Below are 1153433 nucleotides of genomic sequence, written 5' to 3'. Positions count from 1 at the left end.
CCTTAGCAGTTAAGTCCCATAAGATTTCGCATACATTTGAACTTTTTTTTTTTTTGTATTTTATCCTCATAACCATTCTGTCATATTTTACTGCCAATCTAGTAAGGTTTCTATTACTTTCTAAATTAAATTACAGGTCTGATGATGGTCATGTTATATAACCGAAACCGGTCACCTACGTTCTTGTAACATACGTGGTGTGATCAAGATTGAATTTTAAAAAGAATAACACATTTTAATCTTTTACAATTATTGCAGTTTCAGGCAGATCAACGTCTCTTCGACATCGAGGTCATTGAAATATTGCAGGATTGTTAGCACAAATGATACCTAATCACCTGGCTATGCTGGAAAACTACGCTTCCACAAGGTGGTGTACCTCGGCATATAAACTCTAATGGTACATGGCGGAAGGCATTTCTTAGTAATATTATGTATCTTCTGCCCCATTCCATTCCCGCATTGAGCGAGGAAAGAATGATTGTCTATTATGTCTGTGTGAGCGCCATAGTTTCTCTTATTTGACTCTGATGATATCCATGCGGGGTACAGCTCGGTGGCAGCAGAACTGTCGCAGTCTCCACCGAATAGCTTCTCTCAATTTCGCGACAACTACGTCGTCTTCCTTCCAACGAATTCCATTCTCGTTCCTGAAGAACTTCCCTTACTCTTTCGAATGGGCTGTACTGACCTGTTGCTCCCTGTGCACCCAGAAGACTGTAGCCATAAAATTCCCTACCGATCGCAGAGTATTTAACTTTTTCTTCTTCGGTGAGTTTCTGTGATGTCATTCCATTGATTTCCGATTTGATTCTGATTCCAAAAGGATGAATCCGTGTTTCGTCTCCCGTCATAGCTTTTTACAGGTGCTCCTCTCCCTCCAAAAGGAAGCGCTGCAAGTGTCGAGAGCCAATAGCTTTTCTTGTATCTTTATTCTGGTCGGTTAACTTTCTTAGTACCCATGCTGCACGAACTTTTGAGAATCCCAGTTGTTGAATAATCGTCATCACACTACTTTTACTGGGGGAGAAAACGCGACTTAAATCATCTGCGGTCACAACGAATGATGTCATCGACTCACTGAATGTCGTGTGGAGACACAGCAGTCACTGGCATGCCGTCCCGCGTTTCGTCAACCGACTGGGTTCGTCCTTCAGCTTCATTACAGCGACAAACCCTTCGACTAACAGTGCTGATCTACCACTCCTGCATCACCTCAAACATTTTTCAGTCTTTCACCATTGCGAATAGGCTTTCACCGTCTTCATTTAAGAATTATACCACAGAATGCTGTCTAATACGAACATCGATCTCGGCCATTTTGCAGGCAACTGCAGTACTGACATCTGTTGTTGCAGAAAGTGATTACAGCAGTGGATTGGAGAAGAGGTTTTGCGGAATAGTGTCAGATTAGAATTTTTCGATTAATGAACTATATTTAAGAATTTTAAAAAAATAGGAGACACTACTTTTTGACCGACAGTTGTATATGATTGTCCGGTTTCACATCGCTGCTTAGTATTAACCCCAAAAGTACTCAGGCACTGATCTTGTAATCGCATAATGTCGAAACGTTTTCCTTTGTTATAGGCATTATCTTCTACACAAATCAAAAAAAGTTTAACATCACTCGGTTCTGAGAGTTTGGAAACTGTACAGAAAATTGGAATAGAGACCAACATAAACATCATTTCCGCCATTTAATTGCGCATGAAAACCACACATTGCATGTTACACCACTATACAGACAGACATTCAGAGGTGGTGGTCCTGATAGCTCGTCACACCGGTACCTCTAATACCCAGTAGCACGTCCTCTTGCATTGATGCATGCCTGTAATCGTCGTGGCACACTATCCACAAATTCATCAAGGCACTGCTGGTCCCGATTGTCCCACTCCTCCACGGCGATTCGGCGTAGATCCCTCAGAGTGGTTGGTGGGTTACGTCTTCCAAAAACAGAAGGGGGTAGGGGAGAGTCATGAAATCAACGGAAGTTCCGAAGCGCTACTAGCGGTCCATCTAGCACAATGACTGTGCATAGAGAGTTAAAAAGAATGGGTTACAGTGGTGCAGCACCTCATGAACCACACGTTTCTATGGTGAGATTGGTGGCTGACCCTTGAGGTGACGTAAAGGGCAAACGCCATTAGACAATAGGTGACTGGAAACGAGTGGTTTGCAATGATGAGTTACGTCATACGCTGTAGCAAATCCAGCGTAGGGGCTTAGCTTTGGCGAATGCCTGGAGAAAGTTACCTGCCGTTATGCGTAGAGCCAACAATTTTATAGTATTCTGTACTGCGTACGACAGAGTAGCGGTTCGAAGACGATGATTTTTAGTGTCAGAATAAGAATGCATACTGCCATAAGGCGGTACATAAGGGGCATTGGATTATGGATAATAATGTTCCTGAAACGCACTGTTCTTCCCAAAGTTACGATCTGAACCCAATCTAACACATTTGGAATGAGTTGGGACGTCTACTTCGTTCCAGAACGCAGTGTCCAATATCACACTACCTCCTCCAGTCTCAGCTGTTGAGGGAGGAGAGGCTGTCATTCTTCCAGATATTCAGGCATATCAATGGAACTCACTCGAGCAGAGTTCATGCCCTCACGAAGGCGATGGGTGAACACACTCCATATTAATGTACACTAATAGGTATCTAGAAAAAAAATCGAAGCACTGCAGATGTGGTGTAATAGAAAATGATTAAAATTCGATGAATTGATAAAATAAGGAATGAGGTGATTCTTTGCAGCCTCAGCATACGTTTGATCAGTGTAGAATTTCAGGATGCGGGCTCGACTGCAGCACACCCCCAACAATGGAGGGTGGAACTTTGACAATGGCAGACACTCATGCTGGCGAAATGTCAGGAAAATCATTAAACAAACGCCGGCCGAAGTTTCCAATAGAAAAGCCAATCTAGGCAGTACGTCAACGAGTGACAAACAGTTTGTCACAATTACAAACAATCCTGTTGGACGAACACCCGCAACTGAGTGAAAGCAGCTGCCTGCGTAGAGAAGAAATGAAGCAGTCGTTACACGTAATACATCTGCATCTACATCACACTCAGCAAGCCACCTAGTGGTGTGTTGTAGAGGGTACTTTTTGTACCACTAACTGAGCCCTCCAACCCTCTTCCCCTCGTGAATAGCGCGTGGGAAGAATGATTGTCGGTAAGTCTCTGTTTTGGCTTTAATTTCGCAAATTTTCTGCGCGTGGTCATTACCCGAGACGTATATGGGAGGAGGACACTTTGGGGAAAACAATTTCTCTCCGTGGCACACGTCGTCTACGAATGAAGTTTGTTAAGTATCTACGTCAAGCTCTCGCGCCTGCTAAACGTTCCCGTGACGAAACGCTCCGCTCTTCGTTGTATCTTCTGTCTTTTCTATCGGCCCTGCCTGGTAGGGATCTCAGACAGGTGAACAATACTCAAGAATCGGGCGAAAAAGCACCTTATAAGCCACTTCTTCCATGGATGAGTTAATTTCCTTAAGATTCTTCCTATGAATCTAAGTCTGGCTTCCCTTTTCCCACTATTTGTTTTATATGGTCATTCCTCTTAAGGTAGATCTGGATAGTTACGCCTACGGTGGATACTGTTTCCTATGTATGCGAGTTATATTAAATTTATTTACGTTCAGGGTCAACTGCCAGAGCCTACACCACTCATCAATTCTCTGTAGGTCATTGTACAAACCGTTACTATCTTCGGGCGTTGCTACTTTGTTACAGACAACCACATCATCTGCGAACAGCCTTACAGAGCACCCGACGCTTTCTACTAGATATTTTATACACATTGTAAACAGTAACGGTCCGATTACACTTCTTTGCGGTACACAGGAAATTACCTTTACGTTTGTGTATTTTGTTCCGTTAAGAATGACATGTCGAGTTCTGTCTGCAAGGAAGACTTCAATTCAGTCGGAAATCTGCTCCGATACTCGATAACCTCGTATTTTATTCACTAAACGCCAGTGCGGGACACTGTCAATTACTTTCCTGAAGTCAAGGAACACGGCATCAACGTGAGCGTCGTTTCTACAGCGCTGTGGATCTCCTGGAGGAAAAGAGTGAGGTGAGTTTCGCAGGAACTCTGTTGCGGAATCCATGTCGATTTTTATAGAGAGATTTTCATTCTCCTAAAGCGTCATAATCCTTGAGCATAGAACATGTTCCACAATTCTACAACAGATTGACGTCAACGATATAGATCTATAATTGTGTGCATCTCTCCTATGACACTTCTTAATACAAATGCAGCAGTATTACTGTAGCAACGAACTCTGTATCACCATTTAAAACCGAAGACCACTGAACGTTGGGAGCGTTCAGCGAGGCTCACGATGCATCAGCGCTACCCAGGGGAACTCGTCGTCGCGGAAGCCTGGAAATGGCCGATAGGCTCGGGACTGGGGGGCGCGGCATGTGTAAAACAAGATACTTTATCGGCCGCGCGTCACTGCGGCGATATTGCGCCAGGTGACAACTTTATGGGCCATACGGGCGCAATCAGCAGTTAACAGGCGCCGGCTTATCTCTCCCAGTGGGCACCGGTCCCACCTACCAGACGTCCCAGACCAGCCGCCACGTCCACCTGTGGCGCAACGCCGTCGGCTTTAAGGTTATGAATTTAAGTCGTAAGCAGCGGCGCCGCTATAAGCCCTCCGAGGTTGCAGCCTGCTGCGTTTTATCTTCGGCGCCGAGGTTAAGCTGCCAGAAAAGTCTTATGAAACCTCTTTGTTGCCGTATAGGGCTCGGATAAGTTTCTGTAGCCACGATGCCTAAGAGGCTAGTCCCGTCTTCCTCGATTTCCGTTAAGAAACGCTCCGACACCGAGCCACAGTGTCCACTGCTAACAGAGATTGCGTAACATCTGTACCAGGTCTGCTGAATCTATTATTTAACTTTTTACTAAGAAGCTCTCCATGTCACCGCACAAATCACATACCCTAAAGGCAGCGAAGTCGTGTGTGTGTGTGTGTGTGTGTGTGTGTGTGTGTGTGTGTGTGTGTGTGTGTATGAATCCATGTATTAGTAGGTGAATCGTGTAAACACTGTTCTGAATACCATATTATTTAACTGTGTATCGTAATTTCTGAGGCTGATATTTAGAATCACCCCAGCATTTATGTAGACGTGCGTGAAAAACCACTCATAAACGACACTCAGACTGCCCAATGTGTCAGACCCACTGTTGTCAATCCGGCGTGCTGATCCGATTCACGGCAGGCCTGACCTCCCTGTAAAACAAGCTATGGTCCATTCTGCTCAGGCAGAAAACCTAATGAAGCAATCAACATAAATCTTTTGGAACATTATTTATTGATTCTTGGACAACATTTCCAGATTTTCTAAAGAAAGTCACTCTTCATTAAGTCCCCCAGACGAGGAGTCAAAGTTGCTCTGCCCAAAATGAGGTTCGTCTATGATGGAAGTCCTACAACCTGCAAATCTTATCTCAAATTTAAAAAAAAAATCTTAATCTGTAGAATATTGCGCTTGGAGTAATAGCACGTTTTTTGAAATTTGAAAAAATAACAAAATGGCGGACGTTTGAAACAAAGATGGGCTTTAGTCATATTTTGTGATGACGTTTTTTTTCCAATAACTAGTGAATAAAGTTAAAAAAACTTAGCATATTACTCCTTGCGGGCATGCCCGAGAAGTAGTATAGGCGCATTTCAAAAAGATATCTTTAATTTGCCGCATCCATTCCGTCAGCTTGAGATACAGTGTAATCATTGCTGCCATACAGTGTAGTTATTGCAAAAAACTTAAACAAAAACACACAACAAACTGGAAATATGGCATTGCCTGAGACAAAAAAAGAGAAAAAGAATGCTGTGGTCATTCTGAGATGTCAAAAAATACTATTAGTGCACCGCTTTCCTAACGTACTGTTTTGGCAAAATAATTTTAACTTTGCAGCCGGACTCACTGTTGTCACCGCAGACATCAGTTAACGTAAGAGAAAGAAATCTCATGAGACACAGGCCAATGAACCGGCAGCCATTTTCGGTAACAATGTCTTTAAATCCAACGGCGGGAGAATGGCGTTCATCATACGGTCAGACGCACTGTCTTCTTACGCCAGCCATAATGTCATGTGAACGAGACGGGCGTGGGTTGGGCCCCGTCGATAGAGGATTCCTCGGTTGATATCTGGTGAAGTTGGTGACACTACCCTTAAAAGTGGGTAAATGAGCATAAATGTCGAATGAATCGTGTAGTAGTCGATTAGAGGTCTAATGATAAAGCCCATTAATTATTTTAGTTGCAATCATATTTATAATACCGTAACAGTCATTACCGGTTTTCGCCATACATTAAGCATCATAATATTCTGTAACGTGATGTTTAGCATTCGTTCATCATATGCCGCCTGCAACGTATGGAACCTGAATTAATCGGTAACGAATGTTATCATTGGGTCTAAAAAAATTGTGTAGTACGTCTTTTTCACTGACATAATTTGATTTTTATTTATTTACTTTTTTTCAAAGCCTCATCACTTTCCAGCATACAGTGAATATGTAATGATAATAGTAAGAACTGACAGACTTGCGATAAATATCAAAAATCATTTAGTGATCGAGTGGAACACTTCCATCTGTTGCAATAATGATGGTTAAGTAGGACTCATTTGTCAACGAGATTATATACGACATACTTGAGCGTCTAGCTCGATGACAGTTCTGAAACTCTTTTTAAGATAACTGGAAAATCACTCCTTAAGACAACATTTGGAGTAAACAGATTTTATTTTACTTCAGTACTACACTTCAAGTACATTTCTCTCGTTTACAAGACTGGATTCGAGCTTAATACTCTGAACTCCTTGCTTGAAAGGTGTGATGATGTCACTCAATAGAGACCTCAAGTAGAAATAACTTTTTTGTGTCCTATCCAATTCCTGGTAGTTATCATATCCTCAGTAATGATCTGAATTTATTTTCCACTAGCCTACCCACAACAAGAACCATGAGGAATCTCTATTCCTGTATATATAAGCCTAATATGTACCATCTGCTGAACGTAACACACTAGTCGTCTATATATTCCAACATTTTCCACGGTGTTCATAACTATTTAGGTGTCCCAGGGTAAATATCACAAACGTTAATTTTCTGTGTAGATCTAGCAGTCATTGCTGCCCATCTATGAATGCAGAGGTTATTTTCTGCTTTACGACAATGCGATCATCTTGTATTCATACGTATCATTAAGCTTTACTGTATGATTAAATGATGATGGCGTCCTCTTGGGTAAAATATTCCGGAAGTAAAATAGTCCCCCATTCGGATCTCCGGGCGGGGACTACTCAAGAGGACGTCGTTATCAGGAGAAAGAAAACTGGCATTCTACGGATCGGAGCGTGGAATGTCAGATCCCTTAATCGGGCAGGTAGGTTAGAAAATTTAAAAAGGGAAATGGATAGGTTAAAGTTAGATATAGTGGGAATTATTGAAGTTCGGTGGCAGGAGGAAGAAGACTTTTGGTCTGGTGATTACAGGGTTATAAATACAAAATCAAATAGGGGTAATGCAGGAGTAGATTTAATAATGAATAAAAAAATAGGAGTGCGGGTTAGCTACTACAAACAGCATAGTGAACGCATTATTGTGGCCAAGATAGACACTAAGCCCATGCCTACTACAGTAGTACAAGCTTATATGCCAACTAGCTCTGCAGATGATGAAGAAATTGATGAAATGTATGATGAGATAAAAGAAATTATTCAGGTAGTGAAGGGAGACGAAAATCTAATAGTCATGGGTGACTGGAATTCGTCAGTAGGAAAAGGGAGAGAAGGAAACATAGTAGGTGAATATGGATTGGGGGGAAGAAATGAAAGAGGAAGCCGCCTTGTAGAATTTTGCACAGAGCATAACTTAATCATAGCTAACACTTGGTTCAAGAATCATAAAAGAAGGTTGTATACCTGGAAGAATCCTGGAGATACTAAAAGGTATCAGATAGATTATATAATGGTAAGACAGAGATTTAGGAACCAGGTTTTAAATTGTAAGACATTTCCAGGGGCAGATGTGGATTCTGACCACAATCTATTGGTCATGAACTGCAGATTGAAACTGAAGAAACTGCAAAAAGGTGGGAATTTAAGGAGATGGGACCTGGATAAACTGAAAGAACCAGAGGTTGTACAGAGTTTCAGGGAGAGCATAAGGGAACAATTGACAGGAATGGGGGAAAGAAATACAGTAGAAGAAGAATGGGTAGCTCTGAGGGATGAAGTAGTGAACGCAACAGAGGATCAAGTGGGTAAAAAGACGAGGGCTAATAGAAATCCTTGGGTAACAGAAGAAATATTGAATTTAATTGATGAAAGGAGAAAATATAAAAACGCAGTAAATGAAGCAGGCATAAAGGAATACAAACGTCTCAAAAATGAGATCGACAGAAAGTGCAAAATGCCTAATCAGGGATGGCTAGAGGACAAATGTAAGGATGTAAGGGCTTGTCTCACTAGGGGTAAGATAGATACTGCCTACAGGAAAATTAAAGAGACCTTTGGAGAACAGAGAACCACTTGTATGAACATCAAGAGCTCAGATGCAAACCCAGTTCTAAGCAAAGAAGGGGAGGCAGAAAGATGGAAGGAGTATATAGAGGGTTTATACAAGGGCGATGTACTTGAGGACAATATTATGGAAATGGAAGAGGATGAAGATGAAGACAAAATGGGAGATAAGATACTGCGTGAAGAGTTTGACAGAGCACTGAAACACCTGAGTCGAAACGAGGCCCCGGGAGTAGGCAACATTCCATTAGAACTACTGATGGCCTTGGGAGAGCCAGTCATGACAAAACTCTACCATCTGGTGAGCAAGATGTATGAGACAGGCGAAATACCCACAGACTTCAAGAAGAATATAATAATTCCAATCCCAAAGAAAGCAGGTGTTGACAGATGTGAAAATTACCGAACTATCAGTTTAATAAGTCACAGCTGCAAAATACTAACGCGAATTCTTTACAGACGAATGGAAAAACTGGTAGAAGCGGACCTCGGGGAAGATCAGTTTGGATTCCGTAGAAATGTTGGAACACGTGAGGCAATACTAACCTTACGACTCATCTTAGAAGAAAGATTAAGGAAAGGCAAACCTACGTTTCTAGCATTTGTAGACTTAGAGAAAGCTTTTGACAACGTTAACTGGAATACTCTCTTTCAAATTCTGAAGGTGGCAGGGGTAAAATACAGGGAGCGAAAGGCTATTTACAATTTGTACAGAAACCAGATGGCAGTTATAAGAGTCGAGGGGCATGAAAGGGAAGCAGTGGTTGGGAAAGGAGTGAGACAGGGTTGTAGCCTCTCCCCGATGTTATTCAATCTGTATATTGAGCAAGCACTAAAGGAAACAAAAGAAAAATTCGGAGTAGGTATTAAAATTCATGGAGAAGAAGTAAAAACTTAGAGGTTCGCCGATGACATTGTAATTCTGTCAGAGACAGCAAAGGACTTGGAAGAGCAGTTGAACGGAATGGACAGTGTCTTGAAAGGAGAGTATAAGATGAACATCAACAAAAGCAAAACGAGGATAATGGAATGTAGTCAAATTAAATCGAGTGATGCTGAGGGGATTAGATTAGGAAATGAGACACTTAAAGTAGTAAAGGAGTTTTGCTATTTAGGGAGCAAAATAACTGATGATGGCCGAAGTAGAGAGGATATAAAATGTAGGCTGGCAGTGGCAAGGAAATCGTTTCTGAAGAAGAGAAATTTGTTAACATCGAGTATAGATTTAAGTGTCAGGAAGTCGTTTCTGAAAGTATCTGTATGGAGTGTAGCCATGTATGGAAGTGAAACATGGACGATAACCAGTTTGGACAAGAAGAGAATAGAAGCTTTTGAAATGTGGTGCCACAGAAGAATGCTGAAGATAAGGTGGGTAGATCACGTAACTAATGAGGAGGTATTGAATAGGATTGGGGAGAAGAGACGTTTGTGGCACAACTTGACTAGAAGAAGGGATCGGTTGGTAGGACATGTTTTTAGGCATCAAGGGATCACAAATTAGCATTGGAGGGCAGCGTGGAGGGTAAAAATCGTAGAGGGAGACCAAGAGATCAATACACTAAGCAGATTCAGAAGGATGTAGGTTGCAGTAGGTACTGGGAGATGAAGAAGCTTGCACAGGATAGAGTAGCATGGAGAGCTGCATCAAACCAGTCTCAGGACTGAAGACCACAACAACAACAACTTTAAGATCACAGATTTTTTACAGATTCACACTTGCTTATTGTTTTTCTCTATGATCAAAGGTGCTTTACAAGCGAAAGAGATTTATCGCGTTCAGTTGCGTCATCTATTGTCTCATTCACCTATTGTCTCATTTCATCTGCCTATGAATGTTTCTTTAATGTGATTTGTTAAGACAATTTGCCTGTGAACGCCTGGAAATATACTAATACTTTTCATGAAGTATTCACTCCTCTTATTAAAAAACGTGAACTGTTAGTAAGTTGAAAATTCTAGGACAATAGGAGGTTTTGTTGCTAAACATTTTGAAATGCTTCCAGAATGAGCTTTTCACTCTGCAGCGGAGTGTGCGCTGATATGAATCTTACTGGCAGATTAAAACTGTGTGCCCGACCGAGACTCGAACTCGGGACCTTTGCCTTTCGCGGGCAAGTGCTCTACCATCTGAGCTACCGAAGCACGAATTACTGGAACAAGTAAAGCTGTGAGGAGCGGGCCTGAGTCGTGCTTCGGTAGCTCAGATGGTAGAGCACTTGCCCGCGAAAGGCAAAGGTCCCGAGTTCGAGTCTCGGTCGGGCACACAGTTTTAATCTGCCAGTAAGTTTCATTTTGAAATGCATTTAATCACGTTAGTTGTCATATTGACTTTATTACAATTTTTTGTAGAGATCAGTAAATTACTTTTTTATATACCGCTCCATTCTTGGAAGCTATGTGCTGACAAATTATGTTACTTAGATGCTTGAAACTTTGCCGGCCGGAGTGGCCGAGCGGTTCTAGGCGCTACAGTCTGGAACCGCGAGACCGCTACGGTCGCAGGTTCGAATCCTGCCTTGGGCATGGATGTGTGTGATATCCTTAGGTTAGAGTTAAGTAGTTCTAAGTTCTAGGGGACTGATGACCTCAGCAGTTAAGTCCCATAGTGCTCAGCGCCATTTGAACTACTTTTTTTTTTTTTGCTTGAAACTTTAAGTACACATTAACAACACGTCTACCTAAAAAGTAGACTTATTCCACAAATATTTACATTCGACAATCAAAATAATGGTTGCCTCTTTGTAATTAACCAGTGTGTAATTTTCTTCTTGTTGATAGTACGTTGTTGTCTACTTTCCTCCAAACAGTATTCTGCAGCATCCCAAAAAATTACAGACCTATAACTCAGATAAAATAAGCATGTCATAAAATTTTATTCTGGGGAAATTTAATTTACAGTTATATTTGATTTATGACTCCCCTCTGTTGTTCTTAATATACATATCAAAAAAGTTTTGCACCTCCCCGGTTCCCAGAACTCCTGAAATTGTGGATATCACAGACACAGTCCCTTTGACTGTTCAGAGATGTCACTAAATACGCCCAAAGATGTAAACAACCGTGCACGAACAGCGCCTATTATACGGAGGGGGTCCGACAGCCGATCAGTTCCAGTCATTCCAACAGGACGGAGGTACACGGCTCGTGTTGTCTGTAGTTCAACCATTCCTAGACGGTCAATACCGCTGTTCGATCGCGTCCGCATTGTTACTTTGTGCCAGGAAAGGCTCTCCACAAGGGAAGGGTGCAGGCGTCTCGGAGTGAACCAAAGCGATGTTGTTCGGACATGGAGGAGATACAGAAAGACAGGAACTGTCGACGACGTGCCTCGCTCAGGCCGCCCAAGGGCTACTATGAAGTGGATGACCGCTACCTACGGATCATGGCTCAGAGGAACCCTGACAGCAACGCCACCTTGTTGAATAATGCTTTTCGTGCAGCCACAGAACGTCGTGTTACGACTCAAACTGTGCGCAATAGGCTGCATGATGCGCTACTTCACTCCCGACGTCCGTGGCGAGGTCCATCTTTGCAACCACAACACCACGCAGCGCGGTACCGATGGGCCCAACAATATGAAGATAGGACAGCTCAGGATTGGCATCACGTTCTCTTCACCGATGAGTGTCGCATATGCCTTCAGCCTGATAATTGTCGGAGACGTGTTTGGAGGAAACCCGCTCAGGCTGAACGCCTTAGACACACTGCCAGCGAGTGCATCAAGGTGGAGGTTCCCTGCTGTTTTCAGGTGGTATTATGTGGGGCCGACGTACGCCTCTGGTGGTCATAGAAGGCGTCCTAACAGCTGTACGATACGTGAATGGCATCCTCCGACCGATAGTGCAACCATATGGGCAGCTTATTGGCGAGGCATTCGTCTTCATCGACGACAATTCGCGCCCCCACCGTGCACATCTTGTGAATGACTTCCTTCAGGACAACGATATCGCTCGACTAGAGTGGCCGGCATGTTCTCCAGACATGAACCCTATCGAACATGCCTGGGATAGATTGAAAAGGGCTGTTTATGGACGACGTGACTCACCAAGCACTCTAAGGTATCTATGCCGAATCGCCGTTGAGGAGTGGGACAATCTGGACTAACAATATCCTGATGAACTTATGGATAGTATGCCATGACGAATACAGGCATGCATCAATGCAAGAGGACGTGCTACTGGGTATTAGAGGTTCAAAAATGGCTCTGAGCACTATGGGACATGACATCTGAGGTCATCAGTCCCCTAGAACTTAGACCTACTTAACTCTAACTAACCTAAGGACATCACACACATCCATGGCCGAGGCAGGATTCGAACCTAAGACCGTCTCGCGGTTCCAGACTGAAGCGCCTAGAGCCGCTCGGCCACACTGGCCGGCTGATGCTGTGCTCCTCCACCGCGGACTTGTCAGCCTGTCCAAGGCGCATGTTTCTTATATGTTCCGTACGGCGCTGTGTAATGCAACTTTGCGTCTGCCCTATGTATTGCATTCCACATTCGCATACAGTTCCATAAACACCCGATGTCATTAGTCCCAGTCGGTCTTTGGTCGATCCAAGAATATCCTTGATTTTCACTGCTGCGTGAAAGACGGTCTTCACTTGGTGCTTCTTAAGGATTCTTGAGATCTTCGCCGTTGGTGGTCCCGCATACGGCAGGAACGCACAGCCTCTTGTGTCGTCCTCTTCTGGTCTCTCTCCTCCTCTCTTCTTATTGTTCCTCAAAGCTCTTCCTATTAGTTTCTCGATGTAGCCGTTTCTTCTGAAGGTTTCCTTTAGATGTTGTAATTCACTCGCTAAGCTCCCCCCGGAAATGGACCTCGCCCTGTGTACCAAGGTGTTAAGTACAGAGCTGCGTTGCGCTGGATGGTGACAGCTCCTAGCGTTGAGATATACGTCCGTATGTGTTTCCTTCCTATATACCGAATGTCCGAGCGTGCCTCCTGCGTGTCTGGCAACCAGGATGTCCAGGAAGGGTAGGCTTCCGTTTTTCTCTATCACCATGGTAAAGTTTAGTGTGAAAGTAAAATTTATTTGGACGCACATAACAGGTCTATGTGAAATCAAGTTAACTGGTAGATGTTTTTACCAGTCATCCGACTTCCCTATGACAGTTTTACAGTCATTCAAGGGAAGTCTATGCTAAGTGTCTCAGCTCATGCGAAATTAGTTAGAGTTGATTTTAACTTGACGAGTATAGACAGGAACTTATTTGGATTCACTGTATATTCCACGGACAGATAGTTTTGTGAAGCATTTCTGCACACGTCTCCTAAAAGTACCTTGAACAATTACTCGTACTTAGACAACCCACATCCAATGGTAACATTTAAAATCCTGTAGCTATAAATAGGCCTGACCTTACCTACAGTGTCAGTACAGAAACAAGGAATTGTCATCATGATGTCACCGTAGCCACAATAGTTACTAAAGTTAATAAATCTGTCAAAAAGGCCAGGAGACTGTTTATTCTAGAAAAATAAGATAACCAGTTTTTAGCATATTACTTAGAAAATGAATGGACATCATTTAGTTCCAATCTGACGCACGTATATGGATTTTAGGCAAAGCTTAAATTGATTGTAAATCGCTCTCTGGAGACGCATATGTCAAGAAAGTGGACTAAGGATGGAAATGATCCTCCATGGTTTAACAATGAAATTCGAAATTTTGAGAAAACAGATTGTTGCACCCTCGGTTCAAAAAGGAGTGCGTAAATGTTGACAGACGAAACTTAGTAAACATTCGTGCATCCGTAAGAAGAGCAATGTGGAAAGCATATAAGAAGTTACACCGTCATTACCTCAGCGGCAGATCTTGCCGAGAACCCAAGAAAATACTCGTCGTATGTAAAATCACTACGCTGACGGAAGGCTTCTATCCAGTCACTCGTCGACCAGTCTGTCAGAACTAGAGAAGACAGCAAAAGCTGAAGTTCTACATATGACGCTTAAGAAATCATTCACGTAAGAGAGTAGTATAAACATATCATCCTTTGACTGTCGTGTAGTCTACCGCATAGAAACTGGCATCTGTGGCTTAGAGAAGTCACTAAAAGAAGTGAAAACTAACAAGTCACCAGTTCCAGATGGAATCCCGCTACGGTTTTACAGAGCGTACTGTGTATCGTAGATCGCTTACTTAGCCTGCATTTATCGCGAATCTCTAGCTAGGCGAAAAGTCCTAAGCGACTGAAAAAAGCACAGATGACTCGGGGAAAGAAACCCGCAAAATTACAGACCATTATCCTCAACATTGGTTTGATGCAGAGTTCTTGACTATATTCTCAATTCGAACATAATAAGTCTCCTTGAGATGGTAAAGCTTCTGTCCCCTAATGAACAAGGTTTTAGAAAGTACTGCTCATGCTGAAGATATCCTGCGAACTGCGGGTGAATGGCCACCGGAAGATTCCATATTTCTTGATTTCCGAAATGCATTTGACGCGGTGCTTGGTTGCAGTTTCCAAAATGGTTCAAATGGCTCTGAGCACTATGGGACTCAACTGCTGTGGTCATAAGTCCCCTAGAACTTAGAACTACTTAAACCTAACTAACCTAAGGACATCACACACATCCATGCCCGAGGCAGGATTCGAACCTGCGACCGTAGCAGTCGCATGGTTTCGGACTGCGCGCCTAGAACCGCGAGACCACCGCGGCCGGCGGTTGCAGTTTGTTAATGAAGGTACGAGCATATGGAATAGCTTCCCAGGTATGTCATTGGCGCGAAGACTTCTTAAGCATTTTGTATTATGAACTGTCCAATGAGCATTAAATAACATTACAACACCCTAAGGCATCAAGGAATTACAAACTTGGTAATGGAGGAAATGTGAGCGTAAAATTTCAGTCGGAGACTAAGACGTCACTCCAGTAGATGGGTTCCTTTGAATGTGTTCTGTCGTATATATACAGAAGGCACGCTAGCGAGGAGAGCTACATCATGTCACTGTATGGACTGAAGACCGAAACAACAGTATTAAAAACGTATTGTTATTCCTAGACATTTTCCTGTCGGAGATCTGTTTAAAGATTTGTTATTCTTAATTATTGATTTAGAAAGAATTTTACCATCAATACCTGACATATACACTACTTTCGTAGCGTTGCTATGTGCAGTTTCCGGAGATATATATCGGATTGGAGCCCATCACAAAAAAATTGTTAGGTTTTTCATTGAACTGACATTTCGATAACCGTTTCTGGCTTTCGTCCACAATTTGATGGAGTGATAATCTGTATTTGCGATAACATATGTTTTCAGAATAAAAGATAACCTTTGCGTATTTTTATTCTATGATAATAGCGAACTGTCCGGTTTATACTCGTAGTATAATTTTGCAACAACTCCGCTAAAACTGGAACTCACAGGAAAGTTTGTAAAAGTTCTTAGAGTATCACAGTTCCTTAGGCGACGGTGTTTGATGTTACTTGCCATATTTTTTGTCCACTGTATCATGCTTAAGTTTTACAATGTGTGAATTCCATTTCAAGTGAGGAAGATGCATTGCAGCTACTCAATGTTAAGAAAAATTTGGTAACAAACTCCGGTGAAAAGTAACACTGTGAACACGTATTGCAGAGATTTCCTGTGCGTTGAAGTTTCAAAGAAGCTATCTGTAAATTCTCCATGGTTGACATACAGTGCACAAGCTGACAGACAATGTTTTGTAAAGCTAAAATCTAGTGAGATTTGTCACAAACTCCATCGCGTTAGTGTGTGCAACGACAATATGATGTTCACAAGTAATTGTACCATACTTGAAGGTAACGTTTGCAGATAAGAGTAATTTCGAGAATTTAGAGTGAAATTCAGATTGCAGCCTGACCCTTCATATCTCATCCTCTTGCAAAGAGATATTCATAAAGGGCGAGAAAAATCCACAGACCGATCAAAAGAGACAGCTACTGAATTCGAATAATTATCAAAGAGATTGCATTGATTAACGAAATCCCTTTCACATTGATTCTAAATCAGCAGTTGTCTTCTCCACCGGTCTGTGGATTTTTCTTTTGTACAATATACGACTTGACGTTATTCTACGATAACAGTTTTCTTGAATTAACATCACGTTATTTTAAGCGCTCGAGTCGAAATAACAGTTTTCTAGGGCATATTATTGTTCTCTTACGCTTCTACGACTTTTGATGACGTGCAGTGAAATAAGACAACGCTCGCTAGCTCATAATTACAATGTAGCACAGAAGCCGCAGGGGCGCATTCCACAAAGCTCTTGCTACGCTATTCTCACTTTCTGCCCACGCTTCCCTGGCTGTTATATTGTGGTTCGTCATAATGTCAATATTTAAGAGTAAAATTAAACTCAAAGCATTCAAATATATGAAAGGAATGTGTACCTCCTTATCGACTAAACGTCACAATCATCTACAAAGAATTTGTTACTAACGAATGCAGTACTCCAGAAAATGCAGCAAGAAAGCAGCACGTTTAATTTAGCTATCGACAAATTCCTAGTGATCTGAAATACTTTGGATTACAGGAAAAGTGCTTCAGTGAATCACATCTATTTTAATAATTTGTGAAATGATGGACCACGTTATCTATACATGTCAAGTATTTGCTATTGAAATTGTTAGTACACGCTCTAAATGCCCTACCCTTTTTCTCGTATTACGAAAATCCATAACACAAGGATACAGATTTAGAACAACTTCTGCCAATCAACACGGTGACAATCCTAATGAGACTTGCGTTAATTATAATAAGCTTTATCTCCTTCAAAACGAGTTTAACAGCCAAATTTCACATCCCCGATCCCTATGATACTGAATTTATTTCTTCAAGATCTCAGTTAACTACGTATTGTGCATTTGAATAAATTAATTAATCACTTTCATTAATTAATTAATGGGAACGGGCATTTTTACAAAGCAGTCTTGAAGAAACCACTCTGTATAACGAAAAAAAAGTAGTGATATTAATTATTTCTGATTATGAAAAGAAATATTCTAAAGCTGTTTCTTGTACACAATAGCTAACCAGGTAACAATTGAGAAAATTAGTGTTCCTGGACCGTGACCTATGTAACATATTGGCAGTCAGTATCAGAAGACACAAAAACACACTGAAAATTGGCCGTTAATCTCATACATCACACACAATGCTCAATAATACACACTGCAATAAATCCAGCAGTTGGCAGACACTGTAAATGCACTTTCCTCAAAAATTTAGAAAAGAGCCATTACTAAAACTTTTAATGTGATGGCAGTACCACTTCTAATGCTTGGGTCAGGGATATGGATCCTAAGCATCTGTTGAAGGAGGAGGACTGAGGCAGCAGCGATGAGACTCAGGTCAGATAAAGAATAGTGAAATAAGAACGGAACTGGGTGCCGAAGTCATACTTCAGAAAATTGAGCAGTACATACAGAAATGGCATGAACATACACAAAATATGTCAGAAGAATTAAAACCTAAATTAATATACACCTGAAGGATAGAGGAATTCTGGGCGTCCTAAGATGATATGGAAAGGTCAGCTGCATTATACTAGAAATTGGGACGGGCAATGGCGCATAAACCAAAACTGGCTTTGATGATGATAATGTTTAGTTGAAATTCACCCCAGAATTCTGTCTTCATTCATCGGATGAAACTTCCTGAAATATCCTGTGTTTATGAGAATTCCAGGATGTTTCCTTTAATAAAGGACACACAGTCTATGTCCAGTTTGAGCTCGTTCTCGGTCTCTAGCAGACTCGTCGTCGACGGGACGTTAAACCTTAATCCTCCTACATTATTAATCCACTGTAGTGAAACTGGCGTTTTACTTCTCGGTTAGATAGAAATAAATATTTGTTAGGGGATGAAAGTTGCTATGGGAGTATCTGCATAAGAACGTAAAAGGCATGATTAACAAAAACTCTGGAGTCCAGCTATCAGAATCGGTTTTTTGTCAGAGGTACATTCGGAAAAGACCACGGTTCTATAGCATTAATTAACGTGAAAAGCTTAGATGGTGTTGCTATATGTGAATAACATAAAAACCGTATTAAATAAAAACAAAAATATATCTTTGCAGATCATGCAGTCTTTGTGAACGAAGCAGTGTGTGCTAAAGTAGTCAGTTTATTAAGCTCCTTTCCCAGCAGGGTCAGCTTGAAGTGGTTGGCTACATTCTATCTACCTGGATGTCGTTCTTATAGCAGCAGAACAGCCATTTGAGGAGTTTAAAACTGACTGTATAAATAAATTTAATGGACATTGGTTGGCAAAGCTATAAACTCAATATTCTAAGTGGAAATTCCATAAGAAAGTGGAGTGGAAGAATTATCAAGGTACAAACAGGAAGATGGCGAGTGTTTTGACAATACTGTTCTGTTGGAAATAAGAGACAAAATTAAAATCTCCTAATGCTCTCTATGAGAAGATTTTCAGGAAAGAACAGAGACAATTGTTGAAGCCATAAAACATATTTTACAGAAAGAAAATTAGACACATATCAAAATTCGAGAATATAACCTGTTTGTATTTGTCGGATTATTGGCTGAAGAAAGAAACAGCTGATTCAGATGTAGAATACAGTTATAAGTTAAAAATTAAGCAGGATGTTATTAAAATTACACCAAACAAAAATAAAGACAGAGTTATTTTCTTTGTGTAAATGTGCAAAAGTTAATAAAAGTTTTTGTAGAAGATATGCTTTCCTATCACTTCCAAGCCAAAACTCCTAAAAAGTTTCCTGTTCATGAAGATCTACATGAGTATCTTTTAGATGGGGATAGTGGAAGAAGAAGAGGGTGACTTCAAAGAATGTATGAAACTTTGTATTATATAATCACAAACGTATGTGTCTTCCTCACATGGAAAAAGACGTAGCATCTACGTAAGCTTATTTGTCCAGAGAAGCTACCTGTTGCCTGCCCGCACACAGGAAGGCAAGACGATACTGCGTAGTGCGGAAACGACAGCACAATGAACCACAGTGCGCCATTGACACACCTCTCGGTGACACGGTCCGTATCGTAATGAAACGTATGGTGATGGAACACGGAAGGCCAGGCCCGCATCTGTGAGGCGCGTGAGGCATTCGCAGAGCCATTCAACGACGGCCGCAGGCATTCGTGGCCAGCTGCCAGATGTGGATCAATGGGGGGTCGTAGCCGCCGCGGGAACAGGACCCCGGCAACAGCGTGCAACATGCGGGAAACTGCAATGTTAATTAACTTTGCCGCACTGACAGCTGTGACATAACTGTGCTGTGGTCAACATCTGGCGCACGCCGCATCACATCCGTCGTTTCATAGATGGCTCCTCGACCCGTCGGCATAATGTCTGATCGTACATCCACTGCACCGAACATACATCGAACCATCTCCGAGAATGAGTATCGCTATTTGCTGTATCTCCAACGCATTCATATCATAATTCTTCCGCTTTGCTAACTTGCTCTGTTGCTTATGATCACGTTAGAGTTGTTTCAAAATTATGGTTCTGAAGCTCATACTTTTCAGTTTAATCGTAGTGCCAGTGTTGAAGCCTTCTTTATATTAAGTCTACACCTACATCTTACGTATCCTTTTGTGACGCGTAAGGCCGTGTCCTACGTGAGCGACAGAAGGGAGCGACTTCTGGATACGCGACACTACAGCGACAAGCAGCAACATGGGGTGAAAACCTTGGGTGTCCTGCGTGCTAGCGACCATGTCGCGCTACAAGATGGCTGCAAAAAAGAGCCAACCAGCTGTTTCTATAAAACGGCGTCCTTAACCTGTATAATGCTGCAGCTGGAGACTAAGGCTACAGAATTAGGTTTACTTAAGAAAATAAAGCGAAAAGGAATGCTGTGCATGAAATTTATAAAGGGAGGAATCTCCATGGAGAATTTTATAAGTATCGTCATCTACGAAGATCATCAGACAAGTTCTTCGAATATACGTGAATGAGCAGAGGAGCAATCGACTATCTCATCAATAAATTAAATATGAATTTTTTTTTACATGATCAAGAACTTTTAACAGCCAATAAATGCGGAGGAATGACTATTACACATCTAACTACACTAAATACAAACATAAATACACACATTGACCCCAGCAAACAACAGTTAGCTGTGGTGTTGGGGTAGCGAGTACAGTTAATAAATACGCGTGAAGAAAAGGTTCTGTGTTCGACTACCGGTCGTTCTTATATATTTATTGACTCAGTTACGATTCTGTATACTAAGTTTTATTTATACTGTTTACACTACATCACTAAGTATATTTTTAAGGTCTTGCCAAAGAACTTGATCTTCACACCTCTTCCAGTACGTCACATTTAATTTCTAATAAATTGCAATGAACCACGAAATTTTACAGATATTTGATGTTGCGAACGTAATTTATCAGCAGTCAGTGCTAAGGCCAAGCGTTTCAATTACTCTAAATAGTCTGTAAAAGTAAAGCTTACAAAATTTTTTAAAAGAAAGTGAAACATTTTGTGTAATGATTTGTCTAAAAGTATGAAATAAAAAATATTAGGGAAACGTTTGGTGCACCTCATTTTGTGTTCATGATTTCGAACATCATACAAAGGCACGTAGAACTTTCTCTGATCTACTTCTTTCTTTTACACAAATCATTTCATAAAATATTTGTATGATTTCTACCATTTTTGAATTTCATGTTTTATTCAGAAAAGGTGACCTTACTGACTCCTCGTTTGCGTTCCTAACGTACTTGATTCGAAGGAAGCCTTTTTGACATTTAAATACTACACCAATCTATCTTTTTATGTACAAAATAGCTAGGTCTTGAACAGATGACATTTTTGACACTTCATTTACAGCAGCATTTCGTGAAATGTTTTAGTTTTTCCTCAGCTTATTAATTAGGTTTTCGTTCATTATTTTCATGCCAAAACTAGACCTCATGCTGGTCACTTTGATACGCCGTTTACCTGTTCTCTCCCTTTGTTTGGCTATGAAAATTTGGACGAAACCTCATGGTGTAAGTTATAGGAAGCCTTGTTTTCGCTCTGCTCACGCGATTACAAAAGCGTATTGAGTGTTAATCATATGATAAAATTGTCCTTTCTAAGTGCTGTCATTTCCAAAATTCGTCGTTTCTATATCTTGAACCTTTTATGAGATACGACGATTTCTACGACCACTTGATTCCCGAAGCGCAGGAAAGGTTCGGACGCGCCGCGAGCGACCTCAACTTTAAATACAATTTAGATATATTGGTTACATTTCATACGCAATAATGTATGGCTTTATATGAACTATACGGAAAGTGTACACAATGTGACTTTACCTCTGCAGATTCTTAAAAATTTCGTGCAACCATGTATTCAATTACGTGCAACACAGTAACTATGACGAATAACGAAAATAAATTCTGACCTTTTTTCTCTGCCTCGTGATGACTGGGTGTTGTGTGATGTCCTTAGGTTAGTTAGGTTTAAGTAGTTCTAAGTTCTAGGGGACTGATAACCATAGATGTTAAGTCCCATAGTGCTCAGAGCCAATTCTGACCTTTACCATTTAAGGATATCAAGCTATAGGCTGCGGAAGAATCAAATTTTTTCACCGAATAATTTTCTTAAAATCGGATGTTAAGTAATTCATAGCTGCCGTCGCGTCCGCTCCAGTGCTTTGCCAAGAAGACACGTGGCTGTCGCTCTGTGTCGCGCGTGCTGCAGCGTTTGAATTCAAACGTCGCCATTTGCAGCGGGAGATAGGCAGTGACACAGATGTCGCTCACGAGGGACACTTCCGTAACTACACCTGCTGTTGTGTTTTGTCGCCTGTAGCTTCCCGCGCTGTCGCTCGCTTCTGTCGCTCACGTAGGACACGGCCTAACAGAGTGTACTTTCAACTGTCCCCTATATTAAGTTTTCTTTGCATTCCGATTAGAGGTTTAGGCATCTGAAAATGAAGGACCCTGAAATTGGGAACAGGCTTGTAAGCGGCAAGGGTGCTACAATCAAAATAATACCACTTCTGCACTGCACTTCGGACGTTGATAGGAAAGTTTCTTTCACGACTGTGGCTTATATAACCCATCTGAAGCTTCAGCATAGGCTGTTACTTCCTCAAAGACACCGTCGTTTCTAGAGGTATTGAAGTACTTCAACGCAATGCTATACTAATTAAGGCAACACAATTCTTGTAACCTTTGTCACATCATTGTGACCATATTAATAACCACCTTTAGTAGCGCGGACGTACAGAAAGTCAATTAGGTGTTAGAAGGCACCAACGGGAATGTGGAGTCTTGACGATTCCAGTGCCGCGGCCAACTGGGTTCCGTTTCTCGGTTGAGGATCCATGGCGCGAACAATGTGGTCGGGGTGGTCCAGTAGACTCTCGATTGGGTTTTAATCCGGGAAGTTTGGTGGACACGGGAGAGGGAGGGGGATGGAGCAGGGTTACGGTAAACTCATTCTGGTACTTATCGAACCACGCACGTACAGTGCGAGGTGTGTGACACGTCACATCGTCCTGCTGGTAGATGCCATCGTGCAAAGGTAAAATAAACAGCAAGTAGGGGTGGACATGGCCCCCAAAGAGAGATGCATACCTACGCTGATCCACTGTGCCTTCCAGAATGACTAGCTTACCCAGAGAATGCGACGAAAATATATCCCAGATCAAAACGCTCCTTCCTCCAGCCTGGACTCTTGCGACGACTGCTGCAGGATATTTGCTTCAGACATTTCACGCCGTACACGCCGAAGGCAATCTGATCGATGGAGCTTAAAACGCGAATCATCTGAAAAGACCACCCGTTGCCACTCAGTGAACGTCCAATTGCCTTCGTCGCCGATGGACAGCAGTCATATCGGTGCATGAACCAGGTGCCCGCTGCGGAGGCCCAGACGCAACGATCGTTCAATAGACACTGTTGATAGCCCCTTTGTTTATCTGGGCACGTCTATTCGCCCATATGCATCTCTACAGCTGTCGTCCACCCCTGTTGTCCATGGCCCGTGATGGAACGCAGTTGCCTCGCAGGCGTTTTTGAATAGCGTCATTTTGCCATGCCCGGTATACTTTAACTACGGCCGCACGCGAACAGCTTACAAACTTAGCCGTTTCGGAAATGCTTCCACACCCAGGTCGAATAGACGCGACGGGTTAACGACTGTGGTTTGCTACATAGGCTGGTCTCATTGTGGTGTTTGGCCGTTCACCACCCTCGTTTAGTAAATCGCGGCTGGTCCCAAAATTCCGCCATAGAGGACACGATACACAATTAGTTGAAATACGCTAACACACAGAACGAGGTTATGCAGTTCACAGACAGGTGGAGCATACGACTACCCCCCCTTTCCCTGCCCCCCTCCGTCGCCATTAGTTTACCTTGAAGACCGTGAGGTCAGAAAGGGCGTGAGACAACAAAGTCAAATTGAATAAAATTTGACAAATTTTAGGAAAGTTATGATAATATCAAATGATTCAAATGGCTCTGAGCACTATGGGACGTAACTTCTAAGGTCATCAGTCCCCTAGAACTTAGAACTACTTAAACCTAACTAACCTAAGGACATCACACACATCCATGCCTGAGGCAGGATTCGAACCTGCGACCGTAGTGGTCACGCGGTTCCAGACTGTAGCGCCTAGAACCGCACGGCCACCCCGGCCGGCTGATAATATCAACACAATCCTGAAAATTCTTCTACCTCAGGAGAGCACTGTTCACAGATACAGCTCAATAATTGTAAACTGTGACCCCATAATACCAGATATGAATGCGCAAACCGTGCCCAACTAATAATCAGTACAAACTTCACTATATATGTAAATGTAGGTTGCTCAACAAGTAATGCAACACTTTTTTTCTGAAAGCAGGTTGGTTTTAGTCAGGATTCTAATATATCGTATTATTCCCCACTCCTTTGGCTACAAAACTGTATTTTTCAACATAATCTCCGTTCAGTGCGTCGGGCTTACGCTACTTTACTGGGAAGGCCTGTAAGCCCGCATGTTATCACTATACTAGTCCACGTCGAAGCCAGCATCTTGCTCCATCAGTATTCTTCCATCATCCACGTACTGCTTCCGCGGAACACGTCCTTCATTGGGGCAAACAGATGGGAGGTTGAGACCCAGACTGTAGGGTGGATGAGATGAAGAACGCATGCTTCATTCCCTGTGACGATGTTCGATAAAAAAAATTGTTACGTAACGCGCAAGCAACTCCGCACTGATGGTCGTTCGTTGTTCTTTATGCTCTTCTGTTACGGGGCGAGGAAGCCAACTGGCCGACACCTTTGAGTACCGCAACCGGTGGGCGAGTGTGTCAGCTCTACCAACAGAGACGTCTTGTTGAACAGCGACGTGTTTGGTCGTCATCCACCGATCACCTCGAATGAGTCTATCCTCACATTCCAAAACTGCAGGGTTCACAGCTGTGTGTGGTCGGCCGGCATGCGGGATATCGAATAGGTTTCCTCGACCTTGTTGCGATAATCACAGACGCCTCCCTCAATCAATCACCGTGCTTTTGTTCACTGTCAGGTGTCTGTAAATATTCTGACAGCGCCTGCAAATATCAGCAATCCGGAAACGCACCGCCGTAACAGACGCCATTTTGAAGACATATACCGCCGCCGACTATCGGAACTATAGAGGATGAAGCGGGAATATTCCACGATGTCCCACAACAAATTTTACATTTTTCAACCTAAATTGGCTGAGACAAAAAGTGTGTTGCATTACTTTTTGAACAAACAGCGACAAGAGAAGGCTCACCTAATTTACATTTATCGAGTTTCATCTGTAGTTCATACGACTGGCAGATATTTAGGACATAAGCGCTGGCCATGTCCAATGGTAGTTATTATTCCATTTCGCTGTATATTACAGTAAGCATGTCTCCTGACTGATCTGGTGGATTGTCTGGCCTCAGGCTACCTGCTAAAAAAGTCTTTGCTCTAACTCACTTGGAAACTTTTTTTTTATTACAAATTCCAGTTTCTAATTGTGTTGTTAATATTGTAACATAGTTACTACTATGTGCCGGCCGCTGTGGCCGAGATGTTATAGGCGTTTCGCGGTCGCAGTTTCGAATCCTGCCTCGGGCATGGATGTGTGTGATGTCCTTAGGTTACGAAGGTTTAAATAGTTCCAAGTCTAGGGGACTGATGACCTCAGATGTTAGGTCTCATAGTGCTCAGAGCCATTTCAACCATTTTTTAACATGTCCATGCTAATCAAAATTAGAATGTTATTGAAGGCGCTTGTGTGTCTAATTAATGTGACTGTACCGACAAAATACACAATGACACGAACTGCGTAGTATACCGCATTTACTCAAAAATGAAAATCTTGTCTTAACTGCTTATAGTGATTTCTGATTACATATTTTGTGTGATTTGGAAACACTGTAAATCAAGCTACCTCTGACTCCTTATTTTTAGGTCCAACGATGGCTTGATTAATAAACTTTTGTGGTCCATCATTGGACATAATAAAATAAAGAAATCCAGCATCGCTGGAGAACGTTACTGCAAATATATCGCAACTCGTGAATCAGGGAATTACATCCATTCTACTAGAGGGAGCTGTGGAGGGTTAAAACGGTAGGGGAAGGCAGAGTTTGGAATCCACCCATCTTAATGAGGTGTAGGGGCCAGTCTACTCTGTGATGAATAGGCTGGCGCAGGAAGGAATAATCATGGTCCCCATCAGACGAGTTGGAAGACTAACGACTAAAAAAAGACCTCACGTATGATGTGAATATGTATTCTGTCAGGAATTGGAATGTTTATTCACTCCATACGTAACTGGTATGATATTTTAATAAATGTATGTCATATGAAAGTAAACGTTGGGTCATATCACTCTTTAGATTACTCCCAAAATTATGGAACCTAACCCCACTGGCGCATATAACAACAAAAACACAGTTCCCATGGCACATGATGTCGTGAAAAAAATAGTGTACAACCAATAGACCTGCTCCTGATTATGACGAGCTACTGCCGAAATGTGTCGTAGTAAGACTATTAATTCTGACCAAAGCAGTAAGCTGTGTTGTTTATGAAAAGTAAGTTCAAATGGCTCTGAGCACTATGGGACTTAACTTCTGAGGTCATCAGTCCCCTAGAACTTAAAACTACTTAAAGCTAACTAACCTAAGGACATCACACACATCCATGCCCGAGGCAGGATTCGAACCTGCGACCGTAGCGGTAGCGCGGTTCCAGACTGAAGCGCCTAGAACCGCTCGGCCACACCGGCCGGTCTATGAAAAGTATGTGTTTGATCGTCTCCTGTCACTTTGATGATTTCCTTCTGTCTTCTTCCATTCCCAATGACTACTACCACCGAAAAGTTTATAATACCCACTATGAATTCCTCTGCTGTACTAAACTTTTCATGTGAGAGTAGCACTTGCAATCTACGTCTTCAGTTTTCCTTCTATTCACCACCGATTCTGCGGAGAACATCCTCAGTCCTTCTTTTATCAGTCCACCTAATTTTCAACATTCTTCTATAGCACCACATGTCAAATGCTTCAGTTCTCATCTGTTCCGGTTTTCCCACAGTCCATATTTCACTACCAGACAATGCCATGTTTAAATGCACATTCTCAGAAATTTCTTTCTCAAATTAAGGTCGATGTCTGATACTAGTAGACTTCTCTTGACCAGGCAGCCCATTTTGTCAGTGCTAATTTTGTCAGGGCTAATTTGCTATTGATGTCCACCTTGCTCTGTCCTTGATAGATTATTTTGCTGCCTAGGTAGCAGAATTCTTTTTCACCTACTTTGTGTACCAGTTCTGATGTCAAGTTTCTCGCTGTACTCATTTCTGATACTTCTCATTACTTTCGTCTTTCTTCGATTTACTTTCAATCCATATTCTGTACTCGTTAGACTATTCATTCCATTCAGGAGATACTGTAATTCTACTTCACTTTCATTGAAGGTAGCAAAGTCAACAGAGAATTTTATCACTGATATCCTTTCATCTTTAATTTTAATCCCACTCTGGAACCATTCTTTTATTTCCGTCATTGCATCTTCGATGTATAGACTGAACAGCAGGGGCGAAGAACTACATCCCTGTCTTACGCCCTTTTTAATCCATACACTTCGGTCTTGATCGCTACAAAAATAATAATAATAACAATGAGATCTGCCACTCTGAGACATGGCACAGACTAGTTTTGGTATGCAGGATTCTGTTTGTCTAGACGCATGTAACTAGGTCGCCGGTGCTGTTCTTTGCGTAAAAGAGTTCCGTAATCCAAGTTGTGCATAATGAATGCTAAGAGCCGTTCGGGTGTCCGCTGACCTTTCGATCAGTGTAGGAGACAGGAGTGGGTGTTCGGTAACAACGGAGTGCAACGCGAGAGCACAAGGAGTAGCGGACGAAATGCAGCGGCAAGGGGCGCGGCTGCTGCGCTAATCCCGGCTCATCCAGCGGACGAGACGCCTCGCGAGTGCCCAATGAGCGCCGCGACGGGGATTAGGCAGGGCGCACGATGCCAGCCAGCAGCGAGGCGCAAAGCCGATTTCCAGAGCACAGCCAAACTGGCCCGCGGACTGGCGTCCCGGGCCGGCAGAGAGCCCGGCTGTCGCCTGTCACTTCGGCGGCGGGCTTCCGCCACCTGCGAGCGCGCCGGCGGGGAAAAGTCCCTTCCTGCAAGTAAGCGGGCAGCGGACGTAGCGACGTGGCCGTCAAGGTTGCTGAGCGGCGAACAGCGGAAGTAACCAAGCCTGTGAAAACTACATTAGAAGTGGATGAGATAGGTGACGTACCGAAAGTATACAGCCCTCATCATTACAAAATACGCAGATTGTTTCAAAAATACTTTTACAAACTTTGGGAACAGCTTTCTTACACCAAAACAAGAAAAAGAGTTCGTATGAACACACGTCCGAAAATTCTTTGTTTTCGAGTTATTTATGAAAGTTTTGTTCAACGGCTTTCGAGGTACAACTCTGGAATTTCATTTATCTATGCACCTGTTTGATTTATTGTATCCTAATTGGCGTTGCGTTGCTGGGGAGACTTGTCTACTTTCCGTTCTGCACATGTACTACAGTTTGCTCCGTTCAAACAAGACTGGATACTGTGTAAGGGGGCTATAATTTCGCACCTTACTAGCACTCATCCACATACTTTGCCGTGATCTACAAACACAAATAGGTATCATGTGATAGGTTGTACGTCGTATATATGAATATATAAAGGAGACTGACATTGTCACGTACGTTTTGTAAATAATTGTTAACGCTTATTGCATGAAAGGTGACGGAGTGTCTTTATTATAAAAACGGCGTAATGAATGATTGCCTATACTAATAGAGGTCGGAACGCCAGTGGAAATTAAAGGGTGTAGGAACTGAAGCCCTGGGTGGGAGGCCCACACAGGTGTGTTGGTCCTGCTTGAACACTGGAAATAGCAAGACGGACGTCGTAGTACCTAAGCGCTGGAGCAGAACAGAGTCGCGACCGGCCAGTGTTGTAACACAACCGGAAGGATTATACTTCAGAAACGCTGAAAATCTGGGGCGCAGGTGAGATGAACGAAGAAGCGGCACTTCGTAAACTACGCAGGCAGGGTTATTTCCAAGGATTTTTACTCAGAAGCGTACCATTGTACGAGTATAGGTTTTTCCTCGCAAACTTTCCGCGCTGGATGACAAAAGACTAAAATATGGTTAGCCGGCGTTCGGAAGAATCTGTAGAGAAGGAGAATATTCCTTGGTTTCGGGAATATGATTCGTTTTCGGAATTACGATGGTGCTGAGCCAAGCCTTTCTGGGAAGCCATCGATGGAGAGACGCGGTCTTTTGTTTTGAGCTACCGTGTGTGACAGTCGCTCCGTATCAGCTTCTTGTTGGTACGGACGGACCTGCTGTCTTTGATCTCACGAGATTTTATAGTTAGAACGGTTAGGCACTGTAATGTTGTGAACTTTTACGATTCTGGACTTCGCCTCCAGGTTGGAAGTCGTCGTTGTGTACGCAGCGTTTAGTGATTGACAGCACTTCTTCTCCTTATACTTACGTTGAGACGTTATCTGAACTTCGTCCTTGTGGCTGTCTGTAGAACACAGAGAGGAGAAGGCAGTACTAGAGTATAGTAGTCAGAGGACCGGTTTCAGCCGTCCTACTCTTTCAAACACTTTATTTTGTGGGTGGAGTTCTTCCATCGTCGCAGACGTGTTCGAGAACCATCACTCCGACGCAGAGCATACGGTGATATTGCTAATTGCTTTGGCTTATTAGGCGCTATGAGGCTAAACAGCTGTGATCACGTAGGATTTATTTCCACTGACGTTGCACTCCATTGTAGATCATCTTTAAAATTAGTGTCTTCTTGTATTTGGTACAAAGATGATGTCAGTCATTTCGCGTTATTTATAGTAGATCGCGCAGTCATAATAAAAGAGCAGAGTTGTTCAATGGATCAGTAATTTCAGTTAGGAAATATAAACATTTGTAATAAAGATTGTTTTTAAGATACAATAACTGTATAAGCAGCAATAACGTTAATCTTAATTAGTTCCCTTAATCATTCATTTCTGTTCCGGTGGGAATTTATATGTTAAAGAGCATTAAGAGGTCCTAAGATCCGCTTCAGGGCGTAGTCAGTCAGGGCCAAATCTTCATTTTAGCGTTTATTATTTTCCCTTGTTCACAGTCATTTTACACCAGCCTGCAGTAGCATCTTGGAACTGTTTTGTGAGCAGGTACGTATCGTAATGGACTCGTTGGTTGTTGGTTGGTTGTCTTGGGGAAGGAGACCAGACATCGAGGTCATCGGTCTCATCGGATTAGGGAAGGACGGGGAAGGAAGTCGGCCGTGCCCTTTGAAAGGAACCATCCCGGCATTTGCCTGGAGCGATTTAGGGAAATCACGGAAAACCTAAATCAGGATGGCTGGACGCGGGATTGAACCGTCGTCCTCCCGAATGCGAGTCCAGTGTCTAACCACTGCGCCACTTCGCTCGGTAATGGACTCGTGGCTGCATGGCTGTAAAGATAGCGTTTCCATAATAAATGATCCAAGTCACCCTATCCTCACTGTTGTGTATCGTGGTACTGTTCCTTACTGTAATATTTGTCTTACGGTGTTAGAACTTAATAGTAAGATTATACATCTTAATGAATAGATTATGACAGCATTTTAAATTTTAAATTAGGAAATAATTATTAGAAATACTGAAGATCAAATTTTTGTTATCCCTGGAAGCTATCAAATAGGCAACCTCGAACTGTGACTGTTCGTAATCAATCATGAACTGCGTTAGCCTTGTAGTGTATATATACACACATCAAAAACAATTTTGCATCACCCTGGTTCCCAGAACTCCTGAAGGTAAACGTTGACTGTAGATATTGTATTACATCCCTTTGACTGTTCAGAGATGTCACTAAACCGGCCCAAAGATGTAAACAACCATGCATGAACAGCGCCTATTAGACGGAGGGGTCCGACAGCCGATCAGTTCCAGTCATTCCATCAGGAAGGAGGTACACGGCTCGTGTTGTCTGTAGTTCATCCATGCCTAGACGATCAATACCGTGGTACGATCGCGTCCGCATTGTTACTTTGTGCCAGGAAGGGCTCTCAACAAGGGAAGTGTCCAGGCGTCTCGGAGTGAACCAAAACTATGTTGTTCGGACACTGAGGAGATACAGAGAGACAGGAATTGTTGATGACATGCCTCGTTCAGGCCGCCCAGGGGCTACTACTGTAGTGGATGACCGCTACTTACGGATTATGGCTCGGAGCAACTCTGACAGTAACGCCACCATGTTGAATAATGCTTTTCGTGCAGTCGCAGGACATCATGTTACGACTCAAACTGTGCGCAATTGGCTGCATGGTGCACAACTTCACTCCCGACGTCCAAGGCGAGGTACATCTTTGCAACCACGACATCATGCAGCTCGGTACAGATAGGCCCAACAACATGGCGAATGGACCGCACAGAATTGGCATCACGTTCTCTTCACCGATGAGTGTCGCATATGCCTTCAACCACACAAAAGTCGGAGATGTATTTGGAGGCAACCGGTACAGGCTGAACGCCTTAGACACACTGTCCAGCGAGTGCAGCAAGGTGGAGGTTCCCTGCTGTTTAGAGGTGGCATTATGTGGGGCCGACGTACACCTCTGGTGATCACGAAAGGCGTTGTAACGGCTCTACGATACGTTAATGTCATCCTCCGACATCGCTCGACTAGAGTAGCCAGCATGTTCTACAGACATGAACCCTATCGAACATGCTTGGGATGGATTGAAAATTACTGTTTATGGACGTCGTGACCCACCAACCACTCTAAGGGATCCACGCCGAATCGCCGTGAGGAGTGGGACTATCTGGACTAACAATGCTTGATGAATTTGTGGATATAATGCCACGAAAAACACAGGCATGCATCAATGCAAGAGGATGTGCTACTGGGTATTAGAGGTACCGATGTGTACAGCTATCTGGGCCACCACCTCTGAATGTCTCGCTGTACGGTGGTACAACACACAATGTGTGATTTTCATGAGCAATAAAAGTCATTATACACTCCTGGAAATGGAAAAAAGAACACATTGACACCGGTGTGTCAGACCCACCATACTTGCTCCGGACACTGCGAGAGGGCTGTACAAGCAATGATCACACGCACGGCACAGCGGACACACCAGGAACCGCGGTGTTGGCCGTCGAATGGCGCTGGCTGCGCAGCATTTGTGCACCGCCGCCGTCAGTGTCAGCCAGTTTGCCGTGGCATACGGAGCTCCATCGCAGTCTTTAACACTGGTAGCATGCCGCGACAGCGTGGACGTGAACCGTATGTGCAGTTGACGGACTTTGAGCGAGGGCGTATAGTGGGCATGCGGGAGGCCGGGTGGACGTACCGCCGATTTGCTCAACACGTGGGGCCTGAGGTCTCCACAGTACATCGATGTTGTCGCCAGTGGTCGGCGGAAGGTGCACGTGCCCGTCGACCTGGGACCGGACCGCAGCGACGCACGGATGCACGCCAAGACCGTAGGATCCTACGCAGTGCCGTAGGGGACCGCACCGCCACTTCCCAGAAAATTAGGGACACTGTTGCTCCTGGGGTATCGGCGAGGACCATTCGCAACCGTCTCCATGAAGCTGGGCTACGGTCCCGCACACCGTTAGGCCGTCTTCCGCTCACGCCCCAACATCGTGCAGCCCGCCTCCAGTGGTGTCGCGACAGACGTGAATGGAGGGACGAATGGAGACGTGTCGTCTTCAGCGATGAGAGTCGCTTCTGCCTTGGTGCCAATGATGGTCGTATGCGTGTTTGGCGCCGTGCAGGTGAGCGCCACAATCAGGATTGCATACGACCGAGGCACACAGGGCCAACACCCGGCATCATGGTGTGGGGAGCGATCTCCTACACTGGCCGTACACCACTGGTGATCGTCGAGGGGACACTGAATAGTGCACGGTACATCCAAACCGTCATCGAACCCATCGTTCTACCATTCCTAGACTGGCAAGGGAACTTGCTGTTCCAACAGGACAATGCACGTCCGCATGTATCCCGTGCCACCCAACGTGCTCTAGAAGGTGTAAGTCAACTACGCTGGCCAGCAAGATCTCCGGATCTGTCCCCCATTGAGCATGTTTGGGACTGGATGAAGCGTCGTCTCACGCGGTCTGCACGCCCAGCACGAACGCTTGTCCAACTGAGGCGCCAGGTGGAAATGGCATGGCAAGCCGTTCCACAGGACTACATCCAGCATCTCTACGATCGTCTCCATGGGAGAATAGCAGCCTGCATTGCTGCGAAAGGTGGATATACACTGTACTAGTGCCGACATTGTGCATGCTCTGTTGCCTGTGTCTATGTGCCTGTGGTTCTGTCAGTGTGATCATGTGATGTATCTGACCCCAGAAATGTGTCAATCAAGTTTCCCCTTCCTGGGACAATGAATTCACGGTGTTCTTATTTCAATTTCCGGGAGTGTATATATATATATGTTTATGTTGATGTCTATTCCAATTTTCTGTTGAGGTTCCGAAACTCTCGGAACCGAGGTGATGCAAAACTTTTTTGATGTGTTTAATATAAGTAAACTGATCGCTTTCTTTTTTCAAACTAAATACTGTGTCAAGACGTGTCCTCCACCAGCTTGACACGTCAGTCACGCGGGTGGCCGAATCACGATCGTGCAGGCGCCATCGCATCGTAAGCTATAAGCAAGCAATTCTGGAGGAACCTCCGATAGCCGCCGCTAAGACCAGAGGCGTCAACAGGTGGCGTCCACATCGCCAACCGGTAGTGTTAACCCCGACATTATGGGGTGCGGCTATCGCGTCCGTGATGTCACTCGACCCCGATTCGAGGCCTACGAGAAAGGCAGGCCGCGGCGCGTACGTCACGAAGGTAGGACTGAACTCGCTCTCTCGCTCAGCTCCAAAGTCAAAATGCGTTTCTAAACCTGTTAACTCGCAGATGGGGGTACACGTACTAACGAGAATTGGATCTTCTACTGGAATCTGCTATTATAAGTCTTACTGATAAACAGTACTACAACAAAATTTAATTGAAGATCTACACTCGATGTAAATTGTATAATGGCTTGTCTATAGCATTTAGTCTTTTCCGCTTAAAAGTCCTCATTTCGTATAATAAGTAGTGACTTATGCAACTGATAATAATTGTGACATGAGTTTGATTTTATTGTATCCCAGTACAGCCGTAACAAATTATAACTAGTCCTGTGGACTTCCAATCATTGTAGGACTAATAACAGTAAGACTCCATAACAGCGTATTCCAGTAGAAGATGCAATTCTCGTTTGTACGCACACACCCAGTTACGAGTTAACAGGTGTAGAAACGTAATTTGTCTGCTGAGTTCAGCGAGCGAGCTCAGGCCTACCTTCGTGACGTATGTGCCGCGGCCTGTCTTTCTCGTAGACATCAGCATCAAGTGGTCTGTGCCAGATTTTTCCGCTGTGACTGTTTTTAGCGATCCGCATGACCATAGCCTAGCCAGTTGAAAACGACGCCGTAACGTTTGGAGCGCTCTACGAGCCGCCAATAATACACCACGAGCAACGCTCAACGATCTTGGCCTTTGCGGACTCTGGCGTCAGTACACGGTATCTAACTGTCTTAGACCTTTCTCTGTGATCAGTGGTCCATCTGGGCATACAGTTTATTCTGTTAAATTCGCAGTTATAACGTTCCACTACGAAAGTCTAATTTCATATCTCTCAGTGATAACTCAGTTCCCAAAGAGTTTGTAACTAGGGTGTTTAGGTTTTTACATTGGTAACGCCACCTAGCGCTCTGTATGAAAATCACTTGCTGTGCTGTGTGCAGTCTGTGGCTGGGTGGCATTGTTGGAATATTCGCTATTGTAGTGTTGGGCAGTTGGCTGTGAACAGCGCGTAGCGTTGGCAGTTGGAGGTGAGCCGCCAGCAGTGGTGGATGTGGGTAGATAAATGGTGGAGTTTTGAGAGCGGACGATCTGGACGTGTGTCCATCAGAGACAGTACATTCGTAAGACTGGATGTCATGAACTGATTTTATATACTTTTGAACACTGTTAAGGTAAATACAGTGTTTGTTCTCTATCAAAATCTTTCATTAACTATCCCTGTCAGTAGTTAGTGCCTTCAGTAGTTAGAATCTTTTATTTAGCTGGCAGTAGTGGCGCTCGCTGTATTGCAGTAGTTCGAGTAACGAAGATTTTTATGAGGTTAGTGATTCATGAAAGGTATAGGTTATTGTTAGACAGGGCCATTCTTTTGTAGGGACTATTGAAAGTCAGATTGCGTTGCGCTAAAAATATTGTGCGTCAGTTTAAGCACAGTCATTTATAATTTTTCTAAGGGGACGTTTCAAGTTTCGCAGTTACCCAACTGGTCCAAAAGGTCTTGTTGTGTTTCTGTGACTGGATCAACAAATTAACTGCAGCCCTTGTGGTTTGATTAGAAGTTTCTTTCTGTGTTTTTGCTAATAAAGTGTTCATTGTTATTTGTGTACTTGGGAGCTTGTTGTTGCTTACTCAGCCCTTCTCAAGTCACTTGGCTAAAAAAAAAAGGCTATTTACATTATATGGTCAGGAACGGTTATTTGGTTGGCGTTACAATCAACAGAAAACAAGAGAGGTTGAAATAAATCTTTTTAATATGGACGTAAGAAGCTTTTCTTCCTAGTTACATAGAGATCTTCGTGAAAACTCTGCTTTCGTATTTAATTAATATATTCCAACCGTAGCATTCAACAAGCACTGTCTGGTCACATTGCTGTGGCCCCCTGTCACAAGAGTGAGTAACCACCTTTTTCAGGCGCGAACCGCAGCGAGACGTGCAGATAGAGAATCAGTGAGGTTATGAAAGGCACCGATAGGGATGTGGAGCCATACCGACTTCATTGCGGTGGCCAACTGTCCTGCGTTGAGGTAAACGAGTCCTCGTTCTCTTCGAACCACGCACGCACACTGCGAACTGTGTGACATGTCACATTGTTCTGCTGGCAGATTCCATCGTACAGAGGAAAAACAAAGTGCACGTAGGGATGGTATGGTCTCCCAGGATAGATACACACTTTTGTTGATCCATTGTGTCTTCCAGAATGACTACATCACCCAGATAAGTCCACAAATACAGTCCGCAGACTATAAACCTTCCGACGATAACTGCATAGTGTTTGCTTTCAGAAGATTCACGTCGTACGAGCCAACAGCCATCTTTCCGATGGTGTATAAAACGTGGTTCGTCTGAAAAGGTCACCTGTCGCCATTCATTGAACATCCAGGTGCGATACTGCCGAGCAAATTCCAGTCTTCGTCACTGATGGACAGCAGTCCGTATGGGTGTATGAACCAGACACCTGCTGAGGAGTCCCATACGCAACAACGTTCGTCGTGTTTTTGCTTTAGGAGACAGCGTTGGTGGCTATTTGCTTCACCTGGGCAGTCAGTTGCTCAACAGTTGCACGTCTGTTCGCCCGTACACTTCTCCACAGCTGTCGTTCATCGCTGTCATCTATGACCCGTGGTGCACGGTAGTAGCCTCGGCGCCGGTTTTGGATAACGCAGTCTTGCCATGCACGGTATTCTTTAACCACAGCATCGCGCGAACAATTTACAAACTCTGCCATTTGCGAAATCCTTCCATCCTTGGCCCGAAAACCAACGATTATGCCCTTTTGGACGTTTCAGCATTAAGACAACGACTCCACTGTTTTCAGCGTCCTTCAAACACCCTTTATATACCCTAATGCTGCCACCTGCTTCCTGTGAGTGGTTACTGCACATTGACGTCCGACATAAGCGGTGGTCATATTAATGTGACTAAGGCCGTATACAGTAGGTGTAATGCTGTATGGACCAATAAGTGTTTCTTGGTATATTCAGATAATATATTTCTTAATTTAATATTTTATTTTACCAAAGTTAATTTTTAAAATGTTTTTCCTCTTGATTTTACTTTTTAACTGAAGTTGAAAGGAGTGTCCAGGTTTACAGCGAGATGTGCCACTTTAGTTGCTTACCCCTGGACACAGAGTTTCGCTCTCGGTCAAAAGTTGGCACACTGGAATCTCTCAATTAAACCAGCATTTATAAAATCCATTGTAATGGCTGGAATCCGTCAGTTAAAATAGCTTTAATAAAATTCTTTATAATGACATTCCAACACACCTGATTTTAATATCTGTTTTATTTGTTGCTCCCGGTTTCAAACATGGCTCATTCTCAAGCGATGCCTAAATATAATCCAGCTATTATCAATACACACATTTATATATGTATGCACATGAATGTGTAATATTTAGTTGTAATATAATTCTTTTTACTTACGTAGTAATACCGTTAGTGCTTTTTTTCAAATAGGATGTACTTTTGTCTTACCGCAGTTGAAAGTGGTCTTTATATTTTCGATCTATCAATCAGACATACAGTTTGTACTTGAATTCATAAAATTTAGGATTGTCGTTCTGAATTATATTTCAAAAATAAGAATTTTTTCGTTGGCATACTAAATGTGAAAAGGTTGTTTTCACTTTTGTGTATATGCTCTTTGTACCTCACTGTGAATTTTCGTCACATTTGTTCGATGTAGATCTTGTCACAATATTTAATTTTGTACAGCCCTGATTGGTCGTATTTCTGAAGTCTGTCTGCCTTGTGTGTTATCTTCATTCCCAGTTTATTTTCTGTGCGTAAGCTAATTTTAATATTAGTATTACGAAATATGTTACTTAATTTTTCACGAAATAATTCCTGTATGTGATAGAATAAGAACTTTCCTTTCTTACTGTTTTCCTAATGTTATTTTCTCATTTTATCTTGCATTCCAGGCTCTAATATTCTTCCTGTATATTTTATCGAGTACAATTTCAGTGCCGGCCGCAGTGGCCGAGCGGTTCTAGGCGCTACAGTCTGGAACCGCGCGACCGCTACGGTCGCAGGTTCTAATACTGCCTCGGGCATGGATTTGTGTGATGTCCTTAGGTTAGTTAGGTTTAAGTAGTTCTAAATCTAGGGGACTGATGACCTCAGATGTTAGTTCCTATAGTGCTTAGAGCCATTTGAACCATTGAACAATTTCAGTTGCATCTGCTTCTGTATTTACAGGACAAACCCAATGGACTGATAAAGTCACTTACTACTTACTGTGTTGGCGATACAATCATTCTCTTTAAAGGAAGCGATGTGGAAATTAACGAATATCGTAAACGTATGAATAAAATACACAACAGCATCATATTTACCACTGAATATGAAACTGACAAGAGCATAAACGTCTTAGATATAAAAATAGCTAATAATGACGCTGCCCATAAATTTAACATGTTCGCAAACCAAGAACAAGTGACTGTATAACGCGTAACTCATCATGTCACTCACTAGCACATACCACAGTGTGCGCTATGATAGATGGTGTGATCGGAGTTCGCTTACTAATGAAAACATGAAGAGTACATCGGTTATAATCAAAATCGTAGCCCCAAATAATTGCTGTTGTCCTTATACAGCCGATAAAGCATACGGAAAGAAAGTTAGAGAACATGTGCAAACGAGAATGCGGAAATAACATTAGCAAACATATAAACAAAAGTGAAAGCAACCACTTCACATTTAGGATTAGTATGCATCACCTGGAAATCAACACTCTACAGTGGATACAAACACTAATCTTTCTATTCTTCAGAGAGCCGAAAAAGGAAGCTATATGGGAATTTTGGAGAAAACAGAAATCTATAGGCAAAACATCCAAATATCGTCCTAAGTGGGCAAATGGAATTGAGAAATGGAGAATATATTGAGAAACTCAACAAAATTCTTATTTTTGAAAGAAAGTCCTAAATTTTGTGTACGATATAAATCGTTGTTCATCAAAGATAAAAAATTTAAAAAAAATATCTCGATACACAATGACCTTGTAGAAATGTAACAAAACAAAGGTGAATTCTATTTGAAAAGTAGCATTTGTGATCTCATTGCGTACGTAGAAAAATTATATTCCAATTACGTATTACACATTTATACATATAAATATATGTACTAATAATAGCTCGATTATATTCAGGTACCATTTGAAAATGAGCCATCTTCGAAGCCAGTAGCAATAAATACAAAAGACATAATAAAACAGATCTGGTGGAGTATCATTACAATACATTTTATACAATTTGTAGCTGCAGAACATTATACACACTGTGTACTTGAAACAGCTTTGTCGCGAAATGATTGAATGACACAGACCAGACTGTCAGGCGTCTGGGGTTGTCGATGTATCATGTAGATGTTGTGCGCTACCTAGAGCTTCATTAATTTCTGACAGTCCAACAATTTAATTAGTAGTTGAGCACACATCCATTGGTGGTAGTCATTTGTTAATCATCATGACCGGGGCCTCTAACTGATACGGCATCGGTTTAATATGTACAATTTTCGGTTGGGTAAATATGTTGAATAGTTGCAGATGAAGTCAAATTACACGACGCTTTTGGTTCAAAATGGCTCTGAGCACTATGGGACTTAACAGCTATGGTCATCAGTCCCCTAGAACTTAGAACTACTTAAACCTAACTAACCTAAGGACATCACACAACACCCAGCCATCACGAGGCAGAGAAAATCCCTGACCCCGCCGGGAATCGAACCCGCGAACCCGGGCGTGGGAAGCGAGAACGCTACCGCACGACCACGAGATGCGGGCACGACGCTTTTGGAATTTATTTTTAAGTATTAGTCACTATGATGTTTAACATTTAAGCTGTTGAAATTATAATCCTACTTTTCATATACGTCATTCCTTTACCAGCGATTATTCTCCCCACATATTATGCAAATTTCTATATCTTTAATTCTAATCTGTACTACCGTCCCCCGACTCAACACCACTCTCTTAATGCCTACCACCCTTTCCATGCTGCAGGTCAAAGAAAACCAGTGGTGGAAGAATGGGTATGCTTCCCCTGCCTAAAGGCAAGCGGTAGGCTTGCAGTGTGTTAGGGTCAATCGATTACCAATTTTTAAACATTTTCAATGCCTATCTGTATGTAAATTATTATATGCGTCAGTGTTAATCTCACTAGTGATGAAGTGTGTTTTAAAAGTAGTAAATACACTAACATCATTGCTACGCAATGTTCGCTGCTACTTATTTGTGGTTGAATCTGACTTTCCAAGCAAAGTTCCGTGAACTCGTAACTGCCGTGAATGGAAGTAACTCTGGTGTCATTTCCACATTCAACCGCTCTTCGTATACGACTGCTTTATTTAGTCTGGAGGAACCTAGCAGTATTAGGTCATCCCACTGTCTATGAAGCATCTGGTACAAGAAAGTGCCACTTCAAGTCTTATTTGACGTTTATACCATTGTTATGTGTATGCACAAGGCACCAAGCTAATTGTTCACTCGTGGATTAAGAAATTATTCAACTTACGTCGAGGCGATTCGAGTTTCGTGTGCGGCTATTTTGATGTCTTGTTCTTAATAAAATAAGTGAGATTTCCTGTTTGAATCTGAATCGGTCCTGGGACATACCAAAAATTTGGTTTGAATGTAATTTATCCTTATACTGCAATATTTTCTCAAAAAGGACATTGTTAGTACACCAGGTATCCAGAAAATAGCCATATGTGTTCTTCCTCCACGTATAGAGCGAGCAGGAAAATCATTTGGAACGGAAACCAACGTAAATTGAAAAGGGAGAGGGTTTTCCGTTCCAATTGAGATGGGATTTTAACGCGGTTAATCTCCTTTGATTGCTGTGTCATTCAATTAAATTTACAAATTTGCTTCCTTCGTTCACAATTGGAAGTTGGAATGGAAACTAAAGAAAACGTATTTGCACTGCGGAAATATCTGTGAAAAATCTCGATGGTAGTAAAGAGTAAAAGTTCTCCAAACTGTATCTGCTGCAAAGAATAGGTTGAAACATCGAACGTGCGCTAATTGCACTCACTGTTTCTGCAAAGTTGTTTCGGTTTCTTTCCGAATCTCATTACAGTTGTTTAATCACAGCTTCGGTCTTCACTACTGTAACTGGTCACAGGTCTTTGCGAAACAAATAACATACACTCCTGGAAATTGAAATAAGAACACCGTGAATTCATTGTCCCAGGAAGGGGAAACTTTATTGACACATTCCTGGGGTCAGATACATCACATGATCACACTGACAGAACCACAGGCACATAGACACTGGCAACAGAGCATGCACAATGTCGGCACTAGTACAGTGTATATCCACCTTTCGCAGCAATGCAGGCTGCTATTCTCCCATGGAGACGATCGTAGAGATGCTGGATGTAGTCCTGTGGAACGGCTTGCCATGCCATTTCCACCTGGCGCCTCAGTTGGACCAGCGTTCGTGCTGGACGTGCAGACCGCGTGAGACGACGCTTCATCCAGTCCCAAACATGCTCAATGGGGGACAGATCCGGAGATCTTGCTGGCCAGGGTAGTTGACTTACACCTTCTAGAGCACGTTGGGTGGCACGGGATACATGCGGACGTGCATTGTCCTGTTGGAATAGCAAGTTCCCTTGCCGGTCTAGGAATGGAAGAACGATGGGGTCGATGACGGTTTGGATGTACCGTGTACTATTCAGTGTCCCCTCGACGATCACCAGTGGTGTACGGCCAGTGTAGGAGATCGCTCCCCACACCATGATGCCGGGTGTTGGCCCTGTGTGCCTCGGTCGTATGCAGTCCTGATTGTGGCGCTCACCTGCACGGCGCCAAACACGCATACGACCATCATTGGCACCAAGGCAGAAGCGACTCTCATCGCTGAAGACGACACGTCTCCATTCGTCCCTCCATTCACGCCTGTCGCGACACCACTGGAGGCGGCCTGCACCATGTTGGGGCGTGAGCGGAAGACGGCCTAACGGTGTGCGGGACCGTAGCCCAGCTTCATGGAGACGGTTGCGAATGGTCCTCGCCGATACCCCAGGAGCAACAGTGTCCCTAATTTGCTGGGAAGTGGCGGTGCGGTCCCCTACGGCACTGCGTAGGATCCTACGGTCTTGGCGTGCATCCGTGCGTCGCTGCGGTCCGGTCCCAGGTCGACGGGCACGTGCACCTTCCGCCGACCACTGGCGACAACATCGATGTACTGTGGAGACCTCAGGCCCCACGTGTTGAGCAATTCGGCGGTACGTCCACCCGGCCTCCCGCATGCCCACTATACGCCCTCGCTCAAAGTCTGTCAACTGCACATACGGTTCACGTCCACGCTGTCGCGGCATGCTACCAGTGTTAAAGACTGCGATGGAGCTCCGTATGCCACGGTAAACTGGCTGACACTGACGGCGGCGGTGCACAAATGCTGCGCAGCTAGCGCCATTCGACGGCCAACACCGCGGTTCCTGGTGTGTCCGCTGTGCCGTGCGTGTGATCATTGCTTGTACAGCCCTCTCGCAGTGTCCGGAGCAAGTATGGTGGGTCTGACACACCGGTGTCAATGTGTTCTTTTTTCCATTTCCAGGAGTGTATTATCCGTACTCAGTAGCATATTTTAAAACGTATTAAGAGAGGCATGGAATGCGAGAGTGTACTGTAGTGGTCCCCGGCAGTTACGCTGCACAACAAAATATTGTGTATGACAAAGATAATATCATCCCCTTATACTCAGCTAGATGCTACCCAGATGCCATACCATTTGCTAGGATAATAGCCATTTTGGACCATCCGGTTCTTCCTCCGACAACTTCACTTTCCCTTTCGTTCTCTTCACTTACACCAGACGTTTCAAGCCTTTGGATATAGGTTCTTTGGTCTACTGTCACGCGCCTACCCAATAAGTAGAGCGATGACGTATTTTTGTTTGCAGCAGCTTATACATAAAAACATCGAAATTTACAAACCAGTCTATGGCCGAGATGCTTCGTATGTTGATTCATCACTCCCGGCATCGATTCATTGGTGAATCGTGAATCGAACGTGGAAAAATGGTGGTGCACTTCCTCTACCTACGCCCTTTACCATCTCAAAACCACTCCACTTTCCCTAAGCTGTTTTATCGTCCATCTTTAAAGCTCCCATTCCCTGCTTTCTGTATAGAGTATCATCTCCCATACCGTCCATCCTACTCATACAGATAAATAAAGAGATGCTAAAAGAGCAAGGGATGTTCTGAGATATATATAGGTTTTGATGAGTGACTTTCTGAGTATCAAAATATATGACATAAAAGGCTGTATTTTTGGATGCATTGACTTAGAAGCTTAAATTTCTCACACCAGCAGGGGATTGAAGACCTTAATACTTGACATAAATTTTAACTTGAACCTCTACCCGTGGTTTGAGAAAAAGAGGTCTTAGCAGACACAGAAAACAGGCGGCCGGTCTTACACGCCTATCACCGATAGACGGCAAAGGCACTGTTTCCATAGCGGCAGGGGACTTATTTGTATCTCAGCCAATTAGTACGAAATAGATGAAAATAATGTACCCTAACCTTCCTCGTGACTCATTCTGCCTGTTACTGAGAACCAAATCAAAATCCCTACAGTAGTTCCTGAGATTTTTGAATGTTGACGAGTGCAATGTACGTTTGCAATAGCAAAAATATATTTTTTGTGTGATATCATTGCACAAATTAATAGTTCTACCTGTACTGTGAAACCCTGCTTCTTGCCAAATTTCACAATTTTAGGTCCACGGGAAGTACTCTACAGGTTTTTAATGAGTGAGTTTGCGAGTATCAAGAAACGGCCGGATCTTTGGATTACAGTAACACAGACGCTCAAATTTTTTACACCCCAAAGGGACCACAGCCCTTAGTATTTCACATAAATTTATTGTTGATACCCCTACTCGTTCCTGAGAAAAATGGATCTTAACAGACGGACAGATATAGAGGGCCTATAAGGTTTCCGCTTTTACAGGCCGAGATACGGAGTCTTCATAGAAACGACGTAGAAAAATTAATTTTTTTTGGATAAATTTAAAATTGAACCTCACAGAGAAGTTTGTAACACTCCATATATAAGATACACAGATATTTTGTAAGCCTGAGTTTTCCGGAACGAATCACACATATGTGTGTGGAGAACCCTCAGCAGTGCCAGACAAAGAAAGAATTTTTAATTACGGAATAAGCATGTTTACATTGAGATATTACTACCGAAGCCTTAATTAAGATTCCAACTGCAGTAGACATCGGCCTATTGCACATTTAATTGAAAAACCGATAAACTTCATCGGCAAATTTATATATTAATTTTAATTCGTGTCGACTATCTGGACCCACCGATTTGTTGGCTAGGTACAAGACCATCGGATGGTTGGTGTAGATCACTTTTTAATAACTGTCGATCAGTTACATTACGAAATCCCCAAAATGGTGTAAATCAGCACGGTTCGGAACCGCTGCTTTCAAATTTGGTCTGTAGATATTCCGTCGCTCACGGCAGTGCTTTTCTCGTGCGCTCGATCTCCTGGAGTCACGATAAGATAGATACCCAACCTTATTTCCACTATGTCCGGCCCTCCCCTCTGCCAAAACCCGCAGGAACCGTCCTTACTACACCATCCCATCCCCCCCTACAGCTGGCTGGTGTGGCCGAGTGGTTCTAGGCACTACATTCTGGAACCGCGAGACCGCTACGGTCGCAGGTTCGAATCTTGCCTTGGGCATGGGTGTGTGTGATGTCCTTAGGTTACTTAAGTTTAAATAGTTCCAAGTTCTAGGGGACTGATGACCTCAGAAGTTAAGTCCCATGGTGCTCAGAGCCATTTGAAGCATTTGAACTCTCCCTCCACCCGGGAAAATTTGCTATATGAACTAAATTTCCTCCGGCTGTGCTGCCTCTGTGTCCATAAAACCAAGGTGAGACGCTCTCCTGTTCGCTAGATATGCGACGCTATCGCTTCGTTACCGATCTTACGAAGGTGCAGAAATTTTAGTCATTTTTTTTTTATCAGGCTTTCGCCACTTTGCAACCAGTTGTGCACAAATGCGTCGATAGTATACTCATGTGCAGTTCGCCCACTGTCATTAAGTGAGTACGCAGCTTGCAACATGAGCTGCTGGTACCACACATTCATCGATGCTGTTGGAGTTGCCCCCTCTCTTAATAAAAATTTTCAGCCTTTGTGACTATCCTGTCAATATGTAAAATTCTCTGACGTTGCGGCTACTGTTGCAATTGACCCTCCTCACTGTGTTTCATTTACAGTGACGACGGCCGCGGAAGCCTACGCTCCTTGTCAGTTACTTCGAATAGCCCATCTCTTTCCGCTGAACATATTTCTCTACGAACGGGACGACCTGTTTGTCTTTTGTTTTATTGTGTCCATATTGTTATCAACATTTGTTACAGAAGAACAGGTTAATCCAGAATTGTGGGTTGATATCTTTTCATAGTGCAACAAGACTGTCTCGCATTTAATCTGTTCTTGATCATCATTACAGTCTGATTCCTTTAACTGCTTACTGTTACTTGTTTGTAGCTACCCTCCTGTCCCTTTTTGATATAATTTATTTTGGTAACAGAAATATCTGTAGTACGAAAACAAGCCTGATATCTCCATAATAAGCGGACAGGACATTTGCTTGTAGTAATTCTTTTGCTCCCTCCCCATGAACCATGGACCTTTACGCGGGTCTAGAGGCTTGCGTGCCTCAGCGATACAGATAATCGTACCGTAGGTGCAACCACAACCGAGGGCTATCTGTCGAGAGGCCAGACAAACGTGTGGTTCCTGAAGAGGGGCAGCAGCCTTTTCAGTAGTTGCAGGGGCAACAGTCTGGATGATTGACTGATCTGGCCTTGTAACACTAACCAAGACGGCCTTGCTGTGCTGGTACTGCGAACGGCTGAAAGCAAGGGGAAACTACAGCCGTAATTTTACCCGAGGGCATGCAGCTTTACTGTATGGTTAAATGATGGTGGCGTCCTCTTTAGTAAAACATTCCGGAGGTAAAATAGTCCCCCATTCGGATCTCCGGGCGGGGACTACTCAGGAGGACATCGTTATCAGGAGAAAGAAAACTGGCGTTCTACGGATCGGAGCGTGAAATGTCAGATCCGTTAATCGGGCAGGTAGGTTAGAAAATTTAAAAAGGGAAATGGATAGGTTAAAGTTAGATATAGTGGGAATTAGTGAAGTTCTGTGGAAGGAGGAAAAAGACCTCTGGTCAAGTGAATACAGGGTTATAAATACAAAATCAAATAGAGATAATGCAGGAGTAGGCTTAGTAATGAATAAAAAAATAGGAGTGCGGGTAAGCTACTACAAACAGCGTAGTGAACGCATTATTGAATCCAAGACAGACACGAAGCCCACGCCTACCACAATAGTACAAGTTTATATGCTAACTAGCTCCGCATATGACGAACAGATTGAAGAAATGTATGATGAGATAAATGAAATTATTCAGATAGTGAAGGGAGACGAAAATTTAATAGTCATGGAAACTGGAATTCGATAGTAGGAAAAGGAAGAGAAGTGATAGTTGTAGGCGAATATTGAATGGGAATAAGGAATGAAAGAGGAAGCTGCCTGGTAGAATCTGGCACAGAGCATAACTTAATCATAGCTAACATTTGGTTTAAAAATCATGAAAGAAGGTGGTATACGTGGAAGAGGTCTGGAGAAACTGAAAGGTTTCAAGTAGATTATGTAATAGTAAGACAGAGATTTAGGAACCAGGTTTTAAATTGTAAGACATTACCAGGGACAGATGTGGACTCTGACCACAATCTGTTGGTTATGAACTGTACAGTAAAACTGAAGAAACTATGAAAAGGTGAAAATTTAAGGAGATGGGATATGGATAAACTGAAAGAACGAGAGGTTACAGAGGGTTTCGGAGAGAGCATCAGGGAACGATTGACAAGAACGGGGGAAAGAAATACAGTAGAAGAATAACGGGTAGCTCTGAAAGATGAAATTGTAAAGGCAGTAGAGGATCATGCAGGTAAAAAGACGAGAGCTAGTAGAAATACTTGGGTAACAGAAGAGGTATTGAACTTAATTGAAGAAAGGAGAAAATATAAAAATGCAGTAAATGAATTAGGCAAAAAGGAATAGAAACGCCTCAAAAGTGAAATCGACAGGAAGTGCAAAATGGCTAAACAGGGATGGTTAGAGACAAATGTAAGGATGTAGAGGCATATATCACTAGGGGTAAGATAGATACTGCCTACAGGAAAATTAAAGATAAGTCACGGCTGCAAAATACTAACACGAATTATTTACAGACGAATGGAAAAACTGGTTGAAGCCGACCTCGGGGAGGATCAGTTTGGATTCTGTAGAAATGTTGATCACGTGAGCATTTGTAGACTTAGAGAAGGCGTTTGACAATGTAAATGGAATACTCTCTTTCAAATTCTAAAGGTGGCAGGGATCAAATACAGGGAGCGAAAGGTTATTTACAATTTGTACAGAAACCAGATGGCATTTGCAAGAGTCGAGGGGCATGAAAGGGAAGAAATGGTTGGGAAGGGAGTGAGACAGGTTTGTAGCCTATCCGCGATGTTATTCATTCTGTATATTGAGCAAGCAGTAAAGGAAACAAAAGAAAAATTTGGAGTAGGAATTAAAATCCATGGAGAAAAACTAAAAACTTTGAGGTTTGCAGATGACATAATTCTGTCGGAGACAGGAAAGGACCTGGAAGAGCAGTTGAACGGAAGTGACAGTGTCTCTAAAGGTGGATAAAAGATAAACGTCAAAAGCAAAACGAGGATAATGGAATGTAGTCTAATGAAATCAGGTGATGCTGAGGGAATGAGATTATAAAATGAGATTATTAAGTAGTAGACGACCTTTGCTATTTCGGAAGCAAAATAACTGATGATGGTCGAAGTAGAGAGGACATAAAAAGTAGATTGGCAATGACAAGGAAAGCGTTTCTGAATAAGAGAAATTTGTTAACATCAAGTACATATTTAAGTGTCAGGAAGTCTTTTCTGGAAGTACTTGTATGGAATGTAACCATGTATGGAAGTGAAAGATGGACGATCACTAGTTTAGACTACAAGAGAACAGAAGCTTTAGAAATTTGGTGCTACAGAAGAATGCTGAAGATTAGATGTGTAGAGCTCGTAACTAATAAGGAGGTGCTCAATAGAATCGAGGAGAAGAGGAACTTGTGACACAACTGGACTAAAAGAAGGGATCGGTTGGTAGGACATGTTCTGAGGCATCAAGGGATCGCCAGTTTAGTATCGGAGGGCAGCGCGGAAGGTAAAAATCGTACAGGGAGACGAAGAGATGAATACTCTAAGCAATTTCAGAAGGATGTAGGCAGCAATAGTCACCTGAAGAAGCTTGCGCGGGATAGAATAGCATGGAGGGCTGCATCAAACCATTCTCTGGACTGAAGACCACAACACAAATTATTTTACTGCCTAACTGGGAAGTTTTAACTGTCAAGACAACTAATTAATCTACGTAACTGCATGTCATCAAAATATATGCAAGCCGGCCGAAGTGGCCGTGCGGTTAAAGGCGCTGCAGTCTGGAACCGCAAGACCGCTACGGTCGCAGGTTCGAATCCTGCCTCGGGCATGGATGTTTGTGATGTCCTTAGGTTAGTTAGGTTTAACTAGTTCTAAGTTCTAGGGGACTAATAACCTCAGCAGTTGAGTCCCATAGTGCTCAGAGCCATTTGAACCAAAATATATGCATTGCAACAGGTTACATTAAAATGCTTTTCCGTACTGGTAACTGGTCGATCTGGTTGTTGAACAGATCTCATATTACTCCTATGTATGTCAGATGATTTAATGGCGTTATAAATGTCTGACCATCAGTGCATGGCAACGAGACTGTGAGTAAATAAATAGGTATATATTGACTTTCACGGCCATAAATATCATACGTACTGAGATATTCCGGGCTGTTACTCTGTGGTGGGATGAATTTCTTGCTGAAACCCAGTGTTTCGTCCCCTTGCACGGAGAATGCTTTAATTTTTCGACGATCCGATGCACCTCTGGTTCGCTGCTAACCATTGGCAGCGAGCAAGGGTGTGCATCACGTCTTCGAATTGTCCGCAGCTCGTGGTCGTGCGGTAGCGTTCTCGCTTCCCGCGCCCGGGTTCCCGGGTTCGATTCCCGGCGGCGTCAGGGATTTTCTCTGCCTCGTGATGACTGGGTGTTGTGTGATGTCCTTAGTTTAGTTAGGTTTAAGTAGTTCTAAGTTCTAGGGGACTGATGCCCATAGATAAGTCAGAGCCATTTTCGTCTTCGAAATTGCTACAAGTTGCCATGAAAGTATTCTCCGCAGAAGGGGATGCCAAGCTGGGTTTCAGCAATAAATGCATCCCACCACGACGTAATATCTCACAATCTTTTAATGAGTGTGATCAAACGTACATAGGAAAAAAGTGTATCTGCAGAAGAAGTATATTCTAAAGTATTATCAGTTACGAACCACTCAAAAATTCCATCTGAAGAAAATTCAGAAGATTACGAATTATTAAATAACTTTAACTTAAGCAACTAAATATTTCCAAAGATGTGTTACGGTTCATATTTCATTGTTATTATATAAACAGTCACAGGTTTATCAAACTTAAAATTTTCACTGCTGTGTCTACTATCGGCTGGACTGATTTTGTTGAATGAGGATTTGGAAATTTTTTTGTGACGAAATGCTCTTTATTATCAAGAAATTTCAATTTATATACGTTGTGACAAACGCACCGTCGGTGACGATAAAAGCATTCAATTGATTTATACAGTTCTACAATCCATATTACAACTATTGCGAACGCAAAAGAAAATAACTTACAGGCAGTTGGTAATGAAAACACGGAAACAAAATATACTTCATTCAATCAAAATTATGTTCAAAATTACCCACGAATCACTGATTATAATAAATGCAAATATAACCAACAACTAACATATAACACCAACTGCCGGCCGGTGTGGCCAAGCGGTTAAAGGCGCTACAGTCTGGAACCGCGTGGCCGCTACGGTCGCAGGTTCGAATCCTGCCTCGGGCATGGATGTGTGTGATGTCCTTAGGTTAGTTAGGTTTAAGTAGTTCTAAGTTCTAGGGGACTGATGACCTTAGAAGTTAATTCCCATAGTGCTCAGAGCCATTTGAACCATTTAACACCAACTGGCCTAAAACTTGTTATGGTCTTGTATCTTTTTACATTTTTGAATTATTAGATTCATTGAAAGAGTGATGAAAATATTAAATACGTTTGTTGCTTGCAATAAATTGCTGGCCATGGCCTTCAAAATCGATAGTTATTGACTCCTTATTATCAATAATTTCAAGAAATTTATTTGGTTAAAAATAAGTGTTTAAAAAAATAGAAACTGTATTTTTCTTAAAGATAATTATCGCAAAAAAAGGAAAATTGATCGATTCTCAGTATCAACAAAAAATTCATTTACGTATTCTTGCTTGTATTCAGCATCTATAAATATAACATGTAATTTTAAGCTGAATTCACTTCCCTCATCTACATCTGCACCTACATGATTACTCTGTAATTCACAATTGAGTGTCTGACAGAGGCTTGACCTTCAAGCTACATCAGTACCGTGCTACTCTCGAATAGCGGGCAGGATAAACGAACACTTAAATATTTCTGTCCGAACTCTGATTTCTCATTTTTTATTACGATAATCATATCTCCCCGTGTAGGTGGGCGTCGACAAAATATGGTCATACTCTTAGGCGAAAGTTGATGACTGAGAAGGTCCTGCCGCAACTAAAATCACCTTTGTTTTAATGATCGACACCTCAATTGGTTTATCATATCCGTGTCACTCTCTCCGCTATCTCGTGATAGTACAAAAAGAACTGCCTTTTCCGACCTTTTTCGAAGTCCTCCGTCAGTTCTATTTAATGCGTGTCTCACACCGCACAATACTATAGAAGAGTTCAGACAAACGTAATGTAAGCAGTATCTTTATTAGACCTATTACATTTTCTGCCAATAAATCGCAATCTTTGGTTTACTTTCCCCACAGCATTATCTATGTGATCGTTCAATTTAAGTAAACTGCAATTGTAATCTCTAAGTATTTAGATGAATTCACAGCCATTAGATTAGTGTGATTCATCGTCTAACCCAAATTTAGCGGATTCTGTTTAGTAGTCTACTCCTCTGGAAGACTTCATACTTTTCATTATTCAGAGTCAATTGCAACGTTTTGCATCATACAGACATATTTTCTAAATCATTTTGCAATCGGTTTTGGTCATCTAATGACTTTACATGACAGTAAATGACGGCATAATCTGCAAACAATCTAAGTGGGCTGCACAGATTGTCTCCTAAATCGTTTATATAGAAAAGGAGCAGCAGAGGGCCTATAACACTTCCTCTGAACGCCAGATATTACTTCTGTTTTACTCGATGACTTTCCGTCCATTATTACGAACTGATTGCTGACAGCAAATCACGAATCCAGTCACACGACTAAGACGATATTGCATAGACATGCAATTCGATTAGAAGTCACTTGTGAAGAACTGTCAAAAGCCTTCTGGAAATCTAAAAATATGAAATCATTTTGACATCCTCTGTCCATAGCACTCATTACTTCTTGAGTATAAAGACCTAATTGTGTTTCACAAGATCGATATTTTTTGAATACATGTTGGCTGTAAGTCACATCAATGTCCTCGAGGTAACTCATAATGTTAGAGCACAGTATATGTTCAAAAATCCTGCAGCTTATCGACGTTAGTACATGGGTCTTTAATTCAGCGGATTACTCCTATTTCATTTCTCTGCTGTTAGTGTGACTGCGCAACTTTCCAGATATATCTACGAGCGAGCAGTTGATACGATTGCTAGGTATGAAGCTGTTGTATCAGCATACTATGAAAGGAACCTGACTGGTAGACAATGTGGACCAGAGACCTTGCGATTATTTTTTTAAGCTTCTTCGCTACACCGAAGATATCTACTCTTACGTTACTCATGTTTGCAGTTGTTCTTGATTCGAATTCTGGAATATTTACTACGTCTTCTTTTATGAAAGAACTTCGGAAAACCGTGTTTAGTAACTCTGCTTTAGTGACACTGTTAGCAGTAACATCACCGTTGTTGTCGTACAGAGAAGGTACTTATTGTGCTTTGCCCTCAAAAACACAACCACATGTCAAACCAAATCATAACACGAAAGACATCAGATCATATTCGTAGTTCCTCAAGTCCGATTCTGTCAAGTTCCAGCGAAAAAATTCCCGCTTCTTCTCCTCTTTTGCGGACAGTCCACTCCCCTTATCGACTTGTCGATAGTGTTGCTGTTGTTGTGGTCTTCAGTCTTGAGACTGGTTTGACGCACCTCTCCATGCTACTCTATCCTGTGCAAGCTTCTTCATCTCCCAGTACCTACTGCAACCTACATCCTTCTGAATCTGCTTAGTGTATTCATCTCTTGGTCTCCCCCTACGATTTTTACCCTCCACGATACCCTCCAATACTAAATTGGTGATCCCTTGATGCCTCAGAACATGTCCTACCAACCGATCCCTTCTTCTGGTCAAGTTGTGCCACAAACTTCTCTTCTCCCCAATCCTATTCAATACTTCCTCATTAGTTATGTGATCTACCCATCTAATCTTCAGCATTCTTCTGTAGCACCACATTTCGAAAGCTTCTATTCTCTTCTTGTCCAAACTATTTACCGTCCATGTTTCACTTCCATACATGACTACGCTCCATACAAATACTTTCAGAAACGACTTCCTGACACTTAAATCTATACTCGATGTTAACAAATTTCTCTTCTTCAGAAACGATTTCCTTGCCATTGCCAGTCTACATTTTATATCCTCTCTACTTCGACCATCATCAGTTATTTTGCTTCCCAAATAGGAAAACTCCTGTACTACTTTAAATGTCTCATTTCCTAATCTAAATCCCTCAGCATCACCCGACTTAATTCGACTACATTCCATTATCCTCGTTTTGCTTTTGTTGATGTTCATCTTATATTCTCCTTTCAAGACATTATCCATTCCGTTCAACTGCTCTTCCAAGTCCTTTGCAGTCTCTGACAGAATAACAATGTCATCGGCAAACCTCAAAGTTTTTATTTCTTCTCCTTCTTGTCGATAGTAACAAGCCATTATTTTAGTTCTTTGTCCCGTACTGCCTTCCAGAGACAAAACCACTCATCCGTGTGACGTATGAATGCCTTATTTCATTTCAATCTCACGTTTATGAAGTGACCCCAGTACTTATGTTACCACATCTGGTGTTATTTTTGCCCCAACACCGTAATTCAAGTTCCTCTCAGTTTTTCGACTGCGGCCTTCAGCAGTAACAAGGCATTATGACAACGAAAGTCCCACTCCTACAGGAGGTTATATTTAGGGGAGACAGCGACACTAGGCCACGGCGCTGCCTATCTGTAGCCGTCTTCAGGCGCAGAGAGGCCTCCTCTTCTCTGGGCGAGCCCGGCGTGCCTGTTTGATGTCGTGTTTGCCGCAAGTTGGGGAGGGGGTGGGGGTGGGGGTGGGGGCGCCGCCGGAACTTGGCGGCTTCTGCCGAGCCCCAGGGCGACGGCGTTTTGTCAAAGTACTGCCGGCTTAAGCCTTATGAACCGCCAACTTGCCGCACACGTCGTCTGCAGAAAGCTGCCGCGGTATTCTCTGGAATTTGCCCGCCCCGGGCGTGAGCCAGCAGTGTCCCGTGGTTTAAGTAGCACGCATTTTATTTTTTGTCATTCCAAGAATGGAATGGAATAACAAGGACAAAGTGTAAAACAGGGATGCGGGCTTTCACATCTACTGATCTGTTGATAGTGAAACGCATCAGGCTGGAACCATTCTGATTACTTAACAACGATGTGTGAATGTCTGCCAGTGACGGTATTTTCCGGAAAACAAAACACAGCAACCCACTGTTTGGGAAGTGTGAAAAAAATCACTGTAAGCAACTGTGTGAAGAATTATAAAGTAGAGGTGTTGAATCTGTTCTATTTCTCTTTATAACATAATAGGGATTTGTAATTTACACTTCAAGTATAAAAAACACTTAAGCACCTGATGAAGTCAGCATGTTGCCGAAAAGAGTCGTGCGAATAAATAAAGGTGACTGAAGATGAAAAAGTGTGTTTTATTAAATTAAAATTTATATTTTTCGTTTTTGGAAGCGATTTTCTTGCTATTGCCAGTCTGCATTTTACAGCCGCTATACTTCGGCCGTCGTCAGTTAGTATTTTGCTACCCAGGTAACGAAACTCATCTGCGGTACTACTTTCGTGTCTGATTACCTACGAGGACTATTCACAAAGCAAGGAACGATAGGTCGCAAAATAGAAACCACAGTGAAAATCAAAACTGTTTTATTCGCAACAGTTAGCTACAACCTGCAGCTACTAATCTCCATAGTCGCCGATCCGACTTAGACGTTTGTCGTAGCGTTGTACGAACTATCCAATACCCTCGTTATAGAGGGCAACCGTCAGTGCTTTCCGCCAATTCTCTACGCTGGCCTACAGCTCGTTGTCTGTGCCAAAATGTTATTTTCATAGCCAGAGGTTCATGTGAGCAGAGATTATACTCATATGGAGAGAATTACGAGCTTTATTATGGGTAATCAAACATTTACAATTGAAAACGATGCAGCAGCATCTTCATTGCCTCTGCAAAATGCGGCTGAGAATTGTCTTGAAGAAAAACCCGCACGACAGTTATGTGATGTTGGCTGCATAGATTCAGGCAAAATTTCTCACCAGGCCCTCGTACTTGGCGGGAGACACTATTGTTCTAGGTATCTTCATGTGCTCCCTGTGTGTTCAGGACTAAAAAGAACGACGTAACGCGATCAACGGGCATACCAGAGACACTACCCGTCACACCTGTGCAAAACATCATCGGATTTTCGCTGTGGTTTCCATTTCGCGACTGATTGTCCCTTACTTTCCAAATAACCCTCGTAATTGCCTCAAGATTGTCGTAATTAATTAGACTATGCTCCATTACCCTTTGTTTACTTTTGTTGATATTCACCTTTTTTTCAAGATCGTATTCATAGCGTTCAACTGATCTTCCGGACCTTTTGTTATCTCTGTCACATTCACAACGCCATTGCCAATGTTCAGGGTTTTGATTCCATCCCCTTAACTTTAGATCCCTCTCCAAATGTATTCTTGTTGCCGGCCGGTGTGTCCGAACGGTTCTAGGCGCTTCACTCTGGAACCGCGTGACCGCTACGGTCGCAGGTTCGAATCCTGCCTCGGGCATGGATGTGTGTGGTGTCCTTAGGTTAGTTAGGTTTAAGTAGTTCTAAGTTCTAGGGGACTGATGACTTCAGATCTTAAGATCCATAGTGCTCAGCGCCATTTGAAACATTTGTATTTTGTTTTCAATTATTGTCTGCTCAAGACACAGACTGCATAATATATTAGATAAGGTACAACTCTGTCTGACTCTGTTCTCAGCTACCCTTAAGTTTAATGGTAAAGTAATCAGACGTTGGAGGTTGTTTTATACAAGGGCGCTTGATTCTTTCAAGAATCAGGTATTTGCCGATTACTCGCTATCTGGAAACACGCACTGTGTAATTAAGAACCGCCTACATCCTATAAGGTTGGGAATGAAAAAGGGGTGGCACTGAATCATAACTGAGGAACACATGTAGCAATTTCAACAGGATTTGTTAGGTTCATGATTTATTATATGTATAAAAATACAGTGAGTCCCCACTACTACTAGGGGCCAGAATATGGATGAGAACGAGAGACGTCAAAATGTTCGAAAAGATCTGTTGGCTTTTATTTCCTGCATTTAGTTGGCTTCGAATACGTTTAAAAGCATAAATTTCAATATGTCTCTTATTTTAGTTGTTTAATATGTCAACCAGATCGCGAGAAGGAGCACTGCAGGGAGCCAACGTGTTGCAGGACCTAAGATGAAGCCACATGTCTGAGTACCACACATAAATATATCACTCTCTCTGGAGTCATATAGTGCAGAATAGCAGAGGTCCAGACATAAACGTGTGCAATATGTTAAACATCTCCTCCTAAGCAAGCCCCCGGATCTATTTCAACCAAACTCTGGGAAAGAATACTGTGGAGGTAAAACCCACCACCCTCCCATTGGGGTGGGGGTGGAGATGACAGAGAATGAAGGGAGGACTCGGTGGAGAAGGAAAATGGGGGAGAAGGCAGTGGCTGTAGGCAGAGAGGGAAAAGATGATGAGATGGACAGAAGGCAGAGGATGAAATTGACAGACAGAGGAAGAGGAGGAGGTGGAGAAAGTGGGAGGGAGGAGATGGATTGATTGGGGGGTGGAGGAGATAGGCAGAGAAAGGATGTAAGAGGGGATGGACAGAGAGAGAGGATGGAGGATGAGATGGACTAATAGAAGATTAGAATAAATAAATACCTGGGCTGAGTTCAAAAATGGTTCAAATGGCTCTGAGCACTATGGGACTCAACTGCTGAGGTCATTAGTCCCCTAGAACTTAGAACTAGTTAAACCAAACTAACCTAAGGACATCACAAACATCCATGCCCGAGGCAGGATTCGAACCTGCGACCGTAGCGGTCTTGCGGTTCCAGACTGCAGCGCCTTTAACCGCACGGCCACTTCGGCCGGCCCTGGGCTGAGTTCCTCAGCTAATCTGTGATCTTTTATACATATAGAGTGCATGTTTTTATGTTTAGGATCTCCTCCTAAAACCCTGACAAATCAACCTGAGTCGCAGGGCAGCCTACATATCAGAGCCAAGAAACAGATTTCAGCCTCCAGTGTGTAGGCTGCTCCGCATAATGGTCTGTTGTGTTAGACTAGTATTGGCCTGCTTTGTCGACCTGCTTTGCGTGGCAGCTTGTACATCGGACACAAACAAATGATTTTCAAATCCCTGATGTGTAGCCTGCCCTGCATGACATGCATGTAGTGAGCGTCATAGTTGTCTGCTTCATTGGTTGGTTGGTTGGTTTGGGGAAGGAGACCAGACAGCGTGGTCATCGGCCTCATCGGATTAGGGAAGAATGGGGAAGGAAGTCGGCCGTGCCCTTACAGAGGAACCATTCCGGCATTTGCCTGGAGTGATTTAGGGAAATCACGGAAAACCTAAATCAGGATGGCCAGACGCGGGATCTACTTCATTGAACTGTATTGCAGTGCTACATGTGCCAAATATCATGGCTAGGGAAAGGTTGAGATGGATAGAGGATGGGTTGGACAAAGCAAGTGCAAGGAGAAAATGGACAGAGAGGGGATGAGGGGGAGATGCATGAAGAAGGTGGAAGGTGTAGAGGCATGTTGGGCAGAGGGAAAGGGGAGGAGGCAGAGGCAGAGAGAGGGGGAGATGAATATGGTCAGAAGGAAGGGAAGATACAGTCAGGGACAGGAGCTGGAGGAAGTGGATAAAGAGAGGGGGACAAGGAAATGAAAGAGAGAATGGGGAAGAGGCGACAGCAGACATAGGAGGAAGAAGTGGAAGCAGAGAAAGGTGGGGGTGGGGGGGGGGTAGAGGATGCGTGTTCAGTATATGTGTCAAACTCATAGGTGGGCAAAACTGTGGGGAAAAGACTAGTTTAAAAATAAATTTAAGTTTTAGGTAGTCTTAAATGAAGATATTGGTCTGGAAGTAAATACAGTCTGAGAGCTGCATAGCTTTCTCGAACATTCGAGGAACTTGTAATATCGTCATACTTCTTCACAAAGACACACCCCATGTCGTCACTTAAGTGGCCGAAATGCTATGATTTGTTCGTCACTCACATTATGCGCCCGTCTTCCCCTGGTTGTTACGAATGGGTTTGGTGCGTACTTATATCACTTCCTACAGTTCTACCGAGCGAAGTTGTGCAGTAGTAAGATCCTGAACTCTCCTTCGGAAAAATAGTGGTCAAAATCCACGTCTGGGCATGTAAATTTACAGCTTCTGCTGTTTCTCTAAATTGCTTAAGGCAGACTTTGGCAATATCCTTCCTCACCCTTCATTCTCAGTTTGTGCTCCATCACACTTACCCTCATGATTGAGGGGACATTGAACGCCTATCTCCTTCGCTTATTTACATTTCGCTTTAGTCCATCAAATAGACTCAAGGAACACGTCGCACACCTAGCGGACGAGCTACACGAATTAACGTAACGCTGGAAAACATCAGTTTACTTCCAAAATAAATACTCTAAAAGCTTATCCACATCACGTTTAAGTACTGATAAAAACTATAATCTTGGATTAACGTTTCCAAATAACAGTAACAGTTGATGACCAATCCGTTCAGGCCAAATCATCACTTTTAAAATGGCAGGAAGTAGGGTTCCACGACTATAACGCAAGTGTTTTATGAAGATATAATTATCCTCCTACTGTAATCGGGGCTCATTTCAAAACGAGCCTCATCACCGAAGACAATTCTACTCGAGTCAACGAGAGTCCAGGCCTCGATGAACAGCGGAGACAAGTCTGGAACGACCCAGACAGCTGTGGGACACTCGCCATGTGGCCGAGTGATGGTCCAGAGAGCCGCTTCTTTTCATATTAGTACCCCTTTGGCTGTCACCCACACCCCCCCTTACGATATTCTAAGTCGCGTTTTGATTGCCTTCACAGTATGCCATCCTAGGTTTACATTTCAGCAAGATAATTGCCGCCCGCACATGGCTTCTGCTTGTCACCCCGAAACACGGCATTGATTGTAGTGCAACGATAACGATTTCTTCAACAACGCACTACAATCATATCGGTTTTCTTCTGCGTAAAATATCCACGTTTCGACGGTCTGAGGTCGACGTACGGTAAAAATTGACTACTTTAAAGCAGTTCCTGTCCACACATCCACAGTTTAGTGACTTCATCACGTGTCCTTGTTAATTTTTAATGACAAATTTCATTGCTTTTCATGTGGCACAATCACGTTACACTCAACAGTCAGAACCAAAACATTACACTTCAGTTTTATTACTTACTGTGTTCATAAAATATTTGAGTCAATGAGTATTGATACAGAAAATAATTAGTAACTAACATAACTTTTGTCAATTTCTTGTATGTCATGTAATAATATATAGTCGGTTGTATAGCTATCTTCACACTGTCACACGACAAGAATCTTAAAGTTATCGACTACGGTTAAGTAATCTTCGTATTTGTCAGAAATTAGCTAGCACAAATACAAGATTTTGATTTGTATACGCCGAGAAAATTATTTTCAAGAAAAGAGTTATCTCAAGTCTTTCGAATATCCCAGGAGCAATAGCGACAGGATCGCTGTGTAATATTAATAATTTCCAGTAACCCTCTTTTTGTACAGATTACCTGCAGAGGTAACGTCGATATGTATCAGAATAGAAGCTGTTTTATGCGTGACGGAAGAAAGTTATTACATTCCTTTGCTTTCCACAGAGAATATATGACTGCGATCCGCATTAGTAATTCAGAAACCAATCTTCATGTTATCATCGGAAGTTTTTATTCTCTTCCGAGTGATACAGTTACAGCTAAAATATTCAAATCAATTTCAGAACGACGCTGCTCTTATGTAGTAGTGTTTAATCAATTTACATTCTTCAAAGATCTGTGCTAGTTAAACCGCAGTTATACGGTGCAGCAGTGTTTCACCAGTTTATATTTTTGGAATATCTGAGCTGGTTAAACCACACTGATTCGATGACTGTTTCGAATCCCCCTACCACCCACAAATCAGTACTTCCTACTCACTGAGCTCTGAGACACTGGACTGGAATTCGAGAGGACGTTGTTTCAAATCCCCATCTGGCCGTAATTATCGTATGGCTCCTCTAAAAGCGCACACATTATTTCTTTCCTTTTCCTTCGCTTATCCGACATTCTTATCTGCCTCTAATTAGCTCTCCACTGACGAGATGTTAAATCATAAGCTTCCTTGCTTTTTTATACTTCATACGCATTTTCTTGGCTATCTGATTTGGACTATTCCGTCTACATGAGGGAACGAATGACAATGTTAGATGTGGAAACGTATTTCCTTTCATATTCTAATTCCATTTTCGATAATAGACTCTGTTTTTCACACCATTTCGTTGAGCTTTGTAAATTTTGCTTCCTCTTTCTTTGTACATTGTTTCATTTCAAATATTCCTTTGTGTCTAATACCAAACAAGTGACGAACCAATCCTACAGCATATAATGCTAGATTGTGTATTTCAACTAATGACACTGCTTTTGCAGTAACGCAGTTGGTTTACACAAGAGCCACAGTTCACTACATCGAATTTTGATTGGATCGACTCTTATTGGAATAAATGGCAACTGGATTATTGCGATATTTGGGCAAGGCTTATTAGACAGCTGCAAAGGAAGGATATATTGTTAGAAATTGTGACCGCAGATCCAATGCTTAATTAATTGGCAGTTCTCTTATTTCTTGAACGCATAAGCAACAAAACGATAGGTAGGATGAAAAAACGCTCCACTACGCTGGTTTTAATTAGGTTAATTACCCCTAGGAGCAGTAGTGATTCATAGACCTACAAATATATCGCAGCGCTTAGAGTGACAGTTTACGATAGAGGGAGACTAGCCACACCCGTGTGCAATACACTCAGTGCAGTAACTGTTGTTGGTATGGTACTGTCATGCAGTTTTACACAACAAAGTAGGTAATTGCAGGGCCTATTTCCCAAGTCTGTCTTACATTACCCCATCGTTTATTTCCATCTCCATGAGTCTCTAGATTGTGTTACACTTAGGTCCTGTGTGAGTAGCTTGATTCCAGATGCATGTCTTGTGTAACTGAAAGGCTTTTTTTGAAATTCTGTGCTATATGATTAGCACTAGATGACTTGTGCGTCAGTGATGATGAAATGATGAATGGCAACACAGCACCCAGTCCCCGAGCGAAGAAGATCTCTAATTCAGGAATCGAACCCAGCCCCGTTGCATGGCAGACAGACGCGCTAACCACTTAGCTGAGGGGAGGATGTATTGCGAAAGTTTGATTTTTATGCGCCGAGAAATTAGGTAAGTGTGTATTTTATTAACCGTATAGTGTCACAAAGCACTTTTCTTTTTTTCTTTTTTTTCAAACAGACGGAAGTAAGACACAAATGAGAAGGACAATCGCCCATTAATTAAAACGTCGTCAGAACGGAAACTTTTTGCCGAATGGAGTTAACTGTGAGCTGAGTGCCACAAATACATCAAAAGGTAGGGATGTGATTCCCGTAACATCAGAAAAGAAACACGCCATAATGGAAAGTATAAGTTTGAAATGGTATACCACCTGACTGCATGTAATTGTGTCACGTGTTAACCCCGGAAAGGCAGCAATGTAAAGTAAGGCGCGAAGAAGTTGATGAAGACGGTGATACAAAGCAATTGAACATGCACATTACATCTTAAAGAAATATTAAAATAAAACAACCATTTTTAGGAACAGACAAAAGTCCATAAAATTTTAATTGTACAAGTACATATACTTCACATGAAAAGAGAAATCATCTAAAACAGCAACTTATTTCTGTTGCGCGGCTCGCCTGATGTGAAGTGATCCTGTCCGTCAATTCGCCTGTATTACCTTGTCAAACTATTCTTCTTCGATCTTCTGAAATGTTTCCACAGGTACCTAGAGAAGCCATATACATAAACAAACCAAGTTACTGCACTTAAAACAATGTTTCATGTACACTTTCTAAGCACCTTTTTTATTTAGTGTAGGAATACCTAACATAACCATAAAAGCAGTGATTAGATGAAGGGTGCTTCTCAGAAGTTCTGAAATGTGCATTGATGAAATCACTATGGATAATAATCGAAATGTTCTCATATTTGAATAGCATTTACAATAGTTTCTATTTCCTGACTTAATTCTGGGAATTTCTTGTCAGCCGACAGCAATCTACATCTGTATCTACATGCAAATTCACTATTAAGTGCCTGTCAGAGGTACATCGAACCACCTTCAAGCTATTTCTCTACCGTTCCGCTCTGGAACAGCGCACGGGGAACATACTTAAATCTTCCGTACGAGCTCTGATTTATTTTATTTCTATGATCATTTCTCCCTATGTAGATGGGGCCAACAAAAATATTTTCACACTCTGAGAAGAAAGTTCGTGATTGAAACTTCATGAGAAGATCTGGCCACCCACCCCAATTATATCATATCCGTGGCACTTTCTTCGTCAGTTACTACGAGATTTGACCTTTCTGACATGAAATCACGAATTCAGTCGCACAAATGAGACGATACACCATAAGTATACAATTTCATAGACGTCTTTTGTGAGGAAAGCCTTCCGGAAATCTAAAAACATGGAATCAATTTAACGTCCCCTGTTGATAGCACTCATTACTTTGTGAGAATAAAGAGCTAGTTGTGTTTCGTAACAACAATATTTTCTGGTACCCGTGATGGCTGTTTGTCAGTCAATCGTTTTCTTCGCGGCAACTCATAATGTTAGAGTTCAGTATACACTATGTGATCAAAAGTATCCGGACACCTCCAAGAGACACGTTTTTCATATTAAGTGCGTTGTGCTGCCACCTACTGCCAGGAACTCCATATCAGCGACCTCAGTAGTCATTAGACATCGCGAGAGACCAGAATGGGGCGCTCCGCGGAACTGACGGACTTCGAACGTGGTCGGGTGATTGGGTGTCATTTGTGTCATATGCCTGTACGCGTGATTTCCACACCCCTAAACATCCCTAGGTCCACTGTTTTCGATGTCATAGTGAAGTGGAAACGTGATGGGACACGTACTAGCACAAAAGCGTACAGGCCGACCTCGTCTGTTGACTGACAGAGACCGCTGAATGTTGAAGATGGTCGTAATGTGTAACAGACCGTCAAACAAGAATTCCAAACTGCATCAGGATCCACTGCAAGTATTATGACAGGCGGGAGGTGAGAAAACTTGGAATTCATGGTCGAGCGGCTGCTCATTGGCCACACATCACGCCGGTAAATGCCAAACGACGCCTGGCTTGGCGTAAAGAGCGTAAACATTGGACGATTGAACAGTGGAAAAAAGTTGCGTGGAGTAACTATCACGGTACATAATGTGTCGATCCGATGGCAGGGTGTGGGTATGACGGATGCCCGGTGAACGTCATCTGCCAGCGTGTGTAGCGCCAACAGTAAAATACGGAGACGGTGGCGTTATGCTGTGGTCGTATTTTTCATGGATGGGGCTTGCACCCGTTTTTTTTTGCGTTTCATTATAACATCACATGTTTTAAGCACCTTCTAGCTTCCCACTGTTGAGGAGCAATTCGGGGATGGCGACTGCATCTTTCAACACGATCGTGCACCTGTACATAAAGCACGGCCTGTGACGGAGTGGTTACAATACAATAATATCTCTGTAATGGACTGGCCTCCACAGAGTCCTGACCTGAATCCTATAGGACACCTTTGGAATGAAACTTCCTGGCAGATTAAAACTGTGTGCCCGACCGAGATTCGAACTCGGGACCTTTGCCTTTCGCGGGCAAGTGCTCTACCAACTGAGCTGCCGAAGCACGACTCACGCCCGGTACTCACAGCTTTACTTCTGCCAGTATCTCGTCTCCTACCTTCCAAACTTTACAGAAGCTCTCCTGCGAACCTTGCAGAACTACCTTTGGAATGTTTTGCAACGCCGACTTCGTGCCAGGCCTCACCGACCGACATCAATAGCTCTCCTCAGTGCAGCACTACGTGAACAATGGGCTGCTGTTCCCCGAGAAACCTTGCAGCACCTGATAGAACGTGTGCTTGCGAGAGTGGAAGCTGTCATCAAGGTTAAGATTGGGCCAACACTATACTGAATTCCAGCATTACCAATGGAGGGTGCCACGAATTAGTAAGCCATTTTCAGCCAGGTGTCCGGATACTTTTGATCACATAGTGTATGTTCCAAAACCCTACGACGTTAGTGATTTGCTTCCGTAATTCAGCGGATTGCTCCTTTTACCTTTCTTGGTTATTGGTGTGACATGCAACTTTCCAGTCTTTACGTACGGATCTTTTGACGAACGAGAAGTTATATATGATCGCTAAAAATGGAACTATTGTAGTTGCATTCTCTGAAAGGGACCTGACTCAAATGCGTTAAATAACTCTGCTTTAATGGTACTGTCATTAGGGCAACCAACATTCGATCACTGTATTAAGTGAGATGACCAACACTTGGCCATGATTTCAAAGGAGCTTTAATGGATATTTAGTCGAAAAAAATTTAAACTGCACGACTACATCGCATTTTCTTGGAATGGGTGATAATGAAGACGTAAAAATAAGAAAACACTGGTTTACTTTGCTAACTTTTGCTATACTGGCTCATGCGGTATCATATTTTTGGTTAATTCCACAAACCGATATAAAGTTTTCGGAATGAAAAGAACAGTAGGATTCTTACTTCGTGCAGTTTCTACGTATTTGTTTTCACTGCGATAGGACGTGATGAAAACTGATTCACCTTAGAAACCAATGCAGACACATGTGTATACTGAACGGTGTAGTAGGCACGATTACAGAAAGAATACTGCACTTTTCAACATTTTGTGCTCACTTTCCTCTGTTTTCGATTGGTGCCAACTTCAGCGAGTTATCGGTTCATTCTCTTTCGAAGCTTGGCGAAATGTTGTTTTATTATGCGAGTTTATTGAGAAATAAAGAATGTAGCGAGTGTGTTTCGACACGGAGGTCTCTATAATCCGCCTCCGCAAGTGCTAGTTACATCCATGCCTTAATTAAGGAAGGAAGATTAGAGTTTAACGTCCCGTCGACAGCGCGATCAGTAGAGACTGGTGTATTATTTATACCATAGCTGCTGATCGGTACCGGGCTGGTGGATCCGTCCGTAGGTTGCTAGTACTGATCGAGAGAAAAGGCAAAATTCCCCCTCCCCCCCTCTCACGGCCACACTGTGCGTAGGTTGTGTTACTCTTTCGCTTCTCTCCGTACAAACTCGAACAGAATAAAGACTATGTCGACCACAGTGTCGATTATTATATGAAAACTTTTCGAGATGTTTCGGTCAGGGAATTAAAATTATCGTTAGTGCTTTGTGAATTAAAATTAATAAAGGTACGCTTACATCTGGAGTTTGTATGGGCACAAGTATGCGCGACATGCATACGTCTCTCCGAGACATTTATCTCGACTTGGATGAGAATGCTACTTGCAAGTCATGCATGTACGATCGTGCTTATGCATCAGGCGATTCGTATCAGGGCGTTCTGAGGTACAAAGCTCTTAGGAACTCGCGATGGCTTCCCAAAAGGATGTTGAAGGCTTATAACATTTTTATGTGCTGATGCAATTTACCTTTTGAATGAAGAAATGAAAACCCACAAAACGAGAAAAGTACAACAACGGACTCCTTAGAACTCTCAAGATCAAATAGGCATTTGTAAACAAACATGGCCGCGTGGCGCCAAGGAAGACGCACTGAACGTGCGCAACTTCTGCGACCTGTCGAGTACATCGCCAAAAAACTATATACAAAATACACACACATCAAAAAAAGTTTTGCATCACACTGTTTCCCAGAACTTCTGAAAATAGACGTTGACTGTGGATATTGTGTCACGGACACACTCCCTTTGAACAGAGATGTCATTAAACCCGCCCAAAGATGTAAACAACCATGCATGAGCAGCGCCTATTAGACGGAGGGGGTCCGACTGCCGATCATTTCCAGGCATTCCACCAGGATCGTTTTGTCTGTAGTTTAACCATGCCTAGACGGTCAATACCACGGTTCGATCGCGTCCGCATTGTTACTTTGTGCCAGGAAGGGCTCTCAACAAGGGAAGTGTCCAGGAGTCTCGGAATGAACCAAAGCGATGTTGTTCGGACATGGAGGAGATACAGAGAGACAGGAACTCTCGATAGCATGCCTCGCTCAGGCCGCCCAAGGGCTACTATGAAGTGGATGACCGCTACCTACGAATCATGGCTCAGAGGAGCCCTGACAACAACGCCACCATGTTGAATAATGCTTTTCGTGCAGCCGCAGGACGACGTGTTACGACTCAAACTGTATGCAATAGGCTGCATGATGCGCAACTTCACTCCCGACGTCCATGGTGAGGTCCATCTTTGGAACCACGACACCATTCAGTGCGGTTCAGGTGGACCCATCAACATGCCGAATGGACTACTCAGGATTGACATCACGTTCTCTTCACCGAAGAGTGTCGCATATGCCTTCAACCAGACAATCGTCGGAGATGTGTTTGGAGGCATCCCCGTCAGGTTGAATACCTCTGACACACTGTCCAGTGAATGCAGCAAGGTAGAGGTTCCCTGCTGTTTTCGGGTGGCATTATGTGGGTCCGACGTACGCTGCTGGTGGTCATGGAAGGCTCCGTAACGGCTGTACGATACATGAATGCTATCCTCCGACCGATAGTGCAAGCATATCAGCAGCATATTGGCGAGGCATTCGTCTTCATGAACGACAATTCGCGCCCCCATCGTGTACATCTTGTGAATGACTTCCTTCAGGTTAACGACATTTCTCAACTAGAGGGTCAGCATGTTCTCCAGACATGACCGCTATCGAACATGCCTTCATTCTATGATCATGCCTGGGATGGATTAAATCTATTTATGGACGACGTGACCCACCAATCACTCTGGGAATCTACGCCGAATCACAGTTGAGGAGTGGGACAACCTGGACCAAGAGTTCTTGATGAACTTGTGGATAGTATGTTACAACGAATATAGGCATGCATCAATGCAAGACGACGTGCTACTGGGTATTAGAGGTACCAGTGTGTACAGCGATCTGGACCACCACTTCTGAAGCTCTCACTGTATGTTAGTACAACATGCAATGTGTGGTTTTGATGAGCAATAAAAAGGGCGGAAGTGATGTTTCTGTTGGTCTCTATTCCAGGTTTCTGTACAGGTTCCGGAACTCTAGGAACCGAAGTGATCCAAATCTTTTTTGATGTGGGTATATGCGACCTTTATACGCGGGAAGGTCCGCATTCAAGTTGGGTGAACCCTCGTATGGGATAATGTACCGCCACAAATCAAACTGACGTGACGCTCATGTACCACAATGTAAACGTAGCTGAACAGCTACCACTGACGAAATGTACGGAAGGAATAGACGGTCAGGAAGGGAGCCGAGAGGATTTTTAAAAAAATGCTATAGTACGGGAGATCCCGGGAAATATGGAAGAATTACTCACCCTAACAGACATCAGTAATATCGCCACTGTTATCGCGCTATGAAGGTATTGATTGTGTGTTGCGTCTGTAGTTGGAGTCACGAACGAGGGTGGTCGAGTTAGGCTAGTTCTGCGCACCTACGTCACGCATTCTCCGATAGCCAATGAGCGTTCAGTAATGTTCTGAGCGCTCTGCTCCGAATGCCATAGATAATGCGAGTATTAAACGTTATCTTATCGAGTTGTTGGTAAGTTCCTGTGGGACCAAACTGCTGAGATCATCGGTCCCTAGGCTTACACGCTACTTAATCTTACTTAAACTAACTTACGCTAAGGACAACACACACACACACACACACACACACACACACACACACACACTTATGCCCGAGGGAGGACTCGAACCTCCAACGGGGGGTAGCAGCGGGAACTGTGGCAAGGCGACTCCGACCGCACGGCAGCGAATTGTTTGGTGAATTTAAACTCCATTTGTTGCGAGCTGTCATGGCTGATGTTGGTGGTAAGTGATACATTCAGTAAGCAAGTGAGAGACATAATTTGTAGGATATACGCTTTCTGCATAGCGCAACTGTCGCTTTGAATCGTCAACAACGCAATCCTCGTCTGTGCCTCGACATGCACGAACCGCCATAGTTCGTGGATGGGGCTATGTGTTCTTTACATATGGCCAGAATCTCTTTAGATTTTCTGCCAGAGTTCGAGACAGAGTTTCGTTGTAGAAACTATTAAAAGCGTCTCGCACTGATGTCACGATAAATCTCGGGCTTCTGTAAGACTTCACCTATCTTGTGGCGATAAACACCAGATTTAATAATCGTACCCACAGGCCAGTGGCTCGTTCCGCAACGATCACAGAGTAGCGGTGAGCTGCAGATGCAGACACGGCTGTAGCAACCCGCGCAGCAATAAATTCGCTGCTTGTCTTTTTGCGTTCCGGGGCAGCCTCTTAGGGCGGTAATAAACGGGTCTGTGAGGAGCGATGGCTGCGGCCCCGCCGTGCCGTGAGCCACCGGCGATATTAATCTCAGTTTAGTGCGAGGCCGAGCAAATAAATATAAAGCGGCGAACAAGGAGTGACCCTGCCCCGCGCTCTGGATATTAAGGGCCGCGATCCGCCACCGGGAAAGCGCTCCCAAATTAGACACGACCGCCCCGCTCTGCTCCCGAAAATCTACACCCCACGACGAACCCTCGCAGCCGCGCAGTTACAGAGTGCGCCGAAATTGCGGCGGCCCCTTCCTCGGCCACGTGTTGCCCTGGGGCGGAGGTTCGTGGCCCCGCGCGCAAACCTCCCCCCGCCGCGGCGGGCGCGCTTCGCGCTTCCGCAGTGTTCCGCGAGTGGCACGCGGAAGAAGATCGCACCCCAGCTGCGAGAATCGGCGCCCCGCACTCCCGAGGATCCCTAATTAAATCTTCTCCCACGCGCAGCCGTCACCGCCGGCTTATTTTCCGCACGAGTGAACGCCTTCGATCGACTGGTGAATCTGTTCTCTTTGCCTCCCGCTGGAAGCGCCGTAATAACCGTACTTCGCCCTAGCCCGTAAAAGGATACGGCAGGAACGAGTTTGAAGACAAAAACTTCAGAATAGCGCTTATTAATTAATCTCGGAGATGGCGCGATGTCCAGCAGACTAAACTTCGGCATTGACGTCCACGCTCTTTTACTGCAAGTTGTGGCGTCCCCGCACTCCAACCGTGTGCTGATATTGTCGACGCCGTTGAGCTGCTACTGCCACAGCTCTCGCATTTTATTTATTTAGCGTATGGTTCATAACATCACATTAAAAATTACAGAAACAACACGATTTGAAAAAAAATCGCATATGTATAAACAGAACAATAAATAACAGTTTGTATATAAGGACATCACCAATTGTAAATTTACACTCACAGAAGAGCAATCACAAGCAGACGTCCAGCTTGGATAATATATAGTCGATTGCCTCTTGGGTCGCCATTAGGAAATCCTGTGGGTCACCCTCATATGCCCTTAGTGGGCATTCCTGCACGATGTGTTTGACCGTCTGTCTCTCAGCGCCACAGTCGCAAGCGGCCGAAGGAAGTTTACCCCATCTGTGTAAGGAGTCGGCGCATCTCCCACAGGTGGTTCTGATGCGATTAAGAGTTGACCAAACTTTGCGAGGGCAATCAAATCCTTTTGGTTTACTAAATATGCATGGCATACTGTGGCAGTTTACTGCTGTTCTGTTCTCCCATTCCTCTTTCCATCGGTCATTTATTTTAAAGTTTGTTTGGTGCAGAGCCTTTGCGGACTTTAGTGGAGGATGCCTTGACCGGAATTGGTTTCCTTGGATGTCGTGAGTATCTTCATGGATTTGTAATTGAGGGTTGCTCATGATTTTTGAAATTCTCTAACCAGAGCGTGTTCCCGGCGCAGGTTAGGAGGGGCTATGTTACTGAGAACGGGCAGCCACACTGTAAGAGTTGGCCTGATTGTGCCTGATATAATACGCACTGTTGCATTAAGTTGGCTATCTACCATGTGTGTGTGTTTGCTGTTGAGCCACACTGGGGCACAGTATTCTGCCACTGGATACACCAAGCCAAGTGCGGATGTTCTTAAGGTAGATGCTGTGGAGCCCCAAGTGACGCCACAGAGCTTCTGCAGTATGTTGTTGCGTATTTTAAGTTTCGCTGCAGTTTTCGTCAGGTGTTCTTTGAATGTTAGTGTCGTATCTAGGGTAACCCCAAGGTACTTTGGGTGTTTGTTGTGATTTAGTAATTTCCCGTCTAGATGGACATGTAGTTCTCTGTTGGCCATTTTGTTGTTCAGATGGAAGGCAGATACTTCCATCTTTGTAGCACTAGGTTGTAGCCTCCATTTTCTAAAGTACTCGCTGAGAATCCCTAGGTCACTCGTAGGGATACCTTCGGCAGTTTCTATATTTCTGTGGGCTGTTGCTAGAGCCGGCCGTAGTGGCCGTGCGGTTCTAGGCGCTACAGTTTGGAACCGCGAGACCGCTACGGTCGCAGGTTCGAATCCTGCCTCGGGCATGGATGTGTGTGGTGTCCTTAGGTTAGTTAGGTTTAATTAGTTCTAAGTTCTAGGCGACTGATGACCTCAGAAGTTAAGTCCCATAGTGCTCAGAGCCATTTGAACCATTTTTTTGTTGCTAGAGCCCAGTCGTCAGCATAACCAAATTTGCGCGATCTGGTTGCAGGCATGTCAGCGATATAAAGGCTGAAAAGAAGGGGCCCAAGGACAGAGCCTTGTGGGAGTCCATTATTGAGTTTCATCTGTTTACTTCTCTCATTCCCCATGATTACTTGGAAGGTTCTATTTGACAACATATCATCAATGAGGTTGGTTATCTTCTTGCAGGGGATGGCACAGATTAATTTGTACATGAGCCCCTGTTTCCAAACTGTATCATAGGCTGCTGTTAGTTCTATGAATGTTACAGCTACTTTATGTTTCTTCTGGAACCCCGCCTCTGGTGGTGGTGGTGGTGGTGGTGGTGGTGGTGGTTAGTGTTTAACGTCCCGTCGACAACGAGGTCATTAGAGACGGAGCGCAAGCTCGGGTTAGGGAAGGATTGGGAAGGAAATCGGCCGTGCCCTTTCAAAGGAACCATCCCGGCATTTGCCTGAAACGATTTAGGGAAATCACGGAAAACCTAAATCAGGATGGCCGGAGACGGGATTGAACCGTCGTCCTCCCGAATGCGAGTCCACCCGCCTCTATATAAGTTGTCAGTGATAGGACTTGATCTGTACAGCAGCGATAGGGACGGAATCATGCTTGTTCGATAGGGATTTTTTTGAGTATAGTTTGGCCTATTCTGCTGAGGAGCAGTCTTTCTAGTAATTTATAGACCATACTGAGAAGGGCAATGGGGCGGTAACTCTCTGGTCTATCGCCTGGTTTACCAGGTTTCATGACTGCGATGATCTTTGCTCGTTTAAGTGAGGGAGGAATGTTACCCACTTGGAGAATGTCCCTAAAGAACTTAGCCAGCCATTGTTTTGTGTAGGCTCCGACATGTATGAGGAACTCAGGATGGATACAATCGAAACCCGAAGCTTTGCCTGATTTAAGCTTCTTCAGGGCATTGGTAACCTCCTAGATACGAATATCTGATGAATATTATGAATCCATTGCACGGGTCCTTTTTAATGTGGAGTTGAGACACGATGCGCGATGTCGTAGGTCCCCGTTGGTGAACGGAAGACAGAAATGCGAACTCGTACGATGAATGCTTCTTCTGATTTAAGATTGAATGATTCATTGCCCGGATATGCAGTAGTTGTTAAATCTTATCTCATCGGCATCGTGCACACCACCGATTGCGAGGAAACATTTTAATTACCAGTCTTCTCGTACGTTGTTGGCTCGTTGCTATGGAGTTGTTGAACCTGTATGAAGCGAGATCCGCATATACTCTTGTCTGAGTGAACCTACGCCGGAATGTTAAAAAAAAAGTTCAACAGTTCTCTTTTCAATTAATGAAGTAGGTATTTTGATATTCAGATTAAACTGTCCCTGCTGAACAGTCGTTGGTTAACTATCATTGATTAAATCGCTTAATACTGTAGTACACGCTTGACATTAAATCGCTTAATACTGTAGTACACGCTTGACATTTCACTTGGAACGAACAGTTTATTGTTCCTTTGCCACCAAATACTTTATAACTTTCGCACCACACGCACACGCAATTGGTTGGTGAAAAATGGTTCAAATGGCTCTGAGAACTATGGGACTTAACTTCTTTGGTCATCAGTGCCCTAGACTTAGAACTACTTAAACCTAACTAACCTAAGGACATCACACACATCCATGCCCGAGGCAGAATTCGAACCTGCGACCATAGCGGTCGCGCAGTTCCAGACTACAGCGCCTAGTACCGCTCGGCCACTCCGGCCGGCTATATATGAAGCTATTTTCTGGGAAAATGTTCTCTATATTTGAATCTATGTATATTTGTGAGTGAAGTTATTCTATCTTGAAGGAAAACAAGAGTAAATATTGGCCCCTGGGTGTTCTTTAGCAGACATTAACCTGCAGACTGTGATGAGAATCTCAACAAGCAATCTCACTGACGATTTGAACACAAATTGTAGAAAAGTGTGATAGCTACATTTGTCTAATTAAATTGATTCTAAAATCAAATATGCCTGCAGCTATAGATGATATGAAATTAGCATAATAAAGAAACTTATTAAAACTTGCATTGTTTAATTAATTTATAGTTATTGGTTTTGATGATAAAATTTATACCTCTTCTGGAATGTAACCTCCGCTTCCTCAACGTGGCCTCCGAGCCGGAACAATTGTCCATCCCAGACGTATCTTATTTTATGAGGAGGAAATTTTGGAACAGCCTAGCACTTCGCTAAACTGGAGTGGAAAACCGCCTAAAAAATCAGGCCCGCTGGTGTACCAGATCAACAGTCTTAATTCCATCCTGCAGATCCGATCCAGGTCTGGCTCATGTACCTGCCTCACAAGTTAGCGTATTGTGTGTTAACCCATACGAGCAGGTATTCAGCTGTTTGACCCGACCGGATAGCCGTGCCCGTTAGCACGCCGCTTTCGGGGTTCGGTGATCCGTGTCGAACCCGGATCGAATCCGCACGGCGAATTGACGATGAAGACCGGTGTGCTGGCAAGACTGGGTGTGGTTTTTAGGTAGATTCCCATGTCACAGCGTATGAATTCCAGGCTGGTTCCCAAGTCTCACCTGAGTTACACTAGCTGCAATCATTCAGAAAATGTTCTCACGCTTGCACACTTGATAACAGTAGATGCAGACAGTTGGAGTATACAAATTTCGTCCCGGCCGAGAGAGGTTCAAATGGCTCTGAGCACTATGCGACTTAACATCTGAGCTCATCAGTCCCCTAGGCTTAGAACTACTTAAACCTAACCTAACGACATCACACACATCCATACCCGAGGCAGGGTTCGAACCTGCGACCGTAGCAGCAGCGCGGATTCTGACTGAAGCGCCTAGAACCGCTCGGCAACATCGCCCGGCGCCGAGAGAGGCGCGGGGAGTAGTGGGGGTGGGGGGGGGGTGGGGGGGGGGGGAGAGTGGGCAAAAGACTAGTGACGCGAAAGGCATCCGACCATTCTCTAACGCTATCAATGACAAATCTATAAACTAATATGCCGACCTCGTGTACATAGGGGATATTTTTTTGGTTTTTTTTTTTTGTTTTAGGGCGCAAAACTGCTATGGTCATTAGCGCCCGGTCCGTGACTTAGGAAACAGTAAAAAACCGAAAATGGAAACCAGCAGCAATGGGAACGAAAGTCATAAAATCGGAGAAACTAAAAGCAGAAGGAAGGCTTAAAAATCCACTACGGAAAGGGGTTGGTTGTCCCCAAAAAAAGGTTCAAATGACTGACGTCATTTCACTGGCACTAAGAAACTCGAGAACGCGATCGGCTGAGCGCGTGTCATCTGCTAAAATCGACGATATATCTGGCGATAGCTGTAGACGGGAGCGTAACGGATTAAAATAGGGACACTCAGTTAAAAGGTGTCTTACCGTCCACAGCTGAGAGCAGTGGGGACAGAGTGGGGGAGGATCGCCGCTTAAAAGGTGTCGATGGCTAAAAAGACAGTGCCCTATCCGGAGTCTAGTTAAAATTACCTCCTCCCGACGACGCGTTCGGGAGGAAGAGGTCCAAGCACAAGGAAGAGCTTTCACGTCCCGCAATTTATTATGGGGAAGTGTCGACAAATGTGCGTGCCATAAATGAACAACACGACGACATAAAACGCTCCGTGGATCGGCGAAGGGAATCGATTGAATGCTGGCCGAAGAAGAGAGACTGCAGCCTTGGCTGCAATATCGGCCGCCTCATTTCCACAGATACCAACGTGTCCCGGGAGCCAGAGGAACGCCACCGAGACGCTCCCCAGGTCAGTCCTGAATCCGGTGGACCAGAGGGTGCACAGGGTAAAGAGCTTGGAGACTGAGGAGAGAGCTGAGAGAATCCAGATAACGTACTGTATCCGCTGATGGCGACGGATGTAGTGGACAGCCTGGAGAACAGCGTAAAGCTCCGCAGTATAAACCGAACATTGGTCGGGAAGCCGAAAGTGATTTGGGGTATCGCCAACAATATAGGCACTCCCTACACTTAACGATGTTTTCGAGCCGTCGGTGTAAATAAATGTGGCGTCCGTCATTTGTGCACATAGAGCAGCAAATGCCCGATGATAAACAAGTGAAGGGGTACCATCCTTGGGAAATCGACAAAGGTCACGGAGCCGGCAGATCCGGGGACGGAGCCAAGGCGGTGCTGTACCCCAAGTGGTCAAGAAGGTTTTAGGAAAGCGGAAGGAAAGAGAATGGAGCAGTTGACGGAAGCGGACTCCCGGTGGTAGTAGGGAGGAGGGGCGGCCTGCATACCCTACATCAAAGGAGGCATCGAAAAAAATGTCATGGGCTGGATTAGCAGGCATGGAAGACAGATGGCTAGCATAACGACTCAGAAGGACTGCTCGCCGATTGGACAGAGGAGGTTCAGCAGTCTCAACATGAAGGCTTTCCACAGGGCTGGTGTAAAAAGCTCCAGACACTAAACGTAATTCACGGTGGTGGATAGAGTCGAGACGCCGAAGAATAGTCGGCCGAGCAGAGGAGTAGACTATGCTTCCATAGTCCAATTTCGAGCGCACTAAGGCGCGATAGAGGCGGAGAAGGACCACTCGGTCCGCTCCCCAGGAGGTACCATTCAGGACACGGAGGGTGTTGAGGGATCGCAGACAGCGAGCCGAAAGATAGGAAACGTGGGAGGACCAGCACAGTTTTCTGTCAAACATAAGACCCAAGAATTTAGCGACGTCTGAAAACGGAAGGTTGACAGGACCTAGATGTAAGGAGGGCGGAAGAAACTCCTTACGTCGCCAAAAATTAACACAAACGGTCTTACTGGGAGAAAAACGGAAGCCGGTTTCGATGCTCCAAGAGTGGAGGCGATCGAGACATCCTTGAAGACGTCGTTCAAGAAGGCTGGTCCGTTGAGAGCTGTAGTAGATCGCAAAATCGTCCACAAAGAGGGAGCCCGAGACATCAGGAAGGAGACAATCCATAATTGGATTTATGGCAATGGCAAACAGTACAACACTCAGCACGGAGCCTTTGGGTACCCCGTTTTCTTGGGAGAAAGTACGGGAGAGAGTAGTGTTCACCCGCACCCTAAATGTGCGCTCTGCCATAAATTCGCGAAGAAAAAGGGGCAGCCGACCTCGAAAGCCCCAAGAGAACAGTGTGCGGAGGATGCCTGTCCTCCAACAGGTATCGTATGCCCTCACCAGATCAAAAAATATTGCTACTGTTTGGGGTTTCCGGAGAAAATTGTTCATGATATAAGTGAAGAGAGCAACAAGATGGTCAACTGCAGAACGATGCTTTCGGAATCCGCATTGGGCAGGTGTTAAAAGACTGCGGGATTCCAGCCACCAAGCTAAACGGTAATTCACCATACGCTCCAAAACCTTACAGACACTACTCGTGAGAGAAATGGGGCGATAGCTAGAGGGGAGATGTTTGTCCTTTCCAGGTTTCGGAACAGGAACGACGATAGCTTCCTGCCATCGTCTGGGAAACGTACTGTCGGTCCAAATTCGATTATAAAGGCGAAGGAGGTAACGCAGACTATGGGTTGATAAATGCAGTATATTGGGGATAAACACCAGGAAAAAGAAGAAGAAATGATTTAACTACAAGTAATTTCGTGCCGTAATTTTATTAGGTATTTTTAAAAAACTGAAAATTATATAAATGCAGACACTGTAAATTTTGTACACAGAGCCCAGAATAAAGCGATGACTTTCGTTGCTAGTGGGGTGCAGAGTGCATTGCCCGTCTTGCAGGGAGACGTCGCTCGCCAACACAAGGCAACGCTAATGTGGCTCTTTCTGCACCAGGAAGGTTTCATTTGGAAGAGCACGGCTGTTTTGCTTCCCAGTCCTTACCCAGCCAGATCCTGTCCTCCGTCTCGACGTCGATGAAACGTTAAAACGAACCTCGGTTTTATGAAAAGTGTGACTAGTTAAAATAACTATATCACACCTTCCTATAGCATCTTTCCAAGACAGTATCCATTCTGTATACCTGATATTTCAGGTCCTTCCGCTGCGATGACACAATTACAGTGTCATGTACAGACGTTAAATTATGCCTCAGACCGCAGTCTATTGTCCATATACGAGGGCTTTTCGGAAAGTAAGTTCCAATCAGTCGTGAAGTGGAAACCACTGTGAAAATATACGAAGCTTTGCACACGTGTTTGGCAGTGGCCCTAGCATTCGCACAGTGAGTGCGTATAGATGTGTAGGAAATAGCGTCTCCCACCAAGTGTGAGGGCCTGGTGAGAGATTTCGCCTGATGTTATGCAGCCCACATAACACAACTGTCATGCGATTCCTTCTTCATGACAATTCTCGGCGCACTCTGCAGGGCTAATGTAGATGCTCCTGCAGTGTTTTCGATGGGAAGTGGCCACCTACAATACAGTCTATGAGTGGCTGCCCCTGAGTTTCATCTCTGGTCTCATGAAACGCTGCCTTTGAAGACAACATTTTGGCACAGTCAACGAGCTGTAGATCAGCGTAGAAAAGCAGGAAGGTGGCTGGGTTCTATGACGGGAGGGTTGGAACGTTGGCACTATGCCAAGACAACTGCTTAAGCCGGAGCGGCGACTATGTAGAGAAGTTGCTTGAAGGAGTAGTTAATGTTGCAAATAAAACATTTTTTATTTTAACAGTGGTTGCCATTTCGTGACTGATCGGAACTTACTTTCCGCATAGCCCTTTTAAATAGGATGGAAGTACCGGCCGTTAAAGACAGCACTGTATGACCAAAAACCCTAAGTTTTTATTTCTGCTCCCTCAGCTTTAATTCCCTTTCCGAAAGTCTCCATAATTTCCTGTACTGGCACTCAGTTTACAGATGGAGTGGAGTGGACTACAACATTGTATCATTGCCCTTATCAATTATTGTTTCTCATTCATTTTATTTGATTCTTTTTTTTAACTGCAGTCTGCTTTCTGAATAAGTTGGAGATTACCATTCGTTGCCTATGTTTTATAGCCGTGATATTAGGATGGCAAAGAGCGTATTCCAGTCAACATTGCCAAAAGCTTTCTTTAACATGCACCATATACACACAGAAACCAGTACCAATACCAGTAGTAGAAGATGTACATGTGCTGGTATTTTAGGCGTTTTATGCAGTGTTTTTAAGGTTATTTGTGCCTCCGTTGTCTGAACTATGTATTTGAGGGATGCTAGAAGCTGATTAAATTGTTGTGAAACCGAATAGCAAATACTCAACATCTACATTTGATACTTATTTCCCATGATGAAGATGAAGCGAGATGGCGACGACAAGAATAACAAAAGTCAAGGAAATTTACTGGTACGAAAGACCCATTTCAGTACGTTTGAATACACAAGTACAAGTACATTGGCCTTAGTCTCTGGTACACTTATGCAAATATTATTATACATTATATACTATATATTTTAATTTTATGTTGACAAGAGCCTCTACCTGTGGGCATATACTAGTGAGTATTCATTCTGAAGTACGATATACGTAATCTGGCTGCTATTTAAAGCCATGGCTTGCGATATTTCTCGTTTTGTCAATTTTGTTGATGCCAAGAGCCGCTCGGCTTCATCTAATCTAATGTACCATCATGTGATGAAACAAGGCCCACTACTTCTGAAGAAGATATTTTTACAAGTATCGAAACCCAGGTCAAGGGCTAATAAACCTCTTTTTTACAGCTGATTGGCTGATTTCTTATCCTCTTCAAAATCACAAATCTTAAAAATCAACTGCTAGCCAAAGCTCAGAGGAAAAAGAACCGTAGTCCAGGTCCCATACTCCAACACTATGAAATGACGGAGTAGGCATTTATATTCTCACTGTCTCTTCAGGCTTCCTCTTGAAACCAGGTGCAAAGTGAGTCTGCTAAGACCCAGGCATTAAACTATTGTGGAGAAACGTATAAATGCAATTTTTAATGCAACTGCGGGTTAACAAGTTTTAATTGTCGTCTGTACGACATATACGATAGAAATCGTCAACACACTTATCACAGCCAGAATACTACAAGCTCATATGACATTCAACAACTATTCGTACAAGTGTAATGTAAGATTCCGTTTGAGGGCGTTGCGGCAGCGTATATGCAACGTAGCGTGATTCCTATACGGGTATACAAGCACCGACATGTAGACAAGGGATATGCGTAGCATTAGTGTCTTTCTGAAGTGCGTGTGATAAATACGGAAACGTGAACTACGGCGACGTTATTAGCAAATGCGTCCTAACAGGACCAACGTTCTGTTACTCTTCTCTCGGCTGCCTAAGGACAAACACCGGTAGACATCCATCGGCGAATGAAGAAAGTATGTAGGGCTGCATGTCTGTCGAAAATCGCCGTCATGGAATGGTGCGAGAAAGGGTGCTGCTGCGTCATGATAACGCACATCCCCATATTGAAAATGAAGTAACGCAGAAGATACGGCAACTCAAGTGGGAGACATTCGAACACCCACCCTATAGTCCTAAACTCTCCCCATGCGACTATCACGCCTTCGATTCCTTAAAAGTGGCCTTGAAGAACCCACGATTCCTGTCGGAAGAGGAGCAGGCAGTTACGGACTTTTCACGCAGAAGGAGGCGGTGTTTCAAAAAACAATCTGGTGCGTCGGTGGGATGATAATCAGACGAGTTGTGTGGCACGCCGATTTTGGACCGCACGGCCTTCGAACGGGAACTTTTTATTGCCCCTTATACAATGATTTAGCCAAAACAATTTGTTGCGGTGAAGGCATCAATTTTCTACCAATTACAGAATTACTTTAAAAAGTAAAGTTTTCGGACTATTCCTCATTAACAGCCCGCTTAGCAGATATGCCTGCTTATCAGGCCTGTTGCTTCTTTAACCTTCATACTCCGCGTCCGTAGCTGTCGTAATTTAATATATTATTTATTGGTAATGTTGATTGTGTCCGACTTACGTGGTGGGCCTTAATCAATATGATATTTCATTCAATTTTGATTTACAATTAAATGCTTTTGTGAAGTTCTGTTTTTTTAAAAATATTAAACTTGAGTGAAAATTATTTTTTACGTTAATGAACGTTAGACTCACTGAATCTTAAAGCATGTACATATAAGTTGAACAATGGAATAAACATTTCATATTAATTTCCTCGGCTAGTCACTTCACTTTAAAGCAAAAAATCTTTAGTTATTAATTACAATTGCAGCCCACACACGCGCGACAGTATTTTTTCTTACCTCCGTTAACCATTGCATTAAAATCGGAGTCCTGGCTCTGGCTCTCGGCTGTTGTACTGAAAATAAGAATCTTAAAGCTACGTATTTTCTGCAGCGGCGGGCGGCTGTTGAGAAAAATGTATATTATGTTAATAGCGGGGGAGGTTTTCGCTTTCGCTAACGTTTGTAAGTTAATAATATCGCCACGTAATGGTGTCGTTGACTGGATCGGCCGCTCCTATTGTTGCACTGTAAATTACTCGAATGCAGGTTAATTAAAGGAAGGCGGACATGAAATCGGGATCACGTCTTACAAATTAAAAGTGCACAATAAAAAAAAATGGTTCAAATGGCTCTGAGGACTATGGGACTTAACATCTATGGTCATCAGTCCCCTAGAACTTAGAACTACTTAAACCTAACTAACCTAAGGACATCACACAACACCCAGCCATCACGAGGCAGAGAAAATCCCTAACCCCGCCGGGAATCGAACCCGGGAACCCGGGCGTGGGAAGCGAGAACGCTACCGCACGACCACGAGATGCGGGAAAAAGTGCACAATAATATTAAATCAATATATTACTTGCTTAGTTATTACAAATACGCTTACATCTGCCAGCACTCGCAAGATGTCTGTCTACACGCAACCAAGACAAGAGAAGAAGTGAAGACGACTAAAAAATTAACAAAAGAGCGTATCTTGTCGTCTCTTTAGATCATTTTGTTATATTTCTTTGTCCTCAAAACTTACACAGAGGAATTATTACGATGTGGTTACATGAGAAAAATGCATATTATTCAATTTTTAAATGTCTCTTCTTTATAAATACTGTTTTTTCAGTATTTTATTATTTCACTGGGGACGCAGTGATACCAGAAACAATTAAGTGTCTAATTAAATATTCTGGATCGATACAAGCACGTATTCATTTATTTTTAACTTATATTCTGTTTTATTTATCCTATCAGTTAAGGCCGTTTGGCATTCTCTTACTCCGAACCAGGCAGTCTACATATTTTACGTTATGTTCATCCTGACAAACGTGTTACATTATGCCCCACATGTAATTTGGGATACAACGCTTTAAAATACATATACTGTAAAGAGCGGAAACCAGAGTTGCTATAGTAGGAAGCGACTGTCATATTGGTTCGCGAAAAGTAGAACAAAAAAGACAAACTACAACTGGATCAGAATATAAAAAATGATTGACTGCTAGTTGCTTACAGGACAGCTACCATAGCAACAAACAGTCAGAGATTGTGCCACGTCACGCCTTCTGTTCTGTTCACCGCTGTCACATTGTTCTGCTACCTCCAGTGCTAAAGGCTGCAGCTAATTGCAGATGACGATTGCGACCGATAACTTAACAACTGTTGTTCATTTTCGTTGTTTGCTTTCTTTCTCTGTGTGGCGTGTTTGTTTTTACGCGACAAAATATCCTAAAATGATTACGAAAATGCTCAAAAAATGATAAGTCCATTACCATCCTGCTTTGAAAACCTAATACTGCACAATTGGACACTGTGTTCATGTATTCATAACAGAAACCACTAGCTATTCTGCCGCAGCCATATAGTGTGCGCAAGAGAACGTGAATAGACAACGTCCCCTCTCATGTTGGATGGTCGACCTCATCGTTATTTTTTCTCGAGGTAGACTGTCACGAACATTTAAACTGAGGTCACTGCTAATAATGGAGGTTACAGAATGCGTGGGAGAAGAAGAGAAAGATGAGCTTGATGGAAACACGAATAATGAAGAGAAGGTTCAATAATGTGTCTGATGGAATCGTGCCAATGATACGATAAGAACCTTACGATACCAGGGAATATCGATATCTTCGTTAACGTAAACCATATAAATTAATGTTCATAAAAACTTGTTATTTCATAGCTTCATATTCTACATATTTAAATTAATGTTCAAGCATACCAGAAAAAGTATGTAAATATATTTTTTAAATTTTTTTAACGATGTACAAGCGTTGTTATTGTCAAAGGTATGATGTCTTTTGTTTATATGTTATATCCCTGTTCTTCTTCATGGTGCTCTGTCATGGCTGGTGGAAATCGAAGAGAAAAAAGTATTAATGGAAGAAGATGGGAGCAGCTTTTTTATTGTTTTACAGAATGTAAAAATCCGCATATGTTAATTTTTAGGGAAAGGAAGTGCTTGATCTATCCGGTGGATACTACAGGACACTGAATTGTGCGTAGAGTGCAGGGTAGCTTGTTCCAAAGCGACAGACTGCAGCAACAAAGAAGGAGTTTGCGAATGTATTTGTTTTATGTATGGGCGCAGCAAGTGTACTACATAAGTTAGTCTTTGTGTTCCGAATATAATGAGGTAAAAGGAACTCTACGTTTTATGTTACGTACTGGGGTGCATGTGAACTGAGGAGCTGATGCAGTAGGCGAAGCGACTGGTAATTTGTCCAAACGCAACCATTCCAACTGCGCCTATGAAGCACAGACATGTTCAGAGATGCGGGTGTTGCAGATGTAAGGCACGCTAGTGTTCATGGTTCTAACGTCTAGAGTTAGCTCTACTCGTATCATGTTAATTGTGTCGTAATAATGGAGGTTCCGCAGAACGAGTGATCACACAAATTAACACTTCACATCTTGTGGAAATATTTTACGAAGCTTCTGGTGGGCACTTGGGCAAGCAGAAGTCTTTCTCCTCGAGGCGACTGTATTTTTTTGCCCAATTGAGGTATTAATCCATAATTACTGCAAAGTTCTTATCCAATTTATGGTGTTGTACTGGCATACCGCCAAAAGGAATAGGAGACAAGTGTTTGCGGAATTCGGAAATAATTAATTCCTAATGGGATGGCAGGGTTGAAAACACCGGTTCAGTTGTAAGATTCTTTTTATTTTTCAGTATTTAAACACGACCGGTTTCGGGTTCTTACACGCCCGTAATCAGGTGTTATAACTTCGAGCTATAACCCCGAGTGTCGTGATGGGACAGTACAGGACTCGGTGTATCACCAGGGAACGCAGAGCTCAGAACCCGAAACCGGTCGTGTTTAAGTATTGGAAAATAAAAAGAGGTATTTTCCACTTCTGCTATAATGCTCAGTTGCGGATGTTCCTCCAAGAGGATTGTTTGGCCTAATAGTATACTTAAATATCTTGGGCCTCTTTCGAGTTTAGTCCAAGCCCTAGCTTTGGCACCTATATGACGGCTAAATACAGCTCGCTATTCATCTGGACGATGGCAGAATTGGTATCTTCAGGTCTGGCACTTACATAAAACTAGAGGTCTTCGGAAGACAAATGTTATTTACAGCAGTATAGAATCGACGATATTCCATTGAAACAACGAAATGAGTCCAGGACTGAGCCCTGTCAGACATCCTTTTCTCGCCCTGTTTTTTTACATGGGTGTGACCGCGAGATACGCGTAGGCTGCTACTGAACAACATTCGCCGTGCAGCGGGTTTTTCGGAGACGCCGAGAGGAATAGGAAGACGGCGCTCCGCAGCAGCCATTAAGGGGGCCTGCCGCCCACGCCTTCCCTCGTATCGGTATTCCATTCCCAGCAGCGACACGCCGAGACACCGCCCTGCCATCGCTAGCTAGCCGCGGGCCACAGGCCTGTCGCCATTTGTAACGATTTTCCTAATCATAGGCCACTGGCGTGGCGTCTCTAATGAACACGAATAAGGTGCTTAAATATCGACACAACAAAGAGAAATCCGAAGGGAATGTCTCTTACTTAAGGACCGTACGAAGTTCAAAAATGGTTCAAATGGGGGCACTATGGGACTTAACATCTGAGGCCATCAGCCCCCTAGACTAGTTTGTTGTTGTTGTTGTTGTTGTTGTTGTTGTCTTCAGTCCTGAGACTGGTTTGATGCAGCTCTCCATGCTACTCTATCCTGTGCAAGCTCCTTCATCTCCCAGTACCTACTGCAGCCTACATCCTACTGAATCTGCTTAGTGTATTCATTTCTTGGTCTCCCTCTACAATTTTTACCCTCCACGCTGCCCTCCAACGCTAAATTTGTGATGCCTTGATGCCTCAGGACATGTCCTACCGAACGATCCCTTCTTCTAGTCAAGTGTGCCACAAACTTCTCCCCAATCCTATTCAATACCTCCTCATTAGTTACGTGATCTACCCACCTCATCTTCAACATTCTTCTGTAGCACCACATTTCGAAAGCTTCTATTCTCTTCTTGTCCAAACTATTTATTGTCCATGTTTCACTTCCATACATGGCTACACTCCATACAAATACTTTCAGAAACGACTTCCTGACACTTAAATCTATACTCGATGTTAACAAATTTCTCTTCTTCAGAAACGCTTTCCTTGCCATTGTCAGTCTACATTTTATATCCTCTCTACTTCGACCATCATCAGTTATTTTGCTTCCCAAATAGCAAAACTCCTTTACTACTTTAAGTGTCTCATTTCCTAATCTAATCACCCGACTTAATTCGACTACATTCCATTATCCTCGTTTAGCTTTTGTTGATGTTCATCTTATATCCTCCTTTCAAGACACTGTCCATTCCGTTCAACTGTTCTTCCAAGTCCTTTGCTGTCTCTGACAGAATTACAGTGTCATCGGCGAACCTCAAAGTTTTTATTTCTTCTCCCTGGATTTTAATACCTACTCCAATTTTATTTTGTTTCCTTTACTGCTTGCTCAATATACAGATTGAATAACATCGGGGAGAGGCTACAATCCTGTATCACTCCTTTCCCAACCACTGCTTCCCTTTCATGCCCCTCGACTGCCATCTGCTTTCTGTACAAATTGTAAATAGCCTTTCGCTCCCTGTATTTTACCCCTGCCACCTTTAGCATTTGAAAGAGAGTATTCCAGTCAACATTGTCAAAAGCTTTATCTAAGTCTACAAATGCCAAAAATGTAGGTCTGCCTTTCCTTAACCTGTCTTCTAAGGTATATCGTAGGGTCAGTGTTGCCTCAAGTGTTCCAACATTTCTACAGAATCCAAACTGATAATTCCCGAGGTCGGCTTCTACCAGTTTTTCCATTCGTCTGTAAAGACTTAGGACTACTTAAGACTTAGGACTACTTAAACCTAACTAACCTAAGGACATCACACACATCCATGCCCGAGGCAGGATTCGAACCTGCGACCGTGGCAGTAGCGCGGTTCCGGACTGAAGCGGCTAGAACCACTCGGCCACACCGGCCGGCCCGTGCGAAGTGATACAGTAGTTATGACACTGGAATAGTATTTTGGTGTGACCAGCCATTGTGATAAACTGATTATCGAAGCAAACTCTATTGCGACACCTAACAACAAACGCTTTGAAATTCGTACAAAAAATGATTCCTAGTGAATTTTATTCTTTCCTGTACAAGACAAATTTATGAAACAGTAAAAAGTTGCTGATTGCTCGCTGACACCACTGATACCATTCAATCTCCTGATATTGTATTTTAGGATTACTGAAAGAAATCCACATTTCGAATGCTGAAACCAGTTCATTACCCCAAATATTGATAACATGTAATGAGGATCGATAGGAATTAAAAATTAGAGTAAGAAGACATTTTTCATGGCGTTTGGTTGAAACCAAAATCAGGTTCGCGTACCCTTGCGGCGCGCAGTTTTATTCTGGCAGGTAGTTCAAAATCAGCGCATGCTCTGCTGCAGAGTAAAAATTCGTTTTGTAAACAATCATCTGGCATGTGGCTAACCGAAGTCTGCATAATACGCTTTCTTCTGGAAGAGCTGGTTTCGCAAGGTAGACAGGTAACGTTTCGAAGGTGCGAGATGAGAGGTACTGGCGGAAGTAAGGAAAGGGGGGCGGGTGGGGGGGATGCGAGTGTTCGTGTGTCGTGGTGCTTGAATAGCACAGTAGGTGGAGCACATGCCCGCAAAAATGCAAAGGTCGCAGCTCGAGTCGTCTTTCGGTACGCAGTTTTAATCTGCTAGAAAGTTCCAGTTCAGTCCATATTTCGCTGCCGAATGAAAATTCGTTCTAGAATCTTCGGCTAATGCTGGAGGACAAATGATAAAGTTTTACACATACACATACAACTGCAGTCCAAACGCATCAGCTGAATTAACAAGATTAAAATATAAATCATAGACTTAACTCTTGCCTCGAAAATATTAGAGACTCGCAAAATTTTAGAACATTTTTGGAATCAGCATAAAAATTCCTTTAAGATGAGAATCTTTGCACATAAAATCACAGTTCTCTTAAATTTCGTAAAAATACCTGTTTGTGAAGATGGAAGGTATGTTTCGTGGTATAAAACTGAAGTGCAACGTAAAATTCTTTTACGCTAATACTTATATTGGTAAAAATGGAGCTATCCTTCAGACAGCTATTATTAAACTATTATCAAATGCATTAAACTGTTATTAAATGAGTCCTTATACTTCATTTCGTGGTATTACATCACTTAAAGTGGTGGGAATAGGGATGTCTTTAAATACATTTTGGGTAGACGCCAACGCTGGCCGGGGTGGCCGAGCGGTTCTAGGCCCTACAGTCTGGAACCGCGGGACCGCTGCGGTCGCAGGTTCGAATCCTGCCTCGGGCATGGATGTGTGTGATGTCCTTAGGTTAGTTAGGTTTAATTAGTTCTAAGTTCTAGGGGACTGATGACCTAATATGTTAAGTCCCATAGTGCTCAGAGCCATTTGAACCATTTGTAGACGCCAAGAAAATGACTTGTGGTAGTCACGGAGATCTGCGATACTTCTAATTTTTGTACACGCTTTGAGACTACGTTTGGGGCTTTGGCATACCCCTGTGATGCTAGCAAGACCTGTAACTGGTGACATAATCAGTGAACACATCAGCCCATCCATGATATCATGTGCAGTCAGTTAATGAAAGTCGCACAACATAAGCTACTGCAATCTGGGATGACAACCGGGATGATCCTAACAAAAATGACAACATGGGTCAATAGCTCACAAAGATATATTAAAGATAGGTTTCATCCAGCTAGCAAATGATCTAAAGCTCACAAGTTAAATTTATATAAAAAATTCGAAGATTCGTTATAAACATGGATCGAGTTTGCAGAGAGCATCGGATCCACAGTCATCCAACGAGATTCACAAAAGGACATGTTAAGATGTACGCATAAGTGGGCGGAAGTAGTATTATCAATAAAATGATAAAAATCCCCACATTAATGGCAATAATTGGGAATGCAACTAATCAGTGGAATTTAAGACCAGAATAGAAATAAAAGACCCAGAAAACCAAATTAAAGCATCTCATCCCTCGCCTAAGCGCGTAGTAAGTTAAGTAAGCTACCAGTGTGAATTCATTTACTCCAAACCATTCTGGAAATAAACAAATCCGCGGTCCCCGTATCACGACGCGTGCAGTTGCTGCACATTCTCGCCATACTTATACGGTTCTGCCCTAGCACATGACTGAAGAGGTGGGAACAGACTCTGAGTTGTCCACAGCATCTGATTCCGTTTTGCGACATACTCCAAACTCTGCAAGATGGAGGCAAAGATGGTCGCTGGGCTCCCGAAGTCGAGGAGATCTCGGTGCCCACGTAAGACGAAGATTTCTCACTGACTGCCCACAACGAAATGTCTCTGTGCTGCGTCTCTGCGCATCGGAAACTCTCTAGCCAATTATCGCAAAGATTGCGAGCTCCGACCAACAAAACGTTCAGAAATATATTGGCAAAATAACTTCCCCTACGTCTTTTGATTTGATTAACGAATTATGTTAACTATCTCTAAAGTGGGGGAAGAGGATCACTTTCCATCCTGGAAATCAAGAGGGATGACACGTACACACATGCGAGCCCCTTCTCTGGCTATTACATAATTTTTGTGGGCCAATCAGCGTTCGTCTTACAAGTTTGTTTAAGAACACGTGGCTGCCTCGTTTTCGGCTTTCACAACGCATCGTCCATTTTTCCACGTTGTAGATACGTATCTGTCTACAAAACATCTTGTATGCGTCCAAACAGCATTCCTAAGACGCCTAGCGGCCCCTAAAGTTTACCGTTTTTTTAGCTTCGTCAGGCTGCGATTATGTCCTCTGGACGGTTCCCTCCTTCAGCCACCAGCGGCGGCGAACGCTTCTGCGTTCAGCGCTTCCAGAAAGAATACATTTATGGTTCTGTATCGCGCCGCTATGTGGATATGTTCCACAGCAGTTCACTAAACTTGCTGACAGAAAGGAAAGATTCTAGAGTGTTAGAAACAGAACAGAAACTCAGGCATCAAACTTGCGTGTATACTCAAGTGCACTACTCGTTATGTCTTTCTTGGGTCTCTTATTTTAAATAACGCTACGCATCAGTTTGGCGAAAATTGCCACGTAACAATGCCAGCCAAATGTAGGTTGGCATCATGCGAGCCATGGCCGATTTCTGAGAGCTGCTTACAAAATAACTACTGGGCTTTGAAGATACGTTTTTGTTTTTCAGTATTTACATCGCACATAGTTACACAATCTGGCAGCACAAGTGAACCATAGGCATGGAAACGATTGCAGCCCCCAAATTCATCACATGGCAGTAGTGAAATTCACACATTTTGACTTTGTAGTTGTAGTTGTTGTTGTAGTTTTATATATTAGTGACTCATGTTCACAAGGATTTTGGGCACGTCATGGTATTAAAATTTAAGAACAAGCAGATACTTAATTCATATATATGTAAGCATTTACATAGAGTTTTACATGTATGGGACAGGTAGTCGACAGCGGCCTTACAGCAGGAACCATCCCGGCATTTGGCTGAAATAATTTAGCGGAACGACGGGAAACCTAAATCAGGGTGGCCAGACTGGAATCTCCATCCTACCGAATAAAAATGGTTCAAATGGCTCTGGGCACTATGGGACTTAACATCTGAGGTAATCAGTTCCCTAGAACTTAGAACTACGTAAACCTAACTAACCTAAGGACATCACACACATCCATGCCCAAGGCAGGATTCGAACCTGCGACCGTAGTGGTCGCGCGGTTCCAGATTGAAGCGCCTAGAACCGCTCGGCCACACCGGCCGGCTCCTACCGAATACAAGGCCAGTCTTTTGCAACAGTGCTACTTCATTAGGTCTATTCTAGTGTAAAGTAATGTTATGCAAAGAAGATATTAAATGATGCAAAATGTAGTGCAATACCATTCATTCCTCACTACCAGTCGCAGTACACCTCGCTCTCACTACAGAAACAGCAGACCCATAGCGACGATGTTTGGTTTCAGTCTTGTGCGCCCAGATTCCCATTTTTTATCTGAAAAACTGAATCAGCGTCCTCAGTAATGAGTGAAATGAGTGAAATGAGCACAAAAAGAAAATAATGTGTTAGTACTGTAGATTACAGAGCTTCTGCGATAAGGAATTAAAAAATCACTATCTGAACTGGAGAATATTTTATAATACTCAACAGCTACTCATTTTTTAAATTTCTTTTGATGGGGAGATCCTAAATCTAAGTTGCAGAATAAACTGCTCAATCTTAGGCCGTGAAGCGGAGAATGAACCATGGATGGTGATGAACTGGTTTCCCTTGTGGCATTACGGCAGAGAAATCCAGAAGCACAACTAATAACCAATTTGAAACCAAGCCTCCGAGAATCGGGTTTAAGAGTACAGTCCATTAACATTCTTTAGTCCCTCATACGCCTTTTTTCAACTAAGAAGTTATACAAGTGGCAGAACGCACAGAAACGTGTAAACACATGCACGCTCTTACCACTCAATGAAAACCTTAGTGCCTAGTACAATAAAAGGTACCCCTGGCACCTAATACGGGAGTGTACACATGATGGTGACAATATCCTTTTCCGCAGGAAACACGCAATATTTTACGCCTAAACGCACCTCAATTTACACCTTTTGAGCACATCATCCTTAAGACTGGCCCTGAAGAAGTGCACATCTTTCAAGTCTAACAATTCTTCGCTTAGTTTCTCATTACCAAAATGAGAAGCGTTAGAATCACATAATCTGATTCATTTCGTTAATGAATTTCTCATTGATATACAAATAACGAACGACAAATAATACTCCAATGGAAAATACAAAAGAATGAGAGACCAATATTTTATTCAACGCAAGCTGACTCAGTTGCCATTATACTTTGCGGGGTTCGCAGATGGAATCCATTTACTCATCAGGGACTGGCGTAGTTACTTCATTAAGGTAGCGTGTATCCCGTGGCCTACACTCTTAGGCTTAACTGTGGTGTTGGTGCTTGTGGCGGTGTGTGAGTGTGTGTGTGTGTGTGTGTGTGTGTGTGTGTGTGTGTGTGTGTGTGTGTGTGTGTTTGGGAAAAGGGGGGTGGGGGGAAGCGAGGCAGAGACAGATTGGGGTGGAGAAATTTTTGAGTCATCTAGCCTGTGAGACCCTTAATTTCCATACTTTATGCATGCCCTTTGAATGATATACATATGTGATACGTTTGTGCATAAATTTAAAATCATTTCTACAGAAATTTCCACAATTTCAAGGTGACACAGTACACAAGCGTATAGTCTAGTTCTATATAATTCAATATAATAGTTTAAGGCCAGGTTTAGGGTCAACCTTGAACACAAAAAAGTACTCTAGATCAAATGTTATTCGCCAAGACCGTTCTCGTAAAGCACTATATTCAGCTTGCTACATTCTGCTCTTACTTCCAAAAAGCATCAAACAAACACCCTGAAGTGAACAGCGTTAGGAAAACAGCTGATAAAATTTTCAGTATTCCTTCTACGAAGAGCACGACGCTTTAAGGCACCTTAATTGATAAGTAGGATACAGATTTCTCTCCAATTAGCGGATACGTTTTGTTAGAAGTTAAACTGCTAAGAGTTTGCTATGTTTCGTGTGTAAAGGGAAAATGCCTTTTGTGAGATTTGACTTTTCTTGAATGTGATAACTGTAGCTTAGATGTAACATTCACATTTCACCAGATTAACAACATATATTTCTTTCTCAATTTCAGGTAACAAAAACTACAAACTGCTCTCAACGCTGGAACTGTCATTTGTAAGTAGGTGGCTTCCTCTATTTGTTGAGACAAACAGGCTCGCAAACATCTTATATCTGCAATATGTGTCAAATATATCTGATTTAATAGTCGCTAAACTCTAATTATTGGCTGTTATGGCTAAGTGTTTATAGTGTTTTAACTTTCTAGGATCCGAAAAGTTTATAAACTCACATTTCAGTGGCTGTAGTGTAGCAGTTCCCTCTTATCGACTTGAAATGTAATTTGTACTTTAGGTATCTAAGCAATAGCGATAGAGGAGATTAGACTGAAGGGCATTGCATGGAAGTGGTACTGTCATTTTACAACATGTTTTCTTAAAAGGCAACAGTTAACGTAGATCTTTAAACATTTATGTGAAGGAAGTGTTCTCTTACCTTCCTTTGCTCCTTGTATGTATCGTTGTTCTGGGGATTCTTAATTTGCACGTTTTCAGGACTTAATATGACGCTAATGGACATAACATGGTGACACTATCCAAAAATTATGTAGCAGAAATGTAAAGTTCTTTTTGATGTAGAACACGACCAGAGGACCAGAGTTGTAAAATTCAGTTATTCAATTTTTTTTACTTGCCTAATTTCGGGTTATCTGCACGCATTTTCAAATCATTCAGACAGACAAAATCCTGTACTCCGTAATAGCAGGCAAACCCTGTTGAGATTGTACGTAATGGTCATACCATCATAACTAGGTAAAATAAAGTCTAATGGAGTCACCTTTCCCGATCCCTGCCCTTTTATTAGTAACCTGAAATAAACATCTTGTGATCACGTTTTTACAGTATTATCATGTACTTTATTATAATTTTTCAAACAATAGAAGTTTTACAATAAAAAATGAAAAGCTCAACAATGATCAATTAAGACTGAAATGTTCCAAAGAGCCGAGCTTTCGTTCATATTAATGGAACAAAACACCTAATACAGCAAAAGGCAAAATTTCTGAGTTACATACTTAAAAAGAAAAAAAGAACTACGTAGTGTAAGCGGACAACGAGCATGTCGCATTTACCTTTCAGACTACAAGCTGGTAACTGTAGCAATAGCGTTTAAGGGCACTCGAAACTGCGATGCGACAGTAAAAGCAAAATCCATTTTATAGGACCAAGTGTTAATTAATATACTGAAACTGATGTTAACGTTTTATATGGCTTACTTGCTTACGGAAATGTTTCGCCAAACCATCACGAGTAAGCATTTATCAAGTGTCATTTCCATAAAATTCAGAATGTTCGATTACGGCACGCTGTTACGTTCAGTGCAGTATGCTATCAGTTGCAATGAAAATCATCTTATTTCACGTATTACAAAAATACAAGATGTGCCCGAAAAGTTTGGCGAATGGGCTCAGAAAACGAAGGAAACAAGATTTACGAACAAAATGCTAACACTGGCCTTCAAAATAACTACCATTAACTAGAACACTCTTGTGACACTGGTGTAAAGCTGTTGGAAATTGTGTGAAACGCCCTGCTTAAATCTGTAGAACAGGTAGTTGGAATTGTGGAAAGGGCCAAAAGGGGTCTGTCAGTTACATTCATTAGTTGTCCAAACAATACAGAAAAAGTTTTGAACTTAGTTATCGGATGAATAGGCCACACTATCTTACCATTTACATTTAAAAACGACTGTAAACCATTAACTTAAAATTCAGACTCAAAACAGAATATTTAGAAGGCAGAAGGCCTCATGTAAGTAAGTTCTATAACTTGGTTGAAGGCCCAACAAATCTAACACTTGAAACGCAAAGAAGTTTAATTTAAAGACGGCTGAAGGCCCATGATTTAAGACTGCAGGTAAAATTAATTTAAAAAAACACACAAGGCAGAAGGCCTTATCTTCAATTAGGCTGAAGGCCCCACACAGTCTGATACTTGAAAGACAAGAACTTTTCTGGTGGAGTCGTTCGATGCATCGTGGTCACTCGTTGTTGGATACCCGCAAGCTAACTGTTACTCAGCACCCTCCTCATTCTCCAGACAGACTGTATTTTCTTTCCTTGCATTAAATTAGCTCTGAAATGTTTACGCTTCGCAAACGTTGCGCGTGACGGGTGATGACTGAAGCGATTCCACGATAAACATTTGCTGCCATCTTTCAAACACAGCACCTAAGTTCAGAAATTTGGATCACTTGCTTACTGACAATCGTAGCCTTTATTTGCCACAGAACAGAAAAGTCTTTGTTAGTGATAGATAAGATACATATTGTTGTTCAAAGCGCATGACCTATACGCCGTAATACCATGGGCGACTACGAGAGTAAAATGATTCACATTCTCAGTTTTACACCCTCACTGGGATACTAACACATTTTACCGACACAGTGCATTCTTGTATATCGTTTTAATCAATCTGTTAGCCACTTTGTCACCCCCCTTTTATAAAAATTAACGATTTTTGATTTCAATAGAATTCCCATGGGTGTGTGACCGCGTCGCACGAGTACGTGATAAAACTGCAGACGTTTTGGAAGATACTTCAAGCAGCCTATATAAGGAAGATAGCATTCTAGTATCTGAAATGGCGAACAAATAATTCTGTCGGAAAATTTACTTTCATTTTTCACAGATATTGTTGTATCTCAAATTACAATGTTTCAATCAGTATTCGTATTTTATTGTGGTTATTTATTTGTGTGTACAATAAATTTTTGTAAAATAAGTTGTTTAGTGAGCTCATTCACGACAGCTTCATAGAGTGTTTTGACACCCTGTCACTGAAGAGGAACAAACAAGCCAAGCCTGAAATAGGTCCTTGGCAATATGTGCGTTTTTGTAATGTTTTCAGAAAACTATATTATGCACGTGACACAGTTACGATCAGTAGTGCGAGCGTGTAAGGTTCAGGTAACACTATATCTGAAAAAGCTTCTCTGAATTAATATTACTTATCGTAAACACTAACTCGTATGTCGTTTGTATTCGGACGGTACCGCAGGTGCGTTCTGGAATTTAAATCTGTTTACTTCGTAGTAGGAGTAGACAGAGAGAGAAACGTTGATTGCAAGTATCCTTTCTGTCATTTAATAAATATGTCATTACGAATGAAAATTTGTGCCAGACGGAGGCATGCTCGCGAAAAGCGGCTCACGTTCTGCAAAGATTTCGTTCACCACAAGATACTCATTAATTTGTAGACTCTACGAATCTGAATTTGTTGTATCTAGTTTATTTCATGTCTCTGCATCGTCATTAGAATCTGCGTCCATACATTCACTTGATTTAAGTGCATTTATAGCATCTGACATAAAAGATGAAGCAGCCCGAGGGGGAGGACTGAACTAAACAAAACGTCACAGGTTGATAAGGTATGTGATGTCACTTCCGAGATTACAAAATCGCGTGAAATTTACAAAACACTTGGTAGTAAGGGCCCACTTATCAGTATAACGTTGCACTCTCCGTGGCCTGGGTGCGTGCGCTGATTCTGTGGGGAAGGAACTCGTAAAGCCTTTGTGACCTCTCTTGAGTCAAGCATGGCCGCAAATGTTGTAACAGTCTCTGCTGATCCTTTGTGGACGTACGATGGAGGCTGGTCAAATATTTAACAAAGAAATTCGCCGACAAGCCGTGCAAATTGAGACGTCCTTTTATTTTATTTCTGCTACCAGTTTCGGAAATTCATTATGCCATCTTCAAGCCCCATAATTACCTCTAAAAATAATCTATATTGGTATACTGTGGCCACATGTTTGTGGATGTCGTGAATTTTCAAATGCTTCCTTCGAATACTTGGTTGCAACTGGCAACTGCGTATGATCCCAGTATGCCAATATCGATTATTTTTGAGAGGCACATATGGGGACTGAAGATAGTATAATGAATTGCCGAAAATGGGAGTGAAAATAAAATAAAATTACTTCTCAATTTGCACGGCTGGTTGGCGAATTTCTTTGTTGAATTAAGAAAAGTTTATATTGCTACTGGGGCAGAGTTGATGTCCCACTGGTGCCACACACTTGTTCCGTTGGGGAGATATCAGGGAATTGTGTTGGCCACGGGAGTACCTCAGCATCGCACAGAAAGTTCATAGAACCATGTGCCATATGTGCACGAACATTATTCTGTTGAAAAACTGCACCATGGTTATGTCGCAGGAGAAGTAACACTTTAGGACGTCGGATGTCCGTACCGTGCTGTTGTGCTGTCGGAGTTCTCTCAGTTACTACCAGCCATGATGTGATGCTACCCACACTGCGACATCAAGAGCAACACCACACGGACGAGTGAGACCTTTTCCCTGGTCGCCACCACAGTCGCTGACCATGATCACTCGGAGTAGTGCTACAGCAAGATTCGTCGCTGAGCACAGAACGACGCCATTGATCAATAGTCCATGCTTTCCGATCACGGTAACACCCAAAACGCAGCCTGCAGCCTGCTGCTACACTATGTGGTCCAACGCATCCGTACTCCTGGCTGACAATGGCTTACAATCCGTGGCGCCCTCCATCGGTGATGTTGGAATTCAATATGGTGTTGGTCCATCCTTAGCCTTGATGAGCTTCCACTCTGGCAGGCACACGTTCAATCAGGTGCTGGAAGGTTTCTTGGAGAATGACAGCCCATTCTTCACGGAGTGCTGCACTGACGAAGGGTGAGGCCTGGTACGAAGTCGGCGTTCCAAAATATCCCGAAGGTATTCTTTAAGATTCAGGTCACGGCTCCGTGGAGGCCACTCCATTACAGGAATGTTTCTGTCGTGTAGCCATTCGGCCACAGGCCGTGAATTACGAAGAGGTGCTCGATCGTGTTGAAAGATGCAATCGCCATCCCCGAATTGCTCTTCAACAGTGGGAAGCAAGAAGGTGCTCAAAACATCAGGGTAGGCCTGTGCTGTGATAGTACCACGCAGAACAACAAAGGGAGCAAGCCCCCTCCATGAAAAACACGGCCACACCATAACACCACCGCCGCCGAATATTACTGTTGGTACTGCAGACGCTGGCAGATGACGTTCACTGGGCATTCGGCATACCCACACCCAGCCATCGGATCGCCACATTGTGTACCGCGATTCGTCGCTCCACACAATGTTTTTCAACTGTTCAATCGTCCAATGTTTATGCTCCTTACAGCAAGCGAGGCGTCGTTTGCCATTTAGCAGCGTGATGTGTGGCTTATGAGCAGGCACTCGACCATGAAATCCGAGTTTTCTCACCTCCCGCCAAGCTGTCGTAGTACTTGCAGTGGAACCTAATGCAGTTTGGAATTACTGTGCGATGGTCTGGATAGATGTCTGCTTATTACGCATTACGACCCTCTTCATGTGTCGGTGGTCTCTGTCAGTCAATAGACGAGGTCGGCCTGTACGCTTTTGTGCTGTACGTGTCCCTTCACGTTTCCAATTCACTATCACATCGGAAACAGTGGACGTAGGGATGTTTAGGAGTGTGGAAATCTCACATACGGACGTATGACACAAGTGACACCCAATCACCTGCCCACGTTCCAATTCCATAAGTTCTGTGGAGCGCCCCAGTCTGGTCTCTCGCGATATCTAATGACTACTGAGGTCGCTGATATGCAGTACCTGGCAGTAGGTGGCAGCACCAGTGCACCTAATATGAAAAACATATGTTTTTGGGGGCGTCCGGATACTTTTGATCTCATAGTTTAGATTCCGACCTACCCGCCAGGTTAGCCTTGAGCGCTAATGCGTTGTTCCTGGACTCGGGTAGCGCACCGGCCCCGGATCGAATCCGGCCGGCGGATTAACGACGAGGGCTGGTGTGCTGGCCAGCCTGGATATGGTTTTCAGGTGATTTCCACATTCACTTAGGTGAATTCCGGACTCGTCCCCACGTTCCGCCTGTTACACGACTCGCAGATATTTGAAACACGTTCGCACTATTTCATGAATTACACTAGACGCAGTCAGCTCGGGTACACGAATTCCTCCTGGGGGGTGTGGGGTGGCGGCAGGAAGGGCATCTGGCCACCCCTTCCAATTAACCTTGCTAAATCCGACTGTAACCCCGCCGACCCTGCGAACTGCGGGACAAAGGCGTAAGCAAAAGAAGATGAAAGAATAGTGTAGACTCCGATGTATGGTGTGAAATGACACGGAACGTAGCAGGATCCATCACTTGTTCTCGGATGGCAGGCGCAAAAACGTGAAATGGTCAAGATACGCTTGATACACAGTAAGATGATCCTCCTTTGTGGTGGCTAGAGTAGGGGCGTAGAGAACTATGAAGCAGAATACTGAGGGAATAAATGGGTTGGACACCTGAGGAAGTGGTGTACTTAATGCACGAACGAAACAACGACTGAAGAAATGATCCATACACCAAACCCTTAAGTTCCCGTGAATAGTGGACTGCGTGATTTTGAAGATTCCATTAACGCAATTAAGGTGGGGTAGGACGTCAAATGGGACGACTTGGAGCAGGAGAGACACCACAGGAATTTTTAATTTTTTCCACTGTCTATAATTTTAAAAATAAATTCATAAAACTTTGTCAGAATGACCAGAAAGGATTCAGGATTTACACTAATAGTGGTGGAAGATCAAAAATATAAGAACATAATTTATTTTTTTACATTTTTATTTCACCTTTTTTTCACTTACCATTGGCTGCATTTGTTGCTATAGGTACACTTTTCTTCATAAGTAAGGGAGATTTTTCGATGAATTTTGCACAGCATACAAACCATACTTACAGGTGTATGAAACTCTAGAATTTTCCAAATTATTAAAAACTGTGGTAAAAATTGAGGTAATTAACTATAAAATTTTAGTTTTTTTCTAAACATGAAATTTAAAATGTAACAGCACATTCATTTTTTCATAAATTAAATAATTTCTAGAGTTTCATACATCTGTAAGTATGGTTTGTATGCTGTGCAAAATTCATCGAAGAATCTCTCTTACTTATGAAGAAACGTGTACCTATAGCAACAAACGCAGCCAATAGAAGTGAAAAAATGATGAACATCACATGCAAAAAAAATTATTTTGTTACTTTTTTGAACTTCCACTGCTATGATTGTGAATCCTGAATCCTTCCTGGTCATGCTGACGAAGTTTTATGAATTTATTCGTAAAAGTATAGACAGTGGAAATTAAAATGTCCTGTGGTGACTCTCCTGCTCCAAGACGGCTCGTTTGACGTCCTACCCCCCTTAATGCTAATGAAAATTTTCACGGTAAATCTATTTCCAAGCTTAGGTGCTACTTTTATAAAAGCAACTTCTGGGGATTCCTCAAAAAAAAAAATCACGAATTTTGGAGTATATCACAGAATCTAAAACTAGGTGTTGGGTTTTCCTAAAACGCCATGACAACAACGAGCAGCCATTCAAAAATGCCATCCTTACATTTAGTAAGTCTTAGAGAGGTAAGATATTGTGTCACTCTCGAACATCTACATTCTGCTGACACTCATTTCGTTATTTTCTCCATTGTGAAGAAGTTAGGGGAAAGTTCCAGCTAGACACTTTATACAGTAGAGCGGAGCGCGGCAGTTTTGATTATCAGTTAATGATCACTTTTATCAGTAATTGGCGAGTACTGGCTCCGCTCAGAACGGCGACCAAGAAGAACTGCTTCGCACGAAGATCTTTCCAGGCACCATTCTGTAAACACCGCACGCACCGCTTTCACATGTTTCCAGACGCAATGAAAAACTCGCAATTACATCGTCAGAGACGTAACTTCAGACTTGTTTCATTACACTTGCTAACAAAACAATTCTGTTTTACTTATTGTTAAGTGATAGCTTCATCATTTTTATTCCATGTTTGACGTCAGGTTTTTCTCCTGTCAGGTTTTCTCAAAGTAGTCCGCCTGCTTAGATGGGTGGTAACGTGCTTGCCTCCCGGGCGGCGGGCCCGGTTGCGATTCGTGGCCAGACTGGAGATTTTATCCGCTAGTGGTCTGGGTGTTCTGTCATCATCATCATCTCATCCTCATCACTGATGCGCAAGTCGCCCAGAGTGGCGTCCACTGAAATAAGACTTGCACTTGGCGGCCAAGCCTCCCTGGATGGGGGCCTCCCGGCCAACGATGCCGTACGCTTAATTCATTTCATTCCTCAAAGTACATCTTTGTTATAAATTGGAAAATAAGCAAAATATACCTGCAGTGAAAAGAAATTTTCCAATATGAGATAGGATTTCACTGAAGTTTTAACACTAAAAAACTTCTTTATTCCAAGTCAGTTATGTGACCATTGGCTTATACGCTGCTGATAAAAAAGAAAGTGAAGCATTCAGAAGACACGGTCGGGTATCAATGCAAATTTGTACATTAGTGTTGTCCGTATTTAGTGTTATTACCAAGACTGGTACGATATGCACTTACGTTAATTTGACCACCAGTCACAAGCCTGAATAACCACCTTTTGCAGCTCGAGTCGTGCAGGAAGAGAGTAAATGAGACCTTGGCAAGTAACGACAGGGATTGGAGCCATGCCGACTCCAGTGCGGTGGCCAGCTGGTCTAGATTTCTCGGTTGGGCATCCATGGCTGGAACAGCTTGCTCGCTGTGGTCACACAGATTTTCGGCAGCGTTTAAATCCGGAGCTTTCGTGGCCATGGGAATACCGTAGACCCATCCCGGCATTCTTCCAACCACGCACGTACACTGTGACCTGTGTGACATTTTGCATTGTCTTGCTTTGTAGATGCCATCGTGCTGTGCAAGCGGTGGATATGATCCCCGTGGTCTAGGTGTCTAGGGGTACCGTCCTCGGTACCGGGTTCGAAACGCACCACCGCTTAATTTTTGATTAATAATCAGCATCGGCGGCCGAAGACTTCCGGTGTAAGAAGTCACCCACATTCGGCCAACGGCCTTCCCAAAGAAGGCAGAGGAGTGGACAGAGGTTCAGGGCACTTTCTTGCCCTTGGGGTGGGAAACTGCCCTTAAAGGCGGAATAATCAGCGATAATCAACGGCATGAGGATGCAGAAGGCAATGGAAACCCCCTGCATTAAAGACACATATCGTTTATCCACAGTACATGTGACCCGTAATTGAAAAGCGTCATGATGATCTCTCCATTGGCAAAGGATTCCGGAATAGTTCCCCACTCCCCCATTCGGATCTCCGGGAGGGGACTGCCAAGGGGGGAGGTGACCACGATAAAAGGATTCAATAATCAACGAAAGGATAACGTTCTACGAGACGGGACGTGGAATGTCAGAAGGAAAGCTAGAAAATCTGAAAAGGAAAATGCTAAGGCTCAATCTAGACATAGCAGGAGTCAGTGAAGTGAAATGGAAAGAAGACAAGGTTCAAAAATGGTTCAAATGGCTCTGAGCACTATGGGACTTAACAGCTATGGTCATCAGTCCCCTAGAACTTAGAACTACTTAAACCTAACTAACCTAAGGACATCACACAACACCCAGCCATCACGAGGCAGAGAAAATCGCTGACCCCGCCGGGAATCGAACCCGGGAACCCGGGCGTGGGAAGCGAGAACGCTACCGCACGACCACGAGATGCGGGCAAGAAGACAAGGACTTTTGGTCAGATGAATATAGGGTAGTAACAACAGCAGCAGAAAATGGTATAACGGGAGTAGGATTCGTTATGAATAGGAAGATAGGGCAAAGAGTGTGTTATTGTGAACAGTTCAGTGATAGCCTTATTCTTGTCAGAATCGACAGCAAACCAACGCAGACAACAATAGTTCAGGTATATATGCCGCGCCGCAAGCTGAAGATGAAAAGATAGAGAAAGTATATGAGGATATGGAAAGGGTAATACAATACGCAGAGGGTGATGAAAGTCTAATAGTCATGGGGGACTGTAATGCAGTTGTAGGGGAAGGAGTAGAAGGAAAGGTTATAGAAGAATATGGTCTTGAGACAAGGAATGAGAGAGGAGAAAAACTAATTGAGTTCTGTAACAAGTTTCAGCCAGTAACAACGAATACTCTATTCACGATTCACAAGAGGAGGAGGTATACTTGGAAAAGGCCGGGTGATACGGGATGATTTCAGTTAGATTACATCATGGTCAGACAGAGATTTCGAAATCAGATGCTGGATTGTAAGGCGCACCCAGGATGAAGACTCAGATCACAATGTAGTAGTAATGAAGAGTAAGCTGAAGTTTAAAAGATTAGTGAGTGAAAGTCAATAGGCAAAGAAATGGGATACGGAACTACTAATGAATGACGAGATACACTTGAAGTTCTCTAAGGCTGTAGATACAGCAATAAAGAGTGGTACAGTAGGCAGTACAGTTGAAGAGGAATGGACATCTCTAAAAAGGGCAATTACAGAAGTTAGAAAGAGAAACACAGGTACAAAGAAGGTAACTGCGAAGAAACCGTGGGTAACCGAAGAAATACTTCAGCTAATCGATGAAAGAAGGAAGTACAAAAATGTTCAGGGAAATTCAGGTAAACAAGTCACTGAGGAATGAAGTGAGGAGGAAGTGCAAGGAAGCTAAGGCGAAATGTCTGCATGAAAAATGTGAAGAAATGCAAAAAAATAAATTATAGTCGGAAGGACTGACTCAGCATATAGGAAAGTCAAAAGAACCTTCGGTGAAATTAAAAACAAGGTTGGTAACATTAAGAGTGCAACCGGAATTCCATTGTTAAATGCAGAGGAGAGAGCGGATTGGTCGAGAGAGTACATTCAAGGCCTCTGTAAGGAGGAAGATTTGTTTGATGTGATAGAAGAAGAAACAGTAGTCGGTTTATAAGAGACCGGGTATACAATATTGGACTCAGAATTTAAGAGAGCTTTGGAGGACTTAAGAACAAATAAGGCAGAAGGGATCGATAACATTCCATCACAATTTCTAAAATCATTATGGGAAGTGGCAACAAAACGTTGGTATGCAGAATGTATGAGTCTGGCAATATACCGCCTGACTTTCGGAAAAATATCGTCCACACAATTCCGAAGACTTCAAGAGCTGACAAGACCGAGAACTATCGCACATTCAGCTTAAGAGCTCATGCATCCAAGTTGCTGATAAGAATAATATACAGAAGACTGTAAAAGAAATTTGAGGAAGTGTTAGATGACGATCAGTTTGGCTTTAGGAAAGGTAAAGGCATGAGAAAGGCAGTTCTAACGTTGCGATTGATAATGGAAGCACGAATAAAGAAAAATTAAGATACGTTTATAGGATCTCTACAACTCTGAACATGGCTGACGTTTGCGGCAACCGTATACACAAATTTGAAAAATATGTAAAAAAAATCCGCCAACCGGTTGCATAGGTTTTCTATATACCTTGACCAGGTTTCGTCACCTCTAAGGGTGACATTACCTTCTGATGAAGTCACTCTAAGAGGTGACGAAACATGGTCAAGGTATATAGAAAACCTATGCAACCGGTTGGCTGGTTTTGTTTTTTTACATATTTTTCAAATTTATAGGATCTGTCGACCTCGAAAAAGCGTTCGACAATGTAAAATGGTGCAAGATGTTCGAAATTCTGAAAAAAGTAGAGGTAAGTTATAGGGATAGGCGGATAATGTACAATATGTAGAAGAACCAAGAGGGAATAATAAGATTGGAGGACCTAGAACGAAATGCTCGGATTAAAAGGGTGTACGACAGGGATGTAGTCTTTCGCTCCTACTCTTCAATCTGTACAGCGAAGAAGAAATGATGAAAATAAAAGAAAGGTGAAAGGATATCAATGACACGATTCGCTGATGACATCGCTATCCTGAGTGAAAGTGAGAAGAATTACATGATCTGATGATTGGTATGGACAGTCTAATGAGTACAGAGCATAGCCTGAGAGTAAATCGAAGAAAGACGAAGGTAATGAGAAGTAGCAGAAATGAGAACAGCGAGAAACTTAACATCGGGATTGATGGTCACAAAGTAGATGAAGTTAAGGAATTCTGCTGCCTAGGCACCAAAATAACCCATGACGAACTGAGCAAGGCGGAAATTCCTGACCAACAGAAGTCTACTAGTATCATACGTTTGGAACGCGCCATTGTATGATAGTGAAACCGAAACCGGAACAGAAGAGAATCGAAGCGTTTGAAGGTGGTGCGACAGACGAATGTTGAAAATGAGGTTTAATGATAAGGTAAGGAATGAGGAGGTTCTGCGCACAATCGAAGAGGAAAAGAATATGTGGAAAACACTGATAAGGAGGAGTTGTAGAGGACAAAAACTGAGGAGGAAGACAGAGATTGGAATACATCCAAGTGATAATTGACGACGTAGGTTGCAAGTGCTACTCTGAGACGAAGAGGTTGGCACAGGAGAGAAGTTCGTGGTGAGCCGCATCAAACCAGGTAAAAGACTAATGACTAAAAAAAAATTGTCCCCAAGGATAGATTCATACTTGTTTTCATCCACTGTGCCTTCCAGGATGACGAGGTAATCCAAGGAAATGCCACGGAAACATGAGAAACCCTGGGAATACCACGGAAACATTCCGCAGACCATAGCGCTACCTCCTGGTTGTCGGGTGTTTGCTTTCAGGCGTTTTACGCTGTCCGATAGAGCATTTTTTAACGCGATTCATCCGGAAAGGCCACCTGTCTCCACGCAGTAGATGTCCAGCAGCGTTACTGGCGTGCCAGTTCCAGGCTTCGTCGCCAATGAACACCAGTCAGTAAAGCCGTCGGCACACGGACCGTGCATCCGAACGCTGAGCGTTGAGCGTACCTAGTTTCTGACGTCATAGCGTGGAATAGCACGCTCGGGAGTCTTTCCGACGTGCAGAGCAAAATCTGGCATATCAGATATCCTGAGCGTGCGTCTGAGCGTTGACCAATGAGATGTCACAACGCCACCTACGTCACACGCACACCGTCTCCCTTCAGTACAGAGTTGTGTGGCGCCATATTGGCATTCATTTCAAGCCTATATGTAAATATGGCGTTTCTGACAAGGGAACCTCCCCATCGCACCCCCCTCAGATTTAGTTATAATTTGGCACAGTGGATAGGCCTTGAAAAACTGAACACAGATCAATCGAGAAAACAGGAAGAAGTTGTGTGGAACTATGAAAAAATAAGCAAAATATACAAACTGAGTAGTCCATGGGCAACATAGGCAACATCAAGGATCATATGAGCCCAGGAGCGCTGTGGTCCTCTGGATAGCGTGAGCAGCTGCGGAGCGAGAGGTCCATGGTTCACGTCTACCCTCGAGCGAAAAGTTTACTTACTTTATTTTTGCAAAGTTATGATATGTCCGTTTGTTCATTGACGTCTCTGTTCACTGTAATAGGTTTAGTGTCTGTGTTTTGCGACCGCACCGCAAAACCGTGCGATTAGTAGACGAAAGGACGTGCCTTTCCAATGGGAACCGAAAACATTTGATCCAGGAAAACACGTCTGATATATTCTGTACGACACTGGTGACGGCATGTGCGTCACATGACAGGAATATGTTGTCGACCCACCTAACTTGCACACTTGGCGAATGGGTAAAAAGATTCTTCTACCTTGCCCGATTTAGGTTTTCTTGTGGATGTGATAATCACTCCAAAAAAGTGATGAAAACATAAGAGTGTGTCACATAAACTGCAACAAATGAATACAACAGTTTCACAGTCGCACAGTTTTCTCTGTGCTCTGTAAAAACATATGTTTTTAACGTTTTCAAATTTTTACGTGTGTAGACCGTCAAATTATGCATATCTCCAAGCAAATCTGAACATGTCCTGGAATTTTGGAGAGCGAAATTGATTATGTGTGAGTGCCTGAACTCTGATAATTGTCTGAAAATAAAAATTTAAACTTTTTACTAGAGGGAAGACTTGAACCAATGACCTCTGGTTCTGCAGCTGCTCACGCTAACCACGGAACCACGGCGTTCCTGGGCCCACATCATCCTTGATGTTGCCTATGTTTCACATGGACTACTCAGTTTGTATATTTTGCTTATTTTTTTCATAGTTCCACACAACTTCTTCCTGTTTTCTCGATTGATCAGTGTTCAGTTTTTCAAGGCCTATCCACTGTGCCAAATTATAACTAAATCTGAGGGGGGTGCGATGAGGAGGTTCCCTTGTGAGCACCAGCAAATTGAGGATCACTGGAAAACCCGTTGTTAGTTGTGTGATTCGTTCCAATAAAATAATGAGAAACATCATATTCGTGGCAAAAGAATTACTGTAACTTGCGTATAATGTGGGTAGGCTATTTGAAGGCAGCGACACACTGAAGATCCACCCAAAACGCATTGCTCTTGGTACAATATGTTAGAATTAAATTTCAGTTAGTAATATAATTATCTACGATTAATGTTTTTAGTAAGGGGTAAGATACTATGATTAAGCACAAGGTACATGTTGTTGGTTTAGAAGCCGGCACGGTAGCTCAGCGTGTTAGCCGGCACGGTAGTTCGGCGTGCTCGGTCAGAGGGTTAGCAGCCCTCTGTAATAAAAAAAAACTGAGTTAATAGATCAACAACGAACTTAAATGGATGTCTTCCGACGTCCGCCCCGAGCAGATGCAACGAACGAAAACGAACAAAATGAGATTAAAAAAAAAAAAAGCGTGTTCGGTCATAGAGCGGGTTGGCCTCTGTAATAAAAAACTGAGTGGAAGGATCAACCACCGAACTTGAACAGGATGTCTTGCGACGTCCGCAACGACGAAACACAACGATCAATAACGAACAAAATGCAACAAAAAAAAAGCAAGCGTAATGAGTAGCGTCTCTGTCCGTAATGAGTTTTTGTTGAGGCAGTGGTTCCAGTCTTAACACTTCAAAATTTTTTTTCCTAACATTCGCGATTTTATTAGGTTCTGATACTTTATTATTAGTTTAATATAAGTATATGCTATAATATTTGATGTTATGTAAATATAAGTTCACCTCTTTTTGAGGGGTGACTTTGTTCGATTGGCTTAATATACAGGACAGCTTGCGCTATTTGTATAAAGATATTTTGCTCCTTTTTCTTTGACGCTTCGTAATTCACACGTTGCAAAGATTCTGCTACTGGGTAGGAATAGTGATCAAGTAAGACTGACCTTGGGGTTATACTAAAATGTGGGATTGATGAAATTATGTTTATCTTACGCGGAGAAGTATTCCAAATTTGTACCACATTGTTTGTGATGGAACTTTTATAAGCCTGTGTTCTTATTTATTGGACATGGTACTTTCCTTTTCGTAGACGACGGGGAAAATGTGCGTTTTAATAGAGCTAACTTGGTAATTTTACGCGCACCCATTGAGTAAAATGGTTCAAATGGCTCTGAGCACTATGCGACTTAATTTCTGAGGTCATCAGTCGCCTAGAACTTAGAACTAATTAAACCTAACTAACCTAAGGACATCACACACATCCATGCCCGAGGCAGGATTCGAACCTGCGACCGTAGCGGTCGCTCGGTTCCAGACTGTAGCGCCTAGAACCGCACGGCCACTCCGGCCGGCCCATTGAGTAAACAGTGTGATTTACGAACTAGAAAAAACCTTCAAACTGCCGCTGGAGTGCGTTGCGATCGCGTATATCACGTTGGGGCCCACGTACCACATGTACAAGTAGCATCGTTCCTGAGCGTTCAGCAGCACGTTGAACTTTGCACGCTCAACGTTAGCGTTCGAGAGCACGGTCCGTGTGCCGACGACTTAAGGTTGCACTAACCATGCGCCTGCAAAGTTCGCTAAATGTACGTTGAGGAGACACTATTGGTAGCCCCTTGGTTCATCGGGGATGTGAGTTGCTCAATAGTTGCCCGTCTATTCGCCCATACACATTTCTGCAGCCGTCGTTCACCCCTGTCATCTATGGCCCATACTGCACCACAGTCAGCTCACTGCCGGTTTTGGATAGCGTCATTTTGCCATGCACAGTACACTTAACTACGGCAGCACAGATTACAAAGTTAGCCGTTTCGGAAATGTTTCCACCATTGGCCCGAAAGCCAATGATTATGCACTTTTGGAAGTGTGATAAATGCTCAGTTTCTGCATTATGACAATGACTGCACTGTTTTCCCACGTCCCCGCGGCACACTTTTTATACCCTCCAATGCTATGAGTGGCTATTGCACGTTGATTGTCAGGTGGGCTGTGCTCATATTAGCGTGTCTGCTCCCTGTATAAGGAGGGGGGGGGGGGTGAACAGTCAGATGTTGAGTGAGGCTGGCACGCCTACCCGAGTCCAGGAACAGTGCATTAGCGCTCAAGGCTAACCTGGCGGATAGGTCGGAGTCTACACAATGAGATCAAAAGTATCCGAACACCCCCAAAAACATACGTTTTTCATATTAGGTTCATTGTGCTGCCACCTACTGCCAGGTACTCCGTATCAGCGACCTGAGTAGCCCTTAGACATCCTGAGAGACTAGAATGGGGCGCTCTGCGGAACTCGTGGACTTCGAATGTGGTCAGGTGATTGGGCGTCACTTGTGTCGAATGTAGGTACGTGAGATTTCCACACTCCTAAACATCCCTAGGTCCACAGTTTCCGATGTGATAGTCACGTGGAAACGTGAAGGGACACGTACAGGGAGCTGTCGCGTACTCGCGTGAGCGTTATCGTCAGCTGGCAGAGTGTTAAACTGGAGCTCATTGTGGGTCCTCATTTGGCCGGCTATTCGAAACGTGTAACATTCATATATTTGGAGCATTCGGACAAGACAGTGACCTGATGTTGGAGTGCACGATAACGTAAGGGCAGGCATTCTAGTCGTCAAGGTTCCTGTTGAATCTAGCTGACCACCAGAAGAAAGAGAGCCGTATTGTGCAGAAAACACATCGTAATCTCTTCACATCTAAGCCTGCAATTCGAGAACAAATAACGGTCTCCCTGCAACATTCTGTTTCATACCGTACCGTTGGTCGAAGACTAGCAGCTCCAGTCTATTGAATTACCGCCGTCATGATCGGCTACATTACCACCGTGACACAAATGGCTGCGTTCGGAGTGGTATCGTTACCTGCAAGTGTGGACTTGTAACCTCCCCCTCACTTATCGACCTTAATGACAGTGAAAAATTAATCCGCGTGTACCTAATGTGAATTTGGGAAAAGCAATCGTCACCGAAGTTAATCTGTCGGTAAATAGGGAGGAAAGGGTTACATCTAAATGAAAGGAAAAATGCAAATGAAACTGGTGGAAATTAATTTTGAAAAGGGGTAAAGTTAATGAAGAAAGTAAATGTGCGGTCGTTACGTTAACAATTAATTGGCGTTAATTAGATATTTGAGATTTGGGGAAATTACGGTCGCCAGTCCTATGGACAACTACTATATTAACTGAAAAAGAAAGGTTATTGCACATATAGTTAGCACTAGAAGCGTGGCAACTGAAGGTTGACACGTATAGTGTGGAAACTGAAAGTTTGTCTGAAGTAATAAATTTCGCTACACTCTGACTTAATTTAGCAAAAGAATTAATAAAACCGGAAAATTGAAAGTTAATTTAGTGACTGAAATTAATAGCGAACTTTGTTTATGAAGCACTACGAAATTCAGTAAAATAAGATTAGTCTTGGCCTACCTCAACAATCATTTCAAAAGCTACTTGAATCTACGCAATTTAGAAATAAGAGATTTAACTTTGAACTTGAATCAAATGATTCTGAACAATTAACAATAGTAAAATTTAGTACGTACCAAGCTGAGCTGCAGTCACAGCTAAGCTAAAATATGGTAACAAAACTCGCACTCTTAATTTGTGCGTGTGTAATCTAAATATTGTAGCCAGCTATGAATACTTTAACTGAACTTTGAAATTAAAGCAGTGAAATGGAATGATATTACTTTAATGCTGGCGTTTGAATTTCAACGACACTCGGGTTCATTCCGGAAAAGGAAGGGACCCTGCTTGGTAATGCAATTGGGACAATGAGCAACAAAGGTTCATGCTAAGTTGCTGTAATTATAGTTACGAAAATGGAACAGTTTGAAAAGCTGAGGTCTGCCATACAGTTCTAAAACTTTACATGCTTCCAGTCTTCCTTGTTGGTTGATTGAAGGTTTGAAGCCATTGATCGAGGAGGTGGCGACAGTCACTCATTGTCGGCCGTCACTGTTGCAGAAGCTGGATGTTGGCGCGCCTTCTTCTCGACACGGTCACCAGGCGAAACGGGCTCTTGATGTGCGCCAGCTAATGCTTCCCGTCCGCGACACCGTGTCAGAAACTATCATAGCAAGTCGAGCGCAATTACATGCTGCCCAGCCCCGAAAGCGCGGCAACTCGCGGGAGCGTCACACAACACACCTGCTCCACCGCCCTACCCCCGCCAGACTCCCTCTGCTCTGCCCGCGCTCCACGCGGCAGAGTTCACACTCCCAAAGATCCTGAACACTTTGGTCCTCCACACGACCTATCGATGTAATCGTTCGAGAGCATAGTTTTCCCTAGGCAAGACCCAGCGTAAAAATACAAATAATATTTACAAAACAAACCAATTATACATCGACATAAATGCATAAATATATATATATATACAAATAGTAAAACAATTACAATATATAAAGACACAGAAATGTCATATCTTGAGGTAACAAAATACGGAAAAAATTATAGTACAATAGATGGAAATAGGAGGATATGCATTTCTGGCGTTACAGACTGATGATGAATGGTACCGCAGTATCCTGGATAACAATCGCCGGCGTGTATGGCGACAACCTGGGGAGAGGTCCCTTTATTCCAGGGCTTTGGAGAAGCCGAGGTGTTTATGACGTTGCTGAGCAACATTCATACAATAATTTTTAAATGAACACACTGTTATTTGACTGTATTTTCGTTTATTTAATTACGACCTATGTTTCGTCCTTTTATGCTGAGTCAACCACTCGTAATTAAATAAACAACGATGCAGTCAAAAGGCGGTGTGTTCATTTAATAAATTAAAAAAAGCAGAGGTGTGTTACTCCTGGTGTTATGGTGTGGGAAGCCATCGAGTACGATTTCAGATCAAAGGCAGGTAAAGACTGAGGGACCAGTGAACGGTGCGTCACGGACGTCCTGCTTGCTCACGTGTTACTTCTCATGCGTCTGTATCATGGTGCCATTTTACAACAGGACAACACATGGCATGTGCCTCTGTGAACCGTCTGCTGACTGAGGTGCTCCCATGGCCAGCTAGGTCGCCTGTAGGACACGTGTGGCACCTGCTGGAATGTCAAATCCATTCCAGGGCCATATCCAGGACCAATTATAACCACTGAGGCTGGCTTGCTCCAAGAGGATACAACGACAACTTGCTCAACCGAATCAGTGCATGCATCCAGGCCAGCGGTGTTGATATGTCGTACTAGTAATTGCGCTCATGCTGCCAGGTAGTTTATAAAGTTGACTCTATTCTGTAATCACTGTAAAAACATGACATATGCAGTCAGCCTGAGAAGTTGCATTTCGTTTCCTCCTGCCCTTTTCGCTGCTTCGCCTTTTTTTTTCCTTGCCAAGGAGTCTATTTTCGATTCACTCTTGAAGCATCTAACGCAGGTTTTTTTAGACGATGAGTTTCCACATCTCGGTGAAGTGAGCAAGTGTAGTGTCCCATCATATTGGCATTCTAGAGGCCAGGACGCCTACATCGCCACCCTCATGACTATAAAAGCGCCCATCATGTTTCTCACTGACATTACCGAACCACAGCTCATCAAACAGTCTAACGTCTTGAAATTTTCTATTACGTATCTACAACAGAAATATGTCCTTTTCGTTTCATAAGAAAACTTCCTCGAATGAGATTCAAGACTCCGTCTCTCTTTTTCGCGAGCAACATTTATCAAATATATTTTTGTAGTTTGAATGACGCCTTCATTTGTACTTATAGGTCTAATTTTATTTGCAATCTATGTGTCTGTTACGTTACAGTATCTTCAGGCCCCTCTATGATACCAGATGATCATGAGAATAGCGGGTAATCATTATTAAACATCTTGTAGATGATACAAAAATCAATGTCCGCCATGTTGAACCTCAACACTTTGGCACATAAATTGTTGAATCGATGTGCTGCTCGCCTTTCACAGCCTAATGCGCCAATTTTGTTGATGGAGAGGCCGATCAGCGCCCGTACTGCGGCCTCCGAGATCACTTAACCTCAGTACTCTTGACTTTTCTACCTGGGGTCATCCGCAAAATCAAGCGTACAGCAGTCCCACTGATACGGTTTTAGAACTGGTGAAGCGAAATGTACAGCCTTGTCATGATTCACGAGATTGTACGGGGGTGCTTGAAAGTACACTGCAGCAACGAGATTAGTATTATACCCAAACAAGACAGCTTGCGGGACACCTCTTACAAGTTGTCTGAGTGAAAATTAAATGGTAACAAGTAACTTGCTGTAATAGTATTGCATCTGTTGTGTAAGGTAGGGAATGGATGAAATTTGAGCAGAATTACATGAGGACTTATTCTAAAAGCGTATAGCCTATTTCTGATACATCTATACTAACAAAGTAGCCCAGTTAATTGTTCATGCTTCACAGTTCATTGTCCCAGTTTCAGGTAGTCTACCTAAAGGCTTCCAGGTGCAATACTTCATATAAATATTGACTGAATTTAGAAGTTTGAAATACTATCATAATCTACTCATTAAGAGGTAGTCTTACATTAAAGGTTTAACAAATGTTACAGTTAGGAACTGTATATAAAAGTTCATTCAGCTGCCACTACCTATAGACTTTATGCAACCTGCAACACCTTCAGAAACCATGTAAGACGTTTTCATATTCTCTCACTCGCTACTATTACTCGCAAACTATTAATGCCACAGAAGAATGAAGAGTACCTCTTTTGTATAGACCACAGTTTTCAAGTTATTCAAGAAAAAACTTTTGAATGTTGTACGTTTTTGTTGAATAATTCGAAAACTGTGGCATCTAGCGAAAATGCATCCCATACAGAATTTAAATATATTAAATTTCCTACAGAAAGGTAGTGTTCATTTTTTTCTGTAGGACTAATAGTTTGCTCTTAGTGAAGGAGAGAATATGAGAATCCTGCTAGTCTTATTTGTAGGCGTTGTGGGTTGCATAAACACACAGGGGCAGCTGATTCACCCTCCATGTCTCGAGGCAGCGTAGCTCAGTACTCGCAAATTATCCAGTATTTGAGAATTAGAGCATTTAGTGACTTCCAACAACCGCTAAACACAATTTCAGACCTTTTCTAAACTTTTTCGTGCTGGCATGTTTAACATCAAATATTTAACACATTAACTCATTTGTAAAGCAATCTGACGTTTGAAGCTGTTTTTCTCATAAGACTCGGAGGTTTACTAATTTGTGTTAACTACGACAATATTTGATATTAAAACTAGTGGGTGGCATCTTTTAATCCCAGCCGGCCGGTGTGGCCGAGCGGTTCTAGGCGCCTCAGTCTGTAACCGCGCGATCGCTACGGTAGCAGGTTCGAATCCTGTCTCGGGCATGGGTGTGTGTGATGTCCTTAGGTTGGTTAGCTTTAAGTAGTTCTAAGTTCTAGGGGACTGATGACCTCAGATGTAAAGTCCCATAGTGCTCAGAGCCATTTGAACCATTTTTTTTTTAATCCCATACTTGGATTTGTATCATAAAGGGCTCGTTATTGGATCATGTTAGCAGGAAATATGTCATTTCTGTTATCGTTTTCTTTCTTCAGCATCAGCTTTCGCCGTTAATTATGATACACATTGTATATACACGTAGAATCCGGAAAAAAAAACCTCATTCGTGTGTGACCATTAGTTCAGAATTTTTATTTTTGTTTAAGTCACTGTTGTCGGTAATGATTTGTATCGAGTGCCCACAGCGCTATACCAGCTCTCGGATGAGTGACGATCCAAGTCTGCTTCCTTTGAGTGGATAATCCACTCAAACAGTACCACGCCAGCATACAGGAACACCATATTTTCAAAGCCGCTTTCATCATCACGTACAGCGCCGCGCTCTTACTTCGGAAACAGAATTCCAAACAAGCTTCTCCCGTGATACAGTGTCCTCCTCCCCCCTCCACACCGCCGCCACCACCCTTCCCAACAGCGAGAGCTCCGTTCCCTGCTGTTGCGAAGAGGCAGAAGAGTGAAAAATGAAGCTAATGAAGGGGCAGTAACGACGTGGAACTAAAGATTTCAGATACTTAGTCGCAATTAACGTCCAAGGCAGAAAATTTAATTAAAACGATGGCGTTCACCTGACAGCAGGGTATCGATCCCTTCATTAAGGAAACGGCCACCGGCGAGTGCAAGTGCACGCGTCCCCCATGTCCACGTGGCCGGCCGGACAGCCCACTGCGCGAGGTGTGTGACCCGCATAGCTGCCGCGATGAGCTCGTCTGCATGCAGCTTCATGGGGGCCGCCAGATGGCACCGCCCATCAGGCAGCCACTTTGCTGAAACTTCCATTTGCAGCCGCCTCGGTCCCTGATGAACATTGCCCCCAGTAATAAGTCGGCGAAGCCGTGCGGTTGCCAGGCCTGCGCGGAAATGTGTACGGCGCTCTAGTGCAGTTACGGCTTACTACCCATATCTTAAGGCAGTGTGCAAGAATGGGTAGGATGTACACTGCTGACCATAAAAACTGCAACCTCAGGAAGGCCAGCAAATAATGAAATTACATAGGGGGTGGAGAAAGAATAGAAATATCAAAAACACAATACTTGCCGTGTCTAGTAAGGTGTAGGAAAACTGCTGGCATTCAAAACAGCTTCCAGTAGCCTATAATGGATAAATACAGTTCTTGATGGCTTTCAACGGAAACTTACAACATTCTTCCAGCAAAAGAGTCTCTTGTTTCTCCGAAGTAGACCGCAGAGATTCAATAATTCTGGAATATGGTGACTATGGTTGTCAGCGGAAATGCGACAATTCACCCTCGAGCTTATAAAATCAATCGTCAACGATGCGAGTTACCTCAACGAGGACCCTGTCGTCTTCGAACACTGCACCACCATTGGGAAACAAACATTGGACGGGGGACGTTCAATAAATAATGCAACACTTTTGTTCTAGGCCAGTTTCGGTTGAAAAAAAGGATAATTTGTTGTGAGCCACAGTGGAACATTCCCCCTTCAGCCCCTAAAGTTGCATGAAGTTCCCATAGGCGTCGGCGCTAAATGTAGTGTCCAAAGTGGCGTCTGTAACGGAATTGCGTTCAAATCAGAGAGTTCACTGAACTTCTTTTGGTGGAGAGCAAGTGCATTGCAGAATGTCTACGATACCTGGTAGTAAACAAAACCACGTTGAGCCGTTGGTCGAGACGTCTGTCAAAATCGCAACAAGGTCGCGCAAACCTGTCCTATCTCCCGCGTGCCTGCCGACCACACACAGCTGTGACTCCTGCAGTATTGGAACGTGCGGACACTCTCATTCAAAGTGACAGACGGATCATAATAAAACACCTCGCTGCACAGCTGGACGCCTCAGTTGGTAGTGCTGGTACACTCGTCTACCATTTCGGGTACTCAAAGGGCCATTTATGCGGAATTACTTGCGTGTTACGATGCTGATTGTGACAATTTTTGTGATGCAGCAAGATTTTTGCTCCGGCGTCGACCTGCATAGTGGTACCATGCGTTCATACAGGCCCTCCCTGTAAAGGGCTTATGTAGAAAAACAGAGTTTTGTAGTCAGAAAAATGGAGAAAAATGTGGTGTACTGAAATCCTGAATAAAACCAACCCGCTTTCAGAAAAAAAACATGTGTTGCATTATTTATTGAACGCCCCTCGTATCATGAGGTGGACGTGATCAGCAAAGATGGTCACATAATCCTTGGCAGTAATGTGACGTTGCAGACTAAGTATGGAGCCCATGGAATACCACTAAATGGCTGCCCAAATCACCATTGAAACCCCGCCATGTTTCGCTGTTGGGACACAAATTCGAGCAGAAGTTGGAAGCAGTGTGAAACAAGACTTATCTGACCAAATAAGTTCCTTCTTTATTTTTAAAAAACATTGGAATTTTACAGTCAACTGGTTGCAAATAATTGTATGATACAATTGACATAGATTTCGACACTAAGGGTGTCTTCATCAGAATGAAATTTTGAAGAATCGTGAAATTACATTGCGAAAAAGCAATGGTAGGAATTTAGAGCAGTAATTTTACACAGTCTTCAGGCCATAAGTGGCCTATCGGGACCATCCGACCGCCGTGTCATCCTCAGATGAGGATGCGGATAGGAGGGGCGTGGGGTCAGCACACCGCTCTGTTGATCTTTACGATGGTTTTCTTTGTTCGGAGCCGCTAATATTCGGTCGAGTAGCTCCTCAATTGGCATCACGAGACTGAGTGCACCCCGAAGAGTGGCAATAGCGCATGGCGGCACGGATGGTCACCCATCCAAGGGCCGGCCACGCCCAACAGCGCTTAACTTCGGTGATCTGACGGGAACCGGTGTATCCACGGAGACAAAGCCTTTGCCAGTAATTTTACGATTCTTCAAAATTTCATTCTGATGAAGACAGTCTTAGAAAGACTAATTCAATTGTATCAAACAATTATTTGCAACTGATTGGCTGTAAAATTCCTGTGTTTTAAGAATTGTATACGGTTGCTGAGTAACAGCTATGTTCAAAACTGTAACTTTCTTCTATTGCTCAATAGTCCAGGTTTTATGGCTTCGGCACCACGTCTTCTCGTTACGGGCATTTGCATCACTGATGAGTGTTTTGCAATTCCGTATCATCCTGCAATTCCCTGCTTATGGAGCTCCCAGCTGTTGTTTTGGAGCTCACAGGATCGCGAGTGCGACATTCAGATCTGCAGTGACTTTTGCAGCTGTCGTCTCCTTTACTTTTCGTCGCAATACTCTTCACTGAACGTCCGTCATGATCACTCACACATACTTTCGTTACAGTTGTGACTTCGCTGATGATGTTTTTCCGCTTTCCCTGTATGCGGAATAAATCTTAGATACGGTGCCTCTTGAAACACCAAACATTTTGCTACCTTGGTTGCGGAAGCATGCACACCGTAAGAGCACAAACAGTTTGCCCACGTTCAAGTTCACTTAGCTCCGACATACACTGAGGTGACAATACTCATGGGATTTATCCTAAAAAGGTGTCGGCCCTCCTTTAGCCGGCATAATGCAGCAACTCGACGTGACATGGACTCAGTAAGTAGTTCGAAGGCCTCTGCAGAGATACAGAGCCCTGCTGCCTCTAGTGCCGTCCATAAATGCAAAAGTGTTGCCGACGCAGGATTTTGTGCTGGACCTGACCTCTCGTTTACGTGCCACAAATGTTTGATGGGATTCATGTCGGACGACCTGGGTGGCGAAATCATTCGCTCGAGTCGTCCAGAACGTTTTTTCATCCATAAAAATTCCTCTGTTGTTTGGGAACATGAACTCCATGAAAGCTTCTCCCTCTCCAAATAGCCGAATATAACGATTTCCGGTCAATCATTGATTCAGTTGGACCAGGAGACGCTGTCAATTTCATCTAAACACAGCCTACATCATTGTGGAGCCATCAACAGCTTGCACAGCACCTTGTTGACGACTTGGATACACGGCTTCGTGAGTTCTGCCCCACATTCGAACTCTACCATCAGCTCTTACCAAGTGAAATCGGGACTCATCCGTCCAGGCCACGGTTTTCCAGAAATTTAGCTTCCAACCAATATTGTCATGAGCTCAGGAGAGGCGCTGCAAGCAATGTCGTGCTGTTAGCAAAGGTACTCGCCTGCCATAGCCCATTGACGCCCAATTTCGACGCACTGCCTTAAAGGATACCTCCGTCGTAGGTCCCACATTGATTTCTGCGGTCATTTCACGCAGTGTTGCTTGTCTGTTAGCAGTGACAACTCTATGCAAACACCGTTGCTCTCAGTCGTTAAGTGAAGGCCGTCGGTCATTGCGTTGTCCATAGTGAGAAGTAATGCCTGAAATTTGGTATTCTCGGCACACTCTTGACACAGTGGATCTCGGAATATTGAATTCCCGAACGATTTCCAAAATTGAATGTCCCATGTGTCTAGCTCCAACTACCATTCCTCATTGAAAGTCTGTCAGTTCCCCTTGTGCGGCCATAATCACATAGGAAATCTTTTCACATGAATCACCTGAATACAAATGATAGCTCCGCCAATGCACTGCTCTTTTACATTTCTCTGCCCTCTATATATGTACATATGGCTATCGTATGAGTTTTGCCTCTTCAGTGTAATGCACTCGCAGCTACATAGAGCACTGTTCTGACCACGGCTGACACTTGCAACGTACTGAGAACATTGCACAGGTGGCGTTTGTGGTCAACCTGCGGTCTTGGCTGTCATCTGCATTTATGTTCAGGCAAGTATTTTCTGTGGTTTTTCCTTTTGTCCAACCCCTATACTTGTTGTGCGCACAGTAATAACAATACACGATTACGTTGTTAGGGTTTATGTATAGACCAGGCACCTCCAGCAGCGACAACGAGCATACCCCTCGGATGGCCGCCGATTCGAATGGAGTTTGTACAAAAATACAGACGTCCTTCCTTGTTGCTCCAGCTCTATGTCAGTTCATGAATTGTAGTGGACGGCGAGTGATGGCTGTTATTTTTTTAGTTTTGGATGACAGTTCGAGAGAATATGTCGGTCTGAGAAACAGTAGAAGACATTCTTGTATCGAAGAAGGTCTGAACATCACAGTCTTATTGAAAGATAAAGTCAGAAATGTAGCAGCTGCTGTCCAAATTACCGGCTGTGTAAAACAGAAATTATGCTGTTGTGTTCCCAGCGACACCGTATACCATCACAACAGATATCTGCCCGCATGACGATGAGGAGTGCAAGCTGACAATGTTAGTTCTCGGAGCCTCCACACACGGGTGTGTCCACCGCGAGACTGTACTCAGAACCAACACTACGTGATGTCAGACGATGTCCAGTGTTGTCGTTGGGCGCACTGCTGTCTCTGTGACTCTCTCTCTAGTACCACATCCAGGACGGACGCAACAGTGGTAAAGAAGTAAAATACGTGGCTGTTCGATGACGCAAGCCCGAGAGGAAAACGTCTCTTTTCAGGCGTTAGTTGCCAACGATCCCGTGAAGTCCCGCGTGGCGTTCATTATGCCCTTTTGAATCTATCAATTCCTTATTCGCATGCCAGTTTTGGGGTTAAAAGCACTATAAGCTACAATTTTGCAGAGCTATAAATCACAGTTTCGATAGGCCACGAAATTGCAGCTGTAAAATTTCGACAAGTGCTGGTAATGTTCTCTTTCTTACGCAAGGAATAATACGACCTTCTCAGAAACAAGAGCGGAGCCATCCTCGTTCTGCCAAAGGTCTTTTCTAAGAGAGCGGAGAAGCGGACGGAGGTTTGTGGCATACTTTTGCCTAGTGTCGCACTGCCGGAAGGGAATTTACAAGGGAGAGGCGACCATGACAAAAAAACTGTATAATTAACGAAACGGTATCAAGATATCATTCTACTGGCCCGGAGCGTGGAGTGTCGGAAGTCCGAATCTGTAAGGAAAGCTAGAAAATGTGAAAAGGGGATGCAAAAACTGACCCTAAATACACTGAGAATCAGTGAAGTGAAATGGAAAGAAACGGGTATCTGGTCAGACAGACATAGCGTAATATCAGCGGCAACTGCAAATGGTGTAAGGCAGGTAGGACAGAGTAGAGATGAGATGTTGTCAACAGCTCGAATCCTGGTCCTACCACGGAAATTTTCTGTCTTTTTATCTAGCTTTGATCTGATATCGATATGATGAGTCGCCGGAAAAGACAAATGGTTCGAATTCCACGTTACACTTACGAACACGAAATTCGCCGAAGTGGCCCCCAATTGTAATAGATGCATTTGACGATTGAGCCGCATGAAATAGTAATTATTTTTACAGTAATAGGATTATTCTCATCAGAATCTACAACAAAACAACACCAGCGCCAATACTTTAGCTATGAATACAGAAGACGAAGAGACAGGGGACACTGAATGGCTAATTCAGTACTTAAAGGGAGATGAAATTTTAGTAATCATTGGAGATTTCTACGGTAAAATGGAAATGCCGTGTGGCTGGGCCTCCCTTCGGATAGGCCGTTCGACTAGTGCAAGTCTTTCGAGTTGACGCCACTTCGGTGACTTGGGTGTTGATGGGGATGAAATGACGATGATAAGGACAACACAACACCCATTACCTGAGTGGAGAAATTCTCCGACCCCGCCGGGAATCGAACCCGGGCCGTTAGGTATGACATTCCGTCGCACTGACCACGGAGCTACAAGGGGCGGACACTGCTAATGTGATATACGGTAGGGAATAAAAGTTGCGAAAGAATATCCATTAGGTATTAGGAATGGGAGAGGAGAAAGACTAATTTAGTTTTGTAGTAAATTTCAGTTATTAATAGCATGTTAAAAAATAACAAGAGAAGTTACGTGTGTGTGTGTGTGTGTGTGTGGTTTGCAGTTTATGGGTAACCTTGGAAAAGTCCTGGAGACAGTAGAAGAGTCCAGCTGGACTGAACTGTAGTGAGACAAGAATTCTCAAATTTAATGCAGCAGCAGCCACAGGTACATTTGTGGGGATGGGACCTAACAGCGAGGTCTTGTCCACTCGGATTAGGACAGGATGGGAAGGAAGTCGACCGTGTCCTTTCAAAGGAACCATCCCGGCATTTGCCTGAAGCGATTTAGGGAAATCACGGAATACGTAAATCAGGATGGCCGGAAGCGGGTTTGAACCGTTGTCCTCCCGGATGCGAGTCTAGTGTACTAATCACTGCGCCACCTCGCTCGGTACATAGCATTTACTTTAGTTTTTGTTCTCATATGCTTCTGCGAAGAACAGAATTGTATCTGTGTCTTTAACTACGTTGTCTATAATACTAACTTACTCTACGTTTTTGCGTGAGTTTTAGAGCAGATTTTGGAGGGGCCTTGCAACCCTTGTTGTTTTGCATGGCATTATCACAGCACAGGCCTACATTGATGTTTTAAGCGCCTTATTGCTTCCCACTTTTAAAGAGCAGTCCGGAGATGGCGATTGCATCTTTCAACACGATCGAACACCTGTTCATAATGCACGGCCTGTGGCGGAGTGCTTACACGACAATAACATCCCTGTAACGGACTGGCCTGCACAGAGTTCTGACCTGAATCCTATAGAACAGCTATGGGATGTTTTGAAACGCCGACTTCGTGCCAGGCCTCACCGACCGACATCGATACCTCTCCTCAGCGCAGCACTCCTTGAAGAATGGACTGACATTCCCCAAGAAACCTTCAGGAACCTGATTGAACGTATGCCTGAGAGTGGAAGTTGTCATCAAGGCTAGATGTGGCCAACACCATATTGAATTCCAGCATTACCGATGGAGGGCGCCACGAACTTGTAAGTCATTTTCAGCCAAGTGTCCGGATACTTTTGATTACATAGTGTAGCAGTGTAGTCCATTAATGGCGGTAGAACGGCGCGTTGCAAGGTTATGAGTCAACCCCTTTCAAAAGTCCAACTGCAGAATTACGTCGGTGGCTGGCCTGCATACACCTTGGCTGGTTGCGAAGGTCTGCCTCAAGCTGCTGTCGTTTTCAGGCTGTCGTCGTTGGACATCCTTTGTATTGCAGAATGGCACCAACCCTAGTCTATAAACATTTTTACGAACCGACGAATCAATGAAGAACCATGGTGCATTCGCTTGAAAAGATTAAAGATTTATTTGCCATTTCAATGAAATAATAAACGAGGTATGAAATTTTGGTAACAGTAATAAATTAAAGAAACCTTAACACCAATTCGTTCATAGTCTACAATAAAAATAGAAAGTAGCTGTTCTGCTGCCTGTGTCTACATAATTGCCTTTATTTGTTTGTATCCCATGAAAACGGACAAATTAAAACGAAAAATGTGGGGAAAAACATGTGGAAAACGCTGACAAGATGAAGGACAAGATGACAGCACATGTGTGCTATTATCAACGGAATAACTTCTGTCGTAATGGAGAGGGCTGTACGGGGTAAAACCTGTAGTGTAAAACAGAGACAGGAACATATCGAACCAGTTGGTTGCAGGTAGTAGTCTGAGATGAAGATGTTGGAGATCTGCATCAAACCTCTCTGAAAACTGACGACCAAAAAAATAACATGTTCTTTTTAACTCAGTCAGTAACTGACTAGGGGCTATGGTTAAAATCATGGTCTCGTATTAAAGGACGTACGCTTCAAATATCCGTCAGTTTTAATAAACCCTGTCCAAATCGACTGAGGTGAATGTTGAAACGGTTCCTTCAAAAATGTCTGGTGTGTTTCCTTTCCTGTAACTGATTCCTTCAACCTAACGACACTGGTATTCAACAGATGGTTTCATCTGTGAGACGCCTGATAATTCGATCAACGATTGTTATGTACTAGCTGTATCACCTTATGCTCTGGTTTCGTCTGTCGTTGTTTCTCTCCTCAGTACTTCTGAAAGAAAGATTAGAAAAACATACTTTACTCGTTATATTACCACCAGTCAACAAGACGTACGTAGAAACGTTTTGCATAATTCGTCGTTGCATTTGGACACATCTTTGAGTATTACACTAACACTGTGAATTGTCAAAAATATGAATATCTTATGATTTAATGTATGTATACACCATACCCTACCAGAAAGAGAAATTCTTAAATGAGTGAGTTGGCGACAGTTGAGAAACGTGTTAACACTCAACGGGATTTGCGGAGACGAAAAACTGGTGTAGAATTTGTGTCACTGCTACACTCATAAAGTGGGAAGGTACTAAGTAACATACAACACACAGTTGCCAGATTGTGGAAACAGATTTTTTTTTAATTTATCCTAGTTTGCATTGCTACGCTTTCGTAGGTACAGTACATGATACTGTGTAAATGAATCGTATTGTCACTTTTTCTCTCGACTGTACCACAATCCCTGAAGTCGGAAGACAACGAGTATTGAATATTCACGTAACAGCGTCATAATATCCCTCAACCCTTCTCCGCCCCCCCCCCCCCAATCCATTCCCTCCCTCAATATGAGCATCGATCGATGGGCCACAGTTATGGTCACACCACTGCGCGTCGTCGCATCATCTCTCTGTCCTGTAATTTGCATGTGTCTATCCAGGCGCTCGGTATATTGCGGGTGTAATGTCATGCAGAATTAACGTATAGGTGCTTCCCCAAGCATCAACAAGGGATCAAGTGCCTTTGTGTCAAGCAGATTAATACGTAGTCTATTCAGTACGGGCATATCGATGCTGTAACTTCAATTGACAATATTTAACCAAGAAATTCCCTGCTCCCCACACTCCTCAACACGGTGTATCATACGGAACGTAATGTTTCAAAAAGATTCTTCTGATTTCACAAAGAAATATACTGAAGAACACAAGAAACTGGTACACCTGCTAATAAGGTGTAGGGCCCCCGTGAGCACGCAGAAGTGGACTCGACTAATGTCTGAAGTAGTGCTAGAGGGAAGTGACACCATGAATCCTGCAGGGCTATCCATAAATCCGTAAGAGTACGACGGGGTGAAGGTTTTCTGAACAGCACTTTGCAAGGCATCCCAGATATGCTCAATAATGTTCATGTCTGGGGAGTTTGGTGGCCAGCCGAAGTGTTTAAACTCAGAATAGTGTTCCTGGAGACACTGTGTAGTAATTCTGGACGTGTGGGGTCTCGCTTTGGCCTGCTGGAATTGCCCAAGTCCGTCGGAATGCACAATTTATGTGAATGGATGCAGGCGATCGGAAAGGGTGTCAGAGGTGTATCCGGACGTATCAAGGGTCCCACATACTGCAACTGCACACGCCCCACACCATTAACAGAGGCTCCACCAACTTGAACAGTCCCCTGCTGACATGCAGGGTCCATGGATTCATGAGGTTGTCTCGATACCCGTACACGTCCATCCGCTCGATACAATTTGGAACGAGACTCCTCCGGCCAGACAACATGTCTCCAGTCATCAATAACCCAATGTCGGTGTTTACGGGCGCAGGCGAGTTGTAAAGGCTTATGTCGTGCAGTCATCAACGGTACACCGGTGGACCTTCGTCTCCGAAAGCCCATTTCGATGATGTTTCGTTGAATGGTTCGCACGCTGACAGTTGTTGATGGCCCAGCAAATAGAATCTACAGCAATCTACGGAAGGGTTGGACTTCTATCACTTTGAACAATTCTCTTCAGTCGTCATTGGTCCCGTTTCTGCAGAATCTTTTTCCGGCCGCAGCGATGTCGGGAGTTTCATGTTTTACCGGATTCGTGATATTCACGGGACACTCGTGAAATGTCGGCCGGAGTGGCCGTGAGGTTCTAGGCGCTACAGTCTGGCACTGAGCGACCGCTCCGGTCGCAGGTTCGAATCCTGCCTCGGGCATGGATGTGTGTGATGTCCTTAGGTTAGTTAGGTTTAATTAGTTGTAAGTTCTAGGCGACTGATGGCCTCAAAAGTTAAGTCGCATAGTGCTCAGAGCCATTTGATCCATTTGAACCACTCGTGAAATGGCCGTACGAGAAAATTCCCACTTCATCGCTACCTCGGAGATTCTGTATCCCATCGCTCGTGCGCCGACTATAACACCACATTCAAACTCACTTAAATCTTGATAACCTGCCATTTTAGCATCAGTGACCGATCTAACAACTGTGCCAGACACTTTTTGTCTTATATAGGCGTTGCCGACCACAGTGCCGTATACTGGGTGTTATATATCTATGTATTTGAATACGTACGCCTATACAGCTTTTTTTTTTTTTTTTTTTTTTTTTTTTTTTTTTTTTTTTGCTTCATGAAAACCTGAAACTGGGGAAAATTTTTATTTACGCATCAAAACTAAAGGTTTAGCTTGGCGCCAGTTGTAAGATTCCGCTTCATGTTTTTACCGATGGCGGCCGGCATGATGCAGCGAAATTCGGTCTCTCATTCACTACACAATATACAGTGTGATTATAATTAAACTTTCGCGACTTAAGAAGGCTCCATGAAATGAATAATCACAGTACAATTAAACTTAGTGGAAATATATTTCAGGATATGCGGAATAGAAATAACTAATAAACCATTGAAAAAACCACGTTTAAATTTCCAAATGAGAGGGTAGCATTTCTTAAATGCGTACCAAGTTTATGTTCCAGATTACAAATGTTGCTCAATGTGACGACCATCTCCATGCACGACCGCCTGGAAGTGTGTACGGTTATCATTTCACAATTATTCGCAACACATTTCGAACGGTCGATCATGGAATGTGCAGCTGTCGTGACACAACTCATCCATTGCTTGAAGATCGCACATTGCGTCAAGCTTCCTCAGCCATAGCAACCCTAACTACTTCAACAATTTGTGTGGCAATTTGCCTAGGAGCAGTTCCCATATCGCTAGTTAATTCTAATTTCGGAATCGTGTTCTTCAACCCCGGTGCATAAAGAGGACCTCTCCGTTTTCCTTTAATGTGTCGATATTCGAGAAGGGCAGCAGCATTGTTGCCGTTGGTTTGATAAAAACTGCTTGACGATTAAAGCCGTGCTAACCTTGCCCGACCCACGTTGACTGTCTGCAAATGCAGTGCACACTAACCCTTGTCGCCGTACCAGCACCGGCGCCTAACGGCAAGTCGTGACACTTAACACTACTTCATACGCAAATCTTGCAACGCACAGTGTCAACGTTGTTCCTTCAGAGTTGAGTACTTATATGGTAAATAGTTGTCCGTCTCCACAGGCACAAGTAGAAAAAGTATAATTACAACCATCCCGTGCCTCGAGTCGAGACGGTCATAATACAGAAGCAACAGGCATCTTGAGTTCTCCAACAGGTAAATGGTCCAAATGGCTCTAAGCACTATGGGACCCCCTAGACTTATAACTAGTTAAACCTAATCAACCTAAGGACATCACACACATCCATGCCCGAGGCAGGATTCGAACCTCATTGTTCGCACAAATTTTGAAAGCTTCGAGAGGCGTAATATATACAAAAGAATAACATTTTACTTATCTTCATCATCTCGTTGTTGTTGTCTATGGCTCAGTCTTGTATAGGGGTACATTCATGCAGCTGAAATTTTGAATCTGTACGTTCTTGATAACTAAAAAACTGATGAAGATTTTCCTGTATTATTCTTGAATTTTATTCTTTGTCACGTATTTCAACATCATACCTTTTTTTTCATTTTCCACATTGAAAAGAAAACAATAATTACATTGTTGGCGACAAACTTAGAACATTTCTAATTCCATCAGAGGCACCACTACCCATATTTTGCGGTACTCACATTATTCCAAAGAGTTTACAAAGCAAATGAGTTCACAAACTTTCTTTACCAAAGAAGGATCTTCACCAAATTATATCATTATTTTATAAATAAATCCAGAAATAAATTTAATAATTAGAGTTAGATTGTACAGTTAATAATATGAATTTTAAATATACCAGAAATTTCGTAATTTCAAATATTTTTAAAAGAAGAGTAATCCTAACTGTTAGTACGTATAGACTGTAACACATTAATTTCTTTTTTATAAATTTTAGCTTGAAATATAGTACATCCTGTACAAAATTATTTGAATTCTTTTAACAAAACAGCTGAGATAATTTTAACGTATGCAAGAATCGATAGTATACACGGTTTCGGTTATCTCTGTAAAAAAGGAAAAAAAAGGTAATGTTACAGGAGGGTGATTCATTATAACGTCCAGTTGTAGTACTGGCGCCAGCCTGTAAGGCCTAGCGGTTCTAGGCGCTTCAGTCTGGAACCGCGCGACCGCTACTGTCGCAGGTTCGAATCCTGCCTCGGGAATGGACGTGCGTGATGTCCTTAGGTTAGTTAGGTTTAAGTAGTTCTCAGTTCTAGGGGACTGATGACCTCAGATGTTAAGTCCCATAGTGCTCAGAGCCATTTGAACCATTTTTTGTAGTACTGGCGTGCAAATTACAGCCTCCGTCGCCGATTAACAGCAGTCAGCATGGATGCAGGAACCAGGCGTTTGCTGTGGAGGCCCATACGCAGAAACATTCGTTAAACAGTCGTTGAGGGAACAGTGCTGGTAGCTCCTTGCTTCATCTGGGCTGTCACTTGCTCAACAGTCGCGCGTCTGTTCGCCTGTTAAACATCCCCGTTGCCGTCGATCACCCCGTCATCTAAGGCCCGCCATGAATCACAGCTGGTCCCGGCGGAGGTTCGAGTCCTCCCTCGGGCATGGGTGTCTGTGTTTGTCCTTAGGATAATTTAGGTTAAGTAGTGTGTAAGCTTAGGGACGGATGACTTTAGTAGTTATGTCCCTTAAGATTTCACACACGTTTGAACATTTTTTTGAACCACAGCTGCGTCGGCCTCAGTTTGGATAGCGCGTTTTGCCATGAACGATATACTTTAATCACAGAAACACGCGATCATAGTTTACATACTTCACCATTTCGGAAATCCTATCACCCTTGGCCCGAAACCCAATGATCGTGCCCTTTTGGATGTCAGATAAACCCCTTCGTTTCCTCATTACAACAACAGCTACACTGTTTTCCGCGCCTCTCAACACGTTTTATATACCCCCTACTGCCAGTGCTGCCATCTGCCATCTGTGACTGCCATCTTCCATTTACGTCTAACATAAGCGGTGATCACATTAATGTGACTGGACCGTGTCGTACCACAGCATGGCAGTCCCAGCATCATCATCATGCCCGATGATGGTTCGATGTTTGCCATTTTTGGCTGTAGTGAATTCACCTGTTTCGACCGCTTACGTTACTTTTTTCTTGGGGTGATACTGATGCAGCCAGCTCGCGCCGATGGCGAATAAGTGGCAAAAGAAGGTTGACCTGACACAGTTGCGTCATTGGCGCTGCTGCTTAGGATCGGTGACCTTTTTGATTGCTTGTGAGCAATCGCGGAAACCAACATATGACCTCCTGTGTCATGTTCAAAATGTCGTGCAAGAATTTGAACACTGGTCTGCGACTTATTTGCTTTTTTTTCCCACTGTCACCTCAATACTGATGCGCCGGTCCTCGAGCACAGGACTTTAACATCTCTTGCAATACCCATTTATTGACAGAGGTGTAGCCACTTCATTCTTTGTCATTGATAGTCTTGTTTGACTACACTGGAAGCGTCTGCGCCACCTAACCAAACAACTGTGCCATATAACGACGCACTATTGCCGTGCACTTTCACCAGCTCAGCATGGACTGTTGTAGCATTGTCCACCTTCAAATCCAAAACAAATCGAAACAGGCTATCGCAATTTATCATGTCTTGCGCCACTTTTTTTTTCGTTCCTCTGGTGGTGTGCTAAGGTGCCACGGGGCTTTCATAACGTACTATACAAACAAACAAATAATTTCGTAGCGTTATTGTTTCTGCGTGACAATAATTATTTCCTTAGAGACTACTACTCTTAACATTGATTTATCTGTACTGTCTATTTTTCTTAATTTTCGGCAATTTTTTATACAACTTTTTTCTCTTCCAACTTTGCCCACAGTCTGCTGGTGGGCGCATTATCATACGCTTTTTCTAGGTCAATCAGTGCAAAATGTGTCTCTAGTCCAACTTTTGTGTATTTTTCACACATCAGTTTCATTGTGAAGACGTTATTTTATACCCTACTGCTGTCTGCAAATTTTACTACAGTTTAGTAATTCAGGGTACGTATAGCCTCCCTCACAGTGCAATCACCACGACTCTGACACGGATGGAGGAGCGTCAGCTAAAAGGGTCCGAGAACTTCTGGAGTGGCGCCCTCCCGCCTCGAGCTCCAACGTTTCAAAGGCTCTGTCTCTCTGTGTATCGCGTGACAACCTTAACACGTTTACGGAAGCCAATCACTGCCCTTTCTTGGAGACTAAGGGGCCGCACTTCTCTTCCTCACAGTCTGTCAGTTCTCTTTGTTCAATCTTGCTCCCCTTTACTACTGCTTTACTCTGTACGTGAAGCGAGATTTGGAACTGCGAGTAACATGTTCCGTCAAAGGGGGTTTCTAATACAGCACGTTTTCGCCAGTGTGAATACATCAGTGATAAGATTGGCTCATGACATTATTATCCTCAGTGAAAGTGAAGAAGAATTACAGGATCTGTTGAATAGGTTGAACACAAAAATGAATACAGCATATAGATTGGGAGTAAGCTGGAAAAAAAGTAATGAGGAAATATCAGAAATTAGAATGGCGGGAAACTTAACATCAGACGAAGTTACGGATTTCAGCTGCCTGGGAAGCAAAACAAACCTTGTTGGACGAAGCAAGGAGGACATAAAACGCGGGCTACCAAAGAGGGCATTCTTGTCCAAGAAAAGTCTGCTGGGATCAAAAATAGGTCCTAATTTAAGGAGGAAATTTGTCAGAATGTACGTCTGGAGTACAGCATTGTATCGTAGTGAGACATTGACTGGGAAAACCGGAACAGAACAGAATACAAGCGTTTGAGGTGCAGAGTTACAAAATAATGTATAAAATTAGGTGGACTTACAAGAAATAAGGAGGTTCCCGCAGAATCGGTGAAGAAAGCAACAGTCGGAAATCACTGACAGAGCAAGGAGCAGGATGATACCTCTTGTTTTAAGATGTCAGGGAATAACTTCCATGGTATTAGTGGGATCTAGGGAGGGTAAAAACTGCAGAGGAAGGCGGAGACTTACATACATCCAGCAAGTAATTTAGGACGTATGTTTCGGTGGAAATTGGCGAGGAAGAGGAATTCGTGGAAAGCCACATCGAACCTGTCAGAAGATTGATGACTCAAAAATGGCAGAATGGCGTAATATCCTAATGTTCAATTAATACTCTTGCCTTGCCCATTAAACGACCAGAGGAAAAATGCTGTTATCGGAGTACAAAAATGCGCATAAGTTCGTGTTTATTTAAAAGTGGGGTACCAGCTGCTTCATTCTTCCTTCCTCAGAGCCTTTTAAAAGCCCTCCCAAAATTCTGGCATGCGAACATATTCGCGCTTTTTTTGTGTTTAATGCAACACACCTCCAAGTCCCAGAAACTCCTCTTACAGTAGTAACCCACACCACACACACACACACACACACACACACACACACACACACACACACACACACACAGACGCGCGCACACACACACACACACACACACACACACACACACACACACACACACACACTTGTCCATCGCTGTAAGTGGCTCATACAAATACACTCATAGCTGCCCTATCTCACTCTATGATTCAGCCCAACTGACTGTCACTGTCTCTTTGTTGTCTCTGTCATTGTCCCCATTGCAATAACCATAGTCCCCCTCTTTCTGTCCTACTACCACAGTCTCCTTTCACTGTCACTGTCATTGTCACAGTCTCCCTCTTGCTGTCTTACTGCTAATATCCCATTCCTTCCTTCCTACAGCTGCTGTCTCTTCTCACTGCCACTATATCTCTCTCTTCCTCGTTGTCGTTGTCATACTCTGTTTCTCATTTTCATTGGTTCCCACCCACTTCCACTTTCTTTTTCTATATATCTCCTCCTTCTGCCCCCCCCCCCCCAATACACACACACACACACACACACACACACACACACACACACACACACACAGTCTCCTTCAGCCTTTCCCCAGCACCTTTCTGTTACTTTCAACTATGTTCCACTACCTCTGGTCCCTTTCTTCCTTTCACATTGCCATTGTCTCCTTCGCTCTTTCTATAACACAGCCACTGTCTGATACCTTCCAGTATTTATTACTTTACCGCCTTTTTGCCTCTGCCACCGTCTTCTTCTCTCTCAGCACAGAAACGCGCGAATGTGAAACTTCCTGGCAGATTAAAATAGGAAGTTTCATATCAGCGCACACTCCGCTGCAGAGTGAAAATCTCGTTCTGGAAGAGCCAATATGTTGGCAAGTCAAAATTTTGGGGAAACTTTTTAAAGGCGCTGAAAAAGTTATAATGCAGCTGCTACCCCATTTTTCAGAGTCTTTTGAATTTTCCCACTGATTCGCTTTTTTTTTCCCTGCTGCAGCAGGGCATGTAATTCATATGAAAAGAAATGTATTGATCAGTAAAATTAGATAGTTTACTTATGTGAAACTGAAATAACGCAAAACTAATTTTACATCTCAGACCAGATTTTATGTGCAAAACATTTTTGCATGTGCTTCAGTACTACAACATGGGGTCTCCAGATGAGAGCGGAGATACTCTACAGGACATTTCTCCGTTTTACATCACTTTATAAATCAAGTTATCGCCTCACACTGGATTTTACAAACATATTTGAGGTGTACTAGGATAAATTTGAATCCCTGTACCTCGGAAACGGACAAAGCTATCAAGAAAATTATCGAAGTTGTTCGCGATCGGGATCTTAGGAACCTATCGTAAAAATTTCAGCCATGTGCTGTGCGTAGCTGTCTTGGAACTCACGGCTAAGTTGGGTCCACTGTTGACGGCTAAAAGGTAGTAAAAAAACTCTTTTTAGGTTTTCCGAGGAACCGTACACGAACAAATGGTGCCTCCATTAGTCCCATGACGCCCACCGTAGAGTACATCAAATCCAAAAAAGAACCAACCGATTTGCTCCATCTGTCTAATCAGGAGGAAGTGGGTAATATTCGTACTTTCACCCTTTTCTATAGAATAGTGGCACTAAGCGATTCTTATGTTGGGTACACAAATTCTCCTAGCCCAAAGGCTATCCAGAATACTTGACCCTAAGTTTTTATCACCAATAGAGCTCGAGATATGAGCATTAGAATATCCCATTTTATTCACAGAGATTTAGAACATAATAGGTAGGTTTCTCTAGCGAATTGATTATTTTTTACTTCTGGTATTGCAAATAAAAATATTTTACTCATTTTCAACTGGGATTCTTCCTTCTCATAATCAGCATACGGTTTTTATGCAACCCCCAAGGCCTTCAGATTCATATTCCCTCGCTCGTTACCTGAAAATTATTAGTCCTACAGAAAAAATGAACTGGACTCTCTTGTAGGAAATGTAATGCAGATCCAGCTGTTGCAGAATCTTACAGCATATTCTGAGCTGAAACGCTAGGAGATATAAGGCTTAAACCAGAGGCTCAGACAATTCTGCGGAGATCTGGGGTGCTTTATCTGAAAACTACCTTGAGCAGTTAAACAGAGAACCGACTCGTGGCGATAACATATTAGACCCTCTGGTGACAAACAGACCCGAACTGTTTGAAACAGTTAACGCAGAACAGGGAATCACCGACCATAAAGCGGTTACTGCATCGGTGATTTCAGCCGTAAATAGAAACATTAAAAAAGGTAGGAAGATTTTTCTGTTTAGCAAAAGTGACAAAAGGCAGATTACAGAGTACCTGACGGCTCAACACAAAAGTTTTGTCTCAAGTACAGATAGTGTTGAGGATCAGTGGACAAAGTTCAAAACCATCGTACAATATGCGTTAGATGATTATGTGCCAAGCAAGATCGTAAGAGATGGAAAAGAGCCACCGTGGTACAATAACCGAGTTAGTAAACTGCTGCGGAAGCAAAGGGAACTTCACAGCAAACATAAACATAGCCAAAGCCTTTCAGGCAAACAAAAATTACGCGAAGCGAAATGTAGTGTGAGGAGGGCTATGCGAGAGGCGTTCAATGAGTTCGAAAGTAAAGTTCTATGTACTGACGTGGCAGAAAATCCAAAGAAATTTTGGTCTTATGTCAAAGCGGTAGGTGGATCAAAACAAAATAGCCAGGCACTCTGTGACCAAAGTAGTACTGAAACAGAGGATGACAGACTAAAGGCCGAAATACTAAATATCTTTTTCCAAAGCTGTTTCACAGAGGAAGACTGCACTGTAGTTCCTTCCCTAGATTGTCGCACAGATGACAAAATGGTAGATATCGAAATAGACGACAGAGGGATAGAGAAACAATTAAAATCGCTCAAAAGAGGAAAGGCCGCTGGACCTGATGGGATACCAGTTCGATTTTACACAGAGTACGCGAAGGAACTTGCCCCCTTCTTGCAGCCGTGTACCGTAGGTCTCTAGAAGAGCGTAGCGTTCCAAAGGATTGGAAAAGGGCACAGGTCATCCCCGTTTTCAAGAAGGGACGTCGAACAGATGTGCAGAACTATAGACCTATATCTCTAACGTCGATCAGTTGTAGAATTTTGGAACACGTATTATGTTCGAGTATAATGACTTTTCTGGAGACTAGAAATCTACTCTGTAGGAATCAGCATGGGTTTCGAAAAAGACGGTCGTGTGAAACCTAGCTCGCGCTATTCGTCCACGAGACTCAGAGGGCCATAGACACGGGTTCACAGGTAGATGCCGTGTTTCTTGACTTCCGCAAGGCGTTCGATACAATTCCCCACAGTCGTTTAATGAACAAAGTAAGAGCATATGGACTATCAGACCAATTCTGTGATTGGATTCAAGAGTTCCTAGATAACAGAACGCAGCATGTTATTCTCAATGGAGAGAAGTCTTCCGAAGTAAGAGTGATTTCAGGTGTGCCGCAGGGGAGTGTCATAGGACCGTTGCTATTCACAATATACATAAATGACCTTGTGGATGACATCGGAAGTTCACTGAGGCTTTATGCAGATGATGCTGTGGTGTATCGAGAGGTTATAACAATGGAAAATTGCACTGAAATGCAGGAGGATCTGCAGCGAATTGACGCATGATGCAGGGAATGGCAATTAAATCTCAATGTAGACAAGTGTAATGTGCTGCGAATACATAGAAAGATAGTTCCCTTATCTTTTAGCTACAAAATAGCAGGTCAGGAACTGGAAGCAGTTAATTCCATAAATTATCTGGGAGTACGCATTAGGAGTGATTTAAAATGGAATGATCATATAAAGTTGATCGTCGGTAAATCAGATGCCAGACTGAGATTCATTGGAAGAATCCTAAGGAAATTCAATCCGAAAACAAAGGAAGTAGGTTACAGTACGCTTGTTCGCCCACTGCTTGAATACTGCTCAGCAGTGTGGGATCCGTACCAGATAGGGTTGATAGAAGAGATAGAGAAGATCCAATGGAGAGCAGCGCCCTTCGTTACAGGATCATTTAGTAATCGCGAAAGCGTTACGGAGATGATAGATAAACTCCAGTGGAAGACTCTGCAGGAGAGACGCTCAGTAGCTCGGTACGGGCTTTTGTTGAAGTTTCGAGAACATACCTTCACCGAAGAGTCAAGCAGTATATTGCTCCCTCCTACGTATATCTCGCGAAGAGACCATGAGCATAAAATCAGAGAGATTAGAGCCCACACAGAAGCATACCGACAATCCTTCTTTCCACGAACAATACGAGACTGGAATAGAAGGGAAAACCGATAGAGGTACTCAGGGTATCCTCCGCCACACACCATCAGGTGGCTTGCGGAGTATGGATGTAGATGTAGAACAGAATGACCCTCTCCAGGCCAACCATCACGGATTCCGGAAAACATCTGTCATGTGAAACCCAGCATCCGCTTTCGTCACATAACATCCTGAAACTCATGGATGAAAGCACATAAACTCTTATTAATGAAAGAACGATTATGTGGGGGCATCAAGCGGAACTTGAGACTGGATTGAGGATATCTTAGTAGAGACGGTGCAGCGTATTATCCTGCATGGAGAGTCATCGAAAGCTTTAGAAGTAATTTAAATCGTAATGCAGGGAACTTTGTTGGGACCCTTGTTCTTCATATTGTTTATTAATGAACTGGCGAGCTATATGGAACGCTATTAGAAAAAAGATATAGTGAGTCACCTCTAGACAAGGTTTAGAAGTAGTACATCTACATCTACATCTACATTCATACTCCGCAAGCCACCCAACGGTGTGTGGCGGAGGGCACCTTACGTGCCACTGTCATTACCTCCCTTTCCTGTTCCAGTCGCGTATGGTTCGCGGGAAGAACGACTGTCTGAAAGCCTCCGTGCGCGCTCTAATCTCTCTAATTTTACATTCGTGATCTCCTCGGGAGGTATAAGTAGGGGGAAGCAATATACTCGATACCTCATCCAGAAACGCACCCTCTCGAAACCTGGCGAGCAAGCTACACCGCGATGCAGAGCGCCTCTCTTGCAGAGTCTGCCACTTGAGTTTATTAAACATCTCCGTAACGCTATCACGGTTACCAAATAACCCTGTGACGAAACGCGCCGCTCTTCTTTGGATCTTCTCTATCTCCTCCGTCAACCCGATCTGGTATGGATCCCACACTGATGAGCAATACTCAAGTATAGGTCGAACGAGTGTTTTGTAAGCCACCTCCTTTGTTGCTGGACTACATTTTCTAAGCACTCTCCCAATGAATCTCAACCTGGTACCCGCCTTACCAACAATTAATTTTATATGATCATTCCACTTCAAATCGTTCCGCACGCATACTCCCAGATATTTTACAGAAGTAACTGCTACCAGTGTTTGTTCCGCTATCATATAATCATACAATAAAGGATCCTTCTTTCTATGTATTCGCAATACATTACATGTGTCTATGTTAAGGGACAGTTGCCATTCCCTGCACCAAGTGCCTATCCGCTGCAGATCTTCCTGCATTTCGCTACAATTTTCTAATGCTGCAACTTCTCTGTATACTACAGCATCATCCGCGAAAAGCCGCATGGAACTTCCGACACTATCTACTAGGTCATTTATATATATTGTGAACAGCAATGGTCCCATAACACTCCCCTGTGGCACGCCAGAGGTTACCTTAACGTCTGTAGACGTCTCTCCATTGATAACAACATGCTGTGTTCTGTTTGCTAAAAACTCTTCAATCCAGCCACACAGCTGGTCTGATATTCCGTAGGCTCTTACTTTGTTTATCAGGCGACAGTGCGGAACTGTATCGAACGCCTTCCGGATGTCAAGAAAAATAGCATCTACCTGGGAGCCTGTATCTAATATTTTCTGGGTCTCATGAACAAATAACGCGAGTTGGGTCTCACACGATCGCTGTTTCCGGAATCCATGTTGATTCCTACATAGTAGATTCTGGGTTTCCAAAAACGACATGATACTCGAGCAAAAAACATGTTCTAAAATTCTACAACAGATCGACGTCAGAGATATAGGTCTATAGTTTTGCGCATCTGCTCGACAACCCTTCTTGAAGACTGGGACTACCTGTGCTCTTTTCCAATCATTTGGAACCCTCCGTACCTCTAGAGACTTGCGGTACACGGCTGTTAGAAGGGGGGCAAGTTCTTTCGCGTACTCTGTGTAGAATCGAATTGGTATCCCGTCAGGTCCAGTGGACTTTCCTCTGTTGAGTGATTCCAGTTGCTTTTCTATTCCTTGGACACTTATTTCGATGTCAGCCATTTTTTCGTTTGTGCGAGGATTTAGAGAAGGAACTGCAGTGCGGTCTTCCTCTGTGAAACAGCTTTGGAAAAAGGTGTTTAGTATTTCAGCTTTACGCGTGTCATCCTCTGTTTCAATGCCATCATCATCCCGGAGTGTCTGGATATGCTGTTTCGAGCCACTTACTGATTTAACGTAAGACCAGAACTTCCTAGGATTTTCTGTCAAGTCTGTACATAGAATTTTACTTTCGAATTCACTGAACGCTTCTCGCATAGCCCTCCTTACGCTAACTTTGACATCGCTTAGCTTCTGTTTGTCTGAGAGGTTTTGGCTGCGTTTAAACTTCGAGTGAAGCTCTCTTTGCTTTCGCAGTAGCTTCCTAACTTTGTTGTTGTACCACGGTGGGTTTTTCCCGTCCCTCACAGTTTTACTCGGCACGTACCTGTCTAAAACGCATTTTACGATTGCCTTGAACTTTTTCCATAAACACTCAACATTGTCAGTGTCGGAACAGAAATTTTCGTTTTGATCTGTTAGGTAGTCTAAAATCTGACTTCTATTACTCTTGCTAAACAGATAAACCTTCCTCCCTTTTTTTATATTCCTACTAACTTCCATATTCAGGGATGCTACAACGGCCTTATGATCACTGATTCCCTGTTCTGCACTTACAGAGTCGAAAAGTTCGGGTCTGTTTGTTATCAGTAGATCCAAGATGTTATCTCCACGAGTCGGTTCTCTGTTTAATTGCTCGAGGTAATTTTCGGATAGTGCACTCAGTATAATGTCACTCGATGCTCTGTCCCTACCACCTGTCCTAAACATCTGAGTGTCCCAGTCTATATCTGGTAAATTGAAATCTCCACCTAAGACTATAACATGCTGAGAAAATTTATGTGAAATGTATTCCAAATTTTCTCTCAGTTGTTCTGCCACTAACGCTGCTGAGTCGGGAGGTCGGTAAAAGGAGCCAATTATTAACCCAGCTCGGTTGTTGAGTGTAACCTCCACCCATAATAATTCACAGGAACTATCCACTTCTACTTCACTACAGGATAAACTACTACTAACAGCGACGAACACTCCACCACCGGTTGCATGAAATCTATCCTTCCTAAACACTGTCTGTACCTTTGTAAAAATTTCGGCAGAATTTATCTCTGGCTTAAGCCAGCTCTCTGTACCTATAACGATTTCAGCTTCGGTGCTTTCTATCAGCGCTTGAAGTTCCGGTACTTTACCAATGCAGCTTCGACAGTTTACAATTACAATACCGATTGCTGCTTGGTCCCCGCATGTCCTGACTTTACTCCGCACCCTTTGAGGCTGTTGCCCTTTCTGTACTTGCCCGAGGCCATCTAACCTAGAAAACCGCCCAGTCCACGCCACACAACCCCTGCTACACGTGTAGCCGCTTGCTGCGTGTAGTGGACTCCTGACCTATCCAGCGGAACCCGAAACCCCACGAAGTGCATAACTCCTTTTCGGTGTTCAGAAATATAAAATTGTGCACCTCACAAAACAAGAGATGTAGTAGCCTATGATTAGAGTGGTATGCTATGACTACTGTATGAATGAGTCACAATTGTAACAACTCAGCTCTAAGTACGAGGGTGTAACAATTTATAGGTGTATAAAATTCAAGGTACATATAGGCTAAATAGTAGGTAAAGAAGGTAAGGCAGCTACCACTCTTCGTTTCATTGGTAGGATAATGGAAAAATATAAGTAGTCTACAAAACATTTCTTACAAATACTCAGGCGAATAACCTAGAGTATTATTATTCTAGTATGCAGGATCAGTACCAGATAGGACAATCAAGAGATTTTGAACGTGTACAACCCAACCCACCTCACCCCCTAAGAGGGGCGCATAAATTCACACGTTTGCTTGACCCAGGGAGGCCGCTACGGAAATGCTAAAACAACCGGATCTGACGGACGCTGTAGGGAAGCAGCCTACTCACGCCTTATAAAATTCTCATCAGTCTTTCCATTGTGTGCCAGCCTAGTCCGCTGTAACTAGCTCTGACGTCATAAATGTTGCGCAATATTTTAAAAATCAAGTAAATAAACTGAAACGTTTCTAGCATGTCAGGAGTAATACTAAATCAATATGTGTTGAATGTCAGTTCAATAACTTTAACCATTTTCGAAATTTGGACGTTTTTTCTGTAAAAATCATTGGCGCAACAGGAAAGAGCTAGAGACTTAAAAATTTATATTTAGATTCCTTTTTCATAATAATTTAGTAGAAAGTCTTCTGGATCTCAAATTAAAATTTTAGTTGAAATTCATAATTTTCTGGTTTTTGTCTAAAAATTAAGGAAGCAAGATAGATTAAGTAGGCTAATAAAGAAGGCCAGGATGTTTAGATTTAAGTAGAAGGGAGATCCGCTATAATCATAAAGATGTGAGAAGTTTCAATTGAATAACTATAAAACTATAGCGATAGCGTATCTCCAAAGAGCAAGTTCAGAGCTCGTCTACTGCGTGCAGTGTAATTAAATTAATTCTCTCGCCCAAAATAATTGACTTAGCCACGTCAGATTTTTATTATGATTACTTACCTGTGTGCTGATTGCACATTTAAATTGAGAGCTTCATCGGCCATCAGCAAAGGAAGCGATGATTTATTCAGTAACTTAATGTGGTGCATTACTAGCCCAGCGGCTAGTCGGGAGAGCCGATTTGATCAGGTGTTCCCTTAGCCGTCCGCACCGCGGCTTTATACACTCCTGGAAATTGAAATAAGAACACCGTGAATTCATTGTCCCAGGAAGGGGAAACTTTATTGACACATTCCTGGGGTCAGATACATCACATGATCACACTGACAGAACCACAGGCACATAGACACAGGCAACAGAGCATGCACAATGTCGGCACTAGTACAGTGTATATCCACCTTTCGCAGCAATGCAGGCTGCTATTCTCCCATGGAGACGATCGTAGAGATGCTGGATGTAGTCCTGTGGAAAGGCTTGCCATGCCATTTCCACCTGGCGCCTCAGTTGGACCAGCGTTCGTGCTGGACGTGCAGACCGCGTGAGACGACGCTTCATCCAGTCCCAAACATGCTCAATGGGGGACAGATCCGGAGATCTTGCTGGCCTTCTAGAGCACGTTGGGTGGCACGGGATACATGCGGACGTGCATTGTCCTGTTGGAACAGCAAGTTCCCTTGCCGGTCTAGGAATGGTAGAACGATGGGTTCGATGACGGTTTGGATGTACCGTGCACTATTCAGTGTCCCCTCGACGATCACCAGTGGTGTACGGCCAGTGTAGGAGATCGCTCCCCACACCATGATGCCGGGTGTTGGCCCTGTGTGCCTCGGTCGTATGCAGTCCTGATTGTGGCGCTCACCTGCACGGCGCCAAACACGCATACGACCATCATTGGCACCAAGGCAGAAGCGACTCTCATCGCTGAAGACGACACGTCTCCATTCGTCCCTCCATTCACGCCTGTCGCGACACCACTGGAGGCGGGCTGCACGATGTTGGGGCGTGAGCGGAAGACGGCCTAACGGTGTGCGGGACCGTAGCCCAGCTTCATGGAGACGGTTGCGAATGGTCCTCGCCGATACCCCAGGAGCAACAGTGTCCCTAATTTGCTGGGAAGTGGCGGTGCGGTCCCCTACGGCACTGCGTAGGATGCTACGGTCTTGGCGTGCATCCGTGCGTCGCTGCGGTCCGGTCCCAGGTCGACGGGCACGTGCACCTTCCGCCGACCACTGGCGACAACATCGATGTACTGTGGAGACCTCACGCCCCACGTGTTGAGCAATTCGGCGGTACGTCCACCCGGCCCCCCGCATGCCCACTATACGCCCTCGCTCAAAGTCCGTCAACTGCACATACGGTTCACGTCCACGCTGTCGCGGCATGCTACCAGTGTTAAAAACTGCGATGGAGCTCCGTATGTCACGGCAAACTGGCTGACACTGACGGCGGCGGTGCACAAATGCTGCGCAGCTAGCGCCATTCGACGGCCAACACCGCGGTTCCTGGTGTGTCCGCTGTGCCGTGCGTGTGATCATTGCTTGTACAGCCCTCTCGCAGTGTCCGGAGCAAGTATGGTGGGTCTGACACACCGGTGTCAATGTGTTCTTTTTTTCCATTTCCAGGAGTGTATATAAGAACGCTGCGCGAGGAAGCATAGGCCCCAGTTCTCTCCAGACGTTGAATAGCACGCCACCTGTGCCGGGAGTCGCGTCGCGTCGGTATCATTGCTATAAACAGCCTCGGATGCCGTAATAAGTTACTCGGGATACGCGTAGCATGAAATCCTTTTCGAGTGAAGTGTTAATTCTGGGATGACATTAATGATCTATCTTCAGTTTGCGTATGTCGTATTTTCACGTGCCGCCGCGGGACAGACATTCTACCATTATTTTAGCATGGCGTTTGATGAACCTTATCACAAATTATGGCGAGCATTCACTTAAACACTTAATTTGGACAGTTATAGTTGCATCAGCGCATTAGACTCTGAACTGCTCTGTTAGTTGGATTGTGTGGATTCTTTTGGTCTATGACTTTCAGAATATACTGAATAATTTTTAAAAAATCGTTTTTGATTATGAATCCCAGACAATCTCCTAATTCCTCAGAGCTATAAGCTGTAGCTATAAGTGTATTTCTCAGATGACGTGGGCACTAGGAATTCTAATTACAGGCTTCACGTTTTGCTAATCACTTTCTGGTTGCCAATAATGTAGTTAGAGAGCCAGTGTTGAGAACGGCAAAAGACAGCATAAATAATAGGAACATTTATATAATAATTAATTCCACCCGCCGCCCCACATATGGTTAATCGGCCGGGAAATGCATCTTTTCTACATTACACACGAAATATTATTAACTACATTAATTCTAACCCGCCGCCCCACAACGCCTCCTTAAAAAGTTTCAAGAACCAGCATTAAGTATGGAATCTAAGAGCACACAACAGCCGCCTCCTAAGAATAAAAAGCAGCCGCCTACGTATAGCACCCAAGCGGATCGCGAAGACAAGACTAATTACAGTGTGCGGAAAGCGATTTAAGCTATCATTCTTCCCCCACATCATGGCTCTGCAACCGTTATTGTTTTAAGTGGCACTATCACAGCACAGGCCTACATTGATGTTTTATGCGCCTTCTTGCTTCCCACATTTGCAAGCTCCCTCCATGGAAAACACGACCACACCATAACACCATCGCCTCCGAATTTTACAGTTCGCTCTACACACGTTGCCAGATACCGTTCACCGGGTATTCGTCGTACCCACACACCGCCATCGGATAGCCACATTTTGTACCGTGATTCGTCACTCCACACAACGTTTTTCCACTGTACAATCATCCTGTTTACGCTCCTTATACCAAGGGAGGTGAAGTTAGTCATTTACCGGCGTGATGTGTGGCTTATGAACAGCCGCTCGACCATGAAATCCAAGTTTTCTCACCTCCCGCCTAATAGTCATAGTGCTTGCAGTCGATTCTGATGCAGTCTGGATTTCCTGTGTGAAGGTCTGGATAGATAGATATCTTCCACCTATTACACATTACGATCCTCTTCAAATGTCGAAGGTTTCTGTCAGTCAACAGACGAGGTCGGCCTGTACGCTTTTGTGCTGTACGTGTCCCCTCACGTTTCCACTTCACTATCACATCCGAAACAGTGGCCCTAGGGATGTTTAGGAGTGTGGAAATCTCCCGTACAGACGTATGATACAGGTGACACCCAATCACCTGATCATGTTCGAAGCCGTGAGTTCGGCGGAGCGCCCCATTCTGCTCTCTCACGATGTCTAATGACTACTGAGGTTGCTGATATGGAGTGCCTGGCAGCAGGCTACCTAAGGACATCACACACATCAATGCTCGAGGCAGCATTCGAACCTGCGACCGTAGCAGCAGTGCGGTTCCAGACTGTAGCGCCTGGAACCGCTCGGCCACAGGCGGCCGGCCACTGATAAATTACTATTGTCTCGGTCGCCAGTATTTCTTTGTATTTTTTACTCCTTAACATGCGTTTCGCTCTCAAAATCACCAGATCTGTGCTTCAATAGATGAGAAAAGGCGGGAAACAGTTTTATATACACTGACGCAATATACGAAATGTAACATAAGACGCGCGACTGCTACGGTCGAAGGTTCGAATCCTGCCTCGGGCATGGATGTGTGTGATGTCCTTAGGTTAGATAGGTTTAAGTAGTTCTAAGTTCTAGGGGACTGATGACCATAGATGTTAAGTCCCATAGTGCTCAGAGCCATTTGAACCATTTTTTTAACATAAGACTAGCTAGAGAAACAGCTGTCGGAACACGAAGCAACGAATGGAGTTAAACACCTTAATTGATACGTAACAGTCGGCCGGTGTGGCCGAGCGGTTCTAGGACGCTTCATTCTGGATCCGCGAGACCGCTACGGTCGCAGGTTCGAATCCTGCCTCGGGCATGGATGTGTGTGATGTCCTTAGGTTAGTTAGGTTTAAGTAGTTCTAAGTTCTAGTCGACTGATGACCTCAGACGTTAAGTCCCATAGTGCTCATAGCCATTTGAATCATTTGATACGTAGAAGCTAATCCATTGTAAACATTCTTCCTTTACAGCAGTGGCGTAACTGGCTCATTGCGTACGGAATATCACGGAGTAAACCTGTTTTCCTACAAAGTGGCGTATGAGGCAACTACACCACATCGCAAAACATCTGTGACATGTGAATCTTTAACTACAATTAATTTGTGAGCTGTTTCGTGTATTCTAAGATGTTTCAATAATGGATCACATTTTTCAAGATGTGCATAGACATGTGCATAAGGATCGATACAGATTGTGTACCTTACATTTACATCAAATATTTAAAAATGTAGTGCTTTATCAAGACATAAAGGCATACAAGGAGACCAGTTTTTAACAAAATAAAAGGAGGACTCTCCATTACAAAAACCTGTATTGTTAACGAAATAGTAATGGAAGAGCAACCTTTATTACCCGCATCTTCATCACTAATCTGCAATTCACAGTTAAGTGCCTGGCTGTTTATAGAACACCTTTCACACTATTTCTCTTCCATTCCACTTTTGAAAAGCGTGCGAGAAAAACGAGCACTTAAATCTTTACTGTGAGCTCTAGTTTTCTGTCTAATGTCATACGCGTGATACTCTCTGCTACTTTGCGATAATAAAAGTGGAGTTGAGCTTCTTTGAACTTTTTCAATGTTCTCCGTCCATCCGATCTGATGCGGATCCCATACCGCGCAGAAATCTCCCAGAAGAGAACGGACAAGCGTAGCACTCTCTTTAGTAGACCTGTTGCATGTTCGAAGTATTCTGCCAATAAAATGCTGTCTTTCGTTAGTTTCCCAACAACATTAATCCTTCTAATTTATGTTGTTCGTAACTGTAATACCTAAGTATTTAATTGAGCTGACAACCTTTAAATTTGTGTCATTTGTGTAACCGAAATTTGGCGGGTTCCTTTTAGTATTCATGTGGATGACTTCACCCTTTCCATTATTTAGAGTTAATTTCCATTTTTCACACCTTACAGATATCATGTCTACATCATTTGAGGATTAGTTTTGATATTTAAACAATCTACGAGGGCTTCTCATATTATCTCCTGAATCGTTTATATAGTTTAGAAACCACAAGGGCCTACAAACACTTCAATGGGGAACGCCAGATATCACATCTGTTTTACTCGATGTTCAAACACAGTCTATATTCTAAAATCCTACTGCAAACCGACATTAATGATATCAGCGGATCACTCTTGTTTCCTTTCGTGAGTACCCGTGCGACCTGTGCAACTTCCCAGTCGTTAGGTACGGATCTTTCGTCAAGCGAGCAGTTTTTTGTGACTGGAGCTACAGTTTCACCATACCCTGAATGGAACCTAATTGGCACACATTCTGGACCGGAAGACTTGCCTTTATGAAGTGGTTTAAGCTGCTTTGCTACACCAGAGGTATCTACTAAGTTCCTCATGTTGGCAGCTGACCTTGATTCGAATTCTTGGTAAAGGAAGTATGATAGCCTATAGGTATGATTGGGACGCTGCTCACAGGTTAAATGAAATGTAACGGAATGTATCCCATGCTCGATATCGAGTATTAAGAAATGAACGTACTATGTCAAAATAATTTTTTTTTTTAGATTAGGTACTGCTGTGTCAGTAACTAATATGTCGTTGGTAGCTTAGTGATGCCGTAGCTGTTGTGCTTTAACAAAACTAAAATGAACAAGCGTACGTAAAGAATATGTGCACTAAAATAAAATAGTGGTAAACAAGTGATACAAAAAGTCAATTAGATAGAAAATTATGAAATTGAATTTGCTCTGGAGGCTGCAGAAATGAGCAGTAATAAAACGTTTTATTCGTGTGCTGAGGGTTCCTGAAAATATGTCCCTTTTATTTTCTTTATGACCGCTCTGGTCGTAATTGCCCATAACGTCATAACGTATGGTCTAGGGAAGTTGCACGAATAAAAGAATGTTATGTACACGGTTTCCATGATCGAAAGAGTATCCTACATGCTACATATCATCAGGCTAACAAATACTCGTGTAATACACGGTACAAAGAACAGTTCAATTTAAAATCTTGAAAAGTTATTTGTCTAAATCTGCATATTTGTCTAAATCTGCAGTTTAAAATACCGGTTTTGTAGAATGTAGACACTCTAAATACCTTATAAATAAAGAATTTAGGGTGTATGAATGCAGAATTATTCAAAGAATTTAGAGTATCTCAGACAAAATGTTGCTTCTGTAACGTAAATAGTTTTTGTCACTTTTTCCTATCATGTACTACTTTTAAGTGTTATATCTTTCCAGTTAACGATTTTTATTACCTGACCATCGTTACCGTAAAAACAACGAACAGACATCACTCCATCGCGTAATTTACTGCAGTTTAGGAATAGATAAGATTTTAGTTTATTAAATCGTTATTAAAAATCATCTAAATTCATTTTAGAGTTGCCATATCCGTGGTACTAGGTATTATACTGCAAGCAGTGCTGACTTGGATCCAGCTACTCTCTTTTGTACCTTAATGAATGTTTGAAGAATACATTAAGAACTTGAACACCTTTTTCCAATCCACTGTGGTGAGTTAAACATCTTAAAGGTAATTTTGTTATACATCTTGATCTGCAGTTCAAAACTATTTACTTGTCAGGCCTGTATTCGGCCGTAGAGATCAGTGGCATTTGATACAGAGGATAAATAAACAAATGTACGCACATCAATGGTGGTAATACAGGAACATTTGTTATGCACTCAAATAGAGACATAAGATTAATTACGTCGAAATTGATATGTATACGTTTATGTGTTGATCCTCTATACCAGATGCCATTTATGTTATGTTGTATTCCCGAATACAGATCCGGCAAAAAATGCTTTTAGTGTGTAGCTCATGCTGTAAAACTAGTTGTCCTTTATCAAATACACACCAGCTCTGAAGCACACAACATACAAGTTCAGTCAACCTCTAGTTCACAGAGAGCACCTTTCTTTAAAACTCGAGGTATTTTTCCCACCCCACCAAAACGTAGCCTAGTAATGTGGTTCCGATGAAGCTACTTCAAACGTCAAAACAGCTGTTTTTCAAGTCATTACAGTCCTCAAAGCCATTACAGATTACTCTGATGACTGTGTCAATTTATTTTTTTCCAACAGCACATCTTACAGCGTCTTATCTCCATTTACAGCAGTGCACAAGAGATAAGATCTCAGATTAGCTACCAACACGCAGGAAATCCCTCGTTTAAAACAGAGCAGTTAGTATGGAATTTTTTCCTTGTTGTGGAATCCATCGCACTTCCGATGGTGTAGTCCATGCGATAATGGAAAATAACAGAAGGGAAAGTTATCGTCCTACATGCGGTCGACGTCCGTATCACTACAAACATGATTAATTAGGACATTAAAATGACGGTGGATACAAGTACTCTACCCTAGAACAGACAACCACCCCGATAGTCACTTGAAATTGTTCAAAAAACGTCTGGAAATTTAAACTAGAAGGAACGTGTAATAAGCCAGGCTGGAAATTTGCTTTTAACCCGCCTGGCGCGTGCCATACGATCTACTGATTTCACTGATGTTGCAATAATGTTCATCACAGAAGTGTTATCCAAATTTTGGATAAGTAATCAGACTTCATTTATTACAGATTGAAATAAATAAATACAAATATGACTCCAACTACTGTCATTGTGCTATAACAGGGATTTGACTTGTAATGCTGTAGTGAATACAGAGGAGGACAGAGAAATACGAGTATAGAGTTAATAGGACGAAGCATGGTAATGAAATTCCACTCTCTTAAATTATGACAGTTGTAACAAACAGTTGACAATCCAAAGTTGACATGCACTTTAATTATCTATGCGCTTACTAGACGAGTGAAAACTTTCACTGTGTATTTAACAATTCCTTATGAGTGACTATTAATGTTATTAGTTCGAAAACAACAATGGCTTATTTCACTGAGAAAACTGTCTGTGGTAATGAAACCGTGTACCATTTTTAACCATCAAAACCACACCCGATGATTCAAAAATGCAATGAAATGTCCTGTGACGAGGTCCTCCCGTCGGATAGACCGTTCGCCTGGCAGAAGTCTTTCGATTTGACGCCACTTCGGCGACTTGCGCGTCGATGGGGATGAGATGATGATAATGAAGGCAACACAACACCCAGTCGCTGAGTGGAGAAAATCTCCGACCCAGCCGGGAATCGAACGCGGGCCCCTTGTCATGACAGGCCGTCGCACTGGCCAATCACATGATTAAAAGTCTTTATATGTGAATGAAAGTCTGAATTGGTCCCTGAACTCAATTTCCCTTTGATGTTGCTGTTTTCTTATAAAATTACAATAAAGAAAACGGGACTGTCCAGAGGAGCGCATGTTTTGTTGCTCTCAACCCCTGCGTGGTGCTTACGCGACCACAGCGTACGACGTAAGTGGAAGCAAGCGGTGGATAGGGCGCTAAGTCTGAAGAGAGCGGCGACGGATGACATGAGGCTGCTTGCGATGTATTGGAATAAATCTAGAGTGCGCAAGGAGAGACGTGAATATTAAAAATAATAATAATGAATCAAATACAAAAGTGATGTCAAGATCTGACAAAATGTCCAACGTGATTAATCAATGATGGTGTAGAAAGTGCATGGGTATGGAGACTGAAGTACGGAATCAGTGTATGTACACACTTTTCTATGGTGATGATCAGGTCGTTGCAGCAAACGACGAAGAGGTTTATCTTACATGCGTAGGAAGCTGTTGAAACAGTATAAAAAGTGGGATTTGAAATTTAATTTCGAGAAGACGGAATATCTAAGTTGCGGAGAAGAGCGAAGTCACGTCATGGAACCAACAACGGATCAGGCAGGGAAGGGTGGCTATCCAAAAATTAAATCCTATATTTAGGTCTTCAAACAGGAGTTCAGAGGTTAAAGTGAATTTATACAGATCCATCGTGGAACCAATAAGAAACTATGACAGTGAGTGACGGAAAGTCACAGAAAGAAATAGAAAGAGACCTAGAGCTTCAAAAATAGACCATTTGAGAACATGTAAAATTTTCTGACTTGACCACACAAGAAATGAGGAAATAAGATAAAGTTTACAGACTCTTATAGTATTAGGGCAGAATAGAGGAAAGACAGCTAGGATGGTTTGAGTGTGAGAGAAGAATGGATGAAGACAGATGGCACAAGAGATTACTTACGTGGCAACCGCATGCAAGGAGAAGATGAGGAAGACCATGGGAAACGTGGCTACGTTGCAGGCAAGAAACGACGGAGAGAAGAGGAATGAAACAGAATGAAGAAGAATGGCGAGCTCAATTCATTTAGCGTTAGAGATGCGGGACCAGCGACAGGATAGGACGCTAGATTGATCAAGGTTGTGTCATTGAAATAACTTTGTTTATTTACAGTTGGGGCTGAAAAAAGCGAAGTGAACACTAGTAACTTACAACTCAAAATGACTAATTGGCAAGTAGGCCACGTCCAGGGTAAAGACATTTCGACTGTCAAAATTTTATCAGTAAATTGTCGAAGTTGTCCTAGCAAATCTCCCGAATTTACTGCCCTTCAAGAAGATTCTCGCGGTCAAATTACTCTCGGGAGCCGACTGAAATCCGAAGTGGAAAGTTCTGAGATATTTAGCGAGTAATGAAACGTATATCGGAAAGTCAGATTAGAGACTGTGGGAGGTGGGGAGGCGGAGAGGGGGGGGGGGGGATTGAGAAATATATCGTCTCTATTAATGTCGATGCTGAGCGTGACTGTAAAGTTATCTGGTCACGTGTAACAGGTCTAGGTGAAACCAAGTTAATTGCTGGATGTTTTTTACCGGCCATCCGATTCTGCTGTCACAGTTCTAGAGTCACTCAAGGTAAGTCTACGGTCACTAGCACTTAAATTCCCTTGCATGCAATACTAATTGGAGAAAAGATCAGTAGCGCTTAAATACCCATTACATCCAACATTAATTGGAGGAAAACTTTAAGCTTAGAGTATAGACTGGGATGTCTATGTATTCCTTGCAGGGAGTACAAACAGACGGTTGTGTCAACTACTTTTGAATATGTTTTCTGAAAACTGTCTTGAACAGCTAATTTGGCAACCCACAAACAATGGAAATATCATAGACCTTGTAGCTACAAACAGGCCGGAATAATGATCATGATGTCATTATAACAACTATGGTTGCGAAAGATAATAAGTCAGTTAAGAAGGCTAGGAGAGTTTTGCTGCTAGAAAGAGCAGACAAGCAGTTGTTAGTACATCACTTAGACAGTGAACTGATATCACTTGGTTCCAGTAAGAATGATGTAGAGGAATTATGGGCAAAGTTTAAGCAGATTGTAAATCGGGGTCTGGAGAGCTATGGACCTAGTAAGTGGGTAAAGGAATAGATCCACCATGGTCTAATAAAAAAAATTCGGAGGAAGCAGAGGCTGGGAAAAGTTTAAGCAGATTGTAAATCGGGGGCTGGAGAGCTATGGACCTAGTAAGTGGGTAAAGGAATAGATCCACCATGGTTTAATAAAAAAAAAATTCGGAGGAAGCAGAGGCTGTAACACTCTAAGTTCAAAAGAGAACGCACAAATGACGACAAACAAAGTCTGGCAAAGATTCGTGCGTCTGTGAGAAGAACTGTGCGCGAAGCTTACAGCTACCACCGTCATACCTTGGGAAAAGATCTGGCAGAGAACCCGAGAAAATTCTGGTCTTATGTAACGCCGTTAAGTTTGTCTAACATTTCCATCCAGCCACTTGTTGATGAGTCTTAAATTTCAGTTTTAAGAAATCGTTCACGCATGAAAAAGATACAAACATAATATCGTTTGACTATGTAACAGACTACCGTAGGCCGGTCGGAGTGGCCGAGCGGTTAAAGGCGCTACAGTCTGGAACCGCACGACCGCTACGGTCGCAGGTTCGAATCCTGCCTCGGGCATGGATGTGTGTGATGTCCTTAGGTTAGTTAGATTTAAGTAGTTCTAAGTTCTAGGGGACTTATGACCACAGCAGTTGAGTCCCATAGTGCTCAGAGCCATTTGAACCATTTTTAGACTACCGTATGTACGATATGGTAATAAGCATTCCTGGAGCAGAGAAACATTGTAAAATGTTGAAAACAAATAAGTCACCAGTTCGGATGGAAGCCCAATTCGGTTTTTCAAAGAGCGCTCTACAGCATTGGCCCATTGACTAGCTTGCATTTATCGCGAATCTCTCGCCCAGCGCAAAGTCCCAAGTGACTGGAAAAAAGCGCAGGTGACTCCTGTACATAAGAAGACCAAAAGGGCGGACCAGCAAAAATTCAGACGAATATCCGTAACATCTGTTTCCCGCAGAACCCTCGAACACATTCTTAGGTGGAATATAATAAATTTTCGTGAGACCGAGAATTTATGTGCACGAATCAGCATGGTTTTGGAAAGCATTGCGCGTGAAACGCTCACCTTGCTCTTTTCTCACATGATTACTGCGAATTACGGATGAAGGGAAACCGGCATATCTAATATTTCTAGGTTTTCGGGAAGCATTTGACATGGTGCCCTATAGCCGGCTGTTAACGGAGGTAGGGGCATATGGAATACGTTCATAGATATGTTAGCGGCTTGAAGATTTCTTATGTTGTAACCCAGAATGTTGTCCTCGGTGGCGAGTGTTCATCAGAGACAAGGGCATCATGAGGAGTGCCCCAGGGGTGTGTGATAGGACAGCTGTTGTTCTCTGCATACACAAATAATTTGACGGACACAGTGGGAAGTACTCTGCAGTTGTTTGCTGAAGATACTGTGGTATACGGTAAAGTATTGCAATTGAGTGACTGTAGGATGATACAAGAAGATTTGGGACAAAATTTCTAGTTGGTGAGATGAACGACAGTTAGCCCTAAATGTAGAAAAATGTAAGTTAATGCAGATGAGTCCGAAAAACAAACCCGTAATGTTCGGATACAGCGTTAGTAATATCTCACGTGACACGCTGCAAAGCGTTATGAAATGGAACGAGCGTGTAAGGATTGTGCTAGGAAAGGCGAATGGTTGACTTCGTTTTATTGGGAGAATTCTAGGAAAGTGTGGTTCATCTGAAAAGGAGAACGCATATAAGACGCTAGTGCGACCTATTGTTGAATACTGCTGGAGTGTTTGGGATCAGCACGAGGTATGATTAAAAAAAAAAGACACCGACGCCACTGGGAGGCAGGATGCAAGTTTTCTTACTGGTAAGTTGAAACATAATGCAAGTATTGCGGACGTGCTCCTGGAACTCAAATAGGAATCCCTGGAGGGAAAGCTAATTCTTTATGATGAACACTATTGAGAAAATTTAGAAAACCGGAATTGAAAATTGACTGCAGATCGATTCCACTGTTCCAACATATACTGTTCGTAAGACCCACGAAGACAAGATACGTGAAATTAGGGCTCATACAGAGATATATAGACAATCGTTTTTCTCTCGCTCTATTTGCAGGCTGTACAGGAAAGGGAATGACTAGTAGAGATACGGGGTACTCTCCGCCACGCACCGTACGATGGATTGTGGAGTATCTATGTAAATATAGATGTAGATGAACTTTTCAGCTTCAGCTTCCAATACAAAAATGATAGGGAAAGTTAGATGAAATTTACTCGTATATGCTTGTCAAAGAGGAAAGTAAACTGCTAGCAACCTCTCTGGGGGGGGCTACGGTGTTACATCCACATCTACGTGATTATTCTGCTATTCACAATTAAGTGCCTGGCAGAGGGTTCAATGAACCACCTTCAAGTTGTCTCTCTACCGTTCCAGTCTCGAACGGCGCGCGGGAAAAACGAGCTCTTAAATTTTCCTATGCGAGCCCTGATTTCTCGTGATGATCATTTCTCCCTATGTAGGTGGGTGCCAAAAGAATGTTTTCGCAGTCGGAGAAGAAAACTGGTGATTGAAATTTCATGAGAAGATCCCGTTGCAACGAAAAACGCCTTTGTTTTATTGATTGCCACTCCAATTCGCGTATCATGTCTATGGCACTATCTCCCCTATTTTTCGATAATACAAAACGAGTCGCCCTTCTTTGAACTTTTTAGATGTCATCCGTCAGTCCCACCTGATGCGGATCCCACACCGCACATGAATACTCCAGAATAGGTTGGACAAGCGTGGTGTAAGCAGTCTCTTTAGTAGATCTGTTGCACCTTCTAAGTGTTCTGCCAATGAATCGCAGTCTTTGGTTTGCTCTACCCACAACATTATCTATTTGTGATCGTTCCAATTTAGATTATTTGCAATTGTAATCCCTAAGTATTTAGTTGCATTTACAGCCTTCAGATTCGGGTGACTTATCGCGTAATCGAAATTTAGCGGATTTCTTTTAGTACTCATGTGAATAACTTCACACTTTCTTTATTAAGGGTCAATTGCCTCTTTTCGTGCCACGCAGATATCTTATCTAAATCCCTTTGCAATTCATTTTGGTCGTCTGATGACTTTACATAACGGTAAATGCCAGAATCATCTGCAAATAATCCAAGAGGGCGACTCAGATTGTCTCCTACGTCGTTAATATATATCAGCAACAATATAGGGCCTATAATACTTCCTTGGGGAACGCCGGATATTACTTCTGTTTTGCTCCATGACTTTCAGTCTATTACTATGAACTGTGACCTTTCTGACAGGAAATCACGAATCCAGTCGCACAACTGAGACGATGTTCCATAGGCACACTGTTTGGTTAGAAGACGCTTGTGAGGAACGGTGTCGAAAACCTTCTGAAAATCTAGAAATATGGTGTCAATTTGATATTACTTGTCGATAACACTCATTACGGCATGAGTATAAAGAGCTAGATGTGTTCTGCAAGAACGATATTTCCTGAATCCGTGCTGTCTGTGTGTCAGTAAATCATTTTCTTCGAGGTACTTCATAATGTTCGAATACAGTATTTTACCAAAACACTACTGCAAATCGACGTTAGTGATATGGGCCTGTAATTCAGCGCATTGCTCCTATTTCCCTTTTTGGGTATTGGTGTGACTTGAGCAACTTTCCAGTCTTTAGGTACGGAACTTTCTGTGAGCGAGCGGTTGTCTATAACTACTTTTGGAGCTATTGCATATGCATACTCTGAAAGGAACCTGACTGCTATACAGTTTGGACCAGCGGCCTTGCCTTTATCAAGTGATTTAAGCTGTTTTGCTACACCGAGGATATCTACAGGGTTATTACAAATGATTGAAGCGATTTCACAGCTCTACAATAACTTTATTATTTGAGATATTTTCACAATGCTTTCCACATGCATACAAAAACTCAAAAAGTTTTTTTAGGCATTCACAAATGTTCGATATGTGCCCCTTTAGTGATTCGGCAGACATCAAGCCGATAATCAAGTTCCTCCCACACTCGGCGCAGCATGTCCCCATCAATGAGTTCGAAAGCATCATTGAAGCGAGCTCGCAGTTCTGGCACGTTTCTTGGTAGAGGAGGTTTAAACACTGAATCTTTCACATAACCCCACAGAAAGAAATCGCATGGGGTTAAGTCGGGAGAGCGTGGAGGCCATGACATGAATTGCTGATCATGATCTCCACCACTACCGATCCATCTGTTTTCCAATCTCCTGTTTAAGAAATGCCGAACATCATGATGGAAGTGCGGTGGAGCACCATCCTGTTGAAAGATGAAGTCGGCGCTGTCGGTCTCCAGTTGTGGCATGAGCCAATTTTCCAGCATGTCCGGATACACGTGTCCTGTAACGTTTTTTTAGCAGAAGAAAAAGGGGCCGTAAACTTTAAACCGTGAGATTGCACAAAACACGTTAACTTTTGGTGAATTGCGAATTTGCTGCACGAATGCGTGAGGATTCTCTACCGCCCAGATTCGCACATTGTGTCTGTTCACTTCACCATTAAGAAAAAATGTTGCTTCATCACTGAAAACAAGCTTCGCACTGAACGCATCCTCTTCCATGAGCTGTTGCAACCGTGCCGAAAATTCAAAGCGTTTGACTTTGTCATCGGGTGTCAGGGCTTGTAGCAATTGTAAACGGTAAGGCTTCTGCTTTAGCCTTTTCCGTAAGATTTTCCAAACCGTCGGCTGTGGTACGTTTAGCTCCCTGCTTGCTTTATTCGTCGACTTCCGCGGGCTACGCGTGAAACTGGCCCGCACGCGTTCAACCGTTTCTTCGCTCACTGCAGGCCGACCCGTTCATTTCCCCTTACAGAGGCATCCAGAAGCTTTAAACTGCGCATACCATCGCCGAATGGAGTTAGCAGTTGGTGGATCTTTGTTGAACTTCGTCCTGAAGTGTCGTTGCACTGTTATGACTGACTGATGTGAGTGCATTTCAAGCACGACATACGCTTTCTCGGCTCCTGTCGCCATTTTGTCTCACAGGGCTCTCGAGCGTTCTGGCGGCAGAAACCTGAAGTGCGGCTTCAGCCGAACAAAACTTTATGAGTTTTTCTACGTATCTGTAGTGTGTCGTGACCATATGTCAATGAATGGAGCTACAGTGAATTTATGAAATCGCTTCAATCATTTGTAATAGCCCTGTACTTCTATGTTTCACATCTTCGCAGTTGTTCTTGATTGGAATTCGGGAATATTTACTTCGTCTTCTCTGGTGAAGGAGTTTCGGAAAACCGTGTTTAATAACTCTGCTTTGGTGGCACTGTCATCAGTGACTTCATGACTTCACCGTTGTTATCGTGCAGTGAACATATTGATTGCGTCTTGTCACTTGTGTGCTTTATATGTGACCAGAATCTCTTTGGAGTTTCTGCCAGATTCCGAGACAGAGTTTCGTTGGGGAAATTATAAAAATCATCTCGCATTGAAGCACGCGCTATATTTCGAACTTCTGCAAAACTTTGCCAATCTTCGGGATTTTGCGTTCTTTTAAATTTGGCATCTTTTTTCGTTGCTTCTGCAACAGCGATCTAACCCGTGTTGTGTACGACGGGGAATCAGTGCCATCACTTATTAATTTACGTGGTATATGTCTCTCAGTTGCCGTCGATACTATCTCTTTAAAATCATTCCACATCTTTTCTACGCTTGTGTGATCAGATCGGAAGGAGTGGAGACTGTCTCTTAAAAATGTGTTAAGAACATTTTTTTCAGCTTTCTTAAATAGAAGTAAATTGCGTTTCTTTTTGATGGTTGTGGGTGTTACGGTATTCAGCATAGCAGCAACTGCCTTGTGGTCGCTAATCCCTGTATTCGTCATGATACGCCCTATTTGTCCAGGATTATTTGTTGCTAGGAGGTCAAGTATGTTTTCGCAACCATTTTCGCTTCGAGTAGTCTCATGAACTAATTGTTCAAAATAATTTTCTGAGAATTCATTCAGTACAATTTCGGATGAAGTTTTGTGCCTGCAACCGGTTTTAAACATATAATTTTTCCAACATATCGAGAATAGATTGAACTCGCCACCGACTATAATTGTATGACTGGGGTACCTATTTGAAATGAGACTCAAGTTCCATAAGAGAGAGCGCACTGCCTTTGCACTACGTTGATATCAGCGTGCTAGTGTGCGGTCGCGTCCTTTGTGTAAGGTGAGAAGTTAGGTCCAAGTTCGTCCAAATTACACATTACGAGGCACAAGGGGCGAGACAATTTGGGCAGATGAATAACATTCCAGTTAACATCAAGATTCAGTCCCATAATCTCTTGCTACTAATCAAAGTGTGCCCATAAAACTAGGGATGGGAAAAACCGACAGTTCAAAATTGGTACTGGTATTTTAATTCCGAATAATTGGCATTTCGGTATTTGTATTGAATAGAATTGGGAAAAGAGGAGTTTGTGGCACAACTTGACAAGGAGAAGGGACTGGTTGGTAGTACATGTTCTGAGGCATCAAGGGATCACAAATTTAGCATTGGAGGGCAGCACGGAGGGTAAAAATCGTAGAGGGACACCAAGAGATGAATACACTAACCAGATTCAGAAGGATGTAGGTTGCAGTAAGTACTGGGAGATGAAGAAGCTTGCACAGGATAGGGTAGCATGGAGAGCTGCATCAAATTAGTCTCAGGACTGAAAACCACAACAACAACAACAACATTTGTTTCGTCGCAGTTATAACAGTTTTATTTTTATTTTTTACTGATAACAGGATAAAAAATCCAGTTTATCAGTTCGCCACAGCAGCAGTTGAAATGTTCTTGGTTTTTAAATAAAACTTTTTTTAAAGAAACGAATAATGTTTATTCGGAAAATTTCCATTGCTTTGACAAATTGCGTTACTATAGAAAATGGGGAAAGCTATGACCGCATTTTTAATAACAACGATGTCAGCACGAACAACGCACACACTTGACATGAGAATGCTGAGATATTAATGTACCTGCTGCCGTGTGGCGTGCCCTATTAGACTGCCCCTGGCTGCTCTACAGGTAGTTTCTTGCTGTCGTCGCTGGACATCTGTTGTATTGCAGAATGGCATCATCCCTAGTCTGGAATTATTCTACAAACTACGTTAGCAACGAAGTAGATTAATCCATTTGCTTGAAAAGATTGCAAACGGGAGAAGCCAAGACAACCTTGTGACATTATACAATGAGAAAAGAGCCATAATGTTTCCTGGAAGAGAAGGTAAATTTGATATACTCATAATTTCGAAGTAAACAATACCAATAGAAAACGAAAATCGGTTCTTCCATAAACGGGTTATTTTTAGCAGTTTTAACAGTCAGATTAAACTTATATGAAAAAATGGGAATAACCGCTATTCATACTTAACACATGGAGTAAGTGGCGCACTCTATCACAAGTATCGATACCGTCGTTTCAGTAGCTTCGACGAACTGTAAGACCGTTCACATTAGTACTACCTCAATTTATTGTGAGGCGTGCCCAACGGCTATCAGTGAAATTTTTAAATAACAGCTATAAATGTTAAAATTCTGACTTCTTGATATCATCATTCGCCAGTCTCATTGATATGTCGACGAAGTTCTTGCACCTTTGCTACTACAGAAAAAGCGAGAGTCGTTGATACGCTAAAGACAGGCAATATTAAAAACGAGCAACTTTGCCGATATTTGTCTTTGCTAAAATATAATTTAAAATTATCACTAATGACACCTCAAAGCTAGCTTATCTGTTCAGCAATAATCAGAGGAAATAGTAATTACTATGCTTTGAAATTAATAGTAAAGTAAATTTAACTGAAATAATACTGGCAAATAAAAGATTTAAACTAGAATTATATAGTTCCACCCGTATTTGACGAAGTGTTATTTGGTGTTAACTTGATGCTTCGTATTCCGGCGTTGCAATTATGCGGAAGACTAATTATCATTTGTTTATTATCATTTATTTACTCTAGAAACTCACAAAGTATTGAGAGAGTAAATTTGTGTAAGCTCCATTTGCAAATTTCATGAATTTTGTACGTGTAAGTAAACGTTACTGTGAGGGCACACAATTTTTTATATAACAGAATAATTTCATCTCAGTCAACCATTTCAATAACGATCATTTGATTATTTTTCAAATTATTACTTTCGGTTTTCATAGCGATTTGAAACAGCTATTAACATTTTGTCATTGTTAATTTTCACCTTTTTATTGTGTTGCTGTATGTGTGTCAGCCTTCTGACGTCACACCTTCACTTAAATAAGTACGTATTAATTGCTGTTCTGATTACTGACGGGTAACGAATAGATTTTATGCAATTGGACTGGTGACTGTGTAATTTTACAAATTAGTTCATCTGATTTTGCTGCGAGTTGTTCAGATTTTGGTGGTACGTCCTTTTCGTACTGTCTTTGCCATGTGTGATTGCACTGTTTAAACATACATTATTCGAATTCAAATAAGCTATTTGCTTTTATACTGTTTCCCAGAAATTAGTTACTTCAGGAAGGACTGCTTTCAAATAGTCTGATACGATTAGGTTCACGTGATCACGGTCAATTTTACATAGCCGATTAAAGAAGGAAGGTTACGCTATCATACTGTACTTTTTTCTAGCCAATGTTTTATACACATTCCTTTCCTAGGCGATTTTGCAGATAGCCTCCCCGTCGTATCCGTCAAGCTAATTTTCAGCGGGCTTTTGTAGCAGCACGTCTGAAACGCTTCGATTCTCTTTCTCTCCGTTCTGCCTGCGGCGACTACTGAAGCAGTTTCGAGAGTCACCTTCAAAAACTGGAATAACCTCTCACAGGTAGCACGGAAATTGTCAGTCTTAAAGTAATGGATGTATTTCCTAACAAACAATCCGATTTTAACTTGTCCTAATACTTAGCACGCAAGATACAAATTTTGGATAGTAGTCACCGATTTCTTTCCCCGTTCCGATAAACTTAAAGTTAGCCCGTCACCACTGAGAGTCATCCTGTAGAACTCTGTCTCGCGATAACAACATTTGCTGGCCTATGTGAAATGTTACGAAATATGTTTGAAAATTCCTGACAGATTGAAACTGTGTGCTGGACCATGACTAGGACTCCGACCTGTAACCTTACCTTTTCCAGACAAATGAATTGGGGAGAGTAGTGCCTTGGTACCTCAGTCGGTAAAGCTTTGTCCGACAAACGAAGGGTACCGGGTTTGAATACCATCCGGTGGACAATTATAAGATGTCAGTAAATTTCAGACTAACGCACTTTCCGCTTCAGACCTAACGGATTCGTTCAGAGTATGAAACAAGCTGCACTATAAGTGCCACTCTTACTGTATTCATATGTGCTTGTTATTGCATTATGTCTAAATTCTTGTTGATTATAGGGCTAACTCCAATACTTGTACGAGTTTTATGATTCCTGGTATGGTAACATGATTGTATTTTCGGAGATAGTTCGATATTTTTAATGGGATCTTCTACTAGTATATATGTATCTGAAATAAAGTTAGTTTAGCAGGGTATTCCCTTATAATTTTCTTACTGGGCAGTTTACTGCAAAACCTTACTCTGTGGTCAGAATCTGATTCGATGATTCAGTGATGCTATACCCCGTATTGCCCGTGAAAAGCAGACTTTGTCTGATAGGGAGCATCTTATGTTTATTTGTAGTTGGGATAGATCTGAGAGAGTCACAGAACATAGAATAAACATTACTGTAATAGTTTGGAATGCGAAAAATTTTAGCTCCGTCCTTTAAAAATGTTGCGTCACATAAAAACACATTCTCGAAACGCATGAACTGTATTTTCTTGCAAGAAAAGGAAGAAAAAGGATCATATTAGTCTCACCCGTACAAATTGTGACTCATAGCTCGTAACTTACCTTCCGTCAGTCGTGCTAGTACATATAGAATATGTGCGTTATTGTTCCTGTGAATATTTGGTGTAACTCTGAACCACGAGAAAGCGTTTCCCTCGTTAACAGAGTAGAGAAGGCGCCTGCAATTCAATTTCGTTTTTTTCCGTTACTAACCTGCCAGTGCAGTTGTTTTCACGTAGTTTCTTTCTCTTATGCGTTTCGTCTGCATAGTTACTTTGCAATTCCGACATTAGCCAAAGATAAAGTTAGCGCATCTTAATGTAACGGCATCGCCTGATGATTCTCTCAACACGCACAGCGCCATTTAAAAAAATTATAAACGCTTTAAAATATAGAGAAACACGAATGACGTTTACTATACTACTCTCTTCATTTCTTTTGTATGGTATCATAATAACACGCGTTTGATCGTGACCTCTTTGACCCATGGTTAGTCATCTGAAGGATCCCTTTTTATGGTTATTATATTGCGTCTCAAAGAAATAAAAATAATTGCAAACTAAAACATCTGCGGTCATTTGTATAGATTGCCCTTCATACGAGTATTAAGCGAATTCTGTTGATCATTGTCACATGACATTTGTCCACTCAACTACATATCTATCGATTACAATTAGAAACAAGTTAAAGTGAAACGATAAAATGAAAAATATTGAACGGAAGGGCAACTACAGACTATTTTATTGACGTTACACTTGCGAGGTGGAACAAATACCCTAAAGAAATTGCTTACACTACGTCTGTCCGTTGTCTTCCAGACTTGTTGAATAGAATATGATTCTTCACGGTTAGGACTAACGGATATCAAAATAGTTCAAATAAATGGGGCTTATTTTGTGTTATCACAAAAGAGGGGAGAGAGTGTCACGGGTTTGATAAGTGAAGTGGTTTGGTTATCAAAAATGCTTCAAATGGCTCTGAGCACTATGGGACTTAACATGTGAAGTCTTCAGTCCCCTAGAACATAGAACTACTTAAACCTAACTAACATAATAATATCACACACATCCATACCCGAGGCAGGATTCGAACCTGCGACCTTAGCGGTCGCGCGGTTCCGGACTGAAGCGCCTAGGACCGCTCGGCCACAGCGTACGGCGGTATGGCTATCATTAAAACACATTATTCGAGCATGGCACGGTCGATACAATGTTTGATATTGCTGTCATGCACACTCTTTCGAGCAATTAAGTGTGAATTACAAAGAAATGATTTCGATATAGACGTAGTGATTGGTGTCAATGATAAAATTAAAACTCTCATCTTTGGCTTCCTAATAACAAACATAGAAGAAGATATGGACTTCTATTTGGCTGCATAGAAAGAACTATCAAGATATCGCAGTTGAAATACGTTTCCAAACAGTCAGATGAGATCGAGGACATCATAAATGAAACAGAATTGTGTACGCACATGGATCTAATAGCAGTTACTTTAAGAAAACAGAAGCAGTTACATATCGTAATGTGGAATTGGAATTTTGCTGCTAAACAACGGTGATAATGAGCACTGAGAACTTGGGACTGAGTATCCAGATGAGCTTTAGAAAACTCTTAATAAATTTTTTTACTGTATAAGGTAGATTAAGCGTATATAGGAGTTGAGTTCAAAAACGAAAGAAGAAAAGCAGAAAAATAGAAATAGTGATGGAGTCATCAGAATATGTGGAAACCGCCGAGAGAGATGGGGCAATCATCACGATGGATATAGGCATGATGAATAATTCAAGGATAATAAATCGGACAGTTATATTCAGTGTGGGTCGACAGTCCTCACATTTAAGCTTTAAGTGCATAATTCGTATCGTCTCATGTTCCGTGAGTGTGTAATAAAGAAAAGATAGTAAACTTCCATAGACACCGCCCCCAAAAACATTTGATATATCATGGTCTAGCGAAATTTAGAGTAATTCTGCGAACGTGATTAGACAGTTGCCGTTGTAGCAGACCCCCAACTGATTTCATGTGGTCATTACTCTTCAGACGTCTTCTGTAGCATGACTAAATGCAAAAGTGTATCAGCAGCTTTATAATCGAACACTGTGCCTTTTCTCTCCTGTTTACAATCATTACACAGGATTTGTCCTTGCGACGAAAAGTAGTGAATGCTCTCCACATATCCTCTTGCTGCAGCATTTATTGGGCACTCGAATTAATTCTCGTTGAATGTTGTGTAGAAAATAGATGATCATTTTAATAGAATGGTATAAGGTACTTTACTGAAACTAGTGTCCTTTAGCACCTACAAACTTTTCCCACTTTTCGGATAGCAAATGAATAATGCGATAAAGAATCCGCGTTTTTTAAAGGTGATCCACTCATAGAGCGAGTTTTCGAGATCATTAAAAGATGTGAATTGTTGTTCAGAAAGGCAATGCTTCACGGATCGAAAAATTGTAATAGGAAGGGTCGATGTCTGGCGAATATGGCGGGCGGGGTAAGGCATGCCACCGAAGTCCCATCAGGGTTTCCTACAATCGATTTTCAGCATGTAGCTTGGCATTGTCACAAAGCAGAATGACTTTCCAGAATGAGATTTTCACTCAGCAGCGGAGTGTACGCTGATATGAAACTTCCTGGCAGATTAAAACTGTGTGCCCAACCGGTTGGGCACACAGTTTTAATCTGCCAGGAAGTTTCAGAATGACTTTGTCTTGACTCTGAGCACATTGTTGGCTTCTGTCTTTATGTGCGCTATTCTAATTTAGTAATTGTGCCTTGTAGCGTTCAACATTCGCTGTTTAGGTGAACTTCATGATGGACAACACCAACCAAGATCAATTTCGTCAGTCACTTCAAAATCTTTTTATTTAAATCGCGGAAATCAATCTGGTCCGGGTATTTCTGAATGTTCTCCATATGCTTCCACTAGCAAACAATGACTTTGTACACCAAATTCCTTGAGATGAAAGCAAAAGGGTAACACTTCCCGGAAATGCTGTTTGGCAGGTCCAAAACCGAGTATGTTAAAGGCAATAAATATTTATATTCTTTTCAGTCAACTCCAGAGTCACACACAGACCTGAAAGCCTGATGTTTCTACTGTTAAATAATTCTCGTGTCACTGCTCGCTATGGTGCACTAGTACAAATACTTCCCTGTGTTCGTCAGCAACGAGAATTAATTCGAGCTCCCAATACTACGTTTTACTGTCGCGTACCTTTTGGAGTGATCTATGGATTCGCCTCTTCCGCTTGCAGTCTGATCTGCGAGCGGCCGGAAAGTTGTCGGGTGTTGTGTGGCTGGTGGTGCGAACATAACTCGCCGGCTGACGGACACCTGTTAGCACCAGAATAGCTGTGCGGCGGCCGCTGCGACTGCGATGCTTGTAGCCACAAGCGCAGCACCGTCGCTCGTCATTCACTGTGTGGTATTTACCGCCCCTCTGTCGGTTACCACCTAAGATGAATTACTCATGGCACCGACTGCGCCTGTAAGGCTGAGATACACTCTAAGACAAAACAAAAAAAAAGCACAGAAACAAAAAGCAATGCACCAAGAAGGAATTATCAGTCGAATGAGACGGAAATCGGTAGGTATCATGCACATGTAAGACTAACAAATGATTAGAATTTCAGAAAATTTGATTGATTTATTAAAGAGAGAGAGCTTCACATATTGAGAAATTCAATATCGCGTTGGTCCACCTCTGACCCTTACAGTGTCAAAATCCCGAAATGGTTTGAGGCTCCTGCGCATAATGCCGCAAAGGATCCCATTTGGGGATTGATCCAAAGACCTGCCGGCCAAGATGGGGTTTGGTAAGCAGGAAGGCAAGGAAACTAGGTGAAATGTAAGCCCAGGATGACTTGCCACGAAGGGCAGCAAAACGGAGCTTATTATATCGTCTACGTACCACTGCGCTGTAAGGGTGCAGCGGATGTCAACCAGAGGGGTCCTGCTATGAAAGGGAATGGCACTCCTCGCCACCTCTCCTGGCTGTCGGACAATATGGTGCATGGTAGTCAGGTTGGTACCAAACGAGTCATGCTGCGAACTGAGCCCCGGTGTCAGCGATTCATTTCATAGCAGAATATCTTTGGTTTTCATCCGCGTCACCCTTAAAGCACAGCTATACGTGGACAATATTCTGCACCACGTTTTGTTTCTCTTCACGGCAAGCCATTCTGACATTCTGGGCTTATATTTCAGGGTGATAATGCCCGTCCGCACACGGCTAGAGTTCCTACTGCTTGTCTTCGTGTCTGCCAGACCTTACTTTAGCCGACATGGTCCCGGTATCTCTCCCCAATTAACGTTTGCAGCATTATGGGCAGGAGCTGAGGCGTAACGCCGTATAACGATCCTGCCTTGGAGGTGGTTAAGTGGGAGATGTGTCTAACAGCTGGATAGGGACAGATGGTGACGCTAGACTGGACGCGCACGTAGTTTATGTATCAGCTGACAGAGGACAGTATTGGATAGGGGGACTGTGATTTTAGTTTCGATTGTGCCCACTAGAGTGCACTAAAGTAATATAATGTTTTTCATAAACTGTTCTAGTATTTTCATAAAGTGTTATTATGTCTTTTTGTGTATCTAAAATGTTATAAATGTGTTTTAGCAGTATGAATGATGCGTGAGTGTGGTTTAAGGTTAATATGAAGATAATTGTTTAACGAATTATGTAGTGGGATTTAATGTGGGAACATTTCGAAGAAGTATGGATATGGAGAAAGGGGATTTTTGTAGAATAGATTTGTAAAGTAAGTTTATGGTAAAGGGGAAGTTAGTTCAGGTATAAATAACAATAGTAAAAAAATTTATGCTTAAACAAAACTTTAGCATGTTAGATAATTACGTCAGTAAAAAGTGCAGTCGTTGGTTTACTATTTTGCGATTAGTTATTGATGAAAAGCGCGGACTGACGCGGGAGAATGTTGTTTTGCTATTGGCTGTTGAGTAAACTGACCAATGGTAAAGCAATATTCCTCGCGCGCCTTTCTCTGCAGGTAGAGAAGACAGAGTATTCTAGAGAGGAGTCGAAACCTAGTCATGAAAGAGATCAGACGTGTGCAGTAGTAGTTCCGATGGAAATGATAAGTTGCCGGATCTAGCAGTGTTTCATACATCAAAAGTGTTGGAAAGTGACGGCATAATTATTCCGATGTGTGTGTAGAAATTTCGTAATTTTTAAGTGAATTTTGTGACAAGAAAAGACATAAATTCCGCGTGGCGTATTGAGCAGGTCGGTGGCTAAAAACTGTGACTGCATTTGGTACCGACAGACTTAATATTTGACGAGCATTATCAATCAAAAACAATCAGCATTTTTGAAGTTATTACGTTTTCGGGAAATGCAACACCATGAACTTGCTAACGTGAGTGAAAGGGATTATGAGTGACTGTGTTAAGATTAGCACGGGCTTGGCAGTGATTCTTGTTCACCTAACTTTCAGAATACATTAATTGAGGACAAAATTTCCAACCTTTCATTTCGTGCTTCTCCCGAAACGTAGATTAGTGACTTTAATTGCAGCGTGGTTCACGTCGAAGTACAGTAGGTTTCACTCGGCTTTCCTACTGATCATCTGCTGAAACAATGTTCACAGGTAGGTGCAGGTCCGTCGTAAAGGGACGGAAAGACCGCGCCGCCGCAGAACCTTCAACCATCTCGGGATTTTGACGCTGTAACGCGCCAATTGGAAAAAAATTTCGAACTATATCCCTCAGGAGGACATCCAACAACTCTCTCAATCAATACCAAGCCGAATAATTGCTTTCATAAGGGCTAGAGCTGCAGCAATTCGTTACTGACTTGCTCAATTTGTGAAGCTCTTTCCCTTGAATAAACCCTCCAATTTTTCTGCAGCTGTAACGTTTTGCATGGTACGTCAGCAATATTGTGACTGTGGAGTGTTGTAGATAGATGGAGTGTTGTAGATAGATGGTGGTAACAACACACATTCTATTGTTTGAGCTGGTCATGGCAAAGAATTTATAAATCTGATGAGTGATGGAAATACTGGGGTTTCCTACGCGTGTAGAATTCATCTTCATACTGTACTGCAGAGTTAGTTGGTGCGGTGACAATGACTTAAGTGCCAACTGGTGCTCCAAACTTTTACATGAAACGAATCGATTCCGTTTTAAATATGGCTACATCTAACATTAATCATTTACTTTTCTTGATGATATTTTTTGAAACGTAAGCTTGGAATAATTATCACGACATGACTAATGCTGAGATGGATAATTATTTAACATTTAACAGAAAATTACGAATAGTCCACGTTTAATCTGTGCGACAATCGAGAGGATAATAACATCAAATAGATATTATTCCTTTCATCTTCGCAAAAAGACAAAGAGATTCTTTCTTTATTACTAATTATAAAATCATTCTTCTTAGATTTCTCTAGGTCTTTTATTGTATCTGCTTGTACTTTTCGTAGCAGCGCGGGCACAAAATGAAACTATCTCGTGTTAGATTTCTTTTTGGTGGGGATCCGCCTTGAGCAAAAAATTTTAACCTCGAGATGATTATCCCGTGTTATTGTATTTCGGAATTTTACTAAACAAAATTAACTCTCTGTTCCTCTGTCAACTTCCTCATTCAGTTAAAATATTCGTATCACTTCAAATGCGGAGCACTACCGCTTTCCTGTGAAATGGACTCGGCCACAATAGATGAACGATGGAACAATGTTCCCTGAATTAATATTTCACTCTGCAATGGAGTCATCGCTATTAGGAAACTTCTTGGTATATGAAAAACGTGTTCCAGATCCGTACTGAACCAGGAACCTTACCCTTCGCAGGTAATGCTCTTACCGACCCAGTAATCTGCGCAGGACTCACGACCCGCTTCGAAGCTTTAGTTCCTACAGTACCTCTCCCGTTCCTTCCAAACTTCGAAAGAAGTTCTCTAGCATACCTTGCTGTACTAGCGCTTCTCTTTTCCAGTAATGTTAGTCCAGCGAGGTATGCAGGATAATATCTGTGAAACTTGAATGATAGGAGAGAGGCGTTGGAAGGTGTGGAGTCATGCCTGGATAGCCAGATCGTCATAGAGCATTGCCTGAGAAAGACAAGCTTCCGGGTTAGTATTTCAACTCAATAAATCTTTGATCCTCTACTGTCAAACAGCATTTCACGACAAACTGAACCACCGAGAACAGAGAGGAAACAAAACTGAAATACAGTATCCATGAACACATCCCAAAATCCTGAAGATCAAGTGCATGTACAACGTGTCTCGAAAGGAACCGATGAGAGAAAACTGGATTCGTATCTCTGAAATCGCTATTCTTTATATATTGGGACTTATAGCGGAAAAGGATCTGTTAAAAAAGCGTTCTAAGATGGTAAATTATTATTTTATTTGTCTCGTGGCATTTAGTTGTCACTGTTATCACGATTCGTAGGCAATGTTGTTTCCAGAGAGGAGATACAGGGAGAGAAAGGAAATGGACGTGAATTTTGTTGCTGTATAAGTTCGTTGTTCTATACATCCCATGAAGATTTGCACAGATGTGTTGCGGCATCTCTAGTACACCCGCCTATCGCGCCACATTGCTCTTTTCAGTTCTGAGCCCACAGTAAGCACGTAAAGATGCCTAGAAAATAGTGTGTCCCATTAAGTACGAAGGCCTAGTGAGAGATTCAGGCTGATACGATGCAGCCCACATAACACAACTGTCATGAATTTCCTTCTTCATGACAAGTTTCGGACGCACTCTGCAAGTGTTTTGAACATGTTCCTTCATATTTTTCAGTGGGAAGTGTCTGATCACCCACAATGCAGCCGGTAAATGGCTACCCCTGTGTTTGATCTCTGCTCTCATGAATCACTGGCTACGAAGACAGCATTTTGGCACAGACAACGAGTTGGTAGACTAGCGTAGAGAATTGGCGACTGCCTTCTGTGGCGAGGGTATTGGAAAGTTGGTACAACGCAACGACAAATATGTAAGTCAGAGCTGTCATTATGCAGAGAAGTAGCAGGAAGGTGTGGCTAATTGCTGCAAATAAAACATTTCTGATTTTCTCTGTGGTTTCCACTTCCTGACCTAAAGGGCCTTACTTTCCGAATAGCTCTCGTACACTACTCCGCTGCGTGGTGGGTGATATCGGCTGAAGCATCAGTCCAATATTTATCAAACGTTGTGGAAATGTTCCTCGCATAGCCTGTATAAAATTAGTAAAATTGCATTCCATTCAGAATTGATACCAATCACCAACATTTGTAAGATGTGTCGCTCCCGCAGACACGAATACATTTTTGTATTATTATGGCATGGAAGCTAACAGCCTCTGAATATTCTGCCATGCCTCAAACACCGGCGGTATCATTTCGTGAAGAACTCTGAGTGGTGGCTGATATGAAAGTGTGCCAGTGTGTCTACTAGGGCTATTTATTTTTCTTTTTTTGTGTCAGACCGATCGCGAAATGGATACCACAGTACAACCAAAAAAATGTTTTATTTGTATTATTTAGCTACGCCTTCCAGCTACTTCTCTACATAGCCGCCAGTCTGAGTTAGACTTTTCTTGTGGTACTGCACCAAATTCCCAATACCGTCGTCACAGAAGGCAACCACCTTCGATTTTCGCCAGTTCTCTACTCTGGTCTGCAACTCGTTGTCTGTGCCAAAATGCTGTCCTTTTGGCCAACGGTCGATCTGAGCAAAGAGACGTAAATCAGAGGGAGCCAAGTCCGGGCAGTGTGGTGTGTGATGATACAGTTCCCATCGAAAACGCTGCAGGAGCCTCTTTGTTGCAGCTGCGGTGAGGGGATGAGCGTTGCCATGAATAAGGAAAATGTCTGGTGACATTTCGCTTATTTTCAATTGCCCTTCGCGGACGATTTTCTCGACTCGCCTGATCCGCTCTCTGGACAAGATCATGGACTGACACTGATCCTTCCCTCACCGCCTGTATCACGAACGTCTGCACGTCCTGCTTCAGAATTCCTGCACTACTGTAAAAGTTTGCTGTCTCGCATTACAGTCACGTTACAAGGGCTGCGTGAATCGCCGCAGAATATGCCATCTTTCAAATAAAAATAGCGTGATGTTCTCTTCAACGCATACATCCTACCTGGTTAACAAAAAACGATGAGTATCTCTCAAAAAGTTAGAGCAATAACGCTACGCTCCTAAGTAGCAATCGCTGGACCACATACTAGGACCTAGTAATAAGTTTCAAGGAGGTAGACAAATTACCATCCAAAACTCTCAGTGAAGTATGAAAGCCGGAAACAGTTTACTGCAGAATAAACACGGTTTAAAGCACTCACCCAAACATCGCTCTATACTGGTTTACATCTAAACGACACAAAAAAATAAAGCTGGTAATGGAAAACTCGGTGGAAGAGAATTTGTAATGATAAATATCAGATGAACGAAGTCTGAAAATCTTGGAAGTGACTGCATCATAGCCCAATGTACTCTACACATGACAAGACAATGATAATGATAATAATGACTCTGGATTTAAGTTATAACTCGCGAAGATTAATTATTCATCTCGTTTTCAAACGCAGCGTTCCGTGCTATGGGGCTAACAGTGCGAATCTAGATTACAGGGCTTGTCAGCTTTTATGCGGTACATATGGAGAAACAATTTTAAGCACTTTACTTCATAAATAGGAGAAATTTCCCAATGCCACAAAAGATACTCGCTCGAGTGTTATAAGCTGCTTACGGTTTGCTGCCATAAACTTGCTACGTAGACCGATCCCGTAACAAACGTCTGCATGTGTTGATCTGTAATATTCTTTATGGGCAGCACAGCATATCCATAAAAACTGTTTACTGAAATACGGTCTCAATAAAACGTCTGCTACGACGAAGTGCAGAATTTTTCATGAGAGCTCACGACGCGTTCAACTCATTTTCAACAGTGGTGATTACACGTGCTAATCGGAAAAAGATCCGGGACGTTGTGTAAGGCGTGTGTCTGGCCACGGAAGGCATTCGTCCATTGTACAGTTGTGAACAGTTAAAAAAGTTATTTCACATTAGTACGTCAAGAGAGAGCATAAACGTAATTACTATTTTAGACATGCAATAGAACTCGTCGAGTGGTATTAGGTTCTGTCTCCACTGTTACAATAGAAAAACAGCTAAGTTTATAACTGCTGAAGCAATGAATGTTAATAATACAGCCTCTATGTCCATGTTCAATGTATCGAATACTTAATATTGTTAAATTTAGAGTAATATTGGAGAAATGTTCGTAAACTCTTACAACTAATAACCAAGGGAAACCGGCCGTACACGCTTTTGAAGGCAAGAATTTTTTTCTTTATTGTGATAGCTTTATTGCGCATTAAATGAGCATAATATGAAACAGTTCATCGTTAAATATTTTTTGTTTACCAAGATTTCCGGACGATGATTAAAAAATTGTGTTGCCATGGATAGACAGTTGCATTTGAGCGCTTTATTCACAGAAATTTGAGCTCTCGAAGCATGAGATTAGCTTCACGGTCCTTAATGCAGTTGGAGAAGGTAGAACGTATTTGCTTTCTTTTGGTGTCCTTTTCTTTCTTTTATCATTCTTCTGCACCCACCACAAAGAAAAGACACTCTTTCAATTAGAATACCTCAACGCGATTTGTAAAATACGGCAGTCAATTCTCTCTCGCAAATATTTTGTTCTTAATCAGAAATTTACGTTTACCGAAATATTACGTCATGCTATCGGCGTGGAAGATTTCCAGAATCTGGCTTTGTTTTTTATCATTATCTCACTTTGCCAGTTACCGAGGCCATTGTCTTCCGCAGCGACAAAGAAGTACGCGGCGGAACATGAAAGAAGCCTTCGTTTGGGGAGAAAGGACAAAGTAAACCATTAAAACGTTCTCTCGAAGCGCCCGGTGGAGCGTCACAGATAAAATCTCGTCTCTTGCGTGCCACTAGTTTTAATTAAGAACTGAGAATTCCGCGGCGAGGAATTCGCGGGCAGGGCCCGGGAAGAGGGACGCTGCGGAGGCTGAAAAATAAATGGAGAAACAAGATTTAATGTTTATCAGATTGAAGGGGACCTTCCTCAAAGGAAAAGTCTAAATTTAGGCAAATAAGTAGGCGCATCACAGCACTCCTTATCGAACAGGCGGTGCGTCTGCTACAGTTGCTAAGGATTTTTCTGCCCTTTAGTGGAGCTTATGCAGCGAAAAGTGTGCATGACAAAATTGTGTACCAGATTGAGACTCCAGCCCAACTACCAGTTTTTTCCGTGTAGTGTTCCAGCAATTGCACTACCCTGGCTGCTTCAGGAATCCACCGAAAGATTCAGGTGAAAGTTCGGTTTGTCACTTTATTTCCTCCAAGTCATCCAAACTCTCTTGCTCTGCTTGTGGAGTCTGATATTAGTGCAGAACTATTTTTTTCTTGGGTCCGATCAGTGGCGAAATTAAAAGAACAGTGAAAATCCGATAAATGTTTTCGCTGATGCTCTGCGTGGTGTCTCTAATGTGCCCGTCGATCGAATCATGTCGCACTTTTCAGTTCGGAGCACACAGTGAACAAGTAAAGTTGCCTAGCACAATACAGCCTCCCACCAAGTATGAAGTAAATAAATGTAAATGTCGTGTGACCAGGGCCTCCAGTCGGGTGCAAGTCTTTCGATTTGACGCCACTTCGGCGACTTGTGCGTCGATGGGGACGAAATGATGATGATTAGGGCAACGCAACACCCAGTCCCTGAGCGGAGAAAATCTCCGCCCTAGCCGAGAATCAAACCCGGGCCCTGAAGATTGACATTCCGTCGCGCTGACCACTCACCTACCGGGGGCGGACAAGTATGAAGTGCTATAAAAAATGGTTCAAATGGCTCTGAGCACTATGGGAATTAACTTCTGAGGTCATCAGTCCCCTAGAACTTAGAACTACTTAAACCTAACTAACCTAAGGACAGCACATACATCCATGCCCGAGGCAGGGCAGGATTCGAACCTGCGACCGTAGCGGTCACACGGTTCCAGACTGGAGCGCCTAGAACCGCTCGGCCACTGCGGCCGGCCTGAAGTGCTATAATTCGATTTCTTCATGCTGAAGCACGTCGTAATTATGTTGGTCGTTCGTTAAGTGACAAACCCGCAACGACGTAAGTGTGGTCTCAATGATCTCAGCTCCGTTCCGAAACAGCGGCCTTCCCAGTGGGCCTGCTTGAGTGGTGTGGCGAATTGTGGTTCAGTGGCCGGACCAGATAGGTAACCAGGTGCTGAGTCGACGTGGGAGGTTTATATAACCATTTAGCCAGAGAGGTGAGTAACTACAGATTTCATATACAATATAACACATACAGCTAACCTTCATGATACAGTCTGCACAGCCGTAACAAAAGCCATCTCAGCACGGTATGCAAAGAGGACATCTGTAGCAGCGGAACGACTAAACTTCTTCCAGGGCAGATTTGGTAAGCTCGTCAAAAGACTTTGGTGTGACGTCATAAGCGCGTGACTGCGTGTGAGATCGCTCTCTAAGTTTTCATCTATTTTTAGGTTTCAGATATATATTTTAACGGGTTTTGTGATAATATTTATTATATAAGTGACTTATTAGTGGTTTCTTCATTCACCTCTGCATTTCTTGTGTTGTGACCTGATATTTGTGAGTGTTTCGTATCGAACAACTTAACCTCTTACCCGTGTTTACATTCCGCGCTGACCAGTTGCAGCTGTAGCGGCGCATCGAAAGCTAAGTACTAATTAATTGTTTGTGTATAGTAGTTTATTTAGGAACTTTAGTAGTCTTCAACCGGTGTTCGTGGTGTTTTCTGGTGAAATAACTTCAGAAGAAATTTTTGCGAACTGCTTTCAGTTTCGTTACTGTCATTAGACGTTTGATTTTCTTTCTGTGTTAGTATTTTGTTATATTCTCATTTGTTGTTGATTAATACTGTCAATAATAGTAGTTACTGTAGTATAGAGCAAGTTTGTGATTATTGTAGTCAGTTTTTAACATCTTCTTGTTCTAGTAGCGGAACTTAGATAAAGTTGTTTTCTTGTTTCAATAACTGTAAAATTTTACCATGAGTGAGAAGTGTGGGCTTTGCCGTAGGTTCGTGAGTAGTGGATTGCGGTGTGAGACTTGTTCGAAGTATTTTCACTGGGGGGAATGCAGTGGGGAAGCCAGTGGGCATTCTGGTGAGATCCTCTCCTGGAACTGCAGGTTATGTAGCAAGAGTAAGTTAATAGAGGAGCAGGAGCGTAAGATCTGTGCCCTTCAGGTACAGTTGAAAAACGCACAGGAGGAGCTAGATAGGATGAGGAGGGAGAAGGGGGTTGGGGAATGGGAGCTGGCTGTTGGCAAGAGATCTGCTAGGAGAAGGAGATTTTCAGATAGTTTTACTATTGGTGTTTGTAATAGATATGACCAACTGTCAGAGTCTAGTGGAGAGGAATCTCTAGTAGCTGTAGATGTAGGAAGTATGCAGCAGACCTCAGCAGTTACGGTGGCTAGGACAGTTGCAAAGTCTAAGAGAAAGAAGAAGGTTCTGCTGCTAGGTAGTTCTCATGGAAGAGGTGTAGGCCAGCAGTTGCAGGAAGTTTTGGGGAGTGAGTACCAGGTCACCAGCATTGTGAAGCCTAATGCAGGATTGGCTCAGGTGACTTTTAACATAGGGGGGTTATGTAGGGATTTTACTAAAGAGGATCAGGTAGTGATTGTGGGTGGGGCTGGTAATAGTATTGATAGGGATGGGGAGTATGACATAGATGGTGACCTGGAAAAGATAGCCACTCAGACTGGCAACACGAATGTGCATTTCGTGGAACTGTTTCAGCGTCACGATCGGCCTCATCTTAATACAGCCGTCAGGCGTAATAACATGAGACTTATGGGTGCGCTGATGACAGAAGGCATGAGTCACATTTCAGTGGTGTCGGTGGAGTCTATCAGCAGGACGGGTTTCACTAGGCATGGCCTGCACCTCAACAGGTATGGGAAGGGGAGGTTGGCAAAACTTATAGGTGACAGCATAGGTGGGGGTGGTGGGATCACTCATGGGAAAATTCCGGTAGTTGTGGGTGTTAGAGCTGTACCTTTTTTAGATTGAAGTCAGCTGATAGGTATTCCTGCTTAAGGGAAGTCTCTCTAACAAAGAAACCACTTTCTACGAAGCTTGGGTATCCGATTAATGAGGGAATTAGTATATTTCATCAAAATATACAAGGTATTTGAGATAAAGTTAGTGAACTGCTTATAGATGTTGACTCTGAAATTATTGGTATATCTGAACACTTCTTAAATAAGGAGATAATTCAGAGGCTTCCTTTACCAGGATACAGGTTGGCTGGCAGCTTTTCTAGGAGCTCTTTGCGGTGTGGGGGAGTAGCCATGTATGTGAAAAACGGTATCCCATTTGAGTCAATTGATGTTTCAAAGTACTGCACTGAAAAGGTGTTTGAATGTTGTGCAGGTGTGGTTAAATTTAGTGGAGCTAAACTTCTTACTGTTGTTATTTATAGATCCCCAGACTCCGATTTCACAACATTTTTGCTAAAGCTAGAGGAGGTTCTTGGTTCACTTTATAGGAAATACAAAAAGTTAGTTATATGTGGTGACTTCAATATTAATTGTATAAGTGATTGTGCAAGGAAAAGGATGCTGGTAGACCTCCTTAATTCATATAATCTTATGCAAACCGTATTCTTTCCAACGAGAGTGCAAGGGAACAGTAGAACAACCATAGACAATATTTTTGTTCATTCGTCATTACTAGAAGGGCATTCTGTTAGCAAAAAGGTGAATGGCCTTTCAGATCATGATGCACAAATTTTAAGTCTAAAAGATTTTTGTGCTGCAACACATGTTAAATATAGTTACCAACTTTTTAGGAAAGCTGATCCAGTTGCTGTACAGACTTTTGTAAGCCTTATCAAGGAACAAGAGTGGCAAGATGTTTATAGTGCTGATACAGTAGACGATAAATATAATGCTTTCCTCAAGACTTTTCTCGTGCTCGTTGAAAGTTGCTTTCCGTTAGAACGTTCAAAACAGGGTACTAGCACAAACAGGCAGCCTGGGTGGCTGACTAAAGGGATAAGAATATCTTGTAGAACAAAGTGGCAATTATATCAGAACGTTAGAAACAGTCAAAATCTAAATGCAGCAGCCCATTACAAACAGTATTGTAAGGTGCTTAAAAAAGTTATTAGGAAAGCAAAAAGTATGTGGTATGCAAACAGAATAGCTAAGTCTCAGGATAAAATTAAAACCATATGGTCAGTCGTAAAGGAAGTGGCTGGTCTGCAGAGACAGGTCGAGAATATAGAATCAGTGCGTAGTGGGGATGTCCATGTTACTGATAAGTCGCATATATGTACAGTATTTAATAATCACTTTCTGAATATAGCAGGTGAACTAAATAGAAACCTAGTCCCAACAGGGAATCATATAGCGCTCTTAGAAAAAAGTGTTCCGAGACTGTTACCTGAAGTGCTCCTCCATGATACTGACAAGAGGGAGATTGAGTTAATAATTAAATCACTAAAGACCAAGAACTCTCATGGATATGACGGGGTATCTAGCAGAATACTGAAGTATTGTTCCATGTATGTTAGCCCAGTACTTAGCCATATCTGTAACTTTTCCCTTAGGAGTGGTCAGTTTCCTGACCGATTAAAGTATTCGGTAGTGAAGCCACTTTATAAAAAGGGAGACAGGGATAATGTTGACAATTATAGACCCATTTCTATGCCATCGGTGTTTGCTAAAGTTATCGAGAGGGTTGTATATACAAGGTTACTGCAGCATTTAAATTCACATAATTTGCTGTCAAATGTACAGTTTGGTTTTAGAAATGGCTTAACAACTGAAAATGCTATAGTCTCTTTTCTCTGTGAGGTTTTGGACGGATTAAATAAAAAGTTGCGAACGTTAGGTGTTTTCTTTGATTTAACGAAGGCTTTTGACTGTGTTGACCACAAAATATTACTGCAGAAGTTGGAACATTATGGAGTAAGGGGAGTAGCTTACAATTGGTTCGCCTCCTACTTTAAGAACAGAAAGCAGAAGGTAATCCTCCGCAATATTGAGAGTGGTAATGATGTTCAGTCCCAATGGGGCACTGTTAAATGGGGCGTTCCCCAAGGGTCGGTGCTGGGGCCACTGCTGTTTCTTATTTATATAAATGATATGCCTTCTAGTATTACCGGTGATTCAAAAATATTCCTGTTTGCTGATGACACCAGCTTGGTAGTGAAGGATCTTGTGTGTAATATTGAAACATTATCAAATAATGTAGTTCATGAAATAAGTTCGTGGCTTGTGGAAAATAATTTGATGCTAAATCACAGTAAGACTCAGTTTTTACAGTTTCTAACTCACAATTCAACAAGAACTAATATTTTAATCAGACAGAATGGGCATGTTATAAGCGAGACGGAACAGTTCAAGTTCCTAGGCGTACGGATAGATAGTAAGCTGTTGTGGAAAGCCCATGTTCAGGATCTTGTTCAAAAACTAAATGCCGCTTTATTTACCATTAGAACAGTATCTGAAATAAGTGACATTTCAACACGAAAAGTAGTCTACTTCGCATATTTTCATACGCTTATGTCATATGGTATTATTTTTTGGGGTAATTCTACTGATTCAAAAAGGGTATTTCTGGTTCAAAAACGGGCTGTTCGAGCTATGTGTGGTGTAAGTTCGAAAACCTCTTGTCGACCCCTATTCAATAGTCTGGGAATTTTGACATTGCCCTCACAGTATGTATTTTCTTTAATGTCGTTTGTTGTTAGCAATATTAGCCTATTCCCAAGAGTTAGCAGCTTTCACTCAGTTAATACTAGGCAGAAATCAAATCTGCATGTGGAATGCACTTCCTTGAGTCTTGTGCAGAAAGGAGTGCAGTATTCTGCTGCATCCATTTTCAATAAGCTACCACAAGAACTCAAAAATCTTAGCAGTAGCCCAAACACTTTTAAGTCTAAACTGAAGAGTTTCCTCGTGGCTCACTCCTTCTATTCTGTCGAGGAGCTCCTGGAAGAGCTAAAAAATTAAGCAAATTCCAGTGTTACATTATTGATTTTCTTTATTTAAACTAACGACTTGTCGACCGAATATGTTTTTTATATTTCATTTTATCTGTTTCTACAATCGTGTTATAATTTCATGTATTGACTCGTTCCATGACCATGGAGACTTCTCCTTAATGTGGTCCCACGGAACAATAAATAAATAAATAAATAAAATAAATAAATCAAACCAGGTTGAGGGAGACTATGTAGAGAAATGACATTACTTGCAGTGTGTCTTTACCCAAGAAAAAGACCAGTTTTAAAAATTTATCTTCAATTTGTGACTTGCCGTCGTTCCTTTCTGCGGTGCCAGCCAGTATTTGGAAAGACGCGTCCGGGATGTCCTTAGAGTTGTATTACGCTGCAGAAGTTAGTGGACAGCTCGCCGTGCTTGTTGTTTGCCAGTTTTGCTTCAGACGCTGGCTACGAGCCCCACCCCACCCTTGATAAACGCGATGGACTCGAGAGACGTGGAAGAGGCGCCTAACTAACAGAACTCCAACTCCCCTTAAAGGGATTAGGGCGGCCGACGTCTACAAACGAGCGGAGGCGCTCACGGCCGCCTTACGGTGGTCCATAACCGGCGCAGCTGTGGCCGCTGCCGTCACAGGGGCCGAAGTGGAGGGGCAGAAGGCCTCCCCACCACTCACCCCGCTGAAAAACTCGAGGACCGACAGAGCGTCGGACAAGCTGTCGGCAAATGTCGCGTAGTTTCGTTCTTCACACGCTTTTTTCCCTTCTCAAAAGACGACTTCTGCCTCCGACGGCCGGCCTGAGTGGCCGAGCGGTTCTAGGCGCTACAGTCTGGAACCGCGCGACCGCTACGGTCGCAGGTTCGAATCCTGCCTCGGGCGTGGATGTGTGTGATGTCCTTAGGTTAGTTAGGTTTAAGTAGTTCTAAGTTCTAGGGGACTGATGACCTCGGAAATTAAGTCCCATAGTGATCAGAGCCATTTTTTTGCCTCCGACGGCCGTTTGGTTCACCAGCCAGAGCACTGTCCTCTTCTCGAGGACACCTTTGTTAAATCCCAGTCCCTTTAATTTCCCATCGCTGAAATAATCTATGTACTGTTGTGCAATAATAAAGGAAAAAAGTACGCATAATATGCGTCACTACGAAGAAACATACATGACAAGATTAAAGATGAAACAAATAAGCCTTCAGTCACAACTATTTTTAGTCTTATTGACCACGTTTCAACACTTCTAAGAGTGCCTTCATCAGAATTAAAACAATTAAATTGGCCTATAACATAGTTACAAATTTACAGGAAAAGACATTTTTTATATAAAAAGTATAAGTACTGACTAACAATAAAAGACAGAGGCAGTACTTACATGTCACATATAAAATAATTAACAAGCCAGAAGGGCTTTAGTCACAGTGCGTTGCAACCTGTGGCTGTACAGGTACGATCAGCCCATAGTGGCTCGCTTTCTCGCATTCCTTTTTATATATTTTGTCACTAAAGCCCTTCGGCCATGTTAATTATTTTATATGTGACATGTAAATACTGCCTCTGTCTTTTATTGTTATTCAGTACTTACACTTTACATATAAAAAAAGTCTTTTCCTATAAATTTGTAACTATGTTATAGGCCAATTTAATTGTTTTAATTCTGATGAAGGCACTCTTAGAAGTGTTGAAACCTGGTCAATAAGACTAAAAATAATTGTGAGCGAGGACTCATTTGTTTCAATTTTAATTTAGAAACGGTCACTGAACCAAGCAGTCATGTTTAAAACTATACATGACGAGATTGTCTCATAGGATATAACCACAGTGTATCCAAACGATTGGATCTATTTGATATTGATGGTTATGGAATGAGTGTGGATTGAGTAGTGTTATTTTTTATTTTGTATGTGTGTGTGTGTGTGTGTGTGTGTGTGTGTGTGTATGTGTGTGTGTGTGTGTGTGTGTGTGTGTTGATTGTGGGAGTGTACTTTGAAGATACTTATGGAATGTTGAAATATCGGGTATTTGTCATAATTAGGAATTTTGTTCTTTTGTTTGGTGGGTTGGTGCCCAAGTTCCTAATGAAGAAGTGATCTGAGTCTGACGTTTGCTGGAAAAGTTTAATTGATATTGATTGGATGATTTCTGATGCGTTACTAACGGCATTTGTTGTGTAGATTTCTCTGTTTGACTGGTACCGGCTACCAACCGCTGCAATTCTGTCGTGCCTGTTTTGAATTCTTTGTATTTTTATGTTCGTATCTGCTGCCATTGACTAAATTTGAATTTGAATAATTTTGAATATGTTCTTTTTGGATTTGCTGGTTAGTCTTCTATCGTTTATTAATGGGTATAGTCTGTACATTGATCTAGAAACCTAGTTACAGATGTCTGTCACATAGGCTGTAAACCTCAGTCTTTTGTCAAGGTGTTTAACAGTATTGTTCTAGAGTAGATCATTTTCACTAAATCTAATTGGTCAGCTGTATGTAAACAGAATAACCTGAGTTTTCTCTACATTTATGATTGTGTACCATGTTGGCCCATGGTTGTACCTGTTCTAAATGTTGTTCAAGTATCAGAACTATGTAATTCGGATTTCAGGTGCTACGGTAAAGTGTCGTTTCACATGCAAATGACAAAAACGTCCTTCTTGTTTTGGGATACCGTTCATACAGAATGCGTACAGGCAGAGCCTTAGAGGACTCCTGAATCTTAACGTTACGTTTAGCTCCTGGAACACGGATATAGAAAATTCTGTTTCTGAGGAATCAAGCTATTATCTCTATAATGTGCCCTGGACAGTTGTATTACCTTATAAATTAGATCCTTGCGCCACATTCTGTCAAAGGCTTTTTGAAAGTCCACTAGCACTGCTGCTGTGCTGTGCCGAATATTTCCGGCTGAGCAAACTTGCTCAGTGATCCTGCTGACCCGGTGAGTAGTATTATGTTCTTCTCTGAACCCGAACTGCTCCGGGATGATTATATTGTTATCTTTTAGAAATTTCTTTATATTTGGTAGTATAATTCTCTCCAGTACTTTTCCAGAGAAGCATAGAAGGGAAATGTAATTTTTAGGAAACCGTAAATCCTTATTTGATTTCTGTAGCGTGATAATGCGGGCTTATTGCCATGTCTTTGCCAAGTAACATGGCTCGACGAAACTTGGACCACACACAGAAATAACTATTACTGCATAGTTCAGAAGAAAGCTGAAAAATACTGAGAGAGACGAACAGAAATGACACTTTTCTTCAAAGGCAATAATTTAACTGAACTCATCGCGATTTATGATGATCCCCTGGACATTACAAAAGGTGCGACATGGTTATTAATATGGTGTTTGATCACCATGGTCTGCAATGTGTTCCCACAAGTTTTTGTGGTAGGACTTACCATTTCCTCACCAGCACGGTTCACAACTGCTGTATGGTCGCTGGCGCATGTGGGAGTGCTACGATATGTCTCCCAAAGTATTCCAAACATACTCGATCAGATTTAAGTCTGGGGAACGGGCACGCCAGTCCATTCGCAGAATATCTTCTCGTTCCAAGAGCTGTCCCACCTGCGCAGTCCGATACGGGCACGCATTGTGATCCATAAAATTTGAGGTCAGGGCCTAATGCATCCCTGAAAAGATGCACCTCGGGAAGGAGTACAGTGCCACAAAACAATGATCGGTTTGTCAACCGCGCTACTGGAGGAATGGAATGCCCTACCACATGAACTCCTTACCACCTTTGTGGGCAGCATGACAGCAAGTCGCAGGGATTTTCATTGTCGTCCATGGTCATCACACACCGTATTAAGGACCATGTCCGGGCGACCATCATAAATCGAGCTGATTTCAGTGTCATTTCTGTTCGTTTCATCTGTATTTATTTCGGTTACCTTCTGTACTATGCTGCAGCAGTTCTCCCTCACCCACGTGTTACAATCCCACGTCATAGTGTTACACATCGCCATTCCATCTGGAAAATTCTACAAAATAATTGAAAGTACTTACCGCCGGGGCATGGGGATTGCATCACTCCACAGTTTTAATGACAGACATGTGCCGGGGGGAAAGACGATAAGACGATAAAAGGGTACTGTCTTACGAGAGATAACACATGACGGTGAGGAATGACTGTGATGTACCGCTGTGCCAACAGAGTTTTCTGAAATACTGCTGGAGGTGACCTGAAGTCGTTCGCTATGGCTCTCCACAGTATGACGCTTGCGATAACACCGGTGAGTCTCTCCAAAACATGCGCAGAACGTGTACAACCCCCCCCCCCCCTCCCGTACGTCAGCGTTTATAGATGATGGTCATCCGATGCACTGCAGAACCGAGATTTATCGCTAAAACTGATGCGATGGTTGACGTCTAAGAGTCTCCGATAACGCACCACTCCAAACGCAACAGTCTCTGTTATCTTAATGCTCTATTCTCCTCAGTCAGACTATAAAATAAATGAGTTTTAAGATCTGGTTTTGGAAAAAAGCAACGAAACAATGAAGGTAAATGTATTTGCACATTGTTTAGTGACTCTTAGACAATATTTTCTGATTTTTTTTTTTTTTTGTAATATATTCTATCATCATTGAGGTCCCCATCCGAGGAGTTAATGTTTCTCTGTCCAAATTGAGGTGTATCCATGACGAAAGCCCTGCAGTCTGCAGATCTTATCTCAAATCAAGAAACAAACTGTTTTCTTAATCGATAGGACACTCCGCACAGATTAATTGCACACTTTTGTGAAATTTGAAAAAATAATTAAACAGCGGAAGTTTGAAACAAAGATTTAGTTTCTTCGTGTGTTTTGGTCACGTTCTTTGCAATAAGTAATGAGTAAATTAAAATACAAAAATTTCCCTATTACTCCTTACACACGTACACTGTATCTCAGGCTAACGGAATGGATTGTGGTCACACTAATAAAGATATCTCTCTGAGATTTGGCTGGATCACTCTTCGGGTGTGTGTGCAAAGAGTAGTATGTGAATTTTGTTTATTTACTTTATTCATTAGTTACTGCAAAAAACGTGACCAAAAACACACGACAAAACTTGTGGGTCGTTATAATTACTCCAGAATAAAAACAGTCCTGTTTTCGAAATTATTTAATATAAATGACCCTATTCACCCTCTTGGGGCATAATCAGATTGTGTAAAAGTAGCTGGATGTGTAACGCATCTGCCATATTCTCCAATAATTCGAAAGTGCTTGCTGTAGCACACTGCCACAATGGAATGGAGTAACTTTTTGTTATAATTAAAGTGCAGCTACTCTCGGAAATCAAGTGTGAGCTGTAATTATAGTATGGCAGCGAAACTTGGTATAAATGCTAATGCGTTAATCTGGAAACGATTTACGTTATCTAACAAATTAGTTCTAGTTCTGGCCACTAGGTGCAAACCTGGCACTGTACACTGTTTGTATGACGACATTGCCTCCACGCTGTCATCTGACCATTCATAATGTGAGTGAACAGTATGGCTATCGAGAAGAGGGACCGCACGCTGTTACTGAATCTGTTTTATGTGGGTTGAGGGATTCCTATAAAACCTACTTTATTTGGACCCTTTCGAATTTGGATGTAACCTAAAACCTTACGCTCCAATAAAGTTAAAAAAGCAATACTAATTAAAACACAAATAACTAATAAAAGAAAATTCAAAATAAACATAAATAAATCATAAAGTATCAATACTATTTGTAGAAAAAATCTACATAAATGAATTCTAAATTCAACACAACGGCAGGAATTACAGTCCTGCATTGAGAGATTATCGCCCACTGAAACATCTGAGGAGTCTCTTTGTCATTAAATAGTTTAAAGAAGATAATAGTTAAATTTGAAAATATAAGCGAGCTTAGTGTCGCACATGTAGGAGGAAGGAATACTGTTCCGGAGGAAGTTATTGACGAGGTTGCTGTTGCTGTTGCTATGCATGCACCACGTGCTCCAAGCACTGCTACTGCTAGTGCTCGTGCAGTGTCACGAGAATTGTCCGTCCAGTGGCCAAAGTACGGAAAGTTTTGTGGTCTATTTTACATTGGTACCCAGTCAAGATGCAGACGGTCTAGAAAGTGAAATTTCACGTTACGCAAAACTTCTGAATTTTCTCTTTGCTGTCTGGCATGGATCGAGCTGAAATCAAATATGTGACTGGGTAAAATCCTTTGGAGTCACGAGGTGCATTTTACACTACAGGTTGCAGTAAATACACTAAATTGCCGAATTTGGTGTACTTTTAAACCACGAGCTGTGCACGAAGAGCCATTGCGCCCACCGTATGTGACAGTGTGGCTCGGATTCGCAGTGACCTTTGTTCTCGGTCCGTTCCTCTTTGATGAGAGTCATCCAGACGGCCTGTCAGGTGTACCGTGACGTCTGCACCTTATCGAGACCTCCTTGTACAGCTTGTGGATTCTTTGGCAGACCGCATGTGTAAACCACTGTTTTTATGCAAGCTGAGACGACACCTCATATCTCTCGCCTAGTGAAAGGTCTGCTTAATCCAACCTACCATGAACGTGTTATCTCCAGGGGTTTTACAGATCATCTGATCTGTATGCATGTGACTTCTGGTTCTGGGATATCTAGGAGGACCCGTTTACCAGGGACACGTTCGGTCTCTACCTGATCTGGAGGCCAGTGTACGGGAACACGTTGCTCAGATTCCACCGGAAGCGCTGCGAGTAACTGCTGGTCACGTCATTGTACGTATCCAGCATCCCATCGACGTCTCCAGTGCTCATACCGAAGAAACAGTAAGCAGCGGCTGATAATAAAATCAACATTATGCGTTTCTCACTTATCTGACCTTTTCACGTCCCGTTCCTAATCCACTGCAAGTTCCCCATTTCTTTACGTCTTTCTTGCATTAAAAGTGCTAGATTTGTACCTGGTGGCCAAAACTGGAACTAATTTTTCCCATCACCGATAGGTTCTGCATTAATGCATTACAATATCTACCACGTTTCGCTGCTATACAATGTTTACACCGCACACTGGACCCCAGTCAGCAGCTGCACTTCAATCGTAACCACAAGTACATCTTTGTTTCAAACGTCCACCGGAAAGCTGGTAGTCAAGGGAAGGCAGGATTCGGTTACGATTGTGGACGGGGCCTAATCAGTTACTATTGGTTGCCTCTTACAGTTACATATAATTTATTTTAAACCATTATTTCCAGACTCAACAATAAATACAAATATCACATGTTGTTAATGAAGGAATAAACAACCGTATAAATAATAGTGTTTTCAGTGAGTTACAATTTAGCAAATCACCATTAAATACAGATACAGTAGATAATGTTTTAAAAGCAAGCCACTGTGATCTGGGTAGAAGGACTTACATGCCACGAATGGCAGTAAATAAGGTATTAAGGCTTACTGCTAAAATACAAATACCAAATTAGAATTTTGAGGCAAATGACCACAATCACGGCTGAAGGCCTTACACGCCAGGAACGGCAATAATATTAAAAAATTTAGAAACCTGCTGTAAGATAGCAAATACAATAGCAAAGGTTAATTAAAAAACAAGCAACTGATCACCAAACGGGTGAAATAAGATGATGGTAAACTTTGTAACACAACCCTTAACATCCACTGAAAACTACACTGCTAGATTTATTCCAGAAGGCGACCAGAACTATTAAGTAGACATATATAACCTTTAATGTAGGCATTACAATAATAGAATAATAAAACACAAGGACCAGTACATAAGTTCCTTAAAGGGTACTGAGGCAGATTATACCCGCAGAAGGTGTGGGCTGAACTAGCGTTACACTGAACTTCTGGTCATCGGACCTCCTTTTAGAACACACATGTCTTACAAGAACCAAGGGGCCACAGACGGTGCTCCAGGAATCGACCTCTGAGAAGATCCGGCAACAAACACTTTCGCGAGCGAGGAGATAGGCAGCCAAGAGTTGCATTCACTTCACAACATGGTAACTCAGACTATTGGCAGTCTAACGAAGACTAATGATAATCTTGCTGAAGCTACCTGACGTCCGATAAACCAAATGCAGCGATGGAATGATTCGGTAAAGCCGGAACCGGCGGTCTGCACTCCGTCCTCAGAATACTGTGATTAGAGCGCTGGGAACGAGAAAGGAATCACTACCACCAGAGTAGAAGAATCACCAACCGGCCTACAATCAAGAAAACTGTCAAAGCTACTCGCCTTATCAGACAGCAGCGGCACGGCGAGGAAACGTACACTGCCGTTACGTAGACTAACCCCCAGGGCAGGTAACTGGGGCGTTAGCGGCCACCAGGCAACAAAAATTACCGCTGGTTGAACCAAACAAATCGTAACGAGTTGAACGCAGTAAATAGTAATAAGCAGTCGAAGAAAGCTAATCAGATCCGCCTTCCCCAAGCACTCCACTCGCTTCTCTTCGCCTCGGCGACACTACGAACAGCAACACGAACCCATGTTACTGGAGATGGTTCAAATGGCTCTGAGCACTATGGAACTTAACATCTGTGGTCATGAGTCCCCTAGAACTTAGAACTACTTAAACCTAACTAACCTAAGGACATCACACACATCCATGCCCGAGGCAGGATTCGAACCTGCGACCGGAGCAGTCGCGCAGTTTCGGACTGAGCGCCTAGAACCGCGAGACCACCGCGGCCGGCGTTACTGGAGAATCACGAGATATCACAATGGTGGAGGTTTCTCTACTTGGATTGAAATGCACTCATCTTAAAGCTTGCTGGATCCGGTTTACGACGAGGTCGTGCACCCTCATGACTGCAGCCGTTCCATCCGGCAGTCCATGCGTACCGCCGGCGGTCCCGGCGTGTTCTGGCACTGCGCGGACCTGGCCCCTCCTGAGTCCCTAACCGAACTGGCCCACTAACACGGCCCGGAAAAAACGACAGTTACTACATATCGATAACCGCCGCTGCTGCCACTATCGGACAGGCAACGCTTGCAAAACTTAGTGGGGCCAGTCAACAGTAGAAGAAGACAAACAAACGCAACCATGCCAACTAAACGATACTTTCTGGCCTCCAACAGAGGGCGGAAACATACAAACAGCACCAACACGAGCCGCATCACGGCTCACCGCCATTTTATTAATTTGTCAAATTTCGCAATACTGTGCTATTACTCCCTGAGCAATATCCTATAGATTGAGAAAATTATTTGTTGTTTTTAATTTCAGATAAGATTTGCTGATTGCAGGACGTCCGTAATGGACACACCTCATCTTGGACAGAGCTTCTTTTCTTCAAGTCCTCGGATGGAGGGACTTAACGGTGACAGAATTTCTTGAGAAAATCAGAAAATGTTGTCCATGAATCGATAAACAATGTGTAAAAAGATTTATGCTGAGTGCTTCATTATTTTTTTCCAAAAAATATCGTACATCTCGCTTGTTGTATAGGCTGACTGCGAAAAATGGACCCTTAACGGTAGCCTACGCATAGGAGCACGCTTCTGCAGGGCTCAGCGGTGAAGGATGACGCAGGATGTTACCAGTATCTGGACAGCAGACCCACATGTGAAGGGGTTACAATATGTTTGGTGCACAATAGTCACCCTCCCTTCGCGGATTTGGTCTTCAACAACCACAACCTTCCCGACATGTATGGTTGCGTTCACTTTCTCATTGTCCACTGTTGGGCACTGTCAAAAACGAACACCTCTTCAGTCTCCATATTAAACTGTTCGATTGGCCATCCCCATGCAGACCTATAATAATGTCCCTTTTAGATTCCGTCAAATGTTGGTAACGTTGTCTCACAACAGTGCTTGGCACTGTCCGTAGTCCTTGCCAGTTTTTACGCCATCTGATGCAGAGTACACCCGTTATATCTCCCGTCAGGTCTGATCAAATGGTCAGCTGGTGACAACACTAAAAAAAGCCGCGCTTCTCATGCTGTATTCGTCAGTAACAGCGCAAGGGAGGGGGGAATGACTTTATATCCCCATTCCACGGAGCATCACCATCACCTGCCCACACTTCATGAGAAACAAAAAAAGGAAAAATTTGAAATCATAGCCCAGAACAAAATCTTACACCACCAATACTTCTCGCGTCATAGACCAGTTATTAACGCTGAAAATTGCTTCCTTCACTGACGATAGTAGCTGGTATAAGTATTACAACAATTTTATTTCAACATAGAATATTGTATATATGAAACTACACACAGTCTTAAGTAAAGAAAATGTAACGCAAATTAGCTAAGGCTATGCAAGAGCATGCGCGCGGGTTTAGTTTTGTGAGTGTGTGTGGGGGGAGTGGGGGGGGGAGGGGGAGGGGGGGCTAGAGAGAGAGAGAGAGAGATGAAGTGCCAATCACAATGGTTGTGTGGACACGTTTCCATGCCGAATAAGACGTCCGTCTTAGAGCTTATCGCCACAGGACAAACGTGTGTAAGAAATCTTTTACGCTGTCGAGTCACCTTATCGTCACCGCCTCCTAGGCGCAGCTACCACCCAAATGAACTTCGTAAGATATTTCTCCACCTAGTTATATAACGAAATTCTACAGGCTATATGTACACTTTTCACTCACTGATGTCTTGAATCATGGAAACGACTTATCTGAGTTCCAAATGGAATGATAATTGGCTTTCGGGCCAAGCGGACTGTATGTATGTATAGAAACACACCAAGTACAGGTATAACTCATTTTTATTTATGAGAAAATTCGTAGAGTGGACATCTGACAATGATAACGTAACACACTACGAGGACGTGCTGGAAACAAATGCCTCCTAATTTTTTACGTGAAAACTCTTAAAGCTTTTCAAATAAAACAAACGTTCTAGATATTTCTTCGTCGTGTCTCCGTATTTGTTTTTCAGTTTAATTATCCTGACAACGATCACATTTCTCCTAACTAGAGATCGCTTTGTCGATAGCACCACTGTCGAATGTTTGCTTTGTTGCCAGAGTCACAACCTCACCTCTGCTTACATCGCTTCTTGACTGTCAACGTGAAGTCCTCGAAGGTGTTCCGTACATCCTGGAAACAGATGAAAACCAGGGGGGCCAAATCTGAACTGCATGGAAGATGATCGGTGATAGTGAATCCAAGGCGTCGGATCGTTGCAGATGTAGCGCTCGTGTGTGGTCTTCCATTTTCTCGCTGAAGGAGAAGGTGCTCCATGAATTGACGAACGTTTTCTGCGATTTTATCCCTACTACAGCTCGCTCTCATAGTTACGTTACACACCATCTTTTCATACGGCTCAATTCGAATCTCGCTAGCGGCAGAGGGTGACAACTTGCGTTAGCGAAGTGGGAAAGTCGACCTAGTAATTTCCGTGACATGTGAAACCTCCACATATATTGAAAACAAAACAAAAAATTGGGAGGCATTACTTTTCAACAAGTCCCCGTATGATATGCACCCAGAGATTTCCAGCTAGGGAATGGAGATATTTCGCTGAATAATAATATGCGAGTAGAGGGTTGGCAGTCATTTTAGCATCGGAGAACACATCACTGACTCTATACACCATAATTCTCTCGTATGGTTACTGTAAATTAAGACGAGTATAAAAATGCACGAAATAATAATTGACAAGACACATTTGGGCAATTGACAAGGCTACAGGGCACATATATACCTTGACTCGGAGGCGTTCATAACTCTCCACACGATATCATGCCAATGAGCTCCGTAGTTTAGGTAACCCTGCATCAGCAAGTTTCCCAGAGGAATCCCTGAAATCACACACTATTCTATGCAAATAGACTTTAGACTTTCCGTTGAGGCACAGTATACTTACTTGCATTTACGCAGGGATTCACGCCTTTTTTGCGGATTCCTAAGATTTTCGGAAAGTGTAGCCATTTTGTGTCCTCAGTCTTCGGACTGGTTTGATGGGTCCCTCCACGAATCCTTCTCCTGTGCCAACCTCTTTCTCTCAGAGTAGCACTTGCAACCCAAGTCCTCAATTATTTGACGTATGTATTCCAATCTCCGCCTTCTTCTACAGTTTTTACCCTCTACAGCTCCCTCTAGTACCTGAAAGTTACTCCTTGATATCTTAACGGGTGTCTTATCGACCTGTCCCTTCTTCTTGTCAGTGTTTTCCATATACTCCTTTCCTCGCCGATTCTGCGAAGAAACTCTTCATTTCTTATCTTATCAGTTCACTAATTTTCAACATTCTTCTGTAGAACAATATCTGAAATGCTTCGATTCTCTTTTCCCACTGTTTGATTACCCTAGAATGCTGTGCTCCAAACGTACATTCTCAGAAATTTCTTCCTCAAATTATGGTTCAAGTGGCTCCAAGCACTATGGGACTTAACATCTGAGGTCATCAGTCCCATAGACTTAGAACTACTTAAACCTAACTAACTTAAGTACATCACACACATCCATGCCCGAGGCAGGATTCGAACCTGCGACCGTAGCAGCAGCGTCAAATTAAGGCCTATGTTTGATATCAGCAGACTTCTCTTGACCAGCAGTGCTTTTCTACATGTGCTGTCTGCTCTTCATGTCCTCCTTTCTTCGTCCGTCAAGGGTTATTTTTCTTCCAAGGTAACAAAAGAAGATTACATTATGCTTTATACATGGAGAGAAACTGCAGTAGACGTTTCATGTTGTGTGATGACGGCAGCTTAGCTATTCGTGCTCTATGTGAATTACCTAATACTTTATTCGAATCAGGAGGGCATAATTAGTTTTGCGGTTAATAAAAGCGTCATTGTCCAAGTTACTAAACACAACAGAAAAAAAGTAATTAACGTTTTTCAGTAAATTTATTATATTTGTCTCTATTGATCGTTATGCAAACCTTGGAAAACAGCTCTAGTTTCACCCTGAGGCTGCAATCAAATCATCTGCGATTCTGTGATCATATTTCCCACAAAGTCCGTGGACAGATACTATTGCTTGGATACTCTTATGGAATCCCAGTCCAAGCTACAGTTACTTTGAAACTTTCTTATGTGTTTGCAGAAACTGAAATCAAATCTATACATCAGTCTTACAGCCGATTTTTGATATTACGAACTGGCCTTGTCGTATAAATCTGCTCGGTAAATCTAGCGGTTCTAGGCGATCAGTCCGGAACCGCGCGACTGCTACGGTCGCAGGTTCGAATCCTGCCTCGGGCATGGATGTGTGTGATGTCCTTAGGTTAGTTAGGTTTAAGTAGTTCTAAGTTCTAGGGGACTGATGAGCACAGATGTTAAGTCCCATAGTGCTCAGAGCCATTTGCTCGGTAAAATTTTTTATCAAGCAAAACTTTCCGGGTTCATTTGTTTACAAAATGAAACGTAAATAGTAAGACTGTATTATTTATATTGAACAATTGGTGACTGAACCGAGCGATGACAACATTGACCATCGAACATCTCCCTCCAGCCCGCACGAGCTTCCGTTTATGTTACACGGGTGACGGCCCATATTCAGTAAACACACTCCTGTCAAAACACGGCTCTGTTTGTTATCACTCGAGTGCAGCCGTAGCATGCGGGTCGTACAGACGGCGGATAAACTGGGTAAACTCGCCTGGCAGCCCTTAAACGTATCTATTTTCCGAGCCTCTAATCAGCACAAACACAAATTAGTTCCGCGGGGTAGTACTAAAAGCGCCAGATTGAAAGCAAAGACTCGTCCAGCCACATTATCGCTCCGTATCTGTAGTACATGACACAGCAATTTGGTAACATTTCGACCGATGATTTACGCTGAAGTAGCAACGCAAATAATTGATATGTCTTGATTGTTAGCTACGCAAGAGTATCAGCCACTGTAACTTTCAAAGCCGACTTTGCTACGATGTGGTGGTACAAATGATAAGTAAGAGATATGACCGTATAAGAAACTCACAGTTACTACCAGATGAAGATCAGGTATTAAAAGTACTTTCGTCAGTTCATTAAAATTAATGCGGATTAGCTTCCGTAATTCATATTGAAGTGAGGCTACGAAAACGCATCTGAAGTGCAGCTGCCTTCTGTGCACGCCCGATGATTTATTCATGTTAAAGGCACAAGGCAAACATCTCCATTAGTACTAACATACACAAACAGTCCTGCATATGACGATGGTGCTCAAAGGAGAAATGCGTTAGGAACGTTAGGGCGGAAGAAGGAAACTCGAGGAGAAGTATCGTCTATGTGTCGATCGTAAGGGAAGTATATTGATTGTATTTTTGATATCCTACATGACTGCAGACTTCCTGAAACAAGACAGATGGTATTCACAACATTATTTTATTTCTCACTGACGTCTAAACAACAACCTAATCGCTGCAGGATTGGCATTAATGTACGTTTAGCCAAAAATCACAAAGAATTATGCAACAGAAAAAATCCTAAATGTTTGACGAATGACATTATAGATACATAGACAAGGCTTCTTGGCCTGTCTAACTTTTAATTGGTTTAAAAGTGCAATGCTCAATATAAAACATGTAAGACAAGCGAGTGCAGTGGTCGTTCTTTTCTGTGAATTCTTAATGTAACCGATCGTTGAGTTTCGCTAATATGTACTACGATAACGCCGTCACAACAAGCTTAGGTGTCCACTCTGTTATATTTATTATTAATGTGTCGGTTAAGATAGCAAAGCTGTAGAACATCGAAAAGGATCTCGGAATTTAAGCGAGGGCTGAGTTTAACAGATATTTATTAGAATGAGATTTTCACTCTGCAGCGGAGTGTGCGCTGATACAGTTTCATTTCAGCGCACACTCCGCTGCAGAGTGAAAATCTCATTCTAGAAACATCCTCCAGGCTGTTGGTAAGCAATGTCTCCGCAATATCCTTTCTTCCAGGAATGCTAGTTCTGCAAGGTTCGCAGGAGAGCTCCATCTACATCTACATCTACATTCTGTGAAGTTTGGAAAGTAGGTGACGAGGTACTGGCGGAAGTGAAGCTGTGAGGACGGGGCGTGAGTCGTGCTTGGGTAGCACCGTTGGAAGAGCACTTGCCCTCGAAAGGCAAAGGTCCCGAGTTCGAGTCTCGGTCCGGCACACAGTTTTAAACTGCCAGGAAGTTTCAGATATTTATTAGCTTTACTGATTGACGCATCACTATAAAAATTAACACAGAACAAAGATCTCTAAGACTCCTATCAAATTTCAAAGTGACACTAAACTGTGGGAAGGTACCAAAAATTGTGGAAGGTTTGTGAAGAAAGTGCAACAAGATCTGCTCAACTAAACAGCTTATGAAATGAATGTTAACGCTACAAAAAGATGCCGCAAATTATAAATTAAGCAACACAAGTTGCAAGGCAAAGTAAGCAAGTTGCTACATGCTCAGAATAAGCGTCGCGCTGCCTTATTTGCGACACTTGCATTTCCCCAAAATGAGCAAACTGTGCACCCGTTAGCGCCAAACAGCACTTCGAATACGAACGACCCTTATTGTTGGTGGTGATTGAATGACCGTTCCGAACTCTCTACTTTCAAAAGAACTCTGTATAGAAGGGATAACTCAATGTTGTTGCCGATGTGACAGACAAGAATATTGCTTATTTCATGAAAATATAGGGGAACACTGCAGAAACTTCTGACTTTCGGCATACAAAACATACCTAAACAAAAACTAGGTTGCTACTGGGGTGGAGCATAGTCACGTCGATTGGTCGGCTTCTTCACATCGAGTACATACGTGGGGCAGTTCAGTTCAACTGGCTATACCAAATTTTGTAGCAAAGGCAATGGATGGCGTTCCAGTGTATCGTCCTTTGATGTCTGAAAGAAATAGGCGAAAATGTCATGCTCAGTTATCCTCTGGGAACGGCAGTGGTGCCACGCTTCATCCCGCTCGGTGCACCAGAGACACAGCCTTACTTCCGCGAAAACTACCCAGCTCCCAGTGGACATTCGTACTTCCTAATGAGATTCACTGACTGCCTCCTGTCGACAAAGACGACCCAGAGACAACACCTTCCCAATGAAAAAACGCAAAGCTTTTCTCCTGGAAAATGTGCCCAGTACACACTAAATAAAATTAACCATTAAAAGGTAGAAAAAAATTAATCAATATCACGTAGCGATATGTGACAGTAATTTTACAGGTTTTTAGCATTTCCTCCTTGTGTTACAGATGAGGCAGCATTTTTTATATCACCAAGGTGTAAAACATGTTGTCTCATACGTAACACAATGAGGATGTGCTCAAACCAATGAAAAAGTTAAAATTCCGAAAAATATTCTGTGCTCATATGTCCTGAAAACGTTGGTAAAAGAGCGTAACAAGTGTTTCGTATTAGAATGTAATTTAATTATCAATCTTTCTAATACAAAGCCCACACAGAGCAGTTCGATGGCCACAGGATACGTAAGTCACAAATTTTTTACTGTTTTTGGCTGCTGTATGCCCGATGGACAATTCTGTAACTGCTTTTCCCCATTTGTTTATTTCCTTCTCGACGCTGCCATACCTCTCGCATTCGCTCATAACTGGACTTGTTAGGCTTTTTGGATTGCTTTCGAATTGAGCTTTCCTTTTACTTGCATTTTCTATACCTCTGAACATATATGAGATTCATATAAGACGACATCTTCGGGTGGATATTTTTACTGTCTCCTTTTTGGTCCTGCAAGGTCTTCACAGTGGCACCTGACTCGGTGTACTAGCTAAATACATGTCCTTGCTACACTAGTTTATAACTTTACACAGTGCTGATATGTAACTATCACACACATGCGCCTGCACTGGTACTTTGACGTCAAAGGCAAAACAAATACTGTGCGACAAACACCTGCAGACATGCTCTACTCATTGTGTGGTCATTATTAGTCGTCGTTATTAGCTTCCAGTAGTTTCTCACACAAGGGAGTTCGACCGACGGGCGAATAGCCGTTTTCAAGTCAAAAATATCTATGTAAATGCTATGAATCACAGTACTGGTTCGGCCAAAATACAAATAAACAATAAACCAATTATCCTTGTCTATGTATACACAAACAATGACATTCATCAATTTCATACATGGTGCAGCACGCCGTGAATACAAAATGTACTCTTAAATATTTACTTTAGCAAATATTGCCAACACGTATTTTGACATTTTCGTCACGCTAAACTTATATTTTGAATGTCTAGTAAAACAACGCACTCTGACAGGTATTTTATATCAACCAATGCTCACAAGTAAATACGTTTAACTTACTCCAAGATTATTTTGAAAGCTGCTACAAAGTTTTGTATACCTCTAATTGAATTTCTTTTCGTTCCTTATTTTGCTAATTTCTGTTTTTCATTTCACTGGAATCTGCTGTCCATTTCTACATAAACAAAAAAAAAATTACTACGACCAACAAACATAATGCTGCAATCTTTCGCAAGGAGATTAATGGAGAGATTTAGGGTGGAGCGGCTGAGTTAATCTGTCGTCAAGCCTTCTTTTATAAACTGTAGCAATAGTTTACCCGTAATCAATACTTGGATCGTATGCAGCACATATAAGTAGGTAGTTCTCTGAAGGTGTCCCACAATTGGAGAAACTTTTTCGTGTGTTGAACATAAAAATTACTCGTGAATGTACTACTGCCTCTCTATCCAATTATCACTTTATAAAAATTAATTAAATATAAAGCTTTTTAATATAACGCGTTTTTGAAACGGACTAAAAAGTATAAAATAATTTCTCCTAGCCACATGCAAGAGTCCAAACCTCGAGCAGCTACTTTTGAAAATTTGTGCTTGTGAATTTTTGATGGGTATGACAATACTTTTAAAAATTTAAAAGAAAAACGAGGGGTGCATGCAACTTATAACTGATGCTTACATAGATCACCAAAGTCACTAACAATTTTATAGCACTACAAATGACATCAACCGTTTTGAGTATCTTTTATCGACGACCACTATTCTCTACCCTCCTTACTATTATCTACTCCATGCACCCCATGTGTGTTATTTAAATTTTACAAAATTGTCACAGCTACTAAAAATTCACAAATACATATTTTCAGGACTGTCTGTATGGTGTTAGGAATCTGTGTGGGGCTAGGACAATATCTTTTATACTTTTTAGTCCGTTTCAAAAACGTTTTACATTAAAAAGATTTTTATTTAAATAAATCTTCACTACTTTTTAACATTGTGTGTGTGAAATTTTTCAATCGATTTCATACCTTTTGATGAGATTACAACAGACATGTGGTAAATTTCAGGTATATTTCAGTTTTTCTTCACCTGGGTCAACCAACTTATTGTTTCTTCCTACGTATATCTCGAGAAAAGACCACGAATGTAAAAATTAGAGGGAATCGAGCTCACACAGAAGCTTAGCTCTACTCTTTTACTCTTTCTCATAGCAAAACAATCGTCAGTGGACAGGAAAAGGAGGAAACAGCAGTGTTACGCCAAGTGCCCTCCACCATACACACCACATAAGACAACGAGTTAATATTGCACGGTCACACATTTATGAACCACGTTGAAAGTTTCAGGTCTCTAGCTCATCGGATGTTAGTTTAATATCAATTCGAAAATTTATACCGAAGAGACAAACCACCTAATAAAAACACGTTAAAAATACAGCAATTGCAGAAATAAAGTTTTTTGCTTAACTGGTCCATGATCTACACAGGGTAAATTTTTTAGTTCGGTATACTCTACAGTGCACATTTCATAATTGTGGTTATACAAACAAAAGTGCTAAGAAAGCCTCTTTGATAATCCCATTTTAGGTGCCAAAGAAAGGTTGTTGCTACCTGTCATCGCCCCAGCTTTTTACAGAATGTTTTAGATACGTGGAATGGTTAATGACAGTAACTTGGTTCAAATGGCTCTGAGCACTATGGGACTTAACTTCTGAAGTCATCAGTCCCCTAGAACTTAGAACTACTTAAACCTAACTAACCTAAGGACATCACACACATCCATGCCCGAGGCAGGATTCGAACCTGCGACCGTAGCGGTCGCCCGGTTCCAGACTGTAGCGCCTAGAACCGCTCGGCTACATACAGTAACTCATCCTGCTTCTATATTGTTCGGAGACAGTAACTATCGCTCATCAGAAGTGAGTCTACTAGATACGTTGCGTGGTGTGGCGCCAAGATGAAGCCCCACCTGCTGTAGCAAAGCGAATCCGTACCGGCTGGCTGCGGACTTATCTCTGGAATTTGCTCTGGAGCACAGCAGCGGCGCGATCCATCTCTGCCCATACCGTTCGCCCGTCCGCTCCTTCACGAATGACCTTCAGTTAGGTCTGCACTTTCTTTGTACAAGGATACTAGAGAAATAAGATTACAAGCCGTAAAATATCCAATCCACTCCCCTGTTTTCAACTACCTTTTTTTATCGAAAAGATGTGGATCGAAGCAGTTGACAGGATATGTATGCATGTTTAGCTCCCAGTTCCAAGTCTCTAAATGGCACACTGGCCTCAATTTAACATTGATGAACATACACCGAGGTAATAAAAGTCATGGGGTACGTCGTAATATCGTGTCGGCGTATTGTAGCAACTCAACGTGGCATAGACTCAACAAGTCGTTGGAAGTCCCCGCATTCCCGCGCCCGGGTTCCCGGGTTCGATTCCCGGCGGGGTCAGGGATTTTCTCTGCCTCGTGATGACTGAGTATTGTGTGCTGTCCTTAGGTTGGTTAGGTTTAAGTAGTTCTAAGTTCTAGGGGACTGATGACCATAGATGTTAAGTCCCATAGTGCTCAGAGCCATTTGAACCATTTTTGAAGTCCCCGCAGAAATATTGAGCCATGGTGCCTCTATAGCCGTCCATAATTGCGAAAGTGTTGCCGGTGCAGGATTTTGTGCATGAAAATACCTCTCGGTTATGACCCATAAATTTTCGACGAGATTTATGTGGGACGATCTGAGTGGCCAAGCCATTCACTCGGATTGTCCAGAATGTTCATCAAACCAACTGCGAATAACTGTGGCCTTGTGACATAGCATCCATAAGAATTCCATCGTTGTTTCGGAACATGTTGTCCATGAATGGCTGCAAATATTCTAAAAATAGTCGAATATCCAGGGGGTCCAGTTCATTTCATGTAGACACAGTCCACACCATTATGGTTCCACCTCTAGCTGGCATGGCGCCTTGTTTACAACTTGGGTCTATAGCTTCTTGGGTCTTGCACCGTACTCGAAACCTGTCATGGCTCTTACTGACTGAAATCGGGACTAATTTGACCACGTCACGGTTTTCTAGTCGTCTAGGGTCATATCGATATGGTGCCTATCCCAGGAGAGGCGCTGCAAGCGATGTCGTGCTATTGGCAAAGGCGCTCGTGCCGGTCGTCTGCTACCATCGCCTATTAACGACAAATTTTGCAGCAGTGCCCTTTCGCATACGTTCGTAGTACGTCCAACATTGATTTCTGTAGCTATGTCGTATAGCGATGCTTGTCTGTTAACACTGACACTTATACGTAATCGCTGTTACAGTCAGTCGTTAAGTGAAGGTCGTAGGCGGAGGAGGAGGAGGAGATTAGTGGTTAACGTCCCGTCGACAACGAGGTCATTAGAGACGGAGCGCAAGCTCGGGTGAGGGAAGGATGGGGAAGGAAATCGGCCGTGCCCTTTCAAAGGAACCATCCCGGCATTTGCCTGAAGCGGAAGGTCGTAGGCCACTATGAGACTACCGCCATCTATATATGTGCATATAGCTATCCCATGCTTTTGTCTCCTCAGTGAATTTTCAGTACTACTCACGCAACTAAGCTTAAACCTTTCTGAGCCTTTGGCAGCATTAATAAATATTACAGGTAATTTTTCATCTAATGTTTTTAGTATGGAAATCACTACTCTTCTCAAATTGTGACAGACTATTTATGACTAATTGCATTAGCGAATGTATACAAGGTGAACCAGAACTCCACCGACAACTTTCAGCAATTGTTCAGGGATACATTCTGAGCATTTCGGTATGAGCGACCCATGGACTGTGGCTACTCGTTGTTGGTGTTCTTGTTGTTGTTGTTGTTGTGGTCTTCAGACCAGGGACTGGTTTGATGCAGCTCTCCATGCTACTCTATCCTGTGCAAGCTTCATCTCCCAGCACCTACTGCAACCTACATACATCTGAATCTGTTTAGTGTATTCATCTCTTGGTCCCCCTCTACGATTTTTACCCTCCACGCTGCCCTCCAATACTAAATTGGTGGTCCCTTGATGCCTCAGAATACGTCCTACTAACCGATCCCTTCTTCTAGTCAAGTTGTGCCACAAACTTCTCTTCTCCCCAATCCTATTCAATACCTCCTCATTAGTTACGTGATCTACCCACCTTATCTTCAGCATTCTTCTGTAGCACCACATTTCGAAACCTTCTATTCTCTTCTTGTCCTAACTAGTTATCGTCCATGTTTCACTTCCATACATGGTTACACTCCATACAAATACTTTCAGAAACGACTTCCTGACACTTAAATCTATACTCGATGTTAACAAATTTCTCTTCTTCAGAAACGATTTCCTTGCCATTGCCAGTCTACATTTTATATCCTCTCTACTTCGACCATCGTCAGTTATTTTACTCCCTAAATAGCAAAACTCCTTTACTACTTTAAGTGTCTCATTTCCTAATCTAATTCCCTCAGCATCACTCGATTTAATTTGACTACATTCCATTATTCTCGTTTTGCTTTTGTTGATGTTCATCTTACATCCTCGTTTCAAGACACTGTCCATTCCGTTCAGCTGCTCTTCCAGGTCCTTTGGTGTCTTTGACAGAATTACAATGTCATCGGCGATCCTCAGAGTTTTTATTTCTTCCCCATGGATTCAAATCCTATTCCAATTTTTTCTTTTGTTTCCTTTACTGCTTGCTCAATATACAGATTGAATAACATCGGGGATAGGTTACGACCCTGTCCCTTCCCAACCACTGCTTCCTTTTCATGCCCCTCGACTCTTGTAACTGGCATCTGGTTTCTGTACAAATTGTAAATAGCCCTTCGCTCCCTGTATTTTACCCCTGCCACCTTCAGAATATGAAAGAGAGTATTCCAACCAACTTTGTCAAAAGCTTTCTCTAAGTCTACAAATGCTAGAAACGTAGGCTTGCCTTTCCTCAATCTATTCTCTATCTATTCTTTTACAGAGTAAAAATGTAATTACGATTTATTCGGTTTGTTACCGCAGTAACCATTGTTGTTGTGAAAATACCTTCGCAACATTGAACAAGCCTATAAAATGCAGTAACCAAAACGTACAACGCACAACACAGAATAATGCGACGACCTTCAAACGAAACACGTACACTTTTGTCACAGTGTGTTCACTCTCCTCTGTCAGCGTATAGTACAATACGTAACACATGCAGAACTTTTCTGTCACAGGTACGGTTCAAAATTTCGATCGCCATGATCATGGCAGAGTCTATAGCGACGCACCATTGACTGTCTTACAATCTCCAGAATTCCAGAAATTTGGCGCATTACTTCCGCCGCTGCGATAGTCCCACCAACTAGATTCAGGTGATTATGGAGCAGAGGCTCGCAAATAAGCGAGTGGAACAAAATCTAAACACATAAAACCTACTGCCGACTTTTGCACTTTTGTTCACCATTTTCAGCGCAATACAGATACGAAGCTAAAATGAAGAAGAAACCGAATCAAATGCAATAATTCTGCAGCGAGCCGTCGGAGATCGTGAGTCCCTTACACCAAATTTCTCAATAGGTATCCCTGAGCAACCCTTGGAGTTATGGTTCATCCTATACGTTTGTATTATGTAATTGCAGTTAAAATGCCCAAGTCCTACAAAACACCTACAAGTTACCTACAAAATCTCTGCTGGTAAACACCATATATTGTTCTCAGTACTTGCTTTCGTGCAATCAGTAATTTCTAATTGATGAGTTCTCCCAGAAAGTTATTTCGTAAGACGTTATTGAGCGGAAATAGGCAGGATATGTTAGACGGCTGAATAATTTACTTCCAAACTAACATAAAAAATTACCGAGTGGTTTGACGCAGTGGTTAGCGGGAGGACGACGGTTCAAGCCTGTGTCCGGCCATGCTGACTTAGGTTTTCCGTGATCTCTTTAAATCGCTTATGGCAAATGATGGGATAGTTCCTTCGGAAGGGCACGGCCGCTATCCTTCTCCGTCCCCTAATCCGAGATCTTGCTCCGTCTCTAATGACCTCATTGTCGACGCGACGTTTAACACTCATCTCCTCCTCCTAGAGCGAAAATAGCTAAACTTAATAACTGTCTGCGAATCTCAGTAATATGTTTCTTCCAGTTCAACTTTTCATCAACATGTGCACTCTGAAATTTGGAATTCTCTACCCTTTTTACTGACTCCACGCTCACATAGATCGTTACTATGACTATTTTCTGTACAGCACTGAATTTAGTGCGTTTTCTCAAAATTAAGAGTGAACTCGTTTTCAAAGGACCAATTAATAATCCTGACAAACATCATTGACAATTTCTTTTGTTGGCCTCTCTCTCTCCAACTGGATTTATTACATTACTAATATTGTCTGCCTATTTCACTTGTAACCACCTTTCTCTTGTAACCACCTTTCAAGACGCTATCCATACCGTTCAACTGATCTTCCAAGTCCTTTGCTGTCGCTGACGGAATTACAATGCCACAGTCAAAGCTCAGAATTTTTATTCCTCCTCCCTGAATTTTCTCCTTGGTTTACTGATGGCTTGCTGAGTAGACAGGTGAATAACGTTGGGAGATGACTACAACCCTGCCTCACTTCCTCCTCAACCATTGCTTCCCTTTCATACCCTACGACTCTTAAAACGATAGTCTGGTTTCTATACAAGTTGTAAGTAACCTTTCACTCCAAGTATTTTATTCGTGCTACATTCAGAATTTCAAAAAGTGTATTCCAGTCAACATTGTCAAAAGCTTTCTCTAAATCTACAAGCGCTATGAAAGTAAGTTTGCCGATCTTTAACTCATTTTCTAAGATCAGATATTGGCTCCATACAGTTCTGCATGGCGTGTTCCTATATTCCTCCAGAATCCAAGATGATATCCCCCGAGGTCGGCTTCTACCAGTTTTTATATTCTTCCGTAAAGATTTCCTGTCAGGAAACTGGCTAGTGCCGCGCGGAATTAGCCGAGCGGTCTTAGGCGCTGCAGTCATGGACTGTGCGGCTGGTCCCGGCGGAGGTTCGAGTCTTCCCTCGAGCATGGGTGTGTGTGTTTGTCTTTAGTATAATTTAGGTTGTGTGTAAGTTTAGCGACTGATGACCTTAGCAGTTAAGTCCCATAAGATTTCACACACACTTGAACATTTTGAAACTGGCTAGACGTTGTATGCAAGTAACTTTTAATATGTCTGGACGATGATTTCAACCTTTAACGAGTTCTTAACGGCTGTGGAATCGGAAGCAAATGAGTTGATTGTGATATGCAGTTATTCGCGACGAACTTAGGATTTGTTCTTGCTGAGTATTAAGGATATCTAACCAGTAGATACAAATCATCCAATCGTTAGGACCTTGTCATGCAAGTCAGTGGTTGTGGCAGTCGAGTGATTGTGATCATGATAGTATTGAGGGGTGCCTCATAAACTAGATACTTCAAGTAATCGGGACTGTACACCAAAGGACCTCGTAAACAAAGTAACCGAGATCCACGTTGTATGGAAAACACGTAAGTATATGAATAATCAGAGACAGGTCCTGAAGTAAGTGCGGGAATTAATGGTCAGCGAACATCCTTACACAGGATGTGAACGATAACTGACTACGATGTACTACAGTGGGCTAGGGTAATTCTAGACGAACGATTGATATAGGACATTTCTGGTTTATCATGTCGGGGAAACTACCTCATGTTGACCTACAAAACCACCAAAGATACGGGGTGACCCAAAAGTCTGTTAAAATTTGAAAATGCACTAATTCACGGAATAACGTAGACAGAGAGGTAAAAATTGAAATGCACGCTGAAATGACATAGACAGATCGCGCTGGACAGCATGAGAATCGTGTATAAAATGAGCTGTAGTGAGAGAGGGGGTCAGATCATTCCTAGCCTGACTAACACTTGCTGCAAGCTTCGACTTTTATGCAGAATGGCGCTCCGCCCAATAACCCCATATTGTTACACGCGTAAAAGATCTCCCGCGCACATTGTTTGCTGAGGATCGCGTGTTGACCTGCCACATCCATCACAACGTCCCTAGACCTAAGTCTGTTGTTTGTGGAGTTGCCTGAAGTCATAAGTTTACCACGATTCTCCGACCTTATTTGGGATGCTAAAAGACAACGTCCGACGGCAATTTCTCACCTCACCTTACCTCCTGATATGCTGTACAGTGCTGTTCACAACATTGCTCCTCGACTATTACGGCCGACATGTTGAACATTTGTTGTAAAAGACGTCGCCTTTGGAAAAATAAATTGTTATGCTAATTATTGCTTTTCTATCATATGAATCGCCGTTGGTCATATTGCGCACTTTTTTTTCTTCAATAAAACCCCAAGTCATTTCAAGTATTTGCGTGAATTTTACTTCTCTACTGGGATTATTTCGTGAAGTATTGAATTTTCAAGTGTTGACAGACTTTTAGATCGCCCCATACAGTGTCTGTTTGTCGAGCAAGATTTTCAGTATTCTGTGGTTGTCTGCACGTAAACTATTAGTCCGAGAAAAAATGAACAGACAGTTTTTTCTAGGAATTTAATTTATCTTACTTTTGCACTGGGATACGTTGATTTCGAGTTATTCAAGAACGCAACTCCCCCCCCCCCCCCACTCTCGCAGATCCTCTCCCCCTCCTCACAACTTCTCACCCCTTCCCACTGGCCAGGGGGAGGCACTCCCTCCTACTGTTGAACAAACATTTGTGACAACACTAATTCTTTCCCTTCTTAGACCGTGTTTGGTCTTCATGGATTGGGCTGTTACACCACCGGCGAAGTCGGTTATGATTATTTAAGCTTTCCCGTGAGGGTAATGAGAATAAAGGCCTTTGGAAGTGTTAGGCAAAACTAATTACTTTTACAGTCCTATCTAAAAGCAACTTTTACAACCACAGCAGTTTCTTTGTGAGAAGACCAAAAAGATTTTATTCTGATTTTATTCTGTTAAAATTCACAAAACCGCGAGGTAAAATTTGCACAGAAGTAAATTTCATAATTTGCAAGCGCTGTATATCACGCGAGAAATGCAACTCCTAATGTTCCACAGTTAGTTTCTTATTTCAAAGCACTAAGAAGGTGTCTATGAACAATCTGTGTAAGTTCTTTAATATAGCTACATCTCAAAATTTTGTACATGGCTGCACGTTCAGAGACCGGGAATAGTTACAATTGAAAGAAAACAGCCCTCGTTCACTATTTTTAACGAATTAACCGGGTTTCAACACTGCTAGGAGTGTCTTCCTCAGAATTTAAATCAAAGAATGGTCTATAAAATGGTCACAGAATTATGACTAAAATCGTATGATACAGAGTATAAATACGGAATCATCGTGAAAGACTGGCAGTACTTATATGTCATTTATAAAATAACAAATATGCCAAAAGGGCTTTAGTCACAAAGATATTTGAGATAAAATATTGTGATGTAACCGCATAAGTAACGAGCAGCCCTTAGTGGCTCGCCATCACAATTTTTTATCTTAAATATCTTTGTGACTAATGCCCTTTTTGCATATTTATTATTTTATAAATGACATATAAGTACTGCCAGTCTTTCACGATGATTCTGTACTTATACTCTGTATCACACGTTTTTAGTCATAATTCTGTGACCATGTTATAGACCATTCTTTGATTTAAATTCTGAATAAGACACTCCTAGCAGTGTTGAAACCCGGTTAATTCGTTAAAAATAGTGATCGAGGGCTGTTTTCTTTCAATTAGAGCCACATTTATTTGTGGACCTATTAGCGTACTGAAATATCGCTTCCTCTTCACATCCAAGGGCTGACAAGGAGGATGAAGAGGACTGTCGGGAAGTTTGCTTTGTCAAGTATCCTCAATTACGTAATAAGGTAAATAGTTATGAAGTAACATGGGCGCCTAAGTTTTACTTAAAGTCCAAAATTTCAGGAAATGTAATGAAGGTATGCAAGGCCTTCGACCGATATGTCGGTCAGATATCAGTGTAACTGGTGGCTCCATAGAATCAGAGGCTTTGTACTCTGAAGAATTTATGGTCTGAGGAACAGCCACTATTGCTATGAATCCAAGGGTTTTACTCCTGGCCATATGTTGCGAAGGAATTTATTCGGCACGAATAAAAACTGTTTCAAAGTATTTTAAAATCTTTTTGAGAAATATAAAATACAGTCTTCTGTATTATTTTTATTTCTTGCTCTGCACATCGAAATGGGCAATGTGAACTGGAAATCCGACTAAATTTCGTAGCTCGATCAAGGACATTTTCCGAGTGTTTTGTTACAAGAGCCTAGTCCGCGGTGACTCGCTGCAGAGCAAGTCAGTTTCGTTTGATTTCTTACCCTCCTTCATCTTTGTATCTGTATTGTACTGAAAATATCATATCTCTGGTCGTTAAGTCGAGTCTGACTCTCCGTGCCCCCATGAATTAAAGCGGTCCAATTTCTTCTGGCCTGGATTTTCTATCGAAGACTTTCCGGGCTGGTATCCATTACACCATTTACACCTTTTCACTTTGTGAAACACAGGCAACTGGGGTAGCAAACAAGTAACTCAAAATTATGTTATTACTTTGTAAGGATCCACCTGAAATATTATGCTTAAATATGATAGGGTGAGTGTTTTGTATGTATGCGGGATAGTTAAACCAGCGTGAAACACATGTGTAATTGCATAGATCGTGTTTGATACATATTCAGTTTACTGGTACGCTTTTGTCGCTGACCAGTTAAGTAAATATCATCCCTTACAAACATGTTTATGATGCTCCCGTATCACAGCTTACACTCCTGAGATTCAGTCTCTTCTGTCGTTGCACTAGAAAGCCAAATTCAGTGGCTAGATTAGGGCCGAGCACGTATAATTATGTTACGTGATAGGATACTGACGGGGCGTAACTGAATCATAAACTGGGCGTGTCGAGTGGAAATTATGCTCAAGCCTTTGTGGAGTAGGGCTGTGCTCGGTTTCCAATTAATCCGCCCCAGGCTCTCAGAAGATAATGACGTCGCAACTCTATTGATACAAGGCGTGGTGTCAAACTGCAATCATAGCGCCATTGGCTTAGCCGCTTAGGTGTTTGGGGCAAGTAATTGCATTCCTGGATGTTGTTGCGATAACTGAAAGGATTTCGTCCACTGTGCTAGTAAAGAGCGTCCTCCGATTACAAATGAGCCCTTTGCAGATCACGAGATTGTTTGCGGCACTGCGCTGTTGCAATGTAATTCTCTGGAACTTGGTAGCGTCGTAGTCTGTCATCATTTATATAAATACTATTTTCTTGTTCTGTATGGAACTTCTGCTACTGATTGCGAACACAAAACAAATCATGACATGGGGAGCCCCAAGTCGTAGTTGTATGTCAGATTAAACCATCACACTCTACGTAATAAACGTTTAAATATAGAATCATATTTTGTCCCATATTGTCTGTCTAAGGCATTCAGATCTGTATTTTAAAAAATAAAGGCAGATTTACGACAAGATAACACAATATCTGTCTATGCTTGTAGGTTCAACATGACGGGACCAACAATGTGAGGACGAAGTGCACGTATTTGTTTCAACTAGATGTTGCGTCAAATGTTTTTGTTCCTTGGCCACTTCACTTGCCTCTTTGGCGCAATTTTTATGGACTCAAGTAAACGTGTAGACTACTTGACACCACTGTTAATTCGAGACTAAGTAAGCTACTGGTTATGGGTCACATCAGTTGAATGTTTTTTATGTGACGTGTCAACCTATAAGGCTTATGAAGTACGTGTAATTTATGACGGATGCCCTTTGTGTATGATTCAGTAGACACGTGGAAAGTATGTGGTTATACCAGATACGTTAATACAGGTATAACATTCAGGAGATCAAAAATTTTTCTTTCAAAAATTCGGTGTTGATCACACCACTTCAAGAACATAGGTGACCGGTTTCGGTCATATCACATGACCATCATCAGACCTGTAATTTAGTTTAGAAAGTATGCCCGTCACTTGCTGGCACCACTGACATCAAAGCAGCTGAGAATAGTGCTCCACCTACCATCTTCGAAGGTTGCCATGGGTATAACAAGTCTTATTGTATTTTATCCTTATAAGCATTTTGTTATATTTTATTGTCAATCTGGTAAGGTTTCTATTACCTTCTGAATTAAATTACAGGTCTGAAGATGGTCATGTGATATGACCGAAACCGGTCACCTATGTTCTTGAAGCATACGTGGTGTGATCAAGACTGAGTTTTTGAAAGAACAATTTTTAAAAATTTTTGATCGCTGTTCCAAAAATGTTTATTAAAATTATTCAGGAGATTACTTGAATTGACAGTCAAGTAAATGTATTCACATACCATACATGATTTTTTACGAGTTTTTTGTTTATACTACCTTCTAACGGTTCACATTCTGTAGAATGTTAAATATGACGATAAAACTTTGTTTCTTAGAGGTGTAATAATTCACAGTTCTTTCCTAGATAATCTGAAGTCACTCTTAAAACAGGTATGAATCGGTCGTTGAAATAAAGAATAAGTACAGCTTGTGTAATCTTAATCTAGTATCACACGTGATTGTACGACTCAAAAGTTATTTAAAATACGAACGGATGCGTATTTGGCGCTGCAGTGATATCTTTGCCTTGAGCAGCTGCCGTCCAATGTAGGGATTCCGTATTGCTTATGGCATCCACTCGCTGATTCGCTGCGTATTATAAAGTGAATTGCAATATGGCTTAAGAGTTCACTCTTTCGCGTTCATTCACTCTCTGTTTCTCTCTTTCTCTCTCTCTCTCTCACACACACACACACACGTCGTTGATGATTGGTCGTTTTGTTGAGGCACGACGTAATTTATGACACAACAAAAAAGTGTTAACTTGCATAAGTGTTTTCTTTGAGTATTCAGAATTGAATTTCTATCTATAATAGAAGACGAAGTTCAGATCACCTTCCGTAATGTATGAAATTAATAGCGCCTTGAGCTCTATTTTCAATTGAATTTATGGTGTATTCAGCGCCTTGCTCTACCTGGTGTGCTTTTTTCAATAACGAAATCTGATTATATGGTTGTTTTCACGACATGTGTTAGAATCTGAATTTCATTTACGGAGGCGACAACCCGGTTTGTTAACAATGTTACGAGAATTAACGTCTTTAAACATTAGCACCAGACCGGACGGGTGAAGCGTGGCAAACATACTATCAAATTTCTTAATTATCTAAACCATGTCAAACACCGTGTATCGTACCTCTAATTCACTGCCAGAAACCGCCACTCTGAAGTAGTAATATATGGGAAAATGCAGTGGGAGTGGATGCGAACCCTAGTGCGTGTACATTACGTTGTTTCGGAGTGGTTTCTATCTAGAGATATGTTTTCTGTAACCTGTCTTCAAATCTATTTTGTGACCTTTCCTCTTCACTCATCATTACAGATTCTTCTTAGGCTCTCATGCAATTAAGCTAAGAGGAAGAGAAACATCTTATAATAGAAGGGGAAAATTTCTTATCATTAAAAAACTTCTTTTGTCGTATTGAATGGAACCGTACAGCGATCCCCCGACTTTGCTGCTCCGAAGATATCCTGTCTTTAGCCATATATTGCAGCGGACGTGTTTTTAGTGTACTTTGGCTTACACAAATGTTATTACTGAATATAGATTTCGCAAAAATGAGAAGATATGAATGTATAATTTGGCCTGTTCATTTCCTTTGTCTACAATTGCTTTAAGCGCTACAAAATGGTTTCACTAATCAAGTCAGTTTACGTAAAATCAATTTTCCAGAGATGTTCAATAACAATCTTACGACTTTATTTCTAACAAGTTTTTTTATATTTTAACAATACATATTTCACTCGCTGTACATAGTAAAAGAGGTCTTGTTACTCAACTTGTTTTTCTTCCGAATTTGGTCAACTATGGAACACGTAGAACTTAAGACCTTGTAGGATATCGCTTGTTTGTTGTACCTCTTCTGTGTTAGTTTGCAATCAACGTCAAAATTTCTGGATCTTCCTTTGACTGCCTCTTTATCCAGCCCATTGGTTTGAGTTCATCTGTCCTTCTAATCTTTACATATTTTACTTCCAAATATTTCTGTCCTTGGTGTCACTGATCCATATATTCCGTCTTTTCAATATGAATCTTTGAAACCCGTTTTTCCAGCGATTTCACGCTACATCTCCATCTTTCTTTGCACCTCCTTCCGGTTTGTCGGGCCGGCCGCGGTGGTCGTGCGGTTCTAGGCGCTGCAGTCCGGAACCGCGGGACTGCTACGGTCGCAGGTTCGAATCCTGCCTCGGGCATGGATGTGTGTGATGTCCTTAGGTTGGTTAGGTTTAAGTAGTCCTAAGTTCTAGGGGACTGATGACCTAAGATGTTAAGTCCCATAGTGTTCAGAGCCATTTTTGAACCGGTTTGTCGCTCAAGGGACAACGTCATCGCCAAACGCCGAACACCTGATTTCTCAGTTGTTTCCTTTCTTCTTAATCAACTTTATTATATTCATCACCAGTAATGGGAAGCAATATGTACCAAAAATGGGTGCCATAATGAAATAAATACATTTATGCCGTTAATAGCCTGGCGGATGTAACTTTGCACTTCCGCAGCTGATAATAGACTAGCTGACTTATGATCTCACAACATTTTATCCATTTATCATATTAGAATTACTTCTTTTTCTTTAAAAATTGCAGTAACTACGTATCAGTGACGCATCTGTTGCTGTGGACTGACCGTCGGCTGGTAGTTATTCCCCGACCGGTGCTAAAAAGACCAGTTATAAATGAAGTATACGGAGCTGGTCCCTTCTGCGAGACATGCAATAGAAAAAAATAAGCACATTAATTTTATACCAACTTTCAGTTACTACTTTGACCCTGGTCCATTAAAGACTTTACTTAAAAATAACGCAAACTCACTTAATGTCACCAGCACTGTAGGGACGCAGTGGATGTGGAAATCTCGATTTTGATTTCGCTGGTTCATTACCATTTCTTGTGGTATGTTGCTGAAAGGCAATTATTCAGACCTCGAACAGACCGCTTTACCTTTAGGAGCAGAAAAAAAGAAAAGAAAAGAAGAGTTAGGCTCTCTTCGCTACTATCTCAACAATGTCATTACAGCCGTGCGCGTTACGTGCGATGGAATTTTTGGTATTTCATATTCTAGCGCACATAATCTGAAATTTTAGTCTTTTCTCTTTGAAATAGGAAGGTTTCGTTCTCGCTATTTCCCTGACCGCCGGCTACAGCTTTATACTCGCGAAACACCTCCAGTCTACATCTAGCACGCTCTCTGTCTCTTATAATTACAGTTTTTGTTCCAATGTTTTCTTCTCGATACTTTTTCAGACTGGCGTTTAAAGGGACACTAAGCTCTATTCTACAGATTGTTCAGCAATAAGTAGTCTCACCGTGACACAGTATTATGGAATGCTTCTCGCAGAAAAAATTACGAGAGCGACAGTTAAAATATTTGGCCTCAGCCCTGGTCATCAGTCAGGATGAAAAGGTAATAATTCTGGTACTGCATAGTGTTGTCAGACGATTCTGCCAGACAGATACAGATAGAAATAAGTACGCATTAAGTAAGAAATTATTCTACGATCAGATATCACCAATTGAAATAAACTTCAATAATGAATATTTCTTTCGTCTTGCTCATTATTAACAGTTGACAGACCTAATCAAAAAGTCCTTCCTTTTCATACTACTTGCAAATCGTAGTTTTGAGCAATTATAATATTTCTTGTACCACCAAGACAATGTTTAAGATGTGCACGGTATGAATTAATAGAACGTTCAAAAATCCTACTACCCAATCATATTTTGATGTCTTTGCTTTCCGAAAGTCACAAGCACAAATATCATGACGTAGTTCTCTTTGAGACCATACTCGATTTTTACACTCATTCTCTTACATTTGAGCTGGTTTTCCCCCTCAGTGACGCTGATTTCCATGAGTCTTTTGTAGTCTTCTTGCATATTCTTCGCTCATCTGTTTTGTTTATGGAAACAGACATAGCATAATTCGATACCATTGTCAACGGTTTTAAAGTTTTATTCGCTTTGAACACTAAGCTCTTACAACATCAGAAATTCTCCGAACAAACCGTCGCAGCGACTATCATGACCAACACGAGGAGTAACAGCTCAACAGTAGGCTGCATAATCGCATCTCAGTCTGTTCAATGAACACATATTTAGTTTTGGCCAAGAAACAAGAATTTAAATAATCTTCTGTTAGCTCGTCAGACTGATTCGCTGTTCACACTTGTTCTACTTTTCCTAGTGAGAAAATCTTGCAAACTGACACTTGATGTATACAAACAGTGTGCAACATGTTTGAAGCCTCGTAAACAAGAAGGAAGATAAAGGTTTAAAGTGCCGTCCACGACGAAGTCATTACAGACTGCAATGCAGAAGAATGTCAGTGGCTTACACCAAGATCAAACGAACTACGGTGCATTAGCTGTGCAAATACAGACGCAGAGCCAATAGCACGGAAACGCCGGACGTGGTAGAATATGCTATGAAACACAGACGTGGAGTTGCAAGGGTTTCCGATCATGAACTGTAGTTTCTGTGCTCCGCATAATTTCCTGGATTACCGGAATATTTGCAGTTGTAATTATATTACTCAGGATACAGAGTCATCGATGGAGCGACATGTGTAAGACCTTCTACTGTTCGTATTTTATATTAATGACTTGGAACACAAAATTAATGCTAACGCCAGAGATTTTACACATTAAGGAGTTTATCTTTAATGAAGTGCTATCAGAAACAAGCTGCACAAATATTCAGCCAGATTAGTTCAAAGCAGTGCGAAGATCGACAACTTGCTTTAAATGTCAATGAATGTAAATGCACTGCCTGATAGCATCCAGAAGACATGATCGGACGTCAGTGTACCTTTGCATACGTACACACCATCGGCGTGTATGTTGCAGCTATGTTGGAATTCTCTGTGACGTGTTAAACGAACCACCAGAGATAATTTTGTTGTTCATGTTTCGTGTCGTTACTAGGCGTGGTAGTGAACGTAAGGCGTGTGAACAGAGTCAGATGTTGAATGGTCACTGTGAAAGACACGGAGAAGCCACGTACTCATGTGAGACAGCGTTTGAAAGCGGCCTCAATCGCCTTTGTGGGGCATTCGGATGTGACAGTGACCTAATGATAGATTTATGGCAAAATGAGGGCAGGCGTAGTCGTCGTTATGGTTCTGGTGGACCACGTGTGACCACCAGAATGGATGATCGTTGCATTGTGCACCAAGCACTTCGTAATTAAAATAAAAATTTGGCATTTCAGTCTTTGATCGCTATTTTTTATTTTCAATGACCGGTTTCAGGCTAGCTGCACATCTTCAGATCATATTTTGCAGTTACAGAGTAGCTTGTCAGTACAGAACAATCGGTTCGTTTTCACAACTTCGTAATTCTTTCATATCTGCGTCTGCTATCCGAGGACAACTCATAGACTCCCTGCAATATTCTGCATCAATAAAATTTAAACTCGTGACTGATTTCAATCTAAATATCTTCAACATTTCGTGGCCCTGTCAGCAACTGTATAAATATTAATTTTAATTTTAATAATTAACAGCCTCGGTTGCACCGTTTAACTAGAATTTACCGAGGTTTCAGTCGGGATAACCCAGCCTTCTTCAGAATAACAGTAACTACCGTTTGTCCATAGTGGACATCGTCAAGCTAAAACTACAAATCCATAAATCATCATCAGACTGTAAAACTTATCTGGAAGTGCCTCGGCCCCAATTCGCGACCGCGATGCGGCAGCCACGAGTGCTGTACTGAAACTCGAGTTTGAAGCCTCGTAAAAAAGAAGGAAGATAAAGGTTTAAAGTGCTGTCCACGACGAAGTCATTACAGACAGGAATGCAGAAGAATGTCAGAGGCTTACCCCAAGATCAAACGAGCTACGGTGCATTAGCTGTGCAAATACAGTTCCAGTACAGCACTCGTGGCTGCCGCATCGCGGTCGTGAAGTGGGGCCGAGGCAGTTCCAGATAAGTTTTACCGTCTGGCGATAATTTATGGATTTGTAGTTTTAGCTTGACGATGTCCACTATGGACAAACTGTAGTTACTGTTATTCTGAAGAAGGATGGGTTATCCCGACTGAAACCTAGGTAAATTCTAAGTAAACGGTGCAACTGAGGCTGTTAATTATTAAAATTAAAATTAATACGATTTCATTGTACTCAGATATTTATGTTATCAAGATTGTTTTTAGAAAATTTGGTTGACATACCTGAGATCGCTGGTTTCCTTGAACAATGTTCTAGAAAATATTCTGTGTCGACCCACACCACTGCCGTGCTAGGGAATTACAGTCCCAGGCGTAGGCAGCTGTTAACACTTCGATACAAACTGCTGCGAATTGAGTGGTGCCCTGACTGGAAACATGGATTTTTGATGAATGGCGTCATATTGTGTTTGGCGACGAATCACAGTTCTGTAGTACACCTATGGCTATCGCAGGCGAATGTGGCGGCGACCAGAGAAGAGGTTCCATTCTTCCAATATTCTGGAGAGGTACAGCGGTGTTAATCCTGCCGTCCTGATGTGGGAAGCCGTCGGGTACGACTTTAGGACACGACTGAGGAAACTCTGAGGGCACAACAGTACGTCAGAGACGTCCTGTGTCGTCATGTGTTACCTCAAGTGTGGCAGTACCATGCTGACAATTTTCAGCAGAACAATGCTCGCCCACACGTGGCATGTATCTCTATATATACTGTGTGTTATGATGTAGTCCTGTGGCCAGTAATATTCCTACGTTGTGCCCGATAGAACATGGAACCACCTGGGATATCATCTACTTCCCTGTGCGATTACCCACGATATCAAGGACCAGTTCCAACAATTGATTGGTCAGCTTGCCTCAGGAGAATATCCAACGATTTTGTGACAACCTTTGAAAGTGAATCACTGCATGTTTCCAGTCCAGAGGCGGTGCAGCAACATACTGATGGAGCTCATACTCATAATTTCTTTGCCAATCTGACTCGATCTTGTAATCGCCAAAATAACATGACATAACCTCTCAATCAGCAAAATTTCATTTCGTTTCCTCCTCCCCTTCTTGGTGCTTCACATTCTTTGTCAGGCAACGTATTTTTCATTTTACAAACGCAAAACATAGTTTCCTCTTATTACAGAATCAGTTGTTGCATGCAAATACTGGGCAAATGCAATGAGTCTCCAATTACATTGCTTACAAAACACTCGAGTGACCCATCCTAGGATACTGCCCAATCGTGTGCGTCACTGGCTGCGTACAAAGAACGACAGCACGAACTATGACAGAGTTGTTTGACTCGTGGGAGGTTGTAAAGGAATTGCCGAAAATCCTGAAATGGCAGATACTTGAAGACAGACAACACTCTAAAGCGAAAGCCCATTGACATAGTTTTAAGAACCAGTATTAAGTGAAGAATTTAGGATTATACTACAGCCTCCTATGTGTCCCTCGTATAGGCATCATGAAAACAAAATTAGCAACAAATGGTTCAAATGGCTCTGAGCACTATGCGACTTAACTTCTGAGGTCATCAGTCGCCTAGAACTTAGAACTAATTAAACCTAACTAACCTAAGGACATCACACACATCCATGCCCGAGGCAGGATTCGAACCTGCGACCGTAGCGGTCGCTCGGCTCCAGACTGTAGCGCCTAGAACCGCACGGCCACTCCGGCCGGCTAATTAGCAACAGTTGTATAGGTTAAATACCGATTATTGCAACTATAATGAAATTCTTATTAAGTATGTTTCGCTTTATCCTAAAGCCTCTTCAGTGGTCAGATTTTGTTGTTGTTTATGTCATTCTTCCCGTTTCTCTACATGTATGTGTCTCATTTTAGCACACAGCGCTTTCCATTTCGTGCCCGCCAGCCCTTCTTTCTGCGAGATGACAGTGTCTCTTCACAACATAGAAACGTCATATATTTAGTGCAAAGAAAGTGCTGTGTGCTAAGCTCTAGCACATGCAGGTATATGTGAAAAAACAGGAAGAATGACGTAAACAACAATAAAAACTGTCCGCCAAAGATGCTTTAGAATATAGAGAAACGCGTTTGGTTTTAACAAGACTTTCATTACAGTTGCAAAATATGGTGTGTAAGCTATATAACATGTATATCTGCAATTGCGGAAATGAGGCCGAAAAACAAATAAAACAACATGTATAAGGTAGGATCAATTATAGCAAGCACAGAGGCATTCAAGCAGTCATACTTCCCGTACTACGTTCACTGCTGGAATGACAAGAGAAACTAATACTTGCTACAGTGGGAAGTGTCCTGTGCCATGCACTTGACACTGCTTCACCGAGTGTGGACCTCAGTGCAGATGTAGAAGCACACCTTACAGTAGCAACGTTCATTTTTCTATCTGTTTTCTTTTATTGGTTCCTTATTTTTGAACAGTCAGTAATACACTACTGGCCATTAAAATTGCTACACCACGAAGATGACGTGCTACAGATGCGAAATTTAGCGGACAGGAAGAAGATGCTGTGATATGCAAATGATTAGCTTTTCAGAGCATTCACACAAGGTTGGCGCCGTTGACGACACCTACAACGTGCTGACATGAGGAAAGTTTCCAACTGATTTCTCATACACAAATAGCAGTTGACCGGTGTTGCCTGGTGAAACGTTGTTGTGATGCCTCGTGTAAGGAGGAGAAATGCGTTCAATCACGTTTCCGATTTTGATAAAGGTCGGATTGTAGCCTATCGCGATTGCGGTTTATCGTATCGCGACATTGCTGCTCGAGTTGGTCGAGATCCAATGGCTGTTATCAGAATATGGAATCGGTGGGTTCAGGAGGGTAATACGGAACGCCGTGCTGGATCCCAACGGCCCCGTATCACTAGCAGTCGAGATGACAGGCATCTTATCCGCAAGGCTGTAACGGATCGTGCAGCCACGTCTCGGTCCCTGAGTCAGGAGATGGGGACGTTTTCAAGACAACAGCCATCTGCACGAACAGTTCGACGACGTTTGCAGCAGCATGGACTATCAGCTCGGAGACCATGGCTGTGGTTGCCCTTGACGCTGCATCACAGACAGGAGCGCCTGTGATGGTGTACTCAACGACGAACCTGGGTGCACGAATGGTAAAACATTTTTTCGGATGAATCCAGGTTCTGTTTACAGCATCATTATGGTCGCATCCGTGTTTGGCGACATCGCGGTGAACGCACATTGGAAGCGTGTATTCGTCATCGCTATACTGGCGTATCACCCGGCGTGATGGTATGGGGTGCCATTGGTTACACGTCTCGGTCACCTCTTGTTCACATTGACGGCATTTTGAACAATGGACGTTACATTTCAGATGTGTTACGACCCGTGGCTCTACCATTCAGTCGATCCCTGCGAAACCCTACATTTCAGCAGGATAATGCACGACCGCATGTTGTAGGTCCTGTACGGGCCTTTCTGGATACAGAAAAAGTTCGACTGCTGCCCTGGCCAGCACATTCTCCAGATCTCTTACCAATTGAAAACGTCTGGTCAATGGTGGCCGAGCAACTGGCTCGTCACAATACGCCAGTCACTACTCTTGATGAACTGTGGTATCGTGTTGAAACTGCATGGGCAGCTGTACCTGTACACGCCATCCAAGCTCTGTTTGACTCAATGCCCAGGCGTATCAAGGCCGTTATTAAGGCCAGAGGTGGTTGTTCTGGGTACTGATTTCTCAGGATCTATCTACCCAAATTGCGTGGAAATGTAATCACATGTCAGTTCTAGCATAATATATTTGTCCAATGAATACCCGTTTATCATCTGCATTTCTTCTTGGTGTAACAATTTTAATGGCCAGTAGTGTATCTTTCAAAATTACCGGAAACTGGACCATATTTTGCGACCCGTTTGTGAAATATCTCTCTTTACACGAAAACTGCGGAGGAGCTTCATTTGAAAAAAAATATACAGAGCCAAGAGCAAAAATGTTTAATCCAGTGTGTAGCGACGATAGCAGCTGCGGTGGGCCACAATGTTTTAAATTTATATGTCCACACTAGCAACACCAACATAAGAGTATTGGCTTCAGCGAACGTTATGCAATATTCATCACAACCTACAGGAGCAGAAAATTATACTTTCAAACTGATCTTCGCGCAGGGGCGCACTACACCCAGCAACGAGAGATTCGCTCCCCCCACCACCACTTCCTGCAATTCTGACAGGCAGCAGGCGCCTTCGTCACATCCCTACTCGCAGTATCAGCTGGCGCTGCATTCCTGACAGTCCAATAAAGACAGAAAATTACTTTCTCATTACCAGTTCTACTTCTTTGTAAGTGACTTTTTCTGAGACGGTGTATTGAGATGGCTTGGAGCGCGTGAGAGATCCTCTACCGCAGATGGATTTCGGTGCAGCACAAGAATGCAGATAACCATGTTAACACCTGCGTCATGGGTGTGTCGTTGTCTTCACGGCAGCGTCCGACACTTGGTGGGTGTCATAGAGATGATGACTGGGTGGCCCCACGGTGTCTAAACACTGCTGCCAGGAGGCTGGTTATACGGAAGAGACTGCACTGCCGCGTCCAGTATGCGTCTCAGACACTATATTCATTTCTTATTCTTGTCAATCCTACACCAAAAATAAAACTATGCCCGATGGGGGCAAGTTGATTGGAGCAACTTGACTACCTGAGTACTTTTTATATCATCGCAGCTACAGTCGGTACTGCAGCTAATGCGGTTCGAAGAATGTGAAACTGAACCCTTGTGTATAACGAGTACAATATCGCTGAGGTGAAAACCAAAGATCGTACTCTTGTTAGGGCTACTGCCTAAGTGAAATTATTCCTGCTCAGGCTCCAGCACCTAAACACTTAACCCACAGAAACTCCTAATTAACGTCCTGCTAAACATCAACTTGAGCTTGAGTAACTTGGTTTTTAACCATTGCCTAAACCCTGGCTACATTTGAAAAAATCCGAAAAGTCACACTACTTTAAGCGCGTAATAATCTTTTCACTAAACTTTATACTATGAGAAATACATCCCAATGTTCAATTAATTAATGTACTGCCTTATACTGTGTAAGAATAGCAAAATAATTAACTTTTATCAGTAGTCGTGTTGCCCTGTATTCAAACACCTTCTCCCGTTACCATTCGAAGGTGACAGTTTTTCACTAACTTTTAAAACTGGAAAAATTGTTGTAATTGTATTGGAATAAAAATTTATACAGCTAGCAACACTAAAGTGAAAGACCATTCTACTAATACATGCAAAGAAAAACAAGCTATCCAAAAATATCTGGTAACATGGTCAACTTGCACCAGTCCCCACCCCCCCCCCCCAAAAAAAAAATCTCTTATATCCCGTTATCATTCAAATAACTTCTTTCAGTACTAGTAGGTATTGAAAAGAAGGGAAGAAAGTTTAGGTTTTACGTTCCGTGGATGCAGCATACATTAGAGAGTAAGTACTGCCCTAGAGAGGACAATGATAAGGAACGAAATCGAACGCGTCATTTCAAATGCAAGGTCTAAACCACTGCGCCACCCCGTTCTACGTTAGACACGAGAGTAAATGGAGCCACAACGTCAACCGTTTCGTCGTATCAGTGCCACAAAAAATACTAGTCACGTGCAAACAATAAAACAAACGAATAGGCTGGTACTTAAATCGTTAACTGTAGAGTGTTCATGGAAAAAAAGATAAATCAGTAGAACGTGAAGCAATAAATAAAACCGATAATTGGAATACGTCCAAAATTACGTTACGTAACTGTACAGTGTAACGCCGAACTGCCAGGTTGCTGCCTTCACTGCGATTTTTCAGGGCAAGACTTTTCGGTAAAAGAGCTGGTTCATTAGTGTAAGACGTTTCTGTAGGCAAATGGTATAATGCGACGATTATTACGCTCGTTGAAAGGAATGGAAGCGATTTAGGAAAAATAGGAGAATTACTTTTGAATACATTATGGGCACAACAGTGATCAATGTCATAAATAATTACTATTAAAAACAGTCTTGATCACAATTTATTTAACAAGGTGACCGGTTTCAACCACTACTGTGGTCATCTTCAGACCATTGAGTAGGAACCTCTTTCCTTGAAGAAGGAAAGAGGTTCCTACTCAATGGTCTGAAGATGACCACAGTAGTGGTTGAAACCGGTCACCTTGTTAAATAAATTGTGATCAAGACTGTTTTTAATAGTAATTAAAATAGGAGAAGCTGAATTAGTACAGTGTCTTAAAAACCAGCACCAGTTGCTCGTACGAGCGACGTGAAATAAAGAATGATTATCGCGAAATGAAAACATCCTGCAAGTTTCTTTTTTGATTAATGCCAGGCGACATCCTGAGCCACGTGCCGATGTTGGCGGCGTGGAATCTTATCGACCTGGCCCTAGTGCTGGCTCTCCCAGAAGCGCCTGCTATTACTGCCGTTTCTATTTTAATGGCTCTTAAAGGAAGATCTCCTCTTTCGGCATGTCTCAGATAAATTTTCTTTGCTTCTGCAGGCAGTCACTAAGTCTCTTATACCCATAGCCGTATCTATACCTCATAGCTATTTCCACCGGACCGAAAAATATGAGTGAGTCGCTTTTATGATAGCTTCAATATTTCTTCATCTGCGCGCTTGCTGTCTTTTGCCACGAACAACGTGAGAAATCTTTTACGAGAAAAATTTGTGTCACTGTTCGAGCGTCATAAATCACTTTGCTACTTCAAAATTAGTAGCTACAGCTCAAAAAAATGTCATAAATAACCATTGCGCTCTATATTATAATTGAGTTGCAGAGTTTATGATCCCCTTTTTTCCAGTTATGTTTTCTAGACTACTTATCCAGTCACTAAACATTTTCTCTCTTGCTTACTATCCGGATACGAATGGCTCTGGCATTCAGAATTCTAGGTAGTCTGATACAGAAGTTTGCCAGTTAGTCTTTATCATTACTACTGTACTTTTTATATTAGTTGATTCGGTTTTGTTATCCTCTAAGTCTCCTGCTCATTGTACGGAAGAGAAAAGAAGGAAGACTATCACTACCGAATGTAAACATTGTTATCGTACCTGATGCATTCCTTTATAGACATGGTGCAACAAAAGAGTTGCCTTTAAACCGATTTATCCTTCCCACCATTGAACGTATTTCAATACATAAACTTGAGTGAACAGTTTGTAATCTTACCCTCCCACAGATCACCATTAAATTTCTGTTAATCTCTTTATTATTTTCAAAAGCTTCAAGAGGCGTAAGATATAAAAAAGAAAAGCTTTTTATTTATCTTCATTTTCTCTTGTTGTTGGCTCCAAGTCTTGCGTCTAGTGGTACAATCTTGCGGCTGAAATTTTGATTTAACGTTGTGGGTTCCTGATGACTAAATAACTGATGAAGTACGATATGTTGCTATGATTTTATTTTATTTTTTCCCATTCTTCTATATCACACTGACTTTACAATCTCCATTTTCATACAACCATCAATTACATTATTGTAGACAAAATTATAAAACACGTGCATTTCCATAAGAGGTATGCCCAGTACTCCTAACATCTGCGGTTCTCACAATATCCCGAAAAGTTCACGAAGCAAAAGAATTTACAAACTTTCTTGACAAAAGAAGTATCATCACCAAGATATAACATTAATTCATAAATGAATCCAGAAATAAATTTAATAATAAGCGTTAGATTGTGCAATTAATAATATATATTTTAAGTATACCAGAAATTTCGTAATTTCAAATACTTCGAAAAGAAGAATAATTTTGACTGTACTTACATAGTACTAACAAATTAATTTCTTTTTACATATTTTAGTCTGAAATATAATACATCGTATACAAAATCAAATGAAATTCTTTCAGTGAAACAGCCGAGAATGTTCACCTATTCCACATCCGGTATTAATCCTGGTATCGGCTACTTCTATAAAAAACTACGGACTACCACCTACCTAATTATGATTTGGTAGTTCCGTTCACTGAAACGGACCTCGTGACTCAGTAGCTCACTGTTCCGGTTAATAAGAATTACGAACATTCCGCTTTTAAGTCGTTGTCAGTACAACTTCTTCTTCTTCTTTATCGTCGCCTTGTCCGCAAACATCATATTCCACGGTGCTTCCTTCTTCACATCTTTCACCAGCACATCCATAATCAGGTCAAAGAGGTAGGGACAAAGCGCAGACCCTTGATGTAACCCTACTTTTACTGGAAACTCCTTTGTCATGCCCACACTACTTCTCACCTGTCATTACTCCTCTGTACATTTCCTTCACTAACCTCACATACTTCTCTGGCACGCACTGCTCTCTCATGCTTCTCCATATTTCGTCCATTGGGACTCTGTGATACGCTTTCTCCAAATCAATGAAACCCATATGTAGATCTTCTTGTAGCTTCCCGTGTCTCTCCACTATCTGCCTTAAAGCATGTAGTGCATCAATCGTTCCTCTTCCAGGCATGAATCCAAACTGTTCTTCACACACATCACAGTCTCCTTGCGTAATCTTGCTTCTATAACTCTTTCCCAAATTTTCATTGTGTGTGCCATCAGTTTAATACCTCTACAGTTACTGCAGTCCTGCACATCACCTTTCCCCTTAAATATTCTAACATTCTACGTGGTGTCTGTTTGTTCTACTCGTATATCGTGTCTCCCTACCACTTTCGCGCAACGGCGCTCTGAGCGTGTTTTTTAGGGAATTGACTAGTTTGAACTTGGCACCTGTTGCTGGTAAGGAGACGCCAGACCACACATGTCATGTAGAGTTCAGAAGAGTTCAGTGAGACTAGCGATGATATAACACAAATACTTAATGATTTCAGCGTCAGCTCCACTGCACTCCGTGTAAAAGAATCTTAATACTAACTAAATTTAGTGAAAGGGGGTTCAAGGCTTTCCTATTTTTAGTTAGCTGGTAAAATAACGTCGAAAAAGCAGTTAAGTTTACCATTGGAAATTTTATTCTACTCACAAAACATTGTTTATAAATTGCACTATTGATAAAAGGAAATGTTTTAATACAGGATGATAAAAACCAAATGCGTTCAACAAAACTGTGAACGAATATTCCCTGAGTTGGTTTACAAGTTCTACAATGGATCGGAGGATGACCTATGCCATTTCACATCTATAATCTAGGTTTAAATTAAGTTTCACAAGAGAGAAAACTATCAAAATGGTCTACAGTGACCCTCAATTATCTTTAATTACTTATCTAACTTGTCGTAAATTACAGTGGCTGATGTGGCTTCTCAATAACTATATAACAGAAAAATCATCGCTTTTCAGATTTCTACTTCAAGTGGCAAATGTGAACACCATGAGCTTTAATTGACGATCGACACTAGTATTACGCAAAAAGGGGGTTTAACAGATGAGACTTCTGCAGTTCTGAGTGAAGCTTTATGCGCTGTTATGCGGCATCGCGTGCATTGATTACCTTGTTGGTGTTCGTCAGGGGGCGGCGGACAGCACAGCTCTGCTCACCTCGCCGTCTCGGAAGCAACTATTTCTAACTTCTCCTTACTACAATTTACCGAAGTTGGTTTAAAAAAACTATCTGGCTGTCTTTTCATCTGACCAATCAGGGTCTCAATGTTAACCTTAAGCTCCGCGTACAAAAATTCTGTCGATCCGATGAGAAACGTTATACTTTTTGTTGTGGGGCAATGTTTTTAAAGTTTGCAACGTAACAGAGACGCGAAAAAGTCTCACGCTAAAACTTGCAGCTGGTGTGGTCCTTTTAGTGTTATTATAAGATCTATACTGTTCTTCTGCAGGGCTCTATCTTTTAACATGGGCTGGGGGGTGGTCCTGACGTAACAGAGACGCGAAAAAGTCTCACGCTAAAACTAGCGACTGGGGGTGGCCCTTTTTGTGTTATCGTAAGATCTATACTGTTCTTCTGGAGGGCTCTAGCTTTTAACATGGGCTGGGGGGTGGTCCTAGCGGTTAGCTGGGACGTTGGTGTCCGTCCCTTATCGTAGGGCTTTCCAGCTTAACACGGTTCTGCTCTCGGCTTCTGTTCTCGTTTCTCCCCTCGGAACTGTGTCTGTCTCACGGTGGGAAGGTATGACATGCATTTATGCATTCTTGTGTTAGTCTGTGGTATTCCATTTGCTCACTCGTTACTCGTATTACTTTGGTTAATTTAATGTCACGATTTATTCGGAGCTATATGACATACTACTGGATTTGCTTATCATGTCAGGGTTTTCATGTCAATTCGAACGTTTATCAGGGTTTGGTGATCTTACCTCCACCTCTTCTATCTGTATTCTCTTTTCTTGTTCAGCTTGTTGATAGTGGTTTCTTTGTTGATAATTTGTCGGTCTATTGGTTCTCCAGTACCCGTTCCGGTTGTCGTTATTCCCTCTGTAATAGTTGTTGCTGTTCCTGGGTGAATTATAGTTATTGCCATATTCTCTTCTAAATCCATAACCGGCCGGCCGAAGTGGCCGTGCGGTTCTAGGCGCTGCAGTCTGGAACCGCGAGACCGCTACGGTCGCAGGTTCGAATCCTGCCTCGGGCATGGATGAGTGTGATGTCCTTAGGTTAGTTAGGTTTAACTAGTTCTAAGTTCTAGGGGACTAATGACCTGAGAAGTTGAGTCCCAGCCATTTGAACCAAATCCATAACCGGTTCTTTGTTGAAATCTATTGTCGCTTCTTGGTGCGACGTTATCACATGGTTCGTAATTATTGTTTCTTCGTACTGTGTCTTGTGGATTCCACTGCTTTTTGCTTTCGTTTTCACGTGCGCTTCGTCTTTTTCTTGCGTCATCTTCCGAAAATATGAACTCTAGTTCCCTTAGAATACCTTTAAATGCTTCGACGTCATTGTCTCCGCGACCTACTAATGATTGCTGGTATTTCAATGGTAGCTTCATCGCGCATAATTTAATCATCTCTCCGTCACTGTATGGTACATCTCAGCATTGATTTTTCTTTGCCATTAATTCGAAAAATTTCACGGGACTCTTCTCTCCTGAATTTTCAAAATATGGGTTCTGTAATAATTCGTACTTCACTCTGTTCTGTGCTTCGCTGGACCAATATCGTGAGAGAAACTTCTCTCTGAAATCTTCGTACGATCGGCATGTCGCTGCAACATTCTGCATGGTTTCTGCGACTGTTCCTGACATGTGTGCACATATAAAATCTAATTTGTGTGCTAGCGTCCAGTGTTCTGTTAATCCTACTCGGAATTTATCAATAAAAGTTCGTGGATGTAATGAGTTTCCTTCTCGAAAGTGTTGAAATTTTCTGACTGTGAGGAAATGATCGTTGTCGTACTTCGTCATAGTTCCATATGAAATTCGCGATTCTTCGCCTCTTTTGTTTCTGATCATTTCTCCCGTCGTTCTTTCTGGTTGTGGTAGATCCATTGGATATTGTCCACTGTAACTTTCGCCTACCCTTGCGTAGTATCGTTGTAGTGGTACGCAATAATTTTCTTCCATCGGTTGTGAACGTGTAGCTGAATGCATTGCACTGTACTCTTCGCGACCTGGCTTTCCATTGTCAGGTATTGGTTCGGTATGTTGTCTGGCTAACCTTGCAGCTTCATTGCACTATCCAGACTGTCTTGAAACATACATTTGTGCTTCCGCATGTGTTTGTGATGCCGTTTGTTCATCAAGAATTTCGAAACGTGTTTGTTGCTGTGCAGGCTGTCTGATTTCACGTATGTTACTTTCCGCCTGTGATTGGAATCGCAAATGTGTAATATCTTCGTTAATTGCTTGTTTTTCCGGTGCTGTTAGAGATACGGATGTGGTTGCAGACTCTGTGCTTGTTCGATCCTGTTCACTACGCTCTTCAATGGTTTGCAACAACTCTGTTCGCAATTTCTGAAATTGTCGCTTCGTTTGCGCTTCTATTTTGATTATGCGGTTATCATATCTTTCAAGTGCTGCTTTTGTGATACGTTTGTGTAACACACTGTTTTCAACAATTTCACGCGCTGTACCTGCTGCTTGTCTAGTAATTTCGTTTATCTGTTTCTCTAGTTTCTTGACTTCTCCCTAGGTGTTGTTACGTAATGTTTTGATCTCGTCCTGAATGTCATTACGCAATGTTTGTACGTCCGCTTGTACCTTGTCAATGTCTGTTCTCAATTGATTATGACCTGTTATTAAGTTTCCTATCACTTATCGAGATTCGTTTGCCTCGTCTTCAATATGACTTAGGTGTAACTGAATTTTTTTATTTTGTTCTTTAATCGCACGCATTTGTCTCGTGGTTTCTGCATTCTGAATTTGAATTTGGCTCGCTATGTCTTTATTTTGCCTTGTCATGGTTTCCATAATTTGTTGTAATAATTCTGCCAGATTGGTGGGTCCTAATGCGTTTTCTTCCGACGTCCTACGCTCTGTGTTTTCGCCCAAGTGTTGGTTCGCAACCGATTGCATTGAACTGTGCTGTGACACGTTTCTGCACGCATTCCTTGTACTCTGTGGTGAGGGAACTCTGATTACTTGTACTATGGGTTCTACGTATTCAAGACGCAAGTTAGAACCCTCATCGACTGTCTCTCTACTTTCCTGCTCCTCTGTCGTATGCTGACTTACGTTTTCTATGCCTTGACTTCTCGCGATACTGCATCATCTGTTGTACTGTCCTCTATTCTCTGTCCATCTTCATGTTGGGTCTCTAACTCAATTCGGTCAAGGTCTCGATCTGCCATTGCTAATCTTTCCGAATCCCCTATTTTCTGTTTTAAAAGCAATTCAAGCGCCCTACTTCGCGTCAACATGCGCTCATACGATCTCACGCGTTTCATAAACTTTTTGCAGACATAACTTGACAATCAATTCACTTACTTGTTGGGTCAGAACCAACTTGTCAACGATGTATCCGCCACCTGTGCGCTTGTATTGAGGAGAAAACTTAATTCTAACAATTTTTAAAAATCATAACTTAATTATGCTATTGTCTCTGCTAGAATGTCTCACTATCTATCGCTGCAGCTACTGTTTTCAACTATTTATGCCTTTCAAAAAAAAAATTTTTTTATTACGAAAATTTTTAACAGTATATTTTTCTGACCTAGTTAGGCACGTGGGCGACCTTCAATCACGGTATTTTACCATCCTGGCAGGGTCGCCACTCTCCAACATTCTGCGTGGTGTCTGTTTGTTCTATATCATGTCTCCCTACCACTTTCGCGCAACGACGCTCTGAGCGTGTTTTTTAGGGAATTGACTAGTTTGAACCTGGCACCTGTTGCTGGTAAGGAGATGCCAGACCACACATGTCATGTAGAGTTCAGAAGAGTTCAGTGAGACTAGCGATGATATAACCAAATACTTAATGATTTCAGCGTCAGCTCCACTGCACTCCGTGTAAAAGAATCTTAATACTAACTAAATTTAGTGGAAGGGGTTCAAGGCTTTCCTATTTTTAGTTAGCTGGTAAAATAACGTCGAAAAAGCAGTTAAGTTTACCATTGGAAATTTTATTCTACTCACAAAACATGTTTTAATACAGGATTATAAAAACCAAATGCGTTCAACAAAAATGTGAACGAATATTCCCTGAGTGGGTTTACAAGTTCTACAATGGATCGGAGGATGACCTATGCCATTTCACATCTATAATCTAGGTTTAAATTAAGTTTCACAAGAGAGAAAACTATCAAAATGGTCTACAGTGACCCTCAATTATCTTTAATTACTTATCTAACTTGTCGTAAATTACAGTGGCTGATGTGGCTTCTCAATAACTATATAACAGAAAAATCATCGCGTTTCAGATTTCTACTTCAAGTGGCAAATTTGCCTGACACCTTACAATATTGGGATCAGTACACTAGTTCTCCACTCGTCTGGCATCTCCTCCTGTCGCCAAATCTTCTTCATTAAATCCCAAAGGAGCTCAATTCCCTTTTTACCGAGACACTTCCATACCTCAACGGGGATCTGGTCTGGGCCAACTGATTTCCCATTTTTCATCTTTTCAACTGACCGACTTCATCTCTACTTATATCCACCGTTAATCCTTCGTTTGCCCCTCCTTCCTCAGTTTTCACTCTTACATTTACTTCATTCAGCAATTTCTCAAGATAATTCAACCACCTTTGGATTATCTTTCCATGGTCATGCAGAATTATTCCTGTTTCGTCCTTCATTTGTTTTATTGCTGTTAGATCCTTAGAAGCTTTATCTCTTGATTTGCCTATCCGTATCAGTTGTCTCATATCCCGGTTTTTCTGTAGTTGTTCGTATGCCTCCCTTACTGATTCAGCTTTAGTTTTAGCCACGGCTCGTTTTGCCTCCTTCTTTGCACTTTTGTATGCTTGCCCGTCCTCAACAATTCCGGGCATATCCCACCTCCTCTTAGCGTCTTTCTTTTCCTTCACAACCTTCTGCACCTCTTCAATCCACCACCATGCTTCCTTATCTTTTGGCACCCCTCTCTCAGACGTTAACCCAAACACTTCCTCCCAGGTCTTCCTTATAACAGCACTATTTATTTCCACCACTCCTGCACACTCTCTGTCGATTTTACCTTTCCCAGTACTTTTTCACTAAACTCAATCGTTAAATCTCAAATATTTATATTTGCATATACATGATAAAGTATTCAGCACAAAAAAGTTAAAAATGCTACCATACAATGACCATTTTGTGGAAACTAGTTGCAGATTAATAAAATAAAAACTTCAGTTGTGCTCAGAGTTTTTTTTTTCTCAGAATAATTTATGAATTTTGCCGTGAACGGCTAGATGTGCAGTACTGGCATAACAACGGCATAAGCCTGGTTTGATGCACCTCGCCGCACTTGTTTAACATGTGCAGTCCATCTCCTGGACCTCATTGCAAGCTGCATCCATTTAAACCTCTTTGCTTTACTCGTACGTTGATCTACCTCTACAATTTTGAACCCCTAGTCTTTCATTTCCTTCCATTACCAAACTGACAATTCCTTAGATACTTCCTGAACACCACAACCCATGGTCTAGGGGTGACAGAACACGTCATGGGGAACAGTTTTTGTTAGAGACAAAAATGTTTGGTGACGCTTTCCTGCGACGCTAGGTGTCTTTTTATTGGGTCTGCCACTCCTGGAACGACAAGATTTTTTCGAACCAGCAGGATCCACTAAACAGTTTGCTGCATCTGCATTCTACCTTCGCCAGTAAATTGATAGATTGATTTTTGACAGGAAAACCTTAAGAATGGCGGAGAAAGATATTTTAGAAGCGAATCAGGATCTTTAATTTATCCCTTTCACAAGTATCAGTCAGATGAGCGCATATATATATATATATATATATATATATATATATATATATATATATATATATCTGTGAGTGTGTGTGTGTTTTGTGGTCATTGACGCTTAGCGATGATACTAGGGGTCGTTTATTATTAAGTGTGCCTCTGAGAGGTGGCAACGCATAGGCATCATGTGTTATGGGTATGCAGTGGTTGCCTGTAATCCAGTCATCTGACCGATACATGTGAAAGGGCTAAATTAAAGATTCTGATTCGCTTCTAAAATATCCTTCTCCACCTAGAGACATTCATTCTTAAGATTTTCCTGTTGAAAATCAATCTATCAATATATATAGAAGAGCCAAAGAAACTGGTACACCTGCCTAATATTGTGTAGCGCCCCCGCGATCACGCAGAAGTGTCGCAACATGACGTGACGTGAACTCGACTAATTTCTGAAGTAGTGCTGGAGGGAACTAACACCATGAATCCTGCAAGGCTACCATAAAACCGCAAGAGTACGATGGGGTAGAGATCTTTTCTGAACAGCACGTCGCAAGGCTCTCAGATATACTCAATAACGTTCAAGTCTGGGGAGTTTGATGACCACCGGAAGTGTTTAATCTCAGAAGAGTGTTTCTGGAGCCACTCTGTTGCAATTCTGGACCTGTGGGGTGTCACATTGTCCGGAATTGCCCAAGTCAGCCGGAATGGACAGAGGACGTTGAAACACGTATGTATTCATTAGAAGCGATGGCGAGGCATGACAGAATCTCTGACCAGAGAGTTATTTATCGTTGCTAGTCTGCGCTTGACAACGCGAGACGACGGCAGTTGCGTGTAGCGAGTCGACAGTTGGATAGTAGTAGCAGTCTGGTGTAGTAGTCCGTGCTACTCTGCGGGAGTCGGCATGCGTCGACGGCGTGCTCTTCTTGTGACTCTGGTCAGGATTGTGGTGGACGATGAGTATTGATGTAGAAGGTAATGAAGCAGCATTGCGCACATCTAGTAAGGTATGTTAACTGTAATTAATTTGTTCAAAAAATGCCCCAATAATAATTTTTTATAAAGTAACTCTTTTAAAGAAAAACATTCATTTCCTATGCATTTCCTCCAAGAATCAAAATTAAATATACACCAGCACTGCACGAAGCTGTGTCGATAAATAAGAGCAGATATAGATGCAGTTTTTATTGAGGTAAGAGTTTTTGCTTTTTTATTCAGAATACAGGACCGAAGGTCAGCGCTGCTGCCCTTATAAAATTTACCAGATATTATTATTTCTGTTAGGAAGTTACATTTCCTACATGTTTCATTAGTTAATTAATATTATTGTGTGGGTTTATGCTCAATAATCATTCCTTAACGATATTTTGTGGGGTGTTTACATTTTTGGGCCATTATCATTCTTTAATTTTGTGGGAAGTTTAGATAAGGTTCATTTATATTTCATTGTCATTTCAATATTTTTGCGGGGAGGTTACAACGTGAATGGATGCATGTGACCAGACACGATGCTTACGTACGTGTCATCTGTCAGAGTCGTATCGAGACGTATCAGAGGTCCCATATCACTCTAACTGCACACGCCCACACCATTACAAAGCCTCCGCCTGCTTGAACAGTCCCATGCTGACATGCAGGGTCCATGGATTCATGACGTTGTCTCCAAAGCCGTACACGTCCATCCAGTCGATACAATTTGAAACGAGACTCGTCTCAGCTACCAACATGTTTCAAACCATCAACAGTCCAATGTCGGTACTGACGGGCCCAGGCGGAGCGTAAAGCTTTGTATCGTGCAGTCATCAAGGGCACACGAGTGGGCCTTCGGCTTCGAAAGCCCATAACGGTGATGTTTCTTTGAATGGTTCGCAAGCTGACACTTGGTGATGGCCAGCACTGAAATCTGCAGCAATTTGCGGAAGTGTTGCACTTCTGTCACGCTGAACGGTTCTCTTCAGTCGTCGATGGTCCCGTTCTTGCAGGATGTTTTTCCGGCCGCAGTTATGTCCGAGACGTGATGTTTTGCCGGAACTGATCAGATATACATCCTAATCTAGAGTGTCCGTGGGTACTGTGTCCTCATTGCGACTTTGACCACTTCTAAGGCATGGAACTGGGCATTATATTAAATCATATACAACATGAACATAAAAGATCTCGAAAAGTTCTTGATCAATGTACTTGAAACTATCATACGATACTCTTATAAACATTTTGACAGACATGAACTATGTATTCTTTTGGACAACAGAACACAGGTTTCTAGTTAAACTGACTGCGAGAAAGAAAATGCTATGGAAATCTATAGTTTCATTTTCTTTCTCGCAGTCGGTATAACTACGATAGCAAGACACTAAGCATTAGACATACTGTCTGCATGCATACATAAACTTAAAGAAAACTTCCACTTTGCGTTCGGTTTTAACAATGATGCGGCACTACACGAAAATAAAGTTGTATTTATGGCGTATAGGTTTTAACGATAAAGCTGTACTATACAACGATATAGCTGATTTTTGGCGTTTTGGTACATGGTTAGAATCATGCAGGGTGATCGATCCGTTTCGCAGTGTGTGGCCGGGCCTCGAGGTCATTTACGCAAGGAGATGATTGAACTGACTCCCTCTGTTGTCATTTCTGTCATCCGCTTACGAAATTGCTCATTACGCTCTGCATTTTGTTCTGATAAATGGCAGCAATACCTTGACGAATGTTAAGTTCATCTAAAGTGTGTGGATTCGATTTGTAAACTTTCTCTTTAATGCCACCAGAGATAAAAATCGCAACGAATCCACTTGTTGATAGTAGTCCAGGGTGATAAGTCCTTAATGCTACTGCTTGGGGGGGACACGTTTTTTCCACGCCGGGCAGCCAGCCAGCAGCGATGTTGACGGAAAGAATATTTCACTTCTTCTGCAAAGCCTTTAAATGTGTAGAATTGTTGTGCAGGTAGCACGTATCGTTAGGCGACGGAATAATTTATATTGAGTGGAAGTGTTTCAAGTGAAATGACGAAATACAAGTGTTAATTGAAAAACGTCAGGAATCGTGAAACGCAAATATTAGCTGAAATAAGTCATGAATATCCTGTAATGAGAAGATGGACGGATGTGCCGTCGAAGAGTCCTACTGAAAGGTCACCAAAGCACTTTCTCTCTCAATTTAAAAAAAAGATTGCAAATTTTTTCCACATATCTTTCGCTATTAACTGCTGCCTGGAAAAAAATAGGGCACATCGTTCTCTCAGCGCCAATAGCGCACAACATTCCTATTTTTTGATCGTGGATGGGTGCCTCGTGTATTAAGCTTGGCTTTTCAGACCTCCAGAAATGTCTATTTGTGAATTAACATGTCCACTTAAGTGGAACCATGATTCTGTCAGAAAAGAAAGTTAGTTTACTGTCAGTGCCACCAAAATGGCTACTATTCAAAATACATTCACAAAACCACTACTTTCTTGGAGGCTCAACCGACTAAGTTCATGCACTGCAGTAAACAGGGCTGTAACGTCAGTAACTTTGTAGCTGTTCGAACAGAGCCATAAGAAATTCCAATGTGGTGAGAAAAATTTCGAATTGATTTTCTAGGAAAAGACAAGCCCAATGTTATCCAGAGTTTCTTTTGTGAATAATGTACAGGATGTCTACGTTTAATGTCAAAAACACTTTCCGCTTCATAAAATTTATTTATCCGTCGATGAATCATGCTCTGATTAGGAACTTGAACATCCGGAAATTCCACTTGAAATAATCTCCTTATGGCATGCACTGATTCTGTAGGCACGTACGAATCTTACATACATACTCTTGGGCGAATACAATACTTTTCTTCCGCCATTTCACTCAATACATTGTAATTCGTCACCTAACAAACACGTGCGCAACAGTTCTACATAAACATCGGCCTCGCAGGGGAAGGGAAATACACTCTCCACCAGCACCGCTAACGGCTGGCTGACGGACGGGGCGAGGATAGCCCGTCAGGTGGCTGCGTTAAGGATACTACGCAATCCTCTGAATTGTCTGAAACTTCCGGTAATACTCCTGAAAGTCTCTCCGGGTTTGCCCCCGGATCCTAAAATCAACTCTATTCAGTATTCGCCGGCCGTGGTGGCCGAGCGGTTCTAGGCTCTTCGGTCCGGAACCGCGCGGCTGCTACGGTCCCAGGTTCGAATCCTGCATCGGGCATGGATGTGTGTGATGTCCTTAGGTTAGTTAGCATTAAGTAGCTCTAAGTTCTAGTGGACTGATGACCTCAGATGTTAAGCCCCATAGTGCTCAGAGCCATTTGAACCGTTCAATATTTCGCGATCCATCTGTTCGTCATCTTCAGTTCTCAGAGGGACTCATCTGCAGAAGCAGCAGTTCTCCTGAGGATGGCGAACGGTTGGACCGCCGAAATATTGCATCGAGAATCTGGCAGCGCGAGGCTTTTAATGCGTATAACGCCATGGACGACTGCGAAATCACTTACGCTAACACCAACTGCTGGCACGTCTAATTTCTGAAATGATACGATATTTACTTAACTCCCCACCGAAACAAATTTTAACCAATTAGCCGAAATATTGCATCGAGAATCTGGCAGCGCGAGGCTTTTAATGCGTATAACGCCGTGGACGACTGCGAAATCACTTACGCTAACACCAACTGCTGGCACGTCTAATTTCTGAAATGATACGACATTTACTGAACTCCCCACCGAAACAAATTGTAACCAATTAGCTGGTTCCATTACACAGTGTACTAATATGTAAACTCCATTCCTCACACATCAACACTCTGCGCGAGATGACTATGAACTTATTTACCCATCTAATATAAGCACTTGTTATTAAACCCAACTGCGAGAAAGAAAAGGAAACTAAATATTTTCGTAGCACAGCATATAACATTTCCTCTCTTGTAGTGTAATAGAAAATCTGTACACAGTAATTTAGAAAAGTATATAACATTATGTGTCCGAATGTGTAGTAGAGTATTGTCTAAAAATTTGGGGTAAATCGGTCAAGAACTTTCCGAGATTTTTACTATATATTGGTGGTTTATGTTATATGCAAATACCGCTCTTTGATTACGCCTTAGGCCTGTTCTGACTAGCCGAATGCTGCTTGCAAGGCGGTACGAAGGGCAATCTACGATCGTGGGAAATGTGATCATCATGTTGCCAATTCCTCCAGCCGTTTTTGCCTGTAGATGAATCCCAGTGATGTCGGTGTATCTTTATTCGTACGTATATGTGCAGTTACGTAATCTACAGCCGCGTACACTTGGTAGAGCAGAGGTTAAGGCCTGCAGTTGGTGGAGGACAGATTAAAGTAATTACAGCACAGGAGCACATTCTCATTGTAGCTTACTCGAAGGTCGTGGTAATATTAATAACTTTTTGTAACATTCTGTGTGCGTTCTACCATCGAAGCATTAGGGATCTTCGTACTTAAAAAAATGCAGCTTGAAACCTTCCCGTCTCCTCTATATCTCCTTTGTTCCCTTCTACAATAAACTATGAAACCTTCCCTCAGGCTTTCTATCTCTTGCTTAATAATAACAAATGAAATCTTCCCTTTGAAATTTATTCTCTTTCTCAATCTTCGCATACAAATTTAATTGCTGCTTATTAAAAGTGATTTTCTGATTATTTCGACGAAACATAGAATGTGTCGTCATCGTGGCCCTCAGTCGTTACCTGCAATAACCCAAAACTGGTCCTTACCCTTTTTACTGTTACTGGATCGCCATCTGACTGCTACATCGAACTGCGGCATGAATATACTTACTCTGTTTTACGATACTCTATTAGCCGCTGGTGGGCTGCCATAATAAGTGGCTGTATTTATTACCAAAGCTGACGTTATTCTTTAATAGCAAAGCTGACGTTATTCTTTAATTAATTTGACTGAAGTTACGTAATTCATAGTTACTTTTTCTTGACAACAATAACATTTTGCGAAGTTTAACGCTGATGGTTTTTGGGATGGATTATAATCAGTAATGCAGTATTGCTGGCAAAATTAATTATATTCTGAACGAAATGATTTTACAAACTTTCAAATGGGACTTACTTTTTACAATAATCTTACCACTAGCATTGAACAAACATACCTTCAGTAGTCTTGAGTTTCTCAAAAAAATAATTCAATAATATTAGTTCCTCTTATGATAATTAGTTAGCTGCTGTCTCTGTACATCCGTTTATAATCTCTTGTAAATCATAGCTGGTGGCTGGCAGGCACACCGCTCCTCTCAACCTCTCGATTCAGACCTGCTACCGACTCGCTTCACTTCTCGCATACTACTGACTTCCTACGAACGCTAAAGTGCGGTCTCTCCCACCAACAATGCTTTCTGCTGCAGACAATCCCTGCTACCATTACAAAATGTATCAATGCGCGGTTTTTCCCGCTCTTTTCTTAAGATGTATCCATACGCGGTCTCTCCCGCTCTTTTTAAAATTATATCAATTTGCGGTCTCTCTTGTCAACAACACTTTGGTGCAGACGTTCCCTTCTACCACAACTATCTCCAACATCACAAATATTACTTATTCCTACTTAATCCTATTAATAAAATATAAACATCTTTCATAAATTGTGGTTTGACAATAGACAATAGAAATATACACGTCTTACAAGTTCTACTACAAACAGCCCCAATACAGAAGCGTTTTCGACACATTCTCGAGGATTCTTCCACGCGTTTGAATCCGTTTCGCGTGTGCGTGGTGCTTTATGTGCACGTGCCTTCCAGGAATCGCGAGCGTTGAAATATACGGAGTGAGAATCGTTCATTAAGGGGTTAGCCTGGAGGCGGTGGCCCCCGGGAGCTGCGGAGGCGCGGCCGTGATTGTGGTCGGCCCCGGCGACCGCTCCCAGGAGACGCTCTCACGCCGCCTCCACAGTAATGAAAGTCCCGGGGCGGCCGCAATCCACTCTGCAAACAGCGCCATTGATCGCCGGCCGTGGGTCGCAGGTTGCGGGTCGCGGGTCGTGGGTGCGCGCTCCGCCGGAGTAACGTCCGTGTCGCCCTTTGAGGGCCGCTGCGGCCGCGACCACCTGGCTGCCAATGCATATTGACTCTCCGGAGGACCGGCGGACACTGTCGGAGCTGGCTGCGCCGTCGCCGTCGCCGCCGCTAGCACCACAGGTATTCCGATACTTGGCCCGTCAGTCAGCCGCCCGTCACCGCCAATACTCGCCCGCTGGGCGCGGCCCACGGCAAATACCCGCTGCGGAGAGTTTTCGTCATACGGCAATATTTGCATCGCTTCCGCATCACAGCAGGGCCATAGTTACTGCGGTAAGCAAAGGCGATTGCGTTGGAAATCAGATTTCATTGCACTTATTGGAAGGGGAGGCATACAGACGGAGAGTTTCTCTAGTGCACGACTGTGATATGTTGTTGCTGTGTTCTCATAATTCTTACACGATGGACGTTCACTTACCCATTTAAATGGAAAGTAGCCTCATCAGTGCCACTAAAAGTTAAAGGAAACTCACTACTAGCACTGCGACTATGTAGGGTCTAATAAGCCTGCTTACTCGGTTCGCTAGACAAACAATCAAACAAGTCGTATTAACGAGTTCTATTACGATAGGAAAATTACAATACTTATATACAGGATGTTACAAAAAGGTAAGGCCAAACTTTCAGGAAACATTCCTCACACACAAATAAAGAAAATATGTTATGTGGACATGTGTCCGGAAACGCTTACTTTCCATGTTAGAGCTCATTTTAGTTTCGTCATTCCAAAGTGATCAAATTGTAAATTTTCACAATCAACATGTGTGGGCTGACGAGAATCCGCACGCAATTGTGCAATCACGTCATCAACACAGATTTTCTGTGAAAGTTTGGGCAAGCATTGTTGGTGATGTCTTGATTGGGCCCCATGTTCTTCCACCTACGCTCAATGGAGCACGTTATCATGATTTCATACGGCATACTCTACCTGTGCTGCTAGAACATGTGCCTTTACAAGTACGACACAACATGTGGTTCATTCACGATGGAGCTCCTGCACATTTCAGTCGAAGTGTTCGTACGCTTCTCAAGAACAGATTCGGTGACCGATGGATTGGTAGAGGCGGACCAATTCCATGGCCTCCACGCTCTCCTGACCTCAACCCTCTTGACTTTCATTTATGGGGGCATTTGAAAGCTCTTGTCTACGCAACCCCGGTACCAAATGTAGAGACTCTTCGTGCTCGTATTGTGAACGGCTGTGATACAAAACGCCATTCTCCAGGGCTGCATCAGCGCATCAGGGATTCCATGCGACGGAGGGTGGATGCATGTATCCTCGCTAACGGAGGACATTTTGAACATTTCCTTTAACAAAGTGTTTGAAGTCACGCTGGTACGTTCTGTTGCTGTGTGTTTCCATTCCATGGTTAATGTGATTTGAAGAGAAGCAATAAAATGAGCTCTAACGTGGAAAGTAAGCGTTTCCGGACACATGTCCACATAACATTTTTTTTTCTTTGTGTGTGAGGAATGTTTCCTGAAAGTTTGGCCCTACCTTTTTGTAACACGCTGTGTATATGAGCGAGGTTTGTATGGCTGCCGCCGCCTCTCGCATCCCAGTCTCCATCGTTCACGGTCATTCCAGTCTCCTTCATCAAGACCTCTCGTTGCCGCTGCTTCGTTGACGTCGTCTTTCCACCATCTCGCAGGTCTACCGCACTTTCTTCTTTGACGTGGAGTCCATTGTCATACCCGTTTTGGCCATCTTGTGTCTAGCATACCAGAGTAGGCGCTTCCTTTCTGTGTAGTCTAGGATTGTGCTTTTGCATTCATAACCTCTCTGATCCTATCATTTCTAATATGGTCAAGTCTGGAGTATCCACAACTCCGTCTCCAGAAATCCATCTCGACAGCCAGCAGGCGATCTTTCTGCCTCTGAGTTAGTTCCCACAACTCCGCACCATATGTTGTGATACTTTCTACAATTGTGTGGTAGATGGTATGTTTTGTTCTGTACGTTATGTTTTTGTTCCAGAGAATACCATTTGGATTGTTCTATGGCTCGCTTACCCTGGCCTATTTTATTGTTTACATCATCCATACTTATACTTAAAATTATGACACCCTTTAACAATATCAGAACCGAGCTGTAAGTCGTTAACAGTTTTTTCTCCCACTTTCAGATATTCTGTTTTAGATACATTTATGACAAGACCCCATTTTTCATATTCTTCTTTTAAGGGGCTCCAGAACGCCCTATACTTGCAATGTTAAAATTACGCTTATAGATTACATCTTTCCTCACAAAGTATTTGAGGTAGGAAGTTGAACTTTTTACAGATTATTTATTGGAATATGGGCTACAACTTAACACAGGGATATTACAAAATTTTAGTTCAGTTATTAAAGATGATTTTTTTTCAATTGTAATGAAAATTCACAACATTTTTTTGCAATTTTTATTTATTTATATATTCAAAAATATACAGTTTTTTTGGAAAAAGGCTGTGTTAAATTATGCAGAAGGTACTGTGTAACATTTACTGAAAGTTTGAAACAAAGCCGGCCGCGGTGGTCTCGCGGTTCTAGGCGCGCAGTCCGGAACCGTGCGACTGCTACGGTCGCAGGTTCGAATCCTGCCTCGGGCATGGATGTGTGTGATGTCCTTAGGTTGGTTAGGTTTAAGTAGTTCTAAGTTCTAGGGGACTGATGACCAAAGCAGTTGAGTCCCATAGTGCTCAGAGCCATTTGAGCCATTTTTGAAACAAATATGTTCGGAAGATCCTTAGAAAACATGTAATTAGTATGAGAAAATAAAAGTTTTGGGAATCGTGCGACAAAGATTGGATTAACTTTTTAGTGCATTCCAGGTCCATCGGATGGATTATCTTCATCCTCTGCAACCTCCTCCTCCAGCTTCCTCTTGTTTCTCCTCCTGTTTACTCTTGCTTGTATTTCTAGACTCTTTACAGCCCTGTCTGCAGCCCGAAGGCGTTCCTTGTCTAAAGCAAGCATCGCTCGTACCATGTTAGAACCTATCTTCATTCCAATATTTCTAAATACCTTGCACTTTACAATGTTGCCATCATTGAAAGTCGCAACAGCATCATACACACCAAAGTGAAGTGTTTCTATTCCAACAAATACAGTCCTGGGGATTCTCGACCATATAACACTATTTACACTTTCATTGGGGTTTTGAGTTTTTCCGTGAATACACTTTTTCAACAGTTCAGGTGCTGCTAAGTCTCTGAAAATAGGTTTTATCACCTCCATTATTCCATGAGGCAGACTATGCTTATGAGTGTACACCAGTTAGCAATCCTTTGTTATATTTACACCAACTGTCTTCTTCTTTGGGACACAAGCTATGTTGGGGATTTTCATCGTCTTTATTGTTTACAGTAATAACACATACCTTTGGCTTTCCAACATTTCTCCTTTTCTTAAAAGCCTTCAGAGGATTTCTAATAACTTTACTTTTACTCATTATTATACTTCAACAAAACAGAGACTCAAGAAACAGAATTAATTACGAATATTTTCGAGATAACGACAGAGTAAATAAACATGAAACAATCGACAATCACACCAGCGATATATATTGAACCATCACAGGTTAGCCACAACACATACTTTATCTCACAACACTAAAATGTACCTGATGAACACGGACGTTAATAATAACACCATTTGACAGCAGTTTAACAGCGCCACAGTGGGTCACGCCCATGCAGAACACATTTCAAAAAAAAATTAAAAATAGTTGTAGTCTTCGGAATTGAATAATTATATATCTATTAAAAGGTAATAGTCTGCAGATTCAGAAAACGCAAAAAAGTAAAAAATTGAACTTTTCATGATTTTGAGCCTTTCCGGTGCCCCTTAATTTGCGGAGTATGTAATTTGCATCTTCCTCATCTCCAGCTACTAACACTTGGTCGTAAGCAAAAAATAGAGTGAACAAGATCTCGTCGTCTATAGGGACACGCATTCCTCCGCATTTCCTTTTCCGTGATTTTAGTGCCTCCTCTAGGTAGATCTTAAAAAGTTTAGGGGCAAGTGTGCATCCCTGGCGTAGTCCGTTTGTCACCTCAAACTCTTGAGATAGTTGATATCTCACTTTAACCATTGCCGTACAACCTTGGTAGAGGAGTCTGACAGCTTTCACATAGCTCGGTGACACACCATTATCAATTAGACTTGTCCATAGCTTGTTAACTTTGGCAATTACACAGATGTGTCGCAAACAAAGTGTGACATACAAAATAATTAATCTTCTTCAGTATAGACAATCCCATGTCTGTGCTTCACAGAGAGTACAAGCGAAGTGACTAGCGTTGACGCTGCTATCGAAGTCACTAATCTTGATGCTGCTATAGAACTGGGCTGTCACCAGTCAGTCGCGGCGCTTATGTGCTCTTCACATAGGGGCCGCTGCTGTCGCGTTGTCGTCCAGGAGGGAGCACCGTTCAGTGTGCGAATGGCTGACTTCTTCTCACAGCCTTCTCTTCCCGTCGTTCTCGACTGGCGTGCCAGTGCTTGGTTTTACGCCGCGACAGACTAGGCTTTGTGGACTAGGTGCAAAACTGTGTTTAATACGCTCTTCACCGAGCGAGGTGGCGCAGTGGTTAGACACTGGTCTCGCATTCGGGAGGAAGACGGTTCAATCCCGCGTCCGGCCATCCTGACTTAGGTTTTCCGTGATTTCCCTAAATCGCTCCAGTCAAATGCCGGGATGGTTCCTTTGAAAGGGCACGGCCGACTTCCTTCCCCATCCTTCCCTAATCCGATGAGACCGATGACCTCGCTGTCTGGTCTCCTTCCCCAAACAACCCAATACGCTCTTCACCATGATCGAGTCTGGTCTCCTTCCCCAAACAACCCAATACGATCTTCACCATGATCGAGCCCATAAACAGCCAGTGTTTCGAAATGCTGATGCTATCGTCGAATGTTTTACGGTGCAGAGTTGTACTCTAGATTAAAATCACGCAGCACAGTTGTATCTGAGGTGACAAAAGTCATGTGATACTTCCTAGTACCGTGTCGTACATCCTTTTGGGCCAGCGTAGTGTGGCAGTTCGAGGTGACATGCACTCAACAAGTCGTTGTGAAGTCCACTGCAGAAATACTGAGCCATGCTGCCTACGTTGTTGTTGTTGTGGTCTTCACTCCTGAGATTGGTTTGATGCAGCTCTCCATGCTACTCTATCCTGTGCAAGCTTCTTCATCTCCCAGTACTTACTACAACCTACATCCTTCTGAATCTGCTTAGTGTATTCATCTCTTGGTATCCCTCTATGATTTTTACCCTCCACGCTGCCCTCCAATGCTAAATTTGTGATCCCTTGATGCCTCAAAACATGTCCTACCAACCGGTCCCTTCTTCTTGTCAAGTTGTGCCACAAACTCCTCTTCTCCCCAATTCTATTCAGTACCTGCTCATTAGTTAGTGACCCTGTCTCACTCCCTTCCAAACCACTGCTTCCCTTTCATGCCCCTCGATTCTTATAACTGCCATCTGCTTTCTGTGCAAATTGTAAATAGCCTTTCGCTCCCTGTATTTTACCCCTGCCACCTTCAGAATTTGAAAGAGAGTATTCCAGTGAACATTGTCAAAAGCTTTTTCCAAGTCTACAAATGCTAGAAACGTAGGTTTGCCTTTCCTTAATCTTTCTTCTAAGATACGAGGTCGGCTTCTACCTGTTTTTCCATTCGTCTGTAAAGAATTCGCGTTAGTATTTTGCAGCTGTGACTTATTAAACTGATAGTTCGGTAATTTTAACATCTGTCAACAACTGCTTTCTTTGGGATTGGAATTATTATATTCTTCTTAAAGTCGGAGGGTATTTCGCCTGTCTCATACATCTTCCTCACCAGATGGTAGAGTTTTGTCAGGACTGGTTCTCCCAAGGCCGTCAGTAGTTCTAATGGAATGTTGTCTACTCCCAGGGCCTTGTTTTGACTCAAGTCTTTCAGTGCTCTATCAAACTCTTAACGCAGTATCGTATCTCCCATTTCATCTTCATCTACATCCTCTTCCATTTCCATACTATTGTCCTCAAGTACATCGCCCTTGTATAGACCCTCTATACATTCCTTCCACCTTTCTGCTTTCCCTTCTTTGCTTATAACTGGGTTTCAATCTGAGCTCTTGATATTCACACAAGTGGCTCTCTTTTCTCCAAAGGTCTCTTTAATTTTCCTGTAGGCAGTATACCCCTAGTGAGATAATCTTCTACATCCTTACATTTGTCCTCTAGCCATGCCTGCTGCCTACACAGCCGTCCATAAAAATTCAACCGTTGATTGAGAACATGAAGTCCGTGATGGCTGCAGATGGTCTGAATGGCTGCAGATGGTCTCCAAGTAGCCAAACAGTCAATGATCGGTTCCTTCCGGCTACAGGACCCAGTTCATTCCATACAAACACAGCCCACACCATTATGGAGCCACCACCAGCTTGCACGGTGCCTTGCGCCAATGGCTTCATGGGGTCTGCACCACGTTCTACATCTACATTTATACTCCGCAAGTCACCCAACGGTGTGTGGCGGAGGGCACTTTACGTGCCACTGTCATTACCTCCCTTTCCTGTTCCAGTCGCGTATGGTTCGCGGGAAGAACGACTGTCTGAAAGCCTCCGTGCGCGCTCTAATCTCTCTAATTTTACATTCGTGATCTCCTCGGGAGGTATAAGTAGGGGGAAGCAATATATTCGATACCTCATCCAGAAACGCACCCTCTCGAAACCTGGCGAGCAAGCTACACCGCGATGCAGAGCGCCTCTCTTGCAGAGTCTACCACTTGAGTTTATTAAACATCTCCGTAACGCTATCACGGTTACCAAATAACCCTGTGATGAAACGCGCCGCTCTTCTTTGGATCTTCTCTATCTCCTCCGTCAACCCGATCTGGTACGGATCCCACACTGATGAGCAATACTCGAGTATAGGTCGAACGAGTGTTTTGTAAGCCACCTCCTTTGTTGATGAACTACATTTTCTAAGCACTCTCCCAATGAATCTCAACCTGGTACCCGCCTTACCAACAATTAATTTTATATGATCATTCCACTTCAAATCGTTCCGCACGCATACTCCCAGATATTTTACAGAAGTAACTGCTACCAGTGTTTGTTCCGCTATCATATAATCATACAATAAAGGATCCTTCTTTCTATGTATTCGCAATACATTACATTTGTCTGTGTTAAGGGACAGTTGCCACTCCCTGCACCAAGTGCCTATCCGCTGCAGATCTTCCTGCATTTCGCTACAATTTTCTAATGCTGCAACTTCTCTGTATACTACAGCATCATCCGCGAAAAGCCGCATGGAACTTCCGACACTATCTACTAGGTCATTTATATATATTGTGAAAAGCAATGGTCCCATAACACTCCCCTGTGGCACGCCAGAGGTTACTTTAACGTCTGTAGACGTCTCTCCATTGATAACAACATGCTGTGTTCTGTTTGCTAAAAACTCTTCAATCCAGCCACACAGCTGGTCTGATATTCCGTAGGCTCTTACTTTGTTTATCAGGCGACAGTGCGGAACTGTATTGAACGCCTTCCGGAAGTCAAGAAAAATAGCATCTACCTGGGAGCCAGTATCTAATATTTTCTGGGTCTCATGAACAAATAACGCGATTTGGGTCTCACACGATCGCTGTTTCCGGAATCCATGTTGATTCCTACATAGTAGATTCTGGGTTTCCAAAAACGACATGATACTCGAGCAAAAAACATGTTCTAAAATTCTACAACAGATCGACGTCAGATATATAGGTCTATAGTTTTGCACATCTGCTCGACGACCCTTCTTGAAGACTGTGACTACCTGTGCTCTTTTCCAATCATTTGGAACCCTCCGTTCCTCTAGAGACTTGCGGTACACGGCTGTTAGAAGGGGGGCAAATTCTTTCGCGTACTGTGTGTAGAATCGAATTGGTATCCCATCAGGTCCAGTGGACTTTCCTCCGTTGAATGATTCCAGTTGCTTTTCTATTCCTTGGACACTTATTTCGATGTCAGCCATTTTTTCGTTTGTGCGAGGATTTAGAGAAGGAAGTGCAGTGCGGTCTTCCTCTGTGAAACAGCTTTGGAAAAAGGTGTTTAGCATTTCAGCTTTACGCGTGTCGTCCTCTGTTTCAATGCCATCATCATCCCGGAGTGTCTGGATATGCTGTTTCGAAACCTACCAACTGAAAACAGGAGTCATTTGATGGGGTTACGGTTTTTCAGTCGTCTAGAGTCCAACCGATATGATCAGGAGCCCAGGAGAGACGCAGCAGGATATGCTTCTAACGGATATGTGCATTGTACGACGAACACTGATTTCTGCCGTTATTTTAGACAATGGTGTTTGTCTGTTAGCACTGGCAACTTTACGCAAATGCCTCTGCTTTCGATCTTTAAGGGAAAGCCGTCGGCCACTGTGTTGTCCGTGGCGAGAGATGATGCCTTAAATTTGATGTTCTCGGCACGCTATTGACACTATTGATCTCGGAATGGTTGACTCCCTGACGATTTCCGAAATGGAATGTCTCGTGCTTCTAGCTACAATTACCATTCCGCGTTCAAAGTCTGTCAATTCCCGACGTGCTGTTACGACCACATCGGAGATACTTGCACACTAATCGCCTGACTTTTTATACAGGGTGCGGCAGTCAAACCTGCATTTTTTAAATCAGTGTAAAATAAACACGGATGCAGATATCAAATTTATATTCATACAATCGTATTCTAGATTAAAAAGCATTTAGGAAACATAAACACATTTTTTCATCGTTTGAAAATAACATCAGCAAGATGCCGTCCTTCTCTGTCACGGCATTCTCGCAGGCGATGTACGAAGCTGTCCATCATATGACGGAGCATACCCTGAAAATTTCTCACGATGTCCATTGCTCCGGTCACTGCGAGAGGGCTGTACAAGCAATGATCACACGCACGGCACAGCGGACACACCAGGAACCGCGGTGTTGGCCGTCGAATGGCGCTAGCTGCGCAGCACTTGTGCACCGCCGCCGTCAGTGTCAGCCAGTTTGCCGTGGTATACGGAGCTCCATCGCAGTCTTTAACACTGGTAGCATGCCGCGACAGCGTGGACGTGAACCGTATGTGCAGTTGACGGACTTTGAGCGAGGGCGTATAGTGGGCATGCGGGAGGCCGGGTGGACGTACCGCCGAATTGCTCAACACGTGGGCCGTGAGGTCTCCACAGTACATCGATGTTGTCGCCAGTGGTCGGCGGAAGGTGCACGTGCCCGTCGACCTGGGACCGGACCGCAGCGACGCACGGATGCACGTCAAGACCGTAGGATCCTACGCAGTGCCGTAGGGGACCGCACCGCCACTTCCCAGCAAATTAGGGACACTGTTGCTCCTGGGGTATCGGCGAGGACCATTCGCAACCGTCTCCATGAAGCTGGGCTACGGTCCCGCACACCGTTAGGCCGTCTTCCGCTCACGCCCCAACATCGTGCAGCCCGCCTCCAGTGGTGTCGCGACAGGCGTGAATGGAGGGACGAATGGAGACGTGTCGTCTTCAGCGATGAGAGTCGCTTCTGCCTTGGTGCCAATGATGGTCGTATGCGTGTTTGGCGCCGTGCAGGTGAGCGCCACAATCAGGACTGCATACGACCGAGGCACACGGGGCCAACACCCGGCATCATGGTGTGGGGAGCTATCTCCTACACTGGCCGTACACCACTGGTGATCGTCGAGGGGACACTGAATAGTGCACGGTACATCCAAACCGTCATCGAACCCATCGTTCTACCATTCCTAGACCGGCCACTCAACGTGCTCTAGAAGGTGTAAGTCAACTACCCTGGCCAGCAAGATCTCCGGATCTGTCCCCCATTGAGCATGTTTGGGACTGGATGAAGCGTCGTCTCACGCGGTCTGCACGTCCAGCACGAACGCTGGTCCAACTGAGGCGCCAGGTGGAAATGGCATGGCAAGCCGTTCCACAGGACTACATCCAGCATCTCTACGATCGTCTCCATGGGAGAATAGCAGCCTGCATTGCTGCGAAAGGTGGATATACACTGTACTAGTGCCGACATTGTGCATGCTCTGTTGCCTGTGTCTATGTGCCTGTGGTTCTGTCAGTGTGATCATGTGATGTATCTGACCCCAGGAATGTGTCAATAAAGTTTCCCCTTCCTGGGACAATGAATTCACGGTGTTCTTATTTCAATTTCCAGGAGTGTATTATTGCAGGAAGGAGGTGTTATTCTTTTCAGCAGGAACTGAAATAGAGCTTGAAATTTATTATAATAGTCGAGCTCATCAAACCGACTGAAAAAATGGTTCAAATGGCTCTGAGCACTATGGGACTTAACATCTGTGGTCATCAGTCCCCTAGAACTTAGAACTACTTAAACCTAACTAACCTAAGGACATCACACACATCCATGCCCGAGGCAGGATTCGAACCTGCGACCGTAGCAGTCGCGCGGTTCCGGACTGAGCGCCTAGAACCGCGAGACCACCACGGCCGGCAAACCGACTGAAACAATCCGAAAAAAATACAATTACATTGCCAACTATTTCAATATAACTTGTGAACATGTGTCATTTAAACTATTCTCTACATCGCCATCTACATCCATATTCCGTAAGACACCTGACGGTGTGTGGCGGAGGGTACTTTGAGTACTTCTATCGGTTCTCCCTTCTATTCCAGTCTCGTATTGTTCGTGGAAAGAAAGATTGTCGGTATGCCTCTGTGTCGGCTCTAATCTCTCTGATTTTATCGTCGTGGTCTCTTCGTGGGATATACGTAGGAGGCAGCAATATACTGCTTGACTCCTCAGTGAAGGTATGTTTTCGAAACTTCAACAAAAGCCTGTACCGAGCTACTGAGCGTCCTTCTTGCAGAGTCTTCCACTGGAGTTTATCTATCATCTCCGTAACGCTTTCGCGATTACTAAATGAGTCTGTAACGAAGCTCGCTGCTCTCCGTTGGATCTTCTGTATCTCTTCTATCAACCCTATCTGGTACGAATCCCACACTGGTGAGCAGTATTCAAGCAGTGAGCGAACAATTGTACTGTAACCTACTTCCTGCATTGTCTTGCTTTTCACCTATCCGTTTCAACACAAGATTAAAAATATTTCTTTAACTCTCGAGAAGAGCTTTAAATCTCTCTGATTTGCTGTAACCGAGGAACTTAGTCTTACAGCGGTAATAAGTGTAATGTTAATTATACGAGTCTCTTAACGAAGTTCCTGCGAAGCGCAGATTTCATTGACTCGAGCATTCTTCAAAGGTACAGAACCAATTGAACATTTCGCAAATATGAAACGAATTTGTTATTTGGATGAGTTAGAACTGGGATGAGACGTAACTGCGATGTAAGCAGAGCAGTCGTTGCTATGCGTGTCAATTAAAACCGGGGACCCCTGTAAGTGTTTGCAGAATCTTCGCGCCCCTCACCACCGCTGTGGCAGGTTCTGCCTCCGCGTGCCGAGACTGCCATCGATTCGACAACCGCTCTCGCTGTCGCCCCCGCTGTCTCACCGCGAGCGAAGAATTAATTTGCTAACGAGACGCCTGCTCGCAGCAATCGACGCCGTCACACAGAAAATTGCGACTGAACGCCGCCACAGAAGTTGGCGGAAATTGGATAGGGGTTAGGGGTAGGGGCCCGAGCCGGGAGTGTGCTTGATTACGCGCTAACTCGGTTAGCGCCCCGGACGCCCCGTGTCTCCGGTTTAAAAACACTCGCTCATAAACCCATCAGCCGCGCCACGCCTTCCACTCAGCTCCACGTCTGGGCGGCCGCACTGCACTCGCTGTTTAACGCGTCCTGCGGCAGGACCATCAACGCAATTTCGTGTTCTGTAATAAGACTACGTAACGAAGATTTTTAAGTTTTCTTTTTTTCCAGCAGCTTCCTAACTCTGTCTTAAGTTTCGAGAAAAATATAATTTTCGAAAATACTGGATATTTAAATTTCAGAAAGCGTTTAATTCGTCAACTTATAATGACAATACAATGTTTCATACTTGAAGTTACATTGTTTAGGACACGTAATGAATTTAATGGTGCCACTTAGGAGTTGCTCTAATTTTAATGTCTTAGTGGTTGCTCTAGTTTTAATGTAATGAAAACAACCAACTCGATCGTGAAAATGATATGAAAAATTATCAGTATTCAGTCTAAGAGTGCAAGGATTTTCTTCTCTTCGTTTCACTTATTAGATTACATTTGGTTCAAATGGCTCTGAACACTATGGGACTTAACTTCTGAGGTCATCAGTCCCCGAGAACTTAGAACTACTTAAACCTAACTAATCCAAGGACATCACACACATCCATGGCTGAGGCAGGATTCGAACCTGCGACCGTGGCGGTCGCACGGTTCCAGACTGTACCGCCTAGAACCCCTCGGCCACCGCGGCCGGCCAGATTACATTTGGTGCAACTAGTAAGTAAATACTGATTTAGAAGTATGTAATGTTTGTGTGGAAGCGTTCATTTGGTTCTTTCAGTCATATAACCGCGCGGATGGCTCAAACTGGCTCTAAGCACTATGGGACTTAACATCTGTGCTCATCAGTCCCCTAGAACTTAGAACTACTTAAACCTAACTAACCTAAGGACATCACACACATCCATGCCCGAGGCAGGATTCGAACCTGCGACCTTAGCGGTCACGCGGTTCCAGACTGAAGCGCCTAGAACCGCACGGCCACACCGGCCGGCTAACCGCGTGGAGTTGAATACATCTAGCTTCGAATAGAATACAAATGCTTTAAGTGAAATTTCGCGGGAACTTGAACACGAGGCGAGTTCTGATTCTCACCCTCCTCCTCCCCCTCCCCCACTCTGTCACTACCTAACAGAAGAAAGAAAAAAATATATATTCTACCGTGCTTTTCTTTAAGTAAATACCCATGGACATGTCGTGATACGCTAATTTCGCAATTTGGGACCCATGAAAATTCCTCGACCTCTGCCTATTAGCTTCAGCGTTTTCAGAAACTTATTTTATATCGCCACAATCAATTCTCTGTACCGTGACAAGTGTTAATGATGCATAGTTTTATAAGCCTAGGGCGTGTGGATGGAAGGAGATATTAACTTATAATTAAAGTGACTGACACATCACAGTTTCATGTCAAACGACAAACACTTAATTTTGTAGTGCCTGGTAATATCATTTGTACGTACCTCAGAAGCAGAGAAAACTTGCATGTATTGTGTGACTGCCTTACAACTCCGCGAAGAATATACGCATTTTTAATTTTTCCTCATAATTTAACCTCCGAAGAACCCGAATAACTGTCTTTTAGTTGTTCTCAGTGAGAAGACTGGGCCGGCCACTGTGGCCGAGCGGTTCTAGGCGCTTCAATCCGGAACCACGCTGGTGTCATGGTCACAGGTTCGAATCCTGCCTTGGGCATAGATGTGTGTGATGTCCTTAGGATAGTTAGGTTTAAGTAGTTCTAAGTCAAGGGGACTGATAACCTCAGATGTTAAGTCCCACAGTGCTTAGACTCATTTGAACCATTTTTTAGAAGAGCGGGGTACGGGAAAGTGGGGTAAATCCACGTAGTGGGATGAAACTGGGTACCGCGTTTCTGATATTACAATTTACGCCCTCTGGTGGAGAGAGACAGAATTACACTCGACTAGTCAAGAAGAATGAGCGACCGTGCTTGGTTTTTTATTTGGTTTGGTTTGTGGGGAGCTCAAATGCGCGGTTATCAGCGCCCGGCGACCGTACTGACGTGTTGTTGCTGTTCAGTTTACCGCGTCTGTAAACGTTAGTTTGTTGTACAGTGTCAACTGCATACCGTCATTGCGTTTTTAAATTACGATTGTTTCGTAGTCACTGCATTTAATAAACGCCATCGGTCAATAACATTATAGGATTAGTAAATGTTCATACACTAGCAAACAATAGGGATTTGGTTCAACAATAGCGTACTTTTGTTTCGTTTTTTAACATTTGCTCCCGGGGTACGTTGAGTCGTGGCAAGACCAGGCAGTACTCAAATCATTCGAGGATGAGTCTATGGACGGAGACAGTAAAAACAGTTCAGACGTCAACTGCTTGTAATGGGACGACATATTTTCAAACTCAGAAGGAGAAGATGAAGAAATTGATGAAATGTATGATGAGATAAAAGAAATTATTCAGATAGTGAAGGGAGACGAAAATTTAATAGTCATGGGTGACTGGAATTCGAGTGTAGGAAAAGGGAGAGAAAGAAACATAGTAGGTGAATATGGATTGGGGCTAAGAAATGAAAGAGGAAGCCTTTTGGTAGAATTTTGCACAGAGCATAACTTAATCATAGCTAACACTTGGTTCAAGAATCATAAAAGAAGGTTGTATACGTGGAAGAATCCCGGAAGTACTAAGAGGTATCAGATAGATTATATAATGGTAAGACAGAGATTTAGGAACCAGGTTTTAAATTGTAAGACATTTCCAGGGGCAGATGTGGACTCTGACCAAAATCTATTGGTTATGAACTGCAGATTAAAATTGAAGAAGCTGCAAAAAGGTGGGAATTTAAGGAGATGGGACCTGGATAAACTGAAAGAACCAGAGGTTGTACAGAGTTTCACGGAGAGCATAAGGGAACAATTGACAGGAATGGGGGAAAGAAATACAGTAGAAGACGAATGGTTAGCTTTGAGGAATGAAATAGTGAAGGCAGCAGTGGATCAAGTAGGTAAAAAGACGAGGGCTAGTAGAAATCCTTGGGTAATAGAAGAAATATTGAATTTAATTGATGAAAGGAGAAAATATAAAAATGCAGTAAATGAAGCAGGCAAAAAGGAATACAAACGTCTCAAAAATGAGATCGACAGGAAGTGCAAAATGGCTAAGCATGGATGGCTAGAGGAAAAATGTAAGGATGTAGAGGCTTAACTCACTAGGGGTAAGATAGATGCTGCCTACAGGAAAATTAAACAGACCTTTGGAGAAAAGAGAACCACTTGTGTGAATATCAAGAGCTCAGATGGAAACCCGGTTCTAACCAAAGAAGGGAAAGCAGAAAGATGGAAGGAATATATAGAGGGTCTATACAAGGGCGATGTACTTGAGGACAATACTATAGAAATGGAACAGAATGTAGATGAAGATGAAATGGGAGATACTATACTGCGTGAAGAGTTTGACAGAGCGCTGAAAGACCTGAGCCGAAACAAGACCCCGGGAGTAGACAACATTCCATTAGAACTACTGATGGCCTTGGGAGAGCCAGTCCTGACAAAATTCTACCATCTGGTGAGGAAGATGTATGAGACAGGTGAAGTACCCTCCGACTTCAAGAAGAATATAATTATTCCAATCCCAAAGAAAGCAGGTGTTCACAGATGTGAAACTTACCGAACTATCAGTTTAATAAGTCACAGCTGCAAAATACTACCGCGAATTCTTTACAGACGAATGGAAAAACTGGTAGATACCGACCTTATGGAAGATCAGTTTGGATTCCGTAGAAATATTGGAACACGTGAGGCAATACTGACCTTACGACTTATCTTAGAAGAAAGCTTAAGGAAAGGCAAACCTACGTTTCTAGCATTTGTAGACTTAGAAAAAGCTTTTGACAATGTTGATTGGAATACTCTCTTCCAAATTCTAAATGTGGCAGGGGTAAAATACAGGGAGCGAAAGGCTATTTACAATTTGTACAGAAACCAGATGGCAGTTATAAGAATCGAGGGGCATGAAAGGGAAGCAGCGGTTGGGAAGGGAGTGAGACAGGGTTGTAGCCTCTCCCCGATGTTATTCAATCTGTATATTGAGCAAGCAGTAAAGGAAACAAAAGAAAAATTCGGAGTAGATATTAAAGTCCATGGAAAAGAAATAAAAACTTTGAGGTTCGCCGATGACATTGCAATTCTGTCAGAAACAGCAAAGGACTTGGAAGAGCAGTTGAAGGGAGTGGACAGTGTCTTGAAAGGAGTGTGTAAGATGAACATCAACAAAAGCAAAACGAGGATAATGGAATGTAGTCGCATTAAGTCGGGTGATGCTGAAGGAATTAGATTAGGAAATGAGACACTTAAAGTAGTAAAGGAGTTTTGCTATTTGGGGAGCAAAATAACTGATGATGGTCGAAGTAGAGAAGATATAAAATGTAGACTGGCAATGGCAAGGAAAGCGTTTCTGAAGAAGAAAAATTTCGTAACATCGAGTATAGATTTAAGTGTCAGGAAGACGTTTCTGAAAGTATTTGGACGGAATGTAGCCATGTATGGAAGTGAAACATGGACGATAAATAGTTCGGACAGGAGGAGAATAGAAGCTTTCGAAATGTGGTGCTACAGAAGAATGCTGAAGATTAGATGGGTAGATCACATAACTAATGAGGAGGTATTGAATAGAATTGGGGAGAAGAGAAGTTTGTGGCACAGCTTGACGAGAAGAAGGGACCGGTTGGTAGGACATGTTCTGAGGCATCAAGGGATCACAAATTTAGCATTGCAGGGCAGCGTGGAGGGTAAAAATCGTATAGCGAGACTAAGATATGAATACACTAAGCAGATTCAGAAGGATGTAGATTGCAGTAGGTACTGGGAGAAGAAGAAACTTGCACAGGATAGGGTAGCATGGAGAGCTACATCAAAAGCAGTCTCAGGACTGAAGACCACAACAACAACAACAACAACAAGGAGAAGATTGGATTCAATGCGGAAAATGTCTTTGCTGGTCCCACATAAGCTGCAGTGGAGCAGATGATAGGGATTGTTACATTACATTTGAATTTTGTGAATAACATTGTTAATTAAATTATATTTCTATAAAAAGTTCATCTGCTTTGCCACTGAAAGTCACGTTTTCTGTATTCCCATGAAGTCGTTGTGTGTACCTGCTCATAGCCCACTGGTTGAGTAAGACTGGGCGATTTGACTTTCTCTATAAAAGAACGTCTCAGATTAAAAACTATGACTTTTCAGGGGAAATACATTGTACCCAATCAAACAATCAAACAGTCACCGTTTTTACTAAATCTGACAATTTCTACTGAAATAGTTTAGCTCCAAAGTGCTCTGGTGTATTAGCTACCAGATCTTACCCCACTTTCTCCTGCTTGTTGATGTTACGTAGAGAATCTGTTGCCCGATTGCGGCGTATACAATTGGAGACATATCTTTGGCAGTTGCTTGAAGTATGTTCCACGACAGAGAGTTATCCCTTATTCTCGTATGTTGAGAAGCCAACTTCCCTTTCACTTCTCGAGTTTTCTTCTCTTTTTCGGAAACGCTCGTGTTCCTCTGCCTGACGACCTCGTCATCTTTTGGACGCTAAACCCTTATCTTTTCTTTTTTCTGACGAGTTTTCATCCATACTGGAATGACAGGCGATGTAGCTTCAGCCTACGGCTATAAAAATGACTTACAAATATAAGGTAGGTTTTTTCCGTCGTATGCGAAGCAGAAAAGCAAGAAATACATTAAATCATATCTGATTTTATGGAAAGAGCTGATGGACGATAAAAACGCACGTTAGACACAATACTGCTTCAATACACTAGGAATGGAAACTCCTGAATAGCTCAAGTTCTGGGGAACATATGTTGTGTAATTCTGTTGTATGATGATAACATTAGAGTATTGGTATGCAAATAATGAATCGTAGTAACTTTTATTAGTATTTTTTCTCTTTACTTGTCAATCATAACGTGAACATCATCAAATTTTAGCCGCTCGGAGTGGCCGAGCGGTTCTAGGCGCTACAGTCTGGAAGCACGCGACCGCTACGGTCGCAGGTTCGAATCCTGCCTCGGGCATGGATGTGTGTGATGTCCTTAGGTTAGTTAGGTTGAAGTAGTTCTAAGTTATAGGGGACTGATGACCTGAGAAGTTAGTCCCATAGTGCTCAGAGCCATTTGAACCATAATCAAATTTTAAGTTAATGATTACAATAGATCTACTTTCCTTCATTATGCATGTAAGGCTTGTATCGTAGCAGCAACAGTCCCGTAAAAGTATCTAGTGTACTGTATATATATATGATCTAGTGTGATCTAGGAATAACATTGGAAGCCATATGAGGTTCAAAAATGGTTCAAATGGCTCTGAGCACTATGGGACTTAGTTTCTGAGGTCATCAGTCCCCTAGAACTTAGAACTACTTAAACCTAACGAACCCAAGGACATCACACACATCCATGACCGAGGCAGGATTCGAACCTGCGACCGCAGCGGTCGCGCGGTTCCCGACTGTAGCGCCTAGAACCGCTCGGCCTCGCTGGCCGGCGCCATATGAGGCTGTTGGCTCTCGGTGCCATTGTTTAAAAGAAGCTTGCAATGCAAGAAGACTAACGTAACTGCAGGGAAACCTACCGAGAAGCTGTGAGTGATGTAGGAACTGCCAGGTGACGTTGAACGTGACTTATTGCGCAGAAATATGTGAAGAGACCCATTACTATTCATGATAAATCATCGGAAACACCCGTAAAATACTAGGAGAGCAGGCCAGAGCGACCACCTAAAACGAACTGTACGAAAAGCAGGTCCCATTGGAAGATTCTGAAGGAAATGCAATTTGCCTAAAAAATGCTTTCGAAAAACTTATCCGACCGGATGTTGAGTAGTGCTCATCAGTTTGGGACATTTACCGGATAGGATTAATAGAAGACGAGATAGAGGATAGCCAACGAAGGGGAGCTCTGTGCGTGACTGGATCGTTTAGCAAGTGTGAGAGTTTTGCAGAGGTGCTTATTAAACTCCAGTAGCAGACGATAAAAGAGAGGCTGTGTATCAGAGATCGCTTTCCGAGAGCATACGTTCCAGGAAGAGCCGGGCAACGTAATACTTCTTCCCATTAACCTACTGCGAAACAATCACTTAGAGAAAGTGAGAGAAATTGGAGAAATTGGAGATCATGCGGAGGTTTATTGAGAGTCGAAGTTCCCATGCGCAATTCGCGAGTAAAACAAGGAATGGGGGAAAGCATTAGTAGTCCCAGAAGTACCCTCCACGCACTGTAGATGGGTGCGTAGTGTAGATGTAGACGTAAATGTTGAAAAAGGAAGGGAGGAGCGGCGAAACTGTCGCTCACACACGCACCTGCTGGCGCCTACACGGGAAAATGTGTGGGGCACAGTGTTTATTGACAGGCGGTGCTTTCGCATAGAGGTGCCGGCCTGAAAGCAGAGTGATTTATTGCCAGCGATCGGAAGAGCGGCCCACAAAGAGGGCGAGCGCTGCTCCAGTAGGAGAGACGTCGGGCCGCGCACCAGCGCTGCGGCGCGGCATCCAGTGGCCAGCGGCCGCTCCATTCAGGCGTCCCGCCATTGTGCCGCTCACATTTCCCGCTGATAAACGGTAGCAGCCTGTACCTCTACTCGGACACGTGCGGCTGGACGCGTGAGCACGTCTGCAGTCGCCGCATTCACTGCTACGTGGTAGACTGAACACGTAAAAGCCCCTATCGTCGCTTGTAGCAGTACTGCTGGCCGTCCTATATTTCATCTACTTTATCAAGCGATAAAATGTCACAAGTAGTCACTTCTTACAAAAGTAAGGGCATTAGAAAGTAAGTTACACATGTGGTCCCATACTATGACCGTTGCGCAATAAGGACAGCGAGGTGTCAGAAAGGGTGTATATGTTCTGGATTTACCGCAGACACAGTCCTGCTGCGGTACGGATGACTGGTGGTTTACAGTGTGCGAGTGAAATGGTGCAGCACTTGGAAACATAGTCCAGAGATAATACTATTTCTATGGGCAAACCGTCTAAATTGCAAACAGATTCGCCGTAAAATTGTAGCGGTACATGGAATAAACGCAGTGTCACGTTCTGCTGTAGTGTAATGGTGCCAACTACTTCACCAAGGCTACACATACGAGGGTGATGATGACCGGAAAGGAAGGCCAACGACATACACTACTGGCCATTAAAATTGCTACACCGCGAAGATGACGTGTTACAGATGCGAAATTTAACCGACAGGAAGAAGATGCTGTGATATGCAAATGATTAGCTTTTCAGAGCATTCACTCAAGGTTGGCGCCGGTGGCGACACCTACAGCGTACTGACATGAGGAAATTTCCAACCGATTTCTCATACACAAACAGCAGTTGACCGGCGTTGCCTGGTGAAACGTTGTTGTGATGTCTCGCGTAAGGAGAAGAAATGCGTACCATTACGTCTCCGACTTTGATAAAGGTCGGATTGTAGACTATCGCGATTGCGGTTTATCGTATCGCGACATTGCTGCTTGCGTTGGTCGAGATCCAATGGTTGTTAGCAGAATATGGAATCGGTGGGTTCAGGAGGGTTATACGGAACGCCGTGCTAGATCCCAACGGCCTCCTATCACTAGCAGTCGAGATGACAGGCATCGTATCCGCATGGCTGTAACGGATCGTGCAGCCACGTCTCGATACCTGAGTCAACAGATGGGGACGTTTGCAAGACAACAAGCATCTTCACGAACAGTTCGACGATGTTTGCAGCAGCATGGACTATCAGCTCGGAGACCATGGCTGCGGTTACCCTTGACGCTGCATCACAGACAGGAGCGCCTGCGATGGTGTACTCAACGACGAACCTGGGTGCGCGAATGGCAAAACGTAATTTTTTCGGTTTAATCCAGGTTCTGTTTACAGCATCATGATGGTCGCATCCGTGTTTGGAGACATCGCGGTGAACGTACATTGGAACCGTGTATTCGTCATCGCCATAATGGCGTATCACCCGGCGTGATGGTATGGGGTGCCAATGGTTACACGTCTCGGTCACCTCTTGTTCGCATTGACGGCACTTTGAACAGTGCACGTTACATTTCAGATGTGTTACGACCCGTGGCTCTACCCTTCATTCGATGCCAGCGAAACCCTACATTTCAGCAGGATAATGCAGGACCGAATGTTACAGGTCCTGTACGGGCCTTTCTGGATAGATGAAATGTTCAACTGCTGTCCTGGCCAGCACATTCTCCAGACATCTCACCAATTGAAAACGTCTGGTCAATGGTGGCCGAGCAACTAGCTCGTCACAATACGCCAGTCACTACTCTTGATGAACTGTGGTATCGTGTTGAAGCTGCATGGGCAGCTGTACCTGTACACGCCATCCAAGCTCTGTTTGACTCAATGCCCAGGCGTATCAAGGTCGTTATTACGGCCAGAGGTGGTTGTTCTGGGTACTCATTTCTCGTGATCTATGCACCCAAATTGCGTGAAAATGTAATCACATGTCAGTTGTCCAATGAATACCCGTTTATCATCTGCATTTCTTCTTGGTGTAGCAATTTTAATGGCCAGTAGTGTAGACCACAGGCGACAGTGTCCAGGTGATCGAGGAACTCATTCGCAGCAATTGCAGAGTGACTACTGCGGACTTTTTAAATCACATGCGTTTCTCGATAGGCGGTGTCCGTTCCATCGTCCTAGGTCGTCTACACTCAACGGCAGTGGCCGTCAGACTGCGGTCCGTATAAAAACCTAACGTGGCCATGCGACTTTCAGCTGTGTTTCATAACAATACATATGTAGCAACTAACCCTCGAATCCATAAACGTCAACTAACGTCAAAGGTTCTTAAGAACGTAGTTTTACTGCACGGTAACAAACAGAAATACCAAAATAGGCAGCAATATTTTAAGATGTGCTTCATTTTAATTAAGATGGGTGAACTGGACCTGAGCTAATTAAGGTTTACCGCTTAGCTCAAGGGCAGAAGGGTGAGTAGCGCTGCCCCTGTGGAGTTAGAGACTGTGAAAGGGAGCATGTTTTATTGTTTGTCTTCTAGCAATGACAAATCGCAGAAGTGCGCGACTCGTAGCGATTAGCTATTATGGTGTAAATTTTGACACCGAAGTAACATGGTTGAACTCGGGAATGCGCATTATACAGACGGTCAGTTTCAAATGCGGTACAGATTTGCAGCAATTAATATGAAAATAAATGAAGACTGTTTTAATTCATCGCAAGGAATAGAAGAAAAATGGCATTTAAAACATTTAGTAAACATTTGTGATCATGTCTCATTGGATAATGCATTTAAATATGAGTACAGTTACTGTTATTAACTAATTAATCAATCCGCTCACAAAGGCAACACAGCAATGCTTCGTCAGGCAATCATAGTGTCACAACTTTGGGGTCACTGAGGGTGCCAGCAGTCTGAAGCAGAGAAGTATCAACATGAAGTGTTTCGAATGGTGCCGACTTTTAAGGGGAGGTTTACTATCTTTGACCCGAAAAAAGCATGTTCTTTGAGAATTTTTTTCTCGAGATGTATTATAGATATCAATGTCAAATTTGGTGAAAATATTTATTGATATTTCCTCTATAAACTGAAATTTTTTCAACCGAAAATGTCGAAGAGCAAAGGCGGAAGTGCCGTCGGAACGAAACAAAATTTCGATGAAGACCTCCACGCGTGGCTTGTCACACGTCAACCAGCTCGTCTGAAATCAAAATTGAGTTGACGTTAGCGAAGTATATAAGATTCTTGAGGAGTTGTACCTCGCTTAAGTTATTTGGACCATAAGAAACAAAATGGCAGCCTTTGAAAGAAAATAGGATTTTTTTCATCGATTTTTCGACTTCGTCGGCCAATTAAAAGTATTTATAGTTGATGGATCGGAATAAAAGTGGTACAACTCCTAGACAATTTAGTTAGCTTCGTCGGAAACAAAGGATCATGCCAATCGGTTCAGTAGATTTGAAGCTACCATACCGCGCGATGAAAAAAGTCATTTCGATAAAAATGGGTTTGAAGTTTTGACTACATATAAATGCTACATTATGCAACGTACGTTCAATCTGCTATCCCGGGTCCATAAACTAGTCCTTCCTCTTCCTCATAGAGGGCGTTCTACTCGATCTGGGCCATCATGCGCTGCTCCAGAGCCGCTCGGACGGCAGGTGACAAGCGGTTTTCGGCCGCTTGAATCCGGTGGTCGTCCGAATGCTTGGCGAACTGCGTCGAATAGAGTCCCAGGGTGGCGTCCACCGTTGTCATGGTCTTCGGAATTGCTGAATACACTTCGTTGAAGCTGCTCACTGACAGGAAAGTCGCCATCTCCACAGTCTTTGCACCAGAATGCAAATACTTGGGGCTAACTTCCAAACACACGCGTTCAAACTTTCATTTGAATTTTGTGTGTTTCCTCCCAAGTACCGGTACAATAACTCGTCCTCCGAAATGGCCTCGTAGATCGGATGAATCACTTTTTGAACTTCTTTGGAGAGCGGCTGGTCGTGCTGATATTCGTCCAGATGTCCGGTAGCCTCTGCAATGCGCCACTTGCACCAACTAGTTTCCCCAGCCGGACAATTTTGGTGTTGTGGGTGGTCATCCGTCGAACACTTGTGGAAATACGTTGCCCAAGTTGCCTTCTTCATCTGTTCCACCGAAATGGAATGCCGTCGGATTTCCAACCCGTAGTAAGTCGTAAGCTTCTTGATCACTTTATCAGTTTTACTCATGAGTAAGCAAATAGAATAATTTTTCGCGGCTACAAAGTCGAAATACCCGAAAAAACAGGTGGGCGAAAAAGGCAGATTTCAGGCAGGTTCATTTTTTTGTACAACCGCAAATAACAAATATTTCCGTTCCGTATTCGGAAAAACCGTTTCAGGGGTGGGTTCTAAACACTTTTGTGGATCCAAAACGCAATTTTAAAAAAATCGATTTTCTGAACCAAAAGATAGCCGTCGGGATATACAATTTAATTACCCTGTTATATTAATTAATGTGTCGGTGAACGCATTGGACTACACAAAGCCATGTTACAACAAAGTTTCAAGCACACACGATTTTAGCATTTCACTTGTACGTGTACTAATAGATAACTCGAGATTAGAGAGAAGGAAAACATTTACGATAGTTGGACGATTAACATAGATTTGCAAATAGTATATTGTAGTACTGGATCATATAGCAGCTTCGTAATCACTCACACGATCATACACACAAACGATACTACTACACATGAACTAACAGATGTTGACAATCACACAGATCACATTAAGTGGCTACTAGGTCTATTAATATACTGTAAAGATGGTGAAGAGAATTTGTGAAGCAACTTTATATGTCAGTGCCGAGCTTCGATTATTAATCAAAATATTTTATGATTATAGATTGTGAAAATAGGTAGTTTAAGAAGCAAGCTGTCCGCGCCATATTTAATTCTTGAATTGCAGCTCGTGAATGAAAAGAGTTATCGAGAAACAAACAACGAGAAACAAATAGAACTTACTCATAAGACAAGACGTGCAACATAGAGCACTGCGTAAGAGCCACGCCACCGTGGTTAAATGGTCACGCTGGTAGACTCCAAAGCAAGCGACCCGTGTTCAAGGCTCCGTCGTACCATTTTTTTCTTTTCCGCTATCCGCTGTTATTTGGATATTTGTGTCTGTGTCGTGGTGTAACGACAGTTTGCAACAGCGAGGTGTAAGGAAGGGACCTTAATGAATGTTGATTTCGCACAACTACTCTATTAGCAGCCGAAAGGAAGTAGCTTTCGAATGGGAACCGCAAACTTTTGACGACAGGGCAACAAGTCAACAGAATCCTCCACTGGAAAACACGTCTGGTGTGCCATACTCGACAGTAGTGACAGTACGTGTATCATATGATAGGAATCTCTTATCGACGCACCTAACTTGTACGCTTGATAAGTGAGTGAGACATGCCTCATTGTCCGATTTAGGTGTTCGTATGAATGTGAATGTGATCACTGCCAAGGAAATGATGAAAATATAATACTTTGTCACATAAGCTGCAACAAATGAACACAACGGTTTCACAATCACACAGTTTTTCCTCTGCTCTGTCAAAACACATATTTTTAATGTTTTTGAAGGTTCGTACTTTTTTGGACGTTTTGACTCTTAAATTCCTTTGTTGTTACATAGCTCTCACCCGTTTATTTGGGTTTTCATTTCTGTGAGACATCTATGTAGTATCTCGCCTGCTCTCGCTATTCATTACATTTACTTGAGACGGTAATGTATTCTTACCACATGACTCATACTCTAAAACATTGCGTAGTATGACATCTGCCAAGCCTACAGAAAGAAAACAAACATTTCAATGGCAGGACGGACAGTCCATAATTTTGTGAAAAAAAAATAAAAATAAATAGAACACGAGAGATGTGAACCCGGATAGTCTGATTAGCAATCCAGCACCATCCCAATTTTTTTTTTTTTTTTTTTAATCCCCTGCTCACGACCCGACGTTCGATAGAGCAAGAGAGCCATCTATCGACTCGTTCTCCAGACGTTGGTGTAAGACTGGGTCGTCTTCTCGAAATTAACTAAGCGTCCGTAAGTGTGATCGATGTCTATCTCGGCTTCTTCGTCTATCTCATATCTCACCCGTCACACCCCATCTGGCCGGCGTGTCGGTAAATATAAGTCGCAAGTAATTAGCGAAGTCTTGCCTATATTTCTTGTGCTGTTGCAGCTTCGTGTGTCCATCCAGGAGAAAATGCCAAATCCGAATTCAACCACGACACCGCAACTCTTTCACTCCTCTCGATGTTGCACTTGTTAACCTTGGACCGTTCACTGTTTTTCTTTTGCTTTTTTTTTCACATCAGACTCTGATGTTATTCCTTGCTGGGCACACGTGACAACACTCGTTTCTCCCGCGCGCCGTTCGCGAGTTGAGAGACGGCTTGAAGCTGGTTCATAGAGTAGCAGAGTAATCACGTAGATGCAGATGTAGAAGGCTGGAACGTGTTTTATTTTTTGACTTGCGCATATCTGCTCTTAATTCTGACACTTGCTTTCTCGCAATGTAATTGTAAGGTTTCTCAAAATTTTATCCTGATGAAGACATCCGTAGTAGGTGTCGAAACCTAGATCAATGTACCAAACAGTTATTTGCAACCGGTTGGCTGTAAAATCCTATGTTGAAACTAATACTTAGTTGTTGAGAAACAGTCATGTTTAAAACTGTAATAATAATAATAATTTCATATTCTCCATCATTCCTTTTTTGCAGTGTTATGTTAATTATCTCATAGTGGCCAATCTTTTGTTTGGCATCTCCATATGTAGCCTCATTTTAAGTTTTTTTTTCCACATACTTTTCATCGATCATCAGTATACAGCTGTATTCACAGCACAGACCACAACAAAAACACTGACACTACTGCACTTGATACTGTTTGTTGTGACTGACAATTGACAATTTTTCACAAACACATCTTTTATTGATGTACGTTCACAAGGTTGATGACTGAACATACAAATGAAAGGTAACAATAAAAGAAAACTCCTAATTGAGGCAAACAAAAGTTCACTTCTAATTTTCCACAAAGTTCGTGGTAATACGCTTACACACTAGTAACAGTCCAATTCCGAGACGTAATCTTCGATGGTCGCAGTGCACAAGAGGTCGGCAACCGGCATGAACTGAACTTCAGGCCGTAAATAGCTGTCTCCAGGCAATCATGTTTTGGCATAGTGATAGTTCCTGCGGGCCGTGGCTCGAGCTCCCCTTGCAGGAAGTAGTGCTCAGAACGTCTGTTTCCATTAACTTGTATGTAAATAGCCGGTGTTTACCATGGTGCTTTTGGGTACGCCTTGGGCATAGACAACCTCGTCCTCTGTGGTGTAATATGGGTTGCTAGCCCTAAAGGGCTACCTTGGCTCCGGTATAACACTGTTACAATAAATAAAGTCTGTGCCTAGCTATTCCTGTCCTCTTACAGGAATAATAAAACGTTTTAAATCATTTTCTATTTATTACACATTCTGCTTTTCTGTGTTGTTTAAATTTGGAAAGCATTGATCGCAAATATAATATTTGCAAATACTGGATTACTCAAACAGAAAAGTGATAACATTTATGCAAATACTTCTTTACGCGATTAATATATGACGTTACTTGTTAGACTTTTAGTGAACTAGCTGTAGTGCACGGAATGTTTAATATCTCGCACACAATGTAATTGGGTCAAGTACTTTTCGAGATGGTTGGTAACAACATTTCTCCTTTATCAAGACACAGTGGAATTAATTACGTTAGCTGCCCGTGGTCATTGGTTTTAATCTATGGGGAGAGTTGAAAATGTGTGCCAGACCAGGATTCGAACCCGGGTCTCCCACTTACTAGGCAGATACACTGACCACTGCACCATCTGTACATAATGATCATCGAAACTGCACGGACTGCCCTACACAAACCTCCCGTCTGACCGAGCTACACAGTAATGATGCAGTGTCCGTTGCCCATTATCCTCACTAGTCAAGGCATTCGGCCGACTCCATTAAACTTCGAGCGTGGTGTGCGTCCGCACTGAAGGGATCGCTGGCCGTCCTCGCCTTAATTATGTATGTGGTGTCTGTTCTTTCGCACGTGATCAAAATAATACTACAGCTGAGTGGCTTTCCCTGTGCAGACGGCCTTATCCGACTCCGAAGATCCCGGGATCTCACCACCTACCGTGACGTGGAGAAGGAGGGAATGTCTCAGGGCTCTTGCTGCATAGCCTCTGCCTGCTGCGACTATGTGGCACCACCGGTTGTGAGACCCAGTACACAGTCTCTCTCTCTCTCTCTCTCTCGCTCGCTCGCTCTCCTTCTTTCCCTCTCTCTCTCCCTCCCTCTCTCTCTCTCTCTCTCTCTCTCTCCGTGTCGCTGGCTGCTATGATATTTGTTGTGGCGTAGCAAGACAGCCACGCCACTCTGAAGTAGCCGAAAGGCACGCGTTACTGACGCAGGCTAGAGATAGGTCTGAAACAGGATACGTAATGAATGCTATAAAGAAAAGTACGTAGCTCCTGGAATACTTAACTTTAATCCATCCTTGTGGTACATCGCTCTTGACGATACAAGTGAGACTCTTTAGATACAAGCTACGTAAGGCTAATGGCGCCTTGCTAGGTCGTAGCCATGGACTTAGCTGAAGGCTATTCTAACTATCTGGTCTGCAAAGGAGCGAGGCTTCGTCAGTGTAGTCGCTAGCAAAGTCGTCCGTACAACTGGGGCGAGTGCTAGTAAGTCTCTCGAGACCTGCCGTGTGGTGGCGCTCGGTCTGCGATCACTGACAGTGGCGACACGCGGGTCCGACATGTACTAATGGACCGTGGCCGATTTAAAGCTACCACCTAGCAAGTGTGGTGTCTGGCGGTGACACCACAATATTACTGTCCCATATTCAACAGCATAACGCTTTCACAGCCATGAAAGTTACTGATTGAGGGAAGGCGCATCTCTGTAATTAGCTACTACTTCCTAGTTCCTGCTACTGCAATAGATCGTAAAATTATCGCCCACACAAAGACCCCTGGCCACGGAGTGGGCTGAAACTGCTATTACTTTCGCTTTCTGCAGAAGCCACGACAGCACCAGCCCTCCCATTTAGCTGTGACATTTAAGTTTCGCAGCACGGCTCTGCTTGCCCTGTCAAGATGGCTCAAGTGGGTAAGGGGCTGTGGAACCACAGGGCACGTTTGGTGTCTTACAGTTTGCACTAGCAAGACAGTTCGGAGGGGCAGTCAGCTGCACAGAAGTGTCGCCAACATCATCTGGAGTTCAGCACCTTGGCCGCTGTGTAATCGTTTGATAACAATGTGGCGGGTCGCCGGGAGCCATGCATTGCGCAGGAGATCGGGGTTGTCCGTCGGCGAGCTGGTCCCGGATGTGCCAGTCAGAGGTAGGGAGCAGGCGGGGGACAACATGAGCCGCCGCCGTGGGCCGCCGTCTCCAACGCGTGACAAGTCGTGGAGCGGCGCTGTGGCGTGTTGTGGCGCTTGCCACACTGGTTTTGGGTTCGGCGTTGCTGGCCCACGCAGTCGCCCCGTCCCACAGTTCGGATGGGAGAGATGTTCGTAGGCGATCAGCAAGCGAGACGTGAAGAGGAAGAACCGAGGAGCGTGTAGAGATTCATTACGGGCAATCTTGGGCTCAGCGAAGCTGTACGTGGACATTATCTGCTTGCAGAGCGGACGGAGTCTTTCCCCAATGTCCAGAGCGGATTTGGTACCCACTGCACACTAACTTCATTCTGACCAAACCTGTCAGCAGCCTACCAATAGATGTCGATGGGCTGTACAAAAAAATGGTTCAAATGGCTCTGAGCACTATGGGACTCAACTGCTGAGGTCATTAGTCCCCTAGAACTTAGAACTAGTTAAACCTAACTAACCTAAGGACATCACAAACATCCATGCCCGAGGCAGGATTCGAACCTGCGACCGTAGCGGTCTTGCGGTTCCAGACTGCAGCGCCTTTAACCGCACGGCCACTTCGGCCGGCTGGGCTGTACACTTCAGCTCCAAATTTTAACTGATTCACACAACTTTGAAACATAGAAGTGGCGAGTAAAAAATACTCACAAAAATATTGCTTTTTTGCACATAAAATCCAAACGAAGCAAGATTTTTTTCGAACGTTAAAACCTGTCTTAAACCAACGTCCGAAACATCAGTGGACCAAATTTTAAACTACAGTCTTGCTCCATCCCGGAGTTGTTTAAGGGAGACCTTACACATAAAATTCGAACGAGGTTGATTGTGAAACTTCCTGGCAGATTAAAACTGTGTTCCGGACCGAGACTCGAACTCGGGACCTTTGCCTTTTGCGGGCAAGTGCTCTACCAACTGAACTACCCAAGCACGACTCACGCCCCGTCCTCACAGCTTTACTTCTGTCAGTACCTCGTCTCCTACCTTCCAAACTTTACAGAAGCTCTCCTGCGAACCTTGCAGAACTAGCACTCCGCTGCAGAGTGAAAATCTCATTCTGTAAACATCCCCTAGGCTGTGGCTAAGCTATGTCTCCGCAATATCCTTTCTTTCAGGAGTGCTAGTTCTGCAAGGTTCGCATGAGAGCTTCTGTAAAGTTTGGAAGGTAGGAGACGAGGTACTGGCAGAAATAAAGCTGTGAGGACGCGGCGTGAGTCGTGCTTGGGTATCTCAGTTGGTAGAGCACTTGCCCACGAAAGGCAAAGGTCCCGAGTTCGAGTCTCGGTCCGGCACACAGTTTTAATCTGCCAGGAAGTTTCATATCGGCGCACACTCCGCTGCAGAGTGAAAATCTCATTCTGGAGGTTAATTGTTTTTGCACGTAAAATCCGCCCACAGCTAAAGATGAGAAACCGTGAGTAGTTTAGCCGCGGAAATGTACAGCCCACCCACATCTATTGGTGGCCTGCTGACAGGTTCGGTCAGCGTGAAGTTAGCGTGCAGTTAGCGTGCACAGCCGGTGTTTACAAACACGATTGGCTGATACGTGTTGTGAAGTCCGTACCGCGCAGAGTAGGCCGTGGTGCACAATAAAGTGTTTTCACCACATTTTAATCTTTGTATTCAAGGAGAAGGCGCGATTCAGACATTGTGTCCCAGATGGAATGGTCAATATTAAAGGATATCACAGGAACGATCATTTCAAGCAGGAAACTTCTTGTAGACATAGGCGTTATTCAGAATGATTTCCGAGATACACTTTTAATGTCCATTTGCTCTTTAGCTGGTCGCATATGTGTCTTACCCACGCAACCTCCTTAGCATTTTATTCTTGCCCAACTTGCATCGCTGATTTTAGTCACTTCGCTTTGTTTTTTTCTGCCATTACACCAGCCCGTTGAACGCGCAGTAGTCCACAGTGTGTTGTGACTAAGAAGTGGGAGAGATTGTGAGTGTCTCAGAGAGAAGCATCGGTTAACTGTGTTTGTATACTAGCTGCATAAAATGTCATACACCTACACTAATGAAGCATCTGCAGAATATCAGAATGAAAAATCCTTCGACTATAGCAACAAAAAAAGGTGAGCATGTGCTGCGTAGAGTTATGGATGCAAAAGAAGGGAACTAGCTATTAGACTTACTTGGCAGCTTCGAAGACATTTCTATCAAAAGACCTTGATATATTCGCCCTTTTTTACTTGTTAATATTAGTGCCCATTTCATGCAATATAATGCACCGTATCAAGTACAGTAACACGATATATGACGTCGTGTCGTATAGCATGACATACGCCTCATCTCATCCAACATGGCATTTGTAAAGTCGTGCAATATGACATATGGTTTAGGATGCGTGGGTCTAAGGCGCTGCAGTCATGGACTGTGCGGCTGATCCCGGCGGAGGTTCGAGTACTCCCACGGGCATGGGTGTGTGTGTTTGTCCTTAGGATAATTTCAGTAAGTACTGTGTAAGCTTAGGGACTGATCACCTTAGCAGTTAAGTCCCATAAGACTTCACACACACATTTGAACTTTTAGGATGCGTGCTTCCCCACCCTGGGATACTTCCTATTGCAGACGCGTACCACTTCCTTGAAGCACATAAATTTGTGTTTTTTCTTACACGCCTCGTCATACATGTAACAAGCAGTGGTTTTTGGGGGAGAAACGGTCCACACGGGGAATAAAATCAGTCACCCCTCCCCACCCCCAAAACCAAAAAATTGTTTTAGCTTGTTTACCGGCGTGATGTGTGGCTCATGAGCAGCCGCTCGACCATGAAATCCAAGTTTTCTCACCCCCCGCCTAGTTGTCATAGTGCTCGCAATGGATCCTGATGCAGTTTGGAATTCCTGTGCAATGGTCTGGATAGATGTCTGCCTATTACACATTACGTCCCTCTTCAACTGTCGGCGGTCTCTGCCAGTCAACATACGAGGTCGGCCTGTACGTCAATTGCGATTCGTGACTCAACAACATTGACACACTACGGCCGCACTACCACTATTTGACACTATCTGCTCACAACTGACCTCTCCTCAGTGCAGCACTCCGTGAAGAATGGGCTGCCATTCCCCAAGAAACTTTCCAGCACCTGATTGAACGGATGCCTGCGAGAGTGGAAGATCTCATCAAGGCTAAGGGTGGGCCCACACCTTACTGAATTCCAGCATTACCGATGGAGGTTACCACGAACTTGTAAGTCATTTTCAGGCAGGTGTCCGAATACTTTTGATCACATAGTGTACATCTCTAGCTTACAGTTGTTACTTCAAGCAGTCACCGTAGGCACTGCGCTGACGTGGCTTGTACGCCAGGAATAAAATCAGTCTTGGATATTTTTGGACTGCTGCTCGAAGACAGGGGTACAAACGATAAAATCTGTTACAGCAATATTTTATAAAGTTAAAGCGTAATTATTATGTAAGCAAAAAGAAAAAGTCAATAAGAGAAGATTAATTTATTCTTTCAACGTCTTTGCTGGTCACAGTCCTGTATATCTTTGGTCTCCACTTAGTTTTCGACGTCGCCTTAGAGCTGTGTTTGGCAAGTCGATTCCAACAGACTTATTAATTACTCAGTAATTGCTCTGAGCGAAGCTTTTAAGAAGGACGGAAAGGAGGGAAAGCTGTGAGTTAAACCATAGCATTAGGGAATAACTCCCTAATTAAAAGCTCCATGTATTTTCTGTAAAGTTATTTTTTGTTAGCAACCATCGTGTAGTACTAAATGGAATTGCGAGTCATTGCTAAAAAGCTATGAATATTTAAAAACTCACTGGCAGAGTGTCATTGATTTCACTTGGAAAGATGTTCAACATGGTCTCCCGCCACGAATTCCTCTTCTGTGCCAACCTCTTCACCTCAGAGTAGCACTTGCAGCCTACGTCCTCAATTATTTGCTGCAAGTGTTCCAATCTCTGTCTTCCTCTACAGCTTTTGCCCTCTACAGCTCCCCCTAGTACCATGGAAGTCATTCTCTGATGTCTTAACAGATGTCCTATTGTAATCTCCCCCTCACTTAGCGACCTTAATGACAGTGAAAAATTAAACCGCGTGTACCTAATGGAAATTTGGGAAAAGCAATCGTCACCGAAGTTAATCTGTCGGTAAAGAGGGAGGAAAGGGTTGCATCTAAATGAAAGGAAAAATGCAAATGAAATTGGTGGAAATTAATTTTTAGAAACGGGTAAAATTAATAAAGAAAGTAAATGTGCAGTAGTCACGTTAAGAATTAATTGGCGTTAATTAGATATTTGAGATTTGGGGAAAATTACGGTCGCCAGTCCTATGGACAACTACTATAATAACTGAAAAAGAAAGGTTATTGCACATATAATTAGCACTAAAAGCGTGGCAACTGAAGGTTGACACGTGTTGTGTGAAAACTGAAAGTTTGTCAGAAGTAATAAATTTCGCTACACTCTGACTTAATTTAGCAAAAGAATTAATAAAACCGGAAAATTGAAAGTTAATTTAGTGATTGAAATTAATAGCGAACTTTGTTTCTGAAGCACTACGAAATTCAGTAAAATACGGTTAGTCTTGGGCTACCTCAACAATCATTTCAAAAGCTACTTGAATCTACGCAATTTAAAAATAAGAGATTTAACTTTGAACTTGAATTAAATGATTCTGGACAATTAACAATAGTAACATTTAGTATGTACCAAGCTGAGCTGCAGTTACATGTAAGCTAAAATATGCTAACAAAACTCGCACTCTTAATTTGTGCTTGTGTAACCTAAATATTGTAGCCAGCTATGAATACCTTAACTGAACTTTGAAATTAAAGCAGTAAAATGGAATGATATTACTTTAATGCTGGCGTTTGAATTTCAACGACACTCGGGTTCATTCCGGAAAAGGAAGGGACCCTGCTTGGTAATGCAATTGGGACAATGAGCAACAAAGGTTCATGCTAAGTTGCTGTAATTTTGTGAACGGAAGAATTTTAAAAGCTGAGGTCTGCCATACAGTTCTAAAACTTTACGCGCTTTTAGTCTTCCTTGTTGGTTGATTGAAGGTTTGCAGTCGTCGATCGGGGAGGTGCCGACAGTCACTTATTGTCGGCCGTCGTTGTTGCAGAAACTGGATGTTGGCGCGCCTTCTTCTGGACACGGTCACCAGGCGAAACGGGCTCTTGATGTGCACCAGCTAATGCATCCCGTCCGCGACACCGTGTCAGAAACTATCATAGCAAGTCGAGCGCAATTACATGCTGCCAAACCCCGAAAGCGCGGCAACTCGCAGGAGCGTCACACGACACACCTGCTCCACCGCCCTACCCCGGCCAGACTCTCTCTGCCCGCGCTCCACGCGGCAGCGTTAACACTACCAAAGATCCTAAACCTTTGGTTCTCCACACGACCTATCGATGTAATCGTTCGATAGCATAGTTTTCCCTAGGCAAGGCCCAGCGTAAAAATACAAATAATATTTACAAAACAAACCAATTATACATCGACATAAATGCATATATATACAAATAGTAAAACAATTACCATATACAAAGACACAGAAACGTCATATCTTCAGGTAACAAAATAAGGAAAAACAATTTATAGTACAATAGATGGAAATAGGAGGATATGCATTTCCGGCGTTACACTATCATCCTGTCCCTTCTCCTTGGCAGAGTTTTCCACGTATTCCTTTTCTCTCTGATTCTGCGCAGATTCCTGGCTTACCTTATCAGTCCATATAATTTTCAACATTCGTGTGTAGCACCGCATCTCAAACGCTTCTATTCTCTCCTGTTCCAGTTTTCCCACAGTCCATGTTTCACTACCATAGAATGCTGTGCTATAAGCCGAAAAAGCTCATAGTTTTTGCAGGAATCTTGAAGAAGACAACCTGGCGACTCTGTGTCTGCATGAACTTTCGTACAGCTTCCCCAGCTACCACAGTTTAAAGCGACAAGGGAAGTGCCACTGTTCTAATTTTACTCCATCCGTATCCACCAACTGTATGTTTCTTGTTGCTCTGCTTGAAATTAGCCCTACTATTTCTACGTGTGTTACGCAGAAGACTCGGACACGTCCATCTTAGTATCCTTTATGGAAGACATGCAATTGTAAGCAAGGAGGAGCAAAAACTGTTACATTCTGACAATCATAATTAATGAAACAGACCTACAAGGAAGAAGTGAAGAAAGAAGAATAGGTATTTAGATGCCACAACGCACCTTCATCAACATCATAAAGGAGATACCCCAGCTCTAACCTATAAAACTGAACAAAAACGACTTCAAAGGACGGAAACATTATTGTCTACCACTAGTAAGATCATAACTTTTGATATGTGTATATCAGATTTTTTTTTTAATTTAATAAACTGAAAACTAGAAAAGCGTAAGTCACTGACGAAATAATACCTTGTAACAGACATTTATGACCAGCAGATTCAAATAGAAGTTGCTCCCTGTCCAAGGTAATGGAACGTGTAAAACTTCTGTCAACAGTTCTTCGTTCTCAACAGTATGTAGTGGTTCACGACGGCCAGTAGCTTTATTCAGTAACGAGAAGATGGGGAAACGACGTACACATTGCAGTATCTGCGTTCAGATTCGAGTTTGGTACCTTTTCTGTGATACGTAAACATGTACTGAAACTTGCCCACCATTAGAGTGAACACGGACGTGATACGTCTTCGTTTGAATAAGTTCATTTTAAACAAATCTACGATGGTAAATGGGAATCCTTTGAAGTAGGACGACTCTGATCCCACGAAACGGTACTGGAAAGCTTACGGGACCTGTATTCGAAGAATACAACTATGGTACGACCATCGTAAACGTCTCGGGGGGCTCAAAAGAATAAGACAGGTTAGTGTAACCGTAGAGGCATAAAGACGTTTACACCTTGCTCAATTCGTCAAAGGAAGAGGAAAATTTGATAACATTGGTACAATGTACCCTGCGCCAGACACTTTATAATCGCTTGCGGCCTATTAGGCAAAAACAGACATAAAAAATCGTGAAATAAAAAGAATTGTAAAATCTATGAATAATTCCTAAGACCATCTGTAGACTATTCTGGAGATACGTCTGTGTATCTTTCAGCGATAGGATGTGTGAACCAGTTACTCGCTCGCCTTCACGAGGTCGAAGAAAATGTCTTTTCCTTTATTCTCCCGCCCATAGCTCTCTTTACAGCGTCTAGCGGGTCTTCGAAAGCTCGTTCCTAGTTTACGAGGATCATATTTTCTGAGACTCAATAGTTACACCCGTATAGTGGTCAGATCTACGACAACATTTACTTCGTGTTCCATGAAAACGGGCTAGCCTTACATTTTCTACCGTTCTGGCGTCACTGAATGATTTCTGCCCTTGATGACAAAGGTAGAAACTGTTTCCCACTCGACATTTAAACCTTGAGATAATCGATGGCATGCTCTGAGGAAGTGGCTTTCGTCCCAGAAAATTCTCGAATGGCTTATTTTTTCAGCGAGACGGCTCTGTAGTTAAGACACTGGACTCACATTCGAGAAGAGTACGGTTCGAATCCGCGTACGAGCATCCAGATTTAGGTTTTCAGTAGCGTACCTAAATCATTTCAAACGAATACCGGTACAGTTTAAGAGGATAGACTTTCGCGGCCGCAGTCCGCTTCAAAAAAAAACGTTCTGAATGTGTGTCCGGGTCTTACGTAATTAGGCTACCAACGTTTCTGCTGCTATTGCAGACAATCTTCATCAAGGTCGCTACTTTTTATTGGAACTGATAGGATTCCTTGTCCAGCACTAACTGATACACCATCGCTGAGACGGGACTAACACCCTAATTTTTTTCGTTGTTGACTTCCGAACCCATCAGGTTTGCTTGCTTTTACTTGGAAAGCATGCTGAATGTAGCTTCCCGTCTGATGTGTAAAAATGTGGATCGTAGTGAAACGTACTATTAAGGCATAGTTTGCCGCCTACATTAAATACGTGCGTATTAAATACGTGTGATAAGGCGACAAACGTATTTCACCTTGAATTATCGCTGCTATGTCTACGCACAAAAATATTGCTTATAGATTCTGAATAAGCGAATATTCAATTTATTGATAAAACAGAGGAACAATTCTTCGGTGTACAGCGAAGCCGCCATGAAGAAAGAACAATAATCTCTCTTTACTGTTAGAAATTTTCGCAACAAAAGTAATAAAATCATTACTCATGTCTTGAAACTTCCCTTTTTTGTGTAAGAAATTTTGTTATGCACTGCGACACGACATAGAATCACTAATATGATAGAAAATAAGCTACGCTATTGAACTACTTAAATCAGAAAAAAGATATGCATATTAAGAACTACTTGTGTTCAGTTTCTGGCATATGAGTCGAGTTCCCATCCATTAGTTCTTCAAATCATCGCTTCCTGTGAATGTATCTGCATTTTTTGTAGTCGTTTTGTCCAGATTTGTAGGTCCACGGGTTTAGATTATGGCTGAATGAACTTGAAATCGTTTAGTAACAAACATAAACTTTCCAATATGTTCATTATGATTCAGTACAAAATAAAAACAATTGACTCGTCTTCATAATGGCCATGGTCGGTGTTACCGCCACGATATTTGTCAAAGACAAACAGTTTCATGTGAGGCTGCCGAACCAAACTGCCTTCTGCTGGCAACTGCCCTGACTCATTGAGAATCCCTCCTGAACGGCCTCCCTTCACCCGAAGCATCTTCTTTTATTATGCTGGCTTGTGACGTCATGCTTGTGGCGTCGAACACGCGCTACGTCGGCATTATATCTTATGTCTCAAGTTATCAATTTTTACACAGTGTCAAATGACACTGGATGCCGATTTTCAGTATAATTCAGTGGATGAAAATAGAATTCAGGAGTGCTGACAAACAGCTGATAGTATTCGCGAGCAAATCACCTTTATTACATATTGACTGAACTGATTATACTGCAGTAGAAGGGCTAAATGGAAACAAAAACGAGTCACTTAAAAAAAATGAATGTGGTTTATACTAAAATATTGCAGTAGCTATAGAGATTATTAAAATGAAACGGCGTTTTTATCGATGCTTCAGTTAATTAATATTGAGTAAAGCATCGTGTGTTAGATGAAGTAAACTATACGCAACAAGATGCACTCCTGGAAATGGAAAAAAGAACACATTGACACCGGTGTGTCAGACCCACCATACTTGCTCCGGACACTGCGAGAGGGCTGTACAAGCAATGATCACACGCACGGCACAGCGGACACACCAGGAACCGCGGTGTTGGCCGTCGAATGGCGCTAGCTGCGCAGCATTTGTGCACCGCCGCCGTCAGTGTCAGCCAGTTTGCCGTGGCATACGGAGCTCCATCGCAGTCTTTAACACTGGTAGCATGCCGCGACAGCGTGGACGTGAACCGTATGTGCAGTTGACGGACTTTGAGCGAGGGCGTATAGTGGGCATGCGGGAGGCCGGGTGGACGTACCGCCGAATTGCTCAACACGTGGGGCGTGAGGTCTCCACAGTACATCGATGTTGTCGCCAGTGGTCGGCGGAAGGTGCACGTGCCCGTCGACCTGGGACCGGACCGCAGCGACGCACGGATGCACGCCAAGACCGTAGGATCCTACGCAGTGCCGTAGGGGACCGCACCGCCACTTCCCAGCAAATTAGGGACACTGTTGCTCCTGGGGTATCGGCGAGGACCATTCGCAACCGTCTCCATGAAGCTGGGCTACGGTCCCGCACACCGTTAGGCCGTCTTCCGCTCACGCCCCAACATCGTGCAGCCCGCCTCCAGTGGTGTCGCGACAGGCGTGAATGGAGGGACGAATGGAGACGTGTCGTCTTCAGCGATGAGAGTCGCTTCTGCCTTGGTGCCAATGATGGTCGTATGCGTGTTTGGCGCCGTGCAGGTGAGCGCCACAATCAGGACTGCATACGACCGAGGCACACAGGGCCAACACCCGGCATCATGGTGTGGGGAGCGATCTCCTACACTGGCCGTACACCACTGGTGATCGTAGAGGGGACACTGAATAGTGCACGGTACATCCAAACCATCATCGAACCCATCGTTCTACCATTCCTAGACCGGCAAGGGAACTTGCTGTTCCAACAGGACAATGCACGTCCGCATGTATCCCGTGCCACCCAACGTGCTCTAGAAGGTGTAAGTCAACTACCCTGGCCAGCAAGATCTCCGGATCTGTCCCCCATTGATCATGTTTGGGACTGGATGAAGCGTCGTCTCACGCGGTCTGCACGTCCAGCACGAACGCTGGTCCAACTGAGGCGCCAGGTGGAAATGGCATGGCAAGCCGTTCCACAGGACTACATCCAGCATCTCTACGATCGTCTCCATGGGAGAATAGCAGCCTGCATTGCTGCGAAAGGTGGATATACACTGTACTAGTGGCGACATTGTGCATGCTCTGTTGCCTGTGTCTATGTGCCTGTGGTTCTGTCAGTGTGATCATGTGATGTATCTGACCCCAGGAATGTGTCAATAAAGTTTCCCCTTCCTGGGACAATGAATTCACGGTGTTCTTATTTCAATTTCCAGGAGTGTATTTTAACTCGTACGTTGACCTCATCTGTTGAGATATCTCTTTTTAAAGTTATCGAAGAATGAACAGTGTCCTCACATCAGGCCACGTGGAATCAGTATATGGAAGTTACCCCTTACAAAACCTGTCCTGTCACTGCGAATACGAGGTTGGCCTCACAGTCGACAATGTCTGAAATGCAAACCAAATGCTAAAACTTGAATTACACGAAGACATTTGAGAAAGTAAATAAAAGTAAAAAAGAATTATGCTAAAAGAGATAGATAAGTTCAGTTTGAAGTTGTAGCTGAAACTGTTAAGTTACATCAAAACCAAATATTATTACGTAAAATTTAGGTTATGGTTAACAAAGAGCTTGATCGTTTCGGACCACTGCTAGTTAACGGTGCAGTTTAAAATACCGACATTACTAACACACCGATTGGCTGAGTTTAAGCACGTTTGGAAGCCTACAGAATTCGTGTGATGGTTTACAACTGTCCAGCCAGTGAGCGTACGTTACGAACACAACATTACTTCATAAAGTACGTGACTTCACCTTCAGAACGATCATGTACACTGATGGGTAAAAGTCGCAACATCAACAAATATTATAGATAATAAAAATATTAATTATAGTTAATATAAAGTAATGACATTTTGGGAATATATTTGTCTATATAACATATTTTGCTTAACATTGCAAGATCACAGGTTAATGTAAGCGCAAGATAAGCCAATTCCAATGCAAAATGCTGGTATATTAATAACCAGTGTAGCAGCCAGAAGGTTGCCTCCAAGCATACAAACGTGCACGCACTGTGTTGCACAGGTGCCGGATATCAGTTTATGGTATGGAGGTCCACGCCTGTTGCAATCGATCGGTCAATGCAGGGACAGGTAATGGAGTTGTCGTCAGATGATTTCCCATATGTGCTCAACAAGAGACAGATCTGGTAATAGAACAGGCCAAGGCAACACGTCGACACTCTGTAGAGCATATTGGGTTACAACAGCGGTATGTGGGCGAGCATTAAAAAATGACTCTGAGCACTATGGGACTTAACATCTTAGAACTACTTAAACCTAACTAACCTAAGGACATCACACGCATCCATGCCCGAGGCAAGATTCGAACCTGCGACCGTAGCAGTCCCGCGGGTCCGGACTGTAGCGCCCAGAACCGCACGGCCACCGCGGCCGGCGGGGCGAGCATTATCTTATTGGGAAACTGTTGTGGATTGGCAGGAGACCAACCCACTAAATTGAGAGGAAGCCGAAAGGCACGCGTCCAAGCTCACGCAGGCTGGCGTGAGGTCTGGAACAGGACAAGGAATTCAGACTTCAGAAAAAAGGTGGTACTTGGTGGAATACTTAACTTTAATCCATCAATGTTGAACGTAGCTCTTGTCTGTACATTCTTCGCAATATCAATAGCAACTGATAATGGCGCCCTCCTACGTCGCAGCAAACGACGCAGCTGAAGGCCATGCCAACTATCGTCTCGGCAAATGAGAACGTATTTTGCCAGTGAACCATCGCCAGCAAAGTCGGTTGTACAACTGGGGCGAGTGCTAGGAAGTCTCTCTAGACCTGCCGTGTGGCGGCGCTCGGTCTGCAATCACTGATAGTGGCGACACGCGGGTCCGACGTATACTAATCGACCGCGGCCGATTTAAAGGCTACCACCTAGCAAGTGTGGTATCTGGCGGTGACACCACAGAAACACCCCCTGAAATGCTGTTCGTGAACGTCAGTACAACAAGTCGAATCACCAGACTGACGTATTAGGGTGCGTCGGATAACCACAACATTGTTCCTGCTGTCATATGAAGTACCCCAGAGCATAACCAACAGACGGCCATCACTGGCATCGAGGAAGAACCAGTTTTCATCAGAAAAAACAACAGACCTCCACCCTGCCCTCCAGTGGGCTCACGCTTGACCCTACTGAAGAAACAAATGGCGGTGGTTTGGGTTCAGTGAAATGCACACTATGGGACGTTTTGCTCGGACCGTAAAGTCTCGTGATCACCGCTGTCAGCAATCAGGTACAGTGGCTACGTTCCTGCCAAGTCTTATCTGCAATACCGCTCAGGGAACATCCAGCTTCTCATAGCCCTCCTACACCACTGCATTCAATCTCTCTGATGTTTTGATAATGATGTCTTTCTCGCCTTAAAGGCATTCTTTGATTAAAATCAGTTACGTCCAATCTCAAAGGTAACTAAAACTCACGATCGCTACAGCGTGTATTTAAAGCAAACCTGACTTGAATCCACATAGTGGCGCTGCTAGCGCTACTCTTATGTGACTGACGCAACTTTCATTCATGTTACACAATTCCTTCTTGGTGTTGTGATTTTTTTCCGTCAGTGTACTTCGTAACAGGTAAGATATTTCTTCTAGTGATTATATCATCTCTAATTTCCAGGTAACAGTACCTGTTCACTTTGGCATCTCTTCTTTGATTAGGTCAGCTAGAAAATTGCAGTACCACATTCCACGCAATTACAGCATGGCTCTACTTGTTGAGTCCGTGCCAAGTAGAGCTACTACATTACGCCGGGCAAAAGGAGGTCCGAGACGACATTGAGAGATAACCCATGACTATTTTCATCTCATTGTTTTATGTTTACCCTGTCAGTTCAAAGAATGCACCTTTGTAGTGACAGTCTAAACATAATGTACTGTGGAGAGGAGATACAACAAGCAGCAGTATGCAGCATTTTTTACGACTCTAATGTCTCTCAAAAGACACAAAATAATCTACATTTTCGTTGGTATATTGTTGTGGAAAGGTGTCTGTGCTCTTCGCTGACACGAGCTATGAACGAAACAGTTCCCCACCTGAAGACGACAGTGTCAGCCGTTGAAATGCGTAGTGGAAAAGTAAATGACTAACGCAGGAAACTGTTTTAGTTGTTTTTATCAATAGTCACAGCACCCATGATGCCGACGAAATGTCCACATTAATATGAACCCAGATACCCTCTTTTATTTGAAAATCGATATTTTTGGTACTTGTGAACATTTACTTTTTGTGTATATAGGCTATATTTCTCTTAAGAATTGTCATTGGTTTTTCGCTGTGGGATGACTTACATTTATGGTTCAAATGGTTCTGAGCACTATGGTACTTAACATCTATGGTCATCAATTCCCTAGAACTTAGAACTACTTAAACCTAACTAACCTAAGGACATCACGCAGCACCCAGTCATCACGAGGCAGAGAAAATCCCTGACCCCGCCGGGAATCGAACCCGGGAACCCGGGCGTGAGAAGCGAGAACGCTACCGCTCGACCACGAGCTGCGGACTTACATTTATGTCTCATATCTAACAAATTGTTGTCACAGGTAGTGTTAGATATACTAAATCAATGATTCTCCATTAATTACTCACCCAAGTAACACATTGCATATTCAAATACACTATCTTAATGATGAAACCATTTTTTTAAAAAAAACACCGCAGGTTGGCAAATTCTATTATGCAGGAACACCGGTATTGCACCTTCTATGTGTCTGACAATACTGGCCATGTTTGGCCTGTCACCATTTCGAAACGTCTGCAATTACAATGCTAAACACAGTAAAAAGGCAAGACAAGTAGTAAACATCGTTAGCATAACGATGTTTACTACTTGTGTTACCTTTTTACTGTGGTATTGTAATTTGAGACATTTGAAAACAGTCACAGGCCGAAATTGACGAGTAATGTCATACACATACATGGTGAAGCAAAGTGTATCTTGCATTATATAATTTGACACTCTTCGGCAGTTTTTTAAAAATGGTTTCGTAATTCAGAAATTACTTTCCTACGGAGGACCCACACATGAAGAAATTAATGCAAATACAGTGTTTTGGATACGGTGGTGTCACAGATGTCTTACATAATGGTAAAGGTATGAGTCAATATGTAATAATATTTTCAAAGAACTTAAGTTTCCAAACAAATTCAAATTTATAAACAAAGAGAAAAGCCACATTGCATAACCACTAAGAGCTGCTGTTAAAATAATAATTTATTTACTATATTTGTAGTTAATAAACAATTATTTTAACAGAAGCTCTTGGTGGTTTTAAAATGACTTTTTTTTTCAAAAAATTAAGACCTCTGCATCCTGCACCAGCATAGTTATAAACTGTTCATCCCTTTTAGAAATTAACAGCCGTTGCATGTAATTTCGTCTTGCTTTTTTACTAACGTTTACGTCACTGCCTCGGTTCCTTAGCGCATACAAAAACGGGAGGACTGTAGTATTTTTGGAAGTAATTTGCGGCTCACCATATACGAGAGGGAAACAAAAGAAAATTCTTATTCTTAGCAGGCACCCTCTTGCGGCCGTGGGTAGCATTCTTTGTGAAGACCATTGTCCTAAGACGTCGCCTCATTCGCGTTTGCTCCTAGTTCCTCGTGATAAAATAACTTCTTCTTTGTCTCAAATACACTGTCACACTAATCATTAAAAGAGCTATTATTTCCAAGGAGGACCAATTACAACAATTGACTTACTTTCTTATGTAGAATCACAAATATTCCGTTAACGGGAGAAGCAATATAATTGCTTTTTTGTCCTCTTACATTTTCCGTAGCGTTTTTCCATACAATCTCTAAAACACCTTTTTAATACAACAAAATCTTTGCAAGTAGCTTCAATAGATATACATCTACATCTACATCCATACTCCGCAAGCCACCTGACGGTGTGTGGCGGAGGGTACCTTGAGTACCTCAATCGGTTCTCCGTTCTATTTCAGTCTTGTATTGTTCGTGGAAAGAAAGACTGTCGGTATGCCTCTGTGTGGGCTCCAATCTCTCTGATTTTATCCTCATGGTCTCTTCGCGAGATATACGTAGGAGGGAGCAATATACTGCTTGACTCCTCGGTGAAGGTATGTTCTCGAAACTTCAACAAAAGCCCGTACCGAGCTACTGAGCGTCTCTGCTGCAAAGTCTTCCAGTGGAGTTTATCTGTCATCTCCGTAACACTTTCCCGATTACTAAATGATCCTGTAACGAAAAGCGCTGTTCTCCGTTGGATCTTCTCTCTCTCTTCTGTCAATCCTATCTGGTATGGATCCCACACCGGTGAGCAGTATTCAAGCAGTGGGCGAACAAGTGTACTGTAACCTACTTCCTTTGTTTTTGGACTGCATTTACTTAGGATTCTTCCAATGAATCTCAGTCTGGCATCAGCTTTACCGACGATTAATTTTATTTGGTCATTCCATTTTAAATCACTCCTGATGCCTACTCCCAGATAATTTATGGAATTAACTGCTTCCAGTTGCTGACCTGCTATATTGTAGCTAAATGATAAAGGATCTTTCTTTCTATGTATTCGCAGCCCATTACACTTGTCTACATTGAGATTCAATTGCCATTCCCTGCACCGTGCGTCAATTTGTTGCAGATCCTACTGCATTTCAGTACAATTTTCGATTGTTACTACCTCTCGATATACCACAGCATAATCCGCAAAAAACCTCAGTGCACCTTCGATGTTATCCACAAAGTCATTTATATATATTGTGAATAGCACGGTCCTACGACACTCCCCTGCAGCACACCTGAAATTACTCTTACTTCGGAAGTCTTCTCTCCATTGAGAATGACATGCTGCGTTCTGTTATCTAGAAACTCTTCAGTCCAATCACACAAATGGTCTGATAGTCCATATTCTCTTGCTTTGTTCATTAAACGACTGTGGGGAACTGTATCAAACGCTTGCGGAAGTCGAGAATCACGGCATCCACCTGGGAACCCGTGTCTATGGCCATATGAGTCTCGTGGACGAATAGCGCGAGCTGGGTTTCACACGATCGCCTTTTTCGAAACCCATGCTGATTCCTACAGAGTAGATTTCTAGTCTCCAGAAAAGTCATTATACTCGAACATAATACGTGTTCCAAAATTCTACAACTGATCGACGTTAGAGATATAGGTCTCTATTTCTGCACATCTGTTCGGCGTCTCTTCTTGAAAACGGGGATGACCTGCGCCCTTTTCCAATCTTTTGGAACGCTAGACTCTTCTAGAGACCTACGGTACACCGCTCCAAGAAGTGAGAAACAGCTCAAAAGTGTAGCATACGTGCATTTGTAGAAACAGAAACGAAACAATAAAGAACGTACACGCTATTCACAGCACATTTGCAAAGTAATTTAAGTTTAAGTGGCAAAGTGTAAGTTAAGATAAGTGATAAACAGAATTAGCGTGATTGACGGTTAGTAAAACTCGTCATCATATTGCAGTCCGTTGCGACCGCATGTATTTTCAGAGTGAGGCCAATGTTGGCACGTGTCCCAGCCAATTTGCTATCGCTGTTCCCATAGGTCCTGCTAACTGCAGAACTAAAGCTCTCTCCTTGAGATCAATGAGTAATTACAAGCGATCGTCCCTTCACGTAGCTGGTACACGGGACAGACGGTCCTGTAATCTGATGCTTTCATGGAAATTCTCGTCAGATCCTTATCAAAACTGGACTTTTAACTAACAGCGTCCATGGCCATGTTTTTATGTAATTTAGCAGCAGGTGGTTAAGTAGTAATGCAGGTGCATGTGAACTGTGACTCGTTGATCACGCGTGAAATAGTTCTGAGAATCATTAGTCTTCGCCCCATGAACTCAAGGAGAATCTTTCATGCTTTTCGTGTTTCTGACACAGTCTTCAAAATAGTCTTGTTATCGCTTAAGGCCACTGTGAGTGCTCTTTCACGAGCACATAAAACACTGTTAGGTCAAATGTTGTGCTACACAAAATGCTCAGAATTCGTGTACGCTGTCTTCTCGGGAAAGACCTTCACGTCAGTAGCCGTCATGTTACACATGGCACAACAGCTTAAAGCGGTGCGTTTTTTAGAGAAGCTGCATTTGCTCCTTTATTAGCTAACTAGTTTACCGTAATTTGTATGTCTGCTGTCTCTTCTTTCTCCTGTTTTCCTAAAAAAAGTGTCTGAGATAAGACGCGTGTATTTTTTTGTCACACACACGTGTTCAGTTTCTGGAAAGAATCTTTAACTCTGCATAGAAGTGCGTGCTGGAGTACTCGAACCCGGAACCTTGACATCCGTGAGCTTTACTTCCGCCAGTGCATATTTCATAACTTCCAAACTTCATTATGTTCTCCCACATATCTAGCAGAGCTTGCACTCCTGGATGAAAGGATATTGCAGAAAAATGTCTTAGCCGCCGAAAACTAGCGAATTGTTTCCAGAACGAATATGTCGCTCTGCAGTGGATTGTGCTCTGTCTTCAAACTTCCTCACAAATTGAAACTGTGTGTCTTTCGGACCGTACTTGAAGCCGGAACTTTATGAAACAGTTTCAGATAGTGACAAATTGCTTATAAGGTACCAAGAAACTTCCCACCAAGTTCCATATCGTCTCGTCCAGCGTGCCCTTAATTGTCAGAGTTTGGCATAATACATTAAGAAGAATTCATAAGTGTTACAGTGCTCTACTGTTCAAATCATCACATTAGCATGATGTCTTGAAAAATAAAAAGAAGTCTTTAGTGGTTTTATTTTATATGCTGTACCGATAGGGGTAAGACACAGGATACATATTGTGGTCGGTGGTAGTTCAAATCCCCATCCGGCCATCCAGATTTTGATTTTCCGTGATTTCTATAAATCGGTTGACGCTATGTCAAGACGATTCCGATGGAAAGCGACGGTCGAGTTCCTTCCCCAGTCAGAACTTATGCTCTCTAATGACCTCGTCGCCGACTGACTTGAAAACTGAACTCCTTTCTTTCCGTCTACTCCCTAAAGTGACTTTTTCTAGCTGAAGCGATATCAGTCGTAAATGGAGCAGAACACCAAGAGTAGATACTTGTCCCTACAATTACTTAGGTAGCAGCTGCAATTGATGTTGAGCAGTTTGTGTAGGTGTTGGACCAAAACATATAGGTTTGTTGATATAAGTAACTCAGTTTTGGAGCTTTTTTCTGATTTATCTAAAACACACTGAAACTCTCTTTAGTTAACCCCTTTTACCACAACATTTCTCGAAGTGTTCTTAGTTGCGAATGCGTATCTAATTGTTGTGCCGTCGTGTTTATCTACCGTCCAGTCGCACCTAACGTACTCTCACCAGCGCCAAACTATCAATGCCCGATTAGTTTTTGTCCCCGTGGTTACTGCCTTTGTGGAGCGCTAGACAATGAGTTCATCAATGCCTCCCTCTTAGAGCTATCTACAGGGTGTGTCACAATTCACTTTACACACTTCTAGAGGTTGTGGAGTGGAGTGAGTAGATCAAGTTTTACATAGGAACCTATGTCCGTTAACGGTTCATTTCCATGTTACAAGGAAAATAAGAGCTACTCAATCACGCCCTAGATGTTTCTTACGCAGTTCGCAGTAGATTACCCACATTCATAAATGGTAAGATGACGCGATATCCTTTATTTCAATTTGTCTCTTTTCGCGCTTCCTGGATGCGTCAGTTGACTTTACGGTGCTCAACGTCTGTATCAGAAGTACTTCCCAAATCGTGTGACTCCATCTCGTCCCATGATGTTTACAAGAGTAGAACAACGGCTGCGGGAAAGTGGAAATCCACAAGCGATAGAGCAAATTGTGGTGCTCCGACAAGGCGGCACATTGTTGCATTGGAAGAGGAAGCACTTCATCAAGCTTAAGAGGACCCATCGGCAAGTGCTCCAGCCATTGTGCATAACTTGGAAATGTCTCACTGGTCTGTCTGGCGTGTTCAGAATGAACAGAAACTCCACCTATATCATATTGAGAAGCTACACGCCACGCTTCCGGCGTATTTTTTGCAACATGTAAATTTCTGTACTTGGTTTTTACACTGGTGTGTGGATTTTCCTCAGTTTCCAAGGCAAAATCTTTTCCACTGACGAAGCGCATATGAACAGGAAAGGTGTTACGAATGCTCTAAGTAGCCACATTTTGGATCAAGAAAACCCCAAAGCCACATGTACATGAAGATATCAGCACACTATCGGCATCAGTGGCTGGGCACGTATCTGCGATGATAGTATGACTGAGCTGTTGTACACCCTTTCTCACCATCCAAAAGGTGCCAGATACTTGATACTCTTGCAACACGTGTTGGCAGAGGTCTTGGAAGATATGCCATTGGACGTTCGATACGAATTGTGGTGCCAGCATGATGGCGAGACAGTATATTTTCCTGTTTGTGTCCGAAACCATCTGAACGCAGTCTACGGGAACAGGTGGATCGGTCGAAGTGGACCACATGCTTGACCACCAATGTGCCCACATTTAATCCCGTCGAACTTTTTCTTGTGGGGCCAGATGAACAGTCTTGTTTACGAAACTCTGTCCAATCGGAGAAAGATCCTGCTGCATGGATCATGGCTGTGGCAGACTTGATTAACCGTACCTCACTCGTGCTGGACAGAGTTGATGCTAACTTACACCAGAGGTATACTGTGTGCGCCGAACTTAATGGTCATTACATCGATCACTCTTGTAACATCACAGTAAATAGGAGTGGAATATGGACATATTGTTTTCCTTGTAACATGGAGGTCAAACGTTTCCGGACACAGGCTCATGGGAGCACTTGTGCTGAATATAGTAGCGGTATTAAACAATAGACAATACCATTAGGTATAGGAAAGTATTGGAGAGGTTGACACCTTTAATGGAAAGACCCTTCTCTCTAGTGACTGCAGAGGTTAATACACCGCTTGTCAATAAACAAAGTAATAATAGGTCTGCTACTTCCAAAACACTTTAAATTAATGCAAAGAACAGGAATGAATGATGCATCAAGCATAAAATTGGGATCAGGATCAGCCACCAATAGAAGCATGTAATAGTGTCCAGAACGTATTATGTGTCCATTGGATATGGATGTTAAATTGTGCAGTCCCCTTGGTTCTCTTTGTGAGGCTCAAGTTTGTGTCAGAACTGTGTTGTATCGTCTCCCTTCTCTCACCGTCACACAACAGAAGCATGACACCACACTATACATATTACAGACACCTATATCCAACTCACACACCACGAGGTAGCGCGACATTGTACAGAGAGGAACAAGAAAGCTGTTTCCGAGTAGGGCGTTGAACCTGCCCATCGGGATTTTCTTGGCAATGATGCTACACTTTTTTTTATTTTCGAGTCCACAGCAGCATTAAACTTTATGCGCCGAGTAACTCTCTTTGATGTGTTCGTTGCAAATAAAAAGGGATTAATGTGAAAGATGGCGGTGCCTTCCGGGCAGGCCACTGCCATGGTAGTACCCGTCAGGCCTCTCCCCTTTCGTTTTGTTTTGGTGATTATCATACAATTTGATTCGCCTTTGGTGTTTCGACATTTTCCCTGACTGATATTAATCTGATGGACTATTAGGGTTAGTGTAAACATTTGAGAACATCGGTGGGGGGGAAGGTTTTGAGCAAAAAGTAGAGGCAGTTAGTTGTAAAGACGTCCAGACAGCCGGGCGAAACTTTATTTTGTTTTGGTCGTGAGACAATCACCGGTGGATGTGGGGTCATCTCCCGCAGTACGATGCTTCCGGTGTGCCCGCACACAGACGATGGGGTCTCGTCTTTCACCGGCTATATCGGTAACATTGCGCAGCTTTGGGAAATTTAGAAGCCTATCAATCCTTTTCATGAGCATATTTTTTCATACCAGCCTTGTAATCGCACTAGTCGCTCTGTGGCTTTGCATGCTTAATTGTATCTTGACACGAGAGACCAATCAATGGAACGATACTGCAGACTGTGCTTGCCTGGACTGGCATCATTCCACTCACAGTAGCCCGTCTCATTTCCACGTAAATTCCAGTTAGTTTTCCCAAGTCTATTGTCAACCAACTTGACTTCATGTTAATGAAATGTTACACAGTTGAAGTTTATGTTTATATGTTTGTTCTCTCTTGACCCTGACATTAGTTAATAAACCTCTTTGTGGTACTGTAGGTCCCTGTTATTAATTTTTCAAAGACACCCATTCTCATTCCCTACGATATCATTTATTTTGTTGTGGGTTTGAAGTAATTAAATCAATTTTATGTCTAGTTACCCAACTCAGGGGAGATCCACTCAGGGGCCACTGTTTAATGTCAGATTTCCTTGCGTTATCGACAAATGTGGCTCCTTCTCGGTGTGGTGGTTACGACTTTTTAGTCGTTTGGCACACAGAGAACTGCCGCCACCATAGGCTAGCTTGCAAATGCAGGAAAATGATAGCCTCCCGCGGTGGCCGAGCGGTTCTAGGCGCTTCAGTCCGGAACCGCGCTGCTGCTACGGTCGCAGGTCCGAATCCTGCCTCGGGCATGGATGGGTGTGATGTCCTTAGGTTAGTTAGGTTTAAGTAGTTCTAAGTTCTAGCGGACTGATGACCTCAGATGTTAACTCCCATAGTGCTCAGAGCCATTTGAACCATTTGAAAATGATATCCTGCTGTAATGGTCGATGTCAAATGTACTTCAGATATGGTTAACTTTACTATTATTCAGCTGAGATTCCCTTTACTCTTTCCACTTAAATGTCATTAATGCTTACAAGGCGAGTACAGAATGGTATGGCCACTATAGGTTCTGTAATCAACTGTTTTCGAAAGTTCATTCATATTAAAATTCATATATAAATTTCACTATATTTAATTATAGCCACCCTATACATAAAGTGCACCTACTCACAGAGGTCCAGTGAGGGCTGTAATTATGGTGGCAGCGAAACTTGGTAGATATTCTAATACATTGACGTGGAACTGATTTACGCGGGAAGAATTAGTTCCAGTTTTGGCCGCCAGGTGTCGCTGTGAATGCAAGGAAAATATAGGGGAATATTTCCATATATAATGTATTAGGAACGGGACAATGAAGGAAAAGATCAAACAAGTGAGAAAGGCATTATGTTGATTGTGTTATTAACTGCCGCATAAACAGTTTGTTCAATGTGGGCACTGGAGACGTGGTCGATATGCTGTATAGATCCAGATTTGCACATAGTGACCAATACTGGAACTTTTTTTTTAGCATAAATCGGTTTCCTATTAACCCATTAGAAAATCTAAAGAGTCGCTACCTTAACGATAATTACAGCTCTCACTGGACCTCTGTGAGTATCTGCGCTTTAACTATAACTACCCAGTACAACCACATACACCGGGGGTCTAGAGGTAGTCGGCATGGTAGCTCAGTATGTCTGCTCAGAGACCTGGCTGCTCTCTGTAATAAAAAAACTGAGTGGAGGGATCAACAATGAACTTCAGCGGTGCCATGTGACGTCCGCCACGACCAAATGCAGGGATCAAATTTTTAAAAAAAGGGTGAGGCATAGCGTCATTGATGAAAATCAAAACGCCCTCAGTCCCGGGTTCGAAATCCGCCACCACTAAAAATTTTGAATAAAAATCATCAGTAATGGCGGCCAAAAACTTCCGCCATAAGAAGACACCCTCATTCTACCAATGGCTTTGCAGAAGAGCGCACAGAGCTTAAGAACACTCTCTTGCTCTTGGGGAAGGAACCTGCCTCTAAAAGGCGGAATAAAGAGCTATGATCAACGGCATGAGGATGCAGAAGGCAGTGGTAACCACTGCATTAAAGACACTTAACGTGTATCCACAGGACATGTGGCCTGTAACTGAAAAAGAGTCATGATGAGCTCTCAATTGGCAAAAGATTCCGTACTAGTCCCCCATTTGGATCTCGGGGAGGGGACTGCTAAAGGAGAGGTGACCATGAAAAAAAGGATGACTAACCAATGACAGGATAGCTTTCTACGAGTCGTGACGTGGAATGCCAGAAGTTAGAACGTGATAGGGAAGCTAGAAAATCTTGAAAGGGGAAGGCTAAGGCTCAGTCTGATATGGTGGGGGGGCCAGTGAAATGAAATGGGAAGAAGACAAGGATTTCTGGTCCGAGGAGTACAGGGGAGCATCAACAGCAGCTGAAAATGGTATAACGGGAGTCGTATTTATATGAATAGGAAGGTAGCGCAGAGAGCGAGTTACTTTGAACAGTTCAATGATAGGGTTGAAGATGGGGGCGGGGGGGGAGAGGGGGGAGGACTTATCTGATGACATTTTAGAAGAAGACACATGAGAGTATAGGGAAGAGGTAGCGGATCCAGTATTAGAATCAGAATTTAGAAGAGCTTTGGAAGAATTAAAATCAAGTAACGCAGAATGGATACATAACATTCCATCAGAATTTCTAAAATCGTTTCGGGAAGTGGCAACAAAACCATTATTCAAGTCGGCGTGCTTGTGTATCTGACTAGCGATATACGATCTTACTTTCCGAGAAACACAATCCCGCAGATAGCAAGAGACAACAAGTGCGAGGATTACCGCAAGTCATAAACCCAAGTTGCTGACAAGAATAATATACAGAAGAATGGTAAAGAAAATTGAGGATCTATTAGGTTATGTTAATTTTTTTTTTCAGGAAAGAGAGGCAGGTCTTACGTTGCGGTTGACAATGGAAACAAGACTGGAGAAAAATCAAGACACGTTCATACTATATATGGACCCGCAAAAAGCGTTCGGCAGTGTCAAATGATGCAGAATGTTCAAAATTCCGAGAGAAACAGGGGTAAGCTGTAGGGAAAGAACGGGTAATATACAATATGTACAAGAACCAACAGGGAAAAATAAGAATGGAAGACCAAGAGCGAAGTGCATGGGTTAAAAGGGATGTAAGACAGGGGTGTAGTGTTTCGCCTTTGATATTCAATTTATACGTCGAAGAAACAATGATGGAAATAAAACGAAGATTTAAGAGTGGAATTAAAATTCAAGGTGAAAGGATGTCAATGTTAAGATTTGCTGATGACATTGCTATTCTCAGTGAAAGTGAAGAAGAATTGAAGGAGCTGCTGAATGGAATAAACAGTCTAATGAGTATAGAATATTGATTGAGAGTAAATCGAAGAAAGACGAAAGTAATGAGAAGCAGCAGAAATGATAACAGCGAGAAACTTAATATCAGAATTGGTGGTCACGAAAGAAATGAAGTTAAGGAGTATTGCCACTTAGGCAGCAAAATAACCCATGACGGACGGAGCAAGGAGGGGATAACAAGCAGAGTAACACTGGCAAAAAGGGTGTTTCTGGCCAATAGAAGTCTACTAATATCAAACGTAGGTCCTACTTTGAGGAAGAAATTTATATGTACGTTTGGAGCACAGCATTGTACGGAAGTGAGGCATGGACTGTGGCAAAACCGGAACAGAAGAGAACTGAAGCATCTGAGATGTGATGTTACAGAAGAATGTTTAAATTTAGATGGACTGGTAAGGTAAGGAATGAGGAGGTTCTCCGCAGAATCGGTGAGGAAAGGAACATATGGAAAGCACTGACGAGAAGATGGAACACGATAAAAGTGCATGTGTTAAGACATGATGGAATGAATTTCATGGCACTAGAGGGCGCTGTAGACAGCAAGACCTGTAGAGGAAGGCAGAGATTGGAATATATCCAGCAAGTAATTGAGGACGTAGGTTGCACGTGATACTCTGAAATGAAAAAGGTGGCACAGGAGAGGAATTCGTGATGGCCCACACCAAACCAGTCGGAAGAGTGATGACTAAAAAGCACTTTAGAGTAATGACCACACTCGGGATGTCTACGCCGATTTCTTTGACCGCCATAAAGCTGCCTATGTTTTTGGATGCAATGTTGACAGCAGATATACCAAAAGACAAATCTCCATACTGGAAAACTCTGGAACCACATACATGTATACAAATAGCAAATGATGAAACTGATAAAATAAACCAATAGGTGAAAATTCCTCATATTTCTTGCTATTTACAATAACAGCAAAGTAATTTCTTTAATTCATGTGACCTTCGTAGCAATAAAATCAGTTTCATTTAGACTGAACTATTTTATGCACTGCGCAGCACGCTTATTGGGATGAAACACCTTAATTGTCTGTCATTGCAAAGCATAAGTTTAAAATTAGCTCAAAGGTGCCTACAGCCTTCCTCTGTATTGGTGCAAAAGCATGGCGCCCTGCGAAGTCACACTCGCTTCGAACACATGCGAAAAAAAGGCCAGAGCTCAGACATTCATGTGAGACGTAAGCTTCGTTAAGGATATCTATTGGCACCAAATTTAACCACAATTCCGGTGGCATAAATTGCGTCAATGCAATCATCCTTTCACTTGGGACATTGATTCCGACCCATTTCGCGTTCGGAAACGACACTTCTCTGTACAACAGGACGACGCTCTGGACAATGTTCGACACTGCTGGCACCCCCCCCCCCTCCTCCCCCTCCAGACGATTCAGCCCTTCTGTTAGGACATCGTGAGGCTGCAATTCCACTGAACTTGATCTGACGCCTTTGGAGTCTAACGTGACTACAATTTTTGCTCTAGTAAACAGAGTGGAACCACTAGCGATCGTTCATAATCATTCGGCGAAATCTGAGAGTGACCGTAAGCGCTGTAACTCCAATACTTTATGTATTTTTGAAAAATAACACAGGTAATTTGGATGTTTTCAACACGACACCAATTTACGCAATTCAGACGAAGCTTACGTACTTTGATAAATTACACAAATAGTTTTGCTTCTTTCGAACAAGATACAGAATTTAGGTGTTTTGTTTGTAATGATGTGTGTGCACATATGGGATAATCTTACTGATGACGACGCAGTATTTATGCTGACGTAGCAGAATTTTTGCTGATATGACTGCATATCAGGTTACAGTTGACGCAGCATCTACCACTACACATGTGCGTGTGACGTCACAGGTTCAAATCCATTGACCTCACTGCCAGTGACCGTTTAGGCTGGCACCAGAATTGGTCAGACAAACTGCACCAAAGTCCCACAGCTATGTGACTTTAAATACATATGTTTTGCGTTTTTCATAAAAACTGTTCTAGAACGACCTGTTCGTATTTGTTTTTTGCATCTAGTTGACTTGGAATACTTTAAAAGTGTGAAGTGCTGTTCAATGTGTCAACCAGATAGCGAGGATGAACCGTGTAGAGAGCCAGTAATTTTTTCAACACGTTTCGAGACCTAAGATCAAGCCACACGATTGAATGCAACAGATCTATTTAATGTCAAAATGGTTCAAATGGCTCTGAGCACTATGGGACTTAACATCTATGGTCATCAGTCCCCTATAACTTAGAACTACTTAAACCTAACTAACCTAAGGGCATCACACAACACCCAGTCTTCACGAGGCATTTAATGTCCTCTCTAAAGTCGTATGACGTAGAACAGCAGAGATTCAGATATACAGTCAGTTAAGTAAGATCGTGGTAGGCGTTACTCACGGATAAATTTAGCTGAAACTGCTCCAGGCGTCCCTGAGTTATGCTTTTATATCCACCCTTTACCGCAAACCGGAGTCATAGGGGTGCTAGGGAGTCTTCCACTCACACTATTTTGCTTTCTAGGTTGCAGATGACATTGTGTCAAGTTTGGTAGAAATTGATTCATGTGTAACAGAGATGGGCTGATATGTCTCGCCCCCCCCTCATCCTCCCCCTCACCGCCCCTTACCCCCCTCCCCCCCTCAAAAACGTTGGGTTGAAGCGTCATCAGGACTGTCACCAATAAACCTAGCGGGCAAAACCTATAGATTCGGTACAAACATTGGTCGTTATCGGATATTGTACATGCCGCAGCTTCTCACCCCCACTCCCACTCCCCACTTTTGTACAAATGATAAGTCACGTATATACAAAATTTGATTGAAATATCTCCAGGCATTGCTGAGTTGCCCGCATCTCGTGGTCGTGCGGTAGCGTTCTCGCTTCCCACGCCCGGGTTCCCGGGTTCGATTCCCGGCGGGGTCAGGGATTTTCTCTGCCTCGTGATGGCTGGGTGCTGTGTGCTGTCCTTAGGTTAGTTAGGTTTAAGTAGTTCTAAGTTCTAGGGGACTAATGACCACAGCAGTTGAGTCCCATAGTGCTCAGAGCCATTGCTGAGTTATGCTCCTTAGTCAGCCAGAGTTCACGCGGTTCTTAGTCATACACTGCGCCTTTGCAGATAGTAAAAGATACGTGTACCAAGTTTGTTTGAAGTCGATGAAGTATGTATATACTTTCTTACATTTTTACAGTATACAGGGTGATTCAAAAGTCATGCCCCATAGGACGAATAGTATGAACCAATACTCATCGAAAATCTTTCACAGGTGATAGTATGGACCAAAACAAGATAAAAATGTCTAGTAAACAGGGGCACTAAAATTCATACTTTATGGACCATGAGCATTTCTTCATCTTCGATACTGGGAAATAAATATCTCGCATTGCAAGCTCTTTGCTTTCCTCACTTTGACAGATTATAATATAGACCAAAACAAGAAAAAAAGTCCGGTAAATATCGGTTCTAAGCTATGAGCACTCTTTCATTTCGCTAATGTGAAACACGTCTTCTCAAATTTATTTGACTTCAGTACAGTAGTCAAGCCATAGCCACAGTAAATTATAGAAAGTTACAGAAACTTACTGTAATTTACAGGTACTATGGCTTTACTGCTATACCGAAGTCAAATAAATTTGAGAAACTTGCATTTAATCACGCTCCTTAGACAGTCATATCGAATCACAAAACTGAAATACGTCTCAGTTCATGAACTGCTTATAGCCCTTAACGTGTGCACCTTGCCGCCTTTGTTTGTTAGACTTTCTTTCTTGTTTTGGTGCATACTATCACCTCTGAAAGTTTGTAGGTGGATTTCTGATTCGCCCCATTTGTGCTATGGGACATGACTATTAAACCACCGTGTACTCAGGGTCGGACGGATTGCTGACTGGAAATGGAGGAAAAGTGGTCCTACGAACACGCGTCCGGAAATGCATCGTTGCCAAGCTAGATGGCGCTGGCGAATGAAAGTTTCTCTGACTACGCACCGTACGTTCCTTGTGTGTTGCAGGCTGTATGATTGACGCATCGTACTGTAAGCAGCAGAATGGTCCGGTATTCATTTCAGAAACTGGCCTAGATGATTTTTGTATATGGCCACACTGACGGAAACGCTCGAGAGGCAGAACCCGGTCCTCCAAATCTGATGTACGCACAGTCCGCCGCCTCTCTGCACTTTCGTCTCTGTGTGAACGTACCAGAGAAAATACGAACGCCCAAAAAGGCTTGAAATGCAGTGTGATGTGGTTGGTGTCTGTGAGGGTACTTGCTTTTGTGTAACCGTGCTGCCTCTCGACCATTTCCATCTGCTTGGCGGTACACAAACAGCATCTCGGCTTGTTCCCGACATAAATACCGGACCACTCTGCTGCTTACAGTACACTGCGTCAATTATTGAGTCTGCAACACCCAAGGAACAAACGGCACGTTGTCAGAGGAACTTTCAGTCGTCAGCGCCATCTACCGTGGCAAATATGCAAAGATGCATTTCCAGACACATGTTCACAGGACCCTTTTCCCTCCGTTTCCAGTTAGGAATCCAACCCTGCAGTTTGTCGGTTTTATTAATGTTCACGCTGTATAGGTGTAGCTTAAGATAACGTGTCTGACTGAGAAGGGATATTAATCATAAAACATCATAACCAGCTCTCCCCCCACCCCCCACCCCCCACCCCACACACCGGTCGAGGGATAGAGTCCTCCCTTGGGCATGGGTGTGTGTGTGTGTTGTCCTTAGCGGAAGTTAGTTTCAGGTAGATTAAGTAGTGTGTAAACCTAGGGACTGATGATCTCATCGCCGGCCGCCGTGGCCGTGCGATTCTAGGCGCTTCAGTCCGGAACCGCGCTGCTGCTGCAGGTTCGAATTCTGCCTCGGGCATGGATGCATGATGGATGTATGTGCTGTCCTTAGGTTGTTGTTGTTGTTGTTGTTGTTGTGGTCATCAGTCCTGAGACTGGTTTGATGCAGCTCTCCATGCTACTCTATCCTGTGCAAGCTTCTTCATCTCCCAGTACTTGCTGCAACCTACATCCTTCTGAATCTGCTTAGTGTATTCATCTCTTGGTCCCCCTCTACAATTTTTACCCTCCACGCTGCCCTACAATGCTAAATTTGTGATCTCTTGATGCCTCAGAACATGTCCAACCAACCGGTCCCTTCTTCTTGTCAAGTTGTGCCACAAACTCCTCTTCTCCCCAATTCTATTCAATACATCCCCATTAGTTATATGATCTACACATATAACTTCAGCATTCTTCTGTAGCACCACATTTCGAAAGCTTCTATTCTCTTCTTGTCTAAACTATTTATCGTCCACGTTTCACTTCCTTACATGGCTACACTCCATACAGATGTTTTCAGAAACGACTTCCTGACACTTAAATCTATACTCGATGTTAACAAATTTCTCTTCTTCACAAACGCTTTCCTTGCCATTGCCAGTCTACATTTTATATCCTCTCTACTTCGACCATCATCAGTTATTTCGCTCCCTAAATAGCAAAACTCCTTTACTACTTTAAGTGTCTCATTTCCTAATCTAATTCCCTCACCATCACCCGACTTAATTCGACTACATTCCATTATCCTCGTTTTGCTTTTGTTGATGTTCATCTTACACACTCCTTTCAAGACACTGTCCACTCCGTTCAACTGCTCTTCCAGGTCCTTTGCTGTCTCTGACAGAATTACAATGTCATCGGCGAACCTCAAATTTTTTATTCTTCTCCATGGATTTGAATTCCTACTCCGAATTTTTCTTTTGTTTCCTTTACTGCTTGCTCAATATACAGATTGAATAACGTCGGGGATAGGCTAATACCCTGACTCACTCCCTTCCCAACCACTGCTTCCCTTTCATGTCCCTCGACTCTTACAACTGCCATCTGGTTTCTGTACAAATTGTAAAAAGCCTTTCGCTCCCTGTATTTTACCCCTGCCACCTTTAGAATTTGAAAGAGAGTATTCCAGTCAACATTGTCAAAAGCTTTTTCTAAGTCTACAAATGCTAGAAACGTACGTTTGCCTTTCCTTTATCTTTCTTCTAAGATAAGTCGTAAGGTCAGTATTGCCTCAGGTGTTCCAACATTTCTACGGAGTCCTTAGGTTAGTTCGGTTTAAGTAGTTCTAAGTCTAGGGGACTGATGACCTCAGATGTTAAGTCCCATAGTGCTTAGAGCCATTTGAGCCGAAGTTTCATTATGAGAGGGCTCGTTGGATGTAACGACTCAGGCGCAGCAACATACGAGTACCAGCATTTGAAACAGCATGGGAAGTAACGGGGCCACTTGAGTCGATACTGCAGACTGTGTATGATACACGGAGGCGTTCAGCGCGAATGAGGACGAGGGGGAATTTGATGAGCAGTGGAAAATCCTTGTGAAAGAAGGTGCACTAAAGCGAAAAGCAGGGTGGAGTACATGACGTTTTTGTCGTGTGTTCTCTGAGCAGATATATTGGGTTGACAACAGAAGCGTGTACACGAGTTTACGCTATGAAACGAGTCGTGAATAGGTAAAGTGGAAAGCTGTGTACCGTTTTGGACGGGCGGCGGTTTCGCTGCGGCCAGCGCTGTGACAGCATTTCCCCGTAAATCGGCGCCGGCGGACCTCTGCAACGCTGTCGGCTCGGCTCCGCAACGCTACGCCACGCTGCAGCCCTGTGGCCACCGGCGTGCTCTATCGGGTTGGACGCGGCTTTGCACCGCAAAAAGGGCCCGCCTTCGCAAATATTCGCCACCGGCGCCCCGGCCCAAGCGCTTTAGTTGCGCTGCGCGTCGGCGTACCGCCGCTGCGGCTAAAAACCACGCCCTCTTCAGGCCGCTTCCGCCCGCCACTGTAGCTTTTAAGCTCTGAAGTGCTGAAATGTAGTTTTCTACATTTCTCTCAGATTTCATTACTGTCTCTCCTCAACACTAAAATACTCAGGTTCTTGTACTCACGCTATCACTGAAATCTTACTTCTATACGGAGTTTATCACCGAAAAGTTGCACCACAAATATTGCGCCGCGCGGGATTAGCCGAGCGGTCTTAGGCGCTGCAGTCACAGACTGTGCGACTGGTCCCGGCGGAGGTTCGAGTCCTCCCTCGGGTATGGGTGTGTGTGTTTGTCCTTAGGATAATTTAGGTTAGGTAGTGTCTAAGCTTAGGGAATGATGACCTTAGCAGTTAAGTCCCATAAGATTTCACACACATTTGAAATTTTTTTTTTTCAAATATTGAGGAAATGTAAATGAAATGAAATGATCGTGTGGCATTGATGGCTGGGAGGCCCCATAGGGGGGAGTTCGGCCGCAGGGTTGCAAGTCTTATTTCAGGTTACGTCATATTGGGCGACTTGCGTGTCGGTGATGATGGCATGATGATGAGAACAACACAAAATGCAGCCCACGAGCCGAGAAAATCTCCAATCCGGCCGGAAATCGAACCCGGGCCCGCTGCACGGTAGGCAAACAGGTTACCACTCAGCTAAGCAGGCGGATTGCGGAAATTGAATGTGATATTGACATACGGGTTTTTCAGAATGGATTGGCAATCAAGGGCTCGTATTTTTAGCCAATCAACAGATTTCAATAAGTGCAATGAAATGAATACCAGTAGTTGCATACAGACGGTGATATAAATCAACGGGGACATTGAAAATGTGTGCCTCGACCGCGACTCGAACCCGGTACCTCCTGCTTACATGGCAGACGCTCTATCCATCTGAGCCACCGAGGACACAGTGCGACTGCAGGGACTTATCTCTGGCACGCCTCCCGTCAGACCCACATTCCCAACTTATTCTCCGGCATTATATTCATAGTGCCCCTGCCCATTATAGTCATTACACGCGGTTTTTTTCCGATTCGCGTAAGATTTCGGTCACTGTTTGTGCATCCGCACAGAAGAAGATGGTCAAATGGCCGGTGAGCCATAGATGTATATATGAAGATGGTATTTGTTCTGTCGGAAATGTCCGAAAGAACAGACAGGCAGAAGATGGTATCGGATCTTTTGGACATGTCCGACAGAACAGATACCATCTTCATATATACATTTATGGCTCACCGGCCATTGACCATCTTCTTCTGTGCGGATGCACAAACAGTGACCGAACTCTTACGGGAATCGGAAAAAAGCCGTGAGTAATGAGTATAATGGGCAGGGGCACTATGAATATAGTGTGGAACAATAAGTTGGGAATGTGGGTCTCACGGGAGGCGTGCCAGTGATAAGTCCCCGTAGTCGCACAATCCTCTGCGTCCTTGGTGGCTCAGATGGATAGAGCGTCTGCCATGTAATCAGGAGATACCGAGTTCGAGTCGCGGTCGAGGCACACATTTTCAACTGTCACCGTTGACTTGTATCAACGCATGTGTGCAGCTAGGGGTATTCATTTCATTCTAACGAGCTGCATGGTCACTGACATGTCCGAAAGAACAATTAACATCTTTATATAGGTTTCAATAATACTTACAAAGCGTATTCCTTGGGTAACAACACAGGCAATGCCTATTCACATTAACAAACAAAATGTACGGTAAATTAGAATGTCAGTCGTGTTTGTTGCAGGATTCTAGTGCGAATACTGTACGAGATATTGTATTTTTAAAAGTTCCCAAGCTGACATTTGTCAGATAAACGAGCATCGTCACAGGTTGTGCCCAAAATGGCCACCGGCAGCGTCAGTACACGCTTCTAGTCTAGTATGGAACGACTGGTGCATTAGTGCCAGTATTTCAGCGGAGATTTCCGAGCAGGATACAGTAATACGTTGTCGCATATCATCGGGTGTAGTTGGTGTGTCCTTGTAGACAGAGTCTTTCAGCTTCCCCTACAGAAAATAGTCTCCAGGTGTCGAATTATGGAAACGGCCGGCTAAGTTACAGGTTGTCTGCGTCCAATCCAACGATCTGGAAAAAAATCGTGAAGACATGCTGCAGTACCTCGTGCACTATGGGCTGGACAACCATCATGTTGGTACCACAGGTTCCTCATAGTATGCAGAGGAACGTCTTCTAGCTTCCGGCCGGCCGAAGTGGCCGTCCGGTTAAAGGCGCTGCAGTCTGGAACCGCAAGACCGCTACGGTCGCAGGTTCGAATCCTGCCTCGGGCATGGATGTTTGTGATGTCCTTAGGTTAGTTCGGTTTAACTAGTTCTAAGTTCTAGGGGACTAATGACCTCAGCAGTTGAGTCCCATAGTGCTCAGAGTCATTTGAACCTTTTTTTTTTTTTCTAGCTTCCGTCGAAGATGGTCTGTTAGTAGGGATGATTTGTTAGGAGGCTGTGATACTTGTGCGCGTTCAGTGTTGCGTCTATCAAAAACGGGCCTATGAGCTGATGGTTCACTATGTCACACCTTATATTTGTACTCCATGAACGCTGAATTTCCACCTGACGAAGCCAGCTGGGAATGTCAGAAGTCCAATAGCGCATTTTTCGGCGGTTTACCTGGCCATGGTTTGTAAATGTAGCTTCATCACTAAACAAGATACGTGATCGTACATCTGGAGTATCTTGTCTTAATGCCAATTTACAAAGGTTAACACGATTCTCATACTCTTTCCATGCAGCTCTTGATAGAGAGATATGTGATAGGGATGAAAGTTATGTCGTTGGAGAATACGTAGGACACGTGCCTCGCTCTTGTTGCTTCCTCGTGCGTTTGCGCGGGAGCTAACGCGAGGATCAACCACAACGGCAGCAAGAACAGTAATTTCCTCCTCTACTGTCGTCACTTGTTTCCTTTTGTTACGATGTCTGGGTTTTATACTACTACTTTCAGGTAACTGGCTGAAGTGATCGATAAGTAATTGCTAAGATGGTTGACGGCAGTTGCCGCATACACTGTACAACAATGCTTCCTGCACTCTTCATACACCTTGAGCATGTCAGCATTTTCCGCAGTGGTAAATCCAATATTTCGCACTCGACTTATTGCTTGGACTTCCACGTACTGTCCGAAGCTCGTGGTCGTGCGGTAGCGTTTTCGCTTCCCGCGCCCGGGTTCCCGGGTTCGATTCCCGGCGGGGTCAGGGATTTTCTCTGCCTCGGGATGACTGGGTGTTGTGTGATGTCCTTAGGTTAGTTAGGTTTAAGTAGTTCTACGGTCTAGGGGACTGATGACCATAGATGTTAAGTCCCATAGTGCTCAGAGCCATTTTTTTTTCACGTACTAACAGACTAACAAGTCGCAAGCGCACTCAAGGAATATATAAGCACACTGTAAGCAAACATAACATTTTACTTAGCAACTACGCAGGAATGGTACAAGCAATTGTCGGTGTGGAAACTTCCCAAAATACGATACCTCCTAAACGACTCGCACTAGAACCCTGCAACAAAAATCGCTGCCATTCTAATTTACTCTACTTTTGGTATGTTGATGTCAGTAGGCATTGTTCCATTCGAAAAAGTATGTGTTTGCACAAAAATTCATTCTGTGGAAACCGCTCATTAATAGCACTTTCCATTTCCGCAATGTATGTACAAACAACATATATGTAAACAACGTTGAGACGTCCGCTGAACGCAATCTTTAAATCACAGAAGACAAGCAACGAATGAAAACTAAAAAAAGAACTATACTTTTAACAACAGATTCATCAGACAGTACCCGGAAATTATGAAAAATACTGCAGCATGCCCAAAACAACCCTTAACGTTCAGTAACAGCTGATGCTTATGCCAGAGCACATGAAGACAGCAACCGACTGCCAAGATTGCCATCTGCCAAGCGAGAGAGCTGCCATTCATTACACAAAGCGAAAATTTTGTCCGTTTCAGTTCCTTACGATCGTTCAACGACGGCAATTTCCATGGCGTATTTCACAAAGAGTTTGATGATCTGCTGATGCTGTCTGAAAATTCGTTTACGTATGTTGAGAACGTTAGAAGTCCTATTACTATTTCTTGTGTCACGCTGGATGTTATTCTTCTGTGAAGCATTCAGTCACTAATTTCAAATACTAGATCCTATTTGTGAAATCGGCCTAATCACTTATCTGTGAAAATGCTACGTATGAGCGTATTTTGGTTAGTGGTCGACGATGTGGCCAGTATGGAACACTTGTCAGAAATCTGAGAAGATGCATCTATCGTTTGCAAGATGTTGTGAATGTATCACAGTACAAAGCTGTAATGGTAAAGATATTGATACCGTTCTGCTGCGACCTGTCTCACGTGACGATGCCCCATTGGTTTGGTAGTGGATGAGCTATAGGCGCCTACAATAAAGACCCGTAGACACGTTAGTCTCCGGGGTCGGTTTATAACACTACCGTCTGCTACAGCTATACCATTAACTTAAAGTTGGAGGCAGGTCGTAAAATATAACTATCTAGTTAGTACAATTATGGTATAAAGCAACAGAGCAGTGTTACCCTCTGAGAGGAATTTTGTTATGTTGACCGTGTACAGAATACTACATCGCATAGAATCAGACCATGACTCAAACTTTGTACAAAGAAAGGAGTATACAATTTTGTGTTATCGATTCAATGAAACAATATTTACAGAAGCTTAACGATGTAATATTAAATGAAACAAAAGCAAAATAAATCTGTACAGCTTAAGAGCTATGGTGTTACAGGTTCATGGACTGAATGAATATGAATCTAGCACGAATTGGCTCGCAAAGAATTTGTTATACGATCAGTACGGTGCAATATGAAACAGCATATTTTTCTTTACGGCGACCGATCTGTATGTAAAAGGGTAATGGCGGACTCAAGGGAAAATGCGAATACTGTGCGTGTTCATGTAGTGTGAGTGGACTGTAGATCGACGTAATGTCCTTTTTGACGGTAAATTAGCCGGCCGTTTGGTTATTTTACAAACTATTTATTGACTCTATAAGACTTTTACCCGGTATTTTGCTGTCGTATTGATTTGGCATCGGACTACATGTAGACAACGTTATTGGACAACTTACTACCCAGGTGTACGTATCACTGTAATAGCGTCCATAACTACGTGCCTGTGTTTCTGCTACTGCCATTCTTCATTATAACTAACATTGTAAACAAAATATGATGAAAAGGGATCTTGAAATTAAAGAGTTTATGATTAACATTGGTTCCATCATGTTCTGAGTTCATGAAACGATCCTTCCGTCTATCTGACGTCTATTTACCCAGTATTTGGGAGTGAGTGTACCGTAAATCGGGGTGACTTTGAATGGCGAGGTGACTTTGAACAGCAATTTATCGTCTTTTTAAAATAAATGCTGCACTCTAGTGTGTAAATATGGAACTAAGGCCAGAGTCGTTAAATATTGCCAATAATCGATACTTTAAGGTGACATGACAGTCGATATGAAATAACATTGTACACTAACGCCAGAAAATAATTTTCTGGAAATGTAAGTTCCTTCACAACTGCAAAAACATTTGCCTATTATTAGAAGCATTTTTGAGTTTAGAATTGAAACGAGTTTTTATGGGCAAGGTTAACACTTGAATGATCACTTACAGGAATCATGAAATGTTGAATTTATTCCTTGGGGACGTAAAAAATATGAAGGCTAGTCTTTCAAGGGGTGACTTTGAACAGCGTCCTCCCTATTCTTTGACACATCAGCTCCATGGAAAACATGTTTTAGTGAAGTTTCCTTCAAAGAAAAGTATAAAATAGTGTTGTATATGTTATCACTAATGATGATATTACACTTATGAGGAATGGCATTCCAAGGTGGAATCAGATGTAGGTTTTTTGTGTGGCCTAATGTTCCCAATGCGTCAGATTTTGAAAAAGATGACATTTGTAGGATTCTATATGATTCTAAGGTAGATAGGAGGGGAATGCTTCCTTTTGAGTTTAAATTAGATGTCAGTGACATCTGCTAGAGTGGACACTCTTTCGTTGCATCTTCCTTTCCTGTAGAGTGTTTACAGATGTAATTCTTTATTAAAGTCATAGAAACTGTTTTGAAAAGATCTATTTTTATATAATCTTCTTATTTCATAACTAGCTCAGCACCCATTTCCACTATTAGCAAAATTAAGCCGTAATCATACGAACAGTTTCAGGTGATTAAAGAAAACTCATAAAAAATATTTATTTTTTTCTAAATAAGTTACTTTCAAAACTATATGTATATACAAAATAGCATGCTGTTTCATATGATAGTGGTGTCATCTAACAGTAATTAACATGACTCCCACAGAATAGGCAAATGTTCCCATGTTCGAAGTGACCTCGACCCATGGGGTGAAACTGAACAGTGAAAAATTTTTAAAAAATAAACTAGGCGTGGGGGATAAAAATGTACAATGCGCTTTATCACATTCAGCAACACCTCTTGCAACTTCCCAAAAACGTTTCATGTCAATATCTTCAGAAGTTTCTGTTTAATGCACAAAAATGAATTTAAGATGGTCAACGTCACTCCGCTTTACGGTACTTAATATGTAAACTACTGAACCGATTTCAACCAAACTTGGTACACATATACCTTCCCGTCAGGCAACAATGGCTGTGGGGATAAAAAACACCTAGCTATCAAAGAAAGGGGTGGCAGAGGGGGCGAAAAAAGAAACGTAGTCTGCGACGTGTGACTGCTCAGATTTTATTCACCCAGTATTTGAGAGTGAGAGTACTCAATGACTTACAACAAACGTTACACATAATTTCAAACCTGTATGAAATTTTTTCTCGCCGACAGCTCCTACGAAATGTTGAAACGGAAAAAGTTTATCGCTTACTACTTTTCCGCTGTTCTTGCAGCAGAAGTAACGTATGAGATCGTGATGTTATTAATCACTACTTCTTTACCACTAACTCTATTCGCGACACATTTTGGAGACAGTATGCACATATAGCACTGAATGTAACTGCAAAATTATGTCATTGCACAACACGTAGTCCAGGAGATACTACGTCATGAACAATGGCATGACGTTTAAATTTATTTCTTCTTTGCTACTAACTCTATTCGTAATAAATTTCGCATACAGTATACACGTATGTCGCTGAATATACCTACAATATTATATCATTGTACGACACCTAGTTCGAAGATATGACGTCATAAACAATGAGATTTGCGAAAAACTGCCTGTTCGCACCAACGTTTCCGTTCCCTCTCCATTGATCGACCTCACAGACTAACTTGATACGTGCCAAAAGCTCACTCCACTCCCTACATCACTCAGCATCCCATTCCGGTTTGTTTTTGGGTCCAACAGAGATGGGAATGAGTAAATTTCGATACGTCGTAGCGGTATTGTTATCTCTACCCTAACAACCATTTTAAAGCCCAGTACACTGGGTAGACAAAATAAAACCAGCCCAGCAAATATTTCACGCACGTTAAGTTAGCCAGTGCAACTTACATCATTCACATCTGGAGTGGATAATGTAAGTTGGGTTTCCTAGCCTAAGGTGCATGAAATATTTAATGGGCTGATTTCATTTTGCCTACAACGTATAATGCTGCATTTTGTAGTTAGTGGTAAGAGACCAGTACAAGAAAAATCTGAAAAGAACAGTAGGAGCTGATACTTCTTCGGGATAGCGCCGGTCGGAGTGGCCGTGCGGTTCTAGGCGCTACAGTCTGGAGCCGAGCGACCGCTACGGACGCAGGTTCGAATCCTGCCTCGGGCATGGATGTGTGTGATGTCCTTAGGTTAGTTATGTTTAATTAGTTCTAAGTTCTAGGCGACTGATGATCTCAGAAGTTAAGTCGCATAGTGCTCAGAGCCATTTGAACCATTTTTTCGGGATAGCGGAACAGAAAACATCTATAATCGTTTAGCAGTGGAACGGCGTCAGGACCAGATGAGATACCTATAAGATTCTACAAAGATTATGCGAAAGAATTTGCTCGACTTCTAGATCGCTTGAGCAATGAAGGGTACCTAGCGACTTGAAGAAAGCGTAGGTCATTCCCGTTTTTAAGAAGGGCCGTAGGACAGAGGCACACAGTTATACACCTATATCGTTTACGTCCATCTGCTGTAGAACTGTTGAATATGTTTTATGATAAAAAATTATGACGTTCTCGGAAAAGGGAAATCTCCTCTATAAAAATCAACATGGATTCCGCAAACAGAGTCCTTGCGAAACTCATCTGGCTCTGTTCCTCCATAAGATCCACAGCGCAGTGGACAACGGCGCTCGGTTTGATGCCGTGTTCCTTCACTTCAGGAAGGCATTTGACACCGTCCCGCACTGCCATTAAGTGAGAAAAAATACGAGCTTATCGACTATCGGAGCAGGTTTGCGACTGGATTCAAGACTTCCTTGCAGACACAACTCAACATGTCGCACTCAACGGAACAAAATCGACAGATGAAAAGATAATTTCCAATGTACCCCCAAGGGAGTGTGATTTGAGCGTCACTATTTACAATATATATAAATGATCTAGAAGAAAGCGTCGGATGATCTCTAAGGCTGTAGGCTGATTTTGCGGTTGTCTATAACAAAGTAGCAACACCAGAAGATAGTAACGATTTGCAGAATGACCCCCAGAGAATTTATGAAGGTTGCAGGCTGTGGCAGTTGAGCCTGAACGTCAATAAATGTAACACATTTCGTATACACAGGAGAAGAAATTCACTACTGTATAGCTAACCATTGATGACATACAGCTGGAAACAGTATCTGACGTAAAATATCTAGGAGTAACTACGCTAATTGACCTTAGTTTGAATGACCACACAAAACACGTAGTGGGAAAAGCACATGGAAGTGACTTATAAGGCACTTGTTCGACCCATTCTTAGGTATTGTTCATCCCTACAAATAGGTCTGATAGAAGAGATAAAGAAGATCCAACGAGGAGCGGCACGTTTCGCCACGGGATGGTTTAGTCAGCACGAGAACATTACGGAGATGCTCGACAAACACCATTGGCAGACGTTACAAGAGAGGCGTTTTGCGTCTCGGAGAGATTTATTATTGAAAGTTCGAGAGAATACTTTCCGGGAAGAGTCGGACAACATATTGCTTCCTCCCACATACGCCCTCGTAATGACCATAGGGAGAAAATCGTAGAAATTAGAGCCAATACAAAGGCTTACTGACAATAATATTTCCCATTCCCTCTTCGCGAGTGGAAAAGGATTGGAGGTCTTAGTTATTGGTACAAGGAGTCCCCTCCATCACACACCATTCGGTGGCTTGTGGAGTATGATGTAGATGTTGATGTTGACGAGTTTGACGTTTCCCCATTAAAGAGCTGTCAAGGAGAAGTTTATGAAAGTCATCTGGATACTGTATGTGCCAGCGGGGCAGTCGCATGCGGAGTGTAACGTCCTTTAGCAAAAGACATATTGTGTAGTAAAGAAAAATATTGTGTATTATGTTTTATTATTGTATGGAATTATGTTTTTTTTTTCATTATTTATTTTAGATAATATCTGTGTCGGCGAGTACTGAAACCGCACAGACGATAAATATCATACAAAGATAAGAATATACCACTAGTATAAATAATACAGAACGAACATTAATTTCTCTGTCTTCTTCTTGGAGTTGTACGAGTAAGATAGCCTGTGAAGCTGCAGTAAATGCTAACGTAGTATTCTTTTGTCATGGTCAACTGATGTACGCCATTACGTACTCATTGTAAAATGTGTGTATTAGTTAACATATTTGAATGTTTTGAATAGAGTTATTTAATGAAACCTTACATTATTATTTGTAGTAGCTTGCTTAGAATATTATCCCATCCTTTTAAGACATTTTCAGTTATTTAAATATTATCCGTGGCGCAGAGCTGCGCTACGAACGAACGAGCCGCTGCCGCGGCGCATTCAAACTGCATTAAAAGAAATCGATCATACCGCAAAGAAGCGGGAAGGTAATAGTGAAATAAAATCATCTCTTTCAGCTTCCGGACTTGCAGAGCAGAGCAGCAGATTTTATGATGTGTTTTGCAGGTTGACGCGGGCTGCTGATAATCTATTGCTAACTGTACAAAAGAGATAATTTACCTACGCAACATAATAGGAATTTTGCTGTGCTTAGTTCTTGTCTGGCAAACTTTATAGTAAAAACGTATTTTTCTCCGACAATAGTCTCATGTTCTTGTGCTAGCCGTGGTAATTATTGGTGTTTTACTCTTAACAAAAATCCACTGCAAAATTTTGATGTGAACAATCTTCGTGAACTGTAACATCAGTATTCATCACAAAGTAATTTTCATTTTCAATAACTATAAAGTAGGGAAGATATGTTGACTTTTATAGTGAGTTACAGTAACGGAAAATGTTCCTTTAATAGAAAGCCAGATACAGAACAATAAGAATCCAATATATTCTGTTTTGTTGAAAATTAATGATTATAAAGAAATTCATGGCACAGCATTACTAAAAGGTATTTCGCGGCTCTTTTCGTGTATGCGTTATTACGCGAGCAATAATAAAACAAAATAAATAGAAAAGAGTATTTACGAGACGCGAAAGGAGACTACAGGAAAACAAACAACTTAAAGACGCGATTAATGCAATGCCATACAGCACTTGACGCTCTATTGAACAGCTTGGCAAGCTATGCTCCACGGCTCATATTACAGATGTCGGCCAAAGTTACCTTCACTAACATGTTCGGTAGTTGGCGGAGCTCCGTACTTAGCAAGATAGGGTAGCATAATAACACCTCGAAAGCCATCGAGTGCCTCATATATGGCGTTGGTATGGCAGCTATATTATGTACCTAGCGCCGGAGCTGCCCTGGGACGAGGAGAGGGTGTAGTGCCAGGCGTACCTAATATACTCCCACAGCCCGTGTCTCGGCGACATTCAGATTACCCTGGATCTGCATAACTTTTTTAAATTCGTCTCTACACAACCATATGTTTTTTTTCTCACTGTCTTCCAGCAGTTAACTTCATTCTGCCGTCGTTTGTCGTTGGAGATCAAAACTACTTTACTGATAAAGCACCTTTCCACTGATCTTGCTCAGATGTTTTTTGTGCATTGTTGCTTTTTTCTTAGATTTATTGCAGTTATTAAATTGAAAAGCATCTGAAAACAGCAAATATGACAAACACCGTACCAGATCTCTAGCAAACATATTCCTAGCGTTTTAAATCGTTAGCTGTAAAGTGAGGCAACTGATACAACAATATTAGCTAGCGTGCTACTTCTAATGCCATTCATGGGGGCTGCACTGAGATTTAGAGCAGTCCTTTCTGGAAAGTCATTAGCAAGGATACCCCTATTACAGGCTTAAATCTAACTGGAAGGACAACATTCCAACGGGTGTTCTATGACTGTTTCTGTGTATTTCGATTAGAATAATTCCTGCGATTCCTGTAATTTAGCCTAAAAAATCTTGATATCGATATATTACAAATGCATTACGTTCCTCGATTAGTGAAGATACTTCCATGAATTACTCGTCGGCTATTCAGTGATATACTGAATAACAGACTACTAAAAGCTTATACGTGTAGTGAAACCAATCTATGATGAATATGTTCCAGCAAAACGTTTTAGTGCCCAATGTTTTGTAAATAAAAGCTTTAGTAATACCTATGAACTGTAATAGAAAGACATACATATTCAACAGCTGCAACAGTTTCAACGGAAAAAGTCCATGAAAATGGTACTGAAATTAGAACAAAATAAACACTCAATATAATCAAGAAGGATAAAACCCCCCAGGATCAGTAGGTCCATGACGAATAAGCCATGGAAATGGACCGCCGTGGTCAAGCAGTTTCTGATAAAGCTGTACATTAACAAAATCTCTAAAATTTATATACATCTGCGTTAGTTAGTTACGTAGTTGGTTACGTAGTGAAGTGCATGATCTACGTTGATTTTCCCGACATAGGGTAATAAAGTATGAACAATCAGTTTACTACCAATGGACTATCTCTCATTTAAACACTGCAACGTGCTGACTGTTTACAGATGATTCTGTGCAACAGTAAAATGTATTTGATTTATTCACAGAAATTCGTACTTAATTCTTTTGTACTACGTAAGATACTAGTTTCTAACTGAAAGTTCTTCTAACGAACACGAGATACCCAAAATAAACTTTTTCAGCTTGCATTCAGGTTAGCTTTTTCAATTTTAAATCATCTGATATTCTTGAATAACTGATAAAAGATATTCGTAGCAAAATTATTTATCTCTTCCTAAGGTAAAACCAGTTTTAATTAGGATAAATAAAGATTGTGTTTCTTTTGTAGTATTGCAATTATTATACTTTCTGAAAAGCAATATGTTATTAATATCGTATCTGCAAGATCAGAGTGGTTAAACATGACATCCTAGTATTACCGTACTTTTTTTGTGAATTAAAATTACCTCTCGGAAAGCTGGTTAATTCAGACAACCTGTATAATTTCATAAGGTACTATTTTAATTCAGTACTCTTATTTCATGTATTCCTTTCTCTTAGAAATTCGGAACGATTCTAACAAGGGAACCTCCCCATCGCACCCCCCTCAGATTTAGTTATAAATTGACACAGTGGATAGGCCTTGAAAAACTGAACACAGATCAATCGAGAAAACAGGAAGAAGTTGTGTGGAACTATGAAAAAATAAGCAAATTATACAAACTGAGTAGTCCAAGTGTAAGATATGCAACATCAAGGACTATGTAAACCGAGGAGCGCCGTGGTCCCGTGGTTAGAGTGAGTAACTGCGGAACGAGAGGTCCTTGGTTCGAGTCCTCCCTCGAGTAAAAATTTTACTTACTTTATTTTCGCAAAGTTACGATCTGACCGTTCATTCATTGACGTCTCTGTTCACTGTAATAAGTTTAGTGTCTGTGTTTTGCGACCGCACCGCAAAACCGTGCGATTAGTAGACGAAAGGACGTGCCTCTCCAATAGGAACCGAAAACATTTGATCGCAAATTCATAGGTCAACCGATTCCTCCACAGGAAAACACGTCTGAAATATTCTATACGACACTGGTGACGGCATGTGCTTCACATTACAGGAATATGTTGTTGACCCACCTAACTTGCACACTTGGCGAATGGGTAAAAAGTTTCTTCTACCTTGCCCTATTTAGGTTTTCTTGTGGATGTGATAATCACTCCCAAAAAAGTGATGAAAACATAAGAGTTTGTCACATAAACGGCAACAAATGAATGCAAGTTTCACAGTCGCACTGTTTTCCCTGTGCTGTGTCAAAACATACGTTTTTAACGTTTTCAAGTTTTTCCGTGTGTAGACCGTCAAATCCTGCATGTGTCCAAGCAAATCTGAACATGTCCTGGAATTTTGGAGAGCAAAGTTGATCATGTCTGAGTGCATGAACTTTGACAATTGTCTGAAAATAAAAAATTAAAACTTTTCACTCGAGGGAGGATTGAACCAGGGACCTTCCGTTCCGTAGCTGCTCGCAGTAACCACGGGACAACGGTGCTCATCAGTGTACACGTACCTTGATGTGGCTTATCTTGGACACGGACTACTCAGTTTGTATATTTTGCTTATTTTTTTCATAGTTCCATACAACTTCTTCCTGTTTTCTCGATTGATCTGTGTTCAGTTTTTCATGGCCTATCCCTGTGCCAACTTATAACTAAATCTGAGGGGGGTGCGATGGGCAGGTTCCCTTGTAAGTGAAAAGATGCTGGATTGAATTATTCAAAAAATGTCAAACTTAGATTTCCTTCAACCAAAATTTTTATAAGTACTCCAGCCACTGTTGGACGACCTTTGCCCATATGCATCATTTTCAGTTTCAGTCTTTAATATGCGGGACTGAGAGTGCTATTTCTTGTTATTAACATTCAAAAAGAAAGAAACAGTCAATAAATCTGTTACACACATCATTTAGAATTTACTATCCTGTTGTAAGCCTATGTCACATATTAGATAAAAATAGTTAACCCCGGACCCCAGTTCTTCCAAGAATCGAACTTCCATATCTAGAATGTCGTATCTCACGAACCGTATATCATACAGTGATATAATCTTCAGGGAACATTTAGTGGTATCTATGGTACTGTCTGCACTGAATAGAGACAGTAATAAACAAGTAATAAATTGAAACTCCAAGACTAATGCTTACTGAAGTTTTAATACATGAATAATGATAATGTAGTGAGCGAAAAACTTTTTTCCTATCCTTATCTTTTGGAGATGTGAGCGAAGAAAAGGTTTCAAATTGTTTATAAAGATTTCTAGAAGTCTCTAACTGTAACAGGTCCACTGGTCTTATTACGTTAAACGTTTATCGTAAGATTATACCTGTTAGTGAGCAGTTTATCCCAGCATTTTAAATTTTTAATTTCCGGAATTAATTATGAAAAAATGATTAAAATCAATATTTTTGCCCCTGGAGACGATCAGATCGACAACCTGCAACTGTACCCATGAACCGTGCATCGTTTTAGCCGCTTATTGGTATAGATGTGGAGATAAGTATCAAAGGGCTGTTCTGCTCTCAACTATAGTGATTCTGTCGGCAGGTTCTGATGATTAGTACTGCGCTACTGGATGGCACAGGAGATTTGTTTGTAAGCCTCCACTCCCTCTTTCTTACAAATGAACGAGTATTAGCGGTCGCAGGTCTGATTGAAGGTAATCGAAATTTAAATGAGGAGAAGAGGAATTATTTGAGTGGTGGAGGGAGAGAGGAACAGTTCATATACAAATAACACGGGCATGTTAAGAACTGCGACCGTGTGTCTAGTACCAACCCAGTGTTTCTGTTTTTATTTTAAGACAGTTCTGCTTTTGTTCATTGTAACTGACAGATAATAGAACTGACATGGTCTATCTCTATAAAAGGAAATGTCCTTACTAACTAACTCATCGTCGCCCAGCCCAAATCGGTAAGGGTTGAAACTCGAAATTAGAAGAGGATGTTGATCTTATAATGTAACCGTGGCTTAAAAGGGAATTTTTAGAAGCTTCACCCTTAATGGGGTGAAATAGGAGATGGTAGGTTTTTTGAAAGTATGTCGCTATTAAAGCAATATTGAAACTAGAACTACGAAAATTAATATTTGGTTTCTCACTCAGAAAAAAAAAGTTTTCTGCATTTTTTGAAATTCAGTTCTTAAGTTACTGAAATGGGGATGAAATGTTTTATGAAAATAATTCATTATAAAATTAGAATAGGTTTTTGGTCAGAAGTACATTCCGAAAACACCATGCTTCTACGGCTTTAATTAGCCGTGAAAAGTTTAGAAGGGCTTGTAATTTGTGAACTAAATCAAAGAAGGTTATTCAACAGTCACCGCAACGAATCGGCCTTGTCAGAATTGCAAAGAAAAATAAAAGGATGTTTAATACATTAATTTTTCAGTAGGCCTAATATAGGCCTGATATATGTTTGTAAAATTATTTTTGTTGTAATTACCACTCAAACTAATCATTACTCATGACAAAATTCGCGTAGATACCACGTTTAAAAGTGAATCGAAGTACTGGAATATCCGTTTGATGCGAAAATTCAGTACCGCGTGTAAGACTGGCGCTAATAACTATCCGATTTGTCTCTTTTTTTTTTTAACTCGCTATATCAAATTACACTAAGCCCGTTGAAACACTTCAGTTATGTATAGACGCGCAGCCATCTAAAGGGTTATTAAGTCTTTTATAGTGTGTAATTTTAAACATAAATAATGGGCTCGACAAAATACACATTCGATTAAAGAAAAACAAGAGAAGTTTGTACGGAGCAAACAGTCTTGAGTAAACTAGCGGGTGGTAAGTTGATGTTGTTGTTCCAGTCTTCAGTTCTGAGACTGGTTTGATGCAGCTCTCCATGCTACTCTATCCTGTGCAAGCTTCTTCACCTCAGAGTACTTACTGCAACCTACATCCTTCTGAATCTGCTTAGTGTATTCATCTCTTGGTCCCCCTCTACGATTTTTACCCTCCACGCTGCCCTCCAATGCTAAATTTGCGATCCCTTGATGCCTCAGAACATGTCCTACCAACCGGTCCTTTCTTCTTGTCAAGTTGTGCCACAAACTCCTCTTCTCCCCAATTCTATTCAATACATCCTCATTAGTTATGTGATCTACCCATCTAATCTTCAGCATTCTTCTGTAGCACCACATTTCGAAAGCTTCTATTCTCTTCTTGTCCAAACTATTTATCGTCCACGTTTCACTTCCATACAAATACTTTCAGAAGCGACTTACTGACCCTTAAATCTATACTCGATGTTAACAAATTTCTCTTCTTCAGAAAAGCTTTTCTTGCCATTGCCAGTCTACATTTTATATCCTCTCTATTTCGACCATCATCAGTTATTTTGCTCCCCAAATAGCAAAACTCCTTTACTACTTTAAGAGTCTCATTTCCTAATCTAATTCCCTCAGCATCAACCGACTTAATTCCACTACATTCCATTATCCTCGTTTTGCTTTTGTTGATGTTCATCTTATATCCTCCTTTCAGGACACTGTCCATTCCGTTCAACTGCTCTTCCAAGTCCTTTGCTGTCTCTGAGAAAATTACAATGTCATCGGCGAACCTCAAAGTTTTTATTTCTTCTCCATGGATTTTAATACCTACTCCGAATTTTTCTTTTGTTTCCTTCACTGCTTGCTCAATGTACAGACTGAATAACATTAGGGAGAGGCATCAACCCTTTATCACTCCCTCCCCAGCCACTGCTTCCCTTTCATGTCCCTCAACTCTTATAACTGCCATCTGGTTTCTGTACAAGTTGTAAATAGCCTTTCGCTCCCTTTATTTTACCCCTGCCACCTTTAGAATTTGAAAGAGAGTATTCCAGTCAACATTGACAAAAGCTTTCTCTAAGTCTACAAATGATAGAAACGTAGGTTTGCCTTTCCTTAATCTTTCTTCTGAGATAAGTCGTAAGGTCAGTATTGCCTCACGTGTTCCAACATTTCTACGGAATCCAAACTGATCTTCCCCATGGTCGGCTTCTACTAGTTTTTCCATTCGTCTGTAAAGAATTCGCGTTAGTATTTTGCAGCTGTGGCTTATTAAACTGATTGTTCGGTAATTTTCACATCTGTGAACACCTGCTTTCTTTGGGATTGGAATTATTACATTCTTCTGATCCTGTGCTGCCTTCACTACTTCATTCCTCAGGGCTACCCATTCTTCTTCTACTGTATTTCTTTCCCCCATTTGTGACAATTGTTCCCTTATGCTCTCCCTGAAAGTCTGTACAACCTCTGGTTTAATCAGTTTGTCCAGGTCCCATCTCCTTAAATTCCCACCTTTTTGCAGTTTCTTCAGTTTTAATCTACAGTTCATAACCAATAGATTGTGGTCAGAGTCCACATCTGCCCCTGGAAATGTCTTACAATTTAAAACCTGTTTCCTAAATCTCTGTCTTACCATTATATAATCTATCTGATACCTTCTAGTATCTCCGGGATTCTTCCATGTATAAAACCTTCTTTTATGATTCTTGAACCAAGTGTTAGTTATGATTAAGTTATGCTCTGTGCAAAATTCTACCACACGTCTTCCTCTTTCATTTCTTACCCCCATTCCATACTCACCTACTATGTTTCCTTCTCTCCCTTTTCCTACTCTCGAATTCCAGTCACCCATCACTATTAAATTTTCGTCTCCCTTCACTACCTGAATAATTTCTTTTATCTCATCATACATTTCATCAATTTCTTCATCATCTGCAGAGCTAAATGGCATATAAATTTGTACTCCTGTAGTAGGCATGGGCTTCGTGTCTATCTTGGCCACAATAATGCGTTCACTATGCTGTTTGTAGTAGCTCACCCGCACTCCTATTTTTTATTCATTATTAAACCTACTCCTGCATTACCCCTCTTTGATTTTGTATTTATTACGCTGTATTCACCTGACCAAAAGTCTTGTTCCTCCTGCCACCGAACTTCACTAATTCCCACTATATCTAACTTTACCCTATCCATTTCCCTTTTTAAGTTTTCTAACCTACCTGTCCGATTAAGAGATGAGACATTCCACGCTCCGATCCGCAGAACGCCAGTTTTCTTTCTCCTGATAAAGACGTCCTCTTGAGTAGTCCCCACCCGGAGATCCGAATGGGAGACTATTTTACCTCCGGAATATTTTACCCAAGAGGACGCCATCATCATTTAACCATACAGTAAAGCTGGATGCCCTCGGGAAAAATTACGACTGTAGTTTCCCCTTGCTTTCAGCCGTTTGCAGTACCAGCACAGCAAGGCCGTTTTGGTTAGTGTTACAAGGCCAGATCAGTCAATCATCCAGACTGTTGCCCCTGCAACTACTGAAAAGGCTGCTGCCCCTCTTCAGGAACCACACGTTTGTCTGGCCTCTCGACAGATACCCCTCCGTTGTGGTTGCACCTACGGTCCTACGGTACGGCCATCTGTATCGCTGAGGCACGCAAGCCTCCCCACCAACGGCAAGGTCCATGGTTCATGGGGGGGAATTAATATTCAATAATTCTAACCAACAGCACTTTTAATTAGACACTGTTTATTAGACAAAAATTTCAACTCAAAGATTCAGACCGCGCTCAACACTCGCTAGCACTTTCAGAAACGTTAGCTATATTTAGGGAATCCTCGCATGAAAACCACTCAAGCTGAAATGAACAGTCGTGTAGGTCAGTTACTGTTTCATATGTGACTGTTAACCTGAAACACTGAATCCACTTTAAACCTGAATGCCACTTCCTTAGTAACGCTTTACTGACATGTTTTCCTCTGAATTATCTGTTTACTATTCTTGCGCTAGATACATTCACACTGCTTGACTATCGTCGGCATGTATTTCAGTTTTAATATTACCTAATGTTCAACAGATGTCTTCCTCCACCTGTGATGTGACCAATTACTGCCTGAAAACAAGCACGCACTCGAATCGTAAAACAGTCATTGTCAGCACTACAATGCCCAACAAATATCCGTCTGCTGAAGAACTAGGTCCCAGGTAGATATGGTACGTTTACATGTTATAAAACTCCCAGCCAATGTCTTCCAACACATTTTGGACCATCAGGGGCAGATATCGCTTAGTCCTCATACTTTTGGTATTGGCTCTTTATCCCACTACTCCAACATGCAAGTAACAATCCTATGACCGTCAATAGCCCAAGTAATCGGTACTCCAGCCCACATGTAAAGCGCCGATCACTTCTTGTGCAGCTGTCTAACTTATGCCGTGTTTCCGGTGTCGGCACACAGGTTCCGCAGCGGCACTTGTGGCGTCTGCTCGTGCTTAGGCGAGCAAACGCGTCCGCGTTAATAAACAATCGGTTCAATGGAGTGGGCGCGTTTGCGTGGGATAATCGGATCAGCAGCTCGGCGCTCCAATTACGCGTGGCGGTTAGCAACCGGTGGTCCCCGGTGGAGGGGGGAATGTGCCACGCCATGCTCTATTGACACCCTATGTTCCATTCAGCGCAGCACGGCGTGTCTGTGGAGACGCCTTCGGGTGCTCCAGACACGACCACACCACAATGAGATACCCTCCTCGAATCATTCTTTTAGCAGAAGAAGCCCATGGTTATATATCTGTATTTCTCTATTTCACCGTCAAGTGATAAGCAAGTCTACATTCGTATTTATGTCAACACACTGTACACCACGATACAGCGTAAAACGTAGAATACACATGATGTGTAGCAATGTGCTGAAACAGGAAAAAATGACCAGATGAAAGTATACGATAATAAAGGAAAAAAGTTCCACTACAGATGGGTCTGCAAACGAACCGTTTGCGAAATAACTGGATATGTGTGCCGATGACTTCGGCATGAAGTATTGTCCTAGTCATTACAAATGTATTTGAAAAGTAAACCTTTTAATGAAGTCCCCGTCCAGTTGGTCTTTGATTTCACCCATGTCTCATGGTTGGTGAACTTGGTACATGCATGTTTGGGACACCGGCACATTTTGCTGCTGATGTAAACAAGAAAAAGCAGAGCAATACACCGAAGAAGTAATACAGAGAACAGTTAGTCAACAAAAAATTAATATCACATCTCCAACTGAAATAAGGTAGATCATCATGTCACTAAAAAGGAAAAGTTCATATGTGGTGGATAATACTTCCACTAAGACATTAAAAAGTTGCGATCCTATAATATGTAACGTTTTTAGTCACTTACATAATGCCATGCTCACTCCTTACACCATTCTCTAAAATTTTTAAGAAGCTAATGTAGCAGTAACAGCTAATGTAGTAGCTATGCAGTAACAGGGTATTTAGCCAATCACAGTTTGGATTTCAAAACGGCCACGCTACTGAGTCAGGTATTTATGCGTTTACTGAGCAAATAATAAATTCTTTGAATAATAAAACAGCATCAGTTGAGATCTTCTGTGACTTACCGAAGGCATTTAATTATGTCAGTCATAATATTCTATTAGAGAAGTTAACTTTTTATGGAATTCGTAGTTCAGCAGAGTGTTATTTAACAAAGAGAATGCAGGGAGTTGTCCTAAGCTGTTCGAATACTACAAACAGGGACGCCACATCATCCTTTTGGCAACTAATTACAACGGCAGTTACATAGGGTGCGATCATTGACCCACTACTGTTCTTGATTTATGTTAATGATCTGACATTTTATTTGGGTCAGGAGGCAGCATTACTCCTTTTTGCAGACAATACAAGTATTTTTGTGAAGACAAGTATAGAAGAATCAACATAGAAAATAGTAAATAATGTTTTTGCGAAAGTCACTGAACGGTTTTTCACAAATGGGCTAGCTTTAAACTTAGAAAAAATGCAGTTCTTCCAGTTTTGTACTGTCAAAAATATCCCACCTGCTACTAACCTAGTACAGCCTATTAATAATAAATAATATACAAGGTAGAAAACTGTAAGTTCTTAGTTGTGCATGTTGATGAAAACGTAAACTGGAGAAACCGTATAGCATACCGACTGAAACATTTAGGTTCGGCTACTTTTTCAATGACAATAATCGCCAACTTTGAGGATACAGAAGTCAGTTAACATATTTTCCATATTTTCATTTATTGATGTCTTATGGGATAGTGCTCCGGCGTAACTATTCACTTAGACAAAAAGCATTCATTGAACAAAAGAAAGTAATTAAAATTATATGTGAAATTCACAAACATGCCTCTTTCAAGGTATCTCGTTAAGCAGCTGGGAGTATTAACCGTAGCCTCGCTGTACCCTTAAGACATTCTTACTGACTTATGTTACGTTATTTGTTATTAAAAATCCGTCTAAGTTTGAGAGTAACAGAGATAATCACAAATAAAACACTGTAAGAAAAAAATGATCAGCATTATCCCTTAATGAATCTAACTTTGGTAGAGAAAGGGGTTAAATAGGCAACGGTAAAACTCTCTGACAATCTACCCCCATGGAAAGAAAATATCTGACAATAGGAGAAGTGTGTTCAAATGATTATGTCCCATAAAGAAACTCTTGAGTATGGATAATTCGTCATTTAAAAGTCCTGAAAATGGCCAGCATGCGCACATATACATATAAATAATTTTTATTTAATAGTTGTAGCTATTGTAAGTTTGTTCTGTTGGTACGTTGCACAACATAACTTTCACGGTGAATTCGATCTACGGAATAAGTAACTAACTGTAACTGCAATACCTTTTAAGATGGATAGGTCGATCTGTATCTCTGCGACCAAGATAACCGCATCTGTTTGTTTCATTGGTGGGAAAAAAATTGTTCAGATGGCTCTGAGCACTATGCGACTCAACTTCTGGGGTCATCAGTCGCCTAGAACTTAGAACTAATTAAACCTAACTAACCTAAGGACATCACACACATCCATGCCCGAGGCAGGATTCGAACCTGCGACCGTAGCGGTCGCTCGGCTCCAAACTGTAGCGCCTAGAACCGCACGGCCACTAAGCCGGCATTGGTGGGAAAGTGTAGCAGAGACTTGTAAAACCCAAACGAAATAACGTAAATACGCGAGGCTGTCTTTCTTTACACGCTACACCCTTGAATTTAGGAGATGGAAACCGCACAGTTCTACTAAAACTGCTCACCACCATACTCTTTGATGTGATCTGGAGAGCACGCATGTGTTGTTGTTGTTGTGGTCTTCAGTCCTGAGACTGGTTTGATGCAGCTCTCCATGCTACTCTATCCTGTGCAAGCTTCTTCATCTCCCAGTACCTACTGCAATCTACATCCTTCTGAATCTGCTTAGTGTATTGATCTCTTGGTCTCCCTCTACGATTTTTACCCTCCACGCTGCCCTCCAATGCTAAATTTGTGATCCCTTGATGCCTCAAAACATGTCCTACCAACCGATCCCTTCTTCTAGTCAAGTTGTGCCACAAACTTCTCTTCTCCCCAATCCTATTCAATACCTCCTCATTAGTTACGTGATCTACCCACCTTATCTTCAGCATTCTTCTGTAGCACCACATTTCGAAAGCTTCTATTCTCTTCTTGTCCAAACTAGTTATCGTCCATGTCTCACTTCCATACATGGCTACACTCCATACAAACACTTTCAGAAACGACTTCCTGACACCTAAATCTATACTCGATGTTAATAAATTTCTCTTCTTCAGAAACGATTTCCTTGCCATTGCCAGTCTACATTTTATATCCTCTCTACTTCGACCATCATCGGTTATTTTACTCCCTAAATAGCAAAACTCCTTTACTACTTTAAGTGTCTCATTTCCTAATCTAATTCCCTCAGCATCACCCGACTTAATTCGACCACATTCCATTATCCTTGTTTTGCTTTTGTTGATGTTCATCTTATATCCTCCTTTCAAGACACTGTCCATTCCGTTCAACTGCTCTTCCAAGTCCTTTGCTGTCTCTGACAGAATTACAATGTCATCGGCGAACCTCAAAGTTTTTATTTCTTCTCCATGAATTTTAATACCTACTCCGAATTTTTCTTTTGTTTCCTTTACTGCTTGCTCAATATACAGATTGAATAACATCGGGGAGAGGCTACAACCCTGTCTCACTCCTTTCCCAACCACTGCTTCCCTTTCATGCCCCTCGACTCTTATAACTGCCATCTGGTTTCTGTACAAATTGTAAATAGCCTTTCGCTCCCTGTATTTTACCCCTGCCACCTTCATAATTTGAAAGAGAGTATTCCAGTCAACATTGTCAAAAGCTTTCTCTAAGTCTACAAATGCTAGAAACGTAGGTTTGCCTTTTCTTAATCTTTCTTCCAAGATAAGTCGTAAGGTCAGTATTGCCTCACGTGTTCCAACATTTCTACGGAATCCAAACTGATCTTCCCCTAGGTCGGCTTCTACCAGTTTTTCCATTCGTCTGTAAAGAATTCGCGTTAGTATTTTGCAGCTGTGACTTATTAAACTGATAGTTCGGTAATTTTCACATCTGTCAACACCTGCTTTCTTTGGGATTGGAATTATTATATTCTTCTTGAAGTCTGAGGGTATTTCGCCTGTCTCATACATCGTGCTCACCAGATGGTAGAGTTTTGTCATGACTAGCTCTCCCGAGGCTGTCAGTAGTTCTAATGGAATGTTGTCTACTCCCGGGGCCTTGTTTCGACTCAGGTCTTTCAGTGCTCTGTCAAACTCTTCACGCAGTATCTTATCTCCCATTTCGTCTTCATCTACATCCTCCTCCATTTCCATAATATTGTCCTCAAGTACATCGCCCTTGTATAAACCCTCTATATACTCCTTCTACCTTTCTGCCTTCCCTTCTTTGCTTAGAACTGGGTTGCCATCTGAGCTCTTGATATTCATACAAGTGGTTCTCTTCTCTCCAAAGGTCTCTTTAATTTTCCTGTAGGCAGTATCTATCTTACCCCTAGTGAGACAAGCCTCTACATCCTTACATTTGTCCTCTAGCCATCCCTGCTTAGCCATTTTGCACTTCCTGTCGATTTCATTTTTGAGACGTTTGTATTCCTTTTTGCCTGCTTCATTTACTGCATTTTTATATTTTCTCCTTTCATCAATTAAATTCAGTATTTCTTCTGTTACCCAAGGATTTCTATTAGCCCTCGTCTTTTTACCTACTTGATCGTCTGCTGCCTTCACCACTTCATCCCTCAGAGCTACCCATTCTTCTTCTACTGTATTTCTTTCCCCCATTCCTGTCAATTGTTCCCTTATGCTCTCCCTGAAACTCTCTACAACCTCTGGTTCTTTCAGTTTATCCAGGTCCCATCTCCTTAAATTCCCACCTTTTGGCAGTTTCTTCAGTTTCCATCTGCAGTTCATAACCAATAGATTGTGGTCAGAATCCACATCTGCCCCAGGAAATGTCTTACAATTTAAAACCTGGTTCCTAAATCTCTGTCTTACCATTATATAATCTATCTGAAACCTGTCAGTATCTCCAGGCTTCTTCCATGTATACAGCCTCCTTTCATGATTCTTGAACCAAGTGTTAGCTATGATTAAGCTATGCTCTGTGCAAAATTCTACAAGGCGGCTTCCTCTTTCATTCCTTCCCCCCAATCCATATTCACCTACTATGTTTCCTTCTCTCCCTTTTCCTACTGATGAATTCCAGTCACCCATGACTATTAAATTTTCGTCTCCCTTCACTACCTGAATAATTTCTTTTATCTCGTCATACATTTCATCAATTTCCTCATCATCTGCAGAGCTAGTTGGCATATAAACTTGTACTACTGTAGTAGGCATGGGCTTTGTGTCTATTTTGGCCACAATAATGCGTTCACTATGCTGTTTGTAGTAGCTAACCCGCACTCCTATTTTTTTATTCATTATTAAACCTACTCCTGCATTACCCCTATTTGATTTTGTATTTATAACCCTGTAATCACCTGACCAAAAGTCTTGTTCCTCCTGCCACCGAACTTCACTAATTCCCACCATATCTAACTTTAACCTATCCATTTCCCTTTTCAAATTTTCTAACCTACCTGCCCGATTAAGTGATCTGACATTCCACGCTCCGATCCGTAGAACGCCAGTTTTCTTTCTCCTGATAACGACGTCCTCTTGAGTAGTCCCCGCCCGGAGATCCGAATGGGGGACTATTTTACCTCCGGAATATTTTACCCAAGAGGACGCCATCATCGTTTTTAATCATACAGTAGAGCTGCATGTCCTCGGGAAAAATTACGGCTGTAGTTTCCCCTTGCTTTCAGCCGTTCGCAGTACCAGCACAGCAAGGCCGTTTTGGTTAATGTTACAAGGCCAGATCAGTCAATCATCCAGACTGTTGCCCCTGCAACTACTGAAAAGGCTGCTGCCCCTCTTCAGGAACCACATGTTTGTCTGGCCTCTCAACAGATACCCCTCCGTTGTGGTTGCACCTACGGTACGGCCATCTGTATCGCTGAGGCACGCAAGCCTCCCCACCAACGGCAAGGTCCATGGTTCATGGGGGAAGAGCACGCATGTAGATGTAGTTTTTCCGAAGAAGACGCTACGGCTCAGGGTCACACTTCTGAAGGCAATGAGGTAGCTGAAGCTTGTTAGCTCACTCTACATTCTCGCCGCTCGTTCCTCGTGAGTCACAGGAGGTAAACACTTTTAATCAGGTTAATATATTCTATTTCTTAAAGGAACTTTGTCGTCGTGCTAGTGGATGGGCACCATTCACAATAAGGTACGGATGAGGATCGACGTCTTAACTAATAAAATTCTTCATTTATTTTCATTTAGCGCTTAATAATACTAAGCTTGACATATTTTAAAACAAAACAAAAGTACATCATATGGTTTAGAGTGTCTGTGGCCTCTTCCATTTCATTTTAATACAACGGATATACGTGAAAAGCTCACAGGAATGCACGCGTCTTAGCAACGCGATAACCTCACACACATCGTTTGCAACATATACTCAAAATGGTAGTGCTGTTCAGTAAGTCATGCACGAACGCATTTCACCATGTTTAAAGCCTCCTTATGGAACGCGTTGCCTCTGATGTCGTTAAGCCTCGTTTTTATACACCCTTCGTCTAAGACGCCTCGCAAGATAAGTTAAATTGGGAGAATGTGAGACCCAGAACATTCTCTTAAGAAAAGTATTGTTTCATTATCTGTGTGACAAAGGGCACCGTCCTGCAGCAACCAGCAATAACGTTCATGTGTGTCAAGGAGCGAAATAAACTGTAAGAACAACAAAGTATAGCTTATTTTTCAGTGACACCTTTCGGCACATCGTACCCCAATTTTTCGACAGTTCAAGTTATTTTCATGAAAGGTATGTGTATTTTCACTTGGTCAAAATCTTTTGTTTCGACTATTCACGTATCCACTAGGCCGAAAACAAGCCTCATCGGTGAAGAAAACTCGGCCCAGTTGTGCAAATCTGTAAATGTCAACAAATGACAGAAATCATATATTGTAAAGTAGACGTTTTCTGTAATCCATTTCCTTGCATTACGATGATTTTCACGCTTCTGTAACTTCCGCATCGTTTTTTGAGCACTATCGCACGAATTCTAAGATTGAACATAGTCTCTGTAAACGTTTTGATGGCGAACGCATCATCGCACTCCCTCATCTCAGGAGTTTAGCGTCCGTCAAAATGACCGACCTCCCGGTTTTTTTGTCCACAACTGGTGCACATTTCTGGAAATGGGCGATTAATCTCGTTACTGTCGAACCGTTCGGCACTATTACATCTGTCTGCAATATGTGCGTGCTGTTCAACAGTGAAAACTCGTTTCTCTTGGGAGAACGACATGTTTATCAAGCAATGATGCTACCTTTACAGACATATATTTTCATGCGAGTTACTTTTCGAAACCATTGTAGATTAACTGAATAACTAAGTAAATAATAATAAACAATGAGCGTATGGCATTAGTGGCCGGGAGACCCCTCGCGAGGCGGTTCAGCCGCCGCTCCACAAGTTCTTTAACGCCACTACGGCGACTTGCGAGTGAATGAGGATGAAATGATGATGAAAGACACTCGACATCCAGTCATCTCGAGGCAAAGAAAATCCCTGACCCCACCGTGCGCAGGAAGCGAGAACGCTACCGCAAGACCACGAGCCGCGGACAACTAAGTGAAAATAAATAATAATAAACTTCAATTGGTCTAATTAAAACACCTAAGTGCACGTATCTGACAAGCTTTACTCGTTTACCAGAACAGTATAGTGTACGTAATACTGGTGAGCACTGGTCTCACTTTCAGCACTTCTACGAAAAAGACCAAGAAATGACAAATACTTTCTATGTCTCTCAAATTTGGCATCTTACGCTGCTTTTACATAACCGATCCGCAATTTCTGCTCTGAAAAATATCGTCTGGTGTGTGTTTCCGACAGGGGGAAAAGCTCCTGTGTAAACGTGTCCCATTACACGTCAGCTGCAGCACGTTTTATCCGCAGAAGTTGTTATTGCGGTCTCAGAGGGTAAGCTTTCGATAAGAGACGGATTCGACGGACGGCGGATATCCCTGACATACGTTTCAGGAAAGCGGAAACGTGAAGAGTTGGGGATGGGAAAACTGGAAATGCCAACAGCTGCCTCACTCTGGCACAGGGATTTATCTTTTAGCTTCCACCGTTCCCCCTCCCTAACGTCTCTCTATCTCTGTGTGTGTGTTTTGTTTTTTATTCACTCGTCGATCAAAAACCTCTCCTTGCTTTGCTTTGAAGTACATGTTAATCTGTTACGCACCACTCGAGTAACTATAGAAGACAGTGACAGCTAAGTGCATTTTCTTACGAACGCAACATTGTCTGGTCAATGATTCCAAGACATAATGAACTTCTTCGATGATGATACAAATAATGCTTATTCAAAAAGCTCGGTCATTAATTCGTACGCTAGCATCTCAAAACATGAATGATCCACAATGAGTCTTTTGCTCTGCAGCACAGTGGTCTGTGCTACTACGGATCTCGCGCCAGATTAAAACTTTGTATTGGATTGGACAGTAACCCCGACGCTTCCACAGCGCATCGCCTGTTCAAGCACACCTGAAGCATTGTCTCATTATTGCAATTGATAACATCTCTTCTAGCTTACAAATTCCACCAAGGTTCTCTTTCAAAAGATTTTAGGAGTTGGGTCGACGTAAGAACACTGCCTGCAGAAATAAGGGCCTTGTTTCGAACAACGGTCCTGCACACAGTTTTAATCAGGCAGAGAGCCACATAAATATCACAGAATAACAATCATTAGATAAATAGTCAATAGGGGAAGTAGAAAAGAAACTTCACCCAATGAAAGTGGTAATTCACCCCTGACCATCCACCTCCACACCCTCAGTACACCAGCCCTCACATAAATCTCTTCAGATTCCTGAATTTTGTAGTTGTACAGCAGGTACGACACAAACGTTCCACGGATCCTATATCCTATCAAGTCGCTGTATTTTCATCCTTTGTGATATTTGTTGTAGGTTTGTCGATCATCTTCATTGCAGATTACGTGCTATGTTACTGTAGCTATCGCTGGCTTAACCCGCTGACAATGCGTTCAGAAGGAGTGATTGTTGTTGCTTGGCTCGAGCCAATCTGGCAGTTGAGTTCAATACAGTGTGCGTGAGAGTCGCCATTGAGTGGACTTGCTTGCTAAATGCGTTGGCAATAAACTTTCATTGTGGAACGATTATTGTCGTATTGTGGCATGTGGAATGTTTCTAAAACTTAGGGTGTAATTAAAGTGTTTGAAATGAGCAATAAAGTTCTGTAATAAATCATACAGTCTGTGATTCGTTAACAACTGTTCTCAGTCGATGCCGCCATTGTCCGCTTCTTGAAACTGCCAGCAAAAGAAAATATACACTGAGACAACTGAAGTGATGTGATACCTCTTAATATCGTGTCTGATCTTCTGGCAGGCGTAGAGCAGCGGCTAGTCGTGGCATGGACCCAACAAATCACTGGAAGTCCAAAAAATGGTTCAATGACTCTGAGCACTATGGGACTTAACATCTAAGGTCATCAGTCCCCTAGAACTTAGAACTAGTTAAACCTAACTAACCTAAGGACATCACACGCATCCATGTCCGAGGCAGGATTCGAACCTGCGACGGTAGCGGTCGCGCGGTTCCAGACTGAAGCGCCTAGAACCGCTCGGCCACACCGGCCGGCGTTGGAAGTCCGCTGCAGAAATATTGAGCCACGCTGCCTCTCTAGCCCTCCATAACTGCGGAAGTGTTGCTGGTGCAGGATTTTGTGCACGAATTGACCTCTCGATTACGGCCCATAAATGTTCGATGGGATTTGTGTGAAACTGTCTGCGTGGCCAAACCATTCGCTCGAATTGTCCAGAATGTTCAAACCAGCTGCCAATAACTATTGCCCAGTGCATGGAACATTGTCATCCACAAAAATTCCATCGTTGTTTGGGAACATAACGTCCATGAATGGCTGCAAATGTCCTACAAATAGTCGAACATCCAGAAGATCCAGTCCATTCCACGTAAGCACAGCCCACACCATTATGCAGCCCCCACCAGATTGCGCAGAAACTGTTGACAAGTTGCACAGTGCCTTTTTGACAACTTGGGTCCAAGGGTTCGTAGGGTCTGCGCCACACTCGAACCCTACCATCAGCTGTTACCAAGTGAAATCAGGACTCTTCTTGTATGAATGCATGGTTTCGCGGCGATATGAATTAATAAAATTTTCTCGGGCTTCCAGCCACGTCAGGCGGTTAAAATCCCACGAGCTTCCGACCGAGCTCTCCACAGTAGTTGTCAAGTGGTATGAATGACTGTACCCGTGGTCTAGGGGTAGCATCTTTGATTCATTATCAACAAGTCTTCGGTCCCGGGTTCGATCCCCGCCACTGCCTAAATTTTGATAAATAATCAGCATTGGCGGCCGAAGACTTCCAGCATAAGAAGTCAGCCTCATTCTGCCAACGGCCTTGTCAAAGAGGGCGGGGAGCGGATAGAGGTTCAGGGCACTGTCTTGTCCTAGTTGTGGGAAATTGCCCCTAAAGGCGGAAGAATCAGCAATGATCAACGACATGAGGATGCAGAAGGCAATGGAAACCACTGCATTAAAGACGCGTAACGTGTATCCACAGGACATGAGGCCTGTAATTGAAGAAGTGTCATGATGATCATTGGCAAAAGGTTCCGGAATAGTCCCCCATTCGGATCTCCGGGAGGGGACTGCCAAGGGGGAGGTTACCATGAGAAAAAGACTGAATAATCAACGAAAGGATAACGTTCTACGAGTCGGGGCGTGGAATGTCAGAAGCTTGAACGTGGTAGGGCAACTAGAAAATCTGAAAAGGGAAATGCAAAGGCTCAATCTAGATATATTAGGGGTCAGTGAAGTGAAGTGGAAGGAAGACAAGGATTTCTGGTCAGATGAGTATCGGGTAATATCAACAGCAGCAGAAAATGGTGTAACAGGTGTAGGATTCGTTATGAATAGGAAGGTAGGGCAGAGGGTGTGTTACTGTGAACAGTTCAGTGACCGGGTTGTACTAATCAGAATCGACAGCAGACCAACACCGACAACGATAGTTCAGGTATACATGCCGACGTCGCAAGCTGAAGATGAACAGATAGAGAAAGTGTATGAGGATATTGAAAGGGTAATGCAGTATGTAAAGGGGAACGAAAATCTAATAGTCATGGGCGACTGGAATGCAGTTGTAGGGGAAGGAGTAAAAGAAAAGGTTACAGGAGAATATGGGCTTGGGACATGGAATGAAAGAGGAGAAAGACTAATTGAGTTCTGTAACAAGTTTCAGCTAGTAATAGCGAATACCCTGTTCAAGAATCACAAGAGGAGGAGGTATACTTGGAAAAGGCCGGGAGATACGGGAAGATTTCAATTAGATTACATCATGGTCAGACAGAGATTCCGAAATCAGATTCTGGACTGTAAGGCGTACCCGGGAGCAGATATAGACTCAGATCACAATATAGTAGTGATGAAGAGTAGGCTGAAGTTCAAGACATTAGTCAGGAAGAATCAATACGCAAAGAAGTGGGATACGGAAGTACTAAAGAATGACGAGATACGTTTGAATTTCTCTAACGCTATAGATACAGCAATAAGGAATAGCGCAGTAGGCAGTACAGTTGAAGAGGAATGGACATCTCTAAAAAGGGCCATCACAGAAGTTGGGAAGGAAAACATAGGTACAAAGACGGTAGCTGCGAAGAAACCATGGGTAACAGAAGAAATACTTCAGTTGATTGATGAAAGGAGGAAGTACAAACACGTTCCGGGAAAATCAGGAATACAGAAATACAAGTCGCTGAGGAATGAAATAAATAGGAAGTGCAGGGAAGCTAAGACGAAATGGCTGCAGGAAAAATGTGAAGACATCGAAAAAGATATGATTGTCGGAAGGACAGACTCAGCATACAGGAAAGTCAAAACAACCTTTGGTGACATTAAAAGCAACGGTGGTAACATTCAGAGTGCAACGGGAATTCCACTGTTAAATGCGGGGGAGAGAGCAGATAGGTGGAAAGAATACATTGAAAGTCTCTATGAGGGTGAAGATTTGTCTGATGTGATAGAAGAAGAAACAGGAGTCGATTTAGAAGAGATAGGGGATCCAGTATTAGAATCGGAATTTAAAAGAGCTTTGGAGGACTTACGGTCAAATAAGGCAGAAGGGATAGATAACATTCCATCAGAATTTCTAAAATCATTGGGGGAAGTGGCAACAAAACGACTATTCACGTTGGTGTGTAGAATATATGAGTCTGGCGGCATACCATCTGACTTTCGGAAAAGCATCATCCACACAATTCCGAAGACGGCAAGAGCTGACAAGTGCAAGAATTATCGCACAATCAGCTTAACAGCTCATGCATCGAAGCTGCTTACAAGAATAATATATAGAAGAATGGAAAAGAAAATTGAGAATGCGCTAGGTGACGATCAGTTTGGCTTTAGGAAAAGTAAAGGGACGAGAGAGGCAATTCTGACGTTACGGCTAATAATGGAAGCAAGGCTAAAGAAAAATCAAGACACTTTCATAGGATTTGTCGACCTGGAAAAAGCGTTCGACAATATAAAATGGTGCAAGCTGTTCGAGATTCTGAAAAAAGTAGGGGTAAGCTATAGGGAGAGACGGGTCATATACAATATGTACAACAACCAAGAGGGAATAATAAGAGTGGACGATCAAGATCGAAGTGCTCGTATTAAGAAGGGTATAAGACAAGGCTGTAGCCTTTCGCCCTTACTCTTGAATCTGTACATCGAGGAAGCAATGATGGAAATAAAAGAAAGGTTCAGGAGTGGAATTAAAATACAAGGTGAAAGGATATCAATGATACGATTCGCTGATGACATTGCTATCCTGAGTGAAAGTGAAGAAGAATTAAATGATCTGCTGAACGGAATGAACAGTCTAATGAGTACACAGTATGGTTTGAGAGTATATCGGAGAAAGACAGAGGTAATGAGAAGTAGTAGAAATGAGAACAGCGAGAAACTTAACATCAGGATTGATGGTCACGAAGTCAATGAAGTTAAGGAATTCTGCTACCTAGGCAGTAAAATAACCAATGACGGACGGAGCAAGGAGGACATCAAAAGCAGACTCGCTATGGCAAAAAAGACATTTCTGGCCAAGAGAAGTCTACTAATATCAAATACCGGCCTTAATTTGAGGAAGAAATTTCTGAGGATGTACGTCTGGAGTACAGCAGTGTATGGTAGTGAAACATGGACTGTGGGGAAACCGGAACAGAAGAGAATCGAAGCATTTGAGATGTGGTGCTATAGACGAATGTTGAAAATTAGGTGGACTGATAAGGTAAGGGATGAGGAGGTTCTACGCAGAATCGGAGAGGAAAGGAATATGTGGAAAACACTGATAAGGAGAAGGGACAGGATGATAGGACATCTGCTAAGACATGAGGGAATGACTTTCATGGTACTAGAGGGAGCTGTAGAGGGCAAAAACTGTAGAGGAAGACAGAGATTGGAATACGTCAAGCAAATAATTGAGGACGTAGGTTGCGAGTGCTACTCTGAGATGAAGAGGTTGGCACAGGAAAGGAATTCGTGGCGGGCCGCATCAAACCAGTCAGTAGACTGATGACCAAAAAACGACTGCTGTGTCGCCGTGGCCGCATCGTTATACAGCCGCACTGCTGGCTGTGACGTCACTAGTGCTCTCTTCCTCGACATATATGAAAATGTTTTCATGCCTCGTCCGTCGCACCCGTTTTAACATCGAGATGGCCGGGTCCTAGTCTGTGCTGAGCTGCAAACCGCCGCCCTTGTTGATGGTGTTTTCAGAGATTTTTATTTCAATAGCTTCTTTTATGACGCTATCCCAAAATCCCTTCGTCCTCATAACGACAGATGTTTCGTCGAATAGAATTCGCTGTCCATTTTCTAAGGCGTGTTCTGCCACGACTGATTTTTCTCGATACGGTAGGCGTAAGCACCTCTCGTGTTCCGTCCGGCGTTGCTCTACAGTGCGTACTGTTTGGCCGACGTTGTAACAGTCACACTGACATGGTATCTTGTACACTCCAGGCGTATTAAGTCTGTGAAGGACGATCTAGGGCTTAGAACGCCTGGAGTGTACAATACCATGTCAGTGTGACTGTTACTATGTCGGCCAAACAGTACGCACTGTGGAGCAACGCCGGACGGAACACGAGAGCTGCTTACGCCTACGATATCCAGAAAAATCAGCCGTGGCAGAACACGCCTAAGAAAATGGACACCGAATTCTATTCAACGAAACATCTCTCGTTACGAGGACGTAGCGATTTTTGGATAGCGTCGAAACAGAAGCTATTGAAATAAAAATCTCTGAAAACACCATCAACAAGGACGGCGGTTTGCAGCTCAGCACAGCCTGGGACCCAGCCATCGCGAGGTTAAAGCGGGTGCGACGGACGCGGAATTTAAACATTACCGAATATGGCGAGTAAGAGAGCAGCAGTGACGTCACAGCCAGCAGTGTGGCTATATAGCGATGCCGCCACGGCGACACAGCAATCATTCTTACCACTTGACTATGACTGAGGAGAGCTCGGTCGAAAGCTCGTGGGATTTTAACCACCTGACGCGGCTGGAAGCCAGAGAAAATTTTGTTAATTCAGGACTCCTCTGATCAGGCCAAGGTTTTCCAATCGTCTGGAGCCCAATCTATATGGTCACGAGGCCAGGAGAGCCGCTGCAGTCGATTTGCTATTAGCAAAGGCACTCGCCGCACTGTCCTAACGGATACGTTGGTTGTACGATCCACATTGATTTCTGGTGTTGTTTCACGCAGTATTACTTGTCTGTTAGCACTTACAACTCTACCTAAACGCCGCTGCTCTCGATCGTTAAGTGAAGACCGTCGGCCATTGCGTCGTCTTTGATGAGAGATAATGCCTGAAATGTGGTACTCTCGGCACATTCTTGACACTGTGGATCTCGGAGTATTGAATTCCCTAACGATTTCTGAAATGGAATGTCCCATACGTCTAGCTCCAACTACCATTCCGTGTTCAAAGACTTAATTCACGCCGTGCGGCCGTAGTTAGGTCGGACTCCTTTCAAATGAATCACTTGAGTACAAATGACAGATCCACCAATGCACTGCCATTTTATACCTTTTGTACGCTATTCTACCGCCATCTGTATATGTGTATACTGCTATCCCATGACTTTGGTCACCTTAGTGTATATGCATGACTGTAAGATAATGTCCGTAACAAAATGAAGGAACGGTGTAGTATCTGAATGCAAGTCTACTGGTGAATGTCTAGACCACGTCACAGCGTATTAATACTTAGGAGTAATACTACGCAGAGACATTAAAAGGAACGATTACGAAAAATCAGAACCAGGAAAAGCGAATATTAGACTATGGTTTATGTCAAGGTTCTGGGAAAATATTGGCCTCTATAAACACAATCTCATAATAGAGGCTTGTGCCACAAATTCTAGAATATCGTACGTTTCTGCCGGCCGAAGTGGTCGTGCGGTTCTAGGCGCTGCAGACTGGAACCGCGAGACCACTACGGTCGCAGGTTCGAATCCTGCCTCGGGCATGGATGTGTGTGATGTCCTTAGGTTAGTTAGGTTTAACTAGATCTAAGTTCTAGGGGACTAATGACCTCAGAAGTTGAGTCCCATAGTGCTCAGAGCGATTTTGAACCTGCGTTTGTGTCCTTATCAAGGAGGCATGATAGAACGTATCCAGACATGCGCTCCTAGGACTGTAAAAAGTCTGTTTAGCCCACACGAAAATGTGACATAAATGCTCGGACAGCTTAAATGGGAATCACTGGAAGAAAACGTAATTCTCGTACAGTCACCGGGATATATCTAGTACAAAGATTATGAGAAAAATAAGTATTTGGACGCGTACTGAAACCGTTAGTCGTTTTGCCCTGGACTAGGAAAGAAAATTGTTAATATTGGTCGATATACCCTCGGGCATGCATTGTACACTGACTTCCGAAGTATTTACATTTATAATCGTTCATAAAACTTAAACACATTCAAACATGTTAATAAATTATTCTACTGAGAATACTGTAAACTGAAGAATAATATAAAACTCATTAACAACCATTTTCTCAAAAAAAATCACTTAGCCTAAAGTAGTTCCTCCTGAGGCATTTGTGTGCTCAGTCAGTAGCGCAACGCTGCCGAAGGGTCTTTAAAACGAAGAGGCAAAATACCTTCTTGTGAGGCGCAAAGAGGATTTTAAGACCCACTTCGGGTTGCTCCTCTTAGAGCGCTTCCACGCGACACTGCAGATCCTGTCATCTGTCACCTCCAAAAGTTTCCACGAACCACCAGTGCGAGAAAGGATGAGATTGTAGCCGCCCCCCCCCCCCCCCGTCTCACCTTGACCCCCTCCAGCCAAAGCGCCACTAGTGCATCCCTCAAGCATCTTCGGTCGTAAGGTCGCCGGTCGCCCGTTTACGGTGTTGCATACACAGAAGGCGGAACTCAACACCTTGCATGTTGAGTGGCAGTTTGCGTGTTAGCTTCATTGCGATATCAATCGTGTCGGCATACTACAGCCTGCTATTGTAGGGCAAAGGAATTTAATGCCAAGAATCTTGCAGTATTATCAGCTATCCAAGTTTGAGTGCTCGTAAAGTAAATCCTTTCTGTAGTTACTCTATGTTCATTTCTTACAAATGAGTGTTTGTGTGAATTTTATAGTATAGCATGTCAAAGACCGCAGCGCCCTACCCTCATTGCTGTGGCATGTGGTCACATTTCGACTGAATAATTTAGGTACCTATCTACTCTGAAGGTAAACTCTTCTTCTGTTGCAGCCGCACAGAAAAATATCGAAATCTTTTATTATTACTATGTAACTCCAAGGCAAAGTGGCAAAAGATAATTGTCGTCTTTTTTTAAGTGGTCGGTCTATTGAGTGGCTTGATCCTCTCCATCTTTTTCTACCTTGCACCGATCTTCTCATCTCTACGTAATTACTATACCTAACATCTTGCTTTGCATATTGTAATTTCTTTCTGTCTGTACTATGTTTCTGCTCTTATTGCTCCCTCCAGCACCATGTTAATTTTTCCTGAGTACAGCCCCGTTTAATGTTCCTTTCCCATCTACATAAAAATGAATGTTGATCTCTAATCGAATTATGCAGCTAGTTAATTATTTCGGGTTATTAATGGTAGCACAGCCGCATATGATACTGAAAAAAAAGTTGAATAATAAAACTTCCAAGTTAGAATGTTTATTTATCCTTATTCACATAATTGAGAGGTCCAATGTTTCGTATTTAAGTAACATGGCATTAGCTCCTATCACGTCGGTTTTCTGAGTATATAGTCAAGATATTAAGTCATCCCAATCATTACACAGCAAAATACATTGACACAGAAAGTAATCTACAGTGACAAAGAGTGATCCCAGCAGTCTCCGCTACGTAAGATTAAATAAATCATCATAATAGTACAAAATCTGCTACAATTAATTTCATCATACATAAAAAAGTTCTACAAATTCTCCCACGTAGTAAATTATTATTTTCACCCATAATCAGTTACCTTACGACGACGTACAGTGTAGAAAATACTGTAACCAGCCACAAGTTTTCATGAAAAGATTTTATTATACCATTACTAGCTTCAGGCCTGAGCCGGTCGTCAGATCGTAGGTTCTTCGCAAGATTTTCATTTGTGTCCTAAAATACAACAAATTTTTTTGTGATGCACAGTATACGAAAGATTTTCCATTTGTGCCCTAAAATATAACAAAGTTTTGTGATTAAGTAGTTTTACACTTATATGTAGGCACAAAGAATTTGTTATATTTTAGGTCGCAAATGGAAAACCTATTGTAAACTATGCGTCACGAAAACTTTGTTATGTTTTAGGACATAAATGTAAAACTTGCAAAGAAATCGATGCTACCATCTGACGATGGGCTCAGGTCCGAAAATAGTAATGGTATAACAAAATCATTTCAAGAAAACGTTTGACTGGTTACAGTATTTCGCACAGTGTAATTTATGAAAACAGTTGCGGTGTTCTCCAACGAAAATGGATAAAATAATCTTAATAATCTTTTTTTAGAATTTACATCCTTCTGGCAGAAACGTATGATTTTTGCATTGTATACACTTCACATCTCATGAAAAATTTACAAATTACATTCAGCTTAAACACTTTCCTACGTTCTTATCATGTTCGTTGAACAAATCTTATCAAAGAATTATTCACTCTTACTAAGGCTCTCAGTTTCTTTTTTTGTTGTGACCTTTGGTGCATATAATTTGGGGTAGCTGATAGAGTTGGCTGGCATACTGCAGGTCTCCAGTTCAGATCCGATCACCAGTAAATGTTTTTATTTAGTATTTATAATTTGTAGATAGTTGTAGAAATTTGGTGTGTTTCTAGTGTTTGCATATTCTGGAATATTCGATGTTTGCTTTCTGGACGGATTGTGCTACTATTTATACAGTTCTCTGTCTACACGTTAGTGTCCGTAATGAACGTTCTTTCTGTGCTAAGTGTCGTACTTCTTAACGACCCTGCTTTCGGATGTGAACTTTATTGCGGTTACAACGTGAAATTATTATCAGTGTTGAATAACTCCAAAAATTGTGTTTTGGATCTTAGATCAAGCAAATAACCTCTCGTTTACATCCATATTTGTTAACCATCTACTTACCATCACACTAAAACACTAAATCTTCGTTCCCAAGAACGCGCAATTTTATATTACGAAAACGCGGGTGTCTTATACTGCAATTTGTCATAGTTTCCTAGTTGAGTAAGATACAGCTCACCCACTAACTTGTCCGTGCTTGCCGGCCGAAGTGGCCGTGCGGTTCTAGGCGCGGCAGTCTGGAACCGCGAGACCGCTACGGTCGCAGGTTCGAATCCTGCCTCGGGCATGGATGTGTGTGATGTCCTTAGGTTAGTTAGGTTTAACTAGTTCTAAGTTCTAGGGGACTAATGACCTCAGAAGTTGAGTCCCATAGTGCTCAGAGGCATTTGTCCGTACTTCTGGTCAGGGTTTCCCAAAGGCACCTTCCCTCATCTATAGTACTTCTTCATTCAGTACTTTACAATAACGCCACTACCGAGTCTTTAATGAATCGAAATGCCGTGTACAGAACAGATTCAGAAATGTGGGTTTTTGCGTTTGTTTTAAGAAAAGGTAGTTTTTCGCCTACCTAAGTGTTTGACGTCATATCTCTTATACTACGTGTCGTACAATGATACAGTTTTGCACTGATATGCGTGGATACTGTTTGCAAAAATGTGTTGCGAGTAAAGTTGGTAGTAAAGAAGTTATAAATTAAAACGTCATTTCCAATGCTGACGTTTTACTGGCATTAGCAGCTAAAATGTAGTAAGCAATTAATTGTTTTCCTTTCATTATTTTTTGCGTGCTGTCGGCGAGAAAAAGTTTCAAAACGGTTTGAAATAATGTTGAAAGTTGCTAAGTGCTGTCATTCTCAAATATTGGATGGACATTGTCCCGGGAAGTTGCACGCTGTGAGTTAGCTGCCTCAAGAAAAGCACAAATTTTCTGACTTTAATACTTGATTTATTGTGTTAAACTTTTAACATATCATTATATCCATATATTTTAACTATTATCGATTTCTCTGGTTTCAATTGAGCATTTAGCGATCTTCAGATCTACAGCAGTGGAGAAAATTGCGGACAAAGGGGAAATGGTCTAAAGTACACTGACAAATTTAACAAGAGCTGAAAGAAGGCAAATGTATAGCAGTCAATAAAGTGGCTGCAGTGTCCACTCACAAGACTGGATGCATATACATTATCATGCTTGTACAAGAATGTAGCTACAGGAAAAGTTTTGGATGTTAGAAATCGATGACGCTTTATATAAGAAATACTTAAAAAATCTAAATAAACAAAGTAATACGAAAAGTGTAAAATTATGAAGACAAACCTTTTATGTTCAGACTCGTAGAAACGTCATGCTCAGTGTATAGTAAAATTGTTTATTGTTCGTACACTTATACCTTATACGCCATTTAAAGTGGATTCGCAGTGTTTAGAAAATGTCCAGCACAGGTAAACAGATGTGCTATTATGTACCGTGTTTGTACGACGTAACAAGTTTCGGTGAGCAATATGTATATGGACATGGCCTTTTGTACAAGGTGCTTTATGTTTTTAAATATTTTAGCTATGGGAAACCTTTATAACGTGCTGCTTCGTATCCACTTGACATCTTGTGCGTGAGGTTCAGCGTAAAATGAACATGTTTTACAACAAAAAGATTTTAAGACCTGAACATGACAACAAAGTCTGTTGAAACCGGCTGTATTAAATAAAGAAATATTTTATCCACTCTTAGCTGTTGAATGGTTTTTTACAGTTCTTGTTTTTGGCAATCGTGGAAAAAAGTACTCGGCCGTCAGTTGCGAAATTGGAGTCTTCGTCAATCCACTCCCTGAAAAGATTAGTTTTTGACAATTTCTGTTTAGGCATGACAAAATTACACCAAATGCGTACTACTTAGTGCCATCAATACACCATGCAACATTACTTTGTGACTATAAAAATAAATGTACCTCTCTGTTGTCGGAGGTCATTTAAGCAAAGGCTGGCTGGGTTTGTCCCAATGAGTGACGTTTCGATATATTCTCAGAGCGACAATGTGTCACACACAGCTTTGATTTAAGTTCGGGGTACATTTCTTATGTCTTTGAACTACAAAAGTAAGTACACTGAAGTTTCATCGATGCAGCAGCGTGCTGAAATATTACCGAGTTATGAGGACACACTACAGTGCGCCATACATATTTTTTACTGCAGTGCAGTGTATAAATTTATTTATTGTATCTTTTCTTAAAATATGCAAATTCATATTAATGATTTTTCCTTACTATTAATTCGGAATAACCTATCAAAAAAGTGTTTTTCAACGAAAGTCCTCTTTAGCCCTTACTTTTCCTTTGAAAATCCTATTTTGCCTCATTTAGTCATTTAAGTAGAGTTTAGGCCGTAAGAAGTTCTGTAAGGTTAAAACCTGCACATCCGGGTAATAACTAGTGAAACGTCCCCTTAGAAAAATTAATGAATTACTGTGCTGCTAAACCTCTTACATTATTTGCTTTTCAAACAGCTGAGCAAAACCGAACGTGCTCAGACATTACACTCTTTACTTATTCTGATCAACACTAAACTGACACACAATATTTTTAGCGCAACGCAATCTGCCTTTCAATAATCCCTAAAAAAGAATAGCCCTGACTAACAATAATCTATACCTTTCACAAATCACTTACCTCACAAAAATCTTCGTTACTCGAACTACTGCAATACACCGAGCGCCACTACTGCCAGGTAAATAAAAGATTCAAACTACTGAAGGCACTAACTACTGATAGGCATGAAAGATTTTGATAGAGAACAAACAATGTATTTACCTTTATAGTGTTCAAAAGTTATATATATATATATATATATATATATATATATATATATATATATATATATATATATATATATCAGTTCTTGACATCCAGTCTTACAAATTTACTGTCTCTGATGGACACACGTCCAGATCATCCGCTCTCAAAACTCCGCCATCTCTCTCCCCACATCCACCACTGCTGGCGGCTCACCTCCAACTGCGCAACGTTACGCGCTGTTAACATCCAACTGCCAAACACTACAATAGCGAATATTGCAACAATGCTAACCAGCCACAGACTGCACACAGCACAGCCAGTGATTTTCATATAGAGCGCTACATGGCGTTACCAACATAAAAACCTAAACAGCCTACTTACACTAGGTATTGATATAAGTCTTATAGGGATCCACAGGAAATTAAATGGGAACTGTCAGATGACGGGTAACATTGTTCTTGGGAAAACCTTTTAGAGAACCAGTATTTCAGGCGGTAGACTGTGCAACAGCGCTACTGATTCCATCACATATCATGACTAATTATCATGAGATACGAGGCAGGAGTGCCGGCAGAGGCACGCTCCTTCCGCAAATACAGTTGGCTAGGGGATGGCTAATAGTAGTACGACGTACCCTTCGCCATCCACTGTATATTGGTGTTTATGTAAATGTAGCTGTGGGGCCAGATTGTTTTTGCGTCACATTTCACGCTCGCTTCTCATTCTCGATCGTAACCGTTTCATTCACAGGAGTCCCCAAAGGGTATTGTTTTTTTCTCATTTCGCGTCGTCGCTGACACCCTAGCGCCGGAAGAAGGCCATGGGTGATACACCGGAAGTAATTCCGCCTCCTACGGGCCCGTATTAGGAGATCGCCCCAGCCCACTCTCCTGATCGGCGCTTCCGTCGACACGCTCCCCGGGTCCCTGTCCGTCACAGTCGGCGGAGGCCATGTAGAGAAGCTACCCTGCGCCGATAAACCGAGATCTGCGACAGACACGCGAGTCCTGCAGGGATTCCTGGCCGGGCGGCACGCCACGTGGATGCCATCAGGAGCGGCAGGGGGATGGGCAAGAAAGTCCGCTGGCGCCTCCACGGCGTCGTGCGATCACAACGGAAGGCACGCAGCAAGCGCGAGTATTGTCCGTGGCGAGGAAGTCCACTACCGGGCGGGACCTATTGTCGGCTGCCTCCACCCCCCCCCCCCGCCCTCTCTCTCTCTCTTTTTCTCTCTCTCTCTCTCTCTTTCCTTCTCCCCCAGCCCTTAGATTTTTCCCGAATCACGACAACGCCCGAACTGACGGACAAATGGGTTCATAGCTTTGGTTCACTGAGACGAGGCGTCATTGGCTGGACGTGACCGACTCTGATGACATCCCTAAAAGCAATTGAATGTCTCCAGATTCTCTAGACATAGGAGGCGTTTGCAGACATCTACATCTACATCTACATGATTACTCTGCAATTCACAATTAAGTGCCTGGCAGAGGGTTCATCGAACAACAACCATACTATCTCTCTACCATTCCACTCCCGAACAGCGCGCAGGAAAAACAAACACCTAAACCTTTCTGTTCGAGCTCTGATTTCTCTTATTGTATTTTGATGATCATTCCTACCTATGTAGGTTGGGCTCAACAAAATATTTTCGCATTCGGAAGAGAAAGTTGGTGACTGAAATTTCGTAAATAGATCTCGCCGCGACGAAAAATGTCTCTGCTTTAATGACTTCCATCCCAACTCGCGTATCATATCTGCCACACTCTCTCCCCTATTACGTGATAATATAAAACGAGCTGCCCTTTTTGCACCCTTTCGATGTCCTCCGTCAATCCCACCTGGTAAGGATCCCACACCGCGCAGCAATATTCTAACAGAGGACGAACGAGTGTAGTGTAAGCTGTCTCTTTAGTGGACTTGTTGCATCTTCTAAGTGTCCTGCCAATGAAACGCAACCTTTGGCTAGCCTTCCCCACAATATTATCTATGTGGTCTTTCCAATTGAAGTTGTTCGTAATTTTAACACCCAGATACTTAGTTGAATTGACAGCCTTGAGAATTGCACTATTTATCGAGTAATCGAATTCCAACGGAATCTTTTGGAACTCCTGTGGATCACCTCACACTTTTCGTTATTTAGCGTCAACTGCCACCTGCCACACCATACAACAATCTTTTCTAAATCGCCTTGCAACTGATACTGGTCTTCGGATGACCTTACTAGACGGTAAATTACAGCATCATCTGCGAACAACCTAAGAGAACTGCTCAGATTGTCACCCAGGTCATTTATATAGATCAGGAACAGCAGAGGTCCCAGGACGCTTCCCTGGGGAACACCTGATATCACTTCAGTTTTACTCGATGATTTGCCGTCTATTACAACGAACTGCGACCTTCCTGACAGTAAATCACAAATCCAGTCGCACAACTGAGACGATACCCCATAGGCCCGCAGCTTGATTAGAAGTCGCTTGTGAGGAACGGTGTCAAAAGCTTTCCGGAAATCTAGAAATACGGAATCAACTTGAGATCGTAACATTAAGTTGACAGCAGTCATTTAGCTACACAGCGTATCACTATATACTACAAAATACGGTACACAATGAGACCGTTGAAATATAATTGTTTGCCACGATAAGTCGCTGCACACAGGTATGTGCTCCGTCGCACTAGTAAATGGATTGTCTGTGTGTTGCACTTTGTGCGGAACTGGCTATCATGGCTACAGGTTTTCAGGCCAAGCCAATCACGAACTGCCCATTAAATTATATGATTGCGACCCAAAACATATGTGTTTAGGTAGTTGAACATGGTAACACAACTGAAACGACGTACTTTATGAAGTGAGTGACCTGACAAGGACTCACTAAGCAAGAACAATCTCCCAGGTAGATATATAAGTAAACTTTACTTGGTACGAGCTGTTCTCTGCGACACGTTGCTGTGGTACAGTCTGTTGAGATGGAAAAGAAAGGAAAGCAAAAGCGCAAGTTTCTTGATATTTATGTGACTCTAATATACATCTTTTTATCCCCCCTGTCACGTTCCATCTGCACCATCCCCCCCCCCCTCCCTCTTTGTCCATCTCCTCCTCCTTTCCCTCTCTGTATCAATCACCTCCTAACCCCTCTCTCAGTCCATTCCTCCTCATCCTATCCCCGTTTCGGCTGATGGACCACGTGTCCCGAGACGGCAGTTGTTGTTGTTGTGCTCTTCAGTCTTGAGACTGGTTTGATGCAGCTCTCCATGCTACTCTATCCTGTGCAAGCTTCTTCATCTCCCAGTACCTACTGCAACCTACATCCTTCTGAATCTGCATAGTGTATTGATCTCTTGGTCTCCGTCTACGATTTTTACCCTCCACGCTGCCCTCCAATGCTAAATTTGTGATCCCTTGATGCCTCAGAACATGTCCTACCAACCGATCCCTTCTTCTAGTCAAGTTGTGCCACAAACTTCTCTTCTCCCCAATCCTATTCAATACCTCCTCATTAGTTATGTGATCTACCCACCTTATCTTCAGCATTCTTCTGTAGCACCACATTTCGAAAGCTTCTGTTCTCTTCTTGTCCAAACTGGTTATCGTCCATGTTTCACTTCCATACATGGCTACACTCCATACAAATACTTTCAGAAACGACTTCCTGACACTTAAATCTATACTCGATGTTAACAGATTTCTCTTCTTCAGAAAAGCTTTCCTTGCCATTGCCAGTCTACATTTTATATCCTATTTCGACCATCATCAGTTATTTTGCTCCCCAAATAGCAAAACTCCTTTACTACTTTAAGTGTCTCATTTCCTAATCTAATCCCCTCAGCATCATCCGATTTAATTCGACTACATTCCATTATCCTCGTTTTGCTTTTGTTGATGTTCATCATATATCCTCCTTTCAAGACACTGTCCATTCTGTTCAACTGCTCTTCCAAGTCCTTTGCTGTTTCTGACAGAATTGCAATGTCATCGGCGAACCTCAAAGTTTTTATTTCTTTTCCATGGACTTTAATATCTACTCCGATTTTTTCTTTTGTTTCCTTTACTGCTTGCTCAATATACAGATTGAATAACATCGAGGATAGGCTACAACCCTGTCTCACTCCTTTCCCAACCACTGCTTCCCTTTCATGCCCCTCGACTCTTATAACTGCCATCTGGTTTCTGTACAAATTGTAAATAGCCTTTCGCTCCCTGTATTTTACCCCTGCCACCTTCAGAATTTGAAAGAGAGTATTCCAGTTAACGTTGTCAAAAGCTTTCTCTAAGTCTACAAATGCTAGAAACGTAGGTTTGCCTTTTCTTAATCTTTCTTCTAAGATAAGTCGTAAGGTTAGTATTGCCTCACGTGTTCCAACATTTCTACGGAATCCAAACTGATCTTCCCCGAGGTCCGCTTCTACCAGTCTTTCCACTCGTCTGTAAAGAATTCGCGTTAGTATTTTGCAGCTGTGACTTATTAAACTGATAGTTCGGTAATTTTCACATATGTCAACACCTGCTTTCTTTGGTATTGGAATTATTATATTCTTCTTGAAGTCTGTGGGTATTTCGCCTGTCTCATACATCTTGCTCACCAGATGGCAGTATAAAAATCAAAAATAGAATGCATAGAAAAAAACAGTCAATTCAGAAACTTCGCCGGCCGTTGTGGCCGAGCGGTTCTAGGCGCTTCAATCCGGAACCGCGCGACTGCTACCGTCGCAGGTTCGAATCCTGCCTCGGACATGGATGTGTATGATGTCCTTAAGTTAGTTAGGTTTAAGTAGTTCTAATTTCTAGGGGACTGATGACCTCAGATGTTCAGTCCCATAGTGCTCAGAGCCGTTTGATTTGATTTGGCTCCCGAGAGCACGCAAAAGTGCCACAACACAACGTGGCATGGACTAGACTGATGTCTGAAGTAGTGCTGGAAGGAACTGACACCATGAACTCTGCAGGGCTGTCCAAAAATCCGTAAAAGTGCGATGGGGTGAAAATCTCTTCTGAACAGTACGTTGCAACGCATCCCAGATATGCTCAATAACGTTCATGTCTGAGGAGTTTGGTGGCCAGCGGAAGTGTTTAGACTCAGAAGAGTGTTCCTGGGGCCACTCTGTAGTAATTCTGGACGTGTGGGGTGTCGCATTGTCCTGCTGGAATTGGTCAAGTCCATCGGAATTCACAATGGATACGAATGGATGCAGGTGATCAGACAGGATGCTTACGTAGTTGTCACCTGCCAGAGTCGTATCTAAACGTATCAGGGGTCCCTTGTCGCTCCAACTGCACACGTCCCACACCATGACAGAGCCTCCACCAGGTTGAACAGTCCCCTGCTGACATGCAGGGTCAATGGATTCATTAGGTTGTCTCCATTCCCGTACACGTCCATCCGCTCGACACAATTTGAAACGAGACTCGTCCGACAAGCAACATGTTTCCAGTGCCGGTGTTGACGGATCCAGGCGAGGCGTAAAGTGTGTCGTGCATTCATCAAGGGTACACGAGAGGGCCTTCGTATCCGAAAGCCCATATAGATTATGTTTCATTGATTGGTTAGCATGCTGACACTTGTTGATGGACCAGCACTGAAATTTGCAGCAATTTGCGGAAGGTTTGCACTTCTGTTAAGTTGAACGATTCTCTTCAGTCGTCGTTGGTCCGTTCTTACAGGATCTTTTTGCGGCCGAAGCGATGTCGGAGATTTGATGTTTTACCGGTTTCCTGATATTCCCCATTTCATCGCTATCTCGTAGAAGTTGTGTCCCATCGTTCGCGCGCCTATCATAGGACCGCTTTCAAACTCACTAAAATCTTGATAACCTGCCACTGTAGCAGCAGTAACCAATCTAATAACTGCGCCAGACACTTGTTGTCTTACGTTTGCGTTGCCGTCTGAAGCGCAGTATTCTGCCTGTTCACACATCTCTGCATTTGAAAACGCAGTTTTTTTGTCGCTTCAGTGTAGCATCCAACAGCTTCTAACAATATCGAGTACAGAACATCCTGATTTATTGTCGAGTAACTCAGCTGTCATGAAATTAATTCTTATCCATCATTTTACTTTAACCAGACGGATTCTCTGCTCTTTAAGACGCAGAGTGAAGAATTACGTTTCACTGCAATGGTTCAAATGGCTCTGAGCACTATGCGACTTAACATCTGAGGTCATCAGTCGCCTAGAACTTAGAACTAATTAAACCTAACTAACCTAAAGGCATCACACACATCCATGCCCGAGGCAGGATTCGAACCTGTGACCTTAGCAGTCGCTCGGTCCCAGAACCGCACGGCCACTCCGGCCGGCTTCACTGTAATAGACAATTTGGAGCGTAGTGCAGATGCGTCACATTGTCAGATAACTAAATCTTATGGTTATAACTTGACGGGATGCTGCAGTACATTATCCAGATATACTTATGGTTATATCGAAAAGGACCACAGAAATATAATGTCCATAGATGAAGACATAATTACTTCGAAATCGATATCAAACAAATAAACATATTACACAGTTGATTGGAGACTGAATAATATGTGAATAATTTTTATTCTCAATTCTAATATACATAGCCGCGTGGGTTAGTCGTGAGATCTAAGGCGCCTTGACACCGTTAGCGCGGCTATCCCCGTCGGAGGTTCGAGTCTTCTCTCGGGCATGGGTGCGTGTGTTGTTCTTAGCGTAAGTTAGTTTAAGTTAGATTAAGTTATGTGTAAGCCTAGGGACCGATGACCTTAGCAGTTTGGTCCCATAGGAACTTACCACAAATTGTGGTAAGGAAGACACGTAAGATCTAACAGAATTTTTTGGGGTATTAAAAGCTTATTAACATGAATAAAACGGTAGAGAGTATTTGATTTCTTATTACACGTTTAGCAGTGAATAATCCAAATCAGTAAGACAAAAATTGTCTCTGGGGAAACGAAGGATACCGCGCGATGGAAGGGGAAAAAAGCACAGGTCATTTCCGTCTTCAATAAAGGTCTCGGAATAGATGCGTATAATTATAGGGCTATCTCTTTAACATCGTTCTCTTGAACAATAGAAAGCCTTTTATGCTAACCTACTGCGGCCTTTCCGGAGAACGAAAATCTTTACAGGAATCAAAATCGCTTCCACAAACAGAGATCTCCGGAAACTGAGCTCACTCTGTTCGAGCACTAGGGGTAGAGTGCCGTACACAGGGGTGCTCACGTTCATGGCGTATTGCCTGAGGTCATCTGAAGATATTACTGGACCAGATTTTCGACAGCATTGACGTCTTCCAAGCAGATAGAACTTGTCGATCTTAACGAGGCGAAATTGACAGATGTAAATGTAAGTTCATGGGTGTAGCAAGGGAGTGTTACAGCACCGTTACTGTCCACAACAGATACACAATATGTAGTGGATAACGACAAAATCTTCGTATCCAAGGCTTTTGATTGTAGGAAAGCTGTAGCGAAATTAGGAAGTCCTCATAAATCGACGATTGATGCAGGAAGTGGCAGTTGACCCTCTGTAATACACTGAGAGATCCATTACTCTTCGATTAAGTATTAGCGATAAATCCCATGAAATAATAACAACCATAAAATAATTAACAGTCAGGAGCGACCTAAAATGGAGACAGTATTGAAGTCGGAAAAGAAGATAGTAGTCTTTGGAATATTACTAAGGAAACGTAACTTATCTACGAAAAATTGCCAGTGAAAACACTTGCACGAATGATTCTTGAGTACTGGTTATCAATCTGGGACACTTACAAGACCTACTTAATAGAAGTGATCGAGAAGATCCAACGACTGGCTGTGTGCCTCGTCTTTAGACTGCTGCATGAGCGCGAGAGTGTTAAGAGAGAAGCTCATCAAACCCTGGTGGCAGATGGTACAAGAGAAGCGTTGTGTGTCGCGGGTGAGTCCACTGGTAAAATTCGGAGAGCGTACGTTCGAAGAAGAGGGTCGGGTAACACATTATTTCCTCGCAGATACATCTCGCGCAATTACCAAGGCGAGAAAAACAGAAATTAGAGCTCACAAGGAGGATTACTTGTAGTCATTCTTGTCGCACAGAATTCGCGAATGAAAAAGAGGAAAGGATGGAGACGATGGAGGTACCAGAAGTACCCTCCACCACTTTCTTCATTCTGTTCATCTTTGAGACCCAGAGCGCCGTAAACAACGGCACCCAGGTTGGTGCCACGTCCACTGACTTCCGCAATGTAACTAATGTAAATTAGTTTATCACTTCTGATAACTTTTAAATCCATCACTGTCACATGTTAGGCTCTCTCATTTAGTGCTCAAAAACGAACTTTCCGGCTTTAATTCTGCAGTTTTTCATTACTGAATCGGTCGAGTGTCTTCTACAGGGTGCGTATTATGACATGCATGTCTCTTTTCTCGATTTCTAGCCGATGATATTTTAAATTCCAGGTGTTCGACTGCTAAATGTTTCATTACGAAACACGAAATGCAGTAAATCACTGGACGAGGCTAGTGAGCAAAATATGGCGGACCTTTATGGTATCGATAAGGTTGTATGCATGTCTTTTAATGAAATTCTTGGTCGAATAATACGACTGCATTTCTTGATGTTAACACGTAACACATTTTCACACCCCTCCAAATAAAAGTAAATCAGCCCTCTGTGGCAATCCAATCGCTTACAGGATCTCGATAAAAGTTGTTTATCACCTACAATAAGAAATCTTTCTGAATAAAAGTTTACAGAATCCTTCATTTCAGATACGTAAAACAGGTGTCTTGACTAGCGGCGGTATATTGCTCAATTCGGTAGTGTTACTTTGCTTAGTCCTACATATGGCAGTGACAGATTTGTAAGCTGTCAAGATTGATAAACTGATTTGCATTGATTGCATTTATTACTTTTGAGAAATGCGACTAAGTTCAACAGATGCAGTCGTTACTAATAAACTGACTTGTTGCGACAGCTGCAAGAATGTAATTAAAATACATCGTACTGTTTTTACATCCACAAAATTGTCTGTTTTTGACCATGACAAGATAGATCGCATTTACCCTCTACAAAGCCATTTCATAACTTATTGTGATGCAGTCAACATCTACGATTAAGAATGGACTAATAATAATCCCCAGCCTACTGATCATAATATGAGAGTCATTTCCCCGAGTATCTGTGTTACTTGAGTCTAAATTTAAGCAGTGATCATATCGCTTCAGTCTAGAGCAGCGCTCCAGTACGATCCAAAATAGCTCACTTCAAGCGTGGCAGCAAACTAGCTTCTTTTCCTTCTCCTTTCCCTTGTTCGTCTTCCTCAGGTTACCTTGTCGATTGTGGCATCAGAAGAGTATCCTGCCACAAAGTCAAATAATAAAATAAAAATTGGCCAAATCCTGAGAAAGCGAACCACGCACTATACGGGACAAACGCTGGGGAAAAGAAGAAACAATAAGATGACCAGTCCTAGGAAAGTAGCATAATGTTAGAACTGCCTTTCTGGTAACTTTACCTTTCCCAAACGGAAAATAATAGATTACTTGCCAAGTCGACCAATGATTTTAAAAATTCCGCGGTCATGTTATCTATCCCGTGGGCCTTACTTGACAGTCTTCCAAAGCTCTGTCAAATTCTGACTAATATCGGATCCCCTATGTCATCCAGATCAACACACATTTCATCTCCTACCATTTCGGTGTACTCATTCCCCCTACAAACCCTAGCGTTTAGTAGTATTATTCTTTTTCTACTATTAATGTTGATGTCTTTGCTTTTAATTTCACAGAAGATTATTTTGTCATTTATATATACTTAATCTGCCATTCCGACCGCCTTTTTCGTTAGTTAACGAAAATTAATTATTTTTAAATATAGTGAATTGCCACATCATACTGATGTATGATAAACAACATTTTCACCTTTGACTGTCAGCTTATTTCCAATCGACACAACTACAGTTCCCACCTTAACGCCATTTTCATGTTGAAAATTTCTTGTGTGCGCACAAGTAAAAATATTTAAACAGCCCCTATCGTATATAAACAAGTCATAGTATTCGTTCACTGTGGGATGGAACGTTTATAGATGTAAGAGTTTGTTTACATTTTTCCCCATGTACACAGACAAAAAATTTTACTCCTGAAGATGACTTCATACTTTAAATTAACATCATGATGATTATGAATAAAGCTGAGAGTAAAAAACAAACATTTTGGAGTTAAAAATGTGCATCACTCTGAAACCACCTTAGGAAAAGATAAGCGATCTTCTCTGAGTCCTCTAGAAACCAAACAATTGCTCCCGGTTTTATGATCCCGTTGTTGATGAAGCAGGAACAGAACAAATACTGCATCATCGATAGGTGTTGTAGAGCTTTATTTTGATAGTTTAGCGCCGCATACCTGCCTTGGAAAGCAAATGTTTGAAACAATTAGTGCGCTACATGAGAGTAACTTTTAAAGTTATTATTTGCTTCCAGATTTGTATTCTTGGGTGAACCAGAGAAATACAGTTCAAAATGAAAATGATTTTTCTTTATCTCCCATGCAGCACGCGTTCGGCGGCAAAATAACGTTTCACTTTAGAAATGTGTGACGCGACGTGAGGTGGTTAGCAGCGTAGGAATGGAAAAGCCGGACGCATGCGTCTGACAAGTGCCAGCACAAAGCACTGCGCGTGAACGGCCGACTCTGCTGAACGGAATTTGTTCACAAAGAGCGGCAAACGGTTTGGAAATTATTGTTTGCTGTACAGAAATCTTTCTGCAGGTCACAAAAACCGACCTCCGGATGTTCACTCTGTTTAAGAGAGGAAACTATTCTTCTTCAAACACGGAGGAAAGCAGAGCAGTGGTTAAGACACTGGAACCGCGTTCGACAGAACGACGCTTCAAATGCGGCCATCCAGATTTAGGTTCTCCGTCGTTTTCGTAAATCGATTAAGGCAAATACCGGGGTTGTTGCTTTGTGAATAAAAGATTTTTCTTGCTCAGTCTCAGTTTGTGCTTAGTCTCTAATTACCTGGTCGTCGGTTGGACGCTGGACCCTCATCTTCAGAAATAGTGTAAGTCATATTGATTCTTTCTAGGCCAAGGACTGAACGAAAATCACTTGTATATCGGATGTCTGCTCTTTCAGGCACTTCAGCGTAGATGCACACCAGGCTCGCTCTCTTACGGGAATAGGCCCAATGCCGCGACTAATCGGGATAATTGGCAAGGAGCACTACGTAAGTAGTGTGGATAAGTTGGGAATTTGGGTCTGACGGGAGGCGCGTTGGGGTCTTCAGTGCACTTGCGATGACCGCTGTGTCCAAATGGCTCAGAGATCAGCGTATCTGCCTGTTAAGCAATCCCGGTCTGGAAAAAATTTTATACTTTCACCATGGATTTAAATCAATGGCCAGTTGCAGCTCATGTCATTAATTCCTTTGTGTCTTAAAAATCATTTAGTGTATGAACAACTGCAACTGTGATGATACATTTCAAATGATAAAAACCGCAACGTTGCATCAAAGCGATTTAGTAATAACGACCAGTTTCATGCCATCACAAATATTCACCCAACATATTGTTGACCTAAAGAAGATACAAAAATCGTAATTAGAACTATCTTGAAACAGGAACTACAGAACTAATAAAATGTTGATTAGCGTATGTGGTATATCGTCCTTTCAATAGATAAAGTCCTTAAAATCTCCGTACGTTACTCTCTTCCAGTGTCTTTCGTGACATCGTTTACAAGCGCCTACTGTGGCTTCATATATTGCATCTTACACTGAAGCGCCAAAGAAACTGCTGTAGACATGCGTATTCAAATACAGAGATATGTCAACAGGCAGAATACGCCGCTGCGGTCGGCAGCGCCTAAATAAGACAAAAAGTGTCTGGCGCAGTTGTTAGATCGGTTACTGCTGCTACAATGGCAGGTTATCAAGTGAGTTTGAACGTGGTGTTATAGTCGTCGCAAGAGCGATGGGACACAAGCTTCTTCGAGGTAGCGATGAAGTGGGGATTTTCCCGTACGACCATTTCCGTGAATATCAGGAATCCGGTAAAACATCAAATCTCGGACATCGCTGCGGTCGGAAAAAGATCCTGCAAGAACTGGACCAACGACGAATGAAGAGAATCTTTCAACGTGACAGAAGTGCATCCCTTCGCCAAATTTCTGCAGATTTCAATGCTGGGCCATCAACAACTGTTAGCGTGCGGAGCATTCAACGAAACATCATCGATATGGTCTTTCGGAGCCGAAGGACCACTCGTATACCCTTCATGCACAGCAAAAAGCTTTGAGCCTCGCCTGGGCCCGTCAACACGACATTGGACTGTTGACGACTGGAGACATGTTGCCTGGTCGGGCGAGTCTCGATTCAAATTGTATCAAGCGGGTGGGCGTCTACTGGTATGGAGACAACCTCATGAATCCATGGACCCTGCATGTCAGCAAGGGACTGTTCAAGCTGGTGGAGGGTCTGTAATGATGAGGTGACAGGTGACACGTACATGAGCATCTTGTCTCATCACCTGTATCCATTCATGTCCATTGTGCATCCGATGGACCTGGACAACTCCAACAGGACAATGCGATACCGCGCACGTCCAGAATTGCTACAGATTGGCTCCGAGAACACTCTTCTGAGTTTAAACACTTCCGGTGGCCACCAAACTCCCCTGACATGAACATTATTGAGCATATCTGGCATGCCTTGCAACGTGCTGTTCAGAAGAGTTCTCCACCCCCTCGTATTCTTATGGATTTATGGACAGCCCTGCAGGGTTCATGGTGTCAATTCCCTCCAGCACTACTTCAGACATTTGTCCAGTCCATGCCACGTCGTGTTGCGTAACTTCTGCATGCTCGAAGGGGCCCTATACGATATAGGCAGGTGTACCAGTTTCTTTCTCTCTTCGGTGTAATATGATACTGTGTTACATTACTGTAATATTTTCGTGTTAATTATAATGTTGTTAAGCCCCACTGCTCCAGCTTTTTTTATGTTTGCCTCCTGCTTTCAGACGGAAGAGCGCGCCAATGCGTGAATACCAGGAGATTGTTGATAACATCGATCTTCCAATATTGAACGATTTATTCACTGGGGAGCAAAAAAAGACCTTGATATTGACGTATAGTTGTTATTATTTCTGTTGTTTTATGTTGGAGAGCTATGCTTAACTGTTGACATATAGTAGTTTTGTAATCTTTTGTATATGTACTGCCATACGATAAATAAATAAATAAATAAATGTGTACAGGGATTTCCCTGCTTTTCAGTGCTTACACGCAGTTACGTATTGCTTTAGTCTGGCACTGCGCCTCTGACTTCGGGCCTGTTATGTGTGTTGCCCACGTTGCTCGCATGCGCTACTGTGCGTTCTTCCTAGGACGGGGCCTTCTTATTCAGTCTGTGTTTCTACTAGTGATGCTGGTCGCTGAACCTGAGAAGACGTACCAAGTATGTCCGGTATGTTCCTTTATGACGCCGGTTCTTATTCAAGAATGTTTATTTCTCGGCTGACGCCTTTCCCTTGTTCCACGGGCTATTTTTCTCATGACGGTTGCGTAATTCACGACGCCAATTTTGTGCTGGTTCAAATGGCTCTGAGCACTATGGGACTTAACATCTGAGGTCATCAGTCCCGTAGAACTTACAAGGGAACCTCCCCATCGCACCCCCCTCGGATTTAGTTATAAGTTGGCACAGTGGATAGGCCTTAAAAAACTGAACACAGATCAATCGAGACAACAGGAGGCAGTTGTGTGGAACTATGAAAAAAATAAGCAAAATATACAAACTGAGTAGTCCATGTGAAAGATATGCAAAATCAAGGAAAGTGGGAGTTCAGGAGCGCCGTGGCCCCGTGGTTAGTGTGAGCAGTTGCGGAACGAGAGGTCCCTGGTTCAAGTCTTCCCTCGTGTGAAAATTTTAATTTTTTGTTTTCAGTTTATGTGACAAACTCTTATGTTTTCATCACTTTTTTGGGAGTGATTATCACATCCACAAGAAAACCTAAATCGGGCAAGGTAGAAGAATCTTTTTACCCATTCGCCAAGTCTACAAGTTAGGTGGGTCGATAACATATTCCTGTCATGTGACGCACATGCCGTCACCAGTGTCGTATAGAATATATCAGACGTGTTTTCCTGTGGAGGAATCGGTTGACTTATGACCATGCGATCAAATGTTTTCGGTTCCCATTGGAGAGGCACGTCCTTTCGTGTACTAATCGCACGGTTTTGCGGTACGGTCGCAAAACACAGACACTAAACTTATTACAGCGAACAGAGACATCAATGAACGAACGGACAGATCATAACTTTGCGAAAACAAAGAAAGTAAGTTTTTCACTAGAGGGAAGATTTGAACCATGGACCTCTCGTTGCGCAGCTGCTCACGCTAACCACGGGACCACAGCGCTCCTATGGTTACACTATCCTTGATATTGCATATCTTTCTCATGGACTACTCAGTTTGTATATTTTGCTTATTTTTTCATAGTTCCACACAACTTCTTCCTGTTTTCTCTATTGATCTGGGTCCAGTTTTTCAAGGCCTGTCCACTGTGCCAACTTATAACTAAATCTGAGGGGGGTGCGATGGGGAGGTTCCTTTGTTAGAACTACTTAAACCTAACTAACCAAAGGATATCACACACATCCATGCCCGAGGCAGGATGTAAGACGTCTCAGTTGTTGACAATAAATGCCAGAAGTGATGGTTACACTAATGGGAAGCAATTCTTAGCACATCACGTCGTCGCTGTTCCACCAAAGGAATTATATTATCTTTTGTGGATACACGCAGGCCTTGGTTCGGGGAGTTGCTGCTTTGCCTGAGCTCAATGATTCTTTTCTGTTCCTTATGTTAGCATAAAGACATCATTTCTCGTCACCAGTAACAATACAGGATAGGAATGGTCGGTGCTGTTCACGAGACAATTGATGACGAGCACGTGCTGATTTCTGTGATTTGGGTTTAGAGCCTACGGAACCCATACACCGGATTTTTAAACCATTCCCATAAAAATGTCGATTCATGATGGAATGATGCACTTCATCATATTTGACAGTTCTCGAGTAATCTGACGGGAATCATTGCGGATTAATGCGTTTAAACGATCTTCACCAAACCCCCCCAAGGGCTCCCAGAATGTGGAGAGTCACTAATGTCAAAACGATCCTCTTCACATTGAGAAAACCAACTCCTTTCCGTGCTGTGCCCAACAGCGTCACTCCCAGACACGGCGCAGGTATTTGTGGGTGCCTCCACTGCTGTCACCCCACTACTGAACTCAAACAGAAGAATACGCCGAAAATGTTTCGATTTCTCCACTTGGCACCCCACTTTCTAGCGACCACAGCAATTTGTTCAATCAAATAACATCTGTGAACTACAAATAAAAAAAGACGATCGATAAATAAACCAGTAGCAACCGTAATACCTATATGCAAAATAAAAACACTACGAACTTGTAGCCCAACCTAATAAATGTAGGTTTTCCGTGATTTCCCTAAATCGCTCCAGGCAAATGCCGGGATGGTTCCTTTGAAAGGGCACGGCCGACTTCCTACCCCGTCCTTCCCCAATCCAATGAGACCGATGACCTCGCTGTCTGGTCTCCTCCCTCCCAAAAATCACCACCCACCTAATAAATGTTTATAGCCGTAACTAGTCATATAAATGATTTTATTGCTTCCAGTGCTACGAATTTCAGACTTTCTCCATTATGTGGTGCCATTTTTGCTTAACTCTAACGTAAAATACATCTAAATGCAATAAAATAATGTATTACAGCAACACGTTTGCTGTTAGTGACATCTGTTCTTTGGCTAACAGCAGCTGCAGCTGTGTAGATTCAGCTGCTACTGTAGATCGAATATATTGGTATTGAAGACATACACTGAAGATCCGAAAAGTTATGACTGCTACCTACAACGAGGCTGTTTGCCGCCTGGTGGTGCCGCTGGTATTTGTCTCAGTAAGGAAAGTGCATAAGGGCAGCAGAGACAATTGTGGAGTCGTTCAAGCGACAAGGGCGGCGAATGGGGCAATCCACTGACATAAGAGACTATGACAAAGGCCAGATTGTTGTGGCGCGAGATCTGCGAATGAGCATCTCGGAAATAACGAAGCGGGTCTGCTGCTCGCGTGCTACTGTCGTGAGCATCTACGAAAAATGGTTGAAGGACGGCGAAACCAAGAGCAGGTGACAGGGTGTAGGACGTCCACCACTTATCACACAACATGGAAGTCGAAGTCTTGCCCGCTCTGTAAAGCGTGATAGGCGGCGACCGGGGTCATATCTGAAGCTCGAGTGCAGTGCTGGTGCAGGCACGGTACAGGCGTTTCAGATCGCATCGTTCAGCGCATATTGCTGAACGTGCGGGTTTCGCAGGATACTACCCCCACGTGTTTCCATCCACCTACATGTCAGCTATGTTTACAGTGAGCACGGGATAATCGAGATTGGATCGTGACCAAAATGGTATCTCATGGCATCGTCGAATGGGTCGCGTTTGGTCGAGTGGGCATAAGCTGTCATCCAAGCGAACAGCTGCACGGAACATTCACCGCGCGGCGGATGCAGTCCGGTGGGAGCAGTATTATGCTTGTGAGGGGGGTGGGGGGGGGGCATCATTCTCTAGGGCTTTAATACGAGTTGTGGGAGTATTCGAAGGCATCGTGACAGCTGCGGACTATTTTTTGGGTCATCAGTCTTCTGACTGATTTTATCCGGTCCGCCACTAATTCTTCTGCTGTGTCGACCTCTTCATCTCAGAGTGGCACTTGCAACCTCAATTATTTGCTATATGTATTCCAGTCTCTATCCTGTTCAGCACACTCTAGTACCACGGAAGTTATTCCGTGATGTCTTAACAGATATCCTACCATCCTGTCCGTTCTTATTGTCAGGGTTTTCCATATATTCTTTCCCTCGTCGATTCTTCGGAGACCCTCCTTGTTCCTTACCTTATCAGTCCACCCAATTTTCAACATTCTGATGTAGCACCACATCTCAAATGCTCCGATTGTCTTCTTTTCTTGATTTCCCACAATCAATGTTTCACTACCGTACAATGCTGTGCTCTAAACGTATTCTCAGGAATTTCTTCCTGAAATTAAGGCTTACTAGTACATCTCTCTTGGCCAGGAATGCTTTTTATGTACTCCTTGCTCTGGCCGTACTCTTACACTGTTCATTTCATTCATCAGATCCTGTATTCACTTTCACTCACGATAGCAATGTCATCTGCGAATCTTAACTTTGTTATCCTTTCACTTTGAATTTAATTCCACTCTTGAACATTTCTTTTATTTCCCCATTGCTTCTTCAGTGTATAGACTGAACAGAAGGGGCGAAAGACTACATCCCTGTCTTATACCATTTTTAACCCGATTACTTCGTTCTTGGCCTTTCACTTTTATTGTTCCCTCTTGGTTCTTGTGCATATTGTATATTACCCGTCTCTTCCTTTAGCTTATTCTTATTTTTCTCAGAATTTCGAACAGCTTGCACCATTTATCATTGTCGAACGCTTTTTCCAGGTAGACAAATCCTACCAAAGTGTCTTGATTTTTTTTTCCGTCTTGCTTTCATCATCAACAGCAACGTCAGAACTGACACTCTGCTGCCTTTGGCTTTCGTAGATTCAAACTGTTTATCATCTAACAGATCCTTAATTTTCTTTTTTCTGTATATTATTCTTGTCAGTAACTTGGATGTAATAGCTGTTAAGCTGATTGTGAAATAATTCTCGCACTTGTCAGCTCTTGCAATCTTCGGAATTATGTGGATGATGTTATTCCCAAAGTCTGACGGCATATCGCCAAGTCTCATACATTCTATGCACCAACGTGAGTAGTCCCCCAACGATTTTAGAAATTACGAAGCACCTGCATCCCTCTAGCTGGATGTCTTCACTGACGGCGATGGCACCTTTCAGCGAGGTAACTGTCCGTGTCGCAAGTCCAGAATCGTGCTACAGTGGCTTGAGAAGCATAATACTGAACTCACGTTAATTTCTTGGTCATAAATTCGCCTGATCTGAACCAGATGGAAAAACCGCGCCTCCAAGCCACCGACCGGTAATTTACGGGAATTGCGTGACCCTATGCGTAAACATCTGATGCCACACCTCCGAAAGCCTTCCAAGGACATGTCGAATCCATGACATGGAGAATCGCTGCTGTATTGCGTTCCAAAGGTAGACCAGCATGGTATTCTACATCGACGTCTACATCAATATTCTGCAAGGCCCCTTACAGCGAGTGGCCCTATACTATCTAAAATTTTCAAGGACAATTTCGAACAAAATTTCTTGCAGAAAGAGCCACTAAACTGCAAAATTAAGTACTGGTTCAGATATGTGGACGGTGTGCCTTGGTTTATGGACCAGAACCACTAGACAATTAAACATATTACTACAGCACTTTTACACTGGCAACATAAGAACATTCAATTTACAGTGGAACTAGGAGGCTCCTCAATAAATTTCTTGTATCTTAATTAGCACAAGAAGACACTTATTCAGCATTTAAAGCAAAAACATAGCTCCCTCCATCCACACAGCCAAGCAAAAGCAGCTTTCCATTCGATGGTGCATGGCTTCATATTTCTTCCATTATCTGAATCAGCCTTTCATGCAGAAATACAGAACATCAAACGTATGCTTCCAGCAACGGCTATAGCTCTACCGTGATTGACAGTACACTATGAGAAATAAAATGCGTAAAATTACACCACGTCTGTAACATGGCAAACAGCCGTCAGCCATTAGTTACAAAACCGGGTACTCAATCCCGTACATTGGCTCCATTTCAGATAACGGTGCCAAAAAGTTAAATTCTCGCAACTACAATCCTGCAGTTTAGAATAACAACAGCATATCAAAATTTTAATTCAATAGTAAAGACAACTCACATGCAAGCAGTGCGAAAAGTTTATGTCGGTCAGTCAGGCATAACCACGGCAATTAGGCTACTCGAACTTTAGAGAAGCTGGAGATTAAAAAAGAATGATTCAACTTTGTGGTCATCTTCTAAAAAAAGACCATTCATACGATATGAAGGTTTACATTTTACATTCTGCTAAGAAAAGCAGAATAATGGTCCTACCGGAAATGCTGGAAATCAACAAACACATGACACAGAACAGTGACTTAATATTCACTGATCCAGCTCAGTTTTGTTTTTTCCTTTTGTTAGATTAAGTTTTAGTAACAAGTACTAGATTCAGATTCTATTTCACCTTATTTCACATAAGTTGTTAAATGTAACTCCACATAAAAACTTTGTTTCCCCTCATCCGTTTTTTAGTTAACGCAGTTCTTTCTGCGAGACAAAAGATATATCTTCTTTACAAAAAATGTATCTTCTTTACAAATAATATCTGTAAGTCGTACAACGTTTTTATCTCTCATCGCTTAAAACTTCCGGACTAATAGGCCGTGGTCGATGTATAAAACTTTCCCCTAACGGTTCCTCTCCGACTGCAGGAGACGTCTTCAGAGGTAAAGTAGCCATTTTACCTCTGAAGATGTCTCCTGCAGTCGGTGTGGAAACGTTAGGAGAAAGTTTTACGCCTCGACCGCGGCCTATTAGTCCGGAAGTTTGAAGTTATGTCAGTACCAGCCGTGAAAGCTTACATTGTAAGATTGTTATCTGTATTAGTGACATTCACTTGATAGCTGGCTTAAGAAGCCGAAAGCCTGTTCGTGAGCAAATAAATATTAGGAAGTGTTTCCCTATTTCATATTATTAACATGTTCCGCCAAGCACCGGCAGAAAATTCAGTTAATGTTTCAATAGGTCTCCACAACTGCTGGCGGACTTCATTTCTCAGTTACGTCCATTTTATTCTGAGAGCATCGCTCAAATGAATATGTAGAGACATTCGTGCGTTAGCTTTCAGTAACTAATGGAGAGGCACAATTGGTATCCGTAATTCTTCAGCGTTCGACTGATACATCACTCGAATTATTTGTTTCGATTACACGATTCTTCCATTTAGGTAACAGAAAACACTTTCTGGCGTAATTTAAAACAAGGTAGAGTTCACGAGCGTTCTTGGGCGGATCCGTAACGCTCTTTGGAACATTTCCGATGTGGTAATCAATTGTTTTTGCTGGTAATTGGAAGGAACAGATGCCTACTACAGAGATTTGACTATCTGCAACACTACGATATACCTCTCATAATAAGCCACGAACGCTCCGTTAGTATAAAGTTTTATCTCTCAGGAAGCAGTTTATTTGCGTACTGATATATGCCAGTACGGTGTTACAGGCATATGTTTCACTTTCCCCACCTTTCATTTAAACAAGGCACAGGAGTGTAACAGTCAGCAACGCGTTACGGTGGTATCAGATGTATAGCGTTCGTCCTTGGATTGTAATTTTTTAGATCAGTTTCTCCTTAAGATTGGATTCCATTGGGAACCATCTGCTCAGCGATTGTAATATTGTAAATAAGGAAATTGGCAGCATCGTTCGTAAGAATTCTGAACTCATTTCAAAATTTGTTTCGTTAGCTGCTAAGTTCTTCTGTATGAAATGTTGAAATTGTAATATGTGCTTTTATTACTTAAGTATTCAAGATATTAATATTTGCACTGAAGATGACGACACAGTGACTGAAATCAATTTGCTGTAGTAAATGATTTCAAATCTCTTACGACCGATTCTGCCAATTTTCTTGTTTAGGAATCAGATTCTGTTAAGCTCATAACACATTAGAGGAAAGCTATCCATCGTCTGAGTTACTTAATCCATTTAAGTAAACCTATTCCTGAGGTAATATGACGTAGCATGCTTTAGCATTGTGTCCAGTGCAGAGCATCAAGGTGACATGGAAAGGTTGTGTATGACTCGATAACGATTCTGTTAAATAAAACTTCAGCTGAGGCGACGTTATGCTGTAATAATTATAAGGCTACTAGTATCGAACATAGGTCGTAATTTGAGGAAGAAATTCCTGAAACTATACATTTGAAACATAGCATTGATATGGCAGTGAATCACGGACTATGGGAAAACCGTAACGTAAGAGAATCGAAGGGTTTGAAATTTGGTGCTACAGAAGAATGCTGAAAATTAGGTGGATTGATAAGATAAGTAGTGAGGATGTTATCCGCATAATCGGCAAAGAAAGGAACAAGTGGATAACACTGAAAAGAAGAAGGGACAGGATAGTAGGACATCTGTTAAGACATCAGGGAATGACTACCGTGGTACTAGAGGGAGCTGTAGAGGGCAAAAACTGTAGAGAAAGACAGAGATTGGAATACATCCAGCAGATAATTGAGGAAGTAAGGTGCGAGCAGTATTCTGACGTGAAGAGGTTGGCACTGGAGAGGAATGGGTGCGGGCCATATCAAACCAATCAGAAGACTGCAGACTCAGTGTAAAAAAATTTGTTCTATAACTATTTGCAATCCAATACGTTATTAGTTATACCATGAGATAAAGAGAACCCAAAACCAGACTGCTGTACTGTTTACATTTATTTTTTAGTTGTTTTGTTTCTGTTAACAGTAGTAGATAAATCAGCAGTAGCAGAGCATGCAGTGGGACCAGGGAACAGCCAAATTCGGTTCTCTGATTCAGTTCTTTTACGAATATGAAGTGCCCAGATAGCAGTAGTCTAATATAATTCGTGTTTCATTTAGAATTCCTTCTATAATATTTCATTACATAACGCTTTGTTCGAGCAGAAGTTTTGCTGTGACACACTGCAAAATGCAAAAGAGCCACCTGGGAGAGTTTACCCAACGTATTGCCTGTTTACACTCGAGTGAGAATGGCTTCCTAGCGGCAATTGCTTGGTTATAATGCTCTGAAATTGCCTTCGTTGGCCGTAATGACGAGAAAGTGCACTCTTCCTTTTAAAGTTGCTTCTAATGAAGAAAAACTTTTGTAATTTATTACTGTGAAAAGTTGGCCTACAAATGTTTTAACTTAGCCGTCTCTCTAGTATCGGGCTATTCCAAACTTGTTCCTTTGAAAGTACTACTGCCACCATTTCGCCCGTGTCTGATCAGTAGTTACATACTAAATTGTCACGTAAAATATCAATAATACATTTAAAAAATGCTCTGGCCGCAGAAAATTTCCACCTTTAATGTGTTCATAACTGTTTGAAACTTGCAATCAATTTGCTCTAATGGGAAAGTGACAACCGCACGAATCATAAAATTATCTTCATCATTATCAACCACTAACAGTTGCATCAATGGTATCATCCATTTCTCTATCAATATTAATAATACAGGCTTCGCTCCTCACGTCATACAGCCTCACCCAGATGATATCTGCCTCATCCCCATAAACATTATGGACCTGACCTTGAACTCTTTCTGCTCTCACGTTTCGCCAAGTGGATCGTTAAAGAAACCCCACGTGCGGTGGCCACCTTTCGATTCTATTCATCTTTATGAACGTCTCTCACCAATGCACAACGAAATGCGGAAAATGTGCATTGCAGCCAAATTAATGACCATTCTGAAGAATTTATAGGTAGAGCAGTATCCATTTCTTACTGACAGAAATAACGTACGGACTAATCTACTGTAGATACAAATGTATCATGTCGATGATGTTTCATTGAATGGTTAGCGTGTTGACATTTGTTGATGGCCCAGTACTGAAATCTGCAGCAATTAGCGAAAAGGTTGCACTTCCGTCACGTTGAAGGATTCTCTTCAGTCGTCGTTGGTCCCGTTCTTTCAGGATTTTTTTCCGGCCTCAGCGATGTCGGAGATTGATGTTTTACTGGATTCCTTACATTCACGGTACACTCGTGAAATGATCGTACGGGAAAATCCCCACTTCATCGCTACCTCGGAGGTGCTGTGTCCTATCGCTCGTGCACCAGTTATAACTCCATGTTCAAACTCATTTAAATCTTGATAAGCTACCATTGTAGCAGGAGTAACCGATCTGACAACTGCGCCAGACACTTTTTGTCTTATATAGGCGTTGGCGACCGCAGCGCCGTATTCTGCCTATTTACATATCTCTGTATTTGAATAGGCATGCTTATACCAGTTTCTTTGGCGCTTCAGTGTATTTCGTCGTTGTAGATACATTAGCTGCCTTATCCTGTACAGCACTGCTGTAGCCTACTCTGTGTACCATTTAGTTTAATTCAGTAAGCTTTTGTCTTTCGAACGCTTCGTTTACTCCTTTAACGTTTAAATTTTTGTCACGCTTCATTATAACGAATCCATTACAGTACGATCATCGACTACTAATGCAATGGAAAGAACACTGTAATGTTGTTGCTTAAATTTGGTATGAAAGCGGTGCTGATAGTCAAGACCATAAAAGTGGGTTAAAAGCTGTGAGCTGTCTCGCGAAGTTAACCTTGCATTACTGAGCAACTGTTTCACCAGGTATCCAGTCTAGCTTACCAAATCCCCAACCAAACTAACATTAATTATAATCTTTTAATAGTCATACGACAGCCGGTGATATGTATATAAAAAAGAGAATTTAAATAAAAAGAAATAAATCAGTTTATATTTGGAAATTTATTTTAACATTGATCTTGAAATTTCAGCATATTAAACTCGATTCATAAGTAAGCTGGTGCCTTATTTAGGATTGTGAAAATGTGAGATTGTAATCTTACGGAACACATCAAATATGGAGCCAAGATTGGGAGACTGCATACAACACTGCATTCATAAAATAACACACGAAGAACGTTGAAACATATGCAAGAGGAAATTAACCACAACCAACCGATTCAATTTTCACCCAAAGAAGTTACGTTCGTAGCACAATCCTGTCCGTCATGTAATTACCACACACTGGTATACTAAATTCATACTAACTCTGTGTGAAATCTTCCCGAAAAGAATAGCTGAGGACTACTTTGATGAATACACCACATGCTTCACGTGGTCAACTTGGTTTACACAAAGAGTGTAACTCCACAATAATTTTGATAATTAGAATAAATTAGATCAAAAAGCAATTTACAAAAGAAAAACCTCGAACTGGTTACTATCGCCTTACTATTAACCTGATGGGTCAAACAATTGTATAAGCACGAGGTACTGGTCTCACAAAATACACCCCACGTAGGTTGAACATAAAGAAAAGTTGCTATATTGAAAAATATAGTCAAGACGAGACGTTATAACCTCACGCACATTCGCATTGAAGATTGATGATGCTAGTTAGAGTTACTGATCAACGCGTGGTCCCCCTTTACTCATAAAGTAGTGACAAAGCAACTACCGGAAGATATTCTGAACTTCACACTCGAATTACACTGCGTTGCAATTTAAGATAACATTAGATATTTTAGAGCTAAACCTGAAATAAAGGTGATTAAATTTTCAGTTAGGCTTGACTTAAGAAATCCATTGTCCTACGGACTTAGCCGACACGCGCTTAGCCGGAGATCTTACCACTTCAGACGCTCGCCGCGGACAGACTGACCTCCGCTCCTACCGAGCGTGCTTCCCAAATACAAACGGAAGTGACCAGAGAGGCAGCTTCCTATACCAACATGACAAGGGACGGACAGGACCATACTAAGCATAGAAACCTCTCTGCTTTTAGAAAGCATAGCTACCTGTTTCGACGTTGGTCCTACTGTTCTCTAGCAGACAGGCTTGTCTGCTACCATCCAGCATGCAACTACAAATACATTTGCTCATTCATCCTCTGACACAGAAGGGAAGGGGGATGACAGTATTTTATCATATACAGTATATAAAAGAAAGCGGATGTAGGTTCCGTATGAGACTGTGTGACATGAATTACATATAAACTGTGTTTTAAAGTGTAGTAGTGTGACAGATCGTTCTTGTTTATGTGTAAAAGTAACACGTTTCACTGCTCAGTCTCCTCCCAGATAGTCAGAAATGCCACAGTAAATTTAGAAGAGGAATTTATGCCGTAAATGACAACAGATTTAAGAAATTAACATGGAAGGAATCCAACAGAGACCTTTCAACACAGGCAATGCTGACGAACACCATATATGTATGAAAGTGTTTTTCCATTTATCGTGGTCATCCGCCGTGATGTAACGGAGGGGACAGGACAGCTGGCGGTGGCATTTTCGCGACTGCGACCACACGCTGTTGCGTAATACCTGCAGCACGTCAGCTCCGCCGTGTCAGACTGCCGCCCTCTACTTCAGGACTTATGTTCACGGGCTTGATGTCAAATTAATTTAATGTGGAATCGTTTTTGTTGTAACTACGTAAAATCGTTATTTGTAACTAGCAGAATAATATTAGTTTGGGAATATCTTTTTCCTCTTGCTTCACTAGAAAAAAGATACAAGACCCCAACATCGTGACTACGTACAAGACGTGTTCAGTAACACGAAGATGTCATCTCTATTTCCCTCCCCCCTTGTTTCTGCTCCTGTAGCTGTTTATTTCTCACTTAACTTAGTGTTATTTTTCCTCTTCTGCGTAATTAAGAACCGCTTTACTTGCCACCAGTTGCGTGGTAAGCCTATTTTCGTCTGCTTTCTAGCCAGCTGAAACCCAAACACTGCAGATAGCTTCGTTGCAAGTTTTACAATCATGTATCAGCACCAGGTCTACTCATCCTCCTTCCTTTTGATCACAGCACTAATGTATCAAACTTTTTCTTGTGTTTCCGTCACTGGGTTTGTAGTCTAAGAGCTGCCCAGAGTACCTCCTAGGTTTATTGATATTTATTCAGCATAAAATAACACAAATGACAACAGCTTTATACGAATTTCAAGGTTATTTATGTATTTTATAACGCCACTCGTCGCTGTCAGGAAATCTTCGAAACGACCCTTGTAGGCAAGTGCGGGACATAGTGATACAACAGGAGCAACTGTCTGTTGTTCCACGCCAAAGTCACACAATGGTGACACAGATTTGCCCCACTTGGGGAGAGTGTTTGTTCATCTTCTATATCCCGTTCGGATGCGGTTCATGGTAGTCCTAATTGCCCGAGGATGGTCAAATCCTGGCGGTTCTTCTGCATGCAGGACAATTTCAGGCATTGTGGAGGACAGTTTTGTTACCAGCAGCGTTTCCATTATTTGATGTTGTTGAATTAAATTTCTGTGAGAATCCAGGCTGCGATAAGAGTGGGATGTCTTGATCTTAGTCTTTTTTCAATATTGGAAGGCCAGTGTTATCACCAATGCTCTGGTATTCAAGCAGTAGCGCGTTGTTCCATCCAATGACAGGAGGTGAACTGTGACTCAAGATAGGTAACAGTAGATCGTATTGACCCACTAACAATGCACATGGCTTCATTAAGTTGTACGTCTATCTTTTTAACGCGTGGATTATTAAGCCAGGCAGGCTCGTAGTACTCTGCTGCTGAGTATACCAATTCGAGTGCTGATACTCGAAGAGTGTCTGCTGACGATCCCCAAAGAGTGCCACAGAGTTTATGGAGAATGTTGTTTCTACAATTGAACTTGGCAGATGTTCGAGTCAAGTGCTCCTTAAAAGAAAGTGTCCTATTTAACGTGATTCCTGGGTATTTTGGATGCTCGTTATGACGAAGTTCGCCTCCCTCGAAATAGACATCAAGGGCTGTGAATGGCAATCTATTAGACAGATGTAAACATGCCAGTTTTGTTTTATTTCAGTTCAATTGCAACCTTCATTTATGGAAATACTGGCTTAAGATTACATCAGAAGTTAGTTCTTCAATCGTTTAAAAGGTTTTGTGTTGGGTGGCTATTGCCCAGTGTCCGCATAGCCAAACCTTCTGAACTGTGTTGGAGGAATACCATGTATCTATATATACAAATTAAACAGGAGGTAACAAGGACTGATACCTGTGGTAAGTCAGTATTCAATACTTTCGGACAGGTAATGTCTTTTTTTGCAGTTAATGTAAATGTCCTAGCAGCTAACATGTTGTCAATTACTTTTGTTGTCCGTCTCCATGGGGCAAATTGTAATAATTTATAAGGCAGTCCATGCCTCCAAACAGTGACATTCGCTGCGCTTAGATCAAAGAAAGCAACTGATGTTTTCTGATTCATTTGGATTCCTGCCTCAATAAATGTTGTTGAATATAAGAGCTGATCAGTGCAGCTCTGTCCTGGTCGGAATCCAGCTTGCTGAATGGAAATGTTCTGAAAGATCACAGGACAGATCCAAGTGTAAGGAATGCTTTCGAGGAACTTATAAATAGCGCTCAATAGCGTGACTGTCGATAGTTTTTAGGCTGGTCTGATACCTTGCTGGGCTTGAGTATTGCTATGATTTTTTATTGCTTCATTTTTTGTAGGATTGAACCAGATATCACAACGTTAGTGAAGAAATCCGCCAGTCATCTTTTTGCATAGTTCCCACTATGAAGAAATTTTGGATGGATTCCATCATTTCCCGGTACCGTTCCAGCTTTTTACATTTTAGTGTAACAGAAATTTCAGATACAGAGAAAGTTCTTGAGAACTCAAATTATTCATTAGTGTTCTTTTTGAGCAATGTAAGTTTGCGTCTGATGTACCTTGTATGAGTTTTATCCCTTGGTGCTCTTGATGTGTATAGTAAATGTGATGCAATCCTGTTAGCTAATATATGAGTGTTCACACTTTGATTTTGTTTCCAAGCGACTTCCTTAGTAACGACCATGCTTCTCTACTTCATGTTTGGAAACTGTGTGCCTCAACAGTATCTATTGACCTATAACAGTTGGATGATAACGAGTTGGCTAGGTGTCCCTGTTTCAATTAAGATTGGACCGTGTTGGCTATGTGGGAAGTCTTATAACACAAACCGCTAATTTTGGAGAGGTGATTTATTCTCATTAGTTCTTAAATCGCTTAACTCTGGATTATACTCCTGTCTCCAAGCTGCTGATACTAATGTTCCTTCATCCTTTGCATCAAACACCAAATATAAGCTATTGCCTTCTGTCCAGTTTACAACGGTTTCAGCATTTTCATCATTTTCGTTATACATACATTGAGTATGGTGACTTAAAATCTCCGAGATATATGGCAGGGTGTGATATTTGGAGGTAAAGAGATAGCCGGAGCTTTGTGTACATTAATTATTGGTAGTTCTCCAATTTTTCTGTAACTTTTTGGATGTAATTGAGATCAGATACAGATCATAAATGTGCATTCTTCACTGACGCCCGTCCGTGTGTTGCCACTCCGTAAGCGCGATGGTATGCTGCTCCTAGTAAGTCAAAGCCAGGAATTTTTCCTGTCTCGTTCATTTCATCCTCATTTTCAGTACGTGCTTCCTGAACAGCAACAATGTCGATGTTGTATTTGGATAAAATCTCCAGTAAGACTAGAGATTTTGATTTACTTATGCCTTCAGTACTGATCTGACAGATCTTGATAATAAGTCCGAAGTTTAGGCCCTATACCTGCAGGGTCCTGAGAAGAACGGTGTGAGTCCATGTCTTGTGACAAAAACCTTTTAGCTATGAGGCTATGAGCTTATCTGGCTGCCTCTGTTTCTTAGCTTTAGATATTTGCCTTAAAACTTCTGTTCTTTAGCACCATCCAGAGGACTCATGTGACTTACGGGATGTCACAGAAGCGAAAAGTCATTGTCCGCTGGGTCCTGATTTAGAACAGTCATGAGGTGCTACCGTTCCTTGTCGCAACCATTTCTGAGGAACCGTGACGTCAGCTGTCATAATGAATCAAGAAATAACGTCTGGATCTCCTGGCAAAGATGATGGGTACGAAACTTATCGAAACGTTGCGAAAAGTCGACGCCACCACTCGGCTGGTAACCCGAGAAGAATTCATCATTGGAATACGCCGAGAAAGACTGCAATCGCATAGACGTCTGGGTTACAATTTTTTTATTAACGACGACCGCTTTTGAACCGCCCAGCAGACAATCTTCAGATTTGGCGCCGCAAGGTGCAATTGGTCAACAGCGGTGTGAATAACAGAAAACTCTAGTACGTCAGTCATCCAGCTGTTGACAAACTTGTGGCGCCAGATATGAAGATGATGTGTTGGGCAGGTCGAAACCTGTCACCATGAATAAAAGAAACAGTGATTCATTATACTCTTCTGAGTCTTATTCTGGTCATCAGGTTTTGAGAAGTGATGCAAGTACTGGCTGTATGGTTTTAGGTTAACACGAGTTTCACCTATAGCTGTGCTCTACGTATATGGAAAAATGTCACATTTGCCGTGCTTCGTACTGTACTTACGTATGAAATTACTTATGAAGTGGGTGCAGACAGCAGTGAACAATTATCTACAGTTCAAAAATGGTTCAAATGGCTCTGAGCACTATGGGACTTAACTTCTGAGGTCATCAGTCCCCTAGAACTTAGAACTACTTAAACCTAACTAACCTATCACACACATCCATGCCCGAGGCAGGATTCGAAGCTGCGACCGTAGCGGTCGCGCGGTTCCAGACTGTAGCGCCTAGAACCGCTCGGCCACTCCGGCCGGCTTATCTATAGTAGTGCCATTCTTAAAAGGTACTGTGTGGCCTCAAAGCGAGTTCATTAGCGCTTTAGTAAGTGAAATTAATTGTGCGACATTGCACCAATTAATCTACATATGCTTTTCTAAAATCTCACAGGGGAGATAAGTGAAGAAACCAGTAAATGAATTCCCGTTTAGTAATTTCTAAGGACCCTATTTGACTTTTTATATTTCTCATTATGCCAACGGTGTTCTACGTTTCTTTTTCTATTAAACTATTGAATATATTCGTCGTTTTTGTTGGCTTTTTCTTATAATCCGTCTGCATGCAACCGTTTCCAGGTTGAGGAAGTTAAAATTGAATGAATGTACGGTGACTGACGATTGTTCTGGAAGGTTAAACTGAATGGGAGACGTAAATAATCTCATGTGAGAAATTATTTTGTAATCACGTATTTTATTGATCTGACCGATTTCGCCTAGCTAGGTCGGCCGAAACCGATCATATCAGCAAAATACGTGATTGTAATATAATTTCTGGTATGCGATCTAAGTAGGCTGAAATCGACAATACGTTATCTACACTGTGCATTGCTTACATAACCACATTAGAAGAGCACTCCCAAAAGACATCATTGAAGAGAGGTATTAGCAGACTTGAAGCTTCGAGGACGGATGGCGGTTCCTGTCTGGATAGCTAAATCAGTAAGAACACTGCACACGGAAGACGAGTTTCTGGCACGGCGCACAGTTTTACCCTGCCAGAACGTTTCTGGTGATAACTGTTTCTCCTGACAAAAATATGCCGCCTTTATGTTATGCATATATCTCATACGTTACTGACGATCTCTATCCAGCAACCGTAGGCCATAGTTACGGAATGAAAAAATACGTAGGTATACGTTCTAAAGACATAGTAACTCAGTAAAACCCTCTGAAATAATTATTAGTCGTGTTTAAAATAAATATAGTAACTCAGTTAAATATAAGATTTGCCTACACTGCTGCTGTACTCTGCTTAGGAAATAACATTCTTTCATTTCTGAATCGTTTTTACACAACTTTTAATATTGTCGTCTGTCCATCGTTTGTGAATGCGTCTGACTTCAACGCAGCCTCTCGCATATTAAATTTTTTCCTCTTTCAAGAAGTAAAATGGGCCCATCTGGCGGATGGCAGACGCGATAAATGGTATGCAATAAATTATCTGGCTCTTTCTTTATTAAGATTTCTTTGTGAAATGAATTTCCGTTTCGTTAAGCTTAATTAAAAGAATAAAGATCTGAATATTACTCTTTAATCTAGTCTCTCTTTCCAACTGTTGATTAGATAATACTTTGTTTCTATCAGCTATTGCCCCAATTACTCGATTTCTGAAAGCCTCCAGTGTAATTATTTCTTGGTTGTCTATATAACTTGTCATTTTCGTGAAAATTACTTGTAATTTGCGTCTCTCGCACTAGTGTGTGTGGGGAGGGAGGAGGGGGAGGGGGAGGGGAGGGGAGGGGAGCTGGATACGAGCTGGCTTATTATTATTTTCTTACACGCAGGAGAAGCGGTGGAGACGTGAGTCTGGACCTCTGCCTCCTGCGCACCTTTCTCAATCACCGTCACCATTAGAGGACTCATCAGCGGAATTGGATCTTCAGTGCTCCTTTTCGTAACTCCTATAGATTGACATCAAACTACCTCTTCCAGTTATATCCATCCCTCCCCCATGCAGCATCCCATGGACAACGGAGTGTATTCGGAGTATCGCAAACCACAATGTCAAAATTTTAAAGGAGTACTTTAAGATGAGGCCGCTACTCGCCGAGACTAGCAACGTCATTATGACGTCACTAGTGGCGCTTCTAGTTGCCAGATGGTTGATGAGCCAGTAAAATGCTGATGAGTCTTACGAACAATTCCTCACTTCTCATCGTGAAGTAGTCAGTTAAGAGAATGGCATTCGCTGAAGAACTGTTTCACCTAGCGTTAATACATAGGGAACACGAAAGAGCTAGGAAAAGTTGAATACGTTCTAGGTATGCCACTGACTGAATAGAGATTCGTAAGACACACTGTTTGACAATCTAAGTACATACAACAATAATTTCTCCGGTTATCTTCGAATGTCAAAATACACTCCTGGAAATGGAAAAAAGAACACATTGACACCGGAGTGTCAGACCCACCATACTTGCTCCGGACACTGCGAGAGGGCTGTACAAGCAATGATCACACGCACGGCACAGCGGACACACCAGGAACCGCGGTGTTGGCCGTCGAATGGCGCTAGCTGCGCAGCATTTGTGCACCGCCGCCGTCAGTGTCAGCCAGTTTGCCGTGGCATACGGAGCTCCATCGCAGTCTTTAACACTGGTAGCATGCCGCGACAGCGTGGACGTGAACCGTATGTGCAGTTGACGGACTTTGAGCGAGGGCGTATACTGGGCATGCGGGAGGCCGGGTGGACGTACCGCCGAATTGCTCAACACGTGGGGCGTGAGGTCTCCACAGTACATCGATGTTGTCGCCAGTGGTCGGCGGAAGGTGCACGTGCCCGTCGACCTGGGACCGGACCGCAGCGACGCACGGATGCACGCCAAGACCGTAGGATCCTACGCAGTGCCGTAGGGGACCGCACCGCCACTTCCCAGCAAATTAGGGACACTGTTGCTCCTGGGGTATCGGCGAGGACCATTCGCAACCGTCTCCATGAAGCTGGGCTACGGTCCCGTACACCGTTAGGCCGTCTTCCGCTCACGCCCCAACATCGTGCAGCCCGCCTCCAGTGGTGTCGCGACAGGCGTGAATGGAGGGACGAATGGAGACGTGTCGTCTTCAGCGATGAGAGTCGCTTCTGCCTTGGTGCCAATGATGGTCGTATGCGTGTTTGGCGCCGTGCAGGTGAGCGCCACAATCAGGACTGCATACGACCGAGGCACACAGGGCCAACACCCGGCATCATGGTGTGGGGAGCGATCTCCTACACTGGCCGTACACCACTGGTGATCGTCGAGGGGACACTGAATAGTGCACGGTACATCCAAACCGTCATCGAACCCATCGTTCTACCATTCCTAGACCGGCAAGGGAACTTGCTGTTCCAACAGGACAATGCACGTCCGCATGTATCCCGTGCCACCCAACGTGCTCTAGAAGGTGTAAGTCAACTACCCTGGCCAGCAAGATCTCCGGATCTGTCCCCCATTGAGCATGTTTGGGACTGGATGAAGCGTCGTCTCACGCGGTCTGCACGTCCAGCACGAACGCTGGTCCAACTGAGGCGCCAGGTGGAAATGGCATGGCAAGCCGTTCCACAGGACTACATCCAGCATCTCTACGATCGTCTCCATGCGAGAATAGCAGCCTGCATTGCTGCGAAAGGTGGATATACACTGTACTAGTGCCGACATTGTGCATGCTCTGTTGCCTGTGTCTATGTGCCTGTGGTTCTGTCAGTGTGATCATGTGATGTATCCGACCCCAGGAATGTGTCAATAAAGTTTCCCCTTCCTGGGACAATGAATTCACGGTGTTCTTATTTCAATTTCCAGGAGTATAGTTCACGATATGCTCGTCCACTTAAAAGAACACTTAATGGGAATCAAAAGAGAACTAAATCATTTTTAGGACGAAAACAACAGATCCTCATCCTACATTCAATACTCCTTACTTTATGTTGTTAATATACCGTCTACTTTTACCAATAGTTTTTAAAAATATTTATTAATAACTGGTAACAACATTGTTGTACTCATCAGTCCGAAGACTGAATAGTTTGAAGCAACTCTCCACCCTAGTTTATCCTTCGCACTTCTTTATTTCTGCCAAATTACTGTAGCCTACATCTTTTGCACCTGCTTACTGTACTCAATCTCCTTCTTCAACTTCCAACCCTCTCACTTCTTTCCTTACCAAGCAGACAATTCCTTGAGGCCTTCTTTTATTCGAGTTGTGATACAATTTTTTGTCTGCAGTTTGAAACAGTTTCTCCTCACTAGTTATCTAATCGTCCCTTCTAATTTCCAACACTCATGTGTCACTCAATCCCAATAACTGTTTTCATCATGTCTGAACTATTCCTCCAGGTTTGTAAGAAACCGACAGTTAAAATACATACACGTAATGTATTCCATACGAATTGCAAAGAAGTGAATACAAGTCAGTCTTTAACATACACTGCCGGAAAAAAATTAGTACACCCCTTTAAATGTTTACAGCTCACTCAATATTCATTGTTGCAAAAAATGGTTCAAATGGCTCTGAGCACTATGGAACTTAACTTCTAAGGTCATCAGTCCCCTAGAACATTCTGCACGTACCGAGCTCTGGTAAACTGCAATGAGAGTTGGACGATCGCTTGCGTGCTGGCAGAATCTGCTTTCATCGCCAAAGACTGCGGCGCGCCATTCTACACTACTGGCCTTTAAAATTGCTACACCACGAGGATGACGTGCTACATACGCGAAATTTAACCGACAGGAAGAAGATGTGTCATATGAAATGATTAGCTTTTCAGAGCATTCACACAAGGTTGGCGCCGGTGGCGACACCTACAAAGTGCTGACTTGAGGAACGTTTCCAACCGATTTCTCATACACAAACAGCAGTTGACCGGCGTTGCCTGGTGAAACGTTGTTCTCATGCCTCGTGTAAGGAGGACAAATGCGTACCATCACGTTTCCGACATTGATAAAGGTCGGATTGTAGCCTATCGCGATTGCGAATTATCGTATCGCGACATTACTGCTCGCGTTGGTCGAGATACAATGACTGTTAGCAGAATATGGAATCGGTAGCTTCAGGAGCGTAATACGGAACGCCGTGCTGAACGGCCTCGTATCACTAGCAGTCGAGATGACAGGCATCTTATCGGCATGGCTGTAACGGGTCGTGCCTGAGTCAACAGATGGGGACGTTTGCATGACAACAACCATGTGCACGAACAGTTCGACGTTTGCACTAGCATGGACTTTCAGCTGGGAGAGCATGACTGCGGTTGCCCTTGACGCTGCATCACAGACAGGAGCGCCTGCGATGGTGTACTCAGCGACGAACCTGGGTGCACGAGTGGCAAAACGTCATTTCTTAGGATGAATCCAGGTTCTGTTTACAGCACCATGATGGTCGCATGCGTGTTTGGCGACATCGCGGTGAGCGCACATTGGAAGCGTGCATTCGTCATCGCCATACTGGCGTATCACCCGGCGTGATGGTATGGAGTGCCATTGGTTACACGTCTCAGTCACCTGTTGTTTGCACTGATGGCACTTTGAACAGTGGACGTTACTTTTCAGACTAGTTACGACCCGTGGCTCTACCCTTCATTCGATCCCTGCGAAACCCTACATTTCAGCAGGATAATGCACGACCGCATGTTGCAGGTCCTGTACGGGCCTTTCTGGATACAGAAAATGTTCGACAGCTACCCTCGCCAGCACATTCTCCAGATGTCTCACCAATTGAAAACGTCTAGTCAATGGTGGCCGAGCAACTGGCTCGTCACAATACGCCAGTCACTACTTTTGATGAACTGTGTTATCGTGTTGAAGCTGGATGGGCAGCTGTACCTGTACACGCCATCCAAGCTCTGTTTGACTCAATCCCCAGGCGTATCAAGGCCGTTATTACGGCCAGAGGTGGTTGTTCTGGGTACTGATTTCTCAGGATCTATCTACCCAAATTGCGTGAAAATGTAATCACATGTCAGTTCTAGTATAATATATTTGTCCAATGAATAGCCGTTAATCATCTGCATTTCTTCTTGGTGTAGCAATTTTAATGGCCAGTAGTGTATCTTTCAAATGATCGTCTGACACACCAGTGGAACCGTGCGCGCCGATGCTGCGGCGTGAGTTGAAGACGGGTTAGAGGTGTGCGTGCCTTAGGCTCACTGTTAATAACCGGTTCTCATAGGATCTGCTACTGCTGCCCTTACAGTACGATTCTGGCGCGCGTCTGTGCTGTATGGTCGCCCAGAACCCCGTCTACGGCTGTGAGAATGTTCATTTGAACATTGATACCAGCAACGTTGTACAACTGACGCAGCACGTCCAACTTGTGTGACAATTCCCCGAAAGGATTATCCCGTCCTCGGAACGCCACAATTTGACCCCTTCCAAACTCGCTCAGTTGACTGGAGGAAGCAGGAGTGCATCTGCGTGGCATGGTCGCCTGTTTGCTTCACACATTTGTATCACACTGAGTCTTGTGGCCATGAGCATTTCCTATTAAAGAGTAGACACAGGTGGCACTCCGGTAGCAATGCCACTGTTCTATCTGTAGGTGGACGCTGAAACCATTATCAGTACATATACTATCCCCCATATATGCAATCATCGGGTCAAAATCGACGTCGTCTTTCCAGGTGTATTAGTTCTTTTCCCGGTAGTTTAGGTAATGGGTCACAAACCTCTAGTCAACTAAGGGGGTCAGAATCAAATGTTACAAGAACACTTCCTGTAGTTTTGAGAAAACTGAAGTTAAAGTTCACAAGATTTCAGAATTCTCTTGAGATTGCAAAATAGAATTTCAAATATTCTCAATGTACTAGACATAAAAATACTTTGTAGAACTTCGTAACAACAGGTAAGTATAAATGATCAGTTTTATATCACAATTTGTAAAAGTGTATTGCGCTTGTATCCATTTGTTTCCAGAATACTGTAAATTAAGAAGAATGAGAGTTATGTTTTCTCTGCAATGATATATTTGTGACACAGAGTTATAAGAAAACGTTTATGTAATGCTACGTGAAAACCACGCCTTTTGTGGCTTACAGTAGTAAGCATTATCCAACTACTGGAAACATTTCACACCACCTGGGTCACTTCCTTCTTCTCATGTATCATAAAAAGTTTATTTAGATAATGCACAACATAAAAAATCAGTATAACGCTTCGTGAACTTAATTGTTTCGTAACATGTTGTAACTAGTTGTCTTTTCTTTCACCACGAAGCAGCACAGAGTCAGATTTCACTTTTAACCCTTTACCGTAACAATTGTAAAGTCTTACTTTGCTCTAGATGCACTTACATCATTTTTGTGGGATATGTCACTTGTAATCCTTGATTTTGACCACCTCAACTGTCCGCCCCTGGCAGGTGAGTGGTCAGGGCGACGGAATGTATTACCTAATGGCCCGGGTTCGATTCCCGGCTGGGTCGAAGATTTTCTCCGCTCAGGGACTGGGTGTTGTGTTGTCCTTATCGTCATCATTTCATCCCCATCGACACGCAAATCGCCGAAGTGGTGTCAACTCGAAAGACTTGCACCAGGCGAACGGTCTACCCGACGGGAGGCTCTAGCAGCACGGCATTTCCATACCCCCTCAACTGAAACTGAATAGAGTGCAGACAGTTTTCGGTCAAAAAGATTTTAAACAGTGAGTGGCAGTTTATATATATCTTTCAGGTATGTGAGACGCCCTGCTAAACCCGCATGACAGGACAAGCAGTAGGAATTGTGGAAGGGGGGCCAGAATGAGCGGCTGTCAGTTACACTCCAAACATAACACTTTATTCAGCTGTCCAAACATTATAGCGCAACTTCTAAGATTGACCACCGACAGAAAACGTCTTTAATTCTAAAACGGCTGAAGGCCCATGAATAAAATACAAGAGACAGAAGGCTCTAGGCTTTAACCTTAAATAGTATTCAAGGCCAAGCTAGGTAAGACTTGACTAGTCAGATAGATTAAGTTTTTTAAAAGCTGCTGAAGGCCGATAAATTTAAAGCAACATAACTACAATAACCTTTCAATAGGTAGAAGGCCCAAGCTTTATGACCTATAAGAAACCTTATTCCAAACGGCTGAAGGTCTTTGTTTAAAAAAAACTGCAACCAGTTTTCCAAGGCAGAAAGCCCAAAGCTTTTAACCTTAAATAGTATTTAAGCCCAAGTGATGTAAGAATTGATAAGTAACAATCCAAAACTTTAAAGCAGCTGAAGGCCCATCATTTTAAGAACAATACAACTACAATAAATTTGCAACAGGCAGACGGCCCACAGCTATATCTTGAAAGAATGTAATACTTGATAAGTAAGAACCTTAAAACTTAAAGTGGCTGAGGACGCATGCTTTTAAAAAACAATACAATTACAATAAATTTTCAAGAAGCAGAAAGCCCACAACTTTATGTTCCAAAGAAGATCCTTAAAACTTAAAGCGGCTGAGGGCCGATGCTTTAAAAAAATACAATAAATTTTCAGCAGGTAGAAGGCCAAAGCTTTATCTTCAGACAATGTAAGACTTGCCCAATTTAGAAAAACTTACTTTTAAAACGGCTGAAGGCTTTTGATTTTAAAAACACGATTACAAGCACACAAATTACAACCATCGGCTATGATCCATTAAAAATATACAATTAAACCCCAACAAGAAAGGCAGTAGAGGCAACGGCCCTCAGAAGTTTCCACGGGGCTTGGTCCGCTCTTTAAATCTTAACGTTCGCTTAGGTGAGGCAAGAAGTCGGCCCAACTATACTCAATCCGCCGGCAACACAACCAAGAGACAGTCAGGGACCCACCGACAAAACGACTTGCTAACCACCGCCAGTATACGAGAATTCCAAAGCCAAAACGTTACAGACACAGCTGCCCACAACCAAATATACATTAAGCTGTCAAAAACTACATGCCATATTGGACAGTGACAACAGGTGAGGAAAGGACACTGCCTGAATTTATATCAGCAACCAAGGCAGGTAACCGGAACACTAACAGCCACAAGGCAGAAAATTCTGCTGGTGCACTTGACTTTCAAATCGACAAATATACAGTAGTTCATTTCACCACATGGAGGCTAAATATTCACCAACTCGAACACTCGCTGTTGCTCCCAGGAATACCACTAACCATCAGAACAACAGAACAACGTGGCTTCGGTAATTAAATCACCAGTCATCTTTCATGTCCTGGGTCGGTGAGCCACGAACCTCGCAGCACTCGGAACAGCCCCCACACACTCCGACACTGCGTAGAGACCGCCAGCGGGCCCGGCCGACTGCGCTGCGTGGAAATGTGCTTGCTGATCTGCTCCAACCAACCGACTGGCTGCACACCGCCAAGCCGGCACTATAAACACCAGACCAAAGATGGTATACGGTGCAAATATCGATACATACCGCTGCTGCCACAAGTAGAAAGAGGAAGAACCACGGCATAACCGCAATAACCACGGAAAACCAAACGCAGAGTAACAGCCGAGTTTTAAAGCAACGCATAAGCCGGTGTCAGCATGGCTCAGTACGTAGATATTTAAATAGAATTGAAACAATATAACTCTATGGCATGTGATTGAGCAAACTCTGCAGTAGTCGTAATGAGGTTCAGTGTAGACGATTTTCGTTACAATCGTTGCTTCATTTTTTTAGAGCGAGAAAAAGCGTACGACCGTGTAAGGAATGAAATTTAGGATATCTACAAAGACCACATCGGAGTGATAAAAGAGGAGGTCTGAGGAATATGAAGTTCCTGTGATTATTGTTTGCCTTGCACCTCAAAGTAGAAACAAAGTAAGTGAAAGCAAATTGTAGGCCAGAGACTAAAGTTGAGATATAGGCCAGGAACATGGCGTCATTAACACTGACAAGGGAACATCCCCATCGCACCCCCCTCAGATTTAGTTATATGTTGGCACAGGGGATAGGCCTTGAAATACTGAACACAGATCAATCGAGAAAACAGGAAGAAGTTCTGTGGAACTACGAAAAAATAAACAAAATATACAAACTGAGTAATTCATGCTCAAGATAAGCAATATTAAGGACAGTGTGAACTCTGGAGCGCCGTGGTCCCGTGGTTAGCGTGAGCAGCTGCGGAACGAGAGGTCTTTGGTTCAAATCTTCCATCGAGTGAAAATTTTACTTTCTTTATTTTCGCAAAGTTATGATCTGTCCGTTCGTTCATTGACGTCGCTGTTCACTGTAATAAATTCAGTCTCTGTATTTTGCGACCGCACTGCAAAACCGTGCGATTAGTTGACGAAAGGACATGCCTCTCCAATGGGAACCGAAAACATTTGATCGCAAGGTCATAGGTCAACCGATTCCTCCACAGGAAAACACGTCTGATATATTCTATACGACACTGGTGACAGCATGTGCGTCACTTGACAGCAATACGTTGTCGACCAACCTAACTAGTACACTTGGCGAATGGGTAAAAAGATTCTTCTACATTGCCAGATTTAGGTTTTCTTGTGGAAGTGATAATCACTCCCAAAAAAGTGATGAAAACATAAGAGTTTGTCACATAAACTGAAAACAAAAAGTTAAACTTGTCACTCGAGGGAAGACTCGAACCAAGGACCTCTCATTCCGCAGCTCGTCACGCTAACCACGTGACCACGGCGCTCTTGAGCTCGCACAGTCCTCGATATTGCTTATCTTGCGCATGGACTACTCAGTTTGTATATTTTGCTTATTTTTTCATAGTTCCACAGAACTTCTTCCTGTTTTCTCGATCGATCAGTGTTCAGTTTTTCAAGGCCTATCCACTGTGCCAACTTATAACTAAATCTGAGGGGGGTGCGATGGGGAGGTTCCCTTGTGAGATGCATAAGACTAGTCTGGGAAATTTATGCTCCATTTTAAGAAAAACTATGCTCATACAGTGTTTTAATAATGATACCACTTAAGGACTTCCAGCAAACGTTAAATACAATTTCAAACTATTTATAAACTTTTTCTTTCTGTTTCACACTGGTGTTAGATAAAACAGCGTTTCAGTTCTGGAACATTCGCACAACTGAAAAGAACAGTCAGGACAACTGATACATAGATAACACTATGATCATGCTGGAAATTGCGGCAGAAACATTATTAACTGCGCTGTTGAGAGTTTTTGTTCCTTTGTGCTTTTCAGGCAGTTAATTAATTGCACATTACAGTCAGATTAATGGAGCGTACTAGCATACTATTGACATACCATAGGCGTCTACTTACTTCGTACCGCGCTCACATTAATTGAAGTGACACTGTAATTCAAACTGTCGCGGTTTACACAGTTTCTTCATAGCTTTAATCACACTGCTAATAAATTAGTCATTTACTCCTTTTGTGAGTTTAATGCAGCTAATGAATTATTCTAGCGCGTTACAGCTACAGTAACGAAATCTACAGACCGTGCTGCTGTGAAACACGGTTTGTTTTTCCGTTTGTGATGTCTTGTTAACAGTAGATGCAAGTCACAGGTACTTACCTTACCTTATTCATAGACTTCCGAAAGACCTTCGACATCTTATCACAGCGTTATGATCAAAGCGCTATCATAAGCAGTATAACAGACACCTTATTTGTTAAATGAACTGGTCGAGAACCGCAGTGCGCCGGCCGCGGTGGTCTCGCGGTTCTAGGCGCGCAGTCAGGAACCGTGCGACTGCTACGGTCGCAGGTTCGAATCCTGCCTCGGACATGGATGTGTGTGATGTCCTTAGGTTAGTTAGGTTTAAGTAGTTCTAAGTTCTAGGGGACTGATAACCACAGCAGTTGAGTCCCATAGTGCTCAGAGCCATTTGAACCATTTTTGAACCGCAGTGCAATACGTTGTGCTGGACGCCAAATTTTCGACAAAAACGAATCACTGAATCTCCCCCCCCCCCCCCCCCTCTAGAAAGTTTAATTGGACCTCTAATGCTGTCACTGTGCATGAGCTGTTCATCAGATTGGGTCTGCAGCACTATCACATTATTCTCTGATGCTCTCTACAGGAAATTAAGGCCGTCGGAAGAGTGTAAGGTGTTCCAAAAAGAATGGCACCAAAGTTACACTTGGCGTAATGAATGGCGGCACTCTTTCAACGTCGATGAACGTGAAACAATGCCGGGTTCCAACATGGTTCATAGACCAAGTAAAATCGTACGTCACCCGAAAACTGGCTGGTGAGTCAATTCAACGGTCGAAGTAAGATAAGATCACATCACTTCCTATACTCCACGTAGCGAAAGATAGTCCTTCACAGCTAGCAGCGGTGTTGCCAGCTTTCAACCGTGCAGTGTAAGTAGTTGTCGCTACACCGACTGAGAGCCATAGATGTCTAACAACGCGGTAACACCGAGACGTTCCCACAGGAAAGTAAACAAAATCGCGTTACGCGATTGGTCACTGCAGACGCGCGAAGTAGTAGTACCAAGTCCACTTCAACTGTCAAGGATCTTCTCTTACTGTAAGGGCAACAAAGTACCACCTTTCGAAAGCGGTGAGTACTTTAGAGATTTTAACCTGTGAGTGCATAACGTATTGTGTCTCTGGCTTTTATACCCGGAAAACATTCGCCGTTTGTGAATTTTGATACACGAATCAACAATAACACAATCTGGCTACATTCAGTTAAATTTTCAGTGGTGAACCAACTACCAAAGCGCAACAGGAATAAAAGGACATTTAACGTAACTTAAATTAAGATAAACAGCAGCCCTAATACTCCATCTGCACTAATGCTTCCTATCAGTGTTAATGTATAAGTAATAGGTGATAGGTGCAAAGCAGATGTTACTGCACTCTATATTTTCTAACACATACTGAATCGAAAATTACTATTTGAAGCAAAGTCTCTAAGTACTTGTCGCTGCAGCACATATCTTGAAGATCACTGCAAGTTGCGCTCCCCTTATCAGTGACGGCTCATGCAAAATTTTACCGCTGTGTTACAATTTGGTAGCCTATAGCCTTTTGACTAACAAAGGCAGTAGCCATAACTAAATTGAATATATTAATTTTATCTATACAGACTGAACTGTTTAAATATATTTAAATTTGATAATTAATCGTTTAACATTGCAAGGAATGAAATAAAATGAAAAAAAAAGAAAGTTATTGGGAGGATTGGGAATCAGAGATACCAATGAACTGATAGTCCATGCACTTAGCCAGTAGGCTACAGAACTGATGTGTCAACAAATATTCGAAAATCCCCCAAATACACTTTAAACTAAAGTTCAGTCTTGATCACAACACTTATGTCTCAATAACATAGATGACCGGTTTCGGTTATATTTATATAACCATCTTCAGACCTGTGAATTAATTTTAGAAAATACTAGAGACCAATCTTAAAATAAAATGAAAAGTGTTTAATGACGACAAAATTTTAACAAGATAAAATAAAACTTATTATACCCATGGCTTCCTTGTAGGATGGTAGGCGGAGCTCTCCTCAGCTGCTACGAAGTCAACTGACGGTTATGAGTTTTTTTTTTTTCTTTATTGTATTTCAATTCCCCATCGGGGCGGGCTGACAGCAGCATATGCGCAGCTCTTCAGCCGAAAGACATAGAACAAACAATAGAAGACATTTAAATATAACAAAGGAGAGAATATGGTGAACATAGATATAAAAAAGGGGGAACATCATGGAAGGCAATAGGCTAAAAACGGGGTGACTGTAAAATGGAGATAAAAACTGTTTAAAAGTAGCACACACAAAAAGCCACACACTGCGACAATTAAAGGAACACAAGGCAAGGTATGACTGGAGCATAAAAGGTATCAACGGATGGCGTGGCACATAACAAACACTGACAGCGAACCTCAAGGCAGTACACAATTAAAATCACACCTCTTGACGCACAGGAGAAACGGCACTAAACACAACACTGATGTGGCACACTGACGATGATCAAAACAGAGGACCTGCCAGGCGCAAGGAGATGAGGGAGACCGAAAGAAGGGAGGGAGGGAGGGGAAGAGAGGGGATAGATGAGCGGGGGTGCGCTGAAGAGGGCCAGGTAGGGAGGGATGTGGGAAGGAAAGAGGCAAGTATGGGGTGCAGGGTCTCGGGGGCGGGGGGGGGGGGGGAGGAGGAAAATCCGCTCTGGAAGAAGGAGGGGAGAGGAAAAAGGGGGCCCTGGGGAGGGGGGCGAACAAGGCCAGGTTATAGTTGGAAGGAAGGGTAGATGTCATGGCGAAGTTCGTCATCCAGGAGGGGGAGGCTTTGGAAATTGCCCTGATGAAGGAGGTGGAGGGTGTGGAGGTGGAGAGAGGGAGGGATACAGCGATAGAGGCGCGGCAACAGGCGGGGGGTGGAGAGGAAGGAGGAAACCAGAGGGTGGGGGGATCAAGCCTGCGGATAATGTAAAGGATGTGGAGATGTTGGAGGAACAGGAGGAGTTGGGGGAAGGGGATCAGTTCATACAGGAGCCGTGTGGGGGAAGGAAGGAAGATATGGAAGGCAAGGCGGAGCGCATGGCGTTCAAGGATTTGGCGGGCCTTGTAAAAGCGGGTGGGGGCGGACATCCAGGCAACACTGGCATAAGAGAGGATAGGACGGATGAGGGATTTGTAGGTGTGGAGGATGGTAGAAGGATGCAATCCCCATGTCCAGCCAGACAGGAGTTTCAGAAGGTGGAGGCGGGAATGGGCTTTCTGCTGGACGGTCTGGAGATGAGGGGTCCAGGTGAGGTGTCGGTCGAGTGTGAGGCCAAGGTAATTCAGGGTGGGGTTGAGCTGGATGGGATGACCATAAAGGGTGAGGTAGAAATCATGGAGGCGAAAGGAGCGAGTGGTGGGCCCTATGATGATTGCCTGGATTTTGGAGGGGTTGAGACGGAGGAACCACACTGGTTACACCAAGTGGTGAACTGGTTAAGGTGGGTTTGGAGGGTACTTTGGGACCGTTGAAGGGTAGGATAGAGAGCCAGGAAGGCGGTGTCATCAGCATACTGGAGAAGGTGGACTGATGGGGGTGGCTTGGGCATATCAGCCGTATACAAGAGATAAAGGAGAGGGGAGAAGACAGAACCCTGAGGGACGCCAGCTGTGGGATAAAAGATATGGGAGTTAGTGATGTGGAGGGTGACGTAGGAAGGACGGTGCGAGAGGAAGGAAGCGACCAGACGGACAAAATTGATAGGCAGGGCGTAGGTTTGGAGTTTAAAGAGGAGACCGGGATGCCATACACGGTCATAGGCATTTTGGAGTTCAAGGGAAACAAAAATGGTGGAGCAACGGGAGTTGAGCTGGAGGGACAGAAGATGAACGAGGTTGAGGAGTTGGTCTTCAGCAGAGAAGGAGGGTCGGAAGCAACACTGGGTAAGGGGGAGGAGGTGGTGTTGAGCAAGGTGCTGATGGATACGGTGGGAGAGGATGGATTCAAAGACCTTACTGAAGACAGAGGTGAGGCAAATGGGACGATAGGAAGAGGCGTCAGAAGGGAGTTTGTTGGGTTTGAGGAATAAGAGGACGTGGGAGGTCTTCCACAGGTCAGGGTAGAAGCCAGTAGAGAGGATGACATTATAGAGATGGGCGAGGACAGTCTGGAAGGAATAGGGGCTTTCTCGAAGGTGACGGTAGGTGACACAGTCGTGACCATGGGCCGTGTTGCTTTTGGACTGGAGGATAAGTTTAATGTCTTGTGCTGTGATGGGAGTGTTTATGTCGGAGGGGGGCAACTGCCCCAAGTACTGGAGACTAGGAGCAAGTGGAGCGACCGAGGTATTGGCACGTTTCATGACAGTGGGGAAAAGAGAATAATCAAAGTGGGAATCATCGGGGATGGAGAAGACCTCGGAAAGGTGGGAAGCGAAGTGGTTGGCCTTACTGAGGTTGTCAGGAAGGGGGCGATCGTTATGGAGATGGGGTAGTGGGGAGCGGAAAGGGAACCAGTAAGGCGATGGAAGGCGGACCAGTACTTGGAGGAGTTGATAGGGAGGGTGGCGTTGAGTCGTGTGCAGGTCTGGCGCCAGTCTCAGCGTTTCGTTGCTGTAATAAGGTTCCATACGTGTCGCTGTATTTGCCAGTGGCGTTGGAGTGTATCCCTGTCACGAGTGCGCAGGAAGGAGCGATAGAGGCGGCGGGATTCACGGAGGAGGAGGACAGCCCGCGGAGGGAGAGTGGGACGGTGTGGGTGGATGGTTTCAGTACGAACATGGGCCTCCACGGCGTGAGTAATTACCTTCTGAAGGAAGGACGAGGCGTGGATGATGTCGTCAGGATGGCGATAGGTAAGAGGGTGGCTTTCGACCTGGGTGGAGATGGAGTCCCGGTAGGCATCCCAGTTGGCACAGTGATAGTCATGGACTGGTTATGAGTGCTGAGCATGAGCTTAAATATGCAGAGACTCCGCCTACTTCCTCTCACACTACTTCACAACTGCCAATCAGCGTTCATAATATGACGCTATCGTCAAAGTATAGAAGTACGAAATACACTAATAACACAAAACTGATTCATTTTAAATGTCTGATTAACAGATAGTTAGTATGTGTAAAACTTATTTATATTTTAGATAAAAACGATAAACTACGATGTGTAATAGCTGTGCCCTCTATGGGCAACCTTAATACTATTACAGTGTCAGTCAAATCAAAGATGTAAAAGTCCTTCTTTTCATTTTATTTTAAGATTGGTCTCTAGTATTTTCTAAAATTAATTCACAGGTCTGAAGGTGGTTATATAAATATAAACGAAACCGGGCACCTATGTTATTGAGATATAAGTGTTGTGATCAAACTGAACTTTAGTTTAAATATAATACTCTATTGATCACTGTTTCCAAAAATGTTTACCAAAATCCCCATATATACGCTCAGAGAACTTAAGCACTATTGGCTTGGTTACGTGTCACGTTCTGCCCACCTTCTCACTGCCGAAGATGAGTTACTTCCATATCTCGGCGAATAAAAATGTTTCGAGTATTTATCATAAAATATGCTTACCTTTTTGCTTGCTATCATTTGCAAAAAAAATTCATTTCGATATCCTGAAATGCTTATGAAACTTAACGATAGTTACGACCATATGATTACCAACGTGCAATGTCTGATGGCTATAAAGACCAATATTTCGAGAAAGATATGAGAAATTTCTCTGCTCTGATTTTTAAATAAAAATGTCGATATCTTACCTACATTTCATACACACCAATGTTCAGTTAAAATCAACCATATGCAAAGTTTACACAACGCATTTTTACCTCTGTTAACTCTTTAAAATTTTGTATAAATCTTTACTTAATTTGATGAAGCGCAGTAACTATGACGAATAATGAAAAGAAATTCAGTCCTTTAACGAGAGAGGATATCACAGCGTAAGATGTGCACATATCAAATTTTTTCACCAAATGGTTTTCTTACAATCAGATGATAAGTATTTAATAGTGCCTGGAATGCCATCTCTCTGTCCAGGTAGCAGTATTAGGCAAGCAGTACAGTGATAACAAGGCAGCTCCCAGCATGGAATGTAGAGAGCACATCTCTAGTAGTCAGAGCAAGAAGGTGCCCCTTTCAAGTTCGGAGATACTTCGCCTAAGAGGGCCGTAGGAAAACGTAAAACATTCTGTAAAGATTTACACGTAGATTATGATGGCTGTTTGAGTGGCAGTTTACTTATTGGTGCAGTGGTCAAGCACAATAACTGGCAAATTGTCAGTCCGGGTTCGCTTTCCACTGCTACCTTCATTTCATTTTCTTTTATTCCTCGCAACGTTAAAAAATTAATATATTCAGTTTGGTTACCATTAGTACCCGTGTAAGTCGAAAGGCCACCACATTGCAGCACATTGGTCAAATTTTGCACGAGTCGCCATTGCTCTTCCCCCACCTTTTTGAACAGGGAACCCATGCTCATAGGTGTGAAGGGATGGAGACGAGAGGAGAAGATATAGTTTCTAATAAGGGTGAAATATCATGTAGACTGAAGGTGGAGCGATAGAAAGGAAAGGAAAGGAACTAACGACATCAGCTGCATCGGCTGTTTATACAGAATCAGCGTCGAAAATGTGTGCGTGACCAAAACTCGAACCCGGGATCTATTGCTTACTAGGCGGTTGCGTTAACCACTTCACCACGCGAACACAGTGTTTACCGCAAATAAGCAGACTATCTCGGTACGCTCCCCAGCCGACTCACATTCCTACCTAGTACCGCCATCCACAGCACCCATCGATGTCCTCCATGCTTGCTAATTTTATATGCCCAGTGGAGGTCCAACGAAAACGTGCATCCACACTGAAGATTGTGAATTCATTGCCTATCGAGGCGAATCAATAATATGACGCCGCGCGCGATTAGCCGAGCGGACTAGGCGCTGCAGTCGTGGGCTGTGCGGCTGGTCCCGGCGGAGGTTCGAGTCCTCCCTCCGGCATGGGTGTATGTGTTTGTCCTTCGGATACTTTAGGTTAAGTAGTGTGTAATCTTAGGGACTGATGACCTTAGCAGCTAAGTCCCATAAGATTTCACACACATTTTTAATAATATGAATGTGTGGTGTCTGTTCCTTTGGCAAGCCCAGAAAGAACAGACGCCCACTCATTCATATAAGGGGTGAAGTAGTTATGGTAGTAGGGAGAGAGGCTAACTACTCATTTTCAAATTTAACGAATCTTGCCGGCTCCCACTCCTAAGAACAGCAGAGTGACTTCATTTGTGGAAGTGTTTTTGCGGCAGTGATCGGTGGGCACTGGCTGCGTCTGGCTGACGAAGATGAAGTACACGAACGTGATTGCCGGAGCGCGTCTATTGCTCGTGGTGGGATGGTCTTAGGCCTTACGTCATGTTCTTTCACATTAGACTACTCTTATTTAGTTAAGTCACTTTAGGAAGGCGTTTGTTGTCGTCCTTGTGCCCGATAATGATTTTGGATTCAAAAAAAGTATCGCAGTCGTTAACTTCTGGGCCATAGCGCGGTTCTCGTTACTCTGTCACCAGTACCGCAGGAGTAAACGGTAAGTAGCAGAGGAGTATGATTCTTAGGTGCGCCTGCGAGGGAATGCGAGAAAGTAATATTTTTTCCTCCTTACCCGCAAAGATTTCCGTAGCTTCTTCCCCAGATGAATGCGTTTCCGATATCTTTACTGTGCCATTGTGTTAGGGGGACCAAACCATTGTGCGTCAAATTTTTTAGATTTTATGTACTCATTATCTGTAATTTTTGCCATGGTTTTACAAGGTGTATTCAGTGAGGTGACTGTGTCTTAGTAATTTATACAACTATTTCATCACTTACGCAAAAGCGTTTCCGAGATTTCTTTCCTTATATGTTTCGGATTAGTAGAAAGAGCAGGGGTTATATTTTAACGCATCAGTAAATAAAAAAGCCGAAATGTAACAAGTATTAGAGTGCTATGTCTCTCCTCCCCCCCCCCTCCCCCACGTCGCCGCCCGCCACCTGCTCGTTAATAAGTTGTTTTCTGTTGCGCGTATTATCAAAGCAGCAGACAAGGGAGCTGACAAGGAGCATCAGACATGGGCGATGAACCAGGCATGTCAGTGTTTTATTTTTTTCCTCTTGCCCGAATAACGAGACCGGTTTCAAAAAGGTACAGCTTATGAGATAGATTCCATTTGAACTGCCTGCCCCTACTGTTCCCACAACAGAGCTCTTTCAAGAGTAACAGAGGTTGTCATGAAATCGTGTCTGATGAATTTAGGGAACTAATTTTCGAAGTTCTGCTGCCACTATTGTACATCTCGCGTTGGGATTCTGAGAGTATACAGAAATTAATAAGCGTGCAGAGGGACATGAGCAGTATTGCTTAGAACTCGTCAGAAAGCTAGGGGACTTGCTTATTAATTACTTAGAAGAAGAATGCATAAAGAAACACAAACTTCTATTTACGTAAACACAGTTAAATGTTCAAAAGTAAATATAAGCAATGTTGGATACAAAATAAGTGCAAGTCTGCAATAATGAAAATGACGTTCTGGACATGGAATATTATGGTTAGTACTTAGTAGGCCCTCCTTTCTTCGTTATGATCCCTAGCATTCTCCTTGGCATGGATTTCACCAGAGATTCTGTTGTTCGCACTGTAATTTTACGTCATTCCTCTACTAGAGCGTCCTTTAGATCATTCCTGTTGGACACGCGACGATTTCTCATATTTTCGCCAGATATATTCCTCAAATTCTCTGTTGGATTAGTGTCTGTGGTTGAGGGCTTGTCGGCATCCAACGAGTGTTATACTACTGTCACAGCCTTGCATCTGCAGCTGTAAGTTTCGGATCATTATCTTGAGAGAAAATATAATCCCTAGAAAGACCCATGTTATTCGCACTACTGGATATGTATTTTTAGGGTGTTTAGTAAATCTTGTGGTCCACAATTTCTGCAGTAAAACATAAATCCCCCACACAAGTACTGAACTTCCTGCATGCTTAACTGAGGCTTATTTCTCTCTTCAAGTCCACAATTCTTTTTTCTCCATTCTACTACTAGTCCATTTGACTTAAACAGCTCATCTCGACCCTCGTCAGTAAACTTGTATATATAGTTGTGTTCATTCCACTTGTAGGTCAGACAGTGGCTTCTCCCATCTTGAAAAGATTTACTTTTTCGAAACAACCTGATGCAGAGCTCTGTCTCTTCTTTTGTAGTTTCGCGACGTTTTCGACCCATGCTGCTGAACTATCACTCAAAGGCTTTGAAAACATAGAGGGAACTATCCAGTACAGTGGATGAAACAGCTGCATAAGGAAAGGAAAACACCATACCTAGGATCTTATTTACCACACGAATACTACACCAACTGGGGTATGATTTTAAATAACGTGAATGTGTTCACAAATTTAGTAACATATGAACTCTATTAGGATTTTATTTCTAAACGAAGATATTAAGCGATGTAATGAAATAGTTATTGTTCGTTTCCTAGTTACGTGATAGTGTTTGTTGTATTCTAAGAGCCATGGTCGGACGAACACTTTTTGGTGATACTGTTTACAAATGTAGAAGGACTTCAAAAAAGGCAGCACGAACGCTTTCTGCTAAAAGCCACTGTCCCACACGATTTCGTAGCTGATATCAAAAGGTGCTGCTATACTATTAGTCTGGTGCATAAGTTTGTAGCTTAGAAAACAACAGATACACATGCTAGGGATTTTAGCCATCAATAACTTATTGTCCTTGACTGTTTACAACAGTCGCTGCTTTGTTTGGGCTCAACCATTCCTTTCCTTTCCTTACGTTACAATAAAGACACCATTTCTCGTCACGATTAACGATACACGATAGGAATGTTCGGTGTTGACGAGCCAACTGATGACGAGCAAGCAGAGTTGCACATATGTCCACCCGCTGATTTTGATGATTTTGGCTTTGATCATGCGGTACCCATACACTAGATTTTTTTGGCCTTCCCCATTGCACGTGAATGTCGCGCGATGGCGGAGTGGTCACGTTTCATCACATTTGCCAGTTCTCGAGTACAGTGATTTGAATAGTTGTGGATTAATGCGTTTAAACGATCTACATCAAACCCCGAAGGTCTTCCTGAACGTTGAGAGTCACTAATGTCAAAACGAACCAGTTTCTTGCCGTTCTGTGTCCAATGGCATTATCCCCAGAAACGGCGCAAATATTTCTGGCTGCCTCCGCTGTTGTCACCCCTCTGCTGAACTCAATGTGAAGAGTATGTTGGAAATGTTCCGATGGTTCCACGTAGCACCCCACTTTCTAGCGTCCACAGCTCCAGTCACTATCTCCAAATGACAATACATTATATCAACAGTGAACTAAAAGTGAAAAATAACGACTGATAAATAAACCGATAGCAACAGGAGTACCAATATGCAAAACAAAAATGCTACGGACTTATGCACGAAACTAATATATGCTGCTCAGAACGTCTACTTCAAAATTCCTTTGGTTGTTAAATTAAAATCGCTTACCGGAGTGCCCTCTAGAATGATAGGTCGTCTACTAATTACTTCCGAGCCTTTAGCAAATTACAGAAGCGTTAGTTATTTTTTGACTCAGTATTTGCCTCATGGCAGAAGCAGGCATTCAGTGAGATCATTCAAATTGCCAAACATAGAAAATTTGGCAACAAGTGAGGTAAATATTCTTTAGTTACTACAATAACGTGGAACAGGGACCACAAGCCATCACATGGCGCGTACTATTTAATGCTGTCGCCGCTTCTCGCTTCCCATTTTCCTCCTCTTTCTATTCGGTCCCCTTTTTGGAGGTCTCCGTCCGCCATTACCTCTTCTTGGTGTGCGTACTCTCTTTATTCCCTTTTGGCGTCCATTCCCAAATTTTTTTTGGCCACGTTGTCACCCATATTTCTAGATAACGTAGTTACAATAGCTTTCTTGATTCTACTGCACCGATTGTCGCCTTGTCGCCCATAATCTTTCTTACTGTATTATTCTCCTCGAAATATCACAACGCCTGCTCCAAAAGAACATTTCCAGTGCCAGCAGCCTCTGTAGATGCTTCCTGTTCAGCTCCAGTGCCTCTGTACTCTATGTAGCAATCCTCTCAGTAATGGATTTACAGATGATTTGCTTCGTCCTTTTTGTTATGCTGGCATTCCAAAGAAAAAAAGTTGCATTTTCCGTAATCTATTTTGTAATTTATGTCAACTATGCTTATGCTGTTGAACGACAGAGATACTTCGAAGTTTCTTAAAACATCGCATCATTTAATTTTTGTCCGTTCAGTGTCTAGCCTTCTCAATTTCTTTCTCCTCCTGCTAAATATTCAGTTCTCCGCATGTTGTAAGTTCCTTATATACTTCTTTTCCTCGAAAATGCAACGTAATTTTTGTCACACTAGCACAGTACTGCATACTAAAGCAAAATTCAAAAGTAGGGAAGGGTCCGATTGCTCGAATGGCATGAAGGTGTCACATTATCGAAATTCGAATAAGCTGGCAAAAACTTTTCAGAAAGCCATATATGTTCTTTACACCAATTGAACGCTCCATACGCAGTTCTTCTACGTTCCAAAAGCATTCATTAGTCGAGCCCCAAGAAGATACAGAGAACTATCAGGAGGATGGAATATTAGGATTTAGTTTCAATAATGAGAGCATTAAAGACTGAACACAACTTCAAAATGGACTGGAATCGGGACGGATATAGGACGTGTTCGTTTTAAATCAGGGCTTCACAACATACGTGCTCGCGGAGCAAGCTGTGAGCAGCAAGGCGCGAGCACGGAGCAGCGCGAGCACGCTACCCCCACTACAGGACCAGAGCGGAGAGTGGGGAGAGTCACGTGGGGCACACAACAGCTGCCGCCAGTCAATGTAAACCCGCGGACACCTGCTGGGATATCACTCACGAATTATTACTGCGACAAATGAAACAAATAAAGGAGAACGTACACACGCCACATAATTTTATTAGCTTAGTGTATGCCTCTACATTCGTATTAATTTGTGAACTGTTACACAATAAAAGGTATCACTCAAGTGCGGGATTCTCGGTTATCTTGTACATTTTGCCCTTTACAATTGCGTCTATGTTCGGAGTAATTGTTCTTGTGCATTGTAGGCGCAGCATGCAGTTTAAATTTCGACCAGACAATGCGTTTCTCAGGCGCGTCTTGTTACATTTCATTGCAGAGAACAGTTGTTCACAAACATACGTGGAACCGAACATTGATATTATTTTAGCTGCCTGTTTGTGCAAACGAGGAAATCTATCCTGACGGAAGTGTCTGTAGAATTCCAAAATGTTTTTCTTCTTCTGAAATTTGTCTCTGTATTCTCTGTCACACTGCAGGTCAATAATTTCTAGTTGCAGCTCAGGACGAATCTCTTCAATATTCGCTGAATATGGAGAGGAGAACAGATCAAAATCACTGTCTAGTGCTGTCAGATCTTGAAAGCGTTGATCAAATTCTTCCTTAAGAGCAACTAAACTATGTGAATAACGTTCACAGTCTTTGGGAACATCTTGCATGGATGATAATTTAGGAAAATGAGCTAGATTTCCTGTTTACAGCTGACTCACCCAAAGTGTCAATTTCATTTTAAAAGCTCGTATTCGATCTATGAAATGAGTAATTAGCAGATCTTTACCTTGTAGCGAAATGTTCAAAGCATTCAGATGGCTAGTTAAATCTGCTAAGAATGCGAGATCACATTTCCATGAAGGCTCTTTCAATTCAGGAACACGCATGTTATTTATTTCCATGAACGTATTTATCTCATGTAGTAGGCAAAAAAATCGATTTAATAATTCGCCACGACTAAGCCAGCGGACCTCGCTGTAATAAGGCAGGCCACTATACTGGCTTTCTACATACTGAAGAAAGCTTTTAAATTGCCTGTTGTAGCCCATGCTTCTTTATTTAATTGGTTGTACGAACAACAACACACATCACATTTTTTAGAGTGATACTCTTTGCACATAAGTTTTCCTGGTGGATCACACAGTGAACGCCGCTCAGTTTTTGCATTTTCTCCTTCAACAGCGCAACGAAACCTGATTTTTTCCCTGTCATCGCTGGTGCACCGTCTGTAGACACTGAAACTAAAGAATTTCACGACAATCCTATATTTTCAACACTTTCTTCAACACTACTTAAAATATCACCTCCGGTTGTAGTGTTCTTCATGGCTCCATCGAGGAGCTCCTCCCTCACCTCTAATAAATATGGCAAGCTGCACTGTTCCAGTGATATCAACACCTTCGTCCAGAGCTAGAGAATACGCCATAAAATCTTTACAGATATTTCGAAGTTGGCTCTGGACGTCGTCTGCCATGTGCTGTATGCACGCATAATGGTCATGTTAGATAATGTCACAATCTGAAACTGTTCAACTTGAAATGGACACAAATGTTCCGCTGCAACTACCAAACATTCTTTTATTAAATCGCCATCAGTGAAGGGGCGCAGGGATTTTGCTAAAAGCAAAGCAATTTTGTAACTGAGAGCTGCCTCAGTTGATTTTTCTTCGTCGTCGTCCAGATCTTCTTCGGATAGCTTCCTTTAAGTTTAATAACTTCCTGTGCACGATCTGGTCCATCACATTTTCCACTTCCGTAGTCTTTCGCGTGGTACGACATATAATGTCGCTGCAAATTAAATTTCTTAAAAGAATCCAGCGTTTTGTGACATACTTAATGTTTTGCAACACCATCTTTTTCTGTAAACAGATACAATTCCTCCCAATGGGGGTTGAACTGCGAAAGCATGGTTGGGGTTACACAACGGCGACTTGACATGATTCTTAACCAGCGTAGTGACTGTAACAGCTGATCGTAGTACTTTAAACGTTACACAGTTGGCGCGAATTCAATAGGCACGCTGCGGCCCTATTGAAACGTGCGCGCGCATTTCCCCTCCCTCCCCTCCCTCCCCTCCCTCACTACTCCGCGACCTTGCACCTGCTCGCGAGCACGTGCCTGAGCAGACGCGAGTACTCGCGGTCAAAACCGGCCAGTTGTTAACCGCTGTTTTACATAAACTAATCCCCCCCCCCCCCAACACGATTCCGATCATTACTAAGTCAGGCCGATTTCGGAAATCCATAAAACTTACTAGCTTTTGCTTAATGTGTTTCTAACATTTATTTTATTCTCACAGCGTCTCAGACGTAATGATTAGTTTCATGACGTCTCGGAAGGTAATCCGTGTAGTTAAACGTAACCAACGCTGCAATGGTCCACCGATTTAGTGTAGTCTCTCTGTTCGTCGTGCTTAGACATCTGAAAATTACGAGAGAGACCGTCGCTTTGACGGTGTACAGCAAATATCTGTAAATAAATTTGGAGGTGCCGATTAGAAAATCCATAGGACTTCAGTTAAATTTACATATTCGGTTTGATGCGGATGTAACACGTGGGTTTGAAAAATAATGCGACTGACTCGATTATAGTATAGCATTGCGTATGCCTCAATAGCTTAGTGCAACTCTTTCAATAGGACGATACTTCGGCCACTTGGTTGTGCTTAATACATCCTAGTTATCCAAAAGGGGAAAGGAGACCTACAGTTTAACGTGGAAGCCGAATAACGTGTCGTTCTTGGCATCTCCTGACATGGTTGGGAAATGAATTCTGGAGTAAAGGCAGCATGAAAATTTTCGTGGGCCGACCATAATTCGATCCCACGATCTCTCGGTTTTCAAGCAGTCTATTCACCGCTTTTCTTTTTCTTTCGTTCCTTGAACTCCATTAGACCACCAGACTCGATCACTGACTCACCTGCAAATGTGGTGCTGGATGAAAATTGAAACTCATTCCAAGAAACAACAGACGACAAGAAATGGAGCACATGCGCCTGTGATGGAGGACAGGAGGGGGCTGAACTTTCTGCAAGGTCGAGGTAGCGCCGTAGATCAGGTACTGGAGGAGCGTGGTTACAATCCCCGTCTAATTATTCAGGATTAAGAGTTTCTCGTGATTTCTGTAAAACTGCTTAACGCCAGTGCACGGATGCCTCCACTGAAAAGCACAAGACTCATTTCCCTACAGTACTCAATCTTGTCCAGCGCGAGCTGGCGCTCTGTCTCTGGCCTTATTGTCGAAGGGACGAAACCCTTTAACGCCAGCGATCTGCATGGTGCTGCCTCATGCGTTACGGAAACGTCGACTCTACTGCACAAGAGAACTATGAGTAAGTGAACGGACTTAAGAGACTAGACGCAACTAAGTGAAGTGCATGTTTCCCATCTCCTTTGGATCCGCATTGGTACCAGCGATGGTTCAAAAAATGGTTCAAATGGCTCTGAGCACTATGGGACTCAACTGCTGTGGTCATAAGTCCCCTAGAACTTAGAACTACTTAAACCTAACTAACCTAAGGACAGCACACAACACCCAGCCATCACGAGGCAGAGAAAATCCCTGACCCCGCCGGGAATCGAACCCGGGAACCCGGGCGTGGGAAGCGAGAACGCTACCGCACAACCACGAGATGCGGGCCCAGCGATGGTTAAGTTAGAATTGCATATATTAAGCAGTAAGCTATGTTTTAAGTTATAAACTGCTACATAATATTTTTTCACATTAAATATAGAATTAATTTACGTGACAGAGGCGAGCACCTGTTTCTCCGTTCTGAAAAGCAGCATCCTGCTATGCTCATCATTAAAAAATCCTTTTCGATGTTATGTGATTATGACTGAGTCTCTAGTTTTTCTGTTATTGTTATACAATTTTATACACATAATTACGCTATTGTACGACATACTGTAGCTATAATTATTTCGTTTCATCTTCAATCGACAGTCTAGAAACAGAAGAAAAAATTAAGAGAAATTTGACCGAAATGGTTCATTTCAAAACACGATGGGCGTTCCATATTCACTCACAGTTTATTTTGTCCCGCCATGAATGGTGCTCCTTTTAACCTGTAATTATAGTTGCAAGTGTGTAGCACTTCACTCTACTCGTAGGTGGCAGGACAACTACTAGAAGTATAATCGCTGCACAGTCCAGCCCAATTTCCCGTCTACAGTAATACGTCAGCGGACAACACAGAGAGTGATCAACAAGGAAAGCGCTGGACAACGTGGTTTCTGTGGAAGGAAGGTCGAAACACTACGGATATTTACAGGCGATTGGTGGCACTGTATGGATAGTGTTCACTGGCACGAAAAAGAGCTCTTGTAACGCGACAACGCTCATCCCCATATGAGTCGAGGAAAACCACAGCTGCCATCCCTGAAATGGGGTTCCAGGTACTCTCGACTCGCTCCGGTCTGATTACCACCCACTTGCGGCTATGAAGAAACCTCTGAGCGGACATTATTTCACAGACTTCCAGGAACTGCGAGCAACTGTCCTTCGATGGATGCAACCGACTCTAGAAATGTGGTTCGTGAAGGGCCCACAGAAGGTGTAGGAGCCAAGTCAGAGAATACGGTGGATGCTGCAGAACCTGGAACCAAGTTTCAGCGACTGCAGCCGTGGTTTCCCGAATCGTATGGGGACGAGCACTGTATTGCGAGAATACTTTTCGTGCGCACCCTCCACACACTGTCAACAGTCACCTGTGAATATTCATACTGTTCGCTGCCTCCTTCCAGAGAAACTACGTCGTCCAGCGCTGTCCTTGATGGTCACACCCCACGTTGTCCGCTCACATTATGACAGTAATTGGGAAATTGGCTGTACTGTGCAGGGATTATACTTCTAGTGAATGTCTCGCCACTTACGGTTACACCAAAGTACTACATACACTACTGGCCATTAAAATTGCTACACCACGAAGATGACGTGCTACAGACGGGGAATTTAACCGACAGGAAGAAGATGCTGTGATATGCAAATGATTAGCTTTTCAGAGCATTCACACAAGGTTGGCGCCGGTGGCGACACCTACAACGTGCTGACATGAAGAAAGTTTCCAACCGATTTCTCATACACAAACAGCAGTTGATCGGCGTTGCCTGGTGAAACGTTATTGTGAAGCCTCGTGTAAGGAGGAGAAATGCGTAACATCACGTTTCCGACTTTGATAAAGGTCGGATTGTAGCCTATCGCGATTGTGGTTTATCGTATCGTGACATTGCTGCTCGCGTTGGTCGAGATCCAATGACTGTTAGCAGAATATGTAATCGGTGGGTTCAGGAGGGTAATACGGAACGCCGTGCTGGACCCCAACGGCCTCGTATCACTAGCAGTCGAGATGACAGGCAACTTAGCTGCATGGCTGTAACGGATCGTGCAGCCACGTCTCGATCCATGAGTCAACAGATGGGGACGTTTGCAAGACAACAACCATGTGCATGAACAGTTCGACGTTTGCAGCAGCATGGACTGTCAGCTCGGAGACCGTGGCTGCGGTTACCCTTGACGCTGCATCACAGACAGGAGCTCCTGCGATGGTGTACTCAACGACGAACCTGCGTGCACGAATGGCAAAACGTCATTTTTTCGGATGAATCCAGGTTCTGTTTACAGCATCATGATGGTCGCATCCGTGTTTGGCGACATCGCGGTGAACGCACATTGGAAGCGTGTATTCGTCATCGCCATACTGGCGTATCACCCGGCGTGATGGTATGGGGTGCCATTGGTTACAAGTCTCGGTCACCTCTTGTTCGCATTGACAGCACTTTGAACAGTGGACGTTACATTTCAGATGTGTTACAACTCGTGGCTCTACCCTTCATACGATCCCTGCGAAACCCTACATTTCAGCAGGATAATGCACGACCGCATGTTGCAGGTCTTGTACGGGTCTTTCTGGATACAGAAAATGTTCGACTGCTGCCCTAGCCAGCACATTCTCCAGACCTCGCACCAACTGAAAACGTCTGGTCAATGGTGGCCGAGCAACTGACTCGTCACAATATGCCAGTCACTACTCTTGATTAACTGTGGTATCGTGTTGAAGCTGTACCTGTACCTGTACACGCCATCCAAACTCTGTTTGACTCAATGCCCAGGCGTAACAGGGCCATTATTACGGCTAGAGGTGGTTGTTCTGGGTACTGATTTCTCAGGATATATGCACCCAAATTACGTAAAAATGTAATCACATGTCAGTTCTAGTATAATATATTTGTCCAATGAATACCCGTTTATCATCTGCATTTCTTCTTGGTGTAGCAATTTTAATGGCTAGTAGTGTACTTGCAATTGTAGTGACGAATCAAATGGTGCACCATGAATTACGAGAAGAAGTGAAGTGTAAATCAATATGGGACTCCTCGTGTGGATGCATTTATATACTTCTTCATCCAACACACATCGTTAGAAACTGAAGAAAAAAAAAGATGGAATTGAAAATTTGGTTGACAGGGTTATATTTTATAACTGTACGTTGATAATACTGAATTTCTTAGAACAATTGCGTTGTCTCGTAGCGCGGCACGCTGTCGCTGGTTCATCATATGACGGGTATCAGCTTTAAAGAGAGAAGCTGTAACATTTATACCTTTGCACGCCCACGCATATACTCGTAAACTGTTTCGCAGTGGCTTGCGCGCTTGCGTGCACGCTTGTCCTCGTGTTAGTATTTCAGTAATGTCAACAAGGCCACTAGTACGATGTCGCGGCTGTTGCCAGGGCAATAAAGTTTTCCACAACATGTAATTGTTTCATCCTTTTACCTTGTTAACTGTTGTTTAACACTGCGTGTAGTAACGAAACAGAATGTATGCGCTCCCTTCATTAGTCTGAGAAACACTAGATTAAATATATCATCTGCAAACACTCGGTTGACAATCAATACAACACACGAAAGACAAAATACAGGGTCACGCTAGTTAGTTTGGAACGAGTGGTGTATAAGTTGCAGACTTTTAAATAAATATTTATTATGATTACCTCCTTGTGAAATATATTTTGTGGCTGTTGATAGTCACTCGTATCACTCATGAAAAATTACAAAAGGCGATCAGTTACGCCATGTCTGTGTTCTGAACGACACCAGTGCAAACTTGCATAACCTGTTACTGACAAATGTTGGAGATTTGCTTCTGGAATGGGAATTGCAAGCTGCTCATTAATAATGTTCGCGCTTTCTTTGTAACTACTTCGAGTTAGCTGTAAAATGGAAAATGCCTCGAATAAAAACCTAAGCATGTCCGTATTGAAATTGCATTTGTCACTCTCCTTCATTTGGAGCAGAGAGTACTTTTTATCTACAAATGCAATAAAATGTAAGAATGATTCAGAGATTATTTTTTCTATGTAATAAGGTCTAGATGGCCTAATGTATTTCAGTTTATTACGATGTTTCCCTCTCTAATATCATCAGGTTAAAACTTTGAGCTCGGAAAACCATGTTCAGTGGCAGTTATATAAACTGACAATGAAACTGACACACAGATTTCTTTCACAGAGTTTCGAAGACTTGTTCTAATGGTGGCGATGGCCGAATACTCGTAGTAAATCTCACAACTGACGTCATGCCATACAAACCGTGGTCTCAGTTGTTATAATAAATGAAGAAACACCGTGTGATGCCAATTTCTTTTATTAACGACTATCGATTTCGACCTGCCCTGCAGATCACCTTCAGTTCTATGTTGAAAAAAGAAAAAGAGACGAGAAAATAAAAGTTACAAAGTGTGACATTACAAACAATGCCCTCAAAGGTAGCAGAAATAACGTCAAACCATCGTCCAGAAGTTTGCTATCACCTAACACCAAATCTAAATTTCTTCGCGATTTTTCGGAGAGATAAGTAGGGCTTGATAGCCATCAGGCAAATAGTAGCGAAGAAACAGAAGCATTGTAAAGTTTGACGAAGAGTGACAGGACAAGCTTGAACAGTTTAATCAGGAGAACTCAGCCCTTAAACATCATTTGAGGTTCAGCAGAGAACGTCATTTCTTCGAATATTTGGTTCAGATTCTGAAAATCTGTGTTGTAGATCATAACATCAAATATCACCAAGTCAGTTTAGATGCCCTAAGCTAGGCTCATTATTTACCTTAATTTACAGGGGTTGGACAAAAATATGGAAACACTGGGAGAAATGCATGCTTGAACATAAATGCAGATGCTGGCCGAGCCCGCTGGTTGCGTTGATGTATTTGAGCACGAGCGGCATCTATCCAGTGTACTTGATACTTTGAAAGTATGAGTCGTGGTCAAAATATCGTTCTGTGTAGTACATTTGTCGTAGCTAAGTCATTTAGAACGTGGGCAACTTGTCGGAGTTCGTATGGTGAATGTTTCTTTAATCAACGGTAACCAAAAAGTTCGGTGTTTCAAGAGGCACCGTATCGAACACTTATAGCACATACAGGGAAAGACGAAAAATATCATCACTAAGTGATAACATGGACGAAAGTGCGTGTTAAGTGATCGTGACAGACGGTCAGTGAAGAGCATTGTGACGAAAAATAAGAGTACGACAGCTGCAAAAGTCAATGCAGAACTGAACGTCGTACTCGCAAACACCGTCAGCATTAAAACGCCACGAAGAGAGTTCCATAAGCTGGGGCCGGCCGAAGTGGCCGTGCGGTTAAAGGCGCTGCAGTCTGGAACCGCAAGACTGCTACGGTCGCAGGTTCGAATCCTGCCTCGGGCATGGATGTTTGTGATGTCCTTAGGTTAGGTAGGTTTAACTAGTTCTAAGTTCTAGGGGACTAATGACCTCAGCAGTTGAGTCCCATAGTGCTCAGAGCCATTTGAACCATTTGAACCATAAGCTGGAAATAACTGGAATTCCAAAACCTAATCAACTGTGCCAGTGCCCGTAACAGGAAGAAATGTTTCCGATGCGTAAATTCTGGACTATGGAGCAATGGAAGAGAGTCATTTGGTCGGATGAGTCTACTTTCACACTGCTTCCAAGTTCTTACCGAGTTTACACAGCAAGATTGAACCATGGCAAGCGTTCGGCGATGATTTGAGCAAGTCCCATCGTGGTATTCCAAATATCCCTTGGTTACTCTTCAGAGTCGCATTACTTCCAAGGTTTATGTGACCATTTTGGGTCATCAGGTGCATCCCATGGTACAACGTTAGTTCTCCAATGGTAATGCTGTGTCCTAAGACGCCGGCCTTGTGAAATCCTGCTCTCGTCTATGCAACGGCACTTTGCTTTTGGAGGCTACCTGTCATTCTCAAGCACAACTGCTTGCAGCTTCGCTCGTCCATGGCTATCCTGTTAATGTCAAGGCCCATCAAACGCTAAATTCTTCACGTGGTATTATTTACACTAGGCTGCTTGATGGTCTGATAGAAATTGAAACTTACCTTTCTGATCAGAGCGTCATTTCATTCCATCGGGTAATGAGAAAGATAGATGAATCATTAGTCCCCACACACACTCTTTTTCTCAAGTTTGACAGAGTAGTGGTCCCATCAAAGCTCAAAGCAGGCTATGTAGTTAGTCCGATCGTGTATTCTGAACCCAGGGCACTGCTACCAGTGTCATTGTTACAACTACACTCGAATGTCCTGACAACAGCCGGCCAAATGTGTACCCTGTGGTAGGGATGCTCACGAGGGCGATTTTCCTCATCCTTCTCCCTGCTGGATCAATTGCAATGTAGCCTCCTGCCGAGATTGTCCCGTGTGTCTCGACGAGCGAGCCGTCCAGGAGATCCGTATGAAGGAAGAAGTGCCTTACCCTGTCGCTCGTAAGTTGTTGGCGAGTCGTAAATTCTGTGTTTTATCATCCGGCACTTACACTACCATTCTTGCTTCACCTTGCTCGGTGAAGGACATGGCCACGCAGACATGCGACCTCAAATTCAGCGCCACGGTTGTAAAATCGCCCAGTGTGACAGTAACATCATGCGGGCGAAATTACCTGCTACACAACCAGCAGGTCGGAAAGGACAGAAGGAACCCTCCGGCGAAGACTTTTTACCTCCCTCCAGCCAAAAAACATCTGAATCGTCTTCTGCCAAACGCAAAGGCTCAAAGAAATCAAACAAGTCTCCTCCTTCGCCGAGTCCGAGATCCTCGTCAACGGAGTCGCTAAGTCGTACCCCACCCAGCCGACCTCTGTGTCGCCAGTGTGAAACGCCAACCATTTTTCTGCCTTGGACTCCGCAGACCAACAAAGGTAGAATGCCGCCTCCTCTGTGGATCTCATACAGGAGGATCCTCCAGCCTCTGTGCCCTGTATCAGAGAGTCTTCGAAGGCTGGCTCTCCCCTTTCCTCTTTATGACTCTCCTGAAATGGAACGTTCGCGGCCTTAGACCCAACAAGAAGGAATTACGACGGTTCTTGGAATCACGGTATCAACTTGTTCTCTGCCAGAATGAGATTTTCACTCTGCAGTGGAGTGTACGCTGATATGAAACTTCCTGGCAGATTAAAACTGTGTGCCGGACCGAGACTCGAACTCGGGACCTTTGCCTTTCGCGGGCAAGTGCTCTACCAACTGAGTTACCCAAGCACGACTCACGACCCATCCTCACAGCCTTAATTCCGCCAGTTCTCTGCCTCCAGGAAGCAAAATTGCGTTTGCACGACCTCTTTGACCTCTCGCATTACCTCCTGGGATGACGTTCATGGTCAAACCACCTCCCTGAAAACCTGGCTGCAAGCTGTTTCAGCCCGCATTTTCCTTCCTCACTTGCCTCTTTTTCCCTTTGTACCGTCTGCATTCCTTTGTCCTTCGGTGTCACTAGAGTGGGCTTCCTCCAGCTTGTTGAGCAACTCCCTCATCCCATTTTGCTGCTTGGTGGCTTCAACGCGTTCCATCCCCTTTGGGGCTTTCCCAGAACCTGTCAGAGAGGTGCCCTCTTCGGTGACCTTCTCAATCAACTCGACCTCCTCTGCTTAATACTGGAGCACCCATGTTCCTTTCTGGCTCCATGCACACCTATTCTCATTTCGACCTATTTGCACTGCCTGGTTCTCCCGTCGTCTGAAGTGGTCCTTTCTCTCTGAAATCAGTGATCATTTCCCGTGTGCTATCCGTTTTCTGACTCCGAACCCACCTTCGTACAAATCCAAATGGCAGCTTTCTAAGGCCAACAGGAGGCTGTACTCCTCCCTAGCGATCTTCGATGAACAACTTTTCCCCAGCTGAGATGACAAGGTAGAATACCTTACCAACATTATCCTTACAACCGCAGAACCTTCCATTCCTCCTACTTCATTTTACCGCGCCGTTTTTCGGTCCCTTCGTGGACTGAGCGCACCGCGACGCAATTCGTGCGCAGAGACGTGCTCTCTGCGTTTTTAAGAGTTATCCTACGATGGCGATATGTATTCGATATAAACAGTTGCGTGCGGAGTGTCTTCGCTTTCTTCGAGATAGCAAAAAAGCTAGCTGAATATCATTTACTACATCTTCTAACAGTTCTTCTTCCGTCGTGTGGGCTAACCTCCGACGGCTGTCTGGGATCAAGGTCCATTCCCACTTTCCAGCCTGACCGCAGCAGTTGACATCATTGTGGACCCTATAGCTATCTCCAACACCTTGGGCCGCTACTTTGCACCGATTTCGAGCTCCATCCGCTAACACCCTACCTTCCTCCACCGGAAACGAGTGGAGGAGGCTCGGGCGATACCCTACTCTTCTCAGAATCGTCAGCGTTACAATGCCGCTTTTACTATGAGAAAGCTAGATCATGCTCTCACTTCATCCCGATCTTCCACCCCAGGCCAGGGTGATACATCCAGATGTTGCAGCACCTTTCTCTTGTGGACAGGCACTTTCTCCTTCATACATACAACGCATTTGGGCAAAGGGGACGTTTACCATGCGCTGGCGTCAAACCATTGTCATACCCATACCTAAGTTCAGTCCCATTTCTCTCCCCAGCTGTGTGAGCAAGGTGATAGAAAGTATAATTCATGTCTGGTGGGTATGGTGGTTCGTCTCGCAATTTACTAACCAATGAACAATGTGGGTTTCGTGCGCGTTGTTCTGCAGTTGACCATCAGGTCACTTTGTCAACCCACTTCTTGGGTGGTTTTCTGCGGAAATACCAGACTGTGACCGTGTTTTTTGATCTGGAGGAAGCATACTACATCTGCTGGAGGACTGATATCCTCTGTACTCTTTACACGTGGGGCTTCCTAGACCAACTGCTCCGTTTCCTTCAGAATATTTTAAGACCGTGTTTTCAAGATACGTGTGGTATCTGTCTTGTTGGACACCTTTATGCAGGAAAACGGTTCCTTCCTGAGCGGTTTCCCACCGGACAGCTCCGGCTCCCTTTTTGTTGACGATTTTGCCATCTATCACAGTTCTCTTCGGACTTGTCTCCTTGAGCGGCGTCTTCAGCGTCGTCTTTACTCCTGCAGCATCGATAATGGCTTTCGCTTTTCCACTGGAAAAACAGTTTGTATAAATTTCTGGGGACGCAATGGTTTTCTTCCACTGTCTTTATATATTGGGGCTGTTGCTCTTCCGCTCGTTGAAACTACGAAATTCCTGGGGCTCATGTTCGATAGGAAACTTTCTCGGTCCTCCCACTTGTCTTACCTGCCCGCCCGCTGTCCCCGGACCCTCAGTGAGTGTCCTCAGCGGGACTTCCTGGGGACCAGATCGGACCACCCTCACCCGTTTCTACTTATCCCTCGTCACTTAGAAACTAGAGTATGGGTGTTTCGTTTCTACATCTGCACGTCGATCCGTCTTACCCTGTCTCAATACAATCGACCATCGTGGCATCCGTTTAGCCACTGGCGCATTTTACACTAGCCCGGTTGAGAGTCTGTATGCAGAAGCTGGTGAACTCCTGCTGTAATACCGACGTGATTTTCTCCTCAATGGATACACATGCCGCTCGTCTGCTATTCCTGGTCCCCCATTCTATGCCTCCCCCTTCGATGACTTCTTTGACAACTTCGTCACTTCAGATTGATAAACACCCTGACGGAAAAAAAGTCGGAGCACCAAGGAGTTGTGAGATATAGACGAAAGTTGGTAGGCGTGTTTCTACGTATGAAAGATGATGTCTACTCAGAGTTCGCTCCAGGCGCATAAGAATGGTGCCAGTAGCGCCACTTTGAGGATGAAAAATCAGGCTTGCTTTGAATGCACTCTGTAACGGTCGTGAACGTTAATTACCTTTGACATTGGATGTAGCGAGTTGTTATCAGTCAAGGCGACAAAGCCGGCCGGGGTGGCCGAGCGGTTCTAGGCGCTACAGTCTGGAACCGCGCGACCGCTACGGTCGCAGGTTCGAATTCTGCCTCGGGCATGGATGTGTGTGATGTCCTTAGGTTAGTTAGGTTTAAGTAGTTCTAAGTTCTAAGGGACTGATGACCTCAGAAGTTGAGTCCCATAGTGCTCAGAGCCATTTGAACCATTTGAACCAAGGCGACAAAGACCCCATTATGAACACCCCACTGAGTTTGAAGGATAGCCACTTTACATGATTGCTGCTATCAGTGATCACGAGAATGTAGGTCCCAAGAAGACCGGGGCTCCGAACGGCCATGTGGCACTACCGAGGGGGAAGACCATCATTTTCAGCGTATGGCTCTGACGCATCGTACTGCATCTGCAGTGGCAATTCGAGCAGCAGTTGGCACCACAGTGACACAACGAACTGTTACAAATCGGTTACTTCAAGGGTAGCTCCGAGTGAAAAGACTTGTGGCGTGCATTCCACTAACCCCAAACCATCACCATTTGCGACTTGTTTCAAGCGAGAGCTCATTGGAATGCAGGGTTTAGATCTGTTGTGTTTTCTGATGAAAGCTGGTTCTGTTTCGGTGGCAGCGATGGCTTGTGTCTTGGTTAGAAGGAGGTCAGTTGAGGACCTACAACCAACCTGTCTGCTTGCTAGATACGTTGGGCCGGCCGCTGTGGCCGAGCGATTCTAGGCGCTTCAGTCTGGAACCGATCGACCGCTGCGATCGCAGGTTCGAATCCTGCCTCGGCCATGGATGTGTGTGATGTCCTTAGGTTAGTTAGGTTTAAATAGTCCTAAGTTCTAGGGGACTGATGACCTCAGATGTTAAGTCCCATCGGGCTGAGAGGCATTTGAACCATTTTTAAAACACCCTGGACCTACACCTGGAGTTACGGTTTGCGCTGTGATATCGTATGACAGTCGGAGTACTCTCGTGGTTATCCCACCCACGCTGTCAGTCTGATGATTTTACCTGTTGAGCAGCCATTCACAGCATTCCAGGGGTGTTTTCCGACAGGATAACGCCCGCCCACATATCAGTGTTGTAACCTGTTTTCTGGCCCGCTCGATCACGGATCTGTCACCAATCGAGCACATATGGGACGTCATCGAACGACAACTCCAGTGCCATCCACAAATAGCATTAATCGTCCCTGTATTGAACGACCCAGTGCATCAGACACGAAACTCCATCACACAAGCTGACATCCGCACAATCCGATACATGCACGTTTGTATGCTTGCATTCAACTTCCCGGCGGTTATAGCGGTTGTTAATGTACCAGTATTTCACATTTATAATGACCTATCTCGCGCTTGCTTTAATCTGTGATGTTGCAATGTTAATCACTCAAATATGTTAGCTAGACAAGGGTGCTCCCAAAATTTCATTACTCTATATTAATTACTTTTGGCCTTGCGATTTCTTTTCCATCAGAGTATTAACTACTCAGCTAATTACAATACTGACCATAGCTGTATCCTTTTACAGGAAGACTCATACCGACAACCACGCGACTAACAACTGAGGTCTTGTTAAGCTTTTTGTTTCGGTGCGCAAGTTATAATTCATCTCAAATTTTTACCTTCATTCATGTAGAAGTTACCTTCAATCATGTAGAAGGTATAGTGTTATTAAATTGGATGGACCTTTTTGTGAAATCGGACGGATTTCTTTGAAACGCTTTGTATATCACTGACCTTTTATTCTTTTAGGAAGAAAATAATTGCTGACGTGCGAAATATGCTGAATATTCCTTGTATTCAGAGTTAAATCCTCTGTAAAACGACCTAATTACGCCACGGCTATCTTTGAGGAGGAAATGAGTGGAAGCCGTGAAGCGTGAGGGGTATCCAGAAGGCTGGCGCTCCTGGCTGGGTCGCCATGCTAATTGCCGCCTCCTCCGCCGCCACGCAGCTCATCGACAATGTCCTCACATCGATTTCTGAAGAGCGAGCGACCCGGCCTGACTTCTTCTCTACGCTTCTCTCAGCAGTAGAAGAAAGACGACCTAATAACCCAGTGGGCTATGAATGACTTCGTTCACTGTAATTAACAAAGAAAGGTCAGTCTCACCACTTCAGCCGGTCGTAGATGTCCACACTCTTTCCCTGGTTCCAGCAACACACGCGGGAAGAACCAGTATCACAAAACGTTTTCCTGCAACAGACAGATCATGTACAGGATAATTCAGTCGCCCCTACCGATGTCGTTTTATGGCATCCGCAATCTTATATCTGGCCGTCGTAAACCATGAGCGAGATTTTCATATTCTTTAGCTCACTAAGCTCGAATTATCAGTCCTACAGAGAAACCGAGCAGGACCTTTTTGTAGGAAATTTAATGTCGTTAAATTTTTTGCACTGGGATACGTTTTCGCTGGAGGTTTCCGATAATCTTAAGAAAAACGTACGAAAGTGACCTTCAAACGCTGCCCCAGTCCCACACACTGTCCCCACCGGTCAGAATTTCTAGCTGCTGTTCATGGCACTCCCTCCTACCACTGTACTATATTTGCGACTGCACAAATTATTTCCCACATTCGGCCTGTTTGATTAATCGCCTTAGTCGAGCACTCATAAATTGTAAAACTGATGTTTGTGCAAGTTTTACCTCACAGTTTAGTGAATTTTAACAATTTCATCGTATTATTCGTCAGGTCTTCAGGCAACGTAACTACAGTGCTTGTAACGGTTAAGTTTGCATCGAACTGTCTGTTCTGGTGTTATATAGGTGTCAAATTCTACGTCTATAATGTCTGATTATTCGTATCTTCAGTACCATTGTCGTCCAATTGTTTTGATTGTGATTATTGCTTCTACCGAATCATCAAGTAAATATAGTAGTCGTAGTGATGGGAGTGCAATAAAAATTAGGGTAATTGCTGGTAATATATATATTTCGGTTTGTATAGGCAATAAATAGTATGAGTGTGACGTTACAGAAGTCGTTTTCGGTTCATTATTCTCGTTTCAATTAATAATTATCACGAAATAGCGAACAATGACGGTGGCGTAATAGCTCAATCACCAGAGAATAAAAAAAGGTCGAATATCCGGAATAGTTTAGTAGACGAAACTTTTTCTACGTGGTAGGAGGGAGTGTGTGGGTGGACTTGTGTTTGGACACTTTCGTACGTTTTCCTTTAATAACTTGAAAACCGTGGCCTCCAATGGAAACGTATCCCAGTACAAAATCTAACTACTTTAAATTTCCTACAAAAAGGTCGCGCATGGTTTCTGTAGGCCAGCAGTAACATTGCGGGTTGTATAATACGACAACGGAAGGGACAGCTCAATCGCCCTGTATAAGAATTGGAAGGCAGCTACCAGTTTCAAGTTTACGTTTGTTTTACTGATGAATCGGCAAACAGTGGTAGGCCAAAACATTATGACCACTAAGCACCGCCATGTTGGATGCCACCTGGTGGCTTTGCGGGCAAGTGAGGCGGTAACAAAAGTATGTAAGCCGAGCTGACTCGGACGGGGCGATCATTATAGCGAAGATGTGGGCTGCAAATGAACAAATCTATTGGGATACGCGACTTTAAAGGGCAGATTATTATTATGCAGAGCCTGTGAACATCTGGAAAATGTCGAAGCTGGTCGAATGTTCATGTGCTAATGTCGTGAGCATCTACGCGGAGAGGTAAATGGACAGTGCCACTAGGCGCTATATGGTTGGACGTCACGACTCTTCACAAAACGTGGGGTTCAGGGACTTGTCTGCTCTGTGGAGTAACCGAGCGAGGTAGCGCAGTGGTTAGCACATTGGACTCGAATTCGGGAGGACGACGGTTCAAACCCGTATCTTGCCATCCTGATTTAAAATTTCCGTTATTTCTCTAAATCGCTTCAGGCAAATGCCGGGATATTCCTTTGAAAGGGCATGCCGCTTTCCTTCCCCATCCATCCCTAATCCGATGGGACCGATGATCTCGCTGTTTGGTCCCCTCTCCTCAAATCAACCAACCAACCAACCTACAGAGTAGGATAGTTTAGGTTTAGGTGTTCGTTCTTCCCGCGCGCTGTTCGGGAGTGGAATGGTAGAGAGATGGTACGATTGTGGTTCGATGAACCCTCTGCCAAGCACTTAAATGTGAATTGCAGAGTAGTCATGCAGATGTAGATGTTGATGTAGATAGTTGGTGATGCGTGGCACCTCTGCTGAAACAGCATATTGTTGGTGCACGCACGAACATTTCGGACCCACCGTTCATCGTACATTGTTGGACATGGAGCTCCGCAGCAAAGCATCCCCACCCGTTCACACGTTGACCCAACGACATTCTCAATTACGATTGCAGTGGGCGCGGGAACTTGGGGATTCAACCGTCAAGCAATGGAAACGTGTCGGCTCTTCGGGTGAATCGCATTTTTGTTACACTAGGTCTATAGTCCTCTCCACAAACGTCGTCATCGTGTGAACAGCAGGTCGAAACGAGCAGCGCGCCATGGACGCAGGCTGCTGGGAGCAGTTTTGTGCTTTTGGAGACATTCTCCTGCGCTTGCATGAGACTTGTGGTAGTAATCGAAGACACGCTGACAGCTGCGAACCACCTTCCTCGCTACATGCTTGATGCCTTCCCCGACGGCGACGTAATCTTTCAGCGGTATAATAGTCCTTGTCTCGGAGCCAGAAAAGTGCTACAGTGGTTTGACGAGCATTATAGTGAACTCACGTTGATATCTCGGTGACTAAATTCGCCCGATGGAAATACTAATGGATCCATCTTGGTCGCTGTCGGGAGCCATCGCCACTTACGCAAATCAGTGGCCCATTATTTAATCAAATTACACGACCTGTGCTAGACATGTAATGCCACAAAGCTCCACAAACTTATCAACGAACTGTCGGATCCCTGATACACAGAATCGGTGATGTATTTCGTTCCAAAGACGGAATAACAAGCTATTAAGCAGTTAAGTGGTAATGTTAATTCTGACGAACAGAATAGAAACTCTCAACGGTGACAGGCACGTAATGACCACTTGTTGCTCGGGATGCGGGAAGGCGTCTTCACCATGTTGCGGAGGATTGAACACTGCAGAATCGCCAGCGTATCACCACGGGAACGCCTGGAACTATCACCAAATCAGTCTTAGTGATAGCTTAGTACAGACACTGACGACCAACATAACAATTAAATAAAATTCACTAATAGCAATTTAATTTGCCTTTCAACGCATTCCCATTGTAAGCTCAGGATATTTAAGAAAATCTTCCCCTTAATCAAAATAGTTACTATGCGTGAATGTAGAGAATTATGCAACCCGCCTTAAACCTAGCAATCACTGTAAGTGAGATTACTATTTAAGAAAGTGCCATAAAACTGAAGATGCAACAGCGCATTGTAACTCAGTAACAGATTTAATAAAAACTAGTCAACCAATTTAAAGCTGCAATAATGACTTCACCAATCAAATTTTAAAAAGATTGACTTAAGCGTCAATTATTAGCTAACCTTAAAATAACCAAAGCTGCTATGGCAAACTAGTAACAAAACTTATATTACTCTGTTTAAAATCTAACAAAATATCGTGATAATGGTAACTTCAGAAGGTAACTGGGCAGCACAGAATTACTCAATTGACACTACACACCGCCACCGCAACGCAACGTGGCCACGAAATATGTCCACAGCTTACGATAACAGATCGACCTCAGTGCCTTCTTCTTCTTCTTTTTTTTTTTTTTTTACTGGCTTTAGGGACGCACTCATATAGCCATCTCAATTGTGGTCAATTGTGGACTGTCAATTAATAGGATGTGAACGTAAGGACAACACAAAGCCCCTGTCAAAATCCCCTGTCAAAAGCCCCTGAGAAAATCTCCGACCCGGCCAGGAATCGGAGCTGGGCCCCTTTGGTTAGCAATCCGTGCACTGACCGCGCAGCTACCGAGGCGAACGGCCGCTAAATACATCGCACAGCAATAAATTTTCAAGTGTAAGGCTCCCGGTTGCGTTGAATAATCGGACCAACTGTATGGTGTGGCGACCATACCCAGATCAATAATTAGGGTCAAACCAATAATCAAATCAATAGCCGAGACAGCAAACCGTAGAGGTGCACCACTATTAGATTAACTAAGGATTAGCACAGCTACTCGTCGATAAGGTACTATACAGAATAAAACCGCCACAGAAGACAGAACAAATGTGCAATATAAAGTCTTCTGAGTCAATCAACTGAGCGAATGCCACTCAGTCACGACCGAAACGAAATCATTTCAAAACATGGTTCCATTACCACAATTGTCTGGCCATCCTACAACATAATCCAGAACCGTGCAATCCTTCCACACTACAGGTTCCGCTGGCTCACAGCTGGACCGAGATCAAAGTCAAAAGTATAAAGCCGTTTTAGCTTGTAGGTATTCACAAAGGCAAAAAGTGGTTCATATGGCTGAGGTCATCAGTCTCCTAGAACTTAGAACTACTTAAACTTAACTAACCTAAGGACATCACACACATCCATGCCCGAGGCAGGATTCGAACCTGCGACCGTAGCGGTAGCGCGGTTCCAGATTTTAGGCCCTAGAACCGCTCGGCCACTCCGGCCGGCATTCACAAAGGCAGTAACACTAGGCTCCGATGCTGAACCAAGAGTTAACCAACGGATAGTGAGTTTACATTTTCTGTCTCTTCATCCTGGCGCATCTAGGGATCTACCAAAGAATATCGTGCACCCTTGCCTCCACACGCTCGAAACTGACGAAATTGTCCATATGTAATAACTACGGTGATAGCGACCGCATCGATACTGACTATTTCCATTTGGATAGAACTCGCTCCAATCTTACCATAACGTTAAATAGAAGTTTGAAGATTAAATGGGAAGGAGCACATGCCAAGCACAGAAAATATTTCTGTAGCACTTTACTTTCGTAAATTTCACGTGACTTACAGTTTAAGCCTTATCCACTTGATCACATTAACCATCATCATAGAAGAATCTCCTCTTCGATTTGTTCTCAGCGGTTTTTGAAAGCTGTTGTTATTTGTCGATGATTGTCCTCACAAATAATCTGTCAACTAACGAAACAAGTAAAAAACACTTGAAGCGAGCTCTATGTAGTTTTTAACAAAGCGGAAGAATTACCTGTGTCAGTGACTGAGTCGCCGAATACTTGACTAACAGAAGACGATACTTCATACTGGACTGCGGATGTTCCACAGAAAAAAAAAACAACATCGAGTGTGCCCAAGGAAGCGTAATAGCATCAATAACGTTCTCATTATATACAAGCTATTAATCGGATAGGTAAAGTGCTACAATCAAACTGATCGCTATCGAAGCTGTAGTCTAAAGGAAAGAATAGTGGTTGAACAGTTATAAAAAGAACAATTATAAAAAAAAACATAAAGACTTTGACAAAATTTATTCTTGGTGTATTCAATAGCAGCTATCTTTAAATGTGTATAAATGCAAACTAATTCCCGTAACATAGAGAAAGAACACAAAAGTTTCCGATTAAAGTTTTACGGTGAACATCTTGAACACTTAACATCGTATGACTATTTAGGGGAAACATTAACAAGTGATATGAAATCGGAGGATCACGTAAAACCAGAGAGAATAATTCCAATGGTTAATTCTCTTCGTGAGGAAGTTGACGAGGCAGACTCAAATAATTATCGTCCAATCTCCTTACGGACATCTTTTTCCACAGTATTCGGAAAAGTAATGAACTCAAGTAGTCTTATATTTAAGTAGAAACAATTTACTTAATATATCGCAGTTTCGATTCCAGAAATGTTGCTCGACTGGAAATGCTTTTTACACGTCACTTGTCAAATATAAAAAGCCTTAAATAATAAAATACCTCCAATTGGTATATTTAATGATCTTTCCAAGGTAATTGATTGTGTTCGTAATGTTAAATTCTTCGAAACACTCAAGTTTTATGGAATTGATGGCATTACACAAAATTGGTTTGAATCATATTCACTTGTGCTGAACAACTGGCAATACTGGAAGTGTAGAAAATGTTTGCAACTAGAAAGAAATCGCAAAGAGAATCCAACAGGGTTCAATTTTGTGTCCATGCCTATTCCTTATATTTGTGAATGATCTTCCACTTGACATTCAACATGCAGAATTAGCACTTTTTGCATATGATGCAATTTTTGTAATAAATCCCATTAGAGAGAGAGCCACAAAAGAGATTGTATGAGGTTTTAGAAAGAATAATTGGTTCTTGAAAATGGATTCTCTCTAAATTTTGAAAACCACGCTAATAGTCATACCAACAATTGATAAAGCACGTGAGCAGGAGTCAGTAAATAGGGTAGAATGTTCCAAATTTTTGGGTGTACATGTTGATGAAAACTTGAATTGGAAGAAGCATATTACTGAGCTTCTCACTTAGTTTTACTATTGGTATACTTGGTAGTCTTGGTAACGAATCAGCCTCTTGACGCATTTCGCTTATTTCCGCTAAGTGTTGTCTTATGGAATAATTGTCTGATGTAACTCACCAAAAAATGTTCAAATGTGTGTGAAATCTTATGGGACTTAACTGCTAAGGTCATCAGTCCCTAAGTTTACACGCTACTTAACCTAAATTATCCTAAGGACAAACACACACACACCCATGCCCGAGGGAGGACTCGAACCTCCGCCGGGAGCAGCTGCACAGTCCATGACTGCAGCGCCTCAGACCGCTCGGCTAATCCCTCGCGGCGGTAACTCACCACTTACAAATAAAACACTCATTGCACGAAATCAAACGGTAAGAGTACATAATATGTGGTGTTTACTTGCGTCGTCATGTAGGTACCTCTTAAGGAGTTATAGTCGAGTCGCTGCAAGACGATCCCTGACAGCTGCAGTGGGCAGACGCAGCAGATTCTAGCGCCTGCTACATCCAGCCAGGGTTCGCGCTTTTGTAAACGTCTCTATCGCAACGCCTCAGTGTTACCAAAGCTCTATAGACAGCTACTGTTGTCGCCTGCAGCCGTTTGCTGTTGTAGTTGAAAGCTGGCAACAGTCATGCCAGCTGTCAGGGATCTGGGCCTTTCTCCTCTTCATTGCGGGATCGGCCGTGTTACTATGGATTTGGCGATGTTAGTGGCAAAGTGTGGCCTGATGCCCTTCCTGTCGCCACCCGAACCCCCTGGGAAAGAATTAGTGTACCCCAGCTGTCTGCGTCTAGTGTAAGACATGTAATACTGCGAACGTTTTCAAATGTTGCGAGTCGTGTAACTGAGGCGTAACGTGGGAACCAGCCCGGTATTCACGTAGCGAGATGTGGAAAACCGCCTATAAAGCACATCCAGACTGGCCAGCATGCCGGCCCCCGTCGTTAATCCGCCGGGCAGATTAGATGAGGGGCCGGCGTGCCTATCCTAGCCAGGAAGCAGCGCATTAGCGCTCTTGGCTACCCTGGCGGATATATATAATGAATTTCGTCTTAATCAATCCTTCACAACTTGAGAAGAACACTGATTTCCATGCCAACAACACTGCAGGGAAAAAAATATTTTTTACCCATTATTAAAGCTATCAGTGGCCCCCAAAGAAGTCCAATACACAGCAACAGAAACTTTCGATCATATACCCAATAATACAAAATGCCTCACACGTAGCAAAGCAAGCTTTAAATCATACCCAAGACCATCTCTTCTAGACAACTCCTTTTGTTCCATGAGCGAATTTATAATTGAAAACTGTTGTTGTTGTTGTTGTGGTCTTCAGTCCTGAGACTGGTTTGATGCAGCTCTCCATGCTACTCTATCATGTGCTAGCTTCTTCATCTCCCAGTACCTACTGCAACCTACATCCTTCTGAATCTACTTAGTGTATTCATCTCTTGGTCTCCCTCTACGATTTTCACCCTCCACGCTGCCCTCCAATGCTAAATTTGTGATCCCTTAATGCCTCAGGACATGTCCTACCAACCGATCCCTTCTTCTAGTCAAGTTGTGCCACAAACGTCTCTTCTCCCCAATCCTATTCAGTACCTCCTCATTAGTTAAGTGATCTACCCACCTTATCTTCAGCATTCTTCTGTAGCACCACATTTCGAAAGCTTCTATTCTCTTCTTGTCCAAACTAGTTATCGTCCTTGTTTCACTTCCATACATGGCTACACTCCATACAAATACTTTCAGAAACGACTTCCTGACACTTAAATCTATACTCGATGTTAACAAATTTCTCTTCTTCAGAAACGCTTTCCTTGCCATTGCCAGTCTACATTTTATATCCTCTCTACTTCGACCATCATCAGTTATTTTACTCCCTAAATAGCAAAACTCCTTTAGTACTTTAAGTGTCTCATTTCCTAATCTAATTCCCTCAGCATCACCAGATTTAATTTGACTACATTCCATTATCCTCGTTTTGCTTTTGTTGATGTTCATCTTATACCCTCCTTTCAAGACACTGTCCATTCCGTTCAACTGCTCTTCCAAGTCCATTGGGCCTGATAAAACCTCGTTTTAAAGTGTAGTTGTATGAGTGGGAATAAGAAATAATGTGTTCAATAACGTTAACACTAATCGTATACACATATCCTGTAAACTGAGTCGTTCCACATAATTTCGACAAAAAAAATTGTTCAAATGGTCTACGCAACATAAAACTAACCAAAAAAAGTTCAAGGGAAGGCGAATGAAATTGTCAGGAGGATAATGGGAAAATGCAGTACATCTGTGTAGTAAATCGCGTACAAGACACGAGCGCGAACAGTTCTTGAGTACTGTGCCAGCGTTTGGAGTTCTTATCAAGTATGCATGACAATTAGATAAGTTTCTCCAGATACATTAAATGCTTATTTCACGTGAATTCACTGTAACCCGTAATACTGAGCTTTTGGCAAAAGATGACTGTAGACTTACAAATGGACGTGAGTACTAATAACTGCGAAAAACTATTACCTTGTCGCAGATAAAAAATTAACATGCTCTCATATTTTTTGACGAATAGGAAGTAAACATAGAGAATACTCAACAGGGAAAGCAATAATACTCGCATGAACAGTAGCTCAAGAACGAAGAGGATTCTTAAGGTGATCGTACAAAGATGACATTGGAGACAGCTATAGTAATTTCTTGGAATATCTATAGAAGCAACATAGCTTCGAGAATAGCGCGTGGAGAAACCATCTCACTAGGAGCTGCAAATCACTTTATGAACCTTACCAAAAACATATTTTCCACTAGGAAAAAAGACGGGTATCATTGTTGTATGATCTTGAACTGTTTAAAGATATGTATTTTTAGGCTATTACAAAATTCTCTCAGGGCGAACGACGTCTGGCTTGTCTCAACGGCTCTTCTCGGGTCATCTTCGAGTTTCTGCGGGCAAATTATCCTCCCATATAGCCACAAGATATTAACCGTGCTTATACGTAATTATCGTTGTGGAACGTCGCTCAGCGGTTATACGTGCAGCAGGCAAACATATATTATTACTGAGCTAAGCTGTTATTGACATCTGAAATTCAATGTGTAATTCACGAATAAGCGGACGCCATAACTGTTGTAAAAGTAGAAATTTGCGAATGTCCTGGACACACAAACGAGATGAGTCTTAGTGATGTTATTTCACGGTATTATAACGCTTTAAAAGGGTATAAAACCGACTTACGAGCTTCAATTCTGTGTGGATATGGGGCGTTAAAGGGGAACGATATAAGCGTCATAAAAGTTACATGAGTCGTGATACATGATACGATGAGTGTCAACAAATTAAATACACAGTTCTAATAATTAATTTCCCAATAACGTGTACAAAAGGAAGGATGGAAGATTAGGGCTCAACGTCCCGTCGATGTCCAGGCCATTAAGAACGGAAGTCAGACTGCAGAAGGATATAGGCCATGTCTTTTTCAAATTGCGATAACTTAGTCTATTTAGGGAGATTACGGAAAAACCTGGACGTTGATGACACGAAGGAGATTTGAACACCGCTCTTCCCGAATCCGAATCCATCGACTTAATCACTACGCTCATCATTCCTTTGTGTGCTGTTCAGAGTCTCATCTGTTGCCTGCACCATTTCACACAATTCATTATACCTGAAATATGGCGTCGTTCGGTTCGACACGTCAGTTCAGTATGATCGAATCGATTCCAAACCTCATCAGGGGTGAAATTAATTCTGCGTATCGTTTACTGCTCACTAAAACTGAAAAACTGCTACATTTCACCGTCAGTTTGTTTACTATAAGGTTGGAAATGGAACGTGCAAAATGTCTTGGTGAATTTCAAGATTTGTCAAGAAACACGTCACAATTTTCCACATGTTTTGCTACCTCGAAGACTGTATAAGTTCAGTTCTCGTTCAAAAAACCCTGTTCACTTTCTGATATCATCCATTTCAAGTTTCACTGGTATCAGAAAAATGTCTACAAATAAAAGAGAGAGTTAGTATCTTGTACGTTATTTATCCAGCTACAAAAGAACTTTGGTTCAGTGGATCATTGCTAACACTATTATAAAATACTTTCAAGAAATATCAATCGAAATTTCTTCACTTCTAAAACTAAAAAAATAATCTGAAGACCACCAGACACACACCATCAAGTACATAACATTACAGGAGAGGGCCTCTGCGTCACAGTGTGTCTTCCGTGTTCGTGGATGCCAAGGATACAAATGATGCGCATACAGTTCGTGAATGAAACAGGCAATGTGACTTGCAGAGTTGACGTAGATGTAGAAGCTACGTGAAGTCAAACTGGTGATGCAAGAGTGGAGGAACTGTCTGAGGTAACCCACAGAACTGAAATGGCTGCAAGGGGCATACCACATAAGAATTTGGTCTTATCACGTATATTGTTCTGTGTAGGTAGATGGCTGCGGTTGTAGAGTGTAGCGCTTGTTTGTGTTGCATAAACTTAGACTTCTCTGATCCATAGAGGAAAGAATGACATTTCTCGCTGTTGTGACCTTATATTTGAGGTTCGTTTATCACAAGATGACATCGCACACAGTCATCGAGCACACCATGTACAGGGATAAATCGAACAGTACAATCAGACCTCTTAACAACTACAGTGATCGTCAAACGCTGCCTGTTCTGTGTCGCGTTAAGAGCTCGTATGACCTACGGCCGATCGGAGTGTTGTAGCGGTTTATGTGTTGAACTCGTCACTGCAAGGACGGTGCTATCGTTATCGGGCCCGCCCGGAGGATTTGTGTCAAAGACCAGTGTACCGGTCAGCCTTTGGATGGTTTTTAAGGCGGTTTACCATCTACCACGGCGAATGCAGGCTGATTCCCCTAATTCTGCCTCAGCTACACTGTGTCGGCGATTGCTGCGCAAACACTGTCTCCACGTACGCGTACACCACAATTACTCTACCACGCTAACATTTGACGTTAGGTTACACTCGTCTGGTATGAGGCTTTGCCGAGGGGAGAGGGGGGGGGGGGGGCGAACCGCACAATAAACCTGGCGGCGGCGTTGTGGTAGTGAACTACTCAGGGCTACGGCGGGACGAACCCTGTCCTTCGTTTCTAAGTCCAATACACAATACCACTATCGGCCTTTTCATCATTATTTGAGTTTTAGATGGGTACTTTAAATCATTTTATGTCGATAAGATTCCATCGTAAGGTCATGGTGGTATCTTTTCCATGTAAGGGAAGCTGGAGAATAGTTCGCACTTCAGCAAAAACCAACTGTAAGGAAGATTGTTGTGGTTCTTCTGTTTCTATAATGCTAATTCATTTTAAATGTAAAAAAATATTTCAATGAAGTTTAACTACAAATATCATAAAAAATGCAACTGCATACGATTACCCACACCACGGGGTAACTATCCGATTGAGAATGGAAGAGTCCGCAGCTCGTGGTCGTGCGGTAGCGTTCTCGCTTCCCGCGCCCGGGTTCCCGGGTTCGATTCCCGGCGGGGTCAGGGATTTTCTCTGCCTCGTGATGACTGGGTGTTGGGTGATGTCCTTAGGTTAGTTAGGTTTAAGTAGTTCTAAGTTCTAGGGGACTTATGACCTCAGCAGTTCAGTCCCATAGTGCTCAGAGCCATTTGAACCATTTTTGAAAATAATCGACATTTAAATTATCTGCCAGCTTCTGTTAGTAAGTTAGAATACTGAGATGTGTGTCCAAAATTAAAGCAACAGACAGAAATTTTGCGAAGTTGCGTTTATTTTGCAACAAAACAATATAAACAGGTGACAGTGAAGTAGAAACAGTGTAAAGAATACAGAACGTGAACAACTCTTTCCGCTGTGGCAGCCGTGACGAAAACACTTTTTTCCCCCTGCACACGTCATAAATCTAGACGAAATATAGTGAGGTGACATAAGTTATGGGATAGCGATATGCACATATATACGAGGCGTATTCGGAAAGTAAGATCCGATTGTCGCGAAATGGAAACCACTGTAAAAATTCGACGGAACTTTGCACAGATGTGTTGGGCAGTGTCTTCAGTGTGCCTGTCGATTGCTTCACGTCGCGCTTTTCAGTTCAGGGCGCAAAGTGATCACGTAGAAATGCCTAAAACAACAGTGTCTGGCCGTGCGGTTCTAGCGCTGCAGTCCGGAACCGCGGGGCTGCTACGGTCGCAGGTTCGAATCCTGCCTCGGGCATGGATGTGTGTGATGTCCTTAGGTTAGTTAGATTTAAGTAGTTCTAAGTTCTAGGGGACTTATGACCTAAGATGTTAAGTCCCATAGTGCTCAGAGCCATTTGAACCATTTGAACAACAGTGTCTCCCGAAAGTGTATGGATCTGGCGAGAGAGATCGCCTGAAGCTATGCAGCCCACATAACATAAACGGCATTCGTTTCTTTCTTCAAGACAATTTTCAGCCGCATTCTGTAGGCGCAATGAAGACGCCACTGCAGCATTTTCGATGGGAAGTGTTTGATCACCCACGATACAGCCCTTAATTGTCTCCCTCCGTTGTTCATCTCCGCTCACACGAACCGCTGGCCACGAAGACAACATTTTAGCACAAACAACGAAAGGCAGACCAGTGTAGAGAATTGGCGGAAAGCGCAGGTGGGTGCTTTCTGTGAGGAGGGTACTGGAACGTTTGTACAGCGCCACGACAAATGTCTAAGTCGGAGCGGCGACTATTTAGAGAGGTAGCTGGGAGGTGTAGCTGACTGCTGCGAACAAAAAATTTTTGATTTTCTCTGTGGTTTTCATTTCGCGACCGAACGGACCTTACTTTCTGAACAGCCCTCGTAGATGGCGGTGGCTTCGTGTACGCGGTTTATAAAAGAACAGTGTATTGGCGGAGCTGTCATTTGTACTCGGGTGATTCGTGTGAAAAGGTTTCCGACGTGATTTGGGCCGTACGACGGAAATTGACAGACTCTGAATGAGGAATCGTAGTTGTAGGTGGACAGATGGAACACTCCATTTCGGGAACCGTCGGAGAATTCAATATTCTGAGATCCAGTATGAAGAGTGTGCCGAGAATACCGAATTTCAGGTGTTACCTCTCACCGTGGACAACACAATGGGCGACTGCCTTCAGTCAACGACCGAGAGCAGCGGCGTTTGCGTATAGCACTAATAGACAAGCAGCTATGCGTGAAATAATCGCAAAAATCAATGCAGGATGTACCATGAACATATCTGTTAGGACAGTGCGGCGTTAATGGGCTATGGCAGCAGACGATCGACGCGAGGGCCTTTACTAACAGCACGACATCGTCTACAGCTCTCTCCTGGGCTCGTGACCGTATCGGTTGGATCACAGACGACTGGAAGGCCTCGTCGGATGAGTCCCGATTTCAGTTGGCAATAGCCGATGGAGAGTTTGAATGTGGCACAGACCTCACGAGCTATGAACGTCGGTTGTCAACAAGGCACTGTGCAATCTGACACTGGTTCCACAATGGTGCGGCCGTGTTTACGTGGAGTGGACTGGGTCCTCTGGTCCAACTGAAAAAATAATTGACTGTAAATGGCTGCGTTTGGCTGCTTCGAGACCATTTGCAGCTATTCGTGAACTTCACGATCCCAAACAACGATGGAATTTTTATGAATGACTATGCGTCATATCGCCGGCCCACAAATTTTCGTGATTGATTTGTATAACATTTTGTACAGTTCGAGAGAACGATTCTGCCCCCCAGATCGCCCGATATGGGTCCCATCGAACATATTCCAGACGTCAATCCGTGCACAAAGTCCTGAACCACAAGACTTTCGCAATTATGGACGGCTATAGAGGCAACATGGCTCAATATTTCTGCAAAAGGTTTCCAATGACTTGTTGAGTCCATGCCACGTGGAGTTGCTGCACGAAGCCGGGCAGAAGAATGTCCGACACGGTATTACAAGGTATCCCATGACTTTCGTCACTTCAGTGTTTGTGAAATGTACGAGTTATACTGTATGAGGTTAATGTCTGCAATATTATCACATGACGTATTTCATTAACCGCAGCTTTAATTTGTTCGGTTCGTGTGACAACTTAAATTGTAACCTTGTCTGTTGTAAAACCTTCGAGAGCGCGTTTTCTGTTGGGAGTATACAGGTAGATATGTCTCATTCGGCTTCAGTTTACTAAAGGAAAACTCGACGACACCGCAACCGAGAGGCAGCTGCGTAATGTACATATATTGTGTATTGTAATTTTCGCGCATGTAGGCTGTTTATTATCTCTTACTTCCTGCAGTGCTTTTTTCCGAGTAAAAAGTCTGCAGAAGCGGCAGTCACAGCCAGTCTCATATTCAGAGTCTCGATCTCTGCGCTTGATGAAGAGAGGCAATGATATCTTTACGATTCTAGTAACAGCCCCCTAAAAAGATATGGGGCGTCTAGACGTCGAGAACACTTAATTTCAGTGCTCTAAGACATCTGATTCTGTTCCACGTTTCCGTTACTGAAGAGGTAACACTAAGAATTATTCTGCCCATCACTAATTGCGTTTTCTCTAACATTTGCAGGCATTATAATGAACTACGACTAACCACTTTATGTATCAATAACATGTTTCCAATACAACAAATCCTACCTATTGGCTATTACCTTCATTAATATGGGAGATCCATAAACGATTAAAAGTGTTTTTTTAATAATAACGCGTATTGCACGCCAACCTGATGTTGCAGAACCGCAGAGGCACATATTACGGAGTATCCCTCAGTCGCTGTATTTTAATGTACTCTCTTTTTTGTACATATTATGTTCATAACATACACTTCTGCCTGTGAATAGTCTTTGTTTTAGATGATTTTGATGCTGGTATATTACGCTTTGTTCAGTCTCCATTTAATTCAATGTTTTATCGCCTGCATTATTTCTGACCAAACAAGTCTTCTTTTAATTACCATTATCCTTCTAGATCACAATCTGTTCGATGGTATAGTGTTATCGTTATGATAGATGGAATGCGTGCTTTTCTGATATAAGAAAAGTCGATTTTCGTTACAGATTTTTATAAGCATTGCGGTCACTCTCGGAACAGCTCACGACTAAATTTCCAATTCGACCTTAGCATTGAAATGGTGCTCTGTGTGCAGAACTTATGATAAGAATTATACAGGGTGAGGCAGAAGGAAAGGTACATGCTTTGAGGGTTGGTAATATTTGTGATTCTGAACAAAATACTTCATTTGGATATATCCCTTACTCCGATTGGTTTCCAAGATAGGACACATTTAATGTGTATTGTAATTTATTTCCTGTATTACTCAAACACTGCCATTGTTTGCTACGTACCACAGTAATGAAGAGGAAGTCGGGACGAACAGTTTCAAGTATAACACTTGCAATCTATCAAGTCGGGAGATTACTTCAAACTGACGCACAAAAACTACTTAAGCTGCAGCGCATGTAGGTCGAGCGAGAGTTTCAATATTCTAACGTTCTCTTCGCCCAAACTGTTAATCATAGAGATAGAATAAATATCACCTTTTTGTAGCAGACTTTAATGAAGTTTAATTTTGTAAAGCGACACGTTTTCGCTTGAGGGTGCAGTTTTAGAGATATTCAAGAAAAACGTACAAAATTGATATTAAACATTTCTTTCTCGGAAACCATTCTGAACAGGGCATGTGTCCATATGAAACTTTGTGTTTACAATCACTAATTCTCTCACTTCTCAAAGCATTTATCTATCCTCCTGACTTATCCTGCATCTCAATTTTATAACACGGATTTGTTTTCTTACAATACTATGTATATAAGTAGCACTCCTCATTGCAAAAAATATTATTCCATTATTCATACCTTGTATCTCAATTTTATAACACGGATTTGTTTTCTTACAATACTGCATACATAAATACACTCCTCTTAGCGCAAAATATTATTCCATTATTCACAATCGCTAACCAGACACATCTATGGCGGATAATCCGATACCACGAATCATCAGAATTGAAAATGTTTGCGGGTACGTATGTCTATAACTCAAAGATCAAATGTTTCCGTACCAGTCATTAAATTACCATATTGTGACTGTGATGTGACACAAGTAGGTTACATTCCCTTATCAATAACCGTTCTGCAGACTTTGACAAGCCATTCCAATCTTTGGAAATTAAAATAAAAAATTAAAATTAAAATACTTTTTCCAAATTCTGTGTAATAGCAGGAACCCCATCTATCAATGTCAATATGTTTTTATTCCGTAGTCTTACTTCTTAAATATTAAAGACCCTGAAGTCAGGTACTATTTGTTCATTGCATGTGGTTTATTAATATACAAGCCTATAAATTGTAACGTTAAAATATTTTATCTGAAATTCTACTATGAAAGTTATAGTTATGTTTATCAACAATGTTTCTGCAAGAATTGAAAAATAAGTAATTATATTACAAACACAATAGAGGTACGCAAATGGTGCAGGAAATTCACTTTCAGGTAATGTTTTGCAACATTTCTAGGTGAAGTTCTTAAAAAGTACATAAGAAATTGGACAAGGCTTATATGTAAGGCACTAACCATTTGTCATACAATTATTTTTATGTTTGTTCAATAAATTACTGTCAGGTGAAACTGGGTAGTAGTTCCTTGAACCTGTTTCATAGATACTTCAATCTTCTTAGTTCCAGAAGGCCTTTCATTTAGGAAAGAAAACATTTACAACAAATGCAATGAATTAATACCATATAGTCGAATAACCTACGTTGTCAACACAGGTCAAAGTAATATTTATAATGAAGTAATCGTATACTGTATTGCAACTCTTATTTTTCTTTGAGAGGAGCTAGACTTGTATCTCCAATTCAGAGATATACGTAACTCGTTACTCATCATTTGATTTTATCCATAAAGGATATGAGGTCGTGGTTCTAAAAATCAGTCTTAAAATGACGGCTCAACCACCTATTTACAGTTTACAAAACATTAGAACTTACTCGATTTGAAAGTCAAGTCTTCATCATCAGTATTACTGTACAATAACTTCTAAAGGCGATCAGTATAAAACATTAACAAGAGCAATAAAAATAAAATAACGTGGCTGCTTCAAAAAAAAAATGTTCGAACCTCCGCCGGGACCAGCCGCACAGTCCATGACTGCAGCGCCTAAGACCGCTCGGCTAATCCCGCGCGGCTACTTCCCCTGAAGAGGCATCTTCTTAAGGTATGCATTGTGAGATCCCGTCTTCTAAATTAATTGGATACCGACCACTCCACAGATGGAATGACGCGACGTAGTAAGAAAATTATGTAAATTTAATCTGTGTCTCTTCAAATGTAAACTAAACCCCTTTGAAAGCAATTATTGTAGTTTCTTTGGCGATGGATATTGTCTCCCTCACTCTCGTCTGTCTTAGTTTCCGATGTAGACTCCCGCTTTGACAGGAAGTGCGATATTTTTCATGTCTTTATAGTTTATGTCAGTATATCACTTAAATTCTGAAATTTTCTTTTTTTAAATTAATCATTGTATCTGTCTTGTCCCACCCCGTATTTCTTTGTTACAGCATTAGTTTGAGACTAGGCGACTTGGAAGTCTTGATAAGGTGATGCAATTGATCGGCCTTCATTGTAGCAGTCATATAACCTGCCTTCATTATCTTTTCATGACTTACTAAGTACGATTACAATTCCTCGTACGCATGTTTCTGCTCGTCAGCAATGATGATTCAAACCTTTATTACCGATACTTGATCTAACATCACCCTACTAACTGGCCATGAAAACCAGCTACACCGATTTTAAAGTAAAACTTTCATTGGTCTCTTTATCAGAACATCTCGTCTTTCTTAGAATATTGCTGTTCTCATCTATTTCATTAGTAAATATTTTTAGTGATTAACTCTGTACCGGAGCAGAAATATTACAACTTCCAGATCACCGTCAACTGACAAAATACCCATGGGCAACATATTCCACTCCATTTTTGACACTTGTGTCAATTGTAGGTGATGTGGATGTACATCTTAAGAAGCCACAGGTGCAAGGGCAGTAGCCAGTTTATTTTATTTTTATTGATCTTGTCTGCGTTTTGTACTGCTCGCAATTCGGAGACTCTTTTACAGTAATGATGAAGGCTTGACCTTTGAAACGCGCAAATTCTAGTGTTTTTTGCACTGTAAAGAGACAGTGGAGCCGACATTTTAACACTGAGTTAGTGACTCATCAACTTAGGCTGTGGAGAAATTGCGGTTTTAAATGTCCAATGAAATGATGAGTTCATAAGTAACAGGCCGTCAATAAGCGAAATAGGCGATTGATCGCTACCGAGCGAGGTGGCGCAGTCATTAGCACATTTTATCGCATTCGGGAGTGCGACGGTTCAAACCCGCATCCGGTCATCCTCATTTGGGTTTTCGTTGGTTTTCCTAAATTGCTCAGGCAAATGTCGGGATGCTTCCTCTGAAAGAGCACGGCCGATTTTCTTTCCCATCCTTTCCTAACCCGAGCTTGTGCTCCGTCTCTAATGATCTCGTTGTCGACGGGACGTTAAACATTAATCTCCTCCTCCTCCTCCTCCTCCTCCTCTTCCTCCTTTTCCTCCTCTTCCAGCGGGTCACCGTGTAACATTATCGACAGAAAATAGAAATGATTGTATAAAACGCCAGTTAATTTGTTAGTGCAACTGAAAGTAGTAGAAATAACAGAATGTGTTCTTTTTTTGGTTTTACGCCATCATAAAAGTGCCACAGCGGCGTTGAAGACATTATACACGAAACCAGTGACACACTGTAGGGAAGTCTTCAACTCTAAAGAGCAATAGAGCTGACCAATTATCAACAAACCATAAATGCTTCTTGGGCACTGGTTGAGTCAGAGTACGCTAGGTACTAACAGCAACTCTGAGGCTCCTGCTAAAGGACTACGGCAAACCAGCAGTTGGCCACACAGGAATGGATTTCTGCGATGGGGCAGAACCGCGGACCATTTCCGAGGATATTTTTGACGGGTCCGGGAGCACCCATCTCAGGCCCGTCGTTTCCTACTAACGTGCAGATCCTGCCCATTGGACGCAGTCTTTGAGATCCCCCTGAGGCAGGGTCCCTTCGTGTATGGGTAAATTAGCGGATTTCCATGATTTATCCAAGGACCTTGGACTGCGGTGGATAATCGACAGGTCAGAAGATACAAGCGAAGGATTGCAGTAGCTGCCGCTGTGCCTCGCCCAAAGTAAGTTGTGCAGTGCAGCTAACTTTAGGCATTGTTTTATTGCATTACATTTTTTTATTGTGAAACTTGGTTGTATCTTCAAGAGGAAGCAAGTATGGACGATAGTAGGAAGAAAATTGTAGCAGTTCACTGATGGTTTGTGCACAATGGGCTCAACTATTTCTCGAAAGAAAATAGCACAAGGTGTGTGAAAAAATTGACTTGGAAGACCACATTTCCGTCATATGGCTCTGAGAATGGTGAGATTTTCTCTGAAAGTCGTGAAGGTTCGATATGCAAGGCAGAGGGCGTTCTTGATCTTTTTTATAGTAACTCGTAATACCCGTAAAGTAATGGACGTAAAACAGTCATGGTTATTACACTAAAGAGCACTACACAAGTAAAATTTTATTGGTACTCACCATGGTGTAAGTTTGCACAATTCGTTCCCCTTCCCGTACCGTCTCCCCTTCCCCCCCCCCCCCCATCCCCCAACACAAACCCTCTCCGTTTCTTTCAGAAGGCTATACCTTTTTGTCAATTTCCACAAACAAGATCTTTCGTGGTACAATATTGTAAGTTCTTCGATGTAGTCATTGTTGTACTCCTGCACCACACTTGAAGAAACTGAAACGTTTTGTTGCATGAAAGCCACAGGACAAGTCATGGACTTTCTGAACTTGGCCCGTCGCGGAAATTCGCTCGCATGTACCCAGGTGCAGAGGTGGGATCGTTGATTGCCAGAACTGCAGGCTACGGCCTCAATGGAGATTCTGTCCCAGTGACACACCGACGGAGCCCCCAGGGTTTTACAGAAACCGTCGTAAATATCGGTGGCCCATCGCTAAAATCCTCTCTTGTGTGACCAAGTAATAGGAGCCTCATGTTCTCAAGTAGGAGCCTCAGAGAAATGTTGACTCGTAGCACGCACTGACGGAACCACTATCCAAGAGACACATTCATGAGTTACTGATTGATAGACTAGTCAGTTGTAAGCGTTTTAGCCATCAAGCAATTTGCGTGGGCATTTGACTGATACAAACCGCATATTTGAAGCAATATGCTCAGTTAAGCTCTCCGCCGACAATATGACAAATGTGACCACATTGGTTTTAAGTTGAAAACCTCGTGTTGACAGCACCTGCCTACTGTTCCTTCACATTGATGTTATTTTATTTGTCTGCTTTCTCCCTTAGATAATCCGCAACTAAATTAAGAACTGTATCGACATATACCGAGTACTCTGTATCAGTCGATCATAATCCCTTCGCGTTCAATAATTCAGTCACCTGTTGCTGGGAATGAATGTACGTACGCGTTTCAAGCCTAGCGAGAGCACGCTAATTCGTCACGCTTATGAAAACTCGAGTCGGGTAGCATTACGTGGCACTGGTGACAGAGAGGGAGTGGCTGGTGCGGCTTAGAAGAGCCGATTTGTCCCGCGGCGTGGGCCGACAGCAGCCAACACGGGTCCGCGCTAACACACCTTTTGTCGCGCTGACAGCGACACGCCGGCGCCGCGTTGCGTTTCATTAGCGTTCGTCAGTTCCACGCCCGCTACCGAAGCCGCTTCCTGTCGCTCGGTGTACGTCTGGTACTGCAGCTTTTATAGAACCAGTCACTATATATTTCACAGAACAATCCGCACTGGAAAAAGGTTTGCTTAGATGACCAATATTTTACGGCAATATTGGTCATAGTTGCGTTGTCATCGACAATGCTGCAATGCAACTGCAATAGACGGCAGTTCTGGCGCATGGTTGGTCAATACTGCTGCAGGCTGTTGCGTGTAGGTGTCAACGTTTTGCCGCGGGGTTGACCAACAGTGAATAATATTTCGTATTGCAGGGCATTATCTCTCTCTACCGTTGTCTATATATGCTACCCTCTCACTCTCGCCATTGTTTCCTACTTCTCTCACCGAGAGCGCTGCAGTAACGTGTCTGTGAGCGAAACAATGTCGTTCCGCTTTTGTTCGAAAGTTTACTCGCATACATATAAACCATTTGTTTTGGAGTTTGTTCTCGTGGAATCGTTGTATACAACAATCGAGAAATGGACAAATGACGGAACTGTGAATTTTGTAAATGCGCTACATCTACGATCAAAGATGTGACAAGTCGAAAGTAATGTAAACAAAGTTCGCAACCAGGAAAAAAAATAGCAGGCTGTTGCCGATGAGCTCGGAAACACGCTTTATGAAGCATATAAAAGATTCCGAAGTCCTTCGAACCTATGCCATACGCTAAGGCAAAAATCTTGCTTACGAACAGTTACAGCCGACGTGGCTCTTCATCTACATGATTTGTATTTGAAGCCGTAAGTGTAGTTTTATCTGGAGTCGTACCCGAAGCAGGAATCGATCGTCGGCCGCTGTGGCCGAGCGGTTCTAGGCACTTCAGACAGGAACCGCGGGACTGTTACGGTCGCAGGTTCGAATCCTGCCTCGGGCATGGATGTGTTTGATGTCCTTAGGGTAGCTAGGTTTAAGTAGTTCTAAGTTCTAGGGGATTGATGACCTCAGATGTTAAGTCCCATAATGCTCAGAGCCATTTGAACCATTTTGAACCAGGAATCGACCACGTAAACGGCACTGCGTCTTGGCGAACAAATATGAAATAAAAATTGTGTTCTTATTTGAAACTTCTCTTAACGAAATCTTTCAGTCATTCTACCAAAGCATTAGTTACTTCTGGTACCACGAGGCTTATATGTGAGTAGTGAGATTTACACAAATACATTAAATTTGAAACTTCCTGGCAGATTAAAAACTGTGTGCCAGACCGAGACTCGAACTCGGGACCTTTGCCTTTCGCGGGCAAGTGCTCTACCAACTGAGCTACCCAAGCACAACTCACGCCCCCTCCTCACAGCTTCACTTCTGCCAGTACCTCGTCTCCTACCTTCCAAACTTTACAGAAGCTCTCCTGCAAACCTTGCAGAACTAGCACTCCTGAAAGAAAGGATATTGCGGAGACATGGCTTAGCCACAGCCTTGGGGATGTTTCCAGAATGAGATTTTCACTCTGCAGCGGAGTGTGCGCTGATATGAAACTTCGTGGCAGATTAAAACTGTGTGCCGGACCGAGGCTCGAGCTTCTGTAAAGTTTGGAAGGTAGGAGACGAGGTACTGGCAGAAGTGAAGCTGTGAGGACGGGGCGTGAGTCGTGCTTGGGTAGCTCAGTTGGTAGAGCACTTGCCCGCGAAAGGCAAAGGTCCCGAGTTCGAGTCTAAGGCGCTGCAGTCATGGACTGTGCGGCTGGTTCCGGCGGAGGTTCGAGTCCTCCCTCGGGCATGGGTGTTTGTGACTGTCCTTAGGATAATGTAGGTTAAGTAGTGTGTAAGCTTAGGGACTGATGACCTTAGCAGTTAAGTCCCATAAGATTTCACACACAGTTGAGCATTTTTTGAACTCAGTCGCTCGTGGTCTGAAAGCGAAAGCTCCGTCCACAGCCTCCTGCAAAACGTCACGAATAGCCAATGGTAGACAGCCGCTATGATCTACTAGATCTGTTTGTAAACTACGTTATTATAAGTTAATCATACAGAAACAATTACGCCTGTTATGAATATACACTACTGGCCATTAAAATGGCTAAACTAAAAAGAAATGCAGATGATAAATGGGTATTCATTGGACAAATATATTATACTAGAACTGACATGTGATTACATTTTCACGCAATTTGGGTGCATAGATCCTGAGAAATCAGTACCCACAACAACCACCTCTTGGCCGTAATAGCGGTCGTGATACGCCTGGGCATTGAATCAAACAGAGCTTGGATGACGTGTACAGGTACAGCTGCCCATGCAGCTTCAACACGATACCACAGTTCATCAAGAGTAGTGACTGGAGTTACGTGACGAGCCAGTTGCTCGGCCACCAGTGACCAGATGTTTTCAATTGGTGAGAGATCTGGAGAATGTGCTGGCCAGGGCAGCAGTCGAACATTTCCTGTATCCGGAAAGGCCCCTACAGGACCTGCAACATGCGGTCGTGCATTATCCTGCTGAAATGTAGGGTTTCGCAAGTATCGAATGAAGGGTAGAGCCACAGGTCGTAACACATCTGAAATGTAACGTCCACTGTTCAAAGTGCCGTCAATGGGAACAAGATGTGACCGAGACGTGTAACCAATGGCACCCCATACCATCTCGCCAGGTGATATGACGAATACACGCTTCCAATGTGCGTTCACGGCGATGTCGCCAAACACGGATGCGACCATCATGATGCTGTAAACAGAATCTGGATTCATCCGAAGAAATGACGTTTTGCCATTCGTGCACCCAGGTTCGTCGTTGAGTACACCATCGCAGGCGCTCCTGTCTGTGATGCACCGTCAAGGGTAACCGCAGCCATGGTCTCCGAGCTGAAAGTCCATGCTGCTGCAAACGTCGTCGAACTGTTCGTGCACATGTTTGTTGTCATACAAACGTCCCCATCTGTTGACTCAGGGATCGAGACGTGGCTGCACGATCCGTTACAGCCATGCAGATAAGATGCCTGTCATCTTGACTGCTAGTGATACGAGGCCATTGGGATCCAGCACGGCGTTCCGTATTACCCTCCTGAACCCACCGATTCCATGTTCTGCTAACAGTCATTGGATCTCGACCAACGCGAGCAGCAATGTCGCGATACGATAAAACGCAATCGCGATAGGCTACAATCCGACCTTTATCAAAGTCGGAAAGGTGATGGTACGCATTTCTCCTCCTTACACGAGGCATCACAAAAACGTTTCAGCAGGCAACGCCGGTCAACTGCTGTTTGTGTATGAGAAATCGGCTGGAAACTTTCCTCATGTCAGAACGTTGTAGGTGTCGTCACCGGCGCCAACCTTGTGTAAATGCTCTGTAAAGCTAATCGTTTGCATATCACAGCATCTTCTTCCTGTCTGTAGCACGTGATCTTCGTGGTGCAGCAATTTTAATGGCCAGTAGTGTACATAAAAGAGATGCATTATAAACTGTTGTTAAACAAAGAAGAACGTCTCGCTGATTCATTTCAATTTATGCTGCCGTCTACAGGTGCTTGTATCAACGTGAGTGTGGCAAAGACGTACATATTGTTTCTCATCTGCACAAAACGTACACTACATTTTGTAGTTCGTCTCTAGGACGTATCATCTTAGTGATTGCGTTTGTAGAAATGGCGTGGCCTTGTGGAGGATAATTTTACAATTTTTTTAACAAACAGCTAACTGAACAACTGGCAATTAAAAATTTATGTCTACGTAAAAGGCTGTAGCAGATAACACCACTGAACGCAATACTCATCGACTTCTGTATCACCCTCGATTCCATGCTGCAACATCTTTGGCTCACAGCAGATGATATCGATTCTCATTCTTCGCCATGGTAACAATTTGGCGTCTTATCAGTCATCTTTGCCACACTGTCGTTGATACAACCATGTGTAGATGGCAGCATATATTGAAATGACCCATTGTCATTGAGAGAGACAATCTTCTCCATTTATGGTTCAAATGGCTCTGAGCACTATGGGACTTAATATCTGAGGTCATAAGTCCCCTAGAACTCAGAACTACTAAAACCTAACTAACCTAAGGACATCACACACATCCACACCAGAGGCAGGATTCGAACCTGCGACCGTAGCAGTCGCAGGGTTCCGGACTGAAGCGCCTAGAACCGCTCGGCCACCGCGGCCGGCTCTACATCTACATCCATACTCCGCAAGCCACCTGTCAGTGTGTGGCGGAGGGTACCCTGAGTACCTCTATCGGTTCTCCCTTCTATTCCAGTCTCGTATTGTTCGTGGAAAGAAGGATTGTCGGTATGCTTCTATGTGGGCTCTAATCTCTCTGATTTTATCCTCATGGTCTCTTCGCGAGATATACGTAGGAGGGAGCAATATACTGCTTGACTCTTCGGTGAAGGTAGGTTCTCGATACTTTAACAAAAGCCCGTATTGAGCTACTGAGCGTCTCTCCTGCAGAGTCTTCCACTGGAGTTTATCTATCATCTCCGTAACGCTTTCGCTATTACTAAATGATCCTGTAACGAAGCGCGTTGTACTCCGTTGGATCTTCTCTATTTCTTCTATCAACCCTATCTGGTACGGATCGCACACCGGTGAGCAGTATTCAAGCAGTGGGCGAACAAGCGTACTATAACCTACTTCCTTTGTTTTCGGATCGCATTTCCTTAGGATTCTTCCAATGAATCTCACTCTGGCATCTGCATTACCGACGATCAACTTTATATGATCATTCCATTTTAAATCACTCCTAATGCCTACTCCCAGATAATTTATGGAATTAACTGCTTCCAGTTGCTGACCTGCTATTTTGTAGCTAAATGATAATGGATCTATCTTTCTATGTATTCGCAGCACATTACACTTGTCTACATTGAGATTCAATTGCCATTCCCTGCACCATGCGTCAATTCGCTGCAGATCCTCCTGCATTTCAGTACAATTTTGCATTGTTACAACCTCTCGATACACCACAGCATCATCTGCAAAAAGCCTCAGTGAACTTCCGATGTCATCCACAAGGTCATTTATGTATATTGTAAATAGCAACGGTCCTATGACACTCCCCTGCGGCACACCTGAAATCACTCTTACTTCGGAAGACTTCTCTCCATTGAGAATGACATGCTGCGTTCTGTTATCTAGGAACTCTTCAATCCAATCACACAATTGGTCTGATAGTCCATATGCTCTTCCTTTGTTCATTAAACGACTGTGGGGAACTGTATCGAACGCCTTGCGGAAGTCAAGAAACACGGCATCTACCTGTGAACCCGTGTCTATGGCCCTCTGAGTCTCGTGGACGAATAGCGCGAGCTGGGTTTCACACGATCGTCTTTTTCGAAACCCATGCTGATTCCTACAGAGTAGATTTCTAGTCTCCAGAAAAGTCATTATACTCGAACATAATACGTGTTCCAAATTTCTACAACTGATTGACGTTAGAGATATAGGTCTATAGTTCTGCACATCTGTTCGACGTCCCTTCTTGAAAACGGGGATGACCTGTGCCCTTTTCCAATCCTTTGGAATGCTACGCTCTTCTAGAGACTTACGGTACACCGCTGCAAGAAAGGGGGGGGGGGGGAGCAAGTTCCTTCGCGTACTCTGTGTAAAAACGAACTGGTATCCCATCAGGTCCAGCGGCCTTTCCTCTTTTGAGCGATTTTAATTGTTTCTCTATCCCTCTGTCGCCTATTTCGATATCTACCATTTTGTCATCTGTGCGACAATCTAGAGAAGGAACTACAGTGCAGTCTTCCTCTGTGAAACAGCTTTGGTAAAAGACATTTAGTATTTCGGCCTTTAGTCTGTCATCCTCTGTTTCAGTACCATTTTGGTCACAAAGTGTCTGGACATTTTGTTTTGATCCACCTACCGCTTTAACATAAGACCAAAATTTCTTAGAATTTTCTGCCAAGTCAGTACATAGAACTTTACTTTGGAATTCATTGAACGCCTCTCGCATAGCCCTCCTCACACTACATTTCGATTCGCGTAATTTTTGTTTGTTTGCAAGGCTTTGGCCATGTTTATGTTTGCTGTGAAGTTCCCTTTGCTTCCGCAGCAGTTTTCTAACTCGGTTGTTGTACCACGGTGGCTCTTTTCCATCCCTTACGATCTTGCTTGGCACATACTCATCTAACGTATATTGTACGATGGTTTTGAACTTTGTCCACTGATCCTCAACACTATCTGTACTTGAGACAAAACTTTTGTGTTGAGCTGTCAGGTACACTTTAATCTGCTTTTTGTCACTTTTGCTAAACAGGAAAATCTTCCTACCTTTTTTAATATTTCTATTTACGGCTGAAATCATCGATGCAGTAACCGCTTTATGATCGCTGATTCCCTGTTCTGCGTTAACTGTTTCAAATAGTTCGGGTCTGTTTGTCACCAGAAGGTCTAATATATTATCGCCACGAGTCGGTTCTCTGTTTAACTGCTCAAGGTAGTTTTCAGATAAAGCACTTAAAAAAATTTCACTGGATTCTTTGTCCCTGCCACCCGTTATGAACGTTTGAGTCTCCCAGTCTATATCCGGCAAATTAAAATCTCCACCCAGAACCATAACATGGTGGGGAAATCTACTCGAAATATTTTCCAAATTATCCTTCAGGTGCTCAGCCACAACAGCTGCTGAGCCAAGGGGCCTATAGAGACATCCAATTACCATGTCTGAGCCTGCTTTAACCGTGACCTTCACCCAAATTATTTCTCCATTTATGAACAGTTTATAATGCGTGGCTATTCATAAAATCCCTAATTGCTGTTTTTTATAACTGTCTTCTTTGACGGACTTACACATTACAGTAGCGATTCTGTAACATTGTCTGTTGGTGACAATATCCAGCAGGCGGCGGGCCGAGCTTTCGTTATAATGCGACTGAGCTCCACTCAGCAGTGTTCTGCAAACCTCCAGAGCGGACTGCTCCACACAAGTTTCTGCTGTCACCAAGGCTATAGCAGCCATTTATTTTATGTTATTTTGCTTCTATGACTATACAGACTGTTTAGAAATAGCGAAACATGGGATGTGTCTCAAGAAAATGTGTGTTGTTTAAATGATAGTGGCCCAGAGTTTCAGAAAATCGCCGTTAGATCTCAGTCAATGCGTCTTCTCAGTTTGCAGTCAGTCTGAAGTAAGATGGCGTCCGCTCAACAGACGTTTTATGTGCTGGAGTTTGCAAAGATGAATCAGTGATTTCATTCCAGCGTGCTTTTCGTCGGCCTTTTGGCATGACCCGCCTGCACCCTTAAAACATTCGTCGTTGGTATTGCCAATTTGAAGAGACAGGATGCTTGTGCGAAGGCAAGATCCAGGTCGACCTCGCACTTGTGATGACTTGGAGGAAAGAATTCGGCAAACGTTTGAGCGTAATCCACGACAGCCTACTCGCCACACAAGCAGAGAACTGCGAATGCTTCATACGATTGCCTGGCGAGTATTAAAGCGTCATTTGATCTATAAACCACACAGACTACAATTAGCGCAAGCTCTTCAGGTTGGTGATAATAGGAAATGGATTGACTTCAGCAATGCTCTGCTAGATGACATGGAAAACGACAAATTTTTACCACGATTTATTTTCAGTGATGAAGCATATGGGGACTGGAGGACACGACATTCTTCAGCACGAAATAGACTCTACTAAAGTGAACCTTGTTTTTGCCGTTACTCCTGGAAAAGTGTACAGTATATTTTTGTTGAGAAAAACATAGCCGGCCGAAGTGGCCGTGCGGTTGAAGGCGCTGCAGTCTGGAACCGCAAGACCGCTACGGTCGCAGGTTCGAATCCTGCCTCGGGCATGGATGTTTGTGATGTCCTTAGGTTAGTTAGGTTTAACTAGTTCTAAGTTCTAGGGGACTAATGACCTCAGCAGTTGAGTCCCATAGTGCTCAGAGCCATTTGAACCATTTTTTTTGAAAAACATAGACTGGAATGAACTATCTTCAAATGCTGCGGTACTGGCTTCATCCACAACTTCAGGAGGACTCCGATGACTTCATTTTCCACCACACTGGTACAACAACCTACGTCAGTTTCTCAGTGACACTCAACTTCAACGCTGGATAGGTCGCACGGGACCACGAGACACTGCCCTGTATTCTTAGCATTCAAGTTCTCCAGACACGACCCCATGCGATTTTTTCTTGTGGGGATATGTGAAGGAAAGTGTCCTCATCTCCCCTTTACTTCGTTGTACACAGGAAGTGAAGAACAGAATAACAGCCGCCATAACTTCTGTAAACTTGTGTAAAGTTTGTGACGAATTTAGCTATCTTCTAGACGTTGTTCGTGCTGTGCTGGTGGACACACATTCATATGTAACAGCATAGCTAAAACTTTAAGATTTTGTGAGTATTTTGCAATTAATCCCATGTTTGTTATGTTCTCATCAATAAATACAGAGTTTTGAAATCAGATCATTCTTTTTGAATCACCTTATATTCATTCCTCAGTCGCTTACAATATATAATACTCTTGTTTACAGAATAAAAATTTGTCTAATGATGGCCTTATAAAATACCGAAATCGGTATTACATAAGATCTAGACTGTTTTAGTGAAATAATTTTTATTCAATTTTAACAGTAACTGTTTTCCTAAGGATAACGTTCTAAAAAACCTTGAGAAAGAAAGCATCGACGAAGTCCGATTTCTCTTGTCCTTTCTAAATTGATTCGTTGTGTGACGTAAAAGTAGAGCTGCACTTACTTCCACTAGTTCGCATTCGTCCATTTTGTGGCAATAATGTGGGCATTCTAACTACTTCTCGGCCGGAAATCTATTTCTGCAACCATGACCAGGCAATCGTAGCCGATAATGTTGCAGCATACGCAGCTATAGTTCGTGTGGCCACAATGATTCCAGACAACATTGGCGTATTATACTGTCGGAAATATGCATCTTTTCATGGCCCATGTACACATATCTAAAGAGTATTATAGCATTTTTGGCAAGAACCCCCGAGAACTGTGGGAAGGATATTCTTCTTTAGCGAGCAATGGGACCTTTTCACGCATATGAGAGTTGTGTCGTAAGTCCATCTGTGACTGTAATAAATGTACGTATACAAGTTGTAATCATCACACAGAAAAAATAAAGTTACGTAATGAATTATTCGTTTGTTCGCAGTTACATGTCTGCAGTTCTGGCGCACATTCAAATCCCCTGCGATAGTACCGTACGGCGCTGGACTAGCCAGAACAAAGTAGCGCACCCGTTTATAATGCGGAGTTTCGTGCGTTAAATTATAACTGGCAGTGTCAGAAATGTTGTGTTGGGTCAATCCAAATACTTTTTTATGGTAATAGTTTGTAAGACTGTTTTAATTCCATGTTTTTTGCTCACAAATGGCCTACAACGTGTTCTAGATTTTATTCCTATGTCTATGAGTTATTCACTTGACACTTGAAATCTTTATCGATATGTCTATGTTTGTACACCCAGTTCCCAATGGTTTCCCTAAAATGTATCGCATGTTATCTACGCTTCCGCATGTCCCTCCGGTCTACGGAAATTGGAAATTTGTGGGAAGGTTACATGGGACCAAACTGCTGAGGTCATCGGTCCCTAACCCTACACACTACTTAATTTAACTTAAACTAACTTATACGCTATGGACAACCTCCGACGGGGGAAGCCGCACGGACCGTGACAAGGTGCCTAAGACCGCCGGGCAACCCCGCGCGGCTCCGGCCTACGTTTTTATATTCTGATATCCTATTATTTCGTGTATGGCAGTCGCAGCGTTCTGTCCCAGAAGTACTGTTTACTCTATACTTCGCCTCCTCCCCCCCCCCCCTATATTTCCCTCCCCCCCCCCCTCTCCGGTGCTTTATATAATCTGTTTCCTCGTCCAACTTGTTCATAAGTTCCAGCTTCAGTGCCACTTTTTAATCTATGACTATCGCTTTTTGTGAGTTTTCACAAATTTTAAAGAAAGGCTTGGTGTCAGACTGTAGAAGTTGCTTGTCGACTATAATGTAAGTATTTAGTCTTTCGGACACTTCTTATCGCTGTGATATGGCCTTTGCCTAATATTGTTTACGGTCTCCTTCTTATTTTTATTTCTATCCGCACCGGACGATGTGATTTAAATTACGAAACCGGTCGTGCCTTTCATAAAAGATTTACAACAGCTGCAGTGGATTTTATTCAACATGCTAAAGTTTAGCTGTGGATACCCGTCCAATAAACTGTTACGTTCAATCCAAATGTCTTCTGTAGAAGCCTGGATTGGCCTGACACTATTGCAATACTTCTACTGCACCCGAAAACGATTCATCGTTGAGTATTCCAGTTTGTTAATGGACTGCCTCATTTTGGTTTGGCTGTTTTAGCGCCGTGCTGCAGTACTGTGCCGCGGGGATTTGAATGTGCGCCAGAACTGCAGACACGTGTCCGTAAACGAATAAAAAAATGAAGTGCGTAACTTTATTATTTCGCGGCGATAATTAAAACTTGTACTACGTCTCGTCGTGTGAAGGAACGTGCACGATTATTAGTTACTAGTTATGGATTACAGCTTTCCACTTCCAGCCAGGTTATATGTAGCAAAAATCTACTAATTATTTAATAGGTTCCACGTAGACGGTGAAGTACGTGAAACGAGCGAAATAGTTCGCATTATTGCAGCAATGTTTTCTATGTATTTTATTTACTTAAATTTTGATTCGAAACAGTGAATTTCTGCATACTTCAGCATATAATAAGATACAACACGTCTGATACTGCTTGCACAGCGCACGATCAAACACTTGGCAGTCTGCCCAGTGTTAACTGTTACCGAAGGGAACAATATGCTCGAATTGCGCTTTACACCTTCCCCGTGTAGCTCTATAATTAGTCACTGCTGCCGTGTGGAATAGCGGCAATAGCAGTGTAGCAAGCTGCTGTCTGATGCACGGATCAAGTTCTGCACCTAGTCGGCGCCGGAGTCGCTGGCGGTGAAGGGAAATTAAACAATACAAGATAGTGACAAGTCACAACCCCCTTATCTACCAAGTGACAATCCATACCTCCTTATCTGTAATATCATTCACATTCCAAACGACACACCCAATTTCTTGAAGTAATTCTCTAAATGTTCCCATTATTGTCTTGCAAACAGAACGTCGTCTTCCCTCCAGGGATTCTCATTCTAGTTCACAAAGCGTCTTTGTAATAGTCGGGCTTTGATCGAACGTACCGGTAACAAATGTAGCAGCACACCCCTGAATTGCTTCGACGTTTTCCTTTAATCCGACTTGGCAGGTATCCCAAACTACCGAGCAGTGCTCAAGTATTTGTCGTTCTAATGTCCTTTACGCGACATCCTTTATAGGCGAGCTACGCTTCTCTGGAACTCTTCCAAGAAATCGAAGTCGACCATTCGCCTTTCCTACTACCGACCTTACAAGAAATACCCCCCCACCCCCGTTACGTGGCTGGCGAGTGTTCATCAGAGACAAGGGCATCGTCTGGAGTGCTCCAGGGAAGTGTGACACGACCACTCTGATTCTCTGTATACATAAATGATCTGACGGACAGGGTGAGCAGCAATCTGTGTCTGTTTTGCTGATGATGCAGTGGTGTATGGAAAGGTGTCGTCGTTGTGTGACTGTAGAAGGCTACAACATGACTTAAGACAAGTTTCTAAATGTTGTGATGAATATCAGCCTGTTCTAAATGTAGAAAAATGTAAGTTAAAGAAGATTAGTAGGAAAGTCATTCCAGCAATGTTCGAACGAGTTATTAGTAGTAGGCTACATAGATTTAAAATCTAGGCGTAACTTTGCAAATCACTATCAAATGGAACGAGCACGTAAGGACGGTTGTAGGAAAGGAGAATGGACGACTTCGGTTCATTGGGCGAATTTTAGAGAAGTATAGTTCATCTGTAAGAGACTGCGTACAGAACATTAGGTGAACCATTCTTGAGTACTGGTAGAGTGTCTGGGAGCTCTGATAGGTAGTGTTGAAGCAACACATCGAAGCAGTTCAGAGACGGGCTGCTAGACATGTTACCGTTCGATCAACATGCGTGTATTACGGAGATATTTCGTGGACCCTGGACGGAAGGCGATGTTCTTTGCGTAAAACACTGTTGAGAAAATTTAGAGAACCTGCCTCTGAAGATGAAGAAAGCAAATGACAATTAGTGGTACAAGGTACCCTCCGCCATATACCATACTGTGGCGTGCTGTGTAAGTATGTAGCCGCATTATATATATATATATATATATATATATGTGTGTGTGTGTGTGTGTGTGTGTGTGTGTGTGTGTGTGTGTGTGTGTTTGAAACACCCTATATATATATATATATATATATATATATATATATATATATATATAGGGTGTTTCAAAAATGACCGGTATATTTGAAACGGCAATAAAAACTAAACGAGCAGCGATAGAAATACACCGTTTGTTGCAATATGCTTGGGACAACAGTACATTTTCAGGCAGACAAACTTTCGAAATTACAGTAGTTACAATTTTCAACAACAAATGGCGCTGCAAGTGATGTGAAAGATATAGAAGACAATGCAGTCTGTGGGTGCGCCATTCTGTACGTCGTCTTTCTGCTGTAAGCGTGTGCTGTTCACAACATGCAAGTGTGCTGTAGACAACATGGTTTATTCCTTAGAACAGAGGATTTTTCTGGTGTTGGAATTCCACCGCCTAGAACACAGTGTTGTTGCAAGAAGACGAAGTTTGCAACGGAGGTTTAATGTAACCAAAGGACAGAAAAGCGAAACAATAAAGGATCTGTTTGAAAAATTTCAACGGACTGGGAACGTGACGGATGAACGTGCTGGAAAGGTAGGGCGACCGCGTACGGCAACCACAGAGGGCAACGCGTGTTGCAGCTGCGGTCCAAATGACGCCAACGTCCACGTATCGTCTCATGCGCCAGAGTTTACACCTCTATCCATACAAAATTCAAACGCGGCAACCCCTCAGCGCCGCTACCATTGCTGCACGAGAGACATTCGCTAACGATATAGTGCACAGGATTGATGACGGCGATATGCATGTGGGCAGCATTTGGTTTACTGACGAAGCTTATTTTTACCTGGACGGCTTCGTCAATAAACAGAACTGGCACATATGGGGAACCGAAAAGCCCCATGTTGCAGTCCCATCGTCCCTGCATCCTCAAAAAGTACTGGTCTGGGCCACCATGTCTTCCAAAGGAATCATTGGCCCATTTTTCAGATCCGAAACGATTACTGCATCACGCTATCTGGACATTCTTCGTGAATTTGTGGCGGTACAAACTGCCTTAGACGACACTGCGAACACCTCGTGGTTTATGCAAGATGGTGCCCGGCTACATCGCACGGCCGACGTCTTTAATTTCCTGAATGAATATTTCGATGATCGTGTGATTGCTTTGGGCTATCCGAAACATACAGGAGGCGGCGTGGATTGGCCTCCCTATTCGCCAGACATGAACCCCTGTGTCTTCTTTCTGTGGGGACACTTGAAAGACCAGGTGTACCGCCAGAATCCAGAAACAATTGAACAGCTGAAGCAGTACATATCATCTGCATGTGAAGCCATTCCGCCAGACACGTTGTCAAAGGTTTCGGGTAATTTCATTCAGAGACTACGCCATATTATTGCTACGCATGGTGGATATGTGGAAAATATCGTACTATAGAGTTTCCCAGACCGCAGCGCCATCTGTTGTTGAAAATTGTAACTACTGTAGTTTCGAAAGTTTGTCTGCGTGAAAATGTACTGTTGTCCCAAGCATATTGCAACAAACGGTGTATTTCTGTCGCTGCTCGTTTAGTTTTTATTGCCGTTTCAAATATACCGGTCATTTTTGAAACACCCTATATATATATATATATATATATATATATATATATATATATATATATATATATATATATATATATATGTTGGCACTCAACAAGAACACCTCAGTTCGAAACCAAACCTCTAACGATACAGTGGCTTTTTGCTCCTTGTCGATTACAGAAAAACAGGTATGTTAGAAAACACATCTTCACTACAGTTTTTAAATATCAGACGGAAATTGTAAATTAGTGCAGCAAATGTGTGAGTTAGGTACATGGTATACCAAGGAGTCGCTAGGTATCCAAAGGACTCTTTTTTTGGCTTGATTTGGTACAAATATAAGATCGCGTAGACAGTGATATCAGAAGATAAATAGTCTGAACAACGATTTTAAATTATTTTACAATTTTCAAATCATTTATAGTTAAGGGATTTTGACATATCAACTGTACACAAAATAGAGTATAAAAAAGAGAACAGAAATTGGGAAACATACACCTGGAGATCAGTATTTACACAACCACAAAAAGCCATCGAATTTCAGATATGCATATTAAAATCTCCATGACATTAAAAAACAAGCCCTCTTGTTGGAATGAGAATCTTCAATTTCACAAGGTTTTGTAGTAGTGGTGTGCTTCGAAGAAACTACAAGAAAACCGCAACTGTTTGACATATGTTTCTTCTTTCTTCCGACAATTGCAGTAAGGATTATCCTTATGATGCAGCGATATAAGAGCGAAGGAGCTGGACCATGGTTGGTACGCATTCGTACCAAGGTAGTTGTCAGGTTCCCATTCGCCTGAAATTTTCCAAACCAGGGAGTGTTTCTAATTACTGGTTGGATCGCAGATTAGTATTTACCTTTATTTCATATTGAAAGCCGCCAATCCACTGGTCATTGTTCTTTAGCCAGCTCCCGCATCCAAAACTCGAAATCGGATGACTGTTGACTGGAGAGGCAGGGCCTGAATCACTGTCCTCCTCCACCAGTTAGTCGACCTAGTCATTGTAGACCAGTTCTACTTGAGCTGGGTCCCATACAAAGAGGACTCCCAGACCTTTTAGATACTCCAGATTTATCCAGTCTTGTTGTCTCCACTACATATCTGCTGTAGCAGTTTGCCGGCCGCTGTAGCCGAGCGGTTCTAGGCGCTTGCCCCTTTTTTTTTTTTTTTAGCAGTTTCCTGACCAAAAAGAAAAAGAACTGATTTGTAATTTAGCTATGCATTTTGCAAAAACGTTTTTTTTTCCAACGTTACAAGTAGGCATACCTTTTACAAAGTATAGCGGAAACTGTCTGTCGCAAGAAATGACATAGCCACCCTTGCGGTCACACCTTTACTGCCACTCCGGGCTGCCGGCAGAGGTAATTCTGTTGTCGTCTCCCCAGCAAATTCCATTTCCCCACCCACTGCAGGGGGCGATCTATATCTCGAGTGGATGATCTTAACTCCGTTTTCCGCACCTCCGGCGGCTCTCAGGGCGACGTCGTGGTCCTCGACCACGTGTCTCCTCTATAGTTTCCATCTCGAGAATGGTTCTCCTGCAAGACATGGCCGTACTAATCCCCTACACCAGCAAACCGGTGCAAGTTCTAATACTCATAAAACATTCACCATTACCGTCAACATTAAATACTAAGTTTTTGTGTATACATGTTTTCAGATATGGTGTGGGGCTCACTGTTCGCCACACCATGTGAAATCAAACACTTTTCAGTCGTCTAATTTTCAAACTTATTTTATTTGTGTACCAGGTACTAAGGTACTGTTGGTTCGTTATTGCCTCAGAAGTCTTGGTCCAACCACCCGAACTTGAGAGCTTGCACCTCCCCATCAGCGACGCAACTAGTGTAACATCATCACCTCCAGACAACGGGAAGATACGTGCTGACAAGCTCACCGCTGAATTAAAGTTTGTGGGTTGACGGTAGTACTGATGCACGATCTGTGTAAGAATAGCTCCTCCTGAAAGCCTGACATTCATTTCGAAACTGAACTAGTGTATCCATGTACAGTTATGAATACGAGCTCTGCCATGAAATATACCGTCGAACACTGAATGTGACCCATTAATAATCAAACCTTATTCCGGAGACGGCAAAACTTTCGCAAAGAGCAACGGAAAAAAAACGGTGGGGAAGAGGAAAGGGGGGGGGGGGGGGGAGGTTTGAATTAGAACTCCGATCGCAAACTACTATAGTAACTCTAAATGTAATAAATTGAGCCTTAGAGACACAGTTTCTACAAGACAAATGAGTTTAACATTTGTCGCCTACAGTGCCTAATGAATATATAACACCAAAATAGATGTATGTATGTGTGTATGTTCCATATCTCCTCTTAACCACGGTGCCGATTTCAACCAAACAATGTACATATATATCCCTTACTGTCAGGCAACAATCCCTGTAGAGGTAAGACACATCTACCTATCACAGTTCTTGGGATATGACGTCATAAACATTGAGATGCGTGAAAAATGCAGCATCATGCATGAAGTTTTAAAGCATTTATTCTTTACTACTAAGAGACTACCGCAATCGAGTCAACTTAAGGAAATCCCTTACAACTGACAGAACCTTTCCACTGCGAAGCGCAATCTACTGTATGCGAAAACAATAGCGGTCTACAGATCTATGAAGAGGCGTTACCTTACAGACGTTAACAAAATCACGTGTAGCTGCTGGACATGCAACTACAAATGTGAGGCGGAAAGCGAAAAGGGACCTCTTGTCGAAAATTTAGGAATTTGACTTTTTGTAGTTTTTACATTCAGCATTAAATTCTGAACGACCTGTAAAAAAATGTTATTTCTATCTCTAAATTTGAGGAAGTTATGGCAGATTGAATATTTATGACATGAAAGAGGTGTTTTCAGATATGGGCTTTTAAAGTTTCACTTTATTATCATTGCTTAACTTTACATATTTAAGAAACAAATTCTGTATATATATTACACTTAAAATGCCCTTTGTCGAGTGGTTTGGAGTTTTTTAATTAACACTTCACAATAAGTGGATTACTCCCTCAGACCTATATCACATCAGAGTGTAGATACATTTGAAAGCAAATAAATTGGCCACTTGTTGAGACAAATATAGCAAGCCCTGTGCTTATTTTTTGGCATAATACTTATAGTTTTACACTATGTTATGACATCTTTAGGATCAGATTTTGATTCTGGAGCAATTAATGGGACTAGAACCACAATAAATTGGAATTCACAAATTCTCCAAAATAGATTACTGGGATTCCATATTTTGTAGTTGTCAAAGGACTTGATTTTCTGTTCGTAAAAAAAAGTCTGAATGGGGTTAAAGGCACTTTAAGAAGAGTATTTTTGCCTCTTCTTTGGTTCTGGAATACTTGTTTGGTCAGGTTCTTCTTCAGGATCTTCACTGTCGCTGACTTGAGTTTCTGGTTCACGTTCTGAGCCTACTTCGGGACACAGAATGTCTTTGTAGTTCTCATTGCAATAGGTCCTGATGTTTTTAAAAAGGTATTTTTTTCGTTGTCTTGTCATCCCTGGAGGAATTACTGCAGCAGGAAACCCAGTGGGTCCATTTTCATTGCGGAAGATGTGGTACACAAATTCATTTCCATCAATGTCCAATTTGCAATGTACTCTACCTTTGTAGCTAACGTTGAACTCAAAGTGGTTGTATTTAGTTATGTGAGGTACTTTGTTAGCATTACTATCCTTCAAGAAAATTAGCCAGTGATATGTATTCACACCACCTTCACCTATTTCCAACAGCAACAGCTGAGTTAACATGTGTTGTAGGTGTAGATTTCTTAAAGCAGTCAGCGAATTCTTGTATGGAAGATATATAGGTGACCCTAAATCTTTTCTTTAAAAGTCCAAATGCCCAGTCACATGCAAATTTTGTGTGACCTACTGGCATGAATGACAAAACAATTCTCTTATTTTTGTTATTAGTTATTCTCCAAGCAAGATATCCTAATAAGGTTTTGTTCTTGTTCTGACCTACACAATTGTCAGCATGAATGAACATTGTGTCTTCTCCACGACTGTAGTTTTCCAAGTAGTTGTGGAAAAGATTGACAAAAAAGTTGGATCCCTTTGTTGTTCTTACATTTTCTGGGAGTAGATAGTTTACTTGTTTGTTCACAGTCTCACACATAACCCCAAATATTCCTATTCTGAATGTTACCAAGAAATAAATAGGTCCAGGCTGCAATGGGTTACTGGATATGTGAACCTGCTGAGCCGTGTCAAAACTGTAGTGTACACAACTTCTATCACCATCTTCAAAATTTTCCTTAGTCTTTTTGATATTTCCCTTTTAAAATTCTCTTTCTTTTGCAACAAGTTGTAGATGGGACCTTATTTTTTCAATAGTTTCCATTTTAGTTTATTCAGGCACTGAAGCCATTGCAGTTCCTGAAGTGAAATGCCTTTGGCCAAATGCACAAAGATCTGATTTGGGCTTCATGACAACTATTTCTGGGCATATCTCCTTCTAAATATTACAAAACACTCTACTCGATACTGTTTTTACGGGAATATCATTTTTAAAGGAAGCCATGTAAGTTTCAAAAATTTTGGCATTATTATCACTTGAAGGTAGAAGTTTGAAATTTGCATTATACTGAGTACTACTTCTGCCTGGTACAATTATGGTATGTTGTTCTGCGTAATTGTGTAAAAACCTTACAACAAACTCTGAATCAGAAAAAGAAGTCACATTCTTAGGAAGTTTTCTTGCATTACCATGAGCTTTGTGAATCAATCCTGTATCATTATGCATTTTTGTTAGGCGCTTTAGTCTTTCAATTTTAATATTGTTGGAAAACATGTAAGTGTTTTTACAAACATGCTGACCTTTTACTAAGTATTTATTTCGTGGTTGTTTCCTCTCAGTTTGTACTTTATGTTTATGAGCTGTCAAAGAAGAATCTGAAGTTACACACTGCAATTGACCTAAAATTACTTGATCTAATGTGCTGACATTGTTCTCATAATGACCAATATCAGCACATTCACGACGCATTTCCAAATATTCATCAACTGAATAGTAATTGCAACATTATTCTTTGCACCTGCAACCCGCTTTTAAAAACTCTGAAATGAGAGCATGGTCTCTGTCAGCATCAAAAGAGTCAATTAAATTTATGCCGTCATCAGTTACGACCAAGTCAAAGTCTTCAGCACCCTCATTCTCATCTACAACTTTATCACTATTAACATTTCGTTCTGCTTCATTAATAACATTATCAACAACATTATCGTTGTTACCTAAGTCTTCATTAAACTTCGGAATGTGTTGTAATAAAAAAATATCATATAGGTTAACTGACTCATCACCTTGAGGTTCCAGTTCCTTATCACTTGATTCGTCACTACTTGGCATTCTTTCAGAAAAATGATCTTAAAATACTTCATAATCTTCATCACATAAATCACCACCAACACCAATATCGTTTAGTGCTTTCACAGTTCTATCTTCACACACTGAGTACTTTAAACTGAGCAAGCTGTAAACACGAATTTGTAACGTCAGCAGTCAGCTGTTCTTTAAGGGCTACCAACTATACATTGGCAACATCTGTAGGCATTTGCAAAAATAGGATCACGTGTGTTGTTTGGCATTATTGAAATCACAAAACGGTTTTCTTCTATACGAAATTATTCTGAGCTCCTTAAAATGCTTCTAAAATTTAAGAGATTCTATTTTGTGAAGTACTGCATGTATAGCTGTGATATTTAGAAAAGGGACCTCTTGTCGAACCAATGTTATTTCCCAATAACGACAAGAGGTCCCTTTTCCGAAGACTGACATCGATTGCTTGTAATGATATAATTGACTCTTGTTGCATTTAAACAAGTTTCAAAACAATAAGCGCGTATACAGAATGAATTAAACTATTATAATGTACAAACAAATGAAAATCGATATTTTACACATTATTGAATATTTTTGCTTGTCCTGAAAATTTTACTCTTCTGACAAGAGGTCCCTTTTCGCTTTCCACCTCACAAATATTGATTAAAATCAAATTGTGAGTTAAATACGTCATTGGTTTCATTCTGTGTACTATGGTTCTTCAAATGTTCAAATGTGTGTGAAATCTTATGGGACTTAACTGCTAAGGTCATCAGTCCCTAAGCTTACACACTACTTAACCTCAATTATCCTAAGGATAAACTCACACACCCATGCCCGAGGGAGGATCGAACTTCCGCTACAACCAGCTGCACAGTTCATGACTGCACTGCCTCAGACCGCTCGGCTAATCCCGTATGGCTACTATGGTTCTTAATTTGGATACTGTACTTACACATTTTTACATTATGCATATAATGTCCCGATTTTTATACAGTCCAATTTTTACACAATCTAGTCTAACCACTGTCCATGCTGATGATGATGATGAAATGATGAGGACAGCACAAACACCCAACCCCTGGGCAGACAAGTTTCATAATTTGAAAGGTTTTTTCACAAATATATGGAAATGAATCAGAGTAGAAACACAGTTCATTTTTTTGTATCTATTTCTACAGACAATTGGTGAAATGAACACCTATGTAGTGCCGGGTCTGTCAGATAGTAACCGGAAAAAATAGGATCTCATATGGGGGAAGAAATAAGTTTCGATGATGCTGTCTCTGACTCCGCGTGCCTCAAAGTGCTGTAAAGCTCTTACATCTACATGTAGATCTACATCTATTCTCCGCAGGCAACCTTATGGTATGTGTTAGAAGGTACCTTGTGTATCACTGTCCCTACCCTGTTTTTCTGTTCCAGTCGCGATTTGTTCGTGGGAGGAACGATTGCTGACAAGCTTCTGTGTGGACTTCAATCTCTTTGATTTTTTCTTCGCGTCTTTCCTCGAAATATATGTAGATGGAAGCATTATATTTATTGACTCTTCTAGAAAAGTATGCTCCTGAAGTTACACCGTAATGCAGAACACCTCTCTTGCTTCGTCTGTCAGTGGAGTTGACTGATCATCCCTCTGACATTTTTGTGCTTACTAAATAAACCTGTGAAGAAACACGCTGCTCTCCTTTGGATCTTCTCTGTTTCCTCTATCAATCCTATCTGATACAGATTCCATAATGACGATCAATATTCAACTATTGCTTGAAAGGAGATTTTGTAAGCTGTGCAGCGCCACGGTCTAAGTTTTAGCGAAAAATGTAATGAGAAGCAGTAAGTTAGCCATCAGAAGGATTACATTAGCCACCACAGGCTGGATGCCACCATTTTGGTGACAATTAGGGCAGGCAGGTAAGTGGGTTGTGTAACCAAGGCAGCCAACCACAGCGGAAAACAGCACGAGGAACAGTGATTGCTGTTTACAGATATGAGCCGCATTGGTGACCCTTCGCTCACAGCTCCAGGCTGTGTTGGCTTCCTGGTGGAGGTTCAAGTCCTCCGTCGGGCATGGTGTGTGTCTTTGTCCTTAGGATAATTTAGGTTAATTAGTGTGTAAGCTTAGGGACTGATGACCTTAGCATTTAAGTCCCATAAGATTTCACACACATTTGAATTTTTTTTCCTTCTGTCACACAGCTTGAGGCTGCTGCCAAGGGTCATTACTGTAAGGGGTCAGATGCGGGGATGTGAGGGATGTGGAGCATGTCCCACATGTCCCCCCATCGGTCCACTGCTGTGGCTGCCCCAGGTACTGCCTGCACTGAGGTTGACCCCTCACCCCTGGTCGAATGGGAGATCATTCCAAAGTCTGGCAGGCAGCAAAAACTTTCTGAGGGGCTGATCATAGGCCCTCCCCGGTTTATTTGACGAACAGGTTTCGGGCGTTATCTGTGGCTGATGATGTCTCTAAGCCGGATGCAGTCGTACACCCTGTTCCAGAGGAAGCTTCTCGGCCCTCAAGGTCTGGGCATTCACAGAGGATAAGTTTGCTGGTAGTTGGGAGTTCCAACGTTAGGCGCACAATAGGACCAATTAGGAACATGGCTGCCAAGGAGGGGAAGGAAGGCAATGTGCACTCTATGTGCATACTGGGGTGGAGTCATTCCGGATGTGGAAAGGGTGCTTCTGGATGCCATGAAGAGTACAGGGTGCAGCCAACTGCAGGTGGTGACTCATGTCGGTACCAATGAAGTGTGTCGCTTTGGATCGGAGGAGATTCTCTCTGGTTTCAGGTGGCTAGTGGAAATGGTGAAGACTACCAGTCCTGCTTCCGAGATTAAGGCGGAGCTCACATCTGCAGCATCGTCGATAGAACCGACTGTGATCCTTTGGTGCAGAGCTGAGTGGAGGGTCTGAATCAGAGGCTCAGGCGGTTCTGTGACCGTGTAGGCTGCAGATTCCTTGACTTGCGCCATCGGGTGGTGGGTTTCCGGGTTCCGCTTAGTAGGTCAGGAGTCCACTACACATAGGAGGCGGCTACACGGGTAGCGGGGGCTGTGTGGAAGGGACTGGGCGGTTTTTTAGGTTAGAGGGTCTCAGAGAACCACAGAAGGGGCACCCGTCCGAAAGTGGGCAGGCAAAACAGTATGGTAGTTTTAGAAACGATTGGTATTGTAGTTGTAAATTGTCGTAGCTGTGTTGGGAAAGAACCAGAGCTCCAAGCCCTAACAGAAAGCACTGAAGCTCAAACAGTTGTAGGTACAGAGAGCTGGCTAAAGCCGGAAATAAGTTCAGCCGAAATTTTTTCAAACGATCTGACAGTGTTCAAAAAGGATACATTAAATACAGTTCGTGGTGGGGCATTTATTGCTGTCAGAAGTAGTTTGCCTTGTAGTGTAATTGAAGTAGATAGTTCCTGCGAAATAGTATGGGTAGAGGTTATACCGGACAATCGGACTAAACTATTAATTGGATCGTTTTACCGACCCCCCGACTCAGAAGATATAGTTGCTGAACAGTTCAAAGAAAACTTGATTCTCATTTCAAATAGGTACCCCACTCATACAGTTATAGTCGGTGGTTACTTCAACCTACCCTCGATATGCTGGAAAAATTATACTTTTAAAGCCGTTGACAGGCGTAAAACGTCATCCGAAATAGTACTGAACGCTTTCTCAGAAAATTATTTTGAACGATTAGTTCATGAGCCCACTCGAAGCGTAAATGGTTGCGAAAGCGTACTTGACCTCTTAGAAACAAATAATCCTGGACAAATAGTGAGTATCGTGACGAACACAGGGATTAGCGACCACAAGGCAGTTGCTGCTAGGGTGAATACCGTAATACCTAGAATCATCAAACAGAGACGCAAAGTATATCTATTTAAAAAACTGATAAAAATGCTCTTAACGCCTTTTTAATAGACAGTCTTCACTCCTTCCGATCTGATCATGCAAACGTAGAAAAGTTGTGGAATGATTTCAAAGAGATAGTATCGACAGCAATTGAGCGATATGTACCACAAAAATTAATAAGTGATGGTACTGATCCCCCGTTACCCAAAACGAGTCAGATCGCTGCTGCAGAAACAGCGAAAAAAGCATGCCAAATTTAAAAGAACGCAAAATACCCAAGACTAGAAAAGTTTTGCAGAAGTTCGAAATATAGCACGTACTTCAATGCGAGATGTTTTTAATAATTTCCACAACGAAATTCTGTCTCGAAATCTGGCAGAAAACCCAAAGGCATTCTGGTCATACATGAAGCACACCAGTGGCAAGAAGTAATCAATACCTTCAGTGCGTGATAACAATGGTGAAGTCACTGATAACAGTGCCACTAAAGCAGAGTTATTAAACACGGTCTTCCATAACTCCTTCACAAAAGAAGACAAAGTAAATATTCATGAATTCCAATCAACAACAACTGCCAAGATGAGAAACATAGAAGTAATTATCCTCGGTGCAATAAAGCAGCTTAAAGGCGAGGTCTCCTGTCCAGTTTGTACACCAGTCAGGCTCCTCTCAGCTGATACAATAGCTCTATCCAACCACTCGCTCACTGGAAGATCCGTACCTAAAGACTGGAAAATTGCTCAAGTCACGCCAATACCCAAAAAGGGAAGTAGGAGCAATCTGTTGAATTATAGGGCCATATCACTAACGTCGATTTGCAGTAGGGTTTTGGAACATATACTGTATTCGAACATTATGAAGTACCTCGAAGAAAACGCTTGACACATAGTCAGCACGGATTCAGAAAATACCGTTCTTGCGAAACACAACTAGCTCTTTATGCTCATGAAGTAATGGGTGCTATCGACAGTGGATGTCAAATTGATTCCATATTTTTAGATTTCCAGATGGCTTTCGACACCGTTCCTCACAAGCGTCTTCTAACCAGACTGCGTGCCTATGGAATATCACCTCAGTTGTGCGAGTGGATTCGTGAAAGGTCACAGTTCGTAGTAATAGACGGATAGTCATCGAGTAAAACAAAAGTAACATCCCAAGGAAGTGTTATAGGCCCTCTGTTGTTCCTGATCTACAGGGTGGTCCATTGATCGTGATCGGGCCAAATATCTCACGAAATAAGCGTCAGACGAAAAGACTACAAAGAACGAAACTTGTCTAGCTTGAAGGGGGAAACCAGATGGCGCTATGGTTGGCCTGCTAGATGGCGTTGCCATAGGTCAAACGATTATCAACTGCGTTTTTTTAAATAGGAACCCCGAGTTCATAAGACACACGTGTATGAGACTCTAGCCTAAGTATTAATTTTTTTATCCATTACTTGTCATATTACTTAATTTATAGGATATTTGAGAGGCAATATACTCGTAATGAAAAAAATCACGTGTATTTGCATGAAGTTTCAATTTATGTTTTCCACTTCTATGTGACAAACACCACCTGCAAAATGGGATGTCGACAGCACATCCGACGAGTAACTGTACATTACTCTTGTGGTCTGCCACATTGTGACTTACTGTATTATTAATCGTGAGTAACGTAATTTGCATCATTATTTATCGAAGTTTGACTTAGGCTTTCCAAGCCTGTCTCTCATCCTGAAAATTTAATTACAAATAGTAAATAGTAAAATAACATATGAAATTCGCTACAGCTTCATGAAAGTGCACGTGGGTTTTTTTCATTATATTACCTCTCAAATGTCATAAAAATAAAAAAATGTGACCATAATAAAAAATATAGATTAAAAGTAAGAGTCAGAGAGATTCGAATTGTTGCCTCGTCCACGACCTTCTCTCTAAGCACGAACCCTAACCACTTAAACACAATGACTTCTTGCAGGTGGTGCTTTGCACAAATACATCAGTTACGTAATAAACGCGCAAAACTTATCTTGGAATTGCCAGAGTATTACTCTGCACTACTTCCACATTATATTGTTTTAATGGCCTCCTAAACGTGTACAAAGTTTGATGGAAATCCGTGATACCAATGTCGTGGCCTTCCCTTGTAAGTACGGTGACGCCAGCATCTCGTATGCCGATGAAGATAGTCTTCGGCTGCCACTTAGTTGCTGCGCCCCTCATGAAACAAAAAACTAACAGATACACACATGGTACAGTTCCTATAAAATTTGAACGTTACTTAAAGAAAAACACCATTTCACTGGAACTTACCACATGCCGTTGCTGCGATCAGATTCATAATGATACAGCGAAATAAATTATACCATCGCCTTCATGGTGTTGCCATTTTAGTGACCAGCAGTGTACATTTGTGCGCCACACTGGACCACAATGGAGGAAAGTGACTTTCCACAGTCTTGCGCATCTGAGCTGGTGCTTTTCTCTAATGACATCATTGCGACAAGACCTTAAACCCATGCCTTCTTTCTTTTCGTACGTGCATAGAAGTAGACCGCCTTAAGCCCTCTGCAAGAACGCGGCCTCATTCCACATGCACCGTAGGAGAACGTCAGACTGCTCCCTGTGCGAGGGGCGGAAACCAATTTACCCTGCAGGCGGCGAGAAAAGGACAGCAATAAGCCGAGACAGCATCGACGTATTGCTAATAACGTCACCCACCAAGGACGTGCACTCTTAGTCACTCTTCGCTGAACCATTAGGCAATTCTTCAACACGCTGGGCCAACATCCAGAGAGATTCGTCAGCAGTGTTGTGTACCTTACAACTCGTAAAAGATGTAACGCAGATTTATTGATTACTGCTCGATTACAACTTACCTGACGAGGAGAAAATATAAGGAACACTTCCCTTCAGCCGAACAAACCACGTTTATTCAAAATGTTTCAAAATTAATAAACAAAAAAATTTAAAAATTCGATATGGTGGTGTTAATATTTGAGATGCTCTACATAGTCTTCTCTCACTTAAGTAAAACGCCCAGAACGTGCGTACAACCAAGTGGAACTATCAGAAATGTCCTTGTTTGGGATGTTGTTCAACTCGCTTGTCATACTGGCTTGATTATCATTACATCGTTAAGGCGTTGACCCTATGTGTGAATTTTTACACTTCGTCGTTCTGTGGTAGTTTTCTATTGATAACGAAGAAAGGAGAGGCACACGGCCCACAGTCGCAATCCTATTACCTTCTATTATTCCTGCAAATCTAGATTTCGGCTATAACCGCCTCAGTGTCCTCCTGCCTACACTCCTGTAAGAACATATGGTGACATGAACTGCTGTCAGTCTGTTGAAATATAACGCAAATGCGCTGAAGATGGTTATTTATAGCCGAAATCTAGATTTTCAAGAATAGTAGAAGGTAATGGGATTGCGACTGTGTGCCTCTGCTCCCTTATAGTCTACGGTCGCTGAGCACAATGGTTCCTGATGGAATCAAAGTTGGTGAATTGTATTCATAACACCAAGTCTCGTCACCCATGATCTTTTTCCAGAAAAGAACTGTCAGCTTTTTGTGTTTCTCTGAAGTCAGGCATCCTCGTGTCCTCACTTTCGTTCGAGATTCAAAGTGTACTGCACAAACTTTGCAGTCGTCTTTTTCTTTTTCAAAATGTTCTGCAGAATGTCTTTAACACTTGATTTGGAGATGTTGTTACAGTGAAATCTGTGACTCAAAAATGTTGACACACTAACGTCACCCGTCCACTGCCTAACACTGCTGGCTCACAACTGACTGGTCGAATGCACGTCTCTCGTCTAGTTATTAGTTCAGGCTGCCACCGTAGTTACTGCGCTAACGTCGCTTGTACGCCTGGATTAAGATGAGCCTCGAAACTTTTTGGACGGATAGTGTATTCTTAGTCAAGAGGGGATTTGTCTCACAACAACTGAACATAAATAGTCAAACCCATCATAATACAAATAAATATCTATTGATTCTCAGCGTGATACAACATGAAAATTAACTACTTTACATTAATTACTTGCCGAAAAATTCGAATGATTGTACAGCACGTGGCAGGGCTTATGTACGAGGGTTGACTGAAAAGTAATGCCTCCACCTTCGTAACTCTTCAACAGTTGGCAGCATTGGTATGAGGCAGGTACTGGCGTGCTCCGTAGCCTCTTCTCTACAGCTCCAGTTGGCGAAAAGTCTTAGCATTGAACGGTTGTGTTGTTACAGTGTAAAGTATGGAACTCTGCGCTGACGATCGGTCAATGCTATTTAAGCAAAGTGCAATCACTGAATTCTTGACAGCAGAAGGCGTCACCCCAAAGAAGAATCATCAAAGAATGAATGCAGTTTATGGTGACTGTGTTTATGTGAGTACTGTGCGTCGTTGGGCGAATAACTTTAAAGATGTTGAGGCGGGAATATCTGACCTGTGTGACAAAGAGCTGGACGTCCTGTGACAGCAACCACCGAGTTTCACAAGCAAAATGTTGACAGATTGATTCAGGACGATCGTCGTATCACTCAGAGAGAAACTGCAAGCGCAGTCGGCATTTCACAAGAACGTGTGTGTCACATTATTGCTTCGCTTGGCTATCGGAAGATCTGTGAACAATGGGTACCCGGATGGTGACTCCTTAAATGAAAGCGCACAGACTTAAAATTTTCTAGGAACTCCCCTTGCGTTACGAGAATGAAGGTGACGCCTTTCTCCATTCATCTGTGACAGCAGACGAAACATGGGTACACCATTACGACCCGGAGGCGAAACGTCGGTCTATGGAATATCGACACAAAGACTCGCTCCAGAAAAAGAAATTCAAGACGTAGCCCTCGGCTGGAAAAATCATGGCCACAGTGTTCTGGGATGCAGATGGTGTTATCCATGTTGAATTCCTTGATCGTGGAACAACAATATATTCAGAGCGTTACATCAAAACGCTGAGAACTCTGAAACGACGGCTAACAAGGGTCCGAAAGGAAAAGGGAATTGTTTTCCTGCAGCATGACAGTACCAGACCACACACCTCACGTGCCACCACAGCAGAACTTCAGAGACTGAATCTCACCACCCTACGTCATACTCCATACAGTCCATATTTAGCACCGTCTGACTTCCGTCTGTTCCCGATAATGAAAGGCGATCTGCAGGAACATCATTAAGCTTCTGATGAAGACGTTGAGAGAATTGTGAGACTGTGGTTGTGGAAACAGTGACGACTTCCTCCGTGTCGTCTTCAGAAAATTTGTTCATCGTTGGCAGAAATGTATCCAATTGGCTGATGATTATGTGGAAAAGTGAATCTTGGTAATTAAAGATCACATTCTAAGGATTATTTCTAGGTTTGATTTATTAAAATATTCCCATCCAAACCCAATTAACGAAGGTGGAGGCATTACTTTTCATTCAACGCTCGTATTAGAACATAGAGCAGTAACTGCCGTCACAGGTGCCGTAGGCAAACGTTGACTGTGAGCACCCCTCCCCTCCCCCCCCCCCCCCGCCATCTCAAACATCTCACAATCATTTTTGTTAATTCTCATCGCCACTTAACATGTTTATTCTTTTATTGGTATCAACATGACTTCAGAATGAAATAAACGGTATCTGTTTCGATAATTATTTTTAGATGATAAAATTCAATGCTTCAAACAAATTAATATACTCCTTCTGTTGGCTCACTTATCACAACGTGAATAGCTCAATTTAGTACCGAAACACAAGAAACAAGCGTCTCCGTACCACAAGTAGGTAGTATTGGTCATCGCTCAACAGAATCCAGTCTGAATCTCCTCACGGTTGTCTTTCGCAAATCTCCGCCCCTTCCCATTTTAATGCTTTCCAGTCCTTTGCTTTCTTCCTCTTCTTCTCCCTCCTTCCCTCGTCCTCTGTTTTACTGCCTTTCATTTTTCTTGCCAGTCCCAAAACTGTACCCCGCGGAAACGGCGCATTTGGAAGACATAGCGGATTCAGTATCAGAGTCAGAGGCTGATAGAGCTTGCGGACAAACAAGGCAGATAGCACAGTAACATTCCTTTGGAATTTGTGCAAACATTGAGGGAAGTAGTCACCAAACGATTCTTCAAGACATTATCCACGAAACTAGACAGATGTCATCAAACTTTCGGAGGAATATCATATACTAAATCTGAATCTGACAAATATCAAAGGCAGATAAATGCAAAAACTATCAGGCAATCATCTTTACAGGTTATGCATCTACGTTGCTAGTGATAATAACGAAGCCTGGAAACAAAGTTGTAGCTCTGTTGGATGGTTATCAGTTTGGATTTAGGAAAGGGGCAGTTCTGACGTTGATCTTGATAAGACACAAGACTTAACGAAAATAAACACACTTCTATGTAATCAGTCGACATAAAGGAGCGTTATACACTCCTGGAAATTGAAATAAGAACACCGTGAATTCATTGTCCCAGGAAGGGGAAACTTTATTGACACATTCCTGGGGTCAGATACATCACATGATCACACTGACAGAACCACAGGCACATAGACACAGGCAACAGAGCATGCACAATGTCGGCACTAGTACAGTGTATATCCACCTTTCGCAGCAATGCAGGCTGCTATTCTCCCATGGAGACGATCGTAGAGATGCTGGATGTAGTCCTGTGGAACGGCTTGCCATGCCATTTCCACCTGGCGCCTCAGTTGGACCAGCGTTCGTGCTGGACGTGCAGACCGCGTGAGACGACGCTTCATCCAGTCCTAAACATGCTCAATGGGGGACAGATCCGGAGATCTTGCTGGCCAGGGTAGTTGACTTACACCTTCTAGAGCACGTTGGGTGGCACGGGATACATGCGGACGTGCATTGTCCTGTTGGAACAGCAAGTTCCCTTGCCGGTCTAGGAATGGTAGAACGATGGGTTCGATGACGGTTTGGATGTACCGTGCACTATTCAGTGTCCCCTCGACGATCACCAGTGGTGTACGGCCAGTGTAGGAGATCGCTCCCCACACCATGATGCCGGGTGTTGGCCCTGTGTGCCTCGGTCGTATGCAGTCCTGATTGTGGCGCTCACCTGCACGGCGCCAAACACGCATACGACCATCATTGGCGCCAAGGCAGAAGCGACTCTCATCGCTGAAGACGACACGTCTCCATTCGTCCCTCCATTCACGCCTGTCGCGACACCACTGGAGGCGGGCTGCACGATGTTGGGGCGTGAGCGGAAGACGGCCTAACGGTGTGCGGGACCGTAGCCCAGCTTCATGGAGACGGTTGCGAATGGTCCTCGCCGATACCCCAGGAGCAACAGTGTCCCTAATTTGCTGGGAAGTGGCGGTGCGGTCCCCTACGGCACTGCGTAGGATCCTACGGTCTTGGCGTGCATCCGTGCGTCGCTGCGGTCCGGTCCCAGGTCGACGGGCACGTGCACCTTCCGCCGACCACTGGCGACAACATCGATGTACTGTGGAGACCTCACGCCCCACGTGTTGAGCAATTCGGCGGTACGTCCACCCGGCCTCCCGCATGCCCACTATACGCCCTCGCTCAAAGTCCGTCAACTGCACATACGGTTCACGTCCACGCTGTCGCGGCATGCTACCAGTGTTAAAGACTGCGATGGAGCTCCGTATGCCACGGCAAACTGGCTGACACTGACGGCGGCGGTGCACAAATGCTGCGCAGCTAGCGCCATTCGACGGCCAACACCGCGGTTCCTGGTGTGTCCGCTGTGCCGTGCGTGTGATCATTGCTTGTACAGCCCTCTCGCAGTGTCCGGAGCAAGTATGGTGGGTCTGACACACCGGTGTCAATGTTTTTTTTTTCCATTTCCAGGAGTGTAGAACGTAAAATGTTGCAAGATGTTAAATTCTTAGAAAAATAGGTTGAACCTACGAGGAAAGACGGGTAATACACAACATTCACAAAAAATGTTCAAATGTGTGTGAAATCTTATAGGACTTAACTGCTAAGGTCATCAGTCCTGTAGCTTAGACACTACTTAACCTAAATTATCCTAAGGACAAAAACACACACCCATGCCCGAGGAAGGACTCGAACCTCCGCCGGGACCAGCCGCACCAACATTTACAAAAACCAAGGAAACAGTAAGAGTGGAGGACCAAGAATGAAGTGCTCGGATTACAGAAGCAGTCCTTCGCCACTACTTATCCAATCATTCATCGAAGAAGGAATGGCTCAAATAAAAGAAAGCTTCAAGGTGAGAATTAAAATTCAGGAGCAAAGGATATTCTAATCATCAGAGGCACTGATGAGATTCTTGTGCTTAGTGAGAGCGACGAAGAACTGCAGGCCCTGGTGAACGGAATGAACGATCTAACGAGGATAGAATGTGAGCTGCAGATAAAACGAAGAACGACGATAGTAATTACGATTAGCAGAAATGAGATTAGCGATAAACTTATGACCCATTAGTAGATGAAATGAATTAATTTTGCTACATTGCAAGCAAAAATAACACGTGAGGGACGAAGAAAGGATATTATAAAAAGCAGACTAGCACTAGCGATTCCTTGTAGCAAGATGGGTATTCGTATTATCTATCATACATCGGCCTTAACAAGAGGAAAAAGTTTCTGAAAATGTATGTCTGGAACACAGCATTGTGCACAAATGAATCCTGGCCTGTGTCAAACAGTGAAGGAAGAAAACTGAAGCGTTTGAGATGTTGTCTTATAGAAGGATGTTGAAAAGACGCCTTCATAGTATTTATTGACCTACAAAAAGCATTCGACAAAGTAAAATGGTGTAAGATGTTCGAGAGTCTCAGAAAAATAGAGACAGTCTGGTAGTACATAGTATGTACAGGAACCAAGAGGGAACAGATGGTACATCAAGACAAATGCGGTCGGATTAAAAAGTCTGTAAGGCAGGCATGCAGTATTTGCCTCCTCCTTCGAAGACACACAATAAAATTCGCTGACGTCTTCGTTATCCTCAATGAATGTGAGGGAGAATTATAGGACCTGCCACATTTGACCTGACACCTAGTGATTGTGACAGATCGTGTTTTCACAACATTAAATTGTACATTTCCTTAAAATGAAGTTAATTTGGTTTTGATAGTGTTTCGGCGAAGTTTACTCAGTTATTTATGTTTCCAGACGGACACATGCAGCCGTCCTCTGCTGAGTTTTTAGACTACTCCTTTCAGATGTATTATAGTTTTTCCAGTCTGGCATCGTTAGAATGACGTTACTGCTGTTCAGAACATCAAACATTTACATCGATCTTGCACACACTAAGTAGGCTACTACAGTCGGTAATCAAGTATATAAACGAAGGACCTAAATACACAACTTACTGTGTAGAAGTCTGATTGGATAGAAGAAAAATTAAGACCGCTGAAATGAAGTTTATTTGAATTGTAAAAGAGTGCATATTAGCAACCAGGCACAAATATATCGTGAACAGGCGGTTTTTTTTTATTTTCATACCTTGTAATTTTCTAGACGTAGCTCTGAATGACCAGCCACTGTTTTGGCGTAGGCTTGCATACCAGAAATTCGTGTGCATCACTTTGCTGAAGCAAAATTTTACTCACATCCAAATGAACAGTACCGCACAAAAGAATATAAACTTTTTAAGCTCGACTACTTCAATAGGACCTCATTCATTACTCCTGTAACTGGTTGGACTAGATTATCGGAAACGGCTTATTGCTCCATTTCAGTTAACCCAAGCTGTCCTAGACATGACATTTTTCTCTATGCTGTATCATCACACCGTGACTGATTAGTTAGTCTTTTTGAACAGTAAAGCTGTTCAGTATTTATTATCACATCAGTTAGAAATCACAGGCATTAGCGCGTTATACTTATTAGTCACTCCGTGTCTTTCCCAGATATATTTTCAACATCCGCCCTCCGATAGCATCAGCACTGCGCCACTGTTTGCCGAACGGAATGCAGAACGCTCCATGGACTTTTATTGCTCAGAGTCCGGCACAATAGATAGATGGGCGGTCACTGCGAGCACGGCCGTTATTACCGGATTCGTGCAGATCGTTTTGCAGCTGAGCAGTCAATACGCGACTCCCGTCCTGCGGTTCCACTTGCCGTCACTATCAGACTAATTCACATGATTTTTCAAGCAGTAAGCTGACCAGATAAAACACCTTGGAAAAGCAGAAATGGAAAGAGATTGCCAAGGATTTCGCGTACAACGCAGTAGCTGCCTCTGCTGCATGAGAAGCAATACGCCCCGGAAACAATCTCGCGTCATCACATGGCGCTCCCCCCGTCGCTCGGACTATGTGGTAATTGCTGTGCTTCGTTTGCTATCCGATCGAGTATGTTTTTTTGCGTACTTTGGTATACATGAAAGACGATCCTTGTATTTAATTATACAGGGTGTCTGTCCCTCTTATCTAGATTCCCATAATAACTTTTTGTCCAGAATCGAAGTAAAAAAATGTGTCAAGCAAATATTGTTTAGCTACCGGGTTGAATTTAATTAGCATAACTGGCTTTCTTGTAACATTGTTCAATACCAAGAGATGAAGGTATTGCGTATTGGGTATTTGAACCGGGGACCGAGAAACGACGGAGACGCTTCATTCCTGCCCTAGCCCTCAGTGGTTCACAACCGCACACAGGTCACAGCAGTCCACCCACCCCACCGCCGCCCCACACCAAACCCAGAGTTATTGTGCGGTTCGGCCCCCAGTGTACTTTTTATTCGATAAACCATTTCCTCTCCTCAACACCTGTTCAGAAACGTATCACAGTGTACCATTCATGTAAACGTGACGTTATTAACGAAGTAACACGAAACTGACATTTTGAAGCAAAATGCACACTGGTCATTCAGTCAACCACAATAAAGGAAAAGTAATGATGGTGCAGCTTTTAATCGAGGACCACCTTTACTACACACAACATACCATAGTAAAGTACTACTGATGTGTCTAACTGGCTGGACTAGATTATCGAAACGACCTTATCGCTCCATGGCGAGGTGGTGCAGTTGTTAGCACACTAGATTCGCATTCGGAAGGACGACAGTTCAAACCCGATTAGGTAATCCGTGACTGCCGTAAATCTCTTCAGGCAAATTTCGGGATGGTTCCTTTGAAGTGTCACGGCCGACTTCCTTCCCCATCCATCCATAATCACATGGGACCAATGATCTTGTTGTTTGGTCCCCTCCCCAAATAAACGAACCAACCAAAGTACTACGGCGCAGTACTACTATATGTATCCATATTGAAAATTGTATTCTCTCTCTCTCTCTCTCTCTCTCTCTCACACACACACACACACACACACACACACACACACACACACACACACACATACACACATACACACACACTTAACTGAAGACAGTTGACTAAATGACCAGCGTGCATTTTAATTGAGTTTCCATTTGTTTTCTGTCAACTAAAGCAAGTGAACTAGTTAACAAGAGAGACAGTCGATTTTTTTACCACCCTGTATAACAGTACAGACCTATGTAAAATGCCGGCTTGCCTTCTGGGAAACGTCCCTGTGTACGCATTTCCAGCGATCCGTTGATAAACAGATTAGAAAAGACGGGATGCGTTGTTGGACATAAAAAGTTTTCTAAAAATCGAGAACAGACTAGTTAAGAGCGGCCTAAACAAGAGAAAATCATAACACTATTTGGCACTTCAAACTGCCATATCGATAGAGCCTGCTCGCAGAACTGTGAAAAAAATCCAGACTGAAACCTTAAAACGCTACGGTAGTGTATAGGCTAACCAGTACGGATACTGTCGCTAGACTTCAGTACTGCAATTGGCTATTCCATTCTCTGCGTGTTGAATAAATTGGCTTCTGAAGAGTTCTCTTTTTCTGCTGAAGTGCGTGGGCCGTGCTCGGCTCGCGTTTATCCCATTCATTGTTTGTCATCTTCTATTACGGTACTGCCGCCTCGTTTTCTTATTCCATTTACTGGCGTCACTAACTTCCTGCCTTACTTGCCCCTGTGCGGCAACAGCAGCGCGTATCGATAAGTGCACTGTCATACTATCTTTACATTTATCTCTGTATTTCCGGGTCGTCGTGTGTCTGGCAGTCAGTTTGGGACGGACCAGCGGTGCAGTCGGGGGCCCAGCAGCAGTGAAGTCGGGAGATGGAGTGCCGGTGAGGCACCGACAGCCAGTGCTCACCGACCGCTGGCGACACACATAAACTGTCCGACGGACGGAGATTGGAGCTGGACGACCGTTGGTTGGTCATTCGGTTGCTCGTCTCATCGGCTGACATATATTTGGTCCTTTCACCGTTTCGGGGCCTGTGCAGTTGGTCGGTTGGCGAGGAGCAGTGAGGAAATCTCCGTGGAACGTAGTTTGGCTGGGCCCACTGGCGGCCACGATGCAGTGTCGGAGTGTGTGGTGCTGTTCCCATTGCTACGAGGTTCGTGGCTCACCGATCCTGGACATGAAGGTTGAGTTTTGACTTAATCTACCAACAAGTCACGACTGTTAACACTGTGTCGTTTGGAATTCGTTGTCGGCTGTTGGGATATTCCCACGAGCTACAACATGTGTTTTCAAGTTGGCAAATTTTAGCAACCCTGCAGTGGAGTTTAACTGTACTTTGTTATTTGAATTGAAGAATACCAGCGGAATCTCCTGCCTTGTGGCCGTTAACGTTCTGCTTACCTGCCCTGACCGTTGACATAAATTCAGGCAGTGTATTTTCCTCATCGTGTTGTCGCTGTCCAGCACGGTGTGTTGTTTGACAGTTCAATGAATAATTGGTTGTGGGCGCCAATACCTTCTACGTTGTTCCATTGAACTCCTTGTTGTGTGCTGGTCGGGTGAAGCAGAGGTTATCTTGTCGGTGGGTCCGTTGAATGTCTCTCGGTTGGGTTGCCATCAGATCGACAATGGTTGGGCCGACTGCCTGTCTCACCTATGCGAGCGTTAGTCTTTGAATTCCAGACCGACCCTAGGAACTTCTGAACATCCGTGTGTGTACTGCCTTTTCTTGTTTGTTCTTGTTGTTTGTACTTGAATGGCTTCTAGCCGATTTTTAGATTGTTTTGCCATTAAGGCATCAGATGGTTTGGGCCTTCAGCCTAATTTAAGAACTGTTTTACGTAAAGGCTTTCGCATTTTTTTAAATTAATGTTATTGAGTCTTAAGTGTTGGGCCTTCAGCCGATTTTTAATTTAAGTTGTTTGCTCTTAAAGCGTCAGATTCTTGGGCCTTCAGCCTAATTAAGATAAGGCTTTGCCTTTTAAATTTCTGATTTTTGTTGAGCTTTAAGTTATTGGCTTTCAGCCGCTTTTAAATTAAAGTGGTCTTGACCTTAATGCATGAGATTGTACAACCCATTCAGCCGCTAATTAAGTTCCAAAAATGAATCTGTGTCTTTCTTTTAATTTTTCTTGGCTCTTGTAACGTTTGATCAAAATAAAAGGTTGTATGTTCGAGTGTAACTGACAGCCGCTTATTTTGGCCCCTTTCCACAACTTAAACTACCTATCCTGTCCTGCGGGTTTAGCAGGGCATCTCACTATAGCTGCCATTTATCGTGACATGAGAATTAACACTACAAAAGACACAGGTGTTCATAAATTCCTCGTCAGTTACACCAGAAGCCTCTGAATTATGTGATATCGGGAGTGTCGTTTGCAGTGAGTGCAAAACAGTTCGTTAGACTGATGCTTCTCCACCAAATCGTAACTTGTGACAGACAGCGGAACACCACACTGCAGCCTGCATTCGGAGAACTGCAACTAACGAAAATACCTACGATTCCTTCAGCAGGAAAATGGAAGAGTACACAAACGCAATACATCTATGACGATCTCACTGGGTATCTTCCTGGTTGCTCAAAACTAAATCCACGTGAAATGCGTAATATTTCCGAGTATTCTAATCAATATATATTAGAAAAGTAAGTGTGCAATGTGCATGCCGCTAAAACTCAGAAACGAGTTCCGGTACGATCAATGGAGTTGTATGGTGTTGTAGGCCTCTGTCTCCTTCCGTGAAGAAGGTTCCCGTTTTTACCTGAAGGGCGCGCTTTTGAAGCTATACGGGCTGGGAAGTTTCACCCTCTAGAAATTTCTAGAGCATTCTAGAACTTTTGAGATGATTCGAGAATATTCACGATTGTTCGAGAGTATTACACAACATTCCAGAATGTTCCGGAATGGTCCAAAATGATCATGGGTGTTTTCAAATGTTCGTGAATAGTCTGGAACTTTCAGGGAGATTCCATAATGTTCGGGAACATCCAGGAACATCCTAGATCATTGTGGAACATTACAGAACACTGTCGAATGTTGTGAAATGTTTTGGAGGATTGTGGACTATTCGAAGCCGTTTTGGTATGTTCTGGAATTCGCCACTGGTGGGGCTATCCATTGGTAGGGGTATATAAAGCAAGATCCATCGCAGGTTCGAAGGTGAGTTTCACAGTGACGAAGGGAGGAACGGAAGAAGCAGTGCAGTGAGTAAATAAAAACAAACAGTGAAGTGTGAGTAGACAAAGTGATACAGTGACTGAATTTAAGTCGAAAATAAAGTGTGCAAAATGTGAAAGTGTACTTGGTATATTTGTTATTAAAAAGTTGATTTGATTTATATTTTAGACAATGCCCCAACATAAAAGAGGAGGAGCAGATATTGCCAGTTCCAAAGCAAAACGGCGGAAACAAAAGTAACATCAAAAAACGAAACATACGAAGAGAGCGAAGATGTTTAAGTCCCCAACGAACGGATATGAGCACCGTGAGAAACAGAGAAACCGAAGAACAACGAAATGAACGGATTGGAGAATCAAGAATTGCGTCACAATGTTATAACAAAAGACTGCGAACTCAAGCCAACCACGAAAATATCACTCTAAGAAAAGCGCGGACAAGTAAACAGTACAACCAAACAAATGAGGGATTCCACTACAACCCGATGAAAGAATATAACAAAAACAAACACGTTGTAATCTATCACGACGTGAGATCATTACCTTCAATACCTAACAAAGACCATAAATTTCTGCATGTAATTTAATCGGAAATGAAGAAACAGAAATTGATCAACGATGCACGTGTATCAGTAGATTGAGACGAGAAGCAGGCCGAGATGTACAGAGGATCTTACAGGAATACAATCAATGATTCGCTTATTCAAAACAGCACTAGACCGAATGATTTCTCATGACTGTCTATATACCCCGAATAACAAAATGAAAAATGTTGTTTATAAACAAGGGTTGTAAATAGTCAGAATATGTTTTCAATAAAAAATTTTTACCTCTTATACTTTAAAGTTTGTCCTTCTATTCCAACTACCACATAATCTCATATCAACTTCCTGAATTAAGCGGGTACGCCAGCTAGTGACGTATAAGTTGTAGACCTTTTAGTTGTATTACACAATATATACGAGTTTGGATAAAGGTGTTGAAACACTGCGAGAAATGAAAGCTTGAACATAAGCACAGATGCTAGCCAAGCCTGCAAGTTCAACTGTTGTAATTTACTACGAACGGCACGTTTACAGCGTCCTCAATACGTTGCAAGTGTCAGTGGCGGTCAGGGCAGTATTGCGTGTAATTGTGAATGCATTATGTCGGAGAAAAGTGAATTCGAACGTGGGCAGATTGTTGCTGCTTGTATGGTGGGTGCTCCTGTAACCAACGTAACCAATGTGTCAGGTGTTTCAAAAGGCACCGAATCGAAGATTTATGCCGCATACACGGAAAGCGGGAAAACATCATCAGCTAAGTCACAAACGGACAAAAATGTGTGCTGAGTGTCTTCGTGTCTTTGAAGAAGATTGTGACGAAAAAGTAAAGGACGTCAGCTGCAAAAATCACTGCACAGCTGAATGTCGCACTCCCTCACACTGTCAGGACCAAAACAACACTAAGGGAACTCCAAAAGCAGAGAATGGCAGTCATTCAAATGTCCGCTAACAGGAAACGTGGTCCAGAAGCCATAAAACCCGGACAATGGAGCAATGAAAGAAACTTATTTGGTCGTATGAGTCACATTGTTTCCAACCTAGAGCCGAGTTCACGTACCAACATTGATACACGACGAGGGTTTGGTGATGATTTGGGCGACCACACCGTGATATTCCATGGATCCCATGATTACTCTGCAAAACAACTTTACTGCCAAGGATTATGTGCTCATTTTAGCTGATCTGGTCCATCCCATTGTACAACGTTTCTTCCCCAGTGAGGATTCTGTGATCCAAGACAACAGGGCCCTGTTTACACAGCTCGCATCGTACGGGACTAGTTTTGTGAGCACGAGGAAGAAATGTCGGATGTTCCCTGGCCACCATAGACACAAAATATCAATATTATTGAGTCTTTGTGGCCTAATTTGGAGAGTAGGGTGTATGATCACTATCTACCTACATCATCGTTACCTGACCTTGCTACTATTTTTCAGGTAGATCTTGAAGACCATACAGGGCTTTTATTTATCCATTTCGAGACGACTGGATGCTGTTTTGAATGCCAGGGAGTCCCTACGCCGTATCAGACATGGTGATGTGTTTCTGGTGTTTCCTTATCTTTGTCCAATCCCTTGTAGATTACATATAATGATTGTTACTGTTTGTTGTTTTGGTCTTCAGTCCAGAGACTGGTTTGATACAGCTCTTCATGCTACTCTATCCTGTGCAAGCTTCTTCATCTCCCAGTGCCTACTGCATCCTACATCCTTCTGAATCTGTTTAGTGTATTCATCTCTTGGTCTCCCTCTACGATTTTTACCCTCCGCACTGCCCACCAATGCTAAATTGGTGATTCCTTAATGCCTCAGAATATGTCCTAGCAACCGATCCCTTCTTCTAATCAAGTTGTGCCACAAATTTCTCTTCTCCCCAATTCTATTCAATACCTCCTCATTAGTTATGTGATCTACCCACCTTATCTTCAGCATTCTTCTGTAGCACCACATTTCGAAAGCTTCTATTCTCTTCTTGTCCAAAATGGTTATCGTCCATGTTTCACTTCCATACATGGCTACACTCCATACAAATACTTTCAGAAACGACTTCCTGACACTTAAATCTATACTCGATGTTAACAAATTTCTCTTTTTCAGAAACGATTTCCTTGCCATTGCCAGTCTACATTTTATATCCTCTCTACTTCGACCATCATCAGTTATTTTGCTCCCCAAATAACAAAACTCATTTACTACGTTCAGCGTCTCATTACCTAATCTAATTCTCTCAGCATCACCCGATTTAATTCGACTGCATTCCATTATCCTGGTTTTGCTTTTGTTGATGTTCATCTTGTATCCTCCTTTCAAGACATTATCCATTCCGTTCAGCTGCTCTTCCACGTCCTTTGCTGTCTCTGACAGAATTACAATGTCATCGGCAAACATCAAAATTTTTATTTCTTCTCCATGGATTTTAATTCCTACTCCGAATTTTTTCCTTTTGTTTCCTTTACTGCTTGCTCAATATACTGATTGAATAACATCGGGGATAGGCTACAACCCTGTCTCACTCCCTTCCCAACCATGCCCCTCGATTCTTGTAACTGCCATCTGGTTTCTGTAAAAATTGTTAAATAGCCTTTCGCTCCCTGTATTTTACCCCTGCCACCTTCAGAATTTGACAGAGTATTCCAGTCAACATTGTCGAAAGTTTTCTCTAAGTCTACAAATGCTAGAAACGTAAGTTTGCCTTCCCTTAATCTATTTTCTAAGATAAGTCGTAGGGTCAGTATTGCCTGATGTGTTCCAACATTTCTACGGAATCCAAATTGATCTTCCCCGAGGTCGGTTTCTACCAGTTTTTCCATTGGTCTGTATAGAATTCGTGTTAGTATTTTGCAGCTGCGGCTTATTAAACTGATAGTTCGGTAATGTTCACATCTGTCAACCCCTGCTTTCTTTGGGATTAGAATTATTATATTCTTATTGAAGTCTGAGGGTATTTCGCCTGTCTCATATATCTTGCTCTCCAGATGGTAGAGTTTTGTCAGGGCTGGCTCTCCCAAGGCTATCAGTCGTTCTAATGGAAAGTTGTCTACTCCCGGGGCCTTGTTTCGACTGGGGGCTATTTTACCTCCGGAATGTTTTACTCAAGAGGACGCCATCATCATTTAACCATACAGTAAAGCTGCATGCCCTCGGGAAAAATTACGGCTGTAGTTTTCCCTTGCTTTCAGCCGTTCGCAGTACCAGCACAGCAAGGCCGTTTTGGTTAGTGTTAAAAGGCCAGATCAGTCAATCATCTAGACTATTGCCCCTGCAACTATTGAAAAGGCTGCTGCCCCTCTTCAGGAACCACACGTTTGTCTGGTCTCTCAACACATACCCCTCCGTTGTGGTTGCACCTACGGTACGGCTATCTGTATCGCTGAGGCACGCAAGCTTCCCCACCAACGGCAAGGTCCATGGTTCATGGGAGGGGGGAGGGGGGGTTATGTTACTGTCACTGTGATTTAAGCGTTACACACAATCACTTGTGTATGTCGGTTGGCCTTGCCTCACTTACACGCGTCAGTGAAAATACATCTAAAATGGTTCAAATGGCTCTGAGCACTATGGGACTCAACTGCTGAGGTCATTAGTCCCCTAGAACTTAGAACTAGTTAAACCTAACTAACCTAAGGACATCACAAACATCCATGCCCGAGGCAGGATTCGAACCTGCGACCGTAGCGGTCTTGCGGTTCCAGACTGCAGCGCCTTTAACCGCACGGCCACTTCGGCCGGCCGAAAATACATCTCTTATCATTTGTGAGTACTTGAAGTATTCTTTTCCTTCATTCTGTGTGACTCAGTTCTGATCATCTTTGCCTGTACCTCAATGCTTGGCAGTGTTGGTCCTTTCTTAGTGGATTGTAGGGCAAAATTTTATATCTCATAACGTGTTGACCACGCCGCTTTACAATCTATCCCCCATAGTAATTCATGTTAAGCCTGGATAAAAGGTGCATTCTATGACTCTCAAATTTGCCTAGAAGAGATTTCTATGGTACACGAGTTCTGCTCTGAATAACAAATTTTGGTTACATGTTTATTTAGATTGCAGGAGTACTTAACAATTATTATTCCTTATTGGCGTTTCAAATGCATAATACATGTTTTTTCTTCCTACGTGGAAGCAGGGCTATTTGTTCGCATATCTCGTAACTGTTTGTGACCTACATTACATTTTATGCTTTATAGGGATTAATCTCTCTCGCGCGCGCGTTTGTGTGTGTGTGTGTGTGTGTGTGTGTGTGTGTGCGTTTTACGGGCGCTCGACGACGAGTTTTTAGTACGGTTAATCTTCTGTTGTGTGTCTGCCTCAGTTGCTGCCTGGTCAGCGCAACGCATTGCTAACCGAAGGCATTCGGGTTCGATTCCCGGCTGGGACGGTAATTTTCTCTCTTTGTGGACTCGGGGTAATGTTGTTCTTAAGTTCGGTCTGTCATGATTGACATTTCACTATTGAGATGGCTATATGAGCATGTCACGAAAGCCAATAAATCTTAAAAAAGATTTCCGTTGTGCATTACACATATAGCATAAATGGCAGTGGAACGCCAATTTAGCGAAATTTATATCTTTATAATGAGTCTTACTCTTTATCTTTTATTTTTATTCATGTTTGCTGGATAATGTGCCTTCAAGTCCGATTTAGTCAGGAAGAATGAAACGAATAAAATAAAAACATTAAGGGGTAGCCACGAAACTTCTACTTCCAAACCAAATATTTTATCGGCTGCGGACCCGCAAACAGAAAAATCCTTCGAAAATAATGGAGAAGCTGTTAATAATCAATAATCGTCGTCATTTGTATCTTCTCGGCTTCTGAGCTGGGTGATAGTGTCTGACGGGGACAATATTCGCCGAGATACCTTCCCGTGCCTCAGCGATACAGATAGCCGTACCGTAGGCGCAACCACAACGGAGGGGTATCTGTTGATAGGCCAGACAAACGTGTGGTTCCTGAAGAGGGGCAGCAGCCTTTTCAATAGTTGCAGGACCAACAGTCTGGATGATTGACAGATCTGGCCTTGTAACACTAACCAAAACGGTCTTGCTGTGCTGGTACTGCGAACGGCTGAAAGCAAGGGGAAACTACAGCCGTAATGTTTACCGAGAGCAAGCAGCTTTACTGTATGGTTTAATGATGACGGCGTCCCCTTCCGTAAAATATTCCGGAGGTATGAGACAGGCGAAATACCCTCAGACTTCAAGAAGAGTATAATAATTCTAATCCCAAAGAAAGCAGGGGTTGACAGATGTGAACATTACCGAACTATCAGTTTAATAAGCCACAGCTGCAAAATACTAACACGAATTCTACACAGACGAATGGAAAAACTGGTAGAAACCGACCTCGGGGAAGATCAGTTTGGATTCTGTAGAAATGTTGGAACACGTGAGGCAACACTGACCCTACGACGTATCTTAGATAATAGATTAAGGAAAGACAAACATACGTTTCTAGCATTTGTAGACTTAGAGAAAACTTTCGACAATGTTGACTGGAATACTCTGTCAAATTCTGAAGGTGGCAGGGGTAAAATACAGGGAGCGAAAGGCTATTTACAATTTTTACAGAAACCAGATGGCAGTTACAAGAATCGAGGGGCATGAAAGGGAATCAGTGGTTGGGAAGGGAGAGAGCATGGTTGTAGCATATCCCCGATGTTATTCCATCTGTATATTGAGCAAGCAGTAAAGGAAACAAAAGGAAAAATTCGGAGTAGGAATTAAAATCCATGTAGAAGAAATAAAAACTTTGAGGTTCGCCGATGACATTGTAATTCTGTCAGAGACAGCAAAGGACTTGGAAGAGCAAAAAAATGGTTCAAATGGCTCTGAGCACTATGGGACTCAACATCTTAGGTCATAAGTCCCCTAGAACGTAGAACTACTTAAACCTAACTAACCTAAGGACATCACACACACCCATGCCCGAGGCAGGATTCGAACCTGCGACCGTAGCAGTCCCGCGGTTTCGGACTGCAGCGCCATTGGAAGAGCAGTTGAACGGAATGGACAGTGTCTTGAAAATAGGGTTTAAGATAAACATCAACAAAAGCAAAACCAGGATAATGGAATGTAGTCGAATTAAATCGGGTGATGCTGAGGGTATTAGATTGGGAAATGAGACGCTTAAAGTAGTAAAGGAGTTTTGCTATTTCGGGAGCAAAATAACTGATGATGGTCGAAGTAGAGAGGATATAAAATGTAGACGGGCAATGGGAAGGAAAGCGTTTCTGAAGAAGAGAAATTTGTTAACATCGAGTATAGATTTAAGTGTAAGGACGTCATTTCTGAAAGTATTTGTATGGAGTGTAGCCATGTATGAAAATGAAACATGGACGATAAATAGTTTAGACAAGAAGAGAATAGAAGCTTTCGAAATGTGGTGCTACAGAAGAATGCTGAAGATTAGATGGGTAGATCACATAGCTAATGAGGAGGTATTGAATAGAACTGGAGAGAAGAGAAATTTGTGGCACAACTTGACAAGAAGAAGGGATCGGTTGGTAGGACATATTCTGAGGCATCAAGGGATCACCAGTTTAGTATTGGAGGGCAGCGCGGAGGGTAAAAATTGTAGAGGGAGACTAAGAGATGAATACACTAAACAGATTCAAAAGGATGTAGGTTGCAGTAGGTACTGGGAGATGATGAAGCTTGCACAGGATAGAGTAGCATGGAGAGCTGCATCAAACCAGTCTCTAGACTGAAGACCACAACAACAACAACCTTCCCGGCATCGTTTGCTGCTTCAGAACTACGGAGCTGTCGCGAGAGCCGCGTACAACCCTATACCTGTCCCCCACCGCACCTCCGACACCTGTGGACTAGTCGACGATGTATCATCAAGACGTCGGTGCCTTCGTCCGCGCTCGCGATCGCTCGCTGCCTGAGTGTCTGATATCTCCACTGCCATCGGAGTCGGCGCCGAGGAAGAACTAATTTCATTTTCACGGGCACAGACTTTATTCACTGCTTGTAGATTCCGTTGTTCCAGCAGCGACTTCAACAAGGAGTCGCATGTATTGCTGGGTTGATATTCAGCGTCCCTCCTGACAACCCTCCCCCCACTTCACAACCATCCCTCCAGCTTGACATCAGTCGCCCCTTTAACGACAGCTCAGTATATAAAGAGCATCTGATGATGTCGACGACGTATGTCGATGAACTACACTCCTGGAAATGGAAAAAAGAACACATTGACACCGGCGTGTCAGACCCACCATACTTGCTCCGGACACTGCGAGAGGGCTGTACAAGCAATGATCACACGCACGGCACAGCGGACACACCAGGAACCGCGGTGTTGGCCGTCGAATGGCGCTAGCTGCGCAGCATTTGTGCACCGCCGCCGTCAGTGTCAGCCAGTTTGCCGTGGCATACGGAGCTCCATCGCAGTCTTTAACACTGGTAGCATGCCGCGACAGCGTGGACGTGAACCGTATGTGCAGTTGACGGACTTTGAGCGAGGGCGTATAGTGGGCATGCGGGAGGCCGGGTGGACGTACCGCCGAATTGCTCAACACGTGGGGCGTGAGGTCTCCACAGTACATCGATGTTGTCGCCAGTGGTCGGCGGAAGGTGCACGTGCCCGTCGACCTGGGACCGGACCGCAGCGACGCACGGATGCACGCCAAGACCGTAGGATCCTACGCAGTGCCGTAGGGGACCGCACCGCCACTTCCCAGCAAATTAGGGACACTGTTGCTCCTGGGGTATCGGCGAGGACCATTCGCAACCGTCTCCATGAAGCTGGGCTACGGTCCCGCACACCGTTAGGCCGTCTTCCGCTCACGCCCCAACATCGTGCAGCCCGCCTCCAGTGGTGTCGCGACAGGCGTGAATGGAGGGACGAATGGAGACGTGTCGTCTTCAGCGATGAGAGTCGCTTCTGCCTTGGTGCTAATGATGGTCGTATGCGTGTTTGGCGCCGTGCAGGTGAGCGCCACAATCAGGACTGCATACGACCGAGGCACACAGGGCCAACACCCGGCATTATGGTGTGGGGAGCGATCTCCTACACTGGCCGTACACCACTGGTGATCGTCGAGGGGACACTGAATAGTGCACGGTACATCCAAACCGTCATCGAACCCATCGTTCTACCATTCCTAGACCGGCAAGGGAACTTGCTGTTCCAACAGGACAATGCACGTCCGCATGTATCCCGTGCCACCCAACGTGCTCTAGAAGGTGTAAGTCAACTACCCTGGCCAGCAAGATCTCCGGATCTGTCCCCCATTGAGCATGTTTGGGACTGGATGAAGCGTCGTCTCACGCGGTCTGCACGTCCAGCACGAACGCTGGTCCAACTGAGGCGCCAGGTGGAAATGGCATGGCAAGCCGTTCCACAGGACTACATCCAGCATCTCTACGATCGTCTCCATGGGAGAATAGCAGCCTGCATTGCTGCGAAAGGTGGATATACACTGTACTAGTGCCGACATTGTGCATGCTCTGTTGCCTGTGTCTATGTGCCTGTGGTTCTGTCAGTGTGAACATGTGCTGTATCTGACCCCAGGAATGTGTCAATAAAGTTTCCCCTTCCTGGGACAGTGAATTCACGGTGTTCTTATTTCAATTTCCAGGAGTGTATATGCTCTACATCCTCGGCGAAGACTGAATTTCGGAATTTAGTGAGCATCCCCTTCCGCTTAGCGTGCCGTCTATTTGCAAGTGTGTCCCACTTCAAACTTTCTATGAGATTTGTGACGCTCTCGCGATGGCTAAATGTACCAGTCACGAATCTTGCCGCTCTTCTTTGGACCTTCTCAATCTCTTGAATCAGGCCCAACTGGTAAGGGTCCCATACAGACGACCAATACTCTAAGACTGGACGTACTAACGTATTGTAAGTCATTTCCTTTGTTAAAGGACTGCATCGCTTCAGGATTCTACCAATAAACCGCAATCTAGAGTTCGCCTTGCCCGTTACTCGTGTAATCTGATCATTCCATTTGAGATCATTTCGAATAGTCACACCCAGATACTTGACGGATGTTACCACTTCCAAAGACTGGGCATTTATTTTGTACTCGTACATTAATGGGGATTTTCGCATTGTTATACGCAGTAAGTTACACTTACTAATATTGAGAGATAACTGCCAGTCATTACACCACGCATTTATTTTCTGCAAATCCTCACTGATTTGTTCACAACTTTCGTGTGATACTACTTTCCTGTAGACTACAGCATCATCGGTAAATAGTGTAATGCCGCTGTCATTACCATCAACCAGATTGTTTATGTAAACCGTAAAAAGCAGCGGACCTATTACACTGCCCTGGGGCACACCTGAAATTACGCTTGTTTCTGTTGAAGTCACCCCGTTCAGGACGACATACTGCTCCACGTCTGTTAGAAAACTATCCATGAATGTGGGTAGCCTACCGTAACAGGCGAACTGCTTAAGAAACATCAAGTGCGCGATCGAGTAGCTCTTCTTTTCCTTGTAACATGGAAACGAACCGTTACCGGACACGGTTCAAATGGGTTCAAATGGCTCTGAGCACTATGGGACTCAACTGCTGAGGTCATTAGTCCCCTAGAACTTAGAACTAGTTAAACCTAACTAACCTAAGGACATCACAAACATCCATGCCCGAGGCAGGATTCGAACCTGCGACCGTAGCGGTCTTGCGGTTCCAGACTGCAGCGCCTTTAACCGCACGGCCACTTCGGCCGGCGCCGGAAACGGGTTGCTGTGTAAAACTTGATCTACTAAGTCCCCTCTACAGCCTCTAGAAGCGTGTAGCATGAATTGTGAAACACCCTGAATGTGTGAGGAATGTTTACTGAAAGTCTGGCCATACCTTTTTCTAATACCCTGTATAGAACGGAGACAGACTGGAGAACGTGCAAGTTAGCGCGACCGCTGTAGGAGTGTTTCAAGTTGTTCTTGTTTCTTTTAGGTGAAAATGAAGTGAAAAAATAGGAAAATATTAGTCACTGACATCCTTCGGTGTGTGCCCGCAGGAGAATGTCGCCGGTGAGAGTGCTGGTGGCAGCGCTGCTGGCCGTGTCCTGCGGGGGCGGCTGCTCTGCCTACTACGAGGCACCCCCGGACGGTCAGCGCCTGCTGCTGCAAGCTGCCCCCGCCGCCGCCCCCGCCGCCTCCGCCGCCGCCGCCTCCTGGCCCCACCAGCAGCGGCGACAGGCCATCGACGAGTTCGCCGCAGCAGCAGCGGCCGCCGCAGACGCTCAGTACCAGGTGCGTGACTACAGATACTCTGCCATAACTTCCTACGTGTTATGTCTACACCCTGTAATTCATAATGTATGCCAGGCTTTCCCGGGGTAATACGTTGAAGATTCTTCAGTGTCCAATCCTCCGCAACGAGCAACGAGGATGGTGAAGACGCCTTCCCGCATCCCGAACAACAAGTGATCATCACGTGCCTGTCACTTACTGATAAAACCACCCAAGCATTCTGGTTCCAAAATACATTGCTCCGAATAACTTAAGGATCAGCTAGATAAAACAACATACATTACTCGTTGGCAATGGATGAAGGTACGGGAGTATGTTGCCAGATATCTCCCGTTGTGCACAGTAAGTTGGACTTCACATGGTGCGAGGGCAGCGTGACTGTAGCGACAAATGGGGCTGGACCCGCAGCACGAGGCAGTTTACGGAACGGGAAAACACACCGTGTGTCAACCAGCGAGCTGTTACGATGCACGGTGGTGGTGGTCTTCGTTCCAAAATGGCCCAGAGACAACATTTGGGAGGCTACACATGAGAAAGAATCTTCTGGAAAGTGGAAGAAGTGTTACGAGTGTAGCCAGGAGTTCGGTAAGCTCACAGCATTGTCTCGCGTGTATGGGGAGGCTTCCGAGACACAGGCACAGCTGATCGAAAAATTCAAATACAGCAGCAGATAACAGCTATATAGTGCAATAGTCCACAACGGACCCACGTCAAATAACTGCTGCTGTTGCAAACACATTTAACAGGACTTCTAACAAGAGAACCGCCCCATCGCACCCCCCTCAGATTTAGTTATAAGTTGACACAGTGGATGGTCCTTGAAAAACTGAACACAGACCAATCGAGAAAACAGGAAGAAGTTGTGTGGAACCATGAAAAAAATTAGTAAAATATACAAACTGAGTAGTCCATGCGCAAGATAGGCGACATCAAGGAGCATGTGAGCTCAGGAGCGCCATGGTCCCGTGGTTAGTGTGAGTAGCTTCAGAACGAGAGGTTCTTGGTTCAAGTCTTCCCTCAACTGAAAATTTTACTCTCTTTATTTTCGCAAAGTCATGATCTGTCTGTTCGTTCATTGACGTCTCTGTTCACTGCAATAAGTTTAGTGTCTGTGTTTTGCGACCGCACCGCAAAACCGTGCGATTAGTAGACGAAAGGACGTGCCTCTCCAATGGGAACCGAAAACATTTGATCGCAAGGTCATAAGTCAACCGATTCTTCCACGGGAAAACACGTCTCATATATTCTATACGACACTGGTAACGGCATGTGCGTCACACGACAGTGTGTGTGTTGGGGTTTATGGGCGCTCAACATCGAGGTCATCAGCGCCCGTCACACGACAGGAAAATGTTGTCGACCCACCTAACTTGTACACTTAGCGAATGGGTAAAAAGATTCTTCTACCTTGCCCGATTTAGGTTTTCTTGTGGATGTGATAATCACTACCAAAAAAGTGATGAAAACATAAGAGTTTGTCACATAAACTGAAAATAAAAATTTAAACCTTTCACTCGAGGGAAGACTTGAACCTAGGACCTCTCGCTCCGTAACTTCTCTCGCTAACCACGGGTCCACGGCGCTCCTTGACTCCCAGTGTCCTTGATGTTGCCTATCTTCACATGGACTACTCAGTTTGTATATTTTACTAATTTTTTTCATAGTTCCACACAACTTCTTCCTGTTTTCTCGATTGATTTGTGTTCAGTTTTTCAAGGCCTATCCACTGTGCCAACTTATAACTAAATCTGAGGGGGGTGCGATGTGGAGGTTCCCTTGTAAGCCACATAATTTCACGCTCTTCAATGACACAACGACTGTGGGGAGGGAGGGAAAGGGGGGGGGGGATGTCCCTGTACCTTGTGTTCCGCTGACAACCGTACATCGGCGATGGTGTCGAGAGCGTAGGGACTGCAGCAGTGAGGTGTGGGGTCGCGAGCTCTTTTCGGATGAGAGCAGATTCAGTCCGAGTAGTGCTTCTGAACGTGCCCGTCATATGGCAAAAAGTGGAAACACGTAGTGCACCCGGGTACATTGTCAAACATGATCCTTTTGCGGTCCAAGTGTAATAATATGCGGTGGCATAATGTTGCATAGGCGCTCTGACAAGCAAGTCTTTGAACGCTGTACATTCAACGGTCATCGTTGTTGTGACGCTGTTCTCCTTCCGCATGTGCGTCTTTTCAGGCGTGCATTCGGCCCTGATTCCATTTTTTATAGATGACAATGCTCGACCGTATCGAACAACGCATGTGGAGCAGCTCTTGAAACGAGAGGATATTCGGCGAATGAAATGGCCTGGCTGTTTCCCCAACTTAATTCCTATCGAGATTGTGGGGACACGTATCTATGGACGTCCACGCTCACAGTGATCATCCAGCAGATGTTAACCGCGCTGGTGGGGGAATGGAATACCCTATCACGAGAACTCCTTACGAACCTTATGGCCAGCGTGGCAGCACGTTGCAGAACGTTCATTTATGTCCGCGGTGACGACACAGTTTACTGAGGATCATGTCCCGCCATTTGTAATGCCCGGGGGCCATCATAAATCGCGGCGACTTCAGTGTAATTATTGTCTTTGAATAAAAACATTTCTGCTCTTCTCACTCCGTATTTCTTTTAGTTACTGTACTACGCTGTAGCAGTTCTTTCTAAGTATAGTTAAAGTTTCATCGAGGTATGTTACTTGGCAATGACACATCATGCGAAAGATTCTTCCATACTTACGTTTTGACATGTCAGTGTACAACAAGTCATTCATCCTTACGTACACTCCAAAGAGTACCGTCAAAAAGTGGGACTCGCTTTGGTCCTTAAACATCAGTATTTTTCTCCCTTTCGTGCCAGTCCTTCCTAAACTGGGTAATTCTCTATATGTACATCAACATACGCGCTCTAGCAGCCACTGTATAGTACGTGGCGGAGGGTACCTCGTACGAATATTACCGATTTTCTTTCGTCTTCCATTCGCGAAGTATAGATGATTCTCTGTATGTCTCTGTCCAAGCCTTGTTATCATGATCCCTACGCGACATAAACGAGAGTCGCAGCATAATGGTCGCACAGACTTCGTACAATAAAGATTCTCTAAATTTATCCAACAGGGTCTTTCTTCGAAGGAATCCCATTTCCAATTCCCCGAGTACTTCTGTTACACTTTAGTACGGGCTAGATCGGCCTGTTAGCATTCTAGCAGCATGCTTCTGAATTCGTTAGATCCCTGTAATACTGCCTACTTGAGAAACACTCAGAACACTGGAACAGTATTATATAATTATAGCATGTAAGCTTTCACGGCCGGCGTCTTCATTAATGGAGTGTTATATAATTTTCGCGGTTGTTTCCTTTTTTTGACCGTGACGTAGGCATCAGCTTGCTTTTCCTACATTAACCACAGACGTTTGCCCGATCAAAATTAACATAATAAAAGATACTATTAGAATAAAGGACAGGTCGGGAGCTTCCAAAACTACTCATATAAATCGTATTAAGACTCAGATCAACAGGAATATCGAAATCTTCAATTTGTGTCGCGCTGTTTGCAAGAGATGCGTTGCCAGTTTGCAGCTGCACTTCAGTCTTTAATCCTTCTTCCGGAGATTTTCGTGGTGAACTAGGACATCGTTGTATCCAAAGTATGAACTTTACTACATATCTTACCTTTAATTATCGTTTTGATAATTAATGTTTACCAGTAAAGCACAATATCAACATTTGGCCCTCAGAATCTTGAGAACTTTCCTCCAGAAAATCAATAATTCTGTCTTCTAGGAAAAGGGAGAGAAGGAAATATAGTAGGTGAATATGGATTGCGGGGTAAGAAATGAAAGAGGAAGCCGCCTTGTAGAATTTTGCACAGAGCATAACTTAATCATAGCTAACACTTGGTTCAAGAATCATAAAAGAAGGTTGTATACATGGAAGAATCCTGGAGATACTAGAAGGTATCAGATAGATTATATAATGGTAAGACAGAGATTTAGGAACCAGGTTTTAAATTGTAAGACATTTCCAGGGGCAGATGTGGACTCTGACCACAATCTATTGGTTATGAACTGTGGATTAAAACTGAAGAGCCGGCCGCTGGTGGCCGAGCGGTTCTGGCGCTACAGTCTGGAACCGCGCGACCGCTACGGTCGCAGGTTCGAATCCTGCCTCGGGCATGGGTGTGTGTGTTGTCCTTAGGTTAGTTAGGTTTAAGTAGTTCTAAGTTCTAGGGGACTTATGACCTCAGCAGTTGAGTCCCATAGTGCTCAGAGCTATTTGAACCATTTTTTAAAACTGAAGAAACTGCAAAAAGGTGGGAATTTAAGGAGATGAGACCTGGATAAACTGACTAAACCAGAGGTTGTACAGAGTTTTAGGGAGAGCATAAGGGAACAATTGACAGGAATGGGGGAAAGACATACAGTAGAAGAAGAATGGGTAGCTCTGAGGGATGCAGTAGTGAAGGCAGCAGAGGATCAAGTAGGTAAAAAGACGAGGGCTAGTAGAAATCCTTGGGTAAAGGAAGAAATTTAGAATTTAATTGATGAAAGGAGAAAAATATAAAAATGCAGTAAATAAAGTAGGCAAATAGGAATACAAACGTCTCATAAATGAGATCGACAGGAAGAGCAAAATGGCTAAGCAGGGATGGCTAAAGGACAAATGTAAGGATGTAGAGGCTTATCTCACTAGGGGTAAGATAGATACTGCTTACAGGAAAATTAAAGAGACCTTTGGAGAAAAGAGAGCCGCTTGTATGAATATCAAGAGAACAGATGGAAACCCAGTTCTAAGCAAAGAAGGGAAAGCAGTAAGGTGGAAGGAGTATATAGAGGGTCTATACAAGGGAGATGTACTTGAGGACAATATTATGGAAATTTAAGAGGATGTAGATGAAGAGAAATGGGAGATACGATACTGCGTGAAGAGTTTGACAGAGCACAGGAAGACCTGAGTCGAAACAAGGCCCCGGGAGTAGACAACATTCCATTAGAACTACTGACGGCCTTGGGAGAGCCAGTCCTGACAAAACTCTACCATCTGGTGAGCAAGATGTATGAGACAGGCGAAATACCCTCAGATTTCAAGAAGAATATAATAATTCCAATCACAAAGAAAGCAGGTGTTGACAGATGTGAAAATTACCAAACGCTCAGTTTAATAAGTCACGGCTACAAAATACTAACGCGAATTCTTTACAGACGAATGGAAAAACTGGTGGAAGCCGACCGCGGGGAAGATCTGTTTGGATTCCGTAGAAATGCTGGAACACGTGAGTCAATACTGACCCTACGACTTAGCTTTAAAGAAAGATTAAGGACAGGCAAATCTACGTTTCTGGCAGACTTAGAGAAAGCTTTTGACAGTGTTAACTGGAATACTCGCTTTCAAATTCTAAAGGTAGCAGGGGTAGAATACAGGGAGCGAAAGGCTATTCACAATTTGTAAAGAAACCAGATGGCAGTTATAAGAGTCGAGGGGCATGAAAGAGAAGCAGTGGTTGGGAAGGGAGTGAGACAGGGTTGTAGCCTCTCCCCAATGTTATTCAATCTGTATATTGAGCAAGCAGTAAAGGAAACAAAAGAAATATTCGGAGTAGGTATTAAAATCCACGGAGAAAAAATAAAAACTTTGAAGTTCGCCGATGACATTGTAATTCTGTCAGAAGACAGCAAAGGACTTGGAAGAACAGTTGAACGGAATGGACAGTGTCTTGAAAGTAGGATATAAGATGAACATCAACAAAAGCAAAACGAGGATAATGGAATGTAGTTGAATTAAATCGGGTGATACTGAGGTAATTAGATTAGGAAATGAGACGCTTAAAGTAGTAAAGGAGTTTTGCTATTTCGGGAGCAAAATAACTGATGATGGTCGAAGCAGAGAGGATATAAAATGTAGACTGGCAATGGCAATGAAAGCGTTTCTGAAGAAGAGAAATTTGTTAACATCGAGTATAGATTTAAGTGTCAGGAAGTCGTTTCTGAAAGTACTTGTATGGAGTGTAGCCATGTAAGGAAGTGAAACATGGCCGATAAATAGGCTAGACAAGAAGAGAATAGAAGCTTTCGAAATGTGGTGCTAGAGAAGAATGCTGAAGATTAGATGGGTAGATCACATAACTAATGAGGAGGTATTGAATAGAATTGGGGAAAAGAGGAGTTTGTGGCACAACCTGACAAGAATAAGGGACCGGTTGGTAGGACATGTTCTCAGGCATCAAGGGATCACAAATTTAGCATTGGAGGGCAGCGTGGAGGGTAAACATCGTAGAGGGAGACCAAGAGATGAATACACTAAGCAGATTCAGAAGGATGTAGGTTGCAGTAAGTACTGGGAGATGAAGAAGCTTGCACAGGATAGAGTAGCATAGAGAGCTGCATCAAACCATTCTCAGGACTGAAGACTACAACAACAACAACAACAATACCGGCCCTCAGTCATAAGACGATTAGTTTTGAAAGTAAGTCTGTTCATTAAACTTGCAATAATTAATGACTTTATTTTTTAATAAATATAATTTTTTATGTAAGTATCAGAATGAAACTAAAAAGATCTTACATTAGTTCCTCGTCAAACAATACTTTACACTATGCGCAAAGAAAAATTAAGTTAGTTATTGTCATCAGACTGAATGTATTTTAGTCTTGAGGGTTTCGGCAAATGTCCGCAGCTCGTGGTCGTGCGGTAGCGTACTCGCTTCCCGCGCCAGGGTTCGCGGTTTCCATTCCAGGTGGGGTCAGGGATTTTCTCTGCCTCGTGATGAGTGGGTGTTGTGTGAAGTCCTTAGGTTAGTTAGGTTTAGGTAGTTCTAAGTTCTAGGGGACTGATGACCGTAGATGTTAAGTCCCATAGTGCTCAGAGCCATTTGAACCATTTTGTTTCGGCAAATGAATTTAACGAAGTACTCGTAAAATGCAACGCATCAGAGTTGTGTGTTCCACTTTCTTACGTTAATGAACCGCGGCATCGTCACATTAACAAACAATAATTCCACTTATAAAACAATAATTTTAAGATACAATTCAAGCAAAGTAAATGATAGGTACTTGAAATAAAATGGTAATACCTTTTAGAATTAACTGACAATATATTAAAGCAAAATCACTTCTCATCACAGTTTAACACTAGTGACAAATTCAATTGCTAATGAAACTGTCGGTAGCTTGCCCTATTAAAAACAGTGCAGTTGAGAATATGGCGCAGAAACGCTTCCGCGGATTCTTCATTTCTCGTATTATTTACAAAGACCAAACACACAATAATGTCTACGTTTGAAACCATTCTTGAAGTAAGAGGGTGTAATTCTTGCAATACCATATTTTCTTTATCCTGGAAATGTCTTGCATCCAAAGCTATACTTTACATGAAACAAGTTATTATTGCCTATCTCCATAAACTGCCTCACTGTTAACGCAGAGTATTAAAATCCTGAAGGGCACACCATCATGTAACCTCACTCGGCCACTGCTAGCTGGCCTCCTTCAGTTCAGTCCGTCTGCTGCATACCTCGTTCTATAGAAAAGGCGTTCCAGAAACGGAAACGACATGACTCACCTGACAACACTGCCCACTGGGTCACCCGACTGCGCATTTTCTCTCGTCGATAAAAGGTTCAAGCAATGGAAAGGGAAAGGAAAACGTTTAGCAGTCCTCAGGCCAAATGGCTTATCCATTTCGTGTGCTGAATATAAATCCTTTCATAATAATAAATTGTAGAATCCTCAGTAAAAGAACAGACTTTACAAATATGTTTGTTTTAAATCTTTAAGTATGAAACAATGAAATACGAGTAAAATGTTGTGTTACTAATCACAATACATTTTTATAATCATTACAACATCTCTATCACCACATTCCTCTTTAAATAATCATTAATAAATTACATCAGAAACTGGCAACACATTGCTTAAATGTAAATGTAACGCTGTTTCGTTACAAGGGGACGTGCGCGCTATATGTTTCGCTCGAGGACGACCGAATGAATGTATCCACGATTAGGTTAGCCCGACTCGTCATTGTAATCCATCAATGACGCATAATGCACCATCTAAGCTCACTAAAGGCATTTGGCAAGGTGCTCCGAAGTGTTTCCTCTGTTATATTGATCTTCAGTGTGTATGCTTAAGTTATTCAATCAATGCACCCTTGTTCACACGGCTAGATGAATCATTTGACTATTGCACATCGTTGTGGTGTGCTAGTTTCTCCACTCAATGTGATCACTACTAAATTCCTCAATAAATTTGTTTATGTTATAGGTTAGAGGGTCTCGGGAAAACACAAGAAGGGCTTCAGTCACAAAGGGTGCTGGCTGAACACAGGAAGAACGTAGATGCAGGAACCATTGTATAACACTTGTAAATTGTCGTAGCTGTGTTGGGAAAGTACCAGAGCTCCAAGCCCTAATAGAAAGCACTGATGCTCAAATCGTTATAGGCACTGAAAGCTGGCTAAAGCCTGCTATAAGCTCAGCCGAAATTTTTGCGAAGAACCTAACGGTGTTCCGAAAGCATGGGCTAAACACAGTTGGCGGTGGCAAGTTTGTTGCTGTTAGAAGTAGTTCAACTTCTCTGGAAATTGAAGTAGATAGTATGTGAGTTAGTATGGGCAGAGGTCATTGTTGGCAACCGGAGTAAAATAATAATTCGATCCTTTTACTGATCTCCCAATTCAGATGATACAGTTGCTGGAAGGTTCAAAGAAAACTTGAGTTTTATTTCAAACACGTACCCGACTCATACGATAACAGTTGGTTGTGACTTTAATTTACCCTCGATATGTTGGCGAAAATACTATTTAATTCCGGAGGTATACATAAAATATCATCCGAAATTGTGCTAAACGCATTCTCTGAAAATTATTTCGAGCAGTTAGTTCATGAGCCCGTGCGAATGGTAAACGGCTGTGAAAACACACTTGACCTCTTAGCAACAAATAATCCTGAGTTAATAACGAGCATCAAAACCGATTCAGGGATTAGTGAACACAGGGTCGTCGTTGCGATATTGAATATTGTAATCCCCAAATCCTCGAGAAATAACCGAAAAATATACCTATTCAAAAAAGCAGATAAAAATTCACTTGACGCCTTCCTGAGAGACAATCTCCACTCATTCCAAATTAACAATATAAGTGTAAATCAGATGTGGCTTAAATTCAAAGAAATAGTATTGGCGGCAATTGAGAGATTTATACCAAATAAATTAACAAACGACGGAGCTGATCTTCCTTGGTACACAAACCGGGTTAGAACACTGTTGCAGAAACAACGAAACAAACATGCCAACTTTAAACAAACCCCAAGATTGGCGATATTTTACAGAAGCTCGAAATTGAGCTTGGACTTCAATGCGAGATGCTTATAACAGTTTCCACAACGAAACTTTGTCTCGAAACCTGGCTGAAAATCCAAAGAGATTCTGGTCGTATGTGAAGTATGTTAGCGGCAAGAAACAAATGCCTTCTCTGCGCGATAGCAATGGAGATACTATCGAAGATAGAGCTGCCAAAGCAGAGTTACTAAATACAGCCTTCCGAAATGCCTTCACAAAAGAAGACGAAGTAAATATTCCAGAATTCTAATCGAGAACAGCTGCCAACATGAATAACGTAGAAGTAAATATCCTCGGAATGGTGAAGCAACTTCAATCACTTAATAAAAGCAAGTCTTTTGATCTAGACTGTATACCAATTAGGTTCCTTTCGGAGTATACTTAACAATCATATACAACCGATCGCTCGACGAAACATCCGTACGCAAAGACTGGAAAGTTGCACAGGTCACACCAATACTCAAGAAAGGTTGTAGGAGAAATCCACTAAATTACAGGCCCATATCGTTAACGTCGATGTGCAGCAGGATTTTGGAACATCTATTGTGTTCGAACATTATGAACTACCTCGAAGAAAACGGTCTATTGACACACGGCCAACATGGGTTTAGAAAACACCGTTCCTGTGAAACACAACTAGCTCTTTGTTCACATGCAGTGCTGAGTGCTATCGATAAGGGATTTCAGATCGATTCCGTATTTCTGGATTTCCGGAAGGCTTTTGACAGTGTACCACACAAGCGGCTCGTAGTGAAATTGCGTGCTATGGAATATCGTCTCATTTATGTGACTGGATGTGTGATTTTCTGTTAGAGAGGCCACAGTTCGTAGTAATTGACGGAAAGTCATCGAGTAAAACGGAAGTGATTTCTAGCGTTCCCCAAGGTAGTATTATAGGCCCTTTGCTGTTCCTTATTTATATAAACGGTTTGGGAGACAATCTGAGCAGCCGTCTTCGGTTGTTTGCAGATGATGCTCTCGTTTATCAACTAATAAAGTCATCACAAGATCAAAACAAATTGCAAAACGATTTAGAAAAAATATCTGAATGGTGCGAAAAGTGGCAGTTGACTCTAAATAACGAAAAATGTGAGGTAATCCACATGAGTGCTAAAAGGAACTCGTTGAACTTCGGTCACACGAGAAATCAGTCTAATCTAAAAGCCATAAATTCTACTAAATACCTAGGTATTACAATTACGAACAACTTAAATTGGAAGGAACACATAGAAAATGTTGTGGGGAAGGCTAACCAAAGACTGCGTTTTATTGGCAGGACACTTAGAAAATGTAACAGACCTACTAAGGAGACTGCCTACACTACGCTTGTCTGTCCTCTTTTTGAATACTGCTGCGCGGTGTGGGATCCTTACCAGATAGGACTGACGGAGTACATCTAAAAAGCTCAAAGAAAGGCATCACGTTTTGTATTATCGCGAAATATGGGAGCGTCACAGAAATGATACAGGATTTGGGCTGAACATCATTAAAAGAAAGGCGTTTTTCGTTGCGACGGAATCTTCTCACGAAATTCCAATCACCAGCTTTCTCCTTCGAATGCGAAAATATTTTGTTGACACCTACCTACATAGGGAGGGACGATCACCACGATAAAATATGGGAAATCAGAGCTCGTACGGAAAGATACAGGCGTTCATTCTTTCCGTGCGCTATACGAGATTGGAATAATAGAGAATTGTGAAGGTGGTTCGATGAACCCTCTGCCAGGCACTTAAATGTGATTTAAAGAGTATCCATGTTGATGTAGATGTAGATGTATGTCCATATAAGTCTTTTTGGTATGAGATCTCTTGCGCTCATGTTCCGAATGATAACTATCATGATCTAATTTACAATACGCAAGTAGGGGACGTGGTTTCGATAGCTGTTAGAAGGGCAATCTGAAAATTAGTAGTTTAAACCCAAGTAGCATACAAAAAAATTAACAAATGCAAGCCCTTCTCCTTTCTCGTTCAATGCTATAAGTAACTTCTCAGTAGAGAGGTTATTGCCACACTATATGACAAAAGCAAATTCCCTTAAATAGGTAGCGAGCTAGAGAGATAACGTCAAATAATGATAAATAACTGTACAACCGCATTATAACATTTGTAGTTTCTGAGTGGCAGCTTCGATGACCTCATTGCTTGGTGACAATCGTATTTTCAAGTTATCATAGATAATTTAGCTAAGCGAATTACCACATCTAATAGTCCGCCCCCGGTAGCTGAGTGGTCAGCGTGACGGAATGTCAATCCTAAGGGCCCGGGTTCGATTCCCGGCTGGGTCGGAGATTTTCTCCGCTCAGGGACTGGGTGTTGTGTTGTCCTTATCATCATTTCATCCCCATCGACGCGCAGGTCGCCGAAGTGGCGTCAAATTGAAAGACCTGCACCAGGCGAACGGTCTACCCGACGGGAGGCCCTAGCCACACGACATTTCATTTCATTTCACCACATATAATGAGGAATTAAACAATTAAAATGTTTACTCTTTGAAACCCAGTACCCTTGTTTAAGTTTCAAAGATTTCAGCCCGCAGCCGAAGTTCTGCAGACATGATGCCTAAACCGCAGGTCCGAGTGGTCCGTGTGCTGACTACAGACATCGTGAACGCGTGTCTCGTGCTCTCGAAGACCAGCTAAAAAGTGAGAGCAACTGCTCTTCTCGGGTCCTGTCTAGATCGTCCAGCTCTGAGATAAACTGTCGACTGACCAGAGTGACATTACTTTTTGTGACCAATCTAAATCAGCCAATATACCTAGTCCTGAAAGGACCTCTCTAGGAATATGGCGACTTTTTATTGCCAGCTTCGTTTTGCAGATTTATCCCGGCGCTAGATGAAGCCTTTATCACACAAATAATTGGTTTAACGGAAATCTCCATGTTCACGATAATTTCTAACGTGTTAATGCCATAGTGTAGGTACTCTCAGAAAATGTACCTTGTGTCAACTTTTGACTAAAAATTAACCGATAATCCCCACATTCTAATCATCTAAACGAAAGCTAGTACTAGACTAAAATTTGGGGATTAGTCCAACCTCTATGATCCAACTATACGAGGCATCCATTCACCTCACACATACATGCAAATGTTACAGTGGCCTGTGCTTCTCCATCTCTGTTATTATTGTGGTGGTATAATCCATTGTCGCACGTAAAAAATGAATGAAGTACAGAAAGGTTATCCCCTTCTGGCCAATAGTTCTACAACCAATGTTGCAGTCCTTCCAAACCCACGATCTTCGCTTTAGAACAAAAGAAACTCTGCCTCAAGACCACAGAGATCGTCGATATGCTGCTTCCATCGACTCCGATATATTCTCTGGATCGACTTTTTTCGAATATTAAAACTGTACCAGTGACATTTGTTGCGACAGTAGTATAACAACGTTGGCGTGACATCTTGCCCTTACGTGGCTTGATTATGCAGAGAGTTGTTTGTTAGCAGTTTCTTATAAACTTCATGCTTAGTTGATATTACGACTACTAGTCTAATCTGTATACGTCACATCCTTAGAGATTTCTATCTGTAGCACTTACCTTTGTCCCAGTAACTTTACAAGTAGCCTCTTTTAAAAAATTGACAGGTTTTCCCGTACCACTTCTCGTTATCTCACGTCGCAAAATTAGAGAGTTTACGTAGTACGTAGTTCTTCCAGGCAGCACGTTTTGACAATTGCACTTTTCTTGCTTTCATTCACATGTCGAGTTTGTTCTTCTCCACAGTATTTGTCGTTACGACTACATTGTGGTCAGCGTAGTTAGTCATGTTTCCTCGAAGGATTTCTACACGTCTTAGAATAGATAAATCGCTGACGCTTACTTGGGTAACACGTAGTCGTTTTTATTTAAGAGTTTATTACTTTCTGCGGCTTTTATAGAAAACGACTATTTCTTCATTATCTGCAGCAGGGTCACACTATTCTGGAGTACAGACTCCAGTAATTACAGCTGCTTATTTACAATTAGTTTATTAAAATTGGTGTCGTTTCTTACTCGTGTTACCAGCTTATTTTTAACTAATACGACCATTGCATTGCTTACTCTTTCAGTTTATTCATTTCCGTTATAAACTGCAAAGATGTTACTGTTGTGGCGTAACAAGCTAGTCACGCCACACTGAGGAGGAAGCCGAAAGGCACGCGTACACACACGCCGACTGGCGTCAAGTCTGGAACAGGATACGTTATGACTGCTATAAAGAAAATACGTAGCTTTGGAATATACTTAACTTTTAATGCTTCCTTTGGTACACCTCTCTTGACTATACAAATGAGACTCGTAAGATACATGCACTGATACAATTGGCGCCTTGCTTGGTTGTAGCCATTAACTTAGCTGAAGGCTATTCTAACTGTCTCTCGGCAAAGGAGAGCAAAGGCTTCGTCCGTATAGTCGCTAGCAACGTCGTCGTACACCTGGGGCGAGTTCTCGTACGTCTCTCGAGACCTGCCGTGTGGTGGCGCTCGGTCTGCGATCACACAGTGGCGACACGCGGGTCCGACATGTACTAATGGACCGCGGCCGATTTAAGCTACCACCTAGCAAGTGTGGTGTCTGGCAGTGACACCACAGTTACCATAGCTCATTTTTGTTTCTTCATTTTTCTGTTATAATAATGACACTTTTTTTTCTTCTCTGATTTCAGTTAGCTCTCACAGTTTGTTCCGTAAGACCCTTACACGCGTTTGTGATGTTGGACATTGGCGCCACTCCTACAAAAACACCACTTCATTGGAGTACGTGATTTTCTGTCAGAGATTTCTCCCCTGGTCGAGAAGTACCAGTACTATGTCGCCACAGGTCCACCTTTCACTCAATACCGTTTGCTACACCCTGAAATGTGCAGAGTCTGGGAGCAAGGTAGCCTTTACTTTCGTGAACGTGGGATTTTCTGATAGAGCTGTTAAGGGATCTAGTAGCATTTCTCAAAGTTTCGATAACATATTAGACATACTGGTGACAAATACACTTGAACTCAGCGTGGAACAGGATATCAGTGACCACATGGCCGTTACAGCATGACCGAATACTGTTGCCTAGGGAAAAACAAATAAAGACAAGAATATCCGACTGTTTAGCAAGAGCGACAAGAAATAGATTTCATATTACTAGACAAATTCATCATGAAAATTTCATCTCCAGCACTGACATTGTTGAGCATCAATGGACAAAGTTCTAGAGCATTGTACAACACGGTTTAGACAACTATGTACCGAGCAGAATTATGCCGAATGGAAAAGACACACCGTGTTATAGCAAACGTGTTAGGAAGCTGCTACGTAAGCTTCAAGTTTAAACGTAGCTAAAACTTCACAGGCAAACAAAAACTTAAGGAAGCCAAAATTAGCGTAAGGAGGGCTCTGCGTGAAGCGTTGAACGAATACGAAAGAAAAGCTCTATGTATCAATTTGAGAGAAAATCCTTGGAAGTTCTGGTCTTATGTAAAATCGGTAAAGGGATCGAAGCCTTTTATCTAGACACTCTGTGACTGATGCAGAGAATGATACAGAAAAGGCCGAAATCTAAATGTGTTTTGCCAAAACTGTTTCACAGAGGAAGATCACACTGTGCTTTCTCCTTTAAATCGTCGCACGAACGAAAAAATGATAGGTACCGAAATAAGTGACCTAGGAATGCAAAATCAACTGAGATAGTTCAATGGATGAAAGGCCATTGCACCTGACACGATACAATTTAGATTCTATGCAATGTCCGCAGCTCGTGATCTCGTCATCGTGTTCTCTCTTCCCGAGCACGGGGTCCCGGGTTCGTTTCCCGGAGGGGTCAGGGATTTTCACCTGCCTCGAGATGACTGGGTGTTGGTGTTGTTCCCATTATTTCATCATCATTCATGAAAGTGGCGAGTTTGGACTGAGCAAATGTTGGGAATTTGTACGGACGCTGATAACCGCGCAATTGAGCGCCCCAAATAAACAAACATCATCATCATCATCATCATCATCATCATCTACGCAGAGTACGCGAAGGAACTTACCCCTCTACCAGCAGCAGTGTACTGTAGGTCTGTAGAGGAGCAAATCGTTCCTAATGATTGGAAAAAAGCACAGCTCATTCCTGTTTTCAAGAAAGGTCGCCGAACAGACGCACAAAACTATAGGCCTATATCTGTGACTTCGGTTTGTTGTCGAATTTTGGAACGAGTTACCTGTATATGCTCGCTTATTATAACATTTCCTAGAGTTCGAAAATCCCCTCTGTAGGGACCAATATGGGTCCTGAAAATAACGATCGTGTGAAACTTAGTTCTCTCTGTTCGTTCACGAGATACAGAAAGCAGTAGATGCAGGCGCCCAGGTAGATTCTGTGTTCCTTGCCTTCCGGAAGACGTTCGATACAGTTCCATACTGCCGCCTAATGAACAAAATGTGAGCGTACGGAATATCAGACCAACTGTGTGACTGGACTGAAGAGTTTCTAGCATACAGAAAGGAACAGAAAGAGTACTTCAGACGTAAGTAATTTCGGGCGTGCTCCGGGGGAGTGTTATAGGAGGTTGCTTTTGACAGTATTTGTAAATGACCTGGTGGATAGCACAGGAAGTTCCAAGAGGCTGTTCCCGGAGGATGCTTTTGTATACAGAGAAGTCGCGAGCCTAGGAAATTGTAATGCAATGCAGGAAGACCTGCAGTGGATCGACTCTGTGTGCGGGAAGTCGCAATTGGCCCTCAACATAATCAACTGTAACGCATTGCGAAGACGTGGGCAGAAGGACCCTTTATTGTACGATTACGAAATTACAGAACAATCAGGGAAAGCAGTTACCTCCATGAAATATGTAAAAGTATGTGTACAGAGCGATTTGAAATGGAAAGGCCACATAAGATTATTCGCGAATCAGATAGATGCCAGAGATTCATTGGAAGAATGCACAGGAAATGTAGCGCATCAACAACGGAAGAAGCCTGCAAAGCTCTCGTTCGACCAATACTGTAAGACTGCTCGTCAGTAAATGATCGGTACAAGACAGGACTGATAGAGGACATAGAGAGATCGAATGAAGACGGGGGCGTTTCGTTACGTAGTCACGTGGTAACTGCGATAGCGTCACGGAGATGCTCATATAACTCTTTTGGCAGACGCTGCGAGAAAGGCATTCTGCATCAAGTTATGGTCTGCTGTTGCAGTTCTGAGAGCGTATTTTCTTAGAAGAAGTGTCAGCCGATATATTGCTTCCTCCTATGTATCTCGCGAAAAGACCATGTAGGTGAAGTTAGAGACATCCGATCCCACGCGGAGGCTTACCAATAATCGTTCTTCCCTCAAACCATTCCCGACTGCAACGATAAAAGGTGGAAATGACGCTGGTACACGAAGTATGCTCTGCCACACACCGTAAGGTGGTTTGTAGATGTAGATGTCTCAAACCCCCTTTACACTGTATAAGGGATCGTTCCCCAACTTCGAGAGTCGTACTCAGTTAAAATATTCTCCGCCAGCATTGAACACAGAGGTCAGACATATCATTCATTTTTATCACATTGTTCATAGGTTCTAATTCCACCGAACAAGTTGGCTGTATTTTAGTAATACAGTATGCTGGTATATCGGGGTAGATACCTATTGTCGCCTGACAATTTTAATTTAGGCCTCACGTGAGTTCACTAAATCACTTAAATTCATTGTCGATGCTCTCCTTCCCTCCCCCCCCCCCCCCCCCCCCACACACAGACACAACAAAAAATGTTCAAATGTATGTGACTTAACTGCTAAGGTCATCAGTCCCTAAGCTTACACACTACTTAATCTAAATTATCCTAAGGACAAACACACACACCCATGCCCGAGGGAGGACTCGAACCTCCTCCGGGGTCAGCCGCACAGTCCATGACTGCAGCGCCTTAGACCGCTCGGCAAATCCCGCGCCCCCACTCCCCCTCCTTTCCCCTGCTTCGTCTTTGATAACTTCGATGCAGAAGCAACGTTACAGCATAAAATTGCGCCTTCATTATTCCGCTTGGTGTACAAAACAGGCAATTCGGGCAAAGATAGGTAGTGAGAAACTGATTTGCAATTCCTGTGGCTTAATACTCAGTGTTGCCTGTAACTAGCACTTAGCTTCCTAACGATGTACAGATTTACACGTTGCGAGGTTTTTCTCGCGATATAAAACGAGGTTATGATTCAGTGTTCCCTACAAAGTTTGATTAAATGGTATCAAATCGGAACAGTGATTCAAGTGTAGTTTTATCCATCCAAGCAAGACTCACTTCAGCAGCATCAGGCAAGTGGATTAAGATCTTAATAATTATTATCGATTGTCGTGAATCTAGCTGGCAAATCTGTTCGTCTGCCTATTAAATCATTTCCTGATGAATGAGGACAAAAATAACGCGTAATAAATCACTATACAAAATAGATAAGACAGAAAATGTTACCTCGTGGATCCCGCCGAAAAGGCAATTCAAAGCAAATTTTTCAGTCGTCTCTGTATCATACTTCTGAAAATTAATAATCATCATTAAATTTATATTTCCTTTGATTCCACAAAAATTTATGAACTCCACATAGAACTTAATTTACATCATATTTGATTTGTCGGAAATCCTTCTTATATATCACCTTAAAAAGAAACGTTATATGCGCAGAAGACTGCTCAAATGTGGTATTCACCGGCAAATGGATGGTAATCCCATATTCTGAGAAATCCTAGGAAATATCATATAGTTCTTGAAGCATGCAGCTTGAGTACCGTTGATAATAAAAGACACATTACGTATTCAAACATTTTATTATTACAGTAGTGTCTAACATTCCGTATAACTGCAGACTTTCGAGTGCGTACAATCTCAAGAATGACTTTCCAGGTATTTATTTTAAAAAACTGTTCGAAGATACTGATCGTCCGAAAACTAGTACTATGTTTGTCCAGTGTTGTAATTCCTCGGTTGCTGGTGCTTACTATAGTTTTCATACTGAGCCAGCAACGAAGTATTTTTGAGGAGAGACTCTGACGTTTATAGTACAGAACAGCATAGTCTTCAGTTCCTATGAAAAAAAAGTACGTAAAACCTAGATACGTTATACCCACAGAGTAGCTAAAAACTGAATATACACTTTCCATTTACACCGTTACCGCTCGTTCATATTTCACGAACCATTATAAATACCTCGGCTACAGAAATAAAAGCAATATTTAAATACCGCACCATTCGTTTTTCCAACAAGCAATATCATAAATCGCCGACAGCGGAATTAACCAGGGGAAACGAATTCAAGCCGGGGCTGCATATCTCTACAGCTCAGTGCAGCGAAAACAATTATCGCCAGCGCGGAAGCCGCGGGTATTCGTGGCATTTGCGGCTCAGCTTGTTCACAACGTGTCGGAATATTTCGTGCCAACGAGCAGCCTTTTGCGCAGGCCCTGTTCACTGGCCAAGCGCTGGTTTCGGTGGAGTCCACGAGCATAGTAGTCAGCGATTTGTAAACTGCGTCGTGAAATAGACAGATACGAGTTTAACGCAAATACTAAAAACGTCATCGTTTAGCTGTCTCCAAGTAGATTAAAAACCTACTTTTTTCATCATCAACATCTGCTCCGCAGATCAGCTTACAAAAGCACTATCTAGTGTAATTACATTAGGCGGGCAGATTCATCTGAAGATGCAACTCTGGCATATAATGACATTTCATTGCAAAAGTCAAAAATTGCTCTTATTGGCGAACACGGTGATGTCACCGGCTGATTGTAGCTGTTGTGTGGTTGAATATGGACGTAGACAAAGCTTTTTAAAGTTCAATGGCCATTAACATCCCAGTCAGGAAGACGTGTTGTTCTAGGAATGTCAATCTGCAGGTGGAGCAAACAGCTCCGCGATACAAGAGACAAGGACGTGATAGTTTAATTTTTGGAAAAAGTACAGTCGAACTGTTTTCCTACGGATTCTGTAAAAAGCAGGTTTATTACACAGACCAGGATAGCAATCATAACCGGTACACAGCCTGCAGTGAAACAACCAGCTAAAACTCCAGGTTTTATGTGCGAAATTAATCGTCAGTCCCCAGTAGAATATGGGTTTCTGGAGGCAATAATGAGTTATCAAGCGAATTTGTCTGGAAAAGGAGGATCTGCAACGAATTGACGCATGGTGCAGGGAATGGCAATTGACTCTCAATGTAGACAAGTGTAATGTCCTGCGAATACATAGAAAGAAAGATCCTTTATCATTTAGCTACAATATAGCAGGTCAACAACTGGAAACAGTTAATTCCATAAATTATCTGGGAGTAGGCATTAGGAGTGATTTAAAATGGAATGATCATATAAAATTGATCGCCGGTAAAGCAGATGCCAGACTGAGATTCATTGGAAGAATCCTAAGGAAATGCAATCCTAAAACAAAGGAAGTAGGTTACAGTACACTTGTTCGCCCACTGCTTGAATATTGCTCACCAGTGTGGGATCCGTACCAGACAGGGTTGATAGAAGCGATAGAGAAGATCCAACGGAGAGCAGCGCGCTTCGTTACAGGATTATTTAGTAATCGCGAAAGCGTTACGGAGATGATAGATGAACTCCAGTGGAAGACTCTGCAGGAGAGACGTTCATTAGCTCAGTACAGGCTTTTGTTGAAGTTTCGAGAACATACCATCACCGTGGTCTCTAGCACTATATTGCTCCCTCCTATGTATATCTCGAGAAGAGGCCATGAGGATAAAATCAGACAGATTAGAGCCCACACAGGACAATACGAGACTGGAATAGAAGGGAAAACCGATAGAGGTACTCAAAGTACCCTCCGCCACACACCGTCATGTGGCTTGCGGAGTATGGATGTAGATGTAGAAAAGTCGATAGTGATAACGACCCGATATGCAGATCCGAGATCGTTTTTACTGAGACAGTACACGGAGGTGACAAAAGACATGGGATACCACTTAATATCGTGTCGGACATCCTTTCGCCCGGTGTACTGCAGGACCTCGACGTGGCGTGGACCTAACAAGTCGTCGGAAGTATCCTGAAGAAATACTGAGCCATGCTGCCTCTACAGCCGTCCATAATTGTTGCCAGCGTAGGATTTTGTGCACGAAATGACTTCTCCATAATCTCCTGTAAATGATTGTCGGGATTCGTGTCAAGCGTCATTCACTCGAATTTTCCAGAATGTTCTTCAAACCAGTCGCCAACAAATGAGGCCCGGTAACACGGCGCATTGTCATTCATAAAAATTCCATAATTTTTTGGGGACATATAGTCCACGAGATGCTTCAAACTGTCTCCAAATAGCCGAACATAACCATTTCCAGTTAATGATGGGTTCAGTTGGACCAGAGGGCCCAGACTGTGTAAACACTGCCAACACTATTAGGGACCATCATCAGCCTACGCAGTGCCTAGTTGAGAACTTGGGTCCATGACTTCGTGGGGTCTGTGCCACACTCGAACTCTACCATCTGCTCTTACCAAATTAAATCAGGGTTAATCTGACCAGACCACGGTTTTCCAGTCGTCTATGGTCCAAACAGATGGTCACGAGCCCAAAAGGGGCGTTGCAGGCGATGTTCTACATCTACATCTACATTTATACTCCGCAAACCACCCAACGGTGTGTGGCGGAGGGCACCCTACGTGCCACTGTCATTACCTCCCTTTCCTGTTCCAGTCGCGTATGGTTCGCGGGAAGAACGACTGTCTGAAAGCCTCCGTGCGCGCTCTAATCTCTCTAATTTTACATTCGTGATCTCCTCGGGAGGTATAAGTAGGGGGAAGCAATATATTCGATACCTCATCCAGAAACGCACCCTCTCGAAACCTGGCGAGCAAGCTACACCGCGATGCAGAGCGCCTCTCTTGCAGACTCTGCCACTTGAGTTTATTAAACATATCCGTAACGCTATCACGGTTACCAAATAACCCTGTGACGAAACGCGCCGCTCTTCTTTGGATCTTCTCTATCCTCCGTCAACCCGATCTGGTACGGATCCCACACTGATGAGCAATACTCAAGTATAGGTCGAACGAGTGTTTTGTAAGCCACCTACTTTGTTGATGGACTACATTTTCTAAGCACTCTCCCAATCAATAACCTGGTACCCGCCTTACCAACAATTAATGTTATATGATCATTCCACTTCAAATCGTTCCGCACGCATACTCCCAGATATTTTACAGAAGTAACTGCTACCAGTGTTTGTTCCGCTATCATATAATCATACAATAAAGGATCCTTCTTCCTGTGTATTCGCAATACATTACATTTGTCTATGTTAAGGGACAGTTGCCACTCCCTGCACCAAGTGCCTATCCGCTGCAGATCTTCCTGCATTTCGCTACAATTTTCTAACGCTGCAACTTCTCTGTATACTACAGCATCATCCGCGAAAAGCCGCATGGAACTTCTGACACTATCTACTAGGTCATTTATATATATTGTGAAAAGCAATGGTCCCATAACACTCCCCTGTGGTACGCCAGAGGTTACTTTAACGTCTGTAGACGTCTCTCCATTGATAACAACATGCTGTGTTCTGTTTGCTAAAAACTCTTCAATCCAGCCACACAGCTGGTCTGATATTCCTTAGACTCTTACTTTGTTTATCAGGCGACAGTGTGGAAGTCAAGAAAAATAGCATCTACCTGGGAGCCTAATATTTTCTGGGTCTCATGAACAAATAAAGCGAGTTGGGTCTCACAAGATCGCTGTTTCCGGAATCCATGTTGATTCCTACATAGTAGATTCTGGGTTTCCAAAAACGACATGATACTCGAGCAAAAAACATGTTCTAAAATTCTACAACAGATCGACGTCAGAGATATAGGTCTACAGTTTTGCGCATCTGCTCGACGACCCTTCTTGAAGACTGGGACTACCTGTGCTCTTTTCCAATCATTTGGAACCCTCCGTTCCTCTAGAGACTTGCGGTACACGGCTGTTAGAAGGGGGGCAAGTTCTTTCGCGTACTCCGTGTAGAATCGAATTGGTATCCCGTCAGGTCCAGTGGACTTTCCTCTGTTGAGTGATTCCAGTTGCTTTTCTATTCCTTGGACACTTATTTCGATGTCAGCCATTTTTTCGTTTGTGCGAGGATTTAGAGAAGGAACTGCAGTGCGGTCTTCCTCTGTGAAACAGTTTTGGAAAAAGGTGTTTAGTATTTCAGCTTTACGCGTGTCATCCTCTGTTTCAATGCCATCATCATCCCGGAGTGTCTGGATATGCTGTTTCGAGCCACTTACTAATTTAACGTAAGACCAGAACTTCCTAGAATTTTTTGTCAAGTCGGTAGATTTGATAGTGAAATTTTCACTCTACAGCGGAGTGTGCGCTGATATGAAACTTCGTGGCAGATTTAAAACTGTGTGCCGGACCGAGACTCGAACTCGGGACCTTTGCCTTTTGCGGGCAAGTGCTCTACGAACTGAGGCTACCCAAGCACGACTCACGCCACGTCTTCACAGTCTCTTCACAGTTCTCGAGTCTCGGTCCGGCACACAGCTTTAATCTGCCAGGAAGTTTTATATCAGCGCACACTCCGCTGCAGAGTGAAAATTTCATTCTAGAAACAACCCCCAGGCTGTGGCTAAGTCATGTCTCCGCAATATCATTTCTTCCAGGAGTGCTAGTTCTGCAAGGTTCGTAGGAGAGCTTCTTTGAAGTTTGGAAGGTAGGAGACGAGGTACTGGCGGAATTAAAGCTGTGAGGCCGGGTCGTGAGTCGTGCTTGGGTAGCTCAGTTAGTAGAGCACTTGCTCGCGAAAGGCAAAGGTCCCGAGTTCGTGTCTCGGTCCGGCACACAGTTTTAATCTGCCAGGAAGTTTCACTTTCGATGAGTTCAACATTGTCGTAATTAAAACAGAGCATTACCACGGCCATCACATCTACAATATCTCCATCTACATCAATCTCCGCAAGCCACTTTATGGTGTTTGGTAGAGGGTACTCTGTGTACAGCTATCACTTCTTGCTTTTCGTATTACAGTGGTGAATGGTTCTCGGGTAGAACGATTGCCGATATGGCTCCGTGTGGGCTCGAATCTCTCCAAATTTACTTTCTTTGTCTATCCCTGAGATATACGTAGGAAGAATCAGTATATTGGTTGACACTTCTAGCAGCATGCTCTCGGAACTTGAACAGTAAACCACCCAGTGACGGAGAACGCCTCTATTGCATTGTTCACCACTGAAGTTGGCTGAGCTCTCACACTTACTAAATATACGAGGGTCGTTAAACAAGTAATGCCCCAGATTTCTTTAAAGGCCATTGATATACATAGACAAACGTCCTTGTTGGTGCTTCACATTTGATGTTTTTTCCTTGCGCCAGTGAAGTTTCGAACCTTTCTGGCGAATGGCAGAACTGTAATACGGCGTCAAAATGGCGTCTACGTACGACTCACGTTACAAGCAGCGTGCTGTTATTGAATTCTTGTGTGCAGAAAATCAAACCGTGGTGAACATCTACAAACGTTTGTGTGCAGTGTATGGCGATGCTGCAGTTGATAGGAGTATAGTTGTGCGGTGGGTAAAGAAAGTTAAAACTTCAGGAAAAGCAGAAACAGAGCTCCATGATAAGCCACGCTCGGGCAGCCTGTCACAGCGACTGCTCCAGACATGCTAAATCGTGTGGAGTCCATTATTCGTGCCGACCGGCGTAACACAATTCGCCAATTAGCTCTACAGTTGTCGGTCAGCATTGTAAGTGCGTCTGCAATGATCGAGACTCTCGATGGGTTCTACGAATGTTCACAGCTGACCACAAGATTTAAAGAAAAGCCATTTCACCTGAATTGTTGGAGCGTTTTGAGACCGACGGAGAGGCCTTTCCGTCACGGATGGTTACGGGGGGCGAAAGCTGGGTGCACCACTTTGCGCCGGAAACAAAAAGGCAGCCCATGGAGTAGCATCATCCTCATTTGCCACAAAAGAAGAAATTCATACCAGATTCCGTGCCAGTGCGGGAAGACTTACATTGGACAGACAGTGCGCGACATCGAAGATCGTTGCCGAGAATATCAACGGCATACGCGACTTAGGTACCCCAACAAGTCGGCGGTCGCAGAGCACTGTTTGTCCGCCAATCACGAAATGGACTACCAACATACCAGAGTCTTGGCACAGACATCTAAATACTGGGACAGCGTCATTAGAGAGGCTATCGAAATTCGTGCCAGGGACGGACTGATCAACCGAGATTGCTGCTATAACCTCAGAAAGGCGTGGGAACCAGCATTGAGTCTAATTAAAAAGACGCTCAGCAAAGAAAACGAATGGGCGACCAGGGCGGACGAGACAGTTACACCGACGCCACCACAGACGCCGACGCCAACGTCTCAGCCACCGCCGACGCGTGGCCGCGGGCGCGGACCGCGGAGAGAACGCCTCACAGGGAAAAGGGATTAAAGATGGCCGCCCACCCTCAGGAGCTCAGTTCGTCAGCGCACCTGGTGATGGGGACATGTCTGATCGCCGAAATATTGTGCCCGTTGGACACTATGGACCGGCAGTACACCCGTGAACTGTTCGAGCAACAGAAACATAGATAGAATTAGTCACAATATACGTGTGTGAGTGATAGCAATGTGTGTTCCACCTCTCACGAAGTGACTGGGCGAAGCCTTTTACCGCTCGTGATCATTACAAATGTAATAACACAAGTGTAGCTCTCGATTCATAATTCACGTTATTGTTCATTGTAGAATCCACAGAATATGCGTGATACGTCGAGTTCAAACAGTCTGGGGTGGATAAAAACAGAGATGTTTAAAAAGAGAGATATTCAGTTGCAAAAAGGACGTTGACCTGCTTGGAGAATCGTGGGAAGTGTATAGCATCTGTTAAGGAGTCTTCTTCCAACACACTCCCGCAGCCCACCTTACAACACTGATCCCAAGTTTGAGATCCTAACCAGCTTGACCAAAAGGAAGATGTCAAAGGAATACCGAGAGTAGTAAGAGTTATGTCAGCGGTTGGTCTAGTCGACACTATAGTGGTTCGGCGACTTTTCTAAGAAAAAGTTGATATTATTCAAATAAGATGGCATTATTGTCATGATCACCTGTTCAATGATTAAGTTAATCATTATTTCAGATAAATTGTTACTGTGATAAATATCGCTTGTGGATCTTAAAGGTAAAAAGAAGAGACTGTATTTAATAACGCGTGAATGCAACAGGAACGTGAATGACTTATTCTTCCCTATGCATTGCACTTTAACACGCACAGTAGGCCGGCCGCGGTGGTCTAGCGGTTCTAGGCGCTCAGTCCGGAGCCGCGCGACTGCTACGGTCGCAGGTTCGAATCCTGCCTCGGGGACTGATGACCATAGATGTTAAGTCCCATAGTGCTCAGAGCCATTTGAACCACGCACAGTAAATATAGCTTACAATTGACGCTGCCTAAGAAAAACAGCCGCTTGTTTGACAGTCACGCCAAGAATTAAAAGATCTCACTCTGCAGTCAAGAAACTTCCCGACTGGACGCGTAACTTAGTCTCCTTCAACCACAATACATCTTTCATCTCAGATAAGAGCTCATTCTCACTAGAGACGGTTGATCTGTAGCAAAAGTAGTAGCCCTTTTTTTAGCTTTGCGCTGAGTACGATCGAACATCTCGTAGTAACAGAAGGCCGTTGAACTTCATAGTAGACAATTCGAAACGTTGTTAAACTTATTATGCAGTAACTTACTGGTTTACAGAGCCTAAATAATGGCTTTTTTTATCGTCTGCTGCGCGGTCTAAGGTGCCTTGCAGTATTATGATTCGTAAACCAAGATGCAATATCGAGAATTTTATTGCAGTAGTCGGTTCCAGAAAGAGATCCGTCTAATGTATCCGCACAGTACCAATGTAACGATATTTGGCGTCTTTGGCAATTATTAACTGCCTGAAAACAACAATGGCTTAAGCTATACCGATACAAAAAAATCGCGACTGCTCTTAATGCTAAGAAAAGGAATGTATTAGGACGCCGTTGTTTCCCGACCTTAACTGGCTCCGTTTTGTGGGATAAGTTTAATCAAAACCAATAGTTCAGTGACAATGGACAGGCGCTTTACTACAGATGTGTTCAAGCTTTCCTCGAAAGGCACAAACATTGTGTTCTGCTGTTCCATCTCAAGGAGAAGATTTTGAAACGTTTGGAGCCGTGGAAGTAACAAGTGCAAATGTGATCAGACTCAACTTATAACGAATAGTCAAATGAAAAACGAGAAAGAGGGGAAAAAAGTAAGTAAACTTCACTGTTCCAAAAGTAATCGCTATAACTGTTAATACATTTATTCCACTGTGAGACAAGATGGTCAATGACTTCTTGGTAAAATGTTTGTGATTTCCTACGGAACCATGATGGCGTCCAGGCGTGCACCTCCTCCGAAGCAAATCGAAGGCCACGAATGTCTCTCTTCAGGGCTACAAACAAATGGAAATCGCGTGGGGAGAGATCGCTTCCCAGCGAAATACCTGCAGCATAGTCGAAACAGCTTGTGGGTCCACCCCAGACACTGAGTGTGATAAATGTGTCAACAGTTACAGCGATTACTTTTGAAGTAACATACAATTAATGTTTGTTTGCGTGGCCGTCTTCCGCAACAGCTGTTAAAATCTGTTATAACTGAACATACAATTTCATTACTTTTTACATCTGTCTCATTTAATTTGACTGCCCCTTATATTTGGTAGGTACGTATATGTGCAGCATAGCTCTCGTTCTTTTTGCGTGGTGATGTAGTGTACGAAATATTGCGACAAAGGCCAAGAACAGAGGTGACCGATCTACAATAAATGCCACATCTCACAGCGTAAGGATACAGCTCAAAGCTGAAAATCAGTCACTCTCTACTATGACATGACAGATGGTTGCTTAGTAAAGTGAATAGTCTCATTTCCTCTGTCGCAAGATAGTATTTAAGACAAAAGGAAGATAAATGTGAAGAAATCGCGTCTGCTAGAATAAATACCTCAACTGAGCTACAAGAGAAGCAAATACAAAAATGTCTGGAAAAGGAAGAAGTACAGTAACGCATTGACCTGGGAATATAATCAGTAGAAAGTGCAGGGAACTTAAAGAAAATGGCTGTAGAAAAAATGTGAAGAGAAGCGAGCATGAACTTAGGTGAAAGCTTACATGAGCGACTTCCTTACCAAAAACTGCTGAGCTTAATCAGTGAAAAAGCGAGAAACGACTGGCAGACGCAATGGGATTCGACTAAGATATCAAAAAGAGTCCATTATGCCCAGATGCAGCCTAGAATAGTGTTATCCCCTTGGTTTACTGATTGGAATAGGGGCAGACGATTCATAACAACTATTACCCGCATGCGCTTAATGCAAATTCCCAACCCAACTCTTCCGAAAAGGGCTGAAGAAATCTCCTTTATGTGATTCATTAAATGAAGAATGAGACGTGAATCACCTACTGTTACCGTGTATAGGAAACATGACTCACAAAAAATCCTTTATCAGCTCATTGGTTAACGCAAAGGCTCCTCATCGAACATCGGCTACAGTGCTGTTGTCAGCCCAAAAGAGTGCACTAGTTCTAAATGTGATGTTCAACCACTTAAATGTATGCGACCTTACTATCTAGACACAGAGTGGACATGACGTGTGGATTTTTGTATGTTATGTTTCTTTTTTGATTATTGTCATATAATCACGTCATGAGTGATTTATAGTTGTGACGTACATCAATGACTTATTCATACCCCAAATTTTTTTGGTAATGGCAATTAACGAAGTGTATAGTAGAATAACCACTAAGAAAGGCACTTTGTAAATGTAATGGATGGCTATATGGCGATGGCCAAATCCCAATACTAAAAACAAAAATGTGAAGAAATCTAAAAGGAAAAGGCCGTAGGAACAACTGTTTCAGCTTATAGCAAAGTCAAAATAACTTTCGATGTAATTAAAAGCAAAGGCGTCAACACAGAAAGAATTCCACTGATAATCATGAAGGAGAGACTGAGATGGAGTGAACTGACCGTCTCTACTTCAATATCCCCACCAATGGCCGATATCGATAGCGACTCAGAAGCGCTACTGCTCCTGGTTGACCGACTCCACCAGGGATATGTCGCGTGGGCCGGGCCACTCGCAGCAGCAGAGCCGGGCAGGCAGCCGTGATTTCAGTTTCTTACAGTCCATTGCAAGAGCCGCTATGAAATGGTTCAAATGGCTCTAAGCCCGGTGGGACTTAACATCAGTCCCCTAGACTTAGAACTATTTAAACCTAACTTACCTAAGGACATCACACACATCCATGCCCGAGGCAGGATTCGAACCTGCGACCGTAGCAGCAGCACGGTTCCGGACTGAAGCGCCTAGAACCGCTCGGCCACAGTGGCCGGCAGCCACTATCCATCACGCCGTTCTGCTTACTCGATTTCCACCCACCATCGAACCTGGGTTTTCTTGTTCTCGTCATTGGGTTTCGTTCCATGTTCTGGTCTCGACAGACTTGGTTTTGTTTATAGATTCCACCTTCATCTCGGGAACTGACAGAAAAGTGCGGACCCAGTCTTTGTATGATAAGTGCAGCTCGTACCTCAGCAGCGACGACGTCAGTCAGCGATCACAGCAACAAGTCCACCGACATTCGCTGCCTTTTACATGTCTTAGGAGAGCTGGGAGGTCGACCTTCGTCGTTTTCAACTGTACTGCTTTGCTTATGGCATGCCTGACAGGCATCAACTGCGTTGCTCTTGTATCCTAGCAGTCGTTTATACGAAGTGGTGCAGAAAGTGCAACCACTACCGAACCCTACGGCTTTGTCTTCCGTTGACTACTGTGTCCTGTTAACCAAATAGGTCAAGAGAGGCACCTTGTTGCGGCTAAGCTACAGTTTAATATGTGTCGTAGACAACATGGACAAACGTACGCATCAAGTGCTACCGACTTGCAGAGTCTCGTACGCAAGTGTGGTTTCTCATGACAGAACTATCACTTTCGGATTGTGTAATCATCGATTCAGGATCTGATAGCGCCCCTTGCCCCGAAACGGAGGTTACAGCAAAACCCTCGGCCACGTCCGAACTTAGTCTTGATGAAGTGCTTCGAATTGTTACATCTTTTGGGTTCCTTCTGAAGCTCAGTATGCTTTCACAAATGAAATTCATGAGTCAACAGCTATTCCTCGCCATCGCGAATAGCATTCAGCTGACGATTCCACCTCTCCTTTTCTGCCTGCTATGTCTCACTAGAGTTCACAATTATCCTAATGACCAACGTCCCATGAGTACGTAGGTCATTCTGTTCTCTCCTCAGCGCCGAATGACCTTTTTTGTAATGTACAAGAGTCGTTCAATAAGTAAAGCTACACACTTTTTCTGAAAGCAGGTTGGTTTTATGCAGGATTTCAATGCACCATACTATTCCCCACTCTTTTGGCTACAAAACCCTTTTTTTTTTTATCATAATCTCCGTTCAATGCGACGGCCTTTCGCCACCTTAATAGGAGCGCCTAAACGCCCGAATTGTACCACTCTACTGGTCGACGTAGCAACCAATGTCTTGCTGCCTCAATAACCTCCCTCGTTACGCACATGCAATTCCACACAAATTGTCCTTCGTTGCTCTCTATTCTCTTCTGTTGGTTGTCGGGGAGCCCAACTGGCACACATCTTTGAGTACCCCAGCTGGTGGACGAGTGTGTCAGCACTACCAACAGAGACGTCCAGTGGTTCAGAGAAGTGTTTCATTCTGATACGACGATAACCTCGAACGAGAGTGTCCGCACGTTCCAGCGTTGCGGGAATGGCAGCTGCGTGAGGCCGGCCGGCACGCTAGAGATCGAACACGTTTCCGCGACTTTGTTGGGATGATGACAGATGCCTCCCCCAACGAATCACCGTGCTTTTGTTCACTGCTAGGTCTCTGTAGATGTTCTATAATCGCCTATAAATATCTGTAATGTTCTGGATTTCCGCCAAAAGGAACTCAATGACAGCTACCTGCTTGGAACGCACCTCCGTTACAGACGCCATTTTGAAAGCTACGAATAGCGCCGCCACCTATCGGAACTTCATGGAACTACAGGGGCTGAACCAGCAATATTCCATCAGCCATATTCCATGATGTCCAACAACCATTTTTTTGAAACTTCCTGGCAGATTAAAACTGTATGCCAGACCGAGACTCGAACTCGGGACCTTTGCGTTTCGCGGGCAAGTGCTCTACCATCTGAGTTTCACATCAGCGCACACTCCACTGCAGAGTGAAAATCTCATTCTGGAAACATCCCCCAGGCTGTGGCTAAGCCATGTCTCCGAAATATCCTTTCTTTCAGGAGTGCTAATTCTGCAAGGTTCGCAGGAGAGCTTCTGTAACGTTTGGAAGGTAGGAGACGAGGTACTGCCAGAAGTAAAGCTGTGAGGACGGGGCGTGAGTCGTGCTTGGGTAGTTCAGATGGTATTGTGAGGTACTTCACACAACTCGAAGAAACTCCAATCCTAGCCTGACTGCTGCAGCCTGCGTTCCAGAAGCAGCTGCCTGCACCGCGGAGCGTACTTTTGGACCGGCAGCAAGTGGGGCCACCTCCATCCAGTGTCTCAACAAGTGGCCCAACGACCGCAAACTCAGCTCCGGCTCCGTGGCATCGCATCGGTCCATACCGTCACAGCTGCAGAGCAGGCTGCTCAACTGCCGCCGCTGAAGCTTACGTAGACTCGACACTCTCAAGCCGCTCCGTAAAATTCCAGCTGGACACCAGCGCTGCTGTATCATTAATCAACGAGGACACGTATTGATGGCTCGTCTCTCCTTCGCTGTAAAGATCCTGGAGCGGGTCACGTCTTACGGCCACAGACCACTCCTCTCCTCAAATAACTGCCGCTGGCAGCTAAGTGCAAAAACGTCGAACGCGTACTAACCTCCTTAGTTGTGCTCTCCCGTGCCAATGATAAAATTGTAGGCTTAGACACTTTAGCCATTGCTGGTTTCAAGGTAGAGCACCAAATCAATTTAGTAACCGAAACGGTGCCTTTTTCTGACCTTGACGAAGGTGGGAATAGTTTTGAACCAACGTACCAATATGCGTGGAATTTTACTGCTCACATCTCTATGAAGCCTTCAGTGGTGCTAAATTTTTTTTTGTCGAGCTCGCCCGGCTACGGTTTGCGGTTAGATGGCCTCTTAAAGCGAAACTCGTACTACTTCACGACTAAGGCGTCATTTCCCCAATGATCAATAGTGTGTGAGCGGCCACTGTGACTGAACTGCTAATATTCATTATTTTCATCCTTTCTCAGTTACTCTCAACCCAAACTCTGTGCCCATTAGACATTTCATTCCATTCAAAAGATCCTGTACTTCTTCCTCACGTTCACTGATAACTATATCACCTGTGAATCTTATCTCTGATATCCTTTGTCCATTAATAATAATTTGTTTAGTTTTTTACATTGCTTTTTCGATATACAGATTAAACACTAGAGTAAAAAGACTGGGTCGCTGGTGTTTCTGATGGATTGCAGTCATCATGCTCCGTTTTAAAAAAATGGTTCAAATGGCTTTGAGCACTATGGGACTTAACAGCTGAGGTCATCAGTCCTCTAGAACTTAGAACTACTTAAACCTAACTAACCTAATGACATCACACACATCCATGCCCGAGGCAGGATTCGAACCTGCGACCGTAGCGGTCGCGCGTTTCCAGACTAAAGCGCCTAGAACCGCTCGGCCACTCTGACCGGCACTCCGTTTTGTCTTTCCAAACTTCTTCTTTCTAGGTTGACATATATTTTGAAAGAATATCGTTTTTCCTTAAAACTCTTGCTTCCATAATGAAGACTAATGTCGAAACTGCCTCTCTAGCACCTTTAACCTTCCTAAATTCAAGCTGAGCGTCACCTATCAGATCCTCACTTTTCTTTTCCATTCTTGTCAGCTGTTACGTTGATTGTGCAATACTTTTCGCGTTTATCTGCCTTTGATATCTGTGGGATTGTGTGGCTGACATTAGTCCGGTAGTCTGGTGGTATCTGTCTACTCCCATCGATCCTACACACTAACCTGAATAATCATTTGCTTTCCCTTTTCCCTATTATTTTAGAAATTCCAAAGGAATGTTATCTGTGCTTCTGCCTTGTTTAATATCAGATCTTCCAAAGACCTGTAAAATACTGACTGTAAAACTGGATCCCATGTTTCTCCCAAATCGATTTTCATTTCTTCTTCTATCACGTAAACAGGCAGCTTCGCCCCTTTGCAGAGTTTCTGTCGGCTCCCAATATGAAGGTGGGATCTGTAAACAAAACCATGCTCTTTGAGAGCAGAACATGGAATGAAACCTATGAAGGAGAATGACTTGAGGATAGCAGCTCATGCAACTGACTGCAAAAGCCTGAAATAACAGCTACCTTCCTTGCCCGTTGCGATTTCCCTAAATCGCTCCAGGCACATGCCGGGATGGTTCCTTTCAAAGGGCACGGCCGACTTCCTTCCCCGTCCTTCCCTAATCCGATGAGACCGATGACTTCGCTGTCTGGTCTCCTTCCCCAAACCAACCAACCTTGCCCGTTGCTGTGTTCATGTCGTTCACGACCCTGATGGCCTTCGTCAACTGCAATCTGTAGTGAGTCCCTAAGACCCACTATCAGTATTAGCCATTGATGGGTATATTAAATGCTTCTCCCCTGAAATTTTGCCGGCCTATGCTGGAAGGGGGGGGGGGGGGGGAGGGGGGGGAGGTCGAGCGGTGCAGAAAACCCAATACCATGGGCTTGGTGCTGGCCACCCTGAGCAGTGGGGGGTGGAGAGAGGGGGCGGTGGGGGCGGTCGAATTTGGCAGTGCACTGAAAGCAGCAGACTTCACCAGTAAAATAGGGACAGGGAACGCCAGCGAGGAGAGAAAGGTTCCATCTCGACTGGCTTCAACACCATGTTCCTGTTATCAGACCTCTGTCAAATGGGAGTGCAGGGGCATAGGTTGTACTGAGCCACAGGAGACATGGGACGAGATCGAGAGGCATGGCTGTTGATAACCCCAGCCTGGGAGCCAGAGGAGATGGTGGCAGCAGGTATACTGTCTGAAACTGTGTCGTGGCTGGTGCTTTTTGTGGTGGTTGGTCAAATGGGTGCACCCAGCTGTGACAAATAGCTGCAGCTTTCTGTGGCTGACGACGAATCCTTGGCCCCCGGTTCCACCCCATACACCACACGAAATTGCATGTCCAGGCACAGGCGCATAGGTGAGCCTGTGCGCAAACTAGACATGCTGCTGGGATGCAGGTGGTAGAAAATGGTGTTATGACAGCACCTTTGCAGCATTTTGGCCCCATTGATAAGGATGGACTGATACTTTGCGAGAAAACTGTGTGGGATACTCTAGGTTGATAACGTTTACAAGATCTGCACCTGTGTTCTGGATGTACGAACAATCCACTCAGTCTCTGCATTAGAGGCAGGTTGAAAGGGGACAATGGATAGGTGTTTGACGCCGTTACGGCGACAGAAGACCTGGAACTACGATAACTTATAGCAGGGTTCATGGCAGTCCCTCGATGGCAATATCAGCAAGACGGCATAGATGGTAGTGGGCGCAATCTGCACCACGTACACGAAAACCGAGAGAAGTGGAAAAATCAACGCGGACAGCTGTCTCTTGGGTGTTGAGGATGGGGCCATGGTGAGTAGTAATAAGCAGAGGCCACCTGACTGAAGGAGCAACACGACAGGAGTGGCATGCATGTTCACTGTCGGCATTGACAACATGCCTGCATACGTTTTGCTGGAACAGTTCCTCCGTGCATGTGATCCTCCATTGTGAAGAATGATGGGGCTGAAGGATGTGGGGCCAGAGCGAGATGAGCTGGCGAAATAATGACCCAGCATGAAGAGACTTCTGTGACCGACGTTAAGACACCCCGTGTGTCACTGAGTCGATACCGAAACCCGAAATTATGAGTAAAGACTGAGTCGGTCTGACTAGAAAGATGCTCTAACCAACTCTTGTGTACTGCAGACAGAACTTTCTACAGGACCGGGTCAAGGGACGATGCTGTGGCCACACTATGCATGGTCAGTGGAAATTCGTTCAGAGTTTGTTGCAGATATTGATCCAGAACGAAACAAACCCTTTCCTGGTGATCCAATTCCACGTCCTGGTTAAGATTAGCAGAGATGATGGTGGCATCTGTATTGGCATGATGAGCAGTGAGGCGAAAGTGGATTTTATTGTGGGGCCCACTTAAAAACAGCGTCCAGCGCTACAGACGCTGTACCTTCTTTTCTGGGATCTTAGAACGGCGGTCGAACAACGAAATCAAGGGTTTGTGGCCCGTCACAAGTGGAATTTACTGCCATATAAATACACATGATATTTCTTGTAGCTTTGTGAACTCTCGATCTGCGCTGGAGTCAGCATTTTGGAGACGAAAACGATCGGCTGTTCAGAACCACCTGACAACATGTGGGACAAAATCGCCGCAGTTCCATACTGGGACGTATCCGTCACGAGTGTCAACGGCAGACACAGTGCGTATGTAACCAGACATGGTGCCACCTTGAGACCATCCTTAAGGCAATGGAAGCCTGTTTACAGGCGGCGAACCACACAAATCTGATGCCCTACCTGAGCAGCTAATTTGTGCGGTGTGCCATTAGCGCCACTAGGGAATAAACTTGGCACAGTACGTGATTTTACCCTGGAACGACTGCAGCTGCTTAAGGTTAGTAAAGGTTTGCATACTTGTGATTGCGTCAGTGTTGCCACATGTTGACGTGATACTGTGACTAAGAATGTACCCCAGATAACTGACACTTGGGTGAAGATACTGCACTTTCTCTACTGACAGCATAAGCCTTTTTCCTGGAGCCGTCTGAAGAGGGATTTGCAGTTCCTGAGGTGCTCCACCCGTGACAATGATGTCGTCCAAATAATTAACACAGTGAGGAATACCTTGAATAAGTTCTTTCTGGAGCTCTCATACTAGACCAAGTGAAGCAATAATGTTACCTCTGAAGCTAAATGCCGACCTGTGTGGCCGAGCGGTTCTAGGCGCTTCAGTCTGGAACCGTGAGACCGCTACGGTCGCAGGTTCGAATCCTGCCTCGGGCATGGATCTGTGTGATGTCCTTAAGTTAGTTAGGTTTAAGTAGTTCTAAGTTCTAGGGGACTGATGACCTCCGATGTTAAGTCCCATAGTGCTCAGAGCCATCTGAACCATTTTGAAGCTAAATAACACATTACAGATGAAGCAAAGGGGGTCTAAGAAGCAGATTAACACAGGTAAAGAGAGAATACCTCGACGAAGTAAATCTTTTGGCTTCTAGCATAGGGCTTATTTTGAAGAAGAAATTTCTGGGAATGATCATTTGGAGCACAGTACTGTATGGCTGTGAAACATGGGCAGTGGCAAAACCGGAACGAAACAGAATCCAAGCGTTTGATATGTGGTGCTACAGAAAAATGTCGAAAATTAGGTTGATTGAGAAGATAAGGAATGACGGAGGTTCTCCGCAGGATCGGTGAAGAAAGGAGCCTGTGGAAAACACTGAGGAGACGAAGGGGCAAGAAGGTCGGCCATGTGTTAAGACATCATTGAATAACTTCCATGCTACTAGAGGGAGCCTCAGAAGGCAAAAACTGTAGGGGAAAGACAGTTCGGTCTTCCGGCCGGTTTGATGCGGCACGCCACGAATTTCTCCCTGTGAAAACTTTTCATCTCAGAGTAGCACTTGCAACCTACATCCTCAATTATTTCCTGAATGCATTCCAATATCTGTCTTCCTCTACACTCTTTACCCTTTACAGCTTCCTCTAGTACTATCGAAGTTATTCCCCGATGTCTTAACAGACGTCCTATCACCCTGTCCCTTCTTCTTGTCAGTGTTTTGCATATAGTCCTTTCCTCTTCGATTCTGCCCAGAACCTCCCCATTCCTTACCTTATCGGTCCACTTAACTTCCAACATTCCAACAAATAACCGAGAGCATCGGATGTAGGTCTTACTTTCAGATAAAGAGGTTCGTAGAGGATAAAATATCGTGGCGGACAGTATCAAACCAGTAACAAGGCTGATGAGCAAGGGCTTAAAACAAAAAGAGAGGGAAAACGTGGGGTGATTTACTTGGCATCAAGGCTCAACAAATTTAAATGTGCTGTAAGTGAAAAACAAAAGAAGAAACTAACGAAAATGAATAAAATATGAATAAGAGATTTCTATTATGTAATTGTTGTTCAAAATTGATACGCGGACTTAAAGACGATGACGCGAGATTGTGGACGACGGAAAAGTATGTGCTGTGCAAAGCAGTCGCCGGACGTACGATACCTGTCACAGAACAGAATAACTAATGCTTTTCTTCCTGTACAATACACTGCTGTCATTAATGTCTCAGGGACAGCGCTTTCGTGATTCGTGCAAATTTTCTTGTTGTGTAAGAACGGTTCTCCTTAATTTCCCCACAGAAGCGTGACGTCATAAAACAAAAAGGAAAATGGTGGAAGATAGCCATGATGGCTCCGTTAACTACAGGATCGCGTGAGAGGCGGTTTCCGACAAAAATAGAATCGTTCTCGTGGGACGCGTTCATGTAGTCATACAACGTGTAACCATTTGTAATTCATTAGTGAGACACAGTCTTCCACAAGAGACAGAAATTGAGTTTTCCCTTGTTAGAAGATTGACTCCATCCGCCGCTAGGGCAGAGGAGCAAAACGAATTCTTGCAGCGAGTTCCGCTTCACGTAATCGAATCTACGTAAACGTCTGAATTTATATTATACACTTACAAAAACAAAAAGTACGCGCCAAAGGTTAATTTTTATTGTGGCTTAAGTATCCTTCCATTCACATTCAAGGCAGCAGCTATTATATAATCTTTGATTTTAACAGATGTTCGAGTTGTTAATAGTCTAATTCTTTCTTCACAGCTCATAGGGTATCGGAATGTACAAGCAGGCTTTATCCTTACAGAATTTTAAAGATCTGTTTTCTGGTTGAAAAAAAAAACTGATCTTCCGCGGTGTTCCAAACATCGTTTGAACGATTCTGTTATCGAAATGATACGGAACGAGACTGTTTACGGGATATGTATACATCATTAGTGTTAATATTAATGAAAATATTATTTCCTAATCCTACATATGCACTCATGCAGGTACACGTAAGGAGTAGGGTTCTAGTTTCAGGCTACCCGATTTTAACTAAAAATTCGTCCCTCGAGAAGAATTTGTGTAGAAGAAATGCTTTTAGATTAGATTTAAAACTAACTTTGCCACCTGCTAGACATTTTATGTTGTTGGGTAAATGGCCAAAATTTTTTGCTGCTGCTTATTGAAGTCCTTTCTGAGCAACTGACAGCTTTAGTCATGGACATTAAAGGTCATTTTTCCTCTAATTTTTTAGGTATGGATATCACTATTCTTCTCAAATTGTGGTGAATTATTTATGACGGATATCATTGACGAATGTATGTATTGTGATGGCGCACTTAAATGCCTGCCCCCTTGAAGACATTCCTATATGACGACCGCGGTTGAATATCATATGTTATTCTTACGACACGGTTTATGCAATCAATACCTTCTTTCTAAGCGATGAGTTACTGCATAAAATTATTCCATAAGACGTTACTGAGTGGAGATGTGCAAAATACGTCAGGAGGTTGATTCGAAAACTAGCAATTACACTAAGAGAAAAAGTAGCTGAACTTAATTATTTGAGCAGGTCAGTAATATGATTCGTCCAGTCCCAGTATTCATCAGTGTGTATATTCCAAAATTTGGAGAAATCTACCCTCATTAGTGACTGCTCTTCATGTACTACATTAATTGTTGTTATGAGTCTGTTTACTGTACAAAAGATAATATAGCGTCTTTTCTCGAAATGAAGGGAGCGTACATTCACAGAGAACCACTTAAAATTCTTTGGAAAACATCATTAACAATCTCTTCTACTGCTTTCTCTCTAATGGGATTTATTATGACACTGTTTTGCCCGCAGAAAGTACCAATTCTGCTTGATGAATGTAAAGTGGAATGTTATTCACATATCGAAAGTTTTGGGTTTCCCTTTGCGATTTCTCCATGGTCACTAATATTTTCTGCTTTTCCAATATTATATCTACAATTCAGAACAACTGTTTACATTCTGTTTAAGTATGATTCAAACCAGTTTCCTGATAATCCAAAAGTCTATAAAACTTGTGTTTTCTAAGATAGTAACATAATCTACACAATAAAAACGGGTTAGGAAGGTCACAAAAACACTAACTGGCTATATTTTAAAATTTAAGATTTTAACACTTGGTGATTGAATGTATAGATAGCTTTTTCAGTCGAGCAACCCTTCTTGAATCCAGACTGTGATATGCTAAGTCAATTGTTTCTGTTGAAATGTGAGACTACTCTTGAGTGCATTACTATTTCGAATATTCTGGAAAAAGATGTCAGGAAAGAAACTAGATCATAATTGTTTAAGTATTTCTTGTCATCTTTCTTATGAAGAACTTTAACAATTGCATGTTGTAATCTGTCTGTAAAGATTAACTGTGCCAGTGATGCAAGAACAACTTCTCAGAGTTCTGTCTGAAATTCCATCAACACCGTATGACCTGTTGTTTTTTAGAGTTACTGCTACTTCTTGTTGCTTAACGTTTTGGGAATGACACTTTCAATATGTTCTCTTGTTTGTTCAATTAAACCATTTTAGCCTATTTTTGCTGTTACATTTAGGAAGTGATTGTTAAATATACTCACAACTTGGGAATTATAGTTGTCCTGTATCCCGCTTCACAATGTCCCACATAGTTTTTATCTTATCATCTGTATTATTGACTTCTGTCTGGACATCCGTATTTCTCGACATCTTAATGAATTTCCTTAAAATATTACTGTATTTTTCATAGAATGCAGGTGTTGTTGGATCTTGACTTATTCTAGCCTTTATATAAATTTCCTTTTCCTCTTACGTGCGATTTTAATCCCTTCATCTATCCATGGCTTACTTGTTTTTTCTAATGGATTTTCTGGATGACGTTTTAAGAAGTTTGCTTTCAAATGCAGACATAAATTTACTGTAGAAAATATTGAATTTTACATTGGTACCTCTTTTTATGTATACCTCATCAGTGCCACCTCTTTTAACTTATTCTTGAAACAGTGAATACTTTCTTATTAATAAGCCTCACTGCTTTGTACAAACATGCCTTTTAGCTGTAAGGCACTACATTGTTTATTATCATTAGTTGTGCATCATTAACAATTTGGTACAACTATTTCAGCCTGAGCATTGTCTAAAAAAATGTTATCCAGCAGGGTCCTGCTATCTTGCTGTACGCGAGCTGGAAAATTCAGTACTGAATTCGGATTGGAACAACCAAATAAAGATTCGATTTCATGTTTTCCGGCAGAATCTTTCTCAAATCTCCACAACCTATTGACTGTTCTTTATTATCTAGCAGTTTGCTCGATAATGCATCTAGATTTCTCATAAATAGCTGAAAGTTGGCTAGAGGGAGTATTCTGTAGTCATAAGTAAGGGAGTATTCTGTAGTCATTCTTGGTGCCGATCCACAGAAAACTCCTTGTATCAGTATTTTGGAATGTGTACAGGTCTTACATATCTTAAAACCCCGTTTTCCATGTTAGCTCCACACGAAAATGATGTTAGTTTATAAACCCTGATATTTATTTTTTCTACCACTGTGGTTGCATCATATTCAGAAAGTCACAGGACATCTCATTTCAGAATTTTCCACATCTCCTAGACTTCCCAGAGACTCATATATCTTGGTTATCAGCCCCCTAATGTTCTAATGAAAAAAAAACTAATTATATTTTTCTATGAACTCTTACATGTGCTAAAGTCCTGTTTTGTTATAATTTCTTTCAAGACTGTTTGTCTCTATCCTGGCTCTAACCTAATAAACGTGACTGTATCACACACGCCTTCCACTGATGCTTGTTGGACGTCGAATTGCGTAACAGTGCACATTTGTGCACATCCGAAAGTTTACATGACGAGTTAAATACATCATGGCTCTACATTCTTTGAAGTATACAGTTCAACTGACTGACTGATATATTAATATTTGGATATCACACAAGGTGCTTTTCAATTATATTGTTTGACAAACCTGTTTTTATTCATAGCAAATCTGTGTGAAATGTGGTTCACACTATCCCACTATAATGTCAGTATGACATGTGTGATACAGTCCTAATGGAACAGGACCCATAACAACAAGTTTCTTGTGAGATCAGAAAATGACGGTCTAAAACACTTGAAACCTGTCATATACACAGCATTTATAAATAGTACTGAATGCGGTCTTGGCTATTAAAAGTATCTTAAAAGTAAATACATATCGCTCCTTCCAAACTCTAAGTATGAGAAATTTCAACATTGTCTAAAAAAATGTTGTCAAGCAGGGTCCTGCTACCTTGCTGTACGCGAGCTGGAAAATTCCTCCGACGAGCTGGGCAGCTAACTTTCAGACGGCACGCGGACATAACCGCGAGAATATATACACCACACAGATATTCACTGAACGTAATGTTAAGATCGCAGAAGACGAAATAAACAAAAACTAAAAACGCACTCTGTTTGCTAAGAATAATCTTAGACATTATCAAGAAATTATGAAAACTGGAGGGCAAGCTGACATAAATAGATCCCACACATAATCACTGAACGTGAGATTCAGATCGCAGAAGACACACAACGAATGAAAACTAAAAGAGGTCTATATTTTTAACAAAAATATTAAAGAGATACAATCCGGGAATTATGAAAAGCACAGTAATATACCCAGTCAACACATACCCTTCCGGGTTCGAGTCCTTTGCTCCACACAGTTTTAACCTGCCAGTAAGCTTCAAGCAGCGCACAATCCGCAACAATAGTGAAAAATTCATAATAGAAACATCTGATAAACAGTTTCATACCTACTACTTTTACTTTCCTAGTACTTTTAGTTTCCCACTACCCTACTGATGTATCGAAGCGAGTCATTTGATCCACCCATGACTGATTACAAGGGATAGTGCCCTGTGTTTATTACACCGAAAAGTTTTGTATGACTTGATACTGCGGGTCCAAAACTCGACTGTCAAAAGCTGCAGAAATTTTTCTTTTTTTTTAATTTTTCCTGAAGTTGCCAACTTAACTTTTCTCTACATTTAGATCCAATACCAATTTTAACAGTTTGAAATATTTTGTCATTAGCTGACTGGACATTTCCGAAAAAAGTTTCGCATAAAACATCCGCGGACATACCTCCAGCATGTGAACAGGATGAGCTTTCAGCTAGTAATATCCTCCTAGGCATTAACAAACAACGTGGAAAGAGCTGGGTCGTTGGAATACTGCTCTCTGAAAATCCAGGAATCACGCCTATCTTTGTTACCACGCGAGATGGCGTGATGGTTAAGCCACTGGAAATGCATTCAGTGAAGAATCTACATCTACATCTATACTCCGCGAGCCACCTTACGGTGTGTGGCGGAGGGTACTTATTGTACCACTATCTGATCCCCCCTTCCCTGTTCCATTCACGAATTGTGCGTGGGAAGAACGACTGCTTGTAAGTCTCCGTATTTGCTCTAATTTCTCGGATCTTTTCGTTGTGATCATTACGCGAGATATATGTGGGCGGTAGTAATATGTTGCCCATCTCTTCCCGGAATGTGCTCTCTCGTAATTTCGATAATAAACCTCTCCGTATTGCGTAACGCCTTTCTTGAAGTGTCCGCCACTGGAGCTTGTTCAGCATCTCCGTAACGCTCTCGCGCTGACTAAATGTCCCCATGACGAATCGCGCTGCTTTTCGCTGGATCATGTCTATCTCTTCTATTAATCCAACCTGGTAAGGGTCCCATACTGATGAGCAATACTCAAGAATCGGACGAACAAGCGTTTTGTAAGCTACTTCTTTCGTCGATGAGTCACATTTTCTTAGAATTCTTCCTATGAATCTCAACCTGGCGCCTGCTTTTCCCACTATTTGTTTTATGTGATCATTCCACTTCAGATCGCTCCGGATAGTAACTCCTAAGTATTTTACGGTCGTTACCGCTTCCAATGATTTACCACCTATGGCATAATCGTACTGGAATGGACTTCTGCCCCTATGTATGCGCATTATATTACATTTATCTACGTTTAGGGAAAGCTGCCAGCTGTCGCACCATTCATTAATCCTCTGCAGGTCTTCCTGGAGTACGTACGAGTCTTCTGATGTTGCTACTTTCTTGTAGACAACCGTGTCATCTGCAAATAGCCTCACGGAGCTACCGATGTTGTCAACTAAGTCATTTATGTATATTGTAAACAATAAAGGTCCTATCACGCTTCCTTGCGGTACTCCCGAAATTACCTCTACATCTGCAGATTTTGAACCGTTAAGAATGACATGTTGTGTTCTTTCTTCTAGGAAATCCTGAATCCAATCACAAACCTGGTCCGATATTCCGTAAGCTCGTATTTTTTTCACTAAACGTAAGTGCGGAACCGTATCAAATGCCTTCCTGAAGTCCAGGAATACGGCATCAATCTGCTCGCCAGTGTCTACGGCACTGTGAATTTCTTGGACAAATAGGGCGAGCTGAGTTTCACATGATCTCTGTTTGCGGAATCCATGTTGGTTATGATGAAGGAGATTTGTATTATCTAAGAACGTCATAATACGAGAACATAAAACATGTTCCATTATTCTACAACAGATTGACGTAAGCGAAATAGGCCTATAATTATTCGCATCTGATTTATGACCCTTCTTGAAAATGGGAACGACCTGCGCTTTCTTCCAGTCGCTAGGTACTTTACGTTCTTCCAGAGATCTACGATAAATTGCTGATAGAAAGGGGGCAAGTTCTTTAGCATAATCACTGTAGAATCTTACGGGTTTCTCGTCTGGTCCGGATGCTTTTCCGCTACTAAGTGATAGCAGTTGTTTTTCAATTCCGATATCGTTTATTTCAATATTTTCCATTTTGGCGTCCGTGCGACGGCTGAAGTCAGGGACCGTGTTACGATTTTCTGCAGTGAAACAGTTTCGGAACACTGAATTCAGTATTTCTGCCTTTCTTCGGTCGTCCTCTGTTTCGGTGCCATCGTGGTCAACGAGTGACTGAATAGGGGATTTAGATCCGCTTACCGATTTTACATATGACCAAAACTTTTTAGGGTTCTTGTTTAGATTGTTTGCCAATGTTTTATGTTCGAATTCGTTGAATGCTTCTCTCATTGCTCTCTTTACGCTCTTTTTCGCTTCGTTCAGCTTTTCCTTATCAGCTATGATTCGACTACTCTTAAACCTATGATGAAGCTTTCTTTGTTTCCGTAGTACCTTTCGTACATGATTGTTATACCACGGTGGATCTTTCCCCTCGCTTTGGACCTTAGTCGGTACGAACTTATCTAAGGCGTACTGGACGATGTTTCTGAATTTTTTCCATTTTTGTTCCACATCCTCTTCCTCAGAAATGAACGTTTGATGGTGGTCACTCAGATATTCTGCGATTTGTGCCCTATCACTCTTGTTAAGCAAATATATTTTCCTTCCTTTCTTGGCATTTCTTATTACACTTGTAGTCATTGATGCAACCACTGACTTATGATCACTGATACCCTCTTCTACATTCACGGAGTCGAAAAGTTCCGGTCTATTTGTTGCTATGAGGTCTAAAACGTTAGCTTCACGAGTTGGTTCTCTAACTATCTGCTCGAAGTAATTCTCGGACAAGGCAGTCAGGATAATGCCACAAGAGTCTCTGTCCCTGGCTCCAGTTCTGATTGTGTGACTATCCCATTCTATACCTGGTAGATTGAAGTCTCCCCCTATTACAATAGTATGATCACGAAACTTCTTCACGACGTTCTGCAGGTTCTCTCTGAGGCGCTCAACTACTACGGTTGCTGATGCAGGTGGTCTATAGAAGCATCCGACTATCATATCTGACCCACCTTTGATACTTAACTTAACCCAGATTATTTCACATTCGCATTCGCTAATAACTTCACTGGATATTATTGAATTCTTTACTGCTATAAATACTCCTCCACCATTGGCGTTTATCCTATCCTTGCGGTATATATTCCATTCTGTGTCTAGGATTTCGTTACTGTTCACTTCCGGTTTTAACCAACTTTCCGTTCCTAATACTATATGCGCACTATTTCCTTCAATAAGCGATACTAATTCAGGAACCTTGCCCTGGATACTCCTGCAGTTTACCAATATTACGTTAACTTTTCCTGTTTTTGGTCTCTGAGGACGGACGTTCTTTATCAACGATGCTGATGTTCTCTCTGGTAAGCCGTCAGGTATTTTATCGTTTCGCCCAAGGGAGGGTCCCTCTAACCTAAAAAACCCCCGTGTGCACGCCACACGTACTCTGCTACCCTAGTAGCTGCTTCCGGTGTGTAGTGCACGCCTGACCTGTCTAGGGGGGCCCTACAGTTCTCCACCCAATAACGGAGGTCGATGAATTTGCAACCATTATAGTCGCAGAGTCGTCTGAGCCTCTGGTTTAGACCCTCCACACGGCTCCAAACCAGAGGACCGCGATCGACTCTGGGCACTATGCTGCAGATATTAAGCTCAGCTTGCACTCCGCGTGCGATGCTGGTTGTCTTCACCAAATCAGCCAGCCGCCGGAAGGAACCAAGGATGGCCTCAGAACCCAAGCGGCAGGCGCTTCCCGTACTTTCCGTAAATTACTCGAGGCGAAGCACGCTATGGCGGATTCCTTGCCTCGTCCAGTCCGAATTTGTGCTGCGGGCTGAAGGCATATGTCAACAAAACACAAAACGTAGAAGTTTCTTCCTTTTTACTGATGGCTATCCGCCGACGACAGCGTTTGTTTCCGACTGGGAAGAAACTGTAAATAGTGTCGCCCATCAATGCATTTAGGTGTCTACAGTGCAATACCGAATCTTAAGCTTTCTAAAACTCAACTCACATCGGATCCACCAAGTTAATTCAGTCTGTACTTTGTGGTAGATGATGTACGAAACATAGGAGTCTGGTTTCATATGGTCAGTATTTCTGCAGGCACAAAAGTTTTCTGGGTACGGTATCTCGTCATATTGTTAAAAACGAAAGCTATTACTGGTGAAACCAATGTTTCGTCCACTCTTACAGTAGCCATTATTTGGGGTTAGTGGTTCAGTAGAAGGCCACTGTAACAGTGGCCGAAACGTTGGTTTCATCAGCAATAGCTGTTGTTGTTGTTAGCTTTTTTTTTACAATATGACGCAATACCATACGCAGGAAACGGTTATTTAATATCTGAGGATCTTTTTTATATCAGCTGCACTAAGATTCCAATGGGGTCTTGATTTATAGCGATTTCATCTGTTTCTCAATACCATTAGAATCTGTACCATAGTTCTTGGTAATGATACAGCAGATAAACAGAGGCATTATTATTTGGCTTTCCGTTGTGAAGAACATTTATAGGATGAACTACACTAATCCAGAATAACTCTACGAAGAGCTTTTGCCGGCCGCTGTGGCCGAGGAGTTCTAGGCGCTTGAGTCCAGAACCGCGCTGCTGCTACTGTCGCAGGTTAGAATCCTGCCTCGGCCACGGCTGTGTGTGATTTCCTTAGATTAGTTAGGTTTAAGTAGTTCTAAGTCTAGGGGACGGATGACCTCAGATGTTAAGTCCCATAGTGCTTGGAGCCATTTAAACCAATTGGTAGAGCTTTTCTTGTGAGTGGTCCTGCTTCCGTATAACACTGACGACATCAATCGGTATTACCATTATTTCGTATTCTGTCGCTTTTAACAAGTGCGTATCGTCCGTCACCAGTCGCTTACTTTATTCTCAGTGGCCATTGAGATTTTAGAGTTATGTGCTTAATGTACACCGATATGTCTGACTGCCATGCGGGGGACACCGGCTCGATTCGCCGTAGTGCAGGAATTTTTCCTCGGTGGGAGGACTCGAATGGGTTTCAGCGTTGTGAGACTAATGAAGAAGCTGCTTTAATACGGAAGTCGCATATCCAAATTTGGGGGGCTGACAACGGCTGTGGGAGCTATGTGCTGACCGGATGCCTCTCACTATTACACTGAATGACGCTATTCACAGACATTGAGTCTGCGGCTGATAAGCATCCTATAGTTTACAGGGCTTGATCACTGAATTAGTTACTTTAATGAGCAACTGAATTAGAGACAGCTGGTTCAGTTGACGGAGAATCAGAGAATCATCCTGTATCCACGGCGAATGATACGCACTGACTGGTATATAAAAAGTCGAGCACCCAGAAGGGATGGACGAAACGTAATGAAACTTAGTGGGTTGAGAGGTTTGTATTTTATTGTAATGATTACAAAATCGAATAAAACTAACACAGAACTTGGCAGTGTGCACCACCGTGGCGTGGATGCTTGCACCGATTCGGTTGGAAAGTGTGTCATAAGGCCGTTGCGTCCTCTCCTGTGGCGAGCTGTCTCATAACTGTTGTAACTAGTCGTTGATGAAACTTCCTGGCAGACTAAAACTGTCTGCCGCACCGAGACTCGAACTCGGGACCTTTGCCTTTCGCAGGCAAGTGCTCTAGCAACTGCGCTACCCAAGGACGACTCACGCCCCGTCCTCACAGCTTTACTTCTGCCGGTATCTCGTCTCCTACCTTCCAAACTTTACAGAAGCTCTCCGGCGAACCTTGCAGAACTAGCACTCCTGAAAGAGAGGATATTGCGGAGACATGGCTTAGCCACAGCCTGGGGGATGTTTCCAGAATGACATTTTCACTCTGCAGCGGAGTGTGCGCTGATATGAAACTTCCTGGCTGCTCTACCAGGAGAGCTTCTGTAAAGTTTGAAAGGTAGGAGACGAGATACTGGCAGAAGTAAAGCTGTGAGGACGGGGAGTGAGTCGTGCTTGGGTAGCTCAGTTGGTAGAGCACTTGCCGGCGAAAGGCAAAAGTCGCGAGTTCGAGTCTCGGTCCGGCACACAGTTTTAATCTGGCAGGAAGCTTCATATCAGCGCACACTCCGCTGCAGAGTGAAAATCTCATCCTCGTCGTTGATATCTTGAGCACAGACACTGGGACAGAGTTGTCGTCCCATCTGGTTCCACACATATTCTTTAGGGGACAGATCTGGGAATCTTGCCGGCAACGGAATTACCTCAACAACATACAGACAGTTCATGGACACAAGTGTCTTGTGTGCACAAGCATTGTCCTGTTGAAAAATGCCATCACGATATTATTGCATGAGAGGTAACACAATAGGCGCAGGATGTCCATGACGTACCCTCAGAGCTCCCTCATTCGCTATTAGCCGTAACCTGAAGGCAGATGGGCCCCCACACTATGACACCAGGAGTAACACGGCTGTGCCTCTTCAAAATATTGGAAGAATGGGACCCTCCCCAACTTGCCGCCATACTCGCTGATGGTATTCACCTGGGTTAGTGCAGAACTGTGATTCATCTTTAAACACATGCGGTCCCATTCGTCATCAGCCATCTTCCCGGTCATGACACCACTCCATACACAGCCATTTGGTCCTGGTGGTAATAGCAGCCTACTCATCGGACGGTAATTCCCTAGTTCGGCTGCTTTTTTTCTCCAGCCAATGGTGCGGGATGACTCAGTATCTTGCAGGGAGTCCATAATTGTTCTTTGACAGCGGGCGCAGATGAGTAAGGGTTACGATGTGCTTGGGGCACAGTACGGTAAACATCCCTTGTGGTGGTCAGGCGTGGTCGACCGGATCAGTATCAATCAGCACTGCACGATTCTGCCAGTCGGCCAAATGGAGACCCATAACGAGGCCCCTTTCAAATTTTGTTAGATGCTGATAGTGTTGTCTCACACAAGTAAGCGCATCTGCAAGTCCTTCACCGAGATCACTCAATATCTGACGCTGCTCGCGTCTCCCTATATACAGGGTGTAAATTTTAAGCTGACAGACCAGAATAACTCGAAAAATAAGCTTCACACGAAAAAATGTGTAGATCCAAAGTTGATTATTTTCGAGGAGGACATCTTCTGGTGCTAAAATTAGCCCGCCACCCCAGCCTCCTGGGAGTGGGGAGGGAGGCAACTTTAAAATTTCAAATAGGAACCCCCATTTTTTATTGTAGAATCAGATTCTACATAAAAAACTCCGTACATTTTGTCTTAAACATTTGTTTTGATTCTCGGTAGTTGGCACTGTAATTCAAGAAAATCCATGTACTCATTTTTGCGTGGAAAATGGTCACAGATAAATAAAAAAAACTTATTTACATCGTAAATTATGATTCGCTACAACTAAAACTCTCCCTCTCTCCCCATAGGGTGGGGTTTGAGAGAGAAGAATTAGAGTTTTACAAATATTGACAAAACTTATCCGAATCTGCGGAAAAATTAATATTTGCATCAACATTTGTAAAACTCTAATTCCTCTCTCTCAAACCCCACCCTATGGGGAGAGAGGGAGAGTTTGTTTTAGCGAATCTAAATTTACGAAGTAAATAAGTATTTTTTATTTATCCGTGACCATTTTCCACGCAAAAATGAGAACATGGATTTTCTTTAATTACTGCGCCAAGAATCAAAACAAATGTTTCAGACAAAATATACGGAGTTTTTTATGTAGAATCTGATTCTGCTATAAAAAATGAGGATTCCCATTTGAAGTTTTAAAGTTGCCTCCCGCCCTACCCCCAGGGGGCTGGGGTGGCGGCCTAATTTTTGCACCAGCAGATGTCCCCCTAGAAAATAATCAATTTTGGATTCTACACATTTTTTCGTGTGAGGCCTTATTTTTCGATTTATTCTGGTTTGTCAACTTAAAATTTAGACCCTGTACTTCCCCAGGTCTGGTAACAACATTAAACACGAACAGCACTAATGTACCCTATCGGCCCTTCTACTTGTCACGGGGAATTCCAAAAATGGTTCAAATGGCTCTGAGCACTATGGGACTCAACTGCTGCGGTCATTAGTCCCCTAGAACTTAGAACTACTTAAACCTAACTAACCTAAGGACATCACACACATCCATGCCCGAGGCAGGATTCGAACCTGCGACCGTAGCAGTCGCACGGTTCCGGACTGCGCGCCTAGAACCGCGAGACCACCGCGGCCGGCACGGGGAATTCCAGCTGCAATTATTTACACAGCCGCTCATAGTGGCTAAGTGGATGCTTCAAATTTTTTTTTTTTTTTTTTTTTTTTTTTTTTTTTTTTTTAGTTCGGCTTGTCACTTTACTGGAATGTCGTCAGACCTTGTAGGTGCGACCGTAGAGTGCAGGATGTGCAAGATGCTTGATTTCATCTCAGTTTTTGGCCCGTTCGCGGATGACTGACCATGGGGCCCTCCACATCAAAGGTCGTGCACAGAGCTTTTCAAGAGCCACTGTGTCAAGAATGTGACGTAAATTTCTCGGTTCGGCAAAAACTACCGCCAACAGTCAATTGCCGTTGCCATAATGTGTTGATAACAAGATTTGACTTCGACAGTCAACGGACTGATGGGTCACAGTGCAGCAAATCACTCACCAGTTCATTGATGGACAACAACTGTGGAGCAGCCGTACCATTCATATTCACTTGCTCGCTCTGGTTTAGAGATCCCATTGCGTGTCAAGTGTACCTATCCTCAAAGTACGTCACGTGGTATAGACATTCGTATAGGCCAGTGGCTTGACGGAAGGAAAAATATCATCTGCACTGGTGAGTCGCTGCAGATGTTGGCACACGCCACTGGCAGCATTACGAGCATGTAGAGAAACAAGCTGGATGACGAGCCCCTCTTGCCAACGTTCAAGCATGTGGCGATGATATTCACGTCTGGGGTATGTTTATTTGGGGTCACTGACAACTATCATCGCCTGTCATCTGTGATTGGAAAAGAAACGTATCATCTGTAAAAGTTGTTTGTTTGACCCCTTCACTCTCCAGGCGACCTGTACGTTAAGGAAGACAATGCACCAGCCCATCGTTCCCAAACTGTGTCTGAATAGTTTGAAGGACACTGCACGGAAAAATTTTGATTGTGTTATGACGTTCAACTTGCTTTACTCAACAGTTTTCTTAATTTCAAAACATAGACAAACCTGACACATGTGCACAAACGGCTACGGGACTAATTAGTCATTTTCAAGAATTACACAACAAGGAGACGGGAGAAAAGGTGCCATTCCTAGGGGGGGAAAATCTAACAGAAATCTCATCCTGCTCCACCAAAAGGACGGACGTATTACCTCACTATAATTTCAACCATGCCAGAACATACAATGGGCAGTGGCTAGTAGCAAGTGCACATTAGTCCTAAAATGTCAAAACTATTTCGTCATTCACCACGAAATTAACGTGAGTTTCCCTCTCCCTACCTCAGTGTCTGGGTACCTTCTGGGTCATTTTTATTATTTAATATGAGTACAAGTTTATATGCCAACTAGCTCTGCAGATGATGAAGAAATTGATGAAATGTATGAAGAGATAAAAGAAATTATTCAGGTAGTGAAGGGAGACGAAAATTTAATAGTCATGGGTGACTGGAATTCGTCAGTAGGAAAAGGGAGAGAAGGAAACATAGTAGGTGAATATGGATTGGGGGGAAGAAATGAAAGAGGAAGCCGCCTTGTAGAATTTTGCACAGAGCATAACTTAATCATAGCTAACACTTGGTTCAAGAATCATAAAAGAAGGTTGTATACCTGAAAGAATCCTGGAGATACTAATAGGTATCAGATAGATTATATAATGGTAAGACAGAGATTTAGGAACCAGGTTTTAAATTGTAAGACATTTCCAGGGGCAGATGTGGATTCTGACCACAATCTATTGGTTATGAACTGCAGATTGAAACGGAAGAAACTGCAAAAAGGTGAGAATTTAAGGAGATGGGACCTGGATAAACTGAAAGAACCAGAGGTTGTAGAGAGTTTCAGGGAGAGCATAAGGGAACAATTGACAGGAATGGGGGAAAGAAATACAGTAGAAGAAGAATGGGTAGCTCTGAGGGATGAAGTAGTGAAGGCAGCAGAGGATCAAGTAGGTAAAAAGACGAGGGCTATTAGAAATCCTTGGGTAACAGAAGAAATATTGAATTTAATTGATGAAAGGAGAAAATATAAAAATGCAGTAAATGAAGCAGGCAAAAAGGGAATACAAACGTCTCAAAAATGATATCGACAGAAAGTGCAAAATGGCTAAGCAGGGATGGCTAGAGGACAAATGTAAGGATGTAGAGGCTTGTCTCACTAGGGGTAAGATAGATACTGCCTACAGGAAAATTAAAGAGGCCTTTGGAGAGAAGAAAACCACTTGTATGAATATCAAGAGCTCAGATGGCAACCCAGTTCTAAGCAAAGAAGGGAAGGCAGAAAGGTGGAAGGAGTATATAGAGGGTTTATACAAGGGCGATGTACTTGAGGACAATATTATGGAAATGGAAGAGGATGTAGATGAAGATGAAATGGGAGATAAGATACTGCGTGAAGAGTTTGACAGAGCACTGAAAGACCTGAGTCGAAACAAGGCCCCGGGAGTAGACAAAATTCCATTAGAACTACTGATGGCCTTGGGAGAGCCAGTCATGACAAAACTCTACCATCTGGTGAGCAAGATGTATGAGACAGGCGAAATACCCACAGACTTCAAGAAGAATATCATAATTCCAATACCAAAGAAAGCAGGTGTTGACAGATGTGAAAATTACCGAATTATCAGTTTAATAAGTCGCAGCTGCAAAATACTAACGCGAATTCTTTACAGACGAATGGAAAAACTGGTAGAAGCGGACCTCGGGGAAGATCAGTTTGGATTCCGTAGAAATGTTGGAACACGTGAGGCAATACTAACCTTACGACTTATCTTAGAAGAAAGATTAAGAAAAGGCAAACCTACGTTTCTAGCATTTGTAGACTTAGAGAAAGCTTTTGACAACGTTAACTGGAATACTCTCTTTGAAATTCTAAAGGTGGCAGGGGTAAAATACAGGGAGCGAAAGGCTATTTACAATTTGTACAGAAACCAGATGGCAGTTATAAGAGTCGAGGGGCATGAAAGGGAAGCAGTGGTTGGGAAAGGAGTGAGACAGGGTTGTAGCCTCTCCCCGATGTTATTCAATCTGTATATTGAGCAAGCAGTAAAGGAAACAAAAAAAAAATTCGGAGTAGGTATTAAAATTCATGGAGAAGAAGTAAAAACTTTGAGGTTCGCCGATGACATTGTAATTCTGTCACAGACAGCAAAGGACTTGGAAGAGCAGTTGAACGGAATGGACAGTGTCTTGAAAGGAGGATATAAGATGAACATCAACAAAAGCAAAACGAGGATAATGGAATGTAGTCGAATTAAATCGGGTGATGCTGAGGGGATTAGATTAGGAAATGAGACACTTAAAGTAGTAAAGGAGTTTTGCTATTTAGGGAGTAAAATAACTGATGATGGTCGAAGTAGAGAGGATATAAAATGTAGACTGGCAATGGCAAGGAAATCGTTTCTGAAGAAGAGAAATTTGTTAACATCGAGTATAGATTTAAGTGTCAGGAAGTCGTTTCTGAAAGTATTTGTATGGAGTGTAGCCATGTATGGAAGTGAAACATGGACGATAACCAGTTTGGACAACAAGAGAATAGAAGCTTTCGAAATGTGGTGCTACAGAAGAATGCTGAAGATAAGGTGGGTAGATCACGTAACTAATGAGGAGGTATTGAATAGGATTGGGGAGAAGAGAAGTTTGTGGCACAACTTGACTAGAAGAAGGGATCGGTTGGTAGGACATGTTTTGAGGCATCAAGGGATCACAAATTTAGCATTGGAGGGCAGCGTGGAGGGTAAATACGTAGAGGGAGACCAAGAGATCAATACACTAAGCAGATTCAGAAGGATGTAGGTCGCAGTAGGTACTGGGAGATGAAGAAGCTTGCACAGGATAGAGTAGCATGGAGAGCTGCATCAAACCAGTCTCAGTACTGAAGACCACAACAACAAGAACATGAGCTGGGTAGAAGCGTCCCATTCCTCTACCACAATCACACAGTCACTCGTAGCGCCTGTGTTTTAATAAAATAAATATTGAGATTATAATTATGGTGAAACCAGTAGTTCAACAACTATTATGTGGTGTAAATAAATGTTATTTACTGAATACTGAATATACATTATTAATTATAGCTGTTTTCATTATTCATTGAAGTATGTAAATACACTGCTACCCATCTACCGACAAAAACTGCAACACCATGAAGGTGGCTTGCAACACAAGTCAGATTGGCATGATATGTACTGTACTTGCATCAGAATAACGAACTAATAGACAGTTGAGTATGGAAAGGGGGGAGGGGGCGATGTCACTGAATCGTCGTTTCACGCAAGCGCGATATGGTTACGGTAACAGCAGCCGTGCATTTCCGTGCTGAGTACGTTTATAAGTTTGCCGTTAACATGGAGTGTTGAGATAGCTTTTTAAGGTCATAACAGTATTATCACTCTCATTAGGTAATTCTATACTTAATTTCACATATAGCGTAAAAGAAAAACACCGCATGGAGAAAGCACATCAGAACAAATCACAACAATTATGTTATAGACCGCAATTGTCGCGTCGAGGTCACTGGTAGCCAGCGGCTGAGGTAGCAGAGCGATGTGTCAACTGTGCACAGGACAATAGGTGTGAGCAGACTCGTGCTTCGGTTGGTTGTCGCTTTGGTAGCTCTCCTATAAACAAGTAGTTGTTAGTGACTTTCTTCGGGAAATATGTATATCAGCAAGTGTTGAAATTAGACAGTAGCAGTTTGTGTCCTATCGAGACTGCAGTTCACTGTTCCACGATGTTTCTGCTCGTATTGTTTGGGGTCTCTCGAAACTAATGCGAATATGAAATCGATGGCTTCAGAACGACCACACTCAATTTCCGGGCGGATTTCAACGGCTCCATGCGACTAGCACCTGAGAGTACAGACGTCTTGTTTGCTCGGCAGAACAGGATCCTTCAGCGACGTCATGTACCTTGAATCAGGAAACTGGTTTTGGTCGTAAGCCTAAGAAACGACAGAGTTACATGCTTGGTCCAGCACAGTTCGGCCACAGCCAGCCACGCACACACTCACTCACTCACTCTCTCTCTCTCTCTCTCTCTCTCTCTCTCTCACACACACACACACACACACACACACACACACATACACACGACTTCTATTCCTGTATTTTCATACCTGCAGCGTGAAACCCACAAGTCGCTTGAATGTAGCATACCACAGAGTAACTAAGCTCGCTAAAGCACACCAGTAAACGCCTACCTGCCAATCGTCACTTTGTCTCAGGGTCCTTAATAACTAACACCATGAAAGTGACCCTGTGACCACCAATTATTAAAAGGGTATAGTACTGCTTTTAAACCTTAGTGTGTGGTAGAAATACGTTTTCCTTAAACATTCATAAGTAATTTAGTAAAAGAAGTAATTTAGTAAAAGAGAATCATCATAAATTTAACTTTAAACTTAACCAGATGAATATTACAGAAATAAGAACATTCGTTATATGGTTAACTACAATTTCCCGGCAGGTACAGCTATTTCGTTCATTTAATTTCAGCTTAAAGGAATTACTTTACTTAGTCTCTTTGTTTGAAATTTGCCACAGTTACTTGCACTATCTATAATTAACAAATGCAATTAACGTAAATCATCTCCCAAAGGTAGATATCAAAACAAAATCGGTCATCAAATAATACAGCTTCCTATTGCAGGGGCCAGCAAATTGTTCATCGCCAGATGAGCGTAGGGAAAAAAACGTGCTTTTCCACATTGTCAAACTATTCAGGCGAGCAATTTTAAGGTTTAAAACCGAATTTCATAGGTACTAACGGATAAAATTAATTAATACTAAGTCATTTGTAAGGACATGTTACAAGGATTAAATTTAATATAAATTGATATCTTAAATATTTAAATTGTAGTTTATTGGTCTGATATTTAAAGTAACGTTTTGCATTACAAGGGAAAAACATGCTACTGTATATAGCGGAATGGAAGTTATTGCAAATAGAACTGTATTTTTTGTTACACATTACGTATCAGAATATTTTGTAGTGAAAAACTTTGTTTGAAATAATAAAGATACATCTTGTTAGATAATTTGTCTTTTTTAACTTTATCTGATAATGTGGCACTGAGAATAAAATATAATCTCACTTTGTTCCAACATGCACTTCTCAGCTTAGTGTAGAAGATATGTGTAAAACACTCTAGCTTCTTATTCACAATACACCTTCAAAACATGGAGGTGCTGATATTTCTTTTTCGATATTGCCAGAGGACCTGTAAAGACTATTACTATTATTATAATAATTATAATTATTGTTATTATTAGCATTTTATGAAAATATTCTAAAATAATATTTAATTATCTCTGTATGCAGGAGATCGGTATACTCCATAATTTTGCTCTCTTGCTAAGAAACTCTCACCACCAATGGAATCCAGTCTCCATCATAAGTTTCTCGATGTTTAATGAGGCAGGGATGTTTTTTTATGATTTTCTCTCTGATGGGTCTTGTTAGGAATGTTCATTTCCTCAAATATTCCTTTTCCAAAAATGACTCTCAGTTTTGAATCGTATCTTGACTGACCATCATAATATCAAAGACTTAGGTTTACATCGACCTGCAACCATGAACCATACTCAGTCCATTACAATTTCTGTTACTGCTTCTGCGTAGATCATTCACTTATCACACTCCATAAAAGAGTGCCATTTAACAGAGTAAGTTACTCTTACTGCCTCTAAAACTTTCGATTCACTCACAACATAATTAAGATCCCCTAGACAGTGTAATTACCGTTCTGGTCTGAACACGAATCATAAAAAACTTAAAGAAGTTTGACTCTCTTGTCCAATAATTTTGACGCAAACAGATGTAAAAAGGAAATAACTTCATTGACCCCTTTTCTTCCAGTCTTTCACTGTAAGTATATAACACCGAAGCTGCATTTGAAAGCTAACGAATATTGAAAAAGTAAACAGGCAAGTGCTTTTTGTACTAAAGAACATTAGTACTTAAGTTTGGTAAGCATAAATTTCTTTGGTAGTCCATGTAGATTGCTTCTATTCCATTAGAATTTCGTATTCTTGAACGAGCATTTCTCTTTCTAAAATAAAAGTTTCAGCTTTGACTTTGTTACCTTGTGGTCACTGGTGACCTTATAATTTTTTTTCAATACTTGTGTCTTCATGTCATCATCTAAATTTTCACAATATTTTGCATTCAGCACATTGTTTTCAGTGGTGTACACGTCACAGGTTTAGCATGTATCACTTCTTGGATATCCAAAAGGTATATTTAATTTGATGCTGAAGACTGTTCTACACGTTTCATATGACATATCAAAGTTCGGCTATTTTTCCTGGAACATTTCATTTTTTTCACCAAAAGTTCCTCTCGGAGATACAACTTTTGGCCTAGTCATTGCTTAAATGGCTTGATCTACCCTTACATGAATCAGTGTGATCATAAACTGCATTTCCTACTTCTTCCTTAATTTTCCATGGCCTATTTTCATGCTTACCCTATCCATCGCTAGGAGACTCGCCCAACTTCGTAAGTTTCTGAATTGTCAGTTTTCGTCGCTTTGTTATTCCTTGTACTGCTACGAAGGCTTTTCTGCATATGGGAATTTCATGCTCAGTGTTGTCACATTTCAGTCTCACACTGTAGTTAAATTACACTCTCGAAGCTGTACTTCATCTTCACTCTTTGTTAATCCACTTCTGTAAACGGAGGCCTGTCACATGCAATGATTGTTCATTCCAGTCTACCACATCGTTAAATTTTCTTACAATATTTGATGTTTCTTCAGCACTTGCTTGCTCAAAACACCTTTACTTACAGCGGTAGTTTTCTCCTAGTTCGTGAGAGCGAACCCTTAATTTCTTTATGAATGTACCCATTCGCCCTCGTACTTGCCTTTTCGTAACACACTTAGAATGATAAAATCTCTGTCTTTCATCGTCAGATGAAGTACTCATTATTTATTTTAGATAGTAAACTATCAAGCCTGTAGTGTATCACACACAACACCTGCACTGATAAACAAAATGCTCAAACTGAAGCAACGGTTTTCACAAGTACCTAAAATAAGCAATAAAGGAAAACTCTCTGTTTTTTTGTTGTTTCTTTAACGCTGTTCGCCAACCCACAAGCAATCTAAAACTGAACGCACAACACTGGACTAAGCACATTTGTTCCTTATAGAGAGACAGAGTAGCACTTTCTTTCCCTGCAAGTCTAACCTAAACTGGGTTATGGAACATGTACAATTCATATTATGACAGTGGTCGATTAACAGTATTAAACAACACGGAATCATACATTTCATAGCATACATAGCAAAAGTTTTGAAAAAAGGTAGGCGACGCACATTATTTTCCTGTACTCCTCTGTTTCATCTGTTTCCTCCAAACGACAACATGACACAATTGCACACCGTTCACTTGGACGTGCTGCCACAATACCATCGAGCTAATGCTTTTGACAGTGTGCACCATGATACCATAATGCAAAATTGTAAACATTACAGAAGGCTCAGAATGTTAATGGTTTTTATCTCATATGAACGACAGAAAGCAATAAGTATCAGTTCCATGTCAAACATGTAACAATAGGCACTCAGAATTAGAAACAATCATGCATGATGTACCACGATGTTCGATTTTGGGTCCCGTGTTGTTCCTGATATATTTAAATATGTCCCTCTTCCAGTTTCAGTAGACACAAATTTAGTCTCTTTTTCAGATGATACAAATACGAGAGTAAAAAGTAGCACCAGTCCCTGTTCTGAACAGGCAGTTGATGGAATACTCGAAAACATCAACAGATGGTTCATTGCGAACAGATTGTCATTGATTTCCGACAAGATTGAAAACACGCATTCAGTACTTTTCACAGTTCTCCACAAGGCATAAGAATAATTTTTTCAGACAATGAAATGCAGCAAGTGGAGTCACATTTTTAGACTGTAAAAAGACTATACTTAATTGGAAAAACTACTGGCTCGAATTAATCACGTTCCTTAATTCAGTTATGCTTTCAGTACGCTTGATCAGCACAACAGGTGATCTGAAAACGAAGAAACTAGATATTTTGCATATTCCCTTCCACTAATGACGTGTAGAATAATTTTCAAGAGAAATACACAGTATTAACAGTGGTGCAAGGTATCTTCCACCATGCACCATATGTATGTGGATATAAGTATTACAAAATCTGTTGCTGACTCTAGAACATTCTGCAGTGTCCTCTTCAAAAAACCGGGTATTTTGACAACTAATATACAATTTCTCTTTTCACACAGAATAGTGAACTAGGAACAAAAATACTAACAACGATTTCAAGGAGTTAGCAATGGTACAGAAATGAGTCAGTTATACGACTAATCGTGTATTCAAGAACCTGGTAGACCACATTAAACATCATGAAGATAATGTGCTGGAGTTTTAGACTGAATTAAAGACCTTTCTGTTAGGAAACCTCTTCTACCCCATAGAAGAGTTTTCTCATAGAAACTCTGAAATTTAGTGTTTTAGGGTATCTGATAATTAAAATTAGCATTGTAACACAGTCTTTTCATGGTACAGAAAGGAGTCAGTTATACGACTAATCGTGTATTCAAGAACCTGCTAGACCACATTAAACATCATGAAGATAATGTGCTGGAGTTTTAGACTGAATTAAAGACCTTTCTGTTAGGAAACCTCTTCTACCCCATAGAAGAGTTTTCTCATAGAAACTCTGAAATTTAGTGTTTTAGGGTATCTGATAATTAAAATTAGCATTGTAACACAGTCTTTTCATTGTCATTTCACTGCATTACGCTCAAATTAAATGGAGTACACATCCTTGACTTCTTTCCACATACTACAGACCACTCTCCGTGAAATGTAAAATATATAAAAATCACCAATCCCGGGGTCTTAATGTTCAACAGTACACATATCACAAGCAGAAAAACATACGAAGCACTGAATTCTAGACCGTGTCGGTCAGCAGGAAACGACAAGAGTGTATGAGGTCAGGTTCCGAATGCCTGGGTAGTCGACGAGGAAAACCAGTGAGACGAGAATAAGAGAAGTTGAAAACGCCGCAAGCGCTGAAAAGCATTGCTCTTTGGCACGGAGAAGAGCGGCGCATGGGTAATGGGCCGTCGAAAGGCAGCAGCGAAGGAGGCCGGGTCGAGTCTTTGACTGCAAGGCTCGCAACGCAAGTTGCAGCATTCTGCAGGAGAGCGCCCCTACCCAGAACGCAATCTCAAAGGGACGCAAGCAAATGAGTACGGTTCAAATTTTGTCTGAGCAATGCGCGAGAAAGACGCATCTTCTGCGTTCCATTCGTGGCTGGTTAAAAGTCGCGTGAGGCCCGTAGCACTGGTGCACTTTGGGGCCCGAGTTTATTAATTGTATTCATATTTTTTAACTGTATTACACTATGTGATCAAAAGTATCCTTATATCACCAAAAACATACTTTTTTCATGTTAGGTGCATTGTGCTACCACCTACCATATCAGCGACCTCAGTAGTCATTAGATGGGTTCAAATGGCTCTGAGCACTATGGGACTCAACTGCTGTGGTCATTAGTCCCCTAGAACTTAGAACTACTTAAACCTAACTAACCTAAGGACATCACACACACCCATGCCCGAGGCAGGATTCGAACCTGCGACCGTAGCAGCAGCGCGGCTCCGGACTGGAGCGCCTAGAACCGCACGGCCACCGCGGCCGGCTAGTAGTCATTAGACATCGTGAGAGAGCAGAATGGGGCGCTCCGCGTAACTCACGGACGTCGTACGAGGTCAGGTGATTGGGTATCACTTGTGTCATACGTCTGTACGCGAGATTTCCACACTCCTAAACATTCCTAGGTCCACTGTTTCCGATGTAATAGTGAAGTGGAAACATGAATGGACACGTACAGAACAAAAGCGTACAAACCGACCTCTTCTGTTGGTTGACAGAGACCGCCAACGGTTGAAGAGGGTCGAAATGTGTAATAGGCAGACATCTAACCAGACCGTCACACACTGCTTCAGGATCCACTACAAGTACTATGAGAGTTAGGCGGGAGGTGAGGAAACTTGGAATTCATGGTCGAGCGGCTGCTCATAAGCCACACATCATGCCAATAAATGCCAAACGTCGCCTCGCTTGGTGTAAGGAGCTTAAACGTTGGACGATTGAACAGTGGAAAAAAGTTGTGTGGAGTGACGAATCACGGTACACAATGTGGCGATCCGTTGGCAATATGGCAAATGCCCGGTGAACGTAATCTGCCAGCATGTGTAGTGCCAACAGTAAAATTCGGAGGCGGTGGTGTTATGGTGTTGCCATGTTTTTCATGGAGGGGGCTTGCACCCCTTGTTGTTTTGCGTGGCACTATCACAGCACAGGCCTACATTGATGCTTTAAGCACCTTCTTGCTTCCCACTGTTGAAGAGCAATTCGGGGATGACGACTGCATCTTTCAACACGATCGAACACCTGTTCATAATGCACGGCCTGTGGCGGAATGGTTACACGACAGTAACATCCCTGTAATGGACTGGCCTGCACAAAGTCCTGACCTGAATCCAATAGAAAAGCTTTCGGATGTTTCGGAACGCCGAGTTCGTGCCAGGCCTCACCGACCGACATCGATAGCTTTCCTCAGTGCAGCACTCCGGCTGCCATTCCCCAAGAAACCTTCCAGCACCTGATAGAACGTATGCCTGCGAGAGTGGAATCTGTCATCAAGGTTAAGGGTGGGCCAACACCGTACTGAATTCCAGCATTACCGATGGAGGGCGCCACACGAACTTGTAAGTCATTTTCAACCAGGTGTCCGGATACTTTCGATCACAAACTGTACTTTACTTCCAAATAATATGTGAACGTATTGTCTGACAAAATTTTGTGTCCTTCCTTTAGGCACGAACAGATGCCATGCACCTTGATTTTGGAACCACGGTATGACTAACATAATAAACATTAGTCAAGACTTTAAATTATCCATCACAGTTAATTTTTTAATTGTTTCAGTCACATTGTCGTTTTTAGTCGTCAGTCTTCTGGCTGGTCTGATGCGATCTGTCAGAAATTACTACACTCCTGGAAATGGAAAAAAGAACACATTGACACCGGTGTGCCAGACCCACCATACTTGCTCCGGACACTGCGAGAGGGCTGTACAAGCAATGATCACACGCACATCACAGCGGACACACCAGGAACCGCGGTGTTGGCCGTCGAATGGCGCTAGCTGCGCAGCATTTGTGCACCGCCGCCGTCAGTGTCAGCCAGTTTGCCGTGGCATACGGAGCTCCATCGCAGTCTTTAACACTGGTAGCATGCCGCGACAGCGTGGACGTGAACCGTATGTGCAGTTGACGGACTTTGAGCGAGGGCGTATAGTGGGCATGCGGGAGGCCGGGTGGACGTACCGCCGAATTGCTCAACACGTGAGGCGTGAGGTCTCTACAGTACATCGATGTTGTCGCCAGTGGTCGGTGGAAGGTGCACGTGCCCGTCGACCTGGGACCGGACCACAGCGACGCACGGATGCACGCCAAGACCGTAGGATCCTACGCAGTGCCGTAGGGGACCGCTCCGCCACTTCCCAGCAAATTAGGGACACTGTTGCTCCTGGGGTATTGGCGAGGACCATTCGCAACCGTCTCCATGAAGCTGGGCTACGGTCCCGCACACCGTTAGGCCGTCTTCCGCTCACGCCCCAACATCGTGCAGCCCGCCTCCAGTGGTGTCGCGACAGGCGTGAATGGAGGGACGAATGGAGACGTGTCGTCTTCAGCGATGAGAGTCGCTTCTGCCTTGGTGCCAATGATGGTCGTATGCGTGTTTGGCGCCGTGCAGGTGAGCGCCACAATCAGGACTGCATACGACCGAGGCACACAGGGCCAACACCCGGCATCATGGTGTGGGGAGCGATCTCCTACACTGGCCGTACACCACTGGTGATCGTCGAGGGGACACTGAATAGTGCACGGTACATCCAACCCGTCATCCAACCCATCGTTCTACCATTCCTAGACCGGCAAGGGAACTTGCTGTTCCAACAGGACAATGCACGTCCGCATGTATCCCGTGCCACCCAACGTGCTCTAGAAGGTGTAAGTCAACTACCCTAGCCAGCAAGATCTCCGGATCTGTCCCCCATTGAGCATGTTTGGGACTGGATGAAGCGTCGTCTCACGCGGTCTGCACGTCCAGCACGAACGCTGGTCCAACTGAGGCGCCAGGTGGAAATGGCATGGCAAGCCGTTCCACAGGACTACATCCAGCATCTCTACGATCGTCTCCATGGGAGAATAGCAGCCTGCATTTCTGCGAAAGGTGGATATACACTGTACTAGTGCCGACATTGTGTATGCTCTGTTGCCTGTGTCTATGTGCCTGTGGTTCTGTCAGTGTGATCATGTGATGTATCTGACCCCAGGAATGTGTCAATAAAGTTTCCCCTTCCTGGGACAATGAATTCACGGTGTTCTTATTTCAATTTCCAGGAGTGTATTTTGTGCCAACCTTTTCATCTCAGAGCACCACTTGGTTTATTATTAAAATTGCGACAGTGTATATTTCTAGAAAAATAAACCAATGAATCGCTTCCTCTCACATACAGGGTGGTCAGAAACAGTCTGAAAAGCTTATAAGGGAGTTGCAGGGTAGGCTGTGCTAAGAAATAATTGATAGGAAAAGAATTCGATACGTTACGCTGTTTTCGAGTTAATTAGCATTGAAGTTAGCCAATCAGGTCGTCGCGCTTGCAAATTCATGCGGCTCGCCAGAGACGGTGTCGCCAGATGCGGTTTTCTTTGATTTCCTACAACCAAACAAGAGACCGGCTGCCGTGTCATCCTAACACCATAGGCGTCACTGGATGCGGATTTGGAGGGGCATGTGGTCAGCAGAACGCTCTCCAGGCAGTATGTCACTTTACGAGACAGGAGCCGCTATTATCAAGTAGCTCCTCAGTATGCCTCACAAGGGCTGAGTGGAGCCCGCTTGCCAACAGCGCTCGGCAGACCGGATGGTCACCCACCCAAGTGCTAGCCCAGCCCGACAGCGCTTAACTTCGGTGATCTGACGGGAACCGGTGTTACCACTGCGGCAAGGCCGTTGGCGCAGTATCCATTAAGCCTGTGTAAAAAAGAAAAAAATTGTAAAATACTTCCTTTTTGGTCCCTGTTTAGATCAGCTGAGGGTGCTCCTAAACCGGTGTGGAACTGGTCGTGGTTTAAATAAACTTTCTACAGTCAGACTGATGTTTGTTGCCTTCATACAAAAGTGTGGTTCTTGTTTAGATTATATTTACAATCATGTTTAATTTTCCTCGAAAGAACGCCAATTTATACTCGTAAGGGTTATTTTACTTAGAGAATTTATGCTGCCGGCTATTAAAAGCGCAGCAACATGAAGATGGCATGAAAAAAACTTCAAATTTGGTATAAAGTGTATAGTAAGCCTGGATATCGACATAATTAGCATTTCAGCGTAATAGCTCGTTCTATACACAACGGGTTTGCCATTGTGAAATCGCATTTCAATGCTGTCGTTAGTAAGAAGATCGTCTTACACCTTGTGTAAGAAGTAGAAGCGTCTACTAGCGGCAGCATAGTGGCCGTGACGTGTCGAGACTGCGGCTTATCGTTCCCCGATATTTCTGATCGCTTTGGTCTGGAACCACAATCGTCATTTTTTTTTAGTCATCAGTCTTTTGACTGGTTTGATGGGGCCCTCCACGAATTTCTCTCCTGTGCCAACCTCTTCATCTCAGAGAAGCAGTTGAAACTTACGTCCTCAATTATCTGCTGGATGTATTCCAAACTCTGTCGTCCTCTACAGTTTTTGCCCTCTACAGCTCCCTCTAGTACCATGGAAGTCAGTCCCTCACATCTTAATAGATGTCCTATCATCCTGTCCCTTCTTCTTATCAGTGTTTTCCACAGATTCATTTCATCTCCGATTCTGCGCAGAACTTCCTCATTTCTTGCCTTATCAGTCCACCTAATTTTAATCATTCGTTTGATGCACCACATCTCAAATGCCTCGATTCTCTTCTGCTCCGGTTTTCCCACAGTCTATGTTTCACTACCATACAAAGTTGTACTACAAACGTATATTCTTAACAATTTCTTCCTCAAACTAAGGCCTATGTTTGATACTAGTAGACTTCTCTTAGCCAGGAGTGCCCTTTTTTCCAGTGCTGGTCTACTTTTGATGTCCCCCTTGCTCCGTCCATCATTGGTTATTTTGCTGCATAGCTGCTTTGTCAGCATCAATCCTGATGTTAAGTTTCTCGCTGTTCTCATTTTTGCTACTTCTCATTACTTTCGTCTTTCTTCGATTTACTCTCAATCCATAATCTGTACTCATTAGACTGTCCATTCCATTCAGCAGATCATGTAATTCTTCTTCACTTTCATTCAGGATAGCAATGTCATTAGCGAATCGTATCATTGTTACCCTTTCACCTTGAATTTTAATTCCACTCCTGAAGCTTTCTTTTATTTCTATCATTGCTTCTTCGATGTACAGATTCAACAGTAGGAGCAAAAGACTACATCCCTGTCTCAGAACCTTTTTAATCCGAGCATTTCGTTCCTGGTCGTCCACTCTTATTATTCCCATTTCGTTCTTGTACATATTGTATATTACCCGTCTTTCCCTACAGCTTACCCCTATTTTTCTCAGAATTTCCAAAATCTTGCACCGTTTTACTTTGGCGAAACCTTTTCCTAGGTCGTCAAATTCTATGAACGTGTCTTGATATTTCTTTAGTCTTGCTTCCATATCAACCGCAACGTCAGAATTGCCCCTCTGATGCCTTTGCCTTTCCTAAAGCCACACTGATCGTCATCTAACACATCCTCAATTCTCTTTTCCATTCTTCTACATATTATTCTTGTCAGCGACTTTGCTGCATGAGCTGTTAAGCTGATTGCGCGACAATTCTCGCATTTGTCAGCTACTGTAGTCTACGGAATTTTGTGGATTGTAATTTTCCAAAAATCAGAGGGCATATTACCAGTCCATACATTCTACACGTGAATACGTGATTAGTCGTTTTGTTGCCACTTCTTATAACAATTTTAAAAATTCTGATGGAATGTTATCGATCCCTTCTACCTTATTTGATCTTAAGTCCTCCAAAGGTCTCCTAAATACTGATTCTAATACTGGATCCCCTATCGCTTCTAAATCGACTCCTATTTCTTCGTCTATCACATCAGACAAATCTCCCCCCTCATAGAGGCCTTCAATGTACTCTTTCCACCTATGGACTCTCTCCTCTGCGTTTAACAATGGAATTCCGGTTGCACTCTTAATGTTACTACACTTGCTTTTAATTTCACCGAAGGTTGTTTTGACTTTCCTAAATGCTGAGTCAGTCCTTCTGACTATCATTCCTTTTTCGATTTCTTCACATTTTTCATGCAGCCATTTCGTCTTAGCTTCCCTGCACTTCCTGTTTATTTCATTCTTATGCGACTCGCACTTCTGTATTCCTGAATTTCCCTGAACATTTTTGTAATTCCTTTCTTCATCCATCAGCTGATGCATTCCCTCTGTTGCCTGTGGTATACTTGCAGTTACCTATTTTGTACCCATGTTTTTATTTCCAGCTTCTGTGATTGCCCTCTTCAACTGTACTGCCTACTGGATTATTTTTCATTGCTTTAGAGAACTTCACGCGTATCTTGTCATTCCTTAGGACTTTCGTATCCCACTTCTTTGCGAATAGGTTCTTCCTGACTAATCTCTTAAACTTCAGCCTACTCTTCATCACTACTACATTATGATCTGAGTCTATATCTGCTCCTGGGTACGCCTTACAATGCAGAATCTGATTTCGGAATCTCTATCTGACCATGATGTAATCTAACTGAAATCTTCCCTTATCACCAGGCCTTTTCCAAGTATACCTCCTCCTCTTGTGATTCTTGAACAGAGTTTTTGCTATTACTAGCTGAGGTTTATTACAGAACTCAGTTAGGCTTTCTCTTCTCATTCCTTGCCCGAACCCATAATTCTCCTGTAACCTTTTCTTCTACTGCTTTCCCTACGGCTGCATTCCAGTCCACCATGACTATTCGGTTTTCATCTCCCTTTACGTATTGTATTACCCTTTCAATATCCTCATATAGTTTCTCCATCTCTTCATGTTCAGCTCGCGACGTCGACATGTATACCTGAACTATCACTGTCGGTGTTGGTTTGCTGTCGATTCTGATAAGAATAAGCCTATCACAGACCTGTTCACAGTAACCCACTCCCTGCCCTATCTTCCTCTTCATAACGAATCCTACTCCCGATGTACCATTTTCTAAAAATGTTCAAATGTGTGTGAAATCTTATGCGACTTAACTGCTAAGGTGATCAGTCCCTAAGCTTACACACTACTTAATCTAAATTATCCTAAGGATAAACACACACTCCCATTCCCGAGGGAGGACTCGAACCTCCGCTGGGACCAGCCGCACAGTCCACGACTGCAGCGCCGCAGACCGATCGGCTAATCCCGCGCGGCTGTGTCATTTTCGCTGCTGCTGATATTACACTATACTCATCTGACCAGAAATCCTTGTCTTCTTTCCATTTCACTTCACTGACCCCTACTATATCTAGACTGAGCCTTTGCATTTCCCTTTTCAGATTTTCTAGCTTCCCTACCACATTCAAGCTTCTTACATTCCATGCCCCGACTCGTAGAACGCTACCCTCTCGTTGGTTATTCAGTCTTTTTCTCATGGTCACCTCCCTTTTGGTAGTCCCCTCCCGGAGATCAGAATGAGGGACTATTCCGGAATCTTTTGCCAATGGAGAGATCATCATGACACTTTTTCAATTCCAGGCCAAATGTCCTATGGATACATGTTACGTGTCTTTAACGCAGTGGTTTCCATTGCCTTCTGCATCCTCATGCCGCTGATCATTGCTAATTCTTCCGCCTTTAGGGGTAGTTTGCCGCCCCAAGGACAAATGAGTGCCCTGAACCTCTGTCCGCTCCTCCGCCCTCTTTGACAAGACCGTTGGCAAAATGAGGTTGACTTCTTATGTCGGAAGTCTTCGGCCACAGTTGTCATACGAATACGAAGTCGATGTGTTCAGAAGGGCCATAATGATCCCCGCCGACCAGCGCCCGAGAGGACAGGCACACTGTTCACTCGGCCGTGCAGGAGAGCACATGTTGTGTACGGCCTCGTTGTGTACGGTAAGAAGAGGTAGACAACAGAATGGTGCGGCATCTGTCGTCGTAGGGAAGCTGGACGGGAGCAGAAATGATTAGCGAACAATTGAAAAAAGTAAACAGAAGATTTAGTTAACTTGTCGTCCTCCAAGTGTAGAAAGACTCATTACATGTGGTGTCGCACAAGATTACATGTGGTGTCCCACAAGGATCCATCTTAGGGCCATTGCTTTTTCTTGTGTACATTAATAATGTCCCATCAGTTACACTGCCAGAAGCAGAGTCAGTTTTGTTTGCAGATGACACAAGTATTGCAATAAATAGTATGTCGAGTGTAGTTCTAGAAAGATCTGCTAATTATACTTTCATGGATATTACTAAATGGTTTAAAGCCAACTCACTGACTTTAAACTTCGAAAAGACTCACTATATGCAATTCGGAACCTGTAAGTGGTTTCCACCCAGCATATGCATAAAGTATGAAGAAGAGCAGATAGAAGAGGTTGACAGTCTTAAATTCCTGGGATTACAACTTGATAATAAATTCAATTGGGAGGAGCACACCACAGAACTGCAGAAACGCCTTAACAAATCTGTATTTGCAATTCGATTGTTAGCAGACATAGGCGACATAAAAATGAAAAAGCTTGCATACTTTGCCTACTTTCTTTCTATAATGTCATGTGGTATAATGTTTTGGGGTAACTCTTCAAGTCACACAAAAGTTTTCAGAGTCCAAAAGCGTGTAATACGTATTATTTGTGGAGTAAATTCACGGACGTCCTGTAGAAACCTCTTCAAAGAACTGGGTATACTAACTACTGCCTCTCAGTATATTTACTCCTTAATGAAATTTGTCCTAAATAATATATCTCTTTTTCAAACAAACAGCTCAGTTCATACATACAATACCAGGAACAAAAATGATCTGCACAAGGACTTAAAAGCACTTACTTTAGTTGAAAAAGGGGTCCACTATTCAGGAACACTCATCTTCAATAATTTGACAGCAAACATAAAAAATTTAGTTACAAATAAAGATCAGTTTAAAAGGAGCCTGAAAGACTTACTAGTGGCCAACTCCTTCTACTCCATTGATGAATATTTTAAAAGAAACAAATGATGTATTCTATATACTCATACTATTAGTATTATTATTTCAGCTTAAAAAATGATGTATTGTTTATACTCATACTATTAGTACTGTAAAAAAAATGACATGTTCCATATCCACGAGGATCTCCTCAGTACGGATCTATGGAACGAAAAACTAATCTAATCTACAAATAATGCAGCACGAAACAGAGCCCGCCAGTCACAATGTTAGCAAGGCTGCGACTCTGTAAACTAAGCACGAACGATATTGTCAGAGCCACGACTAGGCGGCGTCTGCATTGTGAAGCGGATCCGAGCGCGAGTGGGGTGTCTGGCTGCCGCTGGCCATCCTATATCGCAGCAGCGGAGGGCGCCGTTGGTAGGGAGCCGCTGGAGGAGCGGCCCAGCGCATGCGCCCCATTGGGTCCGCCAGTTCCCTGTGACTACTGTCAGCATCTGACGGAGACTTGCAATTCTGCTGCCAACTCTGACGCCCTTGGTGTGGTGTCGATTATCATCGATGTATAATACTTTGATGCAAAAGCAGAGAGGCACGCTGTGTGTGGTTCACCCAGTGGTAACTGTCGTCTCGGGGTATGATAAAGTCGTCTTTTCAGAGAAATCGTGATTCTGTGTACCAGGATTGGGATGAATGTATCCATGTGTGGAGGCTCCAAGGCAATGTTTCCACATTGCTTTCATAATCGTCACACAGGCCCATGACAAGTATGACTCTTTGGGTTGCCATTGGGTATACAACATCTAGTTCGCATAGCCGGTAATCTGGACGGCAGCCGTTATTTTTCTGACTTGTTAAGGATGGTGGCTCTGTCCTATCTTCCAGGCCTCCATGACCTTATATTTCAACAAGATAACGCTAGCTCACATATTGCCCTTGCTGTCCTGACCCGCCTTGATGCAGAGGGTGTTCGACTGTCGCCCTGGCCGGCAAGTTCTCCAGATCTTCCACCCACTGAGGACATCCGGCCATTTGCTGCTGAGAGAGCAACACGCCGCCACTGCCCAGTCACTACGGCTGATGAACTGTTGCATAGAGTTGAATCAGCGTGGAATAACGTATCCATATCATCCAAGTTCGACTCGATCACCAGCCGTATTACTGCTATGCTGCTGCCAGAAGTGGCACGCATGTGTACTAAATTTCCCACCATGTATATCCAGAAATCACCTACAAATTTAATAAGGTAGTCTTTGTATTATACTTTTTATGCACACTAATTCAAATTTAGTAATTTCAAATTCTTCCTGGTGCTGCAATTTTACTGTCCAGTAGAATACCATACCATATGCTGTACTTCAAGTGCTCATATACACCTAAAATGCAGACTAAAACTAGCTACGAAGCTACAATGAAGTGACAGAAGTCCTGTGACAGCGATATGTACATATACAAATGGTCGCAATATCGCGTACACGAAGTAAAAAGGGCAGTCCATTGGCAGAACTGTCATTAGTACTCAGCTGATTTATGTGAAGAGCTTTCCGCCGTCATTATGGCCACCCTACGGGAATTAATAGACTTTGAACGCGGAATAGCAGTTGGAGCGAGTAGCATGGGACATACCATTTCAGAAATCGTTTGGGAATTCTATATTACAAGATCCACAGTGTCAAGAGTGTGCAGAGAAAACCAAATTTCAGGCATTACCCCTCACCACCGACAACGCAGTGGCCGTCGGCCTTCATTTAACGACCGAGAGCAGCGGCGTTTACGCAGAGCTGTCAGCGCTAACAGACGAGCAACACTGCGTAAAATAACCTCAGAAATCAATGGGGGACATACGGAGAAAGCGTTAGGATAGTGAGGCGAAATTTGGTGTTAATGGGCTGTGGCAGCAGACGACCGACGTCAGTGCCTTTGCTAACACAGCGACATTGACTGCAGCGTCTCTCCTGGGCTCGTGACCACATCAGTTCGACCCTAGATGACTGCAAAACCTTGGCCTGGTCAAATGAGTCCCGATTTCAGTTGCTAAGAGCTGATGGTTGGGTTCGAATGTGGCACAGACTCCACGAAGCGATGGACCCAACTTGTCAACAAGGCACTGCGCAAGCTGGTGGCACTTCGCTCCACAATGGTGTGGGCTGTGTTTACTATATACTGGGTCTTCTAGCCCCACTGAACCGATCCTTGACAGGAAATGTTCATGTTCTGCTACTTGGAGACCATTTGCAACCATTTATAGACTTAACGTCCCAAAACAACGATGGAATTTTTATGGATGATAATTCGCTATGTCACAGTCTGGACAATTCGAGCGAATGATTTGGCACCCCGGATCGCTCAACATGAATCCCATCGAACATTTATGGGACATAATCGACAGGTCAGTGACTGCACAGAATCCTGCACTGTCAACACTTTCGCAATTATGGACGGTAGCATGACTCAATATTTCCACCTGGGACTTCCAACGACTTGTTGAGTCCAGTCCACATAGAATTGCTGCACTACCCCGAGCAAACGGAGATCCGATATATTAGGAGTATCCCATGACTTGTGTCACTCAGTGTATGAGCGGTACTTCAAGTGCCCATGGACACTTGCAATGATGACTAAAACTAGCTACGAAGCCAGAAAGTAAAGTATTCATTAGGCGGGACGTCACAAATTCAGATTAAGAGAATCTATTGAAGATGAGGAAACCATTCCAGATTAAATTGAGTAACACGTTCGGTAGCGTAGAAAATGAAGGCTATATGTAAATAGAGAAAATACGAAATTACCTAAAGAAAAGTATTCATCCAAACAGAAAAGTATGTTGTACTGATGAAGAAGGCAAAAAAAGGAAAATCGTGAATGGCATGTGCCATTTATTAATGGTTAGGTGAGAGTTTCAAGTAAACAATGACAGAAAATAATAAAATATATTGACTTAAATGTATTTGAACAAATCACTAAGAAAATGTGAACAGGTAAATTCGAAATTTGGTATGAGAAACGATTGAAAATAACAAGAATACTGTGGGCTCCCTACTACTTGCTGCAAATTTTATTATGTCTGGTTTATTTAAGGTTTTTACCGTTATTTTCTTCCTAAGGAATATGGAACATTGCGCTATATTTAGAATAGAAGACATCATTGTTTATACTTTCCCGATATAGGAAGAGTAATTGGGGGGGAGGGGGGTGCCCCCAGAACCCAGGAAGAAGCCCACTTCACACCACTGATAAACTTTTTTTTTTAAAAAAGTGTGAATTTAAGAACGGCCAGTTTCGGTTTATATGTATCACGAGAAGAATCTCTGTTAGAAAGTAGTGATGAAGTCCGTCGCTGTTAGCGTAGCGGTAGCGTTACCGCCTACCACGCTGGAGGCCCGGGTTCGATTTCCGGCAGGAGACTGTGGGTGATGTGTGTCTTTCATCGTCATTGACTCGCAAGTCGCCGATGTAGCGTCACCTAAAAAGGACTTGCAATACAGCGGCCGAACTCCCCCGAATGGGGCCTCCCGGCCAACAATGCCATAGGATCGTTTTTTTAGTAGTGATGAAGGGTAACACAAGGGACAAGCCTGTTGAACGTCAGTCTTTTTTCGTTTGTAAACCATTTTCCCTTCCATATTACTGAGCTCACTGCTGTACCGCAGAACAAAGGAAGGGGGAAAAAGCCGCCTATTTGTGCTGTGTCTGCTGTGTCTACTTCCTTATTGTTTGCAAGTTTGTTAGGAAAGGTATCCACACTGCTGAGGTAACTAGATTCCCAGTCACACTCTTCTCACGATCTATTTCACTTATAATTCTGTTACATTTGTTTATAACACTTGTCCAGGATGTATCGTAATGAATCGCGTAAACGCATCAGCTGAAAGTACACGGTACTAGAAGAAAAAATGTCTCAGTAAACATGGGCTCTAAAACGCATTCCTTAACAGCTATGAACACTTATTCACCATCGCGACTGTGAAAGACATACACTCCTGGAAATGGAAAAAAGAACACATTGACACCGGTGTGTCAGACCCACCATACTTGCTCCGGACACTGCGAGAGGGCTGTACAAGCAATGATCACACGCACGGCACAGCGGACACACCAGGAACCGCGGTGTTGGCCGTCGAATGGCGCTAGCTGCGCAGCATTTGTGCACCGCCGCCGTCAGTGTCAGCCAGTTTGCCGTGGCATACGGAGCTCCATCGCAGTCTTTAACACTGGTAGCATGCCGCGACAGCGTGGACGTGAACCGTATGTGCAGTTGACGGACTTTGAGCGAGGGCGTATAGTGGGCATGCGGGAGGCCGGGTGGACGTACCGCCGAATTGCTCAACACGTGGGGCGTGAGGTCTCCACAGTACATCGATGTTGTCGCCAGTGGTCGGCCGAAGGTGCACGTGCCCGTCGACCTGGGACCGGACCGCAGCGACGCACGGATGCACGCCAAGACCGTAGGATCCTACGCAGTGCCGTAGGGGACCGCACCGCCACTTCCCAGCACATTAGGGACACTGTTGCTCCTGGGGTATCGGCGAGGACCATTCGCAACCGTCTCCATGAAGCTGGGCTACGATCCCGCACACCGTTAGGCCGTCTTCCGCTCACGCCCCAACATCGTGCAGCCCGCCTCCAGTGGTGTCGCGACAGGCGTGAATGGAGGGACGAATGGAGACGTGTCGTCTTCAGCGATGAGAGTCGCTTCTGCCTTGGTGCCAATGATGGTCGTATGCGTGTTTGGCGCCGTGCAGGTGAGCGCCACAATCAGGACAGCATACGACCGAGGCACACAGGGCCAACACCCGGCATCATGGTGTGGGGAGCGATCTCCTACACTGGCCGTACACCACTGGTGATCGTCGAGGGGACACTGAATAGTGCACGGTACATCCAAACCGTCATCGAACCCATCGTTCTACCATTCCTAGACCGGCAAGGGAACTTGCTGTTCCAACAGGACAATGCACGTCCGCATGTATCCCGTGCCACCCAACGTGCTCTAGAAGGTGTAAGTCAACTACCCTGGCCAGCAAGATCTCCGGATCTGTCCCCCATTGAGCATGTTTGGGACTGGATGAAGCGTCGTCTCACGCGGTCTGCACGTCCAGCACGAACGCTGGTCCAACTGAGGCGCCAGGTGGAAATGGCATGGCAAGCCGTTCCACAGGACTACATCCAGCATCTCTACGATCGTCTCCATGGGAGAATAGCAGCCTGCATTGCTGCGAAAGGTGGATATACACTGTACTAGTGCCGACATTGTGCATGCTCTGTTGCCTGTGTCTATGTGCCTGTGGTTCTGTCAGTGTGATCATGTGATGTATCTGACCCCAGGAATGTGTCAATAAAGTTTCCCCTTCCTGGGACAATGAATTCACGGTGTTCTTATTTCAATTTCCAGGAGTGTATATTCGACTGAAAAGTGCTCATAGCTGGCTTATTACGTAGTCGGAACACTGGATCATCCTTACTTTGCCGGCGTCTGGAACTCGCGTCTGATGAAGATTCACTGGTTTCAGCCTGTGTGCTTAGAATTAGCATACTAAGCGCCGTTGGGCCTTTATACGTTCCACGATATTTCCACTTCCCTATGAAGCCGTAAACTGTCGGCTTGTGTAAGTTTGCAGTGGCTAACACCGCTCCCTCGCTCCTAATTGCGCCATGACGTAACCAAGCCGTAAGCCCGCATTATGCTCCATGGAATTACACATCCCAGTCTCTAGCGCCGTTGTGCTGCAGCTTCAGAGGCAGTTCTACGTGCGGTTGCTGGTCTACAAAACAATTCTCAGTTAGTCTCCGACTGCTTCTAGTCATTGCAGCTCTTGGATGCGTGGGAGGTAATAAGATTTTGCAGTGCCTGTGTTGTTCATAAATACGATGCAATGTCCGCAGGAACATTGCATTGTAATTCGGAATAACACAGGCACTGCAATATGGTATTTATCCGCCGGCATTTGGCAAGCGATTTGCAATTAAAATGTCGTCCTTATACAGGAATATACATAATAGATGTACGGGTAGGTTGTAGGCACACGATCGACGACGTATGGAAGTTTGTGTCTGACCGTAAGTTGTACTCGGATAGCTTAACGGCAAGATGAACGCTCGCTATAACCAGGAAATTCTTGTTCTGGTCCCGATCCGGCATAAATTTTCTTTGTCGTCATTCACTGCACAGCTGATGGTTTTCCATATTCGCTACTGGGATGATCAAAAACTAAAACCGTACAGTTTTAAAGTCGGAAGCCTTTAAAATGACCAGCACTATTTTTCTTATCTATACGTTATCCTGTAGAACGTGAGAATTACATCAGACATGTTACTAATTTAGTATGTTCTTATTTCCCTTTACTTCAGCGTTTCTGAAAACGCATAAATCTTTTAAAGTGGTGAAGAGCGGGATTGACGGATTGCTATGAAAAAGCCCTTCTTATAACGTATAAGATTTTCAGTTACTCGGAAGTAGATTATTGTGCTGTGGTGGTGCCTCCCGGGCTGGAAATATTAACGAGAGGTTAACGCAAAAGCACTTCGCTTCATCTGTCGCCTTCCTTAAGCTTATCATCGTTATCACATTTACACAGTCACCAAGGCAGCCGCTCTTCAAACAGGGCATCGCGAACCTCACCACTCATTTTTGTATCTACATTTACATCTTCTTTCTTTATTTTTACCGGGGGCCTAGAAACGACGGAGAGGCTCCGTCCCTGCCGCAGCCGCAGTGCTCCACAACCCCACGACGACTACTGCAGTCCACTTCACCCCTCCGCCGCCCCACACCGAACCACTCTTTCAGGGTTATTGTGCGGTTCGGCCCCCGGTGTAAACCCCCCCCCCCCCCCCCCAGGGTACGTCTCACACCAGACGAGTGTAACCCTTATGTTTGTGTCGTAGAGTAATGGTAGTGCACGCGTACGTGGAGAACTTGTTTGCGCAGCAATCGCCGACGTAGTGTAGCTGAGGCGGAATAAGGGGAACCAGCCCGCATTCGCCGAAGCAGATGGAAAACCGCTCATACAGAAGTTTACCCACAGTCATTCTTCTCAGGCCTCAATCACGACTGGGACAGAGATGTACATGCGTGGCTTCTGCTCGATATCGCCTGTTGTTGTTGTGATATTCAGTCTGAAGACTGGTTCTATGCAGCTCTTTTTTTTATTTTAAGCTTCTCTATCCTGTGCAAACCTCTTCATCTCCGATCAACTATTGAAACCTAAAATCTTCTGAATCTGCTTACTCTATTCATCTCTTGATCTCCCTCTACAATTTTTACCCCCCCCCCCCTCCTTCTCCCTCCCCCCCTCCCCCAGTACTTCCTTCCAGTACTTAACTGGCGATCCCTTGATGTCTCAGAATAAGTCCTGTCAACCGATCCCTTCTTCTGGTTAGGTTGTGCCACAAGTTTCTGTTCTCCCACATCTGTTCAGTACCATCTCATTAGTTACGTGATCTACCCATCTAATGTTCAACGTCCTTCTGTAGCAGCACATTTCGAAAGATTTTGTTGTCTTTTTGTCTGAACTGTGTCTCGTCCATGTTTCACTTCCATACACGGCTACACTCCACACAATTGCCTTCAGAAAAGACTGTCTAACACTTATCTATATTTAAAGTTAACAAATTTCTCTTTTTCAGTAACGTTTTTCTTGCCATTGCCAGTCTATATTTTGTATGCTGCTTCGGCCATCATCAGTTATTTTGCCGCCAAATAGCAAAATTCATCTACTACTTTAGGTGTCTTCCTAATCTAAATCCCTCAGCATCATCTGATTTAATTCGACTACATTTTGTTATCCTTTTTTTGTTAATGTTCATTTAATATCGTATTTTCAAGACACTGTGCATTCCAACCAATTGCTCTCCCAAGTCCTTTGTTGTCTCTGATAGAATTGTAAGGTCAGTGGCAAACTTCAAAGTTTTTATTTCTGCTCTCTGAACTTTAATTTCTACTGCAAATTTTTTTTGTTTCCTTTACTGCATGCTCAATGTACAGACTAAATAACATCGGGGATAGGCTACAATCCTGTCTCACTTCCTTCTCAGTCACTGCTTCCCTTTCATGCCCCTCAACTCTTCATAACTGCCGTCTGGTTTCTGTACAGGTTATAAATAGCCTTTCTCTCCCTACATTTGACCCCTGCTACCTTCAGAAATTCAAAGAGAGTATTCCTGTAACATTGTCAAAAGCTTTCTCTAAATCTACAAACGCTATAAACGTAGGTTTGCCTTTCTTAACCCATCTTCTAAGAAAAGTCGTAGAGTCAGTATTACCTTTAAGTGTTCCCACTTTTCTCCGGTATCCAAGCTTTAAGTGATTGTTACACGGAATTAGCGAATCCAGGGAAGCTGATGTTCCCTGAGATCGGTTTGTTGTGTATTACTTCGTACACTATGGTTAAGTGAGTTAGCTACAGAGTGGTGCAGCAGCTATCGTCGTAGGAAAGTTGGACAGGAGCGGAAATCAAAGCGAACACAGTAAACAGACGTTTCACTTGTAGTTTTCTCCAAGTGTTGCAGAAAACAAAGAGCAAACAGTAATAAAGTCCAGCTATTACAAGAGTGTGAGGCTCCCACTAGTAATGCATGAGCGAACTGTCGAAGGCTGATTAAAACTGGAAACTATCGAAGACTGCGACGAAGTATGGGCCGTGTAGGTGCCACAGTCCATCCCATATCAGAGCGGCAGAGAGCGCTCGTAGTCGAAACCACTAAAAGTGGCTTAGCGGGCGCGCATCATTGGATCCGTCAGGCCCTGCGCAATTGCATTCGGCGCCTATTGGAAAGCTGCATTTCCATTACTAAATGTGAGACGCTAGTGAGAGTGGTATCGTGCTAAAATACCACAGGCTTCTAGCAGTTTTTCCATTGGACTGTAAAGAATTCATGTCAGCATTTTGGAACCACGACTTGATATGGCATACTTGAAGAAATTTTTGGACTCTCTTCTTCGCCAAATTGAGGCATTTTTAAAAGCTAGAAGTGATTTCTACGCGGTATTGGCGTTATGTATCCTGATGGTGTTTGAAGGTGGTTATTCTTTTTTTGTGCAGTGTTATTTTCCCTGCGTTGCGGACAGTTGTATGGGACAGTGGCATGCAGACGTGTAATAACGCACCAATGGGGTTTCAGGATGAAGAGGAGGACGGTGCACGACGTGTGAAGCGCATGGGCATGGGCCCGTCGCTGTCCATCGTGAACCCCATGGACGTGCTGCGCCAGCGGCTGCTGCTCGAGATCGCCCGCCGGCGGCTGCGTGACGCCGAGGAACAGATCAAGGCCAACAAGGACTTCCTGCAGCAGATCGGCAAGCGCTCTCCGCACGCAGGAGGTGCCGCCAACGACGCAGACGCCGACGCCCCGCCCTTCGGCCTGCGAGCCGCTGCAGAGAGGTGAGCGCACGTACAGCGTGGCACGGTTCTCGCTGTGAAATTCTCTCAGTTGCGCACGTGCAGGTACGACAAGCTTGAAACTGTTGGATGTATTCGCACTGCTTATGGTGATAGCCTAGTGTGGTTCAGGAGCTGTTAGAAGCGGTTCTTATTGATACCTTTTGGGCAGCTTGCATGTCATGTGTCTTACAAGGGAACCTCCCCATCGCACCTCCCTCAGATTTAGTTATAAGTTGGCACAGTGGATAGGTCTTGAAAAACTGAACACAGATCAATCGAGAAAACAGGAAGAAGTTGTGTGCAACTACGAAAAAACAAGCAAAATATACAAACTGAGTAGTCCATGCGCAACATAGGCAATATCAACGTTCAAGCGAGCTCAAGAGCGTCGTGGTCCCGTGGTAGCGTGAGTAGGTGCGGAACGAGAGGTCCTTGGTTCCAGTCTTCCCTCGAGGGAAAAGTTTAATTTTTTATTTTCAGTTTATGTGACAAACTCTTATGTTTTCATCAATTTTTTGGGAGTGATTATCACATCCACAAGAAAACTGAAATCGGAGAAGGTAGAAGAGTCTTTTTACCCATTCGCCAAGTGTACAAGTTAGGTGTGTCGACAACATATTCCTGTCATGTGACGCACATGCCGTCACCACTGTCGTATAGAAAATATCAGACGCGTTTTCCTGTGGAGGAATCGGTTGACCTATGACCTTGCGATCAAATGTTTTCGGTTCCCACTGGAGAGGCACGTTCTTTCGTCTTCTAATCGCACGGTTTACAGGAGCGGTCGCAAAACACAGACACTAAACTTATTATAGTGAACAGAGACGTCAATGAACGAACGGACAGATCATAACTTTGCGAAAATAAAAAATTAAACTTTTCACAGGAGGGAAGACTTGAACCAAGGACCTCTCGGTACGCAAATGCTCATGCTAACCACGGGACCACGGCGCTCCTGAGTTCACAGCGTCCTTTATGTTAATTATGTTGCACATCAGCTACTCGGTTTGTATATTTTGCTTATTTTTTCATAGTTGCACACAACTTCTTCCTGTTTTCTCGATTGTTCTGTGTTCAGTTTTTCAAGGCGTATCCAGTGTGCCAACTTCTATCTAAATCTGAAGGGGGTGCGATGGGGAGATTCCCTTGTTAGTGTCATCCTCGTGCAGGTAGTTTTAACGAGTGTGTGTAGAACGTACCATCGTCTTATTAAAATCGTTCTGGGCGTAATGTCGCGTCATCTTACACACTGCTTCATAATTGCTAAGGAATAGAGATAGCCGGCCGGAGTGGCCGTGCGGTTCTAGGCGCTACAGTCTGGAGCCGCGTGTCCGCTACGGTCGCAGATTCGAATGCTGCCTCGGGCATGGATGTATGTGATGTCCTTAGTTAGGTTCAAGTAGTTCTAAGTTCTAGGGGACTGATGACCACAGCAGTTAAGTCCCATAGTGCTCAGAGCCATTTTGAATAGAGATAGCTTTGCACAGGAATAACCACGGACAATGAAGCACGAGATGAAACACACAGTACACGCGTAACAAGAGGTAGAGTGGTATATTTATAATGAAAAATGGTACAGATTTCACCACATGGGAAAGCAGGATAACATAAATGTCATGTCTGACACAGGTCAGACTCCCAAAATGACGAATATGTCCTCACTAGCTGCGACATAGTCGCGCATATGACAGTGATCCAACACTGACAAATGTTTTTTATTCCAGTCTTTGATCACAATATCAATTCTTTTGACGATGACCGGTTTCAGTCTGTAATGACCATCCTCAGATCTTTTTTGCACCATGTCCTACAGTGAAAAGGCCGTAATGGCATCGTCAAAACATATAAATATACTCAGCACAGCATCGTCACATAGATCTAAAATCAAAACATATAAATATACTCAGCACAGAATCGTCACATAGATCTAAAATAAGGTGTAGAATAGATCTATGTGACGATGCTGTGCTGAGTATATTTATACACCCCTGGAAATGGAAAAAAGAACACATTGACACCGGTGTGTCAGACCCACCATACTTGCTCCGGACACTGCGAGAGGGCTGTACAAGCAATGATCACACGCACGGCACAGCGGACACACCAGGAACCGCGGTGTTGGCCGTCGAATGGCGCTAGCTGCGCAGCATTTGTGCACCGCCGCCGTCAGTGTTTAACACTGGTAGTATGCCGCGACAGCGTGGACGTGAACCGTATGTGCAGTTGACGGACTTTGAGCGAGGGCGTATAGTGGGCATGCGGGAGGCCGGGTGGACGTACCGCCGAATTGCTCAACACGTGGGGCGTGAGGTCTCCACAGTACATCGATGTTGTCGCCAGTGGTCGGCCGAAGGTGCACGTGCCCGTCGACCTGGGACCGGACCGCAGCGACGCACGGATGCACGCCAAGACCGTAGGATCCTACGCAGTGCCGTAGGGGACCGCACCGCCACTTCCCAGCAAATTAGGGACACTGTTGCTCCTGGGGTATCGGCGAGGACCATTCGCAACCGTCTCCATGAAGCTGGGCTACGGTCCCGCACACCGTTAGGCCGTCTTCCGCTCACGCCCCAACATCGTGCAGCCCGCCTCCAGTGGTGTCGCGACAGGCGTGAATGGAGGGACGAATGGAGACGTGTCGTCTTCAGCGATGAGAGTCGCTTCTGCCTTGGTGCCAATGATGGTCGTATGCGTGTTTGGCGCCGTGCAGGTGAGCGCCACAATCAGGACTGCATACGACCGAGGCACACAGGGCCAACACCCGGCATCATGGTGTGGGGAGCGATCTCCTACACTGGCCGTACACCACTGGTGATCGTCGAGGGGACACTGAATAGTGCACGGTACATCCAAACCGTCATCGAACCCATCGTTCTACCATTCCTTGACCGGCAAGGGAACTTGCTGTTCCAACAGGACAATGCACGTCCGCATGTATCCCGTGCCACCCAACGTGCTCTAGAAGGTGTAAGTCAACTACCCTGGCCAGCAAGATCTCCGGATCTGTCCCCCATTGAGCATGTTTGGGACTGGATGAAGCGTCGTCTCACGCGGTCTGCACGTCCAGCACGAACGCTGGTCCAACTGAGGCGCCAGGTGGAAATGGCATGGCAAGCCGTTCCACAGGACTACATCCAGCATCTCTACGATCGTCTCCATGGGAGAATAGCAGCCTGCATTGCTGCGAAAGGTGGATATACACTGTACTAGTGCCGACATTGTGCATGCTCTGTTGCCTGTGTCTATGTGCCTGTGGTTCTGTCAGTGTGATCATGTGATGTATCTGACCCCAGGAATGTGTCAATAAAGTTTCCCCTTCCTGGGACAATGAATTCACGGTGTTCTTATTTCAATTTCCAGGAGTGTATGTTCTGACGATGCCATTACGGCCTTATCACTTTAGGACATGGAGTAGAAAAGTTATGAGGATGGTCATTACTGACTGAAAACGGTCATCGTCAAAAGAATTGATATTGTGATCAAAGACTGGAATAAAAAACATTTTAATATGTCCTCCTCGGGCACTAATGGACAATCTTGATTTGTTATTCGTGCTTACTACCAAACAATAGAGAAGTCCTTGAAGAATATGTTTCACTCCTCTCTCAAGGCTGTTTCACTTCTTAAATGGTTCGCAAAGGGGATGTCCGTTGAGAAACACGTTTGTCAAGCGCAACTCAGACATGCACTGTAGGTTTTAGGGCCGGGGAGTATGCAGGCCATACCATCTTCTTTCCACTGTGTCCGACACTTCAGCGGTCCTACGTGGGCAGACATTGTAGTCCACAAACAGAAAGTCGGGACCTATTGCACCGCTAAACAGACCAGTGTGCGATTTGCAGGGGGGGATGGGGGGGATTTCCCCCCGTCTGCACCAGACCATCCCCTCCTCTGGTTTTAGTTTATGCATCCCAACCTGGGATGTTTATTTCCCAAGCACTGGAGTAAAACTTTACATATAATTTAAATTTGTGCAGCCGAACACTGAAAGTTTTTAATAAGTCTTACTATCAATATTATTAATATGTTTCAGTTTTCTATCATCAGAATAAGTACAACTTTTCACAAATGTGCCTCTACTTTTTGAATTCCCCTCGTATATCTGTACCTGTATGTAGATGATTTTGTAAATAAGTTTTACCTATAATGTACTTTTCAAGATATAACAAGGGATGGCTTTTCTGATAGTGCATACGCGTCAATAGTGAGTTTCGGCATTAACATCTATTTATAAATAGCTGTTTAACCATGCGTAACGCCACGGTCCAAGCTAGTAACATATTTAATTCTACTAACCCCCTAAGACATTCCCCCCCCCACTGGTAAAAGCACAAATCGCACCCTGAAACAGACGTACATGATCAGAATAATCCACTTTCAATACTGCTGTACTGTGTACTGTGACAGTACCTCGTGCAAAGACATGCAGTGGTGTTCGGCCATTGTGCATAACGGCTACCATATTATAAAGCTTAGGCCATATCGATAACGTTCATGAACATACTGTGGTGTATAACGTGTCCCCTTCTCTCTCCACACCAACTGGTTGCCAGAATTACTTGCCACAGTGAAGTGGGATTTGTCGGAGAACATCACTCTGCCGGCCGTTATGGCCGAGCGGTTGTAGGTGCTTCAGTCCGGAACTGCGCTGCTGCTACGGTCGCAGGTTCGAATCCTGTCTGGGGCATGGATGTGTGAGATGTCCTTAGGTTAGTTAGGTTTAAGTAGTTCTAAGTCTAGGGGACTGATGACCTCAGATATTAAGTCCCATAGTGCTTAGAGATATTTGAACCGTTTTTTTTTTTTTTTTTTTTTTTTTTAACATCACCCCAGCTAACAAACTCCCTACACCAACACACTGTTTCTTGACGATGGCGTGGTTGAAGTGTGATGCATTTAATAGGCATCCGAGCATACAGACCAGTGCGATTTAATTACGGTGATATGCTTCTGGCGGAGACGCATGTACCGGTAGCGGTTGCAATGCCTGTAGAGATCTGCCTATAGGAGTGAGATGTCTGTTACTTTTCGCCACTAGCACTATGCTTGCGGTGCGGTGGTCCGTCTACGACCACCAGCATTCTTTTTCATAGCATTTCATCTATAAAGGCATTTTTTAATCGCGAGCTGGCCCTTTTGGACACACCTACGAGGTGCGACAATAAACTAATGAGACTGATGTGAAAAAAAAATTGATTACCGATTTAGTCAAGTTTAATGTTGTCTCCATCAAAGTAGTTCCCTTCTGATTGCACACACTTTTTCCAGAGCTTCTGCCATTGATGGTAACATTTCTGGAACTCATCTTCTGTAATATCCTCCAAGACCCTCGTCACAACTTTTTGGACATCCTGTATTGTTTGAAAATGGTGTCCCTTGACCGCCGTTTCGACTCTTGGAAATAGAAAAAAGTCGCACGGAGCTATATCTAGTGAATAAGGTGGCTGTGGTAGTACTGGAATTTATTTTGAGGTTAAAAATTTCTGTACTGACAGTGCAGTATGGGATGGCGCATTATCGTGGTGCAGAATCCAATTAACAGCAATGTTGGCACAGACACAAAGAACCCTTTTACGAAGTCTTTCTAAAAGTTCTTTGTAGTAATATTGGTTAACTGTTTGACCAGGAGGCACCCACACTTTATGAACAATTCCCTTGGAATCAAAGAAGCACACAAGCATGCATTTCACTTTTGACTTTTTTTGGTCTAGGTCATCCCTTTGAGCACCATTGCGAATTTTGGCGTTTTGTCTCTGGATCGTACTGAAAAAACCAACTTTCATCACCAGTGATAACACGGCTCAACAATTCTGTATTGATTTCCGTTTGCTCTAACAGATCGGCTGCCACATTTTTCTGTGTTTCTCACAGTTGTGGTGTGAGGATTTTGGGGGCCATTTTTACACAAATCTTTCTGATACCAAGATCTTCAGTATTATTAGATGAACTGTTTCTCGACTGATGATCAGTTCTTCTGCAATCATTTTCACGGATAATCTTCGATCAGATCGTACGAGTTCACGCACTCTGGCCAAGTTGACATCTGTCCATGAGGTTGATGGTCGTCCACTGCAGTCTTCATCTTCAACATTTGTTCTGCCTTCACTAAACATTTTATGCCAACAAAAAACTTGAGGTCTTGACATAACCTCCTCTCCAAAAGCCTTCTGAAACTTACCGTAAGTTGTCATAGCGTTTTCACCCAATTTAACGCAAAAAGAAATGGCATACCATTGCACAATATTATGCGATTCCATTTCTGTGATGTGAGACACAAACACGTGTTAATTTATTACAGCACAGCTCATGACTAAGCAGTTGCATTGATGTGCCGCTTGGACTAAAAGCAGCTTATAGACCAAGGTCAAAGATATTATGCCTACGCAAGCCTGCAGGGTTGCCACATCTTGCAAAAAAAATCACTTTCATTACTTTATTGTCGCAGTTCATATTACTGTGGCTACGAGAATGAAACTTTAACCGGCTTTGAGTTGTCGAATTCCTCGTCCACAATCGTAATCACTCAAATGATATCTCGTAGATACGTTAACATACAATACAGAATGTCACACTAATCGGTTCCAGTTGTCGATTGTTCCATAGCAAGCGCCAATTTTCATTAACTATTGTCATGCAGCGTAAAATATTAAAATTATAAAATACTAATAGTAACAGACATTTCGGCTGCGTTGCAGGTGCCTTCTTCAGAATGTAGACTGATTCAAATGGAGAGTGCTTCCTTCTATATATTGCAATTCTAATGGGGTCATAAGACCAGCGAAGCCACATTCCTTTGATTTTATTCACCCAAGATACAAATACTGTTAGGAGAGAGAAAGGCAAATGAATGGCAGATTGTTCGTGCGATATTCTGAGCAAACCCACCAGTGCTGTCGGTTGTGATACATGGATGACACTTTTGTCAGTTGACAATATGGAAGCAGAGGTATGTGCCATCAGTGTATGAGGTGAAAATGATGATAAAGGATTAACCATAGAGTGGGTTTGTTTGGATACAATGATCCTTAAGGAAGGTAGGACGTCAAACAGGGCGATTTGAAGCAGGAGAGGCACCACAGAATATTTTAATTTCCACTGTCTATAGTTTTACAAGTAAATTCATAAAACATTGTCAGCATCACCAGGAAAGATTCACGATTCACACTCATAGCAGTGAAAGTTCAAAAATAAGACAAAATATTTTTTTACATGTGAAATTTCATCATTTGTTTCACTTACTGTTAGCTGCATTTGTTGCTATAGGTACACTTTCCTTCATCAGTAAGAGAGATTCTTCGATGAATTTTGCACAGCATACAAACCATACTTACGGGTGTACAAAACTCTAGAATTTTCCAAATCTCTTAAAAACTATGGTAAACATTCAGATAAGTAACTATAAAATTCGAGTTTTTATGTAAAATGTAACAGCTCATTTATTTTTTCATAAATAAATTCTAGAGTTTCATACACCTGTAAGTATGGTTTGTATGCTGTGCAAAATTCATCAAGGAATCTCTCTTACTTATGAAGAAAAGTGTACCTGTAGCAACAAATGCAGCCAATAGTAAGTGGATAAAACGATGAAATTTCACCTGTAAAAGAAATTTATTTTGTGATGTTTTTGAACTTCCACTGCTATGAGTGTGAATCCTGAATCCTTCCTGGTCATGCTGACAAAGTTTTAAGAATTTATTTGTAAAAGTATAGACAGTGGAAATTAAAATGTTCTGTAGTGCCTCCCCTGCTCCAATTCGGCCCGTCTGACGTCCTACCCCCCCTTAAGTGGAAAGCCACTGAACTTTTTTTTTAAACATCAGCTTTTCACTTTTATTAACACAACAATTAAAAAAGACACTCGTAGGTCTCTAGCCCAGTCAGTATGCCTGCCTGTCTGTCTTTCCGACTGTTAAAAACTCTTTTCCCCAGGGACAGCTAGACGAATCATGTTCAATTTTATGACACGTACTAAGATTTATGGTCTCTTGGCATTGTAAGAAATTGAAGCTTCCAAGTAAGTGCAATCAAATGATATGGCCATTTATGTCACATATTTTGATATTCGCAAACCCAATTATCAATACTTGTAGGTCACTTCCTGTTGAACTAGAATCATGAAATTTGACAAGCAGCAAGGTTTAAAAGTAAAAGTAGGGGGGGGGGGGTGATCTGGAAAGAGTCAATTTGTAATTACATAACACGAAAAAAGTTTTCTTTTTGTCATTTGTCATTTGTCCTCAAACTTCCAACATTCTTGGAAATCTTGGAATTCTCAGGGCCGGTATCTTGCAAGTATCATTGTCGATACCAGGTAAAAGTCGTAGAGCTTCTCTACTCCTGGGACGTGTGAACTGTTTGTGTACATAAGCAAGCTAATACGGAAGCTCAGAGTGCGAGTCCTACTCGCAGCTTGCCAGTATTTTTAACAACAAGTTACCGAGCTTCTGCCTCAAACATTTAGGTTAGCAATTAGGAAACTTTGTCGGGCCTTGCCTTTTCAGCAGTCAGAAACTTAATCTAACTCCTGAACTTTTTTTTTTTAATAACCAAACGACAGTTCGTCGCACCCACTGGGCTTGTGCCCACATGAACAACTGAATGTTTTGAAAAAAAAAAAAAATTATCCCATGTAGAGTGCCTTGATGCAAATAATACGTTAGTAAGTCAAAATGTAGACCACTATGGTCTGGTACGTAACAAAGAGACTTAACTGAACGACTATAGTTCAATTCTTTTATCTTGGCGGTTCGCGCATGCCCGCCCAGACGCGGGAGATTGCTGCGTTGCCAGTTGCACACGCCAAGCAAACTTACGTTTAGGGGGGCGCGTAGTTCATGAAGTAAAGCCACCATGGCCGCATTGACCCTTTGGCTGCTACAGTCACGTGCTCCCCGCATTCCGCGCTGTCCGGATTTTGCCACCACTGCTCTGCCCGCCTGTTCAGACACATGGTGTTGCGACTGCTTTGACACACTTGATCATTCGATTTCACAAAAACTATTTGGCTCAAAAATTTGATTTTTACACCCTTCTTGATTGATACCTTCCCTCCATAAATGACTTAATTTTGTTTCGATGTTCAACGCAGTTATTGTACAGCATTAAATGTAGTAAACCACTGCACGAAATTTTGAAGAGTTTGCAGAGGTAAAAGTCCATAGCATATATTTTCCGTATGGTTGATTTCAGTTGCCACTAGAAATTTCAAAAAATTACATTCAAACGAATAAAATTTTTGAAGTAAGACACTTCGATATTGTTTTTAAACAAAGAAATTATTAAGCACAGAACAAGGTTTGAACTTGCTACCTTTCGCTCATCAACCAAACACTTTAACCATTGTGCTAAAGGAGCTCATCATTCAATATAGTTCCTGGAGGACTTTCAACGAGGACGCAAAATACTGACAAACACTTTTGGTATGACTATGAATTACTCACGTTTCGTCGAAGTACACTAGAAAATAAACAATTACCGCTGTTCTTTATTGCGAATTAGGAGGCTTATTGCTCGTTTGGTTTAATTAATAGAATATGAAGCAATTGGTATAAAGAATGCTTTTTACAAACTTTCTATAAAAGAAATTCTGCTATCAAGACATTGCTTTTGTTCAGTTACTTTATTTATGACTGGAACGTTTCTAAAACTGAAGACACTCGTCCGTGCTCTGTACTGCTGTCGAGCTCTGGCAAAGTCGTTCTGTGTTCATTGGCTAACTGTGTTTTGTGACTTCAGATGCACAGAACGAACCTAAACTTGGCCGCCGTCATAAATTACGCACACTTTAGTACCCCCGTAGTAGGGGAAGAGTGGGAACAGCGAGACGCAAAAATTGGAATCCAAATTACACTTTTAAGAAAATCTTTATTGGTTTAATATCTTATGGTAACCATGAACATTGTGCTTCAGTATGTTCAAAGTGGTACAATAGTATTTTAATGTACTGTCTTTTCCTTTAAAAAATTAATCGTGAAAGTGTCTCACTGTACCCATGACTTTTTAATGGTGGGTACAGTGTAACAGTGCCTTAAATTCTAACGAACATCATAAGAAGCAAAGTTAATCTCAAATGAAACAGCAGATTGTTATCTTTTTGTCTTGCTATGTGTTGTAGTAGGGTTAGGCAATAACATTTTTTATGCATTTTGTGTCAACGAACGAAATATCTGGAAATACAGGCATCACAAATTTGTTCTCTAGTTTCAAACTTTTCCTAAGAAATGTAACTTTGCATTCAGATGACTCTTCTACAATGGAAAGAAATTTTCCTACATAATATATTTTCTTTTTTGCCCCAAACTCTACTAAAACAAAGCCACCCACTTTGGATGAGCGTTGTAAGTTTTCAAAGGTAACCATTTCCGGCTATTGAATCAGTTGTGTCTGATCAAAGGTCTCATCATCTGAAGAATCTTGCAAAATTAATTCACTTTCGTCAGCATCAGTTTCATTAACCAGGAATAAAGCTCGCTTTGCTTTAGGTCCCTTAACGTCTTTTCGTTTCCTTTTGATTTGTGGTTCGTTCCTTTCTGGTGTGTCAGTCGCAATCATCATTCTTCCTTTAGGCCGTCGGCGACTGCAACTTTTTCTTGGTTTTGCCTTTGGGAAACCACATATGTCTTCTGGAGAGAGATAAGACATTGGTGCAGATTTTCCATGTAGTTGTGAAGAACTGGATGCTACAGACTGTGCTTCACTTTCATCATATGATGGGTGTCCCACATCAGTTTCGGGTTTAAGGTCTTTTTCGGGTGATATGTGTGTTTCCAGGCTTTCATTTAGATGTCTGTCAATAACAGAGGATGGAAGAAAATCATCCTCATTGAACAAATGGCGATCAAAAGGAAATATTCCTGTCTTCTTAAATCCGGCAATGATATTGACAGGAGTCATTCCTCAGGGATTGTAAATAGAAAATGTTTCACCTGGATAAGACATCATCCATGCATCTACAGCAGCATCATAAAATATATGGAAAGGTTTCATGACACTGACATCAAGAGGCTGCAGTTAATTGGTGCAGTGAGGTGGAATTGTCAGAATCATTATCCCATTCTCTTTGTACAGATCTATTGCCTCTATTGAGTGGTGGCTCTCTGATTATCCATCAGAAACAGAGATGGATTTTCTTTAGAGCTGGCAGAGAACTTGATGAAGTGATGGATGACCTTCACAAAACATTCTGAGTTCATCCACCTGCCTTTAACAGCAAGACCTAATGCGCCAGCAGGTGCTCCTAATATCATATGATCTTTAAAATTCACACGTGGAAATATCATGGCAGGATGGTAGGCTGTTACTGAGAGCATTTATAATACAACATGTCATAACCAGTGTTCCACGTTCTGCACTGGTTGCCTTGTTAACTTGTTTCATGCCCTTTAAGGCCAAAATCTTCTGTGACTTCTGCACCGTTGTTGTTCCAGTTTCATCAAGATTGAAAAAACGTGATCCAACAGCAAAATTTGGATGATGTTTGATTACTTCTTCCAGTTTATCAAAGAAATTTGACATATTAAATTTATTAAAGCCTGTAGCTCTAGTTAAGCTGCATCCTTCCAGGGTACGAAGAAACAGTTGAGGGAATCTCTGTCGATAACCTTTCATCCAGTCGATCAATGCTTTCTCACTTTCAGTCCAGGTTTTTGAAAACCTTTCATCCAGTCGATCAATGCTTTCTCACTTTCAGTCCAGGTTTTGGGTAAAACAATGTTATTTTTAATACCTAATTCATAAGCTAAGGTACGGCAGTCGTTCATAGTAAGTCCAAAAAACATTTTAGAACACATGACTAGATATTCACACAAACTAAGCTCCAATTCTGGTGGAAAAAAGTGGTTCACTGAGTAGTTGGGACACATGTTTGAAGTGTTATCCTCACGATATTTCTTAACGTATTGACTAACTGTTTGAAAGGATAAGCCTTTCAGCTTAGATGCACTCCTGATGCTCATTTTATTTTCGATTACCAGCATGACAGCTTCCGTCACTGAAGATTCTGAAAACCTTCCTATTTCCTTATCAGTCTTCTTTCTCCTGGGCATTTTATAACCTAAAAGAAAAGTTTGCACATTAAAATCTACAGAAATCCCTGTTTTATACAGCAAGCATGCATTTTCAGACACTATGAACAAGCACTGGGAACAGTGAGACATGTCTCACTGTACCCTCATTATTCATGTCTCACTGTTCCCAGTTGCAAACTTTTTTAGAAATGGCTCCAAACACATTCAGCTTAAAGCAACATTTCAATAAAGGGGATTTATATGTCTTGGAAAAACCATAGTTTTGACTGACTAATGAAATTATTTGAAAATACCAATGGTCTACTAAGAAACCAGCTACGTAAATTTAGTAACAAGATACTTTTCTTACCTCTGAGCACAAATATACCAACAATGAAATCACAACAAGAATGTCGAGTACGAAACATGGAAATCCATAGACTAAATAATAATGGTTACCACATTCACAGTAGGTACCAACAACTGAAACCAAAATTCCAGAGATAAAACTAATGTCTCATTGTTCCCACTGTCTCACTGTTCCCACTCTTCCCCTATCACAAAGAAAATGACAATTTGGTATAAGGGCTAAGTCCATTGTTCTTCGGTTGTTTTTGCAACAATTACTATAGCAAGACGATGTGGAGTAAGAGTACTAAATACAACCTTGTGACATTTTAAACACATTTAACCACAATTGTCCTGGTAAAACTTCTTGTGTTCTTCGGGTAAATATGGTATCATACTTAACAGGTCCTTCTTCCCTCACGATAAGCGCTAGTGGTTGTCAACTTACTTTAGTTCCATATTTTGGAAATCAGAGACTGGTTTGCCCTTCTTCAAGACATTGAACGTTGTCTACTCTTCCACCTCGTTAAGGATTCTTCGTATTTTGATCTCTGCAGGAGCACTTATTCGAACCCAGATGCAGTTGATATCGAGAGTTTGTTGGTTGTGATCAAGTCTTTTGCTGCTGTGTAAACGTCAAGCAAGTGTGAGTCATCTATTTCCAGAACTTCAAATGTCTTTGCATGATGTGATGAAGGCACTAACTTCATCAGCTCACTGTCTTCTTTCTCTTTTCAGTGGTTGCAAAATCTCGATCGCTTCCCAGAAAGCTATGTTCAGAAATGAGATTATATGATCTACACATTCAAACATTCCACTAGACACTAGAAGACATACATGAAAAGAAGAATTTTGTTTTTATTTTGCACGCAGCAGTTGTCACTCCATGCAAAAATGAAATGAGCGTATGGCATCGTTGGCCAGGAGGCCCCATTCGGGGAAGTTTGGTCATCAAGTGCAAGTCTTATTTCATTCGACGCCACATTGTGTGATTTGTGCGCTGGTGACAAGGATGAAATGATGATGAGGACAACACAACACCCAGTCCATGAGCAGAGAAATTTCCAACCCAGCTGGGAATCAAACCCAGGCCTGCTTGCATGGGAGGCAAGCACGTTACCACCCAGCTAAGCAGGTGGACACTCCATACACAATTTTTTTCCATTGTGACGCTAGGTATTTGATTTAGAAATACAGTTAAACAGGGATGTGATTTCATTAACTCCTTCCCACCTTCTGTCTCATTCCACATACACATTGTTGCAACACCAGTGTCATGCGTACATATACCAAAACTGTAACATGAGAGTTGCATCAGATAAAATGTATCTGAACGTGTAAGGAAAGCTACCAACATAATGTTGGAGGATACATGGATAGCGTGCAAGTATCACTGTTTGGTAATGTTGCAACAAATGCGTCAGTTCTTAACTGTACTGTGGCTTTTCTGCTTTGCGATGGTGCAGATCAAGTTCTTGCTTAGCATTGTCAGCATTCTGGTGGTTTGCCTTACCTTCTAGAACTAATCGATCACATGTTTGGCATGTATCTGATTGTGTCTTTCTGAAGGTTACATTCGGAAAATCCTCAAGGAAAACTTTTCTTTAAGATTTATATGTCACAGTACTATTGGGATATTTTACTTTGAACGCAGTAAGATCAGGTCTTAAGCATACCTTCTTTATTTGATTTCTACTGCAGTGACTCACATCTCTAGGCAACATGTGAATGTGGGCCCAAACAATATGCTGATCTTCATCTGTGTATTTTCTGTTAAATGCTCCACCTCTTTAGTCTTCGAAAACATTGTCACTGATCTTTTTCTTCTGTGCCATGATCTCTATTTTTTCTTCTTTGAACTATTGAAAACATCCATAAAGTCTTCTTACATGCCTGTTTATGTGCACCCTCATCATCAGGAACCATGAAAATCAATGTACACTGGCGGCGACTTTCTGTGGGCGTCCTTTCCATTTTGCTGGCGTTCTACTGGAATAACGTCCATTAGCCCCATTAAGAACATATGTTGTGCTTGCTCATCTTGCTGATAGAGTGTCGTAAACAAGTTTGTCTATGTTCCTCTGACAAGGAGTGACAATAATACTCACATTTGCCAGTAACCTAAAACCAAATAGTGTGACAATTTACAATATTGCAATATTATATAATTTGTTTGCAATTATAAGAGTCTCACTTAGATATTCTTATTGTGGAGCATCGACGTTTGATGTATTGATCCCATACCTGCATGCTTGGCTGTTGCTTGGGACATCTTTCTTTTCCTGTCTTGTATGATAAGACACTCTTTTATTATTCACTTTCACAATGTCTCTTCATTGCTTTTGGACCACTACAGTATTCAGACTCACAACTCATCATAACCTCAGCCATATTCATTAACAAAATAATGTCAATTGGTGAACAGCAGAGCACCAGTGATAGAACGTAGACTTAGCACCTGACAACATTCCTCATGGGTTGAACGCCATCAACGAACGGCCACAGAAAACTAACTAGAGTGGTGTACGGACATCACAGCTCTTGTCAGGTAATGGCCTTGATGCAGACCGCCTATCAACAGCAAAATTTCAGTTTTAAAAAAATTGTACTTTGCCCCTTTTGAATTTCTAACCTTTAACTAACATTAACACACGTACAGCCCCCAAGACAAATCCATTAATATTCAGAGAAACTAAACTCACTCTAACCTCTGTCCAAACAGGTCTTGGAAGACCCTAATGGCACTGTGTAATCCTCAGCCTATAGGCATCAGTGGATGTGGATATGGAGGGGCATGTGGTCAGCAAGCCGCTCTCCCTGCCATTGTCAGCTTTCGTGACCAGAGCCCCTACTTCTCAGTCAAGTAGCTCCTCAGTTTGACTCAAAACGGCTGAGTGCACCCCACTTGCCAATAGCACTTTTCAGACCAGACAGTAACTCATCCAAGTGCTAGCCAAGCCCATCAGCACTTAACATTAGTGATCTGATGGAAACTGGTGCTACCACTGCGGCAAGGCCATTAACAATATTCAAGGAAAGATCATCAAAAATTCCAAGCAGTAAGCAAAATTTAAATTAGAAGGCATTAGAAAACCTTTAATGGGACTTGCCTAAAATCAATGAAAGTTAATAACTTTACCGGGCACCTGCCCAGATCATTGTGCATCTAACCGAGTTCCACCCACGGAAGCAGTTAACATAAACACGTGTTATAGCCCTCACAAGGTTTAAGGAACTGCGATATTAAATTTTTTACCCAGGTTATAGTAGTAGGCAGTGACACTTACATACAGGGCTTGTCTTTAAGAGCCAATGGATAGCCTGTATCTGTCCAGTAAACACACACATCAAAAAAAGTTTTGCATCACCTCAGTTCCGAGAGTTCCGGAACCCGTACAGAAAATTTGAATAGAGGTCAACATAAACATCATATCCGCCCTTCTTATTGCTCATAAAAACCACTCATAGCATGCTGCACCACTGCTGGTACATGGTGGTACTGCAAATGATTACAAATACTAGACAGTGAATTTCAGTGCCTTTGTTCTTAGTCGCCAGTCTTACTGGTGATTGCTAATGTTCTTTGAGTTTTTGTTTCCATTCTCTTATTTTCTCTAGGACACAGGAGAGGAGTGGAGACATTCCATCACCTTGCCCTACACCTGTTTTTATTTTGAATACCTTAGATATATCATCCCAAAACTTTACTTTTGATTTGGTGTCTGTGAGTATTTCATGAATAAGGTCTGCTAGTTAAGATTAATGCCAAATTCTCAGATCACTTTATGTAGTATTTCCCTCTCAACTGAATCAAATGCCTTCTTAAAATCTACAAATATTACAACTATATCTTTAGAGTTTGTGAGTCCGTGGCAGATTATGGACTTGAGGTTGAAAATCTATTCTGAGCAAGATCTGTCCTTTCTAAATCCACTCTGATATCTCTGTAGTTATATACATATAACAGAGGGAAACATTCCACGTGGAAAAAATATATCTAAAAAGAAAGATGATGAGACTTACCAAACAAAAGCGCTGGCAGGTCGATAGACACACAAACAAACACAAATATACACACAAAATTCAAGCTTTCGCAACAAACTGTTGCCTCATCAGGAAAGAGGGAAGGAGAGGGAAAGACGAAAGGATGTGGGTTTTAAGGGAGAGGGTAAGGAGTCATTCCAATCCCGGGAGCGGGATTGTCTGCTTGTGTCTGTATGTGTGGATGGATATGTGTGTGTGTGTGTGTGTGCGAGTGTATACCTGTCCTTTTATCCCCCTAAGGTAAGTCTTTCTGCTCCCGGGATTGGAATGACTCCTTACCCTCTCCCTTAAAACCCACATCCTTTCGTCTTTCCCTCTCCTTCCCTCTTTCCTGATGAGGCAACAGTTTGTTGCGAAAGCTTGAATTTTGTGTGTATATTTGTGTTTGTTTGTGTGTCTATCGACCTGCCAGCGCTTTTGTTTGGTAAGTCTCATCATCTTTCTTTTTAGATGTAGTTATATACATCATGATTGTCACTTTTCTAGTGTGCAGGAGGATAAGAACCACTTTCTAGCCTTCTGACATCTTTTCAGTTTCTCATATTTTTTCAAACATGACTTTAAGGTTAGTTATAATCTTTGGCTGAGACCATTTTATAAGTTCAGCTGTAACACAGTCTTCTCCACTGGCTTCATTGTTTTTCCAGGGTATTTATTGCTTTTTACTTTCTTTAGCTGTAGGTGGAAGATCTGCTTCTGTGTTGTCATAAATATCTGGAAATTGTAGCTTACAGTTCACTTCTTCACAGTTCAAGAGTTGTTCAAAGTAATTTCTTAGTGTTATACAGTTCTGGATACTGCTTAGGCTTAATTTACCATTTTCATCTCTGAAGTAAATACTTGGAGCTTGGTAGCCCTTTAGATGATTTTTAAACATCTGATAGGAATTCCAGCTGTTAGTTTTAACAAAGCTGTTTTGTATATTAAGAAGCTGTGACTTCTTGGAAGATCATTTACCACTCTTTATTATTCATACTGTTGCTTTCCTTTTCATTTTAAATTCGTCAAGGCACTCATCATTCCCAGAACATTTCTATTTCTTCCACTGTTTTGTTCTCTTTGCAATTGCTTTTTCACAGCTTTAATTTCACCAGACTTTCTTCTTCATTTCTGTTGATCCAAATACATTCTTTGCTGTCCTGTTGATTTCTTTGAATAATTCTTCCTGTTTCTTTGATTTAGCTATTTTAATTTCTCTTGAAACTGTTTTATTGCCTCTTTTGTGATGTCGGCCTGTCTGTGTTACGTTTAATCAATTTTTGCTGTCTCTTTTGGTTTTTATTAGGGAGACATTACTATTTAATTTTAGTCAGTTAATTATCAGAATCAAATTCCCTGTTTCTTTTCTACTTTTACATTAATAGTTTCTTTAATACTGGTTTGAGAAATAGCCATGTGATCCATATGGAACTCCCTAGAATTATATTCGGAGATATCCATGTCTTTGCTTTTCTTGGTGTTATTATTGTTATTAACAGAACAGAGGGACTTGAAAGACAGATTATTAGAAAATAATTGGTACAATACAAACTACAGATAGCTGGAAAATGAGAAGGAACAGAGAGATCTACAAAAATATAAGGGAAAATATCTGATGTAATGGCTAAAAGAAGACTAATCTTATTTGGACACCTCTACCAAATTAATGAGATCAGGCTAATGAAACAAATATTCCTGTATTTCTGGAAGAAGAAATCAACAATAGCATTGATTACAAAAATCAGGAAAGAACTAGAAAGAAACAACACCAAAGAATCGCAAAAAACAGACAGAAACATCTTTAAGAAAAAGATACTAAATTTAGAAGGCTTTCAATGCAGAAGAAATAAGAAATTGAGAACAATGATGTGGGGAGAGAATGAGGGAGTACTGGAAATATAAGAAACAAAGAAAGAAGAGGAATTGAAGTTGTTACATGACCCTAATTGGTCAGTAAGAAAATTAAATTATTATTATTATTATTATTTTTATTCCAATTTTGGCCGTCTAGGGACCGCGTTAAACAACTATTTTTCAATGTACATTTCTCCTATTGCGCTCCTCCTCTTTTCTCTTCTGCCAATATGTCTTCATCCTCTCTCTGTGCTGTTCCCTTCGGTCTTCTGTCCACACTGTTCCTCCAGTTCTTCTCTTCTTCACTTCAAATCCTTCAAAATGTTGAATTTTGTCTCTCATTAAGTCTCTGTTGGTTATATCATCTTCTCCTATACCCATCTCCTCTAAGTCTGCTTTGACTTCTTTGAACCAGGTAATTTGGGTTCTGGGGTTCTTGTCAAAAAACATGAATATTTTCTTTGTCAGCCTTTCATCATTCATTCTTTTCAAATGGGCGTAAAAGCTTACTCTTCTCTTCCTCATAGTATCTCCCACTTTCTCAATTTTGTCATACACTTTTCTATTACTTCTAAGCTTCCAAGTCCCATTCTCAAACCTCGGCCCAAGTACTCTTCTAATGATTTTTCGCTCCTTTTTTGCTATAGCTTCCATTTCCTTGTTAGTGTTCATTGCTAAACATTCAGATGCATACAGACACTCTGGCTTAATCACAGTGTTGTAGTGCCTTATTTTTGCGTTAATTGATACTGACTTCTTGTTGTACACATTCTTTGTTAGCTGGAATGCCATTTCCATTTTTCTTGTTCTTGTTTTATTTCCTTCTTTATCTGAAGCATTGGGCTGGATGATTTCCCCTAAATATTTGAAATTAGAAACCTTCTTTATCTGGCCATACTTTGTAATCATATTGTTCGGTGCCTCTTTTACATTGGTTAGGTACTCTGTCTTTTCAAAGGAGATTTTCAGTCCTGCTTTTTCTGCTGTTTCATTCAGAATATTGATCTGTTTGACTGCTTCTTCCAAACTTCCTGCCAGAATCGCTAAGTCATCAGCAAAAGCGAGGCAATCTACTTCTAATCCATCCTTTATTCTTCCTAATCTGATTTTTTGTATTCCTTCTTCAGTCGTTTTCTTCCTCCACTCTCTAATAACTTTTTCTAACACACAGTTGAATAGGGTAGGTGACAACCCATCTCCTTGTCTTAATCCTGTTCTGATTTTGAATGGTCTGGATACCTCACCACGGAACTTTACTTTTGCATAGGTATCCGTAAGTGTTTCTTTGACGATTGCGACTGTTTTCTTGTCTGCTCCAAACTCCCTAAGGATGTTAACCAAGGTTGTTCTGTCAACAGAGTCGTACGCCTTCTTGAAGTCAACAAACATGATAAAGATGTCTTTTCCTCTTAATCGTCTATATTTAATAATTAACTTCAAGTTTAAAATTTGCTCCACACAAGATCTTCCCTTCCTAAAGCCTGCTTGGTATTCACCAATTTCTTGATCAAGTTGTTTCTCCAATCTGTTTTGTAGGGCCTTAGATAGAATTTTATACATTACCGGAAGTAAAGATATCCCTCTGTAGTTATTTGCATCAGTTTTATCCCCTTTCTTGAAGATGGGGTGGATTAATGCAGTTTTCCATTCTTCCGGTATACGTTCCGTTCTCCAAATCTCATTGATTATTCCCAGTAGTTTTTCTTGAGTTGTATTATCCACACTTTTCCACATTTCTGCAATTATCATGTCTTCCCCTGGTGCTTTATTGTTCTTAAGGTTTTTAATGATTTCTCTGATTTCTCTGATTTCTATGAGGCATGGGGGTTCAGAATTATTGTTTACTGTGTTTGGGGTGTTGGCTGGTAATTTTTCAATTATAATTATTATTATTATTATTATTTGTCTACATTCATACTTCATATGTTGCTTTAGCAAACCATCCAAGAAATTTGCAGTTAAGAGAAATAGAGTATTTGAAAAGTATTTCATTCAAAAATTTCAGAAGAGGTGCCATTCAATTAATATCAGAACAAAAACCATGAAAGGTTTGTTTTTGATAGCAGATATGGTCAACCTGAGAATGTTACTGGTCAGATTGTAAGCCCACCCACATGGGCACACTCTGCCACAAGCAACTGAAAACTGTCATGCATAAAACATACCTTGTAATTTCAAGAATTTCTTGCCATTTCTGAGACTTTTGGTTATCATGCTACTTTACTCTCCAAAAGTGAGCTGCAAAATTTGGAAACTATATCCCTATGGCGTTATGTCAAGTGCTGATGCAATACACCCAGCCCAGGACTGCCTCCACTAGTGGCGATGTCAACTGCTGGCAGATGCAGCCCATGATGTTAGGTGATAGCACAGAGACTAGGCATACCCCACCCTGAACCAGGAACCACAGCAAACCGACCCACAGATGTGAGTCTGCAGAAGTGGAATGTGGGTAGACAGCATATCAGCACCTGAGTGTGGGCTGCAAACCAATGGCCTCCGGAAGGTGCCCTGGAGTCTGTTGATGTCAGACAGCAGTAGGCCTCACCTAGGAGGCTCCCAGCAGCAGTAGGGCTATACAAAGACCAGCAGCTAGCAGAGGCAGTGTCTAGTTGTAGCTGCGACTGGCTGATCCATGTCACGTTGATGGCTGACTCAGAGTACTTCTTGGTGTACACAAAAGTCAATGACAGATGCCATTGGGTCTGGCTGACCAGCATTTGTACTGGCATGTGTTCGATTTATTACAAAAACTCACTGCTTCCAGTCATGCTCAAGGACTAGCAATAGGGTCAGAGACCAGCATGTGGTAACCTGTTCTCACCAAAGTGTTAGACCGGAGGCTTTTGCCATGCCAGTTCAGCATCATTTGGCACATGCAGTGGAATTTGGTAAGCAGCCTGCTGGCTTGCCAGGTCACAGGTTGCAGAGTTGAGTTAGGAAGGTAGTCACATAAGAGTTCTCCCTTCTTCAGAAGGCCCAGTCCACTGGATTTCAGACTGGTATTACCTCTGTAAATCAGTTAAACTTTACACTTTTACAATTTCCTTTCTCTCATTCCAACTGTTCTTACACTAACCCAGTCCTGTTTATGATGTCTGATGGCTGCTGTGCTTAAGAAATACTTGCTTCCTCAAATGACCCACTCAGTTGCTGTATGGTGGGCAAGGATTTCCAGATAATGGGTGGTTTTGCACTGTACATTTAGGTTGCACAAATGAGAACAAAAATTACAATGGTACTCAAAGTCAAAACAATAATCACTGCAATTTTATGGTGGTAATTTCTGTGATATTGTCACACATGCTGTATCATTTGCTCCATGCTAATATGACCCTTTTGCACTACTATCAACTCATCCAGAGAGATAAGTAGGCTGGATCCAAGAAATTGTTCAGAAAGGTCAGGTTTTGGGTAGATAGAAAATCCAAAGGTCTGTTAGTCAGGTACAATAGCACATGTGTTATGTTTGGGATTGTAGCCCCTGTTATAGTTGCTGAGAGCTGAAAAGTTGGTCCCAAAATGTCGTAAGTTGCACCGTTTATCAAAATACCACTACCTTGTGACTTCAACCATTCTGCACCCTTAGGTCACCCCTTCTCATAGCAATTCATGATAATCACTTGGTCATAGCACCATTCCAAGCACAGTCATTTGTATTATAGTATTAACTGTGGCCAATGGACAGTTGCTGATAGTCTCCAACCTATGGTGCAATACGGTGCAGAATATTGCATGGAGTCCATTACTTGTTCTCATACGGAGGATGTGGATGTGAAGGTGTTGTGATGTGCATGATGTGCTTGCTGCACAATACAGTGATCCTTCCTTGTGTTGGTCAAATGCGGTCAACTGTAAACTTGATGAGTATACAAGCCCTCACATTCCCAAATTGTCCAACATTGGGTCAATGTCACCTCCGAATATTACTCAAAACAATCTACTTTGGAAACAAAGACCCACAATGAGTCTGCTTTTAAGCTCACTCAGCTGCTGATATCACTGTTTCATATGAGAACATGGTATCCCAGTGTCCTTCACAATGACCCTCAATATCTGACACCATTCATGGGTATTTTATACTCTACCACACCTGGTAACACCACTAAACACAAACTAGTCTAATGACTCTGTTGGTCATTCTACCTTGCATAAAGAATTGCAATTCTAATCATTTAAGTTCCTGCCCATTGCGTGTATGTTTACCAAGTTACATTGACAACTGAGAATGTCTTCTGAGTGCTTCATTCTTTCTGTCAGGCAGTGTACATCTTCTCCTGTTTTTTTTCTGAAAAATAGTCAACTAAGCTAGCATTAGTTGCATGTAGAACAAATTAGACAAGACTCCATCCTCCTTCACAGCATCTCACTGCTTATGGTGCATTTCCAGAGTGGCAACCACACATGTTGATTCATTCGTTGTGAAGCCTTTGCCTAACACACTAGAACAAACAATAGGATAAAAACAATTGGTTAAACACAAAGACACTTAATTCTAGAACTACTGTAACACAACTCAAGCACCAACCATGCTCACTTGTCAAACTGCCTGGCATAATGTCTGTATCTGCCACATGTAAGATATGTTACAGGAGATGACTGTGTGTGAGGGGCACTATGACACAATAAATTACACTGAAATCATATACCAGAATACAAACCCACTCTCTTCCCATGTGTTACTTTTCTATTTGTACACATCTATGCCCTCATTATTTCTCACTGACCTTGAACCCAGGCCTTCAGTATAATTTATTTACCACTGCACACTGTTTCAATGTAGAAAATTCAGAAACAAACACCCTATTTCTGCTCACCCTATTGCACTGACAATGTTGTATGCCGTCTCACAAAATATGGGGCACTTCTGGTGACAGTAACTGTTAGAATGGTTAGAATGGTCTAAGTGTTGTTGACGTCATAACAGGCCATGATAATGATGATGATGCAGGAAGGTTGAATTGTGTGCAGGTATGAAGAACCAGGTCTTTGGACACTGTGGAACCACAAAGGCAGCAGAAACATTAATGCAATTCATTTAGCAGATTTTTGTACAGCCAATGTAATCAGTATACCAGTGTCATTTGCTGACAATGGGTTGTGGCAGTGAACACCACAAAACAAGGCAGTGTGTTGTGGTAATCATAGTAATTTCAACTGGCAATTCACACCAGTGTGATGGGCTTATGTTGTAACCAGGGCCACTCAGCATTAGTGTTACCTCAGGTGCTGATGCAATACAGACAGCCCAGTGCTAGTCGCACTACTGGTTGTGTAATGTGCTGAAGGATGAAGCTTGATGTGCCATATGGTAGCATGGAGACTAGGTGCACTGTGCCCTAAACCTGGGATCCCAGCAAAGAACACAGCAACAGTGGCCCACAGATGCGAGTCTGTGGCAGCAGAGTGGGGGCAGATGGTGGCTTGGTAGAAAGTCAGCTGCAGGCAGCACCTGAGAGTGGACTGTGAATCAATGGCCCACTGGAAGGCGCTCTGGAGTCTGTTCATGTCAGCCAGCACTAGGCCCCGACTGGGAGGCACCAGTTCAGCTCATAGCAGGATTAGGGCTAGGCCCTGCACAGAGACCAGCAGCTATAGTTGGAGTCAGGAATGATGATGGTTGAGTTTAGGCTTGTCCTGCTCACCTACATCACATTATTCAGTAGTATTCTGAACACCATAGCCAATACAACTGACTGTAGTGACTTATTTAGTGAATTTTTATTCCATTTGTTGCTCATTGTCTCCTGATAGTGAGGGTAAGCGAAAAATTCTACACAAGCAACTGATAGACATAATTTGCAGCAGACATGCTTTCTACAAACACAGGCACGCATATGTGCATACACCATGTGCATGCTGCACTCCCTGTCTGTGCCTCAACCTGCATGAATCACTATCGTTTGGGAATCGGTTAGAGTAGAGGCAACAAATAGTTGTAGCTGGGACTGGATAATCCACATTGAGTTGACAACTGGCATGGAGTACCTCTCAACGTAGGTAGTGTGGTTGGGTCTGGGTGGCCAGCCTTTATGCTGTTGCTCATTAGTTTTATTACGAAAAGGCACCAGTTCCAGTCACATCTGAAGCCCAGATGGAGATAACTTTCATTTACCAGAGGGGCAGAGCAGAGGGTTTTACCATGCTGGCTCAAAATTTTCCAGTGCCCGCAACTCAATTTGGTAAACTGCCTGGGTGCAGGTTGTGGAGCCAGCTTAAAAAGGTAGTGGCATAACAATTCTTTCTCTTGTAGCTACAGAAACTGGAGAAATGTAGGAGTACAAATAAGCAAAATAATTTTCTTAGCCTCAGTATCCAGGTTGTATTTTTTCTCCTCCTACCACTACCCCTGTTTACAACTGATTCCGTCCCACCCTGCTGCTCTCCACAAAGAATTTCTCCAGTCCTTAGTTAAACTGTATCTTGTTAATCATCTCCAAGCATCATAGTCTTCCAACCACCACACTGCAAAACCCTCCCCTTGTGTACAACTAGTTTGTCACATTTAACTGTTGCACTCTATTACTGCCAAACTTCAAGAAACCACATTCTGCTAAATATTAAAATACCTTAGACCAATAAAGGTAAAATTAGTATTTTGTTCATCAGAACCATGACACTACAATGAGATTTGATACAGCTTATACTTATCAACAACAGAAGTACTAGAACTATGCCAAATACTTTCTGTTATAACCTTTAATCTCCAATAATTGCGTGGATATTCAAACACACTCACTTAGATACAATAGCTGGTTACATGATAACAACTCAGTATCTCTTATTCGACTGCCGTGCCGTGACATGCAGCCGGCGCCGTTTGCAGCTAGGTGGCGCTCCCGCACTCAGCCGATTTGCGGAGTGCCTCTATCGCCGTTTGCGCGTACTGTCGTGGCGGCACTGTTAAATGTCATGGCACTGTCACAGCACTTTTCCCCATGAATAAAAAAACACTCACTTCCTTGGAGACATGGACAGTGCGGAGACATCCATGGCCTCTTGTGAGGCCCCAAGAAGATCCCGCGGAGAGACACGAGAGTATGGTCGAAAATGTCCAGGACGGAAGCTCGTGCGTGGAACATGCCTCCTGGATGAGATGATGGGTGAAAACTCCAGAGCAGCATCCATAGGTGTCGCGGACCTGGGGGTGTGCTCCAGCGAGATGGGTCCCGGAGAAGGCATTGTACAAGGTGCAGCCAGTTGTTGAGCACACTGACCACACGCAGCAACCATGTGGGCGATGTCCGAATCAATACCGGTCCAATAAACATGCCTGCAGGCTAGGGACTTAGTCCGAGAAATACCCCAATGGTCTTCATGCAACAGTTTGAGAACATCTTTGCGAAGAGAGGCTGGCACCACGACCCATGGAGATGCGTCATCCGTGGCCAGAAGAACAACACCATCATGAACAGACAGACGAAGGCGCAAGGCATGGTAGTTGCAAAGGGGATCCGATGCCCGGCCCTGGGTCCTGTCCGGCCAACCCCGTTGAACAAAACCGATCACCTGACGCAGGACCAGGTTCCGCGCAGTAGCCGACGTAACCTGCGAACCTGTAAGTGGAAAACCCTCAACCGCACGACGTTCTTCCTCATCAATGTGGAAACAGAGTAGTTCATCACGATCGAAAATCGGGTCGGGGCCCATCGGCAATCGCAACAATGCGTCAGCGTTGGCGTGCTGGGCCGTGGGGCGATAGTGAATCTCATAGTGAAAATGAGACAAGTATAAGGCCCAACGTTGCAGGCGGTGAGCTGCCTTATCCGGAAATAACGCCGATGGGCTGAACACAGAGACCAGCGGCTTGTGGTCAGTGATGAGGTGAAACTTAGAACCATACAAAAAAACGCTGAACTTTTTTAGAGCATAAATGATAGCGAGCGCCTCCTTTTCGATTTGAGAGTAATGCCGTTGCGCATCGTTAAGGGTCTTGGAAGCATAGGCGATGGGTCATTCCGACCCATCCTCATACCGATGGGCGAGAACAGCCCCTAGGCCATACTGTGACGCGTCAGTCGCCAGAACCAAGTGCTGACCCGGACGGAATGTGGCAAGACAAGGCGCCGACTGCAAATGAGCCTTCAGGCGGACAAAAGCCTGCTCACACTCATTGGACCAACAGAAAGGGACGGTTTTTCTTAACAGCTGATGCAGAGGATGAGCTACCACTGCGGATGGAATGAATTTGTGATAATAAGCAATCTTGCCGAGAAACACCTGAAGTTCTTTGACCATAGACGGCTGGGGTAGAGCGTTAATGGCTGCAACGTGCTGACGTAGAAGACGTATACCTTCACGGGACAAGTGGAAACCAAGATACACAATGGAGGGTTGAAAGAATTGTGACTTGTCCAGATTGCACCTCAACCCAGCCGAATGCAAAACCCGAAACAGTGAACGCAAATTGCGAAGGTGCTCCTCAGTGGAGGCCCCCGTGACAACAATGTCATCCAGATAGTTTATGCAGCCAGGAACGGAAGCCGTGAGCTGTTCCGAAAACCGCTGAAAAATGGCTGGCGCACTAGCGACGCCAAATGGTAATCGCTGGTACTGATACAACCCACAAGGAGTGTTGATGACGAGAAAATCCTTGGAAGAAGCATCCAACGGCAACTGATGGTATGCCTCCAATAAGTCAAGTTTGGAAAAGAACTGGCCCCCAGCGAGCTTGGTAAATAACTCCTCAGGACGGGGAAGAGGATAAGTGTCAATGAGGCTCTGAGCGTTGACAGTGGCTTTAAAATCACCACACAATCGCAGACTCCCGTTTGGTTTAGAAACCACCACAATTGGCGATGCCCATTCGCTGGAGGTAACGGGAAGGAAAATCCCTGAAGCTGTTAACCTGACTACCTCAGCCTTGACAGGTGCACGCAACGCTACCGGAATAGGGCGTGCCCGGAAAAACTTAGGGCGAGCTGTAGGTTTAAGAGTAATGTGGGCTTCAAAATCCTTGGCACGACCCATACCAGCAGAGAACATGGACGAAAATTCAGAACACAATCCATCCAGCTGTTGATACGGAATATCCTCAGATATGAGGTGCACATCATCATCAACGGAGAACCCGAACAACTGGAAAGCATCATAACCGAACAGGTTTTCAGTGCCCGCATGATCCACCACATAAAACGTGAGGGGCCTAACAACAGACTTGTAGGCAGTGGAAGCATCAAACTGGCCAATGATAGGAATTTTCTGTTTAGTATAAGTTCTCAGATTTTGCGTAACTGGAGACAAGAGAGGGGAGCCCAACTCCAAATAAGTGCGAGAATTAATGAGAATTACTGCAGAGCCAGTGTCCACTTGCATGCGAATGTCTTTATCCAGAACACGAACAGTAACAAACAACTTATTTGTGTGAGAAAGCACACAGTTAACATCCATGTCCGATGCCTCGTCCTCGTCGACAGGAACTTTAGGGGACCGACACACAGAAGCAATCTGGCCTTTTTTCCTACATGAATTACACGTGGCCCAACATTTTGGACACGCGGCCCTGTCATGCTGTACGAAACAACGTGGACAAGAAGGAAGTGCGGAACGAACCTGCTTCTGTGGTTGCTGTTGTCACTGCGAGCGTTGCGGCCCAATGCGACGTTGTTTACGTGAGTGAACCACCGCCACATCTTTGTTCTCCTGTGAAACAGGCAAATTGTCCGTGTCGAAAGTGGTCTGTACAGCGCCTACATCACACCATGCGTCTATTTGTGTGCCAGCAGCGTGAGACACTTCAAAGGATTGAGCGACGCTTAGAACTTCCGACAACGACGGGTTTGGCAGTTGTAGGGCACGTTGCCAAACTTCTTTATCAGGAGCAAGCCATAGAATAGCATCCCTAACCACTGAATCAGCATAAGACTCATGATGAGTGTCCGTGACAAACTGACATTTCCTACTCAGACCGTGTAGTTCCGCCGCCCAAGCCCAGTAAGATTGATGGGGCTGTTTACGACACCGGTAGAACGCCATGCGGGCGGCAATGACGTGGGTGTTTTTTCGGTAATAGTTAGACAATAAGTCACACATTTTTTGGAAGGACAGAGAGGCAGGTTCCCGCAGAGGGGCTAACTGAGATAGCAGCTGATAGATCCGTGGGGAAATCCAAGATAGAAATAACGACTTACACATAGGAGCATCGACAACGCCGAAAGCCAAGAAGTGTTGCCGCAAATGCTTCTCATAATCCTCCCAGTCTTCAGCGGCCTCGTCGTAAGGAGAGAATGGAGGCGGAGAAGAGGAAGCCAGACGATGAGTAAGCGATGTCGACAACGCCTGAATAGCAGCCGTCAACTGTGTTTGTTGTTCAATGAGCACTTGCATAAGCTGTTCCATGTCTGCCCCGTCACGAACACACAAATCCACAACGCAGTGAAAATATCCAACCTCGTCGCCAAAAAGTGTTATAACCTTTAATCTCCAATAAATGCTTACTTAGAAACAATAGCTGGTTACATGATAACAACTCAGTATCTCTTATTCGACTGCCATGCCGTGACATGCGGCCGGCGCCGTTCGTAGCTAGGTGGCGCTCCTGCGCTCAGCCAAGTTGCGGAGTGCCTCTATCACCGTTTGCGCATACTGTCTTGGCAGCACTGTTAAATGTCGTGGCACTGTCACAACACTTTCTGCATCACTAATTCACATGATTCAAAGAATATTAAAGTATAATAACATTGATGACATAAATACTTTCATAGTGTTTATAATGTCCAATGTATTCACAGCACTGTAAAATATGTACTAGAACAGACTTATGAAATATGTTACAGATCTGCATCTGATATTTCGAAGGACTGGGCCAGTTCAGATTCGCGCTGGAACAACCAATTCACAGTGCGCCAGTCGTAAGGTGGGTTTATAGCAACTTTCTTCAGTTTATTCAGTACGATGTGTATTGGTATAATTGTTTGTAATTGTTATTTTATAATTTCAATAGCATTAATCTGACTTGAGTTTTGATTTTTAAAATCACGTGCCACATTTAACTAATAAATATTCTGAACTGATACGTCAGTGTGGAATAATTTTTAAATTACGCTAACCTGTGTTATTAACAAATATATTCCAAGAAATTGTGAAAAATTTTGGACAGTTCATTATCAGGAAATCACTTGTGAAAAATTTCTACTCACACTTCCTGCTTTAGAAAAAAAAGTAAAAAACGAACTTCACATAATATTTTCAACATTGAAAACAGAGAATCAAATGAATCAAAATCTATGATACACCTAATATGAAGATGATATTGTCTGTTTATGTGAAGAAAATTTTGAAGTAAATCACGTGGGAGAAGAATCTCTAGTTCTCAGGATGCACAAAAAAATAAATAAATAAAAAATAAAAGAAATAAAAAGTTGAATCTCTAACTGACAGAAATGATTTAAAGCAACAGTGAATATAGTTAATTTCATGTGGTGCAATTTAAATGTAACTCTTTCCTACTATTATCTTTTGTGAGGATAATTTTCTGAGCCTAAACATTCAACCATGTTATTTAATTTACCTGTAGTAGCTCTACTTCAGATGCCTGAGTTCCAGCATTTGCAATCAGATTCTTCTCTCCACTATTAACATTAATATTCAGTTTTCATGTTCATTTGTAATATATTCAAGTAATATTTTCTTTCAGTATAAAATTTTTGTGACTATTTAAAATGTGTATGTTCTAACAACAATATTTATATCAGTCTGAATTTTACAGCATTCTTGAAATCTGCCACAGATGGGATTGCTGGATGTTCTTTCATGTTTTCAGCTAGTCAACTCGGATCTCATAAAATTTGCTACTTCATTGCCCTAACTGCTGGAGCTACTTCTTACAAGCAGTATTTCAGGCACTACTGTGAGGGTGTTTTCTTGCAGTAACATGCTTCACTTCAAAAAAAAAAAAAAATCATTCTGCCATGGTAGCATTGTAATGGGAAAAATGTAAATAAACACCTGTAGTTCAACATTTTGGCATTATTGTACGTAAGCTTTGCATGTATTAACACTGTAAAACATGTATGTTGTGAAGAAGTTAATTACATATATTACATAAGTAGCTTTGTAGATCCCATTCAAAAGAAAAATTCTATGTTGCATTTTGTCAATGAAAATCTATGCAAATTATGAGCTACAACTGAATTTGGCCTACAATATTTTATTTCAATAGGTTTTATTGGTCTTATTTTTTCCAGTTCACTTATCAACAGCATAAATCAGGCAGAAACACCCTCTGTAGATGTTTTTTGCTATAAAGATGTAACTTAATTTGCATTAAGATGTATAATATACTGTAAAATGTTCTATTTTAGTATCAGATGTATAGGTATGTTCTTGTTACAGAACTCTGTTGAAAGTAACTTTAACATGAAAAAGTACCAACAATTATACTTGTACAGTTCTTTCACACTATTTAGTTTACAGACAAGAAAAGTAGTGTGCTTATCAGCTAGATCTCCTATTGATCCACATTCCTCATTCAAAATTAGTGAAACATTCCACAGAAATATAATAGGCAAAGCAAAGTTGCAGTCTAAGTGTACAGTTCACAGTACCTGTAAATTACTTGTGTCAAATAATGTTAGTAATGTAAGTGAAATGTTAACTTCAGTATTCACCTACTGTACCTCACATAGTTTTAATATCTGGAGATTGGATGTCTGACAGAATAGAAATGCAGGTACTATAGCATATGCAAAGAAACTAAAAGTCTTCTAATTCAAATAAAAATTATTTGTCTTCATCACAACCATCAGTTTATTTATTTTACAAATTCCTTCTTCCACCATATTCCTTTAAATACATTTCAAAATTGTTCATTTCAGTTTCCTGAAAGGACGCAGCTCAGTATGCAATGTTGTTCTTATTAATTGATGTTTTCCATGAAGAGGTTTTCATTTCTTGTTTCTATCAATACTATTGAATTAATAATGGACAATAATTGAAATAATGCACACAGATATTGGTTAACTTGCATAATATGACTTCTCTGAATGACTGAGCAATGACATTTTAAGGAAAATTTTCTGTAACTGTATATGTTATACTACAAATTTACATCTGTTTAGTTAAAGTAGTATACTTTGTTTTTGATAATCTTTATTTAATTTAGTAATGCACATTGCAAATACTGAAATCTCAGTCTGTACAAATTCTGTATCTATAATAATAAATGAACAAATTATTCAATAAAGGAATACTTAGTAATTGGCAGATTTAAATCCATGTCTGGAACTATTGCACTACAGTTCCAGTAACTGACATTAAAAACAGACAGTTTTCATTATATGCTAACCATACAAATACTGCTGCTGTATTGGAACTTCACCTTTTATCACCAAATAATTTACTTACTAGCGATTCCTATAAAATTACGAGCAAAGTAATATACGCATGTAACTCATGAAATACCAGCATATATTTGGTACCTTGCACATCTTAATAGTATCCAGTGTCTAAGGCTTAGAATGTTGATGACTGGAAAATTCTGCCAGACAAACAGAGTAAACTGGATAACAGAGAAACTTAAATATATTACATGTGTTATTGTATGACTTAAATAAATAGACACATCAAAAAATGTTTTGCATCACCCCGGTTCCCAGAACTCCTGAAGATAGATGTTGACTGTGGATATCGTATCACAGAAACAGTCCATTTGACGGTTCAGAGATGTCATTAAATCTGCCCAAAGACATAAACAACCATGCATGAGCGGTGCCTATTAAATGTTGGGGGTCGGACAGCTGATCAATTCCAGTCATTCCACCAGGAATGAGGTACACAGCTCATGTTGTCTGTAGTTCAGCCATGCTGAGGTGGTCAATATCGCGGTTCAAACACATCCACATTGTTGCTTCGTGCCAGGAAGGGCTCTCAACAAGGGAAGTGTCCAGGCATCTCAGAGTGTACCAAAGTGATTTTGTTCGGATGGAGAAGATACACAGAGACAGGAACTGTCGATGACACGCCTCACTCAGGCTGCCAAAGGGCTACTATTGCAGTGGATGACTGCTACCTACGAATTATGGTTCAGAGGAACCCTGACAGCAACGTCACCATCTTGAATAATGCTTTTCGTGCAGCCAGAGGATGTCATGTTATGACTCAAACTGTGGGCAACAGGCTGCTTGATGCGCAACTTCACTCCCGACATCCGTGGCGAGGTCCATTTTTACAACCATGACACCATGCAGTGTGGTACAGATGGGCTCAACAAATGGACCACTCAGGATTGGCAGCATGTTCTCTTCGCCAATGAGTATCGCATATGCCTTCAACCAGATAATTGTCAGAGACATGTTTGGAGGCAACCCGGTCAGGCTGCATGCCTTAGACAACCTGCCCAGCGAGTGCAGCAAGGTGGAGGTTCCCTGCTATTTTGGGGTGTCATGATGGGGGGCCAACATATGCCGCTGGTGGTCATGGAAGGCACCGTAACGTCTGTATGATACCTGAGTGCCATCCTCCAGCTGATAGTGCAACCATATCAGCAGAATATTGGCGAGGCATTCGTCTTCATCAATGACAATTCGCGTTCCCATCATGCACATCTTGTGAATAACTTCCTTCAGGATAACAACATCGCTTGAATCGAGTGGCCAGCATGTTCTCCATACATGAACCCTATCAAACATGCTCGGGATAGATCAAAAAGGGCCGTTTATTGACGACGTGACCCACCAATCACTCTGAGGGATCTACGCCATATCACCATTGAGGAGTGGGACAATCTGGACCAACAGTGCCTTGATGAACTTGTGGATAGTATGCCACAATGAATACAGGCATGCATCAATGCAAGAGGATGTGCTATTGGGTATTAGAGGTACAGGTGTGTACAGCAATCTGGACCACCACTTCTGAAGGTTTTGCTGTGTGGTGGTACAACATGCAATGTGCAGTTTTCATGATCAATAAAAAGGGTGGCAATGGTGTTTATGTTGACATCTATTCCAATTTTCTGTACAGGTTCTGGAACTCTCGGAACTGAGGTGATGCAAACCTTTTTTTGATGTGTGTATTAGTACGATGATGAATTTCTGAATTAATAAGTAGAAAGAAGTAATAAACAAACAGTTTGTACTTGGTCAAATGCAATGATTATCTCCTCTCTTCACACAATGGGATTAACATGTGTATCACACATATTAGAAAGATTAGAAATAGGAAAGAGGTACTGGAATTGCTGGCCACATAAAATGGTGTACCTTTCCTATTATTAAATGAGCTGTGCAATACTCCACTGTCATGTACATTTCCAGAGTATTTTTTATCTACTCTTGGCAACATATGGAGCTAGAAACTCACTAATTTGATGCGGTTTTGACAAGTAAGTATGAAATATACCCAGATACACTAGCACTACTGAAGAAAAAGGAGATAATGAAATGTAGTTCAGCCAAGTGTAATGGTTGTTCCAACAAACAAAATTCACTTTGTTGTGGTTTGTACAGGTAATGAAACTTAAGACTGATTGGAACTGCGCCCTAAGGACAAATTCAAACACCCCTTTTCTATTCTAGTATGTCTCCTTCTATTCCAATCTCCATGCGGTACTTGTTGCCACAATTATCTGAATAACAGATTCATAAGTAATAACTTGGTCATATTCTTTAGAGCAAACATAATGGAAAAAATTTAGCAAGATTTAAGAGGCAAATTATGTTTAGAGAATGAAATTTTCACTCTGGAGGAGACTGTGCACTGACATGAAACTTCCTGGTAGATCAGAACCATGTGCCAGACTGAGACTCGAACTTGGAACCTTTGACTTTCGCAGGCAAGTGCTCTACACCCAAGCATGACTCATGGCCTGTCCTCATTGCTTCACTTCCACCAGTACCTCACCTCCCACATTCCAAACTTCACAGAAGCTCTCCCATGAACATTGCAAGACTAGCTCTTCCAGAAGAAAGGATACAGCAGTGACATGGCTCAGCCACAGCCTGGGGAATGTTCCCAGAATGAACTTTTCACTCTGCAGTGGACTATGTGCTGATATGAAACTTCCTGGCAGATTAAAACCGTGTGCTGGACCGAGACTCAAACATATGATGTTAATGAAAATTTTATCTCTAATCAAGAGATGAAACACTACAACCTTCAGTATTCAAAATCCTGAACCTGATCAAAAAAAGAAGTACAGAAGAAAAGAATTATTCCAAGAATAAGGCAAAAACAATCTGGAGATTTATTAACAGAGAAACAAAGAAGCAGGCAAATGAGTTCTCAGATAACAGCTACAACAAAGCCAGTGAAATACCAATTCAATAATTACTTCCTCACTGTAGTGACAAACATTTACATTTATCAAAGATCAGGAACATTAGATTTACTGTAGCAGACATTGTATACACCACTGCCAGACAGTTTCAAATGTACTGCCACTGTGAAGCTTACAGAAATCATTAAGTTTACAAACTGGTAATTATTCTGGATATGTTTGCCAAGAAGAGCACTATAATTAGTGATAAATTCTGAGGACCATCTCTGAACTGTGTTAGTTATGGCTCCACAACATAATATTAATGTTTTGGCAGGTTTAAATATTAGAGGAAAATCATCTCTGATCATAAATAACCTCCTTCCTACCTTTTACAACTTTCTTTTTCTACATCTACATCCATCTTCTGAAGTCACTGTGGAGGTAATTGCAGATGATGCTTCCCATTGTACCACATATTAAGATATCCTCCTGCTGCTTTCATTTACTGTGAATAAGAATTGCACCTGTTTAAATGCCTCCGTGCATCATGTGATTCAATGGTTCCCAACCTGGACGTAGTTACCCCCTGACGGATAAAATGAATTTTTCTGGGGGATAAAAACAAGAAGGTTTAATTTCAGTTCAGACAGGAAGCTAAAGTGTTTGAAAAAGGCAGTACTATATCTTCTTAAGAAATAATTTTGAAAAGACAACTAATTTTTAAATTTGTTAAATATGAGTAGCAATGTATGACTCAATGGGTTGGAGGTCAAAGGGGGCATATTAACAATATTATCAGAAATTTGCATGCAGTCAGCAATGAAAATTAGCCACATCTGGTCCCTTGTTTGGTGCAACACATTCATCTTCCATTACTCATTCACTTGCTCTTCAACAAAGCCAGCAGATACGTGAAGTGAGTGCATTGTTGTTGCCTCCAATTGCACTATCTTCTCAGTGTATTTAAGAGTGTTAAATGAGAAACAGAAGCAGGTGAGTGAAATTTGCCCTATTCAAGTGTAAACTATTGAGTAAGAAATTTCTCATTTGCAGCACTGCCTTTCATTTACTACTGAACATAATTAGGTGGTTTGATAGTATGTAAGTAGTTGTGTATGTTTCTTTCTTATTTGTGGTAGTGTTGCAACTGAGCAGCACTTACAAAAAGTTCACCATAAATGATGTACATAGTTACAGTCTAAAATTACTTCACAGCAAGGATGGAACTGAGTTCTGCAAGTGCTTCAAGCAAGCATTTTCACTGCAGAATAAAAGTTGCACACACAGGTATTTGATTTCAACCATGGGTATAATAGTGGCTGCAAGCTTGTGAGGCTGGAAAAATTTAGGGTGAGGAATATCCATATAGAAACCTATGAGATGTGTTTTGGTACAATAGTATCATTAAAATAACAAGAGAAAATGCATGCTATCATCACAGTGTGGTGAATGGCTCTGAATGTGATCAAAGATACGCCTCCTGAACATGCCTGATCCACACATGTATCCCTAGACAACACTCCTCTTGTAAAGCTTAGTATACACTGATTCATTGTTCACACTCAATGCTGCAGTTCTTAGTCTTGGATTCTTTTATATATACACTCCTGGAAATTGAAATAAGAACACCGTGAATTCATTGTCCCAGGAAGGGGAAACTTTATTGACACATTCCTGGGGTCAGATACATCACATGATCACACTGACAGAACCACAGGCACATAGACACAGGCAACAGAGCATGCACAATGTCGGCACTAGTACAGTGTATATCCACCTTTCGCAGCAATGCAGGCTGCTATTTTCCCATGGAGACGATCGTAGAGATGCTGGATGTAGTCCTGTGGAACGGCTTGCCATGCCATTTCCACCTGGCGCCTCAGTTGGACCAGCGTTCGTGCTGGACGTGCAGACCGCGTGAGACGACGCTTCATCCAGTCCCAAACATGCTCAATGGGGGACAGATCCGGAGATCTTGCTGGCCAGGGTAGTTGACTTACACCTTCTAGAGCACGTTGGGTGGCACGGGATACATGCGGACGTGCATTGTCCTGTTGGAACAGCAAGTTCCCTTGCCGGTCTAGGAATGGTAGAACGATGGGTTCGATGACGGTTTGGATGTACCGTGCACTATTCAGTGTCCCCTCGACGATCACCAGTGGTGTACGGCCAGTGTAGGAGATCGCTCCCCACACCATGATGCCGGGTGTTGGCCCTTTGTGCCTCAGTCGTATGCAGTCCTGATTGTGGCACTCACCTGCACGGCGCCAAACACGCATACGACCATCATTGGCACCAAGGCAGAAGCGACTCTCATCGCTGAAGACGACACGTCTCCATTCGTCCCTCCATTCACGCCTGTCGCGACACCACTGGAGGTGGGCTGCACGATGTTGGGGCGTGAGCGGAAGACGGCCTAACGGTGTGCGGGACCGTAGCCCAGCTTCATGGAGACGGTTGCGAATGGTCCTCGCCGATACCCCAGGAGCAACAGTGTCCCTAATTTGCTGGGAAGAAGCGGTGCGGTCCCCTACGGCACTGCGTAGGATCCTACGGTCTTGGCGTGCATCCGTGCATCGCTGCGGTCCGGTCCCAGGTCGACGGGCACGTGCACCTTCCACCGACCACTGGCGACAACATCGATGTACTGTGGAGACCTCACGCCCCACGTGTTGAGCGATTTGGCGGTACGTCCACCCGGCCTCCCGCATGCCCACTATACGGCCTCGCTCAAAGTCCATCAACTGCGCCATTCGACGGCCAACACCGCGGTTCCTGGTGTGTCCGCTGTGCCGTGCGTGTGATCATTGCTTGTACAGCCCTCTCGCAGTGTCTGGAGCAAGTATGGTGGGTCTGACACACCGGTGTCAATGTGTTCTTTTTTCCATTTCCAGGAGTGTAGTTCTTCACCTTGTCATGCAAAGAATCATGTGCACATCTAGGTTTGTTTCAACGAAAAAAAGCAGAAAGCTGAGTCATCTGCTACCCCACTGAAACAAAAAAAGAGAACTCTGTATTTAAATGAAGCAAAGCTGTATCCCTTGCTGAAGTAGACTTTTGGAAAACATTTTACTTTTTGCTTAAAAAATTAAAAACCACAGATTCTAGAGTTGTATTTGTTGTTCTAGAGAATCATTCTCAAACTATTACAGGGAAGCAATTCAGTAAAAACATTTGATTCTTTTGCATCTTATAGATTCTCACATTACAGCTTGATGGTGAAGTGGCTTTCTTTTCCTTGAAGAATTTGCACTGAATTATGAGTACAAAGTGTGTTTGCTAATCTATAGGGAGCAGAAACTGACAACATGAAATTGTTACTTTTTGTAAAGTTCCCCCGCCCCCAATCATCTCTTGAAGTTTTTCAAAATCTTGTAATCCGCAAGGAATTTCCTAATCCCATTCCATCATCCATTTTAAGGTACAAGTAGATTATGCCCATGTGTGCTTTCTTCATTAAGAAGCTCATGAATCAACCAACTTCTATGAGCAATGATGCTACTGTTTGGATAATGTACACAAGGTTATACCTTCCTGTGTATGAAATGTAGCTAACATATCAAAATAAATTTTTATGATCTTAAAAGACATATCTCTTCCTCAACTGTGAAGATTTGTTTGCCAATTTTAAGCTTAATTTCAGTGTCCAAATAAACATTATCTGAATACATTAAGGCACTTCCACAATGAGCACACCACTTCAAACATATTCCACACGCTGTCAGTACATTAAAGAAAGTGTAATGATCACACATGATGCTTTGAACATGGCTGTATAGAGTGTCACTGCACCATGCATAATGGTTTCAGTTGGAGCATACCCAGGCTTACGGCTGGAGTGAGTAAAGATTGCAACTGCCACATTTATTCTGCTGCACCATCTTTTGAAAAAAAAAAGGAAAAAGCTTTCATCACTGCTTGGTGACAAGAATTTTCATTCAAAAATTTTTGTTAGGTATTGTTCCTAGAGTCTGAATATCTGTTGGATCTAGACCATGAATAATAGACATAAACTGTGCAACTGCAATATCTCACAAACAGAGTTGGGCAATAACTTTGCACTTTCTGCAATTGGGGATTCTTTTACAAAAGTGATGCTCTTGTTCCAAACAAGGTATGATGACTATGCGACATCCTGTCAGGTGACATGAGTGTTTGAGCTTCAACAAGAACTGCTTTGTTCTGGAAGCTGCAAGGCAGAAAAGGACAAAGACTTACACACCAAAATAAGATAAAATATATTTATTTCCAAAATGCCAAAGTATCTTGTTGATTTATCTGTAGAAATAAATGTGCTTAACTTTGGCTTGCAAGCAAATTTTGATAACATAAGTTAAAGTTTTCAGTTTTCTACCCAAATTATAGCTGTACCAATACAAGGCTAAAGTTCAAGACATTTTAATGTTCACAAAACTGATAGTGTTGCTTGACTCCAACAGTGAAAAATGCGCATTTACACATGAAATAACTCAGCACTAATCATTAGTAATAAATTCCACCAGGGACTGCTTTCCTGAAGTGGAGAATTGACAAGTAAACACCTAGGTACCATTTTCAGTGAATGAAGGGATATTTTCAGATTGTGAAGCTCAATCCAAGGCAGAATTTTGTGAACTATGTGAAGGCAGTGGACTGAAATAGATTTCTCTAAAACAGAACTAGCTTCATTTTGGAGAAACATTGGTGACAAGTATTCATCATTATCAGATGAAAACAAGAGTGGAGTTTAACAGCCCATTGCCTGGAGCAATTTTGGGAAATCATGGGAAACTTAGATCTGGATGGCTGAATAGGGATTTCAACTATCAACAAAAAAATTTGTTATTTGGGCAACAAAATAACTGATGATGATTGAAGTAAAGAGGATCACTCGGTATTGTTATCAGAAAAAGCCTGAAGAATACTGATTCCACTCACTACAACTTGCAAGTTTGAAAGCGGATTTTAGATTAGGTTGGCAATGAAAACAAAAGCAAAGAACTGACTGAACTTGGAACATGATTTACAATGTGTCTTGGGTGAGACAAAACAGAAAATAAAAAAGATTGTTAGATATAAGCAATACCTACAATCTCATTGAGTTTAATTACTTCTTGATTTAATATATAACATCTGGAAAAACATGTATGTTTTTTTTGTTCAGCTTTAATGACATAATTAATAAGCATTTTCCCATAATGTTAAAAATAAGAATGTTGAAACAATTTTTCTCTGATCTCAGCTTTAGTTAGATACTAAACTCTGTTTGGAGTATTGGTTTTTATGTGATCTCGTTCAGAGGTAATTGTCTAAAAAGGTTTGGGAACAACTGCTGTAATCAGTCTAATACTGCCCTTGAGGTGTGACTGCATTTTCCTAGTGCCCACCAATGAACCAAGCTGTAACACCTAATTTACCTGCAATGGAGCCCATGTGATCACACCATTTCATTTCCCTGCAAATAGTTACACTCAATTATTTCTATGAACTGACTGATTCCAGTTGTGACTCACTGATGTTGTAGCCACAGGATACTATATCTTTTCAGTTGTGTGAAGTCCACAATTTTACATTTCTGAACATTTAGGGAACACTGTCAATCTTTGCACCACATTGAAATCTTATCAAGATTTGATTGAATATTTGTGAAGCTTCTTTCAGACAGTACTTCATCATAGATAACTGCGTCATTTGCAAAAAGTCTGAAGTTACTGTTAATATTGTCTACCAGAACACTAACATACAAAGTGAACAGTAAGGATCCCAACACACTTCTTAGGGGTAAGCCTGAAGTTCCTTCTACATCTATCAATGATTCTCCATCCAAGATAACAAGCTGCACCTTCATATGAAGAAGTCCTTAGTCTAGTGACACAGTTCATTTGATAGCACATATTATCATACATGCATAAGCTTTGGTGTGGTACTGCATCAAATGCTTCTTATAAGTCAAGAAATGCTAAATCCTCTGCACTGCCTTGATTCATGACTTTCCTGGATCTCATATCAGAAAATTAGATGTTAGGTTTTGCATAACCAATGTTTTCAGAAACATTAGGAAAAAGGATAGATTGCTACTACTGACTGTTACACATTATAGCTTTCACCCAAAGACTTCTTAGTATAGAAAACCTCAAACACCCATGGCCACTACAACCAGCAGCTTTGGCCAGAATGTGACTGCCATGTGAACAGCATTCTGAAGTAGAAATGGGAAGTTCGTTAGTTAGTTGGTTGCATGTTCCATTGATCAATTGCATGGTACGGTAGCCATTATGATGTGGAACATGTCAAAATGGACAGGGACAGCAGGGTACAGGAAGGGGGAAGAGAATCAGTGCTGTCTGGTGGGGCATGCAGGGACTAGATGTCAGTCTGACGAGACTGGCAGGAACAATGTCAGGAGGTGGGCTGTGAGGAAAAGAAAAGGCGAGTGGAAAGGGAGAGGTGGGTGCATTGGCAGAGGGTGGCACACAGTGAAGGTGACAGGGCATGAAAAGGGAGGAGGTGATATAACAGAGAGGGCTGAAACTGTAGGTTGGAGGATGTGGGGACAATAGGTTACTGTAGGTTGAGGCTGGGATAATTGTGAGAGTGTAGAAGGATAACTACCATCTGCACAGTTCAGAAAAGCTGGTGGTGGAGGGGAAGATCCAGATGGCCTGTGTTGTGAAGCAGCCATTGAAATCGAGTATGTTATGTTCAACTGCATTTTGTGTGACAGGGCGGTCCACTTTGCTCTTGGTCACACTTTGGCATGGCAGATCACCTGGTGGACAGTTGGCTGTTAATTGTGTTGTTGTTGTTGTTGTTGTGGGCTTCAGTCCAAATAACAGTCTGATGCAGCTATCCATGCTACCCTACCCTTTGCAAGTTACTTCATTTCCAGATAACTACTGCTACTTACAGCCTTCTGAATCTGCTTGCTGAATTCATCTCTTGGTCTCCCTCCATGATTTTTACCCACCCTCCCCCTCCCCTCTGCCCCCCCCCCACAACTTCCCTCCAAATGATGAGCCCATAATGCCTCACAATGTGTCTTGTCAACTGATCCCATTTTCTAGTCATGTTATGCCCAAATTTCTTTTGTCCCTAATTCTATTCAGTACCTCCTCATTAGTTATGTGATCTACCTATCTAATCTTTAGCATTCTGCTGTAGCATCACATTTCAAATGCTTCTATTCTTTTCTTCTCTAAACTGTTTAGTGTCCATTTTTCACTTTTTTACATGGATACACTCCACAGAAATACTTTCAGAAAGGTCTTCCTGACACTTAAATCTGTACTGATGTTAACAAATTTCTCTTCTTCAGAAATGCTTTCCTTGTCATTGCCAGTTTGCATTTTATATCCTCCCTGCTTTGACCATCATCAGTTATTTTGCTGCCCAAATAACAAAACCAATCTACTACTTTATGTTTCTCCTTTCCTAATCTAATTCCCTCAGCATCAACTGATTTAATTTAACTACATTCCATGATCCTTGTTTTGCTTTTGTTGATGTTCATATGTTCATCTTATACTCTCATTTCAAGACACTGACCATTCTGTTCAACTGCTCTTCCAAGTCCTTTGCTGTCTCTAACAGAATTACGTCATCAATGAACCTCCAAGTTTTTATTTCTTCTCTCTGTACTTTAATTCCTACTTCAAATTTTTATTTGGTTTTTTTAACTACTTGCTCAGTATATAGATTGACTAACATCTGGGACAGGATACAACCCTGTCTCACTCTCTTTTCAAAAAATGCTAATCTTTCACATCTCTTGACTCCAATAGGTGCCATCTCATTTTGTACAGGTTGTAAACAACTGTTTGCTCTCTGTATTTTATCCAGCTATCTTTAGAATTTCGAAAAGATTCTTCTAGTTAACACTGTCAAAATCTTTCTCTAAGTCTGCAAATGCTATTAATGTAGGTTTGCCTTTCCTTAACTGATAAGATAGAAAGATAAGTCATAGGGTCATGTCAATATTGCCTCATGTGTTCCTATATTTCTCCAGAATCCAAACTGATCTTCCCCAAGGTTAGCTTTTATGGCTTTTACCATATTTTCCATTATTCTGTAAGGAATCTGTGTTATTATTTTGCAACCCTGAGTTATTAAACTGATAATCTACATCTAGATCTACATCTGCGTGGCTACTCTGCAAATCACACTTTTGTGCCTCACCGAGGGTTCATTGAACCAGCTTCACAATAATTCTCTATTATATCAATCTTGAACAGTGTGGAGAAAAAACAAACACCTATATATTCCCATGAAAGCTCTGATTTCCCTTATTGTATTATGATCATTGTTTCTGGGTTGACATCAACAAAATATTTTTACATTTGTAGGAGAAAGTTGGTGACTGAGATTTAATGAGAAGTTTCCACCACAGCAAAAAAGACTTTGTTTTAATGATTTCCACCCCAAATCCTGCCAAACCCCATGTCAATGACACTTTCTCCCCTATTTCACGCTAATACAAAACGTGCTGCTCTTCTAGGAAATTTCTCAATGTACTCCATTAATCCTACCTGGTAAGAATCCCAGACTGTGCAGCAGCATTCCAAAAGAGGATGGACAAGTGTAGTGTAGCATAGGCTGTCTCCTTAATAGATCTGTTTATTTTCTAAGTGTTCTGCCAACAAAACACAATCTTTGGTTTGCCTTCCCCACAACATTTTCTGTGTTCTTTCCAATTTAAGTTCTTCATAATGGTAATTCCTAGGTATTTAGTTGAATTTACAGCCTACAGATTTGACTGATTTATCATGCAACTGAAGTTTAATGGCTTCCTTTTAGCACTCACGTGGACGACCACACACATTTCAATTTTTGCAAAATACAGATACCTTTTCTAAATCATTTTGCAAATTTATTTTGATCTTCTGATGACTTTACAGATGATCAGCAACAGCATCCTATGCAAACAACCTAAGACAGCTGCTCAAAATGCCTCTTAAATCATTTATGTAGATAAGTAACAGCAGAAGGCCTTTGACACTACCTTGGGGAATGCCAGAAATCACTTCTGTTTTATTCAATGACTTCCCATCAATTACTATGAATTGTGTCCTCTCTGACAGGAAATCACAAATCCAGTCACATAACTGAGATGATATTGCATAAGTATTCAGCTTCACTACAAGCCACTTTTGTGCTAAAGTGTCAAAAGACTTCTGGAAAGCTAAAAATACAGAAATAATTTGAAATTCCTTGTCAATATCACTCTGCACTTAGTGTATGTAAAGAGGTACTGCTGTTTTGTATGAATGATGTTTTCTAAATCTGTGTTGACTGTGCCACTACGCCATTCTCTTCAAGGTAACTCATAATGTTTGAACACAGTATATGCTTCAAAATCCTGCTGCATATTGACATTAATGATATGGGCTTGTAATTTAGTGGATTACTCCTACTACCGTTTTTGAATATTGGTGTGCTCTTTCAGTGCTCTGTAAATTCTTCTCACAGTATCACATCTCCTATCTCATCTTCATCTATGTCCTCTTCTGCCTGCCTGGTTGGCCGTGCGGTCTAAAGCACGGCTTTCTGGATGGGAAGGAGCACCGGTCCCCGGCACGAATCCGCCCGGGGGATTTGTGTTGAGGTCCGGTGAGCCGGCCAGTCTGTGAATGGTTTTAGGCGGTTTTCCATCTGCCTCGGCAAATGTGGGCTGGTTCCACCTCAGCTACACTATGTCAGCGATTGCTGCGCAAACACCACCATTACTCTATCACGCAAACATAGGAGTTACACTCGTTTGGTGTGAGACGTTCCCTGGGGGGTCCACCGTGAGCCAAACCGCACAATAACCCTGGGTTCAGTGTGAGGTGGCGGAGTGGTTAAGTAGACTGTGGTAGTCGTCGAGGGGTTGCGGACCACTACGGCTGCGGCGGGGACGGCGCCTCTCCGACGTTTCTACGTCCCCGGTTAACTTAACATAACATAACTTAACATGTCCTCTTCTATTTATATAATATTCATCTCCCTTGTATGGACCCTCTATACCCTCCCAGATTTCCCTTCTTTGCCTATCCCCAAAGGCCTCTTTAATTTTACTGTAGGCAGTATCTATCCTTCCCCTAGTGGAATATGCTTCTAAATCCTTACATCTGTATTCAGTATCTCATGTGCTATTCAAGGGTTTCTACTGGGCCTTGTCATTTTACCTATTTTATCTTCTGCTGCTTTCACTATTCCATCTCTCAAACTACCCATTTGTCTTGTATCATATTTCTTTCTTCTATTCTAGTCAATTGTTGTCTAATGCTCCCTCTGAAACTCACAACAATCTCTGGATTTTTTTCCAAATTATTCAGGTTCCATCTCCTTTATTTTCTACTTTTTGCAATTTCTGTAGTTTTAATCTAGAGTTCACAACCAATAAATTGTGGTCAGAGTCCACATCTGTCCCTGGAAATATCTCACGATTTAAAATCTGATTGGTAGTCATACCAATATAAAACGCTGTGCAATGGCTGTAGCAGAGATTGTACACAACATTGACTATTTTCATAGGTGGCCCGGCCTTTGATGGGGTAAGACAAGCTCGTGACAGGGCTGGTACAGGAAGTGCTGTGTGGGTGGATTGGGCAGGTCTTCTACAGGGATACGATCCCTGTGGCAAGGGGTTGGGGCTGTGAGTAGCATAGGGATGGACAAGGATGATGTGGAGGTTGGGTGTGACGGGACAGCACTTTAGGATGGGTGAAAAGGATCTTGTGTAGGATGTTCCTCATTTCAGGTCATATGATGATAGACAATCAGTGCCCTGAGGAAGAACGTGGTTCAGTTACTCCAGTAGAGGGTGGCTCTGGGTGACAAAGAGGATACTCTTTTGTAGCTGGCACTGGGTGTGGTGGGAGGGTTGGGGTGTGTGGGGAAATGGCACAGGAAATCTGTTTGCGGACTATGTCTGGGGTATAGTGTCTGTCTGTGAAGGTCTTGGTGAGACTTCAGCATACTGGAAAAGAAAGTTCTTGTCACAGCAGATGCACCATCCACACGTGGCCAGTCTGTATGGATTGCTCCCATAATTTGGTTTTATGCAAATTCTTAAGTAATGTACGCAACAAAGTATCAAGTAAATTTGACTTATTTTCAAATTATTTTCATTCATAGCAACACAATGTCCAGCTTAAGATCTCACATAGAAGTCAATCACTGATAGACACTTCCAATCAATTGGACAGTATCAAGACATTTACAGAGTATTTTCACATATAAATATCACAAAGTTGTTGATTGCACAGACACTGAAGACAACCAATGTTTTGATAGCAATGCACAGTGTTCTTTTTGTTGAAACAGAGAAATTAATAAAATAAACAAGACAGAATTTAACATTGAAATGATAACTGAGTGTGGACTTTGATACACATTTACATGCTGTTAGTAATAGGAATAATGCAGACACATTATTTGGACCAGTTCTAACACAGACTGAAGATTTTTGGGTTGTGAGGATTATAAGTAGATTGGCAGATAGATAATTTGTGATTTTCGTAATTATGCAAGGTTGATCACTTAAAACATGCACTGCAAATATTGCAGAAAAGGAAAGTGCTACTGATGTGTGATTTTCACAGAATGGATTGGTAGTCAGTGGCTCATATTGTCAGCCAATGAACGTATTGTAATAATATTTAGACGTTGTATTTTTTGTAGAAACATACACTTTTTAAATGGAACAATGCCTATTGACATTAACAAACTAAAAGTAGGGCAAATCAGAATGCCAGTGGTATATGTTGCAGGATTTCACTGTGAGTCATATGCAAGCTATCATATTTTGAAATGTTCCCATGCTGACACTTGCACAATACCTGTGGTAGCACAAGCTAAAGAAAAATACAAGTGCTTGCGTAGTTATGTGGATTCTGACAGTAATGATACAACTGACCATAACAGCTTCCATTCAAAATGACCACTGGCAGGGGCCATACACACTTCCAGTCTGGTGTGGAATGACTGCTGCACATGGGCTAGCATTTCAGCAGATATGACAGGGAAGTTTGCAGTAATACATTGTTGTATATCATCACATATAGTTGATATGTCCTTGTAGACAGTGTCTTTCAGCTTTGCTCATAGAAAAAGATCTAAAGGCATCAAATGCAGGGAAAGGGCTGGTCAAGTTACAGTTCATCTGCTTCCAATCCAACAATTTGAAGGCAATTTGTGAAGACATGCTTTAATACTTTGTGTACTATGGGTTGGACAGCCATCATATTGGGACCACAGGTTCCTCCTAGTGTGCAGAAGAATGTCTTCTAGAATCTGTGGAAGAAGATCTATTACGAGGCTGCGATACTTCTACACATTCAGTGTTCTGTCTCCAAAAATGAGGACTATGAGCTGATGGTTCACTATATCACACTACACATTTACACTCCATGGACACTGATGTTCCACTTGATGAAGCCAATGGGGATTGTCAACAGACTAATAGTGCCTGTTTTGGTGGTTTACGTGGATTTGATTGGTAAATGTGGATTCATCACTAAACAAAGTACATGACGAATATGGAGTATCATGTCTTACTGCCCATATACAGAAGTTAACACAATCCTCATTATCATTTCCACACAGCTCTTGATGGAGAGAGACATGATATGGATGGAACCTACACCAATGAAGAATGCTTAGGACACTTGCCTGACTCATTCCACTTTGTTGTGCAACTGCACGAGAGCTAACATATGGATCAACTGCAACAGCATCAAGAACACTGAACTCCTCCTCTTCTGTTGTCACTTCATGACAAATCAAGCTGGCATCTATTTACTTCCTCTCTTGTTTTGCCATCTGCCTCCTTACAGTCATTTTATTTTCATTTTTGCCTCATTACATGCATGAGTATAATTTGCATTTCCTTAGCGGAGAAAGGTTGTCCCTCAGTCTTAAGGAATATAGCACCAGGTCTAATTTTGAGTTTAGTTTTGTGTATGTAATTAATTTCCTAATTTATTTTGACCATTCCTAGTTAATACTTTTGTGATAGGAAGAAATCAGTAATTGTTTTGTGACTTAGATTCTATTGTTGACTTATAAACAAATATAAATTCTTTAATAATCATAAAAATTTAGAAAAAGAACAACTATGATTCTTAAAGTATTTATTTGGCTCTATTCGAAAACATATTAGCAAAGCCATCCCTTAATTAATTCCAAAATAATTACCAGGTTTGTCAAAACTCTTGTTTGCATAACTATATCTGTTAATTTCATTAGTTGAACAAATAATTCAGCCTAACCTTTGTGGTAGAAGAAAATGTTAAAAAGAAGGAATTTTTTGATGTATTCAGTTACTGAATGAGTTATCTTAAACATCAAACAATGTATAGTTTCAATGCCTATTATTGTGAGGATATATAAAGGATCGATTTTAGGTTCCAAGTCAATCAGTCCACGGCCAATTTTTAGACAGGAATTATGTACTGGTTAAAATAACAACAATGCATCAACTTAACAGTGGAATAAGGGTAACACAAATAGGACATGTGTTAAAACAATTAATGACAATATATTTTCAATTTATTTGAGAAATAGTGCCACATGTACCGTATTATTCTGCAAGAACTGTGAACTGTGTGGTTAAGTTTTTACTGCTCATACATGTTCTACAGCAAACCATTGTAGCAGTATGCTGATGTTTGCGTGCAACCTATTAATGAGGCTTATCAACATTTACGAATAGTGAACTGGCCATATAATTGTGTAATAACTGTGAAAAGCAATTGTGCAACTGTTGGCTACATCATTTACAGTAGTCACTGTTGAACTCTCACCCCCCATTTTTCAGCCAGTACAACAATGCAGTACGTTGACACCGAGGACTATCAATGAAGAAGTAAAGCAGGCAAATGTCACAACTTGTTTCTTTGGGTTACACTGTCTAGGTGTTACACAAACACTTTCACATAACTGAGTGAAGAGGTTGATAAATAACTGCTGAGATGGTTGACATCTATTGGAATATCTTGCCACACATATGATGCAAGAATGGACTGCATTCTTCCTACTCTCTCCATACACCATGATCATGTCAGCTTTTTCTGCACTGGTAAATCCTATTATCCACTCATCACCCCTATTGCTTGGAGTGTCACACACTGACTGAATAGCAAGTCACAATGCACTCAAGAAACACATAAGCATACTATAAGCAAACATAACAACATTGTGCCTAGCAAGTATGCAGGTTGAATGGCACAAACAGGTGTCAGTGTGGAAATTTTTCAAAATACGATATCTTGTTAATGACTCACACTAGAATTCTACAACAAACACTACTGACAAACTGATCAGCCATTATTTTTGGAAACTATATTTAGGCAACTAGTTTTAATGCCTCAGTTGTGCCTTCTTCAGGCCACCATATGGTTTCAAAAGTTACTTGAAACAATAAGGTATTTAAAGTCCAATAATACTATAAAACTATTACATCAAATACATATGAGTAAGTAATTATCAACTAAAAATAATGTGGACTACAGTAGTTCATAGACATAAGGTAGGAGTACATCAGGTCTATTAAGACAACTGCAGAACACAATGATTAAATTGTAATGGGGTGTAGCAGACCTACATATTTAACATCCAAGGTACGAAACACATTAGTAAAAAGTCAAACTATGAAATATCATTAATAAGTTGTAATAAGGATAGTGTAATAAGATATAGGTATAGTGTCTGAAAAATATGTGCAAAGTAGTGGCAGAAAATAATAATAATTAACAACAATGTAAAATAATTTAAGGTAGAACTGTGAATAATGTGTGTGTAGCTTCAAATTGAACTATTTCTTAGTTTGAAAATAAAGTAGGAAAAGATCATGTATACACAAGAACATGCCAAGTTGTTGTTGTTGTTGTTGTTGTTGTTGTGGTCTTCAGTCTGAAGACTGGTTTAGCTCTCCATGCTACTCTAGCCTGTGTGAGCCCCATCATCTCTACATCCTTCTGAATCTGCTTATTGTATTCTCTCTCTCTCTCTCTCTCTCTCTCTCTCTCTCTCTCTCTCTCTCTCTCTTCCCTCCAGTACTAAATTCGTGAGCCCTTAATGTCTCAAAATGTGTCCTGGCAACAGATCCCATCTTCTAGTCAGGTTGTGCCCAAAATTTCTTTTCTTCAAAGTTCTGTTCAGTACCTCCTCATTTGTTACATGATCAACCCATCTAACCTTCAACATTCTTCTTCTGTAGCCTCACATTTCAAAAGCTTCTATTCTCTTTTTGTCTAAATTGTTTGTTGTTCGTGTCTCACTTCCATATGTAACTACACTCCAGACAAATACCTTCAGAAAAGATTTCCTAACACTTACATGTATATTCAATATTAACAAATTTCTCTTCTTCAAATATGCTTCTTTTTTTTGCCATTGCCATTCCACATTTTACATCCTCTCTACTTCAGCCATCATAATTTACTTTGCTGCCCAAATAGTAAAACTCGTCTACTACTTAATGTGCCTCATTTCCTAATTTAATTCCCTTAGCATTGCTAGATTTAATTCTATTACACTCAATTATCCTTGTTTTGCTTTTGTTGACATTCATCTTATATCCACCTTTCAAGACACTATCCATACTGTTCAACTGCTCCTCCAAGTTCTTTGTTGTCTCTGACAGAATTACAATGTCAAATTTTTATTTCTTCTCCCTGAACTTCAATTCCTACATCAAATTTTTCTTTGGTGTCCTTTACTGCTTGTTCAGTGTACAGATTGAATAGTGTGGATAGACTACATCCCTGTCTCGCTACTAAGCCAAACCATGTCATGAAAATCATGAAAGTTGTTATACACACAAAGTAGGGTGAAAACATATAAACAGGCAGTAGGAAACGGAGACCACTCAGTTGCAGAACATCGCACTTATAATAGAAGTATGGAGTGTTTGTCATTAAATATATATATATATATATATATATACTAGAAGGAAAGTAACAGAAGAAGAATTTGTTAACCTTAAGAATGGCAGACTGTCATAAGAAATGGATGAGTTTACCTTATCATTAAGTATAAGTAGTGATGGGGGTAAAAAAACTTGTTTAGCATTAAGAAAGACAGAACCAAACCATTATCTGGCAGGAAATGTGCTAAAGCCAATAAGTGATAGTCAAAGTAGGTATGTTATTCACTGGAATATAAATGGCTTAAACACTGATGCTTCTAATAAAAGCTCCAAAACAGATGAATTGGAAATCATTCTGTCAGAATGTGCAAATATTAAAGTTGTTTGTTTAAATTGGCACTCTAAACAAAATAGGGAACTTCAGATTAGCAAGTAGCTTTTACAGAAGAAACAAGTCACAATCGGGCTTATGTATACTTCTACATAGTGATATAAATTGTGAGACCAGAAACTGTTTTAATTATTTAAATGTTATTTAAATGAAGAATGTGTGTTCGAGAGCTGTTGTGTAGAAATAGTGGACTCACTAGCAAATGTTATATTAATCTCAATATACAGAATTCCAGGGACATCAACAACAGAACTATTCTTATCTAAGCTTCAAATTATGCTAGAAGACCTTTGCAGAGAAAAAAAGAAAAAAGTTGTAATAGCTGCTGATTTTAATTATTGATATCATTGTGATAGTAGCCACACTTCAGGTTTCACTGAATTAGTAAAGGAATATGGTTTCAAATTGAATTTCTTTGAATCTACCAGAGACAAAGGGCAATCAGCAACATGCATTGACAATGCTCTAACTAATTATTTATATGAAGATGTGTATAAATTTTGTCTAGATCTAGGTAATTCAGATCATTGTGCATTGTTCATTGAGCTGCCACAAACACATCTGAGCAGCAACTTTAGCAAAGAAAACTTGCTAACATTTAGTGAGAAGCTAAGAGGTAAAACATGGCCTTTTGATTATTGTAACTCAAGTGATGAAAACTTTGAGAAATTCCTAAATAGTTTTCTTGGAGACTTTAATGAAACATTTCCACCAAGACTCTGCAGCAGTAAAATATCAAATACAGTAAAGTGGATTACCCAGGGCATAAAAATTTCCAGTCTAAGGAAAAGGCAACTGCACAGAGAACTAAAATATAATAAAGATATTGATTTCATTAAATATGATAGACTCTATAAAATCATATTTAAAAGACTTGTCAAGGCAGCAAAACAACTGGCAAATAACAGGCTAATTTTAAATCATAAAAATAAGACAATGGCTGTGGGGTCAGTCATTAAATCTGAGTTAGGTGTTAAAGCCTGTAACCAAGAAATTCCAAAAGTTGACATTGAAGGAAATACAACTGTAAATCCAACTCAAATACTGAGTACTTTGATGAATTCTTTATAAATGTAGCAAAGTCTGATGTAGATGTAACAGATTATCACAACAAAGTAAATCCCTTTGGCCTAGGCAAAAACTATGAAAACTTTACAAAATTCTCAAAAGTTTCTGTGGAGGATGTAGAAAATGCTATTCTAACATTAAGAAACAAAAAATCTGCAGGTTGGGGTGGAATACCCATCAAAGGTATTAAAGTGGTACACACTAGAATTGCAAACCCACTAGCTCAGATAATAAATCAATGTTTTGAAGAGGTCTGTTTCCCAGAGGTACTGAAATATGCTGAAGTCAAACCACTCTTCAAAAAGGGATCAAGAGAGATCATGGGAAATTATTGTTCTATCTCAATTCTTCCAGTCCGATCTAAAATATTTGAAAAACTTGCTGTTGCACAAATCCAAAACTTCACTGCAAAATATTCTGTTATTCTAAACAATCAGCTTGGTTTTTAGCAGGGTATAAACATCATCAATGCAGTAAACAGTTTCATTGACAAAATAAGTACATCATTAGACAAGAGAGATAAGGTGGCAGGAATTTTCTGCGACCTCACAAAGGCGTTTGATTCCATAAACCATGCATTGCTTGTTTACAAACTTGAAAAGTATGGCATTAGCGGCAGTGCCCTACAATGGTTTAAACCCTACTTATCCAACAGAAATCAAAGAGTTAGTATTTCTTCAAATGGCACATATTATTTTTCTGACTGGAAAAAAAATATCTCAGGGTGTTCCACAAGGCTCCATAATAGGCCCAGTCCTATTTCTCTTTTATGTTAATGACTTACCATTAAATATCAGTGCCCCATCAGTTCTGTTTGCAGATGATACTTCTGTCTTAGTTGAAGATCAGGACTCAGAAAAAATTCCCAAATGGGTGATCAGTACCTTAGAAACTTGGTTTCAGCTAAATGGGTTGAATCTAAACATATCTAAGACACACGTGATGCAGTTCAGAACCAAACAGTCAAAATGTGAGCACATTAAGATTGTACACAACGACCAAGGTATAGAAGAAGTTGACTCAGTCAGATTCTTAGGTTTAAATGTAGATAAAAATTTGAGCTGGCAGGCACACATTGAATACCAGGCAAACAAACTGAGCAGCTTTGCATTTGCTATGCAAATATTATCAACTGCAACTGACATGGACACACGAAAAGTAGTATATACAAGCTACTTCAAATCCATTATTAGGCATGGTATTGTTTTTTGGGATAACTCGAGAAACATAGGGCGGATACTAAAAATACAGAAAAAAATCATACAAAATATGTGCGCTGCAAATCACAAAGAACCATGTCGACCATTATTTAGAAAACTTAAAATATTAACTCTGCCATCCTTATACATATATGAGATTATTATATTTTTGTACACCAGACATGAATTATTTGAAGGAAACCATTTTGTCTATTCACATGATACCAGAAACAAAGAAATTTTTTGCTCCCCACCCACCGCCTCAGACTGTATGCCCAGGGACCTCAATACATTGGAATGAAAATTTGTAATAAATTAAAAGGGAACAAGTTGATGCAGATGAATTTAGGTTCACTTAAAAGAAAGCTATATGAAGTACTGACACTGAAGTGTTATTACTCAGTGGATGAATTCATGTGGGACAAAATGGAAATTTGAGCTGGGTACAATGTGTTATCCTTATAGTGTTGTTATTTTTTATAGTGCTATTATTTATTAATGTAAAAATCATTGTAATTGTTTTATAAATTTTTGACATGTCTCTTGTATGCAAACTAAATGGATTGCAAATGTATGTCATGAGATGAATAAAACAAAATTCACAATTCACATGAACACCATACTGTAAGCAGATATGACTGCGAAAATGAAGTGGGACCTGGTTAAAATAACCACTCTAGCATGAAAGGGTAATAACGAAGCTACGAGTTTATATACTGAACAGTAAGGAAGACTTTATATCAACTTGATAATTAATGCAATAGTATGTAATGAGAGAGTGAACTCAGAATTAAGAAACAATATATAAAGGAAAAACCCTCTGGATCTATAAAACAATGAAAACAATCAATTTTTGACAAAATAATTTAATTGGATAGACAAAAAATCGACTCACCAAGTGGCAGCAGAACACACACTTAAAAGACGGTTGTAATTAGGCAAGCTTTCGGAGGCAGTGTCTCCTTCTTCAGCAGAAGGCTTGAAGGACAAGGAAAAGGGGTAAAGGAAGAGGACTGCAGAAGTCATCAAGAACTGCGAGTCAGGGTAGACTCACGGCACGAGATGAGAAGGAAAGAAAACTCTTCCCTTGTCATCCTGTGTGTTAAGTCTACTGGGATCTGTGGTTCTGGGTGACTTTCTCAAAATCTGTCCCTTTTCCTAGAGCTCTCCAGTCCTTTTCCTTCACCCCTCATCCATCCCCTTCAACCCTTCTGCCTGAAGAATGAGCCATTGGCACCAAAAGCTTGCCTAATTACAACCTTATTTTATGTGCATGTTCTGCCACCACTTGGTGAGTAGATTTTTTGTCTATCTGGATAGATAATTAAGTAGAAAGGAGGTATGCACTAAAAAATTATCACACAAAAACATCTCATTATTACATGTATGACAAGTTCAGTAGGTGCACATAATTAATGTGGATATACAACAACTAGGAAAAAAAACCATAATCAAGCCAAAATACTTAGTAGGAAATGATAAAATATCTACTCACTTGGAAAAATGTACAACAGAAAATTAACTCCATGTGCATATTTTATTTTACTATTCCTTTCGTAGGTCTTCAGGTTAGATTTCAAACTAACCATTTCTAAATAAGGGATTCCATGTCAGACTCCAACAATGTAAGGGGTAGGATAGCTTGCTACTCACCATAAAATCGACCCGTTGAGTTGCAAACAGGCACAACACAAAGACTGATATAGATGCAGGTATTGGCCAAAGCCTTCTTCAGTGAAGAAAACATACACACATTCTCACTAAAGCACGCATCACACACACTTGGCTGCCACCTCTGGCAGCTCTGACCAGTGGCAGTCTCTAATCCCTACATACCCTGCCATCCAGTGATCCTCTCTCCCTACACCTACACCCTGCTAGCCCTCCCCTTTCCCTGCTCTATGCCAGATTGCTATTCACATGAGTCACAGTCTGGTCAGAACTGCCGGTGGTGTTGGCCAAGTGTGCACGAGGTGTGCTTGGTACTGAGAATGTGTATGTGTCTACTTTGCTGAAGAAGGCTTGGCCAATAGCTGCATGTACATCAGACATTTTATTGTGCCAGTCTGTGACTCAACAGGTCATCTTTATAGTGAGTAGCAATTTATCCTAACCCTTATATTGTCACTTCTATATAAGCCCACACAGATTTTATATTTTCATACTGTTGTGTTACTGTTCCATTCCTGTATACTACAGAACAGAACAATGATTATTTTGTTTCTGAAGAAGAGAAATTTGTTAACATCGAGTATAGATTTAAGTGCTAGGAAGTCGTTTCTGAAAGTATTTGTATGGGGTGTAGCCATGTGTGAAACATGGACAGTAAATAGTTTGGACAAGAAGAGAATAGAAGCTTTCGAAATGTGGTGCTACAGAAGAATGCTGAAAATTAGATGGGTAGATCACGTAACTAATGAGCAGGTATTGAACAGCATTGGGGAGAAGAGGAGTTTGTGGCACAACTTGACAACAAGAAGGGACCGGTTGGTAGGACATGTTCTAAGGCATCAAGGGATCACCAATTTATTATTGGAGGGTAGCGTCGAGGGTAAAAATCGTAGAGGGAGAGCAATAGATAAATACACTAAGCAGATTCAGAAGGATGTAGGTTGCAGTAAGTACTGGGAGATGAGGAAGCTTGCACAGGATAGGGTAGCATGGAGAGCTGCATCAAACCAGTCTCAGGACTGAAGACCACAACAACAACAACTATCTATATTAACAGATGGTTCATCTATATTGCCCTTTCATTTTTTAAACAACATGTAATTCACCACAGTTTCTGTTTTTAAAATGAGTTTCATCATTCGTGGTATATTTATTCTCTTAACACCTGTCTCTAGTATTGAATTTACAGCATTTCTCTTTTTTTTTTTTTATTACCTTGTGAAAAATACTTGATCTGTACACTTATGTCACAATGGTTGCTTCATGGTGTTATGTTGTTGTTGTGGTCTTCAGTCCTGAGATTGGTTTGATACAGCTCTCCGTGTTACTATATCCTGTGCAAGCTTCTTCATCTCCCAGTACTTACTGCAACTTACATCCTTCTGAATCTGCTTAGTGTATTCATCTCTTGGTCACCCTCTACGATTTTTACACTCCATGCTGCCCTCCAATGCTAAATTTGTGATCCCTTGATGCCTCAGAACCTGTCCTACCAACCGATCCCTTCTTCTTGTCAAGTTGTGCCACAAACTCCTTTTCTCCCCAATTCTATTCAGTACCTCCTCATTAGTTACGTGATTAACCCATGTAATCTTCAGCATTCTTCTGTAGCACCACACTTCGAAAGCTTCTATTCTCTTCTTGTCCAAACTATTTACTGTCCATGTTTCACACATGGCTACACTCCATACAAATACTTTCAGAAACAACTTCCTGACACTTAAATCTATACTCGATGTTAACAAATTTCTCTTCTTCAGAAATGCTTTCCTTGCCATTGCCAGTCTACATTTTATATCCTCTCTACTTCGACCATCATCAATTATTTTGCTCCCAAAATAGCAAAACCCCTTTACTACTTTAAGTGTCTCATTTCCTAATCTAATTCCCTCAGCATCACCCGACTTAATTCGACTACATTCCATTATCCTCGTTTTGCTTTTGTTGATGTTCATCTTATATCCTACTTTCAAGACACTGTCCATTCCGTTCAACTGCTCTTCCAAGTCCTTTGCTGTTTCTGACAGAATTACAATGTCATCAGCGAACCTCAAAGATTTTATTTCTTCTCCATGGATTTTAGTACCTAATCTGAATTTTTATTTTGTTTCCTTTACTGCTTGCTCAATATACAGATTGAATAACATCAGGGAGAGGCTACAACCCTGCCTCACTCCCTTCCCAACCACAGCTTCCCTTTCATGCCCCTCGACTCATAACTGCCATCTGGTTTCTGTACAATTTGTAAATAGCCTTTCGCTCCCTGTATTTTACCCCTCCCACATTCAGAATTTGAAAGAGAGTATTCCAGTCAACATTATCAAAAGCTTTCTCTAAGTCTACAAATGCTAGAAACGTAGGTTTGCCTTTCCTTAATCTTTCTTCTAAGATACGCTGTAAGGTCAATTTTGCCTCACATGTTCCAACATTTCTACGGAATACAAACTGATCTTCCCTGAGGTCAGCTTCTACCAGTTTCTCCATTCGTCTGTAAAGAATTCACGTTAGTATTTTATAGCTGTGACTTATTAAACTGATAGTTTGGTAATTTTCACATCTGTCAACACCTGCTTTCTTTGGGATTGTAATTATTATTTTCTTCTTGAAGTCTGAGGGTATTTCGCCTGTCTCATACATCTTGCTCGCCAGATGGTAGAGTTTTGTCAGGACAGGCTCTCCCAAGGCCGTCAGTAGTTCTAATGGAATGTTGTCTACTCCCGGGGCCTTGTTTCGACTCAGGTCTTTCAGTGCTCTGTCAAACTCTTCACGCAGTATCGTATCTCCCATTTCATCTTCATCTACATCCTCTTCCAATTCCATAATACTGTCCTCAAGTACATCACCCTTGTATAGACCCTCTATATACTCCTTCCACCTTTCTGCTTTCCCTTCTTTGCTTAGAACTGGGTTTCCATCTGAGCTCTTGATATTCATAGAAGTGGTTCTCTTTTCTCTAAACGTCTCTTTAATTTTTCTGTACGCAGTATCTATCTTACCCCTAGTGAGATAAGCCTCTACATCCTTACATTTGTCCTCTGCCATCCCTGCTTAGCCATTTTGCACTTCCTGTCGATCTCACTTTTGAGACGTTTGTATTCCTTTTTGCCTGCTTCATTTACTGCATTTTTATATTTTCTCCTTTCATCAATTAAATTCAATATTTCTTCTGTTACCCAAGGATTTCTACTAGCCCTCGTCTTTTTACCTACTTGATCCTCTGCTGCCTTCACTACTTCATCCCTCAGAGCTACCCATTCTTCTTCTACTGTATTTATTTCCCCCGTTCCTGTCAGTTGCTCCCTTATGCTCTCCCTGAAACTCTGTACAACCTCTGGTTTAGTCAGTTTATCCAGGTCCCATCTCCTTAGATTCCCATTGTAGGGAAGCAGCCTACTCACGCCGTAGTAAATTCACGTCAGTCTTTCCATTGTGTGCCAGCCTAGTCCACTGTAACTAGCTCTGACGTCATAAATGTTGCGCAATACTTTAAAGATCTAGTAAATAACCTGAAACGGTTCTAGCATGTCAGGAGTAATACTAAATTAATATGTGTTGAATATCAGTTCAATAACTTAAACCATTTTCGAAATTTGGACGTTTTTCTGTAAAAATCATTGGCGCAACAGAAAAGAGCTAGAGACTTAAAAATTTATATTTAGATTCCTTTTTCATAATAATTTAATAGAAACAGTACTTTGCATTTCACAAATTAAAATTTTAGTGGAAATTCATGATTTTCTGGTTTTTGTCTTAAAAATTAAGGAAGCAAGATAGATTAAGTAGGCTAATAAATAAGGCTAGGATGTTTATATTTAAGTCGAATGGAGATCCGCTATAACCATAAAGATGTGAGAAGTTTCATTTGAATAACTATAAAACTATAGCGATAGCGTATCTCCAAAGGGCAAGTTCAGAGCTCTTCTACTGCGTGCAGTGTAATTAAATTAATTCTCTCGCCCAAAACATTTAACTTAGCCACGTCAAACTTTTCTTATGATTACTTACCTGTGTGCTGATTGCACATTTAAATTGAGAGCTTCATCGGCCATCAGCAAAAGAAGCTATGATTTATTCGGTAACTTAATGTGGTGCATTACTAGCCCAGCAGCTAGTTGGGAGAGCCAATTTGATCAGGCGTTCCCTTAGCCGTCCGCACCGCGGCTTTATATATACGAACGATGCGCGAGGAAGCAAGGCCCCAGTTCTCTCCAGATGCTGAATAGCACACCATCTGTGTCGGGAGTCGCGCCGAGTTGGTATCATTGCTATAAACAGCCTCGGATGCCTTATTAAGTTACTCGGGATACGCGTAACCATGAAATCATTTTCGAGTGAAGTGTTAATTCTGGGATGATTTTAATTATCTATCTTCAGTTTGCGTATGTCGTATTTTCACGTGCCGTCGCGGGACAGACATTCTACCATTATTATCATCAAATTATGGCGAGCATTCATTTAATTTGGACAGTTATAGTTGCATCAGCGCATTAGACTCTGAACTGCTCTATTAGTCAGATTGTGTGGATTCTTCTTTTTTTTTATCTGTGACTTTCAGAATACAGAGAATTTTTTGAAAATCGTTTTTGATTATGAATCTGAGACAATCTCCTAATTTATCAGAGCTATAAGCTGCAGCTATAAGTGTGTTTCTCAGATGAAGTGGGCACTAGGAATTCTAATTACAGGCTTCACATTTTGCTAATCACTTCCTGGTTGCCAATATTGTAGTTAGAGAGCCAGTGTTGAGAACGGCGAAAGACAGCATAAATAACATTCTACATTATTAAATAACAACAAATAAATTCTAACCGCCGCCCCACATATGGTAATTGGCCGTGAACTGGTTTTACATTCAAACATTTATACAACAGTAAATTTTCTACCCGCCGCCCCACACCACTTTTTTGCAGTTTCTTCAGTTTTAATCTACAGTTCATAACCAATAGATTGTGGTCAGAGTCCACATCTACCCCTGGAAATGTCTTACAATTTAAAACCTGGTTCCTAAATCTCTGTCTTACTATTATATAATCTATCTGATACCTTCTAGTATCTCCAGGATTCTTCCATGTATACAACTTTCTTTCATGATTCTTGAACTAAGTGTTAGCTATGATTAAGTTGTGCTCTGTGCAAAATTCTACCAGACAGCTTCCTCTTTCATTTCTTACCCCCAATCCATATTCACCTACTATGTTTCCTTCTCTCCCTTTTCCTACTCTCGAATTCCAGTCACCCATGACTATTAAATTTTCGTCTCCATTCACTACCCGAATAATTTATTTTATCTCATCATACATTTCATCAATTTCTTCATCATCTGCAGAGCTAGTTGGCATATAAACTTGTACTACTGTAGTAGGCATGGGTTTCATGTCTATCTTGGCCGCAATAATGTGTTCACTATGCTGTTTGTAGTAGCTTACCTGCACTCCTATTTTCTTATTCATTATTAAACCTACTGCTGCATTACCCCTATTTGATTTTGTATTTATAACCCTGTAATCACCTGACCAAAAGTCTTGTTCCTCCTGCCACCGAACTTCACTAATTCCCACTATATCTAACTTTAACCTATCCATTTCCCTTTTTAAATTTTCTAACCTACCTGCCCGATTAAGGGATCTGACATTCTACGCTCCAATCCATAGAATGCCAGTCTTCTTTCTCCTGATAATGACGTCCTCTTGAGTAGTCCCTGCCCGAAGATCTGAATGGGGGACTATTTTACCTCCGAAATATTTTACCTAAGAGGATGCCATCATCATTTAACCATACAGTATAGCTGCATGCCCTCGGGAAAAATTAAGGCTGTAGTTTCCCCTTGCTTTCAGCCGTTCACAGTATCAGCACAGCAAGGCCGTTTTGGTTAGTGTTACAAGGCCAGATCAGTTAATCATCCAGACTGTTGCCCCTGCAACTACTGAAAAGGCTGCTGTTCCTCTTCAGGAACCACATGTTTGTCTGGCCTCTCAACAGATACCCGTCTGTTGTGGTTGTACCTACGGTACGGCCATCTGTATCGCTGAGGCACGCGAGCCTCCCCACCAACGGGGCAAGGTCCATGGCTCATGGGGGGGGGGGGGGGGGGCCATGATGTTATATTACAGTTTTAACTTCTTATTAATAACAGTTCCTATTATGGCTCTTCTATGACCTTTAGTTTTTTAATTAGATACTTGCAATAATACCCCCTTCATTCACGCTTGTTACAGCTTGCTCCATTTGTACAACTCTTTTGATTTCGGTTTGGGGTATGGATGCCTTCTTCATGTGTACACCCCCCCCCCCCCCCCCCCTCATACTGAACACCTTGGTATTGATCCACATTCACTTACCCCTCATGAATAGCCTAATTCCTGGATATACCATAGCATGGATCACTTATTTTGTGGATTCACTGATTTCTATGCTCTTCTAATATAAGGTCAGATGTTTGATATTAAATTTTTATCTAGTTACATAATATCACATTAGTTCGGGTCCTTTTCCACCTTAATGTACACTATCCCAGATATTTTGGTCTTCATTTTCCAGTTGAGTAATTATTTCCTACTAAGTTATTAGGCTTGATTTAGGTTTTTTTTCTTAGTCATTGTACATCCACTTTAATTAGGTTACCTATCACATTTTAAATGACACTTTGTAATCCACGTGATATGAAGTGTCTTTATATCTGGCAACTTTTTAATTACTATTTAATTTTTACTACTTACCTTTTTGCTACTTACTTTAATTTCTGCTTAATTTTTTAATTATTGCTTGATTATAATTTTACTGTTATTTTAAATACCATTACATATTCTGAGTAATTTTTTCATATAAACCCAACGTAGATCCTTTACATGATGTTTCTTAGTTCTGAATTTGCTCTCTCAGTATGTACCATCATGTTCATTATCAGCTTGTTATAAAGTCTTTCTTACAATTGCATCTATCAACATACTGCTTCATTTTTGCTCTTTCATGATGAAGTGGTTATTTCAGTCCTTCTCCTACATTATTACCATAGTCATTTCCACTTAAGGTTTTATCTTCCTTTGGATAGTGCTTATTCTTAGTAATAAGGTAGACTGATCCATTTTATGCCATTCCATCACTCTAAAGGTTTACAAATTATTGTCTTTTTCTTAGTTTCCACCCTATATTTCTTATATAACTTGACAAGTACTGGAATGGCTCTCTTACCTATGGGATACTCTTGCAAGTGTTAAACAACGGACCATGGTTACTTTTTACATGAATAAATGTTTCATTCCCCCCCCCCCCCCCCCAATGAACCATGGACCTTGCCATTGGTGGGGAGGCTTGTGCATCAGTGATAGCCATACCGTAGGTGCAATCACAATGGAGGCGTATCTGTTGAGGGGCCACACAAATGAATGGTTCCTGAAGAGGGGCAGCAGTCTTTTCAATAGTTTCAGGGGCAAAAATCTGGATAACTGACTGATCTGGCCTTATAACATTAACCAAAAATGGCCTTGATGTGTTGGTATTGTGAATGACTGAAAGCAAGGGGGAACTACAGCCGTAGTTTTTCCCGATGGCATGCAGCTTTAGTGTATGGTTAAATGATGATGGCGTCCTCTTGGGTAAAATATTCCAGAGGTAAAATAGTCCCCCATTTGGATCTCTGGGTGGTGAATACTCAGGAGGACATCATTATCAGGAGAAAGAAAACTGGCATTTTATGGATCGGAGTGTGGAATGTCAGATCCCTCCATTGAACAGGTAGATTAGAAAATTTAAAAAGGGGAATGGACAGGTTAAAGTTAGATATAGTGGCAATTAGTGAAGCTTGGTGGCAGGAGGAACAAGAATTCTGGTCACGTGAATACAGGGTTAAAAAATACAAAATCATATAGGAGTAATGCAGGAGTAGGTTTAATAATGAATAAAAAAAAATAGGAGCACGGGTCAGCTGCTATGACCAGCATAGTGGATACATTGTTGTAGCCGAGATAGACATGAAGCCCACACTTAAGTTTGTATGCCAACTAGCTCCGCAGATGATGAAGAGACATGAAATGTAAGATGAGAGAAAAGAAATTATTCAGATAGGTGAAAGTTTAATAGTCATTGGGGACTGGAATTCGATAATCGGAAAAGGAAGAGAAAAGTAGTAGGTGAATATGGAATGGGGATAAGGAATGAAAGAGGAAACTGTTTGGTAGAATTTTGCACAGAGCATAACTTGATCATAGCTAACACCTGGTTTAAGAATCATGAAAGAAGGCTGTATATGTGGAAGAGGCCTGGAGACACCGGAAGGTTTCAGATAGATAATATAATGGTAAGACAGAGATTTAGGAACCATTAGGGAGTGATTGACAGGAACAGTAGAAGAAGAATGGGTAGCTTTGAGAAATTGTAGGACATTTCCAGGTGCAGATGTGAAATCTGACCACAACCCATTGGTTACAAACTGTAGATTAAAACTGAAAAAAAAAAAACTGCAAAGAGATAGTGATACAAGGAAATGAGACCTGGATAAACTGAAAGAACCAGAGGTTGTAGAGAGTTTCAGTGAGAGCATTAGGGAGTGATTGACAGGAACAGTAGAAGAAGAATGGGTAGCTTTCAGAAATGAAATAGTGAAGGTAGCAGAAGATCAAGTAGGTAAAAAGATGAGGGCTAGTAGAAATCCTTGGGCAACAGAAGAGATACTGAATTTAATTGATGAAAAAAGAAAATATAAAAATGCAGTAAATGAACCAGACAAAAATGAATACAAAGTCTCAAAAATGAGATCAACAGGAAGTGCAAAATGGTTAAGCAGGGATGGCTAGAGGACAAATGTTAAGTATGCAGAAGCCTATGTCACTAGGGGTAAGATAGATACCGCCTACATGAAAAGTGAAGAGCCCTTTAGAGAAAAGAAAACCACTTGTACAAATATCAAGAGATCAGATGGAAAACCAGTTCTAAGCAAAGAAGGGAAAGCAGAAAGGTGGAAGGAGTAAGTAGAGGATCTATACAAGGGCTATGTACTTGAGCGCAATATTATGGAAATGGGAGAGGTTGAGAGCAAAGAAATTAATGTAAATCAAGGGCAGGTGGGTGGCGAGAAACAAGGACATGGTGTAGCACTAGTTTCCACCTGTGGTGTTCAGAGAAACTGGTGTATCGGAGAAGAATCATTTTGTAGCTTTAGTACTCTTTATACGTGCACAATTTCAGAATTTCCCTAGACCGGAAAACCATATGAAATTTGTAGTTGAACAAGCCCAGAGTACATTGTAAGTAGTGTTTGTGTGTTTATTGTCCTTGACACTTTTCTCATTAGAAAGATACTTGAACTCACTTTATGACAGACATTATTTATACGATTTTTCCACACTAAGTATCTACCCACTGTCATGCCCAGATTTTATAAGTTTCTGTCTCTTTTTAGATCAACATCACCTAGCCTGAAATTAATATTGTTTAAGTTGTGTATTTGGTTTACATGTACTTGCATACATGCAAATGTTTTTGAATGCTCCTTTACAAAGGAAAACCCAGCAGAATTGCCCCATTGTAATCCTTGTACCACTGAAAAGATACATGAAATAAGTATTAGTGTCAGTGGTGTTGAGAAACAGCTGAAATCATTAAAACTGAATAAAACTGCAGGGCCCAATGGAAAACCTATCAGATTCTATGCTGGCCTTACAGCTGAGTTAGCCCCTCTTGTAATTATAATCTATAGTTGATCCCTCAAACAAAAAACCGTGCCCAGTTGTGGAAACAAGTACAGGTGACACCCATCTACAAGAAAGGCAGTAGAAGTACTACTGCTCAGTACCCTTGATATTGATTTGTCAGAAAATCTTAGAACATGTAATGAGCTCAGACATTATGAGGTATCTTGAACAGAATGATATCCTCAATGCCAACCAGCATGGACTCCGAAAACATTTATCATGTGAAACCCAACTCATACTTTCCTCACATGACATGCTGAAAGCTCTGCATCAAGGCAGTTGTGTAAATGCAGTATTTCGTGATTTCCAAAAAGCATCCGACTCAGTACCATACCTACCTTATTGTTAAAAGTACGGTCATAAGGGTATCAAGTGAAATTTGTGACTGGATTAAGGACCTTTTGGTAGGGAAGACACAGCATGTTATCTTGGATGGAGAGTCATCATCAGATGTAGAAATAACTTTGGGTGTGTCCCAGGGAAGTGTGTTGGGACACTTGCTACTCATGTTATACATTTAATGACCCTGCAGACAATATTAATAATAACCTCAGATTTCTCGCAGATGATGCAATTGTATATGATGAAGTACTGTCTGAAAGAAGTTTCGCGTCTCTGTCGTAATTTTTTCGTTATAAGCTCTTCTCTATTATTATTATGATTATTTGCATTATTATTATTTTTGTAACAACGCATATATGAAAAGAGCCGCGAAATACTTTTTAGCAATGCTGTGCTTTGAATTTCTTTATCATCATTACCTTTTAACAAGCAATATATATATATATATATATATATATATATATATTGAGATCTTATTGTTCTGTATCTGGCCTACAATTAAAGGAACGTTTTTTCATGTAACTCATTCTAAAATCAACATATCTTCCCTACTTTATAGTTATTGAAATTGAAATTACTTGGTTATGAACACTGATGTTACAGTTCTTATGATCGTTCAACAACAAAATTTTGCAGTGGATTTTGTTCTCGGTAAAACACCATTCAATACCACGACTAGCACAAGAACATGAGACTCTTATTAAAAAAATACGTTTCCACTATAAAGTTTGCCAGACCAGAACGGAGCACAGCAAGATTCCTATTAGATTTTGAAGGTACATTAACTTATTTGTACTGTGAATTATATACTATCAGCAGCCCGCGTCAACCTGCAACACATCATAAAATCTGCTGATCTGCACTGCAAGTCTGGAAGCTAAAAGAAATAATATTTTACTATTACTTTACCGCTTCCTCGCGGTATGATAGACTATATTGGAAGTCGTTTGAATACGCCGCGGCAGCGGCTCTTTCGTTCGCCACGCAGCTCAGAACCACAGATAATATTTATATAACTGAAAAATGTCTCAACAGGATGGGATAATAGGCAAGCAAGCTTTAACAATTAATAATGCAAGTTTTCATTTAAATAACTCTATTAAAACATTTAAATATTTCAATTGTTACACACCTTTATGAATTCACATGTAATGGCGTACATCTCTTAGTCTCGACAAAAGAATGCTACACTAGCGTTCGCTACTACGACACAGGATATCTTACACGCTCGACTCCCAGATGAAGAAGACAAAGAAATTAATGTTCATCACGTATTATATACTAGTTACTTATTTTAATCTTTGTTCGACATTTATCGTCTGTGGCGGTTTCATTACTCGCCGACGCATATGTTCTCAAAAATAAATAAAAAAAATACATAATTTCATACAATAACACACTATGATACATATAATTTTCCCATTACTACATAATATATTGTTTTTTTTCTACTAGACGTTACAATGCCCCCTGGCAGCAATTGACTAACGTTAAGAATGTTCGGCAATATGCTGCCACTAACGTCTGTTTGGTTATTGTCTGTTACCTTGGTTGGAACATTCACTTTACACTTCTTAGTTCTTTTGCACTGTAGTTTTAATTACACTTTTTATACTGTTCTTACACTTTGCGAGGTGACCGTAAACCTAGTCCCAGGGTCATTACAGTTATCTGGCTCCCCCATTCGGGCTACGTGCGATCAGAAAACCTGGGAAAACTGCGCCGGAGCCATGGTCATCTCGCTTGGTTTGTTTTAATTCCCAGTTTGATCACAAAAAGTTCAGATTCTATCCAATGTTCACAGATAACAAAGGCTATTTATGACAACATGTTACACTTTTAGTCTCTTTGTTACCAATATACCTTCTACACTTTCTTACATTTGTGTTTTGTATTGCAATGAAAGTCACTCATTAAACAGTTTTACAGTAGTATAATGAATCGTCTCTGCACTTACTCACGACAATTGTTTTAAAATGTTCTAGCATTCGTGCGAGTTTACTTCATTAACATGACGAAAACATATTATATCTATACATCACTGAACCAATGAATACTTTGAGTCTGCATCGAGTAACTAAAGAAAAACACAAATGTTTGTCACGTCATTTTGTGTCTAATAAGCCATGTTCATATTAGTGCATTAACCACATCGTTGATAGTTCATTTGAATGACAACAATGTTGTACGGTGCAGGCGGCGCGAAGCAATTGTTGAGTAGCGTCGTCTGGAACACCGCGTGCCGACGGTCGCTGGGGTCGGCGACCGGCTCTCAGTAACAGCGACGTCGTGCTGACGTGGCGCCCAAGCAGTCGCGAACCGCGCCGAACCATTCGCCGATGTCGGCGAGTTGCAGTGGTTTACCGCGACCGGCTGGCTGGCGGCACGGCACTCGTCTCTGCTTCTCCGCATGGCTCCCCGTCGTAGCGCATGAAACAAACATTCCACAATGGTGTACTGTCTTTAAGGACACAGATTACTAGCTGTGGAAGAAAATGCAATTTGTTTAAAAGTGTTTATTGTTCAGTAAGCCGTCGCTTCACTGGTATGCACAGGATGTTTTGGCGTGATAACAGGTTTCTTGTGGCATTGTGACACTGGTATTCAGGGTTCGTCACACGCACATTGTACTACACACTTTCACTCACTCTCACGGTTGATACACTGCCAGAGCGTCTTTCAACACGCGAAAATGTTTCGGTACACACATACTAAATGTCTCCGTCGAGCGATGTTTGTTTGAATCGTCTCCGAACGGATCAATAACTACTGTTTTTATACACTGTCTATTGTTCGTTGAGCACTGCACTATGACAGTCTGTCACTCAACACTTGACCTATCGACGTATATATTGGTGCAGATACAACAGTCATTTTCTGTCCCTACTACACACAATATTCCGTCCTTTCCTCAATTGTTTATGCACACAGTTTATTTTTAATGCATTTTAACTGTTCTTAGCATAATCACTCTCATCTACATTGTGTCCATTGTTTTTTCCTTGTCACAACACACTTTTAATGCTCTTACTAGGCGTATATAGCCCTTTTGTAATTTTTTAAAGGTGTGTGATTTTTTTTTTTTTTTTTTTTGTACATAGTTTTGCTTTCCTTATTTCAGTGTAGCTTGCCTGGTTATCACCCATCTAGCAAACAGATTTTACCATGTGCATGACAGCTTGACTTGGGCATATTGCTCAATAAATACTTCATTTAGTACTAGCATTATTTTTAATGATTTTTCCTACATGACTACAGTGTAGGTTCCGCGTTGACTTAATTCGCGTATCGCGTAATGAATATCCAAGGGCGTGTACCAAGTACACAGGCTTCAATTGAAGCTTCGATATATACAAAGCGGAGTTTACACGGAACGGGCTTGTTTTTTGAATGGCTTCTGCTCCAGTGTCGTTCTCAGATCACTACTGGCAGCAAACATCACATCACATAATTGTTTCATATTACAAAGTCAATTTTTGGCTAGTAGAGACTCTCTCTCTCAGGGTTCCTTAATTCTAATACAATTACAACTGTTACCTTACTATATAAGATTGCATCATTAATTGTACTTACATACTACACATAGAAAATGATTCAAGAAATTAGTCCTTTGTAAAATGATTCAAGAAATTAATCCTCACTTTATCAACAAGAAGATTGTTCGTTGCTTGATGAGAATATAGTACTTTAAAGACTCTAATTGTCTGTAAACAAAATCTTCCCTGTGTATGCTATTGCTCACTTTCCTGATTCCACTTCTTCCAAGTTTAATTACACACAAATTTCTTTCTTAATACTAACATACTTATACTCTATAACACAATTAAAAATCTTCTTACAACTATTACTCCTTATATGTGGCATGTCACTGAATAAATAACTTTACATCTTTACGTGGATACAATCCTTTTATCTTCCCCGTATGGGGATGTGCCAACAAATAGCTACATTCGTGTGGCACGCTTATTACTTCAAAGGGCCCTGAATATAGCCATTGCCACTTACTATTCTGTTTTAAAGTGGCTGAGGATTTAGGGTGGTTACGAATAAGTACCAGGTCCCCTACATTATATTTCTGTTCGTTAGTTACACCTCGGTCGTACTTCTTTTTTCTCTTTGGCCACTACGTCTCTCCTCGACCAAGGGATGGAGTAAGTTGCGCGACAGTATGTTTTGTGGGGCATCACCTCTATGTGATAGTGGTACCCTTTGACTATTCTTAGTCGGTCGGTAAATACCATAGTATATTCCGATAGCAGCTGCGTCAACTGTTGCTTTTGGATATCGCTTAAACCTTCGGATTCCTGCACTTTGGTTTGAAATGCCTCAACATTTGTTTCAAAATTTCGATCCTCTAAATTCGGGTAATAGAGGTCTGCTACATGTGAAAAATCATCGAGGTGTAGTACCCAGGGGTTCCTACCTTTGATATTAATTCGATTACAACATGGCACAAGTGCCTCCTTCGATTTCATCATAGACAACTCAATCCTCCTACCTTTATTAACTATGCTTAGTTTCCCCAAAGAGAGGTCGATCACTGCGTCCCTCTCACGGAGAAAATCTACTCCCAGAATGCAGGCCACCTTTAATCCTTTAACAATGAGGAACGAGCTCACTATGGCTTCGCCCTCCTTACAAATCTCTACCTGCACCTGGTATTTAACTAATTGGCTCTGTGCACTTATGGCTCCAGACACCTTACAATTATTAACCGGGAAAGTCGGTATACTACGTCCTTTTCCCAGTGCTTTAAATAACTCTATACTCATTACACTTACTGAGGCACCTGTGTCGATGATTATATTCACTGCAACATCATTGATTTTCGCTTCTATTATGGCTTGCACATTTTCGTTATCATCTTTCTTACATTCGTGCGGTTCGTTCAGTAGATCTTTATCCATACTGATACCATCGTTGTATCGCAGCATACATATTCCAGGTATATTATTATCATTCGTGTTGCACTCACTCCACCCCCCTGTCGCTCTGGGCTTGTTCTCTGATTCTGATGCCAATTTCGATTACTATCACTATAATTGCTATGCCACTGACCTCGCGCATTTTTCCAGCGGTTGGTCCCTGACATTCCAGATTCGTACCGGTCGTTAAATCGACGCTTTTTGTTATAAGTTGGTTACCCATACCCGTTCTGGCTTCTACCATTACTACCATTTTGCGAATGCTCTTGCTGCTTGTTACCATCCCCACCATTTCCATGGTTGTGGTTTTGTGCACTATTGTTTCTGTCATGTTTACACCCTGATCCATTATTCCGCGAGTGATCGCACGCTGATTTTGCGTCTTCCTGGATCAAGTCTATTGAATCTAGAACAGACAGGAAGTGTTCCATGTCGCTTTCTGGTACGTGTATTAATTTCTCTTTGATATGAATGGGTAAATGTGATTTTAGTAGTCTTATTATGTCTCTTGGTGATATAGGCTCGTCCCAGTAGCGCGTTTTGTTTATATACTTTTCAAAATACCGTCTCAAATTCCCAAGACGGGGTGAGTACGGTTCGGGATTGTATACTTCTTTTCTCAGCCGCTCTTGTATACAAGGCGACCAATATTTCGACAGAAATGCCCTTTCGAACTGTTCATATGTCATGCAGTTGTCTGCTACTTCCGTAGCCCACAACGCTGCATCACCCTGAACGTATGACATTACGTATTGAATTTTCTGTGCTTCATTCCACACACTAGGCAAGATATTTTTAAAGCTTTTTATGAATACTACTGGGTGTACTGACTTCCGTTCAGTAGTAAACGTTTGGAACTGCCTATTTTTGATTAAACTTTCTTCAACTAATATTTTTGAACTACATGGGTTTGCTCCTGGGACATATACTGTGTGCTCCGAGCCGAAGCTACAGCTCTTCGCATTATCGACTACAGGTTCACCATTGTTGTGTCGCGTATAAGTTTGTGCGTTGCCAAAAACATTGGCTGTTGGCGACATAGGTTCCTGTTCCAGATGTTTTCTGCTTTGTGCTAAACACTTTTCCAAGTCGGATATCCGCTTGTTAACATTCACTTGCCACTGCGGAATATCCTCACTGAGTATTTGTTTGATGGTTTGCACGTCGTTCTGTACCTGACTATTTACTGCGGTACTGAACGATTCGGAATTTCTATCTGCTATGGCTGCTTGTACTTTAGAATTAATATTTTTGTCAATCTCACTCTCCTTCACTTCTAGCCATGAGTTGAATTCTGTTTCAATTTTAGTTGCTTGTTCGTTCCACTTCTGCTCTACAAGCTGTGTGGAATCTATTTCTAGCTTTTCTACTCGGTTGGCTAATACACCTATTTCGTCTACCCTGTTAGTGTTTGCTACTTGCAGGTTGTTGACCTGTTCAGTCAGCTCCTGCACGGCCTTAGGTATCGACTCATAATTCTGTTTCATACAGGCTATCTCTTTTTTCATATTTTCTAACGATTGCACAAGTTGCTGGTCCCGCTCAGCTTGCTGTCGATCTCGCTCAGCTTGCTGGGCAAGTAAGTTTTCCTCTAGCCTGCGATCTCGCTCAGCTTGCTGGGCAAGTAAATTTTCCTCTAGCCTGCGATCTCGCTCAGATTGCTGGGCAAGTAAATTTTCCTCTAGCCTGCGATCTCGCTCAGCTTGCTGACGATCTCGCTCAGCTTGCTGACGATCTCGCTCAGCTTGCTGTGCGAGAAAAATCTCAATTTTTTCGTCCTTTTCAGCTTGTTGTTGCGCAAATTTTGCCTGGTAATCTAACACACGCTCTAATATAGCCTGAAGTGAATACCCCCCAGGCAGATTACCACTCTCTGGTTCCTGCTTTTCTGGAGGTGGTGCAATTTCCTTATCTACATCTCCTTGAGCACTAGTGGTGGCACCACTTCCTGTGCCCCTGCCCCCACATTTTCGCATGTTATATCCTCAAAGAGAGTACTTGTACTGCTTAAAGTACCCGGTTCTACATTTCCTGCACTAACTAATTGCTGTTCCTCAGTATCCATATTGCTCGGACGTTGACTACGCAATTTAACCATATTCCTAAATTGTCTACTCGAACACAAAATCTGACAGTTTCGCCACTTGCACACAAAATACGTTAATTTATCTACACTCCACTGCACACTAAAAATTACTATCTACCTGTCATAACACTAACATCAAACTACGCACAATATGCACACCACTAGCGATATGAGATCACTTCACTGGAGCTCAGCTTCTACAGACAGGACAACTACACTGTAGTCTTACCTTTAGTTTATCTGATCTCGGGGTTCGGCTGCCCCCGGATTACGTAGTCGTTACAGTTTCTCATTACTATCAGGATCGTCTTCTCTGACTCGCTTGCAGTAGTACGTTTTTTCATGAAAGAGTGGTTGCACATTCATTAATACATTGCATTAATCATGATACACATACATACATTTATCACTATATATATATATATATATATATATATATATATATATATAACAATAGACACTGAAAGGAAAATACATAAAAATTTTATATTTGTGGCCACTGCAAATTCGGGCCCCGCGTTTTTGGGCGACAGTTTCGCGTCTCTGTCGTAATTTTTTCGTTATAAGCTCTTCTCTATTATTATTATGATTATTTGCGTTATTATTATTTTTGTAACAACGCATATATGAAAAGAGCCGCGAAATACTTTTTAGCAATGCTGTGCTTTGAATTTCTTTATCATCATTACCTTTTAACAAGCAATATATATATATATATATATATATATATATATATATATATATATATATATATATATATATATATATTTAGATCTTATTGTTCTGTATCTGGCCTACAATTAAAGGAACGTTTTTTCGTGACTGTAACTCATTCTAAAATCAACATATCTTCCCTACTTTATAGTTATTGAAATTGAAATTACTTGGTTATGAACACTGATGTTACAGTTCTTATGATCGTTCAACAACAAAATTTTGCAGTGGATTTTGTTCTCGGTAAAACACCATTCAATACCACGACTAGCACAAGAACATGAGACTCTTATTAAAAAAATACGTTTTCACTATAAAGTTTGCCAGACCAGAACGGAGCACAGCAAGATTCCTATTTGATTTTGAAGGTACATTAACTTATTTGTACTGTGAATTATATACTATCAGCAGCCCGCGTCAACCTGCAACACATCATAAAATCTGCTGATCTGCACTGCAAGTCTGGAAGCTAAAAGAAATAATATTATTTTACTATTACTTTACCGCTTCCTCGCGGTATGATAGACTATATTGGAAGTCGTTTGAATACGCCGCGGCAGCGGCTCTTTCGTTCGCCACGCAGCTCAGAACCACAGATAATATTTATATAACTGAAAAATGTCTCAACAGGATGGGATAATAGGCAAGCAAGCTTTAACAATTAATAATGCAAGTTTTCATTTAAATAACTCTATTAAAACATTTAAATATTTCAATTGTTACACACCTTTATGAATTCACATGTAATGGCGTACATCTCTTAGTCTCGACAAAAGAATGCTACACTAGCGTTCGCTACTACGACACAGGATATCTTACACGCTCGACTCCCAGATGAAGAAGACAAAGAAATTAATGTTCATCACGTATTATATACTAGTTACTTATTTTAATCTTTGTTCGACATTTATCGTCTGTGGCGGTTTCATTACTCGCCGACGCATATGTTCTCAAAAATAAATAAAAAAAAATACATAATTTCATACAATAACACACTATGATACATATAATTTTCCCATTACTACATAATATATTGTTTTTTTTTCTACTAGACGTTACAGAAGCTGCATAAATATTCAGTCAGATCTTGATTAAGATTTCAAAGTGGTGCACAGATTGGCAACCTGCCTTAAATGTTAAGAAATGTAAAATTGTGCACTTCACAAAATGAAGAAAATGCAGTATCCTATGACTATAGTATCAATGAGTCGTTGTTGGGATCACTCAACTCATGCAAATATCTGGGTGTAACACTTTATAGAGATATAAAGTGGAATGATCACATAGGCTCAGTTGGGGGTAAAGCAGGTGGTAGACTTCAGTTTATTGGTAGAATACTGGGGAAGTGAAATCAGTTTACAAAGGAGACCGGTCACAAATCACTCGTACAACCAGTTCTATAATATTGCTCAAGTGAGTGGGACCCGTACCAAATAGAACTACAAGGGGATATTGAATGCATACAGACAAAAGCAGCAAAACTGGCCGCAAGTTTATTTGACCTGCAGGAGGGTGTCACAGAGATACTGAAGAAAGTGAACTGGAAGACTCTTGAAGATAGATATAAACTATGCTGAGAAAGTCTATTAAAAAAGTTTCAAGAAGCAGCTTTAAATTATGACTCTAGGAATATACTACATATTGTTCACATAGGAATTGTAAGGATAAGATCAGAATAATTACTGCATGCTTAGAGGCATTCAAACAATCATTCTTCCTGTGCTCCCTCTGCTAAGCATGTCACAGTGGTTTGCAGAGTACAGGTGTAGGTGTAGGTGTAGGTGTAGGTGTAGGTGTATGTACATGATTTTGTTTACATTTCTAAGGAAATTATTTCCTCTGAAATAATTGTGACATTTGTTTGAGTGCAAAAGCCTTTTAGTGTTAAAATTTGTGCATCATGGTCTGAAAGGCCATTCACGCTTTCACTAACAGAATGCCCACTTAGTAATGAAGAATGAATAAAAATATTGTCTGTCTGTACTACTGTTCCCCTGCACCCTAGTTGGAAAAAATACAGTCTGAATCAGGTCATATGAATTTAGGAGAACTATCAACATCCTTTTTCTTGCACCATCATACACAAAATTTATATTGAAGTTGCCACATATAACTAATTTCTGGTACTTCCTACAAAGTGAATCAAGAGCCCTCTCTAGCTTGAGCAGAAATGCTCTGGTCAGAGTTGGGGGACCTATAAACAACAACAATTAAAAGTTTATTCTCATTAAATTCAACTGCCCCTGCACAACATTCAAATATGTGTTCAGTGCAGTGCCATTCTAATGATTTGGATGACTAAGAGTGTGTGAAATGTATGTGCAAACTTCCAACTTCTCTTATATGAGTCGACTTACTTGGTGAACACAGCTGATCTTCTTCTCTGGATAGCCGGCTTCTGGAATCTCTATAAACTTCTTCTCCAAAGACTGATGCTGGTTACAGGAATCTTAAAGACTCTCTCTCTACATGTGAAAAAATTAGGTACTCGAAGAATACTTTTCAACAACTATGGGTTTGTCTGAGCTTCATAAAGAACAAAATTCACACTTTGCATATAAAGATTTGACTTCTTGTAAGTCAATTGTATCGTCTCACATTAAAGGACTCAAAATTAATACTGTTTTTTATGTACATAGCGACTCCTCCCACCCCACAAAGAACTCCTTGAAAAACAGCCAGCTTTTCTGTATCCTGGTAAAAGAAGCCTCTGAATTGTCAAGTTATTTAAGTGGTGCTCCAACTTACCAATAATCTCAGTGTCAACATCTGTAAGCAGTTCACTAACTTTATCTCTAATATCTGTTATATTTTGACGAAATATGCTAATTCCTTCTCTACTCGGAAACATGACATCCTCTGAAGGTGGGCCCCTAGTTAGAGCGACTTCCCTTAAGCAAGTATACCTATCACCTGACTTCAATCTAAAAAAGGTGCATCTCTAACACCAACTACTACAGGAATTTTTCCATGAGTGATTCCACCACCACCCACTACACTGTCACGTATAAGCTTTGCCAGCCTCCCCTTCCCATACCTATTGAGGTGCAGGCCATGTCTAGTGAAACCGGATCTGCTGATAGACCCAACTGACAACATTTGTAACAGTATTATTCAAATTTTGTTTCCACAAATAATTTTATGAGGTTAGCTGCTCTTCCCCTTATATGATACACCTAACTTTTCTAATAATTTGTTGTGGCTTACACAATCAAAGGATTCTGAAAGGTCAAGAAATGTACCACAGACTAGTGCCTCAGTTGCACATACTGTAAATCCAGCTTCTCCTGTATTGGTGGATCTACTCTTCCTAAACCCGTGCTGTGCAACATTCAAAGTGGTGCTTTCTTCTATAAAACTTATTATTCTCTCTTTAATTACACTTTCTCTTATTTTAGATAAGATAGTTCAAATACTTATTGGTCAATAATTTCCTGGATCTTCCTTGCTGCCTCCTTTGAAAATAGAGATAATTTTATTCTATTTTATACATATTGGGAATATTCCTTCTTCCATGTCTAAGCCTATGAGTAAAAAAAGAGACTTAGCATCCACTGCAGACAGAATGTAGTCTAGTAGATATACCATCTAGCCCCTCAGTAGTTTTTGTTTGTAATTGGGCTATTAGTTTTTTTAATTTGGGTTCATTTGTTGCAAGAAGTAACAAACATTTTGTCTCATGAGGAGTTTTTTGTATGCATTACGTGTCAGGAGAATTTTGCTTTATTAATTTGTCCACTGCCTCAACATAATGTTGGTTTAAAATCAAAGAAATCTATGTAACAGTCAACATGACAACAGCTTTGACAGAACTGTATAGAAAAACAAATGGATATTTAATACATTAGTTTTTCAGTAGGCCTAATACAGGTTAAAAAAATTATTCTTGTAGTAGTTAGTTTGCAAACTAACCATTACTGGCTGCAAAACAGATACCACATTTGTAACAGTATTATTCAAATTTTGTTTCCACAAATAATTTTATGAGGTTAGCTGCTTTTCCCCTTATATGATACACCTAACTTTTCTAATAATTTGTTGTTTGTGCTGGTCAGTGCTGGTCATAAAACTGGTGCGAATAACTATAGAATCACTTATCCAATTTCTCTCTTTCTTTTTTTTAATCACTATATGAAATAAAATTAAACCCATTGGAACATTTTAATTATGCAGACTGGCAACCATGTAAAGGGTCACAAACTCTTTTATAATGTGTAGATTTACACATGAGCAATGGGCATAATAACATACAAATTTGATTAAAGAAAGACAAAAAAATTTTGCAGGCCATAGAATCTACATGAGCAACGTTACAGGCACTAAGCCAGTTAGTCTATTAAATAGTGAAGGTCAAAATGAGCATTAAAGATGTTCTATTGAATCTAAAAATAATCTTATTTAACTAAATAATAGTTGGTTAGGAAAGTATTAAAGTTCAGTGCACTATTTGATAAATAAACTGTATGCTTCAATGGTTGATTCCCTGTTTTCATGTAAAAGTGCCATGTTTGAAATGTTGCTAATTTTGTTAAATTCTTAATTATTGGCTTATTTAGGTAACTAGGAGCAATTTAGATAACTAGGAGCAATATCAGATTTAGAAAAAATAAGGCAAGAAAGTATATGTCAAATCCTGGACTAAAACAAGCATAATTGCTCAAATGGCAAAAGTAATTTTGGGCGAGGCCAAACTTTAATTACGAATATCTTCTAAGTTAATGAGTTTCTGGACAAATGCAACTGGTTACTGTAAAGTGGAATTATGCATTTCTAATTAACAATGTCAATTCTCTCAAAGTTGCTGCTAAGCTCAATTTATTTTAACGGTTACAGGCTGACGAGACAATGTCAGTTATTAATTGATTTCAAAGAAAACTGTTTTATAGAAAACTAACAAAGCTGTTGCAATCAGAAGGTTGAATATAATGCAAGAAACAATTATTTTACATAAAATAATACATTAATAAGGATTTAGCAATTTACACGCAGCATACACATGCGAAAGCATATGAAAAATAAAGGAAAAAATAGTTATTTAAAAGGAGTAGAATAATGCAAAGTGACCGGATCCACTTTGCATAGACCTCCCGTCCACCACATACTATCTATGACCAACTGAAATAAGAGCTGCAACAAATTGCTATGTTCACAACTAGGAGAGCTGACTATGTGTTCCATGGATTTGCACCAGGGTTCGTGAACCACACGTATGAAAACAAACACTGCAGATACACCTTGTGCAATGAACAGCATTGCCACTACCTGGAGCAGCTCCTGTAGAGCACTCAGGTCACAGCTCATTGTCTCTACTGCATGCTCACTATGAAGCAGGAGATTTGACAATGATCCCATCTTCGAACTATTGAACTAATTTTACATTTCTGGGCATGGTTTCCTCATCAAAACTTTATCTACAAAATTGTTCCTACCATCTCTAGAGGCCTAGAACAGGAATTGTGAAACATATTGAATATTCTATTTGTCTACATATGGTGAGCTCTCTATTTTAATTGTATTATGATGGCAAATCCAATATTATTGAGAGATGGATCCAGGATGAATGAATAAATACATAAACAAAAAAAAAAAAAAACAACTTCTCATCCTATGTATGGGAACAGTATACGATTATCAGTTGAATGCAATAACTATCTCCATTAAATTCCGCATAGAAATATATTTTGCAGTAAGTCATATATACATGTACACAGCTTGCAATACAGAACAGAACTAAAAACTAACATGGAGGCTCGGCAGAGCAATCAGAGTCCAAAGAAGGTGTTAATCGTGGTCAATATGACCTACTGATGCCGCACAGCCCCCCACCTCACAGTATGGAGTACCACCAGTGAGGCTTCCACAGAAGTCATGTGGGCTTCGGCGTAGGTAGTAGTCATGTGAGTCGGCAGGCGCACAACTGGGATTTCCATCTCGGTTGAGGCCGAGTGTGGAGGCGGAGTGGCTGGCGGCAGGTTCACCTTGTAGTCGGTTAACCAGCGGGGTCGGACGATGTGTTGACTGACCCGAGAGCAGGAGTGTAGAATGGCCTGCAGCGTGGTGAAGGCGTGTGTGCCCCATATGAAGATCGAGCCATCCGACGAGATGAACGCGTGGATTTCTAACTGGTTGCACTCACAGGGGAGTGACAGGCTATGCACCACACTGACATTTAACTGCCCATTGGATGGCGAGTCCACAGAGTCTGTTAGGAGCATGAGCACACGGTCATCGAAGGTGACGATCGACACACCGTCCACACAGTGTGGTGGCACATTGCAGCACAGGTTGAATGTGGGAGAGCGAGTCTCTGCAGACAGCAAAGTGGCGGCGAAACCCGCACATGGGGTGGATGGCGATGTACCTGGAAAACCTGAATGATTACAACGAATCATGGGCTGGAGAAAACAGTGCCGTAGGATGAGACAAAGCATTTTCAGGGTCCGCAGCAGAAAAGTCGTCAGGAGGGTCTGACTGAGACGGCAGAGGGGCGTCGTAGTCCAAGCAGGTTTGAGCCTGTGCAATGAAACAGTTTGAGGATGATCTTTAACAATAATGTCGAATGTTGTTTTGCCCCGGCAGAGTACTTTAAAGGGGCCAAGTTATGGTGATTGCAGGGATTGTCTAACGGAATCATCCCTGAGCATAACATGGGAGCAAGTGTAGAGTGTAGTTGACACGTAAGTGTCTGGCAGGGAATAGCTGATAGGTGGGTGCAGCCGTGCATGTTTGAAGTGAGTGCGCATGTGACTAATGAAATCTGGGGAAGGGGGAAAATCCTCGGGTGCTTGTGGCAGGATAAGTTTCCCTGGTAGGACTGGGTTGTCCCCGAAAGCGAATTCAGAGATTGTTCCCTGTAAGTCTGGTTTAAAAGTCAAATGGAGACCGAGTAACGCCCATGGAAGCGCTACAGACCAGAGGCAGTCATGGCACCTGACAGCAGTTTTGAGGGTGCGGTGGCACCGTTCAACTAACCCATCACTTTGCGGGTCGTAGGTTGTTGTATGAATTTTTTTAATGCTGCAGATGTTACATAAAATGGTGAACAGGGCACACCCAAACTGCCAACCTTGGTCAGTGGTGATGGTGGTCGGGCAACTGAACCTGGCAATCCATGAGGAGACGAAACCCTAGGCCACAATTTCAGTGGTGATGTTGGGTAAAGGAACAGCTTTCACCCAGCGAGACATGTGGTCGATTGTGGAGAGAATATATCTGTGATCCTCCAACAGTGGTAGTGGACCGATAAGGTCGATATGTACGTGACGAAATCATCCTTGTGGAATGTCAAACTTGCCTAGAGGAGGGGTGGTGTGGCGGCTGACTTTGTTGCATTGACAGGGGATGCAGCTGCGTGCCCAGGTCTTACAGTCCCGTTTAATATTTTTCCAAACGAAATACTCGGATACAAGCCATGTAGTGGCTCGGACGCCAGGGTGAGCCAGGATATGCAAGGCGTCGAAGGCTTGCCAGAGCAATGTGGGTGGGAGCAACAGCTACAGGGTGCCAATAGAAGAATCGCACTACACCTCGTCCAAAATGCCAGGGAACTTGGCTTTGGTAAACACAAGATATGTTTGAGGATCCATGAGGAGAGCTTGAGATTCCTTGTTGGAGGCCTGGAGAGTGGCCAGGTTGGAAAAGTCGATGATGCACAAGACAGTACTGATCCACGAGAAAAAAAATCAGCAGGGATGTTTTCTTTGCCTTTGATGTAGCAAACGTATGTTGTGAATTGAGAGACTAAATCAAAGTGGCGGAAACATTGAGAGGGTGGGTCCTCGGGAGGGTTGCAGAAAGCATCTCCTAGTGGTTTGTGATCAGTGAGGATGAAGAAAGAGCGGCCCTCAACATCGGGGCGAAAGTGTTTGATGGCTTCATAGACCACCAGAAGTTCCCTATCAAAATTGGAATATTTCTTCTGAACTGTAGACAGTTTTTAGAGAAGAAATGAAGGTGAGAAACCATGTTGCCTTTGTGTTGCTGTAGTACTGCCCCCACCGTGATGTCACTGACATCTAGTAATGAACAACTCGGCCAATGGGTTGGGATGGGCGAGTGTCATGGCGTGAGCTAAGGAAGTTTTTAGAGCCTTGAAGGCCTCCAGCATAGGTTCAGTCCAGCGAACTGGTTTAAGGCCTGAAGTCTGTTTGCCCGACAGCGAGTCTGTCAGCGGGGCCTGCACAGCGGCAGCAGAAGGCAGATGCTGACGGTAGTAATTTATCGTACCCAAAGAAACGTTGGAGTTCTTTGTAAGTAGCCAGAGGTGGCAGTGACGTGATGGCCCGCACGGGGGATTTGGGAGTCTGTATTCCATCTGTGGAAACGGTGTAACCCAAAAGTGTGACAGAGGACTGGTGCAATTGGAATTTGTCCTTGTTGACCTCAATGCCATTGGAGTTCAAGGTCTGGAGGACTTTGTACAAAAGATTTTTCTGTTCCTCAGCTGAGTTTCTGAAAATGAGTATGTCATCCAGATATGCAAAGCAAAACTTTAACTGTCATAAGATTGAGTCGATGAAATGTTGCCATGTTTGTGCCGCGTTTTTCAGGCCGAACGGCATGAAGTTGTATTGGAACAAAATGAGCGGCATGATAATAGCTGTCTTTGGAGTCTCTTCCAGCACCACGGGAATCTGGTGACAGGCTCGTTTAGAGTCAATCACACTGAAGATTGTGGCACCTGATAACATATGAGTGAAATCATTTATGTTTGACACGGGGTAATTGTCCATGATGGTATGAGCGTTTAAGCATCTGTAATCACAGCACATTCGAAAAGAGCCGTTTGTTTGGGGATGAGGTGAATCGGTGAAGACCAGTTGCTGTCTGATGGTTGTAGAATACCTGCCTCCAAAAGCTCGTTAATTTGCTGCTGGGCCATGCACAACTTGGTGGCGTTGAGGCGTCTAACCCTGTGCCTAATAGGAGGGCCGGCAGTGGTAATTATCTTGTGTGTCATTCCGTCAGTGAAGGAAGAAACTGAGAACTGCACACGAGACTGAGTAACATCCTAATGTGAAGTTTCTGGACGAGGAGGGTGTGATGAGGCATAACCGTTAGTGCGGGTGGGAAAAGGCAGCACAAAAGTCACATGCCTATTATGTGAGTGCGGCATGTGCTTGTTTGGAGAGCTCGGCTGCATGCGCAGCACGGAGCGGGTCGGGACGCGCAGCAACTGTGTGTTGTCAGCTTTGCCTTGGGTAACCGGTGCGGGCAGGAGAGGCGCTGGCGTCGCGAAGGGAACAGTGATGGCCGCCGAGTCACGTGGTTGGCGCGTGAGAGAGGGGGAATGTTTATCAACACATGGGGCGGCTGCCTGCGTGATGGGCATGGTCATATTAGGCACGTGACTGTCATTAGAAGCACTGTTTGAAACACATGGCACTGAACGTGGCGAGCGCATCAGGAGTGTCATGTCTACCGGATGCCAATCATCACACACAATTAATGTTTTTGGACTAACCTGCGGAGTGTCCGAGCGGGTGTCTGCTGGAGAAACAAGGTTAGGTGGCGGCACTGTGGACTGCAGTTTCACCAGCGAGGTACGAGCTGCGACGAGCTATTTGTAAGTGTGTGCCATTTGTTGTTTCAGTCGTCATTTTCCTGGCAGAGTTGTGCTGCCGAGTCGTATTCTGACAGTAGGTTAGTGATGCATGTCACAATGTTGCCTGCGAGGGTGGAGCACTCACGTACTAACTCACATGTCACGAGAGAAACAGAACGTGAATAGAAGTGCAGGAGCACAGTATCTGAGTGTTAGTGGGATGGTGTAGCACCGAGCCCTGAACCACATTCAGAGAGAGTTTGTAATAGGACAAAAAATCTATACCGAGAATTGGTTCATTGATGTTGGCAATGTAGAAAGTCCACAGAAAACACAGAGAAGGAGATAGGAGTGGTGAGCTGGTTGGTGTTGTTGTAGCAGAGCATAGAGCTGGTCTGCGATGTGGAGACAAGAGCCAACTGACTTGAAGGAGTGGGGTAGCAGTTGAATCTGTAGGTGGGTAGGCAACTTGGCAGACCATACCGCCCACAGAGTGACGTCCGGCATTGCATGCTCACTCAAAAGCAACTGAAGGTGGCGCTAGAGTTGTGATGGAGTTCGGTCCCCCATGTGTTCCTCATACAAGATCTTGATGATTAATTCTTGTGGTGAGCAGGCGAGTCGGACAATGATCATTTTCTTCACGAACTCGTACTTCGGTGGAGGCGATGGCGAGAGGAGTAGATTGCAAATTAAGTCTGAGTGATCATGGAGGTGTGTGATGAGACACAGGAATTTAGAGTTGTCATTGGACACATGATGCAACTTGAAAAGATGCTCAACAAGCGCAAACCACGACACAGGGTTGTCCTTGTATAAAGGAGGCAGATTCGGCAGACACTCAGGGGGAGGGGACGAAGGCAGCTTTGGTGTCCCTTGGAAAACCAGCTGGTCCGTGGTAGGAGAGGCCGTACAGCAGACTGGCACAGTAGGCATAGGTGTGTTACTGGCAAGCACGTCTGTAGCAATGGCAGGTTGTATTCTCCTTGACGTGTCGCGAAAACACAACGCGGCTGGCATGGTCGGTACCGTGGGAACAAGCAGTTGCGCAATATGTGCGGAGGTCCAGTAAACTGGACTGGAGATTACATGTACTGAATTGAACTGACCCACCCTGGACATAACGCAGAAGACCAGCATGGCAGACACAGGCGGTGCTGTGGGAGAGGCGGGGGGTGGTGCAGGGAGACAGGGAGAGGGGGAGGGGGAGGGAGAGGGGAAGGGGAAGGGGAAGGGAGAGGGTGGGAGAGGGGGAGGAGGGAGAGGGGAGTGGGAGAGGGGGAGGAGGGAGAGGGGAGTGGGAGAGGGAGGACAGAAAGTGTTGGGGGGTTTGCTAGGAGAAGGCAGTATGCGATCTGGACAGGGAAGGAGTGATGTGCATGAAAGACAGAAGGGAAAAGGTAAGGTGAAGCAGTGGAAAACTGGTTAACAGAGGTTTAGGCCAGAAGATTACAAGAGCACAGTTTCCACTAGGTAGACATTTCCCACGTGTGCAGTTTGGTTCAGAGAAATTTGTGCTGGAAGGGAGTATCCAAATTGCGAATGGAGTTAAGCAGCTGTTGAAGTCAGTTGTGGTATGGTACCCAGTGTGTTCAGTAACTGCATGGTTTGTGGTTTGCAACAGTTTGGTGGTCTCCATTCATGTGAATAGACACTTGGTTACTTGTCATGCCCATACTGAATGCTGCATAGTAATAGCAGCATAGCAGATAATCCAGGTGGTCAGAAACAGCCTGAAGAGCTTGTAAAGGCATTGCAGAGGAGGTTGTGTTAAGAAATAATTGTTAAGAAAAAATTCAATATGTTGTACCATTTCCAAGTTTTTAGCATTGAAGTTGTACGTGGGTCAACCACAGGGGAATGAGCCAGTTGGTCCATGGTTGGGAGGAGGATTGGAATAGGCGTGGACAAGAATATTTTGTAGGTTGTATGGGTGGTGAAACACTACTTTGGACAATGTAGGCAAGTATTTGGGCAGAACAGTCCTCATCTCTGGGGATGATAAGAGTTAGTCAAAGCACTGGTTGAGCTTTTCAAGGACAGGGTGATACTGGGTTATCAGAGACGTGCATGTTGGTGTCTTGTTAACAGATTTACTGGTGTCAGAGGAGGAGATGGCATAGGAGATCTGTTTATGCATGAGCTGGATAGGATATTGTCTGTAAATAAAGACTATGGTAAGGTTATCGGTATATTTTGACAGCTCCTGCTTTCCACTCCAGAAGTTGCTTCCATCAGTGACAAGGCTACTAAGGAAGAGATGTTTTGACATGGATTGGGTGATAGCTGTCAGAGAGAAGGTACTGTTGGCGGTTGGTGCACTTGATATGAAAAGACGTCTTTCTGGAGCCATCTGAGATGTGGAGATCGACATCTAAAAAGCTGATGCATTGAGTTGAGAAGAACCAGGTGAAGTGGGTTTGGGAGTAGGTGTTGATGTTATAGAGTGAAAACGAAAGTTGTTCCTGGCCTGAGTCCAAATCAGAAAAATTCACCAATGAAAATGAACCAGATAAGGTATCTCAGGTTTTGTGGCCATGGGTATGGCAGATGTTGGCATATAAGGATATTGCATCCATAGTGACAATGAGGGAGTCTGGTAGTAACGGGACAGAATCGGTGGAAAGGCTGAGAAAGAAATGAACATTTTCTTCACTGTAAGATATGTCACAGACAATAGCTTGGATATGTTTGTCAATGAAGTCAGAGGTTTATTCTGTGGAAGCAATGTACCCCGTTACAATCGAATGACCAGTGCGGTTGGGTTTGTGGAGTTTGCAGAGTAATAAAAGGTAGGAGTGCAGGCAGTTGCTGGAGTTAGAGGGAGATGGATTCAAGTACCAGGTTTCAAGATGGACCTGAATCATTGAGAAGCTGCTGGAGGCCCTATTGGACTTTTGAGAAGGAATAATGATCATAAGGTTCATATGCAGAGGTGCCAGAAAGTTGGCAGAGACTCTCACCCACTTCATGACCACTATGGTGGAGCCTTCGTCTCTGGGAAAGATTAAGTCTGGGTCAGTTTTGAGGTTATGGATAGCTGTCTGTTCAGTAGGAGTGATGTTGGACTTACTGGGGAGAAATTTAGGAAAGGAAGGTGAGGCCAGGCTATAAGTGAGAAATTCTTTAAACATAACCAGGGGCTGACTGCGTGTAAGGGGAAGAGGACCACAGTCTGGGTGAGGTTGGAGCTGCTTTAAACAAGGTTCTGTGCATGGATATGGTTGTCTGTTGTCAGTAGGGTGCAGGATGAAGAAAAGTTTCCACAGCAGAGAACAAGTAAAGGAAAGAAGGCCCTTGATAAATCCAGCATGACTCAACTTAGGTTTTAGGGTCAAGAAAGAAGTGAAGTACTGACACTTCTGCATGGTTCAGAGTTTTGGTAAAGAGGTTGACAACAGTGTTATAGGATGTGGAATGTGGAGTGAGTCAGCAAGGGATCATTGGAAAGCTGTGAGGGATTGATAGGGGCAGGGGTGTGGCAGATCAGAATGGTAGTCTCTTTCAAGGTTACATATATTCTCAAGCAGGTGTAAGACAGGAGTAGCTGGGTCAGCTTCCTCAGAAGGTGATGAGAATGCTGTTCCCACTGCCCCATCTTCTCTCTCTCTCTCTCTCTCTCTCTCTCTCTCTCTCTCTCTCTCTCTCATATGTGTGTCCCCATCTCCACCACACTCTTGTTCCTCTTTTTCCATCCCTCTCTCTTTCTCTCTCCCCTCCCTGTCACCTTGTTCATCTCCACCTTTCTCTCCTTTTCTCCTCTCCCTTCCAGCCCCCTCTCCATCTTCTTCTTTCTCTGTCTTATATATTCTGCCCTCTTTATGCAGATGCTGATGCTGAATCACTTGTCAAAAGATTTGCCTCACACTGTCTGATTTGGTTACCCATTCCTTCTCTCATGCATTCTTCTCTGACTCCTCTCCTCCTCCATCTGCCTGGACAATTGCTCTCAATAATTAATAATCAATAATCATTTTTACCATGACTGAAGGAGTGTGCATTTGGGTTTCTATGTGATTGTGTGTGTGAATGTGTGCTTTTCACTTGAAAAAGAACAAGAGCTTGTAAGCTAGTGCATACATTTTCTGTTCCCCCCCCCCCCCCCCCCCCCCACTGAATCAATAACCGAGGATAATATTGTACAATTATGAATCAGCAATGTAAAACTTGTTTACATGGAGGTTCTGTCTTCATATATAATATCAATATTTCTGTGTTCTGTGGCAGTATTGGACTCTGTTGCTGCTAAATGGTATATTTTGTTACCTGCATATGGTTATATGGTATCGGTACATTAGCTATTTACATGCAAAACTCTTTAGCTTTATCTGAGCTGTAAAAGGTTATTATTGCTTCACTAGTGGCAGTACATAATCCCTTTCAAAGTTATAACAGCAGCTGTTAATTCAATATCTACAAACATACCCTGTAAGCCACTGCACAGTCATAAATTATTATGCTTTGTATCTTCTTCACCGTTTTTACATTATTTGCCAGTTTAAGATATCTTACAATGTACTTCTTGGAAAAATTTTCTGTAAGAATTCATTGACTCATCTGTGCCAATGAAAACAAGTATCTCTAAATAAACATGTAGAGCTCAAGGACACTTCAATCAGTTACATTTTTTAATGTAGGCAAATAGAAGATATTTCAAGTTGCAGATAAGAACAATTACAAGACACTTACATAAAGCTTTCAAAGCCTTCATCAGTAAAAGAGAGACGCACACCACTTACACACACAAGCAAGCACATCTCATGCACACATGACAGTCAACTCCATCATCTCAGGCTGGAATGCATCACGTGAGATGCAAGCAACAATGTAGGAGGCAGTGAAGGGGAAGGGATGATGTATGGGTGAGGGAAGCAACAAATGCTGTCTGCTGGAGTGTACAAGGACTAGAATGCCAACAGGTACTCTTTCAGGAGGTTGTGGGGTAGGGAGGAGGATAAAAAGGAATAAAAATGGAGAGGAGTGGGGAAGATAGGTGGATACATTGACGGAAGGCTGCAAATAAAAAGTATGGGAGATGGGAATCGAAATAGTGGAGACTGGTCCAGTTGTTCCGGTCCACAGTGGTACTGGATGATGAAGGGGACACTCATTTGTTGCTGATTCTTGAGGGTGGTGGGAGGATTGGGTGTATGTGTGAGGCGAAATGGTATGGGAGATCTATTTGTGGACTAGGTCTGGGAGATAGTACCTGTTCATGCTGTTCATGAAGGCCTTGGTGAGACCCTCAGCACACTGAGCAAAGGAGTTCTTGTCACTGCAGATATGACATCCCTGGTTGGGCAGGATGTATGGGAGGGATTTTTTAATGTGAGACGGATGGCAGCTGTCGAAATGCAGGTACTGGTGGGTTTAAAGTGGACAGAGGTGAGGATGGAGACATCAGAGAGGAGGAGATCAACATCAAGGAAGGTGGCACATTGGATTGAACAGGACAACATGAAGCAGATGGGGGAGAAGGTGTTGAAGTTTGAAGGAATGAAATGGGGTTTCCTGGTCCTCAGTCCAGATCATGAAGATATCATCAATGAACCTGCATCAGACTAGGGGTTTGGTGTTTTCAGAGGCTAGGAAGATCTTCTCTAGATGGCCAATAAAAAGATTAGCACAGGAGGGTGCCATGAAGGTGCCCATGGATGCGCTGCAGATTCATTTCTATACCTTCTCTTCAAATGAGTAGTTGTTGTTTGGGATAAAGTTAGTAAGGTGTATGAGGAATGAGGTCATGGGTTTGGAGTCAGAAGGACATTGGGAAAGGTAGTGTTCAATAGTATTAAGACCATGGGCAGGTGGGAGTTGGTGTATAGGAAGGTGGCATCAACAGTGATGAGTAGGGATACAGTACGAAAAGGGATGGAGATGGTGGAGAGTCAGTGGAGGAAGTGATTGGTGTCTTTGACATGGGAGGCTATTTTTCAGACAATTGGTTGGAGATATTCGTCAATGAGGCCCGGCACTATAACCTGCCACAGTAGAGTGTCCAGGATTTTTGGGTCTGTGAGTTTTGGGGAGCATGTAGAAGGATGATGTGCGGGGTGTCACAGGAATGAGGAGGGAAATGGATCAGAGAGATGTTCTGGGAAGGGCCTAAGGCTTGAATCAGGGACTGGAGTTTATGTTGGGCTTCTGGGATGGCATTGCTTTGACAGAGTTTGTAGGTGGAGGAATCAGACAATTGACAGAGGCCTTCTGCCATGTAGTCACTGCAGGCAGGATAATTAGGTCAGGATTTGTTTAAAGGCTGTGTGTGACTGTTCTTCCTTCTACTGAAAGGTTGGCTTTCTGGGGAAGGGACCTGGGGAAGTAGGCTATGTTTGAGGTAAGGAATTCTCAGAAGGTGCCCAGCAATTGGTTAGGGGGCTGGGGAGGATTACGGTTGGATGTGGTATGAATTGGAAGAGAGAGTTCAATGTTGGAATTAGGGTGGTTTTGGTTCGAGGGATTGGTGGCAAAGAAGTGTCCATTGCAAAGATCGGGAGAAGGAGAGTAGGCCTTTGACAAGTACAGCATGGTTAAATTTGGGTGTGGGGCTAAAGATGAGACTTCTGGATCAGAGTGATACTTCTATGGAGCTAAGGATTTTGGTGAAGAGGTTAACAACAGTATTACAGGAGTGTTTTGGCTCTGGATTTGGTGGAGAGTTGGTAGGGAGTTTTGGGGGATGTGGCAAGTTGAAATGGTCAGCTAGGTAGGGTGGATTAAGAGGAACGCTGTAGACATGATTGACCAACATCTCCACCAATTCTCCATACGCTATCCTCCCACGTCAAAGACATTAACCACTTCCTTCACAGACTCTCCACCATCCCCACTCCTTTAATTCTGGATCCCTACTTGTCACTGTGGACACCACTTCCTGTACACAAACATCTCACATACCCATGGTCTTACTGCTATTGAACACTACCATTCTCAACGTCCTTCTGACACCAAACCCATGACCTCATTCCTCTTACACCTTACTGAATTTATCCTAAGCCACAACTACTTCTCATTTGAATGGTAGGTACATAAACAAATCCACAGCACAGACACAGGCACTTGCATGGCACCCTCCTGTGCTAACCTTTTTATGGGCCACCTGAGGAGATCTTCCTACCCTCTCAAAACACCAAACCCCCTAGTCTAATCAGGTTCATTGATGATTTCTCCATGATCTAGACTCAGGGTCAAGACACACTATCTTCGTTCCTTCACAACCTCAACGCTTTCTCTCCTATCACCTTCACATGGTCCTCCTCAACCCACTGTGCCACCTTCCTGCATGTGGACCTCCTCCTCTCTGATGGCTCCATCCACACTTCTGTCCGCATTACACCCATCAACCACCTACAGTACCTGGATTTGACAGCTGTCATTCCATTTCACACCAAATAATCCCTCCTATACAGCCTGGTCATCAGGGGACAGCATGTCTACAGTGAAAAAAACTCCTTTGCTCAGTGTGTTGAGGGTCTCACCAAGGTCTTCACAGACAGGTACTATCCCCCAGATCTAGTCTGCAAACTGATCTCCCGTGCCATTTCCCCCAACACACACACACACACACACACACACACACACACACACACACACACAATCCTCCCACCATCCCAAAGAATCAGCCACAAAGGAGTGTCCCCTTCATCACCCAGTACCACTACGGACTGGAACAACTGACCCACATCCTTCATAAGGGGCTTTGATTACCTACCATCATGGCCTGAAATGAGGGACATCCTACTCAAGATACTTCCCCCCCCCCCCCCCCCACACACACACCCTAAAGTGGTGTTTCATTGCCCACGTAACTTCCAAAATATCCTAGTCCATCCTTATGCCACTCCCAATCCCAACCCCTTCCCACAAGGACCATATCCTTGTGGAAGACCCAGCTGCAAAACCTGCCCAATCCACCCACCCAGCACTTCCTATTCCAGTCCTGTCACTGGTTTATCCAGTGAAAGCACCCATGTCATCTACCAGCTCTGCTGCTATCACTGCACAGCTGAAACTTCCTGGCAGATTAAAACTGTGTGCTGGACTGAGACTCAAACTCAGGACCTCTGCCTTTTGCAGTCAAGTGCTCTACCATCTGAATTATCCAAGCACAACTCACGCCCTATCCTCACAGCTTTACTTCTGCCAGTACCTCATCTCCTACCTTCAAAAGTTCACAGAAGCTCTCCTGCCAAATGCAAAGGGGCCCGAGTTCGAGTCTTGGTCTGGCACACAGTTTTAATCTGCCAGGGAGTTTCATATCAGCACTCACGCCACTGTAGAATGAAAATCTCATTCTGGTTACTGCACAGCTGTTCACCAGGATGAACGGCCACTGACAAACTGTAGCCAAGATCAAAGTAGACCACCCTATTTCAATAGCTGCTTCACTACCTGAGCCATCTGGATCCTTCCATCCCCCAGCAGCTTTTCTGAATTGCACAGATGGGAGTTATCCTTAAAACATATTCTCTGCTCCTGTAATTACCCGGCCTTAACCTAATGTAACATATGGTCTCCATATCCTCCACTGATGGAGGCTGTGGCAAACAGCTACATGTAAGTGTATTTTAATTGTGCTTGTCTGCAACTTGATGTGTCTTTCTTACACTAAGTAACAATCCATCTTTGCTACATTGTTGATATTCCTACCTGAAATTTCTATTGTTTGAGTCATATTTTTTCTATATTCTTCAAATAAGTGATAGAAATATCTGCTAACAGTGTCCTATATAAAATAACTTAACTGCTTTGATGAAATCATATCCCTCACAAGTACAGACTTAACATTAACAGTTCAGAAAACAAAGTCACATCACCATCACTTAACAGCACAGGAATCATCTCGTAATCTTGGGCACTAGGCTGCTGCAGTCCAGCCTTCAATACACAAATTACCTTCTGCTGCTTACCTCTCCTTGAAAAAGGCAGATTACATCTTAAATGAAATGGAAACTACACTCAATTTGAACGACACTTGTCTTAGCTGAAGTTTCTAAATCAGTAATTCCAATGAGGATTTTAATCCTTTCTCAACTTTTAACAATCACTATACTTGCTACTGTCAAGGTTTTCCCTGCATAAAATGTGAGTGGGAACCATTCCAAGTCAAATGCTTGTAAACGCACTTTCTGTACACACTACAAATTCCAGCAAACCAATGTAGGTATTTGATCAAATGACAGCTCCAAAATAAAAACCCACTTCAGGTCTCATGCCATCATCATGGAGTTTGATTTGCTATCTCTTTTGTAGTCTGTCTGCATCACTGAAATCTTATTTGTTGTGGGAAAATGAAGCCTGGGTGTCTTCTTGTAGCTGGTTTACAGAACATACAGTTTTAACTCAGACACCAATGATGAGATAATTTACTGTCAATAGTCAATCTCTATCTTGCATATTTCTAAGCATATTTGACATGTTCCATATTGCTACTGTACATGCATTAGTAGTTGTTCCAGTTTTTGTTGTAGACTGTATGCTGATGTTTATCTTCACATATGGTCAGTTTCCATGTAAAATGGATAGTAATAAGAAGAAGCTGAGTTATACACAATTCAGAATGGGATGGCATTATGGAGAAATTCTCAGATGGTCTAAATGTGTCTACAAAGACCCATCACCTTCAAGTGAATGTTGTAGTGATTATTCAGATGCAGGTGACAACAAACACAATGAAAAAGATGATCTGACTGACCTCCAGTAGCCACAAGATACTATACACATCAGATTTATTTAATCATCACATTCTGTAGATCACGTCATAGAGAAACTTCACACAGTTGGGGAAGTCCATGTACACATTAAAACAGAGAAGAAGCTGTTAGAATTTCAATTAATAATTAACAGTTGTGAACTGCTATAAACTGTGTGCACTTACTCATGCTAAATATAAGCTAGTAAAAAATGTAAGAAAGGTATTACTTCAAACAAACAAAAAAAGCAGCTTTCTCAGTTATATTGAATAGCAGCTGTTTATCACTACTTGCTTATATATCTACAAGACTACACACTTGTTAAATAAGAAAGGAAGTTATCTATAAATATGCATACATTTAATAAGAAAGAAAGTTATCTACATCTTGTAATAACAGAAATGTATTTACATTGAACATTGTTACTTGTCATGTAGCAACAGCAATCTTCAATCCTGTAATTGAAATTATCAGTTAACCTACAGGAACTGACACTAGTATCTGTGTTTTCAATTTTCTTTTTGGGTTTGTATGGATTCCCAGTTTCTTGCTTAGACTTATGAAACCTTGTTGAAGACACTAAACCCGACATAAGACAAGAAGGCAAAGTCTATATGGAAATTATTTCGTGTGTTGTGTAACTGATTAAAACAGAAGTGTTTCCTCAAAATAATAGCTCTGTAGTGATGCTGCAGTACACCTATGATGATTTTCATGTTATTTCAGGTCAGTTACCAAGCTATTAGTTGATAAAGTTAACTAACATGAACAAGGGGTTTGGCAGAAAATAAATCAGGAAAATTGACTTAAAATGTTTATTCGCAATGTATCAAAAAGTACAAGTTGTCAGACACTTTCTCACTTACGGACAGAGCCCTAGTAATTTTCAACAGTAGCTTCTTTCTGCTTGAATACCACACTCACGCAGATAATCTGAAATTTCAAATATAATCACATTTAAGATGAGTATAATTTCTTTAGAACAAGAGTAAGTCATAACGTGCTACTGAGTGTATAAGGGGTTGGGCTATCAAACATCCATTTTGCTTCTAATCAAATACGTTTTTATCCAATTGCTTAATACAGAACATTATTGCAATCTGCATCTGAAGATATTATAAGCACTTCACACTGACACATCAATGGTGATGTGCCAAAACATTAAGACCATGCATGTTGGTTCACCTTTGGAATGCAACACAAATGTGATTCATTGCAACATGGATTCAATAAGTCTGTGGTATGTTTCCAGAGATATTTGTCACCAGAAGTCTACACACAGGTCACAAAATTCCTGTAAATGAGAGGTTGGGCATTGTGGGTATGGATCTGGAAACCAATAACATCCCAGATGTGTTCCATCAGCTTCAGACCAAATAAATGTGGTGGCCAAGATCTGAATTTTCACTACCCTCCTCAAACCACTATAGCATGATTCTGGCCTTGAGACGCAGACAGTTATCATGCTGAAAGGTGTTGCCATTGGAGAAGACCTCAGTCATGAAGGAGTGCACGTGGTCTGCAATAATGTTCATGTAATCCACAGTTGTTGTGTTGCCTCCCTCCTCCTTCATCCTGCATTTGTGACACAATGCATGTTTCAAGCAGTTAATCACCTGAAAGACAGTAAATGAAAAGTGAACTTCAACATGATGTGACAAGAAACATGATTATCCAACTAGGCAATTCATTTCCACTGACCTACAGTCCAATATTGATGATCCCATCCCCACCACAGTCATAACTGACATCAACATGGGAACATCTAGTGTAATCAGTTGTGGAGCCTTATTTTCATCAATGGGAATTAATGGTGTACTCTAAAACAGTTGTGCATGCACCAGCCACCAATCTTGTTTTACAGAGCAAGGAAGTCTCTGACCACCAAGTTTCATAATGAACTGTGAATGTCCAACACATTACTGTCTACTTGTAGTTTCACCATTCTTAAACTACTTCCCATAGTTGTGCATATTAGTGGCACGTGAACAGCTGATGAACTTCACCACTTCCCAGATGCTCATTCCTAGGGGCTGGGCCACAAAAATCTGACCTTTGTGAAAGCAGATCCAGGGTAAGGACACCCTATCCACATTCCTCCAGAACCTCAACACTTTCTCCGCCATTTGCTTCATCTAATCCTGCTCAACCCAACAAGCCACCTTCCTCAATGTTAATCTGCACCTAAACAATGGCTACATCAGTACCTATATCCATCTGAAACCTACCAATCACCAGCAAAGCTTCCACTTTGACAGCTGCCACCAATTCCATACCAAGAAGTCCCTTCCATACAGCCTAGCCACCCATGGCCGTCACATCTGCAGCAACAAGCTCTCCCTCTTGAAATACACTGAGTCTCGCTGCGGCCTTTAGAGGCTGTAATTACCCTCCCAACTTTATACAAAAACAGATCTCCTGTACCTTATCTTTCCACTCACCAATCACCTCCCAGAGTCCCACTGTCCAGCCACAGAGGAGCATTCCTCTTGTGACTCAGTGTCACCCAGGGCTGGAGCAACTGAATTACATTCTCTGCCAGGGTTTTGACTACCTCTCATCGCACCCTAAAATGAGAAATCTCCTACTCACTATTCTTCCCTCCCCTTCCATAGTAGTATTCCGCCACCCATCGAACCTACACAATATCCTCGTTCAACCCTGCATAATCCCTGCTCCCAACCTCTTGCCCCCACAGCTCATATCCCTGCAACAGACCTACATGCAAGATCTGTCCCATACATCATCCTGCCACAATCTGCTCCAGTCCAGTCACATACACCACCTGTCCCATCAAAGCCAGGACTACCTGTGAAACCAGTCATCAACTCTACACCACTGTGCTGCATGCTACATGGGCTTGACAACCAACAAGCTGTCTGTCCACATGAATGGTCACCAAAAACTGTGGCCAAGAAACAACTGGACCACCCTGTTGCTGAGCGCACCACCCACCACGACATTCTTCATGTCAATGACTGCTTCACAGCCTGGGCCATCTGGATCCTTCCCATCAAGACCAGCTTTTCTGAATTGCATAGATGGGAACTCTCCCTGCAATATATCCCATGTTCCTGTAACCTTCCTGGTGTCAACCTTTGTTAGGCATTGTGTGTGTGTGTGTGTGTGTGTGTGTGTGTGTGTGTGTGTGTGTGTGTTGTCTATTTTTGACAAAGACTTTGTTGCCCGAAACCTCATTTTGTGACAGTCTTTTAGTTGCGCTTATCTGCAACTCAGCATCTTCGCTATATGGCGAGTAGCAACTATCGTTTTCCTAATCCTGTTACATTCCATCCTGGGTCTTCCACTGATTCACCTTTGTAAAAGTTACTTATATATCAGAGGGATTTCCCCACTTGTAGAATGATAGCCCATTCTTCTCTGCTCCACTTAAATATTTTCCTTTCCATGTCATGTCCCTGCAATGCCATCAGACAGCATTCAATCTCACAGTGGGCTGTAGTCATAATGTTTTGGCTCATCACTGTTTACGGTTTGAAACTTTTTTTAAAGAGTTGTGAAGTTAAGGCAAATGTGGTTCCTATACAACTTCCAAATGACTAGTGAGGTGTGCCACAATTATCAGAGTTAAGTCAGGGAAAAATCCACCAAATGCAGGAAAAAAAAGCTGCAGTGTCCTCTAAGGAATAGTAACATCTCTAACATGAACAACACTCTTAGGCTAGATATTATTAGATTATACCATCCATTCCGCAGACTCACAGCGACGGAATATGTTAGTAAAAAATTGCATAACCCGCTGATGTGCAAATATTTCTTCCACAGATCCTAGTGAAAGGTTTCTCAAGTGCATTGAAACAATAAATTTTATATTTTTTCCACTAACACTGTTATTAAATGGCTTACCACAAACATTTAATGCATACACTACAGTTCTTACCACAATAAATCACTAAGCATAGCCACTTGTGTAATGGATGTAACACTAAACCTAGTTTCGGTGTAGTTCAGTAGAGGGTATTACATCTCCAGCTGTAGACCAAATCATGCTGCTTACGTATAATCCTCAGTCTCTCAACATATCTTGAAGGGGTATTTCAAAGTAAGATTTTGTTTACTGGTTTACTGAAGCCCAGAAATATTATATTGTGTTCCCACACATATATGGGGCTGGCACCAACAAAAGTTAAGAACAGAAAAAACTACTACCTAAAGATATAGCACTTGCAACAACAACAAAATGTTTAGTAAAAATTTGTTAAGGCTTTCGTGGCCACATGTTGACAAACTGCCTATTGGCTTCTGTCTCAGGTTCTTCGGCCAACATTCATCTGATCATTTTACTGACATTTCACCAACATGAGTGGCTCGCATTGTCAAAGCTTCACCCTCGATTGCAGGTGGTGAACTGGAGCCGAGCTCACGGCCACAGACTATATGTACCTGGTGCGCAAACATCTGAGGGCTTCTTCGCGGTCATTTCTGGTGCGGTTCTCATCTTGCTACCTGAGATGGTTGTTCGCTACAGTATGGGAAGCCAGGATCCGTTTACCATAAGACTTTCTTCTTTCTTGTTGAAGCTAATCAAGTGTTTTTGTATTTCTACAGCTTCTCTGAACAAGCGGGTGTGATAGTGCTTCTCTACAGCCAGAACTTCCATGTTGGCAAATTTTATTACGTGGTCAGTCTCACTCAGTGTGTGCTCTGCCATGGCCAATTTCTCCACCTGCCCAACCTGCAATGTTGCTTATGTTCTTTGATCCTGGTGTTGATTGATTGTCCAATTATTCCAACATAAACTTTTCTGCATGTACATGGTATATGGTATATTCCTGACATTTCAAGTGAGGCCCTTTTCTCCTTTGCCCATCTAAGACACTCTTTGATCTTCCTTGTCAGTTTGAAAATAGTCTTTACGCTGTGTTTGCGCAGTATACGGCCCATTCTGTCTGTTACTCTGGGAATGTATGGCAGAAAGGCCATACTCGACATTTCTTTTTCTGATTCCTTACTTTGCCAATTGTTTGGCTCTGTTACTCTTCTAATATGATTTGTGGAGTACCCATCGCTCCTCAGAACCCTTTCCAGGTGTTGCATTTTGCATCTGTGGTGTTACGACTCACATATTCGTCCTGCTCACATTACAAGCATATCAATCATGTCTCTTTTCTGACTTGGGTGGTGGTTTGACAGTTTGTGCAGGTATCAATCCATGTCCGTCGGTTTTCAATACACGCTGTGTCCCAGGTTTTCACTATCCCTTGTGACCCCACATCTAGAAATGGCAGTTTTTTGTCCTTTTGTACTTCCATGGTAAATTTTATGTTGGTGTGGAGGCTGTTCAAGTGTCTTAGGAAGTCACCGAGCTGTTCTTCACCATGGCTCCACATAATGAAAGTATCATCATTGTATCTGTACCACACCTTAGGTTTGCAAGTCGCCAAGTTCAGTACCTGTGCTTCGAAATACTCCATGAAGAAGTTGGCCACCACTGGACTAAGAGGACTACCCATGGCGACGCCTTCCAGCTGTTCGTAGAATTTGCTATTCCATGTGACATAGCTCATGGTGAGACATGCATGGAAGAGCTTTGTGATGTCTTGTGGTAAAATGGAACCAATGTGCTCCAGCTCGTCACTGAGTGGCACTTTCGTAAACAAAGAAACAACATCAGAGCTGACCAGGATGTCTTTTAGTGCAAGATTCAGTTTCTTCAGCTTCTCAAAGAAGTGACCTGAGTCCTTTATGTATGTGTCAGTCTTCCCGACTTGGGGCTGGACCAGAGAGGCCAAGTGTTTTGCCAGTTTATGCTTCTTCATGGAATATTTCGAAGCACAGGCACTGAACTTGGCGACTTGCAAACCTGAGGTGTTTTACAGACACGTTGATGATACTTTCGTTGTGTGAAGTCATGGTGAAGAACAGCTCGGTGACTTCCTAAGACACTTGAACAGCCTCCGTACCAACATAAAATTTACCATGGAAGAAGAAAAGGACAAAAAATGCCATTCCTAGATGTGCTGGTCACAAGGGATGGTGAAAACCTGGGACACAGTGTGTATCGAAAACCAGCACACATGGATCAATGACTGCACCAACTATCAAACCACCACCTGAGGCAGAAAGGAGGCACGATTAATACACTCTTAACGCTAGCAGGACGAATATGTGAGCCGCAACACCTCAGACGCGAAATGCAACACCTGGAAAGGGTTATGAGGAGCAATGGGGACTCCACTATTCCCAGAGTGACAGGCAGTATCGGCCCTATATTGTGCAAACACAGCGTAAAGACTATTTTCAAACTAACAAGGAAGATCAAAGAGTGTCTTAGATGGGCAAAGGAGAAAAGGGACTCACTTGAAATGTCGGGAATATACCATATACCATGTACATGCGGAAAAGTTTATGTTGGAATGACTGGACGATCAATCAACACCAGGATCAAAGAACATAAGCAACATTGCAGGTTGGGGTAGGTGGAGAAATTGGCCGTGGCAGAGCACGCACTGAGTGAGACTGACCACGTAATAAAATTTGCCAACATGGAAGTTCTGGCTGTAGAGAAGCACTATTACACCCGCTTGTTCAGAGAAGCTATAGAAAAACAAAAACACGCAAACAGCTTCAACAAGAAAGAGGAAAGTCTTAAGGTAAACAGATCCTGGCTTCCCATGCTGCAGTGAATGACTGTCGGAGGTAGCAAGAGGCAAACCGCACCGGAAATGACTGTGGAGAAGCCCTCGGACGATGGCGCGCCAGGTACGTATAGTCTGCGCCCGTGAGCTCGGCTCCTGTTCACCAACGGCGATGGAGGGTTATGCTTTGACAAGGCCAGTCACTCATGTTGGCAAAATGTCAGTAAAATCATGAGATGAAATTCGGCTGAAGAATCCAAGACAGAAGCCAACAGGTAGTTTGTCAAAATGTTTAGTATTTGCAACAATAAAAAACACCATTTTGGTCATAAACATCTACACTCATGCTCATAAATTATGGATAACTGCAGAATGTGGTGCCACACAACGTGGCACTACACAAAAGTGGTGCTAATAGCATAGGCACATAGGGAACGCACACGACACAGATCTGTAAGTCCATGGTATTGGTGCAAAGTTGAGAAAACTGTCCCGAAACACATGTGCTACAAAATGCCACTGTTTCCTGCGCATGTACACCTACATCAATATGGGATATGATCACCAAACACACGTACACAGGCCGCACAATGGGTTGGCATACTCTGGATCAGGTGGTCGAGCAGCTGCTGGGGTATAGCCTCCCATTCTTGCACCAGTGCCTGTCGGAGCTCCTGAAGTGTCATGGGGGTTTGAAGACATGCAGCAATATGTTGGCTGAGAGAATCCCAGATGTGCTCGATGGGGTTTAGGTCTGGAGAACAGGCAGGTCACTCCATTTGCCTGATATCTTCTGTTTCAAGGTACTCCTCCACGATGGCAGCTCGGTGGGGCCATGTGTTATCGTCCATCAGGAGGAAGGTGGGACCCACTGTACCCCTGAAAAGGCAGACATACTGGTGCAAAATGATGTCCCGATATACCTGACCTATTCCAGTTCCTCTGTCAAAGACATACAGGGGTGTACGTGCACCAATCATAATCCCACCCCACACCATCAAATCACGACATCCATACAGGTCCCTTTCAAGGACATTAAGGGGTTGGTATCTTGGTCCTCGTTCATGCCAGATGAAAACCCGATGAGAATCACTGTTCAGACTGTACCTGGACTCGTCCGAAAACATAACCTGGGACCAATGACCATGTATTGTGTTCTTGACATTCCATGACTAACTAAATATCTCAGACTTCCTACTTTGGGTTTTAGCTAGTTCTGCATCCCAAGAATAGTATGAGATTGAGACCTTTCCTGGAGGGCAGTAAATTTGGGAACTTTGCTATGAATATTTTGACAATTTACTGATAAAATTTTGACAGTCAAAGTGTCTTTACTCTGAACATGGTCTGATGTCCCTATCTGCATATTGACTGCTGAGTGTTCACAGTACAGCAGAGTCCCGCTAATCTAAACCCCGGTAATCCAAATGTTCGGTTAATAGGAACATGAAAAATGTTAGTCGAAGTATGGAAAACTGTGCAGTAAATTGCTGTACATATACACTATTTTAATTTACACAGTACAGTAAACATGTATTGGAAAAAATGGCAAGAACACATTAGTTTTAAACAATGCATAACAATAAAATAACAGCTGTCAAACTTACTAAAATACAGTGGACATTTTATCCCTACTTTTTAGATGACAAAAACTCAGTCATTGTTTTCTAGCATAATGACGACAGTCTATTATACGAAGCGTAGTTGTGTCATCGTCTCATAAACATCGCTGTAGCAATGGGCTGTTCTTCCAAATAACGTAGTGTGACGTCAAGGACTTCTGCTGCATCACTGTGTGGCACCAGCCATCCTTTGTCACTTTCAGGCTCACTGTCTCTTCTGTCACAGCAGTCCACTTCTTCCTGGTCTTAACTCACAGCAGCAATTAAATCAGCATCAGTAAGGTTCTCCACACATGTCCCATCCACTGCAATCCATTCATCTACATCTCCTTCACTAGCTTCTTCACATCCAGGGATTGTCTGTATCATTTGTAGTAGATTTTCCTCTTCATTTTCAACTAGGCTGTCTTGAAATTCAAGAAACGTCCACAGTTTTCTCCACGATTGTCTTGAAATTCAAGAAACGTCCACAGTTTTCTCCACGATTTTCTCAGAGTATTTTCTGAAATATTCTGCCATCCCTCAGCAGCCCCATAAACAACATGAAACTTCCTGGCAGATTAAAACTTTGTGCCGGACCGAGACTCGAACTCGGGACCTTTGCCTTTCGCGGGCAAGTTCGCAGGAGAGCTTCTGTGAAGTTTGGAAGGTAGTAGACAAGGTACTGGCAGAATTAAAGCTGTGAGGACGGGGTGTGAGTTGTGCATGGGTAGCTCAGTTGGTAGAGCACTTGCCCGCGAAAGGCAAAGGTCCCAAGTTCGAGTCTCGGTCCAGCACACACTTTTAATAAGCCAGGAAGTTTCATATCAGCGCACACTCTGCTGTAGAGTGAAAATTTCATTCCCATAAACAACATCCTTCACATTGGTCTTTTTTATTTTGTCCACTAAAGGAATGCTATAATCTTGGATCAGCATTCTTAAAAATTGTTTTCTGTAAATCAGTTTTAATGTTTCCAGTATGCCCTGGTCCATCGGCTGTACAAGTGGTGTGACATTTGGAGGCAAAAACTTCCCGGCAATTTCTCCATCACATAGTTCCTCAGTGCTGGGGTGAGATGGTGCATTATCAATCAAAACTAATGCATGGGGAGACAAATGATTTTCCTTAGCAGCTGTCGAACATAGGGAACAAACTAGCCGTGAAACCATTCTTTGAACAGCTTACCATCCATCCATGTTTTTTTTCTGGTAGCGATAATATATGGGCAGGGACTTTATGTTACAGATTTTAAAAGCTCTGGGCCTAGCAGATTTGCCAATCAGCATTAAAGGCAGCTTGTGATTACCAGCAGCGTTGCTGCACATTTTAAAACCAGAAGCATGATCTTCTGCTTTTGATGCCACGCTTCTTGTTGCAATGCCCTAAAATAAAGGGCAGTCATGTCAGCATTATAAATTTGTTGGGGAGAACAATGCACGATGCCGTTGGTGGGGAGGCTTGTGTGCCTCAGTGATACAGATGGCCGTACCGTAGGTGCAACCTCAACGGAGGGGTATCTGTTAAGAGGCCAGACAAATGGGTGGTTCCTGAAGAGGGGCAGCAGCCTTTTCAGCAGTTGTAGGGGCAACAGTCTGGATGATTGACTGATCTGGCCTTGTAACACTAACCAAAATGGCCTTGCTGTGCTGCAAACGGCTGAAAGCAAGGGGAAACTACAGCCGTAATTTTTCCCGAGGGCATGCAGCTTTACTGTATGGTTAAATGATGATGGCGTACTCTTTGGTAAAATATTCCGGAGGTAAAATAGTCCCCGATTCAGATCTCCGGGCGGGGACTACTCAAGAGGACGTCGTTATCAGGAGAAAGAAACCTGGCGTTCTACGGATCAGAGTGTGGAATGTCAGATCCCTTAATCGGGCAGGTACGTTAGAAAATTTAAAAAGGGAAATGGATAGGTTAAAGTTAGATATAGTGGGAATTAGTGAAGTTCGGTGGCAGTTGGAACAAGACTTTTGGTCAGGTGAATACAGGGTTCGCAGGTTCAAATCCTGCCTCGGGCATGGATGTGTGTGATGTCCTTAGGTTAGTTAGGTTTAAGTAGTTCTAAGTTCTAGGGGACTGATGACCACAGATGTTAAGTCCCATAGTGCTCAGAGCCAACTGAACCATTTGAATACAGGGTTATAAATACAAAATCAAATAGGGGTAATGCAGGAGTAGGTTTAATAATGAATAAAAAAAATAGGAGTGCGGGTAAGCTACTACAAACAGCATAGTGAACGCATTATTATGGCTAAGATAGACATGAAGCCCAAGCCAACTACAGTAGTACAAGTTTATATGCCAGCTAGCTCTGCAGATGATGAAGAAATTGATGAAATGTATGATGAGATAAAAGAAATTATTTAGGTACTGAAGGGAGACAAAAATTTAATAGTCGTGGGTGACTGGAATTCGAGAGTAGGAAAAGGAAGAGAAGGAAATGTAGTAGGTGAATATGGAATGGGATTAAGGAATGAAAGAGGAAGCTGCCTGGTAGAATTTTGCACAGAGCATAACTTAATCATAGTTAACACTTGGTTCAAGAATAATAAAAGATGGTTGTTTACATGAAAGAATCCTGGAGATACTAGAAGGTATCAGATAGATTATATAATGGTAAGACAGAGATTTAGGAACCAGGTTTTAAATTGTAAGACATTTCCAGGGGCAGATGTGGACTCTGACCACAATCTATTTGTTATGAACTGTAGACTAAAACTGCAAAAATGTGGGAATTTAAGGAGATGGGACCTGGATAAACTGACTAAACCAGAGGTTGTAGAGAGTTTCAGGGAGAGCATAAGGGAACAATTGACAGGAATGGGGGAAAGAAATACAGTAGAAGAAGAATGGGTAGCTCTGAGGGATGAAGTAGTGAAGGCAGCAGGGGATCAAGTAGGTAAAAAGACGAGGGCTATTAGAAATCCTTGGGTAACAGAAGAAATATTGAATTTAATTGATGAAAGGAGAAAATATAAAAATGCAGTAAATGAAGCAGGAAAAAAGGAATACAAACGTCTCAAAAGTGAGATCGACAGGAAGTGCAAAATGGCTAAGCAGGGATGGCTAGAGGACAAATGTAAGGATGTAGAGGCTTATCTCACTAGGGATAAGATAGATACTGCCTACAGAAAAATTAAAGAGACATTTAGAGAAAAGAGAACCACTTCTATGAATATCAAGAGCTCAGATCGAAACCCAGCTCTAAGCAAAGAAGGGAAAGCAGAAAGGTGGAAGGAGTATATAGAGGGTTTATACAAGGGCGATGTACTTGAGGACAATATTATGAAAATGGAAGAGGATGTAGATGAAGATGAAATGGGAGATACGATACTGCATGAAGAGTTAGACAGAGCACTGAAAGACCTAAGTCAAAACAAGGCCCCGGGAGTAGACAACATTCCATTAGAACTACTGACGGCCTTGGGAGAGCCTGTTCTGACAAAACTCTACCATCTGGTGAGCAAGATGTATGAGACAGGCGAAATACCCACAGACTTCAAGAAGAATATAATAATTCCAATCCCAAAGAAAGCAGGTGTTGACAGATGTGAAAATTACCGAACAATCAGTTTAATAAGTCACACCTGCAAAATACTGCGAATTCTTCACAGACCAATGGAAAAACTGGTAGAAGCCGACCTCGGGGAAGATCAGTTTGTATTCTGTAGAAATACTGGAACATGTGAAGCAATACTGACTTTACAACTTATCTTAGAAGAAAGATTAAGGAAAGGCAAACCCACGTTTCTAGCATTTGAAGACTTAGAGAAAGCTTTTGATAATGTTATCTGGAATATGGGGAGCAAAATAACTTATGATAGTCGAAGTAGAGAGGATATAAAATGTAGACTAGCAATGGCAAGGAAAGCGTTTCTGAAGAAGAGAAATTTGTTAACATCAAGTATAGATTTAAGTGTGAGGAAGTCGTTTCTGAAAGTATTTGTATGGGGTGTAGCCATGTATCGAAGTGAAATGTGGACAATAAATAGTTTAGACAAGATGAGAATAGAAGCGTTCGAAATGTGGTGCTACAGAACAATGCTGAAGATTAGATGGGTGGATCACATAACTAATGGTATTGAATAGAATTGGGGAGAAGAGGAGTTTGTGGCACAACTTGACAAGAAGAAGGGACCGGTTGGTAGGACATGTTCTGAAGCATCAAGGGATCACAAATTTAGCACTGGAGGGCAGCATGGAGGGTAAAAGTCATAGAGGGAGACCAAGAGTGTTGTGACAGTGCCACAACATTTAACAGTGCCGCCACGACAGTACGCACAAATGGCGATAGAGGCGCTTCGCAACTCGGCTGAGCGCGGGAGCGCCACCTAGCTACGAACGGCGCCGGCCGCATGTCACAGCATGGCAGTCGAATGAGAGATACTGAGTTGTTATCATGTAACCAGCTATTGTTTCTAAGTAAGTGTGTTTGAATATCCACACAATTATTGGTGATTAAAGGTTATAACACTTTTTGGTGACGAGGATGGGATATTTTCACTGTGTTGTGGATTTGTGTGTTCGTGACGGGGCGGACATGGAACAGCTTATGCAAGCGCTCATTGAACAACAAACACAGCTGACGGCTGCTATTCAGGCGTTGTCGACGTCGCTTACTCATCGTCTGTCTTCCTCTTCTCCGCCTCCGTTCCCTACTTACGACGAGGCTACTGAAGACTGGGAGGATTATGAGAAGCGTTTGCGGCAACACTTCTTGGCTTTCGGCGTTGTCGACGCTCCTATGTGTAAGTCGTTATTTCTATCTTGGATTTCCCCACGGATCTCTCAGCCGCTATCTCAGTTAGCCCCTCTGCGGGAACCTCCCTCCCTGTCCTTCCAAGAAATGTGTGACTTATTGTCTAACTATTACCGCAAAAACACCCACGTCGTTGCCGCCCGCGTGGCGTTCTACCGGTGTCGTAAACAGCCCCATCAATCTTACCGGGCTTGGGCGGCGGAACTACATGGTCTGAGTAGGAAATGTCAGTTTGTCACGGACACTCATCATGAGTCTTATGCTGATTCAATGGTTAGGGATGCTATTCTACGGATTGCTCCTGATAAAGAAGTTCGGCAACGTGCCCTACAACTGCCAAACCCGTCGTTGTCGGAAGTTCTAAGCATCGCTCAATCCTTTGAAGTGTCTCACGCTGCTGGCGTGCAAATAGACGCATGGTGTGATGTAGGCGCTCTACAGTCAACTTTCGACACGGACAATTTGCCTGTTTCACAGGAGAACGAAGATGTGGCGGCGGTTCACCCGCGTAAACAACGTCGCGTTGGGTCGCAACGCTCTCAGCGTTAACAGCAACCACAGAAGCAGGTTCGTTCCGCACTTCCTTCTTGTCCACGATGTTTCGTACAGCATGACAGAACCGCGTGTCCAAAACATTGGGCCATGTGTAATTCACGTAGGAAAAAAGGCCACATTGCTTCTGTGTGTCAGTCCCCTAAAGTTCCTGTCAACGAGGACGAGGCATCGGACATCAATGTTAACTGTGTGCTTTCTCAGACACATAAGTTGATTGTTACTGTTCGTGTTCTGGATAAAGACATTCGCATGCAAGTGGACACCGGCTCTGCACTAATTGGGTTTGTTCTGAATTTTCGTCCGTGTTCTCTGCTGGTCTGCGTCATGCCAAGGATTTTGAAAGCCCACATTACTCTTAAATCTACAGCTCGCCCTAAGTTTTTCCGGGCACGCCCTATTCCGGTGGCGTTGCGTCCACCTGTCAAGGCTGAGATAGACAGGTTAACAGCTTCAGGGATTCTCCTTCCAGTTACCTCCAGCGAATGGGCATCGCCAATTGTGGTGGTTTCTAAACCAAACGGGAGTCTGCGATTGTGTGGTGATTTTAAAGCCACTGTCAACGCTCAGAGCCTCATTGACACTTATCCTCTCCCCCGTCCTGAGGAGTTATTTACCACGCTCGCTGGAGGCCATTTCTTTTCTAAACTTGACTTATCGGAGGCGTACCATCAGTTGCCGTTGGATGCTTCTTCCAAGGAATTTCTCGTCATCAACACTCCTTGTGGGTTGTATCAGTACCAGCGGTTACCATTTGGCGTCGCTAGTGCGCCGGCCATTTTTCAGTGGTTTTTGGAACAGCTCACGGCTTCCGTTCCCAGCTGCATAAACTATCTGGATGACATTGTTGTCACGGGGGCCTCCACTGAGAAGCACATTCGCAACTTGTGTTCACTGTTTCGGGTTTTGCATTCTGCTGGGTTGAAGTGCAATCTGGACAAGTCACAGTTCTTCCAACCCTCCATTGTGTATCTTGGTTTCCACTTGTCCCATGAGGGTATACGTCCTCTACGTCAGCACGTTGCGGCCATTAACGCTCTACCCCGGCCGTCTACGGTCAAAGAACTTCAGACGTTTCTCGGCAAGATTGCTTATTATCACAAATTCATTCCATCCGCTGCGGCGGTAGCTCATCGTCTGCATCAGCTGTTATGAAAAAACGTCCCTTTCTGTTGGTCCGACGAGGGTGAGCAGTCTTTTGTCCACCTGAAGGCTCATTTGCAGTCAGCGCCTTGTCTTGCCACATTCCGTCCAGGTCAGCACTTGGTTCTGGCGACTGACACGTCACAGTATGGCCTAGGGGCTGCTCTCGCCCATCGGTATGAGGATGGGTCGGAACGACCCATCGCCTATGCTTCCAAGACCCTCAACGATGCCCAACGGCGTTACTCTCAAATCGAAAAGGAGGCGCTCGCTATCATTTATGTTCTAAAAAAGTTCAGCGTTTTTTTGTATGGTTCTAAGTTTCACCTCATCCCCGACCACAAGCCGCTGGTCTCTCTGTTCAGCCCATCGGCGTCGCTTCCGGATAAGGCAGCTCACCGCCTGCAACGTTGGGCCTTATACTTGTCTCATTTTCACTATGAGATTCACTATCGCCCCACGGCCCAGCACGCCAATGCTGACGCATTGTCGCGATTGCCGATGGGCCCCGACCTGGTTTTCGATCGTGATGAACTACTCTGTTTCCACATTGATGAGGAAGAACGTCGTGCGGTTGAGGGTTTTCCACTTACAGGTTCGCAGGTTGCGGCGGCTACTGCGCGGGACCCGGTCCTGCGTCAGATGATCGGTTTTGTTCAACGGGGTTGGCCGGACAGGACCCAGGGCCGGGCATCGGATCCCCTTTGCAACTACCATGCCTTGCGCCTTCGTCTGTCTGTTCGTGATGGTGTTGTTCTTCTGGGCACGGACGGCACATCTCCATGGGTCATGGTGCCAGCCCCTCTTCGCAAAGATGTTCTCAAACTGTTGCATGAGGGCCATTGGGGGATTTCTCGGACTAAGTACCTGGCCCGCAGGCACGTTAATTGGCCCGGTATTGATTCGGACATCGCCCACATGGTTGCTGCGTGTGGTCAGTGTGCTCAACAACTGGCTGCACCTCGTACAATGCCCTCTCCATGGCCTGATCCGGCGCAGCCATGGGAACGGGTGCACACTGACTTTGCCATGCCCTTCCTCAGTACTTATTGGCTACTGTTAATTGACGCCTTCTCGAAGTTTCCGTTTGTTGTTCGATGTCTGTCGCCCACCACTGCGGTGACGACGCTGGCTTTGTCCAAAATCTTTGGACTAGAAGGTCTTCCATCCACGATCGTCACGGACAATGGCCCTCAGTTCTCTTCGCAGGCCTTCTGTGATTTTTGTACTGGATAAGGGATTCATCATGTTACAGCATCGCCCTTCCATCCGCAATCGAATGGGGAGGTCGAGCGCCTTGTCCGCACTTTCAAAAGCCAGATGAAAAAATTCCTTAGTGATTTTTCCACAGATGACGCTCTGCTGCAATTTCTGAGTTCTTATCGCTTCACGTCTCTGGGTGATCACAGCCCTGCTGAACTCTTGCATGGCCACCAACCGCGCACTCTACTGCTCCTCCTTCACCCTGTCAGGCCTTGTGCTGTGTCCCCTAGTACGGGAAAATACTCGGTGGGCGCCGACGTGTGGGCACGAGGCTATGGATCTCGCCCTAAATGGATTCCAGGAGTGGTCAGGGCTCTTCGTGGCCACCGGCTTTGTGAAATACGTATGGACGATGGCATGGTTGTTCGCCATTACAACCAGATGTGCCCACGAGTGGTGGCCTCGCCGGTGCCACTGCCCCTTCCTTCACCTCCACCAGCCCGAGAAGCCAGTCCTGTCGCTGCTGCCGATCTACCGTACGTGTTGATGCAGCCGACGTCGCTACTGTTTCCGAGTACGCTGGAACCGGCCCCAGTTGCGGCGCCGCCTTCTTCGGGACCCATCTCGCTGGAGCACACCCCCAGGTCCACGACACCTATGGATGCTGCTCCGGAGTTTTCACCCATCATCTCGTCCAGGAGGCACGTTCCACGCACGAGCTTCTGTCCTGGACATTTTCGACCATACTCTCGTGTCTCTCCGCGGGATCTTCTCGGGGCCTCACAAGAGGCCATGGAGGCACTGTTCATGTCTCCAAGGAAGTGAGTGTTTTTTTTTTTTTTCAAGGGGGGAAAAGTGTTGTGACAGTGCCACGACATTTAACAGTGCCACCACGACAGTACGCGCAAACGGCAATAGAGGCGCTCCGCAACTCGGCTGAGCGCGGGAGCGCCACCTAGCTACGAACGGCGCCGGCCAAATGTCATGGCATGGCAGTCGAATGAGAGATACTGAGTTGTTATCATGTAACCAGCTATTGTTTCTAAGTGAGTGTGTTTGAATATCCACGCAATTATTGGTGATTAAAGGTTATAACAAAGAGATGAATACACTAAGCAGATTCAGAAGGGTGTAGGTTGCAGTAAGTACTGGGAGATGAAGAAGCTTGCACAGGATGGAGAAGCATGGAGAGCTGCATCAAACCAGCCTCAGGACTGAAGACGAAAACAACAACTACTCTTATTTTTTCAAACTCACCCAAGTATTCCTTCATTGCATCACAGTCAGAAGAAAGCTTCTCTCCAGTAATTGTTAGCTGACAGATTCCATGACGTTCTTTGAATCTGTCCAACCAACCCACATTCGCACAAAAGAACTCATCACCATTCATTAACTAGTTCAGGTAAACAGCCTTCTCCTGAACCAGTACTCCACTCAAAGGAGTTCCCCTTTCTCTTTCCTGTGTAAACCAAAGGTAAAAAACCTTCATCCACTTCATTATACTGGAACTGTTTCAAAGTCTGCTGAATTTTGAGTGTTTTTTGTCAGATATGTTGTGCAGGACTGTTCAAGCTTCACTTGGTTCTTCGTCTAATCGCAAATGGTTGCTTTAACAACACCCAGTTCCATCGCCAGTTTAGATACATTCTCACCATTGTCGATCTGCTTCAAAGCATTCAGTTTTTCTTTGAGAGTTAACATTGTATGTTTCTGTTTACTCGTGATGAAAATACGTACACCACTACACCTGAATGAATACAATACAACTGTTACGCATGCCAGCGATCGATAACTAACATAACCAAGCACTTTGTGAGCCAACTGGTAGTGCACTGACCTGAGACACTGCAAAGGTCTCAACAATGCACAACAACAAGGGCAGGGAATGAGAGTGTGCCATTGTTCCCACACTTGTTCTCATTTGTTACCATGGTGTACCTACTTATCTGCTTGGTATACTTCATTCTAGAAACTCATCACTGTAATTCCGGCTGGTCCGAACAAATCTGTAATCTCCGAACAAGGTCCGGTCTCAATTAGTTCGGATTAAAAAACAGCAAAAGAAAGACACATGCACTCCACAAGTACTCTGCTATCCTTTGTGTAGTTAACACCGGACCTATCAAGAGAGTTCCACAGTTCCCAACCTGATAACGCAGGTCTAAAAATCTGCAGCCAAGACTATAACAGAGACAACAAAACCTTTGGCTGACATACTCCACTTGACTCCAAATCAGAGGACCCTCATGAACTCTGGGAACAATGCTGCCAATTGCAAGCCCTGCTTGAACAATGTACATGGGACCAGCAGCCTTCAACACCTCTGTCAGCTGCCTGTATGAACTGAGAATGGGCTCAGAACCCATGTGACAAGTGTCACTGGTGCCAATGTGAGCCACAACTTGTAGTCGACTGCACCCTCCATACTCCTTGACAGATGCAGGCAAGGTCACCTCCACATCTCAGATGAGGCCCCCATCAGACATACCAAGTACACACTGGCTTTCTTTCCAGCCCTGAATGCTATCTTTCTAACAGGCTCCATAATATTCCTAATGTTGGTACTCCAATAACTAGCAAGCCCCTGCCCATGTGTGCCTACTCAAACCCTGCTGAAGGAATGGCCATCTGTTCACTCACAGAGTAAATAGGCAAGGCCAGATGCCAAGCCTCCACACTGTCCCTCCACCTCGAGCAATGCAAACACATTAGATCCTGTGCTCATCCTGTAAGGAGTGCATATCATCACATTGGGTACACTAGGAGGTGGCTCAGCAGCAGAACCCATTGATGAAATATGCAACACCTGAGGTGTCCCATGTGATGCACCACAGCTTCCACCAATGGTACACCCTGAAGCAGCAGCCTGAAAATGGCTGACTATAGCCGAAACCACAGTCAACAATTCACAAACTGTTGCCAGCTCTTCTTGTGTCTGCACATGGCACATGCACGTCCTACTCATCCTATCAAGAATAACTGAAGAAGTAAACTATAAAAGTTGAGAGGTACCTAGATATGTAACTTGTTACCTTCTTGACGTGTCACCAATAGACGCTGGCATCATAATGAACATTGTGGCTGATTCTTCAGAAGAATCAACAACTGAGCTACTGACTGCCTGAATTTCATTTATAAAACATGAGATTAAAATTCTTAAATACAAAAAAACTGCATGAAATTTAAGCAATATATAGTATTACAGGGTTACAATTTGCAACTATATGAAAACAACATAAAGTAGTTACAAAGTACTGCATGTACATGCTTTATTTGACATGAAAACGTCACTACAGGTATTCGGATTTAGGTTATGACATTTTTGTTATGCCTGTCATCCTTGGTGACAATGTGACAAAGACTAATAGCAAAATTCTGCATGACCTGCTGAAATGTGAGACCATCGATGCTCTCAATGACCTGCTGAATGGCTGTTTTCAGTACAGAAATGGTTTTGGGATTATTGCTGTGCACCTTGTCTTTAACATAGCCCCACAAAAAGGAGTCACATGTGTTCAGATCCAGAGAATGTGGTGGCCAGTCGAGGCCCATGCCAGTGGCCTCTGGGTACCCCAGAGCCAGAATGTGGTCCCCAAAGTGCTCCTCCAGGACATCAAACACTCTCCTGCTTCAATGGGGTCAAGCCCTGTCTTGTATGAACCACATCTTGCCAAAATCAGTGTAACTTTGGATAATGGGGATGAAATCATCTTCCAAGACCTTCACGTGCCATTTGGTAGACACCATGCCATCACGGGATATTGCACCAATTATTCCATGACTGAACATTGCACCACACAGTCACTGGTTGAGAGTAAAGAGACTTCTCGATCACTAAATGTGTATTCTCAGGTTCCAAATGCACCAGTTTTGCTTATTGACAAAACCTATCCAATGAAAATGGCTAACAACAACAAGGCACATGCACATGAGCATACCAATTCCCATCATACTCCATGGCCAACCATGCAGTTTGAATGTCCTAACACAAATCGTTCCGAAGTTACAATGCTTTTATTTTGTATAATTCAATAATTGTCACCCTGTAAGAAAACACAGGAAAAGATAAATATGTAACTTGCTGATTTGGAGATGTAACACAGGTGACAGCTGGAGCTGGACACAAGCAGGCACACCTCATGCACACATGAACACTTCAGCTGCTATGGCATGAAGTGTGCTTGATTGTGTATGAGTATTTTCCTTTCTTTAATGAAGAAGGCTTTGGCTGAAAGCTCAGTGAGCATCAGTCTTTTCATTGTGTCTTTCTGCAACTCAACATGTCATCTTTACAGTGCCTAGCTGTCTATCTTCTTTGCAACTGTTGATCAAACATAGTACCCTATGATTACAATGTTAATGAACCACAAATATAATCTTTCAACTCAAACAAATACTTGGGTGGAATACTTGATATGGATATGAAATGGAATGATCACGTATTTCGGTTATAGGTAAAGCAAGTGGCCTGCTTTGGTTTATTGATAGTATACTAGGAAATGCAATCAGTCTACAAAGGAAACTGCTTACAAATCACTCATGCTACCCATCCTAGAATGTTGCTCAAGAGCGTTGAGCAGATACTAAATAGGACTAACTACGAATATTGAATACATACAAAGAAGAGCTGCATGAAGGGTCACAGGTTTGTTTGACCCTCTGAAGAGTTCCACAGAGATACCGAAAAAACTCAACTGGCGGACATTTGAAGATAGACAAACTATTCCAAGAAGCCTACTTATGCCAAGTTCCAAGAATCTGCTTTAAACAGTGAATCTAGGAATAAACTGAAACCCCCTACAGACCACTCCTGTAGGCATTGCAAGGACAAGATTAGATTAATTACAGCAGATATAGATGCATTTAATCAGTCATTCTTCCCATTCTCCCTATGCAAAAGGAACAGGAAGCATCCCTAATAACTGGTACAACAGGAGATGCCCTCTTCCATGCACTTCACAGTGGTTTGCAGAGTATGGCTGTAAATTTAGATATACAGTAACAATCCATTTTAACATTTCTGAGCAGAATGACCTAAAAAATGTAAAATTCAAGAAAGTGTAAATATAGGGAAGGATAGGAAACACAACAAGCTGCAGATTTCGCACCTACTGTTCTTTGTTTACAAAGGCTGCCATCTTAAGTGCTTTAACCAATACTGTGTTGCAAGTTTCATTTACCATAATTTTTTAATGATTATCAACAATAAGTCTCACATCAGAACACAAATATCTTTTTAATGAGGTTTCACAAAAGACTTTTGCTTTTGTGTTTCATTTACACCATTGGACACGATCAGAATGAAGTGGGAAAAGTGCAGGCAAATTTGTGTGTGTCAGCACTCAGCCACTGCCTTTGTGACTATCATGAGGGCAGTGGCTTAGTGCCAACACACACAAATGTGCACATGTTCTTCTCTCTTTGTCCTGATCATGTCTAATGGTGAAAATAAAACACGGATGCAAAGGTCTTTCATGAAACCACATTAAAAAGATACTTGTGTTATATTATGAGACTTATTATTGATAATCATTAAAAAATTATGATAAATAAAACATGTAACACAATATTGGTCAAAACATTAAAGTTGGCAGTCTTTGTAAACAGGGAACAATAGGCATAAAATCTACAGTTTGTTTCCAACAAGGAGGTCACTCATTTGAAGAACATCCTGGGTGAAGAGGAGGGTGGAAACTGTTGTCATGTTATGGAGCATCTTGAGGAGGAATGTTTACATCTAACATCAAGTCATACCACCCTAAGACTGCACGCCGAGTACGGATTAGCATACTTCACACAGAAGTGTTGATAATTCGTGAAAGCCCACTATAGAGATGGCCATCTATAAAAATGGTGTATTTTTGCATAAATGACTGTGAAATTAAATTAAAACTGTTGCAATACAATGCAATGAGCAGAAGGAAGCTTGATACTAACGTCAAAATCAACAGACAGTGATTATCAATAAAGCATTGGCTCAGCATATTTTCCCACCCTTCCAAACACTGCAAACCTAAAGTGCAGGTGGACATGACCTAACATTCTTACAATTAAAATATTGCTTATTGCATTAATGCCATGTTACATGATTAATAACTTTGAGTATAGTCTGCATTCTTTTCAAGGCTGACTTTGAGCAGAAGTATGATGCACTTTTTGCAGAAATCTGTATGAAAATCAAGGTCACGGTAACGTCAAAGAAAACTTAAAATGTGGGAAATGTTGTAACATACAATCATTAATTATGGCAAAGCACTGCATGAGAGATAGTACTTCTGTTGTGACCAACAAAAATTAACACAAAAGTGGGAAAATGTAAAATGCAGGGATATAAAAATTAACAGGGGGTGATTTAGAGGCATTTGGGTGGAGGTGTGAACTGAGGTAGGCAGGGTTCAACATTGGTCTTTGGTTAGGTCTGATTGGTATGGTTGGTGGCAAAAAAGTTTTTCCTCTGTAGCGACCAGGAGAAGGATAGAAGGCCTTTAACGAGTCATGCATGAATTTGGGAGTGGGGCTGAAGATGAGGACTTTGGAAAGGACTGATATTTCTGTGGGGCTAAGGCTTCTGGAGGAATGGTTCATGGCTGTGTTTCAGGTCTGATTAGGTTCTGGATTCTTTGTGATGGTGGGAGGGAGTTTTGGAGTAAATGTAGCAGGTATGCGAGACAAGGTTTGTCAGCTATGAGAGGACGTTGGGGAGATTTGGAGGTGGTTGTAGAGGTGGTGGACAGTGGTACTCCAAGGTGGGAGTAGAAAGTGAACACAATGAAGAACTTTTTGAGGTGGTGTTGTGCATGTTGCTCTAGTTCCTGGAGGAAAAGAGTTTCAGTGCACGTTATGGGTTCCAGGGATTTGGGATTGCATAGCAGGAGAATTTTGCAGATGGAGAGAAAGTACTGCAAGGTGGTGTGGGCTTCTTTGATTTGATTTTGCAGGACTATGTTGGTGTGGGCTACGGACTGGCAGAATCTGAACAGGTGGAGGTCATTGTGAAAGGAAGGATGGCAGCCAGAGATGGGTAATTTGACAATAAGGCCACTTGGGGGGATTCCATGAGCCAAGTAACAACACAGGAACTGTATGTGGGACTGGGTTACAGCTATGGTTAAGGAAACTTTTCTGTATTGATGTAGATGGAAGGAGCAAAGATCCATGGTGGCGGGAAAAATGCAAACAATTACATAAATAAAGTAGAATTATGTCCAAAAAAATTTCATAAAAATACACCCAAATACGAGTGAAAAATCACAATAAGGATGAAATGGATGTGAAAGGGGGAAACAAGATGAAATCTGAGGGGGTCAACGATACTGAAAGGCGAAAATTAACAAAAATTGGTGTGAAGTCACAAAGAGTCCAAGGAAAGAATGAAAAATAATACATATATATTTTACTGTGGGTAGCAGGTCTGAGAGTGGATAAGTATGAAGAAGGGGGCAGTAGATGTGACTGGATGAGGTGAAATTAATGGGTGCAAACTGGGTTAGAACAGAGAAAGAGTGGGGCTGGGGAGGGGTTTGTAGGATGAGATACATCATGCGCCACCAGAAAGGTGCAGGAAATAACACGCGGAAATACGGGACAGTGACAAAGGGAGAGTGATCAATTTTAAGGTATTGGATTAATTATATATTGGTGGGAGTAATGTGGGACATAAGATGCTGCACCAATAATCAGTGTGGTCTTACAGCCGTCCGTAGTGTGTGGCTGGACCAGTTGATACAGTGTGGCACATAAGTAGAGCATGCAGTGCAGTTTGTAGGGCGACAAGAGAAACACAGGAAAGAAGAGAAAGAGGGACAGACATTGACTATAATGATGCATTAGAAAATAGTAACAGCACTGTGTTAGGCAAAAATCAACAATAGAAAATCCAGTATTATGAAAAGGTAAGTTGCCACTCATCATATAGCGGAGATGCTGAAAGTTTCTTTACCTCTAGCCAGAACCCAGTCCCACATATTGCTCCTGCACTGCTGCTTGGAAAATGGAATCCCCACAAATAGCCTTATCATCAAATTACCCATCTTCAGCTGCCATTTCACAATTACCTCCACCTGTTCAGATTCAGCCAATCCTTAGTCCTCACCAACATAGTCCTGCAAAATCAAATCAACCAAGCCCACACCACCTTGCAATACCTTCTCTCCATCCGCAAAATTCTCCTGCTATGCAATCCCAAATCCCTGGAACCCATAACATGCACTGAAACTCTTTCCCTCCAGAAACTAGAGCAACATGCACACCACCACCTCAAAAAGCTCTCCGCTGTGTTCGCTTCCTACTCCCACCTTGGAGTACCACTGTCCACCACCCCTACAACAACCTCCAAATCTCCCCCTTGTCCCCTCATAGCTGACAAACCTTGCCTCGCAGACCTACTACATTTACCCCAACCTCCAAAACTCCCTCCCATCACCACAAAGAATCCAGAACCTAAACAGACCCGAAACACAGCCATGAACCATTCCTCCAGAAGCCTTAGCCGTACAGAAATAGCAGTCCTTTCCAAAGTCCTCACCTTTAGCCCCACTCCCAAATTCAATCATGCAGGACTCATTAGCGACCTTCTCTCCTTCTCCCAGTTCCTAGATAGGAAAACCTTTTTTGCCACCAACCCTACCAATCAGACCCAACCAAAGACCAATGTTGAAACCTGCGTAATTCAGTTCACACCTCCATCCAACTGTGATCCACCAAAATACCTCTAAATCACCCCCTGTTAATTTTCCAGAAATTCTTAACTTTGAACCTTGCCTCACCAACATTCCCCAAATCCCTCAACATGCAAACTAATATTACACCTGCAGAAAGAACCTCAATCCACCATCTAATAACTGACCCCGGTCTTATAATCCTTCCTGCGTACAAAGACTCCACCACTGTAATTTTGAATTACAAAGATTATCTAGCAGAAGGATTCCACCAGCTGTCAGATACATCCACCTACAAAGCTTGCCACAGTGACACCATTCCAGAAACCCAGCAGAATCTCCAGTCTCTCCCAAAATCCTTGGGTTCATCCCAGAACCTCTCCTCGAGGTCCATCTCTCTGCTCACACCTACCACTCCCTACTCCCTGCACTCCTGCCTTCTACAAGCTTCCAACCACCCAGGACACCCCATTGTGGCTGGTTACTGTGCTCCCACTGAAAGAATCTCTGCTCTCCTAGACCGACACCTTCAACTTGTTACTGAGAACCTACTCTACCAACCATTTCCTCCATCAAATATCCACTGTTCCTGTCCCTTTACGACATAGTGCCCTGCTGGTCACTATTGATGCCACCATCCTTTATGCTAGCAGCCCTAATTCCCATGGCCTTACTGCTATTTAACACTACCTTTTCCAATGCCCGATGGATTCCAGACCAACAACCTCCTTCCTGGTCACCATGAGTAACTATATCCTCATCCATAATTACTTCTCCTTTGAAGGCATTACCCAGAAACAAATCTGGGGTACGGCTATGGGCACCTGCATGTCACTATCCTATGCCTACCTATTCATGGGCCATCTAGAGGAATCATTCCTTAACACCCAGAATCCCAAACCCCTAAACTGGTTCAGATTCATTGATGACATCTTTGTAATCTGGATTAAGGGTGAGGACACCCTATCCACATTCCTCCAGGACACCCTATCCACATTCCTCCAGAACGTCAATAACTTCTCCGCCATTTGCTTCGCCTGGTCCTACTCAACCCCACAAGCCACATTCTTAAATGTTGATGGCTACATCAGTACCTCCACCCATATCAAACCTACTAACCACCAGCAACACCTCCATTTTGACAGCTGCCACCAGATCCATACCAAGAAGCCACAAAGCCTAGCCCCCCCCATGGTGGTCAAATATGCAGTGATGAGTTGTCCCTCTTGATATACACTCCTGGAAATTGAAATAAGAACACCGTGAATTCATTGTCCCAGGAAGGGGAAACTTTATTGACACATTCCTGGGGTCAGATACATCACATGATCACACTGACAGAACCACAGGCACATAGATACAGGCAACAGAGCATGCACAATGTCAGCACTAGTACAGTGTATATCCACCTTTCGCAGCAATGCAGGCTGCTATTCTCCCATGGAGACGATCGTAGAGATGCTGGATGTAGTCCTGTGGAACGGCTTGCCATGCCATTTCCACCTGGCGCCTCAGTTGGACCAGCGTTCGTGCTGGACGTGCAGACCGCGTGAGACGACGCTTCATCCAGTCCCAAACATGCTCAATGGGGGACAGATCCGGAGATCTTGCTGGCCAGGGTAGTTGACTTACACCTTCTAGAGCACGTTGGGTGGCACGGGATACATGCGGACGTGCATTGTCCTGTTGGAACAGCACGTTCCCTTGCCGGTCTAGGAATGGTAGAATGATGGGTTCAATGACGGTTTGGATGTACCGTGCACTATTCAGTGTCCCCTCGACAATCACCAGTGGTGTACGGCCAGTGTAGGAGATCGCTCCCCACACCATGATGCCGGGTGTTGGCCCTGTGTGCCTCGGTCGTATGCAGTCCTGATTGTGGCGCCCACCTGCACGGCGCCAAACACGCATACGACCATCATTGGCACCAAGGCAGAAGCGACTCTCATCGCTGAAGACGACACGTCTCCATTCGTCCCTCCATTCACGCCTGTCGCGACACCACTGGAGGCGGGCTGCACGATGTTGGGGCGTGAGCGGAAGACGGCCTAACGGTGTGCGGGACCGTAGCCCAGCTTCATGGAGACGGTTGCAAATGGTCCTCGCCAATACCCCAGGAGCAACAGTGTCCCTAATTTGCTGGGAAGTGGCGGTGCGGTCCCCTACGGCACTGCGTAGGATCCTACGGTCTTGGCGTGCATCCGTGCGTCGCTGCGGTCCGGTCCCAGGTCGACGGGCACGTGCACCTTCCGCCGACCACTGGCGACAACATCGATGTACTGTGGAGACCTCACGCCCCACGTGTTGAGCAATTCGGCGGTACGTCCACCCGGCCTCCCGCATGCCCAATATACGCCCTCGCTCAAAGTCTGTCAACTGCACATACGGTTCACGTCCACGCTGTCGCGGCATGCTACCAGTGTTAAAGACTGCGATGGAGCTCCGTATGCCACGGTAAACTGGCTGACACTGACGGCGGCGGTGCACAAATGCTGCGCAGCTAGCGCCATTCGACGGCCAACACCGCGGTTCCTGGTGTGTCCGCTGTGCCGTGCGTGTGATCATTGCTTGTACAGCCCTCTCGCAGTGTCCGGAGCAAGTATGGTGGGTCTGACACACCGGTGTCAATGTGTTCTTTTTTCCATTTCCAGGAGTGTATAACGAGGGACTCACTGAAGCCTCCTCCCAACTTTGCACTTTGCACAAAAGGAAGTCTCCCGTGTCTTATCTTTCCAATCTCCCCCCCCCCCCCAAAGTCCCACCATCTGGCCAGAGAGGAGCATTCCCCTCAAAAGTCAGTAAAACCCAGGACTGGAGCAATTGAATTACATTCTCCGCCAGGGTTTCAACTACTTCTCATCATGCCGTGAAATGAGAAATGTCCTGTCCACTATCCTTCCCACCCCTCCCTCAGTGGTGTTCCACCGTCCATTGATCCTACACAATGTATTCATCCATCCCTACCCAACTATTGCTCCCAACCCCTTACCTCATGGCTCATACCCCTGTAATAGACCCACATGCAAGACCTATCCCATACATCCTCCCACCACCACCTACTGCAGTCCTGCCAGAAACATCACATATCCCATCAAAGGCAGAGCTACCTGTGAAACCAGTCATGTGATCTACAAGCTAAGCTGCAACCACTGTGCTGCATTCTATGTGGGCATGACAACCAACAAGCTGTCTGTCCACATGAATGGCCACCGACAAACTGTGGCCAAGAAACAAGTGAATCACTTTGTTGCTGAGCATGCTGCCAAACATGATATCCTTCATTTTAATGGCTGCTTCACAGCCTGCGCCATGTGGATGCTCCCCACCAACAGCAGCCTTTCTAAACTGCGCAGGTGGGAACTTTCCCTGCAATGTATCCTACATTCCCGTAATCCTCCTGGCATCTACCTTCATTAGTCATTGTCCTCACCCATCCAGCCCCTTCCCTGTTCCCATTACAGCACTACACAGCCCTCATTCCACCATCACACCCAGTCTTTTTATTTCTCTTCTTTCTCACCCACCTCTGCCCTTCCCACCACTCCCCTGCCCTCCATCTAACCTTCTGGCTGCACTTAGCTGCCCTACCCTCTCTCCACTTCATCTCCTGCACACTCCCCAGCAGCACTTCACTGTCCGCCACCCGTACCCTACTACCCCTTCCCCTCCCCACCCCAGCCACCTCGTTACCCCCACCCAGTTGCCACTCCCATCATTCACAGTGTGGCTTCAGTTGCCTGAAACTGCAGTCATGTGTGTGTAAGTTGCATTTGCATGAGAGTGTGTGGGTGTGTGTCTGTTGTCTATTTTTGACAAAGGCCTTACCAGCTGAAAGCTTTATTTGTGACAGTCTTTTTTTTGTGCCTATCTGCGACTCTGCATCTCCACTATATGGAGAGTGGCAACTTTCCTTTTATGTGACTGTAGGCTTTTCCCAGCGTAAACTATTGATGAAGGTTTCTCGGGTCTCCAGCCGTGTGGTAGCGTTGATATCTCGCGACGTTTCGGGAAGTGTCATACTACCCATCTTCGCCAGAAGATGCATAGTATGACACTTCCCGAAACGTCGCGAGATATCAACGCTACCACCCAGCTGGAGACCCGAGAAACCTTCATCAACTTTCCTTTTGATAATATTGTTACATTCCATCCTGTATTTTGCTTGTTACATTCCATCCTGTATTTTTCAATGTTGTATTTAGATGTACATGCATGTACCAGTGTTAAAAACTACCTTGTTGAGTTCATGAACTTTCCACAAGAAGCTACGGAATTTAAGTATGGTTAGACTGAAATACACTATTGTTAAACAATTGCATTAAAAAGGGGATAGGTCTGATAATAACAACTACCACCCAGTCTCACTTCTAACTGCTTTGTCCAAAATTCTTGAAACAGTAATGCATTAAAGAGTAGCTTCACGTAGTTATAAAAATGAAGTACTACCAAAATGTCAATTTGGTTCTCAGAAAGGCTTTTCAACAGAAAATGCTATGCACACTTTCACTGATCAAATATTAAATGCTCTGAATAACTGAACATGACCCAATGGGATATTCAATGATATCTCAAAGGCTTTTGACTGCGTGAATCACTAAATTCTTCAAGATAAACTAAAGTATTGTGGTGTGAGTGGGACAGTGGACAAATGATTTAGTTCATATTTAACTGGAAGAATGCAGAAGGTTGAAATTAACAGTTCAGGTAGTCTGTAAAAATCAGCAGAGTCCTCTAACTGGAGAAGTATCAAGAATGGTGACCCACAAGATTCAGTCTTGGGTCCCTTATTGTTCTTAATATATATGACTTGTTACTTTATATTCATGAAGATGCAAAGCTAGTTCTTTATGCTAATGATACAAGTATAGTAATCACTAGACCTCAGACTTTTAGGTTCTAAAAATTTTATATTAGGTATCTAATATAGGTTCTATCACTTACAAAAATAGGTTATAAAATCAGAAAATAGGTAACCAAAATCTGACATTTTGTTGTGTAGAATGATAATAAATTTACAAAAATCCGTATTATGTTATTTTCCATGTTCATAATTACAGTCACAGTAAAAAACTAACACTTTCTCCAGATTTTCCGTTGAGAAAATGCATCTCTTGTCTGTTAATAGCATCTTATATGCTGAGAATGAGCGTTCCATGTCAACACATGCGACTGGAGCAGTTTCTCACTAACTTTCATACCAATAGAACCTGGGATCAAGTTGATTTTTTCTTTCACCTCTTCTATCAATCACAGTTGTGTGCAGACTGGTTTCCCTGAACAGTCCGAGCTTTAATAATAGGGACCAAAAATGCATAAGGAGATTTTTGTATGCAATGTCATTGGAAATTGTTGGTTCCTTTAGAAGATCTTTAGCTGACATAACGCTCACTGCCTCCTCCCGCAATTTAAGAACAATGTTCTTAATGTATTCCAAATGCCCGCTGTAATATTACACGGCCTCTGGCCATGTTCCCCAGCTAGTAAGTATGGGTTCCGGTGGAAGTGGTACATTGGGAAGTTCCTCTCGAATTAACTGGATTCTTGCAGGTGCTTTAATAAAAACCTTTTTGATGGTTGAGTCTAGCTTATTTACATGTGGAAATTAGAGACACATTGTTTCAGCTACATGATTCATGGCATGGGCAAGACATGTGTTATGGAGCGAGGCTGAGTAAAATACTTTCAACAGTTTAACAGCAGCAGTCATGTATGTGGCTGCTTCGTGTAGATTACAGGTACTTTATTTTCATATAGACTGTTAGGGAAAAGTAATTTGAGGACTTTATTAACAAAGTGAGCAATTGTTTCCTGGTTTTGTCTTTTTAGCTCCTCGCTGCAGCTGAGATGAGGTACAGAATGAGTGTCAGGATCTAACTTTCCAACAATCAAATTAGACACATTTTGATCTTGTCTTTACGTACAAGATCTACTTAGCAAAATTAACCTACATCAAGGGTTGAGAGACAATATTTTTGTATTCCCATGTGTCTGGTCCAAGTTAACTCAGGAAAAGCAGTGGCATCACTGTTCTCCGAGTGGGCGTAGCAGATAAAAGGTTAACATTTTACTTACATCTTTGTTGCACATGCTGCAGAGAATAACTCTTCTGTCTGTAGAGAAATCAGGAAATTCTTGCGACCACTCACGAATCAGAGACGATTTGGAGCTGGCTACTCTCAGCATGCTTGACTTTCTACAAATATACTGTCGCTGTGAAATATTTCACCACATCCAAGCAGCACACTGACCGACTGAATGAAGACATTGCAGGTGTTTTAAACAGGCTGCTCCGACAGGGCAGGTTAGGCGCCATAGGCAGATCCCAAGGCTCCTTCACGCCCTGCCAGCCCATTTGACGGTTCACAGTGAGCAACAATGCTCTGCGGAGCAGGGAGGGTTGGAACAACCTGGCATATGCTGCCATCTTCTGACTCACAATTGGCATTTAGGCATGCAAACCTGTTATCATTCAATTACTGTTTTCTATGTAGCCAGGAAGACCAGACATGTAGTTTTAGTCATACAAATTTTATTTGACTGGATTTTTAAAAATTAGATACAGTCAGGCTCTAACATGAAATTAGGTATTTTTAGGATTTTTAAAAATGAGGTACAGTCAGGTTCTAACATGAAATGAGGTATTTTAGGTACTATAAAATTGCAACTTTTGATAAAATATTTGCATAATTCTTAGCAGGGAAGACCAAGAGAGAAAGTTAGTCACAAAAAACTGTATTTAATTGGATTTTTAAAATTTAGGTACAGTTAGGTACTAAACTGAAATTAGGTATTTTCAAGTGCTATAAAACTAGAGTTTTCAATCATAAATCGGCGTAATTCATGTGCAGTTTTTATTGCCTTTATTTAATGAGGAGCAAAACAGGTTTTTATCTAAAATCTGAGGTCTAGTAATCACAACGAGCAAACAAGAATTAGCTGAGGAAATTGTAAATAATGTCTTTCAGAAAATTATCAAGTGGTTCTCTGCAAATGGTCTCTCACTATATTTTTAGAAAAGACGGTATATGCAGTTCTGTGCAGTAACTGGCATTAAGCCATTGCTAGACTTTGAACAGAAGTCTGTTGCTAAGGTAGAATATTCAAAATTTCTGGGTGTGTGCATTGATGAGAAACTGAATTGGAAGAAACACACTCATGATCTGCTGAAATGGTAGGTTCAGCTACTTATGCTGTTAGGGTTATTGTAAAGTTTGGTGATAAAAGTATCAATAAATTGGCCTTCTGTGCCTATATGCATTCACTGCTTTCATATGGCATCATATTTTGGGGTAATTCATAATTAAGAGAAAAAGTCTTCATTGCACAAAAGCAAGTAATCAGAATAACAGCTGAAGTGCACCCAACATCACCTTGCAGATATTTATTTAACGAACTTGGGATATTCACAGTACTTTCACAATACACAGATCCACTTACGAAATTCCTTATCAGTACCCCAACCCAATTTAAAAAACAGCAAAGTGCATAGCTACAGCACTACAGGAAAGGGCGATCTTCACTATTCTGGGTTACATCTGACTTTGGCACGGAAAGGGGTAAATTATTCTACCAAAAACATGTTTGGTCATTTGCCAAACAGTATTAAAAGCCTGACAGATAGCCAATCAGCATTTCAAAAAATTAAAAGAATTTCTGAATGACAACTTCCTCTACTCAATAGATGAATTTTTAGTTATGAAGTAGTAAAAAAAAATTACTGTATAAAGAAAACTTACGCTAACTGACACGTTCCACATCATTACAAAATGTCAAATTCATGCTCTATGGAACAAATATTAATGTAATGTAATGTAGCGTCCTATTTACCATTAGACAATCAACGGATTTAATCATTCATCAGGTGGCTAGTGGAGTATGGATGTAGATGTAGTTACAATATGATGGATGTAGACAAATTATGTGTAAAGCTTAAACTGCTTGTAAATTAAGCTCCAGAAGTATTTGCCACGTAATAGGCTAAGGAAGAAAAAGATTCACTATACTGTAATAACAAAATTTGGAAAACGCTGAGAAAACAGAAATTGTTGCACTCTGGGTTCAAAAAGAATGCATAAATGTCAATAGGCAAAAGTTTGTAGAAATTCATGCGTCTATATATTTAAAAAAAAAAAAATCCTGCAAGAAACATATAGCTTCCACCATCAAATGTTAGTAAAAGATAAAAGATCTTATCAGAATCATAGAAAATTCTGGTCCTAAGTAAAATCCCTAAGTCACTCAAAGACCAATCTGCTGAGGCAGTAGAAGACACCAAAAGGAAAACTGATCTAGAATGAAATTTTCACTCTACAGCGGAGTGTGCGCTGATATGAAACTTCCTGGCAGATTAAAACTGTGTGCCAGACTGAGACTCGAACTCGGAACCTATTGCCTTTCGCGGGCAAGTGCTCTACCAACTGAGCCACCCACGCACGACTCACGCCCCGTCCTCACAGTTTTACTTCTGCCAGTACCTCGTCTCTTACCTTCCAAACTTTACAGAAGCTCTTCTGGTCCCGAGTTCGAGTCTCGGTCCGGCACACAGTTTTAAACTGCCAGGAAGTTTCAGGAAAACTGATGTTTTAAATCACATGTTTAATAACTCGGTCATGCAAGGGGATCATACAGATATGCCACTGTTTGGCAGCTGTACAAATTTCTGTATGGAGAATATACAGGGTGAAAAGTATTTAAACTGACCCTAATGTCATTTTTTCCTATGAGGATTATTTAAACTAGTGGAGGCCGTATTACTCTCTTCAGTTGTTAGAGGCCATATTACAATCTTCAGTTGTTAGAGGGCATATTACGCTCTTCAGTTGTAGGCAACTGCTGTCCACCAGTGTAGAAGTGCATTGTCTCTGTTTACTAATGGAGCGATACTCCTGGAGTGAGTACACTGATATGGTTGGTGCATACTACGTAGTGCACCACAACGGACGAGCTGCACAGCGGGTTTATCAACAACAATATCCTCATTGCCGTATCCCACATCATACAACCTTTGTTGCTGTGTACCAACATCTGTGCGAGACCGGGTCATTTAGCAGATTACCTGGACAGGGACGCCATTGCACGTTAAGAACGCTGCAATTTGAGGAAGCTGTCCTGCAGCATGTAGAGTGGGATCCTTCAATCAGCACTTGTGCAATTGCATGTAACATGGGGATGAATCAGTTGAATGTAAGAACAGTCCTTCGAGAGCAAATGTTACGCCCATTTCACTTACAGTGTGTACACAACCAGGAACCAGTTGATTATCCACCCAGAGCACAGTTTTCGCAGTGATACTTGGAACAGTGTGAAATGCATCCTACATTTCCATCCTCTGTGTTGTTTACTGATGAATCAACATTCAGGCGTGATGGAGTCTTCAACACGCACAATTCGCACGTTTGGAGTGATGATAACCCACATGCCACAGTTACTAGCGCTCATCAAGTGCGGTTCTTCGTTAACGTGTGGGTCGGTGTTGTTGGGGACTGTTTAACTGGGCCGTATCTGCTACCTAGGCCATTAAATGGCAGGTACTATTACAATTTTCTCACCAGAGGATTGCCAGAATTGCTGGAAGACGTCCCGCTCCCTACAAGATAACGCATGTGGTTCCAACATGACGGGGCGCCGGCACATCTCAGTCATCGTGCGCGTCAATCCCTGGACCGACGGTTCCTAGAAACGTGGATTGGCAGAGGTGGTCCTGTACCATGGCCTGCTCAATCCCCAGATATGTCCCATCTGGACTTTTTTGTGTGGGGAGAGATGCGCAACCTTGTTTACGCAACTCCTGTTGCATCAGAAGAGAACCCAGTTGCTCAAATAGTAGAAGCAGTAGGAACAATTCAGGATACTCCTGGGATTTATGCCCATGTCAGACAGAACATGATCTGATGGTGTAACCTTTGTTTACGTGTCAATGGAGGCATTTTTGAAAATCTACTGTAACTGAAATTGGGTTGTGTTAATGTGTTGTCTCTTGGTCATAAAAAAATGGAAAAGTGATTGTTGGTTTAATCAATTTGGCGCCAGAGATATCTTCCTCTTCTGTTTTAAATACTCCTCATAGGAAAAAATGACATTAGGAAAAAATATTTGTTTTGATGTCCCCTACAACCTCCCATAGTTTGTCGGTTTAAATACTTTTCACCCTGTAGAAATAGGCACCCTTGGCACTGAACAGCAGCTGAAAGAGTTGAAAACAAATAAGTTGCTAGGTCCAAATGGAATCCCAGTTCATTTTACAGAAAGTAAACTCCAGAAAAGACCCCTTACTTAGCTTGCATTTATCACAAATCTCCTGCTCAGCACAAAGTCCAAGTTAGCCACAAAACTGCGTAGGTGACCCTGTACCGAAGAAGGGTAAAAGAACAGAAGTGTAAAATTATGTATCAATATCCTAGACACTGGTCTGCTGCAGAATTCTTGATTTCAACCATAAAAACTTTCCTTGCGAAGAAATAGCTCCTGTCCACAAATCAACATGGATATAAAAAGTATTGGTGGTGCAAAACTCAGCTTGCCCTTTTTTCACACAAAATCCTGTGGAACATGGATGAAGGGCAACAGCCAGATTCCATATTCCTAGATTTCCAAAAAACTACTGACACAATGCTACATGTCAAATATTAATGAAGGTCTGAGCATATGGGATAGGATCTCAGATATATGATTGCTTTGAAAACTTTTTAAGTATTAAAACCCAATATGTTGTACTCTTGTTTCTCGATATATAAACAATCTCATGGAAAGGGTGAATAACAATCTGTGAGTGTTTGCTGGTGATAATGTAGTGTATGATAAAGTATTGTCTTTAAGTGACTATAGGAGGATACTGGATGAGTTAGACAAAATTTCTATTTGGTATGATGAATGGCAGTTGGCTCTAAATGTGTCAAAATTTAAGTTAATGCAGATGAATAGGAAAAACAGTCCTGCAATGATTGGATACAGCATCAGTGGAGTGCTGCCTGAGACAGCCACATTGATTAAATATATACTCATATTGTTCTAAAGTGACACAAAATGGAACAAACACATAAAGTCAGTTGTAGAAAGGCAAATGGTTAACTTTGCTTGACTGTAAAAATTCTGTGTCTCATCTCTAAAGGAGATTGCAGAGAGAACACATGAATGACCCATTCTTGAGTACTGTTGTGTATGGGATCCCCTCCAAATCAGATTCAAGGAGGACAATGAAGAAATTTAGAGGCATGCTGCTAGATTTGTTACCAGTAGGTTCGATCAACATAAGAGTATTACAGAAATGCTCTGTGATCTCAAATGGGAATTCCTGCAGGCAACAAGACATGATCTTTGTGAAACATTGTTGAGAAAGTTTAGAGAACCAACATTTGTGATAAGACTGCTGAATGATCCTACTGTCAACAACATACATCTTGTGTAAGGATCAGAAAGACTAGAGAAATCAGGGCTTGTACAGGCATAAATACAGTCTTTTTCCCCTACCACCATTTGCTATTGAAACAAGAAACTGAATAACTATCGGTAGTACAAGGTATCCTACACATGCGCTGTATGGTGACTCACAGAGTATGTATGTACATGTAGTCATAGTTTGTTGATATATGATCACCTACAATCTAGAAAATGTGCTGATTTTTCACTTATTCCATTCAGCTGCTGTTGGAAAACTGATCAACTGATGTTACACTGCAAAGCATTTATTACACAGTCTTGAAAAGAGGAAAGTAAAAGAAACAGAAAGTGTGCTTGCAGAAAACAAAAGAACAATGAGTACACAGCGGAAAACTGTAAGAGGTAAATTGATAAAAAATGTGAATTGTTACAAGCAACCTATAAATTAGTAGTGATACTCTGCATGAAAATAGAGTAGCCCAATAGATATTATGGCTTCCAATGAGAAATAGAAGAACACTGAGATAAAATTGATGACAATGATTACCATTATAGCAATCATACAAAACTTATGTAGCTATACAGAGATAAGTGTAAAAAACCATCACCTCACTCTACAGCATGCTTTTGTGGTGGTCGATGAGCCTTCCAGGAAAGGTAAGTGTTCCAACCAACACCCACAACTTGTGTGACAGGTACCTGGAAGTTCACAGGAACGAAGCAAAAGTTTATAAGCTGGACAGCAGGCCATACCTGTATGAGCAAAAAAGTATTTCAGTATGATACTAAAGTTACATTTAAAAATAAAAAGTTACTTCAGTGATTACATGGAAAGCAAAGATCCAAGATAAACAAAATGGATGAAAGTATTACAGTAATGGAAAAACTCAACTGTGGAAGCAACAAAAAGTATTAAAATAAACTTCCATTCACCAGCAGGTGAATGACAGGCAGCACATAGTCACACATAACTGTGGTAACCCATGGTTATCACATCAGTTGTATCGGTACCTTACCACCTATCTAAGCTCAGCAGGAAGAGAAGCAGTGACCTATCACACGGATTTTTAATCAGTTCTCACAGCCATACTGCAACTAAATATGATCTCCAGGAGGTGGCACCTACAGACAGCGCTGGCAGTCACACATCAAGAGCAGCACAGATAGCTGCCATCCAGTACCATTGCGCAAAAAGATCTAATTGCTTTCTATTGAACCCTGAAGCAAAGTGATCTCATTCTCATTCAAAAATGTCTCATGTGAACTTCACTCCACTTGTGGATCACTGTTTGTCTAACTGCAACTAACGTGGGAAAGTACAAGAACAATGTACTGGATGTGGTAGCGGTTTCTGCAGTAAAACTATTGTAATTTGACTGGCTTTCTCAATCGTGCATATTACTACAGTAAAATCTCAGAAGGTAGACTAGTTCTGACCTTTAAAGTAAAATTACATGCATGTGAGTGTGTGTTTGAAGGAGGGAGGGTATAGCTAAAAAAATAATGTAGGAAATGGTGTGAGGAGAATGCAAACTGGCAACAGGTTCAAAAACCACGTAGTCATGTTGAAGACAGCTATTGTTTGGTGATACCATTCCTACTGGAGGCATAGAACACTGCATAGTAATCGCAGCACAACTGACATACGACATACAACTTTTGTACTGATACTGCCATTAATTAGCTTATTATCAATTTGTAGATTACAGTTACACTGCAACTAATATAACATCCAGCTAATGCAAGGTTCTTTTAGCTATCAAGATATCCAAGAAATTCAAAAGCCATATCTAAATCAGCACAAGAAGTAAGGTTCACCATCCATAAAGCAACACCCAAGAGTATTCCAAGCATGTACAAAGTCCAAGAAGACCTCTATATTAATGATTCAAAATTATCAGTTCACTTCAACAGGTAGAGAGAACAGCTCCCCTATACATAAACATGCATGTTCCTCTGACGGGAGTTGTAGAGAATGTTTGTAGCACAGTTACGGGTGGTACAGTTGATGGTTTAGACTTTGCTGAAATCAATGGCTGTGTGTCTCTTAACAGAGCTGATGGTCACAGGGATAGTGGTTGGGATCAGTTTTGAGAGGCACTATTATCAGTGTGGTGCCAGAAGGCTGTTGCATTTGCAATTGATCTGAGTGGTGTTTTAGCTGTCCTTATTTGGATAAGATGACGAAGAGCTCACATATTCTCTGCCCAATGACGACGACAGGCATCCACCCCTTGCCCCCTCCCCGAGATGACTAAAAATGGGAGGGCAGACATGGGAGCCTACAGAATAGTATTGTCACTGAAGCATCCCCTGAGCTGACTATGACCAGCATAAAAGGTCCAGTATTATGTTCAAAAAAATTCCAGAACTTCGTCCACAAAATTTTTCTATGTTTACCTTTTACTTCCCCCCCATGAACCATGGACCTTGCCGTTGGTGGGGAGGCTTGCATGCCTCAGCGATACAGATAGCTGTACCGTAGGTGCAACCACAACAGAGGGGTATCTGTTGAGAGGCTAGACAAACATGTGGTTCCTGAAGAGGGGCAGCAGCCTTTTCAGTAGTTGCAGGGGCAACAGTCTGGATGATTGACTGATCTGGCCTTGTAACATTAACCAAAACGGCCTTGCTGTGCTGGTACTGCGAACGGCTGAAAGCAAGGGGAAACTACAGCCGTAATTTTTCCCGAGGACATGCAGCTTTACTGTATGATTAAATGACGATGGCGTCCTCTTGGGTAAAATATTCCGGAGGTAAAATAGTCCCCCATTCGGATCTCCGGGCGGGGACTACTCAAGAGGACGTCGTTATCAGGAGAAAGAAAACTGGCGTTCTATGGATCGGAGCGTGGAATGTCAGATCCCTTAATCGGGCAGGTAGGTTAGAAAATTTAAAAAGGGAAATGGATAGGTTAAAGTTAGATATAATGGGAATTAGTAAAGTTCGGTGGCAGGAGAAACAAGACTTTTGGTCAGGTGATTACAGGGTTATAAATACAAAATCAAATAGGGGTAATGCAGGAGTAGGTTTAATAACGAATAAAAAAATAGGAGTGCGGGTTAGCTATTACAAACAGCATAGTAAACGCATTATTGTGGCCAAGATAGACACAAAGCCCATGCCAACTACAGTAGTACAAGTTTGTATGCCAACTAGCTCTGCAGATGATGAAGAAATTGATGAAATGTATGACGAGATAAAAGAAATTATTCAGGTAGTAAAGGGAGACGAAAATTTAATAGTCATGGGTGACTGGAATTCGTCAGTAGGAAAAGGGAGAAAAGGAAACATAGTAGGTGAATATGGATTGGGGGGAAGAAATGAAAGGGGAAGCCACCTTGTAGAATTTTGCACAGAGCATAACTTAATCATAGCTAACACTTGGTTCAAGAATCATAAAAGAAGGTTGTATACCTGGAAGAATCCTGGAGATACTAAAAGGTATCAGATAGATTATATAATGGTAAGACAGAGATTTAGGAACCAGGTTTTAAATTGTAAGACATTTCCAGGGGCAGATGTGGATTCTGACCACAATCTATTGGTTATGAACTGCAGATTGAAACTGAAGAAACTGCAAAAAGTTGGGAATTTAAGGAGATGGGACCTGGATAAACTGAAAGAACCAGAGGTTGTACAGAGTTTCAGGGAGAGCATAAGGGAACAATTGACAGGAATGGGGGAAAGAAATACAGTAGAAGAAGAATGGATAGCTCTAAGGGATGAAGTAGTGAAGGCAGCAGAGGATCAAGTAGGTAAAAAGACGAGGGCTATTAGAAATCCTTGGGTAACAGAAGAAATATTGAATTTAATTGATGAAAGGAGAAAATATAAAAATGCAGTAAATGAAGCAGGAAAAAAGGAATACAAACATCTCAAAAATGAGATCGACAGGAAGTGCAAAATGGCTAAGCAGGGATGGCAGAGGACAAATATAAGGATGTAGAGGCTTATCTCACTAGGATTAAGAGAGATACTGCCTACAGAAAAATTAAAGAGACATTTAGAGAAAAGAGAACCACTTCTATGAATATCAAGAGCTCAGATCGAAACCCAGCTCTAAGCAAAGAAGGGAAGGCAGAAAGGTGGAAGGAGTATATAGAGGGTTTATACAAGGGCGATGTACTTGAGGACAATATTATGGAAATGAAGAGGATATAGATGAAGATGAAATGGGAGATAAGATACTGCATGAAGAGTTTGACAGAGCACTGAAAGACCTGAGTCGAAACAAGGCCCCGGGAGTAGACAACATTCCATTAGAACTACTGATGGCCTTGGGAGAGCCAGTCATGACAAAACTCTACCATCTGGTGAGCAAGATGTATGAGACAGGCGAAATACCCACAGACTTCAAGAAGAATATAATAATTCCAATCCCAAAGAAAGCAGGTGTTGACAGATGTGAAAATTACCAAACTATCAGTTTAATAAGTCACAACTGCAAAATACTAACGCGAATTCTTTACAGACAAATGGAAAAACTAGTAGAAGCGGACCTCGGGGAAGATCAGTTTGGATTCCGTAGAAATGTTGGAACACGTGAGGCAATACTAACCGTACGACTTATCTTAGAAGAAAGATTAAGAAATGGCAAACCTACGTTTCTAGCATTTGTAGACTTAGAGAAAGCTTTTGAAAATGTTAACTGGAATACTCTCTTTCAAATTCTGAAGGTGGCAGGGGTAAAATACAGGGAGCGAAAGGCTATTTACAATTTGAACAGAAACCAGATGGCAGTTATAAGAGTCGAGGGGCATGAAAGTGAAGCAGTGGTTGGGAAAGGAGTGAGACAGCGTTGTAGCCTCTCCCCGATGTTATTCAATCTGTATATTGAGCAAGCAGTAAAGGAAACAAAAGAAAAATTCGGAGTAGGTATTAAAATTCATGGAGAAGAAGTAAAAACTTTGAGGTTCGCCGATGACATTGTAATTCTGTCAGAGACAGCAAAGGACTTGGAAGAGCAGTTGAACGGAATGGACAGTGTCTTGAAAGGAGGATATAAGATGAACATCAACAAAAGCAAAACGAGGATAATGGAATGTAGTCAAATTAAATCGGGTGATGCTGAGGGGATTAGATTAGGAAATGCGACACTTAAAGTAGTAAAGGAGTTTTGTTATTTAGGGAGTAAAATAACTGATGATGGTCGAAGTAGAGAGGATATAAAATGTAGACTGGCAATGGTAAGGAAATCGTTTCTGAAGAAGAGAAATTTGTTAACATCGAGTATAGATTTAAATGTCAGGAAGTCGTTTCTGAAAGTATTTGTATGGAGTGTAGCCATGTATGGAAGTGAAACATGGACGATAACCAGTTTGGACAAGAAGAGAATAGAAGCTTTCGAAATGTGGTGCTACAGAAGAATGCTGAAGATAAGGTGGGTAGATCACGTAACTAATGAGGAGGTATTGAATAGGATTGGGGAGAAGAGAAGTTTGTGGCACAACTTGACTAGAAGAAGGGATCGGTTGGTAGGACATGTTTTGAGGCATCAAGGGATCACAAATTTAGCATTGGAGGGCAGCGTGGAGGGTAAAAATCATAGAGGGAGACCAAGAGATCAATACACTAAGCAGATTCAGAAGGATGTAGGTTGCAGTAGGTACTGGGAGATGAAGAAGCTTGCACAGGATAGAGTAGCATGGAGAACTGCATCAAACCAGTCTCAGGACTGAAGACCACAACAACAACAACCTTTTACTTATTGTGTATGGTCTCTTTTGAAATCTCTCCTCAACAACTGATATGCTGTCCCAATACCATTTCCACTTCCGGAAGCAGACTTGGTATGCCTCTTACTGGATTGCTTGAAACGCTATCTGCAAATTTTCTTTTATCTTGTCTATCATTGCAAATTTTCACCCTTTCATGGGGTTTTCAACCTCAGAAAAAGTCTGCAAGGGTCAGGCCTGGAAAGTACAGAGAATGAGGCAGCACAGTAATTTCATTTTTTGTGCAATAGTCATGCACCAACAGGGATGAATATGTAGATGCTGATCATGATGTAAGAGCCATGAATTGTCTCACCACTTTTCAGGCCATTTCCTTCTCACATTTTCTCACAGGCATTGTAACCCATTCCAATAGTAGTACCATCGATTTAAGAGTTTGTCCCTGTGGCATGAATTCATGATAAACAAATCCTCCAAAGTCAAAGCAAACTATCAGCGTGGCTTTGACATTTTACCTGAACTGACAATCTTATTTTGGTATTGGAGAACCTTTTCTGGTCCATTGTGAAGACTGAACCTTGGTCTCAACATCATAACTGTAGACCCACATATCATGACCAGTTATGATTCTCTTAAGGAATATCTCAGTCTCATTTGTGCAATCCAGAAGCTCTTCACACATTGTGAGGTGAAGATCTTTCTGGTCTTGACTCATGAGCCATGGGATGAACTTGGCGGCAACATGACGCATTCCAAGATGCTGTGTCAGGATTTCATAACATGATCCGACAGAAATTTTAGGTTCTTCTGCAATCTCTTGAACAGTCTTTGATTGGCAAGCACAATCTCATTGATCTTCAAGACATGAGCATCGTCGGTAGATGTCGAAGGGCATCCTGAATGAGAGTCACCTCTAAATTCAGTCCAACCATTTTTAAACTGTGTGAACCATTCATAACACCAAGTATGGCTTAAGCACTCATCACTATAAGCTTCCTGTATCATTTGGTGTGTCTCTGTAAACGTTTTCTTGAGTTTCATGCAAAATTTAATTATGACACATTGCTCTTCTAACTCTGCCATCTTGAAATTCGCAAACTGTGCCACACAACGTTCTACTCAATACAGCAATGAACAATAACTAACAAATATACAACAATGAAACTTCTGGCAGTTACACATTAAACACAGGTGTGTGCAAGAATGGCAATGACATTTCGCTCCAACACACCACTGATGCGAAATTACAAATGTTCTAGAATTTTTTGAACAGATCTTGTAGTTCCATGCGTGTACCTTTCAAGGGCCTCTGTTAATTTCCAGTCTTCATCTGGGATTAAACATTATGTTAAAAAGAAGCTGGGAAGAGCTGCCCTAAGGGACACCATCATCATAACTTTCGACATCTGAGCCTTGAATAGGTTGACAATTTTCTTGACTTCAGTGTTTTACACTGAGTGGAGTAGTGCAGTTGTCAAGAGCTGAATACCATTCCAGTAATAAAAATTGTGACAATTCCTAGAGACAACTGTGGATTGTTTTCAAATGCTATTGCATATAGAGATTACTTGATAATGAAGATCTTTGCCAAATCCTTTACTCGGCCATGAACGGCAAATTGCAAAGAAAATTCATCACCATCTGTGGCAGAGGTGGGAAGGATAGCGGGTAGGATATTCCTAATTTCAGGGCATGATGAGAGTTAGTTGAAACCATGGTGTAAAACATGATTCAGTTGTTTCAGTACTGGGTGGTACTGAGTCATGAGGGGAATTCTCCTCTGTGGCCGGACAGTGGGACTTTGGGAGGTGGTGGGTGACTGGACAGATAAGGTACAGGAGATCTGTTTTAGTTCAAGGTTAGGGGGGAATTACAGTCTGTAAAGGCCTCAGTATATTTTGAGAGGGACCACTCATCACTACAGATGTGACAGTCAGGGGTGACTAGGCTGTATGGAAAGGATTTCTTGATATGGAATGGTTGGCAGCTGCCGAAGTTGAGGTACTGCAGGTGGTTGGTAGGTTTGATATGGACAGAGGTCCTGATGTAGCCATCTTTGAGGTGGAGGTCAACATCGACATAGGTGAGTTGCTGGGATGAGGAGGAACAGGTGAAATGAATGTGGGAGAAGGTGTTGAGGTTTTTGGAACTGTGGATAGGGCATCCTAACCCACAGTCCAGATCATGAACATGTCATCAGTGAACCTAAGTTGAGGGGTCTGGGATTCTGGACGGTTAGGAATGATTCCTCTAGATGGCCCATGAACATGTTTTGGCATAGGATAGTGTCATGCAGGTGCCCATTGCTGTAACACGGATTTGTCTGTCTGTGATGCTCTCAAAAAGGAGCAGTTTTGGATGAAGATGAATGTAGTTGATTGTGGTGATCAGCAAGGAGTTTATAGGTTTGGAGTCAGTTGGGGATTGGGATAGGTAATGTTCAATAGCAGCAAGGCCATAGGCATTAGGGATGTTAGTGTAGAGGGACCTGGCATTAATAATGATGAACGGTGTGCTGTGTGGTAAAGAAACAGCAACTCTGGAGGGTCAGTGGAAGAAATGGTTGGTATATGTTATACAGAAGAGTAAGTTATAGGTAAAAGGATGAAGGTGTTTGTCTGCATGAGCAGAGATTCTCTCAGTGGGGCACAGTAAAAAGCCACAATAGGGTGCCCTGGCTGGTTGAATTTATGAATTTTAGGCAGCATGTAGGTGGATAGACTCATGGGGGAGGTTCTGGGATGGGCCTAATGATTTGAGGAGATAGTGTGCGACGGATTTTTTTTTTTTTACGTGCGTGCGTGCGATGCTCCAATTGCGGCGGATTATACGTTGCTGCTGCAATGCAATTTCTTTTATAATTTTTGTTCACCTACCTCTTTACAGCGGTAGATCTTTGCACGTAAACTCCTGACTGCAGCTAATTACGAGATCACAGAAAAGCAGTGTTGAGGAAACTGTAGCCTCAGATCTACACACCTGAGGCCGCTATAAGCAAAATTTGCTGAAAATTGTCTATGTACTTTAAAGAAATGATTCGGAAAGGGGATGTCACTTGTACTTTAAGCATGAAGTTCAAATTTAAACCTTCAATAGATCTTTATTGCCGTGAAGCAAGATCATCAGCCCACATTTACGAAAATTACTAAAGTTTCTAATCACAGTTATCACCATACCTAAAACGGCCAGAACTTCTACCTTCCCAAATTTCGAAACCAATTACTTGTAACACAGTCAATGATTGGCCAATTACTTCTGCAAATTATATTCAGTGGTTGTCTTTAGTTAAAGTTTATGCTCGCCATAAAATACTCAGTAAAAATATACTCAGTACCGCCACGCTATATAATTCAAAGTTCACTCGCGATTTTTGTTGGAACGAATTATCACAACACTCTAAAGTTTTCATAAACAGTTTCTGGTCACTACCAGATACCATTAACACTGGACCATAATGCGGAAGTCATCCCAAGACTTCATCTTACACATAATGCGAAAAGTCACATCCAGCATAACTGCCTCCAATCAAAGCTAGCTCGCGACTTCCTTCTCACTCTCCCAAACTCAAAACTATATCTCCTCACTAGGCGGCCAACCGTCTCACTTCTCATTGGCTGTCAGCACTTACGACCAATGAGAACTCACTTCTAGGGCGCGGCTCGCGCCAAAATCTAGCAAGCACCAACCACTTCTCTAGGCTCATTGAGGTCATCAAATTAAGTAACACAAAACTCTCTAATTAAATAAACAAAACAAAATGAACTATAAGCTTTACTCTACATCTGGAAATTTATTATGTAGTCGAGAACGTTCTGGCTGTCTTATACATAAGCATACATACATAGGATGTGTGACTACTGTGTACAGACGCAGGAGGAGCTGGCCACTGTTCGTGAACAGCTGAACGTGTTGATGGCCGCGGTCAGCCGTCTTCAGCCTGCTGCCTCGGAGCGTAGTGGAAGTGGGGAGTCTGGTGCGTCGCATGGTACACCCTAGGTTTTAAATGCTTCACCCACTGTCCCTGCTGTCGAAGCATCTTCCCGGATACCAGGCGCGGTTGGGCCACCCTCTCCCAAGGGGAGTGTTGGGTGCAGCGGCATTTACGGCACACGAGGTGGAGGGTCAATGTGGAGGCTGCCCATGTGGCATCGCCCGCTCTGCTTGTGAGTGGACATGTGGCCGCTCCTTCAGCAAGGCCCAAGCAGGCATACAGGGGTAGGGATTTATTAGTTATTGGGAACTCCAACGTTAGGCGGGTGATGGAGCCCCTTAAGGAAATAGCAGAAAGGTCGGGGAAGAAGGCCAGTGTTCACTCTGTCTGCTTGCCGGGGGGTCTCATCTGAGATGTGGAGGAGGCCCTGCCGCCGGCGATAGAGAGCACTGGGTGCACCTGACTGCAAATTGTTGCTCATGTCGGCACCAATGACTCCTGCCGTCTGGGTTCAGAGGTCATCCTCAGTTCGTACAGGCGGTTGGCGGAATTGGTGAAGGCGGAAAGCCTCGCTCGCGGGATGGAATCTGAGCTAACTATTTGTAGTATCGTTCCCAGAACCGATCGCGGTCCTCTGGTTTGGAGCCGAGTAGAAGGCTTAAACCAGAGGCTCAGACGATTCTGCGAAGATCTGTGGTGTAAATTTCTCGACCTCCGCTATCAGGTGGAGAAATGTAGGGTCCCCCTGAATAGGTCAGGTGTGCACTACATGCCGGAAGCGGCTACAAGGATAGCGGAGTACGTGTGGAGTGCACATGTGGGTTTTTTAAGTTAGAGAATTCCCTCCCTAGGCCCGACAAGACGCCTCCTGAGACGCAGCAAGGTAGGAGTAGGCAAAATGCAACAGGGAATAAAAATATTAATGTGCTAATAGTAAACTGCAGGAGCATCTATAGAAAGGTCCCAGAACTGCTCTCATTACTAAACGTTCACAATGCCCTTATAGTACTAGGGACAGAAAGTTGGCTGAAACCAGACGTAAACAGTAATGAAATCCTAAACTCAGATTGGAATGTATACCGCAGAGACAGGCTGGACAGTGAAGGGGGAGGCGTGTTTATAGCAATAAGAAGTGCAATAGTATTGAAGGAAATTGACGGAGATCCGAAATGTGAAATAATTTGGGTCAAGGTCATGGTTAAAGCAGGCTCAGACATGGTAATTGGATGTCTCTATAGGCCCCCTGGCTCAGCAGCTGTTGTGGCTGAGCACCTGAAGGGTAATTTGGAAAATATTTCGAGTAGATTTCCCCACCGTGTTATAGTTCTGGGTGGAGATTTTAATTTGCCGGATATAGACTGGGAGACTCAAATGTTCATAACGGGTGGCAGGGACAAAGAATCCAGTGAAATTTTTTTTAAGTGCTTTATCTGAAAACTACCTTGAGCAGTTAAACAGAGAACTGACTCGTGGCGATAACATATTAGACCTTCTGGTGACAAACAGACCCGAACTATTTGAAACAGTTAACGCAGAACAGGGAATCAGCGATCATAAAACGGTTACTGCATCGATGATTTCAGCCATAAATAGAAATATTAAAAAAGGTAGGAAGATTTTTTTGTTTAGCAAAAGTGACAAAAAGCAGATTGAGTACCTGACGGCTCAACACAAAAGTTTTGTCTCAAGCACAGATAGTGTTGAGGATCAGTGGACAAAGTTCAAAAACATCGTACAATATGCGTTAGATGAGTATGTGCCAAGCAAAATCATAAGAGATGGAAAAGAGCCACTGCGGTACAACAACCGAGTTAGAAAATTGCTGCAGAAGCAAACATAAACATAGCCAAAGCCTTGCAGACAAACAAAAATTATGTGAAGCGAAATGTAGTGTGAGGAGGGCTATGCGAGAGGCGTTCAATGAATTCGAAAGTAAAGTTCTATGTACTGACTTGGCAGAAAATCCTAAGAAATTTTGGTCTTATGTCAAAGCGGTAGGTAGATCAAAACAAAATGTCCAGACACTCTGTGACCAAAATGGTACTGAAACAGAGGATGACAGACTAAAGGCCGGAATACTAAACGTCTTTTTCCAAAGCTGTTTCACAGACGAAGACTGCACTGTAGTTCCTTCTCTAGATTGTCGAACAGATGACAAAATGGTAGATATCGAAATAGACGACAGAGAGATAGAGAAACAATTAAAATCGCTCGAAAGAGGAAAGGCCGCTGGACCTGATGGGATACCAGTTCGATTTTACACAGAGTACGCGAAGGAACTTGCCCCCTTCTTGCAGCGGTGTACTGTAGGACTCTAGAAGAGCGTAGCATTCCAAAGGATTGGAAAAGGGCACAGGTCATCCCCGTTTTCAAGAAGGGATGTCGAACAGATGTGCAGAACTATAGACCTATATCTCCAACGTCGATCAGTTGTAGAATTTTGGAACACGTATTATGTTCGAGTATAATGACTTTTCTGGAGACTAGAAATCTACTCTGTAGGAATCAGCATGGGTTTCAAAAAAGACAGTCGTGTGAAACCCAGCTCGCACTATTCGTCCACAAGACTCAGAGGGCCATAGACACGGGTTCACAGGTAGATGTCGTGTTTCTTGACTTCCGCAAGGCGTTCGATAAAGTTCCCCACAGTCATTTAATGAACAAAGTAAGAGCATATGGACTATCAGACCAATTGCGTGATTGGATTGAAGAGTTCCTAGATAACAGAACGCAGCATGTCATTCTCAATGGAGAGAAGTCTTCCGAAGTAAGAGCGATTTCAGGTGTGCCGCAGGGGAGTGTCATAGGACCGTTGCTATTCACAATATACATAAATGACCTTGTGGATGACATCAGAAGTTCACTGAGGCTTTTTGCAGATGATGCTGTGGTGTATCGAGAGGTTGTAACAATGGAAAATTGTACTGAAATGCAGGAGGATTTGCAGCGAATTGACGCATGGTGCAGGGAATGGCAATTGAATCTCAATGTAGACAACTGTAATGCGCTGCGAATACATAGAAAGATAGATCCCTTATCATTTAGCTACAAAATAGCAGGTCAGCAACTGGAAGCAGTTAATTCCATAAATTATCTGGGAGTACGCATTAGGAGTGATTTAAAATGGAATGATCATATAAAGTTGATAGTTGGTAAAGCAGATGCCAGACTGAGATTCATTGGAAGAATCCTAAGGAAATGCAATCCGAAAACAAAGGAAATAGGTTACAGTATGCTTGTTCGCCCACTGCTTGAATAATGCTCAGCAGTGTGGGATCCGTACCAGATAGGGTTGATAGAAGAGAGAGAGAAGATCCAACAGAGAGCAGCGCGCTTCATTACAGGATCATTTAGTAATTGTGCAAGCGTTACGGAGATGATAAACTCCAGTGGAAGACTCTGCAGGAGAAATGCTCAGTAGCTCGGTACGGACTTTTGTTAAAGTTTCAAGAACATACCTTCACCGAAGAGTCAAGCAGTATATTGCTCCCTCCTACGTATATCTTGCGAAGAGACCATGAGGATAAAATCAGAGAGATTAGAGCCCACACAGAAGCATACCGACAATCCTTCTTTCCACGAACAATACGAGACTGGAATAGAAGGGAGAACCGATAGAGGTACTCAAGGTACCCTCCGCCACACACCATTGGGTGGCTTGCGGAGTATGGATGTAGATGTAGATGTAGATGTAGATGTAGACATCCGACATTCTAGTAGGGGAACCACTAGTGGATTCGTTCCCATGTTACAGAGTTGGAACACTTGCCAGTTCCTGTAGAGAATTACATGAATGATTTTTAATAATGCCGAACGTCCCACATACTCTCACGCATGCATTCTCATTCACACACATCTGAACACACAATACACATATTTACTTAGAATTCTTGAAATTATTATTATAGAAAAGTTACAGAGGTTTTCTGAAAGTAAAAACTTTCCAAATTAACATATGAACACTGAAAGTATTATCAGAGCATCATACATAGTCACTGAAGGTGAACTATTACATCACTGTATTTATTTAAATTCTTGACTGTCGGAAAATTACTTTTTTTTTTTTTAATTTTACTAACTACCAAAATACAACTATTTTTGATCTCAGACTTTGATATATTATTTGTTTTTACAACAGAAGGATGTACATCAAATATGATGTTCCTCAGGTTATTCCTTTATTAGTTATTAATATTTTTAGTTTCGTATGATGTAAGTGGCCTGCCAGCGCTACTCCACTGCTTTCACACGCGCAGCTGCTACAGATGGTCGTGACGTCAGTCTGCAGGACATAACTCATCCATTACTGACCGTATAATACTCTACCGGCTTACATTGCAGCCCACATACATTCTGAAGTAAAGTTTTTAATAGACAAATGAGCGATCGTGCACTAGTTGCAACACCACAAGTGGATATACTGTTTTTATAATTCCACCTTGTTTGATGGAATGGGACTGCAGCTGTTCATAGACTTGAGGAAAATAGATAACAACAGCTGTAATTTTAGTCAATAATTTTATTTAGCTACCAGTTTTGGTGCCTCTTTACCATCATATTCAGGCCCCTGTAACAAAACTAGGTAAGTCATCTAGTATTTTCTGTTATTTTGAGAACCACTATATCCAACTGGTTTCTGCAGACTACTTCTCAGCAGACATAGACACTTCACACCACTAATGAAGGTCTAACAGTTTTGGCAACAAGAGAAGCGATGCAAAACTGGATTGTGAACTTCACACTTCCTTTACTACAGTTGACTTACATGAAACGTTTAGCCAATCCTCTTCTCTGGATATGTGGCTGCGTTGATCTCCATAACTTCTTCTCCAAAGAAATAATGCTGGTTAGAGGAACCAAAAATTTACTCTCTCTCCCTCTCTCTCACTAGAAATAACTCAGTACTCTCATACTTTCAGTTCATCTCAGGTATATTTACGTTTCCACAAGTTTCACATAAGCATACAAACTCTTGGAAGTCAACTATACTGATAACCATTAGACACTATTAAATATAATCACAATTGCCTGGTTTTACCAACCAAATAATTTATAGACGTCCCATGCATCTTGCTTCATTCAGAGCTAAGACATGAAGAAAGTTAAGAGTCTATAGTCAAATGTTCGTATTTCTTTTTTTTTTTCCAACAATCACACTCACTAACACAGCAAAGAATAGCATTTAATTACTCCATGTCCTCTCTCACAGCGTCTGTGGCTCTTGTGCAAACACTTATCAGTGTTGTTTGACTATCCCGCTTATCATCTTCTCATTACAAACTTCCAACCTGCACACAGAAACCAGCGGTGCAGTCGATGCATTTCCACTCTCTTACTTACTTTTAAACTATTGGGTGTTTGAGACAGCAGAAGGCTGAGTGTCTCTAGAATTTACACCAAAATTCTCGAGTCTTACATATCCCTCCCCTTAGCTCAAACACGCGATATTTTATACATATTCATTATGTACTTTAATATCTCACATAATGCTAATTTACATTTTAATCAGTATACATTATTTTTCTTTTAGTAATCGTGCACTTAATATCTAGCTCTTCTTTTTTTGTTTTGATAGTAACTATATGAGCATTTCACCTAATGTCAGAGTTAGTACTTTTATATCTAGGAACCATGCAGACAACATTCATGATTACCAATCACAAATGCCAGGTGTCATAGGCACTTAATTACCTCTTTCTTCATTCTAATTCTCTGTACTATTTTTTCTTTAGTACATAATAGTTTCATTACCTACAGTAGCTTGTAGTCAGGAGGAACTCTGGGCAAATAAATTGTTCTTTCCGACACTCATAAACATAAAACATAATAATGCTAGTGGAATATAGAATTCAAATTTACCAGAATAATTCCTACAAAATGTGTGACTTCTGCCATGATACTGTCCTTCTCCCTTTAGAAACAGTATCTATACCTTACATATGGGTTGACCGTAAGAGTGCACTTCCTCCTGTTTCAGTAGGTATGCCCCTCTTAATTCCTATTTTCCTATGGTACAGGTCAATCCCCTTCTCGGTGCCCCTATCCGCACAGTGCAGGTCAACCTTTCTCAGGTCTGCCTATCTGCCCTTTATATCCAACAAATGCTGGGTGCCCCCCCCCCTCTCCCCCTTTATACTTCCTGAGTAGGACTCATGGTTCATTTCCTAAGTATACATATTTATGTACCTGTAATTAAATATTATCTGGAAAATAAAATCTATTTCACACTTAACTCTCACTTCCTAATACTTCATTTAATCCCCTAGAGTCCTCCACTACTCTTCCATTTCTAACCTTCCAGTAGACACCACATTTATATACATTATTCGATATGTCATACATTTACTTACGCTATACTTGCCCCCCCCCCCCATCCTACAAATCATAAGGACAAATGTTCGACTGACATTCCTGAATAATTATCACAATTAGTTCCTCCCTGGCTTATGCTCATTAATTCCTTCTTGGCTTATACTCTCCTTAATTACTCACACTTCCTTCTTATGTATCTCTGATCTAGAATTATCATAGTTTTTATATCCTTCTGTACATATGCAATATAGAATCATCATTGTTCTTATACATATATTTTATTATATATATATATGAATGATAGTTTTTTTCATGTAACTAGGCAATGTAGAACCGTCATAATGACAATGTGTGCATATTTCCCTATAGTGTCCCTATATAACCATGTGTGCAATGTAGAACCGTTACAGTAAATGACAACGTGTGCATCCTTTCCCGATGTGTGTTCTGTGTTAGCCATGTTTGTACTTACAGTACCCACCCCTCGAAAACTAATATAAACCCTCCCCTATACATCACATCTCATAAAAGGTAAAAAAAAATTCTGCATTACGTATAAAATTATGCATCACATTATCACAATTATGTAATGATTCATACAAAATCACATTTTCTATTAATTTAATATTCTTTGCAGTTTATCAATCTGCACCCAGGTTTGCACAGACCAACTGGATAAGAGATTACTTTCAAAGAGTAGCTTAGACAAAAATAAGACCAACTATATGTGGATGGCGGGAGAGACTGGCTGGCTAGGCAAAAATAAGACCTAACTATACGTGGAGAGCGTCGGCTGCTGTTGGCACTACAATCAAGACCATCGCTGACTAGGGCGGAGCATGAAGGCAACTTAAATACTTATCGGGCACAATCCTCTGACAACCGAGGACGACTTCTTCCAAATACTTAGCGGGCACACTCCTCCAGAGACTGTGTCGGCTGCTGTCAACATTACAATTGAGACCACCACTGACTAGAGCGGAGTGTGAAGACAACTTAATCACATACCAAGAGCAGTTTTTGGTGCCATTATCACACTTCCACACTGGTATGTTTCTCTAGTAGTGGATAAAAGGATAGTATAAGAAGTAGAGTGATAGCATAAGAAGGGGGATAGTGTAAGAAGTTGGGGGAATTCAGTGCACGAAAAATTTATTGCAGAAGAAACACCAAAAACAACTAGGGATTCGACAGTCATCACTCCGACCATTAACACAGAATGTTAATGTCCTTGGTAGATATACAATTTTATATCCTTAACATTGTATTTTCCTTTTTCTGATCCTGTTATAGGATTTACTAAAAATAGGGCTTTGGGATGTATTACCGCTTGTACTCGGTAAGGTCCTTCATACTTTTGGAAAAATTTATGCCTTGCAAAGTGCGATTTAGACAATTTTACTGTAATACCTTTTTCTTTAAACCTTTTCAGAGTTTTACTCAAGGTCAGGCAGTGCTCTTCCCAGGTAGATGAGATTACTAGTATATCATCTACATATATTATTAAATCCTTTAACAATTCCCTTCCTAAAGCCTCATCCAGTGCACGTACAAACATGGATACTGACATATTTAGTCCAAACAGTAACACATTAAAATGATACGATTTCCCATCACATAGAAATGCTGTATATTTCTTTGATTCAGGATGTAACCGAATTTGCCAATATCCAGCAGTCAGGTCCATCATGCTAAAATATTTTGCTTTCTCAAATTTGGACAATAATTCATCGATGTTAATGGGTCTATCTCGTTCCGTCTCTATATGCTTATTCAAAGTACACACGTCTAGTACTAACCGCACACCGCATGTAGCCTTTTTTTACTGCTACCAAGGGGTTATTCATGATGCTAGAGCTAAATTCTATTATGTTATGGTAAATCTTTTGTCAATTTCTTCCTTAGCTGCTTTTTTTAAACTTACTGGTATTGGATAAGGCTTACAGAAAAATGGACTACTATCTTTGATTTTAAATTTACATACATAGTCACTAATACTACCCAGACAATCAGAAAATACCATTTCATATTCCAATAGAATTTCAGATAAATCTAATTTTTGGTCATTGGTTAATATTGGAGTTTCGTTTACTTTGTTTCGTATGTCAGCACGGTATGATACGTGACTTACGTTATCAATCACTGGTGACTATCTTGCTGTAGCAGTTAATCTCAGACATCAACTCTCAGTTGTTTGTTTACCAATTTAGCTGTCCGCCACAAACTTTACACAATATTTGTAGTCACCTTTTCCAAAATAAACAAAATTCTCCTCAAATTCAAAATGACATTAAATTCTGATAGCCAGTCTAGGCCAAATAACACATCCCTATTGATATTTTCTTCTACTAAAAGTGTCTGACGAAATGGGATATCTCCAATGTTGCAGTTCACCTGGGTCTCATGTTTTACAACTTTGCTCTTAGTTCCAGTAATACTGACTATATACACTCCCGTTACTGGTAATATCGGTAAGTGATGTTTCGTTTGTAATGAATTAAAGAAAGCACTAGAAATAAGTGACACTTCACTCCCGGAATCTATAAATATGTTAACTTCAAAATCCTCCACTTTTCCTATTGTGGATTAATGGTAGTTAAGCTCAGTTCTTCAAGTAACAACCTTTCTTTGGTTGGTATTTTATGCATGAAATTAACATACCTATTATAAGCCAGGGCTCCTAATTTTTTTCTACTGCCTAGGCCCCAGCCCTGGATCCAGATTGCACTATGTTTTCCTAATTATTGGTGATCACAGACAGCAAAGGACTTGGAAGAGCAGTTGAACAGAATGGATAGTGTCTTGAAAGGAGGTTATAAGATGAACATCAACAAAAGCAAAACGAGGATAATGGAATGTAGTCGAATTAAGTCGGGTGATGCTGAGGGTATTAGATTAGGAAATGAGACACTTAAAGTAGTAAAGGAGGTTTGCTAAAGGATATAAAATGTAGACTGGCAATGGGAAGGAAAGCGTTTCTGAAGAAGAGAAATTTGTTAACATCGAGTATAGATTTGAGTGTCAGGAAGTCGTTTCTGAAAGTATCTGTATGGAGTGTAGCCATGTATGGAAGTGAAACATGGACGATAAACAGTTTAGACAAGAAGAGAACAGAAGCTTTCGAAATGTGGTGCTACAGAAGAATGCTGAAGATTAGATGGGTAGATCACATAACTAATGAGGAGGTGTTGAATAGGATTGGGGAGAAGAGAAGTTTGTGGCACAACTTGACTAGAAGAGGGGATCGGTTGGTAGGACATGTTCTGAGGCATCAAGGGATCACCAATTTAGTATTGGAGGGCAGCGTGGAGGGTAAAAATTGTAGAGGGAGACCAAAAGATGAATACACCAAGCAGATTCAGAAGGATGTAGGTTGCAGTAGGTACTGGGAGATGAAGAAGCTTGCACAGGATAGAGTAGCATGGAGAGCTGCATCAAACCAGTCTCCGGACTGAAGACCACAACGACAACGGTGATCAACGGTTGGTTACCAAATCGGGGTATTACTTCACCATTTTGTACTCTATTACTACTTGGTACAAATTCTTGTGAAGTAACTGGATCTAAATTCAAAGGAGGATGCTTCTTCTGATAATCTTCATTACACTGGTGTAGTCTGGTTACTTCCGGTACACTGGTGTACTCTAGCTAAGTTGGCCTCATGCCTCTTAAAATTGCTATTACTGTTATTACTACCTCTTCTGAAATTCTGATTTTCATTTTGATGTATGTTCTCATTGTGGTCTTTGTTTAAGGCATCAAGTGCATCTACAAAGGATAATAATTCTTCTATGGTTTTCCACCCGCTACATAATACATCCTTCCTTGCGTAAACGGGTAAACGTCTTATTAAAATTCACACCAACCCTTCTTCCCCCATGGGCTTATTTAAGTACTTTGCTCTCATTAAATGCCAGACAAAATACTTTCACATAGTACCCCACAAACTGTTGTAATACTTTGGGTCCCACAAGTCGGATATCAATTTTTTCCTGGGCGCTTGCTGACCAATACTTCTCCTTAAACTTTTTTCTGGAAATCTGCCCAAGACGAAAACTTCTGTATGTTCACTGTGCCCCACTCTGAAGCTTCTCCTAAAAGGAACCCCAACGCAAATTCAATCTTTTTTTAATCTTCCCAAGTCTTGAGCAAGGCTTGATTGAACCTTTTCAAAAAATGAGCAGGATGTACTTCCCCATCCAGCTTGAACTTAGGGAACTGTCTAGATAACCCTGAATTTGCTGCCCATTGTAAATCTGTCATTACTTTACTAGTTAATACTGCGTTGGCAGAAGTTACTCTATTATTTACTTTGTCCTGCATAAGTTTGAATTCTTTCCACAGTTCATCTACATTTCTCTTGGTATTACTAAGTTCAGAAGATAAAATTGGAGACACGTTGTCGGAGGATACTCTCCCAGCAACTTTTCTGTCTATCGTCTCTTCTACTTGTTCCTCCAGACTGCTTATATTTATTGTGTCTGATGTTGCTAGTTTCTCTTTAAATTTACTTTCCACATTAACAACTCGAGTTTTAACGCCTGCAATTTGCGATTGGACTATAGGAATTAGCTTGTTCTGTTTCTCAACACTTTCCTTTGAAGTGTGTAGTCTCTGCTTTACCGCATCAAATGTAACATTACATATACTTTGAAATGATCCTAATTTTTCACTAAATTCAGACTCCACATTATTACACTTATCCACAATATCAAATTCTAGTTTTTTTAGCTAAGTCCTGAAATTGGTTACTCTGGGTCTGACTAAAGACAGTGAACAGTTGGTTTACATGGATAGACCAAAAAGTACTTAATTCATTCTTTAAATCTAATTGCAAACTGTCCACTTAATCATTTAAGGCACTGAACTTAGCATTTAAAACTTCACCCAGTGCTTCTAGTTTTTCACTTAAAATTAGCACTTAGTTCCTTTCTTAAAGCAGCTGAATCTGCCTTCTGTTCATCTAATTTATCATTTAACTGAGTATTTACTGAATCTAACTTAAGACTTAGTTCTTGTCTTAAAGTGGCTGAATTTGCACTCTGTGCATCTAATTTTTTACTTAAAGTTGCAATTTGAGCCTTTGCAGCTGCACTTTGGTCATTTAATCTAGCATTTAGTTGAGTAGTCACTGAGTCTAGTTTAAGACTTAGTGCTTTAATTAAATTTGCTACCTCAGTTCACTCTGGCATTTCTTTTGTTACTGTCATGGCCATGGTTGGTTCTGACGTTTCCCCAGTTTTTTCAGTATTATCCATATTTTTCTTACTTTTAGATCATGTTATCATTAAAAAAATTCCACTCTTAATATAAGAACTATACTAAGTCTATTACTGAACAGTGTCCTTAACTTCACAATCAATTAATTGTCTTTTGCTCACCCAGCATAGAGTTTTGGGCTGCATCGGTGAGCAGGTGTGGAATCAGTGTCGGTGAACAGCACAGGTGCCGGCAACATCAAAGGTTGGTTTCAGTGTCGGTGCTGGTGAATGGATTTGTAGTCAGCACCGGTAAGCAGCAGCTGGTGCTGTTGGCGTCGGTTGCTGGCTACGGGGTCCACGTCCCGTGCTGTGTGTGAGGGCTGCTTACTCTCCACACTGGATTTGCATCATTAAATAGATCTTGTCGTAAATCTTCATAGTCTAAACTGCTGAGATTTTCCTTGCGTCTTCTCTTGTATGGTATTTATTAATTTTCACCTCTTTTTACCGTTTATGCAGAATCCAACTCTGCAAAACAATTTCCCTGCCTTGTTACTATTGGTTGCTATAGCAACTCACAATATCTTTTTTATCTTGATTTCGTTTGAAAATTCCTCTTTCTTCGAGTTCTGATCATGTCGGTCGCCACTTTCTACTGGTTTTGGTGACAAGAGAAGCGGTGCAAAACTGGATTGCGAACTTCACACTTCTCTTACTACAGTTGACTTACTTGGAACGTTTAGCCAATCCTCTTCTCTGGATATGCGGCTCAATCGATCTCCACAACTTCTTCTCCGAAGAAATAATGCTGGTTAGAGGAACCAAAAATTTACTCTCTCCCCCTCTCTCTCACTAGAAATAACTTGGTATTCTCATACTTTCGGTTCATCTCAGGTATATTTACGTTTACACAAGTTTCACATAAGCATACAAACTCTTGCAAGTCAACTACACCAATAACCATTAGATACTATTAAATATAATCACAATTGCCTGGTTTTAACAACCAAATAATTTATAGACGTCCCATGTGTCTCGCTTCTTTCAGAGCTAAGACATGAAGAAAGTTAAAAGTCTATACTCAAATTTTCGTTATTCTTTTTTTTATCAACAATCACATTCACTAACACAGCAAAGAACAGCATTTAATTACTCCGTGTCCTCTCACAGAGTGTCTGTGGCTCTTGTGGCAAACACTTGTCGGCGTCATTTGACTACCCCACTGATCGTCTTCTCATTACAAATTCCAACATGCACACAGAAACCGGTGGTGCAGTAAATACATTTCCGCTCTCTTACTTGCTTTTAAAATATTGGGTGTTCGAGATGGTGGAAGGCCGAGTGTCTCTAGAATTTACACTGAAATTCTCGAGTCAATACAAAGGGTCCACATCTGCTGAGAAGAGGTCTGCAGAAACACAAATGACTAGATGTGTTATAGGAAACTGAAGATCATGCCAATGAGGCACCAAAACTAGTGGCTAAGTAAAATTATGGCTGTTGGTACCTTAAAGGATATCCAGTTGGATTTCTGGAATAGTGGTTACTGTGGCATCGTTCGTAGTGGACGAATGTGACAGCTGGATGAATCCCTCTGCTAGGTAATCCCTGCACTTCAAAACCACAGTCCTGAACTCTTTGTCGGCAGAAAGGATTATAAGGTTGGGATCAGTTTTTAGGTCAGGGATTTCAATTATTTCTGCAGATAAAAGTTTGGCTTCTGTTTAAGGCTGGTTTGAGGTAAGGAAATTCTGGAATGTTAACAGGGAGTGATTAGGGGACAACGGGTATGGATCATAGTTGGATGAAGAACTGAACTGAGTCTCGTAGAGATCAACACTGGTTTTGGGTTGAGTATGATTGGTAGTGTTGGTGACAAACTGTTTCCACTGTATGGACTGGAAGAAGAAGAGAAGGTGTTTAACAAGTCCAGCATGATGGAATTTTGGAGTGGGGTAGAGGTAATGTCTTTGGAAAGGATGGATACTTCTGTGGGATTAAGGCTTTTGGAATAAAGATTCCTGACTGTGTTTCAGGTCTGTTTAGCTTTTGGATTCTGTATGGTGGTAGGAAGGAGTTTCTGAAGGTGGTGTAAATGTAGTAGGTCTGCAAAGCAGGGTTTGTTGCTACAACGGGATATGAGGAAAGTCTAGAAGATATGTAGAAGTGGTGAATAGTGGTAGTCCAAGGCAGCAATAAGTGGCAAACAGGTTGTGAAGTTTTTTGAGGTAGCATTGTGCATGCGATTCTAGTTCTTTGAGGGCAAGAGTTTCAGTATGAGATGGGATGGAGGAACTTGGGATTGCAGAGCAGGAAAATTTTATGGTTGGACAGGATGTATTTTCAAGGGGATTTGGACCTGATTTACATGGTTTTGCAGAATTAAGTTGGTGAGGGCTATGAACTGGCAGAATTTGAAGGAGGGGTTGCATGTGGAGATGGGTACCATATCTTATGGACTATAAGATACTACGGACTATAAGACATACTAAATTTTTAATCATTTTTTTAAATAACATTTTTCCATTTTTGTTATTAGGTTGCAAATCCAGACTAAAAAATAAATCTTAGTTTGTAAAACCAAACTGACCTTTAAAATCCCTGAAAACTGTCATCTGAACTTTCTTCTTCTTCTTCTTCTTCTTCTTCTTCCTTTTTGGCATCCTCTTCATATGTAAGACGGTCTTCACTGTCATCGAGAGTGTTATTTATGCCACACTTCTTGAAACATTTAACAATAATGTCTTCTCTCACACTAGACCATGACTGTTTCTTCCACTGACACACTTGCATGCTTGTAGTTCATTGTAAAGCTCTCTTCATTGTGATTCCATGTTGGGTTTCATCCACATCCATTTATTCCATTCCTCTCTCATATACACTTAAATGGTTTATTTATCGAGACATTAAGAGGTTGCAATTGTGAAGTAAGTCCTTCCAGAATAACAGCAAGCTCTGTAGTTCACTGTCTCAATTTCTCTTTCACAGAATTTTTCAAATGACTACTAAACTTATCTAGCACGAGAAGAGAACTCTTCTTCAATAAATCACCGTTCCTTCTTTTGCACACTCTGTTAATCCATAATTTCGTACCAGTCCCATCCACCCAATCTTTGTCATGTACATAAACAACACCTGGTGGTATTTCAGAAGGTTTTGGCACTGTTTCGTGCTAGAAAATGATCATTGGAATAAGAAAGGACAACAGTGTATCACATTTGTCATGTCCACTTGTTTTTATAGTTAACAGTTTTAGCACCTTTCATGACAACAGTTCTGTTACTCAGAGCATCAAATGTCAGAGTTTTTTGTCCATATTTGTTATTTGGCTTAGTTCCACATTAGTTTTCTTTCAATGTTGAATAATAAGGTGATAAAAAGATAATATTTTCTCTTCATACTCTTGTGACATTTTTTGAGATATTTTGGTTTTGGTTCACATGCTAAGTCCATGACACTTCATAAACCTATAGTACCAACCAACTTCACCCTTAAAGTCTGTTAAGTTCTAATGTAGTGCTAGCTTACAAGCACATATTTGAAACATTTTTGTATTAGTTTCAATGCCATTTTAACAGTGTCCTTGAATCCATTTCAATAAGTCATCTTCTATTTTTGGCCATTTTGCAATCAATCCACTATTTGAACATTTATTTCAGTTCTTCTTTACTAGCCTGCCAATCATGAATGGTTTTTTCTATTGGTGGTAGGCTGAAGTGCCACTCAGGTGCTCTGTTTCCACGTTATTCTGCATACCAGTATGCTATTACTTTCAATTAACAGCCTGCATCATATGAATACCTTTTATTTTTTTTATTTTCGTTACAAAACTAGCTACAAAAAAAACATAGTACTGTTACTGATAACACAAATCACTTTTAGTTCAAGTTCACTGACATTGTAGACTGTAATGATGCGTCATAGGCTAGACAGTGATCAGGGTTTGTGATGGCTAGGTGGGAGGAAGACAGTGTCAGCAGGCTTGCGAATTCCCACAACTCATGTTCATTGCATCAGTTCACTGCTGCTACTGGTTGAATCCAATGTTGCCAGATAGAGATAGTTTTCGAGCAGCATTGAATATATGGCCATTTTTAAGACTGATGGGAATTTTAAATCAAACATTGGACATTTTTATATTAATTTCGAGTACAAGATGCTCCTGCATTTTGTAGGCACTTTTATGAAGAAATAAGTGTGTTTTATAGTTCGTAAAATATGGTAATTTGTAATTTGATTGTATGGCTATTTGGGAGGGAGGGGGGGGGGGGGGATTCTGTTGTGCCAGACAACAAAGACAAGAGCACAGGAACAGTACGTGGCACTGGCTTCTGGCTAGGGATAAGGAAACTTTTCAGTATTGGTGCATATGGAAGGACTAAGTTTCCATGGTGGTAAAAATAATTAAAATACATAAAAATACTTGCAAAAAAAGTTGAAAAAATACGCAAAATACATGGTAAAAATCACAGGAAGGGTGGAACAGATGAAGTATGATGAAAAAATGTGAAACCTAAGGCAGTGAATAGTGAAAATGAACTAAAATCGACATGAAAACACAATGAGATCAAAGAGAAATATAAATAAAAAGGTGGTATCCTGGGATGCAGGAAGTTGGTGAATATGTGTGAAGAGAGGGGATAGCAGATGTAAATGGATTGGGTGAGCTTAGAATGTCTGTGCTGGAATAAGGGAAGAGAAACAGGGGGATAGGGTGGGGTTGGTAGGTTCAACGAGTTTGTGTTGCATATGAAAGTATGGAAAATAACACACAAAAATAAGAAAGAGTGAGGGAAGAAGAGTGAGCAATTTGGAGATCTAGGATTAATTACATTTGCAGGAATAATGTGATACATGAGGTACTGCAATCAGTGCAGTCATGTAGCCACATGTTATGCACAGATGAGATGGCTGGCACAGTGCAGCTCATACATTAGAGCATGTGTGGTCTGGAAGTTGACAAGTAAAGTACAGGAAAAAAGAAAAAGAAAATGATGAATAATAAGCAAAGTAATGTGTAGAGAATAGTAACAAAGAAAAACAGCATTGGGTGGCGAGATGGAAGAAAAACCACTAGGCAAAATCAAACAATGGAAAATCCAGGATGTAATAATGACAATATTAAGAAAATGATAGAGACATTGAGTTGCAGACACACACAACAGAAAGAGTGGTATACATTTGAGCTTTTGGCCAAAAGGCCTTCTTCTAAAGTAGAAACACACACACACATTCACACAAGCACAACTTGCATACACCTGACCACTGTCTCTGTTGGCCACTGAGGCAAGATTGCATACAGCAACTGTGCCTGATGAGAGAAGCAATCTGTGAGTAGTCATGGCAAAGAGCAAGCTGGTGCAGGGAGAGGGAGGGATAAGAGGGCAGGTGAAGGGGAAGATGTAGTGCTGCTATTGGGAGATGAAAGGTGTGGTGGGGGGACAGGGCTGGTAGCTGCAGTCGGGAGGTACGGGAAGCAGGGGGCGGGGGCCGGGGGGGGGGGGGGGGGGAGCAGTGGAAAAGGAGAAAAGTAGAGGAGGGAAGAAAGACTAGTGGGTGCACTGTGGAACAGAAAGCTGTATAGTGCTGGAGTGGGACTATGGAAGGGAATAGATAGATGAAGGACAGGGACTAGCAAAGGTTGAGGCCAGGGAGGTTACAAGAACATAGGATAAACTGCAGGGAGAGTTCCCACCTGTGCAATTCAGAAAAGCTAGTGTTGATAAGGAGGATCCAGAAGGGCCAGACTGTGAAGCAGTCACTGTTGTGAAGCACATTATGTTGGCCTTGGACTACCACTATCGACCATATCTACAACATACACTAAGCCTCCATCACATGCCCTCATAGCTGACAAACAATGTCTCATAGATCTAATACATTTACCCCACCCTCAGAAACTCACTCCCATCACCATACAGAATACAGAACCTAAACAGATGTGGAACAAAGTCATGAATCCTTCCTCCAAACGCCTTCATCCCACAAAAGTATCAGTACTTTCTAAAGGCCTTACCTTTTCACATGTGAATTGTTGAAGTCCTTCTCTCCTTCTCCTGGCCCCTACAGTGGAAAAAGTATTTTTGCCACCAATTCTACCAATCACACTCAACCTAAAGCCAGTTCAATCTTCCATCCAACTGTGATCCACCCAAATTGCTCCCAAATCACCCTCTGTTAACATTCCTGAATTTCTTAAACTCAAACCTTGCTATAACAACATTCCCAAAATCCCTCAAAATGGAAATCAACCTTACTGATCCCAATCTTTTAACCCTACCTGCTGACAAAGGCTCCACCACTGTGGCTTTGAACTGCAGGGAATACCTGGTGGAGAGACTCCTCCAGCTATCAGATTTATCCACCAACAAACTCTGCCACAGTGACCCTATTTCAGAAATCCAACAGGATCTCCTTCTTGCCTCAAATTCTTAAGCCCATCCCAGAACCTCTCCGTAATCCCCCCTCTCTCTCCTCACTCCTATCACTCCCTGTGCTCCTACTTTCCATGTGCTTCCTTAAGTGTGTAAACCAAACCACCCAGGACACCCTATTGTGACTGGTTACTGAGAGAATCTCTCCTTTTGTGAACCAACACCTTCAGTTTATTACCCATAACCTACTCTTCTTTATAAAAGATACCAAACACTTTTTCCATCGACTCTCCACAGTTGTGTTCCTGCACCACACAGCACGCTGCTCGCATTACTGATGCCAAGTCTCTCTACACGTACGTCCCTAATGCCCATGGCCTTGTCACTACTGAGCACTACCTTTCCCAATGCTTGACTGACTCCAAGCCTACAACCTCACTGTTGGTCACCATGATCAAATACTGCAAATCCTCACGCACAATTACTTGTCCTTTGAAGACATCTCATACAAAAACAGCACTGGAGCAGCAATGGACATCCAAATGGCAGCATCTTATGCAACCCTATTCATGGGCCATATAGAGGAATCCTTCCTAACCACTCAGACTCCCAAACACCCCTCATCTGGGTGATATTCACTGATGACATCTTTGTGGTCTAGACTGAGGGTGATGACACCCTATCCACATTCCTCCAGAACCGTAACACTTCTACCCCATTGCCTCCACCTGGTCCTCCTTATTGAACAAACCACCTTGCTTGTGTTGGCCTGCACATTAAGGATGGCTACATCAATACCTCCATCCATATCAAACCTACCTGCCACCCCTTCCATACCAAGAAGCTCCTTCCATACAACACTGCCATCCAAGGCCGTTGCATCTGTAGAGAAGAGCAGTCCCTCTCCAAATACACCAAGGGTCTGACTGAGGCCTTCACAGACCAAAATTACCATTCCTGCCAAATACAGTAACAAATCGCCCATGTCTTGTCTCTCCTGTACTTACTACCTCTCACATTCACACCATCTGGCCAGCAAGGTGCACTCTCTTGTGACTCAGTACCATCCAGTACTTGAAAAACTGAATCAGTTCTCTGCCAGATTTCCAACTACCTCTCTTCATGCTCTGAAATGAGGAATATCCCACCCATTATCTTTCCTGACCCTCCCATAATGGTATTCTGCCACCCACCACCCACAAAACCTATGCAATATCCTTGTCCATCCCTACTCCATCCCTGCTTCAAACCTCTTGCTTCATGGCTCACCTACCAGCAATAGACCTAGGTGCAAGACATGACCCATTCATCCTCCCACCACCCTACTCCGGTCCTGTCATAGGCATCTCCTATCCCATCAAAGGCAGGGCTATCTGTGAGAGCAGTCAAGTGAGTTACAAACTTAGCTGTAACCACTGTGCTGCTATTAACGTGGCCATGACAACCAACAAGCTGTCTGTCTGCATGAATGGTCACCAACAAACTGTGGCTGGACCACTCAGCTGCTGAACATGATGCCCTACACAAATTGCTCCACTGCAATGTCTGCTTCACAGCCTTTGCCATTGGATCCTTCTTGCCAACAACAGCTTTTCTGAATTGCACAAGTGGGAACTCTCCCTTCAATATATCCTGTGTTCTTGTAACTCCCCTGACCTCAACCTTTGCTAGCCCCTATCTACTTATCTGCTCCCACTCCAGCACTACACAGCCAATGCATCCAGGTTCTTTTCCCCTCCTCTCTGTACTTTCCCACTCCCATTTCTCCCACCACCCTCCCCTCCCCTCAAACATCCCGATTGCTCCTAGCAGTCCTGCTCTGTCCCCACAACATCTCTGCATGCCCCCAGAAGCAGCACCTTCCCACATTCTCCCCCCTGTAACCTCCTACTCCTTCCCATCCCTGCCCAAGCCTTCTCCTTACACCTACAACCCACAGATTGTTTCTCCCATCATTCCAGTTTCAGTGGCCAGTGGCAGCAGTCATGAGTATGTGAGCTTTTTTGTGTGAATGTGTGTGTATATTCTACTTCATAAAAAGGTCTTCTCGCCGAAATCTCTAATGTATAGCAGTGTATTTTCTGTGCCTATATGTGACTCAACATCTCCTCTATATGGCTAGTAGCAATCTATTCTTTTCTCAAAATATTCAACCAGAAAGGGATACAAAGTCTGCCATAAATAACAAGCATAATCATTCAAGAGAGATGAATACACTAAGCAGATTCAGAAGGATGTAGGTTGCAGTAATTACTCAAGAGATGAAGAGGCTTGCACAGGATAGGGTAGCATGGAGAGCTGCATCAAACCAGTCTTTGGGCTGAAGACCACAACAAAAACAATCATTCACGAGATTTTAAAGCATGTACTAAATCTCTGTTCAAATTATCAGATGCTTGATTTAGTATTCCCAACTGCCTTTAGCAAAATCAGAGCAGAGCAAAGCAGAAGGACCTGCTAGTATCTAATTACAGAGATATGGAGTGCATACCTTGAGCATCACAATTCATAAAATGTTCCGGGCTATTATGCCGTGGTCAAATGGATTTCACCTTAAAAATCTGATGTTTCATCCCCATCACCTAAAATCAGCCAAGGATGCTGGGAAAATCTGGAATTTATAGGATTCTGTGTAGTTGTGGGAGGTATACATGGATATTACAAAAAGAACTGTCAAAAAATGACTCAAAGAGCACAAGGGCAATTGCAGAACAGGGAAGACTGACAGATCAGCTGTTGCGGAATGTGCCTTACAGCCAGGAGACCACCCCATTCATTTTAATAGGACTCATTATTGGCAGCCACAAGTGAATACCATGAAAGGCTATTCAGAGAGACCATAGAGACTGTGAAACACCCCAGTAATTTCAGTAGGAATGAGGAGGGTGTGAAATTGAATGAAATTTGGATTCCAGTGCCGAAGAAGATGTTTACCTGTCTTCCACCATGGGATGATAGCAACAGCGGACAATGGCAGTCAACAATGGATAATTGTTCTCATGTATTCAAAACATGTGACATCATGCCACTGCATGAAAGGTCGCAGAAACGGGTTTCGAATCGCACATTCAACAAAGCTACGAGCCCCCTTGAAAATGTGCTCTGCAGATGGGTATAAAACCCATTAGACCATGGTGTAATTGCCCAGAAAAGTTTATTAATTGTGACATTTTTGGCCATGAAAGTTTACATTTTACATATCTAGAGCCTGTCTCATCGTGTAAGTATTTAGGGATAACTGTAAGAAGTGAAATGAAAAAGGATAATCAAATAAAATCACTATTAGGAGACGTTACAGGAACATCTTGAAATGTTGGAAGTGTTCTGAAATAGTTCAGTGTAATGGAAATAGCATAAAGAGGCTAGTGTGACCAGTTCTAGAGTATTGTTCCAGTGTTCAATGTCTTACCAAGTAGACATGACATTACACATCAAAGGAATACAGGGACATGCACTATGATCATGACTGGTCAATTAGCCCACACAAAAGCTCAATAGAAATTCTCATGAAACTTACATAGGAATGCTTGGAATAAGTATGATATGGTTCTACGTATCTACATACACTACTATACTCTGCAAATCACTGTGAGACGCATGGCAGAGTTCTCATGAAACCCTGTTGGTTAAATTAGAGAACTCATATTCAAAAACAGCTTTGTGACCATTGTGCTGCTAACATTCTGTGTCTCTCATATAGGGGCCACTAAAATAAGATAAGAGAGATCAGGGTGAATACAAAGGTATACAGACAGTAATCCCCTTGTCTAGTATGTGGAAGGAATAAAACAGGCAACGAATAATATTGGTACAAAGTCTTTTTAATATATGGGTCCACAGCTGGTGTAAATTTCTTAAATAAAATCATTTTATCGTGCATGAAACTGATGGGCATTCTGGGTCTAGACTTATTCTCCAATGTTTGTCGGAGATTAGGTCTTCATTAGCCACTGATGGCAACCATAGTAACAGAGCCTCACATTACTCACGAATGCAAACATAGTGGTGGTTCCTCATTAGATAATAATGATGCCTCCTGAGTGGGACTTACCTTGATAACATTGTGAAGACACTAGAAAAACATTAACCTATGGTTTTATCTTTGATGGAACTGAATATGCCTATGACTGAATTGTATTAAGAGGTTGTGAGTGGATGTATGGGACCATTATTTCTCCTGGATTGTCCATAAGGGAATGATATGTTTGGTCCAGGACTGGGAGTAGGAGTGGCATAGGAGTGGAATAGAATATTGTTTGGTCAAGCTTCATCCTAGATAGCAGCTTATTAACCAGCTCAAATAATTAATATAGTTCATATCATATTGTCAGAATAAAAAATTAACACAAAAGACATGGTGCACTGCATCACATTAGAATTAGTATCATTAGAATTAGTATCTTGATATTAGTATCTTGACATATTGCAGGATAAGTACTTTGACATACCGTCAATACACACAGATGAATTCGCAATTGTGAATAATGACAACCATCAGCTGTAGAATGTTATGATGACAATGAAAATTTGTGCCGGACTGGGACTTGAACCCGGATTTCCCACTTATTGTGAGTGGTCATTTTACCATTTGGCTATCTGTGCACAACTCACAACAGGATCCAAACTTCCACACATTGTCAACCGTATGTCTACAGTCTGTATTCACACATCCATTATGTGTATTCCTGTACAGATCAGACATTGTGCTTGAAATTCGCATGTCCGTTATCGGCAGATAAATATGATATTGCAGTGCCTGTGTTATTCTGATGACGATGCACTGTGGCGACCACAGCTGTAAGATGAATTCGCAATTGCAAATAATGACTACCATTAGCTGTAGAACGTATGGTTGATGACACGGAAGTTTGGGTCAGGCCATGATCCATGCACAGATAGCCAAATGGTAAGGCGACCACTCGCAGTATGTGGGAAATCTGGGTTCGAGTCCCGGTCCAGCACAAATTTTCACTGTCATCATTCCATTCTACAGCTCATGGTAGTCACTATTCGTAATTGTGAATTCATCTGATATGTTTCGTAACAGCTGTGGTCACCACAGTGCATCATCATCAGAATAACACAGCACTGCAATATTGTACCATCAATAAGCACAACTTGCTGTTTCATTGCATTTATTTACAATTTGTTGAAGTTTTAATACTGACATAATGCATTGTATCATATATATTGCATCTACACTGAAGTGCCAAAGAAACTGGTATAGGCATGCATTCACAAATACAGAGATATGTAAATGGGCAGAATATGGCGCTGTGGTTGGAAACGCCTACATGAGACAACAAGGGTTGTTAGATCGATTACTGCTGCTACAATGGAAGGTTATCAAGATTTAAGTGAGTGTTGAGCATGGTGTTAAAGTCAGCGCACAAGCACTGGGACACAGCGTCTCCAAGATAGCAATGAAGTCGGGATTTTCCCGTACAACCATTTCACAAGTGTACCATGAATATCAGCAATCCTGTAAAACATAAAATCTCTGACATCACTGCGGCCGGGAAAAGATCCTGCAAGAATGGGACCAATGACGACTGAAGAGAATCATTCAACATGGTAGAAGTGAAACCCTTCTGCAAATTGCTGTAGATTTTAGTGCTGGGCCATCAACAAGTGTCAGTGTGTGAACCATTCAATGAAACATCATCGATATGGGCTTTTGGACCCTTGATGACTGCACGATACAAAGCTTTACACCTTGAAATGATACTTAAAATGAAACCCCTTAGCTGCCGACAGGTGTTGTTATTATACATCAATAGGGACAGCTAAAAATGTGTGCCTCAAGCGAGACTCGAACCCGGGATCTCCTGCTTACATGGCAGATGCTCTATCCATCTGAGCCACAGAGGGCACAGAGGATAGTGTGCCTGCAGGGACTTATCCCTCGCATGCTTCCTGTGAGGCCCACATTCCCAACTGTCCACAAACTACATCCATAGTGTTCCTAATAAATATTTGCCCATTCACTCATTACTTGTGGCAGACTAAGCTGACAAGTCCTATAAGAGTTTGGGCTCACAGGAACCACTGGCCATGAAGACAACATTTTGGCACAAACAATGAAAGGCAGACCAGTGTAGAGAACTGGTGGAAAGCACAGGTGGCTGCTTTCTGTGAGGAGGGGAAAAATTTTTTTGATTTTCAGTGTGGTTTTCATTTCGCAACCAAACGGACCTTACTTTCTGAACAGCCCTCGTAGAAGGCGGTGGCTTCGTGTATGCAGGTTATAAAAGAACAGTGTATTGGTGGAGCTGTCATTTGTACTCAGGTGATTCTTGTGAAAAGGTTTCTGATGTGATTTGGGCCACACGACGGAAATTAACAAACTCTGAATGAGGAATCGCAGTTGTAGGTAGACGCATGGAACACTCCATTTCGGAAATCGTCAGCGAATTCAATATTCTGAGATCTACAGTGCCAATAATACCAAATTTTAGGCATTACCTCTCATCATGGACAACACAATGGCCGACAGCCTTCAGTTAACGATCGAGAGCAGCGGCATTTGCGTATAGTTGCAAGCACTAATAGACAAGCAACTATGCATGAAATAACCACAGAAATCAATGCAGGATGTACCCTGAACATATCTGTTAGGACAGTGCGGCGTTAATGGGCTATGGCAGCAGACAATCGACGCGAGTGCCTTTACTGACAGCATGACATGGTCTATAGCATCTCTCCTGCACTTGTGACCATATCGGTTGGATCGTGGACGACTGGAGGGCCTGGTCAGATGAGTCCCGATTTCAGTTGGCAAGAGCCAATGGTAGAGCTCAAATGTGGCACAGACCTCACAAGCCAAGAACGCAGGTTGTTTACAAGGCACTGTGCAATCTGACACTGGTTCCACAGTGATGTGGCTGTGTTTACATGGAATGGACTGGGTCCTCTGGTCCAAATGAAAGATGATTAACTGTAAATGGCTATGTTCGGCTGCTTGGAGACAATTTGCAGCCATTCGTGGACTTCACGATCCCAAACAATGATGGAATTTTTATGGATGACTATGCATCACTTCAACAGCCAACAATTTTTTGTGATTGACTTGTATAAAAAGATGTTATCTGTTTCAGAAAGAACAGATACCATTGATGACCATGCAGTTTCTCTAGAATTAAATGATAATTAAATCAAAATCCTTAGCTACCGATGTGTGTTGTTGATATACATCAATTATCATTTCATACTAGAGCAGATGTGTGGTCATCAATGGTATCTGTTCTTTCAGGAACAGAGATCATCTTCATATAGTTAAAGGCTTCCCGGCCATTGACCTCCTGTGCGAATGCACACGCTTTGCCCAAGCTCTTCCGGGACTGGTCAGCTTAGTTTGGTGCGAGCAATGAGTGAATGGGTAAATATCTATTAGGAACACTATGAATGTAGGTTGTGGACAGTTGGGAATGTGGGCCTCACAGGAAGTGTGCAAGGGATAAGTCCTTGCAGGTGCACTATCCTCTGTGCCCTATGTGGCTCAGATGGATAGAGCGTCTGCAATGTAAGCAGGATATCCCGGGTTCGAGTCCCGGTTGGAGCACACATTTTCAGCTGTCCCCATTGATGTATATCAACAACACCTGTCGGCAGCTAAGGGTTTTGATTTAATTATCATTTCATTCTAGAGAGGCTGCACGGTCATCAATCGTATCTGTTCTTGTGGGAACAGATACCATCTTCATATAGTTAAAGGCTACCTGGCCATTGACCTCCTTCTGTGCGAATGCGCACGCTTTGCCCAAACTCTTACGGGACTCCTCAGCTTAGTCTGGCACGAGTGACAAGTGAATGGGCAAATATCTATTAGGAACACTATGAATGTAGGTTGTGGACAGTTGGGAATGTGGGGCTCACGGGAAGCATGCAAGGAATAAGTATCTGCAGGCGCACTATCCTCTGTGCCCTGTCGGCAGCTAAGCGTTTCGATTTAGTTATTATTTCATTCTAGAGAAGCTGCATGGTCATCAATGGTATCTGTTCTTTCGGGACAGATACCATCTTCATATAGCATTACACCTTCCCTCGCCCCACCAACATTGGCATTGGACTGTTGATGACTGACAACATGTTGCCTGGTCGGACGAGTCTCATTTCAAATGATATCAAACGGATGGATGTATACCAGACATGAACATTATTGAGAATATCTGGGATACCTTGCCACATGCTGTTCAGAAGAGATCTCCACCCCTCGTACTCTTACGGATTTATGGACAGCCCTGCAGGATGGATGGTGTCAATTCCCTCCAGCACTACTTCAAACATTAGTTGAGTCCATGCCATGTCATATTGTGGCACTTCTGCATGCTCGCAGGAGTCCTACACAATATTAGGCAGGTGTACCAGTTTCTTTGGCTCTTCAGTGTATTTTTCATTCTGATTAGCCACAACATATAAATTGCACAACAGGATTAATAAAATGTGATCCAGACTGAACATGGTAGCAGACTTCTATAAGGAGTTTTCATCCTATTTTGTGATACTGCATGAGTTGAGTTGGTGACATAATATCAGTTTAAAGAGACTTCAAGATATGGGGTAGAATGTCCCACAGCAAGCAAGATGTAGTTAAAAGCTGAAGCACAGAATGTGATAGAACTTTTCAAAACCTTGGTGAAATTAGGTTACAAGGGGAGCACTAGTTGATGCTTCATTCAGAGAAGACAAATTTGTTGCCTTCAAAGAAATAATGGTATGTGATAAATGTACTAGTAACTTTCACTATCCACTGCAAATGCATTTCTTTTGTCAAGGCTGTAGGAGAGGAATTTATTTACATGGAAGAAGTGACAACAGTAAAAAGAGAGGTACCGCTGGTGGTACTCCAAGGACTAACACAGAAGAGGAGTCAGTGGAATCTAATCTGATGTATCAGGCCAGTGGAGCCACCTGCAACAAGTCACAGGTTAGCACAGGAAGGTGCTATTTATATTCCTGTGATAGTTCAGTAGAACTATTCTTTACTAAATATTGACTTATAGATGGAGTTGTTGGAACCTGCATAAGCTCAGTGGTAAAAATTTGGATGGTAACTTCTAAACTGAACCACTGACTTCTCACACATCATGAAGAACACACAGGTGAATTCTAGTCTTGATCATGTTGTGATAGCTAATTACATGCCTAAGAATAAGTCATAACCACAAGCTGATTGTAAATTGTTAGGAGAACATAGAGAACACTTCCACAACACTGGACATCGCCCGCATCTCGTGGTCGTGCGGTAGCGTTCTCGCTTCCCACGCCTGGGTTCCCGGGTTCGATTCCCGGCGGGGTCAGGGATTTTCTCTGCCTCGTGATGGCTGGGTGTTGTGTGCTGTCCTTAGGTTAGTTAGGTTTAAGTAGTTCTAAGTTCTAGGGGACTTATGACCACAGCAGTTGAGTCCCATAGTGCTCAGAGCCATTTGAACCACAACACTGGAATACAATGATCACATCCACACACATCACATACCATTTATCTGGTGGTGTTATGTATAAAATAATGAAAGGTATATTCAAAACAAAGATCATCTTTATATTACACAATATAGTGTTTGATATCTTTTGTAGTCTGCATCCTTCCTTCCTGATAAGCACTTTACATAAATAATAAAACACAAATAACTTGGCAATCAATAGTACCAAACCCTTTGCTTCAAATCTATATTCATTGGACAAGTTATACACAATGTTATGTTTCATGTCACATATGTTGCATGACATGTCACAAGTATTAAAGTACGAGTTATGTCCAATAAATTGACACATATAAAGATGATTTATAAAATATATTTATTTGACTAATTAGTAACATCATAACATAAATATTTTAAACCTATCAAAGACTCGTAAAAACACAACACCCAGGAATAAGTGGCAACAAGTGAAATTTGGGTTCTGAGTGATCTTAGCCATACACAAAAAACATACAAAAACATGAGGCGCTATAGTTCCCTAAAAACCAAAATTAAAACACTTAGCCATATCTCATAACCTGCATGGATACTGCTCCTATAAAAAATCTGCAATGAGATAGTGTTTGTATTTCTATCCTTTCAAATTTTAAGTGACAGACTGTAAAGGTAAGGTGGAATTATTCTATTTGTTCTTCTACCACTCATTTTCTTTCCAATAGTAATGTGTATATAATAATCACACAAACTAATTAATTTATTATTCACAGCATATCTTGCTGACTTTTATTATCCACAGAATAGTTTACCAACTGTTGAAGACAATAATATAAACTGTTTATCAAGAAACACCAGTATTATGAAAAGGATAGATCACACAAACTAATTAATTTATTATTCACACTATATCTTGCTGACTTTTATTATGCACAGAATAGTTTACCAACTGTTGAAGACAATAATATAAACTGTTTATCCAGAGACACCAGTATTATGAAAAGGATGATCACCACATAGATGAAGCACCAAGTCATAGACATGCACACTGAAAAAATTACTTAACATTTAAGCTTTAAGCCAAACAGCCTTCTTCCAAAATAGAAAGCACAAACACATTAACACAAGCATTATTCACACACACTGACAAGTCAGGCCACAGTGGCTCGAGACAGTGGCCTTGTGTGTGTGAGTTGTACTTGTGTGAATGTATGTGCTTTCTTTTTCCAAAGAAGGTCTTTGGGCCAAAAGCTTAAATGTTTAGTAGTCTTTTGACCATGACTGTCTGCCACTCAGTGCCTTGCTCAGTATGCTGAGGGTCTCACCAAGGCCTTCACAGACAGGCACTACCCCCAGATGTAGTCAGCAAACAGATCTCCCATGTCATTACCCCTAACATCCCAACCTTCCCACCACCCCCAATAACACGCCACAAAGGAGTGCCCCCTTCATCATCCTGTACCACCCTGGCCTGGAAAAACTGAAACACATCCTTTCGCAGGGCGTTGATTACCTATCACAATGCCCTAAAATGAGGGACATCCTACTCAAGATATACCCCAACCCTCCTAAAGCAGTGTTTCATCACCCACCCAACCTCCACAACATCCTAATCCAGCCCTAAGCCACTCCAAATCCCAACCGCTTGCCACAAGGATCATATCCCTGTGGAGGACCCAAGTGCAAAACATGCCCAACCAACCCACCTAGCACTTCCTATTCCAGTCCTGTCACAGGTTTATCCTACCCCATCAGAGGCCAGGCCACCTGTGAAAGCAGCCATGTCATTTATCAGTTCTGTTGCAATCATTGCACAGGTTTTTATACTGATTTGACTACCAATCAGTTGTCCAACACGACGAACGGCCACCACCAAACTGTGGCCAGGAGCACAGTAGATCATCCTGTGACACAACATGCAGATGAACATAACACACTTGATTTCAATGGCTGCTTCACTACTTGAGCCATCTGGATCCTTCCCTCCACCACCTGCTTTTCTGAACTCTGCAGATGGGGTCTATCCTTACAACACATTCTCCACTCCTGTAACTATCCCGCCTCAAGCTATGGGAACACACTGTCCCCACACCCTCCACCCAATATTTTCCACCCCTCTGTCCTATCATCTCCTCCCCATTCTCATTTCCCACCCTGTTTACCTACCACCCTCAGCCAACACATCCTCCCATCGTTTCCTGCTCCTCTCCTTTCTTGCTCTTTTTCTCCCCACCTCCCTGCCCCACAACCTCCTGATGCTGCACCCGTTGGCATTCTAGTCCCTGCACTCTCCACCAGACAGCATTCACCTTTCTTCCCACCTATACACTACTATCCCTTACCCTTCCCCACTCGCTCCCTCCAGATTGCTGCTTGTATCCCAAATGATAGTTGCATCCTGGCCCAAGATGTTGGAGTTTGCAGTCTTGTGTGCATGACGTATGCTTGTTTGTGTGTATGAAATGTGTGTGTCTCACTTTTACAGATGAAGTCTGTGGCTAAAAGCTTTGTGTAAGTGTCTTTTAATTGTGCCTGTCTGCAACTTAATGTGTCTTCTTTACGGTAAGCAGCAATCTGTCTTTTCCTACATTGTTGATATTCTTACCTGGAGTTTCCACTTATTAGCATTCTTGAGACTAATAATAGCGTAGGTTCTTACTGACCTGTGATGTTAAACTGGAATATTTCATGACACGCAAGCTGATCATCTAACGTGCTTATGAACAACAAATATGAAGAAAAATAGAAGTTAGTGTCATCTGTGATATGTAAATCATTTTACACTGTTTCAAAGTTCCTAATAATCATAAAGGAGTAAAGCAACACAAGAATTTTAGTGAGATTTAAGAGATAAATGGAGGAGGACTTTAAGTTAAAAGACAACAAGCAGTCCATGTGAAAGATGCTCAACAAACTCTTTGTAAGCAACTATAGAATAAACACTACCCATCACCCAGTCCTAAGCTTTCAAAAAAGGCCATAGTATTATGGAAGAAAGTTGATATGGTGAAAGAATGACTTACTTTATAGTTTGTTATCAAAATATTCCCATAATCAGCTCCCAACTTTTCTTTAAGTTCAGCTAAACTTTTCCCTGCACATATGTTAAGGACAGAAAGGGTCAGCAATAAAAGGATAGGTGCCATTATACACTGGTCCAATAAAACTTTTTGAGCCACAACAGCATAATGATTTCCTTTCACTTTTGTATCAAGAATTCCAAACCACATTCGTAATGTGGGACCCTGTAACAAAAAAGGATACACATACATTACTATTTATTATTTCTAATTTTAACAATAATGGATCATTTACCTGTCAGAAAGGTGTGAAATGGAATGACCACATAGGCTCAGCTGTGGTTAAAGCAGGTGGAAGACTTCAGTTTATTGGAAAAATACTAGGGAAATGCAATCAGTCTACAAAGGAGATTGCTTACAAACCACTTGTGTAACACATCCTAGAATATTGCTAAAGTGTGTGGGACCAGGAACTAACAGGGGTATTGAATGTATACAGAGGAGGACAGAACAAACGGTCATGGGAGAGTGTCACAGAGATACTGCAGGAACTGAATTAGACAGACATAAACTATGCCAAGAAAGTATATTAACAAAGTTTCAAGAACTGGCTTTAAATGGTAACTCTAGCAATATTCTACAATCCCCTACCTATCACTCACATTGGGATTGTGAGAGTAAGATTATAATAATAACTGCATGCACTGAGGCGTTCAAACAATCATTCCTCAGGTGCTCCATGCATGAATGGCACAGGAAGCAACCCTAAATAACTGGTACAATGGGATGTATGCTCTGCCATGCACCTCACAGTGGTTTGCAGAGAGGAGATGTAGACGTAGATGTGGATGTTGATGTTGATGTTGATGTAGGAGTGGATTAGAGTTTAGCCCCATCCACCTCATGATGGTAAGCAGCCTGAACTGTATGAAGCAACTGACAAGCAGGTTGAGGGGTCAGTCACCTTTCTCACTGTTAATCACCTTTTTTTAACACTTGTGTTTCTAGAATGTCATCTGACTTTTTTAATTGTTGGTAACAATGTGATGATTCATTGATTTGCACATTTCCCCAACATGGGCAAAAAAATTCTGGGATGCAGATGGGGGCCAATGAATTCACTAATCAGTAGAAGCAGGTGTTATGAATTTTCTCTGTCTTTTATCTGTACTGACATCAATCATTTTCTTATTTAGTGTTAATACATTTGCAGTTAATTTGGCCACAAATAACAATTTTATGCAGTATGTTATCCTTCCCCACTCTAAGTATTACCAAGGAATCTTATTCTGAGATATTCAGGTAATTTATAGGAACAAATCAAAAGGCTTGTCATCATCTCAGTTTATAAATTTACTGAGATTTGCATCTTCTTACATTATTTCCATGAGCAAATCTTAGAAGGATTACACAGCAGAATGAGAAATCCATAAAGAACGCTAGATGAGGAAATGAAACCTACATTTCCTTTCTGGTGGCTGTATATGAATGAGTATGGTAGTGGGTATAAGGCAAAAGAATCATCATCTACTCAATACACTGAGTTGTGTGTATCAGAAATATTGAAATGAAGACTGTACCATCTACCATGAGTCGATTAGTGTTTAGCCACACCCACCTCATGGTAGTAAGCAGCCTGAAGTAACTGACAAGCAGGTTGAGGGGTCAGTCAGCTTTCTCACCTTCAATCACCTTTTTTTGACACCGACATCTTTTTTATTTTTATCATGTTTTTCAACCTTTCCTGCTATTTTAGGAAGAAAATAAGTTATTTACTCTTGTTTACAAGTTTCTGTATTCATGTTCATTCATTTAACTTTTTGGAATGCTCCAATGATGAAAGTTGATAAAATCTAACCTGAGGGGCTTCTGAAATGTGAGACAGATTGTTCCTTTTTTAATTTTGAGGGTCTTTTTTTATATTTTGCATAACTGTTATAAGCATCAAATATTCCTCCAGTAAAACTGCTTCTGTTTTTGTTCCATATTCTAATTTTGCTTTTATAATAAAATTGATGCTATGATACTCTTGTTTAATTTGATAATAAATTTTTTTGGGATAGGAAAAATGTAAATTCATAGTGACTGGCTCAAAAAAGATAGATAGTTCAAAAGCTATTAGATGGTGATGTCGAGCTGACCCATGGCAGAGGGTTGTCCTATTCAGTTGAAAGAATTTGAAGGAATTCAGTCTAAGTTTAACATTCCACATCACAAGCTTTGAGGCATGCAACGACAACATTGCTTGCCTTAGCATCTTCATCCAACAGGATTATGGAACAATGGGATGGCATTCAATATTATTTTCTCAAGCACATACCCCAAAAAATAATTCCAATACTGTTCATCCCAAATCATACAAAGCCATAAAGCCATTGTCAATGCTTTTTAAAAATAAAAAAAAAAAAACTTCAATGAAAGTAGAACTTCATTCCACGATTTGATCTGCAGAACTACTGAGTAAGTTAAGACAATGTTTTCAAAGATGATGATTTTGATTCATAAGTTGCATACAGAAATAGAAAACACAGTTCAAATCTTTTTGGCTCAAGTCTTGAAGGTTTCTGCTTTGAGAAAATTTGAGAGCATTTCCTAAGTTCTTCATAATGAACTCTTTACATTGGATAATTTGCTTCATCTTTAACAACTAGTTGTTAGCTGGCTAGTAACAAGAGAGCTTAGTGAAATGGAACAATGTGACAAGTTGTGGTTTCTTAAGAATGCCCAAAAACATTACAGCGCACCTCGAAAACATGCAATGTGCTTATCAAGTATGCCACTGAAAAGTTTTTTTAGAGTCAAAGAAAAAATAAAGAGCACTTGCTGTAGTGACATCTTAAAAGCCGCAAAAATGATGGCATTCAATGTCTGGAAAGATTATTTATTATGTGAGAGGGAGAGTCCACAGTTTTAAAAAGATGACAGAAGCTCATCTCAAAAAGAGACTCATGTGAGTTACAGAATCCAAATGTCTGAAATTTGTTAAGGTCCCTCTTACACTGTCCCAACGAAACATGGATATAGACAGAAGGTATTCTTTTTCAAAGCACTTATTAAGAGAAGAGAAGGCAGCCATGACCAAAAGGTTTTTAAACAGTGTTTTGACTGCGAGGGATACTTTGGGACAATACCCCCATATTCTGTCTGTGCCCATTGACTGAAAGCTCAATAGGTATGGACAACAAGTGCACCCAAATTAAACTGCTTACAAGGAAGAATGTGAAAGGAAAAGAAAACTTAGAAGAAAATCAAAAATAAAACAAAACCAAAGACATTTTGAAGATGAAATTAAAAAGATGAATAACACGAAAAAATCAACTATGACACAGCTGCTTAGAAAGAAAAGAAAGAAGAACACCACTATCCATGGAGCTTCACTAAAAAAAAGCAAGCAAAAAAATTATTTAAAGGCAACAAAATCAGTCCAGGGTATGCCTGAGGGTGCATGGATCATGAAAGAAGAAGAAAGAGTGGAAGAAAGGGAAGTGGAAACCACTTAGAAAAATCTTGAGAAAAGAAAATATTGTGTGATTACTTCATTTTTTGCTACTATGCCTAAGATATAGTAACCTAAAAAAGTTGTTGTTACCATTATCAAAGGACCTACACTGATTACCAATGTACCTGTGTATATTAACAAATTTGTATGGAGGAAAAAAATGGCCATAACCTGTCCAAGACAATAACAGAGAAAATTATCATGGTCTTAACCGGCTGTTTTCATAGGGAACTATCAAAAACTATTTATTTGTGCCATATTTGTCTATTGAAATGAGTTGTCACTTTCTAATCACCTTTTTAAAATATTTTGTCACCTTTCAATCACATTTTTTTAGTGCTATCATGGCATCTCTCTCTGACAAGTCAAACAAGCAAATATGACATCATAAGAGTCATCTGGTATCCGACATGGCCAAGGGCTGTGGATTAACTTGCAAGACATATGGTAGCAATAGCCTGAGCAAAGTGCCACTTTCAATGGTTACCACACCAATAGCATTCATTTTGTCTCATGAAGTGGCTCAATGGATTATGCCGAAGCATTCACACCAAAGTGCCCTACTTTAAAGTGCTCCCTAAAAAGCAGTTGAGTTCCCATAAAACTAGGTGCAGAAAACTTGCTAAAACCTGAAAGTAATAGCAGTGATATTTTTGGGGGAAATTTAAGTGTATATGGAAAAGATAGGACAATAATAAATGAAAATGGGATATTTGCCATTGCACACAAGAAACTCACATCCACCGAGACAGAAATTAAAGCTGTTAAGTGTGATTGTTTGAGCAACACTCAATATCAAGGGTGGGCATAATCTTATAAGCAGATCCTTCTATCAGCTACCAGAGTCACCTTAAGATGAAAATGAAAACTTTGGAGAAACCCTCACTTCGCTAGTACGTACATTCCCCAATCATACTTGAATCATTGGATAGTTACATCTCTGTAAAAGGTAGGCCTGACAAGACATCCTACAAAACATTACTAAATGATTTTTCCAAAAACTACATTGTATAGGTAGTTCAGAAGCCCACTCGTGATGGAAATATATTGAATCTCATGGCAACAGATGGGCCTACCCACTTTGAAGATTCCCACACTGAAACTGGTATTAGTGACTGTCAGAAAGTTTTAAGAACAATTATTATCAAAGAATAAAGGGCACATGACACAAGCAGTAAGGTTTGTGTATTCAGCAAACTAGATACAGAGAGAGCAGTACTGTATCTCAACAAGGAGCTTGAAACATTTAGCTCTGGACAGGTGAATGTGGAAGAACTGTAGTTCAAATTTAAAAGAAAAGTTGACTATTCACTTGTTAGATATATATATATATATATGGCTGGTACATTAGCTCATAAGGTTTTCATTTTGCATGTTGGTATTTCAGATGCTATGGGTTTACTTATCAATTGTCATTTTTTATTTGTAGTTCACTGTTGCCATTTGAGTTTACATTTTGTCATTTGGATATAGTGAGTGGAGCAATGGATACTAGAAAATGAAGTGCCAAGTGGAGAAATCAGAACATTTCTGACATTCTTCTGCTTGAGTTTGATAGAGGGTTGACAGCAGCAGAGGCAACCAGAAAGATTTACACCATGTATGGGAATAATGGCATTGGACAGATCACAGCAAGAAAATTGTTTTCTCATTTTAAGGAGAAACATTTTGACATCAGTGACTCTTCATGTTCAGGGAGACCTTCAGGGTTCGATGAAGATTGTTTTACACATTAGTCCACAATGATACACATCAGTGTACTCAAGAACTCTGAAATGTGATGAACTGTGAGCATTCCACCATCGTGTGACATTTGCATGCAATGGAGAAGGTTCAAAAAACAGGTGTATGGGTACTGCACGCTCTAAGCCAAAATCACAAAAACCTGCTGGTGGCCATAATGTGCATCTCTGCTTGCTCATAATTAATTGACTCATGAACAACATCGACCATTCCTACCCCCTATCATTACTTCGAATGAGAAATGGTGCCTTTATGCTAACACAAGGAAAAGAAAGGTGCAGTTGAGCCCAGCCAAAGCACCAACTCCCTATCAAAGACCTACCTGCATCCACTAAAGACAGGGTTATGCATCAGGTGGAACAGCCACGGTGTGGTGTACTGAACTGCTTCCCTGAGGTGTAACCATCACTGCTGACATTTATAGTCAACAACTGAGATATTTTGCAGATGCAGTGTAAGAGCAATGACTCAGGAAGACTGCATGAAGTATGATACTCCATTATATTGTCCACTCGCCCTCAGCTATACTGACAAAAAACACTATAAAGGTGCTCAGATGGGAAGTCATTCCATACCCATCTTATTCACATTACTTTGTGCCCACAGGTTTTCACATTTTCCACACTCTGTCAAACAACCTTCAAGAACTTCCTTTCCAGATGAAAATGCACTCTAAACGTGGCTCGGTGTAATATTCACCACAAAACCAAGTGATTTTTACAGTCAAGGAATTGAAAAGGTATCCCAGCAACTGGCAGACTGTTGTAAATAAAAGGAAAATATATTATTGATGACTAAAGTCTCTGTTAAATGTATATTTTGTGTTTATTGAAATTACGGAAAAACACTATGAACTTGTGTAGCAACCTAACATATAGTAGAACATTATGGTATACAGACACTGTAAAGAAACTTCTAAAGAAACAGAGGCTACTGCTCAGTAGGTGTAAAACAATGACTGAATGACACACATCTGGTTGTCAAGGGGGCCTTAAGTTTTATAAGACTACTGTAGCAAAATTTTATTGAAAGATCTCTCATAAAATGCAAAGAAACAATGGTCGTATGAAAAGGCCACTAAAGTTAATGTTCAGATACTCATGGGCAAGACAGGCACTGAAATTAAGAGTAGCACTGCAAAAGCAGAAATGTTGAACTTGTACAGTACCAGATTGGGAAGAAATTTAATGAAAATTCTGATTCCAACCTTCTCAAAATATATGATACTACATTCTGAACTTCATGCAAAGTTATGTAAACCTATAACTATGTATTGTTAACTCACTGTATTGATGAAATTGAGGTGTCTAAAGTGTAATTAAGATGAAATATAATTGATATGTCATATATCTAATCAATAACTTTACATATGTAAAAATCACTTAAACAAAAGTCCAATCTATGATCTACAAAATTCTTATATAGAAAAGTGATAGTAATTGTTATTCAGTTAATGATAAAGACGCATAATTTTCATTAGTATAGAAATAAAATATGAATTTACAAAGTTATCAAGAAAAGTAATTCAAACATTATTGTAGAAAGGCATTTCATGTAATTTGGTCACAATGATTACAATATTTCGTCATGTTAATTGATTTGTAAATTTGATAATGAAACATAGAGCAAAATTATGTAAACTATTTTGTAAAACCAATCAATTTTTAATTGTAAACTTTAAAAAGTATGTTTAAAACAATGTGTGAATAAACATTTCTGTTGTTAGAAAGTACATAAGCAACAGCAGCAGTAGCTATGGGCAATCAGTGTTACGTCATGTTTGAGACGCTAAACCTGTGGCAATCTGTGGTGGAATAATTAAGTTTTTTAAAGTATTTTATTGTTTTGGCCACATCCTTTTGATTTGATTAACCTGATGTGCAGCTCCTGACATACAAAGAGCCAAGACTTTCTTACAGGTGGAGATAACTGCAGCAAAGAATTGCTCACCTCACTTCTACATCAACTACAGTCAAGAAGTTGAGAAACAGATTCATAACCACATAAACTGGATATGTTTTTGTTTGGTGGATGGAGATTAACTTGTTGAAAATTGTCAAGACAGTCTTGTTCATCATTTTTAAGTTTCAAACAATCAAATATCCAGGATAGAATAACGACAATATTATGGAAAGGATAGATTGCTACTCAGCATATAGCGGAGATGTTGGATCGCAGATAGGTACAACAGACTGTCCAACAAGTAAGCTTTTGGTCAAAAAGGCCTCCTTCCAAATTAAACAATATACATCTACACACTCATAAAAATGCAACTCTCTCTCTCACACACACACACACACACACACACACGATCATTTTCTCTGGCTGCTGAGGCCAGGCTGCGAGCAGCTGCACCTAATGGGAGAAGCAATCTTGGTGTTGGGATAAGGAGAAGGCTGGTGTGATGAGGAGGGATGGCAGGTTACAGATGGGGCAAAGTAAAGTGCTGCTTGTGGGAGCATATAGGGATGAGGTGGAGAGAGGATAGGGTAGCTAGGTGCAGTTGGGGTGTTAGAGGGAGGACTGGGAGAGGGGGTTGGGGGGGGGGGTGGGGATGGAAAATGAGAAATGCAAGAAGACCTGGGTGCGTTGGTGGAATAAAGGGCTGTGTAGTGCTGGAGAGGGCACAAAGCAGATAGCTGGGCAAAGACAATGACTTACGAAGGTTAAGGCCAAGAGGGTTAAAGCAACATAGGATATATTGCAGACAGAGGTCCACCTGCAAAATTCACAAATCTAGTGTTGGTAGGAAGGCTCCAGATTGCACAATCTGTGAAGCAGTCATTAACATGAAGAACATTATGTTGGGCAGTGTGCTCAGCAACTGGATGGTCCAGTTGCTTCTTGGTCATAGTTTGTCAGTGGCCATTCATGCAGACAGACAACTTGTTGGTTGTCATGACCACATACAATGCAGCACAGTGGTTGCAGCTTAATTTGTACCTCACATGACTGGTTTCACAGCATACCCGCACAAGCAGCACTTTATTCTCCCCCATCCCTACCCTGCTATCCATCCTCCTCCCTGCCCCAGCCTCCTCCTTACCCCTACCACCCAGACTGCTTCTTCCATCATGTGCAAGTGCTTGCAGTCTGACATCAGCAGCCAGAGACAATGGTCGTGTCTGCGCGTGCGTGTGTGTGTGTGTGTGTGTGTGTGTGTGTGTGTGTGTGTGTGTGTGCGTGTGTGTGCGTGTGTGTGTGTGTGTGTGTGTGTGTAGTCTAATTTGGAAGAAGGCCTTTTTCGCTGGAAGTTTGCTTGTTTGACAGTCTTTTTGTTGTGCCTTTCTGTGACTCAACATCTATGCTATAAGGTGAGTAGCACTCTATCCTTTCCATAATATTGCCATTTTTAAGCTTCCGGTGCCTATGCATCAAAGAAACAAAATTTCAGATTAAAAAGAAAAAGCTGAAACTGAAGATGTGGATGGCACTGACAACAATAAAGACATAAGAGAAATAAAACTGAATTATTGAAAATCTACTACATCACAATCTAAAAACATTAAACAAGATAAGCACTTTGAATTATCCATTTCTTCTGCACTGTAGTGAAAGACAGTGTATTAGATCCTGTGAATCTTTTTATTATTATCACTATTATTATTATTATTTTTATCACCATCATTACTGCTACTACTACTACTACTACTACTACTACTACTACTGTGTTAAGCAAAAAGTTTTCATTGTGGAAAAACAGAAGGAGGCAGCTACACAATTTTTATGTAATTATTACAACAAGTTAAGTGAACAGACAATAGCATTTATGCAGGAAAGTTTAAAAAGCAAGGTAACAGATTCAAGGAAATAAAAAGTATAACTGAGACAATGAATAACAGTTCAGGCATTTAAAATGATGCAATGACACATGGTCTAGGTAATAGTTTAGGGCAGATGCCTAATGGACTAGAACAATCACTGATTGGTAGAACCAAGGCATCACAAAAATATTTGGCTGATAGAATTGATGGACAATAAAGTGAAAATCTGAGAAAAGAGAATTTAAACCTCAATAACCAGACAGCAGCACTAAAAACGAATCCCATGGTAGAGTCACAACACATGTAATCTGATTTTTTAAAAGTAGCATTAGATCAGTCAAGTAATGTTGAAAACACTTGTATTATAGAAAATAATACAGTGACATAAGATACTGAAAATGTCATTTTTAATGTAAAGAGACTGACAGTAGTGGATGTTTGTCAACAAACTGTCACACATTTCACGAATGAAACTGCATATTGCACCGATGTTGCACCCAAAAATTACATAAATTTTAGCTGAAATAGAAGTAGGAGCACCTAATGAAGTTAAAATATATGAAAATGAAAGTAAAAACAAACTTTTAATTAAACCCTAAGTAATAACAGATATATATATATAAAGCAAATTTCGACAAAAGCACTCTGGGAGTTTTAAGCTTAACTCAAACTATAAACGGAAATTTTATTTCAAATGTAAGGAGGATTAAAAATGTTTATTCACTTAAGAGAGTCACAAAACTAGTAATGATGCCAAGGCAGCCCCAGATCTACGATTTTTCCAAACCTGGATCGAAACATGATAGTGGCACTCCCTCTCCTTGAGCACCGGAGACAAATTATTCAAAAAAATTTTGTGACTGGGAGAATAAGAAACCTTCAATAAATTTGCACTCTTTATTACCTATTAGCTAATAACTTTCTCTTGTGTGTGACATAAAAATAGATATAGGAAACAAACAACCAGTAAAGACAACAGATAAGCAAGACAGTACACATTTCTTTAATCCTTAGCTCCCAGCATTTTTTTCTCTCTCTAATCTTGCTACAGTTTTACACATTGTGCTTTCCTTTCTGCAAAAGAATCTATTAGCTCATCAAAGCTCGTCTCAGAGGCAGTTTTATTTCCAGTGGCTGCCCACAGGGCTAGACAGATGTTTCTGTCTCACTGTTGAACACAGATAGTTTTTAATTGTTTTTAGTTTGTTGAAGCTTCACTCACAGCTTACAGATGTCATTAGTAATGTGCAGTATATCCTTCAAGTTATATGAACATCAGGAGACACTTTTTGCAAGTCATGGTTGCATAGATGTTGTAACAGGTCGCATCTGCTTGATTTTTCATTAATTTTGGTTACCAGCTTTTTGAATGCAACAAGTTCCTGGCAAAAACCATCTGCATTCAAGTCTTTTGAATATTTTCATGTAAGATCAGCTCCATTTTTCTGCAGATCCTCAGTCAATACATTTCAAAATGGGTGGCCACTGAGGGAGATGAAATTTTCATGTAGATCCTTTTCACTCTCTACCCTTCTTTCCAGCTGCATTAAAATTTTGTCAAATACTACTTCTTATCTTTGGAAAATAGCTCAGTCAGATCTAGTGTTCTTGATTCAACCTCATGGCTACTGTCAGTTTCTTTACATTAAAAATTACATTTTCAGTATCTTATGACACTGTATTATTTTCTTGTCTTTTTTTCTGGAAGTTCATTTGCTTTTGGGGACTGACTTGATTTCCATTGATTTCCAACTTTTTTTATATAGTTGAAGCCTCTTTTATCCAATGTTCTATTGTTTTTCTGTCATTTTTTGCAAGATCTGAAGAAAACCTTGCATTAACACTACAAAATGTGAAGCAATAATGTCCTCTTTCTGTATTTCAAAGTTCACTCTGTTAATTTCTTGAACAACACTAGCCCAAATTGTTGAGGATAAATATAAAATCCATCACCGTTTGTAGCAGATGGCCAGCTTCATACTTAGATTCTGTGACAAGCGAGATTCTTCAATTTCTTCCACAGTCTTAACATCTTCAGGTGTTTAGCTGTCCACCTTGCTACTTCCTTTTAAATTGGGTTTTTGTACAATCCCAAATAAGCTAACTGCTTCTGGACATGAAGAGGCTAAATATCCACAAGATTTAAAGAGTGTGCTAGAGACAGTATACACTCTGCCAACTTGTTCATTTCCACAACACTGGATATTAGATCCATTATCTAAGACTGTCCACAATATTTCTGCACATCCAACATCCAACACATCAGCTTCTAGTTTTCTGAAATTTGCTGTGTGATATATTCTCCAGTCTTTCTGTCACCTTCTATAAAATCAATAAAGCTTTTACCAATAAATCTTTCCTTTATTTCACATTCAGTTCCTGTTATTTTTATATAATGCATCAGATAGCTCATTTGTTCAGTGTGAGATACATCTGGAGCACAGTCAAACACAATGGTAAAATCTCCTTGGTCTCATGGATAAACATATTTTGAACTTTTTAGCCATTATTTCATTTTGTGTTGTCTTCGACAAATAGGATACCTGCCTTTTTTATGTGGTTTAACTGGTGGTTGAGAGTAAAATTGTATTCGGTGAGCAGAGTTAGCAAATTAAGAAAATTTCCTGGACTGTTGTTGTTGTTGTTGTGGCCTTCTGTCTGAAGATTGGTGATGCAGCCCTCCATGTTACTCTATCCTGTGCGAGCCTCTTCATCTCCGGATAATCACTGTAACCAACATGTTTCTGAATCTGCTTACTGTATTCACCTCTTGGTCTCACTCTATGGTTTTTACCCCCAAACTTCCCTCCATACTAAGCTGGTGATCCCTTGATGCCTCAGAATATGTCCTGTCAACTGATGCCTTCTTTTGGCCATGTTGTGCCACAAATTTCCTGTCTTCCCAATTCTACTCAGAATCTCCTCATTAGATATTTGATCTACCCATCTAATTTTCAACATTCTTCTGTAGCACTGCTTCACTACCATACATGGCTACACTCCCGATAAATATTTTCATAAAAGACTTCCTGACACTTAGAACTACATTCGATGTTAACAAATTTCTTTTCTTCAGAAATACTTTTCTTGCCATTGTCACTCTACATTATATATCCTCTCTATATCGGCTACCATAATTTATTTTGCCTCTTAAACAGCAAAACTCATCTGCTACTTTAAGTGTCTTGTTCTCTAATCTTAGCATCACCTGACTTACTTTGACTACATTCCATTATCCTTGTTTTGGTTTTGTTGATGTTCATCTTTTATCCTGCTTTTAAGGCACTGTCCATTCTGTTCAACTGCTCATCAGAGTCCTTTGCTCTCTGACAGAATTCCAATGTCATTAGCAAACCTCAACATTTTTATTTCTTGTCCTTGAACTTTTACTCCCAATTTTACTTTTGTTTCCTTTACTGCTTGTTCAAGTACATCTTGAATAATGTAACAGTCTACAACACAGCCTCATTCCCTTTTCAACCACTGCCTCCCTTTCATGCCCCTTGACTCTTATACCTACCATCTGGTTTCTGTACAAGTTGTAAATAGCTTTTCACTCCCTGTATTTTTCCCCTGCTACCTTCCGAATTTCAGAGAGCATATTCCAGTCAAAATCATCAAAAGCTTTCTCTAAGTCTACAAATGCTATAAATATGGGTTGGTCTTTCCTTAGCCTATATTCTGAGATAAGTCATAGGGTCAGTATTGCCTTGCATGGTCCTATATTTCTCCAAAATCCAAATTAATCTTCCCTAAGGTCAGCTCCCACCAGATTTTCCATTCTTCTATAAAAAAAATTGTGTTAGTAATTTTGCAACGATGGCTTATTAAACTGATAATTCGGTAATATTCACACCTATCAGCAGCTGCCCTCTTGGACTTGGAATTACTACACTCTTGTTGAGGTTTGAAGGTATTTTGCACACCAGATAGAAGAGTTTTATCATGGCTGGCTCTCCCAAGGCTATCAGTATTTTTGAGAAAATATTGTCTACCTCCAGGACATTGTTTTGACTTAGATCTTCCAGAGCTTTGTCAAATTTTTCTTCCTGTATCACATCTCCCATCTCATCTTCATCTATGTCCACTTCCCTTTCTATAATATTGCTTTCAAGTTCATCTTCCTTGTATAGGCAATCTATATACTCCTCCCACCTTTCAGCTTTCCCTTCTTTGCTTAGAACTGGTTTATCATCTGAGCTGTTAATATCCATACAGTTTCTTCTCCCTTCACCAAAGGTCTCTCTATTATTCCTGTAGGGAGTATCCATCTTTCCCCAAGTGAAATATGCATCTCAATCCTTACATTTGTACTGTAGCCATTCCTGCTTAGTGATTTTGCACTTCCTGTCAATCTCATTTTTTAAATGTTTGTATTCCATTTCATCTGCGTCATTTGCTACATTTTTAAATTTTCTCCTTTCATCAATTACATTCATTATCTCTTGTGTTATCCAAGGATTTACAATAGGCCTTGTCTTTTTACCTATTTGATCCTCTGCCACCTTCACTATTTCATCTTTTAAAGCTATCCATTCATCTTCTACTGTAACCCTTTCCCACGTTCTAGTCAACCGTTGCCTAATGCTCCCTCTGAAACTCTCAACATCATCTGGTTCTTTCCACTTACCCAGGTCCCCTCACCTTAACTTCATACATTTCACTAGTTTCTTCAATTCTAATCTGCAGTTCATAACCAATAAATTGTGGTGAGAGTCCACATCTATCCTTTTAAATGCCTTACAATTTAAATTCTGGTTCTTATATCTCTGTCTAACCATCATATGATCAATCTGAAACCTTCCGGTGTCTCCAGGTCTCCTACACGCACACAACCTTATTTTATGAGTCTTAAACCAAGTGTTAGTGATGATTAAATTACGCTCTGTAAAAAAATTCTACCAGTTGGCTTCCTCTTTCATGCCTTTTCTGCAGTCCATATTTTTCCTTCTCTTGCTTTTTCTACTATTAAATTCCAGCCCCCATCACTATTAAATTTTTGTGTCCTTTAACTATGTGAATAATTTCTTTTATCTCATCATACATTTCTTCAATCTCTACAGAGCTAGTTGTAGTACTGCAGTAGGTGTGGGCTTCGTGTCTATCTTGGCAATGATAATGCGTTCACTATGCTGTTCGTAGTAGTTCACCTGCATTCCTATTTTCTTACTCATTATTAAACCCACTACTGCATATCCCTATTTGACCTTGTATTTTTAAATCTGTATTCACTTGGCCAGAAGTCCTGATCCTCCTGTCACCAAACTTCACTAATTCCCACTATATCTTACTTCCACCTAACCATTCCCCTTTTTAAATTTTCTAACCCACCTGCCCAGTTAAGGGATCTAAAATTCCACACTCTGGTCTGTGGAACACCAGTTTTGCTTCTCCTGATGCTTCTCCTATGGTACAGCTGTATCACTAAGGCACACTAGCCACCCCACTGATGGTAAGATCCACGGTTCATGGTTTTTGACTAAGCTGAGGAAAATTTTCAGCAAGATCAACTCAAAAAGAAAATCAGTTTGTGGCAAGATACATGACAGCGTTCATTTCTACATGTAGAATATGTCCCTATTTTTCTTTATCAGAGTGAATTAATTAGTCAGTGTCACGATTAATGCATTGAAATGATTTAATTTGCTGCAAATGGGTTTTCCATTTGATAAAACATTCTTTATGTATTTTTGATGTTTCTGAAGCCTTCTTCCAATCAATGAGTTCCTCTGTACACAAAGCTGATATACAACTGCTGGCTTACAGCTTGCAGGCAGTACACTAAATTGCATTTTTTGTTTTCCAGTTAACAAGACAGGATCTTCTAATATTTTTCTTATTTGTCATTGTTCTGAACTATATGTTATGTGTCAAATGTACAATGTTGCATTCAGATTTTATCTTATTTGGATGTTTATCATTTAATAATACAGCTTGTTTGCTGAAGAATGGCCTTTGTTGATCTGTAATTTTTTTGTGGCCCAGCCAAGTATGTGACTCCATTAAATCTGTAATTTTGTTTTTGTTACTCAACTGCAATAAGTCATTACATGACAGTTCAACACCATCTTCCTGCTGAGATAATACTGATGATGTAGACTGTTTACCATCATCAGAGCCTTTAAGCTTCGACTGTTCAGTCAAATAATCTTCAATGTCCAAATTTTTTCAAAACACCTGAAACTGTAGTATCGGAAGTATCAGTGGAGCTTAATGACGCACTTGCTTCATAAAACCATTTTCTCATCTTAGAAGCTGATTTATTTAATTCTTCTACTCTTTTTTCTGTTTTGAGACCAAAATCTTTTTTCTGGTGCACTCATCATTTGCTCTTTACTACCTAAAAATATAAACGAATACGAATATGTCTTACATACAAAATCACGATCATTTTTTTTTTATGTATAATATATGCCTTTTATATTAATATCAAACAAGCACTTTTTATTTTAGTGTACTTAGTAGCGTAACATTCTGGTAAAAACTTTGTGAGAATTTCATTTCCTTGGATACATTTCATGTCATTTTGAGGCTATTACACCGATAATATGATATAATATGTAATCTTTCTTGGCAGTTATTCCTGTTAATCATTCATTTCCTCTATGATAGTTTAAGTCTTTGGGTTTCACTAATATGATTTTATCTTGGTCTGTATTTTCATACAAAACCAACAATATAAGATTGTACATCCACCTTGATTCAAAACACTTTACTTACTCCCAAGCTATTTTCAATGACAAATATTGCCATCATCAGTGGGTCCTTTGAATCTAAAGCATGCACATGCTTGTTTGACAATGTTTTATAAGTACGCTATTTGTGCGTGTTTTAGAATCAAAGAACCCACTGACGATGGCAATATTTGTAGTTGAAACTAGTTTTAGAATACAAAAATAAATAACGAAAGTGTTTTGCATCAAGGCGAACCTGCAATCCCACATTGTTGATTTCACTAATAATTATAATAAAGTAATTATTTGTACATCCAATCAGCTACATAAACAAATAGTGAATATCACTTGATGTTCAACCATTAGGGTTATTCCGCTCATCTCATGTAGCCCCATCCCCTTTTGTCTGGGGGGATTATTTCTTCTTCTTCTTCTTCTTCTTCTTCTTTTTTCCAGATGTGACAGGGATTCCCCTGGCAGAGACATCACATACACTATGCACATGTTCAAAAATCAATTTAGGATACGTTCAGAGATCAACTTAGGATGTACTCAAAAACCAATTGGCTTGCATTTCAAAATCAAATGAATAAATGATAGAACAACATCATGCACTGGATGGTAGGTGCTTTGTGAAACAATTTTTTTTTCTTCACAAACATATGAATTTAGTGTCCCTAAAATTGCCACCCAGGGGAGACACTCCAGTCTTCCCCCCACCCCCAACCCCACCCACCTAGATCCAGGGCTGTACTAAGGTATTCTAGAAATGTTCTCAGTTTGTGTAATATGAAACTGATTAGTACCTATGTACTGTACAGTAACACTAAAAATTATTTAAAATCAGCCAACCTATTCCAAGCAAATATTATATTTTGTGTGTGTGTGTGTGTGTGTGTGTGTGTGTGTGTGTGTGTGTGTTTGTGCGTTCGCACGTGCGAGAGAGTATTTTCATTTGTATACAATGTGTCTGCCGAGTACAGAGCCCCGAGATGATGTGGATTTCGATTTCCAGAGCTACAGTCATCCTCAAACTATTCTGTAAATCTCTCAACTTATCTTCAACTGTCATGCTATTCTCCTTCAATAGATATTAGATGTACATATACTATAACATTTCAGGTGCCATTACACAGCAGTAGTGATGAGAAGTTTGTTTATTGTTTGTCCAAAAATCATGTATGGTTTCGAAATGAAGTTTGTATCCAACAGATTAAATCTGAGAAATTTTGCAATGTGGCTACACCACAGGAACTTTAAACTGCAATGATAGAAATATTTATTTACATTTGTGCTTATATACTGAAAAAGTTGTCTTGCATTTTGAGGAGGTATATTTTGACTATCTTTGAGGAGAAACATTTTTACTTTAGCTGTACTTTGAATTGCTATGCTATTTGATATTAGAGAATTTGCATAAACATGAATTTTGGAAATATCCGGGGACTAGAAAAAAGGATGTCAGATTTGTTGGTTTACCATTGTCATTTTCAACATCTATGGCCAGCAATTGAATGTAACTTTTGTAGTGAGAGCACTGGTAAATATTTGTTATAAAAGGAGAATAATAAGCTGCAAATTTCAAACCTAAAGAACATTTATCTATTGTCTGAAGTACATTTTACTGTGAAAGATGATTAGAGTGAGCATATTATTTTTCAGATTACTTACATAATCTTTGTCAGCTATAACAGGTGAGAATTATGTTTTATGTGTGCAACTTTATGTGTGAAGTGAATTAATGTTTGAAATTTGTTGTAAATGACATTTGTCATTTCTGAAGGTATTGAACATTTTCTGGATGGTTATGATTTGAGAACTGATGCAGTATAGTCAGAATATTTTATAATGTTGAGACATTAGGATCTGCATTTATGCTGAAACTTGAAAAATTGTTAATAATGTGGAGAAGCAGGTTTATGTACACTGTGATGATGACAGATAGGGATTTTCTTTGAGATATGATGAGATATTGATGAATTATAGAATACACAGTGGAAACTCACATAGCAAGCATAATTTGTTCCAGAATCTTACTCATAGTGTGAAACACTCGTTAAGCAAAACAATTTATCCTGTATAAATTAATGTAAAACACAATAATGCAATCCATGCAGAAAAAGTAATAAAAATTTTATCTTATTCATGCCATTTATTCAAAGAAAATTATACATACAGTATTATGTACTGCCTTATTCATGATACATACCAATTCTTTTTTTACTAGGAAGTTATCTATAGTAATTTGTTTCTGACAATGCCTCAACACTTGGTGAAAATGAAACATAGCATTATCATCAAATAAACTTGTAGTGAGCATAACCACTGTTTTATTGGGGGTGATGATTTTCAGTGTATGATGCAAATGAGTCTCACGCTTTCAGTATTTCTCTTATTTTGCCATAAAATTGCTGATTGCTGTTACTGAGTCCTCCTCCTCCTCTGAAAAACTCCTCTCTACAACTTCCTGCTGTGAAACACACTGCAACTCCAGAAGGTCTGCCGGCTGCGGTGGCCAAGCGGTTCTAGGCGCTTCAGTCCGGAACCATGAGGCTGCTACGGTCACAGGTTTGAATCCTGCCGTGGGCATGGATGTGTGATGTCCTTAAGCTAGTTAGGTTTAAGTAGTTCTGAGTTTAGGGGACTGATGACCTCAGATGTTATGTCCCATAGTGCTTAGAGCCATTTGAACCATTTTGAACCAGAAGGTCTTCGGTGGTGATTCTTGGCTGTGGTCACCCACAAGCTCATCGATATCATTATTATCCACTTCTAGTCCCTTGCTCTTGGCCAATGACACAATCTTTGACTATAGGATCCATAGGTACTGACTCAAATGCCCCAAGTCACATTCGACAACGCACTCCTGCCAAAGCTGCTTCCAAGCAGATGTGAGAGTTCTCTTGGTAATCCCTTTCCACATCTTTTCAATCATCTTGACACAGGCAACGATGTTGAACTGATAATTCTTAAACTCTCTCAGTGTAAGATTGATAGCTTCAGTCAACACAAAGCAATGTTCAAAAAGTGCTTTAGTGTAGACCTTTTTGAAGTTAGAAATAATCTGCTGGTCCATAGGCTGGAGTAACGGAGGCGTGTGGGGAGGCAGAAATTGGATCTTGATGAATTGAAATTCTTCAAGGAGGTGGTCTTGTAGGCCTGGAGAATGGGCAGGAGCATTGTCCATAACAAGTAAGACATGGAGTGGCAGGTTCATCTCAAGCAAATATTTTTTCATGGAAGGACCAAACACTTCATTGATACAATCACAAAAAAAGATCACGTGTCACATAAGCCTTGTTGTTAGACCTCCACAACACATTTAACTTTCTATTTTAGGCTTTAACTTCTTGACAGATCATGGAGTTTCTGAATGGTAAACAAGCAGCAGTTTGATTTTCGAAATGTCAATTGCTTGGCACATGTTTCATTTCTAAAGTCATTTTATTTCTCTTATGGTCACCTTCTTGCAGTTTTATCTTCAGGGACATTTCTATGAAAAAACTCTGCACACAAAAAAACACTGTGTGAACACAAGTTTAGAAAACTGTGTGATCACAAGCTGCACTAAGATGGTGGCAGAAAGAGCACTAAACCCAGACTGCAGTACATACTAAGGATACAGTTCATATGCTGCTGCTGACAATAGAAGGTATTCATATTGTTGAACATTTCCCTTGTAATGTGTGAACAGCTGGTGACATCACACTAAATCATCATCACTCATAGGAAATATCACTTGCTACGCAAATCATTTTCTTACAATCTATTTTGCATGTTATGGGAGATGCTCATTAAGTGAGGCTCCACTGTACTATAATATTATTTGGAAATGATGATTATGATGACATTATGTGTTAGGAAATTTCATTCTGTACTGTGGTATGTGATAACCCATGTGCTGATGAGTCATCTAATCTATGCTGGTATTTGGAAATAAGATAAAGGTTTGAACAGTGATTAGTGTGGGTCTGACGGAAATATGGAGAAGTATACTAACTACATCTGATGAGTTTATAATATAACATGTCTTGAGTAATATCACAGCAGTACCTACTAAATGCATGCTATGCAATGTTCCACAGCAACATCATCTATGGACTGTTACTGTGGGGGCATTCTGAAACATGAAAGAACGTACTTTTATTGCAAAAGAAAGCAATGAGGATCATTAGCTCATGCAAAGGAGCTGGTCATTGTAAACATATTTTTTACCAGATTGGGAGTTCTGATTGTTGTCAGCCAGTATATTTTCAATTGCCTTGTTCACACAAAGACATATGAGACCTACAGAAAGAGAAATGAAATTCATCAACACAGCATTTGCTATAAAGACAGTACAGTCAGGCCAAGATGTTGTTTAACTAAGACACACAACAGCCTCTCTATGGTGTCCCTAAAATTATTTAATGCTCTATGTAAGGATATTCAATCATTACCAGAGTATAGAGCAACCTTCATACAGCATTGAAGAATACTTTTCTGGTGACAGAACACTGTCTACGTGAGCTGCAAGTCAGTGCCAATGAAATCAACAGCAACTCTGCTGTTTTACTCTGCTGTGTTCTAATACTTATCTTCATATTATTGTAAAGTAATTGTAATTTAGTTCTTAAAATTATGTTTTATAGTGTCCATTTTCATACCATAGTTCAAACTGCAATACTGTATTCATTTTATTGTAAACTCGATGCTGTCTGCCCAGCCATGGGTGTTGAATAAAACAGAATCAGTCATAAAGTAATAGTAATAAAGGAAGTATCAAGCAGTTTGAAAGAATTCTGATACTAGAGACTAAATCCAAAAATATATGTGCAATATAGTAAAAATATTGTTTTTGAATGACTGCATCCCTCTCTTTAATATTAATACTAAACAACTTACAACAAAGATTCCTCCAAATGCAAAAAATGAAGTAAATCTTTTTATATCAAATTCGTTGAACTTCTTCTTTTCAATAGCAGTCTGCGCAATTATGTCTCCAGTGCCACAGAGTATTGCTGTCTGTATTGACTGAACTTTGACAGGATGTTTTGTGAGTAAATCATGATACACCTTATATAATCTTGAAAGACCTCGTGCACTTTTCATGGTTGTTTTTAGATTCCTGAAATAATATTGCATGACAAAAATATTAAGTTAGAAAATTCTATTAAAACATTTCTCAGCTAATGAAACATTTTAAATATCAGTCTGTTCAAAAATAACAGTAAGTAGCCCAAGAGTATAAATGGTTTCTGGTAATGATGCACATACAAAGAGCTGTTGGATCACTGGTCAGATGTTACTCCGAAACACATAGTATTAGAACAGCATACAATGCTGCCAACACAGGATATAACAGATGCATTGAGCTTTTCTCGGTTGGAGTGTATACAAATAAAGCTACATCAAAATGTGGAAAATAACATCTGTGAATGGTTGCTACAGCCCAATAGCAATTTCACAAACTAATATTGACTACCACTCAGCTTCATTATCCATTATTTATGCCACCCAACCAAAGGAACATTAATGCCCACACACTCATTTGTTATGTGGCCATACAACAAACTGAATGGCAAAATATATTACCCAGTTTCATAAATAGAATTACAAATTATCAATAATCCTAAGCAGATTTAAAATATTAAACAATGCTTTAAAAATAGAGTGTACAAAATATACTGAAAAAAGTGTAATCAACTAATAAATTGTAAAATGAGTTTTATAAACTGCCAATTTAATTAAGCACTGCTCCCAAGGACTTTAAGCAGGAGTTGAGTTATACAACAAAATTTGAAAAAACATTTGATGTTTTTTGGATTATCACCCAAGTTAGATGGTAAGTTCCAAGAAAGAGTAAGGGCTGTCTTCTGCAATGTGAATGGCCTGACCTGTTAGTAAATTTCATATGGTAAAATAGTTGATTTTGTTTTCACACTTGTTGTGGTCCAGAGAAAGTACAGTGTGTTGATGTCTGTGTAGATGGGAGTATATTTTTTACAACTAAAAGACCCATCACAGCTTGCTCTCCAAAGTTTCTGTATAATTCTATCAAAATTCTGTCTACTCCAATGGTCTTATTTCTACTTAGATGTTTCAGTGCTCTGTCAAATTTTTCTCATCTTCACTAACTTCCTCTTCTCTTTCTAAAACATTATTCCCAAGTTTGTTATCTAAGAATTTCTACTATGCCTTGGGTTTTTTTTTTTTTTTTACCTATATCATCCTCTGCTTCTTTCACTATTTCATCCCTCAAAGCAACCAATTTATTTTCTACTAAATTCTTTCCCCCTCCTTTACTCCAACACTGCATAATGCTGCTTCTGAAACTATGAAAAAATGTGAAAAAGACTGTAAAACAGACATCAAAGCAAATATATTACAAGGAAAAGATAGTCATAACAGATAACAAAATAAAGACAATATGGGATATAGTGAAGGAGGAGACTGGTACAATCAGACATGAAGAGGGACAAATAGCATTAAGAGTAAATGATACATTGGTGACAGATGTGTATAGTGTTGCAGAACTTTTTAACAAACATTTTATAATTGTTACTGAAAAGATGGGGTTGTCAGGTTCTGTAGATGCTGGTATGGAATACCTCACACCAGACATTTCAAGTAACTTCCATAATATGAATTTGACCCTCACTACCCCAGCAGAAATAACGTCCATCATAAAATCTTTAAAATTGAAAACATATAGTGGGTATGATGAAATATCAACACAGTTAATTTAAAAATGTGATTCTGAGTTAAGTAACCGTGGAGATAACATCTTGGACCTACTGATAACAAACAGACCCAAACTTTTAGACTCTGTAAGCGCAGAACAGGGAATCAGTGATCATAAGGCCATTGCAGCATCCCTGAATATGGAAGTAAATAGGAATATAAAAAAAGGGAGGAAGGTTTATCTGTTTAACAAGAGTAATAATAGGAGGCAGATTTCAGACTACCTAACAGATCAAAATGAAAATTTCTGTTCCGACACTGACGATGTTGAGTGTTTAAGGAAAAAGTTCAAGGCAATTGTAAAATGCGTTATAGACAGATACATGCCGAGTAAAACTGTGAGGGATGGTAAAAACCCACCGTGGTTCAACAACAAAGTTAGGAAACTACTGCCAAAGCAAAGAGAGCTTCACCGCAAATTTAAACGCAGCCAAAACCTCTCAGACAAGCAGAAGCTAAACGATGTCAAAGTTGGTGTAAGGAGGGCTATGCGTGAAGCGTTCAGTGAGTTCGAAAGTAAAATTCTATGTACCGACTTGACAGAAAATCCTAGGAATTTCTGGTCTTAAGTTAAATCAGTAAGTGGATCGAAACAGCATATCCATACACTCTGGGATGATAATGGCATTGAAAGAGAGGATGAAAAGCGTAAAGCTGAAATACTAAACACCTTTTCCCAAAGCTGTTTCACAGAGGAAGACGACACTGCAGTTCCTTCTCTAAATCCTCGCATGAACAAAAAAATGGCTGACTTCGAAATAAGTGTCCAAGGAATAGAAAAGCAACTGAACTCACTCAACAGTGGAAAGTCCACTGGACCTGACGGGATACCAATTCGATTCTACACAGAGTACGCGAAAGAACTTGCCCCCCTTCTAACAGCCATGTACCGCAAGTCTCTAGAGGAACGGAAGGTTCCAAATGATTGGAAAAGAGCACAGGTAGTTCCAGTTTTCAAGAAGGGTCATCGAGCAGATGCGCAAAACTATAAGCCTATATCTCTGACATCGACCTGTTGTAGAATTTTAGAACATGTTTTTTGCTCGTGTATCATGTCATTTCTGGAAACCCAGAATCTACTCTGTTGGAATCAACATGGATTCCGGAAACAGCTATCGTGTGAGACCCAACTCACTTTATTTGTTCATGAGACCCAGAAAATATTAGATACAGGCTCCCAGGTAGATGCTATTTTTCTTGACTTCCGGAAGGCGTTCGATACAGTTCCGCACTGTTGCCTGATAAACAAAATAAGAGCCTACGGAATATCAGACCAGCTGTGTGGCTGGATTCAAGAGTTTTTAGCAAACAGAACACAGCATGTTGTTCTCAATGGAGAGACATCTACAGACGTTAAAAGTCACCTCTGGCGGGCCACAGGGGAGTGTTATGGGACCATTGCTTTTCACAATATATATAAATGACCAAGTAGATAGTGTCAGAAGTTCCATGCGGCTTTTCGCGGATTATGCTGTAGTATACAGAGAAGTTGCAGCATTAGAAAAGTGTAGCGAAATGCAGGAAGATCTGCAGCGGATATTCACTTGGTGCAGGGAGTGGCAACTGATCCTTAACATAGACAAATGTAATGTATTGCAAATACATAGAAAGAAGGATCCTTTATTGTATGATTATATGACAGCGGAACAAACACTGGTAGCAGTTACTTCTGTAAAATATCTGGGAGTATGCGTACGGAACGATTTGAAGTGGAATGATCATATAAAATTAATTGTTGGTAAGGCAAGTGCCAGGTTGAGATTCATTGGGAGAGTCCTTAGAAAATGTAGTCCATCAACAAAGGAGGTGGCTTACAAAACACTCGTTTGACCTATACTTGAGTAATGCTCAGCAGTGTGGGATCCGTACCAGGTTGGGTTGACAGAGGAGATAGAGAAGATCCAAAGAAGATCGGTGCGTTTCATCACAGGGTTATTTGGTAAGTGTGATAGCGTTACAGAGATGTTTAGCAAACTCAAGTGGCAGACTCTGCAAGAGAGGCGCTCTGCATCGCGGTGTAGCCTGCTGTCCAGGTTTCAAGACGGTGCGTTTCTGAATGAGGTATCGAATATATTGCTTCCCCCTACTTATACCTCCTGGGGAGATCATGAATGTAAAATTAGAGAGATTCGAGTGTGCACAGAGGCTTTCTGGCAGTCGTTCTTCACGCGAACCATACGCGACTGGAACAGGAAAGAGAGGTAATGAGAGTGGCATGTAAAGTGCCCTCCGCCACACACCATTGGGTGGCTTGCAGAGTATAAATGTAGATGTAGATGTAGATTAAGGTATTTGTGTAACCAGTTTTTTAACACTGGAATATTTCCTGAATGGTTGAAATATGCTGAAGTTAAGCCACTGTTTACGAAGGGAGATAAAGAAATAGCATCAAATTTCCGTCCAATTTCACTTTTGCCAGCATTCTCAAAAATTTTAGAAAACGTAATGTACAATCGGCTTTATAACCATCTTATCTCAAATAACATACTGTCAAAGTCGCAGTTCGGATTTCTTAAGGGTTCTGGTATTGAGAAGGTTTGAAATGTTGACTGTGGCTTTTGGCGAATCTGCTGCCAGTAAGACAAGAGTTTGCAAGTGGTATAAACATTTCAAAGAGGGTCACGTCACGAAGACACTGAAGGCGACGACCATCTGGGCAGCCTAGTACAATAATTACTGATGACAATGTGGAAGACGTAAAGAAAATGGTTCTGTAAAATCACTAGATCACCATCAGAGAGATTGCTGATGATGTCAGAATATCCTCTGTCTCACACCAAGCAGTTTTTTTTTTTTTTTTACATGAAACATATAGCAGCAAAGTTGAATAAAAACATATGATTTCTGATCAAAAACAATGTCACATAGATGATGCTCAGGAATTCCTGAACGAAGTTGATAACAATCCAGAACTTCTAAATAAGGTTAGAACAGAAGACAAAACATGGATATATGGACAGGTTGACAAAACCAGGGCCCAAGCAGCACAATGGAAACTGTCTGAAAAGACAACAACAAAAAATATTCTACAAGTTCAATCACAAGTGAAGGTTCTTCTCACTGTTTTCTTCAACTATGGTACAACTGTGGGTCATGAGTTCCTGCTTTATGGTCGTACTGTCTAAAATGAATACTACCTGGAAGTTACGCATCGTTTACATGAAGTGATCTAAAGAAAATGACCAGAATTATGGCAAAACACATGTGAAAATTAAATCACGATAATGCTCCCATTCACACCTCATTGGTTGTTCGTGATTTTTCAGCAAAAAAATAAAACCATTGTGTTGCTTCAACCAATGTATTCAGTGGACATGGCCCTCTGTGACTTCTTTATGTTCCCAAGGCTAAAAAGAACCATGAAAGGATGTCATTTTGCCGCCATTGACAGGATAAAAACAGAATTGCTGGAGCTGAACACCACAATGAAAAGTAGTTCCAGAAGTGTTTCTGATACTGAAAAAACTGCTGGCACAAGTGTATAATATCTGAGGGGGCATTACTCTGAAGGGGACAAATTTGATGCTTATGAATAAATAAAGATTCTTTAAGAAAAACAAAAATTCCCATTACTTTTTGATCACACCTCATACGTGTTATCAGATTTTTACTGTGAGACACTCCATGGCTAGTGTATTTATTATAATAAGCTGTTTTTTACACTTAAGTTTGTTCTGCCAGTCATCCTGTCATGTTCTCTTGTGTGATTAAAACACATTGATTAAGAGTAGCTACGTTATGGATGCGGAGGTATGTCGTGCACTGATTTTGTCATTGATTTCTCCTACCTTGTATAGGTGTTGTCGTTTGACACCTTATGTTCACTGTTATCTTCCTATAATCACTGCTGCAGGCACATAATGGCAGCTAGGGTTGAATTTTACCAATGCAAGAAGCAACCATGTCAGCCTGCACTGTGACCCTCCACAACCTGTTGAAATTGTCGCTTTGTCACTTACAAGTCAAAAAAGTCATATGCGGACATTATGGCTCATGATATAATTATTTGCTCTGCCCGGATAAGGAAATCCAGCAGTGGCCTTCCTGTAAGAGAACCCCTCCCTCAAAGATGTTTTATCAGTTGCCCAGTCGTATGAAGTTTAATAAGCTGTGGGTCAGCCACTGGAAGCCCGGTGCAATGCCACGGCAGTACAGAGTGGCCCAGCTGTGTCCACTATGTTCAGGTGTTCAGGGAGGATGACATCATGGTGGTGCACGCGGGCTGACCCAGCGGCTCCTGTACAGTGCACGTACAGCAATCCACCAGCTGCTCCCTGTTGCTGTCATGTGCATTATGTTACTTCACACATGACAGATCAGATTGACCCCAGCATTGGCCATCTGTTGTTTCAGAAAAAAATCACACAGTGTGGTAGTCTGCTACTCAGCTGGACAGAATGCTTGTCATTGGTAAACAGATGCCTCAGGGGCTAAAGTAAACAGCGAATCACATTGTTTACAGATTCATGGTGGAAGTCACCAACAAATCAGTGACTTGAGCTATTAACTTTATTGTCTTCTGATGCTAATTCAGTAAAGTTTTTCAAGTTTTATGCCTTTTACATCTTTGGTGTTATGGTAATGGACTGCATACAGTTGGCATCTGCCAAGGTCCCCTATCTCTGGAATCTCTGTGCTCAGAATTTCAAGATACCTTTGCAGAACGCCTAGGGTGTGCCACACTCTTTCAAGCCCAAACAATCTTGAAGCACTTGACTTGTTCTACATTTTTTTGTGCTAGATAGATTTGCCTGGCCCTCCACTGCCAAGTCAAGATGGAGCTAGACTGGCTCATCTCTCTTAGGGTTGCAGCTCTCATTTCCTCCTGTGAATGGACCACAGTCCTTCTATCAAATTAAGCCTTTGCAGTTATTTTAAGCCACCATGAATTCACAGTCCATGGTCGACACATACCCATTGCCACATCACGACAAACTGTTCACACACTTAGCAAGGGGTCAACCTCCTCCAAACTTGATCTTCCTGAAGCATATTATCCCTGGTTTATGGGTCCAAACATATCATGGTCATTAACACACCATTCAGTTATATCACTACCAACTATTTGGAACAGGTCACATCCAATATTCTGTACTCCTTCAGCTACATGGAAGACATTGTTGTTACAGGATGTACTAGGAGTGCCCACTTGAACAGTCTCTGAGTTGTCTTTCATAAACTTTGGGACATGGGTATGCATTGTAATCTGCAGAAGTCCATATTTTTCCAATCATCTCTTGAGTATCTGGGTCATATCAAGGCAAGGGGCATCCAACCCAAGGACAGTCTTGTCAGGGCCATTATGGATCTGCCACAATCCTTGACATTGTGTGCACTGCAGACTCTTTTAGGTAAAATTGCCTATTACACTGATTCATTCAGGGCGTTCACCACTGTGCACCCACAGCATATTCTTCTATTCAAAGGTGCTCCCTTTGTCTGGTGTCCAGCATGCAAACAGGCATTCTCCTACCTTTGATCCCTACAAACCACTGATTTTGGTTACAGATGCCTTGCAAATGGTGTGGGTGTGGTCCTTGTCCATTGGAATCCAGATGTCTCAGAGCGTACTCTGGCTTTTGCACCCAAACTCTCAGTCCAGCACAGGTACAGTACTCTAAGGTCAAGAAGGAGGCTCTAGCCATTGTGTATGTGGTCACCAAATCTGAAGTTTTCATGTATGGCCCCAAATTCCAACTAATTATGGACCATAAGCCCTTAATTTTATTATTTAGTCAGTCTAATATGGTCTCCAATAAGGCAGTCCACAGGTTGCAGTGGGGGGTGTTGTTTGTCCCAAAATACAAGCATGACTTTTATTTTCATCCACAAGTCACCACGCCAATGTGGACAACTTACCCTAGCTGCTTGTTGGTCCAGAGCCTGTGTTCGATCAGAAAGAGCTTGTGTGTTTTCATTTTGATGTCTCCTCCCACCAAGCAAGTAGGCAGTCTTAGATCACTAGTTCCTGAGCCATCAAGGCATCAGTGGTCGACCCCATCCTCGAGCAAGGTAGTCTGCCTCATCCAACAGTTTTGTCTTCTCAGCCTCTGGATCGCTCAACTGCAACTACTTTGTCTTGTGCCATCAACTCTCAGTCTTAGGTGGGGCCCTAGTCATCTCCATAGATACCTCAGCTTCCCAGGTGGTCATTCCCAGTAGTTTGTGCAGGGAGGTTTTACAAATGTTATATGTTGGGCACTGGGGTGCTTGCTGCACCAAAACCTTGGCTCGCAGGAATGTTTAATGGCCTGGTATTGACCAAGAGCTGGAGCACTTGGTTGCTACATGTCCCCAAGTGCTAGTCAACAGGTGGCTCCCAGGTCATCTCCATGGCCTACAGTAACCCAGCCCCAAGAATGCATCTCTGTTGATTTTGTGGGTCCGTTTCTGAATGTGTTCTGGCTGATTCTCATTGACACATTTTTGCATTATCCATGCATGCTCTGGTGCAACTTGGCCACTATTTTTGATTAGATTAGATTATATTAGATTTACTTTCATTCCAATTGATCCGTAGTGAGGAGGTCCTCCAGGATGTGGAACATGTCAGAAAAACAACAATACATGACAAATATTTACAACTAAAACAAATAAGCTAATATACCATTCCACAGGTCCCAAGTGGCATGATCGTCATTTTTTAATGAACACTAAGAGTCATTTTACAAATACTAATGCACTGAATTTAAAATAAAAAAGTTTTTTATTTATTTATAAGGTAATACAACTACTGTAATACTTATTTACAATGAACACATTACTGAACTGAAATGGTGCAGAAGTTAGATTATACTAACACACACACACACACACACACACACACACACACACACAAATTTTCAATGAACACATTACTGCACTGAAATTGTGCAGAAGTTATGTTGTACTTATATACAAATCAGTTGGTTTTACTAAGAAATTCATCAATGGAGTAGAAGGAGTTGGCCACCAATAAATCCTTTAGGCTTCTCTTAAACTGAATTTCATATGTTGTTAAGCTTTTTATGGCTGCTGGCAAGTTATTGAAAATGTGTGTTCCTGAATAATGCACACCTTTTTGTACAAGACTAAGTGACTTTAAATCCTTGTGAAGATTATTCTTATTTCTAGTACTGATTCCATGAATTGAGCTGTTGGTTTGAAAAAGTGATGTATTTTTAATGACAAATTTAATTAAGGAATAAATATATTGGGAAGCAGTAGTTAGTATCCCTAGTTCCCTAAACAGGCTTCTGCAGGATGTTCTTGAGTTCACACCACATATAACTCTCACTGCACGTTTTTGTGCCCAGAAAACTTTAGCTTGGCTTGATGAATTACCCCAAAAAATAATCCCATATGACATTATGGAATGAAAGTAAGCATAGTATGCCAGCTTTTTCATTTTTATATCCCCTATGTCTGACAAAATTCGCATTGCAAACAGAGATTTGTTAAGACACTTCAGCAGTTCTGTGGTGTGCTCCTCCCAGTTGAATTTATTATCAAGCTGTAATCCCAAGAATTTAACACTGTCCACTTCTTCTATCTTCTTGTCGCCGTATGTTAGACATATACTCTTGGGACACCCCTTACAAGTTCTGAACTGCATGTAGTGTTGTTTTTTTTTCAAAGTTTAGTGACAAAGAATTGGCTAGGAACCAGTGATTAATGTCCACAAATATTTTATTGGCTGATCTTTCTAAGACTACACTTGATTTGCTATTTATTGCAATGTTTGTATCATTGGCAAACAAAACAAACTTGGCATCTGGTAATGTTACTGATGATAGGTCATTGATATACACAAGAAAAGGTAAGGGCCCCAAAATGGAACCTTGTGGAACCCCACATGTAATTAGTTCCCAGTTGGATGATGCCTGATAGCTTGATACATGTCTCTTTCCTAATAACACCCTTTGTTTCCTGCCAGAGATATAAGATTTGAACCATTTTGCAGCATTTCCTGTTATACTACAATATTCTAGTTTACTTAAAAGGATATTGTGATTTACACAGTCAAATGCCTTTGACAGATCACAAAATATACCAGTTGCCTGCAATTTTTTGTCTAATGAATTAAACACATTTTCACTGTAAGTGTAGATAGCCTTCTCAATATCAGAACCTTTTAGAAATTCAAACTGTGACTTTGACAGTATGTTATTTGAGATAAGATGGTTATAAAGACAAATGTACATTACTTTTTCGAAAATTTTTGAGAATGCTGGCAACAGTGAAATTGGACGGAAATTTGATGCTATTTCTTTAGCTCCCTTCTTAAACAGTGGCTTAACTTCAGCATATTTCAGCCATTCAGGAAATATTCCACTAATAAACGACTGGTTACACAGATAGCTTAATATGTTACTTAGCTCAGAATCACATTCTTTAATTAACTTTGTTGATATTTCATCATACCCACTAGATGTTTTTGATTTTAAAGATTTTATGATGGACATTATTTCTATTCAAGCACTCTCCAAATTTTTTTCTGTGAAAGGTCTTCCAGTTACTCTTGTTTCTGAAAATGGAACCCACTTCCTGTCTCAGGAATTTCCTGTTTTCTGTGCGATGTCAAGCGTTTGCCATGTTCATGGTTGCTCCCATACCTTTCACCCACATTGTAACAAGAAGGACAAGCGCATGGTTCACACCTTTAAAACACGTATGAAAAATATCTGCAGGACTGCTTCATTGAAGGGGCTTTAAAATTTTATTTTCTTTGACAGCCTACCGGAACTCCTACTGGTTCCCATAGTGCAGCAGAGCTCCTCCATGGATGCCAGTCAAGGACACTGCTCCATTTCCTCCATCCTGAATCTCACCCACCACTACATTCTGGCATAGCAGGTTTTACAGTGGGGACGGCAGACTGGGTGCGAGGTTTTGGTCAGTACCCCCACTGGCTACCAGCAGTTGTCATGCACCAAAACAGCTGTGGCATCTACACCCTGCGGGCAGGAGACCAGGAGGTCGAGCACCATTGAAATCGGCTCTGCATCCAGGTAATCACCTACCCCCTGTCCTGGCCACAACATCACCATTGTCGGTACCCCAGTTGCTGGGTGTCACCTACCCATGAGGGTTCAGGCCACCTCTTCCCATTGCCACACCACCTCTGCCCAAAGAGCCTAGGCCTCCATAGCCTCTGGCAGCAGCTCTGGTGGTGCTCCAGCCAGAGTGCCTATTGGTCAGTGGTTCTATGTCACAGGAGCAGCCTCAGTCTGCAGAAGTGTCACCTCCACCTTCCACACCACCACAGGACATCACCATGAATCCCGACTTGGAATGCCCATTGGCAGTTCTGTCATCTGATGCGGGAGGAATCAGTACTCTCCTTGGGCCAGCCACTTTTGCCTGTATCCCAAGGTTTCTACAGACCAGAGGTTGCTTGCTGTCTCATCTCCAGGTTCTCTATGGATGTGGGCGCCATCTCCACTTTGTGGTCACTCACAAATTGCCCTGGCGTTCAGCAATGCTCTGTCCCCCAAAGGGGTGATGGATGTTGGCAGATGCAGCTAGACATTTGACAACTGTCAGAGCCCTTTACTCACGGATGCACTCGTAGCCTCTTGTCCGAGCACTCTACTGGCCAGCCGACAGTTTTTAGAGACAGGCCTAGTCAGGTCTCAGTCACAAGTTCACCTAAATATATATGTTATCAGACTGCTATGTGAGCCATTCTGTGGCTAGTGTACCTATTATAATAAATTGTTTTCTAGACTTTATAGTGAAGTTTGTTCTCTTGTGAGATTAGAACAAATGTGGTGGTTGTTGGCTTCATGTCTGTCTTGCTTATGATAATGCATTTACCATGCTTTTCATAGTAGTTTACCCATATTCATATTTTCATATTCCTATTTTCTAATTCTTATTAGTCCTACTCCTACTCCTACCATCACACTTCACTAATTCCCACTCCAACCAAAAAATTCCCATTTTTAGAATTCCCTGACCTACCTACCTAATCAATTAAGTGGTCTAATATTCCACACTCCTACCCTTAAAATGCAGGTTTTGTTTCCTCAATGATGATACCCTCGAGTACAGGACTATTCTATCTCCAGAATATTTTACCCAAAGGGCTGCCATCAACATTACATCATACATTACAGCTGTACGACCTTAGGATTGGGGGTGGGGAGATGGCTGTAGTTTCCTCTTACTTTCAGCCATTTGCAGTACCAGCACAGCAAGGCCATGTTGGCTAATGTTACAAGGCCAGATCAGTCAATAATCAGACTGCAGCCCCTTGCAACTGCTGCTGTTCATATCACTGCACCTACAGTATCCACAGAACCCACTGTACTCCACACTGGCAAACTACCTGCCATTAAGCTTGAGTCATTTGCTGGAGATGTCAAAATGTGGTTTCACTTTTGCAAGTGATTTGCTCCGATCAGTAATAAAGACCAGTCACTTACTATAGGAAACAAACATGTTTTGCTCTGAGGGTATCTGGGAGGTGAACTGAAATAGTCAGAGGATAAATACCTACAACAGCTAAAATGTATGAGGAAACATAAAATTTTATTGTAATGTTATGAAGATAGTAACTACATTATACAGGCATACTTTATTTGCACCAAGACTGTACAGTCAGAAACAATTGAAATGGTGAGCTACACAGTCCTGGAATATAACCACTGTATTCAAGCATAGCATGCTCCAGAAGAAGACATCATAGCATACAATAAAGTTCGCAGTCCAAAAATTCTACAATTATTTCCTGCTTAAATGTGTCAGTCATGTTAGAAGAACTGCACAGTCAAAATGGAGGTCTATTGAAATTACTGAAATTTTTGGGAAAAGTAGTTCATGGTGGTCTTACTGCACAAAAAATTTATGGAGAATGTTTGTTTTGTTTATTTTCACACCCACTGCAGCAACACTCTATATGAAGTCAAAGCAAGCATAGACTTCACAATAGCTTAAAAAAAAAGAAGTACAATGATAATGTGTGTTTTTCAAAGCCTGCACTCACTGGGACCAAGATTGTAATATAGTGATTGACAGCCTACAGCATATCAAGAAGTTAAAGCAAGATAATTGTTGAAATTATAAATAAATTATCCTCTGGCTGCAAAAATGGTCTCCAGTTTCTTTATAATGGCATAATAAAGAAATCCAAGAGCATTTTCCCATCCAGAGGCTAATTTATTTATAATTTCACCTTATAATGTGACTGCACTTCTAAATTTCATCATGATAGAAAGTTTAAATAGAAATAATGGTCCTTTTCTGTTTCCAAACTGAGGACACAATGCTAAAAACTGCTAGAAATACAAGGTGTCATGTTATAGGTGCAAATTGTCTGCTAGCTCAACTTCATCTTCTACAATTTACCACTACTTCTGCCACAAATTGTTGTAAGTTCATTACATTTTACTGATCTTTAGACTGCTCAAGTTTGGGATAGTGGACCTGCTTGATTAAGCAGACTTACTTGCTGTGTTCTGGATAGCAGGAATCAGTCAAGCTTAATTTCCAATTTCCTTATTGATGAGCTGAGTTTAGAACTACCGAAGATTGACTTATTTGTTAGTCCCATTGAAATACTGGCCACAGCTTAAGAGCCTGATGGGTGTCACTGAATTTCACGAAAGGAGATCTGAACAAATTCAATGACATCTGTGGCTGCATTTGAAAGATGACTGAATTTGAAAGCTTACACTTGTTTGCTGCAAACTCAATAGTACCTTCTGATATAAGAAATATGGTACACATTCAGATACTTTAGTGAGTCAACTAAAAGGCTAAATGGAAAGTCTTCCCACTGAGATCGTTTTTGGAGCAGATTGTTACTGGAAAATTATTAAAGATTCCCCTTCAGTTTGACTTACTTCACCCATTGTACTGATACTTTCCACTCTAAGTTGCGTTCTTAAAAGGGGCACTCACCACAGGAAACCTTGTGATGGTGAACAACATCAGTTTGGAGACAGGAGCACCAACAAATGATATTCTGATATGTTTTTGGAACTTAGAAGCAATGAGGATCATGGAAGATGAAACAAGAAATTGGAATCCAAAGGTATCATCTCTACTGTAACATTTTTCACTTTCCTACTGCATCAAGGACAAAAAAGTATATTCATTTCCTAGAAAACCCTATGTCTGATGCATAATAATCTTCAGCAAGGAGTGAAGGCATTTTTTTTCTCACCAGAGGAAAAAATTCCAAAGGATAGTTACTTGAAACACATTTACGAGTCACAAATGATAGAACACATCAAAAAGGGACATGTGCAAGTCACCCCTCCTGTACAGTCAAGAAGTGACATCCTTTATCTGCCGAACCTTGCAGCAAAGAAAGAAAAATTAGAGCTCATCAAATAAAGGCCTATTCAAACGTTTGTCACACGAGAATAATGCACTTTCACTGAATGAATCATCAGAAATTAATTCTGATTTACTTCCTGATATTCTTTCAGTATTACTGAGATTCCACCTGTATCCTGCAGTCTCAATTGCCAATAACAATGAAGCATTTCTATTCTTCATCAGGAGGACACAACTCTCACAAAGTTTTTTTCTTTTTTTTTCCTAAAGACACCAAGGATCAACAAGAAAACTACACTACAAGGGGCAGAAGTTTTACGTACTGCTTCACCTGACTGCCTTTTGGACTTAGCCACAATCCATTTCTTCATAAATTTGAAGGGCAAATAAGTAAACTGTTTATTATTTCAAAGTAACCATCATAACTGATAATACATTTATCTCATTGTGACAAGATAGTCAATTCCTTCATGGAAAAATGTTTGTGGTTGCCAACTGAACCATGATTGTAATCAGATGTGCACCTCCTTGTTTGAAGCAAATCAAGGGCCACAAGTATCTTTCTTCAGGACACCAAAAATATGGAAAATGCATGGGGAGAGATCTGGACTGCTTGGAGGATGTGTAAGGGCTTCCCAGTGAAACTTCTGCAGCATAGTCAAAACAACCTCAACATCATGTGAGTGGGCATTATCTCACAACAAAATGAAATGATCTGTCAACAATCCTGGGTATTTGGACTTGATACCACACTTTAATGCACAGCACTATGTAGACACTTTGCAAAAACTGAAGTATGCCATCAAGTCCAAACACCACAAATATTGACGGTCAGCATCATTCCACTCAACATCATGGTCATCAGTGCCTGTACATTGACTGTATGAGACAAATGGGCTAGGAGTACACAACACGAGGATAGCCGAAAATATGAAAAAAGGTCACATATGCTCCCTTGCACTCTTTCTAACATACACACTCACAATTCCTCCGAACATTACAATGGAGCAAGTAGGTCAAGGAAGATAGTAGATCTGAGCAGCCACTAAAAGGCAGGTACAGAAAAGAACGTTGGCTGATCACAAAGACACTAACTGGATGGGCCAATGTTTCTCTAACATGCTAAAAGCTTTGACCTAAGAGCTTTGGTAGAAAGGAAGACAAAAAACAAAATTGTAAAATGTGCCACATTCAGTTCCTTGTATCCTCTCATCATTATACACTGAAGAGCCAAAGAAACTGGTAAACTGCCTAATTTCATGCAGGGCCCCCACAATCATGCAGAAGTGCTGCAACAAAATGTGGCATGGACTCGATTAATGTCTGAAGTAGTGCTGGAGGGAATTGACACCATGAATCCAGCAGGGCTGTCCATAAATCCATAAGAGTAAGAGGGAGTGGACATCTCTTCTGAATAGCACATTGCAAGGCATCCCAGATAAGCTCAATAATGTTCATGTCTGGGGAGTTTGGCGGCCAGCGGAAGTGTTCAAACTCAGAAGAGTATTCCTGGAGCCACTCTATACCAGTTTTGGACTTTTCTGGAGCCACTCTGTAGTAGTTCTGGATGTGTGAGGTGTCGCATTGTCCTGCTGCCATTGCCCAAGTCCACTGGAATGCACAATGGACATGAATGGATGCAGATGATCAGACAGGATGCTTAGGTACGTGTAACCTGTCAGAGTCATATCTAAACATACAGGGGTCCCGTATCACTCCAACTGCGCATGCCCCACACCATTACAGAGCCTCCACCAGCTTGAACAGTCCCCTGCTGACATGCAGGGTCCATGGTTTCATGAGGTTGTCTCCATACCTGTACACATCCATCCACTCGATACAATTTGAAACAAGACTAGTCTGAGCAGCCAAGATGTTTCCAATTATCAACAGTCCAATGTCAGTGTTGACGAGCCCAGGCAAGGTGTAACGCTTTGTGTCATGCAGTCATCAAGGGCATGTGAGTGGGCCTTCGGCTCTGAAAGCTCATGTCGATGATGTTTCATTGAATAGTTCACATCCTGACTCTTGTTGACGGCCCAGCATTGAAGTCTGTGGCAATTTGTGGAAGGGTTGTACTTCTGTCATGTTGGATGATTCTCTTCAGTCATTGATTGTCCTGTTCTTGCAGTATGTTTTCTGGCTGCAGCGATGTCAGAGATTTGATGTTTTACCGGATTCCTGATATTCACGGTACACTTGTGAAATGGTAGTTTGGGAAAATCCCCACTTCATTGCTACCTCAGAGATTCTGTGTCATATCACCTGCGCACTGACTGTAACACCATGTTCTAACTCACTTAAATCTTGATAACCTGCCATTGTAGCAGCAGTAACTGATCTAATGCTATGCCAGATCCTGGTTGTCTTGTTCTGCATATTTACATATCTCTGTACTTGAACACGCATGCCTATATCAGTTTCTTTGGCACTTCAGTGTAAGTACTACCTGTTTTTATGACCCACTGAGTATGTTGCCAATCGTCTCTCACTGCAACACCGGGTATATTATCAGCTACTTCTCTCACTGAAAAAAATATTTTTTCTAGGAAATTTAGTCAATGGGAATTGAATCATATTGATCTCAACCCCCACCCTGCAATGCACACGTGCCCTGATTGTTTGGTGTTTTTGAAGAAGTTAAATTGGAAAACCCTGTATTTTCCAATGAATTATAACAAGCCTGTGGAGCATTCCTTTATGTATGGTGCATCACTTCAAATGTCATGTTTGTCCATTTAGTTTGCAGCAAGAATAGGCTAGCTCCCATCAAGATTATCACTCTTACACTGCTGGAGCTTATTGCAACACTTCCTGGATCAGGGTTAACCCTTAAATGCAAGAGTATGTTAGAAGCAGGAAAAATAGTAAAAGAAAATTTGAGGCCATGAGTTCCAAATTAATGTTTTGTAACTGATCAGCTACATCATAATGCATTTAGCAGTTAACTGACATGACACAGTGACAACCTTACAGCAATTGCTTCTTAGTAATTATGCTCCAGTGCAAAAGTGAACGCTGTCCATAAACACACACAGAGGCTTCTTAATTGATATTTTAAAAAAGGAAAAATAAGAAAAATAATACCTAAGTTTCAGGTGATTATGAAAAAAAAAATTTATTTAAATACATCACAGAATTCAAAAATTTTCATCTCATTTTGGGCCTAACAACTTCATCCTCCTAAATACTGAAATGCCTTAAAGCAACTTTCATTTTTGTGAAAGCATAGAGGAACTGCACATTTTTCACAATAAACCCAGGTAACTCCATTACATCCTGGAAATTTGCATCTCTGCCTTGCTTCAGAGTGAGATCAAAAATTACACACTTGATCCTGTCTTACATCATTTGGTAGCACTTAAGATCTTGGCCCCCTACTCTTCTTTGCTTTGATTTGATATTCCGCTTCACTGCTTGATCTCCCTCATTTTGGTGCTGAGGTACCAGTCTGGCAAAAGTATTCAGCAACACCCATGTGAAATTTGCTTAGCTTTATGGTCTTATGATTCCCTTTATGCTCTGCTACTCTTTTGTACAAAATCCACGCATTTACTATGCCAATTTCTAAGAGATGGTAGAATATTCTAAGACAACACTTCCAAGATCTCATAATAATTTTGTCTCTGGCCAAGATACAGTCTAATAAATCTTCACCTTCCATATATTTGCTACATAACTTTATCAATTGTTAACACGATACTGTTATTCTTGTTTTTGTCTTCCTGTTATATCTGCTAACCTCTCCCGCAGGTCGCTTTCAATCAAGAGCAGATAAAAACTTAACAGTTCTGTTCTCTCTCCATGCAACAGTGGAGACTTCATCTCCTGCAGCTGTTGCCACATGCTCAATTATACCTCCTTCCAGTTTTTTCAAACCTTCTTTTGGAAGCCTGCAATCTGTCACTCAGTTTCTTCTCACAGACCCAAGGGAATAAATACCCTGTTTAAGTAAGTAAACTACAAGTGGTGATGATGTGTCATAACTGCCACAATAAAGTTTATGATTTACATTTCTTTGCAGCACTCTGCAAAGGTGAACAACATTATTTGCACTGGCTCCTAAATCATCCTTCCCAGGCAACCTTTCTTCAGTGCAGTTATTGTCACCAGTAAAAAGCCTAAGACTCTACTGTTGATGAATAGCATATACCCATATTTATGTGGCTTATTTGAACATATATTGTTTGGTATAGCTCCTGGCTTTTTTGGAGCACATTTTCTCATCAACAAGCACACATTACTCAATAGGAACTGTCTGGGACTGAGATCTCAGCAGGTCAATGACACACCTCAACATGAAAAATCTGTCGTGAATCAGGTTGCTGTTGTTATTGAAATGAAGATATTGTCTGATGCACTCAAACTTACCTACTGGCATTGTACTACTAATCAGTTTATTCCCAATGACAGTATCCCAAAAATCTCGCACGTTAGAGACATTACGATACACATTACAATACAGATACCAATAAAATTTCTCACATCATCACAGGATATAGCTATTGGTTTGCTGGGATTGCTCTGAACATTATGCCTGTGTGATTCTTCAACAACTATTTCAAAAAATGCTGATGGGAATATGGGAGTAAAAAATACATGGATTGTCTAGGTTCTTTATTTTAATCTGAAGTCTGTGCTTCAGATAAATTTTGACCGACTTTCAGGATCAACTAAATGTTTCTCTTTCCAAACAACATTTCAGCATTTCCTCGGTACACTCGTGTTTGTGAAATCTGATTCCTTACTAGTTCTTGCACATTTCTGAATATTTATTTCATTGTGTGATGATATTATCAATGCACTATTTCCTAGAGAAGTAAGTAGCACTGTCCCAGAAGAATTTTAGAAGGCTTGTGGTGTCTGAATTGCTCCCACACTTTGACTTTCATTAATACTTTCATTGTCAGAATCTTGATATTTTGCATTAAGTATGTTGAGTTGTAAAGCGTCTTGTGAAGAATCATCAGATGAAGAGTCTAGACTATCTTCACTGCTTAGTGGGATATGCAGCCACTCCAAGATATCTTTCTCCTGATCTCCTGTTGCCATGATTAGGCTACATTCTGAAATATGGTAAATGCATGTTGTAGCAGATTAGTTATGAACAGTATTTCACAATTTTCTACAGTTTCTAAATTATAAAATACACATATTATGATTTCTGTTCTTTTTACATAACTTAGTAATGTACCAGGAGATTTTTGAACTACATAATTGGCATAAAAACACACTTTCTGGACATCTGTTTTGTAAACAAAACACATGGCTTAGAAGCAACAGAGGTGCATGAAATATCAATTTCTGCAGCCTTGTGGTGCCAGCTGTGGCCATTTTCTTGTATAAAGCACCAGATTTAAGGATATATACAAATGGACACAACACATATTACTGGTAAAAAAGAAACCCGTGTGCTATGAATCAAAGAGAAATGCTATGTAGCTCATCACCTACACCAAGTATTTAATTGATTATTTCTGTAAAGCCATGAGCTATGATGTGAGCCATAAAACAGTGTGAACTGACTCAAATATACTCTTGGGATGGATATGACATTATTCTAATTGATGGAAGACCTTTGTGTCAAATCACATTATGGAATTATAAAGACTGATGATCAGATTGCAGTGTAGGCACTACCTGCTGAGGAAAACACAACTGATCTGCTCTCCAGAGGTATCACTGCAGAGAAACTTCAACATGCTAGTATATGATGTGTGGCTCTTTTGGTTAATGAAGAACTGAACTCAGTTACAAAGACAAAAGAATATTCCTTCCTTCAAAAGAAGTAGTCAATTGATCAAGTCTTCATGGAAGAACCAGCACCTCCTCTTTAAGAAGCTACACAGTACAGCAACTATTACTGACTGTTGCAAATCACAGGATGGATACTTTGCTTCAAACAGCAGGTAATGATAGAAAATAGGACATATGGGAACTGAGAGCTTCAGATTTGCATGAAGCACATACTATACTTACTGGGTTCAGGCTGTTAAGTATTTCAAGTCAAACTGCAAGTTCTCTGAAGGAAGTTTGCTCTGCACTGAAGTTCTAAGATAGCTTGCCTATACCCTTCATGCATAATAATGTTATTCATCTTGGTAGTTGTTCGCAGTTCATAGAATTACCCAGAACCCAACACCACCCAATTCTTTTCAACAGACATCATCATTTCATCTGCTTGCTGATGCCTGCAGCATATTGGGCTGAGTGTAGTGTTATATGAACTGAGAACGGAATTTTGGATTCTTAGCATTCAACAGACAATTAGACATGTGCTACACTGCTATGTGCTTTCCAAGATGATGAAAGATCACTTTGCTCAAAAAACTGAGGCTCCGTTACCCCTTGGACAAGTCTCACCATTGAAAGCTTTTGGAGCCACAGATTCCTACTTTTCTTGCACATTCTACATCAGGTAAGTACACATTACAAATAAGTAGTAAACTGCTCTATTTGCATGTACAACAACATGCATTCTGAACATGGAGCTACCCTCAGAGATATCAACTGAATGATCTCTTCAAGCTCTATAGAGTTTTGTGGGAAGATGAGGAGTGTTCAGCATGACTTATGCTGATTACACTACAACTTTCCACTCTGGTGAGTCATCTTGCTGGAGGAGGAAATCCTGATAAAAGACAGTGGCTAATCTGGAGGAGAGTTAACCAGACTCAGTTCCTCCTCCATGGGCGATTAGTCGCATCCCAACTGTGACTGTTTTCTCTTTCATTCACTACCCAATGATGCACAATCCTGGTACCTCAATCTTACTTTTTTAATTTTTTTTTTTTAAGAACAATATCGTACCTCACCTTTTCATTCATTTATAGTGATAGACAGCTCCATCAGTGTTGAAATAACTTAACAGAATGCAGCCAGTAACACTCTCAACAACTATTGATATTTTGACATTGAACATCCTATAACTTAAAGACAAAAATGAAATAATCACATTGTGATACTTTGTACCATTTATCCCTAGTAAATGATGGGTTTTCGTCTCTCCAAATACTGGCAGTCATTGAGAACATTACCTGCCGGCACTCCAGTTGTTTGAACATTGGAGGAAACTAGAAGACTTTAGGTATCCAACAATCAATCGCGAAAACTACAGTTTTGTAAATGGTGGATATGACAAGATATCCTGTGAAACATTTCTAGATGCATTCTATGAGAACTGGCTAGAACAGATTGTTCAGAAGCCAACTCAGGATGAAAATATATTGCATCAACTTCTTTGAGGATGGCCACATAGAAAGTGGTGTCCTTGGCCATTGGGAAGTTGTAGCAACAATAATCATCAAACTACAAAAGGAAACCAAAAAAAGGGCAGAAGATTTACATGTTCAGCAAAGTAGACAACGAGGTGAGGCAGTAGTGTCATATCTCAATAATGAACTCAAAAAATTTAGCTCAGGAGAGCATCAAATTGAAGAACTGATGACTCAGGTTTAGAAGAAGAGACGTCCATGCACTTGACAGACACATACCTCATAAAACAGTTCCTGATGTGAGGGAACCCTTAATTATGCACAGTCACAAACTTCTAAGGAAAAAGAGACTACTACATATCACGTGTAAAACAAACTATACGGTTGTAGACTGGGAGATGCTGAACAAAAAGTATTTGGCTGTTAAGAGGGCAATGCCTGAAGCCTTTGTAAAATTGAAGATTTCTTGACAAGAATACACAGCAAGTTATTTTGGATGGAGAGTCATTGCCAGATGTAAAAGTAACTTTGGGAGTGTCTCAGGAAAGTGTGTTTAGACTCTTGATGTTCCTTTTTTCATGTATAAATGACCTTGCAGGCAATATTAAAAATAACCTCAGCCTTTTTGCATATGATGCAATAATCCATAATGAAGTACTACCTGAAAAAAGGTGCACAAATATTCAGGCAGATCTTGGTAAGATTTCAAAGTGATACAAAAATTGGCAACTTGCTTTAAATATTCAGAAATGCAAAACTGTCGACTTCATATAATGAAAAAAAAAAAAAAACATAATATGCCATGATTACAATATCAATCACAACTGTAATGTGTCAAATAATAAAAGAAACTTAGATATAATAATTTTTAGGGTATGAAATTGAATGATAACAGAGGCTCAGTCAACAGTAAGGCAGGTGGAAGGCTTCAGTTCATTGGTAGAATACTAGGGACATGCAATTAGTATGCAAGGTATATACTTCACAAATCATCATAGAATATTTCTTAAGTGTGTGGGATCCATACCAAATAGGGCTAACAGAGGATATTGAAACTACACACAGAAGTGTCACAGAGATGTTGAAGAAACAGACTGACAGACACTTGAAGATAGATGTAAACTATACAGAAAAATGCTACTTACAAAATTTCAAGAATCAGCTTTAAACGATAAATCTAAGTGTGTACTACAACCCTCTATGTATCACTCCCATAGGAATCATGAGTAAAAGTTTAGATTAATTACAGAGCACATAGCGATTCTTCTCACGCCCCACAGATTAATGGCAGGGGAAAAGCACTAATAACTGCTACAGTGGGAAGTACCTTCTCCCAAGCACTTCACAATGTTTTACAGAGTATGGATGTAGATGTAGACATTCGATACGCTGGGAGATGATCAAGTTTCACACTGTTTACTTTCAAGAGGAGGAAATGTATTGTTGCTTGCAAAAAAAAAAAAGAAAAACTTCACAGAGGAAGAGTTAGCTTGAAATATCCACTTTTGTTTTTCTTGCAATGTCAAGGCCATAGCACTGTTCCAATGTTTGCCAAAGTAGTATATTATACCAATTCTCCAGCTGCTGACTGCATCAACTGACAGACTAGGTTTCATTTGAGGACTATTTCAACAATTTCAGTCACTGTCCAGCATTTCAGCAAAGTTTAAACATTTCTGTGGTTCAGAATGCAATATTACATCTCAACATTCTGAAATCAAACATGCAAAGAAATATTTGGATGACACAGTTTTATCAATGATGGGTAAACGTTACAATATTATGAAAAGGATAGTTGCTACACACCATATAAATGGCTACTGAGGCCACACCTAGAACAGCAGCAGCAGCAGTGCATGATGAGAGAAGCAACCGAGTGGTGGGGATAAGGAGGAGGCTGTGGCAGGGGTGGGAGGGGGGAAGGCATAACAGAGTACGAAGGGGGGGCGTGAGGTAAATTCTTGCTTGTGGTAGCCTAGAGACAAGGTGGAGAGAGGGTGGGGCAGCTGCTGCAGTCAAGGGGTTAGACGGTGGGCACTTAGAGGGAGGGGGGGGGGGGAAGAAAAAGACTGTGGGTGCATTGATGGAATGGTGGGCTGTGTAGTGCTGAAATGGGAACAGGGAAGGGGCTAGATCGGTAAGGACAATGACTAATGAAAGTTAAGGCCAGGAGGGTTATAGGAACATAGGATGTATTGCAGGGAGAGTTCCCATGTGTGCAGTCCAGAAAAGCTGGTGTTAGTGAGAAGGATCCAAGATGGCACAGGCTGTGAACCAGCCACTGAAGTGAAGAATGTCATGTTGGGCAGCATGCTCAGCAGTGGGGTGGTTCAGCTGTTTCTTGGCCACTGTTTGTTGGTGGCCACTCATGTAGAGAGACAGCTTGTGGGTTGTCATGCTTACATAGAACCAGCACAGTGGTTGCAGTTTAGCGTGTAGAGCTCAAGTTGCTTGTGACCAGACTGGGGTAGGTCTTGGTGAGAGGATGTATGGGACCAGTCTCACACCTAGGTCTGTTACAGTAATATGAGCCATGATGCAAGGGGTTGGGAGCAGGGGTTGTGTAAGGATGGTTGAGGATATTGTGTAGGTTTGGTGGACACCGAAATACCATTATGAGACAGGTTGGAAGGATAGTTGGTTGGACGTTCTTCATTTCAGGACATGATGAGAGATGTTCAAAACCCTGGTGGAGAATGTGATTCAATTTCTACAGTCCTAGGTGGTACTGAGTCACAAGCGGAATGCTCTACTGTGGCCAGACAGTGGGACTTTGGGAGGTGGTGGGAGACTGGAAAGATAAGGCACGGGAGATCTGTTTTAGCACAAGGTGAGAAGGTTATTATGATCTATGAAGGCCTCAGTGAGAATCCTCAGTATATTTCGAGAGTGACTGCTCATCAGTACAGATGTGATGGCCACTGGTGGCTAGGCTGTATGGCAGAGACTTCTTGGTATGGAATGGGTGGCAGCTGTCGAAGTGGAGGTATTGCAGGTGGTTGGTAGGTTTGTTATGGACAGAGGTACTGATGCAGCCATCTTTGAGATGGAGGTCAACATTGAGGAAGGCTTGTTGGGTTGAGTAGGATCAGTGAAGTGAATGGGGGAGAAGGTGCTGAGATTCTGGAGGAATGTGGATAGGGTGTCCTCACCCTCGATCCAAATCATGAAGATGTCATCAATGCATCTGAACCAGGTGAGGGGTTTGTGATTCTGAGTGTTTAGGAGGATTCCTCTAGATGACCCATGAATAGGTTGGCACAGGATGGTGCCATGCGGGTACCCATAGCCATAACCTGGATTTGTTTGTAGGTAATGCCTTCAAAGGAGAAGTAATTGTGGGTGAGGATATAATTGGTCATGGCGACTAGGAAGGAGATTGTAGGTTTGGAATCCATCAGGTGTTGGGGAAGGTAGTGTTCCATAGTGATAAGGCGGTGGGCATTAGGGATTTTAGTGTAAAGGGATGTGAAATTGACAGTGATGAGCAGGACACTATGAGGTAAAGGAACAGGAATGGTGGAGAGTCGGTGGAGGAAATGGTTGGTATCTTTTACATAGGATGGTAGGTTGTGAGTAATAGGCTGAAGGTGTTGTTCTATGAGAGCAGAGATTCTCTCAGTGGGGGGCACAGTAACCGGACGCAATGGGGCATCCAGAGTGGTTGTGTTTATGGCTTTTAGGAAGCATGTAGAAGGTAGGAGTGCGAGCAGTGGTAGGGGTGAATAAGGAGATGGACTCCAGGGAGAGGTTCTGGGGTGGGACTAAGTATTTGATGAAAGAATGGAGATCTAGCTGGATTTCTGGGATGGTGTCACTGTGGCAGTGTTTGTAGGTCGACAAACTGACAGTTGGTGCAGTCTTCTGCCAGGTAACCCTTCTGTTCAAAATAACATCGGTAGAGTCTTTTTCAGAAGGTGGATTATAAGGTCAGGGTCAGTTTTTAGGTGCTGGATTGTGGTACTTTCTCTGGATGTAACGTTTGAATGTTGTGGGATTTGGGGAACGGTTGAGAGGCAAGGTTCAAGGTTAATAAATTCTAGAAAGTTAACGGGGTGATTTTGGGAGCAGTGGGGGTCGATCATGGATGGATGGAGGAGTGAACTGAGACAGGAAGGGTTCAACATTGCTCTTTGGTTGAGTCTGATTAGTAGGGTTGGTGGTGAAAAAGTATTTCCACTGTATGGAGCCGGAGAATGAGGGGGAAGTCTTTAACAAGTCCTGCTAGTTGAATTTTGGATTGGGGCAAAAGGTTTGGAAAGAACAGATACTGCTGTGGTACTAAGGCTTTTGGAGGAAAGGTTCATGGCTGTGTATCTGGTCCATTTATGATCTGGATTCTGTTTGGTAGTGGGAGTGAGTTTTTGAGGGTGGGGTAAATTAGTAGGTCTGTTAAGACAGGGTTTGTCAGCTATGAGGGGATGTGGGACAGATTTGGAGGTGGTTGTAGAAGTGGTGGTTAGTCGCAGTGCAAGGTGGGGGTAGGAAGTGAATATGGTGGAGAGTTTTTCTGATGTGGCATTGTGCATGTTGCTCTAATTCCAGGAGGGCAAGAGCTTCAATGCAGGATATGGGATCCAGGAATTTGGGATTCCATAGCAGAAGAATTTTACAGATTGAAAGGAGGTTTTGCAAGGAGGTTTGGACCTGATTGATATTGTTTTACAGGACTATGTTGGTGAACTTTAAGGATTGGCGGAATCTGAACAGATGGAGGTCATTATGGAAGAAAGGGTGGTAGTTGGAGTTGGCTAATGTGATGGTACGGCCATTTGGGAGGGATTCCATGAGCCAAGCAACAATGCAGGAGCAGTATGTGGGACTGGGTTCTGGCCAGGGATACAGAAACTATGCAGTAGTGATGTAGATGGAAGGAGCAAGGATCCATGGTTGTGGATAAAAATGCATAAAAATACGTAGATAATGTAGAATTATGTCTGAAAAGAGCCGCAAAAGAATTCGCAAAAATACACCCAAACATGTGGGAAATATTATGAAAAGGATGAAATACGGGGAAAGAAGATTAAAGCTGAAGGAGTAGGCTGAAATGAAAGGTGAAAACCAACTGAAATTGCCGTGAAGCCTCAATGAAAATAAAGAAAAAAATAAACAAAAAGATTGCAATGTGGGTTTCAGGTCTGTGGGTGGATAAGTATGAAGAATAGGGACAGCAGATGTGTCTGGATTAGGTGAAGTTAGTGTGTGGGAGCTGGAATACAGAGGAGGAGTGGGAGTGGGAAGGGGTTGGTAGGATGAGATACCAGTTTGCATAGCATGTGAAGGTACAGGAAAGAACACGTGAAAGTAAATGAGAATGATGCAGGAAGAATCATCAATTAGAAGGTGTAGGATTAATTATATTAGTTAGGTAATGTAGGACATGAGATTCTGCAACAGTAACCAGCATGGTCTTGTAACCATCTGTTGTACATGGCTGAGATGGTTGATATTGTGTGGATCATAAGTAGAGTGTGCAGTTTGGTTTGTACGGCAGCAAGATAAACACAGAAAAAAAGAGAAAGAAGGATGGACACTCAGTATAGTAATGTATTAGAAAATAGCAATCAAGGAAAACAGCACAAGGTTATTGGATGGAAAAAAGCCATAAGGCAACAACAAACAATGGAAAATCAGAATGGACTGAAACAATATTATCAAAACCATAGTTGCTACTCCCATACAGCAGAAATTCTGAGTCCCAGATATGCACAACAAAAAGACTGTCAGAAAGGCCATCATCAGAAATACAGAAAACACACACACAAAATCCACGCAAATGCAATTCACACACACACACACACACACACACACACATGAACACAGTCTCTGGCTGCTCACACCAGACTGAGAACAGCATCTTATGATGGGAGAAGCAACTGGGTGGTGGAGGTGAGGAGGAGGCTGCATCAGGGAGCGGGAGGGACAGCAGGGATATGGAGGGGACAGTAAAGTGCTGCTTGTGGTAATCTACAGGGACGAGGTGGAGAGAGGGTAGGGCTGTTGGTGCAGTCAAGGGGCTAGATGGACGACATGGGGGTTAGTCGAGATAAGGAGAGAAGTGAAGAAGGCTGTGAGTGTGTTGGTGGAATAGAGGGCTGTGTAGTACTGGAATGAGAACAGGAAAGGGCCTACAGGGGTAAGGACAACGACTAACAAAGGATGAGACCAGCAGAGTTACAGGAACATAGTATATATAGCATGGAAAGTTCCCACCAGTGCAGTTTAGAAAAACTGGTGTTGGTAGGAAAGGGGCAGATCGCACGGGCTGTGAACAAGTAATGGAAATGAAGAATGTCATGTTGGGTGGCATGCTCAGCTACTGGTTGGTCCAACTGTTTCTTGTCCACTGTTTGTCGGAGACCATTCATGCAGATAGACAGCTTGTTGCTTGTCATACCCACAGAGAATGCAGCACATTGGTTGCAGCTTAACTAGTATATCACATTACTGGTTTCACAGCTATCCCTGCCTTTGATGGAATAGGTGATCCTTGTGAACAGGCTGGAGTAGGTGATGGTGGTAGGAGGATGTATGGGACAGGTCTTGCACCTTTCCCAATGCCTAATGGATTCCACACCTACAACCTCCTGCCTAGTCGCCATGACCAACTATATCTTCATCCACAATTACTTCTCATTTGAAGGCATTACCTACAAACCAAACCAGGATATACACTACTGGCCATTAAAATTGCTACACTAAGAAGAAATGCAGATGACAAACGGGTATTCATTGGGCAAATATATTATACTAGAACTGACATGTGATTACATTTTCACGCAATTTGCCTGCATAGATCCTGAGAAATCAGTACCCAGAACAACCACCTCTGACCGTAATAACGGCCTTGATACAGCTGGGCATTGAGTCAAACAGAGTTTGGATGGCGTGTACAGGTACAGCTGCCCATGCAGCTTCAACACGATACCACAGTTCATCAAGAGTAATGACTGGCGAATTGTGATGAGCCAGTTGCTCGCCCACCATTGACCAGATGTTTTCAATTTGTAAGAGATCTGGAGAATGTGCTGGCCAGGGCAGCAGTCGGACATTTTCTGTATCCAGAAAGGACCTGCAACATGCGGTTGTGCATTATCCTGCTGAAATTGAGGGTTTCGCAGGGATCGAATGAAGGGTAGAGCCACGCGTAGTAAAACATCTGAAATGTAATGTCCACTGTTCAAAGTGCTGTCAATGCGAACAAGAGGTGTCCGAGACATGTAACCAATGGCATCTCATACCATCACGCCGGCTGATACGCCAGTATGGCGATGACGAGTACACGCTTCCAATGTGTGTTCACCGCGATGTCGCCAAACATGGATGCAACCATCATGATGCTGTAAACAGAACCTGAATTCACCCGAAGAAATGACGTTTTGCCATTCATGCACCCAGGTTCGTTGTTGAGTACACCACCGCAGGCGCTCCTGTCTGTGATGCAGCGTCAAGGGTAACCGTAGCCATGGTCTCCAAGCTGATAGTCCATGCTGCTGCAAACGTTATCAAACTGTTCGTGCAGATGGTTGTTGTCTTGCAAATGTCCCCATCCGTTGACTCAGGGATCGATATGTGGCTGCACGATCTGTTACATCCTTGCGGATAAGATGCGTGTAATCTCGACTGCTAGTGATATGAGGCTGCTGGGATCCAGCACGGCGTTCCGTATTACCCTCCTGAACCAACCGATCCCATCTTCTGCTTACAGTCATTGGATCTCGACCAACGCGAGCCGCAATGTCGCAATACGATAAACCACAATAGCGATAGGCTACAATCCGACCTTTATCAAAGTCGGAAACGTGATGATGCGCATTTCTCCTCCTTACACGAGGCATCACAACAACGTTTCATCAGGTAACGCCGGTCAACTGCTGTTTGCTTGTGTATGAGAAATCGGTTGGAAACTTTCCTCATGTCAGCACGTTGTAGGTGTCGCCACCGGCGCCAACCTTGTGTGAATGCTCTGAAAAGCTAATCATTTGCGTATTACAGCATCTTCTTCCTGTCGGTTAAATTTCGCGTCTGTAGCATGTCATCTTCGTGGTGTAGCAATTTTAATGGCAAGTAGTGTACTATGGGTACCCACACGTCACGATCCTATGCCAATCTATACATGTGCCATCTAGAGGAACCCTTTATAAACACCCAGAATCACAAACCCCTCACCTGTGTCAGATTCACTGATGACATCTCTGTGATCTGGATCAAGGGTGAGGACACCCTATCCACATTCCTCCAGAAACTCAACATCTTGTTCGCCATTTGCATCATCTGATCCTGCTCAACCCAACAAGCCAGCTTCCTCATGTTGATCTGCACCTCAACAATGGATACATCAGTACCTCTGTTCATATCAAATTTAAAAACCACCAGCAATACCTCCACTTCAACAGCTGCCACCCATTTAATACCAAAACGTCCCTTTCATACAGCCTGGTCACCCGTGGCCGTCGCACCTGTAGTGACAAGCAGTCCCTCTCAAACTATACTGATGATCTCACTGAAGCCTTCACAGAGCATAATTACCATCCCAACCTTGCACAAAAACAGACCTCCAATGCCTTATCTCTCCAGTCACCCGTCACCTCCCTAAGTTGTACTGTTTGGCCACTGAGGAGCACTCTCCTCAAGACTCAATACCACCCAGAACTGGAGCAACTGAATCACTTTCACTGCCAGGTTTTTGTCTACCTCTCACCGTGCCCTGAAATGAGGAATGTCCAACACACTATCCTTCCTCCCCCCTCCCCTCCCCCAGTGGTATTTTTCCACCCACCAAACTTACACAATATCCTCATCCATCCTTCCACATGCTCCCAATCCCTTGGCTCATGGCTCATATCGCTGTAATAGATCTAGATGCAAGACCAGTCCCATACATCCTCCCACCACCACCACCACCACCACCTACTCCAGTCCAGTCACAAGCATCACCTATCCCATCAAAGTCAGGGCTACCTGTGAAACCAGTCATGTGCTCTACAAGCTAATCCGCAACCACTACAGCATTCTACATAGGCATGACAACCAACAAGCTGTCTGTCCACATGAATCGTCACCAACAAACTGTGGCTATGAAACAGCTGGACCTCCGCATTGCTGAACATGCCATCCAACACGGCATTCTCCATTTCAATGACTGGTTCACAGCCTGTGCCATCCAGATCCGTGCCACAACAACAGCTTTTCTGGATTGCGCTGTTGGAAACCGTCCCTGCAATACATCCTATATTCCTGTAACCCTCCTGGTCTGAACTGTTAGTCATTGTCCTTACCCATTTAGCCCCTTCCCTGTTCCCATTCCAGCACTACACAGCCCTCTATTCCACCCATGCACGCACCATCTTCTTACTTCTCTCCTTTTCCGCTAATCCACCCCCCCCCTCCCCATCCCACTCTCTGTATAACTTCCCAGCTGCCCTACCCCCTCTCCATCTTATGCCTGCACACTACCACAAGCAGCACTTTACATTCCCCAACCCCTACCATGCTATCACTCCCCTTTACCACCCCAGCCTCCTCCTTACCCCAACCACCCATCTGTTTTTCCCATCATACACTGCTGCTCTCAGTCTGGTCTCAGCAGCCAGAAACTGTGGTCATGTGTGTATGTGGGCGTATGCTGTCTATTTCCAATGAAGACCTCATTGGCCGAAAGCTCACTTTCTGACAATCTTTTTGTTGTGCCTATCTGCATCTCAGCATTTCCACTATACGGTGAGTAGCAAGTATCCTTTTCATAATATTGTTAGATTTCATCCTGAATTTTTTATGGGTAAATGTTAAAACTTTAGAATGACAGCCTGATATTTTCGAGTTGTTTATTTTATGAGTTCTGTCAAACAGGCTGTTTTTAAACCATTCCCAGATGCTTCTGAGGAGAGAAATAAGCCTGTCATATATTGATGGCATATGTCCACCCACAAGTAATATTACAGCAACAGAGAGGTCTTCTTGGTGTTCTCTCAAAATATCATTGTCTTATATGCAGACATAGGCAATACTTCAGCTGTGTTGGACAAGCAGGATTTTATTCATAAGATGCACTGTTTATTATCAGATCCAGTACATTAGACTCTGTACTGATCTGAGAAAAGAGATGAGGAGGAATGCTAACACTGTCCTAAGGAATAGTTGTTCCTTGTCACAGGATCCTGTTGAGAATGTAACACAGATTATACAACCTTTAAAGACCGATAGGGTAGGGTTCCTCTTAATCCTATTCTCAGTAATATAAGTGATACAATACACTGTGTTGAAAAACACGTTGCTACTCTGTTGAACATCTGGCAGGCCAGAGTGTTGACATTTTTGTTATTTTATCTTATGGCACTGAGAATTTGCATAGCTTTTTAGAACATCCCTGTTCCATTCACCCACTTAAATGCTTCACTATGGTAACGGAGAAGAATGGCTTCCTTCTCTTTCTTTATGTCGTAGGATGTAGAATGATGGTACATTGCAACATCCCATTTATAAGAAGGTAAATCCCAATGTTTTTTGTGTCTTCAAGCTGAATGTTGTCACTCACTGGCACAGTATGAAGGACCAAAGAGGGATTACTTGCCTTGGTTCCTAGGGTCTCCATCACAACAGATCTTGAATGTCAGCTGAGTTAGCCTACCTTGAGATTACCTTTCACCAGAATTGATATAGTGAGATGTAGCATCAGACATATGCTGCACTATCAATATGAAATGTTGTCCAAGTCTCTCTCTCTCTCTCTCTCTCTCTCTCTCTCCCCCTTCTTCTTTTTTTTCATGCAGCATTCCAACATGACTGGCCTCATTCTGAGGGAAAATACTGTTAAGTGTATTTTTCAACTAGCATCTAAGATTAAGGTTCTTTAAGGGTCTCCAGTGTCGCCCTCAGTTTGTGTAAGGCACTTGCCTACTATATCTCCTGCAGTTGGGGAAGGTCACACATTGGCACAAAGCACATGTGCACCACATATGCTTACAAACAGCCAAGAAAATCTGAGATTGCATAATGTTAACACTGAAAGGAAAAGTACAAAGTGTGTGGTCATATCTGTGCAATGTGACTTTTGATATCTTTGTTATGCAGGTGCAATGGAATCTCTGGACTGGTAAAACGAAAAATGTTTTGATACTATGTTTTGTTGAGAGTTTATCTCTGAGAAACCACACTTGGCAATTTTTTGTAGACCATTTGAAGTACATAATCTTAACAAGTTATTGACCCTGATCATGTGTGAACAGCTGCACAGTACTTGTTTTTGCTCGCAAATAAATTTTTATTAAATAATTTGAATTTGTCCATTGTTTCTGGGTTTGACAAAAATGGCAGCTTTTGCTGGTGACAACAAAATACAGTGGATAAACTTGAAGCAACTGATGTTTGGGCAAAATGGAAATGGCATGTGTTGATGCTGTTGCGAGCATATGAACTTGAACAAAATATTAATGGTGCATACTAGTGTCATAAATTTGTGGAAAATGTGATGGTAAAAAAGGGGGCACATCAGTGGTGGCTGAAAAATGATATGGAAGTGACAATTTTTTAGCTATTGCACAAGGAAAATACATAGCCTAGCTCATGTTGACATGCACCCATGCAAGTAAAATTTGGGACATGCTACACGCACAATTCAAATGTAGAAGTATGCAGTGGCTCAACATGTTAATCGAAGTATTTTTTCATGTTCAATATGATGACAAAGAGGGCATTACAACTCATGTTGCTAAGTTTCAGGAGCTTTTCGAGGATACAAATGACGAATTGCAAAAGTATGAGGAAAATGTTTTATCTGAAAGAAAGTTAAATGACTGAATTTTATCCACTCTTGTGAACCTTCTGGTTAAAAAACTGAGCAATATTGAAATGCATGATCAAGGTTCAGTCAAGGTTCAGTTGAATCAGCTGTGTTTGTTGCACACTGTGGTCCTATGAAGAAGCATTTGTATCAATCAGTCTGAAAAGAATGTTGCATTTCTGTCACTTTCTGGTGTTTCACACTGTTTAAGTCAACAGTTGGTACTTCAACAGTGGTGCCACAAATCATATCACTGTGTCGTATAAAAAATCTGCTGTTTCTGAAAAGATTTCAATTGGGGAAAGACATATAAGCACATTGACTCATGGACAGGGAACCGTGAAAACTCAAATGCAATTAAATAATGCCAGAAAAATGCTGACTTGAAACATATGCTCTATGTCCAAGTGCTCATTTGTTCTCTATAAAAGCAGTTTCATGAAAAGCTTTCTGCACGAGACTTGAAAACAAAAATGTCAAAATTGCAGACAAACTGACTGGGGAAACAATGATCACTGGTCATGTCAAGCATGGTCTCTATGTTCTTGATATACACGTCATTAAACAAGCACAACCAGTTCAAGTGAATCTGGTGACGTCATTGGATATGCTGCAAGTTTATCATGAGATTGGTCATCAACACGAACAACATGTGAGAAGTGTCTTTAAGCAAATGAATATCAATGTGGAAAGGCAAAAAGAAGAGTTCTGTGATGGAAGTATAATGAGAAAAATGCATCAGTTGCCATTCAGGAATAAAATGAATCAACCAATGGGCACCGGTGAACAAATCCATGCTGACATAAATGGGCCTTTGTCTACAGTCTCTAAGGACAACTCACTTCAATGTATGTTTTAAAGAAAATTTCAGCAAGTTTCAGAAAATTTTCTTCCTGAAGTATAATAGCTAAAGTCAGCACTACCTGGAACAGTTCTTGAATGAAACTAAGACAAATGGTCATGTTATCAAAAGTTCAATCCAATTAATCCACCCCCACATTAAATGGTGTTGCAGAAAGAGAAACCCACACTATTATGGAGTGTGTGCTTTCTATTTAGAATCCTAGTATGTTGCCTAAAGAACTGTGGGCTACAGACCTTTTGAATTATGCTGGGAAGTACTCTATTGAAAACAAACCTCCTTACGAACTGTTGTATGGACAACTGGTAAGTGACCTGAATCATCTGAGAATCTTTGGAACACAGTGTTATGTGCAAGACAAAAATAATTTTTGTTCAAAGTTAGATGATACAGATATGCATGGACATCTGGTTGGATATGTGAATGACAGAGATGGCTTTAGGTTCTGGATTCAAACTCAGAGAAAAGTTATGCTAACTCACAGTGCAAAATTCAAGGCTGAAGTTGCACACAATCTGTGCACCAATATTATTGAATTTGAAGTTGTCCTTAATGAAACCATTCAATGGTCAACCTAATCATGACTTCTAATGAGGAAAAGAAATCAGAAAATGTCAGCCATAAGAAGAGGACAGAAGGTTTAAGTCAAGAGGAAGAAGACTTGGACATGACACCATGTTCTAGAGGAAGTCAAGTATTAAATGAGAAACAAAGTAGCAAATGCACAAAGAATAAACCAGAATCGATGACCAGTGCAGATTATTTGTACTTGTCTGGCATTTCTATCATCAGGGACAAGGACCCAAGCTCATATTTTGAAGATCTGCACTCAAGCAATAAAAATCAGTGACTGAAGGCAACTTGTGAAGAACTGGAGTCCCTGAAAGAGAATAGTACTTGTTTACCAGTTGAGCATTCAAAGTGTGCACTTTGCAGAATCATAGAAAATGGGAATGTTCACTTCAAGCGTAGACTGGTGGGCAGAGGAAACTTACAAAGGCAGCAAACTGACTATGATCTGTTAGCCATGTCTGCTGAGAGAAAATGAAGTTCGACCAGTTTGAAATCTGTTAGCCATGGCTGCTGAGAAAAAATGAAGTTCAACCAGTGTGACATCAAAACACCTTTCCTAATTGGTGTACTCAAAGATGATGTTTACGTGGAACAACCTGAAGGTTTTAAAGATGATACTGGACATGTATGTTAACTGAAGAAATGTCTGTATGGCACCGTATAGCCCCAAACAGGCATAGTATCATTGGAACAAATATTTCATAGACTTGAAGATAAAAGCTGGATTTAAAAACAGAATGCTGATCCATGTCTTTTCTACTGTCAGAGCAAGAATTGTTTGTATGTCACAATATATGTTGATAATCATTTAGTTGGCTGGTAGGTTGTTGGAGTAAAAGGGACCAAACTGTGAGGCCGTCAGTCCTTTCATACTATGTGTATCAAATGAAGAATAATCCTTAGAAGAAGGATAAAAAGCCAAATCCTGGGAAGCTCACTTGTGGCAATATACAGTAAGACAGAGGTAAAAACAAGGGGAAGCAGGAGGGGACTGAGAGGTGGTATGGTGGGTCAGCCACTCTGCCCACAATGCAGTTGGAAGTCCCTGGAACATGGTACAAGGTGGGAGAAAAACCCTCTGCATCTGCATCCCACCAGCACCACTCCACTATCCTTTTCCCCAAGAAAATGAGCAGCATGGACAAGAAAAGAAAATTTTAGGAAAGATGAAACATTCAACATGGCAAACAAGAAGAATAAGGAGAATAAAAAGCTGCAAAGGGTAGGGGCCCGGCCAGACCACTGAGCAAGGGCTGCCATGGGTCCCCTGGGCCAGAGCAGACAAGAGGTGCCCCTCCAACCCCTCAGACAGTCAATGAGGCCAAAGAACTCCCGTCACAGTGATGAGTACAAACCACCTTTTCAGGTGAAATGTAAAACCAGGTCAGCCACTCTGGCATATCAGCTAGCACCAGAGCTAGTATGTCAGGTAGATTAGTATATCACTGCCAAGCAACCAAATTTGGGCAGTCTAGTATGATATGGACCACCATCAGGTGAGCACCACGTCGGCAGTGATTGGTTGGTTGGTTGGTTTAAAAGGGTTGTGGCGTAAGACACGACGCAGGTCAGTTTCAGAGATGCCCATCTCCAGAAGCGGTTTCCAAGTAGCCTGTTTGGCCAGCCTGTCGGCAAGTTCGTTGCCTGGGATTCCAATGTGTCATGGGTCCACACAAACACCACGGAACACAGGACTGTTCCAGGGTGTAGATGGACTCCTGAATGGACGCTATCAAAGGATGGCAAGGGTAGAACTGGTCGATAGCTTGTAGGCTGCTCAAGGAGTCAGTAAACAGGAGAAATGACTCACCAGGCCATGAGCAGATATGCTCAAGAGCACAAGATTTGGCAGCCAGAACTGCAGTGAAAATACTGCAGCCATCTGGCAAGGAGTGCTGTTCAATAAGTCCTCCATGAACATACGCAAAGCCTACGTGACCATCAGCCATCAAGCAGTTGGTGTAACCACTTCATGGCTCGATACATGTCGAGAATCAAGAGGAAGTGTTTGTGGAGAGCCGCAGTGTTAACGTAGTCCTTAGGGCCATGCGAAAGGTACAGAAGAATCTGTGGCTTAGGTGTACATCATGGAGGTGTACATAAATGGACCTCGAGGAGAGGTGGTAATAGGAAGGACTCCAGTTCAGACAGAAGAGACCAGACACAAACTAAAATCGTAAACCCTGACCTGGACCACCGATGCAGAACTACGAATGTTTGCAATGTAGCTGACGAGTAGTTGAGCACGCTTAACCTTCAATGGAGGGACGCCAGCCTTGACCAGCACACTGGTCACCGGACTCATTCTAAAATCTCCCCAGTGGTGCACTGGATCGAGTAAACGCAACGCTGCCGGCGCCGCTGAACCATACACCAGACTCCCATAGTTAAGGTGGGATTGAACAATGGCTCTGTAGAGCTGGAGCAGCGTAGAGCGATCTGCACCCCAGTTGGTGTTGCTCAGGCAGCGGAGGGCACTGATGTGCTGCCACCACTTCCGCTTAAGCTGACAAAAGTGAGGTAGCCAAGTCAATCGGGCATCGAAAACCGGTCCTAAGAATCGATATGTCTCCACTACAGTGAGTGGATCATCATTAAGGTAAAGTTCTGGTCCTGGATGAACGGCGCGACGCCGACAGAAATGCACGACACGACTTCACTGCTGAAAAATGAAAGACGTGGGCTAGAGCCCATGACTACAAGTTGTGAAGAATCGATATGTCTCCACTACAGTGAGTGGATCATCATTAAGGTAAAGTTCTGGTCCTGGATGAACGGCGCGACGCCGACAGAAATGCATGACACGACTTCACTGCTGAAAAATGAAAGACGTGGGCTAGAGCCCATGACTGCAAGTTGTGAATGGCCCCCTGTAGGTGCCACTCAGCAACACCAGTACTGGAGGAGCAGTATGAAATGCACAAGTCATCCGCATACAGAGAAGGTGAGACCGACAGCCCTACAGCTGCTGCTAGACCATTAATAGCCACTAAAAAAAAAGAGAGAGACACTCAATACTGAGCACTGCAGAATGCCATTCTCCTGAATATGGCGGGAACCATGGGTGGCACTGACTTGAACAGGGAAAGTACAGAGCGATAGGAAGCTTTGGATAAAAATCAGGAGTGGGCCCCAGAGACCCCACTCATACAATGTGGCAAGGCTATGATGTTGCCAGGTCGTGTCGTATGTTTTATGTAAGTCAAAAAAGATGGCAACCAAATGCTGGCATCTGGAAAAGGCTGTTCAAGGGACACAAGATTATCAGTGGTCGAGCGACCCTGGTGGAAGCCAGCTTGCCATGGAGCCAGTAGGCCACATAACTCCAGGACCCAATCCAACCGCCGACATACCATATGTTCCAGCAGTTTACAAAGAAAACTGGTGAGGCTGATGGGCCGGTAGCTATCCACATCAAGCGGGTTTTTACCGGGTTTGAGCACTGGAATGATGGTGCTCTCCCGCCATTGCGATGGAGAGATGGTCATCGCACCAGATTCAGCTGAAGATGACGAGGAGATGTCGCTTATAGTCAGAAGAGAGATGTTTAATCATCTGACTGTGGATCTGATCCGGCCCAGGAGCTGTGTTGGGGCAATGTGCAAGGATGCTGAGGAGCTCCCACTCTGTAAATGAAGCGTTATAGGGTTCACTCTGGCATATAGTGAACAAGAGGATTTTCCTTTCCATCCATCATTTGAGGGTGCGAAAGGCTGGGGAGTAGTTCTCCGATACAGAGGCTCAAGCATAGTGCTCAGCAAAGTGCTCAGCAATAGCGTTTGCGTTGGCAGGTAACACGCCGTTGATGTTAATGCCAGGGACACCTGTTTGGGTCTGGTACCCAGAAAGATGGATGATCTTCATCCAGACTTGGGAAGGTGACGTATGGCACCCAATGGTCGAAACATACCTCTCCCAACACTCCTGTTTTCGTCGTTGTATAAGCTGGGAAATGTGGGCAAGGAGCCATTTAAAGGCTATTAGGTGCTCTATGGAAGGGTGCTGTTTATGTCACTGTAGAGCTCACTGATGCTCTTTAATTGCCTCAGCAACTTCCGGCAACCACCAAGAGACTGCCTTTCGCCAGGGGCACACTACAGAACGAGGGATCGTGTTTTCCACTGCAGAAACGATCGTTGTAGTGACCTGCTCAATGACAAAATTGATGACACCATGTGGGAGAGATTCAGCGGTGACAGGAGAGGTGAAGGCTACCCAGTCTGCCTTGTTTAAATCCCATCTGGGTAGGCATCCATGGACATGACGCCAGGGGAGTGACAGAAAGATGGGGAAGTGGTCACTACCACACAAATCGTCATGTGCTCTCCAGTGGATAGATGGGAGAAGGCCAGAGCTGCAGACTGAGAGATCAATGGCCGAATATGTGCCACACTGAAATGTGTGAGGGCACCTGTATTAAGATGCAGAGGTTGAGTTGTGACAATAAATTTTTGACCTCCCTACCTCGGCCAGTACGCATGGTGTCACCCCACAAGGAGTTATGCACATTAAAAAATAACAAAAGTAGGAAAGGTTTAGGGAGTTGATCAATCAGTGCAACCAGTACATTCAGGGGTACTGCACCATCTGGGGGAAGATATACAATGTAGACAGTTATTTCCTGCATCATCCTTATCCTGACAGCCATAGCTTCAAGAGGGGTTTGAAGGAGCACAGGTTCACTACATACCGAATTCAGGACATAGACACAAACTCCACCTGACACTCTATTATAGTCGCTAAGGTTCCTGTAATATCCCTTATAGCCTATAGCCACAGAGGGCAGGGGTCCACATTGCCAGGAACCAGGTTTCCTGGAGGGCAATGCAGAAAGCAGGTGTAAAGCTTAACAGTTGGCGTAGCTCAGCCAAGTGGTGGAAAAAACCGCCGCAATTCCACTGGTGGATTACGTGATCATGAGACTGGGAAGACATGAAACACTCAATGAGGCAGTCTACGCCTCAGGGTCACCTGCTGCCACCAGATGAGTACCTGTGTGATCGACATTCATTGCGTCTGAGGGCCCAGCGAGATCTAGATCCTCAGTGGACACCAGAATCTCCACCTCATCCTCAGACACAGAGCTTGTAGGTAGTGGTGGTGTGGGTGCCACTGCAGTGCCTTGGTCCTTGGGGGTCTTTTTCTTTTTAGGTTTCTCTCGCTGCTCCTTAGGTTTGTCTGGCTGGGAGGGCTTCACTGATTCAGTCTCACGGACTGAAGAGGACCGTGAAGCCCTACGACCAGCTATCTGTAGTTGCTTCAGCCACTGGTGGATGTCAGCTTTGCCATTGGTAGAAATCTAGGAAGAGAGTGACCCAGGGGATCCCTTCCTGGCAAGAGGAGCCGAAGAAGACTTACACTTTCCAGTTGAGAAGTGGGGACGTCAGATGGTTGGGGGGGGGGGGGGGAGGGGGGAGTTGTTACTCCTAAAGTAGGTTGTGCAGGAGCAGCAGGGAGGGAAGTGCCCCCCACCATCAAGGGGGCAGGTGGAGTCTAACAGCTCTGAGAGCCACCTGTACATAGCAGAACGGAAGATGGTAGAACCTTTGTCATAAAGACGATGTAGGTTGATGTCATATGTACAGGATGTAGCCTCTCATATTTTCTCTTAGCCTCAGTGTAGGTCAGTTGGTGCAGATTCTTGTATTCCATTATTTTTCTTTCTTTCTGGAGAATCCTGCAGTCTGGCAAGCAAGGCGAATGGTGCTCTCCGCAGTTGACACAGATGGGAGGAGAGGCACAGGGAGTATTGGGATGTGGAGGACGTCCACAATCCTGACAGGTGACACTGGAAGGACAGCGGGAAGACATATGGCCAAACTTCCAGTACTTAAAGCACCGCATCGGGGGAGGGATGTATGGCTTTACGTCACAGCAGTAGGCCATCATCTTGACCTTCTTGGGTCATGTGTAACCTCAAAGGCCAAGATGAAGGCACCAGTGGCAACCTAATTATTCCTCGTACCCCGGTGGACACGTCAGACAAAATGCACACCTCGCCACTCTAAACTGGCGTGCAGCTCATCGTCAAGACTGCAAAAGAAGGTCCCTGTGAAATATGATACCCTGGACTATATTTAAGCTCTTATAGGGTATGAGGCAAACAGAAACATCCCCTAGCTTGTCACAGGCAAGTAGTGCCCGTGACTGGGCAGAGGTTGCAGTTTTGATCAAGACCGACCCTTACCGCATTTTGGACAAGCCCTCCACCTGCCCAAACTTGTCCTCAAATGCTCCACAAAAAACTGTGGTTTCATTGACAGTAAAGAGTCCCTATCAACTCTCATACATATGAGGTACTGGGTTGAATAAGCTTCGCTGCCATCCTTAGCCCGGCATTCCTCCCATGGTGTGGCCACAGGAAGGGGGGGGGGGGGGGGGTAGGGGCTACAACGGACTGGCTACTGTGCTAGAAATCAGGTGCAAATGAGCTACGAGCTAAGAAGTCCATTATCATTGACAGCGCAGAAAGTGATACTGCACAGAGGATGGAGGAAAATGCACCCAGGAGGGTGACCTCATCCCAGAGCTGGAGAATGAGCAGAAGTGAAGATTAACATCGATGAAGGATGCTAGAGATCTCAGCACATTAATGATGGACATTATGCATCATATAAGGCACCCTTCCCCAATTGGCTCACTCTTTGGGAAAATTTTGAAAAATGGAGGTCAAACCCTACAGGGGACCATCACATAATGGTCGAAATGTGAGAGACCCGTTTTAGTCGCCTCTGATGATATGCAGGAATACCTTGGGCCTATTCTAATTCCCGGACCCACAGGGGGGCATCAGCAGGATCTTACATCAGAGAATGTGGCCAATAGTTAGCCAAGTGTGGCCAATGCATAGCCAACAAATGACAGTGGATTCCCTGCAAAAATCACAAAGGGAAGACTGCCACAAAGTGTCCTTTATTGCCCTCAGTTTGTTTGCAGAGTTCAGGGCATGCCATTCTGAGTTTCAGACCTCTGACAGTTTATGGCATTGAGTTGACTGAAGGTCCTGTTCTGGGATCCCCATTTCCAAATTCATCAGCCTGGTAGCCAACTTTTCCAAGCAGTCGGCATGTTAATTCCCTGGCATCCCAACGTTTCCAAGTGTCCAAACAAAAATGACCACCCATCCAGCTTGATGAAGGTCAGAAAGATACTGGAAAGTTGTGACTAAAAGGTGACAAGGGCAGCACTGATCTGTAGCCTGAAGGCTGCTCAGGAAGTGGCTGCATGTTAGAAGCACCTTGCCAGTGCAACAATGAGCATGGCTAAGGCCTTGTTTGATGGTCATCAGTTCAGCAGTATAAGGACATTGCACACATTCGGCACGGAGCATAGTTCACAGCACCTTGCATGCACGTATGCAAAACCTGTTCGTCCATCGACCATTGACTGTCAGTGTATACCACTTTTGAACTAGGAAATGCATCAACAACAGCCAAGAGCAGGTGACAAAATGCCAATGGGTCAACTGAATCTTTTGGTCCAAAGGATAAATCCAGACAAATTTGGGGCTGACTGACAAGAGGTGACAGTAGGGTAAGTTTGAGTTCAGAGTAGACACACACTATTCGAACTGCAATTGTGGTCCCAGTTCTGGGGCTCTCTTGTGGTAGATGGATTGCCCTACTAGAAAAAAGGTCATGCTAGTTTGTATGCTTAGGGGAGCTGCAAATGTGTATAGCATAACTGAGTGTCTGTCATTGGCACCTGATCCAAAGAGGAGGGACCCCAGCCTCCACAAGTGGGCTATTCACAGAGCTAGTTCAAAAGTCTTCTGCTCCAAGTCAGACCCGACAGTGGTGTGTCAGGTCCAGTGGCTGCAATGCTGAGAGCGATGCTGAACCATATGCCAGACTCCCAAAATCAAGACGGACAGGATCTGGGCTTTGTACGGCTGCAGAAGGGTAGCACAGTCTGCTCTCCAGCTGGTGTTACTGAGGCAGTGAAGTGTATTAAGTTGTAGCCGACAACTTTAAGTTGGTGAAGACGGGGAAGCACGTCAGCTGATAATCGAAAACAAGCCCCAAATACTGATAAGTTTCCACCACACTGAGTACTTGCCCATCGGGGTAGAGTTCTGGTTGTGGATCAACAGTACAACATCAACAGAAGTGCATGATGTGTGTGTTGGTGGCTGAAAGTCATGGGTGACAGGCCACGACTATGCCTTTCAAATGGCGCCCTGTAGTCGGTGTTCAGCAACACCCACACTAGAGGAGGAATAATAAAAGAAAAAATTGTCAGCATACAGGGAGGGTATTACTGAAGGCCCCACCAGCTGCTGCTAGAGCAAAAACCACCAAGGGATGGAGCCAAAATGCCCGGAGACTCAAGGAGCCAACACATCTGCCAGCTTACCATGCATTCGAGCAACTTACAGGGAACATTGGTGAGGCTAACTGGGCAATAGCTATCCATCTCTAGGGTATACTTCAACAGTTTCAGAATGGTGACAATTGTGCTTTTTCGCCACTGATATGGGGACTCACCCTCACTCCAGATATGGTTGAAGATGGTAAGGAGATGACACTGACAGTCCACTGATAGGTGTTTGAGCATTTGTGTGTGGATGCAGCCTTACCTTGTAGCTGTACCAGGGTAGAGGGCTAGGGCACTGAAGAATTCCCACTAAATGAATGGAGCGTTATACAATTCCTGGTGGTGTGTAATGAAATATAAGCGCAACTGCTCCATCAGCTCTTTAAGGAGATAAAAGGCAAATTGGTAGTTCTCAGACATAGAGGCTCAAGCATAATGCAGAGCAAAATGTTTGGCTATGGTGTCTGGGTCAGCAAAAACAGCAATGTTCAAGAAAACACCAAGTACACCCGCAGAGAACTGATATCCATAGAGACATCTGCTCTTTGCCTAGACCTGCAGAGGAGGGATACGTGGTTGAAATGTATGGTTCTCAGCATTCTTGCTTCTGTCATTTATTAGGTGGCAGTCCTGGGCAAGGAGCCGAGCCATTTAAAGGTAATAATATGCTCAAACAGTAGATGTCGCTTATGACATTGGTGACCCTGCTTGCACTCTCTAATGGCCTCAGGGACTTCCAAGGTACTGTCTTCAGCCGGGGGAGGGGGGGGGGGGGGGCAGGTGGAGGCCTCCCAAAGAACAGGAGATTGTTAATTGCTAAGTTGGAAAGTTGGCTGGCAATAGAATAGCTGTTGCACCCTGGACATTCACGTCAGCCTCCATGTAGCAGGGAGCTCAGAACAACAGTGCAGGTGAAAGCATCCCGATCACCTTTGTGGAGAGCTTATTGGGGCAGGCATCAAGGGGAGTGACACTGAGGGAGGGACAGGAAGATTGGGAAGTGGTCACTACCACCCAGGTCATCGTGAACCATCTAGTGGATCGATGGGAGAAGACCAGGGCTGCAAATAGAAAGTTCAGTGGCTGTGAAAGTTCCTTGTGTCACAATGAAGTGTGTGGAGGCACAAGTATTCAACAGACCAAGGTCAAGATATATCAGTATGTTTTAAATGTTTTTACAGTGACCAGTGATCAAAGTTACATCCCATGAAGGATTATGGGTTTTGAAGTCGTCCAAGATTAGGAAAGGTGGGAGGAGCTGAGAAACCGATGCATACAAATCATTCTGAAGCACTCCACCAACGGGAGAAAAACATTATGGATAGTAAAATCCTGAAATGCCCTTACCAAACAGTAACACAAAGTTGTATAAACAGGCACAAGTTTGCTATACATAGGCTCCCGAACATATGTGCAAACTCCAACCGACACCCCATCATAACTGCCACAATTCTTAAAATAACCCCAGTAGCCAGGGGCCTGCATTGGTGGAAGCCAAGTTTCCTGAAGAGCAATGTACAAAGCAGGAGAGAAGCTTAAGAGACATCACATCTCAGCCGGGTGGTGGAGAATCATGCTGTCGTTATACTACTTGGGCGTGAAGAGGCTCACCTGACCCTCCAGTTGAGAGGTGATGTTATCAACATACATAGAATCTGAGAAATGTTGTGTTGTGAGTTCTGGGGCCTCAGAAGCTACTGGGATCACTGCCACAGCCACAGAATCAGAACATGTGGTATCTGTTGGCAAGGGGAGCACTGGAATTTCCTCCATCTTGGAAGTTGTGGAAGTTGTATTTATTATTATTATTATTATTATTATTATTATTATCATCTTTCCCTTAGGGGGCTTGGATGACTGGGAGGGCACCACTGAATCAATTTCAGGGACTGCAGAAGAATGCCCAAAGAGGGTGTGGGGGAAGCAGCTCATGATAAAGACTATTTCTGTTGGCTCTGCCAACAGCTTGTTCATGGTACTATCTATTGAACACAAAAGAGTCGTGGGGCAACCTTATTACACTGATCAAGTATATGGCGCCTACCAGACGAAGTTGTTCTCCCTGCAAGGGGTGATGCACATTGAAAACCCCAAATAGGAGAAAATGGAGGGGGGAGGAAGAAGTTGGATTAAGGTGGTAAATGTCCCACCTCAACGTACATAAATTTTGCAAGTGGTGATCACTGAGGTCATATGCACTCGCATCACTATTGCTTCCAATGTGATACCAAGAGAAATCCACCCACTCGCCATGTCTGTGCAAACCAATGAACAGATCCCTCCAGATGTACTGTCAGGTCCAGCACAGTTCCACCAAAATGCATGATAACCAAGAAGCATTGGGGAATGGTACTCAGTGAAGTGCATTTCTTGTAGAGCAATGCATATTGCAGAAGAGGAGGAAATATCCATTACAGTTCCATTGAATGACCATATTAGAAGTGTTCAGGTTATGCACAAAGGGTCCATGAGGACTGGTCATGCACCAGGATCATTGCCTCTAACTCAGGGGCGGGCAGGAATCCTGCACGTGTGCGGTGCACTTGCACGCGTGCAGTTAACAGGTGTTCTGCATGCACACAGGGGCAAGCTGGCAACCCACTTATCTCCCCTCTCCACCATACCTTCTGTCCGCTCCTTCCTGTGCAATGGATTTTGTTTCCTAGCTTGCTTTATTGAATGAAGGAATAAGATTAGTAGGAGTGCTTGAAAGATGTTGTGTTTTGAAAGAGTACCTATTATCTACGATGTGTTTTATTTAATTATCACAGGTGGTGTGGAACAAAATTTCTACATACAGACAAATGCAAACAGTTACTTAAATTTTCATCTCTGAGGTTTGCTCTTAACCGACACTTACTAATTCAGCAAATGGTTTTCCAACTCTCGCTATATTAAGCGCAATTTTATAACTGTACGTACCGCTGGGCTATTATTGTTGTTGTCCTGAAACACAGAACACAGAAAACAGTGCTCCATAAAATGTTAAATCAGTTAGATGAGAGACATGGAGAAAGAAAGTCGCAGATCTCTCATGACAACAGCAACTACGACAGATTCATCTAGTATCGTTAGATCGCTCTTCTTAAGCTCAGTCAATTTCTCCATCCGCTCAGAATCCGACAATAAATTGCACTCGTCCTTCTGAAAATTGTTATAATGGCCTTCAATACCAAACTTCCGCTGACCAGCGAGAATACTGCCTCATATTAAACATTTCGAATTTTCACATTTTTGCACAAAGAAAAAATGATTTTCCCATTACTTTTTAAAAGATAGCAAATCTCTCCTTCTCCGTTTCCTTGTTTCACTCTGCATTTTCCGGTTCTTGAAATACAACGTTCACTACGTAGTGGTGGCTTCGCATCGACGTCTGCAGCTTACCCGGTACTACAATGCCGCAACCTGCCGGCTGTCACCACTGCCCCGGTCGACGACTGCACGCGAGCAGCACACGTGCAGCGCTGTGCGCTCATGAGCCGCATGCAACGTTTGCCCGCCCCTGCTCTAACTGATGGGTATGGAACCATATCAGAGAACACTGGTTCAGAATCCAACAGTATGGGGGGAATCTGGCACCTCCAGGATCACGAGAGTAACCTAGTCTTAGTTCTTCTCCTTCTCCTTTTCCTCCTCCACCTCTGCCATTCCTCTTCCACAGCCTTTGGTGGCAGGGATTCTTGTGATAGCCTACCCACGATGAGTATGGAGATGGATGAAGAGCAGGCAGCCCTGGTACCAGCAGGCCACAGTTCTTGAAGCCATGGCTGGTGCTGGGGCCTCTGATCTGGGGTTTCCAGGGTGAGGGGTCCAGACAGGGAGTCCCATCACTGGCAGTTGTCTAACAACAGATCTGCTGTGCCAGTCAGGTATGGGAAGTTGTTTGCGATGACTGTGGCACAGGAATGACAAGAGAGGAGGGTGGTGGGAGGGCTGGTTTTGAAAAAATTGGGGTAGTAGAAGTGATGGCTGTGACTTTTGCATAATTGGATGTCTTATCAAAAGGATATAGTTGTTCATATTTTTTATTTGCCTCAGTATACAACAGACAGTTCACAGATTTATGTTCTTGTATTTCCTTTTCTTTCTTGAAAATTGGATAAACTGGTGAGCGTGGAGGATAGGTGTTCCATACAATTGAAAAATAAAAGTGGTCTTGCACAAGGACTACCTTTGTTGAGTGATCATCTGCACTTACCACATTTTGAGTCCACCATGCAGCAGGATGACATATGACTAAAACTGTAAGCATCAGAAACACCTCATGAGTGGTGGGATGTATGTTTTCATGTCACAGTTGTACACCATGACTAACTTTTTCCAGAAGGACACTCCCTTTAAAGGCTAAGATAAAAGTGCTTATTCTATTGCCCTTTGCACCTTTTTTCATGCACAGAACAAAATGTATGCCTCACCACTCGAGAGTAGCCTGGGGTTATGCATCTGTTTGGAGTATAAGGTCTCAGTGGAAGATGACTCCTTGGGCCATATTTGAAGTCTTGTGTGGGGCAATAGTCACTGGTATATCACCTAAACCTTCACATGCCTGAAGATCTGTGAATTGTGCAGCAAAGGAGGTACCGGACTCACCTCCACAGGTGAAGCAGTCTTGCACAGGTTGCCAGTCATTACACACAAACAGACACTGCCTCTACTTCTTTACAATGTGCCACACCGGCCATAGGCTACGACACATATTGTGTATGGAAATCCATAGAGAGCTGTGCCAGAAGGCATTCCTGTGTTCACAATCAAGTACACAAGTGCATCATCAGGTCAACAGCTGCACTGTATTGCAGTAGACGTGGAGGCAGCTGGGTTCTGCATGAAGTTTCAATTAGATGCAGGACCTCGGACAATTCATCAATGGAGATACCTATTACTGATTGTGGTTCCCCCTTACAGCACTCTCAATGCCAAGTGGTGTCCTATAGTGGGCAATGGACTCCCTTGCTGTGACAACAATTAGAGCGGTCATTACAAAATTAAACACCTCAGGGTCACACCTGCTCAATGTAGTCTGTGGCTGCTAAGCACTGTGATTCGCCTGCCTCATAGCTTCACTGTCACTTGTACATTGTTGACAGTGCAGTAGGTCAGTGCCAGCTGACTGTTCAGTGTTTCAGTCGATATTGTGTGTTCATGTGTGATTCCTGTATTCTACGGGACGGAATTGTGCACTGTGTGTGTTTGGTAGTGAGAGAAATAGAGGAGCAAGGGTCTATGCGTAGTGCTACTCCGGTCGGTGTTTGTAAAGGATGAAAAGACATTCTAAAACAACTAAGTTTGTCATATCAAATATACTGAATATTTTTAATGACCTGGCCAACAGTGCAGAATCCAGAAATAATATAAATTTTGCACACGTTCATAAAATGACAACAAAACCTTGTGGATTTTCTGAATCAACTGTATTCCATTTTAACACTTTACCATCCGCACGTCTTGTACAAATGTATTCGCTTGGTGCCAGCTGCGCTAGTTTGGATTACTGGGCTTGTCACTAGCCGTTCTTGACATTGTCGGGAGATTATAAATTCTTAAGTTTCACTAATATCATCGTTAGTTCTCATAAGTTCACAACCCTGTTCCTCTACTTTCATAAACTTTTGAAGATACAGATACATAAATAAATACAAAATTTATTTGTTTCATACATTTATTTGCATTGTTTTTGGTACTTAGTACTTCTCTTTCGTTTGATATGCAGCAAAACAGTCTCCAAGATGTAACGCAACTCCACAAGACCTGCACATTAATTTTGTTGTTCTCCTTTTTTTTGCTTTTGGAACATAAATGGCAGTTCCTTTGTTTTCATTTATACATTTCAGAAATAAGTATTAGCTGGTGTTGCTTTATGTGACCGGAAAGTCTGTCAACCGGATCATGATGAGATGTATGCGATGTAGTGGCAACCCCCAAGTTTTGCTCAGAAGCAGGTACATGGTCTTTTATCCAAAAATCAGACACTTTCAATAAAAAATCGTGAAATCAGAGATTCTTGTGGTCTGTTTTGAAATATTGCCATGTTCAGAATGCATTAAATAATGAGCAACTAAAGAGGTACACGCAAACCTTTTTTGACCATTTTATAGTTTCTCTGTATATAGGGCAACAATACAAATATTGGTCTGCCTGATCCACTCCTTTCACGTATTTGTTGTAGCTTAATACACTTCCAGGTTTTTTTACTGTGTAATTGGTTTTTCTACATTTCTCTGAGTGTCAGTCAAAGTGGCATTATGTATTGTAGAGATCATTCGTATAATTTCAGTTTTTGCTCTCCATACCTGTGCGAGTAATTCACCTTTCCGTTGATGACAAGCTTCAAAACACATTGACTTTTGCATACTTTAATTTTTCAAGAATTCCTATATTTTGCCATATCATTCCACAAACTCTTATTTTCTCTTCAAGTAACTTCTCTGTAAGTTCTACGCTGTTATAATAATTATCCATGAAGAGGTGATGCCAGTTTCTACAAAAATGTGTCTATACTTCCATCACAGTTTTTGCTAAAGGCTGTCCAGCGCCACTATATATCTTGAATGAGGAAATGCATCCCGTGCTCAAACACAGCATCCAAATGTGTATGCCATATTTCGTAATTTTTGACTGATTGTAAACTTTAAAATTTAACTTTCCATGCCACAGTATCATTCCTTCATCAACTGAGATGTTTTGACTTGGATTAAAAGTGTCTTTAAACTTTTTGGAAAAATAATCAATTATGAATTGCACTTTGAAAAGCTGGTTGGCATTATCCAGTGTATTGTTGTTGTCACAAAAACGCAAAAATGATAACATTTGTCTGAATCTGTTGCGGGACATCATTTTGCGAAATATCAGTGTGTCTATCAACGGATTCGTTGACCAATAATCATCAATCCTTGCTTTTTTTTACAATTCCCATAAGGATAGCAAGCCCAAACCATTTTCTAAGTTCGGGTCCCGTAACATCGACAAATTTGGCATTTTTTTATGCAGTTTCCTTCCATTGCAATTTTGACTGTAGTATTTGTTGGTTTTGTTGCTAATATATTCAAATAGATCATTCCCAATATACAATTCTACGATATCCTCAACGCTCTGTGAATCTTTGGGAAATATGTTTGGACTAGGAGATGCTTCAAATTTATTATTGGTCCTCGGTAAATCAAAATCTGACCACTGTGCACTGTCTTATTCTGATTCAGCCGAATCAGTCGGCAACCGTAGTGTTCACCAAATTCTTCTTGGACGTATTTCACTATCTTCTGACGATTCTGCTTCACTTTCATTTTTTTATATTCAATGTCTTCTTCCCACTTAGCCAAGTCATCCGAAACATCAGACAAGACATCCACTCATTCATCATAAATCATCATATCGTCTCTTTCGTCTGCCATGATGAAGGGGCATGTACTTGTTGACACGTGTAACTTATTGTCACCTAAACAAAAAATCAACAGAATGCAAAAGATACTAAAGTGCTGTCACCAGCCACTGCGCGATACTATGCTCACGACACCACTGTTGTCACCGGCCACTGAGCGATACTATGCACACGACACCACTTTGGTGTCACGGCCATTGACCGCTATTTCACGTACAACACCACTGTGGTGTCGCTGGACGGCATAGTGTTAACAGCACAGTAAGATTCTCAGAATCAATAGATGTGAGCTTGTGTTTTGATACTCCAAGAATGGGATATAAACGAAAATAGAAAACTATGCTATTTTACAAAAGGTTAAGGTGTAGAACTGTACTGTGATACTACAGCAGAAGAGAGTATCCAACAGCTGGAAAAACACAGGATGGTCTCTCTGGAAAAATTAATTATTCTGGATCAGAGACGTCTGTTCTTTGTTTTCTCCACTCATTTCATTTTTGATTCATCAAATGTACTGACGGACAAAAATTTTTAATGGAATGCAGAGACATTACAGCAGCAAGGATGAAGCTTTGTGTAAAATGCACTTACTGCATGCTGAGGACAACAGTCTTGTAGTACACTTAAATAAAACTTGGGTTTTACAAAACCACAAACAAAAATATATTTTGCTCAATTTCAGTGGAAAAACTGGCCTGAAACACTTACTTTCGTGTAGTGTATATCAATGATTTGGGTGATGGGTGCAGTGATGGTGGGGCAGTAAGGGCTGCGAATAAAAAAAATTTGGGAAGTAGGGAATACGATTGGTCAAAGTAAGGCAAGCTACAAGGTTCAATGCAAAGCAAATTCATCGGTGATGACGTCTTCGTTGGGCATTGGAACAATTTCAAACCTCTTATGGTATTTTTATTTTTTATCCTGGAATATTTTTATGTTTCCATGATAAAATATGCATTACATGCATCTAGAACCTTTGAGAAAGTTCATATATTATTTTCTGTCCAAATATGTCAGTGGTTCTATTTTTTTCCACAGGTTGAAGTAAAAAAAAAAACATTTTTCTTCAAAATATCTTGTAATGTTAGTTTTTATATTTTTTGGGAGCAGATGGCGAGAATTTTCTTTTAGAAAGTACTCCATCACATTCTAGACAAAAATAGATATGCCTAATTTTTTTTCAGGATTTTTTCCAACATTTGAAATTACCATTAACTGTCAATGCTGTAAGAGAGTGAGATGACCTGGAAGTGCCCATTTTCATGATGGCTACTATAGGCAAGACTGAATAAACAGATGTGGAATGCCAGTGCATTCTTTCAGTTGTCAATTCACAGTTGCCAGAAAATATTTTCAGACTTCACTCTTTCACTATTTTTGTATTTGAAGTAGTCAATGAAATCAACTTGGTCTCTCAGGTACTGCCATTACAGAATTTAGAGGGACTGCTGCAATTGTTCAGTAGACTTTTTGGTATGGATATGGGCAGAGCCAGAATTTTGAGGCTCACGCTACACTGAAACCTTCGAATGTTGCTAAGTTCTGTCAAGCCTACACTTAGCCCTTTGCTACGTGACATAAATTGAAGGTGGAACACTACAGACAGTAGCCTCCCAGACTGGTGTCACTAATTTAATCAAGCCAGTGAACCATCCCCATGGTCATAACTCAACAGCCCAACTGTATTTTTAGACTTCACAGTGATTTCAAGCACAATATTTATGTACAAAGTGAAACAGATGTTTATCCCATACCACATCCAGAAGAGTTGATGGCTAAGTCAGCCGGCAGTCAGTATTTTTCCAAAACTGACTTCTGAGATGCATACTTGCATTGCCATTGGACATTGAGTCTACGCAGATTTTAGTGTTAAACATTCCTTTCAGACTATACCATTTTAACCATCTACCGTTTGGGGTAATGTCAGCTCCACAAATATTCCAGCATTTCCTTGAGCATTCATCAAAAACAATCCATTTGCGAGACAAATTGGTTACTGGCTTCATGAGAGAACAGAATTTGCAGGCAGTTTTTCAGTGACTATTATACACCCGGACTGCATTGCAAGCTTGAGAAGTGTAGCTTTTTTGCTCCTAGATGACTTAGACCAGATGTTAAGTACCAGTAGCAGTCACAATGATTAACAAATTACAAGTTCCTATGATTATGAGGGCATTGCAGTAGTTTTTGGATGAAGTAAATTACTATGCGAAATTTATTCCATTGGCTGCTCACCTTTGTCATCCACTGAATCAGCTTCATAAGAAAAGAGTGACGTTTCAATGGTCAGCAGCATGTCAATCGGCATTCCAGAGACTGAAGCAACAACTCTGCTCCACTTCTCGTTTAGCCATCTTCATCCCAGATAAGCTTTTGACTGTGAATAATGATGCGTCTCAATATGGTATTGCCCACCATTCTCTCTCAGTGAAATCCCTATGGCTCAGAGCAATCTATTGTGTTTGCCTCATATACTTTGCTGGCGGCACTGAGAAATTATTACCAGACTGAGACGGGTGCACTTGCAAACATACATGGTGATAAAAAGTTTCATGCATTCTTGTACAGCATTAATTTCCCTGTTTGGTTCCTGGACAGAATGCCTCATTGTTTACAGAATGAGGTCTTGTTTCTGAGTAACAGTTTTTGCAAGTTTCACTACCAACACACCTCACAGCACATGAGTTCTGGCGCTTTGTCACACACTTTGTCACTGGTGGTTCCAAATGTCAACTTCGACAAGCAGGAGGCAACCTGTTTAGTGCTGGACCAGAACCTTCAGGGTACCATAAATGAATTTTTGTTGACAGAGTAGAAAGTTGCGGCTGCTGCAAACAAGGATCTCCTCCTGTACAGAGCCATTATAGTGTTTCATCAGAGATGGCTAGAGTGGTTGCCTATTGTGTCAGACGCAGTGCTCCAGACACATTTAAAACGGTATGATGGGTTCAACATTGTCAGCAGTGTTCTACTGCTGGCTATGGAAGGTCGAATTGCTGCATTGTTATTCCACCACAGTTGTGAAAATGCCTTCTGCAGATGTTCAGCGTGAATACATGGACAAGAAAAAAATTCCCAGACTTTTCCCAGATTTCTCAGTTAACACTTTTTCTCAGATGAAAATTTACTTTTCCTGCATGACGGTACATTTTTTCCTTCTTAAATGACAATGTACTTTCCCTCAGCACTGTAAAACTTATCAATCCTTTGATTAGTGAAGATTTTTATACTGGCATAGAAATTCCTGGCTCTTTAGGAAATAAAACCCAGCAAGAAACAACATGTTTTGTAAAGATCTTTGATGCATGGCAACATTTACAGTGCACATTTTCGTATTACGAAAGTATAAACATAAATTCCACCAAATACAGCACAACAGCTTCCAAAGCACTGAAATCTAAATTTTGAAGCGCTTTTGTAACCCAATTATAGCTCATGTCGTGCAATCTCACTCACCAATGACAGCAGATATTCAAAGCAATAGGAGATGTGATGTAGTCAGCCAGTAGCCACATCAACATCATAGGTATATAGCACGAACACACAAATGAGAAAAGTTAATGGTTTAAGTTAATATGCATACATATAGCTACAAGAAAATCTAAGCTTTTACATGTAATATTCATCAATGTGAAATAATTAAAAGAAATATGACAAACTAACCTTTAAACTTGGTTCTTCTTTAGTGTGTGTTATCCTTTAAGGTATGAAAAATAATGTGTCAGTGAAATTTTAAGTAATGGCACAAAAGGCCCTATTTTGGGTCCAAAATTTTTCCTAGTGCCTGGTCCACAGTGTTAAATTTTGAATGACAGTCTAACACAACACGATTTAAGATATTCATTGCAGATTCTCGCACATAACATAATTCATCTTGCTAAAAAGGAAATTTACTGTTAAAGTAACTCCACCCAAACCACCATTCACAACATTTTCCCATCACCTGTTTGAAATGTGAACAGTTGTGACGTCACACTCATCAAAACAAAGCCCTCTGGGAATACACATCGAAAGCAGTTTGTTGTTACGAGTATTGCATATTGTGTGACACATTTTGCTGTCTGTAGATGCTTGTGTGTGCACTGTGTTTTGTTGTTGTATATGGTACATTTTCTTTGGAACTGAATTTTTACTTTGGTGTTATTCTCTCATTTATATTTTACTGCTGGAGTATTATTCTTCAGTATTGGGCTAAAGTAAAATTCTCTGTTAGAGTGTCAGTTCTTAACAGTCAAAATTGCAAAAATTTACCTGAAAACTAAAACAATGAAAATTTCCTGGAATTCTGAAAAATTCCTGTCTTTTTCCCAGATTTCTCCCAGATGAAAAAATTCCCATGTTTTCCTGGTTGTCCAGGGGGAGTATACACCCTGGTGTTACATGCATCTCAATGGGTGGATGTCCCATATGAAAGTGGCGGCTTAGTGACATGTCTATTTCTTAGCAATTAATTCTGTCATCAAGCACATAGTGTCAGCCTGTTTAACATGTGCCTGCAACCAAGCAGCACTGCCACAAAAATTTTCTCCATGGTCCATGCTGAGGCACCCATGGGACTGGGTGCACATGGACTTCGATGATCCCTTCTTAGGGACCATGTGGTTGTTCGTGACAGACATCTTGTCCAATTTCCGATGTTGTTAGGTTGTCCCTCACAACACTGTACATTACAAATCATGTATTAGCTGCCATTTTCACTATACAGGCTGTATTGCAGATAATGGTCATCAGCTTGTGTCGGAGGAATTAAGAGCAATCTGTGACCAAATGTTATTCAGCAACTAACACCGTTTGTGTGGCATCTATTGCAGAGGTCAGGACACTCAAATTGCAACTGAAGGAAACAGTCTCGGAGGTCCTAGTTTTTCAGTGTCTTGGCAAGGAAAGCCAATCAAGGGGCACACTCTGACCAAGGTGCTGCATAGATGTCAGTGCTGTGGTTTCTTCAACCTACTGTCGCCAGCATCATGCGGCCCTGGCCCAAGCCATGGGATGAGCTAGATTCTGCCATCTGGGCACACACATTTGGGCAGACATCGGGGTGGATGCAAGGCATCATGGTAGGGAATAACGGGTGACAACTTTATACTGTTGTGGTGAGTCAGAAGTCCTGACATGCCACACTAAACAGCTACACCCATGCCACAATGAGTGATGAACACAACAACTCAGACATACATACGACATTCGTAGAGATCGGAGGTACCTGTTGTTGTATCTCAGATGGTCACAACAGTAGTTCATAGACTAGGAAGCAGGAGACAGACCAGGTTAGTTGGGCACACTGCAGGATATCAATAGGCAGTGCTGTAATTGAATACTCAAATACATTTACTTATATTTTAAAAAGCAGTCATGTAGAACATAACAAGCATTTCCAGTATCTGAAGTCTTTTGTCAAATCAACAGCAAAACATCTTTCTAGCTGCACTGGTCCTCACAGACCTAACTAACTATGATGTCGGTAGCCACTATGCTGTGGAACTGAGCTGTTGAACTGAGGAGATGATCTGTGCTGACAAACTGGCCCATGCATGCTGTTGTTGGCATCCTTTTGCCAGTGCTGGAGATGGTGCTGGTGTCGTGTAGTCTTCCCACAGAGGGGTATGGTGTCTGCTTTGCGTATACCACCACACTGGTGCCACCCCTCAGAGCACACAGGTACCCATGTTTGCACTGGTGAGCTTTTGACGACACCATCTTTTGACAACACTATACCAAACACCCCGTCTCCAAGCACCAAGTGACACCTGCTAACGTTTCCACTACCTGTGTGCCACTCCTATAATTTGTGTCATTGCCCTGTGAAATTTTCCACCCAGGAGAACTGTTTGCCAGGTAGGGGGATAGGGGATCTGATTGAGTACCTCTCCCCACACTGCAGCAGCCAGAAAAGGTCCTCCCCCCCCCTCCCTCCCCAATCCTCATCAGTCCTTGGGTGAAGCACCATGCCATCATCACCCTCAGTGTAGCCATTGATGTCCCGTTGGAGAGTGTCCAAGAGGAGACCCTGGTGGAGATCCCCCTCACCACTCTTCCCTTGACTTGGCACAGGCCTGGGCATTGTCAGACCCACATTTCTTAAATGGGGGAGATATCTGATATGTTCACCAGATGCAGACATGAAGGACGATGAGTTGTTAGTGATCAAAAGTTGAAGTGATCTGCAACTCGACCATTGGCTGTGTGTGTGTGTGTGTGTGTGTGTGTGTGTGTGTGTGTCACATACAGCACCTGGAACTGTAACATTCCTGGTTTAGCCACACAGAGTTCAGAGTCACTCTTTGTTAGCGGTAGCTTGATCCATGTTTATTTATGCTATGTGGATTTTTGTGTTGCTATTTGTCCATGCTGTCACCCTCTCTTACATCTGTGTTTGTCCCTGCCAGAGCTTTTGCACACTACTTGCCAGTTAGGTTGACACTTTGTGTTTGTTCACGGGTACCCGGCATCATGTTACTGATGTGAATTCTTAGCATTTACAAAACACTATAGTCTTGTTGCACAGTGATCTCAAATGAGAATCCCTAGAGGGAAAATGGTATTCTTTTCACAAAACACTATTGAGAAAATTTAGGGAACCAGCATTTCTGACTGACTGCAGAATGATTCTATTGCCACCAACAAACATTTTGCATCAGGAACAGAGAGGCAAGGTAAGAGAAAATGAGCTTGTACACAGGGGTACAGACAGCCATTTCCCCATGCTTCAAATGCAAGTGGAACAGGATATGGAATAGCTAGTAGTGGTACAAGGTACCCCCTGCTGTGCACCTTACTGTGGCTGTGCACCTTACTGTTGTATGGAAGTGTAGTGATTGAAAGCTTCAAGCATTTCCCTCTTGATAGTCTAATGCATTTCATTCAACATCTCTCTATCTATACCACTGTGCTTTGTTTTACACCTGTTATGAAGAAGTCACTGTTTCATTAGAAGTTTCTTCACAGTCACTGTACATGACAGAGTGTCCCTCCCAATGTGTACTGTTCTACAAGGTACATATCTATCTAGTGCATGGTCCCTTGTTCTTTTAAATCTGAGTCATAGTTTTTCTACATGCTCCTTCCTTAAGGTACATGTTTTGTATTCCACTTTGAGACATGAAAGGACTACCTCTTTATTATTTCACTGGATACACAAATCTTCCTCCTTTCTTTAGTTGCCCTTGTTGATACAGATAGCTCATGGTTTCAATATGGACATATTCAAAGACGTCACGCCCATTCGTTGTCACTAGCTCTAATGTAGTTACATCACATGTGGACTTCTGAATAAGCTGTTCTAGGTTGTTTCCAGAGAAGGCATTCAGTAATGTTTCACTGTATGTTTTGTCAGTTCCACTAATCACACAACTGTACTTAATCAGCTGTATGATGTTTACAGTCCCCTTCAATGATGACACAATAATTAGAGAACAATTGTAGTAGTAAACTAAGGTTTCTTTGTCAAAGATTTTCAGTCTCTTATTACAAACACATATTTCTGTATGTTCTTAAAACTGCCACTCCTGAAAACTATTCTACTGATATAGCTGCCTACTTCTGACTTGTGTCTCAGTTACATTTCTTTTCAAGGTGCTGGAAATACTTTTCTACGACATATTCCTAAATTTTACAAATAAATATTCACCTCTCACCATCCAACAGCATGGCTTCAGAAAATCTATATCTACACAAATAGCAATTTTTTACAATATATGGCTCTCATATCAGCTGCCAGATAACACAGTGGAATTCGAAAATATTTCTTTCAGGGACTGTTTAAGAAGCCCTTTGGTCCAATTTGTAAAAGGAGAAGATGGAGGCGGAGGTTTAATCATGAGCTGTTCATTGTGTATAAAAATTCACCAATTACAAGAATAGCGATTTCAGATAGATTGAGATGGGTGGGTTTCATAGCATGGTGAGCAAAGTGGAAGTAGCTAAAAGGACATTAGTTGGAAATCCAAGGGAGTGAAAGAGGACAGGGTCGATTGAGAACCAAGTGGAGAAAGAGAGTCATAGAGTACATGCAGAAAATGGGCTGTAGAGGATGGAAAGCTCGACTTTGAATCATAACTGGTGGAGAAATGTGGAGGAGGCCAACATTCACAATGAACAGTGAAGCCTCAGAAGAAAAAGAAGAAGAACTGTTCAACAGCAGCACGTAGTTGCTGCTGGCTACTGCTTGCAAGTAGCAACTACCGTGGTCCACACTGTGGTCGTCATCTCACATAGGCCCCATCAGAAAGTAGCACATGTGCAACCAAGTTGCATCAGGTGGGTGACAGTTGCACATCCAGAGGTTGGTTCATGGCAAGGTGCTGGTATAAGCCTTCCTGAATATCAGAAGTGTGATCAGGATTGCTCCCTCCAAGAGTTGGAGTATTGTCCCTTAGAGCAAATTCTGTTACAAAGGATGAGGAGCTAGTTCTTCCACTCAGTATTCAAATGCTGCTAAACATCTTTAGTGTATTTTTCTGACCTTAGTGTTGCGCATATCGTGTGGCAGTTGTAGTCTTCAGTAGGTTGGTTGGTTGTTTGGGGAAGGTGACCAGACAGCGTGGTCATAGGTCTCATCGGATTAGGGAAGGAAGTCGGCCGTGCCCTTTCAGATGAACCATCCCGGCATTTGCCTGGAATGATTTAGGAAAATCATGGAAAACCTAAATCAGGATGGCCGGACGCGGGATTGAACCGTCGTCCTCCTGAATGCGAGTCCAGTGTCTAACCACTGCGCCACCTCGCTCGGTGTAGTCTTCAGTATTGCTGATGCTTAACTCCATGTTCTCATAGGTAGTTCCCATCTGCATTGGAATGCATGATCATAATTAGCATTGTGTGTTATTTATTTGAAGTATTTCATTAGTGTCTGTTTAATGATGTAATACTTAATGCACTGAATTACCTTTCCTACCAACTCTTCTCATCAACTCCCATACCTTTGTGATGGTGTGAAATGGTTAATAGACTGTTTTAATAGACTGTAGTAGCTCTTACCATGATTGATTTTTGCTCTCTCTCATAATATGCCAAGCTTTTGTCTGAACAATGTGAAGCACTGCAACATTGTCACAAATGGATAATGGTGAAACTTTTGTAGTGCAGCCACTTGTTTCCTGGTGGATAAGTACCACTCCTTCCTCCCCCATGGGACTGGTCATCAGCCAGTTTTAACAGATGACTTTGGGAGAGACATCAGCAGCTTTGTGAATTTTCAGTAGTGACATCTTTCAACAAGAGGAACCTCTCTGCTACTTGATCCCTGGGACAAGCACTAGGTGGTTAGAATAAAATTGCAGCTACTCACAGAGGTCCACTGTGGGCTACAATTATCATATGACAATGAAACATGTTAGATACTCCACTGTGTTAATTTGGAACTGATTTACACTGGAAAAGAAACTAGTTCCAATTTTGGCCACCAAGTGCAAATCTGGCACTGTGAATGCAAGAAAGACGTATAGGAATGTTTCCATATGTAATAGATTAGGAATGGGACATGTGCAGAAAAGGTCAAACAAGTGAGAAAAGCATAGTGCTGAGTTTATTATTAACTGCCACTCACACAATTTGTTCAATATGAGTACCAGAGATGTCGACAAGATGCTGCATCCATAAAAATTACTTGATCAACAGTTACTCACAGTAGTCCTAGTGGAATCTGAGTAACATGTTCCTGATTTGATCTGTTATAAATGGTTCTGTATGCTGTACATGTTCCTGTATACTGGCCTTCAGATCAGGTAGAGACCGAACATGTCCCCAGTAAACCAATTCTTTTACATATCCTCAGAGCCAAAAGTCACATGGATTCAGATTAGATGACCTCACAGGTCATTCATTTGGAAAACTTCTAGAGATAATATGTTCATGGAAGGTTGTATTAAGCAGATCTTTTACTGGGCGAGTAATATGAGATGTTGCCCCATCTTGCATGAAAATAGTTGTTTCTGTACAGCTGTGCTCCTCCAAAAGAGTAATAACTTGCTGTAAAAGGAGGCCTCGATAACATGCTGATGCCCTGGTACATCTGACAGCACATCTGGGTGTATTCTTTTCACAGTACAACGAACTGAGAATACAGGTGCTTGTGAATCCACACCATACAATCATAAATGGTACGAGCAGTGGCTCTTTGTGCACAACACGTGGTTTAACAGTAACCCCAATTTGACAGTTCTGTGTATTCACTGCACCCTGAAGGAGTAAAGTGTGCCTTGTCACTCCACAGAACACTTCACAGCCACGTCATCAACTTTGACCCTCGCCAGGAAATGAACAGCAGATTCAGACTAGTGCTGCAGATCATGAGATTTCCGGTGCTGCCCTGTCTGGATCTTATATGAGTACCAGAGTAAAATAGGCCACAAAACTTCCATACTGTTCACCATGGGCAGGACAACTCATGTGACACTGCACAAGCACTAGCACTAGCTCTACCTGAGGCACATGCCGCATAGTCAGTTACAGCAACAGCAACCAACTTCCACCAGGATAAGACACCTTCCTCTTCCAGGTGCCACTGCAAGCTCATTCGTGTTTTCGAATTTCATTATCATCTTCTTTACACCACTTAATGACATCAGGCCTCTCCTCAGACCTTTCAGTAGATGATACTCTCCCAATGCAGCACTATAATTGCTGCTGTTTGCGTAAAACAGTTTTAGTAACAGTGCACGGTCTCTCTCTTCTCAATATCCATACTGTTCACTCAAGTTATGGCTTGCCAAATGCCAGCATGGATTTCATACCATCAAACAAACAGTGTATTGCACCTGGTTTGCATCTGATGGCCACAACTGGAACTAATATTTCTTTTCCAGTTCAAATCAGATCCTCATTAACACACTTAGCGTAACCACCAAGCTTTGCTGCCAAAGAATAACTACGGCCCACAGTGAACCTCTGTGAGTAGCTGCACTTTAATTATAACCACCCAGGATAAATAGAGCCTCGTTCCATGCACACTGAAATCTCAGAGGACGAGATAGAAGTATGGAAGTACTAGATCCTTAAGCACCTCACAGTCATTATGTTCATGAGGTGGAAGATAGAGAAAGCACACAGTTATTCTCAATGATGCTCAATAGCTACTACTTTAATATGGGTAGTGAGGGGCTAAAAGTTACTGAATGGAAGGAATCCTCACCATCCATTGTCCTCTCACCATCTGTATCGTCCTTCTTGTGGATGGTATAGCCTTTCAACACAGGATTGTCTTTGATAGTTCATGCTTCCTTATGTCAGTTTTCTTCACATTTTGACTGCTTTTAGCATGAATTTTGAGTTTCGTTATTGTGATGCAGATTGTTTGCATAGGGTTTGTCCGCTTTCCGTATCTAGCTTTGTAGTTAAAGGTTGCCTTTGCAGTTACATAGTAACTGGTGTAAAAGTAGCTGTAGGCCTAGTAGCATGGGCATTACTGCATACTGTATTTTACAGACTATAAGATGGTATGGATTATAAGATGCACCTTAATTTTTAAGCAATTTGTTTAAAAAAGAAAATTTTTGTCATCTTTATTATTAGATTGCAAAGCCAGACCAAAAATAATTCTTTGATTATAAAACTGAACTGACCTTTAAAATCCCTGAAAATTGTAATCATCTAGTTTTGGTCATTTCGCATTCAGTCCTCTATTTCCACATTTAGTCTTCCTCACTTTTTTTCAGTTCTTCTTTACTAATCCGCCAATTGCGAATGGTTCTTTCTGTTGGTGAGGTCCAAAATGCCACTCAACTGCTTTGCTTCCATGTTCTTCTGCATATGCTATTACTTTCAATTTATAGCCCTTTTATTTTTTTCCTTTATGAAACTAATAAAAATATTGTACTGTTAATGATAACACAAATCACTTTCCGTTCAAGTCCACTGGCACTGTAGACTGCAATGACACATAATAAGATAGACAGTGATTTGGGTTCATGATTGCAGGTTAGGAGAGACAGTGTTAGCAAGCTTGTGAATCCCCACAACTCAAGTTCGCCACATTGGTGCACTGCTACTGCCAATTGAATCCAAGCTGCCAGAGATAGGTTTCCCATGGCATTGAATATTTGGGCATTTTGAAGACTGGTGGATATTTTAGATCAAACACAAGTATTAGACACACCTGAATTTTGGAGGCAATTTTTCAAAGAAAAAAGGACATCCTATAGTCTGTAAAATACGGTTTACATATACAAGTACATATGAGTGTACTAATCTTTATCGTCCGTGTTTGCATTACAGCACTGACTTCAACTACAGCGTTCTCAGTGGGGCAGTAGATTATTATTATTATTACTTCTTTCTTTTCTCAGACGTTATGTCTGGTCAAAAATGGAAAGTGACGCGGACCTTGATCAAGCGTGACTTCCTTTTAACTGTACAGTATATGATATATTGCATTTAGGAACTTTCAGGTGATTGAACATGTATCAATAATTACGGATTTCTGTAGTTGTATATATAAGTTTGGCTTGCATTGATGTACTGGTGGATATTGCGTGGTATGACTCCTGTAGTTGATAGTACAATTGGTATAATGTCAACTTTATCCTGATGCCACATGTCCTTGACTTCCTCAGCCAGTTGGATGTATTTTTCAATTTTTTCTCCTGTTTTCTTTTGTATATTTGTTGTATTGGGTATGGATATTTCGATTAGTTGTGTTAATTTCTTCTTTTTATTGGCGAGTATGATGTCAGGTTTGTTATGTGGTGTTGTTTTATCTGTTATAATGGTTCTGTTCCAGTATAATTTGTATTCATCATTCTCCAGTACATTTTGTGGTGCATACTTGTATGTGGGAACATGTTGTTTTATAAGTTTATGTTGTAAGGCAAGCTGTTGATGTATTATTTTTGCTACATTGTCATGTCTTCTGGGGTATTCTGTATTTGCTAGTATTGTACACCTGCTTGTGAAGTGATCTACTGTTTCTATTTGTTGTTTGCAAAGTCTGCATTTATCTGTTGTGGTATTGGGATCTTTAATAATACGCTTGCTGTAATATCTGGTGTTTATTGTTTGATCCTGTATTGCAATCATGAATCCTTCCGTCTCACTGTATATATTGCCTTTTCTTAGCCATGTGTTGGATGCGTCTTGATCGATGTGTGGCTGTGTTAGATGATATGGGTGCTTGCCATGTAGTGTTTTCTTTTTCCAATTTACTTTCTTCGTATCTGTTGATGTTATGTGATCTAAAGGGTTGTAGAACTGGTTATGAAATTGCAGTGGTGTAGCCGATGTATTTATATGAGTGATTGCTTTGTGTATTTTGCTAGTTTCTGCTCGTTCTAGAAAGAATTTTCTTAAATTGTCTACCTGTCCATAATGTAGGCTTTTCATGTCGACAAATCCCCTTCCTCCTTCCTTTCTGCTTAATGTGAATCTTTCTGTTGCTGAATGTATGTGATGTATTCTATATTTGTGGCATTGTGATCGTGTAAGTGTATTGAGTGATTCTAGGTCTGTGTTACTCCATTTCACTACTCCAAATGAGTAGGTCAATATTGGTATAGCATAAGTATTTATAGCTTTTGTCTTGTTTCTTGCTGTCAATTCTGTTTTCAGTATTTTTGTTAGTCTTTGTCTATATTTTTCTTTTAGTTCTTCTTTAATATTTGTATTATCTATTCCTATTTTTTGTCTGTATCCTAGATATTTATAGGCATCTGTTTTTTCCATCCCTTCTATGCAGTCACTGTGGTTATCCAATATGTAATCTTCCTGTTTAGTGTGTTTTCCCTTGACTATGCTATTTTTCTTACATTTGTCTGCTCCAGAAGTCATATTTATATCATTGCTGAATACTTCTGTTATCTTTAGTAATTGGTTGAGTTGTTGATTTGTTGCTGCCAGTAGTTTTAGATCATCCATGTATAGCAAATGTGTGATTTTGTGTGGGTATGTTCCAGTAATATTGTATACATAATTTGTATTATTTAGCATGTTGGATAGTGGGTTCAGAGCAAGGCAGAACCAGAAAGGACTTAATGAGTCTCCTTGGTATATTCCACACTTAATCTGTATTGGCTGTGATGTGATATTATTTGAATTTGTTTGGATATTAAGTGTGGTTTTCCAATTTTTCATTACTATGTTTAGGAACTGTATCAATTTAGGATCTACTTTGTATATTTCCAATATTTGTAGTAACCATGAGTGGGGTACACTATCAAAAGCTTTTTGGTAATCAATGTATGCGTAGTGTAGCGACCTTTGTTTAGTTTTAGTTTGATATGTCACCTCTGCATCTATTATCAGTTGCTCTTTACATCCTCGTGCTCCTTTGCAACAATCTTTTTGTTCTTCATTTATAATTTTGTTCTGTGTTGTATGTGTTATTAATTTCTGTGTAATGACTGAAGTTAATATTTTGTATATTGTTGGTAGGCATGTTATGGGGTGATATTTAGCTGGGTTTGCTGTGTCTGCTTGATCTTTAGGTTTCAGATAAGTTATTCCATGTTTAAGTGTATCAGGGAATGTGTATGGGTCTGCAATGTAACTGTTAAATAATTTAGTTAGATGTGAATGTGTTGAGGTGAACTTCTTTAGGCAGAAATTTGCTATTTTATCTTTTCCAGGGGCTTTCCAATTGTGAGTAGAATTAATTGCTTGGGTGACTTCATGTTGCAAAATTATCACTTCAGGCATTTGTGGTATCATCTTGTATGTATCTGTTTCTGTTTGTATCCACCGTGCATGCCTGTTATGTTGTACCGGGTTTGACCATATGTTGCTCCAGAAGTGTTCCATGTCTGTTATGTTTGGTGGATTGTCTATTTTAACGTGTGTGTTATCTATTGTCTGGTAAAATTTCTTTTGGTTTGTGTTGAACGTTTGGTTTTGTTTCCTTCTATTTCCACTTTTTTTGTATCTTCTAAGTCGTTTGGTCAATGCTTGTAATTTCTGCTTCTTTTCATCTAATTGCTCTATCACTTCTTGTTGTGAGATTTCACCTAACCTTTTTCGTTTTTTTTTTTTCTGACATTTCATTTCTTATAAATTGTGTTAGCTGTCCGATGTCTTTTCTCAGTTTTTCTATTCTGATCTGTAGCCTGTGTTGCCATGCTGGTTTTGTGGGTTTCTTCTGTGTGTTGGTTGGTTCTGATCTCTGCCTAGTGTGTATATTAAGTGTAGTGAGTGCTCCTATATAAACCAGTAGTTGTAACTCTTCCATAGTTGTGTTTTCATTTAATTTGTTGTGTATGATTGTGTTGATAGTTTTTATTGTTGTTTCGACTTGTGGGTTATTTGGCGGTCTATGCAAGAATGGTCTAATGTCTGTATTTGTGTCTTTGTATTCTGTATATGTCAGCTGAAATTTCTCTTCTATATCTAACATGTGTGTCACTTTGTGTTCTATTTGTGCTTGTTCTGGTGGCTGTCTTAAGATTTCGTTTTCCTCTGATTGTTTAATTGATGCGTGTTGTTCTTTGTTTGTTTGCTCTGGGATGTTTCAGTCCATTACTGTATTTTCTTCTTCTTCTGATTGCACATTATTATTATTATTATTATTATTATTATTATTATTGCCTCAGAATACAAAATTTTCTTCCTCACATTAATTTCTTGAATTTTAATTTCTTCTAGAATCACTGTGAAATTCCTGCATCAAATAGACTGAAAACCTGAACAGTTTACACAGAAATCTGCCATTGAGCACAGATACCCTCCTCCTCATAGCACCAAATCTGACTGGGTACATAAAGTTTTACCTTAAGTTGAATGCATCTGGCCTTGATGTGTTCTGGAAGGATATACAAATTGAAAGTCTTCTGTAGCGCACCACTCACTCTCTCATATTTTTAATTTCTGTTATGCCTTCCCTTTCCTACTCTTTTTGCAATTTATCAATGCTCATGTTTCATTATGACTGCAAATTACAATAACCTCACTGAAGTTTTTCTTTTCTGCTACTACAGTATACTGACCACAATTCTTAAGAGCTCAGATGTATGGTCACTTGGCGAGACATAGTAATTTTAAGATAAAGTGCTCTGTTATGAATTTGTTTGTTGACTTTATATATAAGCAATACTTTGCAATATTTTGTTGATGTATTGAAGAAGAATCTTTCTTTAAAGACCCTTCTCCCTGTATCACTATGACAATATTATGACAGTGTTCTGTGACATTGTTCTGTCAAGCCTTCTTATTTGTGTGGGTGTTGCTGATCTCAGATGACTCATCCACACCACTTAGAGATTTGTTTTTGTGTTTGTGAGGTTCAATGGTGTTCCCATGATCAGCTATGGATCTATACAGCTCAATCAGGAACAGTCATATTCAGGGAATAAGCCACTTGTTCTCATGGAACACTAGGGTAATGCACATGCACCAGACAGAGCCCTGCTTGTTTGCATAGGCCTCATGCAACTAGCAGGCAGTAGGTACCCCAGACATTGCCTGTTAATGATTGTTTGCCTCAATAGCCATCCATCCCTTCACTGGGAGCACATCTTATATGTCTGTTCTGTCCTCATGTCTGAGGAGTTAAGCCAAGACCACTGTTCTCTGCAACACACTTTCGGTGCCTTTGTGACACACCCAGTACTCATCTCTGGTGATTTAACAGCTAAAGAAGTCATCTGTATTGGCTAGTCACAGAGGCAACATTTCCACTGCTGCCTCAGTACGGACAGTTTCTTGAACTGGGGTGAGCAGTCATGGAATCCAGCAGATGGCAACCTGTGTTGTGCTTAATATACCATGCAAGATACTGAAATCTAATCTGCAGCTTATTTTCACTTTTTCCCAGAATTGTGATACACCAGTCTATAATCACCATGGCAACCATTCCTCTTGTCTTTCCTGGTTCTTCAAGTTCTTCACAAGTCAGTTTTGTGTGAGACATTGAAAGTGTCTGCTTTTGTGGTGTCAACAAGTATGAACAACATATCTCCGCCATCACAAGGTCTTTGACTTTTTAACCTAACGGCCCGTGCCATCTTGCTAGTTCAGTTCAGGAGAGCTCTTTTATAATTGTAACAGTATATTGGTCCCCTTCAGGAAACTTTCATTTATTCCCGGAAAACTTGGATGCCTTGTTGTGCTAGCTGTCAGATAGGGGAAAGCAAATTATTATTTGTGGGGACTTCAATGTTGATTCACTGAAAGAGTGTAATAGGAAGAATTACCTGGAAGTCTTCCTCGGTTCTTTCAATTTGACATCTGTCATTAATTTTCCTACTTGAGTAGTAAAGGACACCAGCACATTGATAGATAACACTTTTATAGACCAAGATAGGTTTAAAAACATAAATTCTTGTCCTGTTGAGAATGGCCTCTCTGATCATGGTGCTCAGCTAGTTACAGTATATGACATAGCTCCATTCAGTAATTCGAAACTACCCTCCAAAGTTGTGCGTTCAATTAATGACTCAACAATTAGAAATTTAAGAGAAAATCTTCAGCAGTTAGACTGGGATGAGGTGTACAAGGAACCCGATGCTAATTTAAAATATAACTTACTTCATGATACACATGTAAGAGAATTTGAAAACTGTTTCCCCAAAAATTAGTTAAATCTAATTATAAGAAACCATGCAAAAAACCTTGGCTTACTAAAGGAATAAAAATATCTTGTAACCACAAAAGGGAACTGTATCTAACAACAAGAAAGCGTAATGACCCAGAAACAGCCAAATATTATAAAAACTACTGTGCTACATTAAGAAAGGTTATTAAAAAGTCCAGAAGCATGTGCATCATGTCTGAGATTAATGCCTCTGATAACAAAATCAAAACAATTTGGAATATTATTACAAGGGAGACAGGACAACCAAGAGTACAGGATGACGGCATCACCATCAAAGCGAATGGAAACTTGATAAACAACAAGCCGGAAGTCGAAAACATTTTGAATAATCATTTTTTAAATGTTGTAGAGAAAATAGGATCTAAATGTTCATTAGAAGAAGCAATGCAGTTAATGGAAGAGGCCTTACCCACACCATTTGATACAACTGAAATTCCATCCTCCTCTCCTTCTGAAATTAGGAAGATGATAAACTCTATCAAGAATAAAAGCTCAAATAGAATTGATGGCATTTCCAGCAGGATAATAAAAGCTTGCTCCCAAGAAATAAGTGGGATTCTTAGCCACATATGTAATAGCTCTCTGAAGCAGGGTAGTCTCACAGATAGACTGAAGTATGCCATTGTTAAACCTCTGCATAAAAAAGGGGATACATCTGATGTCAACAACTAACGCCCAATCTCTCTTCTGACCGCCTTACCCAAAATTCTTGAAAAAGTAATGTATTGTAGAGTATCTTCACATCTTTGTTAAAATAAAGTTTTAACAAAATGTCAGTTTGGTTTCCAGAAGGGTTGTTCAACAGAAAATGCTATATATACTTTCACTAATGAAATATTAAATGCTCTGAGTAACCGGAAGTCACCTGTTGGGATTTTTTGTGATCTATCAAAGGCTTTTGATTGTGTAAATCATGGAATACTTCTAGATAAGCTCAAGTACTGTGGTATGAATGGGACAGTGCTCAAATGGTACCTAACTGGAAGAGTGCAGAAAGTTGAAATAAACAATTCACATAATATGCAAAAAACGTGATTTCTCAAACTGGGGAACAATCAAGAATGGGGTGCCGCAAGGTTCAGTCTTGGGTCCTCTGCTGTTCTTAATATATATTAATGACTTGCCATTCTATATTCATGAAGATGCAAAGCTTGTACTTATTGCCGATGATACAAGTATAGCTATCACACCCAACAGACAAGAATTAACTGGTGAAATTGTAAACGATAAAACGATATTTTTCAGAAAATCATTAAGTGGTTCTCTGCAAATGGACTTTCATTAAACTTTGACTAAACACAGTATATACAATTCCACACAGTAAATGGTATGACCCCATTAATAAAAATAGACTTCGATCAGAAATCTGTAGCTAAGATAGAATATTCCAAATTTCTAGGTGTCTGCATTGATGAGGGGTTGAACTGAAAAAAAAACACTGAGGATCTGCTGAAACGTTTGAGTTCAGCTACTTATGCTATTAGGGCCATTGCAAATTTTGGCGATATACATATCAGTAACTTAGCTTACCACGCCTATTTTCATTCTCTGCTTTCGTATAGCATCATATTCTGGGGTAACTCATCATTGAGTAAAAGAGTGTTCATTGCACAAGGGTGTAATCAGAATAATTGCTGGAGCTCATCCAAGATCATCCTGCAGACACTTATTTAAAGAGCTAGAAATCGTCACTGTAGGCTCACAATATATATATATATATATATATATATATATATATATATATATATATATATATATATATATATATATTCACTTATGAAATTTGTTATTAACAATCCGAACAAATTCAAAAGTAATACCAGTGTACAAGGCTACAACACTAGGAGAAAGGATGATCTTCACTACTCAAGGTTAAATCTAACTTTGGCTCAGAAGGGGGTAAATTATGCTGCCACAAAAGTCTTTGGTCACTTACCTAATAGTATCAAAAGTCTGACAGATGCCCATATAGCATTTAAAAGGAAATTAAAAGAATATCTTAATGGCAACTCCTTCTACTAATTAGATGAATTTTTGGATATAGTAAGTGGGTAATTTCCCAACCCCCCCCCCCCAAAAAAAAAAAATAAATAAATAAAATATACACGTTTTATTAACCTGACACGTTCCACATCATTACGAAGTGTCGTATTCATGATCTATGGTCCAAGTACTAATCTAATCTAATCTTCACTCTGTGTAACTTGCTGTAATGTGGACGTTCGTACTTACCGGTATGAAAAATATCGAGTCTTACACAGTATTAAGTGTGTTTTCCTTGGGCTACAGCCCAACCAAATTCCCACAGTGGTGACCCCGAGTAAGAATTCACGTTCCATTTCCTCGTAGTGTAAGTATTTTTGCATCTACCTCGCCGGCTTTGTTTATACCTTCGTCGTTCAACTTGGCCATGTATCCTGCCGTGCAGCACGTGGATAGGGTTGCCAACATTTTTTTGTCAAAATAAGGGAGACTTCAACTCGACAATATTAACAGGCTTAACACAATTTATTTAAACCTTAAAACAGGTTTGTTGTATGGACCAACCAAAAAACTTCTTCATAACAATTACAAGTTTAAGGGCTAAATTTTTTACTTAAAATTATATTTGTTTACATTTTTGGCAGCAGTCTGAAGTTTGCGATTGTTCTTTAAAAATTGGACAACTTCATCACAAGTGTAACAAAAATTAACAATTATTTGTAGTTCAGCTTTCATTAAATCTAGATTGCAATGTTCCTGTCATCAAACTATATGCTGTTCATCAAAGAAAAAAATTCTTTCAGTGTGAGCATTAGATGCCGGTATACTGAGAAAAATGCCAAAAATCTTATTTCTCTCTTTGGCTTTAATTCCTTTGGGCTCTGTCTCAATCAACAAGGATACCCACTTTTCAACTGTGCTACCGTTGGTGACAATTTTTGTGTTTATTATATTTTTCAAAGAACAAAATTAATTGTACATGTTATCCTCATTTATGTCTACCTGAATATGAGTAAGCATGTTCTGAAAATTGTTAAAATTAACCAAATTCTTTAGGGACAGTAGGAGCAAGGACTGAATTGTAGCATTGTCAGAAATGTTTACAAATTTTACAATGTGATTATGAAAGGTATCATAAAATTCAACAAGATTATTTTGAATTCTCTTCTGATTGACAGGATCTAATCTATTTAAAATCTTGTATATTGCTTCCAAAAAAAAAGTCATCTTTTCCTTGCAAAATTTTCTTTGACAATGCTTCACTGGCACTAGAGGGCTCCATAACAGTTAAATCTGAAATCTCTAGATATTTTGATGTTTCCAAAGTAATACTTCCAATGTAAGAAAAAACTTGAAGATATGCTTCAAGAATTAAAATTTTGCTTGGATCCCCATCACCAAAATATAATTTCAAATCATTAGGTGTTTCATTTGTGCTTTGAAAATTACTTATTATTGGCTTCCAGTTCTTTACTAGCCTATCAACAGCTGATGTGAGGGACAGCCACCTAGCAGGCACATGCCTTAAAATTTCACACCAATCAATACCAACAAAATTAAAAAAGATCTTAATTCTTCCCTGCATTTTGCTGACACTAAAATGTGTCAATAAACCTTAACAACTATCATTTCTACATCTACATCTACATGATTACTCTGCAATTCACATTTAAGTGCTTGGCAGAGGGTTCATCAAACCACAATCATACTATCTCTCTACCATTCCACTCCCGAACAGCAAGCAGGAAAAACGAACACCTAAACCTTTCTGTTCGAGCTCTGATTTCTCTTATTTTATTTTGATGATCATTCCTACCTATGTAGAATGGGCTCAACAAAATATTTTCGCATTCGGAAGAAAAAGTTGGTGACTGAAATTTCATAAATAGATCTCGCCGCGACGAAAAACGTCTCTGCTTTAATGACTTCCATCCCAACTCGCGTATCATATCTGCCACACTCTCTCCCCTATTACGTGATAATAAAAAACGAGCTGACCTTTTTGGCACCCTTTCGATGTCCTCAGTCAATCCCACCTGGTAAGGATCCCACACCGCGCAGCAACAATCTAACAGAGGACGAACGAGTGTAGTGTAAGCTATCTCTTTAGTGGACTTGTTGCATCTTCTAAGTGTCCTGCCAATGAAACGCAACCTTTGGCTCACCTTCCCCACAATATTATCTATGTGGTCTTTCCAACTGAAGTTGTTCGTAATTTTAACACCCAGGTACTTAGTTGAATTTACAGCCTTGAGAATTGTACTATTTATCGAGTAATCGAATTCCAACGGATTTATTTTGGAACTCATGTGGATCACCTCACACTTTTCATTATTTAGCGTCAACTGCCACCTGCCACACCATACAGCAATCTTTTCTAAATCGCTTTGCAACTGATACTGGTCTTCGGATGACCTTACTAGACGGTAAATTACAGCATCATTTGCGAACAACCTAAAAGAACTGCTCAGATTGTCACCCAGGTCATTTATATAGATCAGGAACAGCAGAGGTCCCAGGACGCTTCCCTGGGGAACACCTGATATCACTTCAGTTTTACTCGATGATTTTCCGTCTATTACTACAAACTGTGACCTTCCTGACAGGAAATCACGAATCCAGTCGCACAACTGAGACGATACCCCATAGGCCCACAGCTTGATTAGAAGTTGCTTGTGAGGAATGGTGTCAAAAGCTTTCCGGAAATGTTTACATCTAAGACATCAGAAGCATACTTAGTGCCATTATGGATTATGTGATTTGTGCAGTTTGCTTTAAATATTTTGTTATTTTTCTCACTCACAGATTTATTTTTGCCATAATCGACACTGGCATTATCGGCACTATAAGACGAAATGTTATTTACATTTAATGAATGAGATTTAAGACTTCTATCAAATCATGAATACCATTAGACTCTCATTTGCTTGTCCACAAAATCTAATAGTTTATTTCTGATGCCAACACAAGGTTCGAAGTACCTGATTACTACAGGAAACATTTTCCTGTTCTTGAAATTCAACACATCTGAAGCCACAGAAAAAAAGGTGCTACACTTCTCTGGATCACTAAGCACATCTAGGAAATCACTTACACTTCCAGGCGCTAATACGTTTTTTGCAATAGACTCTGCTTTCTTCCTACCACAATGTATTTTTTTGTCCACATCCGAATCCATAAATACGTTTTTCGCAAGTTTATTTGCACAGTCTATGCCAATGTAACTAAGGTTGTGTATCACGTTATGATACATAAACAATAACTCACCCACTACAACTTTGTCGGATTCACCACTAATGGGACTATCACTTAGGCACTGAAAATAGCTGGATATCTTAGATGTGTTACTTCCCCTAACTCTGCTTTTGTGTCCATCGGTGTTGGTGTGCTGCTGACAGTCTTTATTACCACCATGTACTACACTGAATTCACAGTTGCAAAGGGTGCAGTGCACCTTTGAATTGTTTCCTTTTACAGGATTAACCCATAAATGATCTTCTTCCTGTTTCTTCTGATAAGTGAGCATCGACACGTGCATTTTGAAAATGATAACGAGGTGAGCAAAGTTCTTGCATTTCATTATGCTAATGTGGATTCTGCATTTCATGCGCAATCTATGTATCAGACGCCGGCCGCTCAGGCAACCATTACAAAAGTGTAGTGTGCAACCTCGCCTTTGTTAGGACAGACCGCATGTACTGATCATGCTCCCATGACACTCGAGTGCTTTACCACTTCATCAGTTTACAAAGTGGACAACGCCCAGTGTATGTCATGATTATTTTCAGGTCCATTTCCAGCCCCAGTGACCATTCGGCCCCTCAGTGCACTTTACGGGCCGCCACTTGATGTGAACAACGTGCTGCGTAGTGATACTAACTGTGTTTTCCGCACTTAAACATGCCCCATTTCGTCATGTCAACAGCCCGGTGGGAACATTTAACTGTTCTCTGTACTCCTCCGCGCACATCTGCTCTTCCACCCCTCCCCCCTATTGCCACCACAAGAAGTAAACTTTCAGGGGGGTTTCAGCTGTGACCGTTCACCTGCTCACTTTTCACACGGCGCTGGCCATGCCTTTCGCGGTGGACTTACACACTGTGAACATTGCATCGGACAGTTCTACAGCATCATTTCCTAGTGCTTCGGTGCCATTCTCATCCGCTCCAACATACTGCTCGCTCACACTCTATGCAGTACCATCTGCGTCGACCATGCCGGACTAGCATCCACGTCATATGAGTGATACGAGGGTCCCAAGATACAGAACTAGCTGTGTCCTTGTCGCCACCACCTGCCCACTTATCAACTCTGTCCCTGCTATCCGAGGACAACCCAGCAATGTGGTTTGCGCTGATGGAGAATTTGTTCGAACTGTACCACTTCACCAACGACAGTTCAAAATTCCTTTGCCTCATGACTCATCTGCATGGGCACACAGACCTGATCTGCGACCTACCTCTGACGACGACGCTAACTTAGAAGTACGATTTCACAAAACAGATTATCACCGAGCTCCTCTCGCATTCCTCACAAGAGGTTATTCTGCAAACACTGTACGAGGAAGAGCTCGGTGACCGCACCCCAACCCAGCTTTGGCACTGGCTACGCCTCCTGGTCAGCGAGCAGATGATGCCAGACGAAACCCTGTGGTCAGTGTGGATATCAAAACTGCCTACGGATCTCCAGGTTTATCTCCTCCCCCATGTCCTGGAATCTACTGGTTGGCGGGTGTAGATGGCTGACCGGGTCTATTTACTCACAAGGTGTATACGTGGGCAAGGAAAAAAAACCCCGGATTTTTTCCGGATTTCCCGGTTTAAAATACACTTTCTCCTGGGTGAAAACACACTTTTTCCGGGTTAAGCAACAGTATATTTTCCCCTCGGAACTGCAAAACTTATCAATCCTTTGAAAGCTTATGGTTTTATACATGGGCATAGGATTTCCCGGCACTTTAAGAAACAAAACTCAGGGAAAAAAGACACGTTTTGGAAATATCTGCGATGTACAGCAACATGTACGCTGTGTATTTTCATATTACGAAAGTATACATTGGAATTCCACCGAACACCACAGGTTACTTTCCGAATCATTGAAATTGAGATTGCGATGCGCTTTTGTAAGCTAGTCATAGCTCATGTCACTTGATCTCGCCAGCCGATGACAGCGGATATTCAGAGCATAGGACACGTGGTGTAGTCAGCTAACAGCAACATCACTGTTAAGTAGCACGAATACACAAACAGGGAAAGTTAATAGTTAAAATATATACATTGTGTTGTTACAAGAAAAGCAAAGCTTCCACACATAAAATTGGTCTCTAAGGTTAATAAGCTGCAAGAGAAGCTAAGCTTTCACATATAATGTTGATCTTTTTTGCGCGTGTTACACTTTAAGACATATCACACAAATATGCCAGTAAAATTTTTAATAATGACTTAAATGTCTGATCTTCAGGGTTCAAAATTCTTCTAAATAGTTCGTCATCAAAGAGTTGATTTTAAAATCAATGCTCTTTGATTTAAGAAATTCATGCCACATTCTAGCATATATTCAACTTACGTAAAAGGCTATTTACTTTGAAAGTAATGTTTTTCAAACCACCATTCACAGTATTTTCCCGCGACCTGGTAGAAATAGGTTAGTTTCAGCAGTTGCCAGAGAGCGCAAATAACAGGCGACACCGCGCTTGCGCAGCTACCATGACGTACGAAGTCCATATGTATGTACGTGTAAACCATTAGACCATCATACATTATGTCATAAAAGAAACAAGACAGAGGATACTGCAAGAGCATCTGAATTTTGTGAACCATACTAAAATGTTCACATTTAAAGTGCATACTTAAAGTGCACATTCGTACATCCAGATTCCCAATGAAGTAGACCTCGACCTGATATTAAGCTTTTCAGTGTGGTTTTTGGGATGTAAATTTTCTTGGCACACCAGTTCTGTATTATATCATGTTTGGTTCTTTATTGTGGCACTATGCCATACGTGCTAGAAGATGAAAACGTGCACTTGAAATGCAGAAAAAACAGTTGAAACCAGCCAGTACTGTGGAATTAAACATCTTGTTTCAAATACATTGACTGCCTCTGCGGAAAGGCCAATAAAAGTCAAATTTCTTTAGTAAACAGACAAAAAGTAACTTCAGTGTTCTGCAAGGCGATTAATGCTTGACTGTCAGAAAGGTGGAAGTAATATCAAATCTGAAACTAATAACATATTTTGGCCTTCCGTAATAATGTTAATGTATTTTAATTCACTTGATAGCTCCCGGCCACAGATATCCGTTTTGTTTTCATTTGACATGAGAGTGAATGAAGGGGAAACAGCAAAATCACTAAATGCAAACACGGGTCACGTGGAGACTACTCTGCGTATCAGCCCCAGATCTACGATATTTGTGAACCGGGTCAATACTTAAAAAAAAAAAAAAAAATCGAATTTTCAAAAATATGTTCATCTTGTAGCGCACATCGTTCTGAAAAGTCTGAAACACAAAACGTATGTGTTCGAGGAAGTGTAAGACATGTTATTTGGTCTTAAGTGTGCCAAAGGGCAGTGCCACGCCTCTTCATACGGCATTCTTCTGTAGCCTGTCACTGTATTTTGCTCTGTGGAACTGAAACGTGTATATTTTGTAACGGATGCCATCAAACCTACACAGGACAGTGGACATTGAAATGTCCTGTGGTGTCTCTCCTGCTCCTAGTCGGCCCGTCTGACAGCCTGCCCCTCTTTTTTTTTTTTTTTTTTTAATTGATAGCGAATGGGATTATTTGTAATCCGGAGAACAAGAACTCTTCAGAAAATTTGCACTCTTTATTGTCTATTAGCTAATAACTTGCTGTTTTGTGTGACAAAATTAAATATAGGATACATAAAACAAATAACGACAAGAGACAAGCAAGAAAGTACACATTTCTTCAATCCTTGGCTCCTTGCATTTTTTCCTCTCTAAGCTTGCTACAGCTTTACATGGCATGCTTTCCTTTCTGCAAAACAATCTATTACCTCATCAAAGTTCATCAAACGTTTTGCTACATGAAAAATCGAAATGTTATCTAATACTGAAAAAGCTGTTAATACAAATAATACCCAAGACTGGTGTTGTTTCTGGAGCTGATTATGTGTATTTTGTCACTGTCTGCTAGATAAAACAAAATAGGCATTTCTAATATTGCAGCAATTTTGTAACACACACCAAATAAACGAGACTGTTTCGGCACAAAAGGTCATTTTTATAACATGACAGAATATAATTCACGAAGTACCAATATCAGATGCCTACAAGGCCTACTATAAGCAAAAAGATTTATGTTAGGAAATAGTTTCACATTTCATTCATACGCAACAGTTTCTAAAACACGAGATCGAAATTTTTATATAAATATGGAATCGTCTTATTCTTCCACAATTTGTGTGATGCCCCTGTTTCTTCTCCTTCCTCGTTCTAACAATCAAGAATTCTGTAGCTATTCTGCCATTGTCAAAATTTGTTCGCCGATTAACTTCACAAACCCGGCCAGAATCACAGGTTTAGTTATCCCGCGATTATTCTTCGGTTAGGCGTTGTTACATATTCGTACAACACGTTTTCTGCATTACTTCAAGAATAGAACTTAAGCGGCTGCTAGCCGGGAACTGTACAACTGGTCCTTACTAGTGTAGCGACCTGGCCAAACATTTCTGTCAAAATTTCATTTTCTTCGATACACCGACAAGATAATATGTAATCTTTGTCACCTGTTATTCCTGTTAGTCATTTATTTCCACTCTGGTAATCTGAATCTATGGATTTCGATAGTAATTATAACAACGCTGAACATTTGCAAACCAAATCAACCACATAGAAAGCGATTGGCTTCATCCGTTCGGCTTTACTCCACTCAGCTCATATAGCCCTGTCCCCTTTTGTCTGTGGAAAGTTTATTTCTAGATGTGACGAGGATTTTCCCGAAAGACATCACGTACACTATGCATACATTCAAAAGTCAACTTATGATTCGTTCAGAAATCAACTTAAAATGTGTTCAAAAACCCACAAGGATGCGTTTCAAAATCGTATAATAATCGACAGACCAACGTGCGCTGGATGTTAGGCACTTTGTGAAACAAGTTTTTTCCCTCAAGAATATGAATTTGGCACCATCTTTTCCCAGTAGCATCTAGCTGCTTGCTGCGACTGCTTGCACAGCCAACAGCCACATTCCTGTAGCCAGAAGCGGGAGAATCTACTACTCGAACGCGACTCAACTGTGCATGCGCATGAGCCCGCTCGTAACTGCTAAAATGAATTCAATGTAAACAGTTGACTTCATGCTCATCGGAGGCAATTTGTTGTTATGAAGCATTGCATAGTCTTCCTAAAGCCTTTGACACATTTTGCTGTTGGCGGACGCTTGCATGAGCACTGTGTGTCATTGTTGTATATGGCGCATTTCCTTTGCAATTTATTTTCGTTTTTTCTCTGGTTTATGTATTATTGTTGAAGTATTATTCTGCAGTACGGGGATACAGTAAAATTCTTTGGTAGAGTATCGGTTCTTATCAGTCAAAATTACAAAATTTTAACTGAAAACTAAAACAATGAAAAATTCCCAGAATTCTAAAAAAAATCCCAGGTTTCACGGATCTCCCGGTTGTCCCGGGTTGTAGACACCCTGACACACACCAGTGCCATCAGCAGGAGCTCACGTAACAGTTTGGCACTCCTGCACCAGTAGTTTGCCCAGCCGCTGGCAGGGGCAGGCCACGCTCTGCTCCTCAGACTGCAGTGCCACCTGGCACCCAGCACACACAATCACCACCCACCGAGCTGCTGCATATCATGCCTGCATAATACGCTCTGGCGTACGAATCCGAACACACCAAGGAAGATCGTCCGCCTCCTCTCCCAAAGTACCCTCACTGTTGGTACCACACCATATTCAGCGAAGACACTAAACACTGCCGCTCTCCGTGCAAGCATCCGAAAAGGCAACTGTCGATAAGTGCCAACCAACATTACATTCTACCCACATCTCTGTCCTGTCAAATGGCTGCCTTTACGTCAAAGACTATTCTTTGACTCGCAACTTCCTCATGGACACAGATGCTGATGTCTCAATCATACCTACGTAGATGGTCACATGCCCCCTCACAAGTACATGCTCTCTCCTGCAAACTGTGAACTCATCTACACTCCAGACCTGCAGCTCCGTTGAGCTTCAACTCTGCCTCTCTAATGGCCTCTCCTTCCCTGGACCTTCCACGTGGCAGACATTGTAGAACACATCCCAGAAATCGACCTCTTATCAAACCACCACCTGTCTCCAAATGTCATTTGAGGTTCTCTGTTTCACTACACCTCTAACTCTCACATCCCGTGTGTACGTGCTCCATCATCTTCTCCAAGTGTAAAGGCTGTTAACTGTTTAGTGTATCAGTGCACGGCTCTCGTGAGCAGGACTTGTGCAACCGTGGACTGCAACCTGGTGTAAAGTCTCAAGACATGTGCCCTCCGCTTTGAGAATGCCGTTTTGGAATGTCGCATTGCACGCGCAGAGGATAAGCTTGCCGCAATCACCACCTGCATCAGTTCACACCACTCTGCAGCCCTGACACCCAAGCCTTCATCCACTGCACCTGACAGCTTCACTGACGACAGTACACAGGTTAGCAACACCACACCTCTCTAGTGTGACTCCAGTCTCAACCACACAGTGTTACGCCTGCCTCCTCTGCCCCATCAAATGTGTTCCGCTCAGTGTCTCTCTCACCTGTTTCGCAAACTGACATTCCCACGTCTCATAACAACCCAGCCGTCCGGGCTCTGACCACGCCATGTGCGTGCCTACCCAGTGTGTTGATAAACATTCCCCTCTCTCGCACCTCCTCACATGGTTCGCTCGAGAGCTCCACACGTGCCAGCAGGCCACCGCCGCCACCACCGCCAAGAGCACCTTTCTCATGCACTACGGACAATAGACAGTCTATGCGCACCGCTCACACCTGCCACATGCTTGGCACTCGAAAACTGCCATCAGCACAGGCGTAAACATAACAAACATGACTTTTTCACTGCCATTCGCTCTCGAGAAGACAACTGTGCTGCTTCCAAGCCACGCGCCTCTAAAAATTCAACCAGCATTGTGCCCTGCCCACGTACAGTCATCAAACATTCAGTTTCTACCATCATGAATGGAACTGTTCACTGCATTGTCACGTCCGAGGGCCCATCTATTCGCGACACGGCTCACCACCTTAACCCACCGAAGTTAAGCTCAGATCACCAGTAAATACAGGAACTTCTTGAGGTGGGAATGTTACAGCGCTCTGATAGTAACTGGTCATATGTGTGGTGACTACAGATGCTTGAACACCAGAACTGTGATGGACAAATGTCCTGTACCAAACATTTTCAACTTCACTCACCTTCTCGTGGGTGCTACAATTTTCAGCGTACAGGATTACAAATGCATTTATCACCAAATCCCAGTCACACCCGAGAACGTTCTGAAAATGGCAATTATCAGCCCCGTTGGGTTGTACGAGTACCATTTCATGCCATTCGGGTGAAGAAAGGCCACCCAGACATGGCAACGCTTTATTGACTCTCTCTTGCTCCTATTCAACTTTTGTTTCATGTATCTTGACGATATATTGATCACCGAATCCGTGCACTATCACAAACGCCACATCACGATAGTAAAGGACACTCTCTCATCTGAAGGAGCAGAGATTAACACTGACATACTGCAACTATGCCAACAATCTGTCCAATTCTTTGGGTATTCAGTTTTGACCACCAGTATACACCCACCTGAATCGAAGGTGCAATCGATCTTATCCATGCCACTCCCTACCACATACAAAGAGCTCTGTCAGTTCCTGGGAATGATAAACTACTACCCTCGTCATTTGCCTGCAGCAGCCGCTCTTACTAACGCACTCGCTGGCATGCAAACTTCAGGGGCGTGCCCCATTCCGTGGACCGAACCAATGCGTGCAGCCTTCCAGGCCCTGAAAGACTCTTTCACATGATCCTTCTCCCTGGCTCATCCAATCTCAGATGCTGAACTCTTCATCACCACAGATGCTAGTGACTCCATGGTAGGTGCAGTCCTACAACAACGCCACAATGACGTGGTCACACCACTTCAGTTCTTTTCTCGCCCAACAAAAATACTCAGCTTTCGACCACGAACTTTGAGCAGTTTATGAGACAGTGAAACACTTCCACCCCGACATTAAGGGCCACCTCTCGACCCTCCCCCTTACCGCCCCCCCCCCCCCCCGGCACCTTTCGGCATTTCGATTTCATCTCTCAGTTCTCTACTGATGTCCGCCATATCAAAGGTGCCAACAACATCGTTGCAGATTTCCTTTCCCGCATTAGCACCATCTCAACAGTCATCGACCTTTCCAACCTCGTTTCCCTACAGAATCAGGACGAGGATACACAGCAACTTCTCAACAGCACCTCCACTTCACTGTCTTCCACCAAAGCAGAATTCGCTGGCATCTGAGAGGAGGTCTGGTGCGACTCCTCCACCGGCACCATCCCAACCCTCCTCCGCCGTTCAGTGCTCGACACACTACATTCTCTAGCACATGCCTTGGGTCCAAACGATTCATGTGGCGAGACATGACCAGCACAACAAAGTCACCAGACACACTGTTCCACCTCTACGCAAATCTGACATTCCATCTGGCCACTTCCACCACATACACCTGGACCTCACCGGTCCCCTTACCCCCTCAGAGGGCTTCAGTTATGTTCTTTCTTGCATCGATCTTTTATATTGGTGGGTAGAGGCCATACCTCTCACCAAGATAACTGCCGAAACCGTGGCTAAGGCTTTTGTTTCTTCCTGGATTTCCCACTTCGGCTGCCCTGCTACCGTCATCACCGACCAGGGTTGGCAAGTTGAATCAGCACTCTTTGCCCAACTCTGTCAGCTATGTGGTAGAAACAAATGTCGCACAACTGCCTACCACCCCCAAGGAAATGGACTGGTAGAATGGTGGCATAGCACTTTCAAGACAGCACTGCAGTGTCACGATAGCCTTTGGACCAAAGCCCCCCATGGGTTCCTCGGACTATGGTCGTCATACAAACCAGATATGAGTGAGTTCATCTATGGTGAAAACCCTGTCTTTCCTGGGGAGATGTTAGAACTTATCCCCCCCTGGAACTCCCACCCTCCTTCTTGACATCGTAAGCTGGATCCGAACGCATTTTGCAAACATTTCCCTGACCCCTCCCCCCTCTAGCCATACTTCGCCACACTCCTACGTGCCCTCCAATCTCCTTTCATGCAAGTTCATTTTTCTCAGTGACAACACCGTCCGGGACCCACTCGCCCCACCTTATTCAGGTCCATACTAGGTCATAAACCGCACTGCTAATGCGACGGACATCCGTGTTAAAGGTTCACCACTCACTGTCTTTTTCCACCGTGTGAAACCAGCACACTTCGACCCAGCATGTTTCATGTTTGAAGATGTTATGCAACCTCTCAGCCCTGAAGACTCGCGCTCATATTATGACCAGAGCTGCCATCGCAGCCCTCACCCGAACATGCGCCTGCATCACCATAAATGCCATTCCTCAGGTTCTCGCCCTCTATCTCTACCTCCTCTCCGCTACCCCCTCTAGTGGTTACGCAAACTGACGTCCCGCCTGAACATGTGGAGGATGTCACCATCCTCATTGACGACAACCACGCCTTCATCCTGCTGCAAGACACCTTGTCCCACCCGGCCAGGGACCCAGTTTGTCTGCCGGATCCCACTCACTCCTATATGGGGTTGACCACACGCTCCTTCGATCTACAGTGACCCCCCCTAGGGAGGGTTACAGTTCAGATGCTGCCACTCCATCATGCAGGGGACACAAAAACATGCCGCTACATCCTCAGGTGCGGGCCAATGCCTTGTCCACCCACACCACCTGCAGGAGTTCCATGTCAACCTCCCCACATGGTCCCTGCTGCACTACCTCCGGGGATGGAAATCCTCATCACATCACTGCCATCGTCCTCATCGAACACACCCCCTTCCACCTCCATGCTCCACACTGCAAGGAGGGGGAAGGGAGGGGAGGCTGTGAGGTGTGAACAATTATGAAGATATCTCCACCATCGCAAGGTCTTTGACTCTTTAACCCAATGGCCCACGTCATCTTGCTAATTCAGTTCACTGTATGACTTGATGTAATGTGGATGTTTGTACTTACCGATACGAAATACATCTAGTCTTACAGCATTAAGTGTGTTTTCCTTGGGCTACAACTCAACCGAAATCCCACGCACTACATTAGCACTGTGGCACATGATGGTGCATTGTTGTTGTGCACTTATGCTAACTAAGCATGGATTGTTGTAGACTAATTCACCTTCAAATGCTCAAAATGAATTGCTGCACAATAATATACTTTATCAATGGGCTGTGCCATTTTGTTTCGTCTCCTCTAGCACCATGCTCTGGTGCTACGGTCATAGGGACTTGAATGTGTATGAGGACTGTTATATAACTCTTTTTCGAAGGTGATAATTTAAATGCTATGCCCACCCCTCATACATTGAACATGTTTCTGGAGCTAAAAGGTGTAATAGAAGTTATGGCGTTATTAAATAATTAAATACTATGAATGCTCATGTTTGCTGTAAAACTTTGTTGATAATTCCACACAGCTACAATATTATAAATCACATGAGGCCATATGTTACTACTTCAACTATTAATAAATCAATCTGTAGCAAAAGGGCCTTCATTGAGAGAAAGAACATAGAAATTTCTCCACTCGTGGCAAAAATATTCCCTCAGATCCATGCTGTCAAACAAGATTAAGAGCTAATTCTATCATCAGATAAACATATGTCTCACACTCAAAATACACTTTCACAAGGAGAGCAGCTGCTGTGCCTGGGTCATAGTGTCTATTAGTCCCAATTATGAAATACACAATTTGTAGCTAGTAGAAAATGTGCAAAAAGTAAAAAAAAAAAATTATTTCTTAAGACACTACTGAAAGCCTTACCTCTTCATTCTGCACTTTTTATAAATAATCATTATGATTATTTTCATGTTCAGAATTTTTCAATGAATATGGAAAAAATGTTTAAAAAACTATGTCACTTCTATTTTTTTTTATGTCCCCCTTTTCTTAACTCTGCATTATCTGCAGAACTGCATATACATGATCACACTTACCACACCTGTTTAAAGCTGTAACAATTCATATAAGCAAAGCGATCAGCCATGTTAAATTCTGATTAACAGCAGAGAAAATCTGAATCACAATCTGATTAACTCATAAAACTGAGTGAGTGCTATGTGAAAGGTTAAAACCTAAATTTACATGCTTTAGGCCTCATTAAAGTAATAAACTGTATGGGATCAACCCCAAACACATGATCACAGATGCCTCCAGTTGTGTTTGAAATAAACTCCACTGAAATTACATGTAAAATAAAACCATTAAATAATAGAACTCAAAGTGGCACTGATGACATATCAGACTTCATATTAAAAGCGCGCATTGAGCAAACAGTAAAAACTTTTTTTTTTTTTTTTAATTTTAATCTGTTTTTATCAACTGGCATCTTTCTCCGCATTCTCAAATAGCAAATTTCTCTCTTACTTAAAACATTGACTGACTTAGTATCCAACTACCTAACAATATAACTGTAAAGGTCTTTGGAATTACTAGGAAATTTTTTATGACAGACTTTATAAATCTATGTCTATCCAAAAAGCAATTTCTGAGTTTGTAAGACTATAGTTTAAAACACCTTTGATGTCCTCAATCACAAAATCCTACTTGAAAAATTAGAAAGACAGGGTATAAGAGGCAGAGAACCAGTAGTGTTCTTTAGCCCTGCATCCTGGTCAAATTTCTCTTTCATTTTAGGCAGACGACCTCTCTGAACAATTTCATTTTAAGCAGACAATCTCTCTGAACAAAGTCTGCAAAAATGCAGGCTGAACACACCATTCAGTCTGTCAGCACACCTTGAAGGATCATTTCAGGCTTAGACCATAAGCATATTATCACCTTTCAGCAAGAAGGGTTGTCAGCACAAGAGGGTCCTGCCAAATGGTGAACACCAGAGAGATGTCATTTGAATATTCAATTGCTATCACATAACATAAGACACTGAATATGTGCCTCATAGATGGCACCCAATGTATACATTCCAGCTGATAGCCACTCCCTACAAATTATGGCTTATAGGTACCCACAAGAAAATTCCATTCAGCATTTTTTGGAGGCATTCAAAAGGATTCTCCAAATGGTCAATTGGTCTTCAGCCATCCACTGAGAACAAAAAAAGAAACTCTCTCCAAAAGAGGCACAAAAGAGGTAGGGGACAGCTGAAATGGAAGTACAGTGAATGGCATCAGGTTTTTCTTCATTATTGAGTGAATGAGTAGTGCGATACCGGATAACTGCTGTGCAAAACTGTGAAGGTGTCTGTTGTGACAGTGCCACGAGATTTAAAAGTGCCGCTACGTCAGTGCGCGAACACGGTGATAGAGGCGCTCCGCAGCTCGGCCGAGCGCGGGAGCGACCATCTGGCTATGAACAGCACCGGCCGCATGTCACGGCACGGCAGTCGAATGACAGATATGGAGTTAATAGCATGTAACCCGCTATTGTTTCTACTTTTGTATATCCATGCAATTTATTAGTGATTAAAGGTTATAACACTTTTGGCGACGAGGTCGGATATTTTTTTTTCCTGCGTTGTGGAATTGTGTGTTCGTGTCGGGGCAGACATGGAACAGCTTATGCAAGCGCTCATTGAACAACAAACACAGCTGACGGCTGCTATTCAGGCGTTGTCGACTTCGCTTACTCATCGTCTGTCTTCCTCTTCACCGCCTCCGTTCCCTCCTTACGACGAGGCCACTGAAGACTGGGAGGATTATGAGAAGCGTTTGCGGCAATACTTCTTGGCTTTCGGCGTTGTCGACGCTCCTATGTGTAAGTCGTTATTTCTATCTTGGATTTCCCCACGGATCTCTCAGCTGCTATCTCAGTTAGCCCCTCTGCGGTAACCTCTCTCCCTGTCCTTCCAAGAAATGTGTGACATATTGTCTAACTATTACCGCAAAAACACCCACGTTGTTGCCGCCCGCGTGGCGTTCTACCGGTGTCGTAAACAGCCCCATCAATCTTACCGGGCTTGGGCGGCGGAACTACACGGTCTGAGTAGGAAATGTCAGTTTGTCATGGACACTCATCATGAGTCTTATGCTGATTCAATGGTTCGGGACGCTATTCTACAGCTTGCTCCTGATATAGAAGTTCGGCAACGTGCCTTACAACTGCCAAACCCGTCGTCGTCGGAAGTTCTCAGCATCGCTCAATCTTTTGAAGTGTCTCACGCTGCTGGTGTGCAAATAGACGCGTGGTGTGATGTAGGCGCTGTACAGACCACTTCTGACGCGGACAATTTGCCTGTTTCGCAGGGGAATGACAATGTGGCGGCAGTTCACTCGCGTCAACAACGTCGCGTTGGGCCACCACGCTCGCAGCGAAAACAGCAACCACAGAAGCAGGTTCGTTCCGCACTTCCTTCTTGTCCACGTTGTTTCGTACAGCATGACAGGGCCGTGTGTCCAAAACGTTGGGCCACGTGTAATTCATGTAGGAAAAAAGGCCACATTGCTTCTGTGTGTCAGTCCCCTAAAGTTCCTGTCGACGAGGAGGAGGCATCGGACATGGATGTTAACTGTGTGCTTTCTCAGACACATAAGTTGTTTGTTACTGTTCGTGTTCTGGATAAAGACATTCGCATGCAAGTGGACACCGGCTCTGCAGTAACTCTCATTAATTCTCGCACGTATTTGGAGTTGGGCTCCCCTCCCTTGTCTCCCGTTACACGAAATCTGCGAACTTATAATAAGCAGAAAATTCCTATCGTTGGCCAGTTTGATGCTTCCACTGCCTACAAGTCTGTTGTTAGGCCCCTCACGTTTTATGTGGTGGATCATGCGGGCACGGAAAACCTGTTTGGTTATGATGCTTTGCAGTTGTACGGGTTCTCCATTGATGATGATGTGCACCTCATATCTGAGGATATTCCGTATCAACAGCTGGATGGATTGTGTTCTGAATTCTCGTCCGTGTTCTCTGCTGGTCTGGGTCGTGCCAAGGATTTTGAAGCCCACATTACTCTTAAACCTACCGCTCGCCCTAAGTTCTTCCGGGCACTCCCTATTCCGATGGCGTTCCGTGCACCTGTCAAGACTGAGATAGACAGGTTATCAGCTTCAGGGATTCTCCTTCCTGTTACCTCCAGCGAATGGGCATCGCCAATCGTGGTAGTTTCTAAACCAAACGGGAGTCTGTGATTGTGTGGTGATTTTAAAGCCACTGTCAACACTCAGAGCCTCATTGACACTTATCCTCATACCCGTCCTGAGGAGTTATTTACCAAGCTCGCTGGGGACCAGTTCTTTTCCAAACTTGACTTATCAGAGGCGTACCATCAGTTGCCGTTGGATGCGTCTTCCAAGGAATTACTCGTCATCAACACTCTTTGTGGGTTGTATCAGTACCAGTGGTTACCATTTGGCGTCGCTAGTGCGCCGGCCATTTTTCAGCGGTTTTTGGAACAGCTCACAGCTTCCGTTCCAGGCTGCATCAACTACCTGGATGACATTGTTGTCACGGGGGCCTCCACTGCGGAGCACCTTCGCAATTTGCGTTCACTGTTTCGGGTTCTGCATTCGGCTGGGTTGAAGTGCAATCTGGACAAGTCACAGTTCTTCCAACCCTCCATTGTTTATCTTGGTTTCCACTTGTCCCGTGAGGGTATACGTCCTCTACGACAGCATGTTGCGGCCATTACCGCTCTACCCCGGCCGTCTACGGTCAAAGAACTTCAGGCGTTTCTAGGCAAGATTGCTTATTATCACAAATTCATTCCATCCGCGGCGGCGGTGGCTCATCCTCTGCATCAGCTGTTACGCAAAAACGTTCCTTTCTGTTGGTCCGAAGAGTGTCAGCAGGCTTTTGTCCGCCTGAAGGCTCATTTGCCGTCGGCGCCTTGTCTTGCCACATTCCGTCCGGGTCAGCACTTGGTTCTGGCGACTGACGCGTCACAGTATGGCCTAGGGGCTGTTCTCGCCCATCGGTATGAGGATGGGTCGGAACGACCCATCGCCTATGCTTCCAAGACCCTCAACGATGCCCAACGGCGTTACTCTCAAATCGAAAAGGAGGCACTCGCTATCATTTATGCTCTAAAAAAGTTCAGCGTTTTTTTGTATGGTTCTAAGTTTCACCTCATCACCGACCACAAGCCGCTGGTCTCTCTGTTCAGCCCCTCGGCGTCGCTTCCAGATAAGGCAGCTCACCGCTTGCAACGTTGGGCCTTATACTTGTCTCGTTTTCACTATGCGATTCACTATCGCCCCACGGCCCAGCACGCCAACGCTGACACGCTGTCGCGTTTGCCGATGGGCCCCGACCTGGTTTTCGATCGAGATGAATTACTCTGTTTCCACATTGATGAGGAAGAACGTCGTGCGGTCGAGGGTTTTCCACTTACAGGTTCGCAGGTTGCGTCGGCTACTGTGCGGGACCCGGTCCTGCGTCAGGTGATCGGTTTTGTTCAACGGGGTTGGCCGGACAGGACCAAGAGCCGGGCATCAGATCCCCTTTGCAACTACAATGCCTTGCGCCTTCGTCTGTCTGTTCGTGAGGGTGTTGTTCTTCTGGCCACGGATGGCGCATCTCCACGGGTCGTGGTGCCAGCCTCTCTTCGCAAAGATGTTCTCAAACTATTGCATGAAGGCCATTGGGGGATTTCTCGGACTAAGTCCCTGGCCCACAGGCACGTTTATTGGCCCGGTATTGATTCGGACATCGCCCACATGGTCGCTGCGTGTGGTCAGTGTGCTCAACAACTGGCTGCACCTCGTACAATGCCCTCTCCGCAGCCTGATCCGGCGCAGCCGTGGGAACAGGTGCACGCTGATTTTGCCGGCCCCTTCCTCGGCACTTATTGGCTACTGTTGATTGACGCCGTCTCGAAGTTTCCGTTTGTTGTTCGATGTCCATCGCCCACCACTGCGGCGACGACGCTGGCTTTGTCCAAAATCTTTGCGCTAGAAGGTCTTCCATCCACGATCGTCACGGACAATGGCCCTCAGTTCTCTTCGCAGGCCTTCCGTGATTTTTGTACTGGACAAGGGATTCATCATGTTACAGCACCGCCCTTCCATCCGAAATCGAATGGGGAGGTCGAGCGCCTTGTCCGCACTTTCAAAAGCCAGATGAAAAAATTCCTTAGTGATTTTTCCACAGATGACGCTCTGTTGCAATTTCTGAGTTCTTATCGCTTCACGCCTCTGGGTGATCGCAGCCCTGCTGAACTCTTGCATGGCCACCAACCGCGCACTCTACTGCACCTGCTTCACCCTGTCAGGCCTTCTACTGTGTACCCTAGTGTGGGAAAATACTCAGAAATACGTACGGACGACGGCATGGTTGTTCGCCGTTATGACCAGATGCGCCCACGAGTGGTGGCCACGCCGGTGCCACCGCCCCTTCTTTCGCCTCCACCAGCCCGAGAAGCCAGTCCTGTCGCTGCTGCCGATCTTCCGTGCGTGTTGCTACAGCCGACGTCGCTACTGCTTCCGAGTACGCCGGAACTGGCCCCAGTCACGACGCCGCCTTCTCCGGGACCCATCTCACTGGAGCACACCCCCAGGTCCACGACACCTATGGATGCTGCTCCGGAGTTTTCACCCATCATCTCGTCCAGGAGGCACGTTCCACGCGCAAGCTTCCGTCCTGGACATTTTCGACCATACTCTCGTGTTTCTCCGCGGGATCTTCTCGGGGCCTCCCACGAGGCCATGGATGTCTCCGCACTGTCCGTGTCTCCAAGGAAATGAGTGTTTTTTTTTTTTCAAGGGGGGAAAAGTGTTGTGACAGTGCCACGAGATTTAAAAGTGCCGCTACGTCAGTATGCGAACACGGCGATAGTGGTGCTCCGCAGCTCGGCCGAGCGCGGGAGCGCCACCTTGCTATGAACGGTGCCGGCCGCATGTCACGGCACGGCAGTCGAATGACAGATACAGAGTTAATAGCATGTAACCCGCTATTGTTTCTACTTTTGTACATCCACGCAATTTATTAGTGATTAAAGGTTATAACAGTGTCCATGCATGCAGTCCCGTAAGTTCAGTATAGAGGTGTGTATCATGTTTTGGCCAATACCATGTACATTTGTCAGATGTATTTCATCTCTATTAAGAGTAATTCAACAGTTGCACAATGTCACAACAGTATCCTCCACCAACCTAGTGTACAGCCCTATAATCAACTTTTCAGTAATGGATTCATCTTTCGTGACAATAATGCTTGAGCACTGTGCCCACCTCCTAAATGCCTTTTATGGGGGACAGCAATCAATTGACTGGACTGGCCTGTAGTAGCTGTTGACACATACCATTTGAACTCGACGTGGGTCAAAAGAAACTTGCAGTGTGTAATTGCTAAACTTCTTCACATACTGGATGACCACAGGAAGAGTTGGTTGGGTGATAGCACCAATGTTCCAGCCAACTCATCTACTACAGGCCAAGGGGAATCCAAGCACCTTACGATGCGTGGAGTGGAGCAACAGAGTATTCAATGGGACTCAGGAGAAGTTTTTGATTTCACAGTTGTGCAAAGTTGTTCACTTTCAAAAATATTGCCTTCATTCTTTTCATTGTTATGTTTTTATTTCACAGTAATGTTATCTTTCAGTTTTACAAAGCAAGACTTTGCACACATGAGGATGGTGCAAACCATTTTTTGAACCACTGAGAATAGTAACTAACACTCGTTCTAAGTGCAACTCTGTCTTCTAACAACTGTAAGCCCTCTATTAAGTACTGTTTCTTTCAAGTCTGGTGTAGTTGTTGGTTGTACTCATTTATCAAATGGTTGCAGTTGCCCAGTTTTCCATAGCAGTGGTAAAGTTTGGGAGAAATTGTATGCTCTGTGTCTTCTGTGTAATTACAATAAAACCTTCCTGGCACACTACATTTCTATTAACTTATCCACAAACAAATACCACAATAGTAAGTTGTTCACTACTGTTACCATATGCTTCTAATTCTTATGTTAATTGACCCATGCCTGGAAAAAATAACATAGGATGTGTAATTACTGGTCTCATGGTGAAAGGCAACGGCAATGTGTTTGGTGAGCTCAACAAGAATCTTTAAATTGGCAACTAACTACTATCACCACACCATAGTTTATCAAACCAGCATTGTCAACTACTTTCCCTACGTTGATCATCTATGATGAATAAAACATAAAGTTGTCATCTCAAAAATTGGTTTTAAACCTACAGAACTTTATTAGGTGTGGTCCTATTGGAGATGACCTCCTACTGCAAGGGGTGAAAGTAACTGTCTTAGGGGTATACAATCTGATTAATAAACTGTGCCAAGCTGAGACCTTTTCACCTTGACCTGCTCCCGGTAATTTACTGAAGCAACAATGGTATTAACATCAATTAGATTTTTTATTTATTATGCTGGTATATACTGTACAACAATATAAGTGATGGGTTAAATTTAGCTGTGTAGTAGTTTTGTTATGATGACTGAGGACTTTTAAAGTAGTTATATTGTGTGTGTTTTATCAGAAGGGGTACACTGGAATGTGATAAAATTCTTCGTTTTGGACAGTGAATTGATAACATTTACAATTACAACACATGTCAACCAAAGCTGGTGAGTATTTTTAGGATGTCTGCTCCAATTTAATGTCGACTCAAGTTAACGTGCCAGTATTTATCTTAAAGATTATCTATGTGAAGAATGTCCCAAAATAGAATCACAAATGAAAACATCATGAAAGTACAAAGGATTCACCTAATTTTGTCCATAAATTTGTTACTGCTTATCAGATATGGATCCATCACTTTACACCAGAAGTAAAACAATAATCAAGACACTGAGTGGAAAATTTAAATACATTCTTTCATTTACCCCAGCCAAGTAGGCAGAGCACAAGGTTTTGGATAAAATATGCACTAACAACTGTAGAACCTTACAAAATCACTTAATTATGGGGCCATTCCACCACACTCAAAAAAAAAACTTTTTTAAATCAATGATTATTGTAGATAAATTTGTTGCAGTCGAGTCCAAATTTGACTACTCTGTATAAAATATACATGGTAACAATGTAATTTCTTTGTGGTTGAGGATGCAAATCTACATATCTGATAAGAAAGCAAGCTCTTGAACAATGCTTTCAGTGACAAATTTTCTATGGTATGGTGTGATTAATTTTCTATATTTTGATTTTTGTAGCTTTTTTTGTATTTTTATTTTTATAACTAATGCTATTAGTAACATGTAAAATTTCATTGTTGTGCTGTAATACAAGCATGCCTTTTAACACAGTCAATATATATCTGTCCCATTCAGTCACAGTAAAATAAATCATTTTATATTATTTAAAAAATACTAATGATATTTTGAGTGCAAGTATGCTTCATAAGTAATAAATATAAGGGAAAGTCAAACAATGGAAAATTCAGGATGAAATAACAACAATATTACAAAAAGGATAAATTGCTGCTCACCACACAGAGGATGCGCCGAGTCACAAACAGGCACAATGAAGAGACTACTACAGATTTAAGCTTTCAGCCAAAAGGTCTTTTTCAGAGAGTTGAACTTAAGTCAATTTGAGTGCTTTCTATTTCCGAAGAAGTTCTTTGGGCTGCAAGCTTAAATGTTTAGTAGTTTTCATTGTGCCCGTCTGCGACTCACCTCCTTCTCTACCTGGTGAGTAGCAATCTATCCTTTTAAAAACACGCAGGAAAATCTAATAACATGCAAATAATCAGAAACTTTGAACTTCATATTAGTCTTACTATAAATTATAAAAAATGTTATTATTTATTAGGTTATGTGTTTTTTAATATTTCTTCAATTAGGAATAAGCCTTGTGTGGTTAATCAGTAACATTTTCTATTATATTAGCCTAATACATCATGGAAGTTAGTTCATGATAAGGGCATTGCTGAAGGAGTTGGTGGTGTGTTCAAATGAATAGTATGGCACGCAGTTTTTGGTGGAAAATGTCAGGTTACAAACACAGTGTGCTTTCATGATGTTACCAAGAAAATACATAAAATCAACTGGGGTGACATGTATTAATCAGCTTAAGTCTTTATCTGATGCAGCTATTCATATACCCATGCAATACTACACTTATTATAGATTAAAGACCCTCACTCCATCTTTCCGCCTGTGTACATATCTGTATGGATTTTTATACAGTTGTCACAAATAGATATACTGATTCGGGAGGAATGCTTGTGGGTATAATTTGTTGTTGCAGTAATGATTAGTGTCTAATATAGTTGTTACCTGTTCCTTATATAACTGGCATTTGGAGTGACGCCCTGTGAGAATGATGGAAGCTACAAGTTGGTCAACTTGATAAGAGGCAGTATCAGGTAGGAAAAGCAGTAAACAGCTGCTGCAATTTCAAAGGAGCAGAGAAGACAGAACAATCTATACCAATGGTTGTCAAACTGCAGTCTATGGGCCACATCTGCCCCAAATCAACTGTCTGTGGGACCCACAGTTCTCAGCCATTTTTATAACAACAAATTTCTAGAAAGCAACAGCAGAATCCATAAACTTCAACTAATGTTAAGGCCTGCTTAAGAGGCATATTATTCTTGCTCAGTAACAAATAAAAATTCTTGCAGATGCAGTAATATTAGACACCTAAAAAATTTACAGAAGAGACTGAATTCACTAGCATATGCTGTTAGGATCCTCACTCAAAACTACAAGCTGCTCATCAGTGCTGACAATGTATCATTGCAGTATACAGTCACTACTTATGTAGAGAATAATTTTTTGGGGGAGTTCCAAAAATACTACAAAAACATTTAGAATACAGAAAAAGATCATCAGAGTGATAAAAAAAGCTAAATGTAAAGATTCCTGTAGACCCCTTTTAGAGGAGTGTATCATTCTGGAGCTGTTATATAACCACATACCTTCTTATCTAAAATGCATACCAACATTAAATGCACTTAAAGTTAAAACAGTTCTTGCTTGACCAATGCTTCTATTCTTTGTCTGCGTTTATGGAACATCATAATAAGTAAACCTCATTTACCAAATTTCACTAATTGTCAATTCATAATATAGTTTACACTGTTCTTATCATGTCATCTCACTTAATAACTGCTATTATCATATGTAGAAGCAATTTAGTACACCAACCTACTTTGTTATGCATTTTTATTACGTCAACAATGTAGTCAAAATGACTACTGTATTGTAAACTAAATAGGTTTACCACTGTCCTATATCACATGTACAAACAATGTACGAAACTGATTCTTGGACCAATAAATAAGTAAAAGATGTGCTTCATTTTAACTGATGTTGGTGAATTCAGCCATGAGCTAAGTAAAGATTGCCTCTTACCTCAGGGGCAGAGCAGTAAGTAGTGGAGCCACTGTGGGATTTTTAGAAGGTTGTGTGTGTGTTTGTGGGGGGGGGGGGGGGATATTTTACTGTCTTCCTATGCTGACAACTCATCATCATATGCAACTCACACCAACCAGCTGCTATTGTATAAGTTTCAAATGGAAGTAGCATGGATTAATGAATGCACATTATAAAGATGTGCATCTTCAAATATGATACCTGTTTGTAGCAAACAATATGAAATCAAATTAAGAGTGCTGTTATGCAATGCAAAGGGTAGAAGAAAAATGACATTTAAAAGAATTAATAAACATTTTTGATAACATCTCAAAGTACAACTACAGCTATTAATTAATATAACACACTAATTTATGTAGGTAACAAATTAAAAGTAAGATCAGTACAGTAAGAAGAGAAAAGTAGGCAGGGTGGGGAAAATGATCATTGCATAGCTTTTGCCCTGAGCAGAGCTGCTGCCTTCCCAGAAGTGGTCTGACTAGTTATAATACATTTATTATTTGAATGCATGGCATCAGTTCCATCAAAAGAACACATGCCACACAGATCCCACACCTGTGAAACACTATAATTTTGTAAACTGAAGGGGGATCACTGATATCAGCCACAGCGGGACATTAAGCGGAATCAGAGGCGACAAGCAAAAATGCATACTGGACTGGGATTCGAACCCGGGATCTCCTGCTTATTACACATGTACAGTAACAACTGCGCCATCCAACACAGCATTATCGCATCTCCACGGATTATCTCGGTACACCTCAAAGTCAGTCCACACTCCCATCAAGTGCCACCTATCCGCAGTTACTGTCCATTATTCTCCTGTTCACTAATGAGAGATTCCCACAGGAGGTCGGACATATTTGTGCATTCACAATGAAGAAAGTGGGTCCACTGCTCAGCCAGGCTCACCAATTATTTGAATACTTGGTGTCTGTTCCTTCAAAAGAATAGATATCACGCAGATCCTGCAGCTGTGAAACACTGTATGTAAACTGAAGGGGATCCTGCTATCAGCCGCAGCGGGACATCAAGAGGAATCAGCGGCAATGAACAGAAATGTGTATCAGATCGGGATTTGAACCCAGGATCTCCTGCTTACTAGGCAGGTGCGGTAATCACTGTACCATATGGGAGACAACCTTATCGCAATTGCACGGACTATCTCAGTACGCCTCACAGCCGATCCGCACTCCCATCAAGCGCCACCTATCCACAGTCCCTGTCACATTATACTCCTGTCTGCTGCTTTGAGATTCCCACAGGAGTATAATGGACAGGGACTGTGGATAGATGGCACTTGATAGGAGTGTGGATCGACTGTGAGACGTACGAAATAGTCTGTGCAATTGCGATAACACTGTGTCCCAGATAGCACAGTAGTTTCTGCAGCTGCCTAGTAAGCAGGGAATCCCGGGTTCAAATACCGGTCCAATACACATTTTCACTCATCACTGCTGATTCTGCTTAATGTCCTGCTGCAGCTGGTAGCAGTGATCCCCCTTCAATTTGCATATAGTTATAATATACACCATTGTCAGTAAGACTGACAAGAGTTTTAGCTCCATGGTTTCTCCTGTGGATCACTAATGCCAACATGGTATCTGGTTGGGTGAACTGGCCACACTGCTCATTGGAAGAAGTGGCGAAGATGTTTACTCCAAACAGATGAAACTAATTTCTAATATTTTTGTACACAAAGCTATCACCCGGCATTCTATCCCTTTGTGACAGTTTTGAGTTAATAGAGTCTTATTATTTAAAACCGTGTCAGTTCCGTTTTATTTTACCTGACACAAAAGTCCACTTGAAAAGAGTTCACTGCTGCTGCTTGGTAACGTTTCAGATACTTGGGCATGTAGAGGCCTAGAAAATAATACATGAAATCATAACAACAGACATTGGATCCTGTACTGGTGGCACTGACCACATTACCCGCTTAGGTACAAAAAACTGGTGACTATGTAAAGCCTTCAGAAAAATGCATTTAGTTCCTAAAACTATTATTTTCTTTTTGACTTAAAAATACATGTGATAACTTATAGCATGTAGATTCAAACTGGTTAAGCTTGTATCAGTAACCCAATTTTAGTGAAAATTCAGTTTCTCTTTGAGTTGCAACTTTAACTAAAACAAGTAAATATTTATATACAATAAATAAATATTTATTTATTTCTGTGTGTGTGTGTGTGTGTGTGTGTGTGTGTGTGTGTGTGTGTCGTTGGCAAAGGCAATTGGCAGAAAGCTTTAAGTGTGAAAATCTTTTTGTTGTGCCTATCTGCAACCCAGCATCTCCGCTATATGGTGAGTAGCAACTTCCTTCTCATAATATTGTTACATTCCATCCTGGATTTTTCATTGTATGAAAGATTTATTCAAGATATTACAAACAACATTCAAGTATTTGCTTATTTATGTTGATCTGGACAAAAACTGAGATAATATTCAATTTTTATTTTGTTACATGAAAATATTTTTTTTATAAATTGGAAGTATCTCATAATCTATTCAGTATTAAAACAAAATAACAGATTATTAGAGAGACAATTTGTTACAGATACACTAGCTGCCTGAAATAAAAAGACTAAGAACAAGCTGTTCACGCACTACTTAGAGATGGGACATTTTTGTCTGATAGCAGTTTCATGGGCTTCAAAAAATCCAGCAGATCTAGTGTCAAAAATACTAAGTAGATAACTATCAATCTTTTCAAGATATAATAATTTTTGTGTGATTCGTCAAATTTAGTTCTTGGACATGATATATTCTCAAACCAAATCAATTAAATTAAAACCGAGAAGTCTTGAATCTTCCTCCCCCCACATACACACACCTTTTTCTGCAGGTACCCATTTAGAGGTGTAGGGAACCACAGACACAGTTATGGACAGTGTTAGGAAGTTAAATATTAATACTTATGAGGTAATTGTTGACAAAAATTCAAATAAGGTCCTCATGTGCAAATTGGAGAAGAGGGCACTAATACCTTTCCCGCAAGGCTTGCCTTCAGAAACCTCACATAGGTGTGGTCTGCATTTCTAAAAATATTGCACCATGACATGGTATCACGATTGGTCTAGCGGAGAAGAAAGCTCTAATGGGGCAAGAAAGGGAGGTGTATACAACACAGATATGGTATGTTACCAGTGTGGATGGTCAGAGCATGCACAATGTGACTGCAGGGCACCCCAATATAGAAGTTGTGGGCAAGTAGGGCATTTGTGAGGGTAATGTTAGAGCATTTACTTTTTGTGACAAGTGTGTGCTCCATACAAGAAAACATTACTGCTTTAAAATTATGTTTAGCATTGTGCAAAAACCAGTAAGAACTTATAGCACAAGTCAGAAAATAAGAGTAGTTATTTCAATTACGCATTGTATTTTATATTAATTAATAACAGAAGCCCTTTGGGATTTTGTGGTTGTGGACCATGACGGTCCACTGGCTCGTGGCTGGAGAAAATTGCAGGCATTCCCATTTTCAGGCATTCCCACTGACATGTACTTGTGTGGTGTACACGTGTGACAAGCATTATTATACGATACGACACATAAAAGCTGCCCACATTTGTTATTGAACATGACTCAGAAATACTGCAGTTACAAGAATATTAAAAAATGTGACAATTATTAAGAAAGGTTTATCGAGCCACCAATGTGGCTATGTCAAAATTTGGGTTACGTAAGTACCTCAATGACCTTCAAACTATGGTAGAAAGTCCAGTAAATTCCACTGGTCCAGAGTGGTTTAGCTGCACAGTGGGAAAGAGTGACTTTCAGTTTTTGGAGTATTTCCACAGTTTGGCAGTAAAGACATCATCCTCTGGCAGCTGTCTGCACATGATGCTAAAGTTGATATTGAACAGTGTATAGTGGTGCTAGAAGAGGCATTGTTCCATTTAGGTATTACTCCCAAAAGTACAGAACTGCACACAGCTAAACCAAATGCTGTGGATAGCCAATGAGACTGCAAATGTGGTCCCTTAGAGATGACTCATCTGACATAACATTGTAACATAGAGGAAGAGCAAGTTGGATGCATATCTGAACCAAGTTATCAGTTAACCCCTTGATGCCTGAATAAATTTCTTCATGATAGGGAAAAAAAAATTATGTCACTCTAGAAGTACCCAAAACACTCAGGACAGGGCAGCACACATCAGAGGCGTTGGTAGCTTCATGAAGAATCTGCACCTATCAGCACTGCCACTTGAAAACAGTTAACCTTACATTTGTCAGAGTTGCACTGCTATGATGCGATGTCCAGTGTTAAGGGGTTAATACATTATGGGTGGCCATTCCTTCACCAGTAAATAAGGTTTTGGACATGGTGCAATGCTTTGTGGCCCAGATCATATCATATTTAATCCTCTGGGAACACTCCGTTTATGCTACACCTGATTTCCACTTGGAATGAATCACCAGTATCAAGTTCTGCACCGCTTCAAACAAGTTACGAAAGAATTCTTGGACCAACCGCTCTGTGACGGCAAGCCCTATGGTTATCACATAAACAAAAAATAATGGATGGAAGCAAAGCTGCAACTTAAACTACCCCAAATGCTACAGAAACTTTGGACAAAATGGAATGTCATTAATTCACAATATTAGACTCGAAACATCAATCGGCAGTAGTGGCTGGGGACTGACTCAAGACCATGTTTACTTTCCATCAGGACATTACCAGTACTGCTGCTTGTCACTTGGAGTTAAGAATGTGTAGGCAATGAATCACTGGCTGCTGGAATGCATTTTATGAGGCCCAATAGCACGACAGTGTACTATGTACTTGGATGCCATACTATAATTTTGTCGAGAGCATTGAGGAGCACATGGGGGAATTATAGAAACATGCATAGCTGACTTTGAATGGCACACTCAGCAATACACCTGGAAACAAGTCGCTCCACAGCAAACAAAGCCCACTATTCAGGCCATATTACTGGCCAAGATGGAGTGTGAATAGATATCCAGCATGTGAAAGCTGAGCAGGAGTTCCCTACCCCAGAAAACGAACTGTGATCCTTCTTAGAACTGACCACACACTACCACAGATTTATGTCCAACTTTGGAGATTAGAGAAACCCAGCACTCACCTTCTAAAAACAGTCGGTAAAGTTCCTCTGAAGGACTTGACAACTAGCCCTGTCCTCAGCTATCAGGAGTACCAACATCCATTTACTTTGCCTTGTCATGCCAGCAAACAAACCCTACGAAGCATTTGAAGTCAGGTAGTGGGTAGATCACGGCATCGAATAATTTATGGCACAATACAGCAGAACAAGGCTGAAAAGAATCACAGTACCACAGAAGAAGGAATGCTCAGCTTAAACTATGGTTTCACCTACATCTGCCTTTATTTGCATGGCAGGCATTGTAAGATGGTAACCAAAGACATCACATTCAAAAGCCTGAAAAAAACAAATACTTGGCTTACATAGTAGGCATTATGCCTTTGCAGGACTGATTACAAAGTCATACTCAATCCGGGGAAAGCTCACAGAAATGTCGAGAGGTTGTCTGATGCTGCACACAACAGAATGGGTTGACATTTCTCTTTCTACATGGCAAGCACAATATAGTGCTGACCCTGGTCATCAGCAGTTGACTACATAAGCATAGTTCTGTTCTGACATTAGGATTCTACATAAGCAGACCCATCATGGCCAACTTATTGCTGTGCCAGCTAGTTTGCACAATGAAGTGCTGAGGCAAGGCAATTATTCAGTTCTGGTGGGGCATGAGGGCTGGTGTGCTGCAGATCAATGGATTGCTGAAAATTATTGTAAGACCAGCAGTAAATGAATTGTGGAACATTTTTGTAAAGATCTGTATGATCTGTGTGTAAAGGACAGATCTCACACATCAGTACACATCTTCAAAGAGGTTGACAGAGTCAAACCAGCCTTTTGAGATGACTGCACATAAGAGTATGCACAAAACTACTATAGTCTTACAATTACTGGCCATTTATCACAATACTTGACAGCGATTACAATCCTGGTACAGGGATATGCCCGATGCAATGTTAACAAAATAAGTATTAAAATTTGGGACACTTGAGGCACATACAACAGACCAACGACCCAACTTCATTTGAGAACTTTGAAGCAACTGTGTCCACTGTTATCAATCCGGAAGCTACAGACTAGCATAGTGCATCCAACAGCAATCAGGAGAATTGTGCAGCTGCACAGGGCAATATGCATAATTTTAAGTCATTATGTGAACAGCCACCACAACGATTAGGGCATCTTGTTCCCTTAACATGTCAACTGAGTGTAACTCTAAAGTTCATGAAAGCACAAACTATCTCCTTGTGAAACTGTGTAGGGGCAAAACATGCCCTCCCCTCCTGAAATAGCGAAACCATCCAAGGAAAAGATATGTCATCTGCATATGATCTTGCAACTACAAAGATCAGTTTGAAGACTGATGAAGAAAGCAAATATTAACGCTTTGGAACGACAGGAAGGAACTCTGCAGGGCAAGCCTGCCTACTAAACTTTCACGTCAGCCAATGGCTGATTGTGATAAATCCATCTATGCTTAAGGACAGGGCAAAGGAATTCGTTACTTACGATAGGGGACCCACATCAAATTAAAGAATTGACATTACTGGTCAATATGAAACTTCAACATCCGACTAGGGCTACCATTGTGCTGTGGTGCTCTAAAAGCTCTGCATCTGCAACCAGCACTTTTTCTATTTTTAAAAAAAAAAAAAAAAACGGGGGGGGGGGGGGGGGGGGGTGTATTGGTGGAAAGAACGAAGAGTGAAGGAACAGTGTGAGCTAATTTTGTCTTGAGCTTCACCTATCCCACCATATGCATTTACGATCACAGGATGTGCCATGATAATTACAAACATAATCTTGATTCCTCATGTACCTGCACACCACTCTAGACAGTTTGCCTGCCCCATTTGATCACACACAGCACAACCATACCAGTTTGGAGTATTTATTGCAGTACATGTAACAATAGTACACGTAACAATGTGAAAATACTGAGTGTAACTTTATTGCCCGAGCTATGAGTATTGTTATCTAGTTACTTAGTTTCATGTTCCATGGATTATTTAGCACAATAAATTGCAATGATGTGAAACAAGTCATTGTAACAATGAGTGACCATGTAATGTCATCAGACAGCAAGAAAAAAAATTCTGGGAGACTGTCAGAAATGATATTCTTCTACTAATTTTCCTGTTAAGTATAGATTTTCAGCAAATGAATGTTAATAAATGTAACCTGCCCTAAGGCCTAACACCAATGTAATAATTCAAAACAGCAAGAAAATTCTCCATTACACATTTTTTCCTTCCTGAGTGAGAGAGCACTGAAATCACTGCCCAGTGCCCTGTTGCACTAGCTAGACAGACATATGAATGAACAGCCCTGAATTAACATTATGTTAACAATGGTTGAGTTTAATGGTGATGTGGAAGCTTTGGCAAAATTAACTCTTGTTCACTCCCTATAAAGTGATGGCAGAGGAACCAGTGAGGTTGACACAGTGAGATACTGCTACCATGCTGCTTGGATGAACTTTTGCTATTGCCACTGCTGCTGCTGCTAGCTGCCACTTCCAAACCTGAAGGGAACCTACCAATTCCTTCAGATCTTGGTAATGAGTGTTTCAACAATCTTCGAGTAGTCATCTAGATGTTTAACTGCTCTTGGGCTTTGCCTGCCAGTGTCTTCCCCTACAGCTCCACTGCTACACTACTCTAGTATTACCATTGGAAAATAATTACTGTGAACCTATTAGCTACCTGGGTAGCTGTGAGGCCATCCTGACAATACACTTGCATCAGATATCCTCTTGAGTAGTGGCACTTAGAAGTCCATGTCATTACTATGTCTCACATAAAAAACCAGCAATTGGAAGTGCATACTTAAAATGTGTACTGATTACTTAGAAATATGTATGTGCAAGTTTGTCAGTAAATGAAGTTCAGACTATGGGATGTGTGGTGGTGGTGGTTAGTGTTTAACGTCCCGTCGACAACGAGGTCATTAGAGACGGAGCGCAAGCTCGGGTTAGGGAAGGATTGGGAAGGAAATTGGCCGTGCCCTTTCAAAGGAACCATCCCGGCATTTGCCTGAAATGATTTAGGGAAATCACGGAAAACCTAAATCAGGATGGCCGGAGACGGGATTGAACCGTCGTCCTCCCGAATGCGAGTCCAGTGTGCTATGGGATGTGTGTTTACAGGAAATTTTTAAAGTAATTTTTATACTACCACTTGTATACATATATTCCATTACCGATATATGTACCTTATCTTTTATGAAGTGCAAGCAGAAACATATTTCTGCATGTATGCACATGTAATCTGTGTTTTACACACAGATATTTAAGATATCTGTACATGTTGTAAGTGTAGTCTGACAGCTGGAGATAATTTTATACATTATAAGGTAATATAAGCATTGCAAGCATTAATTTTTCCCTCTTTTTTTCTGTTGATCTGTATGATTACTTGATAATAGCACAAAGGATGAAATCAGCTTATCACATTTTACACATAGCCTTTGTCACAGCTTAATAAAGAAAGAATGAAGTTACTTACAATTTTATGCAGATTGTGGACTAAAATTCTAAGACATTACTAAATAATAAACTAAACATGATATCTCTCTTTAGACATGACTCCTATAAATAGCCTAAATATTTAGAAACCTGTTTCCTGTATCCTACTAGTGCAGTAAGAATGGTAATTCTATAGAGCTTTCATTCACGTATTAAGCTAGTAAGGCTATACTTTAAAAGTCATCTGCAAATTTGCATAATTGTTACATATGTAATAAAGAACTATATTGTAAACCCACATATTTATTTCTACACAAGTTATGTCAAGTTACTATCTACAATTCACGGAGTAAGCCTGCACAAAGTAAAAGGAATGTTCTTGATACATAAATGAGTACCTAGAAGATGTACGAAATTGCAGCTTAACACTTTAGTTTACAGTAAATGCAGTAAAATTTAATTCAGTGTTAACCCACAACATGATGCCTTTTTTAGGATAGGGAAGGGGGAAAGAAAACGAGTTTTAAGAGAGATTGGCAGACACACTCAGTTTGAGAAAACAGATGAACAGGAGTCAGATTTTACCATACAGCCTCCATTTAAACAGTGTTTAACAGAAAGTAATCAGAAACTGCCAGTTCATCTTCGCCAAAGCAGTTACAATCCCATTAGTATGCAGTATCAGTTATCTTTATTACACCAGAACATTCCGGGACTTAGAAATAAAGTTGATGAACTACTCATTTGTATCGATGAAATGAATTCATCTAACCAAATTGACATAATCTGCCTCTGTGAACATCAAGTGACCACTGATATAGATATGTTAGACATTTCAGGATTTCAGCTAGCTTCCTACTTCTGCAGAGTAGATATGGATGGAGGAGGAGTTGCCACATTTATCAAAAACTGCCATAAATTCAAGAACATTGACATTAATAAATTCTGTTTAGAGCAGCATCTAGAAGCATGTGCAACAGAAGTAGAGTTCCATAACAGATCCTATATAATAATAACTATTTATCGAGCACCTGCAGGAAATTATAATCTATTCTTAGATCATCTAGAAGCTCTTTTGGGTTATTTAACAGGAAGAAACAAAGAAATTTTGATTGCTGGTGACTAATACAGATTTTCTAATGCAATCTTCCAGTAAACATTTACTGCAGTTAGTAATGTTGTCTTTCAATCTAATTCACACTGTAAACTTTCCAACTAGGATCACTAAATCGTCATGGACAGCCATTGATAACATTTTTATAGACAAATCAAAGGAACAAAATCATATCATAAAACCTGTTATAAATGGACTATCAGATCATGACATGCAGCTCCTTGTTTTAGATGTAAATTCTAAGCAGATTATCAAGACTGCTAAATCTGAGTACAGGAGAGTAGTCAATCAACCAAAAATTGAGTGTTTTAGAAAACTGCTCAAAGATATGAACTGGAAAGATGTTTATAGTGCTCATGACATGAATGAAAAATATAACACATTCATGAACAATGTCAGTACCATGTTTGAAAACTGTTTTCCTCTAAAAGTTACTCAAATTAAACAGAAGTCTATAATAAAACCATGGATTACACAAGGAATAAAGATTTCCTGTAAGACAAAAAGGAAAATGTATCTGTCGACCAAGAATAGCTCCAATGCTGATGATTTAGCTAAATACAAGGAATACTGTAAAACATTAAAAAAAGTAATTCAGATGTCTAAACAAATGCACTACGAGAAGAAGATAGCAATGTCAGGGAACAAAATAAAAACAATATGGGATATAGTGAAAGAGCAGACTGGTAGAACCAGAAAGGAACAGGAGCAAATAGCACTAAGGGTAGATGACACATTAGTAACTGATGGGCATAGTGTGGCAAATCTATTTAACAAGTACTTTATATCCGTTACTGGTAGAATGGGACTTTCAGGATCAGTAAATGATGCCCTTGAATATCTGAAACTAGCCTTCAAAAATAGCTTCAAGTACATGAATATATCACTCACTTCACCAAAAGAAATAACGTCTATAACAAAATCTTTAAAAACAAAGCATTCTAGTGGGTACGATGAAATATCAACAAAGTTAATTAAGGCATGTTCTTGTGAGTTTAGTACAATTCTAAGTTACTTGTGTAACCAGTCAATTATAACTGGGACATTTCCTGACTGGCTAAAATATGCAGATGTTAAGCCTCTATTCAAGAAAGGGGATAAAGAGATACCATCAAACTACAGACCGATTTCACTTTTGCCAGCATTCTCAAAAATTTTAGAAAAAGTAATGTACAGGCAGCTGCTCAACCATCTGACCACAAATAACATATTATCAAGAACACAGTTTGGATTTCTGAAGGGTTCCGATATCGAGAAGGCTATTTACACCTACAGTGAAAATGTACTTAATTCATTAAATAACAAATTACAAGCAGCAGGTATTTTCTGTGATTTGTCAAAGGCATTTGATTGTGTGAACCACAACATCCTTTTAAGTAAATTAGAATTCTATGGTGTCACGGGCAGTGCTGCAAAATGGTTCAAGTCTTACCTCACTAACAGGAAACAAAGGGTGTCAGTGCAAGGGACTAGTGAATTAAGTCATCAGTCATCATCAGAATGGGAAGAAATTACATGTGGTGTCCCACAAGGATCCATCTTAGGGCCATTGCTTTTTCTTGTGTACATTAATGATCTCTCATCAGCTACACTGCCAGAAGCAGAGTTCGTTTTGTTTGCAGATGACACAAGTACTGCAATAAATAGTATGTCAAGTGTGGTTCTAGAAAGATCTGCTAATGATATTTTCATGGATATTAATAAATGGTTTAAAGCCAACTCACTGACATTAAACTTCGAAAAGACTCACTATATGCAATTTAGAACCTGTAAGAGGTTTCCACCCAGCATATGCATAAAATACGAAGAAGAGCAGATAGAAGAGGCTGACAGTCTTAAATTCCTGGGATTACAACTTGATAATAAATTCAGTTGGGAAGAGCACACCACAGATCTGCAGAAACGCCTTAACAAATCTGTATTTGCAATTCGAGTGTTAGCAGACATAGGAGACATAAAAATGAAAAAGCTTGCATACTTTGTCTACTTTCATTCCATAATGTCATATGGTATAATATTTTGGGGTAACTCTTCAAGTCAAACAAAAGTTTTCAGAGTCCAAAAGCGTGTAATACGTATTATTTGTGGAGTAAATTCACGGACGTCCTGTAGAAACCTCTTCAAAGAACTGGGTATACTAACTACTGCCTCTCAGTATATTTACTCATTAATGAAATTTGTCCTAAATAATATATCTCTTTTTCCAACAAACAGCTCAGTTCATACATACAATACCAGGAACAAAAATGATCTGCACAAGGACTTAAAAGCACTTACTTTAGTTCAAAAAGGGGTCCACTACTCAGGAACACTCATCTTCAATAATTTGCCAGTAAACATAAAAAATTTAGTTACAAATAAAGATCAGTTTAAAAGGAGCCTGAAAGACTTACTAGTGGCCAACTCCTCCTACTCTACTGACGAATTTTTTAATACAAACAAATGATGTATTGTATATATTCATACTATTAGTATTGTTATTTCAGCTTAAAAAAAATTACATGTTCCACATCCACGAGGATCTCCTCAGCACGGATCTATGGAACGTAATCTAATCTAATCTAATCTAATGAAGGTGGTCTCTTAATTGAGACTATTTGTCCGGAAATAAGTAATCATTACAACAACATAAAAGTTATGTACTGGATTCCTCCTTCCATTTTTTGTATTTTATGTACATTACTTATAAATAATATGCATCAAATTATTCGCCAGAGACTTGTCCATAATCTAATACAGGCATTCTGAATTTATCTCTAAGTTTTACTTTTTATGAAGAAAAGTGTAGTAGGCCTAAATACGCATAAACATTAGGCTGTGCTACAGGTCCGGTACAACAAACTTCATTTGGTATAAATACATGTTGGCTTGGCCAACGGGATCACTCTTTAAATACAGTATAGTTGTGCAGTACAGTTTACAGGAACTATGCAGTGATAAGTAAACTGCAGTAGCTAGTATACCACAATGAGCAGGATATAATTCTATTCTTATATCTATCACTAACTGCTAATGTTAAGTGTTAAAGTATCTAGTGTGTTCCCAATATACAATTTTATTCTCATATCTATCACTAACTGCAAATGTTAGTACCTACTGTGTACTCAGTACGCAACAGCACCCTACAATTAAAAATTGTTGTTTGCGCGGTATACTACAGAAGCAACTTCCCCATAACCTGAGGTTTAGCCTTATGGTCATTATGGGAATACAGAACATCAAGTGAGATTTAGTAAATAATTGTCAGCACAATGCACAGGAACAGGAAATGTTTATTATGTAGTCATTTCGATTATCTCACTCTAAGAAGTACAAACGGCCATAAGAGTCATTGAAAATAAACACAAACCACAAGACAGTTCCGAACTTCACTGGTAAATCTCATTTAGTAACGAGCTGCTGAACTCAGCTTCAAGTAACTAAATTAGTGGCCATTTACGTTCCCGTAACAGTTGTCTTTAAACGGAAACGAATTCAAACTGCCACACAAACGATATGTTTTCAATAAGAAATAGATTACTACAGAAACATGATCCGTCATCTACTGTAAACGCTTCGAGACATCAACTCACACTCTTGGTCTCATGTTATAGGTATATATTATAAACCATATACATACCTCAAGACAGAAAATTAACTCACGGGCAACATAATGGGCCTTAGGATTTGGGATGATCTTATGGCAACCAATTTACGCTTTACTCCGTCTAAATGGCATGATAAATGTTTTAAATGATCTAATGACATTGACCGCCAAATGTTTGTAGGGAACATTTCCTCAGAGTAATATATCCAAAACATAAAACACTTAATGGTCAGTCAGAAACGATCCACACGCGAAGACTTATAAGATGAAAAATAAAACAATAATCAGTACGACAAAACGTGTATGTATATATTTTTTTTCAGCATTTATTTAAACTTCCACGCCACAACAGCAAAACACCAGTTTTCATCGCAAAGCTCCTCGGTGAAAGATGTATCATTCTTTCTTTTCAAGTGCAACATCATCTCAAATACATTGCGGATAAAATTTTGAGACTGAACATCTGTTTGGTTTACATTCCATATGAAATACAGAACAATACAAAGTACGATCATAAAGGACAGCAAAGTAAGACCATTTCCCTGACCGCTATCGATGAAACCTTGAACATGACTGATTGCTTTATTCATCCGTAGAACAGCACACTTCGTATTACACTGTGTGTGTCTTAAAAACAAAAATTGATAGGCGTAGTACAGGATAACAGAAACGTTCCAATAAGCATGTGTCCACAAACGAGCCATTTGGAAGAAACTTGTGAATATGTGGTTACGATACGCCATTGACTTCAGTAGGCCTACTGTTTGTACAAGGTGTTTTTCTTTTCTTTTCTTTCTTTCTTGCTTTCTTTTGTAACTATTTCAGTCTCTTTCTTTGCATAATACAGGGTGTTCCATTTATCTGATGACCGCACACACGGCGCAGGACATGGCGCGCAGCGATCTGTCCGTTGCCCAGCGAATCAGATGACGAGTCGCATGTTTAGAACCGCAGTATTAAATTTAATATATACACAAATAAATTTCGTACTCACCAATGTCACATAAGAAGATGCTGGAATAACCTGCCATAGTTTCCACGCGTTTCTGACATCAACTCAAGAAATTATTCATCAGACGGTTGAATTCTCTATGGGAAATAGAATTAATTGATTTGCAGATATTATTCTTGAGTTCCTGTACCGTTGCGGAATTGTTGTGTACACTTTATCGAATAGTGCCCCCAACCCTTCCCGCCCAGCAAACAGAAATCACACGGAGATAAATCGGAACTTCAAGCGGGCCAGATGTTGTTGCTTATGACTCTGTCATGGAACACAACGTGAACTGCGTACAAACGAACATTGGCTGTGTTGGCCCTTCCCAAATCTTGTTGAAAAAATGCCAAGCTTCATTCTGTTTTACTCATTTCATTGAAAAAACGGGTTGCAAAATGTTTTGCACTTATCTTTCACTGCTACCTGTTTCATTAGGACTGTTACTGTGTCACCACTATTTTCTGGTCGTGAAGAGGTTTCTCGAGAAGCAGAATAGGTCTATCAACAGTTTTGGGAATTAACATACCCATGTAAATGGAAAAGACCCCGTCTGAAAACACAATTAGATAAAGATCTAGTTCACCGTCATGCACATGTCTGAAAACCCGTTCGCAAAACCTAACCCTATGCATGGGATCACCAGGTTTAAGTTCTTGCACTATTCTTACTTTATAGGGCCTTAGCCCAAGTAACTTACAGGGTGTTTCAAAAATGACCGGTATATTTGAAACGGCAATAAAAACTAAACGCGCACCGATAGAAATACACCGTTTGTTGCAATATGCTTGGGACAACAGTACATTTTCAGGCAGACAAACTTTCGAAATTACATTAGTTACAATTTTCAACAACAGATGGCGCTGCGGTCTGGGAAACTCTATAGTACGATATTTTCCACATATCCACCATGCGTAGCAATAATATGGCGTAGTCTCTCAATGAAATTACCCGAAACCTTTGGCAACGTGTCTGGCGGAATGGCTTCAAATGCAGATGAGATGTACTGCTTCAGCTGTTCAATTGTTTCTGGATTCTGGCGGTACACCTGGTCTTTCAAGTGTCCCCACAGAAAGAAGTCACAGGGGCTCATGTCTGGCGAATAGGGAGGCCAATCCACGCCGCCTCCTGTATGTTTCGGATAGCCCAAAGCAATCACACGATCATCGAAATATTCATTCAGGAAATTAAAGACGTCGGCCGTGCGATGTGGCCGGGCACCATCTTGCATAAACCACGAGGTGTTCGCAGTGTCGTCTAAGGCAGTTTGTACCGCCACAAATTCACGAAGAATGTCCAGATAGCGTGATGCAGTAATCGTTTCGGATCTGAAAAATGGGCCAATGATTCCTTTGGAAGAAATGGCGGCCCAGACCAGTACTTTTTGAGGATGCAGGGACGATGGGACTGCAACATGGGGCTTTTCGGTTCCTTCAAACAGATCCTTTATTGTATCGCTTTTCGGTCCTTTGGTTACATTAAACCTCCGTTGAAAACTTCGTCTTGTTGTAACAACACTGTGGTCTAGGCGGTGGAATTCCAACACCAGAAAAATCATCTGTTCTAAGGAATAAACCATGTTGTCTACAGCACACTTGCACTTGTGAACAGCACACGCTTACAGCAGAAAGACGACGTACAGAATGGCGCACCCACAGACTGCGTTGTCTTCTATATCTTTCACATCACTTGCAGCGCCATCTGTTGTTGAAAATTGTAACTACTGTAATTTCGAAAGTTTGTCCGCCTGAAAATGTACTGTTGTCCCAAGCATATTGCAACAAACGGTGTATTTCTATCGCTGCTCGTTTAGTTTTTATTGCCGTTTCAAATATACCGGTCATTTTTTAAACACCCTATAGCAGCTCTGTGTACAGATGTGCAAGAAATGTGTGTAAGAGACTTCGTAGCGGAATTTTCCAGGTAGTATGCAGTGTCATCGAGATGAGCTTCTGTGACTGTGCATCGTCTTTTACACTCCTTGTCATTAACTTTTCCTGTTACACAAAATTTATTCACTAATTGGTCAATTTCATGACGACTCGGGATTAGAGCACCTGGAAATTTCTGTTCAGACAATCTCTGGGCAGTACGAGCAGACTATGCATACACATGCGAATCGTAAATAAATACTCGTTATAGAATGGAAGCAATCGGTCTTGCCAATGTTGCGTTCGCAGACTGCAGTGTTAAGCTTGTTATGTTTGTTTCACCGTTCGGATGACACTAGACTAAAAACGCTTAGTGTGGCATAACTCCGTGTGGCTGATAAGAGCTGAGCAACCTGCCTGCCCAGATGGCTGATGGAATGAACGTGTTGCTCGCCACGCCGGCGGACGGCTGATTTAAGGTGGATTCACACTTGTTGGAACATCACCGTCAAGTTTTTGAGCGTCGACCGTCAGAGAAATTCCTGAGCATTCACACCACATGGCACATCAACTTCGAAAGAACATCGTGACGTTGCAGCTGGTTAATAAAATACCCACGAGAGGCGTGTGAGGTAACGGGCGAGTTGCGGCGCCATGGAAATATTCTAAGTTCAGAGTTGGCGAATGGCGGCCACCGCTCGGGCCGCGCGGCAGGGCCGAGCTCGTTAGCAAACACGTGGTCCCATCCGTTAGCCGGACGATAGGGGTAACCCCAGCGCATGGTCTAGCCGCGCGGCTGGGAATTCCGCTGTGACGAGGACGGTGCTTTGTGTCGATTGTCGATGAAGATGTCTATGCCGGGAGTGCCAAGGATGGCGGACTTCGTGAAACCTTAATGGCAGACTTTCCACAGTTCGTACAGTAATTAACAGTAGCCAGATGAATCATGATACCTTAAAAAGAAACATATACAGTACTATTATTTGCACGACGATTCTGATGGTGTAATCAGATTTTCAATATCTTTATTAGTTTAAAGTTTAGCATCTGACGGTAAATTATACAAGTAACACCCAGCAACGAATTTGCAAAATATAAACGCTTCATCTGATTTTGTCGACCGCCGTGTCTTTAGAAAGCTATTAGAGTAAACCTAATTTTGTATGAATTACAGGCATGTAACTTAAATAGTACATGAGTTACTGGAGGTCAAAGTGGCCGATTACTATCGATCGCGCCAGGCCATAAGTACTCCACAGTTACACGAAAAAACGGTAGCAGCATGCTTATAAATATATTTATTCATCTGTCTTTGTTTATAACCGATGTATACTATTCATGAAGAAATTGGTTAAATATTTAAAGTGTTTTAGAAAGCACAGAGACTTTAGGCTACTGGCCTATCTTTTCTTATGATACTGTATATTTTTATTTAGTTGCTTATGTATTTAATAATGAGTGTTAGAGCGTGTTTATAGTCCAGCCGTAGGAATATTTATTTAATTTCAAGTTATTTAAATGTAGCTCCAGTATTTCGTGTGTGTTTAAATATGTTTGTGAGTGTACGTTGGATTGAAGATGTGGTGTCACCGCCAGACACCACACTTGCTAGGTGGTAGCTTAAATCGGCCGCGGTCCATTAGTACATGTCGGACCCGCGTGTCGCCACTGTCAGGATCGCAGACCGAGCGCCACCACAAGGCAGGTCTCGAGAGACGTACTAGCACTCGCCCCAGTTGTACGACGACGTTGCTAGCGACTACACTGACGAAGCCTTTCTCTCATTTGCCGAGAGACAGTTAGAATAGCCTTCAGCTAAGTTAATGGCTACGACCTAGCAAGGCGCCATTTGTACCATTGCATGTATCTCAAGATGGTCTCACTTGTATCATCAAGAATGCTGTATACCAAAGGACGATATAAAAGTTAAGTGTTCTAGTAGCTACGTTCTTTTCTTTATCACATTCATTACGAATCCTGTTCCAGACTTCGCGCCAGTCGGCGTGTGTGTACGTGTGCCCTTTCGGCTACCCGTCTCTGTGGACTGGCTGCCTTGTCAGTCCACTACAGAAGACATGGCGCGAGCGCTCTAGCCAATCACAGCGCTCGTGAATGGTGAGATTAGATGGAAGCGAGTACGGGAGAGGAGGACACAGGCGTTCTGGGGTAGGGCACTGGACACGGGAGGTGCTGGACGCGACGGACGAGTCGGCGGAAAGACTTGGACAGTGGAGCAATTTGTGCGTGGTCGCGGAGGATAGAAATATTTCGGAGTGCTGACCTGTGCACTTGTGAGATTTCCGTGGCTCCTGCAGTGAAGACGTAGTGTGCGCTTAGAAGTGAATGTATCGCGAGCTATGTTGTTGTTCATAACTAATTTCGTGCATTTGGAATCTATTGTTTCCCTGTTATTCAACTTACATTTTATTTAATTGCTGGACCATCGACACAAAGAAGTGTTTTGCAGAAATATACTGCATTCTCAAAAATATTTCTACTACGGTACTCATCATTTAAAGTCGTTAAGATAGTACCTGCAGATTTTATTTAATTGCAATCTTTCATTTATAAATTTATATGTTACATTCATAATTCGCAATTGCCGAATGATAGAAACCTTCGACCACTTGATTCATGTGTGTATTCTTATCATATACTGTAGACTCAGCAGTATTTGGCCTGTAATGCGGCAACTACGTATCCCAGCCCCTAGATAAAGAAACCAGCCAAAACTTACAATATTTCAACTCTTGAGTCGGAGGGCGCTTAGTTATTTCAAAGCCCGCAGGCGCTATTTCGTAGTTCATGGTACCTCGTCATAAAATGCCGAAATTTGGTTTAAAAGAGCTTGCAATGATTGTTGTTGCACTTGATGGCGAGGAACAGGAACAGATGGCAAAAAGAGTCTGTGATAGAAAAAAAATGTTAAAATTCGAGACTGTAGAGGAAAGTTCGACACTTTTTTTTTAGAAGGACTTGGAAGAGGAAGAGACATCATTCAATAAATATTTCAGAATGTCTAAACAACAGTTTTTTTAACCTGTTAAGCAAGATACAAATAAAATCTATGAAGACAAATTCAAGATTTAAGCGCCCAATAGCACCACAGCAGAAGCTGATAGTTTGCCTAAGGTTTGTCTACATCGCCCATTTTGGTGTCTAAACAAAACAAATATTTAGGTGCTACTTGCCGGCAGCAACAGGGAAATATCACGTGACTCCGTCCATGGCGCGTCGAAACATCGTTCCCGAGAAACCTTGACGTGACATGATGTGTCGATGACGTTCTGTTGACGGCGTGTGTGAATGCCACCATTTGCATTACAGAGGAGAATGTTTTGACGTGACTGACTTGACAGTTAACGTTGTCAAATGTGAATCCACGTTTACCCGACGACAGCTGGAGGCTACGGCAGGGAACACGGCGCTGTTGGCTAATCAGTCAAAAATGTTCAAATGTGCGTGAATTCCTAAGGGACCAAACTGCTGAGGTCATCGGTCCCTAGACTTACAAACTACTTAAACTAACTTTAACTTATGCTAAGAACAACACACACACCCATGCCCGAGGGAGGACTCGAACCTCCGGCGCATCATACAGTCCATTGTGCTTGCAACCACACTTCGATATTATACTGTATAAAAGTAGTATCACACTGAGATCAGATGGTAGCAGTTTTTGATAACCACGGAAGAGGACTTCAGCACCAACACTTTCTACTTCGATGCTGAGCTGTGAAAATGAAACCATAGAAAACTGATAAAAACTTTTGTATTTGTTTTTGTAAATTCAGTAATTTGAGAATTGCACTAACAATATATTGCTTATAATTTCATTAACATTGGACAAATATGTTTCAAGATTTAGGGTTTTATAAGTGAGCAGTTGCTAACGAAGACGCCCAAAACTCGGACAAGCAATTCTTACTCTAATTATGAATAAAAAATGATTATTGAAATTTAAAAGCAAATTGTCTTATGTACCCTGACGCAAAATTAAACAAGGAAAATTTTTGGAGTAACTCATTTTACGGTAAGTCTATTGGCTCATTTGCGGTTGAAGTCTAAACTTTATTATCCATAATAAAAATTCGACGAGATTCTAGCTGCCTCTTGACTTACACCTCTGACATTCTCTTCACTACTGCTTTGTTTTCCCATGTCATTCGCATGTTTTCCCTTAGAAGTTCTGTATGGTACACTGGAATTCATGACATGCTCTGCATATCAGATGTGGCCATTATTAAAGCAATGATGGATGTGAGAATGTGGTTTAAACTGTTTTAACCCTAGTCTGTGAAAATGGTTTGTAACTGAAACCGGTCGATATTTGGGTTTTAGATAAGAAAGCGGCTGATGGTGAAACATGCATTTAATACACCTAATATTTCCTTAGTGTGTGATAGTTTTCAAAAGATGCCACCATGGAAAGAACAACATCACACTTTTTACAGCTAATGCGTGACATTTTTCACTTTGAATTAGCAGCACATATTTCACAGCATCCCTGGGAAACCTTTTTCTGGATTACGTCCTCTTTATTTTGCAGTCTAAATGGAGTTTCTTGCTTTGGTGTCTGTGGGATCTCAGTCTTACAAGTTTGTCCATGAAACCTATCTAGCAAATGGGTGGATTCGTTCGAAGTGGAATTTCGCCGGTGCTGTGTTCTGTTTCTTTTTTGCTTCAGAAATTGTTTTAGTGGTCAGCACACACAGGTTAGTCAAATGGAAGAAAACCTTCTTGTACCACTTCATGATACTTCGAATGCAGTGTACAGAACTTAAAATCATGTCTGTCTTATTAACAACATGCACTGACGAATTGTAGTTATTACATAAATAGGTTTAAATTTATTTTGACCTGTTTTATGTTCCTTCTCAGTTTCAACAAAATTTGGGCCATTTACAGTGAAGCATCCAGACTTCTTTGTTTTCCATCCATTTTAGTCCCAACAGTGTTCCACAGGACTTGAATTGTATTTCCCATTTTCTTCAGTTTATCGCCCAATGGTGGCAAATGTTTCCTATTTTTGTGCACTGTTGCAATAGCATTGATAAATTTCTGGTGGAGACATGGGAATAATTCAGGGTTCGAATACCAGTTGTCCAAATCAATAGCGTGGCAATAACAAACTCATAACAACATGACGCTAATTTTCCCCAGTCAGCGTTTCTGGATTCTACACTACTGGCCATTAAAATTGCTACACCACGAAGATGACGTGCTACAGACGCGAAATTTACCGACAGGAAGAAGATGCTGTGATATGCAAATGATTAGCTTTTCAGAGCATTCACACAAGGTTGGCGCCAGTGGCGATACCTACAACGTGCTGACATGAGGAAAGTTTCCAATCGATTCCTCTTACACAAACAGCAGTTGGTCGGCGTTGCCTGGTGAAACGTTGTGATGCCTCGTGTAAGGCCAAGAAATGCGTACCATCACGTTTCCGACTTCGATAAAGGTCGGATTGTAGCCTATCGCGATTGCGGTTTATCGTATCGCGACATTGCTGCTCGCGTTGGTCGAGATCCAATGACTGTTAGCAGAATATGGGATCGGTAGGTTCAGAAGGGTAATATGAAACGCCGTGCTGGATCCCAACGGCCTCGTATTACTAGCAGTCGTGATTACAGGCATCTAATCCGCATGGCTGTAACGGATCGTACGTCTCGATCCCTGAGTCAACAGATGGGGACGTTTGCAAGACAACAACCATCTGCACGAACAGTTGGACGTTTTCAGCAGCATGAACTATCAGCTCGGAGACCATGGCTGCGGTTACCCTTGACGCTGCATCACAGACAGTAGCGCCTGCGGCGGTGTACTCAACGATGAACCTGGATGCACGAATGGCAAAACCTCATTTTTTCGGATGAATCCAGGTTCTGTTTACAGCATCATGATGGTTGCATCCGTGTTTGGCGACATCACGGTGAAAGTACATTGGTAGCGTGTATTCGTCATCGCCATACTGGCGTATCACCCGGCGTGATGGTATGGGGTGCCATTGGTTACAGGTATCGGTCACCTCTTGTCCTTTGAACAGTGAACTTTACATTTCAGATGTGTTACGACCCGTGGCTCTGCCCTTCATTCGATCCCTGCAAAACCCTATATTTCAGCAGGATAATGCACGACTGCATGTTGCAGGTCCTGTACGGGCCTTCCTGGATACAGAAAATGTCCAACTGCTGCCCTGGCAAGCACATTCTCCAGATCTCTCACCAACTGAAAACGTCTGGTCAATGGTGGCCGAGCAAACTCTCGTCACAATACACCAGTCACTACTCTTGATGAACTGTGGTAACGTGTTGAAGCTGCATGGGCAGCTGTACCTGTACACGCCATCCAACCTATGTTTGACTCAATGCCCAGGCGTATTAAGGCCGTTATTACGGCCAGAGGTGGTTGTTCTGGGTACTGATTTCTCAGGATCTATGCACCCAAATTGCGTGAAAATGTAATAAAAAAAAAGGTTCAAATGGCTCTGAGCACTATGGGACTTAACTTCTGAGGTTATCAGTCCCCTAGAACTTAGAACTACTTAAACCTAACCAACCTAAGGACATCACACATATCCATGCCCGAGGCAGGATTCGAACCTGCGACCGTAGCGGTCTTGCGGCTCCAGACTGAAGCGCCTAGAACCGCTCGGCTACTCCGGCCGGCGAAAATGTAATCACATGTCAGTTCTAGTATAATGTATTTGTCCAATGGACACCCGTTTATCATCTGCATTTCTTCTTGGTGTAGCAATTTTAATGGCCAGTAGTGTATTTCTGTGGTGGCACCAGTGTAGATAATATAATGTAGAATATAATTACTTTGTACACCAAAAAGAACGAAAACTTTAATACCAAAACGGCTATGTTTCTTTGGTATACACTGCTTAGATGAAAGCCTTCCTGTGAAAAGTAGCAGACTTTCATCTGTTATTAAATTTTCAAAAGGGACTGTGGCCTCACGGAATTTTTTCCTTGTGTGCTCTACAATGTGCATTATTTTCACAACAGTATCATATCTTGAGATATGGCCAAATTGTCGCTCAAATGCACTACATGCAGAATCAGTTTGTATCATTCCTTGGACATTATATGCGAAAATATTGATGTTTGAAGCAACGAATCTGTTGACCAATTTTCATTCACTTCTAACTTTTTAGTTCTTGGCATAAGCAGCAACAGAATTCTTCAGGCTTCCATCATGCTAAGGTGCTTTTTCTGTTAGAAATGTGTAATAATTATTTATCTCTTTATAAGTGGTAGAAACAAATTCAAATGACATAAAGTACCAAAAAAATCTAAATGACTCGCAGACTCTTTGATGTCACCACTTACAGTCATAAACGTGCAGTGAACTGCCTTCACTGCCGCGCCCATGCACTATGTTCAAGGGAGAGACTTGGTGATGGGAAATGACGAGAGTCGTTTGTGTCTGTGACACACAGTTGTTTTTCCACACCTTGCAAAATAGTACAGACAACGTCTATCGTTAACTACGTCCATATAGGCGCGTTGCACTGGCGGTATGGCTTGATCACCGATCCTGGAGGGTATACACTCCAGTGATGAGCTGTGGGGCGACCGCATGGACCGCACGAGACAAAGGCCACGTCTCCAAAAGTTCAGTTTTCGGCGCGACCTGGTGATGGTGAGCATGGTGACTTTTGCCGATGGGAGAAAAAGCACAGCGAAACGAACAGATACGCACCGTGAAATGAGCGAACGCGCAAGACCTTGTGCACACGTTTGTGGGGAGTCGCGTTAGCTCGACGTACGTGGTCTGTGGCGAGAAAGGTCGGATGCATGTGTCGCGCCGCGTTGACCAGCTCGCACTGCCTGTCTGCCTTGTCCCATGCGGGCCAGCGCGCGACGTTCTGTTGCCAAAATTTAGAGTAACCGAAAAGCTGTGTGCACGGGTCGCGCGAATACCGAGCACCATTTGCTTGTGTCGGTTGTGCCGCAGTTCTGACCTTCACCAGTGTCTGCAGTACGGCCGCCACACAGGTCCCCCACTCAGAGAGCGGAGCTCCTTGTTGTTGTTGTTGTGGTCTTCAGTCCTGAGACTGGTTTGATGCAGCTCTCCATGCTACTCTATCCTGTGCAAGCTTCTTCATCTCCCAGTACCTACTGCAACCTACATCTTTCTGAATCTGTTTAGTGTATTCATCTCTTGGCCTGCCTCTACGATTTTTACCCTCCATGCTGCCCTCCAATACTAAACTGGTGATCCCTTGATGCCTCAGAACATGTCCTACCAACCGATCCCTTCTTCTAATCAAGTTGTGCCGCATACTTCTCTTCTCCCCAATCCTACTCAATACCTCCTCATTACTTATATGATCTACCCATCTAATCTTCAGCATTCCTCTGTAGCACCACATTTCGAAAGTTTCTATTCTCTTCTTGTCCAAACTAGTTATCGTCCATGTTTCACTTCCATACATGGCTACGCTCCATACAAATACTTTCACAAATGGCTTCCTGATACTTAAATCTATACTCGATGTTAACAAATTTCTCTTCTTCAGAAACGCTTTCCTTGGCATTGCCAGTCTACATTTGATATCCTCTCTACTTCGACCATCATCAGTTATTTTGCTGCCCAAATAGCAAAACCCCTTTACTACTTTAAGTGTCTCATTTCCTAATCTAATTCCCTCAGCATCATCCGACTTAATTCGACTACATTCCATTATCCTCGTTTTGCTTTTGCTCAATAATGGTTCAAATGGCTCTGAGCACTATGGGACTTAACTTCTTTGGTCATCAGTTCCCTAGAACGTAGAACTACTTAAACCTAACTAACCTAAGGACATCACACACATCCATGCCCGAGGCAGGATTCGAACCTGCGACCGTAGCGGTCGCGCGGTTCCAGACTGTAGCGCCTAGAACTGCTCGGCCACTCCGGCCGGCTTGCTTTTGTTGACGTTCATCTTATATCCTCCTTTCAAGACACTATCCGTTCTGTTCAACTGCTCTTCTAAGTCCTTTGCTGTCTCTGATAGAATTACAATGTCATCGGCGAACCTCGAAGTTTTTATTTCTTCTCCATAGATTTTCATACCTACTCAGAATTTTTCTTTTGTTTCCTTCACTGCTTGCTCAATATACAGATTGAATAACATCGGGGAGAGGCTACAACCCTGTCTCACTCCCTTCCCAACCACTGTTTCCCTTTCATGCTCCTCGACTCTTATAACTGCCATCTGGTTTCTGTACAAATTGTAAATAGCCTTTCGCTCCCTGTATTTTATCCCTGCCACCTTCAGAATTTGAAAGAGAGTATTCCACTCAACATTGTCAAAAGCTTTCTCTAAGTCTACAAATGCTAGAAACGTAGGTTTGCCTTTCCTTAATCTAGCTCCTAAGATAAGTTGTAGGGTCAGTATTGCCACACGTGTTCCAATATTTCTACGGAACCCAAACTGATCTTACCTGAGGTCGGCTTCTACCAGTTTTTCCCTTCGTCTGTAAAGAATTCGCGTTAGTATTTTGCATCCGTGACTTATTAAACTGATTGTTCGGTAATTTTCACATCTGTCAGCACCTGCTTTCTTTGGGATTGGAATTATTATATTCTTCTTGAAGTTTGAAGGTATTTCGCCTGTCTCATACATCTTGCTCACCAGATGGTAGAGTTTTGTCAGGACTGGCACTCCCAAGGCCGTCAGTAGTTCTAATGGAATGTTGTCTACTCCCGGGGTCTTGTTTCGACTCAGGTCTTTCAGTGCTCTGTCAAACTCTTCACGCAGTATCGTATCTCCCATTTCATCTTCACCTACATCCTCTTCCATTTCCATAAGATTGTCCTCAAGTAAATCACCCTTGTATAGACCCTCTATATACTCCTTCCACCTTTCTGCTTTCCCTTCTTTGAGCTCCATAGCTGCGAAAAACGCGGTGATCGGTCTGTGGCGCGCGGGTATTTGAAGTTCGCGTGCTGCATGGTGACAGTGCGGACGCAGTGGCGGCGGTCGGTCAGCGATGGAGGGGCCGTAGCGAGGCCCACGGGTAAAGACTGGCTGCGGCGCGTACGTCACGAAGGTAGGCCTGAACTCGCTCACTTAATGCAGCACACAAAATGCGTTTCTAAACCTCTTAACCTTCAATTGGGCGTGCATGTACTAACGAGAACTGCATCAAATGGTTCAAATGGCTCTGAGCACTATGGGACGTAACTTCTGAGGTCATGTCCCCTAGAACTTAGAACTACTTAAACCTAACTGAGCTAAGGACGTCACACACATCCATGCCCGAGGCAGGATTTGAACCTGCGACCGTAGCGGTCGCGCGGTTCCAGACTGTAGCGCCTAGAACCGCTCGGCCACTCCGGCCGGCAGAACTGCATCTTCTCCTAGAGTCTGATTCGAGGGCTATCCACAAAGTACATTACGTTTTGGAATTAAAAATAAATAAAGTATTGGGAATTTTTTTTATTATATACAGATGAAAGCCACACTTAAATACTACTTTTCTACATAGTTGCCATTTAAATTAAGGCATTTATCGTAGCGATGGACGAGCTTGGAAATTCCTTCGTCGTAAAATTCGACCGCCTGCGCCTTCAACCACGTGGTTACCTCTTCTTGAAGCTGTGCGTCGTCATCAAAACGCTGCATAGCCAACCACTGCTTCATTGCTGGGAATAAGTGGAAGTCGCTCGGTGCCAGGTCGGGACTGTACGGCGGATGAGGAAACAACTCCCACTTAAAAGATTCGAGAACTTCACGAGTGGCATTTGCCGTGTGGGCCCGGGCATTGTCGTGAACCAGCAAGATCTTTGAGCCCAACTTTCCCCTGCGCTTGTTTTGTATTGCTCTTCTGAGGTTGTGCAGAGTTTGGCAATACCTTTGAGAGTTTATTGTAGTGCCTCTTTCCAGGAAATCCACAAAAATCACACCTTTTCTGTCCCAAAAGACAGTCGCCATCACCTTCCTTGCCGACATTGTCTGCATGCATTTCTTGGGTTTTTGGGGGGAATTTGTGTGCCCCCACTGCATTGACTGCAATTTTGTCTCGCAGTTCACATGCTTAACCCATGTTTCGTTGCCAGTAACGATGCGATCGAGTAATGAGTCGCCATCTTTCTCGTAAGCGTCCAAAAACGCTAACGCTGCAGCCATTCCCTGATTTTTGTGAATCTCTGTCAAGATTTTTGGTATCCATTTTGCACAAAACTTTTGGTAACCGAGCTTTTCGGTAATGATTTCGTGCAACAAACTTCGTGAAATTTGTGGAAAACTCATAGAGAGTTCCGTTATTGTGAAATTACGGTTTTCACGGACGGCGGCATCAACTTTTTCGGCAAGTTCGGCAGTCACTATGCTGGGTCTTCCACTTCGCTCTTCGTCGTGAACATTAGTTCGGCCATTTTTAAATTTTATGACCCATTAACGCACTCCACCTTCAGTGATTATGTTGTCCCCATACACTTCACAAAGCTGCCGATAGATTTCTATCGGTGTACAGGTTTTTGCAGTCAGAAACCTTATTACAGCATGCACTTCACACTTCGCGGCATTTTCAATTAACGCTGACATTTCAAACTGTCACAGTAACTCAACGGAGTACAGCACGCACCTCTCACTAGCACGGCAGGATGCCGACTGAGCGGCGGAATGCCATGACACCAAGATGACCGCGCTAGCCCCGCCCCTAACGGACACAAACGAAAACGTAATGTACTTTGTGGATAGCCCTCGTATTATGAAGTCTTACTGATTACTATTCGTAGAACAAATTTTAAGACCGATTCTCGAGATAAATGGTACAAAGGCATGTTTGTAGCATTTAGTCTTTTCTGCATAACAAGACACCCGTAAAAAATTATCACCAGGCCTATGCACTTTTAATCATTGTAGGACTAATAACAGTAAGATTCCATAATGGATTCCAGTGGAAGATGCAATTCTCTTTTGAACATACACACGAAATTACGAGTTAACAGGGTAGAAACGCAGTTTTTCTGCTGAGTTGAGCTAGTGAGCGAGCGAGCTCGGCCTATCTTCATGACGTACGTGCCACAGCCTGTCTTTCTAGTAGGCCTCGGGCCGTGGCCTGTGACATCAGCACACCGGACTGGCGAGCATGCGATGGGCGTGTTCTCGCGTGGTCAGCCAGTGACAGCAGTGGTGGCAAGCACTGGCTATGAACTGGTTCAAATGGCTCTGAGCACTATGGGACTTAACATCTGAGGTCATCAGTCACCTAGAACTTAGAACTACTTAAACCTAACCAACCTAAGGACATCACACACATCCATGCCCGAGGCAGGATTTGAACCTGCGACCGTAGCAGTCTCGCGGTTCCGGACTGAAGCGCGGCTATGAACTGTCCGTAGCAATGTGCGGCGTAAGCATGTGGCTGCAACTCACCTGGAAAGATGTCTCAAAGGCCAGTGCGCTGATATCTTAATAAGAACATGGAGTGTTCACTAGTGCTATAGGACAAGATTCACCATTTAAATTGTTCAGAATGACATCGAGGATGACAAGTTCAAGTGTTCATGCATTGCGTTGCACTGTCCCACAAGTTCGCTCACTAACTCAGTCATGGAAACACGGCATGGTGCTCGATGTGCGCTTGATGCTCAAGACAATGGAGTCCCAGAGAGTATGTGTAAGTATGGTGCCATCGTGACTCGAACACAGATTCCAGAACTGCTAAGGACAAGCCCAGTGGCGCAGAGTGTGATGTCCAGAGCTCGACAGCAACGCGAATATGGTAACAGGCGCGGACGCCGACCCAGTCTCAACGCCTGATGCGGCAGAGGTACAGGGACACGAACGTGGGTCCAGGAGCTGTGACAGACACATGAGGTATTGTTCGGAGCTCGACTGGAGCTACTGGCTGAAGGTGTGGCCTGCTAGAGACAGGATCTCTACAGCAGACAGCATCACGAGGACGCCAGATTCTAATCGCGCACGGCGGCATGTTTGCTGCTTTGGGTGGCACGTTTGCTGTTTTGGGCGGCATGGCATGTTGACGATGCAGCAAAGCCGTTTGAATCGGTTGCGGCAGCCAGCGCATGTGACGTGGTCTGCTGGCAGCTGTGGTGGAGATGACCACTGCGCCTACTGTGGCCACAGTCTGGGTGGCCTTGCCAGCTGCCTGGGCAGGGTTTTGGGAGGCACATGTGGTGGCACGATTACAGCAGGCTGCAGCTGTGAATCACTGGCGGCTGTGGATATGGGTTCTGCTTGACTGCTGGCAGAGGGACTGTCGTCTGTTGTCAGATTTTCCACTGGGTCAAGAAAATGCATGGCTGCTAAAGCAGTACAAATATTTCAAGAAATTAAAAGAAAAAAACAAATAATAACAAAAAAGACGATGTAAGTTTGCCTTGAGACAGTCAATAGAGACTGTAGACGACTTCCCATTGTACTCAATGTCCAGCGATATTTCTTCTTTGGCGATCACGTCGTGAGGTCTGGAGTAAGGCGACCAGAGAGGTTGCTGCTCCTTGTCGTTATGTAACATAATATGCTTGCAGCGCTTCAGATCAGCAAGCACAAATACCTTCCCTGTGACATGCTGCATCAGTGTGTGAGTCAGAGTGTGTGTCAAAGTGGGTGTCATGCAGGGGTGGTACTTCTACTTCTTCTACAGAATCACCCGGGATTGTCAGAGGTTGCCAGTAAATGAGGTTGGCAGGTGACACGTCGATCTCCTCCTTCAGCATTAATTGCAGGCCGAACAGCATAAGTGAAAGTGCCCCTGTCCATAAGGTGGCATTGCAAGTTAGGGTGGCTTTCAGAGTCCTGAACATGCCATTCTACGCCAGATAGTAGCTTGTTGTCCTATGTAATCAGATGCCACACACTCTGGCGGTGTGTGTGAAGAATGCGCAGTCAAACTGGCGGCTGCAGTCAGTTGTCACGTGACTGGGACTTCTGAAGCATGCCATACAAATATCGATTAAGGTGGTGGCAATGGTCTGGGTGGTGATGTCCGTGATGGGAATTGCCTAAGGCCAGTGAGTGAAGTGGTCCACCATAGGTAGGAGATACTACATGCCTTGAGAGAGAGGGAGTGGGCCACCGAGGTCCACGTGGACGTGCACAAATTGGCGTGTCGTGTCGGGGAAGGTATCCATGGGTGCCTCCCGACTTTGGCACACTAACATGCCATGCAAGTGCGTACCCATTTGCTGCAGTCCTTCCGAAGCCCGGACCAGATAAAATGTGCAGCTATAAACGTTTTAGTGGTGTTGGTGCTGGGGTGTGACACCCTGTGAACATGATCAAAGGCACTTCGCCAGAATTTCTCAAGGAACGGTTGGTGTGTGCCTGTTGAGACGTCACAAAAAATCTTCCGTGTAGAGCTAGGGATAGGTACCAGCTCCAGTTGCAGTCTGCTGGAGGTGCTGTGTTGGAAGCTCTGCAGTTCTTCATCTTCCTACTGCACTTGGGCGACCTCTTCAAAGTCCACAGGGGTGAGATAATGGTACATGATCGGGACAGACGATTGGCAACTACATTGTCTATCCCTGAAATGTTGTGGATGCCACTAGTGAATTGCGACATTGCTGTAATTGCTGAAATTGGCGCAGTGAACACTTAGAGTGATTGTTCTGAAATGCGTGAGTAATCAGTTTGTGGTCGGTGAAAATGATGAATTGTCAGGCTTCTACCAGCAGGCGGAAGTATTCCACTACTGTACATACCACAAGCAACTCTCAGTCATAAGTGCTGCAAGCACTTTGCAATTTGGATTGCTTCTTATATATAGAAATACATCTACATCTACATACATACTCCGTAATCCACCATACGGTGCGTGGCGGAGGGTACCTCGTACCACAACTAGCATCTTCTCTCCCTGTTCCACTCCCAAACAGAACGAGGGAAAAATGACTGCCTCTATGCCTCTGTACGAGCCCTAATCTCTCTTATCTTATCTTTGTGGTCTTTCCGCGAAATATAAGTTGGCGGCAGTAAAATTGTACTGCAGTCAGCCTCAAATGCTGGTTCTCTAAATTTCCTCAGTAGCGATTCACGAAAAGAACGCCTCCTTTCCTCCAGAGACTCCCACCCGAGTTCCTGAAGCATTTCCGTAACACTCGCGTGATGATCAAACCTACCAGTAACAAATCTAGCAGCCCGCCTCTGAATTGCTTCTATGTCCTCCCTCAACTCGACCTGATAGGGATCCCAAACGCTCGAGCAGTACTCAAGAATAGGTCGTATTAGTGTTTTATAAGCGGTCTCCTTTACAGATGAACCACATCTCCCCAAAATTCTACCAATGAACCGAAGACGACTATGCGCCTTCCCCACAACTGCCATTTTATGCTTGTCCCACTTCATATCGCTCTGCAATGTTACGCCCAAATATTTAATCGACGTGACTGTGTCAAGCGCTACGCTACTAATGGAGTATTCAAACATTACAGGATTCTTTTTTCCTATTCATCTGCATTAATTTACATTTATCTATATTTAGAGTTAGCTGCCATTCTTTACACCAATCACAATCCTGTCCAAGTCATCTTGTATCCTCCTACAGTCACTCAATGACGACACCTTCCCGTACACCACAGCATCATCAGCAAACAGCCGCACATTGCTATCCACCCTATCCAAAAGATCATTTATGTAGATAGAAAACAACAGCGGACCTACCACACTTCCCTGGGGCACTCCAGATGATACCCTCACCTCCGAAGAATACTCACCATCGAGGACAACGTACTGGGTTCTATTACTTAAGAAGTCTTCGAGCCTCTCACATATTTGAGAACCAATCCCATATGCTCGTACCTTAGTTAGGAGTCTGCAGTGGGGCGCCGAGTCAAACGCTTTCCGAAGTCAAGGAATATGGCATCCCTCTGATATACCCTTCATCCATGGTTCGCAAGATATGTGAAAAAAGGGCGAGTTGCGTTTCGCAGGAGCGATGCTTTCTAAAGCCGTGCTGATGCATGGACAGCAACTTCTCTGTCTCAAGGAAATTCATTATATTCGAACTGAGAATATGTTCGAGAATCCTGCAACAAACCGATGTTAAGGATATTGGTCTGTAATTTTGAGGATCCGTCCTTCTACCCTTCTTATATACAGGCGTCACCTGCGCTTTTTTCCAGTCGCTCGGGACTTTACGTTGGGCCAGATATTTGCGATAAATGCAAGCTAAGTAAGGAGCCAATGCAGTAGAGTACTCTCTGTAAAACGAATTGGAATCCCATCAGGACCTGGCGATTTATTTATTTTCAACCCATTCAGCTGCTTCACAACCCCAGGGATTTCTATCACTATGTCCTCCATACGGGAATCTGTACGAGACTCAAACGGCGGTATGTTTGTACGATCCTCCTGCGTGAAAGATTTCTCAAACGCTAAATTTAAAATTTCAGCTTTAGTTTTGCTGTCTTCTGTTGCGAGGCTAGACTGATCAGTGAGTGACTGGATGGAAACCTTCGACCCGCTTACCGATTTTACGTAAGACCAGAATTTCCTTGGGTTTTCAGAGTGGATATCATCTCCTGCCGACGTGCTGTTGTAATGCCTCGCCAATGGTGGCTGGCTGGCGTCCACCACTACAGCTAAGAACGCATGAAGTACTGGTTGCGCCAGCAGCATCTCTTATGCAAGATTCCGTTTCGAATCCGTGAAGCTCTCCTCCAGTGCGTCCGTCTAATTCACAGGGGTCTTTCCTTTTGATCTGGGACCATGTAGTGCCATAGTCATGGGCTCTTGCATGATGGCAGCGTTGGGCAGATGGCGGCGATAAAAGCTCAACATGCTGAGGTAATGGCATAATTCTCTGTGTGCCTCCAGATGCAGCACGTTGAGAATCGCTTCCACTTTCTTTGGTAGTGGCGTCGATCCGGTAGGGATAATTTAATGCTCAAGGAAATCGCTTTCCATCACACTGAATGCGACCTTCACTTGACTGATAGCGAAGCTGGCTTCACTCAGGTGCTGAAACACAGTCATTCGTTGGCAGTAGGGGAGCTCAGGTGACTTAGCATACACCTAGAAGTCATCGAGGTGTGTGAAACAAAATGGCAAGATGCCATCCTAGAACCGCTGCCAAGTCTGGGCAGCATTCCGAAGACTGAACGTCATACACAGGCTTTCTAAAAGCCCAAATCTCGTTACGATAGCTATTTTCTCAATTTCTTTGGGCACCACCGGAATTTGGGTATACAACTTTGCACAGTCAATCTTACTAAATACCGCACAGCATGTCAAGGCGTGTCTAAAGACTTGAAGGTGTGGCACTGGGTATCGGCCCGGCACCATTTGCGAATAAGTGCACTATAGTCTCAACACGGGTGCCACGAATTGTCTTTTTTTGTGACTAAATGTAACGCCGATGACCATGGGCTGCTTGATGGTCGAACGATTCCTTGCCGCAGCATGGCCTCAAACTCTGCCTTTGCTACTGCAAGTCTGTCGTGTGCGAGTCGACGTGGGTGGCACGATGTGGAAGGTCTGGGAATAGTTTTTATGTGGTGCACCATCAAACGTTTAATGTCATTCAGTGTGTCAGCCAGGCGGGTGAGGTCAGGGAATTTTTCGAGGATGTTAGCATAAGGTCCAAGGCACTTCACAGGTTTTACACTGTAGAATGGGGCTTGCTGGCACTGTCCTGCTATCTTTAAATTTGTTGTTGCTTCAATGAGCTTACCATTTGCGAGGTCAGCTAGCAGCCTGCAGTGGCCGAGAACGTCCGTGCCCATGATCGGCTCATTGATGTTGGACACAGTAAATGTCCTCAAGAATTTGCAGTGTAGTCCTAGGTCTAAATTCCGGTTGTATGTGCCTTAAGTTTCATGCTGAATTGTTCACAACTGTGAGGGAGAATGCCTTGGCCACCTGCAGTCTCCTAACATAGAAAATGGGAATATCGAAAGTTCCAAACTCGTGCCAAAAAGGTACTTCATGCTGCCCACCTGTTCTGCTATGAAGAGACATTTCAATTCTGTAGAGCAGCTGGTTGCATCTAGGCCTGGTTGCAGTTGGCATTTTGGTGTGGGCATGGAGGACGACACTTTGTCGCTTTGTTGCCAAAGCACACGAGGTACTAGCAGAAGTCACTCACCAGCTGCTCTGCTGTCTGTAGCATACCATTTACGACAGCTGGCGCTGGGTTGCCGGTTCCATGAGCTGGTTTGGCCGTGGCTGGATTGGCTGCCACTGTGGTGCTTGCTGCCTTTTGTCTGTTAATGGCCCAAACAGTCGACTTGCATGGTAAGAGCTGACATCTGTGCGGCCAAGTTGTGCACTAGCTGGTGGTGGCTGCAGGAGGCACTTGCCACCTCGGACATGGGGGAATGGTGTCACAAGCTGCCACAGCTGTGGTGCTGGATGCCATCACCAGCACATCATACACCCAGTTGGCCAAGTGCAGTTGCATCCAGCTGCATCGCTGTCTGTGCTGCTATCACTGCCTGCACATAAGCTGAGAGGCTGTGCGCCCAGACAGTGTGCAACAGCTAGTCAGACTGTGTGAGGCTCTGCAAGTGGCACCGGAACTGTGAGGGTGTCTGGTCACTACATTCCTGTTGCCACAGCAGTTGGTGCACCTTTTGTTCTTAGGACAAAGAGATCCAGTGGATCAGCTCTTCCTTGGGGCATTTGTATGCTGACTGTATCGGCTGGATGGTGATTATGTCCTGCACATTGGCCAGGTAGTTTTGGTTGAGCTGGTGCACTACATGCCCCAATTTTGCAAGGTCACAGGTTACGTGGTTGCTCATGGAGACCACCTCCACTTGGCTGAACCACATTACAGGATTGTGGGTCCAAAAAGGAGGTAGCCTGACCAACACCCATCCAGTGCTTGTAGGCGCTCTAGCAATTGTTTGAGGCATCTGTGTGGTGGGGCTTTGTGGGCCAAATTTTCCTGGGCTGTCTGCAGCTGCACAGCATCTGCAGATGTAGGGCGTGCTTGCAGCTCACTCTCCAACCTCTGGTTGGGTGCGAGCAGGTCCTCCGTAGTCTTTTTTAGCTCTTCTAAAGTCATCATCTTAGCTTAGAGTCAAGTCCTCGCACAAGGGGAAAGCACAAAACGAAAATAACACTACAGGTGACCAGAAAAGCACAAAAAAGAACACCAGACAGTTCGTGATCGAAGTATACTCACACAAAAAGAAAAACAAAAAAATGAATTCGTCCAAAAAAAGTCGATAGTTCATCATTACGGAGCACTATTCAGGTGTGAAAGCGTAAGTGGTTACAGTCATAAATGTGCAGTGAGCCGGTTTTCCTGCCGCGCCACACACTATGCTCAAGGGAGAAGCTTGGTGATGGGAAATGACGAAAGTCGTTTTTGGCATTGACACACATTTACTATTTTCATTCCTTTGAAGACGCTACTAAAAAAGTTTATCATTAATGTCTGTCTGTACAAGCATGTTGCATTGGCGGTACGGCTCGATCACTGGTTGGTTCAAATGGCTCTGAGAACTATGGGACTTAACATCATAAGTCATCAGTCCCCTAGAACTTAGAACTACTTAAACCTAATTGGCCCGCATCTCGTGGTCGTGCGGTAGCGTTCTCGCTTCCCACGCCCGGGTTCCCGGGTTCGATTCCCGGCGGGGTCAGGGATTTTCTCTGCCTCGTGATGGCTGGGTGTTGTGTGCTGTCCTTAGGTTAGTTAGGTTTAAGTAGTTCTGAGTTCTAGGGGACTGATGACCATAGATGTTAAGTCCCATAGTGCTAAGAGCCACTTAAACCTAATTAACCAAAGGACATCATACACATCCATGCCCGAGGCAGGATTCGAACCTGCGACCGTAGCAGTCTCGCGGTTCCAGACTGTAGCGCCTAGAACCGCTCGGCCACTACGGCCGGCGCTCGATCACTGGTCACGGAGGGTATACACTCCAGTGATGACCGCGCGAGGCAAAGGCCGCGTCTCCAAAAGATCAGTTTTTGGCGTCGCTCATGGACCATCGTGACTTTCGCGGACGGGAAGAAAAGCACCACAAAACGAATGGATGCGCGTCGTGAAATGAGCGAATGCGCAAGACTTCGCGCACGCGTTTGTGGAGAGTCGTGTTAGCTCGACGCATGTGGTCCACGTAGAGAAAGGTCGGAGACGTGTGTCGCGTCGCCTTGACCAGCTCGCACTGCTCGCCTGCTTTGTCCTGTGCGGGCCGGTGCGTGACGCACTGCTGTCAAAATTTAGCGTGAAAGTTGCGCGCACGGGCCACGCGAAAGCCGGGCACCGTTTGTTTGTTTCGGCTCTGTCGCATTTCCGTCCTCATTCGTTTCTGCAGTGCAGTCGACACACGTTCACGAAATGGTGACCTTTCTTCACAGTGCGATTATCGGTTTTTTTCGTGACGAAGTTGCGCTAACCACTTCATCTTCATTTCCCTCTTCAGAAGAAGAATCTTCCGAAAAAGTTCCTTGTGGTGATGAAGAATGAGCAGTACATCCAGACACATCGGGATCGTCATCCAAAGAAAGGTCTGAAGTATCACTACCATCTTCATCACTACTATTCATGAGGATTTCCGTTACTTCCTTGTCCGATAAATTACGTTCCGACATTGCAAACGCAATAAAGGCAAACGCTGTGTATCTCTAAATGTGGAAACAGGAACGATTCATAAGCAGAAAGGGTCCAGGAGAAGGCAAAAGTTGTAGTTCTTTCTGACATTTCCAGGAATAGCAGATAATGTCGGTGCTGACAGAAATGTTGAAATATGGAAAACAGCAAGCCGACGTCTGTTTATTTGCTCGCGCGCTGTGGCGTACAGGAATGCCCTTAGCCATCAGGTCTCCCTACCTGCCTGGCATAATTAACTGCCTGTAGCCGTCTGGACAGTCTACCAGGTGGGCGTACACACTGTGGCGAAGCAAGCGCTCTACCCGTTGAGAGGTACCGAGGCGAGCAAGTGTGCCGAGGCTTACTCCAATTCACTGCTAGTAGCGCCACGTCACCATAACGCGTCTGTGCGTAGCACACGAGTATTGCACCATAATTAAGAATGAAATTAAAAGTTAAAGTTGCTTTTTCAAACTCTGTCAAATATGCTTTAGTGTAATAATGTTTAAGCTGTCAAGCTTCAGACTAATTACGTCAATATTTCTACATAAATACATCGTTTTAAGAAAAAATAAGTGGCGCTAAATAATAAAGTTAGGAAGCCAGAAATTGGTCATAATGTGCAGATGTATATCAAAATTGACTGATACAAGTCTCAACGTGATTCAACAATATTTTGGTCAGAATCCACGTTTCTGAGAAAAATTGAAGGCCCTAAATATTAGACTTAGAAATGTGAAAATCTGTACGACGCTTCAGTTCAATATAAAAAAAATAACTACATGACTGTAATAGTCTGCGAGTAATTGACTTAAAAATAAATTTGGAACAAAAACGTCCTTATTTGTAGTAGATTAAGTATCTGTTATATTAATGCCAGAAAGTTTTGATTACAGCATATGATGAAAACTGTTAAATAATACGGCTATAACAAGTTTCAGGACTTTGATGTTAATAACAACCAATACAAGGTCTCTTAAAGTTGTAGTTCAGAGGTCATGTTCTACTGTCAGTTCCATTCTAAAAATTCTAGAAGGCAAAGTTTTAATGCAGGCGAGTTAAAACCTTTTCTGTGATTTTAACCATCTTACCTACATACATGCAAAAATTACAAAGATTCTAAATTGTTATTAAATATTATGTGTCCGAGAAAGCGGCCGTTTAGAGACTGCTACCGTGTGCATGGGGCGGATGACAGCAGGTGTTCCCTTGGCCGTCCGCTGCGCCACATATACAAATACAGACCGAAAGGTGAGGCTAGGCTTCACTTTGCACCCACCTACCGTACGATCAGCGTCAGTCAGTCAGCGTCAGTCGGAGTGCGTGCTACCTCGGATGACGTCAGAGACAGGCTGTTACAAAACACTTATTTACAGTAATAATAGAAAGTGAACTCGCGAGGATTATACACCGTCCTGGATCGCTTAGATGGTTCAAATGGCTCAGAGCACTATGGGGCTTAACTTCTGAGGTCATCAGTCCCCTAGAATTTAGAACGACTTACACGTAACTAACCTAAGGACATCACACACATCCATGTCCGAGGCAGGATTCGAACCTGCGACTGTAGCGGTCGCTCGGTTCCAGACTGTAGCGCCTAGAACCGCTCGGCCACTTTGGCCGGCGATCGCTTAGATTTCGTAAAAGTAACTGTTAGTGTGCCGCCTGTAAGGTTAAAAAATCCGCGTGGCAAGTGGTGACAATTATTTTCCACTTTTGTGGCGAGCATTTATTTTGATTATCAGCAGTCAGGGTGAAAGACAATTTAGTAGGAACTTACTGTAGAGGTTGCCTCTGAATTGCTCATAGTGCTGTTTAGGATAGAGATATTCACTGCTAGTATGAACATAATGAATATTACAGTGTTGTGCATGTGAAAGTTTACCAAATATGTGTAGCAGTTAGAACTCGAAATATTCGTTTATAATCATAGTCCTGATCCCGCTGAGCAAATAGAGAATAGAAACACTTCGTTCAGTGCTCTGGACAAAACTGTGGAGTTGCAGACTGGGAACTATGGTCAGTATGTTCTCCATCGCTTTCTGGCTGATCACAGAAACACTTGTCAGACTCTCGTAAAAAACGGCGAACAATATTTACAACAATTCCAATTTCTTCCTACGACTAATAATTATTAATGTGTTAATCAACTCGCCGCCCCACAACATATGCCTTTAGCGTTTGGGCGTTATACCTCCTGGGCATACTTGTATGCCGGCAGTTCACAGGGAAATGCAGGACCTATTTGACTGGCCTGCATTACTCCAGTGGCCGAAAACACGACCCTGCGCATGTGGTCATCAGACAAATCGGGCACCCTGCATTTTAAATATAGTACAGTTCTGTTTCACTGATGCCATAAATTAGTATGCTCGATTTGCGTTACGAATGGACAGATTCTTCTTCAGCCTGGCATTAGCCTGATAGCTGTTGGGAGACCATCCACAAAAACCAACAGCAGGGCAGCATTTGGCAGTGTTGTTTCACTTGGATACATTCTTTGTGTCACAGGTTTGACATCAGGCTGATAGAATGCCCTGAAAACAAAAACGAGGGATGACAGAATTCGGTGCCAACAGGAAAGCTGGTCTGCTTTTACGGTTGGTAGCTCATTGTGGTGTACATGTAGCAAAATGCTCAATAAATATTGCTTTAAATCGTAGCAGATACACTGGTCTCAGTGACGTTTACAGGATCACTTGCTTAACTACTGTTGTTCACATAAAACAAGAGGGACAAGAGGTGGCAAAATAAAATAATAAATGCATTAAACATGCCTAACCTAAAGGTGCAGTTTATACTGCTAAATGTTATTATGGGATGGTAACGTTGCGACTAGGAGTGTGTAGTTTATTAACAATTATTAACAATTTATTAACATGATCCTTTGGCCAGAAGTGACGCAAAATCGATAAAATTACAAAAAATGACGAAAAATACGTATAAATTGAGGGAAAATACACCAAAATGCGGTTGGCATTGAGGAGAATCAGTGGGTATTTGCATGTTTTCTGCCTCGTGAAAGGAAATTATTGTCCATGGGAACGAGTATGTGACACAAGAGGAATAGGAGAAAAAGTTGACATGAAAGCACCTCAAATGTAGAGCCACACGGAGCAGGCGCCATGTCACGGACTGCGTGGTTCCTCCTACCGGAGGTTCGAGTCCTCCCTCAGGCATGGGTGTGTGTGTTGTTCTTAGCATGAGTTAGTTCAAGTAGTGTGTAAGTGTAGGGACCGATTACATCAGCAGTTTGGTCCCTTAGGAATTCACACACACAGTAAATATAGCGTAATAAATTACATACGTCGGGTCGCAAGCCCAGGATTGATCAGAAAGTTGTCGCCAACTACTCTATAAATTCTTACGAAGTGTCCTTAGCTAAAGAGCCTTGTATTACCAGCTGGGCTTACTGCAATATATAACTACAGAATGGATCACGTGTTTGACTCTGTGCAGGACTGTTTAGGTGTTTTAAATCCTAACAAACTGTATTTACAATGTGTTTCTCTGTGCTCTCCACCAATCACAGCCATGCAGTGTGAGCTAACAAAATCTTACAAACAGTTGCTGTGTGGCTTTCTTTAACAACATTTGCGGTATGTCTATTGAGGTAATAGTAAATACATGGAAGTTGTCAGCTGCATTTATGCCTTCCTGGAGGAAAAAAGCTATCTGCCTCTAAAATGACATGGAACTGCGTCAAAGGATGATACAAAATGGATGGAGTAATCGGTTGAGAGGGGTTGTAACGAGGTCTGATTCAGTAGTAGGCTGATGATGCATTCTTTGGAGAATGGGGTGTGGCTGCATGCCATTTACCATGCTTTCAACCATTTTTTTCGTCGTTCTCTCGAGGTGTATCAGTTGTGCGGTATAACCTGTGATCGACAAGTATACAATTGCATGTGCTGTCTGTGTGACTTAGAGCACCATCTACGTGCGATTATTAACAGGAGACCTCTCCATACCAGTCATCAGAGGGTTTCCAACACATGTGCAATGATGAAACATATCCAATTATGCAAACCCAACTTCGGCGTCCTTATCTAGATGAATGAAGATGTATGCTATAGTAGTGGAGCAAAGTCCATATGAGTCCATCTTCTTAGTGCGGGTCACCTACATCAGGGGCAGGTATGCACTCAGGGGCAAACCTATTGTTCTCCTTTGATTGACAGGTACTTTACCTATTGTTCTCCTTTGATTGACAGGTCCTTAACCTATTGTTTTCCTAAAAGGATCCCTCCTTTTGATTGACAGGCACTTAACCTATTGTTCCCCCACCTCTTCCCACTCCCCTCCCCACTCAGGAAACCTTCCCCCTAGCTGCTACAGGTACACTTTCAGGTCTGAGTTATTGGAATAACCCCTCTCACTCTTATCAATTTGATTGTCTACTTAATTAAATTGATCAATTAACTAACCTCTCCACCTGTGGTAAACCCTCTCCCCTCCCACCCTCAATCCCGGAAATTGGCGGAAAAAACGCTCAGATGATCGGTAATTTGGAGGGAATTCACTTGTAGTGTATGGAATATTGTTTAAACAATTTAGACAATGTGTGGAATATTGTTTATTTAAACAATTTAGGGGATTCAAGGCGGTATATGGAATATATGGAAACTGGTAAAGAGGAAGTATCTAATAACAGGAAATTCATGGTATATTGTTTATTCATAAAAAATTCAGTTTGTGGGGTTGGGTTTCTCTTGCTCATCATTCTCTGCTGTTTGGAAACATGTAGGTCTTGTAAGAAACATGTTTCATAACCTAATGTCAGCACTGTACTCTGGGTGTCATAACCTGATGTCTGGCCCTTTGTCGGCACTTAACCTATTGTCCTGTTAAGTGGTTTTCCACGTCACCCCCATTTCCTTAAACTATTGTACCGCCTTTGATACCAAATTAAATTATTAGTTATGTCCTCCCATCATTTTCTGGTACACTTTTCGAATTTCACATGCTTCTGAACGTCATTTCTGGCGCATTCTTTTTTGTCACCCACCCCCTTAAACTATAGTATGGTACTGTGTTTTACATAAAATTTATTCAAATTAACCTACTGTTCTGCACTTTACCTGCTGTTCTGTTCCATGTCACCTACTCACGCACACCCCCGCCTTAACTATTGTACCGCTACCGCTAACACCCCGTTTGTATAAAACATTTATGCAAATCGATTAAATCGATATTCTTCACATGTATGGGGTAGTGTTTTTTAATTCACAGCTACCTATTGGTCGATGAACTCGATGGAATCTAGTTTAAACAAAAGATCGCAAATAAAAAATACATCCCACCGTCCACTGTCCCTGGACCGCACAGGACGCTACCACACATGCTCCCAGGAGTTGGGATGCACCAGCGGCCCAAGCAAAGTGACAACGCAGCTGTCAGCTGGCAAACCACGCACAGGTGTCTGTTCAGGCCCCGTAAGGATGAGGCGGCGGCATCCCTTTCATACTTGACACCCGAGAAATTCGTCTTGAAATACATGTTCACCTAGGCACCATTGCTGGGGCGATGATGCAGAGCTGCAGGTCTGCCATTATACAAATCTGTTGTAGAATAACATCGACTAATTTCTCCCTAGCAATCCTAACAGGACATGCAAGACACATCGGCCGCACACATGTGTTTATCTGCCCAGTGAGGCTGATGCATCGCCACGAGATGTGTGTGTAGCTTGGCTGGAATTTTCGGTGTCCTACAACTACTGGTCTGGAGATGTCCCAATACCACAATGTTGGATGAGGGAGAGCAAGATGCCAGAGACAGATGGTCTGCTTTAGGACTGCTGCTGCAGTCTGACACCGAGCTATTTACTGGATATCTCTCCTCTTTAGACCGTGGTTCTGGAACGAATCTCAGTATCTATAGTGCACATAATTTTCCATGTAAAAAAAATTTCATTCCCCTTACAACTATCGCCGGCCGCTGGTAGCCGAGCGGTTCTGGCGCTACAGTCTGGAACCGCGCGACCGCTACGGTCGCAGGTTCGAATCCTGCCTCGGGCATGGATGTGTGTGTTGTCCTTAGGTTAGTTAGGTTTAAGTAGTTCTAAGTTCTAGGGGACTTATGACCTCAGCAGTTGAGTCCCATAGTGCTCAGAGCCATTTGAACCATTTTGAACCTTACAACTATCGACATACTGAATCTATACCTTGCTCACAATAGAACACACACTGATTTTCTCTGGTCATGCCACAACGTAAGCCACAGCAACATTACACTGCAATATATACACATTTTGCACAAACAGTACAGTTACCTTTTATATCTGTACAGCACCTTCACTCACACCAGCTATATGTGTCGATTCTCCTCAGTCCTAGGAAAGTCTTCATTTTGAACCTTACAACTATCGACATACTGAATCTATACCTTGCTCACAATAGAACACACACTGATTTTCTCTGGTCATGCCACAACGTAAGCCACAGCAACATTACACTGCAATATATACACATTTTGCACAAACAGTACAGTTACCTTTTATATCTGTACAGCACCTTCACTCACACCAGCTATATGTGTCGATTCTCCTCAGTCCTAGGAAAGTCTTCGAAATAGCGCTTCTGGAAGGTGTTGCATCCTGCCAAGATTCTCTCAAACAAGTGTTATGAAGGGCTGGCGTCTGGCACTATGTGATAATAAACAACGCACCCGCAGACGTAATGCTTGGAAAGACATCACCAACGCGGGTTAGTGTACTGAAATCATCACCATCGATAGAACAGTAAGGAAAATGCGAGGGTACCTTTAGGGGTGGCAATGAGGGGACATATTGTTACAGCCATATTGCCCGTCCTGTTTGTACACTATAGCAGGTCCAGTTGAACACTTGCATTGCTATATTCTGCAGCTGTTTACGAAATGAATCTGTCAACACTTACGTTCAGATATACTCCTCAGTGGAAATCACAATTCACCATGTCCAATCGATCCTTCCTTCCGTTACGGCTAGACATACATAATTTTTTTTGTTTTGATGTGAACAATAGTTTGATTACTTCCCACAAACGTATGTTGTAATTATAGCCACAGTACCTTTACGTTCAAGCAGCAGCATAACATTTCTGAATATAAATTATACGTGTATAAAAAATTATGATACGTTCACACTTGCACCAGCTGGGAGTCGTTTTCGCACTGCAAAAAAGCCTCCCGCCATTACGTATTTCTCGATGAATGAAGGACGTAGTAACAATTTAAAAAGCCCTACAGTGTTTTCGGTTTATCCATTTCACCACTTCCACGAAATCTTTTGGTATTTTGGAGACTTGTAAATCCAGCCAACACACAGTGGCGTCTTTATATACATAGATTCAAACCGCCAACTCAGGGTCTGCGCCAGTGCATTCCATACATAGCTCCCACCACTCAGCTCACACAATTTTCCCTTGACTAAGAAATCATTGTGAGCCATTGAGTAACAAGAAACGTATCCTGTCTGCGAAGACCTTTATGTGATAACTCGAAAAAAAAAAATAGAGGAAACTGATATTTCCACTCGCGAATAACGATGTCGGTGATATAACAGATTCCAAATCATCCTTGTAATTTACAAAGCCAACTAAGGTGTTTCTCGTGTCTAGAGAACCAGAAAACGGGTTCTCCACCCGTCTTTCATCTGCTAGATGCACACAACACACACCACAGTCGATCTTATCTCAATCAAATAAAGACGGGAAACGTGAAGAAGCAGTCAACCGGACAATTTACATGGGAGGGAATAATGGTACAGCGCAAACAAATGTCCATATTGAACCTTCTGATCGCTATTCGGTCGTCTAGAGTACGACATGGTTAAGTCAACTACATTGCCACATCCCAACAGACGCTTCCATTCAGACGGCTCCTGATGTTAGCGGGAAAGGTGAATCATTCCTGCCGCAGGCCACCGCTGTCGCCACGCCAAGCACGCATAGACAGAATCGTCCTACGAAATCGGTCACATATATATTCTATCACTGTACCTACAATTAAATGTTACGATTGCGATTTTAGTTGAACGACATTCGACGGCTGTGGCTCTGGAAATAGAAGTATCTGGACCATTCTGATGACTTGACATAATCTTCCCTTTGCTATCACATTACTCCACGTCAAATCCATACCGTCCTTACAACTGGACATAGTTATTTCCTTTCCACATGCTGGAACACAAACACATACTTTATAAGCCTGATGCTCAATGTGAACCTATCACGCACCCCCTACTACTAAGCATAATACTTCGTCACTAACTGATTGCTAGCGATACGAAATAATACTGACCAAAAATCAACGATGGGTGGACATGTCTCATAAATTTTTCTTGTGAGTGCTACCATCGTGTCTTAGAAAGACAGGGGAAATGGCCTTACAAACGGCTATATGTTAAAAAAACACAACCATATTACCATCACAAGCGGTTTTGCTTCTACAGGTACACACAAGTATCCATGTTAAAACCTATACCAACTTTATAAATCCACGTATGGCATTACATCTACATCTACATCTATACTCCGCGAGCCACCTTACGGTGTGTGGCGGAGGGTACTTATTGTACCACTATCTGATCCCCCCTTCCCTGTTCCATTCACGAATTGTGCGTGGGAAGAACGACTGCTTGTAAGTCTCCGTATTTGCTCTAATTTCTCGGATCTTTTCGCTGTGATCATTACGCGAGATATATGTGGGCGGTAGTAATATGTTGCCCATCTCTTCCCGGAATGTGCTCTCTCGTAATTTCGATAATAAACCTCTCCGTATTGCGTAACGCCTTTCTTGAAGTGTCCGCCACTGGAGCTTGTTCAGCATCTCCGTAACGCTCTCGCGCTGACTAAATGTCCCCATGACGAATCGCGCTGCTTTTCGCTGGATCATGTCTATCTCTTCTATTAATCCAACCTGGTAAGGGTCCCATACTGATGAGCAATACTCAAGAATCGGACGAACAAGCGTTTTGTAAGCTACTTCTTTCGTCGATGAGTCACATTTTCTTAGAATTCTTCCTATGAATCTCAACCTGGCGCCTGCTTTTCCCACTATTTGTTTTATGTGATCATTCCACTTCAGATCGCTCCGGATAGTAACTCCTAAGTATTTTACGGTCGTTACCGCTTCCAATGATTTACCACCTATGGCATAATCGTACTGGAATGGATTTCTGCCCCTATGTATGCGCATTATATTACATTTATCTATGTTTAGGGAAAGCTGCCAGCTGTCGCACCATTCATTAATCCTCTGCAGGTCTTCCTGGAGTACGTACGAGTCTTCTGATGTTGCTACTTTCTTGTAGACAACCGTGTCATCTGCAAATAGCCTCACGGAGCTACCGATGTTGTCAACTAAGTCATTTATGTATATTGTAAACAATAAAGGTCCTATCACGCTTCCTTGCGGTACTCCCGAAATTACCTCTACATCTGCAGATTTTGAATCGTTAAGAATGACATGTTGTGTTCTTTCTTCTAGGAAATCCTGAATCCAATCACAAACCTGGTCCGATATTCCGTAAGCTCGTATTTTTTTCACTAAACGTAAGTGCGGAACCGTATCAAATGCCTTCCTGAAGTCCAGGAATACGGCATCAATCTGCTCGCCAGTGTCTACGGCACTGTGAATTTCTTGGGCAAATAGGGCGAGCTGAGTTTCACATGATCTCTGTTTGCGGAATCCATGTTGGTTATGATGAAGGAGATTTGTATTATCTAAGAACGTCATAATACGAGAACACAAAACATGTTCCATTATTCTACAACAGATTGACGTAAGCGAAATAGGCCTATAATTATTCGCATCTGATTTATGACCCTTCTTGAAAATGGGAACGACCTGCGCTTTCTTCCAGTCGCTAGGTACTTTACGTTCTTCCAGAGATCTACGATAAATTGCTGATAGAAAGGGGGCAAGTTCTTTAGCATAATCACTGTAGAATCTTAAGGGTATCTCGTCTGGTCCGGATGCTTTTCCGCTACTAAGTGATAGCAGTTGTTTTTCAATTCCGATATCGTTTATTTCAATATTTTCCATTTTGGCGTCCGTGCGACGGCTGAAGTCAGGGACCGTGTTACGATTTTCCGCAGTGAAACAGTTTCGGAACACTGAATTCAGTATTTCCGCCTTTCTTCGGTCGTCCTCTGTTTCGGTGCCATCGTGGTCAACGAGTGACTGAATAGGGGATTTAGATCCGCTTACCGATTTTACATACGACCAAAACTTTTTAGGGTTCTTGTTTAGATTGTTTGCCAATGTTTTATGTTCGAATTCGTTGAATGCTTCTCTCATTGCTCTCTTTACGCTCTTTTTCGCTTCGTTCAACTTTTCCTTATCAGCTATGATTCGACTACTCTTAAACCTATGATGAAGCTTTCTTTGTTTCCGTAGTACCTTTCGTACATGATTGTTATACCACGATGGATCTTTCCCCTCGCTTTGGACCTTAGTCGGTACGAACTTATCTAAGGCGTACTGGACGATGTTTCTGAATTTTTTCCATTTTTGTTCCACATCCTCTTCCTCAGAAATGAACGTTTGATGGTGGTCACTCAGATATTCTGCGTTTTGTGCCCTATCACTCTTGTTAAGCAAATATATTTTCCTTCCTTTCTTGGCATTTCTTATTACACTTGTAGTCATTGATGCAACGACTGACTTATGATCACTGATACCCTCTTCTACATTCACGGAGTCGAAAAGTTCCGGTCTATTTGTTGCTATGAGGTCTAAAACGTTAGCTTCACGAGTTGGTTCTCTAACTATCTGCTCGAAGTAATTCTCAGACAAGGCAGTCAGGATAATGTCACAAGAGTCTCTGTCCCTGGCTCCAGTTCTGATTGTGTGACTATCCCATTCTATACCTGGTAGATTGAAGTCTCCCCCTATTACAATAGTATGATCACGAAACTTCTTCACGACGTTCTGCAGGTTCTCTCTGAGGCGCTCAACTACTACGGTTGCTGATGCAGGTGGTCTATAGAAGCATCCGACTATCATATCTGACCCACCTTTGATACTTAACTTAACCCAGATTATTTCACATTCGCATTCGCTAATAACTTCACTGGATATTATTGAATTCTTTACTGCTATAAATACTCCTCCACCATTGGCGTTTATCCTATCCTTGCGGTATATATTCCTTTCTTGGCATTTCTTATTACACTTGTAGTCATTGATGCAACCACTGACTTATGATCACTGATACCCTCTTCTACATTCACGGAGTCGAAAAGTTCCGGTCTATTTGTTGCTACCTACGAATGATGTGGTTTTTCCAGACAAATACCGTAACACTAAATATAGATGGTGATCGCCGGAGTGTATATTATTAGACCATCAGTGTGGTTACACGTTGACGATGGTGCACCCTCGAAATAAAATTACCGAATTTCGAAAGTGATTCAGCTAAGGAGCGTGGTATTAAGCGGGTATTTGCAGCTCCCTCATGCCACTGCCACTAGATATTTATCCAGTATTTGTAACGCATTCTGTCTCAATGCCATGTCAGACGTTCTGCGATATATCCACTGAGCTATAGGTGATGACTGATTGAGAAGGGTCACAAACAGTAGTAGGTGGTGTGCTGATTGAGGTCGTAAGAAATGTACACTAGCTTTTCAGATCTCTAGTGCTATGCTTTCGGTAGAAAGATGTCTATGATTTGGAATCAAGTCTTTCCATTCAACCACATACCTGAGTTGGATCCTATGGAGAAGTCCTTTAGTGATTACAGCCACTATTGAATCATATTTCTGGCACTCTCATATCTCGAAATGAGTCACCCTTCTCGAACCTATCTGCTACAGTAAAATTCCAATGTGGTTTTAGGTAGTCCCTATGCATCATGCAACTGCCCCTCAGACTCTGCGCTACCATCCCTGCAGCTTTGCATATGTGATCAATCCAATGTGAGCCGGAACTGAGTAGAAGCCGGAGAAAGCTATATCTACCACCTTCTGCAACCTGTGTAGAAACAGGCTAAGCTAAGTTACTACGACAGAACTGTGTTTTGACCATTTGATGGTAATGAAGCCTACTCCCGCAGCATGAGGTAGTATAAAAGACAGTATGGTAACTGGGGGAGCCGGCCGAAGTGGCCGTGCGGTTAAAGGCGCTGCAGTCTGGAACCGCAAGACCGCTACGGTTGCAGGTTCGAATCCTGCCTCGGGCATGGATGTCTGTGATGTCCTTAGGTTAGTTAGGTTTAACTAGTTCTAAGTTCTAGGGGACTAATGACCTCAGCAGTTGAGTCCCATAGTGCTCAGAGCCATTTTTCGTAACTGGGGGAAGGACGTGGATTTGGCTACTGCATTATGGTGCTTCTCCAAACTACAAACAGGTACTACAGATCCATGTCCCTCAGGCCCCATTCACGTCTATCATCCCAACATTCTATCGTCATTATTCTGTACCATCCACCAGAGAAAAATTACGAACTATGAAAGATCCATTAACTTCATCCGATAGAGAACTCGATAAGATTTTTACCGCATCTTTCTCCTCCCATATATCGAAAACAAATACCGCATGCATGCCGGTATCGAGCACATGTGACGATCCTATTAAATACACAGGTATTGATTCACTGCACAGACCAGTTTAAAGTTCCATCAACTGTACTGAAAGAGGATGACCATTTCCCACAGACTACACTGTAAGACGCAAGAGATGCTCCGTGTGATCCTGTGTTGTTGGTTGAAACATTGTTTTTTTTTCTGCTGTAACACACTCTGTACAGTGCCATACATTTTGTTTGTCCGCCACAACTTTGAGGTCTGTGTCAGGTTCTAAACTGACATTAACACGTTATGATCCATTGCCTTTTACAGAAAACTAAACGTCGCACAGTGTAAATCATGTTTTTACTGCAGCTACCGCAACACACCACACACACTGGATGATTTTAAATAAAAGACAGTTACAACATAAGGAAACTCTAAGAGTTTGGCGGCGTTGTGGAGAGCTTCCAAACTGCTGTCCAAAGATGATTGATGATTTCTACATTAAACTCATCTGTCACAGTGACAATAGCTTATGGCTCTGCATTCCATTTCGAGTGATTCCTCATATTGGAGTCTTTTACGGATCACTGTTTTGGTGTTAGCCATCCCCAGAAGATGTTGCCCCTCCACCAAAACTCTTTCTCCAACTCAAGCAAGTGATGTCAGTCAATTATTATGTGGTAACCAACAGTGTACCAGTGGATGGATGGGATGGAAAAGACACCATCGATGTATTCTAATAATAAGCATCACAGTTAGTAGTGCGAACAATTTTAGCAATTTTACAGCAATTTTACAGTAGTTTCAACACCAACCAATGATACGACAACTTTCAAATTTCAGTATCATAGCTAAACCACCCCTTTTCTACCTTGTGAATATCATTTCGAATGTAGATAGATGACTGTGCAGTACGTCCATTCATTGTTAATTCTTGAACACATACATCATCAAAGTGTACCAGAGAGCACCTTGAGCTTAGTGCATAATTTACGATCTATCTCTATGCGGATGGGAGTCACAGAGCATTCTCGCAGTCTTAGGATAAAATTAGAGACAGATAGACTCCCTCGCACTGTCTTTGACCAGCCTATCCTGCAGCACTGTTACCAATTTAGTCTGTAGCAGACCAGAAGTATGCCGCTACATTCCGCATCTCATGAATGAATGGAGCTGGCCAAGTCCCCACCCACCCATGTACACAAGATTTCTCCAGATGCGCCCATGTCGAGGAGATTAGCACCCCTTATCGGTGTATAGTAACAGATTTGAAAGTGTTGTGATGTAATAGCAGACGGTTAAGAAGAACAAGAAATGGGTGATTTTAATGCATGATGGAGCTCCAGAGAGATGGAGTTCGAAGCATTTTACATAAATCAACTACGCCACCAATTTTAAAATATTGTTCTAGTGACTGGGATCAGTAACAGATGGGTATTGGTAAGAGAGACCATAAACACACGCTCTCCTAAGGGCTACACAGTTCTGCACTTAAAACAGGCTATAATGTTAGATTGCTTGAGTTTTCGACCTATCAGTTGTGTGGAATGCAACGCTGTTAATATCCCAATGTAAGAAATATATGTCCAGAGCATGACATACATCCTTCTTGCAGGTTTCTCTACGATAAACTATGGTAACAAACTGTAAAACGAGAAAACTACTTCCTTAAAACAATGCCTCTTTGTGATACTCGTATATGCACAATATATCTTTCCAGAGATGTATAGCGTCCACTGTTCACATCCGATCACAGTTCAGAAATTATACTATGCCCACATCAGTCCTATATAAAATGATCGTTAGTAACCGAGAATACCTCTTACAAGGAAACAGAAAAACGCATAGTAGCAGCGTCCGACATGTGAAATTACAAGTCATGCCACCATTAACTCTGTAAATAGCACATCTGTCAAGCAGATGTATACACTAGGATTGCAGTGTCTCACCAACACCTATCGCTAACTTAGAATCATCTTAGTTATGAAACTGAAGTATCGATTTTCCACCCAAGATGCGACAGGGAAATGGAGTACGAGGTGCATTCAAGTTCTAAGGCCTCCGATTTTTTTTCTAATTAACTAATCACCCGAAATCGATGAAACTGGCGTTACTTCTCGACGTAATCGCCCTGCAGACGTACACATTTTTCACAACGCTGACGCCATGATTCCATGGCAGCGGCGAAGGCTTCTTTAGGAGTCTGTTTTGACCACTGGAAAATCGCTGAGGCAATAGCAGCACGGCTGGTGAATGTGCGGCCACGGAGAGTGTCTTTCATTGTTGGAAAAAGCCAAAAGTCACTAGGAGCCAGGTCAGGTGAGTAGGGAGCATGAGGAATCACTTCAAAGTTGTTATCGCGAAGAAACTGTTGCGTAACGTTAGCTCGATGTGTGGGTGCATTGTCTTGGTGAAACAGCACACGCGCAGCCCTTCCCGGACGTTTTTGTTGCAGTGCAGGAAGGAATTTGTTCTTCAAAACATTTTCGTAGGATGCACCTGTTACCGTAGTGCCTTTTGGAACGCAATGGGTAAGGATTACGCCCTCGCTGTCCCAGAACATGGACACCATCATTTTTTCAGCACTGGCGGTTACCCGAAATTTTTTTGGTGGCGGTGAATCTGTGTGCTTCCATTGAGCTGACTGGCGCTTTGTTTCTGGATTGAAAAATGGCATCCACGTCTCATCCATTGTCACAACCGACGAAAAGAAAGTCCCATTCATGCTGTCGTTGCATGTCAACATTGCTTGGCAACATGCCACATGGGCAGCCGTGTGGTCGTCCGTCAGCATTCGTGGTACCCACCTGGATGACACTATTCGCATTTTCAGGTCGTCTTGCAGGATTGTGTGCACAGAACCCACAGAAATGCCAACTCTGGAGGCGATCTGTTCAACAGTCATTTGGCGATCCGCCAAAACAAATCTCTCCACTTTCTCGATCATGTCGTCAGACTGGCTTGTGCGAGCCCGAGGTTGTTTCGGTTTGTTGTCACATGATGTTCTGCCTTCATTAAACTGTCGCACCCACGAACGCACTTTCGACACATCCATAACTCCATCACCACATGTCTCCTTCAACTGTCGATGAATTTCAATTGGTTTCACACCACGCAAATTCAGAAAACGACTGATTGCACGCTGTTCAAGTAAGGAAAACGTCGCCATTTTAAGTATTTAAAACAGTTCTCATTCTCGCCGCTGGCGGTAAAATTCCATCTGCCGTACGGTGCTGCCATCTCTGGGACGTATTGACAATGAACGCGGCCTCATTTTACAACAATGCGCATGTTTCTATCTCTTTCCAGTCCGGAGAACAAAAATCGGAGGCCTTAGAACTTGAATGCACCTCGTACATCGCATAAATCTTTGCTGATTTAGAGGAATGAGTCACGTTTCATCACATCTGAGATGGAAGTCCTCTGATGACCGAGAGGTTTACTGTTAACGATCACAAGTAGACACTGCTCTGAAACCCACACAGAACAAGCGGTTGTATACGAGTCGAATGCAGGCTATATCATACAACTGATGCATCCTGACGGAACATCAGGAAAAAATGGTCAAATGTCCAGCAGGAACTTCTCCCTCTCTCTCTCTCTCTAGACTGCATCCTCAGTCTACCATTAAATCGTACCTCATTACAACTCCATCTCAACCGACCAATACATCCACTCTATGTCATCCTTTAACACAGATGCAAGTAAGTTTAGAGGCACATGGTTCTCTGTCTTCCTGAAAAGTGTCAAATACAGTAGTCAACGCGCGTGTATCACTGTTACCTCAATAGACATGCAGTAGAATGCTGCCTCGACAGAAAAAAGTGAATGATTCCCTGGTTCCCTTTGCTTCGATGTCGATGTTATCTCGGATTCCTTTTGCTGTCGTATACTTGTTCCCGTGTACAAATTGTTCTGCGCCAAGCAGAGGACACGCAAGTACTTCCTCAATTTCCCTGCATTTCGGTGTATATTCCATCAATATATACCTATCTTCCGCAATTCTATCGATTTTTTTATGTCAGTGCTAGCCATGTGATCATGACATAACCTCTCATTCCGTGTTCTAAAATTGCTTGTAAATGTAGTACAGCTGCCAACGCCTAGCGCAAATGCACTGATCGTGAGGTATGGTATAGCACTGGACTGGATTGTATCCTGTCGCCTTCATCCCACATATTCCACATTTGCAGAGGGTCTGCACTGTTTCTGTATGCCTGTGTACCGAAAAGACTGTACGGCTTTTTTAAATTGTAATTACACAATTTATTCATCGAGAAATAAGTAACGGCCGGAGGCTTCTTTGCAGTGTGAAGACGACGCCCTGCTGTTGCAAGTGTGGACGTATCATAATTTTTTTATACACCTATAACTGATAGAAGTGTTATGCTGCTGCTTTAACGTAAAGGTATGTTACAACATAAGTTTGTGGGAAGTACTCAAACTACTATTCACATATGTCTAGTCGTAATGGAAGGATAGATTGGACATGGTGAATTGTGATTTTAGCGCACTGAGGAGTATATCTGAACGTAAGTGTTGACAGATTCATTTCGTAAACAGCTGCAGAATATAGCAACGCAAACGTTCAACTACACCTGCTATAGTGTACAAACAGGACGGGCAATATGGCTGTAACAATACATCCCCTCATCGGCACCCTTAAGCTTACCCTCACATTTTCCTTGTTGTTCTATCGATAGTGATGTTAATTACAGTACACCAACCAACGTTGGTGATGTCTTTCCAAGCATTACATCTGCGGGTGCGTTATTCATTATCACACATAGTGCCGGACGCCTGTCCTTCATAACACATGTTTGAGAGAATCTTGACAGGTTCAAAAAAAATGGCTCTGAGCACTATGGGACTTAACATCTTAGGTCATCAGTCCCCTAGAACTTAGAACTACTTAAACCTAACTAACCTAAGGACATCAACACACATCCATGCCCGAGGCAGGATTCGAACCTGCAACCGCAGCAGTCCCGCGGTTCCGGACTGCAGCGACTAGAACCGCACGGTCACACCGGCCGGCGCGAATCTTGACAGGATGCAGCACCTTTCAGTAGCGCTGATTCGAAGACTTCGTCAGATAATTTCCTAGGACTGAGGAGATTCTAGACATATAGCTGGTGTGAGTGTAGGCATACCATAATTTTTCAGGCGCTGTACAGATATAAAACATAACTGTACTGTTTGCGTAAAATGTGTATATTTTGCAGTGTAATTTTACTGTGGCTTATGTTGTGGCATGACCAGAGAAAATGAGTGTGTGTCCTATCGTGAGGGAGGTATAGATTCAGCACGTCGATAGTTGTAAGGGGAATGAAAGTTTTTTATGTGGAAAATTATGTGCGCTATAGATACTGAGATTCGTTCCAGAACCATGGTTGTAAAGAGGGGCATATCTAGTACATAGCTCGGTGTCAGACTGCAGCAGCAATCCTAAGGCAGACCATCTATCTCTGGCATGATGCGGCCAACGTGTCTCGCATGTCCCATTAGGATCGCTAGGGAGAAGTCAGTCGATGTTATTCTGCAACAGATTTGTAGAGTGGTGAACCCGCAGCTCTGCGTTATCATGCCAGCAACGGTACCTAGGTGAACACGTATGTTGACAGGAATTTCTCGGGTGTCAAGTACGAAAGGGATGCTGCCATCTCATCCTTGAGGGGCCTGAACAGACACCTGCGCGTGGTTCGGCAGGTAATGTCCACATCGTCACTTCACTGGGGCTGCTGGTGCATACCGACTCCTGAGAGCGTGTGGTAGCGTCCTGTGCAGTCCAGTGGACAGAGGACGGCTGGATGTGTTTTTTTACTAGCGATCTTTTGTTTAAACTATATTCCATTGATTGCACTGGCCAATAGACTGCTGAGAATTAAAAAAAAAAAAACTACCCCATACATATGGAGAATATCGATTTAACTAATTTGATTACTTTTTTTATGTCAAAGTGGTGTTAGCAGTACAATAGGTTAGGCGAGGGTGTGTTTGACAAGGAGCAGAATAGCAGGTTAAGTGCAGAATACTAGGGTAATTTTCATAATTTTTATGTAAAACGCGCTACTATAGTTTAAGGGAATGGGTGACAAAGAAGAATGCGCCAGAAATGAGGTTCAGAAGCATGTGAAATTCGAAAAGTGTACCAGAAAATGATGGGAGGACATAACTAATAACTTAATTTGGTATCAAAGGCAGTACAATAGCTTAAGGAAATGGGGGTGACATGTAAAACCACTTAACAGAACAATAGGTTAAGTGCCAACAAAGGCCAAACATTAGGTTAAGACACCCACAGTACAGTGCTGACATTAGGTTATGAAATATTTTTGCCCCATGTAATTACTTCTTACAAGACCTACATGTTTCCAAACAGCAGAGAATGATGAGCAAGAAAAATCTATTCCCACAAACTGAATTTTTTGTAAGTAAACAATATATCCTTGAATTTCCTGTTATCAGATTCTTCCTCTTCACCAGTTTCCATATATTCCATACATTGTCTTGAATCCCCTAAATTGTTTAAATAAATAATATTCCCCACATTGTCTAAATTGTTTAAACAATATTCCATACACTACAATCGAATTGCCTCCAAATGACCGATGAGCTGAGTGTTTTTCCCGCCAGTTTCTGGGAAGGAGGCTAGTAGGGGAGAGAGTTTACCAGTGGGGGAGAGGCTAATTAATTGATCAATTTAATTAAGTAGTCAATCAAACTGATAAGAGTGAGAGGAGCTATTCCAATAACTCAGACTTGAAAGTGTAGCTGTAGTAGTGAGGGGGAAGGTTTCCTGAGAGGGGAGGGGAGTGGGAAGAGGGGGGGGAGGGAACAATAGGTTATGTGCCTGTCAATCAAAAGGAGGGATCCTTTTAGCAGAACAATAGGTTAAGGACCTGTCAATCAAAGGAGCACAATAGGTTTGCCCCTGAGTGCATACCTGCCTCTGATGTAGGCATCCCACACTAACAAAATGGACTCATATGAACTTTGCTCCACTACTTGCAATGTATTCCAGTCCACTGTCACACCATGCACATAAATCGAGTATTCAGTTTCATATAGGTACGAAGCAGCTGTTACTATACTTTTCGTGTTCGTTCTATCCAAACTGCATACAAGTGGATCATCAGGGAGGGGACAGGACTGTTTAGTAAGTTGGTGTATAACATGTACAAATATTCTCGTAGAACATCAAACAGCACATGGGTACGTCAGCAATATGACCATATACATATGCAAAACTGTATAAAAGTATGGATAATGACATAAAATCAGTTAAATTCGAGTACCTGGTATAATCACGAATAACTGGTGTGAGATATCTAAAAACTGAAGGAAATAGTATGAAATATGTAAAATCTCGAATACCTAGTAATATTATGTAAACTGACTGAGAATACACAAAATTGGAGAATGAGAGTAGACTGATGTTAGAGTCGTGGCGTCGAGGTGAAACGGCGATATTATCCTGCACGTGAGCAATATAACTTAACATCGAGCCATGACTTCTGTATGCAAGAGGAAGGTTACCAGAGGCGGTGGTAAATGCGGTAAGACTGTTACATCTAAAAATGGTTCAAATGGCTCTGAGCACTATGGGACTCAACTGCTGAGGTCATTAGTCCCCTAGAACTTAGAACTAGTTAAACCTAACTAACCTAAGGACATCACAAACATCCATGCCCGAGGCAGGATTCGAACCTGCGACCGTAGCGGTCTTGCGGTTCCAGACTGCAGCGCCTTTAACCGCACGGCCACTTCCGCCGGCCTGTTACATCTCTTCTGGCTACTGATCGTGGTGTATCTTTCTTCGTATGCAATTTCGGCTGTAGTTTACCGTAGAGAAACTTGCAGGGAGAATGTATGTCATGCGCTGGGGATGTATACTTTGTATTGGAATATTAACAGCGTTGCATTCCACATGACTAATAGGTCCGAAGCCGCGCGGCTCATGTTTTAAGTGCAGAACCGTGTAGCCTTAGGAATGTATGTTTTTATGTTGCACGATCATTTCTGTCTTACCAATATCTTCTTGGTATTGACCCCAGAAACTTGAACAGTACTTCATAACCGTCTGTTATATTATCACAACAGTCTCATATCTATTATATACCAATAATGGGGCTAACCTCCGTGACATGCGCGTGTCTGGAAATATCTTATACACTTGGATGAGCGCTGTAAGTAGGATTAGTGAGGAACAGTCTTCGCTGACTGCCGATAAGGCGCTGACTTTTTTTTTAGGTGTAACTAATGGAATAGAATGGTAGGACAACAACTTAACTCTGAAGAGAAAAAGTTTGTCCTTGAATGTTATTGGGAAACGCCACAGAAGTGCAAAGTTGGATCTAAGGGAGTTCGATAAACCGCCACCAACTCACCGGACTATTTCTCGCATCAGAGATAGATTTGAAGTAAATGGAACCGTTCACAACGTCAACAAGAAACGTTCTGGACGACTACGGACATCCACCAGCACTAGGAAAGAAGAGCAGGTGCACGAAACCCTCAGTCGATCCCCACAAAAATCTCTACGTCAAACGGTTCGGGAGACACGCAATTCAAAAGATAGCGTTCATAGCATCTTGAAGAGTCTGCGCTGGAAATTCTACATACCAAAACTAATCCATGTTCTCAATGAAGACGATCCAGACCGGAGAGTTGAATTCTGTGAATAGTGCGTGGCAAAACGTGCAGAAGATGCAAGGTTTCCACCCAAAATTGCCTGTGGTGATGAGGCCACATTTAAAATAAATGGCACAATTAATCTCCATAATTGTTCCTACTGGGGTCTAGTAAATCCCCATGTTACAGTTGATCAACGTGTTAACTTACCAGGGGTAACAGTGTGGTGTGGGATATCAGCATTGGGCATCACAGGAGCATTTTTGTTTTTTCAACGAAACTGTCACTGGTGACATCTACCTTACCTTGCTGCAGGAGTCCGTCGGTCCACACATTGAGGAGTTGTTTGATGGTGACGAGATTTACCTTCAGCGAAATGGAGCACCTCCCCACTTCCATCTCAAGGTAACAGCTCACCTCGATCCAGCTTTTCCAAAAACATGGATTGGGCGAAGGGGTAGCACTGAATACCGTGCACGTTCCCCAGAACTCAAGCCAACGGACTTCTTTTTATAGGGATACCTCAAGGACAGAGTTTGTCGCACAAACCCAGAACAGTTGATGCACTGAAACTGGAAACTGAACGACAATATCACGAAATTCCAAGAGAACTGCGTCATGACGTTTGCGAACCCATTGGTTCACGTTATCAGCTTTGTCTGGAGAATTGTAGTCATCAATTTGAACATTTGCGAAATTGATTGTTTAAGTACACTTTCGTCTGTAATTCAAGCCTCTAAACTCGTCTCTATTTTCATGAATAAAGTTTTTGTATTTATTCAATGTGTTAGCACTTTTTTCAGAAAAACCCAATACTTATTCGTTGTAGATATGTTTGTGGTGATATGTTGTAGCTGCCACATCATGCATGTACATACATAGAAACGCCAGCATTTTTATATTTTTGTAGACAATTATGCATGAGTTACTTAATTTTTGGTCGTAATGGCCCTCACAGCCACCCACTGCAATACAAAAATTATTTTTACATTACGGCTACTGGAGTTTTCCCACACTGTAAGTATGGTTCAAAAAGATCATGGTACACTGTATTCAACAGTTCTATGTAGGCATAATGGTCAAGCCGAGTGAAAATAAATGTTTCAGTTTTAGTTTCTCAGCAGACATGCGTTCTCTCTATTGGGGTTTATTTTCTAACGCAATTTCCAAAAAAAATATAGAATTCTTTTTTTTAGTCTTGATTTTTATTTTATTTATTCTCGTATCAGAAACATACATATTATGCAGAGTTAAGACTATATAACTTTTGCCATAAACTTGGCCATTTCCAATGGATTTTCTTTTGTTTGATGAAGTTTATCTTCTGTGCATTGAAGCATGTGATGAACAGTCTGGTCTTCTCCACAGTCGCACTGAATATATTCTTGTGGCCCTCTCTTACCAAATTAATATTTGATCCGCCAATTCCAGATCTCAGTCTATTCAGGGACTTCCAAGTTGTCTGTTTCTCATAATAGTCTGGAGGTAGAGTTTCTGAAACCCTTTTCCAGCCAGAAGTAAGGTAGGTCTTGGTTCTTTGTAGTTGCGACCTAGCTTTTTTCAGCAGTGGTTCTAAGTACTGTCGATGTTCTAAGAAAACTGCTCCTTGATTTCAGTCGTGGGTGCAGTTCGTGCCCATACAGAGAATACATTCTCTCCTGCTCCATTTTCTTGCTTTCCTCATTCGCAGCTATTTTTCTTCAAACACGAGGTGGTGCTATTCCCGCAAAGTGGTAAAGCCTTTCGACTGGAATGGATTTCAACCAAGCTGTTAGGAGTTTGCAGGTTTAATTGAGAGCTGAGACCAACATTTTGCCATGTGTTGAATTATACCAAACATGACATTCATACGCTGCTGCAGAATGGCATAGTACTACTGGAGAGGTTTGTAAAGTTTCGGGTTGCCTACCCAACTGTGATCTGGCCAGTTTGCGTAGAAGATTGTTTCTGATGGACTTTCTTTCTTTCTTTTTTTTTTTCATTTGCAGTTTATGCATTTCTTCTTGAAAGTAAGAGATCTATCAAGTGTCACTTCTAGATATTTTGGAGTCTCACAGTGTTCCAGTGTGACACCTGACCATACTATCTTTACTTTGTGATGAGCTTCCTTGTTTCTCAAACGAAAAGAATACACTTCTGTCTTCATGCGATTTGCTTTAAGTTGGTCTGTGCTATAGTATCTGGAAAATTGTTTAAAGGCATTCGTGATGATATTTCCACTGATTCAAAATCTGTGCTCTCTACAGCTAGAGCAAGGTCAATGGCATACAAGTAGCACCTGCTATTGTGTGCCATGAGTTGGAAAGAGTCTTCTTTTCCAGTCTTGACTCATATACAGAACTGGAAGCAGTGATCCCTGGACAGTTTTTGGGAATTACGTTAGACAATAAGCTCCAATGGATACAACATAAAGTTACATCATTTCCTTGCCACCCATGTATGCTAGCCATTTTCGCTTTTGTTATCTCCTCCGCGAGTTTCCCGGTGCAGAGGGGAGGTGGTTTCTGTTCGGCCTTAATACCTTGGGACACACTTTCTCTAATCCTCCTAAACGGGTGGTGGTCGGAGCCGACTAGGCTGATCTAAGGGCGAGAAAATTTCTCATGATGGCCACAGTTTCTAATTCTAAAAGTCTTGGCGGGAAGTATTATTAATCAGACCAGGAAATGGCGTTTGAAAATGTCTACACTCCAATTCTAATTTTATTTCGCTGAAAGACCTAAGTGTTAAAGTATTTTACAGAGCGGCTTGCAGCTCATTAAATGGAGGAGTAGACCGGTAGCCCGCAGGAGGTTGAGGTAGTTCAAATGGCTCTGAGCACTATGGGACTCAACATCTGAGGTCATCAGTCCCCTAGAACTTAGAACTACTTAAACTTAACTAACCTAAGCACATCACACACACCCATGCCCGAGGCAGGATTCAAACCTGCGACCGTAGAGGTTGCGCGGCTCCAGACTGAAGCGCCTAGAACCGCTCGGCCACTGCGGCCGGCGAGGTCGAGGTGGCAAGCTGTGAGCTCTATGGGGAGGAGTTTGTGTTTCGAAGTGACTATCGTTTAGGCAATCTGGAGTTACTGATCCTTCGTGATGAACGATATGTTCGCAACTCATGGGCTACATCTACATCTACATGGATACTCTGCAACTCACATTCAAGTGCCTGGCAGAGGGTTCATCGAACCACCTTCACAATTCTCTATTATTCCAATGTCGTATAGCACGCTGAAAGAATGAACACCTGTATCTTTCCGCAAGAGCTCTGATTTCCCTTATTTTATGGTGGTGCTCGTTCCTCCCTATGTAGGTCGGTGTCAACAAAATATTTTCCCATTCGGAGGAGAAAGTTGGTGATTGGAATTTCGTGAGAAGATTCCGTCGCAACAAAAAACGCCTTTCTTTTAATGATTTCCAGCCTAAATCCTGTATCATTTCAGTGACACTCTCTCCCACATTTCGCGATAATACAAAACTTGCTGCCTTTCTTTGAATTTTTCGATGTATTCCGTCAGTCATATCAGGTAAGGATCCCACACCTCGCAGCAGTATTCTAAAATAGGACGGACAAGCGTAGTGTAGGCAGTCTCCTTAGTAGGTCTCTTACATTTTCTAAGTGTCCTGCCAATAAAACGCAGTCTTTGGTTAGCCTTCCCCATAACATTTTCTACGTGTTTCTTTCAATTTAAGTTGTTCGTAATTGTAATACCTAGGTATTTAGTTGAATTTACGGCTTTTAGATTAGACTGATTTATCTTGTAACCGAAGTTTAACGAGTTCCTTCTAGTACTCATGTTGATGACCTCACACTTTTCGTTATTTAGGGTCAAGATCTTCTGATGACTTTATTAGTCGGTAAACGACAGCGTCATCTGCAAACAACCGAAGACGGCTGCTCAGATTGTCTCCAAAATCGTTTATATAGATAAGAACAGGAAACGGCCTATAACACTACCTTGGGGAACGCCATAAATCACTTGTTTTACTCGATGACTTTCCGTCAGTTCCTACGAACTGTGACCTCTCTGACAGGAAATCACAAATCCAGTCACATAACTGAGACGATATTCCATAAGCACGCAATTTCACTACGAGCCGCTTGTGTGGTACAGTGTCAAAAGCCTTCCGGAAATCCAGAAATACGGAATCGATCTGAAATCCCTTGTCAATAGCACTCAACACTTCATGTGAATAAAGAGCTAGTTGTGTTTCACAGGAACGATGTTTTCTAAAGCCATTTGACTGAGTGTGAATAGACCGTTTTCTTCGAGGTAATAGTTGTTTGCGTGACTGCCTCTACATCGTGGGGTTCCGGGTTTGATTTCTAGCTAGATCGGATATATTCTTGATTCGCAGACTAGGTTTCTGTGTCGTCCTAATCATTTCATCTCACCTTCATCAAATGGTTCAAATGGCTCTGAGCACTATGGGACTCAACTGCTGAGGTCATTAGTCCCCTAGAACTTAGAACTAGTTAAACCTAACTAACCTAAGGACATCACACACATCCATGCCCGAGGCAGGATTCGAACCTGCGACCGTAGCGGTCTCGCGGCACCTTCATCACAAAGACGCACAAGTCGCCAACATGGCGTCAAATAGAAGCCTTGCACCAAGTGGTTGAACATCAGACCGTGCCATCTGGCGGGAGAGCATATTCGCCTCTATGCAGGATCTCAGTTGCTCCACACATCTAGCATCCGAGAAGTAAGAAATATTGTTCGCTCAGCTCCTCAAGACAGTATGCCCACGTCAGGGACCTTGAATCAAGAAGTGGGTTTGTTTGCAGCAAGACAAGAATCCACATAGACTGTGTGACTATGGCTGGAGCACCACAGACTGTCAGCAAAGGGATCAGTGTTGTTGTTCTCCTTGGCATGACAGCAGACAAGAGGCGCATAGATAGCGTTGCACTCAATGACAAGCTGGACACCGACGTGGCACCACGACGTCTATTCAGATGAGTCTCGGTTCTACGTACAAAAGGAACAGCCAAGAATTTGGCTCGTGAACTGTGCCCTGGCATGAGTGCCGCAGCACTCAGCCTCGCCGCACACATTGGTCACGCCATCCTATCTGAGTGCAAGGAGGGGAGGATAGAAAACTGCAAACGAGCCGCATTTAAATGGCAGTGTAATCACACTGTGTACGACTTTGTTTTATATTTCACATTTCTCAGCAACAAAGATCATAAACAAAACAAATTTTCGTTATTACTTAATTATTTTTAGCACGTTGAAGGCATAATACAATTTGTATCTGGTACAAACTGTGGGCGTACGGACAGACACAGAAAGTTCCACACACGTTCGCACTCAGGTTGCCTGGTTGTGACTTATTTAGTTTCATAATTGAAAAACGGGCTTTCACACAAATATGTCGACCAAAATATTGTAACACTTTTGCACTGTCATTATAGAGACGGGGATACTGTACCTGAGGAAAGCAATGAAGCTGTCCTGCACAGCTTTCACATGAAAGGATTTGTTGTTAAAACGGGACTTAGCTTGCATGTCAATCAGCTACATATGGATATGCACAGGGGCCCTTTCAACTGGAACAGCAAATGATCTCGATAATTGCTCGAAATCAGATGTAAGACTGGCAGTAACTTACAACCAGGGGCGGTGGAAAGGCGGGAGGGGGGGGGGGGGGCATGGGGGCTGTTGTTGTTTTGTTGTGGTTTTCAGTCCTGAGACTGGTTTGATGCAACTCTCCATGCTAACCTATCCTGTGCAAGCTTCTTCATCTCCCAGTACCTACTGCAGCCTACATCCTTCTGAATCTGCTTAGTGTATTCATCTCTTGGTCTCCCTCTACGATTTTTACCCTCACACTGCCCTCCAGTACTAAACTGGTGATCCCTTGATGCCTCAGAACATGTCCTACCAACCGATCCCTTCTTCTAGTCAAGTTGTGCCACAAACTCCTCTTCTTCCCAATTCTATTCAATACCTCCTCATTAGTTATGTGATCTACCCATCTAATCTTCAGCATTCTTCTGTAGCACCACATTTCGAAAGCTTCTATTCTCTTCTGGTCCAAACTATTTATCGTCCACGTTTCACTTCCATACATGGCCACACTCCATACAAATACTTTCAGAAACGACTTCCTGACACTTAAATCTATACTCGTTGTCAACAAATTTCTCTTCTTCAGAAACGCTTTCCTTGCCATTGCCAGTCTACATTTTAGATCCTCTCTACTTCGACCATCATCAGTTATTTTTCTCCCCAAACAGCAAAACTCCTTTACTACTTTAAGTGTCTCATTTCCTAATCCAATTCCCTCAGCATCACCCGACTTAATTCGGCTATATTCCATTATCCTCGTTTTGCTTTTGTTGATGGTCATCTTATACCCTCCTTTCAAGACACTGTCCATTCCGTTCAACTGCTCTTGCAAGTCCTTTGCTGTCTCTGACAGAATTACAATGTCATCGGCGAACCTCAGTGTTTTTATTTCTTCTCCATGGATTTTAATACCTACTCCGAATTTTTCTTTTGTTTCCTTTACTGATTGCTCAATATACAGATTGAATAACATCGAGGAGAGGCTACAACCCTGTCTCACTCCCTTCCCAACCGCTGCTTCCCTTTCATGTCCCTCGACTCTCATAACTGTCATCTGGTTTCTGTACAAATTGTAAATAGCCTTTCGCTCCCTGTATTTTACCCCTGCCACCTTCAGAATTTGAAAGAGAGTATTCCAGTCAACATTGTCAAAAGCTTTCTCTAAGTCTACAAATGCTAGAAACGTAGGTTTGCCTTTCCTTAATCTATCTTCTAAGATAAGTCGTAGGATCAGTATTGCCTCACGTGTTCCAATATTTCTACGGAATCCAAACTGGTCTTCCCCGAGGTCGGCTTCTACCAGTTTTTCCATTCGTCTGTAAAGAATTCGCGTTAGTATTTTGCATCCGTGACTTATTAAACTGATTGTTCGGTAATTTTCACATCTGTCAGCACCTGGTTTCTTTGGGATTGTCATTATTATACTCTTCTTGAAGTCTGAGGGTATTTTGCCTGTCTCATATATCTTGCTCACCAGATTGTAGAGTTTTGTCACGACTGCTCTCCCAATGCTGTCAGTAGTTCTAATAGAATGTTGTCTACTCCCGGGGCCTTGTTTCGACTCATGTCTTTCAGTGCTCTGTCAAACTCTTCACGCAGTATCATATCTCCCATTTCATCTTCATCTACATCCTCTTCCATTTCCATAATATTGACCTCAATAACATCGCCCCTGTATAGACCCTCTATATACTCCTTCCACCTTTCTGCTTTCCCTTCTTTGCTTAGAACTGGGTTTGCATCTGAGCTCTTGATATTCATACAGGTGGCTCTCTTTTCTCCAAAGGTCTCTTTAATTTTCCTGTAGGCAGTATCTATCTTACCCCTCGTGAGATAAGCCTCTACATCCTTACATTTGTCATCTAGCCATGTCTGCCTAGCCATTTTGCACTTCCTGACGATCTTTATTTTTGAGACGTTTGTGTTCCTTTTTGTCTGCTTCATTTTCTGCATTTTTGGATTTTCTCCTTTCATCAATTAAATTCAGTATCTCTTCTGTTACCCAAGGATTTCTACTAGCCCTCGTCTTTTTACCTACTTGATCCTCTGCTGCCTTCACTATTTCATCCCTCAAAGCTACCCATTCTTCTTCTACTGTATTTCTTTCCCCCATTCCTGTCAATTGTTCCCTTATGCTCTCCCTGAAACTCTGTACAACCTCTTGTTCTTTCAGTTTATCCAGGTCCCATCTCCTTAAATTCCCACCTTTTTGCAGTTTCTTCATTTTGGGGCTATGGTGGCTATGGCCTTCCCCCCCCCCCCCCACCTCCCCCAATGGAGTATCATATTACAATGGATAAAATGACTTCAGAATCAGCGAAAATATTACAACGGATTCAATCATTTTTTTTAAATAATTATGTAGCAATACAGGTTGCAATACATTTAAAACACATTTTAACAAAAGGATGAGAGCCGCAAATAGCTTACCATCTAAACCAATAAATATCATTTAACTTAAAATGGGCATTGTGGTGTCACCGCCAGACACCACACTTGCTAGGTGGTAGCCTTTAAATCGGCCGTGGTTCGTTAGTATACGTCGGACCCGCGTGTCGCCACTATCAGTGATTGCAGACCGAGCGCCGCCACACGGCAGGTCTAGTCTAGAGAGACTCCCTAGCACTCGCCCAGTTGTACAGCCGACTTTGCTAGCGATGGTTCACTGTCTACATACGCTCTCATTTGCAGAGACGACAGTTTAGCATAGCCTTCAGCTACGTCAGTTGCTACGACCTAGCAAGGTGCCATATTCAGTTACTATAAATACTATCTTCAAGAATGTATTCTGAACAGATAATATTGTGAATCATGTACCGTCTAGAGCGGCGTTCATCATTAATGGATTAAAGTTAAGTATCAAACTAATTACGTCCGCTTTCTGAATTCTCATTCCTTGTCATGTTCCAGACCTCACGTCAGTATAGTTCTTCCCTCCTCACGCCAGCCTGCGTGAGCTGAAACGCGTGCATTTCGACCTCCACTCGTAACACGGTGTTGGCTCTTGTGCTAAGACAAAAGGCGTATTATTATTTATTAATATACATTGGATGTGTATTAATGTACGAGTACCACTTACAAAAATCAAGTAAGCCACATATGCCAGGTATGCCTACTAACACTTAAATTGCTGAACCCAGACAAAAACTTCGAAATCGACAGACATCTGGGTCAAATCGTACTATTTTCCTGGGCACACACATTCTGTAGACACGTTTTTACCCTGAACTCTAAAACAGTTGCCAAAAACTACTTTAAGTAACACCAAATTTTACCAATTTGTCAGTGGAGGACCCCAAGTTTCCTTTTGTTATGCGATATTCCATTCCCCGAAACCCCTCCCCCCGCCCCACCAACATAAGCCCTCACCCCGTCCCCCACCGGTGACCGACTTCTAGAATCGCCCCTGCTTACAACGTTTGAGAAACAATCCTTGTAATTCTTTTAAGGCTACAACGGGTTCTTCAAACATCGCGTTTTCATTAACAGCAATTAGTTTATGGAACTGGACAGTGTTCGTCAGGAAGTGGCCCTTCTATATAACGCGATTTTCTTTTTAAATGCATCCCCATCAAATGAGAAATACGTTGTTTTTCAACTTGCAATATCTTACGGTCGACAGTGTGCAGCAAGTACACTTAAAACGCGAGGTCTGCAATTCATTCTAGATGTTCTAATTTTCGTTCCTGCACTCCTTTTTCCTTTATAAATCCAACAACAGCGAGTTTTAAACTCAAGTAATGTACTTTGCAGCATTATATACGAGTGTATATAGAGAGTCTCCGCACTCTTCGCTCAGTTTCATCGAAAACTATTGCAATTGAGAGTGGAATAATGCATGCTACTTCAGAAATTTTACTATTTGTACGATTAGTTTCTTCACGTGCTGCATGCCTGGAAATATAGCACAATGTACTTCTTGATATACAGAACAATGAATACCGTCTGTCGATCGTAATTTTTTGTTCTTTCATTGCGAATTAAATCTTCAATTTTTTTCTGCGTGGTACTGTAATATCGTTTCATAACACTTATGCGACAGCACAATATACACTGACGGGAAAAAAAATCGCTACACCAAGAAGAAATTGTGCGACATAAATGAATATGGACGGAGGTACTGATGTAACCATCTTCGAGGTGGAGGTCAACATCTAGGAAGATGGCTTGTTGGATTGAGTAGGACCAGGTGAATGATGTGTTTGTAAGAACATACCCAAGGAAATGTATGATGATGGATGTTTGGTTGATAATGTTCGGGCAGTGGAATTATTGACAAATATATAATTTTTGGAACTGGATGTCACATGAATAAGGTAAAATTTCTAAATACATTGTTTGCTCTTCAACAAAATCCTTCTTTCGCTAACCATATGCCTCCTAATAGTTAAAGTTTATAGTAGTTTGAATCTTTTTATTTAGCTGGCTATAGTTGCTACTTGCTGTAATTGCTGTAGTTCGTGTTATAAAGATTTTTTGTGAGGTGATTTATGAAAAAGATTGGGGCTTGCACTGTTGGGATGCGTGATTCAAATATGTTTAGGTAATTAACAGAATTGGAGGTAGTTTCATATTTCTTTAATCTGCAATTCAGGGCCATTCTTTTGTGTTAATTATTTGAAGTCATGTTGTCAATGTATGGCACCAGATTGCGTTGGGCTTGTAGGTTGTGGGCAATAAATTAATAGGTTAAGTTTGAGTTGTCTTTGTCAGAGAAAATGCTGTAGGTCAGTGTTTAATAAAATATAATTCAAGAGATAGTTTCATCTTCTGTCATTCCCAATCCTTTTCATGGGCTTGTGACGATAGATCGCTAGACTGATTCTTTTAGTGCAAATAGCCTCTGGACCTGAGAACGTCCTTCATACCACAAACAAATACCAAAGGATAAACAGCGCCGACTCTACGAATCTGCCGAAATGAAGAGAGTTGTTCAGACCGAAAAATGCCGCACAGCAGTGTTAAATGAAAAGTCGCCCTGGAGCCAGGAAGGAAAGAGCAAAACGGAGACAGGCCAAGACTTGACCCGCACACAGCCTGTGCACTTAACCCACATGAAGTTCGACACGCCGTGGCAAGCCCTGTCGTACATCATGAACGTATTCATGTCTGAAGACTCCGAAGAGAAAGAACTTGGTCTGACTACATTCGTGAATGTCGTAGGAGCCCAGCAATTGGCGTGATAGTATACGATGCCTATGTGTACGCAAGAAAATCACGTTCTGGCTCGCATAGTCGGTAATCAGGACAGCAGCCATTATATTCATGACGTGTTAAGGCGTCTGGCTCTGCCCTATCTTCGAGGTCTTCGAGAAACCTTTCAACAAAATAGCACAAGAACGTGTATTCCCTGTGCTGTCCTGACTTGCTTCGATAGAGAGAAGTTGTTTATCAATATGGGATCCTTACCAAGTAGGACTGATAGAAGAAATAGAGCTGACCGAACGAAAAGAGGCGCGTATCGTCAACGTGTAGGAACGATATAGCGACGATGTAGCCAAGTGCCGTCAGCTAAGACTGTCGCGAGGCCTACGAGACGGATAGGCAGCGGCGCGCTCACTCATAACTAGATGTGTACGTACAAACAAGAATGGCATCTTCTATTGCTATCCGTTATTATGGAGGCTTACTGTTATTAGTCCTACAGTGATCGGAAGTCCATAGGCCTACTTATAAATTGTTATGGCTGTTCTAGGATACAATAAAATTAAAATCATGCCAAAATGATTATCAGTTGCATAAGGCACCACTTCTTGTATTAAATGAGGACTGTTAAGCAGAAGACACTAAATGCCGTAAACAAGCCGCTATACCATTTACATCGAGTTTGATCTTAAATTAAATTTTGTTGTTGGACTGTAAATCAGAATGACTTCATAATAGCAGATTCCAGTAGAAGATGCACTTCTCGTTGGCACGTACAAGCCCAGCTGTAAATTAACAGGTTTAGAAACGCATTTTGTCTGCTAAGCTGAGCGAGCGAGCGAGTTCAGGTCTACCTTCGTGACGTACGCGCCCGGCCTGTCTGTCTCGTGGGCCTCGGATTGTCGTAGCTGCTCTGCTCACGCGAGCTGTCAAAGTGTTCACGTGCCGTCTGCCAGAGGCGCTGGTTTTTATGTATTGTGCTTTGTGGTGTTAGATCGTTCTTTGACTGTCTATAGTTATCGAAATAACAGACTTTTTGTAGAGATTAGAGACAGTTCGTTTTTACTTCAAGCTCCTCTATTGATACAGCTTTTGTATTGTTATTCAAGTATCCGCTTTTCGTCGCCAATTAATAAAATTACCCAATTAAGTGGTACATCAGCATTCCTAATTATACACGATCTGGATAACGTAGAACTTGCAATTTTTTGGTCGGAGAGCTAACAACTAGAGGCTCCAACATTGGCGACCCTGACGTGATCTGGGCTGAAGAAGAAGATTGGGCGACGACTGCGGAAGTTAAATATCTTACAAGCTACAGACACGCCAACAGTGTCCAGACTAGCAGTCCGTTCACCTCCGTTCTGGCTGAACTTCCCGTTCTTGTGGTTTGCTTAAGTCGATGCCAGTTTTAACTAAGCACGAATTACCACAGACTCGACAAAATTCGCCCTCCTCTTGAGACAACTTGACCATCGCTTTACTGCAGAGCTAAAAAAAGTGACCACTGTGGCACTGTACGAAAATTCATATGAAAAGCCTAAATCGGAATTAATTCGAAGAATCGCTACGTTGGATGAAGAGTGGATAAGACAGGTACTGGCGAAAGAAGACATCGTTGATCGTAAGCCGTCACGATATCTGCGTCATCTGTGGAACAAAGTCGATACAGTTATCATTCCTAACTACCTCCTACGCGCCCTGTGGAGCAGCCTACTACTTCCATGAGTCAAATTGATCACGGAATCGCAGACGAAAGCCTGTGTCATTGTACGTGGCGGCGCAGCTCAGGGATCGGATTTTCGAGGCCATTACACCCGCGCAGGTTGATGCAGTGACAGCGCCATGCAGTAGTGCGACAGAGGCACTAAAAGTCGCGGCGCGCTGGGTTCTCGAGGCGGTGCCTGGAACGATAGAGAACGTAATCCCTGGAGATCCAGAAGCCGATCGTCAACCAATGCCGCATCGTCGGACATAGAACACCGTCTATACTTATGCCACTGTAGGTTTGGCGAACCTGTGCGCGAATGTACAGTATCACGTTCGTTGCCCGCATCTCGTGGTCGTGCGGTAGCGTTCTCGCTTCCCACGCCCGGGTTCCCGGGTTCGATTCCCGGCGGGGTCAGGGATTTTCTCTGCCTCGTGATGGCTGGGTGTTGTGTACTGTCCTTAGGTTAGTTAGGTTTAAGTAGTTCTAAGTTCTAGGGGACTTATGACCACAGCAGTTGCGTCCCATAGTGCTCAGAGCCCTTTGAACCATTTTATCACGTTCGTACCCAAATGCCAGCAGCAGCCAGTAGTAGGCGCAACCAACTCCTCAACAAAGTCATGACGCTGGTTTGTTAGTGATAGGATATCTACACAGAAGTATTTAACAGACACCAGCACATCAGTCCACCACTGCAGACGCCGACAGCATTCCATTTGCCTGCCACGAACAACTCATCCACCTCTGCGTATGGGACGCAATGGATAGGGCTAAATTTGGGACTGAGCCGTCTGTTTACATGGAAATTTACCGTCGCCGACGTTACGGAGACGATAATAGGAGCTGATTTTCTGGCATTTACCATCTTTTGTCAAAAGTAGCCAACACCAAACTGACTGACAGCAGTACCAGACTGATGGCATTTGATTTTCACCGTGACACATCGGTATATAGTGCCAAGCTTGTACATGCGTGTGACAGAGAGTATGCTGCATTGCTGGGGCAATATCTAACCTTGACCAGGCCATCACGTGCAGCTATGCACATGGCACACAACGCAGTACACCACATATGAACCACAGATCGCCCACCAGTGTCTTGTACACAAAGGAGTTCTGGCACCTGATCGTATGGCCATTGCTGCAGTGGAATTTTATGTAATGCTTAAAGAGAGCATAGTCCGATCACCAAGTAGCCCGTGGTCGTCTGCACTGCAACTTGTCCCGAAGAAAGGAAGAACATGGCACTCATGCTGTAACCATCGTGCACTCAATGCAAGAACCGAGCCTAATCAACGTCCTTTGCCTTTTACATGACTGTAACTACAAGCTACATGGTACAACAATATTCAGTGTTTTGGACTGTGCCAAAGCATGTATGCAGATCCCTCTGGCAGAAGAGGACATTCCCGACACACCGATAATCCCTACATCCAGACTCTTTAAGAGCAAATTTTTGACATTTGGGTTACAGAACGCTGCACAAACCTGGCAGAGGTCTATAGACCCTATTCTATGAGGACTGCGATTTTGCTTCACATATGTGCACAACATACTCGTGTTTTCTTCCACCAGGAAGCAATATCACCAGCATCTACAAGAAGTATTTAAGTGTGTAGAACAATTTGGTCTAGTATTAGTAATTAAGTGTCTACAACAATTTGTCATGGTGTTGAATGTGGTCAAGCGTATATTTGGACAGTCTGAGGTGATATTACTACGCCATCGCATTTCATCCACAGGCTCCCTACCACCAGCTCAGACTGCTGAAGCAATCTTGCAGATCCCACGACCGACGACAGTCTAAGAGTTTGGGAGACAATCTGAGCAGCCATCTTCGGTTGTTTGCAGATGACGCTGTCGTTTATCTACTAATAAAGTCATCAGAAGATAAAAAAAACTGCAAAACGATTTAGAAAAGATATCTGAATGGTGCGAAAAGTGGCAGTTGACCCTAAATAACAAACAGTATGAGGTCATCCACATGAGTGCTAAGAGGAACTCGTTAAACTTTGGTTACACGATAAATCAGTCTAATCTAAAAGCCGCAAATTCAACTAGATACCTAGGTATTACAATTACGAACAACTTAAATTGGAAGGAACACATAGAAAATGTTGTGGGGAAGGCAAACCAAAGACTGCGTTTTGTTGGCAGGACACTTAGAAAATGTAACAGAACTACTGAGGAGACTGCCTACACTACGCTTGTCCGTCCTCTTTTAGAATACTGCTGCGAGGTGTGGGATCCTTACCCGATAGGACTGACGGAGTCCATCGAAAAAGTTCAAAGCAAGGCAGCACGTTTTGTACTATCGCGAAATTTTGGGAGAGAGTGTCACAGAAATGATACAGGATTTGGGCTGGACATCATGAAAAGAAAGGCGTTTTTCGTTGCGACGGAATCTTCTCACGAAATTCCAATCACCAACTTTCTCCTCCGAATGCGAAAATATTTAGTTGACACCGGCCTCTACAGGGAGGAACGATCACCACGATCAAATAAGGGAAATCAGAGCTCGTACGGAAAGATACAGGTGTAATTCTTTCCGCGCGCTATACGAGATTGGAATAATAGAGCATTGTGCAGGTGGTTCGATGAAACCTCCGCCAGTCACTTAAATGTAATTTGCAGAGTATCCATGTAGATGTAGATGCTGGTTTTTAGGCATTTTTTGTGTTATGGTTTTAGGGCGCAAAACTGCTACGGTCATTAGCGCCAAGTTTTTAGGCATGCTACACTATTAACGCCGACACTTAATCCACACAACGGTACTGCAAGAACTATTGAATGCAGCAGTTGTAATAAAACAGTTAAATAAAATTACTTAAATTATTAAATATTACTGAATATTATTGGCTATGCGTATGAAGGCACATTTTTGTAGAATATTATACGAGTGCATTATTAAAATGTTCCGTGCTTATTCGTGTCTTTTGGTCACCGGACTTCGTTTATGTTTTAATTGAAGCTGCAGGCGACGGACTCCGGGAATACCGGGGCTTGTCGTAATTAAGAAAATCCTCCGTATATGTTCTTCTCTTCACTTCAGTAAATAAAAATACTTGATACTGTAGTTCATTATAATATTATTCACGCATACATATGATACACAGAGCTCGCAATACTTCATATCTAAAATCGCACATCTTCATCTTCCTACCTACGGGAGAGACTGTAAGATAGAAAAAAAAAACTGTACAAGAGTTGAATGTTTTTTCCTGTCATTTGTCTGCGCCTTACCGCATGTTCATAATTAACGTCTTTGCCAACTCTCTGGCCGCCCGGTGTTTCATCTTTTTAATACATCTTAATTTTACGGCATCCTGGAGGCCTTTCATCATGTACTTACACACGGTTTCTGGCCCCAAGGTTCGGGGCAGCACTGCAGTGCAGTGGACTGAAACGATGTGCTCCACTGTCGAGGCCAAGAGAAAAAGCGTAGCAAAAGCAGCACTTTTCGTGCAACCTAAGCTGAACGCACCATTGGCATTAGTTAAATCAAAGAATACATTGTCCATTCGACTTTATTAAAATGGTGATACTAGCTAATTTCAGCCATGCGGCATGTATTTCATATCGTACTTATCATATTAACACTTGGAGGCTGTCGATCCCCACGGAAGCAACTTTTTTTTTTCCATTAGTGGTAGATGCGTTTGGATGTCTGTCGGCGCGGTACTCCAACAATGTTTCAGAAGATTCGTGGCAAACACTCGCATATTTTATTCTGCAAATTGTTTCCGTCTCAACGTAAGTGGAGTGCAAACGACCGCAAACTCTTGGCACTGTATGTAGCAGTTAGATACTTTCGTCCACAAGTGCAAGCGAGGACGTTCACGATATACACATCTCACAAATCAGTGGTCTATGCATACAAAAGGAATAGCGTCAACTGCTCTCCCTGCCAGTTTAACAATCTAGAATTTATAAGGCATTTTAGTAGAGAATTAAGGCACTTTTCTGGCATCGATAAAGCAGTGGCTGAATGTCTCTCATGCGTCAGCAGTGTAGTGAGCCCTACTGACTTCTCAAAACTGGCATGTGCACAACAGGATGACCAAGAACTCAGAACATTCTTCACTTAAACCTAACTAACCTAAGGACATCACACACATCCATGCCCGAGGCAGGATTCGAACCTGCGACCGCAGCGGTCGCGCGGTTCCGGACTGTAGCGCCTAGAACCGTTCGTCCACTACGGCCGCCGTTTGGCCAGGTGTGGAGAGGGACTGCCAAGAGTGGATGCAGACATGCCTTCAATACCACCATTGCAAAGTGTACATGACAGTGGGTAATTTTCCAAATGCAACCTCCCATTTCGTCATGTACACGTTGAGGTTATTGGACCACTTTTCTCGTCAAACGGCGAGCGAAATCGCTTTACAATGATTGACCAATTTACACGCTGGCCAGAGGCAACACCTGTGAACACCATCACCGTGGAAACCTTAGCCTCTGCTTTCACGACAACTTGGCTAACTAGGTTTGGCTGTCCGCATAACTACCGATCGAAGCATGCAGTCTGATTCGGAATTGTTCACCCTGCTGGCTAGATTCTGCGGGTATGTACATCATAAGTCTACTAGCTACCATCCTGCCAGTAACGGCATGCTTGAGAGATGGCGTTGTTCCTTGAAGGCAGCGCTCATGTGCCGTGGTAGATCCTGGACTTTCGCCCTTCTTATAGTTCTCCAGGGCCTACGAGCGACGTATAAGCGAGATTTGGACTCCTCAGCTACATAATTAATCTGCGGTGAACCTCCGCATCTTCGCACGGAATTCGTCGAAGCCACCTCACTACAGTTACCAACTCAAAATCAATCGAAACTCCTTCAACAATTAAGAGAATATGTCGCATCCATATGGCCCTCCAAATCTTTCAGACTCCGTATGCCAACCACTTACATGCCCTGCAACTTCGAAAAGTGCACGTACGTTATGCTGCTAAAGGACAGTGTTAAGCCACCACTACAACCTCCATACACTGGCCTGTTTCGCGTCTTACGACGAAGCACACATGCTTTAGACATTGTGGTAAATAGCAAGCCTACGATTTTGCCATTGAAACCTGCTTACATGTTCAAAGAGGAGCCGCCATACACAGCACTGAGATTACAGTAGCCTTCAATACTGGCGCCGAAGTCCCTACCGCAGGAACAACGACCAGCCAACGTCGACCGACGACTCGTTCTGACCACCACGTACATTTCCTGGCCTAGTTCCTTGAAGACACTCCGCTTCCACTGCGGGGCCTGATTTACCGTCTGCTACGAGGTTCAAATGGTTCCAATGGCTCTGAGCACTATGGGACTCAACTGCAGTGGTTATAAGTCCCCTAGAACATAGAACTACTTAAACCTAACTAACCTAAGGACATCACACACATCCATGCCCGAGGCAGGATTCGAACCTGCGACCGTAGCGGTCACGCGGTTCCAGTCTGTAGCGCCTAGAACCGCTCGGCCACTCCGGCCGGCGCTACGAGGTTCGCGCCTATCGCGATGTCATTGTGTTCATTGGCGTGTTGTGTAACAGCAAACAAGTTAATGAATCGCAGCTGCCAAACAACTTCCGTTTCTCAGTACAGTACATCTCTACCTTCTCTAGCGTTATTCATGATTTAGCACGTAAATTTTTACATGTTTAATTATCAGTGTTTTTACGTTCCATTGTTACGTAAATAGCGTTATTCATGATTCAGCACGTACATTTTTACTTATTTAAATTATCAGTGTTTTTACGTTCCATTCTTACGTAACTCACTTACAGATGCACAGTCAATCACAATTTCGTGACTCGCCTCTTCCTGAGTTATATGCACGTTCAGAACGTTTCACCTGCGAGTTAAACGTTCGAATTCGTACTCAGCTTCGAGAGTAACAACTTATACAATCCGTTCGACAATCGGCTACCGCAATTTAAAATTTTGTTCCTTGAAACCTCCAGACTCAGTTTTGTTCACGCGAAGCAAAGGTCTGTTAGCCCAAATCGTGCTAATCCCGACAACAGGATCGTTTAGTCGGCGAAAGAGTGTTGCCGAGATGATCAACAAAACTCATTGGCAGACGTTACAAAGGAGGTGTTGTACGTCACGTAGGGGTTCACCACTGAAATTTTGAGAGAGCATTTTCCAAGAAGATTCGGACTACATATTACTTCCTCTGACACACATCTCCCGTAACGACCACGACGAAAATATTCGAGAAATTTGTGCCAGTACGGAGGTATACCGACAATCATTCTTCCCACGCGCGATTTGCGAGTGAAAGTGGGGAGGGGGCCATCAGTTAGTAACAAGGCCGGCCACGGCGTGCCAAACTTCACGCGTGCAGCATGCGCGGGTCGCGAGCGGGCCAAGGTCTACCCTTTCACTTGCATTTGCTCGTTCTTCTCGGAAGTATCCGTACCAGTGCGACATTTCATTTAGCACTGCGGTGCGGCAGTTTTCGGTCGGCACAACTTTCTGAGTTCGGCAGAATCGTGTTGTCAGTGCTGTTTAACCTTCGCTATTTGTTGGTGGTACGAAGGACGTTTACAGGTCCAACGGCTGTTTCCACAAAGAGAGACAGTTTAGTGATCTATCGTCGCAACCGTTTTAAAATAAATGACAGAAGAGAGGGATGGGAATTCAACGATAGGTACCGCATATTTGCTGTCAAACGACATTACAATACCGTCCAGAATAAATTTAAAGATTTAGTTGACGATGAAAGAGGAAAAAATCACAAAGACAGTTGGGTATCATTGTTCTGTACATAAAAAAGCAATTTGTGCTAAATTTGCAGGCCTAGGACTTGTGAAGAATCGATCTTACGAATAGCAAAATTACTGAAATTGCACTCGTTATCCCATTGTCAGTTGCGTCCATTTTCGGTGGAACTGAACGAAGATTATAGAGATATTATGTACACTTTGTTTTACTGCAAGGTACGTTGGTTAAGTCAAGGGGCATGCCTGTTAAGATTTTTCTATTTAAAACTCCCTATTGTTGAGTTTATGAAGGAAAAAGGAGTGCAAGACCAAAATTAGAATATCCAGAATGGATTGCAGACTTCGCATTTTAAGTTGACCTGGAGCACAGATAGTCCCAGTCTTCAAGAAGGGTCGTCGAGCAGATGCGCAAAACTATAGACCTATATCTCTGACATCGATCTGCAAACCCAGAATCTACTCTGTAGGAATCAACATGGATTCCGGAAACAGCGATCGTGTGAGACCCAACTCGCTTTATTTGTTCATGAGACCCAGAAAATATCAGATACAGGCTCCCAGGTAGATGCCATTTTCCTTGACTTCCGGAAGGCGTTCGATAAATTTCCGCACTGTCGCCTGGTAAACAAAGTAAGAGCCTATGGAATATCAGACCAGCTGTGTGGCTGGATTGAAGAGTTTTTAGCAAACAGAACACAGGATGTTTTTCTCAATGGAGAGACGTCTACAGACGTTAAAGTAACCTCTGGCGTGCCACAGGGGAGTGTTATGGGACCATTGCTTTTCACAATATACACTCCTGGAAATTGAAATAAGAACACCGTGAATTCATTGTCCCAGGAAGGGGAAACTTTATTGACACATTCCTGGGGTCAGATACATCACATGATCACACTGACAGAACCACAGGCACATAGACACAGGCAACAGAGCATGCACAATGTCGGCACTAGTACAGTGTATATCCACCTTTCGCAGCAATGCAGGCTGCTATTCTCCCATGGAGACGATCGTAGAGATGCTGGATGTAGTCCTGTGGAACGGCTTGCCATGCCATTTCCACCTGGCGCCTCAGTTGGACCAGCGTTCGTGCTGGACGTGCAGACCGCGTGAGACGACGCTTCATCCAGTCCCAAACATGCTCAATGGGGGACACATCCGGAGATCTTGCTGGCCAGGGTAGTTGACTTACACCTTCTAGAGCACGTTGGGTGGCACGGGATACATGCGGACGTGCATTGTCCTGTTGGAACAGCAAGTTCCCTTGCCGGTCTAGGAATGGTAAAACGATGGGTTCGATGACGGTTTGGATGTACCGTGCACTATTCAGTGTCCCCTCGACGATCACCAGTGGTGTACGGCCAGTGTAGGAGATCGCTCCCCACACCATGATGCCGGGTGTTGGCCCTGTGTGCCTCGGTCGTATGCAGTCCTGATTGTGGCGCTCACCTGCACGGCGCCAAACACGCATACGACCATCATTGGCACCAAGGCAGAAGCGACTCTCATCGCTGAAGACGACACGTCTCCATTCGTCCCTCCATTCACGCCTGTCGCGACACCACTGGAGGCGGGCTGCACGATGTTGGGGCGTGAGCGGAAGACGGCCTAACGGTGTGCGGGACCGTAGCCCAGCTTCATGAAGACGGTTGCGAATGGTCCTCGCCGATACCCCAGGAGCAACAGTGTCCATAATTTGCTGGGAAGTAGCGGTGCGGTCCCCTACGGCACTGCGTAGGATCCTACGGTCTTCGCGTGCATCCGTGCAGGTATACAGGCGCTGGTCCCAAAATGGCGTAAGGCAGTTGAGAGGGATGGATTATGTGGAGAAATGAAAATATTGTTCCTAAAGGATGTATCTACACACTCTAAAGCTTTCAAACATGTAGAATAAAAGATGGATTTAAAAAAAAAATAGTGTGCATTTCTTTTGGAGTGATCCTCGTACTTACAAGCCGGATTTGTATGCTTCAGGTGCTGAACTTGTACGCGGTGAAATGATATGACTGCCAAGAGCGTTTGGCTTGGTTCAAATGGCTCTGAGCACTATGGGACTCAACAGCTTAGGTCATAAGCCCCCTAGAACTTAGAACTACTTAAACCTAACTAACCTAAGGACATCACACACACCCATGCCCGAGGCAGGATTCGAACCTGCGACCGTATCAGTCCCACGGTTCCGGACTGCAGCGCCAGAACCGCTAGACCACCGCGGCCGGCAAGAGCGTTTGAAGATCCACAGTCCTTTCAGCTACACAACTTGACAGATGGTGATTTTTCTTGTCAGTTGAGAACATACCTCTCCCACATCTGGCCCCGGCAAGAATAGAGACATGGCACCGGTCCTACGTATTGTACACCAAGACCTTCACAAGCGCACACACATAATCCAACACTCTCACCGCATCAAACCCCCATTACAAACACCTTTCTCGGGACCCCATAAAGTGGTACGACAAAGAAAGAGATCGCACCCTCAACATTATCGTCAATGGCAAAACTACTGCTGTCTCACCGACTGTTTGAAACCTGCATACCTCTTTCAAGGAGAAATTCCACCGAGGACAACACAGTACAATCCCGACCCAGTTCCAACTGCTTTGTCACCGACAGCTCCCCAAACCGTACATGCGAAGAAGCCCGCACGATGCACAACACGATCGGGTTGACAAGTCCATTTCCCAAAAAGGTTTTTGGACACCGATCCGCTTTCCCGGCGAGGGATGATGTAGCAGACAGAAAACAATTGGCACTATAGTGCAGTGCACGCTGTGTGGTTTATGCGGGTAATTTTGTCAGTCAAAGTACTTCCACGCCATCCGCCAGAGGCGCTGTGTTCTATGACGGTTGCATGCTTACTCTAAGAATAGCTTTTCATTCAGTTGTTAATTAGTTAAGAGTTACATTACATTTGACAGTTGAATTTTCTAATTGGCGATTTTACTTTCATGTAAAACGCCTCTGTCTAGTATTCGTCAGCTAACTCCCTGTGCAACTGAATAAAGAGTTTATTGATTCTGACGTCAATATTCTCGTTCGCTACAACGGCGGCTAATAATACGCATGCAGTAATTTGTTCGGATGGCCACAGACACAAACCCACTCCGACTCTCTGACTAGCACGTTCGTCCACTCTCTTTCACACTTTAAGTTCCGAGAGACTGCCACACCACCATACACTGTGACTGATGAACTCTGGCGTAGATTTGAAGCAACATGGAATGACATAACGGTACCTGTGATGAAAGCTCAGTTACACTCAGTGCTCAGTTGGGCTACAGCCACATGTTGCCGGAGGTGACAGCTGTCTGTAATAAATTTCGTACTTTGAGTAGATAATGTACAGATTTATTCCTAAGTTCTTCTCACTATACTGTACAGCCATAATAACTTAAATTTCTTTATCTGCTACCCCTCCCAGTGTTGCAATTTCAGTGCCCAGCAGCGCAGACACTAACACTGGCTTCACTGTGTTCCCTTAACTACTTCTTTATCCGTATCAATACAAATATAAACTTGTACTAGCACCTGCTTGTGCACGGTGAAACTTTATGACTGCCAGGAGAGTTTGTGGATCCACAGCCCTTGCAGCTACACAACTTGAGAGTTAGTGACTTTATTTGTCGTAACATTGTACAAGCACTCACTATATCCTGACGTACTGATGTGTGCCTCTGAAGAGAAAAAGTGAATTTGTAAACTATGTGGGGTGAATGAGGCACGGGACGTCTTGCTTCCTTATCCTTGTTCAACCTGACAAGGGAACCTCCCCATCGCACCCGCCTCAGATTTAGTTATAAGTTGGCACAGTGGATAGGTCTTGAAAAACTGAACACAGATCAATCGAGAAAACAGGAAGAAGTTGTGTGGAACTACGAAAAAGATAAGCAAAATATACAAAATGAGTAGTCCATGCGCAACATATGCAACATCAAGGAGAACATGAGTTCTGAGCGCCATGGTCCCGTGGTTAACGTGAACAGCTGTGGAACGAGAGGTCCTTGGTTCAAGTCTTCCCTCGAGTAAAACTTTTACTTTCTTTATTTTCGCAAAGTTACGATCTGTACGTTCCTTCATTGACGTCTCTGTTCACTGTAATAAATTTAGTGTCTGTTTTGCGACCGCTGCGCAAAACCGTGCGATTAGTAGACGAAAGGACGTGCCTCTCCAATGGGAACCGAAAACATTTGATCGAAAGGTCATAGATCAACCGATTCCTCCACAGGAAAACACATCTGATATATTCTATACGACACTGGTGACGGCATGTGCGTCACATGACAGGAATATGTTATCGACCCACCTAACTTGTACACTTGGCGAATGGATAAAAAGATTCTTCTACCTTGCCCGATTTAGGTTTTCTTGTGGTTGTGATAATCACTCCCAAAAAAGTGATGAAAACATAAGAGTTTGTCACATAAACTGCAACAAATGAATGCAACAGTTTCACAGTCGCACAGTTTTCCCTGTGCTCTGTCAAATCATATGTTTTTTAACGTTTTTTCTGTTTGTAGACCGTCAAAACCTGCATATGTCCTAGCAAATCTGAACATGTCCTGGAATTTCGGAGAGCGAAGTTGATTATGCATGAGTGCCTGAACTTTGATAATTGTCTGAAAATAAAAAAATTAAACTTTTCACTCGAGGTAAGACTTGAACCAAGAACCTTTTATTCCGCAGCTGCTCACGCTAACCACGGGACCACGGCGCCCATAACGCACTTTATCCTTGATGTTGACTATGTTGCGCATGGACTACTCAGTTTGTATATTTTGCTTATTTTTTTCGTAGTTCCACACAACTTCTTCCTGTTTTCTCGATTGATCTTTGTTCAGTTTTTCAAGGCCTATCCACTGTGTCAACTTATAACTAAATCTGAAGGGGGTGCGATGGGGATGTTCCCTTGTGAGTATGCTACAAGAGCCGCGCGTGATTAGTTGAGGGGTTTGCCGGCACGGTAACTCAGCGTGTTCGGTCAGAGGGTTAGATGGCCCTCTGCAATTAAAAAAAAAACTGAGTTAATGGAACAACGAAGAACTGAAACGGGTGTCTTGCGACGTCCGCACCGCGCAGATGCAACGAACAAAAACGAACAAAATAAGATTAAAAACAAAAAAAGCGGTCTAAGGCGCTGCAGTCATGGGCTGTGCGGCTGGTCCCGGTGGAGGTTCGAGTCCTCCCTCGGGCATGGGTGGGTGTGTTCGTCCTTAGGATAATTTAACTTAAGTAGTGTGTAAGCTTAGGGACTGATGACCTTAGCAGTTAGGTCCCATAAGATTTCATACACATTTGAACATTTTTATACTACAAAATCTTGTAGAGAAAGACAGCTACTACTGCTTGAAATCTATAAAAAGTTTTATTTCTTATTCCCCCAGGGCCACAGGAGTAAGCCAAATTAGTAAAGTTTATGGCTTCCTGCTATCAACGCACCTGGTGCTATAAACGCCGCCATGGCAGTGTGCTTGCTTCCTCCTAGGACACGGGCTCTTTAATAGAGGCGTTACAAACTTTTGCAAACTGTCAGAGTCAGTATAGAAAGTTTACTGTGATCGAAGGTTGGCTAAAATGTTTCTGATCGCTTGAAGCAAGAGCTCTTTCTATGGAATCGCGTTCACTACCATGAAGCACATACCAATTGATATTGGGGAAGGAAATTGGTCGTACCTTTTGAAAGAAGCCCTCCCAGCATTTGGTTGGAGCGATTTAGGGAAATCACAGAAAACATAAATCCGGATGGTCAGACGCAGATTTGAACCGTCGTCCTCCGGAAAGCGAGTCCATTGTGCTAACCTCTGCTCCACCTTGCTGAGTCGAGATATAGAAGCAGCGCTAACCATCCACTAGATAACTAGCCCCTGAACTGCTGATCATACGAAACATATACACACTTGACACTTCATAACAGGTCGGAGGAAGGCAATCAGAAATCCATATCCACTAGAACTTTGACCAGGAACGCAAGGAGGGATTCCCGCAACTTCCTCTCAACAATCATTTCTAGACTATGGAACCATAGCTTTTATTTACACAAAAATCATGATGCAGATTACTGAAGAAAGGAGAAATAGGAAGACTGATACAATGCACGGATACTGAGAGAACGAAGACACACTGAAGGTGAGGACACAGTGACCGCTCGACATCCCGGTGGACCTAATCAACGAAAAGAGGATTTGGAAATACTTAACAGTCGGGAAAAAAGCACTCAAGTTATATAGGTTGTTCGGCAATTCCGGTTACAAACTTGTAGGACTTGTAGAGGGCAGTGGGTACATAACATTTCTAATAGCTACTCATGTTCAGAAACGTAGCGTTTCCGTTTCTATTCCGATATTTAACTCATCCACTTCTGCTTGAGGAATTGAATTAGGGATGACGCAGTACAATTATTAGGTAACAATTCGATAGGAAACGTGACGAAAAACCCATTTATCACTTAACCACATTTGTTTGTATTAACACTTAAACATTATGCATTTACATTATTCAGAAACAAAAAAGAACCCAGCATTCGACACATACGGAATAGTACAGATGCATTGCAACAAACATTGTACCTACGAAACATCTTCTGGTACAAACTCTCCATTCCACCTGGTCTCTCTCAAATTTCTAGTGCAGTGGCCAAAACTCGTGCCAGCAGATCTTCCTCTGTCTCTACAGGAGCCTCGTAAATAAAATTTTGCATACGACCCCACAAGGCGTAGTCTACTTGAATCCAGCGATCGCGGCAGCCACGCGGCTAGGCCACCTCGCCCTATCCACCTTTCACTGTATCATGTGTTCAGTCGTCTCCGAAGCGCAAATAAGTGTGATGGTCTCGCAGCAAGACAGGACGTTAAGTGGGATCAACTGACCGTCTGTCACAGTACATGTCATCTTGCCTACTCTGCTGCACACCAGGACAAGCAGTTCCTTTCTCTTGCCCTCAGCGGGCGTCGACGCATCACACATCTGAATTGAAACCGTCGTAGAACGGAAGCGGTACGTTTCCGGACATGGGTTCCTATTCAAAATATTGTGTACTCACTCCCCTTTACAAATCCTGGAAGTTCGTAACGGGAATTTCTGAACAACCTTTATATATGTTATCCAGTGATAGTAGCAATTAAGGCAGAATGTATCGATCCATAAACTGCTGAGTAACATAACGCTCAACGAGAAACAATACAAATCGCAATGTACGTGTTGAAGCTGAAGGAAACTTAATTCTTCTTAGTTTGTGTCTTTGCACGGCAGCATTTAAATTGGATCCATCTATAGAAAAACAGCCATTTCCAGAAGCGACAAATAGGCAACAGCTACTAGACAATATTTAAGAGTATCCATGCTAGATGCTGCTCTGGAAATGGTATAAAATGCGGCTGCCTGTAGCCCACCAGAGTATGTTCAACTTGCTAGTCAGTATTCATGTATCCACCCTTAACACAGCACGGTGTCAAGGAAAACAATTAAAGTTACCAGTATAAGAAATACAGTAGCTGCAAGACATCATACCAGATGGCCGACGAAAGTATTTGGAATCTACGTAACTATCAAACTCAGGGCGTCCTAAATCTTGTGTTAAAGATTTGTATGCACCCCCAAAACATACTTTGGAATGAATAGATTACTTGTGTACTACACCAGAAGTTCCGCTTTCCTAAATATGCAAATTTAGAGAAATCTCATGATCAGAGCTGTGAAAACTTTTTTACTACCTGAAATAGGTGTTATGTACCCGACCCGTCTTTTCCTGAAGCTTTCTAATATGAGAGACATTAAGTCACGTCTTTCATTGAAGTGGGCTCTTTGCTTTTATGGGACACGCAGAAGCGACATGCTTTGTTTTGTCTTCTTTTTCAGCAGTATAAACGATTCAACGAGACGCCGGTTCATGTTAAAGCCACGACGACGCTCGCAGTTGTTCCTTCAAATTCTTCATCGTGTCCCTGGTGCAAGTACCAACTCTACTTTACAAATACCTGGCTCCAAATTCTATCAAGAAATATTGTTCAGATAACTTGATTTTGTTTTCCAGAAGGCACTTGTAACAGTAAGCTTCACGTTATCGCTTCCACTGCGTAAGCTATGCGCTCACAACCACGAACAACAATGGTGCTATACTTTCAGTTAAAAACTGAACTCCAACTGAACAGGCCACGAAGGCTTCAGCCAACACCCAATAAAATGAGACCAAAAGTGCCAGAAATGTTTGTTGGTTGACATACCAAAATTCATTGCAATTTCTTTGAAAAGTGCAGCCGCTATTAACGAAATACTGGATTAGACAGTTGTTAACATACTAAGCTTTGCTAAACTATCTTATGAAGAAACACTAGAGACTTCATTTAACAATTATAATCAATGTATTGTTAATGGGAGGTGCATCAACAATAAATAATTCGAAATTGTGGCCGATGTAATCTCCAAATAAGTGACGAAAATTGTGGGCGTAGCTTCACTAACACGGTTCTTGTAGTAAACATCCGCCATAACTCTATCTCCTCATCACTTTCCTTCATTTGTCGTTCTCCCTCCAGAATGCCTTCTGACCAAATACATACTGTTCGGCATGTTCCACAAACATCTTTTAATTCTTGGTGACACCACTAAATCTTTCCGAATAGGTATCCAAAACCCAATAGGTTGCATAGTTCCATAAATTTAAAGCTAACATTCAGAAAAAAATATTCAGGAGAAATAAAAATACTCAGCAGAGAAAATATTCAGAAGTAAAGGTGCTGATTACGATAGAAAAGTTCCTCATGTCCATCTGAGATCCTTATCAAACTTTAATTTATTTTTGAGTTCAATATTGTGCAGATGTCAGCCTTAGCTATGCATGTCTCATTTCGTATCATAATATCGAACAAGCTATTTTGAAGGATTTGTGAAAGCATTACACATGTAGAATGACCTTACAATATTACGCGCCTTTTTTTGTGATGATCTAAGATGAAACATGGAAGCAGCCTAGCATTCTACGGGTAAATTTCGACATCTTCTGAATGACTGCAGGTATTGTGAGCCCACTGCTGTAAGCCCTTTTAAAACAGTATTAGCTTTCTCTAAGCTTACCGATCCTTACGAATTACGAAGCGAATCAAAGACAGCTCATTAATAGTCGCTGTTCCACCGAAAGAAACGAGCCTCGAAAAATATCCTACAAATGCCAGTGATCCGTAGGATACTTGCTGAGTGACAAAGGACTGTGAATAATACCTTGAGAGAAGTATATGTCCGGGCATTCCCCATAACGTGACAGTCCGCTAGTTCTTCTTCTTCTTCGCTGCTGAAAAACCCATCTGTTGTATGCCCTGTCCACTTTTCTTTTGCTTCGACATTTTTGAATTTTAGTGTTTAGTGGTATCATCCTTCGTCCAATATTTCTCGATGATCTGTCTGTGATGTGCAACCCCTTTATTTAGGCACCTAAATATATTCACGTTCAATTCCCTCTTACTTCTTCCGCCAATTCCTCTAACTGAAATTAACTGAGTCGCCAGTTTCACTATAAAAGGGTCACCCAGTGAGACAAGGATAATTTCTTAAAGAGAAAACAACATGTCCCTTTGACAGTCTCCAAGACCCAGCATCCGTTCAGAAGACGGGTGAATTACAGGGATATCAACGCAGGAAGATTGACAACAATAAATAAAATTAGACGAACAACTTTTCGGCTCACTTACTTGTATATGTATCACACACAAAGATTATAGCACATATTGAAGAACAAACAGCAGCACTAAGTATCTGAAAACACTTAATGGAGAAAAGAGTGACTTTTAAAATGGACACGCGAAGATAAATTAATAGTGAAGGTGCTTCGTTAAACTTCGTTAATAACGTCTCCATACTTTCACACGCTTTGAAACATAAGGTTTAACTTAGACACTCCGAGTACCTCGTGCAAGCTATTTACTGAAACTGAAAACGACGTGTCCTCCAGTTTTCTACCGAACGGAATTCCTTCATCTCACCAGTAAATAAACTATAACGAGTTTCCTTCGGCACTTTACCTTCCACTGCGAATACTGCGTCCGTCCGCCTTACGCTGCTGCAAGTACACCTGCCGACCTCTTCCTTCGTGCCGATTCTATCGCCTCTCGCCAAATAGTCCGCACTCACACTTGCAGCCACCAATACCTGCCGAACGCTGACTGCTCGCACTCCCCCCCCCCCCCCCCCCCACCTTGCCCCTGCAATCAGACGCATCTCTCGACTTCTTACTCTATTAATTGGTTCTCTCGACAGAATCCATAAGACCGAGCTACCATTGGTCATTCGGCGAATGTGTTGCCTCCCACTGTCGTGTTAGGTCTACCCAGATGAATTTCCGTAACAGCTGTCTGGAAAACTACAGGTATCATGTAACAAAAGGAAAGCAACACCTCGGAGCTATAAGCCGACATCCTTCTGGCGTTTACAAATGGTCTCAGAGTTCCCGGAGCCACAACGGTTCCAATACTACTCCAGGTTTCGCACAGGTTTCGTAGCCTGTGGACGGGTTTAGTTTGCTGCGTCCAGCGATTCCCATGCTTTTTAGCTGAGCGCGAAGTTACGCCTTCTGGCTTCGCTAAGTAGCACACTTGTTTCACCAGCCTCTAGCCGAGGAGGTCGGTGAACGCCGAGTTGCAACTGCAATCCACAGCAGGTTACCCCATGAGCGTTTAACCCAAGAATGATAGACAATGAGGTAAGTATTTCGATAAAGGCACCCCTAAATGTACTACCACAAGTCTTATGTGCAAATTTTTCATTTTTCCTATCATTTTATCTTAGAAATCGAACCCACACAATAGCGTGCAAAACATTGTGATGCTTTTCGAAATGTTCAAATGTGTGTGAATTCCTAAGGGACCAAACTGCTGAGGTCATCGGTCCCAAGAATTACACACTACTTAAACTAACTTACGCTAAGAACTACACTCACGCCCACACAGGCGCTAACTCCATGGGGCCTGATGGGGCCCGAGCCCCCTCAAAAATTCGTTTGGTGGTGGGGGGGGGGGGAGCCTCCCAATAATTTAAGAAAATTATTAGTTATATTAAGCTTTGTAAAATCACAAAATTAAGTTGGAATTTTTTTATTTTCCTTGCGGCGACATTAGGACAGGAGTAGAAGCGCGTGGAACACTCCGCCTCGCGTCGCCTGGATGCTTCGAGACACTACGACGCCGTGGCTATATAAAGCCCACCCTGCTGTCGCAGTCATTCAGTGTGGATAGTTTCGTTCAGTGCATGCTACAGACGTGTTTAGTGTTCCGACTTTAGTGTCTAGTGGACTATTTTATATGACTATATTTTATTCGTTTACTTTAGTCTCTTAGTGTATTGTGAATTAAACTTGCGATGGATAAATTTTTTACCAAAAAGGTGCACTTGGAAGTTGATGATACTGCAAGTCAACCTCCAACAATTATTGTGTCAATTGCTTCGACGCCTTCCTGCGAGAACCGTTCACAGCCGAAACCTGGACAATCCGATAAGGGGAGATCATTTCACAAGCCTTGTTGATCAAATATACATGGCTAGAATATGAAGCATCTATCGAAAAAAATTTTTGCAAAACCTGCAAAGAGGCAGATGCTAAAAATCTACTACAATTTTCTTCAAAAAAAGAAGATGCATTTACTTCCGTAGGGTTTCCTAACTGGAAAAGGCTTTGAAAAAATTCCGTCTTCATGAAAATACGTTTACGCATAAAGAAGGTGTTCTGAAACTAAATCCTATCACTAACCGAAGTGTGGCCTCCAAACTGAATTAACAGTTAGATAGTGATATGAAAAAGGGCCGTTTAGCTCTCGAGACTATTTTACTACCGTGCAATTTCTATGCCGACAAGGACCGCCAATTAAAGGGCACGAAGATGCAAACTCAATTTTTTTTCAATTGTTGGAACACCGAAAGAATGACATACTTGAGTTTAAAGATTGGTTAGGGCGTTCGGGGTATAAGTGGACGTCCCACGATATTCAAAACGAGCTCATCGATCTACTAGGAAAATCTGTGTTGAGAAAGGTATTGGCTTCAGTCAAGAAAACTGAACATTTTTCTGTTATGGTTGACGAAACAAGTGATTCTTCGATTCACGAACAAGTGTCATTTTGTATTCGTACTGTCGATGATTCCTTAATCATCAACAAAGACTTTATTGGCTATATGCGACTCCCAACACTGATCACAAACTCTGTTTAGTATTTTAAAAGAGGGTTTTGCTCGTATTGATTTGTCAATGGATAACTGCTCACAGTTTAAACTTGGCAGTTGTAGACAGTCTCCGCCATCTTACATCTATGAAGGATATTATGGCCTTAGCCAAGGACTTAATAAACACTGTAAGGGAATCCAACAAGAGGATGGGACTTTTCAGAAGTGAGAGCGCCACCAATCAACTTGGTCAACGACCCCTTTGTCCGACTCGATGGATTATGCGAGCTTCTAGTATCTTGAGAATACTGAAAAACTTTGAAGAACTTCTAGAGTTTTTTGAAACATTTTCTGCAGAGGACAAAACAGAGGCAGGTTACAAATGTGCAGGCTACCTTGAGTATATCTTACAATTCAAGACTTATTTCTTTTTACATCTTTATTGCCATGCAATGGACCCAGTAGAAGATGTCAATGAAAAAGTTTAATGCCCTCATCTAAGTGTTGCTGATCTGGAAAAAAAAAACATACGAGGGCTTGATTTGTACATTGAATGGAAGGCGTGATAGTTTTGAACACTTTCGAGTATTATGTTTAAAAGAAAAACCTTCACAAGTTGATGATCCTTCGCTTCCTCGGAATCGAAGTATACCAAAGAAGTATGAAAACAACGAAGCCAGCTCACCGCACACTTTCCAAACACCAAAGGAATACCACAAAGCTATTTACATTGAAGTTTATGAAACGGTGCAATCTTGCATTACTGAGCGGTTTGCTTCAACTGGACCCACACAGGTCATTGCAGTTGAACAAGAGTGCTTGCTTTTAATAAACAGAGGTGAAACAAATTTGGAAAAATCAGCTGAGTTTTTCAGAAATGACCTAGAAACTGAGAGACTGCGCTTGCACTTGAACAAGTTAGCCGATATCGATAATAAAAAAACAACTGGTCTTAAGAAACATGCGTGATGTAAGAAAGTACATTACACAAGAGCCTGCAGTTGGAGAAATGTTACGGGAAGTATTGAAGTGCATTAAGCTTCTCCAAGTAGTTCCAATCACGACAGCAACGCCAGAACGGTCATTTAGCGCCATTAGACGTCTGAAGTCATATTTCTGATCAACAATGGGACAGAAGCGATTGAACAACTTGGCCGTTCTTCATGCCACCGAGATGTTTTGGATGAATTGGATATCCGACCAGTCATCAACGACTTCATATTCAGTAATCCAGTCAGACGGTTGACATTTGCACCTTTCTAAAGACACTCTAGTCCTAATATTGACATTTAGAGCAATATTAAAAATTTTTGTAAAATGGAGAATGAAATACATACATAACGTTAAATTTTCAGTTTCGAAATATTAGTACTAGTTCAGCACTGTATTACTATATTACTACAGTACTGTATTAGTTACTTTCAAATATATATTTTCAGGGTGTAAGACGCAATTAAAACCCACTATTTACATACTTTTTGACTGAAAGTATTAGTCACACTGTATTAACTTTATTAACTGTATTTAAGCATTAACTTTAAGATATTGTTTTTATTTAATGAACGCTGAGCCTTATTCAAAGTAAGCTTAAATTAGCTATTTCATTTATTAATCAATATTTTACGTTTTATTCTTTTAATGATAGTTTAGGATTTATTTAACTATAATTTCAGTCTTTTCAGAGCTGTATATTCACTTCCCTGTAATAGTTATAAGCATGATTATTACTGTAAATTAAATTAGCTTTTTACGAAAATATAGTGCGTGTTTATGTTTTGTCTCTTTTATCAATGCAAAAAAACGTGTCAAGCTTGTCGAGTTTCCCAGAGTGTCGAGTTACGAGAGTCCAGTTTTCGGGGTTCTAATGTTGATCATATGACTCTAAAATGCTTAAAAAACTTTGAAATTCACTATTTTTCATCTAAAATTTAGAAAATTTCCCGGGGTAAGACCCCCAGTATGCCCCCACCCCCCAATATTTTTTATAAGTGGGCGCCGCTGCACACCCATGCCCGGAGGACTCGAACCTCCTGCGGGAGAAGCCGCGCAATCCGTGACATGGCGCCTGAAACCGCGTGGCCACTCCTCACAGCTATGATGCTTTTAAGCACTCTTTCGTGGATTACTTTAGAGCGCCTTTACTAACTGAAACAACTCATCCGCGTGTATCTGTTGTGAACCTCCATTAAAGACTAAATCTGCTTGCTGAAAAGCTACTCGAAAAAAGGTTTCTGCTTTTGGAAGAAGTGCTCTATGTGAGCTATTCCAAAATATCTTGAGCAGTTAGCTAACACATCAGATTGCCTTCTACTTCTCGCCTTCTCTTCTGAGGTCAAATAAGATTCTATAGGGAGGGGAGTTCAAGGTCGACGATATTTTGACGTCAGATGGAAGAAAATATAGGATAGTCTTCTGCAGTCAAGGTCGCTTTTTTTTTTTTTTAATTTCACCTCACAATGACCGGTTTCGACAGAATCGTCCTGCATCGTCGGATCTTCGGAAAATTCTTATTAACGTGCATACATGCCACCACTACAACGAGAACGGTTTCATGGCATGTATGCATGTTAACAAGAATTTTCCGAAGATCCGTTGACGACAGCCAGGTTCTGATGAAACCAGTCATCGTGAAACAAAATAAAATACCTAGCGATCCTGACCGCAGAGGATTGTCCTATTCACCAATGACAGATCGTTACTTACGAACATGTGCAACCAATGTGGAAGAAAAGAACTGCATGGCAAAGTTAAGACACATCTTGCACGTAGGTGACAGAAATATCATAAGAAATCTCGATAAGTTGATCATGGATAACTTAAAAAATAAAAACAGATGCTCTAGACATCATAATTCATTTGCCTACATGAAGACTTCTGTAATAATGGGTACCTTGGCACTATAGTATTTTGACAGAAATATTAGCTAGTAAATATATTCATGCGGAAATATTATCATAAAATTCTCCTCGTATAGCTGCATGGAGTACAATATACAAATATAGCAAGAGCTGGCACTGCCTACAGGAGGAGCAACTACTGAAACTAAGTTTTGAAAATAGCCACAACTCGCATTTATTATTTTCTGCTTGCCGGTTTCGCTCTTCAAATGAAGAAGAGCATCATCAGAATAAACAGTTTAAAGTTGCCTAACAGCACTAATTATAATTCATCTTTGGTGCTGTCAATGTCATCTCTTACTACTGTACTTTCAACCTAAGTTTAAGAGTACTATAGTACAGGGAGTTTAATATTTAGTGCCATCAACCAACTTTAAACTGTATTTTCTGATGATGCTCTTGTTCATTTGAAGAGCAAAACTGGTAAATAAAAAAATACTAAGTGCGACTTGTAGCTGTTTTCAAAAACGAAGTATAAATATGTTAAGCCAAAATCAAATTCTTCAAATTTTTAGGTCAGCGACCATGCAACCCAGTCAGATATTTCCTACATTGTTACGTTCACTCTCTCTTTTAGGATAGGAATTTTTCAGAAATATTTTTGCATTAGCACGATAAAATGCAGACTCCTGAAATGTAATTGCATGTGTACACAATTGCTGCAGTTTTAGCTTCTTTAATTGTGTTACTTGTCTTAGTTCATGAATTTACTAGGATAAAAAATTGTAATAACTGGACTCATTTTCTCTCCCATGCTTCCAAAGGAAAGCTTTTCCCCGTAAGTTTATACTCCCTTAGGTTGACATTTCCGTTTATCAATCTCAGCCAACGATGGTACATCGTTGGTATTAATGAAACAACCCGTAAGCCTAATATCTCTGAGTTAAACACATGAATGTTTCGTTGGATATTAGTGCATTATGATAAGTATTTGGCAACCAGTCGATACCTAAATGTGGGTGATAAGGGATTAAACAGTAAGGTAACCTGGCTGCAATTGCTATTCCTGTGTAACTCAACATTGCAAGGATATATTCCGAGATTCGAGGTACGTTCGCTTTCAGACTTGCTACAATATCACACGTGCACATAGTGCGATTGTTTCATATTACTTATATATTTTCCTAATAGCTTGTGCGTAAGCTAATGTTAATTATTGCCGGAACTTATGAGACAGGCTCTGAAATAATGTGTAGGCAACAAAAATGTTCAATGTATGCCACTAGTACTGTGTATTTAACGACTCGCCATAAGTGAGCACACCTTAAATTCACAGTCATCTTTTATTGTAACACAAGATAGCTATGTTAATTGTTTAACAACAGCCTGCGAACAGGCGGTAATGAAAAATCTCATGCTTTTACGGAGGTCTAAAATACTAAGTTAGATGAGTGCAGCTACTCTATACGTACTGTTCTGTGACTTATTTATTAAAAAGTATAGAACTGCTTTTGCGTAAATAAGTTAGAAATGGGAAGTACTCAATGATTTTCCATTAATACAGTGTCTACTAGCGTAAATTGAGTCATCGAATATATGTGTTCACTGGAGTGCTATAACGTTAATGTGGCGAGATAGTTACACCAAAAATTATGAAAAAGAGGGTCGGATATTTGTTCAGAAACAGCCATTGTGTTTGCAGCGTTAAATGTGTCGTGCTAACATAAATTCCTGCTGCAAGCATTTCGTTTTGCATATTCATGGTTTCCTCAAACACCATACCAATTCTGAGACTTGCTTAACAATGAGAAGGTCTGATCATTCCATGAACGCTAACACATAATTATGAGCGAAACTGCAAGTCATCCACGCCGATAGCAGTTCATATACAAGTTGATTGATTACTATAGGTTCAGAACGAAAATGGCGAGTCGAGGACAGTGAAAGGAGCAAGTAATCCCAATAAACATACGCCGACTTCCCGGTTGCGTCTTCCTTCATTTCTTGCATCACAACCCAATCGATTGTTCGGATGATGTTCCTTATGATGAAAGGTACATACATGAATGCACACCGGAACACTTTCTGTTTGGGTATGCGTACCACGAATCTTCGACAAGTGCATGGTCGTGGCTCGCCAATACCATGGCTTCCCAGAAAGCTTCGATGTATTCTAGTCCTGTTGATAGCGTCCATGAACACTGGGAACGCATTGTGAGTGATTGTCAACGTACTCGGAACATGCCTGGGAGTTTTGAACATCTGCTGCCGAAACACGACACTAGAAATTGCGTGGATTGTTTTGGGGAGAACTGTTTCAAACTTGGCTCAAACAGCAACGATTGTGGGTTTCCATTATAGTTGCAGCAAATGTCGTAAAAGAACAAATATAAGGAAAACACATGGTTTGGTATTTCTAAACTGACAATGCAGTAGGAGACGTACTGAAGCCCTCCTTCACATTAACGATGGTCATGTGGAACGCTTGCCGTAATATGTTTTCCCTCAATTGCATATTTGCAGTTTGGATCCTCGGGGACTCTGTTATAAATAGTTAATGTACTCAGTTGTAATACATCGTATCGGGGAAACCATTTGTTTTCAGACCAATGTTTATTAGATTATTTGCGTGTCTGGTAATTTGTTAAGAACGCTTGCAAGCGATATGTATCGGACGCGCGAATGTCACGAAGCAAGATATCTGTTTTGTTTGCAGCAATGACACACAATCTGCGGCAATGAATCTCGCTTCGAGCGACAGCAGTGACACATGAGAAGTGGTAAAGAATGTTTATTTTCAGTGGTCTCGTACAAGACACTAGAAATTTCGTGTATTGTTTTGGGGAGAACTGTGTCAAACATGACTCAAAGAGTAGCGATTGTGGGTTTTCATTACAGTTGTATTGTAGCAAATGTAGGAAAGGAACTAATATAAGGAAAAACACATGGTTTGATCATTCTAAACTGACAATGCAGCAGATCATCATATTGGTTTCCTTCTGGATTAAAGATTACATACTGGAAAGCATAGCATCGGAAACTGGACTGTTTTTGCTGTTGCCAAAGCTATAAGAGAATCGCTGTAAACAAAACCGACATCTTTCTCCGCGACATTCGTATGTTCGATATATATAGCTTTTAAGTGTTCTTGGAAATTACTGCTTGTTTTAGCGTCCTTTACTCGCCCCCTTTCGTTTGTAACTGTAATAGTCAAACGCTCTATGTAAAGAAAAGTTCTTTTTGAGACTGATGCAACGTACCTCCAAATGTAATGTTCGATACGATTTCATAAATTCGAATGGCATAGCTTTGCTCATGATTAGAAAGTCTTCAAATCACCTCCAAAATATTTGGTAGTACCCTTTCGCAGTAATACTATTTCGTGAGAGGAATAGGAAGAAGGCTAGTAAGATGCCCCAAATTTGTTTTTAATTTTTATTTAAGTAGGACAATACCCGAAACACAGCTTTGCCGCCAGTGTCGGAAACGTAGGTAGGCGTTATCGCAATAATATCACTTCCTTATTCTGAAACTTTGTGAGAATGTACAGATATGAATTGGCGAAGTACAATGATAACTTTTCCTCAATAATAAACGCTCCCAGTGTGTTTCTCTGTCACATTCACATGGTAAAGCACCTGCTTCTATCTTTTGTGCCTCTCTCCATTACTTGAGTTCTATCATGTTCCTCGTTCTCTACCTCTTATATCCCTTCTCTCACGTCAACTACAGCCAGTGCCATCATTTTAGATCTGACTGTAATCTACATCTTTGCTGATCTACTTTTCATTAATATTAACAATAAACAGTATTTGATAGCTACTACTTTTTTCCGCTATTTATGTTATAATATTACTTCTGTATGTTCATCCCATTTTAGTTTTAAGCCTTTTTACAAGATACCTGTCGTCATCAACACAATGTGATATGCCAGGTTAGATGTAAGAGTGGCCTGGTGGCCCTAGTCTTGCCACGAAAAATAAATCAATAAATAAAAAAGAGTAAACGTAACAAAGAGGTATTGTGATGTTAAAAACAATATGAGGAACCTAGTATCAAAGTGGGACACACGCCACCTTGATCGAAAATTAGTTACAAGTTGATTCTAGTACAATTTTTCATGACCTATTTGATTCTGAACGTAGTTTGTGTCAAAAACGACTAGCCAGAATTTGTTTTAGCGTCTGAAATGTGAAGTTTGTATCATAATCAGGCACATGTTATATTACTTTTTTCAATTGCGGACATAAACTTTACAGCTAATCAGGAAGCTTCAATATCATAATATTCAATATGGCGACGAATGTGTTGATGATACAGCTGTTGAACCCGCGTCCTACGCTATTTTCTTTAATTTTGCTCATTTTTATTATCAAAAGGAAGTTTACATGGAACATATCATAAACGAAACTCCATATGGCAAAGGCAGAAAACGTGAGAGGGCCAAACTCAAACTTCCATTTTTTCGGAACTGAGCATGAACCAAACCATGTTACAAAAGCTGACATGCTGATGATTTTAAAAAAATTTACTGTACAATGCTGCAATTTTATAGTGTTGAAGGAATTATTTGTGTTAGTTGTAATCACACTGTCAACAGTTAAAATATCTAACTTCATACTTAATTAAAAATGTATAATCTAGAAAAATTCCCCCCTTTCAGTTTCCTCCTCCCCCATCCATCTCCTCACCGCATCTGCTCCTCCCCCTCTCTCTATCTCCCCCCACTCTCTCTGTCCATCTTATGCTCTTCTTTTTCTCTGTTCATTTCCTTTTCCCCCCTGACTGCGCATCACCTCCTCGCCACATGTCCTCTGTCCACCTCTTCACCTCTGTCTCTCTGTCCAGTTTCCCCACTTTGCTTCTCCGTCCTTCTCCTCCTCTCTCTGTCCATATCCTCCTCTTGCTATTTTGTCCATTTCCCCCTCCCTCCCTCTCTTTCTACCCACCTCCTCCCCCACTAGCTGTGTCCATCTTCTTCTTCACTCTAATATCTCCACGCTACTACCTCCCACCTCAATTGAAGGTTGCTGGTTCTTAACCCCACAGTATTTCTTTGGAGATAGTAAGTAGTATGTGTGCCAAGTTTGGCTGAAATCGATTCAGTGGCTTAGGTAGAGCTTTTTATTCATGGCTTTGACCGTTTACGCACATGTCACATATTTCATACATATTTGCACACATAGTTCACCTGTACGTCCGGCGAATTTTGGCTTGAAGTTCTGTTCTGACGCAGCTCAATATTTATGACATCACATCTCATGGACTATGTGTCGTACAATGATATAATTTTGTAGGTACATTCAGCAGCATATGTGGATACTATCTGCGAAATTTGTTGCGAATAGAGTTAGTACCAAAGAAATAACAAAACGTCATGCATGATGCGGCAGATTTCACGCGTCTCAGTTGTTTACGATCTCAAATAAACTGAACTACACGTCGTACGATGATATAATTTTGCAGGTACATGGTATATATGAAACCTGTCAGCAAAATGTGTCGCGAATACAGTTATTACTAAAGAAGTAATCATTAAAACGTAATGCCTGACGCTGCAGCTTTACTGCTTGAACAGAGAGAATGCAATATGCGATAAACTTTTTTCTTTCATCATTTTGTGAGGGTTGCAAGCGAGAAAAAGTTTCGTAAAAGTTTGAAATCATGTGCTAAGTGTTCTCTTTCTCAAATACCGGACGAATAAAATCTGGGTAGTAGCGTGTCATGGGCTTCACTTCTTTTTCACCTCCACCCCTATGATAGGCAGTTGGTTCTTATCCCCACAGAAATTGTCTGCAGACAGTAGAGAATATGTGTACCAAGTTTGGTTCAAATCGTACCAGTGGTTTTAGGAGGAGATGTGAAACATACGTACATAGATACACCATCAATACCTTCTTCATCGGCCAATTCAGTCACTTAGTGACTCTCTGAGTCAGAGTGCAACATAGGATCCCAAATGGCTCTGAGCACTATGGGACTTAACATCTGTGGTCATCAGTCCCCTAGAACTTAGAACTACTTAAACCTAACTAACCTAAGGACATCACACACATCTATGCCCGAGGCAGGATTCGAACCTGCGACCGTAGCGGTCACGCGGTTCCAGACTGAAGCGCCTAGAACCGCACGGCCACACCGGCCGGCAACAAAGGATCCCAGATGTTTCTTCCATTTCTGACGATCTTGAGATTCTCATTGCCAATTCAAGTCGCCTGTTTCAAGTCTCTTTCCCATCTGTCCGGTGGTCCTCCTCTTGATCTTTTTTGGTAAATTGAGTTACAATCTAGTACTTGTTTGGCTATCTGCAATCTTTTATTCGAACGTCATGAAGAGACCACTGCCATTTTAAGGTACTCACTCTTTCTGTTATATCACTGACCTTTGTTGTATGTCTTATATCAACTGCTATCTTTCTGTTTTCTCTTTTGTAGCCCAACATTGGTCTTTCCACTTGCCTTTGGGTTATTATCAGTTTCCATACAACAAATTCACTTAATGGCCATATCTCACACCCATAAGTTATACTGGAAATATATATTGGTCAAAAACTATTATCTTCAGTTCAGTTGACATCTTAGACTTCAAAACTGAAGAGTATCTTCCACAGATACATACATAGGTTTTTATAAAATGTATGGATTACAGAAACGTGTTTATGGAAATATTGTAAGTTTATGTACAAGCTCGCAGATGGTTAGGAGAGTGGGAAAACGCAGAATGTAAAGGCTAATGTAGTCTGTTGTACAGAACCCATCGTGTACAAGTGTACAAGCTTGGGGTCAAATGGTTCAAATGGCTCTGAGCACTATGGGACTTACATCTATGGTCATCAGTCCCATAGAACTTAGAACTACTTAAACCTAACTAACCTAAGGACAGTACACAACACCCAGTCATCACGTACAAGCTCTCTCTCTCTCTCTCTCGCGCGCGCGCGTGCGTGCGTGCGCGGGTGTGTGTGTGTGTGTGTGTGTGTGTGTGTGTGTGTGTGTGTGTGTGTGTGTCACTGTCTCAGTCTTATAGAGGTCTTTAATAATAATAATTATCTTACCTTTTCAACGGAGTGTTCACTTATGGTATTAAGAAAAATGACATTCAGAAAGCTCTGGAATGTATGGCTCTGAGCACTATGGGACTCAACTGCTGAGGTCATCAGTCCCCTAGAACTTAGAACTACTTAAACCTAACTAACCTAAGGACATCACACACATCCATGCCCGATGCAGGATTCGAACCTGCGACCGTAGGGGTCGCGCGGTTCCAGACTGTAGCGACTAGAACCGCTCGGCCACTCCGGCCGGCCTCTGGAATGTATCGGAGATTCCAGAATAGGCAGTTCAGTTATACAGTAAGCTTTTGAAAATGGACTGAAAACAGTCTCAACGGCAATAAAACATTTATTTACAATTGTTACCGGTTTCCGTCAGACTGTGACCATCTTCAGACCATTTACAACATGATCATAGGCGGCGGCGGTGAACGAAACATGTGTCGTGACCCTACGGACGTCAAATGCAGTTTTTGATTGATATGCTGAAGCGCTGTTGTGACGAGAGAACTTCTGTTTGGACTATGGATGTCGGTCAACATCCAAGTTCTTAGACAGAAAACTCATGCTCCAATAAGGCAAAGATTTGGCCTGAAGGTCATTATGGTCTGCATATGTCCCTGCGACATTTTTAAAGGATGCTTCTCAGTGTTTCGTTGAAATGTTCTAGCGAAACTGGGAAGTCCCAAAACCGGATAGCTAGAAGGAGACTGGATACAAATAGTCTTAGCATCTTGTGCCGGTGAGACTTACCACAGGTATTATCCCTCGGACTAATTCCCACAGACTCATTATAAGAGTTGGGACCATTCGTCTCAGCACATCCTTACCATAAAGAGAACACCCATGTACCATCTAGGTCCTATAACATACCATTGCTTGCAAATATCATTTTCTCATAATGAGGTGTAAAATTTTTGGGCTTTTCCTTACAGCAGGAGACACTGTGTCCTACCTACTGCATTGTGAAGAATGTGGCACTCACAAAGAATGATTATTTCTCGCCGTAATGTTCTTTCACAAAATCATGCAGATTGAAGGTGTAAACATGTCCAAGAATCTGTTTAGCTGGTGATAATGGCATCCAAATTCCTTTCATACTAGTGTTTATACTGCAGTGCCATTCTCTGCCAGGATCGCTGAGAAAGTCTAACTGTTTGGGAAGTGCCCTTGAAATTACTGTGACGTCCTCTTTAACATTTGCATATGGCAGAGCAATATACACTATATGATCAAAAGTATCAGGACATTCCTATGTAATGCAGATTTGAACACTAGATGTCACGAGAGGCGTAACTGTCACAATAAAAGAAGACAAGGAGTATTGTGTTGCCAGTAGAGAAACTGTAGCAGTAGAATGAATCGATTATGTCAACTCATGACTTCAAATATGGAAACAAATCCGTCAGGGATATTTCAACCCATGAAAAGCTGCGTGTGTCGCCTGTTGGAGATGCCACTGTGAAGTGAAAACGAGAAACCAAGACTAGGCAGACTTAATGTACTGAAGGAAAGAAGCCGTTTAGTATTGTGGAGGGTGGTTGTAAAAATTGCATGAAATCAGTGGAAGGAATCACTCGTGAGTTCCAAAATGCTACCAGCAGTCCAGCTGGCGCGATTACTGTGCGTAGGGAGTTAAAAATAATGGGGTACAATGGGCGAACAGCTTCTCATAAGCCATACATTTCTTTAGTCAACAGTAATCAGCTTTTGAGATGGTGTAAAGAATGGCATCTCTGGACAGTGGATGACTGGAAATGAGTGAATTGGAGTGAAGAATCACGCTATACCCTGTGATAATCCATGGACTGGGGGGAACTTTATCTGCCATCACATTACCAACAGTGAAGTAAGGAAGAGGTGATTTTATGGCATGGGTGTGTTTTTCATGGTTAGGATGTGATCCGGTACAGGAACAGTTCAGAGATGATGACTGATTGTGCATCCTGGCATAAGGCATCAGTGTTTGGCAATGGCTGGTAAACAATAACATTCTTGAAATGGGCTGATCTGCAAAGAATCCCGACCTAAGCCCAATGGAGCAGCCTTGAGCGACTTCATCCCAGGTCTCAGCATCGAACATGTGAGGTAACAGAGGAGTTTTGGCGCCCTGAAGTTCAGAGTTGGGGGCCACTGCCCCGGGCCGCTCGGCAAGTCGCAGCTCTTTAGCAACCGCGTGATGCCGCACAACGGCCAGACAGCATGGCTGGGAATTCGATGGTGACGCTGTGTTGATGAGGGACGTATGCCGGGAGTGCCAAAGATGGTGGACTTTGTGAAACCTTAATGGCAGACATTTCACAGTTTGTATAGAAATTAATAGTAGCCAGAGGAATCATGATACCCTAAAAAGAAAAATGTACATTATCATTATTTGCACAACGATTCTGAAGGTGTAATCAGATTTTCAATATCTGTATTAGATAAAGTGTAGTATCTGACTGTAAATTGTATGCGTAAAGACCAGTAACGAATTTCCGAAATCTAAACGGTTCATCCGATTTTGTTGATTGACATGTCTTTAGAAAGCTATTAGTGTAAACCTAAATTGGTATGAGTTACAGGCATGTAACGTGAATAGTACATGAAGTTATTGGAGGTCAAAGTGGCCGATTATTATTAACCGCGTGAGGCCATAAGTACTCCACAGTTACACGAAAAAACGGTAGCAGCATGCTTATAAACATATTTATTCGTCTCTATCTTTGTTTATATCCGATATATACTATTCATGAAGAAATTGGTTAAATATTTACTGTGTTTTAGAAAGCACGGAGCCATTAGGCTACTGTCCTACCTTTTGTTTCTATTCCTTTGCTATGTGTTTATTTGATCTTTTTATGTATTTAAAAATGTGTGTTAGAGCGTTTTTATGTTCCAGCCGAAGGAATATTTATTTAATTTCAAGTTATTTAAATGTAAATCCAGTATTTCATTATGTGTTTTCATATGTTTGTGAGTGTGCGTTGGCTTGGAGACATGGCGGGAGCGCTCAAGCCAATCAAAGTGCTCGTTAATGGAGAGACGGATAGACAGGGGAGTACTGAATGAGGGACAGTCGCACAGGACACGAGAGGGTGCTGGAAGAGGAGGAGCGACGGGCAGTCGTGGGAAAGACTTGGAGGGTGGAGCAGTTTGCGCGTGATCGCGAGAGATAGAAATATTTCGTAGTGCCGACCTGTGCACTTGTGAGATTTCCATGGCTTCTGCAGTGAAGACGTAGTATGCGTTTAGAAGTGAATATCACGCTAGTTATGTTGTTGTCCATAACTAATTACGTGAAGTGGGAATCTACTGTTTCCTTGTTATTCAACTTATATTTTATTTAGTTGCTGGACCATCGACACCAATAAGCGTTTTGCAGGAATATACGGCATTCTCAAAAGTACTTCTGCTCTTGTACTCATCTTTTAAAGTCGTTAAATTTGTACTTGCAGATTTTATTTACTTGCAATCTTTCACTTATAAATGTCTATTCATTCAAAATTCGCAATTGCCGAGTTATAGGAACCTTCGACGATTCTATTCATACGTATATTCATATTGTATACTCAAGACTCAGCAGAATTTGGCTTGTAGTGCGGCAACTATGTATCCGAGCCCCTAGGCAACGAAACCAGCCAAAACTTTTAATATTTCAACTCTGCGTCTGAGCGTATGTAGTTGAGGGCCACTCGTCACATTTATTTTTTTGGAAGCCCGCAAACATCACTTCTCTATTTACGACTCTTGAGGAAGAAAGGGCTGCCATTCCTCCACAGACATTCGGAAACCTCACTGAAAGAGTCCCTAGCAGTTCAAAAACTATGAAACAACTACTAGGAGAGGACTGAGCCCCAGGTGTAATCACGCACAGATATCTGTACCTCGAGAATCACATTGCAGAAGTTTCCTACAATCATATTATGTGCATTTGTGTGAGAAAACGTCTCTTATTTTAAAGCAGTTCATCACGGTTTACTTAAGTTTTCTCCTTGAAACATTCAACAAATACCGGTACTTCAAACACTAGTGGAGGGAAAGAGATGCACCTTAGTCACAATCGTGCTTTTTATTCAAGCTCGGACAGCCCATGTCATGGCATTTGCGATCATTGCTTGCAAACAGTAATCCTCACTGGTCCCATTAAACATACACAGATTATTTTTAAATCATAATTATGATAACAGTAAAAATTTGTAAAAAATCACCAACGAGTTCTATTATCATCTGCAGAGATTTGAGGCTCGGAGTCAGCGAACCAGTGACGACGATCAATCAATAATTAAACAAACCTATATAATGAAGGTAACGCATAATGCAGGGGACTGAAACTTTTGAAACTGTGTCCGCGCGAAGAAAGTGCGTTATGTGATCCGAATTTTACTTTCGGAAAGTGTACCACCGTCTCAAATATTCGCTCGGATGACTAAACAATATGAAAATAGTTGCATGAACCCTGAGAATTGTGGCGCGTGGATGGAAATTTTAAAAATATCTACAAAGGCATATCCGACGCGCACCGCTATGTGCGACCGGTAGCAGTATATTATTAATTCGTTTATCCAAGAAGACAGACGACTTACAGTTGAACAAATTGCAGAAAAATTTCGAGCAAATATTGGCACAACTCATTCAATCAAATGGTTCAAATGGCTCTGAGCACTATAGGACTTAACATCTATGGACATCAGTCCCCTAGAACTTAGAACTACTTAAACCTAACTAACCTAAGGACATCACACAACACCCAGTCATCACGAGGCAGAGAAAATCCCTGACCCCGCCGGGAATCGAACTCGGGAACCCGGGCGTGGGAAGCGAGAACGCTACCGCACGACCACGAGCTGCGGACCAACTCATTCAATCATTCAAAACAAACTGAACTACCATAAGACTTGGGCAAGGTACGTTCCAGAGGGCATACCGTACATTTGAAAGAACTGAGATTTCGCATTCGTACCGAGCTCAAAAATCGTTTCAGTGGCGAAGGTGACGCAGTTTTTGGGCATGATTTTTAACCTGTGATGAAACTTGAGTACATCACTTTGATGCGTAATCCGTGCATCAAAGCATGTGATGGACAGACCCTGAATCGTCAGTCCATAAGAAATTCAAACCATAATCATTGGATGGTAAGGTCATGTTAACCATCCTTATCTATCCTTATGAGTGTCCATGGTCAGATTTTCTGTAACTTTTTGGAGGAAAAACGCACTGTCAACAGCCTATACCACTCAGGCATCACTGGGAAAAAAGTCAGTCCCGCACTGAAAAGGACACGCTCGGAATGGCAGAGGAAAGGAGTGCCGCATCTGCAACACAACGCTCGACCTAATAAACGGCACAACTGAGGCTGGAAACTCAGACGCGAGTCGCGAGCGCCTGTCATCCTCCTAAAGGTCCTGACCTTTCCTTCAAGTTCGCCGGCAACGAAGAGGCGAAAAAAAGTACAAAACTGGCCTCTAGATAAAGGTGAAGAATTCTCCGCTGAGGGAATAAGATTTGTTAGAAGGTGGGACAGGTGCGCAGAAGATGCTACAGAATACGTGGAAAAATAGACAACAAATTGTATAGATTTAGTAAATTTTTTTGCTGTAGGCTATTTGTATGATTACGGAATGGCGCTTGTAAAAACTACGTTTTGCATTGTAAACTGCGCTGATAACCTCGACGCTGAGCACTCCTAACCCACAAACACTCGCGCGCGCCCACACACACACACACACACACACACACACACACACACATTCTAAATTATCCAAGCTTCAAGTCTCCGCACACTTACGTTACATCCAGTAATTTTTGTAGAAACGCTTATCTCAGCCGAACTTATATCATCATGAAACTAACCTGTGTGTGTTACAGAAGCCTTAGGAACTGCTACGTTCAGCTGCTGAGGACGAGAACGCACGGCTTAATATACGTCATCCGTGATTGTCTACGTTTCGAAGAAGTAAAGAATATATCTGACGATATTTTGAGAAGGGGTTATCTCTGATGCGTATTCACACTGTCCATGAACTAGCATTTGTAGGAACAGCTGTCAGGGACTAATGTCTTCTCTTGAAGACGAATCTTAAACCAGTACAACTGAGCCACTCATAACGTGAAATCTCGTGAGCTATTTAATGGAAAAAGATAATATCGTGCTTTTATTTAACTGACAAAACAAATCTGAAGTGGGTAAAAAATCTTGGTTCCATGATTTTAGCGTGTTGTACAAGGAATACTGTATTTAGTATCAGGACCTTCCTGTAATTTGTAATTTTGTACTCTGAAATGTTATCTCCGGCTGTCCTTTTGAAGGTCACAGAGACAATGCAGATAAGTTCACTGATAAAGTTCGTTTCACAGCGAACACTTGAGCATTACAGATCCCAAGGGATACGGCTGCCGTGCCACATCCCAGCAGTAATTACTCGACGTGGGCGAGTTCCTGTTTCTTCTGAACTGGCTGATGAGCCTTCCAAGACATGTACGTGTTCCAGCCAACGGCTACTACCTGGACCAGGGGAACCTGATAGTGGACTGGCACGACGGAGAAGTTTAGAGTCTGCACCAAGGGCCATATCTAGAAAATGAAAATAAATCTATAAGAACTTACGCTGAAATCAAGAAAAGTTATTTAAATATTTAATTCACAAGTGTGTATAGAGTATTCATAAACTGTAGTAGGTAACACAACATGGAAATCTAAATGTCCGAAGTAACTTTCTGTATCCTCAGATAATTTAACTGCAAAGTAAGGTAGAGATAAGCTTTAAATGTATGCGAGACACAATTACAAACGCTTTTTAAACGCAGCATTTGATACCACATGCTTTTAAAGTAGATATTTAGGATATGATCATCTTTTTAGTGTCAAAGAATGCGACTGGGTGGTTTCCCAAAACCTCTTCAGGTGACTGTCTTTATAAAGGGCATAGTTAGGCTTCTTCCCCAATATTGCCCAACTGAATTAGTGATTTGTTTTAAGTTAGTTACATGTTCCATAGATCATATTCAGGATAAAAGTTATGAGGTGGAATTTGTCAACTGAACAAACAAGGAACACATATTTAAAAAAAAAAATAATAAATAATTTACAGTATTAGAAGCGAAGATCGTTTGACGTGAAATAGTTTATTTCAAAACCAGTTTCAAAGTAACTAGCTGTCATTCTCCGGTTCTCAGATCTCCCAGAAATATAGCTGCACATCAGTCTCGTCGACATACTGAGAACATGTTCCAATTATAATAATACAGTTCCATACAGCTTATTAAATATATAAAAATTGCTGAGTAAAATATCCGTAGCCTCAATAAGGTGTATAGGAGCAAACACAGGTACGTCAGTAAAGATGATGCTTCGACAACAACTCAGGTTGCCATCTGAGGGTGACAGCTAATTACTTTTGAAGCTGATCATAAATTCTCTAGTTCACATCGAGCGATCTTGGCTTCTAGTACTATAAATTACAACATTAGATCGCCCCAACAACAGGTGTAAATTATATACAATAATACAAAAGATAAAAAATACTCGTATGTATACATTCTGGCCATTTACAGATTTTTTCATGTATAAATGAATAAATATTTCTATCCGAGAATTACTCTATCGTACAGAAGGATGTATCACGGAGAAATATCTGTAATATACATCTGAAAGCACTTCTACTACGTGTCAGATATTCTATTTCCATCAGCAGCGTGTCATGGAGTTTCATGCCTGCATACTTCACCCCTTTCCGTGGTAAAGTTAGATTCATAAAAGAATACTGCTGATCATTTTTCCTTATAGTATTGTACCTGTGAATATCTGTTACACTAAAGTGGACTGTTGCTAACAAATTTCGTAAGTGAGTAAATGTATTATTACGCTGTGGTTAAGAGATGACTGCAAGACGTGTGTGTGTGAACCATACACACAATTCTAATTACTTTATTTTGTGCAAAGAATACTTTTTCCCTAAATGAGAAGCCTATTACACCGAAAGACATCAGTGAATGAAAATATGCAAAATACTTTAACTTACTGACTTCCATAGATCCCCAAAGTTGGCAATTATTCTTGTGACAGAAGCAGCAAAACGTAAACGTTTTAGCAGGTCTACTATAAGGTTTTCCTAGTAAAGTTTTCTTTAATATGCTCACCATTTATACCCTGTTTATTATTTCTCGTCGATGTACTAAATTAACAGGCGGTGGAATATTTTTGACACTACAAAATTGGATCAGGTGTATTTTTCAAAGTTTAAAGCTAGTCCATTTACACAAAACCAGTTCGTAACTTTCACAAAAACAACCTATATAATATTTATTCTGCTGAAGTTTCTCCACTCGGCTTCACAATAATGTTTGGTTCATCTGCAAAGAGGACTAATTGAGCCTCCTGATTCAAATAAAATTGCGTTTTACGCAGCTTTAATTTTTCGCCGAAATTGGGAACTCCAAAAATTTGACTAGTTACGCTTTCTACCAAAAGTGTTCAGTTTTCCTCTACATAGTGTTATTTCTCTATTTTTCTGAGCTGTTCAGTTACGCAGTGCGAATAATTATGTTATAGAGTTGGAAGCTGATTCGATATAAAAGTGTTTTTGATTTTATAAAATGGATCTTGGAAAAGGAAGAAGCGCCTGCAGTGTTTTCAAAACAAATCGCTGAAGCGTAGCCTTCATCTGATTGGCAGTGTGGGACCGGGCATTATCGTGCAACAGAATGCTTCCTCTATTTGTCGAATTCCTCAATCATGGAACAACGATCACTGCGCAGCGGTATGAATACATTTCGCAGCAACTGCGACGTGCCATTAGTCAAAACGCCCTGGAAAGCTGTTGGATAGAATCATCCTGTTGCACGATAACGCCCGCCGCCACACCGTCAACTGGATGAAGGCTATGCTTCAGCGATTTCGTTTGGAAACACTGCAGCATCCTCCGTACAGTCCGTATCTTTCACCGTGTAATTTTCACATCTTTGGCGACCTGAAAAAAGACATGCGTGGACGTCGGTTTCAGTCGTACGAGGAAGTGCAAGAGAGGGTGCGGTTGTGAATCTCAGCGGCCGATAGCATTCTGCCGATAGCATTGATCATCTCGTGTCCCAGTGGGATAAATGTCTTAACACGTGTGGTGATTACATTTTAATGGAACCATTGCATGGTTGCGTTGTGGTGGATGTTCGGTTTTCATTTTACTGCCCCTCATACAAGTACTAGCAGAACTCTGGCAGCCATGTAACATGCCGTAACAACAGTAAGATCTTAATCTACTGAAAATGGAGATAAGTGTCACGCCTTGTCAATGACAGTTTCAAACCCGAGAGGAATTGCTGCTTTCAGTGAATACGGGTTCATTCCAAACAGTTTCCGAGCAAGCGCTCCGAAGTGAACCGTATGCAGTGGGCATTTGCAGTCAGTTACCTTTCAAAAGGCCATTTCTCACAGCTCACAAGAAGCTGCACGCCTTTAATGGACCGAGCAACACAGAAACTGGACAGTAGCTGATTGGAGGGGTTTAGTGTGGTCTGACCAGTCGTAATGTTGTCTCTTTTTAAATGATGCTGGGAGTTAGTGCAGCAATGGCCCAATGGAACCTTTAATCCTCAGTATGTGAGGGTGTAGTTCAGGCCGTAGGTGGTTTTGTGATTTTTTGAGGGTGGATTTCGTAGCATGATCTGGGCTCACTCATTCTGGTTACCGTAACCAGGAAACAGGATTTTTCAACATTGTTGTTGTTGTTGTCTTCAGTCCTGAGACTGGTTTGATGCAGCTCTCCCTGCTACTTTATCCTGTGCAAGCTGCTTCATCTCCTCTGCAGCCTACATCCTACTGAATCTGCTTAGTGTATTCATCTCTTGGTCTCCTTCTACGATTTTTACCCTCCACGCTGCCCTCCAGTACTAAATTGGTGATCCCTTGATGCCTCAGAACATGTCCTACCAACCGATCCCTTCTTCTAGTCAAGTTGTGCCACAAACTCCTCTTCTCCCCAATCCTATTCAATACCTCCTCATTAGTTATGTGATCTACCCGTCTAATCTTCAGAGCGACAAATCTTATTTTTCTTACATCCATTATCAAACTCAGCGTCAGAACTGCCTCTCTGATGCCAAACTGATCGTCGTCTAACACATCCTCGATAATTCTCGCACTTGTCGGCTCTTGTCGCACTTGTCTAATCTTCAGCATTCTCCATTTCGAAAGCTTGTATTCTCTTATTGTCCAAACTATTTATCGTCCATGTTTCACTTCCATACATGGCTACACTCCATACAAATACTTTCAGAAACTACTTCCTGACATTTAAATCTATACTCGATGTTAACAAATTTCTCTTCTTCAGAAACGCTTTCCTTGCCATTGCCAGTCTACATTTTATATCCTCTCTACTTCAACCATCATCTGTTATTTTGCTCCCCAAATGGCAAAACTCCTTTACTACTTTACGTGTCTCATTTCCTAATCTAATTCCCTCAGCATCACCCGAGTTAACTCGACTACATTCCATTATCCTCGTTTAGCTTTTGTTGATGTTCATCTTATATCCTCCTTTCAAGACACTGTCCATTCCGTTCAACTGCTCTTCCAAGTCCTTTGCTGTCTTTGACAGAATTACAATGTCATCGGCGAATCTTAAAGTTTTTATTTCTTCTCCATGGATTTTAATACCTACTCCGAATTTTTCTTTTGTTTCCTTTACTGCTTTCTCAATATACAGATTGAATAACATCGGGGATAGGCCACAACCCTGTCTCACTCCCTTCCCAACCACTGCTTCCCTTTCATGTCCCTCGACTTTTATAACTGCCGTCTGGTTTCTGTACAAATTGTAAATAGCCTTTCGCTCCCTGTATTTTACCCCTGCCACCTTCAGAATTTGAAAGAGAGTATTCCAGTCAACATTGTCAAAAGCTTTCTCTAAGTCTACAAATGCTATAAACGTACAAATGCTATAAACGTAGGTTTGCCTTTTCTTAATCTAGCTTCTAAGATAAGTCGTAGGGTAGTATTGCCTCACGTGTTCCAATATTTCTACGGAATCCAAACTGATCTTCCCCGAGGTCGGCTTCTACCAGTTTTTGCATTCGTCTGTAAAGAATTCGCGTTAGTATTTTGCAGCCGTGACGTATTAAACTGATAGTTCGGTAATTTTCACATCTGTCAACACCTGCTTGCTTTGGGATTGGAATTACTATATTCTTCTTGAAGTCTGAGGGTATTTCGCCTGTCTCTTACATTTTGCTCACCAGATCGTAGAGTTTCGTCAGGACAGGCTCCCCCAAAAGCTGTCAGTAGTTTTAATGGAATTTTGTCTACTCCTGGGGCTTTGTTTCGACTTAGGTCTTTCAGTGCTCTGTCAAACTCTTCACGCAGTATTTTATTTTCAATATTATCGGTGAGCAAAAGCTGCCCTTTCTTCTACATCTTTCTGTTGAGTATACTGCGGACACTCCCATGTTCGACGATAACAGTCGCGTTCATAGGACTGCATTCACACGTTCCTGGTCCGACAAACAGTCATCCTATTGCATCTCGGATGACCGCTGCATCACCCGATCTTAATCCTATGTAAAATGCCGAGGACTATTTGGAACACCGGTTGAAATGTAGCATTCAGCACCCTCAAAATTTTCTAGATGTACAGGATATGGTTTCAACTGGACATGGCATAACTGAAGAACCTTGTGCACTCTCTTCAACGGCGATCTGAGGGAATTATTAAAGCTCTATAGTTACACGATATTAGCGCAATTTCTCCTAGGAATGACCTTTTTTTATCTTCACTGATGGTGATTAACGCTTTGCTTTTAGTACACCATAAAGAGTGAGATGCTTTGTTCCATATCCTGAAACTACTAATCATTACTCGCATTGTATCCCCATCTTCTGTTCGTTATCTACAGTTATGCAATTCGCTAAATATCGGCTTAGTAATTCAAAGATTTTTTTTTATTATTTGGTTAGTTACAGCGATTTCTTCCCTTTATTGTGCTAGACACAGTGATTCGGTGTGTGATTCGTCCAGTGGATATATTTGTAGATTTGACCAACTAATCACAATACTCCTCCTTGATATACACGACTAGCGGATAAGCGACGTCAGCGCAGTAACTACGGTGGCAGCTTGAACTAACAGCCGTAAACATTAGATATCAACTGGATCAGTTGGGGGCGTGCATCTTTAGTGTGTCAATGTTGCTGTGTTACAAATTGCAGTGGAGCAGCGAACTGAACATCTCTAAACAAATTGTTCAAGACATTCTCCAGAACGTTTTGAAGAAGACAAAAGTATGTGCAACGTCTGACCCACATACCTTGACTCTCGAACAAAAAGAGACGGTTTGTGAACGCTTGCCATAACTCGATTGAAATCAAACACGTAGACGATTCTTTTGTTGAAAAAAAAAAAAAAAATCATCACCTGTGACGAGACTTGGTATTATCAAAACGAATCTAACATAAGACGACAAAATGCAGAATGGGTCTCTGATGACTAACCAAGATTGAAGAAGATGCGACTGTGACACGCGAGTAGAACAACATCCCAAAAAAGGACTTTTCTGACAGTTTCTCATGAACTTTCTGTGTGTTGTACCCAAGCGCATGGAAGACTATGTAAAACACCAGAAGCTTTAAAACCAGCACTTTAAATTTTCTCTGTGATTCATTAATCCAGTCTCTAAACTTTTTCGATCGATGACGTGCTTGCCAAGACCTTTTAAAATTAGAAATCTCATTGCGTAAACTACGCTCTCTCTATCATAAGGATGTACACATTTTGTAGGAAGCTATTAAATATTGAGAAGAGATCCCTTTTGTGTTCATCACATTAGTTCTTTTTTTTTTTTTTTTTTTTTTACTGCTATACTTACTTATCTACAATAACTGTCTAGTTTTGTGTAACATAAATGTTATATTTACGCTTACCTTATAGTTAGTCATCATAATATCCGGGTAATCTGCTTCCAGTTTCTCTTTCATCTGATCTACAGATTTTCCATTTGCAAATCCAATTATCGACACTAGGACGCCTAGGAAAACTGGAACGAAGCACAGCTGATCAAGTGCAACCTTCTTCACGACGATTATCGCACTCCTGCCTTTAAATCTGGAATCCAGGAAACCAAACCACGTTCGCAGAACTGGACCCTACAACAATATGTTCACTCATTCAAATATCTATCGCTAATGATAATTTAATTAGATAACATAGTAATATTAAAACTTGCATTCATTCAGCGTTCTCTTACAGAATTACTTTTTAAATAGTTTTATGTACAATGACGACAGTAAAATGGTGAAAGGAAGAAAGGAAGGAAAGAAAGAAAGAAACAAAGAAGGTTAGAATACAACTTCTTGTCGATAGTATGATTACTAGAACCAGAATTCAAAATCTTTTGGAGAATAGTGTAGAAAGTAAGCAGTTTAGGTCTTATTTGGGGTACCATCCCAGCTTCCACTGAAGAGATTTAATGGAGCCAAAGAAATTTCCAAAAGGATAACTGTATGAAATGAGAGTAAAATCACTAGCAGGACACGAGACACACTGGTATCAGTATGCCTTAGTTCAGTGACAACAGTTATAAGTCGATGATCAGGAAAGCAGCCAATTGCAGAAAGACGTGTGAATCTTGGAACAAATTTTTCTATATCACACTTTGGAAAACATAATAATCCAGTAGACTCTCACACATACGTTGCATACACTGCAAAGAACGATACATATTTGATTTGCGCCTTAATATGATGACATTTTCTATTACTACTGGCGAACAACTATGCGTGCTTTATTCTGACATGCACCTGTATATTAAAAAATAGCTTAGCGCCCGCTGCTTTGCTCGCATAGACTGCATGGTCTGCACAGAGTTTTTTTGTTTTTCTTTGATCGAAGTTTTATGTTGTTCACGAGCCGCAATATCTTCTAAAATTTTCATGCTAATTAAGGCCATGGAAGTACCACCCTTTCCGAAAGTACTTCTGATAAAAAACGATTCTGATACTTGAAGTCCAAGGTTCGTTAATCATGCCTTTTGCGTTTGTGGCGATGTTTCCATAGAAACTTTCATCCCAGAACACATATTTCTTTTTATCTAATCGAGAAGTGAAATAGCAGCTTTCGTAGATTTAGCTTTACATTTGTTTTTAATATAACGAAACATTTCCTTAAAAACTCTCATCCCCTGTTTCACCTTCTTAGGAACCGAATTTCCAAAAACAATCAAACAAATATTTTTTTAACTTGTAAGAAGCCAAAAAAATTTTTCTTATATTTATCTTCAAAAATGCTTTCATAATGAAGTATTTCTATTAAAAACTTTCATCTCCTATCTCACCCCCATAGGGGTTGAGCTTCCAAAACCAGGAAATACATATTTTTTTTAAATTTCTAACCGAGAAGCCAAATACAATTTTTTATAAATTTAGCTTTCCAAATGCTTTCATAATGAAATAATTTCATAAAACTTTTCACCTCCTATTTCAGTCCCTTAGGGGGATGAATTTTCAAAAACTGATACACGTATTTTTTTATTTCTAATCAAGAAGCCAAATACAAATTTTCTTAGGTTTAGATTTAAAAATGTGCTCATAATGATATACTTTAATAAAAATTTTCATCCACCGTTTGCTTCCTTATGGCTTGAAATACCGAAAACAATGAACCCATATTTTTTTTATTTCCAACTGAGAAGTCAAATACCTATTTTCATAGCTGTAGCCTTAAACATGCTTTAGTAGTAATTTAATAATGATTTATTTAAAAAAACCTTTCACTCACTATTTTAAACCCTTAGCGGTGGAATTTCCAAAAAATGCTGAAACACGTATATCTTTATTTCTGACCGAGAAACAAAATATCAATTTGCTAGAACTTCAAAACTGCCGTAACAGTGGCACATTTTCAAGAAATTGTCCACACTCTATTTCAACCTCTTTGGGCTGGGAGTCTCGAGAAATCCATTCTTAAACGACACCCTTTTCAAATTGCAGGTACCGAGGGAGGTGGCGCATTGGTTAGCTCACCGGACTCGCATTCGGGAGGACGACGGTTCAAGCCCGCGTCCGGCCATCCTGATATAGGCTTTCAGTGATTTCCCTAAATCTCTTCAGGCAAATGCCGGGATGGTCCCTTTGAAAGGGCGTGGCCGATTCCCTTCCCCATCCTTCCCTAATCCGAAGGGGCCGATGACCTCGCTGTTTGTCCCCTCCTCCAAATTCAACCAACCAAATTGCAGGTTTATATCCTAAGCGGGTTGGGCTGGACGATGTTGAGTCAGTCACTCAGAACACTGCCTGTTAGATAGATAGTGTTTTCTTGAAGATCTTGTAACTTATTACTTTGGCTCACGATCTGGTGATTATCTGATCGACGCCATTGTCACGATTTGCGTTTGGAATTGTTTGAGAATCACCATTTGGTGTACGTGATTATGATGAGTATATGTGGGGAACAGTATTGGGTTTTCATTATTTATCAGGATGAGTGAGAAAGGATATGTTAAAAACTCGGTACAAGCACATAGTCTATTCTGCTCGAATAACAAAAATAAAGTCGTCAGATATGGTGTTATATCACGAAAGAATCACTCAAAAGTAGACACAGGTTATAATTACTCGTTATCGCATTCCCCAACAACGACAATAATGTACACTTTTTCTTGCTGAAAAAGGCATATGCAATCAAATGTTGACATGGACAGTTCAGACTTGGCTTCACTATGTCTATGAAATAACAGTAAGTGCAAATTTTTATGATTATTGTTATGCAAATAATTTGTAATCACGCTGAGCATACCTTACAACGCAACACCGCGCTGTACTATGCTCATACTGTCGAATCATTCTTTGCAGTATGGTTGTTGATACTTTTTCAGCCGGCCGCTGTGGCCGAGCGGTTCTAGGCTACTAGTAACAGTCTGTAACTTTAATCGTTTGTTTCCGTCACTAACGGTCATACGTGGCATCAGCTTCACGATCTCCCATAAGACTACTACGTGTTGCACGTTTCTTTTCAGAAATGTGATAAAATATGTAGAGTTTACTCCCAGTCGCCACGAAAGACTCCTGAAGTTTAAGCCCATTAGTCTCCCGGTGTATTTAGGCGGCTGAGTTTCGCAAAAGGTGCCGAACTGTTTAACAAGGTTGGGATGAATTATCGCAGCTCCTTGCTGTCTAACAAGCCAAGTCCGCCACAGACCGACTTCAAAGACTGTGTTAGCATTCGTTGCAGCTTGCTATGGAGGATCGATGCCCTCTGGTAACGTATTCGACAAGTACGATCACGAGATGAAAGGAGCGCAACGCTTCGCAGCCAAGTTTTCTCGTATTTAAACTTACCTAATGTTGGTAGGAAATAGTAACGAGCTTACTAGCGATGAAAGTTTCATGAGTACTGAAGTAAAACTGCTGTTAGTTTGGCAGCCCTGAATTACTATGCGTCACAGTAATGTTTTGTTACAATTAGGTTGGTTCATATATCCGTAGCGTTTTTGTTTTGAAGGTTGATAATCTGATAGCTATGGCTTTATTTATCGATTTTCAATTTGATTTGTAGTTCGCTGTTGCTATTTGAGTTTATATATTGTCATTTTGTCATTTGGAGAAAGTGAGCGGAGCTGTGGGCGGTAGAAAACGAAGTGCCAAGTGGAGAAATCGGAACATTTCCGACATATTCTTCTATTTGAGTTCACCTGTGCAGCTGCAGTTGCAGCCAGAAAGATTTGCGCCGTGTATGGGGATAATGGCATTGGGCAGAGCACGGCAAGAAAATGGTTTTCTTGTTTTAAGGATGAGAGTTTTAACATTAATGATTTTCCATATTCAGGAAGACCTTCGGGGTTTGACGAAGATCGTTTAAACGTTTTAATCCATAATGATCGGTCAGTGCACTCGAGATGAACTGGATAATTCCACCATGTGCGACATTTGCATGCAATGGGGAAGATTAAAAAATCGGGTGTATGGATACCGCATGCTCTAAACGAAAATCACAAAAATCAACGAGTGGCCATATGTGCAACTATGCTTGTTCGTCATCAATTGGCTCGCGAACAACCACCGACCATTCCTTTTCTGTATCGTTACTGGTGGCGAGAAATAGCGTCTTCATTCTAAAATACGGAAAAGAAAGGAATGATTGAGCCCAGACAAAGCAGCAACTCCCAGTACAATATGCATCTGGTGTAACAGCGACGATATGCAATGTATGCAATAATGTTTTAGTTTGCTTCTGACACGAAACAATAATAATAACAGCGACTATGTGGTGTACTACGAACCGCTTCCCCGGTGTGTAACCATCAATAAAGGCATTTATAGTCAACAAATGAGGCGTCATGCAGATGCAGTCCAAGAATAACCACCAGGAAGACTGCGTGAAGTGATGCTGCTCCACGATAACGACCGACGGCATTTTCCTACACTGACAAAAAAAAACGCTTCACAGGAGTTGGTTGGGAAGTCATTCTACATCCACATTATTCACCTGATCTCGCGCCCACAGAGTTTCACCTTTTCCGCTCTTTATCGACCAGCCTTCAAGGAACTTCCGAATGAAAATGCGCCCTGAACATGGTTCGGCGAGTTCTTCGCCTCAAAACCATGTGGTTTCTAGTCGCAGAATCGGAAAGTTACCCCAGAGTTGGTAGACTGTCGTAAACACTGAAGGAGAATATACTATGACTGAAGTCTCTGTTATGTGTTACCCTTAACCTTACGTAAAAGCACTACTAACTTATGCACTAACCCAATATTAAGATAATTAAAACTTTTATCCATTGTGGATTTGGAACACCGCGACTGTCTTGTTAAAGGAGTGAGGACGGACCAGTCAGATGTTGCGTATCGGAAGCCGCAGTGACGTCCGGGCCACCAGGGAATTAAAGTGGCACCAAAGGTGTCGCAGGTCTCGTCACTGGCACCCCGACGTCACCCTAATAACTTCGAATATTAGCTAGAAGCTTGTCGACGTTAGCCAACGCAGCTTCCAGCTGTATACGGACAGCAGCCAATTCTCCTTGTGTCCGCTCACAACAAGCACAGTCCCTAGCCGTATCGTACAGTGAATAAAATAGTTATGAGGTCTCAAATGGCGCTACTGAGTTTGAAAATATACCAAAGGAGAATAAAGTAACACGAAAAGTTGGTGTGCTGATTTCTCACTGAAATCTGAGACCTCAAGCTATTAAACAGAGATAAATTTCTCTACACGGAAAATTTACTCTAGGAAGCCGCCCAACACAACGATATTCACTAGACTTACGCAAAAACAAAAAACTACGATTAATTTTCTAACCACTAGTTTCCACAAAAAATACACACGTACAGTGCACTTCTTTGCAGAAGCACGAGGCCAAAAAACAAAGACTAAATTCATTTACAGTTTATCACACAAGTGTTGCTGCTGCTGCTCTGCTGCGTCCTCACGGCTCGGTGGCTGCCGCTACACCAACATATGATATGGCACACATTAAAAGTTTTTGAATCATAAGAATAGCTACGCATATACAAAGACCACTTAACTATTACATATCAGCAATTCAACACAGGTCTACAGCATAACATACGGGTAAATCTTTCTATAAGCGATGGTTACATTCCGCGGAATTGCCGCGGATACCGAATTTGCGTGAATCGAGAGCCATTTTATATCTAAAATGTGGGGTTAGGTTACTCTTTATGCACATATTAAGTTCAGAATTTCAGTGTTTCTTAATATAAATAATAAAATAGCTATTATAATTTTAATAAAAAACCATTTTAATGCAAAATTTTTACACGTAAAAATTTAGCACGGAAACTCAGAATAATTCACTAAATCAGTATCATATATCCAATGAATTCCCAGCCGGCTCTCGTTCCAACCCTTTAGTGGTCTAGAACTTCCCAACCCATGGGCCGCGGTCCACTTGTGCCTCTCCGACACCGTGGCACTGGGCCGTGGACGCCGGTGAAGGTCGAAGAGAGGATAAAAATTATCAGGAGGTCAGGGGCGTCACTAATCAGTCGTGAAGGTCAGCGAGAACAGAATGAAATAAGAGTTAAAATGCTCCATCGCTATCCTATACCACGCACAAGGGAATGGCCCATTCTATCATTTCGAGACCTACCCTGCTGCTCTAAGACGAACTACCAGTATTCTTTTTTCATGGTGAAAATTACCAAAATCGTGTGCCACCAGGCTACTGGAACTGCACCCTCCTACATATCGCGCTACAGGGCTGGCCCGCGGCTTTGGCTGGCTGCTCGTGGCATAAACACATAACGTGTTACAATCCGATCGTAATTTATACAGTTAGTAGTTTCTCAGACACAGTTGTTCATAAGAACGATTCGCTTGAATTTTGCTCATTTACTATCCCGACGCGAGGAGGAGGAGGGATGTTTGATGTTTTACTTGCAGTTTACGGCTAAGATTGTGAGAGACAGAGCTTTGTTCAGTTTTCTTACTACTGAAGCGGAAGGAAACGGTCGTCATCCTTTTAAGGAATTATCCCGGCGTTTGTATGGAGTGATACGGGTGACCACAGAAAACCGATATATGGATGGTCGATCCAACAATTGATACCTTGTCTCGAATGCGAGTTGAGGGCGTTAGCCACTACACCACTTCGCTCAGTCCTCGTGGAGATATTGTTGAATTACTATTCACTGAGACACTTGCTGTGGGTTCTAGCAACGACAGAGATACTGAAGGATACGTTTCTTAACGGTATGTGAAAGCGCCTGTTAATGTTGAGGTTGAACTTCTTCGCAAAAGAATCCAAGAAATTTGCTAAAATTGGAAAGCAATGTGGGCAGAGCCAGCTATTGTGGTGGAAACAACGCCAAGCAGAGCTCTCATGCGAGGCTCCGTTTTTATATGCAGAAAGAGCCTTAAGCTACTAAAATAAAACCTCATTTCCTATGAGAAGCAGAGACAGTGTCAGCTATGATTTTTGTGTATGGAACTAGGGCATATACTAGCTTATGGCGTATCAGACGAAGGAAGACTATTTCAAATGAGTGTACGTTTCCAGATTTTTGTGAAAACAATTACAGATTCGTCAGACAGTTTTCCATTTTAACCCTACCCGTTTTGCTTGCCTGTCAAATACGAAACAGAAACGTCGGTCACTTATACATCATAATTATAAAAAAAAACCTTGTTAAGGGAGAAAAGGAAACTACTTTGTTAATTTTATTAGATTTGAAAAAAATTGATACCTGACCTGTCTTTGTCTGGAGACACCTAAATGCTTCTTAAAGGAAATCACTTGCTGACGGACAAATGCGTCTATAAATACTACTCGAAATTGTAATTGATATTGTAATTGTATGCTTTAAATAAACTAAACAGTTTATTCAGAATGACTGACGAAATGTCATCATAAAATAAATACTTTTCTTAAAGGAACAGTTTTACAATTTGCATATGTATGTGCTCAAATTATTTACTATCAACTGCACATTAGCAATCGTCGTTCGAGAGATAAATGAACATATGGAAGTACAATGGATAATCTGCTGTTGCTATTCGACAGCGCATGTCCTCTTGCGTACTTGGGGCTTAATCATAGACTGCATCTTTCAGTGATTTCCACACAAACAAATCAAGAGGAGTCAAATTAAGAGACCTGGCCATCTACTATATGCAATACTCCATCCTATCCAAGACCAGGAAACTTTTCTTTCAGCATTTGTGTTGCAACACGAGTGAGCTGAACAGCCGTTGTGTTGGAAACACAAACACTGGTACTTATTCAGTGGTACCTCTTGTACAAAGACAGAATGTTCGTAAGAAAGTGTGCATACGTATTCTCCTTTAACACCCTTGGCATGAATTAATTTCTCGCAATGGAATTTCCTGTGACGCCGCACCACGTGTTTACGCTCACGGTCGTTGTTCTACTCGACGAAGCCAGCGTGAATTTTCAGCTGGGCAGTAGCGCATGTAACCTAAATTTGTGTTATCGTGGTTCGTAAATGCTGCTTCGTCGGTAACAAGCACACGTTGGAAAAACATAGCGTCGTCTCCCAACCAATGCAAAACAAACCAACAAAATTCTATACTACTTTTGAAATCATGTCCTCCGAGTGCCTGATGTAGTGACAGAAGATAAGGGGGGAATTTATGTCGATGCAAAATGCGGATGACAATCCTCCCGCTTCTCCCACATTCCCTCGTTAATATGTGCCATATAATAGTAACGTGTTTGAATTCACCTCACTGTTGTATATGTCTGCATGAAAGGAATGTTGCAGCAGAAATGGCATGCCGATAGACGACACAGTTCTGCATTGCAGACATGTAACCAGTCGAAAGGCTTGATACAACGACGTAGCGTGGCATGAGCGTTTCCGGACGACTTACGTTTTGGTATCAGAATGTTTCTCGGATTCCTTTACGAAAGGTTTCAGCCCGAACATTAACAAGCATTACGTCACTGCACTCGTCTTTTCAAGCGCTCTCGGATGCCGTAAAAAAGTATATCATACTGTTTTTAAAAATCGTACTTGCTTCTATATCTCGAGCAATAAGAGTTAAGAACCTACATCACATGCACATGCCCCTTACTGTAATATAATTTACCGAAAAACAACCTCGTTTCGATAACTGGAACCGTTCACAAAATAAAAGAGGTTGCACGTGATTCGCCCTTTATATGCAGGGAGTTCATTTTAACTAAAGACACTGAAATATCTCGAAAACTACACACTGAATAAAAAAAAAAACAAAAAAAACAAAATTCCAATTTGTTTGTCTCGGAGGGGGACATCCAACGATACTACACTCGACCCGCTAACCCACTCCGTGCATGGGTGGCGGGTGGGAGGGAGGGGCGCTACTTTGATTCTTCAGTGGCAATTCTTCGTTTTTTATTTCAGACTATGAATCTACTGCAAAATCTACATACGTTTCGTCTGAAGCATTTCCTTCGTTTCGCCACAGATGGCGCTGTAATCTGAGGAATAAAAATGGGTACACAATCGTAATTTACGGCATACTACTCAATGGCCCTTGAACATCCAATGGAACATGGGACCCCACCTTTATGCTACAAGGGTAGGACAGGCCAATATTTCATAACGTCTAATTAGAAACCCCATTCGCAACGTTATATTCTTCAGACACTTCGAACAGGGAACTACTCGCCGCGCCACCATGGCCGCTTAACGAACTGCGACGTATTTAAAGAGGCAGTAGTACACTTCGACCGGAGCTCACGTATCGTGCAGACGTAGAACAGATGGCAGCTCTAAACATTACAATACTTGTGCAGTGTTTATTGCTTGCATACCTACGTATCATTTGGAGGACAGACGTGCAAGAGGACGATGAATGTTGCAGCCACAGAAGAAAAAACTGAAATGATTCTGATTTAAGGAGAATGTAGAAGAAATGTTGACGCTGCTGTTGCTTTGTATGCCGAGCGTTTTCCAGAGAGAAGCTAATAAAATAGCTGTCCTAGCGATAGTACACAACGCAAGATTAGCGCCCGGCAATTACACCGCGATTCTGATATGTCCGTGGGTAGTATGGTCACAACACTGCATCGTCGTATCATCCACATCGTGCGTCACTGCATCAAGATCTTCATGGCACCGATTTCCATAACCAGGTAGTGTTTTGTGAATGAGCACGTCAACAAATGCGAACAACCCCCAAGTTCTTTGCCGAGGTGCTATTTTACGATAAAACTACATTCACAAATCATGGTAGCGTTAACCGGCTTAACGTGCATTACTGGAGTGTAGACAATTCCCACTGGTTACGCAAGTTGACCATCAACGTCCTTGATCGGTTAACGTATTGTGTGGCATCATGGGAAAGAACTTCATTGATCTGTAATGATATAACACAATTTCAGAGACTTTATTGGTATCAACGTCGTATGGTGCTGTGATCGAGCCTGAAACGCAGGTGCAGGTACTGAGGTGCTATTCCAGAACATGGAGAGCCGCGGAAATTCTATTCATGTGTAAGGGGGAATTTAATGTAGTCTGGGGCGGCAGTGAGAATCCGGATCGATGAAGGAGGCGTGTCAGGGATAAGCCGTGCAGTTGTGTGAACCGCTATGCCAAGGTGGTTTAGTGGCTAGCGCACCTGCCTAGTAAGCAGGAGACCAGGGTTCGATTCTCGACGTTGGTACAAATTTTCACTCGCCGCTGCAGTCTATATAAATAATGTCTTTGGTCTGTATTTTATCGACGGCACGTTGAATGGACGCAAATATGGAACGTTTTTGGTACATGAACTACCGGAACTATTGCAGGATGTCGTCCTGGGCATTCGATAACGTTTGTGGTTTGAGCGTGACGGTTGCCCAGCGCATTACATAATTGAAGCACGGGAGGTATTAGACAGTGTTTACACTGGTCGGTCAATCGTCAGAGGTGGCGATATTAACTGTCGTCCTAGGCGCCGGATTTGATGTCACAGGATTTCCTTATGTGGGGATATTTAAAATATAGGTGTACCAGCAAGTGCCCACAGGCTGTGAAGACATGCTCGATCGCATCAGAAACGCCTCTGCTGGCATTTCCGCAGACCTCCTCCTGTCCTGTGTACGGTCATTTGAAAAGCGGATCACTAAGTGTATTGAAGCTGGCGGTACGACGTTTGAACACTTATTATAATTGGACAAGCAGAGTGGCGTTCACCTCGAGCCACGGCCACAGTGGCGCGTAGAGTAGTTCCCTATTCAATATCCCGGAGGTATACGACGTTGCGATGGGGTTTCCAAACAGACGTTATGACGTAATGGCCTGTCTTACCCTCGAAGCATGGATGTGGGGTCCCACGTGCCATTGGAATTCAAGGGCCATTGAGTAGCATGTCGTAAATTATGATTGTGTACTCATTTCCATTCCTCCGATCACAACGCCATCTGCGGCGAAACGATGAAAATGTTACAGACAAAACGTATGTAGATTTTGCCGTAGAATCGTAATCTGCAATGAAAAATGGGGATTCCTAGCGAAGATTTCAAAGTTCTCACTGGATGTCCCTCTCCGAGACAAACAAATTGGAATTATAACTTTCCTTGATTCGATTTGTAGTTTTCGAGATGTATCAGTGTCTTCAGTTAAAATGAACTCACCCACTCACACTCTCTCTCTCTCTCTCTCTCTCTCTCTCTCTCTCTCTCTCTGTGTGTGTGTGTGTGTGTGTGTGTGTGTGTGTGTGTGTGTGTTTATACTTTTTCCTAGCTACTGGCCTTCTGAGACTTTTTTATAAAACAGCTGATCCGCACAGGTAAAAAGGTTGGGGACCACTGCTCTAGGATTCTTCCGGATAGAAGGGTGCATCGGTCTTTGGCAGCCATAAATCCAAGTGCTGTTTTTTCTTCAAAAGAAAAAATAAATTGTTTCCAAAATGAGCCCGTTTCATCAAGGCTGAAAACCTACTTTGCAGGACAGCCTTTTCTGTCACAATTTCTTTAAACCTCTTTTTAAATTCCTCAGCTCCAACTTCGTCTGACGCAGCGCTCTCTTCTGTCATTTTAATGTTGTGAAAGCCAAAACGGTACTTGAAGCGAACAAACCAACCTGACAGGCTACGAAATTTGCTGGATCGCCCTCTTCTTTCGTTAAATCTGCATACAAGCTCTTGGCTTTAGCTTGAATAACAGCTCCAGAGGGAGGAATGTGCTACTGGTTGTGGTGTTCAGTCCAGTGGCTTACAATTTCTTTCCATTGCCTTCGAGTGAGATTTGGTCACTCTAGTCAAGCGTAAGTCAATTGATGATTGAGCATTTTTTCGAATTGATTCTACATTGCCACAAGTAGTTCTCAAGTCCTAAATCCCGCTGAATATCAACAATACGCTCACTTTCTCATAGCGATCCAAAGTTGTCTCTTTGATTTTAATGAATACGAACTTCAAAATGGTTCAAATGGCTCTGAGCACTATGGGACTCAACTGCTGAGGTCAGTAGTCCCCTAGAACTTAGAACTAGTTAAACCTAACTAACCTAAGGACATCACAAACATCCATGCCCGAGGCAGGATTCGAACCTGCGACCGTAGCGGTCTTGCGGTTCCAGACTGCAGCGCCTTTAACCGCACGGCCACTTCGGCCGGCAATACGAACTTCGTACACGCTTAATTGCCTCAAAAGGCACACTTTCTTTCCTTTTAACCGACATTTTCAATGGAGACTCTGTCTAGAGAAAGTTCTCTGGTCTTTCATGTATTTTATCACTCCAGTAGTTGTGAGGAAATCTTACAGACACTGCAAAACATGTTGGTACAACATGAGCAACTGTCTATCGTCCGATTCCACTATCACCAGATGGTGATGATTTCCCCCATTTGTGCAGAGCGTCTGCACATCATCCGTGGCCCGTTTGGATACGATTTAGATTAGTACAAATTGCCCGAGACTAATCAAATCCAGGGAGTTTCCCCTGAAAGCAAGGCAGTTTCAGACATCGTGGAGGACAGTTTTGTTGCCAGCAGCGTTTCCTTTCATTGATGGCACTGAATGATCTCAATCTTTTTCGCTCCACAGAATATGCATCACTCAATTATGGAAGGTCAGGGTTATCAACAACTCCCCGATGTTCAAGCAGCAGCGCACTTCAAATGGTTCAAATGGCTCTGAGCACTATGGGATTTAACATCTGAGGTGATCAGTCCCCTAGAACTTAGAATTACTTAAACCTAACTAACCTAAGGACATCACACACATCCAAGCCCGAGGAAGGATTCTAACCTGCGACCTTAGCGGTCGCGCGGTTCCAGACTGAAGAGCAGCGCACTCTTCCCGTCCGTTATCAGAAGGTGAAATGTGACGCAAGATAGGTAAGGGATAGATCAAATTGAAGGACTATTAAGTCAGGCAGATGCACAATACTCTGCTGTTAAATACACCAACCCGAGTGCGTATCAATCCCCACCTGGTACCACAGAGCTTATGAAGAAGGCTTTTTCAGTTTTTGAGCAAAGCAGAGGTTCGCGTCAAATGCTCCTTGAAAGGAAGTATCCAGTTTAAGGAGCTTTAATAGTTTAAGTTTAATAGTTTAAGGAGCTTTAATAGTTCGTAATTTTTCTCTGCTGGATGGTACAGAATAACGATGATGGAATGTTTGGGTGATAGACTTGAATGGATCCTGAGGGACGCGGATCTGCTTCGATGTTGAGTCTTCCTAATTTTCTCAGCAAGAAACACCACCTTAACTGTTCGTACTGTCGTCGTGTTGCAGGAGCAGGCTTCATTTGACGCTGACCTTACACATTGTACACGGGTGGCGGAGCTACGACAATATGTTGGCACTTCCACCGAGTGGTCAAAACACGCTCCCATAGCATTAACTCAGCTCACTCTGTTTCTAAACAGGTTGCAGAATGTGGTGGATATTGCTCTCTACGACTTCTGGGTAAAATTGCTAAAATTGATCTCGCTATCAACTGCGGTGTGTATTACAGTATATCGCTCCATATCAATGGCGTCCTTCCAATCCCGACCGTCCACTGAGTACACTGTTGATTTCCGCATAACGCTTGACTGACACCACTCCGTTGAGATGAAGGGAACCTTGACGGAACACTGGATATCTGCTGCTTGTCGCTGCGGAACATGGGATTAAATGTAGAGGTCATCACCGTAATACAGTCGTTTGGAAGCGTTCCTCATTGCTTCAGACTTGTCTTATTTCCATATGCTGCGATACGCTGCACATGTTCTTATTTTTATTTTTATCCCCAATAAGATAACAGTACCTCTTTTTATTTGTGCTACCTCACGCGTGTTGTGAACTGCACCTTCAGGCGACGGTCAACAGCGGAACAGTAATCATGCACGTGACAGCCAAATGAAGGAACAGTGCTTTTCGAAACGCAGCACCGAGAGATCTGCTACCATTCCGATGGGAAGATGAGATTAACATTACAGGTAATCACCTTCCAATAGTTGCTGGAATTCTTGGTGTATGGGATCCTGGGCAGATAGGTTCGCAAAAAGAAAAAAGGATTACTCGAATCGAGAAACGGCAGTGGAACGAATATGATTCACCAGTGGCTGTAACCATTAAAAGATGTCTCTACAAGGTACAACTTGCGTACGTGGTAGGATGGATAGACTTGATTCCAAATCGCAGACAGCATTTCTACCTGAAAGTGTAACATTATCAGCGACTCGTGTGTGTGACTGCAGACTGAAGACAGCTTTTTATGCAGTGTGACGGTAACATAGGCGTTATGATCGTGTTTTAATAGCGCAATTTTTATGCGAAATATACGTTGTGGCGTGTAGAATCCAACTGTGGTCAGCTTAAAATGTCATTTCTCAATAGTGTTCCTCAAAAAGGAACGTCGTATTCCCTCCATGGATTCCCAGCTGTCCTAGCTGGTGAGCGTAATCCGACTGCTGACAAAAAAAAAATATTGGCCATGCGAAGTGACTCTCATGATAAATTTAATTAATCAGCCTATTAAACTGACATCAGTGGCGAGCCGCCTGGCGGGTGGAAGAGATGGCTAGGGCACTGCGGAATGATTATTGACAAATGTTGCGTTTTTTTCCGTTTTGGTGATATCTTTTAACGAAATTTCAATCTCCCATCTACACAGGGCGAGACAGGCTCTCACGATTTGTTTCGTAAACGCTAGTATCATATAGCATCGCACTGGTAAAAGGGGCCCTCTCATGGTGTACAAAACAGCAACATTCTCTTGAATTATAGCTTCTTGTTGTCAAACGTAAAATGAATGTGTTTTTTCCCGACATGTGTACCAATGGCGTGAAAGATAGTCTGAAATTTTTTTAATACAAACGTGCGTGACAGTTTATTCACAGACACTGAACGCGAGAGACGCTCTAAGGTTCTGTAATTTGTTTAACAGGCTGGAAGAATTTGCTTAATATAGTTTTTTTTCTTTGGAGTTTAAATTCCCGCTTTTTCTTTACTCCGATGACGGTCTAGAAATAACGAGGACATTCTGTGGCGATAGGTAGTTCTCGTATTAAAACAGTCCAATTTTTTTTTTTCCTGATTTTACGCAGGGTGGGCATGTCTCTGCTGATCATTTGTGATCGGTGGCGGTATACTTCCCTGGACGTCACAAAATAATGAGATGGACTTCCGTCGAACATAAAAACCATACCGATTCTGCTTATAAAACTGAAAGAAAATGGACTTTACCTATTTTCGTGAAAAGAGGACATTTATCATGGTCGCCAATGTATTTTGCTTTTTTTTAAATAGATGCTTGATTATAATGAATTGACGTCTAATACAATTGTTCTCAATCACCAAATGGCGGGCTGCTGTGGGTGGTGGGGCAGGGGGGGGGGGGGAGGCGTGTCGGCTGTGGTGGTCGCTGGACACAGACGTACACTTTCCAGGGGGGAGAGGGGGGCGGCTTTTGGGGGCTCTGTTTCTATATTCTGGATGAACAAGTTGCACTTGAGGTGACCGTCCTTTTATCTCCCATTGTTTAGTTGACTAGACACACTACTTGTGTTGGCATAGGAGCGTTGCATTAAGGCGGCAGCCAGATGGTGGAAAGCCGAGTGCTGATCTGGGCTGTTCTGCGGCGGATGGGCGGGGTTATGGTACTTAATTTCCCTTTTATGTTGTCTAGGACCGACGCCTTAAGGCGGCGGCCAGATGGTGGAAAGCTGAGTGCAGTGAGCCACCAAATAGGGTGGCAGCAAAGGGCAGACAGCGGCCTGGCCGTGCTGCGAGGCCGTTGGCGAGCAGCTGGTCATTTGAAGGAGCCTGTGTCCCCCCCGTAGGTGGATGTAGGGAGGGAGCGATGGAGGGAGGGAGGAAGGGGGCCACAAGTTTCGGCACGTTCAACTATCGCCTCCTCTGCAGTCTTTTAGGACAACGATTTTCCCCAGTATACGTCCTGCATTATGGCCCGTTTATTATGAGTGCTGATTTTTTCACCACAATTTCGAAGTGTAATTAGAAATGTGACGCATATTTTTTTTTAATCAGTAGTGATAGCATGTATTAGCTTCGATTACCTGGGCTGCAGGATGGTTTTTGAGCAGACATCTGTAGCGAACTCTGACGTCAAACAACAATAGATGCTGTATGCTTACAGGTAATATACATTTTAAACTCCTCTCTGTCCAACACCAGCATCTCGTCAGTTGAACTTATTTCCTGCCAAAAAGAATAAATATAGTACCTTACACCTCAGCGATTTTCCCGCCAGCCTGGAGACGTAGGTATAGTTTGAATGTGTCTATCGCTAGTTTCGAGTGGTATTGGGAAATTTTTTCCTAGCAGGATAACATCAGTTGTATGGTATCATCAGTTTTTGAGTTGTATTGCGATTTTATGCCATCCTTGTGTAGCACTATGTATATGACTGTGTAATTAGGCCTGATCTTTGTGATTAATTATGTAATTAGGATGGAGATTTGCGTCAGTTTTCCGACCGAAATAAATAACTACACTAATCTAACCTACCTCTCTCCCACATGTGGACAGTTTCCATGTGTTAGGGGAAATACTTGGGCTTTCCATCCAGTAGAATCAGAGTTCAAGTCGCGGAAAGGGCACAGCCATTTTTAATTTCCCATCAGTTCCAAGCGCCTCTGGCAATTTTTGTGTCAGGTGGGTACACTTAGGCTTTCCGTCCAGGAGGACCAGTGTTTGAATCTCAAAAAAGAGTACTGCCAATTTTAATTCCCTGCCAATTCCTGGGTGGAGGGGTGGGGTGAGATGTCAGCATAGCCATTGTGCAAAGAAATTCCCGCCAAAATTCGAAATTCTCACCAAAATTCGAAATTCCCGCCAATAGGGTAGGTCGGGGGGAGAGGGATGAGGGGGCTGGGGCACATGTGCAGCTGAGTAAACACGCGAAGTCATCTGGGGGTGGAGGTGGGCGTGATTGGGGGGGGGGGGAGGGGTGAGCAGGTGTGGGGGGTGATTAATTGATAAATTTAATTAATTTGCACATCAGTTTGATATCAAAATTGCACTAAGGCCGCCAGTTACCTACTATTATCAAGATTTAAGTGAGTTTGAAAGTGGTGTTATAGTCGGCACACGAGTGATGGGAGACAGCATGTCTGAGGTAGCGATGAAGTGGGAATTTTCCCATATGACTATTTCAAGAGTGTACTGTGAATATCAGGAATCCAGTAAAACATCAAATCTCCGACATCGCTCAGCCGGAAAAAGACCCTGCAAGAACGGGACCAACGGCGACTGAAGTGAGTCGTTCAATGTGACGGAAGTGCAACCCTTCCGCAAATTGCTTTAGTTTTAAATGCTGGACCATCAACAAGTGTCATCATGCGAACCATTCCATGAAAATCATCTATATGGGCTTTCGCAACTGAAGGCCCACTAGTGTACCCTGCACGACACAAATCTTTACACCTCTCTTTGGCCCGTCAACGACGACAATGGACTGTTGATGACTGGAAACATGTTGCCTAGTCGGACGAGTCTCAAATTATATTGAGCCGATAGACGTGTACGGATATGGAGACAGCCTCATGAATCCATGGACCCTACATGTCAGCAGGGGACTGTTGAAGCTGGTGGAGGCTCTGTAATGGTGTAGGGCATGTGCGGTTGGAGTAATATGGGACCCCTGATACGTCTAGATAAGACTCTGACAGGTGACTCGTACGTAAGCATACTGTCTGATCACCTGCATCCATTTATGTCCATTATGCATTCCACGCACTTGGGCAATTCCAGCAGGACAATGCGACACCCCACATGTCCAAAATTTCTACAGAGTCGCTCCAGGAACACACTTCTGATTTTAAAACATTTCCGCTGGCCATCAAACTCCCCATACATGAATATTATTGAGCATATACGGGATGCCTTGCCATGTGCTCTTCACAAGATATCTCCATCCTCTCGTACTCTTACGGATCTATGGACAGCCCTGCAGGATTCATGGTGTCTATTCCCTCCAGCACTACTTCAGACATTAGTCGAGTCCATGCCACGTGTTTCAGCACTTCTGCATGCTCGCAGGGGCCTTACACGATATTAGGCAGGTGTACCAGTTTCTTTGACTCTTCAGTGTACCAGTGAACTCACAAACCTTGTCAGATATATTGTTGATTTTGGGTACATCCTTGCAATATGTTCATCCATATTCCTTTGTATATTCATAAAATCTAATAAACTCACTCCTGAGAGATAGTGCTCTTAAATTAATAAGACAGTCAGAATATTTTTACGTGTGTGAATGTGCATAAAAAATATTTGAATATAGCAGGATGCGAACCTGTTCCTATAGCTGCGAACTCCATGTATCTATCCATCACACTATCGTGAACTCATGTAACTTCTGACAAGTCTTTCATCTTATGATCTCCTGAAGCCTTTTACCATTGATATTTTATTATAACAAATCATACCAAGAATGGCGTGTCTATATTAAATTTTTTACGTTTCGTTTTCATGAAAAAACATACTGTCATAACACAATGAAAACAATCAAATACGAAAATTCTTGCGTCGCCAATACGACGTTATTCGTTATTTTATTACAAAAAATTGTACCATTACGGATGCGTTTTCGATTGATCCTCAATGTGCTGGTGTTGTGAAACAGCATATATTCAAAGGACGCAAGTGAAAATGACAAAATCCAATACGTTTCTTAAGTGCTTCATTTGCTAATTGCTAACGAATTTCGTGGTCAGATCGAGTATTATGGAAGACGCGTCATTTTGACGTCATTTCCCAGTAAGCTTCAAGTGACACTACCTTCTCCCACGTTGCGCGCAGCTGGCGAGAGCAATGTAGTGTCTTGCAGAACAGCGCAATTCACAGGGTTCAGTGTGGAATGGAATGACGACGATCTTGTTTTATTTATTTAGTGAATTTTTTGTCCAAAGTTTCTGTTTCCTGTGAATAAATTGAGGATGTAACTTTTGATCTTTTGCAAAACTGACTTTGATTTCGAAGAAAACAAATCCTGGTCATATCCGATTCTGCTTAAGAAGAATGACTGATGAATAGTTAATGGAGTCACGTTCGCTAGCCGTAAAAAGAAAGGCATAATGTGGCATTTTTTTGATTTGTGATAGGGGCGAATAACATTATAGCTTGTAATTTATAGAGTTCCTTGCCATTTTAGAGACTCTTCGTTTTCACGCTACATTATTCTCTAATGTTTGCTGTTAAATTTGGAAACTGATGTACGTAAATATACAAATGCTTCTACGATAATGGTTTTTTGGGTGGGTGGGCAGGAGTGTCATGAGGCCCTTTCCTCCCTCCACACATTTGGTCCACGCCTGAAATATGTTACGATTAATTGCTGCATGATGTGGCAATACTCAATTAACATGAAAAGACAGAGGTTAGACCATATCTTGTGCAACACTAATATACAAAATAAAAATTACAAATCAAACACAAAAAGAAATATTCTTTTTCACTCTAAAGCAATGACTTTTTTAGTTACTTACGATGTAAATGCCTCCGATGGCACCAAAACGTAGAAGTCTCATTACATCAAAATCCTTCATTTCCTTCTTTTCGACGAATAGCTGCGCAATAACATCGCCCACACCAGTAAATACCGACGTTTGGACGGCTTGTACTCCGACGGGGTATCTTCGCAAAAGGTTCTGGTACGATTTGTACATGGAACTACCCAGCCGACTTAAACTCATGTTTCGGAGCCTGAAAAAGAAGAAGTAATTAGGTAACTGCTGTGCTCCATAGATTAGAACGTTAGCATAGCGGCATAAATCAGAATATTACCATAGTTAATACCTAATGACTGTATTACTGTTATTCATTAGTTGTAGTCTTCTTTCTTCGCTTCTGGGGTTGATTCTCTTAGGCAAAGCGGAAAGTTTGAATGGGAATTACTTCAAGCTGAACCTCACTACAATCTTAACTCGGTAGCTATTACTTCAAAAAATTAATTATTTTCCACACTGACAAGTTATTAATAGCTTTGAAATAATTCTTATCAACGAGGTCATTCACGAGGTAGTTTTACGAAAAAAAAAGAATATTATCTCTCTGAAAAAATCAAATAATAATCACAAGGTTGTTGCAACAACATACTGTTCTCCAAAAGAAGATAACATATTTAACACATAATCATTATTCCGATTGCCTGTTTTAAGTGTGTCTATGGGAACTTGGGATTGAGGCTTGCAACTCGCGAATTGTGTAGTCCTCAGCTATGATAAGGCAGGATATTTATTCATAGTCTATCAGACCTAAGTCTTGTCAGTTTTACGAACGAATACCCAGTACATTGTCTAAATTGTTCCAAACTGATAACTTCACTGCGGCTACACACGACAGGAGCTTTATTTAATAGTTCGCGGCATCGAGCAGATGTAAATGAATGTGGAGAAAAATCCACGAAGGGTTGATGCAACAAGGCTGGAATATCGATTTCAAAGTCCGGAAGAATAACCCTCGCAGTCAACGAATTTAGCAAGTAACGAATTTGGATAGTCTTACACATGCATCCAGGATCGAGTCACTAAAACTGATTCTTTCACTACGATAATGGCTCACCATACTAGTCAAAAATTCGTTTTTGCTGCGGTAGGTCCTTAAGTTCCTCATTATAAACCTGATCCTTCCCTATATGACTGTCTCTCTTTTCTAGTTTCCATACATAAAGATACGTTTGAAAGGACAGTGATTCTCTATAGAGTGTGATTTACAGCAGATGTGGTCAGTGATTATATACAGTTGTCTGAAAACATTAGCAAGAAATAGCTTGATGAAGTGTTTTCTGGTACGAATAGGTTGAGTTTAAAAGGAACTTTTTTTCACAAAGTGAAACAATTCACGCTATAATACAAGTTTTATTGGTGTTTGAAAAGGAATGATCCCTTCATCTTTAAACTGACTGCACTTGAATCGCACTCGGTAACTACCGTACTTTAAGCATATCCTGAATGCACATGAAAAGGGGAAACGATAAGAGTGCTGACACAACTGCGCACTACAGCGACAAGGTGATAGCTGTCGTGAGCGAAGGGTTTCTTTACAACCCATGGCGATCAATCCTTCTATCAGTCACAGATGAACACGGCCGCGTTGTGAACTTCACTAGACGCAGATTATTGTCTTGTCAGTTGCAGCCACTCTTCTTCCCATCGACGCATGACTCTGTACATCAGCAGGCGATAGTTGTAGGGGGATAGCACACTGAAGTATCTAAATTCTAAAGGATCACTACACGCCTTCTTGACTGCTACATGCACCCTTTCGTTCCTCTTAATAACCTTGTGCCCTGGTACCCCTCAGGCAGCCACTCCTCCATCCTTCGTAGGTGGAGAAAGGCGGCCTGGAAGTTCTGGACTTTATGCTGGGTGCAAACGTTATAGAGAGTGAAGAGCACTCAAGGCGTCGGAACAGACTAGGAATTTAACTCTCTTAGGACATCTCAACTGCTCCGGCGTTTGCAAGATCGCATGTGATTCCGCGTTGAGGACACTGAAGTCTTGAGGCAGTCGGATATTGTTGACACGATGAGGGAAAACAACAGAGCAGCCAGCGGAGTCCCCCTATTTAGACCCACCCATAAATACAGCCAACCAGTGGTCTGCATAACTCCAGCGTGCTGGGTATAGTGGGACAGCAATTCATTTTTAGACTGTGATGCAAAAAGAGACAGACAGAGTTGCAACTAAAATGGATGTTTGTTTAGTCGGTGACCGCCTTCGGATTACGCCCATTCTCAAACCAACCAATGTTTGCCAAGTGCCAAAATAGCAGTAAATGAAGTGGGTATATACGTATATGTGAATGGTCCCAACTAATGTTCGTATTTTGTTTACTGCTATTTGGACAGAGATTTTACTTGGCAAACATTGGTTGGTTTGAGAATGGCCGTAGTTCGAAACCGGTCACTGACTCAATTAACATCCATTTTAGTTGCAACTCTGGCTCTCGTTTTGCATCACGGATTGATCATACGTAGCCAGATTACTGTAGTCAAGCCTTTACCTCCATCGACAATTTTTACCTCCCACCCTCAGCATTTCCCCCAGTTATCAAACTGACTTTTCCTTGATCCTCAGGATGTGACTTATCAGCTAATTGCTTCAATTATTTAAGTTGTGCCATACACGTATTCTCTCCACAATTCTATCAGTACCTCTTCATTAGTGAACGGTCTTTACAACCACATTACAAAAGCTTTTATTCTCTTCTTGTCTGAACCGTTTATCGTTCACGTTTCACTTCCATGTAAGGCTACGCTCAAATGCTATCAGAAAATTCTTTCTAAATAAGAGAAAAAAGTTTGGTGTATCATTTCCTAACACAATTCCCTCAGTATCGCCTGATTTAATTTTACTTCATTCAATTATCCTTGTTTTACTCTTGTTGATATTTATCTTATAGCCTGTTTTCAAGACACTAAACATTCCATTTAATTTGGATTTGAAGTTCTTTGCCATCTCTTACAGAATTACAGTGCTATCAGGAAACCACAAAGTTTTTATATCTTCTCCCTGAATCTCAACTCCCTTTCCAAATTTCTCTTTGGTTGGTTCTGCTCAATGGGCAGTCTGAATAACATTGAGATATACAACCTCGTCTCAGTCTTCTCAACTACTGCCTCCGTTTCACGTCCTTCAATTCTTGGAACTACAGTATGGTTTCTGCACATGTCATAAATAACATTTTGGCCACCGTACTTATACCCTGCCACATTCAAAATGTCGATATGTTGGCTGGAATGCACTGCTAGAAATTAGTTGATCATACCACAAGAAATACGCTCGACTTAACACCCTCTTGTCATAATGGTATTGTTCGGGCATAGAAAAGAAGCGAGCGACGTGGTTCAGTGGTTAGAACGGACAGTAATCTCTGCTTGACCATCCTCACATGATGTTCAGAATAGAAAAAGAAAGAAAGAAAGAAATTGGCCGGATTCGAGTAGGGCTGGTGCTCTGTGGGTTTCGTTCAAACTTAATTATGTGTATAGTCAATACATCCATCTCGGAATCGAGAATCTCAACGATTTTTGCCTGTTGTCGACACTGACACTAGCAAGAATTTTTTCCTTTCGGAAACGTTTTAATTTTAAGTTCGAAGTCGGATGACAAATGACAAAAGAAATATTTCTTCATGTGACATAATGACACATTAACAATTTTCGGATTGTTTCCTGTACTTGAGGTGTGAAACCTTGCTTCTTGTCGAATTTCATGATTCTAGGTCAAGGAAGTACCCTAAAGGTTTTGGTGAAGTAGTTTGCGAGTATAAAAATATGTGACACACATGGCCATATATTCTGATGGCACTGACTTAGAAGCTTACACTTATTACACTGCCAAGGGCCCGTAGACTCCAGGCCCGGATCTAAAGGGGGGGGGGGGGGGGCAGACCGGGGTATTATCTGCCCCGGGCGGCAATTTCAGGGGGTGCCAAATTTATTCTAGAAGGGAAAAAAAACTTGTTTCACAAAACGCCTAGAATCCAGCGCACGTTGGTCTATCGATTAAAAATTTGGACATTTTTGAACACATTCTAAGTTGATTTCTGAATGAATCGTAAGTTGATTTTTGAATGCGTGCATAGTTACGTGATGTCTCTGCCAGGGGAATCACCGTTGAATCAAGATATAAAAAACTTTCCCTTAGATAAAAGGGGGCGGTGCTATAAGAGCTGAGCCGAATAAACACCAACGAGTATCAATCGCTGTTTGTTTTATGTGGTTGACTGGGTATGCGAATGATAAGCGTTGTTATAATTATTCGCGAAATCCATAGATGCAGACTACAGAGTGGAAATAAACGACTAACAGGGATAAAAGGTAAGAAAGATTACATATTTATCTTGTCGGTGTATCCAAGAAAATGAAATTTTGACAAAAATTATTGGTCAGATCGCTACACTAAAGGGCCAGTTGTACAGTCCCTGGTCAGCAGCCGCTGAAGTTCTACTCTAGGAATAGCGCGGAAAGCGCGTTGTGCGAACAAGTAATAACGCCTAACCGAAGAATAAACGCGGGATAACTAAACCAGTGATTCTGGCAGGGTTAATGAAGTCAACTGGAGAATAAGTTTTGACAATGGCAGGAATAGTTGCAGAATTACTTATGACAAGATTGTTTTTCAGAACGAGGAAGGAAAAGGAACGGGGACAACACACAAATTATATGGAAGAATATGACGATTCCAAATTTATATAAAAATTTCGTACTACCATTACTTTTAGAGCCCATGCTCGAGAAACTGGAACAAATGAATGCAATGCGAAACTATTGACTAACATAAAGCTTTCTGTTGTTACAGACATTTGAAATTTATTCTGTCGAGTTATTTGTGTAAATGAGGTAGACAAAAATGACCATTTGTGCCAAAACAGTCTGGCTTATTTGGTGTGTGTTACAACTGCTGCAATATTAGAAAGGCCTATTTCGTTGTATCCAGCAGACAGTGACAAAACAGACGTAATCAAATCGAGAAACCACACCAGTCTTGGGTACTATTCGTGTTAACAGCTTTTTCAGTATTAGACAGCGGCATCTTGATTTTTCATGTAGCAAAACGTTTGACGAACTTTGATGAGGTAATAGATTCTTTCGCAGAAAGGAAAGCACGTCTTGTAAAGCTGTAGCAAGATTAGAGAGAAAATAACGCTAGGACCTAAGGATTGTATTGCTTGTCTGTTCTCTTTACTGGTTTTATGTTTCCTATACTTAATTTTATGTCACACAAAAGAGTAAGTTATTAGCTAATAGGCAATAAAGAGTGCAAATTTTCTGAAGAGTTCTTATTCTCCCAGTCACAAATAATCCCACCTAGTATTAATTGTGAGTTTTTTTTAAGGGGGTTAGGATTCAAACCGACCGACTGGGAGTAGGAGGGGCACCACAGGACATTTTAACTTCGACTGTCCTGCATATAGATTTGATGGCTTCCGTTAAAAGATATACACGTTTGAATTCCACAGAGAGAATTACTGTAACGTGCAATAAAGGATGCTGTGTGAAGGGGCGTGGCACTGCACTTTGGCAGACTTAGGACCAAATAACATATCTTACATTTCCTCGAACATAAATGTTCTGCATATGAAGCTCTTCAGAAAAATGTGCGCTACAAAATTAACACATCTTTGAAAAACCGATTTTTTAAATTTTTGACGTTCTATCTCAAACGCTAGAGTTTTTTTCGTTTGATATAATAACAAAAATTAACGATTTTCGCATTTTTTTATTTAGCTATACTGAGAAATTTGCTTCTTCGACAATTTCGTGATTCTAGGTCACTGGGAAGGTTTTGGTGAGTGAGTTTGCTAATACCAAAATATATGACATAAACGGCGGTCCCTTTGTATTGTGTTGAGTTAGAAGCTTGAGTTTTATACACAGCCAAGAGTCCGTAGACCTTAATATGTGACATAAATTGAATTTTGAACCATCTACCCGTTCCTGAGAAAAAGGATTTTAAAAGTCGGACAGATAGACGAGCAACACAATGATCCTATCAGGATTCCGTTTTTACAGATTGAGGTACGGAACTAAAAAAATAAAGAAAAAAATAGATCATCATGAAGCTTCTCATCAATATTATTCTATAACTAACGTCCATTGTTGTCAGCAAAAAGTGAAGTATGATAAGTAAATCATAAAAAATCATTAATAATAAACGTCCTGTCTTAGACCAAGGGTGATAATGCACAGGACATCCAACCAAGATGCAGTGCAGTTCGATCGCTGAAGAGTTGTCCAGACCAAAAAACTATTATGGCACTTCCGAGTACCTGCTCTGTGCAAATATTTGGTTTGTGCTTTGTGGTCCAGACTTAGTACAATACATTTACGATCCCATCACGCGGTAATTACAGAAAAATTTTAGAAATTATGCGCATACAATCTTGGAAGAGGCAATACTGGATTTTAATGACTTCTTATTTTAAGAGAAGCGGTGTGTACCCGCGAATAATTCTTACTTGTCTTTTTATGCATTCTCCGTCACAACCAATAAGGAAGAACTAGCGGACATGATACAACACATCAAAGGAAACAAGAAAATAAGGCATGATAAGTTAACAAGGACATCAGATTGGATTCGTTAAAGTCGTATCACGATTATCTGCTAATCTCTGAACTGTATGATGCTGTCATGAAAAATATAAGGAGCAGCCAAATGAAAACGAGAGAGATGGAAAAAAATTAAGTAAACTATTTATTATATTAAAAGTAATCGCTGTAACTTTTAATACATTTATCCCACTTTGAGGCAAAACGGTCAGTGCCTTCATGGAAAAATGTTTGCGATTGCCTATGGAACCATGATTTTACCCAGGCGTGCACCTCTTCGTCCGAAACAAATCGATGACCACAAATGTCTTTCTTCAGTGCTCCAAAAATATGGAAATCGCATGGTGAGAGTTTGTGACTGTATGTAGGATATGTAAGGGCTTCCCAGCGAAACTTCTGTAGTGTAATGAAAACAACCTTGGCAATATCTGGGCGGGCATTATACTGCGGCAGAATGATGCCGTCCTCAACTTTTCTGGGCGTGTGGACTTGATTGTGCGCTTCAATTGTTGCAAAGGTCCACAAGAACACGTCCTTCATACGGTTCTGATGCCTCCCCATGCGATTTCCATGCATATTCGTGACGGTCGACTTGCTCCGTACGAAGAGGTGCACGCCTGTGGACAATCATGGTTCCAGAATGAAATTTTCACTCTGCAGCGGAGTGTGCGCTGACATGAAACTTCCTTGCAGATTAAAACTGTGTGCAGGACCGAGACCCGAACTCGGGACCTCTGCAGGTTTCGTAGGAGAGCTTCTGTGGTGGTGGTTAATGGTTAACGTCCCGTCGACAACGAGGTCATTAGAGACGGAGCGCAAGCTCGGGTTAGGGAAGGAAATCGGCCGTGCCCTTTCAAAGGAGAGAGCTTCTGTGAAGTTTGGAAGGTAGAAGACGATGTACTGGCAGAAGTACAGCTCTAAGGACGGGTCGTGAGTCGTGCTTGGGTAGATCACATGGTGGAGCACTTGCCTGCGAATGGCAAAGGTCCCGAATTCGAGACTTGGTCCTGCGCACACTTTTTATCTGCCAGGAAGTTTCAATCATGGTTCCATATGCAATTGCAAACATTTTTCTGTAAGACATTGACCGTCTTGTCTCACAATTGGGTAAATGTAATCTGAAATAATGAACAGTTTACTTACCTTTTTTTCCATCTGTCTCGTTTTCATTTAACTCCCCCTTATATAAAGAAATTTAAATCACAATTCATTTTTACCCTCGGCCAGCAGCGTATTAAGAAGACAGCTCGCAACTGTCACTAGGGGCAACGGAGAGAGAGAGAGAGAGAGAGAGAGAGAGAGAGAGAGAGAGAGAGAGAGAGAGAGAACACCCGGTTTCGAGATCACGTACACTGGTAAACTGCGCTGAAAATTGGTGAAGTTGACTGCACTGTGGTGGCAAAGTGAAACTCGGCTTACATCGTCAACATATATCAGTATGAGAAATATTCCATTATAAATTAAACGCCTTTTCGTGCTACAGTCTTGTGTTCAAAAAGGTCGCTCCGATTAACTTGTTATATGTGAAAATTCTTATTCGATAACTGTCGGATAACGCTACTGTGTAACGGTTCAATTTATTAGAGTTGAACGGTGTTATCAGGAATCTGTACATTTGGCTTCGGGCATCATAAAACTCCGTATTCTTGCTGCATCTTACAAGTTGCGAGCTGCTGCTGTCACTACTCGTCACTTTTATCATAAAACTAAGATGATAAACTGTCTCTTGTGCACTTCACGTATTCATTGCGCAACTTTATAATAGAACTCACACGAGGAGAGAGAGACGTATGAGGGGGCATTTCTTATCTTCTTCCTACTGAGATCCCAAATTTCACAATTCACTATGGGAACATTCTCACTTCTCATGTCAAAATCGAAACGGGTCGTAAAAAAGGAATAAATTAAACAGCAACTTAGTGTGTTACATGAGGTTATTTCTACAATTTATCAAAGCTGTGGAACACAATCCACAACAAAAAATCTTTGATAGATGATGAATGTCTCGAGATATTCCTTCCCTCACTTTCGCATCATGCGGCCTTCTTGTTCGATATATTAAGTTACAGCCTCTGTCATTACTGGCACTTATTTCGTTCTAGTGTTGATGATCCTTTCATATCGCTGCGACCTGCGAATGTGGCATTTTGATCTCTTGCGTAATGCTGTACTGCTATACCGCCATTCGATGGAAAGGAATCAGATGCCGAAAGTAGATGTGACGCTCAGTCTTTTCAACTGATAGTCCAGTATCTTAACCAATATATTAGTCAGTTACTCATCTTCACTGTGTTCGAACGTCATACGTCTCGCATTTTTGTAGCACTATGAACTTGAATATGTGACAAAACTATGGCAGGTTTTACAAAAATTAAAATAAAACTACTTAACAAATTTTCTATCTTTTTTTGTTTTTTTGTTTTTTTGCAGCACCATGAACATGAATGTCTGAGAAAACTATAACTGGTTTAAAAAAAAAATTGAAAATTAAAATACAATTACTTGGACATGTTTTCTAGCTGATGCTTCAAAACTTTAAACAGTAACACACATATATAACAATGATACTTAATAATTATTACATTGACGTGACATCATGTCAAGCATTTGTATCAGAAGAAACACATCTGACCCATTGTGTGCCCGAGTGCCAAATGGTAGTAGGATTCGTCGATCACTTGTTCCAACCTGAAACCGAGCGAGGTGGCGCAGTGGCTAGCACACTGGACTCGCACTGGGGAGGACGAGGGTTCAATCCCGCGTCCGGCCACCCTGCTTTAAGTTTTCCGTGATTTCCCCAAATCGCTCCAAGCAAATGTCGGGATGGTTCCCTTGAAAGGGCACGGCCGACTTCCTTCCCCGTCCTTCCCTAATCCGATGAGACCGATGACCTCGCTATCTGTTCTCCTCCCCCAAACAACCCAATGAAGACCGAAAACAAGTTTCTGTTGTTCTGTCATGTTAGCTCGTTTATTAGTTAACAACGCTATCTCAAAAATTTATCATCGCTTAATTATCGTCGTTTGAGCAAACTGCACTTTTGTTAAAAAGGGTTTTTTTCTTAGTATTATTTTCAGATTCTCTTATGACACGTTTATGGTGTACCAGTATCTTTCACGGGTTCTGTAAAATAAAGCCATAACTACAGAATTTTTCCACAAGTTAAAATTTGCAGAGCATTCCCAGATACATGTATCATATTCGGACGATCGACAGTGAAATAAGTAGCCTATACGGTTACTAATGTCAAAGTAGCTCAGTTACAATTACATATACCAACACTGACAGGTGGATGTATACAAACTGACCATCAGTATCTGAAAACCCATTAGTGGACTTTGATATGGGGTATGTACACCGTTCGCCTTTATGGGGGCATGAACTCTGCTGGTGACACTTTCAGTGAGGTGTTTGAATGTCTGTGGAGGCAATCCAGTTTTTCTCAAGAGCTGATATCAGAGCAAGTAGTGATGTTGGAGGCTGGGTCTGGAGCGAAGTCGACGTTCTAAATCATCTCAAAAGTGTTTCATTGGGTACCCGTCAGGACTCTGGGCCAGCCAGTCCATTTGATGAATATTATTGTCCACAAACCACTGCCTCACAGATACTGCTTTATGAGAGTGCATTATTATGCTGATACAACTCCGAACTGTTCCTCTACTGTAAGCAGTACACAACACCGTAAAACGTGTTCATACCATTCCGCATTAAATATTTTCTTAAGCAAGATAAGAGGACCAGACACTAACCAGGAAAAACACTCCCGCAGCACAACACCACCTCCTCCGTACTTCACAGTTGCCCGCATCTCGTGGTCGTGCGGTAGCGTTCTCGCTTCCCACGCCCGGGTTCCCGGGTTCGATTCCCGGCGGGGTCAGGGATTTTCTCTGCCTCGTGATGGCTGGGTGTTGTGTGATGTCCTTAGGTTAGTTAGGTTTAAGTAGTTCTAAGTTCTAGGGGACTGATGACCATAGCTGTTAAGTCCCATAGTGCTCAGAGCCACTTCACAGTTGGCACTAAACATAATGGCAGCTCACGTTCTCCAAGCATTCGCCAAATTCACCTTTCCATCGGATTACCACAGGGTACAGCGTGATTCGTCACTCCAAATCATTCGTTTCCAATCATCTACAGTTCAGTGGCGTCGCTCTTTGCACCATTCAAGCCTCCCTTAGCACTGGCTACAGAAATGTATGGATTATGAGCAGATGCTCGACCACTGTACTTCATTCTGTTTAACTCTTTAACTCTCTACGTACAGTCGTACTAGCTGGACTTCTGGTAGCACCTTGGAACTCACGAGTGATTCCTCCAGATGATTTCGCGCCATTTTTACAACCTCACAATAATCGACGGCCCCTGTACTTCAGTACGTAAGGTCTGCTGGTCTAGGTTTAACTGTGGGCGTTCCTTAGCGTTTCCACTTCATAATCGCGTTACCAACAGCCGACTTGGACGGACTTAAAAATGTTGAAACGCCCCTGATGGATTTGTTTCTCAGACGCCATCCAGTGCCTAGTTCACGTTCGTAGTCACTGAGCGCTCCTGACCGAGCCATTCTGCTGCATTGCCTCTCTACTGACTTTTTTTTTTTCACTTTTATTCCCATCTCTGAGGGAGGTGGGCGGGCTGTCTGAGGGCATGCTGGTGTCCTTTTCAGCCATAGGGGTTTTACATACTTATTTTTTTTTTGTTAGATTTTATTTTTCTGGCAAGTGCGTTTGTCATATATGGTTTCCAATCTTGTTAGAACAAGTATTACAGTATATTCCTTTTTTAAATGTTTAAGTAACGTTATTTTAGTATAATGTAGGTTTTGATAAAAACAAAAGACTTAATAAAGACAAAAGGCATATATATGGACAATGAGATCAACAGGAAGTGCAAAATGGCTAGGCAGGGATGGCTAGAGGACGAATGTAAGGATGTAGAGGCTTATATCACCAGGGGTAAGATAGATACTGCCTACAGGAAAATTAAAGAGACCTTTGGAGAAAAGAGAACCACTTGTAAGAATATCAAGAGCTCAGATGGAAACCCAGTTCTAAGCAAAGAAGGGAAAGCAGAAAGGCGGAAGGAGTATATAGAGGGTTTATACAAGGGCGATGTACTTGAGGACAATATTATGGAAATGGAAGAGGATGTAAATGAAGATGAAATGGGAGATATGATACTGCGTGAAGAGTTTGACAGAGCACTGAAAGACTTGAGTCGAAACAAGGCCCCGGGAGTAGATAACATTCCATTAGAACTCCTGACAGCCTTGGGAGAGCCAGTCCTGACAAAACTCTACCATCTGGTGAGCAAGATGTACGAGACAGGCGAAATACCCTCAGACTTCAAGAGGAATATAATAATTCCAATCCCAAAGAAAGCAGGTGTTGACAGATGTGAAAATTACCGAACTATCAGTTTAATAAGTCACAGCTGCAAAATACTAACGCGAATTCTTTACAGACGAATGGAAAAACTAGTAGAAGCCGACCTCGGGGAAGATCAGTTTGGATTCCGAAGAAATATTGGAACACGTGAGGCAATACTGACCCTACGACTTATCTTGGAAGCTAGATTAAGGAAAGGCAAACCTACGTTTCTAGCATTTGTAGACATAGAGAAAGCTTTTGACAATGTTGACTGGAATACTCTCTTTCAGATTCTGAAGGTGGCAGGGGTAAAATACAGGGAACGAAAGGCTATTTACAACTTGTACAGAAACCAAAAGCAGTTATAAGAGTTGAGGGGCATGAAAGAGAAACAGTGGTTGGGAAGGGAGTGAGACAGGGTTGTAGCCTCTCCCCGATGTTATTCAATCTGTATATTGAGCAAGCAGTGAAGGAAACAAAAGAAAAATTCGGAGTAGGTATTAAAATCCATGGAGAAGACATAAAAACCTTGAGGTTCGCCGATGACATTGTAATTCTGTCAGAGACAGCAAAGAACCTGGAAGAGCAGTTGATCGGAATGGATAGCGTCTTGAAAGGAGGATATAAGATGAACATCAACAAAAGCAAAACGAGGATAATGGAATGTAGTCGAAATAAGTCGGGAGATGCTGAGGGTATTAGATTAGGAAATGAGACACTTAAAGTAGTAAAGGAGTTTTGCTATTTGGGGAGCAAAATAACTGATGATGGTCGGAGTAGAGAGGATATAAAATGTAGACTGGCAATGGCAAGGAAAGCGTTTCTGAAGAGAAATTTGTTAACATCGAGTATAGATATAAGTGTCAGGAAGTCATTTCTGAAAGTATTTGTATGGAGTGTAGCCATGTATGGAAGTGAAACATGGACGATAAATAGTTTGGAAAGGAAGAGAATAGAAGCTTTCGAAATGTGGTGCTACAGAGAAATGCTGAAGATTAGATGGGTAGATCACGTAACTAATGAGGAGGTATTGCATAGGATTGAGGAGAGGAGTAGTTTGTGGCACAACTTGACCAGAAGAAGGGATCGATTAGTAGGACATGTTCTGAGGCATCAAGGGATCACTAATTTAGAATTGGAGGGCAGCGTGGAGGGTAAAAATCGTAGAGGGAAACCAAGAGATGAATACACCAAGCAGATTCAGAAGGATGTAGGTTTAGGTACTGGGAGATGATGAAGCTTGCACAGGATAGAGTAGCATGGAGAGCTGCATCAAACCAGTCTCAGGACTGAAGGCTCAAATGGCTCTGAGCACTATGCGACTTAACTTCTGAGGTCATCAGTCGCCTAGAACTTTGAACTACTTAAACCTAACTAACCTAAGGACATCACACACATCAATGCCCGAGGCAGGATTCAAACCTGCGACCGTAGCGGTCGCGCGGTTCCAGACTGTAGCGCCTAGAACCGCTCGGCCACCCTGGCCGGCTCAGGACTGAAGACCGCAACAACAACATGGACAATAGAAAGGCAATATGAGAAAGAATAAGTACATGAGAAGGTTGAAGATATATAAGTGAAGTGTAATTTATAAGTAATTAGAAAATTTAGATTAAATTTTGCCTTCAAAATCCTTAATATGCAACATAACGACGGCGACGTCAGACACTGCTTAAGCAAACTTATCATAAATAAAACAAACATCTACAAAAGTAGGACATGTTGAGTTGAGTTGAAAATGTTGAGTTTGGCGAGCGCCATCTGGCCCCCAGCCCAGCAACAACCATTGACAACATCGAAAAAGTGAAGAAAATGATGATGCCGAATCACTATAATAAAGGTCGATGATAATGTTGGCATATCACCTGTCTCGTGAAAAGCAATTTTTTCGGCTTTTTTCTTTGGCACGAAACTTGGGCCATTCCAAAGTTCTTGAATTTAGACCAAGAGCAGTGCCGAACGAACATTGCTAGGGAGTTGCTGAATGATGTTCACGTTGTTTCAGGGCTGCTCAAACGGTGACGAAACATAGCTGTATGGATATCACGCCGGAACTAAGGTCCAGTCGTCCCAATTGGAGCTTCCTGAAGAGCTGAGACCATTCGTCCAATTCGATCGAATGTGCTGCTCCTTGTGCTGTTCGATTTCAGAGATGTAGTGTGCTAGGAGTTTTGCTATCAGTAGTACAGTCAATTGAGAGTACTGCCTGGTTGTCCTATTCCGTCTGCGTGAAGTAATATAGAAACACCTAAACATTTGGCAGACAAAACCAAGGCAATCGCACCACGACAACGCTCCAGCTCCTGCTTCTACACTTCACTGCATGGTCGGGAATTTTTACCCAAAAACAAAACATTATAATGGCTCACTTGCCGTATTCGCCTGCTATCTCTTCTTACCAATATCGAGCTGCAAGTGACGATGAAAGGACGCTATTTTACCATAATTAACGACGCTGAATCCTTAAAGGAGCTAAGCGCCATACCAAAAATTGCGTTCCTAAAGTGTTGCGACAATTCGCAATAGCATGGTACAAATATATAATACATTGTTATTTGACATTTTCAAATTGGGAGACAGGCGATCTGTTGTGTTAAAATGTGTGGATCAAAATCCTAGGTCACGATCGCTAAAATTCCTTTAGTGAGTACTAGTTTCAGCTCACTGACGAGCCATCTTCAGATCACTAAAAATTATCACGTAATTCAGAGTGGTATCAGCCACCACGCATTACCTCTGACATTCGTAATACAGCTACTTCCTTCTTCCTGTAGTGACACACCATATTTACATCCACATATGGACTAAATGATAGTTACCACTGTCAATCATATTGCATTTAAACATAGCTGTGGCAATATGAGCACTGGAGATAAATGGCTGGGCTGACATTGTAAATTATGTAACCATGACGACCTTCATTACTGTGTACATGACAACAAGAGCGATTAAACTCAACAGATTATGACGATGTGTAATGCCTGGTGGCTCATACACACTGAATTAATGATCTGAAGATGGGTCGTCAATGAGCTGAAACTAGAAGTCAGTAAAGGAATTTTAGCGATCTTGATCTAGGATTCTGATCCACACATTTTATTTGTATATCACCTCACTGAGCGTACCTTTAGAGGAACAAAATTAATATTGGCAAATAACTGGATAAAATAACGAAATTTTCATGTTTTTTTTTCTCGTTGTTCTCCTACTTTATATTATTCCAGTAGACGAATAAATATTGCATTCTGGGCAAACATTATTTATCACTTATGCTCCAAATTCGAAGGCGCTACACAAGAAACATGGTTATGGTACCCATCGACGGCACTGCACGTTCGCTAGTGATTGTGAAGGATGAATGCTACAGCACATAAAATACAAATGCTCGACGGCATGAATAATTAAACGAGCTACAGTGTTGTGGGTGTCACCTGTTGAAAGGAAAAGATTGAAAAAACGTAGAAGAAAAAGCACAGCCCTTTAAATAGAGAACCTACTCTGTAAGGAAGTCGGATGTGTCATTCCATGGATTTTTGCAATGCAATGTACAACATTATCTTTACCCAATTCGTTCGCGACTTAGGAATAAAAGTTCTATTTCAGCTGAAACAGAGGTAAACAGTGTTTTGCTAAGTGGGTGTCATCCCATCTCGAACTTCCACATCAATGTACATAAGAATATAGTCCTACCCCAGACACAGAGCGATCCAAAGAAGTTCGCAGCACCCGAGAGGATGCCGTCAGGTGGAGAGCACAATGACAAACTACACAAACGTTTCACGGTGCTGCTGTTTTCATACGTGAATATCCAGTTGACCTCGACGCGGATATTCGGTTTGATACCACAGATAAGAAAATGACGCAGCGCTATTATACCCACTTCAACGAGGGCAACGTACATATCTTTTAATTGCATAACAGAGATGGCTGGTAAAAGTGTAACTCGTGTGTTACTGGACGTCGAAACATTCTCTGGAAACAATTTTTGTTATTACGATATCAAAGCGTAATACACTTACAGTAAGCACGTCCAGATACTCTTGGGAGCAACTTTGATGTATCCGTCCTTCTCCAAAGTATTACGACCGTACCGATTTATTTTTCCCACTGTTTGCTTACTTCGTTTCGGGTGAATACCGGGATGGTTCCTTCTACATGGCTTATGATATTCCGTGCGAGCTCTAACTTCCCTTATTTTATTACGATGATTGTTTCTCCCTCTGTAGGTCAGCGTCAAAAAATATTCTCGCATTCGTAGGAGAAGCTGGTGATTGAAATTTCGTAAGAAGATTCCGCCGCAACGAGAAACGCCTTTGTTTTAATGATATCCATCCCAAATCCTGTATTATGTCAGTGACATTCTCTCCTCTATTTCTCGATAGTACAAAACGTGCTGCTCTTTTTTGAACTTTTTCGATGTACTCCTTTAATTCTATCTGGTACGGATCCCATACTGCGAGGCAGTACTCCAAAAGAGGACGGACAGGCGTAGTGTAGGCAGTCTCTTTAGTAGATCTGTCACATTTTCTAAGTGTTCTGCCAACAAAACGCAGTCTGTGGTTTGATTTCCCCACAAAATTTTCTGTCTTCTTTACAATCTAAGTTGTTTGTAATTGTAATTCCTAGGTATTTAGTTGCATTTACTGCCTTTAGATTTGGTTGATTTATCGTGTGACCTAAGTTTAACGGATTCTTTTTAATAATCATGTGGATGACCTCACACTTTTCATTATTTGGGGTCAATTGCCAATTTTCGCACCTTACACATATCTGTTCTAAATCGTTTTGCAGATTGTTTTGATCTTCTGATGACTTTACTGGACGATAAAAAAAAAAAAAAAAAGCTCCGTCTTTAGGCCACAAGTGGCCCTTCCGGGACCGTCCGGCCGCCGTGTCATCTTCCGAGGAGGATGCGGATAAGGAGGGGCGTGTGGTCAGCACACCGCACTCCCGACCGTTAGGACGGTATTCTTTGACCGAAGCCGCTACTAATCGGTCGAGTAGCTCCTCAATTGGCATCACGAGGCTGAGTGCACCCCGAAAAATGGCAACAGCACATGGCGGCGGGATGGTGACCCATCCAAGCGCCGGCCACGCCCGACAGCGCTTAAATTCGGTGATCTCACGGGAACCGGTGTAGCCACTGCGGCAAGGCCGTTGACTGGACGATAAAAGACAGTATTATCTGCAAACAATCTAAAACGCCTGCTCAGATTGTCTCTCAAATCGTTCATATAGATAAGGAACAACACAGGGCCTATAACACTAACTTGGGGAACGCCAGAAATCACTTCTGTCTTACGTGATAACTTTCCGTCATTTACTACGTACTGTCACCTCTCTGACAGGAAATCGCGAATCGAGTTACGTAACTGGGACGATATTCCATAAGCACGCAATTTCACTACAAGCCGCTTGTGTGGCTGCACAGTGGCAGAAGCCTTCTGGAAAACTAGAAATATGGAATCAACTTAAAAACCCTTGTCAATGGCACTTAGCACTTCGTGTGAGCAAAGAGCTAGTTGTGTTTCACATGAACGATGTTTTCTAAATCCGTTTTCACCTGGAGTCAATAGACATTCTCTTCGAGGTTATTCATAATGTTCAAACACAATATATGTTCCAAAATCCTGCTGCGTATCGACGTTAATGATACGGGCCTGTAATTTGGTGGATTACTGGTACGGATCTTTCGTCAACACCGGCCAACAAATTCCGGGCGACCGAGGCAACCAAGAAAGGGCGAATCCATGGACAGAGTAAATCAGTCTGTTCGTGACGATCCACTTGTAAGCATGCAATTTCTTTAAAGGTGCATAGTCAATCACTCCACCGAATTCTGCAAAAAGACTTTAAACTGCACACTAACAAAGTGCAGTTGGTGCAAGAATTAAAGCATCAGAATGCCAGACATAGGCTGCAGTTCGTTAATGATGTGACTGAGTGCCCTTCATTTAACAGCATCTTGTTTTCTGACGAGGAGTATTTTCACCTGAACGGTCATGTCAATAAACAAAACTGCCGATACTAGAGTGCAACTAATCTTATACAGAAGCATGAGAAACCCTTTCATCCGCCGAAAGTTACTGTGTGGCTGCGATGTCATCTCGAGGAATAACTGATGCATAGTTTTTCAAGGGGAGAGTGGTCGTGCAGTTACAGTGAAGTCCAAATGTAATGTGACGATGTTGGTACCTGAATTGCTAAACTTTCCTGACTCTAACCAAATAACATGGTTTCAGCAAGACGGGGCCACAGCACGCACATCCAATGCGTCTGAACTGCGAGTTCATGGAAATTTCCGTGGGAAATCGATTCCCTGGAGGGGTGACATAATTGGGCCCCCACGCTGTCCAGAATTGAGCCCTACGGATTTTTTTCTTATCGGTATATGTCAAATCTAAAATGTATGTTAATAATTCAACTTCTCTAGAACAACTGAAAGAAAATATCCATAGCGAAGTGGCGATCGCCTCAGTGTCTACGCGCCGAGCCTCCATGCAAAATTTTGTTCATCATTTAAATGAATGCCGTAGGCGTGCTGGATTGCATTTAAGTGACATTATTTTTAAGAAGTAAATTTCTAAATTGGATTTTCCATAATAAAAAAAGATTTTGTTGATAGAATTCAAACTCGATTTTGTTTTGACACTTCAAGTATAAATAAACATTCTTTTGAGGTACACTGTACTTTAGGGTATACGTAAGCAAATACCTTGATCTTAGTATTTACAGCAGTATCTCGACATCAGTACAGACGCAGTTTTTCCATAAAGAACAATCATGGGCGTTCGCATAAATTTTTCCAAGAAGGGCAAGATACAAATGTTTCCATGTTTGAAATAACTCTTTCGGTGAGTTTGAAACAAGCTGTTTCCCAAAAACAAAAACTGAAGTAGACAAAAAGTGCACAAATATCTTATATCTTAAAAGATTCCTAGTTTTCCACTTTCTATTTCTTAGGTAGATTACTTTGATATATAAATGCTAACCATATTTCAACAGTCCATACAAAGTTCATCCTTTTATGTTACTTATGTAATATGGATGGCATATTTTCGCTTCCACAGTCAGATATTGCAACTTTATGTGATTAAATCCAGGGTATCCTATGTGTTATGAAATAACACTTGAAATGTTCTCAGTAAAATATTTAGTCATAGGTAGTTCCATAGCATTAACCTGAAACTGAAAATTAAAAATCTGAACTAGAAAACAAGCAAGAGCGATTGAGAATTGTTGGATATCTAGAACTGAATAAACTGGGAATAAACATTTAAAAGAAGTCTTATTCAACTTATGTGTCTAATTAAATCAGGTGATGCCATAACACTTTGCTTACAGGACTTCATATTAATGAGAATTGCACTACTGTCATGTTTTCTATATTTTTATTCTCTGTTTACTGTTGTTGTTTACTTGTGTCCTTAGTCCTGCAATATGTTAAATGTTGGCTAACACAACTCAAGCTGAACAAAGTGTTTTTTGAAAACTATATTTTTTGGGTTGGTTAGGTAAAGCATAGCCTACAGACAGTATACAATTACACAATGTAGGTAATCTCCCGAAACCTCACTCAAACTGACCAGTAGAATCGACTTCTAAAAACCTAGACCTGAACTAAGGCAGTCTTCGCCTGTCCAGTTTATCACATTATTGTGCAGCCATGCCGACTAGACCTGGATAATTAATAGCTCTATGACATCACGTTGCCCTGTGTTACATCCCAAACAAAGTTGAGGCCACAATTTGTAGAGAGAAAATGGTTCAAATGGCTCTGAGCACTATGGGACTCAACATCTTAGGTCATAAGTCCCCTAGAACTTAGAACTACTTAAACCTAACTAACCTAAGGACATCACACACACCCATGCCCGAGGCAGGATTCGAACCTGCGACCGTAGCAGTCCCGCGGTTCCGGACTGCAGCGCCAGAACCGCACGGCCACCGCGGCCGGCAATTTGTAGAGAGAACATCTTTTCAAATTTTAAATTTCACTTTTTTCCCCAGTCTTCTAGCGCGAAAAATTGTATTTTGTTTTATCGACAGATCCTTTGCTCCCATAAATTAAGTATAAATTTACAAATTACATGGGCATGTTCTACAATGTCTACTACAATACCTATGACGTATAAAACTGAATGTAGAACTAGCAAGCGATCATGGGTCTGTTTCGTCCACAGAGAAACAGCTGAGTACTGTTGCGATTCAGTTGTGCAGCTGGGGCAGGACGCATCCTTGAGATAACTGAGGACAGTTGACAGGCATGTATTACACGACCACGATATTATTGAACCTGGCCTCCTGTGGCCATTAACGGAAACAGGCGGTGATGTTACAGTAAACAAATACTGTGATTACTTAGGAAAACACATCACACTATAAACGATTTCAAGACCGCTGTGTGTTTACTGTCCAGTGTTTCAGTTCATCCTCGTGAAATATCATGATAACAATTCACGATAGGTCACCCGAAGCGCCCTCTCTTCCAGATGCAATAATACTGATACCCTGAAGCCATGTTTATGTTATGCTGGAAATCAGAGTATATCGGTGTTGGATCGGCCCCTTTCTACAGTTTGTTCTATTTCTGCAATATTCTGTAAGGTTGCACACCCAACTTGACTGCAAAATATCGCTGAAGCCTCTGCCACGCCGACTGGCACAATTTCCCGTGGAAAAAAATTGTAATTGCTTAAGTCACAGTATGAGGGAAGATTGGAAAGTAACTTTCAATAATTTTATTACCAGGAAGATTAATAGGTAATAAAAAATCACAAATGAACCCACCTGCATATTTTACCTACTTTCCTACATAGTTACCAACTTTCTCAACACATTTCTCCCATCGTTATACCAGTTTCAATATGCCCAGTTTACAGAAGGCCGTTTGATTGAAGTATAGCCATCTGCGGACTGCTGATTTCATTTCCGCATCTGTCGCAAAGCGTTGGCCGCCCAGGAATTTCTTCACGGGAACAAGCAGATGAAAGTCCGACAGTGCAAGGTCTGGAGTGTATAATGGATGCTGGACACACGTCCAACCCAAATCTGGCGATTTTCTCACGAATAGGAGCAGCAACATAGGGCTCAGCATTGTCATGAAGTTTGTCAAAAAAACTGTTCAAATGGCTCTGAGCACTACGGGACTTAACTTCTGAGGTCATCAGTCCCATAGAACTTAGAACTACTTAAACCTAATTAACCTAAAGACATCACACACATCCATGCCCGAGGCATGATTCGAACCTGCGGCCATAGCGGTGGTGCGGTTCCAGACTGTAGTGCCTAGAACCGCTCGGCCTCCCCGGCCGGCGAAGTTTGTCACATAAACATTAATGTTGTGGATTTCGTCACGAAGGGCACGCCACAACTTCAGCAAAGCTTTAATGTAGGCTCCAGTATTCACAGTGGTCCCGTATTCAGTTGGCAACTATGTAGGAAAGTAGGTAAAAGATGCAAGTAAGTTCAATTGTGATTTTTTATTACCTATTAATCTTTCTGGTAATAAAATCATTGAAAGTTACTTTCCGATCTTCCCTCGTACTGTTACTTAAGCAATTACATTTTTTTTTTCACAGGAGATTGGGTCAGTCTCTTGGTGTGGCAGAGGTTTCAGCTATATTTTGCAGTCAAGTTGGGTGTGCAGCCTTACAGAATATTGCAGAAATAGAACCCTCAATCTTTTCTCTGTTACTTCCTCGTGCAGCTCTTATCAAACTGTAGAAAGGAACCGATCCAACACCATTACACGCTGATTTCCAGCACAATATAAACATGGTAACAAAATATTATTGCATCTGGAAGTGAGGGCACTTCGGATGACCTATCGTGAATTGTTATCGTGATATTTCACGAGGATAAACTGAAACACTGGACAGTATACACACAGCGGTCTTGAAATCGTTTAAAGTGTGATGTGTTTTCCTTAGTCATCAGAGCATTTGTTTACTGTAACATCACCACCAGTTTCCGCTAATGGCCACAGGAGGCCAGGTGCAATAATATCATGGTCATGTAATATGTGCTTGTCAACTGTCCTCAGTTACCTCAAGGATGCCTTCTGCCCTAGCTGCACAACTGAATTGCAACAGTACTCAGCCAACAACACACCATGCTTATCCCAGAACAATGTCACAAGGATTTTTGTAGCAGATTAAGTCACGTCGAATTTTTTCTCGTACTGGGAAACCAACATGTTTTCGCTCCATAGAGGCCTACTTGGTTTTGGGCATGTACTGGTACGCCCACAACTCATCACCAGTGACAATTCCTTTCAGAAAATTATACCCTTCTGTGGCGTAACGTGTTAAGTGATCCAAGCCGGTCTTCAATCAGTGGCCTTTGTGATTGTCTGTCAGGTTCTTAGGCACTCAGGGAGCGTTAACTTTACGGAAGTTCAAAGTGTCATAAAAAATATCGTACACCACACCATAGGAAATGTTGAAATGCTGCGATAAGTTAAGCAGTTACATGCGCCAGTCGTTCGAAATTTCTGCCTCAATGGCTCCGACATTCTGGGGGTTGCAGCTATTACCATCTGCCCGGAGCATGGCGAATCACTAAGGTTCACAAGGCCCTCTTGGAAGAATGCGCACCACCTGGAGACATTGCTACAGTTCCTACAGTCTTCCCCGTACATGCCACCAAAGTCCCTGTGAATTTCACTCGGTTTATGCGCTTTGACCCACAAATATCGAACTACATTTCACTTCTCTTCTTAAACTTACAACAATAACACGCACGCCATGTTTGTTTTGCAGTTCATGCGTCTCTCACTAGTGTTACACAAGAAAACAAAACACCATCTGTAATGCAAACTTCAAACTATATCATCATGAAATTTCAACATTCAGCTGCAATACCAAGGGAGAAAAAATTGTATCCAGATTCCAGTAGCGAGCACATCTACACTATTTGAAAGACACTACATAAATAATTAGTCAGATCTTGACAGGCCTAAGATTTCAAAGTGGCGCAAAGGTTGGCAACTTGCTTTAAAAGTTGTCAACTCATACAAATTCCTGGGTGTAACACTTTGCAGGTATATGAAATGGAACGATCACATAGGCTCAGTCATACGTAAGCAGGTGGTAGACTTTAGGTTATCGGTAGAATACTGGGGAAAAGCAATCAGTCTACAAATGAGATTGCTTACAAATCACTTGAGTGACCCATCCTAGAATATTTCTCAAGTGTGTGGGACCATATCAAGTAAGACTAACAGGGGATACTGAAAGGCAGCATAGCCGGCCAAGGTGGCCGAGCGGTTCTAGGCACTTCAGTCTGGAACCGCGCGACCACTACGTTCACAGGTTCGAGTCCTGCCTCGGGCATGGATGTGTGTGATGTTCTTAGGTTAGTTAGGTTTAAGTAGTTCTAAGTTCTAGGGGACTGATGACCTCAGATGTTAAGTCCCATAGTGCTCAGAGCCATCTGAACCATTTTGAAAGGCAGCATAAATAGTCACAGATTTGTCTGATCCCGTGGGAGAGTGTCACAGAGATGCTGAAGACATTGAAATGGTAGACTCTTGAAGGTAGATTTAAACTATCCCGAGGAAGCCTACTTAAAATGTTTCAACAACTGGCTTTAAATGATGACTCAGACTATACAACACTATACATGTCACTCCCGTAGGTATTGTGAGGATAAGATTAGATTAACCACAGCATCCACAGAAGAATTTAAATTTTCATTCCTTCCACACTCCATATGAATGGAATGGGAAAAACCCCTAATAACTGGTACAATGGGATGTACCCTCTGCCATGCACTTCACAGAAGTTTCCAGAATACAGATGTAGAAGTAAAATAAAAACAGTATATGATAAAAATGTATCCTGACTAGCAAAAAGTTGCTGTGATTGACTGTTCCTAGAACAGTTTATTTATAGAGCAGACTCTCATAATGTAGAGACAGTGTCTGCTGGAAGCATGCGAAACCTCTACATCTGAGATGCACATACCACAGCTTGTAAACATCTTGTGCCCTTCCCCCACCCCTGCCCACCAATAGATCTACTGACAGCCCAACTTTATTTTTAAACTTTCATGCAAAACAATGCAGTAATGACTACAGAAACAGCATATGAGCCTTCAGGGATAGACATACACTGTGGTGACAAAAGTAATGGGATACCTCCTAATATCATGTCAGACTGCTCTTTGCATAGTTTAGTGCAGCAGCTTGATTTGGTATGGACTCAACAAGTTGTTGGAAGTCCCCTGCAGAAATATTTAGGTATTCTGCCTCTATAGTCATCCACAATTGCAAAAGTGTTGCCAGTGCATGATTTTGTTCACGAACTGACCTCTCAATTATATCTCATAAATGATCGATGGCATTCATCTCGGGCAATCTAAATGGCCAAACCATTCACTCGAATTGTTCAGAATGTTCTTCAAACCAGTTGTAAACAATTGTGGCCCAGTGACATGGTGCATTGTCATCCATAAAAATTCCATCTTTGCCTGGGAACACGAAGTCCATGAACTGCTGAAAATGGGCACCAGGTAGCCAAACATAACCATTTGCAGTCAATGATTGGTTCAGCTGGACCCTGTCCTTTTCATGTAAACACAGCCCACACCATTATGGAATGACCACCAACTTCCATAACGCCTTGCTGACAACTTGGGTCCATGGCTTCAAAGGGTCTGCACTACATTCAAACCCCAGCATTAGCTCTTACCACCATTTTCCAGCCGTTTATGGTCCAACCGATATGGTCACAAGCCTAAGAGGGGCACTGCAGGTGAAGTTGTGCTGTTAGCAAAGGCACTTGTGTCAGTCGTCTGCTACCAAAGCCCATTAACACCAAATTTCGCCCCACTGGCCTCACATTGTTTTGTGTAGTTATTTCACACAATGTTGCTTGTCTATTAGCACTGACAATTCTATGCAAACCTTGATGCTCTCGGTCGTTGGGTGAAAGCTGTTGGCTTCTGCATTGTCCATGGTGAGAGGTAATGCCTCAAATTTGGTATTCTGGGCCTGGAAAAAGCATTCAACAGTGTAAAATGGTGCAAGATGCTCAAAATTGAGAGAAAAATAGGGGTAAGCTATATGGAGAGACGTGTAATATACATGTACAACAGCCAAGACTACTATTCAATCTGTACATCGAAGAAGCATTAATGGAAATAAAAGAAAGGTTCAGGAGAGCAAATGCAACAAATAATAGTAATGTTTCAGCCTCTCTGTGTTGATAAGATTTTGGAAACTCTCTTAGTTCTTGTGGGTAAAACTGATTAGACATAAATAACTGATTAGGCATAATGGACAATCCACATTCATCTGGCAGAGTGACACTGTATGCCAGACCCGGACTCAAATCCAAGACCATAGCCTTTTGCAAGCAAGCACTCTACCAACTGAGCTGCCCAAGCACATCTCGCAACCCATTCCTGCAGACAGTTTCTCATCTCCTACCTTTCAAATTTCACAGAAGTTCCCCTGCAAAACTTGCTGGACTAGCACTCCTGGAAGAATGGATACTACAGAGATGTGGCTTAAGCACAGCATGGAGGTTGTTTTCAAAATGAATTTTCATTCTGTATTGGAGTGTGCACTGATATTAAACTTTCTGAGAGATTAAAACAGTGTGCTGGACTAGGACTCAAACCACACTTGGACTCAAGCCCAGAACCATTGCCTTTCATGGGCAAACGGTCATTCAGCTTTCCTGGCACAACTCCTGACTTAACTCCATGGACATACTTCTGTCAATACCTCTCTGGCTCTTACTATCCAAACACCATAGATGTCTCCTCCATATCTTATTCTCCTGGAAATTTTAGCCCACGACAAAGTTTCAAATCTTCAGACACTCCACCACAAAGTGAAAATTTATTCTTGTTTTATACTGGATGAGAACTTGTTGAATAACTTTGCACAAGAGTATATAACTTCACCGTCAACCCTAGACAAGCAGTCAAAGTCTCTTACTTGTGCTTATGTGCATCACATATATGTTGAGACTGATTTTTATTGAAATTAAGGAGTAAATGAATTGGGAAGTGAGTGAAAAAATTCCGAGATCCTTAAAAGGCCATCAACAAGATTTGTGGGTGTTCTACTTTTCATTATAGTCTGACAGCTCATTTATGCTGAATGAACACTTCATTTACCTTTAGTGTACAGCAACAGAAAATAGTTCCATATGACAACAAGGACTGAAAATACGCAAAGTAAACCAGCAGTCACGTCTTTACTTCAACACAATGAGAGAGAAATCTAAGGACAAAAATGTGTTGACCCCATTTTAGTTTGTAACATAAGTGAAGCCCAAAGATTTTTACACGGGGCTTTTTACTTAGTGTATGATCATTTAAGTATATTTTGGTGTTAGCAGATAATTTGTGTATGACTGACTTGCGTAATACCAATACAAGTCCCTGTGAAATTAAAACTATTAGCTGTGAATCATGTAGCTTTGTGATCCACACAATCAAGGTCACAAAATGTATCAATAGGATAATTTTTCTTGATTGGCTGTACTAGCAATTCTTTTCTGAGTTCTGGTATTGCTTTCTCTGTATAGAATCATTTATGAAAGCTACACTGGGAGGTAGTTAAACAAGCCCTGCTCAGTTGAATGAATCAGTATTCTGTCATTAGCTACTTTCTCAAACATCTCTGAGAAGGCTGTAAGGAGTGACATCGCTCCTAATTAGAAGTCAGTTTCCATACCTCCAGTTTTATACACGAGTGTTACAGTAGTATAATTCAGTCTGTCAGAAAATATAACTAGAGTCACCGATTACAATGATAACGTATGGTTAATCCTGTCAAGTAAGTATAAAATTTTCATATTCTGCAAGAACAAACTGAAAATGTTTCTGCTTGACAACTCCTTAAAAAACTTATAAATTTTCAGCATGTACGTATATTTACAAATTAATTTTCAATTTGAATGTAAAATGAGTTGTCCCACACCATTACGATTTGTCATGATCTGTTGAACATGAAACTAAGTAATTAACTAAATGAAAGCCCATATGGAAAATATGTTAACTTACTGACTTCTATATCCCCAAAGTTACCCATTATTTTTATGGAAAAAGTAGCCAAACCTAAACTTTTTAACTGGCTGCTCTATGATTTTTCCAGATTAAGTTCTCACCAAAATGCACACCTAAGAACTTACAGTTTGTATTGTTTGTTAATTCTTGTTTGTATACTAGGTTAATAGGAGGTTGGATATTTTTGACTGTTCAAAACTGGAACTGCATTTTTTTCATAGCTTGAAGCTAGCCCACAAAAACCATTCAGTAACTACCATAAAAACAGCATTTACTATTTTTCTCTGTTGATTCTTCTTTGCTCTGCTTCACTACAATGCTTGTATCATCTGCAAACAGGATTAATTTTGCTTCCTGATTCAAATAAAATGGCAAATCATTAACATAAAGCATGAATAGTAGTGTTTGGTTATCAAACCCTGTGGGTCTCCCATTCTGATTTTTCTCCATGCACACGACATGACATCCTTCTTTGTATTACTTGAACAGCCTATGGTAACTTTCTGCAGTCTGTTTCTTAAATAAGCACTAAACCAAACATTTTCTAAGCAGGTATTTCCACGAAAACTTAATTAATAGAGTAAAACAGGCCAGAATGAAACAATATTATGAGAAGGAAAGATGCTACTCACCATATAGAGAAGATATTGAGTCACAGATAAGAACAACAAAAAGACTCTCACAACTAAATCTTTCAGCCATTAAGGCCTTCATCAACACTAGACACATACACGTGTGCACCTGTCCGCCTGCGCGCGCACGCGCGCACACACACACACACACACACACACACACACACACACACACACACACACACACACACACACACACACGAGCGCGCGCGCAAACGCAACTCTTTGCACATACACATATGTGTGTCTAGTGTTGACGAAGGCCTTAATGGCCAAAAGCTTTAATAGTGAGAGTCTTTTTGTTGTGCCTCTCTGCGACTCAGCATCTCCGCTGTATGGTGAGTAGCAACTTCCCTTCTTATAATATAATTAATAGAATATTATGACTGACACAATGAAATACCATTGAAATGTCAGAGAAAGCTGTAATTGGTTATGCGTTATCATTCCAAGATTATATTATGAGATCAGAAAATTTATAAATAGGTGATTCATAGAATGGCCCTTTTGAAATCCAAACTGTGATTGGCTAAGAATCCCATTACTACACAGTGTGAGATAACCTTGGAGTACATTACCTCCTCAAAAATTTCAGGAAATGTTTTAAGCAGTAACACTGGGCAGTAGTTATTAACATCTGTGGAGTCATCCTTTCTTTTTTACAGAGGGTCCTAAAAATGTCCAGACTTTCTGAGAAAACATCCTGAGTTAATGATGCTTTACATAAGTGACTAAGAACATTACATATTATATGGCTACAGCTTTTTAGTGTATTATCTGAGATATTATTCAGCCCATAGGACCTTTTACTTTTTAGAGTCATGATATTCTTTCTTATTTCAGATAGGGATGTGAGACTAATTTTTAATTGCTTCTTCAGCATATTGTTTCTCTTCTGAGCTATTTGCACCAATTTTATCACCCATTTTTTTTTAAAAAAAGTAATGATTAAAAATATTGCCTACAGATAAATAAATTGCTCAGTACATTTTACTGTTAACATTTGGCCATCAGGTTCAGATAAGCCACTGACCACTCCTGAAAATCACTGCAGGTTTTTGAGTCCAAAAACAAGTCATCAATAGCTGTTGCACTACATTACATTCAGTCCTCACAGAAAAATGTTTCTGTGGCAAATTATCCTAAACTGGACATCAACAACTCTAGGTACAATAGTTCAGTACTCCCTGACAACAAATCTTCATTATAGTCTCCACAAACAATGATTTTCCAGTTATGTGTGCATAACATACTTACAACTCTCTCTCTAGGTGCTTTATAAAGTTTAAGATACTTCCTGTTGGTGGCCTGTAAATTGTCAGTACAACTAGAATCTTTTGAATTTTGTAGTCCACTATGTGGCACAACATTCAAAGAATTGTTCAGCATATCTTCATTGACCTGAAAGGTCTGGTACTTCTTATTGGTTCTACACTAGTATGTTAATAGCTTGTGTCAGTCAAGATTTTGGTGATTACCATGTAATGTTCTGATATGCACAACATATCTGATGAAGTCTGTCTGTCCTTTCATTTTTCTGTGTGGATATGAGAAGTACATCTGTTTTATTAAAGAGGGTTCTGATGTTTTGATAAACAATACTATACGCATTTTTAAACATATCCATGATTTTGTCCAAACTGCAGTATTCTGTTCTGATAGTGACTGCTTCTACCGTAACTATGCCGCAAGTTATGGTACAGGGAGATAGGTGTAGTTAGCATCATGGTTAGCATGCTGAGGTTCACCAGTTCAAACATTAACGCCAGCAGTTATTTGTTATTTAGTATTTACCACTTTCTGAACATTGTTGAAATATCTTATGTTTGTACTGTTTGTATATTCTGGAATATTTGACATTTGTATAAATAGCTGCACTCTCTGTCCAGTTCTGTTCTGGCTGTACGATGGTTTCAGTAACAAATGTGCTTTCAGTTCTATGTGTCATTTTTCATTGAAGACCCTGCATTTGGATCTGATTATGGTTTCAATGTGGTAATGTTTGGTGGAGACACTGGATACTTCAAATCATATACGTCACCATTGCCCCAATTAGGCAAAGTAAATGCCATCAGCTACACAGAGAGAAACTGAAACAAGTAGTACATTGGTCCTGAGATCTATATATTCAGGAGAGACATACAGATTTTGAAACAGCAGTATGTCAGCTACACATCAGGCACCCGCATTCAACTGAGTTGTCATATACATCAGGTGGCATAACAATGTGTGTTTGACATACGTGTATGTTTATTTGGAAAGCACAGCCCAGCAGTGGTTTGAAAACAATGCAGAGAAGCTCAATAGATAGGAACAACTCCAGGCTGAACTAAAGAAAACCTTAGGCAACAATCAGCAGCGAGTCTGCTCAGTGGAAGAAAAGTTGAATAACAAGTCACAACATCATGGAGAAACAACACAGTCCTACATACAGAATGCTTTGGCCCTATGCCACATTATAAATCCAAATATATCAGAGCCAACAAAAATCTCACGTTTAATGAAAGGAATCACGGAAGACAGGTACCAAGCTCTTCTGGTAAAAGATATCACAACAACAGAGGAATTCATCAAGTGGTGCTGCCAAACTGAGGAAATGCAACACACACACACACACACACACACACACACACACACACACACACAAAAGGGTCCTAAATACCAATAATAAACATGCTCTCCCTTCTAAGGGTGGTGATTCACTCATGAACCTGATTTTGGATTTGGATTTGACTGTAGTTGGAACATTACAATTTTATTCTGTAATCCTATCTTTCAGATGAATTTACACAAAACTGGAGGGGAAGCACAGAGGAAGAAGATGAAGAATGCAGACCTCCTTGCTACTTTAACAAATAATACACACAGCAAAATGGAAAACTGGAAGAAAGTGCAGCCTAATGACGGAGTGAAAATAATGAAAGCGTACAGATCTTGGCTAAAGTCCACTTACAGTGTCAGCAGCTCTTGCATTTAGTGCTGATGGCGATTCATTAATTCTGGTCAAAGAGAATCACTGAAGCTGATGAAACTTTTGGGACAAGATATGAATTGATTTCATCTGTATTTGATATTAATGGAAAAAAAACTAAATATGCTGCCAGACTGACACATAACATAACCTGATGCCTAATGTTTGGTTGGAATGTGACAGTTTGGTGTGCATTGGCAAAGCCTATGAATGTGACTGGAAGAAAACTAGATGTGCCAGGAAACTGACCTGCAGCGTAGCCTGATGCCTACGTTAGGTTGGAATATGACAGTATCATTTTGTGAGGGCAAAAGCAACAAATGTGAACAGTATAAATCAAACAATCGAAAGTCCAGGATGGAATAACAACAAAAAATATATTGCTACTCACCACATAGGGGGCACACTGAGTTACAGACAGACACAATAAAAAGAATCCTGGACTCATCGTCTCCTGTACGTGTTCAGTAGCAATCTGTCTTTTTCATTTGTCGTAAATTGTAGAAAACTAGATGTGCGGGCAGATTAACCTGGAATGTGGCTCAATGCCTAGGCTAGGTTGGATGTGATAGCTTTGTTGTGAATTGACAAAGCCAACAAATGTCAATATGAAAATAAGATTATCGAATTAGACTGACTTGTAGCTCAGCCTGAGATACATGTTCATTGTTGCAATAATTTACATGTGCATCTTATTTCCAATTTTGCTGAAAATTTTGACAATGTGATTAAATTCTAACATATCATAACAAAATACCAGAAGTTTATTTACAAACCTTAGGAAATTATGAACAACTATTCTGACTGGCTGTTAACAATCAACTCATGATTCATTGTCCTCAGTTTATATCATTCACCACTAAGAGTTGTTGTCGACATTGGCATGCAACACAACAACTATGAACATTGTAAGTGTACATTTACCCAAACGTTCAGAGAATGGAGATTTTTATGGGATGCTGTGTACTTTCTTCAGCAAAATTATTGCTGAAACAGCAATAATCAGTCACAGCAATAAACAACTGCCTACCCACAGAAGTCTTCCCAACCTTCTTGAATGGACATTACAAATTTCCAAACGGGAAGACCCATGTATAGTGTCAAAGTATGGGCCAATCTCAATCACTTTTTGGGTTACTTTGAGGAAAACAGTCCCCTCCATGAAGCACAACATGGTTTTCAAGAGGGAAAATCCACAACTACTGGTGCATTGAGGATACTAGCAAAAATAAAACTGGTTTTTGAGGGGGGGCGGGGGGGGGGGGAGGGGGTGGTGTCTGTGAAACTCACACTACTAGCTAACCTTTTGTGTTACTAAGAACAGGCAGCAGATTTGCTGCTGACACTACCGTCATTGCCAAAGGAAAAAATTCTACTCAGGCACTCCTGGAACGAGATATGCTATTTGGAAAGGCCAAGGAATGTTTCACCCAAAACAAAATCAAAATAAATTAAGAGAAAATTCAGCATATGGTGTGCAGTATCAGCAAAAAAGTATATGCCTGGACCCAGTAGAAACTGTGAAATTGCCAAGTTTGGTAATAGATCACAAACTTTCATGGAACAGACACAAAGAGCACGTATGCAAGAAACTGTCATGTACGGTATACCTCTCATGGAGATTGAAAAAAATTAATTACAGACCAGTATCTGTTAACTATATGTCATGCTCTATTCCGCAGCTATATTCTCTCTGGCCTGCAGCTGAGGGGCCATTTCATCAGCCTACAAGGATGTGCTGTTATGCAAAATACAGCAGGGAATAATTTACTGGTTACAGCCATTACATGTTACTGTGCCTTATCCATGTCAAGGAAAACCCAAGTACTATACATTCAGCAAGGGGCAAGAGATACACAACCACCACACTCAAGAGAAAAAGTCTAGAACTTACCAAGCTGTCAACTGTGGAAAACAAGATACAGCTTTACAACAATTGCCCTGAGAATATTCAGCCATCTTACCATTGGAGAAATTCAAGAAAAAAATACAAGAGACCTAAAACTACAGACACTATAGGGCTTAGTACAGGGATTTTTTACTCTATGACAGTGAATGGATCTGAGTCTTGCCAGGGGACTAATGACCTCAGCAGTTGAGTCCCATAGTGCTCAGAGCCATTTTTGAGTCTTGCCATGGCCACTGGAGTGTGCATTTGGGTGTCTGCAATGATGTTTGTGTAAATGTTTGTACTATTGCTGGAAAAAGAGCTAGTGCTCAAAAGATTGTGTGAATGCTGTTTGCTGATAGGTGTTACAAAGTTCCACACATTGATCCACTATCGTGGAGTGGCTTTTCCCTTATTTTGTATACTGTTCCATTTAGGAACTTCTATTACTGTATTCTAGATTGTCTTTTATAACAAGTCACTCCATTTAGTCTTTTACCAAATCATAAAAAGCTGTAAATTATGAATGAGACACTTATGATATCTTCTAGCTAACTGTGAGGACTCTGGTTTCCTCACTGCCAGATCATGGTGTTTTTTAAAGTTTTGGAATCAGGTTAGATTAGATTAGTACTTGTTCCATTATCATGAATACGATACTTCATAATGATGTGGAACGTGTCAGGTTGATAAAAGATGCCTAGACAAGATATTGCATTACACAAAATATTACATGACACTTAATATTTTTAATTTTTTTGTGGGGGAGAGGGGGGCGGAAGTACCCACTTACTATATCCAAAAATTCATCTAATGAGTAGAAGGAGTTGCCATTCAGAAATTCTTTTAAATAGTATATGGCTATCTGTCAGACTTTTGATGCTATTAGGTAATTGAACAAAGACTTTTGTGGCAGCATAATTTACCCCCTTCTGAGCCAAAGTTAGATTTAACCTTGAGTAGTGAAGATCATCCTTTATCCTAGTGTTGTAGCCATGTACACTGCTATTACTTTTGAATTCGTTCGGATTGTTAATAACAAATTTCATAAGTGAATATATATATATATATATATATATATATATATATATATATATATATATATATATATATATATATGGAAACATTCCACGTGGGAAAAATATATCTAAAAACAGAGATGATGTGACTTACCGAACGAAAGTGCTGGCAGGTCGATAGACACACAAACAAACACAAACATACACACGAAATTCAAGCTTTCGCAACAAACTGTTGCCTCATCAGGAAAGAGTGTTGTGAAAGCTTGAATTTCGTGTGTATGTTTGTGTTTGTTTGTGTGTCTATCGACCTGCTAGCACTTTCGTTTGGTAAGTCACATCATATATATATATATATATATATATATATATATATATATATATATATATATATATATATATATATATATTGTGAGGCTACAATGAAGATCCCTTGCTCTTTAAATAAGTGTCTGCAGGATGATCTTGGATGAGCTCCAGCAATTACTCTGATTACACACTTTGGTGCAATGAACACTCTTTTACTCAATGATGAGTTACCCCAGAATATGATGCCATAAGAAAGCAGAGAAGGAAAATAGGTGTGGTAAGCTAATTTACTGATATGTATATCGCCAAAATTTGCAATTACCTAATAGCATAAGCAGCTGAACTCAAACATTTCAGCAGATCTTCAGTGTGTTTTTTCCAGTTCAACCCCTCATCAATGCATACACCTAGAAATTTTGATATTCTACGTTAGCTACAGATTTCTGATCAAAGTCTATATTTATTAATGGTGTCATTCCATTTACTGTGTGGAACTGTATATACTGTGTTTTGTCAAAGTTTCATGAGAGCCCATTTGCAGAGAACCACTTAATGATTTTCTGAAAAACATCATTTACAATTTCCATCAGATAATTCTTGTCTGTTGGGTGTGATAGCTATACTTGTATCATCGGCAAAAAGTAGCAGCTTTGCATCTTCGTGAATATAGAATGGCAAGGCATTAATATATATTAAGAACAGCAGAGGACCCAAGACCAAACCTTGTGGCACCCCCTTCTTGATTGTTCCCCAGTTAGAGAAATCACCATTTTTTTGCATATTATGTGAACAGCTTATTTCAACTTTCTGCACTCTTCCAGTTTGGTATGTCCCATTCCTACCATAGTACTTGACCTTATCTAGAAGTATTCCATGATTTACACAATCAAAAGCCTTTGAGAGATCACAAAAAATCCCAACGGGTGACTTCTGGTTACTCAGAGTATTTAATATTTCATTAGTGAAAGTATATACAGCATTTTTCCATTGAAAAACCTTTCTGTAAACCAAACTGACATTTTGTTAAAACTTTATTTCTACATTACTTTTTCAAGAATTTTGGATAAGGCAGTCAGAAGAGAGATTAGGTGGTAGTTGTTGACATCAGACGTATCCCCTTTTTTATACAATGGTTTAACAATGGCATACTTCAGTCTATCTGGGAAAATACCCTGCTTCAGAGAGCTATTACATATGTGGCTAAGAATCCCAGTTATCTCTTGGGAACAAGCTTTTATTATCAGGCTGTACATGCCATCAACTCCATGTGAGCTTTTATTCTTGAGAGAATTTATTATCTTCCTAATTTCAGAAGGAAAGGTGGGTGGAATTTCAATTGTATCAAATAGTGTGGGTGAGGCCTCTTCCATTAACTGCCTTGCTTCTTCTAATGAACATTTAGATCCTCTTTCCTCTGCAACATTTAAAAAATGATTATTAAAAATGTTTTCAGCTTCCGGCTTGTTGTTCATGAAGTTTCCATTTGCTTTGATGGTAATGCCGTCATCCTGTACTCTTGGTTGCCCGGTCTCCCTTGTAATAATATTCCAAATTGTTTTGATTTTGTTATCAGAGGTATTAATCTCAGACATGATGCACATGCTTCTGGACTTTTTAATAACCTTCCTAAATGCAGCACAGTAGTTTTTATATTTGGCTGTTTATGGGTCATTACTCTTTCTTGCTGTTAGATACAGTTCCCTTTTTTTGTTACAAGATATTTGTATTCCTTTAGTAAGCCAAGTTTTTTTGCATGGTTTCTTATAATTAGATTTAACTACTTTCTTGGGGAAACAAGTTTTCAAATTCTCTTACTAGTTTATCATGAAATAAGTTATATTTTTAATTAGCATAGGGTTCCTTGTACACTTCATCCAGTCTAACTGCTGAAGATTTTCCCTGAAATTGAACGCACAGCTTTGGAGGGTAGTTTTGAATTACTGAATGGAGCTATGTCGTATACTGTAACTAGCTGAGCACCATGATCAGAAAAGCCATTCTCAATAGGACACAAATTTTTGTTTTTTAACTTATCTTGGTCTATAAAACTGTTATCTATCAATGTGCTGCTGTCCTTTAACTACCCCAGTAGGAAAATCAATGACAGATGTCAAATTGAAAGAACCGAGCAAGACCTCCAGGTCATTCTTCCTATTACACTCTTTCAGTGAATCAACATTGAAGTCTCCACAAATAATAATTTGCTTTCCCCTACCTGACAGATAGCACAAGGCATCCAGGTTCTCCTGGTGTTACTAGTAAAAAGAGTAGGAATATTGTGCTCCGTCACATCCACTTTTATAGTGTCCTTCACTTCTTTCATTGGATCAAATCCCCGTTTGGCCATACATTCCAGTGAGTTTGTTAGTTTCACTTGTCTGTCTTTAATAGGCTAATTGGACTCCTTCCAGCTGCGCCAATTCCTTATTCTTCAGGATAAGAAAATTAAATGTTCTCCTTTAGTGTGTATACCATAGCACACTTTCTGATGCCTACACTAGGATTTTCATCATCCCCCCCTCCCCCCAGCCACACTAATGTCTAGAAATATTACTTCTTGGCTGAAGGGAGTTTGATGTAGGCTGATAACTCTGAAGTAAGTTTAACTATTTTTGGTGCATTGGTAAAACGGAAAATTCAATTAGAAGTTGATGAAACAAACACTTTTCGCTACATTTTCTACACCAATGTTGCTGTAAACATAACAAGACAGCAAAAATACAGATACGAGAAAAACTGCTCCAACAGAAAATAAAAGTTAATAACCATATATTCAGATTCTTGTGGGAATGATGGAGTTGTCAATTAATTACTATACATCAAAGTTATGTATCTGACATCTAACCCAGGCGCTGTGTACACATAAAATCTCATATTCAAATCACACACTCATCCTCCTCCAAACCATTTTTTCTGCATTCAGATTTGTACATCAAACAGGAGGTTTCAGAATGACTTTCGATTTATGAAAATTACTCTAGGATAGGGAGTTAAATAAAGGTATGACTGTTATTTAGTACTGGGAAATTTCGGGTTGATGGGCATTACAGTACTCTCTCTGTTCTTCGTATTGAAAAACGGAGGAATGTTGTAGGTCTGAATTACCTGCACAATTTATAGTCACATAACTCGTGTAGCCTAAATGAAACTTCACGTGGCTATTCTTGTGAAAACTATGCATTTACAAAAATACGCTTGCAGTAATATTTTCTAAGATAAAATGTACTGGCGCAGAAAATTAAAAGATGCAGAGATTAGGTGATTTTTAAAAAAAATTAAATTATCTGAGAAAGTGCACGTTTTGGTTCATTTACGTGTGAAAAATACGTCGAAAGTACAAGGCCATAATACGACAAACCTATTCAAGAGATTTTACGGCAAAATTTTCAAACTGAACTAACAGTAAATCACAGAAATAAACTACATTTTGGAGTTTATGAAGGCCATTTAAGTTCTGCTTTACTTCATGCACTGACATTATTCGGTGACATGGCAGCAGGAGTCATAACAACTTCAAACTGAATAAGAAGGCGAGGAAGTACCTTTGGATTTGCTGTAATGGATATATGTAGCTGTCTTTCCATTCACGGAGGAAACTGCTGGAATCTACGTTTGATACTTGTCGTTAATCTGCATCTATCCTTTGAACCAATAACTCCAACATTCGTAGCACATTCGTGAATATAGAATGGCAAGGCATTAATATATATTAAGAACAGCAGAGGACCCAAGACCAAACCTTGTGGCACCCCCTTCTTGATTGTTCCCCAGTTAGAGAAATCACCATTTTTTTGCATATTATGTGAACAGCTTATTTCAACTTTCTGCACTCTTCCAGTTTGGTATGTCCCATTCCTACCATAGTACTTGACCTTATCTAGAAGTATTCCATGATTTACACAATCAAAAGCCTTTGAGAGATCACAAAAAATCCCAACGGGTGACTTCTGGTTACTCAGAGTATTTAATATTTCATTAGTGAAAGTATATACAGCATTTTTCCATTGAAAAACCTTTCTGTAAACCAAACTGACATTTTGTTAAAACTTTATTTCTACATTACTTTTTCAAGAATTTTGGATAAGGCAGTCAGAAGAGAGATTAGGTGGTAGTTGTTGACATCAGACGTATCCCCTTTTTTATACAATGGTTTAACAATGGCATACTTCAGTCTATCTGGGAAAATACCCTGCTTCAGAGAGCTATTACATATGTGGCTAAGAATCCCAGTTATCTCTTGGGAACAAGCTTTTATTATCAGGCTGTACATGCCATCAACTCCATGTGAGCTTTTATTCTTGAGAGAATTTATTATCTTCCTAATTTCAGAAGGAAAGGTGGGTGGAATTTCAATTGTATCAAATAGTGTGGGTGAGGCCTCTTCCATTAACTGCCTTGCTTCTTCTAATGAACATTTAGATCCTCTTTCCTCTGCAACATTTAAAAAATGATTATTAAAAATGTTTTCAGCTTCCGGCTTGTTGTTCATGAAGTTTCCATTTGCTTTGATGGTAATGCCGTCATCCTGTACTCTTGGTTGCCCGGTCTCCCTTGTAATAATATTCCAAATTGTTTTGATTTTGTTATCAGAGGTATTAATCTCAGACATGATGCACATGCTTCTGGACTTTTTAATAACCTTCCTAAATGCAGCACAGTAGTTTTTATATTTGGCTGTTTATGGGTCATTACTCTTTCTTGCTGTTAGATACAGTTCCCTTTTTTTGTTACAAGATATTTGTATTCCTTTAGTAAGCCAAGGTTTTTTGCATGGTTTCTTATAATTAGATTTAACTACTTTCTTGGGGAAACAAGTTTTCAAATTCTCTTACTAGTTTATCATGAAATAAGTTATATTTTTAATTAGCATAGGGTTCCTTGTACACTTCATCCAGTCTAACTGCTGAAGATTTTCCCTGAAATTGAACGCACAGCTTTGGAGGGTAGTTTTGAATTACTGAATGGAGCTATGTCGTATACTGTAACTAGCTGAGCACCATGATCAGAAAAGCCATTCTCAATAGGACACAAATTTTTGTTTTTTAACTTATCTTGGTCTATAAAACTGTTATCTATCAATGTGCTGCTGTCCTTTAACTACCCCAGTAGGAAAATCAATGACAGATGTCAAATTGAAAGAACCGAGCAAGACCTCCAGGTCATTCTTCCTATTACACTCTTTCAGTGAATCAACATTGAAGTCTCCACAAATAATAATTTGCTTTCCCCTACCTGACAGATAGCACAAGGCATCCAGGTTCTCCTGGTGTTACTAGTAAAAAGAGTAGGAATATTGTGCTCCGTCACATCCACTTTTATAGTGTCCTTCACTTCTTTCATTGGATCAAATCCCCGTTTGGCCATACATTCCAGTGAGTTTGTTAGTTTCACTTGTCTGTCTTTAATAGGCTAATTGGACTCCTTCCAGCTGCGCCAATTCCTTATTCTTCAGGATAAGAAAATTAAATGTTCTCCTTTAGTGTGTATACCATAGCACACTTTCTGATGCCTACACTAGGATTTTCATCATCCCCCCCTCCCCCCAGCCACACTAATGTCTAGAAATATTACTTCTTGGCTGAAGGGAGTTTGATGTAGGCTGATAACTCTGAAGTAAGTTTAACTATTTTTGGTGCATTGGTAAAACGGAAAATTCAATTAGAAGTTGATGAAACAAACACTTTTCGCTACATTTTCTACACCAATGTTGCTGTAAACATAACAAGACAGCAAAAATACAGATACGAGAAAAACTGCTCCAACAGAAAATAAAAGTTAATAACCATATATTCAGATTCTTGTGGGAATGATGGAGTTGTCAATTAATTACTATACATCAAAGTTATGTATCTGACATCTAACCCAGGCGCTGTGTACACATAAAATCTCATATTCAAATCACACACTCATCCTCCTCCAAACCATTTTTTCTGCATTCAGATTTGTACATCAAACAGGAGGTTTCAGAATGACTTTCGATTTATGAAAATTACTCTAGGATAGGGAGTTAAATAAAGGTATGACTGTTATTTAGTACTGGGAAATTTCGGGTTGATGGGCATTACAGTACTCTCTCTGTTCTTCGTATTGAAAAACGGAGGAATGTTGTAGGTCTGAATTACCTGCACAATTTATAGTCACATAACTCGTGTAGCCTAAATGAAACTTCACGTGGCTATTCTTGTGAAAACTATGCATTTACAAAAATACGCTTGCAGTAATATTTTCTAAGATAAAATGTACTGGCGCAGAAAATTAAAAGATGCAGAGATTAGGTGATTTTTTAAAAAAATTAAATTATCTGAGAAAGTGCACGTTTTGGTTCATTTACGTGTGAAAAATACGTCGAAAGTACAAGGCCATAATACGACAAACCTATTCAAGAGATTTTACGGCAAAATTTTCAAACTGAACTAACAGTAAATCACAGAAATAAACTACATTTTGGAGTTTATGAAGGCCATTTAAGTTCTGCTTTACTTCATGCACTGACATTATTCGGTGACATGGCAGCAGGAGTCATAATAACTTCAAACTGAATAAGAAGGCGAGGAAGTACCTTTGGATTTGCTGTAATGGATATATGTAGCTGTCTTTCCATTCACGGAGGAAACTGCTGGAATCTACGTTTGATACTTGTCGTTAATCTGCATCTATCCTTTGAACCAATAACTCCAACATTCGTAGCACTTTCTCATGCAACACGGGGAGCAGTTGAAATAATGATGCAAACGAGCATCTAAAATTCGCATTAAGACTTTTCTTCATCACAAAGTGCGTAAAAGGATTTTTAAATTACACATTGCCAGCAAAGCCAATGTGTTGTTTACAAGCATTGTATCACAGAACACCAAAATATAAGAAGAGCGAGACCCGTGTTGTTACGTTACGATACGGTACGGAACAGAGAACGACATGGCGCGAAAATCTTTGTTTTTAATTTGAAATGTGCGGTTTAGGTGACATTTATGTTTCATTTTTTACTTTATGGGCATGTCTCGGAGTATAGTAGTGCATGCCTGGAAACTGAAACGTTTTTGTGACCTTTCAGATTTATGCATTCGACAAATCTCAACCAAAAACTAAGATTAACTTCTCGTAGCTGGGGTTCACACGTGTAAAATTTTGTAAGTGGCGTCGTGCCCGCCTTTTGACTGTAAAAGTATTTATTTTTGAAACCCAGTATTGCAGTTTAGACGTTATAGCCACTATCAAGTGGGAATAATTGCGCCTTAGCAATTGTCACAACTTAAAAATCGTTTGACACGACGTGTCGCAGCAGATGGTTTCACCGCGTTGTGATCCTGATTATGACTTCTTGTGTGTATTGCATATTTTGAATTGCATTGTCAGTTTGTTGCTCGTACAATGCTTTATTTTTGCATGCATGTGTACGTAATAATGTGTGGAGTAAATGATTCTATATTTGTTTTTAATTTCATATAAAACAGAAGACGGTTCTGTGGACATTTGCCCCTGCCTATGAACGCATGTGTGAACTGCTCGATTTAAATGCGTTGTGAGTATATTGCTGGTAACTTTACTTTTGTTCACATCCGTTTTTTGCACATTCTTGCATTTAATGGACGACTACATGTTGGCAGCTTTTGACAGAACTGGTATTCAACTTTATTATATCTAGTCAAGGAATTAGTATGTATTTCTGTTTTTAATGGTGTTGCTTCTTGCTACTGTGTATGCTTTGTAATGTTACTGACTAAGGCATTCTTCCATCTTATTGTATTTGTTTGTTGCTGTTGCAGTCTTCAGTTTTGAGACTTGTTTGAAACCCCCCCCCCCCCCCCCTTTCCCCCGCGCGCGCGCGCACACACACACACACACACACACACACACACACACACACACACACACACTCTCTCTCTCTCTCTCTCTCTCTCTCTCTCTCTCTCTCTCTCTCTCTCTCTCTCTTCCCACTACTACTAAACTGCCATATTAAAACTGTGTGCCAGACCGAGACCCGAACTTGGGGGACCTTTGCCTTCCGTGGGCAAGTGCTCTACCAAGTGAACTATCCAAGCACGACTCATGCCCCGTCCTCACAGCCTTATTTCTGCCAATATTTCGTCTCCTACCTTCTAAACTTCACAGAAGATCTCCTGTGAACCTTGCAGAACTAGCACTACTGAAAGAAAGAATATTGCAGAGACATGGCTTAGCCGCAGCCTGGGGGATGTTTCCAGAATGAAATTTCCACTCTGCAGCAAAGTGTGCAATGTGAAGCTTTGGCAGATTAAAACTGTGTGCCGGACTGAGACTTGAACTCGGGACCTTTGCCTCTCACGGGAAAATGCTCTTCCAACGGAGCTACCCAAGCAGCCACAGGCTGTGAGGATGGGATGTGAGTCGTTCTTGAGTAGCTCAGTTGGTAGAGTATTTTCCCGTGAAAGGCAAACGTCTTGAGTTCGAGTCTCAGTCCGGCAAACAGTTTTAATCTGCCAGGAAGTTTCATATCAGTGCACACTCTGCTGCAGAGTGAACATTTCATTCTAGAATGTGTCCTATCACCCAATTCCTTCTTCTAGTCAGCTTGTGCGACAAATTTCATTTCTCCCCAATTCTATTCAGTACCTCCTCATTAGTTACATGAGACCCCTTCTAATCATCAGTATTCTTCTGTAGTACCACATTTCAAAAGTTTCTTTTCTCTTGTACATCTTGCACACCATATAGCAGAGTTTTGTCACACTTGGCCGTCCCAAGGCTATCAGTAATGACATTTACTCCTAGTACCTTGTTTCGACTTAGGTCATTCTTCCTTAAAAGCACAAATAATGGAACAGTAATAATGTATGCACAAGTGTTCACATGTTATTAACAGGTACTCCAAACAATATATTGTAACAGAAATCAGTGTACTACAATTATCCTCCCATGCCTTTGAATATTTAAAAGCAAATATTGTAATACATAGTCTCATGCTTTCATCATTGGATTTATTAGTGAGTTCCACATGCCGTATGTAGAGTTCACAAAATACAGTAACGTTAAGTACGGTGGAAGTACGTTCACAACATACTTCACAATCCCAAGTACAAATATGCATGTTGATGTAGAATATTTTTCCTGCATAATAGTACCTGGCATAAATAACAACTGGTATGTGCTGTGTCCCTAATACTACCCAGCATACTCACTCGGGAGAAGCAACATCATTCACAGCAAAACGGCACACTCATTCCAAAGATGTAAAAAAGTTGAATACCAGTTCCATCAAAAGTTGCTTATATGGAGTTCTCCATTAAATGTGAGAAAGTATAAAAAACACATGCAATTTAAAATGAAGTAGAATACAGACAATATGCTTACAATGCATTTAAATAAAGCCGTTCTCACATGGATTTTTATTGTTACCCGAACACAATATTATTGCATTTGGTCTCCCTTAGTCATTATCGGAAACAGACAGTGATGTTACAGTAAACAAGTACAGAGGTGACTAAATAGTTGACAACAGTATTGCACCTGGGAGTGAGGGCACTTCTGTCCGTTTCAAGACAGTTTTTATCACGATATTTGAACCATTTGATAATATATGGACAACTGTCTTGAAATCTTTCACAGGGTCACCACCGCACTTGTCTACTGTAACTTCACCAGGCGTTTTCGCTGGAAGGCAAAGTGCAATATTGTGGTCGAGTAGTACTCCACACAATATCACAAATAATAATAACAATAATAATAATCCCTGTGGAGGCCCGGGAAAATAATAGGCCTCCGGTATGTTCTGCCAGTCGTAAAAGGTGACGAAAAGAACAAACCACTAATAGGGCTAACCCCCCCCCCCCCCCCCACTTTTAGTGTGATTAGTTGGTTCAGGACAGAACTAATGAGGCCTTGGACAAGCGCTGTCATGGTCGGGGATGACGCATGAACCCTGTGCCCATCCACAATGGTAACGACACTGCTAACCACACGGAAAATGATTTAAATCCAAATAGAGGTGTTTTGCAGGATATGCTTCCTCCAACCACTCTAGGAGGTAAACAAAGACAGAGGATGAGATGGTCAGATGAAGTTAACAGACACCTCATGTTCTGTTATTACCAAGCAACAAACTTAGGAACTAACACAACTGGATACAGATCACAAGTATACACAACATTTATTACCAGATACCCAGAATTAAAATTTTGAACAGAACAATGACTAGCTGATCAGATCCGTGTAATAATCAAAAATAATGGGATACCCCAGTCAGAATTAGAAAACATCAAACAAGTACAACAAATACTAGAACAAAATAATGTGCAATCAGAAGAAGAAGAAAATACAGTAATGGACTCAAACATCCCAGAGCAAACAAACAAATCGTGAACAACACGCATCAATTAAACAATCAGAGGAAAACGAAATTTTAAGGCAGCCACCAGAACAAGCACAAGTAGAACACGAAGTGACACACTTGTTACATTTAGAAGAAAAATTTCAGCTGACATATATAGAATACAAAGACACAAACGCAGACATTGGACCATTCTTGCATAAACCACCAAATAACCCAAAAGTCGAAACAACAATAACAACTATCAACACAATCATACACAATAAAATAAATGAAAATACAACTATGGAAGAGTTACAACTACTGGTTTATATAGGCGCACTCACTACACTAAATATACACACTAGGCAGAGATCAGAACCAACCAACACACAGAAGTAACCCACAAAACCAGCATGGCAACACAGGCTACAGATCAGAATAGAAAAACTGAGAAAAGACATCGGACAGCTAACACAATTTATAGGAAATGAAATGTCAGAAAAAAACGAAAAAGGTTAGGTAAAATCTCACAACAAGAAGCAATAGAGAAATTAGATGAAAAGAAGCAGGAATTACAAGCATTGGCCAAACGACTTAGAAGATACAAAAAAAAAAAAAAAAAAAAAAAAAAAGTGACAATAGAAGGAAACAAAACCAAACATTCAACACAAATCAAAATAAATTTTACCAGTCAATAGATAACACACATTAAAATAGACAATCCACCAAACATAACAGACATGGAACACTTCTGGAGCAACATGTGGTCAAACCCGGTACAACATAACAGGCATGCACAGTGGATACAAGCAGAAACAGACACATAAAAGATGATACCACAAATGCCTGAAGTGATAATTTTGCAACATGAAGTTACTCAAGCAATTAATTCTACTCACAATTGGAAAGCCCCTGGAAAAGATAAAATAGCAAATTTCTGGCTAAAGAAGTTCACCTCAACACATTCACATCTAACTAAATTATTTAACAGTTACATTGCAGACCCATACACATTCCCTGATACACTTACACATGGAATAACTTATCTGAAACCTAAAGATCAAGCAGACACAGCAAACCCAGCTAAATATCGCCCCATAACGTGCCTACCAACAATATACAAAATATTAACTTCAGTCATTACACAGAAATTACTGACATATACAACAGAGAACAAAATTATAAATGAAGAACAAAATGGCTGTTGCAAAGGAGCACGAGGATGTAACGAGCAACTGATAATAGATGCAGAGGTGACGTATCAAGCTAAAACTAAACAAAGGTCGCTACACTGCGCATACATTGATTACCGAAAAGCTTTTGATAGTGTACCCCACTCATGTTACTACAAACATTGGAAATATACAAAGTAGATCCTAAATTGATACAGTTCCTAAACATAGTAATGAAAAATTGGAAAACCACACTTAATATCCAAACAAATTCAAATAATATCACATCACAGCCAATACAGATTAAGCGTGGAGTATACCAAGGAGACTCATTAAGTCCTTTCTGGTTCTGCCTTGCACTGAACCCACTATCCAACATCCTGAATAATACAAATTATGGATACAATATTACTGGAACATACCAACACAAAATCACACATTTGCTATACATGGATGACCTAAAACTACTGGCAGCAACAAATCAACAATTCAACCAATTACTAAAGATAACAGAAGTATTCAGCAATGATATAAATATGGCTTTTGGAACAGACAAATGTAAGAAAAATAGCATAGTCAAGGGAAAACACACTAAACAAGAAGATTACGTATTGGATAACCACAGTTACTGCATAGAAGCGATGGAAAAAACAGATGCCTATAAATATCTAGGATACAGAAAAAAAATAGGAATAGATAATACCGATATTAAAGAAGAACTAAAAGAAAAATATAGACAAAGACTAACAAAAATACTGAAGACAGAATTGACAGCAAGAAACAAGACAAAAGCTATAAATACTTATGCTATACCAATATTGACCTACTCATTTGGAGTAGTGAAATGGAGTAACACAGACCTAGAATCACTCAATACACTTACACGATCACAATGCCACAAATATAGAATACATCACATACATTCAGCAACAGAAAGATTCACATTAAGCAGAAAGGAAGGAGGAAGGGGAATTATCGACATAAAAAAACCTACATTATGGACAGGTAGACAATTTAAGAAAATTCTTTCTAGAATGAGCAGAAACTAGCAAAATACACAAAGCAATCACTCATATAAACACATTGGCTACAACACTGCAATTTCATAACCACTTCTACAACCCTTTAGGTCACATAACATCAACAGATACGAAGAAAGTAAATTGGAAAAAGAAAACACTACATGGCAAGCACCCGTATCATCTAACACAGCCACACATCAATCAAGACACATCCAACACATGGCTAAGAAAAGGCAATATATACAGTGAGACGGAAGGATTCATGATTGCAATACAGGATCAAACAACAAACACCAGATATTACAGCAAGCATATTATTAAAGATCCCAATACCACAACAGATAAATGCAGACTTTGCAAACAACAAATAGAAACAGTAGATCACATCACAAGCAGATGTACAATACTAGCAAATACAGAATACCCCAGAAGACATGACAATGTAGCAAAAATAATACATCAACAACTTGCCATACAACATAAACTAATAAAACAACAGATTCCCACATACAAGTATGCACCACAAAATGTACTGGAGAATTATGAATACAAATTATACTGGAACAGAACCATTATACGAGGGCAGTTCAATAAGTAATGCAACACATTTTTTTTTCTGAAACAGGGGTTGTTTTATTCAGCATTGAAATACACCAGGTTATTCCCCAATCTTTTAGCTACACAACACTATTTTTCAACGTAATCTCCATTCAATGCTACGGCCTTACGCCACCTTGAAATGAGGGCCTGTATGCCTGCACGGTACCATTCCACTGGTCGATGTCGGAGCCAACGTCGTACTGCATCAATAACTTCTTCATCATCCGCGTAGTGCGTCCCACGGATTGCATCCTTCATTGGGCCAAACATGTGGAAATCCGACGGTGCGAGATCGGGGCTGTAGGGTGCATGAGGAAGAACAGTCCACTGAAGTTTTGTGAGCTCCTCTCGGGTGCGAAGACTTGTGTGAGGTCTTGCGTTGTCATGAACAAGGAGAAGTTCGTTCAGATTTTTGTGCCTACGAACACGCTGAAGTCGTTTCTTCAATTTCTGAAGAGTAGCACAATACACTTCAGAATTGATCGTTTGACCATGGGGAAGGACATCGAACAGAATAACCCCTTCAGCGTCCCAGAAGACTGTAACCATGACTTTACCGGCTGAGGGTATGGCTTTAAACTTTTTCTTGGTAGGGGAGTGGGTGTGGTGCCACTCCATTGATTGCCGTTTTGTTTCAGGTTCGAAGTGATGAACCCATGTTTCATCGCCTGTAACAATCTTTGACAAGAAATTGTCACCCTCAGCCACATGACGAGCAAGCAATTCCGCACAGATGGTTCTCCTTTGCTCTTTATGGTGTTCGGTTAGACAACGAGGGACCCAGCGGGAACAAACCTTTGAATATCCCAACTGGTGAACAATTGTGACAGCACTACCAACAGAGATGTCAAGTTGAGCACTGAGTTGTTTGATGGTGATCCGTCGATCATCTCGAACGAGTGTGTTCGCACGCTCCGCCATTGCAGGAGTCACAGCTGTGCACGGCCGGCCCGCATGCGGGAGATCAGACAGTCTTGCTTGACCTTGCGGCGATGATGACACACGCTTTGCCCAACGACTCACCATGCTTTTTTCCACTGCCAGATCACCGTAGACATTCTGCAAGCGCCTATGAATATCTGAGATGCCCTGGTTTTCCGCCAAAAGGAACTCGATCACTGCCCGTTGTTTGCAACGCACATCCGTTACAGACGCCATTTTAACAGCTCTGTACAGCGCTGCCACCTGTCGGAAGTCAATGAAACTATACGAGACGAAGCGGGAATGTTTGAAAATATTCCACAAGAAATTTCCGGTTTTTTCAACCAAAATTGGCCGAGAAAAAAAAAGTGTTGCATTACTTATTGAACTGCCCTCGTAATAGATAAAACAACACCACATAACAAACGGGACATCATACTCACCAATAAAAAGAAGAAATTAACACAACTAATCGAAATATCCATACCCAATACAACAAATATACAGAAGAAAACAGGAGAAAAAATTGAAAAATACATCCAACTGGCTGAGGAAGTCAAGGACATGTCGCATCAGGATAAAGTTGACATTATACCGATTATACTATCAACTACAGGAGTCATACCACACAATATCCATCAGTACATCAACGCGATATAGCTACATCCAAACTTATATATACAACTACAGAGCTCTGTAATTATTGATACTTGTTCAATTACCCGAAAGTTCCTAAATGCAATGTAACATATACCGTACAGTTGAAAGGAAGTCACGCTTGATCAAGATCCGCGTGACTTTCCATTTTTAACCAGACATAACGTCTGAGAAAGAAAAGAAATAATAATAATAATAATAATAATAATAATAATAACAATAATCCAAGCAGTTTACAAGCAAATCAAAGAGTGCAACAAATGCACCCATTAAGTCATAATTAGGTACTATACAGTGTGTTATGAAGTCAGCTTCTGTTTTGAAAGAAACCAAAACAAGTATGGAAGACTTTAAATCACCTAGTAAGAAACTGAGATGATGGACTGATAAACTTACAGCGCTTCACGTGCCCTGGCAATGAACCAAGTTTCTATGATGTATATGGGAGATATAAATGATATAGGCCTATGCATGAGATATACCCACTTACAGAGCATTGTTCAAATTGAGATTGACAATTCAAACAAATTTCTGTGCAGTTGTCATCTTCAGTGTACAGGGTTAAATGCTCCAGATTTCAGATAAATAAAAAAAAAATAATATTCTAAAATGGACAGTAATTTTATGTCATATGTGTGCTTATATGGATTCAACTAAAAGGCTTTCATTATTTGAAATACTATCACAAATGACATTCTGATATGTAATGTGATATAACAGAATCTAGTTGACAAAAGGAGGTAATATAAAATGCAGCAAATGAAGCAGGCAGAACGGAATACAGATTTATATTAAAAAAAAAAAAAAAAAAAAAAGAGAGAGAGAGAGAGAGAGAGAGAGAGAAAAGAAAAAAAAGATTGACAAAGTGCGAAATGGCTAAACGAGAATGGCTAGACATCAAATGCAAAGGCTGTAGAAATGTGCATAACAAGGTGAAAGACTGATGCCACCTAAACTAAAAAAGACTTTTAGAGAAAAGAGAAGCAGCCGTATGAATATTGAGAGCTCTGATGACAAGCCAATACCTACACAAAGAAGGGAAAGCCGGAAGGTGTATTGTATTTATTGGTCCAGTACATCTTACATGTACAGTACAGCACATCAGATATTGGACAGGTCAAAGTATATCTTACAATTAAAACACTTTAGAAACTAGAAAATTATGTTCACAAAATTTTACAGCACTTCATATACTGGGCAAGTCAATGTGTAAGGTATAATTAAACCACATTAGAAACTTGAAGTTTACAACTGAATACATGTGGAAGGCATACAAAGGAAATGAACTAGCAAACGATATTATCAAAAGAGAAGAGGAAGTGGATGGAGATGACATGGGAGATATGACTCTATGAGAAGAATTAAAAAGTTAAAAGTTGAACAGTAAATAAATATAAAAGGAGAAAGCAGGGAAAACATTAACACTAAAGTCACAAAACAGTGGTTTTGTAATAAACAAAATAAAATAAAATAAGTATTGTATTTATTGGTCCTATTGTCTACTAAAGCATCTTTTACGTAAGACATTGGACAAGTCAGTTTATAAGTGGACTTCTGAAAGTAATTTCTAGGCATACTTATTTACGGTTACAATGAAACACTTTACGCATTGGATATTTATATAACACACTTCATAAATTTAAATATTCTTCAGTGGAGTAAAAGTAGTAATGCTGTAAAGCTTAACAAGACTACTAAGAATAACTTGAAAAGGTATTACATATGGAAAGTGGTACAGACACAGAGTAAAACAGAATTGGGAAATATAACAACAGAATATATGGCATACATAGGCAATCACAATAAAATAAGTAAGTATGGTAGAATGGAGGAATAGAAAGGAATAGGCAGTGTGCAAGGCGCTGGAAAACTGTAAGGATTAAGTGAAATGTAGAAGAGTGAAAATATTGGGTTGTGTTTGATCATCAAATATTAAATCAGGACAGAGGTCCTGATTTTTATTGATTTCCAGGGTTTTCCAACAAATTGATTTTTTGCCCTTTGCTGTCTAAGTGTAAGCCATGGGACTATGGCTGGTGGCTATGGCCCTTACTCAGTAGCACCTGCAAACTCAGCAGATGTGGAGTCATAATCCTGCAACCTCCAGCTGCATTCGTGTCCAGCCAGCCTAGCTGTCTCTGCCTGAGTGAGTGACTGATACAAAACTTATCACAACCAGGGCAAGTAATTTTGTATACCCCACTGTTGGCTAGTAAATGGGTCTTATCTTTGCTATAGAAAATACACTGGGCTGTGCTGTTCCTCACATAGTAAAAAATTCTGTAGTTGCAGCATTTCAGTGTTTTTGCTACACTGCGTGACATCAGCCCTGGATATGGGATTGTACATCACTTCCTGCAGACTTTTGAAGAAGCAGCAGAGGAAGCATTGAATGTATACAGAGGAGGGCAGCATGAATAGTTACAGGTTAGAAACTTCCTGGCTGATTAAAACTGTGTGTCGGACCGAGACTTGAACTCAGGACCTTTGCGTTTCACAGGCAAGTGCTCTACCACTACCTCTACAGCACTTACCCATGAAAGACAAAGGTTCCGAGTTCGAGTCATGGTCCGGCACACAGTTTTAATCTGCCAGGAAGTTTCATATCAGTGCACACTCCGCTGCAGAGTGAAAATCTCATTCTGGTTACACGTTTGTTTAATCCATGGGAGAATGTCACAGAGATGTTGAAGGAACTGAACTAGTAAACTCTTGAAGAATGACATAAATTATCCTGAGAAAGTCTGTTCACAAAGTTTCCAGAACCGGCTTTAAATGCTTAGGAATATACTATGATCCCCTATGTGTCGCTCACATAGGGATTATGAGGATACCATTAGAATAATTACTGCACGCACGAGGAATTCAAACAGTCATTCTTCCTGCACTCCATATGTGAATGGAACAAGAAGGGACTCTAATAACTGGTACAATGGGACATACTCTCTGCCATGCACCTCATGGTGGTTTGCAGAGTATAGGTGTAGACGTAGATAGAGGACGAGTAAAATTTTCAAGTTTTGTTTCCTATGAAAGATGTGGACAATGAGGACTGGGCTCTAGCCATAGGTGGGGCAAAAATTAGATATATCATAATAAAATGCATTGCCTCAACCAGTGGCTTTCAAATGGTCAGCTAAGTTGTTGAGTAACGTGTTATGCACAATGTTTTGATGACCAAACCAGCCATTTTTGTCAGGTGCTGCAAGCTGTGTGCTTATAAGTACTCACTGCCTGGACCCTCACCAGACTGTGAAGCATTGTTAGTATGAAGTTTTCAGTTAAAACAAGGATTTGGGTCAGATATTCAGTTTATTGTGATCTGGCCACCTCACCAACAAGAGCTTCAAAAGCACAAAGAAAATGTGCATTTCACAGAATAACAGGTAGGCTCAGGAAGACAAACAACAAAGCAGACATTGGGAACCGAATTCAGCTCTAAATAGTGGCACTATACCAAGAACTCTTCACTGTCTATTTGGAGTGCAGGTAGTCAGTATGCATAAGAACAGAGCTCACAGCACATGAAGAAGATGGTGGGTTGGTTGTTGAAGTATTGTACATAACATGGACTCAATAACTTGGCTACATACCCAGAATCATGCCATTAAGCAATCATGCTGATAAATGCTGAGAGATTATGTAAAATAGTTGATGGCTAAGCACGAATGACTGCTCAAAACAGCAAGCTCAAAAATATTAAACTAATGACGTTGTGGGGACACTAGCACGAGTAATGCCTCTGACCAGACAACACATGTAGCTGAGTGGAATAAACAGCAAGTTCAAAAATATTAAACTAATGACATTGTGGGGACACTAGCATGAGTAATGCCTCTGACCAGACAACACATGTAGCTGACTGGAATAACTGGGTGGACTCAAAATACTTCAGTGTAGAACCTTCTATCGTATGGATGTCTTGTATGTCGGGTTATGAGCAATAAAGTAGTATCAACATGTCATCTCCATTATTGGAATGATCCCTGCACCTCTAGGGGAAGCTACTGCCCTGGGGTCCTGCGATTAAAAAAACATTCAAATGTGTGCGAATTACTAAGGGACCAAACTGCTGAGGTCATTGGTCCTAGTCTTACACACTACTTAAAGTAACTTAAACTAACTTATGCTAAGTACAACACCCACACCCATGCCCGAGGGAGGATTCAAACCTCCAGCAGCAGGGGCCACACAGTCCATGACATGATGCCTCAAACTGCGCGGAAGCCTGTGATGATTGTGTAATGTGACGGGGAGATATTTTTGGATAATATACAGTAACAATGCAGCTACCTTGCATCAGTAACATCACATCACCAGCTCCTCAAGACTGCACCTCAAGGATTAGCGTGACCAATGTACATAATCAGTGTAATCATTCCAATAATTGTCAACCAATACAAACTGAATGTAATAATAATTGTTGCTTCTCAAAATGATGCATGCTCCAGCATGCCTCAACAATGGCTGCCATTGAAGAATCTACTGTTGGACTTTGTACAAGATTCTGTGTCAGGTGCATCAGTTCATGATTGAGCAGGAAAGACGGATTAAATATGAACAATAATGCGACTCCTGAATCAGCCTCGTTGTGGGCACTATTAGGAGATATGACTGCCATGCATGGTGGAGTGCAACAGGCCATGCATAACCGTATGTGATTGCTGGGTTCATAACTGTGCCAGCACTGCCCCACAATACTTCAATGGTTACACCATTTTGTATGACGTATCAGTGCAACCACAACTCAATGATACTTCAGTTCTGAGACTAGGCAAACAAAACAAGCTACCACTGTTCCGACTGGAACGAGTGGCAATTTGGTTCGTTACAGTAGGATGTGTTATGTCGCTCACTGGGAATTTTGGATGATCATTCTGGATTTGTGACATTAATTTGCCACCTAGCAGAGCATGCTGATCTCATTAGTGATGTCATTGTTGCACTGATTGAAACAAATATGAAGCAGCAAAAGTCCTCTTGCTCCGACGCTTGTCATGCATCCCAGAACAATAACTGAAACAAATATGAAGCAGCAAAAGTCCTCTTGCTCCGACGTTTGTCATGCATCACAGAACAATAACTAAAACAGGCCATCTACTATGCTGTCTCAACTGTGGCGCCAGCTATGGACCTTAATCAATGCAAACCTCATGCCAGATGCTGCATTATGAAATCTATTGATTGTCAACCTTCTGCCACAGATACTCTTCACCACAGTTCTCATAAAGCAGAGCTGCTAGAGAAGAAGCTGTGCCTGACAGACAGGACGTTCACTGTGCTACAGTGTACACAACACATCAGTGTTCTGGACAATAAGATGCCATGCTGCTTTAGATATCAGTTGAACATCACACATGCCAAACTGCTCTGACCTGTGTTGAAAGGCCACGATGGTGACATCCACTCTGTGGCAAGGATGCCAACCTGCAGGAGTGATACACATACCACCACTCACGTAGCTGGCACTGATGGGTCATGTGCCACTACCATGTCAAGGTCACCAAATTATTGGTATCACGTCCAGTTTTTCGACACTGCATGTAACTGATGACCTTCCTGCAACTACCCAGACACAGGCCACAGTAGATGCACCAGCCTGTGCTGACACGCCAAGCCACCAACTACCTCAACGTGTGACAGTTCGCCTTCTTTATTTCTCCATTGATTGTCCTCAGTGTCGACTCACTGTATTGCCACACTGGCTGAAAAATGGGGTGTGGAAGTATAACGCTGAGTACTCTAAATGATGTACCCGACAGGTGCACAGTTGCGTTTCACAGTACTTTAATTTCACTGTTCACAACCCCCAATAATACACAGTGTATGGGCAGTGTTTAACTTTCCATAAGCCTCATTAATAGTTTGCAGGCAAACCTCCACATGCTGCTACAATAGTTCACTATTGAACATCTATGAGCAGTAAAAACCTAGCCACAAAGTTCACAGTTCTTGAAGAATAGAAAGGTGCGCATGGAGCAGACACTGTCACTGTTTTAACACACGGCCTAATTGTGTAACACTTATTCCACAGTTAAGCTGAAGCACTGTTGTTGTTCTAACCAACACAGGTTTCTCATCTGAAACTTGGCCAAGGACTGACTGTCTCAGGACCAAAAATCGGGCCCTTATATGTCCTCACAATAACAGATGCCAAAACTACATGTCGTTCAAAGTTAAATTTACAGAAATTGCAATTAAAACTTAACTCATTAAATTCATTGAGTACATCAAAAAATTGGTTCTTTTTAGCAGTTTCTTCTACTGCAAGGGTTAAGCCGAATTATTTGTTTAAATTGTGAAACTAACAAATATCGTTATGCAAACAATACTCTTGAAAAAACTGTTAAATACTTGGGAATTAATTAAGGGCTGGCTTTGCTAACATGTTTTCAAATAGAGCCAAATAAATACTTACAGAATCCTTGTGTTTTGTCTTCCCAACATTTATAATTATTACTAAATTTATATTTGGTTATAAATCAACAATATAATTTAAGTTATGAAACAATCACTGATCTCACCCTGTAGCAAAAGATACTAACTAGGAATAGTTGAAATAAATTATAAAATCAGTTACATACATAAATTAAGCACAAAATTATATCTTGTGTTATATTCTTTAAAACCGACGGCCAACATTTCTCTTTTATGGAAATGCACATTATACTCATGTTCGTTAATGGTAATTAGTTAAAAGTGAAAAAAATGAATTTAATGGGGCAGATGGCAAAACAAGAGGGCAAGTAAAAATATCCCAGCTTGCTTCGTCACAAACGCATTAGACAAACGTTCTCAGCACCACTCCAACCATTGGCTCAGAGGCTCTATATATTTGATTGAAGCACATGTAAATACTTTCTTGTTGATATGAGGTTGGACATCAATACAGTACTGAAGGACACAAATACAACACTACCTGGCACAACATCCCTGCAACCCACACTGCAAATGACTCGCTTATCACTGTGTGTGGAACCACTAACTGTACCTTGGAATTAAGTATGGATAAACAGTTTCTATGGACATTCTCCATTACAGATACGTGTGAACTAGTGGTAGGAATTGACTTCCTGTGGTGCTTTCACCTTTCACTGGATTTAAAAAACGCAATACTACTCAACTCATTAGAGGGCTCTTCGCCCGATGCCTCCTCATCTATCAGAAACTACCTCAAGCCTCACTGTGCACCAGCCTGATGATGATGCGTACACTAATGAATTAAAGGATTGAGCTGCGGTGATGGAGAACCTGATACTGATACACCAGCTGTAGCTGGACGCCCACAAAACATCAGATGCACTCCGCACTGACAATACAGTGCTACATGAATGCATACATGACATGTCAGCTGCACTCAAGCACACTAATGAACAATGCGAGAGCTTTGTGCTCATGCATCATACAGCCAACATCGGTACTACCTCTGCCACACCTACTTTAGTCAACCACGCCTCTCTGCCACTATGACTCACAGTTACATAGTCAATGACCCTGAAAATAGGTCAGCTGCCCACTCTGCCTCATTTCTTAGTGCACTGAGCAAGTGTACCATCCTCCCACCAAACCATTTGCAAATAAAAAGTTAACCAATGACCATCCGTAACAATATGGTAAACCAAATTCTCATGATTCCTGCTCCACTAATCTACCACAAAGGAAACCATCACATGTAAGGGCTGCAAAAGCAGCAATCATTGAACTGTTATAAGCAGGGATAGTCCACACTTCAGGCAGCACATGGGCTTCCCCCATAACACTTGTACCTAAAAAGATGGTTCTATGAGACTCTGCAGTGATTACAGAGTTCCATGCACTCTCTAGTGGGCATCACTGTTTTCCATGTCATTGACTGCAGAAGCTTACTTCCAAATACCTATGAAACCTGGATGACATCTCTATGACCCTAATAATCACACCACTCAGACTTTTCGAGTTCTTATGTACTAAAGAACACAGATCAAACTCGGAAGCAGTTCATTGATAGAGTTCTCTTAAAATTTGACTCTTCCTATACTTATTAGATAATATCCTAATATTTCCTGACACACCATATGATCATGAACTAGTTCTTAGTGCCCTACAGGACACAGGTGTCAACATAAACGAGGATGGATCACAATTGCTGTAAGCCAAAGTGATTTTTCTCAGGCATGTAGCAAGTGCCATGGGGATCAAATCCACTTCAGACTGAATGGAACTTATTAAGCAGTTACCACCTCTGTAGAATTACTATGACCTATGACACTTTCTAACAAGCCCCTCTCACAGGCACTCTCACTGGGCTGAACATGCAAGGAAAGAAAAATTTAGAGTGGACTGACAAAATGCAAGAAGCATTCAAACTAGCCCAAGACTGTCTTGCTAAAGCAACCAATTTGGCCCACCCAATACCTGATACACAGCTCACTGTCACAACTGGCATTAGTGATTCAGCCATCAGAGCAGTCTTACAACAGTTGTGGTGAGTTAAGCGCAACTGCTTCACTACTAAAGAAAACTCATGGCCTCACAGTTGAAATGGTCTGCATACGATAATGAATTACTAGCTGTCTACAAAGCAGTCAGATATTATAGAGAAGTTTACAATGAAGACAGACACATTGTTATCTATACGGATTGCAAGCCACACCATGTGGCACCCTTCAAAAGATGTTAGTCTGCATCGCTTCTCTCATATTGCGCAATATACGACCTGTCATCTACTTGGTGCTGACAACATTGTCGCAAACTACCTTTATGGGTCAATGTTATTTCTTTACAACTAAGTTATGACAAACTAGTGGAAGAGCTGAATCTTGACATGCCCATTATGGACTTACTGAACAGTGATTGCACCAGTCTCCGCATAGAACGGCGGGCGGGCCCTGGGACTAATGTCCAAATAGTAAGTGATGTATCTCAGAAAAAACTCAGCCACTAGTCCCCACATCCAAGGACTGCATGATTTTCAAACAATTACACAACCTGGCACTCTCTGTAGTGCTAGTAGCAATCTGTTTTTTGTAATATTGTCAAGAATTTAATTTAAATAACTACAGGACTCTTGTGTAGGACTTAAAAATCTTAGCCTAAGGAAAACATCTATATGTATGTCTACAAGAGATTCACTTCAAACCATTTGATGATTCAGAACTTATTGTTAGAAGCTACATCAGCAGGAAGGGTGATTCGATATGAGGCTAAAGGTGGTGTGACTGTATTTGATAAGGACACTTGTCACTATGCACCTACCCCTCATGTGGCGATGTTGTGCAGTTACATAGTGTTGTATCATGCATGTCGTCTGTGTGTGTTTAGAAACAATCATACCATCAAACATTTTGCACCAGCCACTAGAAGTGCTGTGTCTTATATATGTGTGTTTTGTTTTTGTTATTCTTTGATTATTCTTTTTATTGCTTTGTATCTTCCATGCTGGAGTTAGTTTGTGCATAGTTACGAGACAACACTGATGTTTTTTTCCTTGCATGTTAAGTTACTTTCAACTGTAAGCTCAAAATGATTGAACATGCCATGTATTCTTTGCTGTCTCCTGTGGCTGTGATCATTGAAGGAGTTTTTGTGAAGTGCGGTTTCATCGATTAAGTACACACAAGTTCTAACGTTTGAACAACAGCCTGCCTAACTCGTACTGACAAAGTGGTGAACCTGACGTTATATACCGGAGTAGTATCATTGGATTAATGAGTGTTTACAGAAGAGATTTGCAAAATGACTGATGTGAATCCCGCCATGTCATAATTGGCTGTAAGATTACCACCTTCCTGGCCACAGAATCCAGCTTTGTAGTTTATGCAGGTGGAGGCCAATTTTTTCTATTCTGGAATGTCGGCAGACACTGCAAAGTTTGCACTGGTAGTAAGCCAACTAGATCACTAGTTCACCACAGAATTGCAGGGTAAAATTACCTTGCCCCAGTGGCTAACTCCTATGACTGGCTTAAAGCAGAATTGATCTGGTGAGTGTCGGCTTCGCAGGAAGAGTGAATCCATCAAGTTCTCATTCAGGAAGGTATTGGAGACAGAAAGCCTTCACAGTACTTGTGGAACCTAAGAATCGAAGTAGATGTGGGGAACCTAAGAAGCAAAGTAGATGAGGGAACCATTCTGGACAGCTTACTGCACATAATGTGGAGCAGTTGTTTGCCACCAGCTGTAAAAGCAGTTACAGTGTAACAGTCTCAGACACCCTTGGATGTCGTAGTAGAGTTGGCCAATAAAATCGAGGGTGAGATGATACCAGCTACCCGTTAGTGCGATCACTGTGCAGTGCGCTAGCATGACACCAACTGTTTTGCCTGCGGATTATAATGCCTTGGCGGCCAAGGTAGATCTAATGACACAGCAGATTGGCAAACTGTTATCTTGATGTGACCAGAGCAAGTGCGGATGGAAAACCCTGTGCACTCATCCAAATTGCAACAACGGTCAAAAGTAGGTGCCTCCTCCGATTGCCAATCAGTCTCTCCGCTGATTTGTTAATGATCGGTGATCCAGATGTAAATATTTAATAGGCACTGTGTCCAGTTTGTCCATTTACCCATGAACTATGTTGTACAGGATGTGACCACCCACGTTATTCTGTCTGACTGTTACAAACAACTCAGTCATAACAATATGGCACCTTGTGCTTGGAACTATACCTGGGTTTACGACAAGTCTTCACATGGGATTTTACAGCTGCAGACATTGCTGAACCTATCATCAGAGCAGACTTCCTCGCCCATTATAATCTACTACTGGACATGAAGTATTCACACCTAGTTGACAACACTACAGGCTTAACAGCATCTGGATTTCGGCAGAATGTAGGTGATCATACTGCCAAAGAAATACATGTGGCAGACGGTGAGTGTGCGGAGCTGCTGAATGGATTTCTTGCCCTGGTACTACCCTCTGGAGGGTAAGGCATGACACTGTCCATAACATAGAAATGACCGACTGACGGTCCTCCGACATCTTGCAGACGACAGTATTTGGCTCCAGATTGTCTTAAAATTGCAAAAGCAGAGAAATACAGTATGATTCATTAAGGTGTAAATGCAACCTTCCAATAGCACCTGGTACTCACAGCTGCATTTGGTCCTGAAAAAGGGTGGTGCATGGTGGCCTTGTGGTGACTACAGAGCCCTGAATGCCAGAACAATACTGGACAGTGCCGTTGTTATGTGACTATAACCAAGCATTGAGTCGTGCAGTTATTTTTAGCATCCTGGACTGTGCAAAAGCATACACACAAATACCTGTGGCTGAATGAGTCATTCCCAAGACAGTGATCATGACTCCTTTTGGCCTGTTTGAGAGCAAATTTATGACTTTTGGGCTCAGGAACACTGCTCAAACAATGCAGTGCTTCATTCACTCTGTTCTATAAGGCCTAACTTTTGCTTTTGCTTACGTGGACAATATTTTAGTTCTTTTGTCATTGGCTGAACAGCATGGCCAGCATTTAAAGGAAGTGTTTAAGCTGTTGGAACACTACGGCATTGTCCTGAACACTGCCAAATGCGTCTTTGGCAAGCTCCAAGTGGGTTTCCCAGGGCATAGGATAACAGCAGCAGGATCTCTACCACTGCCAGAGGAGGTAGAAGCCATCTTAAGGATTTCATGCCCAAACACAACTAAGGAATTGCATCAATTCCTCAGCATGTTAAATTTTTATTGCTGTGACTTACCTTACTCTGCTGAGTTCCAAGAACCGTTAATTGCACTGCTTACCGGCCAAAACAACAATGGTAACTCAACTATAATGTGGAGCAATAGCATGTGTGTGACCTTTAAAGCAGCCAGAAAGAGCAATGCAAATGCCGCACTACTGGTGCATTCTGAGCATGCTGCACCTTTGGCACTTGGGTTTGATGCTAGGCAGATGTCGATCAGCACGACGTTGCAACAATGATGTAGTGACACATGGCAACCACTTGCTTTTTTCTCGTGAAAACTATCGCCCTCACAAAAGCTGTGTAGCACCTATGACAGAGAACTTTTGGCTGTTTATGAGTTTATCGAATTCCTCAGACCTCATCTGGAAGCTAGAGGCTTGATCACAAACTGCTAACTTGTAAATCTTTCACCAGAACAATACAAACTGTTCACCTAGGCAACACAGTCAGCTAATGTTCATCTCACAATTCAGCATGGGTGTGCGGGACTATTCTGGAATCGACAGTGAGGTGTCTGATAGTTTGTCTCAGGTCGGTAGCATAACTAGCATGTTTGATCATGAAAAACTGACTGCTGCTCAACAATCAGATTAAGAACTAGAGGGACTGTTATCAGCAGGAACATTGGCATTGTATCAGTAACCTATTAAAATTCCAGGGAGCAATATCAAGTTGTATAGTGACATGACCACATTGAAAGCACAGCTATTCCTATCAGTTGCCTTCAGGTGGGACTTGTGCCACCTTGGTATTCAAATGATGACTTGCCTAGTGATGAATCAGTATGTGTGGTTAGTTAGTTACATATGTGCTCCATTAATCAATCTCACAGAAACCATTATGATGTGGAATATGTCAAGTGCAGAAATGCACACATGAATAAGCATAAAATTTTTATTACCTACCCCTTTCCCTTAAATGGTACAAAATGCATATATTATACCTATTGATTTATTTATTCCTATTCAAGAATTTATCTATGGTATAGAAAGAGTTGTCAAAAAGAGTTGTCAAGGAGATATGGTTTCAGTTTATTTTTGAAACTACTACTGCTGTCTGTCAGACATTTTATTTCATCTGGTAATTTATCGAAAAGTTTTACAGCAGCATATTTTTACCTCTTTCTGTGCTGAAGATTGGGTAAGTAGAGGATAGTGTAAGTCTGTCTGTCTTCTGGAACTATAATCATGAATGTCATTGTTGTTTTTAAACGGTTCCATGTTGTCATTGCTGAGTAAATGTACTGTGAGGCCTTTGTAAGAATTACTAACCTTTTAAATAGATGCATACAAGATGTGTGACTATGAGCCCCACACATTATTCTAACCACTTTCTTTTGAGCAGTGAATACTTTTTGCCTAAGTGTTGAGTTATGTCAAAATATTATTCCAAGTGACATCAGAGAGTTAAAGTATGCAAAGTATGTTAGCTTGCTAATTTCTATATCCTCAAAATTGTCAACTATTCTGATTGCAAAAGAGATAAAAAAGTACGAATTTTCCAGCTAAGATTCTCATTTACATATACACCCAAAAACTTAGTATGCTCTACCCTAGCTACTGATTTCTGTTGATGTGTTATATTTATTAAAGGAACTGTACACCTTGCAGTAGAAAATTGGATGTACTGTATTTTTTCAATGCTCAGAGCAAGCCCATTGGCAGAAAACCTGTTAACAACTTTTTGAAGACATTATTTGTATCATTTTCTATTGGAGTTTCTTTTACTGGATTAATAATGATGCTTGTACCATCAGCAGTGTCAGTTTAACTTCTTGTTTCAGATAAGGAGGGAGGTCATTCACACATATCAAGAACATAAGGGGACCCATTATCAAACCTTGTGGAACACATAATGTAATTTCACCCCAGTTAGATGAAGTGGCAAACATCCTTAAATCACTTAAATCATATAGAGAAACTTTTTCCTTCCTGTTCTGTAGATATGACTTACACAACTCATATGCTGTTCCATTTATACCATAGAATTGTAATTTCTCTAACATAAGTCACGGTTCACGCAATCAAATGCTCTGGATAAGTCACAGAAAATTCCTGTTGGTGACATTTTACTATTTAGAGACTCTATTATGTGGGCAGTGAAATTGTATATTGCTGTTTCAGTAGAACAGCATTTTTGAAATCCAATCTGTGATTTTCTAAGTATCCCATTACTGTTGAGATGGCTAACCACTCTTCAGTACATTACCTTCTCGACAATTTTTGAAAATGCTGTTAGACAGGATACTGGCCAGTAATTATTGACATCTGTGGTGTCCCCTTTTTTGTGGCTGGGTGTACACAAAGACTGCCGTGAATGGGTGAGATGTTGTCTTAAATGCCAATGAGGCAAGATACACTGCCAATGCAAGCACCAGTAGGTAACTTTCTGATCACAGTGACCTGTTTCACTTACGTTCACATTGACATTGTCAGTCCATTGCTGTCATCTGACGGTCAGCGTTACATACTTACAACGATAGACCGTTACACTTGCTGCCCAGAAGCTGCACCAGTGAACATTATTACAGCAGAAACACTGACTTTTGTGTCATTTTGGGTGTCAAAATTTAGCTGTACATTACATACCATGACAGTGAGAGGACGGTAATTTGAATCCAACCTGTTCAGACAACTCACAAAGTTTTGTGGCACAACTTACCATAAAACGAAGAGCTATCACTCAGCCAGTAATGGGGTGATCGAGAGATGGCATCGTTCACGTAAGGTAGCACTAATGTGCCATGACACTGAGTGGACCAATGCTCTTCCCATGGTACCACTCAGCCTCAGAAACATTTTCAAACCAGATCTAGATGCTTCTTCAGCAGAACTGGTGTATGGCGAGATGTTGAGGCTTCGAGGGGAATTCGTGGAAACAAATGCTCTCTCACAACCAATGGATGATCAACCAGAATTCCTATGCCAAATGTGAGAGCATGTGGCCTGAATCCAACCACACCAGCCTCACAGACATGGTACAGCTACCACCTTCATGCATCAAGACTTGAAAACCTGTTGTCGCAGCTGCCACACTCAGGACCCTACCTTGTTGTCACTACAGAGAGAAGACAATTGATATTTCAATAAATGGAAAGGAGGCCACTGTTTCTGTAGTTAGGATTAAACTGGCATACATCTTCCAAGAAGCAACAATGCCAGTCTCCAAGACTACGGCCTCACCCAACATTTGCCTCATCAACTCCTTCACAGCTGCCAGCACAGATTACAACAGCAGCGGACCTACCAACGCCATCCAATTTCCAGCCTGCTATATGAAATAACGCTCTGCTTCCACCATTGAGGCTGATGAGTTGACATCATGCAGTTATATAGTATTGTATCGTGCATGTCGTCTACGTGTGTTTAGAAACAATCGCACTGTCAAACATTTTGCACCAGCCACCAGAGGCACTGTGTTTTATATATGTGTGTTTTGTTTTTCTTATTCTGTGATTATGCTTTTTTATTGTTTTATAACTTCCATGCTGGAGTTAGTTCACACATAGTTATGAGATAATGCTAATGTTTTTGTTTGCTGCATGTTAAGTTATTTTCAACTGTAAGCTCAGAATGGTCAAACAATCTGTGTATCCTTTGCCATCTCCTGTGGTTGTGATCAATAAAGCTAACATTAATATTGTTCGAAGGAGTTTTTGAGTAGTGTGGTTCCATCAGTTAAGTACAGTACGGTTGAACGACAGTCTGCCCAGCTTGTACTGACACCTCTCCTAACCAGCTAACAGGTATTTGCCTCTACTGTTCCCAAATCCCAGCAGATTACTATTTGTTCCATTTTATTCCCTATTGCTATGAAAGCATCAAAACCTGTCATTGAACTAATCAAATAACTCGCTTCCCCCTTCCCATTTAACTCAGTCTGGTTTATGTGCACATTGAGGACTCAGCTCTATAACATAAGACCTATAAGTCATTGATTATGAGAATATTTTGGCTATTAGTTTTGTAATGTAATTTTATTCATTAGAACTTCATTTAAAGATATTGTCAGCAGGTCATTATGAGTAATTAACCATACTAGTTGGAAATTTGGCAATAGGAATTAGCTTAGTGATAATGTTACTGACTGTAATAAATTCCTGTTGGAATACTTTTTAAGATTTTGTATGGAAGTTTAGTATTAAGTATGTCAACAGTAACTAAATTCATGGGTCTTTGATGTTGTATGTCTTCAATTCCTTAATAAGCCATACACTTACTGAAGAAATTCACTAACTGCAGTAGATGTGTTGCAATCTTTCCTAATTTTTCTGTTGGCAATTTGCTTTTTGTAAAGTGAATAGAGAACTGAGAAAGGATAACACTTTCAAAAATCTTACTACACACAGGGATCAGTGATACTGAGCTGTAGTTTAAAGCCTCTCTTGTATTTCCCCTCGTATGCACTGACTTAAGGGTTCTTATTTTTAGAGTTCTTGCATAATATTTCTGCTCTAATATTGCAGTTTATGAGGTAGCTTAGTAGTTAAATGGTTTCTTTTATGCATTGTCTTATCTACAGCACTTAACATTTTAACCCTATCTATCTGAGTATATGTTCTTTAACATGGGCATTATGTTGGTTATTTCATGTTCATTAATATCCTCAAATTCAAAATATGCTGTTTGAGTAATGTGATGTGATATCTCTTGTGAGTTTTTGGCCAACAAGGCCTTCTTCAAAATTAGACAAAATACACCAGATGGTGGGGGTAAGGAGGAGGCTGGGGCAGGGAGGGCGAGGGGTAGCAGGGTAGAGGTTGAGGACAGTAAAGTTCTGCTGGTAGGAGCATACAAGAACGAGGTGGAGGTAGGTAGGGCAGCTAGGTGCCCACCTGTACAGTTCAGAAAAGCTGGTGTTGGCAGAAGGATCCATATGGTGCAGGCTGCGAAGCAGTTACTGAAATGAAGAACGTCATGTTCTGTCGTGTGCTCAGCAACAGGATGGTCCAGTTGTTTCTTGGCCACAGTTTGTCAGTGGCCATTCAAGTGGACAGACAGATTGTTGTTTGTCATGCCCATATAGACTGCAGCACAGTGTTTGCAGCTTAGCTTGTAGATCACATGACTGCTGGTTTCACAGATAACCCTGCCTTTGAGGGATAGGTGATGCCTGTGACCAGACTGAAGTAGGTAGTGGTGGGAGGATGTATGGAACAGGTCTTGCATGTTGGTCTATTACAGGGATATGAGCCATGAGGCAAGGCATTGGGAGCAGTGGTTGTGTAGGGATGAACAAGAATGTTGGATAGGTTCAGTGGATGGCAAAGATCCACTAAAGGGGGGGGGGGGATGGTGTAGGTGGGTGGCCGGGAGTGGGGTGGGTTGAGGGGGGGGGGGGGAGGAAGGATAGTGGGCATGACACTTCTCATTTCAATTTCAGGGCACAATGAGAGGTAGTCAAAATCATGGCAGAAACTGTAATTCAGTTGCTCCTGTCCTGGGTGGTACTGGGTCATCAGGGCGGGTGAACCTTTTTTGTACAAGACTAGGAGGGTAACTATGGTCTGTGAAGGCCTGAGTGAAACCCTTAGTATATTTTAAGAGGACTGCTCATCACTACAAATGCAATGGCTACAGGTGGCTAGGCTGTATGGAAGGGACTTCTTGGTATGGAATGGGTAGCGCCTGTCGAAGTGGAGGTATTGCTGGTGGTCGGTAGTTTTGATATGGACAGAAGTACTGCTGTAGCCATCTTTGAGGTGGAGGTCAATATCGAGGAAGGTGGCTTATTGCATTGAGTAGGATCAGGTGAAGTGGATGGGGAAGAAGGTGTTGAGGTGCTTGTGGAATGTGGATAGGGAGTCCTCACCCTTGATATAGATTGTGAAGATATCACAACAAATCACACCAGGTGAGGGGTTTCGGATTCTGGGTGATTAGGAAGGATTCCTCTAGATGGCCCACGTATCCATAGGATGGTGATATGGCAGTGCCCATAGCCATACCCCAGATTTGTTTGTAGGTAATACCTTCCAAGGAGATTTACTTGTGAGTAAGGATATATTTGGTCATGGCAACTAGGAAGGAGGTTGTTGGCTTGGAATCCGTCAGGTGTTAGGAAAGGTAGTGTTCGATAGTGGTAAGGCCATGGGCATTAGGGATGTTAGTGTAAAGGGTGATGGCATCAGTAGTGATGAGCAGGGTAACATGTGGTAAAGGAACAGGAACTGTGGAGAATTGGCGGAGGAAATGGTTGGTATATTTTATTTAGGAGGGTAGGTTGTGGGTAATAGGCTGAATGTGTTGATCTACAGGGCAGAGAGTCTCTCAGTGGGGACACAGTAACCAGCCACAATGGGGCATCCTGAATGGCTGGGATTATCAACTTTAGAAAGCACGTAGAAGATAGGAGTGCGGGGAGTGGTAGGGGTTAGCAGAGAGATGTACTCTAGGGAGAGGTTCTGGGATGGGCCGAAGGGTTTGAGGAGAGACTGGAGGTCCTGTTGGATTTCTGGAGTGGGGTCACTGTCGCAAGGTTTGTAGGTGGATGTATCCGACAGCTGGTGGAGTTCTTCTGCCAGGTAATCCTTGTGGTTCAAAACAGTGGTGGAGCCTTTGTGAGCAAGTAGGATCATAAGGTCAGGATCAGTTTTTAGATGGTGGATTGTGGTACTTTCTACGGATGTAAAGTTAGTTTTCATGTTGAGGGATTTGGGGAAAGCTGGTGACACACTGTTCGAGGTTAAGAAATTCTGGAAAGTTTACAAGAGGTGATTTGGGGACAGTGGGGGGTGGGTCACAGTTGGATGGAGTAGTGAACTGAGTCAGGCAGGGTTCAACATAGGTCTTTGGTTGAATCTGACTGGTAGTGTTGTTGCCAAAAAAGTATTTTCATTGTAGGAATGGGGAGAAAAATAGAAGGTCTTTAACAAGCCCTGCATGATTGAATTTGGGAGTAGAGCAAAATGTGAGGACTTTGGAAATGACTGGTGCTTGTGCAGGGTTAAGGCTTTTGGAGGAAAATTTCACAACTGTGTTTTGGGTCTGTTTAGGTTCTGGATTCTGTGTGGTAGTTGGAGGGAGTTTTTGAGTGCGGGATAAATGTAGTAGGTCTGCAAGACATAGTTTGTCATTTATGAGGGTCCATGGGGGAGGGGAGGGTTGGTGGTTGTTGTAGAGGTGGTGGATGGTGGTAGTCCAAGGTGAGAGTAGGAAGTGAACAGGGTGGAGAGCTTTTTGATGTGGTGTAGTGCATGTTGCTCTAGTTCCTGGAGGGCAAGTATTTCAGTGTGTGTCATTGGATCCAGGAATTTGGGTTTGCATAACAGGAGAATTTTGCAGATGAAAAGAAGGTATTTTAAGGAGGTTTGCATGTGATTGATGTGGTTTCGTGGGATTATGTTGGTGATGGTTAAGGATTGGTGGAATCTGAAGAGATGGAGGCCATTGTGGAAGAAAGGGTAGCAGCCAGAGATGGGTAACTTGATGGTTAGGCCATTTGGGGGGGAAGGGGGGGGGATTCCATGAGCCAAGCGACAATGCAGGAACAGTGTATGGGACTGGGTTCTGGCCAGGGATAAGGAAACTTTTCTGTATTGACGCAGATGGAAGGTTCAAGGATTCATGGTGGTAGATAAAAATATGTAAATAACATAGAATTACATCTGAAAGGATTCACAAACAAAAAAAAAAAAAATCATAAAAATACACCTGCATGCTTGGGAAAAATCATGAAAAGGATGAAGTGGATGAAGTAAGGGTAAACAAGATTAAATCTGAGGGAGTAGGCCAATAGTTCAAGGTGAAAACCAAATGGATTGGTGTGAAGTCACAATGAGAACAAAGAAAAAATAAATAAAAAAATTTTAATGTGTGTTGCTGGTCTGTGGGTGGATAAGTGTAAAGAAGGGGGATGGCAGATGTGATTAGGTTAGGTGAAGTTAGTGGGTGCGAAGTGGAATAGAGAGGAGAAGGAGTGGGGGTTGGGGAGGGTTGGTAGGATGAGATGGAAGTTCGTGTGGCACAGGGAAGATACAGGAAATAAGATGCAAAAATATGAGAGATTGATGCAGGAATAGCGATCAATTTGAAGGTACAGGATTAATGATGTCAGTGACATGAGATGCTGCACCAGCAATTAGCATAGCCTTGCTGCCATCTGTTGTGTGCGGCTGAGATGATTGACACAGTGGGGCCCATAAGTAGAGCATGCATTGCAGTTTTTAAGGCAACAAGAGAAACTCAGGGAAGAAGAGAAAGAAGGCTGGAACAGCACTGATTTATGGGATGGAAGAAAGGCCACCAGGCAAAATCAAACAATGGAAAATCCAGGAAGGAATGTGACAATGTTATGAAAAGGATAATTGCTACTGACCATATAATGGAGATGTCGAGTCGCAGATAGGCACAACATAATATAACTGACCTGTATAATGTATATTGGTTTGTTTATTGATTGATTGCAAAGATAATTTAAGAGTAGTCCTATCAAGTCAGTATGAAATTTAAATACTCTACTAAAAACGAAACCATATCCAGAAGAATTACAACTTGTTGGTATTGCAATAAGTTGTTAATCTCTTTAGGGTTCATATTTTTTTTAATTTAGAGAGTTGGTGTGCGGGCAGAATAAATCTAATGCAAGTGTATTTGACTTTATATGAGCGGTCATAATGTTTTCTCCCACACTGGGGAAGCAGTCATTGGTGGCCAGTGATTTCAATGTGTTATCATATCTGCCATTGTAAATGTTTATTCATTGATGTTCCAAATTGTTTTTGCTTTTGTGTTGGCTGCAGTATATTCTGTACATAGTGTATGTGTTTTGCTTTTTTGGTAACAAGCAAGGATTTTGGAATACTGGTGGTAATAGAATTTGAACTCCTAATTACTGCCCTCAAGTTAGGTATCGGCAGAGCTCTCTCTTCATGATAAAGAATAGTTTTATCCTATGCGTTATGTGTCCCTTGTCTTGCTTCTTTTTAATCTGACTCTTTTTTGTTTTAAGGAAAAACAGAGTTCAGAGTGCTGAAGGGCTATGTAAGAGAAAGAGATAAATATTTCATGTAAATTGTCAATCCTGTAAATAACTTACCTGTATTTGTCCTGTAAGTTTTATTTAGATGTCATGAATAAATCGTGAGTTATGATACTTTTATGTAGTATTTTACTCTTATGAACTAATCATAAATGTTCACCGTGTTTTACTAATAAATAACAGACCATTTACTGTCACTTTTACATCTGAATCACTAAAGGTTGCATTTATGTAGCATGTTTCTAAGCTTATCTTTTTATCATCATCTTCTTCCATTTAGACCTAATAATGCAAGGGTTAGTATATACCCACAGTAGTTTTGAAATTAAGGCTTACATTTTGTAGATGACATTTGGAATAAGAGTTGAAAATGATGAAAATTGAGGAAGCAGTTATAGTGAAGAGAACACAATAATTCCTCAGAATTACTGCTCCACATGTTCTACAACTTTTCTGCTGCAGTTTTCAGACAAAGTATAAGAAAATCTTCTCTAGAGATTCTGGCTAGAGTTTAGTTCTTTTTGCAGGTGGCACTAGTATTGTAATAAATCAAAGCATACATACATTAACAGAAGAAATGGTAAACAAAGTTCTTAAAAATATCATGAATGATTTTTTTTTAAAGTGTCACCCTCAATTTTAAACAGAGATACAACATATTCAGTTCTGCACATCTAAGGTTATTATACCTATGATATGTGTAGCACATGGCAAGGAAATAATAAATAGGGTTTAAACTTCAAGATTCTTAGCAATCCATATTGATGAGAATTGAAATTCAAGAAAGCGCAGTTTGGAATGCCTAAAAAAACTTAGTTCACACCCACATTTGTACTTAGAATTATTGCAAATTGTGGGGAGAGGCAAAGCAGTAAGCTGACATATTTTGCATATCTTCATTCAATAATGTCATATGGAATAATGTTCTGCGGTAACTCATCTTCAAGAAAGGTAGTCTTCACTGTACAAGAAAGTGCTGGAAGACTAATATGTGGTGCTCACCAATGATCTTCTTGTAGATCTCTGTTTAAGGAGTTGGGCTTTCTGACTACTGCTTCACAGTATATTTATTTCCTCATGAAATTTGTTATAAATATCCACTACAGTTCGAAAAGGACAATGACGTACATGATTATAACAACAGAAGGAAAACTGACATTCAATACTCCACATTAAGGTTGTTTTTAGCACAAAAAGGGGTGTACAATTCTGCAACAAAAATTTTTGTCCACTTAAACAGTGATATAAAATGTCTGGTAGACAGAAATGTAAAATCTGAAAACAAACAGAAAGTTTCTCCTTGACAGCTCCTTCTATTCTGTAGAAGAATTTCTGTTACTGTAATGTGTAAAAGTTGGCAGGTAGGAATTACTAACTTGCATCTGCGTGTCCTTTTTGTCCATTTTGTAATATATATAAAAAAAAAAACCTTAGAAATGTTCAACATGTATCAACATGTACAAATAAATTTGCAATGAGAATGTAAAATGTCTAATTCCATATCATTACAGTCTATTGTGCAAAATTATCTGAGAAACATGTAACTAACTAATTAACTAACTCACTAACTTTCAGAAGTACTGGGTAAAATATGTAACTAGCTGTGTATACTCAAGATCTCCTAAAAGTTGAAATTTAATTAACATATCTCCTTCTCCTCCTGCTCCTCCTTCTTCACTTTCACAAACTAGGCTCTAAGCCTGTTCCACCTCCAAATTATCTGGTAGTTTCTTCTTAGTCTTCTTACCTTATGCTTTATCTTCCAGTGCATATGTGAAAACTAATTTATGAAGCGATGCATTGGCCAACCTCTGGACATATTCGTATCATATTTTGTGGTATTTACATATTCCATGTTCAGTTGGTTTTACTTTAAAGTGATGTCATGATTTTTATTTCTTATGTGGTCTGATCTTTTTTGTGTCAAAATTTCATCAACATAGTTTGTGTTTTAGCTATAGTTCCTTTTGTAATTACCTTGGATTAAGGTTAACTGTGGTGAAGAAATAGTCCTTGGTCACTAAAAAGTATTTGATATAATATGCAAATTATTTCTTTTGTCAGTATCATAGTGTCATCTACTACAGGGTAGATAAAAAAATTATACACACTAGGGTAAAGATAAGCTCATATATTATCATCTGTATAATGGCTCAAAGCAAAGTAATTACAATAAGTGTACACACTGCTACCCATCCATTCCCTGAAGCTTCTGAGCACGATGCCATATACTCAGGATCACGTCTTCCAGACTAGCTACAGGTATTGCTTGACAAGCCATTTCAGTTTCATTGTGCAGTTCTGTTAGTGTGCAGGCCTCTCTGCTTCATACGACGTTCGTGAGCATACCCCACAGGTAAAACTCAAATGGGGTTAAATCAGGAGAATGCGTGGGGTACGGTATGGGACCCATTCAACCAATGCAATGTCCTGATGCATTATTATCCAGACAGGTGCACACGTCCTTATGAAAGTGGGGTAGAGTGTTACCTGTTTGGAAGGAAAAAGATTCATCACCAAACAAAGCATGAATGTCTGGTAAAACTGGTGAGTCCGGCATCCCCAGGTAACTCCTGCCAGTAAACATATCTTTGAAAAAGGAAGATCTAATCTGTCCCCTTGATGGTAACCTGCACCAGATATTAAGTCCAGGAGCACTGACTGCTCGCTCAACATAAACATGGACTTCATGGGGCCCAGTACACAGTACACATTCATTGATTGAAGAGAATGACCACGAGAGCAGTTGTGTTTTAATTTTTGTTTCTGCGACAATGATTTTATATCAGCTCGTCTGTCTCATGTATCGCTATATCAAAATGATTTATGCATGTTAAGCTACATTCAGGTATGTGGTGCTGTACTAATAGTAATGTATGTAGTGTACTTCATGTAAGCCCTCCCTCAAACCTGTCGTGTTATATCTTCACAGATCCGATGAAGGCACCATTAGTGTGTTGAAAGCGGTCATCTAGTAAACAGTGTTTAAGCGATCTTGGCTTTTGAATTATTTATACAACAGAGTGATTGCCCCACAACACACTATGTGTTCACTGCAAAAAAAGAAAAAGATTTTATGGCACAACATAAGTGAAAGAAGGGTGTGGTTGATAAGACACATCCTGAAGGTTCAAGGATTCCTCAATGTGGCAGTGAAGGGAAGTGTGAGCAGTAAAAGTTGTATGGGGAGACTAGTGCTTGATTGCAGTAACCAGATTCAAGTGGACTTAGGTTGTAGTAGTTATGCAGAAATGAAGAGGCTTACACAGGATAGACTAGCATGCAGAGCATCATCAAATGAGTCTTTAGATGGAATAACATTACAACAAGAAATATTGATTCAACATTTTATAATAGTGCCTGACAACAAGAGTTCATTGCCAAGGATGAAGAAATTTTTGAAGACTATCTGCAGAAATGATGAGAAAACTAAATCTCCTTTGGAAGGGAAGGTTTTGAATTTGGCAATTATATCTCAGTTTTTTTATCTAATGTAATTGGATGAATAAAAAAAAATCTAATCACCAATCAGCTGCAGGAGAACATATGTATAAAAGTATTGGGAGTTCATCTGTCACTATCCAATAAGAAATTTCTTCTGAAAGAAGCTGCAGCTATAATTTATTCATTGCTAATTTTCGCTCTTTCCTATATCTTGCAGCATATCGAGTGTTGGAATAAACACTCTCCTCAAAAAAGAAAAAAGTCAAATTTGCAGGAAAAAATGAAAGATGGTGTAATATGTGGTGATTTTAATACTGATATAGGATGAGAGACAAAAAGAAAGCAAAAATTTGAGGATCTGATAATACTACACAACATGAAAGCAAATGTGGTGGAACCAGCTTTGGTAACTGAGTGACTTACTGATAATATTACCACTAATACAGATAGCAATTCAAAGGTGTTTTCATTCATGTTGGAACAAATTCCATCAGGAACATCAGTGAGGAAGAAATAATCAGTGAAACATGCAACCTGATCCGATCAGCAGAAAGTGTGTTTGCAAATTCAAAAATTGTCATTAGTGCAATTTTACACAGAAGTTCAGTAAGTGATACATACATAAATAAGATAAACAGTGGAATCAGGGAACAGTGCGACAAACTGGGTGCAATTTTTGTAGACTCAAATAAATTTGTAAGTGGTAGGTGTCTGGGAAAGGATGGGCTACACTTGAATAGGTTAGGTTCAATTACTTTCAGCAAAATGATCATAGATACCCACAGAATCATTAAAAGCAAGGGAAACTGAGAACTTCCAAAAGGGGTGAGAAAACAAAAGTGGTGATCCAAAATGGAAACTGTAAATATAATGGAACAAATGAGGCTCTTAAAAATATAAACAAACTCAAAAATTCTATCTTAATGCATCTAAATATAAAGGATTAGCTGAAAAATGTCCAAATCTAGGTTACTCTAAAATTGATGAACTGCAAGTTATACTTTCTGAACTGTAGTAGTAGTAGTAGTTTACTCATCTGGCAAACATAAGGGTAGTCAGTTTAAATGAACACTGGCTCACAGAAGAAAGCGTAGACCAGCTTTTGTAGAAAAAACAAAGCTTGTGGCGGCTCCTGTATCTTTCTGCATGCCTCCTTAAACTTTAAAGTGAAAGAAGATTTTAGTTATCTAAATGAAGAATGTATTTTTTAAAGCTTTTGTGTTGAGCTGTGTGATTTAAATACTGTGATGATACCAATTTACAGAATTCCTGGGAGTCTGCTACTAAATTTCTCTTAGAAAATTTGCAATATCTCTTAGATAAACTTAAAAAAAGAAAGCAAGAAAAAGATTGTGATTGCAAGAGACTTCAACTTAAACACATTAATTGATAGCAGTGTCATTGAAAAATTTCGCAATTTGATCCAAAAATCTGGTTTCAAATTGAACTTTAGTATGTGCACTAGAGAAAACTTCTACTTAGCAACCTGCATAGATAACATTATTACAAATTATCAGTTTGATGATACAAGAAAGTTTTGCCTAGATCACGCAGCTTTGTTTATAGAACTCTCCAAAACAGAGAAACTAGAATCTGAATCTTATATAAGAAAGAATTTTGGCACAGCGAATTTAGAGTTGTTTTGTGATAAGTTAAATGTTACAAGCTGGCCTTTAGTCCTCTGTGATTCAAGCAACAAAAATTTTGATAAATTTCTAAATTGTTTTTTGGGTGTATTCAGTGAAACATTTCCCCCAAAATCTTATCAAAAGAGAGTCAGGAATAAATGAAATTGTATTGCACCAGGCATAAAAATTTCAAGTGCCAGAAAAAGAGAGCTGCACAATGAGCTTAAAGTAAATAGAAACCCTAATTTTGTAACTTATGTTAAGTGCTATAAGACTATATTCAAAAAAGTTATACTGGCAAATAGTATATTCATAAACAAAGGCAGTTTGGTCTGTTGTGAAATCAGAGTTGGGAGTCAATATTAAAAGTCAAGTCATGTTCAAATGTCAAACTGCTCCAATCATTTTTTTTTTAATATAGCAAAATCTGATGTAGACATGACAGCCCATCAGGACAATATGATTTTCAGGCATAGAGATGACATACAAAACATTTGTTTTAAAAATTCAGAAAAATCACTCAGAAAGATGTTGAAGACACAATATTAACATTAAAAAACAAAAATTCAGCTGGATGGGATGAAATACCTTTTGTGGTAATCAAGGCAGTGTGCTATATTATTTCATACCCACTGACTACTATAGTAAACCAGTCCTTTGAACATGGATCTTTCCCAGATGTCCTAAAATATACAGAGATTAAGCCATTATTTAAAAAGGGATCACCAGAAGATATGAGAAACTACCAGCCCATCTCTCTCCTTCCTGTTTTTTTTCTAAAACATTTGACAAACTTGTGGCAAAACACTAGAAAATTTCCTTACAGTAAATGACAGTATTTATAAAAATCAGTTTGGTTTTCCAAGAGAAAAAAGCATCATAAATGCCATCAGAGAATTTACAGAAAAAATAAGACATCGCTAGACCAGGTTACAAAAGTCTTAGGAATATTCTGTGATCTAATGAAAGCCTTTGACTTGGTGAACCACTCGTTATTACTTCACAAACTGACGAGCTATGGGATCAAAGATATTACATTACAGTGGTTCAACTCTTATCTGACAGAAAGGAAACAGGGAGTTATTTTAAAATCAAATTCAGTTAACTAACACTCCGAATGGAAAACAATTTCCCAAGGAGTTCCACAGGGTTCAGTACTGGGTCATCACTTGTTCGTGTTGTATATAAATGAGTTACCATTAAATATTGATGCTCATTCAGTCTTGTTCGCAGATGACACCTAATAGAAAATGATACAACAGGAAAGATTACAGATAGTATAGAAAATGTTCTGGGGAAACTGGAATCCTGGTTCCATAAAAATGGACTAAAGCTCAATGTCACTAAGACCCAGATAATGCAGTTTGTCTCTAAATTGTCAGCAATATGTTCTGTACAAATAGCCCATAATAATCAACTGATGACAGAAGTGAGCCATGTGAAATTCTTGGGCCTAAACCTTGATAAAAGTTTAAACTGGAAGACACATATAGACTTCCTGGCAAATAAATTAAATTCCTTAGCTTTTGCAATGTTTACTTTATCTGGTGCCACTCATATTGACACAAGACAGACAGTCTACCACAGTTATTTTGAGTCTGTTATTCGGTATGAGATAATTTTCTGGGGAAACCCTAGAAGCAGTACAAGACTACTAAATATTACGAAGAAAATCATTAGAAACATGTGCTGCCACAAAAATGAGTCATGTCGCCCATTGTTCAAGAAATTAAAGATACTAACAATTACTTCATTGTACATTTTTGAAATTTTGATTTTTGTATATAATAATCAACAAAATCTTGAAAAGTTCCATTTTAAGCATAGCTATGGTACTCATCACAAGGAAAACTTCAAATTTCCTCCACATCACTTACAAGCTTTATGCTCAGACATCAATGTACATGGGGCTAAAAATACATAACAAATTAAAAGGAAGAAACATATTAACAATGGACCTTGGTTTGCTGAAAAATTTACTCCAAAATATTTTAATAGAGAAATGTAACTACACCATTGAAGAATTCATAGCAGACAGTCTGACACTTTGAACAATAAAAATTATACCTAATATTGCAGTGTTGTCTGTGTACAACAAAGGAAATTGGTAAACTTAATTTACAGTAAATATCGTAGTGTTGTATTTATTGGCATTATTATTAAAATAGTGTGAAAAGAGTTTCTGTAAATCATTATACTTATATTTTTGCTAAACTTGACGTGTCTCCTGTACAACAGATCATGTGATCTGTACAGTGTATGTAATGAGACTAATAAATCACATTTTATTTTACAAGCATATACAACAAAAGTTCTACAAACAGAACTTTCTGATAATTTTTGGACATCTATGTGAAGTATATGGAAGTCTGACCTCACAAACAGAAGATAAAAATGAAGAAGGAGATGTTAGGTTTTTCAACCAACAAATACCAGCATATTTAAAGTAATGTTGAGTAATGTTCAAGTAATATTGAGAAAATAACAATGGGCAGACATTCTTCAAGCCTAGGGAACAAATAAAAAATACAGTAGTTTTCAAGAAACCTTAACACATTACTTCAATATAGCATTTCCAAAAACCAAGAGGAAAAGAAAAATTTTCCAAAATTTTTTCACGAAGGAAATAATAGAATTGATGGCTGCCGAGAGAGTAGTAAAACAGAGAGAAATTTCTGAAACCTACAAACAGCACCAAAAGAAGGAGGACAGGCAGTTGATATGGCAAGAAAAAGCCAAATCAATTAATGAGAGTATTTCAAAATCAACAAATAAAATGAAAACTACACGGGATACAATTAACTCTGAAAGATATTGCGGAGACATGGCTTAGCCACAATACAGGGGATGTTTCCAGAATGAGCTTTTCACTCTGCAGTGGAGTGTGCACTGATATGAAACTTCAAGGTCCCGATTTCGAGTCTCTGTCCAGCACATAGTTTTAATCTGCCAGGAAGTTTCATATCAGCACACACTCCATTGCAGAGTGAAAATCTCGTTCTGGAAACATCCCCCAGACTCTGACTAAGCCATGTCTCTACAATATCCTTTCTTCCGGGACTGCTAGTTCTGCAAGGTTCGCAGAAGAACTTCTGTGAAGTTTGGAAGGTAGGAGATGAGGTACTGGCAGAATTGAAGCTGTGAGGATGAATCGTGAGTCATGCTTGGGTAGCTCAGATGATAGAGCACCGAGTTTGAGTCTTGGTCCGGCACACAGTTTTAATCTGCCAGGAAGTTTCATATCAGCACACACTCTGCTGCAGAGTGATAATCTCATTCAGGAAGATGTTTATATTTTGATGTTTCCATCTGTCCAAGACCATTGTGGCTGTAGATGAGATCCCACAAAACTGGAGACCAATGAGAGTTTTCATACCCATCATGCAAGAAACAGAAAACAATCACAGTGCATTTCTCATAGTCTATAGATTTTTGAAGAGGGTTGTAAATACTTTGGTATCAAGCTAATGCAAGCATTGCCAAGTGTAGTATCCCATCCTTGCCGGCACTGTAGAGTGTTGTAATGCAAGGAAGCAAGGGAGAGGATGTTGTTATGGGTGGCCAGTATCCTCTTTCTACAACACAAATGCACAAGTGAATTAATACGGTTCTTTATTTACATGAACTGTAAATTTTTACTTAACTATAATAGATTCCATCTATTGGGGTACAAGCTCATCAGTAATAGTCCTTCTGCTGACAATATTGACAATCTTGTTATTACAGTCTTTAGTCTCACTGCTAGTCCCAAAATGGGCACTAATCTGATTGCTATGTATTGTCGTAGCCTACGATGTGAACTGAGCCCACACTGCAACTGACTGACAGATGCCAAACTGGAGGGTGAGTTAGTCCGGCCCTCCGGTCAGCATCAGTGGCCAAAATACATGCTGTAGAGAACTTTGTTGGCGTGTTGCTTGTTGGTGTATGTCTGTGGCCACTCTCGTGATAGGTGTGCTTGATCCAGTGCCCACTATTGATCTTAGCACTACATCTTTGCCAACCAGTGTGCTGGTGACAGTTTATGCCAGCACACCTAGATAATTCCAAAACTTCAAAATTGAGACGATTTTCTGTGAAACCCTAAAAAATTTCTAATTGATGAATAATTATATAACTTATGAGCAGACAGTGACCAAACGTTTACCATGTGAGTGTTAAACTTTGTGTACAATATTAAGAGAAACTAGCATCAGAAATTAGTGTTACAAAATAAATGAAAATTAGACCCACTCATGCAAAATCAAAGACAAAATTATGCCACAAAATTGTATTTTTTAAGCTGTGTTGCTATAAATCATTGTGTATTCTAAATCATTATGCATTATGTAACATTTTCTACATACTGTGCAAGTTATTATATGTATTTACTGTGGGATTTATTATATTATATATTGTTTAGATGATGAGTCCTATGTTACTAGTACATAAATGTCACAAGCAAAGCTTTCAACGAGTAAGGCCTTGCCCACCTGGCTAGCCGTGCAGTCTAACACACTGCTTCCCGGGCAGGAAGGCATGTCAGGGACCAGCACGAATCCGCCCGGCAGATTAGTGTCAAGGTCTGGTGCACCAGCCATCCTGTGGATGGTTTTTCAGATGATTTTCTATCTACCTCGGCGAATATGGGCTGGTTCCCTTTATTCTACCTCAGTTACACTGTGTTGGCAATTGATGCACAAACTCCATTTCCACATACGAGTGCACCATGATTATTTTACCATGCAAACATTTGGGGTTACACTCTTCTGGTATGAGACATTCCCAGGAGGGGGGGTTGCACTGGGAGCCAAACCGCACAATAACCCTGGGTATGGTATTGGGCGGCACTGGGGTGGGTGGACTGCTATGGCCTGTTGTGGGGTTGTGAACCACTGAGGGCTACAGAGGGGATGAGCCTCTCTGTCGTTTATGTCGTTTCTAGGTCCCCAGTTTAATACAATACAATACAGTAAGGCATTCTGCAAAAATAGACAACAGACACACACACTCACGCAAATGCAACTCACACAAACATGACTGTAGTCTCAGGCAACTGAAGTCACACTGTGAGCAGCAGTGGGAGTGGCCACTGGGTGGGGGTAAGGAGGAGGTTGGGGTGGGGAGGGGGAGGGATAGTAGTTTAGGGCTGGCAGACAGTGAAGTGCTGCATGGGAACGTGCAGGGATGAGCTGGAGAGAGGGTAGGGCAGTTATGTGCAGTCTGGAGGTTAAACGGAAGGCAGGGATGAGGTGGGGGGAGGGGGCAGAGGGGTTAGCAGGAAAGGAGAGAAGTAAAAAGACTGGGTTAGGTGGTGGCATAAGGGATGCACAGTGCTGGATTGGGAACAGGTAGGGGCTTCATGGATGAGGACAATGACTAACGAAGGTTGAGGCCAGGAGGGTTAGGGGAACGTAGGACATATTCCAGGGAGAGTTCCCGTGTGAGCAATTCAGAAAAGCTGGTGTTGGTGGGGAGGATCCATATGGCACAGGCTGTGAAGCAGTCACTGAATCAAGGATGTCATGTTTGGCAGTGTGCTCAACAATAGGGTGGTCAACTTGTTTCTTGGCCACAGTTTGTTGGTGGCCATTCATGTAGACAGACAGCTTGGTGGTTGTTATGCCCACATAGAATGCAGCACAGTGGTTTCAGCTTAGCTTGTAGTTCACATTACTGGTTTCACAGATAGCCCTATCTTTGACAGGGTAGGTGATGTTTGTGGTGGGACTGGAGTACGTGGTGGTGGGAGGATGTATGGGACAGGTCTTGCGTCTAGGTCTACTGCAGAGGTATAAGCCATGAAGCAAGGAGTTGGGAGCAGGATCTGTGTAGGGATGGACGTATATATTGTGCTGGTTTCGTGGACAGTGGAATAGCAGTGTGGGAGGGGAGTGAAGGATAGTGGGCAGGCATTTCTCAGTCCAGGGCACAGTGAGAGAGAGCCGAAACCCTGACGGTGAATATAATTCAGTTGCTCTGGTCCTGGGTGGTACTGAGTTACCTTCTGTCAGGTAACCCTTGTGGTTCAAAACAAAACAAAACCCCCCAGCTGTCAGATATATCCACCTACAAACCTTGCCATAATGACCCCCATTCCAGAAATCCAGCAGGATCTCCAGTCAGTCCTCAAATCCTTAGTCCCATGACACGACCTCTCCCTAGAGTCTATCTCTCTGTTCATCCTTACCACTCCCCACACTCCTACCTTGTATATGCTTCCTAAAGTCCATAAACCCAGCCACCCAGGATGCCTCACTGTGGCTGGTTACTTTGCCCCCACTAAGAGACTCTCTACTCTCATAAACCAACACTTTCAACCTATTACCCAGAACCTACCCTCCTATATAAAAGATACCAACTATTTCCTCCACTGACTCTCCACAGTTCCTCTTCCTTTACTACATGGTACCCTACTCTGCACTATTGATGCCACCTCCCTTTACACCAACATCCCTGATGCCCTTGGGCTTACCGCTATTGAACACTACCTTTCTCAGTGCCTGACAGATTCCAAACCAACAACCTCCTTCCTAGTTGCCATGACCAGCTCTATCCTCACCCATAATTATTTCTCCTTTGAATGCATTACCTACAAACAAATCCAAGGTATGGCTGTGGGCACCCGCATGGCACCATCCTATGCCAATCTATTCATGGGCCATCTAGAGGAATCCTTCCTAAACACCCAGAATCCCAAACTCCTCACCTGGGTCAGATTCACTGATGATATCTTTACAATCTGGATCGAGGGTGAGGACACCCTATCCACATTCCTCGAGAAGCTCAACAACTTCTCCCCCATTTGCTTCACCTGGTCCTATTCAACCCAACAAGTCACCTTCCTAGATACTGACCTCCACCTCATAGAAGGCTACATCAGCACCTCAGTCTGCATCAAACCTACTGACCACCAGCAATACCACCACTTTGACAACTACCACCCATTCCATACCAAGAAGTCCCTTCCATACTGCCAACCCACCCATGGTCATTGCATCTGCAGTGTTGAGCAGCCTCTCTTGAAATATACTGAGGGTCTCACTGAAGCCTTCACAAACTGTAATTATCCTCTCAACCTTGTACAAAAACAAATCTCCTGTGCCTTATCATTCCAGTTTCCCACCACCTTCCAAAGTCCCACCATCTGACCACAAAAGAGTATTACCCTCCTAACTCAGTACCACCCAGGACTGGAGAAACTGAATTTCATTCTCCGCCAGGCTTTTGACTACCTCCCATCGTGCCCTGAAATGAAAATGTCCTGCCCACTATCCTTCACACCCCTCCCACAGGGGTGTTCCAATGTCCACCTACACAATATACTTGTCTGTCCCTACACAACCTTGTTCCCAACCCCTTACCTCATGGCTCATACCCCTGTAATAGACCTAGATGCAAAATTGCCCCATACATCCTCCCATCACCACCTACTCCAGTCTGGTCACAAATATCACCTATCCTGCCAAAGGCAGGGCTACCTGTGAAATCAGTCATGTGATCTGCAAGCTAAGCTGAAACCACTGTGCTGCATTCTATGTGGGCATGAAAGCCAACAATCTGTCTGTCCACATGAATGGCAACCAACAAACTGTGGCCAAGAAACAAGTGGAGCATCCTGTTGCTGAGCACGCTGCTAAACATGACATCCTTCAATACAGAGACTGCTTCACAACCTGTGACATGGATCCTTCCCACTAACATCAGCTTTTCTGAGTTGCGAAGGTGGGAACTCTCCCTGCAATATATCCTATGTTCCCAAACCAGTGTGTTTACTTCTCTCCTTTTCCGCTACCCCCTCCCCCCCCCCCCCCCCCCACCTTATCTCTGCCGTCCGTCTAACCTCTCAACTGCACATAACTACCCTACCCTCTCTTCACCTCATCTATGCATGCTACCCAGCAGCACTTCACTGTCTTCCAGCCAACTACCCTACTATTTCTCCCCCTCCCTGCCCCAGCCTCCTCAGCCTCCTCCTTACCCCCACCCAGTCGCCACTCCCACTGCTGCTCGCTGTGTGGCTTCAGTTGCCTTAGACTACAGTTATGTGTATGTGAGTTGATTTGTGTGTGTGTGTGTGTGTGTGTGTTTTTGCCAAAGGCCTTACTGGCTAAAAGCTCTACTTGTGACAGTCTTTATGTCGCACCTGTCTGCAACTCGTCATCACTACTATATGGTGAGTAGCAACTTTCCTTTTCATAATATTGTTACATTCTATCCCGAATTTTTCATTGTTCAATAAAAAAATCACAATCAATATGCATGCTTGTATAAGCACATAGCAAGCATGTGTAACTTATAAGTACATGGTAATGAAAATTAACATGGCAACTATGTACATGTAGAAAATTCTTGTAGAGTTAATCCTAATATTTATCATTTTAATAGCAATTCTGAGGAAATATGGTGACTTTTCAGGCCTAACCATGAAGAACTGCACAAGAAGGAAACTTAAGTAGTAAAAATCTAGGAAACAATATTCTGTGGTTTGCAGTCTACAAGAATGAATTCATTGCCTGAAACAGTAACAGAAATATGGGGTGATGTAATTATATGGTGGTTTCCAAGGGATTTCTCACAGTCACGGATTGGTGACAAATGCACAGGTTAGTGTGTGTATATATATATATATATATATATATATATATATATATATATATATATATATATATATATATATATATATATATAGAGGGAAACATTCCACGTAGGAAAAATATATCTAAAAACAAAGATGATGTGACTTACCAAATGAAAGTGCTGGCAGGTCGACAGACACACAAACAAACACAAACATACACACAAAATTCAAGCTTTCGCAACAAACTGTTGCCTCATCAGGAAAGAGGGAAGGAGAGGGAAAGACGAAAGGATGTGGGTTTTAAGGGAGAGGGTAAGGAGTCATTCCAATCCCGGGAGCGGAAAGACTTACCTTAGGGGGAAAAAAGGACGGGTATACACTCGCACACACACACATATCCATCCACACATATACAGACACAAGCAGACATATTTAAAGACAAAGAGTTTGGGCAGAGATGTCAGTCGAGGCAGAAGTGCAGAGCCAAAGATGTTGTTGAATGACAGGTGAGCTCCCGGGATTGGAATGACTCCTTACCCTCTCCCTTAAAACCCACATCCTTTCGTCTTTCCCTCTCCTTCCCTCTTTCCTGATGAGGCAACAGTTTGTTGCGAAAGCTTGAATTTTGTGTGTATATTTGTGTTTGTTTGTGTGTCTGTCGACCTGCCAGCACTTTCATTTGGTAAGTCACATCATCTTTGTTTTTAGATATATTTTTCCTACGTGGAATGTTTCAAAAAATATATTATGGCACATAATAATAACTGTTGAAATGGACTAGACTATAGAGAGTAATTTCTGCATTAGACTTTTGTGATGAGTCAAAACAGGATGCCAGAATAGATATTAAATCTAGTTACCTGTTTTCAAATGGTAGTGCATTTTTGACTGGGCTTTCCAAATGAACCTTACAGTCAAAGCTTGGAGGAAGAGGTTTAGTGTTTAACACCACATCAACGTTGAGGCCATTAGAGATGGAGCACAAGCTTGGATTAGGGAATGATGGAGGGAAATTGTCCATGCCCTTTCATAGAAACCATTCTGACATTTGCCTGAAGTCAAAGCTTGGACATGGAATTGCAAAGAATGGAGAGGCAGATCAAAGCTTGAGACAATTTCTGAGGCATGTTCAGATGTTCAGTTACAAGAGCATTAATTGTAAAATTCAAGTGTTTGGAATTTAGTCCCACTGAGACATATACTTCAAACTGTTTGAATATTCAGTGACAAGTGTTTATATCAATAAAACATGAAAGAGGACAGTCAACAACTCAAGAGCAGATGAATGATATGTACACCTTTATAGTCTTGGCCTGATAATACTTACTGTTTATGCATGATTGCTCAGGTAGACAAGTATGGACTGTGAAGAAAGAATTTGCACAGTTACAAGGGAGAGAAGGAGGGAGAAGGATGTAGAGGGAAGGAACAGGGAGCTTTCAGTGGCAATGATGAAACAGAGTTTCATTTTTAAGGTACCAGTCTTGTGAGTCATTTGATGCTATCCTCCATCTTTTCATTTCCACAACATCTTCTGTAATCTGTTTTGTGCATTCTAGTTTTTATCTCCTCTACTGATCCCACTAGCACCAATCTTAGTACTCGTGGATGCCACAGCGCATGTCCTACTAACCTGACAATTCTTCTGGTAATGATTTTCCGTAGTTTTCTATCCTTGCCCATTCTCTTCAGTACCTCTTAATTTTTTACCTTAGCTGTTTACTTAAATGTAACATTTTATGATATGGGAAGTTCTGGCTGAATGTAAATAATTTAGGACTGAATAGTGGAAAGTAAACACACACACACACACACACACACACACACACACACACACACACACACATGTTCCAGATGGCATAGGTTGTGGAACAGCCATTTCAACATAACTTCCAACTCCTACTGAAATCCATAGGCTTACCAAAGATAATTTCCTTGAATCCATCTCTTTCCTCACCCTGATGACCCCCACACATCCATCTTCTAGAGGCTTCCAAAACTCCAACAATCCATGGATTCCCCTGTTTAGCTGATTACTGTGCTCCCACTGAAAGAATCTCCCCTTTTATCAATGAACACCACCAACCAATAACCCATAGCCTCTCCTCTCATATTAAAGATAAAACATTTTCCTCACTGACACTCAGCCATCCCCACTCCATTACCACCCAGATCCATACTGGTCACTGTTGATGAAACATCCCTATACACCAACATCCCTCTTGCCCATGGTCTTGCTTCTATGAAACACTGCCTCTCCCAACATAATTCAGACTCCAAACCCACAATCTCATTCCTTATACATCTAACCAATTTCCTAATGCATAGCTACTGCTTCCTTCAGATATATAAACAAATCCTTGCATGGCCATGGGCGTGTGGATAGCACCTTTCTATGCCAGTCTGTTTGTGAGCCATCAAGAGGAAACCTTCCTAGCCTCTCAAATACCCAAACCCCTTGTCTAGTTCAGGTTCATTGAAGATATCATCATGTTTTTTACCAAGGGTTAGGACATCCTGTCCTTGTTCTTCCATGCTCTCAACACCTTCTCTCCAATTCACTTCATCTGGCCCTCCTCAGCCCATCATGTCGCTTTTCTGGGTGCTGACTTCCACCTCTCTTATGGCTCCATCCATTACCAGTATGCACATTTTAATAACTGTCATGCATGCTTTATCAAAAGGAAAAAAAAAACACTTCCATATAACCTGGATACCAATGTAACCCATCCATAATTATTACAAATGCATTGTTAGACTACTTACAGGCCATAAAGGGCATTTAAGCTGTTATTGTTCCCATGCAACTGTATGCAAATGGAATGTGCAGAAAACCTAATTCATTGCTCCATGGGAAATATCCTCTGCCATACACTTCATTGTGACTTAAAGCTGGGTGTTATTGTAGAAATAACATTAGTGAATATATTTATTGGCCAATAGATGTAAGAATCCCTAGGTCGTTGTAGAGGTTTCTGCACTATGTTACGCTATCAACTTTGTATGAAATTCTTACAGCACATTTCTGTAGAATAAATGCTTTTTTTATGTTAGCTGCATTTAACCAGAAGACTATGCCATAAGACAATACAGTGTGAGAGTGTGCAAAACATGCTAGCATTCCAGTCTGTAGGTCAATGCAATGCAGGCAGAACTCAGACTTTCCGTTAACTGATTCATATGTTGATGCTACCAATCTTTCTAATCTATCTAGACTCGTAGGAACTTCAAACATGGAGCTTCATCACGTGTGTGCCCATTGATTTCTGCTTCTGATGCCTGTAATTAATTTTTGTTATGTTGGAAATGCATGAGTCTCTTCAGATTAATGGTTAAGCCAAATTCTTTGAACATTTACATATAGTTTTCTCATTTTTGTTAATGCTATTAGAACAACAACAACTACAATACTTATGCTAGTACTACTAAAATTATCAGATAAGGCTTTTTACTGTAATAACAAATACAATAGGAGGTGCCAAAAACAAATACAATTACATTAATGCCGTAACCATAAACATGTTGAATACATTGTCCACGCATATAGTGCAGTCCGTACCAGTTTGATGTACAATGAGTCATGAGCATAGTAAAGATGGCAGGAGCATAAACCATTACAGAAAGAGAGAGAAACCACTCCACTATAGGGTTAAACAGAATGACTTTCAACATTTACACATGGTGGTGCTGGATGGTGACTGCACACGCCACTCTTTATGTCCAGCTGTCAGTGCTGCCTGAATGTGCCTCCTCTTGGTAGCTAAGCTTAGCCACCACGTGCAAGTGCAGGCAGATTGAATAACTCCTAATGGGCTAGCACCTCATGTCATCCTGAATTTTAATGGATAGCATGGTGCCTGTGTGATCGAGGTGGTAACGGCAGTTACCACAGTCCTTCCCTTTTTTTGGGGGGTAACTGGAAGCTGGTGCCACTCCAGTGTCCCTTGCTCATAGTGTGGGATGACCTTTGGTGCTCAGGAAGGCAATGTCCACGTCCTCCACAGTGCTGCCAGTTGATGCCCTCTGTGTCGCAAAGAGCTGCCTGTCAGCCCGCACGAGAGAGTAGGGCCAAAAGTAATCTGGACAGTGGTGGCTTCACTGTGGGCAGATGCCCACGGTTGTATTGCGAGCCACTGGTGGAGCTGAGACCAAAACTGAATGCATGTAAGTGTCCTGCAGCTTGTGGGAGGGAGACAGAACTGGCGGAAATAATGCCCCTGCTGCCCATGTGGCACCTCTGGCTGCTGTGTATAGCCATTGGTGCCTGGGCATTGATGAACTTGTGGAGGGCTAGAAAAAGGAATAGCGGACGTTGAGCAAGGCACAGTATCATAGGGGGCAGACTCAGTGGAAAGGCCATCGAGGACTAAGGTGAAGGAAGAGCTGATGATCTCGTAGGCCTATGTGGAGACTGGTCTTTCACTCTTGGACTAAATTCATTTCAGTGGCATGTCACCAGCTCTTCCTTCTGTCTGCAGTGTGAAGATGTGCTGAATGTGCTTGCCGTGGATGGCTTCTGAAATGCAATGCTCATTGCTAACCAAACGTGTGAGCCCAGGCGGGAGTCCCAGGCAAGTAGCATGGTTTTGAAGGGGCCCTGGGGGACCATGGAGTGGGGAGCAGTAGATTCAGCACCATGCACGGCTGGCGGCCATACAGTAGCACCACTGGGTTCTTCTCACCAAAGGGTGGTGGACCTGTAGGAACTACGAAAGCATTTGGGTGCCTCATTCGCCAGAGTGTCACCAATATACTTCTTCATTTGCATCTTGAGAGTGCGTGTCAGATGTTCAGCTCCCCATTCGACTGAGGGTGGAATTGGGGGTGCACAAATGTGGTGAATACCGTGGTGTGCACAAACATTGTGAAATGTCTGACAGATGAATTGTGGACCGTTGCTTGTTATACCAGGATATGGAGTAAGCCTTCAATGGAGAATATCTGAGCGAGAGTCCTTTCCTCCACTGTGGTGGAGCTGTGATTTACAACATACGGAAACTGGGACTAAGCACTGATTGGCTACCAACCAGTAAACATTCAAGAAGGAACCAGAGAAGTTGACATTGACATGCTCCCAAGGTTGTCATCATGAATAACATTGATGGGTAATGGGCTGATGATCGTGCTAATTTAGAACAAGCAGTGATTAAATGTTTGATCTCACAGTCAATTCCAGGCTAGAAGAAATGGTGGTGAGCCAGCATCTTTGTGCATGAGATACCCCAGTGATTCTGATGCAGAAGGCATAGAATGTCATGCCAGAGAGATGCCAGAATGGCCACCTGTGGTACAGCATTTTCAGTAGACAACAAAATAACCCCATTGATAAGTATGAATATGTGCCATAATGGAAAATAATTGTGGATGGAATCCAATGCATGCATTCCACAATTCTGTGCTATGCGAGATGTGTTGTATCACAGCAACTTCTGCCGCTGAATACATACTGGAATCAATGTGTCAACTGTCATCTAAATTGACAGTGACCACAGCAGCCCAAGAGTATAACTGGTGCTCTACATCATGGGAAACTTCAGTGGCTTGAGCTGTCATAAGCAGTTCTTCTAAAGAAGGGTCTTCCATCTACAATGCCTATTGGCAGACTTCTTTATCAGGGACTGCCTTGACAATAGCATTCTGCGCCATGAAGTCTGTGTAAGGTTGCTGAGATTAAGTAGTAATGAAGTGACACTTCCTTCTTAAACCTTGCAACTCCACTGTCCGAGTCCAATGTTATTAATGGGGTTACTTCCTACACCGTTAAAACTTTACTCTTGTGGAAATCACATAGTTATTTATGTTTTTGACAATATGAAGTCAACAAATGACACATGCTGTCAAATAATGCAGATGCCAGACTGTGAAGGGGGCTAACTTCCCTAACAAGTGGTACATTTAGAGAGAGATCCATCACAAAAAGAGAGCCTTAATGGATTTATCATCTGTTACCTTGAAAGCTGTGAATTTTTTGTGTAGGCATGTCTCACACAATTCCTGGCCTTTGGGAGCTTCATTATACATGGGAAAAGATGTCGGGCAGGCCGGTAAATTTTGAGGCCATATCACCAGGCCTGTCAACACCCTCTCCAACAGAACCATATGTTCCTGGTGCTGCTGCAGGAAAGTCTGAAGGACAGACTGCTTCACCTGTGTCAGCATTGTACCTTTGATGACAACACACATGAATAACAAACCTCACTTGTCGCCACTTGTGTAATAATACTCACAATTGTGAATGCCAAAAACAAATACAGTCACTTTATTGCCAGAACCATAAACACATTCAATACAACATCATTGTACATAATCCATTCAGTACCAGTTTGACATACAATGACCTGCAATCGTAGTGAAAATCACAAGAGCATAGACTATTTCAGAATGAGAGAGAAGCCAGTCCGGGGTCAAATAGAATGGCTTAACATTTCCATGTGGTGGCACTGGGTAGTAGCTACACACTGCTCTTGATGCCTGGCTGTCAGAACTATCTGAATGCTCCACACCCTGGCGGCCAAGCTTAGCTGTTGCACCAGCGTGAGCTGATTGAATAACGTATGATGGGCTGGCTCCTTGTCTCATTCTGGACTTCAATGTAGGCGAGTCTCCATCCCAGTTCCATTTTCTTCATTTCTGCTTTCATCTTCTGCTTCTTCTCCACACATTCACCTATAACATTTTACGTTCTTCTGAAGCTCCATAAGAATTCCCGAGATGCCCAAACTTCTTCGAACCAAATGAGGCAAAACTAATGCATGAGATAATTGTTTGATGAATCATTTTCTTCTGATATAATTTTCATTGTTGTCAGAATAAATAATGTAGTCATTGATTCCACTCCTAATCATCATTGCAAAAAATATAACTGTAGACCAGTGGACCACATTTCTTGCAACATTGTGGGAAATGGTCAGTTTACCTGTAGGGTTGACTCCATCTTTGATGCCATTATGATGGATGCCTTTTGTTTTACCTCCTATGTCAGCATCTACTGAATTATTCTCATGCAAACTTGATGCCAAACCTTCTCACCTCCCATTTCTGGAACATGTCAAACTGGAGTACAGTCTTTCTTGAATCCAAAAGTGAACTGTGAACAATCCTTCTTCACAGGTAGTACACTCCAATGAAATTGCTGAATCTACAGAGCAAGAACCAACTCGTTTTGCTAACTTATTTATTAAGGAAACTACTATAAACAACCAACAGTAACACACTCTTCAAAACCAACGAAACAATAAGGATGTCTTCTGTGGATCAAGCAAATAACTCTATACCCATACAACTGTTCTACGTCAAACTCGGCCGTTAGCAGCTGGTAGCTAGTGTAACACAATGGAAGTGATGTATTATAATCATTGCAGAAGAGAGGATGGGTGGGGTGGCACACCGCAGAAATGGCTGATCTTCTCCGCACTCGGTGAGTCGAGAACTGCCCCTAAATGGCCAGGCACTGACTTTTCTAGCCCTGGGCATAAGGATATTTCTGGGACTATTTGCACACATGTGACTGCCAGGAAATAGTTCATTGATCGTCATACCCCCTTCCTCTGCTGTTTGCTGATGCCCTCTCATGGACAGTGACCGCACCTACATGTTTGTTGTCAACTGTAGTACTTGCTGGTAAACACTCTTGCATCAGCCAGACTTTGCATCGGAACTGGCAGCCCACATTGCTGGTCCATCTGCTGTATTGCTGTTGCAGTAGGCGTCTGTGGTGACTGCAGCAGGAATCTTATGGTTGTTTCTCATCACCCCAATAGAAGTGCCAAAGAGACTGGTATAGGCATTTATATTGAAATACAGATATATGTAAACACACAGAATACGGTGCTGTGGTCGACAACATCTATGTAAGACAACAAGTGTCTGGTGCAGTTGTTAGATCAGTTACTGATGCTACAGTGGCAGCTTATCAAGATGTAAGTGAGTTTAAACAAGGTGTTATGGTTGGCGCATGAGTGACAGCGTCTCTGAGGTAGTGTATAACCATTTCACGAGTGTGCTGTGAATATCAGGAATTCAGTAAAACATCAAATCTCCAACATTGCTGCAGCTGTAAAAAGATCCTGCAAGGACAGGACCAATGACAACTGAAGAGGTTTGTTCAATGTGACAGAAGTGCAACCCTGTTACAAATTGCTGCAAATTTCAATGTTGGGCCATCAACAAGTGTCAACTTGTGAACCATTCAACGAAACATCATTGAAATGGGCTTTCAGAGCTGAAGGCCTACTTGTATATCCTTGATAACTGTATGACACAAAGCTTCACTCCCCACCTGTGCCCGTCAACACCTATACTGGACTGTTGATGACTGAAAACATGTTGCCTGGTCAGACGAGTCTCATTTCAAATTGTATAGAGCAGATGGACATGTACAGGTATGGCGACAACCTCATGAATCCATGGACCTTGCATGTCATTAGGGGACTGTTTAAGCTGACTGAGACTCTGTAATGGTGTGGGGTATGTGCAGCTGGAGTGATATGGGAGCCCTGATACATCTATATACAACTCTGATGGGTGACACAGCATCCATTCATATTCATTGTGCATTCCAACAAACGTCCGCAATTCCGACAGGGCATTGCAATGCCCCACATGGCCAGAATTGCTCGAGAGTGGCTCCAGGAACACCCTTCTGAGTATAAACACTTCTGCTGGCCACCAAACTCCCCATACATGAACATTATTGAGCAGATCTGGGATGCCTTGCAACGTGCCCCCTTGTATCCTTTTGGATTTATGGACAGCTCTGCGGGATTCATGATGTCAATTTCCTTCAGCACTACTTAAGACATTATTTTAGCTCATACCACATTGTGTTGCAGCACTCCTGTGTGCTTGTGGGGGCCCTACATGATGTTAGGCAGGTGTACCAGTTTCTTTGACTCTTCACCGTGTGTAATAGAGGGAAACATTCCACGTAGGAAAAATTATCTAAAAACAAAGATGATGTGACTTACCAAATGAAAGTGCTGGCAGGTCGACAGACACACAAACAAACACAAACATACACACAAAATTCAAGCTTTCGCAACAAACTGTTGCCTCATCAGGAAAGAGGGAAGGAGAGGGAAAGACGAAAGGATGTGGGTTTTAAGGGAGAGGGTAAGGAGTCATTCCAATCCCGGGAGCGGAAAGACTTACCTTAGGGGGAAAAAAAGGACGGGTATACACTCGCACACACACACATATCCATCCACACATATACAGACAGTCTGCTTATGTCTGTATATGTGTGGATGGATATGTGTGTGTGTGCGAGTGTATACCTGTCCTTTTTTCCCCCTAAGGTAAGTCTTTCCGCTCCCGGGATTGGAATGACTCCTTACCCTCTCCCTTAAAACCCACATCCTTTCGTCTTTCCCTCTCCTTCCCTCTTTCCTGATGAGGCAACAGTTTGTTGCGAAAGCTTGAATTTTGTGTGTATGTTTGTGTTTGTTTGTGTGTCTGTCGACCTGCCAGCACTTTCATTTGGTCAGTCACATCATCTTTATATATATATATATATATATATATATATATATATATATATATATATATATATATATATATATATATATATATATATATATATATATATATATATATATATATTTTTTCCCCTGACTCTTCTTTCAAGTCAGTACTGGCAAAATCAGCTGTCTGCTGCCACACATTCACACATTCTCAGAATGACATCCAAAGGTTTGTTGCTTGTAATCCTTCTGGTTGCAACTCAGTGTATATTTCCAACTTATCCAGGTAAAATATCTAGGAATCCACAAGAATATACATCTTCATGCCATATTTGTTTGATTTGCTGTGGATTTATTGGCAAAAGCTGCACCTTCCACAGAATTCTTCCAGTTTCTCATTTACTGCAATGTTTTCCCCAAGAATACAGGGCTCCGTATAAACATAGGAAATATTTCCCAAATTACTGTTACCTTGTCTCACTCTCACTGTCTCCTTTCACCCTGAGTTACACAATTGTTGCCAAATCGAAGGCACTGCCTGATGAATTTGGAATATGTTATGATCATTACAAGACAACATTTTTCAGTATCATCCTCATCAGTTCGCCACAGATCCTCTAAGCTTGCCTGGTACTTTTGCTTGCACTTGCTGAAAATAAAAGACTGATGGAGGCTTTCAGTTCCATAACAGCTTTTGATTTTACATCTCACACATGCTGAAATGAAGCTTTGATGCTGAGTATACTGATTTGTGTATAGAACTATATGTACAAAATGTCATCTGTGAGGCAATTCCAGTATTCCAAAGTGGTTCTTGATGCTTTTGATACACCTAGAAGTCCAGGTATCTTTTGAATAAGACTGCGGGCCCTGAAACATGCTTTGTATAGTGGTGGAACAAGATTCTGATGAGTCTCTTTGTTCATCCCAGTACAATAATGATTTTTTTCCTCAAGTACTTCCTCATCATCTTTGCTGTCATCTTCCTTTGCTTCTGAATCTTCCCATTGAACTATAACTTCATCATCACAATCCTCTTCAAAAAACATCTTCTGGATTTCAATACATTTTGGGTCAAGGAGGTTAGCTGTAGCTTTCCTCCTGAAATATTAAAATTCCTATAAAGTAATGCAATCAAGCACAATGTATCAATGTGATACTTTATATTCAGACAGCCATAAAAAAACAATCCAATAAGAAAATAAATGCATTTTACATTGTAAAGAAGCTTTGTACTACTTATGAAGTTAAGTTGATAACCAAATTAAGGTACTGTTGAAATAAATGTGAAGTAACACTGTTCACGTTACGTCGCACTTCACTTAGCGTAGACCGGGACTGTGTCCTAGGCATGCCCGATGTTGACTGACTGGGCACGGCCCGTGCTGCTGGAGTTGTTGTTGTGGTTCTTGTTGTTATGCCGGCAGAGGTCGCGTCCGAATTCTCGCGTGCCCTCTGGTGGACGGGACTCTACTTGCGGCAACTACCGTCCGTGATGCGCCGTGCCAATGTGTGCCTCCCGTGATCTTTCTGGTGGCTACTACACTCCTCCTCCTTCGGGGGGTGAAGCCACTGTGATCCACTGCATCGGAAGGTGGAGCGTCGGGCAGGAGCGATGACCTCCACATCCATTGGATAGCCGGAGTCGAGGGGATCTGCCAACCCTCGAGCCGGAACCTTCGAATACGGCTGGAAGTGACCCACACGAAGAGGCCCCTATCGTCCCACAACCAGAGCCCGGGACAGAACGGGCGACAAGCTGTCGAACTCCGGATCCTGGTCCACCTCGGGAGGGGCAAGACCCAGTGGTGGGGACGAAGGGGAAGGGACGACCACAGGTGAACTAGCCCCCTGAGAAACCGGGCCTGCTAGGGGGGCTGGCTCTCGCTGGGGCATCTCGAAAGATGGCGATGCCGGTGCTGGAGCTACTGGAGGCTGCCAAGGCTGAGAACCATCGAAGTGCGGCAGAGTCACAGCGGGGAGAGGAGGTAACGTCCCCTGTGAAACCAATACAGGTGCCGGCAATGGGGAAGCCGGTGTCCGAGAGGTCGGAGGGTGGGTGCCCGAACATGGACGTAGCTGATTTTGGTGACGACGTACCACCCGATCCCCCGCCTGCAAGGTATAGAGCCGGCGGCCATTTCGGCGCAGGATCACCGCCGGTATCCAACGTGGATTGCGACCGAACCCCCGGGCCCAGACCGACATACCCAGTGGAAAGCCAGGTACTCCGTTTTGTGAAGACTGGCGAGGACCAGGCCGGAGGAGGTGCAGCAGAGTCCTAGGTTGACGCCCATGGAGGAGCTCTGCGGGGCTGCGTTCTCCCAGTTGTGTGGTCCGGTATGCCGTCAAGAAAAACGTCAATGCTTCCTCTGCAGGAAATTCATGCACATACTTTTTCATCTGCGTCTTAAATGTGCGCATCATGCGCTCGGCTTCCCCATTCGATTGTGGATGGAAGGGGGGAGAGCAAACGTGCCGAATACCGAAGCGCCTACAAAAATCCTGGAAGGTCTGTGAAATAAACTGCGGTCCATTGTCAGAGACCAGGGTGATTGGCAGACCTTCCACAGAAAAGATTTTGCTAGTGCCTGGATTGCAACGTCTGAAGTGGTTGAGGAGCAGCGAACCACATATGGCAATCGGGAATAAGCATCAATGACAATGAGCCAAAAGCCATTGAGAAACGGGCCCGCAAAATCGATGTGAACACGTTCCCATGCTTGGGTTGCTGGCGGCCATGAAGAGAACGCTGCCCTGGGAGATGCTTGTTGGCTCGCACACTGGGAACAGGCGGCCACCAAGTGCTCAATTTCTCTGTCAATACCGGGCCAGTATGGGTTTTAGTACGGGAAACACCCCAGTGCCCCGCATGTAATAACGTGAGGACCTCCCTTCGTAAACTTGCAGGAACAACCACGCGAGGAGCTGTATCATCGGTAGCCAGAAGGAGAACTCCTTCCAAGACCGAGAGGTGGTCTCGTAGAAGAAAATAATTACGAAGAGGGTCCGAGGCCCGGCCCGGAGGGCGGGATGACCACCCCTGCTGAATGAGGCGAACTACTTGCCGGAGAACTGGGTCAGCCGCCGTTTCCCTGGCGACTCGAGAACTAGTGATCAGGAAGCCATCAACCGCTTGGCGGGACGCCACATCCAATTGAAAACACATAATCTCCTCTCGATCGAATGTAGGATCCGGGCCCACCGGAAGACGGGAAAGAGCGTTGGCGTTGGCATGCTGTCCTGTAGGGCGAAAATGAATGTCATAATGGTACTTAGAGAGGAACAAGGTCCAGCGCTGTAGTCTGTGGGCCGCCGTATCCGGAATCTCAGAGGCGGGGCCAAATAACGATATTAACGGCTTATGGTCAGTGATTAACTGAAACTTCGTGCCATACAAGAAAGGGTGAAACTTGGTAACAGCGTAGATAATGGCCAAAGTCTCTTTTTCCACCTGGGAGTAATGGGCCTGCGCGGGACTAAGCGTTTTCGACGCAAACACCAGTGGTTGCTCGGAATCATCGGCGTTGCGATGGGCCAGGACCGCCCCCACCCCATACTGCGAAGCATCTGTAGCCAGGACCAACGGCTTATGGGGATCAAAAGTAGCCAAACAAGGGGCTGACGTGAGGAGGCCCTTCAACGAGGTGAACGCTCGCTCACATGCAGGCGACCAATCAAAAGGAACACCTTTGTGCAGAAGGCAGTACAGGGGGTGGGCTATAGTGGAAGCCCTGGGAATGAACCGGTGGTAATAGGCTATCTTGCCCAAAAAAGGTTGTAACTCTTTCAGCGAAGTGGGCCGAGGAAGGTTGACGATACCTTGGACCAAACTTCCTAGTGGCTGGATGCCATGCCGAGATATGGTGTAGCCCACATACTCAATGGACGGTTGGAAGAAGGTTGACTTATGCAGGTTGCAACGCAAGCCCACAGACCTGAATTTGAGGAAGAGGGTGCGAAGGTTGTGCAAGTGTTCCTTCGTGCTGCGGCCTGTGACAATTATGTCATCCAGCTAATTAATACAATGAGGGATTGTCGACGTGACATGCTCAAGATAACGCTGGAATATCGCCGGGGCACTGGATATTCCAAAGGCCAACCGCTGGTATTGGTAAAGGCCAAACGGGGTGTTGACGACTGCCAGCCGTTTGGAGTCCTCATCAAGTGGTATCTGATGATAAGCCTCCGAAAGATCGATTTTAGAAAAATATTGGCCTCCCGCCACGGCGGAGAACAATTCATCAGCACGACGCAAAGGATAGGTGTCCACCACCAATTGGGAATTAATGGTGGCCTTGAAATCGCCACAAAGACATAATTTTCCCGAGGGCTTCTTGACAATAACGAGGGGCGAAGCCCACTCACTGGAAGAAACGGGAAGAACGACCCCTAGGGCTGTCAGCCGGTCTAGCTCTTCCTTTACCTGAGGGCGGAGAGCCACAGGGATCTGCCTCGCGCGTAGAAAACGCGGGCGAGCCGACGCCTTCAACGTTAAGTGAGCTTCAAAATCGGAAACACGCCCCAGGCCCTCCTCAAAAATATCTGGAAAGTCTGAGATCAAAGATTCCAATGAGTGATAGGGAACGTCTTCGGAGACCAACTGTATGGTGTCAGCGATAGAAAAACCGAAAGCATGAAAGGCATCCAGGCCAAAAAGGTTAGCGGAGCTCGCATCACTGACAACAATAAAAGTAATAGGCCGAGTGACTGATTTGTAAGTCACGTCGGTAGTGAATTGACCCAGCAGGGGAATGAACTGTTTACCATAACCGCGTAGACGCCGGTAAACTGGCGCCAACGGGGGCGATCCAAGGTCGGAATAAGTTTGTGCATTCAACAACGAAACTGCCGCACCCGTATCTACTTGCAGTTGTAACCGGCGCAACCGAACTGACACCTCAATAAAGAGTTTGCGTGCCGATGCGTCGGGAGCCTGGCCCGATGAAACTTCCTGAATGTCAACGTCCATGTCCTCTGTACTCGCTTCCTTCGATTCTTTTGAGGCTGAGCGGCAAACTTTAGCAATGTGACCTTTTTTATTACATTTGCGACAAACGGCCCAACGCTGGGGGCACTCTGTCCGATCGTGATGTATATCGCACGACGCACAGGATGGCAACAGGGGCCGGCGGCCGGAATTCTGTTTACGCGCCGTGCGGGAGCGGCCGTAACGGCCGGATTGTACCGCTCGCACATCGTCCACCCCAGACACAGTGGACGCGGCCGAGCCGCCCTGAACCTCCGCGACGTCGCACCACGCTTCCAGCTGGTGACCTGCTGCGTGAGAGACTTCATACGATTGAGCAATGGACAGGACTTCCTTGAGGGAAGGGTCTTCTAACTGCAGGGCCTGTTGCCGGACCTCCCTATCAGGGGCCGAACGAACAATGACGTCGCGTACCATAACGTGGGCGTACGACTCTCGCGACTGCTCCGTGACAAAATGACACTTGCGACTAAGACCGTGCAGGGTAGCGGCCCACGCCCGGTAAGACTGATGGGGCTGTTTCTTGCATTGATAGAACTTGACCCTAGCCACCACAACATGTGTGCAGCGGCGATATTATGAAGACAGCAATGAACACAATGCGTCAAAAGACAAGGACGAGGGTTCCTGCAAAGGCGCTAGCTGCCGCAAAACTTGATACAGCGAGAGAGATATCCAAGACAAGAAGAGAGCACGACATACCTCCGCATCGGCAACATGAAACGCCTGGAAATGCTGCCGAAGGCGATGTTCATATGCGTCCCAATCCTCCGCCGTCTCATCATACGGGGGAAAGGGAGGAGGGAACTGCGCCGGAGCAGACGGCGTGGAGAGCAACGCTGGAAGCACTTGTTTCATGGTGGCCACGAGCTCCGTCTGCTGCGCCACCAAAACCCGTACGAAATCCTCCATGCCGTGGAGAAGCTGTGAAATCGGAACAACGATGCAATACGCGAAAGAATGACTCTACTCGTCGCCAATTGTGAAGTAACACTGTTCACGTTACGTCGCACTTCACTTAGCGTAGACCGGGACTGTGTCCTAGGCATGCCCGATGTTGACTGACTGGGCATGGCCCGTGCTGCCGGAGTTGTTGTTGTGGTTCTTGTTGTTGTGCCGGCAGAGGTCGCGTCCGAATTCTCGCGTGCCCTCTGGTGGACGGGACTCTACTTGTGGCAACTACCGTCCGTGATGCGCCGTGCCAATGTGTGCCTCCTGTGATCTTTCTGGTGGCTACTACAAAATGGAATGGGCACATTGTATCAAATTAAGCACTTAGAACATACCTGGATTCAAAGCAGTTGCTCTGATATTGAAGCACACGTCAATGAAAAGGGTTCAGCGAAGGGAAGTTACTGGTAAATAGGTATCACTACTGTTGATAGCTGATGAATAATTGACAGCATATTTTGACATTTATCATTTTGATCAGTCACATGTGACAAAAGGTTAATACAATTTGTTTCACTTTTGATACTGATTTCATCACTGCCTTTGACAGTACAGTTCAGTAGTGTATTTTCTTGCTTCATTAGACTTGTTTTCTGTTTACATTAATCTGAGTAGGACAGACACACTTTACTGTCCTTTTTGTAAGAGATCAGCCACCCATACGTATCTAGCAATGTTTGGATGCTTATTTATCACATAGTAATAGATCCAAAAGCATTATTTCACTTTTTGCTGAATAAGGCTTGTGCCTCATGTGCCTTCCCTGTTTTGTTTCTGAGATGAGCAGTGACAGAGCTATTGCTCCTCTTTCTCAATCACCAAGTCCATCTGTCCTCATCTTTGTTTTGATGATTGTTGAGTTACACCTTGCTCTTCCTGTTGCAGAACTGATTAAAAATTTTAGAGGATCAAAATCCAACTTTCATTTCATTATGTTCCAAACATATGTGCTTCTTAAAACCTGTCTCTTTGATCTTACATTATCTCAGTCAGTGGGCATTCCCATAGGACATAATCCATTGTGCCCATTCTGCCACAGTTGTGAAGGCTTATTGCCCTCCTACCAATTCTGTTCAAATATGTTGCATATGGCCCATGTTCAGAACTGTAATCGACCATTCACCAACTTTTGCTCAAAATATATTAACTGTGTCTTTATTTCTATTTGTGGAGATAAACTGATGAGCCAAACCATTACCACTGCCCACCAGATGACTGAATGGGTGGCATTGCAGGTACATGATATGCTGAGAGAAGTTCATAAGTTGAGCAGAGATGAATACAGAATCATCCTAGTGACAACATGGCTTGCTTATGGGGAAATCCATTGACTTAAGTAACTTTGAAAAAAGCCAGATTGTTATGGCTCAGTGCTTGGCAATAAACATTTCAGAAATGGCAAAGCTGGTTGACAGTTTGCTTGCTACTATCAGAAGAATATAGAGCTTTGAGGCTTGCCTGCTCTATAAAGTGGACAGACAGAGTACAATGCTAGTACAGGCACAAGTATTTCAGAGAACACCATTCAGTGCACATTGTTGAATGTGGGTCTCTGCAGCACACCACCATTATATGTTCCCATGTTGACCCAAAGAATCATCATTTATGATTGCAGTGGGCACAGCATCAACGAGATTGGGCTATGGATGAATGGAAACGTATTGTCTGGTTGGATGAGTCAAGTTTCATGTTAACACCAGATCAATGTCTGTGTTTAGGTATGTCATCATCCAGGCAAGCTACTGCTCAAAACAGCACTATTCCATGGATGCATGGATGTAGGTGAGCACAGTGCAGTATTATGCTATTGGGGAGATTCACCTGGGCTTCCACGGGACCTGTGATAGTAATTGAAGGAACCATGATAGTTATAGACAACATGGAACATTGTTGTGGAACATCTGCATTGCTTCATGGTTGATATCTTTCCTGAAGGTGATGGCGTCTCCCAGCAGACCAGAATTGTGCTACAGTGGTGTGAGGAACATGACAGTGAGCTCACATTGATGTAGTGGCCACCAAATTTGCCTGGTCGTAACCCTCGTCACTCACAAACCACCAGCCCATAATCCATGGGAAATGCATGACCTGTTTAGACATCTGGTGCCTCATACTTCTGGATGCCTACCAAGGGCTTTGCAGATTCATGTCACTTAGAATTTGTAGTAACACTGTTCACGTTTACGTCGCACTTCACTTAGCGTAGACCGGGACTGTGTCCTAGGCAGGCCCGATGTTGACTGACTGGGCACGGCCCATGCTGCTGGAGTTGTTGTTGTTGTTCTTGTTCTTGTTGTTACGCCGGCAGAGGTCGCGTCCGAATTCTCGCGTGCCCTCTGGTGGACGGGACTCTACTTGCGGCAACTACCGCCCGTGACGCGCTGTGCCAATGTGCGCCTCCCGTGATCTTTCTGGTGGCTACTACACTCCTCCTCCTTCGGGGGGTGAAGCCACTGTGATCCACTGCGTCGGTAGGTGGAGCGTCGGGCAGGAGCGATGACCTCCACATCCATTGGGTGGCCAGAGTCGAGGGGATCTGCCAACCCTCGAGCTGGAACCTTCGAATACGGCTGGAAGTGACCCACACGAAGAGGCCCCCGTCGTCCCACAACTGGAGCTCGGGACAGAACGGGTGACAAGCTGTCGAACTCCAGATCCCGTTCCACCTCGGGAGGGGCAAGACCCAATGGTGGGGACGAAGGGGAAGGGACAACCACAGGTGAACGAGCCCCCTGAGAAACCGAACCTGCGAGGGGGGCTGGCTCTCGCTGGGGCATCTCGAATGAGGGCGATGCCGGTGCGGGAGCTACTGGAGGCTGCCAAGGCGGAGAACCAACGCAGTGCGGCAGAGTCACAGCGGGGAGAGGAGGTAACGTCCCCTGTGAAACCAATACAGGTGCCGGCAATGGGGAAGCCGGTGTCCGAGAGGTCGGAGGGTGGGTGCCCGAACGTGGGCGTAGCTGATTTGGGTGACGACGTACCACCCGATCCCCCGCCTGCAAGGTATAGAGCCGGCGGCCATTTCGGTGCAGGACCACCGCCGGTATCCAACGTGGATTGCGACCAAACCCACGGGCCCAGACCGACATACCCAGTGGAAAGCCAGGTACCTCGTTTTGTGAAGACTGGCGAGGACCCGGCCGGAGGAGGTGCAGCAGAGTCCTAGATTGACGCCCATGGAGGAGCTCTGCGGGGCTGCGGTCGCCCATTGGTGTGGTCCGGTATGCCGTCAAGAAAAACGTCAAGGCTTCCTCTGCAGGAAATTCGTGCACATACTTTTTCATCTGCGTCTGAAATGTGCGCACCATGCGCTCGGCTTCCCCATTCGATTGTGGATGGAAGGGGGGAGAGCAAACGTGCCGAATACCGAAGCGCCTACAAAAATCCTGGAAGGTCTGTGAAATAAACTGCGGTCCATTGTCAGAGACCAGGGTGATTGGCAGACCTTCCACAGAAAAGATTTTTGCTAGTGCCTGGATTGCCACTTCTGAAGTGGTTGAGGAGCAGTGAACCACATATGGGAATCGGGAATAAGCATCAATGACAATGAGCCAAAAGCCATTGAGAAACGGGCCCGCAAAATCGATGTGAACACGTTCCCATGCTTGGGTTGCCGGCGGCCATGAAGAGAACGCTGCCCTGGGAGATGCCTGTTGGCTCGCACACTGGGAACAGGCGGCCACCAAGTGCTCAATTTCTCTGTCAATACCGGGCCAGTACACATGTCTGCGAGCCAAGGTTTTAGTACGGGAAACACCCCAGTGCCCCGCATGTAATAACGTGAGGACCTCCCTTCGTAAACCTGCAGGAACAACCACGCGAGGAGCTGTATCATCGGTAGCCAGAAGGAGAACTCCTTCCAAGACCGAGAGGCGGTCTCGTAGAAGAAAATAATTACGAAGAGGGTCCGAGGCCCGGCCCGGAGGGCGGGAGGACCACCCCTGCTGAATGAGGCGAACTACTTGCCGGAGAACCGGGTCAGCCGCCGTTTCCCTGGCGACTCGAGAACTAGTGATCGGGAAGCCATCAACCGCTTGGCGGGACGCCACATCCAATTGAAAACACATAATCTCCTCTCGATCGAATGTAGGATCCGGGCCCACCGGAAGACGGGAAAGAGCGTTGGCGTTGGCATGCTGTCCTGTAGGGCGAAAATGAATGTCATAATGGTACTTAGAGAGGAACAAGGTCCAGCGCTGTAGTCTGTGGGCCGCCGTATCCGGAATCTCAGAGGCGGGGCCAAATAACGATATTAACGGCTTATGGTCAGTGATTAACTGAAACTTCGTGCCGTACAAGAAAGGGTGAAACTTGGTAACAGCGTAGACAATGGCCAAAGCCTCTTTTTCCACCTGGGAGTAATGGGCCTGCGCGGGACTAAGCGTTTTAGACGCAAATGCCAGTGGTTGCTCGGAACCGTCTGCGTTGCGATGGGCCAGGACCGCCCCCACCCCATACTGCGAAGCATCTGTAGCCAGGACCAACGGCTTACGGGGATCAAAAGTAGCCAAACAAGGGGCTGAAGTGAGGAGGCCTTTCAACGAGGTGAACGCTCGCTCGCATGCAGGCGACGAATCAAAAGGAACACCCTTGTGCAGAAGGCAGTACAGGGGGTGGGCTATAGTGGAAGCCCTGGGAATGAACCGGTGGTAATAGGCTATCTTGCCTAAGAAAGCTTGTAACTCTTTCAGCGAAGTGGGCCGAGGAAGGTTGACAATACCTTGGACCAAACTTCCTAGTGGCTGTATGCCATGCCGAGATATGGTGTAGCCCACATACTCAATGGACGGTTGGAAGAAGGTTGACTTATGCAGGTTGCAACGCAAGCCCACAGACCTGAATTTGAGAAAGAGGGTGCGAAGGTTGTGCAAGTGTTCCTTCGTGCTGCGGCCTGTGACAATTATGTCATCCAGCTAATTAATACAATGAGGGATTGTCGACGTGACATGCTCAAGATAACGCTGGAATATCGCCGGGGCACTGGATATTCCAAAAGCCAACCGCTGGTATTGGTAAAGGCCAAACGGGGTGTTGACGACCGCCAGCCGTTTGGAGTCCTCATCAAGTGGTATCTGATGATAAGCCTCCGAAAGATCGATTATCGAAAAATATTGGCCACCCGCCACGGTGGAGAACAATTCATCAGCACGAGGCAAAGGATAGGTGTCCACCACCAATTGGGAATTAATGGTGGCCTTGAAATCGCCACAAAGACGTAAGTTTCCCGAGGGCTTCTTGACAATAACGAGGGGCGAAGCCCACTCACTGGAAGAAACGGGAAGAACGACCCCTAGGGCTGTCAGCCGGTCTAGCTCTTCCTTTACCTGAGGGCGGAGAGCCAAGGGGATCTGTCTCGCGCGTAGAAAACGCGGGCGAGCCGACGCCTTCAACGTTAAGTGAGCTTCAAAATCGGAAACACGCCCCAGGCCCTCCTCAAAAATATCTGGAAAGTCTGAGATCAAAGATTCCAATGAGTGATAGGGAACGTCTTCGGAGACCAACTGTATGGTGTCAGCAATAGAAAAACCGAAAGCGTGAAAGGCATCCAGGCCAAAAAGGTTAGCGGAGCTCGCATCACTGACAACAATAAAAGTAATAGGCCGAGTGACTGATTTGTAAGTCACGTCGGTAGTGAATTGACCCAGTAGGGGAATGAACTGTTTACCATAACCGCGTAGACGCCGGTAAACTGGCGCCAACGGGGGCGATCCAAGGTCGGAATAAGTTTGTGCATTCAACAACGAAACTGCCGCCCCCGTATCTACTTGCAGTTGTAACCGGCGCGACCGAACCGACACCTCGATAAAGAGTTTGTGGGCCGATGCGTCGGGAGCCTGGCCCGATGAAACGTCCTGAATGTCAACGTCCATGTCCTCTGTACTTGCTTCCTTCGATGCTTTTGAGGCTGAGCGGCAAACTTTAGCAATGTGACCTTTTTTATTACATTTGCGACAAATGGCCCAACGCTGGGGGCACTGTGACCGATCGTGATGTATATAGCACGACGCACAGGACGGCAACAGGGGCCGGCGGCCGGAATTCTGTTTACGCGCCGTGCGGGAGCGGCCGTAACGGCCGGATTGTACCGCTCGCACGTCGTCCACCCCAGACACAGTGGACGCGGCCGCGCCACCCTGAACCTCCGCGACGTTGCACCACGCTTCCAGCTGTTGACCTGCCGCGTGAGAGACTTCATACGATTGAGCAATGGACAGAACTTCCTCGAGGGAAGGGTCTTCTAACTGCAGGGCCCGTTGCCGGACCTCCCTATCAGGGGCCGAACGAACAATGACGTCGCGTACCATAACGTGGGCATACGACTCTCGCGACTGCTCCGTGACAAAATGACACTTACGACTAAGACCGTGCAGGGTAGCGGCCCACGCCCGGTAAGACTGATGGGGCTGTTTCTTGCATTGATAGAACTCGACCCTAGCCGCCACAACATGCGTACGGCGGCGATAATATGAAGACAGCAACGAACACAAGGAGTCAAAAGACAAGGACGAGGGTTCCTGCAACGGCGCTAGCTGCCGCAAAACTTGATACAGCGAGGGAGATATCCAAGACAAGAAGAGAGCACGACATAACTCCGCATCGGCAACATGAAACGCCTGGAAATGCTGCCGAAGGCGATGTTCATATGCGTCCCAATCCTCCGCCGTCTCGTCATACGGGGGAAAGGGAGGAGGGAACGGCGCCGGAGCAGACGGCGTGGAGAGCAACGCCGGAAGCACTTGTTTCATGGTGGCCATGAGTTCCGTCTGCTGCGCAACCAAAACTCGCACAAAATCCTCCATGCCGTGGAGAAACTGCGAAACCGGAACAACGACGCAACACGCGAAAGAACGACCCTACCCGTCGCCAATTGTGTAGTAACACTGTTCACGTTTACGTCGCACTTCACTTAGCGTAGACCGGGACTGTGTCCTAGGCAGGCCCGATGTTGACTGACTGGGCACGGCCCGTGCTGCTGGAGTTGTTGTTGTTGTTCTTGTTCTTGTTGTTACGCCGGCAGAGGTCGCGTCCGAATTCTCGCGTGCCCTCTGGTGGACGGGACTCTACTTGCGGCAACTACCGCCCGTGACGCGCCGTGCCAATGTGCGCCTCCCGTGATCTTTCTGGTGGCTACTACAGAATTCCTTCTATATTACATTCCAAAGGTGGACCAACATCCTATTAAGCAGGCTGTCAAATGTTGTGGTTCATCAATGTATTCAGTTCTTGCTTATGAAAAATTTCATGATTCCAGACAATGACAGTGATGAAATTTCACATTTTAACAAGAGTCATTTACATGTGTTCCATTTTAATGAGTGAAATTCTTTATTTCTGTTCAAATAACTTATGGGAAGGCAGCCACATAATGTACTCAACAACCACTGATATTATCTCAGGTAAACTCCCCGCCAGTTTCAAGGCACAAATCAACAATTTAAAGCAATACTGTCATAAGCACTTCTTAAACTTTGCAGTATGACAAATTGAAAGTTCCAGTATTTCCCAGAAATCAACCTGGAAATGTACACTAGCGAATGCTGCTTGAAATGTCCTATTGTTCCATTGTCATTGTAAGTCCTTTAAACCAAAAAAGTTCTAGAAATTATTTTAGTGATGGAATTATTGGTACTGCTGTCTGACGTTGATGTCACTTATGATCATATTTCACTGAAACTGTACTACATCAGCATGTGACTACAAATCTGAATAAACTTTATTTCATAAATTCTGTTGGCATTAACAATGCCTGCATGACATTTCTTATTTCCAAAACTTTCTAGCATATGAATATGGTAGTATGTAAGCACAACATAACAACAAAAAACAGTTCCAAGGGAAAAAATAAAAGCTGTATGTTAAAATTAATATTGAAATTAAAATAGTTTTCAAAGTTTAGTCATCTTCTTCTTCAATCTTATGAGCTTCTCCGTGCTACAGCTAGTGATATAATTCATCATAGTTTTTCAGTTTTTCTTGGCTGTGTCTGCAAGAGTGTATGACTGCTATGGTGCATAAATGTTAATGGTTTTTTTGTCCTCTTGGTAACACTGCACGTGTTGTCTCCTTTATTCTGGCTGTATGCATTCTCAAGAAACTTATGGATAATTGAATCAATCTTTAGAGTACTCACACTGTACAGATACATGAGAAATATAAACCTGTTTCAGTTCTGACCACTTAAATTGTTAAAGAAGAAAGAAACATTTTTGTAGCCAATCTCACTTTGCTGCTTTAGGAATTTGTAGATGCAGCTAGCTATATCTCTGCTTCCTCTGCATTCAGTTCCCTTGTACCCCATTAAGCACATTCCTTTTCATACTCCCTTGTTATAGATAGTGTGGAGTGATGAATATCTGCTGTAAATCAAAACAGGCCCTTAGAAATATACTGTCAGACTGTCAGTTTGTGCCTTCAACTTGTCAGCATATTTTTCTGCTCGAGCCAGGTCTTTATTTTCCATATGTCTTCGTATTTCCTCTAAAGCAGTTATATTTCGTCGTTCAGCACTCTTCTAGGCCTCTCATCACATGCATCCATTTTACATTTGAAAAACCTAAGATTGTATTCCATCATATTGAAAACCTTTTCATACATCCAAGCTGATGCCTTCCCCCTCCCCTCCCCCCTCCCTCTCTTGACACTTCTGAATGTATATGCTGTAAACCTTTCGAATGTCAAGGGTACTATCTATGTATTGCCATGAACAATCCCTTTTAGTGTAATGTAATTCTACTTTATCAAATAACTCTATATGAGTTCTTATACCTTTGATAATGCCATCTCATGTTCAGTGATGATTATTGTGCTTTCCATGTTTGCTCTCACTCATTACACCTTCTGAACTTGTTTTCCCTAAAATTGTCTTTACCCACAGATTGGTAATACTAAATGTCTGCAAAAACATAGTTTTGCATACAGTTACTACTTCATTTTCAAGACTAAAAGTATACTGTAATGTGCAAGTACGCCTGGGCATAATACCGTCTTCCGATCTGTTACAAATTCTTTTTCTTGGAATTTTTGTCATCAACTTGCTCAGATAATCACCTTTCCCATCTCTATTTTCTAAGCCATAAAAAGTGTCAAACAATTTCTGCCTTTGATCTAATGATATTTTGTCTATACACTTGCTTCTTGCAGTTATTCCTCAACCTGGACACATCAGCTTTTCTTGTATTTGTTCTCTGCTTGAATTTATGTATGCTTTTCCCTTCTGATAAGCTTCTTTTCTATTGTTTCTCCACCATTTCCACTCTTCATATTTTCATTTACAAGTTGCCCCTGTAAAACTTAGCTCCATTCTAGTATATCTATTTAAAGGTAGCAGGCTAATTATACTTCCACACTATCACTTGCTGTACTTTTATTTACAGGTCTTTTGGTTGTTTCCTCTATGTTGCCCATTAACACCATTATTTATCCCATCCAAATTCTCAATTATGAGATCCTGCACTTTTTTGTAAGCATGTGTAATTCCTGTAATAATAAAAATAATTTCTTGTGGCAGAGGAGCTCCATTGATCTACTATCGTTTATTTGCAATGCTGCTAAATGTATTAGAGTAGTTCAATAAATTAAGCTTAAATACATTTTTCTTCATACCTGAAACTATTGGTTCACTTTACCCACTCTCAGAATGCTTTTTTAGTGAATTATCAGACACTGTGATGTCCTCTGCAGATGAATTGCTGCTTTCTCAATCATCAGTATCTAAACAACAACAACCACAATAACAACAACAACAACAATAATAATAATAATAATAATTTAGCTCATTCTATGCAGTAATGTTTGGCCTGCAACCAATTTATTGTTGTTTGTTTCTCGATTGTTGTTTGTTTGCTATTTAGATGGACAACTACACTTACAGAGTACACCATCATGTCTTGTGTTTTCTGATGAAGAATATGGTTGCATAAAACCATGCTTTCTTGTTTTCTCTAAAGGCATTTGTTACATTAATCTGGAACGTCTCATTTTATGGTGTCACCCAAAAGATAAACTGTATGCTAGGTTGTTTGTTGTTGTGGTCTTCAGTCCTCAGACTGGTTTGATGCAGCTCTCCATGCTACTCTATCCTGTGCAAGCTTCTTCATCTCCCAGTACCTACTGCAACCTACATCCTTCTGAATCTGCTTAGTGTATTGATCTCTTGGTCTCCCTCTACAATTTTTACCCTCCACGCTACCCTCTAATGCTAAATTTGTGATCCCTTGATGCCTCAAAACATGTCCTACCAACCGATCCCTTCTTCTAGTCAAGTTGTGCCACAAACTTCTCTTCTCCCCAATCCTATTCAATACCTCCTCATTAGTTACGTGATCTACCCACCTTATCTTCAGCATTCTTCTGTAGCACCACATTTCGAAAGCTTCTATTCTCTTCTTGTCCAAACTATTTATCGTCCATGTTTCACTTCCATACATGGCTACACTCCATACAAATACTTTCAGAAATGACTTCCTGACACTTAAATCTATACTCGATGTTAACAAATTTCTCTTCTTCAGAAACGATTTCCTTGCCATTGCCAGTCTACATTTTATATCCTCTCTACTTCAACCATCATCAGTCATTTTACTCCCTAAATAGCAAAACTCCTTTACTACTTTAAGTGTCTCATTTCCTAATCTAATCCCCTCAGCATCACCCGATTTAATTTGACTACATTCCATTATCCTCCTTTCAAGACACTGTCCATTCCGTTCAACTGCTCTTCCAAGTCCTTTGCTGTCTCTGACAGAATTACAATGTCATCAGCGAACCTCAAAGTTTTTACTTCTTCTCCATGAATTTTAATACCTACTCCAAATTTTTATTTTGTTTCCTTTACTGCTTGCTCAATATACAGATTGAATAACATCAGGGAGAGGCTACAACCCTGTCTCACTCCCTTCCCAACCACTGCTTCCCTTTCATGTCCCTCAACTCTTATAACTGCCATCTGGTTTCTGTTCAAATTGTAAATAGCCTTTCGCTCCTTGTATTTTACCCCTGCCACCTTCAGAATTTGAAAGAGAGTATTCCAGTTAACATTGTCAAAAGCTTTCTCTAAGTCTACAAATGCTAGAAACGTAGGTTTGCCTTTTCTTAATCTTTCTTCTAAGATAAGTCGTAAGGTCAGTATTGCCTCACGTGTTCCAATATTTCTTCGGAATCCAAACTGATCTTCCCCGAGGTCCGCTTCTACCAGTTTTTCCATTCGTCTGTAAAGAATTCGCGTTAGTATTTTGCAGCTGTGACTTATTAAACTGATAGTTCGGTAATTTTCACATCTGTCAACACCTGCTTTCTTTGGGATTGGAATTATTATATTCTTCTTGAAGTCTGTGGGTATTTCGCCTGTCTCATTCATCTTGGTCACCAGATGGTAGAGTTTTGTCATGACTGGCTCTCCCAAGGCCATCAGTAGTTCTAATGGAATGTTGTCTACTCCTGGGGCCTTGTTTCGACTCAGGTCTTTCAGTGCTCTGTCAAACTCTTCATGCAGTATCTTACCTCCCATTTCATCTTCATCTACATCCTCTTCCATTTCCATAATATTGTCCTCAAGTACATCGCCCTTGTATAAACCCTCTATATACTCCTTCCACCTTTCTGCCTTCCCTTCTTTGCTTAGAACTGGGTTGCCATCTGAGCTCTTGATATTCATACAAGTGGTTCTCTTCTCTCCAAAGGTCTCTTTAATTTTCCTGTAGGCAGTATCTATCTTACCCCTAGTGAGACAAGCCTCTACATCCTTACATTTGTCCTTTAGCCATCCCTGCTTAGCCATTTTGCACTTCCTGTCGATCTCATTTTTGAGACATTTGTATTCCTTTTTGCCTGCTTCATTTACTGCATTTTTATATTTTCTCCTTTCATCAGTTAAATTCAATATTTCTTCTGTTACCCAAGGATTTCTACTAGCCCTCGTCTTTTTACCTACTTGATCCTCTGCTGCCTTCACTACTTCATCCCTCAGAGCTACCCATTCTTCTTCTACTGTATTTCTTTCCCCCATTCCTGTCAATTGTTCCCTTATGCTCTCCCTGAAACTCTCTACAACCTCTGGTTCTTTCAGTTTATCCAGGTCCCATCTTCTTAAATTCCCACCTTTTTGCAGTTTCTTCAGTTTCAATCTGCAGTTCATAACCAATAGATTGTGGTCAGAATCCACATCTGCCCCTGGAAATGTCTTACAATTTAAAACCTGGTTCCTAAATCTCTGTCTTACCATTATATAATCTATCTGATACCTAGGCAGGATTCTTCCAGGTATACAACCTTCTTTTATGATTCTTGAACCAAGTGTTAGCTATGATTAAGTTATGCTCTGTGCAAAATTCTACAAGGCGGCTTCCTCTTTCATTTCTTCCCCCCAATCCATATTCACCTACTATGTTTCCTTCTCTCCCTTTTCCTACTGATGAATTCCAGTCACCCATGACTATTAAATTTTCGTCTCCCTTCACTACCTGAATAATTTCTTTTATCTCGTCATACATTTCATCAATTTCTTCATCATCTGCAGAGCTAGTTGGCATAGAAACTTGTACTACTGTAGTTGGCATGGGCTTTGTGTCTATCTTGGCCACAATAATGCGTTCACTATGCTGTTTGTAGTAGCTAACCTGGACTCCTATTTTTTTATTCATTATTAAACCTACTCCTGCATTACCCCTATTTGATTTTGTATTTATAACCCTGTAATCACCTGACCAAAAGTCTTGTTCCTCCTGCCACTGAACTTCACTAATTCCCACTATATCTAACTTTAACCTACCCATTTCCCTTTTTAAATTTTCTAACCTACCTGCCCGATTAAGGGATCTGACATTCCACGCTCCGATCTGTAGAACGCCAGTTTTCTTTCTCCTGATAACGACATCCTCTTGAGTAGTCCCCGCCTGGAGATCCGAATGGGGGACTATTTTACCTCCGGAAAATTTTACCCAAGAGGACGCCATCATCATTTAATCATACAGTAAAGCTGCATGTCCTCGGGAAAAATTACGGCTGTAGTTTCCCCTTGCTTTCAGCCGTTCGCAATACCAGCACAGCAAGGCCGTTTTGGTTAATGTTACAAGGCCAGATCAGTCAATCATCCAGACTGTTGCCCCTGCAACTACTGAAAAGGCTGCTGCCCCTCTTCAGGAACCACATGTTTGTCTGGCCTCTCAACAGATACCCCTCCGTTGTGGTTGCACCTACGGTACGGCCATCTGTATCGCTGAGGCATGCAAGCCTCCCCACCAACGGCAAGGTCCATGGTTCATGGGGGAAGTATGCTAGGTTACACTACATAAAATACAACACATTGCACTGTAACCTGAGTCATTGATTGTTACTACAGTACCTTTAATACATTCATTCCAATACAGTAATCATACTTAATGCCACTAATGACTGGGTGGTATTAGACAATAACCACAACACAGAATAGATAAAAAGCTTCAAACATGGCATGCTGTTTCCATCAATTTCTTTGCCCACCCATTACAATGACAAAGGGGTTCCGTGATACCAGTGTAACTGTGCTGTGATATACAAACATGGTTTTGTTGTTTAGTGAAACAAAATCATAAAAGTAGTTATGATAAAAGGTCATGCAAGCTACTGAAGATATAAGTGCAAAAGAATTGTGGCAGCAGATGTGATGATGTTACACTGAAAATGTACATAGTTTGTAGTCACGATGTTCAGACATCTTCTCTGCGTGATGGATCAGTAAGCAGAGCAGTTATAATTTTAGTTCACTGATAAAACATTAGCTTGGACAACACAGTGACATTGTAACTTCATTTTCTCCCACAGTGTAGTTACGATATTGCTCTGAACCGTTGAAAGGCACTATGGTTTCTTGTGGCATTGGAGCTTGGGAATTGATGGTATATTCACCTGTCAAAATGTTGGTGATTTTTGAGGACATCATCTGACTGAATTCCTATGTGTCATTGTTATTATCTGAATAATTGTGAACCCCATCCAATGAAAAGCAATCAATTACTGACTCTGTAGTTCACAACTGGAGTTTATATGGATTCATTGCTATGGCACACCTCCATGCACTATACATCAAACATTTCAAGAAGTGTGCTGTAATTTTTTTTTATTTTTTTTTTATTGAATCTCGACAGTTTACTTGAACTATGTGTTTTGCATTAAGTGTACTATGTTTCAGATATGCATTTCAGCACAATCACACAAAGTAGACAGAAGTAATGCTATTTATATTAAATGTACAAGAAATGATTGTGAAGTGGGCTTCTCATTCAGAAACCATATTTGAATATTGGTTATTTGTGAAAAGATTGTGTTATGCCTTGCGTATGAAGAAATATCATTGATGAGCATGTGTCGGAATTCAGTGACTGCAGAATAGTGATCAACTGAGACTGTAGCTATTACTTCAATACATTGCTGCTCCTGTGACAACTATCATGTGAATATTGAAACTATGGGTTCAGGATGCCACACTCGGCACCATGCAGGATCTCATGGCCCACGAGACTATCACCCGAGGTGACAGACATATTATATTGTTCACTTGACTGTGTAGGATGATACAAACACATCACGTGTCTTGAATGAACTTGTCTGTAGCAAGTATCTGGAACACTATGAACTGCCAGCATGGGAAACATTTCTTGCAAGTTCCCTTGAGGTGGCAGCAGAGAGAGGTGCTCTGATAGTGGTGCACACAATGACAATACTAGACACTGGAATGGCACCAGATCATCTTTTCTGATGAATCGTGGTTCTGCATACAGCATTGCAATGGACAAATCCATGTGCATAGGCTCCAAGGAGGATGAAAATATCATTCATAGTAATCAAATAAGCCCATATGGTGTAATATGGGTATATACACTGATAAGCAAAAACAGTATGATCACTGCCCACTGCAACATTGGATGCCACCCAGTTGCACTGCAGGCATGTGACAGTAACAAAAGTATGTAAGCAGAGTAAACATGGATGGAGGATAACCCTAGCAAAGATGTGAGCTGCAGATTGGGAAATCCATTGGGATAAGTGATGTTGACAAAGGGCACATTATTATTACACAGATCCTGTGAATGAGTATCTTGAAAATGGCACAGCTGGTTGAATTTTCACATGCTTCTGTAAGGAGCATCTATGGATAGAAGTAGGTGGACAGTGAGACTACCACCTAGGCACTAAATGGTTGGAGTCTATGACTCTTCACAGAATTCTGGGCTCGGGGGCTTGTCTGCTCTGTAAAGAAGCACAAATGGTGATCTGTGGCATCTCTGACAAACGAGCACAATGCTGGCACATGCACATTTGTTTTGGAGCACACCATTCATTGTACATTTCTGAATGTGGAGCTCCATAGAAGACCACCCCTACAAGTTCACATGCTGACCCAGAAACATCGTCAGTTATTGTTATGGGGGGCACAGGTCCATCAGGATTTGACTGTCAATCAATGGTTTTGTGTTAGCTCTTCGGGTGAATCACATTTTTGCTACACTAGGTCATTGGTCATCTCCACAAATGCTGTCATCAATGTGAATGGTGGCTCGAAATGTGCAGCATGCCATGGATGCAGTCTGGTGGGAGTAGTTTTATGCTGTGAGAGACATTCCCCTGCACATGCATGAGACCTGTGGTAGTAATCAAAGCCACACTGACAGCAGAAAACCATCTGCATCCCTTCAATCTTGATGTCTTCCCTGACAGCGATGTCATCTTGCAGTAGTATAATTGTTCATGTCTTGAAGCAAGAACTGCACTACAGTGGTTTGAGGAGCATTTAGTGAACTCATGGTGATGTCTCAGTGAGCAAATTCGCCTGATGTGAAGCCTGTGGGCCCCACCTGGGTCACTATTGGGTGCCATCACTGCTTACGCAAATCAGCATCCCATTATTTACATGAATTACTTGACCTCTGCATAGACATAAAATTCCTTAGCATGTCAGACGCTCCGTTATTCAAACCACAGGTGACTGTATTACACTGATGAGCCAAAACATTATAACCATCTGCTTAACAGTCTTGTTTGTCCATCTTTGGAACAAAATACAGCACGGATTCTGCATATCAGGGATCCAACAGTTTGTTGTAGGTTATGCAGAATCCGTGATGTGTTTTGTTCCAAAGATGGACAAACAAGCTGTTAAGCAGATGGTCATAATGTTTTGGCTCATCAGTGTAATACAGTCACCTGTGGTTTGAATAACGGACCGTCTGACATGCTAAGGCTGGTGGCTGTCTCATATCTTTGAGGTCTCCATGACACGATATTTCAGCGATGTAACTAAATAACACATGTAACCTGTGATTTCCTGAACTACCTCCAGACAGAAGGCGTCTGACTATAGCCCTTGCCAGCACATGCTTCAGATCTCTCACCCATTTAAAACATATGGTCTTGGGATGGCTACAGACTGGCACACCACCACTTACCAGCCATTGCAATTGAGGAAACAGGCATAGTGTTGAAGCAACCTGAAACAATGTACCCACATATGTCGTGTAAATTCAGTTCAACTTAATGATCAGCCAGGCTACAGCCACTGTTGATGCCAGAGGTGCCAGGTGTGTGTTAAATTTTCAACCCTGTATACCCTCAGATTACCTATAAGTTCAGTGGTGTATTATTTCTGTTATACTATATATGCAAAATATGTAACATTTTGTTGTTTTCTATCCTTCTTGGTACTGCAGATTTAATGGCCATCAGTATATATTTTGTAGTCTGCTATCCAGTGCAATTCTAGTGGGGAAAAAGAACGCCAAAGGTCCAGTTATAAGTATTAAGTAACAATTCAGAATCATTTCATTTTTCTACATTTCAGATAATTAATACCAAATCTCCACATATTTTCATTTTCTTTCTTTTGTCTAACAGGTAACATAATAATCACTCGTCTTTTCAATAAATATTTGAAAATTTCCCAGTTGAAATCTGTGCACTGTAATTATTATGAATGAGTTTACCATTACATTCAATTAACAATAAAATTATTTCAGTTGCTGACTGAAGCAATCATGTTGAAATCACTACAGAAAGTTAAAAACTTTGTTATTCACTTATTTATTTCATGTTCCAGTGGTCCATATGCATATGTTACAGAAGGTGGAACATGTCCCCATATCTCAGTTAGTTAAATGTTTCATGGATCATTTGAATGATACCTTTATCTTTTGTAGAAATAATGTGGAATAAGTTAGTTTACACAATATGTATACATGAGTAATGTTAACATTAATGAACATATTATTTTTTTAGTCCCACTCCTGCAACAAACTTAGTTTTTAAGTAGAAGTCATTAATGGAATAGGAGTTGTCCTGGAGAAATGATTTTAAGTTGGATTTAAAACTTGCTTTGCTACTTGTCACATATTTCATGTCACTGAGCAAATGAGCAAATTTTTTTCTTGCTGCATACAGAACTTCTTTCTTTAATGACAGATAATAAAGATCATTTGTCCCTATGGTGTCGTAGGTATAGATGTGATGTCTTTTCAAATTGTGATGGATTATTTATGACAAATTTCATTAGCAAATACCTGTATTTTGATGGCACAGTTAAAATGTCTAGCTCGTTGAAGACATACCTTCATGATACCTTTGAGTGAACACCACATATTATTCTTATTGCTCACTTTTGTTCAGTCAGTACTTTCTAAGTGATGAGTTACCCCAGAAAATTGTTCCATAAGACATCATTGAGTGTAAATATGCAAAATATGTCAGGATGGGTGTTATTCACAAAAACCAGCTCCTACATAAATCAAGTAGCCCACATCACAGCCACAGTACACCAAGAAAGCTCTACCAACAACAAATGAGTGCATAGCAGTAAGGAATGTATTACATCAGCACAGAAGCTTTCAGTTATCCCCTCCCCAAATTAAACCTGTTGTCAATGGACCACAAAATTTAAACAGCACATGATAGAATTCGTCTGTTTTTATGATGAATATCTAAACCATCCTAGGAAACTGTGTATACCAACAGTTGTGTCATAATAAAATTTCATCTACAGTTCCCTTTCACGTGCAATAACTTAATTCCCAGACACATTGCTTTTATAAACATGTATGGGTTATTGCACACTAATGTTTAATGCCTTTGACATCCAGCAGTAATCTACAAAATTTCGTCAACTATCAGCAAGTAACCACATATGTTGATTACCCCAGATCTTACAATGCCACCAGTTTTTCTTAAACATTCATTAATATGTTGTATCTTCTCTGACTACATTCATTTTCCTCATAGCTTCACCTGTGTATGTTCAGCACATATATTGAACACACTTCCCCCTCCCCATCTCTGTGTCCACCTCTTTGTCCCTCTGTGTGTCCGTGTCATCCTCCCACCTCTATCTGTGTCTTCCTCCCCTTCTCTCTCACCATATTTTCCTCTTCCCTCCCTCTGACCATATCCTCCTCCTCTTTCTTTCCACGTCTGCCTCCCCCTCTTCATTTCCCATCTGCCCACTACCTCTCTAAACCTTCCACCTGCCTCATGCATGTCTCCTCCCCTCCTGTCTGTCCATTTCCCCTTGCTCTGTTGATCCCCACTTCTACTCCTGTCAACATTTCCCTGGCCATGCTCATCAGCATGTGTAGATCATGCAATACAGTGATGTCAGCTTGTTTTATTAACAGGCTGACATCACTCCCACAACACACTTGTCATGCAGGATATGCTCTATGTCAGGGTCTTAAAATCATTTATTTACCCCTGACATACAGGCCATCATGCAAAGCAGGTCGATTAAATAAGTGAATACTGCTCCAACAGAACATGCCTGTAATGCAGGGCATCATACTTGTCAGGGCCTGGAAAATCATTTCTTGCCTTGAGATGTAGATTGCCCTGCAAAGCAGGTTGGTTTTTCAGACTGATACTGTTCCCACACAACATGCTTTTCATGAAGGGAAGCCTATATGTGACGGGCTGGAAGAAACATGTTTTAGTCCAAATTTCCACTCCTACTGGAGCCAGGAGGCCATGAAACCTACAGTCCATTTCCCCTTGCTCTGTTGATCCCCACTTCTATTCCTGTCAACATTTCCCTGGCCATGCTCACTTGTGAGGTCTGCTGTTTCTATGCCAAATTTGGTTGAAATCAATCCAGGGGTTTGGGAGGAGATCCTGAACTTCACACACATGCACTCTTCTTCATGTATATATAACAGACAGATTAACATTGTTATAACAATATCAGCAAAAAATATTTGACCATATGGGCTCTTGTTACACCTCAACAGTCAGTTAACTACTTAAATACACTGACGGAAAAAAACACAACACCAAAAACTAATTAATGTAAAATAATGAAATTTTAGGAATACATTTGTCTAGGTAACGTATTTAAAGGATTAAAATTGCAATATTACAGCTTAATGTAAGTGTGAGGTAAGCCACTAAAAATATGAAGTGCTGGTACATTAAAAACCAGTGTAACCGAAAGTATGTTGAATGCAAGCACACTTGATCAATCCAGGGATGGTTAATGCTGTTTGTGGATGATGCTGGAGTTGTCGTCCAATGATGCCTCATATGTGCATGATTGGAGACAGAGGTGGTGACTGAGCAGGCCATGGCAACAAGTTGATCCCCTGTAGTGCATGTTGGGTTACAACAGCAGTATGTGGGTAGTGTTCTCCATTTGGAAAGCAGCTCCTAGAATGCCGTTCTTAAATGACAGTACTACAGGTCAACACACCAGACCAACAAACAGTTTTGCAGTCAGTATGTGTGGGATAACCAGCAGAGTATTACTGCTGTCGTACGAAATCACACACTAGACCATAATTCCAGGTGTAGATCCATTGTGTCTAATACGCAGAGAGATTGGTTGCAGGAACTCAGTTGGCCTCCTCCTAACCAATGCATGGACAACACTGGCACTGAGACAGGACCAGTTTTCATCATAAAATACAACATACCTTCATCCTGTCCTCCAAAATCTCTTGCTTGACATCAATGAAGTCACAAATGGTGGTAGTTTGGGGTCAGTGGAATGCACACTACAAGATATCTGGCTCAAAGCTGTCTTTGAAGTAACCAATTTATTACAGTTCGTTGTCACTGTGATACCAACTGCTGCTCAGATTGCTGCTGAAGATGCAGTATGAAGCACCAGAGCCATACGTCAAACATGTTGGTATTCCCTCTTGGTAATACCACGTAGCCATTCAGAGCCCAGTCTTCTTGTGACCATACATTCTCATGACCACCACAACCAGCAGTCATGCACAGTGAATACATTCCTATCAAGTCTTTCTGGAATATTGTAGAAGGGACATCCAGCTCCTTGTAGCCCTATTATACAGCCTCATTGAAACTCAGTGTGCAGTGGGGCAGGGTCAGTTGTCTTTGTTGTTGTTAACGCTATCGTTCAGTCCACCTACCTCGATAGGATTCTTCCTGATATCCCTTCACTCTGTGGTACCAGATATGTGCTAGGCTGTGTAAAGCAGCATTGATGAAACCACTACCTAATACCTACCACCCAGGGGCCGCGTAACTCTAGTTGAAAGTCAGTTCCTGAAAGTTCATGATTAAAAAATCGGGCATTCATGATATTCAGTCTACTTGCAGAAAAGCCTTTAAAATTAGATTTACTCTGTTTTTTTAATTTATATTGAAACACATGAAATGGCTATCAAGTCCGTATTTAATATGGTGAAATGTTATCATTGAAAGTTCACTGTCTGTATAACAAATATTCACTCAAAAAGCAGCCAGAATTTTAACAAGTCTGACATGACTAATTTTCATGTCCTACCAGTCACAGACCCACAACTATTCACAAGTTAAACATTTGGTCGTTTCAGTGGTCTTCTTAGTAAGAAGTGCTCACCAAAATATTCTGTTCAGAGCACAAAACACGCCTTGGGGAGTTGTTACTATGACAAGAAAGTTCACACACTCATATCTCTCGAACTATTTAATTTAGAAACACCAAACTTTCCTTAAAATGTTCGTAACTCCAGTCACTTCAGTCGTGATATGTTCGAACCAAAATTAGCTCACTATTTCCTCATCTTACAGAGTATTTTTAAGGAGCAATCTAACATCGTGTTATCCATAGGCCGGCTAGCAAGTGACTCTCTTGAGGTACTCTCCTCTCTGCATGCTCCTCTTTTAGTGCGGGGACAGCTTAATTCTGATTGGCTGTTGATCTAAACGACCAGTCAGATGGTTCATACCTGATCATTCTTGTGGCAAATCTTGCCTTATCCAATCACTAATTTGATAGTAATTAATGTCAGAAAAACTTCAATTTCTTGTATTATTTTTAATCAAAATAAGCAAAGTGCGAAATATACTTGAAATTGATAAATAAACTTATTCCACCTCTAACTTCCGTTGTGGCTGCTTTTATACAAAAGCATGCTCACACAGATATACTTCACCTGAATTGTGGTTGCAACATATCTTTCCCATGGTTCATTTGTACATGGTTTTACATAAAATGAAATATTAAATTTTTACACATGTCCCACAAACACTCTCTCATTCATTCTCACTCACTCACATACCAAAATATAATCAAATAATAATTTTGACCAATTTTTGTATTATGTAATGCACAGTGTCTAAAGTTTTAAAAAGAAAATTCTAATTAATTGATTTTTTATGCACTGACAACTCTGTAATGGCTCCAAATGATAGTGAAAGTCAATCTGTTATTGTTCATAACTCAGTTTTAAAAAACAAGCATAGGTTTTAGGACTTTCAGGTAATTCTCTTTATCTCCGGAACTATAATAAATAAAAATTTGACATTTTGACAGCGTCATTCCATTAATAACAAAAGGTTGTGTACCAAATTTGAACAAAGTTGGATAATTACTAATATGGATTATTTAGATTCATAGAGGGTATGAATCTTCATATCGACTGAATGTTACACTATGCAGTTGTCATGGCAGGCAGCATCAGCTGTGCTGTGAGCAGGGCGAAAAAGAAACATAGCCATCCTGCAGCCACCTTACTAGACGGCTGCGTGCCTTACTGCAACAAATGTTATCTCGTAATAACTTGCTATGTTACACACCCCCTACACACCTAAAGTTACTTTTAAATGCATTTAAGGTTCATATAATGGCAATGTTATTACTGAATTTTTAAACTGAGTCTACAAATTTAACTATAGGATTTTTAATGGAAATTGTTCCTACTTTCAGTTTTTTCAAATGAATGAAATATCAAAAATACATTGTGGTTTTTATGATGTCACATCAGATTTCAAAGGCTTGGACTTGACAGCGAATAATAAAATTGGTTTACATTAGCAAATATTCAAGTTTTCCTCTAAATTAAATTTTACTTTAAACAATTACTTTACAAATTTCTATATCATTTTGAAATGAAATAAACCACTTAATGCTCTTTACAGTCACTATGTTAGTGTTCATGAAACCTAATATATTATCATACAAAAGATTCAACTTAATTAGCAGTATTCCACAAAATTTTCTAGCAGGATAACACTAGCTTTAATCATCGCTGTGGATAAAATATTTCTTTTGTTATATTATTACAATGAAATTTTCTTCACTTATTCTTAACCTTCTCTCTTTGGGGAGCGTCTTTTTTACCTACTTTAGCAAGAAAACACTTACTTTCTATAGCAGCACTGGGGTAGAATATGTTTCTTTCTCACACTTACACTTTGGTTGCTTTAAAGGCTCTTCACTGTGATACAGCGTCCAGTCATCTGTCCCAGACATGGTTTCTTATAGTCTCGTATCAGGTTTTCAAAAATTTCATACCTGCAAAATGCAGTATCTCTCTGCCACCATTCTTAATTTCTGCACCCTAACTTTACACATACAAATGTATCATAATTTGTATTTTTGTTCTCAAATCTAAAGGGGAAGCTTTGCGAGGAACCTTCTAGAATTTTACTGTACTCAAAATTTACTGCTTATTTTCACAAAACTATATTCCAAGGAATCTCAATATTCATTGTAATTCAACATCTTATATCAAATAGTCTTTTACAGTACTAATTATTTTCTGTAAAGGGTGAATTAACCATTATTCAAAAGTAGCAACAGTACCCAAATTGGCACTATTACTTTACTCTTTTTCAAAAAATCATTATATGGATTTTATAGTGGGAGAATTTCTAAGCAAGTTCCTGCTGAAAGCAATACTTATTACTATGTAAGAAACATTTTCTTTAACTTTTCTTTTCAGAAAAAATATTTACCTTACAGTTACTATTAAATATCTCATGACTTTACATAAAACAAGCTATTATACACAGAGAATGCAAAATTACTGGAAATGTTGAAAATATTTACGCCAACTTATGTGGCTTGTAAATAAAAATCAGATACATGATCTATTTACTTACCTCTACTAGGCACACTCCTAAAGCCTCTTACCACAAACATCTTCCTACATCATTTCTACATGTTCTGAAAATGGCTTAGAAATCACATATTAAGGAGTCACATTACGTTATTTTTTCAGTACACCTTTTTACATCACTTTCAATCCACATTCATTTGTGTTAGTCTTTAGTAGTCATTTACCTCCCAAAAACATCTTTCTTTTAACAGTTCTCTTATTTTCTGATGGCATTCACTCTCTATGTACATTATTTACCATGATAAGGGAGAAGGAAAGAAAATATCAAAAAAGTTCCGAATGATGAAGAGTTTGGTTGACAATATGAAACAAAAAGGAAATTTTATTGCCAACAACTTGGAATGCCTGGTGTTCGTCATACACCTAACAACGCTAAGAATGCGTGTTCCCTGTACTTCTTCAAATCAATGATATTTCGCAATCCCAGAAGTTTGTGTGACTTGACATATTCTAATTTATATGCATTGGCATGAGGCTTGGCCATAATTCTAAAGGGTCCCAGATACTCAACTGTAAACATTTTGGTTTCTGCAGTAAGCTTTTTAGATTTTTCCTTCGTTTTCACCAGCACTAAATCGCCTACTTAAAACTTGTAGGACACACTCTCGCATTGTGTCTCCTTTTTCTTTCCAGAGCCTTTTGTCTAATATTTGCCCATGCTATCCTCTTTTTCTGCTCCATGGCCATTTCAGTAAAAGTGGGAAATTCAACTAAGTAAAATAATAAGTTTTTGGTCTGATTCCACAAATTAACTCTACAGGTGCAAAACCAGTTGTTTCATGTTTCAGGTGATTAATCACCTCTTCAAAATTTCTAAGTAGTTGGCCCAAGCTGATTGTGTCTTGTGACAATACATCCTACAGAGACGATTTAGTTTTTTCGTTATTCTTTCTCACGTACTTCCCTGGAGAAAATAGGCTGAAGTCTTTATATGTTCTATATTACTTCTGTTTAAACATTCCTCAAACCTCTTGGACACAAACTGTGGTCCATTATGTAATAACATGGCTTTCGGCATCCTCAATGTTTACAAAAAAGTCTTTCTCTAGTTTACTAACAATTACTTTGGAGTTTGCCTTTTTTATAGTATAAGATCTAACATACTTTGTAAATCCATCTACCAGTACAAAGACATATCCACAACCCCCCCCCCTCCCCCTTGAAACAGGTAAAGGGCCAAAAAGGTCCACAGCTACAAGATCTAGCCTATTTTGAGGTTCGACAGAATACATTTGTCCCTGTACGATTCTATTATTTGCTCACACCTTCTGACATCTGTCACAAGATTCCAGCCTTTTCTGTACCCTGTGCCACATGTTATCGAAAATTACTACCTCATTCAATTTTGCAATACATTTTCTGGCTCCATAATGCCCGTACTTCCTATGCACATAATGTATCAGTGAGTCCACACTTCGTTCTGGGAAACAGATGTGCCATTTTTCCTCATCATTCTTTCTTAGCCTAAATAGTATCTCCTGATGTATTTTGTAATATTCTGCTTTTTTTGGCAAATCTGGATAACCTAGCCAGCTTTTTACCAGTTTAATATTGTCATCCTGATTTTGTTTCTTCCTGAGGTTCTTACAAATGTGTTTAAGTGGTCCTTCTTTCTCTCATTGTATTGTTACCAGCAAAACATCACTCCATTCCTGTTGTCCTAAGGGATCTACTTCCAGCCCATTTTCTTACACATTTCTAGACAATATATCGACTACAATGTTCTCTGAGCCCTTTATGTACTTTATCTCTATATCAGATTGCTGGAGATACATTGACCAACTCCTCAGTCTGCTGTATTTTAGTCGGCATGTCTGCAAATATGTTAAGGCCTGATGGTCACTGTAAACTACTACTTTGTGACCTAATAGGTAATGCTCAAATATAATTGCTAGAGCTTCCAGCTCGAAATGCCACAGTTCTTTTCCGCCTGTTGCAACGATCAACTAGCAGACATGATCATTTTGTGAACTCAGTTTTCTCCTTCTGTTTCAATTTGGAACAGTTCCACCCCCAGATCAGAATCACATGTGTCTGATCCAAGACAGAAAGGCGTGGCAAAGTCAGGATGGTTTAAGATCTGACTACTTAGCAGCACCTCTTTAAGCTCTTCGAAGGCCCTCTGACACTCATTTTTCCATCCAAACGGTACATTTTTCTTTAACAGTTCTCTCAGACAAGGTGCACTGAATAATTTTCCAGGCAAAAATTTTCAATAGTATCCAAAAAAAGCCATACATACCATTTAATTCATTTCAGGTAGTAGGTGCTAAATAATTCCTAACGGCTTTAATTTTTTCAGGATCGGTTGTAATTCCTTTTCCACTACCAATATGTCCCAGGAATTTTATTTATTTCCTCATAAACTCCATTTTGTCTAATTTGAGTTTCATTCCACCCCTTTCTATTGCTTCTAAAACCTTATCCAACAACATACAGTGTTTTTCTCAATTGGGAGTTGAAATCAACACATCATCCACATAAACTATAATTCTTCTTAATAACTGGTCACCTAGCACTTGGGACATTGCGCTAACAAATCCATAAATGCTGATATTTAACCCTAAGGGTACAATCTTGTACTGATAGCACTTTCCCTCAAACAGGAAAGCTGTGTAGTTCCTAGATTCTTTCACTACGGATAGGGTCCAGTAACCACAAGTTACATCTATCGATGTGAAAAATTTTGCACCTTTAAATTTTTGCAATAATTCTTCGGTATTTTCAGGCCTCTCCGGGCCTCTCACTCTTTTGCAATATTATTTTGTTCAAAGCTCTAGTGTCCAAATTGAGCCTAATCGAACCATCTCTTTTAGGCATCACAACCAATGGGTTGTTATATACACTAAATCCCCTTTCTATAATGTCCCATTTAAGCATTTTCTGAATCATATCTCTCACAGCTTTTTATGTACTTTTGGAACACTGAATGGCTTTTGGAAGAAATGGGCATCCTCTTTTACAGTTAGATAACATCCATAATCTCAAACTAGTCCTGGCTGGTGAGAAGACACTTCCTGATGCCTGCTCAAAATTTGTTTTACTCATCCTTTTGTGTTCCTGTTAAATCGGATAACCCTGCACTTTTTCGTTAATTATTATTCAGATGTTTTCTACCTCAGAAGGATCTACTTCCTTACTTTCGCCATTCTCATTGTTCCCCACAATATCCTCTTTCTTTCTGCAGTAATGTGTAGGCATGTCACCTTGCCTGTGGGATTCATACTGCCTTTTACCAATAAAAGGAATAGCTATCGTTCTCCCCTGCACCACAATGACAGCTTCATTATGCCCAAAATCCACTTTTCCTTTGTACATTTGTAAGAAATCTGCTCCCACCAGCATTTTCATGCTTAAGCCATTTATTATCAGAAAGTTCTGGTCCAACTGTTCATCACCGATCCTAACAGGTAGCATAACTTCATGTTTAACTACTTTCTTAATTTTCCCTGTGGCTATAATAACATTTATGTCATTCACTGGCATTATAACCACATCCTTACTAGCAGGGAGAGCATTCACAAAATCGTGTGACACTGCACATAAATCGGAACCACTATCCAGTAAACAAGGAAAATATTCATTAAAAATAGTAACTTCTATTATAGGCTGTCCTTCAGTTTTCTCTCTGACTTCATAATCAAGTTCATCTAACAATTCTTGCACTACATCATGTCTATTAAATCCTACACCTTCTGTGGAAATTACGCACATATTCATGGAGTCTTCTTCCTCTTTAACTGTGGCAGCTTTAATTAGTCTGTCCACTACTGACAGATCAAAACACTTCTCCAAACACTCTCCTTCTTTAATAATAATATTGGATTCTGCAACCCTTCCTATTGTGTTGCCAGAATTATCAAAATAACCCCCTGCTTCCTCCAATTCTGTTCCTTCTTGGTCACTATCAGACACTACTCCTTCTAATCTACGTAAAACTTCCCCTGCCCTACTATATTCTTCCTCAGGTACCTCTAATACTGTTTCCCCTATTATAGGGCTAATTCCACACTTCACTGTAAGCTCATCATCCGCATTGCAGTGCTGACTCACACTAACATCCTGTTTTGAATCATTATTTTCTAATACCTGTTCCTCATTAACGTGGTTCCTGAAATCACTTCCCTGGAATCTCTTCCTTGAAAAACACATATTTTAACAGTGTCCCTCTCCTCTGCAACATCTGTTTCTACTATACCAACCCCAATATGTTCAGTTGGTGGCTGCCCTACAAAAGGTTTTGCTAGCAGATTTAACCTACGCTGCCACAGCCTGCAAACACTAGCACCAATACAGACTGCCATTAGTTTTCCCTCTCTCCTATGCAGTCATTGCCACTGACATTTCTTTCAGCTGGCTGCCTATGCCACTCCGTCCAGTCAGTGGTCTGCTCCTGTCTATATTCAACGTTTTGGTCGCTGTCATTATGTCTACTTCCAACAGGAGCCCCTCGCCCGTGGTACCTGCCTCTGTAATTACTGGACCTCTGCACTCCTATTCTATTTACATATGCCTCGGGTCTGTTTTCATTTTGCTTAATGAGCAGCCTATAATCCCTCCTAGCATTTTCCTCCTCCTTTAGAAAATTTTCTACCTTCTCAAGGTAATGAATAAATTTATCAGGATCATCCCTAGGTGCCGATATTAATTGATTATGCCAGTACAAAGCCAACTTATTCTCTACCCCCATAATGATCTGTTCCGTCTCCACTTTGGAGCTCAAATATGACAAAGTTGTGACCCATTTTTGCACAAATCTCTTAATAGTATCTTTCTTCAGATCATATTTTTCACCTGACCAGAATTTGTTCAAAACTTTCATCTGCTTTCATTTGCCCCAGTATTCTGGTAAAACGTCCCCAAAATCACACAGAATTCTTTAGGATGTACATTTTTACTTGGATCAAATCGCAAAAACTGCCGATGTGTCACAAATGCAATTTCTGAGGATCCTACAATACCATTAGATATTAGATAGCCACTACTGTTAGTAATACTTGTTCTATTCTTTTTAGTCTACCATCATGGTTATGCAGTTGTGCACCTACAGCTGTACTAAATTGAGTTATGTTAGTTTCCAGGTTAGTAAATTTAGCAGCCATTTGCATGCCAAATTTTTCACACACATCCTTTCCTTCCTTGATTTGATTTCCCATTATAGTGTGACTATCCTCACATTGTTTTTCCACATTATTTACTTGTTCCTACATTTTATTTAAATCTGCTTTTACTTGTTCCCCTAACTGTTTGCTGTCATCAGCAACTTGCTTAATCTGAGATGTCAATTCATGTTTTACTGTTTTACTTTACTAATTTCACTTTTTACACTGTCACTAAACAAAGTCATGTTGTTTTTCCAAGAATCTCTTAGTTTAGAAATTTTGTTTTCCATTCTTGATTCCATTTCTACTGATATGTTTGTAAACCCCTGATTAACTTCAGAAACCAATCCATCAACTTCAGTATGCAACCCATTTATTTCAGTGTGCAGCCCATTTATCTCAGAACTTAAAGAATTCTTTATATCAGAACCCATTTCCTTCATTTTAGTGTTAATATCAGAGCTTAGTGAAATTTTAATTTTGGAACCCAATCCATTCATTTTGATATCCATATCCCCCACATGTTTCAAAATATTTGCTAACATTTCTGAAACACTATCTTTCTGCTCACAAGCAATTGACAGTGGTTCCTGTTTTATCTCTGTAACAGTAACAATTGCAAACTTAACATTAACCTCAGATTCTGCTTCACTTTTTTCCTCCTGAATAGGAATAGATGTGGAGTTTTCAACCTTTGATTCCCTTTTTAGTCTTTGAACATGAAACGGTGTAAACGTGACATCAGTTTCCATCATGTTCTGTTCATTGTCTGTCTCATAATTAGCATGCACTGAATCTGGCAAGCCACTATCATTTGCTTGTGATGCATCAAAACTAAATACACCAGCCACTGCATCATCTGCATGTATTACTTTCTCCGAATCTACCCTCACATTCTTGTCTACTATTATAGCAGGGTTATTATTTTCCACCATGTTCATAAGTTTCTTTCCACACACACACACACACACACACATACACACACACACACACACACACACACACACACACACACACCAAATGAAGTACAATACAACTTAGCTTTTCTTGATCATCGTCAGCAAGGCAAGATGTTACAGCCGGTCCATTCGCCAAGCTCTGCCCCCACAGATGTAGTTTCTGGGTCCATACTCTGTCCACTGCTGCCAACTGCTGCAGACGCCTGGCTGCTGTTGCTCATTGTCACGTGATGTACAGCTGCTGCCGACATCGTCTGCTGCCTGCTCCACCGGTGGTTCTAGCCACTAAATCATCCACTTCGCTATTGCTGTCCTTTCTGAATCATCTTTCCCTTGATTGCATGGTTCCTCTGTCTTTGTATCAAAGTTTGTTATTCACATTTGGGTCTTTCTTTTATTGGGTTAGCTACACTGCTGCTTTTAAAGTTCACTCTCACTTGAACTTCACATTTCCCGGACTCAAAATGCAGCAAGTGCAGTGGGACAGGGTCGGTCGTCTTTGTTGTTATTAATACTATCGTTCAGTCCACCTACCTTGAAAGGGATTCTTGCCGATGTCTCTTCACTCTGTGGTAGCAGATACATGCTAGGCAGTGTAGAGCAGCGTTGATGAAACCACACAGGGGCCGCGTAACTCTAGTTGAAAGTCAGTTCCTGAAAGTTCATGATTAAAAAATCGGGCATTCAGGATATTCAGTCTACTTGCAGAAAAGTGTTTAAAATTAGATTAACTCTGTTTTTTAATTTATATTGAAACACATGAAATGGTTATCAAGTCCGTATTTAATATGGTGAAATGTTATCATTGAAAGTTCACTGTCTTTATAACAAATATTCACTCAAATAGCAGCCAGAATTTTAACAAGTCTGACCTGACTAATTTTCCTGTCCTACCAGTCACAGACCCACAACTATTCGTGAGTTAAACACTTGGTTGTTTCAGTAGTCTTCTTTGTAAGAAGTGCTCGCCAAAATATTCCGTACTGAGCACAAAACATGCCATGGGGAGTTGTTACTATGACAAGAAAGTTTACACACTCATATCTCTTGAATTATTTAACTTAGAAACACCAAACTTTCCTTAAAATGTTCGTAACTCCAGTCACTTCAGTTGTGATATGTTCGAACCAAAATTAGCTCACTATTTCCTCATCTTACAGAGTACATTTAAGGAGCAATCTAACATTGTGTTATCTGTAGGCTGGCTAGCAAGTGACTCTCTTGAGGTACTCTCCTCTCTGCATGTTCCTCTATTCGTGTGGGAACAGCTTAATTCTGATTGGCTGTTAATCTAAATGACCAGTCAAAAGTTTCCTACCTGATCATTCTTGCAGCAGATCTTGCCTTATCCAATCACTAATTTGATAGTAATTGTTGTTGTTGTGGTCCTCAGTCCTGAGACTGGTTTGATGCAGCTCTCCATGCTACTCTATCCTGTGCAAGCTTCTTCATCTCCCAGTACCTACTGCAACTTACATCCTTCTGAATCTGCTTAGTGTATTGATCTCTTAGTCTCCCTCTATGATTTTTGCCCTCCACGCTGCCCTCCAATGCTAAATTTGTGATCCCTTGATGCCCCAAAACATGTCCTACCAACCGATCCCTTCTTCTAGTCAAGTTGTGCCACAAACTTCTCTTCTCCCCAATCCTATTCAATACCTCCTCATTAGTTACGTGATGTACCCACCTTATCTTCAGAAAAACTTCAATTTCTTGTATTATGTTTAATCAAAATAAGCAAAGTCCAAAATATTCTTCAAACTGATAAATAAACTTATTCCACCTCTAACTTCCATTGTGGCTGCTTTTAGACAAAAGCATGCTCACACAGATATGCTTCACGTGAATTGTGGTTGCAACATAACTTTCCCGTGGTTTATTAGTACAAGGTGTTACATAAAACAAAATATTAAATTTTTACACATGTCCCATATAGTCTCTCAATCATTCTCTCTCACTCACACAACAAAATATAATCAAATAATAATTTTGACTGATTTTGGTATTGAATAATGCAAAGTGACTAAAGTTTTAAAAATAAAATTCTAATTAATTGACTTTTTATGCACTGACAACTTTGTAATGGATTCAAATGATAATGAAAGTCAATCTGTTATTATTGCTAACTTGGTTTTAAAAAACAAGCATGGGTTTTAGGACTTTTAGGCAATTCTCTTTATCTCCGGAACTATAATAAATAAAAATCTGAAGTTTTGACAGCATCATTCCATTAATAACAAAAGGCTGTGTACCAAATTTGAACAAAATTGGATAATTACTAATATGCATTATTTAGATTCATAGAGGGTATGAGTCTTCATATTGACTGAATGTTAGCTGTTTTTTTTTAAAAAAAAAAAAAAATTGCCATCCTGCAGCCGCAGCCACCATACTACATGTCTGCATGCCTTACTGCAATGAATGTTATCTTGTAATAACTTGCTGCATTACAAGTGATGTTCTGATATTGGTGTCTTTGTCACCTTAAAGGCATTCTTGACTAACATCAAATCACTATATCCAATCTCAAATGCTTAAAGAAAATCTGATCTACATCCTCATAATGATGCTAGTAGCACCACTCTGATGTGTCTGGTGCTGGTACAAAATCTGAAGAGACATCATCTTTCATATGTAGAAACAAGTCTACCAACTTTCGTTAATGTCGAACATCTCCTTCCTGGTATTGAAGTTTTTTTCCATCAATGTATGTAGAGTGTCTTGTATTTTTCAAGGTCATCAGTGTTTCTTAAAATATTTGTACTTGTGCTTATGCTACATTCACTGAGGTTTACTTTACATTGTAATAATATTTATAAAATGTACTTTCAACTTGCCTCACATTCAATGAAGCAGCTCACTAATTGGACACACAGGATTTAAAATGAATGAATAAAATAAGCAGCCAAGAAGAGTAGATGGGCTGGTGGCTCCTACAGCTTGTGATTTTATAACTGACTTTTTTTATGGGAAGCAGTATTCAGCATCGTCTGTAGCTACTGACAACAAATAATGATCAAACCAATTGTAGACATTGTGACAACTCACAGGTGAAGCTAAAGAAGACTTCCTGTCTTGTTCAAACTGATCTGGGAGACAGGATGCTTCGCAGAATAAGAGAGGGATGCACTGAAAATACCCATTATACAGTAAGGAAAGGGCCATACATATCTGTGTGTTTATTGTAGTATTAATCTATATAGCTGTGCAGGAAAGACATCGACATGAACAGTGAACTACCATGTTGTCTGGGTTTTCTAATCAAGAGTGCACCATAGTTCATTCCACTCTTTTTTTTTTCAGGAGGTATCATTACATTCATGATTTCCTAATCCTGCTGGATGTAGTTATACTACACATTTCTTACCATAAAGAATCTCACATGTTTCTTTTTCAAGTCTACGACAAAAGGTTGTAGCCTGTATCCAACGTTTTTAAATCTACACACTGAACAAGCAGTGTAGGAAAGCAGGAAGAAGTTTGGGAAGCGAATTAAAGTTCTGGGAGAGTAAATAAAAAATTTCAGGTTTATTGATGATATTGTAATTCTATCAGAGGTGGAAAAGAACTTGCCTTGAAAAAGAGAGTTTAAGATGAACATCAACAAAAGTAAAACAAGATAATGGAATGTGGTCAAATTAAATCAAGCAATGTTGAGGTAATTAGAATAGGAAATGATACATAAAATGAAGTTGACAGGTTTTGTTATTTGTGCAGCTAGGTTACTGATCATGTCCAAGGTAGGAAGGAAGTAAAATTCATTAATTTTCTGTAACTAAAAATGAATTTATGAAAAACATGATTTCTTAACATCTAATATAAAGTTAAGTGTGAAGTGAAGCCTTGTATGGGTGTGAAGAGTAGTCAATAAACTGTTTGAAGAACAGAAGCCACATTCTACATTAAGCACTACAGAAGAATCCAGAAGGTTAGATGTGTAGATTGAGTAACTTATGAGCAAATACTGAATTGAACAGAGGAAAAAAAAATTTCTGGCACAACTTGACTGAAAGAAGGTATCAGTAGATAGAATACATCCTGAAAGGGCACATTCTGAGTCATCAGTTTGGTAATGGAACAAAGTCAGGGAGGGGAGGGGAGAGTAAAAATTATAGTCAAATGAATTTAAGTTGTAGTAGTTATTCAGAGATGAAGAGGCTTGCACAGGAAGACTAGCATGGGCAGCTGCATCCAAGCAATCTTCGAACTTGCTACCAACGACAATACCACTTGGAGACACAATATTCATTGATAGCTCCCTGAATCCAAGGACATTTCCCCATGCTTATATTGTCCTCCCTGTCACACTGCACCTTCCAATAGTGAACTGTGAAAAGCTTGTTAGACAAGTATGAGCAGATTAATAGTGTCACTTACGTGAGATTTCTGAGGATTAAAACACTTGTTGTCATAATGTAAAATCCAGGATGGAGTGTAACATATTATGAAAAGGAAAGCTGCTACTCACCATATAGCAGAGATGCTGAGTCGCAGATAGGCACAACAAAAAGACTGTTCCAAATATAGTTTTTGGCCCTAAAGGCCTTTGTCAAAAATTGATCTCTCTCAAACACACACACACACACACACACACACACACACACACACACACACACACACACACACACACACACACGCACACATGTGAACGCAACTCACACACACACATGAATGCAGTCTAAGGCAACTGTAGCCACACTGTGAGCAGCAGCATCAGTGCATGATGGGAGTGGTGACCGGGTGGGGGTAAGGACGAGCCTCGGGTGGGGAGGGGGAGGGACAATAGGGTAAGGGTGGCAGGCAGTGTAGTACTGCTAGGGAGAATGCAGGGATGAGGTGGAGAGGGTAGGGCAGCTATCTGCAGTCGAGAGGTTAGATGGAGGACAGGGAAGAGGTGGAGAGGGGAGTAAAGAAAAGGAGAGAAGTAAAAAGCTTGGGTGCATGGCGGAATGAGGGCTGGGAACAGGGAGGCTGGGTGGGTGGAACAATGACTAACAGAGGTTGCAGACCTACTACATTTACCCCACCCTCCAAAACTCCCTCCACACAGAATCCAGAACCTAATCAGACCTGAAACACTGTCATGAATCTTTCCTCCAGAAGCCTTAGCTCCACAGAAATATCAGTCCTTTCCAAAGGCCTCACCTTTTCCCCCACTCCCAAATTTAATCATGCAATACTTGTTTAAGACCTTCTCTCCTTCTCCCGACCCCTACAGTGGAAACACTTTTTTGCCACCAACCCTACCAATCAGACTCAACCAAAGACCAATGTTGAACCCAGCCTAACTCAGTTGGCTCCTCCACCCAATCATGATCCACCACACTGCCCCCAAACCACTCCCTATTAACATTCCAGAATTTCTTAACCCCGAACCTTGCCTCATCATCATTCCCCAAGTCCCTCAACATGAAAACTAACCTTAACATCTGCAAAAAGAATCACAGCCTACCATCTAAAAATTGATCCTGACCTTATAATCCTACCTGCTCACAAAGGCTCCACCACTGTTGTTTCGAACCGCAAGGATTACCTGGCAGAAGGACTCCGCCAGCTGTCGGATACATCCACCTACAAACCTTGCCACAGTGACCCCATTCCAGAAATACAGCAGGATCTCCAGTCTCTCCTCAAATCCTTAGGCCCATCCCAGAACCTCCCCCCAGAGTATATCTCTCAGCTAACCCCTACCACTCCCCTCAGTCCTGCCCTCTATGTGCTTCCTAAAGTCCATAAACCCAACCACCCAGGACACCCCATTGTGGCCAGTTACTGTGCCCCCACTGAGAGAATTTCTGCTCTCATAGACCAACACCTTCAACCTGTTACCCAGAACATACCTTCCTATATAAAAGATACCAACCATTTCCTCCACCAATTATCCTCAGTTCCTGTTCCTTTACCACACGTTGCCCTGCTAGTCACTATTGATGCCACCTCCCTTTACGCTAGCATCCCTAATGCCCATGGCCTTACCACTATTGAACACTACCTTTCCTAATGCCTGATGGATTCCATACCAACAATCTCCTTCCTAGTTGCCATGACCAACTATATGCTTACTCACAACTAATTGTCCTTGGAAGGTATTACCTACAAACAAATCTGGGGTATGACTGTGGGCACTGGCATGTCACCATCCTATGCCAACCTACTCATGGACCACCTAGAGGAATCCTTCCTAAACACCCAGAATCCCAAACCCCTCATCTGGTGTGATTAGATTAGATTAGATTAGATTTACTTTCATTCCAATTGATCCGTAGTGAGGAGGTCCTCCAGGATGTGGAACATGTCAGAAAAACAACAATACATGACAAATATTTACAACTAAAACAAATAAGCTAATGTACCATTCCACAGGTCCCAAGTGGAATGATCGTCATTTTTTAATGAACACTAAGAGTCATTTTACAAATACTAATGCACTGAATTTAAAATAAAAAAGTTTTTTATTTATTTATAAGGTAATACAACTACTGTAATACTTATTTACAATGAACACATTACTGCACTGAAATGGTGCAGAAGTTAGATTATACTAACACACACACACACACACACACACACACACATTTTCAATGAACACATTACTGCACTGAAATTGTGCAGAAGTTATGTTGTACTTATATACAAATCAGTTGGTTTTACTAAGAAATTCATCAATGGAGTAGAAGGAGTTGGCCACCAATAAATCCTTTAGGCTTCTCTTAAACTGAATTTCATTGGTTGTTGAGCTTTTTATGGCTGCTGGCAAGTTATTGAAAATGTGTGTTCCTGAATAATGCACACCTTTTTGTACAAGACTAAGTGACTTTAAATCCTTGTGAAGATTATTCTTATTTCTAGTATTGATTCCATGAATTGAGCTGTTGGTTTGAAAAAGTGATATGTTTTTAATGACAAATTTCATTAAGGAATAAATATATTGGGAAGCAGTAGTTAGTATCCCTAGTTCCCTAAACAGGCTTCTGCAGGATGTTCTTGAGTTCACACCACATATAACTCTCACTGCACGTTTTTGTGCCCGGAAAACTTTAGCTTGGCTTGATGAATTACCCCAAAAAATAATCCCATATGACATTATGGAATGAAAGTAAGCATAGTATGCCATCTTTTTCATTTTTATATCCCCTATGTCTGACAAAATTCGCATTGCAAACAGAGATTTGTTAAGACGCTTCAGCAGTTCTGTGGTGTGCTCCTCCCAGTTGAATTTATTATCAAGCTGTAATCCCAAGAATTTAACACTGTCCACTTCTTCTATCTTCTTGTCATCGTATGTTAGACATATACTCTTGGGACACCCCTTACAAGTTCTGAACTGCATGTAGTGTGTTTTTTCAAAGTTTAGTGACAAAGAATTGGCTAGGAACCAGTGATTAATGTCCACAAATATTTTATTGGCTGATCTTTCTAAGACTACATTTGACTTGCTATTTATTGCAATGTTTGTATCATCGGAAAACAAAACAAACTTGGCATCTGGTAATGTTACTGATGAAAGGTCATTGATATACACAAGAAAAAGTAAGGGCCCCAAAATGGAACCTTGTGGGACCCCACATGTAATTAGTTCCCAGTTGGATGAGGCCTGATAGCTTGATACATGTCTCTTTCCTAATCATTGTTGACATCTTCATGATCACATCAAGGTTGAGGACTTCCTACCCACATTCCTCCAGAATCTCAACACCTTCTCCCCAATTCTCTTCACCTGATCCTACTCAACCCAACAAGCCACCTTTCTTGACGTTGATCTCCACCTCAAAGATTCTCTACATCAGTACCTCCCTGTCCATATCTAACCTACTAACCACCAGCGGTACCTCCACTTTGACAGCTGCCACCCATTTCACACCAAGAAGTCCCTCCCATACAGCCTAGCCACCAGTGATGAGCAGTCTCTCTTGAAATATATCGAGGGTCTCACTGAAGCCTTCACAGACAGTAATTATCCTCCCAACCTTGTACAAAAACAAATCTCCTGTGCCGTATCTTTCCAGCCTCCCACCACCTCCCAAAGTCCCACCATCTGGCCACAGAGGAGCATTCCCCTCGTAACTCAGTACCAACCAGCACTGTAGCAACTGAATTACATTTTCCGCCAGGGTTTCGACTACCTCTCATTGTGCACTGAAATGAGAAATGTCCTGCCCACTATTCTTCCCATCCCTCCCACAGTGATATTCCACTGTCCACCAAACCTACACAATATACTCATCCATCCCTACACATCACCTGCTCCCAACACCTTACCTCATGGCTCATACCTCTGTAATAGACCTAGATGCAGGGCTGTCCCATACGTCTTCCCACCACAATTTTCTAGATGGCGGACACATTGTGTGTACAAGTGAGTGGTGTTCTTGCGAAAAACGAAAATAATGTCAGTAAAAATACAGTGTGTGTAAATTGTAGCGACGAAATTATGAAGCTAAATGAGCATATTACTAGCCTTCAGCAAATCATCAGTGTATTGAATAGTGAGATGTCTAAACTTCAAAAAGAAATAAGTGAGCCATTAGTCAAACAAAAGTCCATTTCTCTTCCACAGAAAAACTCTAATGAGTGGACAAAAATACAATATAAAAACAGAGATGTAAATAGAAAAACATCGCTGGGTAGTGAAAACACCAAACAATTGGTGGTTAAAAACAAATTTCATGTTCTTTCTGTGAGTGAAGAGGTGGATTTAGGCCTAACATTGGTAAGCGATCATGAACTTTGGAACAAACCTTATCAACAGAATGGTGATACAGGCTCTGAGTTCAGAATTAAGGCAAACAGTGACGGTGAGAAACTGAGCATACCATCTTTTGCATGAAGTAATGGGACGAATGAGAAAGACAATATCAACAAAAAAGTAGGCCTACAACAGTGCAGACATGAAAGTAGTGTATTATTTTTAACGGACAGTCACGGCAAAAACATGATGAGACTTTTCAAAGGAAACAAAAAATACGACACAACAGGTATTGTGAAACCAAGAGTAACAACGAAAAACAGTATTGGTGCCAACTTACACCATAAAATGTCGAGGAAAAATGACTACATTGTGTGTATAGCGGGTGCAAACGATATTGCAAAAAATGAAGCAAATAACTGCCTAATGAAACTAAAGTTCCTGGAATGCAATAAACATCGAAATACAATAGTTGCAATTTTACCACACAGATATGATCTTTTGTATCACTCTTGTGTCAACAAAGAAATTTGAAAAACTAACATTAAAATAAAACAAATGTGTTCTTTGTTTGGAAAGTATAGCATCCTTGATACAGGCAAATTGGACAGATGTCAGCATACCAGACACGGGATGCATCTAAATTACGAAGGAAGAAACTTTGTGCATAAAATGATAAATGAAATCATTGCGAACAGGAATAGAGCGAAAAGCAAAATTTCATTTACTGGTATGAGACCAGTCTCAGCAGCAGAAGAAGCAGCATCATCAAAAGCAGCAAAATCATCAGTGGCAGGACCAACAGCAGAAACATCAACACATGCAGCAGAAACTGTTGCCCATCCTACACACAACAGAAAGTAAACCCAGCGTTTTTTATGGTGAGTAACATGAGAGAAAAAGATTCGTTGCGTGAAACATCTCTCTCGTCTGTTCAATATGAGTCTTTCACACCTCAAGCAATACTATCAACTAGTGTACTGGTAAAAGCCACTCCTAACAAACATCATGCAAATGCAGTGGTGAGCAAAAATCAAGCTTTGTCTTAATTCCACAAAAATATTTGTAGTCTCAAGAATAAAATGGTCCATTTACTAATCAATTTAAAAGATGAGTGTGAAAACGAGCCTGATATACTGTGTTTCTCAGAACATCATGTTAGGAGTGGAATCCACATGCTACAAATTGAGAACTTTAGTTTAGCTGCACATTACTGTAGATCTATTATGAGAAAAGGTGGAGTTGCAATATTTGTAAAAAAAACAATGTAGTGTATAAATCTCTAGATTTAAGCAAATACTGTGATGAACAGCATTTTGAGGTGTGTGGCACTGAGTGAAGAGCAGATAGTGCAACAGTTATTGTACTGGCTATTTACAGGACACCTGCTGGAAATCTGGATGTATTTCTGAGACAAATAGACTCACTTCTGTCCCTAAACTAAATCAACTGTTGTTATGGGTGACTTCGATGTGGACTTCTTAACAGAAAATAGAAACAAAACAGACTTTGAACACCTGATGTACTATTACAACTTAGTACCAGTGGTGGACACTCCGACTAGAGTAACAGCCGGTTCTAGCACTTTAATAGATAATGTATTTGTAAATAAGGATATTTACAATAATTTAACTGTGAAAAATATTATAAATGGCCTCTCTGGTCATGAAGGGCAATTCCTCACTTTAAACCAAATAAATGTACAAAGGAAAGAAAACTTTAGGATTATAAACAAACACACCATTGAAAGTTTTAATCAGCAATTACAACTAGCGGACTGGTCACCTGTATATGTTGCAATTGATGTAAACTCAAAATTTAATATATTTATCAAAGAAGTTACAAATCTATTTGAAGAAACCTTTCCAAAAAAATCAGTGAGAGAAAACCTGTTAAAATCTGGAAACAAGCCTTGGCTTATTAAAGGCATCAAAATTTATTGTAAAACAAGAAGAGAACTATATGCAGCAGCCAAGAGATCAAATGATCCCACTAGGAGTATGCACTATAAACTCTACAATAAAGTTCTGAATAAGACCATACAAGCAGCCAAGAACATGTGCTTGAAGACAGAAATTGATTACTTGAGCAATAAAGTAAAAACTATTTGCAATTTTGTAAAGAAGGAAACAAGGAAAAATTCAGTTAGTAGTGAAAATATTCAAATAAAAAGTGAGGGTCATATTGTTAGCAATTCAAAAATAGTTGCACACATTAAACAAACATTTGTTAACAGTAATAGAAAAAATTGGTTTACAAGGCTCCATGAACCAAGCCATCAATCTTTTGAAAGCCGGAATACCTAGCTCAGTACAACACATGAAGGTAACAACAGTCACTGTTCAGGAGTTGTTAAATCTCTGAAAAGTAAAATCTCTACTGTGATTGACGATATTTCTAACAAATTATTAAAATATTGCTGCAGCCATGTAAGTAAAGTCCTTTGCCACATTTTTGATGCATCACTTAAGCAAGGAATAGTTCCTGAGAGGCTTAAGTATGCAGTTGTAAAACTAATGTATAAGAAGGGAGATAAGATGGATGCTGTTTTTAACTATCAGCCAATATCACTACTGACAAGTTTGTCAAAGGTTTTAGAGAAACTAATGTATGCCAGGATAGTTAAGCATCTCAGGGATCAAAACATCCTCAGCGAAAGTCAGTTTGGATTTAGAAAGGTTTGTCAACAGAATATGCAATATCTGCATTTCCTGTCAGAGTCTTGGAATCTATCAACAAAAAACTAAAGGTGGTTGGGATTTTTTGTGACCTAACAAAAGCATTTGACTGTGTCAGTCACCAGATTCTTTTACAAAAAGCTGCACATCTCGATATAAGTGGTTCTTCAGGGATTGGCTTGTACCTGTCAAACAGGAAACAGAAAGTTGTAGTGGATAGTCAAAATGGAGTCCCATTATCTTCAGAATGGGGTACCATCATGTGTGGAGTGCTCCAAGGCTCAGTTCTGAGCCCCCTGCTTTTTATTATCTTTATAAACGATCTGCCTCTCTGTACGGAATACTGTAGGTTCGCCATTTTTGCTGATGACACTACACTACTTATTGGTAATTAAGAACATAAACTTGAGGAAACAGCAAATAAGGTTTTAAGCGAAACAGTGAACTGGTTTAATATTGATGAAAAATATTATTTTAAAGGCAAGATAACATTTTATTAGCTTTGTAATTACACCCTGGATACGAAAAAAAAAACATATTTACTGAAAGAAAACACAGAAGTTACGCACAAGCCAAGAATAAAGATATTGACAGCAGAGTCATGGAGCAGCACATAAATATAAACGTCAAGGAATTTTTTCTTTTAACACTTCCTCCAAAAGAAAAAAATCATGAAATTATTGCTTTGTCTCTTGCATGCCAATTTCTGAACATAGAAAATTAAATTGAACTCATTAAAGGGGTTTCGTCAAAATATCTGCCAACTGGTTGTGTCCATCAATGTGTTCCAAGAAAATCTCACTGTTCAGATATCTTTCACGAACATAGAAATGTCGGACCTCTATATGTTTAGAACGTCGATGATATTCTGGATTTTTTGCCAACTTCAATGCACTAGCATTGTCAATGTAAAGAACTGGAGGCTGCCCCGACATTTCCACTAATTCTGATAGCAGACAACGTAACCAAACTAACTCTTTCGGTCCTTCACTAGCTGCAATTATTTCCACCTCGGTTGTGGATGTGGCCACTACTTTCTGTAACTGACTTGTCCATGACACTGCACCACCTGAGTACTTTGCAAGAATTCCAGTTGTTGAGCGCCTTGTCCGGTTATCACCTGCGAAATCTGCATCAGCGTAAATCTTTAACTCTTCTTTTTTATTATATACAATTCCAAAATTTAAGGTCCCTTTCAGATACCGGAAAATGCGCTTTACTCTATTCCAGTCTTCAGTGGTTGGTTTCTCCATAGCTCGAGCAGCTTTATTGACTGCAAAAGTGATGTCTGGACGAGTTACTGTTGAAAGGTACATGAGACAACCAATTGCTTCACGGTAGGGTACAGATGACGAAACTTCTTCGTTTTGATTATTGTCCTCACGTCCAATAGGAGTTGAGATTGTATTGCATTCTGCCATTCGAAATCTTTGCAGAATTTCTTCTGTGTATTTCTCTTGACTTATCATTATTGCTCCATCTTCATATTGCTTTATTTTTATGCTAAGAAAACTGTCAAGACTGCCAGTTGTTATTTCGAATTCATGTTGTAAAACATCCATAAAAACAGCAATTTCTTTCTTGTTACTGCCGACAATCAGGACATCATCAACGTAGATTGCCACATAAAGGCTATTTCCATTTTGTCTACGATAAAATAGGCATGGGTCTGCATCACTGTTTGAAAAACCAGCTTTCTTCATGAATTCAACAAAACATTTGTTCCAGCAATGTGGCGCTTGCTTCAACCCATAAAGACTCTTTTTTTAAGAAACACATTCGACCTGTACCATCTTCGAAACCTTCTGGTTGTTCCATATATACTTCATCTTCAAGTATTCCATTCAAAAAAGCTGTCTTTACATCGAATTGTTCTAGCAGCATTTTCTTTGAAGCAGCTACAGCCAACAGAGTTCGTATGGTGTCATAACGTGCCACAGGGCTAAAGGCGTCATCATAATCAATTCCTGCTTTCTGAATACAGCCTTTTGCAACCAATCTGGCTTTAAAGCGAGTACCTCCATTGACTGCGACCTTTCGCCGTAGAACCCAGCGGTTTTGCAATACTTTGGCATTCTTCGGACGGTCAACCAGCACCCAGGTATTGTTTTTCTTTAGTGATTGAAGTTCTTCACTAATAGCTTGCATCCATTCTTCCTTCTCGTTTGACTGCAATATTTCTGAAAAACAGTTTGGATCTTTGTATTCAAGTGCATCAGATTTTGTTGCCATACAAAATTCACCACTTTCCATCCAGGTTGGTTTTCTTTGTTGTCTTTTATTCTTCTGTTTCTCTTCATTAGAAGATTCAGCAGCTTCTGCTTTTAGAAATTCTGTTAATTCTTTATTTTCATCAGATTCACTCGACTCTTGACTTTCTCTAGAATCGAGAGTGCCAATTTTTTCTTGAGTTTGGCTTCCGCCAGAAGTGTACAGCCTAGGAGATTTACATTGGTCGTCTTTAGATGAATTCGGATCGTTAAATTCTTCCTGAGGGACTTCAAATTCAACATGATCACTATATTCAACCTGATCACTATGTAAATCACAAACAATTTCTAGCTTAAATTTCACGTCGTGACTTAACACCACTTTTCTTTTAGATGGAATCCAAACTCTAAACCCATCTTTGTCATTAACATATCCAACAAGTCGTCCAAAAACTGCCTTATCATCAAACTTGGAACGGAATTGTTTGTTAATGTGAACATAGCAGCCTGTGCCAAAAATTCTGAGATGATCAAGTCGTCCTACTGGTCGATTAAACCATAGTTCATAAGGGGTTTTATTTTCAACTGTAGATTTTCCAGTACGATTTATTAGGTAGACTGCTGTGTTACATGCCTCTGCCCACAACCCTTTAGGTAATTTACTCGGATTTAGCATTGACCGGGCAGCTTCAACAATGGTCCTATTTTCCCGTTCAGCCACACCATTTTGTTCATGAGTGTAAGGAGGAGGAATCAGTAGCTCTATTCCCCTGTCTGCAAGCAGTTCACTGACATTCTTATTGTTAAATTCTTTGCCACCATCACATCTAAATTGTTTGACAACATGTCCATTAGTTCGTGCTTCATTTAAAAACTGCTTAAGCACAGTACACACTTCACTTTTGTGTCTTAAAAAGAAAATTCGACGAAATTTACTAAAATCGTCTTTGAAACATACATAATAATGCTTGCCTCCAAAAGATTTCGTGCTCATTGGTCCATTCCATTGACATACGCGTGGATTAATTCACCAGTACTGGTAGCGCGTATTGTTCGTGTTTTGAATGACAGCCTATGCATCTTTCCAACCGCACAGCCGTCACAAAATTCACTTTTGGCATCTTCCACATTAATGTTCATTCCTTTTAAAATATTCTTCACATGTTGTTTATTTTGATGACCAAACCTTTCATGGTACACTTGCAATGTTTCGGATGAAGTCATCAAGCTTATACGATTCATTTTTGCATTTCTAACAACACGCATGTTCAGCACATAAAGTCCATTTTTCACATAACCTGTCATAACAATATTGCCACTGACTTGTTTTCAAACACAGACATTATTATAACTAAAATTAGTACTGTAGCCTCTGCAGGCAATGGCTCTCACAGAGAACAGATTAGCACTTGCATCAGGGACGTACAAAACATTGTCCATTCTAGCATTGTACCATTTATTGTTTCGTCGAATTTGGATGTAAACTGTTCCTTGACCGTACGCACGCATTTTGACATCTTGTTTTCCCAATGAAATGACTTGAGGAACATCAAATTCACTATACGAAACAAAATACTGTTTGTTGGGAGTGATATGAGTTTTAGCGCCACTGTCGCAATACCATTTATTTGGGTCACTGTGATTACTGGTACACACACCCATAGAGTATGAAGTAAAAGCAGTGTCTTCACTTTCTTGCTTCTTCTCTTTTCTTTTATTGCTGTCATGAGTGTTCTGTGGACACTCTGCTGCCCAGTGACCTAATTGTTTGCATATATTACACGGAAACTTCTGTTTTAATTGTGACTTCGTCATCTTTACTTGCTGATTACTTGTTTGCCGTTTTCTTGTTTTAGAAACGACAAAAGCTGCACTTCCATTAATGTCTTGTTCACACAGTTCAATAGTACAGAGTTTTTCAATCAATAAATTCAAGCTTTGCTTTTCTGTCGGTATCGTATCCCAGAGATCCTTAAAATTGTCGTAGTCTTTTCCCAGTGTAGACAAAATTCAACCATTTAAGATTCTTTCAGATAGCGTATTTTCTTCATGTTTTGCTAATTAATCGTTCAGGTCCACAAATAACTTTTGCAGTTTGGCCACATGTGCACTAATATCTTCCGTTTCATCCCGTTTAACACGGAAAAATGTTTCAATCAACATATTCAAACGCTGAGTACTGCTACGTTCAAATCGGGCGCATAATTTGTCCCAGATTTCTTTAGCTTTCTTGCACGTTAAGACGAGTTCTGCAGCAGGTTTACTTAGCGCACTTGCTATAAGACTTGCTCCCTTTGCGTCGTCCTTGTGCCATTCCACATACGCTTCTTTTTGTGCACTTGTAGCATCTTGCGGCAACTCTACTCGTTCACGTGTACTGTTAATAATATCTTCTAGTCCATATGAACGCAGCACCATAGAAATATGCCATTTCCATTTGGCCCAGTCGTCAGGTCCTTCAAGCTTATCAATGCTGACCTTATAATCGCCGCTAGCAGTCATGTTTCTTTACAGACATAGGCTCATTTCAAATATTGTTTTAATTAAACTATGTTGTTTGCCTTTACACCTGTACTGGGCCCATAACCTGATGAAGAATATTATTTTAAAGGCAAGAAAACATTTTATTAGCTTTGTAATTACACCCTGGATACGAAAAAAACCACATTTACTGAAAGAAAACACAGAAGTTACGCACAAGCCAAGAATAAAGATATTGACAGCAGAGTCATGGAGCAGCACATAAATATAAACGTCAAGGAATTTTTTCTTTTCTTTTAACAAATATTAATGGTCTTTCATTAAATTACACTAAAACAAACTACGTTCAGTTCCACACAACATTCGAAGATGAAGAAATAGTAGTAAAAATAGGTGAGCAGGTGATAACCAGGGTGCATACCTCAAAATACCTAGGCTTGCATATTGACAGCAAACTGAACTGGTCAAGCCACATCCTGGATCGATGCAAAAGATTGAGTTCAGCAACTTACTACACCTCCCACTCCCCACTGCAGCCTCCTCCTTACCCCCACCCAGTCACCACTCCCATCATGCACTGGTGCTGCTGCTCGCAGTGTGGCTATAGTTGCTGTAGCTGTAGTCGTGTGTGTGTGTGTGTGTGTGTGTGTGTGTGTGTGTGTGTGTGTGTGTGTGTGTGTGTGTGTGTGTGTGGCCTTACGGGCCGAAATTCTTATTTGGAACAGTCTTTTTGTTGTGCCTATCTGTGACTCATCATTTCCACTATATGGGGAGCAGCAACTTTACTTTCCATAATATTGTTACGATATCATATTGTCTATGATTAGGTGCTGATCCCACCAACTCTGGTCATAAGTGAAAATGCTTTGAGAGTGAATGATTGTAAGAGATTTAATGGGCCTTCCAATTCACTACAAACCCTCTTGGTACTAAGGTTTTAGTGTCCTCAAGAATATATCCCTCAAAGTGTTAGGATGTTAAATTATCTCAGTCACAAATTATTTGTAACAAACAATGGGAAATCCAGGATGGAATAATGACAATAATGACAACATTATGTGACTGTACTGGAGTAGATGGTGGTGGTAGGATTCATGGCCAGGTCTTGCAGGTCTGTTGTTGTTGTTGTTGTGGTCTTCAGTCCTGAGACTGGTTTGATGCAGCTCTCCATGCTACTCTATTCTGTGCAAGCTACTTCATCTCCCAGTACCTACTGCAACCTACATCCTTCTGAATCTGCTTGGTGTATTCATCTCTTGGTCTCCCTCTATGATTTTTACCCTCCACGCTGCCCTCCAATACTAAATTGGTGATCCCTTGATGCCTCAGAACATGTCCTACCAACCGATCCCTTCTTCTAGTCAAGTTGTGCCACAAACTTCTCTTCTCCCCAATCCTATTCAACACCTCCTCATTAGTTATGTGATCTACCCATCTAATCTTCAGCATTCTTCTGTAGCACCACATTTCAAAAGCTTCTATTCTCTTCTTGTCTAAACTATTTATCGTCCATGTTTCACTTCCATACATGGCTACACTCCATACAAATACTTTCAGAAAAGACTTCCTGACACTTAAATCTATACTCGATGTTAACAAATTTCTCTTCTTCAGAAACGCTTTCCTTCCCATTGCCAGTCTACATTTTATATCCTCTCTACTTCGACCATCATCAGTTATTTTGCTCCCCAAATAGCAAATACTTTTAAGTGTCTCATTTCCTGATCTAATACCCACAGCATCACCCGATTTAATTCGACTACATTCCATTATCCTCGTTTTGCTTTTGTTGATGTTCATCTTATATTCTCCTTTCAAGACACTATCCATTCCGTTCAACTGCTCTTCCAAGTCCTTTGCTGTCTCTGACAGAATTACAATGTCATCGGCGAACCTCAAAGTTTTTATTTCTTCTCCATGGATTTTAATACCTACTCCGAATTTTTCTTTTGTTTCCTTCACTGCTTGCTCAATATACAGATTGAATAACACCAGGGAGAGGCTACAGCCCTGTCTCACTCCCTTCCCAACCACTGCTTCCCTTTCATGCCCCTCAACTCTTATAACAGCCATCTGGTTTCTATACAAATTGTAAGTAGCCTTTCGCTCCCTATATTTTACCCCTGCCACCTTCAGAATTTGAAAGAGCGTACTCCAGTAAACATTGTCAAAAGCTTTCTCTAAGTCTACAAATGCTAGAAACGTAGATTTGCCTTTCCTTAATCTAGCTTCTAAGATAAGTCGTAGGGTCAACATTGCCTCACGTGTTCCAGTATCTCTACGGAATCCAAACTGATCTTCCCCGAGGTCGTCTTCTACTAGTTTTTCCATTTGTCTGTAAAGAATTTGCATTAGTATTTTGCAGCCATGACTTATTAAACTGATATTTCAGTAATTTTCACATCTGTCAACACCTGCTTTCTTTGTGATTGGAATTATTATATTCTTCTTGAAGTCTGATGGTATTTCACTTGTCTCATACATCTTGCTCACCAGATGGTAGAGTTTTGTCAGGACATGCTCTCCCAACGCCATCAGTAGTTCTAATGGAATGTTGTCTACTCCCGGGGCCTTGTTTCGACTCAGGTCTTTCAGTGCTCTGTCAAACTCTTCATGCAGTATCAAGTCTCTCATTTCATCTTCATCTACACTCTCTTCCATTTCCATAATATTGTCCTCAAGTACATCGCCCTTGTATAGACCCTCTATATACTCCTTCCACCTTTCTGCTTTCCCTTCTTTGCTTAGAACTGGGTTTCCATCTGTGCTCTTGATATTCATACAAGTGGTTCTCTTTTCTCCAAAGGTCTCTTTAATTTTCCTGTAGGCAGTGTCTACCTTACCCCTAGTGAGAAAAGCCTCTACATCCTTACATTTATCCTCTAGCCATCCCTGCTTAGCCATTTTGCGCTTCCTGTCGATCTCATTTTTGAGACGTTTGTATTCCTTTTTGCCTGCTTCATTTACTGCATTTTTATATTTTCTCCTTTCATCAATTAAATTCAATATTTCTTCTGTTACCCAAGGATTTATATTAGCCCTCATCTTTTTACCTACTTGATCCTCTGCTGTCTTCACTACTTCATCCCTCAAAGCTACCCATTCTTCTTCTACTGTATTTCTTTCCCCCATTCCTGCCATTTGTTCCCTTACGCTCTCCCTGAAACTCTGTACAACCTCTGGTTTAGTAAGTTTATCCAGGTCCCATCTCCTTAAATTCCTACCTTTTTGCAGTTTCTTCAGTTTTAATCTACAGTTCATAACCAATAGATTGTAGTCAGAGTCCACATCTGCCCCAGGAAATGTTTTACAATTTAAAACCTGGTTCCTAAATCTCTGTCGTACCATTATATAATCTATCTGAAATCTGTCAGTATCTCCAGGCTTCTTCCTTGTATACAACCTTCTTTTATGATTCTTGAACCAAGTGTTAGCTATGATTAAGTTGTGCTCTGTGCAAAATTCTACCAGGCGGCTGCCTCTTTCATTTCTTATCCCCAATCCATATTCACCTACTACGTTTCCTTCTCTCCCTTTTCCTACTACCGAATTCCAGTCACCTATGACTATTAAATTTTCGTCTCCCTTCACTATCTGAATAATTTCTTTTATTTCATCATAAATTTCATCAATTTCTTCGTCATCTGCAGAGCTAGTTGGCATATAAACTTGTACTACTGTAGTAGGCGTGGGCTTCGTGTCTATCTTGGCCACAATAATGCGTTCACTATGCTGTTTGTAGTAGCTTACCCACATTCCTATTTTTTTATTCATTATTAAACCTACTCCTGCATTACCCCTATTTCACTTTGTATTTATAACCCTGTATTCGCCTGACCAAAAGTCTTGTTCCTCCTGCCACCGAACTTCACTAATTCCCACTATCTAACTTTAACCTATCCATTTCCCTTTTTAAATTTTCTAACCTACCTGCCCAATTAAGGGATCTGACATTCCACACTCCAATCCGTAGAATGCCAGTTTTCTTTCTCCTGATAACTTTTGCAGGTCTATTACAAGGATATGAGCCATGAGGCAATGGGATTAGGAGAAGAGGTAGAGCTAGAATGGACGAGGATATTGTGTAGGTTGCATGGGCAGGGGTCACAAGCATCAACTATCTAATCAAAGGCAAGGCAACCTGTGAAAGCAGTCATGAAAGATGATGAAACTTCCTGGCAGATTAAAACTGTGTGCCAGACCGAGACTCGAACTCGGGTCCTTTGCCTTTCGTGGGCAAGTGCTCTACCAACTGAGCTACCCAAGCACAATTCACGCCCCGTCCTCATAGCTTCACTTCTGCCAGTACCTCTTCTCCTACCTTCCAAACTTTACAGAAGTTCTCCTGCGACAACTGCAGAACTAGCGCTCCTGAAAGAAAGGATATTGTGGAGACATGGCTTAGCCATAGCCTGGGGGATGTTGCCAGAATGAGATTTTCACTCTGCATTCTGCTAGGTTTGCAGGAGAGCTTCTGTAAAGTTAGTTTGGAAGGTAGGAGATGAGGCACTGGCGGAAGTGAAGCTGTGAGGACAGGGCATAAGTCGTGCTTGGGCAGCTCAGTTGATAGAGCACTTTCCCGCGAAAGGCAACGGTCCCGATTTCGAGTCTCGGTCCAGCACACAGTTTTAATCTGCCAGGAAGTTCCATATCAGCGCACACTCCACTGCAGGGCGAAAATCTCATTATGAAAGATTATATCTATTCAAATTTTGCACTAGTCACATAAGAGTGGCGCTAACAGTGCCACTATGAGAATTCAAATTATATTTGCTTTAAATACACGCTGTAATGGTCACAAGTGTTAGTTACCTGTGAAATTGGACATAGTGAGTTCATGTTAGTCATGAATTCCTTTAAGGCAACAAGTACACCATTATCAACACTTCACTGAGTTTGAATGAGGTTGTGTAATAGGGTTACGAGGAACTGGATGTTCCTTCTGCAGTACTGCAGAAAGACTTGGCATGAAGATAGTCACTGTAAATGATTGATGGCAGTGGCTGTTACAACAATGTATGGCTGCAAGAAGACCAGGCTCTGGCAGCCATGTAGTGCGAACAAGAGGAAAGACCATCATGTTTGGCATATGCCACAAGCGCATCATACTAATCTACAGTGGCAACTGGAGCCGCAGTTGATATGACAGTGGCAAAACAAACTGTTACAAATTGGTTACTTCAAGGACAGCTGTCAGCCAGACACACTGTAGCGTCCATTCTACTGGTCTTAAACCAACACCATTTGTGACTTCAGTGGTGTCAGGCAAGAGCTCATTGGAGGGGAGGGTGGAGATCTGTTGTGTTTTCTGATGAAAGCTGGTTCTTCTCAGTGCCAGTAATGGACATGTGGCTATCCCATGCACACTGACTGCAAATTTGTAAGTCAATCTGGTGATCCGACCTGTTGTATTGCCATTCATGAAAAGCATTACAGCAGGTGTTCTTCAACAGGATAATGCTCATCCACATACTGCTGTTGTAAGCCAACATGCTCTACAGAGTATCAACGTGATGCTTCGGCCTGTTCAGTCACCAGGATTGTTTCCAGTTGACTATATATGGGACACTTATCAAATGACACAAACAGCATTGACCAACTTTGTATTGACCAACCAATTGCAACAGGCATGGAACTCCATCCCACAAACCAACATCCGGCACCTGCACAACAGAATGCATGCAGGTTTGCATTTAACATTATGGTGGTTATACTAGTTATTAATGTACCAGCATTTCACATTTGTAATGTCTTATCTCACAATTACATTAACGTGTATCTAGCAAAATTAATCACTTAAATATGTAACCTAGACAAATGTATTCCTGAAATTTAATTATTCTACATTAATTATTTTTTGATGTCCTGATTTTTTTTATGTCACTGTATATTTGTTATCCAGCATGATACGATTAGGCTGACTGCATGTGTATACAGAGCAATCATTCACCTAGAATCTATGCCAAAGCTTTTAGCCTCCTTTAAACATCAGATGGCAGCTCCTCATAATGAAAATGTCTACAGACTCTTGTCTACTTTGGCATTGTCAACATTCCATCTGATTTGTCACATGCCCATTTTGTTGACCTCCACAAACCACACAAAACCAACAAAAATATATTTAACAAGATAGATAAAAAAATCTACTCACCAAGCGGTGACAGAACACGCAGATACTCAGTTTCCAAAATTTCCTCTGTTTTCATGACTGTCCCAATCGATTTTTTCATTTTATCTTTTTTGGTACCATATAGATCGCACATAGCTAACACTTGGTTCAAGAATCATAAAAGAAGGTTGTATACCTGGAAGAATCCTGGAGATACTAAAAGGCATCAGATAGATTATATAATCGTAAGACAGAGATTTAGGAACCAGGTTTTAAATTGTAAGACATTTCCAGGGGCAGATGTGGATTCTGACCACAATCTATTGGTTATGAACTGCAGATTGAAACTGAAGAAACTGCAAAAAGGTGGGAATTTAAGGAGATGGGACCTGGATAAACTGAAAGAACCAGAGGTTGTAGAGAGTTTCAGGGAGAGCATAAGGGAACAATTGACAGGAATGGGGGAAAGAAATACAGTAGAAGAAGAATGGGTAGCTCTGAGGGATGAAGTAGTGAAGGCAGCAGACGATCAAGTAGTTAAAAAGACGAGGGCTAATATAAATCCTTGGGTAACAGAAGAAATATTGAATTTAATTGATGAAAGGAGAAAATATAAAAATGCAGTAAATGAAGCAGGCAAAAAGGAATACAAATGTCTCAAAAATGAGATCGACAGGAAGTGCAAAATGGCTAAGCAGGGACAAATGTAAGGATGTAGAGGCTTGTCTCACTAGGGGTAAGATAGATACTGCCTACAGGAAAATTAAAGAGACCTTTGGAGAGAAGAGAACCACTTGTATGAATATCAAGAACTCAGATAGCAACCCAGTTCTAAGCAAAGAAGGGAAGGCAGAAAGGTGGAAGGAGTATATAGAGGGTTTATACAAGGGCGATGTGCTGGAGGACAATATTACGGAAATGGAAGAGAGTGTAGATGAAGATGAAATGGGAGATAAGATACTGCGTGAAGAGTTTGACAGAGCACTGAAAGACCTGAGTCGATACAAGGCACCGGGAGTAGACAACATTCCATTAGAACTACTGACGGCCTTGGGAGAGCCAGTCATGACAAAACTCTACCATCTGGTGAGTAAGCTGTATGAGACAGGCGAAATACCATCAGACTTCAAGAAGAATATAATAATTCCAATCCCAAAGAAAGCAGGTGTTGACAGATGTGAAAATTACCGAACTATCAGTTTAATAAGTCACAGCTGCAAAATACTAACACGAATTCTTTACAGACGAATGGAAAAACTGGTAGAAGCAGACCTCGGGGAAGATCAGTTTGGATTCCGTAGAAATGTTGGAACACAACTTACCTTAGAAGAAAGATTAAGAAAAGGCAAACCTACGTTTCTAGCATTTGTAGACTTAGAGAAAGCTTTTGACAATGTTTACTGGAGTACGCTCTTTCAAATTCTGAAGGTGGCAGGGGTAAAATATAGGGAGCGAAAGGCTACTTACAATTTGTATAGAAACCAGATGGCTGTTATAAGAGTTGAGGGGCATGAAAGGGAAGCAGTGGTTGGGAAGGGAGTGAGACAGGGCTGTAGCCTCTCCCCGGTGTTATTCAATCTGTATATTGAGCAAGCAGTGAAGGAAACAAAAGAAAAATTCGGAGTAGGTATTAAAATCCATGGAGAAGAAATAAAAACTTTGAGGTTCGCCGATGACATTGTAATTCTGTCAGAGACAGCAAAGGACTTGGAAGAGCAGTTGAACGGAATGGATAGTGTCTTGAAAGGAGAATATAAGATGAACATCAACAAAAGCAAAACGAGGATAATGGAATGTAGTCGAATTAAATCGGGTGATGCTGTGGGTATTAGATCAGGAAATGAGACACTTAAAAGTATTTGCTATTTGGGGAGCAAAATAACTGATGATGGTCGAAGTAGAGAGGATATAAAATGTAGACTGGCAATGGGAAGGAAATCGTTTCTGAAGAAGAGAAATTTGTTAACATCGAGTATAGATTTAAGTGTCAGGAAGTCGTTTCTGAAAGTATTTGTATGGAGTGTAGCCATGTATGGAAGTGAAACATGGACGATAAATAGTTTGGACAAGAAGAGAATAGAAGCTTTCGAAATGTGGTGCTATAGAAGAATGCTGAAGATAAGGTGGGTAGATCACGTAACTAAAGAGGAGGTATTGAATAGGATTGGGGAGAAGAGAAAGTTGTGGCACAACTTGACTAGAAGAAGGGATCGGTTGGTAGGACATGTTTTGAGGCATCAAGGGATCACAAATTTAGCATTGGAGGGTGGCGTGGAGGGTAAAAATCGTAGAGGGAGACCAAGAGATGAATACACCAAGCAGATTCAGAAGGATGTAGGTTGCAGTAGGTACTGTGAGATGAAGAAGCTTGCACAGGATGGGGCAGCATGTAGAGCTGCATCAAACCAGTCTCAGGACTGAAGACCACAACAACAACAATAGATCGCATACTCATTACCTCTTATTAATGATTTCCATATGACTTTTTCTAATTTTTCTGCCTTTTTCCTTGCCTTTTCTTCCGTTTTTCTATCTTTTCCACCCTCTGTTTCCCCGCTCTCATGATTTTTAACTCTCCAAGCTGTCCTCTCTTGCCATGGTGAATCCCATATCACATTACATCTGTTCTTTTCGAAAACATGCCTTTGCAGTAGCAAAACTTAAAGTCCCACATTCTGTTTCATGAAACCTGCTTGTCCCTAGGAGTTACTCCAAAAGGCCTAACATTGAAAGTCGGTATTTCTGGATGCAGTCCTACCCTACACCAGGCTCTTTTGCAGTTTCAAATACAGCACTCTCTTGCTCTTACACAGCTAATCTGTGATCTGTATCTATCATCAGCAAATTTCCACTCTACCAGACTTCTCTCCTTGTATAAAATTCTGCAGTTATCTTCTCCTCATGTTTCCTTGGATGGTATCATCCACAAAGCCAACAAGCCAACTTCAGACTGCAACAGCATGCCAGATTTCACCTCAAAAAGCTGTCCCACCTTTTCCTAAACTTCTTGAACAGTGGTATTTTCCTTCCTGTCCCTCTGCAGCTCCCTAAACAGTCACACCATCAATCACTACTCCTCTCCTACAAACCAAGCTTGGCCAACCTCCTCAAATCGAATCACAGTTTGGTTTCTGAAGCAGCAAAAATATGGAGTCAGCCATAGTAGAATTCACAAAAGTTGTACTTGATGCTCTAGATAAAGATGAGTGTGTCACAGGCATATTTTTTGGATCTTTCTAAAGTGTTTGATACAGTCAACCACAAGATTCTATTAAATAAAGTAGAAGCATTAGGAATAAGAGGGGTAGCCAATGACTGGTTTTGATCATACCTAGTAGATAGGGTACAAAGAGTAGAGATAACACATACTTCAAATAGATCCAAACATTTAGTAAAACACTTATCAGAACTGAAATACATTACTATAGGGGTTCCGCAAGGTAGCATATTAAGACCAATACTATTCCTGATATACATCAGTGACTTTCCCAGTAGTGTTACTCATTATAGTTACTGAGAAAACAAGAGAACTCCTTGCCAAGAAAGCAAATGAAACTCTCAAGGAAGTTTATGACTGGTCAATAAGCAAAAAAGTGACATCGAACATAAAGAAAACTAATGCCATGAATTTTAGTTTGAAGAGGAAAATGACAATGTTAAATTAAATGTAGATGGCACCTCTATAGACTGTGCAACGAATGCAAAATTTCTAGCAATGAATATCGATTCTCAGTTGAAGTGGTGCGAACACACAATGGTACTTATAAACAGAATGTCATCAGCATGTTATGCCCTTAGAATCCTATCATCAGTGTGTAACATGTAGTGCCTTTTAGTTACATGTTATTCTTATGTACACTCAATTCTTAGCTATGGCATTCTTTTTTGGGGAACAAATGTACAAAATATGAACACAATTTTCAAACTCCCAAAAAGAGCCATAAAAATAACAACCAAAAATACTAGTCAAGCTGATTGCAAAAATACACTTATCTGAAAAGGCAGCTAAAAAGTACCTGTTAAGCAATACATTTTATACATTGAAGGATTACTTAGATAAAACAGAGTAGGGGTTTAATAATAAACTGTTATACAAATAAATAAATAATAATAATAATAATGATTATAAAACCCCTTCACTTTGTGTTTTTTTCCTTTCTAGTAATACTTACCCCCAAGCTATGCATAGCACAATACTAACACCTCTTCCTCTTTCTGAGCTCAACATATGGAGCGATGCTGTCTCAGTTTTTCAGGATAGCAAATGGGAAGTTGTGGTACAGAAAATGGCCCAGAGATCACCAAAGTGTGTGTGTGTGTGTGTGTGTGTGTGTGTGTGTGTGTGTGTAGTGTGGAAGTGCTATGAAACATTGTGTGTATAGTGTGTGCAGTGACTGATAGTATGAGTGAACAGTGTGACATTACATTATTTAATAAGTTATTTGTAAAAAAAAGTACTGTATACCAGGAATAAATCTAATGATTGTCTCTAATTAGAAGTCTGTAAATAAATGGTTATATGAATTAGCTTATTTTAAATTGGTCTAAACTTGTAAATACGAGGGCCGTTCAGAAAGTAACCTCCGGTTGATTTAAAAAAATACACCAAGTTAAATAAAAATATTTTAATATATACATCTTACAACTACATCTTTGCACTATTTTTCTACATAGTCTCCATAGCGATTGAGGCACTTATCGTATCTCTTCACAAGCTTTGAAATTCCTTCTGCATAAAAATCACCCGCTTGTGCCTGGAGCCAGCCTGTGACCGCATCTTTGAGCTCTTCGTCGTCATCAAACCGCTGTGACCCGAGCCATTTCTTCAAATGCATGAAGAGGTGATAATCACTTGGCGCCAGGTCTGGGCTGTAAGGTGGATGGTTGATAACGTCCCACTTGAAGGACTCAAGAAGGGCCTTGTTCTGCGAGGAGAGTGAGGACGGGCGTTATCGTGCAAAAAAACGATACCGTAAGTCAGCATACCACGGCGTTTGTTCTGTATAGCCCGTCGTAACTTTTTTATTGTTTCACAGTACACATCTTGATTAATGGTCGTACCACGTTCCATGAATTCAACCAACAACACCCCTTTGGAATCCCAAAACACCGTTGCCATCAGTTTTCTGGCAGAAAAATCTTGCGAGGCTGTTCTTGGTTTGGTAGGCGAATTTGAATGTGCCCACATCTTTGATTGTTCTTTTGTCTCAGGGTTCACGTACTTAATCCAGGTTTCGTCACCGGTCACGATTCTGTTTAACAATGGTTCTCCTTCGTCCTCATAACGTGACAGAAAGTCTAATGCAGAGGCCATTCTTTGAGTTTTGTGGTGGTCGGTAAGAATTTTGGGCACCCATCGTGCACAGAACTTACGGTAACCCAATCTTGCTGTCACTATCTTGTACAAGAGAGTCTTAGAAATCTGTGGAAAACCAGTAGACAACTCCGACATTGAGAAACGTCGATTTTCACGAACTTTTGCATCAACTGTCTGAACGAGTTCGTCAGTCACCAATGATGGTCTACCACTCCTCTCTTCATCATGAACGTTTTCTCGTCCACTTTTAAATAAACGTACCCATTCACGGACAACTCCTTCACTCATAACTCTTGGTCCGTACACGGCACAAAGCTCACAATGAATAGCTGCTGCAGAGTATCCTTTGGCTGTAAAAAACCTTATGACAGCACGCACTTCACATTTGGCGGGGTTTTCTATTGCAGCACACATTTCAAACTGCCACAAAAACTAAACTAGCGCAGGTACGACGTTCACTCGACCACGGCTTGATGCCGACTGACCTGTTGAGTGCGTGAACGCACAGATGGCGTCGCTACTCCCCCCACAACCCGCACTGTGACCAATCGGAGGTTACTTTCTGAACTGCCCTCGTACTTTGACATGTCCTATATCCTTGTAAAAAGAGATCTACTACTATTACTACTAAATCCCACAGCTTTCACCTTTGCCTCCCAGACCAAGAATAACCCATAACCCCAAGAATCAGTCACAACAGTACATTGTCCTTAACCTCTCATCTAAAGCACTCTCCCCTCCTGAATTATCTGTGTTATCTGAGGGCCTCACTTTCAGCCCTATACCTGCATTTTATCATGCTGCTTTCGTGAAGGACCTACTTTCCTTCACATATAATATCCTTTGGAAATATCATTTTGTCACCCAACCCCAAAACCATTCCAACAGAAAACCTGACATTAAACCCTGCCTGAACAGTTCAGACCATGATCAGAACTTGATCCATCACCACTATCTCAAAATCATCCTTTACAAGCCTTCCAAGAATTCCTCACATCCAGCATTGCTTCACAACCCTTCCTCAGGTCCCTACAACATGACCCTATGTTCCCTAAAAGCTGATGACTCCATCATTATCCTCCCAGCAGACAAAGGATTTACCACTGTAGTAATTAACTGAAAGGAGTATGTTAGTGAAGGTCTATGCCAGCTATCTCATACATCTACATACAGTGTCTGCCATCAAGATCCCATCCCTGTCTTTCAAACTGACCTGCAGTCCCTCCTTAAAACCTCAGGCCCCTCACAAGGACTACCACCTCAATCCATAGACCTTCTCATCCCACCCAAACCACCCACCCCCATCTTTTACCTTCTTCCTAAGATCCACAAACCCAATCATCCTGGCCGTCCTCTAGCTGCTGGCTTCAAAGCACCCGCTGAACGTATATCTGCCTTAGTTGATCTACACCTGCAACCTGTAGTTCAAAGACTCCCCTCCTACGTCAAAGATACCAACCATTTCCTAGATTGTGTGAAATCTGTGCCCATCCCACTCCCATCACACACCTCACTAGTCACCACTGATACCACCTCCCCCTTTACCAACATCCTCCATGTACATGGTCTGTCTGTTGCTGAACATTTTCTCAGTCAGTGCTCATCTGATTCCAAGCCTACAACATCCTTCATGCTCACCTTAATTAACTTTATACAACTACTTCACATCTGAGGGCAGACATACAAACAGGTTAGGGGTAAGGCCATGGGAACCAGGATGGTCCTTCCTATGCCAACCTTTTCATTGGTCACTTGGAGAGCACTTTCCTGGGATTCATAAGTCTTCATCAGCCCTTGGTTTGATTTAGACACATTGATGACATCTTTACCATATGGACACATGGGGAGGCTGACCTGCTAAAATTCCTGGAGTCTCTGAATACCTTCTCCCAATTAAATTTCACATGGTCCTATTCCGAATACCATGCCACTTTCCTTGATGTTGATCTTGTCCTCACTGAAGGCCAGTTAAATACTTCCATCCACATTAAACCTACCAACAAACAACAGTAGTTACATTCTAACAGTTGCCGTCCTTTCCATGTCAAAAGTTCCCTCCCATACAGCCTTGGCATCTGAGGCAAATGTATTTGTCTGGATGCAGACTCTTTACAGCAATACACCACCATTCTCACCCCAGCCTTCACTGCACATAATTACCCAACTAGCCTAGTTAAAAAGCAGATTTTCTGGGCCATCACATCCAATCCTGTTACTGCTGATCCCTCCATAAAACAGCTTCAGGGCACACCATTGGCGACTCAGTGTTATTCTGGTCTGGAATGTCTTAATCAGCTACTTCGACAGGGCCATGACTTCCTCAAATCATGCCCTGAAATGAGATCTTTTCTGTCGCCCTCCCAATCTCCACAATATTCTTGTCAGATCCTATGGTCCTTCTGCACCCATCTTCCTACCGTATGGCTCCTACCTCTGTGACCATCCCCACTGCAAGACTTGCCCTAAGTACCCTCCTACCTCCACCTATAATAGCCCTGTAACTGGCAAAACATATACTATCAAAGGGAGAGCCACCTGTGAAATGACACAGAGCAAAATGCTCTACAACTTGACATTCATGACCTCGGCACCTGTTTCACCACACATGTTATCTGGATTCTTCACCCAGACACCATTTTCTCAGAACTCTGTAGGTGGTAACTAGCACTAGAACATGTCCTTGGTTCTCACCATCCACCTGGCCTTAATTTACGTTAATTTCTTCCTGGCCTTAATTTACGTTAATTTCTTCTGTCTCAGCATTTCTTCACTGTAACTACTCTTTACTTTACTCTGCTTTAGTTTTCTTCATCTTATATTGTCTTTTCCATCTATTTTTCACTGCCTCCCTCCCATCTCTGTTATGTACAATGCACTTACCTTTTCGCTCTTATTAACTCATGCACAATGTTTTAGTAGTAATTTCTGTCTTGCATATTACCTTCTTCCATCTTTAAGGTCTCAGGTTTTCAAATTTTGTCCAATGTAGTCTCCAACGATCAGTCTCTCCTCCTCATCCCATACAGTAAGTCTCCCCTTATCTGTGGTTGCGGGTGACTTTCCCAAAATCTATCTTTTCCTAGACCTCTCCAGTCCTTTTCCTTCACCCTTCTTCCTTCCCCTTCAACCCTTCTGCCTGAAGAGGGAGACAATGGCTTCAAAAGCTTGCCAATGATGTGTGTGTTCTGCTGCCACTTGGCAAGTGCATTTTTTTATCTATCTAATTAAATAATTTTGTCAATAATTGATTGTTTTTGTTGTTATATCAACAAAAATACATGTAATATGCACAATCCAACATGAACCAAATATCAGTCTATACTGATGTCTGGTGTGACCTTCTGCCCCATCTTCAGTAATGGTTACATGCGAGGGTAATATTTTAGCTGCTATGTGGTTTTCCACAATCATGATCTCAAGAATCATGAACAAAATGATCTTGTCAAGCTATCAAATCCTGTTTCAGTTCCCTTAACGCACTTTCATTCATTTGAGCCAACAGTGCATCCCGTCGAGGGATCCCTCCCTCTCACACCCACAATATCTAGGGAAGGAGGTGACTTTGTTCTGGGAGTCAGGGCTTGCAGGAATTCATGAAAACAAATTGACAGAGGAGACAATTAGGTTTGTACAGTACCTACAGTGACACAAGCAATTATCTCATTGTGAGGCACAGTGCCTTATTTCATGGGAGGATCAGTGGCTGCAAGTTAGGGTTATGAAACTGAGATTGATGAGGTCATCAGTCCTGCCATGTGAAAGCTTCTCCCAACCACAGAGGCAAAAATAAGTGCTGTTGACTAATTTCAAAATACATTTATTCCTCCTTAAGCAATAGTATCTATAAGATGCTAGTGGCATAAGACAACATGTATACATCACATATTTCAAGGGTTCACCAAGTTTACTAGCAAGATGTAGATCAATTTCACTGGAGAAGTGTCCTGTATTTTGAACTATCTCAAGCACCCATAAAAATTCTATTCCTCTTTCAGTTTTTACACAGTGCCTTGGAAAGGGACAAGCTAGTTCTAAAACACCAGCGCTTCTCGTTGTGAAGTTATTTTAAGGTTTTATTCTTTCTTTACACCTCTCATTGTTTAACAACAAAAATAATCGATTTTTGGAAATATAACGTAATTGAATACGTAAAAAATCTACTCAACAAGTGGTGGCAGGAGAACACAATATAAAAGGTATTATAGTTTTCAAGCTTTCAGAGCCAGTGGCTCCTCCTGGCACAAGGGTTGAAGGGGAGGAAAAAGGGGTGAAGGAAAAGGGCTGGTGATATTTAGGAAAATGGGTGGAGTTTGGAAAAGTTTCCCAGAACGTTGGATCAGTGGAGACTCACCCGATGGAATGAGAAGGGAAGACTGATTGTCAGGGAGAAATCTCATATGTGCAGTCCCCAACAGTCAGCCTTTCCTTCCCATCCCATCTGGTAAGAAGACGAACTGTGGTCCTGGGTGACTTTTCTGTACTCTACCTCTTTTCCTAAATCTGACCAGTTCTTTTCCTTCACCCCTCTTCCTTACCCTTCAACCCATCTGCCAGAAGAGGGTGCCACTGGCTCTGAAATCTTGCAAACTGTAATACCTTTATATGTGTGTTCTCCTGCCAATGCTTGGTGAATAGATTCTTTATCTATCTAGTTACATTATAATCCTTGTTTAACAGTTTCATTAAATTATTACTCTATTGAGTGACTTGACTCATTTTATTTTACTATGAATAACTATTTATTTAGCTCATATTTTATGAGCACACCTCACTTTGTCTTTCTTCAAAGATTTGATGGACTCATCTTTTCATCTCTGCTGTACTTCTTATCTTTCCTTCACTCACTTTCTTTATTCTTTAGTTTCCAATAACATGTATTACTTATTTCTTTCCATTCTTGTAAACTATGCAGCAATCGGTGTATTTGATAGTTATGGTCACCGTAGATACCTCGGAACACAATGAATAAGATATTAAGTAAAAGAAACTGGGAAGACAGCACTTTGGGAAGTGAAAAGTAGGAAAATGAAACTACTGGTTAAATATGTCTGGCACAATGATAAGATACTACTTGCACTAACCAGAAATGATCGTTTTAATAACAGTTTTCCAAACACAGTGACATTTTGGCAGAAAAAACGAGAAGTTTCTTCATATACAAATGTACATTTCTCTGCTGCTGGCCATGTCTATGATTTTTCAGTAATGTTTCAGAGACTAACCCACTAGTTTGTAATCTGTTTCAAACAATTGGAAAATCATTGTTTATATTTATTTAAAAAATGAAGTCATGTCTACACTAGAGTACATGCCTTCATTTATGATCTACAACAGAATTATTCCATGTATTTCTTCTTATTATGTAAGTCAAGTTTTAAGCAACATTAACTGAAAAGTAACTGTTAAGTACTTTTTCAGGAAGCAATGCATGCACACTAATAGCTCTCCTGGTAGCTCATCAGTGTTACAAAGATAACATAAATATTTCACCAGGTGAACAGCGCCTGAGCTCTCACATTATTACCGCTCTGGCAGAAAGCATAATGGAAGGTAAAGCAAACAAACAGCATCTATGTAATTAGCTTATAATTCAAATGAGATATTCATAAAATAAATTGATGAAAGTATACATGAATTATAGTTAGAAAAAAGAATTGTTTTATTGGCTGCAAGGTTTATGTGCACTTCCCACAGGTTACATTGCGTCTCTTGTTTGAAGAAGTGCCTTTGGAATTGTGAAGGTTCATGTGTGCATGGTGGTGTACCAGCGTATTTCTGCATTGTGGTAAGATGGCATTTCAAGAACATCTTCCTCTATTTATGGATTGGTTGAGTTGGTCCAGACCATTGTAATGTAATTTAAATATGATCCTTCATACTGACAAAGGCATTTCTTCCATCATTAGAGGCCATATGACTCACAAGAATTGCAAATATGCCTTACCTGTGCAGTATTATGGAAGGATGGCTGATCCCATGTTCAGTGCCAACACACTGGGGTTGAACTGGTACTGCTTGGTGGTGTCCACTATGCCTTGGAGATCCTACATTGTCACATATGGATAGGGAATAACAGCATGTCATTATGGAAATGTTACTATATTGGGTCAGAATTACCATCTGAGCACTGAAACCATATATTTATGAACACAAGTTTATTGAATAGTATTTATTCCAGCCCCCCAGTTGTTTACACTGTTCAGAGATACCATGTACTTTTAGTATAAAGAAGTAGAAGGTCACATATCCTCACATGAAATGACTGTAAAATACTTTAAAATGTTTAAACTCGACTCCAAAATAGCATACTTACATGACTGGTATTCCATTCACTGAATATCACTGAACATCAAAACCTTAGTTTTGATGTTGCTTGAAAATATCTACACTGGTAAAACCTGCTTTCTTGTATTTCACCATCAGCATAACAATATTTATGTTACAGTTGCTAACACAACTAGGTAGGAGAACCTCTATAATATACAGTAGTTCTCATTTTTTCAGTTTCGAAAAAAGTTAAAATGAAAACATGTTGTAGTCTTCAGTCCAAAGATGGGTATGATGCAGCTCTCCTGTGAAGGCTTCTCATCTCTGCATAACTACTGCAACCTACATCCATTTGAATCTGCTTAGGGTGTTTCAAGCTTTGGTCTCACCCTGCAATTTTTACTCACCAATCTTCCTGCCATTATCAAACTGACAATCCCATGATGCCTTATGGTGCGTCCTATTGATCAGTTCCTTCTCTTAGTTAAGTTGTGCCATAAATCTCTCCCCACCATTGCACGAGTTTTATTTGGAGGACAAAACACAGTTCTGACCTGGTGTTTCTTCAGAATGCAGGCGATTTTCCCCAAGAGTGCGCCTGTGTATGGAATAAATGCTGTGCCTACCTCCTCCCTTGTGACTTCATCCATCTCAACAGGTTGTGCTGCAGTGGTTGGGCGGAGAGCACGTTGAAAAAAGAAAAAAGAAAAAATGGGTACACAGAGTGGCAGATAGCACAACAAGACATCCAAGTTTTCCAAGAATAAATGAAAATTTCCTGAAGGGGACCTATATACTGTTACAATTATAAAAGAGCCCTCCTTCAGTTTAAGTTGACAGGCACATGCTTCTATATGTTGCTCTAGACAAAACTTTTTTGTATCTAAGTTTTTTATACAGTAATAACTTTTGACATGTATAGCAACTCCTCCTCTCACCTTATTCTCTCTACTCATATGTGCAGCTAGTTTATAACCACTGGTATTTACGTTTTCCTTATCAGACACAATGTGATGCTCAGACAGGCATAGTATATCTATTACATTATCAGATTCAATGTCATCTAAACAAACCAGGAGCTCATCTACTTTATTCTTCAATCCTGGAATATTTTGGTGAAAAATGGTAACATTTTTTACTTTACTTTTGTGAGAATCTACTTTTTTCTTTAATCCACCAATATTTTGTTTAAATATGGTAACATTATTATTTACTTTAATGTTGTGTGAATCTTGTGAGTTTTGGACCTCTTTAGCACCTGCCTGCATGAACTTCTCATTGGACACTGATATTAGTCTAAAAAAGAGGTACATACATGAGTACTAGTGTTCCCCCTTATGGATTTCGCTAACAACCCTGCCAGTTTACCCTCCCTTTCCTACTGAGGTGTAGGCCATGCCTTGTGAAATCCCCCCTAGCAATAGTCTCGACAGGAACCAATCCAATGTCTGACAGAATGGCCGCCCTACGCAACTGATCCAACTCCATATTTACCCTCGTGACAGAGCAGTTCAACTGGGGCTGATCATGCCACACGAAAGCAGGCACCAGCCCAACATTGGTATGGGTCATTGCCGAGGCTATTTTCACCAGGTCACACTCAATACTGTAGCCCTGATCCTTATCAATACTGTTTCCCACTCCACCCACTGTCATCACATGATCCTGCTTTGAGAAACCCTTGCACAAGGAACCTATATCCTCTACCACCTGGCTAAGACATACACTTGGCTTGAAAAAGTTTGTGACCTGGTACCTGTTACCTAATTTTTCCTCCAAAATCTGGCCCACACCTCTTCCACGGCTGCTACCTAGTAACAGAACTTTCCTCTTACTTTCTACTTTTTTTGAAACAGTTGGTTTCCTAGTGAGATTCTGTTGCATCTTAACTACATCTACTTCCACTGGAGCCTCTTCCTTACTTAACTGTGGTAGCAAGGCAGATCTACTGGTCGTGCCAATTGGGAAACTGTCAGACACTGTTCTTTTTCTGTGGCCCCTGTTCCCATCTACCACTTCCCACTGCTGTTTACCTTCCTCCCCCTTAACCTCTTCAGTTCCTCCCTCGCTCTGTCTAAATCAGCCTGGAGGGCTCTAATTTTCTCCTCCTGTTCAGCTATAATCCTATTTCTTGAGCAAACCCTGCAAAAGAATGGAAGAGTCTCATTTGCTTCCCCAATTCCCATGCCGCTACAAATTCCCCAATGAAACCACCTGTCGCAACAGCTGCACAAAACCCCTGAACTAACTTTCCTACTGCAGCTCACACACTTAGTATCCATAGTAGTTTGGAAATTAGTTAAGAGATTTACTAAGTGATGATGATAATATATTAAATACAGATGTAAAAGGACACTAAATATGTTTTGGAAACTAATGTGTAAGTAAACTATTGGCAAATGCACTTAAATTTGTGCCAACAGCAGAGAAATACAGGTTCTTGTATAGTAGTCATGCCTTTGATTTGTTACACTTAAGTTAGGTAGTTCAGCAAGTATGTGGTTAACGCTGTCAAGAATATATAAATTAATAACTGTAAAAATTCTATTAATGAATAATGGTTTACAATGAGTCCTATTATCTACCTTAGCCATTACTCTGATTGCTTTCTTCTGGATCACCATAATTTCATTTATTTTTCTGCTTTTTCCCCAGAGTATTAACCCATACCCTAAAACAGATAGAAAAAAAGGCAAAGTACACTGTCCTTACATACTCAAATGTCACACAACACATCAGCCTCTTCAACAAATATATAACTCTTGACAACCTAACCACTATGTGATCAACATGAGAGTTCCATGTTAGATGTTGTCAAGTATGATACCTAAAAACTTTGCGTTTTGATTTTGTATTTTTGTAGTCTTTGATAGACCAAACCACATATTCTGGGTCTTTTCCTCATTTAATAGTAGACCATTTGCATTAAACCATGATGTTCCATTTTCTTTTGCCAATTTCATGCCACTTACAAGGTTATCAAATACATGGTTTACAGATAGAAAAGTTGTATCATCTGCATACATATACGTCTTTACATCTATATTTCCTGGTAAGTCATTTATGTGTACAAGGAAGAGAAGTGGTCCCAATTTAGATCCCTGTGGCACTCCACATTGAACCTTGAGTGTGTTTGACAGATGACTTCCTGAACTCACCACCTGTTTCCTTTTATTGAGGTATGATTTGATGAGTTTTAAACTTTAATCACATATTCTATAGTACTCAAGTTTAGAGAGCGAAAGTGAGTGGTCAACACAGTCAAAGGCTTTGCTCAGATAGTATTGTATTGTATTGTATTTTTTATTGGTCCTGTTGTCTACATAGCAGCTTATGCATAAGACATTGGACAAGTCAAGTTACAAATATACAGGCTGAAAGTCATTACAAGGCATACATATTTAAGGTTACAATAATACACTTTACACGTAAGTATTTATATAACACATTTCATAAATTTAAATATTGTTCAGTGGAGTGAAAGCAGTGATGCTGTAAATATGACTTAAGAGATTTTCCAAATGTATTGACCTCAGTGATAGCTTTTATGTTTTCAGGAAGTGAAAAGTACCTTTTTGGCACAGTGCTGTGCTGATTTGAGTCATATGTAAGTTTCTGTTTTGTCTGGTAAAGTGCTCATGTATATCACAGTTTTTTTGCAGTCTCCGGTCCTTGCCTATTACATTTAATTTAAAGAACAAAAGGGTTTCCATAATGTATACACATGGTAATGGAGGAATACCAGATTTCTTAAACAGGGGTTTACAAGAGTCTCTAGGCTTGCACCCAAACAAGATTCTAATGGCCCTTTTTTGTCGTTTAAAAGTGCTATTAGCTGTTTTAGAGTTTCCCCAGAAGGTGTCCCCATATCTAAGACGAGAATGAAAGTACGCATTATATGCATTCAATACTGTTTTCTCACTACAGCATGATTTTAATGAACAAAGAAGGTAACATGTTTTGCTCAGTTCTGCATTGAGCTATTCAATATGCTTATTCCATCTGATGTTACTCTGCAGCCAAAGTCCTAAAAATTTGGTTTCAGTATTGTTACCAACTGGTTCGTCATTGATAGAGACTGATGGGATAAACATGTCCTTGTTAGGAACATTGTGGAATTTTAGAGCAATGGTTTTTTTACTGTTTATTACAACCTGATTACTCTGTGCCCAGCTGCTAAGTTGTTTCGTGACCGTGTTTACTGTCTGCTGTAACTGTTCATTGTCGTCTCCTTTTAGTAGAATCGTGGTGTCATCTGCAAATATGATTGTTTTGTGTGCATCAAGATTTAAGCTTAGATAATTTATGTACAGAAGAAACAGAAGGGGTCCCAATACTGATCCTTGGGGTACACCACATTTAATTTGTTTGTAGTCAGATAAGTGATTAGATACAGTTTTTAGTTCAATATTTGTGTGCTTGATACACACTGCCTGCATACGATTAGTCAGGAAGGAACTGATCCACTTGTTGGACAGACCTCGAATACCATATCTTTCTAGCTTTGATAGCAGAATTTTATGGTCCACCATGTCAAAAGCTTTTGACAAGTCAATAAAGACTCCTATTGTTTCCTGTTTTTTGTCCATCAGGTTTAGGATGGAATTGATGCACTCATAGACAGCAGTTGTCGTTGACCTCTTGTTTCTGAATCCATGTTGTTCATTACATAGGGTGCTGTTTTTATTTATAAATTTCGTAAGTTTCTCATACATAACTTTTTCCAGTACTTTAGAGATGCAAGAGGAAATTGTGATGGGTCTGTAGTTATTTACATTGTCTTTATCCCCTTTTTTATATACAGGAATAACTTTTGATGTTTTCAACACATCGGGGAAAGTGCCTGCCTGAAGTGAGCAGTCGCATAAGTGTGTGAGTACTTCAATTAGGTTTGATGCACTCTTCTTTAACATTGTTGCAGGTATACCATCAATACCTGCCGATTTGGAATTTTTTAGTCCTTTTATTGCTTTAGCTACTTCATCTTGTGAAACAGAACTGATGTACATTGATCCTCTACATGCACTTATTTTATACTCATTTGCCTGGGCGCTCTTAAAGTTGGATTGTAACATATTATCAGCAACACCTGTGAAAAAGTTGTTAAATGTGTTGGCTACTTCTAGGGGGTTTGTTACTTTTTTATTTTTATGTGATAGTGTTATATTTTTGCAAGGTTGTCTGTATTCTCCACATTCTTTTTTTATAACACTCCACATAGCCTTTGATTTATTAGCTGAATTATAAATGATTTACTATCATAGTACTTGCAGTGGATCCTGATGCAGTTTGGAATTCCTGTGTGATGGTCTGTATAGATGTCTGCTTATTACACGTTATGATCCTCTTCAACTGTTGGCGGTCTCTGTCAATCAACAGACGAGGTCAGCCTGTATGCTTTTGTGCTGTACATGTCCCTTCATGTTTCCACTTCACTATCACATCAGAAACAGTGCACCTAGGGATGTTTAGGAATGTGGAAATCTTGCTTACAGACATATGACTCAAGTGATACCCAATCACCTGACCACCTTCAAAGTTTGTGAGTTCCGTGGAGCACCCCATTCTGCTCTCTCATGATTTCTAATGACAACTGAGGTCGCTGATATGGAGTACCTGACAGTAGGTGGCAGCACAATGCACGTAATATGAAAAACGTATGTTTTTGGGGGAGTCCAGATACTTTTGATCACATAGTGTAACTCATGTCAGTATTTTGCAACCATGGCTTATGAAACTGATAATTTGGTTATATTGAAAGTTCTCAGCACCTACATTCTTTGGAACTGGAATTATTGCATTTTTCTTGAGGTCTGCGGGCGTTCTACCTGTCTCATGTATCTTGCACATGAGATGGAATAGTTCTGCCATAGCTGGCTCTCCCACGGATTTCAGTTTTCTCTATTCCAGGTGCTTTATTACAACTTAGATCTTTCAGTGCTCTGGCAAAATTCTTGTCACAATGTTGTATCTTCCATCTCATCATCTGCTTCCTCTTCCCTTTCCATAAGTTCCATAAGCTTCAATTTTATTTCCCTTGTATAATGCTTCCGTACATACCTTCCACCTTTCAGCTTATCCTACTTCTATTAGTAATGACTTGTCGTCTGAACCTTTGGTATTCGTACAGCTGTATTCATACAGGTTCTTCTCCCTTCTCCAAAGCTCTAATTAATTTTGCTGTAGGTGACATCTATGTTCCCACTGGTTTTGCATGCTTCTACAGCCTTGCATTTGTCTTCTAACCAATCTTGCTTATCCATTTTGCATTTTTATACATCTTTATTCCCTTTCATCTGCTTCATTTGCTGCATTTTCACATAGCCTCCTTCCATCAGTTAAATTCAATATCTCCTGTGTTATTCAAGATTTTCTACTATGCTTGTCTCTTTACTTATTTGATCCTCTGCTGCTTCCCCTATTTCGTCTCAAACATACCCTTTCATCTTGTGTTTTATTCCTTTCCCCCATTTCAGTCAGTTGCTGCCTATTACATCCTATGAAACTCTCAATAACTTCTAGATGGCTAAATTTATCGGACACATCTCCTTATTGTCCTCCAGTTTTAATCTGCATTGTCAGACAGCTCGATAAATATGGCTACCCATATTGAGCACAATCACCATAGAACCTTCACTTCAACAACTGTCACCCATTCCAAGTTAAAAAGTCTCTTTTTTACAATCCCACCACCCATGGGTGCCACATATGCAGTGGAAAGCAGGAGTTGTTGAACTACACTTATCATCTTATCAGAGCCTTTACTGACAGATAATATATTGTACAGCTCAACCATAAACAAATCTCCTATGCCGTCTGCTCCTCTGGCACCAGTAAATCTGTTAACGAGCTACTGACTAGCACTCCCTTGATCACTCAGTAGCACTCCGGCATTGATAAGCTCAACCATGTCCTCTACTAGTGCTCTGACTGTCTCTTGTCATGCCCTGAGATGAGGGATATTCTACCAGAATCATACCCACATCACCCAAAAATATTGCTCTGCCATCCATACAACCCACAGAATATTCTTTTCCATCTCTATTCCAATTCTACTCCCAACCCTGAAGCCTATGGGTCATTTCCCTGTGGTTGGCCCAGGTGCAAGACCTGTCCTATGCAGCCACTCACTACCTCCTACCACAGTCCAGTTACAGAACTGTGTGTGTAAGCAAGAAACCACATCATACAGCAGCTATGCTGCAATTACTATACAGCATTTTATGTGGGTATGACAAGTAACTAACTGCTGACTTGCATGAATGGCCTCGCCAATCTGTGGCAAATCACAAACTCAATCATCCACTTGCCAAACATGCTGTGCACCATGGTGCAAATGACTTCAATGGCTGCTTCACTATGCAGGCCATTTCGACATTCTCTTCCAGCACAAACTTCTCTGAACTATGCAGATGGGAAATGTTTCTCCAGCACATCTTGAATTCACAACTTCTCCCTGGCCTAAACATCTGGTAATTGTTCCCACTGCCTATCTTATCTTTTGTTTTCTCTCTTTATCCACCCCATGTCTTCTGCATCCAAATCAAACACCGTCTTCTCCCAAGACTCATCCTGCCCCCCCCCCCCCCCCACACACACACACCTGGGCATTCTCTCTCTCTTTTATGCCTCTGCCTTTCTCTTCCCTCCCTTTCTCCCTCCAACTCTACCTTCCTCTCCTCCTCCCAATATCCTGCCTATGTCTCTATTTGCTCTACCCTCTGTACTCATTTCACCCTGTTGTGCAGCCACAGAGTCATCTCTCCAAAGACCTGTCTTTTTCCCACTATACCCTCTTTGTTTCCTTTCTTACCATCTCCCCACCTCCACCAGCTCAGGCAACTGCTTCCAAAAATCAGTCTTGCTGTAACCATGGGAGTGTGTGTTTGGGTGATTGTGTTGTTGTATATGTGAATGTGTGTACTTTTGCTAGAAAAAGAGCAAGACCTTTAAAGCTAGCATCATTGCTGTTTGCTGTTAAATGTTTCTGTGCTCCATGCTTTGATCTGCTGTATATGAATAGTTGCCTTTTCCTTATTTTACATAATGATGACATAATCTAAAAGAGATTTGCATATCTTCCTTCCATTTCATGCTTATCTCTAATCTCATTATCAGAATGGTTATAATTATACAGTCTGCTTACAGTGGCATATGTGCATTTGATTATGATAATCATAGTCATATAGTCATAATTTTAAGTTTGCTCATCCTAAATATGTTTTTCATCTCTAAAATTTCTTTTCTGGCTAAAACCTTTTGTAAGCTAATTTCCCTATTATATTTCACAGTTATTTTGACATGTAAGTGAAGGTATATAATATTGAACTTAAATATGAAAACCCAATGTCTGGATGTACACCCAACAGACAGCATTATTTTCTTCCCCTACTTCTGGTTCACATCTTACTATCATTATACAGTGTGAAGAAAAAATGCTGCACTTGGAGGTTGGCATGTGATACCTCATACACATTCAAGACAAAAGTTTGTCTAGCAAAATCAGATCGGGTGCATTCTGAAAATACACGTATGAAAAAGAGGAGCTGGCAAAATTGTCACATTGTGCAGTACATCAAAATATACAGAGGAACATGTATTACCCCACACTACATACCAGCCATTGTAGCTCACTGTGTAGACTGCTGGGACATGAGACCCAAATCCACTATGGAGCTATGATTCAAATCCTTGTCAGGATCCTTTTTTATTTTTTTGGTGTCTGTTTCCTAGTTCTCACTGTTAATAATCAGTATAGCATTTTGTCACATGACAGTAGCCTATCATATGACACTGGGATCCATTAAACTGTACGTACATGCCTACTAACCACATAGTGCCCAATCATAATTGGGTCTGTCAAGTTCATGTCAAGCAGCTTCCCGATGAAATACAAAAATGATGAATATATCGATATGCCTTCGGTGCTGGGTGCGTCCAATAACCAAGCTGCTGCTACTGTTCGTGTGTATACTGCACAGTACCATCAAGGCACCATTCCAATAAGAATGTCTTTGTCTCCTGGAGCAATGTCTTCACAAGTAATGGACAGAGGTCATCCAAGGACTAGACATGCTCCACAAACAGAGATGTGATCCTTGAAACCATTCACCAGTCACCTCAGCAAAGTACCAATGATAATGCAGCCAGTTTCATATTCTCAGTGTCGCATAATGAAGAATTGCATCCATATCATTACACATTAACTCATCACCAGCGACCAGAAGACCACATTCAGTGAGTACAATTTTGTGAATGGCTTTTGCATCAAATGGAAATAATGAAGATTTCCATGAATATGGCTTTCAGGCACACTTTGGCATAAACCAGTGGGCTGGAATCATGGGAGGAGCACCTTTGGCCCCTTACCTGTTGCCGGACTTGTTGAATGTGTCCCTGTATCATATGTTTCTTTGCAATACTTTGCCTGATGCTAATAGCATTCCACTTGGCATCTGGTGACAGCTATGATTTCAGCATGGTGCACTGATGGAATGAATGTGCATAAATATTTAAATGAAACAAACAATGGAAAATCTAGGCTGGAATGTAACAATATATGAAAAATATAGCTGCTACACACTATATAGTGGAGATGCTGAGTCGCAGAAAGGCACAACAAAATTACTGCCAGAAAGTTCTGGCTCTAGCTGCCAGAGACTGTGGTCAAGTGTGTGTTAGTTGCATTTGCATTAGTGTGTGCATGTGTGTATGTTGTCTACTTTTGACAAAGGCCTTGGCCAAAAGCTAACTTTCCAACAGTCTTTTTGTTGTGCCTTTCTGTAACTTAGCATCTCCTCTAGATGGTGAGTAGTGACTATCCTTTTCATATATTGTAACTATTTAAATGAAGTATTTCCAGGGAAGGGGACTGGACACAGAGGTCCAAAATTCTGGCCTCCATGTTCCCAGACTTTAATCCACAGATTTTTGTATGTGGGTACACTTAAAGTAACAAGTTTCTCATACATGTATTTACTGTTTCTGTGAAGATAAGCCTGGACGTCAGATGTACAGAACAGAATTATTGTACGTAGCATAATCAATCTAGTGTAGCCTGCCTATTGTGTTTTTTGTACCTCACTGGATACAGACCAATGTTACTTTATCCATTGTTATTTTCTACTGCCTTTATGTCATGGACAAAACAAAGTGTTTATATCTCTAAGAAGTTCATGTATTGCCTTCATGTTTAAAAAGAAGTTGAAGGAGATATCAAGGTGGTAAGGTAATGACCACGGTTCTCTCTTCTAATCATCAATACTTTTATTACACGACAAACGAGGTCCCGGAAGTATACAAAACAAAGATCAACTCGAAGACATAATACACATATGATGTTCTGGCCTATCGATCCGTGGATCAACGCCACATAGCCCCCCCCCCCCCCTGCAGTATGGAGTATGTACCCGAAGGTGGGGGGGGGGGGGAGGTTGGTGAGAATTTAAGTGGGTTACAGTGAGTTCCTCCATGTCTAATGACACGGGTCATGTGGGAGGAGAGCATGGAGTTGTGAGAGCACCGACACGAGACAAAAAATCTGCGACCACATTATCTGCACCCTTGATGTTTCATATGTCAGAGGTAAATTGCAATATAAAGTCCAAATGATGGAAGCGTCTAGGTGGAGAGTCAGTCGGGAGGTTCTTTACAGCAGCAACCAAAGGTTTATGGTCCGTTAAAATGTAGAAGTCCCTACCCTCAACCTCGGCGCGAAAGTGTTTCACAGTGTAACACCTACAGTGCCTCTCAGTGTTAATAAACAAAAATAGCTCCCAAATTAGCTCCCATGCCCTCGAAATATAAATTCAGAAAATGTCCTGAGCCCCTCCACAAGTAGAAATTTACGAAATAGAAATAAGAGACAAATAGAGGGCAATCTATAGTAGAAAAATAATAAAAAAGAAAAGAATTTTAATCATAAATTTTGGAAACATGGGAGGGGGGGAAAACGATAGAAATGGTTAAATTATTAGTTATTCTTATATATGAGAAAATCAATATTATAGTCACAGAATGTAGGTCTTGAACACCAAATATACCATTTACTAAAGTATAAATAGACATACAATGCAATTATGATACTCCAGTCTCTATCCTCTAGTCTGTTCGAAGTCAATTAGGATGAACAGCTTTAGGAAGCAACAATAGGAGCTTTTTAGATCAGAATTAGAATTTTTGTCATGTTAGAGGAATGGGGAGGTGACCAATAATCTCTCTGACTTTAACGTCACTTCGTGTGAAGATTTAAATATTTTACGGAATTAACAATTTTTGGACAGATTCTGACTTCGTATTATGATAGTGGAAAAGCTTTACTTCACGTGACTAGTAATCATAGTTCGTGACAGTTTATGGATATTAAACGGGAACAATCTTTTCATCGAAAGTGACAGAACATTGTTTAGTATCTCTGATATTGACGGGATTCCAGATTAGATACTTATTCAAAGAACTCCTATGAATGCGATTGTGTGAATGAACTGATTTATTAATAATTATTATTTAATAAAATAACATGTTAATTTGAAACTGACTATTCGTCTTGAACTTTACTTCAATTTAGGTTCATACATAATTAGGTTACGTGATTTTCACCAAGAATAAACTGCAGACTAGTAACTGAAACAAGTGAATGAGAATCTATTGAAACACTAGTATTAATTTACTTATGGTTTTTTCCTTCAGAACTGGAAAGACAATACGTGTAGTGACTCACTGGGGTTAATTTAAGAACTAGCTGGGATAAAACAAAACCCCTCAATACTAGTCAATGTATAGATAAATTAACATTCCTACTTCCATGCAAGATACAGAAGTTGGGATAGAAAAAAGGGTCGCTACAACAGCCTCGTAAACTGCCAAGAGCTCCCTATCAAAGGCTGAGTACTTTTTTTGAGCGTCGTTGAGCTTCTTAGAAAAGAACTGCAAAGGAGAGGTAGTATTTCCGATGGTTTGGCTGAGGACAGCATCAACTGCGGTATCACTGGCATCCGTGGTAATATAAAATGTAGCATCCAGATGCGGCTGGAAAACAGTCACTGCATTTGCTAGTAGGTGCTTCAGTTTGTCAAAAGCTTGTTCCATGGCAAGGGATTCAGGGGACCGGGCGGATACCGGTCGTATTTTTGCCAGCAAGGGTGTCTGTTGGGGGGGGGGCCTGAACCTCGGCTGCGGCAGGCAAGTGCTTCCTATAATAGTTAACTGTTCTGACGAACCTGCGCAACTCCTTAAACAAGTGAGCATGTGGCAAATCCAAAACAGGTCTGATTTTATCTTTGGGAGGAGTGAGGCCCTTAGCTGACATGATGTAGCCTAAGAATCTTACCAATGTCTGGTGCAACTGGAGCTTCTTATTATTCAGTTCAATACCGGCAGCAGTAAGAGTGTCTTTAACAATCTGCAAATGTTCCTTGTTCTTTTGCAAAGTAGGACTGAAAATAAGAATGTCATCCAAGTAAATGAAACAAAAATCCATGAAACAACACCTTGTTTCTGAATCTCTGCCAAGTTTGTGCAGCATTGCAGAGACCAAAGGCATGAACCGGTACTGGAAAAGGCCGAAAGGTGTTGTAACAGCTGTCTTTTCAATATCCTCTGGTGTCATTGGAATTTGATGATAGACCCTCCTACAGTCCACTACCGAGAAATATTTGGCACCTGCAAGAGCATGATTAAAATCTGCGATGTTAGGAACCAGGTACTTGTCTATGATAGTACGAGAGTTCAACTTAGTATAGTTGCCAACCATACACCAGGTGCCGTCGCCTTTTGTGACGAAGTGGATAGGCGAGGCCCAGTATCTAGCAGATGGTTCAATGATGCCAGCTGTTAAAAGATCATCTATTTGTTCGCGAGCCACTTTCATGAGTTCTGGCTTGAGACAGCGTGGTCGGCAAGAGATAGGCAGTCCGTCTTGCAAGCGAAGTTCGTGGGCAGTGCCATCCGTAACCACGGAAACGCGCGACGCGGTACATGAGGCGACTGTCTGTGGTATAGTGTGCGCGGTGGCCACTAAGCTGGTTTTTGGTGCGGACGGCGAAAGTTTGCATAAGTGCTAAATGTTGGGTGGCTGGGAGTGACAAACAAGTGAGCTACGCGAAACAAGGTTGGTACACTGTTTATTAGTAACCGAAGGCTCCGCTGTCGAGCTTGGTGGTGGTAGCGAGCACAAATGAACAGCTGATGTCAGTAAATCAAAAACATTAACCTGCGCCTGGGAAGTTAGCTGCCCAAGCGAGGAGGGGAATGAATGTGCGCTCAAATTAACACAGTTAGATCTGGCGGGAGTGCGGACGCTGTACTGTTTATGTGGCACATGGTCACAAATGCACTCAGGCGCGAGAACACTGTAGTGGCACCGACTAACCTTGTGTGTTGCCGAGGCGTCGTCTGCTGCAAGCTGCTGCAGTGCCGAAGATAACTCATTACTTAAGTCGTTGAGGCGACGGCGTAGCTCAAGTTGTTCCAAGCGCAGGCGTGTAGACTCGACACACTCCGTGAGCCACTTATTGGTCCATGACAAGAGCACGGAGGAGGGTTTATTACACTTCCTAGCCATGTGGACCTGTTTAGCAGTACTATTGACACTCGATGAAGCACACGGGATGTGTTCCTGCGTAGGGTGGTAGAACACTGTATTCTTGATTATGTCAGGCCACAGTTTGTGGTGTAGTAGAAAGTTGATGCCCAAAATGGGATTGTTGATGTCAGCCACCAGGAAGGACCACTTCAGGTTGCAATCAGGCGAGAGGGACATGGCATATGAAGTAGAACCTAATCACGACAAACTAGACGAGTTTACAGCACGCAGGACAGTTTTGTGTAATCGGATCTTTTCGGTAGCAAGACGAGATGGAAGTAGCAAAACATCTACATCCGTGTCGATGAGAAAGTTTGTGCTAGAGTTCATGTCATGGACGTAGACTCATCCATTTGAAGCATTAGTGTTAGACACAGAATGGAGCGTGGGATGGCGCCTGTTGTTTACGTCGCAGGAGGTGGCACTGCTGCCTACCTGCGGTTGAAGTTTGGGTAGGAGGGCAGCGGTTTACAATTGGGTGCTTGTTCCCCGAATTTTGCATGGAAGAAACAGTATTTGTGGGCGGACATCTGTTCCTGCAAGTGGTCAGATGGCGGTGGCCCAGAATCTTCCGCGGAGTCAGATGTGCTGCTGTTGTGCAGACGGGCATTGTCATCAAGTGCACAGACACTGAAAGTTTGCTCGACCAGGTTGAACCAGAATTCCGGGTGTGCAGGTTTGAATGCTGGAAGTTTTGGTAGATTCAATGAACTGGCAGTCGAAGAATGTGGGCAGCTGCTGGCGGACGCAGGAGTAGGCAAGTCAAAGTTAACTCTGCGTCGTGAGGGTGGTAGAGAGGAAGCAGACGTGCTAGCTGTGTTCATAGTAGCTGGAGGGGAAGCGAAATCCGTTAGCAGGAAGCCCGGCGTGGAGTGAAGCGGGACCGGTTGTTGCGGCGGAAGGTCAAAGTGGTCACGGCGATTGCTCGACAAGTTATTATGCAATTGGTCCTCCACATCTGCAGTGAAATCGTCCATCACAGAGTCACTGATGAGCTTGGTGGAACCTGACGCACTAAAATTACTGTGCTGATGAATACTTGGAGTAACAGACTGGCGAATGTCATTCACATAGTGTGCAACCAGTGCAGAGTGATACACACGTGGAGCTTGCACATTCAAAAAGGCGTCCTGTTGTGGCACATTATGAAAACTATGCTCCCCGCTATTTACAGTACTTGCATTAAAGTTCGGTATCAGTGTGTAGTGGTTTCTTGTACTGCAGTGTGGCGAAAACTGAAGCACTTCAGGACTAACAAAGCCGGAGTCAGAGATCGCTGACGTCATGTTCAAAACAACTGCACCTGACGAGGTCCCTGGGTTCTCGAGGCTATAGGACTGCGGAAATTCACATCGGGCACCGACTACAGCTGGCGTGCTTGAATTTAGTTGCTGTTGCTGGTTAAAACCGGGCAGCGGCAGCGTGTTGTAGAAGGCCATTGTGTAGTGGACAAAGGTCCACGCGGAACATGGAAGCTGGTGCGGTAGTCACTTTGTACTCGGTTCGACGGATTATTCGAACTTCGGGGTCACCACTGAAGGAGATATCAAGGTGTTAAGGTAATGACCATGGTTCTCTCTTCTAATCATCAATACTTTTATTACACGACAAACGTACAGGTTGAAGACGAGGCGGGAACTGAGGTCCCGGAAGTATACAAAACAAAGATCAACTCGAAGACATAATACACATATGATGTTCTGGCCTATTGATCTGTGGATCGACGCCACAAAGTAACAGTACTAGGAAGATATACACAAGGTGTAAATTGGATACAGTTTGATGCTTTAACTGAAAAAAAGAAAGAGCAGAAACAAAAGATGTTTGGTGTGAATGCTGCTTGAACATGGATGAGTCTGTATGGGACAGCTCCAGCACAGCACAGAGTTCATGCTATCTGTTCTTGACCATGCTGTTTGCAGTTAACAGTGTTGCCTGAGCCTCATTTTTTAAATCACATTTCTATTAAACCTATTCCGGGACTACATTTTCCTACTTACACCGTGTGCTGCTTCCACAATAATTAATATATTTCTACTAAAACAATGAAACTGCCTATAACTGTGAACTCATTTCTAAACTTATATCTAACTGAACTTGGTTCAAACATGATAGTGTTTAGGTATAAGCAATATATCATTTTCTTCTTTTATAATTGTTTTAGTTTTCCTGAACAAATAGTTAAGTACATGGAAAAAAATATACTATACATGCAGTAATACAAAAAAATTTTTTTTTTCTATTTCTGCTATTGCTCTTCCATCCTGTAAAATGATAGACAACAAAAGCATCTCTATCTACATAATTTAATGGTAGTAGTTTAATTAATTCTTTATGAAGACAACCTAATTGATTACCTTTGAGATTATTCTTATATCCGTGACTGAAGAAGTGTCACAACCAGTGCAGTGCATGTACTCATTGCTCAGCTAATGGTTAGTGGCAGTTATTCATAAATTCCAAAGACGGAAGCTCTGTTCTGCTTGACCATGAGCTGGCAACAATACCATACCACTTGAACACATGCATATGTTGAACACAAATCAAAATTATGGGAAGGATAATTGCTAGTCACCATACAGCAGAGGTGCTGAGATGCCGATAGGCACAACAAGAAGACTGTCAAACAAAGCTTTCGCCCAAATAGGCCCTCATCAGAATTAGACAATGTACACACACACACACACACACACACACACACACACACACACAGAGAGAGAGAGAGAGAGAGAGAGAGATATGCGCACGCGCAAATGTAACTCGCACACACATGACCACAGGCTCTAGCTGCCAAGGCCAGACTGCAAGCAGCTGCGGGGCTGGTGCTACTATACTGTTTGGTGTGCATAATGGTGTAAGGTGGCTACTGCAAGAGAAGTTTCCTAGCATTAATTTCTGGTGTTGTGCCAACCGTCACTGTGAATTGTCTATTACTGACTTAGTTAAGAGTGTGGTAGGAGTGAATCACTTCAAGGGTTTTGTGGACAAACTTTATGTGTGTTATCACACTTCACCTAAGAATGTTAGGGAACTGCATTCTGATATGCAGAAAGAAAACTGGCAAAACGTATATGAGACTCAAACTGTAGACAGCAAATATGGAGCATTCCTCAACATTTTCTGCTGTCCTCCAACTGGATCACCCCAGGGATTATCAGGTCATTTCAAAGGAAAAGAAAACTTGTCTCTGTCAGCAAAACTGATCCAATCAATAGTGAATATTTTAAGAAATACTTTACTTCATGTAAAAAGGTATTTAGGAGCGTAATTACTGCAATGAAAAAGCTACAAAATGATTATCTTCTCAAAAAAATCATCAAATAAAAGAAAATGTATGTGGCAAATAATTAATGTGACACTGGCAGGGGAAAACAACAAGCTAGTGACATTAATCTAAAAGTAAATGGAAAATCATTATTCAGTAAAAAAGAAACAGCAGTTGAATTCAACTGCTACTTCACAAAACAGTTGAAAACCTGACTAATCACCTCAAGAACAACCATCTCTCAAAATTAGAACCAAATTTATGCCCTGACACACTATTCTTAATGCCAACATCAGAAACAGAGATAGAAAGAATAATTAATACCAAAATAGAGAAAAATATCATCTGCTGGGCGAGACCAGATACCATGCTTTCTCCTTCACAGTTGCAGTAACCTTATTAGTAAACCATTGGCTTACATAATAAACATTTCTGATTGGCACATTTGCTAGTAAGCTCAAAATTGCAAAAAGTCATACCTTTTTATCATACCTTTTTATAAGAAGGAGAGTAAAGAAATCCTAGCATCTGCAAACCTATGGCGGTGCGCTCTATATTTAGTAACGTGTTTGAATACATAATGGCCATCAGATTTAATTCATGTCCATAAATATTATAATTTCCTTGCCTGCTGTTTGTAAAGAGACTTTAGTAAAAATTGTGTAGAAATACTGTATGATATTCATGTTGTATATGTTGTGATATGCATTTCTGTATTGTCTTATCCCATGTAATTTTTTTTTATCCCACATCAGCTGTACAAGCTTCTCTACTGATTTGATCCAGTGGACAAGTAATAAATAAATAGATAAACAGAACTACAGGCTTGTCCAATGACTAGAGCTTTAGCTTCTTAAAATTGACAGAATTTTAAGCACTTGCTGGGTTGCATCTAGCTCTCATATCATTTTTGTTGTGTGACAAGTCTTTGAAGCCCTCATCCATCACTTTCAGGAAGCAAAAGAATGCAGTAAAAGAAGCAAAATTAGCTCTGTGTGAATTTATTCTTGATTTGGGCCTTATGTGTGATGCTAGTGAACTAAGTCTAGGTCTGGAACCTGTACAAGGCACACAGGAAGATAATGAGTACAGTCTAATTTTTTGAAGAAAGAATTGAAAATTCTAGTCCATACTACAGTATCTCTCTACTAGGTCTGGAACCTGTACAAGGCACACAGGAAGATAATGAGTACAGTCTAATTTTTTGAAGAAAGAATTGAAAATTCTAGTCCATACTACAGTATCTCTCTACAAAGTAAGAAGTCCATGAAGTTCAAAAGGACTGAACTCCACAAATATTAAAGACATTGCCTTGAAATTGTTTCATCTGAGTTTTATAAAAGACTTTAAGAAGCTGCTGGAAAGTTTGCTTCAAGCAGATGATGCTGATTTGCCTGAATGCACCAAGATTTTAGGTACCAGGTATTAGCCATAAAGTCCTGGGAAGCCATTTACTTTTGCTGAAGACAAAATTAGGGAGTTAGCCTGCAAATTTTGCTTAAATGAAAGAGAAGGCATTCATGATTTTCAGGAATATCTCCAAGAAAATAAACTACCAGATATGCTTCTTCCTTTGAAGCACACTTTGGGAACAATTGCAATATCTTCCAGTGAATGTAATAGGGGTTTCTCCAAAATGAATCTTACTGTTACTCCACCTAGGTCATCTATGCTTGTATGGATAACCTCTGCAGTACTCTTCATCAGGATGATACGGCCTCCTCTCAGTCAGTTCAAACTAACAAGAACATTGAATGATTGCTGCTCCAAGGCCATCATTCTGCAGTTGACAGAAAAAACAAGAAGTGATCTAGAAACAATGAGTGTACAGTGCAGTATACTTTAAAATTATAGAAGTTGCTGGAATAAAATCTTTGTGAGAACCAGCAGCTTTTTTTCAGAAAAAAGCAATGAGTATTTATGCAGTAAGTGTAACATTTATCTGTGTCTAAATAAGATGATAAACTGTTTCCCAGAATTTTACAAATAAGTCTATGTTGCATGAATCAACAATGGAAAATCCAGGATTGAGTGTAACAATATTATGAAAAGGAATGTTGCTATTCTCCATGTAATGGAGATGCTGAGCCACAGATAGGCACAACAAGAAGACTGTCACAAATAAGCTTTTGAACAATGAGGCCTTCATCATAAACAGATGACAGACACGCACACACACTAATGCAAATGCAACCCACATACACAGGACTGCAGTCTCTGGCAACTGAAGTCACACAGCAAGCAGCAGCACCAGTGCATGATGGGAGTAGTGACTGGGTGGGGTAAGGAAGAGGCTTTGGCGGGGAGGGGAATGGATATTAGGGTATGGGTGGAAGTGCTGCTGGGGAGTGCGCAGGGACAAGGTGGAGAGAGGGTAGGCAGCTAGGTGCGTAGATGGAGGCAGAGGAGAGGTGAGAGGCGGGGATGGGGGTGGGAGGAGAGAGAGGAAAAGGAGAGAAGTGAAAAGACTGGGTCTGTGTTGGAATGAGGGCTATGTAGTGCTGGAATGGGAATAGGGAAGGGGCTGGATGGATGAGGACAATGACTACCAAAGGTTAAAGACTTGTGGCTCCTCTGGCATAGAGCGCCCTATCTTTGACTATGATCTCTTTGGATTGCTTGTGTGCTATACTCTCTTGGCATGCAACTTTTGTACTGCAGTGTTGTTCTTGCTTACTTCAGTGTCTAATAAATGCATTTACAATATCTAAAGTGTGTTATTACCAACCTACGATACATGATAACCACAGTGGTGACTCTGACATCATTGTCGCATGTTTGTGAGTTATTTTGTGCTTCTCTTCATCATTACCAGACTTCGTGTGCCAGCCCACATTGTCTTTGGAACAATGGATCTTCCAATGTCGTTCGGTGCTAGTGCTACTCATCCTGTTAACTCTGCTTGTGACCACAAGTGGTCAAGTGTACCTAATGTGCGTTTGGCTAAAAGTGAACAATTATCTACGCCCGGCAATGCCGGTGGACACTTAACTTTAACCACGTCAACATGGCCACCGTCAAGTGGGACTATGCAGCAATGGCCACTACATGGATAGTGCACGCTGCCTAGTGACATCGTGGATGATAACCCAGTTAAGGACATTATAGTTTACCCCTCAGCTGCGCAGTGTCCTTTGGTTTGGTTTGATTTGCCGCTGAAGTTTCAGAACTGTGATTTGAACATTCCAATGGATGGAGTTGCACATTCTTATATACTTAGTGTTGCAACATCCCCCCCCCACCTGCGTGTCCCTCAATCTCATCGACACCAGTTGCCTCGATCCCACCAGTTACCACAACCATCGCTCTGTGGTTACACCACAATTACCTTCTGTCCACTTTCATAATGGCACCATCCTTTCCACCTACACTGGTTACTGGGTCAGCCCCCCTGTGGCTGCACCATGACCGCCTTCTGCCCGCTGTTGCAACGGCACCAGCCATTACACCCGCACTGTGTTGGTGTCGTCTGGCCTGCAGGTGGGACACACCATGCCGACCTTCACACCTGCTCACTCCACACTGTGTGCTACATGTGGCTGTCCCCCTACGCAGACCTTGGGAAATGCACCGACCACCCCTACTGCAACCCTGGTGTTGGGGGCTTCCGCTCTGCACGTATGGATCTTCGTCTGCCAGTGCTGCATCAACATGTGATACCCGGCAGGTTTTCTAAGCTGCCTGCTTTGCAAAAAGATAACCCTAAGACTTGGTTTGCATTAGTGGATCACCTACTGGATACCCACGGTATTTCAGACGATGATGCACATTTTGTCTCATCCAGACCTCATCAGCGATTTGCTTCTCTCACCACCCAACTTCCACAAGTATTTGATGGCAAAAGCACTGCTCATCAAGTCATCAAGGACTTTTCTTGCCTCCCAGTGTTGGCCACCCACCATATTATTCATGACGAGCACCTCGATGACCACACACTTTCGCAGCTTTGACTGGACCTCCGTGCATTAATTGATGATCAGGCATTACCTGACACCGCACTTTTGACATTGTGGATGGTCAAAATGCCTTCAGAGCCACAACTTCACCTGCTGTCATATGTCACCAACCCACTCGAGTCTTGCTTATGCATGGCTGATCAAGCTTATGCTATCATTCGTCACCGACACTGCCAGTCACAAATGACGCCTCCATCACCATCAGCTGGCACGCCTGCACCTTCTCTGCTGGCAGAGGCCAGCATGTTCACCTCAGCTCCTCAGCTGCCTGTCAGGAGCTGCCACCTAGCGGCCTACTGGAGTTACTGCCTGCTACCTCCTGACAGCAACCGACCTCGCCCGAGTGGGCACCAGCCAGCTGCGGCCCCCTTCCACTCCACACCACCTTGACTCCAAGCTTACCCGCTATGCTGGTACCATGCTACTTATTGGGATGCCTCACGCAACTGTCGCATGCCTTGTGCCTATCCAAACGATTTCGGTGGACACATTTAGGCAACACGGCTCACCACACTCTTTCACAGTGCCTACTGTCTGACACCGCACCACTCGCTCCAGCGGCGTGATGCCTCTACGTCACTGACTGGTCATCGGGCACTCAGTGCCTCATCGACACTGGTGCTGATGTCAGTGTTATACTGGCCAAGCAAGCAGGCAACAAGCTTTCACCTGCTAACCTCACTTTGATCACTGCAAATCACCTCCTATCGCGGTCCTTGGCTCCATTGAGATGTCACTTCACCTATCACCAGTCCACACCTTCCCTTGGACTTTCCATGTTGCCGATGTGGATGAGCATGTGATTTGGCTGGATTTTCTACACCATTATGAACTTTCACCTGACTTGGCTCCATTGAGATGTCACTTCACCTATCACCAGTCCACACCTTCCCTTGGACTTTCCATGTTGCCGATGTGGATGAGCATGTGATTTGGCTGGATTTTCTACACCATTATGAACTTTCACCTGACTTCCAGGCCACCGCACTCCGCCACGCATCTGTGCTCAAACGAGTCCAGCATGACTCTGCTCTCCACCTCCTTGGCTATATTTTCCACATGTGCATCTCTTCTCGAGCTTATTACTACACAGCTCTCTGATTTGTTAGATGTATGCAAACAGATCAACGAAATCCGCGCCCAGAATGATGCGTTATGCACCTGCATTGCCTGTGCCTCTGCTGCATTGTCACATGCATGGCACATAATATATCGCCTATCTGCAGCATAACAGCAAGGTGAACCAACACATTCATCTACTGCGTCTTCTCAACACATTGCTCCTGTGTGGAGCAGTCCACTGACTGCTGCCGCTTCCGCATCGCTGCAGACAAATCTCCAAGACGCACCTGTTCACACTACTCGGGATTCCTCACATCACTTGGCTTCTGCACCACACCTTCCTTCGTCGACTACAGGTGACGCCCCGGACATTCTGCCCTGACCCGCCAAGGTCAGTGAACCGCCATTGCAACTGGACCCCTTCTTGCTTCCTTCCCCCCCGCCCCCCCCCCTCCCCCCTTGCTGGTCTTCCTTCACAGGTATCGGCTATCAGTAATGGCACCACATACGGACCGCTTGGTCGTTATAAGGCTAGGTGCCTTAATGCTTCCAAACTTCTGTGTGCAAAATAAATTCAGGATTTGTTGGCTTCAGGCATGCTCCGCCCCTCCAATGGCAACTGGTCTTCACCTATCCACCTTGTTCCTAAAAAGATGGGTCCTTATGCATGTGTTGGGACTACAGGTCCCTTAATGCTCGCACAATTATCAGTAACTATCCAGTTCCTCATATCCAGGATTTCATGCAATTACTACATGGTTCAAAGTTATTCTCTGTTTTAGATTGTTCCAAGGCATACCATCAAATCCCTATGCATCCACCGGATATTCCGAAGACGGCCATCATCACACCCCTTCGTCCTATTTGAATACTGTTACCTGCCTTATGGATTGAAAAATGCTGTGCAGATGTGGCAGCAGTTCATTGACTCCATTTTGCTATCTCTGCCATTTGCTTACACTTTTAGATGACATACTGATCTTTTCCTCCTCTGCTGAGGAACATCAAGCCCACCTCAATGCAGTCCTTTTGGCCCTCGCTGCCAACAGCATGGTGATCAACCATGATAAATCTCAACTCTGTTCCACATCAGTTACGTTCCTAGGCCATACTGTCTCTGCCGGTGGCCTGTGACCGACGGATTCTCGTGTCAAAACCATACTTGATCTCCCTCTTCCTGAAGATTATGCTCAACTCCGTTGTTTTCTGGGTATGGCAAACTTTTATTGCAGCCATATCCCTCAGGCTGCCTACATCCAATTGGCCCTCACCAACACCTTCTCGAGCAAAAACACCATGGGGAAATGGAAGTTGGACTGGACTGGACCAAACCCATGCTCAACACATTTGGTAAACTTAAAACTGCCCTCGCCAAAACCATCACACTTGCCCACCCGGACTCTGAGGCCCATGTTTCGATCATGACTGATGCCAGTGACTCAGCTGTGGGTGCTGTTTCACAACAGCACACCGCCGACTCCACCCAACCACACTGATCACAAGAGTTTTGTGGATGCTGTTCGTAACCTGGCTAAAGACCTTCTGCCGAGATGTTTCCACCATATGGACTATATCTGTCAGCATTCTTCCAATGCATGCTTTATTTGCAGCACAGAGAATGTTGTGGCAGACTACCTATCTCGCATCTGCTTGCTAACCACACCACTGCACTTGGATGAGCTCACCCAACTTCAGACTGAAGACATCGATATACAGCAATTAGTTTCAGACAACGAGTCATCAATCACTGTCCAACCTCATGACCTGCACAGGTTGACGATCCCGGTCCTTTGCGACATCTCTATGAGCACTCCTCACCCCTTGGTACCCTCCACTCTTCGGTGCAGGGTTTTTAATGTTCTGCACAACTTGGTCCACCGGCCACTGTCGCCAAGCGGTTCTAGGCACTTCAGTCTGGAACTGCGCTGCTGCTACAGTCACAGGTTCGAATCCTGCCTTGGGAATGGATGTGTTTGATGTTCTTAGGTTAATTAGGTTTAAGTAGTTCTAAGTCTAGGGGACTGATGACCTCAGATGTTAAATCCCATAGTACTTAGAGCCATTTGAACCATTTGAACAACTTGGCCCACCCTGGAACGTAGGCCACGACAAGGCTGGTTACTGAACACTTCGTCCGGCGTGGTGTGAAGTATGACTGCTGCACTTAGACCCTTGCGTGCATCCCATACGAGCATAGCAAGGTCAGCAGGCATGATCAACCTTCATTAGGCAAGTTTGACGTTCCAAGAGGTCGCCTTTGGCATATCCACATCGACTATTTTATGTTGACTATGCTACAAATATAGCACTATTCTTATCTGTTATCTATCAGGGATCATTGGAACGGCAGAAAGTTCCACGGGACTGTAAGAAGGCCCAGGTCATAGCAATCTATAAAAAGGGTAGAAAATCGGATGCACATAATTACCGGCCAATTTCACTGACATCGATTTGTAGTAGAATCATGGTACATATTTTGTGTTCAGACATAATGACCTTTCTAGACTCTGAGAAGCTCATCTGCAGAAACCAGCATGGTTTTAGGAAACAGCAGTCATGCGAGACACAGCTGGTCCTCTTTGTGCATGATATACAACAGGCTCTAGATACCGGCTCCCAGGTTGATGCCATATTTCTCGACTGCACTGTCGCTTGCTACAAAAAGTGTTGTGCACTTATGGTCTATCTGATGACATATGCTGTTGGATAGAAAGTTTTCTAACAGACAAGAACAGTATGTCGTCCTGAACGGGGTAACTTCAACAGAAACAAGCGCAACTTCAGGTGTGCCCGAGGGCAGCGTAATTGGTCCCTCTGCTTTTTACAATTTACATAAACGATCTGGTTGATGGTATTGACAGTGGCCTTACACTGTTTGCCGATGATGCTGTAGTCTACAGGAAAGTAGTATCACACGAAAGTTGTGAACAAATCAATGAGGATTTGCAGAAAATAAATGCATGGTGTAATGACTGGCAGTTATCTCTCAATATTAGTAAGTGTAACCTACTGCGTATAACAAGGCGAAAATCCCCATTAATGTACAAGTACAAAATAAATGCCAAGTCTTTGGAAGTGGTAACATCCGTCAAGTATCTGGGTGTGACTATTCGAAATGGTCTCAAATAGAATGATCAGATTACACAAGTAATGGGTAAGGTGAACTCTAGATTGCGCTTTATTGGTAAAATCCTGAAGTGATGCAGTCCTTTAACAAAGGAAATAGCTTACAATATGTTAGTTCATCCAGTCTTGGAGTATTGTTCGTCTGTATGGGACCCTTACCAGTTGGGCCTGATTCAAGAGATTGAGAAGGTCCAAAGAAGAGCAGCAAGATCCGTGACTGGTACATTTAGCCATCGTGAGATCATTACAGAACTCCTAGAAAGTTTGAAGTGGGTCACACTTGCAGATAGACGGCGTGCTAAACATAAGGGGCTGCTCACTAAATTCCGAAATCCGATCTTCACCGAGGATTTAGAGCATATATTATTACCACCAACTTTCAAATCATGCAATGATCATGATTCAACGATAAGGGAAATAAGAGCTCGTATTGAGGCGTTCAGACAGTCGTTTTTCCTTCGCGCAATCCGTGAGTGGGACAGAGGGGGGCGGAAATATGACTTTGGCGCAAATTGTGCCCTCCACCACACACCTCTTGGTGGCTAGTGGAGCATATATCCAGATGTAGATGTAGACGTGGTTGGTCCACTCCCCCCCTCCAAGGGGTACAGATACATATCATCGATCATTAACTGCTTAACCCACTGTGTCGAGGCAGTCCCTCTCGTCAAGATCACAGCCGAGACCATCGCTCACACTTTCCTATCTGCATGGTTTGCAAGGTACGGCTGTCCTCTTTTCCTCATGACTGATCAGGGATGACAGTTCCAATCTGTGCTCTTTGCTTGACTGTGTGAGCTCTGCAGTGTCTCTAAATTCCACACCACAGCCTGCCACCCGCAGGTCAAAGGCACTTATGTGCCACGGTGCATTATGGTCCGAGGCCCTTCCTTGGGTCTTGCTCGGCATCTGCTCAGCCCATAAAGAGGACTTGAACACATCGCTGGCTGAGATTCTCTATGGAGAGCCCTTCCTCTTCCCCCCCCCCCCTCACCCCGCCCAGTATGACCTCATTCCACACCACCGGTGTTCGTCCACAAGGACCTTGCATCATGTGAATTTGTGATGCTGTGCAATGGCTCCATGTGAGTGGCCTTACAACCACCTTATTTGGGCCTCCACCGCCTGTTATTTTGCGGCATGAATATGTTTGTAATTCATCTAAATGGACGACCACAGACTGTGTCTATTAACTGCTTGAAACTGCCTTGATACCTGTCCGACCTGCATTCCATCACTTCTGATCTGACTGCTGTCACTGCTGCTCCACCTCCTGACATTGCAGACCTGACTTCGAGCAATGTCTCACAGCCTACGCAGCAGTTGGTCACACGGGACTCGTGCAACACAGTTTTCTATGTGCCTACTTCTCATGCCAGCCTCTGTCTTCAACTGCCACGCTGGCACGACGATTATGAGTTCGAGTGAGGTAGCTTCCCTCCTGAGCAGGGGAGGGGGGAGGGGGTCTCAGTGGCGCCTCTGGCATAGAGCGCCCTATCTTTGACTATGATCTATTTGGACTGCTTTTGTGCTATGCTCTCTCACCGCACAACTTTTGTACTGCCATGTTGTTCACACTTACTTCAGTGTCTAATAAATGCATTTATGACATCTAAAGTGTGTTATTACCAACCTATGATATGTGATAACCACAGAGTAATTGGTAGTACATAATATTTCATACTATCTGTACTTTATATTTTTCATTGAAAATTATTTTTAGCAACCAGTTACAATAGTAACAGATACATAATGACAGAAATGCTGCCAGCTGCCATACCACCACCCTCCTGCTTCTTCAGGTATGGTATGACACTTATTTCATCTAAGGTCGTGTTTTTCTTGGTCTTTCTTCCTTCATTTCATTTCCTCATTCAGTATTTTACTTTTCCCTGTTGACAACTGTCACATAATGTAATAGAAGTTCATGTCTCCAAATATACCTTCTATACTACCCATGTGTAAAATTATGAGTGTAAAATAACCAAATTAACTGTTCTCTTATTATTTTTTTTGTAATATTGTGAATCTCAAGTAACTAAGGTATATGTTTTCTAAAATATCATTAGTTTTGGATCAATAAATAATAAAATTCAGGACGGAATAATGACAATATTATGGAAAGGAGAATTGAGTTGCTGTCAAGCACAACAAAAACACTTGCTACACATGTGAGCTTTCAGCCAAAAGAGCTTCTTCTAAAGAAGAAAATTACTTTAGAAGAAAGCCTTTTTCCAGAAGCTCACATTTATAGCAGTCTTTTTAGATGATTTATTTCATTCTACAGTTGTAACCTTTGTTTTTCTAAATAAAAAAAATATAAAATCAGAAAACTTATGTCTTATTCCTAACTGTGAGTACCACAACCTCCCCCTCCCCCTTCCACTTCCCAAATGAAAAGAAGAAAAGAAAAACAACCAGTCACAGCTCTCAGGTCCTGCTTTGTTGACTTGCTCTACTTCCTACATCCTCCAGTTAATTGACCACAGTCTTCCTTCATACATCTAAGACATATTCACTTCCTTCACCACATTACCTGTCCCATTATAATGAGATCCCTTGCTTGTCAGAGTGGATCAATGTCCCTGTACACTGTCTCTCATTTGCATAGTCTTGCCGGTGTGGTATCTTTTCCCATGTCCTCGCTACATCAGTCTCGTTACCTCTTACCAAATACTCCTGGTCACCCATTATTATAGATAAGGATTCAATTAAATTACATTCAGTTTTCGTTCCATAGTCCCAAAAATCAGATGATTCTCCTGGCTGTGGAACATGTCAGAAAGTATAACATAAAAAACATACTACATTTGAATATAATACTCACTTTCCTGATCATTTGTCAGGATATTGTCAAAATATGTGAATACAGTACAGTAAATTGGAACTCTTTAATATTTACAGATTTAATATACTGTCAGAATGAACATAGTTATGCACTTTAAATAAATTTATCAAACACAAAATACCTAATCTTGACTGTTATGACCAAGTGCTGTCAAAACTGAAATCTAATGGACATTTTTACGTAAGCTGATCTAACAGCCCCTGTTGAGATATTCATCTATAGAGTAGAAGGCGTTGCCTACCAAGAAGTCTTTCAACTTCTGTTTAAACTGTGCTTTATCTGAAACCAAGTTTTTAATGGTTGCTGGCAGTTTATTGAAAATGCATGTCCCTTAATACTGGATCCCTTTTTGGACCAAGGTAAGTGATTTTAGGTGTTTATGTAGATTGTTCTTATTCCTAGTATTGATACTATGTGTTGACCTATTGGTTAGGAATAGAGTCATATTATTTCAACAAATTTCATTAAGGAAGAAATATACTGAGAAGCAAAACATGGTGTTTTTGAATTTACACCATAAATGAGTCATATTACAAGCTTTTTCTTGATTTGACAAGTTACCCCAAAATGTGATCCAATACAACATAACAGAATGAAAGTAAGCAAAGAATGCAAGTTATATATTTTTATTTCCTCTGGACACAAAACTTACAACAACAAAAAATTCAAGGTATCAACTAGTACACATTGACCATTTCTGGGTCACGGATAGGCTCAGCAATTAAAGCACTATAATGTTTGAAATTTTGCTACCACACCTAACAGTGCCTTAAAACAGTTGGCAATCATCTGATTGTGGCATACATAGGCCTCACTAAGATATTTCTTATATCGTTATATGTTGTACATTCTGCAATACTTTATACAATTCCCAAAAACTTGTAGTCATATGCGGAGGTCTAGCGGTTCTAGGCGCTCAGACCGGAACCGCACGACTGCTACGGTCGCAGATTCGAATCCTGCCTCAGGCATGGAAGTGTGTGGTGTCCTTAGGTTAGGTAGGTTTAAGTAGTTCTAAGTTATAGGGGACTGTTGACCACAGATGTTAAGTCCCATAGTGCTCAGAGCCATTTATTTTGTAGTCATATATACACACATACATCAAAAAAGTTTTGCATCACCCCGGTTCCCAGAACTCCTGAAGATAGACGTTGGCTGTGGATATTGTTATCACAGACACAGTCCCTTTGACTGTTCAGAGATGTCACTAAACCTGCCCAAAGATGTAAACAACCATGTGAGAACAGCGCCTATTAGACAGAGGGGGTCCAACAGCCGATCAGTTCCAGTCATTTCACCAGGAAGGAGGTACATGGCTCGTGTTGTCTGTAGTTCAACTCTGCCTAGATGGCCAATACTGCAGTTTGATCATGTCCACATTGTTACTTTGTGCCAGGAAGGGCTCTCAACAAGGGAAGTGTCCAGGAGTCTCCGAGTGGACCAAAGCGATGTTGTTCGGACATGGAAGAGATACAGAGATACAGGAACTGTTGATGACATGCCTCACTCAGGCTGCCCATGTGCTACTACTGCAGTGGATGAGCACTACCTATGGATTATGGCTCAGAGGTACCCTGACAGCAACGCCACCATGTTGAATAATGCTTTTCGTGCAGCCACAGGACGTCATGTTAATGGCTCAAACTGTGCACAATAGGCTGCATGATGCACAACTTCACTCCTGAAGTCCATGGCGAGCTCCATCTTTGCAACCATGACACCATGCAGCATGGTACATTTGGGCCCAACAACATCCCAAATGGACCGCTCAGGATTGGCATCATGTTCTCATCATCGATGAGTGTCGCATATGCCTTCAACCAGAAAATCGTTGGGACATGTTTGGAGGCAACCCGGTGAGGCTGAACGCCTTAGACACACTGTCCAGCAAGTGCAGCAAGGTGGAGGTTCCCTTCTGTTTTGGGGTGGCATTATGTGGGGCCGACGTATGCCGCTGGTGGTCATGTAAGGCGCCGTAATGACTTTATGGTACGTGAATGCCATCCTCCGACTATCAGCAGCACATTGGCGAGGCATTCATCTTCATGGACGACAATTCGCACCCCTGTCTTGCACATCTTGTGAATGACTTCCTTCAGTATAATGACATTGCTCGACTAGAGTGGCCAGCATGTTCTCCAGACATTAACCCTGTTGAACATGCCTGGGATCCATTGAAAAGGGCTGTTTATGGGTGACATGACCCACCAACCACTCTGAGGGATCTACGCTGAATTGCCATTGAGGAGTGGGACAATCTGGACCAACAGTGCCTTGATGAACTTGTGGATAGTATGCCATGATGAATACAGGCATGCGCCAATGCAAGAGGATGTGCTACTGGGTATTAGAGGTATCAGAGTGTACAGTAATCTGGACCACCATCTCTGAAGGTCTTGCTGTACGGTGGTACAACATGCAATGTGTGGTTTTCATTAGCAATAAAAATGGCAGAAATGATGTTTATGTTGATCTCTAGTCCAATTTTCTGTACAGGTTCCGGAACTCTCAGAACCAAGGTGACGCAAAACTTTTTTTTATGTGTGTACCTGACCTGTGACATGTGAAAGCCATTAGCATGGCATCATCTACCTGTAAGTTTTTGTTTGATAATGAAAATAAAGTAGGTCACTAATTGCCATTTTTATAAAAATTTTGACCCGTTGGAGATACAATGACAATAAACTGTACTGAGAGAGAAATTAAAGGGACATAAAAAAAAATTAGGCCATCATTCACATATTATGAGGGCATGCACAGTGATCCAGTCTCTCATCTTTAGCTAACCTTTCATGTAAGGTGAATAAAGACCACAGACAAATAAGTTACCTGACACTTTAGAATGATATTTCTTCAAAATAATATGTAATTCTACTGAGATTATATAGCAAATCTATGTAGAAAATTTTATGTTCAGAAAGTCTTTTACAGGATGTCCTATTGTACATACTTAATAGCAGTTAAAAATTATTTTTACAGGAAATGAAATACATAGGCAACTTTTGCAAAAAGGAAATTTGCAATATTTAAATATGACTGTACCAGAGGCAATGGCTGCTGCAAAGAGCAAAATAAAGTTTATCACAGAATGGGTAAGTGTTACCTGCAGCATTTTATGTATTAAAGAAGTGCATTGTAAATACATTAACTAAAAGCCTATGAAAATAAAATAAGTAGTAATGTGTGTTTCACAGAGAAGCTATGTTTATCTCCTTGACCTTGGAGCAAGTCTTTATGAACAGATGAATGACACATTGGCAGACTGGTTTAGGAATCCACCAGCTCGCAAGGGATCAGAGCTGTTTGTCATTCTTATTGCGGAAAATAGATCTGTATTATTTGTGTTTCAAAAAGACCAGAATAAGGTACATTAACTTGCTTAATGCTGACATATAATGCTTATGAGTAGTGTAGGAAGTCCTCAATGTAACAAACTCTCAGTTATAAACCTTGGTAAATAGTAAAAAAATAAACAAAGTAATAGACTTTTTTTAGTATGTGGGAAAATTTACTTTTTTATTTTTTCCAGGTGACACTTATTGACACACATCAACATCTGAACCATGGTGCTGTTATAGCTCAAGTGGAAACTCCTAATTTGGAGGCATTATGTGCCTGGTATGCTGTACTGCTAAGAAAATGCTATGCAGCACGGCCTGAATGTTATGAACTGAGTTTTTTATATTTTAAGAGTTATGAGGCTGGTGAGATGACAGCTGGCTAGCAGCAAAAAACACTTAATGCACATAAAAATTATTAGCATGGAAATAAAAACTAGTCACAGAATAAGACTTTACACTTTTTCTCAAACATATTATAAATGATGTGCTAAATAAAATTGATGGGCTGATCTTCAAAACTTTGAATTTTGATTGACAGCTAAATGTAGACAACACAATCACCACCATTCCCTCATTCCTGAGGATAATGAAGTTGGCAGACGTGATTTAGCATCTCATCCTAGAGCTTCTACTGTTGTGGTAGCCATTTTCATATAGGAAGCACATTAGTCTCATCTGTCCCATTACATCCTTCCACATGTAGAGACTGTTTTCTCACCAAGGGTACATTATATGATTTAATAATTTTTATACACTCTGTTTTCAATGTAATACATTACGACAAAGTAACTGTTATATTTAGGAAGGAGTTAAGGCAGGTACATAAACAAGACTGAAGTTCACACACACACACACAGACACACACACACACACACACACACACACACACACACACACACACACACAAACACACACACACACTAATCTTTCCTACTGATAACCAAGATTCATATTCAGCTCTTCTCCCACTAATT

The 1153433-nt window shown here is 42.0% G+C and overlaps 4 protein-coding genes and 1 pseudogene across 23 annotated transcripts; 2 read left to right on the top strand and 3 right to left on the bottom strand.

Annotated features, from left to right (window-relative positions):
* Window positions 1-468434: 468434 nt before the first annotated feature.
* Window positions 468435-576694, top strand: LOC126234309 (diuretic hormone 45). The gene is made up of 4 exons (XM_049942995.1): window positions 468435-468665; window positions 546272-546531; window positions 575537-575616; window positions 576523-576694. The coding sequence occupies exons 1-3, from the start codon at window positions 468435-468437 to the stop codon at window positions 575613-575615; spliced, it is 570 nt and encodes a 189-aa protein (XP_049798952.1). The 3' UTR covers window position 575616; window positions 576523-576694.
* LOC126238328 (5S ribosomal RNA) lies at window positions 531913-532030 on the bottom strand (annotated as a pseudogene).
* Window positions 576695-638907: 62213 nt separating the features above from the next.
* Window positions 638908-933655, bottom strand: LOC126235858 (protein Mpv17-like). 11 transcript variants are annotated; one of them, XM_049944738.1, is made up of 6 exons: window positions 842956-843145; window positions 830514-830589; window positions 734496-734718; window positions 713935-714156; window positions 674611-674755; window positions 638908-639039 (listed from the first exon to the last, which is right to left on the bottom strand). In XM_049944738.1, exons 1-5 carry the CDS (start codon window positions 842990-842992, stop codon window positions 674612-674614), a joined length of 702 nt encoding a protein of 233 aa, XP_049800695.1. In that variant the 5' UTR covers window positions 842993-843145; the 3' UTR covers window positions 638908-639039; window position 674611. The 11 variants fall into 11 exon arrangements, with proteins under 11 accessions (XP_049800695.1, XP_049800699.1, XP_049800694.1 ...); XM_049944742.1 differs by lacking the exons at window positions 674611-674755; window positions 842956-843145 and adding exons at window positions 740123-740265; window positions 841995-842705 and having other exon boundaries at window positions 638908-639722; XM_049944740.1 differs by lacking the exon at window positions 638908-639039 and adding an exon at window positions 639562-639681 and having other exon boundaries at window positions 674605-674755; window positions 842956-843146.
* Window positions 933656-933724: 69 nt separating this feature from the next.
* Window positions 933725-1000687, bottom strand: LOC126235861 (protein Mpv17-like). 5 transcript variants are annotated; one of them, XM_049944753.1, is made up of 5 exons: window positions 1000335-1000687; window positions 984840-984926; window positions 959998-960214; window positions 940533-940754; window positions 933725-934193 (listed from the first exon to the last, which is right to left on the bottom strand). In XM_049944753.1, the coding sequence occupies exons 2-5, from the start codon at window positions 984881-984883 to the stop codon at window positions 934038-934040; spliced, it is 639 nt and encodes a 212-aa protein (XP_049800710.1). In that variant the 5' UTR covers window positions 984884-984926; window positions 1000335-1000687; the 3' UTR covers window positions 933725-934037. The 5 variants fall into 5 exon arrangements, with proteins under 5 accessions (XP_049800710.1, XP_049800711.1, XP_049800712.1 ...); XM_049944754.1 differs by lacking the exon at window positions 1000335-1000687 and adding an exon at window positions 997318-997448; XM_049944755.1 differs by lacking the exon at window positions 984840-984926 and having other exon boundaries at window positions 1000335-1000686.
* Window positions 956470-1152946, top strand: LOC126235860 (uncharacterized). 6 transcript variants are annotated; one of them, XM_049944746.1, is made up of 6 exons: window positions 956470-956645; window positions 1042546-1042733; window positions 1120431-1120562; window positions 1152098-1152210; window positions 1152313-1152483; window positions 1152648-1152946. In XM_049944746.1, the coding sequence occupies exons 2-6, from the start codon at window positions 1042631-1042633 to the stop codon at window positions 1152840-1152842; spliced, it is 714 nt and encodes a 237-aa protein (XP_049800703.1). In that variant the 5' UTR covers window positions 956470-956645; window positions 1042546-1042630; the 3' UTR covers window positions 1152843-1152946. The 6 variants fall into 6 exon arrangements, with proteins under 6 accessions (XP_049800703.1, XP_049800708.1, XP_049800709.1 ...); XM_049944750.1 differs by lacking the exon at window positions 956470-956645 and adding an exon at window positions 1000678-1000723; XM_049944749.1 differs by lacking the exon at window positions 956470-956645 and adding an exon at window positions 1000883-1000902.
* Window positions 1152947-1153433: the final 487 nt, after the last annotated feature.

Source organism: Schistocerca nitens, chromosome 2 (genome assembly GCF_023898315.1).
Source record: "Schistocerca nitens isolate TAMUIC-IGC-003100 chromosome 2, iqSchNite1.1, whole genome shotgun sequence".
NCBI classification, from domain to species: domain Eukaryota; kingdom Metazoa; phylum Arthropoda; class Insecta; order Orthoptera; family Acrididae; genus Schistocerca; species Schistocerca nitens.
Note: the sequence above shows the minus strand (reverse complement) of the source record. Positions and strands in the feature narration are given on the sequence as shown.

What these genes read in the sequence shown, in the direction of transcription:
- LOC126234309 (XM_049942995.1), top strand. Translation starts at nt 468,435, where the DNA reads ATGTCGCCGGTGAGAGTGCTGGTGGCAGCGCTGCTGGCCGTGTCCTGC. An exon ending in CCGCAGACGCTCAGTACCAG is followed by an intron (nt 468,666 to 546,271) that starts GTGCGTGACTAC and finishes ATGGGGTTTCAG; the next exon opens with GATGAAGAGGAGGACGGTGC. An exon ending in CTGCGAGCCGCTGCAGAGAG is followed by an intron (nt 546,532 to 575,536) that starts GTGAGCGCACGT and finishes AATATGTTACAG; the next exon opens with ATCTGCATCTGATATTTCGA.
- LOC126235861 (XM_049944753.1), bottom strand. Translation starts at nt 984,883, where the DNA reads ATGCAGAAGCCAACAGCTTTCACCCAACGACCGAGAGCATCAAG. An exon ending in CAACGACCGAGAGCATCAAG is followed by an intron (nt 960,215 to 984,839) that starts GTTTGCATAGAA and finishes CTTCTTTTTCAG; the next exon opens with GCTCCGAAACATGAGTTTAA. An exon ending in CCATCGGAGGCATTTACATC is followed by an intron (nt 940,755 to 959,997) that starts GTAAGTAACTAA and finishes ATATTGTTGTAG; the next exon opens with GGTCCAGTTCTGCGAACGTG.
- LOC126235858 (XM_049944735.1), bottom strand. Translation starts at nt 842,992, where the DNA reads ATGGCAGGTTATTCCAGCATCTTCTTATGTGACATTG. An exon ending in CATCTTCTTATGTGACATTG is followed by an intron (nt 830,590 to 842,955) that starts GTGAGTACGAAA and finishes ATTATTTTCTAG; the next exon opens with GCCTCTACATGCCCAAGTAT. An exon ending in TTTTGATAACAAACTATAAA is followed by an intron (nt 639,723 to 713,934) that starts GTAAGTCATTCT and finishes ACTGTCTTTCAG; the next exon opens with GTGATTAACTGCTTGAAACA.
- LOC126235860 (XM_049944746.1), top strand. Translation starts at nt 1,042,631, where the DNA reads ATGAATTCATTGCCTGAAACAGTAACAGAAATATGGGGTGATGTAATT. An exon ending in GATTGGTGACAAATGCACAG is followed by an intron (nt 1,042,734 to 1,120,430) that starts GTTAGTGTGTGT and finishes GTACTTTTTCAG; the next exon opens with GAAGCAATGCATGCACACTA. An exon ending in TAAAGTTTATCACAGAATGG is followed by an intron (nt 1,152,211 to 1,152,312) that starts GTAAGTGTTACC and finishes TGTGTTTCACAG; the next exon opens with AGAAGCTATGTTTATCTCCT.